This window comes from Panthera tigris, chromosome D2, assembly GCF_018350195.1.
Source record: "Panthera tigris isolate Pti1 chromosome D2, P.tigris_Pti1_mat1.1, whole genome shotgun sequence".
Classification (NCBI taxonomy): domain Eukaryota; kingdom Metazoa; phylum Chordata; class Mammalia; order Carnivora; family Felidae; genus Panthera; species Panthera tigris.
The window spans coordinates 33,837,318-34,945,471 of record NC_056670.1 but is presented as its reverse complement, the minus strand read 5'-3'; the positions used below and the strand labels follow the sequence as shown (position 1 = coordinate 34,945,471).

Here is a 1,108,154-nt window from a genome sequence, read left to right as displayed (position 1 = left end):
CTGGCCAAAGCTTTCTTAGAACTGCATTGCCATCTGAAACTCTTCCTACTCAATCTTCCTTCCTGTGCTGAAATCTGAAGCTTCTCCTGCATTTTCTCCTTTGTCACAGGTATATCCCTCAGCAAATCTCTTGCACATTTTTTAAAAGTTTATTTATTTATTTTGAGAGCAAGAGCAAGCAGGGGAGGGGCAGAGAGAGAGGGAGAGAGAATCCCAAGCAGGCTCTGTGCCAACACAGAGCCTGACATGGGGTTGATCCCACCAACCATGAGATCATGACCTGAGCCAAAACCAAGAGTCAGACGCTCAACCAAATGAGCCACCCATGCACCCCTCTTGCATGTTTAATTCTACCTCAGCATCTCCTGCTCAGAAGATGTAAACTAGCACTCCTATCTCAAATGTTTTCTAAAGCCTTTCCAGATTTAGCTCCTCCTTGCAACTACACGTCACTTTTATGGCATTTGCCTTTGTGGTCTGCACTGAGAGGCCTCCTGATACAGTAGAGCAGCACATGGAAGACACTCTTGGAGACAGTGACCCAGGTCTGAATCCCAACTCTGCACTTACCAGCAGTAAAACCTTAAGGAAATTCCTCAGCAAGCAGTAAGTGGGGGTGACACCACTATTTTGCAAGGCTTCCAAGGATTAAGTGAAATGTTCTATTTAAAGCACCAAACATAGGGGCACCTGGGTGGCTCAGTTCGTTAAGCATCTGACTTCAGCTCAGGTTATGATCTTGTGGTTCACGATTTTGAACCCCACATCAGGCTCTGTGCTCACAGCTCGGAGCCTGGAGCCTGCTTCAGATTCTGTGTGTGTCTCTCTCTCTGCCCCTCCCCTGCTCCTTCTCTCTCTCTCTCTCTCCCTCTCTCTCAAAAATAAATAAATAAATAGCCTTTATCTCTTCAAAAAAAAAAAAAAAAAAAAAAAGCACCAGACATAAAGCAGGTACTCAAAAAATAGAATAATGGTCATTTATAGTCATTTGTATTTTTTCTCCTTTCCCCTATCAGATTATAAAGACTTGAGGGTGGATAGTTTGATTTTCATCTAACTCTCCTGAAGGGCCTGAGATACAGGTGTTATTCATAGTGGGTCAACAAATAGCTGTTAAATTAAGTGGGGGAAAAATGCAGAAGGAAAGGGGCATCTCAGAGAAGAGGGGCAGAAGAGCCAATCAGGAGTGTTAGCCAATGACATAAGAAATATAAATATTCAAAATATATAATACATGTATAAAATAGAAAATATTTATGTTATATATGTGCATACATATATACATGTTATATGTATATTTATACTTAAATATATAAAAGAACCATGGTTTCAGAAATAACTGCTGAGAAGAGGGCCAGGAGACCAAAGTTGTGCTCCCTGGTCCCTTTGCAGAGGTTTGTACTCTAAGCCCTGTAAGCACAACCTGGAAGGGCGATTTTACCAGTGAAATCCTTATTTCCTAAGCTCAATGCAACTAAGAAAAAAGTGGCAGGAAACCAAAGGAAGGAAATTGCAAAGATGGATGGGAAACAATGTGTCAATGAAGGGACACAATTAGAATATACAGAACCAGGAGTTTCCATCCAAGTTCAGAGTACTGCTTTTTTGTTCAGTTCAGGGTATCCGGTCACCATGATTTTAGCCTGGCTTGGAGGGGGAAACCACAGCAGTGGTGGCCCCCAGAATAACCTGCCCTGGGCCTTTGTAGGAGGAAGCTACTGGAATTTTGTAGGAGGAATCTTCTGCCTGTATGCCCAGCTGTGGCTCCACCTCTGGGGAAGCTCAGGAAAGGACATCGTCTGTTTTGGGAGCCATTGCTCTCTGATGGGAGGAAGGAACTCACACTCACCTCAGCTCTTCCCAAAGCCTCATTAATTCCTTGAAACCCCAGCTCCAGGACATTTTTAGTAGAGTACAAATATCATACTGGAAGAAATGCTTAAGGCCCTGTTTGTGGAGCACAGCCCAGCATTAATGGCCTGTTTGCCCTCCCAATCAACAGGTGTTCATGTGTAGCAAGATTCCCTCCCCAGGTAACACCCTTCTCTTCTAACAGAATGACCTTCCATGATAGGCCTACGTTCTCTTCATTTAAATCCCTTATGCCACAGAAAAGCTCTATGGATACATGTATATATGTGTATACAAGAAGTGTTTGAAAGAGGAGGAGGGAAAGTTGGGAGGGATTGCCTCTTAAGAGTCAAGGCTACTGCTACATCTCCCCTACAAGTAGAAAGCTACCAAGCTCATGAAGTTCAAATCTAGAAGTCAAAGTGTACCCGGGGCATCTCCTTCATCTCCTCCAAAACAGTATCAGTTTTCTCTGTGTTTCCAGCAGTTTTATGAGATGAGCTACAATGACACAACATTTGAATGAATCACTCTGCTCAGTCTGCAATGCCAAAACTACAAATATAGTTAATTCAGATGAACTAGGTCCCTCTGACAAGCGTTGGTTTGACTGAATCATAAAGCATATTAAAAGAAATTCAGTTTTATTGTCTTCAGGAATCTAGTGGAACTAGCTAATAAATTGCTCTTCAGTATAGATCTTAAGGGAAATTTGCGTTAATGAACAGATGAGAATATTTTCTAATTATGTCCATCAATTGTTTATACGGAAAGGGTTACCTGAAATGCTCGCTCTTGTTTATATCACAGTATTTTAGTTGAATAACCCCCTTGATAAATAGTATAAAATAAACCATCCAATTTTCTATTCCTTTGAAACAATTAATGCTGCAATGGCTCTATAAGCATGAAATCAAGCTACTGCATGTATCAGTCAGCTTTTATTCTTCCTGCCCTGGGGACACCCTAGTCTTTCAAATTTTGTGACACACATTCCTTCCTCTCACACTTCCTTCTATAAATGTCTGTTAAGCAACTAGTGTGTGTCAGATACTAATTAAAAATCAGCAATCTCATAGACTAGAAAGGGAGACAAACATGAACAAGTATTGTAAGGTGTTATAGCCGCAAGGATTGCTACATGAACAGAGGACCAGGGATTATGAAGTAGTCAGTTCACCTTGAGAGTATCAGGGAGGCCTTAGATTTAAATGGATTCTTGGAAATGGAGGACATGTTCATGTGACCAGCTAGGAGGGAAAGGGGAGCCCCAAAAGAAAGATGCCTAGGCATGATAGAGCATGGCATGTTTGACAAACTGTAAATAATATGGCAGGAAAGGGACAACAGATGGGATGTTAGCAGAGGAAACAGAAGAAAGAGGGGTTACTTAACAAGGGCAGGCTGGAGAGGTCACTGGGGGCCAGATCAAGGGGAGCATGCACTGGCTCTCCTCAGTACTGGGCCAACATCACATCTGGAGTATCTTATTTAGGACAATGGTGACACACTGGAGGGCAATAATGAAGTGAGAGGGTGAATCTGGTCTCTATACTCCATCTTGGCTACAGGCAAAAGTCTAAATTTGTGATTTCTTAACAGAAAAATTTTGTAAGTATATGTGTTTGCCCATTTAATTCGAGGCAAAGCCAAGTAAGAATGTGTCCTACAATGAGATTGCATTTAAGATATACAGCCTCAGAGCCAAGACCAGCCTTGTGAAAACAGACTTCAGGACAATATGGAACTGGATATTGGCCAAGAAGACTGGAAAAACACACTCTGACCTCTTAAAGAAAGCCAGGCCTTTCAAAATACAGAACAGTGGGAAGGGGGTTTAGAAATAAAATGTTAGAGGGGCGCCTGGGTGGCTCAGTTGGTTAAGCGACCGACTTCAGCTCAGGTCATGATATCGCAGTTTGTGAGTTTGAGCCCTGCGTCGGGCTCTGTGCTGACAGCTCAGAGCCTGGAGCCTACTTCAGATTCTGTGTCTCCCCCTCTCTCTACCCCTCCCCTTCTCACGCTCTGTGTCTCTCTGTCTCTCAATAATAAAGATTAAAAAAAATTTTTTTAAAGAAATGTTAGGTATATCAGTTATCTCTTGCAAACTAACAGATATACCAAAACTTCGTGGTTTAAAACAATTTATGTCTATGATTCTGCATATTGACTGGACAGTTCTTCTCTTGGTCCCTATTGGGCTTCCTCATGCAGCTGTCTCAGCTGGTGGGTCAGCTAAAGGCTAGGCTCAGCTGGGATAGCTTGGTCAGCTGGGCCTCGCTCTCCTTACAAGATCTTTCATCCCAGGCTCCTTTATGGCATGGCTGTTTCAGGCCAGCGTCCCAAGAGGGTGAAAGTGGTAGCCTCATGAGTCATGTATCAGCACTTCCGTCACATTTTATTAGTCACAAAGACAGCTCCTGTAAGGGGTGGGAAAAAAGACTTTGTCTCTTGATTGAGGGAGTGGTAAAGTCATATTACGAAAGAGTATGAGTCTACCGCAGAGGATTTGATTCCTACTGCAGAAACACCTGTATGATGTGGGGAGTATAGAAGGGCTGAAAAGCAAAGAAATCCTTCCCCCAGTTCGTTGACCATGGCAGGGACAGAACGCTGGAAAAGCTGAGTGGCAGAGTAGCCAAACTTCAGCCAAAGTCTTCACTGAGTACAATTTCCAGAGCCACCCGGTAGCAAAGCCTAGTTAGGGCAAACATAAAAGTTAGCAAGAGAGCCCTGTATCCAAAGAAGGCATGCTGCTCTCCCTCACACTCGACTCTCAGATTTTAGGGAGGTTTGGTTCAAGTTTGGTAATTTGCCAAGTGATACTTTTACTCCAATAATACCTTTTGTTTTTATATCTGGGACTATTTCCTCCCTGTCTTCTTTCAAGCACCTTGTAAAGTGAGAACAGGACTTGTCTTCTTCTTCTAGAGATAAGGAAACTAGGACCAGGAGGGACCATCCTCCAGTCCCTCAGAAGGTTGACATGAGAGCCAGGCTTCTCAAAATCCCCTCTCAGGTCTCTGTCTTATGCCAGGGCATGGATTGTTCTTGTCCCTGATGCCTACCGAGGCGTCCCTCCTCAATTCCTTCCTGCAGGGGTAGCTAAGTCCTTCCCTGGTGGTGTAATATCTTCCGTTTTTAATTCACTAGCATCTAAGGCTCCATATAAATAATTAGGACCCAAGTCCTCCATTGCCAGTTTGCGGGCAGAAGAACTGCCCAGACAAGGGCAGCTTACTGGGGCTTTTGGAAAGTGATGTGCAAAACCAGCCCACATTTATGCAAAGAAAACAAAAAACTCTAATTCAAAACGATATAATGCACTTCTTTTTAAAAAATAAAAAAAAACATTTTATTTATTTTTGAGAGAGAGAGAATGTGAGCAGAGGAGGGGCAGAGAGAGAGGGAGACACAGAATCCAAAGCAGACTCCAGGCTCTGAGCTGTCAGCACAGAGCCCAACACAGGGCTCGAACCCATGAACTGTGAGATCATGACCTGAGCTGAAGTCGGACACTCAATTGACTGAGCCACCCAGGCACCCCAAGAAGTATGCACTTCTATGTTTATTGTAGCATTATTTACAATAGCCAAGATATGGAGGCAACTCAAGTGTCCATCGATAGGGGAATAAATAAACACACACACAACTGAATATCAATCGGCCATAAAAAAGGATGAGATCTTACCATTTGTGACAGCATGGTTGGTTCTAAAGGGTATTATGCTAAGTGAAATAAGATAGACAAAGACAGGCAAATACCATATGGCTTCACTTACACGTGAAATCTAAAAAACAAGACAAAGGAATAAACAAGAATCAGAAGCAGACCCATAAATACAGAAAACAAATTGATGGTGGCCAGAAGAGGGTGGGTGGGAGGATGGGAAAAATGGGTGAAGGGGAGTGGGAGGTACAGGCTTCCAGTTAGGAGATGAATGGTACAGAGATGAAAGGTACAGCATAGGGAATATAGCCAATGGTATTATAATAGCGATGTATGGTGACAGATGATAGCTACACTGGTGGGGAGTATAACATAACACATAGAGTTGTGGAATCACTATGTTGTACACCTGAAACGTATGAGTCATTATGTAACATTATGTGTCAACTATATTTCAATAAAACAAACAAAACAAATAACAGTCCTCCTCAGCCCGCAGGCTAAACACAACTAATTAAAGAGCTGCAGTGGGGCGCCTGGGTGGCTCAGTCGGTTAAGCGACCGACTTCGGCTCAGGTCACGATCTCGCAGTCCGTGAGTTCGAGCCCCGCGTCGGGCTCTGTGCTGACAGCTTAGAGCCTGGAGCCTGTTTCGGATTCTGTGTCTCCCTCTCTCTCTGCCCTCCCCCGTTCATGCTCTGTCTCTCTCTGTCTCAAAAATAAATAAACATTTAAAAAAAATGTTTTAAAGAACTGCGGTAAGGTAATGATCAAAGGGTGGATATCACTTTTTAGTTTCAAAGTACTTTCACACTATGAACTCAGCAGATCCTTATAATGTGATGATGACGATGATGATGATGATGATGATGATGGTATCTTACACTTATGATGTTCCAGGTACTATTTTACATCCTTTGCATGTATTAATTCATTAACCTTCATAGTAACTCTATGAACTTAAGTACTATTAGCAACTCAAAACTGAGAGACAAAAAGTCTCCATAACTTTACAAAGTTACAGAGCTAGTATGTAAAGGAGCCAAGACTTAAGTCTAGGCACCTGGCTTCAGAGTTCATGCCCTTAAACTGCCATACTATACTGCCTTCCAAATACTATCATCCCATCATATCAAATAAGGAAACTGAGGCAGTGATTTGGTGACCTGACCAAACTTAGGCACAGTGCCATTACATCACATGTAGGACACAGAAGCCAGGCTTTCCCCCTGTAAGCCAACCCTCTTACAGGTAACAGTTGAGGTTATCAGCCATTTCTATTTCGAGTGGTTTTCCTAATAGGAAGGATTATAAGGGTTGGGAGGTGGAGTCCAGAGTGGGAGGCCAAATTTGAATACCACACCAATTTTGAATCTATTCCTAAACATGCTACCCAAGGCTAGGGAAATGAAAACATAATGCATTTTAGACATGCTATTTTCCTTGAGAAGACAATGGCTACCTTTAAGTTTAGAAGCAGAGGAAGGATGAAACTGTGAAAATGGGAGCTGCTCAGTGAACTGACCCTAGAAGCTAGTCCCTAGGAAAAGGAGCTTGACAAAGGGAAGGAGGGTCAAGGAAGGTCATGCTCTCAGTGCCAATGTATGAAGGCACCAGGCAGTGTGCAGGGAGAGAGAATACAAAATTACATTGCTCTCAGATGATATTTATCCCCACTCAACTACTACCCAAGAAAGGACAAACTTCCTCTAGCCTGCTGCCTAGATTAGAAGCCCAATCTGTTGCTTTCCTTTTGGAGCCCTCCATGAGAATGCAGCTACCAATTCCCATGATGAATCAAATCGGTGAATATATTCCCTTCACCTCTGCCAAGCCCTGGTCCATCCCAAGGCTTAACCAAGAGTCCCCTTGTGTCCTACAACTCAGATACCTGACCTACTCAGGACTCCCAGCTCAGAGTGGCAGGATTTAAGGCCACTCTTTCCACTCCTGGCAGGAGCCTAACCTCTCCACTCTATACAGGTGGGGTTCTACTCTTTAGTTCTGGCCAATGAGAACTATTTCAAGGCTAGGTCTCTCTCATCTCAGGGCCAACACCATTATCGTTATTTCAAACATTTTTCCCCTAAGCGTCCTCAGTGGTTGCTTACAATTCAGAATGCTGTCAGTTGCTTTGTGAGTTGGTGTGTGTGTTATCTGCTACTGAATATCATGACAGAATGGGGTCAGCAGATTCTCTAGTTCTGGCCACCAGAGAAACAAGAATTTAAGCTGGAATGAGGGAAGGATAAAATGGTCCCTATTCACAGATGGACTACAACTATGTGCAAAATCGTAAGAAATCTAGAAAAGAACTTCTAGAATATAGTACATGAGTTTGGCAACATCACAGGGGAAAAGGTAAACATCCAAAAGTCAGCTGTATTTCTGTATACTAGTAATGTATAATTGGAAACCAAAATGAAAAGAGGGAATGAGTGGGGCACCTGGGTGGCTCAGTCAATTGAGTGTCTGACTTCGGCTCAGGTCATGATCTTCTGGTTCATGGGTTCAAACCCCTCGTCAGGCTCTGTAGCGGACAGCTCAGAGCCTGGAGCCTGCTTCAGATTGTGTTACCCTCTTTCTCTGTCCCTCCCCTGCTGGCACTCTGTCTCTCTCTCTCAAAAATAAACATTAAAAATTAAAAAAAAAAAAAAAAGATGGAATGAGTGAATAAAAAAGCTAAGTGTAGCTTAGAGTAGCTATTTGTATAGAGCTTCAGTGGACAGAGTACTTTTTTTTAATTTTTTTTTTTTAATGTTTATTTATTTATTTTTTCTTCTTCTTTTTTTTTTTTTTTTCTTTTTTTCTTTTTTTTTTTTTTAAATTTTTTTTTCAACGTTTATTTTATTTTTTGGGACAGAGAGAGACAGAGCATGAACGGGGGAGGGACAGAGAGAGAGGGAGACACAGAATCGGAAACAGGCTCCAGGCTCCGAGCCATCAGCCCAGAGCCTGACGCGGGGCTCGAACTCACGGACCGTGAGATCGTGACCTGGCTGAAGTCGGACGCTTAACCGACTGCGCCACCCAGGCGCCCCAAATGTTTATTTATTTTTGAGACAGAGAGAGACAGAGCATGAACGGGGGAGGGGCAGAGAGACAGAGTACTTTTACAACCACCAAAGAGGACGGAGGAGGGAACTAGGGAGCTTGGCAAACACCTGCATTCTCACTCCACCCCATTCTGAAATTCCCTTAGGGGAGGGCGCCTCAGACAGTTGGTTGAAAGGCTCTTCAAGGGATTCTTATCACCTCCAGAAAGAGAAACAGTCTGACCCGGAACATCAGCATTTAACACCGCCGGCACTTGCATCTAACCTAGGAACCTGTTAGAAATGGCCGTTGGGGGGAGGGAGAGGGAGGGGAGGAAGCCAGGTGATCTTGAGGCACATGCTTTGTTCCAAACAGCTACTTCCTACTTCATTCTGTGCCTAAGACCAAGGCATCCAGGTTGCTGGAGGTTTATAGCACCCTCTGCTGGTGACCACTTGCAAAGCCCGACCTCTGAACCAAAACAAAGCTCTCAAAATTAATTTGCTGGCCTGTGAATTTTTTACTCAACTGAAGGAATGTTAAGAAAAATCCTGTTTCCTATTACATACACTGATGCCTCCTCATTTTATCACAGAATTTCTGAGATCATGGCGTGTTCTCCTCTGGTTCTGCTGCCACTTTCATTTCCTTGTGCATCCTTCCTTTTTCTAGGCTCCTAATAAAGGACCCAGAAGCACTTGGTGAAATTTTCAGAGACAATGGTGTCTAAGGCCAGGCAAGACCTGGAGGCCTCCAAGGCCACACAGGAGGTGGGTGGATGAGGCCTTCTCTGCCTTACCCTCAGGTCTGTGTCACTCTAGCTATAATGGAGCTGTGAGTCACTCCCCTACACAAACACAAAGTCTCTCAATGGCTTCCAGAAACTTGAAGCAAAATCTAGTCTTCACCAGGAACTCTGAGGCCTGCATCAGTGGGAGGCTGGCTACTTTTTTATAAGTTCACTTCCAATCATTCTTTCCCTTGTTCACTTTTTAAAAGAAAAAAAAATTGTTTATTTTTGAGACACACACACACACACACACACACACACACACACACACACACACAGAGTGTGAGTGGGGGAGGGGCAGACAGAGAGGGAAAAAGAGAATCTGAAGCAGGTTCCAGGCTCTGAGCTGTCAGCACAGAGCCTGATTCAGGGCTTGAACTCACAAACCATGAGATCACAACCTGAGCTGAAGTTGGGCACTCAACCAACTGAGCCACCCAGGCACCCCTCTCTTGCTTACTCTTACGCTAATTTGGCCTCTTATTTGTACAACATGCCAAGCCTATTCTAGAGGTCAGTGTACTCACTATTCCCTCAACCTCTAGATATCCATGTGGTTCCTCCCTCATTTCATTCAGGCCTCTGCTCAAATGTCACCTCTGCAGAAGGCCTCTGCAGTCAGACAGAAAGTGCTCCCTAGCACTCACTATCCTGTTATCTGTTTTCTACTGTGTGTGTGTGTGTGTGTGTGTGGCCACTTTTGACTACCAAAAGGGTCGATTCCCACCAACCAAAGATCGCTGGGGCCATGCATGAGTCAAAGTTTTTAAAATTAAACTTCATGTAGCAAGAGAAACTAAACACTATTGAAAGGAATGGGCAAACTCAGTAGGAGGGTGTTAGGAGGGGCTTGTACAGGATTTGGGCTTGTGTTTGGTGATATTACAGAGGGTTCATGAAAACAAGGAGGTGGGATGCTATTCTGGATTGAGTGTTTTCAGAAACCTGGGGCAATTCAGGATCTTAGTTGTACATATTAATCGGGAGAGGGGTGAATGGTTATTTTTATGTTGCGTGGTGTCTGTCCTAGCCTGATTACAAGTGAAGATGGTCTATCAGTCATGCATGTTGATGTTGATATTCTATAACATTGTTCATGTTCAGTAAGGAAACACCACTGTCAGTTACTAGTTGACAACTGTTAGGGATGCCTTTTTCTTTCTCATATATTAGTTTATTGTCTATAAAGTAAGCTTCCTGAGGGCAAGGATGTTGTTTTATTTACCAGTGAAGCACCAGTGCTTAAATAGTAACTGGCATATAGTACGTGCTCAATAAATGCTTGATAAATATTCTTTCAAAATATCTTCGATTACTCAAGTCCTATACATCTACAATGGAGCCCTATATCTGGGACAGGGTAAATTCAGATCCTTAGAATGTCTCATAGGTAGAGGCAGAGCCAAGTAGTTGCTGCTGGGCAGACAGGTATTAATGTTTACCCTTTATTAATTTTTTTTAATTTTTAAATTTTTTTAAAGCTTATTTTGAGAGAGAGAGAGCACAAGCAGGGGAGCAGCAGAGACAAGGAGAGACAATCCCAAGCAGGCTCTGCACCATCAAGGCAGAACCCGATGCGGGGCTCAATTTCACTAACCACGAGATCATGACCTGAGCTGAGATCAAGAGTCAGATGCTCAACTATGTAACACAGGCACCCTGTTTACCCTTTATAGAACTTTAAAATGGAAAGCAACTGAGTCTTCCAGACTCTCCCTTAGACCAGGGAGCACTTAGCTTCCTTCAGGTGTTTAGGAAGACAATTATCCAAAACCTCCACTACTCTGCATTGGCAAGACATGGCCAAGTTGAAGACTATGCTATAAATAAAATGGGAGAAACACACCTCAATCTGTTAAATCATCTTCGTTTCCCTGTTTTATATATTTTAAATGGAGTGGAGTTGTTTTTTTTAAATGTCTATTTTGAGAGACAGAGTGGGAGAGAGAGAGAGAGGATCACATGCAGGCTCTGCGCTGACAGCACAAGGCTCGATGCAGGGCTCCATCTCCTGACCCTGAGATCATGACCTGAGCCGAAATCAAGTCGGAAGCCTAACCAAGGGAGCCACCCAGGTGCCCCTCCCCATTCAATATTTTATAGTCATATGGATTTTTAACAAAGTATATGACATAGTCTGCAATGCAGTTAGTCCTCCATAAAGATTTGTATTCCAATAAAGCTGTCACCTTCCCTTACTATATTACTATTTAAAAATACTTCTGGGGTACCTGGGTGGCTCAGTTGGTTAAGCATCCAACTTCGACTCAGTCATGATGTCATGGTTCATGAGTTTGAGCCCCACATTGGGCTCTGTGCTGATAGCACAGATTCTGTCTCCTTCTCTCTCTGCCCCTCCCCCGCTCACTCTGTCTCTTTCTCAAAAATAAACATTAAAAATTTTTATTTAAAAAAATAATTCTGCAGGGGCACCTGGGTGGCTCAGTTGGTTGGGCGACTGACTTCGGCTTGGGTCATGATCTCGCGGTTTGTGAGTTCGAGCCCCGCATCGGGCTCTGTGCTGACAGCTCAGAGCCTGGATCCTACTTCGGATTCTGTGTCTACCCCTCCCCTGCTCACACTCTGTGTCTCTCTGTCTCTCAATAATAAATAAACGTTAAAAAAAATTTAAAAAATACTTCTGCAACTTATTTAAGTTGAAAGGGAATTAAGATATCATTTTTAAACCTATCAGATTACCAAAAATGATAAAGTTCAGTAATACATTATTTTGGCAATGGTATGGATTAACTGGCAAACTCATACACTGCTAGTGGAAGAAAAAACTGTACAACTTCTATTAAGGTCAATCATGTGACAATATCTAACAAAATTTAAAATGCACAAACCCTTTGACCCAATACCATCAGTTTTAGCAATTTATTTTACAGATGAACTTGCACACATGCAAAGTAATATATTATTTACTATAGCATTGTTTGAATAGTAAATAATCTAAATGTCCATCTTTCTGGGAATGAGTAATAAATGACATCTATACAATGGAGTATCATGTTGCCATTAACAAGAATGAAACAGGGCAGCCTGGGTGGCTCAGTTGGTTGAGCTCTGACTCTTGATTTCAGCTCAGGTCATGATCTCATGGTTGTGGAATTGAGCCCCACATTGGGCTCTGCGCTGACAGTGTGGAGCCTGTTTCAGATTATCTCTCTCCCTCTCTCTCTGCTCCTCCTCCCCTTACTCTTGTTCTTTCTCTCTCTCTCTCTCAAAATAAATAAGCATTAGAAAAAAAAAGAATGAAGCAAATTGCATTCTTTATGTACTTATATGGAAAGAACACCAATATATCATGTGGGAAAGAGAAAAGCAGCTCTTGACACTGGGGAGCTGGCCTGGTACCATCAGCTAGAACTTGGGTGTTGCCAGAAGCTGGCCCAGGACCCACAGCTAGGCCTTATTGTTTTCCTGTTGAACATAAAAAAAAATTTCACCAAACACCAATGTATGACAAGGAGACCAGTGACCATGATAGATCAAGATAAAAACAGGGGCGCTTGGGTGGCTCAGTTGGTTAAGTGGCTGACTTCAGTTCAGGTCATGATCTCGTGGTTCACGAGTTCGAGCCCCACACTGGGCTCTGTGATGACAGTTAGAAGCCTGGAGCCTGCTTCAGATTCTCTATCTCCCTCTCTCTCTGCCCTCCCCCCCCCGCTTGCACTCTGTCTGTCTGTCTCTCTCTCTCTCTCAAAAAAAAAAAAAGGATAAAAACAAGACTAGTCAATAATTATGTCTGAACACAGATAAAAACATAAACATTACTGAAACGACAAAAATGACCAAGTATCCCTCTATCCTAATATGTGACTGTTGTTTCCTTACCAATTGTAACATTAGCTTCGATCCATTCTTCCTGTCTTCAGATTTATTAAGATACTCAATCATTGGATTGCCCCAACATCCCGAAAGCATCCAATCCAGAGCAAATCCATGCTTCCTTAAAACTTTCCCCCTAAACGACATAAATAACCACCCAAATCCTAAAATAAGTCCTTTCCAACACCCTCTGGCTGAGATGCCCTATAATTTCCCATGTTATATGTTCTCCCTCATTGTAATGAGCAATAAACCTTATTCAACTAAGGTGTGTCCTTGGAGGGGAAGGCATTGGCATATGTTAAGTGAAATAAATAAGGTATGAAACCATGTATGCATGTGCATATACATGTATATGCTACAGTTTGTTTAAAATAATATAAAAATAAATGAAAAAATATGTATTTGTTTGAATATGCATGGAATGCCTCTGGGAAAACATACTAGTTAAAAATGGTTGTCCTGACGGACTTCAAGCTGTATTCCAAAGCTGTAATCACCAAGACAGTATGGTACCGGCACAAGAACAGACACTCAGATCGATGGAACAGAATAGAGAACTCAGAAATGGACCCAAAAACATGGCCAACTAATCTTTGACAAAGCAGGAAAGAATACCCAATGGAATAAAGACAGTGTCTTCAGCAAGGGTGCTGGGAAAACTGGACAGCAACATGCAGAAGAATGAACCTGGACCACTTTCTTACACCATACACAAAAATAAACTCAAAATGGATGAAAGACCTAAACGTAAGGCAGGAAGCCATCAAAATCCCCGAGGAGAAAGCAAGCAAAAACCTCTTTGATCTTGGCTGCAGCAACTTCTTACTCAACACATCTCTGGAGGCAAGAGAAACAAAAGCAAAAATGAACGACTGGGACCTCATCAACATAAAAAGCTTCTGCATAGCGAAGGAAACAATCAGCAAAACTAAAAGGCAACCGACATAATGGGAGAAGATATTTGCAAACAACATATTAGATAAAGGGTTAGTATCCAATATCTATACGGAACTTATCAAACTCAACACCCAAAACCACATATGAATACATATGTTCAAAAAACACCCAAAAACACATATGAACACATATGTTCAAAAAACAAATAATCCAGTGAAGAAATGGACGGAAGACATGAATAGACACTTCTCCAAAGAAGACATCCAGATGGCCAACCAACACATGAAAAGATGCTCAACATCACTCATCATCAGGGAAATACAAATCAAAACCACGAGATACCACCTCACATGTCAGAATGGCTAACATTAACAACTCAGGCAACAACAGATGTTGGTGAGGATGTGGAGAAAAAGGATCTCTTTTGCACTGCTGGTAGGAATACAAACTGGTGCAGCCACTCTGGAAAACAGTATGGAGGTTCCTCAAAAAATTAAAAATAGAACTACCCTACAACGCAGCGATTGCACTACTAGGTATTTATCCAAGGGATACAGGTATGCTGTTTCAAAGGGGCACATGCACCCCAACGTTTATAGCAGCACTATCAACAATAGCCAAAGTATGGAAAGAACCCAAATGTCCATCAATGGATGAATGGATAAAGAAGATGTGGTATATATATACAATGGAGTATTACTCGGCAATCAAAAAGAATGAAATCTTGCCATTCGCAACTACGTGGATAGAACTAGAGGGTATTATGCTAAGTGAAATTAGAGAAAGACAAATATCACATGACTTCACTCACATGAGGACTTTAAGACACACAACAGATGAACACAAGGGAAGGGAAGCAAAAATAATATAAAAACAGGGAGGGGGACAAAATGTAAGAGACTTTTAAATATGGAGAACAAACACAGGGTTACTGGAGGGGTTGTGGGCTACATGGATTAGGGGGCATTAAGGAATCTACTCCTGAAATCATTGTTGCACTATATGCTAACTAACTGGGATGTAAATTTAAAAAAATAAATTAAATTAAAAAAAATGGTTGCCTCGAGATGCCTAGGTGGCTTGGTCAGTTGAGCATTCCACTTTGGCTCCGATTGTGATCTCTCAGTTTGTGAGTTCGAGCCCCACACTGGGCTGTCTGCTGTCAGCATGGAGCCCGCTTCGGATTCTCTGTTGCCCTCTCTCTCTGCACCTCCCTGCTCATGCTCTCGTCCTTAAAAATAAATAAACATTAAAAAAATGGTTGCCTCTTGGAAAGGGAACTATATGCTGGGGCACAGGAGTGGGAGGAAAAGTTTTCAGTATATATAGTTTGTTACCAAGTTCATTACTTACTCACAATAACTTTTTAAAAAGATAGCAAAATCACAGGTACCACTGTGGAATGCAATAGTGAAGAAAATTCAGAATCTTGCCTGGACAGTTAGGATTATCAAATTTCTGCAGGTATGATTTCCACCATGTTGCAGTCCTTCAAAAATCACATCACCACTGCCAACTACTCCAAAATGAGCTTTGGGGAAAAACAGGATCAAATTTCATGTACTTGGACATCGTATTGACGAAGGCTGCTGACCGATGATCTCTAATGAAAAACCATCAGGTATAGGTGTTTAGAGTGGGATCCAAGACTCTTAAGGCTGGGATATGAACAGGTCGTGGTGGTTTTATACTTCCAGTTCTCATAGGGGGGCCCTGTGAGCTGAGAACATACAGCATTTAAATATTATGCTCCTCTAGCAGATGCCTTACAGCCATCAAGTAGTCTTCTTCACAGTTACAGCTGACGGTGGTAACCGAGCGTCTCTGAGGCATTCTCTTGACCCGGCACTTTTCTCAAGTCTCTGCTAGAGCTGGCTCCCACTCCACGTGGTAGCCGGCAGTCTAGCACTCCAATGGGTGGATGAGCTGTTGACCATAAAACAGACAATTTTGGATACAGGGTATATTATATTCTACAGTCATATTTCACAAGCCAGTAGCAGTTGACAGCTCATTTTTGGGGTGTCTTGATCTTCCTTGGCTGGGGGCAAAACCTTCCTATAGCTGTGCCCAGGCCTGGTTCCTTGACCTACTATCTTGGGGTCTGTAGCATTTCCTTCATCTCTAGTTTGACCTGTTGTGTACTTTCCACCATCCTACCCTCTCTCTCTCTGCCCTCGATTAACTCCTGTTTTATAAAGCTACTTATATCTGTCCCAACAATATAGACCCTGGCAATATGCATCCCAGTGCTTCCATTAAAAACACATACTCTGTCAACAGCTCTCTCATACACAAATAAATCCATTTTTTTTTTTTGCATGAGAATTAGAGTCCTGTAAACCTTTCATCATATCTTTATGAATTTTTCCTTCAGGGAGGGGTCAGTTCAAGTTTCACATGCTTAGTAAATTCTGCTTGGACCCTCAGACCCCAGTGAGCCCTTCCTCTCTCAAGTTACCAAATGAAGACAGTAAATTTGTCTGTTGACTCAGGGGTTTCTAAACATTTCCTTCCCCTATCCTCAACTCTTTTTTCAAAGGGAAAGCCAAATCGGTGAAATACCAGCTCTGGATGACAACAGCACAAACTCAGGGTGCCTGGGCGGCTCAGTCAGTTAAGTGACTGACTGATGATTTCGGCTCAGGTCATGAGCTCATGGTCATAGGATGCATCCTCACGTCAGGCTCCACAATGAGGTGAGCATGGAGCCTGCTTGGGATTCTCTCTCCCTCTGTCCCCCACTCTCTGTCTCTCAAAATAAATAAATAAACTTACAAATAACTGGGGCGCCTGGGTGGCTCAGTTGGTTGAGCACCCGAGTCTTGATTTCAGCTCAGGTCATGATCCCAGGGTCATGGGATTGAGCGCTGAGAGGGGCTCCATGCTCGGCATGGAGCCTGTTTAAGATTCTCTTTCCCTCTCTGCCCCTCTCCCCCACTTGTGCTCTCTCTTTAATAAATATATATATATATATTTTTAGGTTTATATATATGAGAGAGAGAGAGAGAGCAGGGGAGGGGCAGAAAGAGAGGAAGAGAGAATCCCACACAGGTTCCACACCATCAGTGCAGAGCTTCACGTGGGGCTGGAACTCATGAACCGAGAGATCATGACTTGAGCCAAAATCAAGAGTTGCTGCTTAACCAACTGAGCCACCCAGGCGTCCCAATAGAATGTGCTGGGTTTTTTCTTTAAAAGAAAAAAAAAAGGAAAAGAATGGTACAAACTCCAATTCCCTTTCCCCTACCACTGAAGAAGTTCAACCTGCCAGTTTCAAAACTACAGGTTTATTCCACCAACAAATGTTGTTGGCTACCTTTTCATGTTAGCTTCCCAGATAGATTATTAACTTCCTATGGGCACAGATCCTGTTTTATTGACCTAAATTCAACTAGTATTTCAGCATTATGTACCAGTTACTGAACCAGCAAGGGTAGAATACTTTCGTATCTGGCCTTTGACACAACCTAGGAGATAGGCATTTTTTTGGTCTCCATTTTACACATAAAGTTAAGAGGAGCTGGAAGAAAAGACCTAACTTAAACAGCAGCAGAGATGCGACTCATGCCCAGGCCCTCAGAGTCTAAATCCAGTACCTTTTCTATTCCATCAAGCAGCCTCTAGGGTCTGTCCTGGATTATTCCTTCCCAGAGTTCTCAAGAGACTAGCTGGGGCCACCACTAGAGAGGCTACAATTAGTAGTGATCATGAAGACAAGTTCAGTCATGGATCAAGTTCATATGGTCTATGACAATGCTTAGTGTTCTAATGACACCATGGTTCTAAGCTACTGAGCTACCCCCAACAGCTGTTTTCCCTTCTTTTCCTGTTCATCATTATTTCCAAAGCTGACCTGCCAAGATGATGGCATCTTCCTAACATAATCTACAATTAAACCAAAACCAACCAGACAAAAGCTTTAATCTGTCCAAGAATAATTAGCAATTTGCTTCTCTTTTCTCCCTCTCAACTTAACCTACAATTATTCTATACCTTCAGGAAGATCACTTTTCTTCTCTAGTTTACACAAAAGAAAGGGGAAAGAGCAAATGGCTTATCTAAAAGACAATTAGGAATCAGTAAATGCCCGGGACTAGATACCATATTAAGATTTAAAGTTGCTGGGCCCAATCATTCACAAAAATAAAAACTTACTGTATAAAAAATAGACCAGCTGCATTAGGAATGCAAGACACTCAAAGAAATGACTGCAATCCAACTTTCAAATGTTTTATTTTTAGTGTTTTTAAACATTTTAATACAACAAAGATATAAAATAATATATATTAGTTAAATCTGGATTTAATTTAGAATCAAGATATTTACTTATATACAATACTGTGCTTCCAGGTATGGCTACCACAGGAACGTTCACATCTTCAAGTAATACTAGTTTCTCTGTGGATAGAGTGACATTTAGGTAGTGTTCTTAAAACAAAACATGCCCACTTTAGCCCACTTTAGTTTAGCAAACTAATTTTGCTTCCCCCGCTCAGTACCAGTTTCCACTTCCTTTGTTCCATTTCAGGAATACTTCAATTGTCCTAATAATCCATAGATTCTCTCAAAAAAATTATTAAAATTAAGCATTTTTAAGATGACTAACTAATAAGCCAGTAGTTTATACTGAAACAGACCTGAAATAACAACAAAATTATCATAGTATTCCTTCTCCCTCCACATCAGGCACAAAACATCCTTATGCTTAAACATGGAGTACACTGAATAAAAAGTCCATTGGCTAATTTAGGGTAGAACATATTCTAAAAACCAACCTTACCAGTAGCTGAATTATGGCTTATAGATTTCATAGATATTTTTATTGAACTTGATGCAAAATAATAAGCCACATTTAAGTTACTTGAAATTGGTGGCATTCACTGGGTGTGAGGGGTAGGTGAGAGGGGAGACCAAAACCTACTTTCATAGTAATTTCAGTCATTCAGAGCTTCTCAAACACAGAGAGGGAAAAATCCTCAACCTCTTTCCTTTCTCACTTGTCATGTGAAGCAGTCTGACTTTTGATGTTACTAACAAGTCACCTCTACAGAGGTAAGGGGGTAATTCAGGCTACACTTTTACAAGTGTACACCATCTTAACCACCAAGTAAAGATGGCATTAAAACTGACATGCTTTGTTGGCTTTGAACCTATCTAAATGAAACCAATCCTGCTTAAGAAAGCTATTGGACTATTCTAAAAGAGAACTTTCTTGTCTCAAATGCCTGAATACCTTAAAGAACTGACACATGACTATTACTATAATTACTTTTTTTAAGGGATAACTTAGGTCTACAAAGACTATCAAAGAAGTAAATTTATTAGATCACAGAGTTTAAAACAAGAATATGGTTAACGTTCTCAAGCATTTTAGAACAAGAATCCTTAAAAAATGTTTACTATAAAACTAATGATGAAATTGCCTTTTGCTGAATACACTGAAAGCAGGTTAGTGTTCTGAATATGACTTTGAAATATAAATAACACTTTCCAAACAGATGTCTCTAAAACAGACTTTCATATAAGCTATAAAAGGATTTGGCTCCTCAGTTCTCCATTTACAAATTGTAAGATTTTTGAAATTCTAAGTAACAACACTCAGGCAGGTACAGGGTAAGAAAGAGCCACTTGTGGTGTGTGTAAATCATTACACAATCAGCAGGTCTTTTAGTCAACAGGTGTTTTGTTGTGAACAGTCCACATTTCTTCAGCTGACTGGCTCTAAGATTACGTTCATTGCTTTCTGATTACAAAAAAAATACTTAATCAGATATGGAAGTTGTATTTTTACCCCAGCAATTCTGACCACAGAGAGTTATGGAAAGGATAGGCATTTGAGAATTTTGCAGCAAAGCCAAAAAAGGTTTCTCCCAAATTATTCAGTAATAACAATAAATGTGCCTTCTTCAAAATCTCCTACTCTCTACTAACTTCAATTACCCTTCAGTTAACAACGTCCTACATGGACTTAAAAAAAGAAAAAAAGACAAAAAAGGCTACACTGTCCTCAGGAACATAGAGAAATGCATTGAGGACTTTCAATATAAGCTCCAGTTTGCATTCCCCAAACCAAAACCATCTTGGTTCCTTCTATACTGAACTTTCAGTATTTTATAAGCTTTCACAAGCCTGCAACTGAAGTCAGGGCAAAAAAATATATAGATCTAAGGCATGTAGCTTCTCCACCTAGCCACATTCATACCCAAAATGTGAATATAAATACCACCTTTCCAATGGTTTAGATTTTAACAAGAAAAAAAAAATACAAAGACAAAATCTGGAGAGTTTCTGGACAAAACAAAACAAAAAACACAACTGTAATATAGGTTTCATATTAAAAAAAGAAATGGAAAAGAATTTTGTGTCCAAGTTTTCCAAGAAAGAGACTTGGAGATGATGAATTTATGTAAACACTGCCTTGTATTAGTTATAAATTATAAATCTAGCTTACCTTTTCCTCAAATCAGATATGATAAATGCAAAGCTGAAAACTTATTTTACAATCCTCATTGCAGTCTGCTGTTAGGCACTCTGCAAAGTTAGTTACAATTTTTTTTTTTCTTCTATTTTGTTCTAGAATAGAATCCATATAAAGGAAAGAAGACTGATGTTAGGAAATTTATCATTAAGTAGCTATCTAACATTCTTGAATTAATGTTGCCACAGATTTTCTTCAAACATTTTTCCAAAAGCTAACATTAAGTCCCTCCCTAGTTAAAATACAGTCTTGCTCTGTCACTTGGAAAGAATGCTAGTTACACATAATTTGACCTCAAGAGTCATAGGAAACATCCTTCACCTTTCATGATTATGCAGTTTTCTTACATGAAATGTTGGCATTTTTGTCCCTAGCATGTAAAACAATCAACAATTTAAGATATAAGATTCTAAAGTGTGAGTTTTAAAATCATAATAAAATTTGAATTGCCTTGTGTCATTTCTCAGGTGAGAAATAAGATATAATGTTCAGAGTAGACTCAAATTGGGGTAATTCAGCACTGGCTGAAACTTGTTTGTGTAATATTCCTTTCCTGCTCACTCCCTTCAAGCTCCTCTGTACCTTATACAGGGGTGGGAATAGGACTCAAAATGCAAAAATAAAATATTTCACCCACATGACAAGCAGATTTCAGCTAAGTGGCCTAATTTTAGACCTCAATATGTCAGCACTTTTTCTAACTCCTTGTTTTAAAATGGAATGTAAAAACTACACACTTAATTTTCCAAGTGGCTAAGCTCAATCAGTTGGGGCTCAAATTCCAATTCCATAACCATTCTACTGTCATAACTATTAAAATAATTAAAAGCAAAGTGACAAATGTTATCACAGGGCTCAGATTACTTACGGTACTAAATTTCTAGTGTAAACAGTAACTAAGTTATATCACTTCCTGACTGCCAAATTAAGACAAAATAGAAAGAATGTATGTACACAATTGTATTTAAAAATGAAAAACAACAAAACCTTTTTATATCCAAATATATTTGAGACTGTTTACTTCTGATGGCCAAGAATGACAAATATTAAACCAAATAATTGTATAATGCCTGCAACCTGTTATCATTTCTTTTCAGAAATAGAAAAAATATTCTTTGCATGCAAACCTCCCTACTTAAAGACATCAGAACTTTATCTAACATTTGGTAAAACACTCCACTATTTTACTCATTAAATAACATCATTAAATAGCATAAAATTGGGTTGTCATAAGTCTAACTAACAACTACAGCACAAAGTTGTTCCAGGTACCTACCTCACTAAAATTAAGCCAATTTGATTTTTATGGATGCAGCCACTTTTCCCTCAAAAATACTGACTGATGGTCATACTGAGTCCTCAGAACAAAATAGGAACTGCATCTTGTGTTTTATCTTTGGTGAAAAATGCCAGTACCATATTTGTACTCAGTTACCTCGTGGATAGCCCCTTTCATTTTCTTCTTGTTTCAGGCATCCTGGTATGTTCAGTATACTTTTCTTAAAGATGGTTCAGGAGGCAAAAATTATTTGTTAGTAATACAGATTACTTTCTAGAGTTGCAATTTTCACGAATACAGAGATCAGTTCAAAGAACAAATACTGCTCACTTGGTAGGGGTTTTTCCCTTGAAGATATTAAGGAGCTTAAAAAAAATTATTTCTTGACTAGAGTCCTAATGAAATTACAAACAAAAAAAAAACCAAACAAAACCACTTTCAACCAGCAAATTGCTTAAGTTCAACAAGCCAGTACTCAACAGGTAACGGTAACAATCTGACTTCAATCACAACATTAAGTTTGTTGAAAAAGAAGGGTCAGGAAACATCTACTTAAACTTAAGCTTTCTATTCAAACAGATATGTAAGGACTCTTGATTGTTCTTTCTTGATTTCTATAATCATAGCCTTGCTCAGAATATGAACTTTACTTTGTCAACATATAAGCCCAAAAGCAAGGCATCCAGGAACAACCTAGGGGGAGAAAGCAAAGTTACTCACTTTCGACAACTACTATGTATTTAATCAAGAACCCATTACAAAGGTAGTCTTTATCCAATTAATCTTTTCATTATTGCTGGTTTTGAAAATGGCCAACAATATTCATTAGGTACTGTACCATTAACATTGCATTCAAAAAAAGAAAACATGGGAAACCAAATTCTTGCTCTCCTACTCTGCTGATATGCTCTGGTATTGGCTAGAGTATGGTAGTACAAAAAGAGTCTTGTCGTGATATAAAAGGCAATAAACACATCAATGGAATAATGTTCATGGGCAGCCAAAATGAAGAAGATTCCAAAGAGGTTGAGAACCCAGGATAAAGTGTGCAAGAAATTCCAGCTTCTTGGTGTATCTGGGAAAAGGACAGAAACATCGTTTCAAAACCACATTCCTTCCAGTGCTCCTAAGTCATGTGTTTCTTAGATCAGTCTGTTCCTTTCATTCTTCACAGCACTTGACACCCTTCCCACAGCCTCCTCTGCAGCCAGTTATCTAATATGCATGGAAGCATTAAAGAGATACTCACATTCAGTGACAAAGAAATTCAGCATAGTTAGGACGACTGTGTGGCCACTGAACATGTAATCTCCGCAAGTGTGAACACCAGTTAGGGTCATACCAAAGCCACTCCAAATGGCAAAGGCCCGGCGCAGTTTCTCCCATACACTGCCATATACCTATAAAGAAAGCTACAGATTAGAGAGGTAGGGGCTTCTGAACATCTACTCCCATTGAAATTCAAATGCTGAGTGACTTAGAAATAAGATCTAAACAAAAGCAACCAGACTCCCAGTCTAATTCCAGACATCAAAAAAGAGTGGTCAGAAATATTCTGGTAATTACATGAAATCAATGTAATTCAAATTTCTCTACTAGAAGTTCCTTTACAGTGAAAAGGTCACTATTACACAAAATATTTCCAAGTTTTAATCCAATAATACAGTAGTATTTGCTGGCTGTTCTTGTCAACAAGAAATAGGCTATGACAGTGACAATGGCTACCATTCAATGTCTATTCATTTTCCCCTTCTTAACTGGTAACAGAAGTTCAAACACTGCATTTCCTAGCCTCCCTTACAGGCTTGGTGTGGTTATGTGACTAAGTTTTATACAAATAAGATGTAAGTGGAATTGTAAAAGATTTCTGGGAAGGCTAATTATAAAGGAAGGAGACAACAACTATACAGGAGAGCAGAAAGACAGAAGAATCATGAGTTGTGGTTAATTAAGTCCATACAATTACACATGACCTACTTTCAGATTTCTCTTATGAGAGAGAATAAACCATTTGTTTATTAAACCATGCCACCTTGAATTTCCTGTTATTTAAAGCCAAATCTAATCCCAACTCCCACACATAAGCTTAAAAAAGCAATCCATTTTGAGGAAGAGTTTGAGTAAAGGTCAGTTTTTTTTAAAGGCATTTAACACATAATAACAGTACAAAAAATTGCTAGAATTTAGTGTGCATTTACTATGTGTAAGGTATACTGCTAAGTGCCTTATGTGTTACTGTATTTAATTTCCACAACAATCCTATGAAATGATTCAATTGTGCAGATGAGGAAACTGGCTTACAGAGGTCACACAGTTAGTAAGTAACACAACGAGGATGTGAATCTTTGTTCACATGTGAATCCAGGAAGACCAATTCTAAAGTCCTAAGTCTTAGAATGCCACTCTACTTGCTAGATGGGGTGCTGCCCAATTCATCAATCATTTAATAAAGTCAGTTAGATTTAAAAAAAAAAAAAAAAAGGCAGGGCAGGACAAGAAGAGGAATTTATTATTAGACAAAAGGAAAGAGAAGTTACTAAAATACACATGGTTTGGTTCCTCTAAGCCCTCTAAGAAGAACAGCGTTGGAGATAGTACTCTTGTAAGAGTAAGAAATTAGGCAGTGAAGCACAGAGACTGCTAGGAAAATGTATCTCAGCCAGGGACAGGAAAAAAATGATGCCAGTCAAAAGAAAGCAATTATTTCTCAGTTACTCAAGTCTCCCTATCCCTTCCAATTTTAAATGTCCCAAATATTCTTCCAGAAAAATAAAAATTAAAACATAACAGACTAAGATGCCTTGATGAGACAAGGTACAAAAATCTGCTTTAAGTAGTTCTTTCCTTAGGGTGGGTCCATTGTTACATTTCAAAAACAGGCAGGTTCTTGGTTCTGTCCCTAAACCTCCTACTTCTGGGAATGAGATTTCAAGCAATTACTTTATTTCAATGAAAATGCCCTATGGAGTTCACTGTAAGGGACTTGATTGCTAGTTACTATCACCTTAACCTTCTATTTTTAACAACTGCAACAAATAATACAGGTCAATAAGTAGGTTATATTATAATTTAAAGCAATTAACAGTATTTAGGGCAAATTTGAATAGAAATGTCCACATATAACTAACTGATAATGAAAAACAGTCATTAGAGACAGAAAAAGGGTTATCCATACTATAGAGGAACGGTACCTAATTTATTTTTGTAGTACATGTTGTAGCGCTATGTACATATATTATTCTCTTTAGTGGCTGACCCAACAATTAAATCCCTCAGCTACAGGAAATTCTCTTTTCAGTGTAATAAGCTTATATATTTCTTTTTAAAAATCTCTTCTAATCAATTACCATACTATTTGGGGGAAATTGTTCTATCCCTATTTCACACCATGTACAGAAACAAATTCAGAAGAGTAAAGATTTAAATAGAAAACATAAGACCGTAGAAGTCTCATATCATTATCTTTCATTAATCAGAATGACAATGACTCTAAAAGTTGATAATAAGTAGTGCTGGCATGAGAGTGGGAAAACTGATATGCATACAGTGTAGGTAGTAGTGAAAAATTTGTCTTTTCTGGTAAACATTTGAGCAATATCATCACTATTTTTAATGTTCATGTTCTTTGAGGTCATAATTCCACTTCCAGGAATTTATTTTAAGTAGATGCTTAAATAAGTGAAAATACATAAATGCACCAGGATGTTTACAAAGGCACTGTTTATAAAGAGTAAGATTTGGAAACAACATAAATGTGTATCATTTGGAAACTGGTAAATCATATAATGGGACACTGCAGCTATTAAAAAAATGAGGTATAACCGTATGCATTTCTTTAGAAAAAAGTAATTAACATTAAATAAAACATAAGTTAAAAGAACAATATCTGCAATATAATCTCATCTTTTATTTAAAAAGTATCTATTATATAAACTTATGTGAATGTGTAAGCATGCTTAAAAATAGTCTATGTGGCTATATATCCAACTGTTAAAAGTATTATTTATGGGACAGGTGAAAGAGGAAATTATGTGAGATTTTACTTTTTTTTTTTTAATGTTTATTTTTGAGAGAGAGAGAGCGAGCCCGATGCAGGGCTTTAACTCATGAATCGTGAGATCATGACTTGAGCTGAAGTCTTTTTAACCAATTGAGCCCCATGTGAGCTTTCACTTTTCAATTTATATATTTTTAGAAAAATAAAACATTTCCTTTACACGAAATCCTAAGTGTCATATTAACCTTTCCCCCTTGCTTACTGGTCAGTGTCCTAATACCTAGAGAAAGTTTTGTTACCCTTCAGCTCAGGGCTGTATTTTTAGTTCTTGATCTCCTTTGGCTGCTTAATCTTCCCTTGCTGGCATTTCAGCTATTTACATTGCAATAGAAGACCTGACAATTATGTTTTACACTTTACAAAGAATATTAAAATAACAACAAAGCTGTTAACACATACATTTGAATATTAGATAATACATAACTAAAGCATGGAAGTTTATAATAGTAGGATAATAAATTCTTTTGTCCAAATTTAATGAGTCTCAAAGGCCAATTTTGTATAGTATAGGTGATTTTCAGGTTTTTAAAATTTTTTGTTATCTGGGTTTTGTTGTTGTTCCCATCTGCATAATCTCTCCTCTCTCAATTTAATCAAAAGAGAAGATATGTCTACAATATAGCAAAACAAGCTACAAAGTTTGAAACAAAAACAATAAATCAGCCATTATTTAGTACACCCCAGGAAAGAGTAAAGTTTAAAATAGAGTTTAGAATGCTTTAAATGGAATATGGTCAAACTGCAAAACTTTTAAAAAAGGAATGATGAGGACAATGAAGGGACCAGAGTCATGTCGTATGAGGAACTAACGATGATCAGGATAGTGGGAAAGGGAAAATGACAATTGAAAGAAACTTGTTTTCTTTTCTTTCTGTGTTTGTTTATTTTTGAGAGAAAGAGAGAGAGAGAGTACGAGCAGGGGAGGAGGGGCAAAGAGAGAGGGAGACACAGAATCCGAAGCAGGCCCCAGGCTCTGAGCTGTCAGCACAGAGCTCAATGTGGGGCTTGAACCCACGAGCCGTGAGATCATGACCTGAGCCAAAGTCGGACACTCAACCGACTGAGCCACCCAGGCGCCCCAAAAGGAACTTGCTTTCTATAGCTTCACGGCACAGAACCAGTTTCAATGGACTGATGTAACAGGGAGGTAGATTTTGGCTTAAGATTACTACCAAATTATTTCTAGAAATCTATAGAGATCTATAGATCTAGAAATCTATAGAGATTTCTTACAGATATTGAAAATACTTAAAAGCACATTTTACTATTAAAAGCAAAATCTTAGCCCTATTACATATATGGTGCCATCAACCCACCAAGAACAAAAGGAAAGAATGATGAAGAGGTAGCAGGCTACCTTTCCAGTACACTGCAGGTGCTGTCCTGGCACGGAGAGGGAGGTCACAAACATGGTAAAGCAGCGAAGCAAGAACACAGTACCCATCAGACTACAGAGCCTTCGAAGAAGTATTGACCTGTGAACAGAGTGACCAAAAAAGAGAGAAAGATCAGAAGAAGGCAAACCAAAAAACTCCAGGCATCAAGTGTTTACTTAAAGGAAGAACAGACAGGAAAACCACTAGAACTAGACTCTTTGAAGAGGACAGAAATTTTAGAGAATTCTTCAATCTAAAGCATCATTGTCTAATAGAACTTTCCACAATGATGAAAATGCTCTATAACTGCACTAATAAGGTATCTACATGTGGCTCCTGAGTACTTGAAATGTGACTAGTACAACCAAGGAACTGAATTTTAATTTTATTTCATTTTCATTAATTTAAATAGCCAGATGTGGCTAGTACCTGCCATGTTAGACAGTGCAGACCTAAGAGCATCATTTCATTGATAAGAAAATATGGCTAAGAGAAGGTAAAGGAGCTAGTGAGAAAGAAGTAAAACTAGTACCTAGCCGATTCTTAGCTTAATGTTAGCCCTGTTATTCATCTATCGCTCATAAATTATTTATTTTATGAGAGGTAAAACTAAACACATGATTCTGGAAATTTTTTGCTGATTAATAACACCGTAAATTGGTTACTGATAGTAGCTATTTAATAAACATTCTCTAACTTCTCCTAAGTTAAACGTAAGGTATAAAATACTAAGTCTTTTGGGGTGCCTGGGTGGCTCAGTTGGTTAAGTGTCTGATTTTGGCTCAGGTCATGATCTCATAGTTGATGAGTTCAAGCCCCGCCTCCGGCTCTGTGCTGACAGCTCAGAGCCTAAAGCCTGCTTCAGATCTGTGGCTCCCTCTCTCTCTGCCTGTCCCCCACTTGTGCTCTGTCTCTCTCTCTCAAAAATAAACATAAAAAAATTTTTTAAATACTGTTTTTTTTAATACCAAGTTTTATATTAAGTAAACCTAAAATTTTGAACTGCATTGTAATATCACTTGTACTGTCATATTATTTTCTTAAATGCCTTAAACCAAAACAGACTATAAGATTCTTAAAAACAGGAATTATGCTTTACACATTTTTGAAATGCTCTTCCCACCCTCAAAAAAGCATTGAACACAGGTTAAGACATCTCAAATTTTAGTGTGTACACCTGGGATGGAGCTTAGGCATCTACATCTTAACAAGAAGCCTGGTGAGTCTAATGAAAGTAGTACAAAGACCACATTTTGAGAAACACTTTCTTTGACAAATTAAATGTCAAAACTTGCATTTAACTGGCCACTGCTATGCTTTGCTAAATCTACCACAGTTTCCTGTTTTGAAGAGTGGATAAATTCAAATTCACCGGGTCTTGTGAGTCAGAGTTAAATCAGAGAGCACCAGTGATATACATGTTCTTAAATCACCTCTGGTTTTAAGCAATTCAGAGTTAAAAATATTGCTGGAAAATGGGAAAGAATGAAGCACAATACAGCCTGAGACTGTGACAACAATAGCAATCATCAACCTTTCTTTTCACCTTCAAAGCGATGCAATAACTGCTGCTTAGGAACTGAAGCCCATCAGCGGTTTACCTCAAGCACTTCCTGGTGAGGAGAACCAATCAAAAATTCAAGAAACTGTCCCTATTTCTCATCAATGTCCAAAAGACAACAGATAGCAGATCCACAAACTTTAGAGTTCTTTAACATTTTTCTTCACTATGCCTTTTTACTTAAATCAAGTAATTTCCTCTCACTAAAGTAGGAAAGAAGCCTCCCTTATACTTTTTTTTTTTAATAAAATTTTTTTTTTCCTTTATATTTCTTAGTGGAAGTGCCAAAGAAGCACTTTCCCTATTCATCAATTTCCTACACCATCTTAAGCAAACCACACTGGCTAGACAGATGTGCATGGTGTGCAAAATAATCCCTTTTCTAATGAGCCTCCTGCAAGCAGAGAACAATGTCTTCCATTCAAGCACTATCCTTGTCCAAAGACCGTCTTTGGAGGAGTTTCTATCCTTCCACAAAAAGTGATATTTCCTGTTTGTTTCCAAAGAAAGTTAAAGCTAGACTGTTAGCGATTGGCTAATGGCCAAACATTGCCAACTCTGATCTTTGGGTTCAGAATACATTCAGAAGGTAACTAAATATGGAGGTATTACCTCACGGTGACTTTCTTGTTGATCAAACCCAAAACATTTTCCATAATGGCTAAAGGAAATTAACAAGGAAACTACAAAGGGAGAAACAAGGTTTGATGAACTTTATCCAAGACAGTAAAAACATTTTGTCTTTTAATGGAATAACTGAGGTACCTGTGTTTGTGGAGAAGAAGAACCAGGAGCCAAATATAGCACAAAATCATGCCACATACTTCTGTCATGGCAAAGGCCCATGGGATTCTAGGAACACTGAAATAGAAAAAAATTACATTTCATACTGACAAGAAGTGCATGTATGTGACACCTTTTGCAACATGATACTCTTCAAAATTTATTTCTATAACTTTTACCTCTTTTAGGAGAGGACATTTAAAGAACCTGGGGGAAAGATCTGTTTCATCAAATATCTCATTTATCAAAACTTCTTTGCTGTTTTTGATTCCCAATTAATGGTTCTCTGTGAAGAGGTGACAATCCTTTTCTCCCCCTGCCCCCCCCCCCATAGAATGGTAGACCTGGATACGAAACTGCCCACAAACATCAATGGGAAAGGGTTCGCCTCTTGCATGATGTGCTAACTGCAGAATGCAGACAATTGGGGCTTGAACTTGACTCTTTTCTCCCTATAGTAATTTTTTTTTTTTAATTTGGTTTTGTTTTAGAGGCAGTAAATTGTTTTTACTCCTTTTTCTGCCCTCCTTTGTTTTATATCCTTGTTTTCTTCTATTGTTTCCATTGACCCCTCTTTCCTCACCAAATCCACAGCTCCTGTGGTTATTCACTGGTAAAATACATGTCACATTTCCTAATTTAAAAAGAAAGAGAAAGGGGCACCTGGCTGGCTCAGTTAGTAGAGCATGTGACTCTTGATCTTGAGGTTTAAGTTTGATCCCCATGTTGGGTATAGAGATTACTTACAATCTTAAAAAATAAATAAATAAAAAGAGTGAAGGAGGAGAAAGAGAAGACAGAGGGGGAAAGGAGGTAAAGGTGGAAATGAATTAGTGCAAATATATCATCTCCAGGTGATTGTCTTTTTTTTTTTTTTTCCATTTATTTACTTTGAGAGATTCAGAGAGCATGAGCTATGGCGGGGTAGGGGGTATGGTGGGGAAAGAGGGAGAGGGAGAGAGACATAAAATCCCAAGCAGACTCAACACTGCCAGCATGGAGCCTGATGCAGGGCTTGAACTCACAAATTGTGAGATCATGACCTGAACTGAAATCAAGAGTCAGGCGCTTAACCAACTAAGCCACCCAGGCACCCCTGATTGTCTTATTTTTATTCTTTGTACATTTCCACTAAAATTTCTTGTATAATGTATTAATTTTATAACTAAGGAAATAAACGTATCTTTTAACAATAAAACATGAAATCTGAAAGGAAGGTATTAATAGTTTTATCCAACCAAACCTTATTCAGAGTAAGTGAAGAGAATACATCATCTTTAGCCAGGGATTTGTCATTTATTACCTCAAAAGATTCCTCTTATGTATTTTTAATCTATTGCTGCCTTATTTATCTCGCATTACTAGGGGAAAAGGTTATCACATATCAGAAATTTTTAAATAAAAGAAAAATTCCTTTAAAAGACTTTAACTATATAAATTTTTAAATGAACATTTAAAATTAATACGTATGTATATATGTATGTGTGTATGTATATGTGTGTGTGTGTGTGTGTGTGTGTGTGTGTGTGTGTATATATATATATATATATATATAACAATTTTACAATGTTTAGGATGAAAATACATTTCTGCCCCACCCCCTACCTAATTCTTGCTTCCCAGAGGCAATCACTTTCACTCTTGTGTTTTATTTAGCATTATATCTCTTAGCTGCCACAGTCCATTTTCTCTCCCCTATTCTCTACAGTTTCACAATTTTTTAAAAAACAATTTTTGGCTTTTACTTAAGTTTCTAAATACCATTTGCAGCTGAGTCAGTAGAGAACAATAATTAAATCCCTTTCTTGTAGAAATTCTTATAATTCTCTAGAGCTAAAAAAGCTTTCTTTCTTTCTTTTCTTTTCTTTTCTTTTTTTTAAGTTTGCTCTGTCTCTTATGTGCCTATCATCAATTCAGCTTCAAACTATTCTACCGATTCAATTTTTCCTTTTGGGGAAATCTCTCTTAGAGCTCTTCTTTTTTTTTTTTTTTTTTTTTTTTTTTTTCAAATTTAGTAGGTTTGGTCATGATCCCAAGGTTTGCCTTTCCCAGAATGGCATATAAATGGAATCACACAGTACGGTTGCATTTTCTAGTCTGCCTGTATGGCTCTTTTTTTGAAGTAAAACTCGACTTTCACCTTGTAAACTCCTCTTTTCTATATTAGATTCTTTGTTTCCTGAATCCAAGTACTCGTCTTTTTCAGTTTACTCTTTAGTTTTGTTTCCTCCATTCGTTTTCTGAGAAAGACAGGCTGAAGGACAAACTTGTTTTTAATGTTAGATTTATTGAGGTTTAATTTACAACCCAAAAAATTCATCCCTTTTAGCTGTGTAGTTCAATGAGGTTGACAAACGTATTTGTCAGTCATGTAACCACCGCCACTATAAAGATATAGAATATTTTCATTACTCCAAAAAGTTCCCTTGTGCCCCTCTGTAGTCAACCCCCTCTCTCACTTCTAGCTCTGGGGCAACAAGTCAACTGATTTCTGTCCTATATAGGTTTGCCTTTCTCAGAATGGCATATAAATGGAATCACACAGTATTTATCTAGATACCTTTTGTATCTGCCTATTTTCACTTAGTATAATATATTTCAGATCTACCCATATATACTGCATGTATAATTCTTTACCCTTTCTTTATCTACAATTTCCTTTCCATTCACTGGTTGATGGGTATTTCGGATATGTAATGGATATTTGGATATATTCAGTTTTGGGTGGTTTTGAATAAAGACCACATACAAGTCTTTGCATGGATATATGTTTTCAATTCTCTTAGGTAAATACTTAGAAGTGAAACTGTTAAGGGTTATGTTAAGGATATGTTTAACTTTTTAAGAAACTATCAAACAGGGGGCGCCTAGGTGGCTCAGTCGGTTTAGTGTCAGACTCTTGATTTCGGCTCAGGTCATGATCCCAAGGTCATGGGATCAAGCCCTGTGTCAGGTTCCATGCTGAGCATGGAGCCTGCTTAGGATATTCTCTCTCTCTCTCTCTCTCTCTCTCTCTCTCTCGCTCCTCTCCCGTTTGCATTCTCTAAAATAAAAAACAAATTATTAAAAAAACACCACAACTATCAAGCTGTTTTCAAAGCAGTTCTGTCATTTTGCATCTCTACCAGCAATGTATGAGATTATCAGTTCCTCTGAATCCTCATCAGGCGTTATCATCAATTTTTTTCATTTTAGCAATTCTAGTAGCTGTGGGATTGGAAAGTAAGTATTTTGAGACTTGAAAACTTAAAAATATCCTTGGGTCTATCAGCAATTGCACTACTAGGTATTTCCAAAGGATACAAAAATGCTAATTCAAAGGGGCATATGCACCCCAATGTTTACAGCAGCGCTATCAATAGTCAAATTATGGAAAGAGCCCAAATGTCCACTGACTGATGAATGGATAATGATGTGGTGTGTGTGTGTGCATGCGTGTGTGTGTGAGATGGAATATTACTCGGTGACCAAAAAGAATGAAATCTTGCCATTTGCAACAATGTGGATGGAACTAGAGTATATTATACTACACCAAATAGGTCAGAGAAAGACAAATAGCATGATTTCACTCGTGGAATTTAAGAAACAAAACAGATGAACATTGGGGAAGAAAGGGAAAATAAGATAAAAAACAGGGAGGCAAAGCATAAGAGACTCTACAGAGAACAAAGTGAGGGTTGCTGGAGGGGAGTAGGTGGGGGGATGGGCTAAATGGGTGAGGCTCATTAATTAGGAGGGCACTTGTTGGGATCAGCACTGGGTGTTACATGTAAGTGATGAATCACTAAATTCTACTCTGAAACCAATACTACACTATATGTTAACTAACTTGAATTTAAATTAAAAAAAAATTTAAAAACTATCCTTCGGTCTAACGTTATAACTAATTGGCAGTTTGCTTGGACTGAGAATTCTAAGTTAGATGTTATTTTGTCTCAGAAAGTTAAAGGTCTTGTCCTCTAGCTTCCACTGTTGCAAAGAATTTGATGCTATTTAGATTTCCAATCTTTTCTATGTTACTTGTTCTGTCTCTTAAGAAGCTAAATTTTAGGGGGCACCTGGGTTGCTCAGTAGGTTGGGCTTCTGACTTCAGCTCAGGTCATGATCTCACAGCTTGTGAGTTTAAGCCCTGCATCGGGCTCTGTGCTGACAGCTCGGAGCCTGGAGCCTGCTTCAGATTCTGTGCCTCCCTCTCTCTGTGTCCCTCTCCTACTTGCACTCTGTCTGTCTCTCTCTCTCAAAAATAAAGATTAAAAAAAATAAATTAAAAAAAAAAGAAGTTAAATTTTAGGATCTTCAGCCTAAAATCCAGTGTTCTGAAATTTTCCATTTCTTATTCAGTGGGCCCTTTCAATCTGGAAAGTCACATCCTTTGAATTCAGGAAATTTCCTTTATTATATCCTAAATAATATCTTCCCCTTCATTTTCTCTATGTATTCTTTCTAATACCCTTATTTGTTCACTGTTGGGCCAAATGGATTGATCTTACTTTTTCTCCTCTACTTTTCATTTTTGTTCTACATACAGGGCAATTTATCATATCTGTATCCCAATTATTCTGCTGGATTTTAAATTTCTACTTTCATTTTTAAATTTCCAAAAGCTTTTTTCCTTCTGAATTTTCCTTTTTTATAGCCTACTGTTACTGTCTCATAAAATGCAACATAACATCTCATCTGTGAGAATATGGTTTATTTTTTGAAGTGTTCTTATGCTATTTTGTGTTTCCCATGTTGCTTTTTTCTGTTTGCATTGGTCTTTTGTCCTTAAATGTCTGATCACTCTTGACCATTCATATTTGACAGTGAAGCACTAAAAAAATAATTTAAAGCTCTGTGCGCATAGATTGAGCTTCTCATGTTGTGGGTTTCATGGTAGAGTGATAAAGGGGTCTGGTTGATGAGATAGGGATATCTCCCCTACCATTGTATCTATAGTCCTTTTCTCTTGTGTAGGTTTTCCAAGGAGAGGGATCTGTTCTCCTGCTTAGATGACTGGTGCTGGGAGAGAATGGGGATAAGAAGTCTGGCTACTTAAGGAAGGGAGCTAGAAGTTTCAGTGATCAGTATGTAAATTTATAGTAATCACCTTGAACACATCTAGGTACCTTTGTTCTCATGAGTCCAGAGTCCCTCACATTTAACTACTCTGGAGACTATACCATCTATCTTCTGTTGGAATAGAGCAAGTCTAAAAGCTTTTCAACCAATTCTCCCATATTTGGCTCCTATTTGTACCTGGTTGTGACAGATACCTGGTGCCATCTGTTTAGAGAGTTTTTCTGGAGCTCTGCAACACTAACTCCCCTTTTGGACATTGCTAGCTCCGGTTCCTAATCTTATAAGAGGCCCTCAACTTCCTACTTTCCAAATATTCATCATTATCACTACTTTTGCCTTCATAGGATTATAGGGTTCCCCTTCATCTCCTTTTTACTGTTATTTTAGTGGAATGTTGTGAGGAAATGTTTTTTCAAGATCTCATTATTTATTTTGATACAAAGTTATCTAAAATGCATTATACAGGTACATGCCTCTTTTTTTCTAGATAAAAATTTAACTTTGGTAATTATTACCATTACTTGGTAATAATCATGATTATGAACACTGATTATTACACTGAATATGATAATGACCTCAGGATTACTGAGAAATGAAGGTTAAGCTCCAGGCTAGTCTAGTTTTTCCATTATTTATGTTTGCTTTTTATAGTGCTTCTGGTTCTTCTGTTACTAGTATGGCTATCAGCTATCCTTTCTCACTGTTTTAAGTGGGCCTGCCTATAGAGGCATCCCTATCTCCTAATTTTCTGTTTAAGGTGTACTGAAGGTCTTGAAATTGTGTAACATAAGCTTCAGAAACAGACTTTGAAACAAAGATCAGTGTGAAAGTGTTTAGGAGTGTTCCCAAGGGAAAACCTTAGGGTAGTAAGAAAATGAGATTAGGAAGGCAAGGAAGCAGGGTAAAAGTGAGACATCAAATAAAGGCTTGTGGGGTTAACTATGGCAAGGGTAATTATGGCTCAATCCTATGGGGACTTTGGGAGACAGTGTAGGTCCGACCTAAAAGTTGTCCCAATTAGGGTGAAGAGAAATAAAATATTTATACCCTATCTCATCAGTCATTAGTTAAAGGCCGTTGCTGGAGGGATGTAAATTCCTAAGCATGTTTGCCTCTCTTTCCAAGCAGGCAAAATGTATTCAGCAGCCCAGATGCAGCTCTCCAACACAGATACATTTACTGGATGTTGGGGGCATCCACATGCAAGAAAATGAAAAAGAGATCTGAGAGTACACAGGAAAAACACTGATAGCACCTGTTACCATTCTCCTATGAATAAAGTTTCAATGCTTAAGAGCATGAAGATTTGTAGTGGGTGGCACTATAGGGAGTTAGGCAAAATTTGGCTTTATATCCCCATTACAAACTGAAAATTACATATATGTTTACACAAAATTTTATACACAAATGTTCATAAGCAGCATTAATGGCAGCCAAAAAGTGGACACACCCAAACATTCATTAACTGATTAATGATAAACAAAATGTAGTATATATCCATACAATGGAGTATTATTCTGTAATAAAAAGGAATGAAGCACTGATACATATTACTATATGGATGAATCTTGAAAAATTATGCTAAATGAAAGAAGCCAATCACACGCAAAAAAGGCCACATATTGTATGATTCCATTTATATGAAATGTCCAGAACAAATTCACAGGTGTAGAAAGTAAATTAGTGGTTTCCAGGGAATGGAAGGAGGAGGGAATGAAATGAGACTGATAATGGATAGGAGTTTCTTTCTGGGGTAATGAAAATATTCTGGAATTAGTGGTGATAGTTGCACAATTTTGTAAATATAATAAAACCCACTGGATTGTACACTTTAAAATAAAATCCTCATTTCTCTCTCAGGTCATTTTTCCACCTTTCTCCCACTACACCTTGGTTATAGGCATCTATCGAACCTCAGCATCCATTCTCTCATTTCTTGAAGACTTCAGCTTCTGGTTCACTGTCACTTTCTCTAAAACTTCTATTGTAACTTGGGTTCTTCTCACTTATCTTTTTACTTCTCCTTTGGCCTTGTCTTTTATTCTACTTCAGTGACCTGCACCCATGGTTATAACCTGGATCTTGTCATTACTAAGATTATTTTTCATAATCTTAATTTCAAGAATCCTATATTAACCAACACCTCTTTGCTTTCCAGCTTATTCCTTCTAGTACTCCCAACCTCAATAATTTTGAGACCTAAAATCCATTGATCTTACAACATTTTCACTGTCCTTCACCTATCTCATTTCCTCATGTCCCTTCTTATCCACCTGAGTCCATGGTCAGTCATTATAATCACTCCCTTGCCTGGTCTTCCTTCATCATGCTGCCTAGCAAACCTTCAACCCTGCCTATTAAATCCAGTTATCCACCTATTCCATCCACCTATTTGAGTGAGGTAGTAAAAATACATCATGCCAACATGACTACTAACTTCAAGGAGGCCATCAGTGCTGCTACTACATCACACAAGTCTACTCACTCTCCTAGATGACTATTTTACACCCCATTCATTTTCCTCAAACTGCCATCTTTCTCTCCATTGTAACTCTCTATTTGCAGAGAAAATAAAACAATCAGGAGAGCACTTCCTCATGCTCTACCATCACATCTAATAATGTGCTCCTGTATTTTCTATCTTCTCTGTTATGTATGAACAGTCCATGTGCCTAAACCAACCTCTCCTACCCATTAGATCCCATCACTTTTCATTTACTCAAGGACATGACTCTGATCATGTCCCTCTCTTTCCTCCTAACATCATTCCCCTCCGCCTAAATTGGGTCATTCCTATCATCAATACAACAAACATACTATAATATAGCCCATCCCAAACTAAAATCCTGGTGACTCTCTATCCTTTCCTTCTCTGTCCAAGATACAGCTCCATTTCTCTACCACCTTTACAGGAAACCTTTTAAGATTTGATTGTTTCCAATTTCTCTCTTCCTATTCTCTTTTTCTCTCTTATCAACTCTAACCAATTTTTTTTTTTTAACTTTTCTTGGCTATGAAAAGTTGAACGAATAAATACTTTAAGGTCTTCACTTAAATCCACCGTACAGGGGCGCCTGGGTGGCTCAGTCGGTTAAGCGTCCGACTTCGGCTCAGGTCATGATCTCGCGGTTCGTGAGTTCCAGCCCCGTGTCGGGCTCTGTGCTGACGGCTCAGAGCCTGGAGCCTGTTTCGGATTCTGTGTCTCCCTCTCTCTCTCTGACCCTCCCCCGTTCATGCTCTCTGTCTCAAAAATAAATAAACGTTTAAAAAAAAAAAAAATCCACCGTACAATAATTACCATTTTTTCCACATTTTTTTTTTCACTCTTTCTATGCATACCTACACACACACACACACACACACACACATACTGTTTTGGAAGAACTTGAACCCACCCCCTGCAAAGTAAGTTGCAGACATTATGACACTTCTCTCCTAAATACTACAACATGATTCCCCTAGGAAAAAGGATATCCTTTTCATAACACAATACACTATTATACCCAGGAAACTGTAACATTGATTGTTAGACAACATTGTTTAATATGAAGTCCATACCCAAAATTTCCTAAATGTCCCCAAAATGTCAACAGTATATATTTTTTCTTGATATAGGTTCCAATTAAAGTTCATATATTGCTCTTGGTTACAGCTCTTCAATATCCCTACAATTCTCTCTGCCTGACTTCTGTTTGCTATAATATCTACATTTTTGGAGAGTCCAGATCAGCTACCTTGTTCTGGATTTGTCTGATAATTTCCTCATGATTAGACTTAGGTTACATTTGGAGGGGCAAGATTATTATATAGTTGATACTGTGAACATCACATCCAATGCACATGTCAGTTTGAAATGCTACATTTGATCATTTGGTTAAAACAATGCATGTCAGATCATGACACTGGAAAGCTACTTTATTCTTCCTATAATTAAGTAGTATGTGAGATGATTATTTTCAAATCATGTAAACATCCTTGATCTTTCACCTAATGATTTTAGCATCCACCGATGACCTGCCTGAATCAATTACTATGCTGGATGTTGCAAAATAGGCCATCCATGTTTATTTGCTGGTATCATTCTTGAAGAACTTCCCCTCTTGCCAGACCATTTTTTGTTTATCACTATGGATTCACAAATTCTTTCTTTTACTCAATATATTAGAATCCATTACCATCATTATGCTTTTGGATGTTTTAATTGCCCTAGTTTGATCAGTGCAAGTCCCTTCAAACCAGCTCATATGTTCTTCTGACATGCTTTCATTGGTTTTATGCACTTCCTTGATTTATGGAACAAGAGCTGTTTCACTCATTTTATATTTTCCTTGCTTCACACTTAAAACCAGTTCATATCAGTTCTTAAAAATCTTCCTCACTCTTCTTTGTGATTTAGTAGTACTCTGCTATGCAGAGTATTATATTCAACCAGTTTTCCAAGGATAGGCATTTATATTATTTCTAATATTTGCAATTACTACAAATAATGTCACAATGAGCAACTGTCACAATGAGCATATGTTTCCTATTTGTGGATTATATCCCATTAGGTAAATTTCAGTAAGTCTCATATTCTCTTTTGAACCCATTACAATCAGCTTCTGCTTTTACTAACTCTTGTGAAGGTCAATGTTGCTATATCTGATGGTCAATTATCCACATTTTACTTGATCCCTGAGTAGCACTTAAAAACAGCTAATTATTAATTATTCCTGCCCTCTTACAATACTTTTTTTTAACTTGGCTTCCAGGATACTACTTTCTCTCTCTGCCCTGACATTCTCAGTCTTCTTTACTGGTTTTGCCTTACTTCTCTGATTTCTGTTAGAATGTTCTTGGGCTTGGGGGCATCTGGGTGGCTCAGTTGGTTAACTGTCTGACTTTGGCTCAGGTCATGATCTCATGGTTTGTGAGTTGGAGCCCCACATTGGGCTCTGTGCTGACAGCTTCGGATTCTGTTTCTCCTTCTCTCTGCTCCTCCCATGCTCATGCTCCATCTCCCTCTCCCTCTCTCTCTCTCTCTCTCTCTCAAAAATAAACATTTAAAAGATTTAAAAAAATAATAAGGAAATATAAAACAGGCCACTCATTTAAAAAAAGAAAAAAAAAAGAAAAGAATGTTCTTGGGTTCAATCTTTAATCTTCCCACTTTTTAACTCACTCGCTAGAAGACCTTATCTAACATCACAGCTTTACCTGTGCTGGTAACTTCCAAATTTCAGCCTACATCTTTCTGAACTCCAACTCATCCTTCCATCTCTTACTTGACATAATGATTTGGTGTAAAAGATATCTCAATCTGACATGTCCAAAACCAAATCCTTACATTTCTTTCCAAGTCAGCTGTCTTCCCATCTCTGTAAAGGGCAACTCCATCCTTGCAAAGGGTCACGTCAAAAATCTTGGAGTAATCCTTGACTTTTCTTTTTCTTATGCCTTACATGCAAATCCATCAGCAAATCTTGTTGGCTGCGCTTTCTAAATATATAAATAGAACTTGACTCTTTCACACCATCTCTACCACTACCATCCTCATCCAAGGCACCTCATTTTTGTCAAGGTGAATTCAATAATTTAATCCCTATTTGGCCATACTCAACGTCCACACTCAGGCTATTCTCAGTACAACAACTAGAGTTACCTTTTAAAATGGAAGTTAGATCACTCCTTCTCTAAAATACTTTCCAATGGCTTCCCTTTTCATTCAGAATGAAAGCTAAAATCCACACAATAATCTACAAGTCACTATACAATCTGGATTCCTGTTTCCTCTCAAACTTCATCTCCAACTGTTCTTCCCAGCTCTCATTTGCTGCTCTTTAAACCTGCTAAGTACCCTACCAATTCAGGATTTCTGCAACTTGTGTTGCAACTTGGAATAAGGAAACAACTTGGAACAAAGAACAAGGAGCAAGGAACAACTTGTTTCTTTCCTCTGCCTCCAATACTCTTTCCTTAGATATCCATATGCTTTCTTCCTTACTTCCTTAGGGTCTTCTGTTTATAATTGGGAAAACTGTATAGAATAGGGGAGGAGATATAGGGATCTAACAGTTTCTTCAACAGTTTTCATTAGATTCTTCTTTTAGCACCACCCTTTCACCTGCAATATCCAGAGTTTTGAGAAATCTGCAATATAGACTGGGTTGGTTCTCATTTTTCCTAATTGCTGTTTTAGAATTTGATTATTTTAGGTCTGTTTGTTGCCACTCATCCACCTACTTTCAAACTTCCAAAAATGTATGGCTACTCTCTCCTCTCTTATCTGCTGCATCCTTGTAGGCTTACGACTTAAACAAAAACCTCTTTACTACACTTTAAATCGGGGTTTGTGAGGACAAAAATGTGATATGTACATCATTTTGCCATCTCAACACGAATACTTTAATTCACTTCATTAAAAAAAAAACACATTCTAAACAAAAAAAAACATTCTACAAGGCACTTTCAGAAGGGTAAATATTTTATAAAAACAATCAGGAAAGTTCTACAAACTTGAAACAGATTTTTAAAATCACAAATATAAAAACTAATAGTTTTGAGTTTTGTTCTATTCTTATTTTTCATATGCATATACTATATTCTTTTTTATGCATGCAACACTTCATAAAAACAAGAGGATACTATCAATGAATCAATTTGTATTATTTGTGATATAAAAACTAATAGTTTTGAGTTTTGTTCTATTCTTATTTTTCATATGCATATACTATATTCTTTTTTATGCATGCAACACTTCATAAAAACAAGAGGATACTATCAATGAATCAATTTGTATTATTTGTGATAATTCCAATTTATTTGGTGATACAGGAGCCTTCCCCATATTTTTGGAAAAGCTTTTAAACCCCATTCATCAAGAAAAGGTAACCAAATTCCATTTATTATAGACACCATTCCAGGAAACCCTTTTAAAATGTGAACTGCCCAAGGAGCTATAATATAGCTATAAAAAAAATAAATTAAGCAGTGGCTTTTCCCACTCACACAGGCTTAAGGTCTAATTTACTTTAAGACAGGGGAACCTGGGTGGCTCAGTCGGTTAAGTGTCTGACTTTGGCCCAGGTCATGATCTCACAGTTTGTGAGTTCGAGCCCCGCATCAGGCTCTGTGCTGACAGCTTGGAGCTTGGAGCCTGCTTTAGATTCTGAGTCTCCCTCTTTCTCTCTCTGTCCCTCCCCCAGCTCATGCTCATACTCTATCTCTGTCAAAAATAAATAAACTTAAAAAAAAAAAAGCGACTTCAAAGCATATCTTCATATGCTACCAGATAAGTAGAAAGTATGTATCAACCAAAATAATAACAAACAACATAATTAGCATAACTATATTATCATTACTGTTATTCCAACCTTCTGCAAACTTGGCAACTAGAAACAAAACTTACCTGTCTAAGAATATATCTGGGAGTGGTGGATAGGTCTGCATATCAGGCACTCGCTCGTGGACTATAACCATAATGAAAGATGTAAACCCAAATACTATAAAAACATATATACAACTCAATATGGTCTTCCAATACTCTGGGTCCAATCTTCGAATAGAATGTTTGTTTTTACCATTCATGTACTGGTACTGATCAGAATTCAAATCAGTGATCGGTCCATCACAGTCATGTGAAGGCTCTCCATTACAGAGCCACTCTGCGCTGTGAAGAGCACTGATGAAAGGTGTCATGGAACCCATGGGACTGTCACTGTTGTATCCCATTTCTTCTAAAACATCAATATGTATTTTCTGCAATTTTCGGACTGAGAGCATTAACCTTTTAATGTCCCCTAAGATTTTGATTTCCAGAGGAGGAGACCGGAGATCATATTCAGTCAATGTTAGCAATGTGATTCCATCAAGTCGGTGCTTATTACATAAAATGTCCACATATTCAAAAAAGCCTTCATCCTTCAGCCAAACAGCTACATGCTTGGTAGTCCAGCGGCGAATGCAGAGGTGATTAGGAACAGCCATTTCCTTTTCCACTGCCTGTCCAGGGAAATCAGGAAAACAAAACAAAAACTTCAGTGTGTCCTAACAACTCCTTTAAAGACCAAATACACATAAACATACCAGAAACAATAATTTTTCTACTCTGATCTATTGGCTTCTAGAAGAGAGTAAAAAGGAAAAAAAAAAAAAAACCCCAAATGATTGGTTTTCAGTAGATTAACATTCTAATAATTTTATGATATGGCCCCCACAGAAGAAGGAAGGCTAATGACTAAACATTTTTACAAAAAATTACTCTACAAATGGCCTTTCCACACCATAGCAAGTGTAACTTCATTAGAAAAAGCCTACTGCTGAGAATTGAGAAAAATCTCATTTTAATGCTTTTCTTAAAATGAGATACAGAAAGATACCTGATACATAAAAATTAATCAAATTTTAGAAATCTTCATGTTTGATGGAATAAGTATCTCCCACTTCTCTAAAATGAGAAAACAAAAACAAGAAACACCACCAAGGTAGACAGAGAACTAGTTTTAGGAAACCCCTTAGATTAAGAATATTTCTACCCACTACACAAATGATTTCTAAACAGATATAAAGCCTATAAACTAGATATAAGTATCTTATTAGCTCATTTCTTTCCATACTTTGAATATACCATTATAGAACTAAATAAGAAATTTCCTTCTTAAACTATCACTGAGATTTCAGTGATAAAATTTTTAAAAGAAAACTGTCATTTCAATGTACTCATATTTGAGGACCCAAATTTTATATTGTGATTGTAAAAGGCCAATAATGTAATGAAATGTACTAATTATTTTTACTACTTTGATCCACATAGTTCTGTTTATGTTCTTTTTCCATTCTAAAACTTTCAGTAACTTGGGCCTCTATCAGGTTTATAAGATAACACAGGAGACAAAGGCCTACATGGAAAAAACTTATTTCCCTGAAGTATTTTCCTCAGTTACTAAAGCATGTGGGTTTTCTGACACCTTCCATATTTTTAAAGATCCTATTTCCTTCTGAGATGATTTTTTAATTAATTTTTTTTGAGAGAGAAGGTGCAAGTGAGCAAGGGAGCAGAGAAAGAGAGAATCCCACGAGGGGTAAAGGGGGGGGGGGGGAGACGATTTTTTTAAAAAAACACAGTAGGCAAACTTTAAAGCATAACAACAACAAAAAAATAATGACATAAGAAATACCCAAATGTCCACTACCCAGTTTGAAAAAATATCAAATAATTCCAATATATGTTCTGTTTCTTAATCTGGGTATTAGTCATACAGGTTATGTTCATTTTATAAAAATTCAAGAAGCTATATGCTTATGATCTACACTTTACGTATGTTAAACTATATTTTAAAAGTTTGCTTTAAAAGGCCAAAAACAAAACATCAATACAATTGAATGTCCCTCCCTGATACTGTCCCCTTCCTCCCCTTCCCAGATGAAATAATTCTTGATTTTGGTGTTTATCATTTTCTTATAATATGCACTTTTGGCTATGATAAATCTTCTATGCTTACATATGTTGAGAAAAGTAAAAAAACTGCTACTGTTCTACATTCTTCCCCTACCCACACAAACTCTTGCCATGAAGACTTATAAATACTTGAAAAAGGCAGATACTTAACTACATGAGCACCACCACTTACACCATCAAAAATATTCAGGCAACAAGAAATGCTTATTAAATATTTATTTCTTAATTACTAAAAAGCAATCCTAATTTTTGGAAGCCTTTAATCAGATTTTGTTTCCAAACAGAGTTTTTCATATTATCAATCCACAATAGCTTTTCAGTCTTAGAACATTAACAGCACATCTGCCTATAAGGATCTGTATGCTTTAAAAAGCTGCCTAATTCTTATGTACTAAAGAGCTACATAAACTGTTACTCAGCTCTTTTTAGCTACAGAATATCATCGCCATCCCAAACATGTTTTATGCAGTTTACCACATTGAATTTATACACACTGATATATATCATTTTATGTAAGTTATCACATATATACAAAATTCCATTAAAATGACTTTGGTATGTTTTAGTTCATATATATATCCAGATGGTTTCATCCCACCCACTACATACATCTCTCTTCCCCAAAGATATGCTCAGAATAAATTTCTTCATCTTTGAATATCCAACCACACCTGTTACATACAAACTCTGCAGCAGTTACGATGTAGCAAATTTGCGAAGTTCATCTCCCACAAAACAAGGCTGGATTCTTCTGTCATTTTATTCTCTATTCTGCTACCTTTCTCCTTTCTCAAACAGCTTACCACCAATGGGTTCCAAGTCACTCCCATCCTTATAGCATTATCCTTCAGTACGGTTTTGTCTCATACACTGTTCAAAATGATCTTCTCTTTGTTTTTTTCTTTTTTTCCCCTGTCTTAGATCACCAGTTCTCTATACTCTCAATTGGGCCAACAATCAGAGTTTGATGCTGGTGTTTTAGCTGCTACAAAACGAGTAACACAAGGAAGCCTTCTGGAAGTCTTTGAGCCTGCTGTGGCAATGTCCTAAAAACATGACACACTCCACTAATGTGCTTCATCAGGTCAGGACACGTCCTTTAATTGTATGCTACTACATTATAGTTAGAGGCCCATATTTATGGAACACCATGAAAACCTGCACTAAAGAGGTATATTAAAAAGATGATAAAAGGCTTTAGGGCCAATTTAGTATTTATGTTGTGCCATAGAAACTACATGGAACAGGAAATTTTGAACAAAGATATGACGGCTATGAGTTTCATATAAATCCAAAAAAATGAAATTAAGTTAGTGTTTAAGAACACTTTCAGCTTTAATCAATAATTAATATGAATCAATTAAGGTTTAAAGGGACTCCATTTTTGACCAAGATTTAATGAGAGGGACCAAATTTACCCTCCCACCACAAATAACCAAATGATAGACAAAATACATGGGAGAGAAAAACCAGCATCAAGACACTGGGTATCAGACAAAAAAGATTGCTGCCAGACAGAATACAAAGTGAACCCTACTGCCCCAGCTTACTGTCCTGAGAGGTTCCAAGTCATGTGTGATACAGGACACAAAATGGGTGAGGGCTGGCGGACTTGCTGAGTTGAGGAGATAGAGCTGAGGGTCTGGGGAGATCCAGGTGGCTAGTGTTCATGAAATAGATTACTGGAGAAGAGAAAGATGCACAGACAGAGAACTTGTTATAGACTGAATGCTTTGTCTCTCCAAAATTCATATATTGAAACCCTAACCCCCCAATTAGGAGGTGACTAGTCATGAGGGCAGAGCCCTCATAAATGGGATTAGTTGCCTTTTAAGAGATACTCCAGAGAATTTTATCACCCCTTCCACCACCTAAAGACATAACTAGAAGATGACTGACTATGAAGCAAGAGTCAGGCTCTCACCAGATACCAAACCTGCTGGGCTTTGATCTTGGACTCCTCAGTCTCCAGAACTGAGAAATAAGTGTGCTTTGTTTAAGCCACCCAGTCTACAGTATTTTTGTTATAGTAGCCTGAAAAGACTAAGACAGAACCCCAGAGATCTGCAGAGATTGTCCTTTGAATATGCAGCTAAAATGCTGATCATCACATACACACGAGGAAACAAAACAGGACTGAAAAAAGCACCACCCAGAAAGATTAGAGGGAACAACACTCAGTACACACACAAGACCAATACAAATGCCTACCCCAAACAGACTGAAAAAAAACAAAAGAATCTCACAATTCATGGGGCATTAGGCAAAGTGCATAGGAAGATCTTGCATAGTAGTAAGACAAAATTAATCCTAAAGCAGTAGTTGTTTGGCTGGGGGCAATTTGCTACCCCCTCCCCGACATTTGGCAATTTCTGGAGACATTTTTGGTTGTTACAAGTAGGGAGTCACTTAAAGGGCAGAGGCTACAGATGCTGTTAAACATTCTACAAAGCACAGCATAGCCCTTCACAACAAAGAAATAACTGATTCAAGATGTTGATATTGAGTGCTGATATTGAAAAACCCTGCCCTACAATGAACAGGTCTCTGGTCCAGTCAAATCTTTTTTTTCTTGAAGTTTATTTATTTTTGAGAGAGAGAGCGAGCGAGATAGAGAGACAGAGACAGAGAAAGAGAGAGAGATTATCCCCAGGCTCCATACTGTCATCACAGAGTCCAACGTGGGGCTCGATCTCATGAATTGTGAGATCATGACTTGAGCCGCAATCAAGAATCGGACACTTAGCCGACTGAGCCACACAGGCACCCCCCGCCAAACAAATGTTAAAATCAAGATCCAAAAGAATCAAATTATTTTCCAGTAACTTAACTACATCCTACAACAAAGTTCAAGATTACTAGGAGTATTTAGCACTCAACAGATAAAATCCATTATGTCTGGCATCCAATCAAAGATGCCTACTCTCTATCCAGTGTAGGAAAAATTACCTATAATTAATAGAAAACAAATCAATCAAAATTGACCCAGAACTAATACAGATTAAACAGAATTAGCAGACTAGAAAATCAATGAAGTTATGATAACTCTATTACATATTCAAGAAGTTATAGACATGGGCCATAAACAAGCTCCAATGGAAACTTCTAAAGATGAAATTACAATACACAGAATGAAAAATACACTGGATTGGATTAACAGCTGATTAGACATTACAAAAGATAAGAATAATAAACCTGAAGACACAACAATAGGAATTACTCAAAATGAAACACAAGAAAAGATAAGTTTTTTTTTTTTTTTCCTTTGAAAGTAACCCTGTAGGGGCACCTGGGTGGCTCAGCCTGTTAAGTGTCCGACTTCGGCTCAGGTCATCATCTCATGGTTCCTGAGTGGGAGCCCCGCGTCGGGTTCTGTGCTGACAGCTCAGAGCCTAGAGCCTGCTTTGGATTCTGTGTCTCCCTCTCTCTCTGCCCCTCCCCCACTCATGCTCTGTCTCTGTCTCTTAAAAATAAATAAATGTTAAGAAAAAAGTTTTTTAAAAAGACACTCAAAAAAAAGCATTTGAAAAAATCCAATATTTATTCCTGATAAAACCTCTTGGCAAACCAAAAACAGAAGCATCATCAACTTTATAAAGGGCATCTTTGAAAAACCTGTAGCTAATATCATACTTAATGACAGAAGTCTATACGCTTTCTTATAATATCAGGAACAAGCCAAAACTATCCATTCTCACCAATTCTATACATTGGACATTCTGGCCAGTAGAATAAGGCAAGAAAAGGGAATAAAGCCATACAGATTAGACAGTAAGAAATAAAACTCACAATCTGCAGAATTTGCAAGCAATATAATTGTTTATTTAGGAAATTCAGTGGAATCTATACGTACACACAAAAACCTACCACAACTAGTAAGTTAGTTTAGCAAGATTGCTAGATATAAGATCAATATACAAAAATCAATTGTATTTCTACATACTAGTAATAAAAATTCAAAAACTGAAATTTATAGGGGCACCGGGGAGGCTCAGTTGGTTAAGCATCTGACTCTTGGTTTCAGCTCAGGTCATGACCTTGTGGTTCCTGAGTTCCAGAACATTGGCTCTGTGCTGACAGTGTGGAGCCTGCTTTGGATACCCTCTCTCACTCTCTCTGACCCTCCCTTGTTCATGCTCTCTCTCTCAAAATAATTAAATAAACTTAAAAAAATTGAAATTTATAAAACACTACCATTTACAATAGCATCAAAAAATATCAAATACTCAAGGATAAATCTGACCAAACCCGGAAAAGACCTGTACACTAAAACCTATAAAACACTGTAAGAGAAATTAAAGATCTAAATAAACAATGAGAGATGGGTGGGTCAGAAGATTCAATATTGTTAAGATGTCAATTCTCCCCCAAATTTGAACTACAGATTCAGTGCAATTCTAATCAAAATCCTGGCAGGATTTTTTGTAGATGTTGATAAACTTAACTCACAAAAGCTCATATGGAAATGTAGAAGATCCAAAATAACGAAAAACAACTCTGAAAAAGAACAAATTAGCTGATTTCAAGACTTATCATACAGCAATTATTTTCTACCGCTATGTAGCTAATTACCATAAACTTAGTGACCACCCTCAGTTCTTGCCTCTTCTTATTCTGAAAAGCAGCAGCTTCACCTGTGTTGAACTCCCCTTGTACCTGGAATCTCTCCTGGAAAAGCACATTCCTTCTCAAGGGCTTGCCTGATTAAGTCAGGTCCACCAAGAATAATCTTAGTTTCTTAGTCAACTGTGCCACATTAACACAACATAATCACAGGAATGATCGCCCATCATATTTACAGGTCCCTTCTATTATTATACAACAGTCACTGGAGACCATTTTAGAATTCTATCATCTACCCCAAATCAAGACAAAGTGGTAGTGGCATGATGATAAATAAAGCAATGGAACAGAACAGGGAATCTGGAAATAGACCTAGATAGATAGATCGATAGATACCTGTTTTTCTACAAACATGTAAAGGCAATTTAATGAAGAAAGGATAGTCCTTCATCAAATAGTATTGGAACAAATGGATATCCATATGCAAAAAAATCAATCGATATCTCTCACCACATATAAAAATTAACCCCAAATGCATCACAGACCAAATGTGAAGTCTAAAACTATAAATCATCTAGAAGAAAACACAAGAGAAAATCTTTCTTACCTTAGGTTAGGTCAAGATTTTTTAGATATGACACCAAAAGCAAAATGCATAAAAGAATAAACTGATAAACTGGATTTCATTTGTCTAGGTAGGAGACTGAAGGACCTTTATAGTTTTTAGCCTGTAAATTTCTGCGTTGTTTGAATCTTTTATAGCAATGTATTTCTATACTAAAAAGACAGAAAATACATAAAAGTAATATATATTCATTGAAGAAATAAAATTTTAAAATTACCTTTGAGACTACTGCTTGTAATTTGTTATAACTCTCACAGAATTTTCTACGAAAAGAAATCATACCATAGATAATTCTGTCTCATTTTCCTTAACATTATTACATGAATCCTGTCTAATATTATTAAATTATCCTTTGAAAAGGACAGTCCATTAATGGTTATACAATAGTTTGTCCATCTCTCCATTGTTGGCAATTGTTCACAATATTATTACTATTATAAATAGTACTGTAGTGCCTTACTTAAGATTTCTAGGAGTCAAGTAACTATCAAAAAAAAATTTCAAGTGTTTCCCCACTAACGTCATTAAAGCTTAATTCACAATTAAAAAACACTGCATGAAAAGCTTGTACTTGTCTAAAACATTAATTGGTATGTATAAAGGAAACATCCCCATTTGAGATAAAATTCTAAAGAGGTTTACTCTGAAATCATGAACAATTAAGAATTTAATTATCAAAGGCACTGAGAGAATATTCAACTCCTGCAGAATCTCATTATCAACAGGCATTAGTCAGAGTTCCAAGTCCTAGACAACAGATAAACAAAAGGAGCTGACTGTTCTGTACAAAGGGGAACAAAAGTATCTTATGGATGGACTCCAGTTATTTTTGAAATTATTTTGAAATTTTTGAAAACTATAGAAAATGCAATTTTCGGCACATCAACTCTTTAATTTACAAGCATATTTCTTTTCTTTCCAAATTTAGTTCATACTAATTAGAGATTTCACCAGCCTGAGAGCAAAAGAGCTTACAGTATATTGCCTATATACTGTAAAGATGACTTTATCTCCATACTTAATAAAATGAAAAAACCTTATCATAAGAACTTTAGTTTGGTATTTCTTAACAGTAGCATAGCTATTCCTCAATCAACAAGACTTTAATGCATCCCATTAGAATGACCCAAATCTCTTCACAATAATATAAATAACTCAGTTGTGTTCTTCTCTATTCAAACTGCAAGTACTGTATGTTGTTAGGCTTGACAAAGTACAACCAGTCCAGAACTGCAAAAGCAGATAATGATTATCAATGAACTCTTTCCCTACTCCTCCTTGTTGAAACTATTTGTGTGCTCCACCCTACCTCTGTATGACCAGTTGCAGAACAATCTGGCCCCCACTGAAAATGACCGAACTGAAAGGAGCATTACCTTCGTGAATCACACTGACTCAGTGTCTGTGACAGATACGATGAATTTGGCACTGATGAATTGGCATCTTTTCCAATCTCCCTCTAGTTGTTTTCTGCTACTACAGAGGTCGAAAGCTAAAAAATTATTACCCAGGATCCCTTGCAACTAGAGTTCTAAATGTGAATTAGGTTCGGCCAAGTGGATTCTCTGACAAGAGATACGGAAAACAGTAAGTGAAGTAGGGGCCATTTTCCTGAAGTTCTGGCTGTCCACAAGACAGACTATGTAAATGTTGGGTGTGTGTTGTATGTGTGTGTGTGTGTGTGTGCATGCGCGCACAATTCTCCAGTTTTCAGTCACTAAGTGTTGAGTATAAGGAAGAAGTTGCAATTGTGGAGCAGCAATGCTGCCTTTCTAATGCCTGCATCAGACACGATGATACGTTGTTTTGTTTGTGTATGTTTGTTAAACCATACACAAAACTTACTATTTTAACAATTTTTTAAGTGTACAGAACAGTAGTATTAAGTACATTCACATGGATGTGCAACCATCACCACCGTCCACTTTCAGAACTTTTTCTTCATCCCAAATGAAAACTTTGTATCCATTAAACAATAACCCCCCCCCATTATCCCCTACTTCCTCACCGTGCCACAACAATCAACATTCTACTTTCTGTCTCTATAAATTGGACACTAGGTACCTCATATAAGTGGAATCATACAATATTTGTCTTTCTGTGTCTGGCTTATTTTCCTTAGCATAATGTCTTCAAAGTTAGTCCATGTTGTAGCACGTTATCAGAATTTCCTTCCTTTTTAAGGCTGAATAATATTTTGTTGCATGGGGGTGCCTGGGTGGCTCAGTGGGTTGAACCTGAACCTTGATTTTAGATCACATCATGGTTCATGAGTTTGAGCCCCACATTGGGCTCTCTGCTGACAGCATAGAGCCTGCTTGGAATTCTCGATCTCAAAAATAAACGAACATTTAAAAAATATTTCATTATATACATATATCACATTTTGTTTACCCATTCATCCATCAACAGACATGAGTTGCTTTCAACTTTTGGCTATTGTGAATAATGCTCCTATAAACACGGCTGTACAATAACTGTTCAAGTCCTATTTTCGCTTCTTTGGTGTATAAACTCAGAAGTAGAATTGCTGAGTCTTTGGTAATTTTTTTTATTTTCAGGAATCACCACACCATTTCTCTTTTTCTTTTCTTTTGTTTTTTTTAGAGAGAGAGAGAGAGAGAGAGAGAGAGAGAGAGAGAGAGAGAGAGAGATGGCGCAAGTGAGAAGGGGCAGAGAAAGAAAGAGAGAGAAAAAGAGAAAAATCTCATGAGGGACTGAGAGAGTACTGTGAGGGGAGAGAGAAGCAGGGCTCACCCAAAGCAGGACTCAAACTCACAAACTGTGAGATCATGACCGAGTCAAAGCCAGCTGCTTAACCAACTGAGCCACCCAGGAGCCCACCATACCATTTTTCAAAGTAGCTATACTATTTTACATTTCCACCAGCAATGTACAAGTGTTCCAATTTTTCCATACTCTTGCCAACACTTGTTATTTTATGTTTTTTGTTTCTGTTTTTTTTTTTTTTTTAACAATAGTCATCCTAGTGGATGTAAAGTGTAAAGTAGTTTTTATTTGATTTCCATAATGATTAGTGATGTTGAGAATCTTTTCATGTGCTTACTGGACATTTGTATATTTTCTTTAGGGAAATGTTTGTTCAAGTCCTTTGCCTATTTTTGAATCAAGTTGGTTTGGTTGTTGAAATGGTATATTCTTTTTAATTTTTTTAATGTTTTTATTTCTTTGTGAGAGAGAGACAGAGACAGAGAGACAGAGAGACAGAGCATGAGCGGGGAGGGGCAAGAGACAGAGGGAGACACAGAGTCTGAAGCGGGCTCCAGGCTCTGAGCTGTCAGTACGGAGCCCGATGTGGAACTTGAACTCACGGACCACAAGATCATGACCTGAGCTGAAGTAGTATGCTTAACCAACTGAGCCACCCAGGTTCTCTGAAATGGTACATTCTTAAAATTGTTCCACGCCGGCCTTCTAATACCTTTGATGACTGTGGCAAAGGTAGCACTTCTTTGGCACACAAGTTCAAATCTTGTTATAGAAGTCATTCCTAGCAGCCCAGCCCAGAGCCTAGGGTAGTTTCTATCTCTTGTAATTGAACCTCGCCTGAATATGTCAGTATAGGTCAGGCCATTCAATCTTCCCAGTTGTTAACTTTCTTTTCTTTTCTTCTTTAAATGTTTACTTATTTATTTTGAGAAAGGGCAGGCATGTGGGAGCAGGGGAGGGGCAGAGACAGAAAGAAAGAGAGAATCCCAAGCAGGCTCTGCACTCTTAGCACAGAGGCCTGACATGGGGCCTGATCCCACCAACCATGAGATCATGACCTGAGCCGAAATCAAGAGTTGGGACACTCAACCAACTGAGCCACCCAGGTGCTCCAAACTGTCATCTTTCAAAGCAAGTGAAGTACCTAAGGTTAAAGGCTTCAAGCTTGCTCACAAGGTCCACATTCTAGTTCAATTCTAGGTAAGGCAAATAAATTTATGCTATTTCAACTTCCTGGGAAATTAATTAAGCAGGATATGGTTTCATCTGTTTTTGCCCCCCCATTAAATGCACATACTCTTGCATTATCTTTGGAATGAATGACTTGTTTTATTTTAATAAGCTGTACAACATATTTTTTTCTCAACCAAGCACACTGTGCCAATGGAAAAAGATGAAGCAGTAAAATGTCCCATTGATAATTTAAACACAACAAAGGCTCTGATCTGGTCATTTCATCTATTAAATAGGTTCAACTCTATCTATTAAGAATAAGAAAGTAGACAGGTGCCCCACGGCTTCTAGCCAGCCAGTTCTACTTCCCATGCTTTTTTTTTAACTTTCTTACTGGATCAGAATCTGAGAAGCTTGACATCTGCATTTTTTAAAAGCTCCCCAAGTGATTCTGAAGCACTACACCAGACCATCCAATCTAACTCTGCTTGTTCTTCTACTTCTGGCTTGGCTAACATTTAATCTTTCAAGTTCCTTCACACATATCTTATTTCATCCATTATATGTTGATTCTGTGTTGAGCAGCTGTTTCTCCTATATAAAAATCTACATGATACAACTGAATAAACTATACCTATACACAGAACTGCAGGTAAAGACATATCACACTCTAGGGTTGACTACTGATATATATTAAGAAAAACTGCATTTAGTTTATACTAAAAATAATCCTTCAGAGTCTGTTTATAATACCCTAGCACCCAGGAAACAGAAACTTTTTATTATTTTAAATAACTGATCAAATGTACCCACAATTTGGGGTGCCTGGGTGGCTCAGTCGGTTGAGCATCTGACTTTTGATTTTGGCTCAGGCTTGATCTTATGTTCCCGTGGGTTCAGAGCTGTGTTGCAATCTGCTTGACAGTGTGGAGACTGCTTGGAATTCTCTATGCCCCTCCTCCACATGTGCTCACACATGTGCACACTTTCTCTCTCTCTCAAAAATAAATAAACTTAAATAAATTTACCCACAATCTATATATTAAAATTTTTTTTAATGTTTATTCATGTTTTTGATAGAGCATGAGTGGGGGAGGGGCAGAGAGAGAGGGAGACACAGAATCTGAAGCAGGCTCTAGGCTCTGAGCTGTCAGCACAGGGCCTGACGCAGGACTAGAACTCACAGACCATGAGATCATGACCGGAGTTGAAGTCGGACACTTAACTGAATGCGCTACCCAGGTGTCCCCACAATTTATATATTTCTGATAATTATAAGGAAAAAAGTCTTCAAAACATAGTAAGAAAGCTTAAAAAAAAATCTATAATAAATATTAAGTCTATAAATCCCTGGTAGGATTTAAGAGCTTTATTTTCAACCTGTCCTTTAACTTAAAAGAAAAGTAACATGATATAGTGAAGAGCAGTGAATTGGTTGTCAAAATTCTTGGAGCTCAATTTCAACAACATTAATTACCCTTTTAGGTGATTTAAAACAATCTAAACTTCTTGGCATCTCAATACCTTATCTATAAAATGAGAAGGCAAAGAAAGAGCTAATAGAAGGAAACTAATATTTATGAACATCTATTATAGATCAGACACTGTCCAGGATGATTTCACATGTGATTTAATAATAATATTAATAGCAATAATTATAATAATAAATTCCTGCTTCATCTTTGCCTAGTTGCTTTGGGGACTCTGACTGGACCTGTTTTATGTTTTATTTTATTCATTATCTTTTTAAGATTTTATTTTAATTTTTATATTTATTTATTTTTAAGAATATATATTATTTCTCCTTTTTTATGTTTATTTATTTTTTAGAGAGAGAGAGACAGAGTGATATCAGGGAAGGGGCAGAGAGAGAGAGGGAGACACAGAATCCAAAGCAGGCTCCAGGCTCCGAGCTGTCAGCACAGAGCCTGACATAGGGCTTGAACCCACGGACTGTGAGATTATGACTTGAGCTGAGGTCAGTCATTCAACCGACTGGCCACCCAGGAGCCCCTAGGATTTTATTTTTAAGTAATCTCTACACCCAACATAGGGCTTGAATTTAAAATCCCAAGGGGTGCCTGGGTGGCTCAACTGGTTAAGTGTCCAAATTCATTCAGATCACATCATGATCTGGCAGTTGGTGGGTTCAAGCCCCGCATCAAGCTGTGCTGATAATGTGGAGCCTGCTTGGGATTCTCTCTCTCAAAATAACACTTAATAAAACCCCCAAAAACTGAAGATGTCAAATGAGACTAATCATTCTCAAGGCCAAAATATCTTCAGAATAAAAAAATACATACTAGAAATAAGATCCAGATGATTTGGAGGTGATTTGTAATACAGCTTCTTCATTATAAAACTTTCAACTTTTGTTAAGAGACCCTTTTACAGATAGAAATAATACATTTTCCTCATTATTTGTTGGGAAATCTAGGCTAACTATTTAGGTACCAAAATCAGGTACATACACGTATTAATAATACAAACAAATAGCTGGATTTCAAAAACTCTTTTCATTTCAGGCAACTATTAATTTCCCTTATTTTATAACCACCATGTCACCAGCCCAGTATCCCAATGAATAACTCTGTTCTTTCTCCCAGGGGAACTACAAACCTATCTTTGTGATAATCCCTTGTTTTTCTTTATAGTTTCAGTACCTAAGCATATATTCATAAACAATATAGTTTAGTTTTGCTTGTTTTTCTCTTTTATATGAATTGAATCACACTGTATGCATTCTTCAAGTATTATACAAAAGTAGATTGTAGCATTCACCTGTTTTAAAAAAAATTTGAATGACAGTAATTTTGGAAAAAGTTTAGAGGACTGCTAAATTGATAAAAACAGACTCAAGATTCAAAGTCATATAGGAAATGTTAAATAGCCATTTTAATTTGTCCATGAAGACAAAATTAATGGTATATCACCTCAGAAGAATTAACTGCACAAAATAGGGAAGCATATTCAACCAGAACCAAAAAAACTCAGTTATCATATTCTTCAAAGGAAGAAGACAAAAGTATGTACTGTTCCTTGATATGAACTCAAAATCCTTTTTCAGTAAAAAGTCCCTGGAAGACTTGTTTCTTTGACTTTTGTATGATTAGTACAATGAGGTGAACAGGATTATCAGTTACCCAATCAACACCTACTGGAAGAGGAATACAGTGGGCAGGATGTGCAGGTACAAGATATTCCATCTCTGCAGAGTGTTGTTCTTTAAAAGAATGTATGTCCTAACTCACACACTCTTTGATTTCTGAACTGTGTTCAGTACATTTTTAGGAAGTAACAACAGGCAATAATTAGATTAGCTACCACCTTAAGACATTTATGAAGGGCCAGAAAGTGCTCTAAGTGTTTTACTTGTATGTTCATATAATTCTCACAACCACATAAAGTAGGCATTATCATCTTCCTCAGTTTACAGATGAGATAACTGAAACAGATGGGTTAAATAACTTGCCCAAGATAAACTTGTACTAGTAACTAGTACAGACAGGTTTCCAACCCAGGCAATTTCATTTCAAAGTCCATGTTCTTTCTCACTACACCACACCACCTCACATAAGCTGAGGGTTCTTGTACTTCTGTAGGGATTGAATCTCATAAACATTAAATATTTTCTAGTTATCAGCAGAGGAATTTATCAAAGGTTTTCAGTTACATTACATAAAGATTACATCAATGAGACTGCTTAATGATGGAAGCTTTTTGAATCACAGATTTGCACTGTACAGGCTCAAACATTTACTGTCTGCTATATCCAGATGTCAGGTAATAAGGCACTGGGGATATAGACAGTATTAAAATGCCCTCATGTTATGTTTGTTCACCTATTAAATATTTACTGTGCACATACTACGTGAAGAGTATCTCACTAGGCAATGTAGCACTTACCTAGATAAATATGAAACAGATCCTGGCCTCAATGATTTTTAGTCTAGAAAGGGATATTAAAGAAAGTCATTATGAAAAAAAGGTAAAATTACAGCTGCTATTTATATACATTAGCTCACTTAATCCTTAAAACAACACTAATAAAGTGGTTACTTATGAAACTTGTTTAAAAAATTAGGAAGTTAAGGGAAAGAGAGGTTATTTCCAGTTGGTGAGATCAGAAGAGTTCTTAGAAGTGACATCTGAGCTGAGCCTTTAAGGAAGGGTGAAGCTGTGAACAGAGACGGAAAAATAAAGGTACACTAACAAAGGGGCAGCTGAGTGGCTCAGTCGGTTAAGCGTCTGACTTCAGCTCAGGTCATGATCTCATGGTTCGTGGGTTCAAGCCCCGCGTCGGGCTCTGTGCTGACAGCTCAGAGCCTGGAGCCTGCTTCAGATTCTTTGTCTCCCTTTCTCTCTGCCCTTCCCTTGCTTGTGTTCTGTCTCTCTCAGTCTCTCAAAAATAAACGTTAAAAAAAAAAAAGTTAAAAAAAAAAAGTACACTAATAGAGGAAAATTGTATGAGCAAAGGTATGAAGACAGAAAACAATGGAGAACTATTAGTGTTCACAGGGCACAAAGGACTACTGGGATATTAAGCTGAAAATATAAATTGGGGCTAGATCATGGAAACCTTTGTCAAGTTAATGATATTCTTTAAAAAATTTTTTTAATGTTTATTTACTTTTGAGAGAGAGAGAAAGAAAAAGAAAAAGAAAGAGAGAGGCAGAAAGAAAGGGGGACAGAGAATCTGAAGCGGGCTCCACGGACAGCAGAGAGTGTGGGGCTTGAACTCAACAAACCGTGAGATCATGACCTGAGCGAAAGTCAGAGGCTTTAACTGACTGAGCCACCCAGGTGCCCCATCAAGTTAAGGGTATTCTATAGACAGTGGGGAACCACTAGAGATTTTTGAATAAGAGGATGACATAATAAGTGTGCTTTAAGGAGAATAGCTGTCAGAAAGTGTAAAACAGACTGTGAGGGATGAAGCTAGCATAAAAGTATTTAACAGACTAAATGAAGGAAATAGCTTCTAAAAATAGAGGCTTCACAGTTTGTGGGTTTGAGCCCCGTGTCGGGCTCTGTGCTGACAGCTCTGAGCCTGGAGCCTGCTTCAGATTCTGTGTCTCACTCTCACTCTGCCCCTCCTCCACTCACACTGTGTGTCTCTCTCAGAAATAAATAAACATTAAAAAAACTGAAAGAAAATTTAAAAAATAGAGGCAAGAGATGAAGGAAATACGACAGCAGATGAAAAAATGGCGGTAACAGCATTCTTTCTGATAAATACTTTTTTTTAAAGTTTATTTTGAAAGAGACAGAGTGCAAGCGGGGAAAGGGCAAAGACAGAGAGAGAGAGAGAGAGAGAGAGAGAGAGAGAGAGAGAGAGAGAATTCCAAGCAGGCTCTGCACCAGCAGTGCAGAGTCAGACACAGGGCTCGAACCCACAACCTGAGCCAAAGGCGGACGCTTAACTAACTGAGCCACCCAGGCACCCCTCTGACAAGTACATTTTTAAAAAGAGCATATGTGGACTTCTGCTTGTGGGAAGATGGAGTAGACATACTTTTCACTATTACTCCCTGAATAAACTCAAATCTAGAACATACAAAGAATTCCTAAAATTCAACAGTAAGAAACTAAAAATCTAATTAAAATTGGTGAAAGACATGAACAGGCATGTCATCAAAAAAGATGTATGAATGGCAAAAAAGCACACGAAAAGATGTTCAACATCACCAGCTGCTAGGGAAATGCAAATTAAGACCATGATGAGGTATAAAATGTCACAATATGGAATGCTGTCAAGGATGCAGAGAAACTGGACCTCTCACACACTGCTGGGGGAAAGTAAAATTGTACAGCCATGCTGGATGATAGTTTGGCCAATTTCTTTAAAATCTGAGCATATGCTTACCATACAACCGAGCAACTGTACTTCTGGGCATTTATCCAAGAAAAATGAAAACTAAGGTTCACACAAAAACCTGTATACAAATGTCCCCAGCTTTATTACTTTTAATAGCTGAAAGGTGTATAAAAACAAAATATCCCATAATATGTGAACAGTTTAACTGTGGTACATCTATACCATGGAATACTATTTAGCAATAAAAATTAATAAACTATGGATACATACAATAAGTAGATGGATCTCAAGGGCATTGTGCTATTTGGAAAAAATCCAATCTCAAATGGTCATATACAGTATGATTCCCTCTGTAATATCCTCAAAATATCAAAATTATACAGGTGGAACACAGGAAAGAGTATGTATTGAGGGTGGAGGGTAACCCAAGGGAGATCCTTATAGTGATGGAATAATTCTATATTTAAAAAAAAATTTTTTTTTAACTTTTAAAATTTATTTATTTAAGTAATCGCTACACCCAATGTGAGGCTTGAACTCATGACCCAGATATTAAGAGTTGCATACTCTTCTGAGCCAGCCAGGTGCCCCTCTATATCTTAATCAGTGCAATGGTTACACAAATCTACTCATGCTAAAGTAACACACAACTACACACACATTTTGAACCAGTGTCAATTTCCTGGCCTTGATATTGTACTATAAATATGTAAGATATAACCAGTGAAAGGTATGTGGGATCTCTCTGTACTATCTACACAACATACTGTGAATCTTTAATTATTTCAAAATAAAAGTTAAAAAAAAATTTAAAGGAGCAAAATGTCCTAAAAAATAGCAGATGCATCATATGTATGTATCTTTAAATAAGTAAAATGTCAAACTATTAAGAGTTCTCCTCCAGTGGACTCCTTCACTACCTACATTAAACATTTCTAAAATTCCTAAATTTTATACAATAAGCATATAATACTTGATAACCAAAGAGAAGACTCTTTAAAGAAAATGAAAACAATATTATTTCTCCCTGTTTGAAGCATATCACACAAATAAGATATGAATAGAAAATTAAGAAAGAAAATCAATTAAACTCAATTATTAATCTACGTATGCATATATACACTAAATAAAAGAAATAGTGAGGCAACTAACAAGCCCAAGAGGTCCAAAAAAATATCTAATTGCAGATCCAGCACCATCACCCATTACCAGTGTGACTTTGGAAAATGACTTAACCTTTGTACTTTAAGAGATCAAGAGATTACGAACAGAACCTAATCAGAAATATTAAACATACAATGTTTTGTAAATCAGGATGACAGAATTCTTAAAATGGTAGAATTGGAAATGACTTGAATGGAAGATTTAGTACAATTCCTCAACTGACAGCTTAAGAAACAAAGGGTTGAGAGTTAAATAAATTTCAGAAAGCTATTCTGCAACAGAATTCAACAAATAACCCAGAATGCATAGCAGTTAAGAATGCTGGCTCTGGAATCAAACTGCCTAGATTCAAATCAGGGATTTACAACTCACAGCTATGTGACCCTGCATTAGTTACTTAATCTCCTTGGGCCTCATTATTTTTATCTGCAAAATGGAGAGAATACTAGCTCTTACTCCACAGGCTTATTGTTAAGATTACATGGACTAAAACATGTAATGCTTTTGTAATAATGCTTGGCAAATACAAACTGCTCAGTAAATATAAGCTAATACTGCCATCCTCACTAACTCCTCTTTCTGCCAGTATTGCGCTAGGCCTGAAATTAAATCATTAGGATAGTCACCTATCAACTAATAGTTAAACCCACTCTTTTTTTTTTTTTAATGTATATTTATTTATTTTGAGAGAGAGAGAGAGAGCAAGCGAGCAAGGGAAAGGCAGGGAGAGAGAGTATCCAAACCAGACTCCATGCTCAGCGCAGAGCTCAGCTTGACATGAGACTGGATCTCACAAACTGTGAGATGGTGACCTGAGCTGAAATCAAGAATCAGACACTTAACCGACTGAGCCACCCAGGTACCCCCAAACCCACTCTTAACTCAACCTTTGGGTTAATATGAAATAATTATGAATATCTGAAAACAGCTGTAAAATCTTAATAAGGTTTTGCTCAAGATGGAATTACCTTTCAGGGAAACAACAATGTAATCAAAGAACAAACTGAAAAGTAAAATAACAATAGTGATTCCAATTAATCGGTGTAGACTTCAACTCAACCTGAGTTTCTCATATAAAGACTTACTTAATATCAAGTTTAACTAAATAAAAATATATTTCAACAGGAACATATGAATATTTAAAAAAAATATGTTATAGGTTGATGATAATTGATTATTGTTGACATCTAAAAGTACTTCTAGGGGTGCCTGGTTGGCTGTCAGTGGAGCATGAGAATCTTCATCCCAGGAATGTAGGTTCAAGTCCCACGCTGGGTGTAGAGGTTACTTAAAAATAAAATCTTAAAAAAAAAAAAAAAAGTACTTCTATACCTTAACAATTAACTTGGGAAATTTTCCTAAAGTGACAGGCACAGGGCGCCTGGGTGGCTCAGTTGGATAACCTTCTGACACTTGATGTCGGCTCAGGTCATGATCTTACAGTTTGTGAGACTGAGCCCCAAGTCAGGCTCTCTGCTGTCGGCATGGCGAATCCCTGAGAATCTCCTACTTGGGATTCTCTCTCTCCTTTTTTCTCTCTAAAAAAATAAATAAACTTAAAAAAAAAAAGTGAGAGGTACCAATAACTGGAAATAGACAAACCATCCTGGTGGTCTTAATTATACAAACACATAAGAGACCAAAATGACTTTCAAGTTATCATTATACAATCTTTAGAATACAAAGGATATATGAACAAAATGAAAACTTTACTTTTTTTTTTTTTTTTAAAGTGTGCTTCGTGCCCAGCACAGAACCCAATGCAGGGCTCAAACTCACGACCCTAATATCAAGACCTAAGCTGAGACCAAGAGTCTGATGCTTAACTGACTGAGCTACCCAGGTGCCCCAAAAACTACTTCTGTGTGTTTTCAGAACCAATGTTGAGGTTCATATGATGACAGTAATTTAAATATGCTGGATTTTTCTTGTAGTTTCACTCGATCATGTGTAATCTAAAATACTAGAGTATAACCTGAAGTAATTGTCTTATTTAAAAACCATATATTGTCTTTAAAAACCATTCATTCGAATGCCTCTAAAGGAATTTAGAACTGATTAAACTTGATTCATGAACACAAAATGTGCTGTTTTTGAAAGTTATTACTGATTTGGCATACAGTAAAATTTTTTTAAATTATAATTTCCAAGTGACCATATCCCAAGACAAAAAAGAGGGGGAAGAAGGGTGACTGGGTGGCTCAGTTGGTTAAACGTTGGACTTCATCAGCTCAGGTCATCATCTCCCAGTTCGTGCGTTTGAGCCCTGTGTCAGGCTCTGTGCTGACAGCATGGAATCTGAAGCTTGCTTCGGTTTTTGTGTCTCCCTCTCTCTGCCCACCCTCCACCCCAGCTTGTACATGCTCTCTCTCAAAAATAAACAAATCATTAAAAAATTTTTTTAAAAAAGAGGGGAAGAGATTTTTAAAAATTATATAGTAAATATATTCTCCTTAAAACAATTAAACATTATAGTGAACTCAAGCTAAAATAACATTAAATCCAATTGTACATAATAAAGCTTACTTATTATACATTTAATACAGACAAATTCTATCAGTTTGCAGATCCATAAGCCAGAGCATAAAATTAACTTTTATGAAAGTAAGAAGACTAAACTATAATGTAGAAGAATGAAGTTTACTTTGGGCATTTAGCTCTGCAGTTTGTAGTATTTAGAACTATGCAGCTTTTTTTCTAATCCCATTTTTTTTTTTTAATCCTATTTTTAAATCTTTTCATCAAATTTTCTCTTTCTTTTTTTAAACGTTTGTTTATTTATTGTTTAGAGAGAGCATGAGTGGAGGAGGGGCAGAGAGAGAGGGGGACAAAGGATCTGAAGCAGGCTTTGTGCTGACAGAGAGCCCCATGTGGGGCTCAAACTCACAGTGAGATCATGCTTGAGATAAAGAATCGGATACTTAACCGCCTGAGCCACCCAGATGCCCCGTTTACCTTCTTTTTTTTTTTTAATTTAATTTTTTTTTTTAACGTTTATTTTTATTTTTGAGACAGAGAGAGACAAAGCATGAACGGGGGAGGGTCAGAGAGAGGGAGACACAGAATCTGAAACAGGCTCCAGGCTCTGAGCTGTCAGCACAGAGCCCGACGCGGGGCTCGAACTCACGGACCGCGAGATCATGACCTGAGCCGAAGTCCACCCAACCAACTGAGCCACCCAGGCGCCCTGCCCCGTTTACCTTCTTAAGCACAGAGCATTGTTTCCAAAACATCTATGAATTCTGGTATAATTTCAAAAGTTACAAAGACCCTGAACCAATTTCTACCAACCATTTTTGAAACTCCAGCAGTGATTCTTTACTATTTTGTTATGTCCTACTTCTGAGCAGTAGAGTTTGATGCAGCACATTTGAAGAAATTAAATTGCCTTCTTAGTTACATCATCATTCTTTTGGCTGCACTTCAGTTCAGGGACGTTTTTTTCTGTCCAGATCATGCAATCTCATATGCTATTAAAAAAAAAATTGTCATGTATACCAAAGAACCCACACTTTTTCTGGCTCCAACTTGCCTTTAAACTAAGACTCCCACTGGCAGGATGCATCTAATTCTATACCACATCCAGAACTATCACAGCTCAATGAGTAAGAATCTAATTAGACAATATTGCTCAGTTTAAACCCTCAGTTGCAGTAAAATGTTTTACACAATGATGATAATTTAGTAGTAAATTTGATGAGGGGTTCTTGATCTGGCTGCATGCCAGTACAAAGAAATATACCAGCAAAGAAGTATATAAATTCTAATTCTTATTCTAATCACTAAAATGATATTTGGAAAGACTAGTAGTTTGATATATTGATTGGTAAAATCTTTATTTCTAAATATGCTACACCTCCAAATCAAATCGACATGATGGAAAATGAGAAACTGGCTCAAGATTTCAAAACCCATCACAATATTGTGAAAATATACTGAATTTGGACTCAAAATTTAATGTATAGTTTTGGCAATCTTTGACTTTCATGACAATATTACATTAATAAAACTGACACTGATTTAATTTAGTCTCGAAGTTCCAAATTAAAACTAATTTGTAGACATTTTCAATAACTCAGTGATACGGCATAACTTACAAGATTTGAAATTAGCAGAATTCGTGGTTCTCACCTCCTACTAGATAGAATGTCTTACCTGTCAAGAATTTTAAGAGAACAAAGGATCAAGATATTAGATACTACCTCTCTTGTCCACTGAGACAATTACTCACCTAAGCCCACAATAAAAATTTAAGACAAATATAAATATAGGTCACTGACTCCACAACACTCTTTTGAGGTACACATGATAAAAACTATTTTATGGTGAAAGACTGTGATGAAACTATTGTAACCAAGTTTTCCTAGTTTCTACTATCCTAAGCAAGAGCAAAGATAAACTCATATTATGTTACATTCTGTACTGAAGTGATTTTATTACCAGGAAGACCCAATGTGTAGGGAAGTAACAGAACACTTCAATATGGAGACATGAAGTCTAGACTCAACTAGAAGGTTAAGCTTAAGATCCAGTGATGACAATGCTGTGTATATGGGGGGGGGGGGGGGGAGCCTAGGAATATTCACACAAGTCTGTCACAAATTCATATCCAATACTCATGTGACAAATTACCAACCAGTGACAGAGGCAGCATGTAAACACTGAATTGTTCTCCAAGCGTGCCTGGTCCATGCTCTCCAATTTTTGTTAACTTCTGGATTTCTCAAAGGTAAGAGGACAGTAAAACCTAAAGTAAGAATTACTGTCATGATCAATGGCTGTGTTAGATTCACACTACGTAACACCATATATTACATCAGGCCAGAAGGTAAGAATTTTCAAAGAATGTCCACTTAATATGGTCATTCTTATAAGACAAAATAATAATATTCATTAGAACATCTGTGATTCAACAATTTCTCAAAAACAGTGTTTAAATTTCAATTCTGAGAAAAGCCATGAAAATGCTTCCAAATCAACTATGGCAAAGTTTTGAAAATGCATTGAGGATTTAGTGGTTAGCAAAATACATTTTTATAAGTAGTTGTGCAATGTGAGAGTTTTTACAGAATGCAGAGAGTACTACTGAAATCAAAACTGATTTATCTGTGATAAACAAATAAACAGTAAAAATAAAATGTTTTAAAAAATAAACAAAAATGGGTTTATCTAAGTATATCTGCAAGTTCTGCCACTGTGGTCATGATGGCTTCTTCTTGTTTTAGGGAAAATGCTCTACCACAAAACTGATTTTCTTTACAACTAAGGGACAGTGAGAACTGTCAAAGGGAAACAAAAGTAACCATTAGGCATTTAATATGTTAATTATACAACTCCAGGGGTGCCTGGGTGGCTCAGTCAGTTAGTCTGACTTTGGCAGGGGTCCTGATCACGCAGTTTGTGAGTTGGAGCCCCACATCGAGCTCTGTGCTGACAGTTCAGAGCCTGGAGCCTACTTTGGATTCTTTGTTTCCCCTCTCTCTCTGCCCCTGTCCCCCAAAGATAAATAAACATTAAAAATTATACAATTCCATTTAATAGTTTCTTTAATGTTATAGTAATATTAAGATGTAACCTTAATAGAGAGTTCTATTTCAGTTCCATTCAGTAAATTTTTAAATGCCAAGACTTTTATTTAGAGCTAAGTATAAAGGCAAGGTCTTTAGAGAAATCTGTCTGGTGAGGGTAAACAGAGATATAAGCAATAGTAATACTACGTAACTTCCAACTAAATATCTTTTGTATTAAGTTAAAAGGGAGTTAATCTTTTGACAACAGTTAAAGCAAAGAATTCATCTCTCCTTTGAAGAAATAATTACTAGTCCGCTAAGCATTTGAAGATGACAGTCTATATACATAAGCTAATTGAAAAGTTTTTGCAATAAAGTACATTTTCACTGCATGAAGATTAAATAGTAGATACCTGTTTAGAGAAGAAACACTTGATCTAAAGTTTGTTTTGAAATGGCCAACAAATGTGCAAAACATACAGTCAAATAAAAAGTTGCAAAAGTAAAACAACATATGAAACATAGCTAAAGTCAAAGACTTCTTGAAGCCATGTTATAATTTAACAATTACAAAAGGAAATTAACTTACTTATACTAAAGTGAACATAAGTATTGCAATCATTATTTTTCTGGCACAATTATTGTTTTGGTACCGTCTTCTATAAAAAGCATTTGTGTACCCACCTATCCCAGTTCTGTTTACTGACAACTACAAGCATCCTCTATTCTTATTTTTCTAGATTACTCTCCTAAAAATATTATTTATACAATATATACAAAATTGCATCAATACTGGTCCTGCAAATGTATCAAAAGAACTTCTCCAATTTTCAAGAGGTGACTCCAATCCTGGAGTTACGGGTGAGAGAAAGAGCTGGTACTCCTGGGCTGCAGTGATTTCACGTAGACAGTTGGCCCTTGAACAACATGGGTTTGAATTGCACAGGTCCACTTATATGCAGGCTTGTTTCCCGATAAATACGGTACTGTAAATGTATTTATTTTCTCCTCCTTATGATTTTAACATTTTCTTTTCTCTAGCTTACTTTACTATAAGGATACAGTATATAACACACATAACATACAAAATGTGTTAATCAATCGTTTATGTTATCAGTAAGGCTCCTGGTCAACAGGCTATTAGCTAAGTTTTTGTAGAGTCAAGAGTTATAGGGGATTATGACTGCATGCTTCCAACCTCCTGGTGTTCAAGGGTGAACTGCAGTTTTATAACCCTTTTAACCTGCATTGATCATATTTTTACCCTGTGGTCAAAATAATGTGTCAACTCAAACTGTCAAAGCGGAACCAGTCAATACTGAGTCTCTGTAAAACCTAAGCGTCCAAATTCTTGTTTTGAGGTTTTTTGTTTTTTTTTTTTTAATTTAATGGTAACGTATTAAATCTCTTCTTTTTTAAAGATATAAACTTGTCTGGTATTTACAGTAAACTTGAAGAAAAAATACAAAGACAAAAACACGCTATTACTGTTAGTGAAAACCCAAAATGATACCTTTATGTTCAGAATCACCCCCTTCACTATCTTTTCCAAACATCACTTCCTTTTTACTACTTCCCCCCAGTCTTTACGGCAAATCAATGTTCAACACCGCCCCAATTATTAAAACGATCGCCTATTCACAAATGAGAAAGCCCCATTATCCAAGCATATTACCCTAGCGATCTTCGACGTTTTCAAAGACACCTGTGAAAACGCCAAAGCCCTAAATTAGATCCCCCAGGGCTCTTTTTCTTTCTTGACCCCGTTTCTCTTTTTAAGGCCCTTTAGGTCAGACGACTTCCTAGCGGACAGCCCCTCCCTTTTCCAATCAAACCTAAATCCTTCCCCTAATTACCACCCCCCACCCCCCCGACTCTGGTCAGCTACCTCATCATTCACAGCCGGGTTCCGCCGCTCGCCAGGCAACAACACTGACCGTGTTCCCGGCTCCTGCGGTGCCTCGCCCCCACTGCCAAATCCTGGAGCATCTCTTTCTCCAGTCCCGCATTCACGCGGGACCCCTTCGATCTGCTTCCCTCACTATTCGGCTCTCAAAACCTTCCAAGCCCTTGTCTCTTCAAAGCCATCTCTCCCTCAGTCTCCCACTCTCCCACCTCACCTCAGGCTCTCGGCTCAACAGCCTCCATTTCCCACAGATTCCATTCTAGAGCCGACTCTCCAGGCTCCCTCAACCGTCTCCTGTGGCCCCTCCAGACCCCAGTCCTTGGGAGCCCCGGCTCCGCCCCTGACTCCCAACTCATCCTCGGCTGCAGGCGACCCCAACCCCCCGCTCTCGTCAGGCTCAGCTGCCGCTCACCTCTGCGGTCCGGGTCGGGCTCCCCCGACCCAACTCCGAGTCGGCGTCCGAGCCGCTGTCGAAATCCCGGGCCCTCCGGGCCTCGCCGGAGTGAAGCTCCTCGAGCGGCGGGGGCGGAGCCCGGGGAGGAGAGCCCGAGTGGAGACGGGGGCGGTGGCGGCTGCGCGCAGGCATCTCTTCGGCCTGTCTCTGTCGCGCCGGGAGCCACTTGAATCCGAACCGGAACTGCTTCGGGAGGAGGGGCCGTACCGGGGGGAGGCGGAGCCTACGGGCGGGGGTGGGGCCCAAACCGGAAGGTTCGCGGGACTCAAGCTGGGCTGGGGGAAGGAAAACCGCAGCAAGGAAGTGTGAGAGCGCATGCGTCAGGCCCAACGCCAAAGTGGGAGAAAATAAAAGGCTGGTGAAGTTGGGGTGGGGCCTATGGGATTAGTAAATAGGGTTTGGGAACAAGAAATTACCTAATTCCTTTGGAGGGAGCCAGCTCCTCTGCAAGAGCCAATATCCAGGGATCATTATTACCATTTATTGCCTTTACTTTCTGACAGCGCTTATGCCAAATGTTATATAAATATCTCACTTAATCCTTGTGCCAACTCTCAGGGTGTTATAACACAGAACTGCCAAGAAACCTACCTGAGGTACCGCAGTTAATACATGCCGAAGCCAGTATTCTTAAATCTAACAAGATTCTGTACTCTTCTCATTCCATTACCAGAAAGTACCTAACCTGGCCTAGAATTGGCATAAACCAACTCCAAAACCACCTGTGACCTGAGCTCCAAACCCTCCTTGATCTTGCTTCCCCATCAAGTGCAGGGCAGACTTCGGAGGCTCTGATGGGATGGAGACAGGTTGGGGGGGAGGGGACAAGAGTGCCTACTGCTCCCGTGGGATGCCCTGCTGTAGCCTTTACCCTCAGGCTGGACTCAAGGCCAGAGGCAGTTGGGAGCCTTCCCACTGATGAGGAAGCATAAGGCAAGCTGAGGGCAAAGCACAAGCTAACAACACCCCCCACCCCCACCCCCGTGGGATATATGTGACATTCCTCAGGCACTTTCAGGCTGTCTGAGAACAAAATAAAGGAGTGACATTCCTCAGGCACTTTCAGGCTGTCTGAGAACAAAATAAAGGAACGTAAACAAATGGTCAAGGGGCACCTAGGTGGCTCAGTCACTTGAGTTTCTGACTTCAACTCAGGTCATGATCTCATGGTTTGTAGGTTTGAGCCCCACCACCGGCTCTCTGCTGACAGCTCAGAGCCTGGAGCCTGCTTCGGATTGTGTGTCTCCCTCTCTTTCTGCCCCTCCCCCACTTACTCTCTGTTTCTCTCTCTCAAAAATAAACATTAAAAAAAAAGAAAACAAATGGTTAATCTGAGACTCTCCATCATTTTACAAATTACAAGAAAAAGGCAATTTATCAATAGTTTTATCTCCAGGAACTCCCTACTGTCTTAAAGATAATGCTTTGCTAGAGGGAAAAACAACTTTAGTTTGACAATAGCTAGGCCTTCAGTAATCTGTGAGTCTTAGCATATGGAAATCTCTTTAAGAAACTTCTTCTGGACTTTACCTCCCCCAACTCCATAGTATATAACCAGTCACTCTTCACAGCTCTTTCTGCCCAGGGTCCTGTCCCCAGGCTTTAATAAAATCACCTTTTTGCACCAAAGATGTCTTCAAGGATTCTTTCTTGGCTGTCAGCTCCAAACTCCCACCACCTCAAAACCCCATCACCACAGCAAATCATATTCCTCCCAACCCATCAGGGCCTTCACGAACTCACCTGAGAGCGGGCAAGGCATCTTACCTCTTTTGCCCATAACTGCCTCTGACAGGAGGGCAGATATAGAGCTTTCTTAGTTTCTGTTGTGGGGACAAAAGCCCTTGTAAGCAGGGGAATCTCCCTCCCATCCCCAAAATGTTTCTAATTTTTTTTTTAATGTTTATTTATTTTTGACAGAGAGACAGAGTATGAGCGGGGGAGGGCAGAGAGAGAGGGAGACACGGAATCTGAAGTAGGCTCCAGGCTCTGAGATGTCAGCACAGAGCCTGACGCAGGGCTCGAACTCACAGACCGAGAGATCACGCCCTGAGCCGGAGTCGGACGCTAAACCGACTGAGCCACCCAGGCGCCCCCAAAATGTTTCTGATGACAGTCCTTTTGGCTCTTTAGAAGTCTAGGGCAACATTCACTTCTCTTCTCCCCCCTTTGATATACACAGTCCATTTCAGCTTTCTCTTTTGAGAAATCAGCCATCTTCAGTACAGAACCATTGTTCAAACCTTCCCCCACAAACCCCATGGCATCCTTGAGATGAAGTCCTCCTTGCCTCCTCTCCACATTACTCTGACTCCACAACCCTCGAAACTTTCCCTGGGCTGCATAATCCAGAGGCTCACTCAGCAGCCATATGGTTCCCACCCAATTGGTAGCCCACCCAGACCTGCGGTGCTTTTTTTTATCACTCATCCTTGGAATCAATCACCCCCTCTCCACCCTGGATCTCCACTTTAACTCAGTCCTCAGAACTAAATAGCCTTCCTCAGGGCCCAAAGCCTCTTAGTTCAACAAATGTTTCTTAGGCATTACGATGTGTTAGATACAGAATATCCTTTGTTTCATTTAATCCTCACAATTCTTTGAAGTAATTGCAATTATCCTTACTTTACAGATGAAGAAACCCAGGTGGAGAAGTAAAATAACTTGCAAAGATACGATGGATTCTATGTTGTCATGGAGTTTGGGGTTAGGGGAGTAACTTGGGGGGAAAAATGTCCTGTTCTCTCTGGAGGCCCCACGACTTGCTGAGTCACTTGCTTCTGTCCCACCTGTCCCTGCCAATCTCCAGGAAGGAGAAATGACACTGGAGAGGCAGAAGAGGAGTGACCGCAGAGACAGAGGGCTGGGTGGGCTGGCCCATGGCTGAAGCCTCAGTCCCAGTGCTGAGGGGAGATGCCGCAGCCACGCCTTGCCCCAGCGTTCTGGAACTGGAGGAGCTCCTGAGGGCAGGGAAAGTTTCTTGCAGCCACGTGGACGAAGTTTGGCCCAACCTTTACATAGGAGATGCGTGAGTGATAGCTCATCGGAAAGGGTGTGGGGAAGGGGACAAGGAGAGACAGTTCTTGGGCTCTTTACCAGAGATGAGGGGTTGGGTGGCACAAGGAGAAATAGTTCTGCGCTGCACATCTCAGGCCAGGGACTGACTCTAGGACTCCTGTGTGCGGGGGTGAGTGCAGTGATCAGATGTGACCACCAGGGGGAGGAAAGCTTTTGCCTGCCTGGATGATTGGAGCTCCCAGAGGATTCTGAAATCTTCTGATATATCCTGGACAATTGGCGAGTCTCAGGGACAGAGGCCTGGGGAATGGTGCTTTCTGGTATGACATGGGATGGACAGAAAGCTCCCCTTCCTGAGTCCAGCCTCCTCTGGACACAGAGTGGGTGAGGAAGGTGAATCAGGGAAGGTGTCATTAAACATTTGCAAATTAGAAACAGGTACGAGGTGGTGGCCACAAGAGGCCAGATGTCCGTGGGAGGGCATGGGGCAGGAAAGGAGGGGCAGCTGGATTCCAGAGCTGAAGCAATTCTTTCCTTCCTGTCTTGGCTAAGGCAGGAGCAGATCATCTCAGGTAGCAAAGAGGGTCTGAAGATAACTCCCTATACCACCCACCCTTCCACCAGAAAGCTCTGAGGCCGGGGCTCAAGTTTACTGGGTTCCTTCTTGGTACCCTTTGGATATTGATGGCTCTGTCCCCCTGAAGCAGGGAGCCAGACAAAACCTCTCTTCTGGACCCCATGGCTTAGCCAGCAACCAGTCCCATTCCTCCCTTTCCTAGGGCCACGGCAAATAACCGCTTTGAGCTATGGAAGCTGGGCATCACCCATGTGCTGAATGCAGCCCACGGCGGACTCTACTGTCAGGGCAGCCCTGACTTCTATGGCAGCAGTGTGAGCTACCTGGGCGTGCCAGCCCACGACCTCCCCAATTTCGACATCAGTGCCTACTTCTCCTCAGCAGCTGACTTCATCCACCGTGCCCTCAGCACGCCCGGGGGTAGGAGTTGGGTCTGAACTCATATTCCAACCTGCTCAGTCATTGGGGGGCGAGATATCAAGTTTCCCCTCAAATATGGGTGCCCTCCCATTTCTAGTTTTTCAAAAGCCTTCAGGTTTTTAAAAATCCTCTGCTCAGTGCTACTACAATTTATCCAACTTCATTGCTTCATAGACAGGGAAACTGAGGCCTAGAATACAAGGTCATGTCACGAGTTAGGAGCAGTCCTGGGACTGAAAGCCAAGTTTCACAAATAGCAGAACAGTTCTTTCTCTGCATCATTCAGCTTTGAGAAATTGCCATTTAGTAACTAGATGTCTGGTTTCTAAAGTATTTTCAAATGGAAAAGAAAGCAAACTTAAAAAAAATTTTTTTTAACGTTTATTCATTTATGAGAGACAGAGACAGAGCATGACTGGGGGAGGGGCATAGAGAGAGGGAGACACAGAACCCAAGGAAGGCTCCAGGCTCTGAGCTGTCAGCACAGAGCCCAATGCGGGGTTCAAATCCACAAACTGTGAGATCATGACCTGAGCTGAAGTCGGACACTTAACTGACTAAGCCACCCATATGTCCCTAAAAAACCAACAAACTTCTAATACCCAGGGTAGAACAAAGGAGGCTGGGGAAACTGGAGCCCGCACTCTGTGTTTATCCTGGGTAAGGGCCATGCCCCTTCTTACCTGACCCTGGGCAAGCCAGTGTCCCTCTCTGGACTTCAGTTTCTCATCTATGTGACAGGAAAGACAAGACTATGGCTCACAGCACTCTTTAACATCTAGAGCACTTTGACATTCGTTTTACAAGCATTCATTTACCAGCTATTTATTATTTTTTCTGTGCCAGGCACTGAGCTAGGTACTAAATCCACACTTAGACAAAGCAGGATCCCTGCTCTAATGGAACTTGCATAATCAAAACTTATATGTTTTGTGGAAAGATGGTCAAAATGTGGAGTATTGTGGGTACTATTCCTTTGAATGGGTAAATGTGAAGAGACGTGGGAGACCAGGGACAGGGCAAGGGTGCTCAGTCCAGAGGACCAGGAAGTGAGGAGACTTCCCTCTACAGCAGTATTCACTGGGCCACATGCAAAAAGGATGAGCTGCTCTGTGATTCAAGTGATACCATGAGTGGTCAGGAAAGCCTGGACAAGGAAATCATGTCTTAGCTGAAACCTGACAGATGAGTACTAAACATTAGTCAGACCATGAGCTAGAGAAGCTATAGGTAGTTGGAATAGCATGTTCTAGGGCTGGAGGCCAGAGACCATAAGAGCTTTAAGGAACTCAAAGTTACCCAGTGTTCTTAGATCTGAAGGTTGGGGTGAGACAGCCTGTGATGAAGCTGTAAGGTTAGCAGGGGCCAGCTCACGGAGGGTCTTGTAAGCCGTGTGTTGAGGAATTTGGACCCTATCCCAAGGGGAGGCAAAGGGTGTTGATATACCCATTTGACTGATCAGGAAACTGGGAACCCTAAAGGCTGAATGGTTTGCCCAGGGTTACATAGTACACCCAAGGCAGAGCGGGGAAAGGAACTTGGGTCCCTACCCCTGCCCTTGGGTGGGCCAGCTGGTGGGAAAGGGTCTTTCACCAGGATGTCTTCCTCAGCCAAGGTCCTGGTGCACTGTGTGGTAGGGGTGAGCCGCTCTGCCACACTGGTGCTGGCCTACCTCATGCTACACCAGCAGCTGTCCCTGCGCGAAGCAGTGATCACCGTGAGGCAACACCGATGGGTCTTCCCCAACCGAGGCTTCCTCCACCAGCTCTGCCAGCTGGACCAGCAGCTGCGGGGTGCAGGCCGGAGCTGAGGGGCCAGGTGAGGGCTGGGCAGGGAATGAGGGGGTGAGGGGCAAGACTGGGTGCAGTTAAGAAGTGAGAGGTCAGGTCAGGGCTGGATGGGGAACCAGGAAAGGGAAGGCCCATGAGGGCTGGCAGGGGACATGGAATGGGACCAGTTCAGAAGTGCGTTGTCAGGGCTAATGTGTAGCCAGAGGGAGGGTTGAAGGGGCCTGGCTAAGGCAACCTTCCAGAAGGAGCCTTTCTCCTGCAGCCTACTCATGTTCTTCAGACCCCTGAGAGGATGGAAATGTTAGGAAGGAAAGAGGTGGAAAACATATAATGGAAGAGGTGAGGCCTTCTTACTTGGTTCTGATGTGGCCTGCCCTGCTTCCTTGGCCAAAAGCCAGTGGGGGTTCACCTGAACTCCACTGAGGCAGCAACACAGCCAGTCCTGACACCTGTGGGCTGTCTGGACATTCCCACACCTCTGCATACCTCCTTCCCAGGTCCAGATCCCAGCTCCAGCTCTGGGGGGAAAATGGGGCTACAGCTGTCACTCCAGGCTTCAGCCCTGCCTCACCCTTCTCACAATGGTGAAGGAGTATAGGTACTCCTGCCACCAGCCATGGCCTCCTTACCTGAGCCCAGCTTGATATAAAGTTCTCCTGCCATCATGCCATTCCATTCCTTGCCTCAGACCCAGTACCCCACTCCCTACCTGTCCTCCCCCAATCAATCTGATCTCAGAGATCCACAGAAGCAGCCTCCCTAACTTCATTCCCTCTCAGGTTCTGAGGACCCCTGTAGGACATTAAAGGTCTATCCAGCTCCTTTCTACTTCCGTTTACCCTCCGTCCTGCGGCCCCATGTGCAGTGCATTCAGAGCATTAACAGATGGTCCTTAAGTTACAGAAGAGGAACAGATCCTCAACACTTCCTCCCCCAGGTCTCCCCACTCCTGATGGGGGCCTCCTGTATCTCCAGCTGCCTAGTAGAAGGAGTTGGCTGCTCCCAACAGCAACACTGCTTCTCAGGCTCCCGGCCCACAAACGGTCACCGAGGTGCTACTTCAATTTCTTTGGCATCAGCCCTGTTTTCCTCCAGCTCAGCTGGGAGACCACAGGGACGTCTCTTCCTGTGGTGGAGTGGCTGTGCTGGCACCAGCATTGTGAGGGAGCTGCAGTGTCACCTGCCCTTCTTCTCTCACCATGCTGAGGCTGGGTCTGTTTTGTCTGTCCCCAGTAGCCCACCTGCCTCACATTCACATCCCCCTTGAGGGCCATCAGCCAGGGAGCTAAGCCTCCTACCCATGCTGTGCCTTCCCTCATCTCTCCTCAACCCTGACTTGGGCTCTGTGCCTCAGTGCCCACTGGCTCAGAGGGGTTGCCAGCTAGGGGTGGGTGATGGGCCTGGGCTCTCTTGGGAGTTGGAAAAGTGGTAGCTTTCTCCTACCAAGAGCTTCCCAGGATGTGGACTGAATTGCCCTGCCCCCCACTAAAAGCTGTTCTTGTTTCTGAATTGTTAACTGGCACCACTGCCAGGGAGCCATGTAGCAACACTGACCCCTTCCTGATACTTTCAGAAGGATAAGCATCTTGGGGATGGGGATCAGAGCAGGACGGAGAGATAGGTTTAGAGTTTGGGGGTGAGTGTAATGGAAGAAAATTAGGGTTATAGCCGTGGTTGGGATTAGGCCTAGGGCTGAGCTGGGTGGGAAACCACTGTGCGGAGCTCTGTGGGTATGCGGAGCCAAGAGGGAGACAAGAATGGCACGTTCCCATCCTGCTCTCTCCTCTAAACAGGTTCAGGAAACTGGTGGAAAGCAGATCTCTGATTATGCCCAACTGCCCCACTTCCTTGGCTTGGAACCCTTAAATGCCCTGACCTCCAACTTCAGTATCTCTCCATCAGGCGGCTTGGGGGAAATCAGTTGGGCTGCAGCACTGCACACTTCCTTGAGGTGCCACCCACCAGACAGCCTGTGCTACTGGAGTCCCCAGGAGTTGTGCAGTGTGCAGCCTATATGGCCATACACAGCAGACCTAGGGACTCCGAAAGATGAGGGGGCCTTGGGGAAAGGTCATTTCTCTCCATGAGCCCTAGGCCCCAGACCTGCCTTATTTCTCCCAGCACCTGTACCCACTTGACCTTACATAGAGGACTCAAGGCAGAGGCAGGTTTAGATGGCAGTTCTTGCCTCTGCCCTGACAAGTCCCAGCCATTCTGGGACTTGGGTTGCCTGCCTATAACATGGAGCTCATCTCTTCCCCAGAGCTCGTCATTACTCCCTGCCGCAGGGCTGTGCCACTTTGCTGCCCTGGCACTGGTCCTGTTGGTGCTGCTGGAGGCTCTGGCCCAGGTGGATTCCAAGAAGATGGTAAGAACCCAGTGTGGAGTCCGCCCTAGAGCCTGCTACTCCATCTGCTTCCTCCCGCTGCCTGCACTCCCTGCCAGCCACTGTCTTCAGTCCCTGCAGGTGGGAATGGTCTGCCTTCTCAGCCAATCCTGAGGCTCCTTAGGCAGGGGCTCCAAGTTTCCTGGGGTGGGAGGATGGGAGGAGGGTGGGAGGGGACTCTAAGTGTTCATGATTGCCCTTAGCCATAGCTGCCTCCACCAGCTCTCCCCAGGGCTCAAGGGACCCCAGCAGGGGCTGAGCCCTAGCTCCCTGGAGTTCGGACTTCAGAGTCACCCTGTAGGTGTGGCAGCAGGTGTGCATATGTCTCTGTGTGTGTCTGTCATCTGGGAGTGTGTGTGGAGGAGTCCTGAAGTATATATGAGAAGGGTATCTGGAGAGCAGGAAGGACTCTTAACAGGCCTAAATCCAAGGTCCTTAACTGACCACAGTGGCCTTGGAAGGACCTAAAACACCATCTTGCTGACCTCAAGGGACAGTGAGACCTGGGTTAGGAATACTTTCTGGAGGAAAGAGGAGCCTGGCAGAGGGCAGAGTAGCTTCTGGACACACAGCCTCTGATGGCAGGCCAGCGCAGGTCTAAAGTCCTGCTCTGAACCCCACTTACAGCTTTGTTAAGTGTACCCACACTTCCCTCAGCCTGGGTCCTCTAGATCTTAATCCTGGGCCAGTCCTATAATCCTCAGCTCCCAACTAAGCACCCCTGGACCTGAGTTCTGATGTTGACATCACTGCCAGTTTGTGTCTGGTTTTGGCTAGTCTCTTTTCTGTCCTCCTCCATGGAAGATCCTTCTAGCTCTAACCTTCTTTCCATCCTTCATACCACCCTCGAAGGCCAAGGGAGCTTTTAAAATGGCTTATTGGATCTTCTTTCTCCCTGCTCCACATATGCATACACACCATAGCAGACCCCTGCGAGCTGCCTCCACTCCCAGCAAGGCCAGATGCCTGGCTGGGCTTGGCACTGACCATGCCAGGGACCCAGTGGGTGAGTTGGGAGTGTCAGGGGGAGGCCAGAAGAGGGGAGCAGCACATCATGCTTTATAATTAAACTCAAATCAAAAAATAGAAACAGCATCAAGTGTGCGGAGACAGGCAGCTGGAAGCCGGCAGCACAAAGTGGCCGTCAGAGAAGACCACAGCCTGGGCCAGATATCCCCACAGGTGGGTGAGTGCCCCTATTTCAGGGGGGCCACAGAGCATGCTGAGTCATGAGGGTCAGGGCACCTGTGTCTATGTGTGTTGTGGAGGGACTGGGTTAGATTGGAGGACAGAGTGGGCTAGAGATACAGGCACAGACAAGAGCAGAATAGTCAGAAAGATGTGGGCTCGAATCCTGGATCCCATGCTTACTGGCCGCGTGACCTTGAACACATCGCTTAATCTCTCTGAGCCTCAGTTTCCTCATCTGTAAAATGGGGATGATAACGTTATCTGCTTTATAAGGGTACTGTGATGATCCAATGAGAAAATGTAAGCATTTAGCTCTGTCTGGTACACAGTCCATTCTTAGTAGGTGGTGAATATAATAACAATTATTGCTGGACAGAGAAAAAAAACCTTAAGAGACACAAAGAAACAGAGACTAAGCCTCACTGTCCTGGGGGAGGTTACCCTCTACCCAGGATATGGCTGAGGCTTGAAAGGGTAAGAGTAATAATAGTAGTAATGATAATAATAGTAAGATGCACCATTCTGGAGGCATCTACCATAAGGCAGACCCTGTGGGAGGTGCCTTACATTTAGTATTTCATGAAATTCTCACAGCAGCCCCATGAAAAAACTGGCTCGAAGAAGACCATACAAACACCTGACCTGAGAACTGCCCAGATCTGTCCTCCTCCAGGGCCTGCGTGCTGAGTGCAGAGCCCCACTGGCAGCTCATACTGGCTGCCCGCCTGCCACCCTCCCCGAGGCTTCCTTTACCAGACTCCTCATTCGTCTTGCCCTGAGATCTCTGGCCTCAACTCTCCTGTGGCCACAGTCCCATCTGGTCTGCTTGGGGAGGAGGAGGGGGAAGCAGAGAGCCTGGGGAGGAGGGAAGGCCAGGGGGACGTCTGGAGCTTCAGCTGAGGAGGTGGATGGCAAGAGCTGCCCCCCGCCCTGAGGAGGCCTGTGCCTTGGCCTGCCAGCAGGCAGAGTGGTGTGTCGGGGGCTGTGGAGGAGCATGAGCTCCTACGAGAGGCTGGGGAGAGCAGCATAGACAGGAGGAGGGACACACACAAAGACAGAAAACAAATACCTAAACTTGTCAACAGCGGCAGCACAAGAGCAGAGAAACCACTGCCCACAGAGGCAGGTATTCAGCTTAGGGAGAAGACACAAGAAGGAGGCAGAATGAGGGCCAGAGTGAATGAGGAGAAGAGCCAGGCCTGACCTGTCCCTACTAAATGTTGGGCACATGCTTCACTCTGTGGTGGCCAAGGAGATGTGGGAGGAGGAGTCAGTCCAGGTCCGGGGGCAGCAGAAACCAGAGGAGCTGCTGTAGCCACTGACTTCCCTTCCTTGGATGTGCCTGGAGCTTGAAGGATGAGTTCTTGCGCAGGGGACTGGACCCCCAGTAGGAAGAGTGGACAAATGTGGGGTACATCTGTGAGCATCAGGTATGAGAACCTAGGTGGGACCAGACAAGGAGTACCCCAAAGTCCAAGGAAAAGGCCCCCATTCTCCAGACTTGGGTCTAAGGCCCCTAGGAGATTGAAACATGGGCTGTGGCCTAACAGCCCCCAATTCCTGATCCCTCTGCTGGTTCCTCCTCTTCCCAGGAGCCCCCTTGGGACCAGCTCTGTGTCAGCCAGAGCCTGGCTGCCTGCTCCCTGGCACAGCTGGACTGCGATGCACCCAATGGCCACAGGGTGGCGGAAGTACCCCACGCCAAGCTCAGAGGCCAGTGTGGGTCTGCCAGGCTTCCCAGAGCTCCATCTCCTGCAGCTCCAGCTGCTGGCGGCAGACCAGTGTGGCTGTTGGACAACCCTGGGGCCTGGGGCTTTCTCCACCCCAACACACTATGCCACTCCCTACCCTGTAGCTACCGCAAACCCAGCCACTGCTCTCATTCTCAGGTCACACCCCCAGGGAATCCTAAAGTCAGGCAAGGCCAGGATTTTAAACATTAGACAGACCATCGGCCAGACAGGAGCAAAGACTTGCTGGAGGCCACCAAATGAGTTATGGCCATGCTGTCCTCCCTCCCTCCAAAGTTCTCTTTCCAGCACTTCAGGTAGCTTCCATTGGACATGGGAAGCTCAGGGCCAAAAGCCTTTCATCCCAAAGAGATGCCAAGCAGAGAGGGTTTGAAAGGACTATGCTTCAGTCTACAGCAGCCTAGATCTGCTCTCAGACCCCACCCCCACAGGCTCCAAGGGAAGGACCTGGAATTCTAGCCGCTTCACAGCGTTTGTGTTCTGGGCGGAACCTGCCCCAGCCCAGTTCCGCTCATGTGCTGAGTCCTGTCCCTGTACCCACTCCCCCATTCCTGGCCCCAGACCATGCCCTAGGTAGGTGGCAGGCCATTCAGCCTGCCCTGAGAGGTCACAGTGGGGGATGAAGGGGAAAGCTGGGTCTTCACTTCCACCCTGCCCACTGGCTACCCGCTGGGTGAGCTTGGCCAAGCCAGTGGCCTCCTGGGGGCCCATTTCTCTTCCTGGTCCTGGAACTGCCTACCAAAGAGAAAAGATGTTCTTCCCAGTTTGTACCTTCCCTAGTTACTGGTTGAGGGGGCCAGGGACAATTAGCCAAGATAGGCACTCCTTCCCAGCACAGCACCAGACCCAGGTTCTGGTGCCACAGATAACCCAGCTCTGCAGGGTCCCAGACACCCTCAGCCAGATGACTCCTGACACAACTCACCTTCCCTGGGTGAGGCCTGATCTTCAGCACTGGCCTGAGTCATGGGGGTAAGGAGGAAAATCCCAGGGCCTATAGGCAGATGTGTGACCCCAACACTAGGCTCTCATGTAGAGACAGACGGATTAGTAGTGACCATTCTCTGGAGTCCCCAATGATGGCAAGTGGAAGGCTTAGAGACAGAACTGAAGGAACACAACTGGATGGAAAACCCAGCCTTGCTACTTATCACCCATATGGCTTTGGGCATCACTTAAAAATTCTCTCTGACCTTCAGCTTCCTCCTATGTAAAATAGGGAACTACCCCAAGTGAGGCCTCAGGCCTATAAAAGCATCAGTTTACTTAGCACAGAAATACCAACAAATGTCAGTTCATGGCCCAGGCCCCCTTATTCCTGAGATGGGCTCTGCCCTTCAAGCACCTGAAACTGGGAGGGAATGGGGACCTGGGGAAGTAGCAGAGGAGGGAGCTTGAGATGAGCTGCCAGGATGTGGGGGCCTCCGTAGGTGCCCTCTGAGAGCCATAGTCATCTGAAGTCCTCATCCCTATAAAGTCCCAAGTACCTGTGACTTAAGGGACAGGGTCTTCACTGACTAGTTGCTACAAACAGGGAACTCCGAGGGCCTTGTCTCGGAAGCCAAAGCTTCCACCATCAGGGACCTCTGGAAAGTGCAGGAGAGAGCTTCTCAGCTTCACAGGGGTGACAAGGGATTGATTCCCTTGTTCCCTGGGGAAAGGGTCTAGGCCTCAGCCCCACCTGAGCTGGTTAATAACCTCATCCAAAATAACTGAGGCCCTTTTTGCAGCATCCCAGTGGCACCTGGGCACTGCACCATGCCTGGGCCTTTCCATCAGCTTGACCCACAGGTAGGGATCCTGCCCCCAACCACCACAGTGTCCACTGTGTTTCAGAATGAACTCTCTGCAGAAGCAGGACCTCCGGAGGCCCAAGATCCATGGGGCAGTCCGGGTGTCCCCCTACCAGCCACCCACACTGGCCTCCCTACAGCGCTTGCTGTGGGTCCGTCGGGCTGCCATGCTGAGCCACATCAATGAGGTCTGGCCCAACCTCTTCCTAGGAGATGCGTAAGTACTACCCACGGTGGGAGGTAGAGGGGACAGAAGGAGAGCCTCTCCCAGAGTCCTCCAGGGGCAGAGGTGGCACCCTCTTTGCCTCCCACCATTTCTTTCCACATGTTCCTTTCCTTCTGTATTACTATTAATTTTAGCTGTGGAAACAGAATACACATAAGAAAAGTGCATAGAGGGGCTCATTCAGTTGAGTGTCCGACTCGATTTCAGCTCAGATCACGATCTCAGAGTCTTGGGATCGAGCCCTATATCTGGCTCTGCTCTCTCTCTCCTTCTGCCTCCTCCCCCACTCACACACATGCACTCTCTCTCTCGCCCTCTAAAATTAAAAAAAAAAAGAGAGAGAGAGAGAAAAGAAAAAGAAAAAAAGAAAAGAAAAAAGAAAAAAAGAGACGTGTATAGAGCACATATGAACCATTTAGCCATCCAGGACAAGAAATAGGACATTACTTATGCCCTAGAAGTCCCAGTCATCATAATCCCTTTCCTTGTAGATAACTACTAAGTATTGAAATAATTATTTCCTTGCTTTTCTTTATGGTTTTAACACCTATATACCTGACAATGTAGTTAGTTTTGCTTGTCTTTTAAAGTCATATGAATGGAATCCTATTGTGGATTCTTTGTGCCTGGCATCCTTTGCTCGGTGTTGTAAAATTCACTTGCATTATATGCAGCTGAAGCTCAGTCATTTTTCATTGCTGCATACTATTTGTTTGTATGACTATCCCATAGTTCATCCATTCTATTGTACGTGGGCATTTGAGTTGTTTTCACTTTTTGGCTATTATGAACAGTGATCCTAGGAACAGTCTAGTGCATGGTTCCTGGGAATACACACACCAAGTTTCTATAGGGTGTATATGTATAAAGAAAGTAGAATTGTGAGTCATTTCCCCAAAAGTTTTCCTAAAATTTGGAATATATGGATGAATATACGTGGATTTCAGACATTTTCCTTAATATTTAGAAAATATGGTTCAATATCTTATAAATAATATGGCAAATATGCTTTCCCTGCACCAGATAACCAGTTATAAAATCCTTGTTGACTTTTTAAAAATACACACACATGGGGCATGTAGGTGGCTCAGTCGGTTAAGCATCCTACTTGCTCAGGTCATGATCTCGCAGTCTGTGATTTCAAGCCCCGCATCGGGCTCTGTGCTGAGTGCTCAGAGCCTGGAGCCTGCTTCAGATTCTGTGTCTCCCTCTCTCTGCCCCTCCTCCGCTTGTGCTCTGTCTCTCTCTCTCTCTCAAAAATAAATAAACGTTAAAAATAAAAATATACAGACATAAACGCTTTGTCACATTTTTTTTTTTTACAGAAATGATACCTCTTTCTAGTCCCATTTTGTAATCTCCTTTATGTAGAAAGATTTTTTTTTTAAAGCTTTTTGAATGGAACCACACATCCTTTGAAAACATTTTTAAACAAAGTTCTGTACCCTGCATTCTTTTTAAGTTTATTTATTTATTTGAGAAAGACACAGACAGTGCTAGTGAGGGAAGAGCAGAGACACAGGGAGAGAGAGAGAATCCTAAGCAAGCTCTGAGCTGCCAGGGAAGAGCCCAATGTGGGGCCAGAACTCACAAAACTGTGAGATCATGAACTGAGCTGAAACCAAGAGTCAGACGCTTAACTGACTGAGCCATCCAGGTGCCCCAATGTAACCTGCATTTTTCACAGATGCTCAATATAGCACAAACACCTTTCCTTGTTTACCTGCAACAATCTACAACATTTTAGTGGTTGCATAGTATTTCATTTAGATATACCATACTCAGTCTCCTATTACAAGATAGTGATTTTTTCCAATTTTTCACTATCTTGAATATCATTAGGTCCAATTTATATATGTCTGTGGGCACATTTTGGGTTTTTTTCAAGTTCCTAGAAGGGGATTTGCTGAGGCAAAGGATGTATATATTATGCATATATTTTTAAAATTTTTTTTGTTTATTATTTTTGAGAGAGAGAGAGAGAGAGACTGAGAGCAAGCAGGGAAGGGGCAGAGAGAGGGAGACACAGAATCGGAAGCAGGCTCCAGACTCTGAGCGCTCAGGACAGAGCCCGATGCAGAGCTCGAACTCACAGACCGTGAGATCATGACCTGAGCTGTAGTCAGCCGCCCAACCGACTGAGGCACCCAGGTGCCCCAATATATTATGCATATTTTTAAGGCTTCTGATGCATGTGGCCAAACTGCCCTCTAGAAAAGTTGGGCTGCATGAAACAGAGTCTTGATCATCTGGGCCTGTTCACTGTTTCTAGTCTCACACTTGGAGGAGGGGTGGCAGAGGAGGGAAGGGGACAAGTTCCAGCCCAGCCAGAGGTGACCCAATGAGACCTGCCCCACCTCTCAACGTCCCCATGCCCTCCCTGCAGGTACGCAGCCCGGGACAAGAACAAGCTGACCCAGCTGGGCATCACCCATGTCGTGAATGTTGCTGCGGGCAAGTTTCAAGTGGACACAGGTGCCAAGTTTTACCGCGGAATGCCCTTGGAGTACTATGGCATTGAGGCTGATGACAACCCCTTCTTCGACCTCAGTGTCTACTTTCTGCCTGTTGCTCGATACATCCGGACTGCCCTCAGTGTTCCTAAAGGTGAACTGCTGGGGAAGACACTGGGGTGGAGGTGGGGGTAGGGATGGTGGTGAGGGGATGGGATCTGGGGCACTTTTCCCAGTAGCACTGGTGGGTGGGGTGTCCAGAGCTACAAACATCTTCAACAACCCTCCCACCCCATGGAGCAAATAGCTACTACCATTTAGTGAGTGTCCCCTTCAGGGGACCAACAATCACAGACATAGCTAAGGTCTGATGTGGTTCAGGGTAACCATCCCTCAGTAAGAGGTCTGGCGTTGGGCAGAAGGTACACAACCTAGCAAAGGCTAAACAGACCCCTCTAAGATGAGGCCTTGGCATAGGGCTGCAGGGATAGAGGAGAGGGCAGAACTAAGGGGGTAAGGGACACTCCCTCTAATCAACCACAAATCCAGGGGACTCCAGGAATACTGTCCCCTCTCCCATCCTTTACAACAGGATGGCAGAGTTGGAAAGGATGCCAGAAGAAGCACCTTGGACCTGGAGAAGGGAATCCCAGCTGTTAACCTTAGCTGGGCCACTAACTTGCTCCGTGACCTTAAGCCAGTCCCTTTCCCTCTCTGGGCCTCAGCTGCCCCATCTGACTGTAAGAACATTGTCAGTATTCCAGGGTGCTGTGATAGGTGGGCTGAAGGATGGCCAGAAGCATCTCCAATTCCCGCTGGGGTGGGTGGTCAGTGTGAGGGCAGGTAGCTGACGCTAGGTTGGGTCTTTCCAACAGGCCGTGTGCTGGTACACTGTGCTATGGGGGTGAGCCGCTCTGCTACAGTTGTCCTGGCCTTCCTCATGATCTGCGAGAACATGACGCTGGTGGAGGCCATCCAGACGGTGCAGGCCCACCGTGATATCTGCCCCAACTCGGGCTTCCTCCAGCAGCTCCAGGTTCTGGACAACCGACTGGGGCGGGAGACGGGGCGGCTCTGACTTGGTGAGCAGCCAGAAGCCCTGACCTTCTGGCCAGCATGGCCCAACCCAACCAGCCTGGCCCTGGGGACAGCAGCCTCTGCTGTTTCCAGTGACCTTGAGGTATAAATAGCAAGTGGGGGCTTAGCTGAGGCAGAAGCAGGGAGAATTGAGTGGTGACCTTTAGCAGGTGGATTTCCCTGACCCAATCCAAAGATTCTTTATACAAAAGAGAGTTCAGTCTGTCTCTATAATAAAATGTTCATCATAATAAAGACAGGAGATCTTCTGGTGGTTTGTGGGGGTGGTGGCTTACTTTCAGGATGGCCACGAGAGTCCAGAAGGCTTGCCAGCTCTGAGTCAGCATGTTGGCAGCCTACAGAGAGAGTATGAGTCCATGTTGAGTCTTCGTGAAGAAAGAGGGCACATGAGGATCAATTAGTAGTATCTGCCTTGGGTACAAAAGGGAGGAGTGGGAGTACGAGCGCTGAGAATTAGCTGGCCTTTTCCTCATCTTGTCCTCCTCATATCATCACCCAAGAGCGAGGTTGTCTGAATAAAGACCAAGGTTCAGTCCGTCACCATCCTCCTCCATGCCCACCCCATCAAAAAGCGATCATCAAAACTTGCTGTACAAATAACATCTCTTGAATCTTTTCACTTATGCGTACTTTCAAAAGGACAGACTAAAACAAGCACCAACTGAGAGAAGAGGGTCTAGGGAAGAGACAGCCCAAGAGTCCTGGGTGAAGGATGGTTTTATGAAGCAGCAAAACATTTAGTTCCAAGATTCTTCGTTTGTGCCCTAATAGCACAATATGAAAAGCCCCAGGTTCCTCAACTGGAGCAAAGTGTCACGGGCTGCTCTCCTCCCACCTCTCAGGCTGCTCCTATTTAGCCCTTGTCTCTTCCAGCTGACCCTTAAGCCTCGAGGTTTCTCATGGTTCTGGCTACTGCCTCTTCTCTTCCTCACAGTTCTCACTCTGCTGGGGGGGGGGTCCCTTTGCCCCCACCCCCAGCCTCAGTTCACATCTCTAGGCTGATGACTCCTCTGAGTCAGCCCGGTTTGCTCTCCTGAGCTTCAAACCTCTGTATCCCACTGCCCACCTCTATTTGAATGCTGCACTTGAATTTCAAACTCAGCTGAGCTTTTCCGCAGCCTCACCCCACCAGCTGAACTCTTCCTAGTTCTTCATTTTCGTGAAGAATTCTGACAGCCACCATTGCTCAAGTCAGTGATGGGTATCATGTCCCCTCCTACAATTAGCCTATTGATTCTACTTCCTCAATACCTTTGGGACCCGCTCACTTAGCTTCATCTTTGTTGTGAGGATCCAAGTTCAAGCCACCCTCACCTCTCACTGGATCCTTGCAGCAGCCTACTATTGGTCTCTCTGCCTCAAGCCCTGCCCCTCCAATCTCCATACACAATCTTACTAAAATGGAAATCTGATCACATTGCCACTCTGCTTACAACCCCCTAAGTACAAACACCTTGACAAAGTATAAAGATACTTCATTATCTGAGAACCTTCTTGTATCTCTAGCCTTATCTCTTGTAATTCTGTTTCTATACACACTGTGTAATTAAGAAATGGTAGATCCACTTGCAGTTTCCAGAATGCACCACATTCTCTTACCTCTGGCACTTTGAAACATCCTTCAGGTTGTACCACCTGAGTGTACCACCCTCCCCCACTTTCACTGGGGTCTCTATGAGGTCTCAGTTTAGCAGTTACTTTTGGGAAACCCTCCTGGACCCTCCAAACCTGAGAGAAGTGCTCCTCTTCGAACCACCAAAGTGTCCACCCACCTTCTGTGACATCACCTGTCACTCTGAATCATAATTTACTGGTGCCTTATCATTCTCTTCCAACTGGCTGTTTCTGACCAGGCTTCTTCCCATGGTCTCAAAGCTCCCATGGCTCCCACACCCTGGTTATGACCCTGCCCTCAGGCATAGCTCTGTGCTTGCGTGGACCACAACTACAGGTTGGCACCGCTGGCACCAGGTCTTCTCTATGGAGGTCACCAGGGGGAGTGGGTCCCAGCCAGCCCCAGGAGCAGGCCTGCCTCCAGAGGGTACCTTTGCTTCCCCCAGCTCTGCCCGCATGCTCACCACTTGGGCACCCTGATGCCTTCTTCCCAGCACATCTTGTTCTTCTTTGGTCACCTTGACCCTGCCTCCTTACTCCCTACCAACACTCTCTGGGGCCAGCTCTGCTTTCTGGGCAGAGGGGTCCTTGCCCTTCTCTGCCATCTTGCCTATTTCCAGATGGCAAGTGCTTTTCCTCTGTACAAATCAGGCAAGGTGCCCCCTTGGGAGCAAACCAACCTTTCAGGAATAATTGCTCCTGGGCTTGGTTGAGGAAAAGGTGTCCCTTTCTCCCAAGCAGACGTAGCTCCAGGTCAGGGTGCCCGTCTGAGTGAGCTGAGCACAGGCTGTGTTTTAGCCCCTGCTCCTCCTCCTGCAAATCATAAACTGAGCAAACCTATGCTGCCTTGTCTGAGACATAGGGATTAACACCCCCATTTTAAAATTGAACAACCCAAGGCTCAGAGAAGATGAAACGCGGTTGGAATGTTGCCGCAGGGATGTGGGACCTCTGGGCTCTGGCCTCAAAGGGCAGGAACTGCCCTGCCAGCTCCCTGCTCTCCTCCCTACAGCACTTGGTCCCATTAATGGCTGGTGGTTGGCTACCTCAGGTGCTCTCTGAGCCTTTTCCAAAGGGTAAACATACATCCCAGCTGGAGGATTGCAGAAGGGCTGCTGCTGCTGTGCCCAACCAGGCAGGGCACCTCTCCAATCTGGGGATGGAAAACTTCTCGATTCATTCTCAGGTTGGTGGGGCCTATAATTCTCCAGAGTAGACAAAGCTAGTCCCTGCTCAGTAGACCAGCCTGCCCACCCCCAATTCCCGTGGATCCCCCCTCTGCCTGACAACTCAGCCCTTGTTGCTATTTCTTGCTAATGCACTGTCAGCGGGACCCAAAATAGTGGTTCCAGAAGTCAGTCTCTAAATCAACATCCGGGTCTATGAGTGTGGGCAGCCTGTCCCTGCTAACTAGGCTGGGGTGCCCAGAATCTAGGACAGAACCACACCCTGGGGCTTGAGTTACAGCAGGTCATCTTGGAGCTCTGAGGCTTGGGCTCAGAAAATGGGGCTGCAGGGAAAAGAGGGAGGGAAGCCCTGACGAGGCATGTGGTAGGAAGGCCAAACATTCCCCAGAGCATCTGAGGAAACAGGCGGAGCTCCAGACTGGCACCTCCATCAGGAAGACTTCCTGCCTGCCACACTTGCCCTGGGAAGTCTATGATGATGCATCTGCTCCCCTTCTTCTCTAGGGCAGTGGGGGTCTTGTTAAGAGCATGACTTTGGAGCTGGGTTCAAATCCTACTTCGCCCTTTACCTGAGGTGTCTGACCTCAGTTAATCTCTCCATACCTCATTTTCCTCACCTGTGATGTAAGAGTAATAATAGCCAACATATAGGATTATTGTAAGGATCACATGGGGAATATAGAAAGTGCTTTGTGCAACAGGTGGAATGCTCCCCAAAATGATAGCTCCCCAAAATGAGAGCCACAGTACATAGTACATGGGCCCCTGGCATCATCTGCTACACAGAACAGCATGTTGGACTAAAAGTTGGCAGTGCTCTCAGTGTTGAATGAACGATTAAAAATTAGCTAACAGGGACGCCTGGGTGGCTTAGCTGGTTAAGCTCTTGATCTTGGCTCAGGTCGTGATCTCACAGATTGTGGGATCGAGCCCCACGTTGGGCTCTGCACTGACAGTGCAAAGCTTGCTTGGGATTCTCTCTCTCTCCTTCTCTCTCTGCCCCTCTCCCACTCGTGCACACACACACTCTCTCAAAATAAATAAATAAACTTAAATGAAAAATAAAAATTAGCTGACCTAAATGCCACATAGTATTTTGGAACAAAAGGACATAAGTAAGAAAACTGGTAGAATCTGGAAAAAGTTTGCAGTTAATAGTGTTATGACAATTTTAATCTTTTTGATAAATATGTCATGGTTATGTAAGAGGTTAACAGAGGAAGCTGGGTGGTGGGTATATAAGAAACGTCTCCATTATCTTTATAACTCTATACATGTAAAATTATTTCAAAATAAAAAGTTAAAAAAACTTGCTGACTGTTACAGACTGCTTTGCATATGTCAAGCACTGTGCTAAATAAATGAGACATCATTTATTTTTCCAGTTTCATCCATAGGGTTTTATTTCTTTATGAAAAAAAAAAACACATATCAAATATAACAAAATGTTAAGATTTGACCATATTGAGTTGTGGAAATGTAGGTGCTTATTACATCTTTTCTTTTGTATTCTTAAAATATTTCCTAATTTAAAACATCAAAAATAAATTAACTTTTAAACTTAGAAACATCCTATTCTATATATTTAGGTTCTGAAACCCATATCAAATGGATTTTAGGACATATTCTGAATTAAAATGGTATCATTTTTATTGGCTTCTGACCTAAAATACTGCAAACTCACATAATTTTGTTTCAAGAGAAAGGTAATGATGACGTTTCATTGTGATCAAAGAGGAGCTAAGCCATTAAGTCAAACTATATATTATTTCATCCAATCCTCACCACCCTATGGGGTAGGTTCCTAACATCACCCCCATTGTACAGATGAGAATACAGGTGTATAGAGGTTAGGCCTGCGAGTCCCTAACTTTATTTTTTTTTCAATGTTTATTTATTTATTTTGAGAGAGAGAGAGTGCATGCACAAGCACACACGAGTGAGTGGGCAAGGGGCAGAGAGATAAGGAGAGAGAGAATCTCCAGCAGGCTCTGGGCTATCAGCGCAGAGCTGGACGTGGGGCTCTATCTCATGAACCATGAGATCATGACCTGAGCTGAAATCAAGAGTAGGATGCTTAACCTACTGAGCCACCAGGTGCCCCAGGAGGACCCCTAATTTTAATTGAGAGCCTAGTATGTATCATTGCACTAGTCAGGGTAGGCTAACGGCTCTGACAAGCAAAACTTTATTTCTTCCTTGCAACACAGGCTGATGGGGGCATGGAGGGTAGGGGGAGCAAGCATGGAGGATGTAGAGGCCAGATATATCTTGTCCCCTCTAGTTCCATGAGCAGAACTCAGTCACATGGTCACATCCAACTACAAGGGAGGCTGAGAAATGTAGTCCAGCAGGGTGCCCAAGAAGAGGAAACTGCAGATGCTGGTGATCATAAGCAGGCTTTTAGACAGCAGTTGTTGATTAGACATATAATTATTTAATTCTCATAGGCCATAAGAGGTAGATACTATTACAGTATTCCTATTTTATAGATGTGAAAACTGAGGCTCAAAGGGTTTAAGTAACCTTTCTCAAGGTCACTCAGCTGACAGTGGTCATACTATACTTCCTGAACTTTTATTCTGGGTTGGCCTTAGTGACTTGCCTGCCAATAGAATTTTGAGAAGTAGCATTCTGGGACTGCTGAAGCTGGGTCATAAGATGCCTTACAACCTCTGCCTGGGTCTCTGAGAACACCCTAGGAGCCCTGAATCACTATACAAGAAGTCATACTGCTCTAAGACTACCATGCTAGAGAGTCCATGTGTAGTCAAACAGGTCAACAGTCTCAGTTGAGTCTAGCCTTCCAGCCTCCCTTTCAAGGCACTAGATATTTATTTATTTATTTATTTATTTATTTATTTATTTCAATATATGAAATTTATTGTCAAATTGGTTTCCATACAATACCCAGTGCTCATCCCAAAAGGTGCCCTCCTCAATACCCATCACCCACCCTCCCCTCCCTCTCACCTCCCATCAACCCTCAGTTTGTTCTCAGTTTTTAAAGTCTCTTGTGCTGGCTCTCTCCCACTCTAACCTCTTTTTTTTTTTCCTTCCCCTCCCCCATGGGTTTCTGTTCAGTTTCTCAGGATCCACATAAGAGTAAAAACATATGGTATCTGTCTTTCTCTGTATGGCTTATTTCACTTAGCATCACACTCTCCAGTTCCATCCACGTTGCTACAAAGGGCCATATTTCATTCTTTCTCATTGCCACATAGTACTCCATTGTGTATATAAACCACAATTTCTTTATCCATTCATCAGATGATGGACATTTAGGCTCTTTCCACAATTTGGCTATTGTTGAGAGTGCTGCTATAAACATTGGGGTACAAGTGCCCCTATGCATCAGTACTCCTGTATCCCTTGGGTAAATTCCTAGCAGTGCTATTGCTGGGTCATAGGGTAGGTCTGTTTTTAATTTTCTGAGGAACCTCCACACTGTTTTCCAGAGTGGCTGCACCAATTTGCATTCCCACCAACAGTGCAAGAGGGTTCCCGTTTCTCCACATCCTCTCCAGCATCTATAGTCTCCTGATTTGTTCATTTTAGCCACTCTGACTGGCGTGAGGTGGTATCTGAGTGTGGTTTTGATTTGTATTTCCCTGATAAGGAGCGACGTTGAGCATCTTTTCATGAAGGCACTAGATATTTAAATGAATCCATCTTGGACTCTCCAGACCAGCATGTCTGTCAGCTATTATATACCACTGAGTGGCCTCCATCAATGTCACATGGAACAGAAGAATAGTCTACCAAGCCTGCCCGAATTAAGGACCCATAAAATCATGAGATATAAGAAAATGCTCTTGTTTTAAGTCACTAAGTTTTGGGATAGTTGATTATGCATGAACACATAACCGGCACAGCAGCAGAACCTATGACCAAAAGCCCTGGCTTTTGAACACCAAATTAGCCTCTGGAGGAATGGGGTGAATGAGGGAGGGACAGAACAGCCACATTATTCCATTCCACTGCTGCAGAGTTCATGAAGATGAGCTCCCATATCTACAGGGGAAGACAGAGGACAAGAGACTTCTGTCTTACATCTGCTCAGAGCCCCGCTCAAGATTGGAAGATAGTTAGGGGCTCAAGGGGAATACTGGTGGCAAAGGCCTTGAGATGGGCAGGGTGGGCACCTCTCTCCCAAGCTCTGTCCTAAGCTCCACTCACCCTACCTACCAGGCCAACAGACTCCTGCTGAGGAGCCCAGGATTTCCAGGCTAACAGGGATCCCCGTGGATCTACTGGCCTCTACCTCTAAGCCTCATCTAGACAGCTGCCTCCTCCATTTCCAACCCCACGGAGGGTGAGGGGGGCAGCCACAGTATGGACTCTGCAGCCATCGGGGTCTTGGGGAAACCTGGTTTGAGGAAAACTCAAAGGAAAATAATACCCCACCCCCACCTCCACAGGTACTGCCCTCTCTGGCAGGCAAGAGGAACCAGCTATCAGTATTCTCACTTTCCTCAGATCACTCTGTTCTTCCCAGCTCATTCCCCCAGACTTCTGCATTAACTTCCTTATCCATGCTTCCTGAGCCATTTGATATCTGGTCCGCCTGGTCCTCTCTCCTTGAGGGCTGTTAGAATTTCCCCTACTCTGAGATTTCCTGCACCTCAGCTGCCACTTCAGAACCTTTCATAAGCCCATATGTGTGTCCTCCCTCCAAACCCTTCCCTTTTCACATCCCTTTACAGGTATTTGGGCTTTGGTTCCTATATCCTCTGGGCCTAAAATGGGACTCTTGGGACCTACAAGTGGGACCCCAAAAGACTAGCTATCAAGCTTTCCAGGATTCTGGCTTAGTGCTGTTGCCTCCTAGGGCTATCCTGACTTTGGCAGTGACTGGGGATGAGGGTTGCTGCTTAGGCAGACATGAAAAAAATACATAAATAATTGAGTACAGGTTGATTTTCCCAGGATCATGTGCAGGCTTTAAAAGGGATGTTGGGGGAAGACATTGTTTTACTTGAATGGTGAACTTGCAGACAGGACAACTAAGGGGAAACTTGGGAGAAGAAATGAGGGGATGCTTCTAGTTCCGTTTAGACCACACCACACAAATAAAGATATGCACCCTGTACCAGCCGTGCAAGGGCCCCATCATGCCGATACTGGCATGTAGTCCTTTCTCAGGTATTCCTGGCATCACATACTGTCTACAATAAAGATCTGCTGTCCTAACTATAAGTAGTTAAATCAGGATGGGCACCTGGGCACAGACTTCTACTTGCTTCTAATATCCTCCCCTTTTGGTAAAGAACCTCAGTTATTAGCTGGCTGGAAATGTACCCAGCTAACATAGAACCTCTCCCAACTTCCCTTGCTGGTAAGTGTGGCCAAATGACTACATTCTGGCCAATAAGATATAAGTGGAATTATTGTGTGGAACTTCTGATATGTCTCTTTAACGGGTGAAGGAGAGTGTCCTTGGATTTCTCCTCTCCACAGTGCTGCCTTAAATGTGAATAGCACTGGCTGGGTTCCCTGCTCGTCCTGACTGCCTCTGCCTCCACACTTCCTTTACTAAAGAAAGAAAGGCTTATCCTGTTTAGGCCACTATTTTTCAAGTCTCTGTTACTTGCAGCCAAATCAGGCCTTAACTGTTAAGTCTCCTGACCCACAGGTAGTGAGAGGCCTGTGGGGTGGTCTGATATGAGAGGCTGCCACTGATGGGTGCTCTTTCCCAGACAAGACTGCTGACCCAATAAGGTCCTCTCTTTTGGAGAATTTGAGTGGGAGACGGTAGCAGGATGAGTGGAGAGGTACCCCGAGAGAAGTCGGGAAGCAGGAGCTGTAAGGCAGCAGAAGTCTCAAAGTAGAGAAACAGAGGGAGTCAGATGGCAGAGGAAGAGAGGAAGTCAGATGGTAGAGGAGCAGATGGAGTCAGAAGGCAGAAGCCAAGCAGAGAAGAGCCGAGTCTAAAGAAAGCCAGAGCCACAGGGTGAGGAGCAGCCTGAACTTGAGGAGACCCCATGTTAACCTGGGCACCAGAGTCACGGTATATCCTGAGAGACATTCCCATTCTCCAGGAGATCCTTGTTTTCAAGTGTGTTCTTCCAATGAATCTCTGAGGTCACTTGATTCTGAGTCTACCTTTTGGCCCCAAAGAACCTCATCTATTCATTTCATGAACTTCAATAAGACCACAGCCATGGTCTGACAAGAATGAGTCCATCTGGCAGGACAGTGGGTCAGTGAATTCAGGACTGTTCCAGAAATGGCCACTGCACAGAGGTGCCCGGCCTGCCCTCTCTCACCCCCAATCCAGCTGTGTCCCTCCTGAGAAGTGGCAGTATGTGTCTAGCCAAGGAGACTATAACATACACCATGACCACCACCATGTGGAGCTGCCTGGGGTAGGAGTGGAATAATGGGAAGAACAGATGGGAAGAACAGGAGCCTTGGATATACGTGGACTTAGGTTTTCACTCAGACTCCATCCTTTAACAACCTGTGTGAGCCTGAAAAGATAGCTGACCCCTCTGAACCTTACATTCCCCAAGAGTAAAAATGGAGAGGATAATAGCATTGCATAGGTCTGTTGTGAGGATGAAGACAGAGAAGGAGCCCAGCACTTAGCACATAGTAGGTGCTCAAAAAAAGCTTGAGTTTCTTTCCTTCCTGCTGAAACAACCAGGGTGTTGGGAAAGAAGATCTGGATCTCTATCTTTCCTGAATGGGGAGGGTGAGAGGGCTGGTCACAGAGACCCCAGGACAGATGTAGTCTTTTCCTGCAGCTTCTCAGGACAGCAGTGGGGCACAATGTGGTATTCAAAACCAGTCTATTTCTAAAAGGCCATCATCTGGATTTAGTTTCGCATTCTTTAAAATAAATCTGTATGATTTATAAACTTTTACCAAGCAGTTTTACATACATAACAGGCTCTGCATTCTATTACAGGTTTCTTAAGTAGGGTTGTAAACTTACATTAGGATATTAGGCTGTAATGACAAATGCAGCCCTCTTACATAAAACCCCAATTCTCCAAACAGTAGAATATTTGCTTAATGAAAAGAGTTTTACAGGCTCTCCAGACTCCCAGCTCATCTTCATTCTGGTCCATAATTTAGAGAAGAAGAGAGAAAAATTAAATGTCACACACACACACATACACACACACTCACACACCACACACACACATGCACACACATGCATGCACACACACACATTTCTGAAGGAGGCTTATGAGAAAAATCTGGAATGTCTTGGAATTTTTTTCTTTTCAATTACAGCTCAATAAAAATGTCCTCATAAAAATTCTAGGTAAGCAATCACTTTGCTAGCAGAATAGGGCTACCCACATCCCAAGGAGGGCTGCCTGGTGAGATTGAGGGGTGAAGGGCAGGAAGCCAAAGGTGGTTTCCTTCACCATCCCTCCACCCTCCATCTCATACACACATGCCATACACACACATGATGAGTTCCTCTAAGGAACTGGAACAGCCTTTGCTAGGGAGGAGGTAGAAGAAAACCTTTCTGAAGCTCCTCTAAGTCTGTCCAGCCAAGAGGCCAGCAGGGGGTAAGCCTTATTTGGGGCATAATAGAGTACTTTGAAAATATTGTACAGCAGTGTTTTTCATTGCTCTTTGCCATAACTTAGTTCCCTAGAAGTAGATTTACTGGAGAAATTAGATTTGAATTTCAGGTAAGCAACAAATGATTTTTTAGTATAAACATGTCCTAAATATTGCAGAGAACATACTTACACTAAAAATTTACTTGTACATCAGTCACACCTACCTGGAAGTCATTCTTCCCTTATGGCCCCAGAGAAATGGGAAAGGAAGGCCAAATGGGAAAGGAGGAGGCCCAGAGGATGTTCTGGTAAGAAAGGAAAAGCAAATGGATGGTTGAGGAAGAAGGAGGAAGGAGAGCTGGCAGAGAGGTCTACAGATGGTGACCTCCATTGTCTAGGACAGTGTCCCAAAGACAAAGTGAAAAGTGGGGCACTTTACTCTTTCCCCACTTAGGCATCTGGAGGGAAATCATTTTGTCCAAGAGCAGCAGCAGCCAGGCTCAAGGGACCCCATAACATCAATACCTCCTCCCCACCTTGCCTCTTGCAGTAAACCAGGAGGTACATCCATAATCCATCTCGGGAAGGCAGAATTCTGAGAGCTTGAGCTTTTAACTGGGAAGAGATAGTGGTATTATTATTTAGCAAATTAAGTGTCCTGAATTCCCAGCAGGATTGTGGGGAAGATAGATGAGCTAAAGGAAAACAAAGATGCCTCACTTTCTTTATACATCTCAGTGAAAAGAAGAGCAACAACATAAGGGGAGTGACATAATATGTCTTGCTGTGACTTTTCCCTCAGTTTCTAGAATACTGCCTCATACATAGTAGGTGTTATATGGGGGGTATACAGACTGAGTGAATTTTCAACCCACTGCAAGCCAAACTGATCGCAGTGATGAGGGCCTCTTTGGGTCTGGGCTGTACTCTCTCCCCAAGACTGGCCTCAGGGGCAATCTGAGACCGTGAGCACAGACACCAAAGTAGTAAGTTGCTTAATAAAACATGAATTTCTTTCCTAACTCAATCCATCAGCACCTTGTGCAGGGAAAAGTTATATCATCAGGGTCAGAAAGACTGTATTAAAACAACAACAATAATAGTTCTATTGTCATGTTGTTCATTTATTCCTGAACATGCAAACCCCTCAAAGTCAAAGTTATCAGGTGATTCTTTATCATCTACCACCAAAACATACTCAGAATCGAAGCCACTTCTCACAAACTGCCACTACTATCCTTAATGAAGCCACTAGCATCTCTTTCCTGAACAACCAGAATAATCCCCTCACTGACTCACCTTTTGTTTACCACATTTCATTCTCCACATACCAGTCAAAATGTTCTTACAAATGCGAAGGGGGTGCTGGGTGGTTCAGTCAGTTAAGCATCTGACTCTTGACTTTGGCTCAGATCATGGTCTCACACAGTTTGTGGGATCAAGCCCTGCATTGGGTTCTTCACTAACAGTACTGAGCCTGCTTGGGATTCTATCTCTTCCTCTCTGCTCCTCCCCCTCTCGTGTATGTGCGCGTGCTCTCTCTCAAGTAAATAAACTTAAAAATGTTAAAAATGCAAATTAGATCATGTAAGCATCCTCCATAGAATAAAATCCAAACTCCTTCCCAAGGCTACAAGGCCCTGTGGTTATAGGTTCTCATCTGCTAATGTTCTCTCCCTCACTCTCTGTATTGCAACCACAATGGCCTTTGAATGCTTTCGGTTAGGTTACTATAACAGACACTTAAAAATACAATGGCTTAAATGGACAAATGTTTATTTCTCTCTCACATTGCTGTACAGAGATAGATGGGCAGTCCAGATAGGACTTGGCTTCAAGAGGTCATGTAGGAACCCACGTTTCTTCCACCTCATTGTTCTGCCATCCCTGAAAGTGTTGTCCTCATCTGCTGGGTTGAACACATCTGTATTCTATGGCTTTCCACTGTTGCTACCTCCTAGGTGCTTCAACATTACTTATTTGTTCCCTTAACTCTGCTCATACTCTGTATGTAATCCCTTCATTAACATATTTTCTTTTTTTAACTTATTTTTTATTTTTTATTATTTTTGAGAGAGGGTGTGTGCACATAAGTGGGGAAGGGGCAGACAGAGAAGAGGATAGAGAATCCGAAGCTGACAGCAGAAAGCCCAGTGTGTGGTTTGAACCAAAAGACCGTGAGATCATGATGTGGGCCAAAGCCAGACACTTAACTGACTGAGCCACTGAGATGCCCCTAACATCTTTTCATGTAAACCATCTCTGGTGAATTCTGTCCTTTGCTGGACCCTGACTGATCAGGTGCAATGTGTCAAAGTCAATCCCTTCCTAATATTGAGCACATTCCAAAAATTGGACAATGACATGCAGAAGAATGAACCTGAATCACTTTCTTATACCACACACAAAAACAAATTCAAAATGGATGAAAGACCTAAATGTAAGACAGGAAACCATTAAAATCCTATAAGAGAAAACAGGAAACAACCTCTTGACCTCAGCTGCAGCAACTTCTTACTTGATATGTCTCCGGAAGCAAGGGAAACAAAAGCAAAAATGAACTATTGGGACCTCATCAAGATAAAAACCTTATGCACAGTGAAGGAAACAATCAAGAAAATGAAAGGGCAGCCTACAAAATGGGAGAAGATATTTGCAAATGACATATCAGATAAAGGGTTAGTATCCAAAATCTATAAAGAACTTATCAAACTCAATACCTCAAAATCAAATAATCCAGTGAAGAAGTGGGCAAAAGACATGAACAGACACTTTTCCATAGAAGACATCCAGATGGCTAACAGATTCATGAAAAGATGCTCAACATCACTCATCATCAGGGAAATACAAATCAAAACCACGATGAGATATCACCTCACACTTGTCAGAATGGCTAAAATTAACAACTCAGGCAACAACAGATGTTGGTGAGGATGCAGAGAAAGGGGAATCCTTTTGGACTGTTGGTGGGAATGCAAACTGGTGCAGCCACTCTGGAAAACAGTATGGCGGTTCCTCAAAAAATTAAAAATAGAACTACCCTATGACCCAGTATTGCACTACTAGGTATTTATCCAAAGGATACAAAAATGATGATTTGAAGAGGCAATGCACCCCAATGTTTATAGCAGCACTATAGACAATAGCCAAATTATGGAAAGAGCCCAAATGTCCACTGACTGATGAATGGATAAAGAAGATGTGGTATACACACACACACACACACACACACACACACACACACACACACACACTGGAATATTACTCAGTGATCAAAAAGAATAAACTCTTGCCATTTGCAACAACATGGATGGAACTAGAGTATATTATGCTAAGTGAAATAAGTCAGTCAGAGAAAGACAGATATCATGATTTCACTCATATGTGGAATTTAAGAAACAAAACAGATGAACATAGGGGAAGGAAGGAAAAATAAGATAAAAACGGAGAGAGAAGCAAAGTATAAGAGATTCTTAAATACAGAGAACAAACTGAGGGTTGCTGGAAGAGTTGGATGGGGGGATGGGATAAATGGGTGATGGGCATTAAGGAGGGCACTTGGGATGAGCACTGGCTTGTGTATGTAAGTGATGAATCACTGGGCTCTACTCCTGAAACCATTACTACACTATATGTTAACTAATTTGGATTTAAATTAAAACATTTTTTTAAAAAGTTGAACTCACTCTGGCTGGTAGGATTAGCTCAAGGTACCTGTCATGACTAAACTATTATAGGTTGGCTAATGCCTATCATTGAACAAAAATGTCCATGACAGTTTGAGGTAATATCACTCTCACGGCAACAAGTATTGACTGAGTGCCTACTGGGTTCATGGATGACCAACATATTATCATATGACACTTCCATCCAGCCTTCTTCTCCCAGTGCTAAAGTTGGCCTTCTCTGAGCATTTTTACTGAGTCTCTCGGCTCTTCTGGGCAACCCTTGGCCCTTGTGCACCCCATCACAGCCTTCACTCACTGAGCTGCTAGTGTTCACTGGGAGCTCTGCTTCCCTACTGGACAGTGAGTTTACCCAAGACAGGGCCTGATTTCCAGCCTCCCTGTTCTGCCACCTGCTTCCAGAACAAAACCTGGACACAGAGTAGGGTGTTACCTCAGTATATGTCTGTTAAATCCACAGGGAGATTTTGGCTCCTAACAAATAGTTTGTTAATTTAAATCTTTATAGGGACTTCTTAATCCATCCAGTGAGCACTAACACAATTAACCAGAGTCAAAGGAGAATGAGAAAAAGAATAGCAATGACTAGCATATATTGGTTGCTTCTTCCAAGCCAAGAGCTTCACATGCATTATCTTATTTAATCTGCAAAATAACCCTGTAGGTAAGATCCTATTATTATTTCCAATGGACAGGCTCAGAGAAGTTAAGGGGCTTGCACTAGCTCAGAGCCAAGTGGCAGGGACAGGATTTGAACCCAAGTCCTTATGTTTCAAAAGCACATGCCCTTCACTCCTCTGCTTTCCTGCCTCCCACACATGAATAATCACACACTGTCAAGGCTCATCAATGTCACTTTGATGCACTAACAGGCCATGAAGAGGAAACAGCCATCTATCTGTAAAATAAACTAGTTCTGGCATGAAGACAGAGGTGCTAATAGAGACACAATTTACCCACTTGCCAGAATCACTGACAGACTTGAACAGGGCTCAAGTGGCATTTAACCTCCTGGGAAAGGGAGGAGTTCAGGGGGCCACTGCCCCACTGCCCATGCCCTCAGTCCTAAGGGCTCCAGAGCCCCCCAGCAGGAGGCTGGCAGCAGGCACTCCCAGTATTTTGATAGCCAGAGAGATAAACAGAGGTATCAATTTCAGAGAAACATCCTTGGCCCTTAGACATTCTCTCCAAACACAATGTCCTCACGTTGCTTGGCTATCAGAGTCAAGAGTGACAGCTTCACAACAGACATGGCACAGCCAGGTGCCAGCAAATTCCTGGGGCGTGGGGTGGGGGCACAGAAACTCCTAAGGCACCTACACAACAGGCTTCAGGGACTGGGCACAACTCAGGCTGGGAGGAGGGATGGTCTATGGTCATGAGGTAGGCCAGGCCTGGGCAGAAGGACAAATGCAAGTCCCCATTCTATATTCCCATCCCCACTCACTAGTCTCATCCTCAGTGACCTAGACCCGGGCTGTCCAGTATGCAAGCTATCAGCACCGTGGGGCTATTGACCACTTTAAATGTGGCTAGTCCAAGTTGAGGTGTGCTGTTAAGTGTGAAGTACTCACAGATTTCAAAGACTTCATCTGGAAGAAAAGAATGTCAAATATCTCAATAATTCTTCATATTGATTACGTGCTGAAATGATAATATTTGGGGTAGAGTCAGTTAAATAAATTATTTTATTAAAATTAATTTCACCTGTTTCTTTTTACTCTTTAATGTGGCTACTAGAAAATGTTGAATTGCATACATGGTTTGCATTATCTTTCTGTTGGACAGTGCTGATCTGAAGGATCAAAAATAAAATGTACTCGAATTCAAAGTGAACACAGGTAAATATTATTTTAATCAAAATGTAAATTAAATGAAAACAATAAAAAAACTAAAATGATTTCCATGCATATTTTCAGAAGAGTTATTTTTCTAAAGCATTCAAAGTTTCTATTAAAAATAAAAGGTAGTGGGGGGGGTGGGGCGCCTGGGGGCTCAGTTGGTTAAGTGTCCAACTTCAGCTCGGGTCATGTTCTCACAATTCTTGGGTTTGAACCCCATGTCAGGCTTGATGCTGACAGTGTGGATCCTGCTTGGGATTCTCATTCTCTCTCTCTCTCTGCTCTTCCTCCACGTGTGCTCTCTCTCTCTCTCTCTCTCAAAATAAATAAACTTTAAAAAATAAAAGGGGATATGTAATTATTGAATATCAAGGTTTTAAATCAAAATTATCTATATGAAACTGAAAATATTAACTGACTTCTTTGAAGGTTCTTGTAGACTATTGTTATAAAAATAAAATCATTGACAATTCTATTAGCCAATGTAAAGAATTGGCATTATGCTTCACACTCATTATATCTGGACCTACCTATGTATACGTGAAAGAATATTATGAATCAATACACCAACATACTTATTCTTCAGCTGTTGTGGAACAGTTGTGAATATCATACGAATTCTGGATCCTACCCAAAACCCTGAAACAGAACACAGAGACACCAAGGGCGCTCAGCTTTTTGTACAGAGTGGACAACTGGGTAAGCTGAATAAGACATCTTCTGTCTCACCTCAGCACTTCCACACCTTGAATCCTCCCTGTACTCCAAGGTTAGCAGCAACACAACCCACCAACCTGCATGGAATTCAGACTCAGTTACCTTTTGTTTTGAGGACACAGAGCAAGAATGGTGTTTGTCACAAAAGTGGATACAGCTTCGGGTCACGTTCTTCCAGTGTCAAAAGCCAGATCCCAAGTGAAAGAGGTACCCGTGTATCCTTTTTGTTTCTAAATTTATATATAGCAAAATTCACTCCTCTTGCTTTTACGGACGTGTGTAACCATCACCATGACCAAGATACAGAACAGTTCCAGCACCCCCCAACATTCTTACCAGAGTTTGGTATTGTTGGGTTTTTGTTTATTTGTTTTTAGCCATTCTAAAAGGTATGTAGCAGTGTCCCAACCACTGTAGATCTGTGATATGCAGGGACCTCTAAGAACCAAGCTTAGGGCAGGGCCTCCTGTTTCTGGGGTCTATGAATGTTATTATCTAGAGGAGTAAAAAAATTCCCCTTTTGGACTGATGACATATCTAGGAAAATGCCTTATAGGGGGCTTTTTGATGACAGCGGGAGGCCCCAGGCTTAGCCTGCTTGGGAAACTGAGAGACTGAGAGGGAGCACCTGCTCTGTGTGATCATAGGGAAGAGGGATCTGGAGCCCCCCTAAAAGAGTCAGTTCTAGAGAGGAAGGTGAGAGACCAAGAATGGAAAAAAAGGAAACCTGTGGTAGCACATAGAGAGGAGCCTTACGAACAGGTCAGGGACAGGGACGGAAGTTTGTGGACAGAAGTCCCCAGGGAGAAATCCCTGGGGCAGGGGCCCAGCCAACAACCTTTTAATAATAGGAGGCCAGACATTGAATTTGGAGTTGTCTCCTGTTCTGTGCCATGGTCCCTTCTGCCACACAGAATGGCATTGGGTGGGTTGTTTGCTTTGTTTTGTTGTTTTTGTTTTTGTTTTTAAGCTTTTATTTTTGTGTAATTTCTACATCCAATGTGGGGCTCGAATTCACAATCCCAAGATCGAGTTGCGTGCTCTACTGACTGAGCCAGCCAGGAGCCCCTGCTTTTTTTTTTTTTTTTTAATTTTTTTTAATGTTTATTTGTTTTTGAGACAGAGAGAAAGAGCACAAGCAGGGGAAGGGCAGAGAGAGAGATGAAGACACAGAATCCAAAGCAGGCTCTAGGCTCTGAGCTGTCAGCAAAGAGCCCGACGCGGGGCTTGAACTCATGAGCTGTAAGATCATGACCTGAGCAGAAGTCGGACGCTTAACCAACTGAGCCACCCAAGCATCCCTGTTTTGTTTTTTTTAATATGAAAGAAGAGAGAGACCTCTGGGAGAGCAGAGGACTTATGGTCATCAGAATACACACATCTGCTATGGAAACATGCCCTCTGCCCTCTGGGTGGGGGTCCTCACCCCTGGACTCTAGCTGGATTCAACATCCACATAAACTCAGGTGTCCACAGAGCACTATGATCCCTCTGGATGTTTTGGACTCAGAAAAGTCATGTATTAATCAAATATCACATATTAGTTTCCTACTGCTGCTGTAACAAATTATCTCAAACTTAGTGGCTTAAAATAACACATTTATGATCTTACAGTTCTGTAGGGTAGAATTCTGACATGAGTTTCACTGGGCTAAAATCAAGGTATTGGCAGGACAGCACTCTTTCTGCAGGTTCTAGGGGAGAATCTGTTTCCTTGCCTTTCCCAACCTGGCTGTGGCCCCTCCTTCCATCTTCCAAACCAATAAGAGGAGTTGAGTCTATCTCACACTGCATCACGCCAACTTCCTCTGCTGCTTCTCTCTTCCACTTTTTAAAGTTTTATTTATTTAACCGCTACACTCCGCATGGGGCTCGAACTCACAACCCCAAGATCAAGGGTCACATGTTCTTCGTACTGAGCCTGCCAGGTGTCCCTCTCTCTTCCCCATTTAAGAACCTTTGTAATTACACTGGACCCACCTGAATGATCCAGGACACTCTCCCCATATTAAGGTCAAATGATTAGCAACCTTAATTTCATCTGCAACTTTAATTCCCCTTTGCCTTGTAACATGACATATACATACATCCCACGGATTAGGATGTGGACATCTTTGGCTGGGGAGTTCATTCTGCCTACCACACTTACCACTGGGCCTAAGTGGGATTCTGATCCACAGAAGTTGGGGCAAAGAGTGGTGGAGAAAAGCACAGGGAGATTCTGGGGAAAAGAAGTTTGCTAATGAAAATAACGTGGGTCAGAGAAGTGGCATAGGGAGAAACCCTTGTCAAATGCTGCCATAGGTAAATTCCCAAGAAGCTACAATGAAAATAACAGCTGTTTCTACAGATCATACTTTACCTGCGCTAGTGCAGTTTGCTGTTGCACAGAACCCTGGCAGACTATCCTTGGAGTTTGGAACAGACAGACACATCTCCAAGTCCGGCCGGTTACCTGGCTCACTCCCATCCTGGCATAATGGTGTGTCTGCTGAGTCCACATAAGACAGCACCTGGGGGAACTACCCATTGCCTGAGTTCTGCCCTGAGAGTTGTGCAGAGAATGCTATTGTTTCCATCACAGGTCAGCCCTCCAGCTGCTAGAAGACAGGCTGGATGTCTCCTGACACCACCACCACACTTTCCTAATAAAATCTTCCCAGGGTTTCCTATAATTCCTCATAATTAATGATGTGGCTTCCCACCCTTCCCTATTCTTGTCACACTTTTTGAGGCATACTTTATTATTTTTTTAAGTGTTTATTTTGAGAGAAAGAGGAAGAGTGTGAGTGGGGGAGGAGCAGAGAGAGGGGAGAGAGAGAATCCCGAGCAGGCTCCAAGCTGCCAGCACAGAGCCCATTGCCAGGCTTGATCTCACGAACTGTGAGATCATGACCTGACCCAAAATCAAGAGTCGGATACTGAACCGACTGAGCCACCCAGGCACCCCTGGGCATATGTTAATGTGTGAAGGATTGGGGGCATGAGGGGTGTGGGGAGAGGGGCACCAGTCTTCTCATCAACTACATGTAGGGTCTGCTGTAATGCAGATGATAATCCAGCAACTCACCCCATTTTTTTCTTGGCTTTATTTCAATATCCCTCTAGACAGTGTGAAATATTATCTCCCACACTTATTAATCATCTATCTCAGATGTCTTTAGATATTTGATTTTTTCCCCCTGCTGAACCTACATCTTCAGAGGTCCCTTTTGCTTCCTTAACCTTGACTTGGGCTGGGGTTAGGGCAGGGGCTGGGACCACCCCCTGGGCTCCTAGCTAGACAGAATCGTTCTTCACCCGTTGTCAGTTCCAGAATCTCTGACTCCTTTAGTTCCTGGGGTAATTGCAGAAGGGCCTTTTGACCCTGCTGCTCTGACTCCAGCACTTGACAGCAAAGGACATTTGGGCCCTGACATTTTGACCTTTTTATACACTCAGGTCCTGAGTCTCTGCCTTGTGAATATTCTTTGCACCAAGAAATCAGTAAAAGCAGTCTTTCACAATGAAACATACTAGTACAAATAATCCCCCTAAATAACACTGGCAGTAGCTAAACGTGCAAATTGTGGGGAGGATTTTTGGTTTGCAGAATACAGAGTTGCAGAGGACAATATAATGACCCCAACACAAGAAGACTCTGTTAAGTGAAGTATATGGGGAGACTGGTGACCCCTCCCCCCAATCTTTCACACATTAAAGTATGCTCAAAGTTGGGGTGGGGGGTGGTGACAAGGATGGGGAAGGATGGAAAAACACCTCATTCATTATAAGGAACTGTAGGAAGCCCTGGAAAGATTTTTTTCTTATGCTTATTTATTTTTGAGATAGAGTGGAGGAGGGGCAGGGAGAGAGGAAGACAGAGAATCCCAAGCAGGCTGTGCACTGATAGCAGTGAGCCTGATGCGGGGCTCAAACTCATGAACCCTGAGATCGTGATCTGAGCTGAAGTCAGGCACTCAACCGACTGAGCCACCCAGGTGCCGCAGCCCTGGTAAGATTTTAATAGAATATTAGAGAAGCCTTGACAGGACTATGGCCCTCAGCACTTAAAAGGAGAGTCATAGTAATAGGGCATGGTAGGGGGCTCCTGGAGCAAAGAAACCTAGAGCCAAGGAGGCGGGGTTGACAGAAGGCACCACCAGGAAGAAAGACCTGGGAGTAACTGTTGGATTGGAAATATTTTGGGCATCCTAATATCATCGAGCATTAATAAAAAAACATTTATTTATTTTTGAGAAAGTGCATGTGTGAGAGAGAGTGGGAGTGGGGCAGAGAGAGAGAGGGAGAGAGAGAATCCCAAGCAGGTTCTTCGCCATCAGTGCAGAGCCTGATGTGGGGCTTAAACCCATGAACCGTGAGATCATGACCTGAGCCAAAACCAAGAATTAGATGCTTAACTGACTAAGCCATGCAGGCGCCCCCTATCATCTAGCATTTTAAAAGTGTTTACCACGTACCAGGCACTGTGCTAAGTATTTTCCATACTTCATCTCACTTAATCCTCATAACCACAAGAGGACAGCATTATGATTATTTTCCCCACTGAAGCCCAGGAAGGTTGGACACTCGTTGGAGGTCTCACATGAAATGACACAATGCAAATGAACCCAAGCTTACAGAGTCTCTATCTGCTGTGTTTCACTGATCACAACCCACCCATACTGCAGCATCTATTCCATCGACCCCCCAGAGATGGCTGCCCAAACTCCCGGAAAAAATGGCAGTGGAGAGTCCGTCTCCAGTCTGGGTGCTCCCAACCTTCCCACAGGCTCCACATTAGCTGGCAAACCTCCCCTGTTCCAGTTGTTCTGGAACAGAGTCCAGGGCAGGGCCCCACGGACACCTGGCCTCGTCCATCCCAAGAACACAAAGCTGGGAAATCCCCCTGTCTGTCCCCGCCCTGGACAGCCATGTGTCCTGCCTCTGTGGCTGGGACAGGAACAAGCGTGTGGGCTCCAGGTACAGGTCTCCCAAAGTCAAGGGTTTCAGGTCACACTGGCACATCATTTTGCAAACAGATGCCATGGGTCTCTTCTCAGACTGGGCAGCACGCAAGGTCAGCGTCAGCAGATCTGACCCTAAAAATAGGCTCTTGGATGCCAGTCGAGGTGGCCGGGTGTGCAGCTGCCACACACCCCACAGACCAGCACCTCCTGACCCGGCCAGGCCCCAGCGCACACAGGTAAGGACTTTTGGTGGGGAGGCTGACTCCTCTTGGGTCCAGTCAAGTGTTCTTTGGGGGTCTGGGTGTGGGGCTTAGAAGACCCCTTTCTACTCTGTTTCTAGAGTGGCAGAGAAGAGCTGACATTCTTTTAGTATGATAGGCTTCTTGTTGTCCCATCTCTCTCTAGGGACTCCATGGAATTTTCTCCACTTCCCTCCCTCTAAATCTGAGGTTCTAGTTCAGTGACCATTTCTAAAGGATAATAGGGTGGGTTAAAGCTCATTGGGCCCTTGTGAGGCACTGGATGGATTGTATCATGTATCGTTTCCAGCAAAGTTCTACATTTGTCCACTTAGCTAGTGGAGGGGAAAAAAAAATCTCAGCAGGAAGGGTGATAGAAACACTGTAGTGACTCACATCATGTGCAGGGCAGCACAAATTACAAACATGGCACTCAAAATCCCAGGGGTGAGAATTCTTTCTGTGTTCTGGATAATGCTAAGCATCATTTGGAAAGAGTGAGTGGCCATTTTTAAAGCTTTTCCCAGTCCTGGTGGGAGGATAAGGATGGGGATGACCGCCCTGGTAGGTGGGGAGATTGGGTCATGGAGGGACAGAGTCACTTGACCAAGACGGCAGCGTGTGTAGATAAGAAGGTGGGAAGTCATACTGTGTCTCAGAGCAGGGTTCACCTCGTAGAGTCTGGTGCCCTTTTCCTGTGGCCCAACCGCTCCTTGTGAGCCTGGAACCTGAGAGCTGTGGGGATTGCGAGCTCTGACTGTTCAGGAAAGCCTGAAAATGTTCAAGGGAAAAAGCTACCAAGTCAGAAGGGAGGGGGCATGAGATGCATGTTTAGAGAGGCCTCCTCACTTATGGCCCCAGCACCGGAGTGTCCCTGGTACTTGGTATTTGTTCAGTTGCCCTGACCTATGGCTTGTAGCCCCTCCTTGTTCTATTTATGAGAAAATCACTTTGGTCCCACTAAGGGACATTTATAAACAACAGTTGAAGGGCTTCTGAGCTGAGTCTTGTACAGGGAAATGAGCCTTGGGCCTGGGGTTGGGGATTGGGACGTGGGAGAGGGTCTGAAGACTTAGAGGTCTCTTTAGGGGGCAAATGTGTGTGCAGGGTGACAAGGGAGGCAATGGTTCTCCACCATGTGATAAGCTGGAAGCCCTCACTGGGAACATTTCTGTCCTAGGATGGATTGTGTTGGAGGGGACTCTGAGTCCTCTCTGAGGGTGGGGTTCCTGTGGCTACTGTCTATCCCACAAGGGGTGAGGAGCAGAGCAGAGGCACTGAGGCTGGAGGCTTGGTTGTTAGCATTTCCTGTAACCCTGCTGAGGCCAGGCTGAGTCCACTTGGGGAGGGGGCAGCCTGCCCTCCATAGAGCCAGAGGTTGGCTCTGCACAACCCTTGTGAATCTGAATGTTTCCTGGTGCTGATGTGTCAGGCATGGTTCTAAAAGCTTTTCTTATAAGTATTAACTCACTTACTCCACAGAACTGCAACAGCCCTATGAGGGAGGTGCCTCATCATCTCCATTTTCAGACGAGGAAGCTGAGACACAAAGAAGTGAAGTGGTTTGCCCACATCATACATCCCAGACAGTAGTCAAGGCCAGAATCCAGTGTATCTTAGAGTCTGATGGCACAGGCACTGTGCTCTGGGGCCCCTAGGTGGGGTGGGAGCAGGGGTGACATCTCACTCTCCCGCTTCCCTTGATGCCTGAACTCCAACCTGGGTCTGGTCCCAGGGAACAGCCACTCCAGATAGTGGGGCCAGGGGTCACAGCTCCATTTGTCCTTTGCAGTCTGCCTCCAGAGCAGACGGTGTTTGAATTTTTGCTTCCACTGACCCTTGATCACTGGAAGTGGGTCTACCAAGTCCACAGTAAATAGGAGGTCAAGTCTCAGAGCAGTCTGGCATGGCCACCAGACATCAACAAGATGGAGAGAGTCCTTTCTCCTCCTCCCCAAAGCCTTCTTATACTTTGCACACGAGCAAATGAGCCTCATCACCCATAGGAAAATGTTCAGGCTTATTTATGCCCCATCCCATCTACCATAACAATACCACAAAGATGCTTGGCCCTGGCCAAACTGTTCTACCTATAGTCCCTACTTTTGGCTCAGAACTTAGCTTCCAACACAGTTGGGAATTCTCTATCCAGCCTCCCCACTGCTTCCTTGTCCCCTTTCGTGGAACATTTTCTGGGCCCGTGTCAATGTACCAAAGAGTTATATCATCTCATTTAATCCAGGAACCAGTTAGGTGGATACTATCCCTATCCTCAGATGAGGAAGCTGAAGCCCAGGTATTGAGACTCCAAGGCCAGAGAGAGCTCTCTCCACAACTGCACACACTTTGGGACACACACTGGGGATGGCAGCACAAAACTGCAAGGCCCAAGCCCACCCTCAGGAGCGTAAACTTTGTGGCCAAGAATATAATGACTGTCTACTGACATGGGTTGGGATACGTGGCTGCCTGGGTGGAGCCCAAGTCTTACCACCTGGTGTCATGTTACTAATCTCTGACCCTCATTTTGCTCATCTGTAAAGTAAGGACAGTCATTCTCTGTCTAGGAGGTTTTGAGAGCAGATTATCACTGGGCACACAATAAAAGTAACAATGGGGGCACCTGGGTGGCTCAGTCGTTAAGTGTCCAACTCTTGATTTCAGCTTAGGTCATGATCTCGCGGTCTTTACTGATCAGCACGGACCCTGCTTGGGATTCTCTCTCTCCCTCTCTCTGCCCCTTCCCCTCTTGTGCTCGCTTCCTCTCACTCTCTCAAAATAAAGAAATAAACATTAAAACATATAAAAACAAATAAAAGTAATAACTGTATGATCATTTCCCTGGGTCCTGCCAGGCCTTGATTTCTCAGTGAACTTTCATGGCAGCTTCAAATGTGAGTACATGGCCAAAAACCTTCCCAAGGCCCAGAGCCTCCTCTGTACAGTACTCAGAGACAGGCCTAACGAGTAATAGTGGCCTAGATGGGGAAATGAAAAGGTGGCGGGCCCATGGTGAGGGCCACACTTCCGTAGTCCACCCCACCTCGTCTTTTCTGGCCTCAAGGAAGCCTCATGTTCTGAGGTGATGCACAGTGGGAGATAGCTTTTGTAAGTTGTGGTCTAAAAGGCCATCTATTCCTGAATTCACGAGCTGTGAAACTGCCTACAGTATTTCCACACATCTTCAGAGGAGGCAAAAAGCTGAGCCGCTTAGGAGTCAGGAACAACAACGTCATGGTCTCTTGTCCCTGTACTAGAGCCTCCTCTTCCTCACCCGGGGCCAGGCTGCAGAGGTAGTCCATCCCAGCCTGCTCCCGTGTCTGAAAAGGAAGTAGAGTATGGGCGACCAGCCTCCTCATGGTTTCCGGGAAGCTCAACTCTGCCAAACCAAGATTGGGGAAATCAATTAGGAGTTCATAAATTACCACCCTGAAGCGCTTTGAAACCATTTGAAGAGTTAATCAAACAAGTTATGACATCAACACCATCACAGAAGGAATATTAAATTACCTCTTTAAATGAAAGCATTTCTGTTTTTTTAATAAAAGGACTTTATATTAATTCACATAATTGCCTCCTGTTAACATACTTGCCAGAATCCAAAAGAAAAAAAAAATCTGTTAAACTTGGATTGTGTCAGATATGTTAAGAATTAAATTATAGGCAACAAAAAATTTCTGGGTTTTCACGTCCAAGTTTTAATTTTTTTAGAATCCACAACTTTTATTTTCTAGTTGGGATCATTTTTATAGATTTAAGATGCGTAAAGACAAGCACTGACTTGCAGTAAATTATAAATGTTTATATATATACATACACCGCTGCCAAATTCCATCCCTTCACATACCTCAGCAGAAGGTATCACTCTCCTAATAGAGAAATTTATCCAACCACAGTAACATTTTTACTCTCCCTCTTCTTTCAAGGCACATTCCAAGCCCCACTTGGGTAGTGTCATGGAAGAAGTGTGGTGTGCATGTATTTAAATACAGACTAACTTTCCCCCATGATCCCAGTGCATCAGGAAGGTAAATACACAATGTACACACATGCACAGATACAGAATGACTTCAAAGGGAGAGGAGACTGAAGATTAGTTTATAAATTGCTCCATTAGGCCAAAAGCCTCTAGAAGGCAGAGACCTCTCTGGGCCAGCCCATACCTGGTGCATAACAGAGGGATGTGTGAGGAAAGCCTGGAGGTGGAGGGCAGGGCCAGGTCTAACGGATGAGGTGAAGTCAAAAAGAAAACAAAGCCACTCATGCTCATTTTTGACCCACCAGAGCTAATGTTGGCTGACTCAGACTAAACCGAGACTAGGTAAGGCAAGTCAAGGATGCTGGCTCTGACGCCATGGGACAAGGAAACGGTGCTGCCCTCTTCACCTGAGGTCTGTCCACAGTCAGAGGGGAAGGAAGTTTCAGAGGTAGATTTACCCCAAAGCTTCAGAACCCCACACTTAAATAGCCCTCTTCCAAGCCCTGCACCTATTTGGTTTTCCTTTTCTATTTTTTGGTAGGGGGAGAGGGCACAAGTGAGCAGAGAGGGAAAGAGAGAGAGAAGTGGGGCTCACCTGAAGCGGGACTTGTGTTTTACGAGAAGTGTGGCTTTGTGCCCACCTGATGCGGGGTCCGAACTCATGAACTGCGAAATCATGACCTGAGCTGAAGTCAGATGCTTAACCCACAGAGCCACCCACATGCCCTTTGGTTTTCCTTTTTCTTTTCTTTTCTTTTTTAAATGTTTATTTGTTTTTGAGAGAGCGAAAGACAGAGAGCAAGTCAGGGAGGGACAGAGAGACAGGGCAACAAAATCTGAAGCAGGCTCCAGGCTCTGAGCTGTCAGCACAGAGCCCGACGCAGGCTTGAACTCACAAACTTCAAGATCATGACCTGAGCTGAAGTTGGACACTCAACCAACTGAGCCACCCAGGCACCCTGGTTTTCCTTTTCTTATACAAATTGTATAAGCTTCAGGACACACAAAACTTAATTCTCCCCTGGTTTCTCAGGAAGCACTGAGGGATTAGAATGATTTTCTGACATGACCTACTCTGCTACCAGAGGCCTCAAGCAGGACACGGCTCTGCCTTTGGGAAGCTCACACTGACTGGGAGGGCACTCGGTGCCATGCAAGATGTAAGGAACACCTGGCTAGGCCTTGTCCTGAAGGTCACCTTCCTGTGCCTAATCCACAGGTTAGGGTGAGCATCTCCTTTGTCCAGAACAATCCTAAAATAGAACTTGCACAGACTTCCCCCATCCCTTCATATACTCAAGTAATACACGTTCAACACAGAAATTTTAGGATAGATTGTTTCTTAAAAGAAAAAAGAAGAAGAAAAATCACATATAATTTCATCATCCTAAAATAAGTATATAACCAGTGTTAATTATTTTGGTGAACACTGAACATACTTCTGGTCTCTTCTCTCTACCTGCTCAAGCCTCTTTCCCTTTGATTTCTCAAAACCACCACCAACACAGCTGCCTGTTGCATCTAACAGTTTCAAGGTTTAGGGTGACAAAAAAGAGGGCTGACATGGCTTCGGGGCACTGCCCAGTGAAGCACTGGGAATCCTTGCTCTCCCCAGAACTGTACGCCCTGGACACTACACACATGGCTGTCTGTGACCCTCCCGCCCTTCCCACCAGCAGGGCCCCTCACCTCTTCTGGAATGTTCTAGGAGGCTCAGGACCCCCCCCTCCCCCCTGTACAGAACAATTTGGCTCTCTTTGTTTGGCATCACCATCTTCCCAATCATGCTTCGGGACTTAACTTTTTCTCATCCAAAGCGTCCTCAAATGGTAATTTTTGTTGAGAAGGAGGCCTGCTCTGTGGCTCACATTCCATGGTTACCTGGCCAGTCTTTGTAGGCATAGGGGTCTACATAGAGATTTCATTTTCCCACTGAAATAAGTAATGAATCTCTCTACCTGGCTTCTCCCATCCTCCACCTTAGAAAGAGTTTAGGTTAGGTTTTTTGTTTGTTTGCTTGTTTTTTAAAATGTTTATTTATTTTTGAGAGACAGAAACAGCATGAGCAGGGGAGTGGCAGAGAGAGAGAGAGGGATACCCAGAATATGAAGCAGGTTCCAGGCTCTGAGCTGTCAGCACAGAGCCCAACGTGGGGCTCGAACTCATGAACCGTGAGATCATGACCTGAGCCGAAGTCAGATGCTCAACAGACTGAGCCACCCAGGTGCCCCTTTTGTTTGTTTTTAAAACCATCTTTCCCTTCTTGTTACAGCTCCTTTTTTTAAAATGTGTATTTATTTATTTATTTTTTTTTAAGTTTATTTATTTTTGAGACAGAGAGAGACAGAGAATGAATGGGGGAGGGGCAGAGAGAGAGGGAGACACAGAATCGGAAACAGGCTCCAGGCTCTGAGCCATCAGCCCAGAGCCCGACACGGGGCTCGAACTCATGGACCGCGAGATCGTGACCTGAGCTGAAGTCGGACGCTTAACCGACTGAGCCACCCAGGCGCCCCAAAATGTGTATTTATTTTGAGAGTGAGAGCATACTCTGAGGAGCAGGGAGAGGGGCAGAGAGAGACAGGGTGGGAGAGAATCCCAAGCAGGCTACATGCTGTCAGCACAGAGCCTGACACGGGCTCAATCTCACAAACTATGAGATCATGAGCTCAGCTGAAACCAAGAGTCAGTCACTTAATGGACTGAGCCACTCAGGCGCCCCTATAACTCTATGTTATCAAAGAAGAAAGTGAAGCTTAGGGAACATGAATTATGTAGATCTGAGAGTCTTGAGTAATTGTTGGAGCTGTGAGAACAGAGAAGGGCCTCAAGCCAGTGAATACAGGGAGAGAGGGACAGGGAGGGAGAGGGGCCCCAGGAAAGGGCCAGGTCCTGGGAGCAAGTAAGATAGAGTGGAAATCACAAATTAGAAGTCACAGGCAGCTTCCTGCCCAGCTGTTCTGTTTGGTCAGCACAGTTTAAAAATATAGACATGGTTATTTATTATAAAATATGATTATTTATTCAAAGACTCCCAAAATAGAAAACAGAAAAAAAAATCTCCCTGAGTCCTGCCACTTGCTCACAGCATTGACATTTTGATGTTTTTCTTCCAGTTTAAAAAACAAAACAAAACTATATAAGGTGTTTTGTTTTGTTTTTACATAAAGTCAAATCATGGTGTTGCAATTATAGTTTTGAATTCATTCAAAGCCTTCCCTCATTGGGCAGGGGAAATCTTTAACCAAACGTTAAGCTGTACCATTGAAAATTCTGAAACGGAGTCAGAATTAAAAAGGGGTCCCTGTGTTAATTATTCCTGGAAATAGTACCTGAAAGTCAGGGCCACCATTTCACAGAGAGAAATGCCACTCTAGGCCTTAGTGGTCAAGTGTCACTTGACCCCTGAATTCTCTGTCATCAAAGTATCTTCAAATGTTTTAAAATTAGTAGTATCTTAGGTTAGTTTCCCTCAACAGCTGACCCTGAGACGAGGGTTTGGGTTCAAGTTGTTTATTTGCAAGGTGCTCCAGAAGTGTGGCGCAGAGTGAAGCAAGTCTGAGGGAAGAGAGCCAGCATGGGACTTGCGTGAGGTCACCAATCAGGGCAACTGGGGCTGGAGCACAGGGCGGAGCCTCCGGGAGACCGCGGAGAACAGACTTCCCACTGAGATCCCACTGAGCAAGGGGTGGGGGGCGGTGAAGCTGGGGTACTCCTCCACCAACTCCTGCCCCTCATTTGCAAATAACTTTCTGAGGGTAACTCCTCTTATTTTAGGCCCGACCAGCACAAAGACCAGAAAATACCCTCGAGCAAGGAAATACAGGGGCTTGAGGGAGGATGCCTTTTGTGTAGGAGGGAACTGCCCACTTCTACCCCAGCAATCTGAGCTGAGGAATGGAACAGGGCAAGAACAGCATCTCCTTCAGCTGCCTACATTTAAAAACCAGTGGATTTCTCACAAAATTCTGGCTTTCTGACTTCTTATAAAAATGTCAGACAATCTGGCTTACATTCCCACAGGGAAGGGCAAGCAGCCGCACCCTTCAGGGGAGCATTTGTTTTCTATACTACCACAGTCCCTACCACTCCCTGTTGTCTCCTACCTGAGGCCAACTGTTAGGGTTTTTTTGTTTGTTTTATTCTTTAACATGCACCCTACCTCCCTTCTATGTTACCTTCCTGGCCCCTCCAGAAAGGAGCCTGAGTCTGCTATCCTTTGAGGAGGAGACAGGCTGATGCCATACATACGCCGAGTAGCCTTCAAGTTGGCATTTGGTTTCCTGGGACCGAACCTTTAAATATGAAGCTGTAACAGAAACCTGGAGGCCTCTCTTGACAACCTGCCCAGTTCTCATTATGACATTTAGCCCGTGATTGATATTGTGTGTGTCATCAAGACCTTGGCAGTTAATCTCTGGGTCGAATCTATGGAAACCAAACAGAACAGATTTGTCTTCCCCTTCCATTTTGGCTGTGGTCTGGGAAACAGACGCTCTCGGCTTCTCTGAGATTCAGAAATTTGGGAGCCATGCAGAGAGGGATGCACACAAGCCGTCTTCAGGATTTGGAAAGATTACAGGTCTGTGGTTTCTGGACTGTTCTGCGCTTTGTTCTCTTCCCCCATCAAATCTGCACACTGGAGGATAATGGATCCCAGAGCTCCCTCTGCGTGCCAAGCCGCTCTGGGTAGACCGCACCACTTCCTCTTCTGTCTGGAAATCCAGCCGAGGCTTTCAGCACGGAGATGGGGTTGGGGATGGCTCCTTCCACAGTGTAATGAAGGAGCAACAGCCTCAGCAAGGGTGAGGTCAGCTTCAGTGATCAAAGGAGGCAGGCAGAGGTTTCAGAATGCAGTTTACTCCAGCATCACCCTAAAATCACCTCTTCTGAGGCCTCCTTAGTGGCAGACAGGGTTTTGTGGGCTGTTTCCTGCAGCAGAAGTTTCTGGCCATCCCTGAAAACAACTCCTCCCTTTGTGACTGGAAACACCAGCAGCCAGGCCCTAGAGCAGAGTTTGGGCCTAAGCAACCACAGGAGACTATCCGTCCTGCATTGTGCACTTTGCTCACCTTTGTCCCTCCTCCATTGGCTAAAAGGCTCAGTCCTGCCTCATCAGCTCTGGCTGAGTCCCTAGCACAGGCCTCGCAATCCCTCATTCATCCACCCTTCAGTCATTCATTCACACCCTCCATTCATTCACTACACGTCAGACACTGGGCCTAGAGAAATCAACACAGGGCAGGGAATCTCCAGGTAAGGTCATCCAACTCTTGCCTCCTCCCAGCCCTGCACCTTATTCTGGGCTAAAGATATGGCCTCTACTTCAATGAGAAGATAGAACATATCTTGAACACCCTTGCTATCCTTCTCTTGACTCACCAGCTCCTTGACTCTCTAGCCACATGGTTGGGCAATCATTATCAGTCCTCAATGAGCATCAGACTTACTTGGGAGCTTGTTAAAATACAGACTCCTAGGGGCACCTGGGTGGCTCGGTTGGTTAAGCGTCCGACTTTGGCTCAGGTCATGATCTCATGGGTTGTGAGTTTGAGCCCTGCGTCAGGCTCTATGCTGACAGCTCAGGGCCTGGAGCCTGCTTTGGATTCTGTCTCCTTCTCTCTCTGCCCCTTCCCACTTGTGCTCTGCCTCTCAAAAATAAATGAATGTAAAAAATTTTTGAAAAAAAAAAAAACTACAGACTCCTAGGTCCTTGGCTCTGGTCGAGGGTGTCACCCAGGAATCTGTATTTCTAGCAAGTGCCAGATTATTCAGACAGAGGTGGTCTTTAGATCACACTTTGAGAGAATCCACAGAAGGACCACCTCTGTTGCCCCAACCCCCAACTCAGGACACTGCAGGAGAAAGTCACGGATCCTGGCTTCCCAGGATCCCCAAAGACACACTGCTGGCTAGTGATCCTTTAATTCATCTGCTGTAAACTTGGGAGAATCCAGTTCCCCAGAGCAGTTTCAGCCCTCTCCTTTTCTTCCTAACATTTAAAAAACCATTCTTTTAATGTTTATTTATTTTTGAGAGAGAGAGAGAGAGAGACAGAGTGTGAGCAGGGGAGGGATAAAGAGACAGAGGGAGACACAGAATCCAAAGCAGGCTCCAGGCTCTGAGCTGTTAGCACAGAGCCCGATGTAGGGCTCCAACTCACAAACCACAAGATCATGACCTGAGCCAAAGTCAGACACTCAACTGACTGAGGCACCCAGGTGCCCCTCTTCTTAACATTTTTTAATGAAAAATTTCAAAGACACACAAAGAGAAAAACAGTAACTCTACCTTGCAACCATCATCCAACCCCAACCACCACCATCCATGGCCAATCCTGCCTATCATACATACCTCCATTTTACCCCCCACCCCATACACAATATATTGTTAGAATTTTCCAGGTATATTATTATCATTTTTTAATGTTTTTTACTTATTTTTGAGAGAGACAGACCACGAATGGGAGAGGGGCAGAGAGAGAGGGAGACACAGAATCGGAAGTAGGCTCCAGGCTCTGAGCTGGCAGCACTGAGCCCAATGCAGGGCTCAAACTCATGAACCGCAAGATCATGACTTGAGCCTAAGTTGGATGCTTAACCGACTGAGTCACCCAGGCACCCCCCAAGTATATTATTTTTGAAGCAGATCCCAGATATCATATCATTTCATCTGTGAATATTTCAATACATAATTCTAAAAGGTAAAAACCTAGCACACTGTACACAGTGTGCACACAATTAAAAAATAATTTTAAAAAATTTAGAAATGAAAAAAGTTACCTTAACAAAACAAAAAAATAAATTAATTTAAAAAAATAAAAAATAAAAGGTAAAAACCTATGGTATAGTTTAGCTGTTCTTTGAATCTCCTGCAAATTAATTGTTAGGTTCAGACTCTGAGGACTCTGCTAAGACAGGTTTTTCTTTCCAGAAGAGAAGACTCTTCTGGTGATGGCATGTCCTCCCAACAGAAGACCCATAATGTCTGATTGTCTCTTCTGTAGCGGTCAGAGTTGAATGCCTATATCCATTAGTTCATCAAGTGTTATAAAAAGGGGCTTTCTTCCATCTTTATTATCTGGGATACTTATATAAAAGAGCAAATCTTCCTCATCTACCCAGTAGTACAGTTTGTATCAGAAAGGAACAGTAAATGCTAGATTCTTTCCCTTTACTTGTCTGTCTTCAAAATAATGAGCTAGTCCCTCACATCTTCCAACAGTGAGTAATTGTTTTAAGTGTCGTTACGATTTAAATGTCTGATTTGTTTTAACCCATTGCAGTTATTTTTATTAATCATGCTCAAATTGTCCTGTTTTTGACAAGCGGGAGCCTCTCTGTGTTGTGTTCTCAGTCCCTGGCATGATCCTAGCGGTCTTTGAAGCTAGCAAACTTTTTTTTACATTCTTCAAATCCCTAGTCCTCCCCCCTCACAATGCATCCCTACCCTCACCCCACCCTCTCAGCAGTTATTTGCTTCTCAGAAGACTAAGACCATGTGTTATAAACAGCCTCAATTTACAATGTTCCTCATCTGTAAAATAGAGATAACAATAATGCCTACCTCATAGGGTTGTTAAGAAGATTAAATGAGTTAGTAATTGTAAAGCACTGGAACAGTGCCTGGTGCAAAGTAAGTGCCAGCTAAGTATTTGTTAAATGAATAACACTCACTCCCCATCACTCACCTGCACGTTTCTCAGTCACTCTGCCTTTTTTCTCCTTGCCTCTAGTCTCAGAGCATAACCTCCCCTCAGGCTGTCTGAGTGTAGATGCATCAGTCACTCAGCTCAGGGAACAAACACTGCCCAATTCCACAGCAAATTCCTTTCTTTGGGGACAGTGGAAACTCTTCTCCCACATTCCATTTGCAGAGCCTGACAAGGTCTCCAAATATGCATTTCAATCTGCAAACACAGCTTTACAGCTTGGAACATCTCTTCTGACCCCTGGTAAGTTAGCACAACTGCCAGCCCCTAGCGTGAGAGCAGCCAACAACATTGCCTTCAACTGTCCTAATGCATTGAGGAACCCTCATGCAGCCAAGCCTCCTTCTACCTGAGGGCTCCTGGAGATTCCAGAATGTGCATGGCTGTTTGGCTCAAATGGGCTCTGGATTTACAGGTGTGCCCTGTCCCGTGGCTAATGGCTCCCTGCAGGTGTTGAGTATCCCAGGCCTGGAATGGTAGGAATCTTCTGGCCCTTCCTATTAGGATTCAAAATGGTCAGAACCAGCAGATTTTAGTCATATAAAGGAAAAACTAGGACCAAAGAAGGGGTAAAAGCTAAAAGAAAGGAGGCAAGGGACTGGCTGCCCACAGGGATTTCTGAGGCTTGAAGCCTGTCTTGACTCTGCTGCAAATCCTCCTCGGCCCACATCAGAGGGCCCCCAGCACTACTGCGCTGAAGGAGAATGGAATGTTGGTGAAGTGTTTAACTGCCATCATGGCCCTCCTTGGTTACTTCTGTGGCCTGAGAAAAGGAAGCAGAAGCACAGCAGGCAGGGGAAATGCCTGTTGAATCTTAAGATCAGTTTATTCCCACCTCTTTTTGTAAAGGCCTTTCCCTACCTCTGCCTCCTGCTAACTCAAATCCTGACCCTCTCTCATGACCAATTGCAGAAACGAAAGAAAATCCCTTGGCTTCAAAATGACATCCAGAGAACCAAAGACAAGTCTCAAAAATGCCTACCCATCTGCCAAGAGGCTGCTGCCGAAGGTGGAGGGGGAGGTAGAAGCAGAGGACTACTGTACCCCCGGAGCCTTTGAGCTGGAGCGTCTCTTCTGGAAGGGCAGTCCCCAGTACACTCATGTCAACGAGGTCTGGCCCCAGCTCTACATCGGCGATGAGTAAGTGTGCAGGCCAAGCCTCACCTCTGGCCTCACCCAGGAGAAGGCAGCCAGCCCCTCCCCAGCTCACACCCCTCACTCCCTCCTAGATGAGCTTTTGCTTTTTGGGTTAGTTGTATTGTGAGAACTCAATTAGGGCTGGGTTTATCTTCACATTATAGAAAACCCAGAGAAAGGGCTTATGCAACATAGAGGTTTATTTTTCTTTTATATAAAAGAGGTGCAGAGGAAGGTAAGCTGGGGCTGGCATGGTGACTCCAGGGTCATCAGCGTCTCTGGCTCCTGTGCTCTGCTCCACCATCTCAAGGGTATGGTTTCCCTCCTCAAAGCTGTTGCATGAGCCAATAGTGCTGATAGAGCTCCAGCCACCATCTGTGGGATCCAGGCCACAGAAACATAAAGAGAAAGTAAGTGCATCTTTCCAGAAGAAAGTGTCTCCCAAGACCTCCCCTGCCTCTAGCTGCAAGGGAGGCTGGGAACCAGAGCCTTTTGTTTTAGCTGGGTATAAGAGTGGCAAGAACAAAGTCAGTTCTCAGATTGATGACACAGGAGCACATCAACTTATGTGTTGGGAACATGGTAGGTCGAGCAAAGTTGAGGTCACCGTCCCCTCCTCTAGATTTTTATAGCCACCATTTCCCATTCCTCCAACAACTGGAAAATGTCTACTATAAATAATATTAATAATAATAATTCCTTTCACTTACTGAATACCATGTTCTAGTCACAGTGTTAAGCATCTTGCATGAGTGAGCTCATTTTGTTTTCATTATAGCCCAATGAAAGTCATCCAATTACTCCCATTTTAAGGATAAGAAATCAAGGGACAGGGCAGTTAAGCAACTGGTCCAAGGTCCACAGCTCAGTAGGTGGCAGAATCTGGGATTCAAACGCAGTTCTGACTAACCCAGAAGCTTTTATCTTAACCAGTACTCCTACTCCTCCATCTATTCCCCAGGATTCCTGCTCAGGTTCCATCTCTCCCAGGAGCTGATGGTGTAGGACCCCTGCGTGTGTGATGTTAATAAACACCATGCTGCATAAAACCTGGAGATGACTGCCTAGTCATGGGAAATCCAGGGGCAGCATCCCTTGCCTTTTTTTCCCCTTAATATTTAAAAGTGTTTTCAATGTTTGTTTATTTTTAAGAGAGAGGGATTGCATGCACGAGTGGGGGAGGGGCAGTGAGAGGGAGACAGAGGATCCAAAGCTGGCTCCATGCTGACAGCAGAGAGCCCAGGTGGGCCTTGAGCTCACGAACCATGAGGTCATGACCTGAGCTGAAGTCAGATGCTTAACCCACTGAGCCACTCAGGTGCCCCTCCTTAATATTTCTAAATTGAAAAAGTTAGAAAAATTACATGTCTTTTTATACTAAATTAAACTAAATAAAGGGTTATAAAAACAAACTGCTAATCTCCCTCTGTCCGCCTTAATTCTGCCACCAAGTAACCAGTATTAAGCTCACTTTCATACTCCCACTACTTTATGTGTGCTGCTGCAAATGTAAGGTAACACACACACACATATAAAGGGTTTTTGCTTCTTTCAAATAATTTTTAGGAGAAAAAAAGGAATCATGCTATGGGTACTTTTACTATCTCATAGGAGAGCTGTACTCTGATTTATCCAATCGTTTCCCAGTTGTGAACATTAGGGGAACATCAGTGAGGGGTTTATGGGACTCTCTGTACTGTTTTTTTTTTTTAATTTTTTAAAAGTTTATTTTTGAGAGAGATAGAGAGAGGGAGTAGAGGACGGTCACAGACAGAAGGAGACAGAGAATCCTAAGCAGACCCCACACTGTCAGCATAGAGCCTGATGCGGGGCTCGAACCAACAAAGCCATGAGATAATGACCTGAGCCAAAGTTGGACGCTTAATCAACTGAGCCAGCCAGGCACCCCTGTTTTCTTTTTTTTAAATAACAGCTTAATTCAGATATAGCTCACATTCCATAAAATCACCCTTTTAAAGTGCAGAGTTCAGTGATTTTTTTTTTATTATAGTTAAAAAGTTGTACAACCAGCACCACTCATTTCAAAGCATTTTCATCTCCTCCAAAGGAAACCACCTGAAAACTGTCCATTCTCCATCTTTTCAGTCTTAGGCAACCACCCATCTGCTTTCTGTTTCTATAGATTTACCTATTCTGGGCATTTCCTATATAAATGGAATCATAATATATGACTTTTGTGTCTGGTTTCTTTCACTTAGCATAATGTTTTCAAGGTTCATCCAAGTTGTAGCATGGACGAGTATTTTATTCTTTTTTATTGCCAAACAATCTCTGTACTGGTTTTGCAACTTCCCTAAGATTAACTCCAAAATTAGTTCAAAATTTAAAAAGGTACACATACATTTTGACCCCAAATATCACTTTAAGAAATGTGATTTATAGAAATAATAGTATCAATATGTAAGGAAATATGCACAACAATGTGTATTTTATCATTGAAGTAGCAAAATGGGGGGGGGGCGAGGATCTGAATCTCTTATCTTTTAATTATAAAATATTAAATTCAGTAAATATATGGTTTTCCTATTATAAAAGTAATATATGTTTATTGTATAAATATATGTCTTAATTTCTCTATTTGTAGTAGGTTAACAAGAGAATCTTCCTCATTGGGTTGTATGGATTAAGTGAGATAATTATGTAAAGTATCCGTGCAGTGCCTAGTACGTAGTGAGCACTCAATAAAGGTTAGCTCTAATAATAAAGTAGTGATTAATGTAAGGAAGAAAACTTAAATTTCTCAGAGCAATCACCAAACCCCATTACTCTGAAGCTACTCCTTACTCTTAAGGATAAGAAATCAAGGGACAGGATTTCCATCTGGAATTTGTGTATTATTTTGGTTTTAAAACTTATTTTTATGTAGTTGTAATCATATTGATTATTCATTTTATCTTTTTTCCCCACATAGCATCATTCATAAACTTTTCCCTTATGACATATTTCTCATACTTTTAATTATAATATAATATTATCTATCAGATAATAATATATCAGGTGGATGTAAGGTCATTTATTTAACCACTTCCCTATTGTTGGACATATCACTATTTCTATGTTCTCACTTTTATAATTAATGCTGCAATGGACATCTTTATGCATAAAATCTTTTCATATTTAGGATTATTTCCTTAGATATGACCCTAATAGTGGTATACCTGAGGGAAGAGAGATTACGATTTTAAGATCTACACTGTCTCTGGCTCTTTATCTATGCCGTTCTCTTTGCCTAAAATGCCCTGCCCCCTACCTCCTTTCAGTGTCCAGATTCTATACATTCTGCAAAAAGCACTCAAGTCACTTCTGCCATAAAGCTAGCTTTCCTCAATCTGCATAGTGAGAAGTAAGTTTTTTCTCTGTATTTGATACACTATATTTACATTTCCTATAGCTTATAATAATTAATAACAATAGCTTGTCGTATTGTATATATCTTACTGTGTGTTGTGCCCTGTTGCTAGGCATCATTTAAACTCAACAACCTTCCTTCCTATGAAGGAAGTACCATTATTACTCTTATTCTACAAATGGGCAAACCAGGGCTCAGAAAGTTTATCCATTTGCTCAGTTAGTATTTACTGGGAACCTTGCTAGGAGCTGTGGGGAATACAAAGAGGAAACTGAGGCTCAGAGAAATTAAGTGACCAGCCCAAGGTCATACCACCAGTAAGTGGTATAACATACCTAAACTCAGATCAAGAAAATGTGGTCAAGGGGCACCTGGCTTGCTCAGACGGTGGGGCATGTGACTCTTGATCTCGGGGTTCTGAGTCCAAGCCCTGCATGTGGGTGTACAGATTATTTAAAATCGTCACTTGATCTTTGCCAAAAGGCCGAGAAGTGATAGATTACTTAAAACCTTTAAAAAAAGAAAAGAAAAGGGGTGCCTGGGTGGCTCAGTCAGTTAAGCGTCTGACTGGCTCAGGTCATGATCTCACAGTTCACGGGTTCAAGCGCCACGTCAGGCTCTGTGCTGACAGCTCGGGAGCCTGGAGCCTGCTTCGGATTCTGTCTCCCTCCCTCTCTGCCCCTCCCCTGCTCGAACTCTGTCTCTCTCTCTCTCTCAAATATAAATAAAACACTTAAAAAAAAAAAAAGAAAAGAAAAAGAAATGTGGTCAATCAGATAAAGAAGCTGTTTTATAGCTACGGAGAAGAGATGTGTAGAAATGTAACAGGGAACAGAAGGAGAAGGGGTAGTGGAATAGAAGGAGTGTGGGGTTCGAGTCTTGGCTCTGCCAGCCACCACTTATGTGATCTTGGACAACTTATTTTACCTCTCTTCACTTTATGTGGCAACAGAGATAGGGCTCATTCCGTGGGGTGAATATGAAATGAATTAAAACAAGTAAAGTGCTTGGCACATAGTAAGTAAATGCCACTAAGTGTTTGGTACTATTATGATTCTGAGAAAGTGTCACAGAAGAGGTGAATTCCAAGCATGACTCTGGAAGATGGGTAGGATTTCAACAAAGTTCTGGGCAGAGGGAGCAAGATGAAGAAATGCACGGAGGTGAGAATAAGCAGGATGGTGTGTCTAGAACACCAGGGATAGATGTGGTAGATGTACACTTTCAGGGTGTCTAGAACTGAGCTATGTTTGACCGCCATGTGGTCAGCTCAGACTTAGCTGTGCTGCAGTAACAGATGACCCCAACGTCTTGGTGGCTTACCACAGCAGAGGGTTATTCCTCATGCACATGCCACGTCCATGGGGGGCCAATTCTTACTGCTCCACATCCACGTCACTCTAGGCCTCAGGACCCAGGCTGACGGAGCAGCCCCTATCTGGGATATTGCCAGTTTCTTGGAGAGAAGGGCCATGGAAAGTCACGAGCTGACTCAGAAGTGACACATGCCACTTTTGCCCACGTTTTAGTGGCTAAAGCAAGTTCAAGCCAAACCCTCATGTTAATAGGACAGGAAAGTGTAACCTGTCAAATATTCCAAGTGGTAATGCATAATCGACCACAGCCACAATCTACTGCAGGTGTAGTGGCTTTGGGCGGGTCCTTTTACCTTTCTGGGCCTATGCCCTCATCTCCAAAAATGATCAGTATGAAGATTCAAAGAAATATGGAATATGAGAACGTTTTGTAAGACAAATACAAATGTTATCATTATTGTTACCTAGTGAGAAAGAAACACGGGAAGGTAGGTCAGGGCCAGCTTGTGGAAGACTGAATGCCCACTGAGCGACTCTCTTCAGGAAGCCACTGAGTGTCTGAGCAAAACAGTCAAGTTCTAGTTAACAGAGTGCCAGACAACAGGGTGTGATGCAGTAAGATATGCTTGCCTCCTTGACATCTGACCGCAACCTTGTTCCTTCAACCAAGAAAATGTTACTGCCTTTTCGATTCATTCCAGCTCTGCCTGGTAGAGCCCCAAAACAAACACACACATATACAGTCTAGGCAGGCTCCACGGTCAGTGTGTGTGACCTGCGTGCACAGTGGGGACGGGGGGCACAAGTCAGCATGGCATGATGCTTCATGGTGCTTGTCCTCATCTCTGCTCAGGGTCCCTCCTAGACACCAGCTTACAAGGCTAATGAGACTCACAAATGCTTATTGAGAGAGCAATTAATTCCACTGCCAATGCAGCCACATGGAGGTTAAAACCCTGCTGAGAGCAGGCAAGGTTGCCTTTGTTTCTTGGTCTCTCTGTAGGTGTTGCCCAAAGCAGCAAAAAGCTCACGGCTGGCTCCTCATGCACAAAGTCTCAGTTTTAATTTGAAAGTTGCATTTAGCTTGATTTTTTCTTCCTTTCCTTAAAAGCACCTACAATTTTTGAAAGGTAAGTATCAAGGCTCTGGAAGTGAGGGTGGTTAGGATCCAGGAGTGAGGATGGATGTCCTGGGGTAGCTGGTGATGCCTGGGACCCTCTGGGGACCAGACTTAGCCCAAAGAAGCAGGTCACTTTTTCTCCCTCCTCTTCCCTCAAGGGCTTCTTCATGGAGAGAGGCAGAAGGGCTGAGCATCTGCTCCGAAGCCACAGTGCCTAGTCAAACACTGGTCTCCATGTGGCCTTGGGCAAGTCCCTCATGCTTTCTGAGATTCAATTTCTTTACCTATAAGATGTAGATTCAATGAGTTAATACATATGCCACTTAGCACCGTGTGTGGCACACCCAATAAGTGTGAACTATTACAGATCAGGCAGGTTCTGGAAACTCAGCTCACAGTGTAAAAGATAAAGAACTGTCATTGTGCTTTGCCGTTAAGGTCCTTCTGTGTTAAGGGCAGCCTTGAAACGGGAAACACTCCTGGTCAAATTTCTCCCATGAGATGCTATCATGAACTCAAGTTCAGGCTGCAAGGAAGTTACCTCCTAATGGGCTTTTTCAGGCTCGTGCCTCAATTGCCCCCACAGATACTGTCCTGGCCTTCCAGGAACCCAGGTGGCCTGAGGCCTGAGGAGGCAGTGCCACACCAAAACCCAATGGGCCTGTGGATTTCAGAACTTCTACAGCATTTTCTCAATCCAAGATTATCCCGAGAGGATTCACCACGTGGAGTGCCTGATGACTCGAAGTCCCTATTGCTTACCAGCCCGGGGAGGGCAGAGTTGACACCACCACTGCAGCCCTGTGAGGATCTGGGTGGTGTTGAGTGTGCTGGATCAGTGGAGGCACTGGGACAAGAAAACGGGCCGATGATCAGAGATTTTCACCAGAATGTCATCCTGGCTCCAGGCACAGCCACCCTCTTCCCACCCATTTCCCACAGCTAGGTAGGGGGTCTGAATCTGCTACAAGTGGGAATTGTAGGGTCAGCATGGATGGAGTAGGGCAAAAGGCCTCAAATGGGATTCAGGGCACAGAGTTCAAGCCCCTGTGCTGGTGGTCATTATGTGTGGCCTTTGGCAAAACATTTTACTGTTCTGGGACTCAGTTTCTTTATTTGTAAAATACAAGGATGATTTCAAAGGTCTCTTCCAGCTCTAAAATAAAATTCCTTAAGAAATGTGCTATTAAATAAATTAGGCTTCATTAGGTTCAAGCACATACTTGTTTTATTACTTTTAAGTCATTCAAATTAGATTCAAATTAGGTTAACCAAGTGTTGCCCTCCAGAGAGCCAGGGACTTGCGTCAATGATGAGATAAGAATAATTCATCGCCTCTTATCAATCAGCAGTCCCTAAATGGGTGCTTCAAAAGTGCTTGAGTATGCTTGAAAGCACTGAGTTTCTGTAATTTAAATATTCTCTCTTTAATCTCATTCACATTTTTCATTTGCTTAGAGAAATCTTTTTTCATTTTTCCTTTTTTCCCTTGTAGTCAGCAGGAGGGGAAATATCCTGGTTACTGTCAAAGTGATTGCAAATTCCCAGGCAGGACAGCCTCCCATAGGCTTGGCTGGAACAGGAAAATTGAGAAATCTCTCTTCTCCCTCCTGATGTCAGCATCCCCGTGAGCCAACGCCACGGCGCTAACTTGCTCTGCTGCTTGAATGGCAGGGGTGCTGAGAAGCTCTCCATTTTTATTAAAACTATAGTTGCCTCCAAGGTCTGGCTTTCGAGGTCATCAACAGACAGCTGCCCTTCCCCTTAAAGCCTGATTCCTCCCTGTGGTCAGCCCTACTCAGCCTGAGCTCACTTTCAAGTGGTCTTGCTATCTTGCCCTTTCTGCTTTTCTCCTCCCAACCAGACCAACAGCCTTGAAAGCAGAGGCATCTCCAGGCCTGGCCTGTAGTTGAGGAGGCTGGAAAGTGAGGAGAAAGCAAGTCAGTCAGCTTAGCTGGCCCTCAGCCTTTGAGAGGGCTTCCCGGACACCTGGACAGCTGCAACCTTTCCCCACAAAAAGAAGGAATTAACTCAGCCTTCAGGCACCAAGCAGAGCTCAAACTTGACCTGCTTCTCCAGGGTGGACCGTGGTTTAGGATGCAGTGAAAACAGCCACGGTTGCCAATTTAACGTGCTGAATGTTAGTGGAAAGAGTTGGAAAGCCTGGATTCTGAACCTCCAAGTACCAAAGGTGACTTAGATACAACTGGGCACCAGTCATGGGCAAAGTGAATGGGGAGACCTGGCTGGGCTTTTCCAGTGGGCTTCTCAGTGAAGGCCTCAAGCAACATCAACTTTCATGGTTAGCAAAATGCCTAGTGTAATTATTAATACAATATCACTTCTCAAATCCAAGCCTCCGAGTATTCTCTTTCCCCTCTTAGCCTCCCTTCTTGGGGCAGATGATGAAGGGATATCTAACAAGAATTAAAAATGCTGGAGTCACCTTATATCTTTGAATAGCCAGTGTCTCCCAAGAACTAAGAAAACATCAATAAAAATCATGGTAAACACTTGCATGTTAAGTGAATATATGACCTACTCATCACGGATATTTACAAAACAGACAAAAAGAAGAAAATTAAAATTCTCTATAATCCCTTTACCCAGAGATAGCCACTGATAACATTTTGCTGTACATCTTTCTACTGCTTTCTTCTCTTAAATTTATCTTTTAACCTTTCAAAGAAACTCGAGTATGGCATCATTCAATTTACAAGAATCCTGTAAGGAAAAGTACTGCCAGTGTAATTGGTTCAGTTTGACAAAGAAAGAAAGCTGAAGGTCCCAGAGGTTCAGTTGTTTTAGCTCGTGCAGCAGTGTAAGTGTATAAACTGCACCTGCCAGCCCTGTGTGTTCTGAAGGGCCTCAAAACCAAACAGTTTCATCGTCAGCAAGTAACAAGAACACCCAAGAAACTAGAAAGCCAGGGAATTTCACTTTCATTGATGAAATTGATGGAGAATTGATGGAGATCAAAAACTAGAAATATGCCTGCTTTTAAAATCCACCTGTAAGCAGTAGGTGTGGTTGAGACTCCAAAGGAGAAGGTCTCCATCAGGGTCATGCCCATGAAATAACACGCGAACACCAAAGTGTCATATGCACCAGAATGAACAGGGTGCCAGAGTACAGGATACGGGCTATTGGCCAACAAGAGTCCACAGTCAGGTGCAGGAAATAGGTGGGTCCTCACAGACACAAGGATATGGAGAACGCCCAGTCACTGGTGGACTTTCTTCAGTGCCCAATGTAGAACCCTGACAATGTGGGAGCAGCTGGTTTCCCACCACAAGGGAGCTGAGGGAGGGCTTGAATAGATGTATACATGCATGTCCCTCCTCCCCTCTGCGGCAGAGCATACACCCCGGGGAGTGGGGCGGAATGGGCTTTGGGGTGGATGCTGAGGTATTTCGGCTGGGGATCAGCAGGGCGGCAAGAGGCCTGGAAAAGTGGAATGTCAGGAGTGCTGCCCAAGGAGACTGCTTCACCAAGAGTGCTCTTATTCGCCATTCCTCAAGGGTAGTGGGTTGAAACAAGCTTCCTGAAGGAACTTCAGAGGAGCTGAAAGGAGGCTGGGTCAGGCCAGATAAGGAGGAAGGAGGGGAGGACTCCGAATGAGGAAACTGGGCCATGCAAGAGGGGAGTCACTTCTCTGGCCCTCCAATCTGCAGTAAGAATCCAGGGCCAGGCCAGAGGTTCACAGTGAGAGGAGATAAAGGGAATTGGGTCAGAAACAGAGATACGGCAATGTTCTTCAAAAGTAAACTGCATGAGTCCAACAAATGTGTGATAAAATGTCCAGCCTTATTGCTACAATGAATGAAAATGAGATATCTTTTCCTCTTCTTCTTCCTTTTTTTTTTTTTGCCAGTGAAATTAGCAAAGAATGCAAAATGAGCAAGCTTTAAGGAGGATAATTTAGCAACACAGCACATGTGTTAAAAATGCTCATACCCATTGACCCCAAAATTCTACTTAAAATTTCTTCTAAGGACATAATCAGAGATGTGCCCAAAGAAATAAAGCAAAGTTGTTCATTTATAGTGTTTCTTATAATGCCTGCCACTCCCTCTTCATGAAAGAGATAAAGATAGAGAGAGAGCAAGAGCAAGAGGGGGAGAGAGGAGACAAATATCCAGAGGTAAGGGCTTGGTGAGGTAAAATTGAGATTGCCCTACAGAATGGAACAGCAGGCCGCTATTGAAGGCTGTATGTCGACAGAGGCAGATGTTTACAATTTATCACCATGTCAAAGGTTTTGAAACTTACATGTAGTATTGTACCCCCCAAACAAATCTCTATATAAAATATCTAAATCTATGCATAGAAAAGCAACTGAGGAATCTTATATCAAAAAGCAAAGAGACTTTATTTCTAGGTGGTAGAAATGCAGGTGATTTTTTTGCATGTGGGAAGGAATATGTTTTTCATATTTTTAAAAAAATTTTTAATGTTTACTTATTTTTGAGAGAGACAGAGAGAGAGAGAGAGAGAGAGACCATGAGCAGGGAGGGGCAGAGAGAGAGAGAAAGAGGGAGACACAGAATAGGAAGCAGGCTCCAGGCTCCAGGCTCCACGCTGTCAGAGCAGAGCCCGACACAGGGCTCGAACCCACAAACTGTGAGATCATGACCTGAGCCAAAGTTGGATGCTTAACTGACTGAGCCACCCAGGCGCCCCTGTTTTTCATAATCTGCACTGAGCAAGTGTTATTTTTGTAATCAGATGACACATTTTTATGACATAATTTCTTAAATAAACAAATTGCTTACATAAGGATTTTTAACTCAACCAGAAACTAAGGCTCCTGCATCATCTAGATTCTAGAGGTAAGTTGGCAAGTCTGTTTTTCTCCTGAGCTTTTCTCCAAAGCAGAAGCATATTTCTTAGTCTCTTCCCCACATAACATACATAAGCAGATGGCCCTAAAATTTAAGAAAACAACAATACAGTGCTAGGGAGAACCCTCTGACCCATCCTACTCCCAATAATTGCTGAGCCAGGCATTTGGACCAATTGGGGATCTGCCTCCATCACAGCCACTATATACCAAGACTACTAAGACTTGCTCTTTGCAGATCCTCATTTTGCCATGGATACTCTTCTGAGCTCTCAACTCGACTCTGAGTAAATAAGGAGGAAAGGAGAGGAGGACTCTGAATGAGGAAACTGGGGGAAATCCCAGAGTGGTGTGTAAGGACACCGCCTCCCTTCCTGGCTCACGTAGCCATATGACGCTCCAAAACCTGCAGTGGGCCTCAGACACCCACCAGGTCTGATCCTCCCCAGGAGCCCTTTTCTCTCCCTTGGACAGCTAAAACCAGCTCTGTGGTCTGACTGTGGAGGTGTCATGCAACGAGTCTTGTCACATATTTACCCTGACCCTTGACCCCAAAAGCGACAAAGTGCAAATTGCTATTTATTCAAACTACTATTTGATTATGTTGAAACCCAGCTGCTGAACCCAGAGATAACAGTCTTTATGGTGGGTAGGAACTTCCTGTCAAGGACAGTTCATTTTAATTTTTCCACTGAGCTCAACCTCAAAGTGAGGTGGATTGTTGCTCAGCAAGATGGACTGCATTAGTGGAGGCATTAATTGAGCACAGATCTATGTCCCAAAAGCATAACGTTTGTTGTATGCATACTTTGGGACAAGAAGAAAAATGAAAAACAGGTCTTTATGAGGAAAAACTGAAAGCAGAATGTAGTCCATAGTCAGGATGGCAGCACCAAAGTCTAGCTGAGGGGGTTGGTGGAACTCTCCACCATTCCACAGCTCAATTCCAATGGGCTGTTTGCAAATGTTTTTAAAAGCTCAATGCCTGTGTTTGGATCTCTCTTTCCCAAACACTGGACTCCATCATGGTTCCTCTCACGACCAAGAAAAAGCTCCAGGAAACCAGCAACAGATGGGGGGCCCTTGGCCAAGGGGCCGTGGCATGTTTCCTGCTGCAAGGCTCCTCTTGGCCCAGGGTATTGATCACTGTTGGTACCCAATATGGTCCCTTCTGTCTACCTTTTACCAGTGACCTTGAGATGAGTCCTCAGCTGGAGCAAAATGTCACTTCTGGCCTCTTATTATTATGGTTCCAGGCCCTTGTCATCTTTCCTGAGCTGTAGACTGCTCTTTGTGCTGTTAAATTCTAGCTGGGATCACCCCTCCTCAACCACTCTCCTTGACCCCCGCCTCTACCCGCACCCCCCCCCCCCCGCCCCAAATACAGATCCAAGCACTTCCGTGTTCCAACCTCACACTCCTCCAGACTTTCCTCTCCTCTCCTCTCACATCCTATGCTCTGGCCATACCAGCCTCCTCCTCCCTGCCCCTCTCCCAGTCCCTCAGCAAGCCCTGCTGTGATCCCACCTTGGTCCAACCACCTTCCTCTCCTGGCTGTACAACTGCAACAGTCTCCAACAGAGTTCCCTGCTTCCATTTTCCCCCTCTCCAATCCATCTCCACACATCCCCAGACTGGTCTTTAAAAAAGTAAACAATGTTCACCTCTTCCTTAAACCCTCTGTAGCATGTGATGTTCCACCACACTTAGAGTAAAATGCAAACTCTTTCCTTGGCCTACAAGGTCTACCATGACCCAGCCCCTGCCTATCTCTCCAACTTCCTCTTATACCACTATCCCCCTTGCTACTGCAGCCATGCTTGTTTCCATTCTGTTCTTGGCACTTGCTGTTCCCTAGGCCTGGATGAAACACTTTTCCTCCAACTCTACCCCTGCCTAACTCCTTCTCATCCCTCAGTCTTAGCTCAAATACTACCTCCTGGCAAGGCCTTGCCTGACCACCTTACATAAAGCAGGACCACAGTCATCAGCACAGCTTTTACTGCCATCTGAACTTAAAAAAATTTTTTTTAACATTTATTTATTTTTGAGAGACAGAGAGAGACAGGGCATGAGCAGGGGAGGGGCAGAGAGGGAGACACAGAATCTGAAGCAGGCTCCAGACTCTGAGCTGGCAGCACAGAGCCTGATGCAGGGCTTGAACCCACAAATCGTGAGATCATGACCTGAGCCGAAGTCGGATGCTCAACAGACTGAGCCACCCAGTTGCCCCACTTTTTTGCTATTTCATCCTTCAGTCATAGTGGGTTTGAGGTAGAAGGGAGTGCAGTGTCTGAGAGTGAGGTCCCGAGAGACCTTGACTAACCTGTTCACTGTTGCACCATCGGCACCCAGGACAGTGACAGGCACACAATAGATTTTAAATCATTATTTGTGATAAATGACTGACTGCAGGAAATAATAAGCATTTCCTAAAAGGGCTTCATTATCTCCAGCCTCCACACTGTAAGTAGTGCTAATTCCCTGCCCTTGCTTCCCTCTTCCCCTCCATCACCATGTTAACATTTGTAGTAAGACAAACTCAAACAGCCCTCTCCCATAAAGCCTCCCTTGGCCCTTCTAGACAGAAATAACTCCTGGTTCCTCTGACAACCTACCTCTGCCGCATATTCCAAGGCCACCTACTTCAACATGACTTTATTCTTTCTTCCTGGAAATTCCTGTCTAGAAAGGTAAGGCTATAAATCAGAAAATAACTTCACTGTTGGCTCCTGAAATCAACTCAAACAATAGACAGCTCAAATACCTCTCCTTAGAAAAACGCTTTGCCAAACTAGGCAATGATTCACTTATCAAAGCAAGGGTTCTGCACCGTGTTCACCAACCCTGTGAACATCAATGTCAAGAATTTTGCCCAATCTCAATAAAATCTTTGCACTGTAACACCATCTTAAATCAGTCGTTCCAGCCCCAGCCCACCAAACCCTATAAACGTCTGGAAGGTTCAGAGGAGCGACCTGCTTTAAAGGGTTTCCTGAGGCTCTGTGAAGGTGACCCCCTCCCTTACATTCAGCTTTGCTGGATGAACAGATTATTCTGGCGGTCTTCTAGGGGAGTTGGCAGGTAACAAGTGCACTCCTGCAACCACCATAGTGTCTAGCACTAAGCTCTTCTGTTTATGGTGAATGATGAAAGAATGAATGGACAATCGATTAGCTCACCTACCCCACCCTCCACTCTCTCCCTTCTCGAACCAGCCTATCCAGAAACAAGCGGTCAAGGGGTCAGTAATCAGGGTTTTGGACCAGGGAAGTCCTTCACTGCAGTGACTAGGTTTTATTTTGGAACTGATGGCATAAACCCATTGGCGGGCCCCGAGTTTCACCCTAGATCCAGGCTACGACACCACTTAGCCAACCAGCCTCTCCCCTCGTGCCCAGAGCTACGGCACTGGACCGCTACGGGCTGCAGAAGGCGGGCTTCACGCACGTGCTGAATGCAGCCCACGGCCGCTGGAACGTGGACACTGGGCCCGACTACTACAGCGACATGGCCATCGAATACCACGGTGTTGAGGCGGACGACCTGCCCACCTTCGACCTCAGCGTCTTCTTCTACCCGGCGGCCGCTTTCATCGACGCAGCGCTCAGCCACGACCACAGTAAGAGACCTGTGACCCTTGGTGGTCCAACCCCAACAAACCCGCCCGAGGCCCCGCCCCACGAAGCCCCGCCCCACGAAGCCCCGCCCCACGAAGCCCCGCCCCACGAAGCCCCGCCCCACGAGCCCCGCCCCTCACCTTGGCTGGAGGCGGGATCTGCACACTGTTGAAGCCGGTTCTGCGGGGGTTGTGTGTGATTAAGCTGGGAATGTCTGAGGCCCAGGAACACAAGAACCACACTGAGCATGCGGCTGGTGGGGTTTGGGCCTTGATCGCCTCTGTGGGGAATCGGGATCGGGAGGGTTCAGAGGAAAGGCCTTTGGCCTGAATCCCAATCCCCTAAGGCTCATCAGCAATCCTTGGAGCAGCAGGGACGTCTGGATGCCCTCAAACCTGGGACTATAGCCCAGACACTAATTGTGCCTGCGCCCAAACCTGACTAATAGCTAGGGGCTTCAATGCCAGAAAACCTTCAGGAAGCTGACTTGACTGGGAATCTATGGAGAGACTTCAGATTTTCCTGCCAACCAACCAAGCTGGCAGCCTCCCCCAATCCCCTCCTTCCCACATACTCCGTCTAGTTAGGCCTCCTATAGAAAGCTGACAATCTAGCCTTTATATATGGCAAAATATATTTGAGAATCTGAGTTTTGCACTCATGGTGTCCAAGTTTCCCAAGGTTAATTATCCATTCTTTTTTTTTTTTTAAGTTTATTTATTTATTTATTTTGAGAGAGAGAGAGAGAGAGAGAGAGAGAGCAGGGAAAGGACAAAGAGTGAGGGGGAGAGAGAATCCCGAGGAGTCTCTAAGCTGTCAGCATAGACTCCAGTGCAGGGGCTCAATCCCACAAACCATGTGGAGGTGCCTGGGTGGCTCAGTCCGTCAGGTGTCCGACTCTTGATTTCAGCTCAGATTCCATGAACTGGGAGATCATGGCCTGAGCTGAAACCAAAACTCGGTTGCTCAACTGACTGAGCCACTCAGGTGCCCCAATTATCCATTTTTTAAAATCACAGTGCTAGTCCTTGCACTCAAAATACAGTTTTAGCTGGTCTAATCCAGGTTAAGTCTACAAGGCTATTTTAGAGAGAAAGGCATGGCTTAGGTATGCATTGGGGGTAAAATAATATGCAGTTGTTGCTGCAGGGTGTAACTCAGGGCATTTTATAGAGGCCAGAGGGACTTCAACTCCCTCCTCTGTGCTCTGATTTCAGACACACGCGTCATACTCCTTTATAGGACCATCACATAATTCAGGATATCCAGCTACTGAAACCCTTTCTTGCCACAAGAGTCTGGGATTATGAGGCTCACTGCCTGACCAGCTGGCCTGCTTCAGGAATTTGCAATCTGCAGGTTGGGCACAGGCCAAGTCCCAGACCTTGATGGCCATCCCAAAGTGGTCCTGGCCCCACAGGTAGCCATAGGCACCAAGGATTTGCCATTATTTTGGTTCAGAAAGCAATGTCACAATGAAAAGAAGAAAAACCTACAGAGCCTAAGTGCTTATATTAAAGGATGCTTCATTTCAAAGTCTTGCTCTTATGAGTCTATTTATGGACCATCTTTTGTATTATGCACATTCTGGGTTTCCAAGCAGTATCAAAAAGCAACTGGACTCTGACTCATCAACATGAGGTAAAATTTGCCTCAGATTATTTGAAGTTAACTGAAAACATATTTGACAAGAAAAAACAAAAAGCTACAACAACCCAATCCTTCAGTTTCTGTTTAATGTACTCTTTTGCCATTACTGTATCTTCAAACTTTCTCTTAATGGAAGGGGTCTGGCAGGCTTTAGAGAAGACGGGGGGTGGGGTGGGATCAAATTCACAACTTACTAACAATGTGATTTCTCTAAGCCTTGGTTTCTCAATCTGGTGATGAAAATATTTACCCTGAAAGGTTATAATGAGGATCAGGAGTAACCCACATAGAACACTTAGCAGAGAACCTGGTGCACAGCAGGTTCTCAGATGTGTTTGATAAAGAGAGGTTGTGCACCATGAAGCACATAACCACACTAGCATGTGTGCATCATAATAATAAAGTTTCCAATCCCAAAAGGAAAAAAGACATTCCAACTTTGAACTAGTACAATAGACTCGTATGACAGCTTGTTTTCAGTTCCTGGCACAACATTTTAGAGTCTTTCACCCCCCACCCCCCACCCCTGCTAAATTAGGAAAGAATGGGGCTCTCAAGTCATACTTAGGCCTGGGCAGATCACAGAGCATTGATGTGGCAATGTCAGGCCCGTGTGGGTCCTAATGGACCATATGGTCAAAAGCACCTAGCAAAGAAAGGGTCAAGAGAGAAAAGTATATGCCCAGATCAGAGAACATGCAGGGATTAGAATCAGTGGGCAGGAGTGTGGGACTAGAATAGTTGGCTAGTGAAGCGAGCAGGACATGACCTCATTGCCAGGAGGGAGGCTGGGGTCCCTTCTCAGTGCCCTTCACAATTGAATATCCTCAAGTCTGGGGCTCAAATCAAATGTGAACTCTGCAGAGCCTGGCAGGGAATGTAAAAAAAAAAAAAATGAAGCTAGCTGTGTGGAAAGCACAGGAGTGTGGGTAGAGGGTGCTTTTAGCTAAGTGGAGAGCCCCATACATTTTCCAAAGGGGGCAGCTGCTATTCAGTCTCAGGCAGCATCTTGTGAGAATCAGTGCAAATGTGGTAGATCTGATTTTTCAGGAAAAGTTTCCAATCTGGATTTTAATGTGAAATTGCCCAATTTTTAAGTGTTGGCAACAAATTGAAAACTTCTTACAATACTGCAAAGGCCAAACAAAAGATATCCAGTGACTGTCAGTTTGTAACCTGTGCTAAGTAGTCAGAGTAACAAAATAAAAATACTCATTAGCCCAGCAATGACATTGTCATAGACTCCATCCAGTGGGGATGGCATGTGCTCAGCCTTCATGCCATGTGGTGTGTCTAGTCGTTCATTGGAGATCTAGGGGACACTACTGTAGCATTTTAGAGCCAGGATCACTCGTATGTTTCTTATTATACTCTTGATGTAAGAGGTGTTGATGGACAGTCTGGCCCAAAGGCAAGGCATCTCTCTCTCTCTCCCCTCTCTTGTCTTTCCTGTTCTTCCTTTGCTAGTTTCAGCCAAGCGTACACTGTTTCTCACTGCTGCCCCTCACATCCAGTCTTGTTTATTCTTGTTGAAAAAACCTTTCTCGTGGTGCTGTAGAGCTGTGCCCAGGGCTTGTAGTGAGCCCCATGGGGCCCACTCCCACCCCTATCCTACCCTGACGCATCTCTTCCGAAAGAACTCCCCAGGCAACCGCAGTCACTCTTGGAAAATCTCAGAAATAATCTAGTCCAGTGTTTTTCCCCAAGAGCTGGGGAAACAGAGGCCTGGAGAAGCCAAGTGATGTGTCCAGGGTCACAGAGCTGATCAGAGGCCAGCGGGAATTCCTTCTGTCATTCGGACCTCTCAGGAGAGTCCTTTGCTCTTATTTTGAGCACTCGGTGACCTAACTGTATAAGAGGTCACCAAAAATCATGAAAGGTGAGGCACTCCTGCTGGTTATGACATCTGAAACAACTTGTCATTCTTCAGCAGAGAAAGAAGTACTGACAAAATACTGCCATGGGAACCCCATTTGGACTGCCTACACTCCTCCTGCCATGGCATCCTCAGAGGTGAAGTAGTGTGGGCTTAATTTAATGAAATCTTCTAGGAAATCCCAGGGCAGATACTGTAAGGCTCTAAAGATCAGATTTTAGTATCACCACTCTCTGTTTGTTCTTTCTTTCTTTTTCTTAAACAGTCCACAGCCTGCTTCTGAAGGCATCTTAAAATCTATTATGGCTAAGGCAGGTATGAATAAACAAAGCGAGTCTGCTTTTGAGCAGGAGCGTGGTCCTCTGGTGCCTCCAAGCTTTAACCAGACAAGATATTCAGGGTATTTTAAGGATCCCCTGCCCTACTGCAGCACACACAGGCCTGGCCCCCAGCAGTTCAAAACACAACGTGGACCCTTCTTCTGATGACTTCCACACCCCCAGAAGTGTTTTGGGAGAAGTATGAATGCTGCCTTTGCAGGCTGCTGAGGGAGGTGAGTGAGCAAGAGACAGGCAAAGGGCACCCCCCAAAACCAAGGAAGGAGGCTGTTTATGAGAGGGCACAGCTGGCAGGGGTGGGGTTGAGTTGAGGGTGGGGGTTGGTGGGGTCGGTGGGTAACAGGCTTGGCCTGTATATACGATTTGAGTGACAGAGGCCTATCTTTTGGTCACCAGTTGAAAATACGCAATTGGGGAGGAGCAGAGATTCTGGATGTGGGTTTTCTTTATAAGACTGTGGGAATTCACCTTTTGGTAAAGGCTAAGGGGAATTATTAAATTGAAATCACCATTTCTCAAACATAGATTGTGACCTATTGGTGTGTCATAAAATGAGATTAGTGAGTGCACCCAGCATTGCCTTAAAAAAAATGAATTGATTAGACAATAATTGAATATAGCAGCATGCATTGCACGTAGTAAAAGTTCATATTACCTTGTGGAACTTTTGTCTGATACACACACACTTGTGATATCACACAGAGCTCTGAATCTGGTGTCAGGGAGCCTGGTCTCAAATCATGCATGGTTCTGTCACTTCCCAGCTGTGCAAACAGGGCCGCTCACTTCTTTGCACATTATCTCTTCTGTAAAATGGAGATGATAATTTCATCATCAGTCTGTCGTGCTGATCGAGTATGGTAAGCTATGTAAAAATGTACTTGGATGATCTGGGGGCGAGGTAGGGCTATGTACACGTAAACTGTGAACTGTGTGTTGTGTTTTCAGGGGGCACACAAAGAAGTGAAAGCCACTGATCTAGGAAATGTGTGCCCTGACAAAGCTGCCTTCACTTAGGGCCCTAACTCTGGCTGGTGTCTAACAGAGAGCCTCCTAGTTTCTCCAGTATGGGCCATGCCGGGAGCAGGCCCCGTGCAGGTCTCCTTGCCCTTGTCTCCTGAACCCTCTGAGAGCTTTCTTACCACCCAATGCTGGGCCCCAAAGGGTGGTGCTTAGCAGAGCCACAGAGCAAAGAGACAGCAGCGCCTGGAGGGTGCTGAGACAGGCCCTTTACCAAGGGAGGAAGACCTACCTACCAAGCTCACACGGCTGAGGGCATTCACGCCGCTTTTGTAAAACCAAAATTCAGCTCCAGGAGCTTCTGCTGGAGCTGAGCACGCCCTTCTCTCCCTTCCCCCTTTCTCTTCCAACCCCCTCCATCTCCCTTTGCCATTTTTCTCCCCTCCCCTCCTCCCACTTAACAGACTTCAGGCTCCCAAAAGACTTAATGAACTACAGCTTTCGTCTGTTTCAAGCATTTAGTCGTGACAGAAAGAATTACCCTTTTTGCCAGGAGAGGAAGAAACGCTTTAGTTATCAGCACAGCTGGCAAGAAGCCAGCCAGCCTCTGGAACAGTCTGTGGGGATTAGAATGCCAGAGGTAGACATTCCAGTCCAGGAGCACAACCATGCCATGCAAGAGCCAGGGCCAGCCTCCTCCAAACCCGACCCAGCAAAAAAGAAGCAGGCCCTGCTTCTTGCCTTCCTTTCTAGCAAATGTGCCCAAGGGAAATGTGGTGCGGTCACACTCTTGTAGCTCAGCATCATGGCAGGTGGGATTGCAGGGCCGCCTGGTAAGCTTGTGGAGATTCGTGAAAATGAATTGTGACAAAATGAACAGTTCCTTATGAAGCACCTTTCTGCGCCAGCCCTGTGTGTGTGGAGAGGCCATCATGGAGTTCTTCCTGATGGGCAAGATGTGCAGGCCTTGCCAGCTGGGAGGAGGGGAGAGAGAATCCTGTGCCTGATGGTCAGGCCCTCTTGGATTTCTCACTCTGCCTGGGCATGGTCCTGGGCATGGTCCCCTGGCACAGGTGAGGGGGTGGCGGTGAGAAGGACACGGGGGAGCCATGTCTGTTCAGAAGTATTCTTCAACAAGCTGTTCTCATATCCTGATGTTCCATAAGCTCAGTGATGTTCATAAGTGTCTTTTTGGTCATCCTTCTGAGCTACAGGCCTGAGACTCAGGAAGAGACATCACTGGGGTCACAAGTCACATAGCTCAAGCTGCCCCTATCCCACAAACACAGGAGAGGGCAGCCACTGGGATGGCATTGGTGGGGACAGCCAGAGAGCCTAATCTCATTACTTTCTCTGTCCCCTGAGCACAGTGGCCAGCGGCTAGCACACAGAAGGGCCTCAGTAACAAGTTGCTTTTAACTATTTCTAGCCATGGCACCTGCTTTTTGGGTGACCTCTGGCATGTCATTTCACCACTCTGAGCCTGTTTCCCATCTGTGAGGCAGGAATGATGATAATGAAACCTTGAAGTTTCTGTTAAGGATAAAATGAGATAACGCACATTGATGTACTACTGTGTGAGCTCGAGAGCACTACCAAATGCAGACCTGAAGGGTGCAGAGGCTGCTTCACACTGTGAAGCCAGGCCTAGCTGATGCCATGGTGGTGTTGTTTTGGTTGAAGTATATAAAGAAAATCCAGCTTCATTCAGACATGTAGATGGAGAAGGGAAGGATATTTTAATAGCCTTTTCTGGTAATTATGGATATTTTTCTTTAATACTACACCAAAACTTGTCAAGTAATAGTTTCTTAAAGGCTAGCTATGATGCCTTGCAATCGGAAACCATATACATAAACTTCATACGTACTCTGTTATATGAAAATCCATTGGTCTGTCTTGCACTTTGAATGGATTTTTTTTGCTCACGCATGACTTTGTAATATCCCACATTGGTCATTTGGAAAATATTGGTTCACTAAGTTATGTAGATCTTCCAAATGTTGACACTTTTCATTGTATGTTACCAAAAGAACACATTTGTTAATATCACCACCAATCTTAACAGAAAAATCTAAAAGTATTGGGAAACTGTCAACCCCACAGTAATAGATACAAGTTTTCCAAAATTCTATTTTCCTCAAAAGCCTGAATTTTTTCACTGGCAACAAACACCATTGGTTATTTCCTTTGACATGAAAGGCCTATGTTGTTCACTTTTTTTTTTTTTTTAAGATTTTATTTTTGAGCAATCAGTACGCTCAACGTGGGGCTCAAACTCACAACCCTGAGATCAAGAGTTGCATGCTCTTCCAACTGAGCCAGCCAGGCTCCCTACTTTGTTCACTTCTGAGACAAAGTCTGCCAAATATCCAAGTGTGAATTATCATGGTTTTTCTGTCATTTGCTCTTTTAAGTAAAAACAGTGTTTCATGAAACAGTGGCTAATTCAGCTTGCAACTCTACCTCCTATGTGCTTGTTCTTGAGATAACCATCTTACTTTGGCACTCAGCCCAAGTGCTTTAAGTGTACATACCATTTCATCACGCAAAATATTAAGCAGAAGTGTAACCAAAGGCTGAAATTTGATAAAAATTAATTTGTATTGCTTCATCAAGGATATTCTTAAGGGAAATCTGTGTTCCCCCCCTCCTCCCGAGAGCACACGGTGGTGAAGAATGCAATGATTACCAGTATAGTGTGGTACCTCTTCTTCCCACTGCATTTCAGGTAAGATCCTGGTTCACTGTGTCATGGGCCGCAGCCGTTCAGCAACCCTGGTCCTGGCCTACCTGATGATTCACAAGAACATGACCCTGGTGGACGCCATTCAACAAGTGGCCAAGAACCGCTGTGTCCTACCCAACCGGGGCTTTCTGAAGCAGCTCCGGGAACTGGACAAGCAGCTGGTGCAGCAGAGGCGACAGGCCAAGCACAGTGACAACAGTGAGAAGGCTGGTGAGAAGGAGCCATAGCACCCCTAGCAGGGCACACAGAGAGACTCGGGAACGGAGAGGGAGGCTGAAATAGCCCTGCCCTGTGACCTGGGACAGTGAACCAAAGCTTGACTTCCTTCAATCTTAAACTTCTCAGGTGTATGCTGATGAATGGGGGGGGGATTCAAATCTGCCTCCTGGATGAGGACTTGGCTTCATAGCAGAATGGGGCAGACTGCCTTCTCAGCAGAATTGGTTACAGATGAGCACACAGTTCTGCACAAAGGTGCCTGTATTTTATTATTATTATTGTCATTATTATTATTATTTTCTGGTAAGATGGAAGCAGAAAAGGATTGGAAAATACGTAGGCATTGTGCTGTGATTAAATGTTTGGCTTTGTCTGAAAGTCACATTCTTTTTTTTTTTTATGTTTATTTATTTTGAGAGAGAGAGAGAGAGAGTTCACACATGCAGGGGAGTGGCAGAGAGAGAGAGAGAGGGAGAGAGAGAATCCCAAGCAGCCTTCAGGCTTTCAGCACAGAGCCTGACACAGGGCTCAATCCCATGAACCGTGAGACCATGACCTGAGCCAAAATCAAGAGTCAGACGCTTAACCAACTGAGTCATTCAGGTGCCCCCGAAAGTCACATTCTTAAAAAATAATTGTAAAATATAAATTTATTTTTTAGCTGCAGAAAAGTGCCCGGGAGAGCTGTGTTACAGAAGAGTCTGCATAGCTTATTAGCAGGCCCCTTCTCTGGGGCATCTGTATTTCCTTACCATCTCCTGCATCCTCTTTTCCACGGAATCCCCAGGCTTGGATCACCACTCATAGATGCCGCTGTCTGCAACCTGCAGAGAGCAACTCATTTATTAGGGATAGGGCGGGGGGGGGGGGGGGGGGGGGGGGGGCGGTGGTGCTGTCCTGAGTCCCGTACACTGGCCCCTGCCTTGTGCTCTTCTACCTTCCTCGGGAGCCAGGGATCGCAGAATCCTAGCCAGAGCTGCCACCACCCAGAAAAATTCAACGAATTGTGGACAAGTTTAACTTTACAATTTTGGAAAAAAGAAGGGGGATATTCTTTAGGGAACTGGCACTTGGAGAAACTCCTTTCATTTTGATTCTAGTCAAAGCAACACAGGCTTGTTTTCAGTCATACCAGAAAGCATTTGCAAATGTGTTTGCTGTGGAATGGGAGAACAAGGCAGCCAGGTGAGCTCAGGTGTGGAATTTCCCTGCCCCTGAGAGCTAAGCCAGGCGCCCTGCCTGTGTGATTTTCATTCTCGAGGAGAAAACAGCAGGAGACATCAAGCAGATAGAGATGGCTTCTGGAACCAGGAACCCTAAACTAGACAGAACCCAAAGAGAAATGCTGATGGAGATGCCAGAGGTCAAGGACCAGAAACGAAAACTGCCTGGAGAAAGCAAAAAGAGTGCGATAAATGCCTGTGGAAGAAAATATGAAAAGGGGCTTGGTCTTTCGATTTGGCTATGGTTTTCAGCAGAATGAAAGAGGAAGTTCTTGATGGAGGAAGGATAGTGTCGGGGGGCCCAGCAGCCTTGTAAAACTTCCCTGTGAGTTTAGGTGGGCTGCCCTGATTTTGTGCCACAGGAGAGGACTTGTGGCCTGGGCCCTTGGTGGCTGGGCCTGGCTTCCTGGGACTGCTCTGAGAGAGTCATCGTGGTCCAAGAGTAGTCAGGTCCTCATAAGGACTTGGATCTGAGTGTGAGGGGAGCCATACACAGGCTTATGGGAAAGAGATATAGACCAAAAGGAGCTCTAGGGTCCCAGAGGCACCTACCTGGACTTTCCCATCACAGGATTCCAATAACCCACTCAAAACTCATTTATCTCCTAGGTCTAATATATTCCTTGTCTAGAAAGAAATTAGTATTTCCATTTTAATGAAATATTACATTTAATACATCATAATGACATACTTACATTTAAATGAATCCATTGTGGGATGTACAGTAGGATGAAATGCTGGTGTTCTCTTGAGCTTCTCTATACTTTCCTACATGGGCCCATCTCTTTGTGGGGCTGTGAGTCTTACTGAGGACAGCAGGAGCAGAGAACTTTAAAGTTGGAATTCTGGTCTCTGCAAGATGGCTCCTGGGGGCCAGAGGTGGGAGAAAGGAGGAACAGAAATTTTTGCAAAAGCATTTCAAGTCTTCAGAAGTAAATTATTTATTTGGCCAATAAGTATTCATTGAGAACCTACCGCATGCCAAAAATTGGGTTAGGAAGCCAAAAGTAAAAACAAAAAGGCATGTTGTGATAAAGTGCAATGAGGCAAACAGGTACTGAGGTGAAGGACAATTGGGGATGGGGCGAAGACCTGAGGAGATGGGGTGAGCTGAGACTTGAAGGAGCACACCCTCCAAAGGGGGAGTCATTCTAGGCTGAAGAACAGAACAGCTCTGGTGAAAGCCCCAGGGTGATAAAGAGGTATATTTTTGAGGAAACGCCCCTCAGTGAAGCTGGAGCCCATAGGTAGGGGGAAATTGGAAGACGTGGGTTATAGAAGCTAGATTCTATTTCAAGTGCAGAGAAAAGCCACCGAATGGTTTTAAGCAGGGGAATGGTATGACCTATGTTTTAAGGAGATCACTCTGGCTGAAGTATGGAGAATGGATTGTTGGGAATTAAGAAGGGAGGCAAGACCAGACAGGAAGCTGTTGGAACCCTAGACAGGAGAGGATGGTGGCCTGGACTGAGACAGCCCCAGGGGACTACTACTCAAGATTATTTTGGAATTATCCTGGAGAGTCGACAGAACCTGATGAGAGGGCAAAGAAAAATGAAAGCTATTGATTCGGTTTCTTGCCTGAGTATGGAGATGAGGTTGACCAGGGCAGAAATGGGGGGAGAGGGCTGGAGATCACCAGTTACGTCTGTAAGACATACATAAAGTATCCCGTGTCATTGGACCTTGAATCTAGGAGCTCAGAGGAATGTTCACAACTGGAGGTGTAATTCTGGGTGTTATCTGTGCGTAGGTGGTGTTGGAACTCATTACCCTGGGTGAGATAATGAGAAAAGGAAGTCCCCGGCCTGAGTGCTTCAACATCAGTGTTTAGAGCTGGGCCTGGGTGGCAGAGGGAAAACCAGGAAAGAGTACAGAGAAGGAAGAAGAAAAACCAGGAGTGTGGAATTATGGACACCTGGGCACAGTTTCATAATTTAACAGTACTGGTAGTCTGAATGTTGACTGTACGCTGGAGACAATGCTTGCTTAAAACAAAGTAAAGTTTATTTGTATGGCACTTAATAGTTCCAGTAGCATCATGAATTTTTTAGCTGAGCCTTGAAATCAGAGAGATGACAATTTACGGTCTTTTCAGAGTTACGTGTAGGAAGAAGAGCTGCCATTTGGAGAACCGGGTTTGTTTCAGCTTCCAAATGTTAGCTGAGTGAGTTTGGGCAATTAAGATAGGTTCTTTGAGCCCAATCTCCTCATCTGACACCGGAGACAATGGCCCCATTTCCTGCACAGGGTAGGCATGTGGATCACGTGGGAAGGCTGTTTATGAAAGCTTGGTAACAGTATTGTGAGTCATCATTTCTGAAACAGAGTGTCGGCAAGGAAGGCCGATGCCTTCACACCTGGGTAGGCACCGCTTGAGCGATTCAAAAGAAAAGGTCGACAGCTGATGACCACTCAAGACTCTTATAAGGTAAATGAAAGAACAGATTACTGGGCTTAAAAAACATGGCTTGTTAATGAATCTCAACCTAATGGTGACTCCATTTCAGTTCTGATGAATCCAAGTTCCTGTTTTCCAGGATCCTTGGTGTCACATTTTGGTCTGAATTGCTTTCTCTAGTGAGAATGGGTGAGTAAGGAAGAGTGTGCAGTGTTCTGAGGCCACCTCAGATCAGCAGTTTCTCTTCCCCAAGCCTTTCTGTTCTGCCCATGAATGCTGGAGATAGGGGCCAGCAGAGGGGGTCCTGTACCTGGATATGCTGCAGTCCCTTGGGAGCCTATGACACAAGGAGTCCCCAGTAGTGTTCTTGGATTCTGATCTGATAGGTCTGGGGCAGTGACTAGAACTTGCCCACAAGCTCCCTGGAGGACTGTGAGGAAGGCAGGGTGTGGGGGTGATGGAACCCCAGTTTCACACAAACCACAGGGTGTGATTAGCAGGCCATGGCAAAAGGAAAACACAAGGGAATCTCAGTCCCAAAGGACCTCAACAGAAGAGGAAAGAGACTACATACCTGAAGGTTTCAAGATGGGGCCTGTGGAAGCTTCCATATGAGATTGTTAGCAGGCCTCCACCCCAGCTCTTAGGCTCAGGCAGCCTCTTGCCTGACAGGTGCACCCACTGGGCTGCTAAGATTCATGGCTACTCCCGAACTAGCAGCACACCATCACCTCTCTCTCTGAAGCTGGATTAGGTTTTCCTTCCCATTAGTTTCACTTCTTCCCTTTGTGACTAAAGCCCTTGCAGAAGTGTCTTTTCATGAGCTCTCCCTCAGCCACTATAGAGAATTCCCTCATGGACTGGGCATTTGTGGAAAGAAAGGACCTAAAGACAACGTCTTGCCAGACGCTAAACCCAGAACGCTTTGTAACTGTGAAGGAAACCTAGTAAGGGTGAGAGCGCAAAGCAAAACCCCATCGGGCCTCCTCCCTCTACAGTGTCCTGTGATCCTGGGGCATGTGCACCAGCCTGCCTTTTCGGTTTTATTCTGAGTCTACCTGAAAGTTTGTGTCTATGTCAGTACAACACTTGATCTGTGTTGAACCACTGATGGAAAAACGTTCTCCCTCTGCGCGATATAAAAGAAGTGACGGGAGAGTCGTGAGCACCCACATTTAGACACATTGGGAGCTTAATGGGCCAGTTCCCATGGATGCCAAGTGAGGCATTTATTTCTAGGCTAGAAGCTCAAATAATAAACTGTTTTAACAGTCAGTTAATGACTTTTTGGTTTTGGTCTAAACTTTAGACTCTAAAGAAAACATCCAATCATTCATTCACAAGAGCAAAACTTTCACACCTTTTTTTTTTTTTGAGATGATTTTTCAAACGTACAATCCCAAATGGGGTGTTTTGGTATTAACTTTTATAAAAATGAAGTTTGCTACCACTGTGCTAAGGCCCTAGGGGTGTTTACACAGACTGTACAGATGAGGCAACTGAATATTTGTATAGGATCCCTTTGCAAATGAAGATCAAAGTCAAAAAGAAAAAAACAAATTCACTTTATTTTAAAGACAATGATTGGCATACAGAAGGTATGCACCAGCATAAAATAAACTTTCATGAAAAGCATTAAAATCCATTATAAATTAATTTATTAAATAGGTATTTGGTATATGTGATGGTTTTATTAGATATTACTCTTATTTATTGCCAACCCCCTCCCCCAAAGTCAAAACAAATCAGAAAATCTCATAACTCCAATTTACACTAAATAATTTATTTTCCCAAAATGTGTATGTGTTCTGAGATGTGACACATGATACAGTTCCATTGGTCATTCTCTATCAATCATAATATGACAGGACACAAGAGGCTAAAAATGGCTCATCATAATTTATTTTATGTTAAAATGTACAGCTTTTTTTTTGTTTGTTTTTTTTCTTCTTTTTTTTGAAGTGACTGACTAAAAAGAGAACAGATAAATACAAGAGTGTCGCTGGCTCCTATTTTATACAAGGATTACGCCTCTCCTGCTTGGCCCTTACAGTCACCCTGTACAGGTACAAAGGCTACAAAAAAGGAAGCAATATAAACAGACACAAATAACTTTTTTTTGCTTTTTTACATGCGATTTGTAAGCTTAGTTTGAGCTATTCACAAGCTACTTCTCTATTTTTCCTTAAAAAATAACTCCAATATTTTATAAAGATAGAAAAATCTACAGATGGAATGAAAATGTAAAGTTAGAGGCATTTCCATAAAATAGCAACTTTACACCAAATTCACTATTTTTTTTTAAATCCTGCCAAGTATTTGGACATATATGAAATGTTTCAAAACCTGACAGATAAACACTGAGATATGCTTCATTCAATAAACAGAAGTCTGCATTTATAAAACAGAAAGCTGCCTTTTTTCCCCAAAGAAATCTGTCACCAAAATGGAAAAGGGTCTCAACTTTACACCAAACATTTAGCAATAAAACCCCTTTTGACTAACCAAATGGGAATAGCTTTTATAGCTCTTTACAGTTTTATAATTAACAAAAATATAATTTTTTTTAAACCCTCAAATTAGGGCACCCTAATCAAGGCAAAAAACTTAAGAAATGGCTTACTGTTAGCACAACACTTGTACAGTACTACAAAATGCACTGTCACTAACAAAGACATTAGCGGCATGCTGAAGTGTCACCTTAAACAAAATATACAATAACTGAAATGCTAAAGGCATTTACATGGAGTGGACAGGGAAGAAAAAAAAAAGTTCTAGGTTCAGTATTAAAACAGATAATTTGGTGGGGCGGGGCTTGATATCCACATCATTTCATGGAAGCAGGCACAACAAGTGGCTGCCTTCAAATTGTAGTCCAGAGAGGCCTTCCTTTGCAGAGAATTTCATATAAAAGTAACAGAAACAAAGATACCAAAAAAAGAAAAAGGAAAAAAAGAAAAACAACTTGTATAAGGCTTTCTGCTGCATACAGCTTTTTTTTTTTTTTTTTAAATAAATGGTGCCAACAAATGTTTTTGCATTCACACCAATTGCTGGTTTTGAAATCGTACTCTTCGAAGGTATTTGTGCAGATTCAATCCAATAGTGATGCCCAGGGGGATCTTGTGACTGCCCATGTTGCCTACCTTCTCATGTAGGACCCATTGAGAGACTGTTTGGACATGCCCGTGTTCATGTAGCCGTGATGTCCGGGGGCCGTGTACATCATGTTACCATGGGGCGGGGTCTGCATTGGCTGCTGGGCATATGGCTGGGTTCCCATCATGCCCATCTGCATCTGCATAGGGTATTGGGGTGTTTGATTCATGTAGCCATGATTGCTGTGGTAGCCGCTGTTCATCATCGGCTGGGACATGCTGTACCCATTCATGGCATTGAGAGTATTCATGTTCATGTTCACAGAGTTGACATTGTAGGCTGGGGCTGGCATCAGGTTCACACTCATGTTCATGCCTCTCTGCATCGTTAAAGTCCGTGCAGGACCCTGCATGGCTACAGTCTGGGAGCGCCCATAGATCTGAGACTGATGGGTGGCAGCGGCTGGTGACAGAGATGCCGATTTGGTTCTCATGGAGACGTGGCCCTTGCTGGCAATCTGGGTTTGCAGTCTTTGGCTGTGAGAGATGCCAATGTTTGATGCAGCCATGTTCCGTTGCAAAAGAGGCGGTGGCAGATTCATCGGAGGAGGAGTCAGGTTGGGGGGTGGGGTCATTGTAGCTTGTGCTTGGGGTCCCCCAGGGACAGAGTGCGGAGACTGAGAAAGCTGGACAAGCCCTGTGTTACTTAATGGTGTGGACAAAGAGGCACTGTTTGCATAGGAAGTTACAGCAGCGGAATGGCTGTAAGGCAATGAATGATCAATAAGTGTATTAGTTAACTGCTGTAGTTTGGCAAGGCTGAAGGTGGCTGATGGCTGTGGGTAATGCCCAGCCCCAAAATCACTCTGACCCATTCGTTCATATAAGCCAATGTTGGCGTTGCCAGTCTCAGGGATGTCGGCCAGCTGCATCGGTGGGGTGAAGTTAGCGGCCATGCTACACTGAGCCAGCTGCTGGCTGCTGCTCGGAGGCCTCTCCACCACACAGCCTTGAGGAGACTTGACGCTGCAGGTTGGGGGAGAACTGATGCTGGTTTGCTGCAGCATGCTGCAGCTCCCGCTGATGTTGGACATCTGCTGGGTGACAGCACAGCTGCTCTGTGTCAGATTGCTAGAGGTGAGGTTGCTATAGGAGCAGCTGTTCTGTGAAGAGCCATTTCCGCAAATGCTGCCGCCCATAGTAGAATCATAGCTACTAGGGTTCTCGTAGTTCTCGGTTGTGCTCTCGATACTGCCCAGGTCACTAAATCCACTGTCCACGACTTGCTGGGAATGATCTGAAACTGACGGGACATCCATCATCGGACTGGTTTCCATGTTTTGCAAAGACGGCACGGAGATGGCACTTTGATCCGGGCTGATTTGGGCATAGCTGTTTTCCAGGGCAGGGACACTTGGGCTGTTGACAGAACGTACTGACTGGCCAGGATGGGAATGGACGGATGAAACTGGGCTACTGTGGTCTGACTGCTGGCAATCATCTAGAGTGGCGGCTATCTGTGGGCTTTGGTCTGCATGGGTGTAGTTTTGTAGGCTTCTGCAGGCCTCTTGAGTCTCAGCACAATCCTGAAAAGTGTCGTCCTGTTCACTATTCTCCTGGGTCAAAGATTGAACTGCCTGAACGGTCTCAGAGTCAATTTCCATGGCCGTCGTGTTTCTCTCTTTGAACTCAGAATCCACTTCTTCGCCACTCTTTTGGTCCTGCTTCTGTGCCTGTTCTTCTGGGGGTTCCTCATCAGATTCAGGTGCAGCTTCAGTGTCTCCAGAAAGCTCCTTAGGTTCACTGTTACACGCAGCTGCAAGGTCAACGCCACACTCCATTAGGACCTCTGAGTTCGAATGACTAGGCTGGACACTAAGGTCTAAAAAAGCCTCCTGGTTTTCTAGTACTTCTTTAAAGGATTCTCTTGGGCGTTCTTCCTTCTCTGCTTCTCCACACTCCATGTGACTGTCATCTTCATCATCTGCATCATGACCCTCATTGTGAGATGGCTCTTCATCCTCTTCCTCCTCCTCTTCATGATCATCCAGAGGAACAGGGTCTTCTTTGTCCGTGAAGACTTCTGGTTCCTCTTTTTCCTGATTTTTAGCACCACCTGGGTCTTTTTCTACATTTTCTTCTTCCTCCTCCTCTTCCTCTTCTTCCTCCTCCTCTTCTTCCTCCTCGGGTTTGATTAGATCATCTTCTGGTTTTTCACCTGGTGATTTATTTGGACTTATCGGTGCACATGTTTCATCCCTTGTGTTTTCATCCCGAGGCAGCAGGGGTTCCACGGCTTCCTTGACTTCCTCCTCAATCCTGGTGGGAGTGGGGCTGGTTTTGCCTTCTGGAGTCTCCTTCTGTTCTTCTACTGTTATCTGGTCATCAGGTTCCATGGGTGTTTCTGGCGGGGTGTACAAGTTCAGTTTAAATCCGGTCTTCCTCTCTTTGTTTGGCCTCCACTTAGATAGACTACGTTTTGTTCCTTTTGGCCACACTTGTTTGCACTTTAGAGGTTCAAGATTGTCTCTACTGCCTTCTTTCAAGTTATCTGTATCATCATCCATATTGTCTTAGCGAGGAGACAGAGAGAAACGAGAGGAAGAAAAACAAAGTCTTAGAAAGCATAACCTTGAACAACTTTAATTCATTCTTTTCAATTAATCAGTAAACACTGCTTTTGATTTCAAGAGTTGATAATAAAGACATAATCAAAACGAATACAGAATCATATTGTGCTATAAACCGAGTAAACAGTCCAGGTCTGGGAAAGTAATATGTCTTGTATATTCCCTCTCTCCCCTTCCCTCCCGACCTCCGACAGAAAGTTGTGCTTTTTATAGAAAGCACACGGATACAGACAACTATAATACTCTTATTTGAGTTTAACAAATAAGACATTCTCTGATGTAAAAGCCTGGAATTCATTCCACAATGTAAAATGAATAGAAGCCTAACTCACATATCTGTCCTGAGAAAGTAAATTTCTGTTTGTGGACATTTACTAGATTTAAATGATCTCGGATGACATTATTTACTTTGATTTGAATGTTCTCTCTGACATAAGAATAAACTGTGTACCTCCGAAACAAATGAAGACATAACTCCAAAATACAAATGCATCTGTTATCTATACTAGAGGATCATCATTTTTGCATGATACAAACTATGATGTAGTTACCATGAAACAATTGGATATTTAAACAACTGGCATTCTTTTTATCACTAATTCTGTCCACATTGTATTTTGATCAATTTGTTGCTCAAATGTAAGGTTTGAATATTAAAGTAAATAAGAAACAAACCAAAACTGTCATGTTCATTTTAACTCAGCTAATATTATTTTTACTGTACCTTTACACACATATGAATATAAACCAATTTGTAAGTATATTTGTAGAAATATAAGCAAGCAAACAAATAAATAGATGAATAAATGCAAATATAAAATACCTAAGTCTTCATGAGACCTTTAGAAAGTTAAAGCTCAAACTCATCTCCTGGAGGAGTCAATGTAAAGGAAAAGCTTTACAAAGAAAAACAGCCTTATTACAAACATTACTGTGGAGAACAAACAGAAGATTTTACATTCAATATGGAACAGAGATCTTTTTTTGTCAGAATGGAGGGATTTCTAATCCAGTCAGTGCAGAGCAGGGTAAGCCTTAGCTCATTTAGGTAATAAAAGGATTACCCATAAACTTACCTGTAAGTACTACATTCAAATTGGCTAGCTGACAAATTATGGAAAGAGCCTAAATGTCCATCAACTGATGAATGGATAAAGAAATTGTGGTTTATATACACAATGGAATACTACGTGGCAATGAGAAAAAATGAAATATGGCCTTTTGCAGCAACGTGGATGGAACTGGAGAGTGTGATGCTAAGTGAAATAAGCCATACAGAGAAAGACAGATACCATATGGTTTCACTCTTATGTGGATCCTGAGAAACGTAACAGAAACCCATGGGGGAGGGGAAGGAAAAAAAAAAAAAAAAAGAGGTTAGAGTGGGAGAGAGCCAAAGCATAAGAGACTGTTAAAAACTGAGAACAAACTGAGGGTTGATGGGGGGTGGGAGGGAGGGGAGGGTGGGTGATGGGTATTGGGGAGGGCACCTTTTGGGATGAGCACTGGGTGTTGTATGGAAACCAATTTGACAGTAAATTTCATATATTAAAATAAATAAATAAATAAAATAAAATTAAAAAAAAAAAAAGAAAAGAAAAAAAAAAAAAAAAAAAAGAAAAAAAAAAAAAACAAATTGGCTAGCTGAGAACATGTAAGTGATGTAGAGGGATTCCTTCAGAAGTTCAAAGTACAACACCCAATTAACAGTCACTGCAAGATGCTCAAATGATTTCATTTCTATTCACAGTAATAACCATGCCAGTGCCCCTGGAGTCCACATGTTACTGGACCTACAGCTTTTGTAGGAACACCTCTCTAAATCAGAAGATGAGTTTTCTGATGATTAATTTTTTAAGAAAGAAGATCTTGAAAGGAATCAGAAGTAATATGGCCACTTAGGATTTTAAAGACAAATGGCACAAAGTGGAGAATAAAAGGTAGTGATGATTCATTTACAGGCTCCTGAGAAGGGAGTTAAGAACTGGAAATAAGGCTCAATGTCCACACAAAAAATGGTGACTTGCTATAGTTTGTTGTTGTTGTTGTTTGTTTGTTTAAAGAAATGGGGTGGCGGGGGGGAAGGCTTGAGATTCTTTATACCCCGGGCAAGATGTTATTCCCTCAGGACACTACTGTATGTAGTAATAGTATACCTATCAATTATAAAAGTCAGGAAGATGCTTGCTCATGCCCTTAAAGTTGTGACTTTTCAAAAGCAAGAGAGATACCTGCAGTTCCCAAAGAAATGAGATGGCCTCTTCCTAGATGGAAGAGATGTTGGAATAAGTTTTTAAATACAGTCATTTCAGCTGTAGAGTGGATAGATTGCCCCACAAATCCTCATGATTCAGCTGGGAGCTTAAGTTCCCAGCCCAAAAGGCAAGGAATGGTTGCTTTTAAACTGGATATCAAAGTTGATTCACTGGTGTTAGTATTTGTTTTTAGAGGATGGGGTGGGGTATCTCTGCCAACAGCAAATTTTGAATTAGTAATTTAAAAGGAAGGACAATTTCCTGATTTCTACATTATCCTATATTATCAAAGCTAATACTGATGGTGTGGGTGAGTTGAAATGATTCTTGATAATAATATATCCTAAGACACCACTAATTATAAGATGTGCCATCGATTTTTTATAGGAAAAAAGAAATTATTGCATTCAGTGCTCACAGTAATATAAACCCTGATTCTGGAAATATTTAATGTGAAAAAAAGTACTTAGTAGAATCAAGGAGACGCAGTGTATTTCTTACTGAGAGACTTCAAAGTTTTTGAGGATAAGCCAATTTCTAAGATGAACCCACCTAGAGGAATGTTCTGGCCTTAGAAGTTATTTAAAATAAAATTCAATTCCAGGAAGAAGGGATAGAACCTTTTATGAATGAGAATAGACAGATGAGCACTTATTCCTGGTGGGTCGACACAACCTCAGAGATGCCTTTGGGTGTAACTTCAGGTGCCTGCCTTTTGGCAGTAACACACAAGATATTCACAAGGATAAGATTTTTATAATTCTTCCACTTACTTCTACAGGGGTCAGCATTCTTAAAACAATGATTGTCTTTTTCTTCCTCTTCCTCTGTTTTTCTTTTCTTCCCAGGCTGATGTTGGAATGCTTTTCTCAGGACTGGCTTCCCTCCATCTTCCTCCACTTCAATCTCACAGGTAGGCTCCAGGTGCGGCATTGGCCTCTCTTCATCTGAGTTGTCAAAGGGCTCATTCAGTACTTCTGTCGTCTCGGAAATGGTCTCAGTTGTTACACTGCTGTTGATCCTCCTGCGTTTACGACCCCTTTTCTTCTTTAGTACAAAAGGCCGCTGAAATTAATTCCAAACAATACATAAGAGCTCATGAGAAATTAAATGGTTGAGTTGATATGCAGCAAACATGTACTGAAGGCATGTCTCAGAATCTTACACGTAAAGACTTCTGTAATGCCTTTGTACTTAACCTTCCATTTGATGTTTAACATCCCTCTCGGGCTCCAACTACACAGGCAAGTGTTTTCCAAATAAAACAGTTGTTTACTCAAGAAGATGCTTTGAGAGGGAACATCACTGCAGCTGAACTGTAGACTTTAAAAAGCTAAGGTTTGCTTTTCTAGAATATATTTTCCTATGGTACTTGCAGACTTCAATATTCTACATTATAGCCATTAAGTCCTCATGGACACAGATGTTTCCATAAATGTTGCAATAACCAACTAGCCACTGGGTCACTCATTTAATACTTGATAACTGTTCAAGGAGCACCTTCTCTATGCAAAATGCTACAGGAAGTTTGATGGCATACAAGGTTAACCTAATTGTTCCCTATTTCATAAGACTTCAGGAACAATGAAAAGGGAAGAAGATAGGGTACTAGAAGAAAGGATTATTTAATGTTTAAAATGTTAAGAGAGTCATGTATTGGTGACTACAGGGATGTCAGCAACTGACAACTTTATAAAGTATTTTATTATACAAGGCATCTAAAAAATTAAAAGACATGTGAAATCTGTCCTATTTATAGAAGATACGAAAAATTTTTTTCTGATTGTACTACAGGTTGGTAGCAATTATAAAATACTTTTGCCCATGCAAAAAAGCATTTAATGAAACAAAATTAAAATATAGGAATAACAGATTTGCTGCTTAAATGGAATGTGTCAATAGTGGGCCTGAAAAATTATTTAAAATATATTGCAAAGAAGGTTCAATATGCTTGGTTAAAACTCAAACTCTTACGGTGCCTGGGTGGCTCAGTCAGTTAAGTGTCCCGACTCTTGATTTCGGCTCAGGTCATGATCTCACGCACGGTTCATGAGATTGAGCCCCATGCACTGGGCATGGAGCCTACTTGAGATTCTTTCCTTCTCTCTATGCCCCTCCCTTGCTCACATATTCTGTCTCTCTCTTTCTCTCTAAAGAACAACAACAACAACAACAACAACAACAAAAACTCAAAGTCTAAGTAAACTGTATCCAAGAATTACTGTTGCTCACATTAACTCTCTGAATGTTCACATATAAACCTGATAATCATATTCTGTAATTAACATTTATGGTTATTAACACTCCCAGTTGGCCTGCCCTCCCTAACTCACTAATTTTCCCAAACGTGAGTACAACCAATGTAAAGAACTAGTTTTATTTAGTTCTTTAATGTTTGTTTATTTTTGAGACAGACACAGAGCGTGAGCAGGGGAGGGACAGAGAGAGACAGGGAGACACAGAATCTGAAGCTGGCTCCAGGCTCTGAGCTGTCAGCACACAGCCTGATGCGGGGCTTGAACACATGAACTGCAAGATCATGACCCAAGCCGAAAAGTCAGACGCTTAACTGACTGAGCCACCCAGGCACCCCAAAGAACTACTTTTCTTTAAATTGAATCAATTTATATGATGGGAGTCCATATCGTACCTTGGATAATCCTGGTTTTGTTGTTTTTAAAACAGATTTCTTTTGTAGTATACATAATACCTGAATACATTTGTCTGGTAAGAAATCCAAGATTACTCACAAGTCTAAAGTTTACTTTATGGAGAGCTCTTTTCTACCCCTTCCCCACAGCTGCCCTTCCATTAAAAGGCTATCAGGCTTAGAAGAAAGCGCACCAAGCTGGGATTTACAACAGCAGGTTCTTTGACGCACAGTACATAGGATGGCCTTGGGGCGGAGCTGCCACTTGTGTTATTTCTGTAAGTCTTAGCTATACTAATAATATCTGGTTCCTTACTATGTCACAGATAGATACTGAAGACAAAAATATCAGATCTGGGTTAAACAATCACCTAAAGACAAGATCAATTTTTTACCTTGTGCACAAGGTATATCTACAGTGACCACCAGGCTATGAGAAATTGTGTACTTGGCCACCAATGCAAAACATCAGCATCAGTATGGAGAGCCTGAAGTACCTTCTAACAATTCTATGCGAAAAACAAGAAAAATATTAATATTTTTCTGATAATATTTTTCTTGTTCTTCGCATAGAATTGTTAGAATATTATAATATAATGTTATTTATCTACATAATATAGAATAAATTTATTTACATCTATATAATATAAAATAATATAATCTATATAATATAGAATATTACGATAAATAATATTATCAGGAGTGCTGGGGTTGGAGTCTGAGCACTCAACTGGTCCTAGCTCCATCTCTGTGGAGCTGTATGACCTTGGACAAGTCTCCTAGCCTTCCTAGGCTTTGGTGTTTTCATCAAAACACACTGAAGGGTGGTTGAAGTGCTCTCCAGGGTCCTTTTCTGTTCGCATAGCCTGACTTCTCTAGTCCCACAAACCAGCAGGTGGCAGTAACTACTAGACTAGGAAGCCCGCCTGTCCCCACTTTAACAAAACAGCACTAACCTCAAAAAGTAAACACAATCATGACTGTAAGATAAAGGATGATGATATATGATCAGCAGGACTGAATACAAACAGACTACTTCTAAAGAATAGAGAGTGAAACAAATACTAATAGAATGTTTGCAATGACAAATAAGATTTGATTGAAACTGACTCACTGAAAATCTAAACACACATACCTTTCTCTTTATAGCAACTGACTGTGGTTTAGTCAATCTTGGAGGAGAACTCTGAATATTTTCTTCTTCCTCCTCCTCTTCCTCCTCTTCCTCTTCTTCCTCCTCCTCTTCCTCCTCCTCTTCCTCTTCCTCCTCCTCTTCCTCTTCCTCCTCTTCCTCCTCTTCCTCCTCCTCCTCCTCCTCTTCCTCTTCACTGCTCTCTTTAGACAGCTCCATAAGCTGCCCTCGCTCCCCTGCCACTGGCCGGCTCTCCGGGGAATGCAAATATTTATTTTTCGATTGTACTTTTGCAGGTGATTGCCTACTGTTCGCTCTAGAGGACAGGATTTCTTGCTCCTCCTTTTCCCAGCAGCTAGCTTGTTCCATTAGCCGCTCGGCCTAAGTGGGGTGGGGGGGGGGGGAGGGTAAAAATGGTGGGCCAGTGAAAGGGCAGTTAAGACACAGCCTCTAAGGATCAAAGGCAAAGGATCTCTTAAGTTGTTTCTGAACAGAACAGTCAGCCAGCCAAGCAACATTCCAGCTGCATCATCTCAGGACTCTTTTGCATCAGTTAGGATAACAAATCAAAGAAGATTGGGTTTCATGGGATATTTAGCAGTATTAATGATGCAGCGAATTGATTTGAGTCCTTTATCACTACATTACATGCTCACTGGCATGGAGCACTTTAAGCAAGTTCATAAACACAAAGAATCGATTGACATTGCAGCCTTGGAGCTCAGCACCAAATGTGATCTGATTACATGCTGTCAGTAGTGAAAAATGCTGCTTTGTGATCAATGATAAATGTTTCATTTTTCATACTCAATTCAATAAAATTATCATGTCTTACCATGCAACCTCAGTTAGGATAAATTAGTGCCATATCATTTCACAAGCTCTTTCTACATAACCAAGCCTTTGACAACGATGTTAATGACTTTCTCAGCCTAAGAATGCTGCAGGAGTGAAGTCACACAACTTAGGCAGATGAAGTCAATCATTACCTCTTTCTCAGCTTCTCGCTCTTCTTCAGAAACTGCAGCATTAGAAATTAAAATTGGGGTCCATCTTAGACTCTCTGGATCAAGTTCATTGGTCCGGGAACAGGTTTTCAGCTTTTCCATGTGGCCCAGTATCAACTTTTCCCTTCTAATGATGACAAATCTGTAATGTGATGAGGCAGAACAAAGTGCAATCAAAAGCTGAAATTTCATTTCACCTACACACGTTGACAAATGCTACTAGGTTAGGAAAAATCAGAGAGCTCATCAATGAAAAATATAGCAAATTGAAATCTGACCAGCAAACAGTATCATTTCCTGTTTTCTGTTTAGGAGAAAGGTTTTGATAACACCTTTGGGGGAACCTCTTATCTTAAACTGGAATGAGGCCACCTAACTCCTGGGACACTTTCTGGTATAAGATGCTTGAGAGGCAGCCAGTGATGCCCCGGCATCGGTACTCACCTGCCATCCCTCTTGTCAATCATATGGAGGTGCTGCAGAGTGGTGGCGATGTCATGTGGGCACATGCCTGTAGCTCTGCTGATCGCCTTGATGCTGATGTGCCTCTCCTGGTGGTGGTAGAGATATTCTAAGATGACACTTTTCCAATAGGCCAGGTAGGAGAGACGGCCCAGATCGGAGAGTGGCTTTTCAGGAGACCCTGCTTGGCCTTCTCTTCTAGAAAGCAAATAGCCTAGGGCAGAAAAAGCCAAAGATGACTTCACTGTGGTGTTTTTAGACATTGGGATAGGGGCCCCTCAAAATAATATAAGTAGCAATAAGGTAAAAACATCACATCAAACTTTATGTATGCAGTCTCTTCCCAGTTATAGTGATTTGATCTCCATGAAGTTTATGCTTATGAATCCTTTACAGTAGCACTGTAAGTCAATTCACATTGCTAGAGGCTGCATTTCAAATATACGTCATGGCATATTTAACAAAGCTAAGGTTGAGGACGTTACTTCTGATAAATTTCAACATCCAAGTTTCCCACCAGCTTTAGATTTTCTCAAAATCGAAATGTCAGGCACTTAGAAATCCTGTCAAGGGACCACCCTAAACATTAATGGGCAAGTTGTTTTCCACAGGAAGGACCTAATGACCCTTTGACAGCTGGATCTTAATAAAAGAGAAGGGTCTCTGTTGACTCAGATTCTATATTGCTTGTTACATTTAACTAGCCGGCTGATCTGAAGCTTTGTTTTAGGACTAATAAAAGAATGTCTTTTAAGTCGACTGCTGCAACTCACATCAGCTCTACTAGCTCTATTTTCACCTCTTTCATGTAAATTAATTTATAATCCAACCCCAGAATGTTGCTCCCACAAATTAAAACAAAACAACCGCCTTAAAACAAACTGTTTTATGTATACTCAGGAAATCCCCGAGCATGGTAAGCTTCTGAATATGCGTTCTGCAGCATTACTGTGAAGGTTCTTGGCAAAGGGATTTTTTAAATGATTTAAAACTTTAAATCCACTTGAAGGTAATGAATGAAAGCTGGCGGCTGTCTTGGTAATTAAGAGCCACTTATGGAGTAGAGAAGGAATGCTGTAAACTAATGATGTCTACCTTGCTCTAATTATCAATTTCAATAGCCTCACCTTCATGAACTTCCTAAATTTAAACAAACATCAACCACATACAGTAGGTGGCAGCAATTACAAAATCATGCTGCTCTGTAAACCACCCAAATCTTCAGCATTTTTCTTCTTTATCTACATTTCCAAAATGGCTGCATTCTCAAGAATTTTCTGAATTTTGGATTTTTTCTTAGAAGGACAAAATCAAGCCTCTGATGCATTTTCCTGCCTCTCAAAATCACTGTAAATAATGCAGAAATATAGAACAAGAAACCCAAACTGACCTACACCCTATAGGGGTGTAACCACAGCATTTTGCATTTTGATGGTTTTAATCTGAATGCCATGATAAAGAATAAGCATAAATTTAACTTTAGGCTTTCCTGCAGTCTTTTGACTTATTTGTCTCTTTAACTCATGCTTAAGAGTAATGTATTTGATTGAATGTAAACAAGCACCACAAAATTTTACAGTCAAACCACTGTCGACACGTCATTCAGCTGCATCCAGAGGCTTTCAAGAGCAGTGTGTCCGGAATGCTAACAGTGATGACCACGGTGCTGAATCCAGCCCAGATCATGCCCTGTCAATATGGAGAAGAGCTCTCTGTCGCTCAAGTACAAAGGGTGCCCAAACCCCAGAGCACAGATAATTGGCACATCCATCACCTGCCTCCTAAGTGCTTGGCACATGCTGAGAAATCTACTCAGTTGGCTGGAGGACCCGGCTCTGTACTACTGCGAGAGGAGAGGACCATAGTATCATGGCTGTGGAACTATCCTCTTGATCCCCAGTCCCTCACTGGTTCTTATCTGAACCTCCCAGTTAGGGACAGAAAGCCTCAGTCTCTCAGCTCAACAGAAAGCTTTCTATACAACTTAAGTGGTCAGAAGGCGGTATGTGCCCTTCCTACCTTAGGTTCTACTATGAGCAGTCTTACCCAGGAAGCACATGGATTTCTTTGTTCTGTCTTCTCTTCCCTCAGTCTCTACCCTGGGCTCAGCCAAAATCCCCCCAAAACATACTTTATACAGCTGCTCATGTTTTCACACCCCGAGGCAGTACAAATATAGCTTATCATGGCCTCAGCCTAAATTGGTCAGGCCACTGGAACTCTCAGGCAACCTGGGGTCTGTGGAGAGCCTTTAGGCATAAACTTTTCAGCACCTGCAATTCCCACCTCGCTAAGTGGCTGTCTCTTGGGACACTCTCGGACACAATCTGCAGTCTGTGACTGACACTGCCACGGGAGAGTCCTGGGACTTGAAGGGGGTTGGGGAGGTGGTGGCAGGGAGCATGTGTACACTGAGCCCGGGAAGCCCACTGGATTTTCACAGCAAACAACTCTGTATGGCACTAGTGAAGGCTACAAAGCAGGAAGGTTGGGGCGCCTGGGTGGCTCAGTCGGTTAAGCCTCCCACTTCAGCTCAGGTCAAGATCTCACGGTCCGTGAGTTCGAGCCCTGCATCAGGCTCTGGGCTGATGGCTCAGAGCCTGGAGCCTGCTTCTGATTCTGTGTCTCCCTCTCTCTCTGCCCCTCCCCCGTTCATGCTCTGTCTCTCTCTGTCTCAAAAATAAATAAACGTTAAAAAAAAAAAAAAATTAAAAAAAAAAAAAAAAAGCAGGAAGGTTACCAACACCTGCCAGCAAGTGGTAATTTCCTGGGTGCTGGGGAAGAAAAACTGCAAACCAAAACTCCAACTAGAAAACATCAAGTAGGTCTTCAGGGATGATGTGCACCAGCATTTCAGACCACACAATGCCATGGTCCAAAGGCATCACTGCATTGCCTGATGTTAGTTTTTCCTTCTCTGACTCATGAGACCCTCGAGGGGCTTATAGCAATGGAAAGAACTTGCATTAAGCTGAGAGCCATTTATGAGTCCATGAAGTCTCCTCCAAAAGGAGAAATGTTTAGATTAAATGCAATTCATCTCCAAAATAAGAATGACCAAAGGTAAATTTCTGATTCCTTACCAGTTAAGTGAAATCACTTGTAATGTGTTAAAATGGATAGCTTAGAAGAAAAAATGTCCACGTCTACTCCATAGGTGGACTAGGTTGCTGTAATACAGAATTTAAATTTTACCTGCAGCACTTTCCCTCAAAAAAGTTGTAACTGGGAAGGCGTCTGGGTTGCTCAGTCGTTTAAGCATCCGACTCTTGATTTTGGCTCAGGTCACGATCTCACAGTGTGTGAGTCTGAGCCCTGCATCAGGCTCTGCAATCATAGTGCGGAGCCTGCATGGGATTCTCTCTCTCCCCGTCTCTCTGCCCCTTGCTTGCTCATGCTGTCTCTTTCTCTCTCCCTCTCCCTCAAAAATAAATAAATAAACATTAAAAAAAAAAAAAAAAAGGCTGTAGCTGGTAGCACTTCACTACTCTGACCTTTTAACACGGAATGATTTAAATAATGAATTTCTAGCCATCTTTTGTTTCCTTCTACTTTTTTTAGGCTCCTCAAATCAGAATTACTATATAGCCAATTGACAGAACAATTTTTGGTAAGAACATTTAGTTCATTTAGTTGTTGAGTAATTATAGTGATGTGGTGATTTAATGTTACAGCTCTTAAATTTAACTTACCAAAAAGATTCCAAATAATTGATGTAAGGTGCAGGGAAATAAAAAGCACTTATCTTGGAAGCTGGTGTATTATCCTGAAGATCTGAAACAAGTACACTACACCCCTGGTGAACAGATTCTCATGGTGCTCTCACACCTTTCCTTTTCTTTTTAACGTCTATTTATTTTGAGAGAGAGACAGAGCACAAGCAGGGGAGGGGCAGAGAGAGGGAGACACAGAATCCAAGGCAGGCCCCAGGCTCTGAGCTGTCAGCACAGAGTCCGATACGCAGCTAGAACTCATGAGCCGTGAGATCATAACCTGAGCCGAAGTCAGACGCTCAAATGACTGAGCCAGCCAGGTGCCCCTCTCACACCTTTCCTTAACGGAGGACACTCTGAATCAGAAAACCAGAACTATCTCTGGGGAAACCTGGCTGTTCAGACTAAAAACAAAGTGGTGTTTGGAGGACAAATCCCAGTAGCTGCAGTATAATTAATTGCTGGTGAAATTATTACCTTTAAATTGTCTGTGAGCTAGAGGTGCAGGTGAACAGCACTTATTCTGTGATCAGGAGACTTGTAATTGGAAAATGGCCCATCAACTCTTCACCCACATCAACTATCTTGATACTACAGAAAGGTGGCTTTCTCTTTTGCTTCACTGGAACTACTTACCCAATGGAAGGTGAGGTCTCAGTTTTGGTGTATGGACCACACACTAATTCAAAAGATTATCAAGGTGTTTGCTTAAAGGGAAAGTTAAGACCAATGTTGTGTCTGCAAAAGGTAAGCATGTCTAAGCTGTACTGATTACGTAGGACCCAAATTTACCTCACCTCTGTTCAGGCTGACCTACTTGTAGTAAGAGAATCATGATTGCTTGTGTTTGAAATGGTTAAAGTGGTAGAAAGTTGCCTTTGTGTAAACAGATCTTTTAGGATAAGGAAGGAACTATCTGGACAAGGTCAAGATTTGTTTTTGCAGACCTAAATTCCCAAATTAATTGAGCTCCCAGCGTATTAACTGCAAGGCTAACCCTTGTTTAATGTGAAACATTCCTTCCTTTTAAACTAGTAATATTTCAAGATTGTAGGCTGGACCAGAAATGGAATAATTTTCATGGATAAGGATTTCCCCCCACAAAGGCAGCCACTCTTCACTCCTGCACACCTTCATCTTCTACCATCTGGAACCAAACCATATGAACCTCCTCAAATACAAAGTGTGAACTCTGGCAAGCTACTCCCAATTCCCATCTGTCTGGATTGTGTGAGTCTGGGGTTACTGGCTGCTTTTAGGAGAAGATAATCTTCAAGGATTACACACCTTTCATCAGACACCTGTTTAGCTCAGCAAACTTTGCTGAAAGGTTCATTATCAGTAGACAGCACTGGGTTTGCAAGCCTGGGAACTGACACCAGGCCAGGGATTTATGGCAGGTCTTGAGCAGAGGAAATCAGATGGCTCTAACCATGTATCTCATGATTAAGGATGGAAATTCACTGGTCTGTGTCATCTGTTACTGGTTTCTAGGGTTAAGCATCCTTGTGACCAAGTGGATGATCGGCGTGTTATCAGTTTAAAAATTTTTTTTTTTTAACGTTTATTTATTTTTGAGACAGAGAGAGACAGAGCATGAACGGGGGAGGGTCAGAGAGAGGGAGACACAGAATCTGAAACAGGCTCCAGGCTCTGAGCTGTCAGCCCAGAGCCCGACGTGGGGCTCGAACTCACGGACCGCGAGATCATGACCTGAGCCGAAGTCGGCCGCTTAACCGACTGAGCCACCCAGGCGCCCCCGTGTTATCAGTTTAAATAGTGATAAAGAACCTGCTGAAATTTTGTGATGATTTTGCAATTAGTAAAAAAGGAAGCTGAACCTTACTCTTCCTACTGTTTTCAGAGAACTAGAGTGCTCCAGATGACCTGTGACCTGCCTGATTTCTTACTACTTTCCATTTATTTTTTTATTTTTTATTAAAAAAATGTTTTTTTAACGTTTATTTATTTTTGAGACAGAGAGAGACAGAGCATGAACGGGGGAGGGTCAGAGAGAGGGAGACACAGAATCTGAAACAGGCTCCAGGCTCTAAGCTGTCAGCACAGAGCCCGACGCGGGGCTCAAACTCACGGACCGTGAGATCATGACCTGAGCCGAAGTCGGCTGCTTAACCGACTGAGCCACCCAGGCACCCCATCCATTTATTAAAAGATATAGATGCCTCCCTAGCAAAAATGGAAATTTTGAATTTTTGAGATATTTTATACTTTAAGAGGTTGGTTTTGAAAATGTGAATGTTTGGGGCGCCTGGGTGGCTCAGTCGGTTGGGCGTCCGACTTCGGCTCAGGTCATGATCTCGCGGTCCGTGAGTTCGAGCCCCGCGTCGGGCTCTGTGCTGACAGCTCAGAGCCTAGAGCCTGTTTCAGATTCTGTGTCTCCCTCGCTCTCTGACCTTCCCCCATTCATGCTCTGTCTCTCTCTGTCTCAAAAATGAATAAACGTTAAAAAAAAATTTTTTTTTTTAAAAAGAAAATGTGAATGTTTAAGACATTTCTCTCACAATTCTATGGGCTTGAAGTAATTAATTACATAACAACTTAGAGTAAATATTGCTTGACTTTTCCACAGACTTCTCAGTCTACTTCTTATAGAAGTCCCCCAGACTGGCAGTATCAGCATCACCTGGTAACTTGTTAAAATCACAAATTCTTAGACTTATGAACCAGAAACACTGTGGGAAGGCCCCAGCACTTCTGTTTCAATAAGCCCTCCAGGTGGTTATGATGCACACAAATTTGAGGACCACTGCTATAAATTCTGCTATGGAGCTGCTGGTTTTGATGAGGATGTTAAAACCATCGTATGCAATAGGAGAGCCACTGGATAGGAGGACTAAACAATCTCAGCTTGGCGAGGAGACCTCCCTCACCCAGCAACTTGGTGGTAGAGAAGTGGGTCCAGGAATCTCCAAAGCCCCACCAGACTGATATTTAGCAAGAGATCACTGAGTTGCTGAGTGGCTTTTTTCATAAATTCTATGCCTGTGCTTCTCAACCTTCATTATACAGTCACCTCTCATTACAACTCGATTCTGATTCAGTAGGCCGGAGACCCTACATTTCTAACAAGTTCCTATACTATGGGCCACACTTGCATTCCAAGGGTTTATATGTTAAATCAGTGGTTCTCAAAGTTTTTGGTTTCTAGACCTCTTTACATTAAAAAAAAAAAATAATTATTTAAGAGCTTCTGTTTATAAGAGCCATTATCTATTAATTTTTTAGAGAAATTTGACAAATACTTATTAATTAAGAACCAATAAACCCATTAAGGGTTAACATATTTTTTACGAAAAAATATTGTCTAAAATTAAAAAAAATAGTGAGGAGACTGGCACTGTTTCATATTTTTCCAAATCTCTTCAATGTCTGGCTTAAGAGAGAAGCTACATTCTCATATCTGCTTTGGTACTCAATCTGTTGTGATTATCACAGGTCATGAAAGTTCTTGAAAATGCCAATGTACATTCATAAGAGTGAAATGGACAAGTAGTACTTTAGTATTACTTTGAAAATAGTTATGACCTTGTAGAGTCCCTAAAACGGCCTTAGGGATCCCCAGGAGTCCCTGGATCATACTTTGAGACTATCCGCTTTACATAAAAACTGACAAGAATTTTTAAAAGTTGGGCACCAAGGCCACAGGTATTTTAAAACAATATGGCATTTACTAAATAAAGTATGGCAGGTCATAAGAGGCACTACAGGTTGGTAAGCCAGACTGCCTGGAATGGAATCCAGGGTCTACTATGTACCAACTACGTGACGTTGGCTGGGCAAGTTATTTAATCTCTCTGTGTTTCAGGTCCCTCACCAATAAAATTTGGAGAATAATCATACCTATCTCTTAGGGTTGTAGTAAGAATTAAATGAATAAGCACAAAGGATGCAGAACCATGCTTGGCATGTTACTGAAACACAACATAGGTGTTAGCTATTATCATTGTTCAACATAGTAAATGAATGAAATTTCAAGGTGATCGTTTGGGTGACCAGGTATACTTCATGTAGGGGAAAGGAAATGTGGACAAAAAGAAGAAGACCGACTGCTCTATAGGGTCAGATTAAGAAGAGCTTTTCTTACTTTTCCCTTAGGCATCTGAAAATCATTCCATTTACTCCAGTGCCTCAGACAAAAGTTCTCCTCCCCCTACCCCCCAGCTAACCACCCAAATATAAATTTAATTAAAGAAAGAAGCCATGAAAAAAACCCCACATATTCTGCCTCAGTAATGATCTTAAGAAAGTGGCGACTGCAGTTCACAGCAAGAATAGTTCTGTGCCCCCCAAATTCCCTTTGGCCCTTAAGTCCTTAACTTCAAGGACTATCCTTAGGAAACAGCAAGCCCTTCAAACCACAATAACAATGACTGCTTGAGGGCGTCAGAAGAACCCTGAGACAGTCCCAGGACAGATGAAACAAAGACCCAAATGTTCTCGAAGACCCAAGTGTGTCCCTGGGAAAATGGTCTGAGCCTGTGAAACCCAGAGGAAGGAGACAGCGGGTCTCTGGGGAAGAAAGGCTGGTTACTCTGGGTCACAAACTAGACTGTCTCTCTAAGTGCCCTTTTAAGATCTCTCTTCTCACAAGCTCCTCATAGACTGCTTAGGATACTGGGCTCTGGCTCAGTTATGTGGAGGTACCTCTAGACTTTCTTATTGAATTGAGTACTACCCCCACCCCCCCAGCTTCCTGGCCAAGTCCACTGCAAGAGGAATGATGCTTCTTCAACCCTACCCAGTGGAAGGTGTGTATGGTAGGGGCATGACTCCCCTGCCGCTGTGTGTTTGTGCACAACCTACAGATCATGCTGGAACTTAACAGATGAGTTCCATGATTCTGTGACCGGGTGTGGATTCCCTTGAAGGAGGTGGTCATTCTGTGTGTCAGTCACCCAGGGAATATAGGAACTCACCTATTATATGAACTCACAAATAGGGCATCAGGCAGCAGGAAAGAGGATGCTCCTCCCTCTGTGGTGCCCTTTGAGGAGGGTGAAACACCTGTGAACACACTTCTGAATTGAGGATGACCAGGGCCAGAGACAGACCTCTATGACACAGTCAGAGGCCAAAAGTGAATTAATGGTAATTGTGTAACTGATAATCTAAATCACCAAGAATGTCTCTATTTCTTTCTTTATCCTCTAGGCTAGCCCAATGGTTCTCAACCCTGACTGTACATTAGGATCTCGTAGGGGCTTTTACAAACTACAGATGTCTGTGCCTTACCCCAATCTCAACTCTTGCTTCTTTCAGGCCAGTCTGGTCACAGATGCATTACGGGTTATATTAAGCAAAGGGTCCTGAGGATGACACCATGGCCAGAATGGTAAACACCAATCCCCCTTCTCCACCTCTGCCACCCCAAAGGGCTATGCTAGTAGCAGTGGTGACTAATGACAAATCCAAGTAGATGGTGAATCCTGGGGGAAATGGACACATCTAAGAGTTGAGGCTAGGGAGGAGATGGTCACTGGGGAAAGAAAGCTCTGTGACAGACTTCACAGGAGTTTTATTTATTTAGACGTTTAAGGAATATTTGTTTATATATGGCATTGAGTCACCACACCAGCAAGGTTCTGGCCTGGTGGATTAGGAGAATATAATTTTCTGTTCCAAGAAAATGACCATATATGAAATAGATTCAGTCTCTCAATTTCCTTGCATTGCTGACAAAGGTTTAAATGATAAGAGAACAAGAGGTCTCGTCAATATCACTTATTCCCAAACTAAACTGTTTGGGGAGGAATTTTTAAAAATAACTTTAAATATAACTGGGAAGTAACCACATTCTTCATGAAGCCCACTGCCTATTACAAATCTAACTAAAGCTCTGATTCACCCCCAGAGGCACATCTAGTTAGGTAATGATAAAGCACTATCATGGCCTTTGAATACAAATTTGAAAGACATGTCAGAATAATGCCCTCCTCTTTGACCTCTTTTGATTTTCCGCAGCTCAAATCACTTTTAAATCCTGGCACGTTTTAGGAAAAACAAATTTACACACACACACACAAAATTCTTAAGATGAAACTATTTGGCATTTTAAAATTATTTCCATTCTTATAAATAGGTAAAAGTCCACGTGAGAGATTCATTCTGAAAAACTGTTTCAGAAATTAATTTAATTTTTCCAAGTTAAAACTCAGTTAAAATTTTCACAATTTCTAAGAAACAAAATCCTGCTAACAAAAATTTACCACTGAGAAATTGTAAGTTTTTAAACACTGCATTAAAAACATGCACACTTCAAAAAACACAACTGCTCCAAGAGAATAATTGCATATAACTTGTAATGCTTCACCTGTAAGACCATTCTCCTGTTGCTAAAACATTACAATGGAAATGTTCCTTAAGTAAGCTAATAAAAGCAAAAACTAGAGTTTCTTTTGCTCACTATTATAGGTCTGAGGTTCTGTGGGTGTAGCTGTGAAAGTTCACATCTCGTTGTAAGGTCTAATCCTACCCGTAGACTAAGGGGGAAGCGTGGACACTGCCAGTGATTTCAGAACCAAGCCCTAAGCGACTCTCCTTTCCATTTGTTCTCCCACAACCCGCCCCAAATCGTGTGTGTGTGTGTGTGTGTGTGTGTGTGTGTGTGTGTGTGTGTGTACCAGCTATAATTTTCTAAAACAGAAGAATGTTGTAATTCTAAGTGATAAGCTTTCACACAGCAAACACCGATATACAGCAAGATTGAAGAAAGGAAAAAGTGGAGAATACAAATCTCTCTACAAGTTTTCTTTGTTTTTGAATTACATTTCAAAGGGAATCTGTCAGTTTTTGAGATAACATTCTAAAATCAAAGCACAGACCATCACCCAATCTGATCGATCAATTAATGCTGAAAATGTAAAGGTAGAGAAACTATCTTCGGTTCTCCTCAGGTCATCCAGACAAACAGTCCTATCCCACTGGTCTACAGAAATCGAAAACTTCTCTTTTAAGCTGATTTTTTATTTATCTCCCATTCTCTTTCAAACAGGATTTGAGGTAAAAAGCCTCTGGCAATAAATGGTGGTGTCCCCACAGGCTTACCACCGAGCCCATTCTGACACACATGCGGCACATACAGGGTAGGGTGGAAGCTGGGGTGGCATGAGGTGTTCAACCAAGAGACTGGCTGGTTTGCCAGCAGATTTGGTGTCATGTAGGCATCTAGCCTTTGATCCTACAGGAATCTTAAAGTCCAAATGGGCTAAATTAGACGTTAGCTGTTGGGAAACACAAAACCGTATGAAATATCATCACCAGCAGTACTTAAAGACGTCAGTTACTACCCCTTCAGTTAGTAGGCGATAGCTTTCTTCAAGTCCACTGTTGAGATTGCCTCCCTTAAGTGCCAGCAGCACTTAAGAGTTGAGATTTCAGTAACAATGTATTAATATTAGCCCAGCTTTGGCCACGATATACCAATATTATCCCTGTAAGCCTTTTACTGTGGGGTCACTGTCAATCAAAGAATCTCCATTCAACTTTCAAAGGACTGGAATGGTTTAGTAGTGTGTTCCACAGTTGAGTGCCTACTGTGTTCCGGGCACTCTTCTAGTTAGGTTGTATACAGACACTCCCTTTTCTAAATTTAATAAGGAAAAAAGCTCTGGGAGTTTAATTTCTTAACTACTATGCATCTGCTTGAACGCAAGAACCACAAACTACATAAATAACAGGAACTCAAATAGACATGTTAACAGCTAAAGTTCATTTTTAAGAATCAATTCAATATGCTACAGGCAAGCAATCAATCACACTGCAATCATCATTTACAAATCAAAGTACAAGGCAGATACTCATGGGGGTATATACAACTAGGTGGAAGTGTGTGATTATGGACGAGCAGATTGAAACTGTAAATTATGTAACTGTCTCTTGTAATTACCCCGCTTGAGAACCAAAAGAAACTTCCTGTATAATTTTGCAGGAGAATAGAGATCAAGATACAGAATTGCTTTTTAGTTGGTTTTAACCCTTCAACAGCTATTTAATTATGTGTGATAAGGTCAAAGAAAGGTTATACTCAATTTATGAAAAGTTGGCAGGGAGATATTTCAAAGTAATCCTCTGAAAAGCTCCAGATTATTGATGAAACTTGATGATTTCTCTTCCTTTTCAGGAAAGACTTATCTAAATTATTTGTTAAAATAAACAACATTTAAAACAAATTCACAGGCGTCATTCATTTTATTTTCTCTCTAAAAACATTCATTATGGTTTCCAAGTTTTTAACAGGATGCAAGGGAAAAGCTGCAGGGGTAGAAGGCTGTCAGAGTCCTCAGACATATCTTCTGCTTTGGTAGGAAAAAAATCTCATTAACTTCCTGAAATTCATGGGGAATAGCTCCAACACTGGGCAAACCACAGGGCAGAGCTTCTAATCTATGAACAGAGAACCATCATCTTAAGAAGAAGGAAGCCTGTTTTGCAATAAATAATCAGCAAAACTTCATCTCAGCATATTTTAAGACATTCCAGGCTTTTACCTTCCCTTTCTTAAAATCTAAATTTTAACATCTTTTCTCTTTTGTAAAGCATGGTGCCTGGTGCTTCAAGATCTGTCCCAAACATCGGAACTGCTGAACACCCAGCATTCTAGGAGGAAGGAAGGGCAATTTTATATAGTTATGGTGTCTGCCAGTGTTGCTTTCCCTCATTTTATATCAAAAAAAGAAAAAAAGAGAGAGAAAGGAAGTGAGACAGGGTGAGAGAGGGGAGGGCAAAAGGGGAGAGACAGATGGAGGGATGGAGAGAAAGGCAACAAGAGATGTTCGAATGCTACAGTGTCTGTTCTCCATCTCTATGGCCTCTCTGTTCCCTATTTTCTCCCCCATCCACACCTGCCCGGCCATTCTTTGTCTAAATACACCATTTTATCACTATCTGTTAACACACCACCCTTGAATTATGCTTCTCCAGGTTTAAGAGTGGAAGCACAATTTACAGGAATGCAGTTTTCTAATGGACTCAACTCAGCACTTCAGAGGATATGATTCTGGTAAATTTCAGTACATTTCCTTCAAAAAAAACCTGGCTCTGCAAAGTCTGAAGTGGAGAAGATCCCAATATCCAAATACCCATGTACTTGCATTTTGATTTTAAAGCAGTAAAGATGAAAAACTGTATCTCTTTTAAAAACATCATTAACATAATGCCACCAATAAACCAAAGTTTTCATTTTAAGAGTTACAAAAATCTAAGCTCCAAAATAGATACCATTGGGTGTGAACTCCCATTTTAAGACCTTCACTTTTGTTAAAAAACAAAAAAGGCAAAAATAAAACACAGATCTAGAAAATGCCATTAAACAAATAACATTTACTGATTACCTTTGTAATCATCACCCAGGACCAAGAAATAGAAGTTTGCCAGCCGTCCTGAAAACCGTTTCATTTGTCCCATCCCAATCATCCCTCCTTTTCCCCTCACAAGTAACCACTATCCCAACTTTCATAACAATCCTTTGTGTTTCTTTATACTTTTATCACTCAAATGTCCCCAGGTACTACAATATAGTACTGTCCATTAAAAAAAACATATCTTTCAAGTCTCTTTTAGTCTATGGGTTCCCCTCACCACCCCCTTTCTTTTCCTTATTATTAATCTATTGATGAACTAGGGCCATTTGACCTACAGAGTTTCCACAGTCTGGTTTTTGCTGATTGCATTCACGTGATGCGGTTCAATTTATTTCTCTTTCCTCTGTGTTCTGAAAAATGCCAGAGGCTTGATCAGACTTTAGGCTTGATCCTCTGGCAAAACTATAGGTGACGGTATGTCCCTTGATCAGGAGACACGTAATTTCTGGTTGTCCCCCTTTTCACAATGTGTGCTGCTGTTGAAGTTCGATGTCTAGGTAGATCAGTTAATTCATTGACAGAATTGCAAAATGGTCATATCTTAATTCTGTCATTTCACTTGTTAGTTGGAATATGTTTATAAAAAGATGTTTTCCCTTTGGGCGCCTGGGTGGCTCAATCTGTTAAGTGTCCGACTTTGGCTCAGGTCACGATCTCGTGGTTTGTGAGTTTGAGCCCTGCATTGGACTGTGCACTGTGTGCTGACAGCTCAGAGCCTGGAGCCTGCTTTGGATTCTGTGTCTCCTTGTCTCTGCCCTTCCCCCACTTGTACTCTGTCTCTTTCTCTCTCAAAAAAAAAATAGTAATCTTTTTTTTTTTTTTTATTAAAAAAAAAAGATGTCTTCCCTCATTTACTATTTGGTTACTCAGTGGTATCATTCATATAGGAAAGGCAAGTTCAATGCTTTTTTGCCAGTTTTTAAGATAATGAACTGATTCTTATCATCCTCTAATTTTTTTTTAATGTTTATTTCTGAGAGAGAGGAAGAGAGAGAGAGAGAGAGACAGCAAATGGGGGAGGGTCAGAGAGAAGGGGGACAGAGGCCCAAAGCGGGCTCTGCACTGACAGGAGAGAGCCCCATGTGGGGCTCGAACTCACGAACCGTGAGATCATGACCTGAGCCGAAGTTGGACACTTAACCAACTAAGCCACCCAAGGAGCCCCTTAATTTGTTTTTAAATGTCATTACAAATGTGTGAGTTTAATGAGTTTTAATCGCAATTGTCCTTACTGTTATATTCGTTGTCCAGTGGGAACCTCTTCAAGTTAAATCCTGAATCCTTTTGACAAGACCCTAGTAATTTTTTCTTCCTTGTTGTCTAGTATGAATGAAGAAATGCTCCTTTTTACATTAAGAACTCTACTTCACTTTAAATGATTCAGTTTGCCCCCCCAAAAAGGATATATGCAAATATACCGTATACAGTAAGGTCTGCCTATATTTTCTCAAGATGTCACCAACACTTTCTCAATTCCTTCTGCTATATAATCACATTATATATATATTTTTCAATGTGGACAAATAGTTACATGCATAACTGAATTGCTCTTAATCCACTCAGCTATTTGAAAGCATTTAAAATTTTAATTTAAAACAATTTTGTTGAAAAAAGGAGCTCCTCTACGATGTTAACCCAAAGCAGGACTCCATAGAAAAAAATTACAAAACAGAGGTTTTTGTATTAGTACATGTAAAAATGTAGGACTAATACTACAGTAAAAACAAACTAACCACAAATTGATGGTGGAGGAAAAAACTCAGATTCCTAACTCGTATTTTCCTACCAGAATTCTAAACAAATGAGAGAAAATCTTTTGCTTCACCCAAAACAAATTGATGTGGAAAAAAAAAATACTACCCTACAGGCAGCTGAAATTATAGATGTGCTGGATAGAAATACCATTATGAGAGGACATCATCCAACTCTTACCTTAGAATATTGTGTTTCAAACATAATTCTACAAGCTGGAAAATACGTTCAAGGGGAATGGTTCCCTCGAAACTAAAACCAGGTATAGTACTAATCTCAACCAATCAGAACAAAATCTTTCTTGATCTTGTTTTGATGATGCATTTGCTTAACTGGGAAAATGAAAAGGGAGTTGGAGGCATTTCCCCTTCAGTACTGGCACAACCCCGTGAGCCACCCAAACACGGAGCATCACACACCTGGGATGAATCCTGTGTGTCTGACCACCCATGGCTCTGTGGGCAAGGCTGGCATCCTTCATCCTCACCTTTATCCTTTATCCTTATCACTTAGGCCAACCCTGGTACAGCCCACGTAAAGCATGTTTACTGAAGGAAGTGAGGAGGGTATAAAGAAGTGGAAAACACAGAGACTGGGTAGAGATCTCAGGTTAAGCACCAATTGCCATAGGCAGCCAGGTGAATGAGGCAGGTGTTGTCAGGGACACAGAGAAGAGCACAGATAAGATCTGGGCATGCCTTTATTCACTCACTCCCACAACAAATTTTTATTTGGCATGCCTACTATGTGTATCCCACTGTGCTCATGGCTTGGAGTTCAGCAGTGAATCAGCCTGGCTCTCGTGATGGTGCTGTTAAGGTTCCATTTACTGTTGAACACAGGTTTGTAGATATTAATTATGTGAACAGAATTTCCCTGGTAGCAGCATTTCGAAATGACTCACTACACATGCCAGTCAATATTAGAAATCCAAACAGACAAAAGATTAGTAAAAATCCACCTGCGTGCCAAATCTTGAAAAAATTCGGAACTATGTAAGGCAAAATGGTAGCTACAGACTGTATGCTTCATATTTACAATGTTTTCATTGAAACAATGAATACAAACTATTGCATAAGAGCTATATTTATTTGCTCTTATTTATGACAAGCTTTGTTAAAAAAAAAGATACATAAATAAATCGTTAGCTACACTGCCTCATGCAACTCATTTCAATGCATTCGGTAACAGTCAACCTCTGAATAAATCACGGAGAGCTCAATTTTCAACCTTGATGTTATCTTTAACATATTAAAATATATTGCATTTCAGCCCAGTGTAATAAACAGTCATGGCAAAGGCTTTTAGCGCAACATAATGAGAAAATAAGGAAAAGTAGTCATTTTCCTTATATTATAAACTAGAATCCTATTAAAATATTATAATATAAAATTATACTTGATTCTAGAAGTCAAAACATGTCTAACAAAAGCCAGCAAAACTCTGAAGACACAGCTGCTGGTCTGATCAAGTGTCGTGGTGGAGGTGTGGAGACGGGTTACTCTCTCAGAAAAGGCTGGAAAAGACTTGAGCCCCATTTCAAAAGCCTAACTTACTATTCATTAGTGATCGCTTTGACTGCGCTCACCCGGGGAGGTGAGCTGCTGGGGAAAGTTACGCAAAGCAAAAAGCTTTCCTGACAGTTCCTGAACAGTAAAGTTGGAGTTTTCCTTCCAAAATAAATGCATAAAGAAATGAATTATCTGATAAAAGTCAGGAAAGGAGAAGTTTTTCTCCAACCAACTGTGTGTAACTGTGAATTCTGTCATAGCCCTCATCTCTGCCTGAGGTTTATAGTGGATAATGGCAATCTTCTTTCTTTTGAAGAGGCTGCACTGAAACAAAAGCACCAGACCTCGAAAGGAGCAGGGCACACCGGACAGCATTTGGAAGGAAGTGAACCAACAGCTGACTGATGATGTTCTAATAAAACAAAATTCTTCTTCATAAGAATCACATATGGGGAGAGAAAGCATATCAAGAAAGCTCCCCTCATGGTAATTCATTTAACATTTAGTTAAACAAATAGTAAGGACCTACTACGTGTCAGGCTCTTCTAGGAGGTGGGACTAGAGAACAGTCTCTACCCCTGGGAATCTTACTTTTGGTGAAGGAAATGGGCAATAAACAACAAATATATGAAAGACCCATGCAACTTTCTAAATGACTTTGCACTTGCTCAGCCTTTAGCATTTTTTATGGTCAGTGCCACTGAAAAAAGACAAAACGATTAAGCAAAAGTTGCATAAGCAAATAAATACCACATGTCAAATTTATAGCTCCTTTATTCAATTTGTTTACAGGGAATAAGAGGGTTTAAGTCATATAACATGTCCCCAAGAGCCATTGTTACAGTCCCTCAAACGCACCTTTGATGCTTGGCTTATGGGGCTCAGAAATGGGGGAGAGTGAAATATTTATATTGCAACCTAAAGGGAGAAACGATGCCCCAATTGTGTGCTTCATGACCTCTACCCCATCATGGATGAGACAAAATTCACATGTCTCGCTGGGGTAAAAGGAAAAGGCTGCTAAGGATGAGGTGAGAGGCATCTGAGTTCTGGCCACCATGGGGCTGAAGGTATTACGATCTGAGCTTACCTATAACCATTCTTGGATCACCTAAAGGAAAGTGCAGCGACGCCCAGAAACTCTTGCTAGAGAAATGGGATATGTCACCAGGGCTTGTCAGGCTAGGACCCAGTTTCTGGGAAGAACCTGCCTATCCTGAAATTATACTTGACTTGTCTTCAGAGAGAAGTTAGTGACCTCTGTATATACAGTCTCAGCTCCTTAGAGTTTACCAACAGTCAGGTAAAACATGGCTTACTAGAATCCAACCAACTGGATTCCTAAATTAACACTCCTACTTAGGGGTGCCTGGGTGGCTCAGTCAGTTGAGCATCCATCTCTTGATCTAAGTTCATGATCTCATGGTTTGTGAGTTTGAGCCCTGCACCGGGCTCTGCACTGACAGTGCACAGCCTGCTTGGGATTCTCTTTCTCTCCTTCTCTGCTCCTACTGGCTCATGCTCATGCTCTCTCTCTCTCAAAATAAAACAAACAAACAAAATCAAAGTTTGTCATAGCTTGGTTTGTATTCAACTTAATTTCTTAAAAAATAAAAAATAAAAGAATAAAAGTATTCTTTTTTTTTTTTTTTTTTTAACACTTACATCCAAGTTAGTTAGCATATAGTGCAACAATGATTTCAGGGGTAGATTCCTTGATGCCCCTTACCCATTTAGTATCCCCCCTCAAAGAACCCCTCTAGTAACCCTGTTTGTTCTCCATATTTAAGAGTCTCTTCTATTTTGTCCCCCTCCCTGTTTTTAAGTTATTTTTGCTTCCCTTCCCTGTGTTCATCTGTTCTGTGTCTTAAAGTCCTCTTATGGGTGAAGTCATATGATATTTGTCTTTCTCTGACTAATTTCCTTTGGCATAATACCCTCTAGTTCCATCCACATAGTTGCGAATAGCAAGATTTCATTCTTTTTGATTGCCAAGTAATACTCCATTGTGTGTGTGTGTGTGTGTGTGTGTGTGCGCGTGTGTGTGTGTGTGTGTATCACATCTTCTTTATTCATTCATCCATCGATGGTCATTTGGGCTCTTTCCATATTTTGGCTATTGTTAATAGTGCTGCTGGGTGCATGTGTCCCTTTGAAACGGCATACCTGTATCCCTTTGATAAATACCTAGTAGTGCAATTGCTGGGTCGTAGGGTAGTTCTATTTTTTAAAAAATAAAAGTATTCTTAAGTTTAACTCAAATTGTATTTAGAAGGCAGACTGTTAAAACTGGAAGTTGCTAGCTGACAATCTCAACTACTATGACATGTATTCCTGAATTTAGGTATCGTACATTACAACATTTAAGCCAGTAGGATCTAAGATGTGGAGGAAGAAGTTTTCTCTTTGAGAGAGGATATGGTTACCCTCTCAAGATCACTAGGTAGAGATGAGGTATGTAGCTTTCTTTCTAATTCTCCTTGATGGACCTAGAAGGGCAGAGAAGTAGGAAGCAGGAAACCAGGTAGAAAATGCTTTCTTTTTCTACGGAGCACTTCCTTAGGAAACCAGCCAAGAGTTTTAAAAAGGAGACTAAGAAAAGATAAGCCTGGGACTTTCTAGGTACCTAACTAAGAGATAGATGCCTGTCATTAGAACCAAAAGGGCTAAAGAATAAGGTGTAGAAGATTAACCTGATAATTCTCAGTGAGAAAAAAAACTAGATATTAAGCTGTACTCAAGGTTTCTTATATTTTTTATTTTTCTTACATTTTTATTTTCTTATGCGCATGTGTGCGTGCGCCATTTTTAAGAAAAGAGAAGTACATAGAACATTGCTAACTATACTTAAAATGTGACCGAAGTCATTATTTGTAGGCACAAAACTGGGTCATCTGCACCCACCTTCCAGCAGCACTCACTAAATACAGACTTAGTTTTTAAATAGTAGATACTCCTCATGAAACCCACAGTGAAACCCCTCTATTTAAATCACAGAAAAGGTCAGTAAAGGAGACTTCTGAAATGAGTACCTAATTCAATCACTCCTACTTCCTCTTGAGTCCTATTCCATGAAGGATAAACCCTGAGACATTACAGGATATTTTAATATTGGATAAAGAAAGCCAAGAATTGAATCTGCTTATAAACTTACATGATTAGTCTACAAATAAACAGACACTAATTAAAAAAAAAAAAAGCCTAAATGTACAGTTAGCAGATAATTTATGTAACTGATAAACATGTTGCCTATATACTAGTCTCAAAAAAACCAAAGGTGTAAGTTTGTAGACTTTTGGACCCACTATCATCTACCCTTTATAGCTTCCCCAAGATTATGCCAAGGCTAAAACAAACAAGAAAAAGAGTTAATAATAAGATTTAGAATTCTTATAATTCTAGTTAGTATGTATGGTTATTTAAAATAAGGAAAGAAGATTGAATTTCGTCAAATGCCTCTTCTGAATCTGTATTTAAAAAAAAATTTTTTTTAATGTTCATTTATTTTTGAGACAGAGAGAGACAGAGCATGAACGGGGGAGGGTCAGAGAGAGAGGGAGACACAGAAGCTGAAGCAGGCTCCAGGCTCTGAGCTGTCAGCACAGAGCCCGATGCAGGGCTCGAACTCATGGCCCGTGATATCATGACCTGAGCCGAAGTTGGACACTTAACTGACTGAGCCACCCAGGCGCCCCATCTTCTGAATCTGTATTAAACAACCCATCTAGATATCACTTTTTGTTTTTTCCCGTCACTACTCCCCGGTCTTCTTTCCACCAGTGCTCCAATCTCTGGAGTTTAAAAACAAAAGCCAGGCTCCTGTGCCCCCAGCCCTTGATGGTCAAGCTTTCTGAATTCACTTTTTAAAATTCCACTCAAACCACAGTCCTCGAAAGTATATTTCTTACACTGTGTATTAATCTTCTCTGGGGCACTAAACACTGGCTGCGGAGTGATCTTGGACAAGTTTCTTAGTGTCCCTGTGCCTCCAAAAGAGAGATGATAACAGTAACCAACCTCCTTAGGTCTCTGCAAGGATTGAGCAAATTAACCTGTGTAATTCAGGTAGGTGACAAGTGCCTGACACACTTAAGTGGTCCACAAAGATCAGCTATGATTTTGACTACTGTTGTTGCAAGGCTGACCTCTTGGCTTCCCTGAAACCATTCTCTTCAATCCTCTTCCTACTTCTGGACCCTTCTCAATTTCCTTGATAACCTCCTCATCCTCAAAACCCTTTCTAGTCCCTAAAATGTTGGAACTTCAAGCACTCCAACCTCAGCGCTGTTTCCCTACACTCTCCCCGGGTTGTCCTCACCCACAACTATGGTTTCAACTACCACAGTATGCCCACTATGCCAGTATGCCAGTAGCTCCTTTTAATGCATACCCCTGCTGAGCTCCAAACTCCAAGGAAAGCTGCATGTGAATCTTCAAAATCAAAGTGAAGGCAACATGATCTACCTGCTGCAGAATAAACAGGAAAATACCTGCCTTGTTTCCATGTAGCCTCATTGCCACACTCCCCTAGGTCAGGCCTTCACAGATTTTTCTTAGTTTTCTTTTTAGTTACAGTAAAAAGTATGAGTAAGAAAAGAAAAATTGCCTGTAATTCTAATTCTAGAGATGATCTAGAACTGTGTTTCTTTACTTTCTTTGCGTATACTTTTTACACAATTGAGAACATATATATATGTGTGTGTGTGTGTGCACACACACAATTTTGAAATTTGCTTATTATAAGCATCTTGTTATTTTATTAACAATTCTTTAGAACATAATTCTTAATTCTAAGTAGCTAATAATACTCCATTATATGGATGTACCACAATTTTCTCAGGGGAATGGTTCTCTCTTATCTTTGAATTATCAAGGCTATTTCAGTTTTTGTTTCTATTAATAAATAATGACACTGTGACAGACAATATACTAAAACATTAACTCTCTGAGTACCACAAGTCTGAGGGGTTTAATTTTCTCTTGGTAATTTATCTATGTTTTTCTAACTTTCTACTATGAGTTTCTATTGCTATAATTGGGGAAGAGGGTGAAGTGAGGAGGGATGTCCAGTATTTAAAAAAATAACACAAAACATGTTGTTACATTAAATATGAAATTAATGCATACTGATTAAAGTATGTTGATTTTCTTAGAATAAATTCCTTTCAGATGTTTTTGATATATACTGTCAAAGTTCTGGAAAATGTCTAACAATTTATACTTTTTCCAGTGTAAATGTAACAGTGTCCATCTATGTCAACTTAAATATGGGTATATTTTAAAGGCTTTGCTAATTTGGTAGGCAAAAAATTATAATCTTTCAGTTATTTGAATTTATATTTTTAAATCACCAACCATTTCCCCCCACATTTTAATTCGCCATTTGTACTTGACAGACTTTGGAGCAAAGAGGCTAAGAGTCCAAGTGCTCGGACTTAAATTGCAGGTGCACTATTTATTGTTTGTGTTAACTGTGCCTTGGTTTCCTTACACATATACCAAGAATAAAATGTCTCAATTGGCGTTGTGAGGGTTGGATGGGTCAGGAATCTTAGGAAAGTGGCTGGCACATAGGAGACTCTCAGTACATGTCAGCAGTGTGGCTGTCACCAAGGATGCTCCTTTTCTGTGCGTTCTGCATTCATGTCCTCTATGTTGTCTGCTCATTTTTCTATTAAGGTTTATGCTTTAACACTATCAAACCTTTCCTTTTAAATATTTGTTTAAATACTATAGCCATCAAAGAGTTGTTTGGCATGTGCGTTGCCAACGTCTTTCCCATTATGGTTGCATTTAAATATTAATACATTTTACCATTTTATATAGTCAATCCCATGTGTATATTCTTTTGTGATTTCTTTCATTGGTTTAATGCTTATTGCTTAGGATGTCTTTGACCATCCAAAGACCATATAATTTTATATCCTTTTTTCACTTTTTAAAAGTTTTTGTGTTTTCATTTTTTGTTAATTATCTAAGTATTTCATCTACCTGGAGTTTCTTTCGTAGTTGCCCAAACATCTGATGTGTTTCCTCACACGGTCATGATTTAGATCCCCTTAGTCAGGAATGTTTTCATTCAACTTCTTATGAGCTCCCAATATATACTATACGAACATACTATCCAGCAACTGTTGACTTGTTAGTGAACTTGACCACCCAGAAAGAACTATGTCTTCTTCATTTTTGTCACTGGTGTTTAGTAGAGTGTAGACCAGGGTGCCCCTAGTCACCAAACGTTTCACGAAGAGGTAAAAAATAAATGAAGTCACTCTTTTCGTTCTCCTCCATTATCCAGTTTAGAATCAGATAAGTGCATTTACAACAAACACACCAGTAAGTTAATGATGCCAACTTCTTTCACCACTACCTGGCACAACATTCTGCAACCTACTGCTGAATCAGTTTGCTTTCACTGGGTCAGTTGAGGAGGACGGGTTTTGCATCCTGCTCCCCAGGCAGGGTTCTGGCTCTGCAGGCCTGAGTAAAAGACAACTCATTATCAGCTTATCTACTGCCCAGCCAAGCAGAGTCCTAAACAACAGTATACATAACAAACTAAAACTGCTACATTAGCATGTGCCCAAGGCTACTCATTGCACCCTTTTAAAACTGTGAAATACTGGAAACACCCTCTATGCCCATGCTCAGGGGAGCAGGTGCATAAACTATGGACATCCACATGATTGGAGTACCATGCAGCTACAGAAGACAGAAAGAAAATCCCTAGGAAGTAGTAATGGAGTGAGCCAGGGTTTTCAGTTAAGTGGAAAAAAGCAAACTGTAAAAGACTATCTATAGTATGATCAGTTTTGTGTAAGAAAGGAGGAGAAATTAGAAAACACACATCTTCTCATTTGTACAAAAAGAAACATGGGAAGGATAAAAGAGAAACCAATGAGGCTGGTGTTTTGCAGGAAAGAACTGAGGGCTGGGGGTGGGTAGAGGGAATGAAGAAGGGAAGTGACACTTCTCTGAGTGTACCCTTTAATACAGTTTTAACTTTGAAAATCATGTTTTATGTTTTCAAAACAAAAGGCAACAAAGACAGAGAAAAAAACTGAAATGTGGATAACAAACAAATAAGCCTAACTATATTTCAAATGAATACACTGAAGGTGGAAAAATTAAAAAGAATGAAGTCAAGTAACATTTGAACACAGTATTTTGACTAAATACACTCAACATAAAGTTGAAAAAAAAAAAGAAAAACCCATATACAAATATTGACCTCTAGTTAGGAGGTTTGGATTTCTAGATGGTATGAGTAAGCAATTCTGCAACTACTTAATGTGTAGTCTAGGGCTGAGCACATAAGGAAATATGTTGTGGATAATTGCAAGTCCAGTTTCTCACTGTCAGAGAAGAGACTTACAAATATGGAAATGTGGAAAGATAGAATAAAACCGTGTGGTGGTGTTGATCTGGAATGCAAGGTTACAGTATGAACTCATGATTGAGGTGTGTGTGTATGTGCGTGTGGACAGAGATGGGGAGGACTTAAAAATTTCCTGACTAAGAGAAGGAATCTCAGATTCCAGGAGAAAGAGATGTGCTACCAGCTTCAACCTTGTCACTCCTTTCACTTCTCACTTAAGTTCTGAGCAAAGAGTCACAAAACCCATGAGGTGGTTTATAAGCAGGCTGGGAGCTGGTACCCTTAAATCACTCTGGCCAAGTTCTGCAAATGACGTACTGGGGAGCCATGCTCTGACAAACTGGAGACAGGCTGTCCCGGGAAGAGTGAGAAAACAACTTATTCCAAGGGCAGCATCTGATCCCATACATGACCATTCCTCCTATTTGGACTATCCTGGAGAATAGTGTTCAAAGCTCTGGATTTGCAGTTCTTTACATACACACTACACAATGCATTGCACCTGTATCTCTAATCCTTTGTGTAAGTGGGCAGCGACAGCTTTCTTCCTACTGCTATCTCGTTTTGGCTTCCTAAACTAGCAGTTACTATAGACAAAACATTTTCCTGCCTTACAACTTTATTTGAATTACTGAAAATATATCCCCTGACCAAAAGTCCCTCAGGCTCACGTACAAAATAGAAATAAAATAAATCTAACCATTCAAAGGAACTTAAAAACATAGCACATTTTAGAAAAGCAGTAACCTTGGTTATCTGTTTTGCCCTGAGTTCTGAATTAATTATGAGGTTGACAAGGATTATGAGAGGTCATGGGGTTTATCTCCTTACTCTGTAAGATTGGATCTAAATCATTCTGGGAAGATATTTATCTACCATTATTTTAAGTAACTCCAAAGAAGGAGATGCAATTTTTTCAGCAGCCTACTCTATCTTCTTTAAAACCTTTGTGACCAAGGAATTTTTTTGGCTTTAAATTTAATTTCTATTGGGCTTACACCAGTTCCCATTTTTTGAGTATTATAAAATCCGTCCCCTAGTTTCCATTCCTCTGAAGGAATAACACCAACTCCTTTCCAACTTCATTCAAATCATTCACCCACACTCCTTAACCCAATCTCATGTTAGGGGCAATGTCAAGGGTACAGGAAAGAGAAAATCTAAAAATATACCCTCCGCACTGTACTACCCGGGCACACCCTAATGGATGGCATTTGTCATGATGGCCCTGAGCAATCCAGAAAAGTTCCAATGGGCTCCATAGTTCCTGTTTAAAATTACAGGGCAGATTCAAATACAGTTTTCACTAAAGTGGCTAACATAAAGATTTAGTACTTGAAGGGAATGTCTTTGTTCTTGGGTTATTCTCTTATGTAAAATAAAACGCCTCATTACCAGATTGTGTTGTACAAATAAGATGCTACCATATTTAGAGACTTGCACTTTTTTCCAGTCAGTACTAGTGCCTTTTTAATTTTAGGTGGAAAGTTATTGTGGGCAGTGACCATATATCACGTTGGAGATTCAATTCAAAACAAGAAAAAAATACATCCAATGCAGATTATTGACTGTACTGTCCTACTGAAAGCAAAGAAGTTACCCAAGGAGTTTACAGTGAGTTGGAAATATGACATTCAACATCAGTTATCACCACAAAAGCAGGAATTGAGTCTAAGTGCTATGCCAGAGAGATATGGAGCCAAGAAGGGAATGAGATGAATCTCCAAGAGGTGGGATCAAGCAGAAGAGGCTCTTGAGGTGGCTCTTAATAATGGGTAGGATTCTGAACAGACTGAGGCTGGAGAAGGAAAAAGTGGTCATTTCAGGGAAGGGATTGCACAGAGAACGGAAATATGGAAACATGCTCAGAAAATCTACAGAAAAAGAGATTAGCCCATGAAAACACTTCAAAAAACTGGCTGGAACTAGGTGTTGGGAGACCTTGAACACTGAGCCAAGGAGCTTGCCTTATTCCGTGGGCATGCAGATACTCAAAGTATCAAAAGGTTAAGGCTCAGATGGTTGCTATGCACATTAGAAACTATAATGTTGATGAACAGCTTCTAAATTGTGGCCACACAAAAAAAGGGACTTGCCCATAGAAGTGATTGCACCTAGAACTCTGTAAGATAAAAATGGTAAACTCCTAGTAAGATGGCCCTCCATAGGATAACTAGATCAGGAAACAAAAAATAAGACTAAGATAATTAATTAATAACTAGAAATGTTATCTGAATATATAAAAATAGTCAATAAAAAATACTTAAAAAAAAAAGAACAATATCCTTCAATGTCAATAAAGTGTGCAAATCAGTCCAAAACTACTATATGGTCATTTCATACCCCAGCTTTAATATTTCAGTATCTTATAATATAGATTTGAACTCAACATTACTTCTTGATGATTTTCCTCGAGCATATTTACACTGTGGTTTTTGCATGTGATATGCACCTTATGAAGATGAAGTCATTTCCTACATTTTCCTTCTTTCCGTTTAAAATCAGATAAACTACAATCTGCTAATGAAGGAGCGCACCGTTCCTAGTGACAGATTTTTACATGGTCAGAAATTACTATTATCATGAGATACCTGGCCTTTGTGTTACTTGGATATTTTGAATCAATTCTTCATACGTCGCCTTAGCACTACATTTACATACCCTACATGATATAAACAAGGAGGAAAAACTACCAATATTTTTTACATTATCCTGTGCATATTTTTATAGAGGATTCCAATTTTAATCGAAGAGACTCTGAAGATACAATTGTGTATAAAAAATAATTTCTTGGGCAACCTCTAGATAAAACATTGTAATAATTTCTATAATAAAAAAGGGAAATTAACAAAACAAGGTAGTTATTTCTAGTACAAAGGCTCATCGGATAAGCCACCTAAAGAATTGTTTTTCTAAATACAGATATCCCTTTCTTGCTCTGTACTGATAAGATTATAGGTAAAATTTTAGAAAGCTGAAAATCCTTTTAAATAATACTTCCTTTAGCTTTAATCACAAATAATTGCCTCTTCTGGTGCTAATGAGCATGAGCACCACGGACTGGAATGTAATTCTGCCGGTTCATTCAGGGTAATGGCTTTGTGAGCTAGTGACACTGCTGAGAAATCTAGTCTCAATTTCCTAGAGCACAATAAGTGAGCAGCAGTACATTTTTCACTTGAGGAAGATTTTCTAACCTACGCAAATATAAAAAGAAAACCTGTTATCTGTTGATAAAAACAACAAAGTATGTTAAATAAAGTTTTATGTGTTACTCTTTCCTTTAACAGCCATCAGTTCCCTGGATCATGAAAGTGAGTAAAGCACTTCACTTACTGAAATCAATGAGAAACCGTCCAAATCCTTGCCTTTGGTGCTGGGGCATGATCATTATGCAGGAGACATTATACTTCTGCTGGCAAAGCTTTTCCTGAGGGAAGGAGAAACAGATCAAGTATGTCAGAGCTCTGCTGAAGTGGGCAATTCCCTGCACCTGCCAGTGTCCTTGTACAATAGACCACTAAGGTGAGCCAATGTGTTAGGTCAGGATCAAGCAGAATAATCCTACTGTGTTGATCAATCAAACTATCAGCTAACAACAAACCATCAACTCCAGGCATGCCTCTCAATTTGCATTTTTATACTTGAAAGTTGGTACCATAAAATATGAATAAAGAATCCAAGTAAATATGAGCCAAATGAAACTGAACACAGACATTATGCAAGAAATGACTTCTTTGCTCAGACAACTTGGGAGGTGGGGAAACAATGACGACGACAACAACAACAACAACAACAACAACAAACCATCCAGAGAGTCACCCACGGGGTTAAGGTAGGATTTAGCTGGCTACCTTGTTAAATAACTTACAAATTTGTAACATCTGTCTTCTGCCTTGACCAGTGAAAACTAAAATAGTGTATGTGTAGGTAGAGCGGCACAAATACATCTGTCTCATGGATAAACATTCAAAGTAAAAAGCTCGAGAAATAATCAATCTGCGTTTCAAACCAGGAAAACAAATCAAAACAAAAAAGACAAGAGCAACAAGAAACCCCAAAGCCTCCACACAAAAATGAGGCCAAAATGTTACCAACAGTATAAAACCAGGAGGAAGAATGAGAAGAATATGGAGGGAAGCAGTTCTTATAGTTAAGGAAAAATTTGCAATCTTCATAGGATGTGGCATCAGAGCAGCAATATTTAACTGAGAGTACACAGAAGCAGCCAGAGCCTGCACCGAGAAGATCTGGAAAAGGCTTTTGAGGTTGTGAACGCTCTGGCCAAATATAAACCACAAATAAGACTGACCACAAATGGTACTAACCACATGAAAGAATAACTTCAGAACACCCAGATCTTTAATGAACCTATTTGAAAGATCACAGGAAATTGTTGTGGAAAAAACCCTACAGGGCAGAATTAGAGACTTCTTTGTGAAAAAGATGTGCTCCCAACACTTGCACATTTGTAGCTGTCCTTGGGAGTCTCTAAGAAATGAGGAGGAAGAAATCATGTGTCAGTTTCCCTAAGAAACTGGACTGTCCATCACTGGATGTGCACATTGTGCCAAGGGTTCAAGTAATTAATATTCTTTGCAAAGTCAGACAAATGAGTCACTCTATCTAAAAAGACAAGTATTGTGGATTGAAAGGATTCCTCCTTTATGTCATTTTTTTTGGTCCCAAACCATTCCTTCCTTTAGACATTGTAATACAGTCCAACCCTCCCCTCCACCCCACCCCACCCTTTAACACGTGTTACTATAGCTAAATTCTAATCTATGGATAAAATAACTGTTTCTTCTTTCTCTCCTGCTTAAAATCATCTACTACTATCTGTTTGGGAAGTCAAAAGCATGGAATGATTTACACTGAACTCTTCTAGGACATCTTGGACATCCCTCTGGCTATAACCTCTAGAATTTGGTTTAAGTATAACCCCAAAGGGCCATAGTCCTTCACACTCCAAATGGCACATTACAATATGGTTTAATGTGCATGCACCTAGACTTTTTAAATGCTTGTTTTTTAGATTTTTGTTTTACATCACTGCCAAAGAATGAGTTTTCCATGTACAGTAAGAGATAACAGTAGTTGCTGCCATGCTGTAAAAGAAGCTGTGACAAAATGAGAAAAGTTTAGCTTGTTCTAAGTATGATGGTGGGTCCCCTGGGAGAAGAGAGGCAGAGACTAAAACCTTAACAGACACCATCAACTCTAGACCCAGAGGCCAACTTGAGACAAGGCAGGACCAAAAACAGCAGGCACCATTAAGCATCTACATTAAAATACAGACACATTTAAAGAAATGCCATTTTCTAACAGGAAGGAAAATCATGACCACTATTCTTGTCTCCTTTTTTTTAAGATTTTATTTTTAAGTAATCTCTACACCCCATGTGGGGCTTGAATGTAAACCCCAAGACCAAGAGTCACATGTTCCACTGACTGAGGCAGCCAGGCACCCCATGACCACTATTCTTTTTGAGTGATTGGAGAAAACGATTTTTATAAACCTATACAAAGGTAAGATATTTTACACATTATATAAGCAGATTTCCTATTTATTGTTTTATCTTGTGTTAATGCTCTGTCCTCTTTTGAATCTGTTATGTGCAAATTAACTTTGTCTTTTTTGTTGTTTTGGAGCTTTACCAAATGTGTGGATTAAAATACTGAGGCTATTTCTCATGAATGCTGTCACTCATTCACAGTTTCATTTATGACTTCTGGATTGAATCTCAAATTTAGAAGAATTGCAGTTTGTAAAGGACCTTCATATATATTCTATCTTTTGATATTCCATGAAAATGACACTTCCGTAAAGCATTCCATTTACATTATGTAAGATTCATTAAAATTCATTTATTACTCAACATGCAAAAATGTATCATAAAATAAATAAAATACAGGGTTCAGATCATTTACCGTGTGCATAGAAATCTTATAATTTACCACCCTGGCACATTAAACTATCTTGTAGGTGCCTAAGAAAAGTTAAGCTTATTACCTGACTCAGTTTTTCCTTATTGCCTATGAGTTATTTTCAGAAGCCTTTGAACAGAGGAATGTGAGTAAAAAAGACAAACTGTAACCACTCAATATGTCAAGGGCTTCCCTGTATTAACAGCTGGAGATACTCAGGCTTTCTAAAGGCGAGGCTGCTTTAGATCTTAAAACAATAGCATAGAGTGTAAAAGACAAATGAGTAAACCCAGTCATTATATCACCTTGACTGTCCAAATGCCAAAGTTCCAACTCACTGCGATACTGATGACCACAGAGGGAATACAGTGAGGAGAAATGAGAACCATCTCTTAAATGCTACACTACTCTGAAACCTTCAGGTTGACACCACTTAGGGAGGGAAAGGAAAATAAGCTTAACATTAAAAAAAAAAAAAAAAAAAAATCAAAGATGCTAGGTGGTCTGCAAGGCAGCAATTATAACATTACATGGTTGCTGACAGTCAAGACAGCAGCAAACTGTGCTGAGGTCCTCTACACACTTTCTAGGCACAACTTTTACTGTTTGTTTGTCTTAATAAGCTCTGAACAAGAACCCGAGCTTTGCAGAATGTGTTACTTATTCAAATTATAGTCATAAAAAAAGGCCTTGTTCAAAGAACTGGGCTCTCCCAAAAACATTTTGAATACGAAAATGAAGGTCATACTGGCTCTTGTTTTACCTTAGAGAAGTATCCAACCAGATGACAGCCCTTTTCATCATTTTTTGTAAGGACATAAAAAAGGAATGGCTCGACATCATAATACAACGTTTTGTGGTCCAGGAAGAGCTTGGCTAACAAGCAAAGGTTTTGGCAATAAATTTTGCTCATATTCCCATCAACCTAGCAAAGAGAAACAGACAACATTATTTAACATAAAAATATTGCTCAATATAAAATCATTTTTATATGATATTTGGGAAAGTATATAATTTTATTTCCAAATCCCAAACTGAGAGATTAAAATACTCCATTAAGCACATATAAAGTCAACCAGAAAACAGCTGTCACTTGGCAAATAAAAATTCCATTTTTTCTCTTAAATTAGGGTGAATTTAAGTTAGCTTTAATTTAATTTAAGTTAGCTTAAATTTCTCTTTAAGCTACCTGAAGAGAGCCAAAAGCACCAGTGAAAGAGTCATTTTTAACTGTAATGTATTGCAAGTAAAAAATGATCAGGCATGTCTTCTCTGTTTGAAAGAAGTAAATCTGAATTAAAGAAATGTCAACACATCAAAATACTGCTCAAGGAAGTTAAACTTTACATTGTTTTCAAAAGGACTTCATGTAAAAATGAAATAAATGAACAGTATTATTCTGATTCCTCAGAAGTGTAGATTAGCAAAAGAGGATTCCATTTTGGTTTTATCCCAAGCATCATTTTAAATATAATTGGAAGAGATCAAATTTCTATGTTGGGAATACTTACTGAGAAAGTGAGATGAATTTCAACCTACAATAAGTACCATGATTACAGTCTACTTGTCTTCAAAATAAAAGAATCAAGCTGTGATACTGATAGTTATAGACAGGAGGCTAGGCACAGATGCCAATTTCTTTGATCAAATGTAGTTACATGTTGAAAACCAAAAGCACAGCAGATTCAAGAATTTCCCTAGCACTATTCTTAGGGGAAATGGATATTTGCTAACCAGAGCTCTGTAACAATGAACTTGACCATTCTCCAGTCTCCTGTGGACCATACAGGTTCTCATATTGCACAAATTATTTTTAGACTTCATATAACTATTTCCCTTGGATGAAACCTAGGTCCCACACATAGCAACATAATCAAATATGGGCAACAGATACAGAGGATACAATTCTCTCTTTAATTAAAGGAAGTTTTTATGTATTTGAGAGTATGGTCCTTTTGGAAATGATAGGACATTACAAAAAGGAAAGACAGAGATGTATGTGTCCATGAAGCAGAAAAACAGAGAGAGGACGATGCTGAAGCAAATTCTTATCAGCTGTGTAAGGTCTAATATCCATGCTTTAAAGAGGGATAAAGACAAGAAAATAGGAATTTATGATTACTCTTCATTTATTTTATAAGTTACTTAGGAAACTGCTAAGAGAAAAGTTTCCTACATGCTGTTCTCTAAGTATTAACTCGGATTCTAGACTAGGGATCTTGGCACAGATAATCCAATTCCTTCAAATATTTTTATGTATAAATTTTACTAATTGGCTTTTCATTTTTCCCCTCTCATCTTGGCTAGGGTTCAAAAGCACCTGCCCTGAAATAGCAGACCATTCTTAACAGCCTAACGAGACTGGAAGACTCTCCTAGGATTTATGAGAGCTTCAACCCCACAAGCAGATTCATACTAATTTACTTAACAGTTACTTAAAATGAACATAGCTCTGTTGACTCAATTAGGTGGGGCTGACTAAGTAGCATCCCAAGACTACGCAACTTGCATTCAGATCTCCCTCTAGCCCAGGGGTCCTCAATGGGAGTGATTTTGACTCCCAAGGGACAGTGGCTATGTCTGGAGGAAATTTTGCTTGTTACAACTGGAAGCAATGTGCTGCTACTGGCATTTAGTATAGAGGCCAGGGATGCTACTAAACACCCAACAATGCACAGGGTGCCCCTACATCAAAGAATTATTTAGGCTGAAAAGTGTATTGTGCCCAGGCTGAGAAACCCTCTGCCTACCCTTTATTAAGAACTACTATATTATTAAATCTTCCCAGCAACAATACCCTTCCTTCCTTTAGGCTTATCAAAAGAGCCTGATATAACAAGGAAGAGGGTCTTTAAAAAACGCTAAGGTGCAGCTCGAGTTACTGTGTTCTCTGATCAGCCTTTGGAACAAGTAGTGGGCCCTGTCTTGTCTGCGAGAGGTAGTTTAGACAATAAGAGAAACCTATGTGTGACTCTTCCCAATATTAAATATATGCAAGACATTACAGACCAGAACTAAAGTGAAATGTGGGGCAGGATAATAAATTTCAGTCGGAACAACTCAAAAATAGAGAAACCTAAGGAAAAAGTGTATTTCAGAGAAAAAAAAGACATCACGTCTATGTAAGGAAGGCTTGTTCTGAGCACCCATGCATGAAAACAATGCACCAAGATGGGTAACAGAAGAAAATAAGATAGGGCAATGGAAGTGCTCAACTGGAGTAACGAGAATAAAGGAGAGAATTAAGGATCCCCGAGAACAGGTAATAACACAAAAGAGAGGCATGGTCTCCTCAAGGCACAAGTGACACAGCTCAACTGGATCCTTGAAACTGACAACAGAACATGATTAAACAATGAAACGGTATACAGGCAAAGACCTTTGCTACTAAATCAATTCTGAAAACACAAAATGTCTTTAAGAACCCACAATGACAGACACGTGGCCACAAGGGGTTCCTGTGAACAGCAGATTTCTCCAGGGGTGGCCATCTCTCCAGATGAGGGGGCAGTCCCAACATCTGCTGGGGTCTCACCAAAAGGATTATCCACTCTGCCAAGAAATGGATGGAAACACAGGTGGTTGTGTACTGAGGAGATATGTACAGCTGCTCAATTCCCTGGAAGAGTGAGCACCTGCCAGACATTGGCTGGAGCTGCTGAACAAAGCTAATTTCTCCTGCCAAAGAAAGTAGAATTTACAAAGAGCTGAGAAGATCATAAATTCACTGGTGAATATATCTGGTGCAGACAGGGATTTGGGAGAAGACAAAAAAGTTAATGTGATGAAGTAGGAATTCATCATCAATCTAAATGGTTGCTCAATATGGTTAAACATTCCAAAACATGGAGATATTTTACAGAGCAGTCTGAATTTGAATGCTGAAATCGAATATACTGTGTACCTTCTAGAAACAAATCAGTACATAATCAACAACTGTAAGTACTAGGTTTCACAAGCTGAGTTTTTTATTTACACATGCTTACCTCAAATACTGAAAGGTCTTTCCTTCGGTAAATTTCATTTGCTGGAGGATGAAACCATCCACATTTCTTTGAGTGTCTTAACAAAATATTTTTACTTTTCATATATTTAAGACAGAATTCACACAGGTAAAGCTTTGGTAATCTGTTAAAATTTTAAAATCAAAGAATCTATCAGATTGATTATACTGTTCAGGGAAAAAAATATTAAACATCGTTCAATTTTCTCCAAATCATAATAAGACTCTACAACAGTATTTGAAAGAAATCGTTTCAAAAGAAGAAAAAAAAAAGAAAGCCAGTAGTAAAGAGAATGTACAAACCTTACATTTTTTTTCAGTAAAATAATATTTGCTGCCATTATTTTGTGAACAAATAATTTGTTTCCTTAGAAATGTCATACAAACAGACAGGTTTTTAGACTTGGAACCACTACTCGGAAAAGTGACAATAAAGATGGCCTCTTGTCAGATAACCATGCACATTTTTCAAATTTCAGATTTCATGTCATAGTTTCAACAGTATATATGGTCAGTGGTGTAACTGTAATAGTCTTTTACCCGGAGGAAAGTGAATTCATTATTTTAAAAAATGATTTATAAGGCAGAGAAGTCCTGGAATTTAATTGCTAAAATTTCCATTTATGGATATAGTTATTATCATAAATATATATGACAATAAATGTAGAAAAATCAAAAAGATTTTAGTTTCTACCAATTCCACTGACTCTGAATAACATTACACAGATTTCTCACCCATGATGACTTTTTCTCCACCTTTAAAATTGTAACATTTTTAATGTGTGCCCGATCACATTTAAACACATTGCTAGTATTGTAAGAAAATGTTTAGAAGCACTTTCTAGGTCTTTGGGGTATAGGAAAGGATAGAATGATTTGGGGGAAAATTAGCTACAGACTCAGATAATAGTAACTTCAAATCTTGGAGTTATATACAAATTTTACTCAAAGCTCTCAGAACATATGACTTATGATTATCCATAGAAACTAAAGCTCCTAAGTATTTTTTAAAAAAATTGTTCAAGAACACCTAGGCAAGTGATATAAGCTGGAAAGAGAAACCAAGACTCCTGAATCTTACTCTGCCACTGAACTTCTAAAAACACCCTCCTCATTTTCTCTAATAGATGACGGGTTAGCCACCCATCAGGTAGAGAAAAGGACAAGATCTATTCTAGAAGAAAAGCAAGTTTGAGATTACCAGAAACTTTGCAGGCTAAAACATTTGATACTATTAAAGTGTATCCTGATGTATCAGAAGGAAGAAATCTGTTCACAAGATACCCACTTTTAGATATATTAGTTCAAGACAATTTCACAGCTAATCTTAAATCAAGACAAAAGAAGACTCTAATATCACTATTTTCTCTTCATTTTTAACAAGTTAGTCACAAATAGTTCTAAAAGATCTGGGGAAAGGTCTCTTAAGGCTACCCACGACCACCTACTTTCTTTGATTTTTCATTCTTCTGCTACATTTCTGTAAAAAACTTGAAAACAAAATGTCAGAAATCAGAGAGAAAACTAACAAGCCTAATTAGGAAAATGAAAAGGGCAACTGAGAAGAAACTACCAAGTATTTTACAATGGCTAGGTTTTTTCCTCCTTATTTGGTTTCAAACACAAAGAACAGTTGTCCAATTAACCAGAGAGAAAGCATGGTCTTAAAAGCTAAAAGGAAAAATTTACAATGCCTGTGTAACAAAGGAGTGGAAGGAGTTTACATAGAACAGTGAATACTAGTATAAAACGATGCTGGCACAAAGTAATAGTCTTGGACTTGGAAGCACTTGGATTCGACGATCTAAATTTATGTCCTAAAAAAATCATCTAATTCTTGCTTTAGAACTGAGTATTCCCATTCCTCACATACATGACATTAAAGTTATAGACCTTCCAGGATATTCCATTACCTTGCATATTCCTGTGGGTAAGGCGAGGAGTACCAGGTTTGGATTTCATATTTCCCGAATTCTATTACAGAAGGGTACCGGCCACAGTCTTCCACCCCACTTTCACACTCTATTTTCTGTCAGAGAAAAAGAAAAGGAAGGAAATAAAATACATGTATTAGAAGAGAATTTATTCACTTACATTTTGGTTCTTTCACTAGTGGATATGAAAACCTATCAAGAACAGAACACTAATCTTAATTGTGAATTTTCAGGTTGTTGAAAACACATCATAGGGCCTTGTAAAATAATAAATTCAGTGTAAGACTCATATACAAACAAACTAATACCCTAAGAAACAGTATTACCAAGACAGGAAATGAATACAAAGGTAAATACATAAAAATGTCTATTGAACTGAATTTCATGATCTGGTACAATGTATTATAACTGAGTAAATTATAAGATGACATGGCTGTTACACACTCTTACAGTTCCTCCATGAGCACTGTTCCTCCATGAACTACCAGTGATCCCAAAATTGTGAAATCACAATCCTAAGATTGTGAAAGTCTGCATTTTAATATCCATCTCCTTTACTCCCCTCACTCCAAGCACGAGGTTAAGAACTTTGCCTTCCTGATTCACTGTGTTATTCCCAGTGTCTAGCACAGTGCCTGATACAGACAAGAAATGTTCTTGAATGAAATGCCGGTGTTACTGTGTTGGAAAGAAAGGAAGGGCTTAAATGTTTACATGATTCAGATAATGGCCTGTTGTTGTTCATCATGTCTACCTATGAATGCCAGAAGTAGGCTGGAAATTTGATAATATTTAAGGACTTCACATCTCAAAGACTGGGAGAATTTTTGACATTTATCCTAGCCAAATGAAAACAATTACAAAGCATACTGAAGGAGCAGAATGAGGAATGGAAGTATCCAATAGCCCCTTAAATAAGAAACCATCAGAAGTATTTAGCCCAAGTGGCTGCTACGAAAAATAAAGCTTAAGAGACTACTGCTATCCCCCTCCCCCCAGAAAAAAGAAAGTGAGGTGGGTTAGGTAGGATAGAGAGTCGCTCTGTGAATAGTTTGCCAAAGAAACTAAATGTGGTCTACTGACATAAAAAATTCATACTTCATTATAAATCTGTTTTTGGGAAGTCCCAAAGCCTTACCTTTCAATGTTTTGGTGACAATAAACTAACTAGAGTTACTCTTTTAAGTGGGAACATTTAAATAAATTACTGGACAATGAAACTAAAAGTGATTATAGCTGATCATGCAACAAAATATTGCCTTAATCAATGCCAAAGTGTTAAAATTACAAGACATTTTTCATATGGCTGACCATCTGTGTTGGAAGATGGACTGGTAAATTTAAACGTGATGTTCTTCTTTTTAACCATTTAAAACTATTTTCTAAATTTCAGCAAAAATAATCAGAAATCTAGTCCTTCACACCTAGAAGCACCTTCCCAAATCTGCCTCAGCTGCTGTTACCTTTTGTGAGACCAGCTGAGCCCTTATCAACTTTTGAGAATACAGAAAACTCTACAGAGCCACTGCTTTTGAACCTATATCTTCTTCCACAAAAACCATCATGATAACAGTTAAAGGACCACAAAGGATTTTGAGGGGGATTTTCTATCAAATCAAAGCAGTAATTTCATAATGGTCATCTATGTAAAACTCACATATTATCCTTGTTGCTATAATGTGGTATCCTGGCCTTACCTCCCAAGAAAGTTCCTGGGCCTGCTTAAAAACATCCAAGTCCTCTTCAGTAACGGTATCCTTGTTTCCAAGCACATTTATATCTGTACTTTCTTGTTTGATGCTTATTTTGATTTCAGTATCTGTCATGTAAAACCAGCAGAAAGCGTATTCACTGACTTGAATCATGAATAACCACCATATATTACCAAAATGGCACCAAATTAGCATAGCGGGCAAATAGGGATTGTTTTTAAGCTTTAGAAGCTTTCATATCCAAGCACTGCTCAAAGATCCAGCAGTGCCCTTTCCCTGCTGGACCCAAATTTTTATCTGAATTACCACTGTCATCTGTTTATAGTTTCAATAAATAAATGAGGGAAAGTAAAAGTAACACAAAGCAAAATCATATTTTTCAACTGAGATCAGAAATTACATCAATGTCTCATTATAGAATTCCCATTACCCCTTTTGAGATTAAAAAAAAATATATATATCAACCACGTTGTCGAAATGACACATTTTTGTTTTTTGTTTTATAAAGGGTAGCAAATGTAACGGGCCAATTTGTTCAAGGAAATCATGAAATCAGTTTTCTCCCTACTGTGACTACACACACAGACACACTCTCACCCAAAAGCACACTTCACAGGATCACAGATCAGGCGTTGTTGAGAAGGAAGCAGGATGAACTTTGTCATGAGAAAGCAATGGAGCAGAGGGAGCTGAAATGAGCAGCTGAACCCACCCCACCCCCCCACCCCCCTGCCGTGGGAAGCGCTGACAGCGTGTGCAGGCAGCGCTGGGGCTGAGGAGGTGGGCATAGCAAAGTGCGTGGCAGAAGCATGACAGTGGCTACTCATGCGGGACTACAAAGCCATAAGCAACACTATGAAGGCATCTGGGGGTCCTAGTGTCACTACAGATGGAAATAAATAATAAAAGGTGGGAGAGTATTAGTTGGAAAAAAACCAAGATTTTGGAGGTTTAGTCAGCATTAGAAAAAGGTCAAAGTTTCACTGCTTCTGTATGAAAGTGAAGTGAGAACAAGAGAAATAGCTAAGACCTATGTGACAAATAGGAATTGATTGATTTATTGTTTTCGGGGTTGGGGAGAAAGGGACGGGACGCAGGTTTGGTTGGAGCTTTGACCTTTTGCTTACCATCATCCTGATCAGGTTTAATCCTTCCGTCTGTCAAGCTCCCCTTCCCTGGTGAGGGGGTCCCCATCTGAGGGGTCACTTTATATTTTAATCTGCCTAGCATCCTGTGCTTTTTAAGGAAAGTTGTTCGCTTGAAGTGAGCAATTGCTTTAAAAATACGTCCTCTAGCCATCCCCCAGCTAGAGGAGGAGGAGTGAGCAAGAAACCTACTTCTAATATCTCGTTTTCCAAAGAAATGGGCTTTAGATTTTGCCGTGGAAGATAATTCAGATTTACGACGCATACGTTTGGGTGGTGCATAACTTGGGTGTCCCTTTTTTCGAGACTGTCCCTGAGTGGTATAGATATGAGAAAGTCCATCAAAGAGTGCCTTCAGCTGGCTGTTATTAGTAAGACTGCTAAAGGAGGGCACACTGGACTGGCTGGAAGAACTCTGGGGAGAGGTAGAAGAGGCGGAAGTGCTGGACTTTTGTGAACTGGGGCTCTGACCGGAGATGGGGGTTGGGGGTGGAAGTGAAGAAGGTGGAGGTTTTAGCTTTTGTGTGGTACCTGTAGCCAACACATGAGAAGTGCATGACTGTTTCTGAGAGACCTTTTTCCTTGGACGGTAGTGCTTTGAAAAGTCTATTATTTCACCTCGTGATCTGCGACCATCAGGTGATGGTGTAAAAAACTTAGTAAGGCCATCAATGAGCCCTTTGGTTTTCTTGTTAACTTTAAGTGTAGAGGCAGAAATGTAGGTGGAGGTGGTGGTGATTTTGGTGGTGGCACCAGGCCGAGTGAGGTCTGTAACAGCCAATCTGCTGCTTGAGTCCTTCCCAGATGCAGCATGACCAGATGAAGGTGTGGTACAGACTTTAGTCTTTTGACCCCTACCAGGTGACCCCCTTCCTGTGAATGCATTCATGGATCCTTCATCACTGGTTACAGACCTAGGCAAAAATTTAGAGAATAGTATCAGCATTTAATAATAGAATTATAAAGGTATCGAAAACAAATTTATAGCAACTAGATGCATTCATTGTGCTTAAACTTAAGAAGCTGGACTGCAACCCTAAGAACTATTTTTGTGTGTGTGCCTCCACCAAGATGTTTGTAGAAACAAGTAGCAGCCGCCACATTTGCATGTCATGATTCTCCCAGGACCCATCCAAGAGGCACTGGAAGAAGCCATGTGGACCCAAGGGCAATAGGAGTAAGAAAAGTTTTGAAGAGACTAAAATAACACAAATGCCTTCATTATACTTAAATAAAAAAGTTACCCCTTGTGTAGTCACAAATAATTATGGTTTCCTACGTCTTTTAATAAGTCGTATTATCTAGAAGTGAAAGAATAAGCTTATCTAATCAGAAGCAATTTTAACTCAATTGGAAAATTTATATATAAATAGAATTTGGGTAGGTCTATAAATTAGTAACTTTTTTTTTTTTAAGAAAATGTTAAAGAAAGCTTCTTCCTCTGGGCAGTTTATGCTTAGGATGATAACATAACCAATAATACTCTCTAAGTAGAGGAGACGATTAATTACAGCATAAAATATTGCTGAGAAAAGGACAACAATAGCAAAAACTGAAGAAATGATTAAAGAAAAGCTACAGCGGGTCAGACATGGCATGGAAAGTCTGGTGAAGAAGCAGCACATTTACCATGGTCATTATCAGATACTTGGCATCAGAATCTCTGTACGCTATTTCAGTTCATTTGACGCTGGTTCTGCCATACAGCTGTGTGGTCAACATGGACCAGAGGTCACTCCACTACCACAGCTGCTTAGAGGAACAGCAGCTGCCTGCCTTCACCTCAGGCTAGGGCTTGGAAAGCTACCCATTTTGCAGCAGAATTTTATACAATAGAAACATTTGCATGTGAATTATGGTAGTGCTGGGGCCCAAGAATGCACTTTCAAAATTATCAATTTAGCTGAAGGCTCATAATGAAGAAATGGAAGCCTGAAAATGATATGATATCAAATTATAAAAATATCTTAATTACAAACAGAAGAGCACATTTTAGTGGTCATCTTGCACATTAATGATGAATTTCAGCAGTCGGCTCAAGTGGATTCTGGTGCAGAACGACAGGGTGAGCCACCGGGCTCATCTGAGGCAGCTCTGCGGCCAGGAGCTTTGCCCGACACCATTGATAGAGCCAAATCGGGTTAACGCTGGAGATCTCACTGGAGATCTTGTGTCACAGGAAGGGTTACCAATAAACAGTCATCCAAGCTAAAATGTTTCACATTACAATACCGCATTTGGACTGTATCTGGAATCGATTGCCCAGAAAGGATAATATGCTTATAAAGCATGTAAAAAGGAAAACTCCCTAGACTGTCTTAAAAATTCCTAAGCTCAAAGGACAATTTTGGACAAACAAAAAGTTAGGACTGGTGCCAGATGCAATTTTCAGCTGTGTCCTTTGTTTAGAAAGTTTATATCCTAATTTGGTTTTTTTAATTGGGCCCTAAGGATACAGTCCCATTTTGAGAACAATGCTTACACAGGATGAATGCAAAAACATATAAATTCTACTTCAAATGATGCTAATATGAAAGATTTTATTCATAAATGTTTCATGTGTGCCTCTAGAAATTAACAAAAATTCCATTTAAATATGTCCACCAGTTAAAAGGGCTTTCACAGAAAACTCTATTCATTGTTCTATTTCTCCTCTGGGAGACAGAGGTGCAGGAGAATATTGTTTTTCTGAGAGCAGGTAAGGTAGTGAAGTGCTTCAGATCAAATTAGGGGGAAGAGTAACAAGTAAGATAACTGGTGTTTGCTCACAGTGTGTGCAGAGCATCTATTCATTTCTACATCACAATGACCCTTTCACTAAAGCCTAAAGAGACTGGAGAAGGTCTTATTGATAGAACTACTTCAGATATGCAACTCTGCTGATTTCATTTATTAACACCTTATTTGATGTTGAAAGCCAATTCTATATTCGAAGGTTAAAAAAACACATCCACTTCTCCCCTTATCTTTTCTCTACTTCTCTAAGTAACTCTGGTTGAATGTTCCACTGGGCTTTAATGGCAACTACATGGCAACAGGTTAGTAGATTATCATAGTAGATGTGCAGGCCACTGCGAACATATTATTTCATCTGTATATCTGAACACATGTGCACATACTGAATGGTTCTAACTCTTTGTGTGCAAACACGAGGAGAGTCATTTATAGGTTTCTTGGAAACTCCTATTTCATACAAGGGATCTTAAATGTTGTAATACTAAATTAGCACCAGAAAAGAGAAGTCGTGTTTCTAAAATGCTATCTGGAGTGACAAGAGATTCACTATAGATGTGAACAAATCCCTCTCTTGTTTTAAAATCCCCACAAAAATATTTATGTGATTAAGCTCTTCTAATGCTCAGCCAGTAATAAAGTAGGCAGAATGATTCTTTCCAATTCTTACATTCTGCTTCCATCTTGCTGCTTGAAAAATGTCACTTATCATCACAGATACTGCCAACAGAAGATCCCCAAATGCCAATTGTAATTAAAAATGTTATTTTCAAAAAATTTCCACAGCTATGCAAAAAGAGCACTACTCCTTGTCCCTTGAGTTTCTAAAACGATGCTAAAAAGATAATAGAATCTAAGGGGGTTACAATCGCCTGTATTTTAAAGCATAAGATAAAAGATTTCTTTTGATAAGATCTCAACCTACAACAATCGTTGCTTTAATTTATTTTTCGGTCGTCCAATGGGTTTTGCATATCGTCGTTTTATTTGTGCAGCTTTCTCATGAAGTAGTTTTCTTCCCTTTTTCTTTGGTCTGCAGACTTGGCAAATCCACATCCCTGAATTAATATATATATGAGAAAAGTATTTTAATGTTTCATTTTAGGAGAGATATTAAATATAAACTGCAGTGGAAATAAGCTGTCCAAGGATATATGCCTGTATGCAGAACTTTACTCTAGAACGTAGATATTCCCTTTTGTCATTCTCCTCAGGAAGCCTTCATTAAAGGTCACTCCCCCCACCCCACTCCCCCCACCCCCGCCCCTGCCCCAACCAGGGTCAAGGTGGTGAGAACAGAGGGCTGTCCCTATCTCAGAACCCTTCTATGAGGCTTTCTGCAACATGTCACCAAACCTCCCTCCACCACATAAACACACATGAAAACCCGATCCTGCCGGATATTAGATATCTTTTGATTAGAGGGAGATGTTTTTAAGTTAATTGGTTTTTAGAATCTCTGGGAAAAAGGAATTTATTTTATTTCTTTCTGGAAATCTTCCACGCTTAAAAAAAAAATCAGTATAAAATATAACTTTTAATTAAAACAAAATTTTTAAGGACTCTGAAGCTACAAGAATTAAAACTATACATCTGGTATAGAGAAACAGGTCACTGGATAAGAATTTTTATACCAAAACAACTGAAACCTATAGAAGTTTAGCCTATCAAAAAGGTCATATTTCAAGTCAGTGAGGAAAGGATGAAATGACTCAGTGAAGTGGTGACACAACAAATAACCATCTATATGGAAGGAAAAGAATTATTTCTTATCCTTTATAAAAATAAATTCTAGGCAGATGAATATTATGACAAAATTAAATGTTACCAAGTACCAGGAAAAATATGTGGTTATTTATTTAATTTAAGCATGACTGGCGTTTAAGACTGAAGCCATAAAGAAAAAGATTCATGGACTGGACTATATAAAAATATAAAGAACTTCTACAAATCAGTAAGAAAAGGTTAAAACCCCAACAGAAAAATGATTAATGGGTAAAAACAAGCATTTTACAATGATATACAAATAGCTAATAATCAAACATAAAATATGTTCAATGTCATTACTTAAAAAAAGAATCAGACCTTTTTTCTATTGTATCAAATTGGTACAAATTGTAAATAATACCACTGTATTTCATCAAGAATGAGACACTATGGACTATAAAATGCATCTGATTTTTTATAAAATGTGTCTCAGACTCAATGAAATAGAGTAATGGTAAGTGTTGGTTACAATACAGGGAAACAGATATTCTCACACACTGGTGGTCTGTCTGAAAACTGATAGAACCTTTCATGTACACAGCTTTTGATCCAGCAATTCCTCCCCTAGGAATTTATCTTAAGGAAATAATTGTGGATAGAAAAAATTGAAAACATTTGTAATATCCACCATTGGGGGTTAAGTAACTTATGATTTGTTTATACATGGTGTTGCAAAATCAAATATGTTCAGGAGCCACCCAACTGAAGCAAGCTGGAATTCAAGACAAGAGGGAGTAGTGAGATTGGGGCAACATGCATACTCCACCTAAAGGAAGCAAATTCAAAATTTTAAAAATATTGTATCAGCTCACCTGTAATGCCTTTAAAGAAGACTTCAAAATATACGTATATGTATATGTATATGTATATGTATATGTATATGTATATGTATATGTATATGTACCAACAAAGTATAACTGTGGCCCATAGTCAACAGGTTTGCTACCCCAGATCTATACTATGGAGTTCTATGCACTCATTAAAAACTGTGTTTAGGAGAACATTTAATGATGTCAGGATGTTAGAATCTTATAAAGATGGAAAAAACAAAAGATTACAAAAACATGTATAAAATGTTCTGTTTCTTTTTAAAGGTGTGTAGCGAGCTGAGAGGGAATTCCTAATGGACTGTTCTTTTTATTCTGCTCTGCCACTCTGTATTTACTAAATCTTTCACAATAAAAATGAATAAATTTTGTAATATGGCAGTTATTTTTAATGTTTAATATATTATAAAATGATGAAAGGAGACTGAGACAGAGACAAAAGTCCATATTCCATATGGATATACCCATATAAAATAGTTCCGATGCTCATGTTCAAATTATCAACTAATGGCCAAGAAAATGGAGGTAGCTCATTTCGTAGGAATTTGGAGACATCATTACAACCATTATGGAAAATAGGTGATTTCTCACCTCTGAGCATGGTACTGAATAACATGGAGAGTGTTCGAAACTTCTGACCTACCTAATCTAAATTGATCCTAATAAGGGAATGGTTCTGGGAAAGGAATGGTCTCTTTCTTACCCTTGTGCTTGAATTAGAGTCTTTATTACATTACCCATAAACTAAATGCTTTTACACTTCTCTGCTCACAACATGTGCCAAACCCACAAGTATAAGAAGGTGGAAGGGATGAAAAAGTGCTTAAGGAATCTGTATCCCTCTGAGCTGGACAAGGCTAATGAGTATGTAATAAAACACATTTTTACTATGTTTTAAAAGTTCACCTTTTGGCATTCTGGAAAGTGGGGGGTCACAGCACTCCATATGGAATCCTCTATCACAGGAGTCACAAAAAAGCATATTATCCTGTAAGATAACATATTAGAGAGTCGTTGAGACTGAAACCAACTAACTGTAAAAGGCCACAAATTCTCTTATTATCTGCTTAACAGTAATTAAATATAACGAAGGGGTACCATGATCCCTGCTGAAACTTGAAATCACGTGTATTTAAATCTTCAAATAGAAAATAGCAACTGTCTACAAGAATGACAAACCTTAACACTGAGAACTAGCAATTTACCTGGAGATGGACTACTGAAAGCCATACTTACTGCATTTTTGCCTTGGATTCTACATGCACTGCATGTCTTGCACTCGATGCACTGCCACCTTAAGGCCTTTACATTTGTTGTTAATTCAGGACAAAATTTCAAACAGGATGGGTGTCCTACAAGAATAAAAAGCAAATTGCTTCATGGGAATGGTGCTTTAGATTTTTTTAAACTCCCATTCCCTCATTGTTCATAGATAGTGATAATGCCAGTTAAAGACCTAAAGAACTGGAAAATACAAAAAGATCAGAGAATCCAAATGATACTTCCCTCTCTGCCTTTTTTCCCCTGTATGTAACTGAGTGATTATACAAATGATTCCTTAAGAGAAATTTGGCAAATTTATACCAGGTTCCAATCAAAAGTCTTGGAGAACTTGAAGATAACATGCTCAAATCATGTTCTCATTCCCGTGCCTTCTGTTAACCTCTTGCCCTGGCCCTCCTCATCAGCCACCAATGACCCAAAGTTTGCTGGTGTGCTGGATGGTGAGAGGAGTTACGGAAGTTCAAATAATTCCTGCTCTGTATACTGGAATCATAAAACTTAAAATGACAGCTAAGTAAAATGGGCAGCTTAATAATACAACTATAAATGCCAAAAAAATAAAAAATAAAATAATAAACCAACAGTATACAGATAATACCCCATTGCTGGGATATGGAAAGAAGATACTATTGCCATCTTGCCCCTGGTCCTTGAACTTAAATTCTGAAAGTAGAAGCAGAAATTGTGAATCTGAGAGTTAAGAAGTTAGAAGATCCACGTCAAATGGAATATGCCAAGAAGAACACCCTCAGCAGGTTTCCCCCATTTTTCTGAGTGCTCACCTTTTCCATACAGTTTTGGGCACACTTTATCTAGCAGCACTCACTTCACAGAGCAAAACTCGAGACCCTAAGCAGCAACACCATTCGAGGAAGCCACCCAACCTACTGAGTAATAGATTCCTCCAAAAGGCTTGGGAGTGTGAGCCTAGTCTCTTTGGAAGGCAGTTCAGTTTAAAATGTGATGGTCTTTTATCACATAAACCTGAGATCCCTAAACCTGATTTTATTTTTTCTAAATCTGGTCTTAAAATAGTAAGAACATTAGTAAATCCCATGTGAAAGAACTTATAACCAAGCTGCAAAAGAAACCTGAGGGTAATAAAAAAAGCAGATTCTGCAATTTCAAAACTGTTTTATAATTTCCTGACTTTGGCAGGCTCATTGTTTAAATATGTTTTTTGGGTTGCTGCCAAAAAGGTCCTCCTCCCTAAAGCTTAACAGGTGCTTCATAAAATTCCACCCACTAGGAGATTTGGCTTTTTGAAGTAAAAACATTCAAAATCAATCATCAATACTGTTAATAAAAGCACACTATTCCTGAGCTAAAAAAAAAAAAAAAAAAAAAAAAATTCTAAACATCTGTATTTAAGATGTTGAGCAAATAAAATGTTGTCATAGGATTACAAACTCAGGCTTCAGAGACACCCAGGCAGATGCATTTAACCTATGACACCATTCTTTTAGAAGGGTTCCTCTCATTCAAATGAGTACAGGGGGAGGAAGTTTAAATATATAAAAATGGTATCAATCACCTCTTTCTGCTCAGGAATAGCAAACAAAGACAGCTTGCTTGCCTACTTTAAGAAGTGTACTCTGAAAGGAGAGGGGAGAGATCTACTGTGATCAGGGTTCTCCCTCACCCCCCCCCATATAGTTATGGGGGTAAGAACTCAAGTTTTAAAGAACAGCAATTTAAATTCCACGCTTAAAATGGGTCCCATCAGCTTAAAAGTATACCATTTACTTCTTTCCCCCCCTTTTTATTACTTCCTGTAAGTCATACATCACCAACACATATGACCTCAATTTCATGCACTGAATTTCTCTACATTTAAACCTGCTTTTGTACCTTAGCTTAATATCCAGTAACTAAGGTAATTCACATCTTATTTTAGTTTACTACTTATTCTCACCAAGATCCTATGGAAAATACTTTTTAATAATTACACATTTTAAAAATTAAAGGATTTCAGCCACTGTCAATCAAGAGCAAGGAATATTCCTCCTCTTATTGCTTTCTCTCACTTTAAGCACTATTATATCTCAAAACTACCATTTAAGCTACCCTGTCAAATTCTAAAATCTTCAGCCTATCTTCCCTTTAGGCAGCAATCTTACCTTTATTTAGCTCAAGAGAATTGGCCATAGATCCCTTCCAGCTCTAAATTTCTATGATTCTGTAAAGGATGCTGAGGGATGAAGAAACATTTCCATTTTATTTTCTCACGGCCACTTTAAATTAACACAAAAGACTGTAACTGAGCTTGAAACACCACTACACAATTATAGTAATTAGATAAAGGACAAAAAATGCTATTGATAATGAAATTCCTTACCTCCTATTTACCCATTCCAAAAACTCAATAATTCCCTCTAAAATGTAAGTTCCCTCTGCTCACACAATTCATAGTTGTTTGTCTTTTTGGAGTCTGTTTTGTGATGTGCGGTCAACCAGATTTGAAAGAATAATGTGTATTTATTCACTCATTCTTTCTTATTATGAATACATATGAAGCATAGTCGCTTACAGCAGTTTTATCTAGCAAAACCAAAGGAATACTGTTTAAAATTAAAAAAATACCAATGAAACCGCAAACCAGTAAAAATAATTTTTGGAGGAAGTAAAAACTTTTTCTCTGTGGGAGAAAAAAAACTATGGGCTTTGTAGTAGACAGAATAATGCCCCCCAAAGATGTCTATGCTGTAATCCCTATATAACCTGTAACTATATTCCCTGACACAGTAAACAGGACTTTGCAGATATGACTAAGGGTACAGGTCTGGAGATGAGGAAATTATTCTGGGTTATATGTGTAGGCCCAATCTAATAAGAAGTACTTAAAAACAGAAGCATCTTTTCCAGACTAACCCAGACGGGTTAGTAAAATGAGATGATAAAAGGAAGATGTGAAAGACTCCACCCAGTTTTGCTAGCTTTGAAGATGGAAGAAAGGGGAGACCAGAAGCCAAGAAATATGGGTGGCCTTTTGAAGCAGGGAATGTCATTCACCTAACAGCCAACAACAAAATGGGGATCTTGGTACAGCTAACGTACACAATGGTGAAAAACAGAGTTTTGAGTGTGCCTGGCTAGCTCAGTTGGTAGAGTATATGACTCTAGGTCATGGGGTTGTGAGTTCAAGCCCCATGTTGGACAGAAAGTTTACTAAAAAATAACAAAATCTTAAAACAAAACAAAACAAAACAAAACAACAAGAAAACCCTGAGAGCTTTCCCCCCGAAGGTCAGGAAGAAGCCAAGAATGTCCACTCTCACCCCTTTTATTCAACAGAGTCCTGGAAGTCCTAGCCATAGCAATCAGATAAGAAAAAGGAATAAAAGGCATCCAAATTGGTAAGGAAACAGTAAAACTTTCACTATTTGTAGATGACATGGTACTACATATAGAAGCCTCAAAAGATTCTATGAAAAAACAACTAGTTCTGATAAATGAATTCAGTAAGGTCGAAAGATACAAAATCAGTGTATAGAAATCTGTTGCATTTCTTTTTTTGTTAATGTTTATTTACTTATTTTGAGAGAGACAGACAGACAGACAGAATCCCAAGCTGGCTCCACACGGTCACTGCAGACATGTGGGGCTTGAACCCACAAACCATGAGATCATGACCTGAACGGAAATCAAGAGTCGAACACTTCACCAACTGAGCCACCCAGGTGCCCCCGAAATCTGCTGCATTTCTATCCACTAATAATGAAGCAGAATAAAGAGAAACTGAGAAAACAATCTCATTTACAATTGCATCAAAAATAATAAAATACCTAGGAATAAACTTAACCAAGAAAAGTGAAAGACTTTACACTGCATACTATAAAACACTGATGAAAGAAATTTAAGATGATGCAGAGAAATGGAAAGACGTTCATGCCCACAGGTTGGATGAACAAATATTGTTAAAATGTCCATACTCCCCAAAGTAATCTACAGATTTAACCTAATCCTAATCCCTAACAAAATACCAGTAGTATTTTTCACAGAACTAGAATAAACAACCCTAAAATTTGTATGAAAACAAAAAAGACTCTGAATAGTGAAAGCAATCTTGAAAAAGAAAAACAAAGCAGGAGAAATTTCAGATTTCAGGAAATTTCAGGAAATTTCAGATTTCACATTATACTACAAAGCTGTAGTAATCAAAACAATATGGTACTGGCACAAAAATGGACATAGATCAATGGAACAGAATAAAAAGCCTGAAACAAACTCATGATTATATGGTCAATTAATCTTTGACAAAGAAGGCAAGAACATGCAATAGGAAAAAAGATAGTCTCTTCAACAAATGGTGCTGGGAAAACTAGACAGCTACATGCAAAAGAATGTAGCTGAACCACTTTCTATTACATCATTGACAAAAATAAACTCAAAATGGACTAAGGACCTAAATGTGAGACCTGAAATCATAAAAATCCTAGAATAAAGCACAGACAGTACTTTCTCTGACACTGTCTGTAGCAATATTTTTCTAGATATGTGTCCTGAGGTAAGGAAAATAATTGCAAAATTAAACTAGTGGAACTACATCAAAATAAAAAGATTCTGCATAGTGAAGGAAATAATCAATAAAACTAAAAGGCAACTTACTGAATGGAAAAAGATATTTGCAAATGACATAACCGATTAAGGGTTAGTGTCCAAAATATATAAAGAGCTGATACAACTGAACACTCAACAAACAGATAATCCAATAAAAAATGGGCAGAAGACACCAATAGACAATTCTCTAAAGAAGACATAGAGATGGTCAGCAGACACATGAAAAAATGCTCATCATCACTTATCAGAGAAATGCAAATCTAAACTATGATGAGTTACCACTTCACACCTGTCAGAATGGCTAAAATGAAAAACACAAGAAACAACAAATGTTGGCAAAGATGTGGACAAAAAGGAATTCTTGTGCATTGTTGGTGGGAATGCAAACTGGTGCAGCCACTGTGGAAAACATTATGGAGGTTCCCAAAAAAGTTAAAAATAGAATTATCATATGATCCAGTCATCGCAATACTGGGTATTTACCCAAAGAATCAAAAACACTAATTTGAAAGGATATATGCACCCCAATGTTTATAGCAGCATTATTTACAATAGCCAAATTATGGAGGCAGCCCAAGCGACCATTGATAGATGAATGGATAAAGATGTGGTGTGTGTGTGTGTGTGTGTGTGTGTGTGTGTGTGTGTGTGTATGAGAGAATATTATTCAGCCATAAAAAAGAATTAAATCTTGGCATTTGCAATGACATGAATGAATCTAGAGATTATAATGTTAAGTGAAATAAGTCAGTCGGAGAAAGACAAATACTATGATTTCATTCATATGTGGAATTTAAGAAACAAAACAAAGGGGGAAAAAAGACAAACCAAGAATCAGACTCTTAACTATCTAGAGAACAAACAGAAGGTTATCAGAGGGAGGTGAGTGGGGGGATGGGTGAAGGGGATTAAGAGTACACTTACCTTGATAGAGCACTGAGTAATATTTAAAGTTGTTGAATCACTATATTGTACACCTGAAACTAATATAACACTGTACATTAACTAAACTGGAATTAAAATAATATATTATATATATGCACACACACACATATACACACATAGAGACAAGTATTTGTTGAAAGAAAGAAAGGGAAAGAAAAGAAAAGAAAAGAAAAGAAAAGAAAAGAAAAGAAAAGAAAAGAAAGGGAGGGAGGGAGAGGAAGGAAGGAAGGAAAAGAAAGAAGAAAGAAAGAAAGAAAGAAAGAAAGAAAGAAAGAAAGAAAGAAAGAAAGAAAGAAAGAAAGAAAGAAAGAAAACGAACAGACAGACGGGGCGCCTGGGTGGCTCAGTTGGTTGAGCATCCGACTTCAGCTTCAGGTCATGATCTCACGGTTCAGGGGTTTGAGCCCCGCATCGGGTTCTGTGCTGACAGCTCAGAGCCTGGAGCCTGCTTCTAATTGTGTGTCTTCCTCTTTCTCTGTCCCTCTCCCCCTCAGACTGTCTCTTTCTCTCAAAAATAAATAAACGTTAAACAAAATTTAAAAAGAAAGAAAGGAAGGAAGGAAGAAAAAGAAAATGGGGGTCTTGGTCCTAGAAACAAACCCAAGGAAATGAATTCCGTCAACAACTTTGTGGTAATTTGTTACAGCACCAATGGAAAACTAATAAACACTCTGACACTGGGACCCTCGGACTGGCTATCTGATCAACCATCTGTCCATCTGAGACAGGGTGAGGACAAGACAGGCATAGTCTAGCAGGAAAGAGACACATTAAATAAGAATTAGAACTAATATGTGACAATGGGCAGCTCGGAGATATGGGCGAATCTAGCAGGTTAGAAGAACACCTTCCTACAGAAGAGACCCATAGGATGAATGGGATTAGATGGGACCAGTTGAGGGGCAAGGTGGGAGAAGCTAGAATGTGCTGAGGGACAGGGGAACACGGCACACTCACAAAAGAAAGGTTCAACAGAACTAGTGTGCACAATATACGGGGTGGGGGTAGTGATGCAAAATAGGTCGAACAGGAGCCCAATCTGAAGAGGATTTGGGGACTATATTAAAGAATTTGGATTTTTCCTAAGGGTAATTGGTAGCCACTAAATCTGTGAATAGATTTAAAGTTTAAAACTTTCACTTAGCCTTGCAGCATGGAAAATAGATGAGGAGGGGAAAGAGAGTCAAGATTATATTTAGGTTATTATAATAGCAGATCTGAGCGGGTTTGGTGGGAGTGTGTGGATTTACTGAGGATGTGTAATATAAATTAGGACACAGAATCCATGTATTTTCAGTGATTCCTTCGTGTGAGAATAGAACACAGGATGGCTTGTGGAACTGACTGAATAGCCATTCGCTGAAATGGGAAATCCCTGAGGAGAAGAAAGAAGTCAGTTTGCTGAGATTTCTGTTGTTATCGTAGTGTTTATTGTTTTGGGGTGGCAGGGGCACCGCAAGGTTGATAGCCTGTTTGGGATACTTAACTCTGCAAAGCCTACAGGGCATCCAAGTGGAGAAATTCTGAAGGCATTTATATCTAAGTATCTGAAGCTATGAAGCAAAGAAGCACAGGGCTAAGGACAGAAGCCTGAAGAAACATTTAGGGGATGGATAGAGACAAAGAAGCTAACAAAAAATATAGAGAGAAGGAAGTGGTGACAGAAAACACAGAGAATATGAGATCACAGAAGCCAAAGGAAAAGAACACTTAAGGAAAAAGATTCTCAACAGGCCACACGGGGCTGAGGACTACTTGGTGTCAACTGAGAGATGTGCACTAGAATCTGATACAGATTGAAACGTGACCTTCAGATTTTGCTACATGGAAGTCACTGTTAATCCTAACAAGCACAATTTCAGTGAAATAAAAGGCCATGAGCAAAGTTTCTGCACTTAGATAATCAATCCAGCTGCGGGCTTGGAGAAGGTGGGGTTCATCAGTCCTTCCTCCTCCAATCTATGTACTCCTCTTTGCAGTCCATCTTTAGGTTTCTCTGTAGTTAAGGGTCTCCTTCCCAACCTAATCATTCAATCAGTATCGACTTGGTGTGAAACTGGATAACTAACCAACCAATCCCTGGGAATTTTCTCACAGTGACCCAAAGAAACGAGTGATCTTTCTTTATATACCTACTTATCTGCATACTGCACCTACCAGTTCAGTCTGGGAGAAGAAGGCAGGCAAGTTTTGTTCAGGGTTAACACACAATTAAAGAAACCCAGCAGAGACTTCAGGTCTGAGGGCAGAATGACATCTGATGCCACAGCTTGTGCTCCCTTTACTGTACAAAGGTGTGGTTCTTGCCTTCCCAGCTGCATCACAGCGGCCTCTGTCTCCAGTTTCCATGAGCTTCCACTTAGAATAAAGCTGTAATTTGGAACTGTACACTTATCTTAGATTTGCTAATTTGAAAACACACATGCACACAACTCATCTGTAAGTAAGATTTAACCACCCAGCAATCTGAGCAGCAGACACAAAATTTCATTTGGTATAATATCTAATACTTATGTGAAGCTAATTAAAGATAATTTGGTCTTAATGAGGCAAAGAGAATATAACAGTGTTAATTTCAAAGTAGGCTGATCCATGAAAGTCAAGTAAAATCACTTCCTAGTCCCAACATTTCTAAAGACCTGAAGACTATCTGATGATTCCCTCATTCGTATTAGTGGTTAGAATAATCCTTCATGCTTGTGTAATGTTTTATAGTTACCGATAATCTTCATATCATTATCTCACTGGATGCTCACAACAGCGCTATGGGTGCAGGGCTGCAGACATCACCCTCCACATTTTACAGATATGAAAACTGCACTTACACAGCCAGCAAGCAGAAAACTGGAAAACCACATTTGGGGCTCCGTGCACTCGGCACCTCACCTCTTATTTTTACTGTCTGTAAACCTGAATTATTTTCTCAAAGGAACTTTCAGCAGGAAAAACATAGTTAAATAAAGTACTGCCCATTTGCAGCACTAAGCTACTTTAAAAATAGAGACATTTCTAATTGGCTTACTTTATGATGTAAGGAGAAGGAAACATTTATTACTCTCATCTATGAAATCTAAGCAGAGCTTAAGTGTGACATCATACAAATGGTACTTCAGACAGAGGCACTACAAACCAAAAGGCACATATGGGAAACACATTTAAGAATGATCCTCCTTATAGGCTGCCATCTATATTTCCTTTTTCTGGTTTTATACTGCTTTGGGTATTTTTTTCACATGAGCATTTTACATTAGGGAGTCCTTTGATCATTACAAACAGTTTCAATTCAATCCTAGAACCAGGGGACTCTTCTGAGTGTGAGATAGTGGCCATTTCCATAAGGCCAACTAGGGGTACCAACCACTCTGTAATTCCCATTGGAGAAACTGGACTGGACTGTGACAATGGGGTTTCTACCATTATTAGAGGGTACTGTTGAGCCATGCCAGCCTATGTTATTGTTTTTTCCTCTATAATTATCAAGTGTCACAACAGAACATTATAACTACAAGAATCCCCCCAAGCTCTCCAAAGAAGACCCATATTTTATTTTGATTCTTCTATTTAAAGAGTAGCAAATAACAAAGTCTACTCCTCTGATGTACCAGATGAAGTAAATGTCTACAATGCATCGCCCTGAGCTAGGAACAGTGTTGTTGTTGTTGTTTTGACTAAAGTAGCTAAATCCAGACTGGCAAAGCACATTGAAGGGAATATTAGGTGAACCTCAACACTGAGCCAGTCCCCATGGTGGAGTCCAGAGCAGGTCTTGGAGATCCTCTATCCTAAACAAAGGGACACGATGCCCCCAAGGGCTTGAATTTCTGCCATGACCCATACCTTGACTCCAAAGCCTCTGGCTTTTTCTACCTGAAAGGAGGAGGAAAGGCCGGCTCACAAAATGACCCTAGTTATATAAGCCTTCCAGACAGTATCCTTAGTCCATTCTCCATTTGTTAAAAGAGAAAACAAAAGTGTTTTTGAAGAGAAAACCTAACATTACACCTACATACCCTGGTAAAATAAGAAACTTTAGGGGGAAAAAATTTCGGTGACCTCAAAGTATAAAGGAGATCAAACCTCTCCTTTGGCAGGTCTTCAATCTGGGAAAGACGAAGGAGATTGATTACATCAGAAAATCTAAGATCTACCTGTTTAGAATTACACCTTTATACCTTGTGAAGGAGGCCTTGAAGTTATGATCTGGTAGATAATGATCTCAAATTCCTTATCAACTCAAGTAAGTGTATCAGCAGAGGTAAGGAAATATATGAAGGGAACTTTTCTTCCCACATTTAAGTGCACTTTTAATCTGTCTCGGCATCCAGACAAATAGATACACTAAAAAAAAAAAAAAAAACCAGTGAAGGTAGTTTTTAAAGTACCACCTTAAAAATAACAAAGGGTAAACCCTAGACAAGTGAACACCACTAAACTGATCAGGCAGTTAAACAAAAGAATAATTCATTCAGAATGAGCCTCGTGAGAAAACCCAAAAGATAACTCCAGAGTCAGAAGTGATGAGTGAGGGACTACTTTACCAGGATAAAACAGGGAGATTGGAGGGTTGAAATTTATTAAACTGAACATACAGATAATGTTTCCATGCCCTTTTGTCACTATCCATGATACCATGGGCAGGTAAAGAATTTTAATGAATCTGTAAAGCCCATCAAAAAGACTGTCAGAATGCATTTCTCAGGCAGAGTTTGAAATGTCTTATTTCCAAGGCTCTCCCTTCCTAGAAGGGTCCTGAAAACTGCAGAACCACATACAGCCTACCAAGTTAAACCTTTATAGGAGGAGGGAGAATCATTACACAACACTGTCATTCCTCAGCATGAAACATTTCCTCTATCCAACCATCAAACAGCTGTCAAAAATGGTGATAAGATTTGAAATTACTTGGAGCAATCAAGGACAACAGCAAACATGGCAAATAATGACAATGGCTGACATTTACAGCACACTTACCATAGTTACTGTAGACCCTGTGCTAGGCTATTTACCTGTGTTCTTTCATTGAACTCCCACAAAATCCAAGAGGTAGGTGCTACCAATATCTAATTTTCTAGTGATGAAATCAAGGCACAAAATAGTTAAGTAACTAACTCAATGTACAGGAACTGGGGCAAGGCTGGCTCTTGAGTTTGTTCTTAACCACTACACTATACTGATTTCCTAAATGACGGTATTCTGTGGCTTTTTGCAGTCTTGTTGTTGTTCTTAAAGATAATTATAACTACAGAAATACTTGCTTATGAATGTTAAAATAACACTGTGGGGGAAAAGTGATAGAAGAGAGAAGAACAGAGAGAAGGAAATTTAAAGATTAACAGAGATTATTTTTTTAATCCAATTAACCGCCACTCAGTCGGCTGGAGGGTCTGTGTGTGTATATGCATACATACAACTAGAGAGAGAGAGAGAGAGAGAGAGAGAGAGAGAGAGAGAGAGAGAGAGAGAGAATGAATGTAGGCAACTATCATCTAATTAGCAAGAAGGAAGACCGGCTTGGTAAGCACAATTTGACTTTTATTTTCCATTTTAGAACTGGAGATGTGGTCTTAAAAACTCAGATTGAGGAAAAAAGCACAGGTGACAGCTACTTGACAGCATCCTGAATACTACAATTTGCCAACGATTGGTCCAGTGTCCTTACCCAGCAATTCCTTGATTTCAACATCGCCTTCTTTATAGACCACTCTTTTCCTATCTTATTCTAGGCAGTCTGAATTTTTTCATGCCTGATGATTTCTTGACTCTGTCCTGCAGTTTCCAGAACACTGTCCCTTTCATTCAGAGTCACACAGAGCTGGGTTGTAATATTGTATCTCACCAGTAGGTGTCATGACCTGAAAATCTATATATTCCAACTCCAGGATCTCTTAAGTTGAGACTGCCTATTATATAAAACAAGCGATTCTAGTTGTATTCAGCCTGAAAACATAGAATTCTCTACACTGAATTTTCCTGCAAAATACTCCACACTGAGTTACCAATGCTGGTATGAAATCAAAGCTTAATTATAAATATTAATACTACTACTACTACTACTACTACTATATAAACATACATGGTACCTTTATGTCAGTGCTAATATAAACACACGTTTCCTCTCTAGTTGCACTTACTTATTAAATTTAAAGCCTATGCTATTACCAAATAATTGCTTTAGAAAACAAATGCAGTTTTGATAGAGATATAAATAGCATACAAGTTATAGAGGAGCAACTATACAAAAAAATACCAACTTACCACTACTGCCACAATCTGCACAAGAGAGGAGTTCTTCTGGTTTCTTTTCACGATTTGATTCTTTAGTCCCCAAACAGAAGCTACATATCGGAATGGGGTCGGCACGGGGCTGTGACAAAATTAAAATGAAAAAATACTCAGTTTTCCATCTCAAAATTAACGACAAAATATTAAACTCAAAGCTTCTTATGTATTTCCTTAACAAAGAGAAAATGCTGAGTAAGGGATACAAAACAACATTTCCTAATTAAAAAAAAATCTCTTCAGTCATTTGATGCTAAAGTATTACCTGAATAATGCATTGAAGTCTAATAGTAAGATTCAGAAGTAATTTATATTAAGCCAATGAAATCTAAGACCTTTATATATTATATAACCTTCCTGAAATGAATATTATTAAAGACTCTTTTCAGGGGTGCCTGGCTGGCTCAGTCGGTAGAGGATGTGACTCTTGATTTTGGGGTCATGAGTTCAAGTCCCACATTGGGTACAGAGATTAAACAAACAGATTCACTTGAAATATCAATTGTTCCCATAATCCATACGCTTATAATAAATTGATTCATCTATTCAGCATTATAATTTATGAATACCATCTAATTAGTTCAGATTGTTTAACTAAACTTTGTCAAATGTTCTAGTGCAGGCCACTATTATTCATCTCTTAAATTTTTGATATACAATATTGGCATGTTGTTAGGTGACATAATAAACAAGAACTTTAAAATGCTGTGAGATCACTTGGGAAGCTCAAAGGATCACTAACAAGGTCTTTCTGGCACCAAGGTCTTCCAAAGTAAACCACACCATGCCACACAAAGGAGATAAAGTCTCAATCTCTGACATCCCCACATTAATAAAATAAAAAACAAAACATTTGTCTAATCCCCTAGTACCCCTTGCCTCTGAGGAAACTGCTTTTAACAATGTATAAGTCTGCATAAACATCTCAGTGTCTGCATTGTTATTTATGACTACCAGTGATGCTAATATTCCCATTCATATGAATAAGTTGACTGTGTCTACAGATCTGGTCACATTTATTTTGAACAGCCAAAACTGTATGCAAATTAAAATTTTATTGCATATTCCAAGGCTTCACACATGTTGTCTCTAGCCATCTGAATGTAGCTATATGTATTTATATTTGAATCTCAAGAATCAAAAATTCAGGGCAAGAAAAGTTAGCATAATCATAAATCTTTTTAATGTAAATTAAGAATAAGATTTTGCAAGGTCTAACTTTTTAAGTATGTATCAGCACAAAATAAACCCTTAGTTGTTCAGCTACTCTGTCCCAAATGCCTAATTAATACATTGCCTGATACATAGTAGGCACTCAAAATATATGTTAGCTGAATAAACGGAAGGAACATATGCTAGTTAAAAGAAGAAACCCTCATCTCTAAGATACGATTTCAAATGGTTATAATGATTCCAACAAATGTCTTGGTTCACTGTGAAAACATGTCATCTAAAAACACAATTCATCTTATGACTGAGGATGTGCAAAATTGTTCAATATGATTATTAATTTCATCCTACAATGTGAGTATTCGTTATCTTGCCCTTATTTTCAGTTTAATTTGTTCTCTTAATATGCACAGGCTTTAATTTCTGAAGTAGCTATGCAAATGTATTTTTGTAGCCACAGTTAAAAAGCAGAGTATAAAACACTTTGTACCAGAAAAACCAAAAAAGACAAGCAACAACAAATTGGTCACTGACTCCAGCCACAATTTTTTAAATGCCAGATAATCAGCACTGCATAATTATGGATCCATAGTTATTACTTGCAACTGCTCAACTGTAGTACCTTGGGAACACTTTTGTTCCTTTAAATAGCAATTAAAAGAACAATCTGGTTTTAAAGTGACAACATTCCCCTGATAGATTCTAGCTAAAACCCAGTCCTTGTACTAATGGGATTCCTGCTTTCATTTGATATAACAATGCTCAAGCCATTGCTGCCATCCTTGCGGTGATAAATAATTTACAAAATGTCACATATCATTCATGCAATGAAACAAATCCAAATCTGCAATCCCATTTTTCTTTCCCTGATGAATTTTTAGCTGTGAGAAAGACATGGCCATCAGCCAGCACTCGTGCTCATTTTTCGTTTTTAACTAAAGGTAACACAAAGGACAAAGGTTGCTAGTAGTTCATGGCCAGAAAGACTGATGTCCCACACTCTGCCCAATAATAGAAAGCATAGATGCTATCACTTCACGCTACATTCAAGTGAACCCCACCACGCTGATGTATGCTCACAACCATTTATTTTAGGGATAACTATCTCACAATACTCTATAAAACCACTGCATTATACAGAAATGTCTGCCCTGCTGAATTATTGATAATTCAAAGCACTTTTTGCTAACCTCAGTGTAGCCGAGTCTAATTAACTTTAAAAAATTGTCACTTGTAAGAAATGAAACTTTTACAGTAATGCATGTAAATGGGTCACAAAATTATTATGATTCACTATTCTCAATCAGACTTCATATAAACTGTTTCAAAAAATAATCCCTGGTAATAGATTAAAACGGATTGCAGTCAGAAAGAGGTCTGAATAAATGGCAATTCGATTCTACGTAAGACCACTGCAGACAAATCATATTTAAGAGGTCTGAAAATGAAACCAAACATCTCCTAATTCTTAATCACTTTCTTTGAAATTTCCTAAAGGTACCTAACGTGTTGATCACATTTTCTTATCAACATTACTGAAAATTTCAAACTAATCTGGAGAATTAACATCCATGGATAGGTTCTGACTCTGCAACCTGCTCAGGAAGCAATTCCTCCTCATCTCCCGTGCAAAGGTCCTGGTGTAGCTGATAGATTAGAGGTCACTTTATACACTATCTCATTTAATTATCTTAACACTTCTGCTAGAAATATTTATACAACACCCATTTTAGGGAGGCAATTGAGGATCTGAGAAGTTAGGTAGCTTTTCTAAAATTGCATGAGTTCAACTGTGGAACTGGAATTGAAACACAACTCTGTGTTCACCAAAGCAAAAAGGTAGCTTTACAATAGAGATACCTGCTTAACCAAGTGATCAACACTATCACCAGTACATGACAAACTAACATCATGTGCCTCCCAAGTGTTGCACTAAAGGATTCAGCACAGCCTACGTAGTATTTTTGCTGGAATTATTTACCCTGAATCTAATCATAAGGAACCAATCAGGCAAATCCAAATTTAGAGACATTCTGTAAAACAACTGGCCTGGAATCTTTGGGAAATGTCAATGTCACATAAGACCCAATAAAGCACAGAACCAATTTAGGCGACTAAGATGGCCTGAAAACTAAATACAGTTTGTGATCCTTGCATAGATTCTGGATTAAAAATAATAATAATACCCACAGCCATTAAGGACATTATTTGGATAATGTGGGAAATACATAAAGCATAGACAATATATAAATTAGGTAGAACATAAATTTCCTACATCAATACAATTGTGTTTCTATGGGAGAATGTCCTTATTCTTAGCAATCATGTGCTAAAATATTTTGGAGTAAAGTGTCCTGATAACTTTGGCTCAAAAGATGCAGGGGGGGAAATTGTGTATTTGTACATGTATTAAAGGTGATAAAGGTTGGTGAGTCTATGTAAAGGGTACATGGGTGTTCAACATATTGTTCTTTCAATTTTTCTGCATGTGTACAATTTTCCAAACAAATTACTGAGGATGGGGGTAGGGGCTAAAACAGTACCCCTTCCACTATTAAAAAAAGATCAACAATGGATTCTTATGTAATTGGATTACAAGCATTTATAAAATAAAGAATCTCAATCCAATTAATGATTCACAGGCAATATAGAGGACAGAGGAACTGTCAACTCATTATAGTGTTGGTGCAAGTACCAACACTCTCGAGGACAAATGACCCAGTTTCCTTCAACAAATAAATTAAAAGGGAGACACACTGAACAAGCAAGGAAAAGAGAGCAATACATATGGAATAAGAACCAAAAGATTATCCTGATAATGATTCAGGTAAATTATAAAATAAAACAAAATAGGATGACCTTTTGAAGGAACTGGGGCTAGTCAGCCTCGAACAGATTGCTCGGAAGGGACAAGCTAGAAGTCTTCATCCAGGGAAACTTGCCATGGCTCCGGAATATAAACTTGAACAGGGCTTCTGGTAGAAGGAGTTAAACTTTCCAACAGAAATGTCCAGAAATCGAATGGATTGTTTTTAATTGCTTTCTTTCTTTATTTTTAAAAATTTTGGTAAATTATACACAACACAAAATTTAGCACATTAACCATTTAAAAAAAAATTTTTTTTTTAACACTTATTTATTTTTGAGACAGAGAGAGACACAGCATGAACAGGGGAGGGGCAGAGAGAGAGGGAGACACAGAATTGGAAGCAGGCTCCAGGCTCTGAGCCGTCAGCCCAGAGCCCGACACGGGGCTCGAACCCATGGATGGTGAGATCGTGACCTGAGCTGAAGTTGGCCGCTTAACCGACTGAGCCACCCAGGCGCCCCGGCACATTAACCATTTTTAAGTATACTGTTCAGTGGCATTAAGTATATTCACGCAACCAATACCACACCCATCACCAGAAGTTTTTCATCTTCCCAAACTAAATAAAACTGTCCCCATTAGATTCTAACTCCCTATTTCCCCCCTTCTACTTTCTGTCTCCATGGGTTTGACTATTCTAGGTACCTCATACAAGTGGTATCATACAGTCTTCATGGAATGGATTATTTTGGGATGGCCCCTGTAATCTGTAGAGACCATGGAGAGGCTGGATGGGCTCCATCAGGACAGTGAGGGTACCACAGTAGACAAAGCAACCTCACACAAATTGGAGATCTGGGACTTTTCAAAGGTCCCTTCGAGATCAGATATTTAAATGGTTCCATGAATGGATAATATCTAAGGCTCTTCCCAGCTCTGCTCTAATTTTTTTTATTGATTCTATTTTACTTAAAAAGATATTTTAAAAGTCCTCAGCACCCTTGACCACAAAATAAAATAACCTTTTCTGAGAAAACAGGGTTTAATTCCAATTAAATAATTGGATTAATTAATTCAGATAATTTTTAGCTTTATATTTGCTTATGGCTACTTTTGTTTCTGCCCTAAAGGAAACAACATGTTTGTAAATCACATCAGTCTAAGTAAGTAAAGAAAAATAAAAGTTCATGCTAGATTGGAGCCAGGTACACATCCTCTTTGACAATGACACAAAAAGAGGCTCTGTCTCCATGACGTCCGATCATAACGATCAGGGACACAGCTCTCTCTTTCCATCATCCCCTATGGAATGATTCATCTCGAGTCTTCTAGAACCTTCTTAAATCTACTTATAATACAGACCGTTTAAGTAGTTCCAAATGTTAAAAACTCAGCATTTTTCATTCATCTATTCATACTTACATCATTATAAAACCTGGATTTAAATATTGATCTTTGAACCTCAGGTTTCCTCATCGGTAAAATAGGGCAGCACAATAGTGTCTGCGTTGTCTGGCTCTGGGGTCACTAAAGTCCAAATGTGAATGTGTGAAAGTACTTTGTAAACTATAAAGCTCTATTCAAATATTATGATTACTGCAAAATTCACTTTGTTTATAAAAATAAAAAGAACAAACAACTTCAAGTCCTTAATAAATATCAGCACAAATGAATTGTTGTGGAGTTTAGAATTATTATATAATAGACTTTGACTCTGTGAGTCTCCATGATAAATATTAATTTTAGAGGGTTGTTATGTGTGTTTTTTTTAAATGAATTAATCAGGGAATAAAAGAATAGGATAGAAAATGTCTCAACTGAGAGCCAAGAGGCCTGATCTAATAAAAGGAAAGCTCAAAGAAAGAGAAAAGAAAAAGATGCCAAAGGAAGTAAGGCACAAATACAAAATTGTAAATGAATACTACCACAACAGTAAACAAAGACGAACATAAATCCTTTATACCTAAGTGTCAAGCAGTTCATCTTTGGAGAGTGTTCTCAACACTTTAGCTCAGACACCTTAATTCAGTAACTCAGAATGAGTTGTATAAAAAGGCTCTTCCGGGGGCGCCTGGGTGGCGCAGTCGGTTAAGCGTCCGACTTCAGCCAGGTCACGATCTCGCGGTCCGTGAGTTCGAGCCCCGCGTCGGGCTCTGGGCTGATGGCTCGGAGCCTGGAGCCTGTTTCCGATTCTGTGTCTCCTCTCTCTCTGCCCCTCCCCCGTTCATGCTCTGTCTCTCTCTGTCCCAAAAATAAATAAAAAACGTTGAAAAAAAAAAAATTAAAAAGGCTCTTCCGTATGCATGTCTTTAAATTGCACCCTTTTATCATCTTGTACTGAAACCTGATGTTTAGGTAATGCTTTGCTGTTTACCAAAATGCTTTCCTCAAGTGTCTCACTAGTGACAAACACAGCCTGTGAGACAGGGCTGTGGTAAATTCAAGGCCTCCCTAAGGTCACATAACTATCAAGACAGAAAGACCCGTTCGGCTGACTGCAAGCCCTTTGCTCTTCCACTTTCCCGAGGCTGGTCCCTCATTTCCTTTGGAGCTTGATTCAGATATCACCTTATTGGAAAGGCTGATCCCTGCCCATTCTCTCTCTGAAACTGCTTTCCACCAGCACCACTCTGGATCCCCCAGGCCTTGCTTTATTTTTCTTCATAGCATTCCTTACTGCTAGACATATTGACAAATTCTATCATTTGCCTATTTTGTTTCACTTACTGAACTATCAAAGCTCCATTCTGAGGCCAGAGACCTTGTTCACCGCTGTAGCTCCAGCTTCAAAGTACATTTGTTGAATAGATGAACAAACTGCTTCTAGGTTAGGAAGTGGATCCTCTGGTTCAACAGGTTCCAAAGAGTATTGTCCTTTAACATATATCCTTAATAACTATAATATGACATGTAAAGCAGTCATCAGTGGCAAGATGGCTTCCATCACTGTCTAATCTGAAGGTTTTTTTTCTACTCTCATCATTTATAATGAATGACCATTCGGGCACAATTGTACTTTTCTGGGTATAACCTGACAAGACAGAACCAAAATTTAAATATCAGCTGGAAGGAAATTATCTCACCACAATGGGTTGGGGCTTGCTCAGCGATAAGTCACTCACTATAGGTTATATATAAAATAGATCTGAGGCCGTGCCAGTACCTAATTGTGATCCTCCTTGCCTTTGTTCCCTCTTAAGAAAGAATACAAAAGGGGTGCCTGGTTGGCTCAGTCGGTTAAGCGACCCTCTTCCGCTCAGGTCATGATCTCACAGTTTGTGGGTTGGAGCCCCGCGTCAGGCTCTCCGCTGACAGCTGGGAACCTGGAGCCTGCTTTGGATTCTGTGTCTCCCTGGCTCTCTGCCCCTCCCCAACTTGTGCTCTGTCTCTCAAAAATAAATAAACATTAAAAAAAAAGAAAAGAAAGAATACAAAAAAAAGTAGTAATAGTCAAGGAAGATGAATACATTGCAGTGAGAATAACAAAATTATAACAAGAGCATTAAATCCGTTCAATTTATTAAAAACATTTTACAATTTTTTTTTAGATTTTTTAACGTTTATCTATTTTGAGAGAGAGAAAGAGAGAGAGCAACTGGGGGAGGGGCAGAGAGAGGGGGAGAGAGAGAATCCCAAGCAGGCTCCACGCTAAGCATGGAGGCTGATGCAGGGCTCGATCCCACAGCTATGAGATCATGACCTGAGCCAAAATCAATGGGTGGCCACTTAACCAATTGAGCCACCCTAGTATTTTACAAACTCTGGTGCTTTATTATTGGTAGTGAATAATTTCCCACAAACTTCACAACTGATAGCAGTGGGACAAGAGAGGTTGAAAAATGTTTACATTGTTTTTAGGGTAACTCTTTTTTTTTTCTTTCTTTTTTTTGGCCACTTAGGTACTCTGCTTGATACCTACCAAATAAAGAACTAGATTTCATTTCCTGCCACTTAACCCACTTATTCAACTGATCAAGCCCACTTCTAATTAGGATATAGATCATGAACACTCAGGATTTCCCTCTAGGGCAATCTGCCGTAAGATGTAGTCTATGGAAATACACTAACTCTAAAAGTAGAGACTTCCTGTGATGATCTAAAATGTCTTGAATTTTAAGAGGATTATCTTGTTCCCATCGGCATGTGCTACACTGTGGTCAGTACAGCCATGCCTCTGCAGGAAGGTTTGGTGACCAGCTCACTTTCATGGCAGTATCAGGACTACTTCAGATCCTTCAGCGTCACAACAGAACCTTGTTTGTAACATGTCTATTGCCATTTTCTCTACACAAACGGACCCTTTTGTTTTACTCTAAGGCTGTTCTTGAAGTTCTATTATGAATTTTGACCTCAATATATGTCTAAATAATTTTTTCCAGAAGATAATTGGAGATATACTTAGTGTAAGACTTTTCACAGGCAACAATTTTACCATAATTTTACACTTACCATATAGATTTTTATTATATCGCCTCCCCTGCTTATTATACTTCTCTGTGGGTAATTGGTTCTGTGAAGGAGCACTACATTATCCCACTGGCTCTGGATTGAGTTTCTGCATTACTCTGGGCAAAAGGATTTATTATTGCTAATGTATGGAGATCTTAAATGTGACTGCTGTATTTTACCTTCTTGTCACCATGAAGAGGGTTCTCTGTATTTTAAGAGTGACAAGTAAATTAAATCTAATAAAATAAAAATATTTAAAAGCATCACTATACATATCCATAAATATGTCACTTCCTTTTTCATTTAAAGAATCACTTAGAAACAAAAACAGTATCAATGACCAATACTGGGAAATGCACACAATCAAAAGGCTGATTCAAAAGTATAAAACATTAAAAGCATGGCCAAAAAGAAATAAGAAAAGGAAGGAGGGGGAGACTTTCTAAGAACCTCAGCCCCAACAGTTATCAATTGTGTGGAGCTAATTGAAATGCTCACACTGTATCTGTAGTCTAGAACTTGTTCTAATTAGGCAGGTATGCCATTTATAAGAGTGCTGATTAAGGAAAGTGATTCTATTGGAAGGAATCAAATCTAATCTGGTACACTGCATTTAACAATAACATCTCATATTTTGTTGTTGTTGTTATTTGTTTGTTTTTGCTTTTGGGGGTAAAGCCTACAAATTTGAATGGGGGTGGGGAAGCCAATGAAATAATATTGGCTTACCCAGCATCTTTAATTTCTTATCTGGACAGGGACTTGGCTTTTAAGATTTCATCTGAACATCTCTCCTCCACCCTTACCATTAGAAACTGCAGATACTGCATTTATCTTCTTAAGAGGGATCAAAGTCTGATTCAACACAGCTGGAAATTCAACACATGGTTACAGGAAGTCTGTTTAGGATTTACAAACTATTCTGTTTGGCAAGCATGTCACAATATTAGCAATATAATATAAACTCTATTCTAGGTTTTGAAAAATGGAATTTTAAAATCAATTCATATTCAAGTGTCACAAATCTTTAATGTATTTTTTCAAACTTCATTATTTTTTAGAGCAGTTTTAGGTTCACAGCAAAATTGAAGGTACAGAAATTTCCCATATTCCCCTGCCCCACACATGCATAGACCCCCCCTGCCCCCCACCCCCCGCTATTATTAACATTTTCCACCAGAGTGGTACCTTTGTTATAAGTGAAGAACCTACACTGACACATCATTATCGCCCACAGACTACATCAGGGTTCTCTCTTGGTGTTGTACATTCTACGGGTTTGGACAAATTTATGATGACATGTACCTACCATCATGGTACCATACAGAGTGTTTTCACTGCCCTAAAAAATCTGCCTATTCTGGACACCTGGGTGGCTTAGTACATTAAGCATCCAACTCATTTTTTTTTTTTTTAAGTTTATTTATTGAGAGAGAGAGAGAGAGAGAGAGAGAGAGAGAGAGAGAGAGAGAGATTGAGAATCCCAAGCAGGCTCTGCACTGCCAGCACAGAGCCTGATGTGGGACTAGAACTCATGAACCGTGAGATCATGACCTGAGCCAAAACCAAGAGTCGGACACTTAACCAACTGAGCCACCCAGACACCCCAAGCATCCAACTCTGGATTTTAGCTCAGGTCATGACCTTGTGAGTTTGAGCCCCACATCGGGCTCTCTGCTATAAGAATGGAGGCTGCTTTGGATCCTTTGTCTCCCTTTCTTATCTTTCTTTACTGTATCCATTGTTTTACTTTTTCCAGAATGTCTTATAGTTTGAATCCTATAGCTGGCTTCCTCAGTTGCCCCAAGGCATCCATTTTAATCTAGATGTAGTGCCTACTAGTCCACCTAGGCACAATGTGAATCACAGCCATTCTCATTACCAATTCCACCAAGAATTGCTACATTAACTGCTCAGGGGACACACAAGCTACTGAATATATTGTAATTAGATCCAAATAGGGAAGTAGAGTGAAGAGAGGAGACACAGGTAGGTGGATATTAACAAGCTAGAAAAACCACGTTAGTCACTTTGTCAATATTATCACCATCACCACCACCACCACCGCCCCTGGCAATGTTCTGCATTCACAGAGTTTTATATGTCAGCTGAAATGCTATGTACTATTCAATAAGTTACTAATGTTTACTCGGCATCCAACTATGCCAAACAGAATATAATTGGTACTCCAAGTGCTTGTTGTCACAGAACCAACAGAAGTAGTGTAGTTCCTTTAACATACTTAATTCTCAATTGCCCTGTGGGCACATAAACCATCTGGTGTACAGAATTTCCATGCCCTTGACTTTCCTGCTTTTGTTTTTTCCTCACTTTCAGACTATCTTTGACCCTTTCAATTACAGGAGTCATAAGCGGTAGGAAATGAGGATTGTTTGGATAATCACTATCTGAATGTCAAGAGCTCTGACCTTGTTTTTTTGGAGTCTGCCCTAAACCTTTTTGTGGTGGGGATTCTAGATCTACTAATGCTTTAGGTCAGGCACCACCCAAGCACTTATATGAACATTATTGGTGACACTCTGCTCTTTGGTGCTCCAGCATCACTGCAGGCTGCACATCATTGCACAAAACATAAGCCTCACCCCTACCAATGCAAGTTACAGCAAGGCCAGGAAGAGAAACACCAGATGTCATAGGCTTTTCCCGTGGGGCAAAGATTTTTAAGCTCAATTTCCTAGAATTTTTCGAGTCTTACAAAAATCTACTAAAGGGTATTCATTAGGTAGAGGAAAGCTCTTTATTTCTGTGAAATCTTTTTTAAAAATATTTTAAGTCAAAACTTAGTACACAGTGAGCTCTTTGAAGGAGATCCTGGTTTGTTTATCTAAATTGCCACACGTAATGAAGAATTATACACACTGTAGATATTTGATAAATGTGTTGAATATATAAATATAACATTACTTCTCATACTTGGTACTTTCTCATCATCTTCTAAATTACATTTTTACTTTAGTATATAAATGGTAAATAAAGAAATAAGAATATAACAGCACAAGGTTATGGGGGACAATAAAGAATTTTTAATTGTTTGCCCATTTACAACCTTCACAATGACCCTCTCACATTTTTTTAATTGTAAAAGATACATAATATGTACCACTTCATCTATTTTTAACTGTAAAGTTCAGTGGCACTAAGTACATTCACATTATTGTACAACCAAGTTAATGTGTATTTCACATATAATGAAATGGACAGATCAGAGTTTTGAATAAACGCATACACTCGTAACCCATACATCTCTATCAAGATACAGAACACTCCATAACCCCAGAAGTTCTCTCCTGACTCCTCCCAGTCAATTCCTTTCTACTCTCCTTCCCAAGCAGCTACTGCTCTGATTTCTCCCACCATAGTGTGATTTGGTCTGCTCTAGAACTGCATGTAAATGGAGCCAAAGACCAAATTCTTTTAGTGGGATTTCTTTCAACTCACTGTATTATCATATTCATTCATACTGCTACATATCAATAATACATTTCTATTTACTACTGACTAGTATTTTATTATAAAATACACAAAAACTTGTGTATTCTCTCTTTGGTTGACCAGCATTTGTTTTCAGCTTAGAGTTAAAATGAATAAAACTATTATGAACATTCTTACATAAGTCCTTTTGTGGACCTGTGTTTTCATCTCTTGAGTAAATACCTAGGAATGGAACTGCTGTGTCATAAGGTAAGAAGATGCTTAACTTTATTAAAATCCTGTAACTAGATTAATCAAGAAAAGGAAAAAAGTTAATTACCAAAATAAGAAGGAGATATCACTACAGATCTTGAAGATATTAAAATGATGGGAAATATTGTGAACAGCTTTATGCCAATAAATTAGACAACGGAGATAAAATGATAACTTTATTGACAGACTGAATTAACAAAACCAACACAAGAGGAAATAGAACCTCTGAATAACTCTAAATCCATTAAAAAAAAGGATTCATAACTTAAAAACCCCTATGAAGAACTCCAGGTCCAGACAGCTTTGCTGGCTAAATCTTTCAAAGATTTAAGAATGAGATACCAGGTGCACCTGAATGGCTCAGTTGGTTAAGCTCTTGATCTTGGCTCAGGTCATGATCTCAAGGTTTGTGGGATCAAGCTCCACGTCAGGTTCTATGCTGACAGTGTGAAGCCTGCTTGGGATTCTCTCTGTCCCTCTCTCTCTGCCCCTCCTCCTCCTGTTCGTTCTCTCTCTCTCTCTCTCTCTCTCTCTCTCTCTCTCTCTCACACACACACACACACACACTCTCTCTCTCTCTCTCTCACACACACAAAATAAATAAATAAACTTAAAAAAGAATACAATACCAATCTTACATGATCTATTTCAAAAAACAGAGAAAGAGGAAATATTTCTCAACTAATTTTACTAGGCCAGCATAATTCTGATACCAAATCAGATGAAAACATTACCAGAAAACAAAGTTAAAAGAACAACTAATATCCCTCATTAACGTAAACCCTCATTTGTTTTTCTTCTTAAATTTTACTTAAAAAAAACAATCAACTTTACTAAGGTATAAAAAAATATAACAAAATGCACCCTTTTAAAGTTTGGACAAATACATATAGTCATATAATTATCACAACAATTAAGAAATAAAACCCTTTTATCACCTCAGAAAGTTGCCTCAGGAGTGAAATAGGTGAAGGGGATTAAAAGTACACTTATGATGAGCACTGGGTAATGCACAGAATTGATGAATCACTTTATTGTACATCTGACACTAATATAACACTGTATGTTAACTATACTGGAATTAAAAATAAAAAAAGTTCTCTTAAACCTTTCTGCAGTCCCATTCCTCTGTAGACGCAGGCAACTGTTGATCTGCTTTCTAACACTATGTTACTTTGGCTGTTCTAGAATTTTATATATGAAATCATACAGTATGTACTCAATTTTGTTATATCCTTATACACAGCATGTTTTTTTATATCGATCCATATTGTTGCATGTGAATAGTTTATTCTTCAATGTATCCATATATCTAAATTAGTTTATCCATTCACCTATTGATGGACATTTGTACACTGTAGTGTTGTGTTTTTTAAAATTTATTTTAGATAGAGAGCGATCATGGAAGAGGGGCAGAGGAAGAGAGAGAATCTTAAGCAGGCTCCATGCTCAACAGGGAGCCCAATGTGGGGCTTGATCCCACAACCCTGGAATCATGACCTGAGCTGAAAACAAGAGCTGGCTGCTCCACAGAATGAGCCACCCAAGCACCTCGCACCCTACAGTTTTGTGCTGTAGGAATAAAGCTCATATGAACATTTGTGTCAAAGCCTTTCTGTATGTATGTTTTCATTTCTCTTTGGTAAATACTCAGGAGTGGAATTCCTGGGTCATAATGGTAAGTACATGTTGGACTTTATAGAAAGTGTCAGTTTTTCCATAGTGATAGTACCATTCTATACTCCCAGTACTTGCACTTGGCATTGCCAGTCTTTTTAATTTAACCATTCTAGACAGTGCATAGGCCTGTCTCATTGTGCTTATCAACTGGTATATCCTTGATAGCTAATGATGTTGGATATGTTTTCATGTGCTTAATGGCCATTCATATACCTTCTTTTGTGCATTTTCTGTTAGACTCTTCAGCTTGTCATCAAGGTCTACTGCAACATACTGCCAGGCCCTTTTATGGTGAAAAATCTGTTGCCCCAGCTAGTGAGAATGCTACCGGTAGTTTTCAGTTGTCACTCTCTTCAGGGATTGCTTCAGCTGTAGAGTCATGTCACCCAAGGTCATGGGACATGCCCCTTTCTGGGGTGGCCCACATCCAAGTAGTACAAGTCCTCATTACTGACTGATAAAGTAATATAAAGGCATGCTCAACGTGACCCAACTCTTGTCTAGATTCCCCCCCAATTCTGAAGAACCAATCTAGCTCCAGAACTACATATGAAGTCAGCCAAGGTTATTATGAAGCTGTATCACTGCTCAACTCCTCTCTCTACCTGATGCGGCTTTGTTGCCCTTCCTCTCACTGCAGGTGATAATACTAAGGGCATCCCTTAATAAATATCCTACACACAAAACTTTTCTCTCAGAAACTGCTTGCTGAAGAACACAACCTGTAACACCTTTTCTAAAAAAAAAATGTTTAATTTTTAATTTGAGAGAGGGCACAAGTGGGGGAGAGGGGCAGAGAGAGAGAGAGAGAGAATGAATATCTCAAGCAGGCTTGAGCGTGGGCTCAGGGTGGAGCTGGACACAGAGCTCAATCCCACGACCCTAGGACCATGAGCTGAGCCAAAACCAAGAGTTGAACAACCAAGAGTTGGATTGAGCCACCCAGGTGCCCCAACAACACCGATTTTTTAAATTGGGTTGTCTTACTGAGTTGTAAGAGTCTCTCAGATATGTCTACTGAATACAAGTCCTTTGTACATATGTATACATATAATAAAATACATGTATTGTGAATATTTTCTCTCATACTATGGCTTGTCTCTTCATTTCCCTAACAATTTCTTTTGAAAAATATCAGTTTTTAATTTTGATCCCATTTACCAATTCTAATCTTTATGTCAAATCTAAGAAATTTTGCCTATTCCCAAGTACAAGGGCTTTGTCCTGTATTTTCTTCTGATTGTGTGGTTTTAGTTCTTATATTGTCTATGACCCATTTTTGGTTAATTAATTTTTGCATATGGAGTCAGATAAGAATCAAAATTCACTTTTTTCTGTATATATATATATATATATATATATATATATATATATATATATATCCAGTTATTCCAGAATTACTTATTGAGAGAATTTTCTTCTTTCCACTGTATTACTTCTTCAACTTTCCTCTTTTGTTTACAAATTTGTTTTAGCTATTCTAGGTTCTTTGCATCACCATATAACTTTTAAAATTGGCTTGTCTAGAAAAAAGTCTGCTGGGATCTTTACTGGGATTGTGTTGACTATGTAGATAAGTTCGGGGAGTATTGACTTTGAAACTTTACTGAGTTTTCCAATTGATGAACATGGATATTTCTCCATTTACTTACATCTTCTTTAATTTCTTTCAAAAATGCTTTACAGTTTTTAGTTTTAAACTTTTGTTTATATTTTGCTAAATTTATCCCTATATCCTTTCATATTATTTGATGCTATTGTAAATGATATTTCAATTTTTGAATGTTTGTTGCTACTATATAGAAATACAACCAGGTTTCGTATATTAATCTTATATCTTTACTTAAGTTCACCCTGGTTTTAGTAGCTTTCCACTATAGAAGATTCCTTAAGATCTTCTATGTAGACATAGGGCACCTGGGAGGCTCACTTGGTTGAGTGTCCTACTGTCAGTTGTGCTGACAGCTCAGAGCCTGGAGCCTGCTTTGGATTCTGTGTCTCCCTCTCCTTCTGCCCCTCCCTTGCTCATACTCTGTCTCTTTCTCTCTCTCAAAAGTAAACATTAAAAAAAAAAAAAAAAAGATCTTCTGTATAGACAATTATGATCTAAATCTAGAGACAGGTTTAGTTCTTTCTCCCAATCTGTATGCTTCTCATTTCTTTATCGTGTCTTATTACATTGGCTAGGAACCCCAGTACACTGCTAAATAGGAATGATGAAAGGAGGCATACTTGTCTTATTCCTCACTTTAGGAAGAAAGTGGTTGGTCTTTTACCATTAGTAATGATGTTAGCTATGTGCTTTGTTTTAAGATGCTTTGTATCAGGCTGATGAAGTTCCTTCTATTCCTCGTTGGCTGAGAGGTTTTTTTTTTTTTTTTTAGTCATAAATAGATTTTTAGTTTTGTCAATTGCTTTTCCTGTGTCTATTGAGATAATCAAATGTTGTCTTCATTTTAAAGTATTAAACCATCCTTGCATTTCTGGATAAATCCCATTCTGGATAAACCTCAATATATTATCGTTTTTATATGTTTCTGGTTAACTTGCCAATATATTTTTTTGAAAGATTTGTGTTTATGTCATGAGGAATACTGTTCCGTATTTTCTCTTTTTTGCAATGTCTTTTGTTAATTTTGGTATCCAAGTAATGCTGGTCTCATAAAATGAATTGGAATGTGTTTCCCCCTACTTTCTGAAAGAATTCTCTAATATTTGCCTTATTGAATGTATGATAGATTTCACGATTTACCTCTGTTGTCTGCACCTGGAGTTTTCTTTGTAGCCCAGTTTTAAATTATGAACTCAATTTCTTTAATAAATATAGAGCTATTCAGATTTGTGTGTGTGTGTGTGCACGCGCACATGCGTGCACTGGCACATTTGTGGGTTTGTTGTGGTGATTTGAGCATTCAAGGAATTTTCCCATTTCATCCAAGTTTATTTACTGGCATAAAATTGCTCATAATATTGCTTTATTATTCTTTTTTACATCTTTAGTGATGTCCCCTCTTCTATTCTGATACTGTTAATTTGTGTTTTCCTCCTTTTTTGGATCAATCTATCTGGAGATTTTCAAAGAACCAGCTTTTGATCTACCGTATTTACTGTCAATGTTCTTAATTCGCAGAAAATGTTGATTCCAATGCAGAAACCTGGTTTGTTATCATCACTGTCATTTTCATAATTATCCTAATACAACAGAGAGAGCCATGTGGCTATTCAGAGTGAGACTCCCTTTCCCTTGGATGTAGAGTATTCACTCATTCACTCCTTGGAGGCTTTGGGAGGGAGGGGATATCAGCTAGTATTTTAGTACAAGAGTAATCCTACCAGGAATTGTTCTGTAGACAGTGGTTCTTAACCAGGTGTGAACAGCAGAATCACCTATGTAGCTTTTTAAAAATATGTGTGCCTAGGGGCACCTGGGTGGCTCAGTTAGTTAAGCATCTGACTCTTCATTTTGGCTCAGGTCATGATCTTGCAGTCCTGAGATCGAGCCCCAGGTCGGGCTCTGTGTGGTTCTGCACTGAGTGTGGGGTCTACTTGAGATTCTCTTCCTGCCCCTCCCCTAACATATATACATATACATACACACACATATTAATATTAATATTTATATTTATAATTTATATTTATATATCTAGGGTTGGATTAGGAATCTTAATTTTTTAAAAGCTTCAAGAAGATTCCAATGGTACCCCAGGTTAAGAATCACTGCTCCCAGTGATTAGGATATCTAGCAGTTTATGCTCAGGAGAGTCTAAAGAGTGGGACACTAAGTACAAAGCAATGAGACTACTGAGATTCATTGCCTACTCTTAATAACTGTAGGTCTAAGGGCCCCAGAGACATGAGTTTATATACGTGAACACGCTTTAAAAGTAACAACAACAAAAAAATACTTAAGTGTTAAAAGATATGGCTTAAGGGGCACCTGGCTGTCTCAGTCAGTGGAACATACTACTCTGGATATTGGGGTCACAAGTTTGAGACCCACATTGAGAGTTTACTTAAAAAGACATGGCTTAAATATCTTCAATGCTAGGGTTATTTTGTTGTTTTAAAAATTACATATATACCTGGTTACAAAAAAAAGTACAAAGATATACAGAGTAGAAAAGAAGTCTCCCTGTTATGTCTAATCCCTGGGCACTCAAATCCCCTTTCCAAAGTTTTGTTGACAGGCCTAGCATATACAAACATGTAACATCTTTAAAAAGGAAAAAACAAAAGTGAGGTACAACTAAACCACTCTCATTCTAATAGATATTGGGGTTATTACCTCTCTTGCTTCTACAAAAATGTACATGTGTGCATTTGAATGTGCAAATATACCTGTAGGATAAATTCCTAGATGTGAGATTGCCAAGTCACACAACACAGACATTTGTAACTGCATGAAGTTGTGCTATTGTATATTGCTAACATTTTATCAATTTTTTCTTGTCAATTTAACTTAAATTTTTCTAATCAATTTACAAACAATGGATTCAAAGTTCATATTTTAAAACAAAAATGAGTACTTTTCCTTCTCCCCTATTATATGATAATACAAATAAAGCTCTGCTTCCACAACCATTCATAATTCGCGGTTCATCAATGTTTTTGTATATCCTCACAACATTTACATTGAAGGAAACAAGCCACACAGCGGTAAAAACACTAGCCAAACAACAGAGAGAAGAACAGTAAATGAACTGCTACTCTCTTATTCAATGATCTTGCAGGATCAGCACATAAAGGACAACTTTAAACCAAAGAGTTAATTAAAGTATGATCATAAGAGAACTGCTGTGTGTGTGTGTGTGTATAAGAGAAAAAAAAGGGGGGAGTGTGTAATAATTGCTGAGACTGTGAGTTAAAAGGAAACTCTCCAAAGTAAATTTGACAGACATCAACTCATAAAATTTCAGTATTCTTCTCCATAATCAGTGTCCCAACAAAGAACAATCTGAAGTCAGCAAGCACAGACCCATCTAGAGAATTATAACATTAGTATTGTCAGGCATGGTTTTTATTCCTCTCTCCCTACCTCCTTCTCTTTCCAATTACCTGCCATATGTCTACTGTGAAGGCCTGGCTCACGTGATACTGTTGGTAGTCCACTGGTGGTAGTGATCTCTAAATTATTCAGATGATTTTGAGGATAGTTTAGGAGGAGGGGGCTGACGGGAAATTACGTAGATTAGTACTTTTCAAACCTTAAAATGCAAACAAAACACCTAGAGATCTTGGTAAAATGCAGATTCTGATCCAGCAGTTCTGGGATGGGGCCAAGGATTCTACATTTCTAACAAGCTCCCTGGTGATCCTGATGCTGCTGATCTGTGGTCCATACCTTTAAGTAGTAAGAATAAAGATGCTTTTAAACAGTAACCTCCAAATTACTAATATTCAACTTTGGGATAGGATTTCCCATTTCAGGATGAGGATTCACCAAAGAGCAAAACCCTGGCATTAAGGCCTTGAAGGAGGAGCTATTATAATAGTCACAGTAGTAGCTGATAGGGGAGCACTTGTAGTTAGTAGCAGTAGTGGCAGCAGCAGTGGTAGTGACAGGGATTGGTAGCGGCAAACATTTGAAGAGTACTCACTCTGAACAGATATTTGTGTAAGCACTTAATTAATCATTAAAGTATCAGAAGGTAAATACTATTATTTCCACATTATAGATGAGAAAAATGAAGTTGATTTTCCCAAGACAATTAGGCTCCAGGACCACTGCAGAGCCCTGTCTCCGGTTATCAAGTTGAACATCACTCTGTAGTAATGGATGTCATCATTTCTCAAGTTGACACATAGGAGAAGACAATTATTTCCAGGCCTTACTTTCTAGTTCCTGTAAAGCCCAGTTCAGATAAATAAATAGTTCGTTTTAACTGATCAGTTTGGATCAAGGTCAGGAGGAATTTTAAACTATTATTTGACACTATGACTAATCCATCCCAGGATAATCAAGACTGGCTATGTGTTCAAAGGCCACAGAGTTGATAATGTTGCTTTTAAATCTCTCGGCTTTATTTGTTAACTAAAGTGTGACAGAGTGAAAGAGGTTGCTTTTGAAGTTATCCGAAGACTAACTTTGGTTACAATATGAATTCCAGCATATTTGGCTTCGAAGCTACATTTTATGCTTTTTAGAGATCAAGCTAAACATACAGTTCTCAGTCAAAAAGCCCTGTAGAGTAACCTGATCTGAACAGGGGCGCTTTAACTCAATGCCAAATAAAAAGCATGATCGCCTTATTCCACACAAATACCATTCTCGGATAGGCCAATTAATCATGAATATAACTTTTCAGACATTACATAATTTCACATAGACTTGCTTCTAGTGCCTGCCAAAGAAAACAGCAATTTGTATCACTAGGAATAAATCTACATTTGAAAAGAAATGAAAATTATAAACATGAAATAGGGTAGCTCTGGTCACCTCTTTCATGTTACACTCCCTCATAATTTCTCTAATAATTTTACAAAACAGGCATTAATAAACCTAAAATGATAGAAGTTGTGAAATGACCTAAATAAATAAAAATAAGGAAATCCAAGAAATTTTTATACCAACAAGAGTAGCAACCTCTTAGATATGAGTAATGTCAATAAAAACATATATTTATTATGGCTTTACTAGTCATATGCACACTTCATACTTCTGGGTCCACCAATATCACACAAACAACATCAGTACATTAAATCATTTATTGTTATTTTTAGAAGATTTCATTTTCCTACTTAAAATTATTTCTGTTTTCTAAATAAATGTTTCACTGATACACTCCTGGTAAATCAGGAATAACACATTAATTTAAAAGCAACCCACTAATATCTAGTCAATATTTTAAATGTAAGTAATCAATATAAGCTTGTAGGTTTTCTACTTAGAAAATACACCAAAGAAAGAAAGAAAGAAAGAAAGAAAAAAAAGGAAAGAAAGAAAATATACACATCAGCCCGGGATTACCTTCACCATGTTTATAAAATTCCTTAACAGAATATTTACAAGCAACAAAATCAGGAAAACAAAAGCAATTCATTATTCTCATGCCAAATACAAGCTGCACTGAAGATATATCTGACTTTAAAGGGGTATGCATAAAAAGATCCAGATTTATGTGAACAGTTCCTGCCCCAAGTCATTTTTAAAGAAGGTATTGTCCCTTACACTATCCCCTTTTTAAATTTTAAGTAATTCCTCTTTTGTTTACTTGAATTAGGTAGACTAGTGTCTGCTTTTGATATTTTCTTAAAGAAACCGTCACCCTAATCATTACACACAACAGCACGCAAGTGCCCATACATACATATGGGGGCTCTGGTGCTTTTAGTTTTTATTTATTTTTTTTAATATTTATTTATTTATTTTGAGAGAGAGTGCATGGGGGGGGGGCAGAGAAAGAGAGAGAGAGAGAGAGAGAGAGAGAGAGAGAGAGAGAGAGAGAGAGAGAGAATTCCAAGCAGGCTCTGCACAGCCCAGAGCCTGACACAGGGCTCAAACCCACGAACCGTGAGATCATGACCTGAGCCAAAATCAAAAGTTGGACGCGGGGCTCTGGTGCTTTTAAGCAAAGACCAAACCACTAATGTCAGATCTTTAGTGGATGTGCAGAAACAACTGGTACAGTGCTTCCTGAACCCTTGCCTCAGCCAGGATTTTGTTCAACTTTACTTTGTGTGTTTTGTGTTTACAAATATGTATTTTTTCATTTCTTTTTTTAAAAAAAGTTATATCGCAATTCTGAATGTTTTTCCAAACTATGTAACTATGAATGTGTATGTGTAGATGTGTGTGTATATAAAATATGGCGGTGTGCCCTTCATTATCTCCACCCTGTTAATAATAATAATAATAACAGCTAATATTTATTGCATACTTATTTTGCACCAGGTACTGTGTGAAGTGCTTCAATTATTTCAAAATCTCAGGTGGGTGTTATTATTGTCCCACTTTTATTAAGGAGGAAACTGTGGCACAGACAGCTCACATAATGGGCCCAAAAGAGCACAGCTGCAAATGGTAGAGCTCAGATTCCAAGTCAGGCAGTTGACCTTAGAACCTGCTTAGTTCACCCCCATGTGAGTCTCTGAATGAAGAACAGTAACCGGAAGAGGAATGGGATACACTGTTATTACACATAAGTCAAGGGCAAGGGTCATTTGGGAAGTGGGAAGAGGAGGGGAGTTTATAATGGGAGTGAATATTAGAGGAAGAAGCTATGGGATGTCTATTATTGTGAAAGGAGATGAAGAGGAGACCATCAGCAATTCTCCACTTAATTCAAACTGACTTTTACAGAAGATGGGATTTCAGGAGTTATTTAGACCAGAAGAAAAAAGAACAAGAGTCTAAGAAAATGACAATGCTTGGGAGATGGCTCAAAAGACTAATGTAATGAGTTCCACAAGCATGGTGCTCTCTAGAGCAACTTGAAATGAGTGTGTGTGTGTGTGGGGGGGGGGGGGAGATGGAGGGAAAGAGAGAGAGACACACACAGAGGGAGAGAGAGAGATAGAGAGACGGAGGCGGAGGGAGGGAGGGAGGGAGGGAGGGAGGGAGGGAGGGAGAGAGAGAGAGAGAGACACACACACACACACACACACACACACACACACACACACACACACACGGAGGGAGGGAGGGAGAGAGAGAGAGAGAGACAGGAGAGGGAGAGAGAAAGCTGGGGACCTAAGCAGCAGATGAGAGTAATGAGATAATCCAGAGCCTGCTGGTGACTGGCTTTGATGCATGGGGTGAACAGCTATAGTAGATCCAAAAGGAAATGAGAAACCACTGTAAAGATTCAAGGAAGGGGTAGGCATGGTCAGGAAGTCCTCACAGCGGGAGTAATCTCCCACTCTAGGAACTTGGAAGAGAAGGCAAGGAGAGGAGATGGACAGGCCTAGAAACTACTGAATTTAGTGGATTTCATGATGATTTCTAAAGACTGCTGTTATTCCGGACAAGTCTGTATGTTGAGGGGCAAAAGCAAGAAATTGCTCTAAATTCAATAGTCTTCAGAAAATATTGCCAAGGCAGAAAATTTCCTAATGCCTTTGCTGGTACAGCTAATTGCTTAGCAGTTACTGGCCATGATCATAACAGAAGTCATAGACATTTTAAAACTCTTACACTATGAGGAACTATATCTCAAATCCCTTGAAATTTTTAGTGGTATTTGGGCATGCTCTGAGCAAAGTTCTCTACCCATGTCACCAGAATAAAGATGATAATTTTCCAAAGAAAACTGTTATGTTGTCTCCTCCATTAAGTCAGTTATCCTCAGCTAAGATGTGCATATGAATAATTTATACTCATCTGGAATGGTTAACATACAAGCATACTGTTCCTAAGATATGACCAGTTTTCTTAACAGTCCAGATCACAGAATTCCTACCAGTCTTTCTCATTTCATTGAAGGGATAAAATATAAACATTTATGGAGAGAAACAACTTTAGTAGCTTATTGATTTAGCTTTAGGAGTATTTCACAACTGAGTCCTCCTTTTTAACAGCATACAACCAGGGGCATATCTAATCGATACTGAACATCTACCTTGCAGTTGGGGCTCATGAATTAATCAGCATCTACTCAATCCCAAAGCATCAGGCAAAAATCAACAGTGACCTAAATCTCTTTGAAGACTGTAGAACCACCCCAACAATGTTAATGTTTACAATAATGACAACAAACTCAACCCGCAAAAACAAGCAACAAAACTAGTATCTTTACTCATGAATTATTTATTTTTGGGTTATCTCTTTTTTCCCAAAGAACTAAGAGCAAGAAATTAAGGTTACCACATGCAATACCTCCTATATTGCTATATTAGGAAATCCTGTAACACTACACACCAAAGGCTGAGGAAGGGCCAGGGATAACCCCAAGGCCACAAGGCAAAATGAGGGGGTGCAGGGAATCTGGATCTCTCCACTAGATTCAATGGTCTATTGTTAGGCCAAGTAACCTATTTCCTGATCTGCATGTGAGACAATAGAGGGGAAAATGGTGTGTAAGCAGAAAGTCTTTCCTCATGAGCTGCAAATTATATAAAGAAGGTTTTATTTCTAATTATGGTCATATAATTACAGACACTTTAAGGAGAAGAGCCTGTTTGTTCTCCCTGGTGTGAGCAACTCACTGATTTAGGCTCTCTTGAAGCCAGCAGCCAAGTGGCAGTGGCACAGATCCAGGAGTTCCTAGAGGAGAACAGATGGACAGCTATCCTAAAAAAAGAGCTCCCTGATGTCACCCAGCAATGAGATGTGAGAGCTGATAAATATACATTCCTCATTCAGGTGTTGTATGTATAAATGAAAGGGTTCACAGCATAAGCAGATATTGTTCTCATTGGGTAGCAGACAATACCATGATTGGTCTCCCAGTCTCTCATTTGCTAATGAGGTCTTTCCAAGGCTTCCTATTTAGCATAAATCTACTTCTACTAAGGATTACTTTTTAGCTTTTCATTTAGTCTGGTTAAGAGAAAATTTATATTTCATCTAAGTTTTCAGAACTTCTTAAAGAAAGTTTCTGAAAGGTTGTGTAGGAAAGGAATTAAGGGCATAGAATCTGAAATCAGACTTATTAAGGTTTGATTCCTAGCTTTACTATTTTCTAGTATGACCTCAGCCAAGTATTTGACTCTTCCTTTAGTTTCTGTATCTGTAAAATGGGAGTAACAACAGTTGTGTAAATTACACGAGATCACATATATAAAGTACTTTAGACAGTGTATAGCATGTGTTAATTAAATTTTAAAAATGTTAGCAGCTATGAGCTGTTTTGTATTTAATATAGATTTTTTTTTTTTTTTTGGCCAACATTTTTTTCAGTACCTGCTACTTATTTCACATGCTACAAGAGCACTGACTCTCTACCCATTATGCCATAGAAAACTCAAAGACTGAGAACATATGACCCGTGCCTTTAAGAGCTTACAAATTACATGGGGAATGAATATACATATGCAATTCAAGGACATGCTGTCAGACAACAAAATCCCACAAACACATGTTTCTTGCATTCTTCAATAGTATATACTGTGGAAAGTTAGCAAGTCACATTCTCAAAGCCCAGTTCCTTGGCCACAGTTTTTTCCCTACCTCTATCCCTTTTAAAATGAAGGCAGGGTGGGGTGAGCATCCAACTTCAGCTCAGGTCATGATATCGCCATTCATGAGTTTGAGCTCCGTTCATGAGTTCAAGCCCCATGTCAGGCTCTGTGCTGAGAGCTGAGAGCCTGTAGCCTGCTTCGGATTCTGTGTCTCCCTCTCTCTCTGCCTCTCCTCTGCTCACTCTCTCTCTCTCTCTCTCTCTCTCAAAAAATAAATAAACATTAAAAAAAATTTCTTTTAATGAAGGTAGTGGGAACAGTTTTGACAATTAAACATCCCAAAAATTGTTACATTCTATTGTATCTCAATAAAACTAGGGAAGAAAACTTGTCCTATTTTCTTTTAGAAGTTCATATGGCCAAAGAAATATTTGCACACTTTTTACATACAGGACTTACTTGATACTAAAATTCAGGTTTTTGAAGTTTTGTCTCATTAAAGTTGTACAGATAGAACATAAATTATCAATAGAAGTATAAAGTTGAGTTGAGTCAATACATAGGGCTTCTATAAAGAGGTGAATTTTGATGCAAATTTTTATTTTATTTTTTTTAAATTATTTCTTAACGTTTATTTATTTTTGAGACAGAGAGAGACAAAGCATGAACGGGGGAGGGTCAGAGAGAGGGAGACACAGAATCTGAAACAGGCTCCAGGCTCTGAGCTGTCAGCACAGAGCCCGACGCGGGGCTTGAACTCACGGACCGCGAGATCATGACCTGAGCTGAAGTCGGCCGCTTAACCGACTGAGCCACCCAGGCGCCCCATTGATGCAAATTTTTAAATGGAAGGTGGGAGAGATTTTAGTTGGAAACAAACAAACAGCAGAGGTTAAGGACATGGATACAAAGGGAGGGGTGGTGGCTATTGCAATTAAAATATATGGACTTGGACTTGAGCAAGGATCCAGGCAGGAACAGGGAAAAAAGGGAGATCCTTCAGATGGAGAACCAAACTGGCAAAAGCCTCATATTAAAAAACAAACAAGCAGGGGAGCCTGGGTGGTTCAGTCGGTTAAACGTCTTACTCTTGATTTTGGCCCAGGTCAGGATCTCATAGTCATAAGATCAAGTCCCACTTCCGGCTCCATGCTCAGCAAGGAGCCTGCTTGAGATTCTCTCCTTCCTTCTCTCTCTGCCCCTCCCCTGCTTGCGCTCACTCTCTCAAAATAAAAAAAACAAACAAAAAGCCCAAAGCTCTCTGTCCACCATGTGACAGCCTCAGCAATACAGAGTGCTTTATTTCCCCACAAAATGTTCAACACTATTGGCTAATAAACTATTGTCCAGGACACCTGTGCACTTCTGCTTCCACCTGTTGAGTTCTGTCCTTAATTGTGTGTTTTCAAATCTGTTTATGTGAGTTATGCCTGTTACTGTAATTAAATACCTTCACCAACACTGTTCTCCAACATCCAATAACCTATGCATACAAAAAGAGTTATAGTCTCTATAGACATTTAGTTGAATGTTTTTACATCAGTGTGAATAACAGTGAAAAAAATTATTATAAGATTTGGAGAAAATCATAATCTAGAAGAACTCTGTATTCAGACTGCTTCACAAGTACCTCTAAGGAAACTGAGACTGAAAATTCTTGACAAAAAAGATGGGGAAATCCAACCCATGCTCAAAGAAAAGCCTGGAGCCTCCATTATATAACTGGCAAATATATGTATCTTATTAAGTTAAAATATTAACTAAATGTTTTTATATATCATTTTCTATTCCTTAGTTTAAAAAAATTTTTTTTAAATCTTTATTTATTTTTGAGAAAGAGAAACAGAGTGCAAGCAGGGGAGGAACAGAGAGAGAGGGAGACACAGAATCTAAAGTAGGCTCCAGGCTCTGAGCTGTTAGCACAGAGCCCGATGTGGGGCTCAAACTCATGAACCATGAGATCATGACCTGAACTGAAGTTGGACGCCGAACCAACTGAGCCACCCAGGTGCTCCTTTCTATTCCTTACTTTTAACCAATTTTTTTAATTAACCAATCAATTCTTATCACATCCAATAAAAAAAGTTTCTATAATGGAATCAAGTAGACCATATATAATCATTCTTGGGAAAAAAATTACCAAAAACTTCACCTATATACAAGTGGGGGAAATCCTACTCAAATACATAAAAATTTTTTAATGTTTATTTATTTACTTAGAGAAAGAGAGAGAGAGAGAGAGAGAGAGAGAGAGAGAGAGAGAGACAGGGAGAGAGAGACTGTGTGTGTGTGTGTGTGTGTGTGTGCGTGCGCACACACACAGGAGGGGCAGAGAGAGAGGGGGGAGAGAGACTCCCAAGCAGGCTCTGCACTGTCACCACAGAGCCCAATATGGGGCTTGATCTCATGACCATGAGATCACGACCTGAGCTCAAATCAAGAGTCTGATGCTTAACCAACTGAGCCACCTAGGTGCCCCCATAAATTTTTATATCGATACTCACCATCTCATTTCAACTAAGTCTATGTGAGTCAAATTTACAGGTAAATTTACACAAACATTGTTAAATACTTTGCCCACAAAACTCCCATCTGAATACTGAAAGCAAATAGATATTTACATTCTGTAGACCTATCCTTCATATATTTTCATTTTATCTAATGCAAAATAAATACTGTATGTGCAGGACAAAAGAAGCCTAAATAGATATTAAGTATTTTCACAGTATCATGAAATAATCTCGAAAGGAGAAATATTGTAAGGATAATGAGTCTGTGAAAAGCAATCATTTTTCAAATAATATAATTTGTTATTGATGGATTTTTGAGACCTAAACAACATTACCATAAAGAATGGCAGAACCACCTGTTTGCACTCACTTTTTTCTTGAGTGGGTTAAAACACAGTTAAGAAAGAGATCTAGGATGTATAAAAAAATTATTTTATTTACTATGAATTACTCTGAGTACACACTTACTGCTTATATATCTGAAACTAGCAGCCCAGTAAGAGCCACATATATTTTCCATTAATTACCCAGAGCAGGTTATTAATCATAATTGCAAACAAATTGTTCAACCGATGGTTCCTTGGTTTTTTTCAACATGACCATTTCACAGATAATTAGACTCTAAAACCACTAAATGCAGGCACTGTGTCTTGGACTATGTCCGACACATGACGATGAACACACTGGTGGCACTCAGTCAATGTATGACTAATGATAACACTGCCATTCGTTTATTTTTCAAATACTTTATGTTCACTGAAAAATATTTATCACAGGATTTCACTGTATGCAAGAGCATCTGTAACACAGGGTGGAAACGGAATGTTTTCAAAACAGAGAGCCTGGAAACATTAGCCAGAGCTCAAGCGGCCAGTATTTGGGGATTTTTTTTGGCAGGCACATAAAATAGATCAGACATTCCAGTTAGAAAACTAAATTCCCCAGCATTAGGTAGAAGAAACCAATTTCATTCAAGATAAATGATTACTTTCAAATTCCATTAAGAGGAAAGAATCTCTGGTAGAGATAGGCATAGAATCATAGCAGATCTGTGACGAGGCCCAAATCACCACTACCTCATATTACATAGCATTTCCCATCATAGAGCTGAAAAACTTTGCAAATTTTTATCTAATTATAAATCACTAAACAAACCCTGACAAGGGTGAGAACACACCTTCGACAAAAACAGTCCAAACATTTTCTAAGTCCTACCATACAACAGAAGAGAAAAACATTCAGTAAGAGAAAACCAAGGTTCTTGGCTTAAAGCTCAACTCACCATCTTGCACTTATCAAAGTCATCATACAAGGCATTATTCTAGGGTTACTCTACTGTGGTCTAACAACTAAAAAATGTACATGCATTGGCCCAAGGTCAGTGCTCAGTAAATACTTGCCGACTTGATGTCTTAATTTTTCAAGAAAAGGACTATGAAATCTTTTGAAGAATTATGTAAGAAAACTAAAGATGTCTTTCTCCAAAAAGGTTAAGCTAAGGATTTTAAGGTACAGAATAAAATCCAGGCTCTCCATGGTGATTAAATCAGTAATTCAAGTTTTTCTTACTGAGAGAATAGAAAATATTGCAAACATTTATTTCTCCTGTACTGGAAGATTTTACTAAATAATATTTACTTTTCATCTTTTTTTCCTTCCCGCATAGTACTTAAAACTGAAATCATACACTATTACACAATGATTCCTACTGAAACCATCTAGCATTCTCTGTTTCACATGCGTAAGTCTTATCCCCTCAATCACACCACTAGTTTCTTGGAAGAGGGTCTTAAACGTTTTACATCCTCTTCAGGGCCTAATGCACCATCAGGATATAACAGACTTTCAAAATATTGCTTACCTATTAAGTGACAATTTAACCAGGCAAAGAGAAAACCAACTCTTGCATCTGGCACAGGCAAGGGATACTTGCTTGATTCCAATATCCTGGTTAATAGGGTAGGATTAACAATTTCACCCGTTTTGAGCAGAGTAAAGAATAGGATATTACCAGGTATACAAAACACAATTTATTCTCCTCGAGTTTTGCATTGTACACCCATCCATTATTACCCTTGATGAAATACAGGAGCTCCAGTTAAAAGAAATTTCCAAATAATCAAATGCCTGGTATATACCATTTCTTTCCCCTGGTGCACTCTTTGTTGATGAGTTCAGACATCTGACTCATGACCTGGGTCAGCTGGCATAAGCCTCCTCTTCTCTATCTACAAGCACTGGAAAGCAGCACTATGACCACTGTGATCTGCATAGTCCCTAGGCTGAGAGCACAGGGTCCAAGGGCAAAGATCACTGTAAAGCTGCCAGTCTCCAGATGCACTGCAGTGGTACTGGATGCTTGCAAATGGCCAGGGGGTATCCACAAAGGCAAGTGGATAGGAAAAACAGCGTTCTCCGCTGCAAGCCTGCCTGAGAAAGACACCTGAGGAAGGGTGAGGGGTGAGAGGCTGCGGAAATGGGTGCCTGAGAGAACCCAGGGCTCCCTGAGGCTTCCTTATCCCCTGGCCGCCCAGGGAACAATCTAGCCCATCATGACTTCCTGATATTCCAAGCCAGAAAGGATTTTAAATGAACTTTTTTTTTTTTTTTTTTTTTTTTTTTAAAGGAGATTTTCAATTTCCTCAACAAGTCTGTCAGGGTCAAAAAAAATGTTTCTTACAGCAGGCTCTAGTCAGCCAAAGAGAGGTGCCCCCTGCCGAGCCGCTGGCTCCTCAGTTCAGATTTCCTGAATCATTCAGGCTTTCCTGAGAGGTTTCTTTATATTCACAGAAACAGTGAGGTCTCACTCCACAGGAATCTGCTCTAGGCAGTCCCTTGCCAGTTGACAGATAGGACTCCTAATTCATTAGCAGTCTGTACTATCGGGGTGGAGGGTTGAAGTGATGTACAGAAGTCTGAAAGGGGCCTTGTCAAGCACCTATGCTGGGCCAACACACTAACTGGTAGAGAACTGTTCATTACGTCTACATCCAGGTCAAACCTAGAACACTGGTGCCCTCAGTAAGATTTTCAATTATATTTCTGGAATGTGCATTCTGAAGAACAACAGTAGTGTAGTAATAATTAATGTTGATTATGATGACTCCACCGCCTTGTTACATTTACTGAATACGCTAAACTCTCACTTCACTATTACATTTAATCCTCACAACCCTGTATAAGAAGAGGAAGGATGGCTATCCCCAAATGAGACACACAGGGGACTTGACTAGAGGTCACTCCTTCCTGGGAGAGCCAAGCAGAGGTCTCCAATATATACCAAGGAAGGTATGGAAACAGATTCACTGATTCATTGAACTTCTGTCTGCCTCCATGTGAAGTGGAGGACCAACCTCTAGGATTTTCCAGGTAAATATAAAGTGGTCCTTGTCCTAAAGTGGTTGTGAGATGACATGGAAGGAAGAAGGTGGCGTGTAGGCTGGGTCTTGAAAGGTGTAGGCTGTGTACATGGGTAGGTGAAGAAGACCAGAGCATGTACAACATGTTCAGAGGATGAGCCCAAGAAAGGACCTGGGTCAGGTTATTTTTAAAACTACATAAAATAAATCATTTATATCTTCTCTCCTAAGCAATATACATACAGTGGGGTCTTGTTTTTAAAAACACAGTTCATTTCTGAGTAGTCTAAAACTTCAAGTGTCCATCCAATTCCAAGATCAAATTCAACAATTATTTATTGTGTTCACAATGTACCTATTAGTATCCATATTGGATACCCAGTTACACAGCCACTGTGCCTTGCACCTACTGCCATCGCAACTGCATGGTTATCTATCTGTGTGATGATTTGTGTCCTGGCTGCCCTGCCCTCCGCCCCGCCGTGGGTTGTAAGCTCCACTGTGGTACAAACTGCATCTGTTCTGCTTACTGCTCTATCTCCTGCACACATGGCATATCCATGTCTGGCACATAACGAGCACTCAATACATTCTTTCAGTGAATGAATAAAGGTCTATCAGGCACTGTGTTATAAAAGAATTCCCACTCTACAAAATAGAATGACACCTAAAAACTAATGATAACACTATGTAATGAGTGTTATAAAAGTTACTGTTAAAGAGCTTTGAAAACACAGATAAAGGAACAAATAATCCAGTTCAGCTATCCTCCTACACATAACCCTATACAGACAGTTTCTGCCCCTTAATAATTTGCTTTTATAACAAATACTTGTCCAGCAGAACCTATGTTATTCTGTGAAAGAAATTTAGCAATAAAAGTGACTCAATTTCCAGGTATAGGTTTCACAGAATGCTTTATTCTCTGCCAACCACTGTGATTACCAGTGCCTTTGTGAGGATTATCAAAAAGAAATGCTATTATAAAGAAAGACTGGAACAGACTAACCCTAGACCTACTTAGGAAATCCTCTTCATTGAAAATTTTGTGGGTTGGGGGTGGGGGGAGTAGGGGTGAGGCCTAGGGGGAGGGAAGTATAGAATGATTATCCCACAATGAAAAAGAGATTTTACATTTTGGTTTGGATATAGAGGCTAAAAGATCTCTTCTAACATCCCATAAATTCCAGTATTAGACCTTCAGCTTTCAAATGTTAAGAAATAGTTTATGTCCCAAAGGCTCAATTAAAACAAAGTTGAAAAAAAATAATTCAATAGAGCAAACTGACAGATTCCATCATCTGATTTCATCACAGAGCAGTAGGAAACATTTAACTGGCCTATGGAGAGACAGAAGAGTGGCTCTCTTGGCTGCAAGACACGCAACCCAACATTCTATTTTTTTGGCAAAAGGACTGGAATGTCCAATCAGCACAGTGAGAAGCAAGTAGTAGAATTTCCAAGTTTTAAATGTCAATTTCATGATTAAAAAGTGATGTTCATTGGTAATGAATACCTCTTCATTTTTGAAACCTGACCAGAAGAATTAAGTCAGAAACATCCAACCTAAGGTATTTCCAAGGGTAATGTACCTTCCTTTCAAAGTTAAAACTCTTAATATTCACTTCACTTGGAACATATTTTTTAGTCATTCCCATTCTTTGAATCTTTGCCTAATAAAAGCTTTCATTTGGATACACCACTCCCATTGATGTTTATAAGAATGTCTTGCTCTTAACCTCTAACCCAATTAGTCACCAAATTGGCAGAATACATTGCTATTTGGAAGCCAAGAGCTTATGAAGGAAGTTAAAAAAAAATTCTGAGCAAAATGAACTATATTATGACAATGTTATTTATAGTTTTTAAAGAAGTATTCCAGGAAATCTACAGTAACAAATTCGGAATAAAAGCAAGTACAGGTCCTTTGTGTGTACTGGAGCAAGCAGTGGGACTATTTTAAATAAAGATAAGTTTAAAAAAATTTAAAGGTACAGCCCACCTTCTACCACATGCAGTCTTTTCCCTTTACTCTCACTACTACCTCTGTTCATCTCAGTAAATGATAATTTCATCCTTCCAACTACTCAGGCCAATAACCTTGAAGTCTTCTCTTTTTATAATACTGTACACTGAAGTCTATCTATAAATTCTGTTGGCTCTACTTCAAAATATATACAGAATCTGACCTCCATCTCCACCGTCAACACTAGTCTAAGCCATCATATCTCTTGCTTGATTTACAGCAATACCCTCCTAAGCTGGCCTCCTCGGTGCTACCCTACAGTTAATTCATTCTCAACACAGCAGCCTTGTTAAAAAACAAGTCAGTCAGATTATCTTCCTCATCTGCTCAAAACCTTGCAAAGGCTTCCCAACTTGCTCCCAAACCAAGCCAGAGGCCTTATGCTGGATCCCAAGGCTTGGCTGGAGCCCTTCCTTCCTGTCTCTACCCTCATCCCTTACTACTGGCCCTTCTCACTTAATCCAGCTACACTGGCCTCCTTCCTATTTCTCAAACATGTCAGAACACACTTTCATTATCATGGTACTTTGGGGTGGCTTTTCCCTCCTTCTAGAATACTCCTTCCCCAAGCATGCATGCTCCTTCACTTCTTTCAGAATCAAATATCATTTTCTCAGGGAGGCCTTTCTAATCAAACTAATTAAAATAGCAATCTTGTCTCCCCAACCCTGTCACTCACTAACCCTTCTTTACTTATCTCCATAGTAATTATCACCAGGTGACATACTATACATTTACTGGTTTATTATCTGTCTCTTCCATTAGAATGTAAATGAATTCCATGAGGGCAGAGGCATGTTTTGTTCCTTACTATATACCCAGTGCCTACAAGAGTGCCTGACATACAGTAAGTGCTCAGGAAATATTGGTTGAATTAATGAATAAGTGAATGAATGAATGTGAGACTTCTCGCACTCCACATTACTTCTAACAATAGGATTGTTTGCCCATAATTCCTCACTAAAATTGTCTTGAGTGTATTTCTCAAAGATCTGTATTAAATATAACTCTTAAGATCTTGAGCCTGCATGCAGTAAACAGGAACTTAAGAAACCAACTTAGTTACCTTCTAGTTAATATCAGGACTTGAATCTTTCCAATAACCTCTGCCTGCTTCTGAAGGCCTGTGGTTTCTTCTGCCACAAGGTACAATTCAGTGTTTCCCAATTCTGTCATTCCTAGACTACCCTCAGTGATTTTGCTTCATCCACATATCACCTGTGCTACTATCTTCTAACTTTTTAACTTGACTCACTTTTGCTCTTTTAAAAAATGTATATAAAAAGAAACTCATCTTAAGCAATAATATCCATGAAATGACAGGTTTGAAGCAAGCATTCCCCCACCCCACCTCTAATATGTATTAAAAGTAGGACTATAGAAAGGAGGTGTTTGTCCACAGTCCACCACCAGTGGTACAACACCATACTCTAGGATTCACTGACGTAAGCCAAAAAGTTTACCATGGAGCCTGCAATACCTTTAGGAAGTCACACACACAAACACGTGTGCACACACTTTCCCCTCTTCCTTTGTTTTATACCAAGTAAGAATTCAAGTCGCAACAGAATCAGATCATCTATGAACTCGAAATATATCATGGAGAAATGTCTAAATCCCTAGACAGATTAATTAATTTATTTAAAAAAAAAATTTTTTAACGTTTATTTATTTTTGAGACAGAGAGAGACAGAGCATGAACGGGGGAGGGTCAGAGAGAGGGAGACACAGAATCTGAAACAGGCTCCAGGCTCTGAGCTGTCAGCACAGAGCCCGACGCGGGACTCAAACTCACAGACCGTGAGATCATGACCTGAGCCGAAGTTGGCCACTTAACCAACTGAGCCACCCAGGCGCCCCTAGACAGATTAATTTAGACCACAAAAACTAAGTCCCCAAAGGGAAAATCTGTTCAACTATCTGTTGGGCCCTTCAAGATATTACCTGCTAAAATGCTCTAAAAGACCAAACTCTGATGCTTTTCTAGAAAAGTTCCATCTTTGAGCACCATTCCATCTATCTATATATGTATCTATCTTCTTTCCTTCCTCCCTACTTCCTTTATTTCTCTTTGGAGGATCAAAAGGGCCTTTTTTTGGTTTAGGGTGGAGGTAAAGTTGCCTGGAAGATGGTTCCTAAATTTGATAGGTTTCTTCATAATAGCAATTTTGTAGTTCATTTCTAGTGCGTTATCAAATTTGACTTAAGAATCTCTGATTTGCAGGGCGCCTGGATGGCTCAGTCGGTTGGGCGTCCGACTTTAGCTCAGGTCATGATCTCGCGGTTTGTGGGTTCGAGCCCCACATCAGGCTCTGTGCTGACAGCTCGGAGCCTGGAGCCTGGAGCCTGCTTTGGATTCTGTGTCTCCTTCTCTCTCTGCCCCTCCCCTACTTGTGCTCTGTCTCTATCAAAAATAAATAAACGTAAAAAAAAAAAAAAATTAAAAGCTCTCCCCGTGGTATATAATATAATGGGTGAGACACTTAAAAAAAAAATCTCTGATTTGAGAACAAAGATCTTTTACAAACTAAAGTGGCATCCTTATACTCAGGTTTGTTTTTTTTAATTGAGCACTATTCTAGATTTGCTTCAGACAGCCCATACAATCACAAAAGTTATTTTAAGAAAAAGCCTCAGATGGACATGTCTATGGAAGCTAACACTAATGTGCTGTTCTTCCAACGAAAAGGTTACTGACCTATCAGTAGGAGTTGTCTTTTCTGGCAGAGATGATAGATTTGCCTTGTCTTATCTACACCCCCTGCTCTGTCCCCATAATGAGCCATGGCATACATGTGCAAGACAGCTGGCAAGGGGGAGTCAGGGTCTGTGGCCATGGGCCAGAGCAAAGCTTACCAACCCACTCAGAGCCTGGACCTATGACCCATGTCTCATTAGCACCTTGCTCCAAGCAACTGAGCTGCCACAAAAATCAACAGTGGCTTAAGCCATTTCGTCTACAAGTGAAACAAATCAGGTTAGTCTGACAACCAATAGTTCAAGCAGCCATTAGAGAATTGCCAAAAGTACTGAAGAACCAATGGTGAGGAAGAATTATAAGGGTCTTGCAGTCCTGGTTTTGGGATCTCCCCGCTGCCCACCAAAGCAAGGATAAATTTGGAAGGGGATCAAGAATATAATAGGCAAGTTCAATTTTAATATACCAAGTATTCGGTGCATGTTAATGTAAGATAATAAGAGAAGCACATCTACAGCTTCTTACTCTATGGTTAGAACATACTTGGGTAGACACACAAAAAAGAAGAAACTCTGTACTGAGTAAAACTTTAAAAATACTTAGATTATAATAATCCATTTACATTAGGAAACCATTTAAGGCGAAATGGAAGAAACAAAAAAAAATCAACAGCAAATCAAGCTCAAAAGAAATCATTATATAAATTTTTCATTACCAAAATCTTAGATTCCCAAACATCTAAATAATCTTTCCTTTTAGAACACACACAAATTAATATTCAGAAAAGCTCCCTGTGTACCACACCACTTTATGTAAGGCTTTTAGTGGTTAGTTTAATTTGGGTTTTCTCACCCTGGGGTGAAACAGTTAAAGGAAAGGAAAAAAATGGACATGCTATTTTTAAGTTATAACAAATCTCTTTTTGAGGGACAAAAGCAGCTTTAAGAACAAAGAGGGGAAAACACCAGAGGTTGGAAAACTGCTGCTTTAATCTAATCAATCAACCAAGAGATAGTTATAAAAAACCAATTTCCAGTTACCATTATAATAAATGCTATGTGATACAGATAAGAAATATAAAACAAAGCCCTCACCCACAAAGCTTATGATCTGGTTGAAAAGCTAAGATTAACAAATGTTAAAAAAAAAAATCCAACTAAAACATTGATAGAGTTTAGGCAGTAAATGCTGGAGACATTGTTCTGCTGATGGCAGAATAGGCAATTCACACCAATCCTCCTGCTAAAAAGACATGTAAAAAGCTGAAGAAAAGAAATATAACTTCACATAAGCACCAAAAGAGCTGAGATAGGGTTAAATTATCTGTCCAAGATTGGTGAGGAAAGGAAGCTGGGGCAATAATCCCAACCCTCGGAGACACTTTGGTCCTGAGGTTATCTACCAATCTAGAAGAGAACCTGAGATGAAATTGTGGTGGCCTCTATGGCTAAAATGTTGGGGGTCTCCAGCAGGCTAACCCCTAATGTGAGCTGAGCCACACATAAGATGGGGGGGGGGGGGGGGAGCAGGGGCATGAACTATACATAATGAGCCTACACATGGATTTGCAGCCTAAATCACAATACCTGAATTGTGAACCTGGACTGAGGCCTTGAATTGCTCAACACAGGCATAAGGCAGAAGCACATGGAAATTCTAGACCTCAAATTATAAGTATTTTTTCCAAAAAAAAAAAAAAAAAATCCAACATATAATCAAGTACATGAAAAGTAAAGATGTCATGAGTCAGAACTAGCAGAAACAATAAACAACAGCATCAGACCCACAGAAATATCAGATATTGAAAATACAAGCAAAGATTAAAATACAATCACCCTTACTATATTCAAAGAGATAAAAACCAAGCTCAAAAATTCGGCAACTGTCAACTATAAAATGTGACAAGTTTGAAAAATAACTGGGGTGCCCAGGTGGCTCAGTTGGTTAAGCATCTGTCTTTGGCTCAGGTCATGATTTCATGGTTCATGGGTTTGAGCCCCACATGGGGCTCTCTGCTGTCAGCGCAGAGCCTGCTTAGGATCCTGTCCCCTTCTCTCCCTGCCCCTCCCCAGCTTGTCCTCTGTCTCTCTCAAAAAATAAATAAACATTTTAAAAAATTTTTAAAGAAAAATAAATAAAAATCATATAGGGGCTCCTGGGTGGCTCAGTCAGTTAAGCATCCAACTTTGGCTCAGGTCACAGCTTATGATCTCACAGCTTATGAGTTCAAGCCCTGCATCTGGCTCTGTGCTGACAGCTCAGGGCCTGGAGCCTGCATCAGATTCTGTCTCTCTCTCTCTCTCTGCCCCTCCCCTGCTCACACACTCTCTCTCTCCTTCAAAAATAAATAAACATTTTTAAAAAATTAAAAATCATGTTACTAAAATATACAAATATGTAATAATTGAAGTTAGGAAATCAATGAATGAGTTTAATGGCAGATTAGACTGTAGGGAGGATTAGTAAATTGCAATTGAGAAGAAATTATTCTGACTATAGCTCAGAGAGATAAAAAATGAAAAATACAGAAGAGGGGGTAAAAGGCACAAGGCATATAGTGAGAAATTATAACATGTTTAATTGAAAACCCAGAAAGAGAAGAAAGAGGATGAAGCAGAAACAATATGTAAATAAATAATGGCTGAGTATTTTCCTGAACTAATGAAAGATACCAATCCTCAGAGCCACAGCAAAGTGAAATTTATCTGTATCTAGGCATATCATAGCTAAACTTTAAAGATAAAAACCAAAGAAAATAGCTTAAAAAACAGAAAAGGCACCTGCCTTAGACTGACAAACAAAGTCATAAGACAATGGAACATCTTCAATATGTCCAAAGAAATTGACCACCCAGAATCTATATCTGGCAAAAATAATCCAAGAATGTGAAATAAAGGTAAAATTATATTACAACCAGAACCACTGGAATGTGCAGGAATTTTTCAGTTTTCTTTGCTGCTATGTCCCTCACCTAAGACAGTGCCTATCACATAATAGCTGCTCAATAGATATTATACAATGAATTCATATTATCATTATTATGAGAACTTTTAAAATATTAGGTGCTACTGAAAGACTTAAAAATAATTATTTGTTTTCTGTTTCTCCAAAAAGACAATAAAATCTTAATGTGCCTTCTAGAATTAGAAACACGAATCACAAATTAAAAGTTCAAGTATGGCTAACTTGAAATTAAAAAAAAAAAAAAAAAAAAAAAAAAAAAAAAAAAAAAAAAAAAAAAAAAAAAGAAAAAAAAAGAAAAAAAGCCAAAGGGCACCCGAGTAGCTCAACTGATTGAGTGATTGGGCATCAGGTCATCGCTGAAACTTCGGCTAATGTCATCGTCTCCTCACATGGGAGAGATCCCCAGTCTTCCTCTCTGCCCTACCCCACCCTTTCTCCTTCTCTCTTAAAAAAAGAAAAAAAAGAAAGAAAAAGAAAAAGAAAAAGAAAAAGAAAAAAAAAGCCAAAACTTGACTCAGAAGTATGAGAATAAATATATTTATCTATCATTTAAAAACAATGAAATGTGTGGTTCCTAACTATATTTCTAGTTTCATCTCTCACTATGCTTGCCATATATCCTATGCTCCATTCCTTTTCAGTATTTGCCAGTTTGCAAGGTCACCACAGTCATTCATGCACCCATGCCAAATATTGTTGCCTGCTCACAATGTCTTCCTCTTTCATGCCAGTTCTCCAAAAACAAAAGTTCTCTCATTCTGTAAGACCTCTACCAGATGTCATTTCTTCTGGAAAACCTACCTCTATAACTCTCTTCTCTCTATTCATATGGTACAAATGCCTTCTATAGAAGGTACTAAGGTATTGTGTTGCCATTGTATATATGCTATGTCATTGGAGCAAGAAGGTGAGGGTCATGTCTTTCCCATTCTTTTATCTCCCTGCTTCCAAGACCAATCTTAGTGATGAGGCCATAGTAAGCATTCCACACTATTGGCTAAGGGGATGAAAGAAAATGAAAAGAACAAGGAAGCGTGGCAGGCTGGAAGAGATAAAGAAGAAACAACAACTAAAGGCAATGTGGGATCCTGAACTGGATCCTGGGACAGAAAAAATAGAGTGGGTGAAAAACTGGTGAAATTCAACTAAGGACTGTAGTTTACTTAATAGCATTATACCAATAATGAACCTGCTTGGGATTCTCTCTCTCCCTCTCTCTGCCCCTCCCTCATTCACATCATGTGCTCATATGTGCTCTCTCTCAAAATAAATAAATAAACTTTAAAAAATAGTTGTAATAGCATTATACGGGTGAATTTCTGGTTAATAACAGTATTATGGTTATGTAAGTAGTTAACTTTGGGGGAAGCTGGGTAAGGGGTATATACCAATCTACTATTTTTGTAACTTTTCTGTATTATTTTCAAAATAATTTTTTAAAAATGCATGAAGAATTGGATTATTTCATCAAAATTATAGAAATGTCACAAGGAAATGTTCAGTTTCATACAAAGTACTCAGATGCACAATGTAAATAAATAATGGGTCAGGTCAAAGAAACCACTGTCATATGTATACAGTCTGAATTTTCACCAAGAATAAATTCATGAACACATGCATTAAGTATAATTAAAAAACAAGGCCATGTAAGAAGTACATGTAAGAAGTACATGTAAGAAGTACAAAGCGAATTTAATACAGCTGCAAATATGCCTACCGCCAATATAGTCAATAAAGATACATGGCTCTGAGCCATCACCATAAGCACTCTGTAGATAATATGAAATTCGGTGATACACAGAAGAATATGTAGATCATAATACATGAAATGCAGCACTACTGGGTAGGTATTTCATTCTGACACATCACTTGACATAAAACTAAGATCTATAGAAAAAGCACTGCACCATGCTACAAAATAGAATAGAAAACTATGTCACTGGTAAAATTGTTTAGATTGTAAAAATATAAATGTGAGGTCAGTTTAACTTATGGAAAAATATCAATTATCAAGGAAAGCACCAATTCAATAAAACATTTAGAACTATAGATGGAAGTGAACATGCAAAAGTGATCTACAATACCATTAAGGCATTATGATGTCTCACAGAGTCACGACAATGGCAACATAGGTATAAAAAAAATTATAAGTGCTCCAATCACAAGGAATATAACTGAATTTTAAATCATCTTTGGAACACCGGTAACAGTGGCAATGGGCAATGTTGGAGTGGTGGATTTGAACTGATCCACCAGCACATGTAATCTTTTGAAACCGTTTCGATTTCAGACAAAGGTAACTAGATAATTCTTTGTCTGAAAGACCTAGGATGAAGAAAGGAAACACTCTTTCATTCTACAGATATTCCCTGAAATTTATTATGCGTCAGGCATTGTGGTAGAGTGGAGGATACAGAAAGATAAAGCCCTGGCTTTACTGGGGTTTACAATGAGACAATACTAATAAATGTGATTGTGTCATGTTAGTGAAAAACAGGAGGCAATGGAAGTTCAGGATCTAGGCAGGGAAGGCCTCCCAGAATTCAGGCATATTTACACCGGGGATCTAACGGGTGAGCACAAGTTAGCTAGACAAAGGGAGTAGAGGTGTGAGGTAGGGTTCTTGGCAGGTGAGGCACCTTATATGAAGAGAAGTGGAAGTACATGGAGCATAGTCTATTCCAGGAAGCAAGGAAAAATCAGAATGCTTACAATGGAATGTATGGATGAGGTATGTATTTATCAGCCTATAGCATGACTCTCAAAAACACATACAGACTTGCGCTGATGCTTTAAACAGCTGGATCTCTTAAGCTACACATAGCAATAATTTATCATTATGTTTACCACTACTTTTGCCAAAGTGAGAATATTTTAATGAAAAGCTGTATTTTCAAAGATGTTTTCTTTGCTTTTAAAGAAACTGTATAAAATTGGGCTTTGAATACAAAGTAGAATGTGTCAACAGAAAAACAAATCAATTTGTAATGAGTGCACATTGGAATCATAACATAGCTATGAAGGACTTTTAAATTGCTGAATTCTAAAAAAGATGGCTTATAATTAAAGAAATTCCTAATTTCTTGAGCCAGCTGCTTGAAAAAGTTACCAATTTTGGCTGAAGTCCCTTACTCATAAGATCCTAAAATTTTCCAGAAGAAATAAATTGCTTTAATCTTTGCAGTAAATAAGAATTAAACATGATAAATACTGAATTAACTAAATCCAAATTAGTTTTAAGCATCTAATATCAGGAAAATTATGCTGAAGGCTACCCACATAACAATTCAATTTAAAAAGAATTCATTTAAATAATAAATTTGATTGAATTTTATTTCTCATTTTTTTGTATGTGTGTGTGAGAACAGCATCTGTTTTCTGTCCTAGGATTTTTAATTTCTGGATTAACTAATTATACTTTGAGAAAGCACAGTGATACACTGTCAGAAGAAAATGCTACCAGTCTTGCTAAATAAATAACAGAGCTCATGCTAGGCTAGAGGCTGGGTCTGCTGTACAGGCCTGCGAGAGCTGGAGAAGCAGGAGGCACAGGTGCTAGGCACAGCTGTCTGCTAGGGAAGCCCTAGGTGATGCCCACAGGTCAGGTTTTTCATGTCTCCAGAAGCAGATCTATTAGCAGGCCTTGGGCATACAAGTTTTCTTTCACCATTGTGCACTCTCTCAAAAGGGCAAATTACTAAAATACAAGTTTTTGCTCTACCAATGTCAGGGAATGCACTTCTTTACAACGACCCAAGTCTAATTCAATCTTTGTGAATTCTAGAAGCAATTAACATTATGACAGTATTTACAAATCTATTTGAAAGTTTTACCAGGCGGGTGCTTAACTACAGATTTCCCTAATAAAAGATATCTGCAGACTTTCCCAACATACAAAATAACTACACTGAATAGCTTGTTACACCAACCCTCTAACTACTCTACCTACTCTTTTCCCTCTCTTTATATCCCAAATTCAAGTAATACTTCACATGACACTTATTTATCTTCAGGATCACCATATAACTACCATTTATGGTTAGATCCTTTTTTGTACTTGACTGAACAACCCAATCAATAGCAATAAGGACACTCTACTGTCAGGGGCAGACAGCTGCTCCAGGTGCAGACTCCCCTGGGGTCGATGTTGGGGAGCCATGTTAAAGAGCCCCTGCCAAGCAGGCACACTGTGACACGATCACTCTGCTTGCTCCATCACAGAGACGTGGACATCAGGGAGAGCACTAAATTACATGAGTCAATAATGAACTTGGCCATAACTAGGCAATACCACGTAGCAAGAAATGAGGGAAAGTGCCCCAATATGTGTAAAAATACAGGACAGGGACACCTGAGTGGCTTGATTGATTGAGTGTCCAACTCCTGATTTCAGCTCAGATCATGATCCCAGGGTCACAGTATCGAGCCACGTGTCAAGCTCCCTGCTAAGTGTGGGGCCTGCTTAAGATTCTTTCTCTCTCTCTACCTCTCTCCCCCCGCTAGTACACTCTCTCTCTAAAAATAATTTTTAAAAAATACAGGATAGTACATCATAGCTTCCTTTGCACTTGCAATTTTGAAAGCCTAAAAATTGAATATGGCTGCCCATATTGCAAACTGCATTCACAAGTGTTATAATTGATGTTAAAAAGGGAGAAATGGAGAAAAAGGGGAAAGCAAAGTGCCCACAGAATAAATAACCTTTCTACAATACATACAGAGAGCTAAATCCAAGACACATGGCTGAACTTCTGCATAAACAGATTCACAATATAGGAAGTTATATAGCTGAGAAAATCTATTACAAGCTGGGATTCTTCTTCCAACCCTCTCCCCTTCAACCTTTATCACACATATATATACAAGACATTCGAGGAACATGCCCAGGCAGCCTAGAAATTAGGATTATTTGTACGCTGAACTCAATAGTTACTAAAGATATGCTTAGAAGGAAACCAGTCTAGAAATCCTTTGTAATATAAAAGGAAATATAATTCTGGAAAACAATTTGCTTTTTAAAAAGTAATCCCAGTGGCACCTGGTTGGCTCAGTCGGTGGAACATGCAACTCTTGATCTCAAGGCTGAGTTTGAGCCCCACGTTGGGTGCAGAGATTACTTAAAAATAAAAATATATATATAATCACAAACACTATGTTCTTCCTCCAGATTATGGACATAACACAGTCATTCTAGAAAATGTATCAAAAAATTTTAAAAGAAAGATAATTTGCAATGGATGCAAGAATCTCAAATATTACAAAAGAATAATAATAAATCATAATGAGAAGAAAAGGCATCAAGAGAAACCAATGACATTGTTCTATAAGCATGGCATGAATAGCAGGTAGACCAAGACCTAAAGTGAGTGAAGACAGTTAAAAATTATGTTCAACTGATTAAAAAAAAAATGTTCCCACATAGAGCCACGTATACATAAGAGCATGAATCTCAGAGGAATCCAAATAGTGTTTACCAAATATTCTCACACATACCACATTTTGCTAGGCTACTCACAGAAATCAAAGAAAAATATTACTGTGAAGATTTCAGAAGGAAGATCTTTTACAAAATAAAGTACCCAATCTCAAAATATATTAAAAATATGTTCTTCCAAGAATGAAGAAAAACACACAAAATCCTCTCTCAAGAGTCAAAGGAAAGGATCTTGAAAATGGCAAGGAGTAGGCTAGACAAGATAAACAACTCAAGCCCAAGATGGGAGAAGAAATGGTAAGAGAGGACATGGCTTCTGTGCATGTATGTGTATGTATGTATGTATATATAAACATATATATATGTATATATATACATTTATACTCCTTGCCTTCGTCCATAAAAGATGAGTGATGCTATCTGCTCTATAGAAGTTCAAGTTTCCAGGCCTAGACAAACTTCCTCTTATATACAAGGAGGTTGCAGACTTGTAGTCCAGTAAGTCTGAAAAGTCGAGGGGAGTGGCTGAGATGCCAGAAATCTGAACGTGAGCAAATGGCACATGTATGCCTACACGCACACGCACACACATAGGACAAAAATTCAGAAAATGACAGGAAAACACTGCACTTACTCTCTGCAAAAACTTTAAATGAATGAATGAATGAATGAAGCCAACATGAGAGTCACTAAGCACTAAACTGCAACTTTGATTAAGGTTGTTGGAACTTAGTGACAGAAAACGCTACCCACAAAACCAAGTAATACATTCTTTTCATGCTATAATTATGGAGAAATGAGAAAAATGGTTTAAAGACAAAAATGAGCTTAAAGACAGGCGAATTCACAAATTTATTGGAAAACCGAAGACTGATTAATAGAGCAAGGGCAATGGAAGGTCTTTCCTATGTCCCATCCTACTCAGTAGGTCCACGACTTCAATAAAGCAGGAGAGTAAACCAGTGAGAACATTAGGGGAAAGAGACAGCTGAATACAAAAGTATATTAACTTCCTCCCTGAAAATGGTTTGGGATCTAAGTTGTTAGGGGTGGGGCTTGGAAGCTAGGCACTCTGCTTATCACATAAATACTACAACTGCTCCACAAAAGTTCATCTGAAAAAGAAAAGGTAAAGAACTAATATCTAGCCAATAAAGAACTGGACAAGAAACCATCCTTCTACACAATCAAGAGGATAAATTTTGCAATTGATTTTAGGGAACAGGCCCGGCCCCATTTACACTTCAGTAAGGCTGAGATAACCATGTTTTACCATTACTTTTCGGGTTTTTCATGTCCTCATTATTTACTTCCCACCACCCTTAACCTCATCATATTTTTTATATTTGTGGATATTATGATTAAGAAACCTGGGTTCAGGGACACCTGGGTGGCTCAGTCAGTTAACTGTCCAACTCTTTTTTTTTTTTTTTAAGTTTATTTATTTATTTAGAGAGAGAAAGCGAGAGACAGTGAGCAGGGAAGAGACAGAAAGAGAGGGAGCACCAGTGGGGGAGGGGCAAAAGGGAGAGACAGAATCCCAAGCAGGCACCAAGCTGCCAGCGAAGAGCCTAATGTGGGGCTTGAACTCACGACCCTGAGATCATGACCTGAGCCGAGATCAAGAGTCAGACACTTAACTGACTGAGCCACACAGGCGCCCCAAGTGTCTGACTCTTGATCTCAGCTCAGGTCTTGATCTCAGGGTGGTGAGTTCAAGCTCTGTGTTGGGCTCCATGCTGAGTGTGGAGCCTAATTTAAAAAGAAAGAAAGAAAGAAAGAAAGAAAGAAAGAAAGAAAGAAAGAAAGAAAGAAAGAAAGAAAGAAGGAAGGAAGGAAGGAAGGAAAGAAAGAAAGAAAGAAAGAAAGAAAGAAAGAAAGAAAGAAAGAACCTTGGTTCAGAGTCTAAAATTCTGAGAATCTGGGGAACAATTCACAGTTCCTCTAGTTCATCCGGGGAAGAGAAGCCAAGGTAGAATCTGAGCTGCAGTGGGTCAAATCCTTGGGGTCTACAGGGGTAAGGATAAACACAAAATAATAAAAAAAATATATAGAAAGTAAAAAGGAACCAAGAACTTCTATTAAAGACTTAAAGGATAGAACATTATTTAACTAGAAGAATATAAAACTGGAAAAGCAGAAAATCAAGAAGAATATATTAGGTTGACCCATATAAAGTTGCCATTTTTATAGGTCAAAAACAGTCCAACATCACCAATTTCACAAGATTCAAATGAATAACTTAATATTTTAACACATTTCACACTGTGAAAGGCTTATCTGATACAACTGCACTGGAGAGCACCAAAGGGAAGAGAAGTTTTAGGCTCCATATGAAGGTTGTACCTGACAAACAGGGCAGCCAACCTGGAAACTGGAGGTGTGCAAACAGAACAGGATAACCCTTCTCAAGAGACTTCTGCAGTGAGTGATCTCTAAGATCCCTTCTGAATTATTCTGAAGGTTCTCGCCTACTTAGTCTAAGCAAATTCTGGTGGGTTTGGCTGTCTGTAGTGAGAGTGGAGAGGAGAGGTAGATGTGAGAAGAATGTGTCCTGAAAAGAGAATGGGACAAGAGAAATTGAGGAAGGCAAGTAAAGGAGTGACCATTTCCACCAGCTTTAGCCCACCCTCTGCAGTACCTAAAGACCACCCAGTCTTGAATGTCATGAGAAAATTCAACCAGCATCTGTAGGCAGGAAGAATGAGCCCTGTAAGTACAGTAAGGATTTAGCACCACTAAAGTGCAGTAAAGGGGTCTGGAATGAGAGGTTTCCCTGAGCTAAAGGGACTTAAAATTGCAGAACTGTGGGGGCGCCTGGGTGGTTCATTTGACTAAGTGTCCAACTTTTGATTTCGACTTAGGTCATGAAATCTCATGGTTCATGAGTTCAAGCCCTGCATTTGGCTCCATGCTGACAGTGGGGAACCTGCTTGAGATTCTCCCCGTCTCTCTGCTCTTCCTGCATGCTCTCTCTCGCTCGCTCTCTCTCTCTCTCTCTTTCTCTCTCTCAAAAATAAATAAACTTAAAAAAAAATTGCAGAACTGGGACCGGGCAGGTTTGTGCAGCTGGGTGCGGATGGGTAGTTTGGGACAGGTGGAGTGGAGAGCAAGTGTTCCAGGGGCTGAAGCTCCAGAAGTAGCAGAGCAGAGAGACAATAAATTTAGCTGAACAGAGAGTCTGGGGTAATGAGTCAGGGAAAGTGGGCTGAGGCCAAGACTGGAAATCATTTGATTGCCAAGCACAGGCTTACACTATAAGTTTGTTCACTAAAGTCTTTTAAGCATGGTTTATAGACAAAAATGGAAGACCAAAAGATACATTTCATGTATTCGTGTACATGTCTGAAATATAAATATCACAAAATTTAGGATTCAGACAGAGAAAAAGCAAAAATATGTTTTGATTAATCAGTTATTTGATTTTTCTATTTTTCAGGTCAGATTTGCTGTATTTTAACCTTAATCGTTTACAAACTATACTAAAAATGCCTCATTATTTTTATTCCATCAATTTTTGTACATACTTCTATTAGACCATGTTTACCAAGCATTTCCTCTCTAATGAAAAGATATTAATGAAAACATTTGAGCTGAGTTCAAATGCGAGAAGAGCAGTAACAGCATACATTTTGGACACTTACATGCAAGGCAGTGAATGGCATTTCAAGAGGACAGAAGGAGTAGTCTACCCATGGTGCAGGGAATAAGGGGATACCTTGTCTGTAGAGAATTTAAAAACAGTAATAAACTGACTAAAAGTCAGTCTGCTTTTTATTATCACTTTGCACTGGCAATGCTAAACAATTCTAACTTCTCTCTGCTGGGGCTGATGGCTCCCACATAGCCACCTCTCCTTGGTCCACCATTAGTACCAGCACTCAGCATCCAGTAAAAGTGTCTTGCAGCATGTCTCTTTTAACCTTCATTTCACAGATAGGGAAAGAGAGGCTCAGGAGACTGGGGTAAATGGGAGAATGAGGATTTACTCTGTGCAGCACGATTTCCAGGTCTGCAGGTTTAACCTACAAGCTACTACCACTCAGGAAAAATGAGCAAAAGACAGCAGATACCCCAAGTTCTACTCAACTTGAGAGTCAACAGCTGAGTTTGAATGTCATCTTCCATTAGCCTTCCTCCTACCTTTTCTATCAGTCAATCAACAACTGACTGCCTATAGCTCACAGAACACTTTTTACTTATTAATTCATTGCCCATTTCTTGACAGTTTCCCTAGAGAGTGAGGCAGGTTTAATTCTGCCATATTCCTGGCCACTGTGGCCTGAGGCAATGATCTCTCACAACAGATGGGCAAAAATCTACCTCATGAAAACATTCTAGACTCCTTAGCATTCATTTTAATGAGCAAAGACATCTATGTTTATGTACTGTCAAAATCCCCATAATAGAAAATTTTTTTCTTAATTGCTTCAGTTTTAGACTATGCCTTTTATTGGAAGTCATCACATTGAGAGAATGCAGGAAATAAATAAGTAAAAATGTATTTGCATTTCTTCAACGGTTAAAAATTTAACTGTGTAAGCAACTCATTTCTTCTCAATTTCTCTATCTAGTAAGTAGAAAGTTAAGTTATAATCCTCAAAAGTTCAGTGAGGGTAGAATCTGTTTAACAATCTAAAATCCTTAGACCATAAAATTACAAAGAGAGGCCACTGCTGTCAGGACCTTGGAAATTACAGTAGACATTATGCGTCATCCCATCCTTCAATTAGTAAGGGAGAAAGAGAAGAGAAATAAAATTGCCTTCACAAATATAAACTTTAAGATCAACACATTCTGAAGAAGAGTAGAACTATGTAGTAACTTTGGGGACGCGAAATAGTTTCCAAGCCTGGACCACTAAGCGCTGGATACATTAACGCAGCTATAGAAAGAAAGTGTCAGACAGCAAGGTGGTCAGTCAGCAGTGGATGCAGAGACTAATGGAGTGGTAGGCAGGATTCTAAGATGGCCTTCTAGAATGTACAACTTCCCGTGAGTGTGAGCAGGACCAGGAGTATGATGGATTTCACTCCCATGATTAGGTTATGTTATATGACCAAGGCGGGGGGGGGGGGGGGGTTGCTGATGTAATTAAGATCCCACATCCACTTATTTTGAGCCCATCAGGAGGGAGATCATCCAGGATGGGCTTGCCTTAATCCAACCGAGGTTTTTTAGAGGACCACAGAATAGAAAGATGGGAAGCATATAAGAGATGGTCAAAATGACCTTGAAGAAACAAAAAGCTATGCAGTAGAGTGGGCCATGTAGCAAGACACCCTCTAGGAGCACAGGGCCTCAGTCTTACAACCACAGGGAACTGATCTCTGCCCATAGTCAGTGAGCTTGGAAAAAGACCCTAACCCTCAGATGAGATCACAGCCCTGAGCTGACATTTTGATCTCAGCTTGGTGAGACCCAGAGCAGAGGACCCAACTAATCCATGCCTGGACTCCTGACCTATGAGGAGTCAGATGTTAAATGTGTTGGTTTTAGCTGCCAACTGTGGTGACTTGTTAACACAGCAACTGAAAACTAATACAGCAAGTCTCCAGATAAGTTGGCAGTGACCATCTAAAAATTGTCCAGGACAGAGGTAAGGCATCCCTGTTGTGAGACAGAAAAACTCCAATCATCTAACTGTTCTGGTTAAATGCCATGCTCACTAATAGAAGCTTGGCTTCCTACACAGGTCTCCCCTCAGGGAGATAATATATTGACCATACAAACTGACTATCTTGGTCCTTGGGACAATTACTCCTCAGGCAAACAAATAAATTTACTGGTCTCCTGACTTCATATATCTATTTCTTTGGCTAGGCTAATGCAAGTCTGTCCCTAAAAGAAAGCTCTACCCTTGATATCCTGAGAAAGTCAGGAATAATCTCACAAAGCTTAGAATCAGCCAGACCCAGAAATATATTCGTTTTCTACTGGCACAGTGGCTTAAAACAAGTCCAGGCAGCCTTGACTAGGTTCTCTGCTTAAGGTCTCAAAGGGCCAAAATAAAGGTTCTGGCTAGGATGGGCTCTTATCTGGAGCCTCTTGGGAAGAATCCACTTCCAAGATAATTTTGGTTTTTGACAGAATTTAGTTCCCAGTGGTTATAGAACTGAGGTCCCAGTTTCTTTCCTGGTTGTCAGCTGGGGGAGTCACATTCAGCTTCTAGAAGCTAACCACATTCTTTGGTACATGTCCCCGCCATGTTCAAAGCCAGCAACAACACACTTAATTGAATCCTACTCATGCTTCTAACCTCTTTCTTCCCAGTAACCAGAACAAACTGTTTTCAATGGGCTTTGTGTGATTAGTTTAGCCAACCTGGATACTTTTGCCATACGAAGTAATGTAATCATGGGAGTGCTACCTCAACACATTCACAGGTTCCACTCAAACTCAAAGGGTTACACAAAAGGCAAGGGTCATTAAAGAGGTCATTCTTAGAATTCTGCCTACCACACCAGACCATGGCAAATCTTTTTAGAGACAGAGACAGAGACAGAGACAGAGACAGAGACAGAGAGAGAGAGAGAGAGAGAGAGAGAGAGAGACTGGGAGATGTGGAGAGGTGCTGAGGGAGAAAGGGGGAGAAGAGGGTGGGAATCTTAAGCAGGCTCCCCACTCAGTGTGTAACCCAACGCAGGGCTCAATCCCACGACCCTAGGATCATGACCTGAGCCAAAATCAAGAGTCAGATGCTCAACCAACAGAGCCACCCAGGGACCCCAGACCACGGCAAATCTAGTAAGATAATGAAGGTTAGCCCTGGGAGCATTCCTGAAAGAGAAGAACCAGTCAGCTCCCTACAGAAGATATCTCATATAACACATGGACTGTCAAAAATTGAATTCATCTTAAAGCAGTTAGGGTATTTCCTTTATCAACATACTTTGAGCACACACAGAAATTACATTTAAAAAGAACTAAGCAAAAAGCATAGACCAAACACTGAACAACCACTTACTATGAGGCGCTACGTTAAGCATGGAAATACATACAAAATGAAAATACACACAAGTTAAGCCCTCTCAAAGGGACTGATAAGTAATGCAACTTGAAGAGAAGATAATATAAAATGACTAACGATGCCACACTTAATATAGTCAGAAGTACAAGAATTAATATTCACACCAAACTGCAGGGCTTTTAACACAATGCTCATAGCCAGAAGTATTCCTACAAATGTCACTGGTGACTAATATATATGTAGACCTTTAAAATATTACCAATATGAAAAAATTACCAATATGATCTTAATTTGGGGAGTATTTAATGCATACACAAATTTTCATGTGTAAACAAGAAAAAATATAAGAAGAAATATACCAAAGTTGTTAGCTAGCTCAATAGTGGGATTATAGCAGGTTTTAATTAAATTACATTTTTATTAATTTTTTAAATGTTCTCATTTTTTTCAATAAGCATGTAGCACTTTTATAACCAGGGGAAAAAAATACATATAGACATATAGTATACACACACACATACACACACACACACACATTTATATTGGGGAAGTCATGGCATTTAGTCCAACGGATGTTTCCTTTAAGCCAAAACCTGTCCTGTGCATAGCCACAGCCCCCTGATCTAGAAAACACAGGCAGTTTTTATATAACACAACATGTTAGTAGAGACCCCATTATCTGAAATCTGAACAAGAAAAACTTGTTAATAGCAGAAACTAGAGCTGAAAGGATATAAGAGAGATGAAACTAATAAGGGCCACAACAAACTGACAGCATGGGGAACAGAAATGATGAATAAACAGATGCTATGAGGTAGAAGAAAAGCTACAGAGTGAAGGAGGAAGCAACACAGGAGAGCAGGGAACAGAGCAAGCCCTGTGCAAAGGAAGGCAAAGACAGAAAGCAGATGGGACTAGAGGAGAATGGATGGGTGGATGGCAGACAGATGGGCAGACAGAGGGATGGATGGACAGGTGGACCTTCGGCCAGAGTTAGCATCTTAAGGCTCTTCCTTTGATTTCTGAGAATTTTCCAGCCCCCACTTTTTAATAAACGATTTTTCATTCCTTTTGACCAAAATGAGTCCAAGTAAAATGACATTAAAAATATTATTTCTATAAGGCTAAAAATTAAAATAAAAGACAAGTGTTTAAAGGTGCTCTAAAAGACAATTTCTTAATTTTGCTTTTATTCTCTTTCTTCCTTCTTTTTTTTTTCTTTTTTTTACTTCTTGTCTAGTTCCTCCCAAAAGCTGGTGGGAACATGGGAATCTCTGAATCTCCCCACCCCCAGCACTCACAAACAGAGCAATCCCAGCCAGAAAAGGATTTGCCTATTAGCCACGCTATCTCCACCAAGACAGCAGCCTTATTAAATTACAACTGTTTGAACAAGGTCAAGCACTCAGAGTTTAATTCAAAGTGTTTCCAGGTATAATGCTGTCAGGTCAACTTAAACAAGCCAACAGAGGCTTGGAGCCTGATTAAATATTAAAACAGAATCTTTCACATCTGTTTTTACCCAAGGATGAAATTACTGTACATCACTTCAACCAGCTCATTAATACACTATACACACATCTTGCCTCAAAGGTTACAGGAATATCAATGCTTTGGAGGCCTGCAGTGAAACCTGCCCACACAGCCAGAAGTGAGGTCACCGCACACTTTACAGGACGTCAATATTTCTTTACAAAATGTGAGAGATAATCAGTTAGACACAGACACATTTTAAATTAAAGGATGAAAACCTCCACGAAGTTAAGCCAGTTGCTTTTGATCTGAACCTTTTAATCATTCATTCAGTTGGCTTTGATAGGTAACTTGATAGCACACGTTGAGCAAAAATTTTGATTCAACAGTAATTATTTTATAAAATGGAGGGTTGCCACATCCAAATAGATGACCATGGTGACTACATTTTTTTAACTTACAAAAGCATGACTATAAAAGGCACATATAAATATTTTAAAGCACAAACATTTGGGACACTAAGAGTATAAACTTTCATGGTGCATTAGTTAAAATAGTAGTTGAAGACTTGCTACTTTAAAAACTCCTATAACAGGGAATGACACCAGACAAACAGTCTAGAATTACTTAAGAGTATTTTTGGTGTCTCCCATACCTGACAGGTGACAGGTATGTGTCCCCTATAACTGAACCCAGTGAACAATTTAAAAACTGCATATGCCATAGACTGTAACTGCTATAATTTGTGGCTGCTATGCACATTTCCTATCTTCCCTTCTATTGATACACAACCCCCTTTCTTCTGGGGAGCGCCACTTCCATGACTGGTCCTGGAGAGGTGTCACTCACGGTGCCCTCCCCACCCCTACTCCCTTGTCCCCAGGCTTCTGGGGACGGTGGCTGGTCTAATGGTTGGGCACATGCCTCAGGCAGGGTGTTTCTATATGCATGCCAGGATAGAAAAGTCTTTGGGGGCTGGAATTGCTCACCTGGCAGGACATATGGGCAGCCATTTTCCCATCCCAAGAAGAGAGCCAAAATGCAAAATGCGTGTAGGGAGGGAGCAGACCTCAAGATGCAGAGAAACAGCCCTGACCACATCCTCTGGACAACAGGAGCCAATTGAGTCTAGTCCACCTCCACTTTCTGTTTTGAATATTAGATGTCTCTAGGTAACTATTAACATGCTATTCTGACCCAAGGCACAGTTAAATCACATGCTTGCTGTACGAAATCCTACTGATCTCTCTCTTAAGTTCTATAGAACTTCAGCTTCTACATTACCCAGAGATTCTTATTTTGCACTGCTTTCTTACTGTTTCATATGTGTAATTGATTTAAAGTTTTAAATTTCTTATTGCTGTATATTAAAAAGAATATAAAGGCGGCGCCTTAAGTGGCTCAGTCAGTTAAGCATCCAGCTTTTGCTCAGGTCATGATCTCATGATTTGTGGGTTCGAGCTCCTTGTCAGGCTCTGTGCTGACAGTTCCAAGCCTGGAGCCTGCTTCAGATTCTATGTCTCCCTCTCTCTCTGCCCCTCCCCCACTTGTACTCTGTCTCTATCTCTCAGAAATAAACATTAAAAAAAAAAAAGAAAAAAGAAATATGAAGGCTTCCTAAACCTAAGGTGTTTTAAATAATGTAGGTAGTTAGTTCAATATAGACTAGAACAAGGATTATACATTCCAGCTATGTAAGAACTGACCAAAAATAAAGAAGCTGGTATTGATGTGTTACTTGTGGACTCTGTTTCACTACAATATTGCCAAACATCATGTGTTCAGGTTTCTTTACAAGAAAACAGACGATCACTCTTCAGGAGTAGAGATCAACTTCATCCCCAAAGAAGTGGTTACAGTGTACAGATTCCTAGCATTAAAACCTCTACAATCCAACTTGAAGCTAAGGAAAAATTATTCAAGAGCCATTTGTTGGATCGTGGAATTTTTAAAATCCACTTAGAATGGTGATATATTGTCTAATTTAAGGAATAATTTGGGAGATGAAAAATCAAAGGTTCATTTTTCTCCCCGAAGGTATAATTACATTGGAAAATGAAGGTGACTATTAGTAGAGAATTGCTTCTTTTTTTCTGCCACAGCATATTAAATAGCATTTCAATGGAAAGACCACGGGATATGAAGTCAGGAGACCCAAGCAGGAGTTCTTGCTCTGCCACTGACTGACCATGTGAAGATAAAACAGACAACACACAAAATTTCTCTTGACCCTGTTTTCTTAGCTTCACAAGAGTAATACCCACCTTACCCACTATATAAGTGGGCAGAAGGCCCACTGAGATGAAATCCACTGAATTTCAACATCTAAAAGCAACACACAGGGACGCCTGGGTGGCTCAGTCGGTTAAGCATCCCACACTTGATTTCTGCTTAGGTCGTGATCTCACATTTCACGTGAGATCAAGCCCCATGTCAGACTCTGTGCTGACAGCACGGAGCCTGCTCGGGATTCTCTCTCCCTCTTTCTCTGTCCCTCCCCCACTTGTACACGTGCTCTTGCTCTCTCTCTCAAAATAAATAAAACATCGTTTCAAAAATAAAAACAATATACAAATAGAAGTAGAAAAATCTAGAATCTAGAAAAAATAAAGTAGTTAATATCATGTGCTATGATCCTAATCCTCTTCCAATTTTATGAGAAAACGAAGCTCAAAGAGATTAATCCCAACTTGTACAAAGTCACAGGGCCGGTACAAGAGACAGGTCCTTTTATGGCCTACAGAGTTCCCCATCAAAGCCCTGCCTCCAGTGACTACAAAACAAGGAAGCTACACACCTCAACTCATGAGGCTCCAAATTCTAGGTCACTCTGCCTGGTTTACAAATACATTTCACATGTACTGAAAAAAGTTGTATAGTAGGTATTATTATTGTCTGTTTTTATTAAACAGTTTATTATTGACAAAGAAAACGTCCAGCAAATATATATAAGGGCCTATTGTGTTTTGTAGAATAAAAAAATTTTAAATGTCTATGCTAGGCTTGGTATAACGGTTAAAAAGCTAATTTAACACAGCAAAAATATCTGCAACTGAATTCTAGCTAACTTCCTATGAAATTTTCAAGTACTAAGAAACAGAATAGTTCATAAATTTTCAATTTTTGGAATCAAAAAAGCAACATAGATTCCTACTTTTAGGTTCATAGTGTTCATTTACTGAAAGTGAACTGTGATGAATACATTTAAATTTTTAATAAGATGTATTTTTTATAGAAAAGCTGACATTTCCTGACTAGTGATTTAAATCATGACGCAAGTTGAAATCATTTAAAAATCAAGTCCATCTCAGATGAAGCTCACTGCTACCACATAAAATAGATGCTCAGTACATCTTTTATATTCTGCAGGATGCAAGCAACATGCCTTGTTACGAGGTAACAGAAAAAAAGAAAGTCTCCAGGTAGTTGTGCCTTACTGGACGTCCCCTGCCCACAAGGCTTAATGGAAGTTAAAGGAACTAATCAACCTAATGGACCAACAGGAAGCTACACATGCCCGCCGGCTGCCACAGCGGGGAGGGGAGCTGCAAAACAATGGCTACTAGACATGGGCCACCACTCTATGTGCACTGCTCTAGGTATACAATCAGATTATTTCCGGAACAGACATTTCATGTCATGCTAAGGTGAGGAGGAGGGGAGCAGGAAGGGCTCCCTGGGATGTGTGCCTGAGTGTGTTGTCTGTGCCTGGGCTTGTTTCAAGGGTGGAGAAGGATGCAGTGAGACCAGGTTAGGCCATGGTATTGTAATAAAAGCATTCAAATACTTAGGAAAAGGCTTTTTGAAATCTTAAACCATTAAACACCAAGTTAATAAAATACAAAGTAATTTGTTTAACAGAACTCCAATACAGCAAAATCTTATACCACACACAAATTCATACTTGGAACGATATAATCAAGCAGAGTAAACCATACTAAATGTAAAGTCAATAAATTCTTTTTTGATTGTTCAGCCCCACCACAACCACCAGAGAAGACTACGAGGAATTTAACAGAAGGAAATTAATCATCATAATACTTTAGTTCAATACTGAGCTACAGTGAAATAATTTGGGCATTAGTACAGTTTATTTGAAATAAGATTTAAAGCAGCACATTTAAATGAAGCAGAATTCATTAAGCAACCTCTCAAAAGGATCATTTCCTCTAATTATTGCTTTTATAACAGAGGACAAAAGCAACCCAGTGTAAGTTCATAAAATCCACAATTAGCTGCCAAAATCTTACCAGATAAAATTAAAAGAGAAAGGATATTTAGAAGCACAATTGGTAAAAGTTCTGTTGTTTCTTTAAAAAAAAGCACTTGCCCTTTCTTTCCACCCATAATCATTAAAAGTAGAGATACATCATGTGCCAGATATTATGGTAGATCCTCAGGAATGAAGGAAAAATAAGAGAACACCAAGCTGGATGCTCCAGAAGCTTATAGTGCTGGGGAAGAAGGGAAGAGGGTTATAAAGATCCTCATATTACCTCCAGACAAGTGTTCTAACACAAGCGACATCTAAGAAGTTATGGAGAGAAGGAAGCTGTGACTGACTGGTTGAGTGGAGAATCTCCACATTTGAGCCATGTTTTGTTTTGTTTGTTTACATTCATTTATTTTGAGAGAGACAGAGATAGCTCGAGTGGGGGAGGAACAGAGAGAGAGAGAGAGAGAGAGAGAGAGAGAGAGAGAGAATCCCAAGCAGGTTCCATGCTGCCAGCTGCAGAGCCCGATGGGGAGCTTGAACCCACAAACTGTGAGATGATGATCTCATCCTGAGCCAAAACCAAGAGTCAGATGTTCAACCGACTGAGCTACCCAGGATGCCTTTGAGCCATGTCTTACAGAAGGAGAAGGAGTCTGAAAAACAAGGTAAAACAAGAGGGGAAGGAAGAAACAAGAGGGGAAGGAAGGCATTCCATAGTCCAAGTAAAAGAAACAACAGTACCAAGGATGAAACAGAGTATTTTAGGGAATCTTTGGGCAGAGGAGGAGTGGGGGATAATAAGGAGGCATGAAGATGGGATGCACAAAGCTGGAGAAATTGATGGGAACAGGATTATGGAAGAGTATTTCTTTCAGTCAAACTATGGAATTAGTTCAAGCTTTATGCCTTACTCAACGGGGCTTGCTGGGAAGATACTTAAGACCTGATCAAAATCTGTCCTATTATCTCCTAAACTTTTCAGTATTCCAAAGTATTTAACAATTATACTGTTTTAACTGCAATACACACACACACACACACACACACACACACACACACACACACACGTGTGTGTGTGTGTGTGTGTGTATATATATATATATGATTAAAAGACAAAATGAAAAGGCAACTTAAGAAATGGAAGAAAATATTTTCAAACCATGTATCTGATAAGAGTTAATATCCAGAATATAAAAAGAACTGCTACAACTCAACAACCAAAAATACGATTTTTAAAATGGGCAAAAGACTTGAAAATGGCCAGCATGTACATGAAAAGTAATTCGACATCACTAATCATAATAATAACGCAAACCAAAACCACAATGAGAGAAGCCCTCACATTCATCAGGATGGCCTCTATCAAAAGAACAGAAAATTACAAGTGTTAGTGAGGATGTGGAGAAATTCGAACCCTTGCGTGTTATTGCTGGGAATGTAATTTCCTGTGGCCATTATGGAAAACAATATAGAGGCTTCTCAAACAATTAAAAATAGAATCACCATATGATCTAGCAATCCTACTTCTGGGAATATATCCAAAAGAAATGAAAACAGTATCCTAAAGAGGTATTCGCAACATGTTCATTGCAGCATTATTCACAATAGCCAAGAGGTGGAAGCAACCCAAATGCCCATCAACAGATGAATGAGTAAAGAAACTGTCATATATACACACACTGGAATATTACTCAGCCTTAAAAGAAGAAGGAAATCCTGTCATATGCTACAATATGGATAAACTTTGGGGATATTATGCTAACTTAAATAAGCCAGTCACAAAAAAAACAAATATTGCATGATTCCACTTATGTGAAATACAGTAAAACCTTGGATTGCAGGTAACTTGTTCTGTGACTGTTGCCCAAGATGAGCATACATTTCTAATAAATTTTAACTTGACAAACAAGCAATGAATTGCAATATGAGTAGTATATGACGCCAAATGTCACATGATCGCAACTGAGCCAAAGGTTCTTCTCTCTCTCTCTCTCTCTCTCACTCACTCACTCACTCGCTGTGGGACTGTGGGTGATCGTCTCCCATGCTCAGATGCTCAGTCTCAAGCAGTGGTGTTTGGCAGAAATCAGTGATTTTTCAGAATGTTGGGAGGTGCCCACAACTGGCACTAGTGTATGTTTTGTCACTTCAAAGCGCCTATGGACAGTCCTTTGCTTTTCCCTACAAGAGTAAGCTGAGAAATGCTTTGCTTCATTCAAGACCAGGGTGTCTACAGATATAGACCCTTTCCACTGCTGCCTTATTGCCAGTTACATTAAATACAATATTTGACAAGAGTTTAATACTGTACTGTAGTCAACATCCATGTGAGAGTATACAATGGCCCCCATGCAGAAGAAGATTCCATTGAGCCAAGAGATAGCAGTGATTTGGTTAGTGATAGTGAAAGTCGTCCTACAGAATAACCCTCCTCTCTCTTTTCTCCCTCACACCAGCCACAAAGGCTTTCAAAGGTAAGGGTTGGTTAATTTATTTTTTTATCTATTGTATTTTCTTTATTATTTTGTATTACATTACAGTATTGTAATCATTTTTATATGAATATTTTTGGGTTGTGGAACAAATCATCTGAGTTTCCATTATTTCTTATGGGGAAATTCGCTTTGATATACAAGTGCTTTGGATTACAAGCATATTTCTGGAATGAATTACGCTCACAAACCAAGGCTTTACTGTATCTATGGTAATCAAACCCATAAAAGTAGAATAGTTAGGGGCGCCTGGCTGGCTCAGTTGGCAGAGCATAATCTTAATCTCAGGATTATAAATTCAAGCCCCACATTTGGTGTCTTTACACTTAAATCCCTTTACTTAAATAAAATATTAAAAATATTTAGAGGTGCCCAGGTGGCTCAGTTGATTAAGCATCTGACTTCAGCTCAAGTCATGATCTCACAGCTCATGAGTTCCAGCCCCCACTGTCAGTGCAGAACCTGCCTGGGATTCTCTCTTTCTTGGCCTCTCTCTCTCTCTGTCTCTCTCTGCCCCTCCCCCACTTGTGCTCTCTCCCAAAATAAAAAAATAAACTAAAAAAAAACTTTTTTAAAAGTAGAATGGTAGTTAAGGGTGTGGAGGAGGGTTGGGGGAGAAGGGATTAGTGTTTAATGGGTAATGAGTTTCAGTTTTACAAGATAAAAAAGTTGTAGAGAACTGTTACACAACAATACACACATAACACTACTATCCTATACTTTTTTTAACATACTGTACTATATGTTTTACACTTTAAAAATGGTTAGAATGGTAAATTTTATGTTATCTTTTTCACAATAAAACAAACAAACCAATAACAAAAACAAAAAGTTACAATTAAAGGTTACAAAGTTCCAGGCTAATTCATAAAGAGTTCCTAATGTCAATATGGGAAAACAACACGTATTAGCTGTACAGTGAGTTACCAAATTTACAGTGTTCTGTTTAGAGTGAAGTTTCAACTTTTTCTGATGACACAGTAATTACTGGTAAGCTGAATGCCTGAAATCTGCAGGGCACAAAATAAATGAAACTGCACAGAATTACAAAATACAGCTCTAGTCTACTGGTGCTGAGATTGTTGATTGTTCCATCATGGATGGAGTTTTCAGGGTTCAGTAACCTAGAACTACTGAGGGTTAGCTAGAGTTTAAAAAAGAAATCATGACCTTAAATGAATATAGCCAAACTTTCAGGTCCAATCTAGTCTAAATCAAAACCAATTTCATCCAATGTGAAGCTTTTCCCCTGATACCAGTGTAAGGACAGGGCAGGGGTCAGAGAGTGACAGGAGGCAAGTGTGAAGAAAAGGAAACAGAGAAGTCTATCCAATCGTCTGTGGTCCCCTGGCCTGTAAAACAGCTGCCAGTTGCAGGAGTTCAAATGCAGGCAATGGGGGCCCTTGGCTTATCTCTCACCACCTCCTCTCAGCTCCTGCCCCTGTAGTTCACCCACAGCTTCTTTCTGCTGGGGTCCTACACAGCTGGCCCGGCAGGCTGTCTTTGTACCAGGTAAAGTCTTTCAAGATGATTCACAGCTGCCCTCCAGGCAGACCTCCTGGCCAGCAGGAAATGTCAAGCATTTGCTGTCCCCTCTCCACACACTAACCTCCCACCCCCCAGGGTAGCTCCAGCCACAACGTTGCTTTCAGTATCTGTGCTCACAAACATCTCCAAACTCCAGGAGAGACACACTACAGTCTCAACAACTCTTCCGTAGGATTCCATTTTAATCCCATACATACCAGCTCAGGCCTCTCTCAAATGACTGGGAGGAGGATAGAGAGAGGGGACTCTCACTTCCCCCAGGGAAGAACACTCTCTACTCCTAGGAGTTCCTTGCATGGAATCCATTTCTAGTCTCCCTGACACAGCCTGGGTTATAGGGTGGAGGGCATAATAGTTGTTAAACCCATTTGGCCACCGCTTGACAAACCCTGCAATGGATGATTCTAGAGTCTCTCTTCAGACAATGTGCGTACTTAACACCTACTGGCAACAGCTTTGGGACCTGGATCAAAATTTTAGACAACAGGAAAACTCCCATTTAACCTGCTGTAATATATCTGTATAATAATAGGAGAGAAAAACCATAAGGACTCCATCAAACTGAGGTACTTTGTTATCAGGTGCCCAAGGTACCTCCATGAGACCTAAAATTCCTCAGAGGACAATGTGAAATTCAACTCTATTAAAGTCAAATAACAGCACAAACAAGCACAGAAGAAGATATCAACACTACTGAACACAAACCGTTGATTGGAAGGCTGTGTCACCACGCAAAAGCTTGGACTGTCTGCCACCCAATGCTGAAAAGTTCTGATTATGTGCACAAAGGTGGTTAGAGGTATCAGTGCAAAATATACAAAAGTAAAGGCTAGGCCCATGTTCAAGTAAGACTATGCAGGAAGGAAATCTTGGTAATTTTACTAATAACTCTGCCACTAACTGTCTCTGCATTTTAGAACTTTCTCTCCCAATTCAAACTCCAGGGTAAGAGCAGTCAGAGGGCTGGGCCTAAGTAGTGAACCCACGCCATAACTCCTAGGAGGCGAGAACAGGAAACCCTCATTTTAATGAGGTAGTGCGGGACAAGCTGAGGGCGAAGTACAGGGTAACAGCACCTCCCCCCGCCCAGGCGGGATATGTGTGATATTCCTCGGACACTCCTGGCTGGCTGCCCAAGAGTAGGGGAAAGGGAAGAAAGCAGATGGTTGACTGATAGAGATCACAGTCATGCAAGACAGGAGTCTCCTTCAGTTTACGGATAACTTAGTAAACATAACTTAGTAAACGGCAACAAAAAGGCAATCTTATCCATAGCCTAATCTCCAGAAACCTATAGACTCTGTTTCCTGGAGCCCTAATATCACCCTCATCAAGATGTAAGGGGGTTTAAGTGCTTATGTGGGAAACACAGGCAAATGAAAAATTAAATTCCCTTACTGCCTACAGCTCATCGACAAGTCCTTGAAACAGGCAGTGACCTTCCTCTAGGAGCTCAGCTGCCTCAATGATGACACTTCGCTTTTGCTAGGGGCAAAAGGGGATCTTTGCTTAACATTATCCTGACCCCCCAGGATCCTGTGAGTCTCCTTAAACACATAAAAATTCCTTTGCAAGCCTCCTTTATCTTTAACCCCCAATTATATGTTGGTAATTATACTCCAAGCATATGGCCTGGTAATACATCTGAAGGGTCTCATGACTGAGGTTTTACTAAACAGTAATAAATGGTGTTTTTCTAACAACAGCTAGTCTCTCAAGGTCCTGGAAACCTTGCTTCCAAAATTCCTTAGAGACTTATGCTGCCCTTAACCACCGCCCCCCCCCAACCTTAAGGTATATAAGCAGCCCCTCTTCACAACCCCAGTGCAGGTCTTTCTGCCCGTGGGTCCTGTCCCCGTGCTTTAATAAAATCACTTTTGCACCAAAGATGTCTTCAAGAATTCTTTCTTGGCTGTCAGATCCAAACCCCACCATCACCCCAAAGCCCCATCAATTTGACTTACACCGGCTTCCAAGCAGAAGGTAAACCCTACCACAGCCCACCAGTATGCAACCTATAGTGGACATCTTTAAAGAACTCAGAATATAAGTCAAAACAAAACAATACTGGCAATGATAAACAATGTTATTTCTGGCAGTCCACATTACATGCCAATATCATTTTGTCTAAAAAATAATTTATAAAAGCATATTACCACCACAGTCTGCCATCATCAGTCAGAGTTAAAAAATGAAAGCTCCCAGAAGGGCTAAGATCATTAATGCAATCCTGATAACAAAGACGCGAGGAGATTATTTAATTTTTTATGTCATATCATGTTAATTGTCATGTTTAAATTTGTAAATTGTTGCTTGTTTAAAAATCCATTTGTTAAAATAATAAATAATGCATGTTGTAACATATTAGTAAAATTACTATTTTTTAAAGCATCACAGGCACAGATGAGTAAGCATTTCAGTGCAACTGCTCATACCATTCAGGGAAAAACAAGAGGATCTGATTAAGTTACATCATGGCAAAAAAAAGCAAGTTGCTACCACATTTCCCTACTGCAAACTGACCCTCTACATTTCAGATTCCTAAGGTCAGCTCAGCTCAGCAAGGCACCTGGGGAGCCCAAGCCAGAATCCAGAAAGGAGGCTCCCTACCCAAAGCAGCGCTTGAAGTAGCAGCATCAGCTAACATGGAGGTTGAGCTGGCAATGGAAAGGTGGCCGGGTTTAAAAGAAGGCTGTAAGGAATTGCCAGGACAAAAGATTTTCCAGATCATGGTAGAGCAAAGGGAATATGGATCACAGCTTTGCTTAAACAATGTTCACCCATTTTTATCTCTCACTAACTTTACTCTGTACATCTTTCATGTTCAATGTCACCTCTTCATGCAGGAGTCCGTTCTTCACTTTCATTTAGGCAGGGGTAAATACTAGCATCTCCTTTGAAAGTGAAGTGGTTATTTGCAAATGCAGGCAGGCAGAGAGAAAAACCAAAGTCTGTAGTACGTGCAAGAAACTCCTATGTTCCATATACTGTTAACATAAAATTCAAACCTATATCATAAACCCTTAGAAAATGAACTTGAAGTGACTGAATTAAATAAAAGCTAAACCAGTGATGTTACAAAAATACCTGGTAACCCAAAGATTAAATGTAAAACATGAGCCTACTGAGTCAAGGTCAAACTCCTAAACCTGACATTCTCAGCTCTCTGTGATCTGGTCATAAGCTACCTGTTTAAATCTTACTTCCTACTGCTTCCCTTTTATATACCTGTTCTATATGCCCGTTTGTGTGCCTGTACCAAGGAAACTGTACTGCTCACACAGTTGCTCATATTCTCCTTTGTGCCTCCGTTCACAGTGGTGAGCCCTCCTTCCTTTCCTTTGCATCCCTCCTTAAAAATCCAAATTCTACTACCCCAAATGACACCTTGGCCAAGAAGTCTTCCTGGATTTTCCAGCGACTGCTCTTTCCTTCCTCTGGCTCCCACAGCTCTGGCTGTTCTCTTATAATAGACTACACTCTGTACCTTTTTAATAGGCACCTTTGTTTATAACATCACTACTAAACTTTCAGTGTGTATCTTCACAACACAGCTCTCACTTATGGGGAGACACCCATACAATACCCTGTTTACACAGAAGGATCCCAGGGTCCAGCCTTCAGGGCACAACACACCAAACCCCTCACCTATGGCAGGTCATCTTCTACCTGCTTTGTTACACCTCGCAGATATAAAAACCCATTTAACTACTTTGGCTCTTCCCCACTAAGGTTCAGTTCTCTACCAAGACAATCCATTCTCCTTTCAATGTCGTTGGTAATGCTCCTTCGTTTGGCCTATCTTCTGCCTCACCATACAATTTCCTCATCCAAACAGTGGATGGGATACCACCGACTGGGTTTGCCAGAGGGAAGCCCCAATAGGTAGATGGGGAACCCTGCAGTAATTACCCCTGGCTAACCAGGCACCACCTTGTAGACTGAAACCTTCAGCCTCTTCACATAGACAGTGGAGGTTAAGATGGAGCACTGGCCCTGGGCTCTAGAGTCTTGTTCCCCCTTGGACCTCAGCACACAATTCTCTCTCATTGAATCTTAAAGCTACTTAGCTTTTTAATGGAGCTGAACAATCTCTTAGCTGTCTGGGCCTTAAAGTTCTCAGAGGAAGCTCAGTATCAAGTATAAGGTCAGAGGTAGAGAGATATGGCTCAGAGAAGGGAATTCATTTTCACTGTTAAAAAATTTTTTTTCAAATAATACATATGATACAGGTGAAGTCAAGTGTCTATTGACATCTCCTCAATCCCATCTCAGTCCTTCCTAAGAGTCCTTTATCAATGCATTTATGTATCGTTGGCCACTAAATCTAATCTTATCACTTAGAATATACATTATGCTTCACCAAGAAAGAAAAAAAGTTAACTATTAAACCATGCCACCACTTGTTAGATATACTGATTTTAGAAATGTTGACATGTGAAAAACATGCTTTAGAATCCATGAAAAGCATGGATTGAATTGAAATGATTTTATACAGAGATTTCATATGCACAACACATACAGAATCTATAAAATCAATACATATAGAAATATATCTAGTTTTGCAAGTTTTTTTTTTACATGAATGTGGTATTTCTATAATTTATTTTTCTCAGTAAAAATATATCAGGGGGAGTTTCCCACATCAGCTGCCTACCAATCTACATTTTTTTTAGGTGTTGCATAATATTCCATATGCTGGCTATACCACCATGTATTTAATTATTCCATATTTTAACTATTACTAACAATGATGGGATGAGAGTGTACACATGTGTATATTGCTAGACACAGAATTACTGAATCAAAGATACCTGGCCTTATTTACATAAATAGTGCCAAGCTGCCCTCCCAAAAAGGTCTGAACAAATACATTCACCATATATAAATGATACCCATTTTCCTCAGTTATCAAAACAGATTATTAATCTTTTTAATTTCTGCCAATCTAATGGGAGAAAATAATATCGCATTGTTTTGCAGAAGGCTCCTTATATTCTCTGTATTTATCCTTTGTCTATTACACATGGCCTATTTTCTCCCAGTCTCCCATTTATCTTTTAATTATATTTGCATTTTTGTCTTTAGTGATACAGACATTCCAAATCTTTAAAAAGTCAAATTTACCCATCTTTTCTCATCTGTACTCGGGATTACCTTACTTTTGGAAATATTTTCTTCTAATAGTTAACCCATTCTTTGCAAGCTCCACTGATGTTCTGGCCTGACAGTGCTTGGGGTACTCTCACAACCCATACACTGGAAAATTTCTACAATTATCCCCAGCCCACCTCTGAAAGGGGCAGGTGCCAGTCAGTGCTCTGCCAGCCTGTGGGCACTATTTCAGGAAGGACTAGCCAGTTCCCTTCCTTACTGTCTGAAGCAGAAGCCTAACCCATTCCAGGCAATGTGCGCCAACCCATTCCAGGCTACATGTGCCAGCCTAGCCAGGCTGACATCATGGCTCAAGGCCAGACACCAAGGACCAAGCACACAGAGAGGCAAGCATCCCACTATTCATGGCTGAGATCCTGAGCCAATAGTGTCTGGTCACTCGTGTGAAGACTGTTAACCCATCTCCCCATTTTCTCTCAGTCTCAGATATAAGAGACTGCCTGCAGAACTACTGTATCCCTGACCTGGCAAAAACAAACCCCAGAGCATTGGGTAACTCTGCTGACTTGATCCTGACAGGCCCAGCCGCCAAGACACAGTCCACGTGACACAAGTCCCCTGTTCCAGGGAGCAGAGGGGAAAAGGAGGGCTCTTCTCCTTCTCCATCTGCACCATAAGATCAGATCAATAATTCCTCTGTGTCCAGCTCACCACTGTTTACACAGTCTCCCTTTCTTAATCTATAACCTACTGCTCCAGCCTGTCTGAGCTTCACCCTTCAGGCCCTCACAACTCACCCAACTGCCAGAAAGAGGGCCCAGGACAGTTGGGTTCCGAGTTCCCTGACTCCAAGCAGTGTTCAGTGAGCTCTGGTTAGTGGCTCAGTGGGAAGCACAGGGTTGTAGATGGGTCATAGACTGGTGGGAACATACACTTCTCTGCTATAAGTTCATGATTTATTTAGCTAAAAACACAGAGCATGTAAGGTGGCTGTTCAGTAGCAGTAGATGCAACCTGTTTTTCTGTGGCTTTTCCTTCGCCCTTGGGTTTGCAACTAAGAGCACAGCAAAGTGAACTCAGGTAGGGTCTTGCCAGTTGGGAGGGGGAGAAAAACTGGATTCTTAGTGTGACTTTTAAAAATCTGGCTTGTCTAACAATCTCTGTATTTCTGTTTAAGGGAATATTTACCTCCATTAGACACTCTTGGTTGTTGAGCCAAACTCAGCATTATCAAGAATTCCTCCTCACCTAGGTAAGGGGGCGCATGGGTGGGGAAGGGTCCATGTCCAATGTCCCTTCCCCCAGCATTCCAGAGTCCTGGGAAAGTCCATCTCCCAGAAGTGGAGAAGACCCGAAGGGCCTGCTCAAACACATCTGGAACTCAGCAGGACTTCTTGCACACCTGAAGAAATCCCAATCCTACCTCAACCCTCTCTCAACCAAAATTAATCTTGTATGTCAGAGTTGATACGAAACTCTATATTCCCAGATATAAACAGTTCCTCTTCGTACTGTTATGGATCCAGTCCTCCTGCAAAGCACTGAGGACAAATCCTGATGATAATGCCCCACGAGGCATTCTGTGCTCAAGGATAGAGCTCACCCTTTGGCCTATCAAAGCCTCTCGGAAACTCAAATAGAAAGCTCCTTGAGGGGACCACCTAAGTTCCACTCACCTCTGACCTCCAGAGTTAGTATGATTCTTTATACACAGGAAATATTTGTTCAATTAATTATACTGGAATTATTTTTGGAATGAATATTTACCTTCTTAAAAAAGTTCACTTCTAATATATTTAAGTCTGATAAACTCACATCTTCATTAAAGAAGTCTTTCCCTATGGCTAAGAGCAATACTATCCATTATCAATTTCAAATTTAACCTGCCTCAACTTCCCAACCAAAAATAAGGAAACTTGAAAGCCCAAGATGCCATTATACTAAATGGACATTTTCTACATGCTCTAGATCTGTGCTATCTAATATGGTAACCACTAACCATGTGTGACTAAATTCTAATTTTATTTTTTAGTGTTTATTTATTTTGAGAGAGAGAGATAGCAGGAAAAGGGGCAGAGAGAGACTCTGAAGCAGGCTCTGCCCTGTCAGCACAGAGCCCAACACAGGGCTCGATCTCACAACTGTGAGATCATGACCTGAGTGGAAATCAAGAGCCAGAAACTTAACTGACTGAGCCACCCAGGCACCCCTTAAATTCTAATTTTAAAGAAAATTTGAAATTTAATTCCTCAGTCTCACTAGCCACATTTTAAGTGCCCAACAGCCACATGTGGCTATCTTGTTGAACAGTGTAGACATTGAAGATTTCTGTCATTCTTTTGATCAGCTCTGCTCTAGATGCATCATAAATCTTGGAAACCTAAAGAACTCTTAGCTTGAAGCCAGTATCAGATCATCAAAGTGCCATAATTAAATTTAAAAATACACTGCTCCTTTAATTAAAACAACAGAAGGAAACACTCTCACTGATGAGTAGAGCTTTTATAATAATAGATTTGTCTCATCACAATGAAAAATTTAAACGCAGCAAAATTCTCATCTATCTCTGTTGCCAAAATTAATATGCTATGTAGAGGGTAACGCATACTTGGAGTCACATGAATCCTTTCTTTGGACAGATAACATTTCTAGTTAATGGTCATTTAGGGGGCTAATTTGTATATAACCCTTAATGTCCTAGGTTGAGTAGAGGGTGCAAACATCTAGGAAATTTTCAACCCAGGGATTTCAAAATGTATGCATACAAACCCAAAACATCCAAGTCCTCTAAGAACTCAAAATCTGAAGTTAGGAGCAAGGTTGCCATGAGTATGTTAAGAAACTGTGAATGAAAACAAAGCCTCTACCTGGGGCATCCCCCACCCCACTCCTCAGTAAATGCCAACATTCCTTAAAAGATAAAACACACATATAGGGAGTAAAAGAAAAAGGATCTATTTCTTTTGTAGACTTCTAGGACATTAAGACTTTCAAGTTAAAAGTCCCAGGCAGCAAAGTTACATCACACTGCAATGAAAAAGTTTCTCCCCCAGAGTGAGGCAATGAGAGGGATAATAAGTGCACAATGAAAAATAAATCAAAACCCAGGTGGATAACGATGTACAGAAGGGGAAGCCTGGGGGTAAAAACCAAGATAACTTATCCAGGAGTGTCAAGGTATAAAACAGTGCATTAGGAGTCTGAATTTTACACATGTTTCTAAGTATTTGTGTGTTCTCATTGGGTTGTCCATGACACTGTCTAATAAACTGAGCTTTAATTGGCCAGGGTCATTCGCTAGTTCTCACAGAGATGTGCTCTACCTTAAGGACAACTCTAGCAAGTCACAAACAACTCCAATTTGTTTTCAGCTCAGGTTTATGCTGGATCCTAAGGCCTATGACATCTTACTAATGTAAAGGTCAAAGGAAATATATGCCTCAAATATTGCCAGAAGGGCAGCTAGAGTTATTAGCGGTGACCAACAATTGGGAGCTTAGTGATGTCATCCCTTTCATCCCTTCCTTTCCCCTTCATACTACCTCATAGTCCTCAAACAGTGATCATCCTTTTCTACCTGACTCCAGTGTCCTTGAACTGCTATTTATCATCATGGAATCAAACTGTATTTTCTCCTCTGGGAACACACATGTCGTGTGACAAGACAGGAAATCCTTAGACCATGATGGGTACAACCATATTAGACTCATGTACTGACCTTGAATTTACTGGAAAATTTTAAGTGGTAAAAATTTCATCAAGGTAAGAGAGGAACAAATGAGAAATATTTCTCCCTTCCACCTTACACATTCACTATTTCAATTCTGTCGCCAATTGTTTGTAATCTTTTTATAAACTCTCAGGAACTCAAGAGAAAACAGTTCGTGAGTCACTCTCCCAATAGCATATAAATTATGAGAAATATATTACCATATGTACACTATCATTCATTGAAAATTTTATTTAGCTGTTTGTAATAAAAACCCATATGATCATCAAAAGTATATTTTAAGCATGTTACAGATTCTAGTACAGATTTCTTAAAATTCAAAAGAAAGTATGCAGACAAAAAAAAGTAGTAATATATGAACCTTCAAGAGGTTTCAAGGTTTACAATATTAAAAAACAAAATGTTAAAAGGCTTAAAATACTAAAAACAAAATGTTTTAACTAGAATTTATCAGATTTACTAAAAAATTTCTTTACTAAGACATTAGAGAAGAAATTAACTTTTTAAACAAAGACAGTTTTTTAAAGTAAGCAATCTTACAAAATGTTTATCTAACAGAATCCAGGCATACTGCTACAGCATCTCTATTGACATACCTAAAAAACCACAAATTACTACGAAATAGGTCTGTAAACATGTGGCCCACGTAGAAAAGGTCTTTAACAAAGAAATAATTCTTTCTAAATTACGTCAGGACTCACGGGGTGGAACAACAACTGGTTACAGACGCATAGCATTAGTCACATACTAAGTAATACCTCACTAATAAGAGAGTATGTCTAAATAGCATACTTCCCCCCCCCCAACCCCCACAAAACTTTATCATCAGAGGCTAGAATTAAGAGGTACAGGGACGAGTTCCAAGATATCAGATAAGAGGATGTCTACAGAATGAAATTATCGTTAAATATTAACTGAAAGTCAAACATGCAAGAAAATATAAAATATGCATCACACAGTTTTATAATGAAGTGAAGGAAAAGAGGCAGTGAGCCAGATTCCTATTTCTCCTAGTAAGAGGAGAAATAAGAGGAATCTGTTCAAACAGGGAAGGGAGGAGAGCAGAGGAAATCTTGAAGAAGGGGCAGGGCTCCAGTTCTAAATGAAGTGAAGAGGAGGAGGATCCGGATTCCTGCAGCCGGCAGATACATCCATCCAGACCAGATCTCAGCTTCAGGCAGAGGGGTAGAGGAGGGGGAAAAAAGGTTCTTTCTGATCCTATTCTCCCAACCGTGTCACCCACCAAGGGTCTACATTAAGACTGCTTTTTTCTTTTTTTTTTTTTTTAATATTTATTTTTGAGAGCGAGAGACAGAGTGCAAGCAGGAGAGGGGCAGAGAGAGAGGGAGAACAGAATCCAAAGCAGGCTCCAGGCTCTGAGCTGTCAGGATAGAGCCCGATGTGGGACTTGAACCCACGAACCATGAGATCATGACCTGAGCCGAAGTCAGATGCTTAACTGAGTGAGCCACCCATGTGCCCTATTAAGACTGCTTTCAAGGTCAACCTCAGCAGAAAGCTCAGTGTCAGGAGACCCTCTGATGTCTAATACTCCACCCCTACATGTGTGCTAGCTAGTGCATGCCTGTAACAGAGTTTCACACATACACCCTGCCTGAGATAACATACAATTCTTTTTGGTGTAATCTGTCAATTACTAAAAAATATTACAGAATTAATCCCAGGCTGCTGTGATCAGAGTCCCGCTAGAGTTGGGCAACACTGCAGCTCTAAGATACCTGGTCAAAATCTCACATGCATTAGGCAGCTCCATGAAGTTCTTCTTCCAATATGCTCCACTGATTCAATATCACTTATTTCTCATTGTGAATTATTATTTAATAGTTTAGTCATTATTTTGTATAATTTATAATTAAGTTACTATCCTATGTTATTAAATTTTTTTAAATTAAATTATTAAGCTGCTTTTCAGTCTTTGTAAGCCTAGTCAAGGTGGCTCCATCCTCAAGAGATGATCCATTTGCCAAAGAGAATATGAAAGGACTAGGGTAACAATCATCCTGGTTTTCCTAGGACTGTCCAGGTTATAGCACACAAAGTCCTGCATTCCAGGAAATCTCAGTCCCAGGCAAACCAGGACACTGGTCATCCTAGATAAGACCCAGACATGGGTAACTGTAAGATAATGTTGCCCTAAGAAGAGCAGCTACTGTGTAGACTGATACAAACAAACCCATTCCCACCACCTTCTCCTTTGCATTTCTAACCAAGAAGACTGGAAAGCTAACTTCTTGACCTCCGTGACTACCTGCACTACGGATAGCCATGTGACTCAGCTCAGGTTAATGGAATATAAGCAGAAGCCCCTGGTGGGAAAGGGGTTCCCTCATTTCCTGATAAGAAGGAAAAGCCTCACCAAGAGAAATCTTTTGCTGTTACCCTTGGCCCATTCCCTCTGTTTCCTGCTAGAATAGAGAAGTGATGCCTAGACACGAAATTACTTCTAAGAACATGAGGAAAACCTCTATGCTAAAGATGGTGAAGGGGAGACATGCACGGGCCCTGGGTCTGGATGACACTGTGGCAGTACAGGCAGCTGGCTGTGCCAGCCTCGGAGTTACTCCCCACGACTGCTGCAAGAGACAAAGAACTCCCACATGTTCAGTCTCCACTGAAGCTCTCCATTATTTGAGGTGGGCATATCCCTAACTTACATTATCTGTGAGACTTCTTAAGAGGCAGCTACCTCTTAAGAGGTCTGGCTATTCCAGACCTAAAGATAGTCATGGAAAAGAACTTAAAAGAGCAAACTGTTCTCTCTCTCTCTCTCTCTCTCTCTCTTTTTTTTTTTTTTTTACAGCAGGTATGTATATTTTACCAAGGAGGTTTAAAAAAAAAAAAGAACTCAGGGATGAATAAGGCTTGGGCCAGACATGGGTTAGGGGTGTTTGCTGGGTATACAGCTGGGTCATTTTTAAAAAGCTGAAATGTGAATAGTTTGTTTTCCATGGTCATGAAATAGGTGTGAATGTCAAGTCTACAACCTCAAACTGGCCTCTTCAAAGTGTCAGCCAGTTTTCTTAGATATGTTCCAATTTGAACCAACAAATGCTTTTTCTTTTAAAGCTTCAAAAGATACTAATCTTTCCACTTGGCAGATGAGAAGACTATGGCTCCAAGATAAAGTGAAAGACCCAAAGTCACGTAGTTTGAAGGTGGAGGAGCCAGTATCCAAATCCAGTATCAGCCTGAAGACTGCCCCTGCCTCTGCCCCAGAGCTATGGGGAATGGGCTAGGATGTCCTAAAACTTGCAACATCTGCCTAAATGAGGAGAGGTTGTAATTCGAGGCCACACAGTGGCACATGCATCTTTATGATGGTTTCTTTTAAAAAAATATTTTTCAAACAAGTTTGATTTTATTATAAAGAGGCTTTACTCTTAAAGACTTAAAACTTTATATGTATTAGATAATCAGGTATCCTGTGGATAAAAGTGAAATTTCTTAATGTTAATTATTTTATTTTTTAAATATTTATTTATTTATTTTATTTAGAGAGAGAATGTGAACAGGGGAGGGGCAGAGAGAAAGGGAGACAGAGAATCCCAGGCAGGCTCTGTGCTGATAGCACACAGCCCCACGCAGGACTCAAACTCGAGTTGTGAGATCATGACCGGAGCTGAAACCAAGAGACAGACACTTAACCGACAGAGCCACCCAGGTACCCCCAAAAGGTAACCTTTCTGTTAATATATTTACTAATATAGGGGCGCCTGGGTGGCTCAGTCGGTTGGGTATCCAACTTTGGCTCAGGTCATAATCTCACAGTTCGTGGGTTTGAGCCCCATGTCGGGGTCTGTGGAGACAGACCAGAGCCTGGAGCCTGCTTCAGATTCTGTGTCTTCCTCTCTCTCCACTCTCTCTCTCAAAAATAAATAAACATTTAAAAAATTTAAAAAAAAAGATACTTACTAATATAGAGGGCTAGATGCTTGGTGGCTAGTTAGCTCAGTTAGGTAGGATGTGGCAGGAACACCAACATCGTGGGCTCGATCCCCAGAATAAGCTAAGAGGGAGCAGTTTTTGTATTAAAAAAAAAAAAAAGATATTTACTCATACAATTATTACTTAAAGGAAACAAAATGAAAAGTAAAACTGCTCAGAATACACAGTAATAATGAACAGGCCCACTTCCTAGGCTAATCCTTGAAGGTCTGTATTCCCTGTTCTCTCCTCTGCAACCATCATCCTTCACAGACTCCTGGCTCTCAGAGCACACGACTTAGATTAGAAATGTCTCTGCATTTTGATTCATCCTCTCAACCCACACAGATGCTGTTCTTACCTCACTTAGCATCTCAATCCATGCCTCTAATCTTTCCACCCCACAATCAATGTTCCGCTCTTCCACCTGTGTTGTACCTAAAATATAAATCCTTCCTCCTCTGCCTTAAAAGCCTATTTACAGGGGTGCCTGGGTGGCTCAGTCGGTTAAGTCTCCGTCCAACTTGGGCTCAGGTCATGATCTCATGGTTAGTGAATTCCAGCCCCACATAGGAATCCGGTGCTGACAGAGCCTGGAGCCCGCTTTAGACTCTGTGTCTCCCTCTCTCTCTCTGCCCTTCCCCTGCTCATACTCTGTGTGTGTCTCTCTCTCAAAAATAAATACACACAAAAAAATTGTTTTTAAGTCTATTTACAAATTAAGGTCCAATTTTTTTTTCTTTTTGCTGGACACAACTCTACCATCTTTTCACAGCTTCATTTCCCAACACACTTCCTGAGCCATACACTGTGTTTGGCCATCTGCTACTTAGCACTGGTCATAGACACGGTCTGATCACACCTCCAAAACTTGGCTTGCTATTCCCTCTGCCTAGAACGCCCTCCCCATTTCTGGGCTATCTGGTACCCTGTGATACTAACTTGCAACCTAAAAGTTCCTCCCTCTGGGGAAAGTCTTCCCCAACAAAACAAAATTCTTTTTCTGCTCTCAAGGTAATTTGTTCCCTACAAGCCCAGGCACTCAAGACACAACATTAGCATAAGTTGTATGGTTAGTTACTGATAAACCTTACTAGACCCTGTTGACCACTATGTACTATATCCATATTAGGTACTCAGCGAATATGAAATATCTGATGAGTCACTTACCTGATGAGTTAAGTGAACCCCACTAATCCTGGAGTTTCTTAAGGTAAAGAGTGGTGTCTTACTCATTTCTATATTCCTAGTACAGGCAAATCTGAGATGCCCAATAAATGCTAAACTTATTATCATCAAAGTGCCTCACAAGAATGTTTCCACCAGGGCACCTGGCTGGCTTAGTCAGTAGAGCATGGGACTCTTCATTTAAGGGTATGAGTTGAGCTCCATGTTGGGTGTGGGGCCTAGTTAAAATTAAAAACAAAAAACACGGGCACCTGAGTGGTTCACTTAGTTTAGTGTCCAACTTTGGCTCAGGTTATGATCTCATGGCCTGTGAGTTCGAGCCCCGCGTCAGGCTCTCTACTGACAGCTCAGAGCCTGGAGCCTGCTTCAGATCCTATGTCTCCCTCTCTCTCGCCCTCTCTCTGCCCCTCCCCGGCTCATGCTCGGTTCATGCTCTCTCTCTCAAAAAATAAATATTAAAAAGTCTTAAAAACACACACACACACACACACACACACACACACACACACACACACAAAGCATCTCCATTTAGTTATGATGTAATGCCACCCATTTCTGTGAATTGAGAAATAGTATCATTCAAGAAAATTTCAATACATGTATTTCTGACTTGTCTGAAATTTTTCTTTTAATAAACAGTATGCATGCATTATTTTGACAATCAGGTGTTTCCCTTTGGGGGAAGAGGAGAGAGGAGTGGGAAGAAAGACTGTCAATGGTATTACTCATTGTTGACTATATAGGATTAGACTCCAAAATAAATTGTCCTTAAATTCAGAAAAAGCAGGGAAAAAATTCTTTCTTCTCAAACTTCTATGCTTCCCTGACAATGAAAATCTTAAAAACCCCAACTTTCTCCTTAGCTTCTAGGATATTTAGAACTAAATTATTCATTCTAGACACAGGGTTGATCTTGTTCTTTCATCTTAATTATTTTTGATGCTCTGAAAAACAGATTATTATATAAAAAATATTTTAATGACCTAAGTGACCTAAAATCATTTTGGGATGCAGGAATAGTATAACTACATGTAATAGATGAAATTAGACTGAATCATTTAATGCAGCTCAATCAAAACTGTAGTAAAACCTTGAAAAAAAATTAGTCCTCTCCGAAATCTTGGCAAAATCATCCCCCCTTTTCTAAATTATTTCAATACATTTTAATAAGCTTTTTCATTTCAGTTGAGATCTTTAAACCATTATTATTTAAGCATCACTTAAAATGTTCCTTTGTAGGGGTGCCTGGGTAATTCAGTCGGTAAAGCATCCAACTCCTGATTTTAGCTCAGGTCATAATCTTGTGGTTCATGAGATGGAGCCCCATGCTGACAGTGCGGAGCCTGCTTGGGATTCTCTCTCTCCACCCCTCCCCAGTTCATGCACGCGCGCTCTTTCTCTCAAAATAAAAAACATAAATAACTAAGTAAATAAATAAAATCTTCCTTTGTAAAGTATTAGGCTGCTCATATTGACACACGAAACCTCGGCATTATTCTGTTCCCAGAAACCCTTGTGGTTGGCTTAATTTTGCCTTGGAATAAAAAAGGTCTACTTAAATTGAGAAATAATTCTTTATGGTAACTACAAAAGCAATAACTCCTCAAAATAAAACTCTGCCTTGGTACTTAAAGATGCCTAAGAAATAGTACTACAAAAAGAAAGAAAGAAAGAAAGAAAGAAAGAAAGAAAGAAAGAAAGAAAGAAAGAAAGAAAGAAAGAGAAATATAGATTAGCTTTTAATAAAACAAGTCTTTGTGTGAAAAAAACTAATGCCAGTCACGAAGAAAGAACACTTCTATGTATCTTCCACATTCCCTACATAACAGAGCAGACATGCTCCTAAGAAGTTGAAGCTTATTTTTCTACTGCTGTAGTAGAAACATGGGAGATACATTTACATTTTCAGGGCAATGTTGACATGAAGTTGCAAGTGTAAATATTTGTTCCCTTTTGGTTTATAAATTTCACTATGATAAAATTCTGTATATAGAACCACTAATTAAAAAGGAATCTATTTGCCTAGTAGGGTGCTTGAGGTTGTATGTTTATTCGAGATGAATAAAATGGTACACACTAGTAAGGAATGGGAATTAGAATTTTGAACTTTATTGGTTTAACAAGTTCCTCCTGGGAAGGAAAACAAAGTTCATTTGTCAATTCTAAGAAGCTCCTTCAGATGATAATTTGTGTGAAGATGTAGCAGTATAGTAAAAATTAGTATCTCCTCCTGACCTTGAAAGGAAGGTTGAGATGTTATGAAAAAACACAAAATTAAATATTTTAGGAAAAAAAAAAGACAATTTTCCATTACTTTGATTTTTAGGGTCACTTGATATCACCATTTAATGGCACTCTAGTAACAAGGCCCCTCATTGTTCAAGACTGCTTTAATATGCAACTCAGGGAACCAGCTAAACAAAATTGATAATCACATAACACATTCAGATGAAAAGCCAACACTACTATTCTCTTTCTTCTTTACTAATCTGGAATCTAGACCTTAAGCCCAAATTGATTTCTTATAATAAGCACCACTGCCACAAACAACTCACAGTTATTAAGTTCTTACTATGTGCCAGAGACTGTTTGAAGCACTCTGTGTGTATTAACTAATTTAATTTACCAAACAGCTCTGTGAAATGAGTACTATTATCACCAATGTATTAAATAAAACATTTTAGAAGTTTAAAGCATATATATCTCACACAGAGGATTAAGTTCTCAAGATAAGTAACTTCCCTTACTGCTAATAAGTCCAGGGCTCAAAAGTGGGGAGTCAATGCTACATAAATTGGTAGTAAGTCCTCCCCTCTCCTCTAAGCTCCTACATGGCTTTCCTCCTTTGTCACTGATGCTCCTTTCTCTTACCTGTCCTGGGAATCTGGCCTCAGACCTCTGCTCTTCCGATCTACATCCTTGCCCAGATAAGCTTATCAGCCCCATTCCAGCTATACACTCATGGGTCTCAAACTTCTATCTCTAGTTCAGACCTCCTACCCAAGATCCTGACTATCAAACTGACCACCGTGGGTCTCTATCTGGATGTCCAACAGGCCTCTCAACTTCATGGCCAGATACAGAACTATAGATTTCTTTGGCTCCCTAGTCACATTTCTGCATCAGCTTCCAGCCTTCCCTACCAGTAAACAGCATCATTATCCACCCAGATGCATCCTCCCTCTACATCCTACATCCAATTCATTATTAAGTCCTGTTGGTTTTATCTTCAAAAAATATATTAAATCTGATCTCCTCTCCTTCCACTCTGCCTGGATCCCCACACTACAGTTTCAAGGGCCATCTTTCTGTCCCTCTGACACCCTTAGCTTGTCTTCAACTCATGGCTTTTGCCACAGCTACTGCTTCTGCTTGCGACACTCTTCCCTGAGGCAAAGCTGCATCTTCAGTTTCACCCTGGTCTGAACTCAAACATCACCTTCCCAGACCAGTCCTACTGGATCTTTGGAGCACCTATCACTTAATACTGAAGGAATCTTATGTTTGTACTTGGTAACACATTTAATGTAAGCTGCTTGAGAGTCATGTCTGTCCTCCTCACTCCTACTGCCTAGAACAATGCCTGGCACAAAGCAAGCACTTTAAGACTGAAAGTAGGGGATGACTATGAAGTCAACTAAGAAAACACTGACTTATAGCCCATCAATCATTAAAGAAATAAACAACACAAGACAGCCAACAGTAGCCACCCAAGTGAGTTTGTCTTTTGCTTTCTTACTCCCATGGGAACTGCAAGATTTCTGTTTACAACAATCCTCTGCATGGCTTTCCAACTTTTGATTGTAATTCAAAGTAAAAAATATGTTTTATATCATGACCTAGTATATACCTATTTAACTGAAACAGAAGTTCCATGAGACATTATTTACCCTTTCTACATGGGTAAGTACATGCTATTTATTCAGTTTGTTTGTTTGTTTGATGATAGTAGCCCTTTATTTCATTGATTACACAACAATCTAATGGGAGAGAATTCAGTTTGAAGAGCACTAATCCCATGCCTGCATTTTGGTTTTCTGGGTAAAGAAAGTAAATTTTCTGAAAGAAAGAAAGAAAGAAAGAAAAAAAGAAAGAAAGAAAGAAAGAAAGAAAGAAAGAAAGAAAGAAAAGAAAAGAAAGAGAAAGCAAGAAGAGGGAGGGAGGGAGGGAAGAAGGAAGGAAGAAAGGGAGAAAGAAAATAAATTTTCTGCCTATATGTGCTAACTTCGAATTAGTCACTTCACCTCCCTGGGCCTCCCCTCACCTGTGAAATAAATTCCTGTGGTAACTACCCATAGAGGGGCTGACTTGAGTAAGGCAGACTGGGAGTGAACACACTTTAGGAAGGGTAAGATTCTATTGGAATTCAGTCCATAACTATCAAGGAGCCCCAGGGAACAACTTCTACCTCCTGCTTGTCCCCTTGGCCACCACATCCAATCCATTAACAAGCTGTCTGTTCCATCTCCAAAACATATTTCCTGATCTGTCCCCCTCTCTCCCTCTCCAGTTACACCCCAGTGTGTGCAGCCATCATCCCAACAGCCTCCTGTGAGCCCGCCTGCCTCTTTCCCCTCCATAACTTCTTCCATACCTCAGCCTCAGTGACCTTTAAAGTTTTATTTTGAAAATTTTTCAACTCTACAGTAAAGTTACAAGAATATTACAATAAACACACATATCCTCTTAACAATTTGCCATCTCTGATCCCTCTTTTTTTATTGAACAATTTGAGAATAAGCTGTAAAGATCACAACCCTTCACCCCTCTTAAGAACAAGGACATTCTCCTCATAAAGACACTGGATTATCAAATTCAGGACACTTAACATTGATATAACACTGTTATCTAATATTTGATGTATAGTCAAATTCTGCCATTTGTCTTCATAACGTCCTTGGAAGCCAAAAAAAAAAAAAAAAAAAAAAAAAAATCCAGTCCAGGGACACACATTTCATTTAATTATCATGTCTCTCAGTGATGTTAAAAACACAAATCGGACTATATTGTTCCCCAGCTTTAAACTCTGCTGCCCTTCTCTGGGTCTCTCTGCTATAGCCACATGAGATGCCTTTTTCTTCCTCAAACACAAGCACTGAAGCGTTCCCTCCTTAAGCTCTCCCCACAGGTGACCCCTTCTCATCCTTTCATCTCTCCTCAGGAACTTTCCAGAGCATGATGTCTACAGCCTCACTCCTTGGTATTTCTCTCTCACTTTGCTCTTGATTTCTTTCATGTCACTTACAGTCTATAATTACCTTGTTGGTTTATTTGTTTATCATCAACTGTCCAAGGAAAATCTAAATTCCATGAAAGCAGGGTGAGAACTCTGAGAACAATGCTTGGCTCAAAGTATGCACTCAATAAATATTTTTGAATGACTAAATGAAAGAATTAATAAATAAACTGCTAAAAAACCAAAGTGGTCATGTCAATGACATCCCTGGGTAAGACTGCACACTGATAGATAAAAGTCAATAAGACCCCTTCTCTTCCACAGGAAGGACAGTAGATAGTATATAGTCACAACTGGGAGGGATTCAACATTAACAATTGCCCGAAGGTGAGCACTGTGAAGGTTACCAAGGTGAATAAGACCAAGATGGATTAGGGGCACCTGGATGGCTCAGTTGGTTGAGCATCTGACTTCGGCTCAGGACATGACCCCACAGTTCATGAGTTCGAGCCCTGCCTGCATCAGGCTTGCTGCTGTCACAGCACAGAGCCCACTTTGGATCCTCTGTCCCCGTCTCTCTCTGCCCCACTCACACTCGCACATCCTCTGTCTCAAAAATAAACAAACACTAAAAAAAAAAAAAAAAAGCCCAAGAACACGCACCAGAACCGGGTGGTTTATAGTGCTGGAAAGATACACATCCTCAGCCTGAAAGGGAAGCCTGCAGTGGTATAAAAAAATTATAATAATAATTTAAAAAAAAAAAAAAAAAAAGGACTGGTTTTGGAGTCAGAAGATGGGGTCTGACTCCTGTATGTGTGACCCTACCTCTCTGGGCCTCAATTTCCTGTTTAGTGAGGATAATGTCTATTCCTTAGCCCATCTGAGAGAACAGGGAAGCAAGAGAGTGAGTGAAGGCCCTTTAAACCTAAAAGGAAAATAGGCTCCTGAACAGAAATGAGGAGGACGTAAATTATGGCACACAACTGGGCAACAGTAAATTATCCTTTATTAAAATTTGTTTGTTTATGGGGGGGGGAGGAGAAAAGGGGGGAGAGGCAGAGAGAGACCACAGAGCGGATGATAAAAATAAGGTTAAGACATATTCTCTATCCTCAGAAAAACCATTTGACAAAGTAAAACATCCATTCATGATAAAAACCCTCAACAAAGTAGGTTTAGAAGGAACATATTTCAACATAATAAAGGCCATATATGAAAAACTCACAGCTAACATCATCCTTAATGGGGAAAAACTGAGACCTTTTCCCTTAAGGTCAAGAATAAGACAAGAATGTCTACTCTCAACACATTTATTCAACAGAGCACTGGAAATTCTAGCCCCAGCAATCAGACGATGAAAAGAAATACAAGGCACCCAAACCAGTAAGGAAGAAGTAAAACTTCCTCTATTTACAGATACCATGATACAGAAAACCCAAAAGACTCCACCAAAAAACTGCTAGAGCTGATAAACAAATTCAGTAAAGTCACAGGACACAAAATCAATCTACAGAAATCTGCTGCATTTCTCTCTACCAATAATGAAGCAGTGGAAAGAAAAATTAACAAAACAATCCCATTGACAACTGCACAAAAATAATAAGATACTTAGGAATAAATCTAACCAAATGGGTATAAGACTTATACTCTGAAAACTATAAAACACTAATGAAAGAAATTGAAGACAACACAAATGGAAACACATCCCATGCTCATGGACTGGAAGAACAAATATGGTTAAAATGTCCATACTAACCAAAGCAAAATGTAAATTTATTGCAATCCCTATCAAAATACCAACAGTATTTTTTCACAGAACTAGAACAAAAAAAATCCTAAAATTTGTATGGAACCACAAAAGACCCCAAATAGCCAAAGCCAAATGATTAAAGATCTAAATGTGAGACATAAAACCATAAAAATCCTAGAAGAGAATATAGGCAGTACCTGCTCGGACACTGGCCATAGCAACTTTTTTCTAGATAGGTCCCCTGAGACAAGGGAAATAAACACAAAATTACACTGGAACTACATCAAAATAAAAAGGTTCTGCACATTGAAGGAAACAATCAACAAAACTAAAAGGCAACTTGCAAAATGGGAGAAGATATTTACAAATGACATATTTGATAAAGAGTATCCAAAACATATGAAGAACTGATACACCTCAACACCCAAAAACCAAATAATCCAATTAAAAAAAAAATGGGCAGAAGACATGAACAGACATTTCTCCAAAAAAGACACATGAATGGCCAGCAGACACATGAAAAGATGCTCATCATCACTTATCAAGGAATGCAAATCAAAGCTACAGTGAGATTATCACCTCACACCTGTCAGAACAGCTAAAATAAAAAACTCAAGAAACAAAAAGTGTTGGCAAGGATGTGGAGAAAAAGGAATCTTCTTGCACTGTTGGTGGGAATGCAAATTGGTATAGCCACTATGGAAAACAGTATGGAGGTTCCTCAAAAAGTTAAAAATAGAAATACCCTATCACCCAGCAATCACACTACTGGGTATTCATCCAAAGAATACAAAAACACTATTTCAAAGGAATGTATGCACCCTTATGTTCACAGCAGCATTATTACAATAGGCAAGATATGGAAGCAGCCCAAATGTCCAGGGACTGATAAATAAAGAAGTGGTGTGTACACACACACACACACACACACACACACACACACACAAATAAAATATTATTCATCTGTAAAAAGAATGATATCTTGCCATTTGCAACAACATGGATGGAGCTGGAGAATATAATTCTAAGTGAAATAAGTCAGAGCAGGACACATACCACATAATTTCACTCATGTGGAATTTCAGAAACAAAACAGATGAGCAAAGGAGGAAAAAAGAGAGAGATGAAGAAACCAAGAAACAGACTCTTAACTACAGAAAACAAATTGCTGGTTACCAGAGGAGGGGGTGGTGAAATAAGTGATAGGGATTAAGGAGTCCCACTTGTCACGACGACGAGCACCAGGTAATTAAAATAAAACTTAAAAAAACTTTAATTTAAATTTTAAAAACGACATAGTCTCCATCTCTATTGCCCATAATGTCAAGGCCCACAGAACTGAGGAGTTATAGGTAGCACCAATGAGACAGACAAACAGTAATGCTACAATAGTTCAGAGGAGAAATTACTAGAGGTGAGGAGGCTGTCAAAGAAGAAGTGAACAAGTTCTCACAACAGGAAAAAAAAATTCCGTAACTACATACGGTAACAAATGTTAACCAGACTTGCTGGGGTGACCATTTCACAATATACACAAATATCGCACCATTATGTTGTACTCCTGAAACTAATATAATGTTGTATGTCAATTACACCTCTGTTAAAAGAAAAAAAGCAGCAGCAGAAGCAAAAAGGCTGCTAGAATGTTATGGCCGTGTAACATGTGGCCACATGAGGGGTGTATCTCTGCTAATTAATACTAGTGGTAGTTTTCTTCTAGTGCTGCTGGTTCTAGTCTCGGCCTGACACGCACATCCATGCACCGACACTGCCAGTACAGGAGGCACATCTAACTTCCAGTTGAATGTGCAGCACAAGTTCTGGAGTATGTGGTTACTTAGCAAACACTCTGCTACATGGATCATGACATAGGACAGTACAAAGGAGAGAGGAAGGGCTGTGGAAGAATCCACAGGAACATGAGAAGGATGAGCTTACAGAAGAAACAAGCAGGCTCTGGCAGCAGAGGATACATGGACAAAGCCTGAAGAATTAAAGAGAAGGGTGTTTGAGATGAACTCCTGTTTCCATTTGCTTCCCAATGACTCAAAGGCTGATCTTCACCCCTAAGTTCAAAACCAGTTTTTAGAATGTCAGACATTAAAAATGACTTTTGGGGGCACCTGGGTGGCTCAGTCAGTTAAGCCTCTGACTCCTGGTATCGGCTCAGGTCATGATCTAACATTTCATGGGTTTGGGCTCTGCGCTGACAGCATGACGCCTCCTTCGGATTCTCCCTCTCTCTGCCCCTCCCCAACTCATGCTATCTCCATCTCAAAATAAATAAACTTAAAAAAAAAAAAGACTTTTGTTTCTATTTGACTCTATTTTTTTTTCCATCTGCAGATATCTACAGATTATCCTAGTAAGATTGTTATAGTATCAGGCAGTTGGCTTTCTTACACACCTGAAGTATCTGATTTATTTTAGACCTTCCTAATAATCACTGTATATCCCACAGGGTTAGGTATAATACAATCTCTTCTTTCAACCAAATTCAAGTCTCAAATAGTTATAAATCCTAATGTCTTTTATACTACAAACATTCATGTTGTTTAATTTGCTTCATTAGCTCATAAAAGTGTTTCACAGGAGAAAAGAAGCAACTAAAATAATCTCTTTCAATAGACAATTTAAAGTTCAAACAAGTAAAATGAAAATGAAGAGATAAAATGGATCTATTTGAAATTAGCAGGTATCTGATTGGGAGACTCACTGGTCATCATTAAATAGATTCTTGACTTCCCTCATCCTAGATCAAGATACAGAGTAGCCCAAGTGAGCAGCTTTCAAGTGTAAAATGCAAACCAAAGTCTGAAATTCCAATTAACTAACATGCCCTTAGGACTTTCCATTTCAATCTCACATTTAAAATGTCTATATGTTGGGGTGCCTGGGTGGCTCAGTTGGTTAAGCGTCCGACTTCAGCTCAGGTCATGATCTCAAGGTTTGTGAGTTGGAGCCCAGCATCAGGCTCCCTACTGTCAGCACAAAGCCTGCTTCAGATCTTCTGCTCCCCTCTCTCTCTGTCCCTCCCCCACTCTTGCTCTCTCTCTCTCAAAAATAAATAAAACATTTAAAAAACAAAACAAAACAAAACAAATAAAATAAAATAAAATGTCTTTATGTTACCTTTAACACAGGATCAGAAAACATGATTCACATTCACTCATTCAACAGAGGTGAGCAAAGAAGTAAGGTCTCTGTGTTTGTGAAGCTTTCCCAACTGGAGGGGACAACTGAAGTTAAAAAGTAACCAGACCAATAAATATATAGACTATAAGAAGGGCTAATAAGAAAAAGTATAGAGCATTTCATTGGAATTACTAAATGGACTTCATTTAGATGGGAAGTTCAAAGAGTTCTGGAAAAGCCTTTTTAAAGAATTACTTTTAGCATGGAAAATATTTGGGGCACCTGGGTGGCTCAACTGGTTGAGTATCCAACTCTTGATTTCAGTTTGGATCATGATCCCAGGGTCATGGGCTAAGTGTACAGTCTGCTTAAGATTCTTTCTCTTTCTCTCTCTCTCTCTCCCCCTCTGCCCCCACTCGCAGTCCTGGGGCGCCCAGCTAGATCAACTGGTAGAGCAGGTGACTCTTGATCTTGGGGTTGTGAGCTCAAGCCCCCCAACGGAGGTAGAGTTTACTCAAAAAAAAAAAAAAAAAAAAAAAGAAGAAGAAGAAGAAGAAGAAGAAGAAGCAGCAGCAGCAGTCACCTGAAACAGTTTGCAGACATTGAGATAGAATCCATATAAAAATATGGTAGATTTTAGGGGCGCCTGTGTGGCTCAGTCGGTTGAGTGTCCAACTTTGCCTCAGGTCATGATCTCACAGTCTGTTCAAGCCCCGTGTCGGGCTCTGTGCTGACAGCTCAGAGCCTGGAGCCTGCTTCAGATTCTGTGTCTCCCTCTCTCTCTGCCCCTCCCCTGCTCATGCTCTGTCTCTCTCTCTGTCAAAAATAAATAAACATTAAGAAAAAAATTTTAAATATGGTAGACTCACAGCTAGAATTTGCCAAGAAACGGCACCACTGAAGCATGCTTTAATTTCCAGAATATTTGTGAAGATAATCTTAAAAAACAATTCCATTAGTCTATCACACATCTTCAAACATAGACTCTGCCATTAAATTAGAACGCTTCTAACATCAAATGTTGGGATAAGATATTTTCTTCCACTTAAAACATTAGGTCAAAAAAATTCTGAAGCATTCAGCCAAACACTCAAAAAACCATTGCTTTAATCACTTAGTTAATTGAGCAAAAAGCAAAAACGTTTTTGTTCAATCATTTCCATCAGAACAGAAAACAGTGTCAAAAGAGAAGAAGGCTTTCACTATTGCTTTGTTGAATACCTGGATTAGACTGACCACCCTTTAAGATAGTCTTTGTGTGCTTCAAAACTCAAACCAAGCCACACAGAGCAGCTGCTCACTGACCAACTGGTCTACAGAATTCAATGAACGACAAAAGGTTACCTTAATTCAATAAGATAATCAGCACACATTTCATTTACCCACCACCCAGAGTCTAACCATCTGCAAGGCGGCAGAGCCAAATGCCTATAAAACAACTGGCAGCGTGCAGACATGTCCTCGTGTCCCTCATGTCAATGAAATTTCTCTCTTAGCAACAGCTAAAAAGAAGCTGAACTTTCAGAAAATCAAGATATCATGATCCAACAACTTGTTAGTAAGTTATTTTGAGTGCCACTGAGATTTCCAGGCCAGATGGGTAATATGTTTTATTCAATTGAGTCTTGTACTGGGATAACAAAATGTGAGGCAGACTCGATCTGGATCCTTTCATTGTTCAAGAGGCAAAGCAACCTAGTGGCTTCCAAATAACAGCAGGAACAATATAGCAGGAAAGAAAAGAAAGAAAAAAAAAAAACAAAACCTCAGCAAAACCTCAACCACAAGAGCAACATCAGAGCAAAAACCCAGCGACAATTTAGACTGCGAAATCTGACATCTGCCTTAGGCCAGGATACCATTCAGCTCTACATGCATCTGTAGTGATCAAAACTACCAAATAATAAAGATGGCAATTCAACATAGAAGAGCATTATAAGCAGAATTCAGTACAGAAGTTTATTTTCTTTCTAACACTTATATCAATGGAGTCAGTGTTTCCCAAGTATGGTGACGCTTTGAGGTGACCTGAATCACACAAAATCATAAAACTATTCCCTTTTTAATTTTCTTTCATATTCTCTCATTAAGTCAAGGAGAAAGTTTCAGTTTGGTGCTAATATGTCTTTAACACCTCTGTAATGTTTGCTAGTGTTCCTTTGAGAGAGCAAGCCTCAGGCTCAGAGTCCTGGCAGATAAAAAGATCCAGCCACATTTTAATAAAACTTTGAAAGTAACTTTTACGGTTACCTTCTATTTATGACAACGGATGCTTGTTTTCCACTTATGGTAATAATAAAATTTCCTTTTTCAGCAGATCTATTAAAGAAAGTGAGGTGATTTAATTTTTAATTAGTATTCTAATTACATTTCTTTTTCCAAGTTTACATTTTTAAAAAATTTCAAGCCTACAGAAAAACTAAAGTAGTACACTCAATGCTTTTATTCCCTTCACCAAGAGTCACCAATTAACATTTTTGCCTCATATTTTTATTTACACCTGTATCTATACTTATACACACGTATTTACACACACACACACTTTTGTTATAATTGTTGTTGAACCATTTAAAAGCAAGTTGCAGCAGCATAACACTTCACCGTTAATATTTCAGAAAGAGCATCCTAACTTACAAAGACATGATCATAGAGAACCAAATGCCATTAGCACATGAAGCACATTAACATTAATGTCTTTTTTTTTTTTAGGATTTTATTTTTAAGTAATCTCTACACCTAATGTGGGGCTCAAACTTACAAACTCGAGATCGAGAGTCACATGCCCTACTGACTGAGCCAGCCAGGAGCCCCATTAATGCTTTAATTTCCTCTAATATCTGATTCAAATTCAAATTATCTAATTATCCCCCAATATCTGGTCCAGAAACCAAAGTTACTCAAGGCATTTGGTTTGTTATAGCTCTCTTAGTGGGGTAATCTAAAAGAAAATACTAAGAAAATCATTAATACGGACAATATATAAAACTGGCAAAAATTGTGAAGGAGGCACATTTTACTTCAAAAACAATGAATTGAGTAATGGCTGGAGGGGAATGAGGGGGAAAATAATGTAAATAATTAATAAAGAAGAAAAAAAAGACCTCTGCTATTAAACTAAACTTATATTTATAGCACACAAAGCTATGAAGGAAAATATTTTAAGACCTTCTCTTTTTTAGAGGATCTTGAACAAAGACAAAAGTCAAAAGATCACTGTCAGGTCATACAGTTACGTGCCAAAATGCGTTTCATTAGAAACTCCAGAGCTGATACGTGTTCAAAATAACTAACTCGTCTCTTTTATTGAACACTGTGCTACGTGCTTAAACACATTATCTCATCAAATCCTAATTGATGGTCCCATGAAGAATATTTTTTTATTCCTATGTTACAGATAAGATGACTGAAATTCAGGGAGTTTGTATGGGCCATTGTTTTCTTTCTAGCATTAGAACTTTCCCAAGAAGAATGCACTCATACTATTTTAATTAAAAAAAAAAAAAAACCTTTTTAAGATTTTATTTATAAGTAATCTCTACACCCAACTCACAACCCCAAGATCAAGAGTCACATGCTCTATTGCCAGCCAGGTGCCCCTCATACATTTCTTATGTATCTTAAAAAAAAAATTTCAAAATAACAAAAAAACACCAAAGTATGGATCTATTTTTTGTTATACACACACACAAAATATTTATTTACAACTGCTTTAAAAGGGCTTCAGGAAAAATTTTTAAAAAGTGGGGGTGCACCTGGGTGGCTCAGTAGGTTAAGTGTCTGACTTTGGCTCAGGTCATGATCTTGCAGTTCATGAGTTCGAGCCCAGCATCAGGCTCTGTGCTGACACCTCAGAGTCTGGAGCCTACTTTGAATTCTGTCTCTGTTGCTCTCTGCCCCCTCCCCCACTCATGCTCTGTCTCTCTCTCTCTCTCTCTCTCTCTCCCTCAAAAATAAACGACCACTAAAAAATTTTTTTTAAGAAAACTATCTCCAAAGCAATTAAAAAAATTTTTTTTAATTCACAAAAGGAGGCTTGGAAGAATACATACAAATCACTAATTGTGGCTGTCTTTGGAAAGCTGCTTTAGGGGAAGAACATGCAGGGCTCTCTCCCCGTCCTTCTCTGCCCCTCTCGTGCGCGCGCGCGCGCACACGCACGCGCACACGCACGCACACACACACACACACACACACACACACAAAATCTGGTCCCCTAATATAAGCATAACAAAAGGACTGGCAATAGGGAATAAGCTTACTAATGAGAACATTTCTTTACTAAACAGACATGTTTATAAAATATTGGGGGTATATTTACTAAGACTGAAATTAAAAAAATGTTTTTAATGTTTATTTATTTTTGAGAGAGAGAAGGAGTGTAAGCAGGGGAAGGGCAGAGAGAGAGGGAGACACAGAATCTGAAGCTGTCAGCACAGAGCACGATGTGGGGCTCAAACTTACAAACTGTGAGATCATGACCTGAGCCAAAGTTGGACACTCAACCGACTGAGCCACCCAGGCATCCCAAGACTGAAATTTTAAAATATGCCAGGAAAATGTACTATTCAAAGCACTTGTCACTCATTAAACAAAGAACATACCGTGAACATGTGGGATGTTAAATATTAAGAAACTGGTTAGTATAATTAATGATATTAAAGATTAAAAGAGAAGGGGGGCCTGGGTGGCTCAGTTGGTTAAGCATCCGACTTCAGGTCAGGTCATGATCTTGCAGTTTCTGGGTTCAAGGCCTGTGCCAGGCTCTGTGCTGACAGCTCAGAGCCTGAAGCCTGCTTCAGATTCTGTGTCTCCCCCCTCTCTGCCTCTCCCCTACTCACACTCTGTGTCTCTCTGTCTCTCAATAATAAATAAACATCAAAAAAAATAATAATTTTAAAAAAAGATTAAAGGAGAAAAATCATCTCCACAAATCCTGAAAAGACATTTAATAAAATTTAAAATCCACACCTGATAAAACCTCATTAACATAATAAGTACATAAACCAGCATCAAGTTTTAGGGGACATATTGAAGTATTACCCCCAAAACATATTCACTATCACTAGTATTCATTAACATCATGGAAAAAGTCATACCATGCAAACAGTAACCAAAGAAAAGTGAATTGGCTACATTAATAACAGAAAAAGGACAAGATAAAAGTCCTTACTAGAAGAAAAAAAGGACATTGTATAATGATGAAAGGGTCAATAAATCAAAAATATAGCAATAACAAATATATATGCACCTGACAACAGGCCTCAAAATAGTTTAAGAAAAAAATGACAGTATTGAAAACACAGACAATCTAACAATTATTGACTCTTGAATATTATACTTTAAATAACAGAATAATCAAACATAAGATCAACAAAGAAACAGAAGTCTTGAACAGCACTACAAATCAACTAGATCTAATAGACATCTATAGATGTCTCCAACCAGCAACAGCAGAGTACACCTTCTTAAGTGCACATGGAACATTTTTCAGGATACAACATAGGTTAAGCCATAAAGCAAGCCTCAATAAATGAAAAAGGGTTGAAATCACACAAACTACGTTCTCTGACCACAATGGAACGAAATTAGAAACCAGTTTAAAAAAAAAAAAAAAGGTAAGTTTAGGAAATTTACAGCCCAGTGTAAACCTTTGAACAATGGTAAATGAGGATGAGGTGGCTGGAAAAGTCAGGCGGCAGGGTAGGGGCCAGAGTCTGATAAGCAACAGCTCAAGGCGTGCCCAAAAAGAAACCCACTCTCTTCCAACTGTGTCAGATTTAATACAGCAAGGATCTCTGACAAACGCATTTACATCATTAAAGCCAACAGCTAATCAGCTAAAATAAACCTTTTTTGGAACACTCAGTTTCACAAAATGATGACAGGAAGTTAGTGAAACACAGGCTGGCTGACACAGCTAAGACCCTCTGGAGTCCGGCACAATTTAAGGGGCAAGTGATTTCAAGGAATCTATGTATTCCAGCAATCCTTGGAAATGGGAATACTGCACCAAGGAGGCCAATTGCATTTTGCTCCCCCCACCTCCTCCCCTACATTCCAAAGTAAAACTGGAGACAGACAGCACCACAGGTTAAATGAGGTTAAGTGAAATAAAAGTTGGAAAGTTAATTTAATTAAAATTTTCAAAGGCAAAAAGTGAAACTGTTTAAGAGAGATCTAGATTTCTGATTGATATAAAGTTGCTATATAATTTCCTAAAGGCATCATAAATTAGTGGGGAAAGTAAGAATTGTAATAGATTCTACTGAAACAATCAGTTTGCTATTAAAGCAAGCAAACAAAAAGCAGATCCTTACACCATTTACCAAAATAAAAATATAGATGATTTTAATGACTTAAGTATGACACCACTAAAGACAACAAAAAACTAGAAGGAAATATTAGTAAATGACTTCTCTGAATTCAGGATGGGGAAGAGTATTCTAAAAATAACCAATAAAAATCACAAAAATTGATAATAGTATGTAGTATATTCCACAGCTCCAATAGAATACTATTTGCATACTCATAAAAATCTCATAAAAATATAAACACAGAATACAAATAATGACCTAGGCAAAAATGAAGGCTTAACACTGAGATGAAAGACAATGGGAAGGGAATATGCATATAAGAGAACTTTATCCTTATTTTCCCTCGGCAAGAGGTCAATAGAAAATGGCTAAAGTTGAAATTCAAGAAACAGCATTATAAGAATGTTATTTAAAAATACATAACTCTAGGGGCGCCTGGGTGGCTCAGTCGGTTAAGCATCCGACTTCAGCTCAGGTCACGATCTCACGGTCTGTGGGTTCGAGCCCCGCGTCGGGCTCTGGGCTGATGGCTCAGAGCCCGGAGCCTGCTTCCAATTCTGTGTCTCCCTCTCTCTCTGACCCTCCCCCGTTCATGCTCTGTCTCTCTCTGTCTCAAAAATAAATAAAAACTTAAAAAAAAAAAATTAAAAAAAAAAAATACAGAACTCTAACTTCCAGAAGAAATGACTAAATGTGGCATAAAGAGTTGAAGATGGGGGGGAAAAGTGTTGAAGACAGTTGCCTCTGGGGTACAGGATGAAGGATGAGGAGAGAATCACACTACAGTTATTGAACAATGACCATTAAACATAAAACATGTTCAAGTTATTCATAATCAAAGAACTGCAAAGGAAAGTAACAGGAATCCACTCTTCCCTCTACCACATTAGCAAGATAAAAAGGGCTAGGAAGCAAGTAGATGCCTAAGGCCTCTCATGCTCAGCTTACTTTTTGACAATATGTTCCAAAAGCCTTAGAAAAAGAATTCATGTTTATGCCCCAGTATATGTCCTTCGATAATCTATCCTATGGGAAATAATTACCTATGTATATGCAAATTTTTAGTAGCAGTATTATCTGTAATAGCAAAACAGTTAGGAATGTCCTAGATGTTGAAACACAGGGACACCTGGGTGGCTCAGTCAGTTCAGCCCTGACTTTGGCCCAGGTCATAATCTCAGAGTTCATGAGTTCGAGCCCCTTGTCAGGCTCTGTGTTGACAGCTCAGAGCCTGAAGCCTGCTTCGGATCCTGTGTCTCCCCCTCTCTCGCTCTGCCCCTCCCCACTTGTGCTCTGTATCTCTCTCTCTGTCAAAAATAAAATAAAAAACATTTAAAAAAATGTTAAAACACAAAGACATAGGAAACACTACCAGCCATTTAAAGTCACACTGTGAGGCACTTGGCTTGGCTCAGTCAGTTAAGCAACCAACTCTTGATTTCAGCTCAGGTATACTTTGTGAGATTCAGCAGGCTCTGGGTTCCACTGTTACTATGGGGCTCTGTGCTGTGGGGGACCTGCTTGGGATTCTCTCTTTCTCTGTCCCCTGCTCGCACTCTCTTCTCTCAAAATAAATAAATAAACTTAAAAAAAAAAGTCACACTGCAAAAAATAAGGAATATGGGGAAAGGCTCACAATAGATTTTAAATGTAGAAAGGAACATATAAATATATATAGTTAATATATTCCTCTTTTTATTTAAATATAACAAATATATACATGTAGGGGAAAAAAGAGTGGAAGAAAAAACAGTTTTTATCAGTAATTACCTTTGGAATAAATTTGCAGTCATGGTGCATCATCCCTTGAACCTTTCTGTATTTTTCAAAGTTTTGTACAATGAGCATGTATTCCTCTAAAAACATATGCTTTTTCTGATTTTTAAATAACAAGAAGTAGGGAAACAACAACACAGAAATGTGGATTTTAGCCACTCATGGCCTGTGTGACTAGAGCAAGTGTCCAGTAGGAAAGGAGATCTTCTTTAGAAGATGATAAGGACATCAATTTACACTTTTCCCTCAAGAGCAGAAGGGCCACTGCCCCTTCCACACCCTGGACCCTGCTCAGGTGCCCTTTCTAGCATGGCCCAGGAAAAGCTCACTACCTCGCTATCTGAGGGCTAGGCAGTTGGAGCAAACTATCCCTATCCCGTCTGGGCTATTACTATCTCCAGTTGTCAGCTGAGGAAACTGAGAGAGACTTGACTTGGGCAATGGAAAAAGTCAGGATTTGAACTAAGCATTCTGGCTCCAGAGCCTCCTTCTTTAGAATCATCTCAAAATCCCTTTCAGGAGGAACAAGGGCCTTGTCCAATGAACACATCTAGACTATTTCCTCAACCACCTGAGTAGACTCTATTGCACATCTATAAAGGAAAGTTAGCCTTGGGCAGTGATTCCCAAACTTCTGCTGCACACTGACATTACCCAGCTTTTCAAGAACTTCTAATGTCTAGCTCCCACCCTCATCACTGATTTCTCTGGTCTGTTTCTTCATCTGTAAAATTCCGTTAATAACAGTACTTATTTCTCAGAGTCCATAGAATAGTATTTTGTATATAATAAATATTTAGAACTTTGCCTGGTCCATAGTAAGCAGTAAGAGTTTAATATTAACATCTTCTTATGTACTCTATATAGAGCCTTCAAATCTAGTATGAACTGTTTATTATGCACACTTTACAAGGTACATGTTTTAACCATATTCTTTTGTTTCTGTTGTATATCACAGACAAAATGGGGAAATGCAAAAGTCAAAAACACAAATAATGAATTTCAGGAGAGTCAAGGCATTTCTTGCAAGATACATGGCGATGTTCTTCTATGTCAGATTAAAATAGGACCTAAAAAGCATTGGTCTCAGTGATGCCTATTTATTTCATTTTGCTCTGAAATTTTCAGAAGCTAGAAAAATACACACAATTTGCACCTGATCAATGCTCTGTGAACTGCCTGCAGGATTGTGTTCATACCCCAGTAAGATTTATTGCTAACCAACATGCCATGCTAAATTGAAATCAAGATATTACACAATTTTCCAATAAGGAGGTAATTTTATAAGTTAGTATAAATGCTTTGTGAGGATGTAATTGTTGGCATCTTGTTATATTTCAATAGCTGGTGGAAAATGAGGTAAGTTGGAAGGTTTACAGAGGGTCAGAGCTCATTAGATGAGAAGATCATCTTTTTTTTATCAGCTCTAGAAAGCACATTTATAGGCTGATAACTAAACTGTTATTCTTTAACAGTTGGAACAGTATTTCTAAAACATTCCAACTAAGTACAGCTACTGCAGAAGATTCTACTAAAACACTATGAAATGAAAGGAAAAGAATCCTTGGGGTTAACTGCCTTTGTGAATCTTGATTTGATGTTTATCTTTCCTGAGTTTTTACTAAGAACTGAAAATACAACATCCATCTACCTGCATATTTTTCTTTTTTTCCACCTTTATTGAGATATAATTGACATAACATTGTAAGCATGATAATCATTCATTTTAAAATAAGTCAGTTTCTTTTTCAGCCTATTTAGATTTTTCTAATTGAGGATTCAAATTTAAATAATAGACATAAAATTCTTCAGTTGTTACTTAGTATTTAAAATGTCACAAAAGAGCCTATCTTATTAAGTTGTCCTATGCATTCTGTGGGCATTTAAAGACAGACCTTTCTCTCTACAACTTTAAATGCACTTCTCAGGGAACATTTGGATATCCAAACTCCTATTGTTAAAAACTCTCAAGCTATTAGTGCCAAATCCATCCTTCAATTCAACTTGTGAGTAAAGAAACGCTAAGTGGAAGCAGGAGGCAAGTCCCTGTTCCTGCTCTCATGGAAATGATTTAGGATGTACCGTCAGACCTAGAGCTCAGGCCTCTTGACTCCCAGCCTTCAGCTAGCATTACCCTCATAAACTGTGATTCATTCTTTGCTAAGCAGACTTAGACCGTGTTATATCATAGCCCCCAAACCTTCCAAGATTTGCAACCTCCACTGTAAAAACTAATTGAGGTGAGGATACTGAAACCACTGTGTGACAGGCAGAATAATGCATCCCCACCAACACCACCAGTGTCCACTTCCTAATGCTAAGAACCTGTGAATCTGTCACCTTATATGGCAAAGTGACCCTATAGGTGTGATTAAGTTAAGGACTTTGAGATGGGGAGATTATCCAGGATTATCTAAGTGGCTCCAATCTAATCACATGAATCCTTTAAAAGCTGTCCAGGCTGTGGTCAGAGTCAGATGTGATTACGGAAAAATGGTCTGAGAGATGCAGTACTGCTGGTTTTAAAGATGCGGGAGGGAGCCAGAGCCAAGGAATTTAGGCAGCACACAGAAGCTGGAAAAGGTGATAAAACACATTCTTCTCCTAGAGACTCCCCTGCCCACACTTTGATTTTAACCCAATGGGACCCATGTTGGATTTCTGACCTATAGAACCATAAGACAATAAATCTGCATTGTTTTAAGACACTAAGTCTGTGGTAATTTGTTGTAGCACTAATAGGAAATAATACGCACAAATGAAAAGTTATTCACATGGTCTAAGTATCACTCTACAAATTACTTACTTACTAACTACAAAAAAAAAACATGCCATTATAAACATAGATCTAACAGATAAGCACCTTAACCAAATGGCCAAATAAGCACCACCAGTAATGACACAACCTAAAAGGATATTATCTCCTGACAGGACAAGAGGAAATACACATCACTCCCACAATATTCTTGCCAAAAATGTTTACTTGATTTTGATCATGAGAACACAATCAGATAAACACTAACTGTGGGACATCCTATAAGACAATGGCCTAGACTTGTCAAAAATGTCACTGATGTATTATTGTCAACTATACTCAAAAGTATATTTTTTAAAATAATTTAAAAAAATAATTTAAAAATAAACAACAAAAAAAGTCACTGATGTGAAAAGCAAAAAAAAGAGGGAAAACTGTTCTCTACTAAAGATACAATAATCAGGGTGCCTGGGTGGCTTAGCTGACTCTTGATTTCAGCCTAGGTCATGATCTCAGTCATATGAGATCAAGCCCAAGTGTCATGTCAAGCTCCATGCTAAGCATGGAGCCTGCTTGGGATTCATGTTCTCTCTCTCGTTCTCTCTCTCTCTCTCTCCACCCCCCCCCTTCCCCACTCATGCTTACTCTCTCACTGTCTTTAAAAAAAAAAAAAAAAAAAAAAAAAGAAGGGCGCCTGGGTAGTTCAGTTGGTTAAGCATCTGACTCTTGGTTTCTGCTCAGGTCATGTTCTCGCAGATCGTGAGTTCAAGCCCGCATCAGGCTCTGTGCTGACACTGTGGAGCCTGCTTAGAATTCTTTTCTCCCTCTCTGCACAGTCTATCGCTCTCAAAATAAATAAATAAAGTTAAAATAAAACAAAAAAAAGATTTAACAACCAAATGCAATGTACAATCCTTAACTGGATCCCAGATTAAAAACAAAAGTTATGAGGCACCTGGGTGGCTCAGTGGTTAAGTGCCCAACTTCAGCTCAGGTCACAATCTCATGGTCCATGAGTTTGAGCCCCACATGAGGCTCTGTGATGACAGCTCAGAACCTGGAGCCTGCTTTGGATTCTGTGTCTCCATCTTTCTCTGCACCTCCTCCTCTCAAGCTCGCTCACTCTCTCTCTCAAAAATAAATAAACATTAAAAACAAAAGAAGCCATTTGGGAAAATATGGACTGTCTATTGGGTAACACTCTTGTTCCACTACTAAATTTCTTACATAAAATAGTAATAGGAAAATGTTCCTCAGTATATAATTATTATGACTTAATGTCATAACATCTTAGTATCATAGTGTCTACCACTTATTTTCGAACAGTTCAACCAAAAATTATGAGTAAGTGTACGTATTTGTGTATACATACACACTTAAAAGAGGGAGAAAGAACAAATGTAACAAAATGCTTAACAATCGGTAAATCCAAGTAAAAGAAATACAGCACTTACTGTATTACTCTTTCAACTTTTCTGAAATATTGCAATTTCACAAATTACAAAGTTAAGGGGGAAATACCTTTCTGGTTCCCTCCACTGCCTATCTTTTCTAGTTTCCTCACAACCTGCCAGCAATCTAACTGGAATAGCTAATGTTCTTCAAAGATCCCACATTCTTCCACTAGCCGATCCTGTTTTCTGCAGCATTACTCACATCTCAAGGCTCTGGGTTGGGTTGTTTGTGAGAGAGGCTGGCAAGCTTGTGTGCACATAAACAGGGGAGGGGCAGAGGGAGGAAGAGAGGGGGAGAGGGAGAGCAAGAGGGAGGGAAGGAGAGAGAGAGAAAGAGAATCTCAAGAAGGCCCCCCCACCCAGTGCAGAGCCCAAGGGGGATGCGGCGGGGGGGGGGGGCCTCAATCTCACAACCCCAAGATCATGACCTGAGCAGAAATCAAGAGTGGGACACTCTTGACTAAGCCAGTCACCCAGATGCTCCTAGGGTTGGGTTTTGATAGAAGGTAGAAGCTCCTATATGATTATTAAAATACCAGTTTTGGAAACAAGATCAAATATCAAATAGGAATCATCATTTGATGTCCTTTAATACTTTATTTTAGTTTGAGTATTCCTTGCTTCTCTTATTATTATTTCTCTTACTGCATGTAAACTTTACCTCTCTTGAATTTTATCATTCCCATGTATGATCTAAGAGAGTCACAAGCATGGCAATAAACCACAGACAAAAATCAGGACTGGCCGCATCAGAAACAACTACAGAAACATTCAAGGACTGCCTGCCTCTGGCTCCCAGCCCACATCTCTTTGAGTATCACAGGCAGCCCAGACCAAAGCTCACCTCCTTCCTGTAGGCCTCATTGCTGTCCATATGGCAGCTTACTGACATCAAAGAAGATGGAAGAAATTATCTAAATTCACCAGGCTAGTCCCATTCCCTCCCTTGAACTGTAGAAGAGTCATTGATATCTCAATTACCTCTTCTGCAATACCTTTTTCCCTGCATGCTAAGATTTTGTAAAGCTAAAAAAAGGGGGAGGGGGAGGGTACCAGACTAACAGATGGAGGATTAAGAACAAAAGACCTCCCTGACAGGGGGAACAAGAGCTAAAATGTTTGTATACCTACAATAATAGTACAGAAGAACAAAAATTGAACTTGTAAATAAAATTAAGTTGTTCTTCTGAAACGCCTGTCTAGCTACAGACAGGAAAAGGCTCAGCATGGTTTCTATGTATGTTATGCTGTTTCTAATAGAAAGGACACAATCAAGCCAAAACAAACATCTGTTAAACAGTTAAGTTTGTTAATGAAACAAAATTGCAGCTGGTTTTATCAAAGATCAAAAGTGAAGCAAATTAGAGAAAGGATGTATGAACAAAGCTGGTTTCTAAAAAATAATGGCTAAAGAACTCTAAACCTACTTGTCAAATTAACACAAATCCTTCCTGGATTTTACTTACACCACTGATTAGTATTTATTTTGTAGCTTTGTAAAGGCCAGATTCACAGTTTAAATCTAATACCATCCACTCTAGAACTTTTGCCCATATAGTTCATTTTGCAGATTTTTCAAAATACTACCTTTCATAAAACAAAAAAGTTAGACTCTACATTAATATTCTGCTAATTAAAAGGCTCATTTATAAAAGGAAAACAACAGTATGCAGTTTGCAACTCCTGAAGACATCTCAGGGAAAGCAGTCCAGCCCCAAGCAGAAGCCCAATAATAGGGATTAGCATTTCACAAAGTGCACCACCATACCTCCATTTCTTACATGTATAAACTCCCATCACCACCTGAAGACAGGGAGATAAGAGCACCTCCACACAAATAAAAATATTTTTTTCTCATGGCCCTGCTAACTCAAAATGTCACAAACAAATTACATGGCTGACTCATTTGCTAACTTTAATTTAGTAAGCTAATTGATGTTTATGTACTAAGAAATATTAATAGATCAGAAAGATCAAAGTACCTAAGATGCAGATTCACATTTGAATGTTGGCATAACTAAAGATGAACAGTTTCATCAAATCTACTGTGGTTTAATGTACCAGCCAAGAAAATTGTTTGTAAACAAAACAAGAAGTCATGGATTTACAATCAAAATTTGCCATTGCAAAGATAAAACAATGGCATTTTCTCATGTACCCTTTGTACATTAAGGTACAAAGAAAATACATAAAATATAGACCTTCATTCTGAGAAACATTAAAATATACTACTTACTACATAAGGTTTGAAGAGAAAGAATGAATAAAAACCTTTGCCATCCCAGATACCATCATAATAAATTAGCAAACATCACCTGTTAAGTAACTTCAAAGCGATAAAACATTGATTTTCTTGGCACTGTGAGTATAACAAATATAGCTGTTATGTAAGCCAAACAGGTATATGGAATACAACAGTAAGTCCCTGAAAGCTGCTGAAAATATCCAGAATTAGTCAAAACACCACACCCTTGGCAACCCTAATGCTTGGAAAATACCATTAGGAAATAAGAAAATAGACTATATGTGTGTGTGTGTGTGTGTGTGTGTGTGTATACATATGTGTGTATGTATACATATGTATGTGTGTATGTATGTATGTGTGTGTATATGCATGTATCTGTGTGTGTGTGTGTGTGTGTGTGTGTGTGTGTGTGTGTGTGTGTCATTCAGGACAAGATGACGTGTTGCCGAAAAGGCAGCTGCAAGTATCAAAACTGTTTAAGATCCAAAGAGTTAAAAAGAATGTTTAAGACTCATTTTCACAGTCAAAAATCCTGACCTAATGTTGCTACTTTACCTGAAGCCTATTTCATTAGAAGTCTAGACAAGTCTCATCTTGATAAAAGCTCAAAAGTGGAACAAGCTGTCATGCCTCTGAGTACAACAGAAAAGACTCATTCACTCCTCATTTTATCTTTCCCTTGACCCAACTAACTAGTTTGAGACAATCCAAGTGCTCTCTCAATAATGTCTCAACAACTGGTATTATCTGCTCACAAAAGCAGTGCTTAGATAGTCTGCTATTTGGAAGAACTACTGAAGCTTAATTATAGGAACAACATAAACTACAATATTTTTTTCTTTCCTGACCCTGAAACAGCAGGTATTTGATCTATCTAGTCTTCCACATTGTAATAGGTTTCTGTCTGACTTTAGTCATTCTAAAACTGACTTTCATCCATACCAATTCCAAAATTCAGGTTATATATACAAAGAGTGTATTTTGCAATGTTTAGGGCTTTATCCAACTTTCAGCTGAATACACATAGCTAAGCACTCTTTGAGAAATGTGACATCTGCAATACAAAGGACACCAATTCAAAGGAAAACTAAGAAGGTCAACAGAGAGGAGGACACTTGGACTCTCTATAATTAGCAGATAAAAAAAATACACACATTTCTGCCAAAAAGATCCAGAGTCTGAGACTATGAACGATTCCCCTAGGGCCGAGAGACTTCTGGAAGCCTGCCACATCAAAGAACAATATGGACTAGTGAATGGTCCTTCACAAAGTACAGGCAATTGGAAAAGTCCCAGAAAAAGACAAGGAGGGTCTCTCTAGGGCAGGGATAATGGGACTGGAGTGGCGAAGACAAAGTGGTGAAAACCAAAGAAAGGAATCTAAAAGTAAAGTTCTTTTATTTATGACATTTACACAAAAGTGATGTAGGACATACGTTAATATTATATTTATGGAAATATTTCATACTAATAACATTGCCAAAGCCCTAATAAAATATCTCCCTAGAAGGGAGTGGGGGACAAACAGAATAACAAACTGAACAAGCCAAGACCACAAGTGATTTTTAACACAATTTTGTCTCTCAGCCCCATTTTGGACCATAAACTCATCTTCACTTTTTTTCTTAGGGACAGTATCATTGTTTTTGTAATTCTGTTTGAAGGCTTCTGTAAGATTTCATTTCTCCAACAAAAAACATCAAAAGACCTACCTGATATTAGAAGCATCTCCCTTTCCAACTATAGCAACCTAAAATGAGAATTCCCCTATTTTGTACTGTACTGGAAACATACCAATATTTGATACTTAATAAATTATAGCAAAATACTCCCAATAAAGTGAAATACCAAGGACTCTGTTTAAAATTGAACTGATTTCATAAAAATGCTAAAGCTCAAATATTCAAATGGAATCTTAATGCTACAAAGTGTGTGGTGATAACTGAAGTCTCTCTTAGAATATTTGACTTTCCAAAGTCCTCATAATCTGACCTAATTGAGCTTTACCACTTTTAATGAGAAACACTAATACTATCCTTTAGGAGTTCCCTCACCAAGTCAAAGATAAAGTTTTATCTTCAGTGGTTTAATTCATTTCCATATCACCTCACCAAAGAGAGCTTTCTTAAATAAATACAAAGAAGTTATGCTAAGGAGCCAGTGTGGTAATATCCAATTTGAATTCTAGACTATCAGAAGATGTGCAATTACATTTCAGAAAGGAAGAAGCCCTTCTATTTTAACTTGCATTGTATTCTTCCTAGCAGCCATGCATAGGAATGATGATGATGTTAAATCTAATTAGACACAGATTTACTACTTTCCCTACTATTTTTCCATATTGCTAATATTATAAATAGCACCTGCTTTAAAAACTGTAATAAGCTCACTGCAACTATCAAATTTAAAATACCAGAAATCTATTTGTTGGGGGAAAACAGCTTCTAAACAGTTGAGGAAATGTAAGAAATACTTTTACTATTAATGAAAAGCCAGCAATGTTAACCAGTATACAGCCCAGCAGTAAAGAGGTCTGGAGTCACACTATCTTCTTAGAATGTTGGCTTCACCACTCACTAGCTCTATAAGTGATATGACAAATTACTTAGGCTTTGAGTCCCACTTTTTCATGTGCAAAACAAGGATAATAATCTTATGGCCCTCACAGTTATTGTGACAAGTCAAGGAGATAATAAATGTAAAAGCACTTGGAATACTGCCAGCATTTAACACTTAAGAAATGTTAGTTATTATTTTTACTATTTTTGTTTCATTTTCACAATTAAATGGAACTGCACAGCAAAAACACTTCTCTGAGACATTAGTTGACTAAATTGTGAGATAACTCCATCTCTGTACAGTTGTCTTTTATATAATAAATGTCTTCCCACAATGCAAAATCTATAAATTTCTAGCACATCAAGAACAATGATAATCTGCCCTTCGAATATATTAGAGAAAGTCCTATATACACGAAACCATAGTACAACCAGTCTACATTCAGATCCAAGTACAGAAGCTAAAGTAAGAAAAATAAAAAACCAACCATTAATACATTATGGTTTTAGTATAAGAAACAACAAATATTTTCTACAGTACTAACATACTTACATTGGCTATTTGACATTTTGGATCCCTTTGAGAATCTGATTAAAACAAAAACAACAACAAAAAGCAGTAGGCCCTAACCCTAGAAAAACGCATGGATACTGATAACTTTATATTAGATTTCTGGGGATTTGTGACCTATCTTTCCCAAGCTCATTCATAGACCCAGGTTAAGAATTTCTATTACAATTACTTACCAATTTTACATGGTTTTAAACTATTTACCACTTGTAATCTCAAAGGGCAATATTATATTTTCACCAAGGTAAAATACTATTGCAAATATACCACACAAACAATCCAATACCTTGTGGCCAAACTGACTTGATAAGATTTTTATTTTTATTTGTTCTTTTTTAAGAATTAGATCAGGTAAAATCATAAAGTAAAAATTCTAGGACTCATTTCCTCTGTTTTCCTTGTTCTATGATGATGCTAATTGGACAATATGAAAAGATCAGCATCATAGAAGGAGCAGTAACAATTGCATGCTAAGCAATAAATTACTCTGTTCTCAATCCTAGACACTTCCAGACATGAATTTTCCTTTAGACTAAAAATACTTCTAAAGAGATGCCGCATGAAAAAAAAAAATGATAAGGTTAGCAAGAAATGATGGGCAAGGTTAAAGAAAGGATAAAAAAGGGACTGGGGAATTTGTAGTGACTTCTACCTGGATCACAAATTTATTGAAAAATACTATTAAATTACCTAAAGCTGCCTGAGTTAGTCCAGGTACCTGGTAATTATAAAATCTTAATATACCTCAGGGTAATGTACAGGTTTTGAAAACAAAGATATCCAAATCCATCAAGAAATGGATCTACATTCCTTTAAGGAATTTCCTCATGGTATATATAAGCTTTTATAAAAAAATATTTAATGAGAAACCTAAGTGCTTAACGTGGCTTTGTCAGACATAGGAATTAGGATTTGAGTCACTCAGTACACTTTTTTGAAACAAATATTATTAAAATAAAATTTTTTATAGGTAACTTACTTCTTTAAGAACACATTTTCTCACAAAGAATTGAGGGTTGTTAACACAAATACCACCAAAAGATAAAATAAATGTGAGGAAAACTAATAAAAATAAAATTAAGAAATAAATGCAGGGGTGCCTGGGTGGCTCAGTTGGTTGAACATCCGACTTCAGCTCAGGTCATGATCTCACAGTTCATGCGTTTGAGCCCTGGGTGGGGCTCAATGCTGTCAGCACAGAGCCCACTTCAGATACTTTGTCCCCTCTCTCTCTCTGCCTCTCCTCTGTTTGCACTCATGTGTGCTTTCCCTCTCTCTCTCTCTCCCTCTCTAAAATAAACAAATGTTAAAAAAAAAAAAGAAAGGAAGAAATACTAGGGGGTACCTGGCTGGCTCAGTCAGTACAGCATGCAACCCTCAACCTAGAGTTTGTAGGTTCAAGCCCCACTTTGGGTATGGAGAGTACTTAAAAAAAATTAAACCTAGGTGGTTCAGTCTGTTGATCATCATGATTTAGGCTCTTTGTTGGTTCAGTCGGTGAGCACTCTTGATTTCAGTACAGGTCATGATCCCAGAGTTGTGGAATCAAGCCCTGCATTGGGCTCGGCTCTGAGCATGGAGCCTGCTTAAGATTCTCTCTCTCACCCTCTTGCCCCCTCCCCAACTCATGCTTTCTCTAAATAAATAAATAAATAAATAAATAAATAAATTCAAGAAAGAAAGAAAGAAGAAAAAGAAAGAAAGAAAAGAGAAAAAGAAAGACGGAGGGAGGGAGGGAAGGAAGGAAGGAGTGCTAGAAAGGCAAATCACCTGGTCCTACCCAGTTTCTAGAGCTGGGTCTCTATCAGCTTAAACCACTGAGGGAAGTAGAGTCCATCTCAAGAGCTGGCAGTACCCAAAGAAGAAAAACAAGCTATCAGGTGCACAACTTTCCTTAACACTTGTGTTTCCATCACTCCTAGAAATGTAGTCAATGCCTACAACTACTCTTTCTGCCAACAATGAAAGGCCTAAATTATTATAAACAATTTGCTATTGCTCTACTTAGGTTTTAGTTTGGGAGACACCTTCAGTAGCTTTGAAATGAAAGAAAAATCCTACTCGATCAAAGATTTAAATTGCAGAAGTCATTTATATGTATAAGTGAGAAAACTGTCATATATGTATAAATACTCCAGAAATAACATAAGACCCAGAGAAACTAAACAGTAAAAGATATGGCATAACATAAAATAAACATTCACTTTCACCCACTGAGAATCAGACAATAATAAATTACTTCAAATTGAAATACGCAGGATTTAGGTCACACATTAAAACAATTCCAGGAATGCACAGGTTATCAGTATTAATATAATTAACTAGTCTATAGAGCTGTCTTCTCTGAAAATAATAAAGAGAAAAATGTATCAATTATACCTCAATAAAGCTGAAAAGATAAATTACAAATAATTTAATATTTTTTAAAGAGAAAAATATACAATGGCCTTTCTTAGACTTTTGAAATATATATGGTCCTGCCTTGATGAAGGAGGATTAAAGTTACTATCCAGGTCCCTTCAAGCACTCACCAATTAGCAACTAGTGTTTAAAAAACAAATTGCATAATCATCACATTAAATTCTTCCTAATAAGGAAACCCCTAATACATAGTAAAACAGTATAGAACAATTTATATTAAAAAACAATATATACATTTTAAAATATAAAAGCCTGCTCTAAAGCAAAAGATTTGATTTTCTTCAACTTCACTCAGAACTTTTGTACATATAGAATTTAACTGAAACTGTACAAGGCAGATGGGCAATACTTAGAATATATTGTCTTTACTTACCTGATCTTTCTCATGGGGTAGAAGGCTGACAGGTGGTAGCGAGGATGGAAAAGCACTGGGATACTTGGGAGCCCCTTTGCAGTCTAAGCTTCCATAATTGACCCTGTACTGCGGTCCATCTTTCAGTAACCTCCCATTGTTCACTGCACGTTTGGCCCCTAGTCGCAGCCGCTGCTGAAAGGCTGGGTTGTTAGTGGTGCTTATGAGATCACTTTGACTTCTGAGATACTTCTCGATGTTCTTCAGGGAGGAGCCATTTGGCTCCTCGAGTCCTTCAATTGCTCTCCTTAAAAGTTTATTCCAATCCACATTGCGGAGATCATTACATGATCCCCTAGACCCCTTGGTTGACTTAGGAAAAGTGCCTGGTTTAACTGATGAAAAGCGCCCAGGGTTGTCTGGGTCCTTATAGGAGGCAAGGCCTTTGTTGGTGACTTTAAGAACTGAGCCATCCTGAACACTGAGTTCCAGCTGTTCAGAGACTGTCTTCTTATCCAACCCATGGGAAGTGCTGACTGCATGGCAGATTCTCTCTTCAGAGGGCCTTTGCTTTTGCTTTTTTATTTTCTGTATAGCTTCAAGAATCCACTCTGTATAAAGTGGGTTTGCAAGTTTTACCATGGTTGACAAATGACTTCTTCAATACCAAAGTTACCCATAGAGGTTCTCCTTGTATTTAACAGAACTTGAACATTTAAAAGTCATTTACAATTCAACAAATGGGCAAAATATTCCAGACCGTATTAAACAAAACCTCACAAACATCCATCCTTAAGAGATTAAAAACAGGACACACAGGCAATGTTGATAGTTGTCTTATTTGACCAACGGGAAAGACTGCATTCGGGTGAAGAACATCTTTAACAAGGAAATCAAGACCTTAAAGGATAAAAAGGGGGAAAAGGTCCTTAATAACGGAACTTTGAAAAATAAAAGACTCTTTAGTATTACTTTTCAGATGCAAAAGGCCCACAGAAGTAATGACAGGCAAGTGTTACGTAACAAAGCCACAGTGACTATATTTCCTAACCAGAAATTGGGTCACGGTCTGAGAAGGGAATTTTTTTAGGACTCTCACTTGTTATTTATTATGAAGTCATTATGGGGCACTGAAAAGATAACACCTACGTACTTATTTAATGGATTAACCTTTATTGAAATTAATAACATTACATGAGTAGCTCAAGATATATGTCTATTCTAAACATAAAACCAACCTCAAAGAGTAAGTCTATGACACAAAAAATCTGATGAAAGTATAGCTGACTCGAACAATATGAGGGATTGGGGCATCAACCCCCACATAGTCAAAAATCTACCTATAACTTTTGACTCCCCAAAAACTTAACTACTAATAGCCTACTGTTAACTGGAAGCCTTTCCAATAACATAAACAGTTGATTAACACATTTTGTAAGTTATATTTATTACATACTGTATTTTTAAAATAAAGTTAGCTAGAGAAAAGAAAATGTTATTAAGAAAATCATAAGGATGAGAGGGGTGCTTGGGTGGCTCAGTCAGTTAAGTGTCTGACTCTTGATTTCAGCTCAGATCATGATCTCACAGTTTGTGGGATTGAGCCCCATGTCAGGCTCTGTGCTGACAGCACTGAACCTACTTGGGATTCTCTCTGTCTCTGCTCCTCCCCTGCTGACATGCATGCTTGTTCAAAATAAATACTTAAAAAAAAAAAATCTTCAACTTAAAACAGGCAATAATCCAATAATCCTGATTCTTCTATTTCAGCTAGATATTACCCAAGTCACACATAAGAAAATTTGTCATCTAGCCACTTCTATGGAATCATATCCTCCCATCCCTTTGCAAAGGGTCTGTGACACTCTCTAACCCACAGGTTGGAAAACTGAAACTAATACGGTAACATAACCCTTCACCTTTTTTTTAAATTTTTTGTTTTTAATGTTTATTTATTTTTGAGACAGAGAGAGACAGAGCATGAGCAGGGAAGGGGCAGAGAGAGAAGGAGACACAGAATCTGAAGCAGGCTCCAGGCTCTGGGCTGTCAGCACAGAGCCCGACGCAGGGCTCGAACTTGTCAACTGCGAGATCATGACCTGAGCCGAAGTCAGACGCTCAACCGACTGAGCCACCCAGGCACCCCTTTAACCCTTCACCTTTTAAATAATATACCATTCTAGGTATCTTAATACCTGGCTCAATACAAGGAAGGTTCATGCAAATCTGATTCCAGGTAAACAGTGGTATTGCTCTCTGAGAGCCTCTGGCGTACAACAAAACCACCTTATATCGCCAATCTATATATTGGGTACACTTGCAAAGAACACCAGAAGAAAGTGCCCTCGCCTGGGAGATGGATCAGATCTGGGTTCTAATCTTGCCTTCCACTAGTAATATACACATCTTAACTCTTTTTAGAGTTTAAAGTTTACAGAGTATGCACACACCTAACTTGTCATTTAATCTGCAAGTCAATTCTGTGGGTCAGCTAAGGTTCAGGAAAAGACAGAACTCAAGGTTACAGTCAATAGTAAAACTTAAGGCTCAAATGCCATTATAATGCCATTATTCTAAAATCGAAGTCCAGTGCTATCTTCACCTGAGCCACAACTGTCTGTTCCAGCTAGATCTGCCTCTGCAATCGGACTAATGGTATGAATACCAGCTCTACCAACATCTAGTGGAGAAACCCTGGATGAGTGTCAGTCACCTTACCTGTAGGGTAATAATATGTCCCTCACAGGAGTATTAAGAGAATTAAGTGAATATGATATCTAATATACAATATACAGTAGTTATCATCACTTCCATTAATAGAATATCTACATGCTTTGAAACATGTCTCATAAAATACAAAATTAAATTTATCTCTGGTTATTTATTTAATGTATCTAAAAGGGAAAATAAGTGTCTTTCTTCAAAACTTTAGCCAGATACGGGGTGCCTGGGTGGCTCAGTCAGTTAAGCGTCCAACTTCAGCTCAGGTCATGATTCTCATGGCTTGTGGGTTTGAGCCCACGTCGGGCTCTGTGCTGACAGCTCAGAGCCTGGACCTGGCTTCAGATTCTATGTTTCTCTCTCTCTGCCCCTCCCCCACTTGCAATGTCTCTCTCACTCTCAAAAATAAACTTTAAAAAAATTAAAAAAAAAACACAAAACTTTAGCCAGATATAATGAAAAACATAACATTTCCTCTGCTGCCGAAAAACTGGGCCACTGAACCGTACTTGCTCAGTCAGCTTGAAAGAGGCAGTTTAAAAAGGATTGTCCTCTTTGCAATCAGTAAACTGTAGGTTCACTCCATTTTTTCAGATTCAGAAATGTGTGGCTAAAGGGACTGTACAGGTCATCCCATCTAATCCCTAGTTATCCAGTAAAAGATCCCTTGTTCAATAACCTCAACAGATGGGCCATCAAGTCTCAAAATACTTCCAGTGATGGAGAATTTGTCGCTTTTTGAGGGAGTTCTCTCCACTGTTGGAGAGCTCTAACTGTAATAATATATTTCTTGTTCACAAAAGCCAAAATCTGTCCTCCCCTAACTTCTACCCTCTAGTCCTGGCTTCCATAGAACAATCTCAAGAAACTCTTATTAATTCTAAATATGACAAGCCTTCAAATATTTGAAAATAAGAACTGTTTAAAAAAAATCACTAAAAGTCAACTCCATTCTACCTACTTTATTTAGACCACTCATATCCACCCTTAACACTTCCTACCACATGGTTTCCAAGCACCTCCTTCTTTTGGTTGGCTCACTAGTTTGGCTAACGTCCATCCTAAAATCTGGCAGTCAGGGCATTATCCAAGTATAAATGGAACTCAAGGTTACATGAACTTTCTTAACAGCCTTGCCACACAATTGACTCATGCTAAGCATGCAGTCCAACAAAAAATCCCAGATCTTCTTTCAAAAATGCTGTCAAGCTGACTCCTTCCATTCCCTTCCTTGTGCAAATATAAATGCCGGGATTTAAAATTTATTACAGTTCAAGTTCATTTTGTTGGTTTGGGTCTATCTTCCAACTTGTTAGATCATTTTGGATCCTGGTTCTGTCATCTATGTCATCTGCAAATCTAATAAACGCTCCCCTTGTGTCATTATATAAATCATTGAAAAAATGTTAGACTTGGAATATGGTGTGTTTAGGAATGAAATCACTGGCTTTCATTGTGCAGCTACTTTCAAGATGGAACATGGAATCATTCTGTGTTAGTAAGTTTAGAATAGGACACATCTTTCCAAAGTAAAATGGTTTGGGGCAAAATTTCATTAGAAGACATTTCACTATGTCCAAGTAATTATTTAGGATAAATCAACTAATTTAATTTGATTGCACAAAATACAACTGCAGGAAGCAGAAGAAGAGGTCACAGAAAAGTATCCAACAGTGCTCTCAGGCACTCTGGTTACACAGGTAAATGAACACACATTAAAACAAAAACTAATAAATACGCATAATATACCTTCATGACAAGCTAATACCACAATCTTTACATACAATCAAAAGAATTGTTCATATCCATTATCAACACATTTCAATAAGACTGACATTTTATATCTTAAAAATATAATAAAATAAAGGAAAATACCAGAATTGGAACTCCAAATGTTTTAACAGTCCATGACAAAAAAGAAGATTGTCCAGATCTTCAAGCAAATCTGCCAAAGGAAAAAAAAGTAAATGTTAATTTGGGCATAAGGACATCCCTCAAATTCAGGAACCATCTATGGATCTTCACAACTATCCAATACAAACAACTACTATGAGTTTATTAGCACTTTACTTTTGGTGTTGTATTAACTCTTTCCTACCACTAAAGGGTTTTTAAGAACATGGAATTCAGAACAGGAAATGGAAGCCCCAAAGCAGTGCTTAAAGAAATAAATTTTGGGGGTGCCTAGGTGGCTCAGTTGGTTAGGCAACCGACCTCGACTCAGGTCATGATCTTGTAGTTTGTGAGTTCAAGCCCCACATCGGGCTCTGTGCTGACAGTTCAGAGCCTGGAGCTACTTCAGATTCTGTATCTCCCCCTCTCTCTACCCCTCCCCTGCTCACGCTCTATGTCTGTCTCTCAATAATAAATAAACGTTAAAAAAAAAAAAGAAATTTTGGGGGTGTCTGGGTGGCTCAGTTGGTTAAACGTCCAACTCTTGATTTCGGCTCAGGTCGTGATCTCCAGGTTAGTGAGATCAAGCCCTGTGCGGTGCTTTGCACTGACAGCACAGAGCCTGCTTGGGATTCTCTCTCTCTGCTCTCCTCTGCTTGCATGTGCACATTCTCTCTCTCTCAAAATAAACAAACTTAAAAAAAAAAAAATTGGGGGGTGCCTGGGTGGCTCAGTCAGTTAAGCGTCTAACTCTGATTTTGGCTCAGGTCATGATCTCAGAGTTGTGAAATCAAGCCCTGCATAGGGCTCTGTGCTCAGCAGAGCCTGCTTAAATTCTCTCTCCTCTCTCTGCCCCTCCCCTGCTCATTTACACACGCGCGCGCGCGCGCGCACACACACACACACACACACACACACACACACACTCTCTCTCTCTCTCTCTCTCTCAAAAAAAAAGAAAGAAATTTTGTTCTTCTTTAAGATAACCAGATCTGTCCTCCAGATTGTGATAGAGTCTAAGCAAGAATCTCATCATGAGGAAAAAAAAAATGGTATTACTCAAATAGCCAGGCAGGTATAACATTTTGTCTGGGAAAAAAAGTCAATTATTGTTTGAAGCTCAGTATTAACTTTCCCAGGAAACTTTCACTATTTCACCCAAAGGTCACCTGGCATCAATGTACTGACTGGATAATCAAGATATGGCCAATAATTGTACCTAAGAGAAGGATGTACCAGCTTTCACGATACTAAATATGTATTAACACAGATCATACTTTAGGACAACAGTGGACAACAGTGATCATGTTCACTTCAAAGGCAAAAAATAAATTTAAAGCAATACCGTGAATAATTTCATTTTTATCTTATACAAAACAACCAAGCAACCTTACATCCTCCTTCTCCCCTCCCCCAACTAGACACACACCACACTCTTCAATTTAATCTTAAAATTAGCTCTCATCTGACACCAACCAACAGAGTTAATTAGGCAGAAGCAGATGTAACTCAGCAGCTCTATGCTACAAGCGGAATCTGTGTTAAAGCATACACACACACACACACACAGCTAGGAGAGGAACAGAATCAGTAGTCTCTTATCTGTAGCCAATTGTCAACTAAACACATCCACTTTGTATATTATCCACAGCAAATTTTTTAATCTTAGGCAAGTTTGTTTCTGACATCCCAATGGCCACGCTGTAAATTGGTATACACTAAGAGAATAGATTGAAAACTAATTTTAGTCTAAGCAGTATCTAACTAGAAAGACAAATCTATAGCAAAAAAAAAAAAAAAAAAAGCATAATTCATTCAAAAGTCCAACAGAAATGCTTTTTTCCCCAATTTGCAATTATCCACACCACTTCTCTTTTTCAGAGCACCCAGATTTGTTTCACATGTAGATAGGACATTCTATCACAAGAACAACCCTAAAAAATCATTATTCTCTTTTCATTTTTTTCTATAAAATGAAAGTTGGACTAAAAGGCTACCAAAAAGGGAGTGAATTATTCCAAATTAATTCTGAGGACTCACGCTACATCAAATTAAATTATTCTATTTTCTAAGGGCTTCAATCACTTTATTTTTAACTAGAAAATAATATCAGTAAATTATATGGTTGTATGGATGTATTTACATCATTCATTACAAACTATTCTAAACAGATCTAGAGAAATGCTTAGTCCAACACGAGCTTTTGGCTTCATTAGTATCATATAAATATCAACACTATTCAGAAATATTCATGTCAGCATAAGAAGAGTCAAAATACCCTGGATCATAAATATTATGTGAAACCTCCTCACAGCTTTCAATAAAGCTGTGTGTTGTTTCAAAATCAATGTCATAATACTTGAGTCATGAGATTACAGATGAGCCAAAAACAGCGCTTAAAGTAAAGATTAACAATAGAGTTTACTCTTTTGTCATCCTGGGTCTTACTTGCTAAGTTATTTTTAGCTCTCTCACTTTTATATGCTCCTGGATTTTTTCATAGGCTGTTATGTAACTGAGTGAGGACCCAAAAATCTTAACAGTATCTTCTGAAACAGAACATACACTGCTTAAAGAGACCTTAATTCTTTTCTTCTATAACCATCCAGCACAGACTATTGGCACAGTTGCTCAAAATAGTGTCCTCAGTTAACAAATATCTGCTGTCTGACAACATCGAACAGCATCCATATGGTGATATTTGTTAGAAAAGAAGCCAGACACAAAAAGTCATATAGTATAATTCCATTTATATGGAACATCCAGAATAGGTAAACCCATACATAGAACATAGATTGGTAGGGCCCGGGGAGTGAAGGAATGAGGAGAAATTGCTTAATGGGTAAGGGATTTTATTTTAGATTGATAAAAATATTTTGGAACGAGACAAAGGTGGTGGTCACACAACACTGTGAATGTACTAAGTGTCACTGAATTGTTCAATTTCTTTCTTTTAAAAGAGAGAGAAAGTGCGGGAGAAAGAGAATCCCAAGTTGGATATGGGACTAGATCTCATGACTTGAGTCAAAATCAAGAGTAGGAGGCTTAACCAACTAAGCCACCCAGGTGCCAATGAATTGTTCACTTTAAATGGTTACATTTATATTATGTAAATTTCACCTCACTATATCACTTAAAAAAAAGAAAGCACTAAACTATAATGCTAACCATTATAGTACTGTGGAACAGGCACTTTACACAGATTATCAGTAAACATTAAAACAACCCTGTAAGGTAGCATTGTTGCCCCATTTTGCAAAAGGAAAACTGAGACACGACTTGGTCAAGACTTCAGACCACTAAATCATGAAGGATTTTAATCCAAATGCTAAAACCTAAACTCTTTCCTGTCTCTCCACTGGCTTTCAAACTAGACTCCTTGGATCTCTTGTGAGTAAGTGTCTTGGACATCACCTGCAGGTACCCCTGTGGCTTAAACACTAAGGTCACATAACTCCTTGCACCCAACTAAGCAGCTCTACTTTAACTGTCCCATTTATAATAGGTCTCTCCATAAGATTTGCTTCACAGAAAGGGTTCCTCTGATTACAAAAGGGAAAAAGTCTGGAAACAACTGTAACTTTACCTTGCTGAGTGGGTAAAACACCCCTTGGATGGATGGGACATAAACTGGACCCTGAAAGACCAGGTGGAACTTGGATAACCGCCCAGTTTCTTCACCCAAATGAAGTAAAAATTCAAATCCTTCATGGTCCAGTAAAAATGAACACCTTCTCAGAAGCCCTACATGTCTTTGTCTAACAGGAAGCTTTTAGCTATCTTAGTATTTTAGCATTCATTTTCTACTTTGTACTGTGCTCATTTATGTGCTTACCTCCTCTCCCTTACCAGAATTGGGAAATTCTTAAGAACAGGATTCGTGTTTGGGGCGTCTGGGTGGCTCAGTCAGTTAAGCATCTGACTTTGGCTCAGGTCATGATCTCAAGGTTTGTGAGTTCAAGTTCCACATCAGATTCTCTGTCCTCCCCTCTCTGCCTCTCTCTCTCTCCCCCTCTCTGTCTCTCTCCCCCAAATAAATAAACATCAAAAAAAAAAAAAATAGGATTCATGTTTGATTTCACCTTTGTATGCCCCTAGATTTCCCAGGACCACAACTTGAACATAAGAGGGGTTCAGTGCCTATTTGTTAAAGGAATGCATCAGTGAATGAATGAAGGGAATCTAGCAGAAGGCACAGGAGCTAAGAATGAACTGCCTAATAAAAGGGACGCTGAGCCCATATGCATGCCTAGAGCCAGTATGTGTTGAAGAGAAGAAATAAAGCTGGATGTAACAAAAGCCAGGCTGAGGTGTGTGAACATGACATATGAAGTAATAGGAAGCTAACGCAGGAGTAGTGACACAGTACAGCATAGTGAAGTGCACCCACACATGCACAAATTTGTTGAATGTTTGAATCACTCTGGCAATAATATCCATCCAGTATAGACTGGAGTGAAGGATGACTAAACAAACAAAAGCAACCAGTATTTCATCTCTCCCAACAACAATCTTGTTCAACTTAAGAGTCTAACTCAGCAGCAAGCCCAGAGTAGGCACTCAATAACTGTTAATTGAAATGAATATTAAATTCCCCCCTTTTTTTTGGAATAATACTAAATTCTTTCTCACTACTCATTAACATAGAGAGTTTCCAATTCACAAGCTAATAATGTTTTCCAAGGATTTCTAAGAGGCTAAATCACCATGAAAATTATCATTTCAACTAATACATATTATATTAATTGGAAGTTTAATTTTTCATGTCATGCTCTCCTAGTTGACAATATCCTTGTTATGTCATTAAACTATAATTGTGTATATCTGCTTCAACAAACAATAACTGAACCATCAATAAACTATTATGGCTTCCTTAATCCCTAGCAAAGATTAGTTTCAGCATCATCATCACAAATTAGTAGAGACATGCCCCAAATCTCCTGGTGAAGCCCAAGAATTAGGCTTGCATAGTCATTCCTACATTTAAGCGCTCAATAGTTTGTCTCTAAACTTTAATCACACTGTTAGGAACCTCACAGGAAATTTGATCCCTTGTAAAACAGAGGATTTTAGAGACAAGATGAAAAGTCATTTGAAGTCATCAGGCCTTTGGAGCCAGGGTACACTGATTAGTAATGATGATATTATAACTAAGCACTCTCATTTAAGAAATAATCAACTAAATTTAGAAGGTCTTTTTTTGGCATTTAAAAATTCCTATTCAATCCTGGATTTCTTCCTAATTGTAAATTAGCTTTAACCAGGTTTTAATGACAAAGACTAAGAATAATGTATTGGGGGAAAAAAACTCTGAACTTTTTAAAAGATTATTTTGAAAATACAGATCATTGGAGAACACTGCATTAACTTTATTACAAATGTCTTCAAACAGGATATCCTGTACAGCCTGAAAACAAATTAGGGTTCCCCCTTGAGAACCTCAAGAAAATTAAAGATCTATTTTTAAAAATGAACCCATATACATACAGACATTTGCATACAATTTCAAGGGTTTACAGGACCTCTATCACCTATCCCAGGACCCCTCAAGGTCCACTGACTACTCTAGCTTTACTTACTTTCTAAAAATTTGTTTTAACATTTATTTATTTTTGAGAGAGAGAGAGAGAGCGCGTGCGTGCACGAGCATGGGCAGGGGAGGGGCAGAGAGAGAGGGAGAGAGAGAATTGAAAACAGGCTCTGCGCTGTTAGTGCAAAGCCCAACATGGGGCTCAAACCCACAAACCAGGAGATCATGACCTGAGCTGAAGTCGGACATTCAACCAACTGAGCCACCCAGGTGCCCCTAACTTTACTTACTTTAATATACACAGAGAGGTCAATAATTTTATTGAGTTTCACAGTAACTACATGTGCTTTAATTGGGACATGTTACATTATAGGTAAGAAAGTTACTCTCCTTGATTTTGGATATTATCAAATAGGCATCTGAAATCTTATTCAACAAGGAGGTATGCTGGGATGAGACATACCTAGAGAGTTCAGGGATCAAGTCCCCACTTTGCCAGCTACCTAAACTGTGGGATATCGGACATGTCAATCAATCTAAGTCTCCGTTTTCTCCTCCATGAAAAAGATTATACATCTCTGTTTTGCAGAACTGTTAAGAGGAATAGTTGAGATAACAAATATGAAAGAACCAAGGATGGTGGCAGACATATAGCAGGAACACAATAAAATGCAAGCTCATAAAAGGAAAAAGGGCAATACAAGTCAGCTGGAGACCTGTGAAATCTAATCTAGCTGAATTTCTGTCTATATGACCATTTTCTCCTAAGAGACAGGAGAAGTCAGCACAAGTAAAAATTCAAGACAGAGCAGAAGAAAGTGGCCAAACCAAGAATAGATTTGTAATGGCAAGGATGGGGTCAAGAACAGTGTATTTTACTCATAATCATAGATATTTTAAGGTCAATCAAGATCTTAGAAAATAATACAAGAATATCTTCTTGACCTAAGTGTGGGAAAAGAGTCTTAAAACAGGACACAAAAAGCACTAACCATAAAGAAAACACCAATAAATTTGACTCCATTAAAATGAAGAACTTCTGTTCATTAAAAGACACCATAAAGAGAGTGAAAAGGCAAACCACAATATGGAAGTAGACGTTTGCAACATACATATGCAAAGGATCGGTATCTAGAGTAAATAAAGAACTTTGAAATACCAGTAAAAGACACAAGGTCCAGTTTAAAAAATAAATAAATACGGGGCAGAACTGAACAGGAATTTTACAAACAAGGAAATCCAAGTAGCCAATAAATATATGAAAAGCCACTCAACCTGATTACTAACCAGTCAAATGCAATTCAGATTGGCTAATTTGAAAAGCTATGAATTGGAGTTCTGGAGAGGACAAGAAGCAATGGGAATTCTCACATACCATAGGAAGGACTGTGGTCTGGTACACCACTTTGTAAAACAGTCTGGTACCTAGTCAAGTTGAAGACAAGCATACCTCATGACTAGAGTGATCATACAACTCATCATCCAGACACTTTTGTGAATTAAACGGGTTATACACTGTGACAACAGGCATAAGCTAGGATAAATGGTCACCCTATGTACCAGCAATTCCATTCCCAGGTGTACACCTTAGAGAAACATATGCACACGTGTACCCACGTGACAGTACAAGAACACTCATAGCAGCTTTGTACACAATTTCCCCAAAGTGGAAAAAACTCAAATACCCAGCAACAGAATGGATGATTAAAAAAAAAAAAAATTGTGCAAGATTGTGAGTCCATTCTGACGCCAGTCCACCTCACGCCAGTCAGAGTGGCTAAAATGAACAAGTCAGGAGACTATAGATGCTGATGAGGATGTGGAAAAACGGGAACCCTCTTGCACTGTTGGTGGGAATGCAAACTGGTGCAGCCGCTCTGGAAAACAGTATGGAGGTTCCTCAAAAAATTAAAAATAGAACTACCCTATGACCCAGCAATAGCATTGCTAGGAATTTACCCAAGGGATACAGGAGTGCTAATGCATAGGGACCCATGTACCCCAATGTTTATAGCAGCACTTTCAACAATAGCCAAATTATGGAAAGAGCCTAAAGTCCATCAACTGATGAACGGATAAAGAAAATGTGGTTTATATATACAATGGAATACTACTTGACAATGAGAAAGAATGAAATCTTGCCATTTGCAACAATGTGGATGGAACTGCTAAGTGAAATAAGTCAGTCAGAGAAAGACAGATACCATATTGTTTTCACTCATATGTGGATCTTGAGAAACTTAACATAAGACCATGGGGGAGGGGAAGGGGGAAAAAGTTACAGAGAGGCAGGGAGGCAAACCATAAGAGACTCTTAAATACTGAGAACAAACTGAGGGTTGATGGGAGGCGGGGGAGAGGGGAAAGTGGGTGATGGGCATTGAGAAGGGCACTTGTTGGAATGAGCACTGGGTGTCATATGAAACCAATTTGACAATAAACTACATTTTAAAAAAAAACTCAAATATCCAGCAACAGTAGAATGGATGATTAAAAAAAAAAAAAACAAATTGTGCAAGATTGTGAGTCCTACAAAAAGGTGCTGTAAGGTGCTTTGGAAATGCAGATTCAAGCATTATAAGAGAAGAAAAACATCCCTTCATCACACTTCTCCCATCCATGCATCATTACCATTCTGCAACCAAAGACTGATCACTATAGCTCACACATCCCCACTTTCATAAAACAATTTCCTTCCTGCTCACTTTATACAAATACAAGCAATTATACGCATGTGGAAAACTGAAGGTATTTTGAGGAAAACGATCTAAGAGACTGAAAAGTCACCTGTTAAGAATCCTGGCATTTAATAAAGCCAGACCAGTTGGTTAAGGATTCTTCTAACTGGTATGTAAAAACCCATGAAGTTTTTTGAAGTCCATTAAAATTACTTATTAAAATTCCTCAGCTACCTTCCAACACTCACCCTATTTTACTTTTCATTCACATTATGCCTTACATCTGACAGTTTCCATCTTATCTTCACAAAAAGTACATGAGATAAACATCTGGCATAACGGCAATGACATAACACCCACTTTACTCAGAGGCCTGAGTATAGCTCGTAGGCAAAACTTCAACTGACCATGTCATCAGCACTGACCAGTCATTCCCTTAAGTTCCTCCTTTAACGTTACAACCTTCCTTTATCTTCCCTTTTTTTTTTTTTAAATCATCATTTCAGCTCCCCAACCTTCAACCCTAAGTAGAAGTTCTCAGGTAAAAATCTTATCGCTTACTGAAATATGCAATATTTTCCTATCCTTCTTAAAAACATAAAAAGATTGCCCCAATTCATTTTGATACATGTGTGAAGAATTTATGTAAAAATGGGAGTGTGTTATTTCAGGGCTATCCCAGAAAATCTAGGGTACACAAGTAAGACAGGAAGAATGTACTTTACTCACATTTATACCAAAACAATAATGATAACTTTTTTGGAGCACCACAAAACTAACATTATCCTAGCATAATTAATTCCCATTTGCTACTTTCACCTCCTGTCCATATTCCGAAGAGTCTTTCTATACTCTTTACTTTGAATTTCTTAGTACCTCCACCCCAAACATACTTAATACTTGGTTCACTGGTTCTCGTTACCTATTTTCCACATCTTTCATTCTTTATCACTATTCTCTCACAACTTCTGTGCAATACTCTATCACATCCTAACACCTTCTCCCGATTGCAGAGCTTAAACACCTTCATGGAGCATAGGAAACCACTTAACAATCTAGTCCCTCTGCCTTTGCCCCTTGTCTCCCACAACTAATTTCCTGCGCTCTGCCCATACTCTTGCCATACCAAGTACTTTAGTACTTGTACATTCAAAAGACACAATGTCTTTCCCAAGGTAGTACTAAGGTGTCCCCCTGAAATAGACACCCTGCCCTACCTCAAGACTCCAGCTCAAGTTTCACCCAAGAAATTCAGCCTGTCAACAACCTGGTCTCCCAAACTAACACCTTTCTTTGCCCTATCTCCAATCCTGGTTTAGTCCACCAAATCACATTCACCTAGATCCACTGCCCAGCCCCACCCATTTTTTTTCACACCTGCCGCGTTTTCTCAACCCCCTGAATCCCCCCATCTTCCTAAGATCTACTACAGATATATTATGCAAGTTCTGCTCTGCTGTCTTATCGTTCAAGACTCTCACAAGCATATCCATACCATTCTTCCATGTTTTTTAATGCTTCATAGACCCCAAACCTCCTTTACAATTCCAATATGCCAATATACCCAGATACCTGCTTCACTACAGCGACTGTACTTGCTCCTCACTTTTCCCCAATATTTCCCCCAATCCGATATCTACTCTTTACTGCTCTCTCAACTCCACTCCACATCCACCACACCCAAATCTATTCTTACTGTCCTCAGATAACTGCAATCCCATCCTTTTGCATCATTTCACCTGCCCTCACATAGCCCTCGGTCCCCCTTCCACATCTCCAATGTTGCACCACTCCCTACTCTCACTTTACACCTGCTTGCACACCTCCAGTTTCTCCTCCCACCCGCCACCCCCTCACCAGTCCTGCCCAGACACTCACTGCCCCCCCCACCCCCCATTCCTACCAGGTCACTCCCACTCAGAAAACCCCTCCAAACCCCCGCCTTCCGACCACCCGAGCCCCGCCCCCACCCAGATATGACCCCGCCCCCTCCACCCTCGAGCCCCGCCCATTGCCCTGGAGGCCCCGCTGAGGGGCGGGGCCTGTCCCTCCTCCCTTTTCCCCCCGCCCCCTACCGTCACGCTCAGGGGCAGCCTGACCCCGAGCGGCCCCGCGGTGACCCTCGCGCAGAGGCCTGTGGGAGGGGCGTCACAAGCTCCCGATCTCCCCCACCTTCCGCCCCCCCTCCCGCCCAGTCTCCTCCCCCTGGGAATGCGCGGGGTGGGTGACAGACCTGGCCGCGCGCCACCGCCACCGCGCCTGCCGGGGGCGCTGCCGCTGCCTGAGAAAGAAGCCGCGGCTGCCGCCTGGAGGAGGTGCCGTCGCCTCCGCCACCGTTGCCTCCGCCGCCAGGGGTAGGAGCTAAGCCGCCGCCATTTTGTGTCCCCCTGTTGTTGTCGTTGACATGAATCCGACATGACACTGATTACAGCCCAATGGAGTCTCATTAAACCCGAGCCGCGGCCCCGCCCCGGCGCTGCTCCATTGGAGGAGACCACAGACACTTATGGCCACCCGTTGGCCTGCGGGTCTGTCCGTCACCCACACACTAACCACCCTGCAGCCCATTGGGGCAGGTTCCTGCCGGTCATCTCGCCTCCGCATAGACACACCCCTCGACCCATCATTCCCCCCCCCTCCGGAACCACCCCGGGGGTGGGTCCACTGCCAGTACCAATCAACAGACTGCTGGGCCCGCCTCTCCTGGGCACCTATTGGTCTAGCCCTTTTTCTCTCTCCCAGACACCGCGCCACCTCTACTTCCACCTACCCACCCCCTCAACCTCTAGAAATGGATTGGGTCTACTGGCAGAAGAGGCGCTTGGCCTTATTGGCTGCATACAACGCCAATCAGAGGGCCTTTTCCCTCTCCCCTCCCCCACTCAACCCCAAATCCCCTAGCCCGCAGCTAAAGTTTGTGTGAGAGCTGATCGCTGGCGGCGGCCGCAGGATTTAGGGGTGGGAGCGGGCGGGCGCGCGCGGGCGGGCACGCGAAGTTAAAATTCGAGGTTCTCAGTCACCAGCTCCCGCGGTGGAGCGCGCGGACGGGCGCGCCGCCCGGAGCGTTCCATCCCGCCCCCTCCTCCACCCTCTCCCGTCCCGTCCCGGGCGACTACTCGCCCGCCCCCTGGCTCGCATCCTTACCCCCCACACACCCCTACCCTGCAAGCCCAAGGCCGGGTGCAGGCAGAGCGATGTCGCTGCAGCCTACTCGCCATCCCATGCCGAGGGGGAGCAAGCCCCTACCCGCCGGCCGTGCACCCCCCGGCTCCACACTAGCCCGTGTCTGCAAGCACGTGCACCGTTCGCCGCTGCCTCCAGCCACCCCGGTCCCCGGCTAACCTCGCCTGCAGCCCGGCCAATCGCTTGCTGCCCTTTGTTGCTGCAGCCCGGGTCTCCCCGCTGCCTTCCTCAGCCTCCGCCTCGTCCTTTGCCAGCCGCCCGGGTCCGCAGCGCCGCGCTCCCCCCGCCCGGGACCCACCGCCGCCGCCTCCTTCTCCTCCTCCGCCTCCTCCTCCTCGGCTCCGGGCTGCAGCGCACAGAGCCCGAGGCAGCGCCGCCCAGCCCCGCTCCCCCCGCGCCGCCAGCTAGCCCGCCCGGCCCGGCCGGGGGCGCAGCCTGGACCCCGCCCGCCCCAGTCCCCGCCCCGGGGGTACCTGCCTCCGCCCTGGGGGGCTCCGCTCGCCGCCCTCGGGGGAGGGCGGGGATGCCGGTGTCCGCGGGAGGATGGGGAAGCCTGGGCCGTTTGGGGCGGGGAGTGTGCCCGCCAGGGCTGGGACTAAGAGGTGCGGTCCTCGCCAACGCGTCCCCCCTCCCGCTGCTGTGGGCCCCAAACTTCGTCCTCCGCCCGGGCCTTACACCCTCGGGTGATCGCGGCAGTTTTGGGGTGGGAGATGCCTCGGGAGCTGTGTCTACCCTGATCAGGAGGAAGAGGGAGCAGTGACATTCAGCGACCGCGGACAGGGCACGGCGGCAGCATCCTTGGGTGGGAGTGGGGATGTCAGACGTGGGCTGGAGGGGGAAACTGCCCCCTCAAGATGCCCTCTCCCAGCCTGAGATGAGCTGTAGAGCTCAGCTGCGTTTTGAGTGCTTTCTTAGGCGGTGCAGAGGGATGGCAGAGGTGCTGGGGGCGGGGGGGAGTCGGGGAAAGACCGCTGGGGGGCCCTTCCCCCTCTAGCCAGCGTTCGAACGAAGGCTGATGGCTAAGTTCGGTTTTCCAGGCTTCCCCTGGGCCCCCCGAGTTCCTGAGGCCCACACGAGGGAGGCCGGGGCTCCTCTGGCCGCCCAGGCGAGGCCACTCTCACGCTGCCCTCGTGCCTCCCAGCGCCCTCCAGACTGAAAAGACCGTCCCTCGCTATTCCTGAGGATGGATGGGATGCTGGCAGGGGCGACTTCGGAAAATAGGAAAAGTAGCCTCGAGAAATGGCTCCTACAGAGTTTGAGTATGAAGTTTCCCTTCTGAGGCGCCATTTCTTCCGGAGGGGGAGAACTTTGGCTTTGTAAAAGAACCAAGTTTCAGGCTTGATGGCCTGGGTGGAAAACCACCTGTTGACTGAAGTCTGTCCCTTGAGTCAGGCAGATCTTGGGCTCTGGCAGGGTGAGGCAGGGTGCCAGGGAGAGGCCCCGGGCCTCCTGCCCTGGTTGACTCCCAACATCCTCATGCCACTGACACCGCAGCAGCATCTCCAACTTCCCATTCAAAACCACTGTGCAAACTAGGTAGGTACTTTGTTAGAGCAACTTATCTCAGACAAAACAAGCAGCACAACCCTGTCATCAAATGCAGAGCACAATACAGACTTCACTTTTTAAAGATGCTTGCACCTCTGGGGTGTGAGCTGCCCCTACTTACATGCTTCTTGACAACAAGGTGAGAAAGGAGCTAAGACAAAGGGCACGGAGTTGGATGAAAGAATAGAAAAAGGGAGAGGGGAGCAGAAGAGTTGTAATACTACACTCAAAACTGTCACCAGTTCCATTATAAACCCCTTTTATAGGTGTTTTATTACTTGGTTGTTAGTTTTTAAAATACAAACCTCTTTAGATTAAATCTTGGCATTTGCAGGCTCAGCTCAGGGAAACAAAACACAGGGAAAGTTCCCCATCCACCACTGGCTTGGCTACTTTTGAGCTACATTACTGATAAAACAAACAAACAGCGTGTTGGGTTTCCTCAGCCTTTATCTCTTATTTAGTATCTTCAGTAGCTGGCTCAAGGTGAATTTTTTACAAGCCATTAGTTCATAATTCAGCCTAGTTCATTTAGGTATTTCAAAGAGTAGGACATTTATAAGGTGTGCTCTTTTTATAATGCAGGTGCTGGGGTTTTTATTCTCCATGAAGTTACTAAGTAAACTTAAGAATCCTGGCAGACAAGTTAGCCTTTATGTTCTTTTTTTTCCCCCTATGGTCTGCCCAGATGCACATTATTTTGTAACTTAGATTTGAGTCCCCGAGACTGCATTTTATCTCAAGCAATAAAAATAAACCATGTCTTAATTGAAAACAAGTTTCAAGACCCCAAATCTGTACACTCAAACTGAAGTTCGCTAAAGAAGCAACCAAAGACACTAAAAGCCAAAAAGTCCACATTTAAGATGTCTTCAGCCAATGAATTGTGGGAGATTTATGAGCATCTAACACTTGCTATCACTAATGAGTTAGCCACATGGATTTCCAGTGCATCAAGAAGAGACACCTTTAGAGAGAAATGGGCCTTATTTGCCTAAACTTGTACTCCTGTAACCCCAGGAGCTGGCAAACACAGAAGAAACATCTTTAGCCAACATCTTGATGTGTTTTTTGAGATTCTTTTCTTAACAAACATAGTTCTCTAACGGGCATGGCAAGGAAAGGGAATGTGTTGCTTTCCCCTTGATACTTCTTTCTAAAGTTACTTGTCCTTTGAGAAATCCTGGCTCTTCAGTTAAGTGGGACTGGAAAGGATAACAGAAACACAGCCAGAGATACTTAATGCTTACTCCTAAACCTGTCTCTTATCTGTGGTATCTCAAGTCCTCTGCTGAGCTAAACAGCTCAATTAAGAAGTTAACCTAGAAATAACTTGAACTGAAAACCAAGCATCCTGCAAAATTCGCAAGCTGACTGTGCTGGACGATTATGAATCCAGGGGCTCATTTAACCACTCCTCCCTCCCCCAAAACAGCTGCCAGTGGCCACCTCAGGCCAGAATTACTGACAACTACATTTATACTGCTCAGTGTGGTTCACAGATCACTGGCACCAAAATGATCTGGGAATGAGTGCTTAAAACACAGTTTCCTTGGCCTACCCAGAGATTCTGATTCAGTAGGTGTCAAGTGGGGCTCCCAGCTCTACATTTTTAGCCCATGACTTGACTTCAAGCTTATGATCACTGAATTGGAGAACCACTGGCTAGGCTGAATCCTCTTCTTCCCCAGCTGAAAAGGAATGTTTATTCCGTGAATGTCTTAACCAGGTTAAGTATATCTCTAGTACTGGGATGATTCCATGGTTTGGCCTATTTGTCCTTGAGTCCTAAGTAAGGGTAAAAAAAGAATGCAGAAGAGCTTCAGGAGCTGAAGGAAACCTGGAGGGTTTGATCTATTGGGTTTGTTTACTAGCTCTGAGGCAAGTCAGACAAACAGCCTGATAAGAGGTATCACATCTACAGATGTACTAACAAGTCCTTCTGAAGGAAATTAGGTAAGCAAGCAGCAAACAGGGAACCCGAACTGATTTGTCCAGACTTCAGTACATGGTGAATTCTACTTACTTCAGTAAGTCACTTAAAAAGCATTGGTCTGCATCCCACTTCCCACTGCCACATGGAATCCTCTCTCATCATTGACCAGAAACTGTCCCCACAAGGTCACAATGTCTATATCAGTCAAGGGCAGAGGGGGTTGGGGATGATAGGTCACATCATCGTTTTAAATAGGCTAACAAATTCAATCTACAGTTTTGTGTATGAATAGCCTAAATACTGATGTTCTGTATCTATACCCCATTTGTGCATCCTTTAAAAGCCTTTAATGTCTTTAAAATGCATTCTGGATTGGGTCTAAACTCTTTAATCTGCCTCTAAGGCTTGTACATCTGCACACAACCTATCACTCATCTCTAGCTTCTCCCAGCCCAACACACTCCTCCATACACAGCACACACTGTTCCCTCTACAGCCATACCCGCCCTCCCTACTTTACCTGATGGAAACCTTGAAGAAGGATTACTCCCAATCCCTCCTTGGCTACTGCCTCTTCTATGAAGTTTTCCTGGTCTTTGCAGGTAGCCCATAGGACTTTGAGCATACCCTTTACTCCAGCCCTGGCATTTGTTAAGTACACTGTTATTATTTGTTGAACTACGGAATAAATAAAAGTGCTTATCACACTCTCTTGTCACATTTTGCCTTCCTGTTTTCCTCAATTAGCTTTTCTACTTCATAGACCAGCTTGATCATTTGTGTAACTGCCCTGTACCTGACAATAAACGGTACTTAATAAAGAAACACCATCCATACATACCTGTGGTTCCCAGGACTGGGTGTACATTAGAATCACCTGAGGAATTTTTCAACCAGCCTAGGGCTTAACCACCTTAAGCAGCCTTAACCACCTGAGGCTGCTTAAATAAATATACCTGGAGGTGTGGCCCATTCATGGGGGGGGGGGGGTGTCTCTTTCATATGTGTTGTTTTTGTTGCATTAGGCTCCACGCCCAACATAGAGCTTGAACTCATGACTCCAGGCTCCACACCCAACATGGGGCTTGAACTCATGACTTGGAGATTAAGAGTCACCTGCTCTACTGAGTCAGCCAAGCACCCCTCAGGTTTTTTTTAAGTACCCTGTGCCATCAGAGTAAAAAACCATTGATTTATACAAACCAGCAGGATGCCTCAGCATCAAGTGAGAAATTCTGAAGAAATGAGGATGGTAAAAGATATCAAAATTAGCTAAATGTTGCTAATTTTAGAGAGGACAGAGTTCTCAGGGATCTTTTTTTGTTGAGACTCAAAGGTGTGGTGGCCTTTTTTCACTAATCATAAGAGAGTCTTAATAAGGATTCAGTTTTTAGCATCAGGCTATCCCAAAGAAAATTTGAACTACCCAACTGTTAATTTAATGATCTCCAGTTGTTTCAATTTTGAAATTTGGGGGAAACTGGCAACTCTGTCAGTTCTTGAGATTAAGAATCTCAACAGGTTCTTGAGATTAAGCCCTGCATCAGGTTCTTCACTGACAGTGCAGAGCCTGCTTACTTGCAGTTCTCTTTCCTTCTCTCTTCCCCCACCCTCTCTAAATAAATAAATAAATAAATAAACGTTAAAAATTTTTTTTTCCGCTAAGGAAACTAGAGTAGTAAAAAGTAACTTACTAGAACATACTAGAATGTTGAGACTATCAGACGGTAGGCATATATCATAATAATTCCATGTCTAGAAAAATTCCAATTTTCAATGGAATTACAAAGAGCCTAACATAGTCTTTCCAGCAGTCAACCTCCCCTCATTCCAGTTAACAAACATAAAACACCCCAAAAAAGGCTAAGGAGATCAGTCTGGTGAGCCATTTTACCAGCTTGATGCCCTTCCTGGTATTAGTAACAAACCGCTTGTGGGAGAACATGATTGAGCTTGATCATAACAAACTTAGCCATAAACTCCTTAAAGGTTGGGATTGGGTTTGGTTCACCTTTATATTCCCCAACTGGCCTTGAACATGGTGGTAATAAATGATACTGAGTAAAATAGAGGTTAAGAATCTGTTATCTGGGGCTCCTGGGTGGCTCAGTCAGTTAAGCATCAGACTTCAGCCCCTCGTTGGGCTCTCTGCTATCAGCAGCAGAGCCTACTTTGGAAACTGTCCCCTTCTCTCTCTGTCTCTTCCCCACTCATCCTGTCTCTCTCTCTCAAAAATAAATAAACATTGGGATGCGTGAGTGGCTCAGTTGGTTAAGTGTCCAACTTTAGCTCAGGTCATGATCTCAAGGTCCGTGAGTCCCACATCGGGCTCTGTGGCTGACAGCTCAGAGCCTGGAGCCTACTCCAGATTCTGTGTCTCCCTCTCTCTCTGCCCCTTCCCACTCACACTCTGTCTCTGTCTCTGAAAAATGAATAAACCTTAAAAAATTAAATAAATAAACATTAAAAAAATAATCTGTTATCTATCTGCTTATCTAAAGCCTGTCTTCTAAAATTCATAAATTGGGCTATATACTTCATAAGCTTAAAGATTTCTTATACAGTGTTTTACACATCATGGGCATTCATTAAATATATGAAGTTTGGATAATTTCCTAACCACTGTAAAACAGTACTTTCTGTTACCAAATCTAAAACCACTTTTTCTAAGTTTATGTATGTTTGTTGAGGAATATCTTTGAACATTTTAACATTTTAGCATTTGACCAATGGGTGTGTTTTATTTATCATATACTACATTTGCTAATTTTTTTTGCTACTGTATATATACGTACATACATAGATTGAAACCAGTTCCTTCTAATTTTCTAAGATCAAGAGTTCCATACTTTGAGGCACTCCTCTCTATTCCCACAAAAGTTTTAACTGCCCCCTTCTAGAGTTTGTGGCCTATTAATCCGCTTTATGTGCCTCACTTCAGTGGCTGATGTCACTTGACACATATCTATTGGCTGGGACTGAGTTCTTGTTTTCTTTCAATTGTAATGCCACACACTGAGTGATAACCTTTAGTAAACAGTCTATAACGGCTCCTGATTTTGTTTCCTGAATCATAGCAAATGACCTGAAGTAACTCCATGTTCAGTTGATTTGTAGTTTGTAGTATCCCAGTCTCTGGCAGAGAGATTAATGTTCACCAGATATTCCCTGTGCTCCCCTACATTTCACAGCCTTCCTTTCAATTAGGTTAGAACCATGTGGCTAGTTTCAGCCAATGGATAATGAGCAGAAGTGGTATGCATTTCTTCTGGGTCAAGAAAGTTAAGAATCAGGGTGTTAATTCTCCATCTCCCTCTTTCCCTTCCAAAGCATCCGAGAAGTCATGTGTCCCAGATAAGGAGCTACAAGCTGACAGAGCCACTATTAGCCTGGACCCTTGAGTGACTGAATGGAGCAGATTCTCCCCAATCTTTTTCCTACCCACACCACTTGCTTTGACATGTAATAGGAGAAACAAATTTTGTTGTGTGAAGCCAAAGAGATGTTGAAGTTTGTCTACCACAGCAGGTAGTAGGGTTGCATAACCTAAATTAATATATTCGTAAAACACAATACTTTACAAATACCTTTCTTACATACATCTCAGTGACTGTGCCATCGAGGTAAAAACACTTCCCTTCCCACTAATTATCCTTTCCTCCAAACACCCCAGCTGACTGCCCACCAGCCACGGTTGTGACAGAAACACCAGATATATCAAGTTATGTTGGAACCTCCCTATAGTAAGTTAGCAAAACTATTGCTGAGACCAAAAGAATTAAAAAGTGGATTTGTTTCTCCATCTGAATAAAAGCTGAAAAAGCCTGAAGCAATGATGTCATTCTCAGGCTAGAATCTACTGCTTTGCCCCAACAGGGGAGAAAAGCAAGTCAGAATAACCTTAGCTCTTCAGTGTGACTTTGTTGGCTTCCAAATAATTAACTTTCTTACCAGGGTTTAAGTTGAGATTTTGGAAATACGGACATTCCTTGGGAATACAGCTGCTTCTTAAGAGAAAGAAATTCTGCCCCCCAAAATGAATAAAACATTAAAAAAGGTATTAAAAGCGGGACCTGGGTGGCTCAATCGGTTGAGTGTCTGACTTCGGCCCAGGTCATGATCCTGCGCTTTGTGGGTTCGAGTCCCACATTGGGCTCTGAGCTGACAGCTCAGAATCTGGAGCCTGCTTCAGATTCTGTGCCTCCCTCTCTCTCTGCCCCTCCCCCACTCTGTCTCTCTATCTCCCCAAAATAAATAAAACATTAAGAGAAAGAAATTCTGTCCCAATCCATTCAGTACCCTTTTTGTAGCCCTTCAACCTAGTCTTGGAGCTCTAAAAAATGACAAATGACCTAGGAGCTGATTTGCAATGTGGCTAGAAGCACATGCTATTCCTGTTAATTAAAGGAGTAAGGGGGCTCATGTTGGTTGTTGGGTTGTATAATTCTGTGGTTCCACGTGAAACCTCTAAGGATAAACAGTGTGGGAACTTAGGATGTTCAAGTGGACTGACAGCATGTTTGCTGAACATGGTTTTAGGGTGCTCAGTGTAACTATATTATTAATAATAGCTAGCACTTGGGCAGTACTTAGAGCACTGATTTCCCTGAATTGGCTCATTTCATCATCACAAAATTCCTTTTCAAATACTATTAACTTCTATTTTACAAACAAAGAAACTGTGGCTCCCCAGGTGTTGAGTCAGCAGTTGGCAAGAGATCAGAATTCCCACCTGGCTCAACCTTACACTCAGCCTGGCCCCCTGAGGCCACTGCCCCATGAGGGTGCTTGGGGCTGTTCAGGATCCGGGGAAGTACTGAGCAACCTGCCCTCCTCATACTGTCCAGGGGGCACCTGTGGACCAGGAGCAACCCTGAGAACCCCCGCCCTCTCCCAGTCACCTAGGCCCGAGGCCCTTGGCCAGACCGGCCAGACCTCCAGGCACGACGGAGGGAGGCCAGGGAGAGCAATATGGTCTCTGGGGCAGAAGGAAGGAACCCTGGCACTGGATGGAAAAGAGAAAGGGGAGGCGCTGCTGGCAGCTGCAGAGAAAAGAACCGTCCAAGGCCAAGCCTTCAAGAAGCCTGAGGCCCAACCACTTCCAGGCTGTAAGGACACCGTAGTAACCACTTTTTGGTTTGGAAAAGTCTCTCACTTAATTCCTACAAGAATCATTTTACAGAGACAGATGGAAGGGGGGAAGACACCAAGGCTTCCCCCAGGCAGCGTCGAGAGCCGGGTGCCCGCCGTGCCCTCCCCCACCAGCCCTCACCAGCCCCCGCCACCGGGCGATGCTCTGAGCCTTTGTCATTCCGCATCCCACGGTGCCAGCTAAGTCACTCAGCTGTCACAATCCGGCCTGGAACTGCAGGATACGAAATAACTCCAGCAAGACCTCCCCGGGGCGGGGGTGGGGGCCGGAAGGCCGAGCCTTTTCGGCGTGCAAAGGAGCACCAGCTGCATCCCGCAAGTTGCTAAATCAGCCGGGCTGTTGTCTTGCTTTTAATTTTTGTGTGAATTCAAGAATAGGTCGCGGCTGTCTTGGCAGTGTGTGAATGAGACCCTTTCCGAAAGAATTCACCTTGCTGAAGGGCCGCTGTCAGGCGCACAAAACTCACAGTGAGAAGCGGGCTTTGACAGAAGCCTCCTGCTAGCCCTCCCCACTTCTGGTGTCTTGGCCTCACTTCCCCGCGGGCCTGCCTCCCGGAACCCCGCACCTCCAGGCCACCGTCTCCCCTGCCTCCCTGAGCAAAGCACCTGCTCCCTTCCTGGCGCAAAGAGTGAACCAGAGCCTGAGTCCGGGCCTGGCGTGGCCTCTGCACCCTCCACAGTCCTGGAGCCCTCAGGCAGCCTTCCTTCTCCTGGCCGGTCATGACCCTAGTGGCTGGGGAAATCAGGCAGAAGGTTCTGGAAACTGACAGGTTGGCTCCTGGAAGAGCTTACTCTGCGCTGAAAATGTGCGTCTGTTTCCGGACGCTCCAGCCAGCGGGTCGTGAGGCCATTACCAGCCTGACATCAACAATCAGAAAGAAAGGCCGTTCCAGGGATGATGGCCCCAGACCACCATCATCTGTTGCTTTAGCAGAAAGCAATACATAGATGGTACATCCTAGTGTTGGGTTTATTTAAACACCACACCCAAGTCCTTGCTGCCACCTGTCTCAATCTGAATGTGCCCGATTTCTCCCACAGTGGCCACAAGCCTCCTGGACTTGAATCTCCAGAGCCAGAACCCATCTGGTTGCCTTCCCTGCTGCTTTTGCCCATTTGAGCAGGTGTCTTAACTGAGACTAGATAAGAATTGACATGTTACATTTTTTTAAGTTTATTTATTTATTTTGAGAGACAGAGAGAACTAGCACGGGAGGAGCAGAGAGAGACCAAATGCCGAGCAGGCCCTACACTGTCAGCGCAGAGCTGGACCCTGGGCTCAAACTCACAAACCGTGAAACCATGAGCTCAGCTGAAAGCAAGAGTTGAGTCACCCAGGTGCCCCATTGACATGTTACATTTGTAATAAAGTTTTACATATTTAAAAATATATATAGTCAGCTGTGTACACTTAACAAAAGAGAAAAAGCACAAATAGCTAATAAATATATGAAAAATGTTCAGATTCACTAGTTATCGAAGACCTGTGAGACGATATTTTTTTCCTTCCAAAATAGCAAAATGAAAATATGGAATCCCTAACACTGGCCCAAGTGTGACAAAATTTAGCACTCAGTTGGGAGTGATAGTTGGGAGCTGGTGTGAGACTTCCGGAAAGTAATTTGACAATGTTTATCGAGAGCCTTAAAAATACTCCACTCAGAGGAGTGGGCTCTAAGTCAGGGGCTTGGGAGTCAAGCAAGATATGAGTTCTCACCACCCACCCTTACTGCTGTGTGCTCTAGGACAAGTCACTTTGCCTCTTTTAAATCCCTTTCCTCAAATATGAGGAAAGTGGGGCTGCTCCTCCCTACCTCACAGGGCTGTCGTCAGGATGAAGAGAAAAAATAAAGGCTGCTTAACAAATAGTGATGGTTGCTGCAATGGTTGTTATAAATTCTCTTTAGCCCAGTAATCTGGACTGTCCCAAGGAAATAATATGAGATGTAAGAAAAATTCATGCACAAAAGATGTCTATCTAGCATTGCTTATAATCATAAGATCATGGAAACCAACCATGTACCCAGCATTAGGGGAAAAGTTAAGAAAATTATGGTATAGCTACATGGTTTTATATATAAACTCTGTTGATAGCATATGATATGCACTGTTCTGTATCTTGCTTTTTTTTCACTTAATAGTATGACATTTTGCAAGTTTTAAGCGTGTCTGCAGGGTAAGTGTCTAGCATTGGAATTGTTGGGTCAAAGGATGTACATTTTAAATTTCGAAAGCTATGGCCAACTTGCCCCACAGGGAGGGGGCTCCAATGCACACTCTCGGTATTTCCCCAGCTCTCCACAACAATATTATCAACCTTTGATTCTTGGTCAAGGTGAAAGTGGCATCCTATTGAAATTTCAATTTGCATTTCTCTTATCATGAGTGAAGTTGAACACCTTTTCATATGTTTAAGAGCCACTTGTATTTCCTTTTCACTGAATTGTTGGCTCAAGTACCATTGGCCTCAGTTTCTATCGGGTAGTGGGTCTTATTTATTTATTTATTTTGCATTGTTTTACCACTTTGGCTGACACTTAAACAAATGTGATTTTCCTCCAGTTTAAAAATCACTTATTTTAAAACTTTTTTTGGCGATTTTGCCATTCACCTTGTTTTTTAAAAATGCACATTGTCTAGGTTCTAAACAATTGCTTTTTCTGTGCTGTAACACTCTCGACTGACCGCACCCACTGACTTCTCTCGGAGCTCCTTCAGGGCAGGGACAATAACTACCATCTAGTTCACCCTGTGAAGCCCCAGTGGGCACCCACAAGATACTTGTTCAGTGACACTAGTCCCACCTTGAGTTAAGTGCCAAGAACTTGTGGTCTTGCAGGTAAATTTACATAGAACACAAAGAAAACATTCTCGATTTTTATCAACTTCTGCCACTGCCATGAAATAATCACGTGACAAAATTGTGACCAAAATGTAGCGAATTTTCACAGTATTATCCCAGCCTCAGAGAGTCAGCAGCCTCAACATTCAAGGACACATGAGTTGACAAATCCACCCCCAGCCTCCCACCCACCTCACCCCCAGCTCAGCCCCTTGTAGACTCACTGTGCTCTGGGTCCCCACTGAGCAGGCTGACAGGCACACTCCCACCCACAGAGCCTGGGTGAGCTTCAGAAGACCTTCTTCAACTTGTCTTCTCAGAGGCCTGGGAGAAAAAGGAAAGTCCCTTTCTAAAACAACTGAGAACAGGGTGGCTCAGATTGTGTCATGCAAATGATTAACCCTAATCTATGGAGATTTTGGAGCATTCCTGGCCCCACCAGGAAGAACTAAGAAAATTCAAACTTAAAAAAAGGAAGAGGAAGAGAGTACAGAACAATTTTCAGGCTTTAGCAGAGGTGGGCCAGGCTAGGTATTGCTGCCAAGGTCTCATATATTGCTTGCTGATCAGGAGCAAAATTGGGCAGACGTGCGAAATTAAAACTTGTCCTCGCAGCTGACTGAATTTTGGAGCTTAGCCATCAGTATCGTTTTTGTAAGACCCACATTTCATGAGCAAGGGACACCCATGTGACACAAGGAGGGCTGTGTTCAGGCGTCCAATCTGCTCTACTCACGTGGTTTAGCCCCCTCTTCCCAGAAAGAACCCCTCTAAACTATGACTCCAACCAGACCAGAGATATCAGAGATTATTTTTATATTTTTGCACATATTAAAGCCTTATTTCAAGGTTTTTCTTTTGAAAAGTATGTCAAATTTACAGAAAAGTTGCAAAAACAATTCAACAAATACACTCCTCACCTAGATTCACCCATTATTTTTGCTACATTTGCTTTGTCTCTGTATATGCAATATATACTATTGATCTTTTTAATGAACTATGAGAGCAAATTTGGACTTTTACCCCTGAATAGTTCTATCTTTGCTGCTAACATTAAGGACAGCCTTTTAAATAATTATAGTACAATTATCAAATTCAGAAAATCTAACATTGTTAAATTACAGTGCGTATTCAAATTTCACTAATTGTCCCAATAAAGCCCTTAATAGTTTTTTTTGTTCCCAGACCAGGATCTAATCGTGGCTGCATTTAGTTGTTTTGTCTTCTTAATTTCCTTTAAACTGGAAGAGTTCCTCAATTTAGTCTTTATGATCTTGATGTTTTTAAAGGTTACCGGCCAGTTGTTATGTAGAATTTCCTTTAGTTTGGGTTTTCTGATGTTTTCCCATGATTAGATTCAGATTATGCATTTTTGATAAAAATACCTTTGATTGCTCATGCTTCTTCTTCTTTTTGTTTTTATAAAGGTTTATTTATTTACTTAGAGAGCAAGAGCGCGAGCAGGGGAGGAACAGAGAGAGAGGGAGAGAGAAAGAATCCCAAGCAGGCTCTGCACTGTCATTGCAGGGCTCCACTCAGGGCTCTATCTCACGACCGTGAGATCATGACCTGAGCTGAAATCAAGAGTTGAATGCTTAATCTACTGAGCCATCTAGGCACCCAGCATGCATTTGTAACCAAAATCAAGTGAGTCACATTTTGAAATGAATTTTTTCATTATAGTTCATATTCACTTGCAACTTTCTAATACACTATTTTCTATATATTTGTACTATATTGCAAATTTTATTTTTTTAAGTTTATTTATTTAGAGAGAGAGAGAGTGGGGGAGGGGCAGAGAGCATGGGAGAGAGAGAATTTCAAGCAGGCTCCACACTGTCAATGCAGAGCCCAATGCAGGGCTCGAACCCACAAACCGTGAGATCATGACCTGAGTCGAAACCAAGAGTCGGCCGCTCACCTGACTGAGCCACCCAGGCACCCCAAACTTGGTAAATTTTAAACATGATAGGGGTTCCTGGGTAGCTCAGTTCGTTAAGCATCTGTCTTCTGCTCAGATCATGATCTCACAGTGAGTTCGAGCCCCACATTGGGCTCTGTGCTGACAGTTCAGAGCCTGGATCCTGCTTCGGGTTCTGTGTCTCCTCTCTCTGCCCCTTCTCTGCTCACACTCTCTTCCTCTCAAAAATAAATAAGCATTTTTAAAAATTAAAAAAAATAAACACGGTAAAATAAATTTTTTTCACTTAGTGTGTATTCTTTCTTGTTGGTTTTGGATTTGTTTTTTTTTAGTAACCTTTATGCTCAACGTGGGGCTTGAACTCACCACCCCATGATCAAGAGTCACATGTTCCACCAACTGAGTCAGCCAGGTGATCCTTGTGATCCTTGTGTTTATTCATTTAAACACATGTCAGGGTGTCTCTCTTGCTAGCTCACTCTTTTTTTGTCAGTCATTTTTTGCATCTGTTTATAATATTTGGATATTGACAGTTTATATTAAAATAAAAAAGTTGTTTTCCCCAGACCAGGTCTCTTTTGTTCTCCTTTGCATCCCTGTGTCTAGCAACAATACCTGGTAACACTCAGGAAGCCTTTTGGAAACACTGGTTGACTCAGTGAATTAATTCTGAGGCTAAACACTGAATTTTCTGAATTCAGGTCCCAAGCAGGAAATGGTTTTGTCTATTAACTGTACACATGGAGAAATATAGGAATTCATGTATTACAATTTTACAAAAATTTCTTCTACTAACGATTTAAGTATTTCAATCTTCCAGTGAGCCCAAAGCCCACCATCTTTGACTGAAACCCTACTTAAGCACTAGTGTATTTGAAAAGGGAAGGCTGCTGATGGGGGTGGGGAGTTGGCTGGTCAGCAGCAGAGTTTCTCTGAGGAAACCAGAAATACAGGCAGAGACAGGCTGGAGGCTTTCAGGCTCTACTGAAGGACACCAAATCTGAATGCAGAGAATGTGACCTCAGTCACTCCTTAGTTTGAACCTTCTAACTTGTAGTATGGTTCATAGTCACGTCTGCCTAAAGCTCAAGGCACTTAGCCTGCTAGAGTTGGTCTACCTCTCCAAGCCCAGCCTGTTTCCATTATTCCTTTTCTCCACTCCTCCCTCAAGTTCTGATGTTTGATTCATAGATGAAAAGAGGCTCAAATTCACAGAAAATTAAACAAATTTAAACTATAATGAAATATCAGTTTAAATTGATCAGACCTGCAAAGATTAGATAGATTAATTATATCCCAGGAATGTGGCAAAAAATACTTTTATACACTTTTATACACATTTATGGCATCTGTTTAAACTTAAGATGTCTTTGGGGCACCTGGATGGCTTAGTGGGTTAAGTGTCTGACTCTTGATTTTGGCTCAGATCATGATCTCACAGTCATGAGATTGAGCTCTGCATTGGGCTCTGTGTTGACAGCACAGAGCCTGCTTGGGATTTTCTCTCTGCATGCCCTCTCTCTCTCTCTCACTCTCTCTCTCTCAAAATAAGTAAGTAAACATTAAAAAAATAAATAAATAGATTTAAGATGTCTTTACCTGTGGACCAAGCAATTCCACACTGGGTCTCTTTCCTATAAAAAATACTTGCACGAGTGCAGAAAAAAACATGCTTTCTGTAACTTTTTTGTAATAATGAAAAGATGGAAACTGCTCACTCAACTGTTCACCAATAAGGGCTGATTGAACAGGCTATGGCACACCATATAGGATGATACAATTGGTTGTCAATTGGCTTTGAAAGAATGAGGTAGATCTGCATGATCTAATATGTATGGAACATGTCCAATATATATTGTTAAATGGAAAAAAAATTTGCAAAACAGATTAGATATGGTTATTAATATTGTGAGAATATTCATTAGTTTATATTTTAATATATGCATAGCAAAAAAATCTGGAAAACCTACATTAAATTACAAACAATGATTATCTCAGGAATGTGGGATTATGGGAGGCTTTCACAGTCTTTGTTCTGCACATTTGTGATGTTTAAAACTTTTATAAGAAACATTATTTGAGGGGTGCTTGGGTGGCTCAGTCAGTTGGGTGTCCAACTCTGGCTCAGATCATGATCTTGTATTCAGTGAGTTTGAGCCCCACGTCAGGCTCTGTGCTGAGCCTGGAGCCTGCTTTGGATTCTGTGCCTCCCTCTCTCTCTGCCTCTCCCCAGCTTGTACTGTGTGTGTGTCTCTCTCTCAAAAATAAATAAACATTAAAAAAAACTTGAAAAAAAAAGAAATATTATTTGAGGGGTGCCTATCTGGCTCAGTCACTAAAGCATGCAACTCTTGATCTCGGGGTCGTGAGCTAAAGCCCCACAATGGGGATAGAGATTAAAAGAAAGAAAGAAAGAAAGAAAGAAAGAAAGAAAGAAAGAAAGAAAGAAAGAAAGAAAGGGAAAGGAAGGAAGGAAGGAAGGAAGGAAGGAAGGAAGGAAGGAAGGAAGGAAGAAAAGAAATATTATTTGAAAACCAGGGGAGAAAAAACCCATAAGTGAAAAAAAAATGGTAGTGCATGGGGTCAGGGAATTGGTGAGGTTCCAGACGCACCAAGACTGGCATATGCTGACAACTACTAAAGCTATGGGAGGGGTAGGTACATAGACATTCCTTGTATTCTCTAATTTTATATATGTTGGAATATTTCATAATAAAAAGTAAAAAAAATAAATAAATAAAAGCCCACACACAATAAAACCTGGGGCTGGTGGGAGAAGAGCAAGCACAGCCTATATGTCAGCTGCAAAAGGGCAGAGTTCTACAGAGTTCTTTAAACATCTAAGTTTAGATTTTAGTAGGTAGAGAATGAGGTTTATTACTGACTTTTTAAAAGTATGAAAACTGATTTTTAGAAAGTCTACTTTTAAGAGTTACTTCAGGTTGAAGAGAAGGATTAGGGGTGAGGAGGCTGACTATAAATCAGTCTGCTATAGGCAAAAAGGTTAGAAAGGAAGGGTCAGTCAGAGGTAGGATGGAGTCACATGGAAAAGCCATGGCTCCTGGCTGGCTAAGTCAGAAGAGCATGTGACCATGACTTGGGGTTGTGAGTTCAAGGCCCATGTTGGGTGCAGAAATTAGTTTAAAAAAAAAAAACAACTAAAAAAAAAGTCATGGTGATTGTTGGGGGACAGTGAGGTGAGAGAGGAGTCCCAAGTAACATCTCAGTCCTACTCCAAAGGACCTGGGAGGCTGGTGGGGCCATCAACGGACCCAGATACACATAAGTTTTTTTAATGCCATGTTCCATCCACTTTCCCCTCATCACCCACCCAGGAAAACGTCCCAGCATCTCCAGCTACCTTTCAGCTGGCTCTTACCTGGATTAAGTGGAGCTTGAACAACTGACCACTACCTTCATTCCACTTTTTCTTCTATATTCCTCCCAGCACCATTTTTCATTTTTTGTAGGATTCCCTATTTGGCTATAGGAGTTAGCCAGAGAATTATGTGTGTGTGTGTGTGTGTGTGTGTGTGTTGTCTTGTGTTTTAATATTCATTTATTCATCTAGTGTCTTTTTTCTTTAATTTTTTAATGTTTATTTTTGAGAGGGAAAGAGAGAGAAGCAGAGCATGGGCAGGGGAGGGGCAGAGAGAGAGGGAGACACAGAATCCGAAGCAGGCTCCAGGCTCTGAACTGTCAGCACAGAGCCCGATGCCGGGGTCAAACTCATGAACTGTGAGATCCTGACCTGAGCCAAAGTCAGATGCTCAGCTGACTGAGCCACCCAAGTTCCCCTGTTCATCTAGTGTCTTTAAATGCCCACAAGAAGCCCAGACATTGTTTGAGTACCCACAATGATGAATAGAATAGACAAGTCACTGCTCTTCTAGAGACTACCATCCATTTTCCCACCATCACATAATTAGTTTTGTTTTTCTCTTTAGAAAAAGTTATTGTTGTTGTGGTAAAATACATATAAAATTTACCATCCTAACCATTTTTAAGTATACATTAGGTATTCCTTACATTCATTCTTCACAAGACTAAAACTCTGTACCTGTTCAATAATAACTTCCTATTCCAGTCCTTCCTGCCCCCGGCAACCACCAGTCTACTTTCTGTCTCTATTCTATTTCTGTCTCTGATAAGATAGGTACCTCAGATAAGTTATATGGTATTTGTCTTTGTGTCTTCACTTAGCATATGGTCCTTTAGATTCATCCATGTTTTAGCACGAGTCAGAATTCTTTCCGTTTTTCAGGCTGAATGAACATTCTGTTGTAGGCATATACCATATTTTCTTAGCTTGCTTCCACCTTTTGGGTGTTGTGATAATGCTTCTATGAACATGGGTGTACAAATATTTCTTTGAATCTCTGCTTTCAAGTCTTCAGGTACATACCCAGAGGTGGAATTGCTGGATCATATGGGAATTCTTTTTTTTTTTTTTTTTTGGAACCACCATACTGTTTTCTATAGGAACAGCACTATTTTACATTCTCACTGACAGTGAACCACAAGGGTTCTAATTTCTCCAAAGCCTGACACACTTCCTGTGTTGTTGGCTTGTTTGTTTTTATAGCAGCCATCCTAGAGGGTGTGAATTGGCAGGATAGATTTTAAAATATAACATCTGATTTACAACTAATATTGCTCAAGGATATATGATTTTCAATTCAAAAGGTTCTTTCCCCTTGTAATAAACCACCTCAATCAGAGGCAGAAAGCTTGGGGAAGGACCAGCAATTGAGTCACCTTCTTTCCAGGTGCCTGACCCCACCACACTGAATGCAGCACACTGCAGGGGTGGGGAGTCAACGCACTCCATAGAGTACTGCCCTTTAGATCAGTTTAAGTTTAAATAAGTTAATTCATATGAAGCACTTAGAATAGGGCCTAACCTAGCATAAATTCTGTATAAGCACCTGTTAAATAAAATAATAAAAATGTTTTTCCAGTTTTGTGGCTTCTCTGGAGGTATTGATGGAATGTAAGAATTGTGTGTTACACTGGAAAGAAACATTCATTTACCAAAGCTTTACTGAAAGCCTGTATGTCCAGGATTGTTAGAGGCACTGGAAGGGGATACAGGAGATGGCCCAGCACCGCTCAGGGTCTGTGGCACGCCAATGAGAACAGCTTCTGAACTTCAAGTTCAGCTTCCCCTGAACTAAAAGCACGAATGTTCAGCTTGCACAGACTCTGTAAGAACAGCACGTGCTGGGCATTGTCCTGGGCACTTTACATTCCATTTCTAATCCTTACCATAACCTTCTAAAGCAGAGATTAATACCAGTGCACAGATGATGAAATCTAGACTCTGTGGGGTTAAGTGACTTGCTCAAGATGGGGAGCATGGTAGGAGATAAGTTTAGGAGGGAGGCAGGGCCAGCTCACCCCAGAGCTTGAGACCTTCGGGTTAATGAATACCCGCCTTTTACTGAGCCTTTCTACAAGCCAGGCCTAGACTAAGCCTTGACACATGGGATTCATCATGGGGCTCATCATTCGTGGAAGAATTCTTAAGGGAGGGACTTTCACCAAAGAGGAACCAGAGGCAGAGAGAATCTAAATCATCAGCTAGGAAAAAGTGGGTTTATTCCCCAGTTGCCAGACACCTGGAAGGGTGATTAAACACTATCTAATGGCTTAACAGGAGACCTCTTGCATCAGAATCACCTGGGTTGCATATCAAAACACAGACCCCAGGACCCCCACCTTCGGCCCACTAAATAAAAATCCACCTAGGATTTGGATATTTCAGTAAAGCTTTCCCTGGAGCCTAGAAATGAGGGGAATTGCCCACCGAGAGTTAAACCATGAAATCAGCATTAAAGAATCCAGGCAAGGTACAGAGTCACCTCTAAAGGGACAGATCAGTCTTCCCCTCCCCTCTTAATACTAATCAGATTGATTGTATTAACAAATATAAGGGATGGACAGATAGGAGAAAATATTATGACTTTGGCATAGTCACAAAAAGTACAAACCTTAAAAGAAAAGGATTCAAATATTCAACTGTATACAAATTAAAAACTTCTGTACAACAAAAGATGTCTTAAAAAAAGTGATGACAGAGAGGGGAGAAGATATTTACATTACATATAATCAACAACAGATTGTATATCATTGACAAAAGATCAATACTAGTATATATATTCTAGATATTGATCTTCTAAAAATCAATTTTTTAAAAAAGGGAGAAATATCTTCTTAGAATATTGATCAAAGGACATGATCAGGTGATTAGAAGAAAAGCCCAAACCACAAATAAATGTGTGAAAAGGTGTTCAATTTTACCGAGGATAGAGAAATGCAAATTAAAACCACAGAGAGATATTTTAAGGGCTGGGGAGGCTAGGCAGCAAATGAAACTTCACATACACTGATGGCCATGTAAAGTGGGACATGCTCTTTGCAGAGCAATTTGGCAAGAGCTAATAACATTTAAGAGGCAAATACCCCACTATCCACTAATTTCTTCTAGAAAAATTCTCCCACATGTGTTCCAAGGGACAAATTAAAAAAAAATGTCCACTGTAGCATTGTGTATAATAAAAATGGAGACAATTTAACCTAGTAGGAGAGTGAATAAATAAGTATATCCTACAGTAGAACACCATGCAAAAATTAAGATGAACCAGGTGTAACAATAAATATCAAATATATTAGTCAACATTTTATTTATTTTTATTTATTTATTTTTGAGAGAGAGAGAGAGAGTGAGCATGCGTGAACATATGCGCGTGGCGGGGTGGAGGCACAGGGAGAGGAGGTGACAGAGGGTCCAAAGCAGGCTCCATGCATACAGCAGAGAGCCAATTCAGGTCTCAAACCCACAAACCTTGAGATCGTAACCTGAGCTAATTTAACCACCCAGGTGCCCCTATGAGTCAACATTTTAAAATGTAAGTCAGATGGGGCACCTGGGTGGCTCAGTCAGTTAAGCTTCTGACTTTGGCTCAGGTCATGATCTCACGGTCCCTGATTTCGAGCTCTGTGCTGACAGCTCAGAGCCCAGAGCCTGCTTCAGATTCTGTGTCTCCTTCTCTCTCTCTGCCCCTCCCCTACTCATGCTATGTATCTCAAAAATGAATAAATGTTAAAAAAATACATTATTAATAAAATGTAAGTCAGATCACATCCCTCCTCTGCTCCAGACACTTCAGTGCCTCCCCACATCATAAGAAAAGGAAAATCCCCACAATGGCCTACAAGGTTCTCCATGATTGGCATCCTCCATGCTATCCCATTTTTCTGGCGTTACCTGGAATGTGTTCCATAGCTCCCTCCTTCCTGCTGTCAAGTCTTGGCTCAGATGTCACCTTTAATGTGAGGAACACCCCAACCACTCAACTTAACAACCTACAATTACAAATTACAGTAAAAAAATGCCTCTCCCTTGGGTGCTGAAGCCCACCTGCTCTGTTCAGCTTTTCCTTTCTCTCTAGCATGATCTCCTTTCAAATATAAAATATAATTCACATATAATATTTAATAGTTACTTTAAGTCTTCCCTTGGTAGAATGTAAGTTGCATGAGGGCAGAGATCTTTGTCAGCTTTGTTTACTGCTATAGCCCAAACACCAAGAATGAATGAACATGGCTAAATCTCAAAATCATATTAAGCAATAAAATCATGATGCAAAAGGATATTTATGGTATGATATCATACTATATAACGTTTTAAGATATGTAAAACAATACTACTCATATATTTGTGTACCTATAGTAAAAGTATAAAAGCTTAAGGGAATGATAAATTTAGGATTGTGATCATCTCTCATTTTGAGAGCGAGGGGCATGGATTGCAATTGATTTGTAATGTTTTATCTTAAAAAATTGATCTGAAACAAATATGACAAAATCTTGAGACTTGGCAAGGCTGAGGAAATAGTTCCTAGTGTTTTCTCTTCTTTGTATAGCCTTGAAATATTCCATAACATTAGAGGAAAAAATAATAAATGAATTTTTAAAAAGTTAAGTTAGCTCAACTAATCTATACAAGGACAAGAGCTTGGAGAGAAGCTGTCCCACCAGGAAATCATTGAAGCTCCTTTAGCTAAGACCATCCTATTCTGAAAGGAAGCTATCAGCTATGAAATATTGAGCCATTAAAGGCTACTGACTGCTGGCAACGTGGAGTGATTGGCACTTGCATACCCACTGGAAAACTGTCAGTGTCATTAAAACTGAACAGATCATGTCCTATGATGCAGCAATTTCACTCTCAAGGATATAATGAACAGAAATACATATCCAAGACCGCAAAAGACAACAATATTCATAGCAGCGTTATTCATAATAGCTGCAAACTGGAAACAACCCAAATGCCCATCAAGAGAACAGATACATAAACTGCAGTGTATTCCTACTGGAGTACTATACAACAATGAAGATTAATTACAACTACATACAGCACCATAGGTAAATGTTGACCCAAAAAAGCCAGATACAGGGGCTCCTGGGTAGTTCGGTCAGTTAAGTGTTGGACTCCTGATTTCAGCTCAGGACATGATATCATGGTTCATGAGATCAAGCCCTGTGTTGAGACCCTCCTTAATACACATCACCCATTTAGCCCATCCCCTGTCCACCTCCCCTTCACCAACCCTCAGTTTGTTCTCTATAGTTAAGAGTGTCTTATGGTTTGCTTCCTTCTCTCTTTTGTTTTCCCCTTCCCCTATGTTCATCTGCTTTGTTTCATAAATTCCACATATGAGTGAAATCATATGATATTTGTCTTTCTCTGACTGACTTTTTTTAAGTAGGTTCCACACACAGCATGGGGCTTGAACTCATGACCCCTGAGGTCAAGAATCACTACACTCTATACCCTGAGCCAGCCAGGACCCCTCTTTGCAAGTTATTCATTCACTAATTCAACAACTATTTGTAAGACTGCCTCTCTTGAATTGAGCCCTCTGCTAAATGGATGACATACAATGATGAACAAAATCAGACGTGGTACTTGCATTTGTGGGGCTTACAGACTCATGCTATAGGCAATGCTAATGAAACATTCACATAAAGAGCACTATTTTTCTACACTAAATACATAAACTGGCTTTTAGGTATGATGAAGAATACTTTATAAAGTTTCTGCGCAAGTTTTTTTGTGTGAACATATATTCCCATTTTTCTTGCTTTCTTCCTAAGAATATCTGTATCTTATGGTAGCTCTATGATTAACCTTTGGGTGATCTGCCAGACTGTTTTGTAAAGTGGCTGTATCATTTACATTTCCCATCAACAATGTACAAGAGTTCTAACTTCTCCACATTCTCGCCAACATTTGTTAGTATCTGTTTTTGTTTGTTTGTTCATTTGTTTTATTATAGCCATTATACTGGCTGTGAAATGATATCTCATTGTAGTTTTGATTCACATTTCCATGGTAGCTAATGATGTGAAGCATCTTTATATGTGCTTAATCATCCATTTGTGTATCTTTTTTTGGAGAAATATCTATTCAGACCTTTGCTCATTTTAACTACGTTATTTTTTATTATTAAATTAACAATATTTTATAGTTTCAATGTACCATGCTGTACTTCTTTGTTAAATTTAATCCTAAGTATTTTGTTTTTTTGAATAAGATTTTAAGTTGCAAATCCATTTCCTTAATTTCATTTTTGGGTTGGTCAATGCCAGTGTATAGAAATATAATCGATTCTGGTATATTGATCTTGTATCCTGCAATCTTTCTGAGCTTGTTTATCAATAATAATAATAATTTTTTGTGGATTCCATAGGATTTTCTACATACAAGATTATATCACCTATGAAAGAGATAGTTTTATTTCTTTTTTTCCAAATCTGGATACCTTTTATTTTCTTTCTTGCCTAATTGCCTTGGCTAAAACCTCCATTACAATGCTGAATACAAGTGGCAAGAATGGACATCTTTGTCTTGTTCCTAGTATAAGAGGGAAAGTTTTCAATCTGTCACCATTAAGTATTATGTTAGCTGTGAGTTTTTCATAGATGCCTTTCATCAGAGTGAGAAGTTCCCAGTTTGGTGAGTGTTTGTATCATGAAAGAATGGTGGATGTTGTCAAAACTTTTCTGCATCTACTGAGACCATCATTTGTTTTGGTCTTTTATTCTGTAAATATTGTGAGTTACTTTGAGTTTTGTATGTTAAACCAACCTTGGATTCCTGGGATAATTCCTACTTGGTTTGGAGGATAATTCTGATATGTCACTAAATTTAGTTTTCCAGGGTGTTGTTGAGGATTTGTATCTATATTCTTATGGGATTTTGGTCTATAGTTTTCTTTATGTTGGTTTTGGTCTGGGGGTAATAGTGGTCTTATAGAATGAGTTAGGAAGTAATCTCTCCTCTTCTATTTCTTGGAAGACTTTGTGAAGGATTGGTGTTAATTACTTAAAGATATGGTAGAATTTACCAGTGAAGCCATCTGGGCCTGGGCTTTTCTTTGTTGGAAAATTTTTGATGACTAATTTTGTATCTTTACTTATTATAGATTTATTCAGATTTTCTATTTCTTCTTACATCAGTTTCAGTAGTTATTCTTCCTAGGAATTGGTTGATTTCACCTAGTTTGTCGGATTTGTAAGCATACAACTGTTCATAGAATACTTTTTTGGGGGGTACAACTAGCAATTCATTTTTGACTTTAATAATTTGAATATTGTTTTTTTTCCCACTCTCAGTCTAGCTAATTTCATTATAATTTTGTCAATTTTTGTTGATCTTTTCAAAGAACCAACTTTTGGATTGTTAATATTCTCTATTTGTCTTTCTATTCCCTATTTCACTTACTTCTGCTCTGAATTTTATTATTTCTTTTCTTCTGTTTGCTTAGAGTTTAGTTTGTTCTTCTTTTTCTCATTTCTTAAGATGAAAGTTTAAGTTATTAAGTTGAGATCTTTCTTTTTTTAATATAAATACTTAAAGCCATATATTTCCTCCTAAGCATTGCTTTCATTGCATTCCAAAATATTTGGTATGTTGGGTTTTCATTTTCATTCATTTCAAAGTATTTTGTAATTTCCCCTGTGACTTCTTTGACCCACTCATTGTTTAAGAGTATATTGTATAATTTCAACATATTTGTGAATTTCCCAAATTGCCTTCTGTTATAGATTTGTACTTTCTTTTCACTGTGATCAGAGGCATTTTTGTATGACTTCAATCCTTTTAAATTTATTGAAAAAGTTGTATGGCCTGACATATGGTCTACTCTGGAAAATATTCCCTGTGCACTTGAGACAAAAGTATATTCTGCTGTTGTTAGTGTATTCTATAGATGTCTGTTAGTTTATAGTGCTGTTCAATTTTTCTTTTTCCTTGTTGATCTTCCATCTTGTTATGCCACCCATTATTGAAATAGGATATTAAGTCTTCAACTATTGTTAGTGAATTGTCTATTTCTCCCTTCAATTCTGACTGTCTTTGCTTCATATATTTTGAGGCTTTGTTATATATCTATTCCTATTATCTATGTCATCTATATCTATCTCTTCATAGATACTTTTTATAATTGTTTTGTCTTCTTAATATATTGGCCATTCTATAATTATATCATCATTTTGTAGTAGCTATTTTTATTTCAAAGTACATTTTGTCTGATACTTCTATAGACATTCCAGCTCTCTTTCAGTTACTGTTTGCATGGTATATATTTTTTCATATCTTTTCTTTAAGCCAATCTGTGTCTTTGAATCTCAAATATGTCTGTTATAAGGGCAACTGGCTGGCTCAGTTGGAACAACATGTGACTCTTTTTTTTTTTTTTAAATGTTTATTTTTGAGAGAGAGACAGCATGAGCAGGGAAAGGACAGAGAGAGAGGGAGACACAGAGGCTTCAAGGCTCCAGACTTCAAGCTGTCAGCACAGAGCTTGATGAGGGGCTTGGACTCACGAACCATGAGATCATGACCTGAGCTGAAACCAAGAGTTGAACGCTTTACTGACTGAGCCACCCAGGCGCCCCTAACAGCATGTGACTCAATCTCAGGGCCGAGTTTGAGCCCCATGTTGAATGTAGACATTACTTAAATTAAAAAATATTTTTTTTAGGGGCGCCTGGGTGGCTCAGTCAGTTGGGCGGCCAACTTCGGCTCAGGTCATGATCTCGTGGTCCATGAGTTCAAGTCCTGCATCGGGCTCTGTGCTGACAGCTCAGAGCCTAGAGCCTGTTTCGGATTCTGTGTCTCCCTCTCTCTGACCCTCCCCCATTCATGCTCTGTCTCTCTCTGTCTCAAAAATAAATAAACGTTAAAAAAAATATTTTTTTAATTAAAAAAAAGTGTTTCTTGTAGACAAAATATAATTGGATTATTTTTTATCTTTTCCAAAATGTTTGCCTATTGATTGGAGCGTTCAATCTATTTACATTTAATTTAATTACTGATAACATAGAATTTACATCTGTCATTTTGCTATTTGTTTGCTCTGTGTCTTAAGTCTTTTTTATTTCTGTATTCCTCCATTGCCACTTTCTTTTAAGTAGATGTTTTCTAGTGTAGCATTCTAATTTCATTGTCATTTCTTCTTTTACTGTGTTTTGAGTCATTGTCTTATGTATAAGTCATTGTGGTCCCCTGGGGATTGCAATTCACATCTTAAAACAATCCAGTTTGGTGGGGCGCCTTCCTAGCTCAGTCAGTATAGCATATGACTCTTGATCTCAGGGTGGTGAGTTTGAGTCCCATACTGGGTATCAAGATTACTTAAAACAAACAAACAAATTAATTAATTAGTTAATTAACTTTAAAAAATCCAGTTAGGAGTGATGTCAACTTAATTTCAAAAATATACAAAACTTTTGGGACACCTGGGTGGTTCAGTCAGTTAAGTGTCCGACTTTGGTTCAGGTCATGATCTCATGGTTTGTGAAATGGAGCCCCAGGTCAGTTTCTGTGCTGACAGCTCGGAGCCTGGAGCCTGGAGCCTGCTTCAGATTCTGTGTTTGTCTCTCTCCACCTCTCTCCTGCTCATGCTCTGTCTCTCTCCCTCAAAAATAAATAAACATTAAAAAAATTATAAAAGACATTTCAAAAAATAGACAAAACTTAGTTCACAAAAAATAGACAAAAATAGTTCAATTCCTTTACCCTTTCTTTTGTACTATAGTTTGTATTTACCTATTTAGTTAGCTCTTCCAATGTTCTTTATTTCTTCATGTGGATTTGAGTTACTGCCTAATGTTCTTTCATTTTAGCTTGAAGAACTCCCTTTAAACTTCTTGTAGTATATAGGTTTGCTATTGACAAATTCTCTCAGTTTTTGTTTACCTGGGAATCTCTTAATTTCTCCTTTTCTTTTGCTATTCTTATCTAATATTGTATTTTTTCTTATTGTGGTAAAATGTACAGAACATAAAAGTACATTTTAACTGCTTTTGCGTGTACAAGTTTATGGCAGTAAGAACATTCAAATTGTTGTGCAACCATCACCACCATCCATCTCCAAAATTTTTTCATCTTCCCCAATTAAAACTCTGTACCTATTAAATACCAACTCCCCATATCCTTCTAGTGAGCACCTGGTAAGCACTACCATTCAACCTTATGTCTCTATGAATTTGCCCAATTTTAGGTGCCTCATATAATTGAAATCATACAATTTGTTCTTTTGTGTCTAGTTTATTTTACTTAGCATAACGTCTTTACTTTTCATCCATGTAGCATGTATCAGAATTGCATTCCTTTCCAAGGCTGAATAATGTTCCTTTGCATGTATACAATGCATTTTGTTTATCCATTCACCTGTCAATGAACAGTTAGGTTGTTTCCACCTTTTGTCTATTGTGAATAATGCTGCTATGAATATTGGCATACAAATATCTTTTGAGTTCTCCGTTTTTGAAGAGTAGTTTTACTGGATATAGAATTCTTAGTTGACAGGTCCCCCTCCCCCCACCCCCACCCCAGGACTATGAATATGTCATCCCCCTGCCTTTTGGCCTCCATGATTTTTGATAAAAAGTCAGCTGTTAATTTTATTGAGGGTCTCTTGTATGTGATGTGTTGCTTCTGTCTTGCTGTTTTCCAGATTCTTTTTTTTTTTTTGAATGTTTATTCATTTTGAGAGACACAGAAAGACAGAGCGTGAATGAGGGAAGGGCAGAGAGAGAGGGAGACACAGAATCCGAAGCAGGATCCAGGCTCTGAGCTGTCAGCACAGAGCCTGATGTGGGGCTCGAACTCACAAACCATGAGATCATGACCTGAGCTGAAGTCGGTTGCTTAACCAACTGAGCCACCCAGGTGCCCCCCAGATTTTCTTTTTATCTTTATATTTCAACAGTTTGTTTATGATGTGTCCAGTTTTTGGTCTCTTTGCATATATCCTACCTTGATTTTGTTGAGGTTCTTAGATATGTAGATTGTTTTTTATTCCCTTAAAATTTGTAAGTTTTTGGCCATTATTTCTTCAGATATTCTTTCTGGCTCCTTCTCTCTCCTTTCCTTCTGGGACTCTCATTATGCATACGATGGTATACTTGAAAGTTTTCCACAGGTCTCTGAGGTTCTGTTCTTTTTCTTCAATCTCTTCTTTCTGTTTCTCAAACCAGATAACTCAATTGATTTATCTTCAAGTTTAAAAATTATTTCTTATAACAAATGTATTCAGATATAATTTATATACCATATAATTCACCCACTCAAAGTATACAATTCAATGGTTTTAGTGTATTTACTGAGTTGTGCAACAATCACAATTAATTTTAGAATATTTTTATCACTGGAAAATAAGCCCTGTATCCATTAGCAGTCACCTCCCATTTATTCCAAAACCCCAGCCATGGGCAACCACAAATCTATTCTCTCTCTCTCTCTCTCTCTCTTTTAATGTTTATTTAATTTATTTTTGAGAGAGAAAGAGCATGTGTGTGGAGGAGAGGCTGAGAGATTGGGCAGAGAATTCCCAAGCAGGCTCTGCACTCTCAGCACAGAGCCCAATGCAGGGCTTGAACCCATGAACTGTGAGATCATGACCTGAGTCAAAATCATGAGTCAAACTCTTAACCAACTGAGCTACCCAGGCACCCCAATTCTCTTTCTTTATATAATTATCTGTTGTGAATGTTCCATATTTTCAATTTAAGTGTTTCTAGAATGCATTTGGCCTGATCACTGTATCCAGGCCACTCACTGCCTAAATGTAATCCGGTTATTCTTCTTCCCTCCCCCATCTCAGAGACATAGACTTCCTGCATCTCCCTTCTTCTCCTTCCTCACTTGCTTCCTTATTCCCTCATCCATCCCCTTACTTCTTTTCCTCTTTTCCCTATTTTCCACTCTTTGCTCTACACTTTCTTTCCACTTCCCCTTTCTCTCCCTTGCTCTTCTGACATTTGCTCTAATGTGGCTACTTAGTGAATATGCTCAAGTTTTGGCCCCAAGAAGATCTGAGTTTGAAACCCACCACCAATGTGTGCATTTGGACAAGACTTTCTTTTTGCTCACCTGTAAAATAGATTGAATAAGAATTAACTTGCAATGTTATGGTGAAGATTTAAATGAAATAATATATACAAAGATTGGCACATGGAAAATGCTAATCATTGAAAGCTATTATTCATTAATAAAATAATATTGAGGTGCCTGGCTAACTCACTTGGTGGAACATGCAACTCTTGATCTCAGGATTGTGAGTTTGAGTCCCCCACTGGGTATAGAGAATACTTAAAAATCAAATATTTTAAAAAATATTATACATCATTTCTCTTATGACTATATTATCAACTTTGTTTCCTTTTTTAAAGTTATTGATTGATTGATTGATTTTAAGTAATCTCAATACCCAACATGGGACTCAAACTCACAATCCTGAGATCAAGAGTTGCATGCTCAGGGTACCTGGGTGGCTCAGTTGGTTAAGTGTCTGACTCTCGATATTGGCTCAGATTGTGATCTCAAGGTCATGAGATCAAACCCTGCATGGAATTCTGTTCTTAGCATGGAGCCTGCTTGGGAATCTCTGTCTCCTTCTCTCTCTGTCCCTCTCCCACTCTCACTCTCTCTCTCTCTCTCAAAATAAATAAGTAAACATTAAAGAAAAATGAGTTGCATGCTCTTTCGCTGAGCCAGCCAGGCACCCCTTGTTTCCTTTTCTCAGAAGATCAAATATTTGTATAATTTACCATCCAATGTTTCAAAGCATCTATTTTTTAAAAAAATGTTTATTTATTTATTTTGATGGGAGAGAAGGGGCAAAGAGAGAGAGAGAATCCCAAGCAGGCTCCATGATGTCAGTGCAAAGCTCAACATAGGGCTTGATCTCATGAACCATGAGATCATGACCTGAGCTGAAATCAAGAGTCAGACACTTAACCAACTCAGTCATCCAGGCACCCCTCAAAGTATCTATTACTTTTTTTACTTCATGTCCTGATCCTTTTTTTTTTTTCCACTTACCATGGCCTATGTTCTCTGTCTCTGTTTGTATTGCCTCCTAACATGTAGCTTTTCAAGAGCACAAACCATGTCAATGCCAGGGCCTTGGACAGTGTCTGGCACATTAGAGAGACCCAACAAATATTTGCTAATAGTCAAATGAAGGAATCAATGAATGAACCTCTTCACACCCTGGGACAGAAAAAAGTGCCCAGTCAGCCCAGGACACTTATCTCTGCTCAGTGTTTCCCAGACTTTACAATGGGGTATTACTGTCTTATCATTGGCTGAGCTGTACTATTATTTGTGAAAAAGTTTTATTTAAATGAACTGCTATTTTACTTAAATGGAGTCAAAACAGAAATTTTATATCAATATCCTAAGTAGAAAAGCCAGTATCACTTGCCTTTATTCATTAAGATATACATGTTAATGTTTATTAACGTCAAAAAGATTCCTTTGTGTATCTCCTAAAGTGATCTTGGGTACCATGCTTTGGGAAATACCACTTCTCATTCGGCACCCTTCCCACCCAATATGCTGTCCATTTACTTGGCATGTGGGAATTTGATTTCTCCCTGTCCTTTGCCTTCCCGAGGGCTGAGATGCAGTCCTATGGAAAACATAAATTTATTTGGTTTAATTTTAACTTATTTGGGGTCATCTCAGGATGACCAGCAGAGACCACCAGGCTTTGGTGCCCCAGTTTGCACTCTGCTGCCCTTCGTTGTTCCTATTCATTGCGTCCCTGTGGTGCCCTCTCTAGGGTGAGACTGCCATGACCTGCTGTTGAGTACAAGGCATTAGATTTTAATGATTTGTAAATCTGATTCCCCTAGAAGATCAAGATAAGGGCCCACATGAATACTTAGACCCACCAGGAAAAAGACAAGTCATTATCACATACCATGTCATGGTTTCCAAATGGCCCAGGAATGGTTTTTATGCAATGGAACATAAAGTATCTGTGAACATGCTAGGAGAATTATTTTTTTGTAAAACAGCCTTCATAATTATATCATTGCCACTGATATGTAATTTCCATTATAAACAAGTTTGCTGAGAGGTTCATAACTCTGCTTTAGTTTCCATAAAGCGCCTTTTTGGCAGGTAGATTGTTGAATTGGATGCAAATCCTCTCTCTAAATTAAGTGAAAACTTGTTAAGTCACTTTATTTAGATCAAGGAGGGATTTTGATTTATTTTTGGAGAAGGTACAGATACTTTTTGATCCTGCCACTTCCCACAGCTATAGAAGGCTGTTTTATAAGGAGAGACTGGGGAGGTTTGCCTTGTAAAGCAATGCTGAAAACTAGAAGGCCCTTTTCCTTCTTGGATGCTGAGGGACAGAACTGCCAGGTGACAGGGAGCTGGGAACCAGTTCTGTGCTCTACTAGGGGACAACCAGAGCCTGTATGCAGGTGTGTCTCCCACCTGCCGGTGAGGCCCCCTAATGTCCCACTCCTAGCTCTGTCCCTGTTCCGTGGCTGTGATCACAACTGTTCAGCCCTGACATGAAGTAGCCACAAGAGTTGGCAGGCCTGACTCCCATATCTTGGGTCCCAGCCTCCTGCAAAATTTGATTAGAAGAATTTTAGGGGTTCTTGTGAGAGGGACAGGTCCTCTGGCCAATCCAAGTGACTGGTTCATTCCCCAGTATCCCCAACTGACAGGTGACTGGCAAATAAATCACAGCCACTAATTTCAAAATATAAAGTCTAAAAATTGCATCCAAACTCTCTGAAAGAATATTAGCTAGAAGTTTTTCTTGTAGGGCTCCATTGAGGTCAATGGTAAAGAGGTTTTTTACTTCCTTTGCATAGGTCTTCTTAAGTGGGTGTGAAGGGGAAGGAAGGTGCATTTTGACACCTTCTGTTTGCATTTGTTCTTTTGAACATTTTTGTTCCTCTGTGACAGCAGCTCAGTGACCACACAAACAGCAGACACTCTGCCTTCAGTCTGAGTCATTCCCATGTGCTCACATTTTCATGTTCACACAGAATCATTCCTATGAAGAAGAATTCACTCTCCACTGTTCACATACCAGCGATTCCTGCTTCTAACTCTAGATGTTAACATCTTATATGTCGGGGAGGCTGCAGTTTCCTGGGCTGGTCCCCTTCATCATTCTGTTTCATCTACCTGGAAAATCATCTGTGCTTTTAACTGCCCATCTCAAATGCCAAACCATCCAGGTTGCTTTTCCATCTCTCCCTACTTTCAACATCCATAGCACTTTGTGTGTTTCTCCTAGAGCTTCCTCACTCTTCCTGCCATCTGGGCTGTGTGAACCTTGAAAACAGGACCTATGTCATCTCACATCTTATATCCACTCCTACCACACAGAGAGGCTGAGTATGTTATTCATTGAATTACGTCAAATTGCATCTATCTTTGCTTCTTTATTTTCTATTTTTCCCCCCATGTGAGCCCTTAGCTTCAGTCTTTACTAGTTTCTGGATATACCTTCTCTTTCTAATCATCCAACTCTTCATTCATTGATCATTTGTGTGTGCCTTTCAAGTATCAGGCACTGGGCTGGGCACTGGGGAGGTCACAGTGAGCAAAACATTGTCCCAGGTGCCAAGAAGCCCCAGTCTAAGGGGAGGGATTGGGGAGGGGGAAGGGCACACTGCAAGAGAAAACCACTGAGGCAGTTTAGGGAAGTCAGGGAGGGTTTCCAGGGCTACCATGTCTAAGCTGAGTCCCCTGGCATTTGCTTGTGTATTCCCTCTGCTTGGAGGTACTCTCTTCAACCCCTGAGAGCAAATCCATATGGTTCCATCCCTTCCAAACCCTCCTCCTCGAGGTGGTCTCCTCTTTCAGTTTTCAAGATGGCTGCCCTCTTGGTCCTCTGACATTCTGCTCTTTTTTTCTCAGGGTCCGACAGCATTGGCAAGGTTTTCTTCCTGACCTTTTCCCCTTTCTTCCTGGTTGGGCCTTCATCTGGATGCAGATGACTTCTCAATGTGTGTCTCTAAGCCCTGTTTTCTCACCTGAAATACATTGCTACCTGCATTCTGGGTCCAGCCTTCTACAGACATTATGCTGTATCCTCAAATCCTGGCACATCCAGAACAGAACGTGGTATTTTTCTTCTGAGTAACTGCTCCTAAGACATTTAAGTGATCATGGTTATTCTTTAAAGGTTTTAGGCTGGAACCTTGTAGGAGGCAGGATGCCACTTGCTTTTATCTTTTTACACATAACCGATACAAAGTCTACACTTGTCATGTTCTCTCCCAATTAGACATTCTTTTGTGACAAGTACAACCATGCCATTTGATTATTTTTCTCTATTCACAGTTAAGTGTTTCTACTGTGCTACATCAAGAAGCCTCCGCTAATACTCACTTCTCAGATGTGGCACAACAACCCCAAGGGGGTACTGTGGGCTGAGCTCCCATTGGTTGTTCAGTTGTGGCCAGTTGTCTGAATACCAGTCAGTGATGACAGTTTAGGGTGGTCATTCCTGCTATTCACCAAATACTTCTAGCTCTCTGGAACATGGGACATGGTAGAATTGCATTTCTCAGCCCTCCAGTGCTTGGGTGGGGCCATGTAGCTCGTTGTAGCTCTTGAGTCCTGAGTGTGAGTGCTGTGCCTGGGCTGAAGCATTTAATTGTGAATGCAAGACCCTTCTGAGATCCCTCCCTTTGCATGGGGACTGGCAATGTTTGCAATGGCAGCTGCTTCCCCAGCCTGGGCCCTGCAATGAGGAGATGTGGAGCAGTGGTCCAGCCAGCTTATGATAGACACATAGCTCAAGTGAGAAATGAACCTTTGTTATGAACCACAGAGGTTTAGGTTGCTGGTAATGTATCTTCTCTTGACCAGCATCCTACCAGTGTGAAATGAAGCCATATTTAGCACCTTTTATATTTCAAACATGCATCCTCTGATTTTTATAAGTAAATAGCTGACATATCAATTTCCACGAACTTTGTAGATAAAATACCCTAAAGCAATAAGTTTCTCTTTAAATAAATGGTTGAAAATATATACACATTAATATCGCATATTTATCCAAACGTACACTGGGTAAAATCAGACTATAGAGCACATTTAATGAGCAAATAAGTTAGGCTGGGACAACACTTACTGCTGAACTCGCCTTAACCACGGCGCCTCTGCCGTCACACCACACCTGCTCTGCTGCTCAATGCTGACTCTCCTCCGTCCACATGACCCAGCAAGTGGTGGCTGCCTCAGGCTCCTTCATTTCCATTGTCACTCACTTTGACAAGACAGAAGTGGTATTTCCACTGGGGTCGACCCCTCCGGTCTTTCTCCTCCCTGTTCTAACCTGCCACCAGAGTTTCAAGTTAGAAGTGCCCCTTGTGGTCACATACCCACTTCTCAAACATCAGGATGGAGAAATGGGAACCAGGTGGGAACACCTCTAAGTGGCAGAGGATAGACACCTGGGATCCAGGCAAGGCCAGTCCTTGCATATCCTACAATAGAATTAATCCCCTCAGCTTCAAAGGCTGCTCCCTCTGCCTGAAGCTGGTGTGCTAACTCCCTTGTCTTCAGGCCTCTGCTCAAATGTAGTCCTTGCAACCAGGCCAACCCTGACCCCTAGGTTTAAAATTGCAACCAGTTCCCCTCACCTTCTTTAAGGCTCTTCATGTCCCTGGCCTTACGTCTTTTCCTCCACAGCACTTACCTCCCTGTATCATCCACATCATTTACTAGGTTATTGTGTTTGTTGTTTCTTTCTTTCTCCACTAGAGCACAAGCCTCACATAAGCAGGAAATTTTGTCTTTTTTTTTTTTTGGTCAGTCTTGTATCCCAAGTAAACAGAAGGGTACCTGGCACAAAAAAAGATGCTTAATAAATATCTGCTGAATGAATGAACAGGGTGGGGTCAGGCATCTGTGATTTTTCTTTTTAAAGATTTTTTATTTTTAAGTAATCTCCACACCCAACATGGAGCTTGAACTTAAAACCTGAGACCAAGAGTTGTGTGCTTTACTGACTGAGCCAGCCAGGTGCCCCAGGCATCTGTGATTTTTTTTTTTTAACTACAAAAATGTGGGATTTTTGGTAATGAAATGTAGTTCTTTATTTTATTTTATTTTTTATTAATACTTTAAATAAAGTATTTTTATTTATTTAAAAATAAATATTTAAATATTTAAAAATAAATATTTTTAAATTTACATCGAAGTTAGTTAGTATATGGTGCAACAATGATTTCGGGAGTAGATTCCTTAATGCCCCTTACCCATTTAGCTCATCCCCCCTCCCACAACCCCTCCAGCAACCCTCTGTTTGGTCTCTATATTTAAGAGTCTCTTATGTAAAAAAATGTTTCTTAATGTTTATTTATTTTTGAGAGAGAGAGAGAGAGAGAGAGAGAGAGAGAAAGAGAGAGAGAAAGAGAGGCAGAGAGAGGAGACAGAATCCGAAGCAGGCTCCAGGCTCTGCGCTGTCAGCACAGAGTCCGACTCAGGGCTCAAACTCACTACCTGAGCTTGTGACCTGAACCAAGGTCAGATGCTCAACCAACTGAGCCACCCAGCTGCCCCGTCCATCTTTTTTAATATGGTTATCTTTGTTAAGTGTGAAGTGGCATCTCACAGTGGTTTGGGTTTGCATTTCCTAATGACTAATGATGTCGCTTTCATGTGCTTATTCACCATTTGTGTCTTCTTTGGAGAAATGACTATTCTGATCCATTTTTAAATTGAGTTGTTTTTCTTTTTGTTATTTAGTTTTAAGAGTTCTTTATATATTCTGAATACTAGACCCTTATCAGATATATAATTTGGAAACATATCCTTCCATTCAGGGGGTTATCTTTTCACTTTCTTGATAGTGTCCTTTGGAGCACAAAAGTTTTGAGTTTTGAAGAAGTCTAGTTTGTCAGTTTTCTTTTTGCTTCTTGTGCCTTTAGTGTTATATCTAAGAAACTACTTCCTAACCCAAGATCACAAAGAATTTACACTTCCATTTCCTTCTAAAAGTTCTATAGATTCAGGGGAACCTGGATGGCTCTGTTGGTTGAATGTTTGACTCGTGATTTGGGTTCAGGTCATGATCCCAGGGTCTTGTGATCCAGCCCCACATCAGGCTCTGAGCTGAGCGTGGAACCTACTTGAAAGTCTCTCTCTCTCTCTCTCTCTCTCTCTCTCTCTCTCTCTCTCTCCCCCTCTGACTCCTACCTCTGCTCACTCTATCTCTCTCTAAAAAAAATAAAATAAAATAAAAACATAAAAGTTGTATAGTTTCAGTTCTTACATTTAGGTCTTTGGTCCATTTTGAGTTAATTTTTGTATATGGTGCATGTGAGGAAGGGGTCTAACTTCATTCTTTTGTGTGTGGATATCCAGTAATCCCAGCATCATTCGTTGAAATAACAGCACACAGGGACACCTGGATGGCTTAGTAGGTTAAGCACCCAACTTTGGCTTAGGTCATAATCCTGCAGTTCATGAGTTTGAGCTCAGAATTGGGCTGTGTACTGACAGCTCAGTGCCCACTTTGAATACTCTGTCTCCCTCTCTCTCTGCCCCTTTCTGCTCATGCTCTCTCTCTCAAAACTAAATAAATATTAAAAAAAAAAACAAACCACAGCACACAGATTCTTTTTTTTTTTAAAGTAATCTCTACCCCCAATATGGGACTTGAACTCATGACCCCAAGATCAAGAGTCACATGCTAGAGGTGCCTGGGTCGCTCGGTTGGTTGAGCATCCTACTCTTGGTTTCAGCTCAGATCATGATCCCATGGTTCATGAATTCGAGCCCCACACTGGGCTCTGTGCTGATAGTGTGCAGCCTGCTTGGAAAAAAGCATATCTCTCAAATGATAAGTTAAAAAAAAAAAATTAAAAAAAAAAAAAAAAGAGCCACATGCTTTACCGACTGAGCCAGGGACTCTGCACACAGGTTTTTTGTTTGTTTGTTTTTAACGTTTTATTTTTGAGAGAGAGAGCGCAAGTGGGGAAGGGTCAGAGAGAGAGGGGGACAGAGGATCCAAAGCAGGCTCTGTACTGAGAGCAGTGAGCCCATTGCAGGGCTCGAACTCATGAACTGTGAGATCATGACCTGAGCCTAAGTTGATGCTCAATTGACTGAGCCACCCAGGCACCCCTGCACACAGGTTCTTAATAATGTTCCATTTCAAGTCAGACCTTCTGACTCCATGTTTCCCTTTCCTTTGAGCCCACTTGATCAGGAGTCACTCTTCAGGCAAGTTCTGATGGTGGCCATGGCTCCTCCACTTCATACCAATTTCCTTCATTTTCTTTTCTTTTTATTTAATTTTTTTTTAACGTTTATTTATTTTTGAGACAGAGAGAGACAGAGCATGAACGGGGGAGGGTCAGAGAGAGGGAGACACAGAATCTGAAACAGGCTCCAGGCTCTGAGCTGTCAGCACAGAGCCCGACACGGGGCTCGAACTCACGGACCGCGAGATCATGACCCGAGCCAAAGTCGGCCGCTTAACTGACTGAGCCACCCAGGCGCCCCAATTTCCTTCATTTTCTAGAGCATTTAAATAGAACAGGATCTCTGTGAAAGATCCTTCCAGGTTTAGACTGGCCCCTTCTCTGAAGCTTGAATCTTTCCCACAGGATTCTGAAGAAATTGCAGGCCTGTCTTTCTTTGGATACATTCAAGGTAAAAGGAAAGTCATTGCTTTTTTTTTAAATTTTTTTAAATGTTTATTTATTATTGAGAGAGGGAGACAGAGCATGACTCGGGGAGGGGCAGAGAGAGAGGGAGACACAGATTTGAAAGCAGGTTCCAGGCTCTGAGCTGTCAGGACAGAGCCAGACGTGGGGCTCGAACTCACAAACCATGAAATCATGACCTGACCGAAGTCAGACGCTTAACTGACTGAGCCACCCAGGTGCCCCAGAAAGTCATTGCTTTTTAAGTAGTAAGTTCAGTTAGTGGATGACTTGGTAATAATGGTGACACCAGCAACCATTATTTTTTTTTTTAACATTTGTTTATTATTGAGAGACAGAGCATGAGCATGAGAGGGGCAGAGAGAGGGGAAGACAGACAATCTGAAGCAGGCTCCAGGCTCTGAGCTGTCAGCACAGAGCTTGATGCAGGGTTCGAACTCACAAACAGCGAGATCATGACCTGAGCCGAAGTCGGACACTTAACTGGACTGAGCCACCCAGGCACCCCAAAAACCATTATTTTTTGAGCTTTTACATCGAGATAGGATATACCGTCTCCTTTCCATTCTTACAACAACCATCTGAGATAGTTATTATAAGTCCATTTTACAGAGAACTTACTTGCTCAAAGTCACACTGTTATTTTAACGGTGCAGATCTGGGTTCAAACCAGGTCCAACTGCAAAACCTGTGTTCCTAAGTATATTCCGTTTCCAAATACGTGGTTGTGGTAGAAAATAGATTTGAGGTCTTCTTCCCTTTCTGGGCACACAGAAGGACTACATTTCCCAGACCTTTTTTTTTTTTTTTTTTTAATGTTTATTTACTTTTGAGACAGACAGAGAGAGAGAGAGAAAGAGAGAGCAAGTGGAGGAAGGGCAGAGAGAGATGGAGAGAGATGATCCGAACCAGCCTCTGAGCTGTCAGTGGAGAGCCAAATGTCAGGCTCAAACCCACAAACTGCAAGATCATGACCTGAGCTGAAGTCAGACAGTTAACCTACTGAGCCACCCAGACACCCTCTCAGAACTTTTTTGATTAGGTGGGACTATATTACTATTTCTAGCCTGGAACTTCTAGGGTGAGGTATTTAAGAGCAGGTGTGAGTTCTCCACTTTCTTTTTTCCCTGTTGCAGCAACCCTGGAAGCAATGAGATAATGGAGCTATGACATGAAACATTCCTGGATCCTTACTGGCCTGCATTTAATTTGCATGGGCAAGACACAAACGCTTATGTGTTAAGTCTCTGAGAATTTAAGGTTTGTTCGTTCTTGTAGTGTAGATTATCCCATCCTGAGTAGTAAAACTGAATAATAAACCTTTTTAAAAATGTTAAAAAAAAATTTTTTTTTTATTTTTGAGAGAGAGAGAGAGAGAGAGAGAGAGAACAGGAGAGGTGCAGAGAGAGAGAGAGAGAGAGAGAGAGAGAGACAAAGAATCCCAAGCAGGCTCTGCACTGTCAGCACAGAACCTGATGTGGGGCTCAAACTCAAGAACCATGAGATCATCACCTGACCTTAAATCAAGAGTCAGAGGCTTTACCAACAGAGCCGCCCAGGCACCCTAAAACTGAATATTATAATTGCCTTTATTTTCCTCTTGATTGGAATTTTGCCTTCGAGGAAAGGATATGCCACATGTCAGTTTCTGACACCTGCTATCTTGTTTTATTTGTGTTTTTCTCCTATTTGTTTATCTCATGGCACCGAATAGTTATCATCTTCTTAGCAGGTCATAGATTATGTTTTGGATTTCTTCTTTATCCTAGCATATCTAGGCACAAAACTGGTGTGGAAGCCCTGCTTGTTAACTGCTAAATATATAATACCCACAAAAAAACTATTTGTATTTATTCTGGTTTTTACAAGTTACTATCCATTAGACTTTTAAGTTCATTTGGGGACCCTGTTGTATTTATAAATCTAGAAATTTTTATTTATTTATTATTATTTGTTAAATGTTTATTTATTTATTTTTGAGAGAGAGCATGCATATGAGTGGGGGATGGGCAGAGAGAAAGGGGGAGAGAGAGAGAGAATCCCAAGCAGGCTCCTCATTGTCAGCTCAGAGCCTGACCCGGGGCTCAATCTCATGAACCATGAGATCATGACCTGAGCTGAAAGCAAGAGTTGGATGCTTATCTAACTGAGTCATCCAGATGCCCCAAGTCTAGAAAATTTTAGCAATTCTTTTACTTATATAAACATTGAGAGTACACTACAAAGACCTTTTCCTAAACCATCTGAGAGTAAGTTGCCAATCTGATGCCCCATCACCTCTAAATATTTTAGTGTGTGCTTTCCTATAGATAAGGACATTCTCTTATAGAACCACAACACAGCCGTTAAAATCAGTAAATTAACACTGATACTACTATTAACTCTCAGACCCATTCAAGTTTTGTCTCTAGTCCCAACAATGAACTTTATAAGCAAAAGGATACAATTCAGCGTCACATGTTCATTTATTTGTCATGTTTATTTATTCTCCTTCAGCCTGGAACAGTTCCTTAGCCTTTCTTTGACTTTCTTGTACTTGATATTTTTGAAGGTTGTAGGCCAATTATTTTGCAGAACATCCCCCTGGTTTGGGTATGCTTGATCCACATGAGTAGGTTTAGACTATGTATCTTGGGCAGGAATATTACAGAAGCAATGTTGTGTTCTTCTTATTGCATTCATTAATTGGTGTGTGATTTCAGCTTTTCTCATTCCTTTATCATATTCACTTTGATCTGATTAAGGTGGTGTCTTCTAGTCTTCACTGTAAACTTATTTTTGGTCCCTTTGTAACTTAACAGTATTTTGAAGCTATGTAAATATCCCAGTTTTGTAAAAGCTTTTATAAAACTATTTGTTTGTTTATGTCTGTATGTTTCCCATTTTGTTCAATGGTTTATAATCCCTTATTACCATTCTTTTTTTTTTAAGTTTGCTTATTTATTTATTTAGAGAGACAGCGTGTCTGGGTGGGGGTGGAGCAGGTAGAGAGGAAGAGAGAGAGTTCCAAGCAGGCTCCGTGCTGTCAGCACAGAGCCTGACGTGGGGCTCCAACCATGAGATCATGGCCTGAGCTGAAACCAAGAGTCAGAGGCTCAACCAACTGAGCCACTCAGGCACCCCAGCTGTTAGTACTATTCTTTATTTTGGTTCTCATATTACCTGTAATCAAACTGGCTTTTTCCATTTGATATGACTCTAATTTTTTGGGCATTCTTTTGCTTCATGGCAAAATACGATGTTTCAGGTTTATATTGCATCTTCCCTGCTCTAGCCCTAGAATCATCCATTACTTCAAGGAGCCATGAAGAATACTATTTAGAAGCCAGGACCTTCCCTTAAGGTATGCTCATTGCCATTGGGGTAATGCTGCTCCAGGTCCTTCCAGTGGACAGGAAACAGAGAGAAAATTGACTTCCATTACCTTTCATATGTTTACTTATTTGATCAATTGCTATGTATTAATTAGTAAATTATTCTCCCACCTGGACAGTCACCCTCTTTTCCCTGCTTGGATTATCTCTATTCTGAGCTTCCCTTTGCATGGATCCTCTCCTCATCCTGCCTGAGATCTGACACTCTGCCCTGGTCCACTACAGTTCCTCACTCTTTCTGAAGATGATTCTCATTCGAGGAAGTTTTATTCTATAAAGTTGTCACGAACACTGAATTTGTGAATACCAATCTTTGCTCCTAAGGGAAATACAGGGCTAGGTTCCTGAGAGCCTCTGGCCACATTTTTGTTTTATGTGTATTTCTGTTTAAGGCACCTCATTTAATAGATATTGTTGATTCATTAGTATTCAACTCACAGCCAACAGCACTGTAACCCATGCCTGAACACGGCTTATCTAATACACATATGTTCTCTGTAAGGCACATCACAGCCTTCTTACATTTGGGAAAAGTAGACAGGACTTCAGGGCTACATTTGGAGCCCATCTTAAACAGTGAGATCAGCAATAAATGGAACAACAAATAGAGAAAAAAATAGAAAGACACAGCACCATGTAGACCAAGAAAAGGAAAATATTGTTTACAGTATGAGAGCCGAAACAAGGCAGGGCATCACCTTGTTCAACCTCAGCCAGGAAGGTGTTCCTGGGGTGTCTCAGATTTTTTGCTGCTCTGTGCACATCTGTGAATGACTACAGAAGTACCATGAGTATTGATTTTGAGGTTACAAATGCATTTTAGTCAGTAGGTGAATTTGCAAATATGAGATCCACAAATAATGAGCATCAACTACAAATCTATTTTGCTCTGCCTTCCTAATGGTTTTCAGACAGACAAGGGAAGGAAAGGGAAGGGAAGGAAGAGGAGGAGATTGACTGCATATTTGAAATTACAGTCACAAGGCTGAAAACTGTTACACTAACAGGCCAAATTCCTTTAAGCCTGATAAGTACATAAAAAACTGAATAAGTACAAACATCTTAACTTGAACATATTAATGCTATGAGTTTTCTTCTTTTCAACATTTCCATACTTAATTCCAAGTTAATTATCCACTAAGGGAATTATATTATCTCACAAAATTTTTGGAGTTATTTTCTCATATAATTTTGCACTGACTTACTTAAGGTTGCAAAAGAGAAGTGGGCTGCTGATGAGATTCTTGTTGGTGACCTTGACAGGATTCAAAGATGTGGGGAATCCGTGTGTGTCAGAGCCACTTACCCAGGATCACAAGAGCTGGCTGTACAGTCTCTTCCCAACCTTACATTCTGGGCCTTGTGTTAGTAATTTGAAATTGGCCATGGTGGGTGTATTAACACCATGGAAATCTGCAAATGCTACAAATCAGGACTTTTTTTGAGAACTGGTTGTTAAATCCTAACCAACATACCACTGCCATGAACCCTATTTATAGTTGCTGTACCATTGACTCTATAACCCAAGAAGGGAATGCTCCCAAAGCCAGAGGCCTTCTAACCTCTACTCACAGAAGTTTTCAACCCTTATATTGCTTGTTCAGACACTGCATTTCTTTGGCCCTTAAGATATGAAACTTCAAGTCTAAAAATTTATTTTTTTATTTTTTTTAAGTCTAAAAATTTAAATCTGATGGATTCCTTGGGTGCCTGGCTGTCTCAGTTGGTAGAGCATGTGACTCTTGATATCAGGGTTATAAGTTCAAGCTCCATGTTGGGTATAGAGATTACTAAAAATAAATAAATAAACTTAAAAACAACTGGATACATTTGATAGATTCCTGCATCTTTTTACCTTCTTAGGAGCACAGCTCTTACAATATGGAAATAAAATCTGAGCCTAGGCCCTTTTTCTCAGGTTTTTCCAGTTCATTTGACCTTAAAGATGATTCTATATCCCGCCCCCCCCATCTCAACCTCCAACTTAGTGCACATCCTCCAGCAGTATCCAGACTAGAATCCTCATGCTATAAACTTTTCTCATTTATTTTTTTCCTGTTTAGGGTTCAGATAAAGGCTCCTTTTGCAGATAAGTCCTGTGGCCTCAGGGCTTGGGGTACAGCTACCCCCTCCTCTGCCTGCAAGTCTCCTTGAGCTGGGTGACCCACCATATCCAGCTCCTTTAGCACCTGGCACCAGCATGTGGACAAAGAACTCATGCTGTTGTGCTGATCCTGGTGACTCAGGCTGTAAAATCGCAGGCCAAGTTGTTAAACCCAGATTCAGGTAGACAGCCAAACAGGGCCAAGGCTGCCCTGCATCTGGGTTTTGGCAGACAGAGCAGTTTCTCCATCTGCGGGAGCCTTGGTGTGGCCTTTCCCTCCAGGAGGCAATGCCAGTATAATTTATTGGGCCATAATTGTTGAAAGAAATAGTCCTTCAGGCCATTCATTCAGGCCAAAAATGTTTCTTTATTGAGCATTCTCAGTGTTCTCAGCCTTGTGCTATGTGAAGCGTGTGTGTGTGTGTGTGTGTGTGTGTGTGTGTGTTGAGAGGAGAGTCACAAAAAAGGCCAAGAACAAATCTCTCTTCTGTGATTTACCAGTTGAACAACAATAGAAAGTAGACTATGCTAAATGTAGGGGTGCCTGACTGGCCCAGTGGTGGAGTGTGCAACTCTTGTTCTCAGAGTTGTGAGTTTGAGCCGCACATTGAGTGTGGAGATTACTTAAAAATAAAATGTTTTAAAAAATAAAATATAAAGGGGCACCTGGGTGGCTCAGTCAGTTGAGCATCCAACTTTGGCTCAGGTCATGATCTCATGGCTCACGGGTTTGAGCCCCACATCAGGCTCTGTGCTGACAGCTCAGAGCCTAGAGCCTGATTTGCGGATTCTGTCTCCCTCTCTCTCTGCCCTTATCCCACTCATACTCTGTCTCTCTCTCTCAAAAATGAATAAAGCATTTTTAAAAAGTTAAAAAAATAAAAAAACAAAATATAAAGATATTTCTTTCTTTTTTTAAAAAAGAATATGCTAAATACCAAATAAGTAGTAGAAACAGAAAATGCTGAAGAATTTCAAAGGAAACATTTTTCCTGGTGGCCTTCACAGGGTTTCAAGGATGGATAGGATTCAGTCAGTGAAGAGCAAGGTGAGGGCACCTCACCTGGGAGAAGAGGGCACAGGTGGGTATGGAAGGATCCAGGGCCTGTCCACAGAGTGGCTACTCACAGGCATGGAATTCCTAAGGTTGGGGCTCCTGGGAAAGTTCTCTGGAGAGAAGAACTGAAGATGTGGGCAGAGGCCACATGGGAGAGGACCTCGAATGATGGGCAAAGGAGTTTGAACTCCATTCAATAAGAAACAGAAGCCCTCACTGAAAGTTTTTAAGGAGAGGAGTGGCATGATCTGGTCTGTGTCAAATGAAGTCCAAACTGGGATTTCTGCTCTCACTGTTGGAGGTATTTTCTCTAAGAGGAGCTTTAGCAGTGTTCTGAGGTTGCCAGGATAAGGGGGTCCTGAGTGAAGGAAAAATGCTGGGTTTCCAAGAGCATCTCTTCTGTGCTCACTGGGCTGTTCTCATCCAGTTACCATCTTCAGTAGATGTCAGAGATAACAATGTGATTCATAATAATGATAGCCATAAAAAATAAGAATAGGTTAAATTTATTGATTAATTTCTATGTGTTAGATCCTCAACTAAGTGCTCTACATGCATGGTTTTGTAAAATATTTACATTAACCATCTGAAGTAGATACTATTAGTATCTCCCTTTTTACAGATAAGAAAAACTAAAGCACAGAGAAGTGAAGGCATTTGCCTGGGGTCACACAGACAGGACATGGCAGTGGGAAGATGAGAACCCAGTACTGTGTGACTCCAGGGCTTGAACTCTGCCCTCCTACTCTGTATATATTCTCTTCTGAGATGAATTGCTTTCTCTATGGAGCAGTTCCAGGATATCTGGGCAAGATTGTAAATGGAATGCTGGATTTCCATCCAAGCAGGTGGTTTAGTAAGTGGTTGAAGGACCACATCCAGAGGGTGATGGGGAATGAATTCAGATTGCCTTGGAAGGTGGTTTCTAGTGCATGTTACAGGTTTTGACCACCATCCTTATAGTTCAATTTGCTTAGTGATGAATGAATGAGTGAATGAATGAATGGATTGCTAACTGGTGGTCCATAGAATATCTGTTCTACAGATATTTTTGTCCCACATGCTATTATAAAAAACATAGGGTCAATGTGATTTGAAAAAAATCAAGTGATGTGAAAAAAATTCATTCTAAATTCTCTTATGGAATTTGGAAAACTGGCAAGAGTACATTTGCATTTCTGCAGGGCAATAGTCTACTGGAGTAAAGCAGCAGCTGTCCCCTGACCCTTGCCCATGCCCAGGGGCTTTACTCCCCTGTTCACAGAGCCCACATCACTCACACAGAGTGTGCACTTACACCTCATTGATCTATTCATGTCACCTCCTTGGTCTCTATAGATATTTGATTTTGAAAGCCTGTTGGCAGATGCTTTCCTAAATAATCATAGGTAAAGTGAAAGTGGGAGGAATAGAAGAAAATGGATAACATCAAGATCCAGAAAGATTTAATCAACAGATGGCCATCTAGTGAAAGTTTAATAGAGATAAATATAAAGTCTTATAACTGTTCATTAAATCAAGGGTACTAGTGGGGACACAGGGATATGGCTTAACAGCAATAACCTAAAAAAAAAAACCCACAAGTTTTAGTTGATGAAAAACCCAATGTGAGTCAACAGTATGATGTAAGTGTCAAAAAAGCTGTGACTATAGGCTATATTAACAGAAGTATATAGCAAATGTTTGGCTTCCTCCTAACAGGGATTAGAGGTGTACTGCATAGCCTCCCGGGAAGAGTACACATTAATTTCACAGGGTGGAGACTGAGGGAGGCCAGATATTGACACAGTGTAAGGAAGCTTCCCAGAGCTGCCCAGAGACAGAAAACTGCTCAGGACATGGTGTGTTCCCTGGAAACTAGAGTGTTCCAACATGAACAGGATGAGCAGTTGGCAAAAATATGGAGTAGTAGACAGGAACGATCAGAGGACGATTGGTCTCAAAGAACTTCAGGTCCATTCTGACCCTCACTTTCCATGATTCCACATGATAGATGTCTCTTTGGAGAAAGGGAAATGAATATTAACCTCTTTGTGGCATTTCATGTGTGACAGATACACATATGGTACTCTTTTGGAAGAAAGCACTGGTTAACTGTGAAAGCATTTGGCAAATCTCTGAAAGCTTAGGCCTCCCTGCCTCAGGCTCATCACTCGAGGGCCCATTGTGGTCCTTCGGATGTGAGTTGGGTTGAAGATGGCATTTTGCTACCCCTTCAGTTTGTGAAATGGCCAAACTTGCAATGAAGACATGGTATACCTCTGGGAGAAACATAGGTGGTAAGAAATTAAGTCACAGCCACTGTATACAAAAACTTGCTAGTTATCAGGGGTCCCTGTGCAGTCTCAAACCAAATCTGGAAGTTTGCTCCCTGGCAACACTTTGTAGCCAGTGGGATAGCCAGGGGTCTGTTGTATCCAATGCACATGATTGCAGTACACAGGAGAAGATGCTGTGCAGCAGGAAAGAACACGGGTTCTGGAGTTAGACAGCCTGGGTTCAAATCCTGATCTAGGGGACTTGTATGTAAAATGTCGATAATCACACTTACATACAGGGTATTATATAAAGTGTTTGTAACTTAGTAAATGATCAACAGAAGTTAATCAGACTTATTTTTTCTTTATGAATATATATTTTTAATGTTTGTTTATTTTTGAAAGAGACAGAGTGTGAGCAGGGGAGGGGCAGAGAGAGAGGGAGACACGGAATCTGAAGCAGGCTACAAGCTCAGAGCTGTTAGCACAGAGCCCGACGTGGGTCTCGAACCCACGAACTTAGAGATCATGACCTGAGCCGAAGTTGGATGCCCAACCGACTGAGCCACCCAGCCACCCCATGAATATTTTCTTAATGGTTATTTATTTTTGAGAGAGAGAGCGAGAGAGCACACACGTGTGCACGTGTGCACATGCTCATGAGAGTGGGGTAGGGGCAGAGAGAGAGGGGGACAGAGGATCTGAAATGGGCTCTGCACTGACCGCAGTGAGCCCAGTGCAGGGCTTGAACCCACGAACAATGAGATCGTGACCTGAACTGAAGTCAGATGCTCAACTGACTGAGCCACCCAGGAGCCCCTCTTTATGAATATTTTAAGACTGGCCTATTTTTCTTGTTTTCATCCTGTTGTGGTTTGCTTGTGAGACTGCTTGGATTTCAGCAGCTGTGGCCCCTCAACACGTGTTGAGGAGACTGGATGAAGGAATTAGAACACACGAGCTCCAGTTATGGGCAGGATCAACCCGCTGTTCACATGGAGACACCCTCACAAGCAATTTTAAAAGGATCCTCCTGGGGTGCCTGGCTGGCTGAATTGGTTGATCTTGCTTGCGACTGTTGATCTCAGGGTCATGAGTTCAAGTCCCACATTGGGGGTAGAGCTTACTTAAAAACATATTTCAAAACAAAAACTTCAAAAAGTAAAAAAATAAAAGGAAGCTCCTTATTTTCCATCTACATCAGTATCTCCTGTAAGAGGCTGTGCGGGAGGAATTTCTGTCACCAGCTCCTCCAAGTGCCACCTGCGGGTCCTCAAGATGCCAAGCACACCCTGACCAGAGACTTCTTGCTTACTGTTTTCTTCTGCCTGAAACTCTCTTGACTCAGATAAGGGCATGACTCAGTCTGTTTCTTCATTCAAATATTGCCTTGTTGGAGGAAACTTCCCTGAGCAGCATATCTAGAATAGCATCTTTCCCCTTGTCCTGATTTATCTCTCTTGCCCTGAATACCACCTGACATATGATGTAATTATTTATTATCTCTGTTGCCTCACTGAATGGGTGCTCCATGACAGCAGGGACTTGGTCATAAATAGAGCTCTTTCCCCAAGGCCTGGAAATTGTTGGTGTATGTTAGGTCTCAATGAACATTTTTGGGTTGGGTAGTTTACTATGGCTTTCTGGGTGGCTTTATTGCTTCCCAGAAAAAGTATACCCTAAGCCATTTTGAGGCTCCACTCTGAGTAATGGGTCTGTGGCCAAACAGCAATTCCTAGGAAGAGAAGGTTACGCCTCCGGCACCGGAATGGGCCTGTTTTGCAATTGGCTCCTCTACCTTTTGCCTCCTTGCTGCTGCTAATGTTAAATTTTTTTTTTTTTTAACATTTATTTATTTTTGAGACAGAGAGAGACAGAGCATGAACGGGGGAGGGGCAGAGAGAGAGGGAGACACAGAATCGGAAGCAGGCTCCAGGCTCTGAGCCATCAGCCCAGAGCCTGACGCGGGGCTCGAACTCACAGACCGCGAGATCGTGACCTGAGCCGAAGTCGGACGCTCAACCGACTGAGCCACCCAGGCGCCCCAACTGCTGCTAATGTTAAACAATGACAGCAAGAGACAGAGCAGGAGCAGGGGCTCCTGGAAGAATGAGACGCTTACTCACATAAAGGCAAAGCAGGACAAAGCGCCCTATTTCTATGGAGCCGTGCAGAATAATCCCTGGAAATGGGTAGCACTTACCACTCCTGTCTTTCAATGGTCCAATTGTCTGGCACCACAGAGCTGTTAAAGCTGTTTATAGACGGGCTTTCACACTTGAGCAAGGAAAGAGTCTACTTCTGATTGCGCAGCTGAAGGTAAACCCTTAATATATCTCATCTGTATACAGCCATTGCATTTTATTCACACGGAAGATCATGTTTACTCCTTTGGCTCTTAAAGAGCTGATCCTGTTGAAGCAATTATTCACTAGCAGTTCACGTGCTGTCTAAACCAGTATTTCAAAGCTGTGTTTGGCATTAGAAATAAAGTCAATTGGCTTGGAGGGGTTTTGTGTGTGTGTTAGCATTTGGCCTTGTTGGGCTGTGGGAACTTTTGAGCTGATGGTTCAAAGAGTGTCTTCGGATAGAAAGTGGTCAGATGGATGACGGTGGATCTCAAATAAGGAAACGTTTTTGGATTTCTACCAATATAATTATGTTTTGCATGATATCGATTTAAAAAATCTAACTGATAAAAGTAAACAACTCACAGAGTGGGGGAGTGTGGGCTGCAGAACAACATTTAGATTTTACTTAGATAATTAATTCAGCATTTAGCTGTATTTTGTATTCTGTATTTGTCCTTCATAATACGCAGCACGTGCAGCATAAGGAGCATTTGCCCTCGTCATCAGAGCTTGCCATAAGCTGGTTCTGGTCACAGAGAATGGACAGAGGCTCCCACCTTTCCTTCAAAGTAGGGGACAGAAATGCAGTGAAAGTATAAGTAATGACTCCTAATATATTCAACGCCCATAAAAAATGGACGAGGCCAATAGGAGATAGGCAGAGATCATGGCCTTTTGTTCAGGACTTTAAAGCATGTTGTAAACCAACTCTGGGACAAACATACACATACCTCCATCTCTGTGCTACCCTCCCTGTCTCACTCAATACGATAGTGAGTCATTAAGTGTTGGAGACTATGAGTCATTCCCCTGGGCCTAGAAAGTGTCTGGCACAGAGTACTCAATGATTGTTGAATAGAATTGAGTGATCACAAAACAATTTCAGAAATGCAAATGGATATCAGAGATCATCTAGGCCAAGAACCCCATTTCATTGAGGAGGTGAGAGAATTTGCCTAAGAACCAATAAGGCTGGCAGCCACCAACAACCGGGGCTCTTGCTTCCTTACCAGACCTTTTTCCACTAGAAAAACAGAGCTAGATGTGGCCTTGGCATCTATGAAATGGCTTTCAGGTGTGTGTGTGTGTGTGCATGTGTGTGTACTCGGCCATGAGTAGTTTCTTTCTGCTTGTAGCATAAAGAAAAAAATCAAAAGTCATCCTTCTAACACTCTCATTTATAGATGAGAAGTTGAGGTCCAGACTTACAAGGCAGTTCAAGGTTACACAGTTGGGTGTGTGGCAGGCAGAGCCAGGGCCTCCTTATTCCCCAGGAGGTAAGCCTGGGGTTTTCTTGGGTGACCCAGCACCAGGCTCTCCTGGGCACTGTTAACCTACTTTAGTGCCTATAGGGCAGTGAGAATATGTAATCTAACCACAACAAAACACTCTCCAAAGGCAAAGACCTTGAACCTATGGCAGTGCTTAGCACACACTAGGTGCTCAGAAAGTATTCATTGAATGAATCAACTACTAAAGGTATTTTGATGTGGACCATGTAGAAAAGGCTCTGAAATCACAGCATTAAAAAAACAACATACACTTTAACAGAACTTTGATATCGAAATGAATCTTGTCTCCTAAACAATTCACCTTTTGAGGCTATATATATTCATTTCAATATCCTGCTACTGTTCAAAACTTTTGAAAGCTCTCTTTTTAGCATTTCCTCCTGAGTTCTTTAATTAAGTCATATAAAAGCAGTGTCCAAAAAAAAAAAGTGGGGGAGAGGGCACCTGGTTGGTTTGGTTGGTAGAGCATGTGATTCTTGGTCTTAGGGATGTGAGTTCAAGCCCCATGTTGGGTGTGGAGAATACTTAAATAAGATAAAATAAAACCCGTGTCATTACTTTATAGTCACATCTTTTTTTAAAACCTAAGGATAGCTTTCTCAGTCAACCCCCTATCATATTCATATTTTATTAAAAAAATTTTTTTTATCTTTATTTTTGAGAGAGAGAGACAGAGTGTGAGTGGGGGAGGGACACAGAAAGAGGGAGACACAGAATCCGAAGTAGGCTCCAGGCTCTGAGCTGTCAGCACAGAGCCTGATGCAGGGCTCGAACTCACGAACCATGAGATCATGACCTGAGCTGAAGTCGGATGCCCAACAGACTGTGCTACCCAGGCACCCCCATCATATTTTATTTTTAAAAGATGTTTATTAAATGTCTTTTGTATGACTTCAAGATTTAGAATCCAATCACACTATATTTATGAGCAGTGACTACTCATTGAATGCCAGGGACTGTGTTTATAAGCACTTCAGAGAAAATGATTTATTTAATCCCCACAACAACTTTAAAAGGTAGGTATGGAAATTGAAGTTGAGAGAGGTTAAACAGATTGCCTCATGACACAAAATTGGGAAGAGATGGTTTTGAATACAAGTCTGACTCCAGAGCCCAATGGCCTGAACATTCTGATATTTATCAAGTCAGAATATACTCTTCAAGATGGTTTTTTCTTTTAAAGTAAGCTCTCAGCCCAATGTGGGTCTTAAACTCAGGACCCTAAGATAAAAGTTGTGTGTCCTACCGACTGAGTCAGCCAGGTACCCCTCTTCAAAATGACTTTTTTAATGTTTATTTTTGAGAGAGAGACAGACTATGAGCAGGGGAGAGGCAAAGAGAAAGGGAGACACAGAATCTGAAGTAGGCTTCAGGCTCTGAGCTGTCAGCACAGTGCCTGATGTGGGGCTCGAACTCATGAACTGCATGATCATGACCTATGCCAAAGTTGGACACTTAACCAACTGAGCCACCTAGGTGCCCCTCAACATGATTTTTAAGGGTCTGTGTTATTCCATCATATTCCTGACCAAAACTTACCAAAGAAGCTTTCTATTGCAGAATGTTTCAATTATTTCCATTAAACATATTTTAAGGAATTCTATGATGAATGTCCCTGAAGACAAATTTTCACATAAGTTGCTTGATCTTTTCAGAAAAAATTCTAGATTCTAGCATTTTTGGGTCATATATTAATGGCTTTTAACCACCTTCTACAGTATATGAAGTCCTTGCTTCCTGGTAGTTATATTATCATTATTTAAATCATTGCCAGTCTGGGAGGTATAAAAAGATACCTTCTTTTGATTTGTATTTTCGTGTTTATTAGTGAGGATAAACATTTCTTTTTTTATTTGTGTTCTTCTTTTGTGAATTGTCTTTTGTTCATTTTATTCTAATATCTAGTTTGTATTTCTTTTTCCTTCTGCTTGCAAGAGTGTTTTTCAAATTAAAGATAAAAAGACTGTCTGTCTTTCATATTGCCAATATTTTACCCTTGCTTGTGGTTTGCCTTTTCATTTTTAAAAAATTAAATGTAAGTTTTAAAATTTTATATGGACAAATCTATGCATCTTTTATGATTTGTAAAAAGATTTAAAAATTATTTGTAAGTAATCTCTACACCCAATGTAGGGCTTGAACTTACAACTCTGAGATCAAGAGTTGCATGCTTTACTGACTGAGCCAGCCAGGTGCCCCCTTTTATGATTTTTGCTTTAGGTATTATGCTCTGAAAAACACTTATGACTCATGATTATATAAACACTTTGTGTATTGGCCAGTTATTTTAAGGTATTTTAAAAAATAACTCATCTATTTGGAACTTTACCTTGATGATTGGCATGTAGTAGGAACTCAAGTTTAATTTTTCCAAGCAGAAACCAAATATCCTAGCACTATTTGCTAGAATATTTTCCCCCTCTGATTTTTTTTATTCAGTTATAATTGGCATATAACATTATATTAATTTCAGGTGTACAACATAATGCTTTGATATTTGTATATATTGTGAAATGATCACCACAATATGTCTAGTTAACATCTGTCACCTAGTTACAAATTATTTTTCTTGTGATAAAAACTTTTTTTCTTTTATTTAAAAATTTTAAAAGTAATTTACATCCAAATTAGTTAGCATATAGTGTGTGATGAAAACTTTTAAGATCTACTCTTTCAGCAACTTTCAAATGTGCAATATAGCATTCTCAATTACAGTCATCATGCTGTACATTTTATCCTATGACTTACTTATTTTATAACTGGAAGTTTGTACCTTTTGACCTCCTTCACCCATTTCACCCTCTGATTTTAAATGCTACTTTAGGGGTGCCTGGGTGGCTCAGTCGGTTGAGTGCCTGACTTTGGCTCAGGTCATGATCTTACGGTTTGTGGGTTTGAGTCTCACATTGGGCTCTGTGCTGGAGAGCCTGGATCCTGCTCTGATTCTGTCTCCCTCGCTCTCTGCCCTTCCCCCACTCATGTTCTGTCTCTTTGTCTCTCTCAAAAATAAGGTTTGAGGTTCTTCTAAAAAAAGTAAATGCTACTTTTATCATATACTAAATACTTGTATATATTTGGGTCTGTTGGAAGGTTTTAAATTGTATTTTATTGATTTATGCCAAATCTTGATGTTTTAATTACTCTGGCTTTATAATAGGTTTTAATACCTAATTCTGCAAATATCCCCTCTTATTTCTGCCCACCCCCCCAACCCCCACAACAAAAAATTTCACTGACTCACCTTTCCCAAAATCTCTTTTGGATTTTAATGGGAACTGTATTACATTTATAAATTAGTTTGAGAAAAAGTGACATCTTTATAATATTGCATATGTCTCTTATGTATTTATCTTTTTTTTTAATACTATATGTTTTGGGGTGCCTGGGTGGCTCAGTTGGTTAAGTGTCTGACTCTTGATTTCAGCTCAGGTCATGATCTCATGGTTAATGAGACTGAGGCCTGCATAGGGGTCTGCTCTGACAGTGCCCAGCCTACTTGGGATTCTCTCTCTCTCTCTCTCTCTCTCTCTCTCAAAATACATAAATTAAAAAAAAAGAATTAAAAGAAAAAAACATTACATGTTTTATTTTTTGTTTTCAGGATCATTTTGGAGATATTTTCTTTTCTTTTTCCATCTTTACTCAAGTAGAATTGACCATTTAAAACTGTATATATTTAAGGTGTATAGCTTGATGATTTGATATACATATCCATTGTGAAATTATCACCAAATGAAGGTAGTTAACATATGCATCACTTCACATAGTCAACATTTTCTTTTCTTTTCTTTTTGTATAAGAACATTTAGATCTACTCTCTTAGCAAATTTCAGGTATACAATATAGTATTTTTAACTATAGTCACATTGTTGTACATGCATTTATCTCCTTTTACGTACCTTGGTAAAATTTTGCTCTTTCCTTCAAGTAGATCTTAAATACATTTTGTTAGGTTTATTCCTGGGTGATACATATACATGTACCTACACACACACACACACACACATATGCATTTTTATATAATTACATAGAATTGCTATAATTGCTACTTGAATGGGATCTTCTCATTTTATTTTCAAACGGATTATTGATAGTGGATAATGAATATTCATTTAGTCATTCAACAAATACTTATTATCTACTGCATGCTAGTCATTGTGTTAGATACTAGGACTATACTATGTACCAAACAGACATTGCATATAGTATTAATAGATTCTAAAATATTGATCATCCTTGCATTTCTGGGCCAAACCCTTCTTGGTAATGGAATATTATTAATATATTGCACTGATAGGTTAGATTTAGTCGTATTCCATTTAGGATGTAAGTTTATAAATTCCATATAAATAACTTAAGTCAAACTAATCCGGTCTAGCCTGTGGGGTGTGTGTGTGTACGTCTGTGCATGTGTGTATGTGTGTATGTGTGTGTATATTTGTTTATGTTAACTTTATAAAATAAATTGGAAACCTCACCATTATTTCTATAGTGTATATAGAATTGGAACTGTTTCATTCTTATTCCTGGACAATCACATTAAATCATTACATTCAAGCTAGAAGACTAAAATTGGGAAAAGGTCCCAGGTTTCCTGAGTCTCAGACCTTCGAAAGAATTTATGGAAATGAGACAAAATGAAGATTTAAACAACAAGCCAGAAGACAAGAAATGTATTTCATGGTTTGGTCCTGCCCTTTCTCTGGGGAATAGCGGCCTTGTGTGTTCACTTCTTGAAAGGACTGGGTTTTGTTTTTTTTTTTCCCAGTGAGGACACCAAGTATGCCCCCATTCTAGAGCTTTTCAATATTCTTGGCTGGCATAAGACTGGACTGATGACTCGAGGTGACCAACTGGCTTTGTATGAGGTGAGTAGAAAACTCCAGAGATGGCAAGCAGGGTGGCAAAAAGCAGCACAGTGCTGTTCCTGTCTCACAGAACCTGCAGACGTCGGACACAAATAAAAGTTCAGTATCTCCCACTTCTTGTCTTTAGCCTCTGCATCTTTCTGAATTTGTACAACTGTAGCTAAATCTATCAGGCCAGTTCCTATGCCTGCCGAAGAGTCCAATGTCAGAGCCAACTTGTGAGCCCAAAGCCCTGGTTGTTGTGATATAATATAATCCCTCTTATAATACTTTTATTCATATCCCTGAATGTGCCTCCCAGTTTTAAAATGTAAGCCCCACTCCCCTTAACTTCCCTGACAGAGAATTTTTATGCACATGGGGTCCCGAAATCTTTTCCTGAGAACTCTTGTATTAGCTTTCTATTGCCATGTAACAAATTGGCATAATTTAGAAGCTTAAAACAATACCCATTCACTATCTCTCAGTTCTGTAGTCACAAGTGTGATGGTACTTCCCTTCAGATTTCAAAACAAAATACAAATCGAGATTATCTTCAGGGCTTTGCTTCTTATTGGAGGCTCTGGGGAAGAATCCTCAAACCAGCTCACTCTGGTAGTTGGTCAGATTCAATTCCCTGTGGTTGTAGGGCTGAGGTCCCGTTTCATTTTTGCCTGTCAGCCTGAAGCCCTGGAGCCCCTCTCAGCTCCTTGAGGTTTCCTATATTCTTTCTCACATTGCTTCTACATCTTCCAAGCAGCAATGGTTCATGGAGTCCATCCCATGCTTCAAATCTGTCTGACTTCTACTGGCTCATCTCTCCTGCTTTCTGATGGAGAAGTTTCTCTTCTTTTAAAGGTTCATGTGATTAGACTGGGCTTACCCAGATCGTCCAGAATAATCCCCTTATTTTAAAGTCTGTAACCTTAATTACGTCTCCAAAGGTCCCTTTTGTCATGTTACATAATATACTCGTAGTTTTCAGGGATGAGGGCATGGACATCTTTGTGGGACTGTTATGCTTATCAAAGCTTTCATTTCTTTATTTTCCGTCCGGGATATTTTAGGATAATCTTTTCCTTTGAAGAGGAAGACAGTTCCATCCTTTTAGAAAAAATAAACTGCCAGACATCATCATGCCCAAAACTCACACAGACATCATGCTTTCAGTTTATGACCATGAAGTTATTTGATTCTGGAATCAAACTCAGTAAAATTCATTTGGTGGATTTAAAGATTTGAGACAGCCAAATATTGACACACCATTAGGTGGCATTTGATTAGAAAACTTGCTTCTGCCTGAACTTTCCCAAGGAAGCAATCTGACAAGATGGAAAGAAAGCTTTGATGTAAATGGAGCAGAGTGGGGGATGGCATCCTTAGTGATTGAATGAAAATCATTAAAGACAAAACCTATTTAAGACTTGAAAGTAATTTGTACACTCAAGCTAACTTTAGAGCTTAATTATTATTTAGCAAATGTAAACGGGTTATTTAAAATCTTTTACACATGATAATTTTTATAAATCCTGGGGTCAAAAAATTACCTCTAATAATTTTTATTGGCTGCAACATTTGTCTTATGTTAATAATGAGCAAATTTCCATGGAGTGCTTATTATATGCAAGGGAGGCATATAATGAGCACGACTATGTCCTACTTACTCTGGCCCATATTTTTCACCAAGCTGTGTTTCTCTGAAACAGTAGTATAAAATAAAAATATAATTCCAACCATATATGTAATTTTTAACAGCTTTTTGACATATAATTTACATGCCATTAAGTTTACTTGTTTAAAGCATATGATTCAATGGTTTTTAGTATATTTATAGAGTTGGGCAACCATCACCATAATCTAATTTTAGAACATTTTCAAAAGAAAGCTTGTATCCATTAGCGGCCACTTCCAATTCTCCCCTACCCTTAGGCTTAGGCAACCACTAATCTACTTTCTGTTTCTACAGACTTTACTATTCTGGACTTTTCATATAAATGGGATCATATAAGGGCACCTGGGTGGTTCAGTGGATTAAGCATCTGACTTTGGCTCAGGTCATGATCTCATGGTTTGTGAGTTGGTGCCCTGCGTTGGGCTCTGTGCTGTCAGCTCAAAGCTTGGAGCCTGCTTTGGATTCTGTGTCTCCCTCTCACTCTCTGCCCCTCCCCTACTTGTGCTCTGTGTGTGTGTGTCTCTCTCTCTCAAAAAATAAATAAACATAAAAAAAAATTAAATGGGATCATATAACATGTGGTGTTCTGTGATGGCTGTTTCACCTCAGCATAACATTTTTGAAGTTCATTCATGTTGTACCATGTATCAGTACTTGATTTCTTTTATGTCTGAATGTAACATTCCATTATATAGACATAGCATAATTGTTTATCCATTTATCAGCTGATGGACATTTGAATTGCTTCTGATTTTTGGCTATTATGTGTAATACTGCTATGGTGATTCATGTACAAGTTTCTTTGTGTGGACATGTGTTTTCATTTCTCTTGGGTAGATATGTAGAAGGAGAATTGCTGGGTCTGATGATAACCCATGTTTGGTTTTTCTTTTTTTTTAGGATTATTTATAAATATTTATTTATTTATAAAAGTTTATAAAATTTATAAAAATTTATAATTCCATGTTTAGTTTTTTTAAGGTTTATTTATTTATTTTTATTATTGTTATTTTTAAGGTTATTTATTCTGAAATAGAGAAAGTGTGCAAGTGGGGGAGGGGCATAGAGAGGGAGAGAGAGGGAGAATCTCAAGCAGGCTCTGCACTTTCAGTGCAGAGCCTGATGTGGGGCTGGAACTCATGAACCATGAGTTCATGACCTGAGCCAAAGCTGGATGTTCAACTGACTGAGCCACCCAGGAGCCCCTTAAGTTTATTTATTTTTGAGAGAGAAAGAGTGCACAAAAGTGGGGGAGGGGGAGGGAGAGGGAAAGAGAGAGAGAGAGAGAGAGAGAGAGAGAGAGAGAGAGAATCCCAAGCAGACTCTGTGCTGCCAGCACAGAGCCTGATATGGGGCTTGAATCAAGGAATTGCGAGATCATGGCCTGAGCTGAAATCAAGAGTTGGACATTTAACTGACTGAGCCACCCATGTGCCCTCATGTTTAGTTTTTTGAGGAAAGGCCCAGCTTTTGTTATAAAAGCTGTACTATTTTATATTACTAATATATGTAATGTTAAAAATAGTTTTATTGAGGCATAACTGGCATATAATGAAATGTACATATATAAAGTATATGATTTGGTAAGTTTTGACATATGTATATACCTGTGAAGCCATCACCACAATCAAGACAATGAGCATATCCATCACTCCAAAATTTCCTTGTGCCTCTTTAAAATCCATTCTTCCCACCTCTCCCCTCTCTAACACCCCATTGTTCCCAAGCAACCACTGAACTGCTGTCACTAAAGTTTAGTTTGATTTTCTAGAATTCTACATAAATGAAATCACACAGCATGTACTCCTTTTCATCTGGCTTTTTTTATTGAGCATAATCATTTTAAGATGCATCCTTGTTATTGAATATATCAGTAATTTATTTATTTTTATTGATGAGTGGTATTCTGTTGTACATGTATACTTCAATTTATTTATTCATTCACCTGTTGATGGACATTTGGGTTGTTTCCAGTTTAGGACTATTATAAATAAAGATGCTGTAAACATTCATGCAAAAGTCTCTGTACGAATGTATGCTTTCATTTTTCTTGGTTAAATACCTGAATGGAGTATTTGGATTATGTTATAGGTATATATTTAATATTTTAAGAAACTTCCAAACTTCTTTCTAAAGTGGTCTTACCATTTTATAACCTGCTAGCAGTGTAAGAGAGTTCCATTTCCTCCAGATCCTCACCAACACTTGATATGGTCAGTTTTAATTTGATTTGATTTAATTTAACTTAACTTAATTGCATTGATTCCAATCAGTGTGAAAAGATACTTTGTGGTTTTAATTTGTATTTTCTTATTGAATAAATTTGACATGTAATGTTGTTTAAGTTTAAGGTGTACATGTTACTTCATACATTTATATATGATTGTCGGTGTGGTGATAATTATCACATTACATAGTTATGGTAATTATGCCTATATTTGTTATACTGTGTATTAGCTCTCTATGGCTTATTTACTACTCATTACAAATTTGTGCCCTTAAACACCATCCCTCTTATCTTTCCCCTACTTCATACCCTGGTAATCACCATTTTACTCTCTTTTGTACAGGTTTACCTTTTTTAGATTTCATATACTAGTGATACCATACAGTATTTGTCTTTCTCTGTCTGATTTATCTCCCTTAGCATAACATGCTCAAGTTCCATCTATGCTGTCACAAATGGACAGATATTCTCCCTTCTTATGGGTGAGTAATATTTCATTGTGTATATGTACCACATCTTTTTAATTGCTCATCTGTTGATGAGCATTGGGTTGTTTCCATATCTTGGCTATTGTGAATAATGTACCTTGCATTTTCTTAATGATCAATAATACTGGGCATCTTTTTCATGTATTTGTCTGGTTAAGTATGTGTTCAAATCTATTTATAAAACTGGATTTTAAAAATAAATAGAGTATTCAGAGTTCATTATATATTCTTTTTTAAAAAAATTTTTTAACCATTTATTTATTTTTGAGAGAGAGACAGAGTATGAGTGGGGGGAGGGGCAGACAGACAGAGGGAGACACAGAATTTGAAGCAGGCTCCAGGCTCTAAGCTGTCAGCACAGAGCCTGATGCAGGGCTCAAACTCATGAACTGCGAGATCATGACTTGAGCTGAAGTCAGATGCTTAACCGACTGAGCCACCCAGGCGCCCCCATTATATATTCTTGATACAAGTTCTTTTTTATCAGATTTATGTTTTGCAAATATATTTTCCCATTCTGGGGATTATCTTTACATTCTCTTAACAGTGCCTTTTCAAGGGGGCACCTGGGTGGCTAAGTTGGTTAAACGCCCGACTCTTGGTTTCAGCTCAGGTCATGTTCTCACAGTTTATGGGTTCAAGCCCCGCATCAGGCTCTGCACTGACAGTGTGGAGCCTGCTTGGGATTCTCTCTCTCTCCCTCTCTCTCTGCTCCTCCCCCACTCTCTCCCTCTCTCAAAATAAACTTTAAAAATAAACTAAATTAAAATACATTAAAAAAACAGCATCTTTTGAAGAGCAGAGCATTTAATTTTGATGAAATCCAAATTATCAATTTTCCTTTTTGGGATGGTGCTTTTGGTGTCATATCTAAAATTTTTTTGTCTAATTTACTACGAAGATTTGTCCTCTTTATTTTGTAGAAATTTTATAGTTTTAGGGCTCATATTTAGGTGTATGATCAATTTTGAGACAATTTTTTAATATGAGATATGCAGGATATAGATAGTAAGATAAAGATTGAAGTTTTTGTTGGTTTTGTTTTGTTTTTACATAAGACTATCCACTTGTTACAGCACCATTTGTTGAAAAACTATCCTTTCTCCACCAAATTAGTTTTGGATTTTTAATGAAAGTCACCTGCTGGAGAATTAAAATTTCAGAAATAAATCCATATGGTTATGATCAATTGTTTTTGACAAGAGTACCAAGACAATTCAGTCAGGAGAAAGTAGTCTTTTCAACAAATAGTGCTAAAACGACTAGACTGTTATGCCAAAGAATGAAGTTGGACCCTTACTTCACTACCATACCAAAAAACTAATTCAAATAATTTGTGTACCTAAACATAAGAGGTAGAACTATAAAACACTTAGAAGAAAATTAAGAAGTAAATATCTGTGACTTTGGGTTAGGCAATGGTTTCCTGGATATAATACCAAAAGCACTAGTCACAAAAAGAAAAAAATAGATAAACTAGACTACATCAAAATTAGAAAACTTTTGTACTGTAAGTGATACCACCAAGGAAGTAAAAAGACAACCTAAAGAATGGGAGAAGATATTTGCACATCATATATCTGTGAAGGAATTCCATTCAGAATATATAAAAACACAACTTAACAGTAACAAGACAACCCAATTAAAAAATGAACTAAAGGGGTGCTTGGGTTAGGCATCTGATTTTGGCTCAGGTCATGATCTCACGGCTTGTGGGTTCGAGTTCTGCATTGGGCTCTGTCCTCACAGCTTGAAGCCTGAAGCCTGCTTCAGATTCTGTGTTTCCCTCTCTCCATGCTCCCCCCACCCCCCCCCCCCCAATTCGTGCTCTGTCTGTCTGTCTCTCTCTCAAAAATAAATAAACATTAAAAAAATAAAAAATAAAAAATGAACTAACGGCATGCCTGGCTGGCTCAGTCAGAAGAGGATGTGGCTTTGGATCTTGGGGTTATGGGTTTGAGCCCCCCATTGTGTGTAGAAGTTACGTAAATAAATAAGCTTAAAAAAATAAACTAAAACATGAATAGACATTTTTCCAAAGAAGATATCTGGATAGGCAACAGACACATGAAAAGATGCTCAATATCACTCAGCATCAGGGTAATACCTCACACCTGTCAAAATGGCTAAAATTAACAACATAGGAAACAATAGATGTTGGTGACGATGTGAAGAAAGGGGAATTTTATACTGTTGGTGGGGAATGTAAACTGGTGCAGCCACTCTGGAAAACAGTATAAAGTTTCTTTGAAAAGTTACAAATAGAACTACCCTATGACCCAGCAATTGCACTAGTAGGCATTTACCCTAAGGATACAAAAATTCTGATTCTAAGGGGCATATGACCCTGATGTTTATAGCAGCATCATCAACAATAGCCAAATTATGGAAAGAGCCCAAATGTCAGTCAAGTCATGAATGGATAAAGAAGATGTGGTATATGTATACAATGGAATATTACTCAGCCATCAAACAGAATGAGATCTTGCCATTTGCAGTGATATGGATGGAGGTAGAGTGTATTATGCTAAGCAAAGTAAGTCATTCAGAGAAAGACAAATACCATATGATTTCACTCATATGTAGAATTTAAGAAACAAAACAGATTAACATAGGGTAAGGGGAAAAAAAGAGAGAGAGGGGGAAGCAAACCGTAAGAGACTCTGAACTATAGCAAACAAATTGAGGGTTGCTGGAGGGGAGGTGGGAGAGGGGTGGGCTAAATGGGTGATGGGAATTAAGGAGGTCACTTGTGATGAGCACTGGGTGTTATATGTAAGTGATAAATCACTAAATTCTACTCCTTTTTTATACATTTATTTTTTTCCTTTTTAAAAAAAGTTTATTTTGAGAGAGAGAAAGAGAGAGTAGGAGAGGAGCAGAGAGAGACGGAGAAAGACGATCCCAAGCAGACTCTGCTCTGTAAGTGCAGAGCCTGGTGTGGGGCTTGAGCTCACAAACTGTGGCATCATGCCCTGAATTGAAATCAAGAGCTCGACACTTAATCGACTGAGCCACCCAGGCACCCCAATTCTACTCCTGAAATCAATATTACACTCTATGTTAACTAACTAGAATTTATTTTTTTAAAAAAAGTTTATTTACTTATTTTGAGGCGGGGTAGGGGCAGGGAGAGAGAGGGAGAGAGAGAATCCCAAGCAGGCTCCTCCTTGTTAGCAAAGAGGCTGATGCGGGGCTCAGCCTCATGAACCATGAGATCATGACCTGAGCTAAAATCAAGAGTTGGCCACTTAATCAACTGTGCCACTCAGGTGCTCCATTAACTAACTAGAATTTAAATAAAAAATAGGAAAATTTATGAAATTTATGAAAATAAATTCATCCAAAGAATATATAAAAATGACTAAAAGTACATAAAAAGAAACTCAACATCATTAGTCATTAGGGAAATACAAATCAAAACCATAATGAGATACCTTTTCACACCTACTGGAATGACCATAACAACACCAGCAACAACAACAAAGCCCAAAATAACAATAGCCAGAAATTTTACAAAAATGTTGTTGAGGATGTGGAGAGATTAGAAATATTGTACATTTGTTGGTGGGAATGTAAATTGTTCAGCTACTCTGGAAAACAGTGGTGGTTTCCAAAAAAGTTAAAAAATATAATTACCAGATGACCCCACAATTCCACTCCTAAGTATATACCTGAAAGAACTGAAAACAGGGGACAGATACTTGTATCATAATAATCACAGTAGCATTTTCACAATTGCCAAAAGTGGAACAATCAAGTGTCCATCAACAGATGAATGGATAAACAAAATGTGGTATATAAACACAGTGGAATAGTATTCGGTCATAGAAAGGAAGGACATTCCAATACAGGCTATATATACCACGGATAAATTTTGAAAACATTATGCTAAGTGAAAAAAGCCAGAAACAACAAGATGAATAGTATATAATTCTACTTACACAAGATATTTAGAATGGGTATAGAAAGTAGATTAGAGGTTACCACGGTCTGGGAGTGAGGGGGATGAAACTTTAGTGTTTATCTGGTACAGAGTTTCTACTTGGAGTGATGGAAAGTTTTGGAACTAGATAGTGGTGGTTGTGCAATGGTTGCACAACATTGTGAATGTAATTAGTGTCACTAAATTGCATACTTAAAATGGCATCTTTTATGTTACATGTATTTTACCACCCCCTCCCCCCCAAAAAAACAAACTATAATGAGATCTTCACATTCACTAGAATGGATATAATCAAACAGACAAGGAATTACAAGTATTAGCAAGGATGTGGAGAAATTGGACACTTCATACGCTTCTGGTGGGAATGTAAAACTGTTTTGGAAAATAGTTTCTCAGTTCCTTAAAAAGTAAAACACAGAGTTTAATATGATTCAACAATTCCACTCCTGTATATCTATCCAAGAGAAATGAAAACATGTCCACATAAAAATTTTTACATAAATATCCATAGTGACATTATTCATAGTAGCCAAAAAGTGGGAAAAACCCTGGTGTGTATCAACTCATGAATGAATAAACAGAATGTGCTATATCCTTATGATGTAATATTATTTGGCAACTGGAAGGAATGGAGGGCTGAGGCATGCCACAATATAGATGAACCTTGAAAAAGTTATGCTAAGTGAAAGAAGCCAGTCATAGGAGGCCAAGTCATGTATAATTCTGTTTATACCACATGTCTAGAATAAGCAAATCTGGAGAGAAAGAAAGTAGATTAGGTTTGCTTAGGGCTGAGGAAGGGTAATAGGGGAATGGAGAGTGGCTGCTAATAAGTACGAGGTTTCTTTTTGGGTGGACAAAAATGATCTGTAGATTGTAGTGATTGTGGCACAACCCTGTGAACTTATTAAAAAACACTGAATTTACATTTGGAATGGGTAAATGGTATGGTTTGGAAATTATGTCTTATAAAGCTATTAAAGTTGTCATTTATATGTGTCATTTATATTTCTGAACTCTATTCTGTTCTACTTTGTCTCTCTTTATGCAAATGCCACACTGTTTTGATTACTGTGGCTTTATAATATATCTGGAATCAGGTAATGTAAATCCTCTAACTTTGCTCTTCTTTTTTCAAAGTTATTTTGGCTGTTGTAGGCTGTGTGCTTCCATATGAATTTTAGAATCAGCTTGTCAATTTTCACAAAAAAAGCCTGCAAGGAATTTTTATTTTGATTGCATAGCATCTATAGATCAATTTGGGGACAACTGATGTCTTTTTAATTAAAAAAATTTTTTTAATGTTTTATTTATTTTTGAGACAGAGAGAGACAGGGGAGAGGCAGAGAGAGAGGGAGACACAGAATCTGAAGCAGGCTACAGGCTCTGAGCTGTCAGCACAGAGCCCAACACAGGGCTGGAACTCACAAACTGCGAGATCATGACCTGAGCTGAAGTCGGACGCTTAACCGACTGAGCCGCCCAGGTGACCCTGTTTTAAATTTTTTTAATGTTTATTTATTTTTGAGAGAGAGAGAGAGAGAGAGAGAGAGAGAGAACATGAGTGGGGGAGGGGCAGAGAGAGGGAGACACAGAATCTGAAGCAGGCTGCAGGCTCTGAGATGTCAGCACAGAGCCTGACGCAGGGCTCGAACTCATGAACTGTGAGATCATGACCTGAGCTGAAGTCGGATGCTTAACCGACTGAGCCACCCAGGCGCCCTTTTTATTTGTTTTTAATGTTTATTTATTTATTTTGAGAGAAAGATCACACACAAGTGGGGGAGGGGCAGAAAGAGAGAGGTTGAGAGAGAATCCCAAGCAGGCTCCATGCCGAGGTGAGGCTTGATCCCAGGAGCTGTGAGATCATGACCTGAGCTGAAATCAAGAGTTGGATGCTTAACCAAAATCATATTTTATCAGATTTATTCCTAAGTATTTCATACTTTTGATGCTATTATAAATAACATTTTATTAATTTTAATTTCTGATTTTCACTGTTAGAATTGTGAAATACAATTAATTTTTGTATGTTGATCCTGTATCTCTCAACCTTACTAAACTCACTAGTTCTCATTTCTGTTTTCTAGATTCAATTGGATTTCTACAGAGACAATTGTGTTATCTGAAAATAGAGTTTTATTTCTTCAATGGCTGCTTGTTTCCTTTTCCTTGTCTCATAACAGTTGCCAGAACCTCCAGTACAATGTTGAATAGAAATGGGGAGAGCCGATATCCTTGTCTTGTTCCCCATCTGGGGAAATTACTCAGATTTTTGCCATTAAGTATGATGCTAGCTGTAGGATTTTAGTAGATTCCCTTTTCTTTTCTTTTTTTAAGTTTGTTTCTTTATTCAGAGAGAGAGGGAGAGAGAGAGAGAGAAACTGCTCTAGAGTGAGGAGGGGAGGGGCAGAGAGAAAGGGAGACAGGGAGTCCCAAGCAGGCGCAGAGCCCGAAGCAGGGCTCGATTTCACAAACCAAACTGTGAGATCATGACCTGAGCCAAAAGCAAGAGTTGGATGCTCAACTGCCTGAGTCACCCAGGCGCCACAGTGGATTCCCTTTTCTGTTGAGAAAGTTCCTTTCTATTCTAAATTTGCTGAGAGTGTTTATCAGGAATGGATACTGGATTTTGGCAAATGCTTTTTCTATATCTATTTAGATGATCATATTTTTTCTGTTTGTTAATATGGTGAATTACATTGATTGATTTTGAATGTTAAACCAAACTTTGTATTCCTGTGATAAACCTTACTTGGTTATAATGTATTAATCTTTTAATATTTTGTTGGATTCAATTTGCTGAAAACATTAAAAATTTTTTTTTAATGTTTATTTATTTTTGAGAGAGAGAGAGAAAGAGAGCATGAGCGGGGGAGGAGCAGAGAGAAAGGGAGACACAGAATCTGAAGCAGGCTCCAGGCTCTGAGCTGTCAGCAGAGAGCCTGACATGGGCTTGAACCCACTAACTGTGAGATCATGACCTGAGCCAAAGTCGGACGCTTAACCAACTGAACCACCCAGGCACCCCTGAAAACATTCTTTTTTGGAATTTTTTCATCAATGTTCATGAGATATATATATATATATACATATATATATATATATATATTTTTTTTTTTTTTTTGTAATGTCTTTATCTGCTTTTGGCACTGGTCTCATTGAATGAGTTGGGAAGAATTCTGTGTCTTCAATTTTTTTAGGAAGAGTATATGCAGAATTGTATTCTTTCTTCTTTACATGTTTGATAAAATTCATGAGCGAAGCCATACAGACCTAGAGTTTTCTTTGTGGGAAGCCTTTTTAGACTACAAATTCCATTTCTTTACCATATAGATGGCAATTCATGTTATCTTTTTATTTGTTTCAAAGTAATTTTTAGTGAGATATCATTCATATATCATAAAAGTCACCTTTTAAAGCGTAACGTTCAGTGATTTTTAATACATTCAGTCTGTGCAACCATTCCTGTTATCTAATTCCAGAGTATTCCCATCACCCCAAGAAGAAATTCCTGATAACCAGGAGCTGTCACTCCCCGTTCCTCCTATTCTCCCAGTCCCTGGCAACCACTAATCCACCTTTTGTCTTTGTGATTCAAATTATCCCAATTTAATTTCAATAATATACAAAATTTTTGCTCCTATAGGGCTTTGTCCTACCTTCTCTATTGCTGTATCATATGTTGTTACTCTCACAAATTATATCCTTACACATTGTATGCCCATCAACATATATTTATAATTATTGCTTTATCCAATTATCTTTTAAATCAGATAAGAGTTACAATAAAAATACATTATTTAAAAAAGATCTATCCATATAGTCACCCTTAATCAGCATTCTTTATTTCTTTGCATGGATTTGAGCTACTGGCTAGTGTCCTTTCATTTCAGTCTGAAGGACATAGCATATCTTTCAGGGCAGGTCAGCCAGCAATGAACACCTAAACTTTTGTTTAGCTGGGAATATCTCAATTTCACCTTCAGTTCTGAAGGATATTTTTGCTGGATTCTTGGCTAATAGTTTTTTTTTCTGTTGGCACTTTGCATATGTTATCCTGCAGCTTTTTAAATTTTTACTATATTTTTTTTAGAGCAGTTTTAGTTTCACATAAAATTGAATACAAAGTACAGGGAATCACCATACACTCCCTGCCTCCCTTCCATGCACACCCTCCCCCACTCTGAATATTCCACACCAGAGTGGTACATTTGTTGCAACTGATGAACCTACAGTGATATATCATATCACCAAAAGTCCATATTTTACGTTAGGGCTCACTGTTGGTATCATACAGAATAGTTTCACAGCCCTGAAAATTCTCAGTGCTGTGCTTATTCATCCCACCTCCCTTCAACCTCTGGCAGCCACTGACTTTTTTATTGTTACCATAGTTCTGCCTTTTCCAAAATGTTATATAATTGGAATTATATAGTAGGTAGCCTTTTCAGATTGGCTTCTTTCATTTAGAAATACACATCTAAGTTTCTTGCATATTTTTTCATGGCTTGATAGTTTCTTTCTTTTTAGAACTGAATATTATCCCATTGTCTGGATGTACCACAGTTTGTTTATGCATTCACCTATTGAAGGACATCTTTGGTTGCTTCTGACTTTTGGCAAGTATGACTAAAGCTGCTATGAACATCTGTGTGTAAGTTTCAGTGTGGATGTAAGTTTTCAACTCTTTTGGATTGATACCAAGGAGTGTGATTGCTGGATCATATGATGGGAGTATGTTTAGTTTTGTAAGAAACAGCCAAACTATCTTCAATAGTGGCTGTACTATTTTGCATTCTATCAATGAATGAGAGTTCCTGTTACTCCACATCCTCAATAGCATTTTGTGTTGTCAGTATCTGGGTTTTGGCCTTTATAAAAGGCATGAAGTGTACTAATTTGAAATTCCCTTATGACATGTGATGTTGAACATCTTTTAATATAATTAATTTTCATTTGTATAACTTCTTTGGTGAGATCACGTCTTTGGCCCATTTTTTAATCAAGTTGTTTATTTTCTTTCTGTTGAATTTTAAGAGTTCTTTGTATATTTTTGGATAACAGTCCTTTACCAAACATGTTTTTTGCAAATATTTTCTCCCAGTCTGTGGCTTGTTTTCTCATTTTCTTGACCGATTATCTTTTGGCTTTCCAGATTTCTGATGAGAAATCAGTTGTTAATCTTATTGAGGATTCCTGGTATGTGAGAGTCACCTCTTCTTTGCTGATTTCAGGACTCTTTGTCTTTGTCTATTTTTTTTTTTTTTTTTACAGTTTATTTATTTATTTTGAGAGAGAGTGAGAAAGAGAGCGCACCAGCAAGGGAGCAGCAGAGAGAGAGGTAGAGGAGAATTCCAAGTTGGCTCATGCTGTCAGCGTAGAGCCCAACATGGGGCTTGATCTGACAAACTGTGAGATCATGACCTGAGCTGAAATTAAGAGTTGGACACTTAACTGAATGAGCCACCCAGGCGCCCCTTTGTTTTTGTCTGATCAAACACAGTTTGATTTAATGTGTTTTATTGTGAATCTCTTTGAGTGTATCCTACTTGGAGTCTGTTGATTTACTGGATATGTAGATTAACGTTTGCCATCAAATTTGCAGAGATTTCAGCTATTATTTTTTCATATATTCTTTCTCTCTCTTTTCCCCTTCTGGGATTCTTACTATGCATATGTTGGTATGCTTGATGGTGTACCATGAGTTTTCATTTGTCTTCTTATTCTTTCTGTTCCTCAGATTAGAAAAATCTCAGTTGATCTACCTTCAAGGTCTCTGATTCTTCTGCATAGTCAAATCTGTTGTTGAAGCCCTGTAGTGAATTTTCACTTGAGTTATTATAATTTTCAATGTCAGAGTATCTATTTGATTCCTTTGTTTAAATTTTGGGGCGCCTGGGTGGCTTAGTCGGTTAAGTGGTCGACTTTGGCTCAGGTCATGATCTCGCGGTTTGTGAGTTCGAGCCCCCCGTCGGGCTCTGTGCTGACAGCTCAGAGCCTGGAGCCTGCTTTGGATTCTGTGTCTCCCTCTCTCTGACCCTCCCCCGTTCATGCTCTGTCTCTCTCTGTCTCAAAAATAAATAAACGTTAAAAAAAATTTTTTTTAATTTAATTTTTATATTTTTTAAGTTTATTTATTTTGTGTGTGTGAGAGAGAGAAGATGCATGCATATGCAAGCAGGGGAGGGGCAGAGAGAGCAGGAGAGAGAATCCTAAGCAGTCCCTGTGCTCTAAGTGCAGAGCCTGACACGGGACTTGAACCCATGAACTGTGAGACCATGACCTGAGCCAAAACCAAGAGTCAGATGCTCAACTGACTGAGCCACCCAGGTGCCCCAATTCCTTTCTTTCTTTTTTTTTTTTTTAAAGATTTTATTTTTAAGTAATCTCTACACTCAACATGGGGCTTGAACTCACAACCCCAAGATCAAGAGTCACAGGCTCTACTAACTGAGCCAGCCAGTGCCCCTATTTGATTTCTTTTTATATTTTCTGTCTCCTTATTGATATTCTCTATTTGGTGAGATATTATGCTTTCTTTTAGGCGTGCTTTCTTTTAGCTGTTTGAACATAGTTAAAATGGCTGATTTAAAGTCTTTGTCCAGTAAGTCCAATGTCTGGGCTTCCTCAGAGCAGTTTTATATTGATTGCTTTTTTCCCCTATGTATAGGCAATACTTTCTTCTTTTTTGCATTCATTTGAGTGTGGGGGATGTCACTAGGGCATAGTAAAATGCCACAAAGTGCATCATTATCAAGATGGAGCCATGTAAAAATTAAAAAAAAAAAATTGAGTATAGTTGATGGATGCAGCCATTTTTCTTAAAAAAAAAAAAAAAATACTCCCCAAGTTGCTTCAAGGTTTTTATTACTGTCCAGAATTCTGAAAAAGTTGATTCTCACAAGTTTTGAGAGTTTTTAGTTGCTCTTACAGGCAGAAGGACTTTTGACATTCTTTATTATTTTCACTGATGCCTTTCTTCTAAATCTTTAAAATCTGAGTTATTTTATACTTGCAACACTACTCTTCTAATTAGCTACATTTCAAGTGTTCAATAGCTACATAGGGCTAGTAGCTACCATACTGGACAGTGTCGGTCTATAAGAATATTTTTATTAAAATTATTTAAAAAATATAAATAAGAAACAAGGTCTTTAATCTAACTGCTTTCTCATACCTGGGACAGAATTGATTTCATGGCAAGGTAAGTACTCAATGAACCATAGGTAGCAAATGATAATAACTACCACTTTACTTAATGCAGGTAACATTTGAAGACTTACATATATTAATGTTTTTATTCTTTACAACAACCTAATGGGGGTAGGTATTATTGCGCTTTAAAGATGCAGAAAGCAAAAAATAAAATAAATAAAATAAAATAAAATAAAGATGCAGAAAGCAAACACCAATAAATTAAGCAACTTACCCAGTGTCTCACAGCTAAAAAGTGGCAGAGCCAGGATTCAAACCTTGTAAGTCTGGCTTAAGCCCATGCTGTTAACCACCACTCAATGCTACTTAGCAGGCCTTAAAGAAGGAATTCAGAGAAAAATTATTTTGACCAAAGGAGAACAGGGTGGGGAAGAAACAGCACTATACAGAATATTAGAAACATAAGAAAGTCCAAAACTTGCAAGAAAAGAACCTCACATTCTATTGAGTGCTATATACCTGCACCTAGCACATTACTTGACACTTAAAAAACAGTGAATGTTTGTGGAATGAATGAATGGCTCCTGCATCTTTATACATTGTGCTAGGTCTTTACAAATGTCTCATAAAAAATCATTTTATTACTTTTATTTATTTATTTATTTTGAAGGGGGACAGGGCCAGAGGGATAGGGAGAGAAAGAATCCCAAGCAAGCTCCACGCTCAGTGTGTAGCCTGAAGTGGGACTTGATGTCACGACTGTGAGATCATGACCTGAGCTGAAATCAAGAGTCAGATTTAAAAAAAAAATTTATTAAATTTGTTTTTAATGTTTATTCATTCTTGAGAGATAGAGACAGAGCACAAGCAGGGGAGGGGCAGAGAAAGAGAGGGAGACACAGAATTTGAAATGGGAATGATTAAGAAGTCACATGGGAAATGATCAAGAAGTCACAAAGGATAAAAGCTTACACTATATCACATGATCATGCTTCATTTATGTGCATGTAGATTATGTGGTTGGGTTGGGGAGAGAAGGTGGTTCAGCTGTGGCACCCTGGGTTCCCTTTTCTCTTGACCACTTTGGTAACAGACCTCTAAGAATGAAGAGAAATAGGGAAGAAATGAGGGTACCAGTGTGGACAATGTGATCAGAAGTATAGCCAGATAATATGAACAATTATGGCTGTCCTGGCAGCTAAAATCCTTGGTGACTTTGCCATCCCAAAGTCTCCAACTCACTGCGGGGATCTGGAGAAGTGAGAGAGGCCTTCACTGAGTGAACATTTATTCAGCATCCACTATGTGGCAGTGGATGATCCAACCTTAGAAGTCATATACATCAGTAAACAATTACATGATATGTTATAATTGTATAAGCTACAGTAAGGAAATATGCAATGTACTTTAAGAGAAAAAAAGAATGGAGCAGCAACTAACCTGGGAGGTGTAGAGAAAACTTTTTAAAGGACCTGACTTTTGGACTGGATCTACAACTGAGTTGTTATAGAAGGAAAATAGTAATCCAGATAGAGGCATGAGCATAGGTGTATGTTTGGGCTGGCATGAAGGGGTTATAAGGAGGGATGGCAGTAGGAAGGCTGTTGAAGTGGTTAAGTGGTGGATGGTCAAGGAGTTTAAACAGTAGGAGGAATGAACTGGGCCTGGGTGTTCAAGAGAAGGTGAGTGCTGTTTTGATAATCAGTGTGTCTACAGAACATCCCAAGGGGCTGACCTGTAGGTTTCAAGCCTAAAGCTTGGAGGGGGATCAAGGTTAGAAATAGAGATTTGAGGGGCGCCTGGATGGCTCAGTCAGTTAAGCCTCTGACTTAGGCTCAGGTCATGATCTCACAGTTTGTGAGTTCGAGTCCCGTGTCAGGCTCTGTGCTGACAGCTCAGATCCTGGAGCCTGCTTCGGATTCTGTGTCTCCATCTTTCTCTGCCCCTCCCCTGCTCGTGTTCTGTCTCTCTCTCAAGAATAAACATTGAATAAAAAAATTAAGCAAACGAACAAAAAGAAATAGAGATTTGAGAGTAATTAGGTGATAGATGAAATTGTGGGAGTCAAATTGGTCACCTTGGAGTTTAGAGAATGACAAAAGGCTTGTTGGGGTGGAGGCTTCTTGACACTGAACAGAGATGTCTTCCTAAAGCATAGTAAGAGGCTATAAAGAAGGCAAGATAATGAGGAAAAAGTGGTTGTGTAAAAGCCAAGGAATAAGAAGTTTCAAGAGAGTGTGGCCTCTGAGTCAGGTGCTGAGAAAAGATGAAGTAGATTAAGAAATTAAATTAGCCATTGGATTGGACAATTAGAAATGTTCTGGTGATCAGGAGAAGGGATGCTTCAGAGGAGGCAGAAGCAGAAAGCAATGGGTTCAGGGGTCAGGGTGGGAATATGTCTGGTTGATGTTTGCAAGGATGTTTCATCAAATATCCAATTGTCAGGTGGGCTGGGGGATGAGGAGAGGGTATTCCATATTCAGAAGAGGAGCTTGGTAGCCCCAAGAAACCCTGCAGTAGCCCAACATGGGCTAATTTTGTCATGGAATTCATGTAAAAATTACACTTTGTAGTAAATAATATACAGATGGTCCCCAACTTATCATGGTTTGACTTATGATTTTGACTTTATAATAGTGTGAAAGTGATACACATTCAGTATAAAACTGTACCTCAGATTTTGAATTTTGATCTTTTCCTGGGCTAGTGGTATGTGGTACAATACTCTCTCGTGATGTTGGGCAGAGGCAGCAAGCTGCAGCTCCCAGTCAGCCTCCCGAGCACTAGGGTAAACAATTGAAATATTTACAACCATTCTGGACCCATACAACCATTCTTCACTTTCAGTATTCAATACGTTACAAGAGATATTCAATTCTATTATAAAATATGGTTTGTTAGATGATTTTGTCCAACTGTAGGCTAATGTAAATGTTCTGAGTACATTTAAGGTAAGTTAGGCTAAGGCATGAGGTTCAATAGGTTAAATGTATTAAATGCATTTTTGACTTAAAATATTTTCAACTTACAGTGGGTTTGTTGGAAGATCTCTGTATGATTATGTATTGTATGTATTGTTTTATCTTCTTCATCAGATGCTGCTATTGATCAAGTTTAATAGGTTTTCCTATTTAGATAAAAATATAAAATTTATATTTTCCTCAACATTAGGAAAAATTTCAACCATATAGAAACGTTGAAAAGTATTATATAGCAAACATCCTAGATTCTACAATTAGCATTTTGCCATATTTGCCTTACCACTTATCTATTCATCCCTCTTTCCATTCATCTTATTTTTTGATGCCCTTCACTGTAAGCTGAAGACATCAACACACTTCATCTCTATTGGTATGTATTTCATTAATAGAGTTCATTATTTGCTTAGGGTTCTTTGTGTTGTTAAATAATCATGGAACATAAATAGGACATTCTCTGAGTTTTGACAGATGCATATGCCTGTGTATCCCCTACTATGACATGGATCACACTGTGAGCTTAGAAGTTCCCCTCATCTCCTTTCCTAGTTTCCACTTCTCTCTTCCACAAAGCCAATCTCTGTTTTTTGTTTTCACTATAGGTTGGCTTTGCCTATTCTGGAAATTCATATATATGGAATCTTACAGTTTGTGCTCTTTCATATCTAGCTTCTTTCACTCAGTAAAATGTTTTTGAGATTGATTCCTGTTGTTTCATCAGTAGTTAATGTCTTTCTTTTGCTGAGTATTATTCCATTGTTTGAACATACCAGTTTTTATCTGTTCTCCTGCTGTTGGACAACGATCCTGTTTCCAGTTTTTGGCAACAATGAATAAAAACTGCTATAAATCGTCTAATACAAGTCTTTTTGTGGACATATGCTTTCATTTCTCTTGGGTAAATACCAGGAGTGGGATGGCTGGCTCAAAGAATAGGTGTGTTTAATTTTATAAGAAACTTCCAGGCCCTTTTCCAAAATGGTTCTTCCATTTTACACTTCCACTAGCAATGTTGCTTCACATCCTCCCTGACATTTGGTGTGGTCATTTAAATTTTAGTCATTCTGGTACAGAGCTAACTCATTGAAATTTTAATGTTCATTTCACTCTGAATAATGATGCTGACTACTTTATCATGTGCTTATTGGCCATTCATATATATATATATTTTTGTAAGGTTATCTGCCTTTCCATTGTTGAGTTTTTAATATATTCTAAATACAAGTTTTTATCAAGATACATGTACTGTGAATATTTTATCCTGGCTGGTGGTTTATACATAGTCTTAATGGTGTCTTGATGAAAAAAAGTTCAAAATTTTTTGGGAGTTCAATTTATCAATATTTTTCTTTCACGGTTAGTGCTTTCAAAACCCTAAGAAACTTTCCCTACCCCCAAGCTGTGAGAATATTCTCATATGTCTTCTTCTAAAAGTGTAATAGCTTTGGCTTTTATGTTATGGCTATGATCCATCTCTAACTTCTATGTATGGTGTGAGGTAAGGTTCATTTTTTCTCTTATAGATGTCAAATTGGTATAGCATTGTCTGTTGAAAAGACTTTCCTTTCCCACTGAGTTGCTTTGGTACTTCTGTAAAATATCAAACTACTTCATGTTTAAATTTATTTAATCTTCATGTTTTCCTTTTACCTTCTCTTAACATTCTTTCACTGGAGGTGGTGGTGGTGGATATGTTTTCCTTATTTTACAGTTGAGAAAACCAAGGCTCACAGCCGTTCAAGAACTTGTCCAACAAGACAAAAGCTGGGGACTAGACCATAGAACTACAACTGAATCATAAAAAAAATTGTTTATTTTAAGCCTATTTCATCCCATGAAAATATTATTAAATGGACACTTTCTGAAGGTGATGTAGTGAGAGAAGTGAATCATGAATTTTTTAATATTTTAATACTGGTGGTATTTTTAGACTGCCTGCTAAACACATGCTTCCTTTGTAGGCTTATGTATGTCTAAAGCAATCTCTATATTATGTATCTTTGGTTTGAAAGAGTAAAAAATTATAATAATTGCTTTGCAAAATTTGGTAAGAATAATAACTTTTAGCCAAAGTTGCTTGTTGGTAAGAATAATAGCTTTTAGCCAAAGTTGCTTGAACTTTAAGAATGTATTTCCCTCACCCTGATCTAAAAAAAAAAAAATTTTTTTTTCTCTGATTTTTTCAGAGAAATAAAGCAGTAAAGGTACATATAATGAAGACAGATTTAAAATTATCAACTACTCTTGTAGCTACTCTTATTCTTTTTTTTCTCTTTCTCCTACTCTGTTATATACTTGAGCACCCAGCCTATCTTTAAATGCTTGTACCATCTTCTTTTCCAATCTTATGAAAGCAGTTTTCTGGCAACCTTGATCACTTGCTGAGACTAGGACTACCTCAATTTTCTAGTTCTCCAGATCACCAAGCTTCGTCCCCTCTCCCCCACCAAATAATCAGTCTTCTGTTCCCACCTCACTTGCCCAACTGTGACTCACAAATAAATGGCCTATCTTTTTGGATCACTACTCCGGTAAGAACTGCCTTTCCCCACGTATAGGGAGGCAACTTTATTAAAAACACTGGTCCACAATATAATTATACTTAGAGATGTCACAAGTAAAGTATCTATATCTGGTGAATAACTTCGGATAAGAGGGTCACACAGCTATTTGAAGCCAACCTGGGGCCAGGGCTCATGTCTTCTTGATAACTTCATTATTCTTCTCCCATACTGCATGTCCTCCCCCAAATATCTATTAAACCAAGATACTATAAAGTGAGAGTAGGTTAACTATTCCCCACTCCAAGATGCAAAAACTTAGGTCACAGTGGGGAATGTGTTAACAACCAGTCAGAGATTTCCTGAGACCAAGTCTGTTAGGCTAGCCATTATTTCTCCTTTGCCCTTTATCAAAACAGAGAACTAAAAAAAAAAGTGTCATCAACTCAAGGACAAAATACACATATCCCAATGACTATTTTTTATTATAAGAAAGTTAAGTGCTCTGTGTGCACGTTAAGTGCTACCAAATAGCATACTTTGTAACCTCCTTTAGTGCCTGTCAGAGGCCTAGTTAGTGAGTGGTACCTGATCAATAGTCTTGGGATAAGAAAGTTTCTCATCAAAAAGAGTAGAGAAAGCTTATCAGTGTCCTTCCTAAGAGAAAGACATTCTGTAGTAGTTTTAATATGATAAAGATACCTTAGCACTTAAACTAATTGTTCTTGAGAGACAAAGTTGGAAGATTTACACTTCCTGACTTCAAAACTTACTCAAAGCTCCATAATTGAAACAGTCTGGACTGGCACAAGGATAGACATATGGAACTGAGAGTCCAGAAACAAAACCTTACATTTATGGCCAATTGATTTTTGACTAGTGTGCCTAGCCAGTTCAGTAGTGGAGAAAACAGTCTTTTCAACAAGGTGCTGGGACAATTGAATATTCACATGCAAGAAAATTTAGGCCCTCTACCTTACACATATACAAAAATAAACTCAAAATGGATCAAAGACTTAAATCTAAGAGCAAAAACTATAAAACTTAGACAAAAACACAGGTGTTAGTCTTTGTGATCTTGGATTAGGCAAATGGCTTCTTAGACATGAAACCAAAAGCACAAATGACAAAAGAACAAATAGACAAACTGGACTTCATACAAATTGAAAACATCTGTGCTTCAAAGGACACATCAAGAAAGTAAAAACCCACAAGAATGGAAGAAAATATTTGTAAATCATATATCTGATGAGACACAGCTAGAATAGACAAAGAACTCTTATAATTCAATAATAAAAGTACAAATCACTCAATTAAAAAATGGGCAAGGAATATGAATAGACATTTTTCCACAGAAAAAAATATAAATGGTCAATAAGCATATAAAAGATGCTTAGTATCAGTCATTAGGGAAATGCAAATCAAAACCACAATGAAATATCCCTTCATATTCCATGGTGTGGAGAAACTGAACCCTCAAACCTTGGTGAGAATGTAAAATGGTGCAGTCCCTTTGGAAAAAGTTTGGCAGCGTCTCAAAAAGTTAAACATAGGGTTACCATGTGACCCAACAATTCCACTCCTAGGTACATATCCCAAAGGACCGAAAACACAAAAGACTTGTATATGAATGTTCATAGCAACACTATTCATAATAGCTAAACAGTGCTAATAACCCAATGTCCATCAACTGATGAATGGCTAAACAGAATATGGTATATCTATATAATAAAATATTATTTGGCAAATAAAAAAATAACTGATACATGTTATAAGATGGGTGAACCATGAAAACATGCTAAGTGAAAGAAGCCAGACACAAAAGAACACACATTATACTGACTCCATTTTTATGAATGTCCAGAACAGGCAAATTTTATAGAGCCAGAAAATAGATTAGTAGTTGCCAAGGGATGGGGAGTATGGTGAATCAGGAGATACAGTGTTTCTTTTTGGGATGATAAAAATGGTAATGGTTGTATAATTTTGTGAATACACTAAAATGAAATGAATTGTACATTTTAAAGTGGAAGTTTTATGGTATGTGAATTATATCTCAATTAAAAAAAGAAAAAGACAAGCAAGCATAGCATACTTTAAAGTTTTCCTAAACATAAAACAAACAAAAACTTGAACCCTTTTTTATGGCTTGAATTCAATGTTATCAATATTACCTTTTTCTTCTTCAACAATAATAATCATAATGATAAAAATAGCAGATATTTATTAAGCACTTACTAGGCAGGCAGCAAGCAAGCATTTTATACTTGGTATTTTCTCTCAAATCATCTCAATGATCTTGTACATGGAGTTATTATCCCATTTTATAGAAAGGAAAATGAAGGTAAAAGAGGCTCAGTAATTTGCCCCAGGTTATATAAAGGCAATTAAGTTTGACTCCAGAGGTTCTATTATGCAATTTTGTCTTCCTTAAAACAGTGACTTATTGGTCTCAAGTACTAAGTTATTTTTCAATGTATTATGTTGTTTTTCTTTCTATCACCATCAATGAATTAGATATCATTTCAGGACCCAGTATTAAATAATGATCTTAACCTCCTTATCTTGTTGAGAACAGGGCAAAGACATAAGGAAATTCCTATATGACAAGTTTTTATTTGTATCAAATTACAGAGTACCATAGGTAAATATAAGATTATAATTTGAATACTATAACTTATAATTTGGCAAATTATTTAATTATCCAAAGTTTATTACATGTTTGAGAATGCACTAAAGAGGTTATTTGGCATAACTTGGCAAGATAAATTCTTCTGTACCTTATTTGACCACTTATCATTTATATATGTGGTACACATATATGTATGTATACACATACACACATACATATATACATACACATACTCCTAAATTAAGTATACTCGTATAAAAAGCTAAAGATTGATGTTTTAGAATTAAGTCCTGTTTAAAAATCTATTATATTAAATCACATCTGCATTCAAAGCAGAAATGTAAAAAAACTGATCAATTTGCTAAATACACATGAATTTACAAAGTAATTGAAAATGAAATAAAAATTTCCATTGAAATGTTATATTCCTGTTTAATCAACATTTAAGTGGCACTATCAAACTATGGAAATAGACATTATTTTTTTAGGTTGTTGAGAGAATAAAGATTCTACTGAGAATTACTGTACCCTCCAAATTAAGAATGAATATTATTATAGTAGGAAAAGATGGCAGATAATTTTCTTCTTTATTAATATGGGAATTCTCAGGAAGCAATGAGGGCAGTATCTGTTCCACTGGGCTTGGATTTCCTGCATTTCTATCAGTGGAAATCTGGCTTCTCAGGAAAAGTGCAGCCAGTCCGCCTAATTATGACGCTTGCTGCGTAGTGACCAGCACGGATGCATTCAGTCAGGGGCTTGTCAGAGACCAGCTGAGACAGAAAACCTGGAACACAGACAAAAGGGAAGAACATGAGTATTGTCTAATAGCGTCAGAAATGTCATATTGGGTCAGGCCAAAAAGTGGTCTATGTACCTATCTCTTTCTTCAGTCTTGATAGTAAGTGTTAAACTCCAAGTGTTAGAGTCCATGTGGAAGAATTCTTCCCCCAAACATCACAGGTTTTCCTCAACATTTTTTAAAAAATTTTTTTAACGTTTATTTATTTTTGAGACAGAGAGAGACAGAGCATGAACAGGGGAGGAGCAGACAGAGAGGGAGACACAGAATCCGAAACAGGCTCCAGGCTCTGAGCTGTCAGCACAGAGCCCGACGCGGGGCTCGAACCCACGGACCGTGAGATCATGACCTGAGCCGAAGTCGGACGCTCAACCGACCAAGCCACCCAGGCGCCCCTCCTCAACATTTCTTTTAAAGAGCTCAAGTTGGGACATGACAATTCACCATCAAGTCATTCTAGTCTTTGTAAGCCAAAAGTATAATCACACTTTCCTTTAGTTTTGAGATTAAGAGGTTGTGAGTAAGAAATACCGGCCAAATAATATTATCTTGGGTCTTTACAGCTGAGAAGGTATTAGTTATTCCCTCACTCCATCTCTCTGGATTCCTTCTGTGTTGTTATTCCTAGCATATGCTTTTGCACAAAACTCTATCGTATTGATATCTCTCCAAGTACAAATTTAAGAGTTGAAAAGTTATAAAGGACCTTACATCTCCCTTTTACTCCCAGAAGCAACTGTGAAATAATTTCTATAGTCAAGTGCCATGGACTAGTTGACATTAAAATAAATGTGATAAAGTAGAAAATAGTGTTAAGGACTTCTGTTTCTGACCACAAAGAAATAAAATAAAAGCAACCAGATTTATCCTTTTCCAGAAACTACTAACATTAAAGACAAAGTATATGAAGGAAAGTTTTTCAAATACCGTAAAAGATTCATGAAGGGAGGGAAACAAATGGGGTAAACTATAAAATTGCTCTAGCTTACCACCTAGAGAGAGTTACCAGGCCACAACACAAGAAACAACAACCTAGGGAGAGTTCAACAGTCTCATTGAGTTGACAGGATGGATTTGGGAGTCTAAGTAGGACAAAATTAATAGGCAAACTGATCAGGGAAAAAAAGAGAGAGAAGATGTAAGTTGACATTATTGAGGATAAGAGATGTGATGTCACTATAGAATCTACATACACTAAAAGAATAACAAAGAAACATTAACAACGTTATGCCAATAGATTTGGTAAATTAGATGAACTGGACAAATTTGTGGAAAGACACAAGTTATCAAAGTTCAGGAAGAAATAGATAGCCTGACTAGTCTTGTACTTACTAAACATATTGAATTTATAGTTAAAAAGCTTCCAATAAAGAGAATTCCAGGTCCAGATGTTGTTGCCGGTGAATTCTACCAAATATTTAGGGAATAAAAATAGTATCAATGCTATACAATAACCTCTTTAGAAAACTGAAAATACTTCCCAACTTATTCCTTGAGGCTAGCATCACTCTGATACCAAAAAAAGAAATAAAAAAAAAAAAAAGAAAAAAAAGATGCAAATATTTTAAAGAAAATTTTAGCAAAGCAAATCCAATAGTATATTAAAAAAGATAATAAATTATTATTATCTTAGGAATGCAAGGTTGGTGTAACATTCAAAAATCAATCAATGTAATTTACCATAACTAAGAAAACCATAAGATCATCTAATAGAAGAAGAAAAAGCAGTTGGCAAAATCCAAATACATTCCTAATAACAACTTTCAGCAACCTAGGAATACAAAGGAACTTCCTCAACCTGATAAAGGGCACTTATGAAAAACTTACAGTTAAAATCATTCTTAATGGTGGATGGTGGAATGTTTTCCCCTTAGGATCAAGAACAAGACAAAAATGTTTGCTCTTAAACAGTGTACTGTACTGAACACTTTAGGCAGTACACTAAGGCAAACAAAGGAAATAAATAAAAGTTGGGGCGCCTGGTGGCTCAGTTGGTTAAGTGTTGGACTTTTGATTTTGGCTCAGGTAATGATCTCATGATTTGTGGGATCAAGCTCCGTGTCGGGCTCTGAGTGGGCAGCACGGAGCCAGCTTGGGATTCTCTTTCTCTCTCTGTCCCTCCCTTGCTCTCTCTTTCCAAAATAAATAAACAGACATCTTAGACATTTTATTTTTTTTAATGTTTATTTTTTTTTTGACAGAGAGAGAGATAGAGCATGAGCGGGGGAGAGGCAGAGAGAGAGGGAGACACAGAATCCGAAGCAGGCTCCAGGCTCTGAGCTGTCAGCACAGAGCCTGACATGGGGCTCGAACTCACAGACTGCGAGATCATGACCTGAGCCGAAGTCGGACGCTCAACCAACTGAGCCACCCAGGTGTCCCTAAACAGACATTTTAGAAAAATAAATAAATAAATAAAAGGTATCAAGTGCTTGCTTTGGCAGCACATATACTAAAACTGCAACGATACAGAGAAGCTTAGCATAGCCTCTGAACAAGGACAACAAGCAAATTCGTGAAGTGTTCCATATTAAAAAAAAAAAAAGCATTAAGATGGAAAAAGAAGGGAAGTTGTCTTTGTTTGCAGACGGCATGTTTGTCTATGTCTATGGTTCTCAATGGGGGTAATTTTGCCCCCCACCAGAGGACATTTGGTAAGGTCTGGCAATTTCTGGTTGTCACAGCTAGGGTAGAGGGTGCTGCTGGTATCGAATAAGTAGAAAGAGGGATGCTGTTAAATATCTTACTGCGTCTATAATGCTGAGATTGAGAAATTCCTGGCCTTTGTAGAATATCTTATAGAATCTAGAAAAAAATTACTGGAACTACTAAGTGAGTTTAGTAAGGCTGCAGGGTACAAGATCACTATACAAAAATCAACTGAATTTCCATACTATATACACACCATACTGTGTGTGTATATACAGCAAGATATACCAGCAATGAACAATTAGAAATTGATAGTAAAAAACCCTTTTAACATACTATCAAATATGTGTAATACCTGATCAAAGTGTAAGACCTGCACACTGTAAATGACAAAACAATGCCAAGAAAAAGGAAAGAAACCTACATAAATGGAGAGATATAAAGTGTCTGTAGATCAGAAGATTCAATATTGTTAACAGCTCTAAGAAATTTTTCTATGGATTTAATGTAATACCAATAAAAATTCTAGCAGACCTATCTTTCGTTTTGTTTTTTTTTAAGTTTTTTTTGTTAAGTTTACTTATTTTGAGAGAGAGAGAGAGAGCATGTGGATGTGAGCAGGGGAGGGCAGAGATAGAGGGAGAGAATCCTAAGCAGGCTCCATGCTGTCAGCACAGAACCCAACGTGGGGCTTGATCTCAGGAACTGTGAGACCATGACTTGAACTGAAATCAAGTGTCAGGTGCTTACATGACTGGGCCACCCAGGCGCCCCTCCAGCAGGCCTTTCTTATAGAAACTGTTAGCTGATTCCAATATTTATGTGGAAATGCAAAGGACTAAGATTAGTCAAAACACACCTTTGAAAAACAAGATTCCTTTAGTTACAACTTATCACAGAACTAAAATAATCAAGACACTATGCTATTGGCATAAGGATAAACAAACAGATCAATGCACCTGCACAGAGTCCAGAAATAAACCTACTTCTATATCATCAACTGATTTTTGATGAAACTATCAAAACAATCCAGTGGAGAAAAGATAATCTTTTTTAAACACTTTTTAAACATTAAAAAAAATATATTTATTTATTTTTGACACACACACACACACACACACAGAGAGAGAGAGAGAGAGAGAGAGAGAGAGAGAGATTGAGAGCATGAGTGAGGGAGGTGCAAAGAGAGAAGGGAGACACAGAATCTGAAGCAGACTCTAGGCTCCAAGCTGTCAGCACAGAGCCTGATGCGGAGCTCGAACTCTGGACTGCAAGATCATGACCTGAACCTAAGAAGGGACACTCAACCGACTGAGCCACCCAGGCGCCCCGAAAAGATAATCTTTTAAACAAATGTTCTTAGAACAGCTGGATGGCATATTTGAAAAAACAAACAAACAAACAAACCACTTCAACCCTTACTTAACATCATCTACAAAAATTAATTTGAAATGGGTCACAGATCTAAATGTAAGAGGTAAAACCATTAAATTCTGAGAGGAAAACATAGAAAATCTTAGTGATTTGGAATTTGCCAAAAATCTCTTAAGTAAGACATAAAAAGTACAAAATTTTATAAAGGAAAAAATAACTGCGCTTTGTCAAATTGAACACTTTACACTTCAATAACAAGAAACAACACAATAAAGAATGAGCAAAAGTGTTGAACTAACATTTTAGCAAAGAAGATGAACAAATGCCAAATAATATATTACTGCCAACCTGCTAGAATGGCTAAAATTAAAGACTGACCATAACAAGTGTTATCAATGGTGTGGGTGAATTGGAATCCTCATATACTGATGGTGGGAACATAAAATTATAAGACCACTTTGAAAACCATTTGTCAGTGTCTTAAAAAGTTAAACATACATTTACCATTTGACCTAGTCATTTTATTTCTAAGTATTTAACCCAAGGTCAGTGAAAGCATATATTCACACTAAAGATGTGTAGTGAATGTTCACAAAAGCTTTGTTTGTAATCTCCCCAAACTGGAAATGATCCAGATGTGGATGAGAAGAAGCAGGAAGGCAGGATTACAAAACAGCATGGGGGTAGTGGATATGTCTATAGTGATGGTTTCATGGGTGTATGCCTCTGTTAACATTTGCAAAAATGTACACTTTAAATATGTGCAGTTTACTGTATACCATAGTACAATAAAACTATAAAAGATGAAAAAAAAAAAAAAAGAGAAAGTGTTGTAGTTACAAATAAGATAGGTCAAGAACAGAAGAATCTGGGGCTACTTTCCCTCCAGAGGAAACCTGAACTGTTGTAGCAGACTCAAATACTCAGAAGAATGGATGATAATGAGAAACTGTTCTGTAGCCAGACTTCCAGGCTGTTCCCTAGGCCCTGGCAGCCTGGTGGGGGTGAAGATTAATTGAGAAGCTGTGGTATAAAGACCTGTAGAGAGCATTATAAGAGATTTACGTCCTTTCTTCTCTACCTTTCTGACCACACAAGCTTTTTTCCTGTTAGATGTGGGGAATGCTCTGTATCTAGTAAAATAAGTATTCCCAACCAAATAATAAAGTTAATTTGGTTAATGGAGTGATATATTTTGAAGACATTTGCTTAGAATGTGAAGTCACTCCCTCAAGAGGTTTAGTAAGAGTATTTTATCATTGAGTTTTCAGGTAACAGTCAAAGGTCAATATTAACTTTCCGCCAAGCTGCGAGGCTAAAATGCTCAGCCCACACAGTGAATGGAGCAGACGCCAAATTCAGAGTCAGATCAGCTTACAAATGGAAACACGTCTATTAGAAGCCTTATAAGCAACATCTGTTTTCCTCATTCCTTCTGGTATGATCTTTGTGAGAAAAAGGAAAGCTTATGTTTATGAAATATTTTTGTAAAGCATAAGCACCAGCATCCTCCTTCTAAGAGAATAGCTAGTTGATGACTGAAGTGAAGTACTCTGAAGAGACATTTGCTTTGACAAGTGGAAAGCCAGGATGCAGAAAAAAGCTAAGACCTTTGCCCTGGGTGAATAACAGTTTTCAATAATCTATTTAGAAAAACCAACTGAGGTGAACTACAGATGTTATATAATCAATTATAAGTGGACCCTTCATAAAGTAGCTGATGTGAATCTTTTTTTGTGTGTGTGAATCTTAAAAGTTATGTAGAATGGTTTAAATAAAGAGAACTTTGGTTTTATGAATCATAGGGAATCATTTTATCACATGGATAAATATTCTAAGATAGTTTTTTATTGTGTACAACATACATAACCTAAAATTTAACATTTTAACTATTTTGAAGTGTGCAATTCATGGCATTAAGATTATTTTGCAATGTTGTGTAACTATCACTTCTATCGATTTTCAGAACTTTTTTATCACTTCACCAGAAACTCTATATTCTTTAAACAATAATTCTCTACTTCTGGCCTCTGGCAACTGCTCCCCTACTGTCTGTCTCTATGAATTTGCCTATTTTAGGTACCTCATATGAATAGGATCACACAATATTTGTTCTTTTGTGTCTGGCTTATTTGACTTACTGTAATGTTTCTCAATAGAATTTTTTTTTAAATCAAAATATATTTATTTTTTTAGAAATAGAATTTGGTGATTCAGCACTTACTTATAACACCCAGTGCTCATCCCAACCAGTGTCCTCCTTATTGCCCCTCACCCCGTTAGCCCTTCCCCCCCCAACCCAACACCCCACCAGTAACCCTGTTTGTTCTTTGTATTTAGGAGTCTCTTATGGTTTGTCTTCCTCTGTTTTTACTTTATTTTTGCTTCCCTTGTCTTATGTCCCTCTGTTTTGTATCTTAAAATTTTTTTGCTTTTTTTTCTTTTTAAAAAAATTTTTAATTTAATTTTTTAAAATAATTTACATCCAAATTAGTTAGCATATAGTGCAACAGTGATTTCAGGAGTAGATTTCTTAATGCCCCTTACCCATTTAGCCCATCCCCCCTCCCACACTCCCTCCAGTAACCCTCAGTTTGTTCTCCATATTCAAGAGACTATTATGTTTTGCCCCCCTCCCTGTTTTTATATTATTTTTGTTTCCCTTCCCTTATGTTCATCTGTTTTGTCTCTTAAAGTCCTCATTTGAGTGAAGTCATATGATATTTGTCTTTCTCTGACTAATTTCACTTAGCATAATACCCTCTAGTTCCATCCATGTTGTTGCAAATGGCAAGATTTCATTCTTTTTGATTGACAAGTAATACTCCATTGTATATATATATATACCACAACTTCTTTATCCATTCATCCATTGATGGACATTTGGGCTCTTTCCATACTTTGGCTATTGTGGATAGTGCTGCTATAAACACTGGGGTGCATGTGCCCCTTCGACACAGCATACCTGTATCCCTTGGATAAATGCCTAGTAGTGCAATTGCTGGGTCGTAGGGTAGTTCTATTTTTAGTTTTTTTAAACAATTTTTTAACGTTTATTTATTTTTGAGACAGAGAGAGACAGAGCATGAACAGGGGAGGGTCAGAGAGAGAGGGAGACACAGAATCCGAAGCAGGCTCCAGGCTCTGAGCTGTCAGCACAGAGCCCGACGTGGGGCTCGAACTCACGGACCGTGAGATCATGACCTGAACGGACTGAGCCACGCAGGCGCCCCTATTTTTAGTTTTTTGAGGAACCTCAATACTGTTTTCCAGAGTAGCTGCACCAGCTTGCATTCCCATGTATCTTAAATTTTTTTAATGTTTATTTATTTTTGAGAGAGAGAGAGAAAGAGACAGAGTGCGAGTGGGGGAGGGGCAGAGAGAGAGAGAGAGAGAGGGAGACACAGAAGTTGAAGCAGGCTCCAGGCTCTGAGCTATCAGTGCATAGCCTGACTTGGGGCTTGAACTCGTGAACTGCAAGATCATGACCTGAGCTGAAGTTGGACGCTTAACCAACTGAGCCACTCAAGTGCCCCATGTTTTGTAGCTTAAATTCCACATATGAGTGAAATCATGTATTTGTCTCTCTCTGACTTATTTTGCTTAGCATAATACACTCTAGTTACAACAACGTTGTTGCAAATGGCAAGACTCCATTTCTTTTTCATGGCTGAGTAACATTCCACAGAATATATATACTACATCTTCTTTTTCCATTCATGAGTTGATGGACATTTGGGCTCTTTCCATACTTTGGCTATTGTCGATAGTGCTGCTGCTATAAACATAGAGGTGCATGTGCTCCTTTGAATTAGCATTTTTGTGTCCTTTGGATAAATACCTAGCAGTGCAATTGCTGGGTCATAGTGTAGTTCTATTTTTTTTTTTTTTAATTTTTAATTTTTATTTAATTTTATTTTTTAGTTTACATCCAAGTTAGTATATAGTGCAACAATGATTTCAGGAGTAGATTCCTTAGTGCCCCTTACCCATTCAGCCCATCCCCCCTCCCACACTCCCTCCAGTAACCCTCAGTTTGTTCTCCATATTCAAGAGACTATTATGTTTTGCCCCCCTCCCTGTTTTTATATTATTTTTGTTTCCCTTCCCTTATGTTCATCTGTTTTGTCTCTTAAAGTCCTCATTTGAGTGAAGTCATATGATATTTGTCTTTCTCTGACTAATTTCACTTAGCATAATACCCTCTAGTTCCATCCATGTTGTTGCAAATGGCAAGATTTCATTCTTTTTGATTGCCGAGTAATACTCCATTGTATATATATATCCCAACTTCTTTATCTATTCATCCATCGATGGACATTTGGGCTCTTTCCATACTTTGGCTATTGTGGATAGTGCTGCTATAAACATTGGGGTGCATGTGCCCCTTTGAAACAGTACACCTGTATCCCTTGGATAAATGCCTAGTAGTGCAATTGCTGGGTTGTAGGGTAGTTCTATTCTTAGTTTTTTGAGGAACCTCCATACTGTTTTCCAGAGTGGCTGCACCAGTTTGCATTTCCACTGAATATAATTTTTTAAGTTAGAATTAAAAAAAATTTTTTTTAATGTTTATTTATTATTGACAGACAGAGAGAGACAGAGCATGAGCATGGGAGGGACAGAGAGAGGGGGGAAGACACAGAATCCAAAGCAGGCTCCAGGCTCTGAGCTGTCAGCACAGAGCCTGACGCGGGGCTCGAACTCACAAACCACAACATCGTTACCTGAGCCAAAGTTGGATGCCCAATCAACTGAGCCACCCAGGTGCCCCTAAGTTAGAATTTATTATTTTTTTTGCATTTATTTATTTTGGAGAGACAGAGTGAGACAGAGAGTGAGCAGGGGAGGGGCAGAGAGAGAAGGAGACACAGAATCTGAAGCAGGCTCCAGGCTCTGAGCGGTCAGCACAGAGCCTGATGCAGGGCTCGAACCCACCAACCGTGAGATCATGACTTGAGCCAAAGTCAGATGCTCAACTGACTAAGCCACCCAGGCGCCCCTCTAAGTTAGAATTTTTAATTATTACTTAACCTAAAGTATATTCTGAATAAAAACCTTTATTTGGAAATAATTTCAAATTCACAGAAAAGTTGCAAGAATAAAAATAATGTGAATAGCACCTATATATCCTTTACCCAGATGCACTTAGTGTTAACATTTTGCTCCTTTGTGGATATATACCCTCTCTTTATATAGGTTTTTCCTATATAAACTTTCTCCATTCGAGAGCAAGTTGCATTTATCATGGCTCTTTACCTTTAAATACATCAGTGTTTCTTTCCTGAGAATATGGCTATTCTCATATACAACTACGGTTATCAACTTCAGTAACACAGTTAGAATACTGTTATCTAATCTTACTCTCCATATTCCAGTTTTGTCAAAGACTCAATAATATTCTTTTTTAAAGATTTTTTTTTTATTCTTAAGTAATCTCTACACTCACGGTGGGGACTGAACTCACAATCTTGAAATTAAGAGCAGCATGCTCTACTGCTTAAGTCAGCCAGGTGCCCCCCAATAATGTTCTTCATAGCACTGTACTTCCTTCCAGCATATAATCTAGTATAGGGTTTCTTGTGTTTTTGGTCTTCTTTAATATCAAACATTTCCTCAGTCTTTCTTTGACTTATGAGACAGGGACATTTTTGAAGCATATATTCTCATTTGGGGTTTATCTGATATTTCCTCATGATTTAATTTAGAATATTCATTTCTGGCCAGAATATTACAAAATTATGTTGTGTCCTTCTCAGGGTATTATATTTTGAAGCACATTATGTCCAATTGCTAGTCACTGGTGATGTTAATTTTGATCACCTGGATGTTCATATACTTTCCAATGCTTTGCAATGACAAAGAATGCCACAGTATTTTTTTGTGTAGATATTTTTGTGTTGGTGTAGGGGGGTGTATCTTCAGGATAAATTTCTAGAAGTAGAATTTCTGAGTAGAAGAGTAAATATGGAAGCAGTTTTGTTAGATACAGCCAAATCCTCCATTTTATATTTCCACTAGCAATGTTTAAGAGTGCTTGTTTCCCCACAACCTCACCAACAGAGTGTGCTGTCAAGCTTTTGAATTTTTGCCAGTGGGTTAGAAATGATATCTCAGTGTAATTTTAATTTGCATTTCTCTTATTATGAGTGAGGCTGAACATCCACGTATTTACTTATTCATTTACTTATCTAAAAATATTTATTTTGAGAGTGAGCTCGTGCACACAAGTGGGGAGGGGCAGAGAAAGAATCCCAAACAGGCTCTGCGTCATCAGCACACAGCCCGACATGGGGCTCAAACTCACAAATCGTGACATCATAACCTGAGCCGCAATCAAGAGTTGGATGCTTAAGTGACTGAGCCACCCAAGCACGCCTGAACATCTCTTTACACGTCTAAAGAAAAAATCCCTTTCTCTGAATTGTTTGTTGTTTTCCTATTCTTCTAAAGGACTTTTGGTCTTCTGTTACTTTTAAAAGTTATTTACATTTTGGGGACATTATTCTAATAAAGTATTTTCTTAGGAAGGGAAAAATATCAACAATAACAGTATGCTATTAATATATACAAATACTGTGTCAGCAAGGAAACTAAAATGCTTATTCATATCTTATTCACTGAATGTGGTGAATTTTAGAGTGTGGTTGGCACACACTATAGCAGATAAATATGGCTTGCGGATATATATCAAAAAAGAAGTTTCCTCTCTTTTAGTAAAGACTTTGGGCCTATCAGGAATTCAACAAGAAAATCTTAAATAGCTGACTTGGCATGTATGCTCCACATGAAAAGTCCCCTAGCAGCCCTTTTCCTGGTGCCTTTTTCTGGTTCTTATGGTCCTTATCAGTACGTTATCTTGATAATGAAGGGTAAGGCTCTGTATATATGCCTTCCAACATAGTCAAGAGAACAGAAACAGGAGGTATAACACTGAAGAATAAGAAATATCAACATAGATTTCCAACCAGGAACTCATATGCTGAGCCAGTTGTTCTTGCCTTTCTACTTTGGTTCCTTCTCTCTGGGATCTGTATAACTCCTTTCTAATCCTTTTATGGATTAGAAGGCTTATTCCATGACCTCTGGACTTTTCTGAAATTTGGGTTATTTCGTGGACCTTAGGTCTCCAGCTGTTGAGGCATATGGTAGGTGAAGGTTTCTCACTGACAATGAATTTGGTTCCTAGGGCTAGTGTTGGCTGGCTCTGAATCTTGCAACAATCACAGATCCAGAGCTATCAGAATAAACCTCTGTCCATTAGCAATTAATAATGCTTATTACCTTCTAGTTACTTTCATTTGGATTTTTCTTTTCCTGATGTTAGGGAGAACAATCCATTTTAGCATAAATGAATGTAGTGTCTGAGATGAGACCCACAACATGGGCTTAAACTGTGCAGAGAGGAGGCGCTAAGCTAGTTTCGTCAAAGCACAGAGAGGTGGGATGGCTGGTATGGGCAAAAGGCAATATAATTTCCTACCTTAATTTGTCCATTTCATGTAGTTACTGTAGAAGAGATATAATACCTAGAATTTTCTCAGTGTCTTTACAGAAAAGTGATAAATATTGCCAGTAGGTAAGAAAGCTTTAATCAAGAGACTTAAGAGCTAGGGGTATTTTAGAAAGAAATGAACAAAGTCTGTAAATCATTTTTTTCTTTTTCATATATAGTTCCTTCACCAATAGTTGTCATGGTGGGTAAAACTAAAAGCCCAGTAGACTCCATTATTGTTCATTCAACAATAATGTTGAATTGTGTTCAATGTTGAACAATATTCAATGTTCAACAATGTTCAACAATGTTGAACAATATTGTTCATTCACAACAAAAAGAATGACTTAGCTTTTTCTGGTTGTCATCAAATAAGAAAGCTGTACCACACAGACTTTATGAACTTGGAAGAATTAAAGTTTGTGTTTTTTTTCTTTTGTTTAAGAAAAAAATTTTTTAACGTTTATTTATTTTTAAGAGATAGAGACAGAGCATAAGTGAGGGAGGAAAAGAGAGGAAGACACCGAATCCGAAGCAGGCTCTAGGCTCGGAGGTGTCAGCACAGAGCCCGATGTGGGGCTTGAACCCATGAATTGTGACATCATGACCTGAGCTGAAGTTGGACGCTTAGCTGACTGAGCCACCCAGACGTCCCTGTTGATTGATTACTGATTTAATTTCATTGCTAGTAATCACTCTGTTCAAAATTTCTATTTCTTCCTGATTCAGTTTGGGAAGTTTATATGTTTCTAGGAATTTACCCATTTCTTCTAGGTTGTCCAGTTGGCATATAATTCTTTATAATATTCTTTTAAAATCCTTTGTATTTCTGTGGTGCTGGCTTTGTTTCTCCTTCATTTCTGGTCTTATTTATTTGAGTCCCCTCTCTTTTCTTCTTGATGAGTTTAACTAAAAGCTTATGAATTTTGTTGATCTTTTCAAAGATGGAGCTTCTGATTTCATTGATCTCTTCTATTGTTTTTTAAGTCTCTATTTCACTTATTTCTGCTCTAATCTTTATTATTTCCTTCCTTCTACTGGTTTTGGGCTTTATTTGTTCTTTCTTTTCTAGTTTCTTTAGGTGTAAGGTTAGGTTGTTTACTTGAGATTTTTCTCAGTCCTTGAGGTAGACCTGTATTGTTATAGTCTTCCCTCTTAGAACAGATTTTGCTGCATCCCAAAGATTTTGGACAATTGTGGTTTTGTTTTCATTTGTCTCCATGTATTTTTTCATTTCCTCTTTGATTTCCTGGTTGACCCATTCACTGTTTAGTAGCATGTTATTTAGCCTGTATATATTTGTGCTCTTTATGGATTTTTTCTTATGTTTAATAAAGAAAAGATAAATAAACAGAAAGGAATCCAAACATAATACTAAAAAAAAGGCATCAAACTACAAGGAAGAGAGCAAGAGAAGAAGAAGAGAATAGAGAAGAACTACAAAAAACAATCAGAAAACAAGTATCAAAATGCAATAAGTACATACCTACCAATAATTACTTTAAATGTAAAGGGACTAAAGGCTCCAGTCAAAAGGCATAGGGTGACTGAATGGATAAATAAACAAGACCCATCTATATGCTGCCTAGAAGAGATTTACTTCAAACCTAAAAACACATGCAGATTGGAAGGAAAGGATGGAAAAACAATTACCATGCAAATGGAAGCAAAAAAAAAAAAAAAAAAAAAAAAGCCAGGGTAGCAATGCTTATATTGGACAAAATAGACTTTAAAACAAAGACAGTAACAAGAGACAGAGGAGGACACTACATAATGATAAAGGAAACAATCCAAGAATAAAATATAACAGCTGTAAATACCTATGCACCCAACACGGAAGCATCTATACATAAAGCAACTATTAACAGACACAAAGAGGGGGAAAAAAAAAAACAGATGCAAAGGAAGAAAATGACAATAATACAGTAACAGTAGGAGACGTTAACACTCTACTTACATCAGTGGATAGATCCAGACAAAAACCAACAAGGAAACAGTGGCTTTGAATGGCACATTGGACCAGATGGACCTAATGTATATACAGAATATTTCATCCAAAAACACCAGAATACACATTCTTTTCAAGTGCACATGAAACATTCTCCAGGACAGATCACATGTTTGGGCACAAAACAAGTCTCAATAAATACAAAAAGAATAAAATAATAAAATCTTATCATGTACCTTTTCTGACTATGATGGAAAAATGAACTTTTAATAATTCATCTTTTACAAGTGTTAGCATCTTATATTATTCTCAAATTGCTTCTCCAATGATACTGCATAAGTACATATCAGTGATTATCTCTTTACTTCTTGCACAGTCCCCAAAGACTTTTAATATATAGTAGACCACAATATGTGTATGGAGAGTAAAACATTTTTTTAAAGTTTAATTATCTTGGGGCGCCTGGGTGGCTCAGTCGATTAAGCGTCCGACTTTGGCTCAGGTCATGATCTCGCGGTTTGTGAGTTCGAGCCCTGTGTCAGGCTCTGTGCTGACAGCTTAGAGCCTGGAACCTGCTTCAGATTCTGTGTCTCCCTCTCTCTCTGCCCCTTCCCTGCTCACTCTCTTTTAATAATAAATAAACATTAAAAAAAAAGTTTAGTTATCTTGAGAGAGAGAGAAAGAGAGAGCATGCACATGTGAATGGGAGAAAGGCAGAGACAGAGGGGGAGAGAGAGAGAATCCCACGCAGGCTCTGCATTGTCATCCCTGAGCCTGACATGGGGGCTTGAACCCACAAACCTTGAGATCATGACCTGAGCCAAAATCAAGAGTCGAATACTTAATTGACTGAGCCACCAAGGCACCCTGGAGAGTAAAACATTTTCTTTTTAAGTTTATTTATTTTGAGAGGGGGGTGATGTGAGGGGCAGAGAAAGAAGGAGAGAGAGAATCCCAAGCAGGCTCTGTGCTGAAAGCATAGAGCCTGATGCAGGGCTTGATCTCATGAACTGTGAGATCATGACTTGAGCCGAAATCAAGAGTAAGACACTTAACTGAATGAGTCACGCAGATGCCCCGAGAGTAAAACATTTTAAAGCATTTGTAGAATATATATAATTTTCTTTAAAAATCACATTTTATGCTAAGTTTAAATTCTTATACATTTAGACAGTACTTTGTTTACCTGACAATATATACAAATGTATATGTGTTTGAAGTAGTTTTTAAGCCATGTAATTCACTAACCATGTGAAACAGAGTATTATCTCAGGCACAAGACTTCAAGCAATAGCAGCTGCCATGGTCATGCATATTACATGTACAATGACCACCCCTCATGACTTCACTACGAGCCTATTTAGTTTAATAAAGCAAGGAAAAAGATTTTTTTTTCCTGATTGTAAAAGTAATAACCAACAGATGTAGAAAAAGTAGAAAAAAAACCCCAGCAGAATTAAGAAGTAAATAAAACACACACATAGTCCCATTATAAAGAATAATCAATGCTATTTAATATAGCATGGAGAGCCTAACAAGAGTAATAAGACTAAGAAAAAAAATTAAAAAGTGTAAAAATCAAAATAAACTTGTCATTATTTTCAGTTAAGAATATTGTATATAGAAAACCCCAAATAGTCTATAAATTATTGGACTTAAGAGACTTTGGGAAGATTGCTGGCTATGAGAAAAATATATCAGTAACACAAAGACAAAAGAAATTTGAAAAAAGATACAAAAGCAACACAAATTATGCCAGTCTCAAATGAAGAAAATTATAAGCCCTTATCAAAAAACATTATAATGACCTAAATAAATAGAGAGATATGCCAGGTTCTTGGATTAGAAGATTGATCAATGCAAATTCAATTTTTTGTTTTTTTTTAATGTTTTATTTATTTTTGAGATAGAGGGGGAGAGACAGAATACAAGTGGGGGAAGGGAAGAGAGAGAAGGAGACACAGAATCCATGAAGCAGACTCCAGGCTCTGAGCTGTCAGCACTGAGCCCAACGCGGGGTTAGAATTCATGAACCTGAGACCATGACTTGAGTCGAAGTAGGACGTTAAATCAACTGAGCCACACAGGCGCTGCTGATTAATGTAAATTCACAGTCTCAACAAGGTTTTGAGGAACTGACAAGTTGATTCTAAAATCTGTATGAAAGGGGTGCCTGCATGGCTTAGCCAGCTAAGCACTCTGGATTCTGGCTCAGGTCATGATCTCACAGTTCGTGAATTCGAGCCCTGCATCATGCTCTGCGCTGACAGTCTGGAGCCTGTTTGGGATTCTCTCTCTCTCTTTCTCTCTCCCTCTCTGTATGTTCCTCTCATGTTTTCTGTCTCTCTCTCTCTCGAAATAAATAAACTTTAAGCTTTTCTAGAGGAAACATAAGATGCTCAACCTTATTAGTAATGAGGGAAAATGCAAATTAAAACAACAAAAAGATTCTACTATACATCCACTGGATTAGCAAAAACTTAAAAGTTTGACTATACCACTTGATGATGATGCCTTGTAATCTTTGTACAAAGCTGATAGGAGTTAAAATTGGGAGGAGTGAGTTGGGTAAATGATTTGGCATTACCTAGTAAAGGTGACCAAGCATTTTCACAACTACGTATACATCCTAGAGAAACTCTTGCGTTAGGTAGGACACATGTATCAGAGTATTCATAGCTGCATTGGTAATAATAGCTAAAAGCTAGAAACAACTAAAGTGTCCATTAACTACAAACTGAATTCATCATAGCATATTCCTATGATGGAATTCAATAAAGTATGTATGCGAACATAGGTAAGTTCTCACATTGTTTAGGAATATATTAATATATCATAAATTTAAAATAAAAGAAAACAATTAGTAAATACTTATTTCTGGTGCAGGGGAACCAAATTGGGGTGAGGTATACAGGGGCTTTAAAGATATTAGCAGTAAAGAGGCAAAGGTATTAGTAAATGTTCTCTTTCTCAGCTGGGTTGTAGGTAGAGGCCTCTTCATATTATTATTATTTGTATTTGATTATACATTTTATCTATTACTTTATAAAATGTGCCACTTCAAAACTTAAAAAAATTAGTAAATAACAACATTTAACATTTCTCTGTATATCTGCCAAGATGTATAAACATACGTATACACATGTATGCATATATATGTGTCCCTGTGTGTATATATAGTGTATATATACATACATATGTATCTTGATATCATACTATTAGATATTGTCATGTAGCCTTTTTTCACTAAAAATATGTTATCTAGACAACGTGATACCATTTTTCACTTAAGAGATTAGTAAAGATAAAAATAGTTAATACATTGTATTATCAAAGAGAGTGAACATAATTATATACTGGAGTGTAAATGAGCACTCTTTTTGAAGGGCACTTAGGCAGTGTCTATCAAAACTACAAGTGCACAGGGGTGCCTTGGCTGGCTTCAGTTGAAAGAGCATGCAACTTTTGATCTTGGGGTCGTGAATTTGAGCCCCATGTTGGGTGTAGAGATTACTTAAATAAAACAAACTTAAAAAACAAACAAATAAACAAACAACAACTTTAAGTGTACAAAGCCTTCAAGCTCAGCAATTCTACTTCTAAAAATTCGAAGTGGCCTCTAAGCTATATATATGCATATATGTGTACAAAAGCGTAAGTACAAGGACATCTACTACAGCATTGTTTGTAATAAAAATGACCAATTTAATATTAATACTATACTGTATCTAATATACAGTCTATATTAAAGTATCCTCACTTGTCACAGTAATATCCTTTATAGATTTTTTTGTCTGCTTCAGAATCTAATCCAGGATCATAGTTCCATTTTGTTGTCATGTTCCTTTTAGTCTCTTTTAATCTAGAAAAGTATCCCCTCTCATTCAACATTTCAAAACTGGCATTTTTGAAAAGTCCAGCTAAGCTGTTTTGCACACTATCTCTCAATTTGGGTTTGTCTGATGTTTCCTCATGATTAGATTCATTCAGGTTTAACAAGTTTGGCAGGAGTATCACAGAAATGATGCTGTATCCTTCTTAGGGTATTTCACTGAGGGTACATGGTGTTGGTTTGTTCCATCCTCGGTGATGTTAAGTTTCATCACTTGATTAAGGTAATGTCTACCATGTTTCTTCTTTAAAAAGTTATATGATTTATGCTTAGTAAAATCCATCAATTTGTAAAGGAGAGAGATTAAATCCATGGAATGGAATAATACAAAACAGCCACAATGAGGTAGATCTTTATATGCTGCTATGAAACAATCTCTAAGATATGAGAAAATGAAAAATCAATGGTACAGAACAGTAAACACAGTATATATTATTCACATTTGATAAAAACTGGGATATGTGTACATACACAAACTTGTATATGTGCAGGTTACTTCTGGAAGGATTTACAAACACTAGCAAGTAAAGCTGCCTCAGGGAGGGGAATTAGAGGATTGGGGTAGGAGAAATGCTTACTTTTCATTGTATCTATTACTTCTATTATATATGTATATATCCTTTATGTACTATTGTATTTTCTACTTCCTATTATTCCTGCAATAAAAGTTTATTAGGATCATTTTGCCATATCTTTAAATACTCCTAGAAATCATGCTTTTTAAATGTGGATATAGCATAATTGACTTAATCCCATTATTGGATATTTAGGCTGTTTCTATTTTTTTAAATATAAATAACACCACAATGAATATCTTTATAACATTCTTATGACATTAATCATTGTGCATATTTTTAATTTCCTTAGGATAAGTTTCTTTAAGGGTAATTAATAATTTTTCAGGCTCTATACACATACTGCCAAATTTCTTTTCAAAAAGATCTCATTAATGTACATTCCCAATAGCATTCTTGCTATTAAAAAGTTCTGTTTGATAATTTGAAAAGTAAAAGGCAGAATCTTGTTTTAATTTACAGCTATTCGTTTAGGGAGGTTGAACACTTTTCATATGCCTCCTAGTCATTTGTATTTCTTTTTATAAACTGAAGACAACTTTTATCTATTTTTCTATTGGAATACTTCTTTTACTGATTTTTAAGAGACAGTCCCAGTTTATCTATTATATATGTTGCAAACACTTTTCCTTACTTTGTCATTTGCCTTTTATTTTTATTGTTATGTAGATATATTAATCTTTCTTTAATAAATTTTCCACTGAATTTAGGCTGAGTGAGGTTTTCCACAGCATGAGATTGAATAAACATCAGGCTATATTTTCTTTTAGTTCATTTGTGGTCGTTTAACTCTTTATTCCATCTGGAAATTCTTTGAGTATGGTGATTGGTAGTAATTAACCTTTGTTTTTCCCAAAAAGCTATATTTTTGTTCCACCACCATGCCTTAAGTAATCCATCCTGTTCCAAGTGTTTTTAAACATTTTATTTGGAAATAATTTTACATTTACAGAAGAACTGCAAGGATATTACAGAGTGCTATTTTACCCATCCTGACTTTATTAAATTTCTATATGTGTTTCCTTTCATTTTTACTTTTTGGTCATATCAATGCAATATACTTTAGAAACATTTTTATTCAAAACAATAAAAAAGCAAATTTTATGTGTGTTTAAAAAGACAACATCATCATTTCCTAATTTCAAAGATGATTTTTTATTTTCTGTTTGCTTTTCTCATTTCGTAAATGTTCTATAATAAGAAATATTACTTTTATAATAAGAAGTATTACTTTTATAATAAAAAAACCCAACAAATATTATTTTAAACAATAACACTGGGATGTTTAACTATTCAGATAGATAGTTATGAATAACTCATTCAAAAATTTCAGCTAAGTGATGTTTTGTTCTAACAGTTTTCCACTTATTTCTTTAGAGTTCATTAATAATTGTAGTCACTTGGGAATACAGCTTTCCACAAAGTAAATCAGTGTAAGTACAATGAAATTGGTCACTCTTCTTAGAAGATTCCTCAAGGACATAAAGATCTTCACTACTTTCTGTATTTTATACTTAGGGAAACATAGGTAATGTGAGAGGGAACATCTTACAAAATTTCTGAGTAGACTTAAGCACAGTCTTTCTTTCTCGAATGAAGTCTTCATCTATAGAAACTATATGCCAAGTAAATCAGTCTGCATCTTTTGAAATGGAAATTCAAGGGCCAATGCTTCCTTAGCAGGGATTGCTGGGAAAATTCCTGACAGAATTAAGCAGAAAGGATCACTGTACTTGGATAGAGTGGCTATTATGTGATATCAATGAAAACAAGCTTTTTGGTAAAAACTGTGAGGTAACTGGCCATAAGACACTCAGCACCACAGGACGCTGATGAAGCTGGGAAACATAGGGTTCACACATATACTGAAGATACTGGTAAAATGAGATAGGTAGAAGAAAAGTTTTTCAAACACTTTGGTATTTAAAAAAAATTAATAAACTCTATTCTTTGGAGCATTTTTAAATTTACAGAAAAACTGAATGGAAAGTACAGAGTTCCTTTATACCCTCTCATCCCCGACCTCCCCCCCCCCCCCACCATCCCTCAGTTTCCCCTATCACTAATATCTTGCACTGGTGTGGTACATTTGTTACAACTGCTGAGCCAATATTGATTCATTATTAACAACTAAAGTCCATGGTTTACATTAGGGCTCACTTTTTGTGCTATTCACTCTTTAAGAGTTGAAAAATATATAATGATCTGTTTTCCACCATTACAGTATCATACAGAATAGTTTTATTGCCTTAAAAAAACTCTTGTACTTTACCAACTTATCCCTCCCTACTCCCCACCCAAGCCCTTGACTACAACTGATATTTTTACTGTGTCCATAGTTTTGCCTTTCCCCAAATACCATATAGTTGGAATCATACAGTATACAGCCTTTTCAGAGTGGCCTCTCTAATTAAGTACTATGTGTTTAAGTTTCCTTTGTGTCTTTTCATGGTCTGATAGCTCACTTCTTTTTGTGGTTGAATAATATTCCATTGCATGGATGTATCACAGTTTATCTAGTCACCCACTGAAGGACATGTTGGTTGCTTCCAAGTTTTGTCAATTAAAATGAAGGCTGCTGTCAACATCCATGTGCATCTGTTGTAACATGGACATAAGTTTTCAATTTATTTGAGTAAATACCAAGGAACATGATTACTGGGTCATATGGTAAAAGTGTGTTTTGTGAGAAATTGCCAAACGGTTTTCCAAAGTGGCTGTGCCATTTTGCATTCCCATCAGCAATGAAAGAGAGTTCCTGGTTCTGCATATTCTCACCACATGGGCCATACACATAAATTCAAGAAGTTGGTAAAATGATATGAGTGAAAGAATGGTTTTTCCATGAAAAAAATAAACGTTTACTTAAAAAGAAGAACCTCTCTAAACAAAATGGACTGTTTAAAAGTATACGCATTATACCAACCTCACTTATCTATTTCACTGTTTGGTAAATTTACTTAGTTTATTATATGCTTTTTGTCTTAGAAAGCTACATGGTTCACCTAAGATTCCACTGTTACTTTCCAGGGTTTTGGCTCAGATTATTGAGGACTGGGTCAATGATCTAATGAATCATTTAAATTCCTGGTTGTTATAATATTATGATTTTCCTACTGCCTCCATTCCTCGCCCGACCCCAGCTCCTTCATTTAAGTTATCAATGTTCTTTATACATGAGTAATATCAAACTACACACTTTATATAGTGACAAGTTAATTACATAGTTATTAAGAGATAATGTGGGAGTAGTAACATAAGTTATCATGTAATTTACCTTTGTTCTTTGAGACATTACTGTGTAATTAAAGCAAACCTGATGTAATATTTTACAGCAACTAACAGTGCTGAATTCTATATTCCCCGTCTTCCATGTAAAAAATGTGCTCTCAGTCATTTCTGGGTCAATTTGATCTTTCAATTCTTTGTTTTCCACCTTTCTTAAATATCTACACTTTGGTGATGATTTATGTGCTTTCTTAAACTGGCCTGCTATACTCTCTATACCAATAGTTACCAGATACATGTTGCCACATGGCATATGAGACAGTCAACTTTAAGGCTGTATTTTTATTACATGTAGTTGCTTTAGAGAATAAGATATATACTAAAACTTTGACTAGTATAATCCTCAATTTATTGGACCCATGCTACTACCACTCCTATACTTGATTTTTTATTATAAGAAGCAAATGAAAAGAAAGTAAAAACCCAGAATGCTATAAAAAATATTTTGATTTATCCAGTCAACCAAAAGCTATTGAATGCCTATACCATTACTAGACATCATGACTCAAAGATGGATAAAACATAGTGCTTGTCTTTGAGAATTTTATAGTTTTAGGAGAGAAAGCTATGTAAATACTTTAAAAATAATCCCGGCAGAAGTGTGAAGCATGAACTTACTAGGAAAGAGACTGTTGGCAGAGAGATCAAATGTGAATCTACTGTAGTACTTTAGGAGTGGTTTGCAAACTGTGGTCTCTAGATCACCTAAGTCTTATCCTAGACCTACCAAATCAAAACCTGGATAGGGCCCAGAAACTGTCTTTTAATGAGTCTTCCAGGTGGTCCTTATACATGCTCAAGTTTGAGAAACACTATCCTAGGTGATAGATAATAAGGTGAGGAAGTAAAAAAAATAGGTTTAGTGATCTGATGTGAGTGCTGATGAAAATGTAAACAGTTAAGGATCATTCTGTGGCTAAAGCTTAGGAAGCTGAGTGGACAATGAAACATGGGTTATGTACCAGACTCAGTTCACGTCGAGTGCTCTTCACCAGAGATGATCATTGCTTTCTCTGGGGAGGACCTACCCTTTACTCCACTCCCACCTGTCAGTGGAGGGAATACCAGCAAAGGTCCTAGGTAGGACAGTACAGGTGTGCTGTTATTTAACGCGCTGGACATTCACTGGGCATTCTGGCAAACCAAATTTAAATAACTACAGGAAAACTTCAACATATTCTGTGAAATCCTGACTGGAGCCTCTGATCTGTATGCCATTGCCTGTTACAACAGGAACTGATGTACAGATTTATGATCTTGACAATTAGTTTTCTTATTTGTATTATAAATACTCAGGACAATTGATATTAGATGTTGCCTTCTTTCTCAACACATGCATTCTCTCCAGATTTACCTCTATTTTTTAAAAAGTCATCTTATGTGTAACAAGGGGCTTGAACTCATGACCCTGAGATCAAGTCACATGCTCTACCAACTGAACCAGCCAGGCATACCTCCATATTTACCTCTTTTTTTTTTTTTTAAACTTACCTCTATTTTAAGTAACAGTAGGAAAAAGAGATCTGTGATCGGTCTCTCTGTCATTGGCTTAGTTACATATACATACTAGCATGAGTTAATCTTTTTTCTTTAATTTTTAATGTTTTATTATCAATATTTGAGAGAGAGGGAGACAGAGCATGAGCAGGGGAGGGGCACAGAGAGAGAGAGGGAGATACAGAATTTGAAGCAGGCTCCAGGCACCAAGCTGTTAACACAGAGCTCGATGTAGGGCTTGAACCCATGAACCGTGAGATCATGACCTGAGCTAAAGTCAGATGTTTAACCAAATGAGCCACCCTGGTGCCTCAGCATGGGTTAATTTTTTTTTAATTTTTTAAAAAAATTAAAAAAAATTTTTTTTAACATGGGCTAATCTTTTTTTTTTTTTTTTTTAATTATTTGAGAAAGAGAGAGAGAACATGAGTAGGGAGAGGGGCAGAGGGAGAGAAAAAGAATCCTCAGCAGGCTCCAATCTCGGTGTGGAGCCTGATGCTGGGCTTGATCCCATGACCCTGGTATCATGACCTGAGCCGAAATCAAGAGTTGGATGCTCAGCTAACTGAGCTACCCAGACACCCTTAGCATAGGTGTATCTTAAATCAAGGCGACCCTATACTAAAGTATGGCCTACTTTACTATTTCCTGACTCATTCCATACCTTCTGACAAAATCCTATGATAACAAGTTTCTTCACTAGAATGGTTTTTATTTGACGGAAGGGTGCAAGTTTGCTTTCAGCTGGCCATGTGACTGATTAATTCATTCACATAAAAAATATTTACTGAGTATTTACTCTATGCCAGGGACTTTTTTGGTTCCTAGGGATACTTTGGTGAATAAGACACACAGAGTCCCTGGTTCTCTTGAAGCTTATATTCTAATGAGGAAGATACAAAAAAAAAAAAAAATCCGAAGTAATAAGTTAGTAATTAAGATAACTAAGATAATAAATAAGTAAATAAATTAATTCCAGAGAGGGGCGCCAGGGTGGCTCCATTGGTTAAGTGTCTGACTTTGGCTCAGGTCATGATCTCACAGTTTGTGGGTTTGAGCCCCAAGTCGGGCTCTGTGCTGACAGCTCAGAGCCTGGAGCCTGCTTCAGATTCTGTGTTTCCTTCTCTCTCTGCCCCTCCCCGCTCGCATTCTGTCTCTCTCTCTCTCAAAAATAAGTAAACATTAAAAAATATATATAAAAAAAAAAAAGATAATTCCAGACTATGTTAAGTGCTATTAAGGAAAATAACTATGTGTAGCAGTAGAGAATAGTAGTGAAGGGACCCACAGTAGATAGGATAATTAGAGAAGAGGTGACCTTTAAGTTGAAACTGAGGATGAGAAAGAGATAGCCATGTAAAGAGCAGGGAAAGACAATTCTAGGCCAAGGGAGCTCCATGTGTCCAAGGCCTAAAAGAAGAAGGCCAATATAATCAGAGGGCTGAAGCAAAGCTGAGAAAGAGAGCAGCATGAAATACAGATTCACAGATAGCGGATGGTATAGATCTTTTAGGGCAGATCTTTTAGGAGTTTAGATTTTTCGTCTAAGTGCAACTAGAAGCCACTGAAGCAAGGAAGTGAAGTAATTAAGTCTCTTCCTAAAAGGATTATTTTGGTTAGGGTTTAGAAAATGGAAAGGAGAGCAAGAAAGACTGAAAGTACGAAAATAAGTTAGGAGCCGCTGTAGTAAGTAGAAAACAGGCCTAAGCTAAGGTCATGGGAGAAAAGTGGATGAAGGTGAGGAAAGATGATATGAGATCTATTCTAAAAATTGACTCAAAAGAACTCACTGAAGGTATGGACACATGGAAAGAAATGCATCACTTATGCATTGCTGGTAGGCATGCAAACTGGTGCAGTCACTGTGGAAAACAGTATGGAGTTTCCTCAAAAAGTTACAAATAGAACTATCCTAAGACCCAGCAATTGTACTACTCCCAAATACATAAACACCAATTCAAAGGGATACATATACTCCTATATTTATAGCAGCATTATTTATAATACCCAAATTGTGCAAGCAGCCCAAGTGTCCATCAATAGATGCATGGATAAAGAAGATGTAGTATTGGGGCTCCTGGGTGGCTCAGTCAGTGGAACATCCAAGCCTTGATTTTAGCACAGGTCATAATCTCAGTTTCGTGAGTTTGAGCCCTGAATGGGCTCTGAGCTGACAGCACGGAGCCTGCTTAAGATTTCCCTCTTTCTCTGTCTCTCCTCTGCTTGCACTCTCTCTGTTTTCTCAAAATAAATAAATAAACTTAAAAAAAAAGATGTGGTATATATACATATACAGTGAAATATTACTCAGCCATAAAAAGAATGACATCTTGCCATTTGCAAGAATGTAGACAGAGCTAGAAAGTGTAAAGTTAAGTGAAATAAGTCAGTCAGAGAAAGAGAAGTACCATACGATTTCACTCATGTGCAGTTTAAGAAACAAAACAAACAAGCAAAGGGGAAAAAAACCCAGACAAACAAAGAAACAGATTCTTAATTATAGAGAACAAACTGATGGTTATCAGAGGGGAGGTGGGTGAGTGAGACGGGTGAAATAGGTGATGGGGATTAAGGAGGGCACTTGTGAAGAGCACCCCAGGTCATGTATGGAATTGTTGAATCATTACACTGTACACCTAAAACCACTATAACACTATATGTTAGCTAACTGGAATTAAAATAAAAACTTAATTAAAAAAATGACTCCTAGGTTTCCAGCTTGAGATTCAGGGTATTTGATGTTCCGTGTGTTGTGTTATAGATGGATTGTGCTGTAGGGAACATTTTAAGAACCATGAGTATGAGAAAAAGGGTGTAGACAGGCACACCAACATACACATTTAGAGCTTATCCATCCATTATCCTTTTAAGAAAAGTCACCTCCCCTCTAGCATTGGTTAGGGGATTGGTTGATACACTTTGTGCATGTAAATCAACCCTTACTACTAACCAAACCCAGGGGAGGGGATCTGACCCAAGAGCAAACAACTTATGGTTCTGCCAGTGTGCTACGGATGAATGGCACAAAATTGAGCTAACCTAATGTTCTCTTTAAGGAGCCAGAATGGGAAGCCAAGAGAGACCAGGAAGTTGATTGTGAGGTAGGAAGATGCACATAGGCAATGACAGCTGACCAACATTAATGCGTGAGTACTGGAGTGAAGATCCATGAATATCTGCTATTCAGGTCCCTGGAACTGATTTGAATCTAGAATTACGATCTGGCTCCACTTTAAGTGAAAACCTGTCCAGTTTGGGCTCTTTTATGAGATTCATTTGATAACAGATTAACACGTAGTAATACCTTATGATGTGTCAGGCACTGTGTTTTACAAACATTATTTCATTTAACTTTCATGATAACCCAAGTGATAGAGGCACTCATTATCCTCATTTTTATAGATGAGGAAACTAAGGCTTAGAAATGTTAAGTAACTCGTCCGTAGTCCCACAACTAGTTAATGGCAGTACCAGGATTCACACCTATGTCTTGAGACCCATTGTCTTAACCACTCTGTTACAATGTCTTCCTTAATGCTTGTGTGCTTCCTTAAAAAAAAATTCCTTATCCTTAGCTAAACGAAATGGATTTCTGTTCCTTTTGTTCAAAGAGGCTTAAACCCAAAGTATGGCTACCTACTATATCTTACCCTCCCTTCCATGCCAACAAGGTCCCTCACATAGTGTCATTCTTAAGAAGATTGAATAGAACAAAATACATAGCTGTACTGTAGGGATTTTAAAATGTACATGTAAAAATAGGGTGCTAATTATAAATCCATATCTTTTCTTTTCCCTCTGCTTTTGAATACTTTAATATAGAATAAAGATTTAAATAAAACTGTGAAGGGGCACCTGGCTGGCTCAGTTGGTAGAGCATGCAACTCTTGATCTTGGGGTTGTGAATTCAAGCTCCATGTTGGGCCTAGAGCTTACTTCAATACATACATACATACATACATACATACATACATACATACATAACTGTAGAAAACCAATTTCCTCTATCTCCTGAAAAATTGAAAGAAAGAGCTCTGGTGGTGCCCTCTTATGTAACAAAACTTTATAATCTGCTATTTCATGGCTTAATGACTTAACTCAGGGTAGAATTTAGCTTATCATTACATAGCATTTCAAAGGCAAAGAACGCTCTCCCAAAATCTTTCACTGTCCTTTTTGACAGTTGCTTCCAGGCTTCAGAAGAGGTCATCCCTCAGATTATCATCATTTTTATAAGTCATTTAGGCAGGTGAGCAGTAGTACCAGAAGGCATGAGAAGTTCAACCATAGTGTAGTAAATAAATGACTATACGTAAGAGAGGAAGACTAATTTTAAATCTAATGATTATTTTATTTTATTTTATTTATTTTTTTAATGTTTGTTTATTTTTGAGACAATGCGAGAGACAGAGTACAAGCAGCGGAGGGGCAGACAGAGGGAGACACAGAATCTGAAGTGGGCTCCAGGCTCTGAGCTGTCAGCCCAGAGACTGACGCAGGGCTCGAACTCATGAACTGTGAGATCATGACTTGAGCCGAAGTCGGATGCTTAACCAACTGAGCCACTCAGGCACCCCTTATTTTATTTATTTTATAGAGACAGCATGAGCAGGGTAGAGGAGCAGAGGGAGAGAGAGAATCTTAAGCAGACTCCATGTTGAATGTGGAGCCTGACACTGGGCTCAATCCCATGACTCTGGGATCATAACCTGAGCTGATATCAAGAATTGGATGCTCAACTGAGCTACCCAGGCATCCCAAACTTATTTTAAATAAGTTTTCAGTTTTGTGTTCATCATCCTAGGTGATTTTTTTTGACCATGACATTTTTGAAGCCATTTGCAAGAGGGCGGGTAGAGTGTTTATATGAATACCTTTTATCAAATTTAATAGCTAATTCAATTTCTATAGAAGGTAAGCAACTCCTCAGTCTGAACTTTTCTTTACACAGGTGTATAACTTGAAAAAAATCATTTTTAATATTTATTTATATTTGAGGTAGAGAGAGGCAGAGCACAAGTGGGGGAGGGGCAGACAGAGAAGGAAGCAATCCTAAGCAGGCTCCAGCTGAGCTGGAGCACAGAGCTTCATAGGGTGCTTGAACCCACTAGCCGTGAGATCATGACCTGAGCTGAAGTTGGATGCTTAACCAACTGAGCCACCCAGGTGCCCCACATCAACTTTTTTAATCTTTAAGATGATGACTAACTTATAGCAAGCCAGAATATTTTACTTTATTTAAAAAAATTTTTTTAATGTTTTAATTCATTTTTTGAGAGAGAGAGAGAGGGCAGAGGAGGGGTGGAGATAGTGGGAGACACAGAAACCGAAGCAGGCTCCAGGCTCTGAGCTGTTAGCACAGAGCCTGATGCAGGGCTTGAACTCACAAACGTGACCTGAGCTGAAGTCAGATGCTTATCCCACTGAGTCACCCAGTCGCCCCAAACCAGAATATTTTAGATTCTTTTTTAATGAAGAATGGTGGGGCATCTGGGTGGCTCAGTCAGTTAAGTGTCTGACTCTTGATTTTAGCTCAGGTCATGATCTCACAGTTGTGAGATCAAGCTCCATGCTGGGCTCTGTGCTGACAATGCACAGCCTGCTTGGGATTCTCTCTCTTCCTCTCTTTCTGCTCTCCCCCCAGATAAATAAATAAGCATTTAAAAAATGAAGAATGGTATCTAGGGGTGCCTGGGTGGCTCAGGTGGTTTGGCATCCAACTCTTGATATGGGCTTGGGTCATGATCCCAGGGTCTTGAGATCAAGCCCCCTGTTGGGCTCTATGCTGAGCATGGAACTGCTTAAGATTCTCTCTCTCCTCTCTCTCTCTCTCTCTCTCTCTCCCTCCCTCCCCCTATGCCCCTCTCCCCAGCTCCTGTGCTCTCTCTCTCTCAAAAAAAAAAAAAGGTATCTAGAAACAAGGGTGGTATTGACAGTTTTATGTATCAAACATTTATGTTTGTAGTTTTATGTATTAAACATTTACATTTAATAAAGATGTTAACAGGGTATTTTTTCTACAACAACATGTGTTTTAAATATTTTATAATTGTTTTACTACTCCTTTGAAATGGATTTTCCAGAAAAATCATGTACTTTTGCTGGTTTGAGTACAGATCACGGTGTCTTTACATTGTGTTCTGGTGTTAGCCTAATTAGTGAGAAAAATTCTGGAAAACCTTTACCTGTTAAATTCATATACTTAACAAGTCACAACCTGGAAATCTTGCTCTATCTGAAAACACCATTAAAAGTGCTTGACTATTATTACTGGAGGAAATTTTTAATAAAAGCTAATTAAGCTACAAAACTCCCAAGTGGTTAACTGATTTTAGGGGCTAAATTTCTGGTACTTCTAATTATCCTCTGATGGCTTTACTTAGTGTTTCACAACCATGACAGATGACAATGAAAAGCTGCAGTGAAATTCATCCACCCTGACACTGTGCTAAGCACCAGTTTCTCCCTCTCCAAGTTAAATCAATACTCTGTTTGAGTAAACACATTTACAGCTTTATTAGGATGTCTTGCTTGTTCTGTAACAGCTACTTGAAGCTGTGGTAACAAATCGACTCAACTCAGTTAAACCTAGAGAGCTGGGTAAGAGGCCCATCGATAAGGTTGTTATAAAAATAAACTGCAGGAGATCAGAAAGCTGGAGCAAACAGTCTGGTAAATGTCAATATTTTCCTTTAAGAGGATGACAAAAACAGTGAGATCATGTGGAAAGTCTTTGTCCCCCCCTTAAAAATGTTTCTTGTTTCAATTGGATAAAAGCATTTCTACTTCTTGTGCACAACTCTTCTGAATGAAATTTTTGCTTCCTAATTCCCATGTGCATGTGGAACAGGAAGCTGATGTAAATACTTGGTATTTTCCCTGCCATTTCAGATTCTTAATTTCCTTCATATTTAGAGGCTTATTTTGGTTCAGTGCCTTTGTAAAATGACCTTATTCAAGTTATATGGAGTACCTGGATGGCTCAGTCTTACCTTCTTTTTCTTAATGAAACAGAACTTTTGTCATGTACATTTGGGAGGTCATTGCAATGCAGTACTTACTCTTGCTAGAATATCTGTGAGACCTGATGTTGTACTTCCCAAATTAGGCCTTCCATATTTATGTATTTAACAAGACCAAACAGTGTTAGCTTTAGATAGGCCACACAACCTCCTAACTAGTGGTAGTACATAAAAATGTCTGCTACCTATTAGGAGTGAGCTTCCACAGTGGCTATAGCCCTACCAAATAAGATCTCATATACCCTCTTTTAGAGTTTCACAGGTTGCTCAAAGGACTAACATCTGGCAGGAAATTCCCACTTCAATTTGGCTAGCTTAGACTACCCAGATGTGACAAAGTAATGGTTTCCCTCAAGGGAAAAGTGCTCAGATGTGAACTCTTTTTCTTTCATTTTCTATGTATCTAGTTAGTAAAATTTTGTTTTCTTATGTTTTGATTTCATATTGACTACCAACTAGTCATGAACTCAAGTAACAAGTTATGATCCATATATATGCTAGAAAATACATAGTTTTCTGGAAAAAGAAAATCAACAAACATTAAATTTTGAAACAACCTAAAAAGCTACTTTGCCTGCCAGGGAAAGGTCTGACTTGGCAGGTATTTGTATAATGAAAACCAAAGCCTAAGTAGTGTCAGATGGGCAAGTGACTGACATGGACAGGAAGTCAATTCAGAGCAAAGGTTTCTTTATAATAGCTTAGCACCACACATCCTCCCACACAAAATGAGCAACTGAGCAGCATGGTATAATATATGGGCAAGTGGCCAGTACTGTAACTATGAGGATAACTTATTTCCTCTTTCTGGTGACTGAAAATGGAAACCTGTCAAATTCTATTAACATGGCATGGGATACTGCATTTGAATTAAAAAACAAAACAAAACTCAAACCAAAAACCTTTTAAATGCCCCCAATTCAGGCAAGATCCTGAAGAGGACCACTAAACCATATGTTTCACTTGTATAGTTAAGTTGCTCTTCTGCCCCAACCCCTTTCAAAATACTGCTTTAAAGATCATTCCTCCTTATGAATCAAAAATGTGCAAGATTAGGTTAGAATTTGAATTTTAAACCTAATGTGTGATCTCTGTTGTGGTTCTTCCCAAAATAAGAGTTTTAGCATATGCTTTTGTTTATAGTTAAAGTCAAACATCTTGGATATCCATATGCCAAGAAAATGTACATCAAAGACTTCTATCTATTTGGGATATTGACTCTTGTCTTGACCTATATATTTCTAAGAGGCCTATATAACAGACTGCTTAATGAAAAACTTTCATCTGGGTTATTAACATGTGTAATTATTGAACCATGAATTAATGAGTCAGGAGATCTGTCTCCTAGTACTACATATTTGCAATTAAGTCCCTTTCTATGGGATTCACTTTCCTCATCCATCAAATGGGGACTTCTGAACAGACCATGGCTTTCATACCTAACATCGACTCGTTCCAGGGAGTTGTTTATGAGCCACCAAATAAAATGTGAATAAGACCAAATGAGGATTTGTTTAATCTCATTTCATTCTGATTCAGATAAGACCTCATTTGAACATACTTTGGTGACTGTAAACAGTTTGAAAACCTGAAAACCAGGAAATGTGATTTTTAAAAGTATTCCCTTTCAGCACTAACATATAATATAGTTAAAAAACAAAAAGGCTCATCAGGACAAGGAAGGTCACAGCTGCCAGAATAAGAAGATGATAGAAAACTTATTTATGTGAGCATATTTATGCCCGAATTCATAAGCAAGACAACTAATATTGTTATTTAACTCAATTGAAAAACCTTCATTTGCTCAGCTGACAATTCTTACCAGAGGGTGATTCTAAAATTTTAAGAGTGTTTGATGATAGAAACTGGTTTTTAATTTGCCATCTATTTCATGGACTAGAAATAAAGCAAACATATCTCGGGGCGCCTGGGTGGCTCAGTTGGCTAAGAATCCGACTTCAGCTCAGGTCATGATCTCTCAGTTCATGAGTTCAAGCCCTGTGTCGGGCTCTGTGCTGACAGCTCAGAGCCTGGAGCCTGCTTTAGATTCTGTGTCTCCCTCTCTCTCTGCCCCTCCCCCACTCATGCTTTGTCTTTCTCTCTCTCAAAAATAAACATTAAAAAAATTTCTTCAAAAAAACCAAACATATCTCATCTCTATAAAAGGTCAATGTTAGCTGGATAATTAAATGAAAAAAAAAAAATTAAGAGCCAGTGTTCATACCCCAGGTTTGGGAATTCATATATCTGAAGTGAGAACAGTTGTGAATTTAGTAATTGTATAATTTATGCTTTATTCAGACTATTGATAGTAAGCAGCTTTACAACATCAGAGGTTCTGTTTCATACAAATTTTCATATAAGTAGTTTGGAAAGTTGTTTTTAATCACTTTTTTACCATGACTAAGACTTCTGCTAGGTCCCAAGATTAGCCAGGCTATGCATCAGCACTACTAACATGACTTTAATTATTTTATTTCTATAAATTACAAAGCCAATGAAGGTACACTGTAACAAATTCAAACACAATTAAGACAAGATCTAAAACTGAATACATTTAGCTTCATGAAAACTTATTATATTGCTCCTACTTTTTTTAATCTTGGTATTTATTGATTGATAAAATCTGTTAGGTCATAGACAGGCATCAGTCTATAGACTAGTGTTTAGAAAACCATTTTGGCTATTTCTCCTCCTTTGGAGGGGAAGATAAGATGATATACTAATGGAACAGAGTATAACAAAATAATTAGTGCTAAGAACTCTGGGGTCAAACTTTGAGTTTGAATCCTGGTTTTCACTGTGACTTTGGGCATACTTGATCTTTTCCACCTCTGAGACAGAGGAACTGCCCAGCTGAGCCTTGGCCTAGCTGCCAATCAACAGACTTGTGGAGCTAAATAAATGGTTGTTGTTTTAGGTCACAAAGTTTTGGGGGTGGTTTGTTATGTATACAACTAATACATGTTATATGAACCAGACAGATATGGTAGGTAAGATTGATCAAGTCCATGTAATAGCAGTTGGGTCCACTAATGAATTCAAATTAGTTCCATTTGACTAGTAAATATTCAAGACCAGGAAAGTGATATGCATATATTTTGCCATTTCACAATTCTATCTAAGAAAATTAACTTCAGAAATGTTGCTTATGACATTTCCTCTGGCCCTCTGTCACTAAATACAATCTTATAAATATCAACATTGTTTTCTTAGAATAAATATTTCTCAATAACCTTCAAATTTAGAAAACTTAGGTTCATATTTGAGCTTCAGGGTCTGATAGTCTACATGGCTCAGACTATCTGTCTTATTGAAATCTCCCAGAAGACAAAGTCCTTTGAATTCCATTATCTATTTATAATTGTTCTAGGTGGAGGACATCCAGGATACTAGTTCTTTGAGGAAGCATTCATGTTTGTGAGAAATTCTAGACTTTACAACTTAATTATTTTTTTTAAATGTTTATTCATTTTTGAGAGAGAGAGAGAGAGAGACAGAGTGTGAGCAGGGGAGGGGCACAGAGAGAGGGAGACACAGAATCCAAAGTAGGCTCCAGGCTCTGACCTGTCAGCACAGAGCCCAACACTGGACTCGAATCCATGAACTGTGAGATCATGACCCGAGCCGAAGTCGAATTCTTAACCAACTGAGCCACTCAGGCGCCCCCAGACTTTACAACCTAAAATTATCCAGTATTCCATGTGAACTAGTTATTTCTATTTTTTTTGTCATGGCTTCAGAATCATCTACCTCTTTAAGCCAACAAAGGCTTAAATAACTTTAGGCAATTGTTCTTGAAATTTGTTCCTGGTCCCACATCAGCACTAGAATAGCATGTCGTGAAGTGTCCTATGACTGTGCATCGCAGAGTGTCCTATGACTGTGCAAGGTATGAATCCCCCCTCCCCCACTGTGAACTTGGGCTGCTGTCCATGGTGAATTTCTTATTCTGAATGATGAAGTCAATTTCATACTGCATTTGATGGTTTTAAGGAAAACCGCTGCCTAAGAAATAAAATTCCTGGGTGGCTCAGTTGGTTGTGCATCCGACTTTGGCTCATGTTATGATCTCACAGCTCATGAGTTCGAGCTCCGTTATCGGGTTCTGTGCTGACAGCTCAGAGCCTGGAGCCTGCTTTGGATTCTGTGTCTCCCTCTCTTTCCGCCCCTGCCTTGCTCACGCTCTGTCTCTCTCTCTCAAAAATAAATAAACATTAAAAAAAAAAAAAAAAAGAAAAAGAAATAAAATACCAAAGATGTCCTACTGAAGTTACAAGACAGGGAAAGGTATTATTGTTTCCTTGGGTGTGGGTGTGGGGGTGAGTAGGAGTATGCAACTTGTATCTTGGTCATCATCCAATAAATCCTCTGCATACAATGAGTGCTATATGAAAGTTTTGATTCTTGAGTGAATTGTTGTGAGAAATGACATATTTAAGTTATTTTCTAATTTTCTGAGTTGGACAGCTAAGAAAAGAGGTAGTGCAGAAAAAATATCACAAGAATTCTGTGCCACTTCTTTGCATAGCACAATTTAGCAGCAATTAAGAACAGGAGAGCAAGTTACACGTTTGGGAACAAATAAACAAGGTGAGAATAGAAAATACGAAGATAATTTAGAAAATCCCCATGACTCTCAGACGTATAGACACGTGTTACTTGAGAAGGAAGTAGCATCCTTGTTTGAGAAACTTAAACCTTTTTCTCTTAACCAAAATTCTTTTTGAAAATGAATTATAAAGTAAAATTGATGTTTCTTCTTATTAGATGGGAAATAGGGTAATTATTTACATTGTGATTGCTAAGTGCATTTAATAGTCATTTGTATACTATAGGTAATATCTTTTAGGGTGATATATTTTCTCTGCTAAAGCTGTCATGAGAAACTTAAAAATAAAAAGTATTAGAGGTTAGCACAGTTACTTTACTGTCATTCAAAAGAAACTGTTCTAAGCTATATATGGCTCTTAACTACGTTTAACGAAGCTTTTTTAATCCTAAGAATGTTGGTCCTTGGGTGAGGTCTCCAGTCTTTTATCTGAGAGCTATATATATATATGTTCTTGGGTATAATCTGTCAAAGGTGTACTCACTTTTAGTGATTTGTAGGTCTAGTCCATATTCCTACAGCTGCCATAAAACTTACAACTAAATCATATTAGATTAACACAGGCTGGTATTGACAGCCCACTGGGAACATATTGATTAGGTCCCCTTTCATGTTATTTGTTATGATTTTTCTTCTCAGTTTCATTTACCGGGATGACACAGGGGAAGAGATTTCACCAGGAACAATGACAGTGCCTGTCACAAAATGTTCTCAATGTTTCCATTTGTTACTATGGCAGTGACAAAGAGGGTTCCAAATGAAAAGGCAGACCTGCTGTGACAAAGCACAGCAGGACAACAGGAAGAAATTTTCTCCTGACCTGGGAAATTAGGAAATCACACTTAGAGATTATAGAATTGTCTCCATTTCCAAGGGTACAATCGTAGCACTTGGGCTTTTGAGGGAGAATGTGAAAAGGGTAGTTCCATCAGGCCTGGCTATGGACAAATAAAGGGCAAATGTTACAGAGTTCTTAAGATCTCCAAATAGAACAAGGAAGCATGCTTGTAGAGGCTAGAGGGAATTGTCACTGTTACTGAACACTTGAGATGGAACTATGAATTTAATTTATATACATTTGGGGTACTCATTTTAAAATTATACATGAAAATCTATGATGTACTATAGTTATATATCTCTTATGTGGCTAATAAGAACACATGGCACTCTGGGACTGGGATATGTAATTAGCACATGGTAGATGAAGTGATGCTTCATCTAAGAAACTGGGACTGGAATATAGTAATGCAAAGTCACAAAAGACAGAAATACTCTTAAGCCAACAAAACTCAAAAGTAATAGGAGGAATATATTAACTATCTAAGGATAGAATGTGTCAGTCAGAGGAGATATGTTAATCAGGCAATAAAATAGAGCAAAGAAGAAGAAACTACATAGTAAATGTAAAAGCTGCTATTGCCTCTCCATTCATATTCAAGGTAGAGAAGTAAGCTTCAACAGCTGGAGTATTTCCGATCCCAGTAGAAAGCCTTTCCCTAGTGTAGAGATGGAAGTAGGGGTTTTTAACCAATGAGATTTTTGTTTTAGTATTTCCAACTAACAAGACCATCTCTATTGTAAAATGGAATGCATTAGCTTGGTGCTATTAAATGGTTGATTCATATAACTCCTTGTATTCAGATTCCATGCTGACCCAGCAAGTTTACGATCTGTCTTTCTGTATCTCTGTAGTGCAATCGATTCTACTGCTTAGCAAAAAGCTCCTGGTTCAAACTCACCAGGGACTATAGTCCTTCGATTATTTTCCCTTTCACTTTCTCTTTCTTTTCTGCAACAATCTTACCCTAGAGTCCTCATGATTCCTATCAGATAACAAAAGCTCCTGTTCAATACACGAAATCATCTATTCAGATAACAGAAAGATTCTCTTTGGCAAAAAAACAGCTTTGGTTAGTAAGGCTGGTATGTGGCTTTCAGTCCTAATGATGAGATTCCTCTAAAAGTTTAGAGAAGCAAGAGTGCAGTAAGGACACTGACTCTGGAGCCAGTCTGCCTGGATGAGAATTTTGTCCCTATTACTTTCTAGCTATGAGACTTTGAGCAAGTTACCTAACCCCTCTGTATCTCAGTTTTCTCATCAGTAAAATGGGGTTAAAAATAACCGACCTCAGTGAGATTTTATGAACATTAAATGAATTAATATTTGTAAAATGCTTAAGATGTTGATTGGCTAGTAGGTGCTGTATAAATGTTACCTATTGTTATACTGTATAGTTTGACTTACACAGAATGTGCTAAACATGCCCAAATAAGTATTTCAGTTCTAAAATGACATTGGAGTGTTCATGTCATTGCATGACTCAATCTGTCAGGATCTGATTATCCTGGAAATTGATCAGAGTAGGGTTAAAGTGAGAAACATGGCTACCTCATTGAGGTAGTACCAGTAAAGTCCTGCCTACTGTCAGCCTGCCTTCCACCTTCTCTATAGTGATTTCAACAGCATGTAGTGAAATCCACTGTTTGGATCCAGGGTATGATGAAAGTGAAAAAAGTGAGGAAGCTGCCAACATATTACACAAGGGGTTGACAAATTAGAGCCTGAGGGCCAATTTCAGCCTGTGGCCTGTTTTTGTGTAACTGGAGAGATACAAAAGGTTTTTACATTTTTAGAGTGTTGTAAAAAACCTAAACCAAAACAAAAAGCAAATACACAAACAAAACTGGAATATGTAATACAGCTTGCATGTGACTTGCAAACCTAAAATATTCACTTTCTGGCCCTTTATAAAAAAAGTTTGTGGATCCCTGTTCAACATACTTCCCTTACCACTTACCTCACTGTACCCCAACAATAAATCATAGGTAGGTAGAGTGAAATAAAAAAGAGGCTGAAAATCCTGTAACAGAGAGCCCAAGTGTCTTGGTGAGGTAGTTTATTTATTTAAAAAAAAATTTTTTTTTAACATTTATTTATTTTTGAGAGACAGAGAGAGACAGCATGAGCAGGGAGGGGCAGAGAGAGAGGGAGACACAGAATCCAAAGCAGGCTCCAGGCTCCGAGCTGTCGCACAGAGCCCAACGCAGGGCTTGAACTCAGAAACTGCGAGATCATGACCTGAGCCGAAGTCGCACGCTTAACCGACTGAGCCACCCAGGCACCCTGAGGTAGTTCATTTATTACCCTTACCATGATACAAATGGGTAGCTTCAGTACCCTAAGAATGACTTCTCTCACCCTCAGAAAGTCCCTATGTTTTTACCCAGTACTGGGAACTTATAGGTAGGTATTTGTAAGGGAGTTTGTTTTTGCAGGGCAGCCCAGGACTGAAGGTAGTGACTAATTAGGTCACTATTAAATATGATGGTACCTTACTAAATATTAAAAAAAATAGAACACTTAATGTTTTAAGTATTTAAAGTACTTAAATAATGCACACACAAGGTATAAGTTTAAAAGTTATATACTGGGGTGCCTGGGTGGCTCAGTCAGTTAAGCATCCAACTCTTGATTTAGGCTGAGGTCATGATCCTGAGGTTGTGGGATCGAGGCCTGCATCGAGCCCTGTGTTGGGCTCTGCGCTTAGTATGGAATGTGCTTGAGATTCTCTCTCTCTCCCTCTCCCTTCGCCCTTCTCCCCACTCATGTGCACACTCTCTAAAATTAAAAAAAAAAAAAAAGTTATGTACGAATATTCCGGTTTAACCAATTTTAAGTGAGAAATCCATGGTGCTTCTTTTTTTTTTTTTTTTTTAATTTTTTTTAACATTTATTTATTTTTGAGACAGAGAGAGACAGAGCATGAACGGGGGAGGGTCAGAGAGAGAGGGAGACACAGAATCGGAAGCAGGCTCCAGGCTCCAGGCTCCAGGCCATCGGCCCAGAGCCTGACGCGGGGCTCGAACTCACGGACCGCAAGATCATGACCTGAGCTGAAGTCGGACGCTTAACCGACTGAGCCACCCAGGCGCCCCCCATGGTGCTTCTTTAATGTATTACAGAATTTAGCCCAATTTTGGATAAGATATTTTTAGCCTACATGGATTTACAGCTCTGAAGAAATAAGGCATAGAAAAAATAGCTGCAAAATACTCTAATCAATGATAAAGACTCTCAGAGCATAGACACAAAAGATACAAGCATGGCAGTAAAATAGAATGTTATGTGTGGTATGTACTCTTTCCAAAGAAAAGGACATGCATTGGGGCATGTATGAGTCTATTGGTTAACAGCTCATTTAAGAGTAGGCATGAATATTTTCAAAGAAGGAAACATGAGAAATTTATGTTGGTGAAAAAGATCATTAAAAGAATATCTATATTTTAAACAATACTACATAATTTGAGATAAGTTTCCCATGATTCAAATTATCTTCCAAGGAAAGGAGGACAATGGTCAACTCTATTTGCCTTTTTTGTCCCTGTTCAAGCCTGATGTTATAAACAGAGATCAGGAGGGACTCTTCTGGATTATCAGTCAGGAATGTAAAGCTTTCTAGAGACCACAGTCTAGCTTAACTACACTTAACTAGAAGGGGTTTAGACATAGGAAAAGAACCTTTGAACCAGATTTTAGATCAATCTAAGTCATCAAGCAAAGGATCTTCCAACTGTCTTCAACTTATTTTTGAGTATTCATTCTAAAAATGATTTAGTCCTTACAAATTGTGCCACCCAGGTGCCCTGTGCCAGTTCTTACTAAGCCTGAATCAGACAAAAATTTAACCCTTCCTAGTATATCATAAACATTTAACTACTGTGTTAAAAACAGATGTTTTAACCAAATGATACAATCTAAAGACACCATCCTTAGTTATTAGAATACTGTTTAAAATTCACCACAACTTGTTTAGAAGAACAACAATGTGTTGACATTTAAGCCTGAAGGACTATGAATATACTATATACTATACTTGATGCAGCTTGTTTAAGCAATATTCTCACACACAAATGACTGGGGTACAGCATAATAGAAAATTATCTTTAAGCCAAAAATAAGTATTTTTCCTGTTGTAAAATACCTTATAATATTCACAGTGATAGTAGCATATGGAAAGAACATTAGGAGTTAATTATTTACAAGAAGAAATTAAGTTATTAAATTCATAAATCCTGGCTAAGTGGTAGAGGCAAGGGTTAAAGGAAATGTTTAACTTGTAAGTATGAAATAAATGAGTCTGTACCTCCAACAAATGCATCTCCAGCTCCATTGGTATCAACAATTTCTTCCTGGTTTTGATCCAAGACAGCAAACGCGGTGACTTCATTTTCTGCAAGTAGAGCCAAAGAAAGGCAGACTGACTTCTCTTTATAACACTCAATATACAAACTCACCTAGTAAAGTTTGAAGCTCCTTGACCATTCATTATCAAACAGAGAGACAGAAGCTGAGTTCCATATTCTGTACATGAGTACTGGGGAACCAAGGTGCAAAGTCATCTGTAAACAATGCTTTTCTGGGGTACTTTTCAGCATATACATGCTGTATGTGTTATATCTGGGTAGTTCACATATTTTGGGAATGACTGTATATCATAGCAGTACCTTTCTGGACAGTATAAATACTTGAACAGAAACTACGAGCAAAAGAAAGTGTTTGTAAGGATTGGATCATGGATCTCTAATAAAGCTTCAAGCCTGACTGCATTCTTGGCAGTGAAATCTTGGATACAGTTGAAGAGCTGTAAATTTAAAATATATAAATAATGAGTCTTGGGTGTTTCTCTACAGATAATCACAATGGTATAATAAAAAATGTAAGTACTATTCCGTTATGATACTTCATGCCAATGTTAAGAATTTCTGATTTTAGTGGGCTCATTACAAATAACCTAATCTGGTTACTTTTTACAAAGGAGTTCCTATTTCTTTTAAACTATATGTCAACTAGCAAAAGGGAAAGCTACCACTGAGTGCTTGGGTAGGACAAAAGGGACAGTGCAATGGGTTCTTGTCTTACAGCAGTCTGAACCAGGGCTTGGTTGTTTTGACTATAACGTAACCTAATACTTTAAACTTGGCCCTTAACAGTGGAATGGAGTTACTTGTGATGAAATTTGGCCCAGAGGACATCTGTAAAAAATTGGATAGTGCTTTTTATTGGTGGCTTGAACTTCTGAAATCACAAAATTTGCATCCCTTATGGGGACAAATATGGCCAAAGACTTGTACACTTCACTCTCACCTAAGAGAGAGGAAAAAGAGATATTGAACACCTTAGGGTCTTAATAAAGAACCTAAGAATCTCAAAAAGCATGTTCTGGGGGCACCTGGGTAGCTTAGTTGGTTAAATATCTGACTTTGGCTCACGTCATGATCTCCTGGTTTGAGTTTGAGCCCTGCATCAGGCTCTGCGCTGATAGCTCAGAGCTTGGATGCTGCTTAGGATTCTGTGTCTCCACCTCTTTCTGCCCCTCCCCGCTCATGCTCTGTTTCTCTCTCAAAAATAAATAAACATTAAAAATAAAAAAGCATATTTTGTCTGCCTTCTCTTACCTGGTACTAATGTTACTTTCAACAAGAGATAAGCTCAGATAAGATAATCTTCAAGATGAAGATTCTTCGCTTAGTGATCCCTTTGACCATATGACTGTAGATGCTAACACTCCATATCAGAAGCATCTACTTAAACTCTTTAAGTAACTAACTTTCCACATTTTGTAACACCAGGACAACATGGTAGTTAACAACATTTTGATTAATTAGAAGTTAAGGCATAAATATCCAGGATTAAATTTTCTAGGGAGTGTGTAGTATATATTGCTACAAAGGCAGAAAAAAAAAGTAAGCAGACTTTACTAGAAATAATTAGGAAAGGGCTACAATCTGATTTAGGCAAAAGGACTATACCATAAATATTTATAAAGAAATCTGATTTTATTACTTCCAAGTACAAGTCATACTATAAAGAGAATTAACAACTGTAAAGTAAGAACAAACAGCCACTAAATAAGTAAAATTGGCTAAGTTAATGATGCCATTACCATTTATAATAGGGTTACATTGTGTAATAATAAAATATGTCTATAAAACACTTAAGGTAATGCAAGTATTAATATAAGAATTAATTACTGGAGTATAGATTTTAAAATAATTACATATAAATGGTAAGTAAGCCATAATTAGATATAATTCCTTGAGTTCTTTGTTTGAAAAAGTCATTGATTTTTGGTTGGATAAATCTTTATTATGAATAGAACCTAACTCAAGATGGGAGAGATTTTGACCTCTGTTCTTAAGAATCATGACTTCTGGGGTGCCTGGTAGTTCAGTTGGTTAGGATCTGACTCAGTCTCAGGTCATGATCTCACGGTCCATGGGTTCAAACCCTGCATTGGGCTCTGTACTGACAGCTCAGAGCCTGGAGCCTGCTTCAGATTCTGTGTAACCTTCCCTCTCTACCCCTCCCCTGCTCGTGCTATGTCTCTCTCTCTCTCAAAAATAAAATAAAACATTAAAAAAAAAAAACAAAAAAAAGAATCATGACTTCTTGATCTAAACTACTGAAAAATAATTTTTTTAGATGTTTATTTGCTTTTGAGAGAGACAGCACAAGTGGGAGAGGGGCAGAGAGAGAAGGGAACAGAGGATCCAAAGTGGGCTCTGTGCTGACAGCCCAATGCGGGGCTTGAACTTATGAACCATGAGATCATGACCTGAGCCAAAGTTGGATGCTTAACTGACTGAGCCACCCAGGTGCCCCTAAAGTATTGAAAATTCTAAATGAAAACTATTTTCAGGATATATGTGTAGATCCTTGAGATGCTTTATCTTTAGATGTCATAGAGTTCATTTCTTGTAATATAAAGAATTTTTCACCTTTTCTACTTATTAATGGAAATAAATATGTAAGAATATCAAGACCGTAAAAGAACTATCATAAACTGGTACGGATATAGTCCAGTCTCTATTATCTTCTGTATCTAGAGTTATATTATGAGAGCTCCTTTCAAAATAATGACCCTGAAAATGCGTAAGACCTTGAAATGTGTTCTAAATTACTGAAGAAGGATTAAACAATGTTTAATAATATTTAAGTTCAATTATATTGTTGGTACATTCTGATTTTTTGAAATGAAATGATCTAAGTTAGTTTATAGAGCTATTTAACTCCCCACACAACTAACTAGACAGTATTTACCAGCATGACCTATTCTATAGCCTTCTAGACAATTTACTGTATGAACACATGAAATACCTCACTAAATCTTAAGACACACTTATAGGCATGAACATTATTCAGCTAATGAGGCCCAGGACATCCACATGACTCACTTGGACCTAGTTTTCTTAGGTGTGACATGGGCCTGGAGTAGCTGTGGGAAGAAGTAGAAAAAATAGCTTTCTGTCTGAGTTGTAGAAAAATGACATTGTTAGTTCTGATCAAGTACTTAGGATAAATTAGAGCCTTTTATTCCTGCGACTTATTCATTCAATAACTGGAAAGCTGTATCTCCCACTTCCTTTCACCCATTTTGCTCATTCTTCTATCTCCCTCCCCTCTGGCAACCACTAGTTTGTTCTCTTTGTTTGTAAGTCTGATCCTTCTTTTTGTTTATTCATTTGTTTTGTTTTTAGATTTCACATATAAGTGAAATCATATGATATTTGCCTTTCTCTGACTTATTTCACTTAGCATAACACCTTCTAGGTCCACTTATGTCATTGCAAATGGTAAGATCTCATTCTTTTTATGGCTTCATAATATTCCATTGTGTGTGTGTGTGTGTGTGTGTGTGTGTGTGTGTGTGTATACACACATACACACCACATCTTTATTCCTTCATATATCTATGGACACTAGGGTTGCTTTCATATCTTGGCTATTGTGAATATAGTCAATGGTAACTGGAATAGTGTTGTATGGTGACAGATGGCAGGTACACTTGTGGTAAGCACAGAATAATGTATAGAGTTGTGGAATCACTCTGTTATATACTTGAAACTAATGCAACACAGTGTGTCAATTATTCTCAGATAGAAAAGTTTTAAAAACTAGAAGTATATAATATGTGGGAGAATATTATTAATACTACATGGAATTACTAATAAAAAGATTTAGTGATTTTTTATATCTTATGACTTTTTTGTTAAAGATTTTAATAAATCTTTAACAAAGCCCTTTTGGGGGGCTCGAACTTACAACCCCAAGAAAAAGAGTTGCATGCTGTACTAACTGAGTCAGCCAAGTGCCCCAAAAGATTTTTTTATATCTTTTAAAAATGTTTTTACTTATTTTTGAGAGAGAGAGGGACACAGTGTGAGTGGGGGAGGGGCAGAGAGAGAGGGGGAGACAGAATCTGAAGCAGGCTCCAGGCTCTGAGCTGTCAGCAGAGAGCCCTATGCAGGGCTCGAACTCAGAAGCGGTGAAATCGTGACCTGAGCCAAAGTTGGATGCTCAACTGACTGAGCCATTCAGGTGCTCCAACATTTTTTTATATCTTAAAAAAAAAAAAAAAGGTAAGTCAGAGCCATTGCTCCTCAAATCTTTCCAAACTTTTTTAAAGTGAGAAGGAAAAGGATTAATTATTACTAATATGTAATAATTATTATTTCTATTTTCCAGATTTCCTTCTATAAAACCACAAAATCATGAGCTTCTCCAAGCAGACAGGAAACAGAAAAGAACAAGTCAGTTGATATCAGATTTGTTTGGTGTCATTTATTAGATAAGAGCCTCAGGGTACCTTCATTAAGAACGATGAAATTTAGCTTACTTAAAATATAAAATAATAAAATTCAAACATTCTCTGGACAGTTTATATAAACAAATAATTTACTTTTCACTTTACTTTGACATAAACTTCACTACCTAATCACTTAGGAACACACTCTGGTTAGAATCAAAACATCTCCACATGTTTGTAATGCTAAGTCAATTATAGTAGAGATGGCAAGTTCATACAAATGCCACAATATCTAACTGAAAAAATAATAAAAACTTCAGGCACTCAATGCCAAACAATTAGATTACATGTTTTTGTAGCTTTACCACTAGTAAATTAACTATATATTTTTACCATTGTATACATACAACCTCATGATAATATCCTTTGAAAATTTTGTTCAAGGTATTTTAAAATGTCATGTTTTGTTATACATTTTTTGATGTCACGTCTAAATTGTGAGCAAGATGTAACTGTTGAAGATATATAGCAGGATGAGGTGTTTTCAATCTCAAGGTGGACTATAGTCACCACCTCTGCCACTGTCTCTAAGCATCACCAGGTATGGAAAAAACAGAAGAGTGATGGCAAAATCTTCACCATGAAGTGAAAAGTTTAACTAGGTTAGAAACTAAAACTCTTAAGATTCTTAAAAGAGGTTCCTCTACCTTGGTCATTCCTTATAATGAGGTAATTTCAAGGATATTAATATTTTTGTTTGCTTGTTTTTAATTAACCTTTCATTTGGACATAATTTTAAACTTACAGAAAAGTTTGATGAGAAAGAGAACTCCCATGGAACATTTATCCAGGTTCACCAGTTTTTAAGATTTTGCCAAAATTTCTTTATCAATCCTTCCATACATATATATATATATATTATTTATGCTTTCAAGCCATTTGAGCATAAATTGCATATATAAGGCCCTTTACATCTTAATAATGCAGTGTTTATTTCTAAAAACAAAGATACTCTTTTAAGTAACCACAGTATAATTAATAAATTAAAAAACTTGTTATTTTATCTAATCTGTATTCCATATTCCAATTTTATTAATTGTCCTAGTGTCCTTTACACCAATTTTTTTCATCCACTACAGGATCCAGTCTAGAATCACATATTACTTCTAGTTGTGTTCCTTCCTTCCTTCCTTCCTTCCTTCCTTCCTTCCTTCCTTCCTTCCTTTTTTAATTTAAACTTTTGAATAGGTAATGCACACATATAGTTAAAAAATATAAATTTATGAAAAGGTATGCTATTAGACTCTTTCTCACCTCTTATCTCCTATGTATCCAGTTTCTAATTGTATTGCTTTCCAATCTGGTTATCACTGTTATTGTTTTTCTGTATATCCTCCCAGAATTTCTCTATGCATACACAAGCAAACATATTCTTCTTTTTTTCTTCTTAAACAAAAACGTATCATACTATGCAGGCTGCTCTGGATCATGTTTTTTCACTTGGAGATCTTTCTATGTTGGTAAGCAGAGAATGTCTTCTTTTTTAAATTGCTGCATAATAGTCCATTGAATGGATATACTATAACTTTTTTAAGCAGTCCTCTATTGATGGACTTTTAGGTTGTTTTTTTTCAAGTCTTCTGTTATTACATACAATGTTGCAAAACACTAATGCTTTTATTTTAGGCAGACCCTAAATTTAATTATTGTACTTAAAAGCCAAGTCTATAATTTCATTCCTTCTTTTACAGGGGGCTGACATAAGAAAACTAAGTTGTTATACAAAGAACATGAAATATGCCTGTGTCAAAGAATAGGAAAAAAAGTGAGAATCCAGGAAATGTTTTTGTTTTTCATTAGGATACACATACCAGGATATGAGCAAAGACACCCTGCTCAGACTGCCCTAATAAACAGGGTAATGAAACAGATGACAAATTCTACTAATAATAGAGATTTATAGAACAATCCTAATTAACAAGGAGTTTTGGGGAATGAAGAGAGCTGGGTTAATTTAATTTCCTGGTTAACTAAAGAAAAAGCACAAAGTCTAATTTTTAGTTAGAAATCTTTCTATATGTATTAATATAATAATATACCATGACATCCCTGCTTTAATTAGTTTAGTTTAGTGAACTGAATGAAAATTTTCTTTGATAATAGAGAATCCTACAGCACATGTTAATGTCATTATTCTGAATATCAATTCTTATTGTAGTTCCAAAGGTGTAAGTGCTTTCACGAAAGGCAGGATAAATGGAATAGTTGGAGGAACATTGTATTAGGTCTCAAAAGACCCATGGTTTTGGTCTGGTGTTGGTTCAGCTACTTTATTCAACAAATGCTTATTAAGAGCTTATCATGTGTCAGGCGGTCAGAGACTGGGAATACAGATGTGAATAGGTCAGACAAAAACCCTGCTCTCATGGGACCTACATTCTAGTGAGGATAGACAATATACAAGTAACAAAAAAATGAACAAGATAATTTGAGATAATAATAAGTGCCATAAAGAAAATAAAACAGGATGATGTGATAAAGTATGACTAGAGGGGCAAATTAATCTAGATGGGTGTTACTTCACTGCAGAGGGGATGTTTGAAATGAGGCTTCAATACCAAGATGGAGTCAGCCTTGTGAAGATACAGGTGCAAGATATTCAAGAGCAGAGGCTCTGGGCTAGCAACAAGCTTGGTGAGCTAAGCCTGTTTAAAGTTAAGAAGACCACTGTAACCAGACTATAGTGAGGGTATCAAGATTGTGTGGCTGTGTATATGTGTGCATGTGAGTGTGTGTGGTGGGGGTTGGTAGAATATCATTCTATGTAAAATGGGAAAACACTGGAAGGTTTTAAACAGGGGAGTGACATGATCCCATCTTTGTTTTAAAAAGATTATTCTGGGGGCGCCTGGGTGGCTCAGTCCAACCTGGTTAAGTGACCGACTCTTGGTTTCTGCTCCAGTCATGATCTTGTGGTCTGTGAGTTCAAGCCCCACTTTGGGCTCTGCATTGACAGTGAAGAGCATACTTGGGATTTTCTCTCTCTCTCTCTCTCTCTCTCTCTCCTCTCCTGCCCCTCCCTGCTCTCAAAATAAATAAATAAACTTTAAAAAAATTATTAAAAAATGATTATTCTGGCAGCCTTATAGAGAATGGACAGAATTGGGACACCTGGGTGGCTCAGTCAGTTAAGCGTCCGACTTCAGCTCAGGTCACGATCTCGCAGTCCGTGAGTTCGAGCTCCGCGTTGGGCTCTGGGCTGATGGCTCAGAGCCTGGAGCCTGCTTCTGATTCTGTGTCTCCCTCTCTCTCTGCCCCTCCCCCGTTCATGCTCTGTCTCTCTCTGTCTCAAAAATAAATAAAACGTTAAAAAAATTTAAAAAAAGAGAATGGACAGAATGGTGGAGGTTGGGAGTAGATTCAATGACACTACTTTTCAAGACCTTGCACAAGTCATAACGTGACTTAATCTCAGTTTTACTATACTTAGAAAATGAGAATAATACTTGTGCTAGCTATTTTCTGTGATTCTTACATGGATTAAGTATTAACAATGTTATGAAAGCATCCTGTCAAATATAAAGCCCTATAAATTTTTTTTGTTCTTAAATATGGTTTAATACTCTTCATTTCTGTATACCACAACACCAAGATTTCACTGCTTATGATCTCTCTGTGGAGGCTATAGAGAATGCAAACGCTAAGTTTTCACCTTCTTATTTATGTGTTTATATGTGTAAAGGTAATACATATCACTATATATTGCTACACAATTTTATAAGGTGTTCTTAGGAGCTTATTTTCCTCAATCAGGTAACAATTATTTGTTGAACACTTGCCATGAGCTCCTCATACTCTGCTAGATCCTTTGGGGGAGATATAGGAAAAATACTAAGACATGATCTGTCTTCTGAAAGAACTTACAATCTAGATGGAAAGAGAAATCTTCCACATGTGAAAGAATTTGTGAAGTATCATATAATGTAATATTTATTATAACTGAAACAAGGGTTCAAAGAAGGAAAGAAACAATGTGAGAAGATTCATGGAGAAGACTGAACTTAAGCTAGGTCTTGAAGATGTAGATAGTGAAGAGGAGAGGAAATAAAGATATACATATTCCAGAAGACATAGAGAAAGAAAGAAAGAAGTTTGTATGTTACATAAGGAAAAGAAATAATGCAAGATGGGTGGGGTCCAGCCCTCTTTAAGGAGACAAACCTTTGGATTTTATACATCAAACAATGGGATGCAATTGAGGTTTTTGAGTAAACAAAGTGACATTCATCAAGTACTACAGCAAGTGCTTTATATACTTTGTATCATGTATTTCTCACTGTAAGCTTAGGAGTTAGGTATTATTGACCTGATTTTATAAATGAAGACATTGACCCTCACAGAGGTTGTCAACTGCTCAGGGTCCTCTGGCAAAGCAGGACTTTGGGACAAAAAAAAAAAAAAAAAAAAAAAGAGAAAGAAGTAAAACGTGATTCCAAAGTTGCCATTTGAGCAATGTTGCTATCATTTTTTCTGAAAAAAAGCTGATCATGGAAAAAAAAAAACACCCACATTTTGATTACACATTATACAGCAGTTAACTGACATTTAAATTCCCTTTCTAAGCCTTGTACTGATAACTGAATTTTACCAAATTAAGTAGATAAATACTCCACAGAGAACAGAGGCAGTATAATATTGTATTAAGAATATAAATCAGACTGCTGGGGTTCATATTCTCAATTACTAGTAAAGTCCCATTTACTAGCTTATAACCAAGTCAAACTCTCTATGCCTCAATTTTCTCATGTGTAAAATAGGGACAATAACAGTAATTATCTCATAGTTTTTTGTTTTGTTTTGTTTTGTTTTGATGTAGGCTTCATGCCTAGTGCAGAGCTGAACGTGGAGCTCGAACTCACAACCCTGAGATCAAGATCTGAGCTGAGATGCTTAACCAACTGAGCCACCCAGGTACTTTTCTCATAGGGTTTTTATGAGGCTAACTCAGTTAATACATGCAAAGCACTTAAAGCAAAAGCTGGCACATAGTAAGCATCTAATGAATACATGGACAAGAATATTATTAATCTTAAAATAAGACTTTTGGGTACAGGAGATGCAGATTACACTTAAAATTGCTGCTACTGAAAGCCTGGTTTTGACATGGAGCACTACTATCATTATTTGCAGTAAAGCCTCTCAGTTTGTTCAAGTTTTCTTTGAATTTTCTACAAACGTTTCAATTAAATGCCTGTTAAAATCTTCAGTGCTGAATATAGATAGGTAAGAGAGTACAGGAGTGTTTGCTTTGAATATGAACATAGTTTTCCATAGAAAAGTAATGGAGAAAACAATGATAAATGAAATTAGTGCTTTAAAATTTTATGTTTGACGTATGTGTGTATATTAATGTATATACATATGTGTATATATATATATACTTTTTTTCTTTAAGAGGTTTCTGATACCTTTAACAGGTTCACTACACGAAGCATATCCCTTAAAAATTTTTTTTTTTAATGTTTATTTATTTTTGAGCGAGAGAGAGTACGAGCAGGGGAGGGGCAGAGAGAGACAGGGAGACACAGAATCTGAAGCAGGCTCCAGGCTCCGAGCTGTCAGCACAGAGCCTGACACTGGACTCGAATCCATGAACTGTGAGATCATGACCTGAGCCGAAGTCAGATGCTTAACTGACTGAGCCACCCAGTCACTTTAGTAAAGCATATCTCTTTAACCTTACATAAAGCAGTTCATTTCAACCTGTTCTCTCTCTGCTTCTTTCTATGCATTTGCTCCATTCTCTGTATCTATAAAAACTGGTTTCCTCTGCTGGCTTAGCTCATAGGTCACTGGCTATCTATAGACTGTCTAACCTTGTTGAGGTTCCTAGCCTTGATTCAATCAGTAATACCCAGGGAAGAAGCTAGGGTTCCTGGCACAAACCTTGGCTAACTTAGGTAAAAAGGGATACAGGAAAGTCACTTTGACGATTGCTAGCACCTGGAACTATGCTTTGCACGTAATAGGTGCTCAGTAAATATCTGTTCAGATTGATTGATTTTTCATGGGTACAAATCTGATCATGTTACTGTGTTAAAAACACTTTGATGGTTCTTTATTGAAGTCTTAACTCTAGGACATGAATGAATCGAGCCTACTGTTTAAACCTCATCTTTTGCCATTTCCTGAGCTGTGATTGCTCCTCTGTCATACTCATATTTTTTAAGTGTGTCATGCTTTTTTTTTTTTTATACCTGTGTACATACCAGGTTTATTGCACAGATTGTCTTTTACTATCAGCCCAAATACTAGATAAGACTGTCTTCTTGGATGTAGTCCCTGCCTTCTGAGGGTTCTGCTTAGAAGCAGAGCTGACTCCTTCCTCTTTTTTTTTTTTTTAAAAAAATTTTTTTTTTAACGTTTTATTTATTTTTGAGACAGGGAGAGACAGAGCATGAACAGGGGAGGGTTACAGAGAGGGAGACACAGAATCTGAAACAGGCTCCAGGCTCTGAGCTGTCAGCACAGAGCCTGACCCGGGGCTCGAACTCACGGACCGCGAGATCATGACCTGAGCTGAAGTCGGCCGCTTAACCGACTGAGCCACCCAGGCGCCCCTGACTCCTTCCTCTTTTATGCCATCACTTATAAGCTTCACATACCTCTAAGAAAAGACTTATCACATTTATAGTTTTACTTATTTGGAAGCATTTTCTCTACGAAACTATGAGCTCTTTGTGGGTAGGAATCATGACTTAATCATAGTCCAGCTCTTAGTTCTATACCTAGTGCACAGGTGTTCAATAAGCATTTATTACTGAACAAATTTCTACTAGATTTTAACTTCCTTAAGACTGGTTTCTTTTTCATGTAGTAGGGTATGAACACACTATATTTTTTTCTGAATGATTCTGAATAAGTGTCATATAAATATAACATACTTCTCTAGGTTAGTTTAGTGAACCAAGTAAACTAAGGGTTCTAGTTGTCCATGACCCTGCTTTCTAGAGTTATAAGGATTTAATCTAGCATTCTAAATGCTTGTATGAAAGGAAGTCAAACAACTACTTGAAAATCAGAGGTAATATGCTATTTTAATAGTACAAAAATTCAACACGGCACAACTTGTTCTAAAAACCTTTCCAGATCTAATTGTGCTGAAGATATCCTAGGAGAAATAATAAAAATATATGATTGGCACCTTCAAGCAAGTTGCTTCTCATCATTCTGAAATGAAGATGCTTTTATTATTCAATAAACCTAGGTTCAGATCCTCTCTAAATATAGAAGGTTCTGATATAGGGACTTGGGAGTTAACTCTTAGATGGGAACAAACCTGGGCAATCAAATGGATCACAGTGACATGGGTGGGGTTCACCTCATGAAGCTACCAACCAACATCTATATATATGTGATCCTTCCTTATAAAGAAACCATAGGCTCTTAAAACTAGAAGAACAGGAATAAGCATATGTTACATAATTGAACCAAGGTATCATGGTTATGAAAAAAACTGAGTGACCAAACATCAACGGCTTTCTTATTGTGTGTGTGTGTGTGTGTGTGTGGGAGGGGGGGGTTTAGTCCTAATCATTGCAGTAGGAAGATATAAAACATTATTGATATTCTAAATGTACTCCTTAATGTCATGCATTTCTCTCAGAATACAAAACTAAAGATTTTCAAAACAATATGCATATGCAAAGTTGTTCTCTGTTATTAAAGGAAAAGCTATTGATGCCACTACTTCTAATTATGGACTTCCCATCAGTAAGATTTCTGTTTGAATTGTTGATAATCACAATGGCAATTATTTTATGAAGTTTACAAAGGAAAAGGTGCATCAGATATGAGGGGACCACTGTTGCCTTTTTATCTTAGAAAAAAATCTTAGAGCAAGAAATCTTAGAGCAAGAAAGCAATGCTGATGTTTAGTGCAATCTGGTTTGCAGGGATGATAATGCTTCAAGGTAATGTCATAGGTTTATGCCGAAAGAAAGAGATTTTTAAAATATTCTATACTGTACAATTAAGTTAAAGTTTCCCAAAGTATGGAGTCAATTTCAATGGGTGCCCTGACAAACACAGATAAAAGTGATGAGTACTATTGTCCAATAAACTAAATTGGAATCACAGATAACTTGACTACTTGCAGTATAGAGATAAACACCAGTAAACAACCATTTTACCCAATTTAAACAGAATACTTTCCTTTATTGAGTCATTTGCCAATCTCTCTTGCACTTAAAAGTAGATTAAAATGTGTAAACGTATGGTTAATTACCTGTTTTTAAAAAAACCCTCTCAAGTACCATATTTTACAATGCTTTTAAAGGTTGGTTGTGTTCCTTCCTCATCGTTTTTTATGAATAGAAGTTTCAGCATCAGATTTTTAAAAAGTTGCAGGAATAGTTTAAGGGTCATACACATGGCCGTCAGGAGATTAGGACGAATTGCATAACCCTATTTAAAAAATTATAAAGACCCCGTGTCAAAGCAAGACAGTATTTGTCATGCAAACACTGTGCCAATTACTGCTAATTCCTCAGAATTGGTCCTACTAATGATCCTTAGCTGGTGCTTCCATTTCCCTCCCGAAAGTATTATTTTAAATGTCTTCTCAAGTCACCAAATAATTCTCACCCTCAGAGAGAAGAGAAGCCATTAGGTGTCAAGTCTTTACACTTTGCTAGTTATACTGAACTACTAAGAGTTCTTCCATCAAATACAAGAATCAGTATCTTTGTTTCTCAGACTGGGAGAAAGTGGCAGACAATTCAATTTAGTAACACCACATTATACAAATATAGCTATTATAACACATAGCTGATTATACTCTAGTAAGTGGCACCTGCTAGATTTGGCCTGTTCATAGATGACAAATACTATTTATACTTTCTTAGATGACCCAGAGACAATGTACAAATTGGTCAGGCAGAAGTCAGTGCAGCAAGGCTGGTGTCGTTAATTGTGTGGTATATGAAGTTTTGATGTTGATTACATCTGGGCAGAAGAAATTTGTGCTGTGCTAGTTAATTCTTTGAAAAGAACAAAGTCTAGTAGCCCCAAAGAAGTAAAAGAAGCAATAACAGCCTCACAGGTCAGATACCAATTTGCTCATCTGTTTTACTACCTCATTTTCTCTTTTCTTTTCTTTCTTTCTTTTTTTTTTTTTTTTGAATATAATTTATTGTTAAGTTGGCTAACATACAGTGTATACAGTGTGCTCTTGGTTTTGGGAGTAAATTCCCATGATTCATCGGTTACATATAACACCCAGTGCTCATCCCAACAAGTGCCCTCCTCAATGTCTATCACCCATTTTCTCCTCTCCCCCTCATTTTATTTATTTTTTTTTAATTTTTTTTAACGTTTATTTATTTTTGAGACAGAGAGAGACAGAGCATGAACGGGGGAGGGGCAGAGAGAGAGAGGGAGGCACAGAATCGGAAGCAGGCTCCAGGCTCTGAGCCATCAGCCCAGAGCCTGACACGGGGCTCGAACTCACGGACCGCGAGATCGTGACCTGAGCCGAAGTCGGACGCTTAACCGACTGAGCCACCCAGGCGCCCCTCCCCCTCATTTTAGATAATACAGATGAATATTCTATGTGAGCTGTAATGCACAATGAAAGTATTTGTAACTACTTTTTATTTTACTATAGTGGCTGCTAAGGAAAGGGGGAAAAAAAACAACAACCATGTTATGGTTAGCTCATTCCCAAAGCCCAGAATTTGAGAGTCTGAGGGTAAGGTTCACATTTTCTGATAGTGATGGTAGTACCCTAAATATTTTTGAGAGTGAAGGAAACATATACTTGACCACACAGGTGGCTTCTATTTCTTTTACAGCCAGGTGTCTTGGTTTTAAAGGACAGAGAGAGAAACATCTTTTATCCCTTCAGGGAATCATGAGCACAAGCTTTCATGTTCCTTACAGCATACATGTGGCTGGAAAATATGACAATGTGAACACTTAATCTAGCATATCCCAACACTAGGAAGTTACTTGAGATAGCAGATAACTCTTCGTTCTTGTTTACATTTATACATATAGTGGGAAGAAATGGGGACAATTATTAAAAGCTAGAAGAAAGCCCATTCTTTTAAGTACTCAAAAAATACTCGGTGATTGACTGACAGTAGAATTCAATTCTAAGGCAGCATTCAAGTACATTTTCTAATAAACTGTATTCTATTCATATACTATTTTAACAAAACAGAGAAAACTTCTGTATTCGTTAGATATTTTCTTAGTGAATACTATGGGATTAAAACTAACATCCTAAGTATCTAACAGTCTACTTTGAATTGATACCAACTTAGCTCCAACAGCATACAAAATGTTTTTTTCCTTTATAGCTCCTTCCCCACTTATGTTGTTATAAATTATATCTCTATACAGATGTGCCAATTAACATTATTTATAATTACTATTTAATGTATTTATCTTTTAAATCATGTATGAAATAAAAGAGGAGTTACAGGGGCACCTGAGTGGCTTGGTTGGTTAAGTGTCCATCTCTTGATGTTGGTTCAGGTCATGATCTCATGGCTTGTAGGATCGAGCCCTGCACTGGGCTCCATGCATGACAGACCCTGCTTGGGATTCTTTCTCACTCCCTCTCTTTCTGCCCCTCCCCTGCTTGTGTTCATGTTTATTCTCTTGCAAAATAAATAAATAAACTTGAAAAAAAAAAGAGGAGTTATAAACCAAAAATACATTAATACTGGCTATTACATTTACCAGGGTAGTTTCCTTTAGTGGAGTTCTTTATTTCTTCATATAGTTATGAGTGACTGTTTAGCATTCTTTCATTTCAGCCTGAAGGGTTCTCTTCATTAATTTCTCATGGGGCAGGTCTACTAGTACTGAACTCCTTTAGCTTTTGTTTAACTGGAAATGTCTTAATTTTTACTTTCACTTCTGATGGGCAGTTTTGTCAGATCTAGAACTTCTGCATTCTTAAAGCCCTTTTTTTTTTCAGGTGGTAAATTACAAATATAATTACCAAAAAACTAACTTACCAAATAGATGCTCCACAATTCATAACGCATTTTAGTATGCTGAAGGTCCAAGAAGATAAGATAAAGTTGTGGTCAAAGCTCGGTGTTGAGCTCAAGTTAGGAAAGCTTTTCAAAAACTGGTTGCTGATTATACTTCGATAATTAAATATACAAACCTATGATCCTTCTAGGCTCACCTAATTAGTGTCAAATGAGTGTACTTAATTACAGCTGTAAATTAAATGCACAGAGTTTGCATCACCTCAAAATAATTACATGTGCATTGTAATGTGAATTATGGAACATTAATCTGTAGTTTATCGATTACCCCCTAAACAGAGACTGGGACTCATTAGGACAAAGTTATTATCATAGCAGTTTTGATACATAGCTCCTAGAAAGGGTTCCTGAATAATGTTTGCATATAAGTTCTTTAAAGTAAAGGTGTATATGTGTCAGAATTGGTACTGCAGACATTTACTGCAAGGAAAGCCCCAACCTATAGAAATGTGTTCTCTGAGATATTCAGGTGAGAGGCATATATATGTATATGTATGTATATAAAATCTCTACCCTCATTCTTCACAGTGCAAGAACTTTTTCAAGTTTATAGTAAAGGCTGCAACTATTTTAAAAGTCTTTTAGCACCATATTAAGTAATTACATGTCAAACTATTTCCTCTAACAAACCAGTTCTTAGCATCCCTCAGACAGAGGAAATGATAGGTTAACTATCACGTTAAAAAAGCTTCTGTTTCATCATAACCAAAAAACACAAAAAAGGGGGCAAAAACTATGTTCCCCTACTCTTTGATACTTTACTATATAGCAGCTTTCCCCCCACTTCCTTCTGTCATCTTTAAAAAAATCTGAGAAGGGAAGAAAAATTTCCTACAAGAAAAATCAATGGAGAATTATTAAAGGCATAAATACAGACTAATCGGGGGGGGGAGAAAATATTCTAATTCCAGAGTTGTCCCCCCCCCCCCCCAGGAAATAACTATATTGATCATTTGGGAAGAAACAGCTCAGTTCAAATGGGGCTCACTCAATTTAAGACTTAATTTTCTGTGAGGTAGAAGAATCTTAATCACCAATTAAAAGTATTTCAGGGGTTGCCTGGCTGCCACAGTCAGTGGAGCATGTGACTCTTGATCTTGGGGTTCTAAGTTCAAGCCCCATGTTGGGTGTAGAGATTACTTAAAAATAAAATCCTAAAAAAGGTATTTCAAATACGATTTCATGAACAGGCCTCAGATTTTCCTTAAATATAAAATAAATTTAGGGTGCCTGGGTGGCTCAGGCAGTTGAGTGTCTGACTCTTGATTTTGGCTCAGATCATGATCTCAGGGTTGTGGGACTGAGCCCTATGTTGGGCTCCACGCTGAACATGGAGCCTGCTTAAGATTTTCTATCTCCCTCTGTCCCTTTCCCTGGCTCGCACTCTTTCTCTCTAAAAAAAAAATGTGTGTGTGTGTGTGTGTTTGTGTGTATATATATAGATGCAAACCTTGGTTTGTAAGCATAATTCATTCCAGAAACATGCTTGTAATCTAAAGCACTTGTATATCAAAGCAAATTTCAAGACCCATTGGCTCAGTTGTGATCATGTGATGTTTGGTGTCATGTACTACTTATATTGCAAGACACTGCTTGTTTATCAAGTTAAGATTTAATAGAAATGTTTGCTCATCTTGCAGAACACATGTAGAACAAGTTACTTGCAATCCAAGGTTTTACTATATATACACACATACATACATATGTATATGTACATATGCATATTATGTATATAATTTATAAAATGAATTTAAATAAAAATATGAGATCTTCATGTTTAAATGAGATAAGCTTTTCAGAACAGCCCTCTTGCTTTACTTGTTTTAGATGTACCCATTGTTTTTCATATTTTCCTATTCCTGATCTACTGTGAGACAACTCCCACTGATCATACCAATAACTGTTACTGAGCTTATATTAGTTTCCTTCATTTTTCTTGGATATTTTGCACTGTAGGCTGAAAAGGAACTCTGCTGCCACAGAGCTTGAAGAATGTACGTGGCTGTTTACTGTAAATGCTAACATTTTTCTAGTAAGGAGTAATGGCATTATGAGGCTTTAAAAAAGCAACAGAGGTAAAGGCTGAATGAACAGGTATGTCAAGACTTTCCTTTGCATTTGGAATTTCTAACTTTGGCCACCATACCTTACTATACTCGTAATTTTCTGCCATTTTCTCTCTTTAAATAGAGAGATTGAGGAGAAGACTTCAGCATAATAATCGTGTTTTAATTCAGCCCAGTTTTGGCCTAAAGCAAACATCTAATTACTTGTGATTAATTCTAAAGAACATAACCTACTCTTGTGCTCAATGGGTCTGTGTTTGAATCTAACTAGTGGCTTCCTCTCATTTTTTGCTGCCTTTCTTTCTTTTCTCTGTGTTAACTTAATCCTCAAAGTGACTGAGGAATCATAAACTGCCATTCTCCCGCTATACAAAATATCTGTATTATGTAAGTCACATTTCAAAGGACTTATATTATTAGTCTTAAATCATGTGTTCAAATTTAGACTTCTGTAAAAAATGACAAGATGCATGAGAGCACTGCAATCTAGGCAACCATAATTATACAATTATTGATGAAGTTCCTGTTGATAAACAATGCACACATTAGGAAATACTATTTTGCAATTAAATGATGAAGAAAGCTGTTTATTGCCTTCTATTCTATCCTCTGTTAATAAGACTGAAGTTGCAGATGTTCATGTATGCTGCATTGATGTTAAATGGTGCATGATGCTCTAGGTGGTTCCCATAACCTTGCTTTGTCTACTATGAACTGACTCAATTGATATGATAATAGAGAAAAGAGCGGGGCTGAACTGGCACAATTTGCATAGCCTTGAAATTTGCTATTATTGGACAGCCAACTGCTCCTACAAGTTCTTGTTCAGTTGTCACTGACAACAATATGTTAGACAAACAATATTTTGAAATTAACCACTCAGGTGGGGGCATCACTTATTGAAGCTTTTATCCCATCAAACAAGGTTACTCATCAATGCATTTCTAAAGCCAACAATGGGGAATTCTGTGATCTTCTCTGGGATCAATTACTTTTAGATTTAGTACAAAGAAGGCAGCATCACTCAGGGGTCACAAAACAGTGGTAGCATTTGCTGCTTTTTGACACAGGAATTCTATTTGGAGCATACCTCTCTCCATTTCACAAAACCTATTCTTTCATCTCATTATTAAATAAATAAGTTATATTTTAGATCAAGAAATAATAAAATCTTAACAAGCTCCATATTGCACTTTACTCATGAAATATTGTACTTTACTTAATATTGTACTTTACTCATGAAAAAAAATCATTATATAGGACACTCCATATAAGAATAGTAAGAATTGCTCTGATCCATAAAAATGACACATTAGAAAACCTCAAACACTGAAGAAAATCCTAATACATCCTAAAAACATATTAAACAAGTAATAGGAGAGCAGCTAGAAAAATACCACAATTATAAGAGAGAACTCTGAGTTTAGAATTTATGGGCATATATAATGAATGAAAGGATAAGAGACAGTAAATGTACTTTTGGTGGGTGAGCAATTAAACAATTAGGAGAAGAGAGAAGAATTGCAAATAAGCGGGAATAATGTAATTTAAAGTTAAAACAAACAAAATTATTTTTAAAAAGTCCTAGAAAAACTAATATGGAAAATTTAGTGCTCAGGAAAGTGTAATACAGAAAGGAAAACACAACTGGGACATTCAGTAATACCTAGAGGTCAATGCTGAAGATTGAACTCCCCAAAGAGCAAATTCCCATATGATTGGTGGGATAAGAGATGGTATAAAAGAATTTAGAGAAATACCAGATGAAAGAAACTGCACACACAGAATTAATATTTTAAAGAGTCTAGAGTGGTTTCTAAAACAAATCTAATTCTTTAGCTTAATTCAAGGTTTAAACAATAGTTTGTTTTGATGTTTTGTTTTCAGTTGGTTTAAATTCTAAATTACAACAAGACCTTTCATTCTAAGCATTAGTTTTAAAATGAGAAGACAAGAATACATATAACCCTGTAAACGAAAATGGAGCCAATGTACACTGTATTCACTGTCCCCCTACTGGGATTATCCCTGTGAGAGAACTGTGATCTGTTAAAAATTGTACTTCCTACCTGATCAATATCAGCCTTGGCCATGTGACTTGCTTCAGCTAATGAAATGTGAGGGGAAGTGATACAAGAGCTCTAAGAACTACTCTGTGGTTCTTTCATCAAGTCCTTTCACCTCTAATACAACTAGCATGTTCTGGATTGGGGCTTCCCCTCAGTTTTAGTCCTAGAATAAATAAAACACGGATAGTGCCTCAGCTAACTCAGTATAGAACAAGAATGTAACAGAAAAATAAATATCTATTATTGAAAGTCATTAAGATTTTGAGGGGTGCCTGGGTGGCTCAGTTTGTTAAGCGTCTAACTCTTGATTTTAGCTCAGGTCATGATCTCATGGTTTGTGAGATTGAACCCCGTGTTGGGCTCCATGCTGTCAGTTTGGGATTCTCCCTCTCTCTCTCTCTCTCTTTGTTCTGTCCCTGCTCATGTGTGTGTACTCTCTGTTTCAAAATAAATAAACTTAAAAACATAAAAAAAGAGTCATTAAGATTTTGAGGGTTATTTGTTAGGCTACTACCTTAGCCTAATCTGGTTAATAAACATATAAAAAAAGATAGCACTGTGATTTTTAATCCAAACAAATGGAAATTATGAGGCAACAGAGTAACTGCTTATTTGAATTTGATAATGTTTTCACTTTGTCTGAAACAAGTATAATATCAGACTAAACATTCAAGAAGTGCACTTATGAATGTGGTACAGATAAGATGTGCATAAGAGGATGCTCTGGTAAGACATCCTAACCCTGTTTCCTAAGTATCCCAGAAGAATAGAGAAGTATTAATATTAAGTAGGTTCTAGAGGTTTTTGATAATGGCAGATTACATAATTTAAACAAGTATCTCAAGAAGAACAATGAGAACATCTGGGCAAAATGTATTTTAAAAATGTGCTTGAAGGCATTGACAGCCTAAACAAAGAGTGAAGACTTACCAGAATGGGATATCAAGGATGATAGAGCCCAGGGAGATGAGTCTGGTGTTTGATACTGCTACAAAGACAAGATTTGGAATCTAGAGCCTGTCAAGAGAAATGCCCCTGGTAAAACCTCCTTATGGAAGGGAACCCAAAGGGCTTCATTAAAGGTGAATAGGAAGTAGACAGGCCTAGGCAATGGACTATAGCTTAGTTTCCAATTCTAAATCCTAAACTTAGGATGACTCTAGTGTGCCAGTGTTTCTGTACCTGCCAAAAGTAAATATGAATTATCCTATACCTCAAATTGTTTCTGCAAAGAATTTTCCAAGTACACAGTCTTGCTCAATAAAAAATAAACAGTAAATAAACAGTAATATAAGGATGGAAGGAAATTAAAACCAGCATAAATTATATAACAGAAAATACCCAAAACAGTTTAAGGTATTGAACTTACCAAACAGAAACTTTGAAATAACTATGCTTACTGATCAAATGTTAAAACTGAGAACTTCAGCAGAGGACTCTAAAGTATAAAAAACTGAAATTGAAATTAAGAACTTGATAGGCTTAAATTGAAATTGAATATAAGAATTCAGTGGACAGGTACAATAGACTTAGATACAGCTTAGAAAAGAATTAGTTAACTGGAAGATAGATCAGAAGAAAATATCCAGAATGCAGCATAGCCAAGATAGGTGAGATATATCCTACAGGGTTCTGAAAGTGGAACTAGAACCAATGGACTGAAGTTATAAAAAGAAAAATTTCTGTTCAACAGAAGGAAACAGTTTCTAACAATTTGGGGTTTATAAAACTGAAATGAATAAATCTGCTAGGTAGTGAGTATTTTATTTTTTTTTTCAACGTTTTTTTTTTTTTTTTTAAATTTATTTTTGGGACAGAGAGAGACATAGCATGAACGGGGGAGGGGCAGAGAGAGAAGGAGACACAGAATCGGAAACAGGCTCCAGGCTCCGAGCCATCAGCCCAGAGCCTGACGCGGGGCTTGAACTCACGGACCGCAAGATCGTGACCTGGCTGAAGTCGGACGCTTAACCGACTGCGCCACCCAGGCGCCCCATGTAGTGAGTGTTTTAAAGAGGATTCTTGAATTGATTTGGTGATAAGATAAGATGATCTCTATTCCCTTTTCAAGACCTTAGGGTTTTGTAAGAATTCAGAGACTTATTTATTAAATAGAAGGGTCTCATGAGATAAAGTTTTGAAAAGTATAGTACAGTATTTAAAATTATGTAATTTGTGCACGGAAGCACTCAATAGAAAGAGGTCTGGAAGGATAATCACTAAATTTTTAACATTTGTTACCTCTGGGAATACGTCAGTGGATATTTTATTTACGGTCATATGCTGCGGATGGTATTGGTAGCCCTGAGATCAGAGAATTGCAAATAAGAGTAATACATTACAGTAGGGATTCTCAAACTTTTTGGTTCCAGGACTCCTGTTACACTCCTATAAATTGAGAACCTCAAATAGCTTTTGTTTATGTGAGTTATATTTATCAATATTTACTATATTAGAAATTAAAACAGAAATTTAAAAAGATGTATTTGTGAACCAACTACACATTAACATATTTCTTTGAAAAATAACAATATTCCAAACAAAAATGTGAAAAGAATAGCATTTACATTTTTGCTAATCTCTTCAACGTCTTATAATAAAAGACACCTGAGTTTTCATATTTGTTTCAGTATTCAATTTGTTACTATATCACACATTATGTAGACTGGAAAACTCTACCAAAATTGAGAGTCAAAAAAGCAAATAATATTTTAATACTATTGTGAAATACCTTTGATTTAACGGAAGAGACAACCTGAAGGAGTCTCAGAGACCTCCAATGGGTCTATACTTTGCAAACTGCTGCATTAAAGTAAGGTTATAGTTGTCACCATGCTGAAATGGTAGACCTGCCTACTCTGGATAAACTGTAAGTACAAGAATATGTCAGTTCTGTTGTGCTTTTACATCTGTGTTTAGTGGGATAGGCCAGTAAGGAATTAATGCTCTGCAGCTTAAAAAGTAAAGATCCTTGCTTAGATGAAAGCAAGCTGGCAAACAATATTTTAGACTTCTCTAGGCAGATAAAATGTCACCATGCTGATCCATTCGTGTAATAATAGGCCTGAATTAATTATCTCAACCTATGGTTGCTTTGTTGTTACACCAAACAGAAGTAAAATTTGATATAAATACACTAGACAAAGTAGATTAGCTGAGGACTGATGTGGGAGAACTAATATAGGTCTCAAAAGTGAAGACGGACCAATTTCTGCATTAGAATCCTGGTAGCTTAAGACCAAGATAAAAACCCAAGCAAGACAGATGGAGATCTGAAGTCTGCCAAGCATGGCAGTTGCCCCTTTCTGAAGCACACATACACATACATACACACAGATATACACACAGGGTCTGCAGCCCACATTATCGGGAAAGGACTGATTTAGCTGATTTTATCAGAAACAAAATTAACAGGCATTGAAATTCTGTCCTAGTAGGTTCAAAGAATTTTGAAGACTTAAAAAGAATCAAATCATAAGTGTTGTAGACACCATTTCCTTCCTTAATCAAGAAAGCTTAGGGTTCCTCTACTGCAAAGAATTTAATACAATAGTTTGGTGTCAGTCTTTTCATTTTACAGTAGAATAAAATGAAGCCTAGACAATTGAAAAAGCAGTACAGTGAGCACACAGAAGACAAGTGGAAGCATCCTAGCACATGGGATTTTGTCTTTGCTATTTTCTAGCCTACTCATTCCACACTAGGAATGCTCTGCCTAAAGCAAGAGTCCTGCAGAGTCTCTTAAAAGCCACATATGGTCTTGGCACAGAAATTGTTTTTTCAACACCTGGGTAACCAGGCTGTGTAGGTCCCAGGAGTGCAGCAGTGCCCTCAGCATCAGTTCTAACCAACCCCTGAGGAGTTAGATCTGAGAGAGAGCCACTTTCAAGGCCCTGCCTCATTAGTCCCTGCTGCCACCAATCTAGCTCAGAGAAAATTGATCCTTCCCTCATGCCTGCTGCACCAAGGCCAGTCTTGGGAAAGAGGTTTTGTTCATAGAGGATTTGTTAATTAAGTCATCACTGTAGTAATGAAACCCCAGAGCTTCAGCCACTAGTTGTCTATGTTACTTTAGGGTAGCTAAATTTGTTAATTAAAAGGAGTATGTTCTTTTAAAAAGGACTGATAATTTAAAAAATAAAAGCAAGATATGGAAAACACACAGTATTTATCATCTTACTCCCTACCATAATCACTGTTGCTATTTTGATTGTAATGGATTTTATATTCTGCTTTTTTTATATTTACAGAAAAGTTCTCAAATTTTAAGTAACTAAATTTCACAAAATGAATGAACCCATTGTTTTGGTTTATTTTTCATCTAATGTACATACAGTCTCAAATTGCTGCATTATTTTTAATGGTAGCATGAATAAATAACAGTTTACCCATTATATTACAGTTTCTTTAAATTTTTACTATTATATGCAAAAATGACAGGAATATCTTCACATGTAGTTGCGCTCATATTTTTAGCTATTTAAATTCCATGAACTGAAGTTATTGTATAAAACGGTATAAATACTTTCACTATTTATACTCTAGCAATATTATAAGGGCATCTGATTGACCACACTCCAAGCATCAAATAACAATTCTTTTGAAAGTTTCTCTTATATCACATATCCCAATTTGAACTTCTTTATTAAAGTCCTTATATTTTCTAACATATCTAGGTTCTACCTACAATTTTAATGTTTATTTTTGAGAGAGAGCGAGAGACAGAGAGAGAGAGAGAGACAGAGAGGGAGCAGGGGAGGGGCAGGGAGAGGGAGACACAGAATCCAAAGCAGGCTCTAGACTCTGAGCTGTCAGCACAGACCCTGACAGCACAGACGGTTTGTGGGCTTGAACCCACAAACCGTGAGATCATGATCTAAGCCAAAGCTGGACGCTTAACCGACTGAGCCACCCAGGCGCCCCCACAAAATTAATCTTTAACAAGTTCATACTGGTCTCAATCAGAGCCAGGATGACATTGTGAGAAAGGCACTAATAGTCTGATTCTAAAAGAAAAGCTTTATTAAAAGTGTTTATTATGTTCTGGGGCACCTAAAACATTGATCGCTCTGCATCTCTCAGAAGGAAAAAATATCTGAACTAATGTGATATTGATGTATTCTAAAAGCTCCTTAAAAGCCAGTCTAACATCCAGTCCATAGATATGAACTCAAGAAAATTAATCACCCAGAATCAGCACAGGTTCACAAACATATATACACAAATCTACAGCTTAATGAAGTGTAATACTTTAAGACTCTAGTTAAAAATCACTACACTCAATTCATCATAACTCAGGTAGCCTAGATCTCTTTAAGTTGTGTATATATATTTAAAAATGGCTAACTTTTTTTATATGGATAACAGTGCAGGACTAAAAAAATATTATATCTGACTATTCTAAAATTCTTTAACAGCTTTATTGACGTATGGTTGACATACTATAAACTGCACATATTTAAAGTGTACAATTTGATAAGTTTGAATATGTATACATCCATGAAGCCATCACCACCACCAAGATAATGAACATATCCATCACTTCAAAAAATTTCTTTGTGCTTCTCAGTAAGCTGCTACCTCTTCTTATCCTCTACGGCCCAAGCTATCACTCATCTGGATCCACAGTATCAAAGTTTGATTTGGGTTTCTAATCAGTTACTCTGTAATGATTCAGGTAACACTGCCTGTACTCAGTGGGTTTTTTCTCCATAAATGGATATGTTATTTGAACAACAGAGGTTACTTTCTAGGAAAATTTCGGAGCTACAGATTCATTGAACCAACAGCAGCTTTAAGCATTCTGCTAAGTGCCAGTCTTCTGTGGAGATTGCCAGCCTCGTCATATATTACCACATAATTACAGACTTCCAGCATTAGCTGATAATTGGTGGTTCTTGAAACAACAGTATTTTAAAACAAATGAAAGAGGAATTAATTTGATTATTTAGAATGAAACCTTTGAAACATTCATAGCAATTCTGTTTCTTCTTCAGTTATCCTATATGTATTTGAAGATTTCTTCTTCTTCTGAGTTAAGAAAAACATACATTCAGGTAATTTTTCTTTTCTTTTATAGTTAGTGATTATTCCAATGGTCAACTGGCACAATGATCAATTCTAGGTTGTTGGTTGACTTTTTTAAGAACCTGTGTGAATATCTGATATTCAGAATTTCATTGATTTACTGTTACTCTTCACACATACTTAAAAAAGACCTCCTAGGTATTTTTTTGTCGATTCAGATGAAAAATATCTAGGGTATGTAATTCTTAATACTGAGTTCCCACTTTTTTGTATTATCATGCTTCTAGTCACTTCAATTCAAAATCTTTGGTCACTTTTGTCTTCTTAGTTGCTAAATCCTATTAAACCTTCTTCCGTGATGTCTTTTTGCCTTTAGTAATGTGATCCTTTATCTTTCCAGGTACTTATGCTTAGCTTGCGCTATAGTCATATGAAACATGTCCCCCAGTGCATGATGTTTGACTTTTCTTTGCCCATGCTGTTTCTTTTGCATAGATTTTTTTTTTTTTTGTCTTTTCTTGGCAAACCTCAACTACCCATCCAATGTTAACTCTTGTATAAATCACTTAGACTCCTCCGTGCAATTAACTGTTCCCTGTTCTTAGGTCTTTAACACTTTAAGCATTCATCTACTACAGCTCTTATTATAAGAAATTGTGATTATTTCTTCACACATCTCTATTTCATATACTCTTGAGTTCCCTGAATATAGACACCACCACATATCCTATACATTACTAGAGCGTGGAACACAGTAGGCCCTCAGTCCCTATATATGGGTTAAATAAATTCTTCTTTTCTGTGAGTTTTCCACCATTCTAATTCAAATCCCTATTGGTGCATTATCCAAATTTTTGCTTCCAAATAGGTCTGCTTGACTGTAACCTCTGCCTCTTCCAGTTGATTTTGTATATTAGCACAGAATTATATTCCTAAACTGCTATTTTGGATCATATAATTTCTCTGCTCAAAACCCTTTAATAACTTCCCACTTCCTTTAAATTCAGACCCAACTCTTTAATCAAGCATTCAAGTATCACTGCAATCTAACCCTAAGTTGTTGTTTTATCTTATTTTATTTTATTTACTTTATCATCTATTAATTTTCCTTACACAAACTCTATACTAGTCATATAGAAGTACTTACATTTTCTGGAACATCTTGTAGTTTTTTTTTTAATTTTTTTTATTTTTTAAACATTTATTTACTTTTGAGACAGAGAGAGACAGAGCATTAATGTTGGAGAGTCAGAGAGAGAGAGGGAGACACAGAATCGGAAACAGGCTCCAGGCTCTGAGCTGTCAGCACAGAGCCCGATGCGGGGCTTGAACTCACAAACCGCGAGATCATGACCTGAGCCGAAGTCGGACGTTTAACCGACTGAGCCACCCAAGCGCCCCATCTTGTAGTCTTTATTTTTGCTACATTATTCTTTAAAAAATAGGTTCTCTATTTTCAAAGTAGACTTTTTATTGAGGTATAACACATATACAGAAAAGTGTACAAACTGGAAGCCTGACCCTGAAGTATTGACTCAGACTAAATGGAGAGACAGAGAAGGTTCTAGTCATGCCTAATGAGTTCAGCCTGCAGCCAACACCTAGCTAACTACAGTCATACTAGTGACCACTATGAACACCATTAGAAGAACTGCCTGCCTGAGTCTAGCTTTGATTACAGAATTGTGAGAATATAAAACTGCTTTTGTTTTAAGCCACTAATTTGTGGGGTGGTTGGTTACATTGAAATACTCCCTTCTTTGCAATTACCAATCCCCTTCAAGGGTAACCTGACTTCTATTTCCACTGAGTTTATATAAACAAATTCACATAATGTGCAATGTCTTTATTTTACCTTCATCCTCGGAGAAAAATTTTGTTGGATATACAATTCTGGATTGGTAGATTTCTTTCAGCACTTTAAAGATTTTATTTTAAGTTATCTCTACACTCAATGTAGGGCTGGAACTTACAACCCTAAGATCAAGAGTTGCATGCTCTACAGACTGTGCCAACCAGATGCCCCCACTTTTAGCACTCTAGAGATGTTGTTCCACTCTCTTTTAACCTCCATTGTTTCTGATAAGAAATCTGTAATTGTTCATATAGTTTTCCCCTTGTATGTGATGTGCTATTTTTCTCTAGCAACTTTCAATATCTTCTTTTTATTTTTTGGTTTGGTAGTTTGATTATAATATGTTTAGTTTTGGTTTTCTTTGTATTTATTCTGTTTGTGGCTCACTGAGCATCCTGAATCTAAAAGTTCAGGTCTTTGATAAGAACTGGAAAAATTTCAGTCATTATTTCATCAAATATTTCTCCTGACTCATTCTCTCTCTCCTTACCTTCTGGGACTCCAATTACAGAGCCCTTTGATATTGTCCCACAGGTTACAGAAGCTCTGTTCATTCTTTTTCAATCTTTTTTCCCCTCCATTCTTCACACCTGATAATTCCTATAGCTCTGTATTTAAGTTTGCTGGCTCTCCTGTCATCTCTAAATTGCTGAAAGAACATCTATTGAATTTTTTATTTCAGAGATTGTATTTTTCATTTCTACAATTTCCACTTTTTAAAGTTTCCATTTCTCTGCTGAGATTTTCTAAATGTTCATTCATATGAGCAAATTTCCCTTTACATCTTGGAGTACAGTTAAAATAATTGTCTTAAAATTGTGTGCTAATTCCAACATCAGAGTCATGTCAGAGTTGGTCTCTACTGATATCCTTTTTTAAAATTTTTTACCTTTTGAGCTTTTTTATTTGAGTATAGTTGACACACAATGTTATACTAGTTTCAAGTGTATAACATAGTGATTCAACTTCTCTATATGTTATGTTATGCTCACCAGAAGTACAGCTACATCTGTCATCACACAACACTATTATAATATCATTGACTATATTGTCTATGCTATACCTTTTATTACTGTGATGTACTCATTTCATAACTTGAAGCCTGTATCTCCTACTCCTTTTCACCCACGTTGCCCATCCTCCACCTTCTTCCCCTCTGGCAGCCATTAGTTTGTTCTTTGTATTAATAGATCTGATTCAGCTTTTTACCCCTGATTCTGCTTTTTTTGTTGTTCATTCATTTGTTTTGTTTTTTAGATTCTATATATGAATAAAATTATATAGTATTGTATTTCTCAGTCTGACTTATTTCACATAGCGTAATATCCTCCAGATCTTTCCATGTTGTCACAAATGACACAATCCCATCCTTTTTTCTCTTTTTACATTTTTAAAAATGTTTATTCATTTTTGAGAGAGAGAGAGAGCAAGCGGGGGGGTGGGGCGCAGGGAGACAGAATCAGAAGCAGGCTCCAGGCTCTGAGCTGTCAGCACAGAACCCAATGTGGGGCTCGAACCCATGAATGGTGAGATCAGACCTGAGCTGAAGTCGGACGTTCAACCAACAGAGCCACCCAGGTGCCTCAATCCCATCCTTTTTTATGCTATGCAATATTCCACTGTGTGTGTGTGTGTGTGTGTGTGTGTGTGTGTGTATGTCTGTCTGTTTGTCTGTCTGTCTACCACATCTTACTTATCCACTTGTCTATCAATGGACACTTAGGCTGCCTCCACATCTTGGCTATTGTAAATAATGCCAAAGCTACAATGAATACAGGTCTGCATAAATCTTTTTAAATTAGTGTTTTTGTTTTCTTTGGGTAGATACCCAGTTCCAGTGATTTCTTTTGTTCTTCAGTATACATGTTTCTTTGTATGTCTTATAATTTTAGATTGTATTCTGAGTATTGTACATGAGATGCGGAGTAGGGGTTGGCAAACTACAGCCAGTGGGCAGGTCACCTGATTTGTAAATAAAGTTTTAGCGGAACACAGTCATGCCCATTTGTTTATGAACTTTCTGTAAAGGCTTTTGCATTACAATGGCATGGTTGAGTAGTTGCAACAGAAACCACTTGGCCTATAAGGTCTAAAATATTTAATCTTTAATCCTTTAAGAAGTTTGCTAACCCTATTGTAGAGACCAGTCAACTATGTTTCCACAAAGAGGGTTAATTTTTTTTTTTAATCAAATAGGCAGTTAAACTTGGCTAGACTCAAATTCTAACCTGTCAGTCAGACTACATGCTTTCTATCAAGTTTTAGGCATGCCACTTAATGCCAACTTAGGCTTGCCCTAGAGATAAAAGCCATGAGAGGAAACTTAAGACCATTCCCTTCCTTCAAATATAGATGCCCCTTCAGTTTCCGCCTAATTTTCATTGTTTTTTTAATGTTCCCAGGTAGTTGCTTTTATGATATTTTGTATAGCATTTCAATTGCTACCTGAGGAAAGAATGGGCTGATAGGACCTATTTTTACTGTTAAGTTGGAAGTCAGGATTCACTCTTTCAGGTTTGATTTTGCTCAAAATTATGTTATATTCCTTCATTCATTCTCTTTTCATTCCATATTCCACTGTATTAATATATCACTAATGTATCCATTTTACTGTTTATAGACATTGTATTGTTTCTAATTATTTTGGTCATTACAAATAGTACTGCTATATTTGTTATAGCAAAAGACTAGAAATAAACCAAATAACCAAATGTACATCAGAAGATTAGTAAACTAAGTTGTGCATTAATGAAATGGAATACTATGCAGTCATAAAAATATGGAATGATCTCTAAGATATATTAAGTGAAAAAGGTGTGGAAAAATATGCATTGCTGACTTCCAAAAGAAGCACTGATTGATGCTGGGGAAAAGAACTGAACAGATGAGGAGTAAGATTAGGAAGAAAAATTTCATACTTTGTAAATGTATATTAAAAACAAATTCATAGAAAAACACATATGAATATATTATGTATATCTTCCCATGCTAATAAAACACTTTTCTGACTAATCAATTTCCATCTTACGGATATATTAATAAATTCTCTGTGGTTGAATATGTAGACTAGAATGAATAAAGTCTCTGCAAAGTAATATGGAGAGAGTCCCTGGATATGTTACAAAGTGAAAAAAAGCAAAGTACAAAAGAGTACCAACAGTGTGCCATCTTTCAAATAAAAAGAAAGGGTAAATAGAAAAATATTCACATATCTGCTCATTTGGGCATAAACAAATTTAGAAATGAAATGTCTATGAACTGTTGATGGATAAATAGAATATTTATATGTAGTAGGTAGAATAATGTCCCTCTAAAATTCATGCCCTTCCTGGAATCTCAAAATATGACCTTATTTAAAAATAAGCTAGATGTAGCACTGGGTGTTGTATGGAAACCAATGTGACAATAAATTTCATATATTAAAAAAATTAAAAAAAAATTCAAAAAAATAAAAATAAAAATAAGGTAGATGTAATTGCACATGGAATTAATTAAGAGTGTCCTGGGTGCCAGTGTGGCTCAGTTGGTTAAGTGTCTGACTTTGGCTCAGGTCATGATCTCATGGTTTTTGAGTCTGAGCTCTGCATTGGGCTCTGTGCCGACAGTGTAGAATCTGCCTGGGATTCTCTCTTTCTCCCTCTCTCTCTGCTCCTCCCCCACTCATACTTTTTCTCTCTCTCAAAATAAATAAATACTAAAAAAAAAGAGTGTCCTTATAATAAGAAGTGAGAGAGAATATAGATATAGGGAAGAAGGCTATGTGAAGACAGAGGCAGAAATTGGAGTGATACATCTATAAGCCAAAGACTTATAAGAAATGCCAAGGATTGACTGCCAAGAACCACCAGAAGCTAGGAAGATATAAAGAAGGATTCTTCTCTATAGACTTCAGAGGGAACATGGCCCTGCTGATCACTCTACATGCTGATCTATGGAGACTGTTAGCCTGCAGAACTGTTGAGAGAATAAATTTATGTTGTTTTAAGGCCCCCTGTTTGTAGTAAGTTGTTATTATGCCATGCAATGGAATATTACATGGCAATAAAAAGGAATAAGTTATCGATACATGCTATAATATGGATGAACCTTGAAAACAGTATACTAAACGAAAGAAGCTTATACAAAAGACCATGTATTGTAAGTTTCCATTTTTGTGATTTTCCAGAATAGGCATATGTACAGAGACAGACTAGTGGTTGGAAAGGACTGGGAGAAGTTAGAGAATCTGAGGAGAGAGTTTCTTTTAGAACATAAAAATGTTCTAAATTGATTGTGGTAATGGTTGTACAACTCTGTGAATATACCAAAAAATTGCATTATACATTTTAAATGAGTAAACTGTATGGTATGAGAATTATATCTCAATAAAGCTGTTTGGGGGAAAAAAGATGAAATATAGGAACATAGAGCCAACCTTAAAACAGACTCCTAACTATAGAGAACAAACTGAGGGTTGCTGGAGGGGAGGTGGGCAGGGGGATGGGCCAAATGGGTGATGAGTATTAAGAAGGGCACTTGTGATGAGCAGTGGGTATGAGAATTATAAAAAAGAAAAAAAAAAGAAATACAAGAAGGATAAATCAGTAACTAATGAGTTCTGCTGCCTCCAAGAAATAGGTGGAAAAGGATGAAAGAATAGGAAAATGGCAAAGGAGAAGTAGGGATGTGGGGAGAGTGATACTTCACTGAGTATATCTTTATAAATAGATACTATGGTATCTACAGAACCATGGTAACTTTCTATATACCATTAAAAAAATTAAAATTAACTAGGATGTGGGGGTAAACTCTTTTGTGTTGCACTGGAGCAGGCAATGTCAGTATGAACCCATATTTTACACACACACACACACACACACACACACACACACACACAGGTGTGTGCACATATTCATATATTTCCTAACTCTACCCACAGAGAAACCTAAGAGTAAAGACAAGCCAGTAGCAATGAGAACAGCTACTGACAAGAAAAGGAACCAGAATTCTTTTCTTTTTAAAGTAGGTCCCACGCCCAATGTGGGACTCCAACTCAGAACCCTGAGATCAAGAGCAACCCTGAGATCAAGAGTCAGATGCTCTACTGACTGAGCCAGCCAGGCACTCCAAAAGGAACCAGAATTCTGAGAAATGGCTGATTCCATTCATAGGGCAGAAAAACTTGGAGCATCTCATGCCAGAATATAAATAAGTCAAAAAATGATGCCAATATGTCAGAAGAGTAAAGCAGCCAACTTGAAGGCACTTTCAATAGCCAAATCTAGGACAATCTGAGCAAAAAATAAAAAAATAATAGTAATGAATTTTAATCATAGAATATATAAATACCCACAAGTCCATAGGATAGAAATAAGTAAATGACTAAACAAATGGGCAGAAAAGAAAGCTCTCCTGACAGCAGAATTCTAATAAACATATAAGGAATAATAAAAATGGATAATCATTATTTGGCTAACGCCACAGTAATAATTATTACTGATCAATAGATGTTAAAATTAGAGCAAAAGTATGATGAGATAAAGAAAAATGAAAGAAAGACACATAACCTTAAAGTATTTTCCCACAAGGTATTTATTCATTAAGAAAGGAGAAATACTAATTTTACAATGGAGAATTATGAGAGGCGCCACCTTAACTAAGTGATCAAAATTAGTATCACCACTACTGGTATCATATGCCTCCTGATATGATACACTAAGAGCATAATTTCATTTTTGTACCTAAAATGTATAACTTGAATTTAATCATGAGGAAACATTAGTCAAACCCAAAAAGAAACTATACAAAGTAACTGTACAGTACTCGTCAAAAGTGTCAAAGTTATGAAAGATAAAGGCAAGACTGAAGAATTATACAAGAATGCAAGAGAATAAGAGAAATTGACTAACTGCTAATGCAATGTGGGGTCTTGGATTGTATTCTAGACCAGAATAAGAACATTTAGTGGGATAACTGGCGACATCTGAATAAGGTTTGTAGTTTATTAATAGTATTTTTTAATATTAATTTCCTGGTTTTGATAATTATACTATGGTTATATAAAATGTTAGTATTTAGGAAAGCTGGGTGAAGGATATATGGAAGATCTCTACTATTTTTGCAGCCTCTTTGCTACAAAATGAGAAGATAAGAATATTAAAATTTTAAGATCAATGATGTTAGGAGTATCCTTGTATGTAAATCTTTGTGCATATGCTAAATTATTCCATAGGATTAACTCCTGTAATGAAAATTATTGAGTCAAAGGATATGCATATTTTAAAGGCTTTTGATACATATTCTCAGGCTGTCACCCAGGAAAGCTGTACAAAATTTCTCCCATCAGTACTGGGTCTCAATTACTTTTCAAATTTCCAAGGGGTACCAGATGACCTCTAATGTCATTTCTAGTTCTTATTTGCATCAAAATCTCACATATAGTGCATAAATCAGTTTATATGTCACTTAAAAAATATACTGTCTTCCTGATTACTAGTGTAAAGTGAACTCATGTTTGCATTATTTCTACAGCCCATTTCTTGGTAAAATTCACATAATGTTTTCTATATATGATTTTCTAGTGTATATCTCACCTGTTTTATTTAAGTATAAACTCTTTGAAGGAAGGGCCATATATCTTTGCTTCCAATGTTACCCCACTACAGTATATGTTATATGTAGCAGTGGTTCAAATTCATCACTGCAGGAGTCGAGTGGCTACTTGCTTCTTGCCATAGACATATTCAGATACCTTATTGGTTGATACTTCAAGTCCTATATTGTCTGGATGAGCTCCTTCTTCATTTTGCCCTCCTTATATCTTTCCTGGGTCTTTATAGTTCAGGATGTACTAGCAGAGTTGGGTACCAACTCTAAGCTAGTCCTAACAAGGGCAGGATATGAATCAAGAGTAGGGCATGGAATTACTTTAGACCTCCAAATGTAAGCTATCATGGTCCATCCAAGGCAAAGATTTGTTTTACCTTAGTAAGTTGTCTTCTGCCTTATCAGTCTAGATAGTCTATTTTTAGCCCTGAGTGATTATTCTTCCTAACATTCTAGAGTCCACCTTCTAAAAACTAGATTGCTCTAACTCCAATGCATTTACTAAGGATTTTAGTGTTTGCTTGCTCCTGGCAATCTTTCCTTTCAGAAGACCAATATAGCTCCTTTTATATAAGAACAGACTTCTGTGGGGGCGCCTGGGTGGCTCAGTTGGTTAAGCATTTGACTTCGGCTCAGGTCATGATCTCCCAGTTCGTGAGTTCGAGCCTTGCATTCTGTGCTGACAGCTCACAGCCTGGAGCCTGCTTCGGAGTCTGTGCCTGCCTCTCTCTCTCTGCCCCTCCACTGCTCATACTCTGTATCTTAAAAATAAATAAACATAAAAAAAAAAAAAGAATAGACTTCTTTGAATGATACTGATTGCCTCCTGAAAAACAGCTTTTTTCCTCTTCCCACCACCACTTCTAGCTCATGTAATACCTTGGTATGTTCATACCAGAATTGCCGAGACTGCTGTACCCTCACAGATTGTACTTAAAATGACTTAGTGCCAGATTTCCTACCAACTCCTGTGTCCACACACTTTGTCGCAATATCTGTCGCACCTGAGTTAAGTTTTTCCCAGTCCCTGATGGCTCTGCTTTCCTGAGTTTCCTATTTAACTGATCTGCTATGCTTCCTTCCTGGACATTAATCTAACTTACTATATAATCTACCTTATCAAAGCTTGTAAACTATAGAAACAGCACAAAAGGTCAACACCCAGAACTTTTTTGACTGGCATGATTCATCTAGAGAAAAATTATCACCCTAATAATATCTACTTAATATTTCCATTCTCCTCTGTTTAGGTAAAATTCAGAATAACTGGAAGGGAAAAGTTAGGTATGCTTTGAAGCTGAATTGAAACCACCAAATACGGGAGCGCCTGGGCGGCTCAGTCAGTTAAGCATCAACTTCAGCTCAGGTCATGATCTCACGGTTCGTGAGTTCAAGCCCTGTGTCGGGTTCTGTGCTGTCAGCTTGGAGTCTGGAGCCTGCTTCAGATTCTGTGTCTCCCTCTCTCTCTGCTCTTCCCCTGCTCGCTCTCTCTCTCTCTCTCAAAAATAAATAAAACATTAAAAAAAAAAAAAAAAAGAAACCACCAAATACATAGTAACACATGGAAAACGGAGCTGTAAAGAGATCCCAGATTAAATGTCAGTACTGTCAATGGTGACAAATGCTTTTATGCTTTATAGATAAGCTTACAAGTAGGACGGTGGGTTGGGCTGTTGTTATCACGTGTGAAAGAAACCTAATGACCCCCATTATGATCTACTTATGCTGACATACCAACAAGCAGGTTTCTAAAAGTTTACTGCAGCTGAATGTTCAGTTAAGGTTTAATATATTTATTGAACAAATACTAATATATCCATTTAATATATAATATAGATTTAACATATTAATATATTTAATAAATATGTTATTATATATAATAACATTTTTCCCCCTAAATGGTTCTTTGTACTTATAAAACATCCAATAAAAAAAATCTAAATGTAGATATCTTTTATAGAGGAATGTGAAGATACAAATGGATAAAGTCTAAGGCTATTTCAAAATAAAGCTTTTTTGATTACCTTTTGTGTCAAATTCTCAAAGTAGCTAGAGCCAAGGCTCTTTAAATCTATACGGATTTGCTATAATGGTTTATGCTTTAAATGCTTTAGCAGATTCCAGAACAGCTGACTGTAAAACTATTTATTTGCTCATAACAAAGAACACTGTTGATCTTTCACAATAACCATGCTACGATCTGTAATTTATGGTGGAAATATAATGGTTAATCCTACTGCAAGACACAGAAAGTCAAGGCCATGGTTTACTTCCTAGAACTCATGGGCATATTCAGATTAACCAGCAGTTTAGACAGAAATATGAACCTTGCTTGGGATCTGTGTAACTGTTTCAGGGAACTACATCTTTTAGTCTAGGCCTCCACTCATTGTTCCTCATCCAATCTTCCTTAAGACCTAGATACGTTCTAGATATTTAAGCTACACCTAGAAGGCATAAGACCATTTTAAAACAGTTTCATTAAAATATTAGTCACAGAAAGAACACTGTTCAATAGAAAATTCAATGACAAAGATGTATAAGAAAAATTTTACAAAAAATTCACCTTGAATCATAGAATATAATCACATTATACAGCTTATAAATGTAGACTCTTTAGTGAAGACATATTGTTACTGCTCCTATTTTATCATTTACTTATTAAACCCTAAACCAGAAATATCTCCTGGAAATGGAGACATTTCTCTGTTATCTGCTGATTCTATATAGATTTTTAAATGGAGTGAATATAGTTTATTTCATTTTAAACATTATTTTGAACTTCTATTCCTAGCTTCCAGTGTTTACTATCAATATTTGTGTAATTTTATTAACAGCTATACTATCTCCTAATTTAGTGCCAACTGCAAATTTTATTAATGGGTTACTTACTCTTTTTCCTTAATTTAAGGGGGAAAAAAAGCTTAATAAAGCCAGTCCAGCAGCAATTCTTTTAGAAAGCACGTTAGTATGAAATGTCTCCATGACTGAATTCATTACCCTTTTGCATTAGTCTTTGTTTATCATCTTTAAACCAACCCAATCTTTATTAATTTTCTAAGGCATTTTCCCTAGTGCTCTTACCATGATTTATATATGGCTCTTTTTCTCTATCTACAATTTTCCAAACCCTATCAAATTTGTCTCACTCTAACCCCATGGGTTTGTTCATTACTAATACCTTTTAGAGGGATTTTTGCAGCTTTTATTCCTGGCATTTAATAAAAAAAAAAAATCTTCATGTTTAGTATCTGCTGATCCCTCTGAAACAGGGCTTTATAAACAAATAGAAGTGCATTATGATAAACTGACCACAAGATGTTTCTCAGCCCAAATGATTGCTTCTCTCTCTGTATGTACTCTAAGCACTTAATCATGTACTGCCCAGCATAGCATTCAAAGGCCTATCACAACTTACCATTCATGCCTACCCACAACTCTCTCCCCAGTATTTGATATTCTCTGTGATACATCATACCTTTTATGGTCTCTTTGCTTATTGATCTTCTTATTCCATTAATTTATATTCCTTTGTAATCTCAACTTGCCAAATATGAACTATATTCTTCAAAGCCTAGTTAAGATATCACTTCCTTTGTGAAACTTTTCCCAATTTCTTGAGCCTTTTTTGTTCTATAAACAGTTCATAAAAGTCGTATACTACTTTTCAAATTGTGTTAGTGGATTATGTCTCTCCTAGATTTCAAGGAATAGAGTTTTTGCCTTATTTATCTTTAAAACCACAATTCTTGACACATAGTAGGCATTCAGTAAAACCATACTGATTTGAGTTCATTTGTACTGTTACTTTACTGTTTTATCTATTTGTATCTTGCCTCTCTGACTTGTCCTATTAGCGATTCTCAGATTTCTTTAAGTTCTATATTACCCAGCATATTCTTAGCATATGATCAAGAATCTTTGAGTTAGAAGAAATGTTAGAAATAGTACAGTCCAAAAACTCAGCCAATACAGAATTCATTTTACTAAATACCTTTGCTTAACTGTCTATAATAATAGGCATGACAATATGGACTGGTTTGCTCCCGATAGCCCAAGAATAAATAATGGCACCCACTTTCACTCTCACTCTCAAAAGTATTGAAGTTTTGTTGATAAATGTTATGGTCATCTTAATAATGGTCATCTTGATGTACTTTCTCACAAGTACTGGATAGCTGAACAATCCTAATTATTGTATCCTTTGAATTCTGAACCATGTGGATGTACTGCCTATTCATAGAACATTAAAAAAAAATTTCTCCTTTGTAAGGTAGATGAGAATAGAGTTCTAGGACTAAATGAAATAGTTAAGAGTACAAGGAAAATTTAGGGGTGCCTGGGTGGCTCAGCTGGTTAAGCGTCTGACTTCTGATATCAGCTCAGGTCATGATCTCGCAGTTTGTGGGTTCGAGCCCCACATTGGGCTCTGTGCTGACAGTGCAGAACCTGCTTGGGATTCTCTCTCTCTCTCTCTCTCTCTCTCTCTCTCTCTCTCTCTCTGCCCCTTCCTGCTTGCACTGTCTCTCACTCTCAAAGAAATAAAAATAAATGTTTAAAAATAGAAAGACTGCATTTAAAAAAAAGAGTACAGGGAAAATTTAATATAAATAAATTGAATAGGTGGCTAAGTGAAAAATGATTAATTTGACAAAAAACTAGGACATTTTCTTGAGATTTTAGATTGCTTATTAAAACAGAAAGGCACTGAATATAAGAACTTAAAATAGCTTAATAGTTTCTCTCACAGATGAATATAGGGGAAGGGAAGGAAAAATAAGATAAAAATAGAAAGGGAGGCAAACTATAAGAGATTCTTAAATATGGAGAACCAACTGAAGGCTGCTGGAGGGGAGGGGAGTGTGGGGATGGGTTAAATGGGAGATGGGCATTAAGGAGAACACTTTTTGGGATGAGCACTGGGTGTCATATGTAAGAGATAAATCACTGGGGTTCTACTCCTGAAGCCAAGACCACATTGCCTCAATAGAAGCCGAGAAAAGCTAAATAAACTTGAAGGGCCAAGATAAAACAATAGGGGAAAATCCTTAGGAATAGTGGCTTCTATTTGTGCTACTTCAAGGGTCAATAAGCATCAAAAATGATGTAAGTTTCTAAAGAAGTTTAATTAGGATAAACTGTCTTGGCTAAGGCTTAAGGGAATAAGGCGAGAATTAAGTCTTCATTTAAGTACAGTTTTCAATATCCAATGAGCAACTGTTTTATTCTTTTTAACCAAAGAAAATTCTAACTTTGCAGTTATCTGAATCAGATTTTTTCTGCTACACCTCCAAAGATTTTTATCTGAGCCAGAAACATGCATGCCGTGCTTCAGCCAAAATAAAATTCTGCCGCCAAGCTGTAATGCTCTGAAAAATAAATTTTGGAGTCTAATTGAATTTCAGAAGAATCACTCACTGGGTACAAACAATAATTATTCTGAAAAACATTTGGTAATATACTTCCTAGATGAATATCCATTTATAATATATTTTCAAGTGCTTTAAATTATAGAAATTGATTATTTGGAGTTTTGTAAGAAGATGGATACATTCTCTAAGAACCATTTAAGTTAATGCATACATATACATCTATAAATGTGTAGGTAAATGTAGCTATATCATCTAGATATCCATTCATATATACATAATGCATTTATAATATACATATACATACTTCCACATGAGAATGTTTTATCCAGCTCTAAAAAATTCTAACGAAAAGTCTTAAAATTGGAAATTATTTGGCTGAAGCTCTGAGAAACACAGTTAACCAAATATCTACTAGATCATACATGGATTTTTCTTGAGCCAAAAGGTCTCTGGATGTATTCCTATAAGAAGATTTATCTTACTAACATCTATTGGTATTGATCTAATGGTTAAGTATAATGAAGGAGCAGAAAGTAATCCTTTAAATATACACATTCTAAGATACACTATAAGCCAGGTTTTTCCCAACCTTGGCATTACTAGTATTTTGTGCCAGATAATTCTTTGTCATGGATGGCTGTCTTATGCATTATAGGATTGTTCTCTATCTACTAGATACCAGTTGAATCCCCCCATTCTCTACTGTCCACCCAGTGGCGACAACCAAAAGTGAGGGGAAAAAATGCTTCTAGTTGACAATCACTGCTATAAATAAATGAGGCAATGTAATATAAAACAGATTAGACTAGACTGGGATTTAAGAGGTTCTGATCCAGGCTTTTTGGCTCTGACTTTGGGATCTTGGGTAAATTACTGAATCCAGCCATTCTCAATGTAGGTTATGGATGGCAGTATTGCTAAATCATCTAAGAGCCTTATATGACAGATGAATCCACTTAACTTTCTTAGGCCATGAACTGGGAGATCATGAAGTGAACTGAAATCAAGACTCGGCATCTCAACTGACTGAGCAACCCAAGCACCTCTAATTTTTTTTTTATTTGAGAGAGAGAGAGAGCATGAGCGGGACAGAGGGGCAGAGGGAGAGAGAGAATCCCAAGCAGGCTCCACGTTCAGTGCAGAGCCCAACGCAGGACCTGATCCCATGACCCTGGGATCATGATCTGAGCCGAAATCAAGAATTGGACGCTCAACCGACTAAGCCACCCAGGAGCCCCTTTCTATTTTATAATAAAAAATATTGACTAGGGGCTTTAATTTAGACTCTAATGCCATAGCTTATGATAAACCAATTCCTATACTATAACAGTCAGAAAAGTTGCAAAATAAATAAACAGATGAAGGTATGAGAGAGCTGTCAAAGTAGCCAAGACTTGAGATAAAATTCCTGACGTAGAAAACCTTAAAGAGCTAGGCTGGTATTTTAAAAGTTGATTTTCCCTTCAGGACATTTGCAAATTCTTGGCTGGGTTAGAGGTTGAGAATCTAGGTAAAGGGCTCTTAAGAAGAGGCAGAGAAGCCAATAGAGCTTTTGACAATCTCCAGCGTTGCTGAGACAAAATTGGAGATTGGGGCTGCCAAGGCAGTAAGAAATGAGGTGCCACATTCGTGAAGAGAAGGGAACATATGGATTAAGTCTGACACTCAGGGGTCTTCTCCTTTGAGATATTTGCCAAATTTGTAATGTTACAGAACAAGAATGTAAGACACTAAGCAAAAGACCTCTACAAGGTAGAGTAGTAATTTTAGCAGTTGTATGGTGCCAACAACAACCTATCAAGGAGTGTGGACCCTAGTAAATACTGTAGGATTTCAGTTGAGATTTCAGGAGAGCTATAGTATAGGAATGGAGGCAAATTAGAAGCCTTACAAAAACTGTAACCCAACCTTGAGTCAGCTCAATCCTTGATATATCTACTCTAGCTGTTTTGTATAAAAAGATAATACCATCAACAGAAATGCTATAATTTATTACAGACAATATTTAGCATTTAATGAAAAATTATCAGGCAAACAAAAATATAAGCCCCCCCCCGCCAAGAAGACAAAAAACTAGACTCACAGACGACTGAGATATCATAGTTTTTGGACATGAAATTTATTATTTTTTTGAACATGTGATTAACAGGTTCAAAAAAAATGACAAGGTAGATTAACATCGTATAGAACTGGCAGCAATAAAAAAGAATCAAGTAACATAAAAAAATAAGAAATTTGACTATTGAAATAAAGAACTCAATAGATGTGTTGAAATGCAGATTGGACAAAGTAGAAGAGAGAGGACAGTTAAGTTACAAATCAGTACAAATATATATGCTGCTGATTTTCCCACTGTTGTCCCAGGTAAAAACTGACAATGGGGAACAACTGATTGACTTTTAAGGGGATTCAGGTGGAACATATTTGGTGTTTAAGCTAATTTAAGTTTGTTGGTTTAATTAAGATAGACATGTCTTTGGGTTATCAGCATTAAATATGAAACTTTTATTCTACTTAGGTTTGTAAAGGTCAAATAAGCTCATGTTATCTCTGTTGCAACTTGTTACCAAAAAAATGACTTAAAATAATGGTTAATTTTGTCTGTCTCAAAGTTTTCAAGGGTAATTGTTAAGATAGCTTTCAGTCTTTGGTAACCTGAAACTTAAAAGTTTTGCGTGCATGATAAATGGGATTGAATTCATTGAACATCTAGGTCTTTTTCAAATAGAATGGAATGCTAAAACATTAATTAATGAAAACAGATTTTGGTTTTGACTTCTTATTGCAGAGAAACTAAGGCTATTTTGGTCTGTTGGTAAACATGCTTTGTGCTTAAGTGGTTCATAAGTTTGCCACCTAAAGAATTCTGGTGTAACAGTTCACAATTGGTTACTACTAAGTTTTCACTGGAGACTAAGGTTTCTAAGAGTTAAAATTCTGCTAAATATAATTAAGACTGATGGAAATAAGAAAAGCAACTCTGTATGTAAAAAAGTAGGAGATGTGTAAGAAAGATATAAGGAATGGAAATAGATTTCTGTGGAAGGTAAAAGAAAAAGAAAGTAATTTTGTCCTAAATGAGACTGGTTGTTTGAAGAAAAATGGCTTGGGACAAAATGTGAAGGCAAAGTAAAGTTGTAGAAATTCTTGAAGGGAAATCTTTGGAAAGGTTAGGTTGTGTGGTTAGGACAGACTAAGGTTGCAATGAATGGATTTTAAAAGTACACTGGTGGGAATGCAAACTGGTGCAGCCGCTCTGGAAAACAGTGTGGAGGTTCCTCAAAAAATTAAAAATAGACCTACCCTATGACCCAGCAATAGCACTGCTAGGAATTTACCCAAGGGATACAGGAGTACTGATGCATAGGGGCACTTGTACCCCAATGTTTATAGCAGCACTCTCAACAATAGCCAAATTATGGAAAGAGCCTAAATGTCCATTAACTGATGAATGGATAAAGAAATTGTGGTTTATATACACAATGGAATACCAAGTGGCAATGAGAAAGAATGAAATATGGCCTTTTGTAGCAATGTGGATGGAACTGCAGTGTTATGCTAAGTGAAATGTCATACAGAGAAAGATACCAAATGTTTTCACTCTTATGTGGATCCTGAGAAACTTAACTGAAGACCATGGGGGAGGGGAAGGAAAAAAAAAAGAGAGGGAGGGAGCCAAACCATAAGAGACTTTTAAAGACTGAGAATAATCTGAGGGTTGATGGGGGTTAGTAGGGAGAGAAGGGTGGGTGATGGGCATTGAGGAGGGCACCTGTTGGGATGAGCACTGGCTGTTGTATGGAAACCAATTTGACAATAAATTTCATATTAAAATAAAAATAAAAAAATAAATAAAAGTACACTGGTATGAGGTTAAAATTCTGCTTTTCTCTGTTCAAAAGATAAAGTTTTCTTGGATTATTCTGCTCTTGATTAAAAAAAATAATAATAGGGGGTGCCTGGGTGGCTCAGTTGGTTAAGCGGCCGACTTTGGTTCAGGTCATGGTCTCACAGTTCATGGGTTTGAGCCCTGCATTGGGCTCTGTGCTGACAGCTCAGATTGGGCTCTGTGCTGACAGCTCAGAGCCTGGAGCCTGCTTTGGATTCTGTCTGTCTCTCTCTCAAAATAAATAAACATTAAAAAAAGTTATAAAAACAACAACGACAACAACAATAATAATAATAAGCAAAGGTATTTTTTTCTCTTGTCTGCCAGGAAAACCAAAGCTTTATGTTTTAAATATTTAAGTTTATGCTTTTATTTGGTCTTTGGTTTCTTGGTTAAAACTTCTCAATGTCAAAGGAGCTAAGTTTTGGTAACAACTATATAACCCTACATATTTGCCTTTGGAATTTCCTATTGCCACCTTGGTTAAATAAATAAGATTTGTAATCCTATTTAGGATGTCCTTTATAACTTTCTAAGGTTTTAACTTCCCAGGATTTAAATTGTAATGAAGTCTTTGACCAATTAAGGTTTGCTTATTTGGTATGTTACTCTGTAAGCCCTGTCAAACAAATAATGATAAACCTTAGGCTGCACTGCTTGGGTAAATGCCATAACTATTCTAGGGATTATATGCAATTCCTAAAATTTTAATATGTTCTGGTATAAGGTTTTCACTTAACATTCTAAGTATTTAAGTGTTCTGTGTCACAGAAATAACTGGATTACCTTGTCAATTGCATCACAACGACTCATATCACATTGTTAACCATGTCCATTTTTGAGTTCTATCATTTATAATTAATTGTTCTGATGCTTTAGCAAAACATGTTTCATCTTTAAGGGCTTTAAGGACAAATATAGGTATTTGACATCTTTATGATTAATACTAAAATGGCTAGAAATTTCCAGAACTAAAAAGCTGCATTCAAATTGAACAAGAATTCAAGAAGTGCCAGCAAAGCAATTATAAAAGATCTATATGACCAATAGCTGTTCTTGCTGTACTTATGTAAATAATTAGGTCAAGGTAAAAATTGTAGTTGTTTTACAAATGAATTAGTCTTGATTTGGCTACCTCAAAAACAGAGGTGATTCCAGAGAGAAAAACTATGCTTTAGTAACACACCTTTATGGATACTAAATCCCAGTTCTGATTGTCTTTAAATGTTTGTTGTTTGTGTAAGCTGAAGAACTTGAGGTAAACTTTAGAAAAATTGTCACCATAGCATAGGTATGGACAATCTTCTTGCTTGTTATTCTGTGGCAATAATAACAGGACCCCATGGACATATGATTATTTAAACAACTGGAAAATGGGATGGATTCCCCCAACAATTGTATATGAAAAGTCTTTTTTCACTGTAGACTTATCAATAGATAAAGACTATAGTGCTTTATTAAATTATTCAATTAAGGCTGGGTTAATTCATAAATCTCTAAATATTCAAACCATATCCTTCCTAAACTTGAACTGACAGTTCCTAAAAACCCACCCCATATAAACCCAAAAGACCTGGTTTATTTAAAGGAGTTAAAGTCTAATATACCAGGGGATTTAATCCAAAATGCAAGGGCCCCTAGTCATATTATGTACTCCCACAGCAGTAAAGTTATAGAGGCACTCTTCATGGGCTTCTATATCTAAAGTAAAACCCATACCTCCTTCGCGGGAAACCAAGAAGCAAACTAATGTGTCTTTCTTATTCCTGTGAACCTGTGGAGGACCTCAAACTCCTCTCATTATGGTTGTACCTTTCTTTTTCATTCTCCTTTCCTCAATTTATACTGACAATTCCTTCTTAAAATGGGTCATTCAAAAGGATCACCACAGACATTTAAATTATAAACCAGAAAAATCCATCTGATTCCTGCTGCCTGTTCCTATTCCATCTGAGGATGCTTCAAGCCTGACATCTAAAAATCTTCTCACTGGCAGCACTGACAGACACTGGGTTTGTAATTTGCTCTAACCATTAACCTATATTTTTCTTATTTCCATAAAAGTACCTCTTATTAATTACTTGATTGCTTACTGAACAGAGTCTATATGATAGCTATACACCACCTGTTATACTGTTAATACCTTCAGTGACTGTCAATAACATTACATTACTAAATACTAAAAAAAGTCAAATGCATAGAACAGTTCTACAAAATAAAATGGCATTAAATGTTTCAACTGCTGCACAAGGCAGAACCTGTGTTCTCATAAAAATAATGCTGTGTATACATTCCAGATTACCACAACAATATTTCCAGATTTCTAACTGACATGAATACTCGAATTGGTGCTTTAAACAATCCCTCTCCGTCCTTTAGTGAGTGGTTTAACTCCTGGACTGGAGGATTATTGTCAAATACCAAAGGACTTTTATTGGGGTTTCTTTATTCTCATTATGTTTTGCTGTTTTCTCCCTCGTATCTCCGCCTGGTACCAAGACTCCATCACTACAACTTCAAACCAACTAATGATACTAATGAACTCAAGGAGGTTCATGTATGTTGCCCACCTTGGATTTAGCTGCCTCCACCTTTTGTAACTCCCCTATGCCTTCCCAAACTGACCAATATTAACCCATATAGGCAGGGACGTCTCTATGTCCTTACTCAGCAGGAAGATGCTACAGAAGATGAGATCTTTAACCTTCAACAACCTTAAAGATTTAAGGGTCAAAATTGTTTAGGGGCGTTATGATGAGGGAGCATAGGCAGGCTGAGGGCAAAGTACAAGCTAGCACCCCTCCTTTCCAGGTGGGATATGTGTGATATTCCTCGGACCCTCTCAGGTACCCAAAAAAACCCAAGAAAGTACAAAAAACAAATGGTTAAACTGATAAGAGTCTACACCAGTTTACAAGAAAAAGGCAATCCCATCAATAGCCCGAAGTCCAGGAACTCCCTACATCTTAATGTTAATGCTTTGCTAGAGGGAAAAACAACCTTAGCTTGACAATAGGTAGGCCTCCAGTAATCTGTGAGTCTTTAGCATATGAAAATCTCTTTAGCAACCTCCCTTTTGATTTTACCTCCCCCAAGTCCACAGTATATAACCAGCCATTCTTCACAACCCCAGTGCAGCTCGCTCTTTCTGTCCATGGGTCCTGTCCCCGTGCTTTAATAAGAATCACCTTTTTGCACCAAAAACAAAACAAAACAAAACCCTCCCCACACACAAAAAAACAAAAAAACCAAAAAACCCCACAAATATATATGCTGAAACTGGAGGAAAAATGATAAAAATACAAAAAAAGATCATAAATGACATATGGGACACAATAAAAAAGGCCTAAGATTTGTGTAACTGGTGTCCCAACTGGAAGGAGAGGAATGCAGTATCTAAAGAGATAATGGCTGGAAAATCTCCCAAACTAATAAGAGTCATCAACCATACATTTGTGTAGGCAAAAGAAAAATGATAAAATAATTCATAATTATTCAGATAAAAACATGGAAATGTAGGAAGAGAAGAAAAACAATGGAAAAAGTAAAATTCAATTGCACAAATATTTTGTCACTACAAGGCATTAATAATTAATGTGACTGACAATAATACAAAAGGTTGGAAGTCTTAAATGGAATTGAAATGTTCTAGGACCTACCATTGTATGAGAAGTGGCAAGCCTTATAGTTTATATTTGACTCCAATATGTCAAGCATACATTTTGTAATTTTTAGGGCGAACATCAAAAGGATATACAACTACCAAGCAAATAAAAACGGAAATGAGAATAAAAAATACTTGATCAATCCAAATGAAGCAGGAAAGAAGAAAAAAAAAGAAGATAAACTTGTGAGACAAATAGAAAAAAAAAAAAGAGTAATATGTGAGATATGAATCCAATTATATGAGTAAGTTATATTAAATATCAACAGATTCCAATTAAAAAGTTGCCAGAATGAATTTAAAAGATAATAAAAAGTGCATTTTGATTACAAAAAAAATCTTATATTTAGGAACATAGAAAGTTTGAAAGTAAAGGGATGGAAAAACCATGCAAATACTAAAACAACATAAAGCCTGTATAGTTATACTAATAATAGATACAAATCTCAATCATAGCAGGACACTTTAATTAATGTCTCTCAGTAACTGATAAAACAAGTAGACAAAAACTAAATAAAAATATAAATGATCTGGACCACAAACTTACTGAACTTGACCTTATTGTATATACAAAGACTATATTAAAGAATGTCAGCATATACATTGTTTTCAAATGCACAAAGAAGATGGATAAAATTGACCATATGATGTGCAGTAAGACAAAATTTCAATAAATTTTGAAGAACTAAAATCATTCTGCATGTCTGACCACAATGGAATTAAACCAAAAATCAGAAACAAGAAGATAATTAGAAAATCTCCAAATATATTCTAGATATTTAAAAATTAAATAAAACTTCCTAAATAACATATGGATTAAAGAAGAAATCACAATAGGAAATGGGAAATAATTTGAACTGAATATAATGAAAACAGACATACCAAAATTTGTAAATAAAACATGGAGAAAATAGAAGAAAAAAAGTATCTGAAAATTTAAAAAGTAAAAAACAAATATTCAGTAGAAAAAAATCAACAAAGGCAGAGTTGGTTATTTTTTATTAAACAAATTTTTTTTAATGTTTTACTTATTTTTGAGACAGACAGCATGAGCAGGAGAAGGGCAGAGACAGAGGGAGATACAAAATCCTTAGCAGGCTCCAGGCTCTGAGTTGTCAGCACAGAGTTCAACGCGGGGCTTGAACCCATGAACTATGAGATCATGACCTGAGCCAAAATTGGAGGTTTAACCAACTGAGCCACCCACGCACCCCTAGAGTTGGTTCTTTATAAGACTATTAAATTGATAAACCTTGTCATGGCCATGAAAATTTGCCTCTCAGATGTGCCAGGTGGAGCTATGCTCTGAAATTCACCACTGCATTCATACTGAGGCCACATTCGCCAGGAGCACAACCGAAACAGTATGGAGACCTATTCTGGAGATATGTGGGACTCCTTTGGGCAACTTTGCTTATGGGGCAACTTTGGCTTGAGGACTCCTCTCTGGCCTTGTCAAAACTTAACCATATTGTAATCTATGCCTCTTCCTGCCCAACCTTCCTTCACTGCAACACAGGGGTCAGACCTGTACCACAATTTGACAGGTCTCCCTGCTTCCTCTGGCCCATAACTTATCTTGCCTTACAGGTGTTTCCTTCAATAAATCTCTTGATAATCTAACATCATCTAGGCATTAACTTCTTTGAAAATTAAAATTAAAATAAACTTCTAGGGAGAGTGATCAAGGAAAAGAGAAAGAGCATAAATTTAATTCCAAGATTAAGAATTAAAAAAGGGAATATCACTATAGATCTGCCAGTATTTAAGAAGATGAGAGAATATTATAAATAATTTTATGTTGGATGAAAGAGACAAATTCCAAGAAAAATACAACTTTACAAAACTAACATAGGACGACTGGGTGGCTCAGTCTGTTAAGCGTCTGACTTTGGCTCAGATCATGATCTTGTGTTGAACAAGTTTGAGCCCTGCATGGGGCTCTGTGCTGACAACTCAGAGCCCAGAGCCTGTTTCAGATTCTGTGTCTCCCTCTCTCCCACTCATGTCCTGTCTCTCTCTCAAAAATAAATAAAAACATTAAAAAAAATTTTTTTTTAAAAACCTGACATAGAAAGAAAAAGAAAAAAAATGAACATTCCTATTCAATTAAAAGAATCTGTAATGAAAAACCATCCAATGAACTATTCTCTTGATATTCCCTGATATTTTGATGGGTGAGCTTGTTTAAATTTTTACATAAAAACAACCTCAAGCTTATAAAACTCTCCCAGAACAGAAAAAGGGTACTTCCTAATTCACTTAATAAGGTCATCATAATGTTCATACCTAAACTAACAATGATGTTACAAGAAAGGAAAATATGAAACAAACTCTTTCATAACAACACTGCAAAAATCTAAGAAAAATATAATCAGATCAAATCTGATGATATATTAAAGGAACACCATGACTATATTGGGATTATCCCAAGAATGCAAAGATGGTTTACCATTCCAAAATCAAGCTGTGATTCACACATTAAAAAGGGGGGAGGGAGGGGAAGAAAAATTATACAGTAATGTTTAAGAGATGCAGAAAAGTTATTTGATAAAATTCAACATCCTTTCATGACTAAAAATATCTTACCATCATCAAAAACAAAACTCTTTGCAAACTATTAATGAAAGGAAACTTCCTTAATCTGTTAAAGAGTATTTGTAAAGAGACTACCACAAACTGCATCCTTTTTGATGAAATACTGAAGGCTTCCCACAGGAGACTGGAATAAGACAAAGGTACTCACTACAACCATTTCAACTGTACTCATATTCATTGTGCTTCACTGTGCTGATAGTGCAGTAAGAAAAATTAATAAAATAAATACCAAGATTGGGAAAGAAGTGAAATTGTCATTATTCACAAATGATATCATTATATACATAGAAAATCCAAAAGAATTAACAGACTTATTATTACAATTAATAAATGAAAACAATGTCATTATAAAAAATTTATATACCAGTAAAATACAAACAGAAACTGAAATCTAAAAAGATGCCATTTACAAATGGATAGCATCATTCCGAGATCTGCTCTTTACCGAAATGGATCAATGATGAGAATAGATAAATCGAAGCATCAGAAGACTTTCCAGTGTCTCTGATGCGTGATCTCTGTATTTCTCTCTCTTTTTTTAAGTTTATTTATGTTTGAGAAAGAGTGCTCGCAAGAGGGGAAAGGGCAGAGAGAGAGGGAGAGGGAGAATCCCAAGCAGGCTCTGTGCTACCTGAGCTGAAATCAAAAGTTCGATGCTTAACCTACTGAGCCACCCAGGTGCCCCTGATCTCTGTAGTTCTGAGGAGCAAAAGTAATTTAAAACAATAAGGGCTTGTGTCTGGAGTTGTGAGGGTGTGTGTGGATCTGTGTGTATAAAGATGAACAGTAGAGGGGCTCCTAGGTGGCTCAGTTGGTTAAGCTTCCGACTCTAGGTTTTGGCTCAGGTCATGATCTCACGGTTTTGTGAGTTTGAGCTCTGCATTGGGCTCTGTGCTGACAGTGCAGAGCCTGCTTAGAATTCTCTCTCTCTCTCTCTCTCTCTCTCTCTCTCTCTCTCTGTCCTTCCCCTACTCACACAGTCTCTGTCTCTCTCAAAGTAAATTAAAAAAAAAAGTGACAGTGGATAACTGAGGACTTATTGATGGAGGAATGAGATTGCAAGTAGATATGTGTGTGTATGAAAGACCAGTCAGTTCTCAGCAATGATGAAAAGGTTTTACTACTGACTTCTATGAGTGTTTTTACACTTGATCTCAGCTCAGAATTAATTAAAAAAAAGGATAGCATCAAAAATAATAAGAGGGGTGCCAGGCTGGCTCAGTCAGGAGAGCATGTGACTCTTGATCTTGGGGTTGTGAGTTCAAGCCCCATGTTGAGTGTAGAGCTTACTTAAAAAAAATACAAAAAACAAATAATAGGAATCTTATAAAATCTAGGTATCTTATAAAAGTTATATATGTGAGACCATTACACTGAAAAAACTAACAGTTTGAGAAAAATTAAAGACCACCTAAATTAATAGAGACAGATACTCTTATGGATTAGAAAACACAATATTGTAAATATGTTAATTCTTTCCAAATTGATTTCTGGATCCAATATATAATTCAATTCAAAAAAATTCTAGTAAGAATTAAAAATTTCAGGGGGTTAACAATTTGATTCTAAAATTTGTGTGGAAATGCAAAGGGTCAAGAAACACCAGGACAAGCTTGAAGAACAAAGTTGGAATTCTGACATTATGAAATAAAAAGACTAATTATAAGTAATCAAGAGAGTGTAAACTGGTTACAAGGATAAAGAAAACAATGGAATAGAATAGTCTAGAAGAAGACTCACAGATATCAGGTAATACGAAATGTGACAAAGGTGCTAATTTATTGCAGTAAGGGAAAGGATGTTTCTTTTAATAAATGATGGTGGGCCAACTGGTTATTCATATAGGCAAAAGACATGAATTTTTCCTCTAACCCATATCATATATAAAAATTAATTCTAATTCTAGACAGACTGTGACAAATAAAGAGTAACAAATAAAAATGAGCTAGGGATACACAAAGATTTTCTTTAAAAGAATATGAAAAATACTACCCATAAGGGGAAAACATTATTAACTGGACTAAATTAAAATTAAGAGCTTTACTTATCAAAAGATACCATGAAGAGAATAAAAAGGCAAGTCACAAAGTGGGAGAATATACTTACAATACATTTATCTAACAAAAGACTTGTATGCAGACTGCAAAAGGAATTATAAATCAATAAGACAATCTAATGTGGGCGAAAGACTCCAATAGCAACTTTACAAAAGAAGATATCTAAATACTAATAAGCAAACGAAGAGGTGCCCCACCTCACTAAATTAAGGAAATTCCAATAAAAAACACAATGAGAAACTAGAGCATACTCACCAGAATGGCTAAAATAAAAAATGGACAGTAGAATATACTGATGAAAATACAGAAAAATAAAAGCCATTCTATATACTGGTGGTGGGCATATAAATTGGTAACACCATTTTAGAAAACTAGAAGTGAAAAATGGAACTCTTCTGTATTATAACCATAGAAGTGGTTGCATGATCGTATGCATTTGTCAAAGCACACAGAACCTTGACACCATGAGGAATGAATTGTACTTATTAAAAAAACCAGCCTAGATATGAAAGGAAACCAAGGTGGAATACAAACTCTTAGAAATAAACCTAATTGTATTACAAATAAGTAATGTAACCACATTGAAGTAGATGGAATAAAAGAACTAACCCAAAGTGACTTTAGACAACAGTATTTTGACTAGACTGTAGAGGGCTACAGATAAAAAGAACTGTAAACAAACACTTTAGGAAGTAAATATGTTCTTTTCTCACAAGGGTATGGGTAATTTGAAAGTACTTTAGGATGGAACAATAAGTAAATATATTTTGGATAATGAGAGCCAGAACTTCCAATGTCAGAGGAAGTTAAAAGGAATGAAAGGGTGAAGGCTAGAATGAATTCTGTTGTTAGACTGGAATCAAAGTTACCAGCAGGTTCAAACCATGTAATTTAAGTAGATAAATATAGAAATAAATATAGAAGGATATGTATGCATGAGTTAATACACATACATATATTGCCAATCTGTTTGCTAAAAGGGTCCCAAAGCAATGATTCTCAATTAGCAATGAGCATATCTTGCATCCAGATCTGGGTTTCTAAATATCATTTGCTAATTAAAGGAAAGAGGGATACTTGAAAAAGTAGTTGATTCCAGGACGGAACCAGGGAAAATACAAGAAACTAGAGCATCTTATGTTGTCAAAAAGTAATATAATGCTCAAAAAGGATATTCTTAAAAATAAAGAACTTTTTTTTCATGAATATCATATATAGACACTCTGAAAGAATGCCACTTAATTTGTTCTATTCACAACATCAGCAATGTATGCCAACAAGATCATCATTTAAAACTGGTTTGGCTGTAGTATAGATAACATTTCCAAAATGATTTATGACAATATTTTGTAGGAGTAGGAGTTGTGATGATGTGCTGACATTATTATCCTTCCAGCTGCTAAAGTTGTTTTCTTTAGAGTCTGCATTTTCTATTGCACACTTTCTGTACTTTATGTCTACAAGAATTGTAAAACACATTGACCTTTTCTTATAATGTATATAGCACTGAGTATTTTTAAAGAACATGAAAACTTAACTAGCAAATGGGGTGACAAGCTTCTTTAAGGTCTCAGGAACATGAAGACAAGCAGCTTCAGTAACCTCACTTACTTATAAGGAAATGACAAAGGGCACTATGATGAGACTACCTTAAATTATAAACTAATCAAATGAATTTGGCTATTTAAAATAATATATGTAGATTGCTAGTAATAGTAGATGAGTACATGACACTTTGTGAATTATCAAGAGAAAGAAGCATTCACCAAGGCTTGACTTATTCAAATACTAGATGTTTAGCTACTAAAAGGTTCTGTTTCTATCATCCTACAAAATCATAAACTTGGGCAACATTATCAAATCACCTAATCCAAAGGTTTCAAAGTGAGAGATGAAGGACAGACAGCATTGCTGTATTACCTAAAGGATCTTTACAACAATACACAACCCTATACTCCACTTCCCTCACACTCTACAAACCCCATTCTCATACATCTTCTCAAGGATGTATATTCTACTACTCTTCATACGGATGTATCAAGTTGAAGTGAACATACTTCTATGAAGGCAGGGCTATATTTATCAAAAGCCCACCAGGTCATTCTGACATGGCAGCCCCTGTCTTCCACATGAAACTTTTGACCTAATCTATTTTCTTCCGTTTGGCAAAAATCAAAATTCAAACAGACCAGAAAGAATTCTGAAAGTATTCAGAAAAGTCTACAATTTGTTCTGGAGTGGACCTATTTCATTGTGTCACATAAGAGCAAAAGTGTGAAATGCATTATTTTCAATTTAGAATAAAAATCCTATTGCTTTTTCCAATTTTTAGTGATATATGTAGTACAGAAACCTGGAGAAATATATGTCTGTATATGTGTATGTATTCTGTATATATGCATGTATATAAAATATTTATTTTTACTACAATTGTTAATATAATAAGGTATTGATATATGAAGATCTCGTTAGTAATTGCTGTCCAGTAGGAAATAAAAATCTATAGTCTTAGTTTTTCTACAGTTTATAGACACAGGAATGACTTCCTTGACCTGACTTTTGTGCTACCTAACAGGTTCATTCAACATTTATTAAAAGGTTCAAAGTGTATAGAATCATATTTTCTTTTCTGCCTGTCATTCCTGGCTTCTTACTCTTATTACTTTCCAGTGCTCCCTGCCACCCCCACCCCAGCACTCCCCCAAAAAAGGTTGGAACTCAATTAGCCTGCAAGCAATGATACAATGGTTGATATGTGACAAAACTTCTCGGCAGATGGATATACAAAATGGAGACTCAACTGAAATAGAGGTGACCAAACAGGATGTTAAAGACTTTAGATTCACAGACAATTTAGCAAAGAGGAATTCAAAGAACTACATGTATAAAATAACAGAAGTGGCTTATAGACACCATATATATCTCAAAAGGAGAAACGTCTCTAGAATTAAATACCAAGAAAACTGACTTTGTTACATAATTGCTAAATGACACAAACTTAGCAGTGATCATTTAAAAATACTCCACATTGTGAGGTTTAAGGAACAATGATTCCTAATTAGTGTTTTAATAAGTGTGTTAGCACTGCCTTGTGCCATTCTGGAATGTCACTTATGGTAAATTAAGGGATACTTTCCCTCCCCATTCTCCATTAGTATTTTAATGCTAGGAGGTGGGAAAAAGCTGATCCATATTCAAGAGCAAAGGAGGAAAAACAATAACAAATTGGCATCTCTTCTGTGAATTGCCCCACAGGCCAAGCATTTTTATGTTCTTAATCATTATTAAATGACTTAACATGACACCCAGAGCCTGGCGAATGATTGCATCCTGACATGAGAACGAATTACAAATGAAATGAAAGATCAAGCTGTATTAGAGGATTGCCTCTGGGAAATGAAAATCTTTAATTCTCTTTTATTATTGACATTTATTTGGCTGCCATGAATAACAACATAGCAAAGAGATTCAGCTATGCTTGTGCACTGAATAGCTTATCCCAGGGCTCAAAACTGCATTAACATTTATCATGTTTGCTTTTGTAGCTGACACCGCTGAACAGATTCTCTATCCATCTTGTATTTATCATGCATTGCAGATATAGTGCATCCTCTAATTTAAGTTCATTTTCATATAGTATGAAGAGTAAAGATTAGCCAATGTCTTTCCTCAAATAAATTCTTGCCAGTAAGTATTCCTAAGAATGGTTTAATAGATTTCATAAAGAACAAAATGAGTTGACAAAGAAATTGAGTCACAGGAAGGGGGGACTAATTTTAAAGATTTCAGTTTTGGGGAAATTGTATAAATTCACAATGAGGAAGACACTTGTACACTATGTATATCTAGAATATATAAAGCCTTAAAATAAATATCTCCAGAAAGAGCAACCAAGTAGCATTTTATGAATCTGAAGGCAGTACTACAGTCCTGTAAGATAAGAAGTCTCCATGTTTTTCACTTTTCCAAGCAGTGTTCATTGCTAAGACAGGAACAGGCCACCTACTACATGAAGACAATCCAGATGGTTATTATCAATGCAGGGGTATCTTTTCATGATTTATTTCTTTTCTCTCTTGCACAAATTAACAGCGTGGCTTTTTCTGTCACAACAATTAAAGATTATATGGTACCTGATGCCTTTGCTCATATGGTCCTCTTCACTCATATGACTAGATTGCTCTCCTTGCTTTAAATCCTTCCTAGAATTCAAGGCTTAGCAAGGATATCAATGTATCTTAGGAAAATTACTTAGTATCTTTGATCTTGATTGAAAATTAGTTTTTATTTTTCTGTCTTTCTGTTTTTTATACTTTTAATCACGGAAAAATTGTAAATATATACACAAGTGGAAGTAATATAACATAATGACCACCCCACATATACCCATCACCATTTCATTTATAACTCCACTATTTGTCACTCACTGGATTATTTTGAAATAAATATATTTTTTAAGTTTGTTTGTTTGTTTATTTATTTATTTTAGAGAAAGAGCATGTGCGAACAGGGGAGGAGCAGAGAGAGTGAGACAGAATCCCAAGCAGGCTCCGTGCTGTCAGCACAAACCTCCACGTGGGTCTTGAACTCATGAACTGTGAGATCATGACCTGAGCCGAGATCAGAGTTGGATGCTCAACTGACTAAGCCACCCAGGCACCCCTGAAATAAATATTTTTTAAGTAAGCGTTTGAATCTTGTTTTTGACAATTCTAAAGTAAGAAAGTTGGAATGAATTAATTCTAAGGCCCCTTCTTACCCAAAATTGACACTCATTTCTTTTTTTGACCCTTTTCAGGCTTAAATATTAAATTCAAGAAAAATTCACTATAACATCTTTCTTTTGGCTTTATTGATCAGTCTCCTTTCTGAGTCAATACAATCCATATAGTCTGTACCAATAATGAATAAGTGTAATTTTACTTCTTTGTATTTATATTTTTATGTGTATTAATTTTATTTCCTAGTTAGATGTTTAAGGCTTATATCTTGAATTTCTGTTTAGCAGTATATTGAAAAAAACACAAAGGTAATAATTGCTACTGTTTATAATAATTATTAGTTAACTGACGAGTTTTAATCTTACTGGTTCACACAGAATTAACAGGTTTATATTTGGCTTTAATAGTTTTCATCACACTGATGATATTAATCATTTTAACCAATAAAATATTTGCTTACTAGATGAAACTCCTATATCTGTAAGATAAGTGAGGTTTTCTTCTTGAAGTTTAAAACTGAGGAAGTAACTTATCTGTGGATTTTATTTGTTCATAATTGGATAAATTCATTTAAGCAAGCACAGGAATTTACTAAGTAAAACTTTTTTTTTAGGAAAGACATTATTAGACTGACAATATTCCCAAAATATTAAAGTAAATAAACTAAATCAAAGTGGATTTACTCAACTGAATTTTAATAAATTACCTTCTTGAAAATGAAATCTTTTCTACTGAGATAGAAGGTAGGTTTACTTATTAAAATAAGAACAGAGGCATCTGGGTGGCTCAGTAGGTTAAGTGTCCAACTTCGGCTCAGGTCATGATATTACAGTTTGTGAGTTCAAGCCCTGCATGTGCTCCATGCTAATGGTGTAGAGCCTGCTTGAGATTCTCTCTCTCCCTCTCTTTCTCTGCCCCTCTCCTGCTTTCTCTCTCTCTCAAAATAAATAAGTAAACTTAAAATAAATTAAAATAAAAACACTACAAAAGGTACATTTTCACAGAAATAGAACAAACAACCTTAAAATTTATACAGAACCACAAAAAGAGTCTGGGCGGGGGGAGGGGAGGGTAAAAATAGTAAAAAAGAACCCCAACCAACTAACCATCAAAAGAAATACAAAAGACCCTATATAGTCAAAGCAATCTTGAGAAAGAAGAACAAGGCTGGAGGCATCACACTTCCTGATTTCAAACTATATTAGATCTAGTAATCAAATCAGTATGGTACTTACATAAAAACAGACAGACACATGTATCAATGGAACATAACAGAGAGTCCAGAAATAAACCTATCCCTAAATGATTAATTAATTTATGACAAAAAAGTAAAAAATATACAATGGGCAAGGGACAGTCTTCAATGGATGGTGCTGGGAAAATTGTACAGCCACATGCAAAAGAATGAAACTAGATCATTATTACTGATGGCCAACAGGTACACAAAAAGATGCTCAACATCAGCAATCATCAGGGAAATGCAAATCAAAACCACAATGAGATATCACCTCATCCTATTAGGATGGCTATTATCAAAAAGATAAGAAATAAATGTTGGTGAGGACACGGAGAAAAAGAAACACTTATGTACTGTTGGTGGGACTGTAAATTGGTGCAGTCGCTATAGAAAAACAGTATGAACGTTCCTCAAAAAATTAAAAATAGAACTACCATATGATCTGCAATTCCATTTCTGGGTATTTATCCAAAAGAAACAAAAACACTAACTCAAAAAGAAATCTATGCCCCCATGTTCATTGCAGCATTATTTATAATAGCTAAGACAATAGCTAAGTATCCAATGGACACAGACACAATGGAATATCAGTCAGCCATAAAAAAAAAGAAGAAAATCCTGCCATTTAAACAATATGAATGAACCTTGAGGGCATTATACAAAGCGAAATCACTCAGAGAAAGAAAGAAAATACTGTATGACCTCACTTGTATGTGGAATCTAAAACAAAGAAACAAACAAAAAATAAAAAAACCCCAAAACTGAACTCATAAATACAGAGAACAGATAGGTGTTTGCCAAAGGCAGGGGTGGGGATGGGGTCAGTGAAATGCATGAAGGTGGTAAAAAAACAGAAAAGAAAGTATGCTATTTTCAAATAAATTATAATATCAAGAATATAGAATTTTGTTACAATTAATCTTCATAATACTGGGTTTCTCATACAATTTCCACATGTACCTGTAGCCATTATAGTATCCTCTCTTCCTTGGGTGAAAATCACGATTCGCTGCCTCTTCGGATTCACCTTTGGCAGAGCTTGTGTCTTTTTGGCTATTTCTTTAATGTCTTCAGTCTATTAATAGAGAAGAGGAAAAAGTTCTCATAACCAGTACAATAAAGCAAAACTTACTAGTAGTTTAAGGATTTAGCTTCTCATGCTCAAAATAGGAGAGATATGTACCCCTACTATAAGAATTTTAACTACATACAAAAGTAAATAGAATAGTACAATAACCTCCAAGGAACCCACCATCAAGTTGAAAACATTTTATTTATTTTTTTAAAAAGTTTATTCATTTATTTTGAAAGAAAGAAAGAGCGTGACCATGAGCAGGGGAGGGGCAGAGAGACAGGGAGAGAGAGAATCCCAAGCTGATGCTAGGCCCAATTCTACAAACTGTGAGATCATGACCTGAGCTGAAATCAAGAGTCAGCCCCTTAAACAACCTAGCCACCCAGGTGGCCCCAACAATTTTAAATTTGTGATAATTTTTATCTATAGTTTTACCCACTTGTCTTTCATATTATTCTCAAGCAAATCCCAGATACAAAACAATGTTATCCATAAATGTTTTATTATGTATCCCTGAGAGGTAATGATTTAAACATAACCACATACTAGTATATTTTTTTAAATTAATAATTTCTTAATAGCAGCAAATAGCCAATATTCAAATTTCAAATTAAAGAGAGATTTGTAAAAAATAAAAAAGGAATATTGAATTATTTTAGAGGTTTACAGAATTATGCTGACTCTGGAAATAATGTTGCTAAAATGCCAACATTTTCAAAGAAAAATGAAAGAGATGCTATTTCCTATAGACTTAATTTTATTTAAAGAAGATAAAGTTAAAAAAATAACAAATTAATTCTAGAAAACTGATGCTATTTTTCACATCACATAGGCCATGAAGTTTTACATCTTAACTGTTCTGACTTGAAATCTAACTCTTGAGCTATTATCAGTAGGATTCTTAGAATCATGTTTTCAGCAATTTTAAAATAATTAAAAAATCCATGTCTAAATTCAGTGGCCCTCTAAACCATGCATGGTTTGGCCTTTTTGGTACTCTCTCGTGTGTAGTTTCAAACAGTTATGGAGAGAGAAACACATACTAGAGGAGAAATATATGAGTGGTATCAAGGAAGTGAATTAGAATATACAGGACAGAAAAATTTAGGTAATCAAGGTAGACAAGTCATAATGGTTACAAAGAACATCAGCAACTATGACATTTTTAAAGGTATGAAAATCTTTAATGAAATATTCTATGTTGTTTGTTTTGTTTGTTCACTACATACTTAAGAAATTCCAGATAATACATGAATCCAAGCTTCTCCTGCACCTAACATGACGATTCCGGACGACTGCTGTCTTTGAAAAGAACAGCCACGTATGGTAAGACAATGCTGCTGACCTTTCAAACATGCTGACTGTTTCACTTTGGGTTGCTTATTTTAGAACAAAACTAAGCCTGAACTCTGATATCTGAGAAAAGGAATTCCCTCAGATTTAGGGAAAGACTATCAGAAATGACTAGTAACAGCTGAAAGGACTAAAAAAAGAAAAACAAAAGCCACATAATGACATTTTCACTCTCTCAAATAAATGTATACATTAATTAAAATGACTGACATATATTTTCCCAATCTCCTTAGCACACTTAAGTTTTACTACTGTCGGATTTTTGCTTGATTGGGTACAGTTCATATTTAATAAAGATAAAGGGGCAAAGCCCAGAGCCACATTCAATCAATCAATCATCATCAGAATCCGATGTATGTAGTAGATGTTTTTTAAATAGAGGTCTTTCTTCAATGTGGTATAAGGAATAAATTAAGAATGAGATTCCACAGTTGTCTTCTGGCCAATGGGAAGATATATATATTTTATGGGAGTTTGAGTAACTTAATCAAAGAAACCTTTCTTATGTCTCAAATTAAATTTTATAAAACTGGCAATTCAAGATTGAAATAAATTTCCCATATATAAAACACAAATCTTTACAGAATGGTTAAACTTTATTCTAATTGTATCCATGTCCACGGTTCATACAAAATCCTTCTGTCACTCTGGAATCACTGTCAGTAATACCAGATCTAAATTTCTTACTGTGCCTCGAAGAGCCACTGCTTTGGCTTCAATAGTTGAGCCCAATCTAGGATGGAAACTTTTCTTAAAACCTCAATTTTGTTTTCTCAAAGTTATATATTCCTAGTTCTGCAGCCACCCCCACCTCCCCATAGATTCTTCTCTTTTATACTTGCGCTAGCATCTTAACAGAATTATGAAATTACAAGGACTTGAGAGTGTGACACACCTAGATCCGTGTACTTTGAGTAGGCAAATAAACCTCTGTGAGGCTGCACTTCCTCATCTATAAAACTAAGAAAATATTTATGCTAAAAGATGTTGGGAAGTGGGGTGCCTGGGTGGCTCAGACAGTTAAGTGTCCAATTCCTGGTTCCAGCTCATCTTGCAGTTTGTGGGTTCGAGTTCTGATATCTGTGCTGATACCATGCAGAGTGCTTGGGATTCTCTCTCTCTCCTTCTCTCTCTGTCTCTCCTTTGCTCTTTCTCTCTCAAAATAAATAAATAAACATTTTAAAAAAGAAAGAAATATGCTTAGAATTAGTGGGCAAAAATTTGAAGAGAATCAGGATATGTGCATAGTCTCAAAGTATTTCCCCTAAGATACTTATTACAAATTTTCATTAGTAGGTGAAACAAGATTTTTGTACAGTCCCCAAATATCATCAAGATGTTTATTAAATACAGTGATAAAATAGTAACTTTACAAAAAATAAACTGACAAATACCACCTTAACCCAGTGACGAAAGTTAATGTCACCAACAATAAGTAAGACAAATAAGTAAGACAATGGGACATCACATATTCCTGATAATGATGCACTGAGAAGGGCAAATCACCTCTGTGGTATTTCTGGCAAAATTGCATACCCTCATCTTAATTAACAGAAAATATCAGAGAAACTCAAATTGAGGGATATTCTATAAAATGATTGACAAGTATTCTTCAAAAGGATCAAGATCATGAACAAGAAAAGAATGAGAAACTGTCACAGATAGGAAGAGACAAAGGAGACATGACAAATGCAATTTGTTTTCCTGGATTAGATTCTTGAACAGAGAAAAGAAATTAAGAAGAAACTGGTGAAATCAGAATAAGGACTGTAGTTCAGTTACCAGTATCACACTAATGTTAGTTTTCTGGTTTTGATCAATATACCTTCACCTGTGTAAGATGTTACATTAGGGAAAGCTGAGTGTACTAGTTTTGCAAATTTTTTAAGTCTATAATTATTTCTAGAATTATTTCAAAATAAAAAGTTGAAAATAATTGTTGTGAGGATGAAAGAAGGTAAGTGAAAGAGCTTAATGCCATATTTAACAAGTGCTAAGTACTTAATAAATGTTCATTTCTTTCCTCTAATAACCATCTTTAATACTCTCCAAAACTCATATCCTGCGGTTGCCCCAAAATCTCTAGAAAGGACCTCAAGAGTTTTGAGTATTGGGAATTCAATTATAGTATCTAATAAGGGAGGAGAAAAAGGAAAAAGGGGGAAGAGTAGAAGAAAGCTCATACAATTTAGTTATGAGCCATGTATGTAGCTCTAAAGTGCTCATTAAATCTTAACTTCTATGGCAGTAGGTATTATTACTATATCCTCATTTTGTAGGTGAAGAAATTGAGTCATGGGGAAGTTAAGAAGCTTCTTAAGGTCATAAATATTCTAAGTGGTACAACCAGGGCTAGCACCTACAAAGCCTGACTCCAGAAATTATACCCTTAACCAAGATTCCATGCTCCACAGATTATACTGCTTCTTTGAATTCTGGCAATGTGTTTTCTGTTGTTATCACAAAATGATAGCATGTTCAATTGAAATCATTTTTCTGTCACATGCACAAGTCACTGATGATCCTGTATTTAAGTTTGCTATTTTTTTCCTCTTAATTATCCTGGCTTGTATTTTACCCTAGTGATTTTCAGTTTTTAACTTTCAAGACACTTTTCATTTTCTAAGGTCATTTGGAAATCTAATCTCCTCCTCCAATATGTTAGGATGTGAGAAAGAAAGAAGTGTAGTTTGTACAGTAAAGAGTACAAGACTTAAAGAGCTGGCTCTGGTTCTGGCTCCATTATATATTAGCTATGTGTGATCCTGCACAAATCATGTAACCTATTTTCCATCTGTTGAACTGATAGGGCAATACATGCCCCACTTAACCCCAAAAGGCTTGTGTGAATATTAAATGTATTAATTATATGTTGGAAAAGGTTTCATAAACTGTGAAGCATTTTATAAATGCTAAATTATGCTTTTATTGTCACTGGTGATCGCACACCTTAAATTTATCATTGTCTTCCAAATTAAAGAATATACCCTCTTCATTCCATTTTTAACAAGCTGATGATACACATGTTAATACTGTCACAATCTACCTACTCCTAGAGAATACCAATTGTGGGGTTCCCACAGTGCCTCACTTAACCATATCACATTCTTTTGTTTTCCAAATAGAAACTCCTATAATAATTATGGTGCTCACATGATGTGTCAGTGTCCAGTCTTATCTCCTACTACCTCTTTCTCCTCTCTTCATTCCAGGCACATTGGCCTTCTCTCAGCTCTTGGACTACACAGTACATTATGCTCCTTCTCCTTTGCGGGCCTGTGTACTCTTGTTCCCTCTGTTTGAAATTTGTTTCTCTGTTGTTTCTTTGTTTTGTTTTTTTTCTGTCAATGCTAGATATCCATATTTTTCAAGTTTTACTTTCCTCAGAGAGTCATTCTATGACTATCATATCTAAAATAAGAACCCCTCCCATGTTCTCCTTCACAGTATACTCTCTGGTCACTTCTATCTTGTGTTTAGGGTCTATCGGAGTGTTAGGCCCAGAGTTAGTGCTCAGTAACTATTTACTGAATGAATAAATGATTAAATGAAGATAATTAAAAGACTATCTTATCTCTTTCTGTTAATCTACTGTTTTAAAACTGTCCTCTTTGGGGCGCCTGGGTGGCTCAGTTGGTTAAGCGTCCGACTTCAGCTCAGGTCACGATCTCACAGTCCGTGAGTTCGAGCCCCGCATCGGGCTCTGGGCTGATGGCTCAGAGCCTGGAGCCTGCTTCCGATTCTGTGTCTCCCTCTGTCTCTGCCTCTCTCCTGTTCATGCTCTGTCTCTCTCTGTCTCAAAAATAAATAAAACCGTTAAAAAAAAATTAAAAAAAAAAATAAAACTGTCCTCTTTGAGGGCACCTGTTGGGATGAGCACTGGGTGTTGTATGGAACCCAATTTGACGATAAAATATATTTAATAAAAAAAAAAAACTGTCCTCTTTGGGGATTTAGTCACCTAGAAAAACTGCATTGTACTCTCTTAGCCAGCAGGACCTAACTTAGTGTCTTATTTTCAGAAACTCTAGGTGATCATTCATTGTATCCTTTGCATTTGTGAGAAACACAAGAACCTCAGAAAAATTTTGGAGAATTCTTTGGGAATCAATACCTCCTGAATACTCTATGGACTTTCTATCCAATGCTGATCAATGGAATGTTCTGTGATGGTAGATATGATCTATATCTGTACTAATATGGCAGTCCCAAGCTACAAAGGCTATAGAGAGCACTTGAAATCTGTCTACTGAGATTTAGGAACTGAATTTTAAATTTTAGTTAATTTTAATTAATTTTGTGGCTAACAGATGCTGTATTGGATAGCACAATTCAAAACCTTCCTGTCTCAGTGGTATAAGATCATACAGTCATCAATGGTCAGATACAGATTACAAGCCTAGGATCCTCTGGATAGAGTCAGGGGCTGTAGGGAAGTTGGAAAAGGGAAAACTATTGCTTTGTTTTCTCTATGGTCAGAAGTAATGTATCTTAGAGATCTAAAATAAAACTAAAATTCATTGCTTGGAGTAAAACTGAATAAATGACTCAGCAGAGAAGGTATGTATTATTTTCATCATTTGGCACATAGTCTATTGCACAAAGGATGAAAATACAAAGAATATTATATTTAAGTTTTGGAGATATTTTCTTTATTTAATTTAAATCAATTTTCAATACTGCTTTTAAAAGGTTTAATAATGAAACATATTTTTAAGTATCTTATTTTTATTTGGGTTCTAAAAATATAAACCTTTAATTGGTTCAGTTCAAGATAAAGTAGATTTAAAAACACATTGCAGTCTGAACTGATTTCCCAGAATAATAAAAGGCCTCATGAAACTTTTTACCTCAAGAATTGTCATTTTAAATTCTTAGCAGGTCTGTCATTTGAATCAGGCACTATGCAATTTTCCATCATATATATATATATATATATATATATATATATATCCTCTCTCTTCTGCTTTGTGCTTTGCCCAGCTCCAGTTTTTATCTCATTCTCCAGTGCCCTCCTAAGCTGCCTCTTCTTACTGAAAATTGCCCAATTCATTTTAAAGATTAAAGATTTTTTAAAAAAGAAAGATTATCTAAAATTTGCAGAGAAGCTAACCAGAATATCATAAACAATGCTACTGAAGATATTTCCTGATGAATAAATACTGGTTATTTTTAGAGGCTTTTGGACTGGTCTGTTAACAGACATATCACTAGTTGCAATATTCAGTGGCTTTGGGAACTGATTGGGATTTATAATAGAAATGATGGTAGAACAGCAGAGCCAGTAGAAAAAAAAATGCTCACCTTTCTTTTTAATCTTTTCATTTCTTTCCTCACTCGTGCCCCAGTTTAGAGGTAAAATTAAAGTTGAGAGGGATAAAATGCAGATTTTGTCTAGTTTGTCACAGTAGACCTGAGAGCACTGACACATTTCTATAGGTATTACACTTGATCTTAGCCAAAAGGCTGAGAAGCAATTCTATAGATATTAAAGTGTTAAGATAAAGTGATTTATTCTTTTTTGATTCTTTAAAAACACCAAGCTTCAAACTTATGCTTTCTATTACTGTCTAATGGACTAAGGAAAATTTAATGACATTTTAAAATCACTGAATTCCTCTAGATAGGATTCCATATATGGGTTATATTTATTAACAAAAATATTCTACTCATGGCTCTTATATATTCTACAATGCTTGGAGTATTTTAGGAAACTCATGAAGGGACACATCAAGACATGGTGTGCTTTATCTAATCTAACATATTACTGTCAACATTACCAACAGAGCAGTTTTGCTATGTTAGAAGGTAGTAAGATATACTATTATAAACATCATCACTTGGTTTATATGCTGTAATCAATTATGGCAGATTTATGGTAAAAAGAAACAATTCTAGAATCAGTAAATAAGAATTAATGCAAAGGTTAATATGATGCCAGTTAGTAGAAAACAGAAAAAGTTAGTTTGCATAGGATCTAGTTTTTTCATAGAATACTTATACCACAAATTCAGTGTCTTCCTCCAAGAAGAGGAAGCTTTATGTCTGGCTGTCAAGTCCTATGTATGACATGGATAACATGCATGTGTATTACTCTGTTGCTCGATAATGAATCTTCCTTTAGTACATTTAAATAACTGTTCCATCACAAATTCATACAACATTTTTCTCTGAACAGTCCAAAGTGAGATTACTGATACATCCAATCAATGCTCACAGGTTTTCTAGATGGTCAACAATACTGAGCATGTAAATAGTTAGTTTAATTTTTTAAAATTACTACCATGCAACATTCCAAGTTGCTGTACAGAACACAGCATTCTACATAGTTCTGGCTCAATACATAGGAGAGTCATAAAACTTATAAACTCAGTTCATTAATTCTCTGTCAGTTAACCTGGGTTCAGATTAAAGTCAATGTTTTCTAATAATCAACTGGAAGATAGATATTATATAGATAAAAACATGGTGTTATCTGTCTTAATTTTGCCAACAACAACCACATGGAGTTTTGAATCTTGACAGCTAATACTTCTACTAGGAAAACAAAATTAGGACCTAGAAATTAAAACCAATTATTGATATTTGGTTTCAGAAAATTTATATACATTTATGCAAGAAAAAAAGAGAGAGAGAGTGAGAGAAGAAAAAAGATTAAAACAGGAAGTTTATATGAGTGGGATTTAAATTAATCAGTCCCTAACAACTGTTAAGTACGACCTTTGGAAATTAATTTGCATAATGATAATCTACATGTGGTAGGGGTGAAATTATTTAAATGACATTATATTTCACTATTTAGTCTTGCTCCACCACTGCTTTAGCAGTGAATCCTTATGAAATGTAATACAGCTAATGAGGTAGCTTTTTAACTGAACAAACTGACAGGCCCCATATCTGCAGAGGCAGCTTGAAACCGTGCCCAACCTCTTGGCTTCCCAAGAGGCTTTTCAAAATTCAATAAATAACATCTGTAGGCGATGTTGGGTGCAGACCTAGCAGAGTGCGTCATAACACTGTGCTGGCAGAACAAAGAAACCATGACGACTGCCAAGTTTCCATGGCAACTGCTGCGAGGCTCTGAGAGTATAATAGCACATCAATCACTGTCCAAAAGAACTTCATTATCAGCTAGAAAAAACCTTTAGGATCTGTTTAGTGTGCAATTGTGGGTTAACTCACCTCAAAGCCTTGCTCTCTAGCAAAAGTGGCAGCTTCCTGAAATAAAAAAAAAAAGAACAGTTAATTATAAAGTGCTAGGTAATGAAGAAATAATCCATTTTGAAACTCATTCATACAGTCTTCTTTTTACACAATTATCTCAATATACCCACATAGTTCAATTTTTATTCTTACGCCAAAAAAGATTTCTTTTTCCCTTGGCATGAAAAAAAAAAAAGGCAGCATAATGTCAACACACTTCACAAGTTGGAATAAAGAAGATGTAGTGCGTGTTTTTACTGTAGCTGTCACAGTGAGTTCAGGTGTTTTGACCCCAGCAAAGAAAGACAATCATTTGAAACCTAAGGAACATACTGGTGGTTGTGTTTTTAATTGAAACAATACCTTTCAGAAAGCTCTTCTGTAGAGAAGAATGTCTACTAATAAATGTATAGATTCATAAAATCATCTTTTTGCAATCCCTAATGAAATTTATTCAGGCAAGGATCATCAATAGATGCTAAATTCATTAGGTGAAAGGATGACAGGAAGCTGGGTGTTTCATGCAACCAAAATATCACAGATTATATGCTGGTCACGGGGAGCAAAGTATAACTTTATAATGAGAGGATCAAGCTGTCATCACTTTATCCCAGTGATCAATCCTATCAGTTTTTGCCATTAATAGTGGAATCACCAAATATTCTGTGCCTTCTGTTACGATGCAGTATAAAGGACACAGCATCACCTATAAAGTTTTCTGACCTCGTTTGTGACATTAATTACTCAAAACTTTAATTCAATAACTAGCAGTCTACAGAAAATACAGAGGATAGGAGAACAAGTTAAATGATACAATGAGAAAGCAAATGGAAAAATCCATAAAGTAGGACATTCTATAAGACAAATAGCTTGGTCTCTTCAATAAATCAATCTTATGATAACCTGGGGAGGGGAAAAATGACCAAGAGCAATGTACAGACCTTAACTGAATCCTGTTTTGAACAAACCATCCAGGAAAGGCATTTTGGGGACAATTAGAGAAATTTGATAATGAAACAGGATGGCGATAATGATAGGAATTATTAATTTGATAAGGTAAATGTCCTTAATTTTAGAGGTTTATTCTGAAGCATTTAGAAATAAAATGACATGATATGTGTAATTTACTTAATAATACTTTAAAAAATTAAAGTGAAGTAAAAATGGCAAAATGTTAACAATGATTAAATCTAGATGTATTCAGTATTTTTACTTTGTCTGTTTAAAAACTTTTATAGCAAACAGTCTACCTCCTCCCCAATTTCTCTTTTATATAGATGACAGGGTGACAGAAGTTGAACATTAAAAAAAATAGTTAAAAATTTTAAATTCACAATGTTTTTCTTGATTCCTGAATATCTTAAGGGCATAATCTGATGAACATTACTATAACCACTAATGCTCTTAAAACAGGCTATCAAATTACAAAAACACATCTGTGTAACCAAACCCTTTCTCTTTCTGTACTCTGCATATATTTTAATTTTAGGACTGATACAGAAAATAGAAGCAATATTACTTTTCAACTTAACTTCCCTCTTGAAAATGAAAAAAAAAAAAAAACTGCAGACAACTGTCAAGAGCCTCTACATCTTAACTTACATTCCTCCAAAATTATCTTTGCCAAAAGATATTAATAGAAGGATGGGATTTGAGCCTGAGTAGTGAGCAGATCCAACTCAACTGAAGCGACTGCCGCACCAAACCATGTAAGGCAGAAAGTAAGTCAGTGTCTCTAGCACAAATCTGGGTACTATCTACATGTTAAGGAAAACACTGGGAAAAGAAGTATGTATGCACTCTTATGGTCCGAGGTACTAATGACATATAGATTTGAAGACCCATTTTGAGGGTTTGAAAAGGTTGAAATAGATGACTACAAGCTAAACACTTAAGTTAACAGAAAGTGATAGGCTGAAAGTACAATTCCTTAGGCTGTTCGCTAGGGAAGCATAAAGCTGATTGAGTTAGCCTTAGTGAGGTAGATTAAAAAAACTGAATTATGAACTTAACAATTGGTCCAAGCAAGCCTCTTTGACAATTTACTTATAATAGTACTTATACACCACACAGTCGATAATATTTGCTGGCCTGTCAAGGAAAAGGAGAAGTTTCAAATGATATCAACGTAATATTTTTCCAAGCTGTCCAATCCAAGAATTAACCAAGATAATTCTTTTATCAAAAAGACAACTGAAAGCTCTGCTACAATGACTCATTTATATAGATCTTCATCAGAGGCATGAAAGAAGCCCAGAGAACTGTAAGACAAAATTAATATGAAGAATCTGTATGGGGGTGCTTAGGTAGCTCAGTCAGTTGTGCATTTGACTCTTGATTTCAGCTCAGGTCATGATCCCAGGGTCGTGGGATTGAGACCCACGTTGGGCTCTGTGCTGAGTGTGGAGACTGCTTGAGATTCTCTCTCTCCCTCTGCTTTTCTCCTCAGCTCATGTGTGTGCGTGCTCTCTTTCTCTAAAATAATAATAAAAGGATCCGTATGACTAAAACTGCACTAAGGCATAAAACTCAAAATTCAACATATAGTAGTTAAATTGCTTTCTTAATGTCCAGTTTTGCTCACACAGATATAAGAAGAAATTAACTATGATCTGTTATGGTATAGTAGAACTAATTGCAAGAAGACACATATATAAATGTCAGATCATTATTCTTTAAGGAAACAAGGCCCTAGGACACTTCCACATCTGTAAACTATTCAAAGCGCCAACATATTCTGATTGAGGAAGGACATGCTGAAAAAAAGTCAACTCAATTTTTTATCTTAGCACCCCCTCATACAGGTTTGCAGAGCTGTGCCCTATCACTGAAAAGCTAAGCACTTGTTCTATGGCTTAAAAAGATCTTATCTCCTGACTTCCTCCCACCTTCTTTTGATCTTGAGCTGGTGCCCCCAGTCAGTCCATTAGAGAAGGCAGCTGGCTCACATCACTGCAGACTTTTCCCACAGCTAACCTCTGATTTGAAGGTGTTTGCAGATACAATGATGGAACAACATTTGTTTTTCCCTCCCAGCAAAACAAATAAAACAACACAGGGGAACAGTTTGACCCAGTCAGAATTTAACCAGAATTTTAGTCCTCAGATTCACTGCATGGAAGGACAAAAAGAAAAGGCAGTAGGTCTGAAAGTAGAGAAGGAAAAAGGGGTATAGACAGTGGGCAGAAGAAGAGTAAGGCAGGTTCCAAATATCAGGGTTAATTCCAAGTGAACTGATCACACTAAATTGAAAAGGACTTTTTAGTGTGTCTTTGCAGTGAAAGTGAGAAAAGAAAACAAGCATGTCCCCATCTGTGCTGCCCCAGGGCGCCACGCACTGAGTTTCACAAATCTAATGAAGCAGTCAGGTTAAAATCCAACCGCAGAGTGGATGTGACGTGTGGAGAACAGCTAGGGTTAGAATAGAGAAGCAGGGCGGTTCCTAATGCAGGTGATTATCCATGTGATAATCATTATATTTACAGGCTTTCCATTTTAGATCTGACATCAAAAATCACAAAGGAGGAGGGATTAAGGAAATAAACAACCGACAGAGGCTTTCCTACTCCCCTGAGAGTGTATGTAGCACTTTCATTCATGCATGACAAGCAACAAAAGCAAAACCAAACAGGCCAGGAAAGAGTATTTCTGAGAAGGCTGGATTTCACATTAACACTTCTTTCCATTTTGATAACTTTCACTATTATTCAGTTTCCCAGACAGGTCACATTTTCAGAATTAGTTCCCATTGTTGTCTATGCTCTAATACAGTATCATTTTTGGTTTACAATGAATGATACTCACATAATATGTCTTTTACAACAGCAAAGTCATTTTTTCCTTCCTGGAATTGAGTGTTGTGAGTAAAATGACATGTAATTAAAGTCTCAGGCTCTCATCTACACCACGTTATTTAGGATTTGCAGTAGGCTTGCTGCTTCATCGACCAGGCTAAAAGGGTGCTAGTCAAACAGCAACCAAATATGTAGGTTTTGAGGTTTAAGAAAAAAAGAGGCTGAAATTCAAGGTTAATGAAAACTATGGAATACTTACTTTATGAGCTATTAAAAAGGATTAGCAAGCCACTATTAAAAAGCACAATCCTCAGATTATACAGGAAAGGAAGAAGAGACTCAAGAGCATGTTTGTGTGTATCAAAGAGTTATTTCCTTTTTATTCAATTGAGGAAAAAAACTGTTTTCTTTATAGTTTGATAACACCCCAGTTTTAATTTATAAAGTAGAATGACCTGTAATCAATATTAAATTAAAATGGTAACTTGTCCATATTCTTATTTCAATTATGGTTATTGAAGTTATTGGTTACTAGCTATATAGGAAATGCAAATGATTTCTGTATATTGACCTTGTATCCTCTGATTTGTGAAATTTACTTCTTTGTTGTAAGAACTATTGTTTTGCTTCTATAAAGAAAGGTAATTTTCATTAAAAATTTTTTAAAAAATGTTTATTTATTTTTGAAGGAGAGAGAGAGAGAAAGAGAGAGAGAGAGAGTTACTGGGGGAGGGGCAGAGAGAGAGGGAGACCCAGAATATGGGGCAGGTTCCAGGCTCTGAGCTGTCAGCACAGAGCTGGACACGGGACTCGAACTCACAAACCGCAAGATCATGACCTGAGCTGAAGTCAGACGCTCAACCGACTGAGCCACCCAGGTGCCCCAAGAAAGGTAATTTTCTACATTCTTATTAAACATACCACAAAGTTATTTTGAGAAGTGGGCAAAGACCTTTAAAAACAAAATTCACCTCTCTTTTCTCCAGGGTGATCTGAAGGGTATGACTACCACCCCCACCAGAGTTCATAACCCTTGCCCTCACACTTCCTGCTCTGCACTTGAAGGCTGCAAACCCAGTTAGAACTATTAACTGCTTGCTAATGTTACCACTCTATTTTTGATCTCGGATATGAGGGGTCGTGGTATAGGCTGAAACTTCATGGAATGAAACAAAAAGGAAGAATATCAAACTCAGGACCAAAGAAAGGTAATTTCTCACTATCCACAGAAAGCTGCTTATCCATCCAAAACAAACTACTTTGTTGCTCCAGTGCAAGGAGGAAGAAGAAAATTCACTGAAGCGTTCCCCCATGGTCCTCATTCAAGTCACAGGAGTCTAGAGCTTTTAGAAAAGCCAAGGGTGAATGGAGCCACCAAACCAGTTGTTGTTTTTACTTTGTTCATCTCTCCATTCAATAAGTATTTACTGCCTATATATAGTTTTATAATGTTTATTTGAGCGAGAGAGTGCTCACATGTGTGTAAGTGGTGAAAGGGCAGAAAGAAAGGAGAGAGGTGAAAGGGCAGAAAGAAGGAGAGAGAAAGAATCCTAAGCAGGCTCCACACTGTGTCAGTACAGAGCCCGACACAGGTCTTGATCTTACAAACCATGAGATCATGACCTGAGCTGAAATCCAGAGTCAAACGCTTAACTGACTGAACCACCCAGGCGCCCTGTCCTCCCATGTGTACTTTCAGACTAACAGATACTATTAACCTAGAGATGTATCACTGCTATAGCTGTTGCAAACCTTAGATGGTATTGGACTTGGACTCAATAATATTTGAAACAATACTGTGAATCTTAAATGCTATGGTGTAGAGAGTCTAAGAATGTTATATATTTTTCTCTGTATATAAAAAATTCACATATTTATGTATACATTTAGATGCATAATGTTCTTTTTGAATGGCTTTAAGTGCAAGGTAGTACTGGTCAGGAAGCAGTTACAGCTGAATGGAAAGAGTACAGGGCTTAGAATCATAAGACCTACACTAAGGGTGCAATTTTATAGTTCATTTGCTATGTAATTTTGAGCAAGACACTCAGTGTATCAGTTTATATCAATAAAATTGATGCCAATAATACCTGTTTCATTAGACTGTTGCTAGGAATCAATGGAATATTTAATGTGAAATTAAAATCATTTTGCCTATTGAATTCAGGTTCTTAATTAGATCTTAGGATAGTTTAAACAAGTTCCAGAGCCTCCAGAGGACATTCAATGATTTGTCCTATCTGTGGATCATATGTGTAGTAGACAGCCTCCAAACTGGCTTCCAATGATCCTTGACTGCTGGTATTCAAATTTTTGTATAATTCTCTCTCCTTGAGTGTGTGCTGGACCTAGTGATTTGCTTCTAAAAATATATGACAAAAGTGAAGGGATGCCTTGTTTATTCTCTTGCTCACATGCTCTCAGCTCCTGCCCTAGAGGAAAGCTGCCATGTTACAAGTACACTTATGGAGAGGCCCATGGCTAACAACTGGTGAGGATCTGAGGTTTGGCAACAGATATATGAGTGATTTTGCAAGTAGATTCTCCCCCAGTAGTAATATGATTACAGCCATGGCTGACATCTTGATTACAGCCTTTTGAGAGACTCTGAGTTAGAGGCATCACGTTAAGCTGTGTCTGGAATCCTTATCCACATTTTATATATGAGAATCCTAAGCCTTAGGTTATGTAACATGGCCCAATTAAGATATTTTCTCACTCAGATTATGTTAATCTTTAGAAAAATCCTCACAAAAATCAAATCAAATTAAGTGTGGTCAACAGGTCAATCACAGGGTGAGCAAATTATGGAAAGATAATTTAGATACATGCTATCTAAATGGTTTTGTTTAACTGATTATGGTTAACCATTTCTTCAATACAGATAAACTGGGATATATTATCTTTTGCATAAAATTTGTTTTTGGCATCTAGCTTCAATTTAAAATGTCTTTCATTATTTGGAAGTAATGATTACCTTACTGAGAATAGAGTAAGATATTTAAGTAGTGCCAGAATCCTCAGATGAGAAAAATATTATTGAGCCAAAGTCTAATACCATTATAAGGTCTGCGGCAGCTATAGCAGTGATACACTTCTAAGTCATACTGATATTTAATGATAAAGAACTAACTGCTGTTTATTTCCTTTCATACAATACATCATAAACTTATGTTGCTTAAGCTTCTAAATATTTCCTCATGCTGTCCTTCAGACTAAGAATTTCTTTATGCTATTTAAAAAGATCACTTATATAGTTTTTATGACACTGTATTAATATTATTTTTAATATTATATTAGTTCTTATGAGGAAATTTTTTTTAACTTTGTCTATTTTGAAAGGGAGAGAGGGAGGGTGAGCATGAGCAGAGCGGGGCAGAGAGAGAAGATCCTAAGCAGGTTCTGTGCTGTCAGTGCAGAGCCTGATGCTGTGGGGCTCAAACTCACAAACTGTGAGTGACCTGAGCCAAAATCAAGAGTTGGATGCTTAACTGACTGAGCCACCCAGGTGTCCCTGAGGAAAAGCTTTAATTTGAAAATAAAGTGAAGGAAGGCTAGAGAAAAATCATTAGGTAAAATATGTGCCTGGGAACTGCTTTTTAAAATAGATTTTATTCAGAAAAAATATCTGTACTGGCTTTTCCAAGGAGTATAACACATAACTTTTTGGGGACTTTCAACCTGTGCTCTGACATTTATTACCATATGCTTCCTGTCTGCAGAATGCTGAATAGAAATATTATTTAATGTTTATTGAGTGCCAAAAACTCAGTGGGGCAAAGTATAAGCTATAAAGATATTTGTGGCCCCTATCCAATAGGTTTATAATAAAAGTTACATAGACAGTATATAAATTAGACCTCAATAAACTGGACTGAAAAAAACATTAGGCAGAGAAAACACAAGCCAAAATATTAGGTTTAGCTTAGGACATATCTAATCCTTTCACAAAAGTGATTTATTAGCTAATGAATCTATTATAGCAAGGAGAGTTGTTCATTCCCACCTTTGAGCATATTTAATGGTGGTAACTAAAAGAAAACAAAGTTAGGAAAAGTATTTCAACAAAATTTGACTGATTAGCTATGTGGGCTAACTTCTAGAATAACCTGAGGTTTTCAGTTAGTGAAGAAAGAGGAGAGATGGTAGCATAAGAAAATTCTCAGACCAGTGCATCTTATTGGGTATTTTATTTCATTTTTAATGAGATAACATATGCTTGGCACAAAGGAAACACTCAACAAATGTCTATTATTTTCCTTATCTCATTTGATCCTCATAAAAATCCCATAAAATAGGTTTCTCATTTCACAGATGAGTATCTGAAGGTTCAAAGAGATTAAAGTATGACCAAGAGCACATAGCAGTAATTGATATAGGTAGCATTTGGACCTGAGTCTTCCTAAATGGTTTGTGCTGGTCTCCTACTGATAAACTTTCAGTTTTTATGTCTGAAAAATCTTTGTTTCATTTTCGGGTGTTTTGAAAGATACTTTTGCTGGGTATAGAATTCTAGATTGATGATTTTTTTTCTTTCAGTGCTCTATGGACTAGCTTGCATTGTTTCAGATGCTAAGACTGCTGTCATTCTAATCTTTGTTCCTCTGTATATAATGTGGCTTTAAAAAAAAAACCTGGCTGCTTTCAAGATTTTTATCACTGATTTTATGCATTTTCATTATGATGCTTCTTGGTTTGTTTTTTTTCCCCTTGTTTCTTCTACTAGTGATTTGTTGAGCTTCTTGGATTTGTGGGTTTATAGTTTTCATCAGATTTGGAACATTTCCAACCATTATTATTTCAAATATTTTCCATTTCCTCTCCTCTTCCCCAGTACTCCAAATATGTATGTTAGATCACCTGACATTGTCCCAAAGCTCACTGATGCACGGTTTATTGTTTTTCAAAGTCTATTTTTTTCTCTCAGTGTTTAATTTTGAATAGCCTCTGCTGCTGTGTCTTAAAGATCACTAATTCTTATTTTTTCTTCTGCAATGTCTGTTCTCATCCAGTACATTTTTCCTCTCTAGAAGTTCAATCTTTTTTATATTTTTTATATCTCTTCTTAACAGGCTTAAGCTTTCCTCTACCTTCTTGAAATACAGAATATATTTAGAAATGTTAATCCTTGTCAAATAATTCTAACATCTGTGCCATTTCTAAATCCATTTCTACTGACTGATTTTTTTCCCCCTCTTTTTTGGGTTGTATTTTCCTGCATCTTTGCATGCTCAATAATTTTGACTGGATGCCAGATATTATGAATTGTATGTTTTAGGTGCTGGATTTTTTTGTATTACTTTACACATTTTTGAGGTTTATTCTGAAATTCAGTTAGGTTACTAGGAAACATTTTGATCTTTTCTAGGCTTATTTTTAAGCTTTGGTAGGTGAAATAAGAGCAGCCTTTAATCTAGAGCAAATATGGAATCCTAGTGATGTAATTATCTTTTTGAGTACTAAATAAAAAAGCCTTTTTATTATACGTTTCTCCACTCTGGCTATTGGGGACATAAACTGCTATCAACCTGTGTGAAGTTGGGGAATGTTGTGTTTGCGTCTTTACAATAGTTTCATCCTTTACCTTGAATACTTTCCTCATACACATATGCTGGTCAGTATTGAAAAGCTGAAGACTCCAGGGAACCCCCTGCAGATATTTAGTATGTGCACTTTGTCTCTGTGCAGCTCTTTCTTCTCTGGTACCCCCTCTTGTAAAGTCTACCTATCTTGGCCTTCTTCAGTTCTTAACTCTGTTTCAGTTAATGAAAGGGGTCTGGGACTCCCCTTCCTACAATGTAGACTGGAAACTTTGTTTAAACAGAGTGCTATGGCAGTTGCAGGGATTCTCTCATTTGTTCATCTTCTCTCAGGGATCACCATCCTGTACTGCCTGTTGTTTAATGCCTGGAGACTATTGTTTTATATATTTTCTCTGGTTTTATATTGTTTAAGGAGGGAAGATAAATCTGGTCTCTTTTACTTCATTACTTCCAGCAGAAGTTCAATGTGGGTCCATCATGAAGTACAGATCCTAAAATATCCTGGCACATTCAACAATTCTGTAGTTCCCTATTTATTGGTTAAAAACATTTATGATCAAGCCAAAGACAAAACAGATTGATCATTTATCTTAAGCATCTCATACACTGCTTTTTACATTTTATTATACAATGGATACAGTTCCTATTCCTGTAGCTGATGCACTAAATCATAAACACTCTATCAATAATTACATTTGAAACCCTATGAAGAATAACTCTAATTAGTTCTAAACCCTTTTTTACTTTGCATATCCTATATACTTGTCATTTTCTTGCTTTTTGTCCTACCAACTAGAAACCTCCAGATAAGTAGTAACACCTTTCCTTTTTAGATAAAGAATTTTCCCTGGGCATCTCTTTCAACCAACAGATGGCTCTACTACAATGTATGATCAATACATTATGCCCAGGGTCAGTGGCTTGCAAGACAAATTTAGCCCACTGCCTGTTTTTATAAATAAAGTTTAACTGGAACATAGCAATGCTCATTCATTTACATATTGCCTATCGTTGCTCATGTTACCACAGCAGAGTTAACTAGCTCAACAGAGATTATACTAACTGTACTTGTACAGAAAAAGTTTGCCAACCCCTGAAGTATGATATTAGTAGGATATTTATAAATTTTAAAACAGATTGTTTTCTGAAGCCCTTATGGAGAGCAGGCTCCAGCCTGTTAGCCTTAAGATAGGTAAAATGTGTATCTTTTGACAGATCTTATTTCTTTCATTCACTGGAGCGTACACACATACACACACACAAATAAAAAAAAAAAATCTAAAAACCAAATCACTTATATTAAAAAAAAAAGACAGTAAAGATAAATAACCAATTCTTATGAATTTAGATCCATTTGTATGCAGGACAACCAGAAAGGCATTATGGACCACTGCTAAGCATTAGAGAAAGGGAAGATCTCAGATGGAGAGAGATTCTTATTAACTACCTAATGATTCCTTTCTCTCAGTTCAAAGGTACACCAATGTCCTTTATATTTTCCATATTCATGCATGATTCTTCTCAAGTTGTCAATGTGTGATACTACTGCCAATATGAAGCCTGCCCCTTAGGGCAACTCTAATGACCCTATTCTAACCTGGAAGTTTTACAAAATTAACTTTTAAAAAATAAGATAAAAATAAAATGAAAACTGTATATAAAATTCAGAGATGGACAAGAGCACAACTCTACCTGTGAGCAAAGGGAGAAGGGTAAGGTGTGAAATATGGCAGAGGAAAGTGGATGTTACAGAGATCACCAATTTCTAGCTGTTTTGACTTTTAACTTCAGACCTTTCACAAAAGCTCCCCTATTCTTTAGATCTCTTGGTCTTCTGAGGGAGAAGAGGAAATAGAATTGGAAATCCCAGTAATATTCAGTCTAAAATATTACTGTACTAAATAAAGAAAAGAATTTATAGGACATTGTGATTTAATAACATAACAAAATGTAGTAAAAACAGAAAAGCATCTAGTCTCCTATCTCTAGTAGAAAAAAACCCAAACAATAAAAAGGTAATTTCTCCCCAGGTGTGAATTTTAACCTATAGATATGTATATAACACATCACATTCAAATATCACCAATAACCTGTATTATTTCCTTCCTTCTTACTAGCTGGTTAATAATAATTATGTACAGAGTGTATTGTAATGCTGCTTTTATTTTTTTAAGTTTATTTATTTATATTTATTTAAAAAATTTTTTAACGTTTATTTTTGAGAGAGACAGAGACAGAGACAGAGTGTGAGCTGGGGAGGGGCAGAGAGACAGGGAGACACAGAATCTGAAGTAGGCTTCAAGTTCTGAGCTATGAGCACAGGGCCCGATGCAGGACTCAAACTCACGAACTGGGAGATCATGACCTGAGCCGAAGTTGGCCACTTAACCAACTGAGCCACCCAGGTGCCCCTATTTATTTATTTTTAGAGAGAGAGCATGTGTGAGTGAGCAGGGGAGGGGCAGAGACAGAGGAAGAGAGAGAATCCCAAGCAGGCTCCACACTGTCAGCATAGAGCCTGACATGGCATTTGATCAAAAGCCTGAACTGGCTGAGCCACCCAGGTGCTCCTATAATGCTGCTTTTAGAAACAAGTCTCATTATAGAAACAAACTTAAAATTTTCACAATGGCCAGTGGGAAGTAGCAAGAATAGCCATGAAAGTAATGATCAACACAGGTCTCTTCAGGCAAAAAACAAAACTACAAAGAAGTCAAAGAAAAAAAATCCGACATGCATGATAAAGAAATTAGCTCAATAAATTATATTAAAAAAAAAAAAAGAAATTAGCCAAATGAACAAGTCAGGCTATTAAAAAAATAACAGAAAAATAGTAGAAAACACCCAACAGAGCATGTAGTAGGGTACTCAATAAATGTTAGATGGAAAGTGTGATTTCACCTACCCTTGCTGTATGAAGAAGAAACAGGTTTGAAAAGATACTATTTCTGAGAAGTTCATATTGCATTTGACAATGAAATGGGAGCCAGGGAGCCAATCATTTTAGTCTAAAAACTAGAATTAAAGAAATGTCTATCTTTCTACCTCACAAACCTTGAATCAGAATCGGATTGAACACATTATCCAATCCTAGTGCTTACCTGTGGAGTTTTGGAGTCTCCATGACAAAGGATGAATTTTCATTAGATATCAACAGCACATTGGTAACCGAAGGTAATACAGCAGAGAGCTAGTAGCAAAAATACTGGCATTTTTATTCTACTGAACAGTATAATGTGACTGGGCTAACAGATGGGGTTTCGTTAACAGCAATTTTGACTTATTGTACATTGTATTACAAGTTGGAGTCTACCTACATCCATCTCAGAGAGTGTGTTCTCACCAATCTTAGCCTTTCCTCTTGACTTTTTTGAATAGGACTTAATTGCTTTTCTTGAGGGAAGAAGGATTTCTGCATAGTATAAAATTTAGGAATAATTATTTTAAGAAATAAAATGAGTACTCATTTCCTTCTATTCTTTTAGAGGTTTAGGTTCAATCTCTCTCCAAATTTCTTTGCATCGTAAATTACTCTTCATTTCTTGAGTAAATATTTTCCCTCCTTTGGGCCTTTGGGCAATTTCCCCCAAAGTTGTACATTCAACTCCCTGTACATTCAAGCTCCTTTGTTTGGATTTCCCAATTCCAATGGATAATTTAATAAGTGAGACTTAACTGATACTTTGAGTTTGAATGTTCTCACCTCTCCTAGAAACTCCCCTCCCTACTTTTGTGTTGAGTATCTTCTTTCCCTCTCTCTCCCACTTTTCTGTTGCTTAGCTTCTTTCTCATTTGTTAAATTCTCTAAGGACAGTCTTTCTCTAGAATTCAGTTTCCAATTTTCTGATCTGTTTTCTCTTTACATTTTTTGGGGGGTAGTTTCCTATACTCCTTTTATTTGATATCATCACCAGATATCCTGCCTCACTTCCAGAGTCCCTTTGACACTTTCCCTTTGCATCAGACAGCTTCCAAGTTCTGCCAAGTACCTTTTATAAACATGAGGCCTGTAATATCTGTAACCTTGTTCCCATTCCTACCAACACAACCCTAGGTCAGGCCTGTACTACCTATTGCCTATATAGTCACCTAACCAGTCTTTGGTAACAATCACACTCAGCTTGAATCCATCCTTGCACGTGACCATTACAGTCACCTTCCTAAATATCAACTTCGATTAGTCTTTGCTCAAAAAACTACCTACTGCTTCCTGATAAAAGTCCTAGTTCCATAGCCTGACTTTCAAAGGTCCTCCATAAAGTGCCTCTACTTTTCCTTTCTAGCCTGATCTTTTACTATTCCCTTATACATGTACCAGATGCCACTCAAACTAGAATACTTGCTATTCTCTGAACATGCCCCAGGCTCTTTTGCCTTCATGCTACCTTGCACATGTAGGCACTAAATGAATTAGAATACCCTTCAACCACCCTTGTCAAAATCTTACTAATCCCTCCAGGGTTAGTTCAGCCATCTTCTGCTTAATGGAAGCCTTCTTGAATTGTTCATGGTCTCTCTTTTCCCTATCTCCAGAAGTGGCTTTGTGCATTGCAGAAGAGTTTTGCTCAATTTATAAAGGTTTCTCTTATGACAATTATGTGCAGACTGGAAACACAGTTTATTTGTACAGACAGTTTATCTCTCCTACTAGATTATAAATTCTTAGTGCAGAAACTCTTTCTCACTTTGTATCCTCAAAGCATCTAACATATTCCTCTGCACAGAATAGATTATAAATCCTTGTTGATTTACCAAATGATAAAGACAAAGCACTTGCCAACATTAAGCAAAGAAGAAATACTTCCTTGGGAGATTTATATTGACTTGATTTCTTGCGGTTTATACTTTATTTTTTGGATCAGAGTTCACTGACTTAGTGCTGTGTATATGCCTCTATTACGCTATTTCTTGCATTGCATTATAATTTATTTACGTGGCCTATTTTCTTCCCTAGTTTATGAACTTCTTGAGACCTGGTTTTTATATCTTATCCTAGAACTGTGCCTCATACATAAATGTGCACTGAATGCGTTAAACTGATTAAAAGAATGTTATTAAAAAAGGCAAAAGATCCTTGTACCCATCTGTATTGAGATTTTCAAGAATGAGATCTAAGATTTGTCTAAATATTTAATAAACTGCTGGTCTGCTGTGTTCTGTGAGAGTATTTATGCAATCTATACCTTGGCCAAATCTGCAGCTGTCCTGCCCTGGAAAGTTACCATAAAAGATATTGGCATTTGCCTCATTTCCAAATATTACACAAATAATCAGGGTGATAGTTTTTCCTAAAAGAATATTTTATTCTGAATTGTAAAATTATATTTTCAAGGATATAGCGTCCAGACATCACTGGCAGAAACTGGGTATCAAAGAATACAATATAAGAATAAGTGCCAAAATATTTACGATAGAAGTAGCAAGAATAGCAAAAAACAAACCAACAGATTAACTAAACAAAAACCACAAAACACCTTACATACAGATTAAATAACAGGGGTAAAGAGTAAACCGAATTCAGTTTGAGTACTTGGTAAGTTACCAACTAAGCAATTTTATGACAAGCAACTATTTTGCTTTGCTGACATGCAAGATAAATTAAAAGATTTATAGCATGTGGGATAAAAACAGAAGTCTAAATGAACTTATAACCAGCAATAAGTCACTGGTTGAAGTGAATGGTACCCTTCACAACTTTAAAATGAAGCCTTTTTTTCCCTCTAGCAAATAAATGCTAATACATACCCAGTGTAATCTATGTCATTTTTTTTTCACTGCCAATGCACATATCATTATAGACACTACCACATGTGTAGCTCAAGACCCACTGCTAAATTTTCTTATTTCAAAAGAAAATATTATATATAAGAAGTTGATCTTATGTCAAGTATTTCAATAATGAGATCTGATTCAGAGCGAACCCCTTGGAAATAGAAGCCAGGAGCAATGATAACAATCCTAAAAACCTTGGGGTGAAAGGAATGATGTGAGTTACATCTCTACTTAACGTGCACTGCACCCCACAAACAAGGAAAGTCAATTCTTGACTAGCTAGAGTAGATTAGAGATGGTTTAGACACAACAGGGGCCGGAGATGTATTCACCAACTCAGTAGAGCTTGGTAATTAGTCAGTATTGGATTAGCAGTAGCAGAGGTGAAGGCAAGGAGCCTGGATTTAGGAATGGATTGCTGTGGGGAGGGCACTTTGTCTTCCAACTCTACTTCAAACAGAATAAGTCACTATAACTTTACCATGGACAATCAACTCTTGGCAGTGGTTTTGTTATTATAGAGATTTTCAATTATCAGTAACTTTTCTTTCTGCTCTGCTACTTTCACATTAGCCTTCATCACTAATCAACAGGTGATGGTAATTTACTTTCTTATTTTGAAAGGATGGCAAGGAAAGTGAAGGGTCAAGAAAGCAATGGCGCATTCTTGAGAAGAAAGCTATATAAATTGTGTATATGAAAAAATGCCAACAGTGTCAAGGTCTATCCAAGATTTTTCAAAAGCATCCTAAATTATTGAGTGTGTTATCAGGTGCAACATCTAAAAATGGCATAATTTTCTGTGTACTTGTTTAAAAAAATATGCACTTTCATTAGTAGCCCCAAAGTAAAAAATATACATTGTATAATCTATAGGTACTGACTAAATTGAAAGATTTGGTAACCGTAATAGATTCAGAGCAGGCATTTAATAGATCTAGTTGAATTCTAATGATTCCATGTAACTACTGTGATAATGTTACTCAGATACCATTGAGTGCTAGATAGGCATGGTAGTTGTAGGGCATCTCTTGGTTGTGATGGCCTGGGCAGATTTTTTATTATCTGTTGTAGGAATAAAAGGTAATAACTATCTTCCATCTGCTTCAAGAATTTTAGCAACCAAAGAACATATTAGATATCACTTATTTCCATAGTTATATGGCATTCTGCTAAACTCATCTGATTAACCAAAAATAAGAATAATTAAAAAAAAATTTTAAAGTAAACCTTATCCCCAATGTGGGGCTTGAACTCACAACCCCAAGATCAAGCATGCTCTACCAACTGAGCAGCCAGGTGTCCCAGAATTTGATATAAATCTAGAAAGATAGGTAAAAATTTAGGTGAAGATATAATAAGGAAGGACACAGAGGTATGGACAATGAAATGTGTATCCTGAAAATACCACATGGTTCAATTTGGCTGGATCATAAGGGATGAGTAGAGAAGCAGAAAGCACTAAGATTTGAAAGGTAGAGTTAGTCTTTAATGAGTTAGGACAGTGGATTTAGTTCATTTAACTATGTGGTAGGTAGATGGAGAAGGTGAGAGATATTAAGGTTTTTGAGCAAGTAGGTGGCATAATTAGAACTGCATTTTAAAAGACTAGCTTACCTAGTAGCATTATGCAGACTGGATATAAAAGGGAAGACAAATGAAGATTCTTAGATGGCAAATCAGAAAACAGATGATAAATACAAAATATTTTAACTCAAAGAATAAAGTATAGAAACGACAAGTTCTAAGGTACACACAATATAATGAATTTTAGGTGAACAATCAGCTTGCTTTCCATGCTCATGAAACAATGGTATAAAAATGGTCCTAGACTTGGAATCAAGAAACTTGTATTCTGACTCGTACTTTGCCTCTTACTTTACCTATCATGTGACTTTGGGCAAGACACAAACTCTCTTTCTCAGATTCCTCATCTCAAAAATGAGAGGTTTCTAACCCTTTCCTGAAGTCCTTCTAATTATAAAATTCAGTGACCATAAAAATGATTTTTTGGAAGGTCCCTAACAACCACAGACAGTCTCCTATTAGGGAAGGTTTCATAAACAAAAAACCCAGTGACTTTATCAAGAAATGACTAGCCTAAATCAGTGAGTAGATTTAAATATCTATCATTTCTACGGCTGATGTCTTTTGGTAAAAGGTAAAGTAACTTTTTAGAAGACAGGAAAAGATGTATTCCTTCTTTAAAAGCCAAAATTCAAGAAACCTTTTGCCTTATTCATGGATACTTAAACCCTTGCCAAGAGAAACAAATTGTAAAACATAGAGCCTGGAAAATGTGAATCATCACTGGTGTTAAAACCCACATTTAATAATTATGTTGCAGTTTCAAACTATTGTTGAATCCCATTAGGTTTTTAAACAAATTCAATAAGTATTTATGATTTTATAAATGGCATTTAAGTGTATTCAGAAGTAGAAACAAGAACCATCTGATAGACAAATGATTGTGGTTAAAATGAAAAGGAGAAAATGAAGACATAAGGAGGCCAGAAGGTGAAAGAGAGGAAGGAAACAGAAATACACTGAAAGTGAATGAAAGTAATGATTCCATGGCTAAAGTTAGGCAAATGCTTATAAATTTATCTTTTATGTTATGCATTTTCTTACTTGTTGGGATTCTGAATTAATACTACAATAAAAAATGAGGCACCTGTCATTTAAGAAGCAGAAATTATTTCAGCAGAACTTTGTGCCAAGTTCTTAAGGATTTTCAGAACATATGGAAATATGTACCACATGACTGAAAATAACAATTTAGCCTTTATTCCACATCCAATTTGGATTTTATTTAACTGTCTTCTAAAATTTTTATCCCATCTTAGTTTTATCATATTCATTGATTTGAAAACTAGAACGGCAAGTGGGTTCTTATACCATTGTTCCTCTTACTAAAAGCAAGGTTTATGTTTTATTTTTGATATGACCACTTGTTTAAAAAATTCCCAGCAGTACAGGCAGCAATCTTGAATTGTTAAAGTCTTTAACTCTTTTAATTCAGTTGTTAGGGAATAGTTATGCAAATATTGTTTCATCAACTCAACAAGCACGTGTTAAGGTACAGTAATTTTCCTGGAGCATGATTGGGGAGAGGATGAATTCTAAGACCTGTGACTTGACTTTCCAGGCTCTAACTCCCCCTTTCTTAATCCTTTTACTTTCACCCAACCTTCAGGCTTCCAGGGCTTTAAAACCGTATTTTAAATAATTTAGGGCCCCAAAAGGTCTATATACCTTTTTTCTCCATGCTACTAAGAAGATTTCTTCGGGCGCTCAAGGGCAGAATAGGAAAGGAAGAGTAAAATGTCAGTCTTGAAGGGCCAACAGAAAATACCCAACATAGGAAGTTAGATCTAAGCTACTACAGCTACCAGCTTTGGCCAAGATTCTTATGCCCTAATAAGAGGCAGAGCCACTGGACTTTAAGGATGAACAGTGGTGTCTCAGTAGAACCAATGGGGACAGAAGATGGGGCGTGGGGGGCATAATTCCCTGAATATTTTAGTTTGTGTGAGAACCCTGAGGAGGTGAAGGAAAGTACCCCTGTAATGACTTATATTTCATTTTCCAGGTAAGGGATTTAAAACCGTATTTCACTTAATTCAAGGAAAATAAGATGAAAGTGACCTGGGCTGTGTGTGGGGGTCATGTGAAATCAAGGAGCAAGAACACAGCGCACACACACACACACACACACACACACACACACACACACACACAGGCTATTCACAATGAAAACCTAATGTACATATGACCAAGTACATGATAGTACAGTGTATAAAAGTTGAGAAATATATATATACTAACATGGTGAAAAAATTCAGAGTTCAGAAAAAATGGAATAGGGTTAGTCAGGAAAAGTTTGTTAGAGAAAAAGGAATTCTGTGTTGGAGCTTCAAAGAGCATCTTGGGAAGAAATACATAAAAGTAGAAAGCATAAAAGTAAAAACTATTACAGAATGCTAAGGAAATCACAGGACTGGAGCACATGGGCCATCAAAAAGAATAGATGAAATACCATTAGTTTTCAGGTTTCGAAAATTAAAAGTAAAATGTAATATATTTTCTTTTTTTTCAAGTGGCCTTCCTCCAAAATCTTGATGGACTCATTTAATTTAAATGGTTTTTTTCTGGGAGATGTCGAGATTCTGACTTTTGACCCTAAGCAATGAATTGTAAGAAGTCAAAGATGTAGACAGCAGAGAGATGCTTGGAGAAGCTGTTATGTGAAACAGGTTGTTTTTCTAGACATACTTGTAAGGAAATTATTATACAATAATATTCACTAAAGTAATAGTATTTAAGGTTTCCTGACAGTAACCACATAGAATATTCACTTTACTTTGCAACTTGCTACACACAAACAGGTACACATGCACTTACATAAATGTATATCCTTAGATCTTTCATTCAGAATTGTTAATTTAGTCCCCTAAAGTGAAACTAAGTAAGTATATCATTTACAAAATAACATGGGCTTTTGGAACTCAGACTTCAGAAAGTTCCTTGAAGAGATTTTATAGTGACTAGAACATAGTAAGTACTCAATATATTAATCTATCCTTTCACTTAACAGGCACCCACTATGTGCCAGGGACTGTTAAGGACTAGTAATATATAGGGACTATTAAAGGGGATCTAACTGATAGATGGTATAGATGAAGAAGGAATCTCTAAGAGAAGATAGTTGAGGCTTAAAGAATGAGTAAGAGTTAACTGGGTGAATAATACTGAATAATGGAGTAAAAATAGGTCAAGGCAGAAGAGGAGCATTTGCAAAGAGTCTGAAAGGACAGAAAAAAGAGTTCAATGGTTTTTAAAACTGAAATTAGGCCAGTGTGGCAGGAGACTAGTTAGTGGAGACACAGTGTTATGGATTCTGATTTTCTTCTAAGTGAAAAAAACAAAATAAAGCAAATACCCATAACACAATATAACCAAAGAAAAAATGGCATTGGTTGAATGTAAAACTAAATCCAGAAATCAAATTTAATTGTGCCCTTGACCTGGTTTGCAAGGACAGTTTTAAAGTTATAGAGCATAAAACATAATGCAAGTATACTTGACACAAAGAACACTGATTTAATTTCTTGCCAAAGCAGGCATTTATTGAAAGCACATGTACTACACTAAAAAGGATCCTAAATTTTTATGTGCCACATTTGATAAGGGATCTAATTTATATTCTGGCATTTCTCTGGAAGCCTGGATTAGTGATGCAGTAACATAATAAGGACCTAATTTTCTCTGTTCTTTTATAGATATGTCATATTCACTTGGTCACTGGCGATTCCAATTAGTACAAACTGATGCACTAATTTCAAACAAAGGTTAAAGGTCAGGAACAAGGAGAATAAGACTATCTCTAAAGAAAATGAAACAAATTGTTAATCAGTAGAGATGTATTTGCACCCATTGAGATATACTCTAGTCCTTGAATCCATCCCCAAATCAGAACTTTTCATTGCTTTTCTACCTGCTCAAGTTAACCTAGTTCTGTATAAAGTACCCTATAGACATATTTTTTAAAAGTATATATTCCTTTAAAAATGTCATATAGGCCTTATTTATTAAAAAAGCACTTATTAAGTATGTGCTATGTGTCAGGCAGTGGGCCATAAAGAAGAAACATGAATCATATCCTTATACTTCTGTAATATTTTCCACAATTAATGTTGGTGTTTCCCTGTCTCAATTTCCTACTAGACTATCTTGCTCACTGTTTTATCAGGAGAAATTCTTGGCACATAGCAGGCATTTAAATATTTTTTGAATTAATAAATGTTTTTTAGGGACCTTTAGTAGCGAGAAGTTTGTGCAAGTGCTCAAGAACACCAGATATAAACGACTAAGCACCAAAAAACCCTCACCTCCAAATGTCAGCTGAACTTAACTTTAGACTACAGTATCAAAGGGCAAACTTTAGGGATCCATTGTAAAAAATTATAAGGTAAAGTTCAGAAGCAAGGCAATGGAAAAATACTAAAACTGTGTCACTAATCCTTATGAGATCTCACAGAACATGCTTTGAACCCTCCAAAGGGTACAAAATTCATTCTAATAAAAGCCATCCCTACAAAATTCATTAAATATCTGGATTTTCAGTTTTGTACCTAAGAGACATATTTCTACATACCGAGATTTCTCATATATAACAGCCATTTAAAGTGGCAACTGGTTTGGGGCGTCTGGGTGGGTGAGTCGTTTAAGTGTCCGACTCTTGATTTCAGCTCGGGCCATGATCTCATGGTTCATGAGTTTCAGCCCCATGTCGGGCTCTGTGCTGAAAGCACGGAGCCTGATTGGGATTCTGTCTCCCTCTCTCTCTGCCCTTCCTCCACTTGCATTCTCTCTCTCTCAAAAATAAATAAATAAACATTGAAAAAAAGTGGCAGGGTGCCTAGTTGTCTCAGTGGGTTAAACATCTGACTTTGGCTCAGATTATGATCTCACAGCTCGAGGGTTGGAGCCTCGCGTCGGGCTTTGTGCTGACAGCTCAGAGACTGGAGCCTGCTTTGGATTCTGTGTCTCCCTCTCTCTCTGCCCCTCCCTCGCTTGTTCCCTCTCTCTCTCACTCTCTGTCTCAAAAATAGAAATAAACATGAAAAAAAAGTGGCAACTAATGTAAATGAACTGAAAATGGAGTACTTGCAGTGTTCCACCTGTTTTTCTCATGTAATTTTTATAGGGCCTCAATGAAAGACTAAGGCAGCTAAAATATATTCTGGAATGAGGTATTTCCTTTTATGGCATTAAAAAACAAAAATAAATTTGACAGCCTTTATGGGCTTTAGATTTTATAACTGTAAAATGAAGGGACAGATTTGGATGGCCTCTTAAGGGAACTGTTCTAATTCTAAGCCTTGTTTTATGGTCAGTGACAAAGCTTATTTTCTGAGTGTGACTGGGATTGCTACAGTATGATTATATTAAATGAAAATGATCTGTGGGGTTACTACTTGTAGGGGAAGTTGTAGGGATCATAATTTTGTGAATTATCAAGAAAAGAATTATTGTTTAAATGATGTCTAAAAGATTATGATGGCTTTTAAAAAATGTGTCAACTTGGTTAGGCTGAACTATCTTCCCCAGTTATTCAATCAAGCACTAATCTAATTGCTGCTGTGATGGAATTTTGCAAATGTAATTATAATCCCTAATCAGTTGACTTTAAGTTAATCAAAGGGAGATTATCCCAGGTGGGCCTAACTTAATTAGGTGAGCCCTGCTATAGAGAACTTAGGCTTTCCCTGAGCTGAGAGACCAACCAGTGTATGCCCATTGGGTTTCCACTTATTTATGATTTTCCCTTCCTGACTGGATTTTGGGTTTGCTTTGCTAGTCTCCAAAACTGTACAGGCCAATTCCTAGTAACAAATTTCTGTATCTATGTCTACTGGTTCTGCTTCTCTGTTTTAACTCTGACTCATATATTGATGCTATATAAACTATAGACAAGGGACATCTTAAAATATTTTAACAATTCAGTCAAATTCAATAAAATGAATGGATCTGAGGAGTGGACACATGTATACTGGGCAGATGAAGTCTATGTTCAGAGGCAACTTTGAGGTATTCAAAGGTTACCTTTGATGCCCTATCCCCAGATTCACACTGTTCATTTTCTCCCCTTACCTCAGACTACTAGTCTTCTCATTGTCTTTCCTTCCCTATCCAAAATTGAGATAAGGAAAGGATCTTAAAGTTATTTACACTGTGGTATTAATACTTGACAACATTTAGTATGCTAAAATTTCCAGAAGGTACTTCTACTTCAGTAAAGGCAGAAGCTCTGGGGTGCCTGGCTAGTTCAGTTGGTTGAGTGTCCAACTCTTGACTTTGGCTCAGGTCATGATCTCACGGTTTATGGGTTTGAGCCCTGTGTTGGGCTCCCTGACGATGGCATGGAACCTGCTTGAGAGTCTCTGTCTCCCTCTCTCTCTCTGTCCCTCCCCTGCTCAAGCTCTCTCTCTCTCTCTCTCTCTAAAATAAACAAACATTTAAAAAAAAAAGAAGCTTTAACACAAAAGAGTAACTGAAAGTGGTAGAATTAGCGACTTAAATTCACAAACTCTCAGGTGACCACATATTCTGTCTCCTTGTAAATTGGCCATGTTCAGTTTTTTTTATGATTTCTTCTTTTAAAATACCATTTTATTAAAATGAAAGTATAAGTACCGTGTGCTAGTTGACACACAATGTTACACTAGTTTCACATGTACAACACAGTGATTCAACAAGTCTATACTTTATGCTATGCTTACTACAAGTGGACCTACCATCTGTTACCACACAATGCTATCATAATATCATTGATTACATTCCCTATGCTGTACCTTTTATTCCATATTTCACTTATTTGTGGAATCTAAAAACAAAACAAATGAAAAAACAAAAAGCAGAAACAGACCCATAAATATAGAGAAGTGATGGTTGCCAGAGGGGAGAGGGGTAGGGATGAGCAAAATGGGTTAAGGGGAGTGGGAGATACAGGCTTTTTAGGATTCCTTCATTTAAAAAAATTTTTGTTAATGTTTATTTTTGACACAGAGAGAGAGAGAGAGAGAGAGAGAGAGAGAGAGAGAGAAGCAGAGACAGAAGGAGACACAGAATCCGAAGCAGGCTCCAGACTCTCAGCTGTCAGCACAGAGCCTAACGCAGGGCTTGAACCCACAAACCATGAGCTCATAACCTGAGCCGAAGTCCAAGGCTTAACCAACTGAGTCACCCAGGTGTCCCTAGGATTTCTTCATTTTACATTCTGGAAATGACTATAGCCAAATCTTCCACACCAGTAACTTTTTCTTAACAGATAATACTGCTCCAGGAGAGACATTTTTGTTGTTGTTGTTTTATTTTGGCTTTGGGAAAGGGTCTTTATACATCATTGGGTAATTATAATTTATTTTATCATTTAACTTTTAAAATACTTATGCTATGGGAGCGCCTGGGTGGCTCAGTTGGTTGAGTGTCCACTCTTGATTTCGACTCAGGTCATGATCCCAGGGTTGTGGGATTGAGCCCCATGTTGAACTTGAGCTGATGTGGGGTCTGCTTAAGATTCTCTCTCTCTCGAAGGGAAGGGGAAAAAAATAGTTACAAACAAAGAGGGAGGAAGGCAAACCATAAGAGACTCTTAAATATGGAGAACAAACTCCATATTTAATAAATAAACAAAAGGGTTTATTGGGGTGGCGGAGAGGGGAAAGTAGGTGATGGGCATTGAGGAGGGCACTTGTTGGGATGAGCACTGGGTATTATATGTAAGCCAATTTGACAATAAATTATATTAAAAAAATAAAAATACATAATACCATAAAAAAAAAAGATTCTCTCGCTCTCTCCCTCCCCCTTTCCTTTACTCACGCTTTCTCTCAAATAAAAAAAGAATTAAAATACTTATCTATGTATTCCAAACTAGATCATGAGCTCTTTGAAGATAGGTTCATAACTAATACATTAAAAAAAGGGGGGGGTGGTGTCTGGGTGGCTCAGTTGGTTGAGTGTCTGACTTTGGCTTAGGTCATGATTTCACGTTTTGTGAGTTTGAGCCCTATGTCGGGCTTGGCACTGACAGTAGTGGAGCCTGCTTTGGAGTCTCTGTCTCCCTCTCTCATTGCCCCTCTCCAGCTTGAACTCTAAGATAAACAAATTAACAATTAAAAAAATAATAATAATAAACTTCCAGGGCACCTGGCTGGCTCAGTCAGTGGAGCATATGATTCTTGATCTCAGGGTTGTGAGTTCAAGCCCCACATTTGGGATAGAGATTACATAAAAAAAAAAAAAAAAGTTCCACCACCTCTTTTTCTTGTAAGAGCACCCAATAAAACAGGCACCGAATAAATATTTATTGATTTAATAATATGGAGAAAAGTATGTAGAATGAGGATTATTGGCTTTTATGTAAAGGAATTTTTTTTCTGTTCTGTGTGAAATGCCAGTGGCCATGCCTTTTATAATAATACTAGGGAAGGTGTAGACATATTAGCCATAAAACTTACAGTAAATATTAAGACACATAAAAGAGTAAATTTCAAAAAAGGACTACCTGTTTGTCATATGTAGCTTTTTACTTTTGCCTTATATGTTACATGTTACTTTTACTTTATAGTAATATTCAGAGGTAGATGTTAATAATTCTAGAGAATTTGGTCATATTCTATGTTAATTTGCTTTATAGTAATATTCAGAAGTATTTGCTAACCATTCTAGAGAATTTGATCTGTTGCTATGCAAAACAGTGTTGCAAACAGGATTACATCCTTAGATTGTATGTGCAATAGTGACCCATCATCTAAGAGACATCTGATATACTATAGGACTCAGATGGTTAGATTCTGTAAACATGTGAATGAATATGTAAATGAGACTCATAAGAAGTGTACAATTCAATATTAATACATGAAAGTTAGAAGCTAAAAAAACAAGACTAACAAATCTGACTATATGTAAATTATATATATATATATAAATACATATATATATATATATAAAATATATAAGGAATGTATATATAAATATATAAAACTTCCACATACCAAAAAGCACCAAAAATAAAGAGAAAAGACAACTGGGAAAAATATTTACAAGTCAACTAGGAATTTTTTCTAATGAACAAAGAAAAGGAAACACACAAGAAAAAAGTTAGGAAAAAAAACAAACCATCCAAAAGAAAGATGGATGAAGAATTAAGGAGATAACAGAAGATGAAAATACAAATGGCTTGGAAATATGAAAAGATGTGGAACTTCAACAACTCTAGAAGTGCAAATTAAAACAATGAAATGTCATTCAAAATTTAAAATTTTAGCAAAGCTTAAAAACACATTTAAATTGGAGATAAATTTGGTAGAAACTCTCAGGACAATAGGCAAAATTTATCAAATTTACAATATTCATTTCCTAAGAATCAGTAGTTATACTTCTAGAGACTGAGCCTATAGAAAAATTATACAAAGAACACAGGACTATTTTACAATAACAAAACCCAGAAAACATCCCAACAGCCTTCAATAGGAGAACAAACTATATGGTACAATCATATAATGGTATATGGTATAATCATATGACTATTATAAAAATAAGGAAGACAAAGTCTATTTTAACAAGAAAAGTGATCTAGGTATTTTATTTGGAAAAAAGCTGTAGGGACGCCTGGGTGGCTCAGTCAGTTGATCTCATGGTTCGTGGGCTCCAGCCTTGAGCAGGGCCCTGTGCTGACAGGGTGGAGCCTGCCTGGGATTCTCTCTCCCTTTCTCTCTCTGTCCCTTCCCCACTCACACTCTCTCTCCCTCACTCTCTCTCAAAATAAAATAAATAAACTTTGGGGAAAAAAAGTTGCAAAGCATAAGTATAATATGCTCTCATTAAAATAAATGTTTTCAATACTTTTTACAATACAAAATAATCTGGAAGGGCGCAACCAAAAATGATAATAGAGATTATCTCACTATGAGATGTGGGATTACAAGTTTCCTTTCTGCATTACCTATTTCTGTAGTCTACAATTTTTTAAGGAGCTTTTATTTTTTATTTTTATTTTTTAGAGAGAGAGCACAAGCATGAGTGGGGGAGAGGGAGGGAGGGAGAGAGAAAGAGAGAGAATCTTAAACAGGCTCCACACTCAGCACAAAGCCTGACATGGGGCTCGATCCCATGACTCTGGGATCATGAACTGAGCCAAAATCAAGAGTCAGATGCTCAACCAACTGAACCACCCAGGTGTCCCTCTGTAGTGTACAACTTAAAAAAAATTTTTTTTAGTGTTTATTTTTGAGAGAGAGAGAGAGAGAGAGAGAGAGAGAGAATGTGAGCAGGAGAGGGGTAGAGAGAGAGGGAGACAGAATCCAAAGCAGGCTCCAGGCTCTGAGTTGCCAGCACAGAGCTCAATGCGGGGCTGGAACCCACAAGCCGTGAGATCATGACCTGAGCCAAAGTCAGACGCTTAACTGACGGAGCCACCCAGGCGTCCCTGTAGTGTACAATTTTTAAACAATGACCAAGAAAAAAATAAGCTTCCAGCACAAGATTATAATGACATCTCTGTTCATTTGATCTTTGTTGTAAATTATCTGGGTATAAAAGTATGCATCTTACATAGTTCATGTAATACTAAATCATATGTTTTTTAAATTATAAAGGGGGTAAAAAAGCAAACACAAATATTAAACAATCAACATATATCCCTCATCAGTAGTAGTCAAATATATATGCCTATTTAGTTTCTTAAATTTACTGATTTGTGTTTGAAGACCTGTGATTCACCTCTTACAAAATTCAGTCAAGAATAGAAGGTAATGAGGAAATAAAGCACCGGAGTCCTCCACTATCTATAGCATAGCTGTTTCTAGTAGTTTCAATAAACAATATTTAAAATTTTTATTTTGTAGTTCTAGTGACAATTGGTATAGTATAACTGGCAGCTCAAATTGAAATTTATTTTCCTTATTTTATACATGCTAGAAATAGCTACAGAGTAGCATCATTGTCTAATATGTCATAGCATTTGGACAATTTCAAGTAAATATGTAAGATCCACAGTAATAGGGGTATGCTCCTGTTGTATTTCTTGAGGTCTGACAGTCTACTACATACTCTGAAAGAATGTAACAGTAAGGCAGAAGTGGGGACCCACACACCACTCAGAGAAATCTGAAGTCCTTTTCTATAGATACACTGCTGTGTAACCTATGCTTAAAATCTTACAGCGCAATAATGGTCCTAAAAGGGAACTAATAGCATGTCTCCAACTGTGCCTGGCATCCTCCTTTCCTCAAATTCTCAAAAGAATCCTATTTTTTAAAACTTGATACATAAAAGGAAACAGTAGGGGAAAAGCTAAGATTGGTTAAGGATTGGTCCATAAGACTGAGAAAATGTTTCCATGAATGCTATATATGCCCCTCCCTTCTAATCTCCTGAGTGGTACTGATATTCTAGTAGAAGATACTGGTTAAATATATAATAGTAGAGTCCCTGCTGGTCAAAGCTAGTAAAGCTGTTCTTTTAGCTCAGTAGCAAAGAATATATATCATATAGTAGAAGAAAGGTTGGAGACTTGATATGTACTCTTGCCAATTGCTTTTTACTTTAAAAGCTTTCTAAATCAATGACAAGCTATCTGTACTGAGAAGGGTATGGAATAGCCTCAAGTTGTATATGCAGTCCTTATGTAGAAAATAAGCATGGCTCATATGGCGTATTGCTGTTCTCTATTTTAGAACTAGCACAGGAACCATGTGATGTGTTCATTGCTATGGTAACTACATTTCAGTAGTGAACAGGAGAGCAAACGGGCATGTAAAACATGTATAAGTTGTCAATATATAAGTAATTGCCACCCCAGAGCTGCAATAACTTAAATTTCCTTGTTGTATGACTTATTAAAATAAAATTCTACCCCTTCTATTTTTTTTAATGAGGTTAATAAGCCTTCACTCCCTATAACGCCTTCCCCATTAAAAAAATAAATACATGATGTCTTTCATACAGGGTTTCAATTGCTTCATAGGAAACTATTGTTATTGTTAGTGGAGATCTAGGCTTCCAAAAATGTATGTGCAATGTACTATATAACGATGAATGGAGTCTCAGCTTTGGTCAACAGGAAAAATGCTCTATCTTCTCTAGGGGTTTGAGTCTTGTTTGGACCAACTCAGTCAGGTTTTTAAGTTGATTTAGGGGGGAAAAGTCTCTAATTTGGCATCAGAGTTATTTCACTTCTATGTGCTTGCTCACCAGCACAATCTAGAAAGAAGATCCTCCTAAGACTTGATTATCTTTGATTACTTTTAGATCAGTCTCTGATTGTACTGCATTTTAATGAGATACTTATAATACTATATATTTAATTTTAAACTTTTTGTATGATGCCATTTAGGAACAGAAATCATAACAAGTTTCTCTGACAATACTCTCTCTCTCTTCCAATCCCTCCCACTGTTCCCTCTCTTTTGATCCAGGATTCTGATCTGTGGAATAGCTAAAGGGATTTCACATCAATGACTTAAAACAAAGTGTTAAAAATGTAATGAAAAGTCAGCCCTTAAAACAAATTATATTAGAAGTTAAATTTACACCAAATTTCATATTATCTTAAGCCTGTGGTCACATTAATAAAATGGCTTACCACAATGACTATAACACTATGGTTATGTATAAAATAAGCTATATCTGCATGTACACAAAATTATGTTTTTTAGATAAATACTTTGAGGTTTTTTTTATAAAGGACCATATTCTGTGAGAAATAAAACACTGTTTTACTACAACAGTTTTTAAATAAAACTGTTTTATTTAAAAACCCATCAGAATTATGGTTATTCTTTATAGTGAATGACAATGTTCTAAGCTTTACCATATCTTATAACTTGATATCAACTTTGACCTGCAACTTTTTTTTTTGTTACAGCTTTTGAATTTAGAAAATATAGTATTATTTTATTGGAAATGTGGAGGAAAATCACATGTTAAATAAAGCACATTATAATTACAATCAATATATCTTATACATATAATTATTCATACAGACATTCAGCTGGAAAGACAATAAAATTGTATAAAAAAAGAGTAATTCGTACTTTGTGCTGTTTCAGCAGTAAGAATATTTTCTTGAAACTCATTGGTTCAGTGGCACCATATGGGGCATGTTGATCTTCAGATACCAAAAATGTCTCCAAGATACATTTTATTCCAGTGTGTTAAAACTTTCTATCCTGCAGCTGTCATTATAACTATATAATTCATACCCCACTATAAAAATGCAAATCATATAGCTTACTATGCTTGTAGGAATAGAAGGAATTTCTAATGGTATCTATATTTCAAAGTCATAATTACAACTCTTTGTTAGAAACATTCCATACTTGTGAAGTCACTGATGATTTTGCTGAGTTAACTACTGCAACCGGTCAGGTCAAAGGATGAGAAAGGAAATGGGACCAAAAAATATTTCAACAATAGAAAATTATATAGCAATGTAAATTCAGCTACATACAGCAACATGGGTGAATCACCAAAACCTATTATTGAATAAAAAGAGCAATACCATAATACACCATTTCTATAAAGCTAAAAAAGAAGCACATAATATATTGTATAGAATATATATGTATATATATACACATACATGTAGACACACATAAATATATGTACATATGCAAGGGATATACATACATACACAAGGAAATGAAAATACAAAAGTCAGAATAGGCATTAGCTCTGCAATGGATTGGTAAGAGCTTTAAATACTTCAAATGAAGAGGGAGGCAAAGGCATCTGCTTTGTAACATGTAAGTGTTACATATATTCTTCCATATAAATATTTCATTATAAAAAGAAAAAATACAAGAGAAAAGAAAAAGAGTTCATCACTGTATAGTGTTTTCCATGGTCAGAACATCATAGTTCACATCTTACCAAAAGAAATGGCAAGAGAATAGAGTACAACAGCCTATCATGGGAAATCACCTTTTTTCCCTCAATATAAATGCATATGCAGTAAGGCAAAATATTCACCCTTTTCCACAGGTGATCTTTAGTTAGTCTGTTTAGATAATCTTTTCATAATTTGTATGCTACATAGAAGTATATAAAAATAGCATTAAATAAAACTCTCTTTTCTTTTTCTGGAAACAGAGAAGCAGGATTTATTTTTCTTACAAAAAATGGTGAGACATGAACAGAGATGCTTGGTTGGCTTGCAACTAGCTATTATTTATAATATTTTGTATCTTCTTATTATTGAGGTATAATATATGTACAATATGATGCAGAGACCTTAAATGTTCATCCAGACAAGATACAGGATATTTCTATCATTCCAGAAAGTTCTCCACTATTCATCACCAGTCAATCTCTATTCCTCCTTAACAAAGAAGAAACTACTTTCTGACTTCCATCATAGATTGTTTCATATGTTTAAATGAAATATAGAACACAGATATTCTTTTCTTTTTTAAGTTTATTTATCTTGAGAGAGAAACAGACAGTGCAAGTTAGGGAGGGGCAGAGACAGAGGGAGAGAGAGAGAGAATCTAAGCAAGCTCTGTGCTGCCAGCACAGAGCCTGATGTGGGGCTTGAACTCACGAAACTGTGAGATCACGACCTGAGCTGAAACCAAGAGTCAAATGCCAAACTGACTGAGCAAACCAGGCACCCCAGAACACAAAGATTCTTTTGCGTCTGACTCTTTTTTTGCTCAACATAATGTCTTTGAGATCTATCATTGTGGTTGGGCTATCAGTAGTTCATTTCTTTTTATTGTCTAGTGTACTATAATATGAATATACTATAATTTGCTGAAAAATTGTCCTGTTGATGGACAATCCTGTTTCCTGCTATGAACATTTTTATGTATTCTTTGTGGACACATGTTGTGGACATGTTTTTGCTCCTCTTGGGTAAATGACTTGCTGAGTCATAAGGCAGATGTATGGTTAACTTTATAAAACAAACAAAATAACTCCCAATAGTTTTCCAAATTTGTGATCCCATCAGCAAAGAGAGAACTCCAGTTGTTCCATACCCTTGCCAACACTTGGTAGCCCTATTTACTTTAATGATTGAAGTGGGTAGGCAATGGTATCTTCACTGTGGTGTTAATTTGTATTTCCCTCATGCTTAATGATGTTGAGCCCCCTTTCATGTGCTCATTGGACATTATATTAGTTCTCTTTGTGACATGTCCAAATATTTTACCCAATTTTTAAAATAAAATTTATTTACTTATTTTGAGAGAGAGAACAAGCAAGCAGGGGAGGGGCCGCGAGAGAGGGAGAGAGAGAATCCCAAGCAGGCTCCGTGCTGTCAATATAGAGCCTGACGACAGGCTTGAGATAATGACCTGAGCCCAAATCAAGAGTCAGATACTTTACTGACTGAGCCACCCAGGCACCCCTTCCCCAATTTTTTTATCGTGTTGTTTGTTGTTTTACTGATTTGTAGGAGTTCTTTATATATTCTATATACAGTCCTTTGTCAGATACATGGACTGTAAATGTTTTCTCTTAATCTTATTTGTTATGTCAATACTGTCCTTTAAAAAAAAGTAGCTTTATTAAGGTATTATTTACATTTTACAAAAGTACAGTATGAGGGAGGTTAGTGCCTGTAACCCCATGTTGTTCAAGGGTCTACTGTACTTATACCGATAAGCAGTAGCAAGAACATGAAGTCTTTAAGAATTGATTATACATACTATCCTGATTCCTACTGGTACAGCAAATCAACACACATTTACCATGCTTCTATTCCAATCTATTAAACACAATGTGCCTGTGTCAAAGCACAGAGCTTGTAATGCTACCACCACTGCTTAAAAACCTCCTTTTGTTGCTACAAGGGGGACAAGACTGGGGCAGAGCAATTATGAGTATACTGCAATAATCCAGGTAAGTGGTAACAGCGTCAGGAGCCAGAAGAAAGGCAACAGAGGTGGTAAGAAGTCAGATTTCCAATATATATTGAAGGTAGGTAGATTCAAAAGCAACCGCTTTGATTAAAGTTAATATGTGAAAATGGTTGTCTGAGTTCCCTGACTGCAAATTACTGGACATCTATCCCTGAATTAAAATTGCCACTGAGGGACTATAAACTAAGAATGACATTTAGACACCATAAATTGCTTTGAGATGCTCAAAGAATCAAGAAATAGTCTCTTAGATGTACATGGCATATCTACAGCTATCAAAAGCTCGAACACAATTCTAATGAGTCAATATACAAATAACTTACCCTATCATATACATAAAACTACAGGTGATAAAGATAAATCTAACCACCTTTTTGCCTATGCTAACCTGTCCTTTCTCAAAAAATATATAATCTACTAAATCGCCCATCTATTAAGATAAAAAACCAAAGCTGTATGAGAACCAAGTGTGATAGCCTAAAGAGTATTCTATAAACTCAGGGGGGAAAATCAGCGAATGAATGAAAATTTCATAGGAAACTGGATTTATTCTTAAGGACGCAACACAACCCCCAACCTCAACTTAGGTTTTTAAGAATACACTCTCATTTTATGTGATTTCAGAACATGCATCTGTTTGTAATTATAAATTAATGATTGGTTTATTTAAATAATGTCTGTCATTTCCACTAGACGGTAAACTCCATGAGGGTAGAAGTCATGTCTATTCTTATTCATGGAAGTATCCCCAGCATCTGATACATAGTAGACACTTAATAAATTATATTTCTTTTTAAAAAAATCATTATATTTCACATTTCTATTTCAGATGAATAAAGGAAGGTAGGAAGTCCAAATTCTTCTGCTAGGTATTCTAGACTCAAGGAAACTTGATTCTTCACAACTTAGTTGCAACAAAGGTAACTTTTGTTCCAAAAGGCCTGGTTTTATTCAGAATACAAATTCATTTATTCATTCAGAAAATATTTACGTGTGCAGGCACTGTTTAAAGGGTTGGGGATATGGCAGTGAATGAGACACAAAGTCTTTATCCTTATAGACTATACTTCATATAAACTACACTCACTCTTGCTTCAGTGGCAATATCAAGCCATTCATTCTATGAAACATTGTCTTTACTCCCCTCCATCACCTCTACCATGAAGTTTTTCTGAAAGTCAATCCTCCAGTAGGGTTGACAGATAAAATATAAAATGCTTAGTTAGCTAAATTTGAATTTCAGATATGCAACGAATAATTTTTTAGTGGATATCCCAAATATTGTGTGTCCCATCTGAAATTCAAAATTAAATGGATATCCTGTATTTCTATTTGCTAAATCAGGCAACCTCATTAGCTGGTAATTTCCCCCGTTTCCAAATTTCCATTCTAATTATATTCAGAATCATAGAGATTAACATTTAATTATTGTCTTCTGTAGGATTTTTGTTTTGTTGCTCCATGTTGTAAGCACTTAACAAACACTTGATAGATGTATTCAGAAATTTAAATTACAATGATTTATTTATAAGACATTCTTCCTAACTGTATTTGTAATGCTAAAAAAAAATCAGAAACTGTAAAAATGCCCAATACAAAACTAATGAAAATAAATAATACATAGCCACCCAAGATGACACTTGAAAGAACAATTAAGGATACTAAAAAATGCTGGGCGCCTGGGTGGTTCCGTTGGTTAAGTGCCCAACTCTTGACTTTGGCTCAGGTTATGACCTTGCAGTTCACGAGTTCGAGCCCCGTGTCAGCCTCTGTGCTAACAGCTCAGAGCCTGAAGCCTGCTTCAGATACTGTGTCTCCCTCTCTCCCTGCCCCCACCCCACTCATGCTCTCTTTCTCTCTCTCAAATATAAGTAAACATTAAAAAAATAAAAAAACCCAAATGAATGATAACATAAATTACATTAGAAGATTGAATGTATTTTCAATTGCTTTCCTAAGAACTAGAGGTACCAAAAAGTAAGTGTCAAAAGCTTGTCCATCTACTGAAATAAGTCTCCTACCCCAGTATCCAGAACATTCTACTGTCTTACAATACAGGCAATTTTAAAAGGCTCTAACTTGAAATTGGTCTAGGTATAAGCAACCTTCCCCAAAATATTCCCTGTACTCATTTTACTAATCTTACACAGAGACACAGTAAATCTGGTAACTAAAATCAGCAATGTCCTGGGAATATTTTCCTGATTGCTTAGAAAAAAAAAAAAATCCTGAGGTCAGTTAATATGAATCTGAGAGTATACACAAAAAATGGAGATGAGAATATTTTTAGAAAAGGCCTACCTCTCTTATGCCCTTGCCAGATAGGAATTAATGCATAAAATCACATTAAAAAATGTTTTTGTTTAATGTTTATTTTTTAGGGGGGGGAGGGGCAGAGAGAGAGAGGGAGACACAGAATCTGGAGCAAGCTGCAGGCTCTGAGCTGTCAGCACATAACCTGACATGGGGCTTGAACCCACAAACTGAGATCATGACCTGAGCCGAAGTTGGACACTTAGCCGACTGAGCCACCCAGGTGCCCCATAAAATCACATTTTTTTTTTTTTTTAATTTTTTTTCAACGTTTTTTATTTACTTTTGGGACAGAGAGACAGAGCATGAACGGGGGAGGGGCAGAGAGAGAGGGAGACACAGAATCGGAAGCAGGCTCCAGGCTCCGAGCCATCAGCCCAGAGCCTGACGCGGGGCTCGAACTCACGGACCGCGAGATCGTGACCTGGCTGAAGTCGGACGCTTAACCGACTGCGCCACCCAGGCGCCCCTAAAATCACATTTTTAAAGATCTCATAAATCTTCAATTTCTTCTATTTGTTATTTGAAAAATAGTACTAAGTACCATTCAGTTGTGAAAATGTTGTTTGGTGAATTTACAGCTTTTTTAAAACCCATTTTATAGTTGTTGGTATGTCCTCAACAATAAGCAAAAATTCTGCTAATTTATTTTGCAGTATTCCTTGTGGTGCATTTCTATATCTATATAACAAGAAATATAAACTCTGATTTTAGCATAACAAAGGTGGTTTGATTATGAAGGAAGTAAGCAGAATTTTCCTCCTAGAAGAGTTCAATTTTTTTTAATTAAAAAAAAATTTTTTTTGTTTTGTTTTTAAGAGACAAACAGAACTCACGAGCAGGGGAAGGGCAGAGAGAGAATCCCAAGCAGACTCTACACTGCCAGCGCAGAGCCCAATTTGGGACTCGAACCCATGAACTTAAGATTATGATCTGAGTTGAAGTCAAGAGCTGGATGCTTAACCAACTGAGTCACCCAGGCGCCTCTGAAGAGGTCATTTTTTAATTAATACCAGGCTGAGAGAAAGAAAATGTGTATTTCCTCATGTATTTCTGAAATCATATTAACATTTTACTGACAAAACTGGAGTATGCTTAATACTGACAAAACTGGAGTATGCTTATTACCATTTTTCAGGTGAGAAAATAAAGGCCTAGAAAAGTTACATGGACTTGTCATTGCCAGACAGCTTACTCTGCTAACAGATTAGAGATTCCATGACTCCCAGGTAAGCACTCTACTAACCCTATCGTACTGGAGAGTACATCTAGCAAAGAGATAAAGCATCAGTATGTGCATCTATACCATTAGCTCTTGAGGAAGAGGGTAAATGAAAATGATAAAAACTGGAAAATCTATTGTCTGTAGTTGAACTCAAGTCCAATGCAGATGAGCAAGCCCCATACCATACTTCATGATATCCTTCTAACTTTGAAAAGGTGACAACTGAAAATAATATAAAAATCCTAGTCACAGATATTAATTACCTTATATGACATTTTAATAAGAAAATGTAGTCATCTTTAACTTTTTTCTTCCAATCTCACTTTCAATCTATTAGTAAATCCTGTTGGTTCCATCTTCAAAATATATCCAGACTTAAACACTTCTCATTACTGTTGCCACGACTATCTTGGTCTAAACCTCCATCCTTTTTGCTTAGATTAGTGGTATAACCTAATAATAATGAGTCTCTTTGCTTTTGCCGCCTTTCTAGTATATTCTTTCTTACTGAAGTATCAGTGTAGGAAGGTGAATATTTTTGTGTTTTGATTCTCAGAATTTAGCACTTACTAATAGTCATTCAAAAAAGTATTTGTTTAATTAATAAACACAGCAGCCAGAGTAATCCCTTTAAGCAGTAAATCTTACCTGCTCAACATCACTCATCATCAGGGAAATACAAATCAAAACCACAATGAGATACCACCTCACACCTGTCAGAATGGCCAGAAATTAACAACTCAGCTAACAACAGATGTTGGTGAGGATACAGAGAAAGGGGAACACTTTGGCACTGCTAATAGGAATGCAAACTGGTGCAGCTACTCTGGAAAACAGTATGGAGGGTCCTCAAAAAATTAAAAATAGAACTACCCTACCACCAGCAATCACACTACTAGGTATTTATATAAAGGATAAAAAACTTTGTATCCAAAGGATACAAAAAAAAAAAAAAAAAAGGATGCTCATTTAAAGTGGCACATGCAATGTTTATAGCAAACCCCAATGTTTATAGCAGCACTATCAACAATAGCCAAATTATGCAAAGAGCCCAAATGTCCATTGACTGATGAATGGATAAAGAAGACGTGGTGTGTACACGCACACACACACACACACACACACACACACACACCCCAGAATATTATTCAGCAATCAAAAGAATGAAATCTTGTCATATGCAACAACGTGGATGGAACTAGAATGTATTATGCCAAGTGAAATAAATCAGCCAAAGACAAATATCATATGATTTCACTCATGTGTGGAATTTAAGAAACAAAACAGATAAACATAGAGGAAGGGAAGGAAAAATAAGATAAAAAGAGAAGGAGGCAAACCATAAGAAGCTCTTAATTACAGAGAACAAACTCAGGGTGGCTGGAGGGGTGCTGGGTGGGGATGGGCTAAATGGGTGATGGACATTAAGGAGGGCACTTGTTGGGATGAGCACTGGGTGATATATGTAAGTGATGAATCACTAAATACTACTCCTGAAACCATTATTACAGTTTATGGTACCTAATTTGAAGTTAAAAAAAAAAAAGGTAAATCTTACCATTTCACTCCTTTGTTTAAAACCATACCCATTTCCCTCCTATCTAGATAAAAGTTGAAGTCCTTTTTAAAATTTATTTATTTACTTTGAGAGACAGAGACAGCACAAGTGAGGGAGGGGCAGAGAGAGGGAGAGAGAGAGAATTCCAAGTAGGCTCCATGCTGTCAGTGCAAAGCCCAATGCGGGGCTCGAACTCACGAACCATGGTATCATGACCTGAGCCAAAACCAAGAGTTGGACACTTAACCTACTGAGCCACCCAGGTGCCCCAAAGTTAAAGGCCTTTAAATGGCTTCCATGACCCTGAATACTCTAGCACCCCATACAGTCTGACCTCATCTCGTACTACTTTCCCTTTCAAGCCACTCTGGTTTCACTGATTCCATTTGCCTGGAATGCTCTTCCCTCAGATATATGTCCTCCAGATCTCTGCTCAAACATTACTTTTTCAGTGAGATGTGCTTTGATCATCCTACACATATAAATATATGTTTTTAGATACATTTTTCGTGTCTAAAATAAAGGTTACTTAAAAAAAAAACCAATACCACTACCCACCTAAAAAATTTAACAATATTTCCTTAGTAACAACAAATAATACAAATACTTCCCTCATTGTATTGTATGTTTGTGTGTTTTTTTCAGTTTGCTTCAATTGGAATCAGGACACAAAGTCTATGCCTTGTCATTGGTTGATATATCTGTTAGTTTTCTTATAACCTACACATTTTCTCTTTTAAAATGAGTTATTTGTCCTGTAGAATGTCTCTGTCTAAACTGTGTTGAATACATCTCTGTGTGCTCATTTAACATGCTTCTCTGCCTCTTATATTTACCATGGTAGTTAGAGTTGGTGAATTTATAGATCAAGGTTCAAGTCTGTTTTTGTTTATCCCAAGACTTACATAAGTGGTAGTATAATTTCATCAGAAGATGCATCATGACTGAATAGAATAGAATCTCTATGTATAAAGAAAGCATGCCATAAAGACTTCACAAAATAGAGTAAAATTGTAATTTGCTATTTCAAAACAAGCTAAATGAGATTAAGAAAATTATATAAACCATAAAACAAAAATGTTTTAGAATGATAAAAATGCAGAAATAAAGTAACAGAATTTAGGAAAGAATTACAATTAAAAAATTTTCAGAAATGAAGAGTAAACTAGAATGGACAGAATTAAATACAACAATTTTTGTCTTAACGGAAAAAGAAGACAAAAAGAGGAAATTTAAAAACAAAAATATATGAAGCACATAAAAACTGAGTTAAAGAAACAAATATTGAAGCAGGCAAAGAAGATCCAGCATGTGGATAAGAAGAGTGCCTGAAAAAAGAAAACTGAAGCCAAGAAAACAACAAATACCAAAAGCTACATTTTAAGAAAATATTCCTGGGGAAAAAAGATTTAGAACTATGTACTGAAAAAGTGTGCATACTATGTTCCTGAGAACTTAGATTATCTAGGCAAGTCTGACCCAATCACATTAGCCCCTTTATTTTTTAAAAAGTTTATTTATTTTGAGAGAGAGCAAGAGAGCGAGAGAGCAAGAGAGCTAGAGAGCAAGGGAGGGACAGAGAGAGAGGGAGAGAGAGAATCCCAAGCAGGCTCCATGCTCTCGGCACACAGTCCCATACAGGGCTTGATCCCATGAACTGTGAGATCATGACCTGACATGAAACCAAGAATCAGATGCTTAACCAACTGAGCCATCCAGGTGCCCTAGTAGTTCTATTTTAATTTTTTGAGGAACATCCATACTTTTTTTCCAGAGTGGCTACACCAGTTTGCATTCCCACCAACAGTGCAAGAGGGTTCCTTTTTCTCTACATCTTTGCCAACACTTGTTTCTTGTGTTTTTGATTTATCTATTCCAACAGGTGTGAGGTGATATCTCACTGTAGTTTTGATTTGCATTTTTCTGATGATGAGTGATGTTGAGCATCTTTTCATGTGTCTGTTGGTCATCTGTATATCTTCTCTAGAGAAATGTCTACTCATGTCTTCTGCCCATTTATTAATCACATTATTTGTTTTCTTTTTTGGTTTTTGTATCAGTTCTTTCCATATTTTGGATATTAACCCCTTACTGGGTATGTCATTTGCAAATTTCTTCTCCCATTCCATAGGCTGCCTTTTAGTTTTGTTCATTGTGTCTTCTTCTATGCAGAAGATTTTTATTTTGATGTAGTCCCAACAGTTTTATTTTTGCTTTTGTTTCCCTTGCCACAGAAGACATATCTAGAACAATGTTGCCACAGCCAATGTCAAAGGAATTAATGCCTCTGTTCTTTTCTGGGATTTTTACAGTTTCAGATCTCCTATTTAGGTCTTTAATCCATTTTGAGTTTATTTTTGTATAAATGTGGTCACTTTCACTCTTGCATGTAGCTGTCCAGTTTCCCCAACACCATTTGTTGAAGAGACTTTTTCTCACTGCATATTTTTGTATCCTTTACTGTAGATTAATTGACCACATAATTGTGGATTTATTTTTGGGCTTTCTATTCTGTTTCATTGATCTATGTGTCTATTTTTGTGTCAGTTCCATATTGTTTTGATTATTACAGCTTTGTAGTATATCTTGAAATTAGGGATTGTGATACCTCTAGTTTTGTCCTTTTTTTCTTTTTTCCAGTTTATTTATTTATTTTGAGAGAGAAAGAAAGTGCGAGTTGGGGAAGGGCAGAGAGAAGGAGAGAGAGAGAGAGAGAATCCCAAGCAAGATCCACACTGTCAGCACAGAGCCCAACATTGGGCTCAAATCCACAAACCATGAGATCATGACCTGAGCCAAAGTCAGTTGCTTAACTGACTGAGCCACCCAGGTGCCCCATTGTTCTTCTTTTTCAAGACTGCTTTGGCTATTTGGAGTCTTTTGTGGTTCCATACAAATTTTAGGATCATTTGTTCTAGTCCTATGAAAAATGTTGTTGGTAATCTGACAGGGATTGCATTAAGTCTGTAGATTGCTTTGGGTAGTATGAACATTTGAGCAATATTTGTTCTCCCAATCTATGAGTATGGAATATCCTTCCATTTCTTTGTGTCATCTTCAATTTCTTTCATCAATGTTTTATACTTTTCAGAGTCCAAGTCTTTCACCTCTTTGATTAGGTTTATTCCTAGGTATTTTATTATTTCTGGTGCAATTATAAATGAGATTGTTTTCTTATTTCAATAAAGAAGCAATCTTGTAGCAATGAGCATCCCTAGCACCAAGGTTGTGGTCTCAAAATAAACTTTCTTAGAAATTTCTCAGTTTTCATTATTTCCCTCTGTCATTTCAAATTTTGTGTATTTGTACTTTATCTCATTTTTTATTGATTAGATCATATGATCCTGTACTCCCCTACCCCAGTTATAAAGCTTGTGCAAATAATAATCTATTCATCATACCCTTAATGTTGTATAATAAGGAACGTATCTGGTCCTTGTCCTAGGTTCCTGGCACAGAGCTTCAGAAATCCTTGGAATTTTCTGGCTGATAGGAGTGTCTTTCTTATAAAGTGACACATTGTGGGTCCATAGACAGCTTCAAGATTGGGTTGTAACTTTGGGTCCACCCATCCCCCAAAGATGGGGGACTTGAGACTGAGTTAAATCACATGGCAAATGAGGTAATCGACCATACCTATATAACGAAGCCGTCATAAAAATTCTGGGCACTGAAGCTTAGTGGAGCTTCCTGGTGGGCAAAATACATTGATGTGGTAAGAGGGTGCTAGGCTTGGAGTCTAAGGGGAGAGTCATGGAAGCTCTGCATCTAAAATCCTCCCATACCCTTCCCTAAGTACCTTTGCATTTAGCTATTCCTGGGTTGTATCTTTATAATAAAGCTGTAATTGTAGGTATGGTGCTTTCTTGGGTTCTGTGAGTCATCTAGATTAATTATCAAACCTGAGAGGGTTTTGGGAATCCCTGAACTCGTAGCCAAGTTGGTCAGAAATGTAGGTGGCCGAAGTTCAGCTGGAGCCTTAAGTAAGGGCAGACTTAGAGAATTGAACCCTTAAACCTGTACAGTCTGATGCTAAATATGGGTAGTTACTGTCAGAATTCAACTGCCTTCTACCCAGTTGCTGTGGAAACAAAACTAAGGTAAAGAGTAATGATCAAGGAAAAGCAAAGTATGCAAGTATACATTGCACATGTTGTCACCCAGTGCTAGTGCCTAGAGGGCAAGAAAAATTTATGCATTTTTATCTCTAAAAATTTTATTTATTTTTTAATGTTTATTTTTGAGAGAGAGAAAGAGAAAGAGAGAGAGAGCAAGCAGGGGAGGGGCGGAGAGCCTGATGGGGGGATTGAACTCACGAAACGTGAGATCATGACCCGAACCAAAGTTGGACACTTAACTGACTGAGCCACCCAGGCATCCTTATGCATTATTAAACTATAGAAATAATAGGGCTCAGTATTTTTCAGTTTTACTTTATACATATCTACAAAATATTTCTTCACACTGTTCCAAGAGTTATAAATTTTAGGGTTGTCATTCAAATTCAAGAGCCAACCAAATAGTCCATGTAATGTACAACTTTATATCTTATGAAGGGAAAAGAAAAGTATGAGTCAGCAGTGAAGAGAACATTTGGTTTATTTAGGTACTGGTTAATTTGAATTTTGCATTATTATGTTACGTAGCATACATAAAACTATCAAAAACTAAGGTCAATATTTTATTCTGAAAATATTTTAACTGTTGTCAAATATAATATAAAGTAGTTATAAATTTCACTTTGGTAAGATCAATCTTAGATCTAAGATTGAAAGTAGTGATTAAATAGGAATATAATTTTTTTTTATTATTTTAGAGAGAGAGAGAGAATGCACACACAAGCACAGAAGGGCAGAGGGAGAGAAAGAAAGAATCTTAAGAAAGAATCTTAATCTTCAGAAAGAAAGAATCTTACGCTCAGCATGGAGCTTGATGCGGGGCTCAATCCCACAACCCTGGGATCATGACCTGAGCTGAAATCAAGAATTGGAAGTTCAACTGACTGAGCCACCCACCCAGGTGCCCCTGGAGTATAAATATTTATAAAGATAACTATTGTCTATAATTTGCAAAGATTCAAACTCTCCCTACAAAGGAAAAAATTCATTCACTCATTTACTAAATATTTAATAAATACATATTTGTTAGGCAGGAGGGCTGTAATGAAGAATGAAAATTTGCTGTGAAGGAACACATTCTTGTGTAAAAAAAACCAATTAACATATTGTTACTAAACAATGCAAGTATTATAATGACAAACAAAATATTACAGATCACATTTTAAAAATGACTAGGTGAGCAGTAGTGGAGGGGGTAGAGAAGGAGGGGGAAGGTGTGAGTGAGGTAGTATTTATTTGAGAGAGTGTGTGTGCAGGGGAGGGACAGATAGAGGGAGAGAGAGAGAATTCTAAGACGTGGGGCTCAATAACTGAACCGAGTTTCTTTCTTTCTTTCTTTTTTTCTTTTTTTAAAGATTTTATTTTTAAGTAATCGCTATACCCAATGGGGGGCTTGAACTCACAACCCCAAGATCAAGAGTCACATGCTTTAGTGACTGAGTCAGCCAGACGGTCCAATATATGAACTGAGTGTTAATGGATAAGTAGAAGTTTACCAGAGAGAATTGGAAAGGAGTGAAGATAATGACAAAAGGAGTGGCATATGAAAGGACATGAAGGGGCACTTAGATGGCTCAGTAGGTTAAGCACCCGACTTCAGCTCAGGTCATGATCACAAGGTTTGTGAGTTCCAGCCCTGCACCAGGCTCTCTCCTGTCAGCAAGGTGCCTGCTTCAGGTCCTCTGTCCCCCTTTCTCTCTGCCGTTCCCCCACTCATGCTCTCTCTTTCTCTTTCTCTCTCTCAAAAATAAACAAACATTAAAAAAAGCTGAAAGGACATGAAAACAAAAGTGACCACAGTGCATTCTGGAAAATAGTTAAATAGTACAGGAGAAAAGAGGAGCTTAAGGGATACATATAGATAAAGGGCCAGAAAATGAAACTAAACTGTATAATAGGGATTCATTCATACTCATTTAATGTTTTTAAACAAACAAGCAAAAATGAATGAATAAGTCTTTAAAGTCTGTACCTTAAAGGATGCTCACTTTTTAATTCTTGGATTGTTTTTACGGTGCTAAAATGAATTGGCTAGTAGGGCTAAATCATACTAGTCTTAGCTCAGTTTAATTCTTGCAGCAACTAAAAATAATTTTTTTAAGTAAGCTTTGTGCCCAACATGGACTTGAACTCATAACCCTGAGATAAAGGGTCACATGCTCTACCGACTGAGCGAGCCAAGTGCCCCTTTGACATAAGACTAGAATTTTACCCTTTTAGTGAATTCTATTTGATGGCTAAGTCTTACAAACAGCTGATAACCAAACATTAAAATAACTACATGAGAAACAGGCATTCACATGCATTGCTATTGGGAATGAAAGCAGTTATAACTCTTTTGGAGAGCAATTTGGTAACATCTAACAAAACCACATATGCACTTACCCTTTGACCCAACAATCCCACTTGTAGGAATTTACCATGAAAAAATATCTCTAACAACATAAAAATATGAGTGCATAAAGTTATTCATTAAAGATTGCTTTTAACTGTGAGATACTGGAAACAACCTAAATGCCCACATAAAAGAGAGTGATTGAATAAACTCTGGTACATTCACACAATGAGGTACAATGCAGCTATTAAAAAAAGTGAGGAAGATCTCTCTGAGCTTTTATGGAATGATTTCCAAGATAAAATTAACAACAGCAAATAAAAGCTAAATGCAGAGAACCTTCAGTGTAATACATTTCATGTAACAAAAAAGGGATATGTGAAAATAAGAAAATATACATGTTGCCACTAATTTATGCTAAAAGAAATTTAGGATGTGAGCCAGAAACTAATTAAAAATTACCTACAGGACAGAGGGTAGGTGGGAAGAAACACAGTAGGAAGAATGAGAGAAGGAGGAAAGAAGCAGATGAGAAATGAGGTCTTGGGAACGACACTTATAAGTAAGCTTCTTTTGCATAGTTCTGGCATTTAAAACCATGTAAATGTTTCACATACTTAAAAAAAATTAAAGTAATTCAAAATGTTGGGAAATCTTAATAGAATGCAAATAGCAATAAATGATACAACTGTAATTAAATGACATAACCACCCTGAGGGACTGTGGAAAAAAAAAAAAAAGAACTAATCTAAGTCACCTCAAAAAAAAGTATTGAGTAATGAAAGCTAAAGACAAGAAAACTTTACACAAATAGTAATATCTAGTTCATAAATCTCTTTTGCATAGCAAGCATTAGATATCCATTATGGCATGAGAAATTAGTCCAAAATTTAGTGGCTTAAAACAACAAACACTTATCGCATAGATTCTATAGGTAAGGAATCCAGGGCTGGCTTAGCTAGGTGCCTCTATTTTTTTTTTTAAAGTTTATTTTATTTATTTTAAGAAAGAGAGAGCACTAGTTGGGGAGGAGCAGAGAGAGAGAGAGAGAATGAGAGAGGAAGAGAGAGAATCCCAAGCTGGCTAGGCACTGTCAGTGCAGAGCCCCACATGGGGTTGGATCTCAAGAACTATCAAATCATGACCTGAGCCAAAATCCAGAGTTGGACTCTCAACTGAATGAGCCACCCCGGCGCCCTGCTAGGTGTCTCTTAATCATGGTCTTTCCAAAGGCTGCAACCACAATATAGGCCAGGGCTGCAGTTATCTCATGTTTAAGGGAGCTCATTCATATGGCTGTTGGTAGCCCTCGGGCCCTCCTTGGCTACTGACCAGAGTTCCTTGCTATGTGAGTCTCTCTTTAGGGTTACTCAAAACATGGCAGCTTACTTTCCCCAAAGTGAGGGCTCCCAGGGAGAGAACAAGAGAGGGAAAGTGAGACAGAAATCACAGTACTTTTGTAATGTAATTTTGGAAATGACTTTTATCACTTTTGTCATAGTCATTTTGTTACAAGTCACTACACCCAGCTCCGCAGTCAAGGAGAGGGGACTACATAAGATAGTGAACACTAGGAGGAAGGAAGGGAATCAATGAGGGACATTTTATAGACTGCTATCACAGTCTGTCTTCTAGCCCACAATTCATATCCCTCCTACCTGCAAATAATGCTCACCTTCTCCTAAGGGTGGGTTTGCAATTCTGAAACTACTTTATATATACTTTAGATGTGAGCAAATAAGTCATTAAATTGCAGATAATGAAAGCCAGGTTTCTTACTGAAGAAAGGAAATATGAATAAGGAAAAAAGGAAGGTTAGCTTTAACCCTGTGGTGTTGGATTGCAATCTGAGGTATTATTACGGTGTCATGTTTTTTATTATAAATTTATTTACTTATTTTGAGAGAGAATGCACATGAGCAGGAGAGGGACAGAGAGAAAGGGAGATAGAGAATCCTAAGCAGGGTCTGGGCTGTCAGGGTGAAGCCCAACACAGGACTCAATCTCACTAATCGTGAGACTACAACCTGAGCTGAAATCAAGAGTCAGGTGCTTAACTGACAGCCACTCAGGAGCCCCTGGTGTCACATTTTTAAATATAAATAGAGATACAGGCAGATAGGCAGATAGGATGACGCCAGGGTTAAGAGAAAGAAAATATAAGATGAACTTGGAACAACTTGTGGCACCAGAAAGTAGAGTGCTCAAAATTAATGAGGGCACATCAAAAGAACAAAGGAGCCAACATGAAGAAGCTCTGGATGACCAAAGTCAGGACAATTGGAAAAACAACACAATGACTGCAATGGATTGGAACTCATGGAATAAAATAAATATCCATAAATTATACTGAAGAAAAGAAGTTAATAAATTAATAATTGGAGGAGAAGATGAAGCACAAAAAAATTACCTTACATGAAAAAAAACCATCATTTGGCAAATACCACAATAATTACTGGAAGCAAGAACCATCAAATAGATGCTAAAAGTAGTGAGTGAAAATATAATGAAAGAACAAAATATTTACATAGTCTCTTGTATTTCCCCACCAGATACTTACTAGTTAAATTACAAAAGGAAAAATAGTAACTTTAAAGTGCATAAACTGGGTCAATATCTCTTTAACCAAGTGATCAAAATTAATATGACCAGTAATGAGAAATGTTGAAATCTTGATATACAGTATGCAAAAAGACAAAACAGCATTTCTGAGGTATTCTAGCCAAAATTTTCACTAATTAGAGGAACTATTAGCCCATCCTACACTGTAGGACATCCTACAAAATAACAGGCCAGTACTCTTCAAAAGAGTCACATTCCTAAAAGTCAAAGAAAAACCGAGAAGTTGTTCCAGATTAAAGAGACTACGGAAACATGAAAACTGAATGCAATGTAGGAACCTAGCTTGGGTGTGAATCAGACAAAAGACATTAGGAATTTTCCAAAGGTGAAGATTTTACATAACCATTATAGAATCATCAAAGTTCAGAAATAACTGTTGATAAAACACTATTACTAATCTACAGAACCTATTTAAATTTTGCTAATCAGGCTCCTAATGTCAAAGAAGAAAGGCACAGAAAAAATTCAAGCTGAGCCAAAAACCAGATTTTCTGAATAAAGTCCAGTGTTCCTTCCACTGTCATATAAATTTAGTTGTTTGTTAAATTTTTAAAAATATTTTTTAAGTTTATTTATTTATTTGAGAGAGACAGAGACAGCACAGATGGGGGAGAGGCAGAGGGAGAGAGAAAGAATCGCAAGCAAGCTCTGTGCTGCTAGTGCAGAGCCCAACACAGGGCTCGAACCCATGAAACCATGAGATCATGACCTGAGCCGAAACCAAGAGTCAGATGGTTAACTGACTGAGCCACCCAGGCATCCCTAAATCTACAGTTTTTATGTACAGGGATACGTCGATTTTATTTAATAATTTTAATATGACATTTAAAATGTATTAAATAAGAACTTTAAATAGTAACTCATTACTTTTATATCATGTCATACTAGATAGGTAATATTATAAGAGTCACAAATTTGTAGTACAGTAACTGAAACAAGCAAATAAAAAGATTAATTGAAATACTAAGTAACATGGTATGTATGGCATTATTGCATAAAATATGATTGTCTCCAAAGCAATTCAAGCTCTCTCAAGTTATTGGGCTTTTTTATCAATAATGGATGGTAGTCTGGGAAGGATTTAAAAAACTTCCTCTTTGGATAGGCAATGTAGTTGGTAAGGGAGGGAGAGAAAGAGGGTAAGAAAGGAAGGATATATCGGTGGGGATCCAAACAGAAAAGGAGTAAAGGAGTTAAATAGAAAGGAAGGAAGAGAGATGCAAATCACATAGTTACATAGCCTTTGGCTCTTTCTGAATCCTTCCCATAGCACATCTTTACAACATACCACTGATGTTAGGAACCTCCCTTGTGCTACAGTGAATCTCATTTTTTTTTTTCCCAGACCAGATATATTTATTAGAAAGACCCTAAGGAGAAAGTCAAATCCAGAAGCTAAATAGCAATCTTATGGTGCCATACCCTTGTCTTAATTGAAACTTCATTATCCTTAGCAGGAAATGTAAATATGTCAGAATTTTATAAGAGCACCATAAGTATTTATTTATTTATTTTAATGTTTATTTATTTTTGAGAGAGAGAGAGTGCACACAAGCAGGGGAAGGGCAGAGAGAGGGGGTACAGAGGATCCAAAGTGGGTCTGTGCTGACAGCCCCAAGCCTGATGTGAGGGTCAAACTCACAAACTGTGAGATCATGACCTGAGCTGAAGTTGGACGCTCTTTCCACCTTCCTTGACTGATCTTTTGTTTTTTTTAAACATTTACTTTTTACATTAAAAAAAATTTGCATTAAGTTTATTCATTTATTTTGAGAGAGATAGAGACAGCACAAGTGGGAGAGGGACAGAGAGAGAGGGAGAGAGAGAGAATCCCAAGCAGGCTCCCTGCTGCCAGAGCAGAGCCCGATGGGGGTCTTGAATGCATGAAACCTTGAGATCATGACCTGAGCTGAAACCAAGAGTGGGACACTTAATGGACTCAGCCAACCAGGTGCCCCTTGACTGATCTTATAATAACCTTAGATTTTGTCTATATCAAAGGCTCCTCTCACTGCTTATAGCAAAGAAAGAGGAATGGAAAGATCTGTATGAACAGTCTCAAGAAGGTAATGACCATTTTTTCTTGAAAGAAACAAGGCAATTCTTCAACAAGGAAGAATTCTACTTTTAGATACAGTCCTATTACCCACATACATGATGGGAATACCTTGATATGAGGAAAAGAAAAACCCATCTCTTCTGTCAGAATATGGATCTGGTGACAGGCTGGCTCTCTGAAAATGTTTGGAAATCATGTATCTTCAGGACTTCAATTTGACAAAAAGACATAAAAATTAAAAAAAATCCTCTTAGAATAAAATATGCATAGACTGAAGAGACACAGAACTTCCAAAAATTAAAAATAATACCTTTACAAAGAACAGAAGTTTTCCTAAACAAAGAAATCATCTGAATGAAGATATATTCATGTATACCACTTACCATATGTGGCACATCTAATTTATATTTATACAGATTTTCATATTGAAATAGCAAATAAGTTCCATTTTACAGATATACAAAACCTGACAAAATACTTCAGATAAGATAGAGTTAATCAAAGTTTATTTATACTTAAAAGCACCATTGTTTTCAAATGATTTTTGTCATTAAAAAAAAATCAATGGCTATTAAAATGGATTTAACCATGTAAACAATAAATATCAATAAAATCACCTCCCTGCCTCCACCCTTCAATAGGTAGACAGAGAAGAAAAACCTAACTTATTCCATCTGGTTTGGTAAAAAGATTATAAGGGTTTATATATAAGGAGATGCAGCTATTATTCAGGTTTAGAAAACATGGATTCAAATACCTAAAGCCAATTTTACATTTCCTTAAAAATGTCCTGATGTATTCTTGCAAATAGATTCCTGTGTTCGGCTGCATATCACTGTGCTAAACATGACTGAAGAGCTGCTCAGCAATAACAAACAACCACATCAACAAACTGTGGAATTTCATTCACTGTTTTGTAACTCACTCATTGACAAAATAGATACATTTTTAAAAAGTTAAATCATCACTCAGGAAAGCGTAATTTCAGTTTTCCTGATCTATACTAGAGATTTTTAATATAGTGAATCCTCTCTGTAGGGTCAAGAGGTTTAAAATAGATCTCCCTGCAAGATAATGTACAGTATGTGCATACTGCCAACAAAATGATGAAACAGAGTAGCAAATAACCTTTAAATAGAAATCATCTGTGAGATTCAAAACACTAGGTATGTGAGGGAGTTTTATCTAAAACATTATCATCCTTAATCTGTCTGAAATAATTAAACTGAAATCTTCTGCCCAATTTTCAAGCTGTATTTTATTATTTAAACTATCTTAAAGTGCATTCTATGGGTGATGTGATGTTTTACTGTGGAATTAAGTGTTAATTATTGACAAAGCAGTTATTATCATGAGATAACTGACCTTATTTGAGAGTTAAGCATCCTGAGGCAAAGTTGAGTGTACTTAATCCTGGCAGGTTAATTATCTAGTGATTATGGAGCCTTGAAAGGTATTACTCCTAAGAACCATTTGCAAAATGACACTATTCAAAAAAACTTCTTAATTTAATAAAAATGAAAAACAAGAAGAATAATCAAATTCTTTAGTCATGTATTGCTAGATAATGACCACAAAGCAGCTAGCATTAGCAGGCATCAATGGATATAATTACCTGCATGTAAAATGTCCTTTATTGAGCTGATTACACGTGATTCCAGCTAACAAATGGTTGTTGCTGACGGGAAGTATTTTAAACTTTGAGGATGTCAGAAACAAAAAAATACAATGTCATATTTAAAGGCCTTATATATTAGAGTAGTTTCAAAACTACCCTAAGAAGAAATTGCCAAATTCAGATGTGAGGTTTAAAAGTACAACATGCACTGTAACAGGACACCAAAAATTTTGAGGTAACAGAGAAATTTGATTCTGTGCATTTCTGAATCTGTTAAAAGCCATGCAAATCAAAATCACAAAAAGATGTTACTTCACATCCATTAAGATGGCTACTGTCAAAAAAAGGGGAAATAAATGTTAGTAAGGATATAGAGAAATTGTTAACTACCGAGTTTTGCTGGAGGGAATATAAATAGTGCAGCTGCTATGGAAAACCATTTGATGGTTCCTCAAAAAGTTAAACATAAAATTGTTATCAGACAATCCAGCAAATTCCCCTTCTAGGTATAGAATAAAAGTCCTGAAAACAGGTATTCAAACAGATACTTGTACCCGTTCAGAGCAGCATTATCCACAAAAACCAAAAGGCAAAACCAAATTGAATGTCCATCAACAGATGACTAAATAAAGACAAAACTCTGATACATGGATAAACCTTGAAAACATTACGTTAAGCGAAATAAGTCATACACAGACAACTATTTGGTGATCCTACTTAGATGAGGAAATTAAAATAGGCAAATTCATAGAATAGTGGTAATTAGAGATATGGGGAGTTATTGTTTAATGTGTATACAGCTTCTGTTTGGATGATGGAAACGTTCTGTAAGTGGACAGTGGTGATGGCTGCACAATATTGAGGGCTTATTTAATGCCATTGAATTGTACACTTCAAAATGGTAAATTTTCTGTTGTTTTTTTTTTTTACCACAATGAAAGAAAAAATAGAAAAAAAGTAAATTATATCACTTAATAATTATACCTTGTTTTTAACACATTAATGCAGCAATGTTATTCCTGTGGACACTTCTATTTTGTATCTGGATTTGCCCAACCAAATATTTGCAAATATTCCTTGGAGAAGAATATTGTTTTCCCTGGGCAAATCTGAGAAAAGAAATAGTGGGGATGAGAAATGGGAAAAGTCTAGTTTAAAAGGTGCTACAGTCGAGTCTGTGAAATGAATAATGAAAAAGAATAACTATTTAAAATACGGTAGGCATTTTATTTTAGATTTCAGAACAAAGACTTTGCTGGTTTAGAATAAATTAGGTCAGTTTTACTGAATATTAGAATGTGTGAGAAAATGAATCCTTAGTTGTTTTTTTTAAATTTTAAGCTGTAAGAAAAAATTTAAAGGATCCTTTAGTATTTCCACACAAATCCATCACTTTAAAATGAGGAAATTAAAGGAATAGTAGTTGCCTAATAAATCAGCAAATTGATTATATTAAGAAAAAAATCTAAGCATTTTATTAATATATAAATATATATCATTTGCTAATATTTAAAGTAGGGTCAAAATTTTGAGTGTGTGTCTGCTGATATTCTAGAGTCTTTCTTATAGAACCAGATCCATAATTCATAGTTTATGATTTCAGTTTCAGTTCTTTAAAGCAGAATGAAAACTCATAGACATTTATCAAGCCATTCCTGAGTGTAGATATTTATAGCTTTTGCTTCTTTTAATATTTTATCATTTTCATGCCCACATTTAATTCAAGAGCAACTTTTTAATTCATTAAGCTAATTCTTATTCTATTTGCATTCTCATTTTGTGAGATTATATAATAATTATATGATGAAGATAAACTGCATTAAAAAGGTTTAGGAACAAATAAAGTGAGTCCTGGTAAACAAAGAAGTTTGTGGGGAAAGAAGTAAGGTGGTATACCAGAGAAGAGCCTAATATCCACGAATTCTCCCTCATTTACTTGGAACTACTTGTTAAGTTTTGTTTTGTTTTTTCGTTTTCATAGACTGCTTGTTAGGTTTTTTCAAAAGAATGAGGATTGCATGTTATCTAAGCAAGTTAGTTAAGTAAAACTTAATTAAGAGAGGAATAGGATCAACAGTCCTAGTAACACTACCAATGCCACCTAACAAAAATGGAGTAATCTCTATGAGTAAAGCTGAAACCATACATGCATTAGAAAATCAGCCGCAGATTGTGTAGATGAAATGGTTTTTGTGTAAAACACTTTTAATTTTAAAGTATTATTTAATGGTGGTGTATGATAATATTTAATAGTCTGTCAGGATTAAAATGCAGGACTATCAAGTACTCCTCCTTTGGCTTGATAATACTATTGAAATATAAGGAAATCTTTCATGGAAATAATAGAAATTTGATACATAGTTAAAAAAATAAGTTGATATTTATTCATTTTAACATTGGTTCTTTGGAGTGACTTTTATTTGAGTGACTCTAGATTAATTTTTCCTATTTTTAAATTTCTATAAATGGAATCACACAGTATACATTATTTTAAAATAGCTTTATGAGATATAATTGTCATTTAATAATCTGTACAAACAAAAAGTTAATAATTAGGTAAGTGTTGACACATGTATCAAGTCCTGAAACTATAACTACAATCAAGATAATGAACACATCCATTATTTCCAACAGTTTCCTCACATCCGTTTGTGATCTTTGCCTCACAGTACATCTCTATCCCTAGCAACCATGGATCTACTCTGTCACTACAAATTACTTTGAATTTTCTAGAATTTAATTTAGATTGAATCATATATAGTGTACTTTTGTCTGGCATCTCCTCTTTCACTCAGCATATATATTCTGAGATTTATCCATGTTGGTGCATGTATAAATAATTCACCTCTAACGGTGAGTAGTATTTTACAGTATGGATAGATAATAATTTGTTTATCCAGTCACCAGCTGATGGACATTTGGGTTGTTTCTTGACTTTGGGTATTACAGATAAAATGGCTATAAGCATTTGCGTACGTCTTCTTTTTCTTTTAATTTTAAATGTTTATTTTTGACAGACAGACAGACAGACAGACAGACAAAGTCTGAGTAGGAGAGGAGCACAGAGAGAGGGAGGCATAGAATTTGAAGCAGGCTCCAGGCTTTGAGCTGTCAGCACAGAGCCTGACACAGGGCTCCAAGTCACAAACCGTGACATCGTGACCTGAGTCAGATGTCCAACCGACTGAGCCACCCAGTCTCCCCTGTGTATTCTTTATATGAACATATCCTTTCATTTCTCTTGGGCAAATACCTATGAGTGGAATACCTAGGTCATATAGTGGCCTGGAAATTCTCTCCAAGCAGTAAGCTTAAGTAATCATAGGGATCACCTCATTTATTTCTGGTCTCACAAGGATCAATGTGAAGAGAGAACCTTGGTGGACAAGGCATTTAAAAATTTTTAATATTAAAGTTATCAGAAAAGCTTTAAAGCATCATTAATAGTGTATAACCTTCTGAAAATGAGAGCCAAGCGTGTTTTGTTTTTGCTGTTGACGTTTTTTTTTTTTTACTTACTCAAGAACTAGAACTTATTTATTTAATTTTAATTTTTTTTTTTTTAATATACATCCAAGTTACTTAGCATATAGTGCAATCATAATTTCAGGACTAGAATCCAGTGATTCATCCCCTTTGTATAACACCAAGTGCTCATCCCAACAAGTGTCTTCCTTAATGTCCCTTACCCATTTAGCCCATCCCCCCCACAGCCACTCCAGCAACCCTCAGATTGTTCTCTGTGTTTAAGAGTCTTATGTTTTGTCCCCCCTCCCTGTTTTTATATTATTTTTGCTTCCCTTCCCTTAGGTTCACCTGTTTTGTACCTTAAATTTCACATATGAGTGAACTCATGATATTTGTCTTTCTCTGACTAATTTCGGTTAGCATAATACATTCTAGTTATATCCACATTGTTGCAAACGGCAAGATTTCATTCTTTTGATTGCCACTAACAGTTGACATTTTGAAAATTTACAGTAAGCACAGATTTGATTGTTGTTTCTGGGGTAAGAGGGAGAAAGAAAGATAAAACAAACCTACTTGCATGCCCTGAGAAATCTATTTTACACTTCATTGCATTTTGTCCTGGGGCACCTCGATGGTTCAGTCAGTTAAACTTTCGACTTTGGCTCAGATCAAGATCTTGCGGTTCATGAGTTCAAGCCCTGCATCAGGCTCTGCACAGACAGCGTGGAGCCTGCTTTGGATCCTTTCTCTCCCCCTGCCCCTCCCCCCACCTCTCAAAAAGAACATTAAAAAAAAATAGAAATACAATGTCCCTTTTTTCCCCTGGAAACTTAAAGATAGTTTATTACTAAAGTATTCAAGGAGAAAAATGAGAGATGAGATTAAAGGAAAAAACAAACAATGCCACACTTGTTTTTTATAATCAAATATGGAATCTTATCCTTAACTTTCATCACTCAACTGGTATCTCCAGTTTATTAAAGTTTTCAAAAGTCTCATTTTGACATTCAACTTACTTGATATTTGTTAAAGTATTGCATTATCTGCATTCTCTGCATTTGCATTCTCTGCAAATACAGCTTTATCTGAATAGTTGATAGCTGAGCAAAGCTCAGAGTAAACACTGAAGTGTATCACCAGAAATCTATTTATTTATCAGCAGACTTTTTGAGACTGGTTCAAGAAAACACCAAATATGTCTAATTGCCTCATATCCAATATTTATTTTCCTCGGTGGCTCAGTTGCTTAAGCATTTCGGCTCAGGTCGTGATCTCATGGTTTGTGAATTTGAGCCCTGCATCAGGCTCTCTGCTGTCAGTGCAGAGCCTGCTGCAGATACTCTGTCTTCCTCTCTCTGCTCCTCCCCTGTGCACATGCATACACTCTCTCTCTCAAAAATAAACATAAAAAAAAAGTAAAAATTTATCCAGACACGACTTGTAGCTTGTCATTTTACAACTTCCTCTTCTAGGTAGGGAAAAATGATTCTTTTAATAATCTATACTATATATAGATTATAACAGTATAATGTCTCTACTAGTCTATAAGTCCTAGTCTAACTTTACTAGTTGGTAGCATTAATTATTTAAACAAGGTGGGAAAATATATGTAAGATAAAATTTCACCATTCTATTTTAAGTGTTCAATTCAGTGACCTTAAGTACATTCATAATGCTGTGCAACCATTACCATTTATCCATTTCCAGACCTTTTTTGTTATTTCACATAGAAGCTTTGCAACCATTAAAAATAACTCCCTTGGGGCGCCTGGATGGCTTAGTCGGTTGAGTGTCCAACTTCAGCTCAGGTTGTGATCTCACGGTTCGTGAGTTCAAGCCCCGCATCGGGCTCTGTGCTGACAGCTAGGAGCCTGGAGCCTGCTTTGGATTCTGTCTCTCTCTCTCTCTTGCTCTCTGCCCCTCCCCTGCTTGCACTCTGTTTCCCTCTCTCTCTAAAAAATAAACATTAAAAAAAATTTAAAAAACCCCTCCCAATTCCCCCTTTCCTCCAGTGCCTGACAACCAATATTCTACTGACTCTAGAATTTGACTAAGTACCTCATATAAGTGGAGTCTTTATAGGAAAATCCAGTTGTCTATGTATGGCTTATTTCCCTTGACATAACATTTTCAAGATCTATTCATGTTGTACCACGTATCAGAGTTTCATTTCTTTTTAAGGCTGAATAGTATTCCATTTTATGTATATACCAAATTTTATCTATTCATTTGTTGAGGGACTTTCTGTTTGTTTCCAACTTCTGGCTATTGAGAATAACACTGCCATAAATATTGACATACAAGTACTTGAATCCTTGCTTTCAGGACTTCTGGGTATATACCTATCGGTGGAACTGCTGGATCATATGGTAATAATTCTATGTTTAACATTTTGAGGAACCACCCAATTGTTTTCCGCAGCAGCAGCAGCAGCAGCAGCAGCAGCAGCAGCAGCAGCAGCAGCATTTTACATTCCATTCAGTAATGCAAAAGGGTTCCATTTTCTCCACCTCCTTGGCAATATTTTTTCCCTCTCCATATATTTGAAAATAACCATCCTAATGTGTATCAAGTGGTATCTCATTTTGGTTTTCTCTAATGACTAGTGATGGTGAGTATCTTTTCATGTGCTTAATTAGCCATTTGTATATCTTCTCTGGAGAAGTGTTTATTTAAGTCCTTTGACAATTTATGAATTGAGTTGTTTTCTTGTTGAGATATATATTCTGGATGTTAATCCCTTACCAGATATATCATTGCAAATATTTCCTCTCATTCCATGGGCTTTCACTTTGTTAAAATTTTTTCCAGTTTTTATTTGAATTCCAGTTAGTTAACATACAGTGTAATATAATATTAGTTTCATGTGTACATTATAGTGATTCAGCACTTCAAAGTGGCCTCATACAATGAATTTGGAAGTCGTCTTTCCTTTTCCATTTTTTAGAATAGTTTGAGAAGAATAGGTATTAACTCTTCTTTAAGTATTTGGTGGAATTTGCCTGTGAAGCCATCTGGCCCTGGATTTTTGTTTTTTGGTTGGTTGGTTGGTTGGTTGGTTGGTTATTTATTTATTTATTTATTTATTTATTTATTTATATTACTGATGCAATTTCTTTGCTGGTTACCGGTCTGTTCAAGTTTTCTCTTTCTTCCTGTTTCAGTTTTGGTAGTTTGTACATTTCCAGGAATTTATCCATTTCTTGCAGGTTGTCCAATTATTATTGGCATATAGTTTTTCATCATACTCTAATTGTTTGTATTTCTGTGGTATTGGTTGTTATTTCTCCTCTGTTGTCTGTGATTTTATTTATTTGGGTCCTTTTTATTTTCTTTTTGATAAGTCTGGCTAGAGGTTTATCAATTTTAGTTATTTTTTCAAAGAACCAGATCGTTGATCTGTTCTATTATTATTTTGTTTTAGTTTCTGTATCATTTATTTCTGCTCTAATCTTTATTATTTCCTTCCTTTTGCTGGCTTTAGACTTCACTTTCTTGATACTGTCCTTTGATGCACAAAAGTTTTTAATTTTGATGAAGTCCAATTATTTTGTCTTGTTCTTGCTGAACATTTGGAGACTTTTCTTTTTTTAAGTGAAGGCCATTTTGATATCATCAGCATTTTCTGCAAACCTAATAATCTTGGGCCTCTGTTCTTTTCTATTCTTCTATGTCTATGCCAAACGTTTGGCATTGTTCTCTGGTTCTATAAATGCTTTCCATCTTTTTTTACACGTGTTTAACAAATGTGAGCTCTTATTAAAGAATTTTCTGTGCTCTGCAATGTTTGTTTTTAAGGCTCCTCCCCATTTTCTTCCTAATTATGGTCATTTGATATTATAAAATCAGAACTGAATTTTTGATGGTATTCAATCATCTCAGGTTGTCTTTGATTCTAAAATCTCATTCTTTGCAATGATATTTATTTTTTTAAAAAGTTTAAGAAATTTTTCTTCTTAAAATACAGAGCATATATTTAAAAATTGCCAGTCTCATCTTTCTGACTACAAAGAACTCTGAGTTCAAATATCAATTTCTCCCAAGGATTCTCAACCATACTGATGACCTATTCTTCCATGTTAATTTAAAAGGCCAGATTAACACTTTTCCTAATTACTTCCTTTAATCCTTCAGAAAATAAAATCAGCCATAAAGGAAATGTGAAATGTAGATTTTAACCAAGTGAAACTTCTAGCAGATACACCATTCAAGGCTATTACCACTATTTCTTGCCATTATATCAGTTTGTGAATCATCAAGAATGTAGTAGTTTCCAGGGGCGCCTGGGTGGCTCAGTCGGTTAAGCGGCCGACTTCGGCTCAGGTCATGATCTCATGGTCCGTGAGTTCGAGCCCCTCGTCGGGCTCTGTGCTGATGGCTCAGAGCCTGGAGCCTGTTTCAGATTCTGTATCTCCCTCTCTCTCTGACCCTCCCCCGTTCATGCTCTGTCTCTCTCTGTCTCAAAAATAAATAAACATTAAAAAAAAAAAAGAATGCAGTAGTTCCCTTCAAAGTGTCTTTGAAGATATTCATACCATATCATTTTCTGTAAACCACCAAGGGGATCTCATAAATTATTTCCACATCAAATTTATTTTATTCTACACAGACAACAGTTATCTTATTTAGGTACAAAATCAGTGAATATAATCAAACTACATTACAACTATAGAATTCAAATCCAAATGGACTAGTTAGTACAACATGTTCACTTTACACATAAAAACCTGAGGTTCATGAAAGTTAAGTGATACTGCCCAGGTCACAAGAAGATATACTGAAGGTCTCTCTCTCTCTCTTTTTTCCCCCCTGTTTTATGGATGTTTAAAGTCTACAGGTTAAACAAAATCTGTAAGTACTAAATGAGCAAAAAAACCTATTTTCTACTAATTTAGAATGAAAGAAAGTATAATTTTAGTAAACAAAAGAGCTGTAAAAGTTTAAATTAAACCCCATTTTATCACCTTCAAATACAACATACAAATATTAGCAAAAATAATATTATTAATAAAAATTTAATACAAATTATACCAACATTTACCCATAATCTATTAAATAGACTCACACTTTGAATAAATACTTAAATTCATAAAATATTAATTTTAGGCCAAATGCCCCTTACCTTAATCCATGAAAATTTCAGAGGAAAACATTATTTTACTGGTCAGAAACAAGTAAGTTGATGACCGAAAGGAGTGATGAAAATGATTTTTATCTGGATTGTGGTCATGGCTACATGTCAGGCATGCATTTCAAAAGCTCATACAAATGTACAGTAAAATTTAATTTTACTATATGTAAATTATAAACCTCAATAATCTAACCCATTAAGAGACAATTTTTTATTATGATAGAAATTAATATATACCAGAGGAAATACTAAAAATCCTGAATTACAAACTCAAGACATTTTGGTGTGCAATTTTCAATTCTATTTATGCAAATACTTCAGTTTTTATTGATATATTTCTAAACTTATACACAAACCAAAAAGAGAAAAAAAAGAGAAAAAAACCACCTGCACAAAAACCCAGAAAAACCACCAGGTACTTCTTTTTTTTAAAAAGTAACTCACCGTCTCATTTCCAAAAAGTATGTCAACGTAAGGCATAACTTTCATCAATGATTCCTTGTAGAACTGACTAATAAATGGTGCAGACAGATTCAAAGTAAAAATTCTGTTGTTTTCAGAAGCGTGGTTAGCCACTTTTAATACCGACTCTGGGGAAACTGTAAGAAAAAAGCCCTGGATAAAGAAAAAAAGGAGGGGAAATTAAAAATGTCATCTCCAGAGTCCTTCTCAGTCAGAATAATAGAAATCTATAAAAAATGCAAAAGTCTACATAATACAAACTTTAAACTGCAGTTATAAAATGCAAGGCGGAAAACAGCAACATCTGATTAGAAGAAAAAAAACTATCATATGAGTACAATATGCTTAATATGTGCCATTATGTCAGAGTATAACATATAACTTATTGCATACTAGATTTGTATACTAAATATGGAAAGAATCCTGGGAATCCACATAAGAAAAAAATATTTCAAAGCCCTTATTCAATATAATAATTACATTTAAAATAGAAAAATAGTAATGAAGGCAGATTGGATCCTTGTAGCTTCTTAGAAACAGTTTGGATTCTTATAAGTGACATTATATTTATTAAAAAATAAAATTAGTTTCCTAAGATCATAGCTTGTTAGCTTATGAAACACCTACAGGGTTTTTTTTTTTTAGGAAGATTCTGAATTAGAATTTTCAAGTAATGAGAAAATAATTCAGTAATAACAGAAAAATATTTTAATTAAAAAATATAGTCATGCTTTCTACATAAAAGGAAGTATAAGCACAGACATGGATGCTTACATAGGAAATTGGTTTGAATGATGCACAACTGAGTGAAGGAATACACAAAGAGCAACAGAAGATAAAGTCGGAAAGGCCAGCTGAGTTAAGAACACAAAAGGCCTTCAGTGGCAGGTCAGGAGTCTATTAGATGGCATGGGGACAGATGATGGGTAATGATGTTTTCCTTGAAAGAAAGGAATAACAAGCCTGTACAAAAATTTAAAGGAAAGTTAATCTGGACAACAACAGTTAAGACAAACAGAAAATCGTAAAGGAGAGAACAAGAGGAAGGCAAATGAGGTCAGCAGAAGTGATGACAGAGAAATCCAACAAGGAAAATTTCAAGAAGATACTTTAAGGTAGCCAAAGCTATCAGTGGGTAGAGAAAGAAAGTATGAGCAAAAGTCACTGGATTTGATGATTAAGTGCTTATGGTGTAAAGGTTAAAAAAAAAAAGCTATTAAAGAAAGAATGATAAGAAAGCAGGGGTTAAGGCTATAAATTATTTTGGAAGGTTTATCAATGAAAAGTAATAGATTCATCTGAAACACAGGCAAAATAGGTAAGCAAAATTAATGTCCCCCAGGACAGCTTATATTTGATGGTACTTAGATTCAAATGACCAGAGATAATATCCCTAGTTTGAATAGGTAATAGAAAAGAAAAGAGCAGAAAGACATTTTAGTGGGGGGAAGAAGACTGGAAGAGTTGCTCTTAAAAATAGGGAAAGTTTGAGCATTTTTGCTCTTCAACAAGAAGGATCTATGGGAGAAACAGAAGGATGAAGAAGCAAGATAGGGAGGATGATTAAAAGGAACAAGAAACCAGAGGAAGTAAGGGCAATGGGAACAAGAAGGAAAGAAGAGCTAGCTTGTAAATGGAAGAAATAACCTTGAAAATGTAATGGAAACTTCTTTTAAAATTACAAAAAGGCTACTGAAATACTCAACTACAACTGAAGGACTAACCATTTCCATCATGCAAACTTACAAAAAGGCTACTGAAATACTCAACTACAACTGAAGGACTAACCATTTCCATCATGCAAACTTTAAATACTTTAAAACGAAAAAAACACTTTTCTATTAATTAAAAATTAGAATTTTAAAAGAATATTAAAAAATTAATTTTGAGGCAGGAGTCATGTATACTTGAATTTGAAGGGTTTATTGCCCTGATAAACTCAGAGGTATTGAGAGAATTTTATAGTATAATTGTCTGTTATTAAAGTATTGCTAATGAAATTCTAATAAAAATGTTTCCCTATTATAACATATTTTTATATTATTTAAAAATCCCATTTCATTAATTCTTTACCAATATTCAACTATTCTAAAAGATAACAAATCTTAGTCTTAGGTAACATTGTTTTTTGAATGTTTTCACTTTACTTTTTTAACCAACCACCATGTCACTTGCAATCTATGAACATCCAAGCTGTTTCCTTTGCTATTTTTGTCACTTGGAGAATTAAAATGAACAGTTTATATAGCATCTTGTCTCCATAGTAATATGTATGTACTTGCTTTTTAGTCTTTCATTTAATGAGGAATGTTTAAAGCTAACCCCCCTCCCATTTCTCCCCAAACTGTTCCAGCATGAAATAAAAACCTCCCAGAGCTAGCATTCTGCCAGCTGTGGATTAACCACAGACAGCCATAGAATGGTCTACACAAATAGTAACCTGGTCAAATAATTAGGCTTCTCACCAACTTCAGACTGAAAATTTGATCTGTGCTAAAATACATCTGATTGTAATTTAAGGTACTGAACAGTATGTCCCTGGAGTCTAAATTTGGCCTCATTCCAAAAGTGTGTATGTTGTATGTGTGTTTTACTTTAAAATGCAACACAAGATTATTGTGATGTGGACAATATAACTTACATTTTGTTAATTTTATAAAGAATATACAAAAAACTATCAGTTTGTAAGTGAGGAAAATTCACAATTTAAATTAATTCCATTTTTGAATAGTCTCTTGTTTTACTTTAAGTAAATATTTAGTATTTAAACAATTTAGGATTTGTGTTCTGTTATAGTGCAAAGACTTAAAACTGATGCCAACCATAATTTTTCTTCCTTGATTTATATCCTTTGCTAGGCCATATGTTCTAGACTGTATTATCACCAAATATAAAAACAGTGCCATTATAAAAAAATTTTTTTCAGGTGTCAGATTTGTAATAAAAACAGGCCAATAGTTTATATGGCTAGAGTTTAGAAAAATACTCTGTATAATCAATAAAATCTTATGATTTTTCTAATTAGGCATTTCAGTTTATACAAGTTAATCCTATTACTCTTTGTCCCTATGAGCAACCAAAAGCAAAGCAGATTCTAACACTTAAGAAATCTGATAATATTAATCAGTATTGAGAGTGAAGCAAGACGATTTTATCCATTAAAATGGAAAAGAAAACAGAAGAAACAGGCAGGAGTGAGAGGGATGGCAAAAGACAAAGGTGGAGCCAAAGAATCATTTTAGCATAGCCAAACTTAATGCTTAGAAATCTCAAATACGTGTGACTGAACAGTGTGGGTCCACTAACGCGTGGATTTTTTTGATAAATACAGTATAGTCCTATAAATGTAGTTTCTCTTCCTTATAATTTTCTTTTTTTTTAAGTTTATTTATTTATTTTGAGAGAGAGAGAGAGAGAGAGAGAGAGAGCCAGCAGAGGAGGGGGAGAGACAGAGGGAGAGAGGGGGAATCCAAAGCAGGCTCCATGCTGTCAACACAGAGCCCGAATTGGGGCTCAAACTCACAAACCGTGACATCATGACCCGAACAAAAGTCAAGAGTCAGATGTTCTGAGCCCCCCAAGTGCCCAGTATAATTTTCTTAATGCATTTTCTTTTCTTAGCTTACTTTATTGTAATATATATTAATAGACTGTTTATGTTATAAGTAAGGCTTTTAGTCAACAGTAGTTAACTACTATTAGTTCTTAAGTTTTAGGTGAGTCAAAATCATACACAAATTTTTGACTGTATCGGGGGTTGACACCCCCCAGCTCCTGCGTTCTTCAAGAATCATTTGTACATAAATTTGTCATCCAACTACTCTAAGAATTTCTCTGTGTAGTTTAACTACTACAAAAGAGAGCGTAAGAAATTAAGCTGTTTAATATACTAAAAGATAAGGAAAGGAATTGCTCTTCTTGCTCTTTGCCAGTACATACCTTAATTCAGGACAATCATTTGGGGCTCTTTTTAATTGTCCTTACCTAAGTGCACAAATTTATTTTTATTATTTCCATTAACAATTACCTGAGGAATAGATGTGTGTGTGTGTGTGTGTGTGTGTGCACGTATGCATGTACATTGTAAAATTTAAGGATGTGTAACTCTTGGAAATACAAAAATATTGATTAAAAATGGACTAAAGTTACACAGAGTAACCATGCCTTATAATTATCAATTGTGAATACAGGGAGAAAAAAAGACCCTTTGTTTAGAAAAATACTCTAATCAGAATAGAACAGGGCAGAAATAGATCATATTATTTTGAAACACTCAAAACAATCTATTCGAACCTATCTACATATATATATGCATAAAATTTCAAACACAGTAGTAGTAGTAGTAGTAGTAGTAGTAGTAGTAGATGTAGGTCAGAGTTTGATCTATAAATAATGAGTAAACACTGGATTTTGACTAAAGGTTAAAAACGTGTAATTTAGTTTCCTTTCTTGCAAATACAGAACTATATAAATTCTAGTTTGATCAAAGAGTTTTCTTTTACTTTCTTAAAAAACATAGACAATCTACAATAAAACAGAAGTAAATATCAAACTTCTGGAGTGGGAACGACTGACTTTTGAGCCTAAAAAGAGAAGATTATCTAAAGATTTGCTAGAGAAAAATTAAGACTTTCAGTTGATTCTCTTCCAATCCTTGGAGGGGTTAAAAAAAAAATCAGACAAAAGACCAGGAAAAATGTCTAGAGTAAGTATGACAAAGAGTTAATATCTTTAGTCCATAAAGAAGTTTAAAAATAGATTAAAAATTAAACAAACATTAGGACACCAATAAATATGAGCCAAGAACATCAAAAAGCATTCCATTAAAATAAATATGCTAGTAAATAAATACATAGACAAGTATTCCTCGCTAGCAATTAAAGAAATAACATGGTGAAAAAAGGTTCTTCAATGATGAAGAAAGGTTGGTGAAATTAATATACTAATACTGCTGGTGGAAGGACAACTGACACTGTTTTTCAGAAAATAATTTGAATACACATGAGGAACCATAAACAAATTCATACTTTTTGACCCAATAATTTTATTTATGAGAGTCTACATTATGGAAACAATCCAAAATATGGGAAAATACACATTTATGAACGTATCAGCATACTATTTATTTTACTGAAAACCTGGAAATAATGTAAATGCTTAATGATAGAGGAACAAATAGCCAAGAAAGAATTGGCATATATACCTATGTTAAACCTGGCTGTTGATCATTTAGAATGTGGCTAGTTCAGAAAAAAATGTGGCTAGTAAAATTGGAGACCTGAATTTCAAATTTTATTCAATTTTAATTTAAATGTAAGAAGCCACATGTAGCTAATGAGCATATGCAATGTGGCTAGTCCAACTGTGGAAATTAAATTTTAATTTAATATATTGAAGTTTAGAAATAGAAGCAGTGGAAAATATTTTTCTGCTAAGCAATTTTATTGTTTTGGTAGGGCTACATTTCATTTTGATTATTGACAATTTAGTGACTGAATTGATTGCTGTAAATTTAAGATAGACAACAATTTCAAAGGCTTAGCATGAACAAAAGAATGTCAAAAATATAATAATTTTATATAATTGCATGTTGAAATGAAAGATATTTTAGATATGTTAAGTTAAATAAAATACATTATTAATGTTATTTTTACCTGTTTCTTTCTACATTTTCAATTTGCTCCTAGGAAATTTTCAACTATATGTGACTTGTTCTATTTCCATTGGACAATGCTCCTCCAGAGAATAATATGAAAAAATTTTTAAATTATGATTATGAAAACTAAGTAGAAAAGTGGAAAATGTTTACATCAGATAAATGTTAAATGAAACATAAGACATACAAATAGTGTGTACAAAATATGGTTATAAACTACACTAAATCAAAAGGACAAAACTAGAAGAGAATACACCCACAGTAAAAATGGTTAAATGTGAGCAGAAAAAATTATGGATAATTTTAATACTTTTTTATTTTTCAAATTTTGGTGATGCTGTTCAATTCTCTTCTGATAAAAACTACTTAAAATACAAAATATTTTGTCATTTGAAGTAAATTGCTACACAAACAAGAGTTGTTTATAGATGGTGAGAAGCTTAATTCAATAAATAAGAATGAGTGCAGATAAATAGCTAGAAGTAAGTCCATTTTATTTCTTCAAGTAGATGGCTGGAAAAAGGAAAAAAAAACTAAATATGAGATTAGTGACTTTGGTAAATATAAATCACTATTCATAACAGCAAAAGAGAAAGTAAGAAGGATGTGTGGTAACAGAAAAATATTTAGACAACCAAAAGAGTGCCCCCAACCTAGACTACCAATGATAAGAGAGGGCTCAGAGTCCAGATGCTGTTTCTCAAGACATATACTGTTGTCTGTTCTAAAGAACATATTTAGTCTGTTTTCCATAGCAGGATGGAGGTGCCATAGTAACACTTGTCAGAGAATGAGGTTGAAAGAATGAATAAATGAGAAGTAAAAAAAAAAAAAAAAAAGTGTACACACACACACACACACACACACACACACACCCCAACCACATAGTATGTTTTCTTCTTCTTCAAAGGATCTACATGTTTTATCAATCTCCCAGAGTGTAAAATGTATCTCCTTATAGGGGTGGGAAGATCAAATATAAATTATGACAAAGCACAGTTCCTATGTGCTTTTAAGGAAAATGTTGACTTTGACAACCATTAAGACAATGTGTAAATTGTTTACAATTACAGAGTTATGATGTATACTACTTCCTACCAATGACAGCAGTGGAATCAGTAAAAGAAAAAGCCAGAACAAATACACTAGCAAATACTTGTTAGCACTGACAATGTAATGCTTCAAAGGAACAAAATAATTTACCTAGGTCTTCCTGCCTATGTGGTTCCTTTTGGAAGCTTCAATGAGATCACTCATTCCACATATATTTTAATCTTTTTAGGGATTAGAATACCTGCAATCTTAACTATTCCATGAGCCTAGAAGTTAGCTTTTCTTCTATCTGAAATAATCCCCTGAAAAAGCATGTAATAGGAGGCAGCAAGACATAGTGGAAAGAAGATAGGTTTTAGGGGGACATACATAGGATATTAATCACAGCTTTGCTGAAAGTGAAAGGCAGTGCTAGGCATCCTGCAAGTCCATTTCTAGGGGAAAAGATAAGGAAAATGTGGTAAATGCACGCTATTATATAGAGATTAAAAGCAATAAACTAGAAATATATACATCAGATTGAACAAGCTATATAGTTCATACTTTTATATATTGTGTATATTGTAAACATGCATCTAAAAAATGATACATTTTCAAGGATATAAAGTTCATATCAAACACGTTAGAGATCCCATGGTGAGAAGAGGAATGGGATTAGGGATAAGGAATAATATGAAAAATAAAATAATAAGAGAGGAGACATGTCTAAGCCAAATGAAAATAATCTGACAGGATCCACTCAATTCTCAGCATGAGCGAGTTTAAACAAACCAGTATACTAACTCTACACTCAACATGGGGCTTGAACTCACGATCCTGAGATCAACAAGAGTTGTGTGCTCTACAGGCTAGGCTGGCCAGACACCCCAACAGTATACTTATTTTTAACAGTTTTGTCCATCAGACTATTATTTAACTGTGATTTGGGGTTATCTAACTTCCTGAGGCCTCACTGTTCTCATCTGAAAAATGGGAATAGTAACACCTATCAAGGTCGTTGTAAGAATTAAATGAATGTTTAATACAATGTTCGGCATGTTGTATGTGTTTCACATATATTTTCATTTTATTATTATTATTTCTGTAGTACTATGAAGAACATTAGAAAGTTTTATTTTGTTTTTGCACAAATGGTGAATTCTACCTTATAGCTGTTAGTTACAATGCTAAACAAGAAGTATGCTCTTAAACATCCTTATACAGTTTGGTATTTCCTTTGAAATACAAATACATAAAACAAAATCCATCACTGCCTTTCCAAAAGCTCTGTCTGCCTCCTCTCTTTCCTTGATTTAATCATCCTATATCCTGCTGACAGACTAATCACCCTAATCACTCTTCTTTTCCTAGCAAATTAAATCCAAATGCCTCACACCCCAGCATTCAAAACTCTCCACAAAATACTCCAACTTACACAGTAAACCAGCTGTAACCTCTATTACTCCACAACATATGTCCTTGCTTCAATCATACAGAATGATTTCCTTCTCCTGAAATAAGTCTTCTGAATCTTTATGTTGTTCCCTCTATCTGAAATATCCACTACCTCTACCTGTTTGAATTTTACTCCTTCATCAAGGTCTGTGTAAATCTAAATTTCATCCCAAAGTCTTTGTTCAACAACAGATGTAGTCATTCCTCTTTGAACATCCATAATATATAATATTATGAAATAAATAAGACAATTTTATTTTGTTTATCTTTAAACAACTTACATTTGCCTAGCCTCCCTTGCCCGACTGTAACCTTAAGTGCAAGTATACTTTAAAATATTGGCTCCAGTACAAAGCAGTGTGTATGGTGTACAAATAATTTAAAAATATGTGATTAAATTTTTACTGAGACTCTACCTAGATTCCCATGTAACTGAGATGCTATTTTGAAAAAAAGAAAAGGAAAAAGGACAGCTGCATTTTCATATCCTAAGAGAAGATTATATTCATTTTAGAGTTGGACAACTCTCTAGTTCAGAGGATCTGAAACTTCCTCAGCTCCCAGCACCCTTAAGTTATAAGTGATTTTTTTTTCCCTATGGTGCTCTAAGACATGCCTAACAGTTCTAGTTTCTATTTTTATTTATTTATTTATTATTATTTTTTTTTAACAGGTCCAAATAACCTAATAAGTACTGAGAAGAAACAACTTAATAGCTGGCTTGAGAAAATCATACATATAAATTTAAAAAATACTTTTTACTTCAAAAAAACCGTAAGACTTATTAATGGGATATGATATGGTGCTTATGGGCATTGCACAACTCTTTAAGCCTTGGATTTGAATTGAATAGTGTAATCCTCATTTCCTGTTCTGCACTGATTTTCAGGAGGTACTTGCTGTTTTTTAATCATGGTAACCAATCCCAAAGATAGGATATCATCCCAAAGGAATGTATCGCTATCTAATGTTGAAACTGTGCATTACTCTGAGATAAATATAGTACAGAACTCTTGTGAATTTGCTGCAGTACCCTAGGGTCTCTCAGTGTACAGCTTGGGAACTATGGCTCTAGTTGAAGAAAATAATGTGATAAACATTTTTACTTGAACGAGCTAAAGTCCTTCTTGGGTATGATTCAGAGTATTTAGAAAATGGAAATAATTTACTATGCATGAGACAATAGAAGTAAATCTGAGTATAGGTGGCATTCTGGGGAGCAGAGCTAAGAGGATTTTACGGAGATGGCCCCTGACTAGATGATGGCAGCGGGATATCCTGAAAGTACAACACAGCCAATGAAAACTTGCCTGTGGCTGGGATGCCCCAATAACTTTGGTAATGGTGATACCTAGTCATCAATTTTCATTTGTTTTCTATCCTATGTAATGTTATAATCCCTCTGTCCTAACCTAACCCTTCTATAAAAATTAGCTCTTCACCTTCCAAATATGTGTAAATAATTTTTCATTTTTATGCTCAATAAAGTGTAAATTTAAGAATTATTATTATCTTTGTCCCCAAATCCAATGTTTAATGCCCTATCAATTTTTAACTCTTTAGTAACTCTTCCAACTATGCCATCTTTCTCATTAATACAACATTAGTATGAATTTCCCATTAATATGCCCTCATTACTTTGTAAACACTACTGGAACAGTTTCCTTTCTTTGCTCCAAGACCTTAAATGGCTCATTTCCTAACAAGACATTTAAGCTCTTGACATGGCATTAAAAATCCTCTAAAGTAATCTATCTTTCCTACATTACCTCTGATGATTAATATAGAGGTATTACCTATATTATGGATATATAATATCTGACCACATAGGTTTTCCAGCTAGCCTAAGTAGAAATCCTATACTTTCCTATATACTTTCATTTGCTGGTGATATTTATTCACTCACTAGAATCTGTTCTTTACCTTCCACTTGGTCAACAAAAGCAAGGTTTGTAAGTGTTTTCTGTTGAAGGCCCAAAAGAAAATATTTTAGGTTTGTGGGTCGGATGATTTCTATTGCAACTGTTAAACTCTGCTGTTGTAGCACGAATGCAGTTATAGACAATACATAAAAGAATGAGCATGGCTGTGTTTGAATAAAACTTTATTCACAAGAATAGGCAGTGGGCAAAATCCAGCCCAAGAGACACACTTTGCTTACTCCTGAACTAAAGGAAAAAAAAGAAATATACACTACTAAGTGGAAATGAAAACAACTACTCAGATAAAAAGAATGAAGAGAACATTGACAGGAAATCCAATGTAGGGCAGTAATGAGAGTTAGCTTCCTCTTAATAATAAAGAGCATGAAGAAATTGAAGGTGTATTTAGAGAGAGAATGAAACTATAATTACATTTCCTAACGTCCTATCTTGAAATGAGAACATCTATTTTCTAGCTAGCACCAAGACAACACAATTCACTTACATTTGACTATCACATCCAATTTCCATAGGATACTGTTTTATCTTATTTTAGTTGTTGTTGCTCCCCATCCCTACCCCTCAATCCCCCTCAGTGCTTCTCCCTAGTAGAGGAAGTGGTGGAATGTGTTAATCAAGCTAACAAATGTTTGCAATGACAAGTTTTGAATTTTTAAAAACAAATGATAATTGGGGTGCCTGGCTGGCTCAGGTAGTAGAGCAAGTGACTCTTGATCTTGGGGTTGTGAGTTTAAGTCCCACAATGAGCACAGAGGTTGCTTTTAAAAAAATCATAATCATGATAGAAGTTTGAGGTTTACAAACCAGGCAACTGTAGACTACAATTAAAATATATGGTGGCTTCTTTGATTGTCAAGGTATTACAGAGAGAAGTGCTCTTCTAATTCAAACTTTGGCCTACTTTTTGGCAAATTACTGAAATAAACACTGCTATTCCCACATTTTAAAAAAGCGAGTGGCACAAATGAGCTATGTTTTTTTTGTCTTTATTTTTACGTAGAAGTAAAAACTGGAGTAGTATGTCCCCTTAAAATACAAAAAATAGTAACAGATAATAGAGTAGCATGTGATAGTTAAAGAAGCAACTGGACTAGAAATTCTGGTCTAAGTTTTAGACAGGCTACTTTCAAACATTTGATAAATATATTTAATCTTGATGAGCTTTGGTTTTTTCATTTACAAAAAATAGACAAAAGATTGGGTGGATAATATTCAGAGGCCCTCCATCTCAAAAATAATAGAATTCAGGGATGCCTGGCTGTCTCAGTTGATAGAATATATAACTATTTATTGATCTTGGGGTTGTGAGTTTGAGCCCCACATTGGGTAAAGAGCTTACTTGAAAAAATAAATGAAGGAGGCATTAACAAAAGTAGAACACAGGTTTAAAATTAACTGTTAATTGAGGTGAAATTCATAGAACATAAAATTAACCATTTTAAAGTGAAGAATACAGTGTAATTTAGTACATTAAGAATGTTGTACAACCATCACCTCTAGTTTCAAAACATTTTCATCACGCCAAAAAAGAAACCCTCTACTCATTAAAAATTTGCTCCTAGCCATTGGCAACACTAATCTGTTTTTTGTTTCTATGAATTTACCTATTATGGGTATTTCAAATAAACGGAATCATGCATTATATGATCTTTTATGTCTGGCTTCTTTCACTTAGCATAAAACTTCTCAAGTTCATTCATGTTGTAGTATGTTGTATATTTATTCCTTTTTATGGCTGAGAAATATTCCATTCCAAACACATCTCACAATGTGTTTATCCATCTATCTGGTTAGGGATATTTAGCTTATTTCCATAATTCATTTTTTTCATAATATTATTATTTTTTAAAAAAATTTTTTTTAACGTTTATTTATTTTTGAGACAGAGAGAGACAGAGCATGAATGGGGGAGGGTCAGAGAGAGGGAGACACAGAATCTGAAACAGGCTCCAGGCTCTGAGCTGTCAGCACAGAGCCCGACGCGGGGCTCGAACTCACAGACCGCGAGATCATGACCTTAGCCGAAGTCGGCTGCTTAATTGACTGAGCCACCCAGGCGCCCCCATAATATTTTTAGAAGCAATAAATAATACACATGTACATGTCAAAAGTGCACTTTAAACACAGGCAAGAGCTAAAGAGTTACCTTGAGTTATCTTGCACTCAAGAGTTATCTTGAGACACTAGCTATGAAAACCGTATGACACTGAAAGTTTGCATGTTAAATGAAATATTATTTTTCAGACCATATATTACTTAGACATTGTCTTCTGGCTATTAGTAAGTTATACGATTTGATATAATTTTTAAGATAAGAATGACTAACATGTATTTTTATTACTGATATTAGGACAGTGGTTCTAAAAGTGTAACTCCTGAATCAGCAGCTATAGTATCACTGGTAACTTGGTAAAAATGAAAAATTTAGGTCCCACCCCAGACCTAATGAATCAGAAACTGTGGGTGAGACATAGCAATTTGTTTTCACAAGCCCTCCAGGTGATTTTGACATATGTTAGAAGTATGAAAACCACTGGTCTATAATAATGAAAGGTCCATTCATTATCCTTAAGACCCTATCCAGCATAGAGAAACTAAAAATCTTCATGAAGATGGCAAAAAAGAGACCCACTACAAAATATAAAAACTGTCTGTAGTGAAGGAAAAACAGACTGTGACTTTTTGTTCCAAGAAGTAGCTCTAACATTATCTAGATAAAAAATTAGAATTAATTCTAGATATGTCTCCTGTAGCAAGGGAAGCAAAAACAAAAATAAACTACTGGGGACAACATAAAAATAAAAAACTTCTGCACAGCAATGAAAATAATTAATAAAACTAAAAGGCAGCCTACTTAATAGGAGAAGATATTTGCAAGTGCCGTATCTAATAAAAGGTTAGAATCTAAAATATATAAAGAACTGATACAACTCAACACCAAAAAAACAAACAAATGATGCCATTAAAAAATAGGCAGAAGATATGAACAGACATTTCTCCAAAGAAGACATACAGATGGCCAAGAGACACATGAAAAGATGCTCAACATCACTCATCATCAGGAAAATACAAATCAAAACCACAGTGAGATATCACCTCACACCTGTCAGCATAGCTAAAATCAAAAAGACAAGAAACAACAAGTGTTGACAAGGATGTGGAGAAAAGGGAACCCTCATGCACTCTTGGTGGGAATGCAAACTTGTGTGGCCACTGTGGAAAAGAGTATGGGGGTCCCTCAAAAAATTAAAAATAGAACTACTGTATGATCCAATAATCACAGTACTGGGTATTTGCCCCCCAAATATGAAAAAACTAATTCAAAATGATACATGCACTCTTATGTTTATACCAGCATTATTTAAAATAGGCAAATTATGGAAGCAGCCCAAGTGTCTATTGATAGATGAATGGATAAAGAAGATGTGGTACATATACACAATGGAATATTATTCAGCCATTAAAAAGACTGAAATCTTGCCATTTGCAACAACATGGATGGACGTAAAGAGTATAATGCTAAGCAAAAGAAGTCAGTCGGACAAAGACAAATACCATACGATTTTACTCATATGTGGAATTTCAGAAACAAAACAAACAAACAACGGGGAAAAAAAAGAGACAACCCCCTCCCCCCCAAAAAAAAACAAACCTCAGACTCTTAATTATAGAGAACAAACAGATGGTCACCAGAGGGGAGGAGGTAGGAAATGGGTGAAACAGGTGAAGGGGATTAGGAGTACAGTTATCTTGATGAGCATTGAGTAATATATAGAATTCTGGGATCACTGTATTGTACACCTTGAAACTAATATAACACTCTATGTTAACTATACTGTAATTAAAGTACAAATTTAAAAAATTTTTAAAAAATAGGATTAGTTTGCCTGTAACTATGACATTGGCCTGAACACAGCCATTCTGCTATTATTTGGTTCATATATGGGCATCCAAGTTATCTCCCATGAAACAAGGGTTCTGCAGTTAAAATATTTAAAATTGAACCTCAGGGGGCGCCTGGGTCGCTTAGTCTGTTAAGCGACTGACTCTTAATCTCAGCACAGGTTTTGATCTCACAGTCGTGAGATCAAATCCTGTGTTGGGCTTTGCACTGGGCATGAAGCCTACTTAAAAACAAACAAACAAACAAATAAAATTAAAAAACAAAAAACAAAAAACCTCAGAGCGGTTGCTCTACTTGTCCAAGGTCACGCAACTGATGATTTGAGGAGGCACTAGAATTCCAATCTACTGTCTCATATATCTGCTTACTTGTTTATATACACCCCTGCCATGTTCCATAAATAATAAGACAACTTAAAAAAACAAAAAACTACCAGGGAGAATATAACTCAGATTAGGTTAATTTAGGGGATAAAATGAAATACATAGCACAGGGGTCTTGGATTAACTCTGAATCTGGTTCTAAGTTTCTTGACTGTCAAAGCAAAAAGTAAAACATCCAGTTACCTGACTTTCATTCTTGAAGAGAAAGTAACACTTTTGTATGAGGAACATTTGGTTCTAAAACATACTTCTCATATTATGCTTGACATATTGAACACTGATTGATACAGAAGATTATGTTATCTCTAACAACTTCTCATTAGCAAGTTCAGTCTTTATTGTGCCATTCTTCAGTGAAAGACTATGGCCCTGATATCAAAACAACTCAGTGAAGTTGCAATGCAAGTGGGAGTAAAAAGCCAAGTAAATAGTTCTCTGATATCCAAACATAAAACTTGGGAGTTTTTAGAGAAAAGGATAGACTATCTGTTCCTCAAATAATCCTCTATCATTATCAATTCTCTAAAACAGGATGAGAAAATATTTACAGAGAGTACAATTTGAGGTTGTACTCTCTAAGAGTTTTCTTATTTGGTACATGTTCCATAATACCATGCCACCCACTCTATTACATGAAGAATAATCAATTTATTTGTCATGGAAATCTGCTCAGTGGTAAAATCTTTATGATTTACTATAAGAAATTACATTACTATTCTATAACACAATTTGCTCAAATAGCACTTGCTCAAAGAGATCTTCACCAACAATTCTAGGTAGTACTAGAGTGTACTCAAGTACTCAGTGTACTTGTCATTTTGATTTGGCTTTATTTATTTTTAAACATAGCATTCATCACTACCTAACACTATATTATACATTCACATATTTATTTTATTTATTCTCTGTACTATTGGAATTTAATATCTAGCAGGGCAAGAACATCTGTTTTATTCATTATTGCATCCCCAGAGCAAAGTCTGGCATGTAGTTAGAAAAAAATTTTAAATATTTTTTGAATGAATGAATTTACTTAGACTGGACAGAGGAGCAGAAAAAGAGATGGTATAATGTTAAAACACATTAATAAAAATACCAGGTAGCTGAAGCAATGGTTGCCACCTAAGTCTTATCTCTCTCCAAGACAATACAGAACAAGGATGGAAAAATAATACGAACACCATGTCCTCAGCATAACCTGGTGATAAAAAGAATGCCCAAGAGCAAAATACCTATAATTAAAAAGAGAAAAACCATCAACGTCCATAGTTAGATCTCTTACATTCATGCCTCACCCTGACTCTATCCTAAGGCCCTGTGGAGAGCAAAGGTAGTTTAAGAAAATCTGTTGGGTAAAGAGAAGTTGGTAACTGGGCCTAAAATAATCTACAACTACTGTCAGAAAGATGATATCCATCCTAAACATGAAAAATATGAAACAAGTATCCAAGCAGATCAGAGGAAGACATTAAAAGTACACAAATTTAAAGGAGCATTCTTTGAAATGTACATTTCCGAGGGAGAGTAAAAAGGTACAAAAGCAGCCCCTTTGGCTTGAAGATAAAAAAGAAGGAAATGAAGATAAAAAAAGCAAAGGGGCAATTTTTGCGTTTTGAAAGAGAGCACAAAGTTGGAGAACTCACAATCCTTAACCTATCCCAGAAGAAAAATATACTGAAAACAATTCCTATCCCTCTCCACAAAACAAATCCACTGAAGAATCTGCACTTTGAGGGGCACTTGGGTGGCTCAATTAAGTGTCTGACTCTTGGTTTCGGCTTAGGTCATGATCTCGTGGTTTGTTAATTTGAACCCCACAGTGGGCTCTGAGTTGACAGTGGGAAGCCTGCTTGGGATCTCTCTCTTCCTAGCTCTCTGCCCATCCCCCACCACTTGCTCTCTCTCTCTCTCTCTCTCTCTCTCTCTCACAAAAATAAATAAACTTAAATTTTTTTTTTTACAAATCTGCATTTTGATTCACTGATGGGAGAGCATGTTGTTTTTACTAGGAATCATTTAAAACAATATAATACCACCCCCCTCCACACACACACACACACACACACACACACACACACACGCCCTCCCACACCGAACAAGAGAAAGAGTAGCAGATAGCTAACAAACATCAGAAATGAGAATTAATACATATTAACTGAGGAAAACTCCAAAGGAAAATCAACCCAATACAAAAGAAAGTAACAAGGCAATGCCACAAATGGAATTCAAAATATTCAAACAAACATTTGAAGATATGAAAACCCATCATGAATCTAAAATTCCAAAACCAAGAACAGAAATAAACGAAAACCACAAAAACTGAATGGTCTGAATTCAGCAACAAGAAAGGAAGACAAAGATAAAATCAACTCAGAAATGAAGAATAAACTATAGGGTGCTCAGGGAAGGAGAAATTCAAATGTAATAAGGGACACTGAATAAAGGCAGGAAACTAAAAGAGAATGAAAATGAAAATAATTAGGAGGTAAAAAGTCAGAGAAGAATAATGGAAACAGTAGACAGGGAAGGGAGGAATAATATTTGTTTGAATCCCTCTCTTCTCCCAAAATACAAGGGAACAAAGTTAATATTTAAAACTAATATCCCAGAAAACTTTTTAACAATAAGAATAAGCCTGACAATGAAATGGCCCACTGGGTACCTAGGGAAATAATCCCCAAATGAGCAACCTGTAGATGTATCAGGGTGAAACTATTATATTTCAAGAATAAAAACAAAATCCTCTAGACCTCCAGGTCCAACAACCAAATATTTTATAAAGTCAAAATAATTTGACTGGTATCAGACTTTTCCAAAACCAACATACAAAACAAGGCAACAAATGAGCAGCAAAATTTTAAAAATTCACTGAAAGAGTAAACCAATTATTTTTATATCCAGATGAACTTTCCTTTAAATATTAATACATAGATTTTAGGTAATTCTGTCCCCATGAATTGTTTTGAAGAGTCTATTAGAGGAGGAGTTTTGATATGATGGTAAACATTTAAAAATATATACATGTACATCTATTGCTAAAATAAAAATAGAGACAAGGGTAAAACAGTAACGTACAAATTTTACATGTTGGGAAAGCAGAAATAATGTACGTAAACAAAACTAAAAATGATGGACAGAGAAGGAAACAGAGTAAGATGAAGGGCTGTTATATACACAACAGATGAGAGTTAAAGTATACTAACCCAAACAGAAAAACCAGATGGTAAAAGGTTAAATAAAATAACAGGGGACTTAGAAAAGATCATTTTAAAAAGTGTAAGCATAATGGTAACCACTAAAACAAAAATATAAACTGTCCTCAATAAACATAAACAAAACACTTTTTTAAAATTTAAAACCAAAACTGTGTTTTTCACAAGCAAACTTGATGAGTGAACTGAGTGCTAACACTCAAAAAGTCATTTCTCTTTAAGGACTATAGATGCTCAATGAGCAACAAGTATTATTGTTTCTGGCAAATAGTAGGTGACTAAAAAATGTATATGAAATGAGATGAATCTTTATTTCTGGCCAGATGCTGCCAGCATCCTATTTTTATTTAGAAATGCTGCTCAAAGAAATGCCACACTTTTGCTCTAATCAAATAGAATAGGACCTATCTCATACCATAAAATATTATTGATTCTTCAATATTTATTTAAATGCATTCAATTATTTAAAAGTCAGATATTAAGGAAAACTTATTAAACTATTGATAGATTTTAATGAGAAATAATTAAAAGATGTAGAGCTGGTTTTAAGATGGCATTTCTGATGCCAAGAGTCAGCCCACCCCTTTTCCTGACTAGCACTCTGGCTTAAGTTCAGTTGAGTAGAATACTGGAGAATCCAATCTTCTCTGGAGAAACTAGTCCTGAAGAAGAAAATCAAATTATCTCTCCTATGAAAAAGCTGTCTTTTACTTGAATACTCCAAGGAGGTCCAAATGTCTCAAGCTGTGCCTGGTCTAACCAGGTATTCAGTGCATCACTCCAAAATATAAACAGACAACTAGCATTACCATGTATTTAAGAAGAGTGTCTAACAAAAAGTGAAGATACAGAAAAGGAATCCCAATGAGACAGAAAACAGAGAAAATGATGAAAAGAAATATAAGTAGAGGATTGATCCAAGAAATCAAATTACTAACAAAAGTTATAAAAAGAAAGAACAGAAAAGTTGTAGGACAGAAATTAGAAAAGAAACGTTTAAAAATCCTCCAGAACTTCCTTATTGTCTAGATTTATAGGAACTGGTAGTTAATGCAACAAATGAAAAGACATTGGTAAGGAAAATTTAGAAAATCAGAGATAAAGATTATAAAATGAGTTCAGAAAAAAATCAGATCACATACAAAGGCTTAGGAAAAAAAGAGACTTTTCAAAAGCAACATTTGAGGTTACAATATAATACAACAATCATTCCCCAACTTTTTAAAATTTTTTGAATGTTGGGGCACCTGGGTGGCTCAGTCGGTTGAGCGTCCGACTTCAGCTCAGGTCACGATCTCACGGACCGTGAGTTCGAGCCCCGCGTCGGGCTCTGGGCTGATGGCTCAGAGCCTGGAGCCTGCTTCCAGTTCTGTGTCTCCCTCTCTCTCTGCCCCTCGCCCGTTCATGCTCTGTCTCTCTCTGTCTCAAAAATAAATAAACGTTAAAAAAAAAAATTAAAATTTTTTGAATGTTTATTTATTTTTGAGAGAGAGACAGAGTGTGAGTGGGGAGAGGGCAGAGAAAGAGGCAGACACAGAATCCAAAGCAGGCCCCAGGCTCTGAACTGTCACAGAGCCCAATGCGGGGCTCAAACTCACGAACCGCGAGATCATGACCGGGGCTGAAGTCGGGAGCCTAACCGACTGAGCCATTCCCCAATTCTAAATGAATTTTTCTTCCTAGAATTCCCTATGCAGCCAAACTATTCATCTAGAATGAGAGAAAATGATGGTGATATTCTGAAAATTTAGGTCTCTAAACATTTATCTCTCTTGTATTCTCTCTCAGAAAGTTAACAGAGGATGTGTATCTTCAAAACAAGAATTTAACTAGGGAAGAATCCATGGGATTCTGGAAACAAGTAGTCAACACAGATCAGAGATGAAGCAAATTTCAGGATGATAGTGAAAAAAGGCACTGTATGATTTTTATCTTAAATTAAAACCAACAAGACTTTTATAAATAGCTTAAGTAGTAACAGATTTTTCTTGTGTCCATTTTGAGCTGATACAGTATTTAATATTTAATTGAGAAATACTTATACATTATCAAATTTTTACTATTAGAATTTCATAGGGTCATTATTTTAGGTGACTCAATGTATCACATTTTGAAATAAAAAGACCACATTCCATCCACATTTCTCCATTGAGAAATATATATAATTCTTCTTATAAATAAAAAAATAAAAATTAAAATAATCACAGATATATGGATAAAAACCTAATCTAACGTCTAATGCCTGAGTGTGTACAACACTATTTCCACCCTGAGGCACAATCTGTAAGTTACTAAGAGAAAAATCAACAGAAGTTTCAAGCTAGAAGAAACTTTTGGGATCATCTTCTTGAATCCTACCAGGAGAAAACTAAGACAAACATCAACCAACTGACTTGCCCAAGGATCAAAAACAAAAACAAAGAACTTTGTGATAAGACAGAGATGAAAGGTATTGAAATCTTTGGCCTTTGGATCAAAACTTCCTATTTGAAATAGGAGATTGAAGGTAGGACACTAGATCAAAGATTTATTTTTCTCTAGCATTATGGAAATTACTGTAACCATGAAGGCTTAAGTTAGGTTCTGAAGCTTTGTTTTAATTATGGCAATGCATTCTGGGTATCATATGCTACCTTGGGATATAATATGGTACCATCTAGTTATAAAGAGAGAATATAAAAAGACAAAAGACTACATTTTCAACTGCAATTTTCTTTTGTATAATTGAATTTGTGGCTGTTGGTAAATCCCTGGCAATATTTTGTGGGCTACCATAGTTCTATGTTATCATTAATTACATAATATATACCATATGTTGAACCTATGCAGAGTTAGTATATAAATATCTTTAAAGAAACATACTGATAAAATCAATATTGTAATGAATGCATAAAGAGGTTTTTATTTCCTCAAACATTTTTATCTAATTTGGAAAGTCTTTTCTAAAACATGTTTATTTTTTTATTTGCTGAAATATTTTCCAAATTCAGAAAAAAGAATAGATATGAAAAGAAAGAATAAAGGGAAGGAATTTTTTTAAGTATATAGATTAGGATTGGAAAAATGATTTATTTTCAGAATTACCAGTTAAAATATGGGTTCAAATATTATTACATTAAGCTAAAATTGATGTGGGCTATTTGTGATTTAACAAAGTTATAAAGCTGAAATCATTTTATATGATTTTAAAGAATTTCTTAAAAGAGCATTTCAAACCCTACTATTTTATTCCTACTTACACAAGACTTTTCTCTACCTGATTTTAATGGTTTCAGTAAATTAGATATAATATTGTATCTTAGGTCTAAAAAAGTTCTGTGCATTCCATTTTAACTGGATAAAATGGAAATTGGTTTAACTCTGTGAGTTAGCATTTAGTAGTTATGCACAGAACTCAGGGTGAGCCATCACACTGTGATCCAATTGAAAAATAATCAGAAAATTATCCCATCCTGCTCTGAGTCTGGCACAATAAGGGCAGTATTTTTAGAACCAGATATATCCCTGTTTCAAAGAATACTGTCAAAAACAGGGTGCAGAGGGAAAATGGTTTCTTAAAATCACAATTTAATTAAAATTTAAACGTGCCAAAGATTTTTTCATATATGTACAAACACACAGTTTAGTCTATATACTACATGTACACTAAAGGTATCTGTACCCCTCCTCAAGTCATTGTCCCAACTGGGAATAAGTCTCCTTTCCTCATTTCTCTAATCTCTTCCCAAAATTGATGACCTTCTTTTACTGATACAAATTTGCTGAATTTATCTGAGTAGTATTTTCTTTTGATGCTTATCATATAAACTTTCTGCTAAGTATATGCTAATGTATCTTTTGACCTCAAATCTACCTTAAAAATTTTTTAATGTTTATTTTTTAGAGTGAGAGAGTGCATGCATGAGCAGTAGGAGGGCAGAGAGAGGGAAACAGAGGATCTGAAGCAGGCTTTGCTGACATCAGAGAGCCCGGTGTGGGGCTCGAACCCATGAACCATGAGATCATGACCTGAGCCAAAGTCTGATGCTCAACCGACTGAGCTACCCAGGTGCCCCAACCTTTTATATTGTAGAACTCAATATCTGATTGAAAAGATGACTAAGCATGTAAGCAAGGTGTTCTATGTGAACTCTTTTATTATAAAATGTGTAATTACATTCTCTGTGAGTCAAACTATTATGTTGTGAACTCAAGAGGCATTTCAGTCTTACATTGTTACTCACTTAGCAAAGATCCAGGTAACAAGAACAAGAACAAGAACTATAACAATAGCAGCAGTTATGCTTTTTAGAATATTATATGTGCCAGGCTCTTTCTTAAGTGTTCCAAATATATTACCTCATTTAATCATTACTAAAACTCTAAGAGATAGGTACTATTATTACCCTATTTGATAATTTTAAAATTAAAGTATGATTAACATACAGTACTTATTAGTTTCAGGTGGACAGTATAATGATTCACCAATTCTATATATTACAAAATAGTCATTAAGATTAGTATACTCTAGATACCCTTTATTCTATATATTATGAAATTCTCTCTCTATATATATATTATTCTATATATTACAAAATTCTATATATTACAAAGTATTCATTAAGGTTAGTATATTCTTGATACCCACCTCCCATTTAGCATCCATCAGTTTGTTCTTTGTATTTGAGTGTTTTTTTGTTTCTCTTTTTTTCTTTGTTTCTTAAATTCCACAAGTGAATACATATAGGATATATCTTTCACTTACTTATTTCACTTAACATTATACCTCTAGGTCTGTTCATGTTGTTGCAAATGGCAATATCTCATTCTTTTTTGTAGTCAAGTAATATCCCATTGTATATATACACACCACATCTTCTTTATCCATTCATCTATGGATGGATACTTGGGTTGTTTCCATATCTCAACTACTGTAAATAATGTGATAAACACAGGGGTGCATATATAGTTTTGAATTAGTGTTTTTGTATTCTTTGGGTAAATATCCAGTAGTGAAATTATTGGATTATACAGTGGTTCTGTTTTTAATTTTTTGAGGAACTTCCATACTGTTTTCTACAGTGGCTGCACCAGTTTGCATTCCCACCAACAGTGCAACAGTGCAACAGTGCAACTTCTCTCCATATCCTTGTCAACACTTATTGTTTCTTGTGTTTTTGATTTTAGCCATTCTGACAGGTATGAAAGGATATCTCATTGTAGTTTTGATTTGCATTTCTCTGATGATGTGTGATGTTGAGCATCTTTTCATGTGTCTGTTGGACATCTGTATATCTTCTTTTGAAAAAGTGCCTATTTAGGTCCTCTGCCCATTTTGGAGTTGAGTTGTGTAAGTTCTTAAATATTTTGGGAACCCATGGGGGAGGGTAAGAAAAAAAAAAGAGAGGTTAGAGTGGGAGAGAGCCAAAGCATAAGAGACTCTTAAAAAATGAGAACAAACTGAGGGCTGATGGGGGGGGGGGGGAGACAGGGGGGGGGGTGGGTGATGGGTACTGAAGAGGGCATCTTTTGGGATGAGCACTGGGTATTGTATGGAAACCAATCTGACAATAAATTTCATATATCAAAAAAAAAAAATAAAATCAATTTGAAAAGAAAAAAAATTTGGACATTAACCTCTTACTGAACACATCATTTACAAATATCTTCTATTCAGTAGGTTATCTTCTTGTTGTTTTGATGGTTTCCTTTGCTGTGCAAAAGCTTTTTCTTTTGGTATAGTCACAATAGTTTAATTTTGCTTTTGTTTCCCTCACCTGAAGAGACCTATCTAGAAAAATGTTTCTACAGCTGATGTCAAAGAAATCACTGCTTATTTTCTAACCTAATAGATAGTTTCAGAAAATTTCATCCAAAACCAGCAGAATACACATTCTTTTCTAGTGCATATGGAACCTTCTCTAGAACAGATCAAATGTTAGATCACAAAATGAGTCTCAATAAATTTTAAAAAAGACTGAAATCATATTATACATATTTTACGACCACAATGGTATGAAATCAGAAATCAATCACAAGGAAATATCTGGAAAAAACACAAATACCTGGAGGTTAAATAACATATTACTAAACAATGAATGGGTCAATGAAGAAATCAAAGACGAAATACATACATGGAGACAAATGAGTATGAAAACACAATGTTCCAAAATCTTTGGGATGCAGCAAAGAATGTTCAAAGAGTGAAGATTATAGCAATACAGTCCTACCTCAAGAAACAAGAAAAATTTCAAACAACCTAACCTTACACCTAAAGGATAGAAAAAGAATAAATAAAGCTCCAAGCTTCACTGGAAGGAAGAAAAAAATAACATTTAGAGTGGAAATAAATGAAACAGAGACCAAAACCACAACAGAACAAATCAGTGAAACCAGGAACTGGTTCTTTGAAAAAAAAAATCAACAAAATTGATAAACTTTAGCCAGTCTCATTGAGAGACTGAGAGATTGAGAGAGACAGAGAGAGAGAGAGAGAGAGAGAGAGAGAGAGAAAGAGAACTCAAGTAAATAAAATCAGAAATTTAGGAGGAGAGTGGCACCTGGGTGGCTCGATTGGTTTCAGTGTCTGACTCTTGATTTCAGCTTAGGTGGTAGTCTCATGGTTTGTGGGATTGAGCCCTGTGTTGGGCTCTACACTGAGCATGGATCCTGCTTGGTATTCTCTCTCCCCCTCTTTCTTGGCCTCTCCCCTTCTCTCTCTCTCTCTCAAGAATAAACTTGAAAACAAACAAAAAAAAGAAGTGAAGGAGAAATAACAACCAACACCACAGAAATACAAAGGATTATAAGAGAATATTATAAACAATTATATGCCAATTGGGCAACCTAGAAGAAATAGATAAATTCCTAGAAACCTATAACATTCCAAAACTGGATCAGGAAGAAATAGAAAATTTGAACAGAACAATTATTAGCAATGACATTGAATTGGTAATCAAAAAACTCCCAACAAACAAAAGTCCAGGACCAAATGGCTTCACAGGTGAATTCTACAAAACATTTAAAGAAGAGTTAATACCTATTTGTGTCAAACTATTTCAAAACATAGAAGAGTAAGGAAAACTCCAAATTCATTCTATAAGGCCAGCATTACCCTATACCAAAACCAGATAAAGACACTACAAAAAAAGAAAATTACAGGCCAACATCTCTGATGAACACGGATACAAAAATCGTCAAAAATGTTAGCAAACTGAACTCAAAAGTACATTAAAAAAATCACTGACCAGGCACCTGGGTGGCTCAGTTGGTTAAACGTCTGACTCTTGGTTTCAGCTCAGGTCATGATCTCATGGTTCCTGAGTTTGAGCCCCACATCAGGTTCTGCTGACAGCACAAAGCCTGCTTGGGATTCTCTCTCTCTCTCTCTCTCTCTCTCTCTCTCTCTCTCTCTCTCTCCCATTCTCAAAATAAATAAACTGAAAAAAGAAATCATTCACGAATATCAAGCTGGATTTATTCCATGAATACAACTGTGGTTCAATATTTGCAAATCAATCAATGTGGTATGTCACATTAACAAAAGAAAGGATAAAAACCATATGATCACTTCAATAGATGCAGAAAAAGCATTTGACAAAATACAGCCATTCATCATAAAAACTCTTAATCAAGTAGGTTTAGAGGGAACATACCCCAACACAATAAAGTCCATATAAGAAAAACTCACAACTAAAATCATACTAAATGGTGAATAACAGAGAACTTTTCATATAAGACTAGGAACAAGATAGGGATGTCCACTCTCACTACTTTTATTCAAAACAGTACTGGAAGTCCTAGCCACAGCAATCAGACAAGAAAAAGAAACAACAGACATACGATTGGTAAGGAAGAAGTAAAATTTTCACTATTTGAAGATGACATAATACTTTATATAGAAAAACCTAAAAGACTCCACCAAAAAAACTACTAGAACTCATAAGTGAATTTAGTAAAGTCACGAGATAGAAAATTAATATACACAAATGTGTTGCATTTCTATACCCTAATAATGAAGCAGTAGAAAGAGAAGTTAAGAAAATAATCTTGTTTACAATTACACCAAAATTAATAAAATATCTAGTAATAAACTTGACCAAGGTGGTGAAAGGCCTATATTCCAAATACTATAAAATACTGATGCAAGAAATTGAACATGACACAAACAAATGGAAAGATAATTCCATGATCGTGGATTAGAAGAACCAGTATTGTTACAATGACCATAATACTCAAAGCAATCTACAGACTTAATGCAAACCCTTTCAAAATCCCAACAATATTTTTCACAGAACTAGAACAAATAATACAAAAATTTGTATGGAACCACAAAAGACCCTGAATAGCCAAAGCAATCTTGAGAAAGAAGAACAAAGCTGAAGGTAGCACAATCTCAGATTTCAATATGTAATACAAAGCTACAGTAATCAAAACAGTATGGTACCAGCACAAAAATGATATATAGATCAACAGAACAGAACAGAGAGCCCATCAATAAACCCCTGCTTACATGGTCAATTCATCCACAACAAGAGACAAGAAAATACAATGGGAAAAGATAGTTTACAAATGGTGCTCAGAAAACTTGACAGCTACATGCAAAAGAATGAAACTGGAACATTTTCTTGTACCATACATAAAAATAAACTCAGAATAAAATTAAAGACCTAAATGTGAGGCTTAAAACCATAACACTCCTAGAAGAATAAACCATTTGATATTTAGGGAGTAAGGCTCAGATATGTCAAATGACTCATCCAAAATCACACAGTTGCTAAGTGGTGGGATCAGGGTATAAATCTGGACAATCTCAGCCTATAAGATTAGTCACATTGTTATTTTTCTAGCAGTTATTCATTCCTAAACTGAAGCATAAATTCACACAAGAAAAAATTCTTAATAGCAAATATACCTTTAGCATGTCCAAAAATTAAGTTCCAGTTTAATTAATATAAAATACTATAAAAAAGAGGCTTACTATAAATATTTATACCTAGCCCTTTTCTACACTTAACTGAATTATTTTAAAGAATATTAATAATTTTGAGGGCTTTTAATTTTTCATCATGCTATGATAAGTGATGTTTACAAAACCACTTCAAGAATACAAGGCAAAACTTTGGGACACATGGATGGACCTGCAGGATATTATGCTGAAGAAATATGTTAGACTGAGAAAGACAAATACTGTATGATTTCACTCATATGTGAAATCTATAAAAAAAAACAAAAACAAATGAATAAACAAACAAAAAGTAGAATCAGATCTGTAAATATAGTGAACTAATGGTTGCCAGAGAGGAGGGGCTTGGGGTGATGGGCCAAATGGGTGAAGAGGAGTGGGAGATACAGGCTTCCAGTTATGGACTGGATAAGTCATGGGAATAAAAGGCTCAGCACAAAGAATATAGTCAGTGAGACTGTCATAGTGTTGTGTGATGACAGACGGTAGCTACACTTGGGCATTACACAATATAAAGTTGTTAAGTCACTATGTTGTACACCTGAAATTAATACAACATTGTAGGTCAACAATACTAAAAAAAAAAATTAATTTAAAAAGTATAAAAAAAAGAATACAAGGCAAAAGTAGGGCTCTTCTAAAACTGCAAAAACTATTCCTGATAAGGAAGCATTCTGAACAAAGAGTTCCACGGAATAATAATAAAACAAAAAAGTACCAATGGCAACCATGACATAAGACACAATTTGATAAGCTTATATATAATAATGTATCACAGATTTATGAAATGTGAATTCTTATCAGGAATAAAAAGTGTTTATTTTTCCTGAGAAACATATTAACAAGTATGCATTAACAAGGGCATAGCATGTGCTGGCAGGATTACATTTGTTACTTCTAATTGTCATCAAAGTCCTGAGAGGAAAATTTATTATTTCATGTTACAGATAAACTAAGAACCAGTGTGGTTAAATAACTGCCTTCTGTAGCTAGTAAGTGCATGACTGAACTGGGACCTAAACTCAGATCTAACCTTCAAAGGCCATAATCCATATCACTTTGTCTCTCAAGGCAATAGATCTTGATTAAAAAAAAACTATGTATATATATGTATATACACATATATATACATATATATGTATATACATATATATATGTATATACATATATATGCATATACGTATATATATATATATTTATGATAAAGTTTGAAAAATTTATTGAAAGCAGCTATGTTTAAAATGTGTATCATTAGCTTCAACACACTAATCAAAATGGAAGACAATTATGTGTTGGTATGTTTCTGATTCTCTACTCTTTTCCACTATTTACTGTAGCACCATTATCACAATATCTTTATTACTTTTATTATTACTTTATTACTTGAATTTTATTACTATTTAGATACAGGAAATTAACTTCTTCCATTTTGTTTGTCTTTAAGAGGGTCTTGGATACTACTGATCCTTTGAATTTCCAAAAATATTTAAGAATCCATTTGTCAATTTACATATACACAGTGCTACGTGTCAGGGTTTTTATCAGAATTCCATTGAATCTGCAGATCACTTTGAGAACTGATACTGAATCTTTTTTTTTTATTTTTTTTATTTTTTTATTTTTTAATATATGAAATTTACTGTCAAATTGGTTTCCATACAACACCCAGTGCTCATCCCAAAAGGTGCCCTCCTCAATACCCATCACCCACCCTGCCCTCCCTCCCACCCCCCATCAACCCTCAGTTTGTTCTCCGTCTTTAACAGTCTCTTATGCTTTGGCTCTCTCCCACTCTAACCTCTTTTTTTTTTTTTTTTTTTCCCTCCCCCATGGGTTTCTGTTATGTTTCTCAGGATCCACATAAGAGTGAAACCATATGGTATCTGTCTTTCTCTGTATGGCTTATTTCACTTAGCATCACACTCTCCAGTTCCATCCATGTTGCTACAAAAGGCCATATTTCATTTTTTCTCATTGCCACGTAGTATTCCATTGTGTATATAAACCAAAATTTCTTTATCCATTCATCAGTTGATGGACATTTAGGCTCTTTCCATAATTTGGCTATTGTTGAGAGTGCCGCTATAAACATTGGGGTACAGGTGCCCCTATGCATCAGTACTCCTGTATCCCTTGGATAAATTCCTAGCAGTGCTATTGCTGGGTCATAGGGTAGGTCTATTTTTAATTTTCTGAGGAACCTCCACACTGCTTTCCAGAGCGGCTGCACCAATTTGCATTCCCACCAACAGTGCAAGAGGGTTCCTGTTTCTCCACATCCTCTCCAGCATCTATAGTCTCCTGATTTCTTCATTTTGGCCACTCTGACTGGCGTGAGGTGGTATCTGAGTGTGGTTTTGATTTGTATTTCCCTGATAAGGAGCGACGTTGAACATCTTTTCATGTGCCTGTTGGCCATCCGGATGTCTTCTTTAGAGAAGTGTCTATTCATGTTTTCTGCCCATTTCTTCACTGGGTTATTTGTTTTTCGGGTGTGGAGTTTGATGAGCTCTTTATAGATTTTGGAAACTAGCCCTTTGTCTGATGTGTCATTTGCAAATATCTTTTCCCATTCCGTTGGTTGCCTTTTAGTTTTGTTGGTTGTTTCCTTTGCTGTGCAGAAGCTTTTTATCTTCATAAGGTCCCAGTAATTCACTTTTGCTTTTAATTCCCTTGCCTTTGGGGATGTGCCGAGTAAGAGATTGCTACGGCTGAGGTCAGAGAGGTCTTTTCCTGCTTTCTCCTCTAAGGTTTTGATGGTTTCCTGTCTCACATTCAGGTCCTTTATCCATTTTGAGTTTATTTTTGTGAATGGTGTGAGAAAGTGGTCTAGTTTCAACCTTCTGCATGTTGCTGTCCAGTTCTCCCAGCACCATTTGTTAAAGAGACTGTCTTTTTTCCATTGGATGTTCTTTCCTGCTTTGTCAAAGATGAGTTGGCCATATGTTTGTGGGTCTAGTTCTGGAGTTTCTATTCTATTCCATTGGTCTATGTGTCTGTTTTTATGCCAATACCATGCTGTCTTGATGATTAGAGCTTTGTAGTAGAGGCTAAAGTCTGGGATTGTGATGCCTCCTGCTTTGGTCTTCTTCTTCAAAATTACTTTGGCTATTCGGGGCCTTTTGTGGTTCCATATGAATTTTAGGATTGCTTGTTCTAGTTTCGAGAAGAATGCTGGTGCAATTTTGATTGGGATTGCATTGAATGTGTAGATAGCTTTGGGTAGTATTGACATTTTGACAATATTTATTCTTCCAATCCATGAGCAGGGAATGTCTTTCCATTTCTTTATATCTTCTTCAATTACCTGCATAAGCTTTCTATAGTTTTCAGCATACAGATCTTTTACATCTTTGGTTAGATTTATTCCTAGGTATTTTATGCTTCTTGGTGCAATTGTGAATGGGATCAGTTTCTTCATTTGTCTTTCTGTTGCTTCATTGTTAGTGTATAAGAATGCAACTGATTTCTGCACATTGATTTTGTATCCTGCAACTTTGCTGAATTCATGTATCAGTTCTAGCAGACTTTTGGTGGAGTCTATCGGATTTTCCATGTATAATATCATGTCATCTGCAAAAAGCGAAAGCTTGACTTCATCTTTGCCAATTTTGATGCCTTTGATTTCCTTTTGTTGTCTGATTGCTGATGCTAGAACTTCCAGCACTATATTAAACAACAGCGGTGACAGTGGGCATCCCTGTCGTGTTCCTGATCTCAGGGAAAAAGCTCTCAGTTTTTCCCCGTTGAGGATGATGTTAGCTGTGGGCTTTTCATAAATGGCCTTTATGATCTTTAAGTATGTTCCTTCTATCCCGACTTTCTCAAGGGTTTTTATTAAGAAAGGGTGCTGGATTTTGTCAAAGGCCTTTTCTGCATCGATTGACAGGATCATATGGTTCTTCTCTTTTTTTTTGTTAATGTGATGTATCACGTTGATCGATTTGCGAATGTTGAACCAGCCCTGCATCCCAGGAATGAATCCCACTTGATCATGGTGAATAATTCTTTTTATATGCTGTTGAATTCGATTTGCTAGTATCTTATTAAGAATTTTTGCATCCATATTCATCAGGGATATTGGCCTGTAGTTCTCTTTTTTTACTGGGTCTCTGTCTGGTTTAGGAATCAAAGTAATACTGGCTTCATAGAATGAGTCTGGAAGTTTTCCTTCCCTTTCTATTTCTTGGAATAGCTTGAGAAGGATAGGTATTATCTCTGCTTTAAATGTCTGGTAGAACTCCCCTGGGAAGCCATCTGGTCCTGGACTCTTATTTGTTGGGAGATTTTTGATAACCGATTCAATTTCTTCGCTGGTTATGGGTCTGTTCAAGCTTTCTATTTCCTCCTGATTGAGTTTTGGAAGAGTGTGGGTGTTTAGAAATTTGTCCATTTCTTCCAGGTTGTCCAATTTGCTGGCATATAATTTTTCATAGTATTCCCTGATAATTGTTTGTATCTCTGAGGGATTGGTTGTAATCATTCCATTTTCATTCATGATTTTATCTATTTGGGTCATCTCCCTTTTCTTTTTGAGAAGCCTGGCTAGAGGTTTGTCAATTTTGTTTATTTTTTCAAAAAACCAACTCTTGGTTTCGTTGATCTGCTCTACAGTTTTTTTAGATTCTATATTGTTTATTTCTGCTCTGATCTTTATTATTTCTCTTCTTCTGCTGGGTTTAGGCTGCCTTTGCTGTTCTGCTTCTATTTCCTTTAGGTGTGCTGTTAGATTTTGTATTTGGGATTTTTCTTGTTTCTTGAGATAGGCCTGGATTGCAATGTATTTTCCTCTCAGGACTGCCTTCGCTGCATCCCAAAGCGTTTGGATTGTTGTATTTTCATTTTCGTTTGTTTCCATATATATTTTAATTTCTTCTCTAATTGCCTGGTTGACCCACTCATTCGTTAGTAGGGTGTTCTTTAACCTCCATGCTTTTGGAGGTTTTCCAGACTTTTTCCTGTGGTTGATTTCAAGCTTCATAGCATTGTGGTCTGAAAGTATGCATGGTATAATTTCAATTCTTGTAAACTTATGAAGGGCTGTTTTGTGACCCAGTATATGATCTATCTTGGAGAATGTTCCATGTGCACTTGAGAAGAAAGTATATTCTGTTGCTTTGGGATGCAGAGTTCTAAATATATCTGTCAAGTCCATCTGATCCAATGTATCATTCAGGGCCCTTGTTTCTTTATTGACTGTGTGTCTAGATGATCTATCCATTTCTGTAAGTAGGGTGTTAAAGTCCCCTGCAATGACCACATTCTTATCAATAAGGTTGCTTATGTTTATGAGTAATTGTTTTATATATCTGGGGGCTCGGGTATTTGGCACATAGACATTTATAATAGTTAGCTCTTCCTGGTGGATAGACCCTGTGATTATTATATAATGCCCTTCTTCATCTCTTGTTACAGCCTTTAATTTAAAGTCTAGTTTGTCTGATATAAGTATGGCTACTCCAGCTTTCTTTTGGCTTCCAGGAGCATGATAAATATTTCTCCATCCCCTCACTCTCAATCTAAAGGTGTCCTCAGATCTAAAATGAGTCTCTTGTAGACAGCAAATAGATGGGTCTTGTTTTTTTATCCATTCTGATACCCTATGTCTTTTAGTTGGTGCATTTAATCCATTTACATTCAGTGTTATTATAGAAAGATATGGGTTTAGAGTCATTGTGATGTATGTTTTATGCTTGTAGTGATGTCTCTGGTACTTTGTCTCACAGGATCCCCCTTAGGATCTCTTGTAGGGCTGGTTTCGTGGTGACAAATTCCTTCAGTTTTTGTTTGTTTGGGAAGACCTTTATCTCTCCTTCTATTCTAAATGACAGACTTGCTGGATAAAGGATTCTCGGCTGCATATTTTTTCTGTTTAGCACACTGTAGATATCGTGCCAAGCCTTTCTGGCCTGCCAAGTTTCAAAGGAGAGATCAGTCATGAGTCTTATAGGTCTCCCTTTATATGTGAGGGCACGTTTATCCCTTGCTGCTTTCAGAATTTTCTCTTTATCCTTGTATTTTGCCAGTTTCACTATGATATGTCGTGCAGAAGATCGATTCAAGTTACGTCTGAAGGGAGTTCTCTGTGCCTCTTGGATTTCAATGCCTTTTTCCTTCCCCAGTTCAGGGAAGTTCTCAGCTATAATTTGTTCAAGTACCCCTTCAGCACCTTTCCCTCTCTCTTCCTCCTCTGGGATACCAATTATGCTTATATTATTTTTTTTTTTAGTGTATCACTTAGTTCTCTAATTTTCCCCTCATACTCCTGGATTTTTTAATCTCTCTTTCTTTCAGCTTCCTCTTTCTCCATAACTTTATCTTCTAGTTCACCTATTCTCTCCTCTGCCTCTTCAAGCCGAGCCATCGTGGTTTCCATTTTGTTTTGCATTTCGTTTAAAGCGTTTTTCAGCTCCTCGTGACTGTTCCTTAGTCCCTCGATCTTTGTGGCAAGAGATTCTCTGCTGTCCTGTATACTGTTTTCAAGCCCAGCGATTAATTTTATGACTATTATTCTAAATTCACTTTCTGTTATATTATTTAAATCCTTTTTGATCAGTTCATTAGCTGTTGTTATTTCCTGGAGATTCTTCTGAGGGGAATTCTTCTGTTTGGTCATTTTGGAGAGTCCCTGGCGTGGTGAGGACCTGCAGGGCACTTCCCCTGTGCTGTGGTGTATAACTGGAGTTAGTGGGCGGGGCCGCAGTCCGACCCGATGTCTGCCCCCAGCCCACTGCTGGGGCCACAGTCAGACTGGTGTGTGCCTTCTCTTCCCCTCTCCTAGGGGCGGGATTCACTGTGGGGTGGCGTGTCCCGTCTGGGCTACTTGCACACTGCCAGGCTTGTGTTGCTGTGGATCTGGCGTATTAGCTGGGGTGGGTAGGCAAGGTGCACGGGGGCTGGAGGGGCAGGCTTAGCTCGCTTCTCCTTAGGTGATCCACTTCAGGAGGAGCCCTGTGGCAGCGGGAGGGAGTCAGATCCGCTGCCGGAGGTTTGGCTGCGCAGAAGCACAGAGTTGGGTATTTGCGCAGAGCGAGCAAGTTCCCTGGCAGGAACTGGTTCCCTTTGGGATTTTGGCTGGGGGATGGGCGGGGGAGATGGCGCTGGCGCCTTTGTTCCCCGCCAAGCTGAGCTCTGCCGTCCAGGGGCTCAGCAGCTCTCCCTCCCTTTGTCCTCCCGCCTTCCCGCTTTCCGAGCAGAGCTGTTAACTTATGACCTCCCAGACGCTAAGTCGCGCTTGCTGTCGGAACACAGTCTGTCCGGCCCCTCCGCTTTTGCCAGCCAGACTCGGGGGCTCTGCTTGGCCGGCGAGCCGCCCCTCCGCCCCGGCTCCCTCCCGCCAGTCCGTGGAGCGCGCACCGCCTCGCTGCCCTTCCTACCCTCTTCCGTGGGCCTCTAGTCTGCGCTTGACTCCGGAGACTCCCTTCTGCTAATCCTCTGGCGGTTTTCTGGGTTCTTTAGGCAGGTGTAGGTGGAATCTAAGTGATCGGCAGGACGCGCTGTGAGCCCCGCGTCCTCCTACGCCGCCATCTTCTAAGCTTCTGATACTGAATCTTTACAAGATTGGGATTTCTAATCCACGAACATCTTAAAAATGTACCTTTGTTTATTTAAGTTTTCTTTAAGTTTTGCGTTTAAAATTTTTCATTATGTATATAATTTTTTGTACAGAGCTCTTGTATATGACTCATGAGATAAAGTTCCAGATATCAGATACAATTAGTGTCCAAAAGTAACAAAATTCACTGGGCTGTAGGGAATTCATATCTTCAACTTTAACAAATAATCAAATAGTGTTTTCCAAAGTATATAAGAGTTACTAAACTTAATCCTGGGCAGGATTTGGAAGTGTTAAGCCTTAAAACAGTCTTTTCCTTACTGCTACCTTCTAGAAGCTCTGCTACTTTTAAGATTTAGATCTACAGTCCACTTGAAATTGCGATTTATGTATGATATAACAACAGGAATTCAGTTTTGTTTTATTTCTTTATAAAAAAAATAATTATACAGTACCACTGAGCTTGCAATACTAGCTCTTTCATAAACCAAGTTACTATGTATAAGGGGTGTCTCTTTGTCCTATCTACTCCAGTAGTCTACCACTGTGTCAAAAGCACATTGTCTAAATAACACAATTGTAAAATATTTGCACATATGGTAGGATATGTCCTACCTCCCCTTATTGTACTTCTTCAGGAGTATCTTAATTATTTGGCTTTTTGCCATTCCATGGAAACTTATGGTAAAGTTCCCAAGAATCTTATTTTGCATGTTCATTGGAATGGCATTGACTTTATGGCTAAGTGTAGGGAGAATTGACACTTTTAATGACATTGTAATTTTCACTTTATGAATGTGATAAGAATGATATTTTTGATATTGGAACTAAAACTTAATAAACAAAAATAACAGCATGTCATTAATAGCTGAAAGTCACTAGAAACTATGGCAAATTTTCCCTAGATGTCACCAAAGCTTAATGAAAAGGAAATGTGATATAATGTGGTTGAGGATAGTGACAAGAAAACATAAAGGTACTTTGTATTTGTATGCTATTGCATTCAGGCCATTAAGTAAACTGATGCATATGTATGATAAGGAAAATTCCTGCTAGAATGGAACATATTCCTAACTCCTTCCTTATATGCACTTCCTGTAAAATGGCTTAGAAAAACATACCTTCTCCAAATATAGAAAAATCAAAAGCCGACCAGCCTGTACACAGATAAAAGAAAAAGTAAACTCTCCAAATAAATGACACATGAAAGCATTTAACAGATATATATAGCAATGGAACATATAAGAATTCATAACTGAATACATATAGATAAATTTCATGAAGCAAAGATCCTTATTAATCAGAGAAAGGAAAGCATGCAAAAGACATAATTAAAGATATTAACAAGTGTTCAAAGAGATATGTAAAAGAAATAAAGACAGAATAGAAACAGACAAAAGACATTGGCAACAATGTGATAAATGAAATAGAGGCAGGATTGGGTAGAGTAAGCAAAATGATTTGGGAATTAATGAAAGTAATAAAATAAGTTACTAAGAAAATGACAGAAAACAAAGAGGATATTTAGGGCAGTGAAAATACTATGTATGATCTATAATGATGAATGCATGCCATTATACATTTGTCCAAATCCGCTGAATATATAACGCCAAGAGTGAACCCTAATGTAAAGTATGGAATTTTGGTTATTATGATTTGTCAGTGTAGGTGCGTCAATTGTGACAAATGAACCATTCTGCTAGGAGATGTGGATAAAAGAAGACTATACGGGTGTGAAGGCAAGGGGTTATAGAAAATCTCTGTAGTTTCCTCTCAATTTTCTGTGAACCTAAAACTGCATTCATTTTGTAGTTTTTAAAATGTCTATTTATTTATTTTGAGAGAAAGAGTGTGAGAGGGAAGAGGGACAGAGAGAGAGAAGAGAATTCCAAGCAGGCTCTGTGCTGTCAGTGTGGAGCCCATGGTGGGGATCAGTCCCATAAACTGTGAGATTGTGACCTGAATTGAAATCAAATGTTGGACACTTAACCAACTGAGCCACTCAGGCACCCCTAAAACTGCTTTAAAAAAAGAAAAATCTTCCAAATAAATAAGTGCAGAATTTATGAAAAACTATGGATACAAAAACCAAGTAAATCCTTGGTAACGTAATGATATTCTTAGAGTAATAAAATAAAACATAAAAATAGTCAAAAATGTATTTGGAGATAACAGCATTCACCTAAATTTCTATTCATATCCTTCCAATAAGCAACAATAACAATGAGGAGAGCAAATAAAACAACATATGACCATTTCTTCAGCTTTAGTAAGGTGAAGAATTCTGGGAAGACATGAAAAAAAAAAAAGGATAAAACTATTCTAGAAATAAATTACAAAATGTCCAAGAGAGATTACATCCAAATGAAAAATATAATATGGAACACTGAAGAAATTAAAGCAAACAACAAAGAGAATAAAAATAAGATAAGAAAGAAAAAGGACCAGAGATAAGTGGATGAAATGGAAGACAGGAAAAGATGATCCAACATATGCACAATTATAGCCCCAAGAAATATAAAACAACTGGATAGAAATAACATTTCAAGTATGAGAATAATTTCCAAAGTTAAAGACAATTATCTACATATTTAAAAGACTTACTGTGCACCTGGGAAAACTGACCACAAAAAATAAAATGTAAGACATATCGTGGTAAAATGACTAGATTTTAATGATAAAATATTTGCAGAGTTTCCAAGCAAAAATATAAAATGATTCATAAATTAGACTGGTATTAGACTTCTCAAGAATAATACTTTGAAGAGATAAAGTCAAAGATTCTGTATCCAGCCAAGCTGTCCTTCAAATATAAAAGTTATAGAAAAAAAAAATAGGAATATGTAGTATATAGATGTGCCCCTTCCTGAGTAATCTATTAAAAGATAAGCTTCAATCAGGCAAGAGACAACTGGGGAAAACTCTAAGGACTGTTGATAAGGATTCACTATATGTAATTACAGAACTATAATTACAAATTAAAAGGATGGAAGGAAGGATTGACTATAAGTTTTATATATTCTGATAAAGTAGAAATAATGTAATTTAAAAGATGAGAGAAGGGGGAAAGAAGTCAAATTACATCAATGATTACTGTATAGGTGATCAAGGGATACCATTTAAAACAGGTAGACTAGATAGTAAAATGTTATGAAAAAAGAGGAATAAGGGTACTATAAAATGTATAAATAAAAGTTCACACTAGAAAAGATACACAAACCTTACAAAATAAAAACAGCAAAGAAAACACACCACATAGAAAAACAGTACACATCAAACGTTCAGTAATTATCACACAGAGTAACATGAGAGAATTGAGGGATGCCTGGGTGGCTCAGTTGGTTAAGTGTCTGAATTTGGCTCAGGTCATGATCTCACGGTTTGTGAGTTTGAACCCTGCATCGGGCTCTGTGCTGACAGCTCAGAGCCTGGAGCCTGCTTCAGATTGTCTCCCTCTCTTTCTGCCCCTCCCCTGCTCGTGCACTCTCTCTCTCTCTCTCTCAAAAATATACATTAAAAAAATTAAAAAAACCCCAACTTGACAGAGTTGAGGCTAAGCACATCAGTGGCCTATTAAAAGAAAACAATTTTCAAATTGCCTCAGAAAGATAAACTCAGCTTTCTGCTATATAGCAAAGACACATTGAAACAGAATGACTCAAAGTAGCTAAAATGGATTAAGATAAACCAGGCCAATGGGAAAAACAAAAAACAAACAAACAAGCAAGCAAGCAAACAAACAAACAAACAAAAAAAAACACCCAGAAGTTGAAATCCTGATGTAAAGATACACTTTGAGAAAACTTTGTAGAAGTTTGAGCGCTAACCCAGACTCTTGGGATTCAGCAGTAAACAAATCAGACCAAATCCCTTTATTATTATTGATTTGACATTTGGCTAGACAGAAACAGATAACAAAGAAATAAAACAAGGAATATATATATCACATGGTAGAAAAGTAAAGCTAGATAAGAGAACAGAGTTACTAACGAGGAGAGAAGAAACATACGTGAGTGCTCAGACTATTCAAAGCATCACGTAAAGCCACAAGACAATGAAGCAGTTGGTCATCTCAAGGAAGTCTAGCTAAGAATTTTATATCTGACTAAAGTATCATAGAAGTATAAATTAAATAAAACTTTTGGACATAAAAGAACTTGGGGTATACAGTTTTTATGTGGCTTTCTGAAGAAATCATTGAGAATAAACTTTAGCAAAACAGAGATGAAGTGACTTAATTATCATAAAAAGCTTGGCAATCAAGGTTTTTAACTGTTAGGAATTAGATAAAAAAGTGTGGGTAGATGAGAGTGCTATGGTTATAGAATAGAGTGTAAATGTTATAAACCAGGGCAATAAAGACATATATAAAATACAGTAGCTGAGAGAGGAAGGTGAGAGAGTATGAAATTTATCTTTTATAGCCAGGGGTCAAAGAGATTCTGAAAAGGTGATAAATCATATAATTGCAGTCTAAGTATACTCAAAAGTACAAACGGAAAGAAATATTTTGCAAGAAAAAGGAATGAAGAATTCCTCGCAAGAATCATTAGTTATTATCTTAAAAATAACTTTATTTTATATAAAGTTACAGATCTAAAGGTAGTCATTAGAATAAAAATGCAAGCCTTATAAATTACTGGAAGAAACACATACATAAACCAAAGGGAGAGCACTGTGAAAGATAGAAACAGAAATCCCTTATAAAACAGAAAACATAATAAAAAATGACAGAATTCAGCCCCGAAATATATATTTCACATAATAAACATGAACTCTTGATTTGTACACCATGAATCTTAAATGCATTTTTCTTTTTTTTTTTTTTTTAATTTTTTTTTTGACATTTATTTGTTTTTGAGACAGAGAGAGACAGAGCATGAACGGGGGAGGGTCAGAGAGAGGGAGACACAGAATCTGAAACGGGCTCCAGGCTCTGAGCTTTCAGCACAGAGCCCGACGCGGGGCTCGAACTCACGGACCACGAGATCATGACCTGAGCCGAAGTCGGCGCTTAACCGACCGAGCCACCCAGGCGCCCCTTAAATGCATTTTTCTAAGTGAAAGAAGACAGATCCAATAGGCTATATCGTATGATGATTCCATTTAAATGACATACTAGAAAATACAAAACTATAGGGATGAAAAACTAATTGTTTCCCAGGGACTGTGGATGCGGGTAGACTTTATTTATAAAAGAGCCATACCCTTGAATTTTTAGGGTGATAGAAGAATTACTTTGTATGGTTCTGCACTGGTGCATCCATAACTATTTATTAAAATGTAGAGAAATGTATGCCAAAATGAGTTACTTTTAGGGAATGCAAATGTTAAAATATCAGTTATGATGCTGGGAAAACCTAGGCTGGAATGCCAACTGTGACAAATTAGTCCAACCATATTACATTTGTATGATACAATCTTACTGAAGGTGGTAGGGAAGAAAGGAGTTAAATTGTACAAAAAAGTACTTTGTTTAGATACCATCTGGCTAAAGACAAAAAGAACTATATATAAACAGTGTACTTTTTGTAAATTTGTTTATCAGGGGAGTATGATTTAGCAATTTTGAAACTACTTTGCAGGTACACCAGGGTTGAGCAAGTAAGTAAATGCATGTCAAATAATGAGTACCAGCTTTTTCACTATCAAAGAAAAAAGTCACAAATAAACAGAAAGAAATGCCACACACACACACACACACACACACACACACAGGAATAAATATTCTGTGTGTGAATGCATGAGCCAGTACATATATATATTTCCTAGCTATATTTGCTAAGGGACCCCAGAAGCAATGACAGCTAGTAGCAATGAGCACATCTAATGTCCAGATGTCAGTTTCTAAATACCATTCTTCAATAAATGGAACCAGAGTTCATTGGAGAAATAAATAGGCTGGGGTACGGCAAGTACCAGAAGGTAAAGAAGCACCAGAAGGTAAAAAAGGTAGGAGGTCTGTCAGAAGGATACAGAAGCTGGCCTGAAAAAGCTCCCAATAGTCAAAGCCAATATCTGAGCAATAAAATTAATGGAGTATTGGATTTTAACTCCCAAACGAGATAAATATCTATTATCCATATTGATATAAATAATTTTTCCAGCTTTATTGAGATATAATTGATATATAACATTGGGGAAGTTTAAGGTGCATGATGTGATTTTACATATATATTATGAAATGATTACTATAAAGTTAGTTAATATATATGTCACCTCACAGTTACTTGTTTTTAATGTGGTAATATATATAAAGGTGGGTAATGGGTACACAGGGGTTCAATATGCTATTCTATGCATTTTTATTATTTCATATTTTCCATAATTGTTCAAAAAATTACAGATTTTTAGAGATGGAAGAAACTTTAATTTTTTTTAATGTTTATTTTTGAGAGAGAGACAGAGTGTGAGTGGGGCAGGGGCAGAGAGAGGAGACATAGACTCTGAATCAGGCTCCAGGCTCTGAGCTGTCAGCACAGAGCCTGATGGCGGGCTCAAACTCATGAGCCATGAGATTATGACCTGAGCCAAAGTTGGACGCTTAACTGACTGAGCCACCCAGGTGCCCCTAGAGTTGGAAGAGACTTTAAAAATAATCTTATTCTCACTGGAATCTACTCCTGAAATCATTGTTGCACTATATGATAACTTGGTTGTAAATTTTAAAATTAATTAATTAATTAAAAAATAATAAAAATAACCTTATTCATCTTCCAATTTTAGGAGGAGACATGTAAGTCCAGAAAGTTTATTAAATTTGAACATTAGCAGCAAAACTATAATTAATATTTGAAACCTTACTTCCTATCTAGTGCTCTAATACATAATACAGACTCCTCATGAAAGCTCTATCAATGAACATAGAATACATATCATAAATTTTACTGACTGCCTCTATAGCTAAATATTAAAAACCATCCCGTTAACAATTATCATTAAAAATCACATGACAGCAATGTCAGATTTGAAAGAATCACTAGATATTACTACTTATGAAGGTTTGGGAAACATAAGTTTATTAAAATCGTGATGAATTACTATACTGTACACCTGAAACTAATATAACACTGTATGTTGGGGTGCCTGGGTGGCTCAGACAATTTAAGCATCATGATCAGTTCAGGTCATGATCTCATGGTTAGTGAGTTCAAGCCCATATCAGGCTCTGCACTGATGGCATGGGGTCTGCTTGGGATTCTCTCTCTCTCTCTCTCTCTCTCTCTCTCTCCCTCTGTCCTGTCCCTCCCCTGCTTGCTCTCTCTCTCTCTTTTTCTCTCTCAAAACAAAGAAACTTTAAAAAAATATTATATGTATGTTAACTAACTGGAATTTAAATAAAAACTAAAAAACTAAAAAACTAAAAATAAAAGTAAATTAAGGCCGTCAATAAAGAAGAAAACAACTAAAGGATCTTTTGGTTCATTTTTATTTGAGTTCCTCACCTTAATAAAATAAAAAATACTCCAAAGACATCACTATTGGGTGGCCTCAAAAATAAGAATGGCAATAAGCCAGTTAAGGCACAGCCTTAGTCTGAGAAGGTGAGGGGAGGCTCTCTTTAAGAGTCATAACTGTACATCCATCTACTTTCCTAAGGGCCTTTTAATACCACTAGCTATAATACCACCTTCTCCCTCTCCCCAGTCAGAATCATTGACCACCTGGGACCCTTGAATAGAAACAGTACTGAATGGAAAAGGGCACTTGAGAAGAGAAGTATAGTTGTACTTTAACAGTGTAATAAAATACAAAAAGTTAAGAGGAGGAAATTGCCTATACAGTGTAGTGAGAACTAATGAGGAAATGTGGTATATGGGGAAAAAGATGGGGTAGTACCTGAGCTTGAAACTGGCTGTCAGAGACTAATGAGGTACATGACCTCTGTCTAGTTTCATAAAGAGACAGTTACCTTATTTAATTGAAATAAACTGATATTGCAAACTCACCTATCATGCAAAAATAACTTTTCATATAAATTATGATTCTGAGGCACTATAAGAGAAAATGTTTAACAGTTGTAAACAAAAAATGAATAATGAAAATTAACATTGTCCTTATGAAACAATTGTTATGAAAAATTCAAATAGAGAAAAACAAAATGAAGAGTTATCTATAAGCCTAATTCCTAGAGATAAAAATGAATAGTTTTACTACTGACTGTTAAGTATCATATAAAAGAAAAGATTTAGTATATTATTATTCTACTATGAAATTATCTGGATAATTTCCATTTACTTTAGTGCAGCACTGAATGTAGTAAGTAAAAAAGACTACCTCATTCTTTTGGATTCTAAGTAGTACTAACTGGCAATCTGGACTGTGAAATCAAAGACACAAGGAAAGCCCTGAGATATAAATAATCTATAACTTCAGGTTAACACTTGCTATGATTTTATGTACTATCAACTCAAGATACAGGTGTCCTGAAATGGCAGTTCATTGTTTATCACAGTGCAAGTCTCAAGCACCCTAGTGACTCAGTTTCTTTGATATAGTGCTGAGTTATTCAGAAGGGAAAGGCACCAATAAAAGTACCCATGAATTTTACTTTAATGCTAAAAGATAGCCATTGTTCCTTCTTTGAGGTCATTTACATTCACTGAAATAGTTTAATAGATAAGACAAATGAAAAAAAAAGAGGTGGGTAATTACATTGCTGGATCAATCAATAATCCATACTTACAAAGACAAAATTTCGATCTATATATTTCCTTCTATATTTTCCAAAAGTATCTAAAATTAATTATCTTAAAGTGCATACATACAGAGTAATACAACCATATATATTCATTTATTATTTTACTCTTCTTGGAAAGATCTGCAATTTCATAAATTAATTTTTTTATCTAGATTTGTTAAATTGGATTGAGGATTTTATTTGTTGCATGTAAATACTACTAAATCACTAAATGTCTCATGTAACATATTAAATGAAGATATGACATTTCAGCTAATGAAGCAAAGCCATTTATCTTGAAATTTTCTTGCTATGGAAAGAGAAACCTTTAAATGTGGCCTTAAGTTTGCAAAAATCAGCAACTTTAATCTATCCACTTTCTTCTGACCTTTACACTCAACCTCAAAAAAAATGTTCAGTAACATAAATTCGATCTCAAAAGGCTGCTGCAGATCTCATTTTCTGCTGTTTTTCCATTAGGTATTTATGGGACTTGCTAGTGTTACAAGGGACTAGTAAAACGCCAAAGTAATCCTGCAGTTCCTGTGTATGAATTCAGCTTTTCCCTTTGAGATGATAACTTTCTTTTTTTTTCCCTTGCCAAGGTCTTTTCAGAATTGAGTATAAAACTAAGACTATAGGTGTAATGTTCTTTTAAGAGGTAGGATGGGTGAGTCCAGACAAGGCAGAGGGAAAGAACATTAACCAGGTTTAGCAGTTCAACTATTGAAACAAAATAATTTTTTTAAGCCATTAAGGTAGCTTGTTACACATTTGTATTAATTGAAATCACAGCATGATTACACAGGATAGAAACTGAATCCAATGAATTCTGAAGTTTGAGGATCTCAGCTGTGTGCATGCCTTCTCTTAACTGCACAGGAAACCAGCTGCTTCCATTTATGAACTGCATTGAACACATGTGCTCCAGTATACCCATGACATAACGTGTAACACTATACTTTCAAACAAGTTTGCCAAGAAGGGGGAGGGTGTATAAATATGCTAGTGAGACAAAAACATTATATATGCTTTTTAAAAATGTTAGCAAGGAAAGAAAAGAACTTCAAGCTGTATTCCCATTAATGTGCTTCATAATCCATTATAAAATATAAATAATGAAATCAGTGAATTTAAAAAAATCAATTCACTCATCATAAACATAGAAGTGTATCAATGTATAAGTCCAAATCAAGTCTGAGGCAAAGAGAAATATTAAATTAGTCAAACCTATCACTCACTATGGACAGGGAGTATACATTAGCCACAGGATACTGGGTTATGAGACTAAAAGTTTCCATAATTTATATAAAACTAGACCAAATTCTCCCCATTTCCCTCATTTCAGTTCATGGAAGTCCCATCTTTACTTCTTTCTTTCTCGAATACCTTACTTCCAATCCAATAAGATATTCTTTTATACCTAGCTGCAAACTATATTCAGAACCTAATCACTCTTTCTCACCACTTCCATTGCTAATGACCTAATCCATCCACCATCTCTCTCACTTGGATTATTGCAATGGCTTCCAAATTGATCCCCCTATTTCTATATTTTCCCCATTCAATTCCTTGTCCACAAAGAAGCCAGAATCACCCTACTAAAATATAAGTCAGGTTATGTTTCTTCTCTACACAAAACCCTCTAAAGGCTTTTTATTTCATTCAGAATAAAAAAAATAAAGTCTTTACAATGACCTATAAAGTCTTATTCAACATGCCCCTCAACTCTTTCCCTCCATAACTACATCTCCTGCTACTTTTCCCATTGCTCTCTCCACTCTAGCCATATTAGCCTCCTTGTTTCTTTTTGTCTGTTTGTTTGGTTTGTTTCAAGGTTTTTATTTAAATTCCAGTTAGTTAACATATAGTGTATTAATGGCTTTAGGAAGTCTCCTTGTTTTTTAAATATGTTATGCTTCTGGCATAGAGCCTTTGTACTTGCTATTTTATTCTCTGTGTCTAGATTGTTTTTCTCCCTCATATGTCCATGACTGGTTCCTTTAACTTCTTCAAAATTTTTTTTTCTCTGTTTTATTTATTTTGAGAGAAAGAGAGAGAGGAAGCATGGGCAGGGGAGGGAAAGAGCCTGCAAGCAGGCTCTGCACCGGCAGATGTGGTGCTGGAACCCACAAACCATAAGATCATGACCTGAGCTGAAACCAAGAGTCGGTCGCTTAACTGAATGAGCCCCAGGCACCCTGTACTTCTTCAAATTTTTATTTGAATGTTAGCTTTTTGGGTGAGATTTTTCCCCTCACAGTCATATTCAGAAGTGCAACCCCTCTCTCCAAGCCCCAGGACTCCTTAGCCTCCTTTTCTGTTTCATTTTTCTCCATAGTTCTTACTATCATATAATATACTAGATATTTTATTTAAAGTCTTTACCCACTAAAATGTTAGTTCCTTGGGGGTAGCAATTTGTAATGTTTTTGGTTACTCCTATATTTTCAGCGTCTAGAAAAGCACAAGGCACATAGTAAACCTTTAACAGAAATCAATTAGGCATACAAAACATTTAAATTTAAGTACATTTCTAAAGGTTATCTTTTGAATTCTTCATCTGTATCTCTTAAGTAAAAGTGATTAAAAACTCATGAAATATTCTTTCAGGGTATGACAGAAACAAATATACAGTAAATATCATTATTTCATGTATTTATAGATTCTTATTTTAACTAACAGCACACTCTTACCCTTTTTCATAAAGGTAAAAATTTCCAGAGAGAGGAAAAGTTGATTGCTGTGTATAAAACATATCTTATGTATATTCCCAAAGTTTTTCTTCATAGTCTTGTTCATGAATACAAATGCTTTATGTGTAGAAATTTGGAAGCATAAGTAACACATATGTACAGGAATCCTTGGGTGTCCAAGAATACACAATTCAGATCAATCATAAAAGCAACAGTCCTTTCTAATTCAGTAAACACCACTTTATGAAGTTCACTTATGATTTTTCTGTTATAATACATTTAGGATCTATGTGTTCTCAAATAACAATCTAGGAACATTTCCTTGAGTTTTACTAGTATTTTATTTACAGTTTGCCTAATTCCTTGAGGATAAAGTTGATTTAGAAGGATGTAAAAAAGATAACACCATGACTAAAAGTTAAAGAAGAAAACAGAATAAAACCTTAAATGCGTGCCATAAGCTACACAACAGAGATTTTATTTTAGCCTTCTAATAACTGTGGGAAAAAGGAAAAACACAGAGATACAACTGAAAATGTATGAAAGACTGGCATTTGGGTAAAGAGTAAAACAGTACATGGAGGTTCTTTGCTTAAAAAATATACAAAGATAAAATAATTGCATTAGCTAGAAATTCCTCAAGAACTTTCATTGTTGTTTAGTTGTTTAATTTTTTTTTCTTCCCACGTTTACTGATGATATCTGAGTCATCACTATCTTGGAATTCCAGAAGAAAGCTTTGAGAAATATCACAACTTTACATCCATGAATTGTGGATATGCTAATTAAAACTTCTGTTTTTATCCTATGTGAGAGTCCTCTTTCCTTTATATATAAAGCTATTCAGTTTTTTTTTAATCCCCCCTACAACTTTCTCTTCTTATTCAAAGGTTATTTTTCAGGAAGAATCCAAGTTCTTAACATTTCAGAAGAGCTATGGTTATTTGATAAGCATCACACTGGATGCTAAACAGTTGATTAGATTCATTCATTACTTAAGATCATGGCAAATGTGAGCCAAGCTATGAAAAGTTAAATTTGTGAATGGCAATGAACTATCTTGTTCTTTCATTTTGAAGTGGATGACTCAGCTAAGGCTAAATTGTAAGACTCTACCTGATGGTGAAAACACAAAATTTATGTGGATTTTTAAAATTAGATATGAAACATACATTAGTTATTGAATTATTTCCCCAAACTTCAATAGTTGGTTTTAGGAGAAAATGTGGTCTCTCTACATTTTTTAAAACTTTTCTTCCTATATTTTTTTCTTACAGATTGATCTACAGAATTTTAGAAAAGCTCTTCAAATGTACTCTTCAAAAAGGGTTGTATTTTTTGTGGGAGTACCATAATAAGTGAGTTTTTTCTTAATATGCTTCTAAGTTTTCCAAATTGTTAAAAACATTTTCATGTTCCTTACAATAGGTCAATAACTTAGATAGATTTTATCTAATTTTAAAAATATATTAATGATATCATAAAACTATCCAAAGTAATGTTACAAATTGGCTGGTGCTTAGAATTTGGAGTTCTGGTATAAAAACAAAACAAACAAACAAAAAAGACACACAACAAAGAGATTAGACTGTTCTCAAAACCTGTAAGGCATTTGTATAAGATTTAAAACAGACATGTTTTTAAAGTCAAGAACTCTCAAATACAACAGTTAATCCACATAATAATTCAACAACCAAGATAGGTTCAAAGTTCTAACAGATACCATATGCAACCTGTAATAAAACCTGAGTTAAGATATTTCAAGCAACAGGATAATTTCATTTTCCATTTTAAGTACCCATTTATTTTTAGTTAACAGGTTATGATACAGCACATGAAAATGCTATAATTATTGTACAATAAAACCCTAGTACAGATAAGATATTTTATTAGTAAGGAAGCTAAGACTTGGGGAGCAATGTTTCAGAAACATTTTTCTGTGTTTACTACAGATAATGCATACTGAATTTACCATTAATTGTAAAAAGTCATGAAGTCTAGGCACTGTTAAAATAAATCCAGCTAAGAAAGTTGATGAAACAACGGCAGACTTATATTTGCCTTGAAAATGTATGTGTTCCATACATCATCCATTATACCGAATACCTACTATATGTAAAGCTCTATGTCAGTCATAAAGGGAATGCATATTTGTAAGACCACTGCAGTGGTAATTACGAAAAAAATTAGCATTGACATACAGAATAGATTTTAGAGAGATATTTAAATTTTCCACATTTTAAATTGGAAGGAAATAATTAAAACAAGTGCAAACAGTATTGTTAGGACTTTTCTCTTTTCCAAAATAAAGAATCAAAGTCTTTTTTCTGACAATTATGACAACAGAGGGCTATATAAGCCATTCAGATTAGGAAGGTGAGAAGTTTTAAAATATAATCAATGTGCAGATAAAATCAGATATTAACTGGGTAAAGGAAGAAGTATATTTACGGGTTTTTGCTAACAGTTTTTGAGACAAAGGAACAAGTGTCTGGCAGCTGAACCAAGAAAAGTTAGGAACTTAAATGGCATTGTTAAAAGGAAATATCATTTTCTATTTCTGGCTTCTCAAGTTTATAGTTGGTTTACTCTAAGGACTTACTCTAAGTATTCCTCAGTTTAATCACAGAAGATGTTCTGTAAATTTAAAGACAGAAAATTGGCAACCCACATCAGCAGTATTTCAATATTACAATAGTGTCTTTTATTAGAAACTCAGTACTCCTAATTCATTCATCTGCTAGACAGAACTTCCTGGCTAACAGTCCATTGTGATGACATAATTTCTGACAAAGGCATTCTCATAAAATGGAGACTACAACGACTAATCATTATAGTTTTATTTTAAATATTATCTTAAGCTGTTTGTAATTAATGGAATAAAAGGAACACTTCACTAGAAGATCTACGTCACATCATGTCACCCTGAAGGAATAACTTCACAGAGGAAAAGGCACAATAAACAAAAATTCTGCAGATTTCATGTTTTTAGGGACAATTGCGCTTATCCTATAGTGTTTGCAACAAAGTATATAAATTGTACATAGTACGGATAAGAGAAACAGGATAACCTGGCACTCTGTGTAAGATGGAAACCGTTACATGAACATAAAATCCTAACTGAAATTTCAGGAAAAACTAAGCAACTTTGAACAGGAATCTCTCCATTATTTGTATTATAAAAAAATCAAATGTAATTAACAAACATATGAAACAACTACAATCTTTTTATATTCATGTAATTTTTTTAAAGCAAAAATACTATACATGTGAGACAAGAAATAAAAATACAACTGACAAATTGGATATACTGATGTCTGGAATTTCACAATTGCAAAACAGCAGACGCATAAGCACAATAAATGAAATAAGCACCACCTCCCCACTACCCCCAGCAACCGAAATGAGTTTGGGGTGTGTGTGTGTGTGTGTGTGTGTGTGTGTGTGTGTGTGTGTGTGTGTTAGTATCACATAGCTTATGTCAAAAGGACCTTTTGGTACATAGAGGTATCACAAGGACTTTTTTGTTTTTCTATCAAAAACTGCTTTATCTGGGGTAAGTTTGAGAGAATAATGTTCAAAGAGTGCTCAATAGCAGGTGTTCTTTCACAGTATTTTCCCCTTGGAGTAGAGGAACAGTTAGGTAGCCATAGAGAGAAACAAGCTTCCAAACCCAAATCTCTTTCTAATTTGAAATTTAAAAACAAAACAGACTGTCTTGTATTTCTTAAAGTGTTAAGTGTAATTATGAGGAGAAATATTCTTAGAGGGATGCTATAACCAAAAAAATGATCATGGGGGTGGTGTTGGGGGTGGGAACATATTTAGATATTTTTTTCTTTTTAAATCACTGGGAGACAAGAAATAACCAATAAAGGTTGGCATAGCAATTAAGCAAGGAGAAAAAAAATATAGCAGCCTTATTTTTTAGCAGTGAAAATGTTTGACTCCTGACTACAAAAGCTGACTTTTTGTATGAGTATGTTCCAAATGGTGTCCTGCTAACCTCTAGTCTCCCCTGAGATGCAAAAAGATATTCTATGAAAAAAAGGGTTTTGTCCTCCAGTAAAGAAATCTGTTCAATTTTTGACCTTGTATTTGCCAGCTAATTTGGAAATGAAATTCTTTTCTCATGGAATATATTACTTTATATGGAAAAAAATTACTTTAAACCATATGTTAAGGTAGAGTATATACATGTATATATTTAAAGAAAATAATCAAGTTTTAATAATTTCTCATTCTATCCCATATTAAACTTTATCTGATCAAAAGACTCTAACTCTGTGGTTAGGGGTGCCTGGGTGGTTCAGTTGGTTAAGTGTTTGACTCTTGATTTCGGCTCAGGTCATGATCTCATGGTTCATGGGATTCAGCCCTGCACCGGGTTCTGTGCTGACAGCATGGAGCCTGCCTGGGACTCTCTCTCCCCCCGCCACCTCCCCAAAAGAAAGAAATAAACTTCAAAAAAAAATAATTAAAAAAAAAAAAGAACCCTATGGTTAGGGAAGAACCACTAAATGGTCCTAAAGGTAAGATAGAGGAGTATTTCCAAAAGCAGTATGGCAAAGAAAGCTATTTATTATTACTTGTTTGGGGAACTGAGACAAGTGGGAGCTGGTAGTACAGGTGGTCATGTATACAATGTCTATACCAAACTGGGTCTCCACCTTACTAGAAGTATGGAGCAATAAAAAGATTTCCAAAGCCAAACCGAATGAGAATATACAATTTTTCTTTGGAATAGTCTCAGAGTACCCACATCTGGATGACGGAAAAGAGCAGTAACTTCAAATTGGGCTGTGGTGGGAACATGATGGATCTGAGGAATAAATTTTAATTTTTAAAAGTCATGGAAATACTGCATTAAAATGTTTTCATGCAAAATTTAAAAATTACTTACTTTTATTTTATATTCAAGAAAATGTGGTATACCCCTGATATTTTTCCAGCCGGTTTGAAAGGCAGGGGTTTAGGCCGATTAAGAAAATGGTTAAAAAATAAACAGTTTGTTTGTTCTGCCAAGAGAATAACAACGATCTGGGCCAATATTTCAAGTTATCAGTCTGTCATTCAATAAAAATGTACTTGATCACATGTTATATGTTAACCATTGTTTTTAGGGCCACAAAACATTCTCTCTCCTCTCATCACAAACAGTTCTTGGTCCTCAAAAATATCAAACATTGTTTACTTTCTGTTACATTTGCCTGGGTGAATATTGGTATTTTAGACACACACATGCCTTGCCCCTCAAATAACTTCTATCTCTGCCAGAAGTCCTTTCTTTGAAGAGATCTTCCAAGAACATTGTTTAGAAGAGAGCACCCCTATTCCCTGCCATTTAAATTCTAGCTGATTTATGGGGTGCCTGGGTGGATTAGTTGGTTGGGCATCCGACTTCAGCTCAGGTCATTATCTCACAGTTCATGAGTTTGAGCCCTACGTCAGGCTCTGTGCTGGCAGCTCAGAGCCTGTAGCCTGCTTCTGATTCTGTGTCTCCCTCTCTCTCTGCCCCTCCCCCATGTTCACTCATGCGCTCTCTCTCTCTCTCAAAAATAAACATTAAAAAAAATTTAAGTTCTAATTTCCCTGGTTTATTCTTCTACAAAATACTTACTACCACCTAAATATATACTATATAATTATTTGTTACACCCTACTCCTTTCCTTTCCTCTGCCTCTCTAGAATGAAAGGTCCCTGGAAGCAAGGATTTTTGTTTCTGCAGTATACTTGGTATCCACAAATAATATGGACTCACTTAATATTTGTTGTTGAAACTGTGAATGCCACATGGATTTGGAGAGAGAGTGTATTAAATGGAAGTGAGCCAGTATGGAAGTGATGATTGAGACAAAATCTGAGGGAACTGTAGAGTTAACTAGGTAAAGGAAGGTGGGAATATGAGAATTGTTCTAGCAGAGAAGAATGAAATCTAGAAGTCCAGTGTGACTAGAGCTGGGAGAACACTGTATGAAGGCAGGCAGGTAGAAACCAGACAAAGAAAGGTTTTTTTTGGAAGTCAAAAGATTTTATTTTATTTATTTTAACATTTATTTATTTTTGAGAGACAGAGTGTGAGTGGGGGAAGGGTAGAGAGAGGGAGACAGAATCTGAAGCAGGATCCAGCCTCTGAGCCATCAGCACAGCCCGATGCTGGCTCGAATCCACGAACTTGAGATCATGACCTGAGCTTAAGTCGTATGCTTAACTGCTTAACCCATTGAACGCCCAAAATATTTTAAATTAAATTCTCCCTTAAAGGTGTGCTTAGAGGAAGAGGCAGCGAATAGTTTTGCATGTCCTAAAGCCACGCCATTGCAATGTATGATAATAAAAATCATTACAGAAATATTCACATAATTTAGATGAAGCAATGTTTTTCGAAAAGAAAGTTAAATATTCCCTATATTACACAAACAAAAGTCACTTAAGAATCACAAAATCAAAACTAGAGCTTCTGATCATATCACTTGAATTAATAAATCACTCTACTTCTGGTATAAATGAGAATGTTAGTTCTCTAAGGTATTCCTAAACAGCCAAGGAATTGACAGATGCTATTTACTCAATAGAACTCTAACCATAAATGCAAAAGTTAACCACCTCTTCTAAACTGTGAGGTTGCTTTGTACATTGTTCTGTTCCAGTGAACTATAAAGAACTGTCTTTATTATACCAAAAAAGTTACTACTCAAATGTGTTATTTCTTTTATATATAGATTTTCTTTTTATTGGGATCCAACTTTTCTCTTTGGCATTCCTTTTACTTAACTTTGGAATAAATATATATAAAATTTAACACAGAGTCTGGCAAATAACAAAAATATCTTCATAGAAAACATTTGGTGTTTCTTGTAGGCCATGCACTGTTCTGACAATATGAACATGTTATCTCATTTTATCGTTACAAGGTAGGTATTATTATCTTCTTTATTCAGATGAAAAAAGTGAGGTTCAGAAGTTAATTTCCCAGTTATACAGGTAGTATACTGAAACTTGATTTTATATCCTGATAGTTTAACTCCAAGGTATACCCTCTTAACCAATACAATATTATCTTAATATAGCATAAATAAATATTAATAAATCCTAATAAATATTTATTATATTGACATATATCTTAAAGATCAAGAATATTTCCATAAGTAATTTACATTTCATATACTCATTGTAATAACTTAAAAATTTTACATTTATTTCAAATGTACTCTACTGATGGTTTTTTCAAAATAATCAAGTATACTAATGAAACAAATTGAATCAAGTACTGTAATTGAACCTATGCCATTAACAAACACCAAGAAAACAATTGTAATAATCAATTTTTTATAGGGAAAAAATAAAGAAATGGCACCAATGATTCTTACTATGTATAAATAAAGCCAAACAATTTTTATCTAATCAGTGTTGCAGCAGCCCCAAAGACTTAGGTGGTCTTCATTTAACATTCTTACTTCTGATGTGCTAAAGAAAGGTCCATTCACTGCAAAAGTTAAGGAAAGAAACATGGACATCTGCTACCTATGAGAAAATTTTAAGATTTTAGTAAAACTCCAATTTACAAAGTGTTCTGCCTCACTAAAAGAAAAATTATATACATATATATGTTTATATATATATAATCATATATATACATGATATATATATATGATTTTAAAGTTTTTTGGCAGTTACTAAATAATTTTTAGATTCAATTCTTGTCATTGTTTTCCAAATTCATTATGGCTTCTATCATGAATATAACAGGTCTTATAAAACAAAGCCAAAAATTTCATTAGTTCTTTTAAAACTGTGTTAATTAAAATATTATTAAGTTATTAAATTACAAGTTCATGAGTTGTTACTTTTTATGAAATCAATCAATGAAATGGTTGTTTCAGTCCTTTTTTCTAGAATTTTATAGGCTGGGGAGGGGAGAGAAATGAGAAGGAAAGGAAATAATCATAAAATGATGAAGTAATTTTTAAAAGCAAAATCACTGAAAGACCACTAATAACTTCAAGTAAAATGCCATATAAAAGCTTTTAATTGCCTTAAATTTGTGAAAAACTACCCAGGAGATCAACAAATTCACATCAATGAACTGCATTATACTAATAAGAGACCCCTGGCCTCTAGCCAGAGAGAACAAACAAAACGAACCATTCTCACATGGCTGCAAATTATCCAAAAGGAAGAGAAAGAGACAGTCAAAGTAACATGTTTGCACGGTGGGAAAAAGATCAAATATTGATCAGCCCAAGCTGAGGTAATTAGAGCCATAGTCAAAGGGATGGGATGCATGTTCTTGCTCCTAAGAAATGCATCCTAAATGAGCAAATTAGCTGTTCACCAGTTGGATTTTTCTTTTAAAAAATTTCAATAAAACATCTGCATGGTACCAGGTGTTCATACTTTTAAAATTTAATAACTTCTTGACCTTTTAAGAAATCATCTTGTTTGGGTGATTTTCAGAAAGATTTATAAGATCTGCTGGAATTTTATCTCTGTTACCATGAGACTAATGACTTGCCCATATGTTAAGCCATGATTTGTGTAAATAACCAGAAAGTAAAATAACAGCAAAATGAAGACAATTTAAAATTAATACATCTGATTAAGTGTCTGTGTATAAGCACCTATAAAGTTATGAAGCTGATGTAAGTTTTTCTAATTTTTATTATAATAAAACCTAGACATTTCTTTTTTTATGAGTATATTACCACTATCACTGTTGAAAACTTCAGTGGTTATCATAACCCAAAAAAGAGAAAAAATTCTTAATAGTCTATGGCAAGAGGCAAACCAGAAATTTGTCTATTACTTGTTCCAAATGAATTTCTTCATTTAAGAGCTATTCTAATTATAACCACTATGCATATAAGGCAGTTAAAATCAAATATCTATATTAAGAATTTGTGGTCAATCATGACATAAACTAGAAGGAAAATGTTCAACCAGAATCAACTTGCCATGAAAGACTGTTCTCAAAAACACCAGAATAAAATTCTTATTTCTGTTCCATGGTAATATGAAGCTCTCATTTATAAATTTCCTGATAAATATCAAAGGATTGTGTTTCTATATTTATAAATTCATGGTTTTATAACATGGTTTTAAATACAAAGCTTGTATATCTAATTTCATTTCTTCCCACATTCATGTGTATTGATCAATTACAAACTGATTTTAAAAATTCTGTAAGAAATAGCAAATCATTAACAGTTCTAAAGAAGGCAGAACCACAAAGCTTTTTACCATAAGTAAGTACTTCAGATGCAGTCTATAAGTAGAAAGAATGTCTATTTCTATATTCTAGCTAATGAGATAATCCAAATGCAGATAAAAGGTTAATCTCAAAATTTTAAATTCATGTATCTAAAATGTATCTATCATGTTTTCTTGTCAACCAAATCTATTGTCTTAGTTGCAAACTCACTAAAATATTTTTGTTCAAATAAGGTATATCATTTTTTAATCACACATGATTATATGTAACTTAATTTTTGTGGAACACACCATGTCTACACTATGAAAAATTAATTATGGCTGGTCCATCATGAACAAGCAAAACAGGCAATTGAGATATTTAATCAACATACTGGCTCTGATCAAGTTCTTTCATGTCTCTTTCCTCTAAATACCAAATACAGAAAAAAGTAAATAATCATTAATATAATCATTATTTTACATTAAGAATTATGTTACTATTTTTCCAAAGAATCCTGTATTTTTTTTCCTTTCACTCTTTCTCTCATTTTACTCCTTCATTTTAGGATAGTTTTGTTTTATCATTCGCTTCTTTATAAAAAGAGAATGAATTACATCCGTTTGTGCCAAATTCTTATTCCCAGTGAAGCTAATGACAGATGGAATAAAATACCCAAATAGTCACTTTAGTAGCTTTGCTATACATTAGCCCTTCTACCCCCCCGCCCCCATCTTTTTTACTGAAATGCTGGGAAAAATGAATCAGGGCATCTAATGAAAATGAACTGCTAATCTAGATGTCACCTCAGAAAAATAGATTTCACTTCTAAATTTTTAGTCACATTTCAAGGAATAGATATTATACTCATCTTTCATCATTAGCATTTTTCACTCTATCTATAACCATGTGATAAAAGCTACCAGTACTCACCAAGAAAAAGTACAGTTACCCAATTGTTCCACAGGAACACTGCTTTTATCGTCTCTTTGGGAAAAAGTGAGAAAGTATATACACTGCTCTGCATTTTGTTACCTAGTTTGCAGATAACTTTACTGGTGAAAATAGACAATAAAGCAGTGTTTATCTTTCTAGTAATAAAATCACTAAGAAGCCATCAGAGTAAGATATTCTTTGCTCCCTCCCATTCCACACAAGGAAATGTCTGTACATTACTGGGCTGGTATTACAAAATTAGGATCAATTGAAAAAAAATCATAAAACAAGTAGAACTATTATTTTAACTTTTTGATAAAATACCAGGAAAAATTAATTTAACTAGGGAAAAAAGCAGTAGAGCCATAATTCTTACAAATTTTAAAAGCACAAAAAAAGAGAAAGGATATCCAGTTGTTCCTTTGACATTTTTCTAATACTTAGAAGTGGAAACACAATGGGAAATAAAGCAATTTATGTGTATTAACAGACCACTGACTTACAAATAAGACAGGAAGGTAAAAAGATAGCACAGTTAATTAATCTTTACACCATTTATCTCATAAGCCTTTAATCCCCAAACAAATATTTGTACTCAGCAGGATAAAACTACAACTTTCCTTTATATTCTTTGTCTTGTTCCACAGAAAGACTGTGGAAAATTTCAGAGAAATTTTATAATTCTTTAAGGCAAAATAATTGAACATAAACTTTAAATATATAAAAACAGGAACACTAAAAAATCAGCTTACTATTCTTTATTCGATTACATGATACATTTCAAATATTCTGGTTTCTCTCAGCTCAAAGGAGATGTATTACAAAACTAAGTTTGGATTTCTTCTGTATGTAATTTTTAGTGAATTCAACAAGCAATATTTATTAAGTATCTTTTAAATGCAAAGCAATAAAGCACTAAGAAGAGATCCCAAACAGCATAATAATTCTTGTCCTCAGATGGTTCACATTCTTGTGAGGGAGGATACGCTAGAAAATGGCTTTCTCCAATTTAGGAAATGGGACTGTATTGATTCTTAACTAACTTAAATACGGGGCTTTGATTTCAAGTACAATCACCTCTGAATGCATATGATGGTTCACATTATAACACAGACAGGTTTTAAGTTATGCTTTTATTCTTTATTTAATCCACTTAAACAACAAACAATTGTTGTACACTCTTTTCTGGGTACTGTGCCAAGTGAGGGGAATACAAAGATAAAAAACACACAACACCAGCTTTTAGTAAGCTCACAGTCTAGTTGTAGTCTTGATATTATCATCTTTTTATCCTCTTAGTCACCAACATATTCCCCGCCTCAATGTATGCTTAATCACACACTGGAACAGATCACTCCATTTCTGTCAATCCAACTATATTTATGATTCAAGTTTTACCTCTTCTATCAATCCTTACAATGATTTTGGCAGTGTTTGAATGAACTAAGATTTAAGATTTGGAAAAAACTTAAGATGCCTTCTGTTTCCTTTTAAACTTTTAGCAAAAAACTTGCTATATAGTTTTCTAGATTCTTAAAAAATTAGGAGTTAGAAAAAAATCCAACATGATGTAACATGCATAATACATAAAAATAAAGACCAAATACACTGAACTTACTACTTTATTTCGGAGAAATTTATCCTCTGTAATGATGTTTTTGATGTTGTATCTTGGCTAGGCTACAAACTTCCAGTTATTCAATCAAACTCTAATCTAGCAGTTACTCTGAATGTATTTTTCAGCTGTAGTTAAAACCCCTAATTAGTTGACATCTAGTAAAGGAGTATCCTTCATAATCTGGAAGGACAAACTGATCAGTTGGAAGGCCTTAAAATCATAGCCAAGGTTTCCCTGTTAGAATATATTCTACCCACATAAGACAGTTTTGGCCTCTGCCTATGGAGTTCAAGCCTGCTGGTGATCTCCAAGATCTTTGTGCTGGTGTCAAAAACAAAGAGGACATGGTTTTATGTAAAAGTTGTTTAACCTCCTGGGCCAAGGCAAGAGGGCAAGCAAGTCTATATGGAGGAGGAGGTGACATATAAGTAATACTTATTATATGCCAGGTACTATATATACGCTGCCTTATTTAATCCTCATAATTAAGTGAAGCAAACATTATTTCTATTTCTAGCTGGGAAAGCTGAGGCTTAGAGTTGTCTAGGGTCACATAGCTAATAGGTAGCCAAGTCAGCACTTGAATACAAGCCTATCTAACTCCAAAGCTCCAATTTTTTCATCTGCATCATAGACTCTTAGAAGGAAATGATTCCCTAACAATATAAGGAATCATTCCTTGAGCACTGATGATGTTAGACCATTTTATTAAGCATTTAAGTTGCACTTTTTGTTGACATTTTACAACCTTTTGGGGCAAATACTATCATAACCTCTATTTTTTATAGATGAGGGAACTGAGGTAGGAAATTGACACAGAATTGTAGGATATTAGCCAAAACTTAAGAGTTATCTCAATTCAGTGCCCTGGTATCTGAGAGTAGGCCATAGCCAATTTACCTTCTTCTGGGGGAATAGGATAGTAGAAGGATATTTAAGTAACTATAGCAAATATTATAGCTGCTAATTTAACAATCAGTATGAACATAATAAAAGATGTTTGAAATTATGAATGGAATGGTAGAAGACTTTGAAGTCTTTCAGTAAACCATTATAGAAACAAAACCCAAAACCCAAAGCCTCCTCAATAAAAATCAGTGAGTGAGGAACATGGGTTACTTTAAGACTAATCATATATATTTTGACTTTCAAAAATCAATGTAGACATTTGCTTAAAATCAGTGTAATTTGTAAACTAGAGCAAATACAGTTGATGAAACAAGTTTACAATTGTCTCAACATATTTCAAAATACCAAAAGTAACAAAAAACTGAAGATTATATGAAGATCTTAGTCTTCCATATTTCATTCACCTGGGAACCACTGGCATAAAGGGTTAAATGCAAATGTACAATTACCCATCCTCTCACTCCTATTCTTCCAAATTACAGTCTCACATCACACTCTTTCTTAAGAGGATTTTATGGTTCCCAACTGCTTAAAGTATAGAGTTTATACTTCTAAGCATGGAGTATAAGGTCATTCTGACTTTTTTACTTTTCTACCACCATCTGCTACCATTTTTCCACATGCAACCTAGCCTTAGTATTTCACAATCTGTTCCATAAGTTCTCTGAAAAAAAAGCTTGAGTGGCAAATAGATTTTTAAAACTGCATATCATATCTCTTTCTGGGAAATTAAAAATGAACATCAGCCTATTAAGGGGAGGGGGCAGGTTGGAAGGATTTCTGAGAAAATAAGTAAATTACACAAGGGTTATACAATTAGTGGCAGACCACCCCCTCCCCCTGCCAAAGTTCAAGCAATTACTAGGAGGTAAATTATCAGTCTTAATTCAGCACAAAAGAAAAAGTTAAAGCCCTTTAAAGTACATACCAACTATTTTAGCATTCACCTGGCAGATCTATTGCCAAATTATTTACTGAGTTTTGGATAACTTACTATTTAACTGTAATAAAAAATACACTTAAGATGTATGCTTTAATTAATTTAAAGTCACTACTGAAGCAACAAACCAAAATCCTATATTTATTCATTTATGTATTCATATTTAAACAGTTCTTTTTTTAAAAAGGTGTAAGTTTTAAAAATGATAAAAGTTCATTGAGTGAATTGCAATTCCTTTGAGAGACAAGAGCAGTTATAACTCTTTCATTTATACTTGACATTTTCCATTACCCTTTCTTAGAATTCTCAGTAAACAATTACTTGCACTCACTTTATGATTTAGGTAAGGCTCAACAGCCACTTCCTCTAAATAAGGAAACCAGGGTTAAGAGAGGTTAAATGCCTCAGAGCAGATCAGAGGTGGAACTAGCTATATAGCTGTGGGGTTCTCAGGAAATAATTTACTCTTTCCTTCAAGCAGGTGTAAACATACTAAGACATGTGATACTACTGACATTCCAAGAAGCTTCTTTTACATTTCAACCACTTTCTTTCACTCAAAGGCACTTAAAAAGTGTTGTATTAATAATAGAAAAATATATAAAAGAATAGATATGAAAGCAAGTTATAAACAAATATAGGAATTATTATTACTGTCAGCAGCACTTTATTCTTTATTAAATAAAAATTACATAATAATTGCTTAGTTAACTAGAAAATTCTCCATTTAAGGAAAGAATAAGAAACTTTAAGGTGTTGGGGCACCTATGTGGCTCAGTCAGTTAAGCCACCAACTCTTGGTTTCGACTCAGGTCATGATCTCACAGTTTCATGAGTTTGAGCCCCACATGGGGCTCTGTGCTCACAGTGCAGAGCCTGCTTGGGATTCTCTCACTCTGCCCCTCCTCCACTCATACTGTTTCTGTCTCTCTCAAAAATAAATAAAGTTTAAAATGCATTTCCCTGGGGCGCCTGGATGGCTCAGTCCATTAAGCTCTGATTTTGGCTCAGGTCATGATCTCACGGTCCATGAGTCTGAGCCCTGCATCAGGCTTTGTGCTGACAGCTAAGAGCCTGGAGCCTGCTTCGGATTCTGTGTCTCTGCCCTCCACCACCCCGCCCTGCCCCCACCTCACACTCTCTCTCTCTCTAAAAAATAAATAAACATTAAAGAAACATAAGGTGTTAATAATGAAATTGTATCTACATTAATGACAGTCACACCTGTTATTAACATGTTAACCAACTAAGTACTCAAGATTTGTCAGTCTAGGGGTAGCTGATTTTAACAGCGTATCTTTTCAACAGAGGCTGTGTATAACCATCAGTAAATTTCATGTGAGAATAGGGAGAGAAAAGAATTTTTTGAAAAAAATTACTGGTAATGTGTATAAAAACTAATTGTGCATATAATGAATTAATTCTTTATGAAAATATTGAACAAACTATGGTCCATTATTTATATTTATTTTTCTAAATTAGTGATTATGACATTAAAATATAAATTCTACCAGAATGTTTACTCTCAGTGTCTTCTTATCCTTTTCTAGCCTAAATCTTTAATCTTCTGAGTGTATGTGCAGTATAATCAGATGTTGAGAAAATTATTATACTGTCACAGGAAATGGATTTTGTGATTTCTCGCAAGAAATAAAGCAATCAGACAAATGAACCACTAGAGGAAAAAATTGTATTTTTTACAGAAAGTAATAGATCAAGATATTAATGACCACCACCCCTAAACTCATTGCTGGATGCTGAAGAAAAAGAATCTAAACCCCTTCAGCCTTAAGGCTGAATTAAAAAGGAATGGTTCTTTAAAAGACAAAATCTTCATTTTCCTACGTTATAAATTATATGTTTACATTATAGTCATAGGAGAGATGTTGCCAGAGGAGAAGCTGCCTAAAAGATACTCCCTCCATCCCTCACTGCTTTCCATATCTACTCACTTTAATAAACACTTCAAACTACTCCAGAAAGTAAGAACCTCTTTATTTTTACCAGGGAAGGGTAAAGAATAACTTAAAGATCTTTACTCCTTAAATGTTCCTATCAGTTATATGATCATGATCAAAGAGAAGATTAGTGAGTCTACTAACTCCCAAATATGTGTTTATCACAAAATGGACAAATACACCCCATTAAAAGTGCAAAACCTTAGACCGGGATTTACCATCAAGAAAGAGACTTCTCCTTCTCTGCTTTGACTACAGATCCACTGCTTCCTACCTAATTAATGCATCAATTTAGCTACGTTTAAGTGTTAAGCGTTTACAGAGTATTGTGGGAAATTAACCCACATTTGTACATGGGGTTAATTTCTGTGGGGAAATGAATTTTAAGCTCAGATAACTAGATTACAAATTAATTTGGGCATGTTGCTCATTTGTTCACACTGGATGGTCTGATGAAGTGCTAAAGAAATAATCATGTTAACTGTTAGGTCAGTTGCATATACCTGAAATGGAGAGGCAAGTGATAGAGGATGTATAAATTTCTAATATCGGTTCTTCTTCACTGGATTACCAACATTTGAGTTTCATCCTAACTATTAGAATATATTTAACCAATAAGGACCATGGTGACATGAATAAGTTAACTCCATGATGTTTGATAAAGATAACAGAACAGCCGTATAATACTTTTACACTATAAATATCATCAAGGTATCCCTCTCTAAACTCATGCATTATAAGACTACAGATAAATATCAGAATATTAAATTCTAGAATGCTTTGTTTTTATGGATGCCAAGCAGTCTAAGTAGTCTAAAAGTTCTGTAATACCACCTTTTTTTGAAATAACAACTTAATTGAGATCTAATTCATATACCATACAACACACACATTTGAAGTGCTCAATTCAGTGGTTTTTAGTATATTCACAGAAATATGCAGTCATCCTTTTACATTTCTATTTTTCGGATATTATGAATAATGCTGTTATGAACATTCATGTACAAATTTTTTGTGTAGGTACAGGCTTTCATTTCACCTAGGAGTGAAATTGCTGGGTCATATGGTAACTCTATATTTAGCCTTTTGAGGAACTGTAAACATTCCTACCAGCAGTACATGAGGGTTCTACTTTCTCTACATCCTTGTCAGCACCTGTTATTATCTTTTTGTTTATAGCCATCTGTAAGGGTGAACTTGAATCACATTCCAGTTTTGATTTGCTTTTCTCTGATAACTAATGATTTTGAGCATCTTCTCATGTGCTTACTAACACTTCTGTTTTATATGTGTGTATACATGTGTGTTTCAGAAAGCAGATGTAAGGTCTTGAGTTTCTAAGGCTATAAAATTAGTACAAAGGTGATGAAATTATAGTTGTCACCTGTGACAGCTTAGCTTAGAGACCCTCACATATACTAAGTAAGCACTTACCATTCTAATTTATATTGTAATGAGCTTATCCTTCCTAAAAAAACTGGTAGCTCAATACAGACAGAACCCATGTTTCCTTAATGTTTGCATCTGCCACATTACCTAACAGGATACGCAGAGTAGGCAGACTCAATGAATGATGTTTAAACTAATACATTTAATATCTGATCTCATATTATTTTTATAAATCCCTATGATAGAATGGACTGGTAGTAGTCTATCCCCTTTAGAAAATAATGATCATAAATAATTATGCTTTCAACTAGTGAGACCATTATAAAACTCCAAATTTCCTAATCCTAAATTTAGTACTCCATATGCTTTTGATTAGGCAAGAGACTCTCCATGTTCAGATGATCTAGCTTTTAAAATATTCATATCTATGATACAGCAATGTCTTTATCTTGGTTTACGAACATGAATCAGTAGTTCAGATATATTAAAAAAATGAAAAATACCATCTCATTAAAATATGATAAACTTAATTTTCTTATTATTGTGAAATAAGTGATCAATAGAGTCTTTTGTTCCTTGCAAGTATAAAGGCAAAATTGGGGAATTCTGGTTTACTTCAGTGAACCTATAATGAGGACCTGAATTTTAGTCCCAACCCTATAACTTATGAGTTGAGTGACCTTGAGCAAATTATTTAACCTCTCTGAACTTTAGTTTCTGCATTTTTAAACTGGAAAACAGAATTTAACTCAGAGGGCTACTGAAGGGACTAAATATGTAATGTACTAGTATATAGTAAGCATGTACTGAAATAAACTGTTATTAATCAAGAAAATAGTGTCTATATGTCGAATATGGAATCCATTTCCAAATTAAAAAATTCTTTAACCTATACTAAGTCAGTAGGGTTAATCTAAATATCTTAGCTTGGTGGTGAACTAGGTGACAGATATGGGAAAGAGATAAAGCCCTACTATTTCAATTACATATTATTTGCATATATTATATATTGAAGTTAGTCAACAAAACAAATAGGTTTAATTAATTATTAAAATTTTTTGCTTAATGTTTTTGTTCATTTTTGAGGCAGAGAATGAGCAGGGGAGGGGCAGAGAGAGAGGAAGACACAGAATCTGAACAGGCTCCAGGCTCTGAGCTGTCAGCACAGAGCCTGATGCAGGGCTTAAACTCATGGATGGTAAGATCATGACCTGAGCCAAAGTAAGACACTTAACCAACTGAGCCACCCAGGCACCCCAGCTTTAATTATTAAAAGAAATATCATGTTATGAAAAAGCTATTTGTATATTATATGACCTAATAACATGGGTCACTAATACCAAACATATATGCTTATAGAAAATAACATGTGTCTATATATTGAAATTTAGCCATGTTGATTTGTAAAGCATATTTGTGATTATTTCAAATTGGGACATTAATTTGAATGTTAAATGAACATAAAATGGTTCAACATTAGAGATTTAATTTTATATGATGCCCTTAGTATGTTTGTTTGATTCATTGTATGTTACACATTTTATAAACATGAAAACCACATTTACTGATTTAAGTAAACATTTTTAAAATAAAGACAAACTTTCTTTTGGAAGCCAAGATAGATTATAATCCATTAATATATCTTTCAACAAAAAGGATGAAATCTTCCACTGGTTAGGCTGATAAACTCTTTCATGTCAAAACTAAGCCTCTTTATCATGATAACCCAGAATAATGGTCGGCTGCTCTAGGCACTTTATCTACTTTACAGATGAAAAATCAGCTCTACTTTCATGGAATTAGATTAATGCCATAACAGGAAATACTTCTGGGGCTGAACTTGCTTCATGCCTTCAAAGCTGCCTGTAAATTTAAAGTACTTCCTGAATTCAAAAGATAAGACAGGAGAAGGAAAAAGAAAAACAGTACAGTGACCCTTTTACTGAAGGAAAATATTGCTTCCTGAAAAAGCTGTTGAAAGCTACTTGCTAAAGGCATTATGCTCTAGAAAGCCTAGGGCAAGTCTGTTTTAGTTGAACATGGGGATTCTGGTTATATATCAGACAGTTGTTATAAATCTGTTCTTTCTATAATCCTTTTGATAAACTTTCTTAAAGTCATCATGGTGAAAGCTGAAGTAATAACTTTCTCAGCTTTTAGTACATAAAAAATTGCTCACTATTTTACATACAACATTTTATAAAGGATTACAGTTCAACACACTTGGAAAAATGCTGACCCCCAAGGTCTAGAATTAAATTTTGGTTTAGAACATGTATCAAAGGTAGCAAATCCAGTCAACACTTATTGGGCAGTCTAACTTAACATAAAAAAAAAGGGGGGCATTATGTGGAACATATAAAATGGCTTTTAAAGAAGTGATTGTGATATGAAGAGGAAAATTTTATATAGAAGACATACAATTAGGGAGAAAAGAATACTGACTATTGGTATGTACCTGAACATGAGCATATATACATTCAGCACTGTGGAGTATACAAAAAGAAAAGCATCTACAGATGCATATTGAATGTACTTTAAATACTGGGCACTATAGTAAGTGCTACAGGCTATGTGGTCTTTAAGACAGGAAAGGACTTACTTTACCTTCTCATCTAGCTAGTATTTGAGGAAGGACTAGACAAAGTAATACCAAATGAGATAACTCAATAATGGCAACTTGCATGATTATGTGATAGGTGGTGTGGGTTTAAAATGAACAATGACAACAGTTCACAGAAAGCAGGATAAGCAATTTTAGATAGGTGACCAGAAAAAGTCTTGCTGAGAGGATATTTGAGTTGAAAGCCTAAGGGTTTCAATGAGTCATCCCTTAGAAAACTTGGTTCAAGTTCATTTTAGGAAGAAGGAATAAGAGTGAAGGACTTAAGTAGGAAAAGATCTTGGATATTTAAGAACTGTCAATGACAGAAGTAGCGAAATAAGATGATATGACTTGTAAGAAAAAGACGTAAGACATTTAGGGTCTTATACATCATTGCATGAAACATGGACTTTATTCTGTGAGCAACTGGTAGCTATGCAAGAGATTTTAACACCAAAGTATCTTATGGTGATTTGCATTTTTAAAACATCACTCCAATTATTCTGCGGAGAATGGTATGGAAGAGTTAAAAAATAGAAGCAAGGAGACCAGTTAATTCAGTAGGCCAGGAATAAAATAGTAATGTCTCATAATAGAATAATAATTGTTGATTTAAAAAAAAGAAAAAATACATTCCAGATATACTTTAAAGATCAAGACTTCCTGAAGGAAAAAGAATAATCAAGAAGGACTACTAGGGTTTGACCAGAGAGCCCCAAGCCCTACAGTGATACCATAGACAGAGATGTATTAGATATGAAACAGAACCAGCATCAAGAGTGAACATCACAATAATATGCTACTAAACAATGAATGGGTCAACCAAGAAATCAAAGAAGAAATAAAATGTTACAATGGAAACAAATGAAAATGAAAACACAACAGTTCAAAAATCTTTGGGATGCAGCAAAAGTAATTCTAAGACTTAAGTTTATAGCAATACAGGTCTACTTCAAGAATCAAGAAAAAACTCAAATAAACAACCTAACCTTCATCTAAAGGATTTAGAAAAAGAAGAACAAACAAAACTCAAAACTAACCAAAGAAAGGAAATAATATTAGAGCAGAAATACAGGATATAGAAACTAAAAAAAAAATAATAGAACAAATCACTGAAACCAGGAACTAAGTCCTTTGAAAAGATCAACAAAATTGACAAATCTCTAACCAGACTCATAAAATAAAAAAAAAAGGGAAACGCAAACAAAATCACAAATGAAAGTGAGAAATAAAAACAAATACCACAGAAATACAAGCAATTGTAAAAGAATATTATGAAAAATTATATGCCAACAAATCAGAAAACCTAGGTGAATTGGATAAATTCTGAGAAACATATAACTTACCACAACTGAAGCAGGAAGGAATAGAAAATTTGAACAGATTGATTACCAATGGAATTGAATCAGTAATCAAAAAACTCCCAACAAACAAAAGTCCAGGACCAGACAGCTTCATGGATAAATGCTACCAAACATTTAGAGAAGATTTAATTCATATTTGTGTAAAACTGTTCCAAAAAACAGAAGAGGAAGGAAAACTTCCAAATTTATTCTACATCAAAACCAGATAGATTCCACTAAAAAGGAGAACCACAGGCTAATATCTCTGATGAATATAGATGCAAAAATCCTTATCAAAATACTACCAAACTGAACCCATCTATACATTTAAAAAAATCATTCAACAAGATAAAGTGGGATTTATTTCCAGGATGCAAGGTAGTTTAATATTCACAAATCAGTCAACGCGATACATCACATCAATAAGAGAAAGATAAAAACCATATTATCATTTCATAGATGCAGAAAAAGCATTTTACAAAGTACAGTATTCATGATAAAAATCCTCAACAAAGTAGGGTTAGAGGGAACATAACTAACATAATAAAGGCCTTATATAAAAAACTCACAGCGAACATCATACTTGATGGGAGGAAAACTGAGAGCTTTCCCCCTAATGTCAGGAACAAGACAAGGATGTCAACTCTCACTACCTTTATTCAACACAGTACTAGCCACAGTAATCAGACAACAAAAAGAAAAAAAAAGCATCCAAATTGGTGAGGAAAAAGTAAAACTTGCACTATTTGCAGATGACATGATACCACATATAGAAAACCCAAAAGACTCTACCCAAAAACTACTGGAATAAATGAATTCAGTAAACTTGCAGGATACAAAATCAATGTACAGCAATCTGTTGCATTTTTAAACACTAATAATGAAGCAACAGAAGGAGAAATTAAGAAAACAATCCCATTTACAATTGCACCAAAAAATAACAAAATCCCTAGAAATAAACAAAGAGGTGAAAGACCTGTACTCTGAAAACTATAAAACACTGATGAAAGAAATTGAAGATGATACAAAGAATTGAAAGACATTCCATGCTCACGGACTGGAAAAACAAATATTGTTAAAACGTCTATTTTACCCAAAGCAATCTACAGATTTAATGTGATCCCTATGCAATTACCAACATTTTTCATAGAAGTAAAACAAACAATTCTAAAATTTGTGTAGAGCCACAAAAGACCCTGAACAGCCAAAGCAATCATGAAAAAGAAGAAAAAGAAAACTAGAGGTATCAAATTCCAGACTTCAAGTTATATTACAAAGCTGTACTGATCAAAACAGTATGGGATTGGCATAAAAACAGACACACAGATTAATAGGACAGAATACAAAACCCAGAAATAAAGCCACAATTATATGGTCTATTGATCATCAAGAAAGAATGCAAGAATATGCAATGGGAAAAAGTCTCTTCAACAAATGGTGTTGGGAAAACTGGACAGCAACATGCAAAAGAATGAAACTGGACTACTCTCCTGCATCATACACAAAAATAAAATGGATTAAAGACATAAATGTGAAACAGGAAACCATAAAATCCTAGAAGAGAGCACAATAAGTAATTTCTCTGACACTGGCCATAGCAACATCTTTGTAGATATGTCTCCTGAGGCAAGGGAATAAAAGCAAAAATAGATTATTTGGGCTATATCAAAATTAAAAGCTTCTGCATAGCAAAGGAAACCATTAACAAAATTAAAAGGGAATGTACTGAATGGGAGAAGATATTTGCAAATGACATATCTAATAAGGGGTTAGTATCCAAAATATATAAAGAACTGATACAACTCAACACCAAAAAAAACCCCCAAACAATTCCATTAAAAAGTAAGAAGTCATGAACAGACATTTATCCAAAGACATACAGATGGCCAACAGACACATGAAAAGATGCTCACCATCAGTCATCATCAGGGAATTGCAAATCAAAACTACAATGAGATATCATCTCACTCCTGTCAGAATGGCTAAAATCAAAAGCACAAGAAACAAGTGTTGATGAGGATGTGGAGAAAAGAAACCCTCTTGCACTGTCGCTGGGAATGCAAACGGCTGCAGCCACTATGAAAAACAGCATGGAGGTTCCCCAAAAAATAAAAAATAGAACTCCCATACGGCCCAATAATCACACTACTGGGCCTTTACCCCCCAAAATACGAAAACTCTAATTCAAAGGGATACATGCACCCGAATGTTTATTGCCGCGTTATTTACAATAGGCAAATTATGTACATTATATATATTCATATATATGCATATGATATATATAATGGAATGTTACTCAGCATATGCACATTATGCACATTATACATAATAATAATAATAATACACATTATATATATACATATATATAATGGAATGTTATTCAGCCCTACAAAAGAATGAAATCTTGTCTTTTGCAATAACATGGACACAGCTAGAGAGTATAATGCTAAATGAAATACATTAGTCAAAGACAAATACCATATGATTTCACACACATGTGGAATTTAAGAAACAAAACAATGAGTAAAGGGAAAAAAGAGAGGCAAACCAAGAAACAGACTTTTAACTATAGTGAACAAACTGATGGTTAACAGAGAGAAGGTGGTGGGGGGATGGGTAAAATAATAGGTGATGGGGATTAAAGAGTATGCTAATCATGATGGGCACTGAGTAACATACAGAATTGTTGAATCACAAGATGGTACACCTGAAACTAATAGAACACTGCAGGTTAACTACACTGGAATTAATATTTAAAACCTTAATTAAAAAAAGTGTATGTGCAGACTCCTTTTATATTATTTTATATAATTTTATGTCTTTTAGAGAAGAAAAGAGGGCTCTGTAAATATGTATTTACAGAGTTTGTTACACCAACCTTCTTATTTATCATTCTGGTTCTCTTCATTTCTTCCTATGGATTTAAGTTACCATCTAATGTCATTTTCTTACTTCAATACAGCTTTGTTGCCACCTACCCCCTTTGTGCTGTTATTGTTATATATATTACATTCTGATATATTATAGAGATAAGAAGAAAATTTTATGTTTATATATTTTAATTTATAAATATATATTTGTATGACTTGCTTTTAAATGAGTTAAGAGAAAAAATATGCATGAAACTATCTTTTATAATTATTTACATAATTACCTTTGTCGGTACTCTTTGTTTTACTGTGTATAAATGTGAATCACTATTTTCCCTTTCAGCTTGAAAAACTCTCCAGCATTTCTTGTAAGGCAGATCTGCTAGTAACAAATGCTCTTGGATTTGCTTATCAAGGGAAGTATTTTGTCTTCAGTTTTTAGATCTTTCTGCTGGACAGAAGGTTATTTGTTGATGATTTTTTTTTCTTTTTGCACTTTAAATATGTCATCTCACTGCCTTCTAGTCTGCATTGATTCTGATGAGATGTCAGCTAAAAATCTTACTGGTGTTCCCTTTAATGTGATGGCTTTTTTTCCTTTCTGCTTTCATGATTCCCTCTGTTGTCTTTCAAAAATTTGATTATTATATGTCTTTGTACTTATCCTACTTGGCATTCATTGAGCTTCTGAGATGTGTAGATTAATGTTTTTCAATAAGTTTGAGAAGTCTTCAGTCATTATTTCCTCAAATATTTTTCTGTCCTTATTACCAGACATCATAGTAGATACAGTATAGAACTATGCATAAAATATTTCCATCCTCTAACCATGTGATCATGGATAAAACACTTACAATTTGTTGTTTTAATTGCTTTACATGTAAAGGGGGATAAATTATACCAATTATACTTCATGTAATTCACTGGATTCCTGTGAAGATCAAACTAAATGATATCTATAACACACAAAATGTTGAATAAGTGCACATTTTTTTCCCTCAAGGATGAAACCTTTACCTATATGTCTTTGGTCTAATTTCATCCATTAATCATCACATTCTATATTGTATCATCATACTCCTCTGTTCTATCATATCTTTTTTAGCCAATATACAAACTCCAGTCTCTTATGTCTTTAAGCAAAACTTCCCTCTCACCAACAGTAATTAGCTCTATGTAATCTGTCTACTATGGTCATCTCTCTGATGTAGTGCTTCTCTGTGGTGAAGGACAATTTGGTTATTTTAACTCAGTCCAACCTGGACCCATATATGGTGCTTCTGTTCATGACTCATTTATAGATTATACCGCAAGAAGCTCATCACAGGTGTTATCTATCATTTGAAGTTGTCCATTTCCTGTTCAATAAAGAATCCAGTGATCATGCACCTGGATGTGGGGGCAATGTCAACTTGCTAAAAAGTTTCTAACTACTCCCAATTTCTGTATTTAACTCACTGTAGACTGGGATCAAATCTTTCCCAGAGTGCACTTTGGTCTAGTGATTTTTTTTTTTTAACTGTCGATACTGGTATAAGCAAGGTCTACTACTTAGTTCACTGAGTAATTAACTTCTCTTTCATAGCCATCCTTCTCTACCTCCTCTGTTGGTTTTAATTTCTTTCTTCGCCATTTAGAAAACATCCCTCAAGGTGTTGCTCTTGGTATTTTTCTTTCTATTTTCTTTCTCTTGATAATCTCAATACTTTCAAAGCTTTACAAAATCCATCATTATAGCACATTTCCAAATCTGAGCCTTTAACTCTGACTCCTTTCCCAAGAACCCAAGGGTTACATTTTAGATTACCTCTGGGTATCTCACTGGCATTTCTTTCTTTCTTTCTTTTTTTTTAATGTTTATTTATTTTTTTGAGAGAGAGAGAGCATGAGCAGAGGAGGGGCAGAGAGAGAGAGGGAGAAACAGAATCTGAAGCAGGCTCCAGGTTCTGAGCTATCAGCACAGAGCCTGATGGGTGGCTCAAACTCGTGAATTGCCAAATCAAGACCTGAGCCAAAGTTGGATGTTTAACTGAGTCACCCAGGCACCCCTGATTGGCATTTCTATTTCAACATATCCTAAACCAAACTCATATATCTAGATAATCATTTCTTCCTCTGGAGTTACTAATGGAGTCATATTTTCTCAACTTATCCAAGACCATAACTTTTAACTTATTTTAGTCTGCCACACACATTCCTTTCCAAAAGCTCTTGCATTGTTTCCTTTTTTACTGGTATCTTAGTTAAGATCCTTCTCTCTCTTACCTTTAAGTAGATTAAAGCACTTTAGTGTTACTGTAATAACGTTCCTGTAAATAATCTGTCTCATCCCAGGACAGGTTAATGTAGCCAGCACAATTTTGATTTTATTATTTCCCTACCTACTCAAAAACTTTAAAAAATACTTCATTGCTTTAGTACTCCATGACACATCACTAATTTCAAGTTTTATCACTAACTTATACAAATTAATTTTGACAAGCCAAAAATTTCCTTAATATATCAAGCAACTATAAACATTAGTACATAGTTATTGAATAAATGACTAACTTAAATGATTAAAATATTTAGATTCAAAATAATTGAGAATAAAAATCACTCTCTATACCGTTTATATAACTATATGCTTTTATATTACTATTCTTTTACTAAAACCATCCATAATCAATGCTAGTTTCACATGTCTAATAATATTGCTGCTGGTTTTACTTTTGGATGAACTACATTCTAGCCTCCTGCTGTTACTGAGAAATGCATTAAAGCAGGTCACGTGGTTTTTCTCATGTCAACAAATGATGGCTCAATTAGGCAGATAAGTATCTACAGCCCTCAGCAGAATCTTCAGTCCATTCTCAGCAGTTTAGAAAAGCACTCTGGTTAGCATTAGAGCTAAGGAAAGGAACACTTGTAATTCTTTAAGCATTCAATTAAATTTTTAAATTCAAGACTGGCTATTGAATGTTTCCAAACACAAACAGTGTGGAAGTAGACTTTCATCATGAATGAGCACTCAAAAATCTGATGTGTATGTAAATTTCTTAATGAAATGAGATTATGACATTTCAATTCACTGTTTGCAGTATAAACACTTATGGATGATCTATTTTGCTAATTTTCTCATCAACAGAATAATTCTATGTTGGATTGCTAATTAATGGGCAGTGTTTGCTTGCATGCATTGAACCAAAGGACTTCCAAGTAAAAAATACATGGAACAACTGCTGATGAGTCGTCACCTTGTTGAATAAAGCCTTACAGTTAATGAAAGGAAACCTCAGGAAGGCAGAGAACAAATGAGGCTCAGGAAGCAGAAAAGGTTGCAGGGTAGTCAAACACTTAAATATTTAGTACTTGACTTACTTACTCTTTTCTAAAAATGATACCTATCTAATAAGATTTTTCATATCCTACACAATTAGAAATAATAAAAAAAGAAGGTTGTTAGTGATGATACATACCAGCTCTAGAAGTGGTAAAATTATTACAAAATATCTATATGCATTCAAAAGACAGAGCAGTTTGGAGTCAACTAAAATAAAAGGAAAGAAATGTACCATAGAATAGACCATATAAATGCCCAATAAATAACAGATACTGTAAATGATGATCTTTAGACATGAATAAAACTGATTATATTCACAGAATTGATGAAAGAAGACAATGAATTTGAAACATTTACAGCTACATCTATATCCAAAAGAACAGAATGTAGAGAAGGTTCCACTCAATATTTTGTTTAAGATTCACTAATGTCCTTGACAATTCGGAATGAATATCACTAAACAATGTTTCAATAACACTAATAGCAGTGTTAAATTTACCCCAATTAAAAAAAATTGTCTATAGGTATTTATTACTATTGCCAGTACAAGGATGCAATGTGAGACATCCCTCAAAAAAATGGAAATAAGGGAGATTAATACTGTCTTTTAGTCAACCATAAAACAACAAAATAGGATGAGAAGTGCCAGGATTAGAGGTTGCCAGGGATTAAGTTGGGGGGCGGGAGGACTGGGGCAGAAGGGAAGTGGGTATAAAGGCACAACATGAGTATTATGGACTGAATATTTGTGTCTCTCCAAATTCATATAGTGAAGTCCCAATCTCCAACATTATGTTTTTTAAGGAGGGGTCTTTGAAAGTAATCAGGTCCTAAGAATAGAGCCCTCATGAATGGGATTAGTGCCCTTGTAAGAAAAGACAAGAGAGATGATACTTTCTCTCTACCATGTAGGGCTATAGTAAAAAGATACTCCTTGGCAAGTGAGGAAGAAAACCCTTATCAGAACTCAACCACACTGTCACCCTGATCTTGGGACTTTGCAAACTTGAGAATTGTTAGAAACAAACTTCTATTGTTTAAGCCACATAACTTACAGTATTTTGTTACAGTAGCCTGAACTAAGACAATGAGGGATCCTTGTAAGGGATATGTTTGGTATTTGGATTATATCAATGTCAATATAAGAGTTGTGATAGTGTACTATAGTTTTGTACAGGTTACCTTTGGGAAAACCTGTGTAAAGGGCATATGATATTTTTCTGTATTATTTGTTACAATTGCATGTGAATCTTCAATTATCTCAAAATAAAAATTTAGTTAAAAAAAAAAGATTGAACACAGGAGCCAACTGAATGGATTCAAATCTTGGGTTGGCAGCTTACCAGCTGTGAGATCTGGAACGAGTTAATGAACATCTCTATGGCTCTGTTTATTCATCTATAAAATGGAGGCAATAGTATTTCCTACCTTAATAAGGTTATTTTGAAGTAAATCAATATATTTAAAAATATTAGAATTGTATGTAGCACAGAGTAAGTGTTATATAAATATCTACTATTAACAATTCTTTAGAAAATGATGTCTGTTATATTGCCCATTAAAATATATGATCTTTATTCACAGCTGTATTCTTACTGCCTAAAACTACCTGGTACATAATAAGCACTTGATAAATATTTGTGGAACAAACAAATGAATGCTCTTGAGACGTATTTGCCTTTAGTATATTGACAAAATCACTCTTCTTAATCTCCAAGTTTAAGAACACCTATAGATAAAATTCTTTATATTTGTAAAATTGATTATAGTTGAAAACAAAAATTTCCCTCTGTATTAAAGAGTTCTTCCTTCTTTCCTCCCTTCTCATGAAAACTTTCTTGACTTAAAATACATTAGTATTAAACTCAACATGACTAAAAGAGCTGACAGATATACTTTTAATCTTTTCCTTCCCTACTTCTACCTACAGATATGAATTATGCTAATCAAGCAACTTGTCTGAAGAATTTGCTGGTAACTTCAAGTAATTCTAACATTATTTTGCATCCATATAAAAAAGAGTTCAGAATTAATGTAAAGAAAACGCATATTTTATTGGAAGATACAATTATATAAATAAAACTATGTATAAACCACTATGTAACCATATATATATATACACACACACATATGAACATATATATACATACACAAACACATACAAATATAATATGCATATGAACTATATATACAACCACATATTAAACTACTACCATGTTTTAACTCTGAAGGTAATTCTAGGTAACATAATTTGGTACTATAAGAAACATATAGTCAATATAAAAAGACATTTCACAATTATCAGTTTCCTAACTGAACAGCACGAATAATATTCTCTTAGAGAAGTGGCTGGAGGGGAGTGTACCAAAATGGTGGCATAATTAGATTCTAAACTCACCTTTTTCTATGGACACACTGAATCTACATATGGAACTACATATGGAATGTGCATGTGGTGCTGCATATAGACAATCCCGTGAAAAAGACCTGAAAACTAGCTGTATAACTTCTTTGCGACAAATGGTAAAGGGACACATTGGGACAGGTAGGAAAGGGAGAGATGCAGTCTCACCAAAAATCCTACCCCTGGTGTGGCAACCAATTATTGAGAGGAGTATCAAAAATATAGATTTTTTTGTGAGGATCTATGGATTTGTGCCCCATATCAGGTATCCCAATGCCTGCAACCTACAAAGGAGAGGTGAGTCTCCAAAATACCTGCCTTGAAAACCAATGGTATTCATGTCCAGGAGACATATAAGGAAGGGCTATAAGGAACTTAGATACTTCTCTTAATGGGCTCTCCTACAGACTGACCTGCTCCTGTGACCACTGCAAAGCACTAGTTTCAAAGTAAGTAGATTATATATAAAGGAGATTCATTTGCTAATCTCAGAGTGTCTGTTGGAAGGGCAGGGGCCTGTTGGGATTCTCTCTGGGATGGAGGCTCTGGCAGGTGCCATTTTTGTGCTCTTCTATAAGATAGCATCAGCAAGTGCATCCTGGCCCTGCATTCTCCTGCAGCACTGAGAAAGCCAGCAGGTGAGTCTAAGCCCTGCACTTTACTGCTGTCTCACTAAAACTAGCAGGCATGAGCAGACCACACAGAACACTCCTTGAACACCTGGTCTGGTGGTTGGGGCAGGGGTGGGAGGGTGGGCACCTGTATTCCTGGGTTCCACAGGACTATAACAATCAGAGAGACAGTTCTTGGCAGGCTACCACACACAGGCACTACACAGACTGAAACACATCCACAATCTTTCTGTGAAACAGGCTTATTTACTTGCCATGGAGTTTTAGCCTGAGGGGCAGGCTTCAGGTTTGCCACACATCTAGATGTTATGGAGGTACTCTCAGAGAATACAGGCCAGGGGTCCCCATCTTTTCACTCTCCCTTGGCTTGCTGGTATCTCACCAAAAGGAATTTATACACTTGTCTAAAGTCACAGTTTTTGCAACTGTCACCCAGGGGACACCTCTAGATGACCCTGTTTTGGAGGCCAACAGAGTTTATAACTGTGGTCCCAAAGGACTGTATTTAATTGCATACATTCACAGCTGCTGCCTGAGGGTTTGGCTTCCAGTCTAGGACCTGACTGAGATCCTCCCTTCTGAACACTGACAGGTCTTGGCACATCCTCAACAACTGGAACTTATCAAGAATAAATCAGGTTGCTTACACCATCATAGAGGCTGGAGAGACAACTATGAGCTACGGAAAGGTTCAAAGATAAGTTTTATTTCCTATACAAAGTCACTCCTCCAAGACTGGGAGAGGTAGCTTATTTTAGCTAATACATAAAAACAAACACAGAAAGTCAAGTAAGTGAGGAAACAAAGCACTATGTTCCACACAACAGAAATACATAAAACTTTAGAGAAAAAAAAAACAAACACCAAAAAACAAGACAAAACAAAAAAAAAACCCTAATGATATGGAGATAAGTAATTTACCAACAAAGAGTTGAAAGTAATGGTCTTAAAGATGCTCGGTGAACTTGGGAGAAGCATGAATGGACACAGTAAGCACTTCAACAAAGAGACAGAAAATATAAGAAAGTACCAAATAGAATTCACCAGAGCTGAAGAATACAATAATTGAGCTGAAAAATCAACTATATGGAACAAAAGAAAAGATCAGTGATCTAGAAGACATGGCAGTAGAACTTATTCAGAATATCAAAAAGAAAACAGAATTTTAAAAAAGTGAGGAAAGTTTAAGGAAAATATCAAGTGGAGTAACATTTGCATTATAGAGGTCCCAGAAGGAGAAGAGAGAAAAAGGAGCAGAAAACTTATTTGAAAAAATAATAGTTGAAAACTTCCCTAACCAGGGCAGGAAACAGATGTCCAGACCCAGGAAGTCCAGAGAAGTCCAAATAAGAACCCAAAGAAACCCATGCCAAGACACTTTGTAATTGAAATGTCAAAATTTACAGATAAAGAGAGAATCTAAAAAACAACAAGAGAAAAATAACTTGTTACATACAAGGAAACCCCCAGAAGACTATATGCAAATTTTTCAGCAGAAATACTGCAGACTAGGGCGAGTGGCAAGATATATTCATAGTGCTGAAGGGAAAAAAGTTTCCAACCCAGAATACTTTACCCTGCAAGGTTATCATTCAGAATTAAAGGTAAGATAAAGAGTTTTCCAAACAAGCAAAAGCTAAAAGAGTTCATTACCACTAAACTGGCGTTACAAGAAATGATAAAAGGACTTTCTTAAGGTGAATGAAAAGCATTAATTAGTAATAAGAAAATATATAAAAGTATAAATCTAACTGGTAAGTGTAAATACATAGTAAGGTAGGGGATTAATCATTTATAAAGCTATTATGAAGGTAAAAATACAAAAGTAGTAAAAATAACCATAACTATAATAATCAGTTAAAGGATACACAAAATAAAGATACGTAAAACATGACACCAGAATCATAAAATAAAAATGTAGAGTTTGAGAATACATTCAAACTTAACCTGCTATCAAATTAAAATAACTTATTATGTATATAGGCTGTTATAGGTGAGCCTCATGGTAACCACAAAGCAAAAACCTACAGTGGAGACACAAAGCATAATATAATGGAATCTAAGCATAACACTGAAGAAAGTCATCACTAGAATAGAAGATAGCAAGAGAAGAAAGGAACACAGAGGAATGATAAAACACCCAGAAAACAATAAACAAAATGGCAGTAAGAATATACCTTTAAAGGTAAATGGACTAAATACACTAATTAGAAGACAACGAGTGGCTGAATGGATTAATAAAACTCCATTTTTTGGTGCCTACAAGACACTTAAAATGTAAGAACACACACAAACTGAAAGTAAAGGGATGGAAACAGGTGTTCCATGTCAATGGAAACCAAAAGATAGCTAGAGTAGCTATATATACTTATATCAGACAAAATAGGCTTTAAAACAAAGACTATAATAAAAGACAAAGAAGGGCATTACATAACTATAAAGAGGATATAACATTTTTATTTATTTTTTTAGTGTTTATTTTTGAGGGGGAGAGAGAGAGAGACAGAGCATGAGTGGGGGAGGGGCAGAGAGAGAGACAGAGAGAGAGAGAGAGAGAGAGAGAGAGAGAGAGAGAGAATCCGAAGCAGGCTGAGCTGTCAGTACAGAGCCTGATGCAGGGCTCAAACACATGAGCCATGAGATCATGACCTGAGCTGAAGTCAGACCCTTAACTGACTGAGTCACCCAGTGACTCATTTTTAACATTTTTAAATATTTATGCACCCAATATAGGAGAACCTGAATATAAAAAGCAAATATTAACAACCTATAGGTAGAAATTGGCAGGGATACTATAATGAGGAACTTCAACACTTCACTTAAATCAATGGATAGATCTTTCAGACAAAAAATCAATAAGGAAACATCGGCTTTAAATGACACATAACACCAGAAGGGCATAACAGGTATACACAGAACATTTCATCCAAAAGTAGCATACACATTTCTCTCAAGGGCACATGCAACATTCTCCAGGATAGATCATATGTTAGGGCACCATACAAGTCTCAATAAATTTAAGAACACTGGGGTGCCTGGGAGGCTCAGTCGGTTAAACGTCCGACTTTGGCTCAGGTCATGATTTCGTGGTCCATGAGTTCAAGCCCCACGTCAGGCTCTGTGCTGACAGCTCAGAGCCTGGAGCCTGTGTTTCCCTCTCTCTCTGACCCTCTCCCGTTCATGCTCTGTCTCTCTCCGTCTCAAAAATAAATAAACATTAAACAAAACTAAAAAAAATAAATTTAAGAACACTGATATCATATCATGCATCTTTTTGATCACCATGATGTGAGAGGAGAAATCAGTTACAAGAAAAAAATTGAAAAAAATCACAAATACATGGAGATTAAATAATACACTACTGAATAAACAATAGGTCAACAAAGAAATCAAAGGATAAATTAAAAAAAATACCTTCAGACAAATGAAAATAGAAATACAACTTCCAAAATCTATGGGATGAAGGAAAAGCAGTTCTTAGAGGAAACTTCATAGCAATACAGGCCTATCTCTTGATCAACAAAAACATCACATAATCTAACTTCACACTCAAAAAAATAGAAAAAGACAAATGAGCTCAAAGTTCATAGAAGGAAGGAAATAACAAAGATCAAAGTGGAAATAAATGAAACAGATGAGGGGTGTCTGGCTGGCTTGCTCAGTTGGTAGAGCATGTGACTCTTGATCTTGGGGTCGTAGGCTTGAGCCCTATGTTAGGCATAGAGATTACTTAAAAATAATGAAATGGATGAAAAAGATAATAGAAAATATCAATGAAACTAAGAGCTAGTTTTTGGAAAATATAAAAAAGACTGACTAACCTTTAGCTATAGGGCTGTAATAAATAAAAGCAGAAATTAAAGAGATTCCAACTGAAACCATAGGTTATCAAAAGGATTATGAAAAACTACTATGAACAATTATAAGATAACAAACTGGACCTAGAAAAAAACAGATAAATTCTTAGAATATATAATTTTACAAGACTGAGTCATGAAGAAATGGAACATATAAATAGACCAATTACTAGTAAGGAGATTGAATCAGCAATCAATCAAATAAAAGTCTATAGCCAGATGACTTCAATGGTAACTTTTACCAAACATTTAAGGAAGATTTAATACCCAACCTTCTCAAACTTAAAAAAATGAAAGAAAGAAAATTAAAGGGAAGGAAATGCTTCAAAACTCATTTTATGGGGCAAGCATTACCCTGACACCAAACCCAGACAAGAACACCACAAAAAAAGAATTATGGGCCAATATTCTTGATGAACATAGATGCAAAAATCCTCACTGAAATATTAGCAAATGAAATTCCACATGGCATTCAAAGGATCATACATCATGATTAAGTGGGTTTTATTCTGGGGATGCAAATATGATTCAACATCTACAAATCATTTAACATGACACATATTAATAAAATGAAGGTTAAAAATCACATGATCACCTCAATAGATGCAGAAAAAACATGTGACATGACTCAACATCCAGTTATGATAAAAACTCTCACAACAGTGGGTATAGAGAGAATGTACATCTACACAATAAAGGCCATATATAACAGCTGAAAGCTTTTCCTCTAAGATCAGAAACAAAACAAGGATATCCACTCTCAACACTTTTGTTCAACAGTGTTGAAAATCCTAGCCAGAGATATTAGGAAGAAAAAGAAATAAAAGGCATCCAAATCCAAAAGTAAGAAGTAAAACTGTTACTATTTACAGGTAACATGGTATTATATATTGAAACCCTAAAGATTCTACTAAAAAAACTCTAAGGAAAATTCAGTAAAATTGGAGGATAGAATATCAACATACAAAAATCTGTTTCATTTCTATACAATGATAACAAACTATGAAAAAGAAAAATTAAGAAAACAATCTTATTTACAATTGCATCAAAAACACTAAAATACCTAGGAATAAATTAAACCAAGGAGATGAAATGCCTGTACACTTGAACTACTAAGACAACACTGATGAAAGAAACTGAAGACACAAATAAATGAAAAGATGGCAGGGATAAAGTCTTTCAATTGTGACTAGGTCATGGGGATATAGTGTGCAGCATAGTGACTAAAGTCAATGGTATTAAGGCACGTATCTGAAGGTTGCCAGGAGATTGGATCTTGGATGTTCTTATGCAAGGAAAGATATATTTTTGTTACTTTTTACGGTGGCAGATGGTGACTAGAGTTATCAAGGTGATCACTTTAGTGCATACAAGTCTCAAATCATTACATTGTACACCTGAAACTAACATAATGTATGTCAACTGTACCTCAACAAAAAAAAATAATGGAATAGGAGGCAAAATAAAAATGCCATTAAAATTCTAGTTACTGGAAAGCATTTAAAGGAGTAATTCTGCCCCCTATTCTCTCCTCAAAAGACTGGCTAGATGTCATTTGGGACTCTCCATTTTGAGTCCACTTTAACCTATTTTTCTCAATTTCTCCTCTGCAACTAAAGGACAATTTATCTAAATTTTGAATTGGAAATTATTTCAAATGTAGAAAATGTTTCAAAAAATAAAAATAGTACAGGGAACACAATATTTTTTTACCTCACTTGCTTTATTATTTGTGTTTGCTAGCATTCTTTCTTTATATATATGTGTATTCCAATATTTTTATTAGGTTGAGATTATGCATTCTGAGTCGGAATACTGTATAGGTGATGTATCCTTCTCAGGGAACCTTATCAGGAGGCACACCTGGGCCATCTCACTCTCACTGGTGATGTTAATTTTGATCACCAGGTCAGTGTTTCCTGACTTCTCCACTGCATTATTGCTGTTTTTTCTGCTCCCTTACAAGTAATAAACATTTTATAGAAAGATATTTTAAGGCTATACAAATATCTTGCTTTTCATCAACATGTCCTCTTAAATATTGCATCCATTAATGATTTTTGCCTGATTTAATCTTCACCCTAATGACTCCAAAATAATATTTTGTTTTGTTTTTCCAACTCAAGCACACACTCCACATTTGCCAATTAAACATCAGCATTCTATTGTGAGCAAGACATCTTCCTTCCCCTTCCTTTCTTCTCCCATCTATCATTGTTACAGCCGCATATAACTTTTTTTTCCCAGTGGTCTATATTTCATTACTTTTTCAATTATTTTCATGCTCAAATTGTCCCAGATTTGGCCAGTGGGAGATTCTTCAAGGTAGCTCCCATATAGTTACGATAAACTTCCCATCATTGTTTTAAGCACTTCTCTTTGTACACAAGATGTTTATCTTTCTGTTTTCTCTATATTTGAGTGTTTTTTGGTTTGTCTCTTTTTTCCTTAATTTGTTGGTTTTGTTTCTTAAATTACACATATAAGTGAAATCATAAGCTATTTGTCTTTGACTGACATATTTCACTTAGCGTTATATTCTCTAGATCCATACATTGTGCTGCAAATGGATTTGATTCTTTTTTATGGCTGAATAATATTCCCATGTATATATACCACGTTTTCTTTACCCATTCATCTATCAATAGACAGTTGGGCCGCTTCCATAATTTGGTTATTGTAAATGCTGCTGCAATAAACATAGGGCTGCATATATCTTTTTGAATTATTATTTCAAGATGTTCATCTTCTATCTAGTTGGCCTTAGACCTGGAGCCAGCCATTTCAATGAGGAGTTCTGGTGTTGTGTGTTGATTGTGTCCCACAAAAAAGGTATGTTTAAGGCCTAACTCAAGATAACTGTGAATGTAGGCTTATTTGGAAATGAGGCTTTTGCAGATATAATCAAGACTGCATTGGGGTGGTACTAATCCAATGACTAGCATCCTTATAAGAAAAGAAAATGTAGACACAGAAACACACAGAGAATGCCATGTGTCAATGGAAGCAGAGACCAGAGTTTTGCTGCCACAAGCCAAGCAATACCAAAGACTGTAGGCAACAACCAGATGTTAGAAAAGAGGAATGGAACAGACTCTCCCTCTGCCCTTCCAAGAATTAACCAACTCTATCAATACCTTGATTTTGAACTTCTGGACTCTTGAACTGTGAGAAAAATTTTCGGTTTTTCTAGGTTTGTGGCAATTTGTTATGGCAGCCCTAGAAAACTAACAGAGTGGAATGGTGCTAGCTGTATCATTAATACTTGAGTGACTTTGCTACTTGGTTCACTTGACAATAGAGTCAGGAAATGTATGTATGTATATGTAAATTTATTTACATATACACACATACATACAGATACAAATATGCACACCTATAAACATGAATGTATATATTTACACAGATACCCTAATATAATCCATTCCCAGGGTTCTTCCCTGTCTTCTCCCACTCCACATTGCATGCCTTTTTTTTTTTCCTTTTCCATAGTGAGAACACAAGTTCCTAATGATACTAACTCATCTACTCATGTGCTCAAAATAGTTTCAGAATTAGTTTGGCCATACCACTAAAATAAACAAATGTACTAAAAAGAGTTCAGGATTTTTTTTTTTTTTAATACTTTCCTCTTCTGCTACTCTGCCCCAAACTGAAGATATATGTAGTTCAATACCGTGCTCATAAATTATTTGGATTAGTCTTGCCTTCTTCCTTCCTGTCTTTTTTATCTTCATTATGAGTATAGTATTCATTTCACTTTTACTAATTAAGTTCATTTGTTTCAGTCTGCTTACACTTTTAGGTCCCATATCTTACTGATAACATTTTTATTTAACCTTTGAATAGGTAGGTTATTAATATGCTACCAAAATTACCAAAAAATATACTCTAGGAAGTGTCATGCCCTCCTGTATCTCTGTCACTACACTTTCTTTTCCACCACATGAAATTACTGATTTTATTGTTTTCTGCTTTATCCTTCCTGCATATATGCATGTTTTATTTTTCCTTTTTCTTACACAAAAGGTATATGCTATATACACTCTTTTGTGCTTTCCTCTGCATGTAGTATTTCCTGGAAACCACTCCACAGTACTCTATTGTATGTAGTACCATAGTTTATTCAACCAATCTCCTATGATTGGTCACTTATATAGTTTCTAGTGTTTTGCAATTATTAATATGCTACAATATATAATCTTAGGAAAATTATTTTTATATTCTGAAAAGATTGGACTCCTGGATTAAATTAATTCTCATCTGTGCAGACTTGTTTTTACTGTCCTGTGTAATTGGTGTGGGGGATATTGTGGAGGAATATTTAATGACATGAGCCAACATTAATTAAATATTAAGAAAAGAAAATCGTATTATGAAATAGATATAGTATAATGCAAATTGTGTAAAAACTCAAAAAGACACATGTATTTGCAAAATATGAACATGTATGATGGGATGTGAGGGATTTTAATATTCTTTTTTTATATTTTTCAAGCTTAATGTAATCATCATGTATTATGTTTACAATTAAAAAATAAAAATAATAAATTGTACTTGCAAACAAGAAGGGGGAATTCTATTTCTGACAGTAAAGCTGACTTAGGTAGTATAACACAGCCCTTTTGCTAAAAACAACAACAAATGATAACTTAAAATAGAAAACAAAAGAATCTTTCTTGTTTTAAATATATTGCTTGGTTGACACAGAATACTCAGAAAGCTAAAACAAAGTAAAAATGGAAATCCAGGGAGGTAAGCAAACACTCTAATGTCTTTCATTCAGAGGATATGCCAAACCCATGAACTGAGCTTCAGTTTTCACAGCCATGTACAGAGAGCTGGCAGTGGTATGCTGGAGCCAGCTTGTGAAGCTAAGTATACATATTTTTCCCCAAATTCATGTTCAGTGGCTTCACACTGGTAGCTTGAAATCAGCCATGATATAAAATTGAAAAATATAACAAATCAGGATTTTTTTTCCTCTGGAGAACTAGTTTTAAAATATTTATCAGCATCTACTGAGCCCAAGGTTGAGGAAAGAAATCCTAGGTATACTGAACATAGAGAGTCTAATTGGAGATCTCCATATAAAGCTGCATGCTTAGTAGAACTTAGTAGAACAATGTTTACCCCACAGAAAGAATCAGCAAGGAAATTTGCCTGTTTCAAACTTGCTGCTGGGTGGAGGTAAAAATATCTTCCCTGAAAATTTAACCAGAAGCCCACCCTCATGAAAGTTTATGGATCTGGAACTCATGCTACCCATGCAGCCCACAAAACTTTAAGCTTGAAATTTATTTCAGCGTGTTCCCAGGTTGACAGTATCCCCAGGCTTTTGGCAGATTCAAATGCAAATCCTCTCTTTGGAAACATATCTTCATGTCAGCCTCGGAAATTACCACAAATAATGAACGTGAGCTCACACACACACACACACACACACACACACACACACACACACACACAAAACAGGCAGCTTGAATATGAGGTAGCAGAAACGACAACAAAATCAGAGCTGCAAAAGTTTTAAGTGTAAGGTTAGGAACAAAATAGAAAATGTTTAATATACTTAAAAAAACAAAAGGATTATAAATGGGAGAAAGCAATGAAGAGTTTATCAAAATGAAAGAAGCAGGTTTGAGAGAAAGAAATGAAAATGAAAAAAAAAAAAGAAATGTATATTAAAACTCAATGGGCAGATAAAACAGAACATTAGACACCACTAAAGACAGACAGAAACATGATAAAGTAGATCTGGAGGAAGTATCAAGAATGTGACAAAGATATGGTAACTATGTAAGAGGTGAAGAGGTGAAGTGACAGAATGATTAGGGATACATATGTGGTTAAGCTATAAAGAAACGTATGGGAATAAGAATCATAAAATTCAAGATAATGGTTATCTTTGGGGTGGAGAAACAGATGGGATCACAAGGAACACACTGAGATCAAAGATACCAATAAATGTTCTGTTTCTTAAGACAGGTGGTAGGTAGACATATTTTTCATTTATTTTAATTTTTTTAATGTTTATTTTTGAGACAGAAAGTGCATGTGTGTGCAATTTCGCGAGTGGGAAAGGGGCAGAGAGAGAGGGACAGAGGATCGGAAGCAGGCTCTATGCTGATAGCAGACAGCCCAATGTGGCACTCCAACTCATGAACCCAATTATGACCTGAGCCAAAGTTGGAAGCTTAGCAAATCAGCCACCCAAACACCCCTCATATATTTTTCATTTTAAAATATGTTTTTTAATATGTTTTAAATGTTTAAAACATATGTTTAATATGTTTTAAAATATATTTAAAATAAAAGTTTTGTGGCGCCTAGGTGGTTCACTGGGTTAAGTGTCCTACTCTCGATGACAGTCTGACTCACACTGTAGTGTGGAGCCTGTTTAGAATTCTCTCTCCCTCTCTCTCTCTCTCTGCCTCTCCCCTGCTCACGCTCTCTCTCCTTCTCTCAAAAAATAAACTTAAAAAAAAAATAAAGTTTTATTTGGGAGTAATTTTAGATTTACAGAAAAACTCCAAACATAATAAACAGAGATCCCATACACCAGTTTGCCCTACATTAACACCTTATATGACCATGGTACATTTGTCTAAACTAAGAAAACAACTTTGTTGAGTTACTACTAGCTGAAGTCTAGACAACTCAGATTTCACTAGTTTTTACTTTAATATCCCTTTTGTTTTTCTGGATCCAATCCATGAAAACCTCTTTGTATTTAGCTGTCATGTCTCCTTAGTCTTCTATTGTCAGTGATAAGTTCTTAGTCTTTCCTTGTTTTTTTATGATCTTGACAGTTTTGAGGAATATTCTTTAGGTATTTTGTACAATGTCCATCTGCTTGGATTTGTCTGATTAGGGCGATGGGTTTGGGGGAAGAATACTCCATGTTCATGTTGCATTTTCCCTACCCCAGGCCTAGAATTAGACATTTCTCTAAAGAACCCTAGATCCTTTTACTGGAGAATGGAATTAACAACCCAGATCTGGGTGTATGTTTGTCACTACTGGGGAATCACTGCTTCCAAGCCTTCTCAGTGGACAGAACTAGGAAATATGTTTATGTACATAATCCATGTATAAACATATATCTGTAATTATATCTGCATTTACCCATTTTATACATAAGTTCCTAAGAGTACTCCAACTCTAATCCAGTACCACAGGGTTTTATTCTAGCTCTCCCTTTTGCTTATCTTGTTTATCTGTAATTTCCCTCTCTGACAGTGAGAAACCTAAATAATAATATTCATCATTTTTAGATATTTGTTCAACCCTAGTATACATGCAAAACAGGTTCAAAATTATTAATCCACATCCTTACAAGAAACAAATTTGCCAACTAAAATATAGTGCTTCTGTAACATTCTTTTATCTTCAGCTTAACATTTTCCAGTCAGAACACCATTTTCCAAAGTTACTCAGGTCAGCTCCTTTTTTTCCTCCCATCCTTTCAGGGAGGTAATGTCATGTATTTGCAATAGAGGTAGTCATTTGTCACCTAAGTTCTTTAATTAGCTTTTTCATGCTGTTGCTATAACATGTAAGACTATGAGATCAATTTTGACATTGTTCATGGCTGAGACTTGGGTTCTAATCCCAAGCAAGTATTTTCTGCATTTATAAAATGTTCTCTAAGGGAAAAAGCCATAATGTTTGTTCACACGTATGTTCATATGTTTAGGATTGAAATGTTAAATGGTTTACTAGAGAAATATTAAAATGCAACATTATATGGAAATGATAATAAACTAGAAAACTATGTTACCACCTATTCAGTGGTGATATATCAGTTCTGTGATTATTTTATCTTAATAGATATGCTCTGATAGCTGCCCAGTATCACAGATCTAAAGCATTCAATTTCAGAAAGGCATTTCCTCAAATAGATTGACAGATAATACAAGAACAATAAAAATCTTCAGACTGCTTATTTGTACTCTCTCTGGTAAAAAAACAAACAAAAACACGAGGTATGAAAGTTTCCATCTTATTTACACTTACATAGTGTGGTAAGTTTGTATACATTTCATGTCCAATTTTAGAATCATGTCCCCAAAGGCAGTGTCATCTGGTAAGATGGTTAACTATATAGGTCTAAGCAGTACTACTTGCTAGCAGTAACATCAGTTAAGGACTTTAAGTTTAGCTTTCTCCCCCTGGTGGTAGTGTCTGTGTTGATAACATCAAAAAAAATATTTGTATAGTACCTTAATGTTTATGGCTGCTCCAGCCAATTATAGGTAAGCAATTTTGGGACAGAAGTAGATTTAAATGAAATCGAATCCCATATCAAAACACTTCTGAAGGAAGTACTTGTCTCCTATAGTTCCCTTTTTTTCCAAAATGCAATTACAACCATTACATCATTGTAAATTACATGCTGGGGTTATCTCAGTAGGTAACTGCCAAATGTAAAACTTACAGAAGGTCTTCAATGTAATAATGATGTTTTATCATTTTAATTACAAACTCTTTAAAAAACTCCCTAAAGTGTACCAATTGGGGTGGTCTAAATTAACACTATCTTAGTAGCCCAAGGGTAGTAAAAATAGATTGAACTACCAAATTTCATCATACTTATAGCAGCTGTCTTCCTGCCTCTAGGAAGCTAAGTATTTAACAAAGCAGACAGCTTGGCATTGGCATCTGATTAGCAGTGTGTGTATTGTCAGATAGAATGTGCTTGGCTCTTTTGTTCCAGGGTTTGATTAGAAATCTGGAAAGCAGTGGCATCATGTAACTATTCTTAAGGCTTCTGAAAGGTAAATAAATTGTGATGCTTCTTCTGGTATTGTACATGAAAACGAATCAATGCTTTTCTGGTAATATGCTTTATCAAATCCCAGAAAATTTAAATAAAGGAATTATTTTTTTTAACAAATCAAAGACTGATTGAAATAGGCAGATCTTAATATCATTTTAAATATTTTATGTAAGAAAAATATTTTTACAATTGAGTGCTTTGAATCACATTGAGTCCTGTAATTAAAATACTGTTGGTGGGGAGGAAATGATCATTTTAGAGCACATAAATAGAAGATTCTATTCCTAAAAATATCAACAGTTTAAATGGAGATTCAGAAAAAAATTTTCAGTGCCTCTGAACATCTTATTGGAAAAAAAACAATCTTGTAAAAAAAAAGTATTGTTTTAATGCAGGTGCCCAAACATTAAACTATAAAACGGTGACTCTCATTACCTTTTCCCCACAAATTTCTTTGAAAATTTATTACAAATGATTGTGCTTATTGGCAAAGTTCAAAATCAGTAGAGTCCATGAAAACAATCTACTTCAATGAGAAGTACATTCTTTTACTCTATCAAATCCATCGGAGGTAATCAGACTGGATGTTTTATTCAACAGGGCTGAAGAAAATTGTTCTACAATAGGTTAATTCAAAATGGCAGCATAGAAAATGCATCTGTCAGTGGGGATCAAATTACAGGGCAAGCTCCTCTCAATGCTTAGAAAAACAAGTCTGCAGTTCTACAGATTATGTGCCTGTGTGTGTTTAAAGGGGTGGGAAAGGAGCTAAATATCTGAGCTAACCTCCAATTAAAGTCAATCATAAAAACAGCCAATTTAATGAGTGCGGATTTCTTTGGGTAATTATAACACCAACCACTTTTTTCTCTTTTAAATCTGTAATTCTGCCTTCTTGTTATTGCTTGCTTTGTCATTAATCGCCTCAGGACCTTGATTTCCTAGCAACAGACTGCCACCAAACATTTGGCTCCTGTTCAACATTTTCTTTGTGAAAAATGGCACTGCTGTTGCCGCCTGGGCTGCTGCAGCTAGACTGGCTGTGTAAGTGCTCTAATAATGTATTCCACTGGAAAAAAAAAAATCACATGATATGGGGTGCAATGACTGAGCTCAGTTAATTACTGAGCTGGGAAGTTTATCTACAATCTAAAGGCTGTGTTGAGGGGAAGGGGGATATAAGGATTAAAAAGGTGTTCCTTGCATTATCAATAATTTACAGGTGAGAATTTATAAAGAAATATTTTATTCTTGAGTTGACAGATTTCTGTTTAAGTTTATTTAGAAAGGGGTGGAAAAGGCTAACATCCCTTAAATGTTACTTGACAAATTCTTTCTTTACAAAATAGCCCCAAACACACAAAAGAATCACAGAACAACTTGCTGTAATTTTAAAAAGCAAATTAACCTATGTATCTGTCAGCTGTTTCTTTTCTACTTAAGGCAAAAATCATGTGTATATGTAAATATGAGATGGCAGAATGAGGTTTTCATTCACAATATGAACACTACACATAATGAAAACAGAATAATTCAAAACATTGTGTTTTGATATACTGTATACCTAAATAACTATTTTAGAAAAATGATAGCAGGATATAGATATTTACAATTATGTTTGAAATGAGTCAATTGAGCTTGAAGGAAGTCATAATTGGAAACCTAATGATAAGGTAGGTATTTTACCATTTTTTACTTGGTAGGTTTATTAAGATTTTTTTATGCCTTAGAAATACTACCAACTGCAGTAATAATAGTTATGGAAATTAACATGGCATGTCAGATATGGTTCGCTGATACCTTGCTTTAGTTCTCAGAAAAATGGCTATATAAGAATGGCATGTTTCAGGACTGCTGTCAGGATATGATAATTTAATATACCCAAGAGTACACTAAGTATTATGGAAGCATCTGTGAAACTAATAAGTCAGTGGACATTCCGATTCTTACCAATGTCTACACACTTTATAAAAAACTTCCCACAAAGTACAGTCCCAATTCAGCTCACATGAGGAAGAGAAAATGCTAGTCTACATGAAAATATCACACTGACCACCATGACAGACTAAAATAAAAATGACAGTAGGGAATATTTATAAAGGAGCAATAAAATTAAAAGGTCTTTGTTATATTAAGGTAGTTAAAATATACACACATTTTTAGAAGACAGAAAACAAATTACAGATATTTAAATGATGTTATAGAATTCTGTTTATTACTGGCCTGAAACCACATCATCTCACTACTGAGTCTGACTCTCCACTTTAATATATTTTTACAAAAATCAATTCTTAGTTGAAATAAGAAAGTAAATATATATTCACAATCAGAAAAGTTTTAGAAATTCAGAGTGGACATTTTTAATTATGGAACTGTAACTAGAATAAATATCAATTTAATTCACTATTTACTATGACAGAGTTTCTTGACTTGGGCTCCAAGAATTAGCAAAAAGTCTTTTGAAATCTATAAACTTTCAAAAATTAAATGAAAAATTTGTGAGTAAATAATTTTTTCTGGGAGAGTTCAAAACTAAGAAAAGATTAAAAACCACTACTCTAAGAATATCAAGCCACCAGAGAAATGCTAGCTATATTCACAAGTAAAATATTGTTTTAAATTTGAATTTAGTTTATTATAGCTGTCAAATAAAATAAATGTTAACCTTGTAAGAAACCATGTATGTGTAAAAATATTTTTGAGGAATGAATAATGAAATATATGGCATTCTTTTACTTTACTATATGTGTATTTTCCTGGAAAAGTTGAACCAGGAAATTTTTGGTGTGTTATTTTACATTTTATATTTTATTTGATTGTGACTTTCTTCATATCCTTTAAACTTAACAATACTATAATAATACAGTGTGGTCTTAAATTCTTTATAGAATGAAGAAAGAAATACTTTCAAAAAGGAATATAAAAAATGACTAGAAAAATTTGTGCCATTCATCTGTATAGAGAAGAAGAATGCAATTTGGAAAAGCAGCAATCTATCATTCATAACATCTTCAACTATCTGGGATTTGCTACTGTCAGGACAATGTCAGAGAAAAAGACAGTCTGGATATATCCTAGAAGTCTAGAGGATTCCCTCCAGCTTCTAGAAGCTATTTCCAAGGGGTAGAGAGAAAACACATGATGGACACAAGATGTTAGAGTAAAATGAGCCATATTAAAGAGCTGTGAAACCTGTATGGTCTGAACTTGAATAACAGCAATATAAATTTATATATGAACTTGCCTTCCTGAATAAGTACTGGAAGGAAGAAAACTGTTTTTTTCTTTTTCATCCCACTTTACCACATTTTTAAGTTTTTAAAAAACTTCATCTACTATATGTCATCCACTCAAACAAAAAATTGGTATTTTAAAGAACTGGCCCCAAAACATAGTTATATTGTATCTAGAACAAATAAGTAAGAACAAAAGCTTGAAAGACCCTCTTTAAAGTGTCTGCAAAAGAGAAATAGTTAGCAGCAAGAAATCAAAATAGACTTATTATGACTTCCATTACATATATCAAAAAACAAAGACCTAAATTATTTGTCTAATTAGGAACAACTGTATCATTTATAATCATAATACCTGAATATCATTGAAATTATTATGACAGATGTAGAAATAAGACAGAATCCAAGGGCCATGGAGAATAACTGTTAATGGGTACAAAGTTTCTTTCTTTCTGTGGTGATGTGAATGCTCTAAAATTAGATTATGGTGATGGTTGCAGAATTCTGTAAATATACTAACAATCATCAAATTGTACATTTTAAACAGATGAACTTTATGGTATATAAATATCTCATAAAGTTATTATAAAAAGATTAAAGCCAATTTTATTTATCTAGAATAGTGACAACAGAACATATGGGTTAAGTCATATAAGCTATAAAGCCTCTATGTGTACAGAAAGTATGTTGAAAAACATTTACACTTATACATACAGATACTAGACTGTATGTTTATGTCCAGGTTATACACAATTCCAATGGTATGACAACACATAAAAATGTACACTGCCATCATAATGTCTATAAATTTTCCCTCTCTTAATCATGTTTATTAAAGAGATTTAGTAAATATTCCATCTTCCCAAGCAATTGCTGACTGGTCTGAAATATATAAATAAAGTAAATGGAAGTGGAAACATTTCAGTAGATGGTTTGTTAATTCATTTGGGGCTCTGTGTAAGGGTCTACTGTCTTAACAACTAAGTGCTATACACATGTTTATTTTCTTACCATTCTAAGGCAATTAGCACATAGTGTGGTTTCCAACTTCACATAAAACTCCAGGGCTTCATTATAACACCACAAGTCCAAAACACAAAAATGTCTAATATTTATCTTTAGAGCTCAAAACTTCTTTAACCAATACTATCTTAGTTCTACAAAGTGAAAAGATTATTCTACTTCACTAAAATTAATCTTACTTTAATTTTTTTTAAGTTTATTTATTTTGGGGAGCAGGGAGCAAGTGTGGGGGAGGGGCAGAGAGACAGAGAATCCCAAGCAGGCTCTGCACAGGTGTGCAGCATGGAGCCTGATGAAGGGCTCAAACTCACTAACCACAGGATCATGACTTGAGCCAAAAACAAGAGTCAGATGCTTAACTGATTGAGCCACCCAGAAGCCCCCAAAATAATCTTAGTTTAATATCCTATAGATTCCCTTTCCTTGAGTTTTACATTTGATAACTTGCCAAAATAAGACTTGACAAAAATAACAGGAATAAAAGAGTAAATCGTACAACTTGGAGAATATAGTTATCTATAAAAATCACAAAGCATTAGTCTAAAAATCTCATACTGTTTTTAGCATTTAACATACCCCCTCAAAAAAATTCTAGAGAAATCAGAAATGAATACAAATAGAATTTCTATAATCACACTCTCATTTGAAAAATTTTCTATCAAGAATCAAAGATTATCCCTATTAAGGAAGAAGTAAAAACATTAATCATTTGGGCAGCTCCCTGAACATTAATAGATATATGAAGAATTCTTTATAAAGTTAAAAACTAAATTCTAATGCTAACACCTAAGAAGCAACATAAGTCTTTTTCTTGCATCTCTCTACACTATATCTGAGCTAAAGAAAAATGTGTTTATTTACCACACAGTTTTGGACTTTACTCGAAAGTATACAATTTGGCACATAAAATTTTAAACCACGTTATGATAAAGATTTGGGTATACTAAATGTCAGGGAATTATACACAAACATGAAATGCTCAAAAGAGGGAAAATAAACCTCCACATATTTCTTTGCTTTATTTTTGAATTTATAAATATAATACTTTAGGTCACCTGCAAAGCTGTTTTCAAATAAAGACTTAACAATTCATAGTAACCTCTAATGAAGTTAATGAAGAAGTACAGAACAGGATGGTTAAAAATACAGGAACAAATCCAAATGATGATCACTGTCTTGACCAATGTAATGAGAATTCCAATACATAAGAGTTGAAAAACTGCATTTAGAACACAGATAAAATGAAAAGTCTATGGTAGTTCAACCATCCTATCTTCTTATGTAATAATCTCAGAAGAATATTGTAAAGATTAATAAATTCCAAAAAAGTGCTTTAAATTCTAAGTGTTTCGTTAAGAATTGTGACTTATTAAATCAGTTGTCATTTACAAAATAGCTTCAATTTTTTTTTAATTCCATTAGTTTACTTACTCTGCCAAAATATATTCATTATAACAGTACAACTTTCAAAAGATAACATTACAAAGCCTTTTTCCATGGTATAGTAAGATTTAAGGCAATGAGTTTAAGTTACTGTCCATAAGTTAGTAAAACTTTTCTATCTTCAACTGTCCAGATTTTTTGGTGGGGGAGGGGGGTTGGGAGAGTATAAATCTCAAACATATATTTAAAGTAATAGTTATCTTTCATTTCTTTTTACATTACTCCAGTTTCTATTAGGTTACCATTATAAGAAAAATTCATTCACTTTCACTAGAACTTTTTTCAAATCTTTTCACAACAGAGCTATGAATATCAGATGATACATACTACATTTTGAGCATAATCAAAATAAATTTAAAAATTTCAACCAATTTTGACTTGTAAGCATATCTTTTGGTAAATATTACCAAAGGATAACAAAATCTTAAAAAAAGAACAATTATGTTTTATTATACATTCATTCTAATTTGTCAACCAACATTCATAGAAATACTTCTAATATGAAAAATTGCAAATATATGATCTCTTCGACTAGATTTTTTACAAATTATCACAATAACTCATTTTAAGAACATTAGTTATTGCTTTCAAGTAACTGACAAAGATATTTAATTGTAACTGAGTCTAAATTACAGTTCCACTAAGATAAATTATTACTCATGGCATCACTAAAAATTTTAGTAAAAAATTGAATCAGGCCAAACAAAATGAGAGACATAAAACCCAAATAACTGTTACTGATTATTATTTGTATTTTATATACAAATACTCCTATTTCTTTCCAAATATGAACTCTCTTTCTTCCATGGTTGTACACTTCTCCAAACCAGGATTCTTCCACTCATCTCTAATCAGACCTCCTTTTATTCCAGAAGCAAACATTAGTAACACTTCCTTTGAACACCCTATTCTCACAAAAACCCTGTTTCCCAAAATGGTATGATTCTAGGCTGAAAAGAGATACAAGTGGTCAAGACAGAGTTATAAAATAAACATAAAGAGGAAAAAAGAAAGATCTGTAATCAGCCATGGGAAGTGGAAAAATCACAGAAAGAAGGAAATAAACATAGTTGCCAAAAGAAAATTGAAACTACAAGTTCTATATTCTTAATGATTGACAAAGTATGATTCACTATTCTTTCATTTAAAGTGCTTAATTTTCAGTCAGTAAAAAGGGGCACACATCTAGCTAAATTTATATAGAGTAAGTTAGAAAAGGTACTGAAACCTTTTGTTAAACCTATTTCTTAAATATCTGTTAATCTCTGAATTTAAAAGTTTTCCCATGATAAGCCTAAATTTGCAAGCTGATTAGTATCTGAAACTTGGAACCTTTCCTTAAAAAAAAAATGTTATTAGAAATAATGCATGATTTCTATGCAAAATCACACTGTATTAACAATATAGTTTAAAACACTATAAAGGGCTGACTGAAAATAGAAAAAAATTACTACAACATTAGTAATTATACACAGTTGAACAGCTTTATTTTATTAGCTGAGAACTTTAAAAATTATTTTTAATTGATAAAATGATAACTGAAGAATTTTATAGAATCTAGAATAATAGTCTGAGAAGCTTATTAGGCTGAATCAACCTCAAACCCAATTTAAAACTTATTTCTCAGCAAAACTTGAAATTTTTGCTGTTACTTGATTACTCCTTATAATGATGGCTTTGTCATTCTGGCTTTCAAATAGTTCAAGGAAGGAAAAATGAAATTAGGAGACAGGGAAAGAAAAAAATTAATGGGTTAACTGAGAACTAAATCTGCAGTTTGAAATAAATAACATGTTCCACAAAAGTCAGTATATAACAATGGACACAGAGATAAATCCTGGTTAAGTTATTAACAAGTTCAAATTCAAAGAGAAAGTTAGGGCTTCTTATAGAAAAAAAGAGTAATCTAAAAAAGGAAAAAGAAAAATCAGCCTGGGAATTGCAGCTTCCAACCAAGATGGAGAAATGGGGGAACAGATTTATACTCCTATCTTAAACAATTATAAAAATGGTTTAAAAAAAAACATATGAAACAATTTTCAGACACTGAATAATAATCAAAAAGGGGACAAAAATCACGTGACTTCTACAACTGTTCAAACTTACTCCCTGAAGAGAGTTTCCAAACTGCAATTCAGACAGAGAGAGCCTTATGGAGAGTCATTCGTCTCCATTTGGGGAGGCCAAGGTGGCCAGCAAATGCAAGGACAGATACTGGACAGACCAGAGCTGCTAGAAGGAATAGGTATGAAATGAGAACTCTGGAGATCTGTAGGGGTTTCCCATGTGCATAAGGAAACAACCCAATATCAAAGTAAGAACCAGAAAAAAAAAACCACATGCAATAAAATTAATAGACAAGAATATTTTTTTTAATGTTCATTTTTGAGAGAGAGAGAGAGAGAGAGAGAGAGAGCAAGCAGGGGAGGGGCAAAGAGAGACAGAGACACAGAATCTGAAGCAAACTCCATGCTCTGAACTGTCAGCAGAGAGCCCAACACGGGGATCGAACTCATGAACCATGAGATCATGACCTGAGCTGAAGTTGGAAGCTCAACCAACAGAGTCATTCAGGTGCTCCGCAGTTTTTTTTTTTTAATGTTTATTTATTGATTTTGAGAGAGATAGAACACGAGCAGAGGACAGGCAGAGAGAAAGGAAGAGAAATTCCCACACAGGGCTTGAACCCACAAACAGTGAGATCATGACATGAACCTAAATCAAGAGTCAGACACTCAACCAACTGAGCCACCCAGGCACCCCAATAGACAAGGATTTTAAAACAGTTGTTATAACTATATTACCTAAGTTAAAAATGACAGATGGCAACATGAGTATGTAATATACTCATGGCAGGAGTGAAGAAGGTCCAAATCAAACTTCCAGGGATGAAAACTATCATGTCTGAGATAAAAAATGCACTGGATGTGATTCATGGCATATTGTAACAGAAATGATTTTAAGACATAGCAATAGTAATTATATAAAATGAAGAATAGAGAGAAAAAATGAAATGAGTATGACTAAGGTAAGGGACATTTCAAGTGGCTTAATATTAAATGGACTTTCCAAAAGTGGATGGAGGTGGGAAGAGAAAATATTTACAGAAAATTTTCTAAATTGAACAAACCACATTCACAAGAAACATAAAGAAAACTATACCAAGGTACATCATAATAAAATTGCTTAAACCAGTGATAGAGAGAAAATCTTAAAAGCAGTTAGAGGAAAAAAGATAGATAAGGAGAAACAATGGTAAGAATGACTTCCTTTCTTTTTTTTTTTTTTTTTTTTTAATTTTTTTTTTTTTTAACGTTTATTTATTTTTGACACAGAGAGAGACAGAGCATGAACGGGGGAGGGTCAGAGAGAGGGAGACACAGAATCTGAAACAGGCTCCAGGCTCTGAGCTGTCAGCACAGAGCCCGACGCGGGGCTCGAACTCACGGACCGCGAGATCATGACCTGAGCCGAAGTCGGCTGTTTAACCGACCGAGCCACCCAGGCGCCCCTAGAATGACTTCCTTTCTAAAAAAAAAAATTCAAGGCAGAAGACAGTGGAGAAACAGGAACTGGATATATCCTCAAGCATGAAACAACAACAAAAACAAACATGATGCATTCAACAATAGTTTTTAAGACCATGAACATCAAGGATGAAAAAACAGTGATCTTTGAGAGTTGCAAAACAATCTAGGCAAGCCCTAACACAGAATGGGCTTACTGCCTTGAGAGAGTTCCCAGGCTACAGCACAATAAGCAGAAACTGGAAAGGACAGAGAGCCCAGGGAGTTAAGGAGATAGAGTGGAGGGTGGGAAGAACTGGGTAGTTAGAGTTCAGAGGCAAGAATAGCAGAGAAGAGAAAACTTGACGGAGAATACTGGAAACCTACAGTGGATTCCTCTATCAACATTCATCAGATCAGAGCCTGGGAATGAGTCATTCAAAAGAATTAGAGGGAAAAGGATTAGAGGAAACAGTACTTGGGGCACACATAATTCTGGGAATAGTGCCTGTTTCCACCATCTCCAACATAATTAATGTGGCACTGCATAGAGCACAGGAAGGTCTCACTTCATGAGTAGGGAATGTTTAGCTTTAGACCAGGGTCTCTTAACCTTGGCTGTACTGATATTTAGAAATGGATAATCCTTTATTGTGGAGTGCTGTCTCATACAGTACAGGATGCTTGGCAACATTCCTGTCTTATATTTACTAGTAGGAACATTCACTCATCACAATAATAAATATGTCCAAATTTTACCAAATGTCCTGAAGGGGGAAAATTGTCCCTGGTTAAGAAACCATTGCCATTAAAAGAGTACTACTCCGGACTCACCTAACCAATCATAAAAGCAAGACCCAAATATATTGAATTTGCTCCAAGTAACATAACTGCATCCCAGAATAAACCTCAATAAAATTTACCAATGAAAACTAATGATAACTAAACACATAAAGAGAAAGGAAAACACAATTCTTAATAAGGAGGATAACTAACCACTCAAAACTATCCCAGAATTGACAAAGATGTAAAGACTAATAGAGAAAGATATCAAAATAGTTCTTTTAACTGTATTTTATGTGTCCAAAGTAGAGACGAAGAAGAGATAAAAGACTCAATTCAATCTTCTAGATATGAAAACAACAAATAAGATGAAAAATACTCTGGATGGGATTAATGACAATTCAGATATAGGAGATAATATTAGTGAACTAGAAGGCATAGCAAAAGAAACAATCCAAAGTGAAACACACAGTGAAAAAAAAGTATCCAAAAAAACGAAAAGGGTCGCATCACTGAGCTACGGAGACAACTTCATGGGTAATTTGAGACCCAAAGGTGAAGGCAGCTGGGCAGAAAATATATTTAAAATAATGGCTGAAAACATTCCAAAAATAATAAAAATTATAAATCCACAGCTGCAAGAAGTTAAACAAACCCCATGCACAAGAAATATAAAAAAGAATACACTAAGGCACAATATAATCAGGCTGATCAAACCCAGTAATAAATAAAATATCTTAACAGCAGCCAAGGTTGTGGGTATGTGGAATGTTACATCCAAAGGAACAAAGGTATGGATGTCAGATTTCTTATTAAAAAAAACAATTCAGAGAGAAGATAGTAAAGCAACATTTTTCAAGTACTGAAAGACAAAAAAACTGTCAAAGTAGAATTGGCAAAAATCTCTTTTAAAAATAAAGGTGAAAAAAAGAAGTTTTCAAACATACAAAAACTGAAAACATTCATCACCAACAGACCCAAATATATGAAATGCTAAAAATGTTCTTTAGGCAGAAGGAAAATTATACCAGATGGAAATCTAATTCTAAGCAAAAGAATAAAGAGAACTGGAAGTGGTAATTAAATGAATAAATAGGTTTTTTAAATTATTGAAATCTCTTTAAAAGATATTTGACAATTTAAACAAAAATAATGTTACACTGTTTATAACATGAATAAAAATAAAATTTGTCTGTTCATGGTATGTCAATTATATATTAGTAAAGCTATGTTAAAAAAACAATTAAAATATTAAAAAAGGAAAATGCATGACAGTGATAACATAAAGACTTGGAGAGGTGAAACTGAAGTCTACTATTGTAAGGTTTTTATACTATATGTGACAGGATATAGTATTATTTGAAGGAAGACACGGCTCAGTCAGGAGAGCATTTGACTCTTGATCCCAGTGTCGTGAGTGCAAGCCCCACACTGGACACAAAGCTTACTTAATTAAAAAAAAAAAAAATGAACACAGACAGTAATGAGTTGAAGATGTATACTATCAGCCCTAATGCAGTCACTAAAATAAAAAATAAATAAATAAAGAGTAAGAGATATTAACCCAATGATGGAAATAAAAATACTGGATTAACCTAAAAGAAAGCAGGACAGAATAAAAATAGAATGAAGGACAAAGTAGACAAACAGAAGACAAACACCAAGATGATGAACTTAAATCTAATCATATCAATAATCATATTACATGGGAATGGTATAAACATCCCAATTAAAAGACAGACATTTTTAGGCTGGATAAAAAAATAGGATCCAACAAAATCTTGTCTACAAGAGATGCACTTTATTTTTTTTAAGTTTATTTATTTATTTTGAGAGAGAGTAAGAGAGGGTGTGAGCAGGGGAGGGGTAGAGAGAGAGGGAAAGAGAATTCGACATGGGGCTTGAACTCAGGAACTGTGAGATCATAACCTGAACCAAGATGAAGAGCCGGGCATTTAACCAATTGAGCCACCCAGGCACCGCAAAAGATGCACTTAAAAAATAAAGACACAAAATAGATTATTAGCAAAAGGGTAGAAAAAGATATACCAAGATATTAATAGTAAAAAAAAAGTTGAATTGGCTATATTAATATCAGAGTATCAGACAGAATAATTAGTGGGGACAAAGTATAATACCAGGATTAAATGTTTCAAATGATAAATGGGTTATATAATTAACCCTACATCCTTATGGACCTAATAACAGAGCTTCAAACACATTGAAGAAAAATCTGATAGAAATGCAAAGAGGAATATACAAATCCATAATAGTAGTAAAAGGAAGATCTCTGGGAAATATCCATATTTAGAAAATAAACAATATGCTTCTAAATAATTCAAGTCAAGGAAGAAAGTAAAAGAGAAAGTAGAAAGTTTTACAAGCTGAATGAAAATGAAAACATGACATATCAAAATTTGTGGGAGGCAGCCAAATCAATACTCACAGAGAAATTTTATAGCACTAAAGGTCTAAAGCAAAAAGTCTCAAATCAATAAATTATGCTTCCACCTTGAGAAAGAAAGCAAAGATGGAGTACGAATGGGGGGTGAGGATGAAGGATGAAGAGTAGAAGAGGAGCAAATTAAATCTAAAGTAAGCAAAAATAAGGAAATAATAAAGAACAGAAATAAAAACCAACCTGGACTCAGGTTTCCCATAGAAAGTGCTAGGAAATAAAGCAATATCTACAAAGAAGTACTTTGTATTACACCAAATAAGTTGTCATTTTTATATAAAGCAGTAAGAAGTAAATAAAATCTCAAGGAGAGAGAGAAGCTCTGAGTCCTTCCTTGGGATAAAAATGACAAAATGCAGCCAAATGAGGGATATCAAAATAAACAATAAAGAAATAGGAGGATGGAGTAAAATACTTGGTGGTGGTTGAGCATTTAACTCATTTAAATATAGAAACAAGACTGTAAGTATTATGGCTATAGAATAGAATGCAAATATTAAAACACTAAAAATGCAAAAATAAAATAAAAATATAAGTATAAAAAATCAAGAACAGGATAAAATGCTGTGGGCTAATTTTCTCATTTTTCATAACATTAATATTGTTTTAAAAAGGAAATCCATAGTTTAGAAAAATGAATAGCTCCAATTTCCTAATTTTTTTCATAAATCTTTCCTAAATATCATAGCCTTAAAAAGGCTATTGTAAGAAGTATTTCTTGCAAGAGAATATGATGTTAAGGTGAACAGCACCTGGAATTTACATTTTCAAAAATATAATTAACTGTCACCATAACTGTAATCCCTTATCACATACTAGGAAAGAACTGAGGAATTTGGTTTAAACATGGAAAAACTGAGTTTACATGCCATAAATGGAACACTTCCTACGAAGGTTAAAAAAAAAGATGTAAACACTTACTTAAACCAAAAGAAAATGTTGGTATATGCGTATTCCATTTTAGCTTTTATCAGTGAAGTTTCTGATGTGAACTCTGCATTGTTAAGTTCACTGAATTATGTGACAAAAAAGACAATCAAGGTTTTGGGTTTTCTTAATGCTCATGAGCATTATTTATTTATGGAATAGTGGAAAGAAGAGCTGAGTATGTAGATCTGGTTTATTTTACATAATGCACATAGATGTCTTAATTATGGAAATTCGTTGAATAGATACACTGAGCTGCTTCCTCAGGCCAAGAAATTTTGAAATGAAAGAGTTCCCAGAATTTCAACTTGTTAAACCTCAGCTATTTATAATGACAATGTGAGAAGACTGCTGACCCTACAGAACCAATATGGAGGAGCCCACCTAATTTGTTGAAATAAGTATAGATGTATCTACTCAATCTAAACTTGTGGTTTGAGGATATGCTAGGAAAAGACTATCCTGGATGTCTGGACCTTGAAGGAAACTAAAGGATTAAAAGAACTGCAGAGGTGTTATATTTAAGTGATGAATCACTAAATTCTACTCCTGAAACTAATATTACACCGTATGTTAACTAACTAGGATTTAAATAATAACTGAAACTTAAAAAATTAATTAATTTAAAAAATAATAAAAGAAATGCAGAATGTCTTTGTACACATAACATTACATTTCAGAAGAGATTTCACAGATTTTAATGAATAAGCATTATGTACTTAGTTAATATAAAAATAAATAGTTGTAGAGGGGCGCCTGGATGGCTCTGTAGGTTCAGTGTCTGACTCTTGGTTTCAGCTCAGGTCATGATCTCACCATTTGGGAGTTCAAGCCCTGTGTCGGGCTCTGCAATGGCGGCATGGAGCAGGCTTGGGATTCTGTCTCCCTCTCTGCCACCCCCTCAAAAATAAATAAACAGTGGCACCTGGATGGCTCAGTCAAGCATCTGACTTTGGCTTGGGTCATGATCTCACGGTTTGTGAATTCAAGCCCCACATCGGGCTCTCTGCTGTCAGCGTGGAGCCTGCTTTGGATCCTTTGTGCCCCTTCTCTCTCTGCTCCTCCCCCACTCATGCTATCTTTCTTAAAAATAAACACTTATAAACAAACAGTAAAAAACAAAATAGTTGTAGAATATACAGCATCCCAGGTATCCCTTATGACTCTTATATTTTCAGAACTATTTTAAAATAGCCAAACTCTCAGCAAACTATCAACTTGCCTGGCAATGTAAAACAGCATTCCTTTTACAAAATTGCTGAAATAGAAACTAAGGGCTAACAGCTCAGAGATATCAACCGGAATCCATTTTTGGTATTTGTTTCTGGCTGTTTATTTTTAACAAGTTTTAAAAATAATTCAATCTTCTTTATTAATTTGACCCAAACTGAGCGCTCTACATTTTATATAAACTTGGACTTATATAAATTGTTAATATTATAAAAATTTGAATTTGCCCAAAGTTGGCTACATGCACTATGGTACATAATTATTAAAAACTCTAAGTTGTTTGCAAGTTGAGTCTATACTACCATAAAAATTCCATTCATCCAAGCTTGGCCTATGTTAAATATACATAACTGTTTAAGACTGAGTGTTTCCACTCATAATTTGGAGTCCAATTGCTTATATCAAAATAGAATTATAATTATTTGCTAAATGTAGTTTTCCACCATAATATATTATCATACTTAATAGCCAATATAAATAACATAAATAATGCCAAATTTTAAACCAGGTGTTCTATGAAAATCAGATTTTCAAATGCATGATGGTTTGAAATAGCATATAAATTCCCCTTAAAGAACCACACTACAAAACAGGCACTCAAGATAGTAACAAAAAAATGAGGCCCTTTAGAAAAATAAAATAGAAGATAATGAAGAGGGAAAATTTCTTAATTTTTGAAATGTTTTCTCACATACTGTCAAAAGAGCTAACATCCTGTATATAATCCTCTCAACGTAAGAATTTACTTGACATTATAAAGGGGTACGATTTGCCTTATAGAGGAATCAATAATAACCTTGTAAAGCCTAAAGCAGTGAACATAAACATGTTGTAGGAGACATTAACACTAGACTGAAAGAAATAATTATATTTTCAATAAACATGTTACTACTGGATAATCAATTTTTTACACGTCTTTGCAGCTGTTTCACAGCTCAGGTAGTGAATGGCAGCAGCTGTTATACCAAAACCATATATTATATGCATATGAGGTACTTCTAATTTCTCGTAGGTATCTACTTATTTGTGATCAGGCACATTTAACTCATATTAAATAAAAACAAGGTATTCATGGGGTGATTAATTCAGGGAAATTTTAGTACCATCTTATTTTAGAAATGAACTCTTAACCAATTATTTTTATGTCAGAATATTTAATAATTCCAATTACATGCTGCCCTTATTCCCAGATTTAAGAGATTTGTCACGATCAATGTTTCTGAAATATTAAATTAAAACATGTCATAGTAATTACTATGGAATAAACAGCAATTAAGATTTTTTTAGGCAAATAAGCTCTGTTTGCAGTGAATATTTATACTACTACTATTTTCCCACACAATGCATGCATCATTCGCAACAAGCAGCCTGAAAATATAAAATGTAAATTTTTAGAATTACTTCAAAAGATCTTAAGAAACTGATTTAATATGGAATTTGATACTTACCTAAGACACATCTATGTATAATGTATCCAAAAGGAGGTAGACTTGAATGTAAGTAATACAAATAATGTTACCATGGAATGATCATGTTTCTATTCTGTATTTATAATAATGATTCCGATATATGCATTGACATGGGCTAATAATTTGCAGGATAAGTAAAAGACAATTATTTAAAAATGTATATCCACTAAAAAACTATACTTAACAGTGTAAATATGTACCAGAAATTTGAATTAGGTAAATACTTACTGCTATATAATAAACTCTTGCTTTTTGTACCAATGTCCAGTTTTTCTCCATATCAAGATGTTTTTCCTTTTTATAACAATTGGCAGCAGCAAGATTAGCTACAAGGGACCTAAGACAACAACAAAAAGCAATTAGGCTGTAATACGATAGTTAAAGTTGTCATGTACTTCTATAAAATTAATTAACAACACATTTTGCAAATTTTGGTTTACATTTTAATTGTTAATTTTTTAAATTTTTTTTAAATTTTTTTTTTTAATTTACATCCCAAATTAGCTAGCATATAGTGCAACAATGATTTCAGGAGTAGATTCCTTAGTGCCCCTTATCCATTTAGCTCATCCCCCCTCCCACAACCGTCCCAGTAACCCTCAGTTTGTTCTCCATATTTATGAGTCCTTTCTGTTTTGTCCCCCTCCGTTTTTATATTATTTTTGTTTCCCTTCCCTTATGTTCATCTGTTTTGTCTCTTAAAGGTCCTCATATGAATGAAGTCATATGATTTTTGTCTTTCTCTGCCTAATTTCACTCAGCATAATACCTTCCAGCTCCATCCACGTAGTTGCAAATGGCAAGATTTCATTGTTTTTGATTGCTGAGTAATACTCCATTGTGTGTGTGTGTGTGTGTGTATATATATATACACCACATCTTCTTTATCCATTCATCCATCGATGGACATTTGGGCTCTTTCCATACTTTGGCTATTGTAGATAGTGCTGCTATAAACATTGGGGTGCATGTGTCCCTTTGAAACAGCACACCTGTATCCCTTGGACAAATGCCTAGTAGTGCAATTGCTGGGTCGTAGGGTAGTTCTGTTTTTAGTTTTTTGAGGAACCTCCATACTGCTTTCAAGAGTGGCTGCACCAGCTTGCATTCCCATAATTCTTAATTTTTTAATTGCTACACATTGATTTTATAAATGTAAATAAAATTAGTTTTGAGCACTTTTTGAGACTTCTCTGTTACCTTTGAGATAAATAGAGATACTGATCCTTGTTTTAATACCACCTATTTTGAAAAACTGGAATTTGTTTCCTTTGGTACTGAAATGATAACATTATCCATTTCCTATATTTTAATGGTTTAAAATGCAGTTAGGAAATTAAACTATGTTGTTATGCAAAAAAAGACATATGAACATATGTACATATATACAAAAACTTCAGTTTTTAACTATCAACATGTTATATACATTGTTTAACCTAATGCTTTAAAAGCCAGGTATGGGATTAATTTCACAAAACACACATATAAATGTAGGCCCTATTTACTATGACATATTAATTTGCAAACCAATACATTTTAAAGATTGGAGTAAATTCAAATTAATTTCTCTAGACGAAAACTCCCTATACTGGTCCAGTTTTGCAGCTGAAGAATCTAAGCAGGACACTGCATTTAAAATCTTGCTACAAGTGCCAGAGAGTAATTTTGGTTATTGTACAACAAATACAGTTAATAAAATAATTATTTATGTTAAATACAAATCAATAAAAATATTTTCTTCCTCATTCTGACTCTGGAATTAGAAAATAACTTGCCATTTTTTTCACTCTCACAAGGGAACAGTTATGGTTAAAAAAAATAGACATATCATCACTTGAGATTTTTATAAAATGGTTGGTTCTTCTGCTAAGGAAAAAAAAACTAATTCCCATCCAAAACATATTTCTACTCATCCATATGCCAATTGACTACTTCAGGATACACAATTCTAATTTATGCCCGATTAAATGATTAAAAATAATAACAGTATGAATCAATATATTTATATGCAAATATTACTATATTACAAAGTTAAGAATAATTAGGCCCAATTTATAAAAAATATTTTATTTTAGAGGCACCTGGGTGGCTCAGTCAGTTAAGCATCTGACTCTTGGTTTCGGCTCAGGTCATGATCTTACGGTTCATGGGTTCGAGCCCATGTCAGGCTCTGCGCTGACAGTGTGAAGCCTGCTTGGTATCCTCTCTCTCTCCCTCTCTCTCTGCCTCTTCCCTGCTTGCATTGTCTCTCTCTCACTCTCTCTCTAAAATAATAAACTTATTTTTTTAAGTTTATTCAACAGGGAGAGAGCATGCACTCACATAAGCAGGAGGGCAGAGAGAGAGGGAGAAAGAGAATCCCAAGCAGGTTCTGTACTGTCAATGCAGAGTCTAACACCAGGCTTGATCTCACAAACTGTGAGATCATTACCTGAGTTGAAGCCAAGAGTCGGACACTTAACTGACTGCTTAACTAACCACCCAGGCACTCCTAAAACATATTCTAGTAGTCATGACTTTAGCAAAATTTTGACAGAAATAATTATACATAAAAATAAAAAGCAAACACTTGTGGTACCAGTTACTAACTTCTATTTTGATAATAAAATTACTCTTTGATAGTAAACTACACTATTTCTCTAAAATATAAGTACTCTCACTATCCAAGTGACTATGGTTCAGAGTTTGGAGAATGAGAACATGAATAAAGAAGAATATTGCATTATCCAAATTCTTTGGTTCCTGGGTTTTGGATAGTGATATTAAGAGTGACCAGCCCTATCTAAAACAATTTATCTAAACATATTAGGTTCTACAATTTAGTTGATAATAAGTTTGATAGTGAGAGTTTCCCCCTAGTTTTTCACTTCTAACATCATCTGAACATTACTGATCACCATAACCATAATATTAGTATATTAATTAAGCTTTTGACATCTGGGAGAGCTAATATGATCATAACTGCTCTTTAAAATACCAATTTAGCATACAAAAACAATTCAGCAATTTTATACTACCCCAAGTGGTATCAAAGGCAAAATCTGACCTATTTTTCACTAATGAGAAAACTGTATCTGCATATTAAAGTTGTCTTTAGGAAAACTGAAAAGGGAAAAAGTATAAATAAGTATATTTCAATGTTTGAACAATAAATGGTTTTATTTCTTAAAACCTTAAAATGATCAAGTTCTCCTACACACAAAAAATAAAATTATAGGAAAAGTTTAAACATCGCTTTGGGACCCTAATTGTTTTTAAAAAGTTATATTTTTAGTTATTCAATAACTACTGGACATAAAACTGTCAGGTCCTTCACATACATTTGCTAAAGATCAAGGAATACACAAACAACAAACAAACAAACAAACAAACAGAAAACAACCATAGGTAAGAAAGTGGAAGAAGGGAGCAAAGAGAAGAGAGAAGGGAGGAAATATAGGAAGACAAGCAGCAAATAAGAAAGGAGGGAAAGAAGGGTAAGAAAGGAGACAGGGAATGTAGGAGGACACATTAAATATTTCTAGGTATAAGGAAAGTAAAATTTCTAGTAAATCATTATTTAAAAAGAGATCATTGTTGCTGATTTTAAGAATATAACAGCTAGAGAAGTTATTTTGCTTTTCCCTTGCAAAGGAGAGAAAAGATGCTGATGAGCAATATGGTAATAATGCAAGGATATACTGAAGAAAAGCCTCTGTGTAGCTGCAAAAGGCAGGAATACAACTAATGTATGGGAAGTTCCTGAGAGATCTATTTCAAGTTCATAGAAAGAAGAATTTTCTAAAAAGTTGCATAAAAATGTAATGGATTGTTTTCTGAGTGGTGCGTTATCCATGACTGAAGTTGTTTGATATGGATAGATGACTGTTTGCCAGAAATGCTTTAGATGACCTAGTTCGTAGGACACTGGATATAATGGAGTATTTTATATATGTTGCAAAATACATGTGTCTATATGTCTATGTATCTGAATATTCCAATCTAAGGATATGGTGAAAAGATCATTCATTCTTTTCATCCCAGTTTCAGCAAGAAACTAGCTACAAGACATTAAATGAAATGTTTTCCTTATTTTCTTTTTCTGATCTTAATTATAAAAATTAGAGACTGAAATTGATAGTCTCAAAAATTTCATTCCGGGGGTGCCTGGGTGGCTCAGTGGGTTGAGCTTCAGACTCTTGACTTCCACTCAGGTCATGATCTCACAGTTTGTGGGTTCAAGCCCTGCATTAGGCTCTATGCTGGCAGTGTATGGCCTGCTTGGGGTTCTCTCTCTCTCTGCTCCTCCCTCTCTGCCCCTCCCCTGCTCATGCTCTCTCTCTCTTTCAAAATAAATAAATAAACTTAAAAAATTTTTCATTCTATATTCCTCGTGAATACAAAAGCAGGTACAATAAGGATCATTTTTTTTTAAAGAAAATGATATAAGGAAGAACAGTTGTTTTTTTTTTAAATGTTTATTTTTGAGAGAGAGAGCGTGAGCGGGGGAAGGGCAGAGAGAGAGAGAGGGAGACAAAAGTGAAGCAGGCTCCAGGCTCTGACCTGTCAGCACAGAACCCAATGCGGGGCTCAAACTCACAAACCGCAAGATCATGACCTGAGCTGAAGTTGGAGGCTTAACCGACTGAGCCACCCAGGTGCCCCAAGGAAGAAGAGTTATTAAAACATTCAAGTTTCATGAGATCTAAATTCCAAATTCAGATTGGAATTCAGATTTTACTATTGTTTAAATATCTAATTAGTACAAACCTTCCCTTGGAATTACACTGACCTGTTGTCACCAGTGATGCACACAGCACAAGTTCCTGTTGTTTGCTCATTTTGCTCATAGTAATGAGCATCCACATGGGCTTCAGCAGCTTTCTTCTTCAAGATCTCTCCAAATCTATCTATCCCAATGCATCCAAAAAATGTTGCTGCTTTGTGTGGCTGCTGAATCATCCACTGAAAAACAGGAACATAAATAATTTTAATGGCTCAAAAATATGGTACACATAGAATGGTGGCATAGAAGGGATGCTCTGTTAGATGCTGTGGCTGTTATGAATGGAATTCCAATCCTGTACTAATGCTTATGATAAATGTGATGTAACAACCACATAATATCTTATACTACTTTTAGGGAAAAAATAGAACACAGTAGTTAAGAACTCAGAATCTAAAGTCATAAAGATTTTCGGTCAGTGCTAACTTGATATAGAAAAGTAATAGTGAGTCCCAATAGAAGTACAGTAGCATTGTCATTAAAAGCCCAGGCCCTATAATGAAGACTATCTGGATTCAAATCTTGCTTCTGCTATTTACTACCTGTCTAAGTAAGAGCACGTCACTTAGCATTTCTTTACCTCATTTTCCTCACCTATAAATGGAAAAATAATTATAGGTACACCTCATGACAAATAAACAACTTAAGTTTATGCATTGTTGAGCACATTACCCAGTACATAGTAAAAGATATATATTAGCTGCGGTCACTATTATTTTCATACTTAATTCATATATAAATTAAGCTAAACTATGATTAAGTCTAATTGTTTTAAAAATTCAAAACTAGTGTTAAAAATTCTAATATCTCAGTTTCAGTAGTCTCTAACTTTAATTTCCTTGCCATAAAATGACAATGGATTGCTTTTAAAATATATGTTTTCCACTGATATGAACTGTCATCTTTCATAATTAGCTCAAATTCCTGATTTTTCTAATACTTATAGTATCTATTTTAACACTGCCATCTATTTTGTTTCTAACACCAATATAAACAAAAAATCCCATGTACAAAGTCAAGACAGTAAAATTTTACACATTGCCAAATATTTGAAGTATAAAACAAATGCATGTATAATATGAAACAACATATGCATAAGTACTCTTTCAGACATCACTTGTAATGCCAAGATGTGAGAAATAAGCTAAATGCCCATCCATACAAAACTGGTTAAATAAACTGATAAATCCTCTCAATGGAACACCATATAGCAACTTAAAAAATAACCAAACAAGGAAAAGCTATGCAGAGTAATCCATCTATATGGAGTAACTGCCAGGATATTTTGTGAATATTTAAAAAAAAAAGAGCAGAGTTCAGGGGCAGCTAGGTGGCTCAGTCAGTTAAGTGCCCAACTTCAACACAGGTCATAATCTCATGGTTCATGAGTTCCAGCCCCATGCCAGGCTCTGTGCTGACAATGCAGAGCCTGTTTGGGGTTGTCATTCTCTGTCTCTACCCCTCCCCCCCACCCCCCATTCACACACATTCTCTCTCTCTTGAAAATAAACATTAAAAAAAAAAGAGCAGAGTTCAAAAGTGTGGGTCTGTATGTGTATATGTATGTTTTAAGAGACAGTGAGAACTAAAATCATATACAGTGAAAACCTTGGATTGTGAATAACTTGTTCTGTGAGTGTTCTGCAAGATGAACAGTATGTGATGCCAAACCTCACATGATCACAACTGAGCCAATGGTTCTTTTCTCTCTCTCTCTCTCTCTCTCCTTCACTGTGGGATTGTGGGTGACTGTCTCCCATATTCGGATGCTCAGTTTCAGGCCATGGAGTGTGGCAGAAATCAGTGACCTTTCAGGACGATGGAAGGTGCTCGCAACTCACACTCTTTTTGTCACTTCAAAGCACCTACAGACAGTCCTTTGCTTTTCCATACAAGACTAAGCTTAGGAATGCTTTGAATGCTTAGGAATGCTTTCCTCTGCTGCCTTATTGCTAGTTACACTAAATATAGGATATCACAAGAGTCTATTGATACTGTACTGTAGTCAACATCCGTGCAAATGTATACAATGGCCCCCATGTACAAGAAGGTTGAAAAGAAAGGCAGTAAGAAGAAGGAGATGATTATGGTGGAAATTAAGAAGGAAATCATTGAGAAGTACGAACTGATGGATCTGAATCGCAAAGAACAGCAAGAGGTTATGGAGGAGATCTCATCTACAGAGGAAGAGGAGAAAAAGGCAGAGGAATCCCTTACTTCAAATGAGATTAGGGAGATGTGTAAAATGTGGGAAACTGCAAAATTTTGTAGGAAAGAACCACCTGAATAAAGCTGTAGCAGTGCAAGCAATGAATCTGTTTAACAACAATGCAATGTCACATTTCCATGAAATCCTTAAAAGGAGGCAAAAGCAAGTGTCATTGGATAGGTTCCTTGTTAAAGTTGCATGAAAAGAAATCGATTCCATTGAGCCAATAGACAGCAGTGATTCTGTTAGTGATAGTGAAAGTCATCCTGCACGATAACCCTCCTCTCTCTTGTCTCCCTCACACCAGCCACGAAGGTTTTCAAAAGTAAGGGCAAGTTAATTTGTTTATTTTTTACATTATGTATTTTAAAATTTTGTATTATATTACAGTACTGTAATCATTTTTATATGAATATTTTGGGGTTGTGGAACGAATCATCTGAGTTTCCATTATTTCCTATGGGGAAACTTCCTTTGATATACAAGTGCTTTGGATTACAAGCATATTTCCAGAATGAATTATGCTCTAAAACCAAGATTTTACTGCATATCCTTTTAGTATATACACATACTCTTTTAGAATTTACATATAATTTTAAGTTTGCTTATTTTGTGAAAAAGAAAAACAGGAAGAACAAACCATAAACTAAAGAAAATGGTTTTCTATCAGGGTGAGTGGGAATGGAATAAAGAAATAGAAACAGAAGAAAGACTCTTCTGAATGTGACACTATACATAGAGTGGCCTTTTGAAATGTTAAAATTATACATTCTTGAAAATGTAATTCAATTTGAATTTGAAATTCATGTGGAAAAAAATAAAGTTGAATACAACAGAATCAAAGAAATTAAAGAAAATATCAAATTGTAACATAACCCCATAGGAAAAACACAAATAACTTTCAACATACTATTACTTTTCAATGTACTAATATAAAGGAACAAAAACCAAAAATATTGGAGAACAGACCATTTGAAATTATTCACTCAGAGGAGCAAAAAGAAAAAAAAAGAATGAAAAAGAGTGAAGAGAGCTTACAGAACTTATGGGACACAATGAAAAAAAAATATTTGAATTATGGGAATTCCAGAAGGAGAACAGGAAAAGGACAGAAAGTATACTTCAAGCAATAAATGGCTGAAAACTTCCTGACCCTAGATATAGAAATAGATATTCAGATCCACGAGGCCCAAAAAGACCCAAACAGGCTGAATCCAAATAGGGCTATACTGAGACACATTATAATTAAGTTATAATTAAGTTGTCTAAAGACAAATAAAGAATTTTAAAAGCTGCAAAAGAGACAAGTTATATACAAGAAAAAACGCATATGATTATGGGTGGATTTCTCAACAGAAACTTTGCAGGCCAGGAGAAAATGAGATGAAACCTCCAAAATATTAAAAGAAAAAAAAAACCTGTTAACCAAGATTTCTGTATCCAGCAAAGCTGTGCATCAGAAATGGAGGGATAAAGACTTTTCCCCCAAAGAAACAAAAGCTGAGGAAGTTCACTACCACTAGACCTAGCTTATAAGAAATGCTAAATGGAGTTCATTGAGTGGAAAGGATGCTAATTAACATCATAATAACATAAGGAGGTAGCATAAAACTCACTGGAAATGGTAGCTATGCCATCAAAGTTAGATTCTGTAATATGGTAATTGTGGTGCATAATTTACTTACAACTTCAACTTCAGTTTAAGTTTAAAAAAATGAATGTAGTAAAAATAACCATAAACACAATAATCTGTTATTACTTACACAATATAAAGATATGTAAATTGTGATAGCAATAACCTAAAGTGTGCAGGGAGGAGAAGTGTACAATTTAGCAATTCTAATGAAGTGAAGTTGTTATCAGCTTAAAATAGGGCATTATAATTTTAACATATTTTATATAAGCCTCTTTGTAACCACAAGGGGAAAACTTGTAGCAACTACACAAAATAACATGATAAAAAAGCAAAAGTATACTGTTACCGAAAGACATCAAAACATGAAAAAAGACAGCAGGGTAAGAAATAAGGGACAACATATCTACAAAACAATCAAGGAACAATGAACAAAAATGCCAACAGTAAGTCCTTAACTATAAATAATTATAGTAGTCTCCCCTTATCTGCAGAGTGTATGTTCCCAGATCCCTGGTGGATGCCCAAAACTGCAGATAGTACTGATCCCTACATATATTATGATTTTTCCTATACATACATATCCATGATAAACTTTAATTTATAAATTAGACTCAGCAAGAGATTAACAGTAACTAACAATGAAATAGAAAAATTGTAACAATATACTGTAGCAATAGTTATGTGAATATCTCTCTCTCAAAATATATTATTGCATTTTACTCATTCTTCTTCTTGGGATGATGAAAGATGATAAAATGCCTACATGAGATTAAGTAAGGTGAATAACAGGCACTGTGACACATGGAATTATGTTACTGTTGATATCTTGATGATATGACAGGAGGAGGATTATTTGCTTCCAGAACATGGTTGACCACAGGTAACTGAAACTGTGGACTAGGGGTGAGGGGAATACTAATGTACTTTAAACATAAACAGATTAAATTCTCCAATCTAAGGACACAGGATGTCTGAAAAAAAAAAAAAAAAAAAAAAAAGATCCATCTAAGATGCTGACTATGGGAGACTCACTTCCTATAGTGAGTGAAGGGATGGAAAAAGACATTCAAGGAAACGGTAAAGCAGGGGTAGCTATGCTGATATCAGACAAAACAGATTTTAAACTAGCAATCGTAAAAAAAAAAAAGGCAAAGAAAGTCATTATATAATAAAAAAGTAGTCAATCCATCCATAAGTTTTAACAATTGTAAATATTTATGGACCCAACACTGCAGCACCTAAATATATGAGAAAAAAAACAACAGCTAAATGGAGAAATGACAAGCAATACAATAATAGTTGGGGATTTTAATACCCCACTTTCAACAATGGATAGACCATCCAGAGAATCAATAGGGAAGCAGCAGATTACAATAAAACCATAGACCAAATGGATCTAACAGACATATATAGAACATTATATTGAAGAAACAGCAGAATACACATGCTTTTCAAGGGTATATACAGTGTTTTCTAGGATAGTTCATATGTTAGACCACAAAACAAGTCTTAGCAAATTCAACAAGACTGAAATCATACCAAGTATCTTCTTTGACCAAAATGGCATGAAACTAGAAATCAATAACAAGAGGAAATCTGGAAATTCACGAATATCTGGAAATTAAATGACACTCTCTTGAAAATCCAATGGATAAAAGAAGAAATTAAAGGGGGAATAAAAAAATTTTTTCTTGAGCCAAATAAAAATGGAAAAACAACATACCAGAACTTAGGGGATGCAGCAAAGCAATTCTAACAGGTAAGTTTATACTAATAACTGCTTGTATTAATGAATAAGAAAGATCCTAAATAAACAATCTAATACTACACCTTATGAAACTAGAAAAAGAACAAACATCCCAAAGGTAGATGAAGGAAATAACACAGATTAGAACTAACATAAATGAAATACAGAACAGAAAATAATAGAAAAGATTAACCACACTAAAGCTGATTCTTTGAAAAGATAAGGAAAATTCACAATTCTTAGCCAGACTAACCAAAGGGGGGAGAAAAAGAGAGAACACAAATCATCAAAATTATAAACAAAAAAGAGGGCGTTACAACTGATACCACAGAAATAAAAAGAATCATAAAAGGCTACTATGAACAATTATATGCCAACTGGACAACCTAAAAGAAATGGAAAAAATTCTTATAAACATAAAACCTACCAAGACTGAATTGGAAAGAAATAAAAAATCTGAATAAATCAATTCCACCAGGCACCAGGAGACTGATCAGTAACAATAACTATCTAAATAAAGAAAAGCCCAGGGCCAGATGATTTCAATGATGAATTTTACCAAAGAGTTAAGTAAAAATTAACATTAATCCCCCTCAAACTCTTCCAAAACTTTGAAGAGGAGGGAACACTTCCAAATTATTCTTATGAGGCAAGCATTATCCTGATACAAAAGCCAAATAAGGAATCTACTAGGAAAAAAAAAGACCAAAACAGAACAAAACAAAAAATGGCAGGCCAATATCCCTGATGAATGCAGATGCAAAAATTCTCAACCAATACTAAAAAATCAAATTCAGCACCTCGTTTAAAGAATCATTCATCATGATCAAGTGAGATGCAAGGAGGGTTCAACATACACAAGTGAATCAATGTGATACATCACAGTAACAAAATGAAAGAAACAAATCATGATCATCTTTATAGACACAGAAAAAGCATTTGACAAAATTCAACGTCTGTGCATGATAAAAGCACTTAAAAAATTAAACATAAAAAAACATCTCAACAATATAAAGGCCATATATAACAAGCCCAAAGCTAACAATATACTCAACAGTGAAAGACTGAAAGCTTTTCTCTATGATCAGGAACAACACAAGAGTGCCCACTCTTACCACTCCTTTTAACACAGTACTGAAAATCCTAGCTAGAGCAGTCAGGCAAGAAAAATAAAGGCATCATATTTGGAAAGGAAGAAGTAGAATCATCTCTATTTGTAAATGATGTGATTTTGTACACATAGAAAATAATAACCAAAGAAAAAAAAGCTAGAACTAATCAATCAATTCAGTAAAGTTGCAAGATACAAGATAGAATATCAGTAAAATTTTTATACACTAACAACCAACAAATTTCCTGGAAAAGAATTTTAAAACTGAATTCCAGGGGTGCCTGGGTGGCTCAGTCGGTTAGGTGACCAATTTTGGCTCAGGTCATGATCTTGCGGTCTGTGGGTTCAAGCCCTGCATTGGGCTCTGTGCTGGCAGCTCAGAGCCTGAAGCCTGCTTCATATTCTGTCTCTCTCTCTCTCTCTCTGCCCCGCCTCCCCCGCTCATGCTCTGTCTCTCTCAAAAATAAATAAACATTAAAAAGAATTAAAAAAAACTGAATTCCATTTATAACAGTATCAAATAAACAATAAAATACTTAGGAATAAAGTTAATCCAGGAGGTTAAAGATCTCTACTCTTAAAACTACAAGACATTCATGAAAGAAATCAACATGACACAAATAAATGGAAACATATCCTATGTTCATGGATTGGGACAATTAATATTGTTAAAACGTCTATACTACCAAAGCCATCTATAGATTCAGTGTAATCCCTATCAAGATTCCAATGTCCTTTTCTACAGAAATAAACAATCCTAAAATATATACAGAACAAATGATCCAAAGATATCCTGAGAAAGAAGGTCAAAGCAGGAGGCATCACATTTTCTGATTTCATGTTATATGGACTAAAACAGCATGGTACTGGCATGAAAACAGACACAGACCAATGGAACAGAATCAAGAACCCAGGAATAAACCCAAGCATACACGGCCAACTAATATTTGACAAGGAAGCTAAAACACTCAAGGGAAAAAAAGTGTCTTCAATACATGGTACTGGGAAAATATGATATTCACATGTAAAAAGAATGAAACTTGACCCCTATCTTACAGGATTCAAAAAATTAACTTGAAATGGATTAAACACTTAAATGTATGACCTGAAATCATGAAACTCTGAAGAAAACATAGGAAAAAACCTCCTTGACATAGGTCTTGGTAATTTTTTTTTAAAATCACAACTAAAGCACAAGCAACAAAATCAAACACAAACAAGTGGGAGTGCATCAAACTAAAAATTTTGTGCATTGCAAAGAAACAATCAACAAAATGAAAAAACAACCTATGGAATAGGAAAAGAATATCTGCAAACCATATATCTGATAAGGGCTTAACATCTAAACCATATAAAGAACCCACAAAACAGCAGAAAAACAAATAATCAAATTTATTTTTTATTTATTAAAAATTTTTTAAAAATATTTTTGAGAGACAGAGAGAGACAGAATGTGAGTGGGGGCGGGGCAGAAAGAGAGAGAGAGGGACACAGAATTCCAAGTAGGCTCCATGCTCTGAGCTGTCAGCACAGAGCTCAATGAGGGGCTCAAACCCATGAACTGTGAGATCATGACCTGAGCCGAAGTCAGACGCTTAACTGACTGAGCCACCCAGGTGCCCTCAAATAATCAAATTTAAAATGGGTAAAGGACATGGGCACCTGGGTGGCTCAGTGGGTTGAGCATCCAACTCTTGATTTTGGCTCAAGTCATGATCTCACTCACAGTTGCAGGATTGAGCCCCACGTCAGGCTCTGTGCTTACAGCATGGAGTCTGCTTGGGATTCCCTCTCTCCTTCTGTCTCTGCCCATGCCTCACTTGTGCGCTCGCTCTCTCTCAAAAATAAACTTTAAAAAAAAAAATCTTAAAAAAGAAAATAAAATGGGCAAAGAACCTAAATAGATATTTTTCAGAAGAAAATATATGAATGGTCAATAGGTACATGAAATAATGCTCAACATCATTAATCATTAAAGAAATGCAAATTAAAACCAAAATGAGATATTACCTCATGCCTGTTAGAATGGCCACCATCAAAAAGACAAGATAAAACAATAATGGTATGGATGTGGAGAAAAGGAAACCCTTATGCACCAATGGTGAGAATGTAAATTGGTACAGTTACTACGGAAAACAGTTCAGAGTTCTTCAAAAAATTAAAAATAGGGGGCACCTGGCTGGCTTAGTTGGGAGAACATGCGACTCTTGATTTCTCATGAGTTCCAGGTCTACATTGGGTGTAGAGATTACTTTAAAAAAAAAGAAAAAAAAAAAAAGGAAAGTAAAAAAAATATTAAAAATATAACTACCTTATGATCTAGCAATTCTATTCTGGGAACATATCCAGCAGAAATGAAAACAGTAACTCTAAAAGATATCTGCAGTGTCATGTTCATAGCAGGATTATTTACAATAGCTAATATATAGAAGCAACCATTAGTGGTTGAATTGATATATACATTACTTTCATTCATGTAGAAAGCACGGTTAAATAATCAACGATGCCTCTTTCATGCAGTAAAATACAAAAACAAAGCCAATAACAAATTTTAGTAAGATTAAACAACTTGATGTGCCATCAAAATAATAGCAAACTTCATTCATTGAAAATGAAACCATTATAATGTAATTAAGCCTAATTAAATCAAAGTTTACATGTTCAAACTATAGTCTGAAAAAGGGGTAAAATCAACTAATGACCAGGCTTAAATCTGACTTATAATTCTTTCATAATCAGGACTTAGAAGAATTGAAATGTCTCCATTACCAATCAATATTACTTAAACCTGCAAGACAAAAATGAAAAATAATAAAATATTCAGCAATTTTGTTATAGTTCTATTATTGAATATTTCATCACAGGAAACTAGCGGACATTTGACTATTTATGATATTAGTATATCAGGACACTGACAAAATGTGAGAGCTTTACTCTTGATCAGTGATTTCCATTTAAACCCATCAATCCAAAGTGAGAGTTTACTAGGCTGAAGTAGACACACAGAACAAATAGAAGCCAGGTTCACTGTTTCAAAGCACTTAATAACCTAGCTGAGTAATTAAAGATGTTATCATCAGAAAGCTGAAATAGATAAAAAATAATTTTTAAAAGTTTTAATTTGTTAAGAGTTTTGTTAATATTTTAGTACTTCTCTAACTTTATCTCAAATACAATGTATTACCAATACCTAACCAAACAGTTTCTTACCATTCTGACATCCAGTCAAAAACATTTAATGCATATCTACTAGAGGATAAGATGAAAATTATAGTGTCCCTAATAGTCACAACCACTACATTTTCAGATTCTCCAGAAAAGACATTCAACCCTTTTTATAACCTCTTATTATGCTGTTCCTTTTAGCTAAAACAAATTGCCCAGCTTCTCTTTGTTTACGTATGTATAGTACATCCTTAAACACCTATCTTTGCCTCCCTGAAAGAGTAACAGGTCTAGAATTACGTGTGTGTTGTGAATAACTACAAAACAAAACCAGAAGGAAACAACTACAGAATTTTCAGACACTGGACAACAGGCAGAGCAGGACTGTGATCTCTGATAGAAAAGAAACAAGGTGAGCCCTTACATCATGTAGGTTCTCTGCCAGTAGGCAATTTCTAGACTGTGGAGCAGGGAGAAAGAAACCAAACAGAGCAAGGTATTCTCAGTGAAATGAGGGTACAGAGATAAGTGTTCAAGGAAAGCCTAGAGATTAGAAACTGTGAAAAAGAGTTTCAGAGTACTGTGCTAAAGCCGTTAACTCTTGAGGCTCTGGCTGAATTCCAATCTGTGCATGTTTAAGAAATATATGAGATCACACGGAACCTACATAAATGCATTAGATTTAAAAAGTGAGTTTATCAAGGTCTCAGGCTTTAGTATCAATATACAAAAATCTAATGTAATTCTACATACTATCAAGGAACAGTTGAAAATTAAAGTTAGGAAAACACTGTCACTTACAATTGCATCAAAAAATGAAACAATACTGGGACAAAATTTAAGAAAATGTGTGCAAGACCTATACATAAAACACCATAAAGTTTGCTGAGGGAGGGAAGAAAACCTATATAAATGGAGAACTTTACTATATGCATGGATTACAAAACGTAATATTCTTAAAATAGCAATTCTCCCCAAACTGATTCATAGATTTATTGCAACTCCAACCAGTATCTCAATAGGATTTCTGAAAGATAACAAAAAGCTAATTCTATAAATCAGCAGTAAAGGAAAGGGAACAAGAATAGCCAATGGCTGGGAGGTATGTCAGTGTGAAGTAAGCCAACATTGCTAAATCCCAATTTTTTCAAATCTAAAATGTAGATAATATAATCTATGATCTTGTAAGTATATTTCAAGAATTAGAAACAGACTAACAAAACATGCAATTTAGTTCAGTAATTGATACTATTATAGTTAGATCTCTCTTTTTTTTTTTTTTTTTAACATTTATTTATTTTTGAGACAGAGAGAGACAGAGCATGAATGGGGGAGGGTCCGAGAGAGGGAGACACAGAATCTGAAACAGGCTCCGGGCTCCGAGCTGTCAGCACAGAGCCTGACGCGGGGCTCGAACTCACGGACCGCAAGATCATGACCTGAGCCGAAGTCGGCCGCCCAACTGACTGAGCCACCCAGGCGCCCCAGTTAGATCTCTTTTATACAAAGAATGAAAGGGCTCACACTATGCTCTAAATAAGTACACTTAATTGGAGATCAAGAAAGCCGTGGCCCTGGGGCACCTGGGTGGCTCAGTTGGTTGAGTGTCTGAATTTGGCTTAGGTCATGGTCTTGCAGTCTGTGGATTCAAGCCCCGGGTTGGGCTCTGTGCTGATAGCTTGGAGCCTGGAGCCTGCTTCAGATTCTTTGTCTCCCTCTCTCTCTGCACCTCCCCCACTTGCACTCTTGTCTCTGTCTCTCTCTCAAAAGTAAAGAAAGACATGGCCCTAATTGGTAACTTTAAATTTTTTGGGGGGCGCCTGGGTGGCTCAGTCGGTTAAGCGTCCGACTTCAGCTCAGGTCATGATCTCGCGGTTCGTGAGTTCAAGCCCGGCGTCGGGCTCTGGGCTGATGGCTCAGAGCCTGGAGCCTGTTTCCGATTCTGTGTCTCCCTCTCTCTCTGCCCCTCCCTGTTCATGCTAGGTCTCTCTCTGTCTCAAAAATAAAAATAAATAAATATTTTTTTAAACGTTTATTCATTTATTTTGAGAGACAGAGACAGAGTATGAGTGGAGGAGGGGCAGAGAGCAAGGGAGACAGAATCCGAAGCAAGCTCCAGGCTCGGGACTGACAGCACAGAGCCCGATGCAGGGCTCAAACTCACGGATGGTGAGATCATGACCTGAGCCGAAGATGGACACTTAACCGACTGAGACACCCCGGCGCCCCCCCTATTTGGTAACTTTAAATAAATATGTGAATTAGTTGAGTTCAATTTTAAAAGCAATAGTAAAGGCAGAATGTCAACAGAAAAGACCCAGGAGGGAGATTAATTGTAGATGAGGGGATCAGAAAAGGCATCTAGAATCAGGTGACATAATCAATTAGTCTGTGAAGAATGGGTATATTATTCAAAAATGATTATAAACTGGAAAGAAAGTAGAGACATAGACCACATGCCTCCTTTCCTATCTTAGGAATTTTATCATGGTGTCCCTAAGGCAAAAGAAATTCTGTTTATTAAGTAGTTCATTCCAAAAAACTTAGTAAGTTATTTATTTCCTAACAATTTAGCACATGTCATGCACTATAAAATTCTCAAACCATGGAATCAGACTGATTGCCACCAACCCCATTTCTTGTTTCACACTGATTCTTGTGCAGTACTTAGGTTTTTTTGTTTTGTTTTTGTTTTTTTCACCATCAAAAACCCAGTGTTATAAAGTATATGATACCACCAAAGAAATGCAGCAATCTGATGTTAAAACAGAAATATCTGAAGCTAGCAGTTTATGTTCTGATAGATGTCACTGTTTTGCTAGAAAATTTAAAATATCTTGTGGACCCAATGTGGGTTTGTTAAAGCACCCAAGAGGCCTTAGCACACAGATGGGGAAACAAGAGTACAGTGTTAACAAAAACAATGAAAAAGAGAAATGAAGGACTATTAGGAGTATAATGACAGAGTGCTATGTGGGAGGGAAGACTAATGAGAAATGATGATCCAGGCCAGATCATTAAATGTCACTTTAAGAAGTTGAGGCAGCATTCTATAGGTAGAAGAGTGCACATGAGGGTTTTTAAACAAAGGAATGAGATGATAAGAGATGATGTCTCATTAAGGTAAGGAAGCAGGAGGAGAAAATTTACAACTGAATTTAAATAGGTGCTGAAAAATGGTGCATTAAGTTTCATATCAAGTGTCTTTAACAACATATAGAAAGATTTCTAGTATTGTTAATGTCACCTTCCAGATGAATTTCCTCTTTGCCACCTAATGCAGTATTTAGGACAATATAACTGACAATGATGCTCAAGTGTCAGTCTAAGATAATGCTATACACTTTAATTCAATTCATAACAGAATAATGAAGACTGACACTCAAATAATGATACTAAAATAGTTGCAGGACAAACCAAAGATAAGCAATTTTATATCAGAAAACCCAATGAGGAATTTCAGGAAACGAAAAGAATTTAAATGTCAAACTGGGAAGGAACTGTTAACAAGTAGATTGCAAAGTTTATGAGGAAATCAAAATTGAAGTAGTTGGTTAGGAACACAACATATGTCACAGAGCTTAAAGGACTGACTGTCTCAGATCACTGGTATGCTACCAAGTGACACAGTGATACACAAAACTTTCATAAATATTAAAAAAAAATTTTTAAATATTTATTTATTTTTGAGAGACACAGAGACAGAATGCAAGTGGGTTAGGGGCAGAGAGACACAGAATCCGAAGCAGGCTCCAGGTTCCAAGCTTTCAGCACAGAGCCTGACGTGGGGCTTGAACTCACGAACTGCGAGATCATGACTTGAGCTGAAGTTGGACACTTAACTGACTAAGGCACCCAGGTGCCTCAAAATTTTCATAAATATTATTAAAGAATCCACTCTCCCTCAATAACTAGTATGTTATACTCCTTCCCTGACAAAACTGTGCCATTTCCTTTGTTGGTAGGTGTTCTATTAATAAAAATTGATTCACGATAGTCCTACTATTATCCCCCACAATATTTAGTTGTTTTTCTCGTTAAATACCTGTTAACATTTATTTCTCAGAAGAGATTTTAGGAAACTTTGGCCTACATAAGAAAAAAGCATAAACTTTAGACTCAGATACATATAAATTCATCCAGTTGTGTGACAGTAAATTACATACTCTATCAGAGATTTTATTTTTTACAGAATTATTGTGAGAATTGAATAAGATAATGTAAGCAAACTGCGTACAGTAGTGCCTATTAAGCAGTATTGATGATGATGGTAATAACAGGGCAGGCACTGAGAATGATAAAACAAAAAAACAAAAGAACAAAAAAACTCTTAGTCTACTTTCATTCAACTCATTCCATAAATATTTGTGATCACCTACCAGTTATTGGACATTATTATAGTAAATAATGGATAAAGCAGCATTTCTCTCTCTTTTATAGGCTTCTTTTCTTCTCCCTAACCCTTGGTGTTCTGCAGGGCTGGATCCAAGGATTACCTGCTCTGTCCACCGTACACTTTTTCTGAATTTGATCTAATCTATCCCCACGGTTTAAAGTTCCATCTATATGCTGAGACTCCTCACCTCTATTTTTAGTTTAGACCTGTCTTCAGATTACTGACCTGAATATCCAAATGTCTATGCCACTAAATCTACACATTTCTACTTCTATCTCCATTACCACCACCTTAGTGCAAGCCCATCATCTAAAGTCAATTAGACTACTGTGAAAACTTCTCTAAAAATTTTTTTGTTGTTGAAATACATTCACATACCATAAAAGCTACCACTTTAAAGAGTATAGTTCAGTTGTTTCCTATATATTCACAAGTTTGTGCAACCACCACCACTATCTAACTCCAGGACATTTCATCAATCCAAAAGAAAACCTATTTCCATTAGCAATCATGCCTCATTCTTCTCCCCACCCCAACTCTCACAACCATTTGCAAAAGCTCCTTAACTCATCTCCCTGCCTTCAGTTCTTTTGTGTGTGTGTTTATATTTATTTTATTATTTCTTTTACGTTTTATTTTAATTTCAGTTAACAGTCAGTGTTAATATTAGTTTCATGGGTAAAATACAAGTGCCTTCAGTACTGCTTCCCTCCAATTCACTACATTTTGAGTTCTCTTTCAAAAATGTCCTTCAATAGTTACCCATTTCTCTTGAACAGAGTTCAAGCATAAACAATTTTATGAATGAACCATCAACTGCCTCTCCAGGTTGATGTAATGGTATTCACTCTCTGGAATGCAATGTTCCAGTACCACTCCATTCATATTCTCATCCCATTCATATTTTGTTTCTTGTTCTTTCTAGCTTAGGTTACAAGTCTCACTTTCTTGGGTAAGCCCATGTTTTATGTTGTCACAGTAAAGTGTATCAATCCCATCATAAAATCAATGCCACTTAATAATAATTTCCTGTTCAACACATTTGTTTCCCTGCCTTCTTTGAAAGGCCTATAGAGTACATTTCTACATCCAGAAGAGTGCCTCCACATTCTGTATACTTAAATATCTGTCACATAAACAAAGGAATGAAGGTATAATCCGTCTTCTTCTAGCTTATAGTTTAGGGTTATACAAAAATTACCCAAAAAAGTACATTATCATTGAGGAGTTTGGGGGAAGATGGTGGAATAGGAAGATCCTAAGGATACCAGAGAGAAGGCCACACTGAAAAGGGCAGGAGAGGTGGAGACATGTTGGTTACCAAATCTCCTGTGTGACTAGCCATAAATGAGAGGGACATTACAAACACAGAAAGGTAAGCGAATCAAACCTCACACCAGGCACCCCTGGCACTGGGGACTTATACTGGGAAGACAACTCCTCATAACGCCTGGCTTTGAAAACCAGTGGGCCTTAACTCCAGGAAAGTTAGAGGGCAATAGGAAACTGAGTCCGCACCCTTGAAGAGCCAGTATATTGAATAACTCAGCCCAAGACACAGCACAGAAGAAGCAGTCTAAAAAGCACCTTGAAGGAGATACATTGACTAATGTTAGAATGTGTGCCTCAGAGATAGGGATCTGCAGAAGGTTTCTCCCAGGCTCCATGTCTCATCTCCTCCCCTCAGCCTGGATGGCTGGGTGCCCAGAGAAGCCAGAGCCAACACCCTCCATCTACCTGACTAGCCTTGGTACCCAATCCAGCATGCTCCTGTGGAGCTAGTCCTTCCAGGGTGGCTCTTGCCCCACGACACACTGCAGGACACCCCAGCAAGGATAGGCCCCACTCCAAAGTGTCTCCTGGCCTGAAGAGGGGAAAAGATAAGCCCACACAACACTGCACCCACACTTTCTGCAACTGAGCCTATTAGCCTATGTAGGGAGCAAGCCCTGCCCTACAGTGCAGTAATTTCTTGTACATTTGCCTTAGCAACATATTTATGGATATGGCTCCTCAGGCAAGAAAAACAAAAGGAAAAACAAACTCTTGGGACTATGCCAAAATAAAAAGCTTCTGCACAACAAAAGAAACCATCAACAAAACAAGAAGAACAACCTACTGAATGGCAGAATATATCTACACATGATATATCTGATGATGTATGTAAAATATATAAAATATATAAGGAATTTATACAACTCAACACCAAAAAAACCTAGACAATCCAATTAAAACATGGGCAGAGGACCTGAACAGACATTTTCCCAAGGAAGACATACACAGATGGCCAACAGACACACAAAAAGATGTGCAACATCACTAAGTAGGGAAATGCAAATCAAAACCACATGAGGTAACACCTCACACAAGTCAGAATGGCTGGTATTAAAAAGACAAGAAGAATTGGCAAGGATGTGGAGAAAAGGGAATCCTCATGCAAGGATGTGGAGAAAAGGGAATGTAAGCTGGTGCAACCACTGTGAAAACCAGTATGGCAGTTCCTAAAAATGTTGAAAATAGAAATATCATATGACCCAGTAATTCCACTACTGGGTATTTATCCAAAGATTAATTCAAAAATATATATACACTCCTAGGTTTATTGCAGCATTATTTACAATAGCCAAGATATGGAAGTAACCCAAATGCCCATCAATAGATGAATGGATATAAATACACAGAATGGAGTATTAATCAGCCATAAAACAAATGAGATCATGCCATTTGCAGTAACATGAATAGATCCAGAGAGTATTATGCTAAGTGAGTAAGTCAGACAGGGTAAGACAAATACCATATGATTTCACTTATATGTAGAATCTAAAAAGCAAAACAAATGAATGGACAAAGGAAAAAACAAAACTCTTTTTTTTTTAAATTAATTTATTTTGAGAGAGAGAGAGGGAGAGAGCAAGCAGGGGAGGGACCAAGAGAGAGAGGAGGAAAGAGAATCCCAAGTAGGCTCCACACTGTCAGCGCAGAGCCTGACACGGTGCTAGATCTCACAAACCACGAGATCATGACCTGAGCTGAAACCAAGAGTTAGAAGCTCAACTGGACTGAGCCACCCAGGTGCTCCAAAAAACAAAACTCTTAAATACAGAGAACTGGTGGTTGCCAGAGGTGAGGAGGGTGAAGGGATGAGTGAAATGGATAAAAGTAATTAAGAAGTACAAATTTCCAGTATAAAAATAAAGAAGTCATGGAGATGAAAAGTACAGAAAAAGGAAAAGAGGCAATAATATTGATACAACACTGTATGGTGACAGATGGTGATCACACTTCTTGTGGTAAGCACCGAGCCGTATACAGAATTGTTGAATCAGTATGTTGTATACCTGAAACTAATACAATATTCTATGTCAATTATACTTCAATAAGAAAACTATATCACTATTTAATATGATAGAGTGTGCGCGGATGCTACTTAGCACATGGAAGTAGCACCTACTTTGACTTTGGGAAGTGGCCAAAGATTTCCTAAGGGAAATACAAGAAACTATGTCCAGGCTGAAACTTGTACGAATTAAGGGATGTGGTAGGTCTTGGGGAAGATTAGCTAATTTTTACAAAAATAAATATGACAGAAGCAAGAAGGAGACTGTTGGCAGTAGAGAACTGAAAGTAAATTCAGTTTTCCAAAAAGATTTGGGTACCTTATAAAATGAATGAAGATGAATAAAAAAAAGATCTTAGAATCAAAATGCATATAATCTCCTCCTTAAATCTGTATTCTAAAGATACAGTATTTTCTAAACCACGTAATAAATGCATACTTAATAGATTCCACAGAGATATCATTACTAATATAACCATTAATCTAGGTTAAAGGTTCAGCATAGGGCCTGACAAATTTGGCACAGAATGAATTTTGACTATTATTACAATAACTACTATTGAAATTATTATATTGACATAACACTATTGTTACGGTTATTTCTAAGACAAATTGTTAAATATTTAGAATACTAAGGAGTTTGAATTTTACTTTTTAAAGAGATTTGCAGCCTCCCTGAGGTTCATGGGCCCCTATCAGGTGAAGGCATGTGTGGGAGGAAGGGGTAATCTATGAACTTCCAGAAACTGTAAGGAAACTTTGATGTATTTTTCAGAGGAAAGGATTCACAGATTTCATAAGATTCCGAAAAGGGACGAGGCCACTCACGCTAACAGGGAGGGTATGGGGGGAAGATACAGGGAAAACACAACTACAGAGAGGAAGTCTTTTTCTTTTTAAGCAGAAGAGTAACACATTTATAAAATTGTACCAAATTAACCAAGAAAACCATTTAATCCAAAGCTATTAATCTAGAATAAAAAATACTGTATACATTATGAATTTTTTAAAATAACATATTACCTGAAACTGTTACTCATTTAATTTAACAATCAAAAATAAGTAGCCTAGATTTATTTCCAAAGGTCTTCAAAACTAGGTGATAAAAAAATAACAGTGCCTGCAATATGATGTTATAAAAGGCTTCAGGTTTTTATTCAATCTGACCTTCACCAAAAGCCTTTAAGCAACAAGATTTCTAACAAATGGATAGTATACATTCTAACCTATGTTCTCCTAAGATTTTACAAATCATATGTATTTTTCCTTTGATTTCTTGCTTATACACAATAATATCTTTCTTTTATATAAGAATAAAGAGATCCCTTAAGGAATAATCAGATCTTTAAAAAAAAAACCTGGAAAATGTCTTTAAAAACAGAACTCAATATAGCACTTCCACAACATTAAGTGAAATTACTAAATACCCTTATATAATGAAACGATGTTGTAAATGTATATGGCAATATGATGATGGGGTTTAGGACACACTACTCCAAGCTATGGCACTTTGGTTGAAGGAATTTAAAAAAATAGCAGAAGCAGGACGGTCACTCTGACTTTCCTCCCCTTCTTCCCTGAAACAAGTCATAAAACCCTCACGTGAGAGATGCTCTCCCTATACCTGCAGGAAAAGAACATCTTCATCTCCAAATACAAAGATACCAGAAGATTCTCAACAAAAAGGCTTTGCTAAATTTGTCCCAGTTTTACTACATTCGCCTCATTCTCTCTGACCTATCATATTTCTACAAAATTTCCCATTATTCATCAAGCGTAGCATAAAAACACTCAGGTCAAAGTGTTTCCTCGGTTCTTCATTTCCTAATGAAGGCTCTGTGTCACATCAAACTTATATTAAATAAATCTGTATCCTTTATTAGTTTAATTTTCAGACCCAGCCAGGGACCCTAAAAGGGTCCAGGAATACATTTTCCTCCCTTAACCCTGAAGCAACTTCAAATTAAAGGAGACTGTAAGAGTAGGTGCTGTGGAGTTTAAAGGACATTTTTTTCACCCATATATTTATTATAACTTAAAATTAATTTCTAAAATCATATTATAATTTCTTGCATATATTCCAAATATTTCCCCCAGGAACTTAGGAAAAACTGCACTGAAACCAAATATAACCCAAAAATTAATTTAAAAAACTATAGTTAGCCAAAGGTGAATTAGAAAAAACAATATAGTCAAGAGCTAAATTAGTGAGTACTTACTAATTTCTGCCATTAAGCTACTTCTTTACTTACTAAGTTATCTCTCAGTTAATCTTAACGAACACACATGAAGTAAATACTATTCCAATTCACAGGTGAGGAAGCAGAGATGATAGGCCAGTGGCAAAACTCAAGTCTGCATGGTTTTAGATATGAGGAAAGGAAGGAAAGAGAAGAAAATCATGGAATGGGTGTTGTCATCAGACCTCAGACATAGAACCGGGTTGAAAAAGAGTTAACTGCATGACCTTGCAGAAGGTCTGATTATTATTGTCCTTAATTGTAAAAGTCAGAAAATTATAGTGATCCTCTAAAAGATCCATCACATTAAGCTATGAAAAGAACTGAAGAATATATTGTATATACATCAAGAAAAAATCTAAACAGAACTTTATCATGGCCAATTAAAACTGGAACAGAGAGGTGAGGAGAGTAAGAAACCTGTAGAGAGAAAGCACAGTGGTCTTTAGAAGTAAGAATGTCAATGAGATATATTTGCCCAGAAATTCTACAAAATCCACAGAGAAGCATGCCAACAACCAAAGAGCAAAAAGAGAATTGAGAAAAATCCTTTTCCTTTATTTTCTAACATACACGTTGTAAAAAGCAAAATCCCTCAAGGCAGTAAACATCTGCCCATCAACACCTATCAGCAGCAACATCAAAAACATAAGGCAAAGGTCAAGTCAAAGTTTATTGACAATGATGAACTATGACAGCCTCTATTAAATTACCCCTTCCTTCAAGGTGTATGTGATCAAAGCAGCAAAGATATTTTCACTCAGTCACATAACAAGCTATTTGTTGAGATTGAAACATCTGGTCAATATCTCCTAACACTGCAATTTCATGCACAGTTAGCATTAGGGCACATTTCTTCTCCTCTTCTTACAGGGTCCATAAGGGTGGCACATATGGCTGATCATTTCATTCAAAAAGGATTCAATTCAAGGCATTACACACAATCGTCTGTGCTTTATGGTGTTTTAAGTCTACCTGCCATCGTTTTCCATCATCATTGCTCACTGCTGTTCTCTTCTACTATAAAAGCCTGCAAATATGACAGAGCACTTAAAGCTTAACAGCTTTCCTCCACTGGAGTTAGAAAGCATTTAAGGCAAAGGAATCTATAAAGTGGCAGGTCATTTTCTATTGTCAAAAAGTCTCAATACATTAAACTGTTTACCATTTTATTTATCATTTAAGCAAAGATCTAGTACAGATTAAAAAATAATTTTTAATGTCAAATCATATACTTAATCTTCTGCATGGCAGAACTATGAAAGTATGTTCTTTTGGTATAATTTTAAGTACACAATACATGACTTGAAAACAGTATCAGAAACATTTAAAAATTTTAATAGGGGTTTTCAGAATATATTTTTTAACTTGACAAAGAGCAATTCTATACTAAGAGAATAGGAATGCTACAATTTTGTCAGTACCATATGCTGAAAATTTTCCTCTTGAAATTCATGCATTTGTTGTCATGGTAACAGGGCCCTTTCTTAAACACTTATGGTAGTAAACCTGAACTCACACCATAGATTTCTCTTTTTCCCTTTCTTACTTTAGGATAAGGAAAAAACAGGGTGAGGGTAGGGGACATCTTTGAAGCTACGGTTTCAGATTTCCTTTGATACATCTCCCTGACAAGTAGCATAACTGTCTGAGTAGAGTTGTCTTCTGAAATACAAGAATTTACATAGAAAATAACCAAATGAATTTCAATAAGGAAACATTCTAGCGATAAAGAAACCTTACAATAAGCAGTATTGCTTATTGCTTATTAAAGATGGACAATATCAAAATAACAAGACTGAACTGAAATGTTAGGTGTAATGTCAAGGGCTGCTACCCTAGCATATAATGTAAATATATTCTTTATTCATTTGTTCATTAATGCCATCAGTTAATAGATCTAAAGCTATTTTGAATGGGTCTATGGGCCAGGCACCATTCGGGCACTAGAACACAAAATTAAACAAGTCAGACATGTCCCTGTCTCATGGAGATTCCACACAAAGCAAAACGTAAAACAAAAACATTAAACAGAAAAATAATTGTAAGAAATGCTATGAAGGAAAAAACAAATGACTGAGAAGTACAATGGGTGAGAGAGAGAAGCAAGGGAAGGTATCTACTTTAAATAGACCTGTCTAAGGACATTTAAATGGAGACATAAAATATGCAAATGAGTTAATCAGATAAAGTGAGCTTAGGGGCTGAAGAATTTTTCAAACAGAAATAACAAGTGCAAAATCTTCTGAGGCAAGAAAGAGGTTGGCATATTCAAAAAATTGAAAAGCAGTGTGGCTAAAGCTCAGTGAGGGAGATGGAGAGTAGCTAAGTTTGGAAAAATATGCAGGCTTAGATCATGCACACCTTATTGGCTATGGGGAGGAGAATAAATTTTATTCAGGGTGCAACAGGATGTCATTGAAGGGTTTTAAACAAAAAAGCAAAATTTTTAATTTAAGGATCACTTTTGCTACTATATACAGAAGGATTTTATATTACATATAAAAGTAAAGGAAAGGTATTATTCACATCCCACATCCAGTCCTTTTAAAGAGCTTATTGGTTCTATCCTTGTATTATTTCCAGTTTTTAACTACTTTTTTTCCAACCACTTTTCATTAATTCTACTGCTACCAACCATCTAAGTTATCATAGTCTCCTGTCTGGATTGTTTCAATAGTTTCCTAATCTCCTTGCTTCCATCCTTGACATTTTCCTTTTAAAATGTCAGTGAATGCCATTTCTTTGCTCAAATCCTGCCATACCCTCCATATCACCCATTAAGAAGCAAAAATGAGGTTCCTGGGTGTTCAGTCGGTTAAGCGTCTGACTCTTGATTTTGGCTCAGGTCATGATTTCATGGTTGTGAGATCAAGCCCTACATTGGGCTCAGCGCAGATTGTGGAGCCTGCTTGGGATTCTCTCTTGCTCCTTCTCTCTCTGCCCTCCCTGCTTGTGCGCGCTCTCTCTCTCTCTCTCTCTCAAAATAAACAAACAAAAAAAAGCAAAAATTCTTAGTCTATGAGGCCCTATAGGATCAAGTCACTCTCCTTTATATCCTGCTGCCTCTTTAAGCTCAACTCCCTGCACTTGTCATATTTGCTCCAAACAAACTCAATTCCTGAGGATTTTGAAACATGCCAAGCATGCTCTCCCTTAGCAACTGCTGACATCTCTAATAGACTGGATATCCCTAGCTAGCCAGATGGCTCTTCCCTCATCTTGAAAGTCTATAGTCAAATCTCATCTTCTAAAGGAAACTGTTCCCACACACCCCATTTAATATTGTAAAATGCTTCTTTTGTTCCAACATTCCCAATACCACATTCTACTTTTTATCCCTATTCATTATCACCTTCTAATTTCTTTATGTATTACATACATTATATTTCTCCCTTCCACTAGAATATAAGCTCCATGAAGGCAGCAATTTTCATGTTTTGCTCACCAATGCATTCCCAGTAGATACTCAATAGGATTTGATGAACTGGATCTTAATAACAAATCAAGAGATAGCAAAAGAGAGATCAACAGCATATTTAAAACAAGAATAAAATAATGCTTCCAAAAACATCACCTATTAATATTATTGAAGGACGCATGTTATCACTGCAATTATTTAAGGTTTATAACCACTATGATTATATCATAAAATTAAATAAAGCAATAAAAACACTGAAAAGGTAAAGGGTAATGTCACAATCTGCAAAAGAAAAGGAAAATTTACAAACCACTTAATTTCTGTATATTATGGAAAACAAACCCACTCTTCATTATAAACCATATGAGGTAAGTAAACTTATAACCTCCCTTTTACAGATGAAGAAACAGGCACAGAAAGTGTAAATAACCTCCTGAGGACTGAATCCAGACATTTTACAAACACAGCCCAAGTTTAAACCCCTATTCTATAATAACCCCTGAATAGGATCCACTAAAAAATTATTAGAAATAGCGAAGAGAGTTTAGTAAGATGTTTAGTTACTAAAATGTATATTTGAAAACTTTCTCACATACCATTAATGACCTATTGGAAACCACACTGAACCCACTGATCAATATTACTATCACTAAAAGCAGAAAAGATGTGATGTGTTACAAATGAGATATAATAAAAATAATAGAGTACAAGTTTTAAGATTTTTGCCTAAAGAAACAAAGGTGCATCTAAACAAACCTGCAACTCTAACTATAAGCAAATACTAAATATGAAACAACTGATGCAATCCAAAGAGTGAGATATTTTACAAATAACCCAGTTTCTCTTTAAAAAAATTGAAAAGGGGCACCTGGGTGGCTCAGTTGGTTAAGCATCTGACTTTGGCTCAAGTCATGATACCAGTTTCTGGGTTCAATCCCCGCGTTGGGACTCTGCTGACAGTGCGGAGCCTGGAGTCCACTTCGAGTTCTGTGTCTCCCTCTCTCTCTGCCCGTCCCCTGCTCATGCTCTGTCTCTCTATCTCAAAAATAAACATTAAAAAAAAATTTTTTTATGGGGGAAGCAGGATTACTAACTGAATTATACAAAGTATAAATGCAATGTTTGAAATCTTATTTAGATCCTGATTCAAATAAACCTATCACAAATGTATATTTTTGAAACAATTATGAAAATTTGAATCTGAAATGAGTATTAAATAACATTAAGAAGTTAACATTTTAAGGTAAAATGGTTTCTTTAAAGTGTCATTTTTGGAAAGGCAATCTGAAACCTTATAGATGAAATGACAAGATAACTGGGATTTACCTCATATGAGAAAAAATAAGTTTGGCCAAACGCTGATACTTATTGAAGCTACATAATGGGTACATGGCGTTCATTATACTATTCTACTACTGAGTAGGTTTGAAATTTTCTATAATACAAAGTAATATATACATAGAGGAAGATTATATATATGTATTATATATATAGACAAAGTAGGAAATTAACATGAAAATCTTGATGTAGTACAAAAAAAAAGACAAACATTTACTCTAAAAAGTTTATTATAAAAATGTTATTTCTCTCCATTGAACCTATAAATACCAATGTGATATTTTGAAAACATCAATATGATCCTTAAATTCACCTGAGGGGATAATAAGAAAGTACATTCTGGAAAGAAGGAGTAAAAATTCTATTGGAGGGGCACCTTGCTGGCTCAGTCAGTAGAACATGTGAGTCTTGATCTTGAGGTTGGGAGTTCAAGCCCCACGTTGGGTGTAGAGTTTACTTTACAAAAAAAAAAAAAAAAAAAAAAAGATAGTAGAGAGAGCAGGGAAGAATTTATTACCAGGTATTAAAATGTATTATTTGAAAAAATGGAATTGGTTCATGCATAATAAATCCCTGCTGTGCTAAAAAAATAAATAAATAAAAATAAAATGTATTATTTGGCAACTATAATTAAAAGAATTTAGTACTGACAGAGAAAGAAAACAATGAGAAAAGACAGAATTCAAACACAGACCCAATGGCAATTACCTATGGCAATACAGTATAGGATACAAATAACATTTCAAAGAGATGGTAAAAGAGCAAATTATTTAATACATCGAGCTAGGATAAGTATACAGTCATTTGGAGGGGGGGAAATCCTTCCCCATCACCTGTTAAACAAAAATGTAAAAAAAACAGAAATGTGTGCCAAATAGTATAAAGGAAAATACTGTCAGTTATGACTAGATATAAACTTAAGATCACTGCTCAGGAAAAAGAAGGTTGTGTATGTGGCAGGGAGTATGGGGAGCAAAGGAAGAGGTCAGTATCCTTAATGTATGGAACACTCTGAGAAATCATTAAGAAAAAGATCCAGAAGTTTGTCACAAGGATGGCAGTGCTTGGGAAAGTACAGACCATAGACACAGGCAATAATATACATACTCCTTTAATTTAGGTAAAGAATAGAAGCATTTAAAATACCGAGAAAGAGCTATACATAGAAAAACTGCAGCACTTTACAAATACAAAAGCCAAGTCACTGGCTTTCAAATGTGTATTAAGGATTTGTCGACGTGTTTTCCTCCCGTTCAGAGTGAGGATGCCATAGGTCTCTCAAGAAGCTCCCTTTGCCTTTCTCATCTAACTGCTAAGGTGTCTATGCCATTCTGTCCTGTCCTGATTCAATCTAAGAGACTTTAGTTTTGAGTCTGCCTGGCCACCAAGAGTAAATAAGTGGTAATAACCATAATGCCAAGTGTTAATTTGTGAGGCCAGATGAATCAAAGGACAATATCTCTGGTGGGCCCACACTTCAGCCTGCCTATATCTATTCTTACAATAAAACAAAAAGCAATGGACAATACTCATATGTATTTTTTTGCACGGTAATATCAGATAATTACACGTAACATCAGACAATTAAAATGTATAGAGTTCTTTTAGGAAAAAGATTTACATGTGAAGAATTCAAGGAGAATCGTATCAGTAGCTCAATTATAACATCATCAGAATAAAAATGTTACTGGGCACACACCATGGAATTACATACTTATTATCCAATAAACTTCTATTAAGCTCTTATTATATCTAAAGTACTCTATGAGGGAATACAAGCTCAAATAAGACCTTGAGGAGTTCACAGTCTATTGGAAGAGGCAGCATGGAAACAATTAAAATACAATAAGCATTACAAGAGAGACATGCACAAAATATTCTGTGAGCACCAAGAAGTTTGAGAGTAATGAAAACGTCAAAGAGAAAATAACAAGCTGGTTGCTGAAGGTTGAAGATCTGACCAGGCTGAGAACAAGTAAAAGAAAAGTAAATTACACACAGAAAAAAATATGTGTAAAAAAAGAGGGATACTATGTTCAAAGCTTACTCAGGGAATTAGTAAAACACAGGGTGCATTAATAGCATATTTTATGATAGACTAGTTATCCATAACACTGAAAAGCAGGCTGGGATCAGAGTTACATAATAAAAATGTATTTCAGGTAGATAATTTTTGTAACAGTGTTCAGAGAACTAACCAAAAAAATGCTGGGAGACATTCTCCATGGGTCTATCATGTCTCTATAGGTCTTTATCAAATTTTGCTTTTTTTTTTTTTTTTTAAATAGCAAACAGCCTTAAAAGATAAAGATAGTGACTTTGTCACAGGGTAAAGGTAGGGCAAGTTTCCAAAAAGCACCTTTAAAGATTGGGGTTTCCTAAATTCAAGATTACTCAACTGTGATATAAACGGTGAATACAGCTTCCACCTGGGTCAGTCTCCACACTGCCCCTGAGTGACTGGGGAGTCTCCACACTGCCCCTGAGTGACTGGGGAGACAAGCAGAACCAATGGGAATCTGAAACTCATGCTGCCTGCTGTGCCTTGAGAAAAATTCATTTGTCTCTGACACAGTAGGCTCTTGTCTTCTGTCAACATCTATGAAACTGTGGAAGACTAATTTGTTAGCTTGCAAACAGGGTAAAAACTAAGACATTTCACTGTTGTAGACAAACAAGAGGAGACCAGAGCAGGACATAGGAAGACCAATTAACAAGTCATACGGTATCAGGAAAAGAAACAAAGATTTCAACTTTAAGAATTATAAGGAAAGAAGGAAAAGATGCAAGAAACATTTTTTAGAGGCAAAAAGGAAAAGACTTGGGACTGACTAAATGTGGGAGGTGTGGAAGAATATAGGTTGAGTATGACTATAATGTCTCTCACTGGATGACTGATGAATGGTTATGTCATTAACAGGAAAAGAAAATATAAGAACAAAGGAGCAAGTGCAATGTTAAAAGCCAGAGAGCTGTGAATAAAGTTTGAACATATAGAATTAAAAGTATATTAGTGTAGAGATACCTACTGGATTATTGCAAATTAGGTTTGTAGTTCCAGAAAGAGGTCAGGAATGGAGAAAAATCATTGAGAATCAGCTACCAAAAAAGGGTCAGCAGACCCCTGGTAGCCCTGAGAACTTGTCAGGGTATCCACAAAGTCAACTTTTTTAATTTAAATTTTTGTAAATTTTCAAAATATTGAGATGTTATTTGCATTTTTACAATGTTGACATTTGCTTTTATACCACAAATTCAATGGTGTATGAAACTGCTGGTACCTAAGAACAAAAAATGGCAATAGAACCAACTTGTACTAGTAGTCACTGAGTTTATCACAACCCTGTGTTCATATTAAAAAGATACCAATTGATTTTAAGAATTTTTTTGAGGAAGCAGAAAAAAATCACTAAATTTTATTAAACAATGACTTAAGTACTCATCTTTCTAATTCTCTATGTATGGAAATGGTTAGTATGAACGAAGTACAATGATTTCTTGAGGAAAAGCACTTGTGCAGTTGACTTTCTACATGAACTGCTCTTTTTATAAAAAAAACTCTTTATTTGAAACAATGATTGACAGGCAAATGATAGTTATTCAGACTTGGGTATTTGGCAGACATTTTCTTGAAAATGAAAAAAAGCAAGACTGTCACTTAAAAAAATAACTGTCAGGAATACTGCTAATAATAAAATTTGAGCTTTCAACTAAAAATTATAATTGTGGAAAACTCACATACACCAATTCCCAATACATAAAAGACCATTTTCTTGAGATTGGTAGTGATATTGACAAATGAGACATTTTACAACGTTTGTAAGATCTGCATAATAGACAAAAACTTTGCAAATGACCAAAGGCATCGCAGCAAAAGTTATGTATGGACAAAAGAGTTAAATATAGACTAAAAGACTTTTTTCAACATACAGATTTGTTGAGATACAGTCCACATACAACATAATTCATATGTAAAGCATACAAGTCAACGGCGTTTAGTATATTCAAAGTTGTTCAAGCATCACTAAATTAATTTCAGAATATTTTCAACACTCTCAAAAGAACCCCTTATCATTTAGTCATCACACCCAAACCCCTGTCCCCAGAAGCCCTGGGCAACCACTAATGTATTTTTTGTCAGTATATGCATAAAATATGCATATTCAGGACATTTCACAGAGATGGAATCATAAAATATGTGAACTTTTATGAATGGCTTCTTTCACTTAGTATAATGTTTTCAGGGTTCATCCATATTGTGGCATGAATCAGGGCTTCATTTCTTTTATAGCCACTATTCTATCAGATAGATACTTGACATTCTATTTATCCATTCATCAGTTAATGGGCATTTGGGTTGTTTCTACTTTTTTGCTATCATGACAAATAATGCTATTGACATTCATGTGTAAGATTTTATGTACACATGTTTCATTTCTCTTGGGTATATACCAGAATTACTGAGTCTTATAGTAACTGTATCTTTATTTAGCCTTTTGAAGAATTGCCAGACTATATCCCAAAGCAGTTGCACTATTTTAAATCCTACCGGCACAATTTTTTACATTCTCACCAAAATTTTTGTGTATGGTGAGAGGGGTATAACTCACCTCTTTTGTATGTAAATACCTCGTTTTCTCAGTATCATTTGTTGAAAAGCCCATTTTTTTTCCTTATTGAACTGTCTTGATATCCTTGTCAAAAATCAACTGACCACGAATGGATGAATTTCTGGACCCTTAAATCTATGACAACTAAATTTGACAAAGGAACAAAACTAATTCACTGGAGAAAGAATCACTTTTCCAACAGATGATGCTAGAATTACTGGATAGTCATATACAAAAAAAAATATTCAACCCATTCTTCATAATATAAATGAAAATACCTCAAGATGGATCAAAATCTAAATGTGAAATCTAAAACTATAAAAAAATTCCAGGAAATGGGAGGTAAGAGGATAACAGTTTGAGGTTCTAGAGAATGAAAAAGACAACAGAAGAGAGTTAAAAAGACAAAAGTATATAAACAAGTTTGAAGATAATGGGAAGAGAAGGTGAAGAAGTTGAAACCTAATGATTTCTACTATATTTATAGATTAGGATATGAAGTCTTTTTCTGAGAGTAGGGTAAGATGATATAGGAAATAAAGATTATTTTTATCCTTTAAGTTTGACTTATTTATTTATTTACTTATTTATTATGATTTATTGTCAGATTGGTTTCCATACAACACCCAGTGCTCATCCCAACAACTGCCCTCCTCAATGCCCATCACCCACTTTCCCCTCTCCCCTACCCCCTATCAACCCTCATTTTGTTCTCAGTATTTAAGAGTCTCTTATGGTTTGCCTCTCTCTCTCTCTCTCTCTCTCTCCATGTAAAATTTTTCCCCTTTCCCCTCCCCCTATGATCTTATGTTACATTTCTCAAGAACCACATATGAGTGAAAACATAAGATATCTGTCTTTCTCTGACTGACTTATTTCACGTAGCATAATACCTTCCAGTTCCATTCACGTTGCTGCAAATGGCATGATTTCATTCTTTCTCATTGCCAAGTAGTATTCCATCGAATATATAAACCATGTCTTCTTTATCCACTCGTCAGTTGATGAACATCTGGGCTCTTGCCATAATTTGGCTATTGTTGAAAGCTCTGTTATAAACTTGGCACAAGTGCCCCTATGCATCAGCACTCCTGTATCCCTTGGGTAAATTCCTAGTAGTGCTATTGCTGGGTCATAGGGTTGCTCTATTTTGAATTTTTTGAGGAACCTTCACACTGTTTTCCAGGGAGGCTGCACCAGTCTGCATTCCCACCAGCAATGCAAGAGGGTTCCCGTTTCTCCACATCCTTGCCAGCATCTGTAGTTTCCTGATTTGTTCATTTTAGCAACTCTGACTGGTGTGAGGTGGTATCTCAGTGTGGCTTTGATTTGTATTTCCCTGATGAAGAATGACATTGAGCATCTTTTCATGTGTCTGTTGGAGATCAGGATGTCTTCTTTGGAAAATGTGTATTTATGAACTCTGCCCATTTCTTCACTGTGTTTTTTCGGGTGTTGAGTTCAATAAGTTCTTCATAGATTTTGGATACTAGCCCTGTATCCAATACGTCATTTGCAAATATCTTTTCCCATTCCATCAGTTGCCTTTTAGTTTTGTTCACTGTCCACTGTTTGTAGGTTCACTTTTTTTTAAGTTGACTTATTATGAGAAAATCAAGATTTGAAGCTTAACCAACTGAGCCACCCAGAAGCCCCTCATTTGGTTCACTTTTAGAGCTGTAAACAACATATGGACCTCCAGGAGCCAACTGGTATCAAAAGTTAGAAGTTATTTTTATTTTTTTAATGTTTATTTATTTTTGAGAGAGACAGAGTGCAAGCGGGGAAGGGGCAGAGAGCGACACACACACAGAATCTGAAACAGGCTCCAGGCTCTGAGCTGTCAGCACAGAGCCTGACGTGGGGCTTGAATCCATGAACCATAAGATCATGACCTGAGCTGAAGTCAGAAGCCTAACTGACTGAGCCACCCAAGCACCCCAAAAGTTACAAGTTATTAATAGACACACAAAAGGGAACCTGGGTGGTTCACTCAGTTAAGCATTCAACTTCAGCTCAGGTCATGGTCTCCTGCTTCATGGTTTTGAACCCCGCATTGGGCTCTGTGCTGACAGCTCCGATCCTGGAGCCTGCTTCTGATTCTATGTCTCCCTCTCTCTCTGCTCCTCCCCTGCTCGCACTCACTCTCTCTCTCTCTCTCTCTCTCAAAAATAAGTAACATTGGGGAAAAAAAAAAAAGCCAGAGACACAAAAAGTCTATTATTGAGAGAAACTACTACTTTGTAGACAGACAAAAAACTAGAATATTTCAGGGATGCCTGGGTGGCTCAGTTGGTCAAGCTCTTGATTTTGGCTCAGGTCATGATCTCACAATTTGTGGGATAGAGCCCTGCATCAGGCTCTGTACTGACAGCGTGGAGCCTGCTTGGAATCCTCTCTCTCTCTGCCCCTTCCCCACTTGTGCTCTCTCTCTCTGACTCTCTCTCTCAAAATACATAAACTTAAAAAAAATGGAATATTTCAAGTCCAGGATAACTACTCATTTCTAGGAAATAATTGCTACACAATAGAAATTCCCTGATAGCCAAGAGGTGTACATAATTAAAACATATAATCGAATGTATAAATTCTCTCTTGCAAAAAAACAATCTCTTTCATACATTGATTACCAATGGATAGGCTAGTATTATGGCTAAAACTCCCAGTATTTCCTGAATATAAGTAAAAAATAAATATACATCCTTTCAAAATACATACGTTAGAAATCTAAACAATTTCAGAAAATTGAGGGGAACTGACTTTATCTTTTGGTGTGGGTAGGGCATCAACATTTAGATTATAATTTTTCTAATATGTAAACATGGCTGTTTTTACTTTTTTTTCCAAACCCCAAATTTGCAACTGCTAATACATACATTTCACTGTGAATTTATTATTTATCATCATATATTATTTGAAAAGGAAACATTATGATTAAAAATGTACTAGATGATCAGTAATGCTACCCTGAAACTAACAGTTTAACTCAGCTCGCCAATAAAAATTACAAGAATATTTAGTAATACCTCAAAATTACTCTACATGACTTTTATAAATATTAATAAAAGATTCTTAATGATAAATAATTCTTAAATATTTTCTACCCTAAACACACATAACCCATACTCACTTGTAACCATGATCTACTGGACTGATTATTTATCAGAAGAAATTGTAGAATATAGTTCAAAAGATGTTGCTCAGATTTTGGAGTGCTAATCCAAACATTGTGGTAGGCAAATATAGTCAACAAGTAAGCAAATTGGTCAAGCCTATGAATACTTAAGCTAGTTCTGGTTTTCAAAGAAATAATGTTAACTGATATCTAATAATCTATACCACACTCATAATTTTTGTTCCGTGATGTTCAGTCATTTTTAGAGATCATTTTGTGATTAAAAATTTGAGTTGATTTTAGACAACTCATTTAGTGTTATGTAGTCTCAAGTTCTTTTAGTTTTTCTATTTGTAGATTTGTTTTAATAGCTTTACAGACATTTAGATGATGCAAAATTATTTGTGCAAATTTAAGATACAAAATAATGTAAGTTTTGAGCCAGGTATATACCCAATGTACAATTAATCAATTTTTTTCTTTTTGGATCCTTCTACTGTTGACATATCTCAGAAATCTGTCCACTTAATTTCATTAAGTAAAGTTTTATAGTTTTAAGAATACAAGTCTTATACATTTTTTTTGCCAGATTTGTCCCTATTTTATATTATTGATGTTATGGTAAACACTGCTTTTTGTTAAATTTCAAATTTTTATTGCCAGAGAAAAATATACTCAATTGAAAACACTGATCTTCAATCCTATAAATGTGCGTAACTCAATTATTACCTCTAGGACCTTTTTGTAGATTCTATAGGGTAATGTACATAGATGATCATATCATTGATGAATAATGACAGATTTACTTCTGCTTTCCTAATCTAGATGCTTTTCTTTTTATTGCCTAATGACTCTGGCTAGAACCTCCACTACAATGTTAAATAGAAGTGATGAAAGCACACATTCTTGTATTGTTCCTAATCTTAGTGGGAAAGCATTCAGTCTTTCAACAACAAATAAAATGTTACCACTGGTTCTTCATAGATGCTATCAGGCTGAGGATTTACCAGCCTGAGCTGAAGTCAGTGTGGAGCCTGCTTGGGATTCTCTGTCTCCTTCTCTCTCTGTCACATGCTCTCTCTCTCAAAAATAAATAAACTTAGAAAAAAAAAAAGATTCTCTCTCTCTTCCTCTGCTCCTCTCTCTCGCTTGTGTGCTCTCTATTGAAAATAAAAAATAAAATAAAAATTATAATTTTAGTGGATGTATGGACCTTCTATAGGTCCATAAACAGATATTTGTTCCAACTCATAATCCATGAACCAGCTTTATGAGGTGCCTGGGTGGCTCAGTCGGGTAAGCATCCGACTTCGGCTCAGGTCACGATCTCACGGTTCGTGGGTTAGAGCCCCATGTCGGGCTCTGTGCTGACAGCTCAGAGCCCGGAGCCTGCTTTGGATTCTGTGTGTGTGTGTCTCTCTCTGCTACTCCCCGCTTGTGCTCTGTCTCTCAAAAACAAATAAATGTAAAGAAAAAATTTTGTAAACACCAGCTTTAAAGGCTATAGGCGAATTTTTAAAGCATCTGTTGATAACTATTTTAGATTTCAACTAATGTTTAAGTCTTCATATTTACAAAAAGCCATCGCTGTACCTATTGGCTTACATTTTCTGAAGGCCTAGTACAACAATGATTACAGCTCACCAGCTAGATATAATAAACAGTGTCAGAATACAAAATGCATTTGCAGTTTTCACTCTTTCAAAGCAAATTCTCCTTGCCTTTGTTGCAGAGTTATTATTTTTAAAAATCTATAAAGCATAACCAGAAAAGCAATACATAAACTAAATTAGAGAGGCTTCATGTTTCTTAAAACACTCGAACTTGGGGGCGTGAACATATAAAGTGTGAAGTTTCATAGCACATTGATATTTATATCAACTTTTTAAATTTCTTTGGTTCTCTACATATGAAATATCTAAAAATGTTGATTGTAATCTAGTATCCCTTTACTCTCAAAGAAAAAGTTTGACTGCCAAAAACTTTCATTTAACATTGTCTTCTTTTTCTTTTTTTCAAAAACTATTTTATGTCTGTTTTACAACTGACACATTAACTTGGTAAATGTTTGTAAAGTACTAACAAGAAAGTGAGTGGTATTTTTTAAAAAGAGAACAACTACAGAGAAACTTGTTTTCATCATTACTTCAGCATTAACCAATAACAGTTATTAGTTAATCGACAAAGGAAATTACACCCTTTCTATAATTACATATTAGGGTATGACAAACTGCTAAGCGAAATGTTCTATACGAAAAATTTCAAAAGGTACTGGATATTTAGTACAAAGATTAAAAACTAACTGCATTTAAAGAACAGAGGGTTCAGACATTGAGAACATTTCTTAATGGCTAAAATAATTGTTAGTAGAAGATGAGAAGTTGCCTCCTGATAAAAGGATAGGAAATTGGGCAGCAATTTGGGGACAGGAATAAGTCATTCAAGCAAGTTCTGAAGGAAATGAGAAAGATGACTGAAAGTAAAAAGAATTGAAAAAAAAGGTTGAGGGCCCAACTCAGTCTGGAAAACCGCATTACTTTGCCTCTGTATGAACAGCATGATTTTATGCAAGTCTGTACCAACCACTTATTCCGTTATCATCTGGATTTCTTCTGGCATGATATGCAATTTAGAATAACTATGATTCAAAATATCATAAGTAACTAGTCAATCTTTATGTATGTTGCTAATTTTTTTCATAATTAACCATGTTAGACAGTTCTAGCTATACTTCAGGAAATGTGGCTATATTTATGAATGAATCTGTAGAGATGTCATAAGTATCTGTTGATATATCTGTAATGTGTTTGCTGATGATTGCTTATGCAAAACAAAAATACCGTCATCTTCCCCATGTAGTCAAACATAGGATAAAGAATTCCTAAGTCTGAGAATAGAAAGTTTAGTCTTGTTTTTTGTCTCCTACTATGAAAAATATATAACACAAATTATATATACATTTAAGTGAGTGTGAAGGGGTTTTTAATATAAAATTATGTTAATAAAGAAGTAATTCATATGCTTTTAAATAAACCATTTTATATTCTATGTATATATATAAATCTGAAGTAAATGCACAATAGGTTTTTATTAGACACAAATGTTAATATTAAATCAATCGTTCTATACATCACTTTGAAACCTATGTTAATACTGAATGAAGGGCTTTCTTTTATTTTTTTAAATATATGAAATTTATTGTCAAATTGGTTTCCATACAACACCCAGTGATCATCCCAAAAGATCCCCTCTTCAATACCCATCATCCACCCTCCCCTCCCTCCCACCCCCATCAGCCCTCAGTTTGTTCTCATTTTTTAAGAGTCTCTTATGCTTTGGCTCTCTCCCACTCTAACCTCTTTTTTTTTTTTTCCTTCCCCTCCCCCATGGGTTCTGTTAAGTTTCTCAGGATCCACATAAGAGTGAAAACATATGGTTATCTGTCTTTCCCTGTATGGCTTTATTTCACTTAGCATAACACTCTCCAGTTCGGTCCACATTGCTACAAAGGGCCATATTTCATTCTTTCTCATTGCCACATAGTACTCCATTGTGTATATAACCACAATTTCTTTATCCATTCATCCACTGATGGACATTTAGGCTCTTTCCATAATTTGGCTATTGTTGAGAGTGCTGCTATAAACATTGGGGTACAAGTGCCCCTATGCATCAGTACTCCTGTATCCCTTGGGTAAATTCCTAGCAGTGCTATTGCTGGGTCATAGGGTAGGTCTATTTTTAATTTTTTGAGGAACCTCCACATGTTTTCCAGAGTGGCTGCACCAGTTTGCATTCCCACCAACAGTGCAAGAGGGTTCCTGTTTCTCCACATCCTCTCCAGCATCTGTAGTCTCCTGGTTTGTTCATTTTGGCCACTCTGAGTAGTGTGAAGTGATATCTGAGTGTGGTTTTGATTTGTATTTCCCTGATGAAGAGTGACATTGAGCATCTGTTCATGTGCCTGTTGGTCATCCAGATGTCTTCTTCAGAGAAGTGTCTGTTCATGTTTTCTGCCCATTTCTTCACTGGATTATTTGTTTTTCTGGTGTGGAGTTTGGTGAGCTTATGCTGAATTTTGTCAAATGCTTTTTCTGCATCAACTTACAGGATCATATGGTTCTTACCTTTTCTTTTATTAATGTGATGTATCACGTTGATTGATTTGCGAATATTGAACCAGCCCTGCATCCCAGGAATGAATCACACTTGATCATGGTGAATGATTCTTTTTATATGCTGTTGAATTCGATTTGCTAGTATCTTACTGAGAATGTTTGCATCCATATTCATCAGGGATATTGGCCTGTAGTTCTCTTTTTTTACTGGGTCTCTGTCTGGTTTAGGAATCAAAGTAATACTGGCTTCATAGAATGAGTCTGGAAGTTTTCCTTACCTTTCTATTTTTTGGAATAGCTTGAGAAGGATAGGTATTATCTCTGCTTTAAACGTCTGGTAGAACCCCCCTGGGAAGCCATCTGGTCCTGGACTCTTATTTGTTGGGAGATTTTTGATAACTGATTCAATTTCTTCGCTGGTTATGGGTCTGTTCAAGCTTTCTATTTCCTCCTGATTGAGTTTTAGAAGTGTGTTGGTGTTTAGGAATTTCTCCATTTCTTCCAGGTTGTCCAGTTTGTTGGCATATAATTTTTCATAGTATTTCCTGATAGTTGCTTGTATCTCTGAGGGATTGGTTGTAATAATTCCATTTTCATTCATGATTTTATCTATTTGGGTCATCTCCCTTTTCTTTTTGAGAACCCTGGCTAGAGGTTTATCAATTTTGTTTATTTTTTCAAAAAACCAACTCTTGGTTTCATTGATCTGCTCTACAGTTTTTTAAGACTCTATATTGTTTATTTCTGCTTTGATCTTTATTATTTCTCTTCTTCTGCTGGCTTTGGGGTGTCTTTGCTGTTCTGCTTCTATTTCCTTTAGGTGTGCTATTAGATTTTGTATTTGTGATTTTTCTTGTTTCTTGAGATAGGCCTGGATTGCAATGTATTTTCCTCTCAGGACTGCCTTCGCTGCATCCCAAAGCGTTTGGATTGTTGTATTTTCATTTTCGTTTGTTTCCATATATTTTTTAATTTCTTCTCTAATTGCCTGGTTGACCCACTCATTCGTTAGTAGGGTGTTCTTTAACCTCCATGCTTTTAGGGGTTTTCCAGACTTTTTCCTGTGGTTGATTTCAAGCTTCATAGCATTGTGGTCTGAAAGTATGCATGGTATGATCTCAATTCTTGTATACTTATGAAGGGCTGTTTTGTGATCCGGTATGTGATCTATCTTGGAGAATGTTCCATGTGCACTCGAGAAGAAAGTATATTCTGTTGCTTTAGGATGCAGAGTTCTAAATATATCTGTCAAGTCCATCTGATCCAATGTATCATTCAGGGCCCTTGTTTCTTTATTGACCATGTGTCTAGGTGATCTACCCATTGCTGTGAGTGGGGTGTTAAAGTCCCCTGCAATTACCACATTCTTATCAGTAAGGTTGCTTATGTTTGTGAGTAATTGTTTTATATATTTGGGGCTCCCGTATTCGGCGCATAGACATTTATAATTGTTAGCTCTTCCTGATGGATAGACCCTGTAATTATTATATAATGCCCTCCTTCATCTCTTGTTACAGGCTTTAATTTAAAGTCTACTTTGTCTGATATAAGTATGGCTACTCCAGCTCTCTTTTGACTTCCAGTAGCATGATGAATAGTTCTCCATCCTCTCACTTTCAATCTGAAGGTGTCCTCAGGTCTAAAATGAGTCTCTTGTAGACAGCAAATAGATGGGTCTTGTTTTTTTATCCATTCTGATACCCTATGTCTTTTGGTTGGCGCATTTAGTCCATTTACATTCAGTGTTATTATAAAAAGATATGAGTTTAGAGTCATTGTGATGTCTGTAGGTTTCATGCTTGTAGCGATGTCTCTGGTACTTTGTCTCACAAGATCCCCCTTAGGATCTCTAGTAGGGCTGGTTTAGTGGTGATGAATTCTGAAGGACTTTCTTTTAAATGTTCCACAAGGTTAACTTACATTATGATTACTCCTTAAAACACAGTATTAACAATACCAAAATATTATATAAGTACTGTCACTTGAAGTCAATATTTATGGATATGAGGCAATTCCATAACAAGTATAAAGATATATTCTAATTTTGCATCTGTCACAATTGTGATAAATTAGTTATCAAGATTCTTTTATTATTAATAAATGGTAAATTAAGTCTAGGTTTTAGTTTACATTTTAATTCTAACTACTGAGAAAAATGTTAATTTAAAAAATTCTAGAAGTATTTTTATTCTCTGGGCATTAAGTAGATTATTTTAATGAATAATTTATTTTAGTATTAAAGGTGATTATACTTTTGTTTTTCAATATATTATGAAATATAGGTACATATTTATACAAAATTTATCCATGTAAATAGAATTTCATGAATAGATATTCTAATCTCACCACTACTTCTTTAGTTTAACATATAGGGGTAGAGAGAAAAATATTCAGAGTCATAGATCATAAACATGCAAATGTGATAGGAATATGTTATCTGCTTATGCCAAATTCTAGTCATTAGCACTATTATTTTCTAGTTATGTTATCCACCAAAGTAAAGCTTAAAGCCAAACTGCAGTTCTGCTACTTACTGTGTAGCCCTGCATATCCTATAAATAAGTATTAATTCAGAAACCATCAAGGGTCTGATACTTAATCCTACTTACATTAGCAAATTAGCCAATGTCTACCTGTCTCTTTTCTCTTTTTTCCCTACATGCACATGTGCACACACATGCACACAGGCAGTGACAGGAGGACATGAGATCTCTGGCTCAGAGACAAAGACAATTTATTGCTCATGGCAAATACAGCAGCCAGAGCAGTAACTTAGTGCTATTTCCCTGAGTTCCAATCCTCATGGGGCAATGCAGTGAAGGCTAGATTTTACTGGCACATGCAGTGGAGAACAGCAAAGGAGAGTAATCCCAAAACTAAGAAATTCTGATCTTCTATGGGTTTCTGTTCTGCTCCAGAAAGAAAGATTACACATTACGCTAGTAGATAAGCATATCTCCTACAGGAAGGGAAAGATGAGGGCTTTTATTTTTAATTTTGGGATGTCTCCAAGGAGGGACATGTTACTAGTTTAACTATCCAGGAATTTCCCTTATAGAAAACACTGGCACAGTAAATGCCTTTGTTTAGAAGGCTGAGACTGTGCAGGCACGTGGAAAATCCATGAACTATCTCCCAACACTCAGTTTCCCATCTCTAAATGGGGATAATAACAGATACAATGAAGTTATATTGAAGTATTATAAGGTATCTTTTCAGTTTATTTATTTGTTTTTAATGTTTATTTTTGAGAGAGAGAGAGAGAGAGAGAGAGAGAGAATGTAAGCAAGCAGGGGAGGAGCAGAGAGAGAGGGAAACGCAGAATCTGAAGCAGGCTCCAGGCTCTGCACTGTCAGAAAAGAGCCTGATGTTCGGCTCGAACCCACGAATCCGAGATGATGACCAGAGCTGAAGCTGGATGCTCAACCGAGTGAGCCACCCAGGTGCCCCTATATATTTATTTTTCACAGAGCGGAGGAGGAGCAGAGAGAGAGGGAGAGAGAGGATCTCAAGCAGGATCTGCACTGCCACAAACCCTGAGATCGTGATGAAATCAAGAGTCGACACTTAACCAACTGAGCAACCCAGGCGCCCCTGACGTATTATAAGGTTTAGACGTAAGGTGCCTAATAAAGTGACCAGCATATAGAGTAAGTATTTGAGACAGAAAGACTTGAAATAGCCTTGCTAAAGATATACTGAACAGTAGGGTTCTTGATTCACTTGAAACAAAATGAAAAAATGGAAAAACCCTAGTATTTATAATAAGATAACAAACCATCCTATGAAATGAGTATTTTATAAAATAACCCACTAGTATCTACTATGCAAACAAGAAGGAGAAGATACCTCCCTTCATACTAATCAACCTCTTTCAGTGATTTTTCAAGCAGTGGTCTGTGATGCATTAATAGATGATGATAATTGTAATTGGTCCCAGTCATCATTTCTATATCAGAACAGAACGAAATAAAAATCAAAGTGCCTGGAAGGTAATAAGGGTAAAATTATTTAATGAAAAATTTCAATTAAATATATACACACAGGCATCCTTACAAGTGATGAAAACTGGATATTTTACTGTGGACTGGCAGACATATGTATTTAGTTATATGGTAAGCTAAATAAGTAGCACTATAATCAAGAATTGGGAATTTATAAATAGTGCTTCACATTACCAACAAATAAATGCTTAAGAAAATAAAATTGAGGAAATCTCAGTTTTAAACATAATGAAAATTAGAAAGGCTAAAGGCCAATTGTCCAATTTGAACTGAGGACAAGATAAAAGGAACTAACTTGCAAAAGAAAAAAAAAATTAGATGGTCTTGAGTGAGAAGAGCTAAATATCTTACTGAAAATTTCGAATAACATTAATTCTAATAATTCTAAGGACAATATGCTTTTCTGTTCAGCTTCTGAAGGTTCCATCTAAAAATCTTCCCCAACTCAACTGGCCCCACACCCTACATTTCTAGCAAGGAAGCAAGCAATAAATAGATAGATGGATAGATGAACAAACAAACAAACAAACAAAAAGCCGGGGTGCCTGGATGGCTCAGTTGGTTAAGCATCTGACTCTAGATTTCTGTTCAGGACATATCTCAAGGTTGTGAGACTGAGCCTTGCATTTGGCTTCATGCTAATCATGGAGCCTTCTTGCTTGGGATTCTTTGTCCCTTTCTTTCTCTCTGCCTCTCCCCCACTCGTGCTCCCTCTGTCTCTCTCAAAATAAATAAATAAACACTAAAAAAATAAAATAAAATAAAAGCTGTATTAAACAACCACTACCATGAAGGGGCTTATAATAAAACAAATTAAGCCTAGTTCATAGACATTATATCACTAATTCTCGATTGCACAGGACTGAGTATATACTTCATATATTATTGAAATGTTTTTCTTCTTTCCTTTAGGTCATTTTGCTATTGCTTCAGGTGACACAGTTTTTAAAAAGCTGACATATACATACTTTGTTAACAATTCTAAGAAGCAAAATGATGAAAAAGCAACTACCTTAACTAATAGGTGGTTTAACCTGTAAGAATAAGTTTAGTCAGGAAAGCTGAGCTTGAACAAGTAGCCTTACTTATCACAGTAACTAGCCATGTGAGCTCAGCCAAGTAACAAACTCTTAAGATATGCATATAAAATTAGAAAAAAGTCTGACCGCAGTACAACCAAATCCACAGAATGAATAAAGATTTGTCATGAAGTTTTAGTGATTTACTACAGTCCTCTGCTTGGATTTAATGCACTATAAAGTGCATATGGCTTAAATAATCATAATCACACATAGTGGAAGCAGTGAGTGAAAAGTGAGATGCAGTAAGATTATCTCACAACTCAAATTTAATTTAAGTACTAATAGAACTTTCCCGGGGAGCCTGGGTGGCTTGGTCGGTTGAGCGTCCGACTTCGGCTCAGGTCATGATCTCACGGTCCGTGAGTTTGAGCCCCGCATTGGGCTCTGTGCTGACAGCTTGGAGCCTGGAGCCTGTTTCGGATTCTGTGTCTCCCTCTCTCTCTGCCCCTCCCCTGTTCATGCTCTGTCTCTCTCTGTCTCAAAAATAAATAAACGTTAAAAAAAAAATTAAAAAAAAAAAGAACTTTCCCTTTGAATCCAATATGCATTTTTTTACTTAGATAATAAAACAGTGTAATTAAAAATGGAGAGATGCCATGAAATTTTGGAACTATCATGAGCCTTAGTCGTTATAAAAGACTATAATAATCAGTGACTAGATTAAGAAGTTGAAAAGCTTGCACAAGATCACTCACCTACCTGATGTCAGAGCATGGAGAAGACCTTCTACCTTGTGAGCTCCCACCATACCTGTCACTTGCTATGACTGCTTCTATCATTTAGGTTTATAAAGGTTTCGTTAAGACTATGCAAAAAAGATGTCTTCATCTAAATAGCCATAAAAGAGTTGAAGTAAACTTCATGTTTTTACATTATAAGAATTCTAGAGGTAATTTTAATTCAAAACAATAAATGTTTTAATAATAGTAACATAATAATAATATTGAAGGACTTCATGAATAATTATCAAAGAATGTTAAAATTGAAGAAACTGTGTCATGGGGAAAGTTTTACTATTTATAAAGGAATTGTGTAGGAGTCAAGACATGCAAAAGTAATCATACAAACACTGAAATATTTCAGAGTCAATGAGTCTGTGCATGTAATTCATTTCAGGGCAACACAGGGTTTGCTATACTGATAAGAAGATAAAAATTACTATCTTGCCTCTGGCAGAAACTTATTCCAGATGCTCAAGGGAATGATGAGTTCACTTTTTCCTATTCCCATATGAAACTTCTACTCAACAGCAGTAATCAGCAGAGAAACTAAAGCCAGAGATTTAGTTGCCTATATTATAATCCATACACCAATTTGTTGAATACATATTTTTAAGTGCTGTTTTAAAGTGATGCTTTTTTAAAATATGAAAACCTTTTTTAATGCAAGAGAATTTAGAGCATTTGTAAAGCTTTATTTCTGTTCTTCCCTTTTTTTTTCTAAATTCAGAAAAGTATTTTTTTTAATCCCTAAGGAACTCTTGTACACAAAATCAAATAAACTGAACATTTCAAAAATATGATTACTTTTTTTTTTACATTATGGAATACTTTTAACTTTTCATTTGAATAATTTTAGTATTTTCTTTTCTACTTTTAAGAGATTTTTTAAAGGGAAAACAAAATACAAAAGATATTACTTCATGGGGTACCTGGGTGACTTAGTTGAGTGTCTGACTTTGGCTCAGGTCATGATCTCACAGTTTGTGAGTTTAAGCCTCGCATCAGGCTCTCTGCTGTCAGTGGGGATCCTGCTTCGTATCCCCTGCCCCCTCCTGCTCTCTCGGCCCCTTCCCTGCTCAAGCGCCCTCTTTCAAAAATAAAAAAAAATATTACTTCAAGTCAGATTGATTAGAAACTAGAAATCAGTATAAATTTAGACGAGTTTGCATTAACTATACGCTAATTAATCACTAAAGTGGATGAGGCCCACCCATATTATAATTACATTATAACTGTAAAGCACTTATCAATATCATTAGCAGCATACAGTTCTAATATGTAACAATTTACAGTTGATAAATTAGCAATAAACTATCAATACAAGAATTTAATCTAACAGAGATAAATCTAATGGCACATAAATTTAACTAAAATGTTATATTTAATACTTATATCTCCATGCCAGAAGATATTAATAGCTATGATAATTATACCTAAAAGACATACATGTTTGCCTACAGAAGACATACTTTAGATTAAAAAGTTACAAATAGATGGAAAGTAAAAGGATAGAAAAAGATATATAAGTTTGTGTTACACCACTTCACTTTTATGAAAGACCTATTTTAGAAAGTGTTTTTGCTAACTGAAACAGCAGTTTAATCTCCTGTAGGGGAAGGACATTTATAGAAGGTACCAAGGAGTGGTGACATTTCTGCTAAGTATATGCTTTACATTTTTAAAATCTTTAAAAATTTGAAAATACACATATAGCAACAATTAACCACAACAGCACAAGCCTGCGCATGCTGCTCTTGCATTGCATACTTCTGCACTAAGAAAGTTCAAAAATGAACAACTGTCAAAACAATTTTCAGTACAAAGACAGCCAAATAAATATACAAACTCCAAAAATAGTTATTTGTATTATGTAAGCAACTACATGAGAGCCAGCACATGGTGGATTTTAGATTGAAGTCATCCAAACATAAAAAACTTTGAAGTGATGCCTGGGTGGCTCAGTCGGTTAAGCGTCTGACTCTTGATCTTGGCTCAGATCACAATCTCACAGTTTGTGAGATCGAGCCCTGCATCAGGCTCTGTGATGGACTAAAACTGCAGAGCCTGCCTGGAATTCTCTCTCTCACCTCGCTGCCCCTCCTGCTCTCACACACCAAACAAAACAAAAACAAAAACCTTTGAAGAAGCTATTCAGTAGATAGCAAAGGAAAACGAAACAGAGACAGCAAGAAACAAGGGTAATGATTATAAAAGTCCATTCAATGTATACAATATATCTTGGTAAGTATAAGAAATTTTAGTGAAATCATAGTAAAAATGAATTTAAAGATGAAAGGAACAAATCCAGGACATCACTGGATATACTTGTGGTAGTGCATATCAAGGAGAAGAAATATAACTCTAAATAGGAAACTAAGTTTTGATATCACAAGGCTATATATAGCACAAGAAAATGACAAGTGTTCATAAATAAGGGCAAGCATAAAATTTGTCTTGCTCTAAATTTCTGACATAAAGGAAAATGGTGTATGTCTGAATTAACTTAGTTATATGATGCAAAGAGTGTGAAAGATAGGACTTGCTGAATGACCAAGAGTTAATGTTAATCAACTAAGAAATATTTGTTAAGGGTATAATTGGGTGGCTCAGTTGGTTAAGCGTCAGACTCTTGGTTTTTGGCTCAGATCATGACCTCATGGTCTGTGAGTTCAAGCCCCACATCAGGCTCTGTGCCTGCTTGGAATTCTCTCTCTCTCCCTTTCCTCCCCTCCCTCTCTCTCAAAATAAACAAACTTTTAAAAAAAATTTTCAAAAATATTTGTTAGGGAAGAAGTCTATGGTTTTTTCTTTAAAAGTATTTAAAAGGCACTACCCAATGTTCTACTATTGTATGATTACCAGTACATTTTGCAAATTGACAATGATTAAAGATTGATTAAACAAACTGCTCCTGTATAAATATATCAGCCATTTCAATTTTTCAAAATCATGTATTTATTTAAATTGATAATACACAGCATGTTATAAAAATGATTAAAACAGTAAGAAAGCACATTGAGTAGAAAATAATTTTCCTACAAATAGCATTTCCTCAGTTTTTGTACACCGGTTGCCAGTTTTCATATATTCTTACTGAATTTCCATTTCTATTCATGTTTATTTCCTGACTCTACTATGATCCCCTAATCTGTCAATCTGTATGCCCAGATGATATATACACATTAAAACATATCCTAAATGTTCCAGAACAGTCCAAACTTCTATTCACTTTATCAAAGCATACAGTACTATCCCCCCATTTTCACAAAACATCTACTGGTTTCTGATTTTGAATAGTAACATTAAGAGTTCCCAAACTAGAGGGGCGCCTAGGTGGCTCAGCTGGTTAAGCATCTGACTCTTGGTTTCTACTGAGGTTATGATCTCATAGCTTGTGAGTTCAAGTCCCACATCAGGCTCCACAGTGTCAGTATGAAGCCTGGTGCGATTCTCTCTCTGCCTCTCTCTCCAGACTTGTTTTCTCTCTCTCTCTCTCTCTCTCTCTCTCTCTCTCTCAATAAATAAATAAATAAATAAATAAATAAATAAATAAATAAACTTAAAAAAAATTTCCCAAACTAGAAATCAAAGTATATGATCTGAAATCTAGTTTAGAAAATATTTTAAGAATGAAAAGTCATTGGGCGCCTGGGTGGCTCAGTCGGTTAAGCATCCGACTTCGGCTCAGGTCATGATCTCACAGTTCATGGGTTTGAGCCCCCCAAAGGGCTCTGTGCTGACAGCTCAGAGCCTGGAGCTTGGAGCCTGGAGCCTGCTTCGGATTCTTTGTCACCCTCTCTCTCTGCCCCTCCCCTGTTTGAGCTTTGTCTCTCTCTCTCTCTCTCTCTCTCTCTGACAAATAAACATTAAAAAAAAAAAAAGAATGAAAAGTCACTAGGTGCAAAAATGAAAACTGTCACATTACCCAAACTGTCAAACAGTATATGGGAATACAGGGAAACAAGTGAGTTCTTCTCATATAAAAATATAAACAATGCAAAATGTAGATACATGATGAAACACTGAAAACATTTCCTTAGACTTTTAACCAGTATTCTATACCTTTTCCTTCCCCTCACACTCACCCAAAAAGCACTATTTTTCTGGTCAAAAGAGTTGAATCCTAAAATTATGCTAAATGAATATAAATCAGTAGGTATTTTCAAAATCAAACTAAACACAATTTATAGTAGTAGAATACATTAATATCAGCTCAAATATTTAAAATTCTCTCATTTGTAGGAGAAAAATAGCCCTTCAAAATGGAAAAGAGTTTCATCAATGAGTTTTAAAATAACAATGAAATAAAGATCAGAACAGAGAAGACTACTATTGGCCTCTGGCTTCCGTCAAGACAGAAGTATTATAAAGGGAAGGGTAAGCCAGCATTGATATAAGAAGGAAACCTCCACTTTAATAAATCATTTTTTTCAGGAAAAGGAGAAGTCTGCAAAATCTGTGAAAGTGATTTATATTCAGGTGAATAAAATGAACAGCAATTGATCTTGTACCTAGGGAGTGATTCTTCTTCTACCAGTTACAAATATATCTCTGTTAAATATCACTAGAATGGGTTGGGTGGCCTCATGTTTTGAATAATTTATTTGTATATTTAAGATTTAGGATGTACTCTCAAGTTTTACACTGAATGCCACTGTTTCAGTTGGGTGATTAACTTGCCCATTATTTAGTCATTTTTGTACATCTGTAAAATGAATCCAGCCTTGTATAAGAGCATGAGTGACACTAAACATAGATTTGAAGGAAAGAGGAGTGTCAATGGTAAGACCTCCACAAGAAAGTGATGTTTAAGCTTGAGACATATTAAATGGGTACAAATTGGTCAAATGAAGGAAAATAATTTTATAAGCAGAGGAGATTTTATGTTTATGCCAATGAGATAGGTGACCACCAAAAGTTTCAATTTATCTAAGTGTAGAATTCCTTAGAAATCGGGAGGTCTTCTAGATTAGTATATAAAGTAGATCATTTTCTTTACATTTGTAACTCTGGAATTCTATGAAGGAAGTCAAGAAATATACAAAGGAAAAACAGTTTACAAAATTTATTTTCATGCAGTTAGTTTTGTAGTCTTTCAAGCCCTTGCTGTTGTTGTTTTGTTTTGTTTTGTTTTGTTTTGTTTTGTTTTAAATACACACATCATGTAGTTATTCTGTCATGGAGAGAGAGAGAATTAGCTTAGGGGCACCTGGGTGGCTCAGTTGGTTAAGCGTCTCACTTTGGATCAGATCATGATCTCACAGTTTGTGAGTTTGAGTCCCATGTCGGGCTCTGTGCTGACAGCTCAGAGCTTGGAGCCTGCTTCAGATTATGTCTTCCTCTCTCCCTCTGTCCTTCCCCCACTTGCACTCTTTTACTCTCTCTCACTCAAAAATAAATAAACATTAAAAATTTTTTTAAAAAAAGAATTAGCTTAGATATAAGATGCAAAGGATATGAATAAATAGGACTTACTCAATTATTTCAGATTCACAAGAAGTTGCAAAAATAATACAGAGAGCTCCCATCTCACCTTCTCCCAACTTGCCCTAATAACATACATATGACCATAGCCCATTTTCAAATGCAGAAGCCTGGATTGGTACAATACTCAATTACTGAATGCATTCAGATTTTACTAGATTTTATATGCATTCTTGCTTGTGTGTGTTCACAGTCCATGAAATCTTATCAGCTATATAGATTTGTGAAATCACTATCACAATCAAGATACAGAACTGTTCTCATACAACTACTTTATAGTCACACTAACCTCCTTTCCCTTTCATACTTAGTCTCTGGTAATCATTGTTCTGTTTTCCGAAACTATATACATATTAAAAAAATTTTAAGAACACTTATAATTTAAATCATATAGAGTGCAACCCTTTCAGCTTTTTTTTTTTTTTACTTAGTGATGCCCTTAATATCCATGCAAATTATTGCCTGTATCAACACTTTCTTTCTTTTTAAAACGGAGTAGTATTTTATCGTATAGATGTATCAGTTTGTTTATCCACTCACCTGTTGAAGGTTATTTGCATTGTTTCTAATTTGGAGCAATTACATATAAAACTGATATAAATATTTGTGTACCAAGTTTTTTGTGTGAACATAAGTTTTCATTTCCCTCTGATAAATACTCAAGAATTCTGAGTCATATGGAATGTATGTTTAATTTTATAAGAAGTGCCAAACTGTTTCCCAGAGTAGCTATGTCATTTTACATTCCCACCAGCAATGTATGAGAGATTCAGTCATTCTACATGCTCACCAGGATGTCTTATTGTCAGCATTTTAAATTTTTAGTTATTCAAATATATATGCAAGGATTTCTTATAGTTTTTAAAATATTTTTGCAAGTTTATTTATTTTGAGAGAAACAGAAAGAGAGCGAGAGGTAGAGGACAGAGGGGGAGGGGGAGAGAGAGAATCCCAAGCAGGCTCCATGCTGTCAGTGTGGAGCCCAATGCAGGGCTTGAACTCATGAACCATGAAATCAAGATCTGAGCCGAAACCAAGAGTTGGACACTTAACCAACTGAGCCACCTGGGCACCCCTTGTAGTTTTAACTTCTACTTTTCTGATGACTGAAGATATTGAAAACATTTTATATGCTTATCTGCGATGTTATATATCCTCTTATCATTTAACATTTTAAAATACATGATCTGAAGAGGGACTATGTCTTAGTATCTCTAAATGTGCAGTTAGGAAGCTCTTCTAGGTAATTAAATAGTATGACAACAGGGATAACTATACAAAAAGTTAATGAAGCTGTATGAATAAAAGGGGGAGACAAGCATAAGTATAAAAAAAATAATCTAATTTATTTACAAAATACCATTACAAGGATAATGTGAATAACATTATTTATTATAATAATCCAGGAAAGGCACTTAAAAGTCATAAGGATATGCACCTAATGCTGTCAATAACCATCTCATATCCTTTGGACCTAAACACTTGCCCTTGCTCCAGATAACAGTTAGTATCTTCCTCTCTATGCCTAAGGGCTTTTCTCTTGAACTGGTGAAAGCTGAGTGCTAGGCAGGTGAACAATTCTCTGGACTGCACTCAACAGCTATTAATAGGAGATACACTCACACTTTCTGTCAGTTAATTCCGAAAGCAATTTTGACACTGGTTGTCCTCCAAATTTCCACACAGAATAAAGCTCCAGCAACCTATCATGGTATCTGGCTTAATTGCTTTTTATTAGTTACATTGTCTTCCTGCCACCCCTGCCAGTGTTACCTACATCTCTCATATAGACCCTTTGTTCTAAAATCTGTGTCCAAGGTTCTGTTACTGGAAATACCTATAAAACTCAAACAACTCACCAGAACAAAATAAGTCTCCTTTTAAGATAAATACCTAAAACAAAAAGGTAGTGACAATTAAGGTGTATAAGCTCTCCTTTTACCTTTTTATTAGTATTTTTATTCCTTATTTACCTTTTCTTATTAGTCCTATTATTTCAAAGCTCCCGTCAACTAAGTTGACATTACTTTCCTATGCATATTGAAGACATATTTTCTAACATGCATATTACATCAAAATCCAAAGTGAAAAATTATAGATAACTATAAATATATTTTCAACTTTTAAAATGTATTAATTTCAACTTTCAGGCTCATTTTAACATGATTATAGAGACCAAACACATAACCAAACACATCAAAGGTTCCTATAAAGCTGCAGAAATCAGTACAGCATGATATTGGAGAAAGAATAAACATACAGATCAATGGAACAGAATACAGAGTACAGAAATACAACCATATAATTGATTTTTGAGAAAAAGCACAAAGGCAATTAAAACAATTTTTAAAAACTTCAGGAAAGGGAATGGATCAGAACAATTGGATATCTATATGCCAAAGTGTGAGAAAAAGAGGAGCCTTGTTCCATATCTCATCTTACACACACAAAAATTAACTCAAAATTGATCAGAGACATAAATATAAAAAGTATAACTATAAATTTTTTATTAGAAAATATAGAAGAAAATCTTTCTGACCCCGGATTAGGCAAAGAGTTCTTAACTATCACATAAAAGCATAATTAATAAAAACCAAACTGATAATTGTTAAGAAATTTTGCTCATTAAATGACACTGTTTAGAAAATGAAAAAGTAAGAACAGATGGGAGAAAGTATTTGCAAATCACATATCTAATGAAAGACTTGTATTCAGAATACATAAAGAACTCTAAGAACTCAGTAATAATGAAAATAACACAGTGTTAACACTTTTATAGGAGCTTTATTCACAATCACCGAAACTGGAAAACATTCCAAATATTCCTCTACTGGAGATGAATATACAACCTGCAGCACATCTATATGATAGAATACTAGTTAGCTCTAAAAGAAACAAACTACTGACACATAACAAATGGATGAATCTCAGATGCACTTACGCCAAGTGAAAGAAGCCAGATTCAAAAACTATACACTGTATGACTCCATTTATATGCGTTAGGAACTCAGGTGAGCTGGAGAGAGCTGAGCTGCCAGATTCTGTAGTAGTCAATTTAGACAAGACAAAATGTATCACTTACTGTGATACAACAACAAGATAACCCAGAAGAAGTGCCAACTCTCCACTGTTCCACTTTTCCCTCAAGGACCAGCACAGATATAAGGGTTGCCTCTTTGTCCAGGGAGACCCCAATAAAAGGCTCCTGCAATTTTTTGATACTAGATCCCACGGAAGATAGAGAGGGAAAAGCTAGGAGAGGAAGTCCTGAGTACAGAGTCACCAGAGAAAAGTGTCTTCAAAGTCCCCCACACTTCCCCAATGAGAAGGTGTTGACAGAGGCAAGCCTCACTGAAAGTCCCAGATAAAAAAGGCCCCCAAACGAAGATGCATGGGCTAGGAGTGCAGATATATGCAAGAACATAGCTGGCCAGGGAAGATTAGTCCTTGACTGAAACTACCTTCAGAAACTGCAAAGCACTGGCTTTATACCAAGCTTTCCGATTAAAACCGGCTAGGTAAGGGAAACAAAAATAATATAAAAACAGGGAGGGGGACAAAACAGAAAGGACTCATAAACATGGAGAACAAACTGAGGGTTACTGGAGGGGTTGTGGGAGGGGGAATGGGCTAAATGGGTAAGGGGCACTAAGGAATCTACTCCTGAAATCATTGTTGCACTATATGCTAACTAATTTGGATGTGAATTAAAAAATAAAAAAAGGCTAGGTGAAACCTTTGTAAATGCCTATAATTGGACCTGACAAATCACACAAAGGTTTTTGGCCAGGAGCTAGATTCCTCAGTATGAAACACTGAAAAAGGCAGAACCATAGGGACAAAAACATATGAGATACGGGATTTGATTTGACCCTGTTTAAAAGCTAACAAAAAAGTCTGTTACTAAATTCATAGATGAAGGCAAAAGACACGAGACTCCTGAGTCAAACACAAAAGACATTACTACTCATGGCAAAGCATAAGGACATAAGCATATTTGCACCAATTACGCTTCCCCTAAGTCCTTTGGGGGTGAGATGATAAGGTTCAGATAGATGTTATGTATGCAGTAGGTCTGCACTGGCAGGTGAGGAACATCAAGCTTGGGGAATCCACCAATTTAACAGCAAACAGTAATGAAGTCTGTTACCCCATATCTTAAGTCCACCAGCTGTATCAACAATGCTCAGAAATCCTCCAGGAAAAAGAACACTTAGAGCCTTAGTCTTGGCACACCAACCAAGGAGCACTATCTCTATCAACAAAAACAGAGTAGTGATTGCTAGGAGCTGAGGTGGGGGAAAGGTTGACTACAAAGGGGCATGTTGAAATTCTGTGGTGATGGAACTAATCTGTATCTTATTTCTGGTAGTGGCTACATGACTGTGTGCATGTATCATAACATTATGGAACTGTGCATTAAAAAGGTCAATTTAACTGTATGTAAATTATACCTAAGTTTTTACATGGAAAAAATACAAAAAAAGTAAATATAAAAAAATTAAAAAAGGAAAAGATACTTAATAACTTGTGTTAACATCCTCAAGCAGCCCTTTCTGTATGTCTTTTAATTGCCAACTGCTTAATGTTTCCAATGTTCATTTAAAGTTAATTATATACTTTTAGATATAGTTAAACCACCTATTCAAACTTATTGAATCAGGACACAGTTTCTAAATCTCTTGTTTTTACAACAATTCGTGACAAAGAAAATAGCTTAGATTTGTAAAACAAAATAAAGTAGTAATATAGTTTACTGTTGCCTTTCAACTTTTTAAATGAAGATATACAAAATACAGTAACATTTGGCAAGCTTCCCTTCATCCTTCCTACCACCAATATTAACTGACAAACAGAATAAATTTGAAAATCATTAAATTGCCATTGTTCATGTTTCTCCTATTGACCAATGATCTAAACATTCATTTTAGTTAAGAAGGTTTTTAATAGAATGTAACATCTGTTTTATGTTACATGAGAGACAGCAAAATTCTTCCTCTCTGACTGGATTATTAATGTTCATGCTTTCTATGGAGTTATTCTCTTCATTCAGCAGCCCCACACTAGCTCTCTAAAGTGCAACATACCCCCTGATGTAATACATTTTCCTGCTAACTGCACAATACCATGGATATCATAACTTTAATGTGACATGCTGGTATTTCTTTTTTAAACCACAAATGCGTTTCTTATTCTCAATCACAAATTTAAATTTCCTGTATATTCCCAGCCCACCAGGCATTTTGTTTTAAAACAGCTGAATAAAAATAGATGATTTCTATTTTTTGATTTGTCATCTCATTTTTTATAGACCTCTCTCCAACTCTCAGAATGCAAAAGTGAAAAGATATTTGTTTTTATGCTTTTACTATTAAATCAACTTAAGCTTCAGAAAAATTTTAAACTAGTCCATGACACATGTAAAATTATTTAAAATAATGTTTGCATTAAATTTATAACAAATACCTTTCACAGAGGCATTGTTCCAGTGTTCAACCCTAAAATTATTTTAACTTGAATGTTTTTGTTTTCATTTTTAAAAGTTCTCAAAATTTAGTATATATTCCTCATTTTGTTTCTAAGATTTACACAAAGATTTATTGGAGTCTATCTTACATTTCACTGATTAAAATGAAGGAAAAATAATAGACCAAATGGAGTTATTATTGTATTTACAGTACCATTAGCTTTTCTTGTTTTGCAATATTTTGTTGACTATGAATAGATTCTGACAAAATTGAGGCAAACCACATCACTACTGATGATTCTCAATTAGTTCTTCAGTTCATTTCCCTTGCCTAACTCAAAGAAAACTACATATGGTTTAAACCACTGGTATTTTTTACTTTCTGCCAATACACAAATCATGCTTTTTTTTGTGTTGAAAACATTCCCATGAATAATTATAATAGTCTCCAAAGAGACCAGATGGTAATAAACTCTAGAGCAGATCTGGAAGCTAACCATAAATTTACCTTTTCATAGTCTCCCCACCATAATACAGTTCTTTGTGCAATGTCATTAAAAAAAAATACTGGTGATAGAAACAATATGACTATACTTTGTACTTAAATAAAAAGATATACAATCATGTTAGGGTCTTTCATAACTATATGCCCCTCATCTTACATTGTTATCATCAACAATTTTTAAGAAAGCATCAGCTTGAGAGAGTTATGATATTACTAACACATTATTATATGATATTTACATTAGCAAAATTACTATTAAAGTTAAACTCAAGAAATATGATCCAGTTAACAGCAACAAATGATTTGAAGTTAAAGAAACAGAAATACATATATAAGCTAATGTTAATATAGAATTATCATTGACTTTTATTTTGTTATTCTTCTGGAAAACTTAATTAAATTACTCTGCCCATGCTATTTCAATTGAAGTAAAACATCTTGTATAATCAGTTATCAGTCCAGTTATTTAAGAATACAATGTTTGTGAGAAATAAAAACCAATAGTTGTTTGCAAAACTAGAAGTATGATTCAAAAATTTTAAAACACATTGTGGTATATAGAATTAAATTTTAGGCACTTCCATGCATCTGTAAAAAAATAAAGTTAGCCATAGAGCCAAAAGTTAGTTAATTTGTACTTGTTGATTTAAGCTACACTACTAATGTACAATATAAGCTGTATTTTCTATATTCGCTGTACTATATAATCTGTGATGTTTCTGGTATTAAATTATTCTTATAGCTCAAAACAACAAATATATAAAATTACATAGAAAAAACAAAGAAATAAAACAAAAGGCAAGAACAATTAAGTTTAAATAGGAAATTTAAGTGGGAGGGGGTGGGCAGAGATTGCAGACAACAGGGATAAAAATAATAATAGCTATCCAAAAGGTATTTTATCTTTTGTTTGCTATTGTGAATGAGGTTTACAGTTTGTATATACAATCTATTAACTTCAGTGCCTCAATACTTTAATTTTAAATCCAACTAACTTATTGATTCTCTGTTTATAACTTTTCATTTCATTCCACTGGGGTTTTCCACCAAAGAATCAACAAAGATAGTATTAATTTATTTCCCCATTTTATTTGTAAAATATAATGCTGGCATTGGAATTAAGAGAGATAAATTCTATCATGTTAAAGAATCCTAGATCTACTATCATCAACAGATGCTATTTTAGCATCCTAAGATTCCATTTCTCCTATGTTTATTGATATATGGCCAAAATAATAGATTTTATATTACTGAACCATCCTTGCATTCCAGAATTAGCCCTACTTCCCAAATGGGTCACTATTGTTAATGCAGTACTAGATTCCCTTTCCAAATATTTTGAAATTTTTACAATACTCACAAATAGAATTAATCCATACTTTTAATTTTATGCTCACTTATTTTTCTTTCTATTCATTTATTTAATAATTCAAATTATTTAGAATTGTCTCAGAATTATCTGTCAGAATTTTTTCCAATGAAACTAACTAGGACTATAACTCTTGTAGAGAGAAAGTTCTTTTATAGCCTGCTCTGTTTCTTGTATGGGTATATTCCATTCAGATTTTTCATCTCTTTTTAGAGTTGGTTTTGGCAATTTATTTCTCTTGGACAATAGTTCACTCCATCCAAGTACTTCATTTCATCCATAGAAATGTAAATGTAAAGTTTCAATGGGATATTATTTTTCACATATCACTGATAAAGAACATTCTGAAAAATATTCTGAATTTGTAAGGATGTATTAAATGTTTTTTTTTTTTCATTTAGTTCTAGTGGAATAGTAATTGGTAAAATTTTTACATGGATAAAGTTAGCAACTTCAGGCAGTAATTCTATTTCCATTCTATTTCTAAGAATTGATGATAAAGCTATACTTACACAAATGGAAAATGACATGTGTATTAAAGTACTCACTGAAGCATCTTTGTAAGCCATCTAAATGTCCAAACATAGGGGATTCATTAAACAAATGATAATGCTGTCACAGAATGGACCATTATAGTCATTAAAAAGAATTAGCCAGATCTATTTTGTACTGATATGGAGCAATCTCTAATACATAGTAAGAAAAAAACCCACAAGATATAAAACTATTTATGTAGCTTAATATATGCATAAAACACACATTAATAGAGACACACATAGATGTAAAGGAACAGAATATTTTTGGAAGCATATACAAAAAGCTTGTTACAGGAATCATGTATTATGAAATGAACTGGGCAAGTAGAGTATGGACAAAGGAAAAAACCTCTACTTTTCACTATACACTCACTTAAAATTTTGCATTTTGTGCCTATTAGCTATCTGTTGCTGCCAAACATAGTAGATATATAATCTTACATAGCTTTTATGGCTCAGGATTTTGAGAGTGGTTTAGCAGAGCAGTGCTGGCTCAGTGTATCTCATTAGGCTGCAGTGAATAAATTGGACAGAATTCCAATCATCTGAAAATTTGAGTAGGGTTGGCTCTTTCATAGGACTAGCATTTGGTGCTGGTTGGAGGTGGGAAACTTTAGCTCCTCCCTCCATGGGCCTTTCCATAGGCTTCATAACATGGTGGTTGACTCTATGGGCGTTCCAAAAGAAAATACTATGAAAGTAACAATGCCCTTCATGATCCAACCTCAGAAATAGCACACCATCATAGCTACACTTTCTATTTGTTAGAAGCAAGTCACTAAATCTGGCCCATATTCAAAAGAAGGGAAATTAGGCTCCACCTTCTAAATGAAAGAATGTAGAAGAATGTGTGAACATACTTTAAATAACCAAAACGTATATATCACATTTTGGAAAATACAAATACAATAGTTTTATGAAATTAAGTAAAAATATTTACTTAATATTCTTGAAGACAAGCTTTTACCACTAATTAAAAGGATGATGGAGAGGACTGAGAATTCTGACTTTTAAGAAATGATAACACACATTTCAATCCAAGATGAACATATGTTGACATCTAAAATTCAACCCATAATATGTGCTTCTGAGAAGTCACAGTAGGCAGAGCAGCAATTTAATAAATATACAACTAAAAATAACTTTAGAAGTCTCTGGAAATATGAATACAGGACTATTTTGAAACTGGCTTTGTCCAGTACAATTTATCAATATACACTACCTACTTCATATAAATATTTTGTGAAAATATTCAGGAATTAAATCATATAATCTTTGATGATGATAACACTGAAATCTAATAACATCAACATCTATCATGACAAAGTTTTTATGTGCTAGTACTTTACCTACAAGTACCTACTATTCATACCCTTATTTTATACTTTACCCACACTGCCCCAAATGTACAGTATACATTTTACAGTGTACAAATGAGCAAAGTGAAGCACAGGAAGGCTATGTAAACTTGTCCAAGGTCACATGTAGCAAGTAAGAAATCTGTCATATATTTTAATTATATGCTTCCCAGAACTAAGCACCAGAGTCAAGAAATATATTGTACTTAGTCTTTACATTATTTTCCCTAAGATTGTGTTTTGATGGCTCTGTAAAACTATATGCCGTGAATTAAATTTACTTAAAAAAAAAAAGCAACATGTTTTCTCTGCCAAATATAAAATTGTGGAACTACACAAATACACACACTGTCTCAGATACAACTGAAGAAAACAAAAAAAGTGATTATTGCCATTTTTTCCTTTCTTTACTTTCAATGTTTTAACATGTTATAAGTTTAACAATTAAAACCAGTTAAAAATTTAAGAACTCCTACATATATGATGGTGTAAGGATAAAATGCAAATCTGCCACAACTTTTTTTTTTTTTTTTTTTGCCACAACTTCTGAGATGCCAGGTTTAATTTCCTATAAATGAGCCCAACAGCTTCCTACTACACAGCTTCTCTAAAATATAAAAGTCCCATGAAGTCAGAAGCTTTGTACATGTCCCAAGTTCTATACATTACTCACAGCCAATATGACTACAAAATTAAGATTCATCTCTCACGGACCTAAAGGAGATGGTTAAGAATTGACAGTTCCTGCTTTAAAAAAATTGCAACACTAACTACATTATTACTGACTATGATCTTTCACATTTAGTAAAATTTTCCTCAGGCTAGGATTAAATCTGTAAGTTTTGGGATGGGAAAATGACCCATTTTAAATAATTTAAAGAAGTGCTCTACATATTTAAAGTTAAAATTTTTCATCATTTAAGGCACATGACACATTTATATAAATGCTTCACAGAGATATTACTTTTCATTTCCCCAGTATTTTTAAATAACTCACACATTTCAAATATTAGTTTCCTATGTTACTTATGCTAATCTACCTAAAGAATATTTCATTTGATTTTTAATATAGAATAGGTAACAACTATTACACAAAGCACAAACCCCTAGTGGTCAATAAATATGAATAATTACTATTTTTAACAGAACTGAAAAGTAATCTGATCTATTTAATAAAATATATTATTGTAATTCTTCATATCTGCATAAATGGTATGCCATATTCATAAATGACTGAATTGTCATTGCTTTTATAAAATCAAATCTAAGTTTCTCTTATTTTGTCAGACCTCTAATTTCTAAAATTCTCAATATTTTCAGTTTCTATTACATGTTGTTAAATCACTTCTAAATACAGAAATAGTAAATGGCAAAGTTTTTTTAACTTAACTACACACCATCTACAACCCACCTGCTACTCCTACCAAGAATAGAGTTTCTCAATGGTTAGCTAACATCCACCCATTCAGCCAATCTCCTTTCCCTTATTTCAAGTCTGCTGCATAGCTGCTAATTTTCATGTAGAGACTTCTAAAGAAAGAAGAAAATTCTGGTCCATGATGGAATGAAAAACAATTACTACCAGGTAAAACCTATGAAAATGGGCCAAAAATTATATCACTATATACATATTGTAAATATGCATATTGCTTTTTATGTGAGGGATTCAAAAAGAAGCAAAGAATGTAATAGGGTTCCTTAGGCCAATTCTTCACTTCGCCTTACAACGTACTATATGTACATGTGCACATATTTATCTTTAGGTCCAAACATGCCCAGAGTTTAATTTCAAAACCAGAGATAAGTATCTTAGCCTACTTTACATTTGCAATTATTTCAAATTCTATTAACAACCAGGCCTTTCATTTCATAATAATATAAATATTAAACAGGTACATATTTAAATAAGTTTAAAAATCAATGTGAATACATTCTCTTAAACATGCCAATGATGGAATGGGACTCTTGACTGCTAAAGGAGTAAAACTAGAAAATAGGAAGTCACTGACTCTAATAGAAGGCAACAATGCCTCTGAGGGGGAAAAGGAGAGACAAGAAAAGGGAGATGGGGGTTTTGAGTATTTGGTCACCTCTGGGCAGCAATGCACAGGGTAGTGGATAGGAAGCTAATATTTTACCTCACCTTCTCACAGTTAAAGATGAGTGCAAGGCAAATACTAGAACTTGGAAAAGTAATATCACACACTCTGAATTAGATAATTCATTACTATAGATTACAAAATTTGATATTATACTATAAAACCCAGGCTATATCGATGAAGAATGAAGAGCAATTTCCCAACATTTAAGACAAACCCTAAATACTTTAAAAGATGCACAATTCATTCACTAGTCAAGATTTTTATCAATAAGCTATTACATTCAAACCTAATCAAAAGTACAGTTATAAAAAAAAAAAAAGCTCTGCTGTAAGGACTTGTTAAAATATATACTTAGAATTTCTCCTTCAGTGGAATCACAGGAAAATTTTGCAATTTTCCTATACAGTTTGTCATGGATACTATCATGTGAATTCTATGGCTTAATGATGACCTTAAGTGAGTATATCCTAGAAATGTTTTTAAATTTCTACTTCATTATCACAGAATGTGTTAAGCAAAATTCAAACCTTTGGCTTAAACCTCAGAAATGAGCTAATTTGTCCACTGTCCTAGGTAACAAAATAATTCAGGACATTATTTTCCTAGGTATGGTGAATATCTTATGATAGCACGTGATCAATAAAACATAAAAATCTTTTTTTGTTTGTGTGACCATTTGGAGTTTTTGTATTTAAAATATGAAATAGTAAGACATAGTGCAAGTTGTAAGAGGCAGAATTTTTTTTCAACTGAGGTATCATTGACATACAACACTATTATTAGCTTTAACTGCATAACATAATGATTCAAAATTTGTATATATTGGGAAATGATCATCACGGTAAGTCTAGTATCTATCAGTATATGTCTATCAGTATACATAGTTACAAAATTTTTTCTTGTGATTAGAACTTTTAAAATTGACTCAGTGATTTCAAATACGCAATATATTATTATTACCTATACTTACCAAGCTGTATTTTACATCCCTATGACTTATTTTATGACTGGAAGTCTGTCATAAGACTTCCATACTTTGATCCCCTTTATGCATTTCCCCTAACCAGCCTCTGGCAACCACCAATTTGTTTACTGTATCTATTGAGCTTGGTTTTGTGTATGTGTATGTTTTAGACTCCACACATGAGAACATATTATTTGTCTTTCTCTATCTGACTTACTTCACTTAGCATAATGCCCTGGAAGTCCATCAGTGTTGTTCACAAAGCAACATTCATTCTTTTTTATGGCTGAATAATACAACAGGTCTAATTTATCCATTCATCCATCAGTGGACACTTAGGTTGTATACACATCTTAGCTATTTTATAAATAATGCTGCAAAGAACATGAAGGTTCTATGTAACTTTTCAAAGGAGTGTTTTCATCTTCTTTGGATAAATATCCAGAAGTGGAATTGGTGGATCATGTAGCTAGTTCTATTTTTTATTTTTGGGATAATCTCCATACTGTTTTTCATAGGGGGCACTATTTTACATTTCTGCCAACAGTGCACAACAGTTCCCTTTTCTCTACATCCTCACCAACACTTGTTATTTCTAGTATTTTTGATAACAGCCACTCTTAACAGGTGGGAGGTGATATGCGAAGCGTGGTTTTGATTTGCATTTCCCTCAGATTAGTGGTGTTAAGTACCTTTTCATGCATTTATTGGACATTTGTATGTCTACTTTGGAAAAATGTCTCCTGCAATCTTCTACCCTTTTTAAATCAAACTGGGGTTTTTTTGTTGTTGTTTTGTTTTTATTTTTGCTACCGAGTTGTATGGGTTCTTTATGTGCTCTGGATATTAACGTCTTATCAGATATATGATTTCCAAGTATTTTTTCCCATTCAGTCGGTTGCTTTTCATTTTAATAACTATCTTCACTTTGCAAAAGATTTTTGGCTTGATATAGTCCCACTCATTCATTTTTGCTTTTGTTGCTTTTGCTGTCAGATTCAAAAAATCATTATCAAGACTAAAGTCAAGGAGCTTACTGCCTATATTCTCCTTTAGGAGTTTTGTGGTTACAAATCCTATGTTCAAGTCTTTAACACATTTTGAGTTGATTTTTGTGTATGGTATGAAATACTCATCAAGTTTTATTCTTTTGCATGTGCCTGTCAAGTTTTCCCAGCACTATTTACTGAAGAGACTGTCCTTTCCTCATTGTATATTGGCTTCTTTGTTGTAAACTGACCATATATGCATAAACTTCTTCTGGGCTCTTATCCTGTTTCATTTACCTATGTGTCTGTTTTTGTCAGCATATTGTTATGATTTCATAGCTTTGTAATTTTAGTTTGAAATCAGGGAGTATGGTGACTCCAACTTCATTTTTCGTTTTCAAGACTGCTTTGGGTACCTAGAGTCTCTGTGATTCCATATAAATTTCAGGATGATTTGTTCTATTTCTATAAAAAATGTCATTGAGATTTTGATAGGGATTGCATTGAATCTGTGGATCCCTTTAGGTAGTTTGGACATGTTAATAATACTCATTTTTCCAATCCATGATCACAGAATATCTTTCATTTGTGTCTTCAATTTTTTTCATTAATGTCTCATATTTTTCAGTATATAGGTCTTTCACCTCCTTGGTTAAGTTTATTCCTAGCTATTTTATTCTTAAAAAAATTTTTTTTTAATGTTTACTTATTTTTGAGAGTTGGGGGAGGGGCGCAGAGAGGTGGGGATAGAGGATCCGAAGTGGGCTCCAAAGCTGACAGCAATGAGCCTGATGCGGGACTCGAACTCACAAACCATGAGATCATGACCTGAGCCGAACTCATGACATGATGCTCAACTGACTGAGCCACCCAGGTGCCTCAGTATTTTATTCTTATTGATGCAATTGTAAAAGAGATTGTTTTAACTTCTCTTGTTGATTGTTCATTATTAGTGTATAGAAATGCAACAGATTTTTGTATACTGATTTTCTGTTCTGTGAACATCTCAAATACCAACTTATAAAAGGGTATTCATGACAGCCCAACATTTTACTTTACATATCTATTAATTAGGGATGAGTCTAACAACTCAGAAATGATGATTTCACACACATTTTTTAGATATCATTGAAACAACTGCTTTTACATAAAGAAAATAAGATTTTACAACTCTATGATACAACACAACCAAAATCAAACACAACTAAAGCAATGATAGCACAACAACGCAGCTAAGCTTTTTTGATCATTGACTATGTGCCAGGTACTATTCTAAGTAATCTATGGTATTATCATATTTAACTCCCTTAAACTACAAAGCTGGCTTTGTTATGAGTTCTCTCATTTTACTTGTGAAGAAACTATTAGTCAAAGAGTTTCAGATCACTCAGTATGTAAGTGAAGAACCAGGACTGGAATCCAGGTCTTTGCTTCTAAAGTCTATACTCTTTATTGCTTTGTTTATACTGCCTGTCAAAATGTATAATGCATGGCATTCAAAGAAAAAATATCAATAAGTAGATTAAAGGAAATATTCATGTTTAAACAGAAAGCTATGTTTCAACTCGTCAAAAAATTAAATAAAATTAATACAAATCACATAATCAAACAGTAAAGAAAAATACAGCTTGTTTATACAGGGTTATGTCTATTAATTCACTAAATCACTCAAAAAATGTTCAATGAATGTCTTCTAAGTGACAGAGATTGTTGGAAATGCTGAGGGTAAACAACAGAGAACAAAACTGACAAAGCGCCTGACATCATAATGCTTATATTTTAACAATAAGCTAAAACTAAAAATAAATTATGTAATCAACTTAACAGTCACTTTTTTTTTAAATGTTTATTTATTTTTGAGAGAGAGACAAAGTGTGAGTAGGGGAGGGACACAGAGAGAGAAAGGAGTCACAGAATCTGAAACAGGTTCCAGGCTCTGAACTGTCAGCACAGAACCCAACGCAGGACTGGAACTTGACAACAGCAAGATCATGACCTGAGCTAAAGTCAGACACTTAACCAACTGAGCCACCCAGGTGCCCCTCAACAGCCATTTAATCTAAGTTGTAAAAATACCAGGATTAGAATAATTCTTCCCTGACACAGAGCACATACCTTCAGAAATCAAAATTACAATTCTCCGAAGAGTTTTCAAATTCTTGTTACTGCAATAGCATATGAAAAAGGGATAGACAAAAGAAAGGAAGAAAAAACAAATGCAATTTTCAGGGAACATGAATAATTATCTAGAAACTCAAAGGAAGATATTAGCTAAAAAAGTAACAGAATCAGTAAAGGAATGTTGTATCTGAGTATAAAATAACTCTTCCTATACCAGCAATATATATCTCTTCCTATACCAGCAATAATCACCTGGAAAGCATGGTAAAAAAAAAAAAAAAGGATGTCATTTTAAAGTTGTAGGAATAACAACAAGAATAAGAATGATATCACACTGCATGATATTTACAACATATATGAACGTACGAGGATCTTTTTAAAAAATTATAAAACTATTGGGTGATTAAAAAAACATTTGACTCAGTAGAGATACGTCATTCTAATGTCATTTGACTACATCAAAACACAACATAAAAATGTCTGTTACCCCCAAATTAATTTAGAACATGTACAAAATTCCCATCAAACCACAGGAGGATTTTTTCAAAATACAGATAAAATTATTCTAAAGATCATTCTGAGGAAAGACTAAAAATAGAAAATAAAATTTTGTGGAAAAGATAATGTACAACTACGTGGACTAAATATTTTAGCAATAATTTAAAGGTTTCTGAATCTGAGAGATACGGATTACTAATTCTTCCCTGGGGGGGCAAGGCACGGCGGGGGGGGGGGGGGGGCGGGCACAGGGCTGAAGATAAAGAGGAGGAGGAAGTGACCAAGATAACTGTATTAAAAACATGTTTCCAATTTCCTCTCTCAATGTTAATTACCTCAAGCCCTACAATCCTAGTAACCAGAGACAGTTAAAGAAATCCCCCACCCCTTTGTGTTCCTGAAATAGTTTACTACAAGGAATCATTCTTCCTCATGTGACTAGAAAAGATTCACAGATAACTCCCTTGTTTCCCTTATGACAAGGCTAGACACAGACGTTCCAAATTCCCATTCTTTGCTCAAAAATGATTACTTGAACTATTTGTACCCAATGATCTCAACAAAATATCTGTTACTGGGACTTAACCAAAGGTTAGTTACAAAGCTTCTCTACTTCCCTGAGACCCCTGAACTTTGACCCACCCCCACTCTTAACCAGCATACAACCTAACAGCCCCTCCTAAGAACAGACTGATCTCAAAGTAAAACATTCTCTGTACTATCCAATCACTCCACCTCTACCCACCTATATCTATTCATTCCACTTCCATACAACAGGTTCTTTCTAGAATATTCCCTCTTCCTTCTACAAGAAAAACCTTTTCTGCCTTTCTTTTTTAATTTTTTCAATGCTCATTTATTTTTGAGAGAGACAGAGAGAGAATGGGAGCTGGAGGGGCAGAGAGAGAGAGAGAAAGACACAGCATCCAAAGCAGGGTCTAGGCTCCTAGCTCTCAGCACAGAGCCTGAAGTGGGGCCAAACCCATGGACCTAGAGATCACGACCTGAGCTGAAGTCAGACACTTAACCAACTGAGCCACCCAGGTGCCCCTTTTCCACCTGACTTTTAAGACACTTACAGATTCTCAGAATGGTAGCATTTTCCTTATTGCAATAGTCCCCATTCCGCTATTGCAAAGGTCCATTTCCCCATTCTTACAATAACCTTTGTGAATAAACTCTTCCTTAACAGGATTCTGGATCTGGTTTTTATTTAGCAAAAGGCTCTAATTCTGATTTAGCAGTAGCAGGGCAGGGGCAGAGAGAGAGGGAGACACAGTATCCAAAGGAGATTCTAGGCTCCAAGCTGTCAGCACAGAGTCCCAAGTAGGGATGAACCCATGGACCTAGAGATCACGATCTGAGCTGAAGTCAGATGCTTAACCAACTGCGCCACCCAAGCACCCCTTTTCTACCTGACTTTTAAGACACTTACAGATTCTTACAATGGTAGCATTTTCCTTATTGCAATAGTTCCCATTCCCCTATTGCAAAGGTTCCTTTCTCCATTCTTGAAATAATCCTTATGAATAAACTCTTCCTTTACAGGATTCTGGATTTGTTTTTATTTAGCAAAAGGCTCTAATTCTGATTTAGCAATAGCAGGGCAAGGGCAGAGAAAGAGGGAGACACAGAATCTGAAGCAGGCTCCAGGCTCTGAGCTGTCAGCACAGAGACTGATGCGAGGCTTGTACTCATGAACCATGAGATCATAATCTGAGCCGACGTCAGGCGCTTAACCAACTGAGCACCCAGGTGCCACTTCTAATTCTGATTTAGATAATAAAGTGTAAAAGTAAGGATAATCTAGGATCTACTTGACTAGAGGTGTAAGTGTTCATGATCAGAAGGTCAAATAAATAACACAAAAGGGAACAGAGATTCATTCATTTGCCCATTATATGGTAAGTACTGATTGGGTTATATTAATCCATTAATGAATAAATGGGGGGAAAAACCATGACCAATGATTTGCATGGTGTTAAAGGGAAAGATGAAATTAATGACAGGATATCACAAGCAAATGTACAGACTTAGCTGGGTTAAGCTATATAAAGAGATATATATGTTCCTATAAGAACTTCTAACATAGGGAAATGAAAAGTCAGAAAAAGCATTTATTTCTGGAAATGACAGGTATATTTAGAAGGGATGAGAGAAAAAATGGCATGGTAAAAAGCATTTTAGGCAAAGGAAAGTACACATGGGAAGGTGAAGACTAACAAATATCTAACTCTAAGACTAAACAGAACAAACAGGTTCACAGGACTTGATAAAAAGTGGTGTTTGCAGTGATTCTTGATTCACTGGCATCCAGAAGCATCAAGGCACTCTTTATATACTTGTAGTGGCCTAGGCCATGGGACAAAAAGAGGCTGATTGTAATAAAAAACTGGTTTTGACAACATGCTCTGAGCTTTCTGTGATGTTTACTTAGCTTAAATACAGACATGGAAACCTAAGAAAATGTGAGGAAAATTACTGAATAAAGACTGTGGAATTAGGAATGTGGTATGGAAGATAAACATTTATGAAACTGACTTAGGTGCAATAATTAGAGACTATTATCTCATTCTTTAAAAAATTGTTTTACAAAGGGATTTATTATTAATTTCCTTAAATAAAAACTTAGAGTGTTTATATTTAACATAAAATGAATTTAAACTACGTCTTTATTTAAGTACCATGCTCAAATACCAAGAGACTAACATTTCTTTTCTTTTGCATTCAATTAACTATCGATTAACAATCCTTATATCAATTTTAATCAACCAACAAATCTTCCAAGCTGTAAACAAAGAATTTCCAAGTCAGTAACCAAAACAATCTAGCTAACCAAGTAAACATTCAGGAGCTTAGAACAAGTTCAAATTTTATTCAACTTCTTAATCCTTGTAAGAACCAATCCACTAACCAGTTTCAGGCCCCATTGCATTATTTTCTATTTTTGAAATAAGTTGTTGAGAGATAAAAAGGTGTGAAGGAATGAATATCTGGTATATTTTATTGCTTTAAATACAGTCTTATCAAATTGCTGGAATTACAGCTTAAGTTTAATTCAATTAATGGAAAATGCCCACCATATACATTTTTCAGAATGTAATAATAACTACAATTTATTGAGCTCTCATTATGTATAAGTACTGAGTTATATTGTTCATATTTTATAATTTAATTCTAACAACACACTATATTGAGTTAAGCACCACCAAAGAAAAAAATTGTGAAAGATTTTGAAATGGATCAAAAAGATTGCAGGTATTAATAGAAGCCTATGCATTTTTTTTTTTTTTTTTTTAGAGCATAGCCTTCTAGATTATCTGATTCTATGGGGTTGATACATTTTATCACCTTTGAGCTATTTTATAAGTACATAAATTATATATTACTTAGTAATAATTCTTGTCTCTAAATCAGTAAATAAAATGTGATCCTACAGAAAGAAGTGAAACCTGCCACCCCAACAAAAAGTCAGTTTTGTAATACTTGTAGTTTGATTTCACAGAACAAACATGTCTCTGGACTTTGAATTTTCTTTTAAGTCAACTATACTTACCTGTTCACTCATTAATTATGAGTTAAAATTGTTGACATTTGTTCATCTTCTATGAGAGTCATAATTTTATTCTTTTAAAATTTTTAGGCTGTAAATTACTAGTATTATTCCCATTTTTCAAAACAAACAAACAAACAAAAAAACTGAAACTTGAAGTAGTTAGCTGACTTGTCCAAGTTTTTGCTTGCCCAGCTTTGCTTAACTCCACAGCACATCCTCAACACCCCTAATCACTATGCCTTGCTAAAATTTAGACTATTTTGCTTTTTACTTCATTATCTCAAGTATCTCACCATCAAAAGTACCAAAGATCAAAGAAATACTCTAGAAAAGCTGTTCTTTAATTTTTTTTTAATGTTCATTTATTTTTTGAGAGAGAGAGACAGAGTGTGAGCAGGGGAGGGGCAAAGAGAGAGGAAGACACAGAATCCAAAGCAGGCTCCAGGCTCTGAGCTGCCAGCACAGAGCCTGATGCGGGGCTCGAACCCACAAGCTGTGAGATTGTGACCTGAGCCGAAGTCAGACGCTTAACTGACTGAACCACCCAGGCGCCCCCTAGAAAACCTGTTCTTTAAAAAAGATGGCAGTTGACATTTCCACTAGATAATTTAATTGGCAAAGACCATCCTGATTGTCCAACCAACTAAACAAATGAGACTTTTTTCTCCCCAGAGAGCTCTGACTTTATTTTTCAGTTCAAATAAATGAATACATTATCCATAAGACATTTATTTTAATAGTTTCTGAATTCTAATTCCAAAAAAAAGAATGAAAAGGAATGAAACCAAGGCAAGAGTTTTATCCCCTAGATGAAATTAGATACTGTCATTTGTAGTATTTCTTACTGAAGTTCTCTCTGTTTTGCTCTTAGGCAGCAGCAGAAACACAATCTCAAATTGTACCCATGTTTAATGTCATACCATAGAATAATGTACCACATTAAAGGTTATAAGGTATATAGTGGTAACAGAATCTCTTAATAGAAGGTATAATTAAGGGACAAAAAAATCTGAAAGAAAAAAAGGAAGAAAGGAAGAATAAAGAAGAAAGGGAAGGATTGAGTGGGTACGGAAGAGAGGAAGGAAGAAGATGTACACGTTTTGCTTCACATTAAAAAAACCTGACATCTTTTCTTGTGGTAACCACCTCCCCAAGAGAACATGCCCCTCAAAAAGGACCTCCTGTACCCATTCCTGGAAGAAAAGAGGAAGCGTAAGAAGCAGCGACTGCTGCAGATCCCCACCTCCTACTTCATGGACGTGAGGTGCCCAGGACTCTACAAAATCACCACCATCTTTAGCTATGCACAAACGGTAGTTTTGTGTGTTGGCTGCTCCACTGTCCTCTGCCAGCCTACAGGAGGAAAAGCAAGGCTTACAGAAGGATGCTCCTTCAGACGGAAGCAGCACTAAAACCACCCTGAATCAAGATGAGTGGGAAACTATCCCAATAAACAAATTTTTGCTAAATAAATTTTTAAAAAATTAAAAATAGATAAATAAATAACCTCACGTAACTTAGAAAAATGTCACAAACCCATTAAAAATATCATTTCAGAAAACAAAACACTGCTTTCTTCACTTTATTTTAGCTACTAAAGTCTCTCACAATCTAATTCAACAACAAAAGGTGTTAATTCACATTTCAAGTTTTTTCAACTGCAAGGAGAAATCACGCTTTGCATAGTCAACTTTACTTTGTAAGAACCAAATTACTTAAAATTATTCATTTATCTTAAAATTGGCACCAACAAAAACCTCCTTTTTAATGACATAAGGCTTGACAAGCCTCTGTGTTGCATCACCATCTGCCACATCCTGCTCTGATATTTATAAATACAGTTGTGCTATTGATGGTTCTACAACTGTTCCAGGTGTAAGACATTAGAATAGAGAATTCTCTTTGATCACTCCAAAGTCATTTCTTCTTTTTAAATACAAGCAGTCTGGACTGTTCTCAGGTTCCCAGAGGTATGTCTAGTAAAAAGCCTTTTAATCTCTAACTGGTTTGTTCAGGTGAAATAGGTCACAAGAAAAAGAGATAATCAGAAATATATATTAAAACAAAAAAACACACAGATTAACTGCTTTTTTTTTAAGAAGAAGAGAAGTATGAAGCTCTTGATTTTCATCACTTTTAATTTCTAAATACTATGGGACTTAGTTGGAGATGCGACACGGTTCTTGAAATACCAGCTCTACAATTTTTGGCCCAACATGTTTCTGTTTATTCAAATGTAATTTTTGAAACTTAAAAAAAATGTTTTTAGGAACTCAATGTACGTAGTCTGGGCTTTAAAACATAATTCTGAAAGCTGGTTCATTACATGACATTGCATCAAAGAAAAAAAACAAAGCACTCCTCCTCTCTCCTCCAGGTAAAATCCTGTATAAAAATATAAACATCCTGGTACTTAGTTCTCTCAAAATTTAATTAAAAACAAAACAAAAACTTGGTTAAACAAAACTTGGTTAAATTTTCATTAGTAGCTAAATAAAAATATGGAAGCTTATCTAACTGGGAATGAGAGGAGAAACTGGAAAACCAGAAAGTTGATGATCAGAGAACCAGGTTAGGACTTAAAAGACAGAGTAAGGATATAAGAATTCAAGAAGAGACCAAGTTAAATGTTTAATGCTTATGTGAAGAAAAAATTCAGATCTATTACTGATAGTTTTATACATGTGATCAAGGAACAACATCTGTAATGAGAGGTGTCATTGCTACTAATGAAAGACAAATAGAAAGAGGGGTAAGGAACATATACAATTTTAGTAGTTTCCATGAAATGATTTAGACTACAGCAAATAAAGAAGTATTATCTCATGTGGGACCCAAGGAATTTTACAAAAATCCCCTGCCCCTGGACAAGCAGAGCAAGACTAACTCCATTTTGTGCTACACCCACCATCTCATGTATAACCCCCACATGACCTACTTATTGCTTAAGACACTCCCCCACCCTAGTCAAGCCGCTGAGCACACCCTTACTGGAAACTGGCCATTTAGGAATGCAGAACCTCTAACCGCCAAAGAATGTAAACCCCGCCTTTTGCTTGCCAAACTTGCGCGCCAATTCTGACCAGAGTGATAGGCTAGTTCAAACAGTTACTATATGGTAAATTGTAATTCAATTGGCCACCTGCGTGTGGACTGACATGAACGTACAACTTTCTGTGTGTGTTACAATCTCATTGGCCACTGGCCCCCATAAAACTGCTACACCTCATAACCTAGGGGACCAAGTCCCTGCTCCGCTGTGTCGGGTATACTTGGGCCCAAGCTCGAGCTTGCAAATAAACCCTCGTGCGTTTGCATCGGTATCGGCTCCTTGGTGGTCTCTCGGATTTGAAATCAGGGGCATTACACTCATCCCAAAGATCTCTGCTTCAAATGAGAGAAAAATATGCTTTATTTACAAAGATGGCAGGTACTAAAATAATAGAAAAATGGTTACTCTTAATTATTGAATAGAGTCATAAAAATTCATATAGCCTCAACAGTTTGGGGGATAACAGAGAGAAACAATAATTTACTCTGTTAAAAAGAAAAACCACAAGCCCAAAATGAAGTCACTTATGTTAAGAGCCCCATGTATGCAAATCAAGACTTAATACCTAACCTAACTGCAGTTTCCGTACCCCCCAAAATGTAACATTTAACCAGTCAATATGAAATTTCCTGGTCAGCACTGGGAAATGTACTGATAGACCCTTTTCATTCCCCTTAGGAGGGCAACATTCTTTCCTAATAGTTTCCTTTTTTTCTATTCCTTTTCTGCCTTTAAAAACTGATCCTGGGGAACCTGGGTGGCTCAGTTGGTTAAGCCTCTGACTTCAGCTCAGGCCATGATCTCACAACTCAGGAATTCAAGCCTTGCATCTGGCTCTTTGCTGTCAACACAGAGCCTGCTTCAGATCTTCTGTCCCCCTCTCTCTCTGCCCACCCCCCACTTGCATTGTTTCTCAAAAATAAACATTAAAAAAATTAAAAAATGAAATGAAATAAAATAAAATAAAAATAAAATAAAAACTGTTCCTTTCCTGCAGCTCAACAGAGCTCTCCTCTACTTGTGAGATAGGATGCTGCCTAACTCACAAATCATTTAAAGAAGCCAATTAGAGCTTCAAATTTACTTGGTTGAGTTTTGTTGTTCAACAATTCTAATGATGATCTGCTTATAGTTCAGTTAACAAAGGATAAGAAGAAACTTAAAATATTTGATTAGATGCCCAGAACAATAACAAACTTTTAACGACTACAGAACATTAGAAAAATCAGTAGATTAACTTGCAAGAAACATAAAAACAAGTGAACCTACATAACTTAAAACAACATAGAAATACTTTGGAATACCTCATATACCTGGTCATCAGGCTTCTAAAAAATTTAATTATTCAGAAAAAAGCATAAATGTCCAAGGATCAAAAGGTATCTAAACATCAAGAAAAATTGCTGTCTCTAAGAAGCATGAAAGAACAAGTTGGTTTACTCAGAACTACATTTAAAATGATGGATACTTGATTTTCCCTGACAACCTCCAATTCTTTCAAAATTAAAGCTGACTGGAAGAAGTGGAGAGGGTTTATGAAAACACTCAAAACCTCACACATATAGACGAGTCAAAACTGAAGTCTTCTAAGGAAGAGAGAAAAATCTCCAGTAAGGAGAGAAATCAGAAGTTCCAGTTAAAACACCTGGTTTTAAATTCTGCTTTACCTAGTTACTTATCGTGGCATATTTTTGTCTATCTTATTTAATCAGAATCCTTCCTTATCACTAAAACGAAGACATCATCTGGTCTATCACCTAAGTTGTTGTGAGGATCTAGGTTTTGAGAGAGTACACAGTAGCATAAAATAAGGATTGCAAAGAGGTAAGTAGTCCAGGTTTAAGAAAACCAATAGCTCCAGTGTGGGAATATGAAACAATAAGCCACTGGTCTTAAGGTAGAGTAAGCAAGTTTTTAGAATGCTAATCCAAGAATGAACATACCAGACAAAAAAAAATTTTTAATATGATAAATAACTGTGGAAGAAACTGGTAGACAGCTCAAAACCTGTTCTACAGAAACATCAAGAAGAAGAAGAAGAAGAAGAAGAAGAAGAAGAAGAAGAAGACGACGACAACCACCACCATCAAGCAGACCAGCATACGTATTATGGAAATCCAAGGAGAAAGAGACAGGCAAATACAAAATATTTAAAAATAAGATGGCCTAAAACTTCCCAATTTTGAGGAAATACATGAATTTACACATCCAGAAGCCCAATGAACTCCACGGAATATGAATTCAAAGAGATCCATACTAAGACTTGACCAAACTATCAAAGACAAAGAAAGAATCTTAAAAACAGAGACAGAAGTGGATAAATAAGATTAAAAGCTGACTATCGGTAACCACGGAGGCCAGAAAGCAGTGAGATGATATTTAAAATGCTAAAAGAAATGTAAACCAACAATTCTATATCCAGCAAAACTATTCTTTAAGAATAAAGGAGAAATTGAGACATTCCCAGATAAACAAAGCTAAAGGAGTTTGTTAATAGTAGACTTGTCTTGCAAGAAATGCTTAAAAGGAGTCCTTGAGACTGAAATGAAAGGACACTAGATAGTAAACTGAAGACATAACAAAAGATAAAGAACACTGGTAAAGGTAACTGTATAGGTAAATATAAAAGCCAGTATTACCACACTTTTGGTTTGCAACTCCTGTTTTATTCCTGTAGGAATTAAAAGGCAAATGAATAAAATAATTATAAATCTATATTAATGGGCAATGTATAAAGATGTAATTACTGACAATAACAATATAAAGGGGGAGGATGGAAAGGGACTTTTCAAAGGAAGGGACTGTTTGTATGCCACTGAAACTAAGTTGGTAGTAATTAAACTAGGTTGTTTTTTTTTTTAATTTTTTTTTTTTTTTAACATTTATTTATTTTTGAGACAGAGAGAGAGCATGAACGGGGGAGGGTCAGAGAGAGAGGGAGACACAGAATCCGAAACAGGCTCCCGGCTCTGAGCGGTCAGCACAGAGCCCGACGCGGGGCTCGAACTCACGGACTGCGAGATCATGACCTGAGCCGAAGTCGGACGCTTAACCGACTGAGGCCACCCAGGTGCCCCCTAAGATTTTTTAAAAGAAGAGAAAAAAAAGTGGGATTAAACAAATATTACCAGTATTTAGAAAAAATAACAACGACATGTTTCTTTTTGTCCCATGAAATAAAATAGTTTTATGCTTTGTGTCTCCTTTCCAATAATAACACTTCCCTGTACCGAGTAGAACCCTTCTTTTTAGTGTGGTAAAATTGAGTATCGTTAAATGTAAATTTCACTTTGACCACTCTGCTTGTATCAAGTCCATATTCTTGGTGTCAGTCCTGTGATGGTATCAAGCTAAATACCCTCTCAATAAGCACAGAATACTTAGGATTATAATTACTAGTAATGGCAGGTACTTAGATATGTAAGAAATTGTTTCAAACTCCGCAAAACATCCATCTATTTTGAATCTAAATGCTTGTTTTGGTATTCCAACTGTTAATCAATCATGTCTTTTGCATTGATAGATTAATTATCTTTGCTTTCCATGTGTAAAATAAATACCATTTCAGAAGCACACTAGTAATTTCAATTTATGCTATCAAAGTTGCATTCCAAATGAGTTACAGTTTTAGTAAAGACATTGAGAGGATCTTATTTAACTTGGCTGTCCTTTTGTGGTGACTTTTTTTCTCCACCTTGAGTTAGGAAGCAGTCATGTTACACAAAAAATGAGACATTTGTTTGTTGTATAAGTTTTTTCTAGTCTCCTTATGGCTTCTTCAAATATCATCAAACATTTTTGGAGAAATGGCATAAAAATTTCTGTTTTAGTATAATCTTTTTCTCCGTTCTCATCCTCAATGTATTGCCAAATTAGACAAGGACATTCTTCCTGTCTCACACTTTAAAAATATTTTACTGCAGGATATCTTTTCTAAGTCCAACAATAATTATAGCCATTCTTTAGGCACATGTCCAAGGAGGCTATCTCCTTCCATTTCTTTAAAGTCAAAAATCACATTAAGTGTACCTGTACATATTGAGAACATTGAAAAGTGCCCTAAAATGTTCACTATGAAAGCTTCAATATCAGAAGTAAGCAAATCACATCACATTTTAGCAGTGCTATATACAAAGGGCGCAAAACACTTTGCAGATAAGATCTTTTATTTTATTTCTTAAAAAAATTACACTGAATGAAATTGTCCAAAATTTAAATTTGCACTGTCTGTCAAATACACAGATGAGTAAAGTCTAGAATTATATTTGGACATCTCAACAATCTTGTTTTATGTTGCCTGTGGTTTCACTAAAATCTTTAAGAATATGATTTAACGGACTTAACAAATCAAAGTATCTAAGAACTAAACGGAACATTTTCTTGTTGATATGATTTGCCATATCGATGGATATGTCAAAGTGTGGTTGTTGCTTAGATCCATCCAAATGAGCTCTATATTGATTGTGAAATGTTAAACTTTATTCCCTGTATGACTTTTAGTTCTTCTTTCATAGGAGTTTTGATCTTTGCAAATTAATGCTCCCTTTCATTATATTTCCATTTGACATATTTTTCCACAGCTACCATGTAAAGTATTATTAAACCACAGAACAAGGAGAAATTCACCTAACCTTGGTATTGTGTGGGGAGGTTACCTTGAAGCACTATGTACCTCCACGTACATAAATACGCCAGCTATTCCAGAGGGCAAAGAACAAAAAGGGCCTACCAACTAAATCATGATGCTTACATTACACATTTATTCATTTAAAACAAACAGCAGGAAGCAAGGGGAAAAGCTGGGGTTAAGTTAACACTCACGGTATAACACCTTAGGATGCAATCAAGTTATAAAGGACCTCAACTAGCTGAATGTTCACCTATTTCCCAAACTACTTGATTATTTACTATCTATACTTAAAAAAAATCCCATGACTTTTGTCTCAATCTTATAAGCTACCAGTTTATTATCTATGAATCCTATCCACCCTGTTTTTCTTATTTCAATGGAAGAACTGAATATTTCAAAATATGTATTATATAAAACACATAGATACAGAAAATATATATTTCACATGGTATATACCATCAAAAAATATGTAGAATTAAGTGGTCTGTGAATAGATGATCCCTGAATTCTTACCATATCATATATTTTATCCTATTTTAGATCTCCAGTTCACAGAATCTGGCAGACATTGTGAGCATAGGTCTATGGGGCTTATAGTTGCTGCCCAGTACGTGCTTCTTTAATAATGTAGAGTGATAGAAGAAATGGAAATCAATAATCAAGTTGTTTTGTGGGTGAAGGAGAACTCGAATGGAAAGAAAAATCCCGAACCAACCAATCAAACACATTAATACAAAACAAAACCCAGTACTTTCCCTGGTGGGTATCCCTGTCAACTCCTTTCTAGTGTATTTGCCTATACTTTTTAGACCACTCTAAACTAAACCTCAATGTCCTCATTCAACAAGACCATATCAGAATTAGATATAACTAAGACCATATCAGGATCAGCCACTCTAAGGTTCTAACTGTATTTTCAGATTTTTCTTAAAATTTAGACAAGAGAACTTAAGTTACCTAGCACAATGACTAGCACATATACCAGAAGCTCAATAAATATATGCTTTATGTACAAATGAATCAGTTCCTCCTATTACTGACTTTCAAGGAAAATCTGAGAAATTGTCCTTCTAAAGGCAAGTACTTCTAAAGTGCTGTTTTTGAAAACTGTGGTTATCCTAGACACAAATTATAATTTGGTAATTATGTATTTGGATTATCAGTCAGATGGAAAGGAAAAGTACTCTCAAAATATTAGGGGAACTGAAAAGCAAACAAAATCTTCAACTGAGGGCTAGATTGAAATTAGTATTTTTAAGTAGAGGAGAGCCACAATTCCTGTCCATAAATGGGTAAATTTAAGTTTTGTTAAGATAAAGAAAATTCAGAAAAGCCATAAAGTTTAATTATATTTAAAAAACTAAGAACTTTGGCACAGTAAAATACACCACAAGCAGATTTTAAGTATGAATAATAATTACTTTCAACAGATAATTTCCATAAAATATAAAGTATTTCCGTAAGTCATTAACACATTAAAAAATATAAAATAAACAGTGAATTAATTCAATAAGTAATTAAGAAGAAATATAAGTGAACAATAAACATATTAAAGCATGTTTAAGCTTACCAATAATCAAAGGAATACCAATTAAAGTAAGATAATTTTTGCTAATTAGATGGACAATGACTGCTAAAATCCCAATTCAAAACCAACAAAACTATTCTGTAGCAATAAAATATAGATTGGAACAATTATGTACAATGACCATAAATCTAGAATCATTTCGAATCTATTTCTTTGTAACTTTTAAAATAATTAACCAACCTGTGCCACTTTAATAGAATTCTGGGTAGAACCACCAGCATGATATTCGACTTTGAATTTTTTTACAAGTTCATCAAACCTACAAGAAAATCACAGTAGAAAAAAGTAAGTTAGCATCTGTCAGTTGTCACAATGCAAATTTTTCTGATTAGAAGCACACTGAATCACCATTAGTAGAATATTTTCAATTATATAATTATGTTGAGTAAATGAATTAAAATATATATGAAAAACAAGCATGCTGAATTTGTACTTATGAAAATTTTTCTACAAATGTACAATAATAAGAATTTAAAATATATAAACTGTCCATAATTAACCACTATACTAAAAAGGTAAAAATACAAATTCATAAATTATTACTTATAAGCAATGCATATTTTCCCATATTAAATGTTGACCTCCAGAATCTTTACAAATGTAAATTCTAGTAAGTTTAAAAAGTTTTAGATATCATAAAGACAATTAGTTTAAAATGTAAAGAACTGGGAAACCACACATTGGGGTATGATTCTAGGCAAGCTGCTTGGTGACATAATTTCTGTATCTGTCATATAAAGACACAGACAGTAGTGATCTAAAGCTTTATCTAAGTATCTAAATATCTAAAGCCATTATTTTGGCATCTGATAAAAGCTATAGAACTTCTCTCCAGGAAAATACATACATCCACTACACATGAAACTTTCATGTACCAGGCAAAAAACTACGGACACTGATTTGAATAAATCTCAAATTAGATGGCCTTTATTAATCTGGATTTCAAATCAATATTCCTTACTGCATGTCTTTAGCATGTTAGAGATATCCAAGGGGCGTAAGTATGTACTTTAATTTCAAAGGACTAAGAAGCTTTGGAGGGAGACAAGGATGAATACACATGAGAAAATACAGAAAATTAGAAACCACCAAATTATCAAAAAACAGAATATATGCAATGTAGACAGCAAGTGCTAGAGGAGGTTGGTCAAAAAAGGGAGATTGGGATATGAATAGAATATTCAAGGAAGGTTTCAGTATTGACAAGTATTTTCAAAACTTTAAAAACAAAATACAGAAGTAGATCCTTTCACTAAAATGAAACATTTCACAGAACCTCAAAATACCAAAAAGACAAATACAGATATGGTTATATTAGGAATAGGAAAAATGGAGTTATACCCACTCCCATACATCCAACTACCTTGGGATTCCATCTGTAAAACACTGAGATGACAATAAACACAACTAGCAAACCTGCCCAGAATTTTGACAGCAGAATTCATATGACACTAATAATACCAATGTAATAATAACAGAAGAAAAGGCAAAATATATAGGCACAGATGCAGAGGTAGGTAGCTGCAGTAGCTCAAGGGAAGTTCCCTTCTACTTAGGTACTTTTTTTTTTTAATGCTTATTTTTGAGAGAGAGAGAAAGAGAGCACGAGCAAGGACAGCAGAGAGAGAGGGAGACACAGAATCTGAAGCAGGCTGCAGGCTCCACACTGTCTGCACAAAGGCTGATACAGGGCCTGAATCCACAAACCATGAGATCATGACCTGAGCTGAAGTCGATGGTGAACCAACTGACCACCCAGGTGCCCCTCTTCTACTTACTTTCTGAACTAGACAGGTATCAGCTAAGCGTGATGTTAGAGATTGGAGAAGAAAGGGAGAGTGAATGGATAAAGTAAATATACAGTGATCAATTGCTAGGTTCATTTGAGGTCCCTCCACTGTCAAAAGCCAATTCCTCCAAAGGTTTTGGATCGTATTTGTAGTGGGTTGAATTGTGGCCTCCATAAAGATATGTTCCCCCATAACCAGTGAATGTAACCTTATTTAGAAAAGAAGGCTTTGGAGATACAAGTAAGTTAAGGAGCTTGAGATAAGATCTTCCCTCCTACATTACCCAGGAGGGGCCTAAGTCCAGTAAGAAGTCTTCTCATAATGGACAGAAGAAAAGACACAAAGGAGAAGACCATGTGAAGATGGAGGCAAAGACTAGAGTGATAAGGAGCCAAGGAACGCCAACACCCACCAAAAGCTGGAAGAGGCAAGGAAGGCTACAGACATTCAAATTTAAACTAATAAAGTTAAATAAAATTTAAAATTCAGTTCTTCAGGGGCACCTGGGTGGCTCAGTTGGTTGAGTACCTGACTCTTGATTTTGGCTCAGGTCATGATCCCAGGGTTGTGGACAGAGCCCAGCACTGGGCTCACACTGAGTGTGGAACCTGCTTAAGATATTCTCTCTCTCTCTCTCCCTCTGCCCTACTTGCATGCTCTCTAAAATAAAAAACTAACTTGGGGCACCTGGGTGGTTCAGTCAGCTAGGAGTCTGACTTCAGCTCAGGTCACGATCTATCTCACGGTTTGTGGGTTTGAGCCCCGTGTCGGGCTCTGGGCTGACAGCTCAGAGCCTGGAACCTGCTTTAGATTCTGTCTCCCTCTCTCTCTGCCCCACCCCTGCTTGCACTCTGTCTCTCTTTGTCTCTCAAAAATGAATAAACATTAAAAATAATAATAAAAGAAAAAAAATAAATTAAATTAAAAAACTAACTCATTAAAATTCAGTTCTTCAGGCACACTAGCCATACTTCAAGTGCTCAGCAGCCACGTGTGAATAGTGGCTATCAAAGTCATACACAAATAAAGAATATCCCTTTATTACAAAAAGTACTGTTGGAACTTCCACTGAGGTACTGGAAGAGTTCAATAACAAAATAAACAGAGTAAACATGATCAATTCTAGAGCTGAAATGGACCTAAAAGAACACCTTCATTTAAGAAATGGGAAATGGGGCACCTGGGTGGCTCAGTTGGCTAAGCGTCAGAGTCTTGATTTCATTTCAGGTCATGATCTCGCAGTTCATGAGTTCAAGCCCCATATTGGACTCTGTGCTCACAGTGTCAAACCTGCTTGGGATCATCTCCTTCTCTCTCTGTCTGCCTGTCTCTGTCTGTCTCCCTCGCTCTCTCTCTCTCTCTCCCTCTCTCAAAAGATAAAAAATTAAAAAAAAATGGGAAAAGTTAGACATAAAGTTTGATTGGATTGCCAGAGGTCACATATGGCACACTGGTGAGTCAAAATCAGAACTGCAGTGTCAAAATTACTTGTTAATTAATTACAAATACACACAAATCAGGGTATATTTTTTATCATTTCAGTCAGTAGAGTTTTCTATAAAAACCAAAATTTTGTTTATTAATATTACTTTTGGAATTAGTTCAAGTATAAAAATTATAGGACCTCATATTTCAAGATGGATGATGATGCATATGTTTGCATACTTTCCCAAGTCTTACCAGATGTCAAAAAACATGTTTTATATATATTTATACATATATATTTATATATTTACCTATATATGAAAAAACGTATAACAATACCACAAAGCAAGCAAAGAGGCCAAACACAGACCACAAATTGAAGAAATAATAAATACTAACTTTACAGAAAGAAAACATAATAGAATTGACAAAGCAGTGATAGGAGACATAAAAAAGTAATTCCTTTAAACACTCCATTTGGAACACTGTCCAGCCTCTCCTACCTTACCCACAAGAGTACAATTTGTTTACATGTTCCAATTTGTTGTTGAAAGTCCTCCATATCCCAAATAATTGTGTAGCTTCCTAGCCTACCTGAAAATTTTTTTTTCTTTAAAAAACTTTTTTTGGGGTGCCTGGGTGGCTCAGTCAGTTAAGCGTCTGACTTCGGCTCAGGTCATGATCTCGCGGTCTGTGGGTTCAAGCCCCGCGTCAGGCTCTGTGCTGACAGCTCAGAGCCTGAAGCCTGTTTCAGATTCTGTGTCTCCCTCTTTCTCTGACCCTCCCTGTTCATGCTCTCTCTCTGTCTCAAAAATAAATAAATGTTAAAAAAAAATTTTTTTTAACTTTTTTTTGGTAGCAGCTTTATTGAGATACAATTCGCTCATTTGAAGTCTACAATCCAATCATTTTAAATATATCCATAATTGTGCAACCATCACCACTATCAAGAATATATTCATTAACTCATAAAGAAACACACAAACCTTTAGTTACCAAAACCGAATATCCCCATCATCCTTCCCCACCCTAAATAACTGCTATTCCACTTTCTATGTCTGTATTTTTGTCTATTCTAGCCATTTCATATAAATATGTGAATGATTTTGTTGACTGGATTCTTTCACTTAGAATAATGTTATCAGTGTTCATACATGCTGCAGCATCTATTAGTACTTTATTCCTGTTTTTAGCTGAATAACATTGTGTTATATGGATATACCACATTTTGTTTATCCATTCATCCATCCCAGATACTTAGATTGCTTTCATCTTTTGATTTGTTATGGATAATACCATAATAAACATTCACATACAAGGTTTTGTGTGGACATAATATTTTCATTTCTCTTGGGCATATGCCTAGGAGTGGAACTACTGGGTCAATTTAACTTTTAACTATTAACTTTAACTTTTGAACTTTTTGAAGAACTGCTGCACTATTTTCCATTCCTTTTTAATTTTTTTCTCAGAGAAAATGCAGAAAAACCTGCCTGCCTAATTATATGAAAAAGAAGCAACTAAAAAATAACAGAGTTTCTATAAATTAGTTTTACCACTTCTGAATTTTTAAAAATATCAATAGTTGAGTGAAGGACCTGAGCGATAAAAACGGCTTTGGATAAAAAATAAGATGAAGGTAAGAAAGCTGAAAATACCCGGGAAAATACCCAAAATCCGTAGGAAATATAAGAGATGAAGAGTATGAAAGAAAAATTAAGAAGCACAGAGAATGGATCAGGTAGCCCAAGATCCATTTAAGAAGAATGATGGGGAGACTAGAGATAATGAAGGGTAAGAAAGAAATTCTAGAAAAAAATGTTTTCAAAAGAGAAAAAATATATAATCTTGAGATTTGTTCAAATGTGAAGCAATTCCATTAGGGAGGGGACTAGGATCCATATTTGGACAATACCTTATTCAATTTCAGAATTCTTCATATCAAGAGAAAACCTTAAGAACTTCTAGAGTGAAAAATAACAGACTATCTGAAAAGGAGTAAGAATCAGAGTACATCAGATTTCTTAAAGAACAGAGGATGCTAAAAAAAAGCAAAAAAACAAAAAAAAAAACCCACATTATATTCTATGCTAGAAGAAAAAAAAAGATTTTCAAAATAGAATTCAATATCCACTCAGATTATCAACTCATGATAAGGGAAAATACAAGCTTCACATGTAAGTACTGGCAATTATGAAAAGAAAAGTTACTAAGGAGGAGGTGTAACAATCAAAACAAAACATAAGAAAGGAGATAGCATGGGTTTACAACAACAACAACAAAAAAAGGGAAAAAAGTGATAACTGTGTATAACTTTGAAAAAGTAAAGGAGTCCAAAAAGAAATTAAAGGAGGAACCATTACATGTAAAATTATTACATGTAATAAATTTTATTACATGTAAAATTCTTCCTTAAGTAGCAAATATTTTAATAACAAAGTAATGTATTTCTCTTCTATGAATCCATACATACACTACAGTACGTGGTTCTACAAAGAATAATAGTTACCTAGTTATTAGGTTATGAAGGCCTTTTGTCTGGTTTTCAATTTTAGAAACTATGCTGAGATAAAACATGTAACATTTAATTACAATTGCAAACATTTGTAATACTTAATAACATTTACAAAATATAAAAACATTGTATATACATGGACATTTTGAATGGAAGAAGAGAAAGATGAAAGAAAAAGTTTTCTCATTTTCTCTCCTTCAGTTAGAGTTCATAAGTATCTCAAATGTTCATAATCAAATTTTCAAAAAAGATTTTAAGTACACTGTTTAAAGTCATAAAATCAATCAGTAGGAAGATTAAAATGTATGAAATAGCATAAAGAAAGCAATGAGGAAGGAAAAAGAGAAAAATAGTATAAGTGCACTATATTGTTCATCTCCCAGAGGAAGAGTCCATAGACACGTAAATTTGTTAATTAAGGAATATAACTACATTATATAAATTTTATAATGATAAACTAAAAACATTAACTGTTAGTATCTGTAGCTCTGGAGTGCAGAAGAAGGGAAGTTACATTGTTGGGCTTTTTGTGTGATGGTCAGAGGCATCATCATCATAAATAAATAGAAGATAGAAAGGCAGGCAGACATAATGATATGTGTACGCTTGACCATCTCTGGGCTCTTAATTGATTCACTGATGTACATTTCTACCCCTGCACAATCTGCATTTTGTCTTAATTACTATTGCCTTGTAAGTCTTAATGAAAAGCAAGTACCTTCATCTTGTTCTTCGTCATGAGAGCATTGAATATTATTCTTGGTCCTTTGTACTTCTATATAAATGTACAACTAGATGTCAATTTCCAAATAACAACTTGTAGTGATTTTGACTAGGACTGTATTAAAGATATATATGGAAGTTATAACCTTTCTAATATTAAACTAATACCTGATCACAGTGTGCATCACAATATATTTATTTAGGTCTTCAGTACTTCTCAATTAGTTTCATAATTTTTGCCATAAATCTTGTGCATCTTCTATTCAAGTCACTATTATTTCCTGCTTTAATACTACTAGAAGTAATATTTGTTTAAACCTAGTTTTTATTTGTTGCTGGTGTTCAGAAATATAATTCTTTATATAACAATTTTTACCTACCCAAGTTGCTAATATCTCTAATTCCAATAATTATCTGTTTTTGCCGGACATAACTTTTGTGAACAGTGACAATTTTTTCTCTATTTTTCTTGCCTTAGTGCAAAGACTGAGGACCTCCAGCATAACATGCACAGATAACAGTGGATAGTAATGGGCAAACTTAGGCTTATTCCAAACTTTGACCTAATAAATCCTAATGAATCCTGGTGAATGGCTAAGTCTTAGAGGGAAGTATTTAATCTTTCACTTCATTTTTACTGTATGTATGCACTGCTTCTACTAAAGAGTTAAATATTTTAAAATGTTAGACCTCTATCTACTGATATTTTCCATATATTTCAAACGTATAATACAACGCAATAGAATTAAAATATACCTGTGTATATTACAAAATTACCCAATATAAACATATGTGTGTGTGTATATATACACATATAAATAATATATAAAATATATGATTATAATAATAATAATAATATGTAATATATATAAAGGATCTAGAAAAGTACAACCAAGGAGTTAACAGTGGTTAGCTCCAAAGTAGGAGGAATTATGGATCTTGTATACATTTATTTCAACTGTGTAATAAGCATAATAAACTGCTTTGTAATGAAGACACTTTTTACTCTACTTCATTTTATAGTGGAAGAACATAACAATTTTCTACATAAGTATCTAAAAAGAACTACATATAGGACAAAGCAGAATAAAACATAGAGCAGAGAAGTGAGTGATTCTGAATGAAAGAGGCAGGAAAAATTTAACACTTGAACTGGATTTGACAGATAAGGGAGACTGAGGGTAAAACAAAAATATGACATATTCAGGAAACAATTTAAACACAGACTAAAATATAGGTCAAAATCAAAGTAGTAAAAACTGACAAACATAACTCTCTCTGCCACGCTAATAAATGTAGACATTATTCAGTACGCAAGGAGAAATTACTAAACTCTGTTTGCCAACAGTGTGAAAAACAGACTTGTTTTGTTGTTGTTTAATGAAGTCAGCGCTGTTTGGAGGACAGTGTAGAATAAAGACAGGCAGATTGCCACTTTTCAAATAGTTCATACCAAAGATCAGATGTTGAGCTAAGATGCTAGACAGAAATTATTAAACTAAGGAAGCATTTCTGAAGTTGAAGACATAACACGTGATAAATAGCTGGAAGCAGAAGATGTGGTAGAGGGATGACAATTCTGAGATTTCTAGTTTGAATGACCAAGTGGATGATGTTGAGAAGGTAAATACAAGAGAGAAAATAAATTGTATGGAACAAAGGGAATTCCTATATAGTAACAAACAAACCAAGAAACATTTCTATTTAGGGAAGTGATTCTAAGGAGGCAAGATTTGTTTCTTTTTATCTCTTGCAGGGATTAGGAACATAAATTACAACCAGATTTTCTCTCTATACTTTTCTAGCTGACACAAAATTTTGTTTGTCAGTAAATGGTCTACTTTGTGTCAAAACTATCAATGTAGTCAATGGAAAATACCTCAAAAAGATGAAGGACTATGTATCTTTAATGAATAAAACCATAAATTGAGGCTGAAACATTAATGAACTTCAAACTATGATTATAATTTGATACGTAAATAATCTAATCAATTATGTGAAAATATTAAGTATTTCCTATGTTTAGAGATGAAATTGTTTAAAAGCTTTATATTTTATGGGAAACTTCAACATATTTCTATTATGTGATTTTCTTCTACAGGGAGTAAAGTGGCAATTTTAGTACATGATAGATTCATTCTTACTTTCTCCTTTTGGTTAAGCTTCTTTGTCTAAATGGAGTGGGCATGTCTAACACTTCAATCAAATGACTGACAGAAGTGAAAGAACAATAGCTGATCCATTTTCCTACTAGCAGTCTATTTGTGAAACCCAAATTAATAAAATATATACAGCTTTCATAATGTTTAAAAACTTCCAGAGAGAATGTTACTTAAATAAAATGCTACAGAAAAACTGGATTCAGTGCTTATCCAACTTCTAGATGAGAGTTTCTATACAGTGGAAGTAAAAAATGAATAAAAAAAAACTTGATAATGTAAAAATATTTAAAATTTTTCTCTATAAAAGCAAAATTAAACAAATCCAAGCAAATTAAATATAAAGAAATTTTACAATATGAAAAATGGTTATTACATTTACTTTATATAATTTAAAAAAATATCTTAAGATATTATTATGTATTTTGGTATTAATTTAATAAATTAATTCAATTTTTTAAAATGTTAATTTAATACTCTCCTAGGGAAGAGAAATGAAAATATTAAGGCTCAGATAAATGGACAAATTAACAAAAACCAAAAGAATGGATGTTCAGAACAATCAGAGATGCATTTCACATGTTCATTATTTTTTAATGAAATTATTAACAAAAATGACCAGAAAATACATTAACATGCCAAAGGTATTTTTTATATAAGCTTTCTCCTTTTTTATATTTCCTACCATTTACTCATGTGTTTATATTCATTTTATAATGAAAGTGGTTTTATTAAAGAAAACTTTTAAATATAAATTAATGTCACTGGAATGTAATTCAGAATTTCTTGTGGACTAACCTCAAGGAAAAAAAAAAAAAGCAATATGCCATATACTCCTAAAGAAGTTTTTGTACTTGTTCTGATAATGAATAGAACTGAAATTCTAAGTAATGCTTTCCACTCTCATATCACATATTATTACTTTATAAACAACTGATAATTCCTGACAATACGATAGCTATCTATATGTTTTGCTATTTGAGAAGAAAAGTAACATACAAGGAAGTGGAGAAACTTTCAAACACTAATGTTTCGTAGGCAAAGCTGTGACCACTAGTCTTCTGATGCTGGGTTTAATACTAAATCTTCTGAGATACAGGACCACCTCAGCATGGTACTATACACAAGAAAAGATATCAAATGATACAATCATATATGGTGGGGCACTTGGATGGCTGAATTGGTTGAGCATCCAACTTTTGATGTTGGCTCAGGCCATGATCCCAGGGTTGTGGGATAGAGCCCTGCTCCACACTCAGTGAGGAGCCTGCTTAAGATTCTCTCTGTCTCTCTGTCTCTCTCTCTCTCCCTTCCTCCCTGTGCCCCTCTCCCCCGATCATGATCACTCTCTCTGCCCAAAAGAAAAAAAAAATTAAAAGAAATGATCACATATGGAATTTAAAGTCTACTAAAAGATAGCACTGACTTCCTGTAAAAATAAAAATAATACTGAAGATCATAAGCGTGCTACTAGCAGCAGAAAACAGCTTGTAAATGTAGAAAGCTGGGAAGTGACTCAATGACTAACTTAAACAAAGTAACATAATCTGCCATTAGAATAAATCCCTTTAGCACTGGTATCAAGGTACAACTATTAATAGAAATAAATGTGGGAAGGTATATTACAAAGAGATTCATCTTTTCAGAAACAGTAATTGTACTAAGTACAACATGAGCAGATAAGTTACGGGAAGGTCAGTAACTGAAAATTTTAGTGGAACAGAATTAACTGATGCTATAACTGAAAAGAGAGCAGCTAGTTTTGCTGATTATTAACGTGTACTCATCGTTTCCTAAGACTTCCAACTAGTTTGCACTTTTTAAAAAAGTTTTTTAATGTTTATTCATTTTTGAGACAGAGAAAGACAGAGTGCAAACGGGGGAGGGGCAGAGACAGAGAGAGAGACATAGAATCTGAAGCAGGCTCCAGGTTCTGAGCTGGACAACACAGAGCCTGATGCAGGGCTCGAATTCATGAACCGTGATATCATGACCTAAGCCGAAGTCTGACATTTAACTGACTGAACCACCCAGGCACCCCAACTAGTTTCCACTTTGTAAAATGAGGAACAAACAGTAACTGATGTTTCAATGCATTTTAAGAGGTAGATTAATAACAGCATAAATACATACAAAGTCTCACACAATATATACAATGCAATAACCCCACTCTGCTTAGAAAATTTAGCGCTCACAACTAAAGAATACCCACTACACAAGAGTAAAGAAAATCAGGGGTGTGAAAGGTAAGGAGGACAATCTTTTTTAGAAGGTGATAATGAAACAGTGTATATTCACTATACCTTAGAAAAACAATCCCAGGACTCTTAATACCACTATGATCCATACATTTAAAATCTAATGAGGGGCGCATGGGTGGCTCAGTTGCTTAAGTATCTGACTTTGGTTCAGGTCATGAATTCTCTTTCGTGAGTTCAAGCCCCGCGTCAGGCTCTGTGCCGACAGCTCAGAAACGAGCCTGCTTTGGATTCTGTGCCTCCCTTTCTCTCTCTGCCCCTCCCCCACTTGCACTCTGTCTCTCTCTCTCAAAATTAAATGTTAAAAAAAAAAAAAAAATCTAATGAAAAAGCCTTACTCCCGTAACCTAAGGATCAAAATGCTCCAGTTCAATTTGGAAGATTCAAAAAAAGCTTCAAAATCTAGGGTATTTTGAATTCCTATCTTCTTCATTCAGTTTTCAGGTTAAGAAACTTCTTTCAAATAACTTTTTTTTAAGCCTAATCAAATAACCCAGACAATACTGTAAGTTGGCAAGAACAATGGCAAAATTATATAAATGTGAGAAACTTAATAGGAAATTTTTGAAATATAAATTTTTTATTTTCTGACATTCCTGAAAAGGTGACTTTTGTTACTAAGCTATTATATTCTTCATATTATATAACATTAATTCCTGACAAGTCTGACAACCTATGTTTAGTCTGAATAGTGAGTCTTGCATAGTGAGTCTAGCAAATAAGGGTACCAAAGCATTGTTCATAATTTCTGACTTAAATATGATTGACCAATATTTCAAAATATACTTATTGTTATAGAAGACTTTTCAATATTTATTATAAATATTAACTTTCCAAAGGATATAATATCCCAAATATATATTAAAAACTTTCAAAACTCATTAATGAGGAAAAAAATCCAATAAAATGGCAAAAAATTAATAGCAACATTTCCAAAGAAAAGATACAGATGACAAATAAGCATAGATTTTAATATCATTGGTCATTAAAGAAAATCCAACTTAAAACCATAAGGAAATACATCTATTAGAATGACTTAAAAAAAAGTGGCAATATTAAATGCTGATGAGGATGTACAGCAACTGAAACTTTCATAAATTGCTGATGGAAATAAAAAACGACACACCCTCCTTAGGAAACAATTTGGAAATTTCTTAGGAAATTACACATACAGTCACCAGACAACTCAGATACATGACTATTTAGAATAGCTTTATTTATTTATAATCACCAAACACTTAAAACAACCCAAATGCCTACCAAGTAGTGAATGGACAAATTGTGGTATATCCATGTAAGGCAAGCTCATCAAGTAATAAAAACAAATAATACATTCAAGAACATAGATGAATCTCAAAATACGCTATGTGAAAGAAGCCAGGCATAAAAGGGCTACAATACAGTATGATTCCATTTATTTGACATTCTGGATATGGCAAATATATAGGCAATTTAAATAAGAATAATATACTATCTAGAAAAAAAGAAAGAGGAAATTCCAAAAGTCTCTCTCTTTCTGCATGTATGTATACGCATATATACATATCACCTACCTACACAGAAAGACATACACAGGGACACTCATAGATACATGTGAAACACATGTGAAACTCAAAACAAGCCTATGAGACAAGTAAGATGAATTCAAATATCCCAATTTTCTAAGACTCAGATTTAGACTCTTAGTGACTTGCTTTTTAAACTTTTGATTTGGAAATAACTTCAAACTATGGAAACACTAAAGCATAATACAGAGAATACCTATATACCTTTTACCAAGATTCATCAATTTTTAACATTTTTAACATTTTTCTCTTTTTCTCTATAGATACATATTTAGTTTTCACAAATCATTTAAAAAGATTGTATAAAATGCACTTTTATTATTTATAATATCTCAGTGAAAACCTCCTAAGAAGTTGAAGTTTGTATCTGTGAAATCATTTGATTTTATGAGTTCATATGGATATCTCCAATTCCAATCTAACACAGTTCAAAGCCATGGTCTTCTCCCATTCTTTGTTATCTTTTTCCCAGTATGTATCTCTCTTCTTCTCCAGTTAGATCCTTGGCTCTGAGGTCCAGGATAGAATTCAGTACTTATACTGGACAAGCCCCTTAAAGGGCAAAAAATAGAAATCTAGAAGCACCTGGGTGGCTCAGTTGGTTCAGCGTCCATCTTAGGCTCAGGTCATGATCTCGTGGTCTGTGGGTTCAAACATTGCATCAGGCTCTGTGCTGACAGCTCAGAGGCTGGAGCATGCTTCAGATTCTGTGTCTCCTTCTCTCTCTGCCCCTCCCCAACTCACACTCTGTGTCTCTCTCTCAAAAATAAGCATTAAAAATTAAAAAGAGAAATCTAACTGGAAAGGACTGGGGATGGTGCACTGGTAAGAGGGCCTGCTTGATGCTGCTCTAAGTCCAAAGCAACAACAGTCTGGGACCTGTGTCTGGGCTTTTTCTTTTCAGGAGTGATTGTGTCTGTTTTGAACTACATTCTCCACATCCCTCTCTTCTGTTTCACAGTCTCTTAAGCACCCCCTCCCCAAATCCCTGCTCTCCAAAGGTGCACACCTATAGAAGCAATAAGAGCTCTACTGAAATATGATGTTTCTTCCTCTACTTATAAGAAATTAGATTTCTAGTATATTCTGTCTCTCAGCAATTCTGAAGGTGCAGGTTATATGTGATTCTATTTGTATCCTTTGTTTTAAGGATGAAGAAATTCAGACTCATTATCCTCCAAGCCTATTTTAAGTGGCTTTTGATGGATTTCTCACAATTGTTAAGTGGCGCATGCAGGATTAGGAGATCCATCCAATATAATTAAGAAAATAATACAATCACATACGATAAAAATAAGAATATTTAGAATAAAACTCCTTATGGCCCAAAACTGAATGAATTTCTTTTTAATTAAAGGTAGCTGTGGCTTACTTTTTTCCTTTTAAAAAAATGTTTGTTTATTTATTTATTTTGAGAGTAAGAATCCCTAGCAGGCTCTGTGCTGTCAGCACAGAGCACAAGGCAGGGCTTGAACTTACCAACAGTGAGATGATGACCTTAGCCAAAATCAAGAGTTAGACACCTAAACAAATGAGTCACCCAAGTGCCCATGGTTTAATTATTTTTAAGATGCATCCAAAAGAAGCATTCTATAAAGCCAGAAAAACAAAAGAAAATGAAAATGATGACAAAGGAAAAAGGGAGAGAGAAATTAACAGAAATAGCTCTTTAAATTTTGATGTGCAATTGTTTTCTAGCTATCTGATATGAAGGTGAAATGTGAAAGAATTCATTACTATATCCTGTAACTTGTACCAGTCATTCTTATATGAAAAAAACTGTCCTTATAAATAAGATATAGTAAGAATTGGTAAGATATGATAAGATATGGTAAGAAAATGTCCACAAAAGCACCCTTTACAACTTCTAGTTCTAACTTAGTGTAACTGCTTCCCACTTTCACAGTAACTAAAGCTTCTTTTTACCTTCCCCTGGGAGAAAAAAAAAGAGAAATCGGCATACATCAGGAGGTAAAGATCTCACAATGTGTTAGTATCACCATTGCATAGAAACAAACATCAACAGTTTTGAACATTTCATAGAGAAAGTAAAGTAAGACAAGTAAAATCTTTACGGCAAAACTCAAAAAAGTTTAACTTCCTTAAGAAAGCATTCATAACTTCCAACTAGGGTTTTTGATGTTCTTTCCTAAACTTCTCATCTAAACAAATAATAAATGAAAAAAAAATCAGTAATTCTAAACAGATTATACTTATTAAGACCAAATGTTAATAGAATAATGCAAGGAGGGAAATCCATAGGCAAACTGTAAGATTCAAAGCTTTGAAACCTTTTACCACAAATGTTTAGTAAGGTTGAAAAAAATTTGCTTAAATGTCAGTTTGATAAAAGCCAAAGGGACATTTCTCGCATGTGTTTATATTTAACCATATTTTTAAAGATGGAAAAGTAACAGTCATTCAAAACTAGGGTTAAGCTATTAGTTCATATGAATTGTAATTTAAAGGTATTTCTCCAAGCTCTAATTTTATTTTCTTTGATAAGAAAACACTTTTAACCATGTGTTGCTTAGGTAAACCTTTATTCAATACTAAAAAGTTTAAAGGTTTAAACGTTTAATTCTGTTCATTTATAGGTCTGAAAGGTTTTTTTTGCATGTAAGATAATCAAATATACCTTTGAAAGCACTTTGTATATAATTACAATAAAATGAATTATTCCTAAATTCAGATGCATGATATGTGTATTTGGTTTCTACCCATTATAAAAACACAACAAAATTTGACTAAACCAATTTACAATTTCCATTAAATAGTAAAACTGTTTGACAGTTTTAAACCATACCAAAAAAAGCCATATGAGAAAAGGAGAAATAGTGCGGGACAGGGGTTCTCAAAACGAAACATGCAGCTTCCTGGTAAACCTATAGTGCCAGCCATATGCCCACAGGCAGTTCCAAAATACAAATTATACTTTTTACCTCGTGTATTGGTTTGGTTCATCTGTTATTTCTATCACAGAATCCATGGTTTATAAGGGGGCCTTAGTTTCGCTGATCATAGAAAAATTCTAGAAACATATGTAACAGATACAAAGGGAAAGTATTCAAGCAATAATTAATCATTTTTCTCTATCAAACTTTAGAAAAATATCACTCATCAGGAACACTCAAACACTTAAATCTCTTATCAAAACAGAACATATGGAACTTCTGATTCTGAATAGCATATAGCAGGTCACAGCCAACATTCAGACTGACAACAATCTGAAAAGTCATATAAATTATAAATCATTAAAGGTACCAAAGAGCTATAGAAGGATCAAATGAATAAATTTCCAAGGAAGTGGGGACTGTTCAGAGGGTAGGCTAGAACTGGCAGATGATTATCCGACCTGGCTAAATTTGCAGTCAGTAGCATGGGGCTAGAGAGAGAAAATTTGACATTTTGGGGACCTCAAACACACAGCTGGTTTGTCCCATAACACATTTGCTGAATTCTGAAACTGAATGGTAAGCTAAGAAGGTTAACCAAAATCACTTGAAAAGCAGAAAGATCTCTCAGCCTGGCAGGGCTTAAAAAACAAAGACAGGAACAGAAAAGGAACTAAAAACATAACAGGCAAAAATGAAATCCTAGAAGGCATGGAGAATAAAATCTAAAGATAACACAGACACTTTTTCCCTGGGGACTGGGAGAGGACATCTATCTATACTGGTTATATCTAAAGGCTGAAAATTCAGACTGTGGGCTTAACAGAACACTAGGATGGGGGTGGAGAGCAAGGGAGTAAAAAAAGATAGGGATTTCAGACACTATTAGTACTAAAGTGATAAAATTGGAAATTGAGGACCTAAAATAAAAGGTCAGCTTCCCACTTGAGATATTTGCCAAACACTGAAGTGGATCAGGCTGGAGGATAAAGAAGCTGGAAATCTCTGAGAGCACTTCTGATGCTGTTTCAGAGCTGATGAGACAAAGAGCCAGTGGCCTCAATTAAAAGTCCAAGAGGATCAAGCTCTAGAAACAGAGGTAAACAAGGTAGACTGAACCTATCAAAACTGAAAATCAACTTTGATCTAGCTTAATCCTTGATTTTGTTAAGGCAATCAGCTCTCCCATCACTCCATATCAGTCCCAAAGAGGAAAGGGCAAACACTGGTAGATAATACAATCTAAAGGATCTACATTTCTTACATAAATAATAAACAACTAATAGTTATGCAAAGAGGCAAAATAATTTGCCTAAAAACAAAAGGAAACAGCAAGAGAAAAGTTTCAGAAATAATACAGACACTGGAAATAAAAGGACTTCAAAATAACTATGATTAGTATTTTCAAGGAAACAAGGAAAGAACTTGATAAAACTTGATAAACTAGATAAAAGAATAGAGAATAACAACAGAGAATTAAATATATAAAGAAAACAATACAATAAACATCTAGAACTTAATTTGATATAGTTTAAAAATTCATTGAATAAGTTTAACATTTAATGCAATCCCTATCAAAATACCAACAGCATTTTTCACAGAACTAGAATAAACAATCTTAAAATTTGTATGGAACCACAAAAGACCCTGAATAGCCAAAGCAATCTTGAAAAAGAAAACCAAATCTGGAGGCATCACAATTCTGGACTTCAAGCTGTATTACAAAGCTGTAGTAATCAAAACTATATGGTATTGGCACAAAAATAGACACACAGGGCAAAGAAACAATAGAAAACCCAGAAATGAACCCACAACTATATGGTCAATTAATATTTGACAAAGCAGGAAAGAATAACCAATGAAAAAAAGACATTCTCTTCAACAACTGGTGTTGGGAAACTGTACAGCAACATGCAAAGAATGAAGCTGGACCACTTTCTTACACCAAATACAAAAATAAATTCAAAATGGGTGAAAGACCGAAATGTGAGATCTGAACCCATAAAAATCCTAGAGGAGAACACAGGCAATAATCTCTTTTGACATCAGCTGTAGCAACTTCTTTCTAGATATGTCTCCTGAAGCAAGGGAAATAAAAGCAAAAATAAACTATTGAGACTATATCAAAATAAAAATATTCTTCACAGCAAAGGAAACAATCAACAAAACTAAAAGGCAACCTACAGAATGGGAGAAGATATTTGCAAATGACTTATCCAATAATATCTAACATACATAAAGAACTTATAAAACTCAACACCCAAGGCATTGGGTGGCTCAGTTGGTTGAACATCCGATTCTTGTTTTTGGCTCAGATCATATCTCACAGTTTGTGGGGTCAGGTCTCCATGTTGGGCACTGTGCTGACAGCATGCAGCCTGCTTGGGAAATCAATCTCTCTCTCTCTCTCTCTCTCTCTCTCTCTCTCTCTCTCTCTCTCCTTCTCTCCCACTTGCACTGATGCACACACGCTCTCTCTCAGAAATAAAAATTAAAAAAGAAAAACTCAACACCCAAAAAACGATTAATCCAATGAAAAAATGGGCAGAAGACATGAGCAGAGATTTCTCCAAAGAAGATATACAAATGGCCAACAGACACGTGAAAAGACGCTCACTATCACCATCAGGAAAGTGCAAATCAAAACTACAATGAGGTATCACCTCACACCTGTGAGAATGGCTAAAATCAAAAACACAAGAAACAACAGGTGTTGGCAAGGATGTGGAGAGAAAGGAACCCTCTTGTACTGCTGGTGGGAATGCAAACTGGTGCAGCCACTCTGGAAAACAGTATGGAAATTCCTCAAAAAATTAAAAATAGAACTACCATATGATCCAGAAAATGCACTACCCAAAGAATACAAAGACATTAATTCCAAATGAGACATGCACCCCTATGTTTATAGCAGCATTATCTACAACAGCCAAATCATGGCGGCAGTCCACAGGTCCATCAATTGATGAATGGATAAAGATGTGGTACATATGTATGTGTGTGTGTACACACACACATACATACGTATTCAATGGAATATTATTGAGTTATAAAAAAGAATGAAATCTTGACATTTGCAATGACATGAATGGAGCTAAAGAGTATAATGCTAAACAAATAAATCAGAGAAAGACAAATTCTTACGATTTCACTCATATGTGGAATTTAAGAAACAAAACAAATGAGCAAAGGGGAAAGGGAGAGAAACAAACCAAGAAACAGACTCTTAATTATAGAGAACAAACTGATGGTTACCACAAGGGCGTGGGTAAGGGGGGATGGGTGAAACAGATGATAGGGATTAAGGAATGCACTTGTCATAATGAGCACTGGGTGATGTATGGAATTGTTGAAACAGTATATTGTAGACCTGAAACTAATATAACACTGCCTGTTAACTGTAATTAAAATTAAAACTTTAAAAAGACAGAATTCATGAATAAGTTTAAATTTAAACTATTCTCTCTGAATCTTCCTCCTACTTAGCCACAGACATGTTATCAGTCACAGAAGGATGTGGAACAACTGGGAAAATAAAGCCCCGGTTCTCTGGCTAGAGAACCAAAGAGGAGAATTCCAGGGAACCACAAAGAACTAGGGCTCTTAACACATCTGGAAAATACAAAAGACTAATCAAAGAAATAGAAGATATAAAAAAAAAACTAAGGAAAATTTCAGTAATTGAAATTTTAAAGCTCACTAGATGGGCTCAATAGCAAAATGAAGAAGACAGAATTAAGACTCAGTACACTTGAAGACATTAATAAACATATTCCAGTCTGAACAACAGAGAGAAAAATTATTTTTAAAAAATGATTAAAGACCCAGACATCTATGAGATATTATTAAAACATCTAAAGTTTATGTCAGCAGAGTACCAGATGAAGAGAAAAAAATACAGTGTAGAAGAAAATTTTCAAAAATATAAGAGTCTACAACTTTCCAAATTTGATTAAAGAAACAATCCTACAGGCTCAAAAAGTTCAGAAAGCCCAAACAGTATAAACTCATGGAAATCCATGCCCAGACAAATGAGAAGAATCCAGAGTGGAACTGGGTGGAATATCAATATTTAAGAGGAAAAGGACCAACAGAGAGGAAGGGAAGCACTGACCTACCAAAGGGGGCAGAGGGAGTGCCCAGAGAGAGAAAGATATCTAGAAGGAAGGAAGAAGTATCCAGCAGAGTCAAATTCCTTACTAAAGAACATTAAAGGCAAATCTGATAACAATATGATCCAAAAAAGGATTTCATATTTCAAGTCATCAGGGTAGGCAGCATTCCTTACTGGTTTAGAGCAAAGGTTCTGGTGTCAGACAGACCTGGCTTTAATTTCATGTTCATCTAATTATGACATAGCACAAGTAACCTAAATTCCCTGAGATTAGGTTTCCTCATTTGTAAAACATGGTATTGAAGACCATATCTGTCTTTGCATTCTACCATATTTAAGTATAGTACCTAACAGATATTAGGTACATACATGCCAAAAAAGTTGATAAACAAAAGAATGTTTGGCTGGATAGAAGAACTACGGAAGGATTAAATGACCGTTTTCTTACTATTGCTATTGCTATTGGATTTTTATGAAAGTACAGACGATCAATCTGTACACATTTTAACAAAATTAAGTTTTTCTTGAGCATTTTTAAAAAACTTTGACATTGATTTGAATTTTCCCTCTATCTCAGATACCTACTGGACACTAAATAAAAACTTATGGCAAAAGAACTTAAAAAAAATAAGAATGTAGAAAATTGTTATTAGGGAAACATTTAACTATAAGACAGATTTTAGATTAATAAGTAGACATTATGTTATCTAGTGAGAAAAAACAAAATCAAATTATTTCTGAACTGAGATTAGATTAGGGTGTTCTGAGTTGCTCCTCCTACACCAGGCTCAGAATGAAAAAAAAGCGTGTGTGTCCATGTGTGTGTCTGTGTATGCACGTGCAGTGTACTATTTCACTCTTTCATGTCATTTAATAACTCCTTATCTTTCTTTCAATTAATATAAAACATTACCACTCTGTTGTGAAGACTATATCAGTGCCTTAAACATAGTAAACAGTTAATAAATGATACCAACTATCTATGTAACTGGGGAGGAATAACTTGCTGATTTTGCAGAGAATGTTCAATTTGGATACCATCTAAAAAACACAAATAATTGACATCTTTACAATTTTAAATTCAAACTTCTCAACATCCTGGAAAATATCTGATGCATAACAGTCTCAATCCCTACTTCATTAAATAATGAAAAATAAAATCTATTGCATATCCAAAGTTTACATACTAACCACATAACATCAATGTTGATTCAAAAGCACATATAGCACACAATATTACTTTTTACATTACTGTAAATGAAATTCTCAATTTGGTATTACTTTTTAAAAGTAAAGTTTTGAAAATTTATCAGTATAGAAGTTTTATCTTATGCATGCCTTTGTAGCAAAAGACATTAAAACCAATATGAAAAGTGTTTAGATACTAAAGAGATGTTTTCTTTCATCTTCGAACACTACAAACAGAGATTCCAATAAAGAAAACCACAACTTTGCTGAAGTTTAAAACATCTGGGGAGTATCTTGAGATATTCATTCTTAAGAGCTCCATGTTAAAGAACAGCCTGAAGGGTAGATGATAAATCTGCTCTAAAAGTGGAAGTGTGTTTTTAATCCCACTGAATATAAACAGACTCTTAAAAAAAAAGAAAAAGAAAAAAGAACTCTAATTCTAAAGCAACGTGCCAAGAGACAAAAATGCTCCATAAAAGGAAACTTTAAAAATAAACACTAGAGGTCAATTATAAAACAAAAAGAACTTAATTATTAAATAATCATGAGAATATAATGATTTTAGGATATTAGCAACCAGAAAGTAACTGTCAATAAACCTTTGTAATTGCTAACTGAAGAATACTGGGTGATGGGTTCAGATTACAAACATTCTTTTGTAAAAGATGTTTCTCCAGCTATGAATTCTCATATGATAACAATAAACTCTCAGAAAGCTAATGTAAGAAATAAATGGGATAATTTATATTTTTAAAAACTGAAGATGTATCTTTCTTTTACATCAAGTTAATATTAATGCAAAAGTTATTTCATAAACTTTGCATTTACAAATACACGATATAGAATGTATCAAGACATGATACATGAGATCCTAAAACTCATATATATTTTTTTAAAGTAAGCTCTACACCCACCATGGGACTTGAACTCGTGACCCCAAGATCAAGAGTTGTATGTTCTACCAACTAAGCCAGTCAGGTGCCCCTAAAACTCATAATTTTTTTACAGAATTTACAATAAAACTGTCCATAAAGCTTATTAACTGAAGAGAGTATTCAGACTATTTTTAAAACAACCACCAACACTGGACTCAATACAATGTGGAATATATTCTTTTCAGTACATACTGAATTTCAAAAGTAAAAACTTCGAACATCCACCAATTTGGAAGCAAAAGCAAACAAAAGCAAAGTGAAATGACAAAGCCCTGGGTTCCACAGTTATTTAGCTACTACAGAAAGAGTGTTACAGTATAACCTACAGGCTATACTGATATATAATTTATAGGTAAATCTGTTTCCCAATTTCAAAGTATGCAATTTAAATATATATTATATTGATAATAAACCAGATTTGAACATTTTTAGTATTTTATAAATGCAAGAACTCTAAAATGAAAATAAAGGACAATTAATCTAATGTAGAACTGATATCTAATTAGACATAATATTCTTTCTGGACAAGAGGGGAGGTCAGAAAGCTTTCTCTATAAAAGGCCAGGTAGTAAATATTTTAGACTTTGTGGGTAAAAAGAAAAACTCAAGGATATTTTTTAAGTGGTTGGAAAACAAGAGATTAGCAAATTTCCAAAAGTATGTTTGCTAATAAAATTAAAAATATAATTGAGTAGTGTTTTGTTTTTTGCTTGTCAGTTTGTTTTGTAATTCAGTCTACTAATAAAAAGAATATAATTCTTTTGGGGAGAATAACATTTCATTTAATTGGTGTTCAAAGTTACTGTTCCCTATCATCAAAAATGACTGCAAATGTTCATCTGTTAACATTGATCTATTATGAGATTTTACATATTTCAACTTTGAAGAAGTCTTTTCACATAAATAGATTCTGCCAAATATTGATACCAATCCACAAGCATATGATTTTTATTGAATATATTCATCAATAGAAGGCATTTATAAAATTCTATTGCAGGAGTCTCTTGATATTTGCCTTTTAGAATGTCACTACCTTATAGATTAATCACTTCCAACTCAAAATTAGACGAAGGGTCGTCAACTGTGTTGTTAAAGGATTTAAAATAAGGAAGCATCCGTTGCACTGCCATCAAGGTCTGAAAAATACTCCTGGAACTATTGTTTCAGCCTGAAAAATATATCTGCTATAAAGGGTGTAAGAATAGAGATACTACTTCTTGTTTTAACTTCTGACAGAATGAGACATACATAAAGTAGCTTGACATTTGTCACAATTCAAACTACAGTAGTTGCTGTCAAATGACTACCATGGTTAAGTTTCAAATGTAAGTGCTATATAGGCCTCACAATTAAGAAACAATATCAGTATCATTAAGAAACAATATAAAGACTGAAATAAAAGTTAATTTTCAAAGCCATTCCATGTGCTACAATAATTAGTTAATGGAGCGTCTTATCTAGAAAACTCTGAATCTATATTCTTAACTCAAAATAACTGTAGTAATCAAATGGCAGGGCAAGTCAAATAGCTCAAATTTCAGGCAGAAATTTATGGAACTATCTCTTCATGAGATCAAATGAAGTTCACTGTTAATACTACTAGTTCAATAATAAATGAGAGATTCAAATATTTTACAAAATTTTGTGATTACAATAATACAATGAATAACCACAGGCTTTAAAAACCTTACATTTTCACAAACTTTATAAATATCTTAACTCTTTTTTTTTGTTCCATACGTATTTTGTTTCATATGTCACACATCTTAACAGATTATACTTTCAGACATACTGAAATAGTGTTTTCTTAATTTTTTTGAAAATATTCTTGCCTACAGTTGTTTGATACAGACTTTTCATGAAGGCTAATTAATTGTCCAGTCACTTGAAACTCAGTATCACTTCTGTGAATTAAAAAAAAAACAACTGATTACTGTCAGTAAATATCTGATGACTCACCAAAAACTAAGGAAAACCACTCAAAATCATTCTTTTTCTTTAATTGACTACTGATGTTGCTACCAATGTCCTCAACTGTTAAAGCAACTATTGCCACCAAAAAACTGACAGTCTTAAATTTATTTTCTCTAAACACATCTCTTTGGCTAATACAACAAAACACAGTTTAATTCACTCAACACTGGTAAATGGCTCTCACTGTTTAGCTAAGAAATTATATACTCCCAAACCTTACTTTGGGTGCAACCTCATTTTGATTTTTTGTTTGTATGTGTGAAAAACCTCTGCTGTGATAAGCTATTATACTTTAAATTTTCTAACTTGTATAAGAATTGCTTTCCTTGAGTTTGGAATACTGTAAGTGCTTAGCCTGATAATGGCAATGTATACAATAGTCTTTTAATAGAGCTTAATAAACACAATGCCTCATCATCTAATTTAATAAAATAACCCATAGTTCACTATCCTGTAAAAATGGGATTCAAAGTCCCCTTTTCTCTTTTTCTTGTTTTGACATGATAGGTATGTACTAGAAATAAAAAATAAAGTGTTATGCCACAGTAACAAATGTGACACTTAAAACAGTGTTGAATTACTTTATCACTGGGATGTTAGTATGCCAAGCAGCAGTGTGAAACAATGAGAATGCCACATCAAATCTTTGCTGTAACTATTCATCCCTGCCGTAGGGGTGGGAAAGCAGCCATAGACAATACATAAATGAATGAGCATGAGTATCTTCTAGTAAGATAGAACTTTAATTATGGACAGTGAAATTTAAATTTCATATAACTTTCACATCATAAAATATTATTCTTCTTTTTACCAGTCATTAAAAATATATAAAAACCATTCTTAGCTTACAGACCACAAAAACAAGTGGTGGGACAAATCTGGCCCATCCCTGCTTTAAACAAGTTACTTATTCTCTTGGGCTCAGCTCACTCTTCTGTCACATGCAAATAATATAATGATTGTTGTACCTATCTACCACAGAGGAAAATGAAAAGGATCATCAAACATACGTGAACAGGTTCTAAAACTATAAAACAATGAGTATCAACTAATTCTATTTTGCATTCACAAAATATTGATTGCACAACATTCAATGTACTTATGCAGGCAGTCAATCCAATTCCATAAAGATAAAAAACAAACACTAAGCATTTACCTGCAAAACAAACAAGCACTTCAGAAAGTCACTATGGATACAAAAAAAAACACTTTACCCACAAACTCTTTTAATAAATGTTTTATTTCAGCAACCAGCTTATTTGGGACTTCCTCCATACAGCCAGCAAGTACACTCTATCTCTTTTTGGTAGCTTCATAGTTTTCCATTGTATAGCTACAACTTAATCTCTACAATAAACATTTAGGTTTTGTCTAATTTTGTTTGCTTTTACAGGTAATATAAAAACAGGGGTGCCTGAGTGGCTCAGTCGGTTAAGCGTCTGACTTCAGTTTAGGTCATGATCTCATAGTTTGTGGGTTCGAGCCCCGTGTCGGGCTCTGTGCTGACAGTTCAGAACCTAGAGCCTGCTTTGGATTTTGTCTCCCTCTCTCTCTGCTCTTCCCTCATTCAAGCCTGGTCTCTCTCTCTCAACAATAATAAATAAAAGAAAAAAAATTAAAAACAAACATCCTTACACATATATAGTTCATAGATCCAAGAGCATTTAAGACATAAGATTTTGATAAATAATATTGATTTGATAAATATTGATACGATTTGATAAATTTGATAAACAAAATGATTCCTTCAAAAAGGCTGTGGTGACTTATAGTCCCACCATAATATGAAACTGCTTATTCCCTATAATCCTTGCCATGTAAGAATTATCGTAACAGGTTTATTTTCATTCCTCCTATGATTGAGGGTGAACATACTTTCATATATTTACACACCATTTTATTAACTTTTCTACCCAGCAACAGTTCACAGACATTGCTCATTATTAATATATAATTGTTGTTCTCATGGATTTCTAGAAGCTCTTTACATAGAAATATCTTGGACTGTGATGTAGTTGGCAATTATTTTTATCAGTTGGTAAACTGGCTTCTGACTTTATGCAAACTTTTTGCCATGTATTAAAAAATATTTTTAATATAGGCATTCATCCACTGCAAGAATGTAAAACCAAAAAGGAATTGCAAATTAAACCCAAAGACTGTAGAAAGAAGAAAATAAGAAAGAGCTGAATATGTAGAAAGAGAAAACAAACATGCTCTATAGGGAAACAACAAAGCCAAAGTTGGTTCTTTGAAAAGGCTAACAAAATTAATGAGCCACTCCCCTTGCAAAGAAGGAACAAATAACCATTACAGAAATGCAAAAGGATACTTTTCTCCATAGACTATATAAATATTAAAAGGTCATAGAAAGATATTATGAACAAGAGTATGCCAATGCATTTTAACATTCAGACAAAAATGTACAAATACTTAATCAAGGCTGACATAAGAATAAGTGAAAAAATCTAAAAGTCCTTCACTTTATTTATTTAGAGAAGAGAGAGAAGGTGCATGCGAGCAGGGGAGGGGCAAGGAGAGAAGGAGAGAATCTTTTTTTTTTTTTTTTAAAGAGGAGAGACAGGAAGAGAGAGAGCACGAGTGTGGGAGAGGGGCAGGGGGGTAGAGAGAGAGAATCTTAAGCAGGCTCCATGCTCAGCGCAGAGTCCAATGTAGGACTCAGTATCAGCATCATGAGATCATGACCTGAGCCAAAATCAAGAGTCAGACTCTTAACTGAATGAACCACCCAATCGCCCCAGTCTTTCACTTTTTTAATGCAATATTCCCAACAAAGAAAACTCAAGGTCTCAATCACATTATCAGTGAATTGTGCCAAATATTTAAGGCATAGGCAAACCATAGGCACAATTGTACAAAGAGTAAAAAAGGACAGGAACACCAAAGAGTATCCCCATTAAAATGAAGATATCTATTCATGAAATGATATCATGAGGATAGTGAAAAGGCCAAGTCAGAGCTGGCATTTACCAACTAAAATAAGTCATAACCTGAATATACAGAGAATTTCTATTAACTGCTAAAAATTATTAATAGAAAACTGGAAAAAAGAACTTAAACTTGCAATTCACAAAGCAAGTGTATCTAAATAGTCAATATACAAATAAGAATATGCTTAACCTTATTAGTGGTCTGGTCAAGGAAATACAATTAAAACTATAATAAGATACCTCTAGTCACTCACCAACCAGTGTGGCTAAAACAAAAATTTTAAAGACTGAAAATACCAGTGGAACAAATGGAAACTTCAGTCCTGTTGATAGGAATATAAAACTTTGGAAATCTCTTTTGGTAGTATCTAGTAAAGTTTAAGACAAGCACACCCAGTGACCCAATATTTCCATTCCTATTTATAATTCCAACAGAAATGTGTGTACATGAACACCAAAAGACACATACAAAAATGTTCATTACTAGCATTGTTTGTAACAAAGCCAAACCCAAAACAACCCAAATACCCATCAACAGTAGAGTATAAAATTAAATTGAGACAGATTTGTACAGTGGAATTGGATAGAGAAAAGAAAATGAAGAAAGCACTACTATATGCAACAATGTGGATAAATCACACAAACCAAGATGAGCCAGAGAAGCCATAAACAAAAAAATATACACTATATGATTTCATTTATTTAAAGTTCAAAACAGCAAAGCTAATCTCTGGTGTTATAAGTCAAGATAGTGGATACCTTTGGGGAAGGAGAGGGGCCAAGGGTGCTTCTGGGCTTCTGGCCAAGTTCTATTTCTAGAACTGGTTGGTAGTTAAACAAGTATGTTTACTTTGAGGTAATTCTTTCAGCTGTACACTTATGATTTGTATACTTCTTTTACGTGTGTTATACTTCAATTCATAAAAAGTTAATAAAAGAAGAATGAATGTTGAGTTTTGCAAATGCATTTTTAGCATCTATGAAAATAATCATTTAAAATCTCTCTAAAAATTAAATGGTAAAATCAAATCTGGGTCCAATCAAAAGATTAAAACCACATAGTAAGTTAAACGGAATTTTAACATAAAGAATTATTAACTATGATAAAAAAAGAAAGGTCCATATGGTATTCTAGGGCTGAATGAAAAGTACCCAAGGAAGGAAAAATTTATGAAGGATCAGACCTCTTTTGAGAAAGTGTGGGTCAGCCACCAGATAGTAGAGTTCATTGGTTTAGTTGGTCTGGGGTTACTAAGCAAACAACAGAAACCCTCTGAGAAGCAGTTGGAGAGCAGGGTAAAATCATATTAATAGATTCCCTAATTCTGAATTATCCTTTCATTTTGGAATAAACCCTACTTGTACTACTAGTCTCTTGATATATCACTGTATTTAGTTTATATTGCTCTTAATTTATCATTTGTGGCTCTTTGTATCTAGTAAAGTATTAAAAATGTATGTTTGTGTATTAATTTTGTAATTACCCACCAAGTAAATGTTGGTTTCTAATTATTTTTCACTTCTTCGTTTTACAAAAATACAGTACTTTCATCTGCAAATAGCATTTCCTTTCTTTACCATTTTTATACCTAACGTATTTTTATCAGAGTATTATGGTCTGACTTTTGTTTTTAAAAAGTCAACCTTGTCTGCTGGGCTGAGAATATGAGGAAAGCAGCCAAGGGTGGAAGGAGAGAAACTAGGTTAAGAGGCCATTGTAATAATTCAGGCAAAGGATAATGGTGGCACAAAGCATAGGACAGATGACTACAGCAGTGTAGATGGTAAGAAATGATTAGATTCACGATATAGTTCAAAGGTGGTTCAGTAAAATGTGTGAAGGACAGGATATGTGCTATAAGAAAAAGAGAAGTACCAAGAATACCTTTAAGGTTTTTAGTCTAAACAACCAGGACAGAGTTGCCCTTAAGTGAAACAGAGAAGGCTGTAGGTGGAACAGGTTTGGGGCAGTGGGGAAAATTAGGAGTTCAGCTTGGATTTGTTGAGTTTAGACTATAAAAAATCCAAGTGCATTCATTAAATAAATGCTGGAAGAACAAATCAGTCAATCTTTCAAACACTACTGATTCCCCAATACTCCAAAACTGCGATGAGTAAGGACACAAAGAATTATGCCATAACATACACTCTACTTCACTACAAAGAAATGATTCTGTGAGACCCACAAAAAGGAAAAACTTCACAAAAGAAACTATCCTTCCATGGCAGGAACTGGCCTATATAGCCTGACTGCCATGTATAAAAAGAACGAAAATGCAGGCTTTCCTAAGGCAGAACCAAAGGCCCAAATTCCCCTCCAGTATATTACACATGATCTTTGTTAAAAAAAAAAAAAAAAGAGTAAAGAACTGGTATTCTTGGTATAGCAGGCAACACTAAGCTCATAAGAGTTCTAGATAGAGACAAAGAAAGTGCAGAGAGAGAGGCAGACAGATAGATGTTAAATGTTAAATAAACAAATAAATAAATAAATATTTAATAAATAAATAAATCTGAGAAAAAGGAAAAAAAAATCCCATAGTTCATGGTGCTATTATAGTTCATGACTAGTGATATAGTCATTCAGTGCCTAAGAAAGACTTGGCAAATTCACCTCAAAAAAGACAACTTGCATCAAAAATACAAATTCTAAGATCTTCATATTTTTCAGTATGATATATATATATATATATATATATATATATATATATATATCTTATTATTATTATTAGTAAGCCCTGCAAGCGCAAGGCCTCAAAAAATTGGGTAAACACTAAGAATCGTTCCTCTCCAAGGAAATCTTTAGTAAAAGGCAAAACATTTATATGATCTGAAGAAAAAACAGAGTATCAGTATGATATATTTTTAATTATTCCACACTGTCTCCTTTCATTCCTGCAAGAAAAGTCATGAGGAAAAAACTATTGTATAGATAAGAAAAATGAAGTATGCAATCAGTGTGACATGTATAAAGGTAGCTAATATTAGAACTCGTATCTCTCATACCCCTTGCCAACTATCCACTCTCAAAGAATTTCTAATTTTGTAAAGGTGTAATACTAAATTAAATGTGAGGTGGTAACAACAACAAAACCTATGAAAAATTTAGCACATTATCAAAATCCCAGTGATCTGTTCTGCAGAAAAGAAAAATCTACCTTAAAATTCATATGGAATCTCAAGAAATAGCCACCTTAAAATGCATACGGAATCTCAAGGGACCCCCAAATAGCCAAAATAAGCTTCAAAAAGAAGAACAAAGTGAGAGGACTCACACGTCCTGATTTCAAAACTTACTATAAAGCTACAATAATCAAAACAGTGTGTACTGGCAAAAAGACATATAGACCAATGGGATGGTACAGAGAATCCAGAAATAAACCCTCACATACATGGTTAAATGATTTTTGACAACAATGCAAAGACCACTCAGTGGGAAAATAGGGTTTTTCAACAATTGGTGCTGGGAAAACTGGATATTTACATGCAAAAGAATGAAAGTGGATCCATATCTAACACCATATAGAAAAAATTAATTCAAAATGGATTAAAAATCTAAATTTTAAGAGCTAAAACGATGAAACTCTTAGAAAAAAAAACATAAGGCAAAAAGCTTTTTGGATTTGGCAATGATTTCTTGGATATGACACCAAAAGCATAGGCAATAACAAAAATAGACAAATTGGACTTCATGAAAATTAAAAACCTTTGTATATCAAAGACAGCATCAACAGAATAAAAAGGCAACCCACAGGATGGGAAAAAATCTTTATGAATCATTTATCTAATAAGGAAATAATATCCAGAATATATAGAGAACTCCTAAAATTCAACAACAATAAACAAACAGCCTGATTCAAAATTGGGCAAAGGACTTGAATAAACATGTCTCCAAAGAACATATACAAATAGCCAATAAGCACAAGGATAGATGTTCAACATCACTAATCATCAGGAAAATGCAAATCAAAATTATTAGATAGTACCTCACACCCATTAGGAAGCCTACTATTGAAAAACTAGAAATAACAAGTGTTGGCAAGGAAATGGAGACATTAGAACCCTTATGCACAGTTGGTGGGAATGTAAACTGGTATAGCCACTGTGAAAAAAGGTACAGTGGTTCCCTCAAAAATTAAAAATAGAATTATCATATGATCCAGCAATTTCACTTTTGGGTATATACACCAAAAAACTGAAAGCAAGGTCTCAAAGAGATATTTGTACATCCACATTCATAGCAGTATTATTCACAAAAGCTAAAACATGGAAGCCACTCAGGTGTTCACTGATGGATAAACAGATAAGCAAAATATGGTGTTTATGTACAATGCAATATTATTCAGCCTTAAAAAGGAAGGAAATGCTGACATAGGCTACAACAGGGATGAACTTTAAGAATATTATACTAAGTAAACTAAACCAGGCACCAAAAAGACAAATACTATATAATTCCATTTATAGTCGAAATCATAGAAAAAGCAAGTAGAATGGTGGTTGCCAGGGGATAGAGGAAAGAGGGGAAGAAGAGAGATAATTTAATGGGTATGGAGATTCAGCTATTTAAAAGAGTTATGAGATGGGTGGTGGTAATAGCTGCACAAGAGTATGAATGTATTTAATACCACTAAACCTACACTTAAAATAGTTAAGATGGTAAATTTTATGTTATGTGTATTTTACCAAAATTAAAAAATGGGAAAAGTTAAACAAATATAAAAATATGTTTTTAAAAAATCAATACTTTAATAATCGCAATACTTTCCCCAGTTACTAAAAATTATCATTAAGATTTGACCATTGCTAGGTTCTTCAAAAAATAAAAAATAGAATTATCATATAATCCAGTAATTCCACTACTGGGTATTTATCCAAAGAACACAAAAACACTAATTTGAAAAGATATATGCACCCTTATGTTTATTGTAGCATTGTCTACAATAGCCAAATTATGGAAGCAACCCAATGTCCACTGACAGATGAACGACCACAGAAGATGTGATTATATATAATGGAATATTGTTCAGTGATAAAAAGAATGAAATCTTGCCATTGGTAACAACGTGGATGGATCTAGAGGGTATAATGCTAAGTGAATAATAAGTCAGTCAGAGAAAGAGAAATACCATATGATTTCACTTATATGTGGAATTTAAGAAACAAAACAAATGAACAAAGAAAAAAAGAGACAAACCAAAAAAAAACAATGGACTCTTAAATGTAGAGAACAAACTGATGGTTACCAGGGGGTAATGAGTGGATGGATAGGTAAAATAGATGAAGGGGATTAGGAGTACAGTTATTAAACTGATGAGCAGTGAATAATGTATAGAATTGTTGAATCACTATATTGTACACCTGCAACTAATAAAACACTGTTAACTATACTGGAATTAAAAATTTTAAATAAATTAATTTAAAAAAATATGCTAGCTTCCCACTTGCCTATAACTCATAACAACCTACACGATGCTTTGGTAGAAAATGCTTTCTTTTTGTTATATGTGATGTCAGGATTATTATTTGTTTTTATCAGCTGAAGATAATAATGAGCAAAATATTTCTATATCCTTGAGCATATATTTTACATACGGGCAATAAAATGTATTACAAAACAGTTTCCATTTTAAGTTCGTTATTTGGCAGAAAATCTCCCACAGTGTTTAACTTATTATTATTATTTGCTGCAGACTCTTCCTAAAAGCAAGAGGCAGCCCATTTTCTCCAGATGACTCATTAACAAAAGTCACAGTAGAATGAAGTGTTCCAACTTGAAATACCAATAGCTAAATATAACCTCTTTCACAACATTAGAAAATGCAGTGCCTCTCTTTAGTCTATAAGAGCAATCTTCAAGGGTCACCTTAACAAAACACATTTAGCACTTTAGGTGATCAGCAAGAAGAAAAGCCTGGAATGATGTATAATTTTTTTTAAAAAAAGCATTCAGCAAAAATGGGGAAAACTTTGTAAATCACAAAAAAATGAATTTTTTCTCCTACTATAAGTAAAAACACATTTCTATCATAAAAGCATTTAATACCTTAGAATATGACCACTGGTCACAAATATTAAAATGTATCTACTCGTCCCTAGTGTAAACTGAAAGGCTTTTTCAGCCATTAAACAAATGAGAATCCTATCATAGATATTTCATTTGAGATTACTCTTTTGACAAAGAACAGTGATATACATTGTAAATCTTACAAAAATATTAAACCAAACTATTTTTTCTAGATATCTATCTTGCATATAAGTTTAAAATGTGAAAACGGTATCTGAAATTACTAATAAATACTACTGTTTAATTTTTCAAAAAAGCAATAAAAAAAAAACCTAGCACAAAACCAAGAAAACACAGTAAGTAAAAAAAAAAAAAAAAAAAAAAAAAAAAAAAAGATGAAGTAAAAAAAGGCAGTCTGACAAATTGAAGATAACTCTGAGACAGACAAAGGGAAGAAGAACTGAAGAAAGAAAAATCTGACAGCTTTTGAGTCCTTAGAAGTTTAGTCATCCCTAAGGCCCAACTGTAACCATATTTTTGTGTGAGTGCACCTCAGTGACTTGAGTTACTAAATTCCTTTGTTAGCCAAAGCTAGTGCTAGTTAGGTTTCTTGTCACATGTAGCCAAGAATCCTAATAGAGTTTAGAAATATTATTTTAAGAACAAGTAAACTACTAATTGTCCACGTATCTACAGAAATATATCAATTTTCAGGTGTATTATGACACCATACATTTCATCTTCTCTCCTTTTTCCATAAAGGAGAATTTTTTCCCCTTTATTTTAGGAGGTGAAGGTCTTTTAAAAATCATCAAGAGAAGATTCACTACAGGAGACCGCTTTAGAGCCAATTTTTTTGAAAAGCACCAATTTAAGAAAGTAAACTGATAGCAACTTTCCTGAAGTACTCCCCTCTCTAAAAAATGCAGTACTGTTTTTGATAGAAAAATTAGTTACAAAAGAATAGGCAATAGGAGTATTTTATTCTCATTAGAATTACTGATGATCTTCATATTTTTCATTCTATTTTACATGTTTTCCAAATTCTTACCAATCAGAAAGAAATATGCTATTTTGTAATAAGACTACATTTTAAGTAATTTTAACTCTCATTATGGCTCAAAGCACATATTTACTTAGGCTTCATCTTCACATAGTTTTGAGAGTGAAATGTTTATTCAGTCCACTTCAACAAATATTTATCAAATATCTACTATGTGTAAAGCTAAGTATCATAACAAAATGATACGCAGTTCATGAAAGAAGCCACAAACTTCAGTCTTTATATAGTATAGGTATGTGTGTATTTGAGCGTGTGTGTGTGTGTGTGTGTGTGTGTGTGTGTGTGTATGTGTGTGAGGGGTGTCGGAGTTGCAATAAAGTTTATTCTATTTTTATTATTTTTTATATCTTTTAAGTTGCAATAAAGTTTAATCCAGGCTTTATTACACAACATCATGGTTCAATTCAACAAAGAAGTATAAACTATTTCATTATGATATTTTCATTTCCTAGATGACATAATTTTCAAACTAACCATCCTCCCCCCATTCAACTACAATACAGGGTTAAAAAACATTACTTACTTTTCATATAAATAAGTTCTTAAATAATTTAAGAAAAAATAACTTCCATGGATATTAAGAAAGAAAAGTGAGATGACAATGTTACCCTGTTTTGATCCCATTTTCCACTGTATTAGTTATCAAGGTTCCATACCAAAGGTATGTAAAGAGATACCTCCAGTAACTCAAACTCACTATAATATTTTAATAGTCGATAAATAGGCAAAAAACAAAAAACAAAAAATAATGATATTTAGGTGAAGAATTCTATAGCCAAGTTTTTAAAGTTTACTTCCATATACTATGGTCACTTGTTTTTTAAACCACAATACTGATTTACATGACCCCTAGCAAAGTTTGTTTTCTGTACTGGAAAATATGAAAACTGAAAGTTTGAAAACTATTTAAACTCAAGAGATTCTACTAGATGGGCAAGTCCTAGAACTTCCACTGTGTCCCCTCCCAGGACGCAGGATATAACTGAGCTGTTGGGCTTTTAAGGAAGCCTTGATAAATGAAAAGGTCTCAAAGCTCACAGTTGGCCAAGGTGTTTAAAGAACATATTTCTAAATACATACATACATACAAGCATAAAATATCTTGGATTGGCATAACTACTCTCCCAAGCTGAGGATACCCTGAGAAATCATTCCTCTCACTCACTTTTTACACCACTAAGTCTGTTGATTGTACCTCCCAAAGAGCCTGTGTTGCACCTGTGTTGTTGTTGTTGTTGTTGTTGTTGTTGTTGTTTTCAATTTTACTGACACATTTCAGGACCTCCTATTTCTTATTGGGCTATTCCAACAGACTAATAGATAGGCCTTTATGATTCCAGAAAGGCTTTGCTCTAATCCATTTTTCACAATGTCTAATCAGTTAACTCTCCTATTTAACATCATCCCTATCACCCACTAAAAACAAATCTAAACTTCTTATCAGTGCATACACGTAATACAACCTGGTTTAATGTGTTTACATCTGCTAAAACCACTCTCAGTTCCCCAACTCAGGCACTATGATTCAGTCATATTGAGGTGTTCCCACAAAATGCTTTCTCATGTCTGCATGTCTTTTGCAAAGCCTGTTCACAAGCACAACCATGCCACATACATACCTTCCTATCTGTGTATCATTTTCTTCTCATAAGCATCATACTTGTCTTCAAAGACTCAGCTTAAGGCATCATCTTCTCTGTGAAGCCTACCTTGTTAATATTCCAACCCTAAACTAGGTATCTCTCCTATATGTTCTCAAAGGTCCCTTTTCAAGTAATTGTCATAACACTTATCACTTGTTTATAGAATTACTTGCTGTGTGACTGCTCAGAATTCTATGTGATTCAGTTCACTCACCTGTACAGTTACTAATATTATCTACACTGAAGGACTTTTATAAGAATAAATCCAAGGGGGGGGGGACATATCTAGGAAGTGCCTAACACTTAATAAAAGTTCTAGTAAATGACAGATGTACTATGTCATTAATACTTTTCTCAAAGGCAAACACCTTAGCATTCATCTTCCGTACTCTAGCAGCTATTCCAGTACTTGGCAAAAAGTAAGTTGCTATACATTTGTAAAGTGAACAAATCCACATTTCAGAAGGATGACTCCTGTAGCACTATAGAAGGTGGAATTGAGAAGTCCCGCAACAGATCCTTCAGGACCTCAGGAAGAAGGAAGAAAATCACTTTTAAGGTATTCTGAAAATTAAATAAATACACACTACACAGAGACTCACAATATTTGGTGCTTCAACTGAGAATTACTACTTAAAGAAGCTTCTCTTAATTAAGATGGGGATGAAGTGGTTGGATGGGAATCCAATCTCTCATGTGTTGATGGGACAGAAAAGGCAAAAAAGAAAGAACCACTGGAGAAATGCAGCCAGAGAAGAAAGGGCTACAAGATTCAATGCAAGAGATGATGACAGGGGCAATAAACAGGAGAGTAGCAAAAAGGGGTGAGATTTGAAAGACATTTCAAATGGTAAATAAGAGCTAGCAAACAATCTGCTTGTTTAGGGAATAGGATCAAAGATGACTGAAAGCCTCTAGTATGGCAAAATAAATTGTGACAAAAAGTCAAGAAGCAAGGCACGCAATTAAACTGACCCAGGTTTAGAAACTGACAAGGTCAAAAGGGAGAGAGAATTGAAGGCAATGGCAAAATGTAGTTGAAGCAACTGACCATGCCACTCAGGCTAAATAAAGAGAATAAAGTAAAAATACAAAGGAACTAAACAGGAAGCTGATACAAAATTTTTTAAAGCAGTTGAGGCAGGGAATAGGTTCAGAATGTGGAAAGAGGGTTGCTCAAGTGGAATGGAGATAAGGGTAGTTATAATAGAGGAGTTTAAGGAAGTGTGATAACTGGTGCTGGAAATATCATCCACAGGAAAGTTAAGAAGATACAGGAAAAAAGAGTATTTGTAAAACAGGTACCAAAGTTCTCAAAGAATGTGAAGAGGTCTAAAAGGATGACACTCAAACCTTTGCTAAGTATGATCTAGTGTTTGCCTTATTGACCTAAGAAGTTAATTAAAGCACAATCCTATTTCCTCTAACTTATCACTGTCTTCCAGAACAAGGCTTCCCTAATTTTCTGCTGTTTTTTTCAATAGAAACTTCAATTTGTCATGGCCAGAGAGTACTTTCTACAATACAGTGACTTTCATATATTGTAAAACAAAAATAACAGCAAAAGAAGTCTGATTTGACACTAAACAACACATTAATAATCTTATAATAGAAGCTATCAATGAACAATTATTCATTCCACAGTTTCTGGTAAGAGAATGATTTAAATGAAAACAAGAAAAAAAACATGTATATATTTGATATAGTTGTGAACACTTACATAAAAATACATGTTTTCTGGGAAACTTCACTGTGTTACAATTATACATTAATGATTACTCCTATTGCTATGTACAGCTTTAAAACAACAAAACAATTTCTTATTAAGGTGGTTAAATCCAACAAAGGAATAAAACTAAATCTTACAACCCTTAAAAGCTTAAGGGAATTATTACAATTTATAGCCACTGATAATATTTTAGTACATTTTATATGATCCAACTACAGTGTCTTTTCATAAGTACACTGGAATCACCATGCAATTTTAATCCATATGCTTAAACCTCTTTCACAGTTTACAGGAACAAAGCAGTTTTGATTCACAAACAATGCCCTGCAGTCAAATACGCTCATGAGGTATTAATTTACAACTTCATCTGTGATCAGTTAAACTCCATGTGAAATCTTAAACATCCTTAAAAAGCTCACCACAAATAGTTCAATAAGAGATTTTTTGGTTAACATTACTTTAACAAAAAACATATAAGATTAAATTCTATTGTAAAATAAAACCAAATGCCACTTGCTTTTAAGGATAAACCACTGACAAAACAATCTTTTAAACTGTCACCTTTTGCATCTAAAATATTAATTAAAAATGTAATGCCAGTATCAAAAACATATGCTTCAAAGTTTTGGCAAGACAAGTCACAGATAAAAAGAAAAACCAATTTCATGAAGAAAATGTACATACTTCAACAAATAAGATGTTTCTTTAATCAGTCCTAAGGGCCAGACTTATTAAAATGTCAGGTCAACCTGAATCATACCAAAACAAAAGATTAAAATCATCAGCTTTACCAAACAGCTAAAATGTCAGATCCACATAAGTTATGGACAAAGATAACAATAATGAAAGAACATGACATAAATATCCAATTCAGCTTATTTTAGCAAAAACAATCACTAACTTCTCAGAAAACTGCAGTTTTAAGCTTTAATATTTATATAATTTGAACTTTAGAATGTTTACTAAGAATATTTTTTAGCTAAATATAAGTAATACTTATTTTCATTGTTTTTTTAAAGACAATCAGAGGAATTATTACCTCATATAACAAAACATGCAGGGCTACAACAGTTCTGGGATTAATTTACAACTCAATATCACTTGAGGCCTCAGTTCTATCATGTTTTCCCTGTGTCATCCTTAGTGTGATGGCTTTTCTTCCTTAATGGTTCAAAAACAGCTACCATAGTTCCAAGTATCACTTTACCTAATGTCCAAAGTTCTGAAGAAAGACTGCCCCTTCTGTATGTCTAGCAAAAAAATAAATAAATAAAAGGAAAACTTTCCCATTAAACTTCTCAACTGTTGCTGCCCACTTGTTACTAAATCAATCACTGGCACAAAGGGAATGAAATAACCATGATTGGCTTAGATTAATTCAGATTCAGCCCCTGAGGGTAAAGAAGAACCCAGCTTCCCATAAAGCATATTGGTATCTGGTGAGTGGTAAAAGCTGAAATTTCAAATTAACTGTATTAAAAGTGAAGAATCAAATCAATGTTATTTTCATACACTGTTTATAATAATACATAATAATCATTTCTTTTACATGCTTCAAATGAACATTATATATACCAATGTGGCAAATTCTTTTTGTAACCATTAATATCTTAATACTGATCAATTGCATATCTCACTAGAAAACTACTCTATGGGGCACTTGAATGGCTCAGTTGGTTAAGTGTCCTACTTCAGCTCAGGTCATGATCTCATGGCTTGTGGTTTGAGCCCCGCATCGGGCTCTGTGTTGACAGCTCAGAGCCTGGAGCCGGCTTTAGATTCTATGTCTCTTTCTCTCCCTGCCCCTTCCCAGATTACACTCTGTCTCTCTCTCTCTCCCTCTCTCTCTCTCTCTCTCTCTCTCCCAAAAATAAATAAAACATTTAAAAAAAGAAAGAAAGAAAGAAAAAGAAAATCTCTACTGTGAAAGATTGAAGCCAAAATAAACAAAAATTGTAAATGACAGCTTGGAGGAAAGGGATACATATGATAGGGGAAAAGCTTGAGAAAAATGTTATCTTATTATTAATATCCTCAGAGAGATGCCAGGAGATACTGCATCCATGAGACAAGAACAGATGCTACTAAAAAAAAAAAAAAACTATTAAAATAAATAACACTTTGAAATAAAAATGACAGTAAAAATCAAAATTTCTCAAAAATCAATATAAAATTAGAAAAGATTAATTTTGAGGACCAGTCCAAGATGTCCAAAAACCAAGTAATTAAAGTTCAAAAAACAGGAAAGAGAGAGAGGACAAAGAAAAGAAGAAGAAATCAAATAAATAATTCAAGAAAATTTCTCTGAATTAATGGACATGATCCATGTCAAAAGAATTCATCACCAAAGTGTCCAGCAAAATGGATGAAAAGAAACCCCTACAAAGACATTATCAGTACAAAGAGCCTAAAGGCTTTTTGTAGAATAAAACAAATGTTTCAAACAAAGGATCAAGAAACAGAAGGGCATCAGATTTCACCACAGCAACACTGAAAGCTAGCAGATAATGGAGCATTGCCTTGAAATACAAACACAATTTTGACAATAAAGCAAAAATGAAACTAACTACTGAGACTTAAAATAGGCTTGCACAAAAAATGTCTGCTTTAAGTAATAAATAAGTTGGTTTTACAGTAGCCAGAACCCTAAGAGAGGAATATGATCACTCAAATCTGAGCAACTCTAAATATTTCATTTGTACACAGAGAAAAAGAAAAATGGAGTCGTAGTTCAATTCAGGATGCTCCAACTTTAAGTTTGAAATTTCTGAGAACATCTAATATGTTCATGGAATACTTCCTTGTACTGGAAATCATGTAAAATCAAGGAAAATTAAAATAGCACTTTATTTTCAGTAAAATTAGGAGACATAGTTAGGAGGTATTGCAAATTAATGAGGGAAAGATGGAATAATCAATGATGGCTTGTCAAAAGTGCTGCCATGCAGTAGCAAGTAAAGTAAAAAGTGGCACGAGGGACCAGTGGTAGAAATTCACTAAAAAGAGCTTATGAAATCATACTTTTTGAAAGTGAGGGGACTACCATGAAATGAATAACTATACCACTAATTTGCCAAGTTAGAAATAAGACAAGAACCTCCACTATCACCACCATTTATTATCCTACTGGAATACTAGTTAACACTATTAAACAAAATGAAAGAAATTAAAGGTATAAATATTGGGAATCAAGAAATAAATCTATTACTACTTAAAACTGTTATTGTTACACACCTTAAAAAATTCTCAATAAAAATGAACAGAAAACTTACAAACAGTAAGAGAAGTTGGGTAAGGTATATGGGTAAGAAAAAATAATACAAAAAAGTCAGTAACTTTCATTTATATAAACCAAAACCACTTTAAAAAGATCTTGATTGACAAAAACAATGAGATAAACTTTAAAGATATCTAATGCATGTAAGAAAATAAATTTAAAACACTCCTGAAGTCATTAACAGAAGACCTGAAGCAATGAAAGTACAAACCATGCTCTGGCTTAGGAAGACTCAATATTAAGATGCCAACATAATTTCTAATTTTAACATAATAACCACATCAAGAGCAACAGGTTTCAGGTTTTTGGGGGTTTTTATTTGGTTTTGTGTGAAGAATGGTACATATGAGACATGATAAAATGTTGATAAAGTAAGTATAAATAAGGATGCTCTAAAAAAATAATGAAGTGAGAGACAATAGCCCAATTGAGAACAAAACTTTCATATTTCAACAATTAAACTGGCACACAATAATGAGCCATATCCATGGAACATGAGAAAAAGTAAACAAACTCTATAAACATGTAAATTGAGATATAACAGTAACATATACTTAAAGTGATATCTCAAAATAATGAGAAAGAGATGGAGTAGTCAATAAACAGTATGGGACAACCAAATTACCTACTATAAAAGATAAAATAGGGGCACATGACTGGCTCAGTTGGTAGAGCATGTGGCTCTTGATCTCAGGGTTGTTAAGTCTGAGCCCCATGTTAGTTACTTAAAAATTAAATCTTTTGGGGGTGCCTCGGTGGCTCAGTAGGTTAAGCATCTGACTTCAGCTCAGGTCACAATCTCAGTTTGTGAGTTCAAGCCCTGTGTGAGGCTCTGTGCTGACAACTCAAGAGCCTAGAGCCTGCTTCGTATTCTGTGTCTCCCTCTCTCTTTCTGCCCCTCCCGCTTGCGTGCCTGCTCTCGCTCTCTCGCTCTCTCTCTCTCTCAGAAATAAACGAATAAACTTAAAAAATTAAATCTTCAAAATAAAATAAAACAAGGGGCACCTGGGTGGCTCAGTTGGTTGAGTGTCTGACTTCATTCAACTCAGGGCACAATCTCACGGGGTCTGTGAGTTTGAGCCCTACATCGGGCTCAGTGCTGACAGCTCAGAACCTGGAACCTGCTTTGGATTCTGTGTCTCCCTCTCTCTCTGTCCCTCCCCCGCTCACGCTCTCTCTCTCTCTCTCTCAAAAATAAAGTTAAGGGGCGCCTGGGTGGCGCAGTCGGTTAAGCGTCCGACTTCAGCCAGGTCACGATCTCGCGGTCCGTGAGTTCGAGCCCCGCGTCAGGCTCTGGGCTGATGGCTCGGAGCCTGGAGCCTGTTTCCGATTCTGTGTCTCCCTCTCTCTCTGCCCCTCCCCCGTTCATGCTCTGTCTCTCTCTGTCCCAAAAATAAATAAAAAAACGTTGAAAAAAAAAAATTAAAAATAAAGTTAAAAAAAATTTTTTTTAATAAATTAAAACAGGATCCATATCCCATACTATGTGTGAAGACAAATTATAGATGGATCAAATAATTAAGAGTAAAGAAGTCTTAAAATAATTAATAAATTCCATTATATAATAAAAATGAAATTAGCAAAAGAAAATCCAAATTATAATCACGTAAAAATGCACGTTTGACCCTGCATCAAAACAAAAAATCAAAAGCCTTTCCTTCTTTAAGTCCTTGATGAGAAAGACCTGTCATTTTCAATCTATCCTTAAGAATATTGCGAAAGCTATAGACCTTCTCAGAATAATGCACATCCACAGGAAAGAAAAAAAAATTGCACAGAATTTTACAAAAGTTTCAAGAAAAACATGTAGCCCATATACTCCCCTATTGCAATCTGGATTGTCTAACAACAGACACTGAGATAGTTTGGGGTGCAAAATATTTATTAAGGATCAACCCCTGTGAAAAGAAGGGGGGGGGGTAGGTTTGGAAAGCAGGAAGTCAAATTACAGTACCTCACAAAGCCTCAGGCAACCTGGCAGGGATCTCTGGAAATATATTACTTGTCAGAGTTGTCTCAGGTATGAACAAAATGGCTGGGCCCTTATAACTCCATCTTGATCAGCTGCAGGACAAGAGCTGCCCTGGGAAGGCTGGGGTTTAGGCAAGGAGGCTTTCTGTAGCAGAGGCAGACCTTGAAGAAGCTGACAGATGAAAGCTTTGTGATTACTTTCCTCCCCACAGCCGGGCTGCAATTCCTCTTTGAAGGAGGATCGGGGCTGTGCAATTCCATGTCTACCACACTTTTACATAGGAACCTGTTTTCTCCATTTTAAAAATCCTCTCCTCTCTTGTACTTTCTACTTCTACTCTTTTCTACTTCTTATTATACCAGTGTGCTTTGGTAAGGCAGAAACCCAAGCATTTGTAGCTAAGTATGTGCACTGCAAAGACCTCGCCGAGAGGTATACTACAAACCATGGTCATACTGAGCTGGATATAGATTTAGGCCCTACTCTGAGGAACTCTGAGTTTATTTGTAAATTGCTGACTAAGGCTGCTAATGAAATAATTAGATAGGAGTAACTCACAAAATGGTCCAACAGCAAACAAAGTAGATGACTTTTCCACCAAACCAAACTGGAATTAAACATGGGATGGCTTGTAATTTACCCATCACAATAAGGAGCAGTAAAAGATCACTATTTGGGGGCTATAAAATTAAGCATTTATAATACTATCTTTTTAATTATAATCAGAATTAGAAAATAAGGCACATTTTTAATGTTTTCATCATACATTGCATTTAATCACAACCTTCCTTCATACAACATTTAAGTTCATACTGTGAGACAACTGCTTCTTAGGAGTGAGATACAGAAGTCAACAGGACAAAGCTCCTGCCTTCAAGGAGCATCTACATTCTAGTTAGAGGAGTCTGATAATAACAAGGAAACAGGGGCACCTGGGTGGCTCAGTCGATTGAGCATCAGACTCTTGATTTCATCTCCGGTCATGATATCACAGTTCGTGAGATTGAGCCCCACATCCGATTCTGTGCTGACAGCATAGATATTTAAAACAAGGAAATAAAGTCATTTCATATATGAGTAAGTGCTATGAGATGTGTCATTTAAACTGAGAACTAAAAGAAGTCCAAAAGAACCATAATGAAGAGCATTCCAAAAAGAGGAAACAACATATGCAAAGGTCTCAAGGTAGGAATGAGTATCTGTTGAAGGAAGTAACAAAACAAAGATTGGTGTCACTGAAACATTTTGAACAAGGGTACTCTTACAGGAGGTAAGAGTTCTACTCAAAATTTCAATGTCAGCATCAATAACCCTTCTTCCTACCTAATCTGTTTATTGCTGTTTATCGTTAGGGAATTATGAAAATGCTTGTGACTGAGAGCTTATAAGCAAACACTTTCAGATCTTGCTTCCAATCATTTGTTCTACTCCCTTATATTATAAAAAGATAAGTCTACATTTTCACAGAAATTGAAGAAATGGAATGAAAGAATGAAAAATATCATATATCCCTTACAAGGAAAAGTACCTTCACATGTAACATTCAATAATGCAAAAGATATTAGCAACACTTCCCCCTGATGCAAATTATCTACATAGATTTTGATCGAGTCACATTAAAAACAGTAAACATTTACATAGCATAAGTATATTCTGAATAATTAAGCTTTACCTACAAGTTAAATCTCTGCAAATAATGTAATATCAATGGATTTGCAGTCTCATTGGTTTCTACACAAAAAAAATAAAACAAGCATTTGTTTATTTGTTTGCTGGACTTATCAAAGAGAAGGTTAAGCTAAATATGACAATACCAAGTGGCTCTGTCATACCAAATAATTACAATTTTGATAAACACTATCAGAACAAATAAATGATATATTTAAAACAAAACTGTCTTCAAATATACCTGAATGAAAGTATAAAACACTTTTTTAAAAATTTTTTTTAACCTTTATTTATTTTTGAGACAGAAAGAGACAGAGCATGAACGAGGGAGGGTCAGAGAGAGGGAGACACAGAATCTGAAACAGGCTCCAGGCTCTGAGCTGTCAGCACAGAGCCTGACGCGGGGCTCGAACTCACGGACTGCGAGATCACGACCTGAGCCGAAGTCGGACGCCTAACCGACTGAGCCACCCAGGCGCACCTAAAACAAACACTTTTTAATCTCTAAACATGAAAACGTAAATGGCTCAAGTATGATATCAATAGTGTAAGACCTAAAATTTCCAGCATGAGAAAGGACAATTACTACAAGATACTGTATACTGTCTCCATGCTTCTTATTAACAACTGCCAGGGTGGAGGTACCAAGAAAACCCACAACTTGATGTCAGGGTGAATAGATGTTATACTATGAAAAATTCCCAATACAGAAGCCCTATTTATAAGTATGCTAATAAGTCTCATTTGTTCCTTAACCTAACATAACCAGTCCCTACCTATAGTCCTATCAAATGGAAGATTACAACGTTATCCTCTCTTCTAACTTGAATGTACATGTGTCTTCCAGGCTTCTTTCTCCAAAATATTAAAGTTTTGTCTACACTAAAAATTGACAGTGAGAGATAATCTCTCTTCTTGATGATCTCTGCAGAAGTGTCATAAGAAAATTTTAGCAGCTATCATATCCGCAGTTGCTCCCCTGACACTTACTTGGTTATTGATGGATTTGAAGGGCCTTAGCCCCATAGAACTATCTCTGGCTGTGATAAGTTTGATCACCAGCATCTACACACTGCTTTAAACTTTAAACTCTCAAATGCTTTGTCTTTTAACATAAAGTCAATAGACATCTGACAATGATTCTCAGACTCTCCTGTAAATTCAAAAGAATTTCTACCAATGTTTCTTACTGATTATTTTCAATTGCACAGACTAGCAGCTCTCAGAGCATGGTCCATAAATCACATGGGTCTCTAAATTTCTTGCAGGGAATCCACAGGTTAAAACTGCCTTTTTTCAATGTCATTCTTGTACTACTCTCCAGTGAAGTTTTCCAGAAGCTACGTAACATAATAACAACATTCTGGTGGCTAATGGAATGGATTCTTGTGTATTTTTTTGTTCTGTTTTGAAAAATTTTTCAGGCAATATATCTAGGGTACTAATATGAGTGTTTTCAGAGATTAATTAAATTTGTTCTCTGAACTTCTACTGTCCTCTTACTAGCTATATGTGCTATAATATAAGTATCTGGGGCACCATGAGGTCAGGTCATGATCTCATGGTCCATGAGTTTGAACCCCGTGTCGGGCTCTGTGCTGACAGCTCAGAGCCTGGAGCTTGTTTCGGATTCTGTGTCTCCCTCTCTCTCTGCCCCTCCCTGGCTCATGCTCTCTCTCTGTCTCAAAAATAAACATTAAGAAAAAAAATTTTAATAAAAAAAATACATAAGTATCTGTGTGAGGAAATATTTCATTCATATATTTCAACATATACATTTATATCATATCTTTCAATCAATATATTGCAACAGACTGAATGCAGAAGCAAATGAGACTCCATCTGCTTTCAATTAAGTCAGGCATTAAAAAAATTTACAAAAATGTAAAACAATACCACTCTTCTTACAATATTTTTAGTTTTGGAAAATATAGATATTTTTCACAAAAATGTTACTTATGTTAACATATAATGGGTTTATTACAATTACATTTAAATGTATTAATAAATATTTTCAAATGTCTCCATTTAAATGTTTAAATTTTTTTAGATTTTTAAGTAAAGTCTACATCCTAAACTCTACATCCAACATGGATTTTGAACTCATGACCGTGAGATCAAGAGTCGTCACCAACTGAAACGGCCAGGCACCCCTTTTTAAATTTCTGATATGGTAAATATCAAAATATATAAGCCATTAAGCAATACCTCTGGAGCATAGGCACACTACTTTACACATGTTTTAATCATTGGTTTTGTCTTCAAAATAATTCCTATTATTGCATAAGCCAATTATTCACCATTTGCAATTTTTAAAAAAATTTCTGCTTTTAATTACCATCAGATTGATACCTCTCTCCTTATTAATATTTCATATTCCTACTGCTTTCCCACAAATACAATATTAGTAAAAATAAACTGCAGTTAGGGTGCCTGGGTGGCTCAGTCGGTCAGCTCAGTCAGCATCCAACTTCAGCTCAGGTCATGATCTCATGGATTGTGAGTTTGGGCCCTGCGTCGGGCTCTGTGCTGTCAGTTCAGAGCCTGGAGCTTGCTTTGGATTCTGTGTCTCCCTCTCTCTTTGCCCCTTCCCCACCCTTGCTCTGTCTCTCAAAAAATGAATAAACGTTAAAAAAAATTAAAAATAAATTGCAATTAAAACACAAAGCAAACATAGTACAAAATAAAAAACACAATAACCAACAATAAAATCACAGGGCCACAGCTGTTTATGACATCCTTTGGTCTGATGTGGCTTTATTTTGTTTACAAATGTTTATATGTTGAAATCTGGTAAAAAGAACTTTTTACACTTTACATTTACATTTATCAATTATAAATGAAAGATACCAGTATAACACAGCTTGTAGCTAAACACATTTAAATATGCTGTAAGTCAAATAATGATGTACTATGTTATTTTATAAGTAAAATTAATAGTTCTATTCCATCACTATCAACAGTTTCATGTGTATTGCTAGTTATTGGAGATGTGGGTTACCAAATATCTAACGTTCAAATAGTTTAAAAACCATTATAGGGGTTCTTTCCTTGAGACTTCATACCAGTTAACTTAAATGGATTATAAAAGCTTTATAATTGGTGAAAAAATTATGATAAATATAAGCAATATTTTCTAATAAAGATAAATGGTAAGTGAAAAATTAATGTTACATTTAAAATATATTTCTGAATATGTACACAGCAATGAAGTACCTTAATTAAAAAACAAATTTAAACAATATTTAGTCATTCATCTTTCTCTCTTGCTGCCAACTTCCTTCTATTCCTCAAATACATGAAGCTGTTTATATTATTTCCCCAAACAATAAAACCATTTATCATAATTTCACTGTATTTATTGCTGTTTTTAAAGACAATTTATATTTCTCAACATAGATTTATTACAAAAATCTTGTATGAATGAAATCTACACATTCAATATAAGTAAAAAATACAAGTAAGTCATGAATAGAACAGTATCTTTCAACTATCATTTAAGCACTGAAAGGGAATCAAAAATTATTTTAATTATTAAAAAAACTACATTTGAAATATTGACAGATTATAGACAAATATACAACATAGCAGTGTCGATAAAAACCCAAAAACAGCTGGCTCATAATCATGCTCAGAAGTAAATTAACATTTCTAGAAGATCTAATAGGTGCCAGCCACTAGGCTAGGTATTTCACATACATTATCTTATTTCATCGTCACAGTAACTATAGCCCCAATTAGTCAATAATGAAGTAGACTCTGAGAAGTCAAATAACTAGTAAGTAGTAGGAATGGGATCAAAGTAAACATAAATTCTAGTGACATAAAATCAAAAGAATGAAAATAGTTTTAAGATAACTTTCTTAAATAACTGGTTGTCATTTTACAACCATTCTTTATTCCCAAAGCAAGACTCCAAATTTGTTTTTAGGGAACCATCTCTCCAACATTCTTTTTTTTCCTTCTGTTAAGAGATTTTCTGTCCAACATTCTTGATCCATATATTTCCAGCAGTGCTAATTCTATCTCCAACTGCAGAAGTGAGTATGTAGCTCAAGCCAAGCTAAACAGACTTAATACATGATCTAATACCACAACTTTTCTTGAAGCCACTAGAACAAATACAAAAAAAGTAAGAAGGATGTAAACCTATAGCTGCTGGCAGCTACCCTATGTCCAGAAAAGGAGAGCCTATTTGCAAAAGGAGCCAAACCAAGATAAACTGAGCGAACAGTTGAAGAGGGTCCAAAAACATTATTTGAGCCACTGGATCAAGCTTCACCTGAAATTGGCCATATCATGATCTTTTAAATTACGTGCCCCAATAAATTTCCATTTGCTTATTTGGAGGATTTCTGTCACTTGTTCAATGTACCTATTAATAAAAATTTAATGGTATAAATCATCTGCAGAAATCAAATGCTGTACTTAATTACTCTCAATCTAGAACCTGAAAAACATTTTTAACAGGAATCAAGGAACTATTTTCAGTATTTCACAAGTTTAATGGAGTTGTACACAGACCTGGAATAAAGCCTCTAAAGCTTAATAAAACACTAAGTTCTTTCTGACTACATCATTTCAATCATTTTTCAATATGAAAACTTCAGTTATCTTGTTTTAATAAGTTCTAAATAGAAATCGTTTTTTATACATAATCTTTATTTTTAAATTAGAAACATTGTTATTTTAAAATACTGTTTTATTTGATGGATAAACTGCTTTAAGACAGGAAATTTTTCAAAATGATCACTGGAGAGGAAAATATGAAAAACTATCATATTATTTTGAAATAATAGTACAATTCACATCTTTAATGTATCAGCAATTCTTGACTAACCCCTTAATTTCTGACTGCCTTTCTATCTACCCTGAGGCTATTCAGCCATATCAAATAAGCAGCCTAAGCTAATGGCACCACCTAGTGTCCTGTACTGGTCACTATCAGACTCACTGTCTTCCACTTCCTTTTACTGACTGGTGAAGTAACACAAGCTAGTCTCTCACTGTTGTTCTCATGAATAATTCTTCCCCCAAATCCATGTCTTTCTTATTCATTTGTACATACACACTGTCCTGTCCCCTCTAATGCCTCTCTCAACTGTCCAGTTACTTTAGAAACAACTCATTAGTCTGGCCTTGATCTTTGCCAGATAATTGGTGCTTAACGTAAGTTATTACAAGCACTTTCTGAAGTTACTACTATAAGTAGTATCCCATTCACATACAAAGGCTCACAGATCACTGGATAGGCAATGTGATTTTAAAACTCATTTTCTTAATTACTACTCACAAGGCTCATGCTGCTTTTTCTTAGTTCTTCATTTTTTACTGTGGTCAAAACACTTTTTTTTTTCCCCAAAAAGTAATCATTCAATTCTGGTCCAATATGGTGACATAGGAAGACCATTAACTCATCTCATGCTGCTTTTTCTTAGTTCTTCATTTTTTACTGTGGTCAAAACACTTTTTTTTTTCCCCAAAAAGTAATCATTCAATTCTGGTCCAATATGGTGACATAGGAAGACCATTAACTCATCTCCTTCAAGGAACATATGAAATTACACCTATTTATAAAATAATTTCTCAGGAAGAAAAAATGAGACCAGATTGAACAGCTTCTCAAGAACCAAAGATAGAATGGCAAGAGAACAGCAAGAGAGATGGAGACACAGTCTCCAGGAACCCCCATACCCAATGCTGCAAACAGCAGTGGGGAAGGATGGTCCTGAGGGACCAGGAACAAATTCCTCTGTCCTTGGGCACAGACAAAAATAAAGTAAAATAAAATAAAAAGCCCTGGTTTTAAAAAGTAAATATCCATTTTTTTTCACTCTTTCAAAGTTAAGCCAAGCTTTCCTCAAATACCATCAATGTTCTTGTTCACATCTGCTAGTTACACTAATATCATTTTGTAATATGTTGTATTATGAATTTTCATCTTCCAGCTTATCGTCAGTTAAATCAATTGGGGGGGAAGGACTTAGACCTAACCACTACTGTTCCTTCTAAGAAAATTCAAATGAAATAATGGAATAGTGGTAAATAGACCAATGGAACAGAATGACAGCCCAGAAGCAGACTCATACACATATAGAAATCTCAACATATCACAGTGGACTGTTCAAAAAAAATGCCAGGATATTTGGTTATCCATATGCAAAGAATTTCAGTCTCAAAACTCTATCTCTACACAAAAATTATACTCAGCTGAATGAAAGATCAAACTCTGCAGAGCACATATAGAAAAATTCCTTGATTCTAGGGGTAGGAAGGAATTTCTAAGGCATAAAAGCATAAAAAGCATAAAAGAAAAAGATTGATAAATTTTATTACATCAAATTGTAAAACTTGAAACAAAAGATACCACAAAGTTAAAGGCAAGTCACACAGAGGGCATAGATACATGTAACAAACACAATCAAATAATTAGTATCCATAAAATATAAAGAACTTCTATAAATTAGTTATTTTAAATATTCCAACAGAAAAAAATTTTAGCAAAGACATGAGGCAGGAACCTTTAGGCAAACATAGGAAATATGCTCAACCTCACATTTAAAAAGAATTTTTTTAACGCTTATTTATTTTTGAGAGACAGAGTGTGCAAGTGGGGAAGGAGCAGAGAGAGAGAGGGAGACAAAGAATCTGAAGCAGACTCCAGGCTCTGAAGTTGTCAGTACAGAGCCTGAGGTGGGGGGGTGGGGCTTGAACTCACCAACAGTGAGTTCATGACCCAAGCTGAAGTTGGTCACCCAACCGACTGAGCCACCCAGGTGCCCCTCAACATCACATTTTTAAAGTGCAAGTTAAACAGTGAGATACATTTCACATGTACCAAATTAGAAATAAATTAAAATTTCTACTGATACCAATTCTTAGCAAAACAATTGAGAAAGGGAATGCCCAGATACTGCTGGCAAGAACAATTTACCAATCTAGTGATGTAAGAGATGTGGGGCAAACAATTCCATAGGCACATAAAAATCCCAGGCAGCAATGTCCTATAGAGCTTTCTGGAATAACAGAAATGTCCTTTATCTATACAATACCCAATACATTAGCTGTTAGTTACATGTGGTTATTAAGCACTGCAAATGTGACTAGTGCAACCAAGAAACAAAATTAATTGTATTACATTTTAATTAACTTAAGTTAAAAAAACCCACATGTGGCTAGTGGCTACTATATTGGACAATACAGCCCTAGAAAATCATTCACATATGCATACAGAAATAAATACAAGTATCTTAATTGCAACAGTGTTCCTAATACTGAAATACTTGTAAGTCCTCAACAGAATAAATTGGTATACTCATAAGTAATATATGGGAAAAATAAATTATATACACAAATAATTTGTTAACATACATAAATCTCAAAAATACAATACTGCATAAAAAACATGAAGGATAGACACAGTAAAAAGCATTTACATAACATACATAACCTACAAATCAATCCCTCATATTGTTTATAGATACACATAAATACAGTTTAAGCACTAATAAAAGTATTATAGTTAAAAACATCAAAAACAGCTAAAAATAACAGTCACCTTTGGGACAGGAAGGAGAATGGGATTGCAGACTGCAAAGAAGAATCTGGAGGGCCCTAACTGTATCTGTAATGTTTTATTCCCTCCCAGAACCACACTCAAACCTTCAGCTATAGCACAGTGTTAAAACTTTGGGTAAGTGAGTGTCTTGGTATTGTTAAATTTTACTGTATACTTAAAATATTTCATAAGGAAAGACTAAAAACAAGAAAATCCATGCTCCAAACTGTAGAACACAACCACCTGAAGTTTTAGAGTTCCAGTTTATTCTTTAATTTCTCCCCATCTCAGTTAACTAAGATCCACTACTAAACACAATGAAATCAAATTTGTGAAGGCCTAAAATACCCAACTGTATTTTCATGATGAAGCATAGCTTGTCACCAGAAATGTTTTCTGCTTCCTAGTAGTAAAAGCAGAAAAAATGCAAGGTTTCTCTTTTCCTTGACTTTTTGACTTCTTATTCAATTCCCTTGTGTAGTATTTGTGGAAATCAAGTATTTAAGCATGAAAAAACAAAAAGCAAAAAGCAAAACAAAAAACTTTGCTATATAAGAATTACCCTTGGGATAATTCATGGATTCCTGAACCAGGCCATTTAGCCATGAGGTCAACTAGAACATATGTTTTAAATAACATTTAATCTACTTTGCTCAACCCCTTATTGAAAGTTTATGTTTTGCAACAATTGAAGAACTCATAAGGATCACATATTAGGTCCTTCTGCCAAAACATTCTGCTCTCTTCTAGTTTTAAAAATCAAAAGCTAATAAACGTGTTCATGAAAACAAAAATAAACATTGCATTCCCTTTAAAGAAAGCCTGTCTCTGGATTCAAAAGTTTTCTTGAATTACTCAATCCTATTGTTGAGAAGTACAAAAAATATGTTTTATCAATTAGACTTCTACCAATCCCTGGGACTGTAAGTTCCATGAGAGCAAGTATAGTACACACCATATCCTCAAAGATTAACATCATATGGATGAATAAGTGAAGAATCAATGAATAAAACCACCTATTTACATTTATCATCAGTATCGAATATGTTCCATGTTGGTTTGTTGTACATCATGACTTAGTAAGACAAAGTAAAATGAAAAACTGGAAATAAACTTGCATAAAAAAGCAATTCTAAATGTTGGAGCTTCACACCAGAATTTGAAGTTCAGGCAGGAGAACCTCAAAGCTTCTCTCTCCCTCTGCCTTAAATGCAATCCACTTTCCATCTCTCAGAGGAAATACTGATAAACGGGATGAAGGCTAAATCCCATTTTTAAGTTTAAAATCTGGTGTCTTATGGCAAGGCCTTCTCTCAGTGTTCCATTTGGCTGGCTCTGTCTACAAAATGACAAAGCCAGGAAAAAGGTGTGGAGTGCATAGTTTAAGCCAATCACTGTCAGTCTAAAGGAAAAGAGATCTTTTTCTTGACACATTATTCCTTGAATTGATTCTCTCATGCTATGTCTTCCCCATTAGAATGCTAAGATTAGAAAAACGAGTATCAGGATATGAACGTAGGAGAAAATGGCCAAATAGTTCTGTTTGCAGAATGAATACAAAAGGATCTTTGCAAAATATATTACAAACGGCCAATAAAATGCTTTCAACCTCACCAATCAATAATCAGAGAAAACAAAGCTTACTAGAACTATTAAATGTCACATTTGCACCTATCACATTGGTAGCAGGAGTAAATAAATACTATTGTACTCTATCATAAGTAATTGATACAACTTTTATGAAATTTGGTATCTCTCAAAAGTTAAATGTATATTCCTTTTAGTTATATCTTATTAAAAACACTGGCAGAAACCCCCCCCCCACAAAACTGGCAGAATTTTGTAAAAGTATATACAAAAAGATTATAAATGTGAGTAGTTTTTGGTAGTGAAAAACTAGAAAAACCCAAAGTATTCATTAGTCGGGATTAATTAATAAAAATAATTCACAGTTCTCGAGAGAAAGAAGAGAGAAAATGGTGAAGTGGAAATTATCTAAAATGAGTAAAAAAATGGCAGGAAGGACAATCAAGTTTCCAGATTGTAAGGGCCAATCACATGCTCAGCACAGTGAAAAAAAGAAGAGCCATACTAAGAAAAATCACATAAAGGTATCTTAAAATACCAAGGGAAAAAAAGATTCTGTCTAAGAGATTCCAAAGACAAAAAACAGATCACATATAAAAGTTCAGAAATTAGTCTTCTCATGGGCACTGCTGGCTACTAATGGAGAAAGACCTTTAAATTTCTAAGAGAAAATCATTTGCAACCTACAATTCTATACCTCGTTGAAATACCAATCTAATGTGAAGGTAGAATAAAGACATTTTGTAGGCTTGCAAGTACTCAAAAGTTTTATTTTCCACCCTTTCTTTTTTCAGCAATATCTGGAGGATGCTATGCTTCAGCAAAACGAGGGAATAAACTACTAAGAGGGGGGAAAAAAAAGCAATTTCTCCAACACAAGAGCAACAAAGGGAAGTGTGATCAGAGAACTGTGGAGAGTAAAAAACAAACATAAAACAAAACAAAATAAAATCTGACTGAAGCAGAATTGAAGGTGAGGAAAGAAGTTGACATAAAAATATTAATGGAACTTTGGGACCTATATTTAAGCATTTGAAAAAAAATTAATGAGCGATGCCTGAGAGAGTTGCTGAAACAAAGAGGGAAAGCAGTAATTTAGCCCATAGGAAACTAAGCAACGAATAAGCAAGACAAATAATATGGGATGGGGAAAAGGACAAAAAAATGTATTTAAGTAAGTAAGTGTAATATAATGCATTATGTTATTCAATACTTACATGGTCATTATAATGTAAATATTGAGTATAGGTTGTTTATAGATTTAAGCAAAATTATTATATAACTTCCCAAAATTTTAGCAGGAGTAGGTATACAATATGATCTAAATCCCAAATCGCCATAAAAAGGTCAATAGATAACATCTAAAATTGGTTCAAGGAAAGCTGAATAAGCATATTATTAGACATAAGGTAGTATCAGAAAGAATAACCTAATAGGATTAAAAGTGGTTGTTTCTAGAGAACTGAGAGTGTTACTGAACGATCCATGACAGCCCCTAACTCAGGTAAAGCCAGATAAAGCCCTAGAATGCTGGCATGGCCAACTGCTCCATCCTGGGGAATCTCAAGGGGGATGGACACATTGAAAGCACAGCTCCTGGCTGGGTCTGCCAACACTGTTGCCAAACAAAGGATAAACTCATTTCAAGAAAAGCCAATAACTCAAGAGACAAAAGTTTGTAAGAGAGAAAGGGAGAAATTTAGTTCAGGTGCCAGCAGGCTCAAGCCTTACCAACCAACCTCTCTGCTGGCAAGATGGACACCTAGAGTTTTATGAGGAGACGTTGAGGGGTACATGCAAGAAAGCAGGCAGAGGGCACATGATCCTGGGTGGGGGTTGGTATTTGTTCAGCCCAAGACTATGGGCAGGGCAGGGGATATGCAGGTGTGGTCTTCTAGACATTGTTACTATTGGGGCTTTTCTGGTGGTTGGAATGTTCCAGTCATTGCAAAACATCTTCATCAGTGCCTCAAGAAAATGAGGTAAGAAATAAGAACAAAAGGTTTTAGTTGGAGAATGAGTTAAGCAGTCTTATCTATTTCTGGTTTTATTTAGCTGTTGAGGTCTATTGTTGAATAGGAGGGCTCACTAACAAAAGGGCAGGAGACTGCTATATTTTGTTGTAAACCTTTTGGCAATAATCAAAGTTTTACCCATATGCAAGAATTACTTTAACTAAAAAAATTCTTGTGCCCCTTTGGGGCTGCATGGAAAAAAAATGTTCCTAGTATAATCAACTTTGATGATGTTAAAATTAAAAGACTCTGAGAGACAGAAAACAGGCAAAACAGTTAATAAAACATGAAATATATTATTTGGACATGTAAAATAACCAACTTAGGAACTGAAACAATGATGGAAGCAAGGTAAAGAAAAGGTAAAAATGGTGTGAGATGAAGATGCACCTAATCAAAAAGGAACACAACAAAGAAGAAATATCAAGAAGTATTATATAATCCTACTATACGTAGAAATAACCACAATAAGCACTCAAAACAGAGTTAGTTAAAAGTGGCTGCCTTAGGGGAGTGGCAGGAAAACATGGAACAGGATTTCTTTTGTTTTTTATTATACATCTATTCTATTTGATTTCTAATGATGTACATATATCACCTTTGAGTTTTTAAAAAGTGGCCCTGAGATATAATGGATCAAAAGTCCATGGGGTTCCCCCAAAACTTATTATCAAGAATAACTTTCTCAAAAGGGTGAAATGCATTTAACATAGTCTTCACACAATCTAGAAAAACTCTATATAGAATATTCTTATAAAGAAATACAAGGGGCACCTGTGTTGTTCAGTCGGTTAAGTGTCCGACTCTTGATTTTGGCTCAGGTCATGATATTGCATTTGTGGGATCAAGCCCCATGTCAGGCTCCATGCTGTCAGTCTCTCTCTGCCCCTCCCCTGCGCACTCCGTGTGTGTGTGTGTGTGTGTGTGTGTGTGTGTGTATGTGTCAAAAATAGATAAATAAACTTAAAAAGAAATTCCTTCTGAAAAAAAATATAAGACAGGTTAACAAAGGAATACTATTTTATTGGGAAGAAAGCTCGGCAAGGCAAGGAGTATTCCCAATAATATGAATGTGCAGAGAAAGAATAAGTAATGAAATTTAATCTGAACCATTTAATTCAATGAGCAGTCACTGCAGAAATATTGTCACATTGAGTTCATAACTCATTCCTAAGAATTCTGAAACACACTTAAGTCACCACATCTCAACAAGAATAAAACTTTAACAACAGATCACTTTGCTAAAGATTTTTAAGTTAATTGTATCTAATCACCTTTTATAATTCTGAAAAAAATACACCTGAGCACGTGTTTACATGTTCAAAACAAACTACTAATATTCTGCATGAGCCATGACAAGGAAAAGGCTGAAAAGCAATGAATGAAGGTATATATCCATATGATATTATATATATACAACCATGCTTTATAAAATATATTTGGTAACATTTTTTTTAATTTTTTTTTTTAACGTTTATTTATTTTTGGGACAGAGAGAGACAGAGCATGAACAGGGGAGGGGCAGAGAGAGAGGGAGACACAGAATCGGAAGCAGGCTCCAGGCCCTGAGCCATCAGCCCAGAGCCCGACGTGGGGCTTGAACTCATGGACCACGAGATCGTGACCTGAGCTGAAGTCGGATGCTTAACCGACTGAGCCACCCAGGCGCCCCGGTAACATTTTTTTTAAAAAGTAAAAATTTAGGAAAAGGTAGAATAAAAATTATATTATTAATATCTAAAGATATTGTACAATCACCACCTCATCCCACAGCACTCAACAATGAACATAAATGGCAGACACACAACTTCATTTTTAAAAAAATGAATTTCTTAGTTTATCAGAGTTGATTTAAGAATTACTTGACATTTTGATCCTATACTCTTCCCAGCTAAATAAAATGCTTCAAATTTTGATCACTTCTAAATCTGTTGTATTAAGGCTGAAACCAATTAATGACGCACTGCATCCGGATAAGTAGAATTAAATTAGTGTATAATTGATTAGTGTATAATTGAAGCAGTTGTAGATTTACCAACTTTAATTAGGATGGCTTATTACAGATAATTTACACTCTAAGAGAGAAAATAGAATGAAGAAGTTCATCAAAACCTTAAATTAAGATCAGAGATACAATATTATAGATTAGAAAGGGCAATATGCTAATACCAAGTACTTTGAAAGTAAATCATTTTAGTCCAAAATCCTTTAACAGAGGAAAATTGATTATTAACCTTTTAGCTTAGATTTTTCAAGGTATTACACTATTTATGGTAATCTATTATAACAGGTGATGCTAATTTATGTGAGTGAATAAAAGCATACGAATAATATTTTGTCTACCTACAACACTAAAATAGACTAAAAAGAACACACACTAAAATACTTGAATATTTCCCATAACTCCTTTAAAAGGTATTCAAGCAAGAGAAAAATCCTGTAAGTCTACCCTAAAAATAAATAAAAACTAATTTACCAACAAAGAAGCAAGTAAGGAGAAAGAGCATCTCAGCAACAAAACACAGAAATAATGTCTGCAGTTCTCTCAATACCCTTGTGGGTGGTAACTGCAACCCAGAAAGTTCCACACATAAATTGCTAACTCCCCCGAGTTTAAAGCCATGGTAATTAGGTTCATTATCTTACATGCTAATGACACAGAGATAATAAGTTTGCAGTGAATAATTCATATACTACCAGCTCTCACTGCGATGCTCATCGCTAATAGTTTATTTACAGTACAAGTTACACTGCATTTTTTCTATAGTTTAAATTTATTGCCTAGATAAACAGGAATCATTTAGTATGGAAATCTAATTTACTATCAGTAAACGGTAACAATCTTAAGCATACATTGGTTTGTATATTTGTAGTGTGATTTCTTACTCATTATTCGTAATTAGTTAAGATAATAATCAAAACATCAAAAGAATATCTTATAGAAAGATTAAGGTACTTGTATCTATATAGATGATTATTCTAATGATATTGGATAATGATGATTGCCCAAAACACTTAGCTGATGTCAATAAATTTTAAATTACTTTAGTAATTCATATTTTCAAATAAACAGTATTATCACCACATTCCTTATAAAAAATGTACATATAGATTATTTTAGAGTGTGAATATCAAAATGCAAATGAACCACCTAGGTTTCTTACCATGTAAATACTTACTGTAAAATAATATCAAGTGTAAGATTAAATTCAGGGACCTATACAATTGCAATTGTCTTCAATTTTTACCCAGTTTTGGAATGGATTCATATCACACTTGCTGTATTTATGTCAACAAATTAAAGGTAATTTTAATCTCTTTCAAAATGACCTTCTTATAGATACTTGCAATAACTTACTCATTTTGTTACTATATACATGAACTATTGTGGTTTCAATATCTCAAAATCAAATTAGGTAAAAATTTTTCTATAATTTTTATACTTATACATTGATTCCTTCTAAAATAACTTGATTTCTAAGCTAAGACTTTTAATATGCAGGTCGTATCAATGAAGACAGGTCAGGTATAGTTCAGGCAATATTTATCACGTAACAACTACAAAATCTCAGTGGCTTAAACAATAAGGTCTTTTTCTCATTTACACTAAATGCCCATGGGCATCATCTAAGGGTTCTACTCCATGTCTTTTCATTTCAATACCCAAGATAATGGAGCAGTCATCACCTCAAATTCTACCAGTCATCATAGCAGATGGAAAGAGAGCTCTGGACAGTCTTGCACTGGTCATTAAACGCTCCAACCCAGAAAAACAATTTCACTTCTGCTCATAATTCATTACCCAATTAACTATCTGGGAAAGTAAAACCCTGAAAAAGTTTAAATATTGAAAAATTTTTTAATATTTTATTTTTAGGTAATCTCTATACCCACTGCAGGGCTCCAATTTACAACACTGAGATCAAGAGTCACATCTACCAACTAAGCCAGGCACATGCCTCTAAAATTAAAAACAAACAAAAAAACAACTTCTCTTGGGATGAGCACTGGGCGTTGTATATAAGTGACAAATCACTCAATTCTACACCTGAAACTAATATTACATTGTGTGTTGACTGGAATTTAAATAAAAACTTGAAAAAAAAATTTTTCAAAGACATCAACTTCACAAAGTCAGTTATGAAGATAGGTTAGATAATGTTCATAAAGGACTTTGAATACAAATAGCATTTCAAATTCCTTTTTGTATTACTTTGCTACCATATCACAACAATCTGTTCTTGCCAAATCTGCCAAAAGTATAACCAGGCTAATATCAAGCACACTTTCAAAACTGCATTTGAACAGACCACCTACCTAAAATCCTCTGACCTTCTTACCATCACCCTCCATGAAATGATCCTGGCCTGTTTTTCTGTCTTCTCAGAATATTCAATACAATGTACAGAATGCTCCAGGAAGACAAATCTAATAAATATACTGTACTAAATCTTTTTACATGCTGCCCATGTGAGAATGCTTTCTCTGCCACCTCCACTTGATGAAATCTTACTTTTCCTCTAACTAAGCTTAGGCCATCTCCACAGTGAAGCTTCACCTGAGTCTGATCCCAACACCCAGTACTGTACTCTAACACTGATTCCACATCTCCACTATGATTGTTCACTGGCTACACACTAGATTATGAACTCCTTGAAAACAGACACTATTGTATTTACCTCTGAATCCCCAGCACCTGACATTTACTGGCTAATCAACAAATAAATGTCTAGAAAAATACCTAAAAGCCCATAGTCTCAAATGAATGATCTTAAAGGAAAGCAACATGCTTTGATGAAGAATAACTGTCCTATCAGTTCATGAAGATATAATTACGAAAATAAGTTTGCTCAATGAGTTCCTTCTAGTACACAGAGTCAGTTTGTTGGGGGCAATTCTGATAAAATTAACCTAAAGCTGCGTGACACTCAGTTCATTTTTCCTTCATCGTTCCCCAGTCTTTACTTTATTCAACTAGTATTTACTGAATGCCAACTGTAGAGGTTCTAGAGATGGCATTAATTAAGGGTCAGCTGAGACACTGTCATCAATATCAGACAAAAACAGGTCAGTTCAGGGGCGCCTGGGTGGCTCAGCTGGTTAAATATCTGACTTCGGCTCATGTCATGAATTTGCTTTCATGAGTACAAGCCCTGCGTCAGGCTCTGTGAGGACAGCTCAGAACCTGGAGCCTGCTTCGGATTCTGTGTCTCCCTCTCTTTCTGCCCCTCCCCTGCTCGCACTGAGTCTCTCTCTTTCTCTCAAAATAAAGATTAAAAAAAATTTTTTTAAATAGGTCAGTTCAATATTTTGCTCACTGATGTCTCATCTAATTTTTTGACAGTTCACTTCACCATCACTGTAAGAGGAGGGTTAAGACTTCACAATGTAATTTTATATTAACAAAATTCACTATAGTTATGAAAATGTTTGGAACAGGGGTGCCTGGGTGGCTTGGTCGGTTAAGCGGCCGACTTCGGCTCAGGTCATGATCTCACGGTCCGTGAGTTCAAGCCCCGCGTCGGGCTCTGTGCTGACAGCTCAGAGCCTGGAGCCTGTTTCGGATTCTGTGTCTCCCTGTCTCTGACCCTCCCCCGTTCATGCTGTGTCTCTCTCTGTCTCAAAAATAAATAAACATTAAAAAAAAAATGTTTGGAACAAATATCATCCACTGATCACAAGAGTATCAACTATGTTTAGCTTAAAAATCTTTTTTTGAAGTATATTATAGAAGAATGTCATTCAAGTTCATATTAAAGACTTTACTTAAACAAGAGCAAATTGACATTAAAATAGATGACTTTACTTTTAGAAGCAAAATGAGTAAGTAAAAAATATGAAGGCATGCTCAAATTTAGTTGCTGGATCTGAAAGCGTAAATAATGAAAATGCTGCACAAAAACATTAATAAAAATTATAAACCAAGTATTATTTGTAATGATACCTTATAAATGAAAGATGAGAATCTTTAAAAGTAACAAGACACTTGGAAAAACAGCATGCTCTACATTCCTGAAATATTTTCAGAGAAACAAAAAAGGCAAAGTTATCAGCCTAATACTTAGTCATTCTTGTTATCACCATTTAGTTGCCTAACACACTGGCAAAACAAAGTGACTCACATAGCCACTGAACATTTTTTTGTGTTTAGCATTGTGCAGAGAATGTATTTTTTAAGAGCACATTTGTTTTAATAAAAGAACTAATAAATTAAAAGCTGTATCTTTTGGTGATATACTATTACATAAAATCTGTACTACTGCAGAAATAACAAGAAAATATTTATTTCTCATTGTAGCCTGGTATAAATTTCATAACCTAACTTGATAGGAACTTTACAATTTATGTCAGATACATGTGGGAAGACCATTTAATATAAGATTTTCTGATTGTAGAAATTTTAACCTCTCATATAACTGGCTTACATTTATTTATAGAATTATGAAGTACACTGCTGATCAATATAAATTCAACTAAAAATTTACAAGAATTATAAGTTATAGAGCAGCAAATATGATTGGGAAAGAGCAGAATCATTCTTAAAAATTAGGAGATTACTAAAGTTGGTTAGAATCATTGTTTTATATAATAAAGCTTTAGCATAGAAATTCTACCAGATCTCATGGGTAAAATGTAATAAAAACTGTTAACGTAATGAAAGGAAGCTCACTGAATAGCTGACTTTCTAAAGTATTTTGTTCAGACACTGGAACTAACCATACTCATTTATAATACAATATTGAAGTACATTTATTGGTTGTTGAGGAAAAAGAATGCTAAGCAGAGATGGTATGAAATGCAGGAATAGGATACTTTTGTATTCAAGTGAATAAAAATCTCAACTGGCAAATATTGAAAAATTGGGGGATAAAATAGGCATATTTAATTGATTATTTTAAACACTCTAAAAGAAATAAATGTGAAACTACAGGCAATAATGATTTATTTTAATACATCAGAGATACCCAAGGATACCAAAAAACATCATTATAGTCAGTAAGACTTAAAATTAAAAACTCTAGTTACTCTATGTTCCCAAGCTTAATGAAGAGAACATTATTAATAAATATAGTTTTGAACTAAATGATAAATACAATATGTAACTTCTAACTTCCCTTTGCAAAACATTTCACAATTTCTGAAAGAGAAATGTGAAACATTAAAGAAAAATATTTGGATAAAAGATCCAGTTTTTAGACCATGAATTAATAATAATATTAAATTTGGTGCCCAAACATAATGAATTATTTAAGGTTTAAAACTTTCTATTGCTAAATAGAAAGAGTATATTACTATAGGCAACAACCTACTAGTATAAACTGGATTTTAACTGTGATTAATGAAAAACAGAAAAGCAACAGGCTCAACAGTGTACCAAATAAACATACGGCATTATTCTTGTATGCTGTGAACTAAAATGAATTTATGAGTAGACAAGAATACACTTCATAAAAATTTCCAAAACTGTATAAATATTTCCAAAACATTTCTAAATATTCATGTCTGTATTGCTCATTTTAGAGATTGTTGAACTGTATTTGTTATTAACTTTCTTACATTTATATAATGTTTAGTAAAAGGACTATTTCCTGAAATGTTTCAATCAGAGGAGCATGTGTATGTATATATGTGTGTGTGTCTATATGCCCACTTCAATGTAAATGAAGTCTTGCTGTTAGTTTCAGTTGACAGTATTTTGATAACTACTACCTTAAATAAATTCTTGCGTATGTACAAGAGGCAAATATAAGAATGTTCATAGTCACAAAACAACTGGAAATGACATAAATGTCCATCAACAGGTGAATGGAAAAATAAAATGAGGGGGGCTGGGTGGCTCTGTCGGTTAAGCATCCAACTCTTGATTTTAGCTCAGGTCACGATCTCTCAGTTCAATGAGAATGAGCTGCACATCGGGCTCTGCGCTGACAGTGTGGGACCTGCTTGGAGTTCTCTTTCTCCCTCCCTGTCTGCCTTTCTCTCTCTCTCTCTCAAAATAAATAAATTATAAACAAACAAACAAATAGGGGCACTTAGGTGGCTCAGTTGGTTAAGCGTCCAACTTTGGCTCAGGTCATGATCTCACGGTCCGTGAGTTTGAGCCCTGTGTCGGGCTCTGCTGACAGCTCAGAGCCTGGAGCCTGCTTCAGATTCTGTGTCCCCCCTCTGCTCCTGCCCCTCCCCCACTCATGCTCTGTCTCTCAAAAATAAATGTTAAAAAAAATAAATGAATAAAATAAACAAATAAAATGATACATATTCATGCAGTGGAATACTAGTTATTGAATAATGAAAATCAATGAACTATAGCTATATGTATCAACGAGGATAAATCACAGATATATACAAAAATGTATTAATTTTATACAGTTTAAAAACAAAACTAAAAAACATACTGTTCAGGAATACATAATCACAATTAAATTATAAAGAAAATGAATTATGTTAAAAAAAAATACCAAACCTATATTCAAGAGTATGGTTACTTCTGTGGAGGATTTGGGGGAATGACTCTAGGCAGAGTATGAAAGGAGTCTTGAAGCTATTAATAATATCACATTTCTTCAATTGGGTGATAGGTTCATGAGGTTTAGTTTCATTGGTATGCTTCAAAACATGATACATATTCTTTTGTCTATATCAAATACTCTTTAAAGAAAATGTTGGAAAACATATGTGGGGAACTTTTGCTTTCTATATATTTATAAATCACTTTGGTCTTTCATAAGGACCATGAACCAAAAAGGAACATGGAACCAAAAAAGGGTGAATTTTATAATTTTGAAATTATAATTTATAGTAACTAAAAAATAGGAAATAGACTAAGAGTTTACAGAAGTTACAGCCTCCAGGAAAAAAAGCTGTTAAGAGTTTATATTAGTTATCTTATTATTTATTCATTCATTCATTCATTCACTTATTCATTCATTCACTCATTCATTTTCTAAGTAGGCTTCACATCCAGGGTGGAGCCCAATGTGGAGCTTGAATTCACAACCCTGAGATCAAGGTCTGAGCTGAGATCAAGAGTCGTTTGCTTAACCAACTGAGCCACCCAGACACCCCTGTATTAGTAACTTTATTAGTTATATTAGTATTTTTCAAAGATATAACAAAACTTTCACGTACATGTTCAGTACAAATGCACTTAAAATAAATTTTAGAGAAAAAAGGCGTGTGGGGGTGCTGTGCCAGGCTGGCTCAGTCAGTAGAGCATGCAACTCTGAATCTTGGGGTTGTGAGTTCAAGCCCCATGTTGGGTATAGAAATTACTTAAAAATAAGATCCTTAAAAAATAAAATAAAATTTATAAAATTATATAACAGAGTTAAGTGGAACAAATGACCCAAACCCCAGATTTTTAAAGGAAAATAATGCTTCCAAACATTTAAAAATTACAGTTTTTTATATATTTAGGCCCAAAGAGTGATAGTGATAGAAACAGAAAAGAAAAACATTCACTTTTAACCCAGAAGGCCTGCATGGTTTAGATAAGGATCAAGTAAGCACTGGTTGCTACATTCTTTTTTTTTCCCCCAATTGAAACAATAGTTTTATTTGAGACATAAAAGCACACGTGTTTCTGTCACATACCAGGGGGTTGACTTTAGGGTCCTGGTTTCTAAGATAAGACTGTGCATCTTAGACACAGCTTCTTGGGAAATGAATTAGAAAAGGAGCAAGACACAGCCTGGCAAGAAGACCATTACTGTTGTTGGGAAGTCCCACAGAAGGGGAAGATAGTACTCGATTAGCATACATGTGCCAGAGCACTGGGGATAAAGAGTGGTCAGCAGTGAGGCTGGCATCTCCTCTTACCTCAGCAAGGACTCTCCCCTAAACAGTGGCAGCGGAGTCCACTTGGCAATTCTGGCTGTAGAACATCTCAGGGCTCCCCAGTTCCCTCCCTGGATTCCCAAATCAGTCCCTCCACTTCCCCCAAAGATTTCAAAGAAGAAGGGCAGGGCCTATGTCATGGACACTGCTAATTGTTCAATGAAGCTGGCCAGGTTTATGTCCCATTCTAAAAGGCCTGCACATTCACGGGTGCTCAGGGTGATGTGGGCCTTACTGTACATGTTAAACCATTCAGGATGGTGGTCTAGTTTCTGAGCCTGCAGGGCCACCCTCATCATAAAGCCAAAGGCCCAAATGAAGTCTTTGAAATGGAACTGCTTGAAGATAGCATCTCTGCCTTCCAGCTCGTTCCACCCTAGAGCTCTCAGGTTTGGCAGCAGCTGGTTCCTCTCCTCATCACTTAGCCTCTGTGCTTTGCCAGCCATTCTGAGCACTGCGCAGGCGCGGATGTGGCCAAGCAGCAGGTGGCTATGGGGCAGGAGGGCAGCACCACCCACTGGTTGCTACATTCTGAAAGGGTCTCATGACTGCCTGTATATCTCACCAATAGTTAATATCAAACTGAATAATAAACACCAGAAAAATCTTGTGAAAGTAGTTTTACAAGTAGAAACTCAAAGAAAACATTTATGATCTAATACTCCTTGCAGGTCCCCAGCCCCCCTGAGCACTAAGCATATAACACCAGCTTCATACAGCAAAAGTGCAGCCCTTTCTGCCCACAGGTCCTGACCCCATGCTACTTAAATAAACTTACTAAGTTGCACCATAAAATGTCTCAAGAATTCTTTCTTGACCATTACACTCAACAATCCCACAACACATATGCGGTTAAGCACACTACACTAAAAAAATTTTTTCATGTAAATATTTTATTTTCAGTAGCGCTGAAAGAATTAAAACACAGTTTCTATCTTCAAATAATATACAACTTAAAGGAAATGGCAAACCAAAAATAATTTCAGTAAAGTGCAAAAAGTACTAATGTGAGCAATGGAAAGATTAGCATGATGGAGATCAAGAAGGCTCTCAGATAACCTTTTAAGGAATCTTGAATTTTCAAAGCAAACCAAAGTTAGCTTCTTGTGGAGAGCAAAAACTTCCAGAGAGAAAATTATGTAAGCACTGAAGGCAGGACACAACCAAGAAATTCTGGGGCTAACCAGAAAACTAAAGTGTGAATAAAAAGGAGGCTCAGAGGGAAACCAGATAGGGGTTTTCAACTCATTTGAAAGACTATCCTGTTAATTTTCAATACTGATACTACTGGAAGTTAATCATTACCTCTAGCTCTGTATCTTTTTTTCATTAAGGTTTTTTAAAAGTTTATTTTATTATCTATTTTGAGAGAGGGAGAGAGTGCAATCAGGGAAGGGGCAGAGAGAGAGGGAGAGAAAATCCCAAGCAGGCTCTGAGCTGTTGTGGAGCAGGGGTGGTGCGGTTGGGTGGTTGGGGGGCGTGGTTTGTGGGAACCCAATGCAGGGCTCAAACCCACAAACCTTGTGAGATCATAACCTGAACCGAAATCAAGAGCCAGACACTTAACCAACTAAGCCACCCAGGCGCACCTACCTCTGTATCTTATACAGATTCTTTTATTATTTCCTTTAGCATACTATATGATTATCTTACCACTTATTTTGTAAAAATTCACAAAGAGAAACCTCATTAAAATGGAGCCAGGAGTACAGATGGGGAGCACCCTACCACTGGTGGTCAAATGCAGACCCAGCAGAAGAGATGAATCTTGCAAATCCATACTATTTTAGCTACTGCTTTACTAACTCAGCAGGAGGAAGAAAGGTTCTCCTCGTCCCCAGGCAACAGCCTAGCCAATGAGAGACTGTCACAACTCACCCAATGAAAGTCACTGTACTCGAACTCCCAGTTTACTCCAATGGATTTTTTGTTTATAAAAGTCTTCCTAATTTCCACTTTCCCCTATAAAAGAGCATAACTTTCTTTATTTGCTGGACTTGTCTATGGTTTTGCCACAGCTTGCTTGTCCCTAATTGCAATTCTCTACTATTCCCAAACAAACCCACTTTTGCTGATAAAATAACTGGCAGTTTTATTTTTAAGGTTAACAGATTCACTCACAGTTTTCTGATTATATCATCATAATTGTTATTTTTGCTACTAATCTATCCTATTCGGAAATCACCTCTATCCTTCCCAAGGAGAAGCTACTATTTGAAGCCTACTACACATTGTTTTACAGGATGCTTCTTCACACATTAAAAACTCCATGAGGTTGGGGACTGGGTCTGTTTTATAGACTAAGGACAAGACCTAGTATAAGACCTAACATGTCTTAAAGTAATAGTCACTATAAGAGGACCCTAAAAATGGAAGCCAGCATAGTAAAGATAGGGCTTCAGTTCCTGTTGACTGTAAAGCTGTCAAGCCAACCTGGGCTACCAACTTAGACTTCTATTACATGAAAGAAAAATTAAATTCTATCTTGCTTCTGTTGCTGTAATTTTGGACTTTCTCATATGCAAATTCAATCCTAATTGATACAACATGTGAATTAACATGACAATGAAACACTGGAACACAGTAGAGGCCAAAAATTAAAATGTTCTACCTTCTATGAATGAGGTTGAACATCTTCATATGAAATTTTTTCATGTATTTTGTTTAGTGCTACACACTACCAAGTCCTAAATTGGATTCAGTATTTTGGCAATTAATTTTAGAATCTGTCTTCCTGTAGGTATTCTCTTTCAACCTCAACTAGTGTACTGCAATTCAATTCTGGTACTAATCACCCAGAGTTAGCACAGATCCCACAAGTTAATGGACACAGTTCACAGCATGTTTCCCTCACATCAGACCACCCACACTTCTGACTACATACAAATTTGGAGTTTTCTATTACCCTCCCACAGGTTCAATAATTTACTAGAATGACTCACATAACTGAGGAAAGTGCTATACAGTTTGACCTTTGAAAACACAGGTTTGAATTGTGCAGGTCCACTTACAAGTAGATTTTTTACAGTACTGTATTTTCTCCTCCATATAGTTTTAACAGCATTTTCTTTTCTCTGGCTTACTTTATTGTAAGAATATAGTATATATTACATATAGCATACAAAATATGTGTAAATCAACAATAGTTGGCTATTAGTAGTTAAGTTTTGGGGTAATCAAAAGTTATATATGGATTTTAAATTGCATGGGCAATCGGCACCCCTAAATCCTCATATTGTTCATGGGTCAATTGTATTTACAATTACAGTTTTATTGTAAATAATACAACTCAAGAACAACCAAATGAAGAGACAAATAAGGCGAGGTCTAGAAGAGTCCCAAACACAGACCTTCCATGCCCTCGCCTCATGGAATCAGAGCGCAACACATTTCTGCAAAGTATTTTGTTCATTAAGAAGGAAGTTTCACTGAGCTTCACTGTCCAGAGTTTTTACTGGGATGTCATTACAATGATTGGATCATTGGCCACATGAATGAATTCAATCTCCAAACCCCCTTCCCAGAGGTGGGCTAGCTCTAAGTCCAAACCCTCTAAATAATCACATGATTTGATCTTCCTGGTTGATCAGCCCCCCTCCAGAAGTGAGCTAGGGGCCCACCATGAGTCACTTCATTAGAATAATGACAGTGACAGCACAGCGATCCTAGTAGCTCATAAATAGCAAAGACACTCTGTCACTTGGGATATTCCATGGGTTTTAGTTGCTCTGTACCAGGAACCCAGGGTAAAAACCAAATTCTTTATTATACAACAGGGAGTGATTCTGTCTGTTTTCATTAGCTGGCACACAGTAAAGGCCTTCTTTCCCCTCATCAAATCTCCCCCATTCTAATTTCTGAAAAACATTAATGAAGAAAATATCATCAAAGCTGCCATAGCCATGTACTAGAAAAATCTGACAAAACTTAAGGGAAGATATTATCACTCTAACCCACTGTAGATGTTTAAACAGCTACATTCCATTCTACCCCAAATCTTTCAAAATTTTTACCTTTATTATCCATCATAATACTAAAACATGGGACTCCCTTAACTGTCACTTGAAGTACCTATTTCAACACTTACACAAAACAAATATTATTTTGAGACAGAAAGAGAGACAGACAGAGAGAGAGGTTGCATGAACAGGGGAGGGGCAGAGAAAGAGAGGGGAGAGAGAATCCCAAGCAGGCTCTGCACTACCAGTGCAAAACTCTATGCAGGTCTCAATCTCACAAACTGTGAGATCATGACCTGAGCCAATATCAAGAGTAAGATGCTTAACTGACTTTGAGCCACCAAGGTGCCCCCACAAAATAAATCTTAGCTTGTGTTTCCTTTGAGGAGTGGATCCAGGTTTTATGGACCAGTAACTTCTACAACTTGGGGAACTCTTTTTAAGGAAAAGGACACAAATTAGATGTGAAATATGTATTTAAAATATGAAAATAAGCCTCGTTAAATTACAAATTTCTATTTAATTTTTTTTATTCTATTTAGATCCAAGTTAGTTAACATATAGTGTAATAAAAGTTTCAGGAGTAGAATTTAGTGATTCACTACTTACATATAACATTCAGTGCTCATCCCAACAAGTGCCCTCTTTAATGCCCATCACCCATTCAGCCCATCCTCTCACCCAACAACCCACCAGCAACCCTCGATTTGTTCTCTGTATTTAAAAGTCTCCTATGGTTTGCCTCTCTCTGTTTTTATTTTATTTTTCCTTCCCTTCCCCTAGGTTCATCTGTTTTGTTTCTTAAATTCCACGAGTAAATCATACAATATTTAACTTTCATGGATTTATTTCTCTTAGCATAATACACTCTAGTTCCATCCATTTTGTTGCAAACAGTAGGATTTAAGTCATTTTGATCATCAAGTAATATTCCATTGTATATATATACCACATCGTCTTTATCCATTCATCAATTGATGGACATTTGGGCTGTTCCCATACTTTGGCTATTGCTGATAGCACTGCTATAAACACTGGGGTACATGTGCCTCTCTGAATCAGCATTTTTGTATTCTTTGGATAAATACCTAGTAGGGCAATTGCTGGGTCATAGGATAGTTCTATTTTTAATTTCTCGAGGAAGCTCCATACTGTTTTCCAGAGTGGCTGCACCAGTTTGCATTCCCAACAACAGTGCAAAAGGGTTCCCCTTTCTCACCAACATCCTCGCCAATGTTGGCATCCTTGCCAACATCTATTGTTGCCTGAGTTGTTAATTTTAGCCATTCTGATGGGTGTGAGGTGGTATCTCATTGTGGTTTTGATTTGTATTTCCCAGATGATGAATGATGCTGAGCATCTTTCCTTGTGTCTGTTAGCCACCTGGATGTCTTCTTTGGAAAAATGTCTGTTCATGTCTTCTGCCCATTTCTTTGCTGGATTATTCGTTTTAGGGTGCTGAGTTTGATAAGTTTATAGATTTTGGATACTAACCCTTTATCTGATACGTCATTTGCAAACATCTTCTCCCATTCCGTTGGTTGTCTTTTAGTTTTGTTGACTGTTTCCTTTGCTGTGCAGTAGCCTTTTATATTGATGAGGTCCTAATAGTTCATTCTTGCTTTTGTTTCCTCTGCCTCTGGAGACATGTGAAGAAGTTGCTGCAGCCGAGGTCAAAGAAGTTATTGCCTGTTTTTTCCTCCAGGATTTGATGGTTTCCTGTCTTACATTTAGGCCTCTCATCCATTTTGAGTTTATTTTTGTGTATGGTGTAATAAAGTGGTCCAGGTTCATTCTTCTGCATGTCGCTGTCCAGTTTTCCCAACACCATGTGCTGAAGAGACTGTCTTTTTTCCATTGGATATTCTTTCCTGCTTTGTTGAAGATTAGTTGGCCAGATATTTGTGGGTCCATTTCTGGGTTCTCTAATCTGTTCTATTGATCTATGTACCTGTTTTTCTGCCAGTACCATACTGTCTTGATCATTACAGCTTTGTAATACAGCCTGAAGTCCCGAATTGTGATGCCTCCAGTTTTGGTTTTCTTTTTCAACATTACTTGGCTACTCAGGGTTTTTTTCTGGTTCCATACAAATTTTAGAAATGTTTGTTCTAGTTCTGTGAGGAATGCTGGTGTTATTTTGATAGGGATTGCATTGAATGTGTAGATTGCTTTGGGTAGTATTGACATTTTAACAATATTTGTTCTTCCAATCCATGAGTATGGAATGTTTTTCCATTTCTTTGTGTCTTCTTCCATTTCTTTCATAAGCTTTCTATAGTTTTCAGCATACAGATCTTTTACCTCTTTGGTTAGGTTTATTCCTGGGTATCTTATGGTTTCCACTATGATTGTAAGTGGGATCAATTCCTTGATTTCTCTGCTGCTTCATTATTGGTGTATAGAAATGCAACTGATTTCTGTATGTTGATTTTATATGTTGTGACTTTGATGAATTCATGTATCAGTTTTAGTTTTTTGTTGGAGTCTTTTGCGTTTTCCACGTAGAGTATCATGTTGCCTGAAAAGAGTGAAAGTTTGACTTCTTCCTTGATAATTCGGATGCCTTCTATTCCTTTCTGTTGTCTGAATGCTGAGGCTAGGACTTCCAATACTACGTTGAGCAACAGTGGTGAGAGTGGACATCCTTGCCATGTTCCTGATCTTAGGGGGAAAGGTCTCAGTTTTTCCCCATTGAGGATATTAGCTCTGGGTCTTTCATATATGGCCTCTATGATCTTGAGGTATGTTCCTTCTATCTCTACTTTCTCAAGAATTTTTATCAAGAAATCATGCTGTATTTTGTCAAATGCTTTTTCTACATCTAATTGAGAGGATCATGTGGCTCTTATCCTTTCTTTTATTAATGTGATAAGTCACATTGATTTTTGGATATTGAACCACCCCTGTGGCCCAGGAATAAATCCCACTTGATTGTGGCGATAATTCTTTCAATGTATTGTTAGATTCAGTTTGCAAATATAAATTACAAATTTTTAAAAGGTAACAAAATACCACAAACATCATAAATTCAAGAAAGACTGGCATTTTTTAATGTTTATTTGATTTATTTTGAGAGAGAGAGAGAGGCAAAGAGAGGGAGAGAGAAAATCCCAAGCAGACTCTGCACTGTCAGCACAGAGTCTGATGCAAGGCTCAATCTCATGAACTGTGACATCACAACCTGAGCCAAAATCAAGAGTCAGATGCTTAACTGACTGAGCCAACCAGGCATCCCAAGATTGGCATATTTTTATCAATTATTTAACCAACCTCTATATGCTCTTATTTTCATACATTTCTGACTGCATACTTTTGATTTCCTTTTCATATAAAAGTTTTATAATATTAAGAAAACAAAAAGGTAACTCAGTCTTTCTGCTAGTGTGTTTGATTCAGGTTTTATTCTTGATAGTTTAGAAAAGTTTTTATCAGTTTCACAAGTTATTACTGATAAAGTCATAAACACTGTTAACATTGTTGTCAGATTCAGGGAAACTCCTAGTAAGTTTCTTTCATATATGAATTCTAAGATTTAGAAAAAATTTCCAGACTAGCTTCTGAATCCATATATTTAAACGATTATTTCCCTTCCTCTTTCTCCTACCAGACTCAAGGAACATGTTTAGATTGCTTTAAGACCTCTGCCCTTGCATCTATATATCACAAAGCCATCAACACAGTGGACAATAAGAATATTACTGGGAGTCATACCTATGCCAGAACAGCTAGTAAGAACTTAACAATATGCAGAAATAACTGCAAACCATGTACTCCATCTAAACATATCCCATACTATACTTCCCCATAACCAGATCCCAGAAATGCCTCTAACCACTCAGTAAGTCAAAGTGAAAATAAATAGCAATTTAACTGGTTAAAATATCTAACTTTTGACAATTTTATCCCCCCAAAATATAGCTATGTAAACACATTGCTTGGGATCCTCTCAGGGACTTGGAAGGGTCTATGAGAGAAACCCTGAAACTTGTTAACTGACTACAAATTAAACCCATATCGATTTCCTACCCTAACTTGAAGAGCAGTTTCCTATTCCTTTTATCTATTATCAAAATAATCAATCTTATTTCCTCAATGACATTTTGCTACTTTAACATATAACATCTAATTTCTAGAACACGAGCATTTCTAGCTTCTACCCCAATAAAATTAGGTGTAGACACTAAAACCGAACATTGACACAAAAACTGTTCCAGTTTCAAGCTTACCTTAATAGTAATGCAAGCCTTGCAATGGCTTTTTTTTTTATCTTTATTTATTTTTGAGAGAGAGCGCACGCACATGAGCAAGGGAGGGGCAGAGAGAGAATGGCAGACACAGAATCCAAAGCAGGCTCCAGGCTCTGAGCTGTCAGCACAGAGCCCAACGCAGGGCTCAAACACAAAATTCGAGATCATGACCTGAGCCACAACTGAATGCTTAACCAGCTGAGCCACCCAGGCGCCCCCACCATGGCTTTTTTTGTACTTCAGGTGAAGGGTAGATACTTTAGACCATAGTTCAGTTCCTTTCATTGGTAAATATGAAAAAAAAAAAAAAATCCAATTTAAAGTGGCCTAATAAACTTCCTCCAATTTCACATAAGACTTAGGGTGGCTTTAGAATTGGGTAATTTAACAGCTCAAAAATATCACTAAGGATCCAGGTTCTCTCCATCTTTTCACTCTGCTATGTAGCGTTTTGATTTTACACTCAACTAGCCCTCATATGGTTACAAACTAGCTTTCAGAATTCTAAGCACCCACTTATATGGATAACATCCAGAAATGCAAGGCTAAGGACCTTTCCCAGAAGCTCCTCATCAAGCCTCCCCTCATGTTTCACTGGCCAGACAGAAGTCACATGCTCATCTCTTAACTAACTAGCACAAAAAATGGGACAAACAAGATTGACCCAGACTGATAAGGCAACTCACATGGCAGAGGGGTCAGCCTACCCACACCACACACACACACACACACACACACACACACACACACACACAGAAGGATCTGCCACAAGGACAACAGGAGTAATGAATGGTTGGTGGGTAAGCTTTTTATTAAGTAAACTGAATAGGTAATCTTAACCAAAATTACAGATTTCAGCTATGACATATATTTAATTATAGGGTAGGGCTAGATGTCTTTAGATCCATTTCAGCTCTCATGTTCTACAAGACATACAAATAGCATAGTGGTTAAGAGCCTGGGCTGTAAAGTCACACTGACATTTGTTTGAAAACCCATTCGGCCACTTATAAAATCTTGGTCAAGATACCCTTCTGAAAAACCAGATAATAGTAATATTTAAGTCACACTGCTATGAGATTAAAGGATGATGAATGTAAAATGCTTAGCATTTTAGCTAAGCTTCATAGCAAGCACTCAATAAATTTTAATTAATATTATTGGCCTATAATATACATAATTGTGATTTTTGCACTACGAAATTAGAATTTAAGATAACTAAAACATTGCTCATTTCCAAATCAGAAAATAATTCTATGTCTCATATTCTATAAATAACAGGCTGAGATATACCTAACAATTACTACCTCTCTCCTAATTCTTCTCTTCTCTTGGAGAGGCATTTCCTCCACCTGCAACTTAAGCACCTCCAACATTCCTTTAGATTTATTCCTCCAAACTCAACGTTACAAAACCAAATTCATAACTTCTTCCAAATCATATTGCTTTTACTTTCAAAGATAATAGCATCACTATTTATCTATACAGATGTCAAAGACAAAATTTTAAAATCTTCCTGGATGCCCTCTCTCTTCATTCATCAGTCACTAAATCCCATCAACTCAAACCTCTGAACTATATTTTGAATCCATCCCCTGTGTTGTTCTAAAGTCACTACTACCTCCCTATAACAGATCCTCATTATCTTACTCATTTCTATTACGAACAGTTTTCAAATTAGTATACGCACCTCCAGCCTCAATTTCTACCTCATCCTATTTTCTATCAACTGTCTTTGTAAAATGCAAACTAAGCATGTTTGCTTGCTTAAAAACCTTCCACAGGTCCCAAATACCTCTCATATATAAACCTAAAACCTTTGCCCAGTATGTAAGACCTCTCACAATCTGCCCCAACCTACATGTGTAGCTTTTTCTCCTTCCACTCCTTCCACAACATACCTAGTGTTTTAACCAAACTAAACAATACTTCATCATTCTCCAAATACACTACTCACTCATGTTTCTGTGTTTTCATGCAGATCACTCTATACTGTGGGTTCATGCAGAACCTATTAACATAGATTAACTAATCCTCTGTTCATGTTGATTCCTCTGTTCCCAACTAATTTCTACTCATTCTTCAAGTCCCAGCTCAAATATCAGCTCTTTGAGATAGCTTCTTGCATCCTGCACAGCTAGAGGAATCTACTTCTCTTATACGATTTGACACATAATTTAATCATAGCAGTTATCTATCACACTGTATGATAGCTAGTTATTGCCTGTTTAATACTCCTGAAGAGAATGAATTTTTTTAATGTTTATTATTTTGAAATAGAGAGAGAGAGAGAGAGAGAGAGCAAGCGAGGGAGGGGCAGATAGAGAGGGAGACACTGAAGCAGGCTCCAGGCTCTGAGTTCTCCAGCACAGAGCCCAACGTGGGGCTCAAACCCACAAACTGCAAGATCATGACCTAAGCCGAAGTCGGACACTCAACCAACTGAGCTTCTCAGGCACCCCTGAAGAGAATGAATTTTTAAGGCAAGGTTATATCTTACTAATCTCTACATTTCTGGGATACATAATAAGCATTTATAACTAATGTTAACTGAATGAATAAATAAAAAGTAGCAGAATAAGAACTTAAGTCATTAGACTCCATATTATAAGCTTTTTACTAGAAATACTTACTGAATAAGAAATTTAATATTCAAATCTGTCTTAGACTGTGAACTCTATAAGTGAAGGAAAACTGTCTGATGCTCTGCATCCAATGTCTAAAGTCAAGCTTTACACATAGTTAAGATGAATAAATATTAAATTAATTAATTAATTAAACACAACCTTACTATACCTGCAGAATGGAACAATCACTTAATTTGTCTAATGACAGCAGATTATACAGGAAACCCTTTCTTTCAGTTCTGGTCTAATTTCTTAACTATTTAAGTATCACATAGGGCAATCTTATTTACACTGTATAACTGAAGGCAAGATTCTACAGTGCCATGGATCTTCCTTTGAAAAGAGGTTATAATGTATCAATCAATCAATATCTATTGCTTCAAACTGGCTCATTTTACTCACTCACTTGATACCTGAACCCTATAGCTAATTTAACTTAAATCCTATGCCAGGCCTTCTCTGATGAACAAATAAAACTCAGTGTGCACATGTGTGTGTGTGTGTGTACAAAATAACACATTATAAGATCTCAAATTCTTTTTAGAAGTATTAAAAATATATGTGATATATAAAGATACATGCTTATATACAGAAATACAAATACCTACTCCCAAATGAAAATAAAGCCAAATATTTTGTGATTATCCATTTATTTCTAGTAATAGTAAGAGTATGTATTTCCCTCTAGTACCCCAAGAAAAAAAGAGTTAGAAACATTAGGGTAGACCCATTTCTCCTCTTCTCCCAAAATACTCTGCTAAATTAGGAAGTTATACAACATGTTTTAATGCAGTCGTCATTTTAGTGATTATATTACAACGGACTCTACTACTTATAAAACCACCTACAATTAAGGACAATTTCACACAAATATTGGTTATGGATAGTTTGGAATATATGGAAAAGAAACAGAAAAGAGTGGTAATAAGAGGCAGAAAATATTTATGATCATAAGCAAATTAGAAAATAAACCCCAAAATATCAAATCAATGTACATCTTCAAAATGGCTTTTATTTTCCTTTCTAATGCTTATCATCCTTTCCTCTTCCAAATTTTTGCTACCAATCAATCATCTCTTCAAATGGCTTGCAATGAAAGGAATAAATAAAACACACACTCAAGAAAATCAATTTTAATGCTCATGGCAAGACCACAGATCCATAAAGTCTTCAGGTCTATTGACTAGTTGATATAAGGGTGGAATATATCTACTAAACCAATTGTCCTTTTAAAATTAACTCTTATTTAAAAAGTAAATAAAATTCTTATAATTAAAAGTTATTTTCAACAAATATACCAAGCATATAAAAACAAAGAATCTTAAAAGGTCATTTAATCCAATTAACTATACCTTCTTGATTCATGTGACAACCAAGTAATTCCTACCAAGTAATCCAGTCTATAACACCTCCTGAGAAAGGGAATTCATTACCTCCAAAACAAGTTTATTCAATTTTTGCATTTCTTTACTACTAGAAAGTTTTCTTTTATTGAGCTAAAATGATTCAGTCTATACCATCCACTCATTAGTTGTTCTATCCTTGAGGTTTCACAAATAAATCAATAGATCTAATCTCATTTGCACATAAAGAAGGTGCTTCAAATGAAGAAGGAGGCTTATCATATATATCCTGGTTTTCTTTCTTCTAAGTTAAAACTACCAATGGTTTTCAATCCATTTTCATGACATGATTTTAAATTCCTTCAACAATTAAAAAAAGGGGGGATGGTTTTAGAATCTATCCTCTCAATCATGAGTTTCAACATGGGAAATAATATACGGCTAACAAAAGAGCAATATAGAATTATTATCCTCTTACTGTTTGAAACCTAAGGATAGAATACTTTGTTCTTCTATGAGTGGACTGCCATAAATGTCCAGGGAAGCTTGTATCCAATGTTTTATTGTTGATGGGGGGCCAGGGTAGGAGGGAAGTAAAGAAGATAATAAAAGAGTCTCTAAAATATGAGAGGCTACCTCTTTGCCCTCAACTTTATTTTTTTTTTGACACTAAGGCTACACTATTTCATGTATCAATTCCCTTTTCCTGCTAGAAAGTTCACACTTTATAGCAAAGTTATACTAGATATTTTATGCGTTAAAAAAAAAAAAGACACCATTTTATTGTAGCTGAAGAATCAGGTGAATGTTCCCAACTTGCTCATGCACTTAATAAAGTTAGTTAAAATATCACATGAAAAAAATAGTTGAAGGAGCTCAGAGTTGGTGCAAGGTTGGAAATATCTAAATCGTGAAACAGTTAAATCAAAGGAGTCAGAAGTCAGTGATGGAAGTTATCAGCTAAGCCAAAAATGGTTGAATATACATGATTAAACCATTTAACCCCCTCTGAGTCTCAGAGTACCCTCACTGGTAAAATGAAGATAAAGAATTAGGATCAGAAGATCTCATATGCTTTGATCTCAGGACCTCTTTATACTTAAAAAAAGTATTGAGTACTTCAAAGAGCTTTTATATCTATCCCTGGTGACCATATTAAAATTAAAACAAAATTTCTAAATGTTTATTAATTTTTTTAAACAGAACCATTAAATGTTAACATACATAACATGTTATGAAAAATAACTATTTCCAAATTTTAAAAATTGAGTGAGAAGAGTAATATTGTTTTATAATTAATGTCTGGCTTAATCGAAGATAGCTAGATTCTCTTATGCATTTGATCAATATCACATATCATGGAACCTCTGGAAAAATACTTACATTAGTGAGAAAATGAGAATGGAAAGGGCAAACAATGTCTAAGTATCACTTTGAAAACAGTTCTGTCTTCATGGACAGAACAGCACAGTTCTGTGCTGACAGCTTGGAGCCTGGAGCCTGCTTTGGATTCTGTGTTTCCCCCTCTCTCTCTCTGAACCTGCCCCACTCACACTCTGTCTCTCTCTCTCTCTCAAAAATAAATACACATGAAAAAAATTAAAAAGAAATAAAAGCAACTTCAATCTCTAATTTCACACATCGCAAAAAAGTAATTGTTGGTATAATCAACAATGACTTTGGGAAATAGTTACAATGACACCTACATACTTTCATGCTTCAATCTCATGGCCAGACACAAATAAAAACAAGTGATAATAAGATCACAAAAAGTAAATAAAGTAAGGGGTACCTGGGTGGCTCAGTCAGTTAAGCATTGGACTCCTGATTTCAGCTTAGGTCATGATCTCAGAGTCATGAGATCAAGCCCTGTATCAGCATGGAGCCTGCTTGGGATTTTCTCTCTTCCTCTCTCTCTGCCCCATCCCACTCACGTGTGTGCATGCACTCTCTCTCTCTCTCTCAAAATAAATAAATAAATTTTTAAGTAAATTAAAATCCTAGAAATACTGGCTGAATCTTTCATACTTCACTGAAAAATGTATTTCATTAGCTAGCCATTTTTAACTATAATGAACATTCAATTTCAGCATCTAAACGAACAGTGCACCACATACTACTTTCTAATACATAATTAATTTAATTATGTAATTAATTTAATACATAAATTAATTTAGAATGAGCATCCTTTTCATTTGTAAAAATAATGAATTTAAGCCTAATTTTCTCTCCTTTATTTGGGAAATATTCAAGAACACATAAAATAATTAAAATGTTTCCCTTAATTTATAAGTATGTAACTCAGTAATATTGTTTACTTGAAAATGTAAAGAAAACTAAAACATAAATTTTAGTAATACACAATTCCTTTTAGAAATAACTACATTTTTCATGCATGTGGAATTATGACAGTCAATAGGATTTACATTATGTCAAACTTAAAAATATCTACTGAATTTTAGACTATATAGAAGTTTCTCTGGCATGTAACCAGCAATAGTTTCTACCTTTAAGATAAAATTCAGTACTGAATATAAGTTTACATTTGAATATTTTCCACTGAGCTCCTCCACCCCCAAAATATTATGCCCTAAAAATATTAGAAGATCTCCCATACTCTTTTTAAAAGTTCTGTATTCATTCATCCTCTGATCTGCACAAACAAAACAGGCAAAATAGCACCATCTGGTGGGTATCACTTTAGTTTTAAAATAATTTTCTACATTTACCTTACTAACGCTTCTTTGAAAAAACTGCATAACAATAGGGAATCATTTTAAAGTACTATGAATTAATGATGAAAAGTAGCTTAATTAGCAAGCAAAAGTACACTTTAAAATCGAGCCAACTTTGCAGCACTGTTTCTTAATTATTAAGAAGTTAACTTTCTATGATGCCATTTAGGATAAAATCTCCTCAGAACTTAACCTTGTGGTCTTAGTTTAAAAAAGACTAATATAAAAAAGACATTTTTAATATAAAAATAATTTATATTTTTCATATAATACATCTATACTATTCAAAGAAAAGGATGAGATGCGAACATAATAATCCTCACAAAAAGTAGAATTGTCTGTTATTTGTTTATTTTTAGGGTTAATTTTGTTTTTATTTATATTCAAGTTAGTTAACATGCAGTGTCTTGGCTTCAGGAGTAAAACCCAGTGATTCATCTTTTACATATGACACCCAGTGCTCATCCTCAAAAGTGTGGGTGTGTCTAAATTATCAGCTGAAATTAATAAGGCTGATCTAAAGGTTTATTAACAATAACAGCTTTCTGAGTACTAACAATATGCTGGATAAGTGTCAAAACATAAATTAACTCCCAATTTTAGTGAGCCAAATAAACATGTAACAACTATGGAAAGGAATACAAACAAACAGAAGACAAAATCAGAAAAAAGGTTGTGTTTTTAATTTTGGTAATTTTTTTTGTTTGTTTATTTTTGAGAGAGAGAGAGAGACAGAAACAGAGTGTAAGCCAGGGAGGGGCAGTGAGAGAGGGAGACACAGAATCTGAAACAGGCTCCAGGCTCTGAGCCATCAGCACAGAGCCCGATGCGGGGCTTGAACTCACGGACAGAGAGATCATGACCTGAGCCAAAGTCGGATGCTCAACCGACTGAGCCACCCAGGCACCCCATGAAGCACCACCTTCTTAATTCAAGTAATACTTATTCTATAATCCACAGGCATTTAATTCACTTCAACAGCATTCAACAAGCAGTGTTCTATGTACTACACACAAGAAGAACTGAATATGAAATAGCCACAGGCCTCAAGAAGTTTAGTCTAATACAAAAGATAACACAGACAAATTATAGTATAACAGAAACAAATTTATCAGAGGTAAAGAGGAAGCAGCTAAGTTTTGAAATTATCAGGCAGCTAATACTCGAGAAGGGTAGACCAGCACGTGCAAAAGCACAGATACAAAAATAAGCAATTAATTCTTACTAGGGCTAAAGGTAGAAGGCTATTTATTGGTAGGAATAGTGCCAAAGGGGAAAGCAAGATTCAGATCTGCTTCCAAAGTCATGCTTAATAACTTAAAATTCATCCTGTAGGCAATGGGAGAACTATTAAAGTGTTTTTTGGGTTTTTTTTTGTTTTTTTTTTTTAATTTTTTTTTAATGTTTTTTATTATTTTTGAGACAGAGAGAGACAGAGCATGAACGGGGGAGGGGCAGAGAGAGAGGGAGACACAGAATCGGAAGCAGGCTCCAGGCTCTGAGCCATCAGCCCAGAGCCCGACGCAGGGCTCGAACTCACGGACCGCGAGATCGTGACCTGAGCCGAAGTCAGACACTTAACCGACTGAGCCACTCAGGTGCCCCTATTAAAGTGTTTTAATAACATGGTCAAGTGATGGGACAAATTAGTGTTTTAGAAAGATGGACAATCAGTAGGACAGAAACAAACAAAAGTACAAAAAGCATTAAAAGAAGAATGTCAAGTAAGGACAGGAGAAGGGGTGAGACTGGAGGCACAGTTATATGAGGTGCTACTGTAACATCCCGGGCGAGAACTATGAAAAAAAAAAGAACAGGTAGAGTTGGAGATATTTAAAAAAATATTTTTTTAATATTCATTTAAGAGAGAGAGATACATTTTTTTAATGTTTATTTATTTTTGAGAGCGAGAGCAGGGGAGGGGCAGAGAGAAGGGGAGACACAGAATCTGAAGCAGGCTCCAGGCTCTGAGCTGTCAGCACAGAGCCTGATGCGGAGCCTGAACTCACAAACTGTGAGATCACGACCTGAGCCAAAATTGGATGCTCAACTGAATAAGCCACCCAGGTGCCCCTAGAATTGGAGACATTTAAACATAATATATATTCATTAAAATGTACTGAGCTTCTAGAATACGTTTGGTATAGTGCCAAGCCCTGATAGAGAGATAAAAGTACGCTTGCCTTTAGCTCATAATCTAGAAAAGACAAAAGAAAACAGGGAATTACAAAATGATCTAATAATTCCTCTGACATAAAATCTGCAAAAAACCTAGATTTAGGTGTTAAAAACAGACAACAAGCCTAACCTGGAGTCACTTATGTTAAGTGACATCACCAAAGCAAGATTTAATTACAGTTTTAGCTTTCCCAGAAATGAAATATTTAACCCCATCAGGAACAGCCTGATCAGCAGTAGTTTAGCAAATCTGCCTGATTAGACCCCTGCCATTGGTTGCAAAAACCAACCTGTCTTTTTGCCTAGTAAAATTGTCTTGTTCCTACTCCCTCCTGCCTATAAAAATCTTTCATTTTGTACAGCTCCTTGGATAGCCTTTTGTTTTTTTTAAGACAGAGAGAGGGAGAGTGTGCATGCACAAGGAGGGTAAAAGGGCAGAAGGAGAGAGAATCCCAAGCAGGCTCCATGCTCAAAATGGAGCCCAATGTGAGGTTTGATCCCACAACCCTGCGATCATGACCTGAGCTAAAATCAAGAGTCGGACACTCCACTGACAGAGCCACCCAGGTGCCCTTCGAATCTTCTTTCCATCTGTTAGACTGGATGCTATCCAGTTCATGAATCACTGAAATGCTAAAAACAAAACCATGAGCCCAAAATGGAGTCACTTATGTTAAGCCACCACATTAGCAAACCAAGACTTAATACAGAACCTAACTAGAGTTTTAACAACATCCTTCCTTGCCCCCTCCACCAGGCCAAGAATGTGACCTTTAGCCAGCTAACCTGTAGTTTGCATTGTTTTAGGCAAAGTTGTCCTCCTGATGAAGGATAGAAGCAGAAAAATGTTCACCTTTAACCCAGAAGGCTGACCTATAGCCTGCATAATTTTGTTAAGAATCAAATAAGTGCTGGTTGCTACATTCTTAAAGGGTCTCATGACTGCCTGTACATTTCATCAATAGTTAATACAGAACTGAATGATAAGCACCAGAGAAATCTTACAAAAATAGTTTTACAAGTAGAAATTCGAAGAAAACATTTATAATCTAATACTCCCTGCGTGTCCCTCCCCCCTGAAACTCTAAGCATATAACCACAAGCTTCATAAAGCAAAAGTGCAGCCTTTGCCCACAAGTCCTGTCCCTGTGCTACTTAAATAAACTAAACTAAGTTGCACCATACAACTTCTCAAGAGTTCTTTCTTGGCTGTTGCACTCCACGATCCAGCAACACTTGTAAGGGGAACAGAAGGTCTATCACTGGATTACCTTGTAGTGCTGATCAGGATTCTTTGCTAATAATTTCCTTCTTTCCATTCCCTATCTATCCTTAAAAACCTTTCCTTTCCTGCAGCTCAACGGGACACCCTTCTATTGTCACATATGAGATAAGGGAACTAAAGGAACGCCATGAACAGCTGTTTGTTTGTTCCTTTGTTTCTTTTTCCCACTTCTTTCCCACCTCTACTTTTGCTAGGACATACACACATGTTATAGAACAGACAATGTATGTCCTCCTTGGAGAGGACAATGATTTCTTTGGAGTCTCCCAACAAACACAACAGATAATCTAAGGAGTGACCAGGCAGGGTTGTCATGAACTTTCCAAGACCATGGACTCATCAAGACACCTAAACACTCTTTATTCCTGGATTATGGAGACCACCCAACAACCTTCCTCAGTAAAAACCCCATGACCCCAGCAAAGACAAGAATCACTCTTCTTTCTTTTCTGAATCTCCCTGATGCTCTGTTCATATCTACACTCTATATCTTCAATAAACTCTGCTCTCACTTCCTCTTGGCTCACCTTTGATCTCTACCTTGCACAAAGCCAAGGACTCTCTTGGGTGGTCCTACAGGCCCTCCTCTGAGTCCTTGGACCCAGCCAGCCTTCATCAGATGGAATGCTACCAGATTCATAAATGAGCAAACAAAGCTAATTTGATCTTCAAATTTACCTAGATCAATTTTGCTTTTTAACAGAGATCAAAGTTTCCCAGATAAAATTCTGAATCTTGAAAAGGATTTGAGGTAGTGAGAGGAGACCTACAAGGAGGAGGTTTTTAGAGGGAGCAGCATGTGCAATTATATGGACAAGAGGGACATGTTCAATGAATTGCAAACAGATGCTAGAATTAGGGATTAAAAAGCAAAGAAAGTTCTTTAGGTTTCATCATGCAAAGAGAAGTCATTGAAAGGTTTTAAACCTGGAAGAAACAAGATCAGATTTCCATTTATAAAAATTATAATAGGCCAAATATAAATAATGTGCATATTTGAGTGTCCCCACACACGAGAAAGAGTTAGATGATTCACACGAATTATCTTAAATTAACAATACAAAGTAAGGGTGACAAAAAAGCCAAAGAGCTACAATTGATTTCAGAGTACTCTTGATTCAACACTTACACTGTGACCTTGAAGAAGTATGTTAAATTTCTTGTCGCCTAGGGGTGCCTGGGTGGCTCAGTGGGTTAAGTGGCCAACTTCGGCTCAGGTCATGATCTCGCGGTCTGTGAGTTCGAGCGCTGCGTCAGACTCTGTGCTGACAGTTCAGAGCCTGGAGCCTGTTTCAGATTCTGTGTCTCCCTCTCTCTGACCCTCCCCCATTCATGCTCTGTCTCTGTCTCAAAAATAAATAAACGTTAAAAAAAAATTAAAAAAAAAATTTCTAGTCGCCTATTCTTCATAGGATGAAATACTACTATAACTTCAAAAGAGGTCATAACAATAAGGGATACATCACTTAATAACTATGGAACTATGTAACCTGTATTCAAACTAAAAATCAACAGTCCAAAAATAAAGAACAAATCTGCTGCTTTCTGAAAGGGCATCAATTCAACACCCAATGTTTCCATATGTATATATTGGAAAATTGACTACAATTTGGTAAAATGCTAAGAACAATGGACTAAAAAAGAAGACCTGAGTACCAGTCTTCCCTACCAATTATGATTTCTATGCCTCAGTTTATTCTTTACCAAAAATAAAGGAATCGTACACTAAATGTTTTCTATAGCTGAAAATATTCAAGAACCTGAGGACATTTTCATTACTGCTGTAAGAGAATGGCATAACTTAAACATTAAGTAATACCTTATGAAAAACTTTGTGGGTGGGAAATGGAATCATTCATTTTAAATCAATCATTCATGATAAAACACAATTTTACCACCCTAAAGTTTTTTGTACATAAAAATGGCCATAAGCAGAGAGGCTTAGAGCCATAACACCCTAAGTCTTTAACAAAAAAATTTCTAGGGGCGCCTGGGTGGCTTGGTCGGTTAATCGTCCGACTTCAGCTCAGGTCATGATCTCACGGTCCGTTGAGTTCGAGTCCCGTGTCGGGCTCTGTGCTGACAGCTCAGAGTCTGGAGCCTGTTTCAGATTCTGTGTCTCCCTCTCTCTCTGCTCCTCCCCTGTTCATGCTCTGTCTCTCTCTGTCTCAAAAATAAATAAACATTAAAAAAAAATTAAAAAAAAATTTTCTAAATAAAATTCCTAAAGATTGACAGTAAACTGTATGCTAAGTCATTCCTGTAATCAACCTATATAATAGCTTTATTTACTCTGCCATACAAATGTGGACATCAATGGCTAATGGCTAATAACAATGATAATGCTGTCAACAATACCAGTAACAAAGTCAATGACATGATCCCCAGAATCCAACAGAATCTTACAGTCTTACTGATAAATTTTGTTTTACAAATATCAATAACTCATTCCAAAGAGAATGGGATAGTTATTAGAACTTTCACATAGGGGTTTCCCAGTGTAATCTGAAATGAACAAAAAAAGAAGTGCTTCCTCTACTAATCTTTGAAAAAAAAAAGTGTTTCATCTCATACAATATTGGTTTTTCCAAATCCTTAACAATGGATTTATAAGGTTAAATGATTACAATTAAAAAAATATTTCATTTATGCAGGCCCAGGTAAAATAATTATGAAAATAAATACGTAACTTTATTAGAGTATACTTTATGGACTACAAATCTAAGGTAAGAACAAAAAAAAATTCTCTCATTACACAAACTGTTGGAACACAATGAAATATTGATAAACATTAAGTTCTCAGTCAGGTCAGTCAACAAATATAATGGCTTACTGAGTCTTGGAAACACAAATGAAAGTTTCTACCCCTAAAAAATATTTAATCACTTTTAAATATCTGATGACATGTCATATAGAAAACATAATAAATTTATAATATGCTTGCAGGCTTCCAGTTTTGGAATAAATAAGTCATGGGAATAAAAGGTACAGCAGAGGGAATATACTCAATGGTACCATAATAATGTTATATGGTGACAGATGGCAGTGGCACTAGTGGTGAGCACAGTATAACATATAGAGTTGTCCAATTACTATGTTATACACCTGAAACTAATGTAACATTGTGTGCCAGCTATACTCTAAATAAATAAATAAATTTATACTATGATAACTCCTGAGGGCATAATTAGAATCAACAAAGGAAATAAGAAACATGCAAATGATAACAATACACTTAAAAATAACATGAAAGTCTTGGGCACCTGGGTGGCTCAGTCACTTAAGCGTACAACTCTTGATTTTGGCTCAGGTTGTGATCTCACCATCGTGAGACTGAGCCCTGCATCAAGCTCTGCGCTGAGCTTGGAGCCTGCGTGGGATTCTCGCTCTCCCTCTCTCTCTGTGTCCCTCCCCTGCTCGCACTCTGTCTCTCTCTCTCTCTCTCAAAAATAAAAAAATAAAAATAAAAACATTATAAAAATAATATGAAAGTCTTGAAGAGGGGATGAAAATTACCCACATCTCAGGAATTGAAACATTATTACTGTTATTTTCCAAGTCTCACTTTAACAAAAAAAAAAGCATTGCAGAGAAATGAAAAGCATAAATATATACAGACATGAAAATTAAGGCAGAGCTTTCTACTTAAAAAGTTCTTCACATGCAAGGGAAATTGAATTTTTGTGGTTTGGCTATTACAAACTGATTTAAAGATACATAAATTAGAATATTTTAATTATACAATCACCTACTAATATTAAACATTCTTACATATAGTAAGTACTAGAATATGACAGACCATCTTGCTTTTTCCAGAGATTTGATTCTACTTTTATTCTTTCTTCAAGGTGGACTGAACCCAAAGTCATTGCTTTCATCAATGACTAATCTATACCTCTTTGCATGTGAGTTAATATTCTTATGGAGAAGATCTAATCCTACCTTTGTTAAATGACTCAGTAAAACAATTCTAAACAAGTTACTAAGTAATGATTTATACTAGTCTAGAATAAAATCCCCCAAAGTACTAAGACTTTAAACTCTGCCCCCCCACCGAAAAACTATACCATAAATCAGGTTTTCAGGAGGCAGCAGAAATGTGATCAGCTTCCCCACTGTGATCCTTTAAAAATATGCAGCATCTCTTTTCAAATATAAAGCACTCACCAAAGCAACAGCTTATACTGTATACCATTCTTCTGAATACATTTTTCTACCTTCTCTGGTTTAGAGACAGTAAATTGTTTTGTTTATTTTTAAAGTTGTCCTGCTGGGTTGCTGAGGATCAAATTGAGAAAAAGTCTGCAAATTACATCCAGAAAGGGCTTCTGATGATGTTCCTGAAGCACTGAATTAACCAGTCTTTACCTCCAAATTTATCGTATTTATAGATTAAGTCATTTTGTTTTGGGTGTCTGTTACTTTGTTTGGGTGTCTGTATACCTACAAATAGTATGCAAATATCCTGACTTTGGAGACAATTAGTTCTGGAAAAGTTTATACTCTCATCTGTCACATATTTAAAGAAAAAAATTCTAATTAAAAAAAACTAAATTTGGCATTAAAAAAATTCTCTCAGAATCCAAACCTAAGGGGGCAGTCACACAAATCATTCCAAACTTAATCACCAACACCAGCTGCCTACTAGAATTAGAGGCACTTATATACAAAGTCAATCCAAATGTTGAAGAAAAAAGAAAGCTTGTTTGCTCTCTACTAAGGAAACTTAGGTTGATAATATTTGAGGAATAATGAGAGAGGCACTTAATTTTAACTCAGGATTCTGATTTTCATAAGGAGCCTGCTGTTAAAATTGATTACATTCATGAAAACAAAACTTGGATAACAAAGCTGTTTAATTAATCATCAACCTTGTAGTGAAACCAAGAATAACCAAAATTATTGTGAATAAACCCACTTAGTGATAAAATACACGAATAAACATATGAACTGAAACCATCATAGATACTCTGCGGACTAAAGCAGTCTTTAAGTATTCACAAATATTTACTAAGTTTCTACCATGTGCCAGCCACTGGGGATACAAAGATGAATAAAATATGAACCTTGTGCTCAAAGTACTGAGTCTAGAAAGAATATTAACAAAAAGTAAATAAATAAATAAAAGCAGAAGTAGTTATTTGCATGCCAGGCATCATGGAATTCTCTACATGTACATTAAATATACGTAATGCTCATAATAATCCTGTAACGTTAAGGATTATCACTCTCATAATTTAGATGAGGAAATATTTAAAAGGATAAGTAACCCCAAGTCTCACAAGTAGGAATTATCAAAACCAGGATTTTAATTCTGGTCTGCCTGTTGGTTTGTACCAAACTAACCCCAGAGTACAGGAAGAGTGTACAATAGAGAAGACTACCAGAAAGAATATCTGAGTTAAGCCTCAAAAGGTGAAGAGGAGTTAGTCAAGGAGAATAAAAGAGGTTCCACAGTTTTTGAGAAAACTTTAAATAATCCATGAAGTACTAACATTGGAAAGCACTACTATACATGTGACACATAGGTTAAATCAAATTCAAAATGACATGAACTTAAGTAGCCAATAATATAAAGGAAGTCCACTCTAGGTTTCTTCAAAGACTAATGGGAGATGGGTTAATTATCCTTAAAGATTGTGAGAAAATAACTGACTAAAAGATAAAAACTATAAGAACCCCAGGAAAATATTTATATATTGATTCAAAGTTTTTACTCATATAAGAAAACATTATTACTATATCAAGGATATAATATGTTTTAAAGATAACAAAGAATAGGATTGTTACATAAATAAAACTAGTTCAATTCTATTCTTTTAAAGAATTACCTAATCTAAATTTAGTCAAGGTTAAAAAATATTAAAACAAATTTCTTTGTGCCACCATAATGCATGCCTGTATTTGTGTAAATTATATTTTAAGGGAATAATATATGTTTAGTATTAACAAAGGGCTCAAAATAATTATCTTACAAAATTGTTTAAAAGCTTATTCATGTATGATCTTAACAACGACCTACTAAAATCAAATTTTTATAAATTCAAAGAGCATATACACTTTAGCTCTTTCCTATCTTCATCTTTTATGTTTTAGTCCCTAGCTTTATGGTTGACATCGGTTTGCACATTTTGCTAAATTCTATCGTGGAAGCCAGTCACGTTCCCTCTGCCCTCATTCTAGAATGGAAAATATTTTTAAAAACTAATTACACAATTTAATATTTAAATATAAACTAGTTTGGGAGACAAAGGAGAAAAAAAGTGGGGGTGAAAAAAATATACACATTCTGTAAAAGGGAAATCAGTAGTAGGATTTGATAACAAAGAATTTTCTTTACAAGAGCATAAATTTATGGAAATTATACGTGTAAAAGACATTTTCTACATTTCTTTGTTGAATTTTGGGATCCTGCTAAGATATTTCTCTCTCCTCTTTCTGTCAAGCAGAAATGTTGTCTGTTTCAATAAAACAAACAAAAATAAATCCTTCAATGAACATTTTCCCACCCAATTCAACATTAAAAAACTCAAAAAAAAAAAAAACACCATAATTCCAAAACCTTTTTTTTCCCCCCAAATCTTCCATTAGGCTTTATCTATCTCCTTATGTCTAACCTAACACAGTGTTGCAGACCTAGGAATTGGTATCTCTGGCCTTCCCAAACAAAAAAGCATAAAAGTTGTTGCAATGTTTGAGGAAGTGGGTTTCATTTCACACAAGCTATTAAAATTCAGTATCTACAAAGTGAGACATTTTTATAAAATAACATTTTCACAAGAAAAACAATTGAAATTATTAGCATACAAAGTAAAATTTACAGAAAATTTCAAAATCTAGTCTAAATGTTCAATCGTTTAGCTAAATAATCGAAAAAGTCAAGTTGTAATCTCAATGAAGTTCCACAGAGGGAGCTAGCATCACAAAGAACAAATTTATACTACACTGGACTTCAAGAAACGACCTAGTCTATTAGAAATAATTGGATTTCCATTCACCAACATGAGTTCAGTTTATCTTCTAAGATTTTACCCTAGATATTAACAATCCCCCAAAAATACAGTATTACCTATATATTATGGCATATTTCTATTAAACCATGTTAAAACTTATTAAAGGTAATATCTACCATGAGTACCTTTAAACAGTTTGTGAAGTAGGTACATTCATTTTAAATATTATTATTTCTCCTGGGGTACCTGGGTGGCTCAGTCAGTCAGTTAAGCATCCAACTCTTGATTTTGGCTGAGGTCATGATCTCACAGTTGGTGGGTTCAAGCACAGAGCCTGCATAGGATTCTCTCTCTCCCTCTCTCCCTCTCTGCCACTCCCCTGCTCGCTCTCTATCCCTGTTTCTCTAAAAATAAATAAATAAAGATTTTAAAAAACTATAGGAAAAAAAATAAATAAAATAAATAAATATTATTATCCCTCCCAAAAAAAAGTAAAACATAGTCTTTCTCTAAGTCACTGAATTTAGGAAAAGTACAAAGCAATAAATAGAAATCTGAAATCAAATCACAATCTATTTCTTTTCTAATAGAAGATAAGTTATGTAATCGCTCCAAGCCTATTTCCCATAAAATGGGAATGATTATAATTTTTACATTCTAGTGTTGCTATGAGAATTAAATTAGAGCACAAAAGTAACTGACATAAAGATCTCCTTCCTTGTTTTTTAATACATAAGTATTATTTAATTCTTTAATAAATTTTTTTTCTAAAAAAATTTCAATAAATTTTCAAAAAAATCAATAATTACAGTTAGTAAAGAACATGTTTTCAAGGATTAGATTAGTTGCTAATAGATGCTAAAAGTTCCCCAAAACTCCCAAATCCATATTACTCCCAAAATTTCGGACTCAGTCCTCAAGGGGATATAGATAGTGTTGGCATAACCCTTACAGTGTTTTTCAGGCAGAAATCTGTCATAGCTTCATTCTCAAAATATTCCTGTTTGTTGTAGGCCAAGGGAAAAAAGAATTCAACAATCAGAAGTTTCTGCTCTCTTCATTCCATGTTGACCCTGATGAATATTCCCATTGATAGCACATACTGCAATACTGTCAAGTAAATTTGTAACAAAGGATTGATGAACTACACTGGGACTGAAAAGCACTGAATAAAACTTCAGAAAACACCTCACCCTTCCACCCAGAGTGAAAAATCAAAGAGAGAGAAAGCAAAATAATAATAACAATATACTACTACTACTAATAATAATAATAGTCAATTTAAAACAACAAAGAGAGAACAAAGAAGTCCATTAGCATTTTTTGCCTGAAGAATTTCAGGCTAGAAACTTAGAAACTATACCCAATAGGATTACTGAATAGACTAAAAGAGAAGTAGGTAACTAAACAAATCATTTGCTTAATGGATAATTATAAAATAGCAGAGTACTGATCTAATCCCACAAGGATATTTGAGAGACAACTACTCCAAGAGCAGAAGCCAGTTGAGAGAGTTTTCATAAACATCATCAGACTCACAAAAACCTACATCACAAGTAACTTTTATATAACCTTTCCACAGCTCGAAACTTTTTCACATAATTTCATTTAACCATCCTTAAACTTATTCAAACATGAAATTTTCACCATTTTATAAATAAAGACATTAAATTCAGAAGATTAAATGATTAATCCAAGTGTGATAGGTTTTATACTTGTGCTAACTAGAACTATATTTCCCAGAATTGCCTTTCCTATATGGTTTCAGATTAGGACGAACCACAAAACAATTCTGTGTACAATGTGGAGGGTGCAAGCGAAGCAGCAGCCATTTTATTCCAAAGGTAGTTATTGGTCACAGGTAGTGAAAGACAGAGAAGTATGGGTAGAATTCCAATTTGCCCTTATTTATCCCCATACCACCCCAGCTCACCCTCCCAAACAGTACCAGCACTATCACCAGATGCTCCACTGAAACTTGAGAGGTGGTAGCTGCAAAGAGCCAACAACCTACCAGCCTCCTTTACAGTTTACTCCAGCAGGTGGATTTTTGAAAGCTTTAACTCATGAAACTGAACCAGGACTGGACTTTTCTCTGATTCTTTGTGAGCCTTTACTTCCCTAGTTTCTTCCACAACTGAACAAGGTTTAATTCCTACAGTAAATTCCTTTATTTCTTAACACTCATAGTGGAACTGATACACCAAGGTTGTAATCTATGACAAAATTCATACATAAATTTCTTCTAATGCTAAGTCCAAGGCAGTACACATTTCTTCAAAAGCAGAAAATTGAAAGTTAGTTTAATTTTCTTTTTAATGTTTATTTATTTTTGAGAGAGAGGGAGAGAGCACGAGCAGGGGGAGGGGCAGAGAGACAGAAGGAAACACAGAATCTGAAGCAGCTCCAGGCTCTGAACTGTCAGCACAGAGCCTGGTGCAGGACTTGAACCCATGGACCGTGAGGACCAGGAGATCATGACCTGAGCTGAAGTCAGACACTTAACCGACTGAGCCACCCAGGAGCCCAGGATTAATCCTTTAAAGGTTTTAAGATTTTACCAATAATGACATATATTTTTCATTCATCCATCATACATACATGAATATAAATCCAAGTTTAATCCCAAAATTATCTCTTATAATGAGTTCTTCTTCTTTATGTCAGGGTTAATAATTTTCTTTGAAATAGTAAAATATTTAAGCAAATATTCCAGAAGTTTCATGATCCAGGTATAACAACAGATGTGAAGAAACTATGAAATCCTAGAATTTTAAAGTGAGAGCACAGTCAAAAGTTCACCAAACAGGATAAACTCTGGTCACAGAGAAGGTGAGAACCATTTGTGGTTGCCTGAAATAAATTCGATCAATGTTCATTTGAGATTCTCACAGAAGTCACCTGATGGTATTGGTTTAAAAAATGAGCAAAATAAATCTAACATACATTTACAAGGTACTCCTGGAGGCACAGCTTTGCAAGCACAAATGGTATATGTTACAGCTTTTTTAAAGATCAATTTTAAAAAGCAATAGTGTAGGGGGAAGAGTTAAGATGGCAGAGCAACATGGAGTCCTGAGCTTGTTTCATCCCTGAAACGCAGCTAGATCTGCACAAAACCATTTTGAACACATAAAGAAATTGATCTGAGGAACAACACAATGATCTGCATTAACTTGAGCCAGAGAACTCAGCAGGTACGTGGTGTGGAGAGGTGAACAGGGGAGAGAAAAGCCGTGGAGGGTAGGGAGCCATTTTCATAGAGGGAGGACAGAGAGAAAAAGGAAGGGGAATTGAACTGCACATCCGGATCGTGCAAGAAAAGCACTCCCCCTCAAAGCAACTGGAGAAAGAGAAAGTGAAAACAGTTGCACGGAACTGAACAAGAAATCTGTTCCCCAAAACCATTGACAGCGAGAAAGGAGAGGGTTTCAGTACCACCAGGATTCTATAAACAGTGGAGCACAGAGTCCAAAGTTTCAGAGCTTAGTGCCCGATAGTGTTCTGGTGAGGAAGTAGGTCAAATCCCCAGGAGCAGGCAGCACGGTATGAGGGGTCTGTGTGCTACATTGGGAGAAGTGGTTTCCCTGCTTGGAATGCATTTGGTAGAGACCATATGGCCTCCCCACAGGCAAAGGTCCCAGCAGACCCCAGAAAGCAGCCACATTTACTGGTTCGGGAACAAAGACACCACAGTTCAGCAAAACCTGGTGCCAGATGTGTGTTGTGATTTGCCGTAATCTCTGAACCTCTGCCACTGCGCAATCACACAAACGTTTTCTGGGGCAAACTAGCACCCAGCCATTGCTCAGCAAGACCCTCCCCAAGAGAGCTGGCATGGGTCTCTGAAGTGTGGGGTTTGCTTTTTTTTTTTTTTTAAGTTTATTCATTTTTTTTAAAAATATTTATTTATTTTTGAGAGACAGAGTGAGACAAAGTGAGACTGGGGGAGGGGCAGAGAGAGAGGGAGACACAGGATTGGAAACAGGCTCCAGGATCTGAGCTGTCAGCACAGGGCCTGACGCAGGGCTCGAACCCACAGACTGTGAGATCATGACCTGAGCCTGAGCCGACTGAGCCACCCAGGCACCCCAAGTTTATTCATTTTTGAGAGAGAGAGACAGAGTGTGAGCAGGGGAGGGGCAGAGAGAGAGGGAGACACAGAATCTGAAGCAGGCTCCAGGCTCTGAGCTGTCAGCACAGAGCCCAATGCAGGGCTCAAACTCATGAACCGGGAGATCATGACCTGAGCTGAAGTCAGACGCTTAACCGACTGAGTCACCTAGGCGCCCCTGAAGTGTGGGGTTTTCAAACAACACCATCTGAGATAAAATTCTGGAAGGAAGTGCTGCCTGGCAGACAGACAGCTTGGACACAGGCAGGATACAGGCAGGGAGTGGATGGAGGGCTCAGACAAAGGAGCTTGATCGTAGGTCGGTGAGAGTATGAAGTTTCTGCGCCAGACTACGGAGCTGGGTGAAGCCATTCATTTCCACATCTCCCATGAATGCATGCATGCACACTGATCCACCCCAGTAAGCTAAACAGCGCCACCTAATGGAGAACAGAGCCATTACACCAAGCCCTGCCCAACTCCACCCTCCAAGCACATCCCACAGGAATATCAGCACAAGTCACTCCATCTGCTTAGTGTTCAAACTATAGAGTGCTTCATAGCTTGAGTTCTAGGGGAAACTGGAGGTAACTTCATTTGAGTTTCATTCTGTTTTCTGGTTCATTTATTTGTTCATTTTCTTTGCTTCTGTTTTTGCTTAAATTGTTTTCTTTTATCTTTCTTTTTTTTCCTTTCTTGGATACAGAATAGGAAAAATTTATTTTTTACTTTATTTTTTATTTCTTTACTTCTTTATTCTATTTTATTTTGTTTATTTAATTTTTCTATTTTATTATATAATTTTTTTAAGTTTTAAATTTTTTCCTACCTTTCCCTTATTTCTCTATCAAGCTTCTTTCAACAAGCAGACCAAAACATACCTAGAATCTAGCTTCCTTTATTTGATTTTTTGTTTTGTTTTTAATTTTTATTTTTAATGTTATTAATTTTTTTCTTCCTCCAAAATGACAAACAAAGGAATTCACCCCAAAAGAAGAATAGGAAAAAATGAAAGCCAGGGACTTAACACAGATATAAGTAAGATGTCTGAACCAGAATTTAGAAACACGATAATAAGAATACCAGGTGGACTTGAAAAAGGCATAGAAGAAACCAGAGAACCCCTTTTTGCAGAGATAAAAGAAATAAAATTTAGGCTGAAATTAAAAATGCTATAACCAAGATGCAATCTCAAATGCATGCCATGACAGCAAGGATGGACAAAGCAGACCAGCGAGTCAGCAATACAGAAGATAAAATTATGGAGAATAACAAAGCAGAAAAAAAGAGGGAAATAAAGGCAAAAGATCATGATACAAGACTTAGAGAACTCAGAGACTTATTAAAAAGGAATAACATCTGAATCATAGAAGCCCCAGAATATGAAGAGAAATAAAAAGGCGCAGAAGGTTTATGTGAGCAAATTTTAGTGGAAAACTTTACTAATCTGGGGAATGGCACAGATATCAAAATCCAAGAATTACAGAGAACCCCATTAGATTCAACAAAAACTGACCATCACCAAGGCATACCATAGTAAAATTCACAAAATACACAGAAAAGGAAAAAATTAGGAAAGCAGCAAAGGAAAAAAGTCCTTAACCTATAATGGAAGACAGATCAGGTTCACAGTAGACCTATCCACAGAACTTGGCAGGCCAGAAAGGAGTGGCAGGATATATTCAATGTGCTGAATCAGAAAAATACATAGCCAAGAATTCTTTATCCAACAAGGCTGTCATTCAAAATAGAAGGGAAAGACAGTTTCCCAAACAAAAACTAAACCAGCTCTGCAAGAAATTTTAAGGAGGATACTTAAATTCTTAAATTCTTTGAGCAGAGAAAAGACAAAACAAAAATAAAAAGACCAAAAACAACAAAGAATAGAAAGGACCAGAGAACATCACCAGAAACACCAATTCAACAGGCAACATGGTGTTAAATTCATATCCTTCAGTACTCACTCTAAATGTCAATGGACTAAACGCTCCAATCAAAAGACACAGGGTGTATCAGCATGGATAAGAAAATAAGACCCATCTACATGCTGCTTACAAGAGACTCATTTTAGACTTCATATAAAGGCCATATACAAAAGACCCACAGCTAATATCCTCCTCAATGGGGAAAAACTGAGAACTTTCTCCCTAAGGTCAGGAACATGACAGGGATGTCCACTCTCTCCACTGTTATTCAACATAGGATTTAAAGTCCTAGCCTCAGCAATCAGACAACAGAAAGAAATAAAAGGCATCCAAATCAGCAAGAAGGAAGTCAAACCTTCACTCTTTGTAGACGACATGATACTCCTGTGTGGAAAACCCAAAAGACTCTACCAAAAAACTGCTAGAACTGATACATGAATTCAGCAAAGTCGCAGGATATAAAATCAATGTACAGAAATTGGTCGCATTTCTATACACCAATAATGAAGCAGCAGAAAGAGAAATCAAGGAATTGATCTCATTTACAATTGCACCAAACCATAAAATACCTAATAATAAACCTAACCAAAGTAGTGAAAAATCTATACACTGAAAACTATAGAAGGCTTATGGAAAAAAAAAGGTTTTTGAAGATGACACAAAAAAATGGAAAAACGTTCCATGCTCTTGGGTTGGAAAAACAAATATTGTTAAAATGTCGATACTACCCAAAAAAATCTACATATCCAGTGCAATCCTAACAAAATAACAAACAATTCCAAAATTTGTATGAAACCAGAAAAGGCCCCGAATAGTCAAAGTAATGTTGAAAGAAAATCCAAAGCTGGAGGCATCACATTTCTGGCCTTCAAGATGTATTACAAAGCTGTAATCATCAAGACAATATGGTACTGGTAAAAAAAAAAAAACAAGTACACAGAAAAATGGAACAGAATAGAGAACCCAGAAATGGACCCACAAACATATGGCCAACTAATCTTTGACAAAGCAGGAAAGAATATCCAATGGAATAAAGACAGTCTCTTCAGCAAGTGGTGCTGGGAAAACTGGACAGCAACATGCAGAAGAATGAACCTGGATCACTTTCTTACACCATACATAAAAAATAAACTCAAAATGGATCAAAGACCTAAATGTAAGACAGAAAGCCATCAAAATTCTGGAGAAGAAAACAGGTCACAATCTCTCTGACCTCAGCTGCAGCAACTTCTTATTTGACATATCTCCAGAACCAAGGGAAACAAAAGCAAAAATGAACTATTGGAACCTCATCAAGATAAAAAACTACTGCACAGCAAAGGAAATAATCAGCAAAACTAAAAGGCAACCAATGGAATGGGAGATGTTCGCAAATGATATATCAGATAAAAACTTAGCATCAAAAATCTATAAAGAACTTATCAAACTCAACAGCCAAAAAACAAATAATCTAGTGAAGAAATAGGCAGAAGACATGAATAGACATTTTTCCAAAGAAGACATCCAGATAGCTAAAAGACACACAGAAAGATGCTCAACATCACTCATCATCTGGGAAATACAAATCAAAACCACAAGGAGATACCAACTCACACCCATCATGATGAATGGCTAAAATTAACAACACAGACAACAGATGTTAGCAAGGATGCAGACAAAGGGGAACCCTTTTGCACTGTCGCTGGGAATGCAAACTGGTGTAGCCCCTCTGGAAAACAGTATGGAGGTTCCTCAAAAAATTAAAAATAGAACTATCCTATGACCCAGCAGTTGTACTACTAGGTATTTATCCAAAGAATACAAAAATGCTAACTCTAAGTGGCACATGAACCCCATGTTTATAGCAATACTATCAACAATAGCCAAAGTATGGAAAGAGCCCAAACGTCCATCGACTGATGAATGGATAAAGAAGATGTGGTGTGTGTCTGTATATGTATGTGTATGTGTGTGTGTGTGTGTGTGTGTGTGTGTGTGTGTGTGTGTATGTGATGGGATATATATATATATATATATATATACACATACATACATATGATGGAATAATACTCGGCAATCAAAAAGAATGAAATCTTGCCATTTACAATATGGATGGAACTGAAGTGTATTATACTAAATAAGTCAGTCAGAGAAAGACAAATATCGTAAGATTTACTCATATGTGGAATTTAAGAAACAAAACAGATGAACAGGGGAAGGGAAACAAAAATAATATAAAAACAGGGAGGGTGACAAACCATAAGAGACTCTTAAATACAGAGAACAAACTGGGGGTTACTGACAGGGTCTCAGGTGGAGGGATGAACTAAAGGGGCGATGGACATTAAGGAGGGCACTTGTTGGGAGGAACACTGAGTGTTATATGTAAGTGATGAATCACAAAATTCTATTACTGAAATCATTATTACAGTATATGTAACTAACTTGGATTTAAATTTTAAAAATTAATTAATTAAAAATCAATATAGTAAACAGCTTATAAAGATAATGACCACATATCAAAATCAATTAAAAAAAAATACTTTTCTCATGTAAGAGGCATTTATACCTTAGGATGAAATGCCCAATGAAAGTATCATACATGGAATCAAACAATTTAGGTCAAAGAAGACTAATGTGTTCTAGAGAAAAAGGTTCTAGTGGTGACAAAGATGTCGATGACAAAGATGCTGAATGTTCAAAGAAAGAGTAAAAAAAGAAAAAAGTACTTTAAAATTATTTCACATAAAATGTAGTTAGATTGTGAATGTTCAAAGAACTGAGAAGTAAAAAAGAAAAAAAATTAATTTAATTACTTCACATAGTATATGGTTGTAAATGTATGGTGTAAATAAACTAAATTATATATAACTATAAAATTGACTTATTTCATAAACATCTCTCAAAACTTTTAGGACCAAGTTGATCAAAAGCTTTGTATTACACCCTTTCCTTGGAAGAATGAGAAGAGCTTTGCATTTTGAATCAGGCATACATAATATTTGACTAAGTTTTCTTTAACACACTCAATAAGTGGCTATTGGTCTGAGCTGGTTTCTAAAACCATAATATAATACTATAAAATTAAACAGTCATTATAAACAGTTATTGAGTACTGCAATGGATATTGATCCTTTTAATTTAAAAAAAAAAAATCACTGTTTTAAAAAAATCACTATATACTTAGGGAATGGCTTGGTGCACAGAAAAAGCACCTAAATGGGAATCAGGAAACAGATTCTGGTCCAGTATTGTCAGTAAGTAGCAGTATAAGTCATTTATCAGCAAGTCATTTATCATATAAATCCCTCCTAATTCATTACAAAAAAAAAATGGATATTAGTTCTAGGGCTCATTTCTAGAATCAAAGTTCTGTAATTTCAAAGACATGAAAGAAAATGGCCCCTGATTAAGGGGCCATAAAAATACCCATGATATTTAAAATGCTATACCTTGGGGTGGTTGGGGGGCTAAGTCAGTTGGTGAGTCAGGCCCGAATCAGCCTCTGTGCTGACAGCTCAGAGCCTGGAGACTGCTTTGGATTCTGTGTCTCCCTCTCTCTCTCTCTGCCCCTTCTCCACTCATACTCTGTGTCTCTGTCTCTCAAAAACAAACATTAAAAAATACAATAAAATTGTTTTGAAAAATCACTATATAACCTTGAGAAAAAAATATTTTGTGTGTGTACTTTTTATCTGCATATAGGTGACACAAAGCTTCACATTAGTTTCAGCTATACGACATAGTATAGCTATGGTATCTCTACATGCTATGCTATGCTCACAAGTGTAACTACCATCTGTCACCACATAATGCTATTACAGTATCAATGACTATATTCCTGATGCTGAGTCTAAAAATAATAGTCTTGAAGGACTCTATCTACAAAAAATTATTCTTCATACAGATATATACAAATTAAAGATTGCATTAAATTAAACCATAAGGGACCTGAGTTAGAAGTTAAAATATCTTTAACATTAGGGAGTGTCAAACATCAGGAAAATCCTGATGGAAGTTTGTAAAATTCATGAGTATATTTATTAAAGGATAGAACCTTAATAAGGATATCTAGAATAAGTGTAGTCCGACCTGAAGGTGTATAGCCAGCCACAGATTCCTCGAATTTTTAATTCCACAGTATTATTTGACATTAAGTGTTTGCATAATAATTAAGGCTATCAGAACTTTCTTATGGTACAATGGGAAAAATAAAGTAGACTAAGTAGAAAATAGAAGCATATAAATTATTTTATAGCTGTCTCCTTTGGACAATGACACTCCTTTAAAATTCCCAAACCTATCATTTTTAACTAAAAACCTCAAAGTTCCTGTGAGGAACTATACTATACTATACTATACTATACTATACTATACTATACTATACTATACTATTCTATACTATACTATACTATACTATACTATACTATACTATACTATAACAGAGCAGAAAAATAGCAATGGAGATATCCCAGAATCATATGTTCAAGTTATTTTTACCTGAAAGAACCCTAAGAACATTAAAATTTTAAAAAGGAACAAAATTTTGTTCATATACCAAACTTTAAAGTGTTTTTCCTTATGCCAATCAATACTAGCCACTTACCTTTTCATAAAGAAACAAAAGAAACAAAATTACATTTTGTCATCTTAATAATGAGGTTGGGGAAGTCAATTGAGTAAAATTAACAACACTTTAATATTTTATCTGGGGAAAGAAAATGAAATTATATATTTCCCAATATGCCCTTAGTCTAGATGATGCAATACTACATGTTTTAACACGCATGCAGAAACAATTATTTCCTATGTTAATCTTATGTAATGTAAATTATCCTAATCTTACTAGTATTAAGGTAATAGTGTTAATTACATCTTTATATTTTATATCATTTGAAAACTCAGATTGTTTACATACACCTCCATAGAGGAATAAACTATGTACCACCTAGGGTTTAATGTACTTACAATTCCTTGTGTTTGTCTTCAGCCAAGATTTGGTCATTTGGTTTAAGAGAATACCTGTAACACAGAAACAAAAAAATACACCATATAAACATATAAGTACCTTTGCCTCATGGACATCTGACTGTGGTATCAACATACAATGAGTTAACTCCTATCAAATAAGCACTACTACACTGTTACAGTCCTCTGTCTTCATTGATAAAACATTGAAAAATACCTAAGTTCTTTGTTGTTCTATTAGTCACTGCCACAGACACCATCCAAAGAACTGAAGTAGGATCAACCTGACCTTTGACAACACAAGGTATCTTCAATATTCTTCTGTAGTGAATAATCTGCAATGTTACATGCCTCTAGTAGTTCAAAATTCAAGAAATTACTACAATAAGTATTTAGAAGTTCACAAAACAATAAGCAGTTATTCATTCATTAAATATACAGTAAACATCTATGCACCAGACTATGTCCTAGGTGGCATGACACAGGAGGAAAAATAAATTGTTATTTATTAGCTTAATGACCATAGGCAATCATTTCATTTATTTAAGTCTCACTTTCCCTGTCTATAAAACAGAAGTTGCGATAAATATTAGAACATTTATCTTTCAAATTACCATATAATTTGTACTGCTAAAGGTAACTGTTTCTGAGGAGTATACAGAAAAAAATAAACATTGGATGGCAATTCCCAGGTCTTCAATTCCCACTTGCGTTCAATTCTTTCCTAAAACTAAGCTGCCTGACAATGGGTCAGGGGTTTAAGTGGAAAGGTCATGCATGTAGAGTCTCCTTTCTTGCCTCCCCTTTCACAAGTCCCTTTACCCACTTTATGAAAAGAATGGCAAACCTCTCACACATCCTAAATAGAACTGTACTACATTGGCTGGGGTATAAAAACCTCTGAAGTGCTAAACAAGAAATGGTTCATAATATTTTTATCTTCAAAGCCTCTGTAAGTAAAGTACCATAAACTGCCCACAGGAATTCCTGTTTTATACATTATTTCTGTAAAGAATGAAGCCACAAATTATCAATGGGGAACTATCTGTCGTAGGATGTTCTATTTTCAGGTATATTATAGAATAGGACACAAGTTGATTACAGTTTTCTTTAAAAAGTTTATCTTTTCGGGCGCCTGGGTGGCTCAGTCAGTTAAGCATCCAACTTAGGCTCAAGTCATGATCTCACGACTTGTGGGTTCGAGCCCTGCATTGGGCTCTGTGCTGACAGCTTGGAGCCTGGAGCCTCCTTCGGATTCTGTGTCTTTCTTTCGCTCTGCCCCTCCCCCACTCATTCCCCCCACCCCCCGTGCTCTCTCTCTCTCTCTCTCTCTCTCACACATACACACACACACGCGCGCGCGCGCACACACACACACACACACGAATAAACATTAAAATAAATTTAAAAAAAAAAAAAAACCAAGAGTCAACTTACTTCTTCCAAGCAATAATTTTAAACAAGGTTCCTTGCCTTCCATTTATCTACTGAGGATTAACTATCAGAACATGGTTGTCACAGAAACAAAAATCAAATCATTTATTCGAACTGAAAACTGAAGCCAGACTTTTTCTATCATGAAAGCAAATCTGATTTGTTTGACAATGAAGAACAGTTTTACCAATCATTCCACGGCAGACAGTGGCCTTCAACTGAATGAATGATTTTGACTAAAACATGTTTAAAGCACTCAATAAAAACATTCTATTAAAAAAAAAAAATCCTTTTGGGGCACCTAGGTATCTCAGTCGGTTGAGCATCCGACTTCGGCTCAGGTCATGACCTTGCGATTTGTGGGTTCAAGCCCCACGTCAGGCTCTGTGCTGACAGCTCAGAGCCTGGAACCTGCTTCAGATTCTGTGTCTCCCTCTCTCTCTGCCCGCCCCCCCCCCCACTCACACTCTCTCTCCTTCAAAAATAAATAAACATTAAAAAAATATTTTTAAATCCTTTTGACATAGGTATATTGAAATTAACAATATTTAACTTTCCCCAGCATGTCCTAAACTGTTTAGGTAAACATACACCTATAAGTAAAACACTAATAGATATGATTACTAGCTATTTAAGAAGACGTACTAAAGTCTTTTTTGGTGCATTTCCCAGAACTGCATGTCTCTAGTGACTCTCATAACTGGAAGTCAGGTGGTTTCTAATTCTTTGCTTTCAAAAAAACTGAAGGACCTAATCAAATTATCAGCTGATAGACAAATAAAAATAATTTTTGATGATAGACCATTTGATGACAGAGATGCTCAAACAATTAAGTGATGCTGGTGAAACAAAGCTCTGTCTACTTCCATCCAATTAATTATGTGAACACATTTCTCAGCACTTCTACCTGTCAGGAAGCAAAAATTCCTCATTCCCTTCTCAGGGAGCAAGAACCTGTGTGCCCTTGAAGGTCCTTCTAGCCAGACTAAGAATCAAATTGACAGATTAACAGGAGAATATCAACTTTAATAGGTATATGTACGGGGAATCCACACAGACATGGAAATTCCAAAGTTGGTCAGACAAAATGAGGTATACCTGTCATTCTGAACTAAGGAGAGGGAGTAAGGGTCTAGGATTTTAAGGAAAGGAATGTACTTCAAAGGGTGATAAGAGATGTTTGGTAATTAGATGTGTGCCCTACCATATAGATGGGTCACTTAGATAAAATTTATCTCTGTTAATAACCCTTATTCTTGGAAAGACTCTCAGTGTAGATTCTTCCATGTGGTTAGGGAAGGAAACTACTTCCTCTTGAGCCCACAGGGTTTTAAGTGTCTTCAGCTCAAAATAATCCACATGCCAAAGTGGCACATTCTGAGGGGGGCCTATCCTGAACCTCTTCACATCTCTAAAAGAAAAAAGGAAAATAAAATTGATGCTGAACATTGTCTAACTGCAGCAATGAGCATTATTTATCCAAGAAAGGCTGAACTAAAAGAAAAAAATTAGATTAGCTTCATCCACCTCATTAAAAGATGCATTTCCAATAAGATTTTTTCTTGTTTAATAATTACTCAACATTTTAATACATTTACGTTATTTTACTAACTATATGTTAATTACAATTTAATGAATAGATATTTTTTAAAGTTTTTTAATTTATTTTTTGAGAAGGAGTGTACACATGCACGTGAGCAGGAGAGGGGCATAGAGAGAAGGAGAGAGGGACAACCAAACTCTATATAGATGGTTATTTTTAAGGAAACAAAAACTTTCCAAAACACCTTTAAAATGTACACAAAAAAATAGTACAAACCTATAATTGTAAAAGTTATGTGTTAACTAACAAATGCCTCCCATTCATTTTGAAAGTAGGCAAAGTATAAATTATAAATATAAAGGTAAATATACCATCAGGACCATAACCCGTACTAATGAAATGGAGCTAGTTCTCACTAAAATGTACATACCTCTACTTTCTACCATGTCTTTCCTAAAATGATACTAAGTACAGCCTATTTTTTAGTTGGATTTTGTTTCCAAAAGACATGATTAGATAGATGTTCTGTTTTTATATTCATTTCTTAAATTCAAACATAAACATGGTCCCTAGAAAGTCAGAGACAGTAAAATGGTATACTGGTAGTTCTCAACCTTTTTTCTGTCTGAATTTGCCAGAAGATAAAGACAAGTGCCTACTCCTATCAGAAGATAAGGAAGGTGGAGACAATACAGGAAAGCACAGACTTTATCCTGCCTCTAGCCTCTGCAGAGAACCTCTAAGTGAAAGAACATTAGATTGCAAGTCTAAGACCTGTGTTACTGTCCTGATTCAGCCATTAATTAGCTTTTGGAAGTAGACAAGCCATTTAATTTCTCTAAGAAGGATAAAACTACCTATCTCATGTTGCTAGGTGGATCAAATAAGATAATACATGAGAGGTGCCGACACATTTACATGCAATACCCACCTCTCTTCCCTTTCCTGTAATGCTTGCACCTCAATAAAATGACTAATTCATCTAGCTTAAATAGAGAAGGAAAGCAGTTGAAACTGTTCACATTTTGAAACAATTGCATAACTACAAATTTCCATTAAGAAGACATCAGACAGTTGGGTACAAGGATGTCAATGCAAGCATTATTTAAGGAAAAGTGTAAGCAAACATTATCCAGAAAGTAGTAGATTTATAATGAGTAAGTTATAACACCACTGGGAGCAGGTCAGCATTAAGTTAAAAAAAAAAGGAAAAATGGCAATATACTCCCAAAAAGAATTGGAAACATAACACCAAAATGTTATATAGCATTACAGATTATTTTTATTCTCTTCTTTGTGCTTTTTCGAAATGTAAATAATTAGCATGTTTTACTTTTGAAACTAGAAAAATCACATTAAAAACAAATAGATATAATACTTTAGAATGGGGTCATAATATTCTTCTGGATGTAGTTTTCACTTAAATTTTTCAACCAATGAACATTTAAGCCTCCGAAGATTAGTTCAAACTTTTCTTGTGTAAAATTTTTAAAATAAATTTGTTTTAAATATTTGTATTGTATAAATATTGACAGCAACAGGTGACAAGTGGATAGGAAAAAAGAGAGAAGGAAGGAAAGGAGGAAGAGGGAAAAGAGAGAAAGAAGGGAGGAGGGCAAGAAGTAGGAGAGGACAAGGGGGAGTACTTTCCTTCAACCCTATCCGAGCTATTAAAGGAAGCACAAAAGAATAAAATCCCATCATGGCATTCCCATCATGGGCAATGGGAAAATGGCACTGTTATTTAGGTTTATAATAAAATATCAGAACACATAAATAAAATGTATTAATACATGATAGATAACTATTAAGATATGCTAGATCAGCAGCAGTGTGCAACTAACAGTAATGAAACACAGGTAGGGCCTTAAGATTGAAACAAACATTGTTTATTCAAATGTGCTTTCCCTGAAGATAAGCATAACATAAAATTTCAGACCTACAAAGGTCCTTAAAAACGCTGTCAAGTCCAGAGACAGCCCAGTCATAAATGAAATGGCCAACTCAATATCACACAAATAGGCAACACCAAGCTAAGACTTGCTTACACAGCAATATAACAATAAACTATTCCATAAATGCCTGCAACTAAGATTGCCTTCTAAGAATTAAGTAAAATTTGAAGAAATCTATAAATACTACCACATGGTCCAAAGAATCCTAATAGTAGTATGCAAAATTTTATAGAATTGGTAGAATCAATCAGATAGTATGGGTATGGTAAGATTTTAAACATGTTTAATTACCCCTAGCAATTAAAAAATAAACATATCAAAACATGTTGGAAAGGAAAAAGAGAGGCCAAAAGTGTTAATCACCACAGCAATGTCTTAAGAGGCTTACCAAGAAACAGATTAAAAAGTAAACCACTGGATTAGAATGAAAATAATAGCAAAAAGTTACAAGATTTATGAAAATAACATTTTAAATTCTCACTAGTAAACTAAATGAGGATTAAAACTCAATTACAGAAGGCTGAAGAAAAAGAAACTAGATTTACACTTAAATAGAACTACACTCTTTATATTATTAAATTTTCTTTGCTTAAGTTTTTATTTTTATTTATTTTTAATTTTGTTTAATGTTTGTTTATTTTTGAAAGAGAGAAAGAGAGAGAGAGTGAGTACAGCAGCAAGGGGCAGAGAGAGAGGGAGACAGAATCTAAAGCAGCTGCCAGCACAGAGCCTAACACGGGACTCGAACTCACCAGCCATGAGATCACAACCTGAGCCAAAGTCAGACACTTAACTGACTGAGCCACCTAGGCACCCCACTTATGTTTTTATTTTTAAAAATCACTGATAATTATTCAAAATGACTAGCCACGTATTTTCATTAAAGGAAATTTAAAATTTGACTTGGAAGATGTTACTGCTTGGCCACTGGGCCATATCAACAAAATTGGGCCACTTTACATCACACCTGTCATTTATTTCTTACACTCTTCGATTTGACTTCTGGCCCTTATCATTCCACCCTGATTTACCTACCTGAGGTCACTGCTGACATCCTATTATCAAATCCACTAAATTCTTGTAGATTTTATGTTACTAGGCATCTCACTTACGTGTGATACTATTAACCACTCTGTCATACAAACTCACTGTACTTCATGAGACCCTGTTTTAGTTCTGCTAAAAACTCACTATTTCTTCTTCAGCCCCTTCCATAATCAATTCTTCTTCATCTATCCATTTATTCAGTGTTCTATCTTCCAACCTGCTGCCTTCACTTTTACCCTTTCTCTGAAAGGCTTATCTATTGGTTGCTTTTATTTTTTTTATTTTTTATTTATACATATGTATGCACCTACATACATATATAATCTCTATGCCCAATGTGGGACTCAAACTCATGACCCCCAAATCAAGAGTCATACACTCTTTTGACTGAGCCAGCCAGGTGCCCCATTGGTTGCTTTAAATACCACCTATTTAATAATTTTGGTGGTGATGATGATGATGATGATGATGATGTTGATAATAGTATAATAACAGCTAACCTTCATTGAATGTCATTATATCAAGGTAAAATTAAGTATAATGCTTATTTATTATACTTCCCTCCAGCCATGAATCCTCTACCCACCAGAAACATAAATCGAATCCACCTGAATATCACATATGCATCTCATGCATGAACAAAACTGAACTCAATCTATCCACTCCCTCTAACATGTCATTCTCTCATATTCCCTAACTCAATCGTAAATACCACCAAAACCAAAAGTTGGAATGTCATCCCTGACTCCTTTGCCCCCTTCATTAATCAATCATTAAACTTACCTTTATAACAGTAAAATATTATTGAACTTTCTCCAAACTGCATGATCAGGTCACCATCCCTCAACACCACCATCCCTCAACAACATCCCTAATGCTGCTTTATCCCAAAATCTAAGAATCTGGAATTCTGAAAGAGAGAATCAGAAGAGCCAAGGACCATCTTTCTTTTAATGCAGGTAACAAGGTAACCAAGTTAAAGAAAATACACAAAATTCAGGAGCATTTCCAAATACCAGCAATAATCGAAAAAATGTTACTGAAAAAATATTCTACTCACAATAGCAATAACTTTACTTTTAAAATACCTAGGGAGTCACCCGGGTGGCTCAGTCGGTTAAGAGTCTGACTTCGGCTCAGGTCATGATCTCACAGTCCGTGAGTTCGAGCCCTGCATCAGGCTCTGTGCTGACAGCTCAGAGCCTGGAGCCTGCTTCGGATTGTGTCTCCCACCCTCTCAAAAATAAATAAATGTTAAAAAAAAAATTTTTAATAAAAATAAAATAAAATAAAATACCCAGGATAAACCTCACCAAAAATGTACACCTAGAAGAAAACTGTACAATACTGCAGTAAGACCTAAGCTGCATTAATATTGTAACAACTAACCACATATCACTATTTGAATTTAATTAATTAGAGGTGCCTGGCTGACTATATCAGAAGAGAGTATGACTCTTGATCTCGGGATCGTGGGCTCGACTCCCAAGTTGGGTGTACAGATTACTAAAAACAACAAATTTTTAAAAACTTAGTTAAAATCAAATAAAATTTTAAAATTCAATTCATCAGTTGCACTAACCACACTTCAAATGTTCAAAACTAAATGTGACTAATGGTTACCATATTGAACAGTACAGACATACAACATTTCCATCATCACAGAAAATTCTAATGGACAGTATTGCTGTAGAGATAATAATTTGCCCCAGATTTTTCTTTTAATCACTTCTGCATGGTTTGCGTTTTTCCCCAAACACAATTATTTTTATAATTTTTGAACCTAACAAACTTAGCAATGATCACTACCGTAAGATGTGGAAGTCTAAAACAAAACAGGGGCACCTGGGTAGCTCAGTTGGTTAAGCAACCGACTTCAATTCAGGTCATGATCTCACAGTCCGTGAGTTCAAGCCCCGCGTCAGGCTCTGTGCTGACAGCTCAGAGCCTGGAGCCTGCTTTGGATTCTGTGTCTCCCTCTCTCTCCTGCTCATGTTCTGTGTCCTCTCTCTGTCTCAAAAATAAATAAAAACATTTAAAAAATTAAAAAAAAATTTTTTTAAACAAAACAAAACAAAAAAAAACCTAACCATTTTGTAATCCTGTATTTAATGTACTTAGAGACTACATGTTACTAAAATATACAAAATAGCTAGAAGAAAAATAGAAATATATATGCATAAATAGAAAAACTTATATGGTAAAGATCTCATTTTTCCAAATTAATCTAAAAATGCAATGCAATCCTAAACAAAAACCCCAAAAAGAATTTTTTAAGTACTTGACAAACTCATTCTAAAATTTATGCACAAAAGGAAAGAGCCAAGATTAAGAAAATTCTTGAATAAGAACAAAGTGTAGGGACTTGTCCTATCAAACATCAAGATTTATTATAAAGTTTTGTAACAAAATAAAAATAAAGCTGCATTAGTTCAAGGACAAACAGACAAGCAGAAAAGGATGGAAAACCTAGAAACCAAGCTATAGACAAATAAAAATTGGCATTGCAGATCAATGGGTAAAGATTGGGACTATCACAATACAGTGATAGAATACTTGATTTCACTTGAGGAAAAAAAAAAATTTAACTGAATCCCCACTTCACATCATATACAGAAATCTATTCAAGTCAATTGAAGACCTAAATATACAAACCATAATGTTAAAACATGGAGAAGAAAATATTGAAAAATAGCTTTATAAAGAATTAACTATAGGGGCACCTGGGTGGTTCAGTCAGTTAAGTGTGCAATTTCAGCTGGAGCCTGTTTCAGATTCTGTGTTTCCCTCTCTCTCTCTCTCAAAAATAAACATTTTTAAATTTTTTTTAAAAAATTAATAATGAAACAAAACAATTATAGCCTTTTAACCTTATATATGGAGTATCACTTGATACTCCAAATATTGTTTTACTTCAAACTAATATATATTTATTTACAGAAATAATTCATCTTGATTTATACAAATAATCCAGCTGTAAATTTTTGGTATTGAATAATCAGCACTGAAATTTACAACCAACTATTATTACTTTGAGTATTTTTGGAGTAAACATTAAGTAATGTCTTTCATGCATGCTTACGTTAATCAAGACTTACCTAAGGTTTGTATGATTACATTATTATAGATTTGGATTCATAAGAAAAATATATTTCCTCAACTACTCTAGCTTCCTTTCTTAAAACTATTTTCATTTCTAATGAGGATTTTTACTTCCCGATTACCATGACATTAATTCTCTTCATACCTTTACTTCTATAGTATTTACCTAGTGTCAGGAAAAATCAAAACAAACCTGTCATATATTCCTCCACTTTGTTTTGTATAAACCTCTTCCTTTACTCTCCATAATTAGATCAACACTCATCTGGCAGTTATTATACATTCCACATTTTATCTCTCCTCATACCCACTGTAACTCTTCAATATGCTAGAAAAGATTATTTTCAACAGCCTACTTTGTTTCAAGTTTTCCTATGTATTTTCAGTTACTACATTTTGACAAATTGGACACATCAAAATTGACTAACTTAATTCTTTCAATTAGATAAAGATCCTACATTTTTCTTACTCCAGGAAAAAACTGGCTTTCACAATCTTTTTTTTTTTTTTTTTAATGTTTATTTATTTTTGAGACATAGAGAGAGCATGAACAGGGCAGGGGCAGAGAGAGAGGGAGACACAGAATCTGAAACGGGCTCCAGGCTCTGAGCTGTCAGCACAGAGCCCGACGCGGGGCTCGAACTCGCGGACCGTGAGATCATGACCTGAGCCAAAGTCGGCCGCTTAACCAACTGAGCCACCCAGGCGCCCCTGGCTTTCACAATCTTTAAACAAACTAGTATATTCTAGAAGAAGTTTAATTTTTAAATATCAAATAATTATCTAATTGACACTTCTGAATAGTGCCAATGCTTCTTCTATCCTGGAAACTATCAATACAAGAAGTGTATTGTTTTGAAAACTTAGTCAAGAAGAACTGTTGAGTGTTTCAATCTCTCATACAGGATTTATTCATCTACTAATGTACCAATTAAAACTAAATATTAACAATTTTTAGAGCAAATTACACACATTTTTTCTCACCTACACTATACCTATAATTGAAGGAAAACACAATTTCACTAAGTTTATAAACCTTTACGTATCTACCATAATTTACGCCAAAGTCTGGACATATAATTAATTTCAAATTAATACTTCCATAGTAAGTTCGCAGAAAATAAATAATACAAATGTTACAATTAAAACAAATCTATATTTCAAATCTCTGCTCAATGATTGATGCTTTTTGGACATCAACAAATTTCTTAAGATCTAACTTATTCTTTATGAGATACCTACCTCATAAAGTTGCCAAGAGGACTAAACTGATACCGTATACATCTAATACATGCTGAATAAATGTTATCTTTATCAGATAACAATTCTTAAAATTTATTATATTCTTTTTTCTCATATATTCTTGAATGTTTTTCAGATGGATCTTCCATGGCCCTTCTTTACATTCCACTCTTTGTGGTGCATCAGTCCAGTGTGTCAAGACTATTAGCATATGATGGCTCTGATTCTTTAAAAACCTGTTCTGAGTGGCACCCAGTCGTCTCAGTGGCGACTCAGTTGTTTGAGCAAAAGACTTGATTTTGACTTAGGTCATGATCTCACAATTCGTGAGATCAATCCCCACATTGGGCTCTGTGCTGACAGCAAGGAGCCTGCTTGGGATTCTCTCTCTCTCTCTCTCTCTCTCTCTCTCTGCCCCTAACCCCCCCCCCAAAATAAATAAATAAACTTAAAAAAAAAGAAAAAATATGTATCTAAAGACAAAAAAGGAAAGTATCAATTCTCACATTTTAAACACTGAACACTTAAAATCTCACTTTATTTTTTAATTTAATTCAATTTTTTTATTTTATATATAGAGAGAGAATCTTAAGCAGGCTCCATGCTCAGCTGTGGAGCCCAACTCAGAGCACAATCCTATGACCCTGGGATCATAACATGAGCCGAAATCAAGAGGCAGATGCTCAACCAACTGAGCTATCCAGGGGCCCCTAAAATCCCACTTTAAAAAGGACTTTCCATAAAAAAAAAATTTTCAGTCAGATGCTATCTCCCAAGTACCTAACATGTATCCATCGCTATACTATCATATAGCAAAAACATAATGTAGTTCCTTTATACAAAGAGTTTACTGTATATATAACAGATTTACAAAGATACTTTTCCGAATTGTCTCTCTCCATCAATGTTTATAAACCCTGCATGCAAGGTTTATACTATGTATATTTAATTATAAACCTAGTACAAAAAAAAAAATTTAGCATCCTTTCAAGTAAGAGATTAAAAAGCGGAAGAGAATAAATAAATGAGAGCCAAGAAAATCAAAGGAAATTATAAATTAAAGAAAAAAAACCCTCTCTTTTATTCTAAACACTGCTTGTTTGAGAAATTATAAGATCATCACATAAATTATATAAATTATTAAATACTTAAAAAATAAAGCCAGGAATCAACAAAAGATTTGAACCTAGAAAAAAGTAAGATAATCATTTATTTACCCACCAATTGCTGGGTGGCTCAACTGGTTAAGCATCCAAATCTTGATTTGGGCTCAGGTCATGATCTGACAGGTCGTGAGTCTGAGCGCTGAGTCGGAGCTCTGCACTAACAGCACAGAGCCTGCTTGGGATTCCCTCTCTACCTCTCTTTCTGCCCCTTTCCCATTTGTGCACAAGTACTCTCTTTTTCTCTCAAAATAAACTTTAAAAATAAATAAATAAAATTAAAATCTTAAAAAAAAATGATAATTTTTTTTTTTTTTTAAAGGAGAGGGAGAGACACCTGGCTGGCTCAGTAAATAGAGCATGTAACTCGATCTCAGGGCTGTGAGTTCAAGCCCCAGGTTGGTTATAGAGATTACTTAAAAAAATAAAATCAGAAAGAAAGAAAGAAAGAAAGAAAGAAAGAAAGAAAGAAAGAAAGAAAGAAAGAAAGAAAGAAAGAAAGAAAGAAAGAAAAGAAAGAAAAGAAAAGAAAAGAAAAGAAAAGAAAAGAAAAGAAAAGAAAAGAAAAGAGCGAATGAAGAACTTACCAGAGCTGGAAAAACAAATCTCAACTGCAACAGAAAAAGGCTACATTATGATAGGCAAGCCAAGGCTACTAGCAGAAGCCCTAAGTCTCAGAGGAAATGGATAAGGCATGGAGCTAAAAGTAGGGAAACTGACTACCATCTCACCATGACAAGTTACAATTCCTAAAATAAATTAGATTTATTGTCTGAAGAAACCAAACAGAAGCATCTCTGAAATGAGAGACAACAGGCAAAACTGGACAAATAGGAAGGGACAGATCAAACCACCTACTTAATTATGGTAACTTTAGCCCCCTTACCCTGTCCAGCTCTAAGAATAAAGCAACCAGGCTTCAAAGACTTTTCTGTAAAAAAACTAAACAGACTCAGAGAATAGACTTCCAGATACCAATATTAGGAGTCAGCCCATAAAAACAGGCTTTTAATATAATCAAGCCACAATAAAGTTCCATTACTCAACAAGCCCAACCTATGCATACCAACCTTCCAATGAGGTTTTGAATGTGTATGGTGTGTGTGTGTGTGTGTGTGTGTGTGTGTGTGTGAAAAAAATTTTTTTTTGCTTTACTTATTAGTGTTCTTCAGCTATGTAACAAATTCACCCAAAACTTGTCAGATTAAAACAACACTCATTATCCCACACAGGTTTTAAGGGTCAGGAACCCAGGAGTGGCTTAGCTAACTGATTCTGGCTCAAGGTCTCTCATGAGGTTACAATCAAGCTGTCAGCCAAAGCTGCAGTAAACTCAGGGTTCAACAGAGGATGGAGAATCCACTTCTCCATCATGTACTTCTAAGCTCATGTACATGGTTGCTGGCAAGTCTCGGTTCCTCAAAGGCTGTAGAGCAAAGGCCTCTTATCTCCCACTCCATAGGGTGCCTGAATATCAAGAGATGGCAGCTAGCTCCCCCCCAGAATTAGTAATCCAAAAGAAAGAAAGAGGTGTGTGTACAAACAAGTGAGAGAACACTCAATATGGAAACCACAGTCTTTTACAACCTAATCTGTAGCATACCAACACTCCTACTGTATTCCATTCCTTATATAGATCAGTCCTAGTACAGTTGGGATGAGACTACTCAATGGAATACCAGGAGGAAGGGATCACTGGGAGCCATCTTGGAAGCTACCAAAGTGTACACTCTGGTCCCCCACCAGTAATCCCTGCCTCCTGCTTTTTACATCCACGTGTAGTGCCCTCCCTCATTATACCAGGCTTGGTGTGTATGATCAACAGTATATGGCAAAAATGATAGCATGTCACTTTCTAAGATTAAGTTATAAAAAAAGACTACAGTTTCCATCTAGGGAAAATGATTGCCTCTCTCAAGTCACTAGTAAGAGAGCAAACAGCTACCATGTGTTGGTCCATGAGATGAGAAACTGATATCCTCAGTTCAAAAGCTTTTAAGAGGGCCATCTGGGTGGCTCAGTTGGTTGAGCATCCAATTCTTGGTTTCAGCTCAGGTCACAATCTCACAGTTCATGGGTTCGAGCCCAGGTAGGACTCCACACTGGCTCCTTGCTAATAGCATGGGACCTGCTTGATATTCTCTCTCCCTCTCTCTCTGCACCAACCCCCTCCTCCACTCATGCTCACTCACTAACTCTCTCTCTCTCTCTGTCAAAATAAACTTTAAGAAAAAAAGAAGGTTTTAAGAAAGTGAGGACAGCCAATAATGAGTCATCTGGGAATCAAATCTTCCAGCCATAGTTGAGCCCTGAAATGAATGCCACCATGGCCAAGAGACTGACTACAACTTGACCAGAGACCCTAAGCTAGAATGACTCAGCTATGCCACACTCTCAAATTCCTGACCCTCATAAACCATGATAGATGCTAAACTTGTTTGTTACTTTAAGCAACCAAGTTTGGGGGTAACATGTTACATAGCAATAGATAATTTTATCAAAGCTTTTTTAAAAAATTATAAAAGCAATTCAAAATTGTTATACAAATCTTAAACTGTACAGAATGTTGAAAAAAAAGTACCTACCCTAGCCAACCTACCCTCCCACAACTGTTAGAGCTTAGAACATATCCTTTTGTATTTTTTCTTCTTCCTATACAAATCAATGGAAAGAGGTTTTTAATGTCTTACCATTTAATATGAACAGAGAGCCAAAAATCAACTAATATTGAAAGAAAGTCTCCATTGTGAAGGCCACAGTAAACAATAAGAGTAATCCACAGAAAACAGAGATAAAGCAGGAAACAGAAGAGAAACCTTCATAAAACAAACAAAACCATCTCTAATTAATATGTTTAGAGAGGAGAAAAAGACTACATCCGTAACACAACAGAATATTACATAATAATAATTTACTAACAGCAGTAACAACAACAAAAACACTAAAAGCTTTCACAGAGAAAAAGACTAGTGATCTACAAAAGAAGGAGATGCATTTGATGTAGAGCAGACAATGGCACATGCCTTCAAATTTGCAAAAAAAACCAAAAACAAAAGCAAAAACAAAAAAAAAAACCCTATTAACCAACCAACAGGTGCAAAGGAAAAAATTTTTTAAAGATCGTCACACATATGCAAAGATTAAAATTACATGTACTCATGCACTCTTTCTCTTAGGAAGCTACTGAGGCTATGCTATACACACACACACACAAACACACACAAAACCAATTAAGCATATATAAGGTATGGGAAACAAGAAATCTGAAACAGGAGAAAGTCAGAGGGAAGTTCAAGGCAAACTGCTGTTTTAAAGGGTGGGGGCACGCCTGAATGGCTCAGTCAGTGGAGTGCCTGACTCTGAGTAAATGGAAACTCTTGGTTTCAGGTCAGGTTCCTGAGCTAATCTCAAGGTTCCTGAGGTTGAGCCCCGCATCAGGATCTGGCATGACAGCGTGGAGCCTACTTGGGATTCTCTCTCTCCCTCTGTCTCTCTCTGCCCCTCCCCTGCTCATTCTCGCTTTCTCCCTCTGTCTCTCTCTGCCCCTCCTCTGCTCATTCTCGCTTTCTCCCTCTGTCTTTCTCTGCCCCTCCCCTGCTCATTCTCGCTTTCTCCCTCTCTCTGAAAATAAATAAATAAATTTAAAAACAAAAAAAAGTCTAACAGCACAACCTGTTCATTTTGAGCACAAAGATGGAGAACTCTAGAAAGGAGGTCACCAGAGAAAAAGATGTTGACAGAGTTAGATTTTTTTTTAATTTTTTTTTTAATGTTTATTTATTTTTTGAGAGAGAGAGAGACAGAGCCCAACACGGGGCTCAAACTTACAAGCCATGAGATCATGACCTGAGCTGAAGTCAGACACTTAACTGACTGAGCCACCTAGGCATCCCCTTACTGATTTTTAAGAAATGAGGAGGCAGAGGGGGAGGAGAAGGGAAGAGGTTAGTAGGCAAATGACAGATTTAACAGTGGTTTGAAATTTTCAGTAAGTGTATAGAAAATGGTACAAATGAATACAGGATATAATAAGTCACTGGAAGAAAAACAAAAAGTTTTATAAGTAACCATAGTCCACAATTTTGTTCACAATGATTATTGGCTTTTAACATAATTTAATAACATGGGGAAGATGAAGAGGAAACGGTAACAGGTGAAAGAGAGCTAAATCCTTAGCTATCACAATAGGGAGTCAATACATATCTAAAACTGGCAAACCCAAAGAGCTCCTGGCTGACTCCGCTGGTAGATGGAGCATGTGAATCTTGATCTTGCGGTCATGAGTTCAAGCCCTACGGTGGGGGGTAGTGCTTAAGAATAAATAAAATTTTTAAAATTTTTTTTAATAAATAAATAAAAACTGACAAACCTAAGAAATACCTAGTAATACAGACCTCAAACAGACCCTAAGCTTGGGATTGCTAGTCAGATTGTATGCATGAGAAATTAACCTTCAATTCGCCTACTCTCACAGTAAACATTCAGGAATGTACAGCAGTTTTTAACAGTTACTAGAACCTGGACAACAATGAGATAAGTAACCAGAGACTCTTCAACAATTAAACACCAAGAAATTATAAAAATTCCTGGTAAAAAATGGCAAAAGCAAAGTTCTCAGAAGGCCAGAGGAAATCCTTTCCACTATCATTCATGAACATGATTAGGTTATATCCTCCCACAGGAACTTGAAGATCAAATGTGCCCCTCCACACGGAGTGTTGTGTCCTCTGTTCAGGAAACCCTCCTAATGCAATCGTGTTCTTGTATCCTTTCCCTACACTAAAGGAGCATTTATTCTTTGCCTCTCCAATCAACCAGCCTTATAAAAATCACATACAGCAATATTAGTGTATTATTTAGAAACAATTGGATACCAGGAAAGAACAGCTAAGAATTAGAAATGGTTTCTTTTGGAAAAATAGCACTTTTGGGATATAGGGTAAAAGCAAGGGGAGAGGTGGAAGATGCAGCAAAGGACTAACATTATTCCTTAAAAATTTTCAGTACTAGGGCATTTGGGTGGCTCAGTTGGTTGAGTGTCCAACTCTGGATTTGGGCTTGGGTCATGGTCTCAGTTCATGGGACCAAGTCCCTCGTTGGGCTCCATGCTGAAAGCACAGAACCTGCTTGGGATTCTCTCTCTCCCTCCCTCTCCGTCCCTCCTCTGCTTGCACTCTCTCTCTCAAAATAAATAAATGAACTTAAAAACAATAAACCTTTAGTACTAGTTTACTTTTTAACTAGCAGTAGTTGTACATTGATAAGTATTTTTTATTCAAAAGGCCAGATACTTTTTCTTTTTTTAATGTTTACTTATTTTTGAAAGAGAGAGATACAGAGCATGAGCAAGGGAAGGGCAGAGAGACAGGGAGACACAAAGTGGGCTCCAGGCTCTGAGCCGTCAGCACACAGCCTGACGTGGGGCTCCAACTCACAAACTGTGAGATGATGACCTGAGCCAAAGTTGGATGCTCAACCAACTGAGCTACCCAGGCACCCCCCAGATACCTCTTTTTAAGTTTATTTATTTATTTTGAGAGAAAGAGAGCACAAGGGAAGAGCAGAGAGAGACAGAGAATTCCAAGCAGGCTCCACACTGTCAGCGCAGAGACCTACTTGGGGATCAAACTCCCAAACCATGAGATCATGACCTGAGCCGAAATCAAGAGCAGGACACTTAACTGACTAAGCCACCCAGGTGCCTCAAGGCCAGATATTTTTTTTAAAAATTAGAATCAGAAAACAAATTCTATCCAAAAAATTTTGATAGTTAACTTGTTTTCACAGTGTAAGAGACTAATAAATATATATTTATTCATTTGCATAGTACCCAACTGTTCCCAGAAAATTTATTTTTACACAGTTCAAATATAAAAAACACTTAACTAAATATGGTCTGAAATGTAAATTAAACACAGTCTAGTGAAATAATAAGGAATACTTTCAAAGTGTATTTTGGAAAAAAATGTTCTGGAACATAAGAATAGGAAAGTCTCTACATTTATGATTAGGATCCAAAACCTTGCTTTTTATCTCCAAGTACTGACGTCAAAAATCAAGTTTAAAAATTAAAACTCAAAACAAAAATACTAAGTTTCAGCTTATTTAGGATGAGCTGCTAATGAAACAAAGAAGCGACTTGAGCTCTCTGTAGTATCAGCACACAGCTGTCAGATCACAACCATTCTGATCACATTTGCATGAACTTTTAAAAACAAATATCCTGGGGCGCCTGGGTGGCTCAGTCAGTTAAGCTTCCAACTTGGGCTCAGGTCATGATCTCACAGTTTGTGAGTTCGAGCCCTGCGTCAGGCTCTGCGCTGACAGCTCAGAGCCTGGAGGGTGCTTTGGATTCTGTGTCTCCCTCTCTCCCTGCCCCTCCCCTGCTCATGTTTGGTCTCTCTGTCTCTCAAAAATAAATAAACATTAAAAAAAATTTTTTTAATAAATAAATGCAGGGTGGCCTGGCTGGCTCAGTCAGTGGAGCGTGTGATCTCGGGGTAGTGAGTTCTAATCATATGTTGGGTGTAGAGATTACCTAAAAAATAAAAAATCTTAGCGGCTCCTGGGTAGCCTAGTCAGTTGAGCATGTGACTCTTGATTTCGGCTCAGGTCATGATCTCACAACCAAAGTGGGACTCTTACCCGACTGAGCTACCCAGGCACCCCCTAAATAGACAAAACAATCTTAAAAGACAACAACAAAGTTAGAGGGCTCACACTCTGTCACATTACTTCAAAACTTACTTCTGCAATAATCAGCTGCAATATCAAAACAGTGTGGTAGTGGCAAAAGGAAAGACATAAAGATCAATGGGAAAGAATTGAGAATCCAGAAATTAACCCACAAGCCTATAGGCAAGACATCAGTCTATATACAGACATAAATATGAGTTTGGGCCCTACATCAGGCTCTCTGTTGTCAGCGCAGAGCCCACTTTTTATCTTCTATCTCCCTCTCTCTCTGCCATTCCCCTGCTTGCACGTGTTCTCTCTCTCAAAAATAAACATTTAAAAATAAATAAATAAATTTGAATGTGAGAGAGAGAGAGAGAGAGAGAGCGCGCGCACAAGCAGGGGAAAGAGAGAATTTTAAGCAGGCTCCATGCTCAGCACAGAGTCCTTCACAGGGCTGGATCCCATGACCCTGGGATCATGATCTGAGCCATTTCTTATTATATTACAATAGGCCAAATTTACACATTTATAAATTCTTGCCTGATCCTTTGACATACAAGTTTACCTAAAAGAGTTATATGGGTAGTTTCCAGGGCATTAAAAAATACAATTTGTTAACAATGGTTGTCCCCCCACCAAATCAGTTGTATTTTTATGTACTAGCAATGAATAATCCAAAAGTAAAATTAAGTTTGGGTTTGAAGATGGTGTTGAGGAGAATAAATACCGTGACTTCCAGTGCTTTGCTAAAACTTCAGATGCAAGGCCTTCTGGCCAAGCATCTGTAATTTCGTATTGTTGCAACATTCATTATAACCCTGGGGGTTCCAGCTTCCTAAAAGTTTGCTGTGGACAAACCAGAAAGAAGGTTTATGTAGATTTCTACAGAAATTATGATTCCTGGAAAAGATTTTGAGGAAATGATGAAGGCTGGTATCTTTCAGAGAGCAAAGTGACTTTCTTTCGGTTGGTTCCACGGAAGTTGGTCACTGACCTGTATTCCTGAACTATGAAACATGAATATTGGACTATGGAATAGTTTCTCTTGATAAATAAACAACTAACAAGTACTGTGGAAAAAAACAAACAAGGAAAAATAAACTTAATAAAACAATTCTATTTACAGTAACATCAAAAATAATGAAATACTTAGGATTAAACTTAACCAAGAAAATATAAGACTTACACACTGAGAACTACTAAACACTTTTGAAACAACTTAAAGACAACCTAAATAAATGGAAAGACATCCCCTGTTCATGAACTGAAAGACTTAGTATTGTTAAAATGTCAGTACTTACAAAACTGATCTACAAATTCAGTGCCGTTTTTGCAGAAATAGATAAGCTGATTCTAAAATTCACATGGAATTTCAAAAGATTCCAAATGGACATCTTTTTTTTTTAAATGTTTATTTTTGAGAGAAAGAGACAGAGTACGAGCAGAGAGGGGCAAAGAGAGAGGAGACACAGAATCTGAAGCAGGCTTCAGGCTCTGAGCTGTCAGCAAAGAGCCGAATGAGGGGCTCGAAATCACAAAGCACAAGATCATGACCTAAGCCAAAGTGGGACACTTAACCGAGTAAGCTACCCAAGCACCCCCTAAATAGACAAAACAAGCTTAAATTAGAAAACAACAAAGTTGGAGGACTCACACTTCCTCACATTACTTCAAAACTTACTACTGAAATACTCAGCTGCAATAATCAAAACAGTGTGGTAATGGCAAAAGGACAGCCATAAAGATCAGTGGAAAGAATTGAGAATCCAGAAATTAAACCTCAAGTCTATAAGCAATTGATTTTCATAAGAAGTACCAAGAGCATTCAATGGGAAAAAGAATAGTCTTTTCAACAAATGATGCTAAAATAACCAGATTTCCACATGCAAAAGAATGAACTAAACCCTTAACACATAACTAATAAAACAATTAACTAAAAACAAATCAAACACCTAAATTTAAGTGCTAAAACAAATCTTAAAAGAACACATACACATTGTGATTCTGGATTTAGCAATGAATTCTCAGATACGACAGCAAGAGCACAAGCAACAAATGAAAAAATAGATAAACTGAACTTCATCAAAATTAAATATCTTTGTGCATCAAAGGAAACTATAAAGAAAGCAAAAATAACCCAAAGAAAGGGAGAAAATGTTTACAAATCATTTATCTGATAAGGAGGTCTATTATCCAGAATATATAAAGAGCACTTACAATTCAACAACAAAAGACAAACAACTAAATTCAGAAATGGGTGAAGGACTTTAATGGGTGAAGGACTTTAATATACATGAATAGCACATGAAAAAGATGTTTAACATCTTTAGTCATTAGAAAAATGCAAATCAAAACCCACAATGAAATATCACTTTACACCCACTAAGATGGCTATAATTTAAACAAAGGAAGGGGCGCCTGGCTGGCTCAGTCAGTGGAACATGTGACTCTTAATCTCGGTATTATGAGTTCAAGCCCCATGTTGGGTGCAGAGATTACTTAAAAAATAAAATATTTAAAAATAATAAAATGGGGTGCCTGGGTGGCTCAGTTGGTTGAGCATCTGACTCTTGACTTTGGCTCAGGTAATGATGCAAGGGTTGTGGGACTGAGTAATGCATCCAGCTCTATGCTGAGCATGGAGCCTGCTTAAGATTCTTTCTTTCCTTCTTTCTTTCTTTCTTTCTTTCTTTCTTTCTTTCTTTCTTTCTTTCTTTCTTTCTTTCTTTCTCTCTCTCTCTCTCTCCCCCCCCCCCGCCCTCTGCCACTCTCCCCTGCTTATGCTGTCTCTCTCTCTCAAAAATAAAAAAAATTATAAGTATTAATTAATTAATTAATAAGGGAAAAGAACAAGTTTTGGCAAGAAAATGGAATCCTCATACATTACTGGTAGGAATATCAAAGGGTACAACCATGTAGAAAAGTTAGGTAGTTCCTCAAAAAGTTAAACACAGAATTACCATGACTCAGTAATCCCACTCCAATAGATACCAATACCATAGATTAATGAAAATACATGTCCACACAAAAACTCGTACACAAATGTTCATAGTAGCTTGATTCACAACAGCCAAAAAAGGAAACAACCTAAGTGCTCATCAACCAATACAGTGTGTGTTGTGTGTGTGTGTGTGTGTGTGTGTGTGTGTGTACACAATGGAATATTATTTTGCCACAAAAAGGAATGAGTTACTAATACATGCTACAACTTGGATGAACCTTGAAAAACATCATGCTAAGTGAAATAAGACAGACACAAAAGGCCACAAAGTGTTTCCATTTATATGAAATACAATGGCCAAAATAAGCAAATCCATAGAAACAGAAAGCAGAATGGTAGGTCCCAAGAGATCAGAGCATGGAGCAGAGGTGGGGAAAGGGCAGGCAGGGATAGTGAAATGATTACCCATTGGGTACAGTTTTGTTTTTGGGGTGATGAAAATGTTCTGGAATTAGATAGCAGTGATGGTTGTACAACCCTAAAAATGTATTGGCAGTCATTGAATTACACACTTTACAAGTGTTAAAATTATAAATTTTAAGTGAACTTTACCTCAATTAAAAAAAAAAGTGGCTGCCCTTGGGCACAGACAGAACTTGCTTCCTCATTATAAATTCCTTTTTTACTACTTAATTTTTTCTTTGTACCAAATGGTGTCAAACAGCCAGAAAAACAAACACAAACTGATTTCTCAGCTAAATTTAAAACATCAGAAGTTACTATTAAGGGAGAATTAATATAGAATGATCACCTCTGAATTATGTCCTGCATATTCTTCTTGTCCTCTCTAATCCTATTTCTTCTCCCATTTATGTTATAGCACCATGACAGATGTAGTTCACTGATAACAATTTAAAAATTTGGGAACTAAATCATTAGGTAAATCATATATACTTCTTCCTTGCACAGAATAAAAAATAAATTTCAGGGACACCTGCGTTGCCCAATCAAGTTAAGTGTGTGACTTCAGCTCAGGTCATGATCTCACAGTTCGTGAGTTCAAGCCAGACATCAGGCTCTCTGCTGTCAGCACAGAGCCCGCTTCGGATCCTCTAGCCACCCCCTCTCTCTCTGCCCCGCACCCATGCACATGCATGCAGTTTCTCTCTCTCTCTCTCTCAAAAATAAACTTGAATTAATTAATTAATTTCAAGTGAAACTAGCAACAGGATTGAACAAATGTACCTAAAGTTTTCCCAGAGAAACCTGTGGTCAATTCATAAATAATTATAGTGCAACTTACTATTAATGACATTAAATTTCCTGAGTTTTCCTCCAATTGAAAGTATTAGAGTCCAAAGTCTTCAACAGTTTTTCTTTTGATATAAGTTTCACATAGTACATACGAAGAATTTAATACTCACTTATCAAGGAAATCCTTATCCACTACAGCAGTGATGTCAAGAAGAGGATTTCCCATCCCAAAGAGAATATTTTCACTAGAAAAAAACACACAAAAATGCAAGCACAAGTTAGAAATACTTCTAAAAGTAAGCTGATGTATAAAATGCACACAAATATAAAAATATGTATCTTCACTTTACCTCAAAAATAAACCTAACATGCTAGTTTATTAAACCTTTGATTTGCTTTTTACATTTCAGACAACATTTTAGAGGTAGCATAAGCTATTTAGAAAGGAGGATGACTTTCAAATTGGATCAAATAGAAGAAACCAGATCATGTGATCTTTTTTCATAATATTCAACAGCTAATGACCAAAGCTAATTAGACTGTTTTTTTAAAGTTCTATCATAACAAAAGTTCTATACCCAACAAACATGACAGATAATTAACTTTATCTAGCTAGTAAAATACCCAACTACCAAAAGTGATTAGGGAGGTTACAGCAAGTCCTCCAGGAGTCCAGCCAAAAGCCCCACCTTGGACAAACTGAATGTGGTGAGACCCACACAATGAGTATCACAGATAGTGAAATTTTCAATTACGTTTAACAGACTTCAAAGAAGTCTATGTTCCATAATGATCCCAGTGTAGCTCAAAACCAAGAGAAAGCTACAACTCCACCACAAGAGATGCCTTAAACAGAAGCCCAACTAACAGCAAGAAATGGACCAGTGGCCATGGTTGGGTCAGCCTCAGTGGGAAGCATTCTTCTAGGTTTTTCAATGAAATTTGCCTCTATGTAATCTCCCGTTGGTCTCCAGTTTGCTGAAGACCTCTTCCAGTTGCCTCCAAACCAGTTTCTATCTTCATCACATGGAGACTATCAGTAATATCAATACTACTGGTACCCCAGAGTTTCTTTAAGAGAATGAAATATAACCTACACTTATAATCTATAATGATTTAGAAGACTGAATTGCAGTATCACATTAAAACCACAGTTTGGGCAACTATGGCTGAATACATAACAAAGAGGTGTTTGTCCCTTTGTTCTTTTTTTTCTCCCCTTTCTCTTTTTATTTTATAAATTTAATTTTTTTTAACGTTTATTCATTTTTGAGAGAGAGAGAGCATGAGCAGAGGAGGAGCAGAGAGAGAAGGAGACACAGAATCCAAAGCAGGCTCCAGGCTCTCAGCACAGAGCCCAATGCAGGGCTCAAAACCACAGATCGCAAGATCATTACCTGAGATGAAGTCAGACACTTAACTGACTGAGTCACACGGGCGCCAGCCCCCCCTTTTTTCTGTTTAAAGAAAGCTGAACGAGGGAGAGTTAAAAGAAAATACAATTATCTATTCAGACTTAAGTTGCATTTATAATCAGAAAAAAAATCTAATATAAAAAGAAAATATCTTAAGTACTTAGAAGATAAAGGATCAACAGGCAGATACATTAAAACTTGGCCATCATTTTATTAGAAACTTCTCTGCCTGATTTTTGTATTGTTATTCAAACAATAAAAACTCCTAGAACTTGCTTTTAAAAAAAAAAAAAAAAAAAAAAAAGCATGGGATGTTACTGGGCTGCTTAGCTGTTTCTTTTTACTCACCCTTTTTTAGTGTTTGGTTTAATGCATACAGTCATGAATCCACCACCAGAATCAAAATATGTAACATTTCTAACACCACAAAATATTCTGCTACCCTCGTATCAATTGCTCCACCCCAACTTGTCCCCTCTTAGTTTTAGGACAATAATTGTGATATTTCTTTTTCAGAAGCCAAAGCTTTGAACATCTCATGCATTCCCAAAACAGTTCATTGCACTCCATTTGAAAACTTAGTATAGTATTAATAAACCAATGCACCCTCTCTGGGCCTAAGGTTTCTATACTCTAAGAAATATGGGGAAAAAGATGAGCAGAATGAATCACAGAACCCTGTTTATACTTATATTCCTAAACTTATCTGTCTAGCAAGACTTTTTTTTCCTGAATGCAAATGGACACGGATACATTTACACACAGAGCAAGAATATACTGGAACTGAATTGGTCAAATGTAATACTGGAAGAAATTTTTTATATATCATTAATGATGATTGTTGGGGCGCCTGGGTGGCTCAGTTGGTTTAGCGTCTGACTTTGATTATGGCTCAGGTCATGATTCCAGTGTCGTGGGATCGAGCCCCAAGTTGGAATCCATGCTGAGCATGGAGCCTGCTTAAGATTCTCTCCCTCTCTCTCTCTCTCTCTCTCTCTCTCTCTCTCTCTCTCTCCCCCTCTTCCCCCACTTGCACTCTTGCTCTCTCTCTTCTCTATAAAATTTAAAAAGAAGAAGAAGGAGGAGGAGGAGGAGGAGGAGGAGGGGAAATGTGATCAGGAAAAAATTTAAATGGAAATTTTTTCTTTTATTATTTATTGTTAATAAACTAGATAACCATAATATTTGCCTTGTTATTGCCAAATAATATTACAATTCAGTTACGGTCATTTGAAGACATTCTCTAACAAACCAGAATTGTGTGCTTGTCATCTGTTCCTTGTCATCCTCCTACTTTCACTCCAAAGGTACATGCTAAAGAGATCTGGGTGGAACTGACCTACTCCAGTTCATGGAGAGAGTGAGTCTGACTGGCTTAACCTGGAGGAACAGCAAAGTCTAAACCAATCAGCACAATGCATTTCTCTACCCATACTTATCAGTTGAGAGATAGGCATGTAACCTAAACCAGTCAAATCAAAAAGGACGCCAAGGTTTCCTTTCTAGGAATGCTCATATATAAAACATCTTCCTCCAGAGTATAAATGCAGAAGGTGTTGGAAGATTTAAGTACCTCAAGGTTCCCAGGTGGCTGCCTTGAGGTAAATCTGACATCACAGAGGGCAGAATGGAAACTAAGTCATGACACAGAGAAACTGGGTCATTTGATGAAATTGTTGGACCTATTAAGCTTCGCTTGAAACCTATATCCTCTTTGGACTTTTGATTACATGTAAGTTAATTATTTTGTTGATTACAATTTCAGACTCATTTTCTGTTACTAATAGACATAAATTGTCATATTTCATTTTGTAAACTTGTTATATTTTATAATTCATTTTTATTATAAAGCTGTAATATAGACAAGATTGTTAGTATTGGCATTATGAATCCATGTTCATTAATTTAAGTTCCTCTGAGGCTAAAGTCTTAATTAATTCTCAGGCAGATCTCTTGGATTTCTTTCCCTTGCCTTTGTGAGACAGGTTATATGGATTTTACTTTTACTGTCACAGAAACATGGAGCTTGAAAAAATATGTTCAACCAAGATTTGAGATTTTCTTTGTATATCTCCAACAGACGGTAATAGATTTATGCATTTAAACAAATTCCACTTATTCACATATATAGGCTGCCTTGTGTCTTATAAAGTTATTTCTAATTCTCGAACTATACACCTAAACTACCTCCCCAAGAGTAACTCAATAAATATACTAGCAGATACCAATCAAAATTTTAACATAAATCTTAAAAACATAATAAATTAAGATGGTGTAGAAGCTTCTGGGTTGGTGAACACAATTGCTGGGAAGGTGGTACCACCCAGAGTGCACAGAAGTTCAATCCCCCCACTCCCATACCTTTCTGTGATATTGTGATTTAGAACAAGAAATGCACGTTTGGCCTTCTTCTGGGTCCCTGGCAAAGAGCTCCTAAAAACCTTGGCATTTCTGAGGAGTGGGATAAAGGTATCTTTTGTTATATTAATGAGGTTACTTTTGGAAAACTCCTAGGTAACCTAAGGATGGGGGTGATTCCAAGGGGAACCTCGGGGGACTAGAGGATTAGTAGTCCCCCTCACCTTCAGGGAGTGATTTAATCAACTATGCCTATGTAATGAAGCCTCCATATAAATCCAAAAGGATGAGTTTCAGAGAGCTTCCAGACTGGTGAACATATCTGGAGATTTGGGGAAAGGGGCTCACAGAGCATGAAGTTCCTGTCCTTTCTCACATACCTTGGCTTATGCATCTCTTCCTTCCAGCTGTTCCTCAGTTATATCCTTTTATAACGTTAAAATAAATTTCTAAGCCTAAGATGGAGCCATCTCCAGCCCAGGGTGCGTCATCAGCAAACTAAACTTTTGTGTTCCGGGGCGTCTGGGTGGCCCAGTCGGTTAAGCATCCAACTTCCACTCAGGTCATGATCTCACAGTCCATGAGTCGTGAGTCAAGTCGTGAGTCAAGCCCCGCATCAGGCTCTGTGCTGACAGTTGAGAGCCTGGAGCCTGCTTCGGATTCTATGTCTCCCTCTCTCTCTGACCCTCCCCCTTTCATGCTCTGTCTCTGTCTCAAAAATAAATAAACATTAAAAAAAATTTTTTTTAACTTTTGTGTTCCTGTAAAAGGTCAGAATGACCAGAAATGTGGTATATCCAGTCAGCTACTCCCCTAACACCAGACAACTCTATACTTATTTGCTTGTTCCTTGATGTCTCTAAATAAAGTCAGATATGCAATCCTAGCCAATCATGCCATTTCCACGTTGCCCCTTCTAACACTCTACAAAATACATGCTTGCCCAAAATCCCTTGGGAGGAGTATTCCACTGCTTCTAAGGCACTGTACACCCCAAATCCACACAGTTTTTCCCTTGAATAAAGGACATGAAACTCATCACTAAATTGTTTGTTTTGTCATCTGACAATTATAAACCATAATCTAGTAAGTAAAATGCTTCTCTGAGTTCTATGAACCACTCCAACAAATTAAATGAACCCAAGTAGGGGTCATGGGAATCTCTGATCTTGAACTGGTTGGTCAGAAGTACAGGTGGAGGGGCACCTGGGTGGCTCAGTCAGTTAAGCATCCGACTTTGGCTCAGGTCATGATCTCACGATTCATGGGTTCGAGCCCCGCATCGGGCTCTGTGCTGACAGCTCAGAGCCTGGAGCCTGCTTTGGATTCTGTCTCCTTCACTCTCTGCTCCTCCCCCACTCATGCTGTGTCTCTCTCTCAAAAATAAATAAACATTAAAAAAAAAAAAAAAAGTACAGATGGAATCCAGAATCTGAAGTGTGGGAAGGGACAATCTTGTGGAACTGAGCTCTTAACTTGTGGCATCTAACACTATCTCCATGTAGATAGTGTCAGAATTGAGTTAATTGCTTGGTGGTGTTGGAAAACCCACACATAGCACTTGCCCTATGCATCTTTTCCATTTGTCTGTATGCTTTATGATAAACAGATAACAATAAACAAGTATACATTCACAGGTAAACATTAAAAATACAATAAATAGGCAAACATTAAAAAAAAAAAAAAAAAAGATGGTGTCTTGGGATAGGTTCTCCCAAAAGCAAGTCTGAAACAAAGACTTATAAACAGGGCACTTATTTGAAAAGTGATTCCAGGAAGCAGAGGCAAGAGATGAGAGACTGAAACAGGAAAGGAGGAAAAGCCTATGAAGATGTGTTACTGAGCTGGCCATGATTACAGATGATATCACTCAATCCCATCACTATAGGTGATTGTGGCTCAAACTTTTCAGGAAAAGTTGAAATGTGACTCAGAGATCCCTGTCTAAAGGACAAAAGAGAGAGAATTTATATGGTGACTACTATCTCCCCTTAAAAAAAGTATGCAGCATGGCCCTGATGAGAAATGCTATTAGGTTGTAATTGTCCGAAACCCACGTGGAACCTGTTGCTGCAACAGTGGCTAGTGTAAGAGGTAGCAACAAAATTTAAAATAGTACATAAGAGAAGTCTTCATAAGAGCTAGAAAACCCTCAAAAAAAAAAAAAAAAAAAAAGAGAAGTCTTCATAGAGTAAGTTAAAATTAAACAATTATTTCTTGGGGCACCTGGTCTGGCTCAAGTCAGCAAGGCATGCAACTGTTGATCTTGGGTTGTAAGTCTGAGCCCCATGTTTGGAATAGAGATTACTTAACAAAAATTATACAGTTATTTCCAAAAGCAAATAATTTAAACTACTCTCCATCATCATATAACTAATATGACTTCATTCCAATATGACAAATTAAAACTTTGCTAGAAACACTAATTCTTTAAAATGGCTAGTTTCTTAAATAGAAACACAACTTCTGGTTTTGGCTCAGGTTGTGATCCCAGGGTCACAGGATGGAGCCCCACATTGTCTCAGTATGGAGCCTACTTGGGATTCTCTCTCTTCCTCTCCCTCTGTCCCTCCCCTGCTCACATGTGTTCTCTAATAAAAAAAAATAAATTAAAATTTAAAAAAAAGCACTGAAATACAGTGTGTCTTTCACTTTATCACTTACCATTCTAATACACACAATCTATTTGCTGATCATAACACTTCACTTGTTCCCCAAGAAAGACTAAAAGTCCTTCCCCTACTTCTTTTGCCTAGCAAATTCCCATTCATCTTTTTAAAATTTTCTCATATGCAACCTTTTAGAAAATCTTCTCTACCTAACTCCTACCAAAAGGTTCTCATGTAAAGCTGCACAAGTTGATGTTTACAGTATGGATGAGAGCTTCTGGAGTTCTGTGTTAAGTACTGCTGCCCTTCCTCCCAAAGTTTTATTCATTCTCTCCCCCTAGGTTCTATAAGTTCTTTGATAAACTTTTAACTGATTTTAGGGGTTACTTTGTATTTTATCTTAATTGATCTCAATCAGCGAGACATAAAAGGTGAAACAATTTTTTAAATCTTAATTATATTTGTCTTCTCAACGGCTAGTGTATGATAATCACAAGGGCTTTGAGCAATTTTGCAATTCTACGTTCTGACCTTTTCTATCAATAGACTGCTGCTTTTCTCAGGCTCCCAAAGATCAAGACTGAGTCTAGAGTAAATTTAGATTTTAAAGGTGAAATGACAGATCATTAATTCAAGATAGGTTTAATAAGTTAAAAAGGAATGTTGTGTTCCCTAGAGCAATCGCTAAATGATAATACAACAAAATCCAATAGAGGATATAAAATGAAAAACTATAAAATACTCAACTTAGAAAAAAAAGGCATGAAAGACAAAACAACATAAAGGATAATTGGAAAACATTATTAATACCAACCATATTAGTAATTATATTAAATGTCAATGGATCAAATACTCCAACTAAAAGATAATCACACTGGATTAAAAGCAAATTAAATGTTATTTACTAGAGATACACTTTAAATATAAAGGCACAGAGAGTTTGAAAATAAAAGACTGAATAGAAAGATATACTATGCAAACACTATAAGAAAACTTCAGTGGCTATATTAATATCAGCCAAGGTAGATTTTATTTTTTTATTAAAGTATAGTAGACATGCAACATTACATTAGTTTCAGGTGTACAACATAATGATTTGACAACTCTGTACGTTATGCTCACAAGTGTAGCTACCATCTGTCTACATACAATGCTACTACAATACCATTAACTTTACTCCCTATGCTGTATAGACTAGGTAGACTTTAAAACAAGGAGTCTCACCATATAAAAAGGATTTCAAATAAATAAGTCATTTCATCAAGAAAAGAAATGGCTTCAAATACTTGGCGGGGGGGGGGGGGGAACTTGACAGAAACAAATTAGATAAATACACAATCTTAACACCCCTCTTTCAGTAATTGGTAAAACACAAAAATAAGAAAGGAATCACACTATGAGATATTTATCCTAGAAAAATGAGAACTTAGTTCACACAGAAACCTGTACACAAATGTTCATAACAGCTTTATCTGTAATAGTAAAAAAAAATTAGAAACAACCAAATGTCCTTCAACAAGTGAGTAGGTAAACTGTGGTACACCCATACAATGGACTAACACTCAGTAATAAAAAGAAATGAACTAGGATACAATTTGGATGGATTTCGAAGACATATGCTGAGTGAATATAAAAGCCTTATTTATGTGTTACATACTGTATGATTCCATTTATATAACACTCTCAAAGTGAGAAAAATTACATTGTTAAAGAATAGATTCGTAGCTCCCGGGGCTAAGGTTGAGGGGAGGTGACCATAAAGGGATAACACAAAACAGGTTTTTTGTGATGATACAACAGTTTAGTACCTTAACTATGTTAATGGTTACACTAATCTGGACATGATAAAACTTCGCAGATCTATACACCACCACCACCACACCAATAAAAAAACAGTATGTGTGAAAACTGATAACATTCTAGTAATATCTGTGGTCAACTTATCCTGTATCATTAAGGGAAGTTGGGTGAAGAGTGCACAGGATCTCTCTGTACTATTTTTGCAACTTCTTGTGAGTTTTAAAGTATTTCAAAAGAAAGAAAAAGTATATTTAAAAAGTTTAAAATAACAAAAAGGAAAAGTATATTTAAAAAGTTACAATAACAAAAAAGCTTAAAATGTCCTCATTATGACATCATGAGGAATAGCAAAATAAGAGCCTCCAAAAATTGTCTCTCCATAAAAGCAACAAGAACACTGGCAAAAAAAATGTCAAAATCAACTTTTTCAGAATCTTAAATACTAACCAAAGGCTTACAATAATCTGGGGGGCATTTTCTAAAAAAGGCCAAATCTCATTTAAAACAGCAAGTTTTGGGGGCGCCTGGGTGGCTCAGTCAGTTGAGCATCCGACTTCAGCTCAGGTCATGATCTCACGGCTTGTGAGTTTTAGCCTCGCGTCGGGCTCTGTGCTGACAGCTCAGAGCCTGGAGCCTGCTTCAGATTCTGTGTCCCTTTCTTGCTCTGCTCCACCCCCACTCATGCTCTGTCTCTGTCTGTCTGTCTGTCTCTCTCTCTCAAGAATAAATAAAACATTAAAAAAAATTTTTTTTAAACAGCAAGTTTTGTGCGATTTTAACTTGCTCTATTCCCATTCCCCTCTTCCCAGCTCCATGGTAGCCTTAAAAAGCAAAAGCCCACACACACAGTGAAAACCAGGAGCCTAGCAGCTGCTAGACAGGTCCAAACAGGACTGGAGCTCTTTCAAAGCCCTATCTTCAGAGAACTGCTATTATTTAAGCTTACTGGCAGTTCCCTGAAAAACCCCACTCCTGAGGCTTCTCATTATTTGACCTGACTCCGAGCTTGCCCAGCTCTAACACCCTTTTCCCCAGGAGCATTTGTCAAAAACAATCAGCTGCAATTGTTTAACCTCCCAGCTGTCTGAAGCAGTTGGCACACACAAGAAGCTAACCAAAAACCTTAAAAGGAAAAATGGAGGCAGGAGACATCCACAAAAGGCTCTGAAAAGTTCTGAATATTCCTGAGGACCTAGAAAGCTATGCACATGTGCCCAGAGCTGTGGCGTGCTCAAGACCTGAAAAGGTCCTAAGCAATCATCTCTGAGCCATGAGTCTCTGCACAAGCAGGAAATAAAGATTATGGCAGAGTTGTAAGCCTGCCTGAATGTTAAAAGGTATGCCTCAACAAGCACACAGAGCCTCTCAGCAAAGATTGGGAGACAATAACAAGTATTGGCAACAAGTGGAGAAAGCGGAATCCTCGTGCATTGTTGTTGGAAATGAGCAGCTAGCTTGAAAAAGAGTTGGACAGTTTCTTGAAAAAGTAAACATTAACTTAGCATATGACCCAGCAATTCCACTTCTAAGTATGGGAAATAAAAACATGTGACAATACAAAAACTTATACATGAATGGTTATAGCAACGTTATTCGTAATACTCAAGTGGAAATACAAATATCCATCAAAAGATGGATAAAATGTAGGATATACATACTATCGATTACTCAGCCATAAGAAGGAATGAAATACTGATACATGCAACAACATAAATGAACTTTGAAAACATTATACTCAATGAAAGAAGCCAGACACAAAAGGCCAAATATTATGATTTCACTTACGAAATGTCCAGAATATGGCAAACCACAAAGACAAAGTAGATTAGTGAATTGCCAGGGGATGGACAGAAAAAATGGTGAGTGACTGCTAACAAGTATGAGGTTTAGTTTTGGGGTGATGACAATGTTCTGGAATTAGATAGTGGTAATAGTCGTACAACCTTGTAAATATACTAAAAAACACTGAACTGTACAGTTTACATTTATTTATTTTTGAGAAACAGAGTGAGACAAAGCGTGAGGTGGGAGGGGCAGAGAGACAAGGAGACACAGAATCTGAAGCAGGCTCCAAGCTGTGAGCAAGCAGTCAGCACAGAGCCTGATGCGGGGCTCGAAGCCACAAACTGTGAGATCATGACCTGAGCTGAAGTCAGACTCTCAACCGACTGAGCCACGCAGGCACCCCGAAGAGCTGTACAGTTAGTTTAAAATGGTAGATTTTATGGTATGTGAATTATATCTCAATTAAATAACAGTTAATAACAATTAAGTAAACGAATTAAAGTTGACCTAACTGGTATTTATAGGACACTATACCCAGTTACCATAATATTTATTTACTTAATGAAAAATGTGCACAACATCTACACTGAAAACCTCAAAATACTGCTGACTGAAATTAAAGACTGAAAACACATGTAACATTCAGCAAAACAGACTATAAGCTAGGCCATGAAACTAACTTCTAAATGACCCATGGATTCAAGAAATCTCAATAAAAATTAGAAAATAGGGGCGCCTGGGTGGCTCAGTCGGTTGAGCCTCCGACTTCGACTCAGGTCACGATCTCGCGGTCCGTGAGTTTGAACCCCGCGTCGGGCTCTGGGCTGATGGCTCAGAGCCTGGAGCCTGCTTCTGATTCTGTGTCTCCCTCTCTCTCTGCCCCTCCTCCGTTCATGCTCTGACTCTCTCTGTCCCAAAAAATAAATAAACGTTACAAAAAAATTTAAAAAAAAAAAAAAAAATTAGAAAATAATTTGAATTGAACACACATATAAAAATCTGTATGATGTTGGGGCGCCTGGGTGGCTCAGTCGGTTAAGCGTCCGACTTCAGCTCAGGTCACAATCTCAGGGTCCGTGAGTTCGAGCCCCGCGTCGGGCTCTGGGCTGATGGCTCAGAGCCTGGAGCCTGTTTCAGATTCTGTGTCTCCCTCTCTCTGCCCTTCCCCCGTTCATGCTCTGTCTCTCTCTGTCTCAAAAATAAATAAATGTTGGGGCGCCTGGGTGGCGCAGTCGGTTAAGCGTCCGACTTCAGCCAGGTCACGATCTCGCGGTCCGTGAGTTCGAGCCCCGCATCAGGCTCTGGGCTGATGGCTCGGAGCCTGCAGCCTGTTTCCGATTCTGTGTCTCCCTCTCTCTCTGCCCCTCCCCCGTTCATGCTCTGTCTCTCTCTGTCCCAAAAATAAATTAAAAACGTTGAAAAAAAAAAAAAATTTAAAAAAAAAAATAAATAAATGTTAAAAAAAAAAAATTTGTATGATGTAATCAAACAAGTACTTAGTGGGAGAAATTTCATATATGAAGTACATATATTAGAAAACAGGAAAGGTTTAAAATCAATAATCTAAACTTCTGACTCAAAACAAAACAAAAAAAACGTAGCAAAAGAGCAAATTAACTCCAAAAGAGTAGAAGGGAAAAGATGAGATCAAAGATAAATGAAATAGAAAGCATATTACCAAAACAGAAATTTAAATTTAACAAAACCAAAATCTGGGTCTTTAAAAAGATTAATATGATTGGTAAACCCTTATAAGACTGATCTCCCCCACTACACGCAATAATAGAATACTAGGGGGGTGCCTGGGTGGCTCAGGTGGTTAAGCGTCCAACTTCGGCTCAGGTCATGATCTCACGGTTTGTGGGTTCAAGCCCCACGTTGGGCTCTGTGCTGACAGCTCAGAGCCTGAAGCCTGCTTCAGAATCTGTGTCTCCCTCTCTCTCTGCCCCTCCCCTGCTCATGCTCTGTCTCTCTCTGTCTCAAAAATAAATAAAACATTAAAAAAAAAAAAAAGAATACTAGGGAAATATTATGAGCAACTGTGTAATAACTCAATAAATTAGAACAGATTTCCTTAAAAATGCAACTTTCCAAAACTGACACAGGAAAAAATTGAAAATCTGACTAATTATGTATCAGTTAAAGAAAGTGAATTTGTAATTTAAAATTTTCTGTTTTACCCAAAAAAATATTTCAGACCCAGATAGCTTCATTACTGAATTCAATAAAAAAATTTAAAGAAACCATATCAATCTTACAAAATTACAATAATTAAGACAGGGGGCACCAGCAGAGCAATATACAAATAGTTCAATGGATCAGAATAGTAAGTCCTAGGAAAAACATACACCAATTTAATCAATTGACTGAGGACTTTTTTGAGAAACTCTTACACCATAGCAAGAATTTAGTTTTAGATGGATCATAGACCTAAATGTGAAAACTAAAACTATAAAGCTTCTAGAAGAAAACATAACAGAATAGTTTCACAATTTTGTGACAGGGATAAGGAAAGATTTCTAAGAACACAATAGGTAATAACTAACAAATAAATCAAATCAATTAATTTGACTTCATCAAAATTTAAAACTTCTGCTCCCAAAAGATGGAAAGGCATGGCTCAAAATGGGGAGAAAACATCTGCTACATATCAAAGTGTGTTTAAGAGTGTGTGTATATATAATCTGACAAATAACTTGTATCCAGAATATAAAAACTACAAATCAGCAATAAAAAGACAACTGAGTCAAAATATAGGTAAAAGACTTGAAATGACTGGCAGTTCAAAAGAAAAGATAAGCAAACAGTGTATAATCACAACACCATTAGCCATCAAGGAACTGCAAACTAAAACCACAATGAAATGTAACTATACACCCACCAGAATGACTAAAATAAAAAATGCCAAACATTGTTAAGAATATAGAATAACTGGAAGTCTTATAACACCACTGGTGGGAATGTCAAATGTGTTTAGCTTTCCATTTTAAAAAAGTGGTTTAAAAGTGGTTTGGTGGTTTCTGAAGTTAAATAGACATTTATCCTAGGACACAGCAATTCCACACCCAGGTATTTACACAAGTCTAGACAAAGGCTTAAACAAAAATGTTCACAGCAACTTTATTTAGAGTAATCAAAAACTAGAAACAACCCAAAGTCCACCAACAGTTCCATATAATGGAATATTACTCAGCAATGAAAAGGAACAAACTACTGATATACACATCAAAATGGATAAATCTCAAAATTATTATTGAACAAAAGTAAACAGATAAAAGTAAAGAGACACAAATAGTACTTACTGTATAATTCCATTTATATGAAGTTCTACAACAGGCAAACCAGTAACTACTGATAGAAAATGGTTGCCTGATGCAACAGGAAATAACAGGATTGACTGAAAAGAGGCAGGGGAGATGAAGATGTTTTATATATTGACCTGAGTTGTATTTATATGAATATGAATATGAATATGAATATAGACATTCATATTCAAAATTCAGTGAACTTATGATCATTGATTTTACTGTATATAAATTATTTTGTTGGCATTTTTTTTTCACTAGCCAAGTGAATAGACTAGGGAAATATTTGTGTCCCTTGGGCTCTGTAAGGCCAATCGTTGCATTTGTATTTTGAATACACCTCCTTGTATTCTCAAGAAAATGATCTCTGATACAGTAACATTTAATAAAGCTCTTCTTTTTTGACAATAAAAAATAAAAAATAAAGTTTATAGACTTCCCTAATGATACACTTATTTCATAAATCTCTTTTTGACAAAAAAAAAAAAAAAGAAAGAAATGATCTCTTCCCTCTTTCCAGCATCATCTGTGTTTTTGCTTCCTATGGCATCATTCTTTTCAGCATACAAATATGTTGAAATTTCAGCCCTTTCCTTCCAAAAAACCCACACATATATCTTCAACTGCTATTAAGTCCCTGTTTCTGTTACAGTAAAACACTTCTACAGAAGTGCTCTATTAAATAGTAAATTCCCTTAATCTAGATAAAATTGTTCATTTTATTTATTTTTTTAGTAATCTCTACACCTAACGTGAGTCTTGAACTCACAACCGCAAGATCAAGAGCGGCATGCTCTTCCAAGTAAGGCAGCCAGGCACCCCAAAATTGTTCGTTTTAAATTCAGTTTTCAGAAGCACATATGTGACAAGGCTAACACAGTTATTTAGAGCTTAAGCATTTTTATATGTTGTCTTTATTTTTTTATGTTACTGTCTTTAAATCTTCACAATAACCCCATAGGATAGGTATTGCAATTACCTCTGTTTAACAAGAACACGAGGTTTAAAACGTTTTAAAACCTGCCAAAAGTCAGACAACAAATAAATGATTCCCAACTTCAAATCATATGCTTTCATGTTTAAAATACTAGATTTAGACATCCAGAACTCTCAGTACAATAAAAATACCTGACCAATGAAAAACATCCAAATATACCCCCCCCCAAAAGGCTAATATTCCATTCTTGTATGGTCCTATTTCAAGTAACATTTCAATGACCAAAATCTACTACAACAAAATTATTACAGTGTATAAGTAGGTGACCAGATAATTTATCACCCAAACAGGACACCTTTGAGAATAAAGGAAGAGCTATTAATAATTATGCCAGGATAACTGTATGATCCAGGAATGTCCTGGGCAAACTGGACATATGGTCACCCTATTTATAAGTTAGCTTTGCTTTTTGAAAATAAAAATCCATACTTATGTTTTATTATAACGTTTTTGAAATAATTTAAAACTGAGTAGGTATGAAGAGATAAAGAAATATGAATGTTAACAATGTTACAGGAAAGGGTTAACATTCAAACAGTCTAGGCAATCATTTTGGTTCCCTTTTATCTTTGACATTTCTTAATGTAGCAATACTGTGGCTGGAAAGATTTGTAGTTAGAAAACCTTGTATGCTTTTTCAAGGAAAGATGACCTATTTACAAATATGAGCATTAACAACTGACAACACTGCACAGTTCTGTAACAGAAGGGTTTCTGTTTTAGTTCTTCAGAATATTTCATAAATGAAACAATTTCATTTTAATTTAAAAGCTCACTTGTCCCACTAAGAAGTCCCATAGCATAAAAAAGTTTATGTAAATCTGAAATTTATAATTCTTATAAAAGACACAAGTCCTGCAATGAGTTTGAAAATTCTATTTAAAGGCTCCAAAGAAACCAACTCAACAAAGTAAGGCAGTTTCATTCTTAGCCAGATTTTAGTCTCCAAATGAATGTTTGCCATCTGAGTGGCTTGGCAGATATTACTGGACGCATCTCAAAAGACTTGAGTGTTAGGAGAAAAACACCATAGGACCCAACCCACAGCCCACATAAATTTTCCAATGTAGGCCTAACCCACAAAAGTGGTTCCATAATCATCATGTAGGGCACAGTCATGTCAAGTCCCAGAATAAACCAAATCTGACCTGTCTGGGCAGGCCAAAGAATAGGGTTCCTCAGCTCTACAGCAAACACTCTCCCTATCTCCCTACCTCATTTTCCTAGTCTTCCCTGGGACAAAATCCAGCTCTAAGCAATGCCCAAAACCAGACTAGACACTGATGTTAGGAAAACAAAGCAATATTCATAGCAGTATTTCGAAACAGTATTGCTCAGTGAAAAGTACATAAAGTGGGAGTCAGAAAACCTAAGTTCGATCCTAAGCTCTACCACTGTCTAACTAGGACATACCCTTCACTTTGGGCCTCAAGGTCCAGTATAGAGAAAGGAAAAGGTAAAATGCCCTCTAAGATTCTCATCTAGTCCTGACACTGCACATTTTCCTGTCTCCTGAATTTAACTCAAGCATCAGCTTTCCTATTGGGCCAATTAAAAATGACAAAAGCATCAATTTATCAGATATGTTCTATCATTTTCCAAATAAAGCCCAGCTGGAATCTGATACATATAACAAAAGACAAACATTATTCTTCAAGGATAACTAGTTTTAGAGGCTATAAATTTAGACTCTTCATCAGTAATGATGTAGCAGAGCAGAATGCAAATAGTAAGCCAAAGAAACAGTATCTCCACCAAATTCATTCAAAGATCTAAGGTTTTTTTTAAAAATGCTTTTACTTTGGGGTTCCTGGGTTGCTCAGTAAGTTGAGCGACTGACTCTTGATTTCAGCTCAGGTCATAATCTCACAGTTTATGGGATCAAGCCCCACATCGGGCTCCATGCTGACCTCACGGAGCCTGCCTGGGATTCTCTATCTCCCTCTCTCTCTGCCCAACCCCCACTCGCATTGTCTTTCTCTCTCAAAATAAATAAACTTTAAAAATGCTTTTAATTTAAATCATTGTTGGCGCGCATCCTGTTGTCACTTGCCAACTCAGTCAGTTGAGTGTCCAACTTCAGCTCAGGTCATGATTTCGCAGTTCATGAGTTCGAGCCCCTCATCAGGCTCCGTGCTGAGAGTTCAGAGCCTGGAACCTGCTTCAGATTCTGTGCCTTCCTCTCTCTCTGCCCCTCCCCAACTCGCACTCTGTCTCTCTCTCATAAATAATTTTTTTTTAATTTAAATCACTGTTTATGAATTCCTAATAGTTGAATGCTACACTATAAAGGGCATTGAACCAAGTGTCTAGAGATCTGGATTCTAGTTCAAGATCTGCAACTATTTGTGTGAGCTTACACAAATCCCAACATCTCTTAGCTTTCGTTTCTTGAAATGTAAAATGAGGGAATTAAATAGGTTAGTTTGCTTTCTATTTAAAATTTTTAAAGTTTAGGGGCGCCTGGGTGGCGCAGTCGGTTAAGCGTCCGACTTCAGCCAGGTCACGATCTCGCGGTCCGTGAGTTTGAGCCCCGCGTCAGGCTCTGGGCTGATGGCTCGGAGCCTGGAGCCTGTTTCCGATTCTGTGTCTCCCTCTCTCTCTGCCCCTCCCCCGTTCATGCTCTGTCTCTCTCTGTCCCAAAAATAAATAAAAAACGTTGAAAAAAAAAAATTTAAAAAAAAAATTTTTTTCTAAGTTTAAACAATTATTCTCAGATAACACTATTCTCTAGGGGGTTCAAATTGCTTTAATGAGAGAACACTGCATTTATAAAATGCCATAAAATTTAAAAGCACTTTCATACCTACCCAACAACACTGTGGGATACCTATTAGTATCGTCGTCACTGAGTATTTCATTAAACAAACATTCAGAGAAGAAAAGAGGGAAATCAGTTAACTAAAAAAAAAAAAAATGACTCCTGGAACCCAGGTATGTTGATCATTGGTCCTCATTGGTTTCTAATCTTGTATTCTGTCATTGCAAAAAGCTACATATTACTACATTTAGCATTGATCATTTTAAGTGTGGTATAAAAAACAACATTGGACATAAACGCAGATTTAGATAATTTGTGATCTCAATCACTCTCCTCACCAGTAAAAGCCAGTCAGTAACACCTATCTTTTGGGCTACTGTTAGACTAGGCACAAAATGGGAACAAGCCTAATACCATGTTTGTGAAAACTAAGGCTGACAAAATTGCACTGAATGCAGTCCTCAGTGGAAAGTGGCTGGCATCTGTAGGATTACCAACTCATGTAAAACTGCCATCACTTACACAGACTTGCTTCAACTTCAGTAGGCTCCCTGCCTACTTCTAAACCTACATTCTAAGTTATCAAGTTCCTCAAAGGACTAGAGCAAAGCAAGAGTTGCTATAATTGTCTCTCATAATACTTGACAATTTTTGTTCACAGAAGCAGCTTTTTCAGGAAATTTAAGTAGTATATTGTTCCTATAAAAGCATCACGCAGTGCACTAGATCATGGATGTCTGGATTCAATTCCTAACTGCCACTAAATGATTTGGTACAAGGCACTCGACTTTTCTTGGTCTGTTTCCTCAGGTGTAAATGTGGTATCTGGTTTAGATAACACCTAAAAAAAATTTTTTTGCGTCACCACTATAATTCAAGGCTATATAAAATGCAACTAACATCTGAAGAAACAAGCATAAATTTAACTATTAGCAGTTATCAATCCTTCCATAAGTCAAATAAGGCTGATGTCAACCTTTAATTCAGTCTTGTGAACAGAACAACCTTTCAACCTCTACATTAAAACATGCATCCTGTTGTCACTTGCCAACAGAAGCTTTAGATTTGTGTTTCTCCACTCAAGAGTAGCCAGAAGACAACGGTCAATTCAAATTAAGTCCACATAAGAACTGATGCTTAACATAAAAGTATCTGACCCACACTCCTAATTAGCAGCAGGCTGCCAGGATGGGAATGGAAGTGGGTGAGGGGGGGACTAACTTGGTTTGACAGCATAATGTTAATACATCCTAAAATACTAACATTAAGAGCTAGATTCTCATGTCACAGTATAACTTACTGTGAAACCTTCCCATGTGGGTCTCCAAGTTTTAGCACCTGAATTTCCTCTTCTGCGTAATGAGGTAATTACTCTTTGTCTATGTTGGTATAAAATTATACAATTAAAGAAACTGTATCCGAGTTCAGCACAGTTGCATCTTACCTTATCTTACCTGAAGGAGGTTCTCAAGTCATCTCTTAAATATTGTGTAGTTCAAAATTATCACTGAGAAACCGTTAAATCACCAGGGCTTAGGCTGCCGGAAGCTCAAAGACCAAACATTAATTTATTTTATTCTCTTCATATTTGTGCTAGGGCCTCCCTTTCTCTGGGACAACGATCGCCAAGGTTTTTTGTTTATTGTTTTTTTGATGTTTTTTGGGTTTTTTTGCCAAGGTCTACTTTAAAAGAGGCAGTTCAGAACACTGGGTAAATACGGCAATTTATCTCTTTTTATAAGTAGTCACATTAGCATAGTTAAACATTCAGAGAATGCTACTTGCAGAAAGTGGAGTGGCCCATTAATCCGTCACCATTAACCAAAAAAAAAAAAGAAGAAGAAGAAGAAGGGAAAGCAAGAAACCATCACAACTTTGGAAGAGCAACTGGGAGTTAATCTGTTCAGCGCTCTCATTATATATCAACTACCTCACAAAAGTCATTTCACTTGTGAATTTCAGAAAAAAGTAAACATATGGTACCTGGCCAGAGTACTAATTCCAGTCATAAGCAAACATTTTAGGGGCACACAATTTCACAGCCCGGGAGGCGATCTAATTGCATCAGAGAAGGGCCAAATATACAGGTCTGCTCATGGCCACAAACGAAGTTGTCAGAACGCATGACATGCAGGCATAGCTACACACCGTGCACGTCACACTTCCTCAGGCGCTGGGTCACCCCTAGGGGGGAAAGATAGCTACATTTTTTTCATGAGAAATCCTACACACATAAGCAAGCTTCAGACCCCGGCATCTGGACGAGGGTCACCTCAGCGGTGCGGCTAGTTACAGGGCTCCTCCATGTGCCAAAAACCCAAAAACTTCTGAGAGCAGAAATGACCAAATTGAAAAGTGCAGAGAAGCTGCAACGTGTGGGAGACCCGTGCCACGGGGAGGCTCCAGACCACTCAAGAGAAGGGGAGACACTTCTCGGCAGTCGGGAGGCTAATGCCCAGCAGGCGAGCACTTTAGACTGCCGCCCTCTTTCATTACCTGACGGACGTCATGGCTTCACCTTCCTGCCCCACGCACCAGCGCTCGCGTCCGAAGCTCTGTGTCCGCACCGGCGGCAGCAGCGGCGGCAGCGGCAGCAGCGGCGGCAGCAGCAGCAGGTACCACGGCAACTGCTCCTCTGCTCAGGCACTCGGCGACCGGGAGCGCGTCCTCACACACCCCGCACGCCGGCGGCCCCAGCCGAGACGGCCCCACGCGCTGATTGGCCGCGCCGGGAGGAGGCGGGCACTCCGCCCACGGCCGGTGGCCGGAGATGAGCCGGGGGCGCCTCCGGCCAAGGCGAGCCGCCCGCGCCGTCTCGTGCCGGCTGCCTGGCCCACTGGCTAGCCGAGTGGCTAGTGGGAGCGGTGGCCATCTTGAGTCTTGGTAACAGCGTTCCCCCTATACCCGGTTTATGGGGCATGAGGTTGGGTGCCCGCCTCAAAAATGGCCGCCCGAAACTGGCAACTGGTTTGTCAGTCACATGGCCCCGGTCTACCTCTACAAGCTCAGGTCGCTTTAACAGGACTTGGGACAGGGATGCTGTCAGGGCAATCTTCGGGGATGGGATTTAACAGCCTGGAAAACCCATGTGCAGAAGAAAAGCAGCAACCTCCTGGGAAACCTCCGCCCGGGGAAAATCGAATGCGTGGCAACTCGAATGTGTGGCAACAGCAGCATGATGTGTTAAATTGGAACTCGCAGCCTTTAAGAATCATTTGCTGAGTCCAGCAGTCCCCAAACGTTCTCGGACTTCAGAAACACTTAGAACTTATTTAATATAGAAGTTTCCAGGGCCCACTTTAAACTTTGTGCATCAGAATCTAGAAGGGTGGAGTCCAGATACTAGTATTTTTAGCAAGTCGCAGGTAATCCAGGTACATATATAGTTATAAAGCCTCTGGTCAAATTAACCTACTCATAGTATACTGCTTGCCACACTTAACTGTCGGATTACCACAATTTTCTGAAAAGTATTCAGAGCTATGAAGCAAGCAACTAATGCCACGAGGCGGGGGGGGGGGGTGGGGGTGGGGGGGAATTGGAAGGACCCTAACTCAGGGCCCTAACCTTACAATTTAGTGGGGCTAAAGGGTTAAGAAACTGATTCTGAACCACTAATAAAAGGTAAATTTCAACTGCGGTAAGGATCGGAGGGAGTAATATCAATACAGGCTTTATGACCTAAACAGCATTTCTTTATTCCCTCTTTATTCTCTGTAAAGTAATATTTATATTAACTCACTACAGCCTCCAGTGTGGCATTCACTACTGACCATACAGGGTGTGATCAATGCCATAGGTCTGAAATTAGTTATATTAGAAACACAACCCAACATGTGATACTGAAATGTGCCTAATGTATCCGAAAGAACTGAATTTTTAATTTTATTTAATTTTAATTAGTTTAAATTTTAAAAGCAGAGCAATGTAAAATATTTTCCATTAAACACAATTTTGTTTTCATTGGACTATATTTCACTTTTTAACTGTTGAAAATTTAGCACCCAAATCGCGACACTGTAAATATAAAATACATACCAAATTTTTCAAGACTTGGTACAAAGAAATATATTAAATATTTCAGTAATAATTTTTATACTGATTGCATGTTGCATTAATATTTTGCTTTACTGAGCTAAAATATATTAAGATTAATACCAGCTGTTTCTTTTCACGTTCTTAACGTGGCAACTAGAAAACTTAAAATTACATGCGTCTTGCATTATATTTCTACTGGACGTTGATATTCTAAGTTAGGCTTCCTTCTTCTCTTACCTATCACTGCCCCTCTGACAGAATAATTATGTTCACAAAATGAAATTAGTAGGCAGACCAGTTTATTCAGATCTGTGGTTCCTTGGTAACCATCTAAAACATCAAATATTTCAAAAGACTTCAAGGTTCATTCTAAAATGCTTTTTTAAAGCATTGTTCTCTTTAATTTGGGAAATGCATATCCAGAATGAACCCATGGGCTATAAATCTGGTGCGTTCAGTCCAGGACTAAAGGCTGTTAAAACCAGAACTATGCTTGGCTGATTCAGACTTTGACCAAATGTCCACAAGCAGAACAAATCAATTGTTCCTCTGGATTAAACAAGATCTGAATCAAAGAGGCAACAGAATAGCAATTTGAAGTGGAAAATGTTGACAGCCCACATGAACTAAAGTTAAATCAGGAATAATCCTTGGAAAGGATTTCAAAACCTCAATGTAATTTTTATATGGGATGTAGTATAGTGCTACTTTATTATGCATACACATCACTTGACAGATCTTATTAAAATAAAGAGTTTGACTCAATAGGTCTTGTGGCCAACATTTTGCCAGTTCTTTATGCATTCAGATTTCATCAAGTGCTTGTGGTCTGTGGGCCATGTTAAGTAGTAAGGTTGTAAAGGTAGCAAGACAGGCAAGATTTGGAGCCCCTGCTTGACTCCCTACTAGCTGCATGACCTTGGACTGGTTCTTAACCTATCGGTCCCTCAGTTTACCCACTCATGTTTTTCAGGGCATTGTGAAAATTAAAACTTAATTCTAGTAAAGTATCTATTAGAGTCCTTGGTACATGGGTAAGTACTAATTTGTTATAATCACACTGGTTAAAATTACATCTCTGGGAAGCATTATATGAAAGCTAACATGAACGTAGCCCTGTGAAAAACAAAATGCACTTTTCCTCATGCCTAAAATACTCAGTGATTCCCGCTCTTGATTTTTAACAATAAAGTTTTTTAAAATATTAATTTTCTTAAGCTTCTAGATTCGAAATTTTACTTAACAAAAATATACTAAATTCTGTGCCATTAAGGAAAGATAAGGGTCTGTGCTATCCAAATCTTTCACCAAAATAAAGCTACATCACATTCTCATCTAACAATCAAAACTTTAAATGTTTTTTACTCATAATCAGTCTACACAACTTTCAAAAAATTTCTTTTAAAACATATTTAGGTACCAGTTCATTTCAGCAGGTATAGGCATAAAAATGTTATTAGAGCAAAAGGGCTCCTGTGTGATTGAGTCAATAAGGTAGGGACAAAAGTAAAGACAAGTTTTTCCAAGCAAAAGCAGAAGTTCTCTTTATTCTTTCTCTCCTAGGCCTTTCTTTCACTCTTTTTCTAATCTTTCCCTACCCTCCCTTCCACCCAACCTTTCCGATCTCCCCCACCCCCATCTCTCCCCCCATCTCCCCACACCCCCCCGGCATCCTCCCACACACACACACTTCACATGCAGCTACTGAGTAACTATTATTTAAACTTCTTTGATTAATTTTTTTTTTTAAGTAGGCTTCAAGCCCAGCATGCAGCCCAATGCAGGGCTTGAACTCACAACCCTGAGATGGAGACCCTAGACGAGATCAAGAGTCAGATACTTAGCTGACTGAGCCACCCAGGTGCCCCCTGATCAATTTTTTAAGTAACTTATTTCAACTGTATTCTTTTCACTTTGGGGAAAAAAATGGCCAACTGAAATTTCTAACCTTCACTAACCTTACAATTTAAATTGTTGCATCAATAAATAAATAGTTGCATCAAGATAAGTGGGTCAGAATAGTTTGCTTTTGGAAAGATAGGTAAGTAAATACTCTATTTTATTTAACCATGTGGTTAGTCAGCCACTGTAAAAACAAATACAGTATGTAGACCCACCCTCCGAAATTTTTTCAACAAATGCTTCAAACCTCAAAATAATAGCAAAGTTCTCGTCAAACACAACCAGTTTGTTGTTGAGGGTGCAATAAAACAAGCACTTTCATACATTGTTAGTGGGAGTATAAATTAATACATTTCTAGAAAGCTTTTTGGCAGTATGTGTCACCAATTCCTTTTTTAGGCAACTACCATAAATAAAATAGAACAATGTGAACAAAGATTTGTACACCCAGTTATTCATTTCAGCATTAATAGAAAAAAATTTACGATATTCTAAATAACAAAAAATAGGGTAATGGTTAAATAAATTACAGAAGAATGTTATAGAGCTATTGCAAAATGTTTTCAGACACTTTTATAATTTATTTGAGAGACAGAAAGAATGTGTGTGTGCACACCCTTAAGCGAAACAGGAGCAGAGAGAGAGGAAGAGAATCCCAAGCAGGCTCCATGCTATGAGTGCAGAGCCTGACGTGGGGCTCAAACTCACAAACCATGGAGATCGTGACCTGAGCTAAAATCAAGAGTCAGACACAACCGAATGAGCCACCAAGGCGCCCCTCACAGGCTTTTTAAGGATGTACGAAAATATTTATCATATATTAAATGAAAAAGCAAAATAAAAAAAGGAATGTCAAGTGTGATCTTGACCATGTTAAAAAAAAAAATACATGCCATTATGCAAAGAAAAAAGATTGGAAAGAAATACCAATATGTCATTATGGGTTTCTCTGGAGAGTGGGATTATGTGTAATCTTTCTTTTTCATACTGATCTGATTATAAACTTTCTATTATATATTGGTTTTACTAAAGTAAAATTTTTGTAATTATTGTTAAATTTTAATTATCTTTCTGAAATGGTTTAAAAATTCACAACTTATTCTTTCCATTTTTTAAATCACAACTCATCAAAAATACCCTTATTTTTAGAGGAACTGGGCTTATTTTATTCTCATTTTTATTCTTTAAAACAGGAATAACAAAAATGTCTGTATGATTTTCTTGGTTAATTTTAAATCTTACCTTGACAAAAGTTAAAAGCATTAATACCACTTTTAGAGTTCTACATAGCCCTTATGAGGCCAGCTATCACAACACTGAATGTGGAATGCCTTCCCTGCATATTACTTAAAAACACATCTCTTCATTTAATATAAATGAAAATGCTAATAAAGTAATATTTCTAAAACAATCTATATCCTACTCCAAAGACTTTCTCCTAAAAATAAGTAGTATGCTATAGCCTAAGTTTCAGGAGCCTGGGAAAAAAGAGATGGGAATTCTAATCCTGGACCTAACAAAAAACAGTATAACCCTATCAGTTTTCTTACCTGAAACACAAGGGAGGTTGTTATAGGTGACATCTCAAATCCCTTTCAGTTTTTATTGATAAACAAACAAAAAAAAGTTCACTTGTGTCTCAATACAACTTCGGTTGTTTTTTAAAGAGTTGATCAATTTAAGGCAATTTTAGTCATCTTTCATTATGGACAAGATTATTCCCAGAAACACTGCTAAATGTATTTACTCTTTTCCCCAAAAGACATTATATAAAAAAGGCCTATTATTTTTATTTTCTTTTAATGACTATCTGTAGATCATGTCACATTTCACTTTAACATTACATATTCAAACAATATAATCTTTAAATGGAACCTGATGATTTATTTCCCAAGAGAATTTGAAGAATATAATAACATTTGATTGACTGAACTTTATTTAGTAAGAATTCTTAGCAAACCTCCCTCCCAGGAACACCTACACAGTGCTTCTTTATTTCCAGTGAACTACAAATCTCTGAAACTCAAAGAAAACTTCCAATCTAAAGGTAGAGGGCAACAGTGCTACCCAATTATTTATGCTGACAAGAACACATTTTTAAATTATGCAATTGAATATCACTACCATTTCATTAAAGAAAGGGCATCTTAACATAAAAATGTATGAAACACATCACAAAATAAAGAACAGCTCTTCCCAAAGTACTGTTAGAATCTTATACAGTATAGTTTCTATAGAATAGATTAGTCTCAGGCACCTGGGTGGCTCAGGCAGTTAAGAAACTGACTCTTGGTTTCAGCTCAGGTCATGATCTCAGGGTTGTGAGACACAGCCCCAAGTCTGTCTGTCTGGATATGCGCTGAGTGTGGAACCTGCTTAAGATTCTCTCTCTCGCTCTCCCCCCTGCCCCTCCCCATTCGTGCTCTATTTCTCAAAAAAACAAAAAACACCAAATTTTTCTCATTTTTATTTCACTATAGATCTGGTATACGGTACTTACAAACAAGCTTTTTTTTTTTTTTTTTAAGATTTTACTTTTGGGGCGCTTGAGTGGCTCAGTCAGTTAAGCGTCCAACTCCAGCTCGGGTCAGATCTCACGGTTCATGAGTTCAAGCCCCACATCGGGCTCTGTGCTGAGCGCTCAGAGCCTGGAGTCTAAGCCTGGAGTCTGCTTCTGATTCTGTGTCTCCCTCTCTCTGTCCCTCAGTCTCTCTCAAAAATAAATAAACATTTTTTTAAAAAGATTTTATTTTTAAGTAATCTCTCTGCACAACATAGGGCTTGAACTCACAACCCTGAGACCAAGAGTCCTATGCTCCACTGACTGAGCCAGCCAAGTGCCTCGGAATTATTCATCATTAACTCAACAAATATCTACTGAGTACCTACTCAACTGCTCAAGACACTAGAAATTCAGCCACAATTAAGAACGTGAACTGCCCTTATATTCCAGCGAGGGGATATGGATGAATAATCAAACAAGTAAGAACATCAAATGATCATAAGTGCTATGCAGAGAATTAAAACCAGCAGTTCAATGTAGAGACAGGCTCCTTTAGATGGTCAGGGAAAGCTTCCAGCAGGAGAGAAATGAATGACAAGACAAAGACAGGTGGAGGCAGGCCATTACTGATAGCAGTAAAATGATGCCTAGACCAGTGTGAAAAAAGGCAAGGGAGAGAAGAAATGTTTGTGGTCAGAGCAAGAAGCAGATCATCTTAGCTTTTATGAGCCTAAGAAGTTTTGATTTTGTTATAAGCATGACAGGAAACCACTATAATTAAGTTTCAAATAGATGAGTAACATGATCTGATTTTGTTTTCAAAAATCACCCTTGGTTATTGTGTAGAGAATGGACTACAGGAGGAGTAATTAAGTTTTAAATAGATGAATAACATGATCTGATTTTGTTTTCAAAAATCACCCTTGGTTATTGTGTAGAGAATGGATTACATGAAAGCAGAAAGACCAAATTAGAAGCCTATTATAGTAATATAGATGACAAACAATAGTGGCGGACATAAAAGAAGATGGGCATTTTCAAGACAGAATGACAGGGCTTGCTGGTGGACTAGACATGAGAGACTAAGGAAAAAGAAGGAATCTAGAGCAACTCCTAGATTTTAGATCACACTGGGCAAATTTGGACTAAACTGGGTAAATGGTGCTGTTTATTGAGATAAATGGAGAAAGCACAAGATAAGCTCAGAAGACTGGAGCTCTTGGAGAGGTCAGGGTTGGAGATAGAGACTTGTGAAACATATTTTTCCTTCTAGTCTTTCTTACTCCATGGTGCCTACTGTTTTCTATTGATAGACTAAAAATAAATGTCCAGAATTGTATATGCAGTTTCATTTGAACACCACCACAAGAAACCATCCTTGGAGTCAAATGCTAGCAGCCATAGGTATACACATAAGTAGAATAAGAAGTAAAACTTCCTGAGTGCATAGTTTGTGGCAGACACCATGCTATCTATCTTTCAAGTACTATCCCATTTTACCTCTCAAATAGCAGGAGATATTTTATTATTGTCATTTTACAGATAAGAAATTGAAGCTCAAAGAGTTAAATAACTTGCCCAAAGTCACACATTACAAAACAGAAATCAAAATTCTAGTAGTTTGACTGCAGAACTGGGGCTCATTACCACTATACACAGTGTCACTAGAGTAAACCCAAAAGTCTGAGACTTTTACAAATATCCAAATTTTAGAACACCACACCATGATTTCACCCACAAGATGCAGTGATTCAGTGAGTTTTCTGGTTAGCTAGAGCACCATATGAAATATTTTCAGAAATTGCTTCCTTTGTTCCTATATATGCTTAAATAGATTGAGCAGCCAATGAATTGCCATTTTAATCTTTAATTTAACCAAGACTAATTAAAGCCAAGAATCATTTCTAAGACCTCTTCATTTTTCAAAATTTCATTTCTGTCAAAATCACAAGAGTGGTTTTTGACAAAAACATTTTTAACCACTCTGCAAGAACTTAGGGGTACACAAGGAGTAGCAAGTGGCTAAATTTACTACCAAGCTAAGTAAATCCCCCATCCTAGACATTCAGCTGTATGAATCTAATTTAGGCCTTATTGAGGCCTTGCTTATCAAAATCTTTCAAGACTCAGGAGTTGAAAACACAAATGTTCACAAAAGGTTCCAATGTAAAAATAAATTAGCTTAGATAGCCCTTAGTACATTCTTTTTCTAAGTCCTAGTCCCTACCATTTTCTTTACAACAGTAAAAATAAATGTAGTCTCAAATTGAATATGCAGTTTTATCTGAAAAATGTCCTAAGAAATAATCATTTCTATTTGGTTGTTTTATAAATAATGGAACGAGTTTGTAATGTTTTCTTTTTAAGTTTTTGTTTGTTTGTTTAGTTTTGAGAGAGAGAGAGAGAGAGAGAGAGAGAGAGAGAGAGAGAGAGAACGTGAGCATGGGAGGGGCAGAGAGAAAGGGAGACACAGAATCTGAAGCAGGCTCCAGGCTCTGAGCTGTCAGCACAGAGCCCAGCATGGGACTCGAACTCACTAAGCGTGAGATCATGACTTGAGCTGAAGTCTAACACTTAACTGACTGAGTCACCCAGGTGCCCCTCTAACCTTTTCTTTTATTCAACGTTTTTGTTTTCTTTACTGAAGGGGGGTGGGAAACAGAAGCAGATTTCTCACTCATTCTGGTTTCAACAAAAACATAAGAACCTCAAACTGCCTGTATGTGAAGGGAGTTATTAAATCCAAATGTAATCTTTAGGCATTGTAAGAAGGCAGCTCCTTTTGCATGCCAAACAGACATTTTAGGAAGTATTAGGTAGCAAAATTAAGACTTCACAGAAATTTTTGAACCTTAAATCATTTCTTTTTTTTTTTGAATTTTTTTAATGTTTATTATTGAGAGACAGAGAGAGCGAGTGAGCAGGGGAGGGGCAGAGGGAGGAGGAGACACAGAATCTGAAGCAGGCTCCAGGCTCCAGGCTCCAGGCTCCAAGCTGTCAGCACAGAGCCCAATGCGGGACTCGAACTCACAAACCATGAGATCACGACCTGAGTCAAAGTCGGACACTTAACCGACTGAGCCACCCAGGCGCCCCTAAATCATTTCTCCAAAAACCTAAAATAATCAGTATTCCGTGGAAAAATAATATACATAAATTCTGAACTTTGAAACAAAAATAGACATAATATTTCCCAATGGGGAGGAGAAGACTATTAGAGTAATCATCTTTCAAAGGGCAATAACAGATTAAAAGCTTGGAAATATAATTCAGTCATGTTTTTCAAAATTACTTTACCATAATTGTGGCAGATTAAAAATGGCCTCAATTTCTTGGAGACAAAAGTCTATGCCCCCTCCCCTTGAATTTTACCCTAGAACTTTTTGACCAATAGGGTATATGAAGTGATGCTATAACAGATTCCAGACTAGCCTTAAGAGGACTGCCAGTTCCTGTCTTGGTCTCTTAAAGCCCTGAACTGCCAGGTAAGAAGCCCAACAAAGAGGTTGAAGAAACCACATGGAGAGGATCACAAACTACACAGAGAGGTAGAGAAGCAAGTTGAGCCAAGCTTTCCAGCCATCTTCAATGAAGCATCAAGCATGTAAGGACAAACTGAACACTCCAGACCAGACCTGTGGTCAGCTAAATACCTCCAAGTGATCCTAGTCAGTACCACATGGAGCAGAAGAGTCAACCAGTCAAACCACGTCTGAATTCCCAACCCACAAAATCATGAACTCATAAAATGGTTGTTATTTTAAGCCACTAAATTTTGGGATAGAAAGCCACACTCACTGTGAAAAATACATTTTGCATTGCAACCTAATATACTATACTTATACCTAAATGAACAATGTTTCACAAAGCAATACTTAACACTTACCATATTCAATGCACTGATACTTTCTATTCTGTTTTCCTTTTATAAAATACCAGTTATGCTACAACTAAATTGATTCATGATGTAGTTTGAAAAGCATTTTTAATTTATACTACTAACTTCACAGGTACATACACAAAGCTAAACAAAAACCTTACTAGGACCCAGTTCATAACAAGAAGTTTCTCACAAACTCACACAGTTCAGGGCTGAGTGAAAAGCTGAAAAGATGAGGTGTCTGAGGCTGGAGATTATACAGAAATCAGAAATAGCTAAGAGGAATTGAGCCTTTCTCTTTTTTATCACTTCCTTTTACCTCCCCCTTCCTATTCACAGAGCTATTATTTCCCTCCCCCACTTTCTTTTTTCTATGATTATCAAGCATTATGGAATTGAGGTTTTAAATATTATATGAATTTAATGAAATGTTGTAGTCCTATTCTTAAAAGTAGGTTAACTGAACATTTCATCATTTCTATTAAAAGGTTGCTTTTTATTATTATTATTTGTATGAGATCCAAGGCTAATTATGACTATAGGTGATATTTAATGAAAAAAAATTCTCATCATTGCCATCTCAGATCTGGTAGAACATTTTCACAGGATTTGAAATTACTAATAGTATTAAAAGATTAACAGCTTTTCAGACGATTACTAGTAATTGTTTCATTTATAATATAGGAATACTTTTTGAAACAAAGGGTGTGCTTAATTTTTTAGTCATACAAATCACTGTTGATTCCTGTTGTTGTTGTTTATATAGTATCTGAATATTATAGCTAATTATTAAAAATCTTTAATAAGACAGATTAAGGTTTGAATCCTATCTCTGACACTCACTGTGTAATCTTGGGCATATATTACACTTTCTAAACAATAAGTTACTTCATATTATTATAATAATTAATAACATTTGGGACATAAGATTCAAATTATTAATATCAGGGGAAAGTCTAAAATCTGCAAAGTAAATTAAAACTTATTAGAAATTGTTCTCTTAACTGGAACAGTTTAATTCTTAAACATAAGCAAAATTGGGTTTGCTCAAGGCTTTTTAATTGGAAATCTGCTCAAAAGTCAAGTTCAATGAGTTAACCAACTGAAGTATATTCCACAAGGGAATACAGTATTATTTACTCTTGGGGCTTGGGGGGAAGGGCTACATATGTTTTGTTAATAAGAGAACTTGAAAGACAAAAATTAAACAAGATTACTAAACACAGTGCCACCGAATTTCTTTAAATAGTGTGATTATCTAGGACACACAGAATTCACTTTGACAAGTTCTCAATTTGTATCTTCATAAATGTAATATAAACAGCAGGAAATGTGAGTTGTAGGTCCTGGGTGTGAACTGAGAGCTCACTAATTAGGGAGTCTTAACCTCTCTGGGTCTATTTCCTCAGTTGAAGTCAATTATCTGGTGCCCTTCCTGTGAGGATCTGTAAGAAAAGGTAAGTGAGAGCACATGATATAATCCTTAAATATGTTATTTTATCTCAAAAGGAACAAACTTCAAAGAAAACAGGCACTTCGTTTCTTGTTCCGGAGGGTAAATACAATGGGAAGTTATAGGACTTGGGATCAAATCTCAACTCAAATACTTAATTGCTTTTAGTAACTAGCTGTGTTACCTGACTGATACCACTTAATCTCTTTGGGCTTCAATTCTCTCCTCTACTATGTAAATATTAGACTGATTTTAAGGCACTAACAATCTAACGGTTCTAAAATATGTTAAAAAGTTTCTAAAAATCACATGAAATTGTAAATTACAATTTCAAAGGCAAATCTTGGCTGAAATATGCTATTGTTTTCACACCCCAACTCCACAATTTGCAGAAAACCTCAGCTCTGTGAGGTCCCACCCCACCAGAGAATTCGCACCCAGTCATCTCCTCCCACCCCTGTTCCTACCCCCACTCCCGCCAGCATTTCCCAGCAGTCTTTGGAAAAACTGCTCAAAAGGAATGGCTAGACAGCTTGCTTATGAGTATACAGATCTGTTTTATAAGTGTAAAGATTCAACATCTAGGCCAACAAATCATTTAAGGAGCTCTGGCTTGGACTTGATATCTACCGGATATTAACAAATCTTCTCAGGAATGTAGTTTATTCAAGCTTCACATAAGTCAAAGGTCTCGTCTGTCTGTGTGTGTGTGTGTGTGTGTGTGTGTGTGTGTGTGTGTGTGTGTGTGCGCGCGCGCGCGCGAGGGTTTCCATTAGTAGAAAAATGTACTCCTCTTCCCTTATTTGTGCTGAACCTAGGGGAGGAATGGTGCACACACAGGGGAAATGGGTGCTAAAGAAGGAATTGCTGCCTAATGGAGGAGGGTAGACCAAGATAACTAAAGATGTGTGAGTTTAAGTCTAGAAATGTATGTATTTCTCTATACAGCACCCTTACAACATTCAAACACAGGTTTGTATTCCCCACCCCAAAAAAAGACAAATCTTTCCCTTTCTTTTTTTACTAAAATACTATTTTTAATACTAAACATTGAATATTACTTACTGAATAAAACAATGTAACTATGGGGGCAGCTGGGTGGCTCAGTCAGTCTCAATCAGACTCTTGATTTCAGCTCAGATAATGATTTTGCAGTTCTGGAGTTCTAGACCCATATTGGGCTCTGAGCTGACAGTGCAGAGCCTGCTTGGGATTCTCCCTCTCTCCCCTCTCTCTCCGCACTTCCTCTGATCACTCTCTCAAAACACAAAAAGTAAAAAATTAAAAAACTTTAAATAATGTAATTGTAATTGTTTTTATTGTACTATTTCAAATCTAAACCACCCAGTTCTATACATTTGGGTAAGCAACGGCTAAGTAAAACAAACAAGTAGAATTTTGTCAGTTTACTTTCATGTGCATCAACAAGCCATCTGTACTAGAGTCACTTCATCTTGAGCGTGTAAGAACAGAGACATAACCCAGGGTGTAAGCCTGCATCACTTCTACAGCTTAACAGCTTTAATCTTCAACAAAACTAAAAATGATAACTATGATTTCATCTCCATTTAGGAAAAACAATTTCTGAAAAACTCTATTTTAGGAGGAACCTAAGACTACCCTCAGTCACGCCTACAAAACAAGAAAATGTTCAAATTTCTCATGTGATTAACTTCAAAGACAACACATTTGAACTGTTTATTTTTAAAGGAAATAATTTTCTTGTATTTCAACTTGTTTACTCAAAAACTTACATGGTTTTTCAGACTTCAGCTCTAGGGCTCAAAGAGTAAAACAGTTTATTGCTATATCAAGCCTAAAGGAATTTGAGAAAACCAAGACATCTGAATTTGATTCTTCAGCTATATTTTGTTTCCAAGTGACCCCTCTTGGATGAGTCAACAGAGACAGATTCCTTTAAAAGACCATTTTGTGGTATTATCCATTGGTTACACAGCATATTATGTTACACAGTACCCTACAAAATTAAGAACAGTATTGCTAATCCTCAACGTTTTTAGAGTTCTAATTACATTGCAAATAGGGTCACTAATTAAGGACTTGCTAACCCACAGGAAAAAGATTAATCATTCTGATAGGTCACTGAGATCTTTTTTGTAAATGCACTCTTTCAGAAAATGTATTCCTCCACCAGATAAGCAATTTTATATTTAAAAAACAAAACACTGGGGGCGCCTGGGCGGCTTGGTCGGTTAAGCGTCCAACTTCGGCTCAGGTCATGATCTCACGGTCCGTGAGTCCGAGCCCCGCGTCAGGCTCTGTGCTGACAGCTCAGAGCCTGGAGCCTGTTTCAGATTCTGTGTCTCCCTCTCTCTCTGCTCCTCCCCTGTTCATGCTCTCTCTCTGTCTCAAAAATGAATAAACGTTAAAAAAAAAAAATTTTTTTTAAATAAAAAAGAAAACACTGACCACAGGGCCTTAATAAAATGTTTACGTATAAGTATATTTACTTCTGAAGGAATTTTCTCCATAGACAAATGCTGTACATATTTTCTTATTCTATTCTAGAAAAGACACTGAAATCAGCATGCACGCAATGAAAGCCAAAATGCAAATGGAAACTCACATGTTCAGATGTTCTTATGCTGAAAGCTAATTACATTGCTTTCTAAATGAACACAAATCATAGGAGGCCACAAGTACAAACAATTCAAGCAAAAACATCAGAAATAAAACATGTAAGCGAAAGTAACAACTTTAAATCTGCTTTGGAAAATATTCAAAAAGTATCTTTTCAAGTGGCATGTGAAACTTCAGTGTGTAAAGACCACTTCAGTGAAATAAGCCTTCTAAATCTTGAGATCCAAAAGTTGAAGAAAAATCTTTACTTTAGTCAGTATTTTACAGGAAGAAAAGACTAATAACTTAATGACATGACCAGTATTTTTTTTTTTATAACGTTTATTCATTTTTGAGAGACAGAGAGAGACAGAGCATGAGCAGGGAAGGGGCAGAGAGAGAGGGAGACACAGAATCCGAAGCAGGCTCCAGGCTCTGAGCAGTCAGCACAGAGCTCGACGCCGGGCTCCAACTCACGAACTGCAAGATCATGACCTGAGCTGGAGTCAGACGCTCAACCGACTGAGCCACCCAGGCGCCCCATGACATACATGACCAGTATTATGGTAGGGCTAAACAAAAGAGATCTTTGAAATACTTAAAATCATAGATGTGTTGAATGGGAACCTCAGGAAAAATGCAGCAACTGATAAGAAATTCATGTTTCTGCACAATAGCAAAGTTTTAAAACCAATTTAAAATTTTAATAAAGGTCCACAATCCTTTTGTTGAATTTTTTGGGCAAGATATGTTTTGGGGCCACAATTTTATGAGATTCTAAATTTATGGCTTTTAGGAAGATAATATACTGTATGTACTATGTACTTTGTAAACCACCCACAGTTTCATCAAGCATGTCATTAACAAACTTAATATTTCTACAACAAAACATATACAGTTGTATAAGGCAGATAAATATTACAGAGAGCCTCATATCAAGTTGTGCTGCCAAATTAACTTTTAAAAAAATTAACTTTTTAAAAAAAGTTAAAACTTCCAGTTTTCAGAGCTTTTGGGATTTCAGAAATATAGACAAAAAGATTACAACCTGTAATAAAACCATTATACTACTTATTTTATAAAGTTTCAGATTTACTTAGTATCTCAGAGTCCCATTCTGTAATGGGGATATCTAGCTACTCAGCACCCACCCAAAATATGTATTCAGTGCACATCAAGTTTCTCCAGCTTAAAATGCAGAGTCCTAATATACACGTGCAGTGTAAAAAAGTTGGAAATACAAAAAAAATAAATAAATACACAAAAATAACCCACAATGTTTCCACAGAGATAACAGCTATTAAATTTTAGATGTTGTTGGGGTGCCTGGGTGACTCAGTTTGGTTGAGTGTCCAACTTCAGCTCAGGTCATGATCTTGCAGTTCATGAGTTCAAACCCCATTTCGGGCTCTGTGCTGACAGCTCTGAGCCTGGAGCCTGCTTCAGATTCTGTGTCTCCCTCTCTCTCTCTGCCCCTCCCCCACTCGTGCTCTGTCTCTCTCACTCTCAAAAATAAATGAACATTAAAAAAAATTGGGGATGTTGTCTAAATTGTCTGATTCTTTCTATACACATTAATAATTAGGATCAAATCCCCATAATTTTAGTGCGGATTTTTGTTTTTATCTTACTATGGACCTGGAATACCCTTTCAACCTGAGGATGCTGGTCCTAAAGTCTGGAAAATTGTCAGCCATCATTTCTTCTAATATATCTTCTCCACCATTCACACTATTTCCTCTTTCTGGAAAACCCAGTTAGATGTTAAGTTGTTGCCTCTCAATTGATATTTGTATCTCTTAATTCCTTTTTATTTCTCTATTTTACATCTGAGTGAATTACTCAGTACTATCTTCCAATTCACTAATTTTCCCTTCAAATATGTTTGGTCTAGAGTTTGATCAACCTATTTTTTGTTTTAACTTCAATAACTCCATTTATTCTTTTACATAGCTATTTATTTCATATCTATTAATTTTTGATTCATAACATGTTTTTGATAGTGGGGAAATTACAATTCCCAATTCTGAGCCATCTGGCAGCTCAGCCGTCTCTGTGCCGCCACTTTAGGTCCACAGCTTTTTAAAGCAACAGCCAGGAGTAAAGGCACTCAGCCTTCTTTTCGTCCAGGCCCAGCCCAGCTCCCAGTTTCATCCACTTTATGACACCACTTCCCCTACACAATTATTTCCACCAGCTCATGAACCCAGAGTCTAATTGTATACTTCCTTCCCGTTTTAGTCCCTGCATATGTTTATCTTGCTCTTGAATATAGCTGTATCTGTTTTCTTTTTAAATTTTGTAATTGCTGCATTTGGAGCAGAGAGTCAACAGTAGGATAAACAATACCATAACAGCTAACATTTATTGTATACTTATGGACTGCCAATTTTATATTTATTTTCTCATATAATCCTCTTAACAATGTTTTGAAGTAGGTACTATTATTATACCCATTTCATAGGTGAGAAAACAGGCACAAGGCCAGTTAGCAACTGTTCCAAGATCACCAGCTAATAAGGACCAAGAGTCAAACCAGATATCAGACTCCAGAGACCATGCTCTTAATCACTATACTGCCTTCCATCCCGATCAAAATGCACTTTATAATTCTGATTCTCTCTCTCTCTCTCTCTCTCCCTCTCTCATTCCACCTAACTGTGAACATTTTGCACACAGGCAGCATCTTAAGTGACGGAAGGGAAGTGGAGCTGTATTCCAGGTAGAAAGTAGTATATCAGCCTTATATTTTATTTAGTGTTATTCAGTCTAGGCCTATACCTAAAATCAGAAACACGGTTTTCAATGCCTATCTTTTTTCATAGAGCCCTTCCCACTTTCCCTGAGCTCTAAGCATTTCCCATGTACCTGCCCCTAGACAGCCAGGACCATCCATGCAGGCTTGCCCCTGCTCTCTCTCCACCTCCCTCACTCTGTCCTAGTATATAATGCCCAGGAAAGCACCTTATTAGGACATTCATACAAAGTACCTCAGAAGACTTTTGTTTTCCATTTTCCTTCATAGCCCAAAGCCTTAATCTTAAAGGATTACATTTGTGAATATAAGTGAACAGCATGCAGTATAATCCAAAAAAGAGCCATCTTCAATTTTAGGCTGCATTATTAAAAATATAAAGTCTAAAAAAGTGAAGGTTATCAGTGCCACTCTATACTGTGCTAATAATTCATTCAACAAACATTAATTGAATCACTCCTAAGGACTAGGCACTGTGCAACACACTAAGGACGTACAAATCACCCTTTCTCTTTGCCAGTCTGCATATATTTTCCTCATTTAATCCTCACAACAGAACGCTCCTAGAACAGTGTGCTCAGTTTGTAAACTAATCTTCCAGAGAATTTTCTGAAAGAGAAAAAAATGTGTTTTAGAAGAAGGGTTATTAAAACTATTACTTGGTCACCTAAGATACTTAGCCTTTTCTCCCTATATTTACTATCCAATTTTTAAAACACAGGGTCCTTAGTAAGGCAGGACACAGAGGGAAAGAATAAAAGGAATCCATGGAAGTGAAATGGTTAGGAAGCAATAATTTGAGAAAAGCTCAATATTTGCTGATTGGAGAATTGCAGTTTGTTTTCTTTTTAATGTTACTAAAAGTCATGACCTGGAACAATCTTTAATTGCTAATGTCAGTGAATTATGATGTTGGCTCTTAGGATTCAACCCTTCCTAACATCAACTTCAGAAATTACAAATATTTGCTATGATGAATAAGTACAGCTATGTTTCAAGAAGATTAGGAAGAACTTGACACCGGAGGTGGAGAGACTAGTTAGGAAGCCAACAAATGTAAGCAAGATAAAGTCTACACTTGAGTTGTGGCAGCAGGAATGGAAAAGGAAAGGTGTTTATGAGACATTACTGAAGAAGAAAAGATCAACTTTGATAATCATATGTGGATGGAAAATGAAGCAAATACCTAGGTTCCAAACTGTGGAGAAAGAATTAGTAATGCCATTAACAGATGTAGGAGCCATGTTAAGAAGGTGCACATTTAGGACAAGACACAGATTTAGCTTGATATACATGACTTTGAAGAGCCAGCAAGACACTCAGAAGGAGATATTCAGCAGATAGTTAAAATTAGGGTCTGACAACTTAAGGACTTAGCAATAGCAATATGATCCAGTACATGTCCACTACAAAGTATGGATGCCCTCTACCTTCTGCTCCAGTCAGACCAAACCATCTGTAGTTCCCCTACAGAGGCAGCTCTCTCCCATCTCTACCTCCAAACAAACCTTCCTATAAAGCCAAGCCTACTTCATACCTGGTTAACTCCTTGTCATCTTTCAGAATGCTCAGGTATCATTTTCCCAACCCCTAACTCATTTCCCACCAGGAGGATGGTGCCTGGGTCTTACCTCTCTACATATTAGCACCTAATATTTAGTACCATTCCTAAAATAGCAGCCACTTAAAGACTGATTGGAAAAAACCAGACTTGGCACATGTTCAATAAGCTTTCAAAATAACAGGATCCTCTTAGAGATGACCACTAAAGAAATGAACTTGGATGAGATTTCCAAAGGAGAGGAAAGAAAATGAGTGGTCCTAAATATAGCTATTCATCGTGGAATATATTCAACTAGGGATCAGTTCCCAAAAATGGTTCTCAACTTCCTTCAGCCCCAAATACCTCATCGGTGACACAAGGAGTATTACCTACCTCACAGGCTGCTGGGAAGATTAAAGGAGGTAGCATACATAAAGCACCTAGTATAATATCTGGCACTCAATTAATATTCCCTTCTGTTCCCCAACCCCACGTGAAAACATGTTAAAGCCTGCTTATTTCTCTGCAGCTTTAGTAACTGCTACAACCTGACAAGCAATCCAACCTAGAAAAATAATGGATATTTGAAAAAGGGAGGCTAGACTTGTCAAATACTCTCCCTTAGAGTAGTCTTTTCAGTCTCAACACTATTGTTAATGTTATCTAGATAATTCTTTTTTGTTGTAGGGGGCTTCATGTACATTGTAGGATGTTTAGCAGCATCCTTGAACTCTACTTAACTAGGTGTCAGTAGCACTCCATACCAAAAATGTTTCCAGACATTGCCAAATGTCCCTAAGAGGCAAAATTTCCCCTGGTTGAGAACTACTACCCCAGAGCTAACTGAAATTCTCAAAGTTCTAACTCTTCTCCCTGACACCTACAAACATATATCATACATTCGTTCCTCACTGTCTAATTCCACACATTAAATTGTGCTTAGGCTTTATAAGCCACTCTCCTGAAAAATTAACCAAAATGGGTAGCTAGCCTCTTAACTGTCAAACCAGTCATCATAGATAATGCATGCAGTCCAACCAATCAGTGCATTATCACACTGCAACCCTTAAAACCAAATTAATATAAGTAGGAATAGCCAATCCCCAAAGGTCTTCACACAAAATTAAGAGATTTATCCAAGTACTCAAGTGTCTAATCTTTTAACTTCATGTCTACAAGTGGCACTAAATAGGTTATTATATAAAGTGAGTTTTTAGTTGCCTAAGGACTTGTACAATTTGGGGGTGGGTTTTTTTGTTTGTTTGTTTTTTAAAGTAAGCACTATGCCCAACATGGGGTTTGTACTCATGACGCTGAGATCAAAAGTCACATGCTGTACCAACTAAGCCAGGTAGGAGCCCAAGTACTTTCACAAGTTTTAAATAAACACAATGACATATAAGATACATTCAATATATTTAAGAATTAAGTAGGATGGGGGGGATGGGCTAAGTGGGCAAGAGGCATTAAGGAAGATACTTGTGGGGTTGAGGACTGGGGTTATATGTAGGGGATGAATCACTGGATTCTACTCCTGAAATCATTATTGCACTATATGCTAACTAACTTGCATGTAAAATTTTTTTTAAAAATTAAAAAAAAAGAATTAAGTAGGAGACACCTATATATTGCAACAACATAAAAAGTTATGTACATTAACAAAAAAAAAATAAGCAAAAATAGAGAAACAAAAACTGAGTTAACAGTTCTCAAGGGTTTTTGGATAATTGCTTGAAGTTATAAGTATACAGCATGGTAATTAAGAGCACAAGCCTGGAATCAGACTACCTGGATTAAAATCCCAACCCCATCTCTTATTAGATAGGTGACCTTGATCAACTTACTTAATTTCTCTATGCCTGTTTCTTCCTTAGTAAAGGAATTATAGTATCTACCCTGTAAGGCTGTTGTGGGATTGAATGAGTTATAACAGGTAAACTACTGAAACAGTGCCTGATACATATATACTAAATGTTAAATATTATTATTTATCATTGTTTTTAAGGCTGCATAGCAGACAGTAGTGTTTCTTGGGTGGCTATATAAAAGTTGACACTGGGGGCGCCTGGGTGGCTCAGTCTGTTAAGCATCTGACTTTGGCTCATGTCATGATCTCACTGTTTATAAGTTCGAGCCCCACATCAGCTCTGTGCTGACAGCTCAGAGCATGAAGCCTGCTTCAGATTCTGTGACTCCCTCTCTCTCTGCCCCTGCCCCACTCACTCTTGCTCTCTCTCTCTCTCTCAAATATTTTAAAAAATTAATTAAAAAAAAAGTTGACAATGGAATCAAACAATGGACTTGCATCCAGATGCTCTGGATTCATATTTCAGTTCCTTAACTAATTATTTCATTTGGGCTTCAATCTCCTCACCTGCAAAATAGGCAAATGCCTTGAAAATGTGTCAGCATAACAGAAAAATCTAAGGACCATATGTTTAGTAGGATAGAAAGGAAAAGTTGCATCTGTCTTCCAATTTGGTAGAGGAAACTTTGTGAAGGAGGTACCTTTTAAAAAAATACTCTAGTAATGGACAGAGTAGGGAAAGCACATGCCCTTGAACCCAGGTAGGTCTGATTCAAAAAGCCGATGCTTTTTTCAATCTATGGATTGAAAGCTTAACGTAAAAAGAGAACATCCTGGGGCACCGGGGTAACTTAGTAAATTGGGCATCCGACTCTTGCTTTCCACTCAGATCATGATCTCACTGTTAGTGGGATCACTCAGGGGTCAGGCTCTGTGCTATTAGCGCAGAGCCTGCTTGGGATTTTCTCTCACTCTCTCTCTCTCAAAATAAATAAACATTTTTTTTTTTTAATTGAGAACATCAATTAAGTTGTCAAAAGAAAAAATAAGTTTATTTCTTTGCAAACTAATCCTTTGGGGGTAGTAGGAATACATTAAAAGCACTGGCAGAGGGATGCCTGGGTAGCTCACTGGGTTAAACATCAGACTTCCACTCAGGTCATGATCTCGCCTTTTTGGGTTCAAGCCCCGCGGTGTCCGGCTCTGGGCTGACAGCTCAGAGCCTGGAGCCTGTTTCAGATTCTGTGTCTCCCTCTCTCTGCCCCTCCCCTGCTCGCATTCTGCCTCTCTCTGTCTCAAAAATAAACATTAAAAAAAATTTTTTTTAAAGCACTGGCAGAGATATGGCCACCATCCATCCAAAACAGCGTGAAAACAGTATCAGGCCTCTAACTGACCTTCTCCTTTCATTTACAAATGCTTCATTCTTTTGGAGGTGAAGGATGATTTTGGAAAAAATGAGACTTGTCTTGTATAATCAAGGAATATCCCAATAGTTTTAAAACAATTTGTCTATACTTACATATAAAAATCAATGTCTTCCAATAAACATTTCAAAATCATCAAGGACTGTGCATGTTACACTTTATACTTATCAGGAAGGAATATTTTAACAAACAACATTTTATAAGTAAATTACAACATCATGTGAGGCAGGTGTTAGGGGCAAAACTATCTCCACTGCTGCCAAAAAGTAAAAAGAAGAATCAGTATTTCCTATCTATTCAGCCCAATACCGTCCCGCCAAGCCTGCAAAAGGTCTTCAAAGATGTCAACTTTCAGAGTGCGCACAAAAAAGAAAGGTCAAGGCGCCCTTCCGCGACACTACTAAAAATCCCTAAGAATTCTGTCTTTGCCCAAGGGTAGAGCAGTCGCTGGACCTCCTCCTCGTTATCACCCAGAAAATAGGAGGTGGCAGGGTTGGACTCTGCTCTGGACGAGTCAGGTCATCCAAAGTCCCACTAGCCCAGCCGGGGGGAGCTCCCACGTGGCGCCCGCAGCGTGCACCTCGCCAGATAGGTTCTCCCCGGCCAGTGTCCTGATTGGCCAAGAGCAGCCGGAGCCGCTCCGGAGCAGGCGGCGACTCGGCCAAACTGGGCGGGCGCGGGGCAAAGGGTCGCAGCCTGGCGGGCAGCTCCGTAAACTGCCGATCGTGTGCTTTGGCCCCAAGCCGACAGCGAGGACACCATTCGGCTCCAGGGCCGTGAAACCCTACGTGGGCCCTGGTTAGCTGCAGACGCCGTCACCCTACACCCTATGTCGAGGAGCGCTCACCTCAGCGCTCGCGGCGCCTCCACCTTCAGCTTTTTGGGCTTCGGCTCCTCCTCGGTCGCAGCCATCTTCGAACTCCCACCCCTTCTGCTCTCTGGCCCCACCTCCCTTATCTCATCACCGCCCCTTTCTCCCCGAACCCCGCCTCTCCTGACTCTTTCCACTCGGTGTCTCTTCCTTCCACAGCCATTGGCTCAGCTCCCTTCTGGTCCCGCCCCCCGGCTGTAGGGGGACCCCAGACTGAGTTGGGCTGCGTATGAGCGCCTGAGTCCACATGGTGTGAAACCCACTTTCTTCTAGGTTCTGGGTGATCTAGAAGATTTAGATCCTAAACCCCAAGAGACGTCCTTCTTCTCATTCAACGTCTTTCTTCTTATTTAATCTTCTCAATACTGTAGACCCAGTTGGTTTCTTTGAAGCTGTTAGTCAGGCAATCTATTGGGCACCCCACCTGCGGGGTCCTCGGGGCCTTCTCAGCTGCCACAGCCTAGGTCCGGAGTGGACCTGGCGCCGAATCACTGGCTGGCCCAGGTGTCGGGGTGAGTGTGAGGGGCGGGGAGTCTGCGGACAGGGAACAGCTCGAAAACTGGGGGTCAGGCTGAATAGCTGGGGGTCCGGACTCCAGCCTGGGCTTCGGGAGAATTTCTGATGCTGACCAGGCCTCCCTCTCGGCCTTCCAGGCTTTCTTGCCGGCAGGGCCGGAAGGGAGAGGTGCACCTGCAGCCCGGCCTTCTCGGGTCCCACGCCCAAGAGGTTCAGGCTCATTGGGGTCCCTCTCCGTGCTTCAGCGCGGGAAAAAGATTTTGTCACCCACGGTGAGCTGAAGTAGCAACAACTCGGACCTCAGCCGTAGCCTTCTGCTTTGGAAGGCAAACCCCCTGACTAACCTGAACGGACGTCCTGTTAGAGGGTGGCGCCTGGATGAGCCTGGGGTGGCGAATACAGTGAGGAAGGTGTTGCAGTTCTTCAGGAGAGAGGTGACGGGAATCTAAACTGAGTATGGAAAAGTGATGGGCACTGTGGCTGGTTGGATTTTTTGGGTTTGGCTTGTACCTAAAGCTAAAGTTTATAACCTGTATGATTATGAAGGTGGTGCCACTAAAATTAGGAGCCCATACGTGAGGAGGAGGAATTTTGTGGAGCTTGGGATATACCGAGTTTGAAACAGGGGCTTAGGTGTGGATGGTAGAAAGATTAAAAGGGGGAAAAAGAAAAGGCTGGGAAGTAAGCCGAAAAGAAACTTTCAAGGTGATAACCAAACAGGTGAAGTTTCATGTAATAAGTCTTTGTTTTGGTTTGGAGAAAGTTATCAATGACATGAAATGCTGCAAGGTTCAAAGGAGGAATTTGAAGTCTGAGACTAGGTAGCTGGATTTGATGATTAGGAAGTCATTAGACCAGTTAAAAGATCTGCTTGAATACAGTCAATTACTGAGAGGAGAGATTGCAAGTGTAGACTAATCAAACCTTCATCGTTTGGAGCATGAAGCAAAAGTTTATTGAGCGGGTGTCAGTCCCTGTAAGGATTGGGGTTTATTTTTATTTTATTAAAAAAAATTTTTTTTAAGTTTATTTATTTTGAGAGAGACAGAGCGCGAGCAGGGGAGGGGCAGAGAGAGAGAGAGAGAGAGAGAGAGAGAGAATCCCAAGCAAGCTCTGTACAGAGCCCGACCTGGGGCTGGAATTCACAAAACTGTGAGATCACGGCCTGAGCCAAAAATCAAGAGTTGGTCGCTTAACCACTGAACCACCCAGGCGCCTCTGGGGGTTGATTTAAAAAATACAAGACACATCATATTTTGGGGCAGAAAGCAAGTAACCAATGTGTATGATACAAATCTAAGAAAAGAGAGAAGGAAATGGGATCAAAATTACAAATGGAACGATCAGTTATGGAGAGAAAGGAGGACTCTTTAAGAATATAGGAAAAGTGGGGGAATGAGTTGAATGAGGAATTACCTGAAATTTACATATCTTTGGTAGGAAAGTTCTCTTTGCAGTAAGGTTAGTTTTTCTTACCTGAATCTTAGGATTTTTATGGTATTTCTAAACATTCAACATACTATACTGTTGGAGTTCCCTCTAGATTAGATATGTTTAAGTAGCTCAGTAATATGTAAATGCTTGAGTAGCAAATGACATTTGTAGAGAAGAATTCTCTCTCCCTCAACAAATGATCTCTTCTGTTACACAGAAAACAGAAGCGATCATGTTGCTACAACCAAAGGTACAAACCTTCTTCCCTTTTGTTTAAAGAGACAAAGTGTCCCTTCTTTTTTCTTTTTTTTTTTAATTTTCTTTTTTATTTTTTAAAATTTACATCCAAATTAGCATATAGTGCAACAATGATTTCAGGAGTAGATTCCTTAGTGCCCCTCCAGCAACCCTCAGTTTGTTCTCCATATTTATGAGTCTCTTCCGTTTTGTTCCCCTCCCTGTTTTTATATGATTTTTGTTTCCCATGTTCATCTGTTTTGTTTCTTAAAGTCCTCATATGAGTGAAGTCATATGATTTTTGGAAAAGTGTCCCTTAAGGAAAACAAATCTCTGAAGTCTCCCAGTACTGTCCTCTCCTCCCTAATCAGGATCCTCTTTTTTTTTTTTTTCCCCAGTTATTTCCTCTCTCCTACATCATCTGCCTTTTGCCTTCTACTCATACCTTCCCTTAAGCATTTAGAAATATTCTTCCTTAACTGTATTTTGATATAGTCCCATTTATTTTTTGTGTCTTTTCATCCTCACAGCTAGAGTTCTTGAGTATATCATCTACTTTCCTTTCTGTTTTTTCCACTTTGAGCTATTTCTCAGCCTATTTCATCGTGTCTTGTTTCCAGCATTCCACTGAACTACCACAAAAACTACTTTTACTAAAGTCACCAATGTCCTCTATGTGTTAAATCATAAATTCTCAATAGGGACACAAAAACCATAATACTTTATATATACTTTATATATTATACTTTATATAGTTGTACTATATATATTCTTCTGGATACACACTAACACTCTATTTACTAAAAATTGTTACCCTCCCTCCTACCTTTTTTTTTTTTTTTTTTTTTTTTTTTTACACTGCTCTCCAGCCACATCTTCTCAGTCTTCTTTTAGGCCCTTTTCCTTGGCCCTACTCAGATGTTGGAGTTCTATCCATAGGTTCTTTCTTACTATGCACATTCTCTCTTTGTTGTTGTTTTTTTTTCTCCTTATAGCTATAATCCCCATTAACAAAAAGTCGTGTTTACTCATAAGCATGTCTCCAACTCAGCTTCTCGCTGAAGCACCAAACCTACACACGCAGTGGTCTTGTGAATATATCCATTTAGGTCAAATATATCCAGAATTGGGTCAGTATACAGGACCAGGGCTAACTGCCTCATTTTTCCTCTCATCTCCACCCCCCAAATCCACCTAATCTTTGCTCAAGCCTAAGCATTTCTCCTATCTTTTCATTATACTCTGTCCCTGCTGTCAACTCTGTTAGTCCAGGCCACCACCATAATTCATCTCTCAGCTGGTGTCACAATATCCAGTTGCCTAAGTTTCCACAGTGTGGTTTTTGTTAAAACTGTAAATTGGATTTCATGAATTCCCTGCTTAAAACCATAAAAAATGACTTTACATTGCACTAAAAACTAAGTGAACCAGTCTCTGCTTATCTCCTTCCCCGTCACATCTCACCACATCACCTCACCTCCTAAAGTTGCTAAATTTGTGCTGGTTTTCTTTACTTGTGTTCTCTGTCACCTTAAAGATTGGTGAAATTCTGAAGGACTTCTGTCATAGAAATTACATCTTACTGTTTTGTTTGCCTTCTTTGCTGAAGTCTAAACACTCTTAAGTTCAAGGACTTATTTAGTTCACCCTTTTATCTCCATTGCATGCTGTATATAAAACATATTCCGAACTATCTGTTGAATGAATAAATGGTCTAAGTATTGTCTGAGAATCAGAGGAGCTAGATTCTTTTCTGATCTCACTCTCTTACCTTGCATATAGGCCCTTCTATGCCCCCATTCTGTTATATGTAGAAGGAATACGTTTTCTTTTTTAGACACTATTCCAAGAATAGAAATTTGGCTACACATCTTCCTTATTTATGACTTATTTAAGTCACCACATCTGACTTATTTATGATGAGGTTATGTCCTGATAAACCCATTGTAAGTTGAAAATATTTTAAGTCAAAGATGCATTTAATATACCTAAATTTACTGAACATCATAGCTTAGCCTAGCCAACCTTAAATGTGCTTAGAACACTCAACAGTAGCCCACAGTTAGGCAAAATTATCTAAACAAAGCGTATTTCATAATTAAGTGTTGACTATCTCATGTAATTTATTGAATACTGAAGTGAAGAACAGAATAGTTGTAAGTGTATTTCTTGTTTACATTGGTGATCATGTGGATGATTGGGAGCTGTGGCTCACTGCCTCTGGCCAGCATCCCACAAGAGTATGGTATCACTCTACTGGAAAAAGATCAAAATTCAAAATACGGATTCTAATGGATACATATCACTTTTGCATGATTGTAAATTAGAAAAATCTTAAGTCAAACCATCCTAAGTCAGGAACTGTGTGTTTTATATTTGCATTGTTTGTGACTCATCAGGTTGAGTGTTCATTTGGTAAAGAGGATTTATGAAGTATGTAAGCTGCAGTCAAAGCTCTGATAGAACTGTTTCTGAACAGTTTCTCATGTGGCTTTAAAATAAGCTGGTAGCATTCTGTTTTCTGATTCAAAAGTCACTAATAACAAAAAGATGGCTATGGTTGCGGTACGTGTATAAATTTCCCAGAAAGTTTGTTAAAATGATGAAAGAAGTAACTGCAGCTGCTAAAAGAATAAGTAGCTAAAGAAACAGGCTAGGGGCGCCTGGGTGGCTCAGTCCATTAAGGGTCCCACTTCGGCTCAGGTCATGATCTCACAGTTCGTGAGTTCGAGCCCCATGTCGGGCTCTGTGCTGACAGCCTGGAGCCTGCTTCGGATTCTGTGTCTGCTCTCTCTCTCTGTCCCTCCCCGGTTCATGCTCTGTTTCTCTCTCTCTCTCTCTCTCTCTCTCTCTCTCTCTCTGTCTCTCTCTGTCTCTCTCTGTCTCTGTCTCTCTCTCTCAAAAATAAACATTTAAAAAAAATTTTTAAAGAGACAACTTACACTGCTATGTGTGGCATTTATTTAATTGTTATATGTATTAGGCTTTTGTTCATAATATGAATAGAAGAAATAAGCTCTCTTCTTTTATAATAGAAGGGTAAGGTGGGTTTTAAAGCTAAGCACTGATGAGAGCCACAAGTGTTATGCTTTCATCTCAGCATTAAAGATAACAATAAATCCAGATGGCTGGTTTAACTTACAGTATTCTCCAGAGATTTGAACTATTGCCAGTGAAAACAACTTTGGTGGAAACTTTTCCTGGAAAGAATTTTTCACCAGTTTAAGAGAATGAATAGGAATGTGGCCTCTAAAATAAAGGAACTATGAAGTCACTTGCTTTGAGAACAAGCAGCTCTTCTGGGGTGTACTGTGACAACAAAGTACCACAGACCTATACCTTCTATAGGGTGACTGGTTTAAGAATATAACTTACTGTCAGATCTTTTAAATATAAGTTTTGCTCAAAATAATTTATTAGAACACATTTTGGCTTCTAAATAAGAAGCACATCCTTCAGTTCTTTTTCTTAAATTATAAGCTCAAAGAGCACATTTGCTATCCATTTGCTGCCTAGTCCAATATGGCAACCACTAACTACATGTAGTTATATGAATTTAAATTAAGTTAAAATTAAAACTTCAGTACATCAGTTACATTAGCCGTATTTCAAGTACTCAATGGCCACGTGTGACCAATGGATACTAGTCCATCATTGCAAGAAATCCTATTGGACAGTGCTGCCTTAGAGAATGTTCCTAATAACTAGTCTCTAGGAGCCAGGTGAGAAAGGGAGCCCAAGATTCATGGACCTGGGTTTGAATCTTAGCTCTTATACTTATTGTAGGATCTGACTTAACATTTCTAAGACTTTATCATCTTATCTGTAAAAAGGGGATAAGCACGATATTTATAACATTGAGTTGTGAAGATTCAGTGAGATAATGTAGATAAGTGCCTAGCATAGTGCCTGGCCCACAGTTAGTAACTGAATACATTTTAGGTATTATTAGTTTATTTACCCTTAATGAATAAAACGCTTTGAAAATTTATTTTTTCAAATAAAATTTGAAAAATGGAGCTGAAAAATTGGAGCTGAAAATTTAGTTTTGCAAAGGGTACCATTTTCCAAAGTTGGCTCGGTTGAAGTGCTCAAATTGGAGTCTTCATTGAGGGAATTACAGTGTTCTCCTTTAAGCTACATTTTATATTTCAGATGAAGATTTTATTCCAAGAAATGTATCATAATACAAGTTTAGTTGCAGATCTTCTCATTGGATATTCCCGTTTGTTTGGTTTTTTTTAAGTGTATTAGCCCAGATGATAGTTAAAAGTCAGGAGGTTCTATATAGCAAGTCTGTATTCCAATGACACTAATTTTTTTTTTTTTTAAGTTTATTTGTTTTGAGTGAAAGAGTGGGAACAGGTGAGGGGCAGAGAGAGAGAATCCCAAGCAGGCTTCACAGTCAATGCAGAGCCCAACGTGGGGCTCGAACTCACAAACCATGAGATTATGACCTGAGCCAAAACGAAAAGTCAGATGCTTAACCGACTGAGCCACCCAGGTGCCCCTAATGACACTATTTAACACCCAAATAGAAATATAAAGCTGACATGAAACAAACCTATTAAAGCATCTGATTAGATAAAGTATAAAAATGAGCAGGTTGCAGTATTAATCTAGAAAAATTTAGTAGGTCCAATGCCTGAAGTGTCAGGGTTTATTGTCCTGTTGGTTGCTTGCTAAGTAGAGATGGCTTTGAACAAAGAAACATATTTGTTTCTAATACAGGAACTGTTAACAGCATTTATTTTATGCATAATAATTAATACAGTAATTATTAAAACACATCTTAGTAATTAGTAATTTACTTAAAAACTTCTAAACGTGCCAGACGGGAAGGGGAAATCATCACCAATTAGTCCTTAAATGTCAGATGCTTTCATAAAATTAATTACTTAATCTTAAAAGAACTGCTCAGGTTTATGTCATTGTTTTGTGTGTCAACAGAATTGAATGAATGTATCCATTCTGGAAAGTTTTCCTTTCCTCTTTGGGATTTATCTTCATGCAGAGAAACTATTCATTTTAAATTTTTTACAGTTGGGCTACACTTCTACAGTAGTATAATTTTGAATTAATGGACCACCAGACTAAACACCTGATAACTGATGTTATCCATATAAAAGAAGGGAACATGTTAAGGTAATTAGATATTTTTCCACCATCCCCTATTTGCAAGGATAATACAGTTTTTATTTGAAGCATAATTAACACTCAGAAAATTATGTCATAAAGCCCAATGAATTATCACAAAATGAATACAACTTGTAACTATATCAAAAAATAAAATGTTACAAGTACCCTAAACCACCCCCATGCTCCTCTTAGTCACTACCCTCACTCTCCTCCATAAAAGCATTTTTATCAAACCATAGATTATTTTGGTCTGTTCTAGAACTTCACATAAATAGAATCATACTGTATGTATCCTTTTGCTTCTGGCTTTGTTCAATAAACAAACAAATCTTACAAACAGATTTTAAGATTTTGCTTCGTGTAACAAGTTTATTTTCATTGCTGTGCAATTTTTCATTTTAGTAATATTGTGTAATTTATTTTTCCATTCCACTATTAATAAACATTTGAGTTGTTGTAGGTTTTCACCATAACAATATATTTTTATACATATTTTGGGTGCACATTTGTACACATTTTAATCCACCTGGAAGGAGATTTGTGTGTCACAGTTATTAAGAATATTTTTTAAATGAAATATAATTCACATACTATAAAATTCACATTTTAAAGTATACAAGTTAGTAGGTTTTAGTATATTCACAAAGTTGTACAATCATTATCTCTAATCCCAGATGGTTTTTATCACCTTAAGACATGAGAAGCCCATAACCACTAACTCCACATTCTTCCCCTTCCACCCAGCCTCTGGCAACCACTAATCTACTTTCAGTCTGTGTAGATTTGCCTATTCTGGACATTTTATACAAATGGAATCATACAATATGTGACCTTTGTGTCTGGCTTCTAAGCATAATGTTTTCATGGTCAGCCATTTAATAGCATGTATCACTTCATTCCTTTTTATGGCTGAATAATATTCCATTGTTTGAAAATTTGTTATTTACCCATTCATCAGTTGATAGACATTTGAGTTGTCTCCACTTTTTGAATATTATGAATAATGCTGCTAGGAACATTTGTATGCAAATTTTTGTATGGACATCCATTCCTAGTTTTCTTGGTTGCATACCTAGGAGTAGAATTTCTGAGTCATTTGATAACTCTGTCTTTAACTTTTGCAAGAATTCACACTGTTTTCCACAGCAGCTATACCATTTTAAATCCCTATCAGCAATTGATGAGGGTTCCAGTTTCTCCACTTTCTTGTCAATACTTGTTATTGTCTGCATTTTGATTATATCTACTCTAATGGATATGAAATAATACATCATTGTGATTTTGATTTACATTCTGAGAAGGCATTGAGCACATTTACCTCCGCTTATTTGCCATTTGTATGTCTGTCTTCTTTGGAGTAATGTCTTCAAATTCTTTACCCATTTTTCTTATTGTGTTGTCCTTTTATTATTGAGTTGCTAAGTGTTCATATATTCTGGATAGTAGTCCCTTATAAAATATATGGTTTGCAATTATTCTCTCATTCTGTGAGTTCTCTTTTTACTTTCTTGATAATGTCCTTCAAAGTACAAAAATTCTTAATTCTGATATAAGTCCAGATTATCTGTTTTTTCTTTTGTTGCTTGTGCTTTTGGTGTCATATCTAAAAAAATTATCTAACCCAGGGTACTGACAACTTAATGCATATATGGTTTTTTATAAGAGTTTTTAAATAGTTTTAGCTCTTAGATTTAGGTCTTTGATACATTTTGAGTTGATTTTTGTATATGACATGAGGTAGAGGTCCATATTCATTCTTTTGCATGTGGAAATCTAGTTGTCCCAGCACCATTTGTTGAAATGACTCTTCTCTCTCCCAGTGAATGGTTTTGGCATTCTTATCAGAAATCAATTGACTGTATATGTAAGGGTTAATTTCAAAACTCTCAGTTCTATTCCATTGATCTATATGTCTATCCCTTTGCCAGTACCACATGGTACATTTGTAGTAGGTTTTTAAAATCAGGAAGTGTGAGTCCTCCAAATTTGTTCTTCTTTTTCAAGATTGTTTTGGCTATCCTTATCTCTCTTTCATTTCTGTATGAATTTTAGGATGATCCTGTCAGTATCCACAAAAAAGACAGCTGGCATTATAGTAGGGATTGCTTTGAATCTTAGGCCAATTTGGCGAGTATTGCTATCTTAACAATATTAAGTTTTCTAATCCATGAACATGAAATACCTTCCCAAGTTTTAGATATTTTTAATTTCTAATTTCTTTCAGTGATGTTCTGTACTATTCAATGTACAAGTCTTGTACTTTTGTTAAATTTAGTCCTAAGTATTTTGATCTTCTTGATGCTCTTGTAAATGGATTGTTTTCTCAATTTCATTTTCAGGTTATTCAATGCTAATGTGTAAAAATAGAAGTGTTTTCTAGGGGTGCCTGTGTGGCTCAGTTGGTTAAAGCGTCCGACTTTGGCTCTGGTCATGATCTCATGGTTTGTGAGTTCGAGCCCCACATTGGGCTCTGTGCTGACAACTCAGAGCCTGGAGCCTGCTTCAGATTCTGTGTCTTGCTCTCTCTCTGCCCCTCCCCTGCTCGCACTCTGTCTGTCTCTCTCAAAAATAAACATTAAAACAAATTTTTTAATATAAAGGAAATATAATTTTTTATATTAATCTTGTATTCTGCGAGCTTGCTGAACTATGATTTTGTGTGTGTGTACGTCTGTGTTCCTTAGGACTTTACATATATAAAATTGTGTCATCTGCAAATAGAGGTAGTTTTTTTCTTCCTTTCCACTTTGGAGGCCTTTGGTTTCATTTTTCTAATTGCCCTGGCTAGAATCTCCAGTACATACTGAATAAAAATGGTGAGAGTTGGGGCGCCTGGGTGGCTCAGTCAGTTAAGCATCCGACTTCAGCTCAGGTCATGATCTCACGGTCCGTGAGTTCGAGCCCCGCGTCGGGCTCTGTGCTGACAGCTCAGAGCCTGGAGCCTGCTTTGGATTCTGTGTCTCCCTCTCTCTCTGCCCCTCCCCTGCTCATGCTCTGTCTCTCTCTGTCTCAAAAATAAAAACATTAAAAAATATATTTTAAAAAAATGGTGAGAGTGGACATCATTGTTTATTCTTGATACTAAGGAAAAAGGTTTTAATCTGTAATCATTAAATATAATGTTAGCTATGGGATTTTCATAGATGCCCCATCAATGTTAGGAAGTTTCTTTTTCTATTTTAAGTGTTTTTATTATAAACAGGTGCTAGATTTTGTCAAATTATTTTCCTGCACGTTTTGAAATGATTATATGGTTTTATTGTCTTTTATTTTATGTATGTTGTGTGTTACATTGATTGATTTTCATATGTTGAACCAATCTTCCATTCTTGGAATAAATCCTATTGGCTGAGGTGTATAATCTTCTGTATATATTGCTAGATTCAATTTGCTAGCATTTTGTTGAGGATTTTTACATCTATTCTTAAGTGATATTGGTCTGTATTTTCTTGTATTGCCTTTGTCTGGTTTTTTCAGGATAATACAAGGGTACTTTTTGATGTACACTAAATTGTTTAAACTTTTTTCCCTCCAGAAAATGATTCACAGTCTATTTCTCATAAACTGTTCCGGTGACATATTTCTAGAGAAGCACTGGAAGAGTGTTGTGAGCCAGTCTGTCTGTGATTATTTCTTTGAAGCTCAAGAGAAAGCTGCTGATGTTGAAAATGTACCACCTGTCATTTCAACACCTCATCACTACCTCATCAGTATCTACCGGGATAAGCTCTTCTTTGTGTCTGTCATACAGACTGAAGTGCCACCTCTATTTGTAATTGAGTTTCTACATCGAGTTGCTGACACTTTTCAGGTTGGTTATTCATCAAATCTTTTGAACTTAAATTACTCAAGTTAGGGGTAGGACACATGATGATATTCTTTAATTATCCAGCTTTGTATGTGTATTCTATCTCTCTCTCTCCTTTTCAACTAAGAATAAATTCATAAACCCTTTTTTGTAGGCTGTGTAGCAGTATACATGGCTGTTGTATTCATTGTTTCAGTAGAACACAGTAATCTCATGGTCATGGAAGCCACCCAGGCACCCCCAAAAAACAATATCACTTAAGAAGGTTATTTTTTTATATGTATTACAAATTATGTCATCAGGAAACAGTAATGTCCTCTACATACAGTTCTCTGAATGGTCCCAGGATTTTTATTGGTTATGCAGTCTTCTAATATTTACATTTTATTATCTTGCTAAATGTACCAAATAATTGCAAACTTACCTATGTTTTGGAGGTAGGCAAGTGAAGTTTATAGTTCACATTCTAGTTTAATGTTTCAGTGTACTCTCTGGCTTAATATGTAATAGGAATTCAGTTCAATCTAAAAATATTAAGAAAATTATTCAAGAATAATGTAGAGAACTACAAAGGGTTTTTTTCCTTCTGATTTATGTATTTTCAACATATTAAACAATGAATTATGCTACTATAAGTTTATCCTGCTGAACAAAGAGTATCTAGCAAGCCTTTCTTCATGTCTTCCATTGTGCAATATTATGTACATTTTGTTAAGGACTACTTTGGTGAGTGTTCGGAAGCTGCAATTAAGGATAATGTGGTCATTGTATATGAGCTCTTGGAAGAAATGTTAGACAATGGATTTCCACTGGCTACTGAATCTAATATTTTGAAAGAACTGATTAAACCACCAACAATTCTACGTTCTGTCGTCAACTCTATTACAGGTAAGGTGAAAACGTAGGAACTGAGCAAATAAAACTTTGTAAACAAGTTGTTTATAATCTTGTTTATGATCTGACAGATTATAAAGGTAGTACAGCTTGCCCAGAGTTAAAGTTAGTGCTGTTGCGAAAATAGATGTGTATTTCTTTTCATGGGAAGAGGCTAGGTCTTAAATGAAAAAGAAAACTTTTGGTTTTTATTCTTTTATTATAGATTTTTCTGTAAGACCACAATAACATTATTACTATTACTTAACACTAAATAATAAGACTGAATAACTTCCCAGTTAATCCTAAAGAAGCCAATAGAAAAGGGAAGGCTACGTAGAAGAGGATTCAATCTATGTACAGACTGGCATTGTAGTATTTAAAATAGCATTATTTTATGTGATGTGATGAATATATAAACTAATACTATACTCATAGTCATTTTGTAGTGTATAAGTATATCAAACCATGTTATACACTTAAACTTAACACAATATTATATGTCAATTGTATCTCAATAAAAGCTGGCAAAAATAGCATTATAAAACTGGCATTATGTTATATATAAAATATATAAAACCCAAATTACTAGACTATAGAAAATTTAAGATCCTCACCACAGAGTACATATTGTCTCTTCCAAGTCTTTGTTTTATACATGCAGAAGATTTATTAAAACAAAAAGATAGGAAATTAGTCTATTTGTGAGATCTCATGCAATGTGGGCCTTGTACTTGTTTTGTAAGTTTCTAATTTTGGTTTATTTCTTGAGTGTAGCTAGAAATTAGGTACATCCAGATGATGGCTTTTTTTTTTTTTTTTTTTTTGAGAGCATTGAAGTCTTCTAGAGAAAGATTTCTGTGAAATGTTACATGCCACACCAGCTATAATGTCTACCATTATAAACCCCTCTCCAAATGTACTGACCTAAAAAATGGGGCAAGGGAGGCTTGCAAGAAAGCTTTATTCATCCTCTATACAAGGCTGAGTGTTAGGAGAAATTCAAGGAAAGATAAGATGGAGTGTCTGTGTGCCTAAAATTTAAACTCTGGATGAGAGATTGGGAAAAAAAAAATAAAGTACATAAATAATAGTAAGATTGTAAAAGGCAATTCCATACTTTATAGATAATGCAGTGACACTGGAAGGTACACAGGATATAATATTAAATGGAAAAAAAAACACAAAACCATAAAAATTATTTAATTATCTTAATTATACATAAACATTCATACAGACAAAAAAGCTCTAAAATGTTTTCAATGACCATCTCCAACTAAGGAACTACATACTATCCTTATTTTTGCCTTACACTTTCTAATTTCCAAAATGAACATGTATTTTATAATTACTAAAATAATAGAATGACAGTATATAGGCTATTAAGGCAGTGCTTTATAAAATTCAAGAGAATGGTTCAGTGGATGAAATAATTCCTCCTGAATTATACTGGTTGGCCCTAGGGCAGAGCCCTAGAGAAGCAACAGAATTTAGGGAGAGAGGGAAGAATAAGAGCATTCTATAGATGCAATGATATGAGAAAACACACACAAAGTGAAAAGCCTTGAATTGTATTAATTTGTTTAGCAGAAGCAGAGCTGTTTTTTAGCTGAGTAGTGAGAGATAAAATTAAAGAGTTAAGTTGAGGAAATTCTTGAATGCTAGGCTAAATTTGTTTTGGGGGGTTTTTTTGGGTTTTTTGGGTTTTTTTTCCCACAAAGCCAGTGTGGAAACATTGAAAGTTTTGAACAGGAAGATTAAGGCAGTGTTTTTCAAAAATTTTGGAAGGCAAAAGGTTGGAGACACTAACACCAATCAAATGAGACTGTAAAATTATATGTAAAACAAAATTATAAAAATACAAAAAAAAAAAAATAATAAGTGGAACCTACTTATGAGGGAAATGTTTAAAGAAATATACCAAAATGTTAATGGTAGTTGTATTTTGGTAAAAGGAAGATAGATATTTTTAGCCACTTTTCTGAACTTCACATGTGTTGTTGTTGTTATTAAGCATGTACTACTTGTATGTTGGAAATGTAAATTAACCAAAATGTTAAATATGTCACAGCTCAAGGATATGTTTTGGACAACCAGACTTTCTTCAGACATATGTCAGTCTATCAGTAAAAAAGCCAAACATTAAACATGAGCGATATTGCAGCCATATGGGTGTCTGACCTTAAAATGGGAGAAGGCTAGAGTGTGTTCTTCGTCCAGTTACTCCACTGAGGCCTGCCTGGCAGCATCTCATGTAGAATTTAAGCTGAATACCAAAGGGCCTACTAATCACTTTGTATTCTCAGTGGAGACATTTTATCAGCAGAAGGTTTTAAAACAACTAGCCTCTTTTCTTCATCAGTGGCAGCAGGATGAGATTCCGTTGTTGAGCCACTGGAATCAGGTTAGGTTACTGTTAACATGAAGAAAGCAAAAGATAAGTGAATTTAACCTGGTTTGGCACATAGAGGACCACATGGTCTACTTCTGTCTTCTAGAAATTTGATCATGTTGGTATGAATATATCTCCGACAATTCTGGAAACCATCCACAAGTGGTTCTTCAAATACTTCAATGAAGTAAAACCCAAACAGTAAAGAAGCAAATAAAGCATTCTTTTGTTTTTTGGTTTTGTTTTGTTGGTTAATAGCTTCTTCTTTCTTTCTTTCTCTCTTTCTTTCTTTCTCTCTTTTTCTTTCTCTCTTTTCTTTCTCTCTCTTTGTTTTTTCTTTTTCTCTTTTCTTTCTTTCTCTCCTTTCTTTCTTTCTTTCTTCCTTCCTTTCAAGTTAGCTGTACACCCAACTTGGAGCTTGAACTCACAACCCCAAGGTCAAGAGTCGCACACTCTACCAACTGAGCCAGCCAGGTGCCCTTGTAAATAGCTTTTCTGATGACTATTTAATGCATTACCTTTGCTTTCTCCTTTTCCGGTTTCTAGGCAGCAGTAATGTTGGGGACACACTCCCCACTGGGCAGCTGTCCAACATCCCATGGCGACGGGCAGGGGTAAAGTACACAAACAATGAAGCCTATTTTGATGTCGTTGAAGAAATAGATGCAATTATAGATAAATCAGGTAATTGTGTGCATGTAATCTTATTTGGGAAGAAACAGTTGAGCTGACATAAGCTGAACAGAAAATTGAAACCCTTTGGCAGTATGGCTTCAGTGGAAAGGCATTCACTTTCTAATAGCTTAAAAATCTGTTTATTTTGCCCAGAGGTTACATATAATTTTCATAACCACTAGTTTAGGTCTGCCAAACCTTATAAATCAGATCTCATGCTGCCTTGTTAAGCCAGTTATTACCCTGTATGCCTCTGCCTTTTGCCGTTTATTCATTTAAACATTTATTGTATATCTACCATACATCATACTTTTGCTACCACTTTAATATGCAGTACTTCTTTTTTTTATGTAGAATTTTTTTTAATGTTTATTCATTTTTGAGAGGGAGCAACAGAGCACCAGCCGGGGAGGGGCAGAGAGAAAGAGAGACACAGAATCCGTAGCAGGTTCAGGCTCTGAGCTGTCAGCACAGAGCCCAACACGGGGCTTGAACTCTTGAGCCGTGAGATCATGACCTGGGCCAAAGGCAAACACTTAACTGACTAAGCCACCCAGCTGCCCCTATATGCAGTACTTCTAATAACAACCCCCCAAAAAACAGCAGTACTGTCTTAGAATCATAAAGTTTTATTTAAAACATCTAGTCCAACCCTCACATTTTATACATAAGGAGACTGAGGCTCAGAAGAGCTTAGTAATCTGCTTAAGGTCACACAGCTAGTTGCCGTGTGAAAATGAGTTATTACGAATTACAACCAATATCTTTTCTTAGTGAGTGCTCTTTTTCATTATAAAATTCTATCCTACAGAATAATAACTGTATTATTACAGAATAATGCCTATTTCTTAAAGTTAACAGTTTAGTCCATTTCATGAGAAACTTGCCTCATTTGTAAATTCCATTAAAAATATTTAATTTCAGGGGCACCTGAATGGCTTAGTTGGTTAAGCATCCGACTTCGCTCAGGTCATGATCTCGCGGTTCGTTGATTCGAGCCCCACATTGGGCTCTGTGCTGACAGCTCGGAGCCTAGAGTCTGCTTCAGATCCTGTGTCTCCCTCTCTCTCTCTGCCCCTCCCCCACTCGTGCTCTGTCTCTCAAAAATGAATAAACGTGAAAAAAAATTTTTTTTTAATTTTTAACTTCATATCCAGCAGTCTTTCAAGGTTCACTATCAAGATAGAGTCAGGTTTGATATTCCTTAGAATTACCTACCAGAGTTAGATGTGGGCCATGGCACTTAGTGAAGAAGCTGTTGTAACTGGTGTAATAGATCCTTTGTCCACTAAACTTGTTAGAAGATGTGCAAGTTTCATTATGTCTGACACTCAGGAGGTGTCTCCATTACTTCAGATACAGTGATAGCTCTAGTAAAGACTAAGATTCCAGTGATGTTATCACTTTATTTCTTTCCTCAGGATCTACAGTCTTTGCAGAAATTCAGGGGGTCATTGATGCTTGCATTAAGCTATCTGGAATGCCTGACCTTTCTCTTTCTTTCATGGTAAGTTCTCCTGCCCTGTAGTTCTTTGCATGCCTAATACATATGAAGTACTAAATGAAATGATAAATACTGAGAGACGTTTGTATCTTAGATTATAAGGATTATCTCAGTAATATCTTAGTACAGCTTCCCAAGACAGTGTTTTGATGAGCATGGCCTTTATGAAAAGGCTGAGGTCTTTTCCTGAGTTTGCCAGAAGTGGCTTAAGTGGCTGGCTGCCTTCTGCAAATGTGTAGTCTCACTTAACCGAATTATTTGTTTTGCTGATGAAAGGGCATTGATCTTTTTCATCATTTTAGACTCAGCATGATACACTACTAAGAAAATCAAGAGAACAGAGTTCTGATGCTGTCTTGTCCTGACCTTGACTTCTTCAAACCTCAGTTTTTTCATTTATAAAATGGACATGATACTACTTGTATTTTCTACTTAATAGTTACTGAAATTCAAATAAAATAATATCCATTAAGATTGTGTTAATGTGGTCATAGTAACCAACTCTTAACATGACTCTCTTATCTTTAGGGAGTCTGTTAATTTCTCATATCTGAGTAGAGTTGCCATATTCACTGCACTCTATGAGTATTGCTATCTTGTTTTCCTGGCAGAACCCACGGCTTCTAGATGATGTCAGCTTCCACCCCTGCATCCGGTTCAAGCGTTGGGAATCTGAAAGAGTTTTGTCATTTATTCCTCCAGATGGAAATTTCCGACTCATATCATATCGTGTCAGCTCACAAAAGTATGTCGGTGCATCAACCAGAAATCTACCATCGTAGATCAGTGTGATGGGTAGAATTCGCTTTACCTTTTCCATTTTGACAGTTGAATACTTGAATTCATCACTGCTCCCTTTAGCCATGGCCCAGCAGGAGACTCAGGAAGAACTGGTGAAAATATGTATCTAATATAATCAGTGTACCTTGAATCTGAAAGTATAAAATAGTAGTAAATGAGAGTAGTAAGATATATACCTGAGAACAAGCATTTTGGAATTGTGTAACCTGGGCAAAACCTTGAATCCATGCCATAATTTTACTGTGGTCTTTAGGCTTCATAACTAAAGGACACACATATCTCCAGCTTCCCAGGGTATCTCCCAACTAACTGGCTTCAGGACACTCTTTTGTGTACTGAGGTTCAAATGAATGAATTAGCATTATGGGTTGTACCTGGTTTGTCCCTGGAAAATGTCAGAAGGTATTCAGGTAATATTAGACGGGACTTAAAAGCAGAGGAGTTGTTTCTTGGCTCTTACCACATAGAGACTATTTTATTTAGTATAATTTTAAATTATCTTTTCTATGGTATCTTAATTCATTTCTTTAAACTAGGGCTATTTGCCCCAATTGTTTATACTATCTTGACTTGTATATGTATTGCTCAGAAATTGTATGAGTCTTAGTGCAGTGATGCTGGAATCCTGATGTACTCAAACCCCCTGGTACAGATGCTGAATCTCCACTTCTGGGGGTATATGGTCCCACAGTGGAGTCAAAGGCAGGGTAGGACACTCTGGACTGAGGTTTTTAGGCTACCTCTAGAACTGTCTCACACTATTAATCATGTTTGTGGTTGAGTCTGTCTTTCTCTTTTCAGTCTAGTGGCAATACCAGTGTATGTGAAACATTGCATCAGCTTTAAGGAGAACAGTTCTTGTGGAAGATTCGATATTACAATTGGACCAAAGCAGAATATGGGGAAAACTATTGAAGGAATCACAGTAACAGTTCACATGCCAAAAGTTGTACTGAATATGAACCTGACACCAACACAAGGCAGCTATACATTTGATCCAGTTACCAAGGTATGGCCACCTCTCATCAAGAGTAAGCAAGTGTTTCTGCAGTCTTTATTTTGTGATGGCAGGGAGGGCAGAAGGAAGGGTTTAATGTCTTGGTTAAAACTAAAGTTCCTAACAAAACCTAGAGAGCATACTGTGCTATGCGCCTGCCCCTGGCTGTGGAGGGAACCCACATCTGCTGCTGAGGAGATGAACAGAAAACTGAGACTCATTCTGTTCTCCCTCAGAGTGTGTCTTTTTCTCATCCACTGATCATCTAGAGACCCACTCGCTAATGAGGAAGAAGATATAAAAAGCTTTTTAAAAAGAGAGAAGCATTACCTGGATATAAGAAGATAGTATTGTAGTCTATTGTTAAATTTTCTGTAGAAATTGATCAGTAAGACCTTTCTTTTTCATTTAAAAGCACTGTTTCACACTTTTCCACAGTGGGTACTGGCTAGGAAAGCTGCTTCCTCACTATACGTAAATGTGCCTCTAGCAGAGGGTTTTCAGAGAAACTATAAAAGATGATTTTCTGTCAGCTTCCTTCTTGGGTAAAAAATATGATCCTTTTCAGTGGCAGTTATTGTACTGCCTGATAAGTGAAAAGGCATATTTTTGAATGAAATCATCATCCAATCCAGTCCTAAGGATTTGAAGAACCTCCCCGGATACTACACAGGGCTGAGCAATGAAGGGGGAGCTCCAGATCCCTGGCCCTTCACCTTGGCTTCAGTCGTAACAGCTTCACTTTCTTGACTGTTACTGAGCTTCCACACTAAAGATTTCATTTGAACAAAGAAAGCTAAAAGTTTAAAAAACACCAGTTTAGGTCCATTTTCTCATTTTACAAGAAAAGTAAACTGAGGCCCAGAGACACAGTGAAGGCAATATAGTAGAAACAACATTTGAAATCAGTCTTAGGTTCAAATCCCAATTTTTTTTTTTAAACATTTATTTTTGAGACAGAGAGACACAGAGCATGAACGGGGGAGGGTCAGAGAGAGAGGGAGGGAGGGAGACACAGAATCTGAAACAGGCTCCAGGCTCTGAGCTGTCAGCACAGAGCCCGACGCGGGGCTCGAACTCACGGACCGCGAGATCATGACCTGAGCCGAAGTCGGCCGCTCAACCGACTGAGCCACCCAGGCGCCCCTTCAAATCCCAATTTTGCCTCTAAACTAGCTATGTGACCCTGAGCGAGTCATTTGACCCCTGAGCCTCAGTTTCCTTATTGATAAAAAGAAGATAAAATCTGCATCACAGGCTTTTTTTTTTTTAATGTTTATTTTTGAGAGCAAGAGCCAGTGGGGGAGGGATAGAGAGAGAGGGAGACACAGAATTGGAAGTAGGCTCCAGGCTCTGAGCTGTCAGCACAGAGCCCTACACAAGGCTCAAACCCACAAACCATGAGATCATGACCTGAGCTGAAGTTGGATGCTTAACCACCTGAACCACCCAGGCGCCCCCAGGCTTCTTTGAGATAATGTGTGAATAGTGCTAAGCACAATACTGTATCCAAAAGTAGATGGTCTACAAATGTTGGTTCTCTGTGCTCACCATTCAGAGTCACCGAAGATCCCAGGTCTCTTGTTTCCAAGACACTGTGCTCCATTCTGTACAGAAAGTTATGGTGTCTTTGAACCTTGTCTCTAAACATTTGTCTTTAGTAAATAGTTCAGGTTGTATTTGGTTGTTATGTCTTTTAAGGTACTAACATGGGATGTGGGAAAAATTACTCCACAAAAGCTCCCAAGTCTTAAAGGACTGGTAAATTTACAGTCTGGAGCACCCAAGCCGGAAGAGAATCCAAGTCTCAACATACAATTCAAGATCCAGCAGCTTGCTATTTCTGGTAAGGATAAGTTTTGTGTTTAAGGGTTAACTGAATTTTGCTTAGAAGGCTACTAACATTCCCTCTTTAAAAAGAACTAACTCCAGCCTGCCTTTCACACTGTATTGGGGCCTCCTCTCAGGTACAGTGATTTTGGAGAGCACTTTAACTTCCTTCACCAGACCCCCTTCCCAGCACAAAAGAAGGAGTCATTCATACTCACAGAAAGAATCATCTTGAAAAGACATCCCTTGCCCACATGGGAATCTAAACTAAAACCATCCTTCCACAGTGCTATAATTTATGAGCAGTAGAAAGGAGATTGCTTCCAAATGATAAAAGGGACTCTTGGTTAATGTCAGATTTACTGTGTAGTATTCATTGCTAAACAAATATTGTTGGTTGGTGTGACCAGGATAATAATTTGTTCCTTTCCTTACCTATTCTTTTTGACACAGGCTTAAAAGTAAACCGTTTGGACATGTATGGGGAGAAATACAAGCCATTTAAAGGAGTCAAATATGTCACGAAAGCTGGAAAGTTCCAAGTGAGGACATGAGAAGAAGCCAAAATTCCTCAAGATCTGTTTGTTTTCCTAGTGTCATTATAGTTTATTACTGTTAGGTACCAAGTGGGTGGGAATACATATTCTAGTTAAAGCATCCCTGTTGAGCTACACACCGCTAACGAAGTTGCTTAGTAATCAATGTAGGGTTCTTAAGGAGCTTTAAGCTAAGGAAACTTTGAATTACTTAGCTTATTTTGTATCGTTTCAGTTAGGAAGATTCTGGAGGTGATTTCCTTCATGGGGGGCATCAGCTGGAGGCTGCACGTTGTAACAGTAAAGGCAAAAGTCTACAGTGATCACCTGTTTCCTAAAACAAGTGAACTGGTCTCAGCCAGCAGGAGCTGTCTTAATCTGTAATGTGATGCATCAAGTGCAGCCAAATGTCACACCTGATTTTAGCCATCCCAAATCAGCAACTGTCCCAACAGAGGAAATCTCCCCACCCCCAAGAAGTTTACAGAAAACTGCCTCTTCAAGTGTTTGCCTTATTCAGCTTTTCACTTGTGCCATTAAGCAAGCACTGTAGCAGAAGCCACTTCCACATGGCCCTGGCAGGGGGCACTACTGCTCCATGCTTCATTCTCACTATACTTGGTATTGTATTTTTTATAAATAAGATTTTTATGTAAAGCTCAGATTTTGATTTACAGGGACCTTGCTGCAGTATGTACCATCTCAGTTTTGTGCCACTGGTTCAGCCATTTAGATAGCATAGTAAAAATGATTTGTATCAAAGGGGCAAATGCTTTATTAAGGTCATAAAAGGGAACACTACTTCTGCTTTTAGGAAGTTATTGCAAGCACAAGCATTTGAGATTTGAAGCAAATTTAAGCAGTAAAAGAGAAACTTCAGTGAACCTTTGCCACCTTCGTGTTCTATAAAACTTGTCAACACCACTTAAACCATAGTTAGCCTAAAGACCTCAAGCCCTAGTTCAGCAAAAGGAAGAAAATGTGCCTGCCTCACTATCGTCAGTCTTTTAAACCTTTTATCTTTTTTATTGTTCTTAAGGTCTTGAATTTACCTGCATCCCTTGTCTTCAAGGGGAACCCCCTTTTCATATTGTGTGCTTCCCAAGGTTATGGTAGTAGGTTCCTTCCTGAAGCTGTTCAGAATTATTACTTGAATGTGTCTACTGTACTGACAAAATACTTGGATGTGCATTATATTGAGGCAGAAACAAAACCTTCACCAACACTGATGAAACCATATTGATCCTCATGGTTGGCAAGTCAGTCTGTAGTTGTATCACTTCACTCAACTTCATTGGCTTTGAAGTCCTTGCCCAGTTGTTTTGCCTCATGAGATACGAAGAATGGAGATAGGCTGAAAGATGTAAGTGCTTGTTCATCATGGTTCCCACATGTTCTTGCTTATGGTATTAGTTTTCTTCTCCTTGTGACTCCATTCTCTTCATTCGTCTCTGCTTATAACTCCCTTTTCTGTATCATGCTAAGAATGACCCTTAAATTCATCACATTGTGCTATCAAGGGCTAGTGGTTGATGCTGGTACACAGAGCCCACCATACAGCAGCATTCTTACCTTTGCCTGCCTAGGGTACCCAGCCTGCCTTTCATCTAATAGGAAATGGCACTTTTTGCAAATTTGGAATTTCCTGGGTAACCGATATCAGTTTGGCCGCTAAAATCAGGGCGTTGCCAAATATTATTCCCTTTGCCTGAGGTTAATTACCCAGTTCAGTTGCTTTTCATTTTTAATGTCTTTTAATGCCCTATCTTAAAAGAGCAGTCAGTACCTTGGCTTTTCTTTCTGCAGAATCCCTAATCTCAACCATCCATGTCGCGAATGTCCAGTTTTCTTTCTGTGCTATCTTCTCATATATAAACAGATTATATGCCAAGAGTCCCTTGTCTTTAGCAATTTCTGCTAAAACTTCCAAATAGACAGTTTCCTTTTATAATTAAATTATTGTATTTATTAATTTGAATCCAGTAAGTCCTTTATCTAACCTGGCTTTACTGTCAATAAAAAGACGAAGCAACAAATTGATTTTTTTTTAACTTGACTGTTGATTGAGCATTCTCAGATGGGCATGCCTCAGTATCAGAGGAGGCTAAACATGATCAGATTTTGTTCTGTATCATCACATAAGGTGTAAGGGTTGGTGCAGAGCACTTCCAGGTGCTCGTCTCATAACCTCAGTACGTTAACAGCCATGTGTGTACTTTCTCTAAGCATCACCCTATGGCCAGAGACTGAGCAGTAAGTGATCAAAGCTACTCTCCCTACCACTACCACCAGCACCAACTACTAATAAGTAGCAAAGATCCATGAATACTTAGTGGAATATTTTTCAAATACAGAAATCCAGCTAATCCCAGAATTGCCCCATTTTATAAATTCTTAAAGGAGCCATCCTAAGAGCAAATGAAGTTAGATGCTCATTCTCTGTATAAGGAAGTTACTATCATTTATTCAAAGAGTATTCATGTGATGGGTTCGTTCCTAAAGTGGTGCTACAGAAGAACCTTTGGAAGATGCTGGTCTTACTGTCCTTAGAGTCCTCTGATTTGAGAAAACAACTAAAATATGATGCAGCAGGAAGGCAGCACCAGTGAACATATGGTGAGTAACAAAAATTAGACCATGAATACTGTTTTCAGATGCTGAGCTAATTCTGTAGCCTTGGATATTTCTCTTCAACTCCAGGAGTCTGGAATCTGCCTCCCTAGTCAGCAACACTTCTAAATCGGCAATAGGTGTAGTCTGCAGCACTATCCCCCTTTCACACTCCCCTTTCAGATCTAGAAAACCAGGCAAAAACAGTGATGTGCCCACTCTGCTCCCAAGTACCTGTTCCTACTTTTAGTCAGTGCTTCCTCAAACAAAAGGAGAATGTCCCCAAAAGCTAGCTACCTGCCTTATAGCCCTGGTGGGTCCCTGACAGCCCTGTTGTTCTGTATTGGGCTTTGAAATTCAAAAAATAGGCATGTGATATTCCTGCACATGTAACAGCTTCAGCTTCTTAGAGGCAATGGTCTCCACAGCTTGCTAGATGAAGACAGACTACAGGATGACCCACATCAACTGGCTGCTTTCTTTCTATTGTTAACCTTTGTCACCTCCTAGTGTATAATCCCAAACCTGCCCTTTATTATGCAGATCTTTAAGTAAATATACTACTGCTATACAGTAGTATGTTGTTCATCCAGTACATTTGGATTAAATAAAAGTCTTTAGTTGCCAAATCCTGAAGATTAGTTTCATTGGCTATTTTTCAAAACAAAGGAGAAAGCTGGTCTAAACGTTTTTGCTAAAATAATATATCCATCATTTAAATCATTATTTATACAAATGCACTTTATTGTTTTAAACAGAACAAAAGAAGAGGCAGAAAATATTTGCATATAACAAATCCTAGCTTATAAATGTAGTTTTTTAGTGGTGATGTCTCTAATCAGTCTTCAGGGATTTTTTTTTTTTTTTTTTTAACTTGCTTCACTGTGTCTTGAGCGCTGATATTAAGAGAAAAGCACATTGGCGTAAAGTGTAAACCAGTGTCTCAAAACACTGGAAGAACTTGGAGAGCAAACATAATTTTTCTTATTTCCTCTAAGTAATCTTTCGTAAAACAAAAGGTGATCTTTGGCATAGATTCATACTTTAAAGGCATTAATATTGCATTTATATCAGGTAAGCAACTACAAATATGCTGAGGGCCTTAAAAATAATATTCATCAGTTAAAAGAAAATAGAGGAAGCCTGAGTGTACAGTACCAACTTAAGTTTTACACATTCGATGTTGAGATTTAACATATATTGGAGGTGAGAAGAAAGGACATTCAGGCAAGGGTTCTTACTCCTTTACTCATCCAGTTCTGGCTTTGGGAAGAAATAAGATTTCATGTGCTGGGCAATGCTTAGACAGCAGTGATAAGTGCAAAAAAGGAAAAGTTCTTCTCTCACTTTGCTAATAGGAAATTTATGGTGATAATTAAATATTATACCGATTATTCTCTTGGACACTCATACTTGGGAGGGAGGAGAGGATACAGGGTCTTGGTTACGGGAGGTAGGAACATACTGAGGACTATTTCTCATTGATTCATTCCCAACAGTGCCAGAATTCCAGTCTGCAAGTACCAATCTCCCTTAGGAAGTGCCCTTCAGACAGGACTGCCTTTCTCTTAAACAATCCCGGAGGCAAGCACCAATTCTTAGGACAATTTCAAAAGGATAAAAAGCCTCTTTCAAAATTACAATGAACAAACACATATCTTTAAAATCTTGTTTAGGAAGGGGGTGAGGGTAGAATACAAAAGCCAGGACAGGAGACATGATTTGGTTAAAAATTAAATGCAGCATTTCAGCTCAGAACAAGAGATACGAATGAATGATAAGGCCTCAGCACAGACCTCTGCAGGCAGTGACAAAGCATGAAGCTCCTGGGAGTGACCCTGCTGGGAAGATGGGCAGGGCCACACCCCGGCTACTCTGCCCCTCCAGTAGCAGAAAGCACCAGGACACACAGTGTGTTTGTGGGGTGGCTACCTTGACAGGCCAAGGCCGGATATAGGACAGGAATTTTCCCTAGCACAGACACTGCTCAGGGGCAAGGTAAAGACAGAATCATGTGATTCTGTGATTTCCTCCTGAGTGTGAAATTTGGTTTTGTACTGTGGGAAATTAGAAGGATTAAATTGGGGAAGGGCAAGAAGTAAATCCAGGCTCCACCTACTGGGGCTTCCCAGAGGCCATCTTCCCTTGTAGCAGCGAAGCTCACTCTGAAAAGGACCCAGATAGTACACAGCCAGGGTCAGGAGCAATATAGAAAGCCCAAAACAAATTTTGGAGGCACAGTGATTTCCTTCTTAACTAAGCTGTCTGGGCCCTGGGTCTTGGGAGCCTAGCAGGTAGAAGAGGGTAGGGGAACAAGGAGAATGAAGCAAAGAAGGAACTGTCCCCTAGGGAATGAGGGCAGAGCAGGTGTCTGGCTAGTGTTCAGTCTTGGATTCTGAGCTTATGTGAAGTCCATGGGCTATAAACCCAGTCTTCCTATTGGGATAGAGTGTGCACAAGTATTAACTGTGTTTGAGAATACAGGCTTTATACGGAGACATATTTCAAAGTGTCCATGACAAGAGTATAAATGATTTCTAAAGTGAAGAGGCCTCATTCCTTTCTGTTACGTCAGGCCAGGATGTGGCTTTTAACCCCTAAGCAATTTTCATCATCTTCTGGGACTCCAATCATTTCATTCTGTTTAGTAGGGGTTTCTGTGCCAGCCAAGTTTGACCAAGTGCCTACTGGTACCAGGGAGTCTTTCTAACCCAGCGCAATGTAAATCCAGCATCTGTTCGAATTTTGATTGAAGCAGCTTCAGCTTCTCTAACAGTCTCCTTCACTGACTGCATGAGGTTCTGGGCATTGTGAACCAGCATCTCGGTGGCCTGCAAGGAAAGCAAGAACTCTCCATTACTCACAGTCCCTGACGCAGTCCAACCTCCAAGACTGGCTTAAGCTAGGAGTGGACTGCAGTTTACCCCGCCTGCAGCTGGCGTCCCCCCACTTGTCATATCACTGGTGGTGTAGGGGAATCACCAAAAACAACCCAAAAAAGGCCATCACTGTGTACTATACCAGCAGATAGATTCTAGCACATACTCTTTTCCTGGTCTTCAAACAAGCTCCTGCCTCATGCTCCTGCTGTTCCCTCTACCTGGAATGCTTTTCCCTCATGGTTCACCCCTCACCTCCAGATCTTTGCTCTGATCTTTGGTAAGGCATTCCCTGCTCACTTTACTTTAAATCACAAAGACCTTCCCACTGACAGCATTTCATCCTCCAATTCTTCATTTTTCTCCACAGAACCCATCATTACTAACTGATAAACTGTATGTTTTACCTAAGTTGTTCATTTTATCTGATATTTTACCTGATTTAAAATTTAAGTTCCATAAGGACCGTGATATTTTTCAGTTTTGTTCGCTGCTATGTCTCAGGACAGTGCCTGGCACAAGAGATATTTCATAAATATTTAATTCTAATAAGGAGTGAAAAAACCAAATGAACAAACCCATCATCATATAAATCGATGAAAATCTAAATCAGTAAATCTAAACACAAACTTACAGGACTGGGATAACACTAGTACTCCACCATAGAAACTCAGAGAACTAACAATCTATTAGCTCAGTAATTTACTTCTTAATTGTTATTTGAGACACACACACACACACACAAAACCACAAAACTATTTTTGAGCCACAGACCCTTTGAGGAGTTCATGAAGTCTAAAGATTCTTCCCCGAAAAATGCTCGTGTGTATAAAATTTGTGCATGCAATTTCTGAGGGTTCATCGGCTCTGAGAGGCAGAACTATGGGCTTAAATTCCTGGTCAGCTGATCTTTTCATGCCTGTCAACAAAGAGGCCAAGGCCCAGAGAGGCTCAGAGATTTGCCAACCAAACTCACACAATAATCAGGATGAGGACTCAAAACTTCTGACCTGGCAGTCCTGTGTTTTTTTTCATTCTACAACCCTGTCACTTTCTACCTTTTTTATTTGGGATATTAGGTGGAACATAGTAGATATTCCCAGAATATGTTTTTGTTGGTTAAATGATATGGTCTGAAACTATGAGTCCTATTCTTCCTTCCCTGTTTTCTTTACTTCCTTTTCTTGGGGGCAGATGAGATCACATGACAGGAAACAACCCAGTGCCCAAACCCTGCCTAGATTACATGGAAGTTAGGGGAGAAGATCCAATTCCTCTGGTGCACAAGGAAGGCCAGGGTGAGAGCTGTTGGACTGAAATATGGTAGTGAAAGCACCACTGGCACTAGGGGAGTAGGTTCTCTGTCTCCTGGCCCAGAGATCAAGGACGGAGTTCCCCAAGGAGAGGGACTGTGTCTGACTTTTTCAAACCCCCTTCATAGTGCCTAATACAGTGAGTGCCACATGCATGCCCATGTACGATGAGCCTGTCTGAGCAGTTCAACAAAAGCTGTGCTACCTACTGTAAGATGACACTGGAAGTCTGGCTTACAGCAGGGCCTACTAGAGAGGAGGTAAGGAGAGAAACAGGTGCTCAGATGAAGACTTTGTGAATAGTCGTGGGCCACATTTCCAGGAGGCAGTGAAAGAGGACAAACTCCAAAAAGTGGTTGCCATCGCTTAAGAGAACCCTCCTCCCATCATCCTTATTTCAATTGCTGTCAAAGAAACTGAGAGAAGCACCTCCTTTGAGCTGTCATTTCAGCCTCATCACACGCCCCTGAAAAGCCTACATTATTCAACCTCCCCAGGGTACTTATCACCCAGTGAGCTAGGAAGGAGAAAGTCTCTCCAGTCAAAAAGGTCAAAATGGGCAGGAGTGAACAGACTAGAGGCCTCAAGATCGCCAAACCTATTCCATGGAGAAAAAGAACTGAGCAGAGTCCCAACTGCTACCAACGCTTAACCCTAGGCCTCAACTTCCCATCTGTAAAGTGACCGAAGTTGCATAAGACTTTTACTTCCCCTTCGAAGTTTTTGATGCATCTCTCCAACCAGATGCCCTTTGGAGAAACTCCATTCCACATACTGAATACTCAAATCATGGGTAAAACTTACCCAAAGCTGAATTAAGTTGCTATAATTGGCAAAGAAGCTGCTGGCACGACATCAGCAGCAGCAGACACATACCTGCTCAGATTCTTCATCACTGATGTTGGTCCGACCCAGCATGGTAGCCTTCACGGTGGACAGGATCTTGAGCTGGGTGCTTATGGTTGGGATTCGCTCACATACCTATAAAGAAAATTTAGTATGTTTCTAATGTTTTTCTTACCCACGAGTTCCTTGAGGGCAAGACTTGTCCACCTCTGTATTCCTACGGGCTGGAATACAGAAGGCATTCAATAAATTACCAGCAGGATTCCACTTGCTTTCTCCCTAGGACCAATATAGTCCCTTTGTTCAGAAAGGAAGCATTAACATTTTTCATTTGATCAGGGAATAAATTTTCCTGACTCTGCCTTTCCCAAATGTACATATATGTATTTCCCTTTCTGCCATTTCTTTCCACTCCGAAAGCTCCTCCTCCTCCTTGCTCATCCAGTTTTCTCTCTCTTGCTTTCTCCCTCCCATCCTCCCCACTCCAACACACACGCACACTTTTCTTGAATACCTGTAAGAGGTTGGTTCTGATCCGCTTATCGGTGCACTGCTTGGCAACCTCCTTGGCCAACCGCGTTACCTCATCTGAGGCCTTGGCAATGTCCTTGGCACACTGAATCAGTGCCCGCTTGGTACCACTGCCCCCTCTTACCAGCCGAGACATCTCAGCCATCAGCAGGGCCATGCGCTTGGCTGCTGCAATGATGTCATTGCCCTAGAGAGAAGCAAAGACATAATGTGAGCTCAGCCCCAACTCTGGCCAAGTTAGGGAAGGAAGGAGAAGCACAGAGAAGAAAGGAGGGAGCCTGCTGCTCCAGTGGCCCTCTGGAAGGGTGGGAAGAAGATAAAAGGACTACTCTTGAGTGACATGGATGGTACAGGAGAACAGAGAGAAGAGTGATCCAAGGCACTCCTCCCAGGACTGAATGAGAGAGACAGAGAGGGAAAGAGATTATCCAACTGAAAAAAAGGAAGACCAGGTAAAATATTAGTCTGGAAGGGCAACATGTGCACCCCTGGCATAGCACTGAACACAGCACTTCAGCATCTCCAAGTTAATCATGGCAATAAAAATGAGGATGAGGTCAAGAAGTTGGTTAAACAGGCATTTTCCTTTCTATAGGGGGAAAGCAGTAAGCTGGCCTGAGGGGAAAAATACAGAGGAGCCTTTCCAGATGCTGAAATCCTCTTCATCCTAACCCTTGTTACAAATAGCAGCCAAGGACCATTGCTGCTGAACTGGAATTTGAACCAAGTAACTGTTATCAGCATTGGTGAGACAAGATGTATTTTCTCACCTAGACTGCTCCTGCCCTCCCTCTACTGCCTCTTATTTGTCCTGTCAGCCTAAAGGAACACGGTATTTTAATTTATCACTTTTTAAAAGGCCAAGAATCAATTTTTCTGTCCCCTCAGCTAAGTGGCTTCAATTAAAGAAACCTTCAGCTAAGAGGATGCCGCGGAGGCACCAGAAAAATAAAAATCATGAGTCAAAGCTATAAATGGAACCCCCACTCCAACAAATAGCAGTTTATCTGAGATTTGGCATCTGGGTTCATTAAAACCCCATGGGTCACGATAAAGAAATGTACAAGTAATTTATGCCTTCAAAAGGTTTCTCTTTTGACTGATAAAAACCAAAAATAACAACTGCAATGTTCAAAACTACCTAAAAGGTCAGGCCCTACTCATTTTTCCCCTCATGCTTTTCAATTTCTATACAAGGCAGTGAAGCATACACAAACCATGCCACTGCAGGGCACCATGTGAGACACCCCCACAGGCATCACGAAGTGGCTGATCACTATGGGGGGAGGTGTGGAACATCTCAGGCAGTAATTGAGGCCAGAGAGAATGCAGGTATGGGAAGTAGTCAGGAGAATAGGGGCATGTTAGACAAGGCTGTCTGGGCCCATCTCTTCCAGTGTAGACCTGGTATCATTCCAGGATTTTATGACCTTGATTAGAAGACAGTGTAGTGCCAGGGTTAGTTATTACCCATCAGTCTTCAAACCCTTTCTTCTTGCAACATGCTACCTTCAAAAGGAAAAAAGAATAATCACCCTCTTCCCTACTCCCCAAACTAGCGTTGGTTCAGTCCCAAGGTCAAAGCTCTGTGGCTGCCTGTCCTACAGCCTTGAAGCACCCACTGTTCCCCACTCCCAGCCCCTCCCACTGAAATACCTGGACAAGCGGTCAGTAAAGCCCCCTTCCCTGTGGGTTCCCATTGAAGCCAGCATCTGCCAGGCAGCCAAGTGCAGGGCCACAAGCAGTCCGCCCCAGAGACCCTGCCGTATAAAGCTGCTTCTCACCCTGATCAACTCTGCCTGAGCCATCAGTGACAGGTCAGCAGAGAAGGGGGTGGCAGGCAAAGCTCAATGGTCAGGCCAGGTGACCTCTTAATGGTCTACAGTGGTTCCAGACCTGCAAGTCATTGAGAGACATATCCACGGCTTCCCAAGGGCTTTAAGGTTCCAATTGTGGCCCCGAGGTAAGAAAAGAAATCCTTTCAAAAAGTGACCCCGTCTCTACCCCCAAACATAAATGCAATCCAATTAATCTGGCATTAGCAGACCTATCAAACTTGTGAAGCCAGTCCTAACAACAAGGTGCAGACAGACAGATGCCCGCCCTGCTCAGACTCACAGGACTCGCACAGATCATGAGTGATGCAATGTGTCAAGGCTGCACATGGCCGGATGCATATGGAGCAGCCCCAACCGGGGGTGCTAATCAGTACCTTACTAGACCACTTGGTAGCTTCCCGATGCAATGACTGAGCCGCGGCCAGAATGGGCTGGTTGACCGGCTGACTGGATGGCATTAACAGCAGCTCAGGTTCGTAATCGTCTTCCATGTCAGGGGGGACAGGGAACCCAACAGCATCGGCCGCATCTGCCTCAGCTACAACACCTATACCCACCTCAGCGGCTGGGTTACCCCGCTTTGTCGATGGCAGGAAGGATGAGAAACAGGGACAGTGTTAGTAAGAGCAGTAGGACTGGGGAAGCTGAGCATCAGCTGGTTTAGTAACCAAAGCTTGCCTAGGATGGGAAAGAAAACGGCAGACTCTCCAGAAGCCAGATGAACCAAACTCACAGAAAGGGAATTCTCAGCCTCCAGCACCAATCCCAGCCGCCCTGTTCATAGTGAGTAAAAGAAAGAGCCTCACTCCAGTGGTGAAGGGTTTCCAGAGAAAAAGTCATACCAAGGAAGCAAGTGCAATTCCTTTTACATACACTCACCACCAAAGGTAAACCTGCCAAGAGTAATTCTCAGAATAGTTTTGAGGAGCCAAACAACCAAACAATAGTAGCTGATTACCTTTAAAAGGAATCCAGAGGGAAAAAGTAAATTCAGCCACACAACTTGCTTTGAACAGAAGAAAGTGAGTACTCCCTGCTGGCTCATAAGGACACTATTCTATATCTTCCTGGACACAGGAAGTGAGTTGGGTCAGCTCTGCAGTAACCAGACACAGATCATTATTTCCTTCAGGAATTAAAAAGTCCCAGAGTTTAAAATGATACATCAGAGGCAACTGATAATGAAACCAGGAAAGAGGCAAAAAAACCAAACACAATGGTGATTGAAGAGGACTTATCAAATACCCCACAACCACCCAGCTGAAAGAAGTCTCCAGAAGATGCCTCATCCAGCTTCCCATCTTAGGGAAAACCCACACTTCAGACCACCCCTCTCTCTCTCTCTCTCTCTCTCTCTCTCTCTCTCTCTCTCTCTCTCTCTCTCTCAAGATCTTCAGGGCCAACACTTCTACAATCTCATATTGCATCCCTTGCTAGTACTGACTCAGAAAGCTGTTCCTTGGGTACAAACTAAATCTCTCCTGTTGCAAACTAGGGTTCTCATCCCAAACTTAATTTACATACTTCACAGATAACACATGAACGTGGCAACTGATCAAGGCTGGGTTCAGAGAAGCCCAAATGTGGGCCCACGAGAGAACAGGACCCATGAGGGGAAAGAATGAATTTAATAACAGGGATGGGGATTCTGAAAGGCCAGGGCAAGAAGCAGTGTGATCAGATGCTGAAATAGGTTGAGGGGAAAGAAAATAAAAGGAACTGCCTCAAGGAAGGCAAACCATGTATATGAAGAATGGTGAACACAGGTTTTTTTGTTTTGTTTTGTTTTTAAGAATTTTTTGGGGCTCGAAATCACAACCCCAAGATACAGAGTCACATGCTCTACCAACTGAGCCAGCCAGGTGCTCCTGAACACAGGTTTTTTTATATCAAACATCAGTGGGGCACCTGAGTGGCTCAGTCAGTTAAGTGTCCGACTCTTGACCTCAGCTTAGGTCTTGATCTCAGGGTCATGAATTCAAGCTCCATTGGACTCCACACTGGTCATGGGGCCTACTTTAAAAAAAAAAAAAAAAATCGCTAACCAAGAGGAAGTAAGAGTTTACATGGAAGTTTAACTGAGGTTGCTATCACTCCTAAAATTCTTATCCTGTACGGGAAACATGTCTCCAAATGTTGATGACAGAGTTGGAGAATTCAGGGAAAACAAGGGGTTCAGGTACATTCTAAACTCTTTCCCTAAACTCTGTCTCAAGTAGGACTCATCCCCATTCCTTAGAAGAGAAGCCAGCTCACTGCTACTGGGGTTCAGAGTCTCAAAATGTACAAAAACAGACTGACAGATACACAAACACATAACACACCCATCCCCCAGATACACACGGTTCAAATAGCTCCTGACTTCACACAGCTCAAAGTTGGCAATCTCCTAATGTTCCAAATCTCCAGGGATAGTCAGACCTAAAGACTTCTGGCCACAAATGGCAGAGTCGGAAAAATATGTAGGCTGATGCTCTCTGCCCCTTAAGTTTGTTTATAATTCATGTATGTTTTGTGTCCTGCTGCACAGTATATCTGGGTTTACTGTAATAAAGCTTAAATTTCCTTTAAAATCTTTAAGTAAAACCAACCTTCATCGTCACCTCCATCCCACTCTCCACATGCAGTGGGACTCTGCTAAGGTCCTGGAGGTGTGCATGCCCTAGTTAGAAAGATACAATTATAAATAATTCCATGGTCAGGCCCAACACCAGCAAGGTCACACTATTCATTCCTTCTTAGAACCTAGGCTCACAGCTAACAGCACAGAAAAATACAGAATTAAAAACCCAAGGTCAATTTCCCAGGCTGGAAAAACCCAAGATCAGCTGCAGAAGGTCCCTGGGGAACTACATTTAATACAAGAGCTTGAGACAGTTGAGGGTGTAAAAAGGCAAATAAATGGTGGGAATAAAGATCTAGAAGAAAGGGTCATATCACGAACAGTTTAGAACTATATTTCATTGCAAGGTTAGCAATAACATTTAGCTTATATCTAGAAAAGCTTCCACTCACTTTCCATCATTTAGGGGAAAATAGGCAAAAGTTATTCCCAGGGCATGACTGCTGCCAGCATCTAAATTTTCACCAACCACACTAATAGTTACACTTTCAGATTTGTCGAGGTGGAGTTAGCCTGGAGCTGTCTTGAACCAAGGGGTAAGATGATTCTAAGGAAAGGACAAAGCACATGGCTTTTAAGACACCAATCTAACTGCCTTTATGCAAAACAGAAGGAAAATGCAAACACTTCACCTAGCTCTAGCAGAGCCCACAGAAGACTATTTCATGTTTGGAGTGCTGATAATTAGCAAGAAAGCATCTAAAAACATTCAGCAATCTTAAGAAAGAGAAGCAGTTTCTCAAAGACCCCAAATGTCCAGGGTCACAGCAGCTGACCCTTGCATGGACAGAGGACAAGAACCCTCCTCTTAAATCACAGGCAGCCTAGATGACAATAGAAGGAGAAGCCATCAGGCGCCAGAAGCATCTTACTAAACCACAAGTAAGAAGAGGAACATGCTATTGACAACAACAGGAACCAAAGCAGACAGAGGGTAACTTTCCAAACAGACTCTTCTTCCTGGGCTGTGTGTACAGTTCTTCATCCTTTTTCCACAAGAAAAGCTTCATTACTTACCTTGCTGGACCACTTGCGAGCTTCATCATGGAGCTGCCTGGCAGCCATCATCATTGGCTGGTTAATCACCTCCCCGGCTTTCTGCTCAGGGAACTCTTCATCCTTCTCCTCTGGTGGTGGGGGCCTGGGTGGAGGGACCTCACCCTCAGGCAGCGGTGGTTTGGGAGGAGCAAGCTCATCTGTCAGCTAAGAAAGAATTACTGGGTTGTAAGTAAAACCCTAGGAACTACTCCCCTCTAGAATTCTTTCCTTTCCTCTAAAAAGCATCCCCAGAAAAGCCACCCACATTCATTCCATATAAGACCACCCACACTGAGCACAAGGACCACCTGCTTCAATCTCAACAGATGCATATTTTCTTCCTTGTTCTCCACAAAAAGCCAGCAGCTACAGTTTTGGACATATTCCAGGGAGGCACGCACGCACTACTGGACCAAGGATTCCCAAAGAAGATCTAATTTGTGGCCCTGACTATGTTGAAGGGAAGGTGCACAGGCAAATAATTTCTCCCCTGGGCCTCAGGTTCCTCCTCTGTCAATAAGGGGTAGCTAGACAAGCCTCGAAGATCTTGATTCTGCGTGTCATAAATCTGTTGATCCCATAAAAAGCCATTTGCCAGAATAGCCCCCACCCACCCTGGCCCTAACAACCCACCAACAGTCCAGCTATAAAGAATCAAATGAGGCTGAGGCACTGGAGGCTAGGGAAGCACTGTGTCTTAGTTTGGGCAAAATGACCCAGTTGTATCCTCAAACAACTTAGAAATTTACATCTTTTATCGACATTAAACATGGCAAAGTAAGTCAAGGAGAGTAAATCAAAGTATTGCCTTGATAAACTATTCCCAAAGTCCAGCTATTTCTAATACTTGGTTAGAATAATCACTATTTCCTATTCTAGGATTTGTATCTATAAGATATTGCCCAGCTAAGCCTCTTTCTAAACCACTGATTTATGGAAGAATAAATTTATGGTACTTTGGGGTGCGTCAAAAGAGTTTACATGATAGTTGGGGGGAAAATAAACTTGAAAACAAAGAGACTGTATTACTTTGTTACTAAAAAAAAAAGTCAAGTAAAGGAACAAAGAATGCACACAAGAGTGTACCCACTTCAGTTTGCCATTGTCAACTGGGAACACAAGAAAATCTCACCGCAAGATTATTTTCCCACTCTTCATTAACTTACTACTACCTCATCACTCATCACATGCACACTTACCAAAGCCAGTTCCTCTGCTCCAATCAGTTCCCAACACAGCAGGCCAACCCCACAGACCCCCACCTACCCAGCACGCCCCATGCAGAACCATGGGGTTAGGACTCCACTAATTTCAGAATGAAAGATGAAAGTCAACTTGTGCATCCAACTAGGCTTTAAGCAGAAGTTAAAAAAAGACCGCTGGCAATTGAGGCTCCAGAACACAGCCAACCTCCCCCTTGTTAGAGTCCCAACACCCTCTGCTCAATTCTCCCCATCACTCTGAATTTACTTACACGGAGCTGTTCAAGGTCTGGCGGAGGAGGCGGGAAGTCAGGCTCCTGAGGTTGGAAGGCTTCTCTGACCTTGGCCACAGCTCCCAGGATCCGATATCCTGAGTCCAGGAAGCTCTTTTGCAGGCCTAAACATAAGAAGCCCTCACTTTCAGCTGGGCAGGTCAGCACCCTGGAGCACTGTCTGTCCAGCAGAAGAACTGGTTTCTATTAACAAAAGCTGGATGTGAAGCTGCCAGGAAGCATCACAGGCAGTGATTGAAGGGGAAAGGAGGTAAGGGCAGGGCAGAAGCCTCGAGGCATACAAAGAGTCAGAAGGGTCACAGCCAGCTATTCCCAGTGGTGCAGGGTGCCTTCTTGCCTGTACAATTAACAAGTACTCAAGACACTCCTGGGCGTGATCACTTTGGGCTCAGGTGGTGCTCATCACCTCTTTTATGATGAACCAGTCAAGAGATATGCCTGCCTAACTCAGAACAGGGGAGATGTCAGTTTCAGATTGGGCATACATTCCCTGGAGTCTGTCTCATCTTTCTCACTACTCCTTTGCTCACCTTGGCATTAAGTGTATTAACCCTCTCTGTTGAGCTGCTGCTGCTACAGTGTCCAGTCACCGGGAATTCAAAAATTCTCCTCAAACTACTAGAAACTCCAATTAGGAACCTGAGCGTGTCCTTAGTGATGGTGGGTTCGAGATACCAGAAAGATCCTGCCTGGGCTAGGGATGAATAGGGCAGCCCTTCCTACCCACTCCCTTACACTGACTGCATTCTACTCACAGACAAGGCTAGACACACTGGATGCTCAGAACAGGAAGGAATTCAGATGTTTCTAACCAAAGGAGTGGTAACATCTTCAGTAATACTGAAAACGTGCTCAAAGTTCAGCTAAAGAAAGTCCAGACTCTTTGGTAGAGGATGAGGACACTCACCTAGGAGATCTACACGTCAACTTAAGCCCTCCCAATTTGACAGAAACAGAAAATGTTTAACAGAGTAAAAGCATTTTAAGAAAAGCAGAAAAGAAGTTATGCATTGGTTATCATGCATCTTTTGGGCAATTTCCAAAACAACAAGTAAACAGGACCAGGGGGTATCTAATCAGACAAGCACAGAAAAGTTGGTCCAGAGAAACTAACTTGCAACAAACCTGCAATATTGCAGAAATTAGTCTGTGCAATATTTTTTTTTTGGACATGAAAAGATTAATCTAGCACTGTCAAACTAAGTATCTGCAGTTTCGGCTCCCAGATATTGTATGCGGTGGTTGCGGGTGGGTGCATATCGTCTTACCACTCTGTCGGCTTCCTGAGTTAACCTCTCAAGTGAGGTGAAGCACACCATGAATTGCTTACCAGGGTCAGAAATGTTTCCGGCCACAGCCTTTGCATCCATCACCATTGGAGAGATGGTTTTGCTCAATTCATCAGAGGCGGCTTTCACAGCCTCACGGAACTTGGGATCCTCAGAGTTCTCCACCTCCCTCTTAGCCACCAGCAGGATACGGTTGGCCCGGCGAGCAATGCTGGTTGCCCCAGCGACCAACATCTGTGGCTGAATATTGGCCATGGCCACTTTACACTTGTCCAGATCTTTTTTAATTGCTTCTTCAGAAGCATCCAACAGAGATTTGGTATCAATAGCTTCGTCCACCAGCCCTGTCAGGAGAAAAGGAATGTAATTTAGTTTCTATTTTAGAAGAAGAGAGACTCAAAAACCCTGTTGTCCACTCAAGTTTCTCACGTGAAAGTCTAACACCCAGAATTCTCTCCTTCAGCTCTAAGCCCTTCCTCTACAATCAGAAGCTTCCAGGTGAATACCTTAGTTCAAAAAAAAAAAAGTGAAGATGGAGACCAGGAGGGCCATATAGAGTCATAGCATTCGTACCACCGTGGTCACTGGCCTTCCTGTGGCTACAACAGACAACCAGAATTCCAACGACATCAGGAGGAAACAAGGATTGCGTCCCAAGCCTTTACCGCATCTCCACGTTGTGTTAATAACATTTTCTCCCTTTCTGCCTCACTCCCCAGCCATCTGTTGCTTGTTGGCAGCTTGTAGTGCCCAAGATGAGCCACTCAGAGGAGTCTAATAACCTTAACCACCTGTTTCTTGTTTCCATTGCCTCTCTTACGATACCTCAGGAGCTCCACTTTCATCTCTGGCTGCTACGGACCCTGTCCCAGCAAGTTCTGCAGGGAAGCCGAAGAGCCTGCCTTCCTCATTTCTTCCCTCCTCTCCCATCCCTCCCTCCACAGAGAATGAAGATTCAGAGGTGCCACTTCAATTGCACAGACACAGGTTTGTTGGCGGTTGGTTTCTCCTTTTTTTAAAACTACGTACTTGATAAGTTGGAGGAAACTCTGAGACAAGTTGAATTAAATGGTAGCTATTGTGGTTCCTTGAAATGTGAACCCACTGAAAATGACAGGGACACTTACTGTATCCACAAACACTGCCTCCCAGCCTCTGAAACCAAACTCTGGTTCAGACTGAGCAAAGGCACTATTCAAAGAGAAGATAGGAGCTGTAACAATAAACATCACACAGGGAGGGCAGCATTAAAATAAAAGAGACTCAAAGAGCCTCTCTTCAAACAAAATTGCAAGGCTTGAATGAGAAGCCGCCGCTGCTCAGCAGCCTTAATCAGGGCCAAGTACACTGTCGGGCACATGACCGTCCCTTCATCCAATTACAGCTAAGTAATATAACCACTCAGAACTCATTCCTCAAGGATTAGACAGTAAGAACTCTGCACACAGCTCTACCTGTCATTTTTTCTACATTATCAATCCACTGGTTCTTCATGGTCTCAAAATGTTCATAAGCAGCTTGATTTCCAGGATTTCTAAGTAAGATGCGAGCAGCTGAGACGACCTGTCAATGACAAAACAACCTTTAAACCTCAGGGCACCCTCCCGCTGGAATACAAACTTTCAGCAAAGCTTTCCCCTCTCTACCTACAGATGGCGCTAGAAAGCCAAAAATGGGTAAGTCTCTTTTCAGGCTGAACACATTAGATTTGGTCTCATAAACATCTCACCCAAATGGGCCCCTGCAGAAGATTTTACAGTCACAGCCTGATGTGGGGAAGGTAATAAAATGACAAAGTAAACGGCATTCACTTGGTACTTCCAAACATACACCAAACTGACCTATGTTTAAGCCCTTGGGAAGACTCTTCCACCTTAAAAATCATCACCAAGAAAGATACTAAAAATTACTTAAAACTGATTATGAATATTTATTTTTAAAAAAGTAACTATAGGGGCGCCTGGGTGGCTCAGTCGGTTTAGCCGCCGACTTCGGCTCAGGTCATGATCTCGCCGTCCTTGAGTTCGAGCCCCCCGTCAGGCTCTGTGCTGACAGCTCAGAGCCTGGAGCCTGTTTCAGATTCTGTGTCTCCCTCTCTCTGACCCTCCCCCGTTCATGCTCTGTCTCTCTCTGTCTCAAAAATAAATTAAAAAAAAAAACGTTAAAAAAAATTTTTTTTTTTTTAAAAAGTAACTATATACAGTTAAAGAAGTACTTTCACATCTATTATCTTACTGAATCCTCACAACAACCCTATGAGACGGGTCAGGTAATTTCTCCACTTTACAGATGCAAAATGTAAATGACTTGCTCAAGAGCTCCCAGTTAATCAGGTATAGCAGTTGGGGGAGGAACTAACATTTCCTGAGTATTTGGTTAGTTACAGGCTGTACACATATCCTTTTAATCCTCCAAATGATCCACTAGGAAGGAATTCTCCCCATTTTACAGATGAGGAAACTCAAGGTCACAGAGGATTCAAGTCCAGATCTGTCTCCAAAATCCTTACTCTTTCCATCATTGGTATCTTTAGTTTTCTGTTTCTCTTTTTTAGGAATCTCCCTTTTATGCAGAAATCCTGTTTTATGTTCCATGTTTTATGGAAGTTTTTAAAGAAAGTTACTCATGTTCATATTTTATGGAAGTGTTTTTTAGAAGTTGGACATGTATGATTTTTCAAGAGAATCTAACTTGTTAACATGCCATGTGGGCAAAAGATAAACAATATAAAGGTGTGCTTTTTTTTTTTTAAATCTCTCCCTGCATGTTCCCACCAAAGCCAGTATCACAGACGTGTAAAGCCTAGCACGGTTCCTAATATACTACAGGTACACAATAAATATCTGCTGAATAAATCAATTTTAAAAAGATGAGTTTCCTATAATTTGATTACTATATTATTCACAGCATACTGGCTACAACTTGGTTATATAATGAAGTAGAAAAAAGAAAACAAGTTATGAACACAACCGGATTTTTAAAAAATATCCTCAAAGAGATGCAGGGAAAGGCAAAAGCTCTAAAATTCAAAGACTAACCTCTGAAGATTATCCAAATATTTCCCTAATTATGAGTGTGGGTGAGGGGTCACTTTACTAGTTTTCTACTTTCAGAAGTAATCTATGATCATTACAGAAAACTACAACAATATAAAAATGATTTTGAGACTATGAGTGTGTTTCTTTCACGACAATTTACAATAAGTGTTCAAAAATGTATAGAAACTGTTCTATAATTGACCTTTACTGAACACTGTAGGGTGAATATTGAAACAATAAAAAGCAAGCATAATTTAACCTGGGGTGTGAGTTCTCGAGCTGTCTTTACTGATGCCTGAATGCCTTCCACTGTGGATTTATTAGCAGTTCCAACAGCAGCCGCCTTCTCCGCCGTGGCACCAAGCCTTCCCGAATGGTGCTCAAAGTTTGCCGCCCTCTCATCAAATACCTTGAGAAAAAAACAAAAACATTAGGAAACTTTATTTCAATCAAATGGGTCAGGAAGCCTAAGAAAAATTCTCACTTTAAGCAGAGGCAGCAACCACTCAAGCAAAGACTTCACAGATGACATCAAACCCTAGTTAATAAGACAATAATCAATCGCCAGGTCTTGGCCTTGCTCTATCTCCTCAGAGGTTTGGCCACAGGCATCATGTGCGTGCATGCGCACACCTGCACACCCACACACCCTTGAATTTCAGCTCAACCAATGCTTACCAAGTGCAGACAGAACACACAGCACTGTGAAGTCTACAACAAGGACTTCACAGAAGGTGAAGACCAAAAATCCCTGTTCCCAAAAGTCTTATCCTGGAGTTTGAAGAAGAGAGACAAACCCACTCGAGGCTCCAGTGCAGGTGGCTGGGTGCATTAAGAGCCAAGAATATCCACAGTCCTAACCCGAACTCCAGCCTCCTCAAGGCAGATTCGCTCACATATCCATTACCATTAATGTTGTAAAAACTCTGCCCCTGACCTCCATGAGAAAAATGATAGCTGGTGCTCACAATGGGGCCTAACACTAGGGCAGGGAAGGTTGATTTTTATTATCCCAAATAAAAAACCTATCTACTGAATTGTCCATTCAGCTCTCAAATTTGAAAAAAGTTAGCTTTTCTGTTGACATGGATATTATGCAAAGTTGCATACAATGAAGTAGACTATTTAACTTAGATAAAATAACAAAAGCTCTTCTGTCACTTGCTTAGATAACAATGCTTTGAGAAGAAGCAAGGCATACCAAGCAGTGCTGGGTCAGGTTTACACTCCACACAGAGCGTATCAGAAACTGCCTGACAGAATCCATCCTCTCCTTTGCCTCCTCCTGAGGGTCTACTTGCCCATACACAGGGACCAGGGCAGACAACCTGTAAAGCCCTCAAGCCCTCCCGGTTCAACAGCAGACTCCAGTCTCCTTGCCAGGGTGCTGTCTTGACCCACACAAGTCTCTTCCCCATAATGGCCTCTTGTGGGTTCAACCACCTGGTTCTTGCCATTTAATGCTCAGAATCTTTGTCTAAATCTCTGATTTCCTAGTCCCCTTCTCCTGGCCTCAGTCCTTTTATCTTGGCTGTTCTCCCATAATCTGGATCTACAGGGCTTTTGCTTACCCTAGTCAGTCATTTCAATTCCAGCCTTGTTGGCTGCTCCCTCTGACTTAACTGGCTACTTAGCCTGCTTTTTGTATCACTCAATCAAAATTTACTAAGCACCTACTATGTGCCAGACCCTGGAGTAGGTGCTAAAGATACAAAAATGATTAAGACACAATTTCTGCATCTCAGAAGCTCAAATCCTTCAGATGTAAAAAGGGCCCATAAACAGATACTTATATAGAGTGTGCTATGTACAATCATAAAACTAAGCAGATACCATGCAAGCAAAAGGAAAGGCACTTAACCTTATCCAGGAAGTAAAAGATTAAAGGATAAAAGATATATAGGAATTAGCCAAAAAAGAAAAAGGGGAAGATAATTAGGCAGAGACAAAAAGAACAAAGACATAGAAGGGAGAACGGGGAGAGTATGCCGAAAACCATAAGAAATTAAGTACTGCTGGGGCATGAACTGAGAAGCAGAGGTTTGTGGGAAACAGGTTTAGAGAGAGTATTAGAAGTAGATCCCAGTGCTACTTTATCCTATGTGAAAGGAAAGACTCACTGAAGGGATAGGATAAGAAGGTCAAATCTCTGTTTTTATTTTATTGGTGGCCTGGTGACAGGTTCAAAGAAGACGAGTCACAGCTGTGCAGTCATTTAGGCAGCAGGGGACAAGGATCAGAGCTAGAGCTGCAGCAATGTGTGAATGGAAAACGTAAAGGATTCAAGAAATATTTGTGAGATCAAATTAGCTTGCCTTAAGTTATTTATTGGTATGAGAAGAGTCAATGGCAACTCCCAAATTTCCAAGAGAGAGAGAATAGGAAAAGGACAACACATGCTGATGTCCCAACGAAGCATCAAATTGGGGATAACCAGGAGAGACTTGATCTACTCGTCAAAACTCAGAGAAGTCTGGACTGAAAAACATAGCAAATCATCTTAGCCTAAGGGGACCATGAACAAACTACGCCCAGGCCAGAGAAAGAAAATGGGGGTCATCAGCAAGTAAGAATAACACACACCTCCAACCCACCAATGCTACCTGGTCTTGGGTGCCTGACCCAATAACCCCTTCTTCTTTGCTGCCAATATTTGCTTTCCTAGATGCCTCTACAGCTGGAGCAGCCATATGATGGAGTCAATGAAACATAAGCAAGCCACCTGGAGGATTTCTGGGAAAACCTTTACTTTCATTCATTCAATACCAACAATGTCCCAGGCATTGTTTTAAGAACTGGGAATAAAGTATGACAAAACAAATTCCTTGCCTACACGGCCTTTCATGCTAATGTGAGGGAGACAGACAAACAAAAAATGAGGCAAACATGTCAAATGTTGATAAATGCTGAGGAGAAAAATAGGATATGGAGATTAGGAAATCACTGGGGGCGGGGTAGGGATGCTATCTTGGGCAGTGACCCAAAAGTAGTATTTCAGTAGAAGCTCAAGGAAGAGAATAAATAATACATGTAATTATCAATGGGAGGAACAGAGAGAACAAGTGCAACAGCCCCAAGGTTCAAACATGGAAAATATAAACACGGCATGCTGGGAACACAACACAAGGAAGTCAGTGTAGACAGAGCAGCCTGCAGGGTAAGAGTGGTACAACATGATGTCAGAGAGGTAGAGGGGAACCAGATGCAGTGGTGTGAAGTCACCGTAACCACTCACACCAGCTCATAAGAGGCAAATGCACCCATTTCTTCCCAACCGCTTTCAGTGACTCCACACCGAAACAGCCACAACGGGAATATTTACATCATGGAAACAAACAAACATTACAAATCAGCGCTTTTTGGTTTTTAGGCTTTCTTTCCTAGAGTGCCAGTCTACCAGCACATCACTGGTCTTACTGTTATTGTAAGGATCCTGGCTTCCCTCTGGGACAGGAGGGAGTCATCGGAAGGGGGTGAGTAGAAGAATGACACCAAATCATTTAAAAGGACTACCTTGACTTTTGCGTTGAGAATAAAATGCCCTAATAAAAGGGACAGTTGTGACTGGAGTGCCCTTTCTCTCATTTCTTCCTGCCTTGAACATGATGCATAGGGTTACAAGAGCCATCTCACACCATTAGGAAAAGACCAAAAAAAAATCACAGAAATGCCAGCTGTCACAGTGTCAAGCTGCTGAACCAATGCCAGGGCTACCTATGTCTGTGTTTCTTGTTACACCATAAAAACAAAACCCATTTGTTTTCTTCTCTGATAGTCAGGTCTTCTACAGCTTACAACTCAAGAAATGTCCTAAAGACATTACTAACTGACACACCTGATAACTAAAAGAAGAGTTAGCAAGGCCTTTCCTCTTCTGCCCTTCCACCCTTCACCCACAATTTCCCAACCACTGCCTCTGATGCACACTGAAATCAAATTTTACCTTTACAAATATCCAAATATATATAAATATGCATGCGTGCGTGTGTGTGGGTATGTGTGTGGGTGTGTGTGTGTGTGTGTGGCTGGCCAAGAGAAGAAAAAGAAGACTCCAGATACCCACTTCTTCCCTACTGGGAGCATCAGGAGGTGCAGTGGCCGCCACCGCCAACAGCTTGATGGGAGTTGTGGTGTCGCTGAAAACATCTGATACCTCCTGAGTCATCGCCTCCTGCATCCGGGCTTTCAGATCCTTAAAAACATTGTTCACAAATAAAAATTACCAAAAATGTCCAAAAGGTACATCTGCCAATATCCTTACTTTAGTGACACATTCATTCATTCATTCATTTAATCTTTCATTCAGTAAGTATTTACTGTAACTATGTACAAAGCACTGAACCAGCATGGAACAGGTCTAAGATATGAATCCTACCCTCTAAGAGATTCATGTCTAGTAGGAGAGGTAAGACAGCACCCACATTCTCCACCCAAACAAGAAAACTTACTTCCTTTCTTGGTGGCTTCTAAGAAATGGTACTGAGGTTCATGGGGTAGAAAAGAAGACCCTGAAATGTAAACAGAGTTCCTCGCCACTCCCAATGTTGGAGGAGCCTAATCATGGCCACAGAAGCTGTAAGGATTGTTTGGCAGATGCAGTGCCATATTTCTAAGCATTTTCTTACATTAAGAGTAAAGAAATTAAGAACGGGAAATTTTTCTGACACATGTTTTTTCAGTTAAGTTTCTAGAAAAACTTGATAACCAATATATGTACCCATTTCTTTTTTTTAATGTTTTTATTTATTTTTGAGACAGAGAGAGACAGAGCATGAATGGGGGAGGGTCAGAGAGAGAGGGAGACACAGAATCTGAAACAGGCTTTGGGCTCTGAGCGGTCAGCACAGAGCCCGACGCGGGGCTCGAACTCACGGGCCGTGAGATCATGATCTGAGCTGAAGTCGGACGCTTAACCGACCAAGCCACCCAGGCGCCCCTGTACCCATTTCTTAACATAATCTAAAGACGATTCTTATAAGTCACGGAAAAGGTTCCTTTTCATAGTTATCACACTTAGTCCAATCTAAGTTTTCTGGATTTATAGAAAGAAGTCTCAGTCACTCCCACTGCTTCTCAAAGTGGGTGACACTCACGATACCTGAAATGATGTTAGGTGTTAGATAGAACAGTGTTTTCATTTTGATAATTATGTGTTTTCTTCTAAAGAATATTAGGAAAAATGTAACTAGCACATCAAGCTCATGTTTTCATGATTATTATGAAGTTGTCTTTTAAATAAATCCACCTAAATTTAAAAAGGGAGTCCATTTTAAGAAAAATATTGACCAAATAAATAAACACAGAGGACATATGGTAGAACAAATATCACAAAAGAGGTCTTGCTTGACTGAGACTTGGAAAACAACTTCAGCTGCAGTCAAACACAGGTGAGCTTTTTCCTAGTAAGTTCTAGACTTCATTATATGCTCCTTGATCACACTCTTCATTTTCCCTAGATTCAAGAAATTGTATATTTTAAAAATCTCTCCCCTCCCATTTTTCAATAATAGTAAGCATAGAAATGTAATAATGTGTGCTCCAAAGTTCTACCTTTAAGGAGTCTTGGAGCTGAGATGCAAGTGCTCTCGCCTGAGGACTCTCTCCTTCCCCTCTGGCAGCAAGGTCAGCCAGCTGGGCTGTCAGCTGGTCCACACGGTCACACTTTGCAAGAAGATCTTGGCGATACGGCCCCATCATGACATTAGCCAGACGATGCCCTTCGGCCACAAGACCCCGGATGGCAGCCTGACCTGGATCAAAAGGAAAGCACTGTAACTTACAGAGACCCAGAGAAGACAACTGCAGTACCATTGTGGTAAACTATTGGGTTGTTGTTGTTGTTTGTTTTATTTTAAAGTTTACTTATTTTTGAAAGAGAGAGAGAGACATGTGTGCTCATGCATAGGGGAGAAGCAGAGAGACAGAGAGAGAGAGACAGAGAGAGAGAGAGAGAGAGAGAGAGAGAGAGAGAGAGAGAATCCCAAGCAGGCTCCGTACAAGTCAGCCCCAACTCGGGGCTCGATCCCATTGACCCTGGGATCACGACCCAAGCTGAAACCAAGAGTCTGACACTTAAGTGACTGAGCCACCCAGGTATCCCTGTTGTTTTTTTTAAATAAAAACATTTAGTGGGGTTTTTTCCCCTAACAATAGAAAAAAAATTAGGAAATACAGGAAAGTATAAATAAGAATAGATAATCCACCCATAATCCTCAGAGACTGATACAGTTGAACATTTCCTACCAGTCTTTTTAAAAATTATTCTACTAATATTTATTTATTTATTTACTTAATTTTAGTTCCAGTATAGTTTACAGTGTTATATTAGCTTCAGGTGTACAATGTAGTGATTCCATAGTTCTATACATTACTCTGTGCTCATCACCATAAGTGTACTCTTAATCCCCTTCACCTGTTTCAGCCATCTCCCACCCCTCTCCCCTCTGGCAACCATAATTTGTTCTCTAAGTTCTCTATTTTTTTGTTTTGTCTTATTTTCTTTGCCCATTTGTTTTATTTCTTAAATTCTAAATATGAATTTCTCTTTCTCTGACTGACATATTTTGCTTAGCATTATACGCTCTAGATCCATCCATGTTATTGCAAATCTTTCAGTGTTTTTTTAATGCACTACATGTCCCTATACAAATACACATTTCTCTTTTACAAAACTGAAATCGTACTTTACATTAACTTTTATTCCTTGCCTCTTTTTATTTAATGGGAGCATTTTTCCGCATCATTGAGTATTCTTAAAAAATCATGATCTACACATCTATGTAATATTTTATCATATTAACCATAATTATTGATCATTTATTATTAAATATTTATACTGTTTATATACATTCTCATATGTAACTCTGTATAGAAACATGTCTAATTATTTCTTATAATAAATTCCTCTAAGTCAAATTGCTAAGTCAATGAGTATGAACTTTTTTAAAGCTTTTAATATGTAATATTCAATTGCCATTCAGAACGTTTATACCAGTTTATTCCTCCCGCAGTAAATTATACATCTGTCTGACTCCCCAAAACTGGGAATCACCAATTTAAAAACTAATCTTTTTATTCAACAAAAATAGTAAATGAAGTAAACAGATCTTTCAGCTTCAGCAGATTTGCTATCATAATATGACCTAACTTCTTATAGACTCATCCCTAAAAACTCCCCAAAATCAAAATTTTAGGTTTTCAGTTCTACTGGTGACTGTGTAATGCAGGAGCCCTCAAAAATGAAAATAACCTTGGTAGCTAAGTGCTTCTTACTTATTTTCAAAAACTACATTTAGCTGGGTATTTTCCAATGAGTGTAATAGAAATACAACAGAATGGAAATACACATAGACTGGAAATAATTAGTTCAAAGTTTCGATTCCAACCTGAGGACCTTTCTATTTGCCCACAGCAAAATCATTTACTCACAAATTCTTTTTGAATAAGCCACAGGTATCATTTATGGGCTATATTTGGAAATGGAGTCACACTGTAGGATGATTTACTCACCAGTAGCTGAAGAACCCCTTCTGCACCTAATTTCAGATGAACAGGATCTCTATCAACAACTTGCTTATTTTCACTAAGACCAGTTTATGGAGGGTTAAGTGCACTCATGGCCTTACCAACGCCCCGGTCATCCACTGTGGGATTATCAATCCACCGCTGTGCTTGTTCAATCTTGCCCTCCAGGTGGACAGCTGCCTTGGCAGGTCTGCTGTTGGCCACAGCCCTATTGGTTTTGGTCTGCAAGTTCTGTAGGGCCGTGGCCACCTGTTTGGCCAATGCTCGAGCCTCTGGGGAATCTCCTTTCCCCCTGAAAAGGAAAAAAAAAAAAGCCATCCTGTCATAGACACTATTTACAGTGAGAGGATTTTAATTGCTACACAAATGCTAATGAGATGCCAAATTGCTAATGATTATTATTAGCTTAGTTTGGAAGGAGAGTGGTTTATTTATTTGGCACTAAAGTAAGAAATTGATCATTTAAATTCAGATTGCATTATCCCAGTTAAAACATTAAATATGAGTTTGAGTCAATCTACCTCAATCAAGCTCAACCATTTGGTTAGCTGAGCTCAATCAAACATCACTAAGTTGGGGGGGGCCCCTGGATGGCTCAGTAGGTTGAGGATCCGACTTTGGCTCGGGTCATGATCTCATGGTCTGTGAGTTCAAGCCCTGTGTCAGGCTCTGTGCTGACAGCTCAGAGCCTGGAGCCTGCTTTGAATTCTGTGTGTCTCTCTCTCCCTCTGCCCCTCCCCCACTCGCGCTCACGCACGCTCACACGCTCGTTCTCTCTCTCAAAAATAAACATTAAAAAAAAAAATCACTACATTGGCTGACCCCTCAGTTGACCATCAAGGAAAACACTAGTTCCCTCAGGGATTAGGTGGGCCCAAGTAGCCATGTATGTTGTATAGCAGTAGTTGAAACAGTTACAGTACTAGTTATAGAACTAGTAGTAAGTAGTACAATTTTTTGAGTCCCAACTCTGATAGTAAATAACACTCTTATGTTATTTAATCCTCATGACAAACCTAAGAGGTAGATACCAGTATTATCCCCATTATTCAAAAAGCAAAAGTGAGGTACCAAAAGGTTGGATAACTTACCCAAGATCCTATCACTTACTTTGGTGGACTAGGGATTCAAACCCAGGCACTATGACTTCAGAGTCCTCACTCTTAGCTACTTACATTGGTATCAAAATAATCAATTCTTGCCATAACCGATTGAACTGGTTATCTAACTCAAAGACAACATGAACACAGTCAAGCAAGGAACCTAATTCCAGTGTGCATAAAAGTCATCTGGGATCTTAGTTTTAAATGCACCACCAGAAGAGATTATGATTAAGTACACCCCACTGCAAACACAGTGGGGTCCAGGCTATACATTTTTCACAAGATTCCCAGGTGGTTCTGAGGTATGTTGTCCTTGGCCCATGCTTCAAAAACACTGCATAGTCAACTAGTGGTGGGTCTGGAACTAGAAAGCCTGGGACATGGTAGGGCAAAGCTAGACAAAGAACCCAAATAAACAAAATCAACACACAGACTGAAGCAGACAGCATGCCATACAGCTACTAATAAACAGAGGGAGTAGTTTCCAGTTGCCACCAGACCTGGCCATACTTCAAACTATTAAGTTCCATTAGACATTAGATGCCACTACACATTTCTGACCTCTACTTTTTCTTGAGTTTCTTGTAACCAAATACAGAAATAAAAAGAGAATCACAATTATGTATCACAAAGGGAGATTTCTGCCCCCAAAACCCTACTCCAAAGACTTCAGATTCTAACCATTATGAACATATAAAAAATATGACACATTTTATTTCTCAAGTCCACCTAGAGAAAACTTCAGGTTAATCTTATCTGCCTCACCTGTAAAAATGAAAATGTTAGCCTACCAGCCAGAACAACTAATTTAGATATTCTCTGAAGAACTTCTTTGTGATTTTAAATTTCAGTACCTTCTCCATTATAAAGCTGGACAAAGAAGGTATTTACTTTGGTTCTGATCATGGCTACTCCCACTGTCAGGAAGCTATGGATATGTATATGTTATACTAATAAGTAATGATGGCATATGACCACACAGGAAGGTTTGCTGTTCTCACCATTAGCATCAATTCTCTCTTCATCATTAAGAAACATTAATGAGTGCCTGATATGTATATGGAATCGTGTTCTGGTCCTTAAAACAGTTTCTCCTTTGAGTATTTTAAACTAGTGATAATGTAAACAGATTATATTAATGGGTTAATATTAACAAACATAGACCTAACTGTATAGACATTATATTTTACAATGATCAAATTATTTTCTCTACCTAAACAACTCAAGATTTGGGGTATAAAACAGTGATTCCCAAATGATCAACCTTGATATATAATCAAACTTGAGCTGCTAAGTTGGTCTCTATCACAACCTCCTGCCTAAAGTATGTTTACCCTGCTCCCACCCATCTCCTATTCATGGTAGGCAGGAGTGTGCTTTCTTAGCCAGTATTGTCCTCTTGGTCAATACAAGACTTGAAAGAATTCTAAAGTACAAGTCACTGAGACAAGGTTAGGTACTCTCCCACGGAAGAACAGGAAATGAAACATGCAAGTTAAATGAAAAGCCAAATCTCACAAGATACTTGACTATGGTTATCCCTGAAGAAGTGGCTGGAGGCCTGAGGTGGAGAAGAAGCGACTTTTGTCCTCTTTTTTAATGTTCTTTTAGCAGTTTATTTAAGAGAGAAAAATACTGATCAAAGGAACAAAGCAACACCTCTTTATATAATCAAAGTAGAAGCCATGAAAGCCTTTAAAAGCAGTAGCTGTGGTGAGGACATTGTATTTAAGGATGTTTTATAACTGTTACATAAGAAATAACATTGCTGGGGAGAGAAGAAAGCATCTTCTTATGCCTCCTCCCCCTCCCCCCTGTCCACAGTCCACAGTATCTTTTCTTAGATAGCCACAAATATTTCCCTCTTGTGCCTGGGAAACAGTTATGCCACAAACATGATATAGCAGGAAAAGTCCTAGCTTAGAAATAAAAAGTGGATCTCAAAAAAGGAGTTCTTACCATCCTAAATACATTAATTTAAAACCATGCGATCAGCAATAAATCATTAAACCTCAATTATGTAAATAATAAAACAGAAGTAATACCTGACCTAGCCATGTCACACAGAATCAACAAGAATACAGTGAAAGAGAATCACATGTGCATTTAACCTATAGCATTCAACTATATATGCACTTGGGGGAAAAAAGAGAGAGATTAAAAGGCAATGTCAGAAGTTAAATACATACTGTCTTCGTAGATCTGCTAATTTAGAAGTCAGAGCAGATATTTCCCCAAGAGAACGTAGAATGTCATCTCTCTCTTTAGGATCATCACATAATTCTGCTATTTTCCGAGCTTCAGCCAAAGCCCCTCGAATCTGTTCTTCTCCTTCTGGTCCACCATTTGGATCTGCAAGCCAATTCTAAACACATAAAAATGGAAAAAAAGCACACTGTGATCTCCTCATTAAACCACATTTCATTCAACTGACAAGGCCATCAGAAATATTTCAAAAGTAATCACAAGGCACACCAGTGATCGCTTTTACAATGTTGATTCTTACTGTTTTAAACAGGTTCTTAGCTCGGGCAAAATCAAATCAATCCTCCATCTTCTTAAAAGTGATTTTTTTCCTTCCCCATCAGAATAAGTATCTTCAGCGGCGACTGGGTGGCTCAGTCAGTTAAGCGTCCAACTTTGGCTCAGATCTCATGGTTCATGGGTTTGAGCCCCACATCGGGCCCTGTGCTGAAAGCTCAGGGCCTGGAACCTGCTTCAGATTCTGTGTCTCCCTCTCTCTCTCTGCCCCTCCCTCTCTCTCACTCTGTCTCTGTCTCTCAAAAATAAACGTTAAAATTTTTAATAAAAATAAATTTTAAAAAAGAGAATCTTCACAAGCGTATCTTTGCTTTAATCACACCTTACTAATTCTTCAATTTCTCAAACATTTGTTTCTCTGTGAACTGCTTGAAAATCATTTTACAGGAGAGTGGCATCAGAAAACTTTAACCCTTTAACATTGTTATGACCAAATACAGTTGTGAATTCTAAGATGAAGGAAAGCTTTTATATACTGTGATATATACCAGGAACTAGAATTTTCTTAGTGCTCAGAGTACTTTCTCTTTTTTTTTTTTTTTTTTTTTAATTCTTTCATTTTAGAGAGAGAGAGAGCACACATGCACAAGCAGGGTAAAGGGGCAGAGGGAGGAAGAGAGAGAGAGAGAAAGAAACCCAGGCGGGCTCCACACTCAGCGCAGAGCCCAATGCAGGGCTCAATCCCACACCCCTGGGATCATCACCTGAGCCAAAATCAAGAGTCAGACACTCAACCGATTGAGCCCCCCAGGTCCCCCCAGAGTACTTCCTTTAATCAAAGTATTCAAAATTAAGATCTCTATTTCAAAATAGAGTTAACATGAGTCTAAACCTGTGGTAGTAGAGGAAGTGTTAACATTGGTAATTGCTGGGAATCAGTCATCACTTAGAAACACCCATTATCTACCCATCTATATATAAAAGGGGGGGTGGGGAGGGAGAGAGAGAGATGCAGGATAATTATGGAACATTTCTCTTTTATTTCCCATCCCTCCTTAAAACCATCATTACTACCTGAGCAGCATCGATCTTCTTGGCAATGCTCTGCTTTGAGTTGGTCATAGCTTCCAGCTTGCGAGCTGCATTTTCCACTTTGGCTGTTAGCACATCCAGACCCTGAGATACCTGCTGGGCCTTCTGCATGGCCACTGGCGAGGCTCCTTGTCCTCTGCTCAAAACAGATGTTGTCATTGTACTCTCTCAAATACTTACTGGCAAAATATCATGAGAAGCACTAATATGTCATTTTTGTTAACATGCTTGTCTTTTTCCTTTCCCCTACTACATCTGGGATAGCACAAGAAAACAGAAGAGATAAAGCAAAACACCCAAACCATCCACTTTCTCCTTTGGCTTTTAAAAATATGCATTAGCTTCCTGGAACAGCATAACCACTTTAGAGACCAGCCTGCAAATTTCAATAATAATGATTCTCCTTTTGATGGTGATTACATAATCAAGTCTGAACTTCAGGGGGAAAATGTGCTTGTGATCTTCTTGCTACAAGGGTTTTGTTACCATAGTAATGTGTGCTTTAGAAAAAAAAATCCCATTAGATTGTCTTATTTATGGGCAAGTATACATTGAAAATGTTTCAGGAAGCAGCAAGCACAGTATTACTGAAAGCACATGACACTAGGACCAAGCAGATCTGTGTTCAAATCCTGGCTCCTGGGACCTGTGAACCTTGTTTACAATGGGCTTCAGCTTTGTAACTTATAAAATGAGGGGTGTGCAGGTAACAATACTTGCCCCGCTTACCTAACAGAGTGGCTTCAAGCAAAAAAAAAAAAACAAAAAACAAAAAAACTTGAAAACACTATGTCAATAAAGTACGAACATATAATTACTACTGTTATTAAATTGTCATGATTATTAAAATGAACCTAATAATAATCTTCAAGTCTACCTTCTACTCCTATGCAATCTATAAATATTAAAACCAGTTGTCACTGAGGTGACAAGAAACTGTTGTTTTCCATCACATTCTTAAAGAACTAATTTTACTATTTTCCTCTCCCAAAAGTGATACACTTCTAAAAATGATGAGCATTATTAGAAACTTGTTTTCTCTTTGTAAGAGACTTTCCAAGTCATAACAAAATACGATTTGCCACATTTTTATAAGCTCATATATTTTTTAAATTTTTTAATGTTTTTTTAGTTTTGAGAGAGAGAGAGAGAGCCCAAGCAAGGGAGGGGCAGAGAGAGAGAGAGGGAGACACAGAATCCAAAGCAGGCTCTGTCTGTCAGCACAGAGCCCGACACAGGGCTCAAACCCACAAACCGTGAGATCATGACCTGAGCCAAAATCAAGAGTTGGGCACTTAACCGACTGAGCCACCCAGTCGCCCCTCAGGTATTTTTAATCCACTCGGTCTGGTAAACTCAATGATGGGGTGGCAACTTTATCAGTTGGTATAATGGCATGGCTTATCCTCTTAACCTGAGCTTCTGATTTTAGGATGAACTCCAAAACATCTTTGCTCCCCTTTATAGCAGCATGGATCTGTCATTCATTTATCTATCTTTTCAAATTCATCCTTATTGGGGCACCTGGGTGGCTCAGTCAGTTAAGTGCCCAACTCTTGATTTCGACTCAAGTCATGTTCTTATGATTCATGAAATCAAGCCCCACTGATAGTGCAAAGCCCACTTGGGATTCTCTCTCTCTCTCTCTCTCTCTCCCTCTGCCCCACCCCACTCACACACACTCTCTCTCTCAAAATAAATAAAATAAACTTAAAAAAATAAATTCATCCTTATTTTTCATCTAAACCAATATGTGAAGTAATGAACTCAAATACTATTTATTGCCAGGTATATAAAAGATATATATACCTTTTATTTGTACTTAAGGCTTCCCTTTTATGTGCAGAGGAGTGGAAGACTTTGGGGATTTAATTTGCTTTTTTCCTTCATATCTAGTAATTCATGATGAGAAACCATGTTAGTATAAAAGTCCAATTGTGAAAATGTAAAAATATTTATGGGCTACATAATTTTTCATTCAAAATAAAAAGTTTACTGAGCCCCATGAGAGGAAAAATATATCCTTACAACCTAGAAACCCTAGGTGAAAAGAAGAGTATCAATGAGGAAATTGTTACTGAGTTTCAGCCACTAAAATGTTAAATAGCTAGGCATATTTAAGAAAAGCTAACAGGGGGATAGCTTTCTAATCTTTCATCAGGAAAGGATATTGCAGACTCCAGTGTGAAGAAGGCCCAGAGCTCCCTTCCCTCTTCTAGCCTTTCTCTTTACAGATTTATGGCCGATCCCATACAGCAGCCACCTTGTTCTCTTGCTCAAATTCATCTTTCTCTGAACACATACAACTGTGTATTTGAGAATTCCAAGTGAAAACTGTCTACCACACTGTGAAAAGGCTGCAGACAAAAGAGCCAGCAGTGAGAAATTAGAAGAGCCAAGAATCTTGTCAAACTGCATTGGCATTTCTCCGAATGGGAACAGAACTTCTTTTTGTCCTTTCTGTAAAGTTCCTGTCATGCTCATGACAGGGGAGACTGCTCCACAGCAGGAGAAAAAGGCTCACTGGGTTCAATGAGATCACATTTATTTATGCAGTTCCTTCTCCCCTACAAGGTAGAGATCCTAAACCTGAAACCTCTGGAGTTCCCAGGACTGCAGTGAATCCACGATCCTCGGGAAATTATACATAATACTATAGGGGCAAGTTTATGTGCAACTTTTTACATAAAGATTAATGGCTCTCATGAGATTATAAAAATTATTTTGATCCAAAAAAGGTTAAGAAGCACTCCTTTAAGAGCTGTATTCTTGGGGCACCTGGCTAGCTCAGTCGGAAAAGGGTGTGACTCTTCAACTCAGGGTCATAGGTTCAAGTCTCATGTTGCGTGCAGAGATCACAAAAAATAAATAAACTTTAAAAAAACTGTATTCTTTTTTTTTTAATTTTTTTTAATGTTTATTTTTGAGAGGCAGACAGAGACAGAGCATGAGTGAGGGAGTGGCAGAGAGAGAGGGAGACACAGAATCCAAGACGGGCTCTAGGCTCTGAGCTGTCAGCACAGAGCCCGACGTGGGGCTTGAATTTACAGTCAGATCATGACCTGGGCCGAAATCGGCTGCTTAACCTACTGAGCCACACAGGCACCCCCAAAAAACTGTATTCTTAAGTTTATTCTGTTAATACATTTGAAACCAAGTGTAATGGTGTACAACATGTCAAGGGGTTATTTCTGAGGCCTGTTTGTATGGAGACCCTATATATTCCAATTATCTCAAGATGTTTCATGACTTTCTTGAAGCCAAATTAAACTTCATCTACACTAGTATTTCATATTTCAATTTTTCCTCAATGCTGATATTATAAAAGTCCATAAAAATGAGGATAATCTTTTAGAGCTGCATTAACTCTATGGCTGAGTTTCAAAGAAGCCTATATTATACTGAGTTTTCTTAACAGTAAACTATATAGATTTAGTTTACAGGGGGAAAAGTTCTAACAGTCAAGTCTTAAAGGAAGTAAAAGAATTATGAAACCAAATGAATAATGACGAAATAGAGACTCATAAGTCTAGAAATAACCAACTTACAGGATAACCTATTTAACTGGATTTTAGAATAACATGAAATAATTCTAGTGTTTTCACTCTTTGTTTCTTTTTACCCATCCTTCATAAAAGATATGGCTACCCATGCCAGACTTCACCACTATCCCTTATTCTTTCTAAGCCTATGGCTAGAAACTAAGATACCATATTTCTATTTCTATTTCAACCTTGCTACAAAGCATCTGCTACTTTGAAAGTTTATCAAAGGAGAAGTTCACTTCAATCTTGAAAGAATTAATAGAGTATAAAATCTGTGTTGTCCATTAGTCAAAAATAACACAGGGAAATTAGCAGAGACTTGGTCTCTGAATTACTTTGTCAGGAGTGAGATACGATCTGTTACCTAACTTGGGTAAGAGTAGAGCAATTTTACCGGGCTCGGAGTTCAGCCACTTGATCAGTCATCTGCCCCAGCATTTTACAGGTTCCCAGGATCTCTCTGCGTTCTTTGCCTGCACAGAGTTCACCAACTTTTCCAGCTTCATCTAAGATCTGTCTGATGGCCTGCTCACCAGCATCCCCTAAAATAAAGAGATACTCAATATCCTCACTGTTGACATATTAATTATTTAGAAAGGATACTTTACAAGTCATTTCATTCATGAAGGAATGGGTGATTTTTTGAAGACAAGTGAATAGAAGGCAATACATCCGATAGCTACAGCCAAGTAGTGCCCTTATAAGCAGAGGGTGAGGTTTTAACCACAGATACTTCTAAAAAAAAAATACTTGGAACCATATCCATCTGGAGATGATAAGCAGCTTGTGGTAAGAATACAGATGATGAAAATAAGCTCTACTAATTTAATACTACTTAGCACCTCTAACCTCCATTAGGCTTTTCACATTCATTCAAATATTAATCTAAAACTGAATATTAGATTAGAAAATCCATAAAACCCAGCTCAATAACCCATTTGGGTCTTTACGTAAGTCAAATTTTCTTTCCAATTCTTATTGGCATCATTTAATCTGCTTAATTAAATACTTTTTTGACATAAATGGAAATCTGCCCAATGGGAACTAGAAAGAGAAGAGTTTGGGTTTTTTTTTTTTAATATTTATTCATTTTTGAGAGACAGAGAGCAAGCATGAGTGGGGGAGGGGCAGAGAGAGAGGGAGACACCAAATCGAAGCAGGCTCCAGGCTCTGAGCTGTCAGCACAGAGCCTGACGTGGGGTTTGAACTCACGGACCACGAGATCCTGACCCAAGCTGTAGTTGGGTGCTTAACCGACTGAGCCACCCAGACTCCCCTAAAGATAACAGGTGTTTTTTTTTTAAATAATTTTTTTAAGTTTATTTATTTTGAGAAAGACAAAGCAAATGGGGGAGGGGCAGAGAGAGAAGGAGAGAGAGAATCCCAAGCACACTCTGCACTGTCAGCACAGAGCCCAATCTGGGGCTCAGTCTCACGAGCCATGAGATCATGACCTGAGCTGAGACCAAGATTTGGGCACTTAACCAACTGAGCTACCCAGATGCCCCAAGACAAGAGTTTTTATTCAGAATAATTACCTTTCTGATTCAAGGAAGAAGTGAGCCAATATTCTGGCAGAGAATGCCCACTTCAGCTTGGTTTATTCCTCCATGATGAGAGGTGATTAGTCTATGCCGTTCATCTTTTTAAGGACCAGTAATGCTTCAATTAGTCAAAACTATCAGAGAATGGAGTATGCCCCTAAATGTTGCGGTAGTTATCTCAGAATTATGAGATTATGGAAAGACCCTCTTTCTTTATTTGTTTGTTTGCTTGACTTTTCGCTTTTTACTGCATCTGTCAGAAAAGTAGAACCAGTGGGTTACCTGGAGAGGCACTGGGATCACGGAGCCAACCCTTGGCCTGGTTCAGTTTGGAGTCTATGGAGGCCAATGCTCTCTTCATGGCTTCAGTGTCCTTTTGAAGAGAAACACCACAATTATTTTCTTTGCAAAAACTGAGATACTATGATACAAAGTAAGACAGAGAAAAAGTTACAGCACTTAACATACAATAGCTAATGTAGTCCTAAAACAGCCTTAAAAATACTCTCATCACACCAGAGTGCTTATTTCTGTCAAAATGCAGCATTGTGCATGCAAATCTTCAGTTAATTCTATTTTGTTTTCTGGTTTCTCTATTGCTAGACTGTGAAAACTGGTAAAATCACTCAAGCCAAAAGATGCTTAATGTCTGCAGCAGGAAAAAGCCCTGTTGTCACATGCCTCATTATCAGCCTTTCCACTCATCTAGCGCAACCCTGGCAAAGCCCTCCCTGCATCAGGGAAGCCTCATTAGCATGTAGCGCCACAAATCACAGTTCTTTTACATCTTGTTTTGAAATACACAAACACTGGATGATGCTTCACTATACTTAATTAATCTGAAAAACTTGGAATTACTGGTTGGAAAAAAACTGAAAATTTTAATCTAGCAATTTAGTTTTAATTCCACAAATAAACCACTGAATGTAATGTAAGAAAAAAGTGTTTTTCTGGCCTTCCCTGCCATCCTCCTCACCCTCCTCATTCTTCGTTCCTTTACCATCCTAACCTGGAAGGAGAGGCAGAATAAAATAAAGCGTGTCTCAATTTATTGCTTACAATCAGGATTCAAAATGGCTAGCATGAAACTACCATAAAATCTCCCAGGATATGGCATGAGAAGCTGAAACAGACTAAAACTATACCTATAGTTTGATGAAGTTTTTAAAATTTCATCAAAGTTTTGCTCTAGGGAACTGGCTCTTAGAGAGTTCATCCATCAAAGCATGGATTTAACCTCTGAAGCTCTGGGCAATGCCCTGAATCCTTAACTTTTTTTCACTTTCCAATCCTGCAAAACTGGGGTTCTTAAAAGTGTTGTATCACCATGTTTCCACACGGGGGCACAAGGAGCATTTCCCCCCCCCCCCCCAACTTTTAATTCAAACAAGAATTAGTACAGTATACTAATACAGAGTAAGTGCTGACAACGCTCACAGGCCTAAGGTCAGCAGCCTGACCACAGTTTTTCCAAAGTACCTACTCACATTATAAGGACTCTCGGCTTTAGGATTTCTTCCTTCCCCATTTAAACAGATAATGACTGCTCTCCGTTTTAACCCTGGCTATCAAAGACTCTGAATAGCAAATTCTCAGCCACAGCAATGAATGAGAAGTGAACTAAATTACTGAAAAAATGTAAAGAAAATATTTTCTATTTCTAAGTTATTTGGAATTATGGGACTATCTATCAACAGAAGGCAGAGAGTGTCATGACAGTATTTCGAAATCCATTTGTAATTAGTACAAGCAGACAAATGGCATTTTTTAAGTACTTTCGTTCTCAATGGCTTAAATATCTGCTCCTCCTCCATCTTGTTCTACGGCAAAGCCTGCCTTTAAAAGTCAGCATTAGCATGATTCCAAATTAGCAAGGCCCAAATCAATACCTGTTTAGAGAGGCTCGGGCAACTCCCAACCTCAGAGAATTAGATAGCCGTTAGTGTCTAATATAAGTTATAGGACTTCATCTGGATACAGAAAAAAAAAATCACGATCTCTGACCGGGGCAATATGCACACACTCTGAAGAGAAATCATATCCACGTAAAAATACTTCATAACCATTTCCATAACACACTATGTTTTTAGTGAAATAAAATCAGAGATTTATTGCATTTCAAAAACCTAAATTCACAGGAACAAAGATCACATTTTGTGTGTGTCTACTCTAGCATTAATGGCTACTAGTTTGGGGCTCCCTGGCTGGCTCAGTCAGTAGAGCATGCAACTCTTGATCTCAGGGTTGTGAGTTTGAGCCCACGTTGGGAATGAAGACTACTTAAAAAAAGATTAAAAAACAAAAGATTAAAAAGATTAATTTGGAAACTAACTTTGAGGATTTCTTGCAAGTCAAGTTGTTTTAGGTATTTCTTCCCTTCATTTCTTTATTGAACCTCAAATTTAAATATAATTTAATTTTACATGAGGCACCTGTGTGGCTCAGGCAGTTAAGCGTCCAACTTTGGCTCAGGTCTGATCTCACCACTGGTAGGTTCAAGCCCCGTGTCAGACTCTGTGCTGACAGCTCAGAGCCTGAAGCCTGCTTCAGATTCTGTGTCTCCCTTGCTTTCTGACCCTCCCCCACTCGCACTCTGTGTGTGTCTTTCTGTCAAAAATAAATAAACATTTAAAAAATAAATAAATATAATTTAATTTTACAAATTAAGAAACAAGGGCTCAGTCCTACAAACCCAACTGATCTCAGGTTTGCTGACATCAAACCCATGAACTTTTTCCTTTTACCAAAAAGAGCTGCCAAAGATTCTACTAATCTTATGTTATGCAGATCCTTGCCTTGTTGATGTTGGCTTGGGTTAATAGTGTCCAGAAAATAAGCTCTAGAAATCAAAATCATAATCCTCACTAACCTAAAGGAGTTATTTTATTCTCCATTGCCCAAAAAAGATTTGAAACATAATGACAAAAAAGTGGCTTTGCTCTACTCAGTACCCTCAAAACTAATTGTTTTTTTCCTCCCTAATAAAGCATCAATGACCACCACTCTTGAAGGAGAGAATCTAATTCTCAGGAAGTGAGTAATTGACTCCTGAGTGGAAGATGATGTGGCATCAATAAATTAAAATTCAGAGGTGCTGGTTTTCCCCTAAAAAGCATCTACAGCAAAGTTGAAATGAAGCTGCAATTTTAAACTGGGAATTTCAATTAGTTACCAAAGTTTTTAATAGCCTGAATTTTAGATAATTTTGGTGTTTAAGACAATAACTGAAAGGACCACCTTAAATTCTTTCTGGAACAGAGCAAGTTTTGAATAAACATTTAAACATATTACATTTTAATGTCACATCTATTAAAATAAAAAATGTCCATGGGAACAAATATTTTGGTCTTCTAAGAAACCCATATATATTTCTTTTGAAGGGCAGTATTTATTATGGAATTAAAAGAATTGTCATAAGCAACATAAGAAGTATATTAATATCAAATATGATATAAACCAAGTGACTGAACAACTAGGACCAGAAGTCAATTTTGAGATATATTTATAAAGGGGGAAAATAACCATAACCCTGTGGTCAACCGTACTATGTACCACAGAGTTTTCATTAAGCCATGTGAAGCCTAAATACCAAGTACAATCTGGATATTAAATAGAAGGGAAAACAAAAACAAAAACAAACAAAAAAAACACACCTCATTTGAATATTTTCTCTGCAAAATCTCAAATTTGGGAAAGAGAGAAGTCTCCACCAATTTCTTCTCTGTTTTTTTTGTTGTTCTTTTTTTTTTAATGTTTGTTTATTTTTGAGAGAGAGAGAGAGAGACAGAGCGTGAGCAGGAGGGGCAAAGAGAGAGGAAAACACAGAATCCAAAGCAGGCTCCAGGCTCTGAGCTGTCAGCACAAAGCCTAACGTGGGGCTCAAACTCACGAACTGCAAGATCATGACATTGGGCTGTTAAGATCATGACCTGAGCCAAAGTCAGAAGCTCAACTAACTGATCCACGCAGGTCCCCTGTTCTCTCTCTCTTTTTTTAAAGAGTGACTGTTTTTTAAAAAGACCAGATCTAAGTGTGCAACTCTGGGGACAGCTGGCATGTCACCTCCCGCTATGGTCCCTTCTACAGTAAAACTCTTCTGAGTTCAACTTTTAAATGAAAAAACCACGGTGGCTGGGCACTGTCACACACCAGAAAGCAGAGGGACAACCTTAAAAGAACTCCTTTCTGCACACCCTCCCAGGAACTGAAACGCTCCTGAAATGTAATACAAAGTGAGATCTAAAGAACACTGACTAGAACTGAGAACCAGAGCTCCTCCTACAAATAATCAAGAGGAACTGTAGTAGAAAAAGGGAGGTCCTACAATGCCATGTTCCAGAAAATTTGCAGTATGGGACTAAGGACCCCCTCTTGTTCACTGCCCAACCTACTCTCCCTTTTCCCACTGACACTTTCCCTCCCCACCTTTCCCTTCCCACTCTGTTCCATTCCTGGTGGCATTCCCCTCCCCCACCCTTAAATTAGTGTTTTAAACAAAGATGTTTCTGGAAAGCATAGACTGAGCAGAACAAAATTTTACAAACTACATTTAAGTGGTGGGAGAAAGCTGTCTACCCCTGAAATTTCAGAGAAGTTACTCTCCCAGACTTCAGTTCCCCATCTTTGAGAATACCTCCCTATCACCAAAATAAAAAAGAATAGCTTCCCAGCTCTAAAATTCTATGCCACCCTATGTGCACACAATCAGAGGTAGCAACTACAAGATCACTTGGATCAGAAGGGAAATCTCAATTGCTTTAACATTTTGGGCTTTTCTCCTTTTAGAGGGGAGGGGCTAAAATATCATAAATGCCTAATTAACTATTTATCTCAAACTCCAAGAGATAAGTCTTTTATTGTATTTGCTGCTAACATAAAACACTCTAAGATTCCTTAAGAAGCTCCATCATGTTGTACACCTGAAACTAATATACCATTATATGTCAACTATATCTCAGTAATAAAAATAAAACACCTATAATGGAATCATTTTAATTAACTGATTCAATCTTAAATCATGTTTCATTTTCATAGTAGACATTCTAATAATAATATAAAAAATCCTCACATACAACCTTATTTTTTCAAAAATGATATAAAAATCAACCCTTAAATCTCAATGGTCTGTATTTAACAGCAAGTATTATAGGATCACATGTTCTAACCACTATTTCCTTCTTTGGTAGGATAAAGTAATCTTCGGTGTAAGACATCTGAGTCAGTCACTGCATTTACTCACGACCAGCCTAGGCCCACAGAAGGAGATCCACTACAAGAACTAGTTCTGAATAATAGCATCTAATGACTCAAGGAGCAGTTGTGGGAGCGCCTATGTAGGGCTCAAAAACTCTTAGCTTTTAAAATTTTTCTCACTTCCTCTTGATTCTCAGCATGCATCAACAAACAAGTAACATAAATACAAAAAAAAAAAAGAGATTAGGTATAAACTGCTAAATTGACAAAGGGTTATGACTGTGTTTAATTCACAAATTCTTTTGCTTCACAATGTATACTAAATTAATTTTTAATGATCACTATGACTGTTGATTTCAGGAGGGGAAAATTTTTACTTTCAAAATAAAATAAAGTGTTTAAAGTGAAAGTACTTTTAAATTTGTAAATCTGTAATTTGAAGGTAGGTATAAAAGGTAAAATAATTAGCTATCGCATTGCCTCTTTAAAAACTTATTTGGCAAGACGCACTTTTACCAAGAATTTTTTCCACTTACTTTCTTCCCCCACTTTTCTAGAGGAACCATCACTTTCCAGGAGAAAACTGCACCAATGGGGAAGCATGAAACAAGTATGGTAAGACAAAGTTAATTCTTTATTGGCAGGGTCGAGAGGAGGTAAAAGATATATGTAAATAGAATGAGGAGCCAGTGGTCAAAGACAGACATAAGGTCTGATTAACTCACTGCTTACAGCTGAGCAATGAAAGATGCATAATGCTACCAAACTAAAAAAATAACCAAAATTCTAGTTACCAATTTCCATTCTCAAGGTGAAATTTTTTTTTCTAAGCGTTCTTGCAACTAATAGAAACAATCAAACTTAAGGGGTAGGGCGAAGTAGAGTGAATGGGGATGGGGTTGGAAGTAAGATTTGTCATGTACATCTTTTTATAGCATTTTGATTTTTGAACCAGGTAAATGTATAACAAAAGCAAAATGAGATTTAAAAATAAACATTTCTTGTTCATTCTGATGTGATTATATACTTGAGCTTCTTTCAGGTGAACTAATTTTATTTACTTTCTTTCATTCTGATAGTTGTATAGTACCCTAACAGTCTGGTTCCTTCCAGATCAGCATAAGACTAAAACATCTACAAGAATGTACACAGTGGGGACCAGGTCTGTTTCCCTTGTATATTTCCCCAAGTGCCTAATCCTTGTCCTGAAAAACTCCACTGACCACATTTAAAAAAAAAAAAAGAAGCATCTCTCAATGGAACTTGCACAAAATAAAGCTTAATAACACTTATTAACTAAATGATGGATAACTTTTCCCTTCCAAAAATAGAAAACCATTAAAGTCGTAATGCCTGCTCCTCTTTTTTGCTATTTCTCATCTGCTAGAAGCAAAGGAGAGAGAATAAGGAAAGAGATTAGATTAGGGGACCATGAGGTGATGGAGAACTATGGCTGATTCACAGCTTAGCAGGACATGCAGTGAACCACGAACTGAAGTTAGGAAAAACTTTAGATACACTTAACTTTTTCCCTTTAGATTTTGAAGGCTAGGATTATTGTGAAGGGCAGGTGCCCCATCTAAACTCCTTAGCCTACCCATTTCCATTATGGTTAAAACCTCAGCGACACATCTCCTAAAGCAAAATTCCGGAGCCTGCAAAGAAGACTGGTAGCACATGCAAATACAGTGATGGCATCTGCTAGAAGTTTCCTTTCCTAAGAGCAGGGTCCACAGGTAACTTGGAGGTCACCCGGCTACTTGGAGAAACTTGCCCCTCAAATGAAGTCAGTAGGAATGACCAGGCCAAAACAGTTCTCAGGAGCCTGTCCAAAAAGATGAAAGCACCCACCAAACACAGAAAGTCTGATATCCCATAGTAATGTATTTTCTTTTGCTTTCCCCAAAGAAATAGCTCAATACGAGCCAGAGTCAGTCTGCCAGACACAGCCCCAAGTCCCAGATTAAACCACATTCTGACGCACATTCGGACATAGTGTTACACACCGGCACACGGAATAAGGCACGGCACACAGCACAAGAAAACCTCACAGACATGCTTTTTCTCTTTTTAAGCGAAAAAGAAACTAGAGGGCAAGAGAAAGCTTACCTTCTAAATGTGAGAAAAAGAATAAAACAAACAAGAGAACAAAAAAAAGATGCATAAAGAAGTCATAACAGGGAAGTGAAAGTTGTCAAATATGCAAAAGCAAAATTAAGTAAAATATCAAAGACTTAAAATGATTTCACCATATAGATTTAAAATACAGTCTTAGAACTTGTTCAAGAGCTTTGTGCCTCTGTAAACAAATCCATAGTTAAGATAAGCTAATTTCCTTCTGCATATTTAGATTCACTTTCTGGGCAACAAGAGAGAGGGCTGGTGATTTTAAGACCGCAGCTTTGACCTTACCTTATAGGTGTCCTGGAGGATAAACACAGCCCTACTGCACACCCAGTGGAAGTCATATTACAAATCCCCTCTTTGCTACTAGCCTGCTGGGGGCTCTGGAAACACCATCTGAGTCACACGTGGGGAAACTGGATCCTGGAATGTGTTTCCTCCACTGCTTGTATCTTGGGCTCTACCCAGGAAAGCGTAAACCCAAGTGCCCCTATTCTCCCAGAGAGTCACTAGACAGGGAGAAGCAGACCACAGTAGCAGCAACACAAGACCACCGCGACTAGGCTCTAGAAGAAATCCACCAACTCTTTTGGAGTCCAGGAAGAAATTCTAGATAAAGGGTGAATAGGACCCTCAAACGAGGTTTTCACGAATGTGCAAACTAATATTTTAATTAAGCTTTCCTTAAGGAAAATGGTATGCTGAAGGGACACACCTAGAAATGCCAACAGTTTCCTCTGTAGATTTCTTAGTTCAAAGGTTGGTTAAGGAAAAGTTTCCATAAAATTCAGTCACAGGCATATTCTGTATCTTACTTAGTCACCTAGCAACAACCACCCACATAAAAAGGGAGGGTTCCCACCCAGGGGAGTAGACACCACATCAGAATTCCTCCACCAGACCAGCGAGGGTCCAGCTTAAAGAAAAAGCTACACATCTGAGCCTTCAACTGGCCATTCACCCCACATACCCATTTCTTTGTTCTAGTCTGGGGCAAAGTAAATTTGCAAAAGCAGCAAGTAACCCATGAAACCCATGAAGAGTGAAGCAGAAATTATTTCATAAAATCTGAGTACTCTTACGCCACCCACAATTACAAGATAAAATGTGAGGGGAGAATTCAGGAGTTTTCTTATTTCCCCTCTGAGAACACACACCTTGCTGGCCCAGGCATCTTCATCCCAAGAAGTGAGTTGTAATACACGGATGATCTCATTAATTTCAGCACTCATCTTTTCTACAGTAAAATTGCGATTTTTCAAGGCTTCTTCTATTCCTTGGTTTTTTGAATTTTTAGTTGTTACAAAAATCTTCATAGCTGTAAAAATAAATGATCAGAAACTAAGCTTAGAATTTAATCTTGCTGTATGACAACATTCACACAAGATATTCCATATTTTAGTACATGTTTTGGGTTTCTAAGATCTTAAAAAGAATATATTAGTTTGGCTCAGTTGATGGAACGTGAGACTCTTGATCTCGGGTTGTGTGTTTGAGGCTTACATTAGGCGTAGACATACCTTAAAAAAATAAAATCTTAAAAAAAAGAATATATTAAAAACAAAACAAAACAAACAAACAAAACACTGAAGGCTGCCAATGAAGTTCCAATATCAGCAACCTTAAGGTACAAGACATCACTACAAATGATCAGGGAGCTAATCTGACATGCATATATAGATGACCTATAATCCCAAAATGTCCAATATCCTTCTAAATCAGTTATCATCACAGCCCTAACACTGTGCCCCATCTAATGCACACCCAATAGGACAAGACAAAAATAGTCAGTACAACTGTAACTGGAGTATGCTCCTGCACCCAATCCTAATGAAGATCCCAAAATACTGAGTTTATCTTTCAGAGTTTCTCTCCACATGTAGTAGGAACCTTTTAACCCCCGAAAGTACAAGAAAGTACTGATAATTTGAAGCACTAGAGAAAGAGAATATCTTCCCATAAAATAACTAAAATTGTGAAGACAAAGACTAACCAACACTTTATTGAGTTACCCAGATCAGAAAGAAATCTTGCTCCCAAAACTCTTCTATCACATGGAACAGCTGGCCTCAAAAACATTTCCCATGGAGATAGTAAGACTCTACTCACAAATGTTTTGTTTTCTGGTTCATATAAGGGCTTTCTGAGCTCTTACATTCACCTCTCCTTTTTTAGCTACTACCTGAAATGCCAAAGCAGGAAGGCAGGATCTGGGGGTGCCAGGACATGCCCTACAAGATTTTGAAAATAGGAAACAGAACAAAACAAAAAAAAAAAGACAGACTATAGAGCTGCCCTCTGACAGTTAAACTAACCCTTAACTTGACTAAGATAACTTATGTGAACCATGAGGTATCTGGTACATACTACACACCCAATGAGTGTAGCTCCCTCTTGCTAGCTGAGACAGCAGCCACCATGTTTGCATTTCTGGGCTCTACCCAGTGGAAAAGAAGTCCCATCTGGCACACTAGCTCTGTATAGTTCAATTTATTTTAGGAAAAACTGTGGACTTTGGGTTCACTTCTTTGTCATATAGTACTCTATAATATCCATTCCAGCTAATTCTTTTTTCATAACACAAATAAAAGTGTCAATATTCATATGCCCATAACTAAAGTTTCTAGACATTCTACCTCCTAGAAAAGGAGCCTAGTAGAACTATGAGAACAGAGCTGGGCAACAGGAAAGGCAGCTTCAAACAAAGAGCAGGAGAAGGAGGACATTACAGAAGATGAATACTGGTTCTTAGCCAATCAGCTACAGCCATCAAGTAACACCCAATCTACCAGGTCTCATTTTTACCCAGCCTGAAGGACATGCAACCGAGCAGCAAAAGAAAATGAGCTTCAGGAGTTTAGAATACAGTGACTTTTTTTTTCCTGTAAGATAATGTATAGGCAGAAAATACCTGAAATGAGAACTGGCAGCAACTCTTTCACAGTGTTCATGGAGTTCACCAACATCACTCGGTGCTCCTGGTGAGTCAGTTCCTGCTGCCTTTCATCAATCATCTTGGCCATCTTTGTCATTCCTGGGGCATAAGGAATAAATTGTGCAGGGTGAGTCGTGAAACGATCCAGATTCACTTTCTGAGCCTAGATCCATTACGAATGACTACAAAAGTCCAAACTGATTGTCGGCTTATTTAAACAACAGATACTGTCACTGAACTGTAGCATTTTTGATAAAAATTTTTCAGGGCAGCTGTAACAATGCAACTTTATTCGTTTCATTAAAAGTAATTTGTTAAATGTAAATCCAAACTATGACATAATTTTCACATGGTTGACATATAAAATATATTATATCTATATATTATAAATAATATAAATAATATATATTATAAATAATATAAATAATATATAATATAATGTATAATTATAACATAAATAATATATTATATGTATATAAAATATAAAAACGTATTTGTGAAAAACAAATATGTATTTGCAAAAAATGAATAAAAATATTTTGCCTGGTTACTACACATACCAGGTTCACATAATGTATCTGGCCACTGCACGTATGTAAGGATGACATGCAAGCTGAGGCACCTGGGTGGCTCAGTCAGCTGAGCGTATGACTTTGGCTCAGGTCATGACCCCGCAGTTAGTGAGTTCGAGCCCCACATCAGGCTCTGTGCTGACAGCTCAAGGTCTGGAGCCTGCTTCTGGATTCTCCCTCTCTCTGCCCCTCCCCTGCTCATGCTCTCTCTCTCTCTCTCTCAAAAGTAAAAACATTAAAAAAAAAAAATAGTAAAAAAAAAAAAAAAATCTCATGCGAGCTTAGTACTGAGAATCTAGTGGCTGAAAAAATCTTAAGAATTACAATAATGTGTTTTGTTTTCATCTTTATATTTTCTGTACTTTCCGATTTGTCCAAAATAAGCATGTACTATTTTTATAATTAGAAACAAATAGAAATATTATAAAAATAATTATACTAAGGACAGCAATCAAAAGCATCTGGTGTTTTGGAACCGGCCTGCTAGCACTTTTTGTTTACTTTGGTTATTATTCAAAGGTGCTATGTGATTCTCTCAAGCTTTGGTTTTCAAACTGCTCTTAAGATTTCTTAAGTAGTTTCACAGATCATCAAAGGATACCAAAGAGGGGTAGGAAAGGAGGGGTTGCCCCTGCCTCATTCAGAATAGTTCCATTTTTGTCTTTTATATGTTGGGATTCCGTGTAAGATTTTATTTGAAGAAATAAACTTTATTTTCCCAGTACTATGGGAAAGTTTAAAGAATACTGCTCTAAAGGCATTTCCTGGTGATCTTCAAAGATGGCTCAGAGAAAGTCTTAACTGCCATAAGTTTACAGAATGACTATATTGGAACCTCATGAACACACTGTGAATTAAAAATCATTTCACCTAAGGCAAAAGACTCTTATGAGGTGGTATGTGATCTTTACTACTGATAAGTTGAACATCTGAGGTTGTCCTGTCATCGGTCTCAATCATACTTTAAGGACCCTCAAGTTCATGTTATATGCCTATAACAGAAAAAGCTGGTATCTGTTCATGTATTTTGAATATTCAATTCTCAGGTGACTAAACAATCATTTCAAAATGAGACTTAGTCACAGTAGCTCTTCTCTTCTTCCAGGTCTGATTATATTATGCAGCCTCGGGCTAGGGCATGAATCCATAATAGTAGGCAGGCTAATTAACAAGATACGAGGTCATTAAGAGCTACAGGCCAGCTGGCAGACAGTGAAGGAATGCTGTATAATATGGAATGGAGGGGTCAGAATTCAGGGTGGCCTTAAGCATTACAGTAATAGAAAAGTATTTCCTATATTCTCCAGCAACATTTACAATGTCTAGTTTAATTCATTAGGCAGGGCCAGGATTTGTAGAAAGCAGATTCAGCTTTCAGAGACAATGATATCTCCTCAGTAGAAACACAGTGTCAGCTCCATCAGCAGAGTACAGATACCTCAAAACCCAACGTGTCATGACTAATCTTGGGCAAAAAGCAGGAGGGAGTACTCCTTTCACCTTGATCAAACTGGACAATCTCTCAAAACTCTTTATTATAAAAACTGGACATGACTAACCTGGTCCAAGATTCTTTGTGTAAGTGACCAAATCTTCCATAGTTTCCACCACCTCTGCCACTGTAAGATATTCCAAAATTCCTTTGCAAACTCTAATAATTTTACGAACCTGAAAATAGATTTCATATTTTAGTCAAATGAGTGAACAATAAGTAGAAAACATGCTAATTCAGATGTGCAGCTCTTCGACATCTTCCCATCCTCAACAATCATCAACCCTCCATTATTACCTTTAAGACTATCTTTAAGACTTTTGCCTGGAAGAGGTCTGCATGGGCCTCAGATTGCCTACCTCAGCCTCATCGAAGGTGAGGAGCAGGTCTGATGTGCCTGAAAGGATGCCCCTTGACCCATCGATAAGATAATCTCGAGCAGGCACCGAGTAAGGATCTGATTGAAGCATCTGGGCTGCCTGAACAAGCTTGGTACAAGCATTCTCCACCCTGCGGGGAGGAACTTGGAGTTAATTCACTGGCAGAACCAAACAGAAGAATATCACGTGGAATGCAAAGAATGAAGGGACATATCCACATTTTTTTACTGCATGGAAAATTGCCAAGACCAATTTACAATAGGATTTTAAGATTTTAACTTTTAAAATCTACAATTAAGGGGGTACATCCATCCATCCATTCATTCATTCACACATTCACTCATTCACTTCACTAAGCCCTTGTTCTTTGTTATTTCCTGGCAACAAAAAATGATGACAAAATGTTTTAGACCTTTCAGTTTAGGTTGCTATATATCTCTGCAACTCCTTTGTTTCCTTCTTCCTCGCCCCATAGACACTGCCGTTAAAAGACACCACACAAAGAACGAAAATCCTTAACAACAGTTTCAGATTTAATATCTGAAAGTAAATTAAAATGCCAAAGCACTGTGTTAAATGAAATTTAATAATCAGATAACACAAAGGATTAGGAGGAAACAAAAAGTATGAAGTAATGCATAAATTCTCATTCATCTAGCTAAAAGGATTTGACAAATCCACTGGACTGTTTGAAAAGAGCCCTCTAACACTATGTTGTTAATTAAAAGGCCACTAGCATTAATAACCGAACCATTTATTGATAGTTTAATATTAAAACAGTTCAATAACATAGACAACCTGATCATACAGAATAAATGAATGAATGAATGAATGAATGAAATCAATGAAGAACAGAGCCTCATTGATGTGGCTTTGGATCACTCTTAGAGGCCTGGTTGTTTACTGTTCCTTTTTAACTTTTAAATTAAATCTTTAATTTAACTTTAAGTTATATAGAATATGTATAGTCCTATATATGAAAGACAGTGAAAAATCACCTTCTTTCCACTATCTCCCAGACATTCAAATTCCATCTACTTGCAATTAATGTTACAAGTTTCCTCTGTATTCTTTAAAATAAAACATTTATGCATCTAGAAACAAAGACAGGCTTCTACTTTTTTATACAAATAGGATCATACTATTCATACTCTCTGCATTCTGCTTTTTCCACCTAATTTACCTGAGAAATGTTCTAATAAAAGTACATAAAGAGCCTCCTCATTCTTTAATATAACTATACAACTAGTCCATAATTCATTAGCCTGCTACAATAAATCACCTTGAAAAATATCATTTTAAAATGTATGTATCTGTAAGACACAATCCAGAAATGGAATTGCTGAGTCAAAGGTACAGACACTTAAAATTTTGACAAATGTTGCCATATTGCCAATCACAGAAGTTACTTACATTCCTAACACAATAGATGAGAGTACCTGTTTCCTCACAGTCTCAACAACTTGGTATATAATCAAACTTAAGTTTATCTTCATCAATATGAAAGACCAAAATTAGATCACAACATAGTTTTTTATTAAGGTGAAAGTCACATAACATACAATCAGTCACTCTAAACAGTACCATTCAATGGCATTTAGTATATTCACAATGCCGAGCAACTACCACCCCTCTCTTGGGTCAAAACTTTTATCACCTCAGAAATGCAGCCTGAACTCATTATGTAATCACTCCCCATTTCCCTCTTTCCCCATCCCCTGGTAACCCCTAATCTGCCTTCTATCTCCATGAATTTACCTATTCTGGATATATAAAAAGAATCATGTACTATGCGACCTTCTGTGTCTGGCTTCTTTCACTTAGCATAAATGTTTTCAAAGTTCACCCAGGTCATAGTATATGCGTTACTAGTTTGCTCTTTTTCATAGCTGAATACTATTTTATTCAGCTTTGAAAATCTGATTATCCATCCATGTGTTGATGGACATCTGGGTTGTTTCCATCTTTTGGGAATTATGAATAATGCTAACATTCATGTACAAATTTCTTTTTTCTTTTTTTTCTTTTTTTGAGAAAAGGAGTGCAAGCGGGGCAGGGGCAGAGGGAAAGAGAGAAAGAATCACAAGCAGGCTCCATGCCCAACATGGAGCCCCACTCAGGGCTCGATCCCATGACCCTGGGATCATGACCTGAGCCAAAATCAAGAGTCGGACACTCAACCAGCTGAGCCACACAGGCGCCCCACTGTCATTATGTTTTAGATGTCTTTTATAAATATCATATAGCTACAGATTTTTTATCCAGCTAGGAACTTTTAACTTAGTAATTCAGCCCACTTAAATTCATTAATATTACTGATATACTTAGGATTATTTTCATATCTTATTACTTATTTTCTATATGGCCTGTAATTTTAATTCATTTTTTTTCTTTTTTCCTTATTTTATCTTTTGTTGGCGGGGGTGGGGGGTTGCTAGCTATTTCTATCTTTTTCTTATTCCCTTAAAGGTTATATACTCTGTCCTTTTTGTGGTCACCTTAAATATTTTAGCATGCATACTTGGCACATTAAAAATCTAAAACAGGGGCGCCTGGGTGGCTCAGTTGGTTAAGCATCCAACTTCGGCTCAGGTCATGATCTCGCGGTTAATGAGTTCAAGCCCTGCCTCGGGCTCTGTGCTGACAGCTCAGAGCCTGGAGCTTGCTTCAGAATCTGTGACTCTCTCTCTCTCTCTCTCTCTCTCTCTCTCTCTCTCTCTCTCCCTTTCCCACTCACACTCTGTCTCTCAAAAAATAAACGTTAAAAAAATTTTTTTTAATTTTTTTTTTTAATGTTTATTTATTTTTTCGAGACAGAGACAGAGCATGAATGGGGGTGGGTCAGAGAGAGAGGGAGACACAGAATCCGAAACAGGCTCCAGGCTCCAAGCTGTCGACACACAGCCCGACGCGGGGCTCGAACTCACGGACCGTGAGATCATGACCTGAGCCAAAGTTGGACGCTCAACCGACTGAGCCACCCAGGTGCCCCCCCAAAATATTTTTTTTAATCTAAAATAAAAGCTGTCCTCTTAGCACAGTTGGCAGTGCCTCAGTCTCGTGAAAATCTAAAATGAGTCAATATTTCTACCTCCTTCCCAAAGAATGATCTTAGCATGTTTAATTCCCAATCATCCCTTTCTGACCTTTATGCTACTGTTTCCAAGTTTTGTTTTATGTTTATGTTGTTTTCATGTATAATATGTCCTATCTTTCATCTTAACCTTTATATCTCATTAGATATTACATTGTTATACTATGTAAGTCAAAGTTTGTTTATATTTACCAACAAATTGTCCCATATTTTGGTTAATCATTCCCTCTTATATCTCAGGCCTTACATCTAGAATCATCTGACTTTGTCTGAATTGCATTCTTTAGAATTTTCTCTACTAAGAGAATGCTGATAACAATATGTATCCATTTTTGTTTGTTTGAAAATATCTATTTTGTCCTCCTACTTCAAAGACTATTTCTGTAGTACAGATTTCTAGGTTGACAGCTATTTTATCGCACATTGAAGGTATTATTTCACAATGATGTAACAGCAGAAGCAGAAAGATATAATGACAGAAGAAGTAAGAGAGATGCAGGGCTATAAGCCAAAAAATTGGGGCAGCTTCCAGAAGCTGGAAAAGGCAAAGAAATGGATTATTTCCTAGAATCTTCAGAAGAAACACAACTCTATTAACCCATTGTGGACTTCTGACCTCCAGAACTGGAAGATAATGTTGTGTCTGTTACAACAGTAATATGACACTGTCCTCCAACTGAAATTTACCAGGCATACAAATAGGCATGAAAACACCACCCACAATGAAAAGAAATCATTCAAAAACAACCCAGAAATGACACATATGACAAAATTAATAGACAAGAACGTTAAAACCATTATTATAACAGTATTCCATATGCTCAAAAGCTAAAGGAAAGATTGAGTACATTAAATAGATAAATAAAAGATATAAGAACAAGACTCAATAACTGGAGATGTGTCTCAGATACAAAAACAGACTTTATAAATTACTAACAGATAAGATATTGCATGAAAAAAAGATCAGTGAAATTCAAGTCATAGCAAGTAAAATTACCCAAAATTAAACAGAAAAAAAAGACTTGAAAAAATTAACAGATCATCAGTGAGATGTGGTACAACTCAAAGCAGCCTAATACATGTGCAATTTGAGTCTCCAAAGGAGAGAAAAGGGGGAAAGGGAAAACAGTATTTGAAGAGAGGATGACATAAAAAAAATTTTTTTAATGAACACTATAAAGCTGCAGGTCCAAGAAGCTCAATAAAGGCCAAACACAAAAAGCATGAAGAGAACTATACACATCATAAGGAAATTGCTCAAAACCAAGGTTGAAAAGAAAATATTTAAAGTAGTCAGAGAAAAATGACACTTTATATACAAAAAGACAAAGAATAACAGACTTCTTGCTAGAAACAATGCAAGCCATAAGACAGTGAAGCAAAGTACTGAAAGAAAAAAAAAACCATCAATCTAAAAATCTACACCCCAAAAAAAACACATTTCAAAAATTAAGGTGAAATAAAGATTTTTTCAGGTATATAAAAGCTGAAAGAATTCATCATCAGCAAACCTGAACTATAGGATATGTTAAAGGAAATCCTTCAGGAAGAAGGAAAATTATACCAGATGGAAATTTGGACTCACAGAAAAAAATGACAACTAACAAAAGACAAGAGGTTATAAATAACAAAATGTTAAGTACTGAGTAAATATTAAAAATTGTATTATTTAAATATGTTTAAAAGACAATTGACTAAAGCAAGAACTATTTTAAAAGTGAAGTTGAAAAAAGTAAATTTGATCCAGCTGGCTAGATAGACAGTGAGAACTGGCTTTGCCAATGATTAACGGCAGATGCTTTCCATAAATCAAATGAGCCAAATTACATGGAAACATTTAAGACAGGTATATAATACACAATATGGCAGAAAATACATGCTGTAAAACTAGTTACACTTATTTTTAAATGTTTATGGAATTTAAGAAACAAAACTAATGAGCAAGGGGAAAAAGAGTGAGAGAGAGAAGCCAAGAAACAGACTCTTAACTGTTAAGTACAAACTGATGATTACCAGAGGGGAAGTGGGTTGGGGGATTGGTGAAATAAGTGATGGGGATTAAGGAGTGCACTTGTGATGAGGAGCACTGGGTAATGTATGGAAGTGTTGAATTATTACATTGCACACCTGAAACTAACATAGCACTGTATGTTTACACTGGAATTAAAATAAATAAAAATGTTTCAATGAAAACTTTAAAATATTCAAGAGAAATATTTCAAAAGACCTTTAAGGACAGCCAACCACTCATTGAAGACATTTAGTTAAAGAGCACTGGCATCTTGCTTCAAGATATTTCATATCCATTCCCTCGAATTCAAACACCTCTCTCTCCCCCCTCTCTCCCCCCTAACCACTACTTACTCTCTTAGACCCTGCCTTTAAATGACTCTTCTATCAGGAAACCATCCCAAATCTACAAGTACACCTCCTATGTGCTCCCATGAGACTGCTCACACCCTCTCAGTTTAGTTTTCTCTATTTCCCACAAGACTTTAAGTTCAACAAGGCTAAGAACCTTGTCTATCTTGTTCATTAATGTCTTCAGAGAATGCCCAACACATAACAAATGTTCAGTAAATATTTGCTGAATGAGTAAATAAATGAATTTTCACCCAGTATAGGCAGTCAGGAATTTTCACCCACAGAGATCATTAACTTTAAAAAGTCACAAAACTTGGTTTTGTTCCCAGGTGACATGAACCCTGATGAAATTAAAGCAAACAAACAAGAATCACAGAATGCAACTGTTGTACTACGCCTACTTGCAAGGATTCGATTACTGCCTAAGTGTTTCAAATTTGGAAAAAAATAAAAGAAAAATAAATAAATGAAAGGAATAACCATCATGGAGAAAAGAAACAGAAAAAAGATGATGAAATCAAAAGGCTTTGCAGGAATCAATTTGATTCTCCACTAATGGTTCCCTTGTGTGGTAAACTGATAGGTCTAAAACAGACACTGTACAATTTTTCTACAATAAGACATCTGATCTGTACATTAAAATTTAATGGCATTCATAAAAGCCAAACAAATCCCACCATGACTAACCAGTAGTCAGAAACAGACAGAAGTCTGTTTCGTCTGCGGAAAATGAGATTTTAAACATTCAAGCTGCCTCACTTCTTAAAGTGATCTCCTACTTTTTTTAAGTCTTTTTTTTTAATTTTTAAAAAATGTTTCTTTATTTTTGAGAGACAGAGAGACAGAGAGCAAGTGGGGGAGGGGCCGAGAAAGAGGGAGACACAGAATTAGGAAGCAGGCTTCAGGCTCCAAAGCAGTCAGCACAAAACTCCACGTAGAGCTTGACCTCACAAAACACAAGATCATGACCTGAGCTGAAGTCGGATGCTCAACCGACTGAGCCACCCAGGTGCCCCAATCTCCTTTTTAACACAAATCCAAAATTTTTAAAAAGCATTTCAGAGAATGACAATAGGAAAAAGGTCTGTTTCCTAAATAATTATATATCTTGACTCTATCCTAATAATATTGACTTAGATACTTTAAATCAATCAAGTGTATCACAAGTTAAAACTTGTCTCTGCCTTTGAGTCTTCAACATAAATTGAAAGAAAATTAAAGCATAGAAAATTCTTATGCTTTAGATCAATGGACTAATGACAGCCTCACAGGACCCAAAATATGTTCACTCATAACCTACTAAGTCCATTCTCTCCAGAATTACACATGATATAACTTGATACAATTTAAGATATATAAAGATCCCAAACTACTCAGTTCCATGTGATTTCAGTGATCACTTTATCAAGCTTAAGTTTATGCTGAATTTTTAATTTAAGAAATATAAGAGAAAAACAGATCCAGAAATTATAAAGATTACCTTAAGTCATTTTTAAAGCTTCTACCAGAATGCATCCACTCTTAAATTACTTGAATTTAATTCTTCATCCATCTGTTCATCTAACATATTGAGGACCTACTACATGCTATAAGATACCCAGGAATAGAAAGTATTTTTAAGGGGTGCCTGGGTGGCTCAGTCGGTTGAGCGTCCGACTTCAACTCAGGTCATGATCTTGCAGTCCGTTAGTTCGAGCCCCGCGTCGGGCTCTGTGCTGACAGCTCAGAGCCTGGAGCCAGTTTCAGACTCTGTGTCTCCCTCTTTCTTCTCTCTCTTCCCCAACTCATGCTCTGTCTCTCTCTTCTCAAAAATAAACGTTAAAAAAATTTTTTTTTAAAAAAAGAAAGTATTTTTAAGTCCCTGCTTTTAAGGGGTTACAACTTTGGTAGGAGGAGACATACATGTAAACAAACAAATATAAATTAGTATTTAGAAGTACCTCCAGCAGAGGATAAGGGGACATAAAAGTAGAAGTAGTCCTTTTTACTTGGGAAATTAGGAAAGTGGTGATAGAGAAGGTGGAGACAACATTGCTCCTGCCTCAGAAGCTCAGCACTACTTATAAAGATGATCCTCTTCACAGCATCTTGGGAGTTGTTTTTCCAATGGGATAATATTCCCTCTCTCTCTTATCCTCCCTTCCTCTCTCTCTCTCTTTCTCTCTCTCTCTCTCTCTCTCTCTCTCTCACACACACACACACACACACACACACACACACACACACACAGTTCTTTCTGTGAAAAATACCATGCATTTGCCATAAGTGTGGTTTGACCAGAGAGGGCAGCCTACTATCACTAAGTACAGGTAACTCATTCACTCTGAAACCAAACAATCTCCCATCTGCTTCTGTAAAAAAAAAAAAAAATCAACCAGCAAATCCCAGCTCATTGATTCAGCAGAGGGAAAAAGAGAGTGCCCTGGAACAAAATAATGTCAGGGAGACAGTCTGATAGGCCTATTTAGACATATACCGCTCCATAATATAAAACTAAATGGGGTGCCTGGGTGGCTCAGTCGGTTGGGTGTCCATCTTTGGCTCAGGTCCTGATCTCACAGCTCATGAGTTCAAGCCCTGCCTTGGGCTCTGTGTTGACAGCTCGGAGCCTGGAGCCTGCTTTGGATTCTGTGTCTCCCTCTCGCTCTGCCCCGCCCCCATTCACACTCTGTCTCTCTCTCCTTCAAAAATAAATAAACATTAAAAAAAATTTTTTTAACTGAAAACCTCTCTGAAACATTCAACAAGTGAAACTATACCTCACCTCAAAAAAACATGTTGGGGTGGTCAGGTGTGGGGGGGGAACAATCCTATATCAAATTCACTGATAAAATCTGAACTGGGGTGCCTGGGTGTCTCAGTGGGTTAGGTGTCCGACTACAGCTCAGGTCATAATCTCGCGGTCCATGACTTTGAGCCCCGCGTCGGGCTCTGTGCTGACAGCTCAGAGCTTGGAGCTTGCTTCGAATTCTGTGTCTCCCTCTCTCTCTGTCCCCCCCCCCCAAAATAAATAAATATTTAAAATAAAATTTTTTAATCTGAACTTAGTAAGTACAGCCATTTAGGTTTAGGTTATACATACTATCACACACACACACATACACACACACACACACAAATGCATTCTGTTTGCCAAAGACTGAAGTGCTATGGAGAAGAACACCTGAAAATTTGATTTCATGGAAGTCGGATTACCCTGGAGCACACCCAAAGAAGCATACATTTTGGGTCTTGTCCTTTCAAGAGAGAGAGATGGTTAGGCCACAAGCATGTCCAATCGCACAAAACAACATTTGGAAAATGGGAAGGTAACAGACAAAAGAAAGAAAACACAATCAACTGGTCAGTGAGGCTTTCCCTACTGTGGCCACTGCGCCCAGCACCTCCATCACTGCCATTACCAACCAGGTTAGCCTTGACGTAAGTATTTGGCAGGCAAAACGGCCTGTCAAGACTATTCCTTCTCTCATCTTAATCCCTGTTGAGGCTTTCCTTTCCTTGCCATCTAGGTAGTGTCTCTCAGAGGTCAAGAAAGGCCCAGATCACTTCCAAGTTTGAGAAGTCCATCATATTTAAAAATGAAGAAATGCCAAAACAGGGTCATAAAAATGGTTGGCATAGACTTAAGTGTTTACATTTAATAATTTTAATTGCATGAAAAACACCTTTTAAGGCTCCTTTTTCTCTATGACTATATATATGGTCTCATTTGAAAGGAATATTAAAGTCCAGGCCTGAGAGAGATGCCAGGGGGTAGGGTAAGGGTCAGGCTCTCAAACTCTCTCTGCTTTCCCATATTTAGAGCCTAGTCTCAGCCACAAGTATGATGAGTGAAAATGACTGCTGAGGCGTCAAAAATTCTCCCTTCACCGGGCATTTAAGCGTTTAAATTGTTAACCTGAGGAACAAGCTCCAGTGAAATTCCAGGCATCAGCAACTGGCGGTTCAAGCCTTTCTAGTATCCCTCCAATAGGAAGTACTGCCTCTATAATCCATTCATTTCATCCTCAGATCTTATATACATAGGATTAAAAAGTAATAATAAAAATAATGTGAAGATCACAAAAGACTCAGGGAGTTGTGTGAAAATAAACTTTTATATACTGGCCATTTGGCATAAATTTTACTTTGAAATAGCAAAAGTAGATTCATCCTGTGGCATCCCAGAGCTAGGACTAGCCAATATGCTTTGGTCCCAGTGTTACCATTTTGAGAAAGGTCAAGGATCCTCAGCCATTAGTCATCTAGAAACCTGAGTGAAGGCCACAAGAATAGTTACGGTTTTTAGGAGGGAGTCAGGAACACAGAGTACAATGACAAACTTTAATCTAGTTCATGTAGCAAGTACACAGCAGCCACTCACCCACGTGTACACTGTGTGATAACACTAAAACAGGCTGTTCCAACCCTGTGCTCCCAGATTTAAAGATCCTACAGGCCTCATCCATGAATTATTCCTATCCCTTTCCTAACTCAGTGATAGCACAGGACACTGCATGTATACACCCAAAACTAAAATTAAAAACCACAGTGAATCATACTTAAAACATTCAAAGCCTTTCAAGGGCCACACCAACCTCTTTTTGCTAGAATATGTACATTGAGATACCAACACCACAGGCTCACTAAATTCTTTTATTTCAGATGAGAGTAGGAGAGTATGCGACCAGTTTTCACTTCGCCTTCAAACAAAACAGATTCTGCCAGAGCCAACAGATAACTGAAAAGGAAGTGGCACGTGGGCAAGGCGGATGAGAAGTGTCACCTCTGTCCAAGCCACATGCTCTTCAAGTTTTGGTAGGCCACTTATTTGAAAGGTAGAGTATGAGTCATACCCTCTGAATCCTTTAAAGCCTGAATGACTAGTCATAGTCTTTCTCCCCACTGCCTTCACCCCCTGTTCAAATCTGACATCTGATAAGGGAGAGGAGATTCCAAGCCTGCAAAGTTCAGGCAAGAAATCTGCTACCTGTAGGTCCTTTGGCTCCTATGGCTCTTCCTCTCTCTCATGTTAGGATTACAGCAGAAACAGATGAACATAGAAGTAAGCGTGTCTTACAGATACCAGTAGATTTTTAATGTATCTTAAGGCTGTTGTGATGACTAAAACAAAACTTTATTTTAAAACATTAGAGGCCTGACTGATAGCCCTGGAGGAGCAGAGGATGGAGGGGAAGAAGCCCAGAGTGATGGCACGCACTGTGAAGCTGGAGGACAGGCAGCGGCTGGCCCAAGAGGAGGAGAATTAAGCCAAGTGCCTGGCCATCAGGATGATGAAGCAGGAGAAGTACCTTTATAACAAGATCATATTTGACAAGAGGCACAAAATCCAAGAGGACACCAAATTGGCAGAGAAGCATAAAGCCCACAACGAGGCTGTGAGGTCTCAGAGGAAGGCCAGGGAGGCCAGGTCCATGTGAGTGGCAGCAGCCTCTTGATGGGCAAGGCCGGCCCCTGGCAGCTGGACTTGGCACAGGCAAGCCAGAAGACCCAGACTTGGTGGCAGACCAGAGTCTCTTCCCTTTTCATCCCCTTGCTCCCGCTGCCGGCCCTGGCTTCCTCTCAAGCTCTCTGGCTGGAGACCCAGCCTCCCTTAGATGGAGCTCCCTGCTGGTGGCTGGGCAGAGGAAAGGCTTCTGTGCCAGCCCAACTTGATGCTTCCAAGAGTCAGTGACATGGGGGGCAGGAGCCTGACCAGCCCTTCACCAGCTGCTCCCTGTTCCCTGCTTTCTGCAGTGCACCCCTCCCCCCCCACAACTGGATGGGTGATTTTCCTGCTGCTGTGATGGGGTGAGGGTGGGGAAGCATTTGTTATTAAACAGCTGGAGTTTGGGGGAAAATAAATACAGAAAACATTATAAAATCACTTCACCTTTTGTTCTTATTCACTCCTTATTAAATAATAACAAAAGTCTATTATTATTTGATGGTCCTTACACTAAAAAAGTTGACAGTCACTGTTCTACAGCACAATGTAATGAATGAGTTAGAGGTATAAATGCCTAAACACAAAATGAGGTGGAATAGACACAATAAGAGAATATTTTTACTTATGAAAAAAACTGCCAAATACTAAGATACGGTCTTTAAAAATCTTGAGATAACAAGTCAACAGTAGACTAACATCAGCCAAAAGTCATTCTCAAAAAAGGACTATAAATAACAAAATAATTGACAGAATTTAGGACCCAGGAGAATCATAACCTTATAACCACTTACTACATATAACCTTATAACCTATAACCACTTACTTCTATTGCTTTGAAATATATAAAGCTAAAACTGACAATTATGAGAAAAACTGACAAACCCACAATTACTATAGATTTCAAGATACATCATCATAAGCTGATAATTCAGACAAACAAAATAGTAAGGCTATAAACAGTTTGATCAATAATATTTAGGGGTGACTGGCTGGCTCAGTCAGTAGAGCACACGACTCTTGATCTCAGGGTTGTGGGTTCAAACCCCACTTCGGGTGTAGTGATTACTTAAAAATAAAACCTTAAAATAATAATAATATTTTATACACTGACCTAACTGATATAAAGAAAACCCTAACCCAAGCAAAAGAGAATATACTTTCTTTTTTAAAAATTTTTAATGTTTGTTTATTTTTGAGAGAGAGAGAGAGACAGCGCGACGGAGATATAGAATCTGAAGCAGACTCCAGGCTCTGAGCTGCCAGCACAACACTGGACATGGGGGTTGAATGCACAAACTGTGAGATATTGACCTGAGTCAAAGCCGGATGCTTAACCGACTGAGCCACCCAGGCTCCCTGAGAATATACTTTCTTTTCAAGCACACATAGCACACAAAACTGACCGCATATTATATCACAAGAGAATTTCCAAGAATTGATATTATGTCATTCATGTTTTGGGCAAATGCAATTTAAATTAGAAATAGAACAATAAAAAGATAGTAAAAAGATTTTTGAAATTTTTTAAATATACTCCTGAATAAAGCATATTATGAAGGATGAATTCACAACCAAAATTACAACTATTAAATGTCTATAGCTGGAAAATTCACAATCCCATTTACAAATGCATCAAAAAGAATAACATACCTAGTAATTAAGTTAACCAAGGAGGTGAACGACCTATATATATATTGAAAACAAGACATCAATGAAATAAACAGAAGACACAAACAGAAAGGTGTTCCATGCTCATGGATTAAAAGAACTATTATTGTTAAAATGTCCATCCTACCCAAACCAATTACAGATTCAATGCAATCCCTCTCAAAATTCCAGTGGCATTTTTCACAGAAATAGAACAAACAATCCTAAACTTTGTATGGAACCATAAAAGACCCCAAGTACACAAAGCTATCTTGAGAAAGAAGAACAATGCTGGAGGCATCACGCTCCCTGGTTTCAAACTATGTTACAAAGCTACAGTAATTAAAACAGTATGGCACTGGCATAAAAACACACACACAGATCAGTGCAACAGGAGAGCCCAGAATAAACCCACACATATATGGTCAATATGACAAAGAAGTAAAGAATATACAGTGGTGAAAGGACAGTCTCTTCAATAAATGGTGTTGGTAAAATTGGACAGCCACAGGCCAAAGAATAAAACTGGACCTCTATCTTCTATCACTCACAAAAATTAACTCAAAATGGATCAAAGACTTGTATATAAAACCTGAAACCATGAAACTCCTAGCAGATAACATAAGTGGTAAAGCTCCTTGACACTGGTCTTGGCAATGATTTTTCTAATCTGAACAACAAATGCAAAAGCAACAAAACCAAAAATAAGTGGAACTACATCATACTAAAAATCTGCACAGCAAAGGAAGCCATCAGCCAAATGAAAAGGCAACCTACTGAACAGGAGAAAATATCTGCAAATCATATATCTGATAAGGGGCTAATATCCAAAATACATGAAGAACTCCTACAACTCAAGAACAAAAAAACGAACAATCCAATTTAAAAATGGGCAGAAGAGGGGCACCTGAGTGGCTCAGTTGGTTAAGTGTTCAACTTTGGCTCAGGTCATAATCTCACAGCCTGTGAGTTTCAAGCCCCGCATCGGGCTCTGTGCTGACAGCTCAGAGCCTGGAGCCTGCTGCAGATTCTGTGTGTCTCTCTCTCTGCCCCTCCCCCATGCGTGCTATCTCTCTCAAAAATAAATAAACATTAAAAAAATTTTTTTAATGGGCTGAAGAAAAAAATAAAAAATAAAATCAAATAAAAATGGGCAGAAAATATGAATGGACATTTTTCCAAAGAAGACATACAAATGGCGAACAGGCACATGAAAGGATGCTCTGTATCAATGATCATTAAGAAAATGCAAATCAAAACCACAAGGAGAGATCACCTCACCTAGACAGAACGGCTATTATCAAAAAAACTAGAAATAACAAATGCTGGCAAAGATGTAAAGAAAAGGGAACTCTTGTACATTGTTGGTGGGAATGTAAACAGGTGCAGCCACTCTGGAAAACATTATGGAGGTTTCTCAAAAAATTAAAAATATAACTATCATATGATCCAGCAACTCTTCTTCTGGGTATTTACCCAAAGAAAATGAAAACACTAACTTGAAAAGATATATGCACCATGTTCACTGCAGTATTACTTATTACAATAGCCAAGATATGGAAACAACTTAAGTATCCATTGATGGATGAATGGATAAAGAAACTGTGGTGTGTGTGTGAGTGAAATATAGATATGAAATGAAATATACATGAAGAGTGAAATCTTGCTATTTGCAACAACATGGATGGACCTTGAGAGAATTATGGTAAGTGAAATAAGTCAGACAAAGACAAATACCACATCACCTCTCTTACATGTGAAAGCAATAAATCAAATGGATGGACGGATGGATGGACAGAGGAATAACCAACCAACCAACCAACCAACCAACCGACTGACCGGCCAAGCTCATAGATACAGAGAAGAGATTGGTGGTTGCCAGAGGCAGGGTTTGGGAGTGAGAGAAATGGGTGAACTGCTTTTATCTTTTTCTTTAGTTTAAATACATTGAATAACAAAAAGTACCTATAGCTGCTTCCAAACTTGTAGTAGAACTTAGAACAAAATTAAGAATCTAAACTATATTTATTTAAAAACAAGAAGACTGAACATAAAGACTGAAATATTGAAAATAAGGCATTTAAATAATAAACAATATGGAATGAATAAGTCACAGGAATAGAAGTTATAGTATAAGAAATAAAGTCAATGGTGTTGTATGGTGACAAATGGCACCTACACTTATGAGCAAGCACAAAGGATAAACTTGTCAAATCTCTATGTTGTACACCTGAAACTAATATAACATCGTATGTCAACTATACTTCAATTAAATAAAAAATAAATAATAAGCTTAAAGTAAATAATAAACATGAAAGAAGAATTCTGGGGGGATATAATAAAACATAAATTTCTAAATGAGTGATAAATAAAGAAAAAAGGCAGAACTAAATAATACTGAACAAAAAAAGTGATATAACTAGAGACGTAACTCAGATGAAAAATAATAATAGGTTATTATGAACTTCATACTAATAAACTTGTGAGCTTAGGTGAATGGATAATTTCTTAGAAAAGTATCAGATTATCAAAGTTGACTCAAAACAAAAAAAAGCCCAAAGTTGACTCAAAATGAATTTAAAACCTGAGTTACAAAAAAAAAAAAAAAAAAAAAAAAAAAAGACAATGAATAATCAAGTTTCTTTCTCTCAAAGACACTAGACCCAGAGTTTTGCATGTAAGTTTGGCCAAACTTTCAAAAAACAGATAATCTTTATTTTCTGTAAACTGTTTCAAAGACTAGAAAAGGCTCTTATATCATGAAGTTAAAATAACCTTGACACCAGAACCAGATAAGAACAGAACAAGAAAATTATAGATCAAGACACCCCATGAACAAAGAAGCAATATCTTTCAAAAATATTAGCAAATTGAATTTAGCACTGCATTTTCTTTTTTAAATCACAACCAAGCAGGGTTTATCGCAGAAAATTGATATTCATGTAGTAGACCAGAGACTATCTTATCAAGTAATGGATAAAAATTGCATTATCATCTCAATAGATACAGAAAAAACTTTAAATAAAAACAAGCAATCATGTTTTTAGTTTTTTGGGTTTTTTTTAAAAGACCTTACTACAGGCAACAATAAATGAGGGGAAATTTTTCTCTGAGTAAAGTTTAAAAAGCAACTAACTTTATTTGAAGAAAATGAGTAAGAAAAAAAGATTGAGAAGCCAAGGAAGGAGGTAATAATCATTAATGTCTTTCCCCCCTCCCCCACGTATTTTCACATTCATTATCTCATACATTTAAGCATCACAGTAATTATGTTATAAGAAGTTCTTATAATAAAGACAGAAAAAGAGTCTTAGCATATCGGAATGAGCACAGCCTGGGAGTCAGTCCAGGGTTTGAATCCTACCTCTGACATTGATGTATTGGGTGACTTTGCAACAAGTTACTGAGCTTCTCCGAGTCGTAGCTTCCTCAACTGCAAGATGAGATGAATTAAATAATACAACTTAGGGCCACCTAGATGGCTCAGTCAGTAAGCATCTGACTCTTGATTTCAGCTCAGGTCAAGCTCTGCAGCCTGCTTGGGATTCTCTCTCTCCCTCTCTCTGCTGTTCCCCCCTCCCCTTCCACATGAACATGCACTCTCTCCCTCACTCTCTCTCTCTCAAAAATAAACATTAAAAAATCATAATAGTACAACTTAAAATATCCAGTTCACAAAAGGTGCTCAAGAAATGGAGCTATTTTTATAAGGTTCTTTTGCTGTACTAAGGAAAGAGCAATAAAGATTTTAAACAGATGTGGGAAAAAAATTTTCAATCTTGAGAACTTCTTGATTTGGGACTTGACCTATATATGGACAGTCAAGGTAATAATTAAGGGAATACCTGTGTCTAATTATTTATAGTGTTTTTTTGGCTTGGGGCAGAAGGGCTGACATAGACAATGACCTCAATTCATCTATAAAATAAAGCAGCTGGATTAAATAATCTCTAGGATTCCTTTTAACTTTAAAATGTTATGAATTTAACTTCTTTATAGCTTAAGAGTTGCAAGACATCACAATACATCACAAATTACACGTGTAATATTCCTTCTCTGGAAATACTTAGGAAAAGTGTAAACTGTTATCTTCTAAGAGTGGCATAAAAGTAGCACTGCCTTGGAGAGGACGATGGACTACATGACCCTCATGGAAGGTCAGATTGTGGAAAGACCGTGGATTCAGAAGAAGCCATGAAACCACCAATAGGAAACATGTCCTGCCACGTACAAGCTGAGCCAACCTTGGGTGAGTTAAAGTTCGTCAAGCCTCAGTTTTTTACCTGTAGAATTATTTTATTAATATCCTGAAGTTGATGTTCTCAGAATTACATAAGAAAATGAAAATACATAAGTACCTGGCCCAATAATATGCTTTTCAAAAAGGTGAGTTCCCTTGGTCCCTTGAGTTCCTTTCAATCATATGATTTTGATTACTCTCTAGAAATCGAAGTCAAAGAATTACACATTAAAATTGTGTATGATTTCTTAATCATAAAGGGTATACAAAGTAAACCAAGGATCAAATCTTTGCCAAACTGTTTAGAACTCTTCTGCAAATCAATAATACTGACTCAGAGTTCATCATTGACAAGACTCAAAAGTTAAACCATTTTTGTTTAAGAAGGTCCCTGAAGGGGCACCTGGGTGGGCTCAGTCAGTTGAGCATCTGACTTCGGCTCAGGTCATGATCTCATCAGTTGATGAGTTCGAGCCCCACGTCAGGCTCTGTGCTGACAGCTCAGGGCCTGGAGCCTGCTTCAGATTCTATGTCTCCTTCTCTCTCTGCCCCTCCCCTGTTCATGCTCTGTCTCTGTCTCAAAAATAAATAAACATTAAAAAACATTTTTTTTAAAAAAAGTCCCTGAAAAACAGTAGTACCCAAATATGTTTAATATGGCAAGTTCAAAGGTGAACTATTTAAAGTTTGGGTGTTTGCTCTAGGTCAAAAATGAAGCAAGTCAGCTGGCAGATGTGAATAGTCTCACAGAACTTTGGTCATCTATGTTGAAACACAAATCTTCTCTTAAATAGCAATGGAAATAATCACACACACACACACACAAAAACTCAAGTTAAAAAAATAAAGCATTAGAATCACACATTAGGCCCAGATAAGCAAAGTGCATTGAGTGGTATAATCAAAGAATTAATTCTAAAAAGAGATATTCAGGGCACGTTCATTGAGAAGAACGTTTAAAAATACAAATTTCATCACAGATTATTTTGAGTGTTCAAGATCATAAGCAAAGAAAAAGCTAAATATACAGGCTGGTGATCTAAAAATATGACACTACTACTTTAGGTCAAAGAGATCTAAATTAAATGTAAGCATGTTTCAATCCTTTTCAAACGTCTTCTTTGTAGGACATGAGTATCAACCAAGGTAAAATTGTGCTTAACTAATAAAGTTTTTAAGAGTTAAAACAAGGCAATTTTCTAGGAAATATGATTAATGCTAATCATGCAGATTGTCAACAGTACATAAGCCCTTTCACACAGTATTTTAGAAACATTCTTTTATTCAATAGGCCTAGACATCACAATATGTTTCAAAAATAATCCAAGCTGGTGAATGATTTCAAGCAGACTGTTCAGAGCAGCATTGAGACAGAAACTGGCAACACTTTACAGTTCTACATGAAACTATCATTTGCCTGCCAACAAACAAAGCCACTGATGCCCTTTTTAAGGAGTTCATAGCACTAGACCACCTCACAAGTGACACATTTTGATACATTCAGATACTGAACACTCTTATACAGGGTCCATAAACTGCCTTCCTTTTCATTTATTTATTTTTTATTTTTTTAACATTTATTTATTATTGAGACACACAGAGAGATAGAGCACGAGCAGAGGAGGGGCAGACAGACAGGGAGACACAGAATCCAAAGTAGGCTCCAGGCTCTGAGCTGTCAGCACAGAGCCTGACGCAGGGCTTGAACTCACAAACTGCGAGTTCATGACCTGAGCCGAAGTCGGACGCTTAACCGACTAAGCCACCCAGGCGCCCCTCCTTTTCATTTCTGTTCCATTGCAGAAATAAGAATGAAATTCCATGCACACTACAACAGCAATTTTTCCAAGGCAAATAAAATAGTTTGCCATAAACATTTACCTATAAGGAATCCATCTGAAGTAAATCCACACTGACAGAAAATGGATCTGGTAGGTTCACATAGCTTACTTTCTTTCCTCCACTAGCACCTATTATTCATCCAGTGTTTGGCTATGAACTCTGGAAAACCACTTCCAGCTTGTCATCTTACTGCTCAAGAACTGGAAAGCTTCTCTGCTACTCAATTCCAAGTTCCTCTGCCTGGCTTTCAAAGGCCTTTATCACCTGGCAGAACTTAGCTCAGCCCCTACTACTCCCAACATGACTGTCCCTCTCCTCACAGGCCCCATGACTTGCTCATGCAATTCATTCCACCCAGAGTATTTTCCTTTTCCCCACATCCATCTTCCCAAGTTCCATTTCCCACAGGAAGCTTCTTTCTACTATTCCTACTTACAACAATAGCACTTTCTCTGAATTCCTATTATATAGTGAAAGTCTGCATTACAGCTCTTTAATTTCAAACTTTTTAAAGCATCTTTTTACTTCTTTTTTTTTTTTTTTTTTAAGATTGTTTTCAAGCAATCTCTACACCCAGCATGGGGCTTAAACTCACAACCCCAAGATCAAGAGTCACATGCTCCACAAATTGAGCCAGCCAGGTGCCCCTTCTTAAAGCATTTTTTAAAAATTTCTCTGCAGCAGCTTTCCACCTTTGTTCCTCCATGATAACACAGAAGAATAAAACCCACATGTATGACATACCCCCAAGTTAAGCATTTGCAAATGTGGCTATTTTATTACTACTAAGAAATAACTTACAATACATCATACAAGTGATTAGTGTGCTACACATAATAGAAGGTGATCAATAAATACTTAATTAACCAATTAGTGTGTCCAGCCCATTAATCAATCAATTACACATAAATATTACTGCTGCTGCTGCCTGATAAGGATGATGATTGACGATGATGCAAAATACTCTTCTCCTGACAGTCTCTACAGGAACACATGACTTCTTACAGGGCAAATCTAACCAATATTATAACAGTACAGCAGGGACATTATACCCCTGAAGTTTATGAAGATTGAGACAGTTTCTATGGCAATCCTCGTGCAATCCCACACGTCCTGTGCAACAGTGTGGCTATTACTTCAATCTTGGGTAAAATTAGTAAACTGTAAACTCTGCTAGTGCAGTTAGAGATCAGATAACTCTTACTCCACCCAAGAGAAAGACTTCCTGTAACAATGCAAATCTTGCTCCGTATTAAAATGTTCTTGCTTTTACAGTAAGGAATTGCTCAAGCATTGGAAGTCCCTCACTGAGAATTATAACTCAGATATATAATTTTAACTGATATGAAATGTTTTCTCCAACATGTCAACATGCTCTTAATTGCCAGTCACACAAATAAGACCATGATTTGATTTTGACACCCCCAAATCCTAAAAATGCCAAAAATCCTGAAAATATCGTATCTTGCCCCGAAAAAAATCTCTAAACATATTTCAGACTGCTTAGATATAAATCTATCTACAGACCAAGAGCATTCTGTTTTCTCTAGTACTGACATTCTACCATTCTAGGAGTAGAAACAGATCCAAGAATAAATTTTTGAAACTTTTATTCTTTAGTGTTGCCTAAGCAGACACTATTAGAAGTGCTTGTAAAAGTAGATGACAGAGGAAGCTCTGTCATGCCCTGGAAACCTCCAAACATCAACCAAACAGCCCAAAAGAATGTCCTACTCAACAGTTCCAAGGATGTCATTAATTGCTTCCATCTGCTTCTCTCTGTCCCCTCCCCCTTCAAGTCAAGGCATCTACAAAAATTTTCTGCTTCATTTTGCATTTGCATTCTAAAGAAAAGCAAGAAAAGCATAAAGAGCTATAATGTTTTAAACTGTGGAATATTTGCCCCCCCAAATCTGTTTGACAGCCACAGCCATATTGTTGTTTGTACCCTGTGCTATTTTCAAGTAACATATTAAGTTAATTGAAAGGAATCTATTCAAAGTCCCCCCAACCTCCCAGCCAAGCTTACAGGTAAAACTCACAGGTGTCTGCACTTGGTCCTAACTCTGCTTTTTTAGGTCACAGGGCCTATATTCTCAGAAAACAGACCCCAACTACAGAACATACTCTTCTCTAGTCGGACCACAACCCACATCCTGGAGGAGCCCCAGACAGAGCAGCTTGAAAAACACGCCATCTTCTACTCTACCTGGCCGAGAGTCGACCCTCTCTCCACACACTGTGTCCCCTCTCAACATCCTTTAAAACTCCTTACAAGGCTCAGCCTGACAGAAACTTGTGGCCGACATCTCTCTTGATGTCTGGCCCCTCTCCTCCCTTAGAGAGTGAATAAACTCTGTCCTGCTTGTCTGGACATGCTTTGTGCAATTCCCTAACAGCTTTGGTGGCCCGTAAGAAGACTGGCCATTACCTACTGACCGGAATCCATCTCAACCAGATCGCCTTCTCAACTTATCTCAGGTGAGTCAAATTTTCATTTTCAGGAGGGCGCTTTGAGATCTTGAGCACTGACAGCAATCACCCACCAGGTGTTGGCCAATTCCCCCACGGCAAGGTTCAAGCCCCAGTACTGGGCTCATTCAACAATCAACAGTTCACCACTGGAGCGACACCTCCTCTGGGTCTTTCTGCAGTCTTGGGATCCTCAATCCCTTCCCTTCACACAGACCCTTGAGTTTGGGGGGATGCCCCTTTCTCAGGCTCCACACTGGTCAGGGTTTCATCTTCCTGGAACGCTGAGTCAAGATGTCTCCCTTCACAGTTTTTCCCTTTGTTCCTGGTCCTCAAAATCTCCTTTCTCCTCCTAGATTTCCAGATGGGCAATACCTTGTCCACCCCTCCCAAGGACTCCCCTCTGGGATGCCTCCTTAAAAAAAATATCAAAAACCTCCAGGTGCGTGGGTGGCTCAGTCAGTTAAGCATATGACTCTTGATCTCGGCTCAAGTCATGATCTCACAGTTCCATTCGTGAGATCAAGCCCTATGTCTGGCTCTGCAGCCTGCTGGGGACTCTCTCTTCCTCTCTCTCCACCACTCCCCTGCTCACGTGCTCTTTCTCTCAAAATAAATAGATAAAAACCATTTTTACAAAAATCTCAAAAACCTCCAATTGAAACAAGGTATTTGGCCCAAACGTCTTAATTTTCTACTGTAATGCAGCCTGGCCCCAATATTAATTAGATGACCAGAAGGGCTGGCCAGAGAACAGCTCTCTTAACCACAATTCTCTCCTCCAATTGAGTTTATATTGTCATGGCCTGGGTAAATGAGGTGAGGTTCCTTATGTCCAAGCTTTCTTTGAACTCGCTGGTCATCCTGACTTTCGCACTGCCTGTCGTATGCTCCTTCTATCTCCCCAGTTCTACCAACTTGGATTTGACCCTGCTGACCAACCTCCACCTTTCCACTTACCCATAGTTGATCCTCTGGCACCTCCACACACACCCCAGTACCCTCCTTCCCCTCAGGGCCCTTCAGCACCCTCCTTCCCCCCTTAAGCCCTTGCCTCCACTTCTCAATCCTTCTCCTGCCCACACTCGCTCTGATCACTCTTAACAACCTCCTGATGCTCTCACCACCCAATTCCCTCTTCGCAAAGTGGCTACATCAGGGGGCATTGTTTGGGTCTACGTTCCCTTCATGCCAGATCTTTCTCATATGGAATTTAAGCTTAGCTCTTTCTCAACTGATTCCTCCAGGTTCACTAAAGAATTTGAATATCTCACTCTTTCCTGTGATTTATTGTGGAGGGACCTATATGTTATTCTCTCCACCTGTACCACCCCAGAAGAGAAAAACAGAATTTGGTCCAAGGCTACTGAATATGCCGATGATCTAAACTGCAGAGAGCCTGTACAACATGCTCCCAGCAATGCAGCAGTTCCCTTAGCTGAGCCCAATTGGAATTACCAGCCCTCCTCTGGAGACAAAGCCAAATGCAACCACAGGACCACCGGCTTCATAAGAGGCATGTAGCGGGCAGCTTCTACACAGGTCAATTATGAAAGGTTAAGAAAAAGCACCCACAGATCAGATGAAAACTCTGCCCTTTTTCTCACCCACCTCACTGAAGCTCTTTAAAAATTCACAAACTCATGACCTCGAGCCCCACATCAGGTGAGCTCTGCTTCTCTGTCTCTGTCTCTCTCTGCCTCCCTGGGATTCTCTCTCTCTCTCTCTCTCTCTCTCTGCCCCTCACTTACTTGCACCCTCTCTCTCTCTTTCACAAAGGAAAATCGATCCTGCCTATCTATGCATTTCATCTCCCAGTCAGCCTCAGACATTAGAAAGAAACCTCAAAAGTTGGATAAAGGCCCTCAAACCCCTCAATATGAACTACTGGACCTGGCCTTCAGGGTCTTTAACAACAGACAGGAGGAATCAAAGAGGAAACGAGACAAAGAGATCAAAAACGATCTCATGCTTACTAGGCTACTGCCCTTACTGGAGCTATTCAGTCTTACCCTGCTGGCTCAACCTAAACATTCTCCAAGCCCCCTCCAAGAGCTTGTCACACTTCTGGTAAGCCTGGCTACTGGCCTAAACAATGTCCCAATAAAAAACTGCCACCCAGGGGGCACCTGGGTGGCTCAATTGGCTAAGTGACTGACTCCTGATCTTGAGATCAGGTCATGATCTCACAGTTTGTGAGTTCGAGCCCCGGGTCAGGCTCTGTGCTGACAGCTCAGAACCTGGAGCCTGCTTCAGATTCTGTGTCTCCCTCTCTCTGCCCCTCCCGCACTCATGCGCTTGCTCGCTCTCTCAAAAATTAACAAACATTAAGAAAAAAAAAACACTGTTCAGTAAGTTTTTCAGTTGATCATAACGTAGTGTTTTTCCTTTATTCCCCATGGAGACCAGGATTTTTCCCCATGATGCAATAAAGGTTAAAACCTATGAATGGTTTACCTAAATCCATTAATGATCTTTACCTAAATCAATTGCTTCCTAATTAAAATTGCATAATTACGACTTCCTAATTCTGTCATTAATTTCACATTTGTTGGCTAAAATTCCCCTCATCAACTAGGACTATTCGGTTACTCTGAGATAAAGTCTGTACAGGGAAGGCAAGATAGTTACAATTTTTTGTGTGTGGGTGAAGACAACATTTAAGATCTATTCTCTTAGCAATTTTCAAATATACAATATTGTTAACTATAGCCACCGTGCTGTACATTACATCTCTAGGACTTATATATCTTATAACTGAAAGTTTGTACCTTTCAACCACCTTCACTCATTTCCCCCATATTCCAGTGTGTGTGTGTCTGTATACATACACACATACAAACAGACCACATTTTCTTTATCCATTCATTCTCTGATGGACACTTAGGTTGTTTCCGTGTCTTGGCTTTTGTAAGTAAGGTTGCAGAGAATATGGGTGTGCAGATACCTTTCTGAGGTAGTGATTTTGTTTCCTTTGTATAAATACCCAGAAGTGGAACTGTGGATCATATGGTAGTTCTACTTTTAATTTTTTTGAAGAACCTCTGGAAAGGCAAGGTAAATCTTAATTTTTTTCTTTAAATCGCCAATTACCAATAAATAAATAAACAAATAAATAACCTACTAGAGTAGGGAACTGGTGTACTACTTACCACTAAGGATAATCAATGAAGTTTTGTTTTGGTGTTTTTTTTTTAAGGTTTATTTTATTTATTTTGAGTGAGAGAGCATATAAGCATGCAGGGGAGGGGCAGAGAAAGAAGAAGAGAGAGAATTCCAAGCAGGCTCCACACTGTCAGGGAGAAGAAGCCCAATGGAGCCCAACGCAGGGCTCAGACTCACAAAAGTGAGATCATGACCTGAGCTGAAATCAAGAGTCAGATGCTTAACCCACTGAGCCACACAGGTACCCCTAAAGTTTTGTTTTGGTTTAAAGTTACCTATTTTTTTGGAAAATATCACTAGGACACACTCCTTAATTTGTCTAAGTCCCCAAGGAAGCCTGTGAGAGCACATAGCATACTTCAAGGATATATTTCTGGGGATGAGCAGAAATTAGTTTCCTGAAAAAAAAATCATTAATCAGTCAAATGATCTTCATAGACTTGAATGTCAGGGTTAAAAGGAAATTTCTGTAGGGTCACCTAGTTCAAATACCCACCTGATGTTGAAAACCCCTTGTGCATTATCTCACCATGCTCTATACTTCCCAGGGAGTGAGGGGCAAACAGGTATGAGCTAGATCTATGTGGTTTTTTTTCTCTTTTTATTTTTTATTGAGGTATAATGGACATATAACATTATATTAGTTTCAGATGTATAAATGATTTTAAATGTGTATATATTGTGAAAGAATCACCAAATTAAGACTAGTTGCCATCCATAGTTTTAATTTTTTCATATGATAACTTTTAAAATTCATGTTCTTAACAATTTTATATTAAACCCCCAAGACTCATTTATTTTGTAACTGAAGCTTGTACGTTTGACCCACTACACCATTTTGGCCCCCCACTCCACTCTGCCTCATCTCTAGCAACTACCAATCTGTTTTGTGAATCTATAAATGATTTTTTAATGTCTTTTTGTATTAACTTGTTTTATTTTTTATTTTTTTTAATTTACATCCAAATTGGTTAGCATATAGTCCAACAATGATTTCAGGAGTAGATTCCTTAGTGCCCCTTACCCATTTAGCCCATCCCCCCCACACACCCCTTCCCGTAACCTTCAGTTTGTTCTCCATATTTGAGTCTCTTCTGTTTGTCCCCCTCCCTGTTTTTATATTATTTTTGTTTCCCTTCCCTTATGTTCATCTGTTTTGTCTCTTAAAGTCCTCATATGAGTGAAGTCATATGATTTTTGTCTTTCTCTGACTAATTTCACTTAGCATAACATCCTCCAGTTCCATCCACGTAGTTGCAAATGGCAAGATTTCATTCTTTTTGATGGCCGAGTAATACTCCATTGTATATACACACCACATCTTCTTTATCCATTCATCCATCGATGGACATTTGGGCTCTTTCCATACTTTGGCTATTGTGGATAGTGCTGCTATAAACATGGGGGTGCACGTGTCCCTTCGAAACAGCACACCTGTATCCCGTGGATAAATGCCTAGTAGTGCAATTGCTGGGTCGTAGGGTAGTTCTAGTTTTAGTTTTTTGAGGAATCTCCATACTGTTTTCCAGAGTGGCTGCACCAGCTTGCATTCCCAAGATCTGTGTTTTTAATGTAAGGTAAATATAAGTTTAATTATAATGTTTAACTGACAGCATAGGACTCCTCTTAATATTACCATGCTGATGAAATGGCACATAAACAAAGTAGGCTCATATTGGTTAGAGCTGGAAGAAACCTTGGAGGTTATCAAGTCCAGTGAGGCAAATCAGAAAAGATACTCCCACAAAACAGGCTCTACAAAAAACAGATGCTTCTGGCCCCTTACTTCCTGACACATGAACATTTTGCAGAATTAACAGAAACACCATTATGTAGAAGCACCCACTCAAGTAAGTTAGAAATAAAAAGACATCAACATGGGTGAAATTTTGCATCTGTTCAATGAAAATAGAACATAAGGAGGTTAAAAATAAAAGAATACTTCTCACTTTATTTAAAATTGTGATATATAACATACATAGAGAAATTTGTATAAAACATACATATAATGAATAGTTATAAAACAATCACCCATATAACTCAACACTTACATCAAGAAATACATTACCGTTTATTTGTTTATTTTGATATTATTACCATTTCAGAAGCCCCTGTGTGGCCTCACCCTGAGTATAACCCTCTTCCTTCCTCCCAGAGGTACCATTACCCTGACTTTTGTAATCATTATTTCCTTACTTATCTTCATCTTTTTAAGGCAGTTTACTTCTACATGTTTCTGAAGTTTAAATAAATGGAGACTACCTATGTATCTATCATTCATTTCTCTCATTTATTTTTGAGATTCATTCATTTTTTTAATTGAAGTAAAATTCACATAATATAAAATCAACCATTTTGAAGTGAAAAATTCTCTTTCATTATTGATTGGTATTCCAATTTATGACTATACCAGAATTGTTTTTATCCATTCTACAATAAACAGACCAGTGGAGTCATCATGAACAATGTTGATATCAATGTTTTCATATATGGATCCTAGTGTACATGGGCATAAGTTTCTCTGAGAATTGTCTGTCCTCTACTTTACTAACACCAAACTGTTTTCCAAAGTGGCCGCACCAATTTACATTCCCAGTAGGAGTGTATGAGAGTTCCAATTGCTCCACATCTTTATCAACAACTAATATTATCACACTTCTTAATTTAGGGTTTATAATGGAGTAATTTGCACAGCTCTGATGAGTAATGAGATAGAGTGAGTACCTGTTCATAATTTATTGGCCATTTAGATTTCCTCTTTTGAGGTGACTATTCAAATCCTTTGCCACTTTTTTTTTGTAACTGAATAGCCTTACCTTACTTTTGACTTTTGAAAAGTAAAGATTCCACTTTTTTTCTGTCCTATGCACCAACCTTTACATTTACTTAGGTCTTGACTGCCATCGAACAAAATCACTGAGCAAAGACAAACTTGACAAAGTTTTAACTAATCAAAAGTTAATATCTCCGCTTTTACTCAGGATAGGCCAAAACACCTGCAAATTATTTGTAGGAATTTGGGTGATAAGTAAATATAATTTAAATTTAAAATGTTACTGAAAAAACACTGCAATAAATTTTTAAGTTTGTATCTACTGTTATTCCCTCATCTCCAAGCAAAGGTGTTTAGCATATAACTCAGATTCATGCCTGCTAAGGTCAGAATGTTTCTGAATCTTTTCCATTCCAAATAATGAAACTCAGAAGTCAAACTTTCATTAAAAATCACTATGTCAAAAATGCCTAATAGCAATGAATACAATCAACAGTAGGAACTACAGTGTTATAAGATGAAAAGTCAAAATCTCAATTGTAAACACTTTTATATTAAAAAAAAAAAAAAAAAGTTGCTCCTGGAATCAATTTTCTTTCCTACCAAGAGGATTATTCTGCTTAGCAAGAGAAGAATGTTTTACTCACTTAATAAATGCTGGTGGCATATCTCTCTTCAAAATCTGATCTTCAGTGGTTTGAACAGTCTCTTTTCCAACCTACAGGAGAAAAAGATTCACAATTCAATAATAAATTCTCAGACTTTTAAAAACTTATAAACATATTGAAACACATACTTTATCATTGAAGTTTCTGGATTCAAAGAAAATTTCTGGATTTTTGAAATTATCAAGACAGTTCCCATATATCCTTCCACAATATACTTGGATAACAATATGGGATACAAACAATGTACCACCCCTTGTTCAGAGTAATTCATTTGAAGGCACCGCGGAGCACAGTAAAAAAAAAAGAGATAAACTCATCTCTGAGATATATGTATATATGTTTAATTGACAAACTACTTTATCTTTTTTTTTAAGATTTTATATTTAAGTAATCTCTATACCCAATGTGGAGCTCAAACCCACAGCCCCAAGATCAAGAGTCACATGCTCCACCAACGGAGCTAGTCACGTACCCCTATATCTCTAATACAGTACATGAAGTACAATGAATCAAGATAAGTAAGCTAAATGTCTATACGGGGGGGGGGGGGGGGGGGGGGGGGGACATATTACTGGAACTGAAAAAAAGTATAAAGCAATTATGATGCTGAAACTAGAAACCAAACATATAAAAATACACAACTTCACCATTAATCAAATAAATTCACACCAGGGGTGCCTGGGTGGCTTAGTCAGTTGAGCATCTGACTCTTGATGTCAGCTCACTCAGGTCACGATCCCAGCGTCCTGGGATCAAGCACCATCTCGGGCTCTGCATTGGGCATGGAGCCTGCCCCTCTCCCTTGCTCATGCTCTCTCTAAACTAAAAAAATAATTTTTTTAATTAAAAATAAATAAATAAATTCAAACTAAAGCAACACGATTTTTCCCCTAATTATAGATCAACTTTTTAAAAAATAATATATAATGCTTAATGCTACAATAGAATAGTTTTATACCCTTCTAATGGCAATGTAAACTGGCATACTCCATTTGGAAAAGCATTTACTAGTATGTGTTAAGAGATATGAAAAGTCATATCTAGGAATTCCACTTAAAGAGAATATACACTATAAGCAATAATACCAAATGTGGTAATAACAAGATTCACAAAAATATTCACTATCATGGTAGTTATAAAAGCCAAAACATTTTTTAAATAACTTATCCAACAACAAGGAACAGCTAAGTAAATTAGGATAAAGATAGAGTACTACAGAGCCATTAAAACAATGGTTATAAAGACTCAGCACTACATAAAAATTTTTCTGACATTATATTTCATTTAAAAGGAAGAATAAAAATAATAAATACACTACGATTACAACAAACCAGAAAAATCCATATGTATGAAGCAAAACACTGAAAGAATACAAAACAAAATGTTAACAGTGATTATAATGATGCTTAGGAAATTCTGTATCTGTATTTCCTCTTTTCTAATCTTCTGAAATGTGAATATACAATTTTTATAATTTAAAAAGTAATATTAAAATGTTATTCTGGGTTATTTAGATGCAATTATTTCCTACCTAATAACTGTAGTAATTATGTCATTTCATATAAATCTTCCAAATAGTAATATCTAAAAATATCAAAATATATCAAAATATTAAAAGCCACACTAACCAGATTATGTGCACACATATTTATTATATCACAAATGGTACACATACTCACTTTCTTCAAAATTATTCCTCTGTAGGGCTTGGATGTCAATTTTTCTTTCACTACAGCTATATCACATACTCTAAAGTACTCTAAAGAAAGGTAAACTTGAATATAGTAAATGGTGAAACCCACCCATTTTACCAATATAAAGCTACATAAAAGTTGCTAAATCATAAATATAAACCACAGTTTAATGCAGAAATCTGTAATTTTTTTTTAAATCCAGAATGGAAAGTATCTCAATCCTACCATTTAACTGTTTAACTTTTGATTGAGTTTAAAGAAAAAAAACAAGTAAGAAAAATCCCTTAGTGCACAGTAAATCAGCTAAAGAAAATAATACAATAAACTATTCTCAGGGAATACAAGTCATGCATAAGTTAATGAATACAAGTTTTTTCTCTCAAGTTAATAGCTCAGAAAAAAGCAAAAACACATATACCACTGTGTAATAGCCAGTGCTTTTGTAGACAATAGACTGCCTGTATCATAATAAAAGCCTTTCAAATCAGCAGCTGGTTCTCTAGAGTTTCTCAGATCAAAACATGACAGAATATTTCCAGATGTATTGTTCACTATATTTTCCAACTAAAATCAACCATTCAAAAAGCTGTGGGCCATGATTTCATGAAATAAAAAATGAAGTTCAGCAACAAAGTCACTAGTTCATACTGAGTATAAGGGCCTAGAAGGATATTCATATTTAGACACATGGAGATTTCTTTTATTTTACACACACAGAGACACAGCAAGGGAAGAAGAGGAGTGAGTTCCTCTTATATCTCCTTTAGAAAACATTCAGTTATTCAGCTGTTATTCAGCATTATTATTGAGTACAACTACATAAGCCAGGCACTGTTCTAGGTATTGGGGATAGAGCAGAGAGTAAAAATAAGCCTCCTGCCCTCATGGAACTTATATTCTAGTAGGAGTAGACAGAAAGTGCACAAGTACATAAATACACAAACAAAATCACCCCAGATAATGGTAAGGATGATGCTATATAGACTATAGGGTAGGAGTAGAGGGTTCCTACTTTAAAGAGTGGATAAAGAAGACTTCCCTGAGGAAGTAACACTGGAGTTGAGACTCTGAAGCTGAGAAGGAAGCCTCATGGAAGAACTGGGAAAGAACACTCCATAGGGAGAAACAAGAGAAAGACCCTATGGCAGGAAAATTTGAGTATATCCAAGGAAGCTTAAGGAGGCCAGAGTGGCTGAAGTTCAGTGAGGGGAGAAGGTGTGGTGGTGATAGGGCTGGATAAGAAGGCAAGGGCCAGATGGCAAAGAGCCTTTTAGGCTAGGTTAAGATGTGTGGAATCTTTTCTAAATACAGTAAGAAGAAGGACTGCTAAACAGGAGATTGAAATGACCTGATTTTCTTTTTAAAAAGACATTTTTGTCTGTGATGTGGCCAAGTGATCTTAGTGGGTAAGGGGAAGCAGGCTGACCAGTTAGGAGGCTACTTCAGTCATCCAGCAGAGAGAGGACAGTAACTTAAAATAAGACATGAAAGTGGAAATGGAGAATTAGCTCTTTTGGAGGAAGAACTAATAGGACTTGCTCTTGGACTGCAAGGAGTGGGGGATGGGGAGTAGACCGAGGGGGGGAAAAATCAGAAATGACTTCTGATCAATTAGGTGAGAGGTCTTTGAAGGCAGCAATGCTGGAAGGCTGATATATGGCAAAGATTTACCCTCAAAAAATAAAACAATCATGGGGCATCCAGATGGCTCAGTCGGTTAATTGTCCAACTCTTCGTTCTGGCTCAGGTCATGATCTCACAGTTTCGGGAGTTTGAGCCCCACGCAGCGGGGAGCCTGCTTGGGATCCTCTCTCTCCCTCTCTCTCTGCCCCTCCCCCACTCATGCTTTCTCTGTCTCTCTCAAAAAAAATTAAATTTAAAAATTAAGATAATCTGGGGGCGCCTGGGTGGCGCAGTCGGTTAAGCGTCCGACTTCAGCCAGGTCACGATCTCGCAGTCCGTGAGATCGAGCCCCGCGTCAGGCTCCGGGCTGATGGCTCGGAGCCTGGAGCCTGTTTCCGATTCTGTGTCTCCCTCTCTCTCTCTGCCCCTCCCCCGTTCATGCTCTGTCTCTCTCTGTCCCAAAAATAAATAAAAAACGTTGAAAAAAAAAATTTTTTTTTTAAATTAAGATAATCTGTTTTTAAAAAAATAAATAAAAATTAAAATTAAAAATAAAGCAATCATGAGTACACCCAGCAAAACCATTAAAACAGTTTTACGAATAGCCAATAATCTGACCCTGGTGAAGGTAATTACTAAAGAATGAATGAATTTTACTTAAATATTTTATTTCTCTTTTCTAAGGGTAGGGGTAAGTGGGGAAAGAAAAGTAGATAATAAAAATATACTCAAAGGCTACTTATCCAGAAGCCATTTTTTTTTTAAAAAAAGGCATGTGGTTCCAGAGCCTGTGCTCTTCTTTTTTGGTGGCAGGGAGATGGCGTGGAAGGGCAGAGGGAGAGAGAGAATCTTAAGCAGGCTCCACACCCAGCACAGAGTCCAATGCGGGGCTCAATCCCACCACCCTGAGATCATTACCTGAGCTGAAATAGTCAGATACTCAACTGACTGAGTCACCCAAGCACCCCTTAATTTACTATTCTAAGCTGCATTCATACTTGTGGTGACAGTATCCACAGTCACTCCAATCTTCAATATACTCAATCCAGAATTAAATTAGGTACAATAAATAAATGCTCCCGTTTTTAAGGCAAAACACATAAAGCATGACTGTGTAGAATAAATGTCATTTTCACTTGAGGAATTGATTTTTAGCAATGCTGTCCAATAGAACTTTCTGTTATGATAGAAATGTTCTTTTTGAACTGTCCTACCCAATACAGTAGCCAAGAGCCACATATGCCTATTGAGCAGTATGGCTTGTGCAACTGAAGAAGTAACTTATTACTTTTTATTTAATTTTAATTAATCTTAATTTTTTTAATTAAGATTTTATTTTTCATTTATAGCATTTTAAGTTCACAGCAAAACTAAGGGGAAGATAACAGAGATTTCCCATACACTCCCCGCTCCATACAACAGCCTCCCCCATTATCAACAACCCACACCAGAGAGTACATTTGTTACTACCCATAAACCTACCATTGACTACATCATAATCACCCAAAACTCATAGTCAACATGACAACTCACTCCTGGCAACCACTAATCATGTCACTGTCTCCATAGTTTTACCTTTTCTAAAATGTCGTACAGAATCATCCTGTATGTAACCTTTATCGATTGGCTTCTTTCAATTAATTTTAATTGTAATTGCCACATGTGGCTAGTGGCTACTATATTGCACAGCTCAGGTCTATGGGACTTTCACTGTCTCCTAAAACTGGTCTTCCTGACTCTAGACTTCCATCTTCTAATTCACTCTTCACACAGCTGCTAGATTAACCTTCATTTTTGCCTTTGCTGCATGGTCTCTTCACAAAACAAAGGAGCTGGGTCTGCAAAGACAGTTGCTAGATGGAGAAGAGAAGGATCAGACAGTCCAAGCAGAAAGGAAAGAACAGGCAAAGGCTCCGATGTGTTTGAGCATATGGTTGAGTAGACAAGAAAAACAGGTTGGTGTGGCCTCAGCAAAAGAAATGAGGCTAGGAAGGGAAGCTCCAGTCACCTTGGGAAGGGCTTTGTATGCCAAGCAAAGACAGAGAAGATTATGTAACTTAACTTGCCCATTTATTCAAAGGTTGTCATCCTCTGTTCTAGATCTTTCCAATTCAGTGTTGTATCACTGAAGTATCAAGTCAAGAAGTTCCAAAGAAGCCAGTTTCTAAAGATATGCAGGATCAGAAAAGCATCTTCTATTTGTGAACAGCTGGCAAAGTCTATCTAGGAGAGCCAAGATAAAGCTTCACATTTTTTAGGCCATCAACCAGGAAATGTACTTTCCTTCTCTTTCCCCACACTATCAAAACAAAACAGCTTTTTTAGCATCCATCTTTTCCAAACAAAAAGAGTAGAACAATTAAGAAAGGGATTAATTCACAAAATGCTCTTTGTTAACTAGCAGGAATCTTCATGGCTTGTGGAAAACATTTCTCCTGGAGGCCTCAGCCTTACTGTGGGGAAGCACATGATTCCTAATACAAGCTACACTTTACAAACAAGCAGGTCAGTAATAATTTGGACAAATGCTTCTCGAACCTGTGCAGCACCAGTCATCAAAACACTTAACTACTTTAGTTAAGCCAAATGTTTTTACTACATACATGTTAAGAGCACATGCACAGGAATTTAGTGACTTGGTTTCTAGTTACAGCTTAGCTAATAAATAGCCATGTATGGGGGCACCTGGGTGGCTCAGTCTGTTAAGGGTTCGACTTCAGCTCGGGTCATCTCAGGGTTCGTGACTTCAAGACCCGCGTTGGGCTCCATGCTGACAGCTTGGAGCCTGGAGCCTGCTTTGGATTCTGTCTCCCTCTCTCTCTGCCCCTCCCCTGCTTGTACTCTGTCTCTCTCCCTCTCAAAAATAAACATTAAAAATAAACAAATAAATAAATATATGGTCATGTATGTGACCTGAAATGAATCATATAATTACTCAAATATTTCTTCTCAACTATGTGATCTCTTTCCTTCCTTGTCTACTGTAGTTGACCCAATTACCTTTTAGCTCTCTGATAAAGGAAATTTACCTTTAAGTTTATCTTTTCTACCTTCAGTCTTCATTTACCACTTCAAATTCTTTTTAGGAACAAGGCAAGGTATGAAATGATTAATAAATGCAAAATTTAAAAGCTCTCACTTCCTGTATATTTTATCTATACATTTTATGATTGTGAGGTTAAAGTTGATGTCTGATTTTTTAACCTTAAAATAAATCATATTCTCTCTGAAAAATAAATGCCCATAGTTAAAGGGTACAAAGCGGGGGACGGGCACCTGGATGCTCAGTCAGTTGAGCATCGGACTCTTGATCTCATCTTGGGTCTTGATCTCAGGGCCGTGAGTTCAGGCCTCATGCTGGGCATGAAGGGTACTTAAAAAAAAAAAAAAAAAAAAAGCAGAGAAAAGAATGCCAGAATGCCAAATAGGTCTTAATTATAAGTTCTGAGGTTTTCCAGGTGAGCATTTAAAAACAACCCTTTCAAAGTAATCTAACTTTATAGTAAATACATTTTATTACTTCCAAGCTTTGTTCCATTGCTGAAATTCAGACTTGTTGGTTCTATTCACTGCTAAAACTATTTCTCTTTTATTTTCTTCTTCAGAGAATTGCCTCTAACTCTTGAGGCCCAATTCCCTCAATTCAATAAACAGGCAGTAAGTGCCAACTATGTGTCCGCTAGGTGGTAGGAAGAGAATGAGATAAGAAATAAAGCATCCTTAGATAAAATGAAATAAGGGTAGTGAATGAGTAAGAGGCCTGGGGGCATTTTCAGGGGGCTTGGCGGGAAGCCCTGTTTCTTTTGAAGAGCTCTTACTTTGTTCAGTAGTTAATTTAAATATCTTTTGTTCAATATGTGACTTTAGTTCAAAATTCTATGTGAGAGGCCTTTTGTCTTCTGCTGTTGTTATTATTACTCCTTTCATCACGACCCACTCAATTTGGTTCAGTAATGTACAGAGATTTGGTTTCTTTCCAGCGAAAGAAAGAAAGAAAGAAAGAAAGAAAGAAAGAAAGAAAGAAAGAAAGAGAAAAAGAAAAAAAAAAAACAACTTGGCTGGTTCAAGTCATTACCCAGACTAAAAGTATGTTAATGTAGAGGTCTCCCTTAGCTAGCCTAAATATAAGAAAACAGAAAGACAAAACACATAAGAGAATTTGTGTTAGAGATTTACACAGTATAAGTGGTAGCCATAGAACATCAGATTTAAAGGGTGCAGGGAGATGGTAATCAACAGAAGTCCTTAATGTATTTTATTTTTATTTTATTTATTTTTTTTATTTGAGAGAGAGCTAAGAGGGAGGGGCAGAGAGAGAGAGGGACAGAGAATCCCAAGCAGGCTCCACCTTGTCAGCGCAGAGCTGGATCGGGGCTCAAACCCACAAACCGTGAGATCCATGACCTGAGCTGAAATCGTGTCAGATGCTTCACCGACTGAGCTACCCAGATGCTCCCCTAATGTATTTAGACAAGAAAATGCAATGAAAATGTAAGCCAAAATGTACTTTAATGTAACTTAAAGTTACAGTAGGCCAGCCATGGAGCCAACTGATGGAAACCAACTGACTGTGACCAGACAAGGGAATGTGCACAATTCTGCCTGTACTTAGTTTGGCTCAAATCTCTGTTTCTGTAGTATAGCTATTAGGCTGATCAATCCATTATACTGAAGGGCCATTCTGATATGCAGCTGTGTCCAGTACCATGTCTATGTCATAAAACAATAATAATGTATATGCCCACCATCAGCAACACTTTTGCTTATTTTCCTGCAGTGGTGATGGATTTATGATCCACCCACCCCTCACTGTACCTTTTGCATTATTCACAGATGATATACTAGAGTCAGGTGTTTAAAAAGCCATATATCCAGAAAAACAAGGACTCTCTAACCTACTCTGATTTCCAACTCACTCATTTAATCAACCACTCATTGAGTACTTCCTATGTGGTAGGCACTGTGCACAACATTGTGTGTGATGGCAATATAAAAATAAGTGGGATTCAGTCCTTGCCCTTCACAGAAAGACAAGACAAATGCTTAAACTAATCATTGTTACACAGTGTAATGCATGCTCTAACGGAGTCACATCCAAGCTTCAGCTCTGCATCAGTGATGTAGGAGAGGTTTCACAGAGGAAAAGAAACTCTAGAAAGGCTGATAAGAGCTCTTCTCCAGGAGTAATGGGATTTGGGGAAGAAAGAGCTTTCCAGCAGTGGAGCAGCTATGTGAAGGTATGGCCAGTTTAAGGTCCACAAGGAGGAGATATAAAGAAGATAGGAAATTGGAGAAGCAGAAAGGGACCACATTAGGGAGGGCCTTGTGTGCAGTGGACTTAGACTTTATTCTCTAACCAATGGGAAATTATTTAATGGTCCTAAGCAAAAGACATTATTAGGTTTGCATTTCAGTAAGAAAAGTTCAGCAGCAAAAATAAAACAAAGGTAAAAAAAATAAAATAAAATAAAACAAAACAAAAAAACTAGAATGATCAGTTCATTTGTTAGTTCATTTACTCAATCAAATATTTATATAACATACCATGTGCCAGGTATTATAGACAGTAATGAAGAAAACACATGTGGCCCCTAATCACACAGAGCTTAGAGTCTTAGTGAAAGTAAAGATAAACTAAAAGCAGCAGCAGTATGGATATGGATATGAAGGCAGATTTAAGAGGTGCATCTATGTGACATTCCATGTGGAGGGTAAGGGAGAAGTCTGGAATGACTCTCAGGCTCCTGACTCAAATGGACTTGGTAGTATAGGTAATATAGGAAGAGAAAACCAGATCTGAGAAAGAAAATCATGACTACCTATGGGATGTTGAGATGGAGATAAGCACTTGCTCAATAAGCAACTGAAGAGATGGTTCCTCAGTTTACATGCCTAGGCTGAAGAAACAGAGCAGAGCTGGTAGAAAAGCAAGCTGGTGAAAAGAGCTGAGAAGGAAATGTCTGAAAACAGGATGTGTGGAATGGTAGAACTATGCCATGAAAGCTAAAGAAATACAGAGTTCCAAGAATGTGAAAGAAGAATCAATAGTGTCTACTGCCATAGTTAATGGTTTCAGTATATTCAGAGAGTTGTGCAACCATCACCATAATCATTTTCTGAACATCATCATCATCCCATACAGAAACCATCTGCAGTCACTCCTTGTATTTATCCCCAAACCTTCTCCACCCCATCCAGCCATAGGCAATCAGTAATTTACTTCCTGTCTCTACAGATTTGCCTATATTTGATACAAATGGAATCACACAGTGTACAACATTTAAAAAAAATTTTTTAATGTTTATTTATTTTTGAGACAGAGGGAGACAGAGCACGAGTGGGGGAGGGGCAGAGAGAGAGGGAGACACAGAATCTGAAGCAGGCTCCAGGCTCTGAGCTGTCAGCACAGAGCCCGATGCAGGGCTCGAATCCACGAACCATGAGATCATGATCTGAGCCGAAGTCGGACACTTAACTGACTGAGCCACCCAGGCGCCCCAGGATACAACCTTTAGTGACTGGCTTCTTTCCTGTTGGAGCATATAGCGGTATTTCATTGCTTTTTATTGTCAAATAATATTCCATTATATGGTTATACCACATATTTTCTCCCAGTCTGTGACTTGTTTTTACTTTTTTGATGGTGTCCTTTGTAGCACAAAAGTTTTTAATTCTGATGAAATTCAAGTTATCTATTTGTTCTTTTGTGGCTTGTGCTTTTAGTATAGTATCTAAGAAGGCTTTGCATGACCAAGGTCATGAGGATTTATTCCTATGTTTTATTCTAAGAATTTTATAGTTTTAGCTCTTACATTTTAGGTCCACAATCCATTTGAAGTTAATTTTTGTGTATGCTAAGAAAATGGTTATTATTTTCTTTAAAGAAACCAAGCATGTTGATAGGCTGAAGGAAAGGAGGCAGGAAACAAGACGTTGATTATAAAGCAAGGTCTCTAAAGAGGCAGGGACAGAATCTGGAGAACAGGTAGAGACACTAACATTTACCAGGAGGAAATCATCTCTTCCTCAGAGACAAGACGGATGGTGAGTGAAGACAGAGACATTAACTGTAACTGTGGGGCCTATGACCTATATCTTCTTAGGAATTTACAAACAGTTTATTTAAGGATCTAAGATAACTTTCAGTCAGGAAATCTGTTTAATTTAATTTAATCCACCACTTTCCAATTTCTTAATACCTACCAACCTATGATGGAATTGGGATTTGTAGGATATACTTAGGAAAACAGTCATCTAGGCCACGAGTTACAAATTAGTGGCCTTTGTGCAGATTTGGACCAACGGTAATTTATGTTTCATCCACATTGTTTTTAAGTCAAGAAATTTCATAAAGATACAAATTTATGAAACTCTTGACATACTAGAAGATTGGCCACATCAGATCTGCATTTCAGCAAAGAAACAATTTGCTAGAACCCAAATATCCTATACAGGGAATATACTCTCTGTACCATTCCCTATAATCTTAATATCCAGACCATTTCACTCATTTATGTCAGTTCCTGGTCTCTGTGGATATCTAGGTTTATCATTCCCACATTAGGCAACCCTCTCAGTGTCTACACAGAGTGAAAATTCCTGAAGCCACTCTTAGAAATTCCTTATGCAAGTCCCCTCTAAATATTTTGTTATAAAAGTGCTCTTCTTATGAGAGCTGTGAGAAAGACTGAGGGAAGTATTTATGTCAGGAATGACAAAACGGCAGTGTATGGGCCAGGTGTAATCTACAGACCTATTTGACAGGCACAGTATTTTTTTAAAACAGAAAACTTCACATTAAAAAGAAATACAGATGTCCAGATTTTATTGGATATCAGGAAGATCTGGTAACACAAGACTCTGTTTCCATATGGCAACAATAAGCTGGAGATAGTAGCAGTCTTCTTCAATCAGGTCCTACATTTTTCAATTTACCACAGTCCCTACCACTCCCCAGTGTCCTCTAACTGGTCTGATTCACACATTTACACATTTGGTTGTGCAGGCATCTGAGTTTGTGCCACCTGGTTTAATAAAATCATTCAGTTCTTGTATTTTTTTAGTATTTATTTATTTTTGAGAGAAAGTATCGGTGAGGGAGGGATGGGGGTGGGGCGGGGGGACAGAGGATCTGAAGCAGGATCTGCGCTGACAGGAGAGGGCTTGAACTCACAAACTGTGAGATTATGACCACAGCCAAAGTCAGGATGCTCAACTGACCGAGCCACCCAGGTGCCCCAGACAAAATCATTCAGTTCTTAATTAGCACAGTACACAAGGCAAGATTCCCAACATCATGAGTGTCATGGGAAATTCTACTTATGCCTCAGCTGTTTCACTAAAGAAATATCCCCCTCTCCCCCAAACACATAGCTACCTCAAAAAAAAAAGAAAAAAATGACTAGAAGGAAACAGCATGGAAAGTAGAATTTCAGGTGATTTCTCTTTTCTTCTTAATCTTTTCCTGTACTTTTCAGATTTTTAAAAAATGACTATGCATTACCTCTATAATCAGAAAAACAAACTAAATTTCTAAAATGTGTCAACAGGGGCACCTGGGTGGCTCAGTTAGTTGAGCATCCACCTGCAGCTCAGGTCATGATCTCACAGTTCATGAGTTCAAGCACCCATTGGGCTAACTGCTGTCAGTGCAGAGCCCACTTTGGATCCTCTGTCCCCCTCTCTCTCTTCCCCTCCCCCGCTTGCACTCTCTCTCTCAAAAATGAATAAAACATTTAAAAATAAAATGAAAAGTGTCAACAATATTCTTGGTAAGGGGGCGCCTGGGTGGCTCAGTCAGTTAAGCATCCATGTCTAGATTTTGGCTCAGGTCATAATCTCGCCATTTGTGAGGTGAAGCCCTGCATCAGGCTCTGTGCTGACATTGTGGAGCCTGGTTGTGATTCTCTCTCTCTCTTTCTCTATTCTTCCCCTGCCCGCACACTCTCTCTCTAAAAATAAATAAATAAAATTTAAAAAAATATTCCTGGCAAGTAATAATCCATAAAGTAATGAGAAACCACCAGTGCCTAAAAGGTTCATATTTTGACCAACTGCTGAAAATTGAATTTAAATGTACACCAATGATAACACAATCACATGGGATAAATAGTAGATGAACCATGTCAGTGGCAAGTTCTAACGTCAAGCAGGCTTATTTGATGCAACATACGTTCCTTAGAACTAGTGTTAAGCTGCCTCGGCAGCAGCCTTTTATTCTAACCCAGCTTAAGATTGACTGTATCGGTTAAGGTTAGATAAATGTTAACAGAGCAGCCTGCTCACCAGATTCATATTTATGAAGATGCTGTGGGCAGGCTTCCAATTGGCAAATACTAGATTCTCTCCCTCAACTCAGTACTCTTCTGTACATGTCACAAATACTTACACTTGCGCTCTGGATGGCCACTAATTTAACAACAAAGCAGGTCTCCAGCACAGTGAACTTCTCGCCACCACCCACTTTCTCCCAGCGTCTCAAATAAACACAAAATATGCTCCTTCCATTTCACAGAGAATTTCAGAGTAAAAAAGAATTTGGCAATCTACCCTAAATGCATCACTTTAAAAAGGAGGGTCAGGGAGGTAATTTCTCTAAAGAAGTTGCAGAACATGAATGTAAATCCAAGCATCTTGGCTCCATTTCCTGTGTTTTCAGGTATACTTCCTAACTTGCAAGCCAGACATTAAGTGACAAATATTCCTACACTCGTTTACAGCATATCAAATCCTACTTAAAGGGATTTCCCTTTTGTTTTGAAACATGCATAAGCAAATACTACATCACATTAAGTTCCCCCAATTCTCACCCTTTAGTCCTGCCTTTAGTAAGAGGAGAACAAGCAATAATGACAGGAAAATAAAAGGATGGTTTTTCATTCAATCTGCTTTACTTTTTCTAATTTTTTTTAGTTATTAAAAAGATTACTTAAACAGGAACTCCGTACTAGTCCCACTAGTCTTATAATTAAATAACTATCGCATATTCATAAATACTGATGGGGAGGAAAAGATCATTGCATGATCTGAATATAATCTTTAGCAGATGCTTCAAGTAAAGAACAGATTCCACTGGGGTCAGGTTTGACACACAATGACTGATAATGTGCTCAGAAAACAGTGCCAACTAAAATAAGAAAATATTAAAGACAGTAAAAAAAAAACAGTTAACATTTAATTCTACCATTTTCTTATCTGCCCACATATACCCTTTACTCCATTCTAATTCCTTCTATTTCGGCACAATTAACTCAGGAAGACTGACATGGGGAACAAAAGCAACAGAAAAAAATTAAATTTCCTTACAACTTAGAGCCCAGTGACAAGTCCTTGAAACAGGCAGAGTGACCTTCCTCTAGGAACTCAACTGCCTGGATGTTAATACTTTGCTAAGGGCTTAACATCCCAACCTCCAGGGCCCTGTTAAGTCTCCATTAACATATAAAAATTCCTTTGGAAACTTCCTTTATCTCTACCCGCCCGCCCCTCCCCGCGCAAGATATATGTTAGCAATCATCCTCCAAGCATATGGCCCACTGATATACATCTGAAGGGTCTTATGACTAAGGTTTTACTAGACAGTAGTAAATGACCTATCCTAACAACAGCTAGCCCCTCAAGGTCCTGGAAACTTTGCTTCCAAATTCCTTAGAGACTTATACTATCCCTAACCCCTCCCAACTTGAAAGTATGTAATCAATTGTTCTCACAATCCCAGTGCAGCCCTTTCTGACCATGGGTCCAGTCTTCATGCTTTAATAAAGCCACCTTTTTGCACCAAAGAGGCCTCAAGAATTCTTTCTTGACCGCTTGCTCCAAGCCCCAACATTTCTACATCAAAGACCTTCATTCTTTTATTTTCATTCATTCTTCAATATACCTATAAACTAATCCTTTGAGTATTAAAGTGACTAGCTGGGCTCCTTTAAAAAACAAAAATCATGGATGAAATGATGGGGGAAAAAAAGCTAACTATTGCCAAGGAAAATTAGGTCAACTCTACTACCTATCCTACGTGTCTCATACATGATTGTAATGAATAAGAATGTGCTTTGTACATCATCAAAGTGTCATCAAACATAGACTGTTTCCGTGCTATAAATGTTAAGTCCCTTAAAGTATTCCAAAGGCCCCACCAGCATCAAAACAGTCTCCATCTTCTTACTGTTCTCTAACCAATCTGCTTTTCTCAAAGAACTATTATTCCACAGAATTTAAAATACACTTTTTCTGTTTAATAGCCAAAATTGCAAATGCATTTTTTTCCTGACAGTTTTAGTTCACAAATGTGCATAATTTCAGTAACAATGCAGCTCTTGCAGATAAGTCTGGGTCTATAACCACCATTTGTAACTTTGTCCTTATGGAAAAATAACTTCAAATGAATTTGTAAATGAATTTTTGAAATGCAACCCATTTTTATGTGGGGAAAACTGGGGACCTCATGGAAGGTAACAGGGTAGTGGAAAAGAACTGGGGCTTTGGAATGAATCTCTCCTCCCACTCTGCTATTATTAATACCGTGTCCTTGGGCAAGTAACTTAATCTCTTTCTCACTCTTCTAACCAGCAAAATGGGAAAAGTAAAATCTCTCTCAAGGCTAAAGAATGTAATACATATGTAAATCACCTAATACATCTGTATCTTCCAGGGCCTGGAAGATAACAGGTGCTAAATAAACATTAGTCCTTTTTTCTTTCCCTCTGTCATTGTGGTATTCATCTGTGACTTCTGTTTTCTCCTTTTAAAAAAGTTTTTTTTTTTTTTTTGTTAACTGCGCACATGCTGTAAATCAGGAGCTCTTTATTACTTCATTAAATCTTTATAACAATATACCTATGAGGTAGGTACCATTACAATCTCATTTTACAGATGACAGAGGCAAAGATAGGTTCCTTGATCTGCCTAAAATTACTCAGATACTGGTGTTGACTTCAGCACACCCATGCTCTAATTCTAAACCACTCCCAGGGGTGCCTGGCTGGCTCAGTCAGTAGAGAATGTGACTCTTGACTTAGGGGTTGTAAGTTTGAACCTCCATGTTGGGTGTAGAGATTGCCTAAAAACAAAATCTTAAAAAATACAAATAAAATAAGCCACTCTACTGTGTTTGTGTGTGTATGTGTGTGTGGGTGTGTGTGTGCATGCGTGTATGTGTGTGTGTAATGAGGGAAAAGGATTCAATGATATGGATTGTTTTCTGCTGTTACATCACATGATTCTATAATTCTATGGAGCTATCAGACGGCAAGGATAAGAAAGACTTCAAGCCCACAATGGGTATATATAAACCACCAGGCTGCAGTCTAATCAACTCATATCCAATTGTTCTGATTTTCCTTCCCAGAAGCTGGAAGGTTTCCACAGCCAGGACAGGTCAGGCTCACTAGGGATAAAGCTGCTTCAGCTCCATAACTGTTACTTGCTTAGGAATGATCAGCTGAGTCAACCTGGCCTCAATTAGCTTTTAAAATTGAACCAGGATTGACCAATAATGTAGCCTTTTACTTTTTTTTTTTTTTTTTTTAATTACAGGTGTGGTCAAAATTTGAAATAGTAACCCAAAGACAAATGTCTTTGAGTGTCTTTACTAATGTTGGGAACCATCCTGCTTGCTAACTGGAGATCATTCAGAGTCACTTTTACAGTTTAGTAATTAAATTTGGCTCCAGGCTGTAACAGACACTCTGACCCATTAAATTAGGGCCAGAAGCAGAATTACTCTATTTCAGCTCAAGCTACAAACACATTTCTTATAAACAGCCAGAACCAGAAATCCAATGTTTGGGAATACTAATATGACAAATGGTTAAGGCTGCTCACTTCAAATGCCCATAAAAAAGATTTGTTTAATGGTACCTAAACTAAATAAAACCCCCAAGTTTTACCTTTAGGCTTTTGTTTTTAACGTTTTTACCTTTTCTTCTTAATGACTACAAACATATTTAGTGCGACTACACATGGGCTAAGCAAGACTCAATTCTAAACTTGCTGAAAAGTGAAATAAGAGAACAGCTGCAGCACATCCAGACCAAACTGGCCGAGATGTACAGACAGAAAAAAAGCTGTTGTCAACCATCCCAGCTATACTATTTGTGTTTGTGCCTTTTGCCGATTATATTTCATCACTGCTCTTCATGTAACATTAATAGATCAGACACAACCTTGGTTTAATTAGAAGACTTTCACAGGGACATTATTTCCTTTTGTTTCACCTGCTTACTACTACAAAGTACCACAAGCCTAGATGTTGAAGAGCTGCCACAGATAACCAAACCCATCAGTTAAGTTCTGGCTCTACCATCTTACATAACTTATTCCCAGTTGGGGAAAAGAAAGAGAATTAGAACTGAGAGGATTACATTATCATGAGGGTCTATTCATCTATCTAGTTTTTTTGTTTTTTTTTTTTTTTTAATTGTTGATGTTGTTTCAAGCAAAGTATCAAAAGTCAATGCTGGCAAAGCACCTATACACTAAACTACAATCCTTTTATCTTCAGTCAGCCCTAAATATCAAGTTCACTCCTAATGATTCATTACAGAACAACACAAGTCTGTATTTGGTTCATAAATGGAAACCTTCCCGAATTGAATTTACATGGAAGATATAACAACAGAGAATCCCTGTAGATAGAGAATGTATAAGATTATCACTGTTGAATTTGAATTTAGAGTGTGAATTCCTACCTTAGCAGGGAAGTTTCTATAAGCCTAGTAATCAATAAATATACTCAAGTCTTAAATAATAATCACATAATTAGATGATCCTCCTTGGGACATATCCAAGTTCTCCCTAGGGTATACATACTTCATCGACTGTGAGGTAGATTCTTCTATATAGCTAATACCATCAAAAATATTATTCAGTGGTGTTGTATTTTCTTTTTTCTTTCTTTCTGTCTGTCTTTTTTTTTTTTTTTTTTTTTTTTGAGAGAGAGAGGGAGTACGAGCACAAGTGGGGGAGGAGCAGAGGGAAAGGGTGAGAGAGAATCTTGAGGACGCTGGGAGTAGAGCCTGCCCGCCCGACACGGGCTCAATCTCACAATGGTGAGCTCATTACCTGAGCCAAATCAAGAGTTGGACACTTGGGGCGCCTGGGTGGCTCAGTCGGTTGAGCGTCCGACTTCAGCTCAGGTCACGATCTCACGGACCGTGAGTTCGAGCCCCGCGTCGGGCTCTGGGCTGATGGCTCAGAGCCTGGAGCCTGCTTCCAGTTCTGTGTCTCCCTCTCTCTCTGTCCCTCCCCCGTTCATGCTCTGTCTCTCTCTGTCTCAAAAAGAAATAAACGTTAAAAAAAAAATTTAAAAAAAAAAAAAAAAAAAAAGAGTTGGACACTTAACCGACTGAGCCACCCAGGCACCCCCTTTTTTTAATAAGACATAAACTAGAGATGTTGAAGGTATCTTTTGTATCCTGATGTTTTTAGTTAATTTATTCTTTAAATTATGTCCTAGGAATTCCATTTGTAAGGCAGTGTGCAAGTGATACAAAGATGCAATTAGGCAGTTTATAGTTAGTTAGGCTTGGAAAAGATCAGAACTACATAAATGCCTGCTGTGTATAGGCCAACAGGGAAGTAGAACTTAGCACTACTGGGGGTAGGTGGACACAGAGTGCAACCAGCTGTTGAGATTAAGACAGTCTTCAGTATTTGAGCTAAGCCTTAAAGCATGGATATAATTTCTGGAGGGAAGAAGGTATCTTAGATGGAAGGAAATACAGCATATGCAAAGAAACAGAACTGAGAAGGACTGGAATGTGTTCATGAAATGCCAAGCAGTCTCATGGGGTCTAAGTGCAGGCTTTGAGGGAGGGGCCCTACTCTGGGGTAGGACCAGCAGTAGATTCTGATTTTGGCTTTTCCACTGTCAAAGGTAGCTGCCTCAGAGACTCTATTGATCATGTCTGAGAATACATTTTCTCATTTTTATTTATTTATTTTTTAAGTTTATTTATTTTGAGAGAGAGCATGTGCAAGCAGGGAAGGGGCAGAGAAGAGAGATCCCAAGCAGGCTCTGTGCTGATAGCGCAGGGCTTGATCCTGCAGACTATGAGATCATGACCTGAGCCGAATCAAGAGTCGGACCCTCAACCGAGCCACCCAGGTGCCCCCACTTTCTCATTTTTAAAATGAGAGAGTTGGGGCCATCTGGCTGGCTCAGTCAGTAAAGCATGCGACTCTTGATCTTGGGGTTGTGAGTTTGAGCCCTACATTGGGCATACAGTTTACTTAAAAAAAAAAAAAAAATGAGAGTTGGATTAGAACATCTCTGAGGTCTATTCCCAACTTTATAAATCTTAAGACTCTGGGTCAGGGATTGGCAAACTTTTTCTATAAAGGGCCAGATAGTAAATATTTTAGGCTTTATGGACCATATAGCCTCTGTCACAACTTCTCAACACTGTTGTAAGCTGAAAGCAGTCATAGAAAATATGTTAATGAGTGGGCAGGGCTGTTCCAAGAAAGCTGTATTTATGGATATTGAAACTTCAATTTTATATAACTTCATGCACCATGGAATCTTCTTTTGATTTTTTTTTTCAAACATTTAAAAATATAAACACTATTTCAGCTCCTGGGCAGTATAAATTTTGGCCCACAGGCTATATATATAGTTTGCTGACTTCTCCACTCCATAGAGAAATAAAAACAAAGGGGGGGGGGCGTGAAGTGTAATAGCCCTCAAGAGCTAAAATAAGGAGTTTAGATTAATTTAAAAGACAATAGGAGGAGGTACAGACTTCTGAGCAAGACAAGTGTTGAGATCAGAACTGTACTTAGATTTACTAATAAGTAAATTGGCAGTAATGGATGGGAGTGAGAGGCTAATAGGTAACTATCAAGGAGGGACATTATTCTTTTTTTTTTTAATTTTTTTAATGTTTATTCATTTTTGAGAGCCAGAGCGTGAGCAGGGGAGGGGCAGAGAGGGAGACACGGAATCCAAGGCAGGCTCCATGCTCCAAGCTGCCAGCATAGAGCCCGATGTGGGGCTCAACGCACCAATGGTGAGTTCATGACTAGAGCCAAGATGGACACTTAACCGACTGAGCCACCCAGGCGCCCCAAGGAGGGACATTATTAAAGTCTAATCTAGACTGGTAGCTTTGAAGAAGGAGAAGAAGAAAAAAGATATGGAAGGAAAGATCAACAGAACACGACTTAAAAAAAAGAAGAGGAAAAGGTTTATCTGGCAAACATAATAAAAGGGGTCAATTTCTGGACAAGAAGGGGGAAGAAGGGGATTCTGCACTCCCATTCCTCAGTGCCATCAGTATACGACTACAGGAGACTGAGGAATTTGCCTGTTTCTGGAAACTCTAGAACAAGCAGCCAATTTGGAGCTTCCAGTTCAAAGATAATAGTTTCCTGGTATATTAGGTAAAATGTAGCATTCATGTTTAGGTGTTAGAGACGCAATAGATATGGCAGTTTTAGAGACGATGTTTATTTATTTACGGCTCCTTTTTCTCCAGGGACTTTTCAGCAGCCTTCGCAAATTAGGAAAGAGTATTCATCTGGTGTACACAGATAATATCATTGCGCTTAGAATTTTAAAATCACTCTGCTGACTGTGACTTGGAATTTATCTCTATTTCTTCTTCCTCTGACAGAGAGAAAACTGCAGTGCTGCAAATACAACTGATTCAGCATTACAGTATCTACCAAGTGCAAGCAATCCCACTCTACGAGAGCACTACAAGCCTTCCAGAACTCAAACTTGTAAGGTGGGTGAGGTCGGAGGACAGAGCACAAACACGTATACTCAAGTAGCTCTAATTCATGACAGTATCTTGTAAGAAACATAGGCAAGCCTTATGGAAAGATTAATTTCAACTGAGCCGCCTGGAAAGAAGCTTCAGGGAGAAAGTGAGATCAACATCGGGCCCATTTTAACTCTTGGAAGGGTGATTCCAAGCATTGAAAATAGCACAAACAATAACAAGAAAAATATATGAGAAAATACTGGATGTATCTTTTTTACTTCGAAAGTGGTACATTTTCATTTTTAGGAGAAAAACATGAATTTTGGTAAGAAAAAAAAAGTTTAACCTGAAATCTCACCACTCAATCCCAGCACATTTTAGTATATGCTCTTCCACATATAGGATAATATAAAACGGGATCATTCTAAACATATCTCCCTACTGGTTTTTGCATAACATCTTACTGGAGTGATTAAAAACCACAGGCCTACCTGACTTGAAGGCCAAGTATAGCTCTTTCCTTAGAGCTCCCACTTCAACTTGTTCTTTTCTCTTTCCTTCCAAGATCTCTATAGGTAGATCCATGCTACTAGCCACTGTATTTAATTTTTCTTTTTTCCACATGAAATCAAAAAGGTATGTATGGTATGACTTATTTAACATACAACTTCAATATAGCCATTGTTGACACCTTTTAGGTTTTTGGTCCTGCATTTCAAAGTGAGCTCATTTGCATAAATAAAATACTGAAGTTCTGGCCCTGCCACTTATTAGCCCCGGGCTCTATGAGCCTTAGTTTCCTCATCTATAAAATAGGAGTAACAACCACATAGTGTTGCCCTAAGGATAAATAAAATAATTAGTAATTTTTAAAACCACTTTGTTTCACTGGTGCATTTCTGAAATTGAGAATACTGTGACTCCAAATGTAAATGAAGTAATAAAGAACTCTCTAGAATTTGCCCCATCTTTCTCTATCTGCACTCCCCCAGTGCTTGAAGGCAGCCTTCCCTGTCTCTTGGATGGATGGCTTTCCAACAATGTGTGTCTCACTCTCCAGTCTATGTTCCTCACCACTACCAGGGTTATCCTACCCAAACCCAAAACTGTCCATGTTATACCTCAGTTTAAAATCCTTCCACTGCCTCACATCCAGTGCTTAGAATGGTCCCCTTCTAGAAATTATCCTATAAATGTACTTGCACAGGCATAAAATGACTTAACTGTGTCATTCATTGCCACAGTCTGAAATAGCAAAAGATCACAAATAACCTGAGGTCCCTCCATAAGGGCCTAGTTACATAAACTATGTTACAGTCATCAATGGATTACTATGTAACAGTCAAAAGGTTCAATATGTATTAAGAAATGTTCTCAAAGTATTTCAAGGGAAAAAAATCGAGGAACAGGACAGTAATGATAGGTAACCACTTATATAAAAGGTGAACATATATTGCCTGAATATGCATAAACTATCTCTAGAAGCATACCCAAGACATTGGGTTTCCTGTGTCCATTGGTTTCCTATGAGGAGGAACCCTATTGGTTTCCTATTGAAACTGTGACTGAGAGGCGCCTGGGTGGCGCAGTCGGTTAAGCGTCCGACTTCAGCCAGGTCACGATCTCGCGGTCCGTGAGTTCGAGCCCCGCGTCAGGCTCTGGGCTGATGGCTTGGAGCCTGGAGCCTGTTTCCGATTCTGTGTCTCCCTCTCTCTCTGCCCCTCCCGCGTTCATGCTCTGTCTCTCTGTGTCCCAAAAATAAATAAAAAAAAAAAAAAAAAGAAACTGTGACTGATGTTCAAGGGTGGGATTGAGACTGTTTACTAAATCCCAAACCTTTCAAATTTCAAACCAGGTGAATTTTTTACTTATTCAAAAATTAAAGGGTTTTTTGATTGGTTAATATGGCATATAATATTTTTTGGTTGGGTTTTTTTGATTGGTTAATATGGCATATAAGTCCCTTCCCAAACTAGCACAATCTACCTTGGTAGTCTCATTACTAAAGCTTCCCTACTCCCTAACTGCACATTTACACTCTTGTATCTTTGCATTTGCACAGAAGGCTTTTCCATTTTTCTCTGGCTGACAAACTTGCTTGTGCTTCAAATACTGGCTCCCTGGGATGGAATGAACTTCCCCTCCTGTCTTCCTGCCATATTCTGCAAAAGGGCCTTTGGCCTAATTTGATTACATGTTTGATCCCTGGCAAACATGGCTGGGTTCACAGTCCTACCTGAATCCATCAGAAGCTTCTACCCCTCAGATGCAAAGTCCAGACCTCAGAAGGCAATAAAAAGAGTGATGACACAGCAGCACTATTCACACGAGCCAAAAGGAAGGAACCTAAGTGGCTATCAATAGATGAATAAACAAAATGCAGTACATACTCGCAATGGAGTATTATTATTAGCCTTAAAAAGGAAGGAAATTCTGACATAAGATACATGGATGAACCTTGAAGACATTATGTTACGTAAAATAAGCCAGTCACCAAAGGAAAAATACTATATGATTCTACTTTATATGAGTTGCCTAGAGAAGTCAAACTCAAAGAGACAGAGAGTAGAATTATAGCTGTCAGGAACTCAGTGGAATAAGAAATGGGAAGTTGTGTGTAATGGGTACAGAGTTTCAGCTAGGGGCAATGAAAAGGTTCTAGAGGTAGAAGGTGATCATGGTAACACAACAATGTGAATGTACTTATTGTCACAGAATTGTACACTTAAAAATAGTTAAAATTGGGGCGCCTGGGTGGCTCAGTCGGTTAAGCGTCCGACTTCGGCTCAGGTCACGATCTCGCAGTCCGTGAGTTCGAGCCCCGCGTCGGGCTCTGGGCTGATGGCTCAGAGCCTGGAGCCTGCTTCCGATTCTGTGTCTCCCTCTCTCTCTGACCCTCCCCCGTTCATGCTCTGTCTCTGTCTCAAAAATAAATAAACATTAAAAAAAAAATTAAAAAAAAATAGTTAAAATGACACCTTTTTATTATTTTTTTTATTTTTTATTTTTTGAAGACAGAGAGTGCAAGTGGGGTAAAAAGGACAAAGGGTGGGGCACCTGGGTGGCTCAGTCGGTTGGGCAGCCGACTTCGGCTCAGGTCATGATCTCGCGGTCCGTGAGTTCGAGCCCTGCGTCGGGCTCTGTGCTGACAGCTCAGAGCCTGGAGCCTGTTTCAGATTCTGTGTCTCCCTCTCTCTGACCCTCCCCCGTTCATGCTCTGTCTCTCTCTGTCTCAAAAATAAATAAACGTTAAAAAAAAAAAATTTTTTAAAGGACAAAGGGAGAGAGAGAGAATCCTAAGTAGGCTCCACACTCAGCACAGAGCCCTTCACAGGGCTCAATCCCACAATCCTGGGATCATGACCTGAACCAAAATCAAGAGTCAGACGCTCAGCTGAGCCACCCAGGGGCCTCTACAATGGTAGCTTTTATGTTACATGTATCTTCCTGCAATAATAAAAAAAAATCATGACAGTAATATTATCCTAGAATTCCTTCAGATTTCAAAAGTACCTTTCTATTCTCATCCTGGTATTAAGCTCTTATAGTTTCTACACTCCAAGATGTTTTTTATCAAACCAAAAAAAAAAAAAAAAAAAAAAAAAGAAAGGGAGAGAGAGAATATAATCTTTTTTAAAAGGTCTGATGAAAGAACAAGAGACTATTAAAACTGACAGGCAGATTTTGAAAAAGATACAAACAGAATTCTAGAAGTAAAAAATACTGTCATTTAAATTAAAAACTCAGTAGATGAACTAAATGACAGACACAGCTGCATGAGAATTAGCAAACTGGAAGAAATGAAGAAATTACTAAAGGTAAAACACAAACTACTAAGAAATATGAAGCACAGAGTGATAAAGTACAACATTTTTCTAATTAGAGTTCCCAAGGGACAAAATAAAATGAGGAAAGAGGTAAAAATTCAAAAAGATAATGGCTAAGAATTATCTAGGATTGATAAAAGAAATCAATCCTCAAAAATCAGGGAGCCCAAAAAAAATCTCAAGAAAGATAAACAAGGTCTTAAAAACCCCTGGGAGAAAAGTCGTAACCTGCAGCAAAACAACAATTGGCTGATGTGAATACAGAAACACTGGAATAATATTTTCAAAGTGCTGGAAAAAAATTACTATCAGCCCTGATTAGCATATCTAATGAAATTATCTTCCAAAAAAGAAGACAAAAGAAAGACATTTTCAGCCAAATAAAAACTTAGAATGTATACTGCCCAAAGACCCCATTAAAGATAATACTAGCATAGGGGCCCCTGGGTAGCTCAGTTGGTTGAGCGTCTGACTTCAGCTCAAGTCATGATTTCACAGTTCGTGAGTTTGAGCCCTACGTTGGGCTCTGTGCTGACAGCTCAGAGTCTGGAGCCTGTTTCAGATTGTGGCTCTCCCTCTCGCTCTCTGCCTCTCCCCCACGTGTGTGTTTTTTCTCTCTCTCTCTCTGTCAAAAATAAAAATAAACATTTAAAAAAAAAGATACTAGTGTAGGGTGTACTTCAGGAAGTAGAGAAATATACCTAGAAGGAAGGTCTGTTCATCACTTCTCTTACATCTCAAAAAAATAATAAATGTGGGTAAATGGGGAAAAAAGCAACAGTATAAGACAACAATACTATCTAACTTATGGGGTGAAAAAAGAAGACAGAAACAAAATTTTACACAACCATAAGTAAAGGGATCATGGAACTAGAAGTATTTTACAATCTTTATATTACTCAGGAAGATAGTAAAAATGCTATCTAATTTAAGACATTGACATTAAATACACATGTTAAAAAATTTTCCAGAAAACCACCATAAGACTAGAAATAACAGTATACCTTCTAAACTAGTAGTGTGGCCATCATATTCTTTGACTCTATTACCCCCATGTTGATAGGACATCTGAAAGAGATTCTAGCCCTCCTTTCAGATAAGAGATACTAAGCCCACCCAGTACCTACCATAGTATGTACTCATTATATATCTGTTACATTAATTTGGCTGTTCCAGAATAAAATGAATTCTATTTTACAAATGCATTACACTTCTCAACTCTACCTGGAAGGCTGATCCCATCTTACTTATTTTAGTGAGTGGCCTGACTATCCCTTCATCTTTTTTCTTTTTTAGAAAATGGGACAATGAATGCTTGGGATAAAATCCCAAATCCTAAGCTCCATTTCTTGATTCTAAATTGGGGGGACAAATATAGAGGGGGGGGATACTTAACTTTTCCCTTCGCTATTGCTCCAAAGGAGTTATCAATCAAAAATTTAGATGTTTGATTCAATCCTGAGGAAATGGCAATCAAAGCTCAGGCACCTAAACTGTGAGTGATATTTTCCCCACAGTTGGTAAAACTGTATATTCCACAACATATGGAATTCTACTGAAAGCTTTCACTGGCACTTTGCCTTGTTAAGCAAAAGTTAGAAGTTATGCTTAGACATTAAAAAAAAAAAAGAATCAACACTGCCTTTTCATTAGACTAACATTTTAAAATATGACTTAAAAATTATGGAAAATATCTTAATATATCTAACACTCATTGAGCTCTTAACTATATGACAGGCATAGTTCTAAACATTTTTATGAATTCATTAATCCTCACAATAACACATGATGAGTCAGGTAGTATTATGATTAGCTTTATTTTACAGAGGAGGACCATGAGAAATAGAGATTAAATAATTTCCCCAATTTACATACCTCAGAGGTATCGATCAATAGTGGGATTTGAACCAAGGAGTTTAGCTCTGGAGTCTTTACTCTTAACCATTATACCCTACTGCTTTCCAAGATTCTTGTCAAGTTTGTATCCTGATTTACCTTGTATCTTTATCTAAAGTCTGACTTTGGTATTGGCTAACTCATACTAGATGCATTTTGCCAAACTTGTCTATTCTGTTTATTTGCAAAGCATCAAAACTAATAGAGAATTTCAAATCCATGTTATAGTTTTATTTACACTTAACAAATTCTGCATCTTCCTATGTTGGACAGGATTATTCCCACCTCACCCCAGGACTTTATGCCTGGAATTGATTCATTCAGGAAACAGGAATTAGATGGTCCTACTACATGCAATGCCGTGTGGTAAGCAAAAATTTACAGCTACTTTCCTAATTGGCAGCTAAACCTCACCAAGATTCACCCACAGCATGATATATATTTTTCCAAAAAAAACATAAAACAGTTTTGGTAGGGAAGCAGCACATGGTCTTCCCATTTGTTCATTCCACAATTATTCTTCAAGACTCTACTATGTGCAAGCACTATGATGGGTGCTGAAAATTCTGGGGCAAACACAGTAGAACCAGTATTTGCTCCTTAAGGCTCTAGTGGGGAGAAAGATGTTAAGCATCACACAGATAATTACTTACAATTGTGATAAGCAAAATAAGGAAAAAAGTATAGAAATCATATGATAGACCTAACTTAGTTCTGGAGATAAAGTCAGGGAGGGTGTCCCTAAAACACTGACATTTAATATGGAAGTTGAGGATTGGTAGAAATTGCCCAAATAAAGAAGCACTGAAAAGTAGTTCAGGCAGAGGAACAGCACTGTGCTTTGGAGGAAATGAAAACCCAGTGTGTCCGGAGTACCACAAGAAGACAACAGCTGAGGCCAATGCTCAAAGGTCTTTTCCTCACTATGAGGCCCACCACCTGCTCACTCTGCTGCTGGTCCACTCATATTTTCTCCGTGGCTCCAAGAAATAAAGCATTTACAGTACTAGCGCACAACCCCTTAAAATGGGTAACTTAAATTCTGCAAACAATTTCACTGGTGGAGAGGACATGGATAAGATAAATATTTTCTAAGATTATAAATTTCATCTGTATTTCAACAACTTGAAGCCAGAGACCATATCTTACATATCCTACTATCACTCAGAACACCTAGCAAGGTGCATAGCAAGGGTCTGATAAATAATTTTGCTCTTTGGGGAGAAGAGCAAAGATAAGATATTTAAGTGTTAGTAGTCTTGATTTTTTTCTGTGTAAGAATTATGCCGCCATTCATATATCCTTATCCACTTTAACTGTATGAATAAAAACAAGTTGTCTACCTTACAGATAAAACCAATTCTTCAGAGATGCATTGAACAAAGAAAGAGGGCTTAAAATATAGGGATCTAGGTAATAGAGGTCCCTCACCTCTCAACTCTAAGAACAAATGTGCTATTTCTCTTTCTTCACAGAAAGCTTACTTGTGGGAATAAGGTAAACTTAGTTCAAAAGAAGGAATGACTTTTACTTGGATTGTGGCCAGCTGCAATGAAATTCAGCCACTCTCCTCTTAAAAGTCATTTGACTGGAAATCTTATCGGTGGGAAATTCTCTAGGGGCCAAAGATTCTATTTTCTGCAACTTGACAATATTTGTAAAACATTTTTAGTTCTAAGATACACTACCTCTCATCCTCTATACACATAAAAATCCCACACTCATACCAATCCAATAAGCTGACTTCTAGTAGAAATAACAAAATTTTTTGAAATCTAAAAGTCCAAATACGTAACAACAGAATATAATATCATTTATGAATCTTTGTTTTTCTCTTTGATTACATAGCCATTTGTATATAGCAACATTTGAAGGCAAGAAAAGAGAATCACCATGCCTTCCAAGGGAGGCAAAAGATAGTGAGCTATCCTCATTAGAATGACTAGCTGGGATAGCAACTATCAAAGCACAACACACTTGTGGAAGGAATGCCATGAGCAAGGGACTAGGATAAGAACAGCACCAGAAATACCAAGAATATAGCCCCATTCTTGCCCTCCAGAAACCAACAATCTAAAGGAAATACCCTAAGGGAGGGGGCGGGGCAGGTGGGAGGGATAAGAAAAACCACAAATCATCATCAGACTGATGACCCAATATACAAGGACACAAAATCTACCAAGCGACTGGAAAGAAAGCAACAAATCCCCAATTTCCTATGTCTAATTATACAAGTTCCCTTTTATCCATTACTCTCTCATACCCTACCTCTTTGTCTGCACATACTGCTCATACCTAAATAGACTTAATCAGACTAAAGCCCCCATATCTTTAAATAGTATGTCAAGATTAGTTCTTTCAGGATCTAGCCCATTATTTTAAAGTCATCTCATTCCACACTTACTGAAACAAGCAGTAAAGTACATCATGGCTCTTCAATGGTACATGACAAAGTCTTGGGATATTGTAACAGACTAGGTCTCCTCACTTTTCTTTGCAAATTTTTTTTAAACATTTATTTATTTTTGAGAGATAGATCATGAGCGGGAAATGGGCAGAGAGAGGAAGACATAGAATCTGAAGTAGGCTCCAGGCTCTAAGCTGTCAGCACAGAGCCCAATGCAAGGCTGGAACCCATGAACTGTGAGATCATGACCTGAGCCAAAGGTGGACGCTTAACCGACTGAGCCACCCAGGCACCCCTTTCCTTGCAAATTCTTAAACAGGAAAGTGAATTAAAGCAGTTGAGGTATTGTTTGTTTGTTTGTTTGTTTGTTTTTTAATGGTGAAAAACAGTAAGAACTGGTGCATCTATATATAGTTTAATTTGTATTTATATCCAGGGAAACGCAAATTGGTTTGAAGTAGAGAGAAACGACAGAGGAATTCATGACTCATAGTATGATACTATGCTGTAACCTGCAGGCCTCCAAATAATATATCAATACCTGGTCTAAATTGTTAAATTTTAAAAAGACATTGCAGTTTAAAAAGAATGCAAGATCCCAATGCCATTTTCAGTTAGGAACATGTTCTCACATTATGAATTTAATAAGTGGCCTGCGTACTTGAAATGACTCTGAAACAGAGAACCACAACCCAAAATAGCCTGAACACTTTTGTTATCTCAACCAATGGGCAGCTAGCCATTCGTTCCTTCCTCTTATACATATTCTACTTGTTTCAGACAAAGCCCACTATAAATTCACTGCAACTGTTCAAATTTGGCTACATCAGATGCTTCAAAGCTGGGGATGAAAAATATACATTGCACAAAATTTTTATTACAATATTTTTCACATAAAAAAGAAATGCTATGTACATGTTCACTTAGTTAAAAGAAAATTATATTGCACACCTATGTCACAGCTTGACACTAGAAATAAAGTAATGAACACAACAGACATGGTCCCTGCCATTTGAGAACCTATAATCTAGTGGAGAAAACAAACACTGACTAAGTATGATGAATGTCACAGGAGAGTATACACATGCCATGCTGAACTGGAGAAGAAGACCAGGAATAAAAATGACCTTCTCAGTTTTGATACATATGAAGCATAAGCATTTTATATGTGTATAAGTGGCTAATAATTAAATAAGTATATAAAATGATGAAACCACTTTTTTAACAAATATACAAGAAATATTAAAATCCAAATAAGTCCCATCCCCATTAAAGTAGTTGCCTTAATGCTGCCCTTATTCCTGGTCTGTAACAGAAGAAGCCAACTTAAGACACTGTGGTTAATACCATAGGACTTTTACTCTAACCTTTATTCTGTCCACTTAGAGTTACACCAGTGCTATTTATACAAAAGCTTTAGAAAAACCCAACTTTCAGGGCACCTGGGTGGCTCAATCGGTTAAGCGGCAGACTCTTGATTTTGCCTCAGGTCATGATCTCGTGGTTTGTGAGATGGAGCCTGCAAGGGGCTCTGCGCTGACAGTGGAGCCTGCTTGGGATTCTCTCTCTCTCTCTCTCTCTCTCTCTCTCTCTCTCTCTCTCTCTCTTTCTCTCTGCCCCTCCCCTGCTCATGTTCTCTCTTTCCCTCAAAATAAACAAATAAACTTAAAAAAAAAAAAAAAAAAAAGGCCCAACTTTCTACTACATAGATACACAAATATTTAAATTCAGGCCCTATTAAAATTAAAACCATAGTTGTAGAAACATTATAATCTTCAAAACTCTCCAGTTCTCTCAATCACATGAGTAAATGTTAAGTATTATTGGAACAAAGTTCACAACCTGTCCCATCCATTTATCTCTTTTGATCCATAGTTTTTCATTTTTCTTTTTTTTTTTTTTCCAGAAAGAGAGAGAGAAAGTATGAGCAATAGAGGGAAAGAGAATCTTAAGCAGGCTCCATGCCCAGTGCAGACTCATGAACTGTGACATCATGATCTGAGCCAAAATCAAGAGTCAGTCGCTTAACTGACTAGGTCACCCAGACGCCCCTTCATTTTTCAAATGAAAGTTCATGATTCCCCAAAGAGTCCACAAACTACTTCAAATACTATTTAAATACAGAAATCCTACAAAACTACTTTAAATACTATTAGTTGTAATAGGCTTTCAATCTGAGCAGGCATATATACTATAAAAAGCCTTTATCTGTTTTGCAGGCATAAATACTTCTGTGCTGATCTATATGTACTCTTTTTTTTTTTTTTTAAAGAAATGCTACAAAATCAAATGTTACTGTGAAACAGAACCATACCTTCACATCATTCTTTCCACATAGGCCCGTCATGCAGGCCATGCCAAAGAAAGGTTTTAAACAGATAACCTTGCCAGGCCCAGGACAAACGGAAACTCTATGACTAACAGCATTCTCATTGTTTCAGACTCTAGGTGGAAAACTTCCACTGATATTTAATAACTTTGCTCTAAGTGGACACAGAATAGTGGAGTAGAGAAAGCAAAGGATACAGAGGAAGAAAAATAGAGTTTGGGTTCAAGCTATACCACTAACTAGCTGTGCCACTGTGGGCAGGTTACTTAATTTCTCTGATCTATATAGTATCCTCATCTATAAAACCAGGACCATCGCAATACCTACCTTAATGGATTTACTATGATACCGCATATGAAAGTATTTTATTGGGGCACCTGAGTGGCTCAGTTGGTTAAGCGTCCAACTTCAGCTCAGGTCATGATCTTGCAGTTTGTAAGTTCGAGCCCCACATCAGGCACTCTGTTGTCAGCGCGGAGCCCACTTCAGAGCCTCTGTCTCCCCCTCTCTCTGCCACTCCCCCACTCACTCTCTCTCAAAAATAAACATTAAGGGGCGCCTGCGTGGCTCGGTGGGTTGAGCTTCTGACTTCGGCTCAGGTCATGATCTCGCGGTCAGTGAGTTTGAGCCCCGCATCGGGCTCTGTGCTGACAGCTCAGAGCCTGGAGCCTGTTTCAGATTGTGTGTCTCCCTCTCTCTCTGCCCCTCCCCTGTTCATGCTCTGTCTCTCTCTGTCTCAGAAATAGATAAACGTTAAAAAAATTAAAATAAATAAATAAATAAACATTAAAAAAAAAGTATTTTATTAACTATGAAGGATTACACAAATGTTATTATTCACTTTATTTTTTCCTTAATATAGGAATTATATGCTCATTTTAAAAATTGGAAAATACAGGAAAATATGAAGAAGAAAAAAATCACCCACAGGCCTATCACCATTATTGTTGTTGTTTTTTAAGATTTTGTTTTTTTCAAGTAATCTCTACACCTAATGTGGGGCTCAAACTCACAACCTTGAGATCAAGACTTGCATGTTCTTCCAACTGAGCCAGCTAGGCACCCCCGTTATTTATCTTAACTGAAATAAATCTAACATCAACCAAAAAAAAATTAGAGCAAAAATAATTTCGGATGTTAATGATAATTTATAAATGACAAAATTAATTGCTGATCTTTTTTTAAGAGCAGAACGGCCTTTCCCATGTATCAGTTTAAAGTAAAGACAATCCTGCTATTTGTACCACAGCTGGTCTCAACAGGGTATAATATATGGGTGAGGCTCATAAAAGTCAAGGCCACAAAAACTCCCAAAATAAATATTTCATGAGCCCAAGGAGGAGTTACAACACATGCCCTCAGATGCAATGGAGAAGGCAAAGTGTCTGAAGTCCCATTAATAAAACTACCATGACCATATGATCACAAAGACTGACAGATTTCTATGGGCCACTTCAGTGGGAAAAAAAGAAAAATTTATATGCCATGCTACAAAACAGGCAGTCTAAGACTTCTGACTTTTTCACACTGCTCATTGAATCCCACCCTTGGAAATTCTTACCCCTCCTCTGTTTTTCGTTTCCCACCCTTCTTTGTCTCAGCACCTCTTCCTTGTTTTGTTTATTACATTAGAATCACTCTCTATGTTTAAAATGGCCTTATTCTATACAATGGAATATTATTCAGCAGCAAAAAGGAATGAAGTTCTGATACATACTATGCTACACTGTGGATGAACCTTGAAAACATTATGCAAAGTCAAAGAAGTCAGAGACAAAAGACTATATATTTTATGATTCCGTTAACACAAAATGTCCAAATAGGCAAATCCACAGAGACAGAAAGTAGACTGGTGGTTGTCTAGGCCTGAGAAAGTGGGGGATCGAGAGAATGAGTGACTGCTGATGGGTACGAGGTTTCTTTTTGACGGGATAGAAACTTTCTAAAATTAGATTGCAGTGATGGTTATACAACTCTGTCAATATATTTAAAAAACACCTAATTGTACACTTTAAATGGGGGAATTGTATGGTATGTGAATTACATCTCAACAAAACTGTTTTTAAAACATGGTCCTCCTCAGGATCCTGAAAAAAAGGACATGCAAATAAATACTCCCATCTTACCCCTCCCTAAGTGTGGAGTAAAAATGATAACTCAGTTGCAATAAGATATGTATAAAAAGTGACCGGACTACTTCTGTTTAACAAATATACTTGAAATTACAACTCCAAATGAGTCTTACCCCTCCAAAAGTAGTCACCTTAATGATGCCCTAAGTCTAAACTTGGTCCTCAGATTCTCAATAATTCTATGCCTCTGTTTGGGTCATTCTTTCCACTTAGGATGCTTTCTTACCACATGTTTAAATGTTCAAATTCCAGCTGTCTCAAATGCTACATCCTCCTTGAAGCCTTCCCGATTCTCCCACCGAAAGTAACCTCACCTTCCTCTGAACTTCCACAGTACTTCACTTCCTTAGTGTCACTTGGGACTTTCAATCTAGTATTATACTTATTCTGCCCAGAATCATACTTACTGCTTTGACATTAAAAGGGAGTCTCCATAAACACCTGTTTGATAAGTGAGTGACTATGCTTAACAATCAAGAAGTTCATCTTCATCTGGTAAACTTTCATTGTGGAAATGTCCAAAAGGCACTCGGACTCAAGAACGACACATAAAATAGTAGGGCTAAGGAATGCCCACCGCAGATAAAATTTTCTGGACTAATTTGACACATATATGTAAATAATCTGAGAGAAATTCTCAAACAGAAGCACTGGAATAAAGATATAACTTCCCAAGGTAACTGAAAGAAGCCTGAATTATATCGATTCCAGAATATTTGTTCAAAAATCAGTTTCATTATTTTATAATAACACAACGTTTTTTCCTAGCAAAACCTGAGGGCACTAGTATCAAGTTCCACTAGCTTTCCTCTACTGTATTTCTAGTTAACTCCTTCTCCATTTTCGCTGCCACACTCAAAGTCCAGGTCCTCAATTTTTTCATGACCAGCCAACTTAAAAGTTCTCCTAATTTATCTCCTCTCCTACAGTTCCTTCTTTCCTTCAGCAATACTTATTGGGCCATCCTGTGAGGCCTATTCTCCAGACACAACCTAGTTGAGAACTTGACACATGTACACGATTCATCACAACACTCAGTAGCATATATATAAGGGCCACAGTTGGCATTGAGAATTCCACGCAATGGGTAGGTCCCCTGGCCTCCAGAGAACACAACCTATACAGTCTCCCTCAAAAACTATTCTCATCCACTCCTCCCTCCCACTGTCTTTGTTCATCTTGGATAAGATGATTGGATAAGGCCTTCTGTTTAACTGCCATATGTCATACACTGACTTCGTCTCTAATTTCTCTCCAACTTACTTCCTGAGCTAGTCCAGACAATATGCTTGTTGTAACCTGGAAATGACTTACCAGTACCTTTGTTCATTTTAACTATCAGCACAATCCTCCCAACTTTCTCTTTGCTAATTCAGATGTACCACCAACCTCAAGTCCCTTTCTTTGTATGTATTGGGATGCAACTATATGTTTTTGTTTTTGTTTTCAGCTCATGACTGGCCTTATTTCTTTTGTATTTGTCTCACGATACCTTTGCAGTGTTTCCTAACTAAGGGTGTATCACAACCACCTATGAAGCTTCTGAAAAATGCAAAGGCCTTGAGACTACCCCATGAAAGGCTCCTCAGTTAAGTCTGAGATGGGAGCTGGACAACTTTATTCCTAAAAACCCCTCTGGTGATTCTGATGCACACCAACCTGAGAACCACTGATTTATTACAATGCTCCCTAGGCAGCATTCACTTCTTATTAATTCATGCAATGAAGCTCATAAATAACTTTTCTCTAAATAGCCTAACCAGATATCAACCCCTAGACTAAACTAGCTCTGTTCCAAGTGCAACATGTGGTTTTAAGATTTCATTTCCTGAAGTATTCCATGGGGGGACACTATTACTCTGCCTCTTTACATTGTTTCCTATTTGTTGAAAAATGGAGGTCTGGAATGCAGCCATGTTAGACAACACTACTTAAGAATGTACTCTGGAGTCTTAGATTAAAATTAGTTACAAAAAGAACAAGAACAATATAGAACTAGATATTCTGAATGAATACTGCATTCTTACTGAGTAGATTCTTACTAAATCTATACAGAACGAAATTGAGGAATTTAGTCGGTGGGGTCCCCCCCCTTCCTAATTATCAGTCTCTTGAACTGGCTGAGAAGGACCCCTAAAGACTGAGGTAGACTTTCAGCTGCTAAAGTGCCACTAGTGCATTACAGTGCTCTAATCAGACAAGTAAACCAAGCCCCACCCAGACCCACAGTTGCCTCCCAAGCTGCCAACTACCCTGACATACACTATTTACACAGCTCAGTGGGGGAACAGTATGAACTTTTTCCAAAGTTGTCCCTTAGAGGCAGCAGGGGTCTGAGTGAGTCACCCACCCAGGGTGGGAAAGAAGTGTGATATTAGTCAGGGAAGTGTTAGGAGACTGGTCACAGCACCTCTTTTCCCATTTCAGAAGTGAGCTCCGCCTCCCCTAAGAACCACCTCTGTTATTAGTCACAGCTGTGGGCTACAGAGGTCTGCAGGGCCACTCAGCCACCCAGCAAAGTTGTGGGTTGGGGAGGAGACGCCCCGTTCTCCTCTCCGGCAGGGGCCTCTCTCCGGCAGGGGCCGCAGATCCCAGATTCCACAGGCCTCTCCCAACACTCCATCTTGCTTCCTGCCCGGAGGAGGGGCGGAGGAGGAGGGCCCCCAAGTCTAGAAAGGCCCCAGAAGGAGGAACCCGTTTGACAGCAGGTAAAGCCAGGTGGAAATCTCCACGGGAGGGAATAAAATGAAAGGCCGCAGGGTGAAGCAAAAGTGGAAAAGGGACTCGGGGTCATGAATTATTGCATAAAGAAATATAAAGAAATTACCCGGTGTTTGAGAGTGCCAGAGGTGTGAGCAGAAGTAGAAATGCCTAGGAAGGAAGGAGGAGACCGAGAGACGAGTGGCAAGTAAGACAAGTAGACAAAAGAGCCCGACTCGGGGAGCGCGGGGGGGAAGGGTGATGGGTGAGGGAGGTCTCCGGGTGAGGGGCAAAAGTATTAGAAAGGTGAACAAGGCCGCTCAAATAACAATCCCTCGAAGGAAAGGCAGGGGAGCGCGCCCGCACATAGGCCAGACTGGGGAGGCCTAAGAAGGAACTGAGAGCAAGACTGTCAACGCGAGGGGCGACAGCCTGCTGAGTGAAAGGGGCCATCAGACACCCTAACAACTATCCTTTACTGAGCGCCTACTGTGGGTCACGAGCTGCGCTAGGCACTTTACAAATACCACCTCGCTGAATCTTCACAACAAACCCGCAAGGCAGGCATTATTATGATTGCCCCCATTTTATGGATGAAGAAACTGAGGCCCAGAGAAGCATAGGGGCTCGCTCAAGGTCACAGAGTGGGGGGAATTGGGATTCGAACCCACGGCCATCTGGCTGCAGAACCCACGCGCAAAGCCACAGGCAGCAAGCCGGCAAAGGGGAGCCATTGGAATGTCTCCTCACCCCGCTCCCCACTCCAGGCCTAGCGCGCTCACCCGGACAAGGTTGCTGACTGCCGCCTGCACAGCGGCCACCGGCGCGGTGAGGTCAGGGATGGCTTTGCCGTCCACCTCGCCTTCCTCGTGCATGATCACCAGGTGGGAGATTTGCTGCGCCACCGGCTCCAAAATGCTCTCGATCGTGCGCGTATGAAACACCGGCATCGCGGCGGCAAGCAGGAGGCGGCGAACCGCTGGCTACAGAGAATTGGGAACGGCTGGGCCGGGAACCGGCAAAGAGACCGACTGCGAGCAGCAACTACGGAGTCGGGGCTTCCCTCGGCGTAACCAGCCCCGCGGGCGCCCCGCCCTCTCATGTAGCCGCGCCCAATGGCAGCACCATTTAGACCGGGTCCGCCACTCCTATTGGTCCCACTTCAAGATGCTCCGCCCTCGCTACCGCGCCGCCAAGAACCCGCCCCGCCCCCATTCCCAAGGGAGGGGCCTGGGATTGGGGCTGCGCCGCAGGGATTGCGACCGGATTCCGGAGACCTAACGCGGGGCGCTCCTTATAAGGGCATGGTGGGAGCGGAGCGTGCGGCTGGAATCAGCAGCCCCGCCCCCAGGAGCCACCTCCCGCCAGGGCTCTGCAGAGCTCCGCCCCTCTGCAGAATCACCTCAGCGGGGCGGGGTCTCCTCACCTCCCGCGGCTCGGGAGTCTCAAGAGATCAGGGTCTCCCCGCCCCCTCCTCAACTTTTCCCTTCGCACAATTCCCTCAAAATACTCTTTCCATTTCCTCTCAGTAATACGTGGAAATATTTTTGGTAAAACATTCATATAACAGGAATGCACATGTAACATGAGTGTCCCATTCATTCACACACACACACTCCACCCACTCCCTTCCTCAGAGATTTTCACTGTTAATAGTTTAATGTGTAGCCTTCTAGACTTTTGGGTATTCATTTTCTTGTACATGTATATTTTCTAAGTAAGTGGGATTAAACATTTTCCTGGAATTTGATATTTTTCCCCTTAATTAAAACCCCCTGGTTATCTTTCATCATTGATAAATATAGGTCTAACTTCATTCTTTTTTAATGGCTGCATGGTATTCCATTGCATTAAATCAAACAATTTATATAACCAATTTCCTACTAGTGGACATTTAGATTAAATTCTGTTTGTCAGTATCAAAAAACAATTCTGCATGACCAGCATTGTGTTGTGCTGCACGTGTGTAAATATCTAGGACAGAAACCTAGAAAGGAAGTAAAAATGAAAAAGTTTTATCAAAAGTTTTACATTTTGATACAACCAAATTACCTATTCCTCTCACAGCACACTTTATATTAAAGACATCTTGTGAATATATCTCTGATTCTCTTTCACCCAAACTTTCCCATTCCAAGGTAACACTTTCACTAATACCACCAAGCTGACATTCCTCAAGTCAAATGAAACTATTTCTCAAGGTCCCACATTTTCCAAGAGGCTAAACTATGTGTGTTTTCCTGTGCAATTTTTGAAGCTATTTTTGTCTGGTAATATATATCCCCTATTTCTACTCTACATGTTGCCAAATCCTGCATTTTTTTCTTCTCATAATATCGTCACTGTTTGGCTACTACTTCCATATCCTTATAGGTAACAGAATTCTATATCTATTTTAAGCTAACATTTATGTATACTTTATAACTTCTAGGCACTGTGTAAACCCTTATTCAAACTGAGGTATATGCAGTTTATACTACTTTTTCTCCCCCATTTTACAGATAAAGAAACAAGCTCTGTCGTTCATCTAAAGTTTCACCTAGGACCGGCTAAAGTTAAGGAAACCAAGCCAGGCATCTTCCCTTCCAATAGGCCTTCTTCCACAACCCTCAGCAGATGGGTGACCTCAAAAGACATGCTTACCTCAACACTGAGACTCACTAAGTAACTGCATCAAGGGAGGGAAAGAGACCCATGGCCACCTAACAGCTCTCAAACATGCTGTGGCCCTGATAGCTTGAGTTGGGAATGGCCACCATAATCCCTCACCTCTAGATGCTATGAGGAGCCCACATGGAATCCTGCCTAAGGCAGAAGGCAGAACAGAAACCAGCTGTGGTCACTGGACAGGAGTGGGAAAGAAAAGGTTAGTGGGGGCAGGGGACCAAGAGGCTGGGGGAGCAGGCTACCTAAAACCCATCCACAGGAGGTGGTGAGAGACAGGACCGTGCAAAAGTGGAGATTCCAAACCCCCGATGTGTGCTCCATTGTCTCATTGGACTTCTAAAATACAAACTCAAAGATAAAGTTGGGTTTTTTTTGTTTTTTTTTTTTTGAGAAAGAGAGAGAAAGAAAGAGAGAACGAGTGGGGGAGGGGCAGAGAAAGAAGAGGAAAGAGGATCAGAAGCGGGCTCTGCGCTGACGACCGATATGGGGCTTGAATTCACGAACCATGAGATCATGACCTGAGCCGAAGTCAGACTCTTAACTGACTGAGCCACCCAGAGGCCCCTCAAAGATAAAACTATAAAAACTAAGACAATAACCCACGAGCATTACACCTCAAATGTGAAGCTCTTATGAGTGCAGGGCCCTGTGCAACCACCCCGGCCTGTGAACCTCACCCTAGTTACACAGCTAGTAACCATGTTAGTCTGACCATGACTAACTCTTGATTACTAAACAGCTCGCAGGAACTCCCTTGCCTGATGGATCCTCTCTTCAAAACTAATAACATTTTTGTCTAGTCTACCACAGCTACCAAAGCTGTTTTCTCTGCTTATCTCACGTAGTAATAGTAATATATGGGCAATGGAATTACATATGATCTTTTTTCTGTAATCCTTACTCTGCCCCCACTTTAATAATTATATACTTAAGTGTAGTTTAACACTTTCTTCTGGCCCATGTATTTCCTGCAAATCAGCAGCAAGACTCAGAGACTTAATCATGCAATAGACTTCTAACTGTAATATATCATCCCTGCCTCCAATTTTATACTCCCGGCTACTCCAGACTAACCATATTAACCTCCCTAAAATACCACATGGGATGTCCAAGCCACATGCTCCCCTCCATCCACATCCATGTCCACGTCTGTCCACCTCCTCCCCCACACTCATGCACACCATCCAAAATCTTCCATGGCAACTTTTAACCTATGTTAACGTCAACGTCCTCCACAGTCTGTGTTCAGACCAACCTCCTTGCCTTCTCCTTCCTCATCCAGACCCACAGAAAGGTGGGTTAAATAGTGCAAAGAGCTGGAGTCATCTAGAGTTCAAGCCATAATCCCAGCTTCACAATTCGATTGGGATAGAACTCTGACAAGTAGCTTTTCTTCTCTCTCCCTGAATTTCTGTCTTTGTAAAAGTAGAATGATACCACCCTTATAGAGCTGATGTAAGGATTGTTAAATGAATTTGTGTAAAGCACCTAGGAGACCCTCAGGAAAAGGGAGCTGTTACTATGATTACAGCAGTCACAACAGTCACAAAATTGCCGGTGGAATTTTTCTTTTCAGCTTTTGCCTATATTTCTTTTCCAACTAAAACCTCTCTCTGGTTGTCTAAGTCTTATCTACTGTGGTAGGTAAAATTCTAAGATGTCTGTCTAGATTTCCTATCCCTGGTATAATCCTCAGAACTGCAAATGTAATGGACTTTATCTACACATGGTGATGTTATATAGCACAGTTGACCTTAAAATAAGGAGATTATCCAGGCAAGTCTGGCCTAATCACATCAGTCCTTTTTTTCTAAGTTTATTTATTTATTTTGAGAGAGAGAGAGAACACGAGAAGGGGAGGGGCAGAGAGAGGGAAAGAGAGAGAATGCCAAGCAGGTTCTGCTCTGTCAGTGCAGAGCCCAATTTGGGGCTTGATCCCACAAACCATGATCATGACCTGAGCTGAAATCAAGAGTTGGACGCTTGGGGCGCCTGGGTGGCTCAGTCAGTTAAGCGTCCGACTTCAGCTCAGGTCATGATCTCTCGGTCCGTGAGTTCAAGCTCCGCGTCGGGCTCTGTGCTGACCGCTCAGAGCCTGGAGCCTGCTTCCGATTCTGTGTCTCCCTCTCTCTCTGCTCCTCCCCCGTTCATGCTCTGTCTCTCTCTGTCTCAAAAATAAATAAACATTAAAAAAAAAAAGGGTTGGACGCTTAACCAACTGATCCTCCCAGGTGCCTATATTAGCCTCTTTAAAGCAAAGAGTTTTCTTCAGCTGGTCATGAGGTAGTTAAAGATTAGAACCACAGGAAGGATTTAACAAGCTGTCGATAGATTAAAGATGCAGGAAGTCACATGTCAAGGAATGCAGGCTGCCTCTAGGAACTGCAAGTAGACCCTGGCTGACAACAGGAAAACGTAGACCTCATTCCCACAGCTACAAGGAACTAAATTCTGACAGGTAGAATGATCTTGGGGGAGTGCCTGGGTGGCTCAGTTGGTTGAGCATCCAAGTGTTGACTTCAGCTCAGGTCGTGATCCCAGGCTCATGGGATTGAGCCCCTCCTCCACACCCAGTGTGAAGCCTGTTTAAGATTAAGATTCTCTCTTTCTCTCTCTCTTTCTCTCTCTCTCTCTCTCTCTCTCTCTCTCTGCCCCTGCCCTGTTCACGTGCTCATGCTCTTTCTCTCTCTGGAGAAGGAGAAGGAGAAGGAGGAGGAGGAGGAGGAGAAGGAGAAGAGTGATCTCGGAAACAGATTTTCCCACAGAGCCCCCAGATGAGAACTCAGTCCATTGGATACCTTGATTTCAGAATGTGATAATGAACACTGAACCCAGCCACACCATGAAGGACAAACATCTGACCTTTACAACTGTGAGATGAACATGAGTGTTGTGAGGTAACTTGTTACATAGCAATAGAATACTAATGCACCTACCTTCAAGGTCTACTTCTTTTTTTTTTTTTAATGTTTATTTTTGAGAGAGAGAGAGAGAGACAGAATGTGAGCAGGGGAGGGGCTGAGAGAGAGGGAGACACAGAATCTGAAGCAGGCTCCAGGCTCTGAACTGTCAGCACAGAGCCCAACACAGGGCTCGAACCCATGAACTGTGAGATCATGACCTGAGCCAAAGTAGGACACTCAACCGACTGAGCCACCCAGGCGCCCCCAAGGTCTACTAGTCCTTTCTATATGACTTCCCACCACAAAACCCTGGCATGAACTATTTATACAAACCCTTTTTCCTTCTTAAAACTTATCACAATTGCCCTTTTATTACATGACCACTTTACATTTCTCTCCTATTACAGAGACTGCTAAATGTCCCCCATACTTGTTCTGCTCTTTCTCCACAGTAATAGAACCCCAGATTTATAGCTGGGCACTTAGCCACACTGTTCCAATTTGACACATGGCAAGTTACAAAGCTTTGGTTTTCTCATCTCTAAAATAGGGATAGTAATCTTTTGGACCTTTTTTAATGGAAAGGGCTTAGCACAAAGTCAGCACGAGGAAAACATTAACAAAGGTCAATTCACAGCCTACACTAGACTAAGAAACTAAGTCACAAATAATGTGGTGAAGACCATGTTGTCATGTACCAAGCAGGAAGAGATCACGATAAGGACCTAAGGATAAAAAAGAGTTGATGGGACAGTGAAATCAATGTAGCTGCAAAGGAAGAATGTTTGGTTAGGAAGGCACCTAGAGGTGGCAGCATGTTCTGGGACATGATTAAATTATAGTAGTCTACCCTTATGCACAGGAGAGTACATTCTAAGACCCTCAGTGGATATCTGAAACTGCAGATGGTATCGAACCCTATATACACTGGTTTTTTTCCTATGATAAAGTTCGATTTATAAATTAAGCACAGTACGAGATTAACAACAATAACTAATAATAAAAGAGGACAATTACAACAATATACTATAATAAAAGTTGGTGACTATGGTCTTTCTCTCAAAATATCTTGCCATGCGATATTCACCTTTCTTCTTGTGATGCTCTAAGATGATAAAATGCCTGCATGATGGGACAAATGAGGTGAAGGACATAGGCGCTGTGAGGAAGTGTAGGCTGCTATTGCCCTTCTGATGTCTGTCAGAAGGAAGAACAGCTGCTTCGGGGCCACGGTGGACTGTAGGTCACTGAAAGCCCCCAAGTTGAAGCTTTGGATGAGGGGGACTAGTGTCATCAGACTAAAGTGAATGTTCACATGGCTCAAAGATAAGAATGAAAAGATAAATTTCCACAAGATTATAACCTGCAGAGGTTAAGGACTGTGTGACATTTGCTCGTGGTTGCAGCTGGCTCAACATCGCTCTGCCATATAATTAGTCTGAAGACCACTAATGACAGGGTACATTGTAAGATATGTAAAAATTTAGCATTTCTCGGTAAAAAATAATTGAGGAAGAGTTTTATTTTTAATGTTTATTTATTTATCTTGAAAGAGAGGGTGGGGGAGAGGCAGAGACAGGGTGACAGAGAATCATAAGCAGGCTTCACACTGTCAGTGCAGAGCTGGACACGAGGCTTGAACTCACGAATTGTGAGATCATGACCTGAGCCAAAATCAAGACTCGGACGCTTAACTGAGCCATCCTGGTGCCCCAGGGGAAGAGTTTTTGATGATGGCAATTATTTCACACAGTGCCCCATAGCATGGGAAGCTTTAAATTCTTCTAAGTCCGTAGCAGTTCTCCAGGTTACGTGAAAAACAGGAAGTACAGCTCTCTTTTATTACACAGACTGGGAAATTGAGACATAGTAGCAACTGTCAGTATGAATACAATATGTGGAAATTTTAATCAGGGAGAGAGCTGGGTATAAAATCTAAGTCTTCTGTATTTAGTTGTTTAGTTTAGTTTCTATGCTCTCCTAATTAGTTTTCGGACTGCTCTATGTCAGTTATGGGCCTGAGGATTGGCTTATACCTTCTCAATACTCTCTAGTATACTTCACGCCCACTTTGGTAAATCTACAATTTACACGCACACACTGCATCCCCCAACTCACACAGATGTACCTTCTCTGTTTATACCATCTCACCAACCTCTTCCCCACACTGTCCCCACATCAGAACCACACAGTGGCTCAATCAGTAGTTCTTCCTTTCTTCCCCAAATGCTACATGTACACCACACTCCTCCCTCCACCCCCACCCAAAACCACAACCACTTCCCCCATCACTTTGAAAACAGCAGGGCTCTTCTCTTTTCTTCTTTGTTACCCTTAACTTTATTGAGGTATAATTAACAAAACATACACACACACACACACACACACACACACACACATATATGCTATACAATGTAGTGTTTTGATATATATTCATACTGTGAAATGATTACTACAATCAAGCTATTTCACACATTCACATAGTTAACATTTTTTCTTGTGAGAATACTTAAAATCTACCCTTTATAAATATACAATACATTATTATTAACTATAGTTATCATGCTGTATGTTAGATCTCTAAAACTTATTCATTTTATAACTGGAAGTTTGTACCCTTGACAAACATCTCCCCATTTCTCCCACTACCCCCCACCCCCTGGTAATCACGCTTCTTTCTTTTCTTTTTCTTTTTTTTTTTTTTTTACTTTTTTAAAAAATTGGAGTACAAATATCTCTTCAAGATGTAGATTTCATGTCTTTTGGATTTATAACCAGAAGTGGGACTGCATTATCCAAAGAAGATATCTAAGCGGACAACAGGTATATGGAAAGGCACTCAACATCACTAATCATCAGGGAAATGCAAATCAAAACCACGTTGAAATATCACTTCACATCTGTTAGGATGGTTATTATCAAAAAGCCAAAAAATAGTAAGTGTTGGCAAGGATGTGGAGAAAAGTGAATCTTTATTCCCTGTTGGAAATGTAAATTGGTACAGGCATTATGGAAAACAGGAGGGAGGCTCTTCAAAAAATAAAAAATAGAACTATCTTATCCTGATCTTTTCCTTTATTCACCAATTTTTTAAAAATTCAGTATGGATTTAAATCATTTTCAGCTTCACATTTTTCCAGTGTTCTCACTTTTTTATTGCACTTCAACCTTCTACTCTGTGAGAAAGCTACAAAGAAGGTTATTAAAAATTACGTAAAATTTCAGCTCCCAGAGATAGCTACTAATAACATTTTAATATATTACCTTTCAGGCTTTTCTCTGCCCATATATATTTTTATGTGTGTGTTCATTTTTTTCTCACACAAATTTTTTACTGAGATAATTTACACACCATAAAATTTACCCTTTTAAAGTATAGTGTTCAATTTTTATTCCTGCTATTTTCACCTCAACATTATTATATCAAGAACATGTGCTCATGACATTGAATATTCTCCAAAACTTTTATAGCCATTTTAAAGTATGCAAGAATCATAATTTATTTAAACATCTTCTTATTGGACATTTAAGTTGTCTCCAACTTTTCATTATTGTAAATAATCCTTTGAAAAATAGTCTTGTATTTTTATTTTTATAGACATAGAATTATTGTTTTAACACATTTTTACTTATGAGAGGGGCAAATGCTACTGTTTGCCTACCCAATAGACATTCTCTCCTTCATCCTTAGTTTGTAGAATCTCATAGTTTGGAGAGGTGTATTAGTTATCTATTGCTGTCTATAAACTACTCCGAAACAGGAGCACCTGGGTGGCTCAGTCAGTTAAGAGTCGGGCTTTGGCTCAAGTCATGATCTCATGGCTCATGAGTTCCAGCCCCATGTTGGGCTCTGTGCTGACAGCTGAGAGCCTGAAGCCTATTTCAGATTCGGTGTCTCCCTCTCTCTCTGCCCCTCCCCCAGTCATGCTCTGTCTTTCTCTCCTTCAAAAAGAAATAAACATTATAAATTACTCCAAAATAATCCTTTATTCTCTCTCATGTTTTCTATGGCTCAGGAATTTGGAAGTGGCTTGGCTGGGAAGTTCTAGCTTAGAGTCTCTCATAATGTTGCAGTCAGCTGGGGTCATCTCCAAGCTCCTTCAGTCACATATTTGATGCCTGGACTGGGAAGATTAGAAAAACTGGGGTCTTACATGGTAGAGCCTTTCAAAAATCCCTTTCTATTTCGAGGCACCTGGGTGGCTTAGTTGGTTAAGCATAGGATTCTTCATTTTGGCTCAGGTCATGATCTCATCATGAGATCAAGCCCCGCATCAAGCTCTGTGCTGGGTGTAGAGCCTGCTTAAGATTCTCTCTCTCTGCCTCCCTAGACCCATCTCCCACTCATGCTCTATCTTCTCTCTCAAAAAAAGAAGAAAGAAAGAAAGAAAGAAAGAAAGAAAGAAAGAAAGAAAGAAAGAAAGAAAGAAAAAAAAGAGGGGTGCCTGGGTGGCTCAGTCAGTTGAGCGTCCGACTTCCGACTTCGGCTCAGGTCATGATCTCACAGTTTGTGAGGTCGAGCCCTGCAACGGGCTCTGTGCTGACAGCTTAGAGCCTGGAGCCTGCTTCGAATTCTGTGTCTCCCTCTCTCTCTGCTCCTCCCCCGCTCGTGCTCTGTCTTTCTCTCTCCTTCAAAAATAAATTTAAGACAAAATTAAATTAAAAAAAGAAAGAAAGAAAGAAAGAAAGAAAAGAGAGAGAATCTCTTTCTATATCTATGTGGTCCCCTCACCATTATCTCTCAAACACGCTTACTTCAGGGTAGCCAGACTTCTTATATAGGACTCAGTACTTCAAAAAGCACATCTCTCAAGAGATCAAGAGCTAGGCAGAAGCTGTATCACCTTTTCTAACTTAGTCGTGCAAATCACAAATATCATCTCCCACCTGAATCATACATAGATAGGCCCACCCAGATTTCAGAAAGGGAACATGGACCTCATTTCTTCCTTGATGTAAAAGTATCAGTCACATTTAAGGAGACATTTGGAAAATCTAACCTGCCAGAAAAGCAAAAATGCTCAGAGAAGGTGGAACCCTACCCAAACCTAAGGGATGAACTATGCTTTGTCTAAACCAATTATGGTAATCCCACTCTTTATTGTTAGTATAAAAGACACTGCTAGCTGTCCACCTAAAATGTATTTATCCTTCCTCCTATCAGAACCCAGCTAAACATACTAAATTACCCAAGCTTTCCTGCAGCTAGGATAGCCAAGTGATAAATTCTGCCTTAATGAAACGAAGCTAAGAGATCTAGTAAAGCTTCCATTTTCCTAATGTAAGTCCTTGCCCCTTTCTGATACGCAAGAATATAGCTCCAGGGATAGTTCTTGACAGGCATGGGCCAATCAGTACTGTCTATCCACCTGCTCGTAGTGTTTGGTTCAGGAATAAGTATTTGACTCAATTTGGCCCAACATGAGAAAGAGTGACTCTCAGGTCTCAGGTGTAGGAGCTACCAAAGACATGCTTTCTTTTTCCTTCAAGGCATGATATGAAAGCAGGAAGCATCTGCAGTCATTTTTATTTCATTAGGAAAAAGTTTGGAGCTCTGGGGAACACCACAGGAGCTTGAATTTGAAGGCAACACCAAGAAGTGAGAGAGAGACAGAGAAATTTGTCTTCAGTGAAATTTTTATTTTGGACTCAATCCTCACCTAAAGCCAGACTGACCTCAGGATTTTTCATTTACCGAATATATTGGTCAGGGTTCTCTTGAGAAACAGAGCAAGTAGGAACCAAAGAGATTTATTATAAGGAATTGGCTCATGCCATTATAGAGGAAGACAAGTCCTAAGATCTGCAGGATGATTGGCAATCTGGAGACCCAGGAGAGGAATGTTTTAGTTCTAGTCTAAGTCTGAAGGCCTGAGAACCAGGAGGGTTGATGGTGTAATTCCTGTCAAAGGGTGACAGGCTCAAGGCCCAGAAAAAAAAAAAACCTGTTTCACTTTTAGTCCAAAGGCAGGAAACAAGCTAATGTCCCTGTTGGAATTAGTGAGGAAAGAAAGAATTCTCTCTTACTTGGGGGAGGGTCACTCTTTTTGCTTCATTCAGGCCTTCAATTGATTGGATGAGGCCCACTCACATTAGAGGGCAATCTGCTTTACTGAGTCTACCAATTTAAATGTTAGTTTCATCCAAGAACACTCTCACAGAAACACTCTGAATAACATTTGACCAAATATCCAGGCACCCCATGGCCCAGGCTAGTTGACACCAATTTAACCAGCACACTGAGCAAATTAATCCCTCTTGTGGTTTAAAACAGTTTGATTTGGGTTTTCTTTCACTTGCAACCAAAAAGGCTACATTGATATAGGGAATCTACTCTGTGCCAGACTGTGCCAAGTGCACCAAAACAGCAAGACAGACCTTCCAGTCTAGCAACATATGTAGGAAGACCACTGCTTTTTTTAAATTTCTTTAAGTAATCTTTATGCCAAAAGTGGGGCTCAAACTCACACAATCCTGAGATCAAGAGTCACACATTCCACCGACTAACCCAGCCAATTGCCTCCAAACCGTTGTGTTTTTTTGTAAAAATGGTATTAAAAGATAACATTCAGATGACCGCCAAGTTGGTTGACATCTTGACTACAACCTCATAAGAGGAGAGACCCTGAACCAGAACTACCTGGATAAGCTACTCCTAAGTCCTTGACCCACAGATATTTATCTGATATAGTAACCATTTTTGTTGTTTCACAGCATTAAGATTTCAGGTATTTTTTTACACAGGAATAGATGTGTACTAGGCCCCTTCCACAAACATATCCACTAATCTGACCTTTATCATCATCATAAGCTAGCTTTACCTGTTCTTGAAATTTATGTAATTGAATTCATACAGGATACACTCATTTGTTCCTGGCTTCTTCCACTCACTGTTATATCTGTGAGATTCACCATATGCTTACATCTAGAAATAGTCTGTTCTTTGTTATTGTTGTATAGTATTTTATTTCATAAATATACCAAAATATATCTTTTCTACTGTTGGTGGAAATTTAATTTTTTCCCACATTTTGACTATATAAATAAAACTTCTATGAACAATCATATATGTCTTTTGGTTGGACACATATATACTCATTTTTCTTGAAAGCCACTTGAAAAACTGTTTTAATGTTTATTTTTGAGAGAGAAAGAAAGCGCCAGCACATGCAAGTGAGGGAGGGGCAGAGAGAGAGGGGGGAACAGAGGATTGGAGCAAGCTCTGTGGTAACAGCCGAGAACCCCATGTGGGGCTCGAACTCAGGAACCATGAGATCATGACCTGAGTCAAAGTTGGATGCTTAACCCACTTAGCTACCCAGGTGCCCCGTGGAAGCCATTTTTAAAATGTAACATTTCTGGGATGCCTGGGTGGCTCAGTCGGTTAAGCATCCAAGAGCCCCATATTGGACTCTGTGCTGACAGCTCAGAGCCTGGAGCCTGCTTCAGATTGTGTGTCTCCCTCTCTCTCTGCCCCTCCCCCACTCACACTCTGTGTGTGTGTGTGTGTGTGTGTGTGTGTGTGTCTTTTTCAAAAATAAATAAATGTTTTAAAAAATTTTTTAAAGTAATATTTCTTGCTTCCAACTTTCCTATACTACTGCTTACTCTGATATTTTACTTATTAGCCTCTCCTGCTGTTCTTTTGAAAATGACTGAAAACTCAACCTTATCTTTTAAACATTTCCAAACAATCTTTATTTTTTTTTAAGTTTATTTATTTATTTTGAGAGAGAGAGAAAGAGCACACGTGTGCACACAAGCACAGGAGGGGCAGAAAGAGAGAATCCCAAGCAGGCTCCATGCTATCAGTGCAGAGCCCAACATGGGGCCTAAATCCATGAACCTTGAGATCATGACCTGAGCTGAAACCAAGAGTCAGATGTTCAATCAACTGAGCCATCCAGATGCCCCTCCAAACAACATTTAATTTGTAAATTTTAACTACTTATAATGGCAAAGGAATAATCAGAGGACATTGTTTTCTTAGCTGTGTGGAGAAAGGGTTCTTCCTATCTCCCTCATTCCCATGGGTTTTTGTAATCCATCAAAAAAGAACTTTCAGTCCTCCTAGATTCTTATGTACAGAGAACTTCTTTCAGCAATATTTTTGCAGATCCAAGAATTGCGCTGTGAGTAAAACTACTACATAACAAAATTGATGAATGGCTAATTTTTGCATATGCCAGCAATTCTCAAACTTTTTGGTCTCAGGATCTCCATATACTTTTTTCTTTTTTAGGATCTCTGTATATTTCTTTTTGTTGTTGTTGTTTATTTATTTTTGAGAGACAGAGAGAGATAGAGCACGAGCAGAGGAGGAGCAGAGAGAGAGGGAGACACAGAATCTGAGGCAGGCTTCAGGCTCCGAGCTGTCAGCACAGAGCCCGTCGCGGGGCTCAGACTCACCGACCACGAGATCATGACCTGAGCTAAAGTTGGATGCTTAACCGACTGAGCCTTCCAGGCATCTCTAGGACCTCTGTATATTTCTAAAAATTATTGAGGACCCCAAATATCTTTTGTTTATGTGATTATACTTATCAGTATTTACTGCTTTAAAGAAATTGATAAAACTTTTATATATTTATTAATTAATTTTTAAAAATAATGATAAACCCATCATGCATTAACATAAATAACATATTTTAATTGTTTTTATTTTAGAGAGACAGAGAGAGAGAGAGCTGCAAGCAGGGTAAAGGGACAGAGGGAGTGAAAGAACCCCAGGCAGGTTCCATACTCAGCATGGAGCCCAATGTGGGGCTTGATTCCATGACCCTAGGATCATGACCTGAGCCAAAATCAAGAGTCAGTCACTCAACCAACTAAGCCACCCAGGCACCCCAGAATAATATATTTTTATGAAAAATAATGTGGACCTCCTGAAAGTATCTCAGACACTCAAAGCAGTCCCTGGACTATGCTACGAGAACCACTGGTCTGTGCTGATGCATTCTTTGCCCCTATCATATCACTTTGTATAAACCATCTTTTATTTTGACTTCTCAGCATCACATTCATCTTTATTTGGTGACAAAACCCTTATTTCCTAAAGAGAACCTATTCAAGATGGTTGAGATGAAGTTGACCACACCCCTTTCTCACCCAGTGATATGCATGTGATGCATGATTGCCTAGAGCTTCTTGGGAACTCTCATGCTGAGCTATTAGAAAATTATTTCTCTCCCTCTCTCTCTCTCTCTCTCTCCCTGTCTCTCTCTTTCTGTCACTCACTCCCTGTCTTCCCTCTCTACCTCCAGGTTGCAAATCATGTTTTAGGAAAGCCTAAAAACAACTTTCTTCCCCATTAAGTGGAGGCAGCCTTCTAAGAAATGAAAAGCCCCAATCCCTGATGACATCATTTGAATTATTGGAGCAAGCCAGGACTGAAAAAATCTCTCCTCCCTCTTCTCAGTTGTGTTAGCCAGTTTGCTAAAGTTCGGTCTTTGTCCCTGACAAGTGAAGGAACACTGCTTAATACACATTGATAACATTTATGCATCAATCACAGCCTTCAACATTTAAATATAACATGAGAATTTCAGACATTGTGGTAGGACAACAGGCAAAACATTTAGATGGTATGGAGTCTTCCAGATATTTATTTCTAAAATGTGGGTACACCTCAGAATCAACTAAGGGAGCTTTTTCAAAATACAAACTTCTAGACCCTGCCCAAAATACTCTGACTCAGTTGATGGAGCCAAAGAATATGTATTATTAGTAAGGTCCCTTGGTGATTCTGACACAATCAGTACAAGATCTGGCATTTGATAAACACTAATCTAGAAAACTATCGATTCCATCTGTAAGAACAATATACAGTATGGATTTCTATGCTTCTATAAATAAAACTTCTTTGGCTAGTACAGGAATGCCATGATTTTCAGAAATTCACTTAAGAGAAATCCTGGAATTTATAAATTAGGTAAAATATTCACACAAAGCATGGCACCCATGCACTTCCCATCCCCTTTCAGCTAAGACCATTTAAGAGTTCTTTGCTATCTTCTTCAAATTTCTATCTTATCCACATCTTTACCAACTAAGCTGTTAACTGTATGTATTAACATACACACATAATATATAACACTGTACAGTATTTGGCAATTCAGCATTTTGCCAATCAATAACAGACATCATTCAAACGTGCAAAAAGCCACTAATAAGGACAGCAGCTTGAACACCATTAGGCTGGGCACCAAAGCAAAATCTAGAAAACTCAGGCAGAAGTTTCTAATTATTTGATCATTATCAAACTTTAGCTGATCTAAAATGGTAGGGAAGACTTTGAGAGAAAATCTTCAAGTCCCCACCCTCAGAAATGTTTGGAAATGGTATTTGCAAATAAGGATTTTGTATATGATAATTATGAAAGTTTTGTGTTGTATTCCTTCAATAAAATGTATTGCTTTTTTCACACAAAGAGGTATTATCTTACTAAATTTATTTCTAGGTATTCGTAGTTTGTTGATAACTGGAACAGCTTTTGAAATTACCCTTTCTAGGAAATTATTTATAATTTAAAGAAAGGCTATTTTTAAATTTACCATAAGATAAATTCTCTTATTGGCTGTGAATAAGATGTATTTTTGATAGTCTCTTGGGTTTTCCTGTTATGTAATCATATCATCTGAAAAATCAAATTCATGTTGCCACTTTATTTGCAATATTTATTCCTGTATATCTTATTTTCTTATCTTTTTAAAAATTTTATGTTTTTTTAAATTTACATCCGAATTAGTTAGCATATAGTGCAACAATGATTTCAGGAGTATATTCCTTAACGCCCCTTACCCATTTAGCCCATCCCCCCTTCCACACCCCCTCCAGTAACCCTCTGTTTGTTTTCCATATTTATGAGTCTCTTATGTTTTGTCCCCGTCCTTGTTTTTATATGATTTTTGCTTCCCTTCCCTTATGTTCATCTGTTTTGTCTCTTAAATTCCTCATATGAGTGAAGTCATATGCTATTTGTCTATCTCTGACTGGCTAATTTCACTTAGCATAATACCCTCTAGTTCTATCCACATAGGTGCAAATGGCAAGATTTCATTCTTTTTGATTGCCAAGTAATACTTCATTGTATATATACACACCACATCTTCTTTATCCATTCATCCATCGATGGACATTTGGGCTCTTTCCATACTTTGGCTATTGTTGATAGTGCTGCCATAAACATGGGGGTGAAAGTGTCCCTTCGAAACAGCACGCCTGTATCCCTTGGATAAATACCTAGTAGTGCAATTGCTGGGTCGTAAGGTAGTTCTATTTTTAGTTTTTTGAGGAACCTCCATACTGTTTTCCAGAGTGGCTGCACCAGCTTGCATTTCCATCTTATTTTCTTATCTTATTGCATTAGCTACAACCTTCAATATATCAATTTAGTGATGTTGATAGTCATCTCTTTTTTAATGATAATTACCTTAGTATGTCACCACTTAATATCATTTTACTCTTTGTTTGATATACAGTAAAGATTATATTTTAGTCAGAATATAAATTAGTCACCTGAATGATTTCAATGAGGCATGTATCCATTAAGAATGCTTTTAGCTACAAATAATAGAACACTAAGACTGGCATAAACAAATAGGAAGTTAACTTCCAAGTTTCACCAAGACAGAGTAACAGGGACCAGATTTACCCTCTTACCTAAAAACTAAAGAAAAACCACACAAAACATTTGAAACAATCATTTTCAAACATTAGCCAATAGACAGTGCATGGTAGTAACACCTGAAAGAAGAGAAACAAGCAGTGGGAGCTTTACAATTGCTCTGGCTCATTGCCAGGGAGGAGGAACCCAGAATCCATAGTGTCCCAGAGTTGGAAAAGTTTTGCTAGGAGTACAGGCAGGTCGGTGTGAATCAAAACTTGAACAGGGATGCCTGGGTGGCTCAGTCGGTTAAGTGGCTGACTCCTCATTTCGTCTCAGGTCATGATCTCATGGTCGTGAATTCAAGCCCTGTGCCCAGCTCTACGCTGACAGTGTGAATCCTGCTTGTGATTCTCTCTCTCTAATCTCTCTACCCCCCCCCCACTTGTGCTCTCTCCCTCTCTCAAAATAAATAAACTTTAAAAATATTTTTAAAAGACTTGAACAAAAAAGCCATGTTTTGCATAGATAGTAGAGTATCTGACACAATCCAAGGATAAGATGTGCAGCCCAGCCTCATAAGACACAGAACAAAAGGGATCCAGGAGTAGTCAAGTACAATAGCAGGTATCTTCTCTGTGCCTTCTTCTGGAGTCCCTTGTTCTCCTGGGCATCTGCTTCATTCTCCACCCTCTGTAGTCTGAATTACTTTACTTTTTCATCCATAGTCTGGAAAATAACTGTCCAAACTCTCTTTGTTGTCTCTCCATTTGTCTCACAAGCATTTTCCCTAATAAATTTGTTGCACATTTAATAGCATCTTGATTTGCTTTTCAATGGACCTGAACTAACAGATCAGTATCAATATATTCTGGTTTATTCAGTCTTAAAAATTATAATGTGAAGGGCAATAATAGCCCAGAGCTATCATTGTGTACAGTCATTCCTCCAGCGTGAGGTGAAGTTCATGTCTGTGGTCTCTCCTGCAGTCCTCAGCGTTCCTTCCTAAAAAACAAACAAACAAATAAAAAGTTTTACACTACTACCCAAGAATGAGTAACAATTATAGGCATAGGACAGCCTAGATTCATGGAAGAAAGAACAGTTTCCCCTTCAAGGACACTAAAGATACACCCAATTTACATGATCAAACACATAACTTCCTGATTGAAAACCACTACATTTTATTCAATATTCTCCTAAGAACAAAGGGTGGATACTGTGTACTTGTTTGCATAATTTTAAATCAGTCACGGCTTTTCCAGAACAGAGGGGGGGCCAACTTTCAATATGTATCCAAATCTTCACTTGTTAGCAAGAAGGAACTGCTTATAATTTTTAAGTAACAGTTTTTATTTGGCTTAAAAAAAAAAAGCTCAAGATCCAGTTTCTACCAAGGCAAGCCACTGCATATATTTTATCTCATTTATCCTAAACAGAATAATGTCTTTCATTTATCTATCTCCATTTTAAGAAGAGGAAACTGCATTTCAGAGAAATTAAGAAATTTACCAACGGTTGCTTCACTGACTCTTATAGACAGAAATTAAACCAAGTTCCTTCTGGTTCACAATCTAGTATCTTTTGTTGCTTTTTGAGATGCCACTGAAAATCTAGTTTGCCAAAATCTTTGCTAATGATAATATATGGATCTTTAAGCAAACCTGCTTGTCCTTTGTGTTATTTAAAAACGTGAATGGTCTGTGTACTGCTTGGTCAAAAGTTAAATATACATAAATGTCTGCTATATGTTGCTCAAGTTTCTGACATAGAAAAAAAAAAAAAAGGACTTTTCTTTTCTCTTCCTCTTTCCCTTCATTAGGGCTGAGCTTTCCACTGGTACCCAGTAAAGGATGGAAGTTGGCATGTCCAGGGTTAGACAAATAAATAAATACAGATTTCTCACTATCAGAGAAAGGAGTTACAACTATGGAAGTTAGGAAGTCCAGAATATATCCTGGAGTGCTGCAAAGGAACTGGAGATATCAGTCTTATGGCCTGATTAGATAGACAAATATAAGCGTGTGTGTGTGTGTGTGTGTGTGTGTGTGTGTGTGTTCTAGCTCTGTTCACTAAGAGGGTCTAGAAGCAATGGCATTCTGATAACAATGAACCGATTTAGATCTTTTTTTTTCTAGATAACATTATCTGCTAAAAAGAACCAGGTCTCCTTGCCACAATATGACTCTAGGACTAGAGCAAGGAAAATATAAGATGTATGTATTTGGAACATTTTATGACACCAGAAGGTTAAAAACAAATGCTTGAAAAATTATGGGGGCATGTGTATAATACACAGTAACCAGCTTGAGGTGGCTTCCGCTGGTAAGTCTGGGACAAATTGAGTATCAAAATAAATAATAATAACAGATTGTAACCCTGTGAGTAAAAGACAAATCCTAAGTCCATACTGACATTAATTAATTGATTAATTAATTGGAGAGAAAGGAAAGCTCTATCCTACCTAATCTAGAATGAATGACAAGATTAGAAAACTCCCATTTCATAATCATCAGAATAATAATTTATTCAAGCTAGAATCATTAACTGATGGTAAACTGGTAAAAATTTGCTAAGAAACAAGATAGTCAAATGATCTCAAAGAGTCTTGCTACAAAATAATAATTTATTATGTTATAATAGAGAACTTGGCAGACATAATCTTAACTAAGTAATAAAAGTTGACATTATCATTAATGGAACAAATTGACATCATGTGCCTCCTCGTATGATTCCTGGAGACTAGCACAGCATCACTTCTGTAAGATTCCTGCCAAAATGCATAAATTATAAAGAAACATTAGACAACTCCCCATAATTGAGAAACATTCTCAAAAGCAATTGGTTTGGGCTCTCCAAAACTATCAAGATCATGAAAGATCATTAAACATTGAGAAACTGTTCCAGACTGAAGAAGACTAAAGAGACACAACTAAACGCAATATATGATTGTAAACTGAATCCTGAACCTAAAAGGGACATTATTGAGACCATAAGATTTGAGTAGGGTATATAGATTGGATATTATTGGATCAACATTAATTTCCTGATTTTGATTGTTATACTGAATCCTTGCACTCAAGAAATACAAATTAGAATATTAAAGGTAATGGGGCATTGTGTCTACAACTTACTCTCAAATAATTGAGAAATAAGTAGAGGATCAAGATGGAAGGTATACGGAAGCTCTGTGTACTACTTTGCAACTTTTTTTGTAGATTTGAAATTATTGCCAAATAAAGTTTTAAAAATTAAAAACAAAGGGCACCTGGGTGGCTCAGTTGGTTAAGCGTCTGACTCTTGATTTCAGCTCAGGTCATGACCTGAAGGTTCATGAGTTCAAGCCCCACATCAGGCTCTGTGGTGATGGTGCAGAGTCTGCTTGGGATTCTCTCTCTCTCTCTCTCTCTCTGCCCCTCCCTGCTCTCTCTCTCTCTCTCTCAAAATAAATAGATAAACTTAAAAAAATTAAAAATGAAAAACAATAGGGACACCTGGGTGACTCAGTTGGTTAAGCACCCAACTCTTGATTTCGGCTCGGGTCATGACCTCAAGGTTCGTGAGTTCAGGCCCCACATCAGGCTCCGTGGTGACAGTGCAGAGCCTGCTTGGGATTCTCTCTCTCTCTCTCTCTCTGCCCCCCCCCCCACTTGCACGCATGCTTCGAAAGAAAGAAAGAAAGAAAGAAAGAAAGAAAGAAAGAAAGAAAAACAGACAATGGCATTTTCTTCCCCCAAATAACTCTAAGAATAGCAAAGCCCATCAACACCTCCAAAAGATTGGAGGAATAGAAAACAAAATGTTTCATTTCAATTATTTATGGCTGCATAATAAAACCACTCCAAAATTCAGTGGCTTTATTGTATTATCTGTCATGATTCTGTGGATTGATTGGCCTCAGTTGGGAGTTCTGCTCCTTGTGATGGCAGATGAAGCTGCAGTCATTTGGGTGTCCCCTAGGCTGAACATCCAAGATGGCACACTCACATGTTTGGAACTTTGCTGAGGTTGGTTAGAAGAGGGAGAGGGCTGAAATAGGCCACTGAGATGGCTGGGGCCTCTTTGCCCATGCAGTCTCAGGGTCTCTCCCTTTCTACCTGGTCTCTAAGTCACTTCTCCATATGATCTCTGTGGGATGACCTGATCAGAGGCCGGTGAAAGAATTCCCCCAATGCAGAACAAAAGAGAGAGAAGTTTATTGACTATACCACAAGGGAGCAATGGGCAGGACAGCAAAGGAGAGATGCCTGCCAGGAGGCAGCAGGTGGGGGGTGGGGAAGCTGTATTTAAGGGGGAAGGTGAGAAGGTATGGGAATTTTCCTTTTTTGGAACCTATGTCCAGGTATAAGTAACTCATTGGTCAGCTAGGCCTTATGGATATTGTGAGGTGGGTGGCCTAATGGGCCTGTTTGTATTCAATAGGGAGTCTCTGTGGGCCCTTCTACCATACTCAGGTTTCCATTGTTCAAGTTAGTTGACTAAAAGTGGCAAGCGCCCTTCAGATACATGCTTTTATATGGACATGAGTATTCATTTCTCTTGGGTTGATATCTGGTCCATGAATATTTAAATATATTTTATAATATATTAATTCTATATATTTATTAATTTTGTATAATTAATTATATTTAATTACATTTCTACATTTAATTAATTTTATGTATTCTATAATATATCTGATTCATTGATATTTTTATGAGAAAGCTAAAGGTTATTTTCCAGTTATTAAACTTTATCTTTCTAATCCCCAGTTAACAGTAAATAATAGTTAATTTGGAAGAAGATGATTAGAGAAGTTGATGGGACCTTTACTTTAAGGGTAAAGGAATTTGCAATCCCTGTCAAAATATCACCAGCATTCTTCAGAGAGCTAGAACAAACAATCCTAAAATTTGTATGGAACCCCAAAAGACCCCCAAATAGTCAAAGAAATCTTGAAAAAGAAAACCAAATATGGAAGCATCACAATTCTGGACTTCAAGATGTATTACAAAGCTGTAATCATCTAGACAGTATGGTACTGGCACAAAAACAGACACATAGATCAATGGAACAGAATAGAAAACCCTGAAATGGACCTACAAACATAATGGCCAACTAATCTTTGACAAAGCAGGAAAGAATATCCAATGAAACAAAGACAGTCTCTTCAGCAAATGCTGTTGGGAAAACTGGACAGAGACATGCAGAAAAATGAACCTGGACCACTTTCTCACACCATGCACAAAAATAAACTCAAAATGGGGCGCCTGGGTGGCTCAGTGGGTTAAGCGGCCAACTTCAGCTCAGGTCATGATCTCTCGGTCCATGAGTTTGAGCCCCGCGTTGGGCTCTGTGCTGACAGCTCAGAGCCTGGAGCCTGTTTCAGATTCTGTGTCTCCCTCTCTCTGATCCTCCCCTGTTCATGCTCTGTCTCTCCCTGTCTCAAAAATAAATAAAACGTTTAAAAAAAATTTTTTTAAATAAAAAAAAAACTCAAAATGGATGAAAGACCTAAACATAAGACAGGAAGCCATCAAAATCCTCAAGGAGAAAGCAGACAAAAACCTCTTTGACCTCGGCCTAAGTAACTTCTTACTCAACACATCCCTGGAGGCAAGGGAAATAAAAGCAAAAATGAACTATTGGGACCTCAACAAAATAAAAATCTTCTGCAGAGTGAAGGAAACAATCAGTAAAACTAAAAGCCAACTGACGGAATGGGAGAAGATATTTGCAAACAACATATCAGATAAAGGGTTAGTATCCAAAATCTATGAGGGACTTAGCAAACACAACACCCAAAAAACAATCCAGTGAAGAAATGGGCAAAAGACATGAATAGACACCTCTCCAAAGAAGACATCCAGATGGCCAACCAACACATGAAAAAATGCTCAACATCACTCATTATCAGGGAAATACAAATCAAAACCACAATGAGATACCACCTCACACATGTCAGAATGGCTAACATTAACAACTAAGGCAACAACAGATGTTGGTGAGGATGCGGAAAAAGAGGAACCCTTTTGTGCTGCTTGTGGGAATGCAAACTGGTGCAGCCACTCTGGAAAACAGTATGGAGGTTCCTCAAAAAACTAAAAATAGAACTACCTTACGACCCAGCAATTGCACTACTAGGTATTTATACAAGGGATACAGGTGTGCTGTTTCGAAGGGACACATGCACCCCCATGTTTATGGCAGCACTATCCACAATAGCCAAAGTATGGAAAGAGCCCAAATATCCACCAATGGATGAATGGATAAAGAAGATGTGGTGTGTATATACAATGGAGTATTACTCAGCAATCAAAAAGAATGAAATCTTGCCATTTGCAACTACGTGGATGGAACTGGAGGGTGTTATACTAAGTGAAATTAATGAGTCAGAGAAAGACAAAAATCATATGACTTCACTCATATGAGGACTTTAAGAGACGAAACAGATGAACATAAGGGAAGGGAAGCAAAAATAATACAAAACAAGAAGGGGGACAAAATATGAGACTCAAACATGGAGAATAAACTGAGGGTTGCTGGAGGGGTTGTGGGAGGGGAGATGGGCTAAATGGGTAAGGGACATTAAGGAATCTACTCCTGAAATCATTGTTGCACTATATGCTAACTAACTTGGATGTAAATTAATTAAATAAATAAATACGAAAATAAGTAAATAAATAAATATTAACTTAAATTTAAAAAATAAAAAAAAACTATTTTAGAAATAAAAAAAGGGTAAATGAATTTGATTTTTCTGTTTGTTTTTGAGAGAGAGAGAGCGAGCAAGAGAGAGCACTTGTGTGCACCAGTGGGGGAGAGTGGCAGAGGGAAAAGGAAAATCTTCAACAAGCTCCACACTGAGCATGTAACACATGATCCCACAATCCTGGGATCATGACCTGAGCCCAAATCAAGTCAGATGCTCGGGGCACCTAGGTGGCTCAGTCGGTTGGGAGTCCTACTTTAGCTCGGTCATGATCTCGCAGTCTGTGAGTTCGAGCCCCGTGTCGGGCTCTGCACTGACAGCTCAGAGCCTGGAGCCTGTTTCAGATTCTGTATCTCCCTCTCTCTCTGACCCTCCTCCGTTCATGCTCTGTCTCTCTCTGTCTCAAAAATAAATAAACGTTAAGGAAAAAAAAAAAAGAGTCAGATGCTCAACCAACTGAGCCACCCATTTAAGAGCTTAGATGTTGAAACGTAACTGCGTTGTTTAAAATCCTGATTCTACCATTCACAAGATGTATGACCTTAGGCAAGTTACTTAACTTCTGTGAGCTTCAGTTTTTTTATCTGCAAAGTGGAGGAAAATATAATAATAACTATCTTATTAGATGATTGTGATGATTAAATCAGATGCCTCCAAACCTAACGCTAGGCACTTTGTAAATATGTATTAATTGTTAGTAATTATTAATAATAATTTATATACTGCTGCATTATTACCTTTAAAATTTATTTATTTATTTATTTTGAGACAGAGAGAGAGAGAGAGAGAGAGAGTTCACCCGTGTGCTTGTGTGTGTGTATGTGCACGAGTGTGTGGGCAAGCAACAGAGGGGCAGAGAGAGGGAGGGAGAATCCCAAGCAGGTTCTGTGCTGTGGCATCAGACACAGGGCTCCAACCCACCAACCAATAAGTCATGACCTGAGCTGAAACCAAAAGTGGGATGCTTAACCAACTGAGCCACCCAGGCAACACTGCATAGTTACATTTTTATAGTGAAAATTCATTGCTTTTGAAATTTTTTATTTATTTATTTTTAACTTCTTAAAATATTTATTTATTTTTGAGAGAGAGAGACAGCATGAAGGAACGGGGGAGGGGCAGAGAGAGAAGGAGACCCAGAATCCGAAGCAGGCTCTAGGCTCTGAGCTGTCAGCGCAAAGCCCAACGTGGGGCTCAAATTCACGAACCGTGAGATCATGACCTGAGCTGAAGTCAGACACTTAACCAACAGAACAACCCAGGCACCCCATTTTTGAAATTGTAAAAACAATTTTTAAATGTGTGAAGTCAACCTTAATTTTGAGCGTTTACTAATACAAATGCATTCTTAAATTATCAAGTCATGCGTTAAGCTGCAAAATAGGAATTTTGCCCTGCTTTCTTGGTGTTTCAGAGGAAACGGAGACTGCTCACTTAAGGTCTGAATTGTGCTTTAGTTATTCTTTTCCATTCTATAAATCAAGGAGGGGCACTTTCCCGGGCACAAAAATTCATGAAGTTGTGGTACCTTTTTTACCAAAATTGTTCCTAAAACAACTACTAATGACATTGAATTTCCTAATCTACAAGGAGTTCCTTAGTATTCTATTGGTCATTCGGATCTTTGAAGCAAAGCAATTCCAACTAAATTTCATGTTGACCCCTAAGGCTTTTTGTTTTAGAGTGAAAGAACTCTGTTAATAATCTAGCATCTTTTCCAAGATCCTGTCTCATCTCCCTTTGGTAGATTGGAGCATTCCATTTTAATTCATTGCCTGTGGAATTAGTAATTACATGATTTCTCTTGTGACTCCAATCTTAAATAATGATATCCCTTTAATAAGCTTTGTTCTATTTATAGGCCTTAAAGAGAAATTTGATTTTTAAGAGAAAACAGCAGCAATACTACAAATAACTGTTAAAATGTATTCTAGAAGCCATTTTCTGTCCTGTTTTTTATTGCTTTATTTGTGTTTCTGGTCAGAAGAACTGGAATGCAGAATGAGGAGCTTATGAGGTTCTCACCTGGCTCCTCCCACCCATGCTTGGATTCAAACAAGTGGCCACTCACTAGCATATCCAAATGGATACCAGAGCCATTTTCCAGACCTCAGGAGTCCTATAGCCTTTCACCAGCCAAGCTGTAAGTACCTACAAGATAACAAGTACTTTTCTCAAGGCTATCTTTCTGTGTGTGTGTGTGTGTGTGTGTGTGTGTGTAACAGCTTTATTGAGGTATAGTTTATATACTACACAATTTACCCATTTAAAGTGTAAAACTTATTGGTTTGTTTTGGGTTTTTTGAGTGTGTGTGTGTGTGTGTGCATAAGCTGGGGAGGGGCTTGTGAGAGGGAAAGGAACAGAGAGAATCTTAAGCAGACTCCACACCCAGTGCAGAGCCCAACGTGGGGCTTGATCTCATGACCCTGAGATCATGACCTGACCCGAAATCAAGAGTCAATGCTTAACCAACTGAGCCACCCAGCGCCCCTCATTGATTTTTAATATATTCACAGAGTTGTGCAATTATCACCAAAATGAATTTTGGAACATTTTCATCACCCCAAATATAAACCCCATGCCCAGTAACAAAACTCCCCTTTCCACATAGTGACAACAAAGCTCACCAAAAAAAGTATTTAAATTTATTCTACTAAAGCAAAAAGGACAGATTAAAAGGAAAGCTCAAACTGTGCATAGTGTTCTAATTTTTAAATTCTATAATTGTGTTTTGTCCTATCTCAAATTGTGCAAAGAATATTTTTAAGGACTCCTATTTTTTAATTTGGGAAATTTATATTTTATAACAAAAAGGATTGAAATTGAGAAGATATAGAATTTTCCAGCATCTAAAATCGTGAAAATTGGGGTGCCTGGGTGGCTCAGTCGGTTAGGCATCTACTTCAGCTCAGGTCATGATCTCGTGGTTCATGAGTTCAAGCCCCGCGTTGGGCTCTGTGTTGACAGCTCAGAGCCTGGAGCCTGCTTTGGATTCTCTGTCTTCCTCTCTCTCTACCGCTCTGCTTCCCCTGCTAATGCTCTGTCTCTAGGTCTCTCTCAAAAATAAATAAACATTAAAACTGTTAAAATAATTAAAAGAATCACAGAAACAAAACAAACAAACAAACATTCCCCTATTCACCCCAGCCCTAGGCAACTACTAATCTACTTTCTGTCACCTTGAATTTGCCTATTCTGGAAATTTCACATAAATGGCAGCATATAACATGTGGCCTTTTGTGTCAGACTTTTTCATTTATCATAATGTTTTCAAAGTTCATGTTGCAGTGTGTATCAGTACTTCCTTTCTTTTAATGGCTGAATAATACTCCATTGTATGGATGTGCCACGTTTTCTTTATCCATTCATTAATTAATGAGCATTTGAGTTGTTTCTACTTCTTAGCTATCATGAATAATGTTGCTATGCACATTCATGTGCAAGTTTTAGTGTAAACATATGTCTTCATTTCTCTTGGGTATATGCGTTAGAGTGGAATTACTGGTCCATGTGTTTAACCTTTTGAGAAACTGCCAGATTTACATCAAGGCTCTCTTAAGATCTACTTGGTCTTGGGTTAATTGTTGTTCCATTTGGGTATGGTCCTGGAAACAGGCCCTTGCTGTTCAGATAAGAAACTTCTGTCAAAGACTTTCACTACATTATGATCTGAACTTAACAATCTAAAAAAGTATGTGCTTTTCAACATTTTTGAAAATACGATGATTAGCATTCTTCTCTCTAGGGAAAAAAAAAAGATCCTGTTTATCAAGTTTCCAGAACCATATAGACTCTTAAGGAGCACTTGACTCTTCTCACCCTAAAAGGCTGAGTAGACTTTAGGGGCACGTGGAGCAAGGCATAGTTGCATAAATTAAGGAGCATTACAAAAGAAAATATGTCTTCATTATTGCAAGGAAATTCTTCATTTCGCTTACAACAACATATCTTGTTTCGGAAGTCAGAAATTCATATGGGCTAATAAATTTTTTATTGTAGTCACTCACACCTTAGCACAAATTACTTTAATAATCACACTTTCCTCTTAACCCCTGGTTAAGTACAGACTAAGATGTTCTGGTAGTAGAGGAGGTACTCTAAAAAAGGTAGAAAACAAGTAATTTTAGAGCCTAAAAAGGGGAATTGGGACACACTACATATATTACATTTAGTAGGTTATTTACTGCTCATAAAAATGCCATGAGATAAGTACTATCATTTTCCTTTAAAAATTTTTAATGTTTATTTACTTTTGAGAGAGAGAGAGAGTAAGAGCATGAGTGGGAGAAGGGCAGAGAGAGAGGGAGACACAAAATCCCAAACAGGCTCCAGACTCCAAGCCATCAGCACAGAGACCGACACGGGGCTCGAACTCAGGAACCAGGAGATCATGACCTGAGCCGAAGTCAGACGGTTAACCGACTGAGCTACCCAGTTGCCCCCATTTTTACTTTAAAAGAAAGGAAAAGGGCTAAAAAAAAAAAAAAGTTAAGTAAGTTACTGAAAATCACACAAATTATATGTGAGAACTTTAACTCATATCTATCTGATTCCAAAAAACCAGAGCATCCACTCTCTGTCCTGAAGAGAGAACAAATACTTGCAGAACTCTGGGGCTGGGAAGTAGGGAATGTGGAGAGTAGAGGTGTGCCGAAACCAAACTTTGCCTTCTCTACAAATTTTTTTCACGTCCCTGGTTGCCACAACCACCTGCTGGCAGCAGCACCCCCTGACCCCCAATGGTGCAAAAATGCTAATGAGTCCTTAAATGCTTCGTCTTCCTGGCTTAGAGGACCTACTGTATCTGACTAAGTTAGGATGGTAACAACTGCTGCTGCCTGAGCCACACACTCCAGCAAAACTTCCTTATTTGGAAAAGTCCTTTCCATCCTATCTGGGCAGAAAGAATACAATCTCACATTTAAAAAAAAAACAAAATGCTTTGACCTACATCAGAAGGGGCACTTGAAAACACTAAAACACAGAGAAATGACAAAAAGATCAAGTATATTTCTAAATACTTTGCTCAAGTGGAAGGTGGGGGAATGTGGATGGGGTGGGGAATGCTTCATCAGATAGTTAAAAGAAAGAACATTCACAAAACCCTTTTGCTTTAACCCCAGAAGCTCTTCTAGTTAGCAATAAGCTTTGTATCTCAGTTATATGAAATTTAGCACACTTTTTACTGGAATGAAGAAAAAATACATTTTGAAACTGCTGTTGAAGCCAGGAGGGAGCTGAATGGCAGGAGACTATAGTTTCTCAGATGGGGTTTAGCATTGCTTCTCTCCTACGCAGAGGTTATATTTGAAAAGGTGGGACTAAGTGGATATTTTCAGGATGGGCCAATGAGGTCGGCCTGAGTGTTAGCTCTTGCTGTTCCTGGAGCAGCTTGGTAGAAAGATGAAAAGAGGAGACTAAAGTCTCAACCCTGCTGCTGGGTGAACTTGGGCAAATTACTTAACCTCTCTGGGTGGACCTCATTTTGCTCTTCTTTGAAGAGAAGTTGGACTAAATGACCTCCAATAACCTTTCCAGAATTGACTTTCTGTTTTGTGATTTCCATGATTGTGGAAAGGGCTTGTCTAGGCTAAAGCGTGCAACAGAAACCATGGGTTTCCAATGACCTCTAGACACACCCCTCGTTCCCTAACTTCCCTCCTGGTACCTTTAAACCCTCAGCCCTTCTGGAGCCCAGGGCCTTGGTGTTGCTTCCTGGCTTCCTGGAGGGACCTCCCAGAAGACCCATTAGTATGCAAAGCACAATAAGCTGAATATCATTCCCAGTGCTTATCAAATTTTATCTGTCCTATATTCCATTCTCTCAGAGTCTGCTTTCAACCACCTGGCCCTGCGTGATGATGGATTAAATCAGATAAAATAACCCTCACTGAGATTTCCTAACATGTAACCCTCCTCACAAAATAACTTAAAAATAATCCGAATATACATCCCTCTTCCAAAGTTCCTCATATCTTTTTTTTAGTTTATTTACTTTGAGAGAGAAAGGTAGAGAGAGAGCGTGCACATGCACATGCAAGCGCACAAGCAGGGGAGGGAAGAGAGAGAGAGAGAGAGAGAGAGAGAGAGAGAGAATCCCAAGCAGCCTCTGAGATGTTATTGCAGTGCCCCAAGTGGGCCTGATCCCATGACCATGAGACCATGACCTGAGCCAAAATCAAGAGTCAGACGCTCACCCGACTGAGCCACCCAAGTGCCCAAAAGTTCCTAATATCTACATTATTTATTTATGTGGAAGGAGACCATTGATGGAGGGGTCTTCCTATGCCCCTGAAATTACATTAAGATTGGATTGCCTTCCCTGATCAGTGACACTTGGGGAAGTTGTCCTATCTTGGCAGGAAGATTGTAAACTCAAGATGGAGATTTTGTTTTTCTCTGCATTAATCTGCAGCTAATGCCAGTGAACATTATCCTTGTTTAATTACATTCACTAACCAACTGACACAACTTCCCCTGGGAAGAAGCTTATCCGACTCTGACTCATGCTTTACAGCATGTTGGATTTGAGGAAATGGATAATATACGCCCCGCTGGCTTTGGAATTTTAAACAGAAACCCACATGCCGCCAAGTCTCCAGCTTACTCCCAAATATGGGAGAATGTGTGCCCCAGCCACGGTTGCAGGAGGCATGCTCAGTGTGACAAAAGGCAAAACCCACAGTGTGTGCTGAATGCCAGGCCAGGCGTGGAGAGGCAGAGCAAGTATTCACTTAAAGGAAAAGGAACAACCCCAGAAAAGTGGTGGGAGGATGCCTCCTCTAAGGACTGTGTCCCTTTCCTAGAGTTATTTTGATGATGTCATAGCAGTGAATGTCTTATTAAAAGTAAAGTAGGAGTGCCTAGGTGGCTCAGTCAGTTATGCGTCCAACTCTTGATTTCAGCTCAGGTCATTATCTCACAGTTCGTGAGTTTGAGCCCACGCTGACCTTGAGGAGTCTGCTTGTGATTGTCTCTCTCCTCTCTCTCTCTCTCTCTCTCTCTCTCTCTCTCTCTCCCCTCCCCTCCTCCCTTCTCGTGCACTCACCTGTGCTGTCGCACTCACTCTCTCTCTTTCTCTCTCAAAATAAATAAATAAGCACTTAAAAACCAGTAAAATCCTTGCCAGCCTCAGGGACTAAGAGGTGTGATTTCAAAGGGCTAACCTTTAGAGGTTTTTAAAGCAGTACTCACAGACACAGCATGTGAGAACAAGAAATGAAATGATAGGAGCCTTGTGCTGAGCTGGTCAGGTCACTCTGTATCCAGATCATGGCAAGAAACTCTCTAGTAGCCAGTGTGCCCCAGGATTCTCTAGTATCAGAGATGTTTCCAGAGTAGAGCTAACTGGGGCAATTGCTCTTGTGTCTGAGCTTAGGGTGCAGGGAGCAGTAACCCAGGGCAGAAAGACATAGATCCTCAGCTGGAAACCAAAAAAGAAAGGCTCATAGTCCAATTCAACCCCTACCCCCCACTCCATGGCTGAGCCACTCCCTCCTTTTGCCCACACCTCCTAAGTCTCCACATGTCTTCTTACAAACTCTCTTCCTTTTCAGGACTGTCCTTGTTCTTCTTTAAAAAAAAAAAAAAAAATCTTTATTTTTTTAATTTTTAAAATGTGTTTGATAAAAAAATGTCAAAAAATATGGAAATATAACAATAACAGCTCCCATTTATGGAGTGTTTTCTTTGTGTAAGACACTATACGAAAACACTTAATGTGCATCATTTTATTCAGGTAGGTTTATTATCATCCCCATTTACAGATAATAAGATTAAAGTTCATACAGGTGAAGTAACTTGCCCAAAGTCACATGGCTGAGATTTGAACCCAAGTGCTTTCTGTCCTAAGGCCATGTGCTTAAATATTGCACAGGCTTCCTTAAAAGTACAAGGAAGAGGGAAATATCAACCCTCGTCCACCACTCAAAGGTAACTACTGTGTTATCTTTCCAGACCTCTCTTTACATAAGTGTGTGTGGTGTTTATTTTAATCTGATTTTAGTAGAATAAAATCTGGGTTGATTGGGCTTTCAGGAAGAGGGAGAATGAGTCACCCACTGTAATTTATCCAGATTTCTCTTCCCCTTAAAAAGCTCTAGCTCAAACAACCTGCACTTGGATGAGTCCTGAGCCCTCTGCTGGTTTCCAAGAGGCATGGGTATCTTGCTGGAAGCATCATGCCAAGCACACAGTAGGCACTCAGTTGTTTCTCTCCAGTGGTATTATCAGGAACAGGATTTTCTGTTATTCTTGGCCTCTACTCCAATGTAAGTATTTTAGAGCTGTGAGTTTCAGGGCACCTGGATGGCTCGGTCAGTTAAGCATCTGGCACTTGATTTCAGCTCAGGTCATGATCTTGCAGTTCATGAGATCAAGCCCCACTTTGGGCTCTGCGACGACAGTGCAGAGATTGCTTGGGATTCTCTCTCTTCCTCTCTCTCTCTCTCTGACCCTCCCCACCTCTTAAAAAAAAAAAAAAAAAAGAGCTGTGAATTCCTTCCCTCTCTAGATGGTGCTGGTGCTGGTGCTGGAGCCAGATAAAGAACCAACTGCCCAAGTGAGCCTGGAAATACATACATGTCATCTCTCTGGAGAGCAAAATTGACACCATGACTACTGTTCTGGGACTGCCCTTTAAAACCTTTGCTGAATTTGTACTCCTGGTCTTTCTCATGACTGCCGATGAAGAGAAGAGCTTCAGGGGTAGAGATAGTCACAGGTGAGGTGAAATGTGTGTGTTGGGGGTAGTGAGGAGAACAGAGTGGGATTCAATGGCTCTTCTGGAGTTCATAGGAGCTGCTGTCATCAGTTCTAGCCTGACTTCAGGGGGCTGGAGAATCCCCCACAGCCAATGAAGGGACTGACTTCAAGGGGCGGTGAATTACCCTGCTTGGTCATGAGACCTCAGCTGAGCAAGCAGAACAAATTGAGGCAAGTATGACAGAAGCTAATCAGGGACTCAGGAAACCTGTCTTTCCCTCTTACTTCTCACTAACCACTACCTCCCCCTGCCACACATACAACCACACATATTCTCTTAAAAAATACCCCAAGCCATAAAGGGGTAAATTTTATGTTATACGTATTTTACTATGATTAAAAAGAATCATATTTAGCCAACCTAGGTTAAATATTCTATTCTCTGTCCTTATTCCTATGTCTATGTATTCCTCAGAACTGTAATCCAAGCACTGTAATCCACATTATTGCATTTGAATCACCTCAATTTGTGATATAATTTGTGAGTTTCCTAAATGAGGGATTACTAATTTTTTCTTTTTCTTTCTGCTTTTTGTGGAAGTATAACATATACACTGAAAAGTGCACAAATCATAAATATACAGTTCTATAAATTTTCAAATGGCAAACACCTTCATATAACCAAAACCTAAATGAAGAAACAGAATGTCACTAGCACACCTTCCAGTCACTAGTTTCTCAAGGGTAATTCCTATTCATAAATTAAAAACATATATTAACTTCTCCTGTTTTTGAACTTGACATAAATGGAATTGTAAGTATATATTCTTTTTTTGTCTGGCTTCTTCCACTTAACATTATATTTATGATATTCATCTTTACTATTGTATAGAGTTATAGACTATTTATTCCCATTGTTATCTAATACTCCTTTATATGAATTCACCATGATTTATTTATCCATTCTATTGTTGGTGGACATTTGAATTGTTTCTGGTTTTTAGCTATTACAAATAGTGTCACTATGAGCATTCTTGTATATATGTTTTAGTGAACATGTTTTTCTAGAAATGCAATTGCTGTCATAGGGTATGCACATGTTCAGCTTGGATAGATATTGTCAGACATTTTTCCAAGGTGGTTGTAACCAATTTACACTCCCACAAGCAATGTGTGAGAGTTCTGTTTGCTCCATATCCTCACCAACACTTGGTGTTGTCTGTCTTCTTTTAGCCATTCTGGTGTGATGTGAACAGATATCCTGTTGTGCTCTTAATTTGCATTTTCCTGTTGATTAGTGAATGGAGTATTTTTCATATATTTATTAACCATTTGGATATTCTAGGAATTTTTTTAAGGTTTTGCTTTCCTGGTTATTAAAGTAATACATGCTAATTGAAGAAGGTATGTCAAATACAGAAAGGAATCGTGGTGGCTTTGTACACGTCAATTTAGTTAAATTGGAACTACGTTTTTCAGAATTTTTTTTCCCTATCTGATTCCAGGCTAGATTTAGCCACAAGAAAATTTGCATAAAGGGTGCCTGGGTGGCTGAGTCCATTAAGCGACTGACTCTTGGTTTGGGCTCAGGTCATGATCTAGTGGTTTCATGAGTTGGAGCCCCACTGTGCTGGCAGTGCAGAGCCTGCTTGAGAGTCTCTATCTCCCTCTTTCTCTGACCCTCCCCCACTCATGCTGTCTCTCTCTTTTCTCTCTTTCTCTCTCAAAATAAATAAGTAAACTTTAAAAAAAAGTAAGTTTGCATAAGACTTGCAGAAGTGAAGCAGCCATGTTTATGTTCAGAAGGTCTGCATAAAGGCAGGCACCATTGCAACTCATACATGTCTCAGATCTGCTGGTTTACCTGTTGGCATGGGAAGGCAACTGGACTCATAGTTCCCACCACATCTTGTCCTTCAACTTGTTCAACTCCTGGTCCAAATGTGTGTTTAGCTCCATGCCAAAGGTCCCAGCTCCTTTTGCAGGTCACTGACATCACTGAGGTTGGAGGTTGTGGAGGCAGTGGGAGACAGATGCAGGTTCCACTTCACCCTTCAGGGTGCCACATTTTTCTTGCAAGTTCCAGTTTGCCCTCATTCTCCCATACTTCATGTCTCTTCATTCTTCCTAGCTGCTACCCTCCTGACTTCAGGCCCAGTGCGAGAAACATAAGCAGCAAGTGCACATAAGCTATTTAACCAGCGCCCACAATTACATAACTTCAAATCCCTTATAATAAACCACTGATTCTAGGTCATTCTTAGTAGTTATGCATCTCTAATTAAACTCTGATACAGGCAATAAGAAGAAACAGACTTCACCTGTAATCCCACACCCCGAGTGGACCACTGTCAACATCTCAGTCTGTATTTTTCCTGCCTGGAGTATTTTCATTGAAGAGAATGAGTTCTGGTGAGGTTAAGGACTGCTCAGGGCTCAACTGGTAGGTGGCAGAGCCCAGCCATCAGAAATCTGGTTTCATTCACGCCAGTGTGGTGTTGCTTCCACTGTGTCTCAGAATCCCTGAGTGACCCTTTACTCCTCCAGCTTTCTGGGGGCCCTCCAACTCTGAGCATGAGCTCTGGGCCTGTGAGAACAGCTTTTGAACACATTTTCCTGGGCTTTTCAGCCACCTGCTTTTACAGCTTCCCCATTCTGTTCTGACCAAATTACAGGAGTTCCACCTTTCTGTTCCTCTTCAGAAAAAGAAAAGTCTTTTAAAATGAGAGTCATGCTGTGTCATCTACATCCGGAGAACTGTCTAAGAAGTGATGGCCACCAGGGGGCCAAAGAGAGTCCTAAGGTCTTCCCTGCCCTGCCAAACACTGCTCCCCTGAAGTCTAGAGATGAAGTACTTTGATTTAAGCATTACTGTCTTGAGAGTTCTTTTTTAAAATAGAAGTACTCTTGAGAGAGGCAACACATGACATAATTCTTCAGAATGAATGATTTCCCAGATGTAGTAGTAAGTGACAAAAGCTTTGGTAAGAGAGCAGGCTGGACAGGAGACAGAAGGAGGTGAAGTCAAAGACAAACTCCCTACTATACGATTTGGCCAAGAGTCTCCAGGACTCTGAGTTTTATAAAACCAAGAGTCAACAACACTTTTCTGCTCAAACCTGAGACTTGGGCTTGAGCTCTGCTACTCGCCAAGAGGGTGGACCCTCTAGGACAGATTCGCTTCCCTGAGAACAGAACCAGAGAGAAGCATCCAGAGATGGAGAGCAATTTAGAAACTAATGACCTTTGGAGTGCCTGGCTGGCTCAGTCAGTAGAGCACGTGACTCTCAATCTCACAGTCATGAGTTCAAACCCCAAGTCCAAGTAGGGCATGGAGCCTACTTAACATACATTTAAAAAGCAAAATACATTAAAAGAAAAAAAAAATTCTGCTCTAGAAACTAGTGATGATGAGAAGAAGCTGGTAACACATACTCTTCCAGCATGTCAGTTATGCCTGACTGGCTTCTTGAAAAAGAAAAAAAGTGGATGTTGTAGTTAAGGTTTCTTGCTTTGTTTGTTTTCCCCTTCCAACAGCTATAGATACTGTTGGCCTCATTCCTGGTTTGTTCCTATCACTGCCCCCCAAGTAGAGGGGATAGTTACTCTACAGGTTGGTTGCTGAGCTGGGAGCCACAGGCTGGCAGGGAGGCCACAGCCCAAAGCACAGGAGTGCCCAGGGGTAACATTATCCTGCCAGAGCTAAACAAGGAACTGAGTGTTTAGAATAACTTCAAGAAAGTCGTGGGTGTTTCCTCTGTCAGAGAAACAAGAAACCACAGTGAGATAATGGATAGCTATGTTCAGGTCACAGATTATCAGCTGCCATTGCTACTTCCTGTTCAGAATTCAATGCAACTTCTTTCTAGTCACTGGAGCCTCATGGATTCTGCAAGCATGACAGCATTTTGTGATGTGGGGCTTGGAAGTGCTGCTAACCAGAGGTGGAACTGTTTTTTGGGAGGCGGGGGTGAGTCTTCAGGGGCCTGTTCCTCGTAGGTGGTGAGTGAGGAACCATGAGTGAGAATAATTTTTGCCAGACTCTTGGTATTTTTCAGGCTTTTAGACTACGATTTTTGTGCATTATCTTATTTGACTCTTAAAACAAGTGCTATGCAAAAGACAAGTGATAGTGAGGATGTGGAGAAACTGGAACCCTTGTACACTGTTGGTGGGAATGCAGAAAAGTGTCCATCTACTGACGAATGGATAAAGAAGACATGGTATGTATATATTATATGTATATGTATGTGCATATATATATATATATATATATATAATGGAATATTACTCAGCGATAAAAAAGAAAAATCTTGCCATTTACAATGATGTGAATGAAGCTAGAGAGAATTTATTTATTTATTTATTTTTTTTTCAATATATGAAATTTATTGTCAAATTGGTTTCCATACAACACCCAGTGCTCATCCCAACAGGTGCCCTCCTCAATACCCATCACCCACCCTCCCCTCCCTCCCACCCCCCATCAACCCTCAGTTTGTTCTCAGTTTTTAAGAGTCTCTTATGCTTTGACTCTCTCCCACTCTAACCTCTTTTTTTTTTTTTTCCTTCCCCTCCCCATGGGTTTCTGTTAAGTTTCTCAGGATCCACCTAAGAGTGAAACCATATGGTATCTGTCTTTCTCTGTATGGCTTATTTCACTTAGCATCACACTCTCCAGTTCCATCCATGTTGCTACAAAAGGCCATATTTCATTCTTTCTCATTGCCACGTAGTATTCCATTGTGTATATAAACCACAATTTCTTTATCCATTCATCAGTTGATGGACATTTAGGCTCTTTCCATAATTTGGCTATTGTTGAGAGTGCTGCTATAAACATTGGGGTACAAGTGCCCCTATGCATCAGTACTCCTGTATCCCTTGGGTAAATTCCTAGCAGTGCTATTGCTGGGTCATAGGGTAGGTCTATTTTTAATTTTCTGAGGAACCTCCACACTGTTTTCCAGAGTGGCTGCACCAATTTGCATTCCCACCAACAGTGCAAGAGGGTTCCCGTTTCTCCACATCCTCTCCAGCATCTATAGTCTCCTGATTTGTTCATTTTGGCCACGAAGCTAGAGAGAATTATACTAACCAAAATAAATCAGCCAGAGAAAGACAAACACCATATGATTCCACTCATATGTAGAATTTAAGAATGAAACAAACAAAGGGGGAAAAGAGAGAGAAACCAAGAAACAGACTCTTAGCTATAGAGAACAACTGACGGTTAGCAGAGGAGAAGGCGTGGGAAGATGGGTCACATAGGTGATGGAGACTGAGGAGTGTGCTTGTTGTGACCACACCAGGTGTTGTATGGAAGTGTTGAATAACTATACTGTACACCTGAAACTAGCATTACACTGTATGTTAACTAACTGGAATTCATTTATTTATTTTAATTTTTTTATTTTTTGAGAGACAGAGACAGTGCAAGTCAGAGAGGGGTTGAGAGACAGGGAGACACAGAAACCAAAGCAGGCTCCAGGCTCTGAGCTGTCAGCACAGACCCTCATGCAGAGCTCAAACCCACGAACTGTGAGATCATGACCTGAGCCAAAGTCAGACACTTAACTGACTGAGCCACCCAGGCACCCCTGGAATTTATATAAAAAATTTTTAATAATTGAAAATAGAAGTGTTGTGTCATCGAGCAAACCCACTTCTGGGTATTGATCCAAAATAATTGAAGTCAGGATCACAAATCAATATTGGAACTTCTATGTCTACTGCAACACGTTTCACAATAGTCAAGATGTAAAAACAACCTAAATGTCAATTGAAGGATGAATGGATAAAGAAAATGTATAGATACATACAATGAAATATTATTCAGCCTTTAAAAAGAAGGAAACCTTAAAAATATGTGACAGCATGATTGAGTCTTGAGGACATTAGGACATTATGCTAAGTGAAAGAAACCAGTCACAGGACAAATACTATATGATTGTACTTATATGGGGTATCAAAAACAGTCAAACTCATAGAAGCAGAAAATAGAATAGTGGTTGCCAGGAGAAGCCTGGGGAGTTGCTAATCAATAGGTTTAAAGTTTCAGTCATGCAAAAGGAATAAGTTCTAGAGATCTGCTGTACAACATTGTGTCTATAACTTACAATACTTTGTTGTACACAGAAATCTGTTAAGTACAGGGGCGCCTGGGTGACTCAGTCGGTTAAGCATCCGATTTCAGCTCAGGTCATGATCTCATGGTTTGTGGGTTCAAGCCCCACATCGCGCTCTGTGCTGACAGCTTAGACCCTGGAGCCTGCTTTAGATTCTGTGTCTCCCTCTCTCTGCCCCTCCCCTGCTTCACTCTGTCTCTCAAAAAATAAACAAACGTTAAAAAATTTTTTAGGGACGCTTGGATAGCTCAGTCGGTTAAGTGTCTGATTTCGGTTCAGGTCATGATCTCATGGTTCATGAGTTTGCGCCCCACATTGGGCTCTGTGCTGACAGCATGGAACCTGGAGCCTGCTTTGGATTCTGTGTCTCCCTCTCTCTCTGCCCCTCCCCCGCTCATGCTCTGTCTCTCTCTCTCTCCTTCAAAAATAAACATTAAAAAATTATTTAATCTGTTAAGAATAGATATCATGTTAAGTGTTATTACTACAGTAAAACAAAAATACAAATTTAATTTAAAAACCACACTTTAGGGGTGCCTGGGTGGCTCAGTCGGATGAGCATCCAACTTCAGCTCAGGTCATGATCTCACGCTCTGAGTTCAAGCCCCGCATCGGGCTTTGTGCTGACAGCTCAGAGCCTGGAGCCTACTTCAGATTCTGTGTCTCCCTCTCTCTCTGCCCCTCCCCTGCTCATGCTCTGTCTCTCTCTGTCTCAAAAATAAAATAAAATAAAAAATTTAAAAACCACACTTTGAGGGGCACCAGGGTGGCTCAATTGGTTAAGCATCTGACTTCGACTCAGGTCATGATCCTGGGGTCAGCGGGTTTGAGCCGGCTTTGGGCTCTGTGCTGACAGCTCAGAGCCTGGAGCCTGCTTCAGATTCTGTGTCTCCCACTCTCTCTGCTCCTCCCCCGCTCATGCTCTGTCTCTCTCTCTCAAAAATAAACATTAAAAAAACCTTTTAATAAAAAAATAAAAACCACCCTTTGAGAACAGTACTATTATTATCCCCATTTTATAGATGAGGTAAGGGGATCATAAATGTTAATTTGCCCAGGGGTCACAGTGGTAGAACTGGGAATTAGAATCAAGACTTGCTTCTCTCTCTCTCTCTCTCTCTCAGTACTTTATTGAACTGTCACTTACATACACTTAATATGTATATAGCCATGTGGCCACCACTCAGATCAAAATTAGAACATTTACATAACTCGTAAAAGTTCCCCCATGCCCATTCCCCCTAACTTCCAAGGTAACCAATGTTCTGACTTCTATCCTCATAGATTCATTTGAACTTCATATGAATGAAATCATATTCATATCTGGCTTCTTTTGCCCAGTAGAGTGTGTCCAGGATTTGTCTACCTTGTTGTATGTATCAGCAGTTTTTTCCTTTCCTTACTGCTGAACAGTATTTGATTTTATGAATATACCACCCAATTTACTTTTATCTATCCTCTTGTTGCTGAATATTTAGGTCGTTTCCAGTTTTAGGCCGTTTCGAATAACACTGCCATGAACATTTTTCTTAGGTAGTAGTGAGTTTAACTTTATTAAATACTGCCAATGTTTACTACAGTATTAAATACTTCCAAACAGTTGAGTTGTTCCACATCCTTGCTAATACATGGAATTGTTGGTCTTCATTTTAGCCATTAAAATGAGTGTGAGAATCAGCCCTTTCCCATCCCAAAGCCTATGCAGTATCATAGAGCTCCTGCTACATCCATAGCTCTCGGTCTTGGGTAGGAAAAAGCCACTTAAGTACCACTTACATGCTGGCAGCAAGAATGGAAAGTGGCTTTCCAGGACAGCTACGTGCCAGGACATCTGCCTCCTCCATCATTTCTGAGGTGTGCCCATCAAAGTCAAGATTGAGTGTGCACATGCCATTTTCTAGGAAAAGCTCCTTTAGAGAAAGCTCTCCTGTGGCTTCTGGTACAAGGGTGTGCCAAGTGTGTGGCCAATGTGGTCAGAGCCTACTGTGAGGCTGGGCCTGTTCATTGCTGCTAACAACTTGGAGTGGTTCAAGCCAGAACATCAGAAGGCTCTCAAGGATGTCCTGGCCCAGGAAGCACTGTAGCCTGAAGCATAAAAATCTTAGAACTATTTTGTAGTTTGACTTCATCCCCTAATGTGGCCTTTGAGCAGGTTATTTAACCTTCTGTGACTCAGTCTTGTAAACTATTTAATGGGGCAGCAATGCCTGCACTCTATCTTGCACAGGGTTCTTCAAAGGCTTCCTACTGTTCTTAGAGTGTCTCTTTTTCCAGCTCATCTTTCCCCCATGACCCCTATGCTTCCACCACACTGACCTATTTGAAGTTCATGAGCAGGATGTCTTCTTTTACTCCTCCACATTTTTATACAAGGTGCTTTTATGTAGGTATTCCTTTTCTCTGGAATACCCTTTCTCACCTAGTCCAACTAGCAAACTTCTCTTCATTCTCTGACACTCAGCATGAGCAACACCTCCTTTGTGAAGTCTTCCCTGATCATTCCTTGACTCTCTTAGCCAGATGGATGGCCTCATAACACTTGGTGTTATACATCCACTCACATCACATTGTTTTCTTGTGAGTCTTCCCCATCAGACTGTGGGTTCCTTAAGGAGAAAACCTCTTAGCACTGTGTCAGGCAGTCATGGGATAGCAGTTGCTCAATAAACATATACTGAATTAATGAATAAATCTTGAAAGAAAAGGAAATATGTTAATAGTAAAAAACAAAAAGGAAAGCAAACCTTCAGCACTGTCTCCATTAGTTAAAGAAATACATGCATATGATGAACTATTCAAGCAACAGACGCAGAAGTTTCCCCCAGTCTATGACACACCCAGGGACAGCCCTATCAGCAATTTGCTTTCAGACCTTTTTCTATATGTATACAATTTCTTTTCCCAAAAATGGGGTCATGTAGTTCAGAACCTGTTTTTTATTTATTACATCGTGAACACCCTTTAGAAATGTCTCTTTTTTCCCATTATTATTGAAATATAAGTTGGAAGCACAGGTCTCAGACTCAGTAAATAGGTCAGGGATAGAAACTTAAGGACAGAGTTTCCTTCTCCATCCACCCTTCTGGGAAACCTAAAAAGTCCTTTATTCATTCATTCCTGTGTTCTTTTAATTACAAAAGTAACACATGTGCACTGTAACAAATTCATACAATACAGAAATGTATAAATAAATAGGTAGATATCTTCCACATATGTATGTGTGTATGTGTATTCACAATTTTTAGGAAGAAAAAGAAGACTGTACTGTACATCCATAGCTACACAAAAAAGTGTTGGTTTTTTCACTTAGTAGCTCATGGACAACTTGATCAATAAGTATATATCAACCTCATTCTTTTTGAATGTTTATTAATTTTTGAGAGAGACAGAGTGTGAGTGGGGGAGGGGCAGAGAGAGAGAGGGAGACACAGAATCCAAAGCAGGGTCCAGGCTCTGAGCTGTCAACACAGAGCCCGATGCGGGGCTCGAACTCACAGACTGTGAGATCATGACCTGAACTGAAGTCGGCCCCTTAACTCACTGAGCCACCCAGGAGCCCCAACCTCATTCTTTTTATGCTTGCATAGTATTCCATTGAATGGTGTGCCATGATTTAGATGTTTCCTAACCCTTTATTGATACAATATATCCATTGAAAAAATACTTACTGAGCACTAATAGGAAAAAATAAATAGCAGTGTTGAGCTCACAATGGCAGGTTTATCCCAGGATGCTGCGAGAGCCTAGAGGAGATGCATAGGCTGGGAGGCACGTATTTGACTGCACCTAGTAGCATCAAGGATTTACTAGCAAGTATGAATCTAAAAGCTCAGCTTCCCAGCACTCTCCCTCCCACCCAGGCCTTGCATCT

At 37.7% G+C, this 1,108,154-nt stretch overlaps 10 protein-coding genes, 3 long non-coding RNA genes and 4 other non-coding genes across 41 annotated transcripts; 10 read left to right on the top strand and 7 right to left on the bottom strand.

Annotated features, from left to right (window-relative positions):
• Window positions 1-18,367: 18,367 nt before the first annotated feature.
• On the bottom strand, window positions 18,368-68,239 carry SAMD8 (sterile alpha motif domain containing 8). 8 transcript variants are annotated; one of them, XR_006209334.1, is made up of 7 exons: window positions 68,016-68,239; window positions 42,066-42,658; window positions 29,600-29,695; window positions 27,255-27,372; window positions 23,090-23,240; window positions 20,535-22,915; window positions 19,222-19,826 (listed from the first exon to the last, which is right to left on the bottom strand). XR_006209334.1 is itself a non-coding variant. In XM_007095631.3 (7 exons), the coding sequence occupies exons 3-7, from the start codon at window positions 42,641-42,643 to the stop codon at window positions 22,611-22,613; spliced, it is 1,248 nt and encodes a 415-aa protein (XP_007095693.1). In that variant the 5' UTR covers window positions 42,644-42,658; window positions 57,112-57,154; window positions 68,016-68,103; the 3' UTR covers window positions 19,222-22,610. The 8 variants fall into 8 exon arrangements, 6 of the variants coding, with proteins under 6 accessions (XP_007095695.2, XP_007095693.1, XP_042816942.1 ...); XR_006209333.1 differs by having other exon boundaries at window positions 19,222-20,656; window positions 21,838-22,915; XM_007095631.3 differs by adding an exon at window positions 57,112-57,154 and having other exon boundaries at window positions 19,222-22,915; window positions 68,016-68,103.
• A 2,697-nt stretch (window positions 68,240-70,936) lies between these two features.
• LOC102954222 (dual specificity protein phosphatase 13) lies at window positions 70,937-73,882 on the top strand. The gene is made up of 3 exons (XM_042961024.1): window positions 70,937-71,085; window positions 71,855-72,072; window positions 73,683-73,882. The coding sequence occupies exons 1-3, from the start codon at window positions 70,937-70,939 to the stop codon at window positions 73,880-73,882; spliced, it is 567 nt and encodes a 188-aa protein (XP_042816958.1).
• A 5,804-nt stretch (window positions 73,883-79,686) lies between these two features.
• On the top strand, window positions 79,687-84,994 carry LOC102953185 (dual specificity protein phosphatase 13). 2 transcript variants are annotated; one of them, XM_007095641.3, is made up of 4 exons: window positions 79,687-79,763; window positions 81,027-81,200; window positions 83,596-83,816; window positions 84,538-84,994. In XM_007095641.3, the coding sequence occupies exons 2-4, from the start codon at window positions 81,028-81,030 to the stop codon at window positions 84,738-84,740; spliced, it is 597 nt and encodes a 198-aa protein (XP_007095703.2). In that variant the 5' UTR covers window positions 79,687-79,763; window position 81,027; the 3' UTR covers window positions 84,741-84,994. The 2 variants fall into 2 exon arrangements, with proteins under 2 accessions (XP_007095703.2, XP_007095701.2); XM_007095639.3 differs by having other exon boundaries at window positions 79,692-80,162.
• On the bottom strand, window positions 84,967-86,473 carry LOC122231844. Its single transcript, XR_006209099.1, has 2 exons — window positions 86,360-86,473; window positions 84,967-85,271 (listed from the first exon to the last, which is right to left on the bottom strand). It is a non-coding gene; the product is annotated as an uncharacterized LOC122231844 (long non-coding RNA).
• Window positions 86,474-119,152: 32,679 nt separating this feature from the next.
• DUSP29 (dual specificity phosphatase 29) lies at window positions 119,153-141,418 on the top strand. Its single transcript, XM_042960928.1, has 3 exons — window positions 119,153-119,352; window positions 133,400-133,620; window positions 141,174-141,418. Exons 1-3 carry the CDS (start codon window positions 119,153-119,155, stop codon window positions 141,416-141,418), a joined length of 666 nt encoding a protein of 221 aa, XP_042816862.1.
• Window positions 141,419-146,583: 5,165 nt separating this feature from the next.
• KAT6B (lysine acetyltransferase 6B) lies at window positions 146,584-347,893 on the bottom strand. 8 transcript variants are annotated; one of them, XM_042961103.1, is made up of 18 exons: window positions 347,875-347,893; window positions 324,765-324,834; window positions 320,190-321,068; window positions 215,096-215,204; window positions 203,288-203,403; window positions 202,958-203,039; window positions 200,383-200,515; window positions 196,707-197,638; window positions 195,565-195,686; window positions 193,847-193,962; window positions 191,917-192,058; window positions 188,694-188,855; window positions 185,339-185,432; window positions 158,251-158,482; window positions 157,789-157,948; window positions 156,803-157,180; window positions 153,791-154,082; window positions 146,584-150,704 (listed from the first exon to the last, which is right to left on the bottom strand). In XM_042961103.1, the coding sequence occupies exons 3-18, from the start codon at window positions 320,808-320,810 to the stop codon at window positions 148,177-148,179; spliced, it is 6,219 nt and encodes a 2,072-aa protein (XP_042817037.1). In that variant the 5' UTR covers window positions 320,811-321,068; window positions 324,765-324,834; window positions 347,875-347,893; the 3' UTR covers window positions 146,584-148,176. The 8 variants fall into 8 exon arrangements, with proteins under 8 accessions (XP_042817037.1, XP_042817036.1, XP_042817035.1 ...); XM_042961102.1 differs by lacking the exon at window positions 347,875-347,893 and adding an exon at window positions 336,333-336,440; XM_042961101.1 differs by lacking the exon at window positions 347,875-347,893 and adding an exon at window positions 335,224-335,585.
• LOC122232067 lies at window positions 281,303-309,473 on the top strand. Its single transcript, XR_006209393.1, has 3 exons — window positions 281,303-281,875; window positions 281,973-282,047; window positions 308,771-309,473. It is a non-coding gene; the product is annotated as an uncharacterized LOC122232067 (long non-coding RNA).
• Window positions 347,894-414,892: 66,999 nt separating the features above from the next.
• Window positions 414,893-932,419, bottom strand: ADK (adenosine kinase). Of its 8 annotated transcripts, XM_042961036.1 has the most exons (12): window positions 890,730-890,791; window positions 887,359-887,434; window positions 887,092-887,210; window positions 868,201-868,254; window positions 767,221-767,299; window positions 690,577-690,749; window positions 686,034-686,142; window positions 581,500-581,670; window positions 522,041-522,076; window positions 513,391-513,505; window positions 454,779-454,865; window positions 414,893-415,267 (listed from the first exon to the last, which is right to left on the bottom strand). In XM_042961036.1, the coding sequence occupies exons 3-12, from the start codon at window positions 887,169-887,171 to the stop codon at window positions 415,143-415,145; spliced, it is 1,029 nt and encodes a 342-aa protein (XP_042816970.1). In that variant the 5' UTR covers window positions 887,172-887,210; window positions 887,359-887,434; window positions 890,730-890,791; the 3' UTR covers window positions 414,893-415,142. The 8 variants fall into 8 exon arrangements, with proteins under 8 accessions (XP_042816970.1, XP_007095706.1, XP_007095707.1 ...); XM_007095644.3 differs by lacking the exons at window positions 887,092-887,210; window positions 887,359-887,434 and adding an exon at window positions 932,325-932,419 and having other exon boundaries at window positions 890,730-890,804; XM_007095645.3 differs by lacking the exons at window positions 887,092-887,210; window positions 887,359-887,434 and adding an exon at window positions 910,086-910,184 and having other exon boundaries at window positions 890,730-890,804.
• LOC122232204 lies at window positions 417,711-417,817 on the top strand. The gene has a single exon (XR_006209550.1). It is a non-coding gene; the product is annotated as a U6 spliceosomal RNA (small nuclear RNA).
• LOC122232248 lies at window positions 504,868-504,947 on the top strand. The gene has a single exon (XR_006209587.1). It is a non-coding gene; the product is annotated as a small nucleolar RNA U2-19 (small nucleolar RNA).
• On the top strand, window positions 505,514-505,577 carry LOC122232247. Its single transcript, XR_006209586.1, has one exon. It is a non-coding gene; the product is annotated as a small nucleolar RNA U2-30 (small nucleolar RNA).
• Window positions 758,840-759,241, top strand: LOC102954789 (40S ribosomal protein S27-like). Its single transcript, XM_015543634.2, has one exon. It carries the CDS (start codon window positions 758,931-758,933, stop codon window positions 759,180-759,182), a length of 252 nt encoding a protein of 83 aa, XP_015399120.1. The 5' UTR covers window positions 758,840-758,930; the 3' UTR covers window positions 759,183-759,241.
• LOC122232185 lies at window positions 796,266-796,381 on the bottom strand. Its single transcript, XR_006209531.1, has one exon. It is a non-coding gene; the product is annotated as a U5 spliceosomal RNA (small nuclear RNA).
• LOC102954502 (pterin-4-alpha-carbinolamine dehydratase-like) lies at window positions 831,543-832,598 on the bottom strand. The gene has a single exon (XM_042961039.1). The coding sequence runs from the start codon at window positions 832,328-832,330 to the stop codon at window positions 832,016-832,018; it is 315 nt and encodes a 104-aa protein (XP_042816973.1). The 5' UTR covers window positions 832,331-832,598; the 3' UTR covers window positions 831,543-832,015.
• A 176-nt stretch (window positions 932,420-932,595) lies between the features above and the next one.
• AP3M1 (adaptor related protein complex 3 subunit mu 1) lies at window positions 932,596-956,333 on the top strand. Of its 2 annotated transcripts, none has more exons than XM_042961032.1 (9): window positions 932,596-932,860; window positions 943,210-943,485; window positions 944,199-944,370; window positions 947,294-947,431; window positions 948,844-948,929; window positions 949,538-949,671; window positions 950,529-950,736; window positions 952,426-952,570; window positions 953,008-956,333. In XM_042961032.1, exons 2-9 carry the CDS (start codon window positions 943,213-943,215, stop codon window positions 953,106-953,108), a joined length of 1,257 nt encoding a protein of 418 aa, XP_042816966.1. In that variant the 5' UTR covers window positions 932,596-932,860; window positions 943,210-943,212; the 3' UTR covers window positions 953,109-956,333. The 2 variants fall into 2 exon arrangements, with proteins under 2 accessions (XP_042816966.1, XP_007095712.1); XM_007095650.3 differs by lacking the exon at window positions 932,596-932,860 and adding an exon at window positions 932,884-933,136.
• Window positions 956,334-956,535: 202 nt separating this feature from the next.
• On the bottom strand, window positions 956,536-1,066,649 carry VCL (vinculin). Of its 2 annotated transcripts, XM_007095647.3 has the most exons (22): window positions 1,066,368-1,066,649; window positions 1,030,248-1,030,318; window positions 1,002,555-1,002,705; window positions 1,002,263-1,002,371; window positions 1,000,108-1,000,230; window positions 998,354-998,514; window positions 990,162-990,252; window positions 988,730-988,877; window positions 984,773-984,926; window positions 983,407-983,582; window positions 980,216-980,406; window positions 978,141-978,340; window positions 976,654-976,782; window positions 972,850-972,999; window positions 971,007-971,115; window positions 969,594-969,896; window positions 968,243-968,367; window positions 966,748-966,933; window positions 963,482-963,685; window positions 961,253-961,456; window positions 960,769-960,873; window positions 956,536-958,531 (listed from the first exon to the last, which is right to left on the bottom strand). In XM_007095647.3, the coding sequence occupies exons 1-22, from the start codon at window positions 1,066,533-1,066,535 to the stop codon at window positions 958,385-958,387; spliced, it is 3,405 nt and encodes a 1,134-aa protein (XP_007095709.2). In that variant the 5' UTR covers window positions 1,066,536-1,066,649; the 3' UTR covers window positions 956,536-958,384. The 2 variants fall into 2 exon arrangements, with proteins under 2 accessions (XP_007095709.2, XP_007095711.2); XM_007095649.3 differs by lacking the exon at window positions 963,482-963,685 and having other exon boundaries at window positions 1,066,368-1,066,647.
• LOC122232035 lies at window positions 1,023,273-1,098,888 on the top strand. The gene is made up of 5 exons (XR_006209356.1): window positions 1,023,273-1,023,671; window positions 1,050,202-1,050,315; window positions 1,084,899-1,085,085; window positions 1,091,436-1,091,594; window positions 1,097,965-1,098,888. It is a non-coding gene; the product is annotated as an uncharacterized LOC122232035 (long non-coding RNA).
• The last annotated feature ends 9,266 nt before the right edge of the window (window positions 1,098,889-1,108,154 follow it).

Bases quoted from the DNA above. Each gene is read 5' to 3' on its own strand.
- SAMD8 (XM_007095633.3), bottom strand. From the start codon at position 68,189: ATGCCTGCGCGCAGCCGCCACCGCCCCCGTCTCCACTCGGGCTCTCCT. The intron at 42,659-68,015 runs GTGAGCGGCAGC...TTCCCTGGACAG, and splicing joins GCCCGACCCGGACCGCAGAG to GCAGTGGAAAAGGAAATGGC. The intron at 22,916-23,089 runs GTGAGTATCTCT...TCCTTTTCCCAG, and splicing joins GAATTTCTTTGTCACTGAAT to ATACACCAAGAAGCTGGAAT.
- LOC102954222 (XM_042961024.1), top strand. From the start codon at position 70,937: ATGGCTGAAGCCTCAGTCCCAGTGCTGAGGGGAGATGCCGCAGCCACG. The intron at 71,086-71,854 runs GTGAGTGATAGC...TCCCTTTCCTAG, and splicing joins AACCTTTACATAGGAGATGC to GGCCACGGCAAATAACCGCT. The intron at 72,073-73,682 runs GTAGGAGTTGGG...TGTCTTCCTCAG, and splicing joins TGCCCTCAGCACGCCCGGGG to CCAAGGTCCTGGTGCACTGT.
- LOC102953185 (XM_007095639.3), top strand. From the start codon at position 79,810: ATGAAGGGGAAAGCTGGGTCTTCACTTCCACCCTGCCCACTGGCTACC. The intron at 80,163-81,026 runs GTAAGGAGGAAA...ACTGTGTTTCAG, and splicing joins CACTGGCCTGAGTCATGGGG to AATGAACTCTCTGCAGAAGC. The intron at 83,817-84,537 runs GTGAACTGCTGG...TCTTTCCAACAG, and splicing joins TGCCCTCAGTGTTCCTAAAG to GCCGTGTGCTGGTACACTGT.
- DUSP29 (XM_042960928.1), top strand. From the start codon at position 119,153: ATGACATCCAGAGAACCAAAGACAAGTCTCAAAAATGCCTACCCATCT. The intron at 119,353-133,399 runs GTAAGTGTGCAG...CCTCGTGCCCAG, and splicing joins CAGCTCTACATCGGCGATGA to AGCTACGGCACTGGACCGCT. The intron at 133,621-141,173 runs GTAAGAGACCTG...ACTGCATTTCAG, and splicing joins AGCGCTCAGCCACGACCACA to GTAAGATCCTGGTTCACTGT.
- KAT6B (XM_042961103.1), bottom strand. From the start codon at position 320,810: ATGGTAAAACTTGCAAACCCACTTTATACAGAGTGGATTCTTGAAGCT. The intron at 185,433-188,693 runs GTAAAACAAGAG...TCCTTCCCTCAG, and splicing joins TGGTTGGATACTTCTCTAAG to GAAAAGCTTTGCCAGCAGAA. The intron at 158,483-185,338 runs GTAAGTGAAGTG...TTTCTGCCCTAG, and splicing joins ACGGTTTCTCATTGATTTCA to GCTATTTGCTTTCTAGAAGA.
- LOC102954789 (XM_015543634.2), top strand. From the start codon at position 758,931: ATGCCCCTCAAAAAGGACCTCCTGTACCCATTCCTGGAAGAAAAGAGG.
- LOC102954502 (XM_042961039.1), bottom strand. From the start codon at position 832,330: ATGGCTGGCAAAGCACAGAGGCTAAGTGATGAGGAGAGGAACCAGCTG.
- ADK (XM_007095644.3), bottom strand. From the start codon at position 932,389: ATGGCTGCGACCGAGGAGGAGCCGAAGCCCAAAAAGCTGAAGGTGGAG. The intron at 686,143-690,576 runs GTCAGTGTAATT...TTGTTGTCTTAG, and splicing joins TGCATCACTGGTGACAACAG to GTCCCTTGTAGCTAATCTTG. The intron at 581,671-686,033 runs GTAAGTATTTAC...TTCTTTATCCAG, and splicing joins CAAGAGTTTATTATATAGCA to GGCTTTTTTCTTACAGTTTC.
- AP3M1 (XM_042961032.1), top strand. From the start codon at position 943,213: ATGATTCACAGTCTATTTCTCATAAACTGTTCCGGTGACATATTTCTA. The intron at 947,432-948,843 runs GTAATTGTGTGC...TTCTTTCCTCAG, and splicing joins TGCAATTATAGATAAATCAG to GATCTACAGTCTTTGCAGAA. The intron at 949,672-950,528 runs GTATGTCGGTGC...TTCTCTTTTCAG, and splicing joins TATCGTGTCAGCTCACAAAA to TCTAGTGGCAATACCAGTGT.
- VCL (XM_007095647.3), bottom strand. From the start codon at position 1,066,535: ATGCCGGTGTTTCATACGCGCACGATCGAGAGCATTTTGGAGCCGGTG. The intron at 1,002,372-1,002,554 runs GTAGGCAATCTG...ATCTATTTTCAG, and splicing joins TCACCTTCGATGAGGCTGAG to GTTCGTAAAATTATTAGAGT. The intron at 973,000-976,653 runs GTGGGTATCTGG...TTTTTTCTCAAG, and splicing joins ATGCTCCCAGTAGGGAAGAA to GTATTTGATGAGAGGGCGGC.